Raw genomic sequence first — 1,153,433 nt, forward strand, 5'->3', positions numbered from 1 at the left:
TGATTTTCTGGATAGGATTCACTGTGACCCCACTGGAATTTTTTATCCTTGCAGTCAAAGAAAAACCTCTGACTTAAAAAGGTGAGTTGTGACTGCTGTGAGGACGCAGATAGAGTTTTAGATACCTCAGATCCTACAAATAGAAACTATTTTTTTTAATGCTCTTTCCTGAGTAAGAGACTATGTCATGCTGCCTGTTAAGTTTCAGGAATAGATGGGACACTCTGGCTCCTCTGAATGAATGTGGAATATGAGAAGAGGGAAAAGTGGGTTGGATTAGATTTGGGCTGAGTAAATGTTGATCTTTCCTCACCTGCTCTGCACAAGTTTTCACCTCACCGAACATTTTTATTAAATTTTAATCAAAAGCACAGAAAAGATTGTTGATTGTAGAAATGTCTAACCCTGCTCTAAGCTCCTCTGCTAAGTCAGTTTGTAGATGTTAACAGTGCCACTCTGACATTGAGTTCAATGTTGTTTTACAGCCTAGGTCTCCTACAAATTATCACAAAACACAAGAGCATAAAAAAATTCTGTGTCTACATAAATGTGACAAATCCGAGACCCCAAGCCTTTATGAGATGCTTGAGACATATTTGTGTTTAGAAGGTTCCCTCTGCATTTGTTGCTCCTGATGCTAGTCTTCTGTGAGATCATAATTTGATTATGGGGGGATTTTGTGCTGAGACCCCAACTTGTGAGTCTGTCAGGTATTAGTTTGGGGGACAATAAAGTTGCATACATAGAATCTTTGATCACAAATAGATGGTCTGCCTCTTTTTTGGAAGTCATACACGATCAAAGAGATCCTTTATTTAGAGTTGCAAATGCTGCTGTCAAGCTCATTAAATACATACAAATGACGATTTTTTACAGTCCTGCATTGTACTTCAAAAGAGTATTTTTTTTGAAAAGGTCATGACCATTTTGATATCAGATACTGTTATTTGTGAGTGGAAAGTCAGCAATCTTTTATTCTTCTGACTTAAACATCATATGAATATGTGTATTAAAGCAAAGATGAATCTCTCAGAATGAGGAAATGAATTTTTTAACAGATGTTAAAAGGCTAATAAGTCCACAACCCTTAGCACCCAGTCCAAATATCAGATTTTTATATTGCAATAAAAATTTACCAGATTTCTGAAAGTATGTAATCTCTTGAAAAGAAAAATCATAAGAAACTTGGATCAGATGTCTATTATTTAAAAAACTTTACAATCCACCAAAGACTGCTTTTGGCAGGGAAGTAGGAAATGAGTTGGAAAGCATTAATAAACTTTCAGGATACTTAAAAACACCAGCTTATGGTACTTGATCTATAAGTGAACTCTAGATTACTTCCATTTTTTTTTTAAACCAGAAGCTTAGAAAAAAAGAGAGTTTATCTAAGTAAAAGAAAGAAAACAGAATGCAGGGAAAGAAAGCTTAGCTTGGACAAAAGCTACAAAAGACAGAAAATTAAGTACTTGATTTTTTTTATTTTTGCCTTGAATTTTATTAATACTTTCAGAGTTCTACGGAAGGAAACAGAAAATTGCAGTAAGATTCCATTTTAATTTCATTTACATGTTACGGAAATCCATTTTACAATAAATTCATAACAAAGTGTCAGTCTGGTACAGAAGCACAAGAAAGGTATGCCAACTAGTTGGGAACAATAAAACAGGGTACATAAACTTTGGGGATCAAAGAATAGATTCCAAAACACATTTGTTCCACCGGCATGACAGGCACTGATTTTTTCCAGTCTTAAGCCAAATCTACTTTGCTCCTCCATAAAAATGTTAAGTGGTCCAAATTCAGTGCAATGATATGTAGAGTGAGGAAACCCCAGCAAAAATACCCAGCCTCTGAAAAGCACTATTTCCAAAAATGGTAAGAAATTTTTGAGATCAGCCGAAGACTTTAAAAAGTTTTAGATTTCCAGCAATCTTGTTTTTTTATGGTAAAGACCTGAAAACTGTTTCTGTATATTTCTCTATTTCTGGGGGGTTTTGGGTTTTTTTCTTTTCTTCTTTTCTTTTCTTTTCTTTTCTTTTCTTTTCTTTTCTTTTCTTTTCTTTTCTTTTCTTTTCTTTTCTTTTCTTTTCTTTTCTTTTCTTTTCTTTTCTTTTCTTTTCTTTTCTTTTCTTTTCTTTTCTTTTCTTTTCTTTTCTTTTCTTTTCTTTTCTTTTCTTTTCTTTTCTTTTCTTTTCTTTTCTTTTCTTTTCTTGTTTTTTGTTTTTTTCTAAGGGCCCAAACAAGCTTTGAAAAGTCTCTCTCCTTTTTTTTAACATAAAGTTGTCAAGACTCAGCTGGTTTTCTTGAAAGCTTTTTCTGAGGATTGGAAAGCATGTTTTGTGTGAACTCAAGCACCTTAATTGAAAGGTGTCTGTGAGTGTACTGAAGCCTTAATAATGCTGTGTTTTATCCAGAATGTTAATTAGATGTTGTGCTAGATGGGTATTAACAGGAAATAAAAGCAGAACAGTTTTAAGGAGTTCGTCTATAAATCCCCTACCTTTCAACTTTCCTTCCTGATTTTTTTACCAGTTCTTCAGTCGCATTAGAATAGTATAGGATTGAAAATATTTGTATTCATCATTAAAACAAACCAAAAATAATTTTATTAAGAAAAGTGCTCCTGTCTGACTATGAATGTCAATAATAAACAAGAATGAGATCAGGACAGCAGTGTGTTTTCCTTCTGCTGAGTGTCCTTAACATAATGCTAATAAGACCATTCTCTGTAACATTATTAAAGCAGCAGGCAAAGCAGATTTGAATAGATAAACTATGTGCAGTAGAAGAACTTGGGTATAAACCTTTAAAAGGCTAAAATAAACCACTTTTCTGTGTGTGTCGATACAGTAGATATCAGTCTGCCTAGATAATTAGATACATATGACTATTTTCTGCACTGACTAGAATGAACTCAGAAACAAAATTTCTAAAGAATTTGAAAAAGCTTTCAGAAAATGCAGTAACAAAGTGCTTCTGATAGAGTACCCACAGTAAAATGGGAATTCATTCCACTAGAAGGAATGATTTGCTGAACTATAATTAACTATATTTGCAACATAGAAAGAGAAAGAAAAAATTGAGTGTAAAAAACTTTAGGAGATGCAGGTGGTCACCATTCAATGAACACCTAGAGTCTACTGCTTCCTGTGAAGCTAAGAGGAGTCAGAGGAAATACCAAGTATTTTTTTCCTACTGCTCTTCAAACATGCTGATAAGAAGCTTATGGTCAGCAAGGAGACAGTTTGACTAAAAAGTTTCTATTCAACTACAAAGGCTTTAAATTTTTGATTTAAACTAATATAGGGAAAAGAAGAAGAATTTTAACCCAAAACAAATATTATTAAAACATTATATACCTGAAAGTACATCTATCGAGTGCAGAGCAGTTTTGTGTTTGTTCTCTCTGATTATTGATAAGGCAAACCACTATCACAAAATTCTCAGTGTTGTGGGATTATAAACTGAAATACCACTGCCATATATTTTCCAGAGTAGAGTCCTGCATGATTAGTACTACTGAAGACAATGGAGGAGCAGACTCCTAATGGAAAAGTTGACAGTGACACACATAATTGGATAATATGGTGCAAATTTCCTCAGGACAGACAGGCAGGCAGACAGACAGGGAGGGAGTGAGAGACTTTTTGAGAGCCACTGCTACTGGAAAAAATACCAGTGGTTTAATTTGGAAAGTAATTATACCTAGGATCTCTGCTTGCTATCATAATAGCATAAGTCTTATTTTTTCCAAGGCCACTTTGTGAAAACCTGACTTTCCAAGGCCATGCATTCCTTGGGCATCACTTAGCAGAAGGCCAAAAATATATGACTTTTTTTTTAAAGAAGTTCCATTTTTCTTCAGAATGATAACTGAGCCCAGAGGTGACCCTTATACACAATTGCAGTTATTCAGGTCTAAAAAGCCAGCAAATTCACATGTAACTATATCTCCCAGCTTCAACAGTAAGGCAGACTGTCAGCTCCCTCATCTGTCAGCACTTGTTGAGGCTGGTAAATGAAGACTGGTGCATACTAGCAGTATCTATTTGCTACAGGATATGCACTCAAGAAAGTCACGAAAAGGAGTTTCAAGCAAAGGCCAAAACCAATCAGTCATTTTCTCCTGTTAGTGATAAGAAAAGCAACATAAAAGAGAGGTGCTTGTCCCAAAGGTGGTATCAGTAGCAAACTGTCACCAAATAAAAATAGTTAAAGTCCTAATGACTGTACTAATTCAATACAAATAGCCAGGTTCCAGTTAGCTTAGCATTTCCTCTTGCTAGGCCTCAGGGAAGAAAAACAGAGGTCCTACTGTTCAGAAGACAAATCGTGTGCAACTTGCTTTGGTGAAAAAAGATATGCTGAAACGGTGGGACAATCAGTGCCATATTGCTTCCTTGGAGCTGAAGCCCTCAAAAACCATGCTGCATCTCATTCAATTAGCAAAAATCTTCCTGCCATTTTGCTTCTCTGTGTTGTGAAGACTCAGCCACAGCTACAGTCCCTCCCATGCTGAATGTATATTTAATAAACCTCGAGGCAGTAGAAAGCTGGGCCATCACCCAGGAAGACTGGGAGAGGACAACCAGGTAGAAAGGGAGCAATGCAGAGAAGCTCTGCTGGATGTGGTCTCTCCCAGAGGTGAAACTGGCTGCTCTTTGATAACTTGCCTCCCCCACTGCCCAGCACCAGAAGTTGAATCTCTGCACAGGGAATTGAGAAGTTCCTGTAAAGATCTACCACTCTCACCTGATACAATTTTATAACAGACTTCTGTGATTCCAAAGAATGCCAAAGACAGAGGAAAACAGGGTTAGAACTCTTCAAATCAGGAGCAGATTGTAGGGAATGACTGACTAAGACTCCACTGATGCTGCCCCATCTCAATGTATGATCTCAATCACATTATGTGCTGCTGTATGTCTCTTCACATCTAGAGTAAAGCTGTCTCTGGCTTGGTAAATTGTGCTTTTCCAGTGCCCTATACAATGCTTGATTCAACTTCATCAGATAGCTGAAAAGGAAAGATGCTTTGATAGTACTTTTCAAGCCCTTACGTATACAGTGTTATGTTCTAATATTTTAGAAACATTTTACATACATAAAATATAAAAAGGAGTGTCTTGATTCTATGACTTTTGTTTACATATTTTCAAGAAAATATACCAGTCAGAAACTAAAACAATTTAAAATATTTGACTATTGTCCCCCAGTTTCAAAATAATTATAGTTTTCTATGATAATTTAAAATTAGAAATTAATGAGTGTTCCCATATTAAAGTGTTTATCATAAAAGTATTGTCTACATTGGTTATCTGTATCAGGAAAACATATATTTGATAAAATATATATAGAGCAGGAAGGGTTCTGTAACCCTTCCCTTTTAAAACAAAAGATAAAGAAAACCCTTTCTATATAGTCAAACTTCCCTTCTCATAACACTTTTTCTAACACTATCTTTGGGACATTAAAAGAAAAAAATCAAGACCAAAACATTCAAGAGAGGCTTTCAGTAGTGGATGCTCTATTGAACTCTCATTCCTTTTTCATTTTTCCCTGTCAGCTTCTTGCACTGATGTCAGTAATTTGCCTTAGATTTGACTTCCTTCTCGTACTGCCTCTCTGAACCCTTACACAAAAGGTGTTCAGAAAGAGACTGTGCTGTAGTGATTTCATTCAGCCTAGATGTTTGATTTCCACAGCTTCTTCAGATCCAGCTTGCAAACTTCCACTCTTCAGACAGCTCAGAGAAAGGATACTTTTCCTTTACAGCCTGCTGCCTCTGCCATCCTGGATATAAATGCTTCCTGTTGTGTTTCCCCTTTCAACTTACAGCACTCAGATAGCTCATAAACTGTGGAGTTTTTTGTCTCCCCTAGGCTTTTTTTTCACAGGTAACTTTCTCGTGAACTTATTGCCCTGCTCTGAGATCCTAGCCACCTGAGTATGGCAGGTAGCTCTAAAGAGGGAGTGACTGTGTTTCTCAGGACCTAGATCCATTTGTGACAGAAATAAGCATCATCATGAGCATGTTGTCCTACAGGTATTATGCCTCCCAGTTTCTGTAGTATCTCTCTTCAGTCAAGATGAGCAATAATATATCTGGAGCTCTCCAGCTACAGTCTAGAGAAACCACATCAGAAAACAAAATCTAAGACAGAGTTTTTAAGGATGATTTCCCCCCTCCATTTTCTCTTTTCCAGACAAAGAGAAGTAATACTCTGTCAAACCAGCAGATGTCTTCAGGATCTGCACCATTCTCTGGTGAAGGCATGGAAGATAAAAGTGTCCTGTCAAGGTGGCAAATTCTTAAGTGTGTTAGAGATTTATGAAACACTTAGCAGAGTAGGCAATTTCCCTTTTAGAGGTTTGTGAGCAAGTCAAAAGAACAACGAGATATTGCGATCCATCCTTTACATAGTGCAGCTAAATGACAGCATTGAATAAACTTTTGAGGCTTTTTAAAAAATGTCCTCCCAAATCTAAGCAAAACTGAAAAAATTACTGTAGTAGTAACAGTTCCTACCTTGTCTTAAGTCTGATTCTGTCTTCTTTTACTAGCAAGAAGTGAATCTCATTCCTTCTACACTGGAATGAGGATCACCTACTATTGTGTTTTGACATTTTAGGGTCAGCTTGGGCCATCTCCTGAATTTTCTCACTGATAAGCTAAATAGACTGCTGGAGTATATGTAGAATATTTTCCAGCTTTCATGGCATGAGTCAACCCTCTCTGAATGCTTTCCAGTTTGTCAGCATTCTTCATTTGTTGCAAATGCAAGCAGTAGGTTCAGAGTTGCAGTAGCCACAGAATCACAGAGTCACAAGACTGTTAAGGCTGAAAGGGACCACAATGGATTATTGGGTCCTATTATTTAGCACCTGCACGGTAAAGAAGTTCTTCTTGTATTTAGGTGGAATTTCCTGTGCATTTGTTTCTGCCCTTTGCCTCTTGTCCTGTTGCTTGGCATCACCAAGAAGAGCCTAAATCCACCCTCTTGTCACCCTCCCTTCTGATACTTGCAGACATGGACAAGTTTTTGTCCACCAGGACTCCCAAATCCTTCTCCACAGTGATGGTTTCCAGCAGCTCAGCGCCCAGCCTGTACTGGTGCAGAGAGTTATGCAGAGAGTGCATAACTTATTCATTGTTTATTATTCCTCCCCAGGTGCAGGACCCTGCATTTACCTTTACTGAACTTCAGGCAGTTCCTCTCTGCCTATCTTTCCAGCCTGTTGAGGTGTGTCTGAAGGGCTGCACAACCCTCTGGGGTATCACCCACTCCTCCACAAATAATGATTGGGATGTGAGTGGATAACAAGTAGCCCATTAGTCAAAAGTGTGCCCAAGGGCCAAGAAAACCATGGTATCCTGGGGTACACCAGGAAGAGCATTGCCAGTATGCCAAGGGAGGTGATCCTGCCCCTCTACTGAGCCCTAGTGAGATCACATCTAGAATGTTGTGACCAGTTCTGGAGGACAACAAATATGAATAGGGGACTGGATCATCTCTATTATGAGGACAGATTGAGGGACTTGGGCTTGTCCAGCCTCCAGAAAAGACAACAGAGAGGGGACTTCATGAATGTGTACAAGGGAGGGTGTCAAGGGCATGGAGCCAGGCTCTCCTCAGTGCTGTCCAGCAGTAGGACAAGAGGCAATGGGCAGGAAATGATGCACAGAAATTCCACTTGAATATGAACTCTTTACTGTGTGGATGACCCTCAGTGGAGATATTCAAGAACCATCTGGACACAATCCTGTGCCATGTGCTCTGCTTGAGCTAAGAGGTTGGACCAGATGATCTGCTGTGGTCCCTCCCAACCTGACCCACACTGTGAGTATGTGATTTCAAATCACTGGGTTTAGATCAAAGAATTGCATGAGCTTGTTTTAGTCATGTTAAATGGCCAGTCTGTTATAATCCACCATGATACCTAATTCCTCTTTTTCAAGAAGACCAGGGTAGGATTTTAAAAAAAAACATGTATCTTGCGGATACAGTTGGGCCAAAAGCTTGGAAGCGTGTTCACCTGTGAACCAATGAGAGCTCAGAGACCTTTACTCATTCATGCCCACATCAGCGCACAGTAGATTGAATTTCACGAATCAAGTTTAAAAATCTTTTAGGAAATGAAGGTTAATTTTATAAATGGATTTGTACCCTTTTATTTCTAAATAATCTTCTACTGATAAAATTGATCTAATTAATATTCATTTATCTCCCTTTTTTTTTTCCTTTTCATAACTTATTTATTGTTTGTGGGGTTGTCACATTCTTATGGCTGCTGTCATTTATCCCTTAGGCTATCTTAATGTTTGCTTTCAGTTTTGACCAAGCTGAACTTTTGCTGATAGCATTTTAGGCATCTAGTTAAAAAATTAATAAATACTTTGCAATAACTATTTAGTCTTTTCCAACTGAGTTTTGTCTCCCAGTTGATTTGTCTCATAATTGTTTTTTCCTTTGTTAAACTGGTCCTTTTAAGCACCAAGTTTAAATCTCATTGGTATGTCTTTTATTCTTTTTGTGTACTATAGTGAAATCAAGTTGCAGTCATTTGCACCCAAGGAACCACTAATTTTTAGTCCTGTGATCAGGTCCTCTTTATCTGTCAAGATGAGGTAAGACAAAATTCCTCTGTGTAAGATGAAACACTCTCTAGGTTAATAAATTGTCATCTGTAATTTTTAGAAATCTCTAGGACATTTCAGTACTGGCAGCCTGAAAAAAACCCAGCATATGCCGGGCAGATTGAACTCCTCCTCCATTCCTTCCCTTTTTCTGATAAAACATTTTTTCTTCCTACACATAGCAAGGTACTTGACAGAAATCCATAGCATGGAGGAGAAAGAAAGAGTAAAAGAAAAAATAAGATAGGTCGATTAATTATCCTTTAAATACAGAATCAGAAAAGGGGATGGTAGAGATGTGATCACCTCTGATCCTAGATTTTTTGCCCGGGTGACCTTATTCCTTTGCTTCCTACTGAATGTCCATGGTAAAAGAGCATCCCCATTTAGACAGGTGTAGCACACAGGGGATTTTTGTGTGTGTCCCAAGGGTGGAAAGAACAACAGACAGCGTGCCAACACAGAAGCTGTTCCAAACCATCAAAGCATCTGTCTCTGAAAAGCACATAAATAATACATTTGTTCTGAATGTATATGTGTGGTAGTTTATTATATTGTCACATTGATTCATGATTCAAAATTATTTGCCTTAAGATGATATCATTTAAATCAGAGCTGGCTGTTTTTCCTTCCCAACAGTGAAATTATCAGTAATAAGGAAAAGACGGAGTTTAACTGAACTCTGGTAACATGGGTCTGAGACTTGATTCCAAATATGTCCTTTTTTATTCACAACCTTCCATTTCACTCTCTTTGTTGTCTGCATCATTACCTTTACCTTTCTGTCTGAAATCACTCCACCTTCCAAACTTGATTTCTGTGTATACTGAACAAACCAGGAGCTTGGGCAGTGGGAGGGGGGGGCAGTTTGTTTGCTTGTGTATTTGTTTTGTTCAGATATCTAAAGAAATATAAAAACCAGGAAATCATAGCTCAAAATAAACAGAAAAAAGGAATTTAAATTGTTTAACTCCATCTGTGGCTACTTAAAGATGTATAGCTGTAGCACTGACATTAATGAGATGCTGAAAATTTGAGATGCTAACACTCATATTAATTAGATCCTGAAAATTTGAGAATGATGAAAGTGATGAATATTGAAGGAACAGAAAACTGAAAATAATACTTGGCATAGGATAAGTAGATGAAGAGTATTAAGTGCCTACAATTCCTTAAATTCCATTCACAGAAATGGGATTCATGAGATATCTACCATTTTGGAAGCACTTCGGAAGAAAAAAATCAGCTAGCATGCAGATGGCAGGAGCAAATTCAGTAAAGACAATTTAATTGTTATCACAATTTTGTGTCCATTCCCTGAAGATCACTGAAATAAAATAAAAAATACAGTCATAATTGCAAAACTGCATCAGTTCAGTCTGCAAAAAAGCTTTGTTTTGAAGTAAGCCTTTTAAAGGTCCAATGAGTGTTGCTGAAAGATGATTTGGAGGCACATACTAAATATACCAAATATTCACTATGAAAGTAATATAGCTGCAGATCGTTTATCTCACCTATTGATTAGAAATAGAATCAGAAAAATTGTGGGACAGGATTTTTCTTTATAACAGAAATCATCATTTGCTATTTATGAATTGATTTTAAGAAAAAAATTATGAAAATTATAGGTTTTTTGATAAATTAAACAATTTACAGTAATAACTACATAATTCTTTAAAATATCAGGAAACCTGTACCCTGTTGACATATTGCAAGAAAAAATAATATTAATTTCCCTTTCTTTTATTAAATTTTTAGTTCTTGAACTGTGGACACATATCATTTTACTGTTTATCAAAGATCACTTGAAATTGTGTATGAAACTGCATGCATCATACTGGCTTTAAATTTGCAATTAGAATGGTATGTTTAAGTTGAAAAGTAATATCTGAATCATAAGATTAAACGGAGAAATGATAAACAGGTGAAAACTTGCTAAGCAAATTATTAAATTAGTATCAAATTGTACATTCCTTGACTGTTGCAAAGGACAGTTAGTAAAGCAATTGCTAAGGGTAGAATTAAATAAAACCTCCCTTGTGTATACAAATTTGGCATAAGGAGAGGAACATAACTAAGAAATGAGAAAAAGCTAACAAAAACCACAAAAAAAAAATTAAAAGACAAGGTTGAGAAACTTTTCCTTCTAGTGAACTTGTGAAAAGGTATTTAAATAAATTATAAAAAACAATAATTTTGTGGTTTTGCATAACAATAATTACTGTTCCATCTCTTTGTAGAAAGGGCCATTGAAGTGCCATAGTTCTTTAAATGAAATTTTAAATAGAGAAGATCCTCTAAGACCTCAATTGCAGATGAATTGCAGAAGTAGCATTTTTTAGACTTGAGACATAAACTGCACAGGTTTCTTACCATGCTATAACTGAGACATATGTCCTGACCTCCAAGTCCTTTTTTTGAGGAGCTCCATGACAACTCTGACAGCAGACCTGTGTTCCACTCAAATGCAGGAAGTCTGACTACGAAGGTTTATTGGAAGCAGACTTGACTACAAATACTATTAATGCTACTGCTCAACATTTTTATTTCAGTTGCTTCAAAACAGTTGAGCCTCTCCCACTCTTGGTGGCATTTGGACTAAAATGCATTGCTGAGGAAGGAATGATGTTTGCAATTACAAAGGAATCTGCTACCAGAATTTTTTAATACTATCAGAAATTACAGTATTACATAATTTTACATTATGATGAAAAAAAAAAAGTAAGAGTTTTGTGCTCTGTTTGACAATGAAGTTACTGTGGAAAAGAAAGAGCTGAATCATGCTTGTTCAACTATTTCTACTTGCCTCAAATCACTCAGATTTCAATGTTGCCAGTTTCTTCTCTAAACTGTGAGAGATCAGTATTACAGCAGTGTGCATTTTCTAGAGAATTCTTTCAAGACCTTTTGAGACTGCCCATTTCTTCTCTTACACCTTTTCTTTTCCCTGTTCAATTCCAAATATTTTTCTTGACCTTTTGGCCTGCAGCTTCTTGCCACAAGCGTCAGAGAAAACCTAGACCTCTGGCTCCTGTTAACCACAGACATGATGTAATCCTGCTTACATTACTTCACTATTTTTTTCAGTATATGCATGTATATACATATTCTGCTTAACTAGTCATCTGGGGAAGGATGTGAGATCATTTTGTAAGATTGGACCAGAATGGAATTTAAGGGTCGTTTTTATAAGCAAGTGGGCAGCTGTAGTTAACTCCGTATGAGGAACTAATCTCTTGACGTTTTCTGCATGTTAAACCCTTGGGGTGCAGTTTTTAATATCTATCTATATGCATATTTATAACATCCTAAAACATAAACAAACAAAATAAAGATAAGATTTTACAGAAGTACTCTGCTATTGAAAGCACTTCTGGGCTTCCAAACACATCCATCAACCCCATGGGCTCTACAAATCTGCCTGGATCAGAATGTTATGACACCATTAACATAATCTTTCATACCAGAAACTACTCTTGACTGTTATAAAATCAAGAAACAGGGTTAAACTTTCAGAAGATTTTTTTTAATTAGTGGATTTCAAAGAGAATTTCCAAAGTTTTAAAGTACTTTCATTTTAATGTTCCAAAAAAGTGATAAGCCATAGTTGCAGCCTACTTAGCCAATTTTTATAACTATGGATCTTTATGGAATTCCTGTCATTCACACAATTGCAGTACATGGAGAAGGCAATTGGTTTCATCTTAATTTTCAAGTGGAAGGAAAGAAGGTTGAGAAGCCATCTTGCAATACAGTTAATATGGCCCCTCTCTGCTTCTAGTCCCAATGAGGCACAATCTGAGAGCATTAATTTGGATAAACAGTTCAGTGCCTGGGCAAGTAATGCTGTAACTATCCAAGTACTGTGCATGTGATGCAACTCACAAATATTAATTTGTTTCCAGGACATTGACCTTGTACCTCTATATATAGTCAATACTCACACAGACAACAATTATATAATTTCATTAAGCAAACACACATTTTTGTGTTTCTGTATGCAGTTGAATTTATGTTAGTGATAAAAACTGCAGTAGTTCCTTTTTCATTCTTCAGTATCTTGCTTTACAATCCAAGCGTCTATCAGAAGACAATATTCCCTTCAGAGATCTTTTGCCCTCTAGCAAGTTTTTCTGACATCTGTAGTGGAGCTATGAGATTCTTTAAATAAGGAGCTCAAATAAGCTTATTACAAAACAATTTTGACTTAAAATTAGTTATGAGAAAATAAATTAATTTTAACCCCTACACATCTAATATTCATTACGGCTATAGCTGAAATTACCTGTTGTTGCTAGTTAAAATGTCTGAAGTTTTGTATGGAATCCACCTTTTCTTAAAACCCTCAAATTAATTATAAACTCAGTGTAGGAAGTCCTAGGAGCTCTTGTTGTATCTTTTATTGAAATTTCCTCACAGATATATTTTCTTTATGATAATTTTCAAGAATGTCTTATTGAGGATACTACATTTTATAAAGTTGTTTTAACATGAGCCTAGGCAGAAATAATACACTTTATTCAAGGAAATTAAAAGAAGAAAGCAGAAATTTGCAAGTAGTCTTAATTTCACTGCACTTTTAAGTAAGAACCTCGTGAGTAAACAAGTTGTTTCAGTAGAGCTGGCCTAAATTGAAAAGGCTCCATATGCTAATTTTAGAGGTACTCAAAGTAACCAGACATAATTTCAACAAGTCTGTCATTAGCCCTGATTTGTTTCTCTTGGTTTCAACTGCCTCTATTAATTTTTCAACCTGTCAACTTTTATATAAAACAAGTTTTGTCATAAGAAAATATATTTTCAGCCTCTTTTTTCTCCATATACTTTGGGTTGTGGTTGTAAAGAGATTCTTTTCTAAGTCCTCTGAATTCTGTATTGAAGTACATGACAGGTACTGAGTCAAAACCTATTATTTTTAGTATAAACACCTTGGTTCTGTACTTCTTAATCAACAGTGTTTTAAAAGAAAATAAACTTTTAACAGAACAATATATAAACCGGTTCCATCTCTATGTCCTTTCTTACAAGACTGAAATAAACCTTTTACATTTTTTTGAGATCCACTCCACTTTCTGAAACACCCTCAGCTTTCCCTCATTTGTACATGCTTTTCATATATATAGAGACATATGTAGAAATTATTAATATGCTGTACATTTTCTCTTTCATAAAGGATCAAGGACCTGAAATTCTTTTTCATTGTTTAACCTATGCTCCTTATGCTCCTCTTCCAGTGCTAATTGTACTTTCTCTATATATTGAATAGATAACATGCACCATTATTCTAAGTTTTTGACAAGGACAAAAAGCTTGTGAAAAAAAAAACCAACTAAAATGTCAGGAAGCGATATATCTTTGGAAGCCTACACAGAATGGAGGGTGTGCTTTGAGAGCACAACTGAGGCTTCCCAGAAAGTTCTGCTCCTGCTCTTTTGAGCTTCCTGCATTGTTTCATGACATGACCTCTGAAGACATCACTGTGCTTCACTTTACTTCTGTTTAATCATCTACAGATCATTTTCTCATTATTTCTTTAACTTCTGCAAAATTCATCCTAAACTCTCAACAGAAAGAAAAAAAAAAGAGCTATAAGGGGCAGTGAGAAATTCAGAATCTACATTTTAGAAAGGAAATATGAAATTAAAAGATAAGATTGTTAAATGTGTTTACCGGTTGTCTGAAAAACTCTACTCCTCCAAAGGAAAATTTATGGTAAAAAGGCAAATATTATAATAAAAATATAACAACTTTATATTATAAAGTAAATATATACATACACATATGTATGCAAAGAATCATATTATACAATAAATATAAAAATATAATATTACTCAGAGAAATTTGGGTTTAAAATTAAAAAAAAATAATCAGCATAGTACATTGGCAGTAAAACTTTTCCATCTGTACCATAAATATATGTGCTCAAGATTAACCTCCTTTGTAGTACTTGTGTTTACTGAAAGATAAGCCCTTTTAGTATCAAAATTAAATCCATGCATGCATTTAAAAAAATTTGGATATAACACAAAATTAACTACAAGAAACTGCAGCTATAAGTACCAAATAGAACTTCAAAAACAACAGTGGATGGAAATTATACAATATTTCACATTTAAATTCTTGAGAAAGAGGTATTTTGAAAGACTTGGTCTAATGATGAATTAATTAAATTAAATAATCTTGTCTTCAAAATGTGTCACTTACTGACCTCAAAGTCATCAACTTGATATAGCTAATTTTTATACAATAGACTGAAGAAAAAAAATGATCAAATTAAATAAATAACTTGTGTGACTAAATAATTCTGCAATTATTTTTAAATTGAGGGTTTCTTTGCCTTTTAAAAAGAGGGAGGGAGGAAGTGATTAAAATTTGCTGAGGTGTAATATGCAAGGCCTAAATCAATACATAAAACAATCAAAGAATATTTTAGATAGCTTGTTCTTCACTATTGATTTCTACCATAAAGTTCTAGAAGTTATAAAGCATGACCTTTCCTTATTCAAATATAGAAATATTTTAAACCTGAATATTAGACATTGCAAAATAAAATTAGATGTTGCAAAATAACCTGATCATCATTGTATAAATGTGATACTGCAGAAGAGTATGAGGATAATGTTAACAACCTAATGTTATGTAAATCACATGCTGGAAATGTGGAAGAAATATTCATTTGTCATTGCTATTTCCTGAAACATAGAAATATTATAGCTGCATGCAAGATAACATGATGATTTTCTGGTTTGTGCTCTGTAGGAGCAAGAGTCTTCTACAAGATTTGTGAAAATGGTGACAGTCATTCTTGAATGTTACTTGATGATCTAATCAAAGTTGAAAGCTATTCCTTTTGGAGTCTGAATTTCCTTTGACTTTCCTGATTGCATTCCCACACTTCCATGACTTTGCAAACAACACTGGCAATCACAAATTAAGTTCTTTTTCTTACATGAGCATTCCAAGTAATTCAAGTATTGCATATGAAGATACACTTTCACAATTTTACCCCAGAATTCCAAATATCAAAGTGCTTTCTCACATAGGTGTTACCTTCTTTACATGATCTCCATCTGTACATATTGGGGGTTTCTTTTTGTTGTGTTCTGTTTCATTTTATAATTCAAAGAACTAATGTTATCTTAGTAAATATAGTTCTTAGGGTATCTGTGGGCTAGAACTGCAGGTTATATCCTTAACCTTGCTAAGAGAAACCCATTGTTCTGTGACTTCCAGCTGCACTGAGCTGTCTCCACACTGGAGATTTCTATTGGTGGTCCTGCAGAAGCACTTCTCAAAAGTGACAGTGTGTATTCCTCTCATCACAGAAAGACCCAAAGAGGTTTTGAGATAGTGGAAAAAGCAGTTAGCAGCTCATTTCTGCCAAGGAGGAGGTCTAATGCCTTTGACTGTTTTAATGCCTGCAAGAAGCTCCAGTTCCTCCACGAGCAAAGAAAAAATGTTTACATTTATAGTTAACTACTAGACTCTTCTCTTTTTTCCTCCTTTGCCAGTGATTGAGAAGAACATGTCAATACAGAGATTTAAAGATATGTCTCAAAGAGGTCTGTTTAAGGCTCAAAGAGAACCTCAAAGAGGCTTTTCCCTTCCTACAGCTCTTACTAACTGTGATTAAATGGGCTAAGAGTGAAGAACCTCTGGAAGAGCGAAGTAAGTGTAATTACGCCTATCATTTCATGGAAAGGAAGCCTACATATATATGAAAAGGATTGAAAAATACAAGGGAAACTTTCAAGGTGTAAATATGCACATGGGTGCTGAGGAAGGTGAATTTGTTTCCTGAAGTCTTGCAACACTAACAATTACCTTTCTCCATCATGAGACCTTTACACTTGGTGTTGGGAAAAGTAATATCCAGACCACCTGTTGGGAAGCCTGTGTTACAAAGCTTTAGTATTTCATCCTATCAATGAAAATGGTTGGTTAGTTTTATGAATCATAGAATTGTCTTACTGCTAATTCATTACTCTAATGAGTGTGTATTAAAAAAGTTTTCACAAAATAGAACTTTTCCCATACTTTGAAATTCAAAACAACAGTTTGTTCCTAAAATTGGGATAATTTCATTTGCAGTTACAAAGATTTTATGCCACTTTGGATTTATAAGTGAAACCAGCTGAATTAAATTAATAAATTTCCAAGTAGAGCAATTCAAAGTAATTACTTCAGTGGGGCTCAGCAAGGCCACAGTGGTTTTCCTGTGACTTGAGTATTACCATATCCATGGGAATGGAGTCCTGTACAGAAACCTTTCAAAGTCAAAGGAGATCTGAAGTACACCCAAGTCCTGATTTCTGGCCTTTACATATGCCAAAAATGTGAGGAAAGTTATGCCCATGTGTCTTAGAAGAAAAAGGAGAGGATATTTAGTTTAGGGAACTGGTAGCAAGGGCTGATGAGCACAAATCAGAGGAGCAGATAGATAAAAAACACTGAATAAATTATGGAAAAGGCAAAGAAGCTTTTGGACAACTCAGGCATTCAAGCTCTAGCTGGCTATAAATATGAGCAAACTAGAGTTATGATAAATAAGGTTTCTCTAAGTTCAAACAGGCAGTTTGACAGTCTATAAAAAGAGAAAAAAAGGGATTGATTACCACTATCCTCAAAATAACTTATATTATGCTTCTTTTTGCTATTATGGTATTGCTTACACCTTCATTTAGTTCCATACAATGGATTTTAGGTTTAGTTTAGATATTTCAAGGACAATTCACATATTAAGTTTTAGCTACTGTCAAATGTTTCACAAATGGGATGCCATATATATAGATCTATTTAAGGAATTTCAAACAACTCTTAACTCTGAAAAAAAAGCTACAAAAATACAAAAATCACATTTCTAAAGCATATTTAGTTACACCAGTTGTAAGCATTAAAAATAGTTTTTAAAAGACACGCTGAAAAGCCACTACTGTAAAGATTTGAGTCTGCCTAACTGGTACGTCTAGACTCATTAAATGTCAAAATACTAACTGCCTCTTATTTTCAGAACACAGAAATGTATATTTTTCATGTCACAGATGCCAGAGGTGAAAAGCAATTTAATTCCAAGCTGGCATGATATTAAAAAGAACTGCTGCAGAGATTTCAGGAACAACAAACCCACTTCAGACCTCAGGGAAAGCCTGCAGAGAAGTGTCCTTACTAAAATCTAAAAAGAAAAGCTTTGAACTACAACATGGAAACAAATACGGACATTTTCTCTGAGCTCAAAAAAATGAAAAAGAAAGAAAATAGATTATTCCAAAACGGAAATAAGGTCCTGGCACCTCAGCTATAAAAAGCTCACATGACTAAACATGTTTAGTCTCTTCCCTTCATGTTTAGCTTCAGTTTTGACTAAGAAAATGTTATCCTTTCAGATCAATAAATCTCAGTAATGGCCTCTGCAGAAGTTAATTTCCACTTTATTCTATACAGTAGGGAACTCAGTATGAGATGCTCAAAGATTTATAAAGCATATTGTGGGGCTGGGAAGAACCACAGGTTAAGTGCAGATCTTGCCTCTTGAAACTTCAAAAGACAGAGAAAGAGAAATGAAGGAAAATAAGGGCCAAAAAGAGATGCTGATCAAAACCAGAAAATTAGGATCTTCCTTCTTATGCTAAAGCTTGAAAAGCCTAACAGTGGTTCATTAGGGAAGGAATCCTAAAAGCTGTAATTTTTTTTTTTTTCCAAATATGAGCTTTTAAACACTGGGCAGTACTCCCAAGGCTTGGTAACTATCAATAGGCTGAAGACCACAACCAGCCATGTTATGACTTACCAACATGAAATAAGGGCTTCACAATCTGGCTTCAACTTAAATGGCACATGTCTACCTCCTCTGGTTTATCAAGCTCTCATAATAGCTACCTCATCTCATATGATGTTTTCACGTGAGACAGAAAATGACAGCATATAACTACAGGGAAATGTAGTCTTGGGTCCCCATATATATAGGGGAAATGGTCTTGTGGAGAGAGGACAAGATGATAGTAAAATGCTTTGGCACCAAGCTTGGATGATCAACTGTCCATGCAATTTTACTGCAGCCTGCCTGACAGAGTCCTGTCACAGCTGAAGTGTCAGTGCAAACATCCTCCCAGACATGTTTGGCGCAGACCAAGGATGGTAAGCACAATATATGAGGCTGACTTCTTTGGAACGAGAGTTTGGTTGTATGAAGGGACAGTGTTCCACCCACACTCTGGATCAGAGAAAAGCTTCTGGGTCTTTTATTTGCAAGTATAGGTGAGATGTATAGCCAAAGGAGTGAGGATAGAGTCGGGTGGTTTGGTGGGAGTTGTGGGAGCCTGTGGGCTTTAAAATGCATGTTCTTTAAAGGAAACCACCTCTCTCCAGAAGACCACGCAGAGAGTACCCTCCTAAAACTGTCACCTTGGATACATGTAGGCAGTTTTATGGAGTTTTACTGTAAAGATTGTAGGGTAGGACTACACAGCTGAAGGCAGAGATTTAGGTAGTTGGGATGTTGCAGAATGAAACTAAAATTAATAATGTGAGATGAAATAAATGCTACCGGGGCCCTCCTGAATGTCAGCTCCTACACTGAGTTGGAATGTTAGTCAGGAGGATTAGTGGCAGTGGGCTCTTCATTCCTGTTCCTGTTGGTTGTAATGAATGGAACTAGGTGATCTTGAAGGTCCCTTCTAACCCAAACCATTCTATGATTCTATGACTCCTTTCAATAATTTCCCAGAAGTAGCAATAAGTTTCTGGAAAGTCTGTACAGTGATCTGCACAGCTTGCTGGGGTCCTGCATCACCCCCTGCCCAGGGGTACCAGAACGGGCACAGAGCTGACAAAGGAGCCCACAGGGCAAGAGAGAGCCAAATAGGAATGGACAGGAGGATTTTGTTGATTTCTCAGGTAATATGTGTTCTTGATTGTCCTGATATGTTGAAGAGAAATTGTTAATTTATTTAATTTAGCATACCATAAGACTTTAGGACTCACTACGCGAGTTTTATTTATGTGAAGAAAAACTTGCACGCAAATAGTCCTGGTAAATTACCGGTGACTATATTCACATCTGTGCAAGCTTTATTCATATTATCAGGCTCTTTTAAGCTATATTTACATAGAGTATGTTGAGGAATATCTTTGCAATTCCCCAAAGGGAATACATGCACTTTCATTTCTGGTTTGCAGACACTAAAAAAAGGAGAGTGAAAGAAACAGTTTGCTGGAGAAGAAATTATTATTTTACTTTTTTTAATCTAAGAGCACTTATCTTATTACTTCTTACTAATCCTAAATGCTTATTGCAAATACAAATATTTAATTGACATTAGAGTTTATCACTGTAGAAGGATATAGATTACCATAAAGGCAGCATAAAACATTACTGCACAGAGCTCTTAACAAGGCCTCCTGACTGGCTCTGCAAAACAGTGTTGTGCACCATGCTTTGTCCAGGCATGTTTTTTAGGAAAAGTCCAAGTATTCTGGTGGGTCACCAAAGGCAGAAGACAGCAAAGAACTCAAAGCAGAGAAAATTTCGTTGTACTGTTCAGGCAATAAACAGACACTTAAGTCTGGCTTCTATTCTTTCTGTGAGTCACAGATAACTTAAAAACCATGATTCACTGATTAAACACCACTAGAAAATAAGGGCAATTATTGGTGTATTTGTAATAAGAGAAAAGTATTTGTGATAGGAATGTAAAATGTGTAAAAAAAAATTACTTAGATAGTAGAGAGAAGAAATTGGTTTACAAACTATACCTCAAGAATTGCTCAACCAATTTTATACAAAAAGCAAACGTTTCCACCTTTTCTACTGAAAAGAAGCTTGGAAAACTGCTAGTACCTTTCAGAAAGTTATGAACATTTTGAAATAATGAGAAAAAATTTTAAAAAAGAGTTTTCAGTGTGCACTATGAATTCAACTCCTTATTTTTTATTTAAAATGTAGTTATAATAAAATTTTCCTGGCTCATGAGATATAACAACTTGCATGACATTGGATGAGGGTGTGGGCAAACAGACAAACAATGCAGGAGCAGTGCTAGTCCAAATTGTGATACATATTTTGAGTATTTAGGAAGTCAATAAAACTTTTGCAGTTTCAGGCTATCTTTTCCTTGATTTTCCCCCTGAATATTACAGCGCTGGGGAAGATATGTCCTATGGATCCAACCAATTCCAGTGATGATATTTTTCCTAAATGCTACAACACCAGAGAAAGCATAAGGAACAAGCCTCAAATGATCCTACTTTATCATTTTCTGTGTCAGTGCTCTACAGAAAATTTTTGTGGCTTTTTGCAATATATATAATAGAAGGATTAATGACTCTGGTTCTCCCTTTCATAGAAGCATTTCTGGAGGAATGCAGGGATTATAATCTGTCTCCCCTGTAGAGCATTAGATGAAAAAATCATAAAGAGCAGTGTTAGAAAAATACCTTGTTGGCAAAAGGAGAAGTAAGTTTCTGCCTTAGTTTTTACTGCTTAATACCCCAAAGAGTAAGTAGGAATATGCTTGACTTTAAAGAATTATCATAAGTTGCACTTCCTACTCAACCTGAAGAGTACACACACACACACACACACACACACACACACACACACACACAGAGGCATCATATTGGACTGCAATTCCCACAGTAGACTATCATAGCACCCCATTTACCTTCTGCATTTTGATGTTGATCACAGCAGCTCCAGTTTAATTTATATTTTTCTCTTCAAATATATTGTTTCATGTCTGAGCCCATCTCTGTTTCATCCTAACACTTTATGACTAAAAGAAGACTAAAAATGTAACTAGATTATTTCATAAATGGCATTTCTAAAGGTCCTCTGACTTTTGCTGAATTCAGTGCTATTTGCTTTATTCAGTGATATATACAGTGCTTTATCTACCCTATTCACTCACTTCAAATTTCCCAACAAATGAGAGAAGTAAACCATAGGGATTTTTTTGACTTTAAAAACATTTATTTTCTAGAAAGTCAGAAAAATGGAAACAAAGTGTTTCAAAAAGTAGCTACTGCTAACTATTGTACTTTCAGAAATAGCACAGAAGCCTGAACTGTCCCATTTCCCACAGTTTTAATTCATTAGTCTTCTTTCAAATTTGAGAATTAACTTAGTGCCTTTCCCCACTTGTATCATGATGTCATACCACAAACTAGCTATGCCAGGACATCAAAGAAATGAACAGATCATCTAATTCTGTGATCTTGACAGCAGTGTGAAGAATATTTTCATGAGTCCTCTATCTCTACTCTGTATGCAATGGGGATTGTCTGACATTTAGTAAATGCTATAATCTTGATTTCTAGAATTCTGTTCAGTGGTAATAAAATTTGTCCTCAAACAATCCACAATGTAGCTGCTTTTTCATTTCCTTGCATAATTAAATTTAAGTTTGATCTGTGTGGGTTTGTAATCATGTTGCAGAGAGGAGTGGGGGTTTTTGGGTGGGTTGTTTGTTTGCTTGTTTGGGTGGGGTTTTTTTTGTTTGTTGATGTTGTTGTTGGTTTGCTTTGGGTTTTTTGTCCCCAGGATGTATGACCTGGGAAAAATGAGGCAAGTGACTGAAACCTCTTCTGCAAAGGAACAGATTTTCCTTTCATGGGCTATTTGAACACTGTCTGCCACACTGAATATATTCTCATTCTTCCTTGCTCCAATTTTCCAAGCCAAATCTGCTTCAAACAGAAAAGTAATATTGAGAAACCCTATATTTAGTCTTGTAATATGGCATAGCAGCAGGAGAGGTTCTGTCAATCAGCTGGAGTTCTGCTCTTTCCTTGGTTGACATTAGCTGGAGAATCTCTTCTCTCGAGAGGTGCAGAATCTAAAAATGATTCTGTTAATCTGACTCTGATGTCACAAGAATTCATTGAGGGGAAGCCTCCACTGGTTCATTTGAAACACAGATTGAAAAACTTGTCAAGTTTAGAGATGACGCACAGAAATATGCTCCAGATTTAGAGTGCATGTTTTGTCATTTGTGAAGACTTTCAATAAAACTTTCAATTTATTCCTATTTTCAGCATACTTAAACAATGACAAAATCATACACATATTTCTTTTATTTTTTGGAAAAAAAAATTCCACTTTCAGAAGCAGATTTGGAACATCTAGTTTCCCAGGAAAAAAAACATATTTAGGAAAGTACAATTTTGTCTGATTTTCATAGTCCACTGGTGATTGCCAGCACCTGCAATGAACACTGGCCAATATGCTTATCTGCTCCATTTGATGAAACCAAATCAATAGAAATCCAAATGAGGTGCCATAATGTTTTAAGTAGAAGAATCCTACTACCTACACGTGGCTCCCCGTTCTGAACGATGCTTTGGGAATGCGAGGCAGGCAAGCTCATAGGTCGATGCTGAAAGGTATGACCCTGTTGGCCCCCTATTTTGAAACATGCCAGAAGCCTGTGTACAAATAGTGCTCTTTTCCTCACTTCACAAATTTCAGCAGTTTAACAAGTCCCTGAAGTGAGGCAGAATGCAAAGCCTCATCCAAAGCATCACAACAAGAAGCTGGAAACCCTCTGGAGATCTGCAGTCCGCCAGTGCCTCCACTCTGCTGATCTTGTCTAAGCTGTGCTGAATGAAGGTCAACCTTTCAATTAAAGCCTATCCCACCACAGCAAATTACTTTTTTTTCCCCATGAATTGATATGATATAGGAGACATTTTTATTATTAATAATTTAAGAGTTCTATCTTTATTCCCTTATCCAATGGCCTGCTTTAAAGCATTAGGGGAGAATACTAATAGGGCTACTTTCACATGGGATATGTTGGTGTAAGAGATAGTACCTATAATAAGGTTGAGCATGAGGCATAGGTAATCCCCAGGTACTTTGTGATATTTGATTTCATTTGTGGTCCTTTGCAAAAGAGGCAAAACATGCTTGAACCTGATAAATGTCCTGTAAGAGAAAGAAAAATGTCTATTGGTCAGAGAACAAAATTACTCCCAAGGGGATATGTTGCTTTAAGAAAGAATATTTTCCATATCCAACTTATTGCTAATAGCACAATGAGCTAGAGGAAGAGACAGAGAAAGGTCAGATGTAGATGACTGTTCAAACTCCTTCTATTTAGCTTATAATAATGCAGTGCAATAAAGTTTTACAAAGAACAAATTCTTCCCGTCAGTATTTTATTACTATTAGCAGGTTTGGAGTGGTTTAGTTAAAACACTGCTACCTTTACCTTTACAATTATAAAACATGCCAATAGATTTCAGAAATTTTAATTTCTATTTTCCTTATACCTTTTCCTGATAGAAGTTTTTATTTTCTTGTACAGGTTCACAATACCTAAAATTTTGGGATACTGCTCTTTTTTGTCTACAATTAAATTATTGCTATGAACAGCACTGCAGATAATGCAGCATGCCTTAAAATTGTGTTCTTCAAGGCTCAGATCAGTTATGGTGGAGAATATTTTTAATAAAGACAGTAGGCAATGTCTTCCCGGTTCTATTTGTCAAAGAAAAGGTTTATTTCTCATGAGCACACCCTTGACTTAGCATCCAAACCTTCACAACGTGATGACCTTGGGAAAGAAACAACTTGAAGATTCTTAGCCTTGGATTTTTTTTGTTCTCCATCCCTTTTTGTTTGACTTCAAGTCCCTAGTAGGTTGTGGATGTTAAAACACTATTTTCATATATATAATATATATATATATGTATAAAAATAGTGTAATTTGGGGTTTATCTATTTTCTATGACAAGTCTTCTGTTCCACAAGCACAAACAATTTTATTTGATTTTTTTAATGTCTTTGGTGACATGGTCCTCAGTGCACTCATGAAATTTGAAAAAGTTTAAAATTATAGGGAGAACATGGAACTAGCTGGAACTGGAACATGGAACTGAATATCAGTGAGACTAATGCACTATAACAGACATATCACACACAGTGTCTGAAGAGCACCCCAAAAGTAAGGAAACTTGGAGATAACAAAGAGAAGAAAAGTTTTGAAAAGCATCTTTTTGATTTGTATAACTGGGCTATTTCAACTAGCCATTACTCAGACATTAAAGTAGAGACCTTTCTAGATGTTTAAAATGTGTAAATGTCAGAACAAAAATAGTAGTGAGACAGTATATCCTAAAAGAACATAGGACCAAAGAAGTTATGTGCTTCAGAAGTGAGATGTCTAGTATTCAGTGAATGACAGTCTTGCCACCCCTAAGGTAAAACAGTATACTTTCCCCTTTTCATGAGCTAAATCAATAACATTAGTTATTTTAACACACAAATGTGTTTCTGCAGGAAAAGGCTAAAAAAGGGTGTTAAGTGCTTGATTGAAAAATGACAACACAGACATCTTTCACATCTTGGTGTTACAGCTTGAAGACTTAAATCATTACAGGAAAAGAAATGACACTGCTTCTATCCTCTTGGTGAAAGTGGCTGACAGAAGGACTTCATCACGCACACACCACAACAAACTTACATAAATGCACAGAGAAGGTTTGCACTAATCTAGTTATCACCAGCACTGAAAACACTACTCTTCCTTTTATTCTTTTTTGATAAAAACTGCAAGCATCTCCAAGCTTTTCTCATTAACATCTCTTTTCTATACTTATCAGCATCTTTTCCACATTGTTGGGGCCATTTTCCAAACAATCATTTGAGGGAAGGGGAAAAGCCAAAGCAATAATGGGCTCAGGGTCACAATTGAGACTGTTCCATATAATAAGCAAACCTGAAACAGTAAACTGAGAAAGAAAGAGGGAAGAAGAAGGAGAGAAAAGAAAATGCTGACTTTGGGTCAGGGGTCAGCTCTCTGATCTCATTGTCAGCGCCTCTGCCTTTTGCGTTATGGAATTTGTCTTTCATTACCCTGTCTGCCACTCCTGTCAATACACCCTGAAAAGACTCCTCAATAGGAAATTGTAAAGTTCTGGTTGAGGTAACAGGGGGAACTACCCGCTGGAGCCAGCTTGTGGCTCACTGCCGTTTCCTGGGTCTCCGCCCTGGTGCCACTCTTCCCCCAGCATTGCCTCACAGAGCATCAACAAGGACTGCAAGGAGAGAGGGGCTACACAGCTCACCCCAGCCCACCCCTTCCTCCCAGGCAGGGCATCCCTGCTGCTTCAGGGAATGTGGAGCTTTAATATCTGAGCTCCTCAAGTGCTGCAAAGGCAAACAATGCAGGGACACCTACTACCACAAAGAACATTGCAAAATTATTTGTTTTACCAAAAGAAAGAGCATAGTGATTTTCTGAAAAAGGACATGAGGCAAAAGGGACACTCTGAGTGTGGTAACAGGAACATTAAGCATCATATATGATGAAGATATTTTGTTCTGGTTTATTCCCTCTAACTTCCTACCTTTAACAGACTGGAGATTTCCATCATAGTTAAGAGAGTAGTTATAATCTCCCCTGACATTTGTACTACATCAACCTATATTGAAGGCCTTTCCAATTGAGTACTCAATTATCGTTAGCATTGCTGAATGTCTCAAGTGGAGTTTTTATTTGGTACAAATTAATGAATGATTTTCAGTATTCAAACAAAAAATACTTGTACATTAAATGCCATTTGAAATGTCAGATTTTCCTTTGTTTTCAGTTAATCCTTCACTTTACGTAACAGTGTATTTAAATGTGCTTTTTTAAAAATTTTAAGTATTTTCTTAAAGTTGGTGTAATCAGCTCAAATTTGTGATGCAAACTCTAAATTTAGTTATATAACTGGTGAACTTATAAAACCCTTCACTGGAAAAATTTTCTTGAAATAAAGAATTGCGTGTCCACTCTGTTTCTGAAGTTCCAGCTTTTTATTTAGACACAATCTAGATCACTGAATTTTAAAATGTCACTGTCCTTGGAGGTACACTGAGATCTCTGAAGCCAAACTTGAATCTTTGCATTGCACTACTCATAAACATGCTAGGATATGTCTATTCTAGCCACAAAACACTGTCAAAATTTACCAAGAAGAGTTGGGGTATGGTTCAATTAATCCAGTCTAATTCAGTTCGCACTTCTTATACAGGGGAGAGCTCACTAAGGCGGATGCTTTAATTTCTGTAACATTTTCTGCAAAAGTCCAAAGCAATCCAGTAGTGTTTTTCCTAAGTAGTTTAGCCCTATCAGTTTAAGAAAGTATGCTGATATCATCCTCTGTAGGTTGATTACTTTCCCTATAGTTTCTCAGTCTAGAGGAAAAAAAATGTCATTAATAAATTTATCCATACCAACTTTTAACATCACCATGAGCAGGAGTTGGAATGAGAGAAGGAAGATGGGTAGGGTATGGGGGAAGGAAGGAAGGAAGGAAGGAAGGAAGGAAGGAAGGAAGGAAGGAAGGAAGGAAGGAAGGAAGGAAGGAAGGAAGGAAGGAAGGAAGGAAGGAAGGAAGGAAGGAAGGAAGGAAGGAAGGAAGGAAGGAAGGAAGGAAGGAAGGAAGGAAGGAAGGAAGGAAGGAAGGAAGGAAGGAAGGAAGGAAGGAAGGAAGGAAGGAAGGAAGGAAGGAAGGAAGGAAGGAAGGAAGGAAGGAAGGAAGGAAGGAAGGAAGGAAGGAAGGAAGGAAGGAAGGAAGGAAGGAAGGAAGGAAGGAAGGAAGGAAGTTCTGATATTTCAGATAGGACAGTACCCTCTAAGAGTGACAATAGAGTAGGGAAATAATTCATTCGTAGTGAGCAGCTTAAGAACATGACATTATGCCAATTTGCTAGCCTTTGGAAAAAAAGAGAGGAGACAAAAGATGTTTTCATCCCCAAACTTGCGATATTGGCATGAGTTATGCTTTGTCAGAGGTGTGAGAAGCTTCTCACAGAAGCCATTCATATTTGTCCTTTTAGACCCCCTCCACCCCAGCCCAGTTGCAAACCTGTCCATGCAAACCCAATAGAACTCTTCAGGAAGAAAAATGACAAATCTTAAAGGATCATGGGAATTTCTCCATGACAAGAAAACTGAGACTGGACTTTTTTCCCCTAAAATTGATATGTTCTCATTCATGGTAAAATGAACTTTTGACCAGTCTTTTTTTTGCATAATCAGATGAGTTCATCACAGTGGTTCTTTGTATCCTAACAAATCCCAAAAAAGGACAGAGAGTCTGATCCAATCTGGAATTTTGGAGATCGTCTTAGAAATGAGAGCTCTTAATTCCTCGTTTGGACCCCTAAATATCTTCTTATCACTCCCCATCCTAAATGGACAACCAGTTGTGCTTCAGATGTTAGGGATTATAAAATAAGCATGTAATATTCTCTTCTGTTCTTTCTGAAGTGCAGTTACTGGACACTGTCCATCAGTAGAACAGACACTTTCAAAGTCAGGTATATTTGGCAAAGGTCAGTATCTGAGGAGGCTTAAAATAAAGCCTCCTCAGATACTGCAATAAAGCCTTTCCAGGACACTGATGCAGAATAAATGCTACCAGGTTCATTTGGATAAAAATTAAATTACACAAGTGCTCCCCTCAGACCAAAGCAAGATGATTTATTTATTATGAAGTAGTCGAAATGCTGATACAAAGGTGAGCTTTGGAATGTGGAAATTTGGCTTTTTCTTTTCCTCAGATCTTCTTATGTGTTTGTACCAGCATAGGAAAGCCTAGCATTGTATCTTAGAAAAAAGCACTTCAGCCATTTATCTATATCTTACTGGTAGGTAAAAAGTCTAACCCAACTCAAAAGTTGAACTGAGCCATTTCAGTACACAAAAGTGAATTTCACCCACAGCAATTCCACAAGCCAATTTACCAACAGATGTTGATTTACAGGGAGATCTATTAAATTAATTTGTCCTTCATTAATAGACACTATGTTATAAAGTTTTCCCCAACAGCTTTCCACAGCACACTTGCTCCCAATTTGGTTGAAGTCCAGTCTTTGCTATAAAGTACAAAATACTTGGCTGCTAACTAAAAATATATAGCAAGCAAGAAACATTCTTTAATTAATATAAAAGAAGTAGTTGTATTATTAACAGTGGTACTGGGAAAAAGTCAGTTTTATTTTTCCTCCTAAATTATTATTATATGTCTCCCACTGCTGGCATTTTCTTTGAAATAATCGTCCTTTTTCCAAAAGGTAATGGATACTTTTACCATCCATACTTTCCCTTTATGAGCATTTATAAGCCTCACTGCACATACTTTATCCAACAGGTAAGGTTCTACCTTATAAAAAAGCAATTTAGCTTTATAGATTTGGCAATACTGAACACTTGGTTAAATGAAGGGTGCCTTATTTAAGAAATGGCATATCTGAAAAGGCCTGTTATCACAGCTTTAAGTCAGTGTAAAAACACTATCCAGTACACTGCTTTGATATGGACAGAAACTATTGCTTCTGGCATATTCTCACATTGGTGGGTGCCTGGAAATCTTTCTGTATATGGTTCTGTTTAGCTGGAGAATAGATGGTGTATATTTTGAGGATGATTTTTTTATATAAAACTGTGTTCTTTTGTTTAGGAAAACATTTGTACAGAAATTTGATATATTAACTGGTCACGTTTTTAAGATACATTTCTTTTCAAAATAAGGGACTTCAAAGGAAGCATTTCTAGAACATGATTAAATCATAATGAAATTTTATGGTATTAAATGTTACACTTTCCATATTCCAGTCTTAGCCAATTTAACATTCAGACATCCCAAAACTGTGTTTATTTGAAAGAAAAACAAGTAAAAAATGGCAGAAAGTTGTAATTAAATACTAGGGTTTATAATGTTAATGTGATTAACATTTTATAACAACCTCAGGTTATTCTATATTATTTTTAAGCTGGCAGAAAATAAAGTATGCAAATACTGGGGCATTTGAGGGTCACTTCAGGAGCTGTGCCTATGGCCATTTTTTATTAGAACATTAACTGATTGACTTTAAAAATAATCTGTTAAACAGAATAAGAGTAATTTTGCACAATTTAAAACTTAATAGGAGTCCTTTCTTTTCATTCAGCACACAGCAGTATCTTGTAAAACTTTTTTTTTTTTTTGGCTGGTGTTAGTTGAAATTAATATAAATTTATTTTATTTTGTGGTTTGGTTGGGGTTTTTTTTCAGAATAGGGTGGTGGGGTTCTGCTGTGGTTGTTGCTTTGAGCTGGGAATCCTTTGTCTCTTAGTAATAATCTAATTTTAAAAGGAACAGATGATCTTAGTTTTCAAAGTGACAATATATCTCTACTTTTGAAATGTTCCCCAAGATATCCAAAAAACCCTTCAGCTTATTTGTCCTGGTGATCCTTTTGCAATTACAAACTTGGAGAAGTTTCTTACAACTCTCTATTATTGCATTTTGTAAACAATTTAGTTGCCAGGACTGTAGAGCTGTTGTCACCCATAATCCTCTCTTGTGTGCTGTTGACAGAGTGACCTTCATACTCCCTGGCTCATCCATCATACAATGAACTTTTCACTCTACACCATGCTCATCCCTTCCGAGTAAGGAAAACCTTTGTCCGCATCCCACTTTGCCATTCACTGGAGATTCTGTACTTTTGCAAATGTGTATCATGAGAAATGAAAAAAAGGAGGAAGTGGGGAAAAAAATCACTAGTTCAGCACCTTTGAAAGTAAGTACAGATGGCTAGCTTTAAAGCACATCTATCATTCTCATTTGGAGCTCTTTATCCGATGGGCCACCCCCACTTGTGCTGCCCCACTGGACAGAAGACACCTAGTGAATCAGTAACAGGGAAAAACTAATTGCCATTTGAGAAATGCACTTTCCCTGCATTGCAGGATGCTCTGTGCCTGTGCCTCACATCCCTAAACTTAAGTATCTCATTAAAATGAGTTTGTTTTTAAATCATAAGCAATCTCTTCAAATGAAGTATATTAATAAATGATGATTAATTGATATTTTCTACCTTTTGTAATTGGCAAAGTATTTTGCTTTAAAAATGCCTACACAAAACATTTTTAAGGACAAGCGATTCATCCTGTTCACATATTCATGTACCGGGTCTTGAGTACTCCTGCACTAAAATATTACTTGCTTCTCCAGAGAATAGGTTAAAACATTCAATTCTGGTGCCATTCTATTTGTATTTATTCTTAATTTTTCTCTGTTTTTATTGGCATAACACTTGACTAAAACCTAATCTCAGATTTTTAAAGTTCAGCTGCTTATATGAATAAATTCTGTATGGATATAGACCCAGCATAGAGTATCAATAACTATGTAGTTAACCCCTGGAAAAGAAAAAAGGGAAATATTTACCCTTAAGTTAGCACAAGGCACAATGTAATAAAATATGAAGTGGATTATTGGATCCCTATGACTTGCTATTATTTTACCATTTCTTTGTTTGTTTATTTCCTTTTTCCAGAGATTTTCAGAAATTTTTTTAAATAATAGACATCTATTCATTATTTTGAATCATTTAAGAGACAATAAACCATAGGAAGACCTCAAGCTTAGAAAAGGGAAAGAAAGCTATTTAATGGTACAGCTGATGTGAGAAACTAGGGACCAGCACTGGTGCATCACTGACATTTTCAGGTAATGAATGTAAGTAGATTTGGTTATGATTAAAATCTTGTTTCAATTTCTTCCTGAAGGTAGAGTTATACCCCAAACATTTCCTATTTACTGTTATTTTTCACAGTTATATGCAAAAAAATTTGCATTAAAAATTCTATTAACAGAACAGTATGAATTAGGTATTTCCCAAGAATTTATCTGCCTCTATTAAAAAAAATCCAACAAACAAAAAAAAAAAGAAACCCACCCCAAACACAAAAACAAACCTTTTAGACTAAAATCCATGGCAGGAAATACAACTAGGTTATAAATGCTGTGTGAGCATTTGTTTTTCCCCATTTCGTTTGAGAGTCTTTCTACTTTGTATTCTAAAATTTTAGTGCCTTTGTAAACCCAGAATTAGTTTAGCGCCTAAACCCAGAATCATGGACTTGAACTCACTCTCAGAGGTGTTGACATAAGTCAAACTAACATAATCTAATTTCTATCAAAGAAAGTGAGTTATTACAACACAGGAGAGAGAAGTATCTCTCTCAAAATCATTCACTTGTCAAGGTTTGGTCAGGCCATACACTCATGCACTGGTATTTTCTCCAGCCTTGTCTCCTAGGTGCTTAACCCATGAAACTGCAAACCTTTATTTCCCAGCTGCATATATTCTCTCGTCAGAAAGATTTGTAATTTTTAAAGTGTGGGTTCTAGTCGTATCTAAATATAGGAAAAATATAAGAGAATAAAATATTTTTAATATAAACCTCAAGTAGCAAGAGTAGTACTTATAAAAATAAGTTGAAGAAGAATTTGAGTATGCATGTTTATCAAAAGCCAATTTAATATTTTTTTTTAAATTACACTCTTTCCACTTCAGTTTACTGCATATGGATTTTTTTAATGATTTTGTGATACAGTTCTGAGACAAACTGCTCCTCTCTCATTCTATGGGTAAATTATATAACTAGTTTCTCTACAAGTTCATAATAAAACACTCTTGGATTTGAGAGTGAGCTCCAGTAAAGAAAATTACTTGTGGTAAGAACCTGTAAAGTACAAATGCTTTTGAAACATCTCTTTAGACTTTTTTTAGGGCTACCTTACACTTCACTGGGTTGAAACCTCTTATGTCTGAAGAACAGAGGTGCTTCTTCGTTATGCTGGATGCCAGTGCAGAAGATATTCCCCATTTCTAGTGATTAGCAAAACAAGGAGATGTCAAAGTGGACATGATCTGCCAGGCATTGGGTAAGAGAAAAGTACACAATTCCTGCAAGTGGAGCACACTTGTCGCTTCTCTTCCACATGCCATTCACTTGCACTCGCCTGAATGTTTACTGGCTGAACTTTTGGGACCCTCCTGCCCAGCTCAGAGGCTGAATACACACTAGAAATCAATTTGCACCTCATCAATATAGCTGTGAGGTTAAAGGTTGGGATTCCCTTCCCGATATGCTAATGCCACAACAAGAAATTACAGAAGCCTTATATATCACCTAAAGACAAAAATCCTCTTTGCAATGTCAACAAAAGCATCAGCTACTGAGAATCCTAGCTTAACTATTGAAACTAATCTCTATATAACTAACTAAAGCCAGAGAGAACTTTATCATTGAATTTCCATTCACTTACACAACCTGCATGCAGGGTGAATAACAGAGAAGAAATAATAAACTGTAGCATTTCTGAAGGGAGTAACTGCAACAGGAGACCAGCATGAAGGAAAAAAACCTTTTGCAAGTAGAAAGTGCACCACCAAACAGGTTGAGTTCATACTGTTTTTGCAGTTTTTCTGCCTTGTCTCTCAATCTTAAGTCAGCTGAGCAGCAGCTTTCTTAGTGGGAAAAAACAGGAGGAGGTCAGGCGGAATGACCTCCCTATTTTGTCTCCCAGTGGCCTGCCTCCCATTTACTACACCTTTGACATCCTTAAGTAGATATCTCTTTAAGTGTTCAGTCAGTAAAACAAACTGCAATGCAGGCAAAGCAAAGGGGGGAGTGGGGAAAGAAATGTACACTCTAGGACTCAGATTGAATGTGAGGCACACACAACCTGTCAATGTTTCTTGTATCTTCAGCCACAGATCAAAAACAGCCTATTACTTCACGTATTCAAAAAATACTAATTCACAGTTTGCTAACCAGCTACTACAGCGTTCAAACTGTGTCACTAAGAGTCACTTGGGAGAAATGCCATATTCTAAAATAAGCTGTGGAGCTACATCTCAGGGAAATCTCTATTCAGATTTGACAATTCAGAAGCAGTATTTTGGATGTTAATAACTTGACTAATCAACTCAGAGTGAGGAATGTTAGTGTGTACTGCACTTAATGAATCCATGCAATCCACATATGAGAAACCAATGGAGTAGTCATGGTAGTACATATGTGAGCTGCACTATAATGGGATCTATGGCTTGGAGTATATTATTTCAAGACTATTGTGGAAAAGTTCCAGATGTTCTGCAAAACTTTTAAGAGCTTTTTTCAATTTGTAAATTACATATTTCCCATATCTTTCTTTTATCCATTAATTAGGAAGTTTAAATATTATGCCATGAAAAGAAATTCTTAAATGAATGTCAGATGCAACTCATGTACTTTAAATAATCAGAACCATAAATTTTAACACCCTGGATGTACCTTTTTTTATCTGTAATCCCTAAACAAGAAACCTGAAAGATGTGCATCACATTTTGGACTTCAATAATTAGTAGAGAACTTTACCAAGAAATAGATTAAAATTATTCAAATATCACAATAAGCCCTGTTCAACATATCAAAACATAGGTGAATTTTTAGTTTTTCAGAATTCTTACTAATTTATTCTCTGTTAGTCACGAGTTAAAGCTGATGAATAAAAGCTGATGTAAAGTTCTTATGTTAATTGGTAAATTTCAACATCCATATAAACTGGAACCTCCAAATACACAAGATTTTTCATGAAACAGCAATTTTTTTGCAGGATCAGACTCATATAGCTGTAAATAGGTACATAGCTTTCTTTCAAGTTTAATTTTCTTGAATGACGTTTCCTGTAAAATTTTGGAAAATTAAATTGTCTTTCATTATCTCTTTCTGAATCTTGCTGTGCAGCTCTCTATGCATTATGTCTTAAAGCAACTCCCCAAAAAGAGCAACTACTTTTTCTCCTCATACTCTGTTATTCAAATTTGTCATTTGTAATACAATCAATCCCTACTCAAAAAAAAAACCAAACTAGGTAAACAAATTATTAAGCTGTTGTACATTATTTATATTAGTGAAGCATGCTATTTTCTATTGCTGCACATAACAACTGGTTTGGGCAAGCTAAACTAGATTTTAGTGCTGAGTCAGATGAATGGAACAAGAAAATATTAAAAAATCAATTTTTCTTGTTAAGGTGAGCAAATATGAATGAAATACAGAGACATCAGGTTTCAGATATGCTAAAAACAAAAGAATTCAGAAAAATTAAACATCAATGATATTTAAAGAAGTAAGTAATTAATGTTAGCACGTGACACTGGCATACACTGGGAGAAGAAAATACATAAGGTAGATTTGAAGGCTCTGTTTCCTTTGAGCTTAAATCTCTGGATAAAAATAAATGGCACAAATGATCCTACCTGGGTTTGGTAAAAACATTTTACCAAACTTTATTTTTTCAGTTAGTTCTTTGGCAAAGCTAAGCCTTTCTGCAATAACATATATATTTATAAAGATTTTGATGGGAGAATTCCAGAGATTTATGGCTTTGTAGTTAATCTGGATGTTTTAAAACAATCTTCTGCAAGGAAAACATGTAGAGAAAACACAGGAATTTTGTTTGCCCCATTAATCCAATCAGCTGCATCACTATAATGCTCCTCACCTATTAAGCCCTTTCAAAAGGAAAGATATTTAACTTGGAATACAGTGTGATGACATGGCTTCCAGTGTGGCATTATTCAGTTTTGTACTTGCAGGCAGAAAAAGTCCAGGACGGCCCCTAATGATGCAAACATTTCTCTAGAAGTATTTCGCTAGATTTCATTCTCATGGTTAGGCAGCCTGACAGCACACTGTCCATAGTTCAATCACTAGAAGATGCTCTCTCTTGAATATATCCTTTCTGGAGAAAGGTGGAAGTACTGAGGAATCAGCCTCCATGTCCTAAAAACCATGTACAAAATACTGATATTTTAGAGCATGCTATAGAAAATATGATGACAGGATTTATTTTTTAGACACTGCAAATATAATCATCCCTGAAATATTGAAACTTCTTTTCTGGGAACCATCTTCCACTTTATGTGTATTAAAAGAACAGACTGATTTTATGTTCATTTTTCAAAATTTTGACAGTCTCTGATCATAAAAATTTCCAATTTTTTTTGCCCACATTTGAAAAATGAAATTTATTTGCATACCTAGACAAGTCTACAACACATTTTTAAAATGCCCTGCTTTTTTTTAGTGAGCAATTATTTTGAAAGCAGTTCGTCTAAGGGAGATGCTACTAATGTATTTTTCTCTTCAGTGGTTAACACATTTCTTAAACTGGCCTTCTGAAGTGGGCATTTTCTCTTCAAAATGTCCCATTAATTCCTATTAGGGAGCTACTAGTAAAGAAAATTGCATGTTAACTTTTATCAATCTGTACGAATAAATGTCAACCATTCTCAGTTAAAAGCTCTCCTTTTAGCTCCACTCAAGTGAAAACACCTAAAGCAGTGCACACGTTGGCAAATCATTCAGAAGATTAATGCACTTAGGCCTGTACAAAGAGTTAGAGATGTGTATTAGCATTATAGATTTTAATTTGAAATGATGTCAGTCTTTTCTCAGCAGCATTGTAGTGCAAGGACTGCCATCTGCTTATAATAATGAATCTGACAATCCACGTAAATGTGATTTGCTGCTTCTTTTGCCAGCATAATGGCCTGGATATTGATCCTAATGGTGGAGCAGTTGCTGCCATTTCATTCAATAGAAATGGGAGGAGAGGGTGAAAGAGTGAAATTTCCAGGATTTCTTCTGGAATGACAGTTAAAAACAGAGCTGTGGGCTTTTCACTCTGAGAGGGGACGAGGAAAGGCATTGGATGGCAAAAGCTAAGTGTCATTCATAAATCACAGATCTCAGAGGAAACTTGCCTGCAGCTAACACAGTGGATGCAGGGATTTCATGCCTGCCATTTTCATCACCTCATTGCAGAATTGCAGGTGTCCCTCAGGATGGCTTTCCTCCAGGAAATGGAACCTGGTTTCCTGGGAAGTGCTCAGACTTGGAGCTGTCTAGAAGAGAGGCAAGGGGCTATTTCCCTAAGCTACAACCATTATTATGTCTAAGTTGATTTCCAACTCCACTGTTAATGTGATTTGTGCTCGGCCCAGCAGTATTACAGTACCTTTATAACAGGGTGCACAGCGTTTCCATGACAGCCAGAAGAGGTAGGGATGGAAAATGCCATTTGAGATAGCCCAGAAGTGTTTGATTGATACAAGACATAAGGTCAGAAGCTTTAAGTAGCAAACTCCAGTAACACTCAGTCGGATTTTCTTTTAAAAGTGAAGTTTACAAGTAGTGGCATGTCTTCTTTTAATAGATTTTAACTAAAGGAGATAAAATATAAAGATGCTGTTAATTTTACCTCAAACAGTTCCTGGACAAGTCAGTGTGACCTCAGTGACTGAAATACTAATCTCCATGGCAATTTATAGTGGTTGCTCACACCTACACTCAAATTTTAAACCATAACAAAGGGTGATATATGAAGCAGCTTATACATAACTCCATTTCAGAACTATTCCTTCACTTCGAGCAGCTATAACTACTGATGTTTCAGCTTTCATTTCTAACCTTGAAGACTTCCATTCATAAATGGAACAGGCACTGCTCATTTCAAGATATCCTTAGCAATCCATCATCTTCATGTCATTTGATCTCCCAGGACTACAATTTTCAAAACCTGTTCTCTACTTGTAAAACCACCTACAAGTAAAAACTGCAGTGTACAAGTAAAATTTTTGTAATATTCTATCAAGACTAAGTACAGAGCCTGCTAATTTAATATAGAACATCCAAGAATATCTTGCATCTTCTGCCTCTACCTGAAAGAAATTTATTTCCCACAGAACAGTCCAGCACTGAGTAAAAGACAGTAAAGGAAGAGAACCTACACAAAAACAGTGAATGTGAAAGAAATGGAAGAAAAAGAAAGAATAAATTCCAAAGCTGTTTCCAACAAGAAGCATAAAACTTTTCCAAAACAGCACCATACTTACTCTGCAGTCTTTTTTCTGATGATTGGTGATAAAAACCACCAGTGGTTTTTTTACTCAGTGGACAGTCAGAAAAACCCACCTGCCCTGAAGAAAGTAGGCAAACACAATTTGGCGTAACCACAGAGAGGTGTTATTTTCAGATGTGAGTATAGAATGAAGGTGACTTATTATAAATCACCAGTTTTTGTCTGACTGACACATCTCCAACTGAAAAACATCTTTCATCTCGGAATGAAGGAGAAAACTGTTCTCTCATCTTCTCTCCTATTATTCTCATCCAGTGTTTCTGCCCAGGTAGCAGCAGACAAGAAGATTTAACACAGGCCCCTAGTATAGTGAGCCTTCATCTTTCTGCAGTGAAATCTGCTTTCCCACAGGTGTTCCCCAGTTTGCTCTTTCTAGAGCTGCACTTCCACTAGTTTTATTTTTCTGAGGGGAAAGGTCAAGTTAAGAAAAAAAAAAAAAAAAAGTAAAAAAAAAGAAAAAAAGAAACTAAAATTTATATCACTCCAGAACTTTCCTGTGTGGAAATCATTAGATAAAACCTGTTTGCAATCAGAGTGGATGCCTTTAGATGATGGGGATTGGATATGGATGCCTTCTGTCCTCTTTGGTTAGGACCCATTAGCCATATTTCACTACTGTTTAAGCTACTATCAGCTATCCAGATGTACATCTTTTCTTTTGATTCAACCTTCTGAACTCCCTTGTTATAGGAAGAAGAACATTTTAGTTAGGTAGACACAGTAGGAAGAAGGCTCATGTTCCAGTCCCAGTTTCTGATGCTATTGATGTGTATGCTACAGAACCTCAGGACTAGTTTGTACGTCAAGAAAGCTTTTTTAATAGGCACAGTTTCCTGAGGAAAAATATTAAAACTGAAATAAATATCTTTAAATCTGATTAAATACATGTATTATTTTGGACATCTCTATTATTTGTTTTACATTACAGCAATAATTGCATATTCATGCACATGCATATGAAAAGTCCTCAATATACATAGTCTAAGCATACAGAAGATCTTAATTTATAGCTTGGGCATATGCCTCAAACTAGATAACCAAGCTTCAGAAAAGGGCACTGGGAAAGCTGTTAGCATGGTGACAAACACAAAATACTTCTTTACATCTTCCCAAATATTCATTTCTCTTCAAAGAGAAATTAGTATTAGAGGAAAAAAAAAATGTTCAGCTGGGATTGGAACAAATACATCTTCAAAATTATAAGTGATGTGCAACTCTTAATATGAAGGTACCCTACCAAATCTCTCCCAGATATCAAGCGAATGTAGAATCACAGTAGCATATTGTCCACCCTGAGGTAATGCCCATAAAGATCCACATTTTATAGAGTCATAAAACATTTTCTGTTGGAAGGGACCTGAAATATCACGTAGTTCTAACTTCTCTGCCACAGGGGATCTTCCACTAGATGAGGTTGCTCAAAGCCCTATCCAGCATAGCCTTGAACACTTCCAGGAGTGGGGCATTCACAGTATCTCTGGGCCACCTATTCATGTGTCTCACTACCCTTGCACTAGAGAATTTGTCTCTAATGTAACCTTCTCTCAGTTTAAAGCTATTGTCTCTTGCCTTATCCCCACATGCTTTTGTAAAAAGTCCCTCTCCAGCTTTCTTGTAGGCTCCCTTCAGGTACTGGAGGGCAGCTTTAAGGTCTCCCTGGAGCCTTTTCTTCTCCAGGCTGAACAACTTCAGCTCTCTCAGCCTGTCTTCATTGGAGCAGTGTTCCAGCCCCCAGACCATCTTTGTGGCCCTGCTCTAGACCCAAACTTACTGGTTTGGGCATCATTAGCATCATGTCCTTTTGATTTTTTTTCTGAGAAGTGGAAGAACACCAAGAGACCTAAAATACTATCCTGCAAATTAGAGCAGAAACACAGATTTTCTACCTTATGTGGAGCAGAAGGGGGTCTGGACCTGTGTCAGGTCTGAACTCTGACAGCAATCTCTAAGGGGCCAAAACTGAATAGACTTCATTTGTCTGACAAGAAAGGACTTCATTCTGGAGACACTTTTCAAGGCTTCTGTCCAGGAGAGTTGTGGAAAAAAATGGTACAACGTTCAATTGTAATTGTCATTTTTTTCTGATACATCAGCTAAATGTGTGGTATATCATTATTCCTACTAGTGCATCTCATCCCAACCTTGCCTGTCTTCTCCAATTTAACAATACCTCCTTTTTAGTAATCACAGTTAAAACACTGAATGGGAAGAGCCCATTTTTGAGTTTACAAATACAAGTGGCCAAGAAGGTCTTTTTGAAGGGAAAAAAAAAGGAAAAAAAATTGTTGGTTGGTTGTTTGTTGGTGTTTCTTAATCAGCAGAAAAGGAGCAGCTGTCAGCCTGCCAGAATTCAGAATTTAGATGAGCTGTGAGGCCACACTTCTGCTATCCCACATCTGGTTTGGAAACAAAGAACAACCTGTCTTTGGTTGCTCTCATCTTGTAAGTACAACTACTGCATAGGTAATTAACACTCCATGATAAGGACTGTTTTGCACATCTTCATTTCTTCTGACTCTTCACAATGTAAGTCTTCTTCCCACTTTCAATTAAAACAAAGGCTATGTAGAGGAAAGGAAAACTGAATCTTTTCTGATGTTGAAGGGAAGTGAGGTAAATTTACTCTTTCAGTTCATTTCCTGGAGAGCACACCATAGTATATAATACTTGAAATGCATTTTTTCATCTTATCCTTAAAAGGAGAAGAGTATTTCTTCCCTTCCTCTCTAAAATGTTTAGAGATTAACTGTCTTTGTGAAGCACATGGTAACTAATGGCAGTGTTTTTAAGGTATCATAGAAATATAGAATGGCCTAGGTTGGAAAGGACTTTAAAAATCACCTAGTTACAACACTCCTGCCATGGGCAGGGACACCTTTCACTTAGACTAAGCTGCTCAGAGCTCCATACAACCTGTCCTTAAACACTTCTTGGGATGGGGCACCCACAGATTATCTGGGTAACCTGTTCCAGTGCCTCATAATCATCATCACAGTAACTTTATTTTTTTCCTAATATCTAATCCAAATCTACTCTCTTTCACTTTGAAGCCATTAACTCTTGTTCTGCCACATACTGGTGCATATGAGTGGTATTATTTCAGTATTAGTATTATTTCTGTATTAATACTGAGCAGTATTATTTCGTGTTGTATATAATGTGAGTTCATTTGTGCTGTCTATAAAGTGGTGAGTTGAGATTCACCACCACAGGAGAACGAAATTTCTCTTACTCTTTGGTCATCTACAAAAAATTACAGGCAGAAGTCACTCAGCACTGCTGGGTACAGGCTCTGTGGTGAATACTGGGCTTTGTGGGCAGCAGAGAGGTACAGGGGACAGACTCTCGTCCTCTGTAGCGTGAACATCACACGTGGTCACAACTTCAACTTTCTCAATTTCAGCCCACGAACTCATAATGAACCATGGATTTTTGAAACCTTACAAAACCCAAATTTGCAGCAAGAAGGACATATTAAGGCAGCACTGTCAATAAGATAAAGAAAACAAATCATAAACCTGTGATTGTTCTATATTTTAACACTCACGACTGATTATTTTTTCCTCTTTAATTTTAGGACTTGAACCCAAGTACATAGATATCTTACAATCTCGTAAATTGCTTTTTAACTCCTAGTAAGAGAGCATTTTTCCAACATATTTTCACATAAAACATGCTTAAAAGTAGGGGAAAAAATCCCAGTGAGACAGTTTAACCAAAGTTTGCATCTTTGTTTCATTTCACTTTCAGCATTTCACAGTCCTTTTCTGCTTAACCATCAAGTGAAAGATAAGGCCATCATACTGTCTGAATAACAAATAAATACAATTTTCCTATGCTGAAGTGTACTGGCCTTGTGCCACTGTTAAAATTAAATTTGTCCAATACCAGTTAGCTGCTGCAAACATTTTTATGGCAATAGCTGGCAAAGAGAAGAGGTCTTTCTGGGGTTTTGTGTTGCTCCATTTCTCTGAAACAATGGGAAGAATTGACATTGTCTATTCAGTGTAGAAGATAGGTTGTCAAGTAAAGCAAGACAAATGTGATGTCCTGACTGATTTTTTCCTTAGATACTAAATCAATGAGCTTATTATCACAGCAATTACATTACTAATGTAAACAGATGCTATGTGTAGAAAACTGGTTAACAATAAGGTAGGCAGAGTACAGGGTTTTATCTGTTACACAAAAAAAACTATTTGGAGTATGTTATACTACAAATAGCATTTGATCTTCAGTTCATATGTACCACTTAACTGAATATATGCTCTATGCCATGATTTTACATGTAAGAGAGATGTACTGCAAAATGTACGTAATTATTTTTACTTGTGTAGTCTTTATTACCAACATGTAATTAATGGTCTTATCTATATCAATCATTAATAAAATTCAGGGATTTTGAAATAAAAAAGAAGCACTACAATGCTGCTCACAAATTAACTCTGCCAATTTTCTTAGCGCAACTTGCTATTTAGTTTATAATGCAATCAAAAGGGGAAGAAAAGCAATATCCTTTACAATGGCTAAAATTACTTTCATATAACTCAACTTGAATTTCCTATCTATTCTTTTACTTTATAAATAGTTATCTCTAAATTTCTAAAGCCTTCTCAGTTCTGGTAATTGCATATGTGCTTTAGATATATCTAGTATGCATAAAATAAATGATTATAAACACAACAGCATTTATAAAGATATGTCTTTCTAGCAGAAGGCAGTTCCTACCTATGAAACAATTCAATCAGCTCTTAAGCTTTCTCAGTACAGGTGGGTATTTAGGATATTCATTGTATTAATTCAAAAGAGTAATGGAGAATCAAAGTAGATTGGTATGAGACTTCTATGTGAAAGGACCATTAACCAGTATTTGACCTAATAGCAGGACACTTCTATGTGATGCTGTGGTCTTTTCAGTCAAAGGAGTGGAAGGAGTCTAGCAAGTACTAATAAAGAGCATATGGAGCTGGTCTAGATATAAGAGAGATCATGTCAGAAAACAGCTTGTCAGAAAACATTGTCCCACCAAGTGCAAAACTTTAAATGGGAATGCTGATCACAGAGCTCTCACTACAGAGAATTTTGACTCCATTGAATGCAGACAGTGAAAAGCTTCAGATTTTTTTTTTCCCTCAAATTGCATTAAAAACAAATGGCAGACAACAAAGCCTTCAATTTCTCTTTTCATCACTTTTATATACATATCATAACACTGAAAGAAGCACTCATATTTCTCCCTACTTTACTATTTCATGAAAAAATTGACAGGGAAAAGGTTCCTGCTCATCATCATGTTAAATTAAACCATACCTTAATAACTCCAGTTATTTTCTAAGGCCTTGTTGAAGTAGTAAGATCTTTTCCTGAGTAATCTAGGAAGGCTCTCTAGGAAAATTGTGGTCACTATTTTCTATAAAAATCATAGTTCTAATCACGAATAATGAAAAAAATCAGTATTTCCTCAAAGGTTAAGTGAATTACTAATTTGAACACCAAGAATGAGCCAGAAGTTCCTGAGCTGCAGCTACAGGACATATTTCCCTGTGAGCAATGCAAGAGTTTGTTTTCATGAGATCTTGCAATGTCCTAACACATTTGGAAGTAGATTGCTTAAGATGTTTCCATTCCACAAATCCATTATGTACCTATGTATGTACATGTGTACCAACAACCTCGAAGTGCACTTTTTCTGGTCTGGCACTTGATTCTGTTGTTCTGGAGAGAGCAGTCCTGTCACTACTGCACCATGGAGGAGAGTGGGTGCAGGACAAACCTCAGCACCAACACACACAAACATCCACTCACAGGCAGCATAAGATTTTTAGTCTTGTCAACCAACTGCCTAAATAAGTGCTCCCTGGAAGTCAGTCAAAACCATTTTTCTTTTGTGGAGACTGATTTCCATGACAGATACCAGTCACAGCTGCTTATAGTCATATGTATATTTTGTGCTAACTGTTATCTGGAATTTTTCTTTCAGAAATAAATCATTTCTGTTAAAGTTTAAAAATCTCTTGGTAAAAAAAAAGAAATAGACATCAAGTGGAAAGTGTTGATAAATTGCAATCTTTTTATGGAATATCTACTACAGAATAAAATAGCCTTAAATGGACAAATAAGGGAAATTACAAATGTACTTATTTTTACTAATAAAAAAACAACTACTCAGTACTTCTTTGAAAACGTCAGGGAAGTTTCAGGTGAAAGACTTCATCGAAGTTTACTTAGAGACCACTCTCAATTAAAGAGGAAGTAATTTGCAAAAATTCAAAATTCATTAAGATTTCTCTATGTAATACATGAATCTTTTACAATAGAATTTGTATTTATTACGTGTGGCAGATACAGGGTAGTTATACTTTTTTTAAAATCTGTTAGCTTTGGTACACGGCATTGATCTCTGTCTTCAGAGAATTTCTCTCCCTCCTGCAAAATTTAATTTTACTGCTTTTAAAATACTTGAACAGAGCAGCTCCTTTTCAAAGAAAATTTTTCATGAAGCATAAACAGCTTTGCTTAAAACCACAGACCTAGGCTTATCATTGATTACAGTGTCTTTTACTTGTGACTGAATACCTCATTGACTTTCCATATATTGGTTTCTACTGCTGAGTTTTACTGCTCATTCAAAAAACCTATGAAGATGAGACTTCAGTTCCCCAGTTTACTCAGAAAATATTTATAAATTTCGTTCAGATAATTAGGTAAATATTTTTGCAATGTTTCAACAACTTTTTTTTTTTTAATTAATTGTAATTTGAAGTGAAAATCTTGTGGGAAGGGTGTCCAACTCATACTTTCACTTTTCAGGAATTTTTGAAGTCTTAAGAAAAAATGTTCTGGATATGAGATTATCATTAAAGGTAAAGAAGCATTGAAAAATATTTTTTTATAGTCACTAGTAGTCATTATTCCAGTTTTCCACATGCATATTTCAGAATCCATTAATTTCTGATATTATTATATAGGTTGCTAAATGCTGTAACTTCATAATTTCATTTTTATTGCAAGAGACATAAATTCTTCAGCGAGAACAAATTGAGACCAAATAGTTTTGCCATATTCAGCATTTGTGGAATCTCTGTTTCTGTGTTTTCTTAACATATATTCACTTTACTAATTGAATTCATTTGAATCTTTATGCTAAAAATATTAAAATTTTATAAATCCTTTTGAAAATCCATCATTTTTATGCCTGTCAAGAGAAGATATCACATTTTGCAGACGCAGCCGTGTGCTATTTTTAAAGAAATGGCAGTACGTATTTATTACTTCTATCAATGGTTAATAAATAAGATAAAGGTTTTTAGTTTAGAGGTTTTAATTTCTTTTAAAATCATGTATTATAACATGGAACATAATAAATCAAATTGTTTGCTATCTCATCCACTGTCCGAGCAGTTCTATTGATCGGTGATGAATGAGTCCCCAAATTGCCTACTGTGTGCTCCATTCATGCTCACTGCATTGCTTGTTTTAGCTATGCTTATTGTGAGACACAAAAAAACCCCCAAAAAATAAAAACAGCAAAGCTGCAGGTGTGGGAAAATTAAGAAGCTTTGCCAAGGAAGGGCTGAACTTTGGATAGGCTGCACAGCTCTGAAATACTCATGAGATTGACTTAAGGTGTGAGACATCTGCTTTTCATTTTCTTACTGTATCTTAACTGAGACAATTGCAAATCAAAAACTAGAGTCTTTTAGAAGTTGGATCACATACCGAGGAACAAAAGGAAATTTTAAGTTGACTCAGGCAACAATGATAAGCATATAGAAAGGGGATATTCTTTCCTCTCTCATTTTATTGTACATATGCTCCTAAACAAAGTGTTTATAAAAATACGTAGAAGTCCATTTCCTCAGGGCTGGTTTTCTACTTTGTTCTTTCACACTTTCCCAAGGACTCACCACGACTCATGGCATTGAAACCTCGGTGCAGCACTGGATACTCTTTGTGCTCAGAGAATACACACCAGGCCTTTTAAATGAGGCAGAGCTGAGCAGTGTTTAAATCACTTTTGCTTATTGCTGTGCAAAACATAATATCAGATAATTGTCAGAGGAGCCAACTTTGAAGCATGGCTGTGAGAGAGCAAACATAGGTTTCACTTTGCCAAAAGTCAAATTCCATTCCAACTTTTTAAAAGGACAGCATCTAGAAAATAAAACTGATTAAATAATATCATCTCCTTATTTTCCTGTGGTCAGCAAAATGGGCTTCTCCATTATGCTCACAATTGGGTAAAACAATAGTTGTTTCCGTCAATACATATGCAGGCAGCTAAAAAAGTGGAAAAGGTAGTTTAGTGTCTTTTTTCTAGGATATTTTTCTTACAGTTATTGGAAAAGACTCATCTTCAGAGCCAAATGCTCTATCACAAGATTTAGGATGTAACTGTAGGAATCCTTGTTTAAATATGTGAAATGTAAATAAAAATTCAAAATAAAAACATAGATAACCCAGAAGGGTTTTTTCCTCCCAGAAGGGCCGAATTTAAAAAAAAAGTAGTGACAGCTCTTCACTTCTGAAAATTTGACTACTAATAGATTCTTAATACAGATTTTAGGAACTAGAATCTATCTTTCACCAGTCTTTTGTCCTGTCACTGTTATTTGTCCCTTTAGAATCTCAAGCAACTGGATTTAAACTTGCAGTTGATTTAAGGTAGAACTTCTACACAGTATTCCTCTCATTCCAGTGTATTTTAGTCATGGAAATGATCTATGCACTTTTGCACAGTACATGACTGTAGAGAAAAAGAGAAAAAGCTACAGAGAACTTGAAGCACTTGAAAGGAAAAATACAAAACTATAACTTGGAGAAAAGTCACTAAAATCACTTAGAAGTTTGGAATACCAATGGCAAAAATGATGCATGGAGGGACTAAAATCATGTGATAGTGGTCAAAGTTTTGTATTACTTAAAATTCTTCACTTTCAGAATTTTCAACCCATTGAACATTTGTTTAAATATTTTCTCAAGGATCTCACCATCCCAGGCACTTAGCCATTATAAAACACATATAAGTTTGTTATAAAATAAGAACATTGATATTAAATTCTCTTGCATCATACAGAGATATATAATATTTGTTGGCAAAAAGTCCAAAAAAAAAAAACAAAAGGAAAATTTAGAAAAATATATTCAGTTTCTCATTTAGATGGCATTTTCATTTATAAAAGTTTAAAAAATGCCACAGTGCTTATAATATATTCAATAATCCACAAATAAAAAAAATTCAATTTTTTTATGTTCCATATATAGTAACCAAAAATTATTGTAATATCACACCACATTTAGCGAAGTAAAGAGTGAAAGCCAGGAACCCCCGAGTTCTACATCTGTCACTGTAGTGCTAGCTTTTACATTTTAACATCTCATCCACTGTCCTTGACTGCTTCAGGGGAGATTTGACTCCTATTCCTGCCTTCTCCCTTTGCTCCAGCAAATGACAAATACAGACAAATAATCAATGGATGCTCATAGAGGCATAGCACAAGCAGTGAAAGCCTTTTAAAAAGACAGCCATGACAAAGTATTTCCTACTGTACTTCAGAATCCAGGTAACACATATAAGCACTAGCTCAGGAAACAGTGTTGTCTGGATCCCAAAGACCAAACTCTGATTTTGTCCAAGGCTTGATTTCCAGCAAAGCTACTGTGAATTTTCTACAGCAACCAAAAGACATTCACATTCAACCCAGTGACCCTCTGATGATGATTAGTGCTAAAGACAGGACTGACAATGTGGAATTTTTTTCCCAGGTTGGCCAGTGTTATGGTCCTCGCTCTGCACAACTTGCTTTGGGTCACCGATTTGCCAAGGTGAAATAGTTCTTTCTTAAAAACATAGTCTTGATTTTCTACAAATCTGGCAATTTAGACAACTGTTTTCTGAAGGAGACATTGAATCAGAACTGGCTAAAATTCTTGTATTTTTATGTTATTGAAAAAGTAATTCCACTATGTAACCTTTAACAGCTAAGTTTAACCATGCACAGATGCAGCTGCTACTAAAACAAGGAGCAGAATTCATTCCAGATAATCATTATGCTAGATCTTTGAAGGCTATGGAGGAAATGAGTGTAGAGCTTCTAATAAAGCATTTACAAGCCAATTATGAATTTGTGTGCATTTCTAGACTAGGAAGACTGGCTACTAAACTAAGATATTCAAAAGAGCTAAACAGCATTGTGCATACATAAAAATAACATGAATTTCCTGCTTTTACCACAGTATATACATTAGTGTTTTATATTTGACATGGTAAAATTGTACATGAAAATGTATATTCTGCTGTGTTTCCCAGGAAGGATTGGTTTTGCCACTCAGGGATGCATTATTTATTTATTGAACAGGAGAAGAGCTACCTAAAACTGTGACTTTCTCTAATTATCTATCTTTGCCATTGAGTAGGCACTGGACAAATGATACTGCCCTCTTTGAAATCAGCACAGAGGCTAATTTACTGATAATTCTAAGAGATCTGGGGAAATGATCTTAAATTAACTTCTTTGTTGAGTACTCAGAGCACGCTGAAGAGGATTAACTGAAACTTAAAGAAATAAGCACCACTTGGGGTGTCACGTGCATTCTGCATACTCATTTCTGTCCCAGACTGCTGAAACACAGAATATTAAGATAAAAAAAACAAATGATTACCAAAATTATTTTAGATTTCCATGGCTTTTGTCTACAGTCAGAAACAGCGAGTTGCTGCTCAAAGTAATTGCAATATCAGAAAGCAGCTGTGCCTTGTACTGGCTGCTTGTTCCCATGACGAACCCAATACCACTGAATTAGCTCTAGTCTTCAAGGTACACTCAGGGGGATCCATATTCACACTTTTTTTGAAAGGGATGGAACAAAACTCAGGTCTTCACCTGAGACACACTTTTTGTAACTTTACCAACCTGGCAAAGAAACTTGCTCTCTGTTAATCTTGTATCTAAAGTCTCAAGGAACAAATGTATATAAGGATTTATTTTATTCCACATGTTCTTCAAGTATGCCTAAACAAGAAACAAAAGATCACACATTTCAATTACTAAAACACACAAGGATGGAGCAATCTGTTTTATAGCCCTTTATACATTTTATAAACAACACATAAGTATTAAACAATTTCCTTGGCCTTAATACCCTTTATTGTCTTGATTCTTTCTCCTCTATTTTTTAAAGCCAAAATCAAAATGTTTTGTTGTGTTGATCTTATTTTCATTGTAATTTACTTTCAAGCTGATTTTGAAAGCTGTTTTAAAGTTCTAACTTAAGTGAAAAAGCAGCTACTACACAATAAAATCCTTGGGAAGAAATGTGATTTATGCAGATGAGTTTGTTAACAAAATTTACACATAAATGAGAACATTTTTTTCCATTCCGGTTGCTATTACAAAGAAACACTGGGAAGTAAATTATCTGTAGAAGAGTACAAGATAAAAAATGTATTAAAAGCTGTAAGAACGAAATTGAAATGTCAAACATAGTTACTTATAAAAAACAGGTGATGGACTCCTTGTAAGCTACCTATTAAAAAGAGTAATCAAAGTGAACTAAAATGACTTTAGTTCTCCCACTAAACTTGTGGCTCAAATTCTCCACAGCTTTATTGCCTGTTTGCAATAGTTTCATTCACTCCTAGGCAGTGCAGGCTTTCTGAATGTTAAGGCTATATATGATAAGGCTCTTTATTACTCGCATATATAACATTTGAATTCTGCTACAGGATTTCACAAAATCCTAATAAATGCTTCTTGGCACTAAGATTTTATGTATTCCATAACCAAGACACTCTGCAGCCTGCAGAAGAGAGATGTGGTGCAAGTACAGGTTTTCAAGCTGTAAAAAGACCATGAAACTAAAACTGAGACAAGGTCATTGTGACCAAGGCTGCTCCTGGCTGCAGGGCACGTTTTCCTTAGGAACGCCCCCCTCAAACCCTCATCCCATTTCTATCCCCCAGTCCCACCACCCCTGGTCGCCTTCTAGTGGGGTGGTGATGCCTCCTGCCCGGGACCTGGGGTCCTGGGACAATGGGGCCAGGAGCACAAAGCATAACACTGTGACCAAAGTCTCCTCACTGGCAGGCCTTTTCAAGCTGATGGGAAGTACGGCCACTTGAGCTGGACATGGCTGGCTTGTCAGTTCCTGACAACAAACTGTGTTTGGCACGCAGTGCATTCATGGGCAGTGTCGTGCTTTTGTCCAGAGCCATGCTGACTTTCCCCAGGTCGGTTTCTGGCTTTTGCAGGCGGGCAACGGTGTTGAGAAATCCACCCAAGCAGAAAGGCCCCCCCTGGCTGGTGATTTCTCACATTTAATTACTTGATTTTCCTTTCCTGCAGTCAGGAAGAAAATGGAATTACATCACGCCCCATGTAGCCTTGGAAAAGGACCAATTGTTTCTAATAGAGCCGCTGGCGACAGGCACAATGCATGCGCTCCTTGTTTCACGTCGGATATTTGATCGGCCAAACAAGTCTGAGTACTCCTGCTCGGAGGATCCTCAATAGGGAACAAAGGGGACCAGGCTTCTCCTGTGTCACTTCCAGCATCACATAAAAAGAAAATCTTCATTTAGGCACACTTCACCCTTTTTCACACTTTCCAAGCATCTTCTGAGACTCGGAGACTGGTTTGGAGAGCAATGGTTTCCTACATGGAATTAGTGAGCTTTATTCTGCTATAGATGCTTTATTCTGCTCATCAGTAATTAGTTGAATGAATATCTCTACCACTTCACATAACTGCAGACATGTCTGGTTGTAAATTTACAATCACCAAGAAGTATGTGATGGACTTATGACACTTGGCCCTGGGACAGTAATGACAATTTATTCAATTAGGTACATTTCCCACAGGCACACAGATAATGTTACAGATCTTGTGCAGATGCTCCATTCCAGTTTATGTTTAAAAAACCCAGACAAACAAACAAACAGAAAATACTCAAGAATTTCCACATTTAATCAGACCAGTGATGCATTGCAGTCACTACTGGGTCTCTAGTGGCAGTGTATGGAGAAGCAAGGGTACATAGAGTAATACCTCTCCAGAACACAGCATACATGTCAAAAAAGTAAGACTTCCCTAGAATACCCTCTCCTCTTGCAGTGATTTTTGGCTTAATAACTTTGAGAATCAGAGTATTTGACAGCATTGGATGGACTTCTGTCCTACCAATCTTGGCATTACTGCCATTCTCAGGCCTTGAACAAAATATCTAAAAACACTTTGCCCAATCTCTTCTCAATCAGTCAAGATGCGTGCCTGAGAGTTACCTGGGTATACTTTCGTTCCCAGCACATGTTCACTTGCATGCCTGCAAAAATTGATATTCAGTGCCTGTGCTTCTAAACAAGTATTCAATATCTTAGAGATAATTTTTCCAGGTGCTAAAAAATATGCTAAAAAAATTGTTCTAAAACAAGGTTTTCCTTAGTAACCATTTCAAACTAATCTACCTATGGGAAAAATGGAGGCAAAACCTGTTTTTGCTAAATGCTAGAGATGGGGCTCACTATTATATGCACCCATGTTAAAATATTTATCCTATCAATATCAATCTCTGTGAGTGAATTGCAGAGATGAGAGTTGTTCTTTCATAACATATGTGGACAGTAGACCACAGAGTCACCCTACACCAAAAAGCAGGACTAGATTGCAATCATGACCAACAAAAGGGTATGGAGGGACATTTGTAGCAAAGACTTCAGCAGGGAGCATCATCAGGATAGGACATAAGGAAGAGTATATGGCATCAGATGATGTTATACCTGAAATAAAAATTACTGGACCTGCGTTGCTTCCTAGATGATTCTGTACATGTGTTTGTCAGTGAGTTCCTCATTATTGCTAATGATATGAAGGCAGAAATGCTGTATTATCCCTGTTATTTATTCCAAACAACAGGCCTCTAGGACTGACAATGTCTACATGGATGGACTGAGTTCCTGTACCAAGAGAGGCAGAAATCTCCAAGCTTTCACTGAGAACTTTTGGATTCAATATTAATGAACAACGCAATATGAGTCCATATGGCTGGTGAGGCCCGAGCTGGAATTTGTAGGACATCAGTCAGTGTACTGCAGGAGTCAGGTCTTATATATATTTTAAAATAGAGTTTGTTTTAATGGTGCATCAAGCCACTGATGTCAATAATGAAAGAGAAGCGACAGATGTGCCTGTGCAGATCAACTAAGCTTTTTTAATGTTTTTAAATTATTTGTTCTGTTGTAGACCTACATTACCTAACAAAAGAAAAATAGATCTGACTGGTATATGTCTAATTAGTAATACTAAATTTAGTCAAAAGTAGGAGTTTCTCTTTCATGCATGTCTTTTGATATGTTTTTTAATGTGCTCATTCTGAACTGGAATAAAACAATATATTTTGATGTTTCCAAACCAGTGGATGCTTTTGTCACAACAATAAAATATCAAATTTACAAAATAACATTTCTCTAGAAGAACAGAAAGCAGGAAAAAAAGCACATTAAAAGAAATTTTACAGGAATTCATGACAAAGTAGGCTCAATGCATAAAGTGCATTTGCCAAAACCAGATGTTTTGTCTGGAAAGAAACAATTAAAAAGGAAAAGAAGACATTTATTTTCTGGTAGCTTGTGAGTCAGAGAAAGAAATCTCAACAGGTAAAACATATAGAATTGAACAGAGAAGACAGAAATCACTATACTCCAAACTGGGCCTCCACTCCTGGCTTCCCACAATGCAGTCATTTTTAGATGCATCCACCAAAAATATACACAAACCAAAGCAGAGTGGTAGATTAATGGAGCTGGATGAGTGCACAGCTACTCTTGGCAGCTAAGGCCAAGTAAGACTGTAGGTATAAATGTTAGAAAAATGCACCATGGCTATGTTCTGTCTAAAACTAGGAAACAAATAAGGAAGCTGGGTGAATATAACGTACAAGTTGTGAGTCTACCTAAGCTGTTTAACATTGTTAGCGGGCAGCTGACTATTCCAGTGCAAGTTAACATTCAGTGGTGTCTGTATGGGCTCAATAACCCATAGTTTCTAAAGTTTCAGTTTAGGATATGACACTTCACCATGTCTTAAAGAAGAGGAATACAGTGGGTAAATCCTGCAAAAAGGAGTAATGACTTTCCAGCAAAAGTGATGAAACAAAATTAACAGTCTAAAGGAAAGCGTGAAGTTGGATAACTCCTGTCCAGTGTGGCAGGACACCTTCCCCCAGAATTGAGATAATGGGTGCTAGGTGAGCTGAAGGGTTCCTTGATGTGAGAACTCATTAAAACTTGCCACACCTGCCCTCTCTACAAGCCTGTTCAACTAGATGCAACTAAGATACAATTACACACATCCTGTGGATGGGTTCTCTGTATCAACTCATAATCAGTTACTGGTATCTTCTTGATTTTGACGACTCCTTCAGTTTAAGTAGTCCCAACCAACCTTCTAGTCATCTTATCAAGGCTAAATTCACTCCTTAATTACATTTACTCTGATAAATTTAAATTTATTTTCATGACAGAGGTTTGTATTGTGCTGAAATACCATTAATATCCAAAAGTTGTACTTCGGAATCCAGTGTTGAGTTTATAACGTACCTGGCAGCATTATCTGAGCGTCAGAAATATAAAAATAGTTGGCTTTATGTGTGAAAATCTCCCACAATGACATTAAACACCCCTGAATTATTTTAACATCCATATTGCTAAGTCATGATTTAGACAACTTTCTGGGGCCCCTTAAGTAAGTGTTATTTTCACAGTAAAGTATGACTTTGAAATAAGAGCAAAGGGCAGGTGTTTTCCTGGCATTTACAGTAAAGGTGAAATTGATATGTTTGAAATGCCGCAAGTAAACACAGATACTGGGCTCAACATGTAACAAAGCCCACACATCCCAAACTAACAAAGGTGCATCAGCTTGGAGCTTGAGCTGTACAGAAATTCAAAGTATATTTGCTGGCTACTTGCTTTAGACAGCACTGCTTTCCCATGATCACAGAACTCTGCCTGTATCTTGATTCAGCATTAACATGTAAAGAACATTTGTTAATTGTCCATTTTAACACACAGTGAAATGTGTGAGATCAGCACAACTGAAGACTCAGAGTCGGTTTTACATGTATCAAGTGGGTGCATTGAAAAGGCAACTTCAAAATCGAGGGATTGTTTTAAGTGGTTTAAACCTATCCTCTAAGCCAACTTGGCTGCTAAAAAGCTGCAGAGGTTTAAAATAAAAATAACACATTCTTAGCCTGTTTGCATTTGCTATTCAAAGAGCTTGTTCGTCTTTAATCTTAACTCTTTATCTCCAGAACTCTGAATGAGGGAAAAAGACAGAGACTATACCAGAATCCTTTGCTCTATCAACAGATACATGGGAATTAGAAAATAACCCTCTGCTCATTTGCCAATAGCCTTTGCAAGTCACCTAATTAGATGATTAAGTCATTAAAGGGATATGCGCATCTGAAAAGCCTCTAGTCAGCCTCTGAAATCAGAGGAGATAAAGACAAGACTCATTTCTTTTTTCTCTTACACTGAAAAGGTAATTAATCCATTTAACTCTGCCTAGCACTGCTTTTCTGTAGTAAAAAGGAGAGACTGAAGCAGGATAGCTTTTCAGAAACACTCTTTGAAACATCAGAATGACAAATGCCTCTTTCTTTTGCATGCCACATGAAGAGGTTCGGCTTAGCCTCCAGTGGTCAAAATTATTTAGACAAGAGATCAGCAGCAGTGTGTGTAATGCTGACTTTGGTATTTGGGATGTTACTGACTACCTGCTAATTTGACTTTATTGTAACTTAGTGCAACGCCTTTCTCCAGAGCAGCATGTAAGGCTGGTAAATAAAATTCTGAAGAGAAAATTATTTAGCATCATTCACCTTCTCCTATGGAGGCTTCACAGAGTCATTCTTGGGTGCTTGTCAGGATAGGGGCTGGCTTCCAAACAATAACATTTTCCAGGCTTTTACTGTAAAGCTGGAAATAGTGTGTTGTAAATGACATACAAATACGTGCTGCCCTAGCAACTAAGGAAAGCTCCCCATTTCCAACTGCCAATGACACTGTGGATAAACCAGTGCTCCAACAGTAATTTTTAACATGTCCATCTGTGTAAGGTTTCAGGCTTAATTTCTGTGAATATATTTTGATATATATATATATTTTTTGATATTTTCAGTATAACACAACTATGAAGAAATAAATGTCAGCAATAAAAAATAGAGCTCAGAAAAACCTTAATCTACAATGCTGTTGTCAGGTTTCATCAGACTACAGAGCACAGCCCATGTTGCAATAGCTCAGCCTCATCATTTCAGTGATGTGAGAGGATCTCAAGACAGGCGACAGTGGACAGAGGTCCCAGACTCCATTTTGCAATTCCTCTCTCTAGAATTAAATTGGTGAATGAGGTAAAGAAAGTTTAGTCCTGTGAGGTTAAAACAAGAAACTTTTTCCTCTGCTTCATGACTCCAGGATTTTTACTGGGTCTGGCTACAGGAATCCTAGCAACACTATACAGCAAAAAGGAATGTCAAACATGGAAAGTATATTATTATAAATAACTGCCATTGTTGTTCTAAAATCTGACATCTCTATGTCAAAACAATTCCTAGTTTTGAGCCACATTTGGAGCAAAATTCAGGTATGCTCACACAGTTTTTATACTTGCAGTGCTGTGTGTGATTTCCACAATCATTTTTTGAAAGAGTTCAGCATTGACCTGTTATTCTACTGTGTGCAACCCTCACAGTGATTCAATACTGTATCCAAGAAAAGTCAGAGAAATCACTCTGAGGTTTAGTACACCTATGAGTGCACATTTTAGTAGTATGTTTTGACTGAAATTTTCAGTGATGTCAGAGAGACAAAAAACCTGATGTATGGACAGACAGCACTTTGCAAGTTTTGTGACCAGATTATTGTGATGTGTTTGCATAGACACATATTTTCTTGAGACGGAGGGCTGCAAAAAGTGAATCTTCACAAAATACTATAGATCCTTAAAAAACCATGAATTGTCAAAGAAGTCCAAATATTTCATTTAAGATTCAATTGACACCTTGATATCAAATAGATATACTGCCAGGATGTGTTCCTTTAGGCAAAATGATTATCAGTCTTCCTTAGTTGACAACAATTTAATAATAACACCAACATGAATTATTAATTTCTAACATTACTATGAATACATTGAAAATTTCTTGTCAACCCTTGCCTAGAAGGACATAAACGAAACTTCCCCCAGATAAGCTGAAATATAGTTCTTAAGCTATTCTTTTTCTCTGAAAAATACAAATGGATGAAAAGCATTGACTTAGCAAATGTTCTTTATTTTATTCATTATTCAATAGTTTGTGCACGCTTAAATCCTTATAATAATTTTTTTTTCCTTAGTATTTATAGTATCTATATTTGATATGCACAAAAGCACTTACCTACTTCTCACCTTCTATAATGAGAATAGTTCTTTCTTTTCCACACTAACTAATGGGGTTCTGTATTATAAAATAACTTTAATTTTAAATATAAAAAGGGAACAAAAGGCAACAAAATATGTGTCCTGAGGATGTCCTAGCCTACTAATTTTCTAGTTTCTCAAACTAGTTTTTTTTTCCTAGTTTCTTTAAAAAATTAACACGTACAAGAATGGCCAGATCAAAATACCAAGTAAATCAAAAGAGATGATGGGTTATTTTAACTGTAAGGCCTTTAACAGACAAAACCTAATCTCTATGCAAGGTCATTACAGTATGAGCAAACAGAAAAAAACAGCAATGAAAACTGTTTTTAACTATCTAAACCATTCTTTTGAATTCTAATTTGATATATCAACATTATTTCCCTCATTATACAAAAATGAGAAACATATTATTTCATATCTTAGTATATTCTAGATTTGCAGGGAAGGGGAGCAAAGCTGAAAAACCTTAGGCAACAAACTCAGCCTTAAGCAAAAAAAAAAATCCCTGCCACTCTCTTGCTTGAGTGGCCCTTGAGAAATCCGTGAATAAACATTTTTTGCTCTTATTATACACAGTATTTCCTTCCTTCCCTATCTCAATTTGCCTTAATACTTTTGACTGAAGGCAATAACAACGATACTAGGAAAAGAAACAAGTGTCAAAGAACATCTAGATAGCAGCCTCTCAATGGTTGAAATCCTTCAAACAAAGTGTAACTTGCAAATGTAACTAGTTCCATACCATAAGGCAAGCTAACTCAAGCAACCAGTTGAAGTGAAGATATTTGGTATCTTGTTGAAAATTTTTAGTGGCTAGAATTTCATCTGCAGTGAAGAAATATTTTTGACAGGACACCATAGCATATTGAGTTATTCTAACCCAATATGCTGAAACATTCTTACTTGAAGACACTTAATGAAATAGTTTTTAGGCATTAAATATGTACTTCTCCCATAAATTAGTTATTAATCATGGAAATATATGTAATAAAGTGAAAGAAATTAGTGTAAGGGAAACACAGGGAAAGTTGTAACAATAGTTGTAAAATAGCTACATAGAAAACAGATTTATACACTTTCAGTAATTAACAGGTAGGAATTATGTCAAAATTAGAAAGATGAGACAAACCAGCAGGGCAGGACAATTCTGGATGGCAGCTAATTCACCAGGGATGACTTCAGGAAGTAACTAACATTACCTGTATAAAAGAGACAATAAAAATCCACTTTTAGGTAAAGACTTAAATATAGTCTATATGTACATTGAGTGTAAAGAATAAATAAGCATTGCATATCTAGCATCAAAAATCTGTCATCACAAATTTCCTTCTTCCTTTTCTATCTTAGGTCAGCCTACCATTTTCAAAACTTTCTTAAAGCATTAGCATTTTTCTATTCCCCCCTTTTTTTCCCTGGGTTGTTTTTTTTTTTTTTACTTTTCAATTTTTCCAGGTACTTCCTATTTATACCTTCTATACACCAAGGTCTCCTCTAGTACAGAAATTCCTATCATGCAATTGGGTAGGGAAAAGAATATATGCAGGAGCTGAAAGAGGATGTTTTCAGTCTGGAAAAACCAGGAAAACACCTATCAAAACAGAAATCTTCCTGAGTGGGATAGGTCTTTAGAGCAAGTTTAATGTAAGCAAGCTTTAAGTATTACAGTCAGGGCTAAACAGGAATGCTTAACAACATATTTCAATGCAAAATTGATTTATTATATTTTGTTCCCAAATTACCTTTTCCAGAGTCAGTACTAGACAAGCTCCAGACCATCCTGTGCAGCAGCTTAAGATGTTAGTACCCCCCCAGCCTCGTATTCCCCAGCAACAAAGTCAGCAAAAGGTCAAAGCTGATCAAGGAAGTTTGGCTGCTTAGCATCAACTCAGCACCACTGGTGATGGAAGCACTGAGATTTCTTGCTGATGCAGCTGAGCTGCAGACACACATTACCATTTTGGCTTTCCCCTTTTTTCTCCCCTCAAACTGATGGCTATAAATTTATAACAGGTCTTCCTTCAACGCCATAACAGAATCCCTAAAGTTAAAAAAATTATCTTTGAGAAGAAATTTTCAGACTGCACAGCATTCTGAAAAAGCACATCCATTGACTTTCAATATTATATCATCACTTTGAAGTCAGGTGGATGATGCTCACAAAAGGCCAAATGAACAAAGGAGAGACTTGCCAAGATTTATTTTGGGTATTTATGCACCATTAAACAGGGTTACTATCACCTGCTTTCCAAGACATCATTCAGCTCTTTGGATTGCACAAGGTATCATAGTGACAGTGAATGGGAAAACACAGGTTTCTATCTCTGGATTTATCTCTGCTTAATTCAACTTTGTTTTGCTTTTCAGACAAAGTGATAACTTCAAGGGAAATGACCAGAGCTTTTTGGAGCACTGTAATGCCATCTCAAAGAATCATCTATCAGACCTTGGCATGTCTCCTCTCCTGTATTCTCTCCTGAATTCAGCAGGAGGCTTCCAATATGACAACTGATCTACTAGACTTCCTACTAAACAAGCCAGAGCTTTATCTTGGATAAGCCACTTTAAAGGTAGCTGTGAGGAGCCTGCCAGCCATGAGCTGCATGCAGATGAAAGTGAATAATGCAACATGCAGCATGCAGCAATATTCTGCCAGTACTGATTCCATCTACACAACAAATACTCATCATGTGCACATAGACGGCAACTGAATCAATTATAATCTTTCAAGGAGGGTAAAAACAAAGACTTTTGTTTTCAAAGCAAATGTCACCAAAACAGTTAAAAAAGACAAAAGCCAGATAAAAATATGAATAGAAATGGTCTCTTGATTGCTCTTCTCATTGTAAACTACATGGTGAGGGTTTTTTCTCCCATTTGAAGGGTCAGAATAAAAAGTCTGAAGTAAAAATCATGTTTAAGTTTTCATCTTTGAAAGGATCTACTCTTGGAAAGAAAAAAACCTGATAATATTTTAACATGTAGGGATCAAACTAACAATGCCACTCACTATCAGAAAGTAAAATACATTTGAAGCATGTTATTTTCAAACTTTCTTGCCCTAAAGAATAACAAGCTTGCTAGTGTAGCTAGGGAAAGTAAATACACAATTATAAAGCCACAGAAATGTCAGATGACTCCTTTCTGGTGGGCAAAAATAACACACTAGGCAACATTTACTGCTTTATCCTTATTTCTGAAAGGAAGTCCCTTCAACATAGAGCGGCAGTACATCTTCTACCACTTAAATACATTTGATAATTCAGACACAGAATATGTATGTATTTAGTAAAGTATGTATTTAATCTGCACTCTCAGGGAATAAAATATAGTTACAGAATGAACAAACTTCTAAGACCTTCCAAATTAAAACAAGGAGATATACCTTGAGTCTCACAATCTTTTTTATTACATAGTCTATTAAGTGGTGTTACAAACTGTCTATACCCAAGACAAAACCAAACTATGGGGTTTTTTTCTTCAATCCTTCATTCTCACTTACCTACATGGATTAAAACAAGCAAGCAGACATATGCCAAGACATAATTAAATAATTAACTCCATTCACACCTTCTACTTATTTCCTGCTCCCAAAGCAGATTCTGCAGCAGCAGAATAGCACCCCCTTTGGCTCGTGGAAGGAATGAAAAGGTGCTCCTCCTGAGGGAAGCCAGACCACATACACATAAGGTTGGCGCTTATTTGAAGATCTTGTCACCCACCATGGTCATGTCCATCTCAGACTGAAAGAAAACATATTGTACTTGTGTTTGGATACTGCTAGTTGCTAATTTTATTCAGTGTGGAACTGAGTAGTCAGACTGATGTTTTACTCTCCTATTTATAGGCAGCCAACTGACCATTAAGCAATTTTAATCTAAATAAAAGACACCAAAATATATATTTTGTGTTCTGTTATTATTGTCATCATTGTGCACAATTTTTATTAATGAGACTGGGAAGGTATGAATGTCCTTTGCACAGTTTAGTACAAGGCCGAACAAAGTCATATTTCAGTACTACACTTAGTTACTGATGAAATATTGCATCGCTGTGAGAAAAAACAAAAAGTTGGACAGGTTTGAACTATTTTCCACTGAACACCACTTTCTTTTGCCATGGAAATTTCAAGACTTCCAGATAGGTCTAAAAAAAAATTACACAAAAAATTTGAAATAGTTGTTTTCCTCAGTTTCAGTGAGATTTCTGGAGTCCACCAGAAAAGATATGGCTGTGAATCATAGTCTTACAATATGAAAATTAAAAAGTAAGTCATGAAGAAGATTAGAGCAGACATGTATTTTGAAAAGTGCCTTTCATTATGATATTTTCCTCTGATCATCATTATATTTTCCTACATTTTAACAAGAGTCACAGAAATACATTAAGTAATATGAATTCATGATGAGGAAGTGGAGGGAAATGAGTGAATTTTGCTGTTCACAACTCCAAAAACAGCAGTCTTTCCTCCCTATTCAGTGCCTCTCTGGAATGGAAAAATCTGTCTCTAATTTTCCACTTACCCTCAGTGGTAGATTAGAAAACATTCCCAAGTGGAATTGTAAATCTTTGACCACACTCCTTAAGAAAGCGAGAAAGCAAAGACTTTTGGTTCCTTTCAGAAATGAGTTGCCCAAGTTTATAGTGAAGAGAATTCATTCTGTCACATTCTAGTATGTGCTTAATCTAAGGTACTTAAAGATTGTGTAAGAGGAATTAGCAAATTTCAATATAATGATAAACATGAGTTCTTAAATGAATCAAATGCTCAGCTTCATGAAACAATTTTGTAGGCTATATGTTAGCACTGCCAAAAGGCTGCTTCTTTTCTCAAAGGCATCACACACCCTCACATGCTCCCCTTTCAGCAGAAAATTATAAGATTTTCTTGCACATAAGGAAGGGTCACTGTGCAATTTCCTTTCACTATAATTTGAAATACCGCAAATATAATTTCTCATCATACTCTAGGGAACATAACAGTTTTGGCAAAATGCAACGAAAAGGTAGAGTTGAAGAAGAAGGTAAAGAAATCCACGCGTTAATTTCTGAAAAGCATTTTAGTGTTTTCTCCTAGAAAGTCAGTAAGTATCACCAGGCTACTTTGAGATATTTGGATTTTATTGAAAGGAACAAAGTTGTGCAAATATATGCCCAGAGAATATTTTGAGTCAAAATGCTTTGACATTCTTCCAAAACCTACATATTTCACTTTGGAATCATACTTTCCATACATTCAATTTTCTTTGCTTGTTTGCTGAAGGAAGAGGACTACAATTTTAAATATCAAGTTAGCACTATGCATAGAATTTAATAACACATTCATAAGAAGGTTAGCTTACATTCACAAACTTAAAAGTCTGTTATCTATTTTTGAGTGTCTGTCCTGAAAGACTTAAATACTGTGTTTCAAAAGCACTTTACAAATAATCAGAGGTTATTCATTGTAAATTAATTCCAAATATTTACTCAAGAGATAGCTAGTTATCCTAGGATACTGTAACTCACTATTTTTAATGAGAATATCACTCCAGTGACTACAACAATCAGAATTCTCCTGGCTGTGCTGTTGGCTATCCAGCAGAAACTGCATTTTCAGAAGGTTAAACAAAGAGAAGGTACTGTCCAGCAAATAAGGCCAAGTATGAAACTGGAGGACAGGCTGCCCTGTTCATATTTCTTGTGCTTCTTAAACAAGGATGGTCATGTAAGGAAGTCAGATATTTGTGAATGTAAATATGTTGGGAATTTGATGTCTTTTGAACACATGAGAGAGCTTTATAAAATGTTGATTTAGCTCATGCTGTTTAAGACAGGTAAATGCTGTCTCCTAGTTGGGCATCCAAAGGTTCTTAATGCCTTTTCTCGGCAGTCATGTTTTTATTACTTTTCCAACACTCTTGTTGTGGGGCTGTGAAATAGTTCCTGTTTCTTAGGGTTGCAGAATTTTTTCTGGAAAAAATCATCTTGCATTTTTCCACAATGTATCCTACATACAAGAAACAAAAATGCAATCAGTGTCCCATTGGTAGGAAGGTAGAGCTCTGTGTTATTCCCTCCTGCCCTGGTCTCTTTCGAAGTTAAAATTGGGAACGCACTGCAACTCCTCTCCTGTCTATTTTTGAATATCTTGCTAAGAGAATCAGGAAAATCAAAATGAATGTTGCATGGTAAGGTCTTAATATGAAGAAATGCACCAAGAAACTAAAACAAAGCATGTCACAGAATAAACCTCTCTGGTATCATCATCATCAGTACCAGGTGAGCAAACGGACAGCTGCCTTGCTTTAGGATCCTCCAAATCCATGCCTATTTTGCACACACTCCCAGAGTAGAAATGGTGTATCTTTTTGCTTTGTAATGTTGCTGGAGGCATCTGCAATTATTAAATTGTCTGTCATATCTGCCAACATTTGCTTAAAATAGGAGAGGAAGTGGGCTTCTGGAATAATTCAGCAATAATCTTACCTGTTAATTTGTGAGACCTTTCAGGCACCACAAGTTTTTCTGCTTTGCATGGCTTTGCATCATTGATCCTTACATACAGTATGCAGGAAAACCAGGAAGAATTCTAACCATTCCATCCAGAATGGTTCTGCCCAGAAACCTCTGTCTGTGGAGGACAGCTGAAGTGCTTATGACACATATTACCTTTATTTGTACTTTAACTTATGCTTCTACTAACTCTTGTGATTTGTTTTGTTTGTTGAGTCTCCTGCCAGGAATACTGGTTCAGATTACCACAGGATTCTCCTTGCTCAGTAATTTGTACAGTAGTTTGAGCAATTTTGGCAGACCTTTAGACCTTGTTCATAACATTCCGTCTTTCAAATAGGACCCAAAACTTTGCAAAAACATGCTTCAGAGTTGTAGGCAAAAAGAACATAATACTACCATAAGCCTGTATATGAGAACTGAGAGCAAAGCCAACAATAATGACAAAGAGCTTCACAGTAATATGATGCCAATATTTTTCTTGATGCAATCACATATAACTTCTGGATCCCAGAATTATGTTCCATTTCCGTTACTCCTGCTTTACATCTTTGCATGGGACAGTTAGTCAATAGTCTATAAACCATTAAAATGATAGAAAGTCAAATTTTTGGGAAATAGATAGCACCTCTCTGTGAAGATGACTGATTTTTCTGCAAGCTTTCAGGAGTTCCCAAGTTCTTTTAGACCTAATTGGACTCTTTAATTGGTGAAAGTATGTTATTAAAATTCTAAACTTCCTTTTTTGCATCCTTTCTTGCTTCAGGTCAATGTGGGACAGGAGGAGTACTGCCTACAGCATCCAAGATGCATTTGCCCCCCACCCCACCTCAATCAATACAAAAACATCCTCTGTTTTGTTCTCCTTCTTTCCTAAAAATTCCTGTCTGTGAGGTTTTTTTGGCTGTGGCTGAGCTTTGCAGAAAATATTTCATCCTGCTGTGTTTCAGGGTGACAGCACCTGTTTCACCCTGCCCACAAACACATTGTACAGAGCACTGCAAAAGAGGAGAGTGGGGAAGGGCTCTATACACCTCATGATGGGCAGTCGTTTCATCTCCAAAAAGAAAAAGCAGTGTTTTGAAATCCTTCTCTGAAGTGGGAAACCCTTTGTTCTGTATACAGGAAAGAAAGCAGTGGTGGTGCACAAACCATGCCTCACTCAGAGTCCACTCCCTTCTCCAAAGGCTCCCTCTGCAATGCTCTGTGTGTCTGACTATGGTCACAATCTCTCCTCACCCACTTCAGTGAAAACATGGACCCACTCTGCTGTTTACTTATGGGATTTTATGGTCTTATGTGATACAGACAGTTTTAGAAATGCAGGATAAAATACTCAGAGCTTCCTTTTCATGTCTCCTTCCTTTGCAACATGTTTTCTTTAGTAGCAGACAGAGTACAGAAGGATGGCAGATCAGATACGAGAGCCAGGTGATCCTCTGGCTGATGAGGGGGTTTGGGTTGTCATTGCAGGCACCAATGAGTGCCTGAATGCCTGGCATTTCAGAAAGAAGCCTGACTCTAATTTTCTTTCCTTGTATTTGAAGGAACTTCACAGTATTTGACAGGTCTTAAAACTGTGCACATCTGCTGCCATGTAAGAAGCTTGCCTCTAATTTAGAAAGGTACAGTAGATAAATATTGCCTCAGTAGGGCTTACTAAAAGTCTTTCTTAAATCAACAACTATGCAGTGTAGTTAGAACTATATGCATGCAGAGCAATTTTAGTTTTTTTGACATCTTCACAAAGCCAGTGGTGGATACCCATTTTCAGACTCTGAGAATGATTACATGATATCTTGGCAGGCCAAGATGACAGAATGCAGCTGGTAAGCTGTTTCTAGCTGTCATAATAGGTAGTGTTTGAAAAGGAAAAAACAAAGGCTTACTTTAATGAGGCCTACAGCAGCAGCAAACTGAAGTTATAAACACATTTGCTGCTATTTTGAAATTTTCAGTGAACTTTTCTCTTACTTCAGATTCCTTTTTTAAACACATTTTGCTGTCTGCCTTTATAACTTCAACTACTGCTATGTGCTGTCCTGTGTAAAACTTGCTCAGAGAGATTTAAGAGTTATTTTTGTTTGTTTGTTTTTGGGGTGTTCTTTTTTATCTTTATCCCATGTCTCCTTTGAATTTTTCCTTGAAGAAAGAAACTGTTTCCTCTAAATACAACCATTTGGTTGAGTGTAAAAGTGTTAATTGGGGCATTTATTTACTCTGCCGAAATAAATTCCACAGTGATTCTACACAGAGCTTCAGCAAATCCAGTATTTTTTTCTTCTGAAAGCCTATGCAGGTGGCGTCAGTACTGGATATTCTGTTTACAAATCATTAATGAAGTGATTGTGGCTTTTTTCATTTGCTCACACTTTTGAACTGCTCAGAGCGACACATTCCTAAATAGGGAACACAAGAGTAGAGAGAAGCACACAATAGCCTTATTATGGGGGCCACACAAACACTGGTAGTGCTGAGGGTTTATATTAACCCAATCAATTAAAGATGTACGGAAAGAGTTCAGCTAGTAGGGGACTGGGAAAAAACGGTACACAGCAATGAGTTGCTAGGCATGCTAATCTGGACTCTGAAATTTTCGCTTAGTGCTATATCTGAGCTTTCTTCCTGCACAATAAAAGGTCCCTTTCAAAGCTGAGAGTCCTTAGCAGTGCAACCATTGGAAGTCACTGCATTCTCTGAATGAAATAAATGCCTTGCTTTAATTTCTATAAGGCTTGTGTAAATTTCCTTCAGTACTAAACCATTAGAATTCCGAAGGAAAAATGCATATATTAGGCTATACTGTATCCCTATTGTGCACTAAACATCAACTCATGCTACTGATATGGAGTTTAAAAGCTTAAATAAAGTGCGGAGCTCCTGCTGCGCAAACAAGCTGAACTGGCCCAATGAAGTAACCTTTTTGTTAAGAATTCTCATTTGAATAAACAGCATGGTAGGACTGCTGAATGCAGATGGCTTAAGTGTTTGGGTTCTTCTAGAAGAAACAAGTCTTAGTAGTTTTACACTTTCATGAACAAAATCATATTTTATGAAGGACAAGTGCCCCAGTTTCTCACAGACTGCATGGCAGAAATGAAAGGAGTTTGTAGCTAACTGGTTCATTTTGAAGGCTACATCAAGACAAAACAAATATACAGATTTTATTCTGTAATTCTCATATTGCATGTTTTTCTATGCAAACACACACAGACACTTGCATACAGAAAGATGTAGCTCTCTAAGACATCTCCAAGGAGTAAATTAAATCTCTGTGCTCAGGTTTAGCTTCTTTTTTTTTTTTTTTTTTTTTTTTTTTTTTTTTTTTTGTGTTCTGCACTTAGCTCTGATACTTTCTGAATTGGACATGGCATCAAGAGCTATGAAAGACTCAACACAGCACAAAGCCTCCTTTAACATGGATGCTTTACTTCAACTTTTATTGCATTCCCTCTTATTTTCTAGGTAGATATTTTCCCTCCTAACAGCAGAATGCTAGCCCTGTTTGCTTCCTTTGTCTCTGAAAGTGCACAGGTGACAGGGAAAGCTACTGATCATGCAAAGAGCTCATAGTGCCATCTTGAATGGAATATAACATCTGAGAGATACAAACATCAATTTGGGATGCTACTTAATGGGATGACATTGTGCAAATGGAATCGAGAGCTGACTGCCCTCAGCTGTCCAATAGATACTGCATTCTCTGCATCTTTTATAGGAGGTGAATAAGCTATTAACTGTTGTGTGAAGCATCACCCAGCTATTTCTACAGGCTTCCCCCCTCCGCACTGTAAGGACAGCTCTAACAGACAAATATGAAAGACTGAGAAGTAGGGAAACAATAAAAATATCTGGCAGAAATCTATCTTTGAAAGGGTCTGCTGACTACAGGGAATGTCTTGTATGGGAGAAAAGAAAGGTAATTGGCAAAAATTAGGGAAAAGAGAGGGAAAATTGTCAAGGGTCAATCAGTAAGAATCAAGAGTAATCTGACTACATTTACATGAGAAAATACTTCCTAGTTATCAACATCTAGGCATTTTCATGTTGGAAAAGAAGAATGGGCACTATGCATCAAAACTCTTAGGACAGACCTTTCCTCTAAATGTTTTGTTGTCATTTGTTCCCATAAAGATGAGGTAAATTTCTACGGTGTAATAGCATTAATTTTTATGTATTTATTATTATTTTGCTTTTCTCATAGCACTTTAAAGAGTACTGTAGGCCTATGTATTTGAACTTGACATGGCTTAACTCCATCCAGTAACCAAGTAACCACAGACTCACTTACTCACTTCCCCACAACTGGGATCAGGGACAGAATCAGAAGAGTAAAAGTGAGAAAACTCTTGGGTTGAGATAAAAACAAGTCAATAGGGAAGCAAAAGCCACACAACTGCAGAGCAACACAAAAATACTTCCCATGGACAGGCAGATGTATCTCAAGAAAAGCAGGTCTGCATCATGCATCATGGTGACTTGGAAAGACAAATTCCCCCTCTACTCCTCCTCACGCCAAATGTCCCCCTTAACTCCTTCTTCCCCTGACTTTGCATCCTGAGTGTCACAACATTTGCTATGGAATATCCCTTTGGTCAGTAGGGGTCAGCTGGACACTTTCCACTAGACCAGGCTGCTCATAGCCCCATCTCATCTGGTCTTGTTTACATCGAAAAGGATGGACTCCTATTAGCACAACCAAAGCTCTTAATACCTTGCCAAAATGAGGTCTGTGTCTGAATTAAAGACTTCCTTCAACTAAAACTATATAAGAACATCTAAGAATAAAATGTACGACTAATTAAAGGAGGTGTTTCTTTTTCCAATCTAAACACATAAATCATAGAAAATAAACGATGTTAAACTGTATTGTGCATTATTCCAGATCATAAGTACTTTACAGACCTTATTACCCAAGATAGACCACTTTTCATAGCTGATAAATTTAATCTAATGCCATTTAGCCCAAAAAGCCCTTAATAGCCCAGTTTCCATCAACTTTATTTAAAAGTTCACGTGAATGCAGAGAATTGCTCCTCCCACTGCTCTCACTGCTCTGCTGTTGCCTGCATGGTCTGCTAATTGGTTGTAGGCAACAGCCTGTCCAAACTTCACATCTCCCAACAGGGTCCACACCACTTGTTGGGTGAAGAAATATTGCAAGACCAAGAGCATCAGGTCACCCAACTTGTTGAGGTGTGCTTTAAACTGAAAGACTTCGGAATAAAGGTCTAAAGTAGCAATGCTCACACCAGGGGAAAAAGCCAGGCCAACCAGAGCAGGAACAAATGTTCCCTAGCTGTCTCCCAAGATAAGAATCAGAATCCCAACCGTCTTAAATGTAGATAGGCTGAGGAATACACAGAGGAAGTGGGGCTCCTGGGCCTGTCAAAAAGTTTTGATGTCTCAGGAATAACTAAAACATGGTGGAAAAACCCACATGGCTCAGAGGAAGATGATGAATGGCTACAGGTTGTTTTGTAAAGACAGGGAAAAAGAAGAGGAGAAGTTGTACTCTGTATTAAGGATAACCTTGAATGTATAGAAGTCAACAATGGTCGACTTCTGCAGTAATCCATGGTTCTCTGGGCTTTGTATGGGTCCAATCGGCTAGCTGGAACCCAAGCCCACACGGACCTGCATGGACTGAAGATAAAAGATGAGGAGCAGCTCTTCCACCACGTGGGGACGAGTGTCCTGTTTATTGGCTTGTGATGGGACAGTGCCAGCCACAGTGACCACCCAGGTGGCAAAAGAGGCCGAACCTTTACCTGCAGTGGGGTTTTATCCCCCAGGGGAATGGGGGCAGGGAAAGAGGACCATGGCCAATGGGATAACATTGGGAAGGGGCAAGGGGAGGGGTATCCATGGGGCAGACCACCAGGTGTGTAGAAAGGACTGCATGGGGAGAAACCATGTGATGAGGAAAGGGGAATAATCTACATGACATACCACACTCAGTACAGAATTCCCATTACCCAGTGCAGAACAACTACTAAATAAAATATTTAGTGCAATACAACGGACTTCATCCCACTGGGATCAGTAAACAACACCACAAGCCTGAATTGGTTCAAAATAAGAAGCATAATGACTAAATGCTAATAAAATGCTAAGAAATTTCAAGTAATTCAAAGAAATCTGAGAAATGGCTTAAATAAGGTCAACATTTTTGATGCTAAGCCTAATTGGAGGGGAAAGAGAAGTTATTCAGTGTGTCACTCGTCAAAACACCTAGTGAGAAAGAAGTAGAGTTTGATTTTGAGGTTCAAGATGGGCTGCTGGCATATTCCTTGTTCTAAGAGATGCTTTGATTGGACTGAGCCATCCAGAAGGTCCTACGTGACATGCCCTGGAGCTTTGAAATGCTAGACATCTCCTTTTATGTGAAAATTATGATTCTGCTGTCATCTTTTCCCGTTATATGTCTTTTTCCTACTCTTCTACCTGACCTGTATTTTTTTTTTTCTGCTCTCTAAATATATCCCTGTCTTGTGATACTACCATGACCAAAAGGACACTGAAGTGGAATGGCCACACAAACAGAGAAGGAAGCTTTCAGATGTCAGTGTCTCAAGGAATGAAATACAAAATGCCACTCGGGAGAAAAGGGTCATCTTTTGGAAGATTTCCCATACTGATATATACAGCCAGAGAACTGTGTGACAGCAGAATTCTTAGGCAGGGCAAACGTTTCTTCTCTCTGGTTAAAATTATTCACTGTTTGTTGTCTGTGTCTAGAGGGATATCAATTCCTTGGTTTTGTGCACAGTTCTGTATTACTCACCACTCAACAACATGTTTCTAATTCTTTCCGTGTTGCCCTCTGAAGCATGGCTGCCACCCCTTCCCATCAGGCTCTTCACTGATACATAATATTAGAACATTTCTCCAACAAGAACTATACACAAAATAGAATAAATTTGAACAATTCCTTCAATGGTAATAGACTTTACATAGCCCCTTAGTATAAAAGTGAATGGTATTAATGTGTTACAGAACTTGGAAAAAGTCAAATATTATTAAAATATTGTTGTTGTTGTTATTATTATTGAAAAAAAGAAAAGTATTTAATCTTAAATATTATGACTTGCATAATGCTGAAAATTAGCTGAAAATTAATTACTGTTTATAAATTAAGACATATAAATCTTTCCTGAAGTAAGGGTTCACTACCAGACTTCTGTGCCACTATAACCTGGAATAAAGTTTACAAGTGACACCAAATTGTTCATAATCAAAGTCATCTGACAAATGGCCAGGACTCTTATGATTAGGGTCAGATATCAAAGCAAAATATGAAACACTTCACAAATCTGGCACTTTTGCTATTACATCTACAAGAAGTCTCTCCAGAATAACTCTCTGCTTATCCCAATCCAGAAAGAGTTTGAAAAGGAGGAGTGTCTGATCTTCCCACAATCATTACCATGAAGACATTTTTTATATGATTTGCTTTGAGATCCAGCAAGGGCTCATTACCAATCTCTAAATAAGGCTAAACTTGGAGACAATCACAGATTGAAAACTTTGACTTGTTTTTGAGACTGAGGATGATTTGAGGAGATCCATATGATAAAGAAAGAGGATATCATCCTTTCACCTGTGAATGAAATGAAACACCTCCTCCAGTGCTGATGTCTGTCTACCAGCAGAATAACAGAGAATCTGTTGGTAAATTGAAGACAGTTTGGAGATAAGCAACAAAATGTGCGGAGACAAAGAAGACCTATGCTTAATATAAGTATTATTTGGTCTTGTGGAAATTCAGGTTAAAATGGTAAGTAGAAACTTGTTTAGACTGCAAATGGAGACCATGAAATATCCAAAAGAGTGATTTACTGAAAAATAATTATTTACCTTGATTTGGATTTAAGTGATTTATAAAATATGTTGCAGCACAAAAGCATGGCTTTGTTTCCAGTGCAACAGCAAAATTACACCTGAGCAAGATAAAGAGTTACTTTCCCTCAGGAGGAAATGACTGAAAAAATGAACACCTACCGATGGAAGTTCAGGAATATAATAGTGACATGGAAAATGGAAAATTATCTGGGCATGTCATTTTTTTTTCTTGAATCCTAGTAAAAACTTGCATTAATAATGAAATTATATCAAAGGATTCTAAGGGAGTATTAAACCACTTATTAAATAAATAACAAGGATCAAAACCTAAATTATTTTTAATAAGAAACTTTTTTATTCTGACAGTTATGTTAATTCATGTGTTGTGGAGAGAGTCAGAGACCCTTGGAATAATTCATCCAATGAGGAAACAGAAAAAAAAAGGACATGAAGTGGTATGAGAAACAGTTCATCAAGCACTGTAACCCTAAGTCAGTCTCCCAGCCAACCTGGCAGAAGCCCCATTACTTGTTATAAATGCAGCTCAGTTTCACCAAGATCTAAGACTTGAGAAGAAATATTATCAGACTTTCTGATGTACCACTTTGCCAACAAGGACAAGAACTTACATTTTAGAAGTTACTTCATGTATTTGGACATGAACTTCTCAGCCAAAAATGAAGTGGCCTTTAATACACAACTTGCTCTGGGCAATGTGTTGCTCAGTGTGAAATTAAGGAGTTCACTTTCCACCACCTCTCTTCTGTTTCTAAAAACTCTCACTTGTTACCAAGAATCCCATAACTGTGTTTCCAACAAAGATTACACTGATATTTCTGTTCAGCTACATGTCCTGCAGGGCTGTTCTGCGGTCTTCTGATCAGTAAAAATGTAATAACATTTTCACATAGTCAATATTTAATTCTGTAAATGCAACTGGTAGTTGTAATCTAGGTTATTAACCACACAGTGATTTATGAGGGAGGGCAGACAGTGAAGGGGTGCAGAGCACTAGGAGGGTCCTCTGGTGACAATAAAAAAGTTATAAATTTCATAGCTCTGCCTGAGAAATGTATTTATATCCTATATTAAGAATAGCTTTTTATAAATTTTAATGATCCATGTTATTAATGGTGCTGTCATCATTACTGCCTGTGCGAGACTGCAGTCTTTTTTTTCCTCTTATACTTTTCCATCAGCTGAAGGTCTTACAGTTTCTAAATAGCTCTTATTAGCAGTTTGCCAAAAATCCCTAAGAGCTATAAGTCTATCTTTGTTTCATTGGACTGCAAAGACTGCAAGAATATTTTGCATAAAGTTTTACAGCCAAGGCAGAGGTTGGGCTAATTGGACAGAAAACAATTGCTTCTCTATCATTTTTACAAAGCCTAGGTCAATACACAGGAATAAAAAGTAGCACCACATCAAAAAGAGGAATTTATACATGAAAATTGTCCTTAAACAGTGTCGTATAAACTGTTGGGTAACTATAGGATAGACAGGTATATAACAAATATATATAAATATGTGTGGCACCACAGACTCCATTACAGTGAAAGTCAAGGGTAGTATTTACAAAAAGGCTCTCCACATTTTTGCTCCATTTACTTTACTTTAGAATCTCTGTCACACTTGGCTGGGTTTGCCAAGGGAAGGTAAACTATGGCACTGCCTGATAGCTGAACAACTTTCACATTTTTCTGGCCTTCATACAAGAATTTCAGAAACACAAAAATAAGTTTGGGAATGGATCAGAAGACACAAAAGGAAAAGAAAGCAGAGCTAGCACCATTTCATTTCTGAGCATTTCCCATTATCCACCTCTAAAAGCAGAAAGAGACACCTACATCAACCTCCTGATTTACTGCTCTCAGGAAAGGAGGCAGCTTTTCTAAAACTGTCAGAAATCTCTACAGTAGTCAGAATCCCTCCCACTGTCAGAAGCCAACAATAAAAAGTGGTACACAAACCTCTGATCTGTTGGCAACACAGAGATGTTCAGTAGGGAAGAAACACAACCTTACATGATTGTACATGTAAGTTACATAGATTCTCTCACTTACAAATATAGGTACTTTTAACCATAAAATCATAAAAATAAACCTGATCCTTATGGCCTATCAGGCACTCTGATGCTTTAGTGATAGCAGCTGTACAGTTGAGGCAGGCATATTAAAGAGTGAGTTAGAGCAAGGTCCTGGGGTATTGTATGCCTGCTGTTGTATTGCATGCCTGCTGTTTAATTTTAAAATATTCACCAAAAAAGAAACAAACAATATCATTTCAATCTCCAGACAAATATAAGTACCTGATATTTTACAGTTATTAGTATCAATTATGATTTTTTCAAGGATGAAAACAAATTTCCAACGCTGAGCCACTATTCTTCAAAATTTCTCTACTTTGAAATTAATTATCATTTTTTGTCTTCTTTATTTTATACCTACTCTGTTTCAATTTAATATGGTGAAAGAAATTTTTCCTCTTGTCTTTTGGCTACTTATTCCTGGGATAGGAAACATGAATATTGCTATTTGGTAAAGCCACCATTCCACTGAAAATACTGCACTTCAAATTTGTACCTCAACTTGAAATGTTTTCTCACCTCACTACCTACAATTTATAGTTCCAATAAATATGAATATAGAAGATGATTAAGGGTAAATTTGCTTCCATAAAAGAGGAATTCCCATGCCATTCCTAACTGATGGGAAAAAAAATCAACTTCCCTAGTGCTAAAAGAAAGTTCAGTCTCCCTGCTGCCTAGTCCTCTTCCTTAAGCAAATTCTGCCAACTATATCATAATATATTCCTGTGAACTCAGAAGGAAATTATTTGAAATACAAGTGCATTTTCATTTCCTAGAAACTCCTCCAATGAAATCAGCTATAGAACTAAAATAAAAAACCTGAGCTTTTATTAATTTTTTTTTTTTTACAAATAGGACCTGCACAACAATTAATATTTATCTGAATTTCTGATGATTGTTTACAATAGGGATGTTGAAAACTATTTTGGGGAGATTGACGAACAGTGGTTGTTAATAACTACTAATGTCACTTGCAGGATGCCCCAGCTAACAGCATCTGTCTCTGCAAGATTAAGTACAAGACAGACTATGAATTACTGAGAAATAAGTCTGTTAGAACACTTTGCTAAATTAAACCTTTCATAAAAAAAGTTTGCCTAAACCTCCAGAAGTAGGAAATTCAATAAAGCTAACAGAATTTGACATAAGTCTGGCTTGGAAAAAACCCCTTTTTTTTTTTTTCAATGATAAGTTGCTTTCAGAACATAACATTACGCAGTGTAAGAATTCTAAACTGTGCTTTTCTAGTTCATGAATGAGAAAAGCCTTCATTCAAGGTGATTACAGAGTAGTCTATTGATTTAACTAGTGGATATTTAACTTCCTTTAAATTACTAAAAACCCAGTTAATAGCATGATTTCAAAATATTAATGTAGAGTTCCAAGACATCTGCATTGGTGCATTGAGGCTATTATCTTATTTTATGGAATAAACAGGAAAAGGAATAAATATAAATGCAAAGGTAATGTGCTACTGCTGCTTATTCTGAAGACAAAGAAAATCAAGGCAGGAGTAAAGCTTCAGCAAAGAATATAGGAATGCATCTTTGTGGGAAACAGTTTGCTTCCCCTGAGGTTCACGTCTTAGCTAACTTAAAGTACAACAAAAAATGATATTGACTGATACACATGTGAAAGCTGAGGGTGGAAAAAGCAAAGGGAAAAGCAATTTCTCAGATGTAGCATCATATGAAGATAGTCTAGAAAGAAAGCATCAAACTGGAAAAAAAACCCTGAAATGTCAGGGAATCTCATTGTAATTCGGAAGCTGTCTTTGAAAGCTTCCAGTAGTGTTTTTAAAAGTATGCCTAGACATATGTCTCAGGGAGTGGCAGGAGACTTCCTATTCAGTAAAGAGGAAGTAAAAAATGTGGTCAGCAAAAGCTGGCTTGTTTACTGGGAAGCTGTTGAAAGTGCTCAGTGTGAAGCATCGAGGAGAGTGTGACATGAGGCCACTTAAGAAGAAGTTTTGTGAGAAACACCTGAATCCCTGATACTCAAAGCCATAACCTCTTTTTCCAGCCAGCCTGGTTCTCACAAAGTGGGTCAGAGGAGGTGGGTGACACCCTCTGTCATATCAGCCTCTTGGTTACACACCAGTGGTTCCTAAACATGCTGGTCTGCTGCAAACTGTGTTTCTTGGTGACCATTGATCGCTACTCAAACTGGAGATTCAAACATTTCTACAGCCCTGATGCAGAGCTGTACCATGGCTAGTAAGCTAAGGACTACGCCTGGAGGGGCCTCTGGCACAGGACCCACCCAGGCTACAGAAGGCTTTGCCTGGGTCTTATTATAACCACCAGGTTATATACACTGTGCTCCTTGTTGAAGATGTTCTTTTTCCATTTCATACTGGTTACTGAAAGAAGAACTTATGTCTCTTCTACCAATTTCTCAAAACTATTGTTCGCTTTGTTATTCATCTACTTTTTCCTTTTACTAACAGAGTCTGAAACAGTGAGCAATATGACTTATTGTTGTCAAGTTGTTCCTTGTTGTTCCTTGCAAGGGAATGCTGTCTAACAGCTGTCTTAGGGGGATTAGAGCAAAACTATCTATTCAAACAGGGCTCTGAAAGTCTCACTGAAATCTTGCTTTAGCTCCCAGCCTTACAGCCTTCCATGTCCTGATCTGTCCTGTATCTTTTAAGCTTACTTCACTTCAGTCTGCTTTTCTTTCTTTTTCTTGTTTTACTCTTCCTACTGCTTCCCTCTCCACCGTAGCTGTCCAAACAGAAATGGAAACAAGGAGTCTATTCACACTGTCAAATTACTTGTCTGCTGTGATTTTCTGTATGATTTTCTCTTTCATTTTATCTACTTTTTCATTCCAGATGACTACCATTTTTCTCCAAGGAATAGGTCTCTATTTGTTAAGACAGCAGTTACACCATTTAGGGTACTGCCACTACCTAGATCACCTTTTTGAATCCTACTGTTACACACATACACATACATACATTTTCAAGCCCCAAAAGCCCTTCATTTTTTTATGAGAATTAAAATCTGCGGTGACTTCCAGAAAATAGCCAAGAACTAGATGAATAGTGCCAGATTCCACATTGGCAAGAGAAAAAGGACAGCCACAAATCCTCATTCTCGAATTAGAATGATGGAGGAGTTTCAAGACAAAGAAAGAACTGGACTGAACCAACTCATACACACTGTTATTTTAATGGTTTAGAGTTTAATAAGTACAGAAGTGTTAAAAGAACACTGAAAATTACAAATATGAGAGAGGACTGTAATAATAAATGACAAAAAAACAGGAAAAAAAAAAAAAGGCAGCCTGACCACGAAAACCTTGTGGTGGACAGAAGGATGCAGTAGAATCTGTGATGAATCTCCCTTTGACCTTTTTGAGAAGCTTGCAATAAAATGGAAAAGATTTTAAAACAACTACCAACTGTGTGCTCCACCTACTATCATCAACATTACATCTCTGCACTTCTTGCTGAAATCCATTAAAGTCTCAGTTCTGCAAATATGTACTTCACATTCTGCAACTACTGAGATCTGGTGAAGTCTGAAATGTATTTGCATAAAAACTAAATTACTCCTGGTAAAAAGATCAGGACTTACAGATATAAGTTCTTTATAGCAGAAATCTTAAACAGCAACCGAGCCCTTAAAAATCTGAATTGATTCAAAAAATAGGACTAGAACTCCTTCAAATTTAACTCCTACCATTCATAAATCCTCCTTAATACCAAGATGAAATTTTTAAACAAAACAGATATTATAAAAATGGGTTTTGTGGGGTATTTTACATCTCTTCTCTAATACTACCCTGCCTAGCTTTCAAGAGCATGTAAGGTTTAGGAGGTTTATCTACTGCTTCTGCTTTACTGGTCTCTGTGCACATGGCAGCTCTCCTACTGCCTGAGCAGTAGAGTTTGGAGAAAGAATGACCACTGCAGAGCTGTGACAGACAAAACACCCTTCTACAGTCACAGACCCAGAAAAATAAGAAAGTAATAGAGCTCACTGCCTAGTGCCATTCCATTCATCTTCAGTGTTCTGCCAGTTTTAACCAGTTGTTGTATAGATTGGTGTAGGAATCAATCAATGCACTGGCACTGCTGCAGTCCATCATCCAATTGAAAATGTTATAGTTCAAGTGAAAAGTGTCCCAGAAATTCCTGAGTTTAAATTCAAGAGAATGGAAATGTAAAATGTGCTGCTACAAGTGAAAATTTTTGCTAAATTTGACTTTCTTGGAAATAAATTAATTGACAAAGGAAATCTATAAGTGAATCATATTTTATTATATTTCAGCATATTCTATTATATTCCAACAATTTTTAATTATTATTTTACTTACAGAATTTAGCAATTTATAGTATACTTATTTGTCTTAAATTATGTTTTAAAAAATTAAAACTAGTCCATATATCCATCAAAAATGCCAATGACCTCATTCAAATCAAGTCAGACACTGAAAATACACCTGAATTCCAAGACAGATACATCTGAATTATCTACTGCTTCTTCACTTCTTTCTCTAGGGTGAAGACCTCATTTGACTGATTTCAAATCAGAATGAACATTTATCTTCTTTATAACCATAAACCAAGAACCTTTTAGCTTTATATCATGTGAATGCTCCAGGAAACATAACAGATGTGCAGAAACACATCTTAAAATCTGAGTTGTGTTTTTCTTGACTTAATTTTCTCTCTTTATGATAGAGATATACTGTCTCATCATTGAAAAATACACATGCTGACTCTTTAAAGTCCAATCAACATTGGTTTTTTATTATCATTTAGGCAACCTAAAGCCTCACAGAATATGCCTTATCTCTGGATGTTTTGGATGGAAAAGAGCTGGAGCTTGATTATGCAAATCTGTTTCCAATGCTACAAGGGCAAGAACACTCTGCAATTCATTAAACAGTTCTGCAACCCCATTCATCCAAAGTGAGGAAGCCACATTTGTTTAGCAAGGTAATAGTGGCTACCTGCTTCTCAGCTGACATGCACTTAGACCCAGACATGTGGACAGTGAGGAAAAAAATTTCTAACCTAGCTATTACAAGCAATCAAGTTAGACTCAAGTCAGTGCATTTGATTAGTGGAATAAAGTATAAAGGCAAAACCAATCAGTAATGCTGAGTATAAAATTTTAAAGAAAAGTTTGAGATATTTCTGAGAATGGGTTCAGAAGATGGGTTCTTTTGGCTTTGAGGCATATGTTTAAAGAAGGAACTCAGACATACTGTCACATCATTTATTTAAACTTGATATCTTTAGAGTTCAGGTGGGAATATTACAGGTTTATCTTCTGCTCATCTTAGAAATGCTCACCCAAACATTATCTGAGGAAACTTCAGTTTGTATAGATCCAAACATGCTCATGCCCTCAGCAGCCTATCTCCTCTGAGCATCCTTCAGCTCCTCACAACTCCCACATAGGAAGAAGCCTGAGCACATACTGTGCTTACAGAGCAATTATCCACCTTTCACTTCAGACTGTGGGAGCAGATTTAGGAGGCAAGCCATCTTGAGAAAGTGGAAGGGGAGTGCCTGAAACGTGGCAGGTGAATGGAGCAAAAGAACAGGGAGGAGCATTAGTTTAGGACTCAGACCAGAGCTTCTTCAGTGGGTAAGAGCTCAGACCTCAGGACAAGGTCTGTCTGTAAGCTAGTATTTGTCAGTAGCCAGTGTCAAATGAAGCTACTTTTTCTAAGAGGTACAATTATTTGCTTTTACCTTTCTGTTGATGCTGTTGAAAACAGCCCTTTTTATTCCTCATCTGTGGGCAAACCACTTAATTATATAATCCATATTTACTGCAAAATAAGAAAAAACATGGATATGTTACTTTTTCCCATATGAATTAGCTTTTTAATATTTTAAGACTTCTGAAATATTTAATAGTTCAGACTTCAGAGTCTCCCTCCACTGCCAGCAGAGCAGTTTTTCACCTCTACCAATGAGTTGAGTTTACATGAACATAAATCCACATTCTTTGTATAAAGAGCAGAACTATTGAGGATAATCAGCTCTGCCATATGAAGAGACTCTGAACTTATCTTGAAGGCAGAACCGATTTTGATAGCTTGGCATCTCATTTTTTCCCTGGAATGGGACTTTTTCTGTGGAGTAATAACTCATTAACATGGGAACACAACAGCTTTGGAAAGCCTTGTGCTGGATCAGCTACAACAACAGAATTTCTGACTGCAAAAGCAGCTCTGCTTTGGAATAGAAAAGACTCTGAATAAAAGGTAGTTGCAACTTTTTTTCTTTGCACTGTCTTTTTGTCTTTGCTTGTTTCTGCATCTGTTCTATTATATCAGTTGCAGAAATGCCTCAATGACAACTCAAACGTGAGCAGCAGGACAACCCTTTAAAACTGGCAGAAGGACAGCCCATGGGTGACTACCTGAATGCTTTATAATATCCACAAAAAGAATAAAATATTATTTATTATGGATTATTTGGGCCTATAACCAAAACAATATACATATGACAGTACTCATGAGAACATGCTCTCTTGATAATTATGACATTTTCTCCATGGTACTAGATAATATAAAAAAAAATGTAGAAACTACTGCCTTCCATGTGATTCCAGGTGTGTATAACACTGAGAAAATATTACGTAGATCTCCAGCCTTGCAAGTGTAATTCTTTTTCTTTCTTTCCAGAACCATAAAAATGATGTAGTTCATCAAAGTATATGAGTGAACAAAGGAGCTCTTCCACATAATTGGTAAACCACATGTCAGAAATAATCTTTATTGATTAGAAACACTGGCATAACAGAGAAAGCTGTCATTTTAAAGGCATGTCTCAGTGTTGTAAACATCTCTGAAAAATACCAGTTCTTGATCCTCATCCTCATGCCACATTCTTATTTTCATGTGAAGTCTCAGGCAATTATCATAAGAATTTTAAAAAATAATTTAAAAAATGGTGTACTAGGTCAGACCAAAGGCACCAATTATATCTGGTCTCCTATGGGAATGAGAAATGAAGGCCTAACCATAGCTGAATAGCAACTCCACAGTGGTACTTCCCACAAATACCATTCCTGTTTTGAACAATTTACAACATGGGCAGTAGAGACAGTATCTTTGTGCTTTACAATCTTTCTCATTTTCATTCACCCAGCTGTTCACCTCTTGAACTCTTGTAAATATTTTAGCACTAGTAGCATTCTTATGTTGAAGGTCCCTAGAGACCCTATAAGACAATATCATGAACATTTGCACCATTTGTTTTGAAAAGGTCACAGGTTGTTTTATGCTGACAGACCTTAGATCCTGTATTGGAAGGGTAAGCAAATAATCAAACCTTATTTCCCTTCTCCACAGTTTCATAGATGCCCATTATATATCCTCACAAAATTCCTCCTTTTCTCTGAACTGGAGTCCCTCTCACTTAAGCTGTTCCTTATGTATAGATATTCTATGCATTTGATCTTCTTCGAAACAAGGAAGGCTGACAGAAAGAATCTGACCCCAGCATTCAAGACACAGGGCATCTACATGTGTACTTACAAAATGATGCAATGTTTTGAGATTTTTCTTGAGTTCTCTTTCTGGTAATCCCTAACATTTGATTAGAACTCATTGCACTACTGAGCACTAAGTGGATTTTTCACAGAACTAGGTCTTAAATTCAAGGTCTTCCAGAGTGGTAATGGTCATCCCAGAGCTGGGAATCACATTGTATGTAACATTAGGACTTTTCGCAGTGTCAACTTTCTCTGAAGAGTGAGCAAGAGTGATAACATTATCACAAAACATTCTTTCACATCATTTAAATTATTCCAATGGCTTCTGGAGGATATCCACATCTTTAATTCATTTATATTCTAAGGCATAACTCATCTTCATAAATCTGCACCTGACATCCTTAATGCATTTTGGAACTGGGTTTGGTTTGTAGGGGTGGTGAGGTGAACAGCACTTTAATTTAGTATTCCAGTCAAGGGTAAAAAAAGTGAATGCAGGAGGATGAGATTTGGGCCTTTCTCAGAGGAGAGAGGAGTGTGGTAGCATGTGTAATGAGAAGACAGAGTGTCTTCTGAGTCTTGACTCAGCTGCTATCATTAGTTATGAAGCACTTATGAACAAGATCTGCTTTTCAAGTACACAAATCTAGAGGAGAACACACAGAAGAAAAGAATTATGGACAAATACAGTCTGTACATTGAATCTTAGCCTGAGAGGATTTTTGATAAAAATTGCTAAATCCAAATAAATTCTATTTCACTTGATAATTATTTCCTTGTATTAGTCACTTTTAAGAAGAGTAATATCTCTAGAAGAGCACCCAGATGGCAAATAAACTAGATTGGTTCTTTGCCAACATTATATCTCAAAAACTCTGAATTTGGGGAAAGTATGTTGCACATTTCATAGTCCTTCTGTGTCTCCCATACCTGGGGGTTGTGTATGTACTGTCATGTTAAGATACAGGGCAGAAAGCATTTGCCTGTGTTAAATTTATCATTTAACTTCATTCATCTGCACTCTGCCCACACTACTCAGGGCCTTTTCCTGCTATTCTAGCACCCTCTGAACAGTTTCAAACACCCACTATTTCCAGAAAAATGTCTCAGGTGAAAAAATGCAAACACCCTCAAAAGATCTCTGAAATAATCATAATGACAACAATCACAAAGTAAGGAGAAATTTAAAGATTTATTCCTCTGTTTCCATTTTGCACTGGATGAGAAGAATTTCTGAAGAGCTAATTGTAAGCATTCAAAAACCTTTACAAAACATTGCTTCAATACAGAGTGCAGAGTACACAACTCTGTTCAGGTTCATTCATTGCTCAAGAAGTGGAGAAGAATGTGCTAAGGATATGATTGTATTTTTCCTAGTGCTAGAATAATTATTGTAGCTGATAATAAGTCTTTATTATAATTGCACCTGAGTAATTATCGAGGTCACAGACACATTGAGTGAGGCATTGTATGAACACAGGGAAGCTGCCCCTGTTTTAAACAGCTTACAATTAAATTAAACAAGATGTATGAAAATGACAAGAAGGAATAAAATTCACAAACTGAATAGCATGATTGCAGCAAATGTCAACCCATGACTGCTTTTCTCAGGGTGAATTGGAGACTATTAAGCATGGGCAGAGCACATGAAAAGAAGAATGAAGACACCAGAAAAGGTAGGACTACTAGTGACTGAATGACACAAAACAGAAATAAATTCAGAGAAGAGCAGGGACAACAAATGACAGGTGTAACAGGTTTGCTGTGGCTCTGTCCACACATCTAAGACACTGTAAAGCTGCCCCCTATGAAAATGGCCTAAGAAGAACTGCTCTCACACTTTTTCATGAGGGGCTGCTTGGGCATGCCCAGCCTGGCATAGGCACAGTGCCCCACACTCAAAGGGCTCTTACAGCCTCCTTGGGCTACCCCCATATACAAGAGCCTGTCATGCCTTCCAGCAGGTATAGAAAGGACAGGAAAATAATGAGCAAGGGATGCATGGGAAGCATTCACGCCACCTAAACCTGCCATATCCTGCCTTCACTAGAGTGTCCACTACCAGCATCCACTCCCATACCCATCTCCTGTATCAGAGTCCAGGAGTGCCCCAAACAAAGGTGCTGTGCCCTTGAGCATGGAAGAGGCTTGGCTAAGTGCTCCATATTTTTTCAGTTGTGTCTGTGGAAGGTCAGAAAGGTACTAAGCAACCTGAGGCACACTGTTCCAGTAATGCTACTCCACCAAGGTTGTCCTTGAGAAAGTCAGCAGAAAGGGCCCAGCTGGCCCCATCTCCAGCATGCAGGGATGTTTATGGCATGGACAGAGACATTTTTAGTGCAAGTCAAGTGCCAAGTTTGCATCTTGGCTGGGTTCCTGAAAGAAAATTTCCCAGACCAAACTTATGACCTTGAGAAGCCAAGCCTATAACAAAACCGTCAGATTGAATCTAATCCTTCCAGAGTAATGGGCTTTGCAGTATCTGAAACACACCAGCTTCATATGGCAGGGTTTTGAATCTTGTGTACTGCAAGGATCATTGTGCAACATAAAATGGTCCAGTGTTGTTCAGTCTTTATCTGGTTTGTGAATGTCCTTATGCAGACTGGCTGCTCAGACACACAGATGCAGTCAGGCCAGCATCTAAGCAGGCAATAACAAGACCCTGTAGGGCAGCTGGCTGTAGGTATGGCAGGTTCAAGTAATTATGCACCAGAAATGTGGATTGGGCCCCAAGAAAGTGAACATTATCTAGCTTCATAAACTAAGCAAATTTTAATTGCCTGGCAACATCAGTCACCATGACCAGCTGCTGGTATTAGAGCAGGAACTTCAGTGGCACAAACTTCAGTGGTCGAAAATCTATACGAAATGGAATGAGCTTAGTCTGGGAGGAGGGGGCAGTGATCTAGAAGGATTGGCCTTTCCAGCAGCTTTCCACATCTCACTATATGTAGCTGCAGCTGGCTTCTGCTTCAAGCAGGTGAATACACCTTTCCAAGAAACATTGTCCTGGGACCTGTTTGTGGAACATCGACTTTTGTATGTCTTGATTAGCACACAGTCAAGTCTTAAGAAAAATATAACCACAGGTTGTACTAAGATGTTTATATTTAATTTACTTTTTTTTACTTAATTTGTAAATCAAAATACATCACTTTTGGCTTTTTGCCTCAGTAAATAAAAAAAATAATACTTATTTTTTTTACACCAGACAAAAATATTGTTCTGAAGTGTAAAAATAGTTTTTGTTCAACAATAGTTAAGCATGAAATTTATATTATTTTTCCATATCCTCAATAAAATATTAATGCCATATAATAACAATATAAAAATAATAATATCATCTCAGTCTTCAGATGTCTTCCCACAGTTTTAAAAAATAAATTATTTTTCACACTCAAAATGACAAGTATGGTTTCTTTGTGAATTTGGGACTTTGTTTAGTTGGTTTGTTTTCATTGAGATGTTTAAAGTGGCACTGAGTTTAGCATTACATATTCAACAAACATTTATTGGTTTTTTTGAAAACTACAATTCTTGGCATATTTTGTTCAATTAGATCAACCATAAACACATGTTATGTGGGTGTGCAGTTATTTGGTTCATTTGTAAACATAGGTAATAAAATGTCTGTATTGCAATGCCTCTGTCTGCAGAGTATTCATGTCATTTCTTCCACTGTAACTTACTCATTAATCATGGTGACAGCTGATACTTTTTTCACCAATATGAGATATTAAATTGTTAAAAAATTTGTTAGAAAGCTTCATATTGTCATTTATGATATCTTCAAAATAGAGAAAAATTTCATGGGAAAAGTAATATGACAAATTTTGATACCAGTAGTAGATGTCTTTTGTCTCACAAGTAGTGACCTCCTTAAAAGGCACTAAGGAGTTAAATGTGAAGACCACAGACTTTTAAATGCATAATGCATTGTAATCAAGAAACTCTTAACACATAAACTCGATTTTTATTTAACTGACACTAGATATGCTAAAGGGTGGGAAGGAGCAGAAGTTCTATTCTTAATAGGATGAAATATGCATACAGACATGTAATAATTTATTTAACCAAATATTCTATGCCTTAGGAAAAAATAATTAGAATTAAAGTAGCAGCTGACATCTGAAGAAAGGGGTGAGGGTGTAAACTGTGATCTGGTAAGGACATACCACCCTTGTGAAACAGAAGTAAAAGCCATATCTGAAAACAGATAAAACTTCAGAGCTCCCGAGTTGGACAGAAGGAAACAACCATAAAGAATGAACTCTCAGACCAACTGAGTTAGATTTCACTTTGACAGGATCCTCTATATTAAATGTGTTGTATAATAGCGCTACAAGAAGAAGAATGAACAAACATTTGGAGCTGGTGATGTCCTCAAGTGATCTGAGGTGGATGAATACCAAGAAAAGCTTATGAAAAAAAAGCTCAATGACTCTAAGAGAACAAAAGTAAACTGTCGAAGGAAGCCTCAGGGTCAAATTTGGAAAAGTCCTGATTTCAGTATGAGAAGTTAAGAAAGAAAAACAAAAGTAGCCTCTTTTCTATTTCAGTCAAGCTCTTGTCACAGATAAACTTGGCCAATCTAGAAAGACTTCAGCCTTCCCAGGCTGCTTTTGTGCTAGTGTAACTATGCCTTTTGGATCAGAATCAATTTCTTTGGATATTTATCACTAAATTCAAACTGTTTGCAACTCTCCAGCTGTATTTTCTTTATTTTAAATGTATCTTCAGGTTTTGCTCTATGAGGTCTATCAGGAACACCTGGGAAATTTAGTACCAGCTCATACTATACTTTCCATCTTCAAAAGTGTCACCAGGAAGTTTCTATTGGAGAAAAAACTGTTTTTATGCATCATGACTATAGGAGGAAAGTGCCTGATAAAGGAGCCAAGAACTCCATAAAATGCATACTCAGAAAAGCCAGAAATTATGAGAGTATGAGTTTTAGTGATCTGGCACAGGGAACTGATTAATTGCTATCAATTTCCTTTAGTTAAGACAATAGAAAGTCTCTTTGCAGATAACCCCTTCCATTTTTTTTATTTTTGCAAAGAAGATTCATGAGTGTAAAGAGAGCTTTGGCAAGAGACTAAGGAGACACGCATTTCCTGACAGTGAAACATATTATCATACTGATGTTGCTAAAAGACTCAAAGCAGAGTTTTGTCCTTGAATGTATATGCCAGTCCTGTTTACTTTAATGGGAGTTATGTGCCATATTCCAGTGATCAACCTTGGCACTTGCAGAGAACTCCAGCTAGGAAACCAAATGCTTATTTCTTAGATGTGCTGCACTTGCTGTTGTTGGATGTAGACACCAGCAGACCTTACACAGTCTTTCCATTTTGCTTATTTTAGAAGAATAACTGGTCTAGGACATGCTCGAAGAAACCTCAACTCCTCTATTAAACTCTCTGAGCACCAGCTCTTATGCCAAAAACTCTGAATATCCCATCATCTTTATTTTTCTTTCAGAATGCTAGACTGACTTTCAGAACACACCCTTAGATTCCTAGCACAAAATACAGATGCAGCATGTTCTTCAAAAATGAAATGACAGGAGAAGAATCAAATGGAAGGCTTATTAAAGTCTCTGAAATTAGTTCTGGATCAATCTTGGTGGCCTTTTTTTTTTTTTTTTGTGAAAGCCCAAGGTCTCACCCTAGGCTATATATTTTGTCATCACAATTCTGGCTGCATTCATACCTCTTTATTTCATATGGGTTTAAAACACTGAAAATCAAATATTTTTTTGGTTTTATCAAATTCCGCAGTCCATCAAGTTAATATATTAATTTGTCATAGGATGCAGAACATGTATAGTCAAGTGGGAAAAGACTGGGGAATAGGTACAACCAATTAATTTTTGAAGGAGAAAGGCTTCATTCCCTGGAGATAGCATAGCAGGTATTTTGCAAGTGGAGGCATACTATTACTTAAATCCTCAAATACTTTTGTCTATTGTCTTCAAAACTAGAACATGCATTAGCCCATATTAATTCAACCTCACTGTGACCCACAGCGACATATCACTGTCCTTAATCTTTATAAATGGCTTTTGCACTCTGCACCATCAAAAAACTTTCTTTTTGCTGATCAATACAAAGTGTATTTGAAAAGAGCATTATCTGCCTTTGAAAAGCCTTCTGCACAATCAATGGTCTTCAGAAGCAGATGCTGATCAAGCAAGCATAGGCAACATTGTAGAAAGCTAGTAAATATTGATCCCAATTCAGAAAAGGAAATTGCCTTGTAGTTGCAGTGTCTGACTTCATTTGGCTCATAAGATTACTAAAGGTCTGATTGGCTGATCTGGTAAACACTATAGTGCATCATCACTGATCTCTCTGTGCTTGTATGAACAACTAGCTTGTTTTCCCTGGTCAGGTCACACTGTGAGACAAAACTATAGTTAAAAAAAAAATTCAAAAATGCTGATTTTTGTTGTAGAAAAACATGACTAATACTAATTGTTTGCATGATTTCATAGTGCATTAAAGCAAGCAATAAAAAAAAAACTCTGACACTGGTATATTTTATGAATTTGTACTCCTTAACTAAAAAAACCCAAAACATAATATTCAAAATAATTGATCATTTTTATATATCAGAAAAACACCTGAACTCAATTGGTTTGACAAAGTTACAGACTCAATTATTTCTTTGTTTCCTAGGATTTTTTTGACAGAACCTGGCATATATGAGAGCAGAACCAGTAGGCCTAGATCTCTAGCCAGTACTACTCCACCAGTGCAGACAGGAGGAAAGATGCAAGGGAACTTCAGCAGATGATCTAAAGGTCCATGCAATACATTACAATAAAACTTGAATTATTCTAGATTTATGATGTTGTTTATAACAGAAATCTTGTTTAGTACTTCCAAATTGTGAGAGTCACATAATTAGCTGTCAGAAAAGTGCACCGATCGTCATTCTGCAAAAGATATTTTAGCTCACAGCACAGTATAAATCACAGGAGGTGACGGTCATATCCTGTGTCACTGAAGTCAATAGGACTTAATTGATATTCAGCAGCCTATCTGAGCATTCCTTCAGATTATTGTAGGAGAGGTTGTCTCTCACAAACAGACGGCAAAAATACACTAATTACAGGTCTAAGATTCAGAAGGAAGTGGACTAGAAGAGGTGTCACAAATATGTGGCAGTCAGCTTGCTTGCTCTGGAGTTAGAATCAGCCCCAAATTCTCTGCAGTCAGAGGATGGGTCACTTATCTTTGAGCCAGACACAATGCTGGGCAGTAAGTGACAGGACACATGATACCATAAGCATTTTGTGACAAATAGCTATTCTTCATTGTGGATCCCTGCTGGAAGATTGGGATGAGATGGATGAAGTCTATGGACAACACAGATACACTTACTCAAAAATTTACTCTGGAGAATCAGGATGAGAAAGGCAATGGTCATTCTACCTGCCCAGCCTGAGGCTAGGTAAATTCACTGGCCTTCACTGGCAAATCATCTTTATAAAAAGGCCCAAATGGACTTTTCCAAGAACACGTGTCTTCTACTGAACAGAAAAAATAAGTTAGAAATTAAAAAACTACCTGTTGTATCATAGAAATTTATGATAAAATATTTTACTCTTTATTTTTTAACAGATTTAGAGAGATTATTTACTAAAAATCTGAAAAGTACTTTCATCTGTACTCTCAAAGATCTGTCACTACATGGATAAAACAAATTTTTAGATTTTGATTAGTTTTGAGAACTTAAGAAAGTCTGCAATAAAATTCAAGACATACTTTGGCCCCAGAGTTTAGACCTATCTCAGTTGAAAGTAATAAATAATAATAATAATAATCCATAGGCTTCAAAACTAGTTCTTGAACAACTTAGATCAACATTTCCTAGACTGAGCCTAATTTTCCACACAAATACAGTAATGAGATATGAAACTGCTCATGTACCATAATGCTGTCATACTGTGGTATTTGGTCTAAATCAGGAGGTAAATCAGGGGACAATTGTGTGGTTTTATAGCCACTATATATTTGGAGGGTAGGAAGAGTAGTTTGGGCTGTCCAGATCATAGCTGAACAATGGATCTGAAATAGGGTAGTTCCTAGTATATACGTGGAGGACAGAATATGACAGAACAATATTTTTCACTGTCAGTTTGTGGGCTGTTAAGAAAAGTGCTTGGTTTGGGTTGACAAGTCATATGTGATAAATGGTGCATAGTTTTGTAGGACAGTATTTTCTCAGCAAGAGGTGAAGGCTTGTCTTATTTTAGAAATGAAGTGGAATGACTTTGTTTTTGCAGAATGGTGGTCTGATGCCAAGGACTATGGGAGGAGTTGTAAAAATCCACATATATATATCCACCATAATGATGTCAACAACTTTTTAGCATTATTAGCATTATTTTGCAATAATGCCCAGAATCCTCACTGGAATGAAGAACACACTGTGGTCTACATTTGTTCTTGTTCAGCACAAACACATAATGAAATTGGGTTCTTTGCTTACTGGAAAAGGCTATTGTTGCATTTTTGCTGCTGACTCAATATATAACAAATATATTAACAGAGAAAGTCCCATATAACTACCATTGCCAACAACACACTAACATACATGGCTTAGTTTATGTGTCCTCTGGCACTGGTACTCATGACTTACACAATACATGTGAAGGAGGCCCATCAGAGGGCTCTTAAACTATTTCAGAATACTAATCAGTCCCTACACACTACAGCTTTTATGCTGTTTACAGTAAGCTACAAAGGCAGAAGGAAGCTGCAAGTGTAAGCCTCAGCCAGGGCAGCAGCCCTTAGTCCTGTACCATTACCAGCACCCAGAAAATGCAATTCTAAGATAATTACATCCTTGCTAATCACCAATTATATGATGACACAAATCCCTAAAATAACAGCTGTTAGTGAAATATAATTCCAATTGCATGGAAACTACTGCTTCTCGGCAAGACCCCATCTTCCTAACCAGCACCATTGAGAAACCTCTCAGTGAGCTCAGCATACTCAGAAGAGTTTTCACTGCACAGGTCAGAGAGCATCTTCACCACATCCCAGACCCTGGCTGTGCAGGGCTGGAGGCACAAGACCAGGATGTTGACTTGTCAGTCCACAGAAACTGAAAAGAGCAAGTCACAGCAAAGGACACTGCAATATAAAAACAACTGAGAGGGAGACTGCATCAAATCCATGTAATGGGGTGGTGATTAAATGATCGGTCACCAACAATGCAACTCAAATAAAGAGCAGCATGATAGGGTAATTAAAACTGTAGGAAAAAAACAAAAACAAAAACAACAACAAAAAAAGATAGGTATTTTTGTTATGCAATGTAATATGCCCAATTTAAGGATAACATCATATCTGCAAGCTCCTAATTAAGAGTTCTGTTTCTTTTGCCCTGGACAAAGTAAAAAAATTAGGTTTAGCACAGCAACTTTTTGCATTAAACTGAGCAATGAAAGTTTGATCCCCTGACATAAACGACAAAATCCTCTAGGCTTTTGCAGCTTGGTGGAAGCGGCCAAATCTGCATTCAACTTGTTTTTCACATTTCCATCGTTGCGCAGAATGAAGCCTTGCAGAGCCCAAGGGACATGCGTTTAGCTGCCATTCTGCACCACTTGTAGCATTTTAACTTCAAGCCTCTGGGAAAAAGCTGCATACCTATTACTATGGCTTTGGAGTTTAAATTGTTAGTTGATGTGTCCTGTTTATCAAGTCCAAAAAGCAGTTTGTGCCTGAAAAATAGACCAGGGCTCTGCAAGCAGAGAAGGATTTTGGCTGGTTGTTTTTTTAAATAAAAGCCTTAACAAGTGGCAGACAAAAGTAAGTAATCAAGTATTTGTCCCTCTGTTCTGCCTCTGGGTTATTTTACACTTAAATTGACTCATTGCTGACATTCTAATTTTGGCAAGGTACAGTGCTCACCTATCGGACCTTCTGTATTAAATATGCTTATGATTGTAAAAAGGAGATGGGCTGACCCATTCTTCTTGCAGGTGGAGTTTTTATTTCCATGTTTGGTCAATGCAAAATAAAACCAAAGTAACAAAACCCCAAGCCCGGAATCCCTTCCCACACTCTCAGATAAATCTCATTATATATGAAAAAACATGATCAGCATTTTGCAAGCTTGAAGTACATTTTACTTCTCTCCACAGCTATTAACAAGGAAATACATATAAAACATAAAACTGTATTTAATTTTATATGCTTTTGCAGACAGGAGTTTTTCTGTAGGCTTGGATGGGTGTGTTGTTGATTTGCAATAATATATATAATCTGCCATCCATCTATTGTATATGTGGCAAAAGAAATAGTAGCTGACTTACAGTGCAAAGACAGTCAACATACTATTTAAATCTAAAGAATAGCCTTCATAACTGAAAGGATTAACTTTTTGCAGTTTTTTTTTTTTTTCTAAACACTCCTTTTTAAAAAGAATTCTGTTGTTATGAATGAGCTTATGTTGGCCAGCTAGACTATTATCTGGGGAACAAATGTTTCCTTGTGAACATGAGACAACTTGCAACTTTTATTATAGTATTTCAAATAATGGAAAGTAATAGTAAAATTGCTGCAATAAACTAAAAGAAAATCTTGATAGGCAAGTCTGTTATGCCATATGTATTCCCCTCGCTGTTCCCTCACTGGTGCCAAAAGCATGTCACTCAGGTAATTTGTTTTAGACCCTTAACAAGACTTAGAAGCAATTATTATGAAACACTGACACAACAGATCTCACCAACAATTGAAGTTTGACAGCTTGTGAGAAAAGTCTCATGTTTATGTCATTGGAGAGGTGATCCTTGTATGACCTCCTTTTTCACTGCTGTGAATGATAAACTATCGCTTTCCAGTGGTTCACTATAGCTGAAGGCCCAGTGTACTGTACTTGTAAAGGAAATTTTCAGTTGGTTCTCTGAATCAAATGAAGCGGGAAACTCCTTTGGTCCCTTTGACTGATCTAGTTTAGGCTTTATGATACGCTCTAACTGTGTAAGGAGCTAAAAACCTAAATATATCCACACCGTGCATTTGTAAAGGACTGTAGAACAAACATTAATAGAGATACATGTGTGGGGCTAACACACATACACTTACTGACTGAAAATATCTTCACATTTGCTTTTCTAAGGAAACTGAAACAACTTGCATGTGAGACAGGGAGAGAAATTGCAATATATTTATTTGCCTTGTTTCAGAGTGGAGGTTGGAGGGATTATTTAATGGTTTATGTTCATTGCAGAATCTGAAAGCACCAAATCAAGTACTCTTAACCCACATTTCAGAGGCAAGTGGAAGATGATGTGGTAGGCAGGTCAACATATGCATGCAGCAAGTGTTCCTCAGAACTCATCTGAATCAGTTGGAATTGCCGTGGAACAGTGGAATAGAAATAATCTTCAGGCAGTGAGTTTAAACCTCCCTGCACTCCTGTATTTAGTTTGACCAGCACAAGACAAAACCTATATTTCTTCCTTTGCTGTTAGGTAGCTTTCCTATTGAAGATAGTTTTTTAAAAACAAACAAACAAACAAACAAACAAACAAACAAACAAATTTTAAAAAACCCTCACCAAACCCACAAATCAACACCACACCCCCAAAACAAACAATTCACCAGCTTTCTGACAGTTTTATTTCTTTGTGTACTCACATCTTGGTTTCTTTGTTCTAAATAAATAATTGTTATGAATGGCCATATTTTTGTTCTAAATATTAGCAGAAGCTAGTTGGAGGGGGTAGAATCTTAGCATGGACACATATAATGAGACTAACCTAATATATTAATTGTGTAAAAGTTGCAGCTGGTAAATTAGGTTAAGAATCCTGTGATTACAAAGCACATTGACTGCATTGCACCACACCCTTAAAATGTGCTTAATCTAACATGAGTTAGATTTCATCCCAGCTGAGAGGAAACCAAACCAATATATGACTCTTAGGTCCTCTCTGCCAGCCCTAAGGTGAGCTTGGCCTGCATGACACTCAGAGTCAGGACTCTCAGAGGTGGGATGGAGCTGGTAAGTGAAGGATTTCAGGTATGTTCCAGAAATCCACTGGTGTCTTCTGATCTGCTGTGACACCTGGGCATTCAATCGTGGTTTTAAATCAAAGCGTAATTCTGTGATACTTATCTCTTGGAACAATATGGTTACAGTGTGCTTAATATGCAATCGCTCTTGTTCACCCTGGAAAACTAAACACACATGCTGACTGTACAACAGAAACTCTAACAGAACAAAGTTACTAAACTTTGGGCCATCTGCTAACCAGAGAGGCCTGAACTTTTGGAATCACATTCTGTTCCTCCTTTTGTTTATAAATATAAAAAATATATGTGTATAAAGTCCTGCTAATTGTGTCAGAGAAGAAAAGTTAAAAGCACAAGCAAACTCAGCTTGAATAATGGTTATCTAATAATCTGGGAAGCAACAGTGCATGCTTTCTTCATCAGGAAGTTTCCAAATCTTTGACTTTCCAAGATTTTCTAAGAGTTGACAGAATAGCAAATTGGTAATTTTGGTAAATAGCAAACTATTGTAATTTTCACAAAAATATATAACGTACTTTAGTGACAGCCTGGTACATTTCAGTAGCATGTCAAAATAATAAAACCAGTGTCCGGAACATGAATACCTTGCCTTGCAATTATTTTAGACTTTTAAGACACTAATGCAGTTTTACCAGTGAATTCCTTATTGGGAATGTAGCCTTCTGCTAACCTGGGGTCTTGGCACTCTTATTACTACGGTTTAACATCACAAAGGTCTGTAACAGATATTCTTCTTCAGTCTCTCAAAAAAAGCTTCAAACATAGATGTTGTGATATCCTCAACAATATTGGCACACAGGTCCATAGCTATGTTGCTAAATTGGACTGAACATGATTCTTTAGGTGCATGTAACTAAAATGTTAAAATCTACAAATCCATACAGGCATGATCCCTCCACATTTCTGCTTACACGCCATGATGAATCTTTGATCAGTGGCCCTCCATATATCTGCTCCCCTCCTCCCATTATTATTTATCTTTATTTTATTTATTGCCATTTAAACTGGCAATCTCAAGGATATGAGGTGTTTAATGTCTTGCTCATTACTGCAAAACAAATGTAGGTTTGTGTGAATCACCGTCATTAGCAGAAACGAGAGCACTCCTAATTGCAAACAATTACTCAACAAGTGTTGCTCTTCCCCAAGAAACCTATTAAATGCTCACAGTGGAGCACCTGGCAGCCTTTTGAGAGTTCAGTTTCCTGTGCAAATGGAAACTGCCATGGAATTTGGTGACTTCTATTCAGTTGTTTTAGATAGGTGGGTAGGACTCATTTAGATGTCTCTAGAAAGAATGCCCACAAATGGCACAACTTACCAGACTCACCTGCATTCTTATCCCACTTATTCCAAGTGGTTATATGTTTAGTTGGTTGGAGGTGTGTGTGGTTTTTTTTTCTTTATTTTTTGGTTGGTTGTTTTGTGGTTTTTTGGTTGGTTGGGTTTTTAACAACAACAAAAGAAACAAAAAACCCCAGCAACCAATCTTCTGGTTCTACAGATCTCTCTCCAGAAGTGATAATATTGACATGTTCTAGCCATGACGCCCTATGTACAAAAAAAGCACCTTGGTTTTCCAGGGACATTAGCAATCATGTCTTTTATCAACAATTTAACCTGAAACAGCTCAGGTTTCTGTGTAATTTACGATTGCCTCCTTGATCCCAGGTATTTCACATCTGGAAAACTGCATCATAGTATCACACCTAAAAACCAAAAAGTTGTGTTTTCTGTTTTTGTATCCCCCTAGGGATACAAGTCATAAGAGCAGACTTTTACCCTCAAGGTTACAGCAACAGTTGTATTCTTCTTGTGCAGCACCTCAACCAGGTGATGGACACAGCAAAGCTTCTGCCATTTATGAGTTAATGCAGCTGGTGTGTGTGTCTGTGTGCACGTACTAATTATAGATCACAGCATGCACTAGGATGCTAAGGAAGTTCAAAGAGAATATTAGATCCCTGACTCCAGCAGATGCACAGCTCTGGGGTATAAGAAAAAATGTGTGAGCAAATCACACAAGCTTCCTGAGCAGCTAGAAACAAACCTGGAACCCTGCAGGCTATTGTTGGATTTGTAAAATTGACAATAGCCTCTGCAACTTGTAATTTAGTCTTGTTTTTCATTATTATTAAGATTATTGTTTCAGTTTACTGAGCTCATGAAAATGTAAGTAGAGAAGAATGCAGGGATTCTCTGCCAGTATTTATGCTATAAAATATTAACCTGTTGACGCCTTGCATTAAAATGGATTCATTTTTAGAGAGAGCATAATAGTTCTATCATCTTTATGTAAGCATTATACACTATTCTGAAGTACCTTGGAACTGCTCCTTGAATTCTGCATTTCTAAACTCAGTTTATACAATATTTAGACTACATTTAACACACACAGCCCTTGTTGTTTGAAGACAACCAGATCAGGCCATAGAGCTGGTGGCTGCAATGTTGTCTTACAGCTGTTTGAGCAGAGCAGGGCAGGACAGTTAAGGTTAGAAATACCCAGTGAAGAGTCCTTTCACTCCTCTAATGTAAACCATAGATTTTAAGGACAAAAGCATTCATTTTGCTGTACCATCCAGTTAATTGTAAAGAATTTTACACAGTCAATAATGGGATAGAGAGCTTCATTCCCCAGTAGGGCATCCAATATCAGGCAAAACTGACCTCCTGACTAATAACAAGCCTGCCTTTTATCTTGTTTTCACTGTAGGCAGCCCAATAGCTTAGAGAAACATCTTCCAGAAAGACATCCAGTCCTGAACTGAAGATGGCATGAGAAGGAAAAGCCACCACTCCAATAATGTTTCAAGGGCTTCTCAGACCTACTGTGAAATTGTGCACTTGATTTCTCAGATGACTCTGCCTTGCCTCAGCCTCCAGTCATTGGTTCTAATTATGTCTCTCTCTACTAGATTAAAGAGCCTTTAGTATCCTACACTATCTCTCCTGACATTACTTTTACAGTGAGATCAAACCACCTCTGACATTCTTAATACAATAAGCAGAATGATCTTTAATGTTCTTGTAGTAAAATGTCTCCTCCTGGGCCTCAAATAATTGCTGTGGATCTTCTTTCCAATTCAGGGCACCCTTTAAGACAAGGATATTAGAACTGATCACATTGATATACCCATATATTTGTTCACTATTTCCTTTTTAACATATTGAAGGAGCATATTTTTGGGGTTTTGCCTCAGTTTTGCCATTCAAATACTCCACTATCTCGATCAGTTGCTTCTCAGGATGCAACTCCCCCTACTGCAGCTGTACACTGTGCTCCTTGACACGTGATTCTGTTTGTCACTGCCTCCTACCCCCTTTGGGTGCATTTTTTTCACTCATGCATCCAGAATGATTACCTAGACCCAGAACTGGTAAGCTCTCTGTGAATCTCCACCAGATTTTTTCAGCTGCAGTTCTGTATGTACTTCCAGATTAAAGTCCTGAGGCTAGACCTGGAATCTTTTCTAGATACAGGTCACTGAACAACGATCTCCCACTGACATTTTTGGACTTTTGAAATCTGTGTTACTTCTCTCCATGTTACACACACACACACCAGGGAGGAGCACTGCCAAAATACGACATGTCCATGTAGTATGGCACATCACCAAGCAAAACCATCTGTAGATGTCCTGTTGCGGCCCCTAGTCATCACTACCATGTGCAATACTCTCCTGAGTAGCACACATAACACTCCTTGTTTTCCCACATAGCACTTCATTGAAGCTACTTCTCAAGTGGGTATAGCTGCCTATTCTCACAGAATCACAGAAGCTTTAGGATTTGAAAGGACTTCTGGAGATCATCTAGTTCAACACTACTTCACAAAGCTAGGTCAGCTAAAACAGGATACTGACCAGCTTCATTTTTAGAATATCCAAGGATGAGAACCACTTCCCCAACCTCTCTGGACAGTCTGGTCAAGTGAACAATCCCCATTACAGTGATTTTTTTTTTTTTCTTATTACATTTAAGTAGAATTGTCTGTGTTTCAGTTTGTGCCTATGACCTCTCAGCTTTAGGTGGATATCATTGAGAAGAGTCTGGTTCTATTTTCTTTGCTCCTTTCTATCACACATTAGTAAGATTTGCTTCTGAACCTTCCCTTCCCTAGCCTAAGTGATCCCATCTCTCTTAGCCTCTCATATGTCAGAGGCTACAATCTCTTCAGCATCTTTGTAACCCTTCATTGGCCTTGTTCCTGCATGTCCAAGTCTCTCTTTCACTGGACATCCTGGACTTGGACACAAAAGCCCAGATGTGCTCTCAGCATGGCTGAGGAGAAGAATCACCCCCCCTTTAACCTGCGGGTGAAGCTCTAATGCAGGATGGCTACCACTGGCTGTACAACGAGGGCAAATTTGTTGTACTCAGTGTTCACCAGGAGCCTTGCAGCCTTTTCTGCAAAGTCACTTTCCAGTCAGTCACCCCTGCCTGTTCATGGGGTTGTCTGGAGTTTCATTTCTCCCCAGGGGTAAGGCTTGGCATTTACTTTCTTTCATTCATGTCCAGAGATTTGCACTGGCCCATTTCAGCAACCTCTCAAGATCCCACTTAATGGCAGTGCAGCCACTTGGTGTATCAATCACTTTTCATGTAAATCTGCCAAGGGTGCACTCCATCCCATCATCCTGGTTATTAGTGACTATGCTGTACAGTACTAGCCTCATTAGCAACCTCTGAATGAAGAACTAGTGATGAGACTCCAGCTGGCCTATGTGCATGTGACCTCCACCCATCCACCTTTTATCAGCTATCCTTTTATCTCACTGTTCTGTATCACATCGTCAATGAAGTCAGAGATGGCAACACTGGAAGCTTCAGAGCCACTGCTTTCTGCCAAGCCAGTCATGTAGTTACAGAAGGCTATTGTGTTCAGAAATCATGATTTCCCCTTCCTAAAGCCAGTCTGACTACTCCCAGTCACATCTTGGCCTTCTTATGACCAGAAACACTTTCCAGAATTATTTCTGCATCACATTGCACATAATCAACAAGGCTGGTCAGTAGTTTTCTAGAACCTCCTTCTTGCCATTCCTGAAGAAAAGGATGACATTTGCTCTGTCAGTTGTCAGGGAACTCACCAAAAGCCTACAGCCTCTCAAAGATAATCAAAAGCAGCCTCATGATGACATCAGACAGCTCCCTCAGCATTTGTGGAAGCATCCTATTGGGTCCCACAGGCCTGTTTATGCCCAGTTTATTTAGTGTTCTTAAGTTGATCCTTCACAAAGGGTAAAATTTTCTTTCTCCAGACTCTCCCCAGTGTCCTCAGGGGCCTGAGATTCCTGAAGGCTAATTTTACCAGTAAAGGAGTGAGGCAAAAATAGTATTCAGTACCTTGATCTTCTCTGTGCCCTTGATTACAAAGATCACTGGAAGAAACAGCTGCAAGTCTCATAAGAGCAAGATGTTTACTGTCTCTTTTTCCTTCTTGATTCACCAACCAACCAAATATAGGGCTTGACTTCAGTAAACCAGACTGTGTAACAAGCTAGAAATTATGGCAAAATAGATAGAGAAAAGTATTTGTAATTTTAAATGGCTAGTATTATTTCAGTTCTCCCAATAGTTTCTAATGTTCTTAAAATGTAAGGAAAATTAAAATGGAGAATAGCAGAAAAAAAAATAGACTGGAATTAGATAAACAATTTACATTATTTGGGATACAATGTTCTGTATTAGAAACCATGCCTAAGCTGAGATATGATCGGCAGAGTAGCAGCATGGCTATGTTAACATAAACATTTTTAAATTAAATATACATTAGAAATATAAAATAGTGGTTTGTATTTCCTTTCTTGAACTATTAACACAAGTAGACCCTTAGGGAAAGCATGATGAATTTGAGTGTTAGAAATTAAATTTTGAGTAACCCATACTGAAAACGTTGAAGTCACAAAAGGAGCATCAGAACCACCATATTGATCAGCCAGTTGGTAATAAATATTTTCTCCAACTAAGAAGAGTAGTGGGCACTTGGCAGAAGTTAAGAAAGGCTGGACACTTTTTAAAATGAATGGACTTGTGTTTCTTGAATGCATTCACTGTTTTTTATATTCTCTGGTTAAAGAGTTCATAACATTCTTTTTTGTGTAGGTCGTTTAAATCTGCTTTCTGATAGCTTCTTTAGGTGCCCTGAAAACATTGTACTGAAATGCTGAAAGCTGCGCCCCATCCAACCCTCTCCCAGTTACTCACAGTTTTATCAATACTTACCATTATCCATTTCAGCTACCACCCCTTGAAGCTGAAAGGAATAGTGTCTACTAGAGGCAAGTTTGTCCATTCCTCTGGCAAAGGAGCAAAGTTGTTCCATTCCCGTTTTCTGCTACAGAGACCAAAAAATATGGCAAAACTCGAAAGGAAGATATTCTCATGGACAAGATGCACACCCTGATTTCTATTACATAATCTAAGCAGAATGAAACAAAACATCAAGTTTTCAGCACGGGTTCAGATGTATTCAACATTTTTTCAATTTTGTCTTCTTTCTTTTTGCCTTGATTTATTAATTTTTCAAATAAATGAATCTATTTGACTGAGTTCCTCAATATCCTGGCATGCACATAAAGTTGCTGGGAGAAGGGCATTGTCTTTTAAGTCCACCTAAAAGAGCAACGTCTGGCTCTAGTTCACTATTCTCCCATGAAGGCCATAGGGAGAATTACATTTCTTTCTTCCCTATTCCCTCTTTCCTAGCTAATGTCTGCTGCTGTCACACACTGCTGATAGCAGCAGAGCGAGATGGGTAAACCAGATCAAAGAGAAATGTCAGCTCCAATTTTTGTCCATAGGATTGCAAAGTAACAAGGAGTTAAACAGTCATGCCATTTTTCTGCATTTACATTTCATAGCTGGTACTTTTTTGCCATACATCTCACATTAAACAGCTTCCTAGTAAGTAAAAACCAAATTTCTTACCCTCCATAGTGTCACTGAGTTCAAAAAGGTCTGAAAAAAAGATAGCACAAGGCTGAATTTGGCTCTTTGCTTCAGAACTGACAACCTGGTGTAGAAGCCTGCAGCAGCAGCATATACAGGAAGAATTTCTTTCCCTCTGTGGATTGATATTGCAATCCTTGACTCAGCCTTTGCACTGATTTTCTCTGGAAATCAAAGGGGAATTTACCGTATGGAACCAATGCAGAATATGCCACTGCGATTTTCAGGTTAGATAACTGAATACAATCAAAGAAGGGAGTTTTGCCTTTCCCTACAGCCCAATCTGCATGCAGCAATGGAAAGGCTGTCCTAGTTGCAAAATACACTGTAAAAAACAGAATCTATCATCACAGCATTAAAAATGTTGCTTGATATTCACACACTGAATAACTTCAAAAGGAACAATAAAGAAATAAAAACAATCTCAGCACCTACAGTATTTAATGGCAGTGGTACTCGACCTATGGAATTCATTCTTCAGAGGCCTATATAGAGCTTTTATCATGGGTCTGAGTGAGAAATCGTATGACATGCTGGCTCAGTTCTGTTTCTTTTCAGCTATTCTGCAAACTTGTTGGATGATATCTTTCACCATTTCCTTCCATTTACGTATGTAAAGTTTCTTTTTTCCTCCTTGTAAAAACATACAACCTACACAATCAATTACTTTGCCCTAAGACACAAATTGTACAGTGCCTTCAGGATTTCCTTAACTGTTTTTGATGAATGCATTCATTCATAATTTTTCATAAAATGGTCACACGCGGTTTTGTATTTTTGACTTGTGTGCCTCTTGTGATTTTAAATGGCTCTTCGATTGTTAAAGGTCGAGTGCCATTGCTCCAAGGGGCATATTTTCATTGCGGTGCACGAAGAGCTATGCACGTCAATCTTTAATCAAGATGAAATTCCCCCTAATGCTTTCTGCTCACAAGCTCAATGCAAAGCAAGAAAAAAACTTACAACAGAATAGATGTTGCAAGTTTAAAAAAAAAATCTATTTTGGTATGTTTTCATCTAGTAAATCATTAATAACTTCATGATTCATCCTGAATTATTTTCTTCTCTGAAGCCAATGTCATTAACATGAGTAGTTCCTAGAGAAAAGCCTGTGTCGCCTTGGCAAAAAAAAAAAGTTTTATCATGAAGCAACTGCTTTTAAAAAATAAGATTTGAATGTTCTTTATTGCAGCTTCTGAGGAAAAATTAAAAATGAAATTATGCACAGGGAGATCAATTCTAACTTCAAGAAAAAAAAACCAAAACAAAAACTACAGATAAAATTCTGGGATGTAATAAAAAACATGCATTTGAAAGCAGCATTTCTCCCACACAAAACCAATAAAGAAACTGACTCTTGATCCAACTGAGACTGTGGCTATATATGCTAATGCACAGAACATCCCATGGAACTGTCTCAGGTAACATGTGCATGCAAAAGCCCTATTTCATACTGCACCAGTCCTGTTGATTCAAACAGACAGACCCAAGAACTCCATTCCTCTTTTTATTCCTTGCCTCATGTTATTTTTATTCCTTATCCTCATGTTGATAAATGGATCAAATTTCTTATTTACCTAGGAAGGAGAAAAAAAAATCTGTAATGGATTTGCAATCAAGAGGGGAAAAAATTAAATTCCAGTGGTTTTGCTTAGTTTTGAAAACCCAAAGAAACAGAGTATAAAGTGATTTGGATTTTATTTTACTGATTTGATATCTGTATTTTTATACAAATGACCACAGCAAATGCATTTGTTTTCTAGTGTATGAAAATATGCTAGATTAAAACAGATGGGGCTTTTTGAAAGTATTTATTAAAGAAGAGAATACAGGAAGTTTTTGAAAAAAGGAAAATAAAAAAAGCACAGGGGAAAATTTATTTGGACTATTCACCTAGGTTTTGGTCTGATCAGGTCTGTGAAATTCCATCTTCTGTGAGAGAGATAACAGAGCACTTAACGTTTCAGAGTCTAAACTAAAAGTTTCTGAGTCCTCTTTTAATGTTAAAGTAAGATCCCCCTTGTTCTGATAGCCAAAAACTGTGTGGTTTTTTTTTTTTTTCTTACTTAATTATTTAACAGGAATCTTGGAGAAACTGAAGGCACTACAGATTTGCAGAGACGACTCTTCCAGCTTTGCTTACCTACAGAAAACTAATTTCTGGCAGCTTTTCTGAATTCATAATCTTCTTCTGGAATAAAGTTACTAATAACAGTGAGGAGAAATTAACTGGGTTTTTGTTAGTTGTTTTTTTTTCCTTTTTCCGAGTAGAGTGTATTGATACACATTGTGAAATTCATTTACTTCAGAGAAAGAATTACATTTTAGACCATAGCAAATACTAAAGTTAGCACAGTGCAAACAATCTTTTTTTAGACTGAAAATATCTAAGAAATTTACTATAATATACCACCATAAGATTATCAGTTTTGTTAAATATGTTTAATTGGGGAAGTCCTCTTTATATAACGTTTCATAACCTTCTTCCTAAATATTTGATATTGTATCATGCAATACAAGTATTGAATTAATTTTCTCCCCTGATGCTTTTGCACTTCTGTGGGAACAAAATGATTTTTTCAAGTGCCTCACACAGCTTCCGTTGGCTTTAGTTCCCTTTAAACGTTGCCAACTCAGGCTGCACAGATTTGGATCTTCCCTTTTGTACCTGTTATTTTCAGGCTTAACCCTAATTTCAGTGTTACAAAATTCAGAGCTATAAATAATCAGTTCATACTTTTAACTGCAGAGGAGCTCTGTTAATCCTTTGAGAGCCACATCTTTACGTGCCCAAACACTTCTTCAATACTTTATTTCCTGTTGTCAAGCTGTGATACCCAACGTGCAAAACACACATGCAAGAACAAGCAACAAATACCAGTTTGCTAAATCTCTCTCCCTCACCCTCTGGTGAGAAATGCATGTGTCCCGACTGGATGTACATGTGTTTTCCCATGTGAGAATCCACTCTCTGACAACAAACAATCCATGTTTGTCACTGCCATTGAACTGACTAATCCAGGCAGTATAGAAGGCGACTTATATATCACAAAACAATGGGACTAATTTGAGTGACAATCACTTAGGCGGAGCGGGCTCCTCAGCGGCATTAAGGCAGCACGGGGTTCCACACTGAAATGTACCGCTGCTTAAAAGCACAGCGACAGCAACGGTAATACACAAGGGAAACAAAAAAAAAAAAAGAAGAAGAAAAAAAAAGAAAAAAAGAGGGATAGACATTTTTTCATAGCATCGCCCAGATAAGAGAAAATACTAGCTGAAATTATAATTATAAACAAAATCCTCATTGAAAGTGCTTTCTCATTATATATATTTACATATACACACACACATACATACATTTATACACACATTACTTTTTTTTTCCCTTTTTCGTTTCCTTTTTTTTTCCCTTTTTTAACAATTTTTATTCCCCCTGCATGGCCAACACACCCTTGATCACTTTTTCCTGGGGAAGAAACTAGTTTGCCACTCCTTGCCGGGGCAGATCTCCCTCTCCCGCACCCCGCCGAAGCGACACTCGCCGTGTTCCTGCAGCGGGCGGGGGGCTCGGGTCGCACAGAGCCGCGGGGGTGAGCAGCGGCTCGCTCCCCTTTGAGGACTCACTTGCACCTGCGGGTTTAGGACGGCGGCTGCCGCCGGCCCGACCCGTGCTGGAGCGCTGCCCGCTGCCAGGGCCGGGCCCGGGGGTCGCCGGGCTTCCCGGGGCGATGGAGGCCGGCTGCGGGCGGGGCTGCCCTGAGGGGCCGGCGCGGCTTCAGTGGAGCTCTTGCACCCCCTACAGGCCGCCCGCGGTGCAGCGGGCGAGGGGCGGCCATGGCGGGGACAGCGGCTCCGCGCCGGCCCCACGGAGAGAGGAAAAAAACCCTTCAGTGGCATTTCCTCTGGCCTTTCCTGTCGTCCGGAGCAAGCACTGCGAGCTTTTGCCCTTGTTCTTAATTGATTGCCGCACAGCGGAGGATTCTTGAGGAAGATGGGCACAGAGGGAGGAGAAACTTCTCCTGGGCGGCAGGGTGGCTCGCAGCTAAGCCCGTGCTGACAGGAACTGGGAAATAAATAGGAGAAGGCCATTCGCAGTTAAATAAACTAACTAACTAACTAACTAACTAACTAACTAACTAACTAACTAACTAACTAACTAACTAACTAACTAACTAACTAACTAACAAATAAATAAATAAATAAATAAATGAAAACGGCCAGCTTCCAAGCCAATGTCAAGAGAAAAAAAATATGTAAAAAAAGGCTTGTCAGCCTGACACAGGCCTGTGTGGAGAAAAATACAGGCCAGGAGATACCTGATTCCTAAACAGGTTTCTCAGCAGAGCAATGGTCTCACAAAGGATAAGGAGGCTAGTAGAAGCAATTCCCATCCTTCCAGCAAATCCAAAAAGAAGGTGTCTACAGATGAGTCACATCGGAAAAGAAATTGAGTATCCCATCTCAGGGGCTTGCAAGAGGCACCAATTCCAGGGAGCAGGACAGACTCACCGGCTTGAACTCAGCTCCATCTGAGCAGCCTCTTTGCAGGCATCCTAAAGCCATTACATCTGTATAAAAATTGTGTTTGAAACGTTTTGTAGCCTCAGTTGCGCCGCATAAATCTTGTTTAGCTCAGTTAGCTGCAGCCAAGTTACTGGAGATTGACATGGATTAGAGTACTGCAGAGAAAAAAAAAAAAAAACATAAAAATAAAAGACGCCAACTGTGTGGGCCAGTTTCCATTTTTCAGGCAAGGGAAATTATGGGTGTTTAGTGTGATCTTTCTGTTTTTACTCATCACGCCCCATCCCTCACCTGAACAGTAGTCTTTCTACCATTTTTATTATGTGTATATCCATTACATATGGGGATACAATTCAGACCAGAATCACAATTTTTTATGGAAAATTAGTAAAGTTATTATTAGTTGTGAAAGCTCAAACCAGATAATTTATCCCATCTCTTCAAATCCACAGGTTTCCTATCTGTCAGGTTTAGCAGAACATGAAAGGAAGCATAAGATGTCTCCCTTGTACTCAATTGTCTTTTGAACAAGGTGAAGTGGCTTTTTTGCTTCATGATGATATAGGGAGACTGAGAACCACCGAAACACCTTTCCTGCTGAGGCAGCTGTAGGGGAGATCTACTACAGTCCCAAAATTCATTTTGACTGATACAAACCAAGCAGTGAGAAAAATCATAAAAGTACCCCTTCTTCTCCTGACAGTTACAACTGTCTTGTTGGACTACGAGAAGTCTCTGGACTTCTTGTATCAATAGGTGGAGGTGGGTTTTTTTAAATCAAATGGCTCTATATGCAGGGTGGTTAGTTAAAGCAATAAATAGCATCCATCTTCTCATTAAAAAACTCAGGACTGAAAATACTACCATCTCTTATCCCTGGCTTACTGGTACACAAAAATGTGTGAAGAATTCCTTCCCTCAATTACACCTCCTCAAGATAACATTTCTTAATTAACACCTTAATTAGCACTGAGAGGGTATGGCCTGTAGTTTATTGGATCTATTTTGCTCTCCAAGCAGCTGCATTGCTTTTAATCAGCAGTGATATTTCCCAGAAAGCAGAAACAAAACTCCTGTTCTAAATATGCTGCAATATGTTTCATCATTTATCTCCCTGTCCACCAAGGGGAATCCTACGTAAAGACATGCTTTATACCTGGGCTTTTGCTCTTCTCTGAATACCTGGAGTCTATGTTTTTTTCTGACTGTCAGTAAGAAATTAATCTCAACAGCAAAGGCTTGGGCAAGTGAAAAGACTCACCTCGGTTTTGCTTCCTATCCAAAGGTTGTAGAAACTTGGAGTATTCAGGTAGCGAATGATAGGGTGTTAACGTGTTCAGGTGAAGACAAGATCTCTTCAGTAACCTCATTAAAAAATGACTGAGAAAGTATGTCAATTAATTGTGCAAGACAGCTTGTCTTTTAACTTCTGCTTATCTCCAATTTAAGCTGAAGACACAACAATAACATTTTGGTGTTGCCTGTATGAGCAAGTTGGTATTAAATTTGACCTGACCAGCACAGAGAACAGGGAGCTGTGACTCTCAGCTAAGCAATGTCTGCTCCACGCTTGCAAAAGCAGGATATGCCTCCATGCTGCTAGGCTTGACAGGCTGTGCTGATTCTTAAATTACAAGTGAAGTAGGATGCTGTTGGTGGGGTGGCCATTTTCAGCAGAACAAATTAGAGTCTGCATCTGAAACACAGCTCTTCTGAAATCAACTAGTTTCAACGGGAACAGAACTGAACTGTATTCCTGCTGGTATTTCAATGTAATGACAGTCCCTAATTTTCCCAGCCACTAGAGCACTAAGCATGTGCCCTGGTAATTGTCTACTTTTGCAGCCAAAAAATCCCACAAAGTCAGCACGAGATGTGCATAGACAGCATACAAGAAAGTAGCAGACAGAGGAACCTGAGAAGTGCTGAAAACAGTAAGAGACTAAAAACACTAAATTAATTTTAAAAATGCTCAACATACTACCTTTTCCTGGAGCTTTCCCAGACAAAGCACCTAGAATTCACTGTCGATAAAGCACTGACAAGTTTTAAAATTTATCCAATCATTTATGACAAAAGTTTAATTTATATTTTTATATTATATTTCAGTATCATTCTTCTTTCACTTTGGTTTACACCACTTCCATTCAGTTAGCGACTGTCCTGACCAAATCAGCGTAAATGACAGAAACCAGGTAACAATTTATAAGGTTGGGTTACTAATCCCATAGGAGTCTTACTTCAGCTGCCGTGCTGAGAAATTACCTCTCAATAGACCCACATCAGAAATACTGAAAATGTGACAGAAAACACCAAGCAAGAGGGCAGAAAAGAACATTTGAAAGGAACGTGTACTGCTAGGATTTCTGGAACTTTAATAGCTTTCCACCTCAATTTTGGCCATCGTGAACTCAAGCTAAGAGAAAAAATATATCTTTTTAATGAGTTTTACAACATGCAAGTTGCTTTATAATATATTACATAATGATGTAAGTGCCATAAAGAAGGCTGTGTGCTGCTCTGTAAAATGTATTAGATCATCAATATTTCTAGTTTCGTACTGAGGAATTAGAAATAATGATGAAGATTAGAGTTACAAGAATTAAAAAAATCCTTTGAATTGAACCATTCAGCCGTCCCCAGGGAAATACCAAGGAATTTGTAGGCTGAGAAAATAGGTAAGTTTATAGGTTCTCCTTAGGTGAAAGAAGTCATGTTAACATCATAAGTTTTATACAAAGTTTCCATATGCTGTAGTACCCTCTCTGCTTACCCCCAGGTTTCATTCCCTTGCACCCTTATTGTGTAGCCCAGTTGGAAGCAAATTTATTAAAAATGATCCATCAGCTTTTACACAGAAGGAGGTCAAACATCTTCCAGTAGCGTGATTCAAAACAGGAATATCAACTTAATCCTCCTGCAAATGACAGGCCAGGAGAGTTTACATCAGTAAGAACAGAGGCAAAGGAAGTTTGAAGAAGATTAATCCTTCCACTTAGTGCAGTGTTTTCTTGAAGTCACCCCCCACTCTGTCTCACTTCTGCAGATGTTCTGTATTCCTGGAGAGGAATGCAGACACCTGGAGATGTCTTCCTTCCAAATAGCTTTTTTCTTGTTTTTCCCATTGCTCAGGCATGTGTTTTGAACTTTTGGAATACCTGTACGATTTCAATGCACATTAGGTAATCAACAAGCTAGAAAGGAATCTTTACTGAATGGGTCTAGAAAGTGCTCTTGTGTAGTGTTTTGACAGTTTGATTAGTGTGGTTCAGTATTTAGCTATTTCTGAAAGGCTAGCTTGGCACATAAGTGCCCAAATGCAGCTTCAAATCTGACACTGAGCAAGCTAAATCATGCTGGATGTCAATAAGACATAGATTTCTGTGTTCTTTTTTTTTTTTTTTTAAATGGGACTTAGGTTTTAACAATATTATGCAAAAACCAGACTGAGTCTAAAGTGATTGAAAGTGAAAAGAGGGCTTAATTAGTGAGCTAAATGTAGTGACTTCCATCATATACAACTCATTGTGCAGAAACAGCAATGACCACTGTAGGTGCACAGAAGTAAGGCTGTCTGGATCTAGGGTCCAGGATCAGAAACCCTGGCAAAGCTATTAAAAACCATGCCTACTTTCAAAGTTAGAAAGCAGCCTCTACCAAAAAAAGATTAATGATCATTATGTTTTAATGAACAGAAGTCGGTGAAAGCCATGTGAGGTATAACACACCCTGATGACATTATATTTCAGTCTGCATTGTTTTAATTTAAAATATCTGTGAATTCCAAATTCCTAAACTTTTTTTAGAGTGAGAAACTAAATCAACATAAAATTTCTGAAATGCTGATTCATGTGTAAACATGGGAAAAGAGGTCTGAAGGTCTCAGCAGCTATCAATGAACAAGTAACTTGATCTGGCCTGGTAAGTTTTCCAATTTTGATAAGGGCCAAAAGTGGCTTTTGCCATATTTGAAATTTGAACATATTTCATTGTGAGTCTCTAATTTTTGCAACAAAAGATGCATAGAAACTGCAGTAGGTAGAGAAGTCTGACTGATGCTGCAAAAGCCTAGGCATCTAAAATGATCAAGTTAAAGAAGACCTAAGAGGTACAGAGAAGGAAGAAATAAACATTGAGTTAGGAATCAGAGAAATAAATCTCTTTGCTTTCAGCAGGGAGTGCAGTCTCCAGGCTGGTATTAAGCTCAGAAAGATAAGGCTGTTATGGATATGTTCCTCAGGCATAAAAATTAAAGGAAGTAGGAGAGCACTGAAATGGCTCTTTAATGTCTTCTGTGATTATAAACTTTGCACCTGGCCTCACAAATTTTCCTACTATAGTTATTTTGCCTAAATCAAATGCAATGTAACAGCTACATACTGTACAAGCTTAAACTGTGTCATTTCAGAAGAGCCAGAAATTATATTATTTAGAGTTTATTAGAACAGTGAAAATCACCTGGATCATTAAATACTTTGAGTGATTCTTCAGACAGTAGCTGTCTTATACCTATCTTGCTGTTTCCTCCAAAAGTGAAATAAGTTCTTAGAATAAGTGCATCAATTCTTAGATGTGAAACAATGCTGACATTCAGGTGGGAAACCCAGTGCTGGCTTCATTAACATTATCTTGGTTCATTTTGCTTTCTAATGAAAATCAAAATCAAGATCCCCTAACACACTAATATTTTGTCGTACTACCAAGTAACTGATAAGCAATGTAAGTCAAGAGCAATGCATTATTAAAGTTGTCTGAAATGTCATTTCTCACTTCATGGTTGTAGCCATTTTTATGCATGCGCTTTCAGACACTAAAATCTCAATTTTTTTTTTTTTTTATGATGTTCTGTTAGCCATAGACCTACACTGAAATTTTTGTCAAATCAAGCATTAGGTAAAGCAAGTTCATGAGAGAACTGGGAAGATCTTTCTGCAGTAAGCTTAACCACAAGATAATAGTGAAACAGTTCCAAGTCTTCCCTGGCATTTTTCAGTGAGTTTCAAAAATGCCCCGTTATCTTCATCTATCTTGGGGTTTAATTTTCTAGTGTATTATACTATCCATTACTAGGAAAAGAGAGGTACTTCAGGGTGAGCTGAATTGCCTTCTTGGCCTGCACTGGCTGTGCTGGCTGAACATTAGTCCACTAGTGTAGGAGCTTCAGACTCCTGCGGTACACTTAGGAATCTTCTTGTGGATTTTCCTTCCGACATTGAAGAATTTTAACCCAGAGAAAGGTCTCAGTAACGGAGTCCCAGAGTAAACTCAGCATGGCTAAAGTTATACAGTCATCTTATCAGTATGGAAATGACAGAAAAACCTCTGAGCACCCATCTGACAAATTATATTCACATAGTTCAGACATGATTCGTGGAATGGGGTTCTTTCCTTAAGAGATTGCATTGTGCATGGGACATGTTGCATACAAATAGAGTTTTTCTGTCTTGGGAGAGCCAGGAGATGAAAAGTGATTCTAAGATTAATAAGATTAAGCCAGTCCTTCAAGTGATATGATCACTATTCTAGACAGGACATTCCACTTTGCCAACTCCTAATGGTGCTAAAGCAAGTGCTGAAAGAGTAGAATATTTCTGTCAGAGGTTACATATCCTGTAACAAAAGAGAAAGGAAATGCAAAGCAAAAAATCCAGACAGCAATGAATTTACAGTAATACCTTTAATAGCTAATCAATTAAGTCGTACACAGAAAATATTTTCTTTTTTAAAAAACTGCTTTGCCATCTGTGATATCATGCTGCAGGGGTTGGATGGCTTCCATCTCAGTAGAAGAGAAACCAATGTTCTCAGAGAAAGGCTGGCTAGACTAGTCAGGACAGTATCCAAAATGCAATGTATGTACTTGGTGCTTTTAAAGTACTATTTCACATAACTGAAAATAATTAAAAGACATATCAAGCCAGAGAGAGGAATCAAAGAGAAGAATGTAAATGGCAGTTTGGAACTGTTAAACAACCTTTTACTGGATGTCCAAAAAACATTTCCATACCTGATAGAAAAGGCTATGTGGATTCAATAAAGAGCCTGGTTTAGTGAGGAAAGGAAAGCAGCTATAAAGAAAGGGAACTGAACAGTAATACAGAAACAAGATTAAGGTAAACAGAAGGAGAAGTGGAGAACAATGACATAAACTGATAACTGCCTAAAACTGAGAGAGAAGCAAAAAATAAAATTTAAAAAAAAATCATTGACCAAAAGAGCTAAGATATAGACAGAAGACCTTGTCTATTAGTAGTTTCAGAATAAAGGGAATTATCAGATGATAATGGGAGGTGTGTAAATATTAATACAGCAATGTGCTGTGTTGTGAGGAGAAACAGGGTGATGTGTTAATCATCTCCTGATCATGACATATATTCCATCTCCATAATAAAGCAAGGAAATGTTAAGTGGTCTTTAAAATTGGGCATTTTGAGATCAGTAACCTTAAATATTTGCTTCAAATAATCTGAAGGCATTCATTTTGTATTATTATTGTTGCTTTTTAGTAGTTCTTAAAATACTGAGGCTTTCTGAAGGCTAGAAGAAGGCCAGTGAGGTACTGATATTTAAAAAGGGAAAATTGGATGATGTCAATAACTGCAGGCCTGCTGTCATAATAACACTGGAAAAAGATGATGGGATGGCTGATAGGAGACTGAACGTACAAAGAATCAAAAGAGAGTTAAAAAATCTAGTCTCAGTCAATATGGGTGTATCAGAAATAGATCTTATCAAGGTAACTTAATATATTTTTAATAAGATTAGAAATTTGGTTGCTAAAGATAATCAAGTTGATACAGAGTACTGAGGTTTCAGTGAAGCATTCCATTTATTATAACACAACGCTTTGATTAAGAAATGAGAGCAGTACAAAATCAACATGTGATATATTAAATGGATTAAAAACTAGCTAACCAGTAAGACTTAAAAAGCAGAAATTATCATTAGCCTGTGCTTCTAAATGAGGTCTGAAAAAAATAGTTCTACTCTTTATTCTATTTTTATCAATGATACAGAAGACAACTTTAAATAGCAACCCATAAAAGTTTGCAGGTGGCAGAAAAGCAGCAGGTACAGGAGATAATAAAGAAGGAAAGTCACTACTGCAGAACTATCTGGCTTGCTTGGCAACATGAAGTCATTTTAATGTAGCAAGTTGTAAAAACCTACATGTACTCACAAAGAATGAAGGACATATTTATGGTTGGGGGATTGTACTGGATAAAGTAGGGATGATGAAAAGGATTCTTGGGGTGAAGGCAAGGTCAATGGGAGATAATCAGCTGAACAAGAGTTCCCAGTATGATGCTACACCAAGACAAAGAGAAATTTGATAACACAGTGCTCTTTGATCTATCAGACAAAACTATAATAAGATCAGATGGCTAGAAGTTAAACCTTAGTTAATTCAGGGTGAAAAGGGAACACTTTTTCAGTAGTGAAAGTACATATATGTCCTTTAATGTAGGTTATTTTAAAATATTGCTTGGTGACTGGCTTTTTATTTTATTCTTTTCTTTCCCCACAAAAAAACAAATAAGCCAAAAAAAACCAAAAAAAAAAAACAAACAAAAAAAAACAAAAAAAAAACCACACCAGAAAGGGTGATTTGGGCAAGCTTATTTTACACAGAAAACCATACAAGTTCATCTCACTCTGTTAGTATTATTTCTGAATTTTGCATGCACTTGGCTAATGCCTTCATTCACACTTTTAGCAATGGTGAAGCCACTGCCATTCTTGTCAGGTAACTCCAATTGATGTACCTCGGAATAGCCACCATGGTTCATCACAAAGGCTACATTTTCAAGTTTAGGTGGGGATTTGAAGTGTTATCAGTAGTGCTACAGGTGGCATTGTTCTAGCCATTCCTTGTATAAAGTGAAAATAGAAAAATAATCAAGTTCATAAAAAATTATTAAGGCCTCTGTTTCTCCATTTAACAGCTCAGCATTAGGTCTGGGGACCTCAGCTGACTTCTTTGATCTGATTCTTGCCTTCAAGACCATCCCCAAGTGCTTGAAGAATATGTTGGTCCTGAGCAACCCTCGCAGTAGACTTTGTTCTTTTAAAGTGCTTTCCTCAGCCTGCAATTCACAAACCTGTGCTATTTGCAGCAATAGACAACTCACTATCTCCCCATCCAGACAGGAAATTCTGGAAAAATTTGACTGGGAGCCGTTTTTCCCCAGAAATGGAATCTTTCTGCTCTCTCCAAGAGTGACTGAGTCCTGGGAAATCACAGTGCTGGCCCTGTGTAAAAGCTGGCAGCTCAAAATCTTTTAGCAAAGCTTCATCTAAAAATTTGAACTGAGATCCAAATTAGACTTTTCAAATACGGAATAAAGTTTTAATCAGCCAAAAGTATGCTAAGTGTTATTAAAAATCATAGCCTATTTACCTTATTTAAAACAAGAGATTGAAAGCATTTCAAAGTCATATTTAAGCCTCCTGCTGACATTGCTGTTCCGAAATATGGGGACTTTATTATGTTATTTGGACGTGTGTTAAGGGACATTACTGACATTCTCCATAGTATATAAAATTGGGGAAACAGCTAAAAATGTTTTGATTACCTCTCGGGCTTACAAAGAGAAAGTATTAAAAGTTAACAATAAAATAAGTAAAGTATTTTCTTATTAGAAAGAAAATTAAAGTTGTTCTTGATCTGCTATTTCAGCCTGCTATCTCAATATAGGGTGAGGAGAAATTAATTATTTTTCTGGTATCTGGAATCAATTTTAATAGAAAAAGAAACAGAATGAAAGAAAATAAACAATTCTGAAATGTCTGTTAGAAATCAGATGTGACGTAAACACCAAACAAGATTCTGGGGTCTGACCATATCAGGCCTTCCTCTAATACAAATGAAAGGTAATCCACAATTATGGGCTCTAATTATTTAATAAAATGTTTATTTGTATTTCTAATTCTCTGAGTGACATTCAATCTCCTGCACTCGTATGAGGCCAAAGTAATTGGGGGTCTGTGCACTGGTTGTGTAAAGGGCCTGCTGAGTTGAAATTCATCCTTCCCGATCTGAGGCTCACGACTACTCTGTGCCGCTCCAGTTCCCTGGCCAGCTGCTCTCGTCTGTGCCTTCGCAATGCTTGGTTGGGAATGGCAGTTGCAATCACTCCAGGTAGTTTATAAGGGTTAAAGCTGGTTTGGGTGTCCTGTGACTGCAGTTGATAATTTCTCTTGCCCTTCATTGGTGAAATATGTATCCAGAGAAAAAAGTTTTTCATACTGCACAAGTGACTTCAAAAATATTCAAAAAGAGGACATTTTTCTCATTGTGCCACAGGTGATGCCACTGATGTGGTAATAGCTTGAAACATCCCTGGTCTTCAGGCATCAGACATGAGGGCAGACACATTTTACATTCACTCACACTGGAAAGGAAAGGGACATCCAAACAAAGCATCTGTGATATTTTTAATGTCAACTCCTTCTCTGTATGTCAGAATGAGACAGTCTTTAGTATATGTATGTATAAGTCAGCATTTTGTTTTTGTAAATACTTGTGAGAAGGGAAAAAGAGACTAAATCTATTTGGGCCTGGGTTTGGGTGTGTGTGTATTAAAATTACCAGAATCAAGAAGAGCTGTGGAGATGGATGATGAAACTGAAAATCTCCATTCACACTCTCATGTAATAGGAGATTTGAACAGAAATCAAACTCTAATATAAGTAAAGTTTTCATCCATGTGCAAGGGTTAAGGCAACATTTTGGATGCCGTGAACGTAGTGGCCTAAGACAATCATGTACTATCAAGCTCGCAAATTATGGGACATTGCTATCTTGCCCATGTGAGGCTTCCAGCCAAGACACTGTTTCAGAGTCACTGAGCATTTTCTCTTACACTTCTAAACCCCAAACAACAGAATGTGAACAATGCTGTGGGAGTGAGCAATATCTTGTTTCAGTCCATGTGGAATAGTCTTAAATACACACTATAAATGACTTTGCAAATTTCTGACAATGATCTATACATTTATATTCTGCAACAGATAAAGCACTTCTATCAGCCCATCAGAAGAAAACATTCAATTAGACCATTTATTTTAAGGGAGATTTATATGTAAAGCTTCTAATACAGAATCCCAAATCTTCAAAAACTCCTTCTCCTTTCTCTATTGGAAAAAATGGAGGGGAAAAAAGTGACTGAGTACTTTGAATGAAGACTTTGAGCAGGCCCTTCTTAGGGAAAGTTGTTACTTACTGAAAGCCTTGGTGTCTAATTATTTCCTTTAGAGCCACTTTGAATTGAACCATAAGATTCCAGTGTGTATTGAATTTAAATTCTACTTATGGGCTCTGCTTCCTTTGATTCTGCATTTCTAGCAAGGGGAGATCCTTACACCACATTAATCATAATATATGGAAGGGCTTCTGTGTTTGCTTCTGCAGTGCACTAAGTTGTCCCTGAAGATAAAAAAAATCCCCTTGGAAGAAAAATCTCATTCTAAATGAAGATTTAAATTGAAATTATTGGAGAAGTTAAGAGGAAAAGATATGCCCAGTAAAATTAGAACAAGCATTTAAATGGAAGAGGGTATCTTTAATTATTTTCTTCCTTGGCATTGCAGAAAATCCCATGATATGATAACTAAGGATACTTTGGGGGGTTAAGAGCCCAACAGCAGAAAAGCTAATGGGATTTTTTTTTTCAGATAGAGGTTAAAGTGATGGTGCTGTAAGTAGGCGTTCAAACTATCTCAGCTCACCATCTGCTACATATTAACTTACAATAGAGAGATAGGTGAAGTGGGTGTTACTCTTCAGGAGCTATATAAATGTGTAACTTTCTCAATTAGTATTCACTTCAAATGAAGAATAAAATCCCAGGAAATTCAGAACAGAATACAAGCCAGGCAGTATTATATTTAAATGGTAATAGTATATCTGTAATACACAGCTAGAGCTGCAGTGTATTGCCAAGTCCAAAAGACTAGGCTAAGCCATTTACCATTAATGTCATGAGATGTCTTTGTTTTGTATAGGTATGCAAAATGGCATAGAATATATGTGTGTTTCCAGAAGGCTTTTAATTTTATTTTTTCCCTTTTATTTTATTGGAAATAAGTGTTGCAGTTTTCATTTGGAGAACACTGCTTTTCCTTTAAAATATTGATTCCAAGGTGCACCAAATCAGATCAAGAAAAGGAAACAGCTGCTTAAGAAAAACAAACTTGACTTTCTCTTGGTCCTGTGTGAATCATATACTAGTTGAAAAGAAATAGAGGAGAACTCTTAATTTTTGTACATAGGAAGACAGAAGCTACTTGTAAAAGTGGGAGCAGATTTCCCTTTCTCACTGTAATGGCAGCACAGAGCCCTCTCCCATCTCTTGGATACATGGGACTTCCTTCAGGTTAATTCCCTTCCTCTCTGAATGAAACTGAAAATCCTTTTCTTGATCTCAAAGGAAATAGATCAAACACTGAGTCTGAAAATGTGGGATGTGAACAGTTTATAACTCTGTCAGAGACACCTATTAAAATATAGTGAGATTCTGCTTTGGTAATTAAAAGGTTTGGGTATATTATAAAATACAGAATAATGTTTTACTTTAAATTCATAGATATTATTTTTCCTGGTCTCTTCAGCATTACTGTAGCATGAAATATTGGTTAACAATTAGCAGTGCTTAAGTGAAAATGCTGTTCAGGCTTAGGCTAATCATAGCAGACCTGGCCTTGTTTTATGTAGAAAAATCTCTTAAATCCTTATCCCAAATTAGAAGCCCTTTTGTTTTCTGCATTCACTCATTGCTAAAGAATGTGTGATTTTCCACCATGGCAGGGTTTTTGTCCCACAACCTGAAGTTTCCCCAGAACTCCTCCTCTTCTTCCCTCATGAAGGAAAAATACTGAATTCAGGGAAAAGTAGAGCTGTGCTCTAGCTTTCACTATTCTGTATCTCCTGTGCAAAGTCAGGGTGGTGACAGTGAGTGAGCCACAGAAGGCAGGGGACATGGCTGTGACACTGGAGCATGGGGGTACAGCTCTCCTGCAGACAGAGCTCTAATGGTGCAGTCCACCTTGGAGGCAAGTTTCTTTATAACACACAGCCATCTCTTGCTAAACGTCCAGAGCAGAGGTGGCATGCTCAGCCATAATTTAAAGGACCATGACACGAAGAAAGGGTTATGATGTTTAAGTTATAGGCCATCCAAATGTTATAGGCCCAAGCAAGTTCCTATTAGCAATAACTCAAGTCCACTGAGGAGATTTGACATTCAAAACCGATGAGCACTAATCCCTCGAGCCTGCTTCGACCCAGCCACACTCAGGCCACTTGGTAACCTGAGTGACCCAGGAGTCAAACCATGATAACCCTCTTCAATTTAAAGAGCAGCTTCTCCCCATCTGTCTGAGTTCTGACTCTGCACAATAAATTTCCCAAAGAGCATAAAGACCCATCTAGTGTATATCAAATCAATATCATTGTGGCTTGCAGCGATATCTGAGGCTACAGTTCACAAAATAAACTAGGCCAGGGGCTGGATTTCTGCCCTTGGCAATCAATCAGACTCACTGGGTCATAGATTTTAGTGTAAATTAACACAGCAGAAACAATCACGCTCCCCAGATGATGATATAATACTGTATTTGCTTTTCTTTTTCCCCCCATTGCATTGCTCATGCTCGGCGGCTAAGCTGTACTGAACAAGAATAATAAAAAGCAATGATTAGAAAGGTGGTAGTAATCATAAAGCAGAACATTAATATTCTCCTGACAAATGTATATAAAATGCACATAAAATATATACACAATATTAAAAGGAAAAAGGAAAGGGGAAGTGGTGTTAAGTCACTGATGTTTGAAAGGTGCTATTTTTGCTTAAGAATTGTAGAAGTGATCTTGTAAATCAGTGTGAGTGGTTATCATTTTCTTTCATTACCGTATTTGAATCCAAAGATGCTAAATGCTCCATTATTGTCTGAATATACCACTTCCCCTACATGGTGTGGAGCATACTGACAAGTCCTTTCTCCACTTACAATTCAGGCTTTCCCCAACATTTACATGGGCATTGCCAACACTTTTCCCCAGAGGAGTTTTATTTTTTTCTCTTTAGTATGTCATTGTTGTAGGAGAAGAGGCACCTGGTTTTTCCTGACACGCACCTTTATGCAAATTTCATCTTTTGAAATTTTCTTAGAATGTGCCACATATGAAAGCCTTGCAGGAATTACTATAATCTCTAATTATTCAATTGACATAAGACAGTGTATTGTATTTTCTGTCAGAACCTTAGGAAGAAATGTCAATACTTTCAGCATTAGCAGGACATTTTTTGAATTATAAACACCTATCTTCTAATGTTATCTCATGCATCTTCACAAAATATTTTACAGAAAGAAAATGTGATACACATAAAGATGCCAGCTGGATGTTTAATTTAATGCAACAGAAAATTCTGGTAAGCAACTGTTTCATTCTTTAAGTATTCAAACCTTTACATTAGTGTTCAGATAGTGTATTTCTGCTCTGTATTTATTTGCAAAATACCTAATTAGATTATACAAACAATGTATAATTTATATATAATAAAATACTAATCTGTGTACAAAAGCTACATAGTATGGATTAGAATTGTGTGGGAATAATAACTACCATGCAGGAGCAGTTTCTGTTGAATTGTCAGAATAATAAGATCTATCAAATACAGTTATAAGCAGGAATTCATTTCTTAGATTAAATTTATCAACTATTTTCTGCCAAGGGCATAAAGAAACAGAAGCTTCAAAGGTAGGTCTCTTCTGAGATGATTGAAGGCAAACTGTACCTCCTTTAATGACAAATCTACTCTTCTGTTGTCTGACTAAAGAAGGGAGCTGGATTAAGAGTGTGCAGAAGGGGAAGAATCCCTTTTGTGTGTGTTGGTGTGTCCAACCCAGGAAAGCTCTTTAGTGGCTACAGGGTAGAGCTGAGGTAGAAATGAGGAAGAACTGAAGAATCTGACACCCCAACGACACAATATGTCAACACAATATATTTCCTGAGCAATGGGGATGTGAGCTGGACTAGCAAAATATAGTCATTAAAGGGCTACCACAGTCCCTTTCTGGTAATTGTGAAGGAACCCCCTTTCTCACTGTCTCGGTCCTTATCTTACTTTATGGGTATTTCCTGTGTGGCTGAGGACTTTTCCATGGAGAGAATAAAATTCCTGAGAAAGACTCAGTGAAATGTACAGTGTTAGTGACAAATAACTGAATAGTTTGTCTGAGGTGAAGCAATATTTTCCCCTTCAAATAAAACCTCAAAAGAAAAAAAACACACAACTGACTCAGTCTGTAGACTGAAGAAGTGGATTTTCACTTTCCACAATAGTCCACCTATGAACAGCTGAGTTACAAACTCTTGCAAGTTATTATTTTGGTTTTTAAGTTTGGATTCCTCAGGAAAACTTGGGTTGTGTGCCACTAGAACAGCTGTTGTATTCTGACAGCAACTAGATTGCCCATTTTTCTAAAAGCTGGTGTAGGCCATGGTTGCGTGGAGGTAGCAATCACCTCATGTGGTTGTTCACAGCAATTCTATGTTCAGCTTAAGTAGTTGAAAATAATTTCTTAACGTCCAAAATGTAGCAATTAGGTCTGAGTTCCATGGAGGTTAGTGGTAAAATAAACTTCTGATTTTTACTTTTTAAAAAAAAATATTTAACTCATATGTAGAAAAATTTAGCTGAAAAGGTTCATAAGGCTCCATCTCAGAAGGAAGAACACAGAAAATGCCTCAACAAATTTTATTTGATCCTTTGTGAACCTGTATTATGCTACAGACCTTAATTATGTTGTGGCAGGGTATTTTTCATGAGACTTCCGCTTCTTTCAGAGTACAGGCTGGATGCACACAGGAGCAGAATTAAAATCTCACAGGGTACCATAAATCTCACCTCACCCAACTTGCCTTTTCTGGAGTTTGCCACATAAGCATCCTTCCTCTGACCTATTTTCAAGCCGTTTAAAATACTAACTTTGTTGCCTCCCTATCTTTCCCTGCATTTTTTCTTCTTTTAGTGATGTATACATGAAACAGCTCTGGATCTTTGGAGTGCTGCAATGATAGTGCCCCCTAAATAAGGAGCAAGTGCTATCCGTCAATATGCTGTGTCTTGGAACACAGTGGGCCATATGAGAGATCTGCATTACATCATTCATGGACTTTCCAGGCTTGTAATGTCCTTTCAGTGAACCTGAACTGAGTGTTGAGCTTATAACGAAAACTGAAACCCGGGGAGTTACTTGTGGTTTAGGATTTTTGCACAGCTTTAATATACACATACTGGGAGTCATTGCAATAGGCCAAAGATGTGTTTCAGCCACTTGTGGGGTAGTAATGTTAATAGGTAAGAAATTTGCTTCCTAACATAAAAAATTTTCATTTCACCATTTTAGAGGTTTTGTGTTGGTTTTGTTTGGGTTTTTCTTAAACGAACACAGAGCATCTGTAATATTTTTTGCAGTTCTCCAATTGTAGGAAAAAAGCATATGTTGTGAAAAGTATACTTAGGGATACTATTCTATAGATGTATGAGTGTATGATTCTCTGTGTTTGTCTGTATGCTTGTGTATAAAAGTAATTAAATATTCACTGGGCTAGAAGAAAGAGGGAAATTACAAATAAATCCCACAGTCCAATGGTCAGGGTACTCCCCTGGAATGTGGGAGAATCCAGTCACAGTCCCTGCAGAGATGAATGAATGTTAATTATGTACTGGAAGAAGAGCACTTCCAGAGGGAGAGATTGAGGTACCTATTCACTACCCTATGGATTAAGTCACTTTTCTGGGAGATTTGTGTTCAGTGTCAATTGGGATTCATTTGAAAGGACAGTGCTTCTAGGCAGTAAAAAGCTCTTCTCCATGGTTTGAGACAGAAGCTCTCCTCCTGACCACCAAGTGTTCACCTTGTAAGTGAGATGAGCACACCTTGCTTTTTAAACCTGTGATGTCCTAAGACAAGCATTACAGCTCAGGTCTAGCAAGACTGTGACAGCCCTTTCTATGAAATTCTGGGATCTGGGGTATTTCTCTGGAAGAAGCAGACATATAAGAAATATGGATAACTGAAACAGAAAGGAAGGTAGTGGTGAGATAGCATGGGAGGAGGACAAGAGGAGAATGGGAATCTGACTCTTGTATTTCAGTCTCCAAAAAAATAGATAGTTTTTCTGTATTCAGCCAAGGTAATATAGTGTTATTTTTTTCCCTTTCATTTCCAGTGTACACTTCTGGTCCTGTCTTCTCTGTTTTCCTTGCCACAATTATTCCATGTCAGACCTTGGAAGGCAATTATTTTAAGGACCATTTTTATGGAGCTCCCTTTGTGATGATGCTGCCTTGAAAGTCATCTTGGTATAAGGCTATTCTTAGCCTTCAGAAGGCCTAAGAACCTTTGCCTTTGCTTGCTCCAGGAAAGTCAAATGCCCATCATGAGGGGTCCCAACATCATGAGCCAAATGACAAGTGGGGGACCAGAAAGCAATTGTTCTTTCTCCCACCTACAGCTGCCATGTGTCAGGGTCTTTTTTTTTCAGACTCAAGTCTGAAAGCTTTCTCTCTAAACTGTTACTGTTTCTGTGCTTGGTGCTTCATGAGCAATTCTTGAGATCTCTCTCCAAGTCTTTCCTACCTGATTTCCAAACACAGCCAAAGAGAAACTATATTTACATCTAATGACACACCTTGATAAATATGTAGAAGTTGCAGTCTTTAAAAACAAAAAGATAATTAATCTTTTGTCTCAGATTTTGCCTGAAAAGGAAAGCTTTATAAATCCAGATTGAAGAGCTGAACAGGAAACACAGTGGAAGTCCTCAAATTTCTACCAAACTGCCCAGGTATCTTTCTGTTTTGATTAATTTTTAAATTCACTTAAGTGTTTAAAATATTTAACTGATTAATGGAAAGTACTTTATCCAAATGATATTTTTTGTTTTCTTTTAATCAGGAAAAGTACTTCTTAGATTACAAAAGAAAACAGATGCCAGACTGTATAAAGGCAGGTTGATCTTTAAATCTTGAGAGAAAACCTGGGGCTTCCAGCTTTTAATCCTATTTTCAAAAATATAGTTATATTCAGATAACTTGGATAATCCTTAGGAAGAAAAATAAATGCTATGTTTCTTACAAGACCCAAATTTCCAATAAATCATTTGGGACTGAGGTAGTGAAAGCAAGCCAAACAGAGTTAATTTGGAGATTGGCCCCCACAGCTAATTTGACAAATGGCACTGAAATTTAACTGGTATTTTTTTCTATGCATGCCATTTTTTGTTTGGTGGCTGTAAGGGTTATTAGCATGACTTGTTTCCTTCATGTTACTGCTTTTCATAAAATTAACTAGAAGAAATGGTGCCAAGAAAGAAAAAAATTATTCAATTGGTTCATGGTTTAAAGTAATAAAATGATACAGTATTAAAATGGAACAATCCTGCCCTTAGAAAATTAACTGGTACAAAACTAGAGTTGGTTACAAACTGTATGCAAAATATAAAGCAATAAAGAGAAATGCATATTTGCCCATTGTTTTACTGAATGTCATAAACAAAGCCAACTAAAATTCTGGGAAGTAACGCTGTGCTTGTTTTTCTAAGTAACACTAAGAAGCTGCTTAACTTAAATGGTATATCATGGGAAAATAATTTCTAATTATTTTAAGTAATATTTAGATCAATTCATAATAATCTTATTATCTTTCATGTTTATGTCAGTATTAGATTACTTTCATGTTTTTTTAAGCTCTTTTGCTTTTTAGAATGTTGGTTTCAAAGGCAAATTGAGCATAGTTAAAATAATCAATGTCCTTTGTGGTTTCAGCATATGCATAGAACAACAACAGTTGAAAGGAATCTAGTGCTTTCTTATACAAACTATTAAGCTTTTACTGAAGAAAAACAGAATTATCTAGCTAATTATATCATTCATTATTGCTACCTGCATATAGTCAGTAACTTACAGTCATTTAAAGAAAGCAATGGTGAAAGAGATATGCTCTGAGAAAGAATAGCAGCTGGGCAGCCTCAATCCCTGTACAGCATTGCTCAAAAAATGGTCTTTGTTGGCTCATATGAATGATCGGGAGTAAAAAACAGTGTGGAGCTGAAATTACTGGATTTTACCTGGGAAACTCTACATTCACTTTTTCGCTCTGCCACAAACTTTCTCTATGACCTTCAGCTGATTATTTCACTGTCTCTGAGCTCTGGTGTGGAGCTAAAAGGAGCCAAGGCACTTCCTTTCTCCTGTCCTTTGCCTACAGCTGGACTGTAAGAAACCTGTGGTGGGGGTTATACCTGTTCTTTGTGACGTGCTGGTGTAGTCCGTAGCCTGGTAGGGCACCTGTCTTGGCTGCAGCCACTCTCCCAGGTTGTACAGTGAGTAATGACACTAATCCAACAGGCCGTCTGTACATGAAAGCACTCATTAGCTTCACTAGGATTTCCACTGGAGCCATAATTGCAGCGGTGAAGTGCTGACAATTTCTCAGCATGGGTCACCTTCTGAAATATTTAATGGGAGTGAAAAATACCTGAACTAATTGCTGATGTCTTATTCTTTGTTGTTTTTTCTTCGCTTCATCCTCCTGTGCTTTGTGCCTTACTGTCATGAAAGAAAATTAACATTTTGCAAGTACTCTGGGGGCTCCATTGCAACTGAAGAAGCAATAGGTGTAAAGGGTTGGCAACACTCAACAGGGTGCTCTCTGCTCCTACTCTCTCCTGAGAGAGGTGCCTGGGGTGTGCTGTTGTTCGTGCTGGTTTATGCATCTAGGATTTTTACTGACAGAAGAAACTGAAGCATGGAAGGAGAGGGATTAAATTCATGTACAAGGCACAGCTGAGCTTTCCCAAGGTCCAGAAATACAAAAACACAAGACTAGCCTAATTTTTTTAAAGGTCAGCCTACAGATTTTTGCTGCTTCTCCATCTCAAATGTGAGCAATGTATGTCCATTACAAGATACCAAACAGTCATGACACCAAACCTCTGTGCACAGAGAGCATTCCTGAGATAACACACTGATAAAAATATATTACCAATCCTGCTCAATTTTGAGATTATTTTGTTATTTTTCTTTTGCAGTAAGAAGACACTTTAAATTGCTCTTTCCAAAATGGTAGTAGAATGTTTTTCTTTACTTAGAAGCTGTCTTTTCAAGCATCCTTAACACTTCAGAAGTCTTTGTATAAATCACTCAGAAAATATTTCTACTCTGATGAAAGCATAGAGCTTGCTTTGCAAGATCCACAAGTTTGACTTGCTAAAAGATGACATTTCTCTTCTTAATACTGGAATGCGACATATTATTGGTGTATGGCAAATTTTATTGTCTATGTTCAGTGGCAATACCAGTGTAGCATTGTGCTAGCAGACTAACACATTTTTATTTTAGCAAGTTTCTCTTTTGTAGCTTTAAGTTCCAGGCAGTAGCTCAGACTTCAAGACCATTTGGTCCTAGAAATAAATGCAAGGAGAATATTCACCTCAAGGATTTCTGTATATTTCAAAGATAACTTTTGGCTGTGCATCCCATCTGCATCTTTTTGATAAGCCCTGCTGTAAATTGATTTGTGGAATTCAATATTTCCAGACATACACTACATATGGACAGGTCCTGATGCTGAGTTATTTAACAAATATTTGCCACCTTCTGTTTCTGATTCTTTCTCTGCTCACCTAATTCTCTATTGGCCAGAGACACTTCCTTATGCTATGTAACGATGATACAAATCCTCCACTTTCTTTTTAAAAAGGGTGTCCATGTGTGTAAAAAACCTACTTGGTAACTGTACCTGTCATTACCCAAAAATGCCCAGGTCTGCATCAAAATCACTCCTTCAATGTTCACATGTATTCAGATCTAAGGTTTTAGGACACACCACTGAAAAGAAAGAGGGAGATTCCTAATGTGCAGGAGATTCCCTCTTCTTTTGAAGGGCTCTGCAGAAAAGTACAGGTAGTAGATTCTGAGTATTCCTGTTGAATTCTACATGGATTTATTTCTCACAAAGCTAGAATTAAGTGAAAGTAGTGAAATTAGTGGAATTAAGTGTAATTAGTGAGACCCAAAGGAAACCATGATGACCTAAGCATATATCAAAACACATGAAAACTTGAAACACTTAGCAGAAATAACCTGCATGTAGAAGTCAACAACTACACTTAACTATGAAACTGCACCGGAAAATTATGAAGGAGAGACTTTTGGAAATTGCAATCTCATCCTTTTTTCTGTAATGGATTGTAGGAAAGTTATAAATACCATGCATGAACTACTCGTACAAAATGATGAGGTGAGACAAAGGTGAAAAAATAAATGAAATAACCTGAACAGTCGATTTTTCAATAACCAGTCAGACTAGAAACAGCTAGTTATTAATATAGAAGTCAAAATAAGTAAGTAAAAACTTTTTATCATAAAATATTTGTAATATGCTAACATTGCAATCTGAAAATCAGAAAATACTGATTACCTTGTAATATCCAGCATGCAATTTGAACTTATTTAGGAAAGAAAAAACGCAATCATACTTAACTTCATATAGATATTCTAAGGAAAAAACCTAGAGGGGGAAATTTATACATACAGGAATCCAAAGGGAAACTATATTTATCCTGAAAAAAATATTATATAACTACAGACTTAGTAGCCAAAAGGCAAATGTGAATCAAGAAACAAAGAAAATATTTATTTTCTTTCTGAACTAGTTATTCTATATGATAAAAAGAGGAGTAAAAGAGGTGAAATTTTAGCACTGACAGACTGCCAGTACATTTGATTGAATGAGCTTCAGTAGGACCAAGAATTTATTTCACATCCCAAGGAGCACCAACCAGCCATGAGATTCCTTAAGGAAAATTGTCTGTAGAAGATCAAAACTTTTAGGTCATGCCAGTTCTAATGATTTTGTTGCAAATATAGAAGTACTTATTGTCCCTTTCAAAGTTTATGTACCTGGAGTCAGACTTTTTCCCATTACCCTCATCCAACAATAGAAAAAAAATAAACAAGCTGGAAAAAAAAATAGTTTACCTGTAGAAATTCTTTTTGTTTTATTTCAGTCCCATGAATTCTGAATATTTTCATTTGGCAATGAGGGAAGAATAAGAATTCGATAAAAGGTTCTTTGAAAAATAGAAGACTAAAAATCTCATAAATAATTAGCATGTAATTTAATAATCAGCCTTATTCCAGACAAGACTAGCTAAATATGATATAATAAAGAAATAAGGGAACACTTGCTTTCTTTGAAACACAAATTTTAAGGAAGTGCAAGGAAATAATTTACTACTTTTATAATAAACTTTTGGGATTGATTTTTGCAGTACATTTGATCCTAAATAAATATACTTATATGTGTAATCATGATGCATGCAATTATAAACAGTGATAAAATCATAATTTCATAGAAAAATACTCTCTGGTATTGCATTAGCTAAGGTAAAACTAGTAGTGCTAGTCATACTTATACTTCAAAAATAAAATATACCATTGGCCTCAGAAAAAGTAAACTATTCTATTGTGATAGAATTTGATAGGTATAGGTATTTTTTATGCATTAAATGCTGAGCACTTATCCCAGTTAACTTCAGTTGCTGAACTGTGTTATTCCTGTCTTCCATCAGTTGTTAAGGGAAAAAACTCATGAGCAATCTTTCAGATCGCAGCATGTGTTAACCTGCACTGTGAAGGTGGTTATTCCTCTCTACTGCCATAGGTCTGGGTTGCCAGCTTAGAAAGTTTGACTAGAGGACCTCTGGATGTCTCTTCTAATCTAACTTGACCTATGAATTAGTCTATGTTCTTTAGTCACCTCAGATAAGAACCCAAAGGCTTTCTCCACATTAATGGTTTAGTTCAGCTCCTGATACTCATCTCTCAGAGTTCTCCCCATTCCTGTGCTTTATTTCACTTGGGACAGACAACCTAGACGATTCAAAACTCTTAAGATGCACCCCTGGGATTGCACGTATACAGGATTACAGTTGCAACAGAGCATTCGGTCCACTGGTACCACACCAGACCTAGTCCAAATTAAAACACACTGGAAATACAAACAATGGCCATATTGGTCCCCAGCACCAACTACTGTGCTCCGCAGATCCCCCCCTACTGCCCTGTTACTTGTTAATGTGGAGACAGACAGGGCTGGCAGTAATGAACCCAAGCCTCCAGGCTCAGTGTGCAATGCATCCACAAAATGCAGACCAAATATTGTTATTATCTGAAAGTGAAGAAGATTCACTTCACCAGCAATTCAGAAGAACTTTCAGTCTGTTTACCCACCGAACAAAAAGCACCAAAATAGCCATCATTTAACAGAGTTCATATTGTAGTTCATATTAGGAAAAATTTTGCTACAGAGTTGCGCAGTTTTTCAAAAGATTAATTTTCCTTTTATTTTAAATTTCTTGGAAATGTTAAACAGACTCTGTACAAGTATATAAATACTATAAATTTACTTAACCTTTTAAAACAGACATTATTTCTGCAGAGCACAGCCACAATTATTATGAAAAAATCAAATATTGACAGCATTTGAAATAAAAATGCTTCATATTACCAGCAAAACTAATTGCCGTCTCTGATGAATCTCCTATTTTTAAAATGACTACTCTACAGAAATAGATTACTAGAAATCATGCATGTGCTAGTAAACATTTGAGATCACAGGCATTCAAGCCTCATCCGAAAAAGTCCATTCTCAGTGTTGCTTTTCAAAAAGAAGCAGCAGTGCTGAACATCTTACCATTTCACCTCTAAAGTTACTGGACTGTGTCATAGTAAGAGCAATCAATATTGGTTAATAGGCCAGACCTGTGTTATTAGTATTCTTTACAACCTTGACATACTTCATTTTATGTACAGATTGCCTATGAAAACTTGGGCTTATATCTTGTCTAGACAATGCCTTACATGGCGATTCAAATTAATAATGTGCCAAAATTATCCTATGCTTAATGCAGCTGTGCTCTGTATTGACTCTGAAAATTAAATTTACTTCATGGTGCCTATTGACAGCTGGGTCTCAAGCAGATTTAATGGATTTGAAAGGAGTTTGGGCTGTGGCTTATGCCTCCAAGCAAAATGTTAATAGCTAATAATTTTCATTAAGAGTGAGAGTATTTATCTATAAATGTTGCATTTCTCAGTATATGAAGTCAGCATAAAAACAAGTTTAAGATCACCTTTCAGTTCACTCAAAGTACCCAGAAGGAATCAAGAGAAAATAAAAATAACCTGTTTGCTGTCTTTAAATGCAATTCGTTGGCTTATTAACAATGTATTTGCAAATATGTGTTAAGGGAATCTTATTCTAGTTGAGAGAAATAGCTTTAGTTCCAAGAAGGCAGAGACAATACCTCAAGTTGCATCTGAACATAATGAAAAACCTCATACATAATATATTTATTGACAGCCCTGGAAATTGGACTTCTTTATTTATTGACAGCCTGCACACAGCATAGGCAGTGCAAGTTTCTCTCACTGCTAAGCAAACACACTTTTTACCTGGACAGAAGAAACGACTTTTTCTGAAGGAAACAGAATTTATTCACCATATCCAGTTTTTCCTTGGACTCTCTATGAAATGTCAGAAGGCGTTGCAAGTCAGTTTCAAGTCTGCTGGTCACTTTTCTGCTCTAGAATGTGCTCACAAGGAAAACAGAAACACATTTTAGTCACTACTAATATGAGATTGACTTCTGCCACTAAATCTACAGTTAGGCCATTACACATCTAATTAGGCAAATAACCAGCCAACTTCCTGTTTATAATTAACATCAAAATTGTTGTTTTGTTTCTAGTAAACAGTAGGTAAGCAGATAAAACTGGGAGGTTTTGCCATGAGAATTTCTTCCCATAGGTCCTTTGTAGTGTTACAATGCAAATGGAAGTATTTGTTTTGAGATAAAGGCTGTTTCCTGGCCTCCTGTCAGTTTAGACCTCCATAATGTCGGGATGAAGGACTGCAGTACATTTTTACACAGGACTCTTTGCTAAACTTAGAGAACAGGCAGCTTAGGAGAGACTGCACTGGGCTTTAGCAGAAATCAAGGCAGGCCTGAAGTACAGATAAAAGTGCCACATGCTATAGCAGGCATTGTAAAGTCCATTCGCAGACACCCTGCCTTACATGTAGCAAAATTTTTTCTATTTAGGACCTCCCAAAATGTTTGTGTAGTACAAACCACTGAAAAGGGTTTTTGGTTGGTTGGTTTTGGTTCTTTTTTTGTTGGTGTTCTCTCTTTCCCTGCAGGCTCTTAACACATTCAATACAAAAGGCTGGGATAAGATTAAGTAGAAAGAAAAAAGCATCTGTATTCTATATGTAATATCTATTCAGATATTTAATAGAGACATGTCAGAAGTACACACACACATGTATATATGTACATATATTTATATGTATACATATGTAGAGACGCATATGCACATATACTTACAGAACAATCCATAACCCAGAGAAACATAACAGAAAATGCATTAGAAAACAGAAAACAAACATGACACCTGGCTCAGCTTCCTAGGAACTGTCAGAACAAACGCAATCACTGATACGCATTGCAGGCAGCAATGATTGAAAAACAAAACAGAAACAAACAAAAAAACCCAAAGCAAAACAAAAAATAGAGTAGTAGTTTGATGAGGAAGAATGTTAAATGATTAATCAAAGTTTAGAGTATATTATAAATAAAGATTAAGGATGGGCAGTGACATACAGGCCAACACAACACTGAGTTGCAATTAAAAAGAAAGCAAGAAAGCATGATATTACCAGCTGGCACATCTTCTATGAAAGGGAAATCTTGTGTGATATTCCATGGTCTCATGATGTGAAGCAAATGTACAAGGGCCTCACATAAAACCTTAATTTAATTATTTTCTTCTTTAGTTTGTTCACCTTTGAGTTCAAGAATTTTAGGGATCAATAATATCTTTAATTAAAAAGGGCTTTTTGAAGACAAATTTCAAGATTCTTCCTCTTAGACTTCCCACTCAATTCAATCCCAGTGAAAAAAAATTTTGCCTCCTTACAGAAGGATATTATTTTGTACACAGTGATTATTTTATATACCCTGAAATTTGAGAGATCTGCTTGAATTTAAGAGTTTTTTAAGGCAGAATCTCATGGCTGAAGCCCCATTTCCTGATGAAAAAGCTGGCTACAATTGTCTTTCCTTCTACAGCTTATTTTCTGCAAGGAACCGCGACAATAATGTACCTCTCTCTTTCAACAGTGCTTGGATTTGTCTTTTATCCTCTCTGACTTGTTTTTATTGCTGACAGTCCTCCTGCTATGCATTTTGCCTTTCCAACAAACTGCACAGACCCCAGCTTCATGCAGAAGTCCAAAGGGCACAATCCCCCACCTCTTTTGTACTGAGCAGCATTATTTGTAACCTGAAATGTATGGCTTTTTCTCACATTAAACAAACCAAGAAACTATTAATGTCCATCTTATTGGAAAAAGAGAAACTTTTAACTCATGAAGACAAAAGTGAATTGCTTTCAAAACTCCAACTAAAACACTGGCTGGACAATGTATTTTCATGCTGATAAAATGCTGATAATGCTAAGGATGTTTCTTGATGCCAAAAGTTTCTCCTCCTGTAACTCTAAGCAAACAAAAGAACAAAGATTGCTTCAGAAATGCTGTCAGAACTGTCCAAATTGTTCAGTTACAGTTTTTCGTTCTTCAGATAAAACCCAGGAAACTCAGCTAGTCCTCCCTAACACAAAAGAAAGTCGCTATTTTTTCCCTTGTTATGCACTTACCTTTAGAAATGCATCAAACTTTTCAAAATTGTTGCCCTTTAAATTTTTGCTGGTGCTGTTGATGGATGAAGTGCATCATATAAAAGTGAAAATGTGTCCCAAAAGAGTACTTTAATAGCAGATTCCTCCCCCTCACACACACAAAAAAATAATCAGCAGGTGTTTTCCTCCTTTCTTTTCTTGTTCCTTTCCTTCTTTCTTCTTTCATTTCTTTTGATGGGAAAAAAAAAAAAAAAAACAAAAAACCCCACCCTTTACTCCTTTGGGGATTACCTTGTGAGGGGTTGGTAAAGCAGGACTAGACTCTATAGATTTCACACATTTTAAATGACAGGATTTGGGAGTCGTATTTTGGCTCATGGAAGTAAGGCTGGGGCTGGTTCCTAGATTTTACACAATAGCCCTAGTGTGACACTCTGTGACTTGTATTTTCCAAGACACGTATACTTTTAAAGTAGAGACAACTAAGACATTCTTTTTATGCTATTTTGCTCTTCCATAGCTACAGAAAACAATAGCTACAAACCTTTAATTAATTTCTATATTACAAATCCTGATAACATCCACTCATGGGCCATTTTTAATTTTGAAATAAAAGAAACTAAATAAAATAATTTCCTAATAGCTATAATAGACTCCTGCTAGAATACATAATCTAATGAACTACTAACATCACTGAAAATTTTGCTAATTGTTAGCAGGTTTTTCTTCCCACTACAAACCAGTCACTAACCTATGAAAAATACTAAATACATAAATCATATCTATATTTCATCTGGCACAAATTTCAATAATTTGGGGAGGATGGATGATGCTGTATGAAGCAGCACTTCTGCAAAACAGTGACTAGGACATGTGCTGGTAGTTTGGATTTTCTAATGAAGTGTGCTTTTATATCCCTTTAAATCCTCCTAAAAATTAAGTATATTGTTCATAATTTTACCTGCATTACTTTCAATCTCCAGATGGATTTTATTTGCATAAGAGTTCCCAGGAGAGCTTTGCCATAAAGAAGCCTTGCAGAACAGATCACAGAACTAATCATTTATTTTAACAGACATTTGTAAATGAAATAAAATATCTATACAATATGTCATATGTGAAAGGTTAGCCACTGTGCACAACAACAAAATAATTTAGTTTTAAACAAATTACTTTGCCTTAATTATGAGCTGAACTGAGCCTCAATTCCTAACATAGTTAAGGAAGAATACTCTTGCCAAAAAGCAGATTGTAAAAAAATATGAGGCTGAAAAACACTTTCCCTTCACTAACTAGTGAGCCTGAAGTTTCTGCAAGATGGGGAAACTCTTAGAGTCAACTCTCAAGGCTGCTTTGTATCACTAAATGACAGGAAAATGGCTATAAAAACTACAGAATTGACAATCATGTGATTTATTTGACCATTTGAAATGGTTCCCCATCAGGAAGGAGAATCTTCAAAGGTAGTAAGGTGACAAAATCAACAGTATTTAATATCTAACAACTGGTAAGCATCTAGAGAGAAGTTCAACAACACATTTGAGACACCTTTTTTGCAGTAGTACCTGCAGTGGCCTGCACAAGTACGAGATTTAAACCCAAAAGTTCAAATTGATGCATATAGGAACAAAGGATTTGACAAAAAACCCCATGAGGTATCTCTCTTGATTATGTTCCACCCTGAAAGTTTCTCTAGGAATCACTATCGTGGCTGCCATTTGGAACTACAGTCACATCCTGTAAGCAGGTTCACATGCGACTGTTGATACCTCCAGGGACTTCCAGTAAATCCTATAAACTCTTCAGAGAGGCAGAATTACTCATGTGCATAATTATCTAAGGGACAGATAATTATCTATTACTAGTTTCCTTTAAAGCATTAATTTACAATAGTAACAGTGTATCCCTTTTAGTGGAATATTATTGCAATTGGCCTAATATGTGTTTTTTATCTTTTATCTGCTGAGGCCTGAGGCATAGAGGGAGGGAGGAAGGAGAGGGCAGAAAAACAGTAAACCGGTGACTGCTCTTATCTTTGACATGCTGTGAATAGACAGGATATTAGACTAATACCCACAAAATCACAGATAAATTATTATCTTGTCTTGATTACTACTGCCCTTTAACAGGCTTCTCTTTTTAGCCATAGACATTAGTTCTAATTTATTTGACACAGATTTTAAGGCCTTCTGCCAAGAGGAGAGGAAAAGCTTCGTGAAAATGTTCTTAGCATAAATTTGGGACATCACTTGTAAAATTAGTTGATAAAAAGAAAAAAAGTCTTTCTACTGAAACCCGAGGATCTCCCACCTTAAAGCAGTTCTGGTTTATATATTTTACCATGTATTTATAATAAAGACTTAATTCACCTTTGATGTGAACTTCCTAGCAAAAGCTGAGGCTTAGAGACTGTCTATATTATAAGCATTTAATCATAAAGTACAGGAGAGCACACTGCATACCTTCATATGATTTATTTCCTTACAGAATAACCTTTAGGAACAAGAAGCCTTTCATTTTTTCTCTTGTGTTTCTGTGCTAATTAATTTTCAAGAAAAGTCAACACTTTATTTCAGCTGCCAGGGAAATTATTTGCCTTGCCGTAGGAAAATGTATCACTGTATTATGGTACTCACTTGCTATTGGCGACGTTCCTAACAGCCTGGAATGTCTGTGAATAATGTTAGTGTTCCTTTGTTATGTGTATTTTACAAAGCATTTTTAAAATATTTTTGGATCCATTTCTGGTGAGTGATATGTGCTATTCTTCCATGGTTGCACAGGTTCAACTTAGAAGCAGTTAATTTGGCTTGAGTTTTGTTTGCTTGGTTTTGCCATTTTGATACTACTAATGTTGAGTATGTAAAAAGCAAATGCATTTAAATGTATATTTTTATTACCATGGCTCAATGGGTTAGGAGGAAGTTGTGTGCCCTGGATTTTCCAGTTCATCAGTGGATTTGCAGTTGCAAATATCATTGTTTTCTTCTTCATTTTGGCTGGTTTCCATTTTATGTCATTCCTAAACATCTTTGTGTAAGGAAGATATTGTTCAGTAACAGGAAGCCACATTTTCCCTCCTGCCATAGCTTGTTTGGGCCCTGGTACCTGTAGTCCTCCTCATGTTCATGAAATTTCCTCGTACAGTTGTGGAATAATTTGTGTTGGGTGAGACCCCTGCTACTCTTCAGCCAAACAGGGCTATGTTCAAAATTAGATCATGTCGGTCGGGGGCTTGTCCAGACAAATTTAACTATCTGAGAACTCTAGTTTTAGAAAAACAGAAGTGGGATTTCTTCCCAAGGCACAGCTTTAGGATACATAGAGTCTACTTCAAGACAACTAATTCATTAAACTATGATTTCTGCATACCTATGGTTCTGAATAGGACCAAGTCAATAGCAACAACCACTTTAATTAATATTTTCTGAATATTTCACAAGTACTTGAAAGTAAAGGTCTAGAAGGAAAAGAGTGAACATTTTTATTTGGCTTTAAGAACTTTTGAGTAGATTACTTGTCCTTTTTTAGGCATTCATTTAGAAGAAGCACTCATTAATACTCTCATCACAGCAGTCTTTTCTCCAGAACTAATAAAATATATTTCTGCTCTAGCCTTAATTCTGAAAAAGCTAATCAGATGTTTGATTGAATTCAGGAATTCAGACTAGTTCCAATGAAATAATCCACCTAATAAAAGTCCCTATGAAATTAAATCAGAAAAACAGTTTTGAAACCCTCAAAAATAATTTCTACTTTTATTCAGGGAATAATGAGTTGATTGAAAAACAATGGAAAAGTAGATATATTAATTCTTGGTTTCTACATTTTCTTTACATATATACCATGACATTTTCATCAGGCTTCTGATACAAAGACCAAATTTGTATATACATAAAGCTGGTGAATTGAAATTTCCAACCATCAAATTGGAAGTTATCTGTGCATAAGGAGTAAAATTAATGGAAGGGTTATTTAAAAAAAAATCTGTTTAAGGTTTAGCTCTAATGTGTATGAGTAAGAAAGGCAATTTGCTACAGCTGCTAACAATAACATATTAACATTGAGACATATCACAGTTAATGACTGGAGTTTTCAAAGAATGTCACAGTTAATGACTGGAGTTTTCAAAGACAATTGTTTAACAACTTTGTGCAATAGGAAGCAAGACGGTTTGGAATAATATTATTTATTTGGATTAAATACTACATAAGAGAAATTTGCCTGAAGTAAAATTACACTAAATAGAAAATAGAAGCTGAACTGTTTGACTTCAATTAATCTAAAAGTTGAACAGTCAAACCCTAACTGAAAAACACAGAGGAAACCTTCATCCGGTTCTTTGTTAGATTCCTTTTAGAAATTTCCCAGAATAGTCATAATAAGAGGTGTAATTAAGCAATCAGCCTTTTCAGAGATACATCTCTGTTTGCATAATTGCAAACAATGAAGTGTCTTATTGTGGATTATACTTCATGCAATTTAAGAAAAACAACTGTAATTGTAAGTAAAGCTTACGGCATCATACCTCATGTTTGCACAGGTGTGATGTTTCATCAGACTGAAAGTTTCCTTTAACACAAGGACAGTATAAAAATACCTTATGGCATTGCCAGAAGTAATTGAATGATTAACAAACAAGTGTATTCACCTGTTTAGAAACAGCTCTCCATTCTTTGTTTGCAGTGTCTACACTCCATCACTAAAATCAAAGCGCTTCGTGTACAGAGGTTTTTTTTAGTGTTTTTGTACTCATCTGTCTGGTCAGGGTTTTTTTTGTATTTTGGACAAATCTACCGCCACTGATTCCCAAATATGTGCATGGACCATGAAGCCTATGTTGGGAGTAGTCAGCTCATATTGTCTCCTTATATTTTTGGGTTCCCGGTGAAGGAACAGATGCTGATCCCACTCAGGGATCCAGGCAGAAGAAGGGAGCAGCAGCACGGGAGAGATCCCGAAAGAGTTCTCCTCTGTGCTTGTTGGTATGGGTCAAAACTAGCAAAGAGCTGTTTTAGGAGGAAGAGTGCTTGGTCATCATGCAACCACTCAGCCACATCCCGTTTCCATTAGAACACAGCGCCCACTTAATCCATGAGTTCCTGCTTCCACACTCAACTTCCTGGTTCATGGCACATCTGGTAGAAGGAATACCTGACTGATGTCCTTACATCTTGCCTGTAATTGCGTATACCACCTCCTCTCCATTTGTCATCACAGAAATTCCCTGGACAGTAACAGCTTCTGTGGGAAAGCAATTGTATATTTTTTTGCTGCCTCTGGCTCATGCTATAGAGCAGTTTTGAGTTTCTTTTCTCATCTGCAATGGAAGAGCCTGGAGACATAAAAGGCCGTCTAGAAATATGATCTTAACTATCTATAATAGCAGCAAGGGAGCAGAGGACTATACTTCTGGAATCAATATTTAAGGGAATCTCATTCAGTGGCCAGCATTGAACCAACATGGCTTGTTGTTTCAATCTATGGTCACCATCATTTTTTACAGTAATAGTGGCAATTACTGTAAATGTTCTTACATTGGGAAATTTTAATTTTTGGAGGACCCTGGCTTTGAGTTTGTTGGCAGTAAGTCAACTGTTCCAAAAAGGTAAAATAAAATATCCTGAAACAATAGATGTGATATTTCCAGAAATAAAACGTGGACTTCAATAGTTATAGTATGTACAAAAAAATGTTATAAAATACTAAATAGACACAACAGTATTAGATGTTCTTCATTTCCAGTGACTAAAAGTTGACCATACCTGATCTATGGCAATAAATTGAAATGTGTAACCCTCTGAAGTAAACAGTGGCATTTTTCTATTATCATTATTTTATGTGTAAACTTTAGGCCAGATTCTTAGCTACTGTACTGTAGCTCCTTTTCCCTCAATATGGATTTACTGTTGATACCATTTTATGACTGTGTTTTCAGGGGATTTTTTGCTTTATATTTTTTCTACTTATGGGGACAAATAGTTGAAGATGATTCTGATATTTTGTTGCTTGTTTCTGTAGGTCTTTTCTTCCATCTTTAAAAATATATTGTTTTAAATTTTTGTGAATTTCATGCCTTAAATATGATATTGTCATTAGACAAAGACTTAGCAAGGTAAATAACTCTTATGTACTAACACACACACACACACACACACACACACACACACACACACACAGATGTAAGAAGTTGCAGCCTTCCACTATAGTACTGCTTTACTCTGCAACTACCACTGTGCCCAGCTTTGATTAATTCCAAGAAGTGCAAGTATAATTGGAAATGATTCACCTAGTGGGGTGGTGCATTTAAGGGACATTGTTTTTGCTGCAGAAAGGATCGGGGAAAATTTTGAAGGTCTGGCTAAATTATTTAGCACTTTTCATTTTATATTACTTTTCTATTGATATGTTATCTGAGAATCCTTCTCTCAGATTAAGAATTAAACAAGCTACAAACAAAAAACAAAACTGCTATTTTTGCCACAAATGGTTTACAAGAAAAATATAGAATATTCTCCTTACCAATGCTGAGCTGCCAGCTAAAACTTCAGTGTTTAAGGACCAACTCTATGTTGATCTTTTCACAATAATTTCTTTGAACAATGTGTGGTATATGGTTAAAGCTGACCAGAAAAAAGGAAATTAAATACATGACAATTCATTCCCTATAATATGTTGATTTCTAACTTTCACCTTGTTGGGCAATTAAATCTGATAGCAATCTTTCACCCACTCCTGAAAATTCCTGGAGCACCAACCTCTTGACATAGATAATCTGAATCTATTGTGTTGTAAGTGTGACATCAACTTGTAATGTTAGAGTGAGACAAGAAAGGGATCTCAAAGATTTCATTACTGCAGCCCTTTTTTCCATGATCTCAACATAGCTTTAAGGAATGTAAGGAAACTTAGTGGAGCCCTGAATCTAACATGCACTCTGTTTTCCTAAATTTGGAGACTCTCTTTTGGTGGGAAAGGGAGGTGAGAAACTGGAAACTACCTACAAAAATGTTAATAAAATTGTGGAAAGAAATAATTTGTTGTGCATATGTTGTTGTATGTTCTTTTAAAATATTTTAATAACAACTAATTGGCCAGTTAAATTAATATGGGTATACTGAGCCAAAAAATTTCAGGCATGTGAAAATAAGCAGTTTAACTACATCATGCTGAAATGAAGAAAGAGTTACTTGCTGCACACCACAAACTATGAAAATGCCAACAGTAACAGAGAATGTGCTTAAAAGGAACACGTATAAAGGATCATAAACAGTAATTTAAAAAATTTTTCTCTACACTGTTCTATTTCAAGATTAAGTTAATTGAATGTGAAATGTTAGTTTAAGGGGAAGAAAAGTGATAGACTAAGATTCACAAATCCTGGAGATAAGTGAGTTAAAGAATATTGGTATAACTGTAAAATAAATTTGACCCAAGAGCATGCAGATATTCATAAGCTCCTTTATCTTCTGGACCTTTGGGTTTAGTGCTTTACTTTTTATTTTACTGTCTGAAAATAGATTTTAAAGATTTACATACTTGACACAGAACAATATCTTTAAAATGTCTGGATAAAATTATGACTTAGAGGAATTCAGTCGTGGTAGGCCTTGTATTGAAAAATATGCCATAACAAATTTTAATTCATAATTGTTATTGAAAGCAAAGACAGATTTAATTATCTCCATTATTGACCTGTTAGAGGCAAGTACTTTATGTTATAAATCCACACATTATTGCCAAAGATCAGGCTGAATGCATAAATTCTCTCCCTTTTCTCTCAGCAGATTCTTTATGCCAGAAAACTTCGAAAGGAATAAAATATGTTTATCTTCCTCCAGTTCACCCAGCTATAATGCAGACACAGATTTGTCAGAGTTGCAGACCACAACAAAATAAAATTATTATTTGGGGATTCAAGAGAGTTAGATGAGTCAAAAACTGAAATATTGTAAAAGCCTGATTAAAATTTCAATGGTGATAAAGGGGTTTTGATTGGTTGTGGCAGTGGACACCAATTACACAGAAATCCTTCAGCAGATCTGCCATTCACACTCATCTGTTCCACAGTCATCTAAAGGAGTGATGACACTGTGAAAACAGGTAAAATGTGGGATTTTTTTTTTTTTTCTGGAAGAAAGAAAAGGGGACTATAATAGCAACGATGACCTTGGCACAGGACATTTCCCAGGGAATTGATGACCGCCGTGGACCATCAACTCTCCAAGCTAGTCATTAATCCCCAGGAAATGCCCTGTGTCTGCCTTGTTATTGCTTAATTCAATTATTTGTGGTTGTGGCATATATTCTGTGAATATTTTATTGCTCAATCTGCTCTGCGTCTTACCTCTGCTCCTCTTAAAGTCCATCTCGGTCATGAGACCGGCTCAGCTCAAGAGCACCTCATATTTAGCAGAAGAGACTATGCTTAGCACATTTCTTTGTGCCTGCTATTTCATTAAGGCATCATAGCTTGAATGGGGTAATAAAGATTGTACTTTTCTATTTATTGTAAGAGTTTCATAAATTGTAATGTAGGTGGAAACCGGTTTTATTGGGCATATACATGCATATATACAATCACCATAACAAAACCAATTGATCCTGCTACTTGAAATGGCATCATTATGCTGAGATTTCTAGGTTTGCTGGAATGGTAAGATGCTAAAATAAAAGTAAGAAATGGGATGGTGTGATTCCTTTTTGTTAGTTTGGGTTTTTCTTCCTGTCTTATATCAGCCAGTTCTTGTTTCTAGTTCTGAGGATGCAGTAAAACAAAGCATTTAAACATCAGCCTCGTTGTTTCCTCTTCAATACTGCAGCTATCTATATGCTTATTCCTGTCTTTATTTCTGGCATGGGACTGTTCTGTGGGGAACCAGAAAGATAAAGGAGCCGGATTTTAACCTGCAGAAAAAAAAGGCTAGTTTTAACCCCTACAATCAATTTCATCAAGCAACCTGGCCAGTTTTAAGCTCTGAAATCCATTTCACCAAACAGTTTCTCCAACAGTTGTACCAGCACAATGGAGGGTCTTGTCTGGGGGCAGGAAAGAGTGGTGAGGAGTAAGGACAGCTTAGCCAGCCTGCCAGGAAAAGAAATGCTCCTCTAATTACAGTCTGAGAGTTTTATTCTCTTCTACACTAAAGGCCTTCACAGTGCTTTGGCTGTGTGAAGGAGACATTAAACAAGTCTAAATACAACTGTGTCTATGTTACTATTGAAAATGGAGCAGTAAGACATTTCTGAAGGAATTGAAAAGCATAGGTGTACAAATGGAAACATCTGATCATTGAGTCACAGAGGTCCATGGCATCAGATGGGATGTGTGCAAGTGCTGAAAGTTATTGTGAGAACACTGTGCCATCTTTTAAAGCTCATGGCAGTCAAGCAAAGTTAATAAGAACTGGAATAAAGGTAATGGGCACTGTAAGAAAGCTGACAAGTACAATAAAAATACTGACTTACTTGAGCTAGTGTAGTAGAGGAACCAAAATGGTTTACAGATGGGGTATGTGATATCTTAGAAAGGGCTGAGAAAACTGGGTTTTATCAGTCTGGAGAAGAGAAAGTTAAAGGGAGACTACTGCAGTTTGCAATGGAATTGATCAGCACATGCAGATAAGAGCCAGAAAGTTCTCAGATGTTCGCCACAACAGTCCAGAGGCCACAGATACAAGTTAAAACATGGGAAATTCTGGTTAGATATACAGAAAAATATTTCTTGTTGGGGGATTCAAATACTGGACCATTCTAATCAGAGAGGTTGTGGTGTCTCCATCCTTCTGGTTCTTCAAGACACGATGAGATATGACCCTGGGGATATCTCCCCATCCCATGATGGGGAGACCCTGAGCAACCTTTATGAAATCACACCTGCACTACACGTTTATCAAATCACACCCAAGCAGGGCATGAACTGTATGACCTCAAGTAGTTCCTCTTAAAGCAGTTAATGAGTCTATGATTCCACACTACTTCAAAGATATTTGAAGTAATGTGAGGACATTTCGAGCACAGGTACCTAAATGGTATGGATATAACTACATGACATCAATGGGACTAGTGTATCTGTTTCCCTTTGTTCACAAAATACTGTCCCCAGGGAGAAAAATCTCAATTTATAACATTTCCAATAAGTGCTGTGTTATCAACACTTTAACATTCATGTTAATTTTAATATCTTAAAGAAAGCTACCCTTATCTATTAAGTAGTTAAACATATTGGCTATGGTGGATTGGTATGTTGGCATGTCACATATTGTAAGATTGAAAAAGTAGTAATATCTTATATTTGCAGTTCTGCTATCCTCTTAGGCTCCAAAATCATGAGATCTGAAACATGGTTTTTGGAAATCGGATGGGAATTGTTTTTGACTTTTTCTTGGTATGATTATCACACAATAGAAAAACAGAAGTTATTTGCTAAGTAACACTTTCACTTCAAGACTGAATGATGTTAGAGCACCAAGTTTCCTTGAGGTCCTTTGAAATAGTGCCTAGCCTAAATATTTTTTCCATATTTTATTGTTTTCTTGCTACAGGCAACCCTAGTGATGATCTCCACCCCTACTATGCAACCTTTATTTTTGGAAGAGTCAGTGAACTACCTGCAAGTCCTATCAGAAATTTTGCAAACCCTGTGCAGGTTTATAGATTCAACCCTTAGGTTGAATCATAATTTTATGAGTGATGGATTCAACAATGATTGTCAGATCCATTCCATTTGAGGCAACTAAACAGCCAAGAACCACAGGGAATTCAGTTTTTCATTAATATCATTAAAGAGGCCAGGTATTTGAAGTATAGGATTGGAACTCAGAAGATTTACACTCTGGACCCAAATCTGCAACTTATTTGAGTGTATGTTCTTGCAACTCACTGTGCATTACTTGGTTCCCTAGCTTGAAAAAACAGGGGGAAAATGCATTGCTGATCCACTTCTAAGCTATGCACACTCTAGTAGTGATTTTTTATCCAGTTTTAAAAATGATTTTATTGTTTATAGACAACAAACAGGACAGATACACGTATGAAGTTACTTCTGTCAGAACCAGTTTCAGATTTTCCCCCTCAAAGTGTTAAAAATAAATGTAAATGGCATGTGTAAGTCAATATTAAGTTTTAGACACAGACAGACATATGACTGCCTATACTCATGCAAACGGAATAGTTCCTAAATTCTTAAATGCTGCACTCCTTTGATAGCATAGCCATAGTTAATGTTGTGTCAGGGTTTCCACTATAAACCCTCTCTTTTATAACTAGGCAATAAAATTTTACCCCAGGCATGAAGTACCAGGTCTCAGCACAGCAGCTGACATTTTTATATGTACACGTTTTCACACACACATAAAAAAAATAGTTTAGCTACTTCAATACATGCAAGTGTAACTAATATTAAAAAAAGTTTAAGATACCTTTCAGTTGAAGATATATAATACACATATACACATATACACACATACACACATACATAGTGTAACTCCAAGCAGCTCGTCCTTGTTACTGAAAGGGTGCTAGAGAAAGTCAATATAGAATCTTCAACTAGAAAACATGCAATCATTACTTATATCTAAAGAAAAAAAATGTGCATGACCAGCTATTAGATTGGAAGTTACTTTGTTTGAGTAAATATGAGCCCTCACACGTGGCTCTACCCCCCATGCCACCAGCATTCCCCTCACCCCTGACATGATACACTTCATTAAACACAGAAGTGCTTTGTTGCATTAGGTGGTTTAAAAGAAGTGGAAAGGTAGGCTCCTTGCACTTCCTATGAGAAATGAACATCAACTTCCTCTGAAGAAAATGTAAGTGGATTTGCTTAATTGGACTTAGGGCACTGGAGCAATTAATAATAGATTGTGTCATAGTAAGGGCTTTGTTTATATTTAAAGCAATAAATTACAAGTATTAAGTTTATATTTATTCCAAGTTAAACTCATTTGTAATTGACATGTTACTTAGCCCAAGGCTTTTAAGATCTTTTAGTATAATTAAATTAATAGAGAATTATAGATGACTGCTTGATAAACAAACAGCATGGACTTTAATATGACAGATATGCAGAGAACAGGCCGTGTAAGTAGATCATTATTATCGGTTTTACCTTCAGCAAAAATGCAACTGAAGTAGCAGCAAAGATTCAATGCAAACAATGGTGAATGAAAGGATGGTTTCTAGAAAATTTTCTTTTTTTTTTTTCTAAGTTGATGTTTAAGAAACATATTTATTGGCATGAGGGAGTATTAGTCAGTGAAGCAAGCTTTCCTATCCCACCACTCCATCGTTGTGTTTCTTGGATTCTCATGCCAAACACTTTGCATTACATTTTTGAAAAGGTCACAACATGCAAGGAGTCACTAAGACTTTGGACACTGGATTTTTCAAGGATCCTTTTGGTCTTTTGTCGCTCCCCCAATAAGCTTAAGCATACCATTACCAACAGACTTTTGTTGAAGCAATTAATGAATCTGTCATGGAGAAGAGTGGTGAAGTTCCCACACATGCCTTGGTAACTTATTTCAACATGTAACAGTCCAGAGGTGTGATATCTAACTAAAAATGCTTGGTAAATAGAATATTTTTATTCCTGTTTACTGTGGCCTTAGAGAAAACACACTTCTGTTTCTCTTCCAGTTGTCTTTTAAGGCCAGCATGAGTCAAACACCCTTCCTGTTCTTTTCTGTGCATGACACACATTAAAGAGCAGAATTCTCAGCCTGTCTGCACAAGATCTGCTTTTGAGATCTCCAACTGTTCTCTTTTTTCTCCTGCAGAGTCTCCCACACTTCTCTCAAAAATGCCCACACAGGGCTCCTCCTGAACTCTTACAAATACTGAGCAGAGCAGAAAGCTACACCCTATGTTTGTTCGCTTTTGCTCCTTTTAATCTTCCCAGGATAGTGCTTATCTTTTCCTCAACAGCATGACATTATTGACTTGTGTTCCACTTGTGATCCACTAATACCTTTAAATCCCTGTCTATTGGCCGGTTGCTCAACCAGTTTTTCTAGATCCTGAATTTGTTTGGCTGATTAGGTCTGTCTATCTGCACTGTTTCGTTTGTGCCTCTTGAACTGCATTTTGATTTTCTTCACACTATGCTTTCAATCTGTCAAGATCCTTTTGAAATTAAATCCCATCCATCAGTATAATGTGGTGCTTTCCATCTAAACATCACCTACAGATTTAATTACTACTCCCTTTCCATTATCCAGGTCATTAACAATAAAAAAATAGTGCCAAATCTTGACTGTTATATGCAGAATCATAGTCGGTGCTTCCCAGTAAAAAATACTACTTTTCAAAGATTTTCCTATTGGTTTTACACTATCCTAAAATATATTTAATAAAAGACTGTTTTCTTATAAGCATATAATGAGATATGTTTATATCACAAGCATATTTATCCTAGTTAAGATTTTTACTAAGTCTAAAGTTAAAATACATGTGATGTTTTCTTCAATTCTGTCCTTATTATACTTCTTTTTCATAGAATAACCTGACATGTGGTTGACCCAATTCTTAGTTAAGTAACCTGTGCTGACTGCTACTCATCTCCTTGATTTCTTGCAGGTAAACAGTTTAATTTGTTATTCCACTATGGGGTTTTTAAGTTGAACAGTCCATAACTCTCTACATTTCCTGCCCCCCCCCCCGCCCCCTGCTACCCCCGCTATTTTTAAGTTATGTACTGTGTCTCTTTTTCCTATTTTCCATACCACATATGTCCTTGTAATTTCACAAAAATGAATGCAACAACCCTAAAAGAGATATTTTGGATTCCTTAAGTAAATCCCGAGATATTTCAGGATGAATTTTTAATTTTATTTAAAACCAGTGTTATTCTCTGACCTATTCCTTCTCTATGCCTTCAGCTTCTGGGTTAATCAAATTACTCTTTTCAGTCCCATAGCTGACCTCCTTCCCCTGTACTACCATGGTCATTGCAGTGTTCCCTCAATTTCTCCCTGAAACTCATTAGAAAACCAGAAATTGATGGTCTTCTAAATCTTTCTGCTGTAAGTGGAGCTTATGCTGTCATTTTATAGTGTTAGAATAGATTTGGTTTGGGATACTTCATCTTTGAAACTATTTGTCACAACATTCTGTAGATGAAAAGGTATAATTTGCTAGCTTATAAATTCAGTGTTTGCCTTAAACATCCTCAACTCCATGATAAAGCAAGAAATTCACAAATCTTCCTGATGATGTCTTTCTGTCCAAGAGTTAAAAATGTGTCCTATTTTATCCTCTAGCTCCTAGTGGGCTTTTCTCCTTTCCTGCTTGTCTTACTTTTCGCAAATCAAAGCTATCGTATTTCATATTAATCCATTTCTTGTTTACCTAAATTCTATTTTTGCACACCAATTTTTCTGTGTGTAATTGTATGGACATATAAATATACACATATTTGTAAAGATAGATCTAGTTCTACATACATATATTTACTAGGGTATGTATTTATATAAATTGTTCTGTAATCCTCTTTTTCTTTTCTAAACTCTCCTTTGTACAGCTTGTCCCATGTTAATAATTCTCTACTGTATCATTCTACTCTGGATGTCAGTTTAGCTGTGCTGAGGTCTCTATTATTTGCTGCATGATATGAGTACATAATTTTCTGAACTAATCCCAGAGTTGAAGTCTTCCTCTTTTCTGGTACTTGATATCCCAAGTAATAGTCATTCAAGGAACAGGAAATTACTTTCTGTGGTTTTGCTCTTTCTGTTTAGCTAATTGATTCCAAATAACAGAAATTATATCATTTTACTATTTTTCATCGGCCTCATTTGTTTGTATCTATGCACTATGTCTTTTGCAAGCCTGGGTTTTTTAATTCAGTAGGTGGCTAATTGTACACTTGTACTCAACCAAATATTTTTGGGGATCTTCACTGGTCATATTTCTAAGTCAGAGCTACTTAAAGTCTATCAACATTATTTATTATATATATAATATATATTTAATGTTATATATTGCATTATGGGCATCTGTGACTTAAAATGTTTTTCTTGTTTGATTTAGAATAAGTATTTTTGTACCTTATTGATTTTTGTCATTAATATTTGTTATTGCCTGTAGTATAGTAAAGTCTTCCATTCTCAAGTGTTATGGCACATTGAGTTTGAAATTTCATGTATTAGGAAACTGACCCTTTATCTAAGAGTGTTTGATCAAGATTTTATATTGAAAGACTCTGAATGAGGAGACTACTTTAAATGCATGATTCCTTTTTGTTCGAACTTTACTGGGGAAAGGAAATGCAATATTGGAGTAACAATCTTCTTCATTTACTGTGAGAAGATGCTTATCACCCAGGTAAAATTTCTAGACTTTACAACTAAAAAGTAATGGAACATATTTTTATTTTTCTAATTTAATGTGTAGTTGCCATCATAAAATTCTCTTATGAGATTAGCAATACTGAAAGGAACACGTGACAATTTGTTTTGTTTAGTTATGCAGCTTTACAAGCAAAAGTGAAGAAAAAAAGACTTGGAAGGAAAGAGAGTCATCCTTGTAGGTTTATCAGTTCCTCTCATCATGTTGCACATCCATGTGCACTTTTAATTTTCTTATGCATCATAGCTTTCCTGCACATGAGGGTTTCTAAATAAGAGAATAAGCACCCCCCTCTGGGATACACTTCCGTCATTCCAGCACAGATTGTTGTCACATGAAATAATTTCATATCGTGAAATTCACAATGAAATTACAGATGAAAATTAATTACTTCATGTGTGCCATAGACACCAGTGTTAATTAAATACATTCAGAATAAAAAGAAATTTAACTTTTTTAAAAGGCAGATTCAATAATAGCAAGTTGCTTTTGTCATGTGCTCAGAAACAGAGTGGGTGTTTTCACTTTCTCATTCCCAGAATTTTATAATTGCTTTACCTGCCATGCTTAAGCCAAATGACTGAAATATACTCCAGACAATCCTTTACCTTCAGATTCAGGAGAGTTGATAACTGATATGAGAATTGGTCTAGAGGGGGTTTTTTGCATCATCACCTCTTTAAAGACAAGCACTAATTCCCCAGTATTTAATTTTCCAAACAGCCATACTGTACATTATTGGGCTAGCTAGCAATTCCCATCTGTTTTAGGCAGCTAAATCATTAGCTTTGACTGGTATCTATCACTGATACAGGCTTAAAAGCACCCTGTGGCTAATTTGGTTGCTAAATATGCATTTAGTGCTTGATTTTGTTCTCTCAAGTTTGAAAACTGCAATCTAAATGACTTTGCTAATCTGATCTTGTGATAACTGTTATCTTTCTGGCTTACTAGAATTAGACTAGGGAGGAAAAAACCTCTCAGATATTGCTATGTGATAAATACTGACCTGTCGTGACTCTCTAATTGTTACCGGCAACTATGTGTAAACCAATGTCATAATTGAAACTAGATTCTGGGGAAAATTATGGTGCCTTGAAAAATAATAAAAGTTTTGCCCCTTTTTTTTATCTTGTGGATAACAGCAGCTCATACTGACTCTCAGAAATGGATTTTTAGACATAGCTATGTCCTTCAAAAAATGGCCATTGTGTCTTCATGCTCATCGTGATCTTTTGTGAAGGCAGGTTCTGATGGGCTGACATGCAGAGCATGGACTAAATTTTTTGAAATGTCATTAACAGCATCAAGAATGTCATCTTTTTGCTATGTTGGAGTAACCTGAGAAATGCTGCATAACTCACTTTAGGACCTATGGCTTAAAGAGCTGGTCATCATACTCACTCAGCTTGAGTGTCACAAATTATCTATAAAATTTTTATACAAGCAAGGTGGCAAAAATGCCTTGGCTGTGAAGTTACACATCACTGTGTCCAAATGGAAAGATTTACATTCATGCAAAATCCCAAGTAAAACATTGCAGGATTACAGTACACCACAGAAGTTAAGCAATAAACTCTCATTCTTCCACTGAAATGTTGCTATATTCAAATTTTACTAATATTTTCTCACTGATGTTTTTAATGGAAAATTATTTTTAAAGGCAAGCAGAACAAGATGATTTTTCAAAGTATTGCCTGTATGCTTCTGACTCCATCTTGCAGTAATTCAGTTTTCTAAATAATTCCAGTTGTACTTTTTGGAGTAAATCCCTACAGAGAACAATGGGGTTGGTTGTTTTGTTGACTGCAATTGTTTTATATGTGGGTTGTTTCTCAAACCTCATTTTTGGGCAGGATAAGGAGTGGTTCAGAGAAGCCCCTCTAATGAATGGGTAACAGATGACTGTAAACCACAGGTATTAGACCTTTTCAACATGGAGCTTTAGTGACTCAAAATGTTAAAATAGAGACAGAAGAAAAACTGTGAACATATCCTAAAAGCTCAATGAATTAATTGTCTCAAATTAGGTAATTTGTGGCCAACCTCAGTTTGGATTTTTAACATATTTGGGAATGTGAGTGAGTAATGCACAAATAACCAAGCAATCTAATACCAAATGTACTTATTGCAGAAGATATAATTGGCTGTGGGGCTTTTCAATAGCACAGTCTTAGGATATACAATGGTGATTACATCATTTTCAAGTTTTTAACAATTACTCAATGTAGAAAAAGGTACTTGGTAAAACAATAAAAAATAATTAAAATAAGGAGGAACATATTGCAACAAAAGAGTTGCCTTAAATATATTTGCTCCCATTTACAGCTGTGTTCAACTGATCCCTTTTGCTTGATTTTCATGCAGCATCTCCTGACTGCTGAAACAATTCCTCACATGCTAAAGTATTTGATGAATTTCATGCAGTTCAGCATGATCACAGAAGACCTAATCCAAATATAGTTCTAAGAAATAAGGTTTCTCCTGTAGCAAAGTCTTCTTCATGCAAAATAAAATAAAAATCTTTATAGTCACTGCTACTGATTGACAATTTTAGAGGAAATCAAATTATGTAGCAAAACATCCCTGAGATACTACTCACACTTTAGTACTCTGTTGACAACTTAAAATTAGCTAATTAGCTAGTTTCTACTGTGAAATCTTAGTTCCCTGGGAAACATCTATATTTCTTTCTTCTGAAGTCAAAGGCAAATCTCAGATTAAAATATCTCAGATATTTGTCCCATTCTGTGCTTGTGAGTGGAGGCAAGACAAGTTAGAAGATCCACACAGTGCATTATGCTTTACCTGTCTTTCAGTCCTCAAAAACCTTATGAAACTATCAATCCATGAAAATGTCATGTCTTTTTAGCTCATCTGTATTTGCAAAATTACTTAATTTCTTTTTTATGCATTAAGTTCAGGAAATATTGAAATGAAGAATTACCTCAAAAATCAAGATAATTTCTTTTACAAATGTTGAAACACAATGTGTCACTTTACATTCTTTTCTTTCCTCTAAAGCTCCAATATTCATCAATAAAAAATTTTCATCAAATAAGCAATGAAACAAAGAAACCTTTCTCAGCATCTAAAATCTAAGGTTTGTGTCAATCAAAGAAATCTTTGGTTCTATGGTTCTTTGCATGGAAGAAAGTACATCCTATCCCCTCCTAGCTGATTAATGAAGTGGCTAAAATGTTCAAACATCTTAAGGAATTTGGACACCTGATCTCCAGTTATTTTAAGTCAACTGATATGTCCACAAGGGAAATTTCCATTCCCGACATGGCCATAACTTACATATGATCCTTTCCGTGTTTTTCTTGATTTTTTTCTCTGTGAAAACATAAAGACTAAAACCTGGAAAAAACAGCAGGATTTGTGGTGCATTGTTTGAAAGGCTGCAGCACTGCAAGTGTCTCTTTTCTGCTTTTCTCTGTTACTGGCTAATAATTGGTCACTGACATTTTCTGTCTCAGTCCATTCATCCAGCTATTCTCATGCCCACTTCCCCTGGACTCTGAAGTGCACTGTAGTATCTGCAGATGAGCTTTACTGTTTGTTCATCTAAAGAACTCCCCTAATATTCTTTACTGCAGATGGCAGAGTCACTTATTTTTGCAGACCTGGACTTTGTTTTTCATCTTCTGCATTCTCTTCTTGTTTCAGTTTATCAGTGGTGACTTCCTGGACTCATAGTGTTATGGATGCTGTTCTCTCAAGTGGACCTGTTTCTCCCATTCCTGGAGGACATATCACTGATAAACTCCATTGATTAGAGTCATGACATGGAGTCATGAATTCACTTTAGTAACACAGTCATGTCTTCTCTGATGCAGTTTCGAAGTTTGTGTATAGAAAGGATATGAAGGCATCTCTTTGCTCTGGCTGAGGAATAGCTGGCAGGATGACCAGGCAGCACTGAGAGCTGTGTGTACCATTTTGACTCACATATCAACATTTTTCATCCTGATCTTGAGGTGCTTTTGAACATTACTATTAGAGCAGTAGCCAATGTTAGAACTTGAATTTCAAAGCAAATTAAAATGACCATCATGGTATCCTGTTGGATGTTGATGTGTCAGTTTTTTTTCCCTGGGAAATAGAGAAGCTCACAATTTCCAACATAAGCTAGACTTGTGAATCACAAGCCAAGTAATGTCATAGAAAATTCACATTTTGCTGTGCATAGCCACAATTTCTTTGCTGCAGTTGCAGCTGTTCTCTTCATGAGGTAACCATAGGAAGTAAAATGTCCTTGCCATCAGGGATGAGTCTGCAAAAGCAGTTTGAGGAAGAGAGCACCACAAGGAGCAATCCTGTAGGTCTCTGACTGACAGCAGAACACAATATTTCCCTCCTATTTCAGCCACTGCTCAGCTGGCCACTGCAGAGGTAAGGCATTTGGATGTCTGTCTGTCTCTCCATCTGTGTTGCCTTGTGTGCTTATATGTAGGGATAGCATCACCTAATTCTTGTCCTCTTGCTTTTTCTTCCATTCCTCCCTTCCATCTCTTCCCCTGTACTTTACATCTCCACACAGCCATACAGACTCTTTTCTTACATGAAGATTAAATCATTACCTTAAAATTATTTCCCTTTGGAATTAATGTCATTAATTCTTACATCCTGAGATTTACAATGAAATAGTGCTCTAACTCGTGAGTCTTTAAACAAAAGAGATATCAATGCTCTTCAGAGAAGGACTGCAGAAGCAGAAATAGAAGCTCCCCATCCTAAATCTTAATTAAAAATTTTATTTGTACAATGCAAAGTAATATTTTAGTAGTCCTCTGTTTATTCAGAATCTCTTTATGCAGGTTTTCACAGCAAATTAATTTGTATAACACAGGAGGATTTTGCTACAATTGTGACTGGACTAATGTCGTTTTGGATAATCTTCAAAATGTCTAAAATTTCAATCTCTCCCTGAAGAACAGAAGCAGCAAGAAAAAAGAGAAACTTTCTTTCCCTGTGGCTTATGGAGCTATTTACACTGGTCATATTAAGTGCTACAAATAATTTATTTGGTGAAATTAGCCCTTTCTGTTTAAGAGATCAGAAACCAAAACTTTAATGTCTATGGCCTTGTATTTAGGGCATTTTCCCAGAAGGGAAGGACAGGATGAAAAAGTGCAAAGAGAGGTAAAAATGAACCCTGCACCATTTGGCAAAGCATTTGACAGAGAATGTACTGTAAACAGATGTTACAGTCTGGATCTGTTACATATCAAGTAGTTCATAGAGTCTGCATTCATACTAAACTCGTTTGATGGCTTAAGGAACACATTGTGTTCACTAATTAGGTAACACAACCTTTACCAATTAATTCCACTTTCAGCTGAATTGAATAATTGCTGTCAAAAGGAGCTTGACCAACATTTTAAAACCACTAAGCTAAATTGTGTCTGAGGTCTGTAGGAAGGTTTCAGCAGGTTCTTGGTTTATTAGTTGCAGATATCTAGCTGGAGGAAGTATCAATTTCATGGTCTGTCCTGCTTTGAGCACAAGGTTGGATTAGGATCCTCAGAAGGTTCCTTCCAGTCTGAATTATCCTATGATACCATGAGCTGTTAAAAGAATATTGTTCTATTAGACTTACCATAGAATATGCTAATAATCTGTTTTCATATAAAGATATATATATATATATTTTTAGCAGTTGCTATCTTAATGCTCTTCTGACTGGTCACATATTTTGCAGCATTCATTAAAAATAGTTAAGAAAATTGAACCCTTATTCAGAAGACTTACTTGCCTTTAAGTATCCTTATCCATACTGAGAATTTGTTAGAGGCCCACAGCAAGGTCTAAAAATAATGAATTATATAAATTCTGTAGTTTTTAAAAGTAGTCTCTTTATTGCTTGAGGATTTAAACAGCTTTTTAGGATATCAAGATTTTTGGAGACTAGAAACAACCCTCTGCACACAAACACTGCAGTATCATTTATTTTTAAATACTTGATATATAAAAATACTTAAATATATATATATACTTAAATATATATATATAAATACTTAAATATATTTTTAAATAATTGAGGTCCTTATGAGAAGAACTTTGCCTACTCTGAGCTTCTCAGTTTCTCTGAGACTGGAGACTAAACAGGACTTTTACTAAAAATTAAGTCTGTATCTTAAAGCATTTTTTAGAAATGGTTTCAACATTGGTCTCTCCTACCTATCCATTACAGATTACTTGGTTTAAGAAATATTTGTCTTTGAGAGGGAAGACAGGTACTGCAATTTTAGTAAGAGAGTTCTGAAGCACTGCAGTTCTTTTCAAGCCCACAAAGCTAGATTTTTTTTTTAATTTTAATTTCCAATCTAAAAAAGCTAATTATCTTTTCCTTTTCTCATCTGGTTCATCTTTTCTGCAGTAGCTGCAGTGACTGGGCTGAAGTTAGAAGAATTTAGCTAACAGAGTTCAGCAAGTTTATGGTGTTAACAACAGGAAACCACCACACTAATCTGCAGATTGCCTGCCTTCACATACAGGGCTATTCATGAATTCATACTGCTGTTTTCCTGCATTTCAGAACTTCCATTGTTTTATATGGGAGCTTGGAGGCTGGTTTAATTAAAGTGATCTGAATAGAAGTACAGTATGCCAGATGTACATTATAAATATAGAGCAGGTTATGTAATGGTAAACCATCAGGAAATATATGGGAATGGTTTGTGATAACTCATTGTTAACTAAATATAAATCCTAATTTATTTCACTGTTTTAAACTTACTACTTTTTTTTTTTTTAACTAGCACAAATGAACTTTCTTTGTATTTTTACTTTTTCCTATTTTTACTACAGCTATCCCATGGGGAAAGTCTGGTTCAAATTAGTTCATTCTGGTGAACAGGTACTATTCAGTGTGAATGAGAATTGTAGCTTTTCAGCTGGATCCACAGAAAGACTAAAACAGGGTATGCTGTTGTTACTTCTGCCCACAACAGAGGTATTTTAAAGTCATGATTCATCTGCCATCTAATTGGCACAAAGACAGAGAGAAAATTCTTTCAAAATTTCTATTCTCAGCATCTTCAAAGAATATTGCCTTTCTTCAAAATATCTAATTTTTATTATGCTGAACTGTTCAACTCTGTTGTTCCATGATTCACCAATTAAGTATTGCCTCTCCTAATTTACCTCTGTGGCCAGATCTACAAAGCATTTTCAGCATTCTCTTGACAGAAGAGGAAAAGATAGTGAAGTTGTCATTCTTACCTCTTTTTATCATCTTCTTTTATTGCTGATGCCCTGTATACACTTCATTGCAGTTCCCTCTCACTTTCCCTTACTGAAGTTCACTAAAATGGGGTGTGTGGAAGCCCCCACAACTTGAATTTGGAGGAAGACTGCCTCTTCATCTCACAGACAAAAGGTTTCTTGTGGAGCCCTGGCTCAGGACACACAGCATCAGCTTTCACCAGGTTAAAAGGGAGAATGAAGTGTACATTCTTCAACTGCTTGTGTACAACATTCTAACATAGAAACAAAGCTCAACCCAGAGAGCCAGTTACTACATAAGTCATGGTCAGAGATGTTTCACATATGAATTACCTTTTTATTTTGGAAGCCCAAGAGAAACTCATTAAATAGTCAACCATTTTCAGGGTTTGAACTATGCTAGCTCCTACGTTATTATTCTTTTTGCATTTCCTTTTAGACTATTTGTGCCACTTAACTAGCACAAAAGCTTTAAGTGTTGAAATAACTTCTATAAGCCACATCTTGTATCCAAAAGGAAGTATTTCTGACAAGAAACGTGGTCCTACATATTTGTGCAGTGCTTTTCCTGTCTTTTGGCTAATTAACAATTTCACCTGATAGGCATTTTCAAAGCTGAGTGGGCAGGAAGTATAGAGCAGACAAATCCCACTGTTTGCTAATTAATTTCTCTCTTCTTAAGATCACTAACAGAAAAATCAATGGTCATCTAGTACATGTTTTTTATAACCTACAGTGGTTTAGTATAATTTGTTGAAAGATTACCCAAATGCTATCCCTAAGAGGAAAAACTATCAAAAGGTCACTTCAAGCAGAAGTGTAAAGAATAAAACAAAGATTTCTCCAAGTGTGGAATTTTCTTTCTGAAGAATTTACACTTCACAGCAAATATGCATTCTAGACTCCTGCAGAAAGGTCCCTAATTAATTCCTCCCTTTCAAGGAGTTCCTGCACTAGATGGAACATCTCAGAGAGTGGAAGTGAGATGCAGCTCCTTTAACTTCGTCACCACAATTTACCCTGTGATTCCACTTGTTGTAGTGGGTGAAACTGGAATAAACCAAAGTAATATATCAGACCTGTCTTATCTGAATTGTCTTTCTAAATCCACAAGAGGACTGGAAGGAACTCAAAGGATGAGCCAATGTGTGTGTTTGGGCAGTAATTTTCAACTTTCAGGTGACTCTCTGCATCATCACACATGTGGCACTATTTATTGCAAGAGATTTTGATGAATAATTTTAAATAATTTTCACAAGTTTTGGAAAACTATCTAGGACTTCTGAAATTAGCTATAAAGCCTTACACTTATTTGCACGTGACCTTTTAATATTCCATGTATTCAAATTTCTTAGAAATCTCAAAATATCACTATGTCCTTTTCACTTCTCTGAATCATTTCAATTGCAAGAAAAGAATTGTCCCCATCCCATTGATATCTTTTGATATCTTCTAGATAAAATTCAATTTGTATTATATTAAAGACTTCAATAAGGTATTGCTGTTCTTTTTGATTCCTCACATGGCAAAAAGAGGGAAAAACGGTGGAATTTGGCATTCAAAAAGCTATAAATGTGTTGGTTTGCATAAATACAATTTCTGTCATTACTCCAGGCAGCTGTGAGGTGAGTTTGAGCAGCTCTGTCAAAATAGCTATGGCAGCCAAATTCTACAGGTGACAAATGGAGAATGATGGCAAAGCCAGTCAGAGACAGGCTATTTCAGCACACTTCTGCTGCACCCTGGAACCTCTGCCCATGCTGATAAGAACCTTGCACCACCAGTCTTTCCCAGTTTGATCTAACTTGAAAAATCTGCAGGTAACACAGTGGTGCTCTGCCCACATCCCTGATTTTATTTAGACAACTTGAACAGATTTAAGTACAGCCAGCTGCAGAAGTTGCTGGGATGTGCACATTGCGTATCACTGGGCTCACAGTGATTTTTCAGAACTCTCTGGGAAGTCATCGATGCATTGAAAGTCCTCTGGCAGCTCTCAATGGTTTAGCCTTACTTGCTCAAAAAGCTTTTTGTGCCTGGCACTCCTGAGTATGCAGGATGTGGCAGAGTAGGAACCTGATCATGTTTATGAGGCAGGAGAAGCACATCCTGTTGTGTTGCTATATTTACTATTATTTTGCATTTGGTATTAATGTGTAGCAACATATTGAAAACAAATCAGAGACTATAACTGATCCCTGAAACATGGGTGGTTCTCAGAAGAAGGCCTTTGGGTTCCTAATGGATATGCACCTTCCCAGGCAGTCTGTGAAAGCAGCATCTGTCTCAAACCTGCCTAACTCATATCTTAGCTTAAATATTCTGCAGTAGCACATTACTCACTGATTTCCTTCTGGCTGGCAAGAAAGGGGGAAGTGAGGGAAGAAGATAAGCAAGGAGGTGTTGTCTAGAAACTGGGAATTGCCTCCTAGGTCCTAGTCATGCATGATGATGTAAGATTCTTGTCTTGAAAACCAGAGAAAAGGGTGGCTACTTCCAAAATTTGGTTTTTGGTTTTTTTGGGTTTTTTTTTTTAATTAGGGGGATTTGTACTAAACCCTTCTTCTGCCAACAGCAAGAGAAAGCAGAGTCCTAGAGTTGCTGAAAACTCATATTGCAATCAATCACTAGAAACGGTGGAGTCTCTGACTTCAAAGTTCATTCGCTGCGTTTTAGAGGACAGACTTGAATTTCCATCCCAGGGGACTACTGTAGATAGTATTCCCTGCCTCACTGGGACTCTGACATGTTACATCAGTATTTCTACATTCACTGAGATCAAAGGAAAGCTGTTGACTACATGACCTTGTAAATTTGATCATATATCTGGAATGAGACACATTTAGGCATTGAATCCTCACTTTCCAGACACTCTTCACAATTGAATCTAGAATTCCTGCAGAAGACCCTAAATCTTGGGGGTCCCAAAGTATTGATGATTCATAGTCAGATCTTTGCTCCTATCATTACAGTCAATGGTGGTGCACAGGCCTCATTTGGTGCTAACATACAATTTTTTAAGAAATGAAAAAAAGGAGATACATAGGCCAAAAGCTCTACTACTACTTTCGAGTAGTAGAGATAGGATAGGAGGAAATGGCCTCAAGTTGCCCCAGGGGATGTTTAGATTGGATACTAGGAAAAAAAAAATCACTGGAAGTGTTAACAAGCATAAGAATGGTATGTCCAGTGAAGGGGTTGTTATCATCCCAGAAGGCATTTAAACATGTAGATGTGGCACTTATGGACCCAGCATTGTTAGGCTAACAGTTGGATTCCATGGCCTTAAGGGCCTTTTCCATTGCGTCAATCAAGCTATGATCGTATTTTCACTTAAAGAGCTTGGTGTTCAAGGAACTAAAATTTTTTGGAGAAATTTGCACTAGCAGTATTCTTATTTAACAGAAAAAACACCCCAAAATGAAGGAAGTAACACCCAGCACTGTCTAGTAATCACATTTGCTGTCTCGTGTTTTACCTACAGCCCAAATACACAGCCCTCACAGATGGAGGGCAGCCTGTGAGTGGCTCCCTGAGAGGATGATTAGCACTAAGTGTATATATCCAAAATACACTTGCTTTGGTTTCCAAAGAAAACTCAGTAAGATCACAGTCTTATCACACATGTCATCATTTGAAATTGACAGGCACACCACTCCTCTCAGAAAAAAAAGCTTTGAATGCTAATTTCCCAAATTCCCACATCATTAGGAGGATGAAATTTAATCTCCACATATGTCAGAGTGGACTGAGCTGGGGATTTGGTTTGTTAGGAGAATCCTGGAACTGTATTTTTTTGCAGAAGGAAATGGCAACATTTCAGTGTAACACTGTACCATGCTCGTCCCTCAGGGGAGGGTTTGTATAGAGTGTTTCAGTAGCATAGGGTCATTTTTTAAACTCACAGGGCATTGCTTTCTATAAGGTCACAGCATCCAGCAATGAGCCAGCCTCTAACACTCAGGAACAAAATGTTGGTAAAAGTCAGGTAAACAGTGGCTGGTAGATGCTGCAAAACTTAGGGCAAGAAAACAATGAAGTAATGGAATACCTAACTGGGTAAAAACCTGAGAAACTAGTTAGCTGTCTGTGTGAAGATGGAGGCTGCAGATATAAGCACAAGAAAAATGAGAGAGTGACTGCAAATGAAAAGATAACTTGGGGGTCCATCATAGCATGTTAATGCCACATTGAAGAGAATAAATCCTGCAAAATTTGAGCTATTGTTAACAGCTTTTAACAGCCTCTAATAAGAAGAGCCTTTAATAATTTTCAAGGGAAAAAAAGTACTAATTTTCATTAGTACTTTTCAAAAGTACTAACTTTCCAGGGGAAAGCCAATATGGGTACTTAACCTGTATCTTGTCAACTCTCCCTGCAGAAATTATCTTTCTTCTTTGGGGAGTGAGCGCTCCACAGTGGTAAATGACCATGCTATCTTTTTCCATAGCCCCATATGTGAAATAGCTATGTTTTTTTCCCCATGATTAATGAGATAAGTTCAAATAAAGGTTATGTGTTTAACTAAAGCTCAGCAGCAGAGTTATGAGACACATGTTTAATATTTTTTCATCAGAAGCGACATGCTGTTCTAATTTGCTGATTGCCAAATTATGTCATCCAGCTAAAGAGGGGAGTTTTTTTGTTGTTTGGGTCTACAGAGTTGTCTTTTTTTAAATAGAAAGGGAAAATTGTCAATATTAAGGGGGAAAAAATCTAAACTATAAAATATGGCTAGTACATTTCCAATTAATTGTGCTTAGACATTTCCAATAAATCCCTTTATTAGATTAATAATTATGTTCTGAGACTGCCCATATCATTCTTATATGCAAGACCACCATTAAATTAATAAATCTCCTACCGGTATAGATTTACTGCATAAACAGGCAGCAGGCTAGAGAGGTTATACAATCTTCACCTTTTTGCTTTGTTGGGGAGAAAAGTGCATGGGAAGAAACCTTTTACTTTTTCTTCTCATTTACTCTCCTTTTTCCTCTCCCACATCAAGAGATAAAACCCAGTCCCTGCAATCTTTTGAAAGGCTTGTCAATCCATGTCACTGGCTTGGACATCTTGCTACCAGCTGTAGAATGGATGCAATCAAAATGTGAGGGAAGTGATAAAACTTTCCCTTTAGAGACTAGTGCAGCACAAAGGAATCAGCTGAGGGTTTTATGATAATAATTTTGTCTAAGGCCTACACTACAGCCTGAAAGGCCGTGCAGAGCTCCTAGAGCAAGATATACAGGGAGCTATTGAGCTGTGACACCGCCAGGCCTGGTGAGGACAAGGTGATCACAGCTCACCCAGCTGGGATGTTTCTCTCCCCATGCATTCTCTCTAACTACTGGGATAGTTCCAGGATTTCAGTGGGGTTTTCAAGGTTTATCCTTGTACCAGAACACAGGAAAAATGTACCTGGGATGCTGATTGCCCCATGAGATCTGGAATCAGTGCATGAGGATAGAGTGAAGCCTTGTGAAGGCTGACCTAAAACAGAGGCTAGACAGAGTTAAAGAATAAAACAGGTATTTATTTAAAGGTTTTAATAGATACACCTTGGGTAGTACAAGAGTCTGGCCAGGGCTACACCCAAAATGAACCCAAAATGGTCACAAAATGGACAACTGGTCATGAGGTCTCACACTTTTATAAGTTTTGGTCCATTTGCACATTGGGGTCAATTGTCCAATTACACCTTCAGGTTATGAAGTCCCATCCTTCTTGTTTTTCTCTACAGTCCACATTGTTTGTGCTCTTGAGCGTGAAACTTATATCGGTTGTCCTTGGTCCCAAGCTAGAAAAGGAATTGTTTTGTCCATCTACTCTGTGAAGAGAGCTTACCAACACTTAATATGAAGCTCAGAGCTACACACCTAGGCAGCACAGAATCTAAAAAATATCAAAGCTAAAACTTAAGGCATCAAGGGAAGAAGGGTTGCTGAAGAGGATGTTGATTGCCCCATGCAATCCAGAATCAGTGCTTAAGGATAGGGAAGAAGGGTCACTGAAGAACATCCTAGTGCCACTCTGAGAAAATGTAAAGAGAGCTAAATTTCCTAGGGAGAACAGAAAAACTTGAAGCTAATAAGAAATTTTCAACCATGAGTCCCTTGGTTTTACCTGAAGAATACTTCCTCTTGCAGGAACAATAAAAAAGTGCTGTAAGAATACAAACAATGCAATAACAGACTCAATTTTTCACATTGTAGAAAATCTTTGAACTTCTGTTACATCTTCAACACAGATAAGGCCAACAATTTCTTTGCTTTAACTCAAAAAGTATAAAACAACCATGTGTGTCCAGAGCACAACAACAAAAATGGTCAGAGGACTGAAACAACTCCTCCCATGAGCAAAGGCTGAGTGACTTTGACCTGTTCAGCCTGGATAAGAGAAGGCTCCTAGTGTCCCTTGTCAGTGCCTAGTCTATTCACTGAATATGAAATCAGAAGAAAAACAGCTAAAATATACTATACACAAGAGCTTAACTGGACAATATGGCTATTCTTAAGCATAAAGCACTTATAACTTCTATAAACAACAAAAATTCTTACACAAACAGATTATGGATTACCTCAGAATGTGTGAAAATAATCATGTACTGATCTGTAATTTTCAAAATACGAGAAAGCTACAGTTGATTTATAGATAAAATTTATAGATAAAATCCTTATAGATTATACAAACATTTATAGATAAAATCCTTCATCAACTAAAAAAGAGCAAGACTTGATATGAGTAATCATATGAGTTACTGGAGTAATGAAATTCATTGAGTTTCAAAAAATTTTCCCATAAATTGGAAGAACCATTGTTCATACTGCTATCTATTTCAAGTGTATTTTCGTAGGAAGTATCACAGAGCCATAACCCTGTGTGATTACTGCAGTGAACGTGACTGAAGCTCACTGTGAGTGCAGATTTTTAATTTTATACAGCAAAGTGCTGAAATACTAAGTCCTTCATGTACTTAATGAAAGAAGAAAACAGTAAAAATATAAGATTTATCTCACTAACAAACTTGTTTTAGCAAAAATAAAAACACAAGTGTTTGCTCCTAAGGAACTCTGTGCTCAGTGTTATAAAGCAGAAAAAAACTTGCTATGACCCATGCATTAATTTACCCTTTTAAACATCTCTATATTTTTAATAAAAGTTACAGATTTCTCTTGTAATACACAGGCACATTTTAAGAGATAAGTGTTCAAGAAATTTCACTTGAAGCTTGATTGAGACATTTTAAAGGAAAGGAGAGAGGTTTAAACCATGAGGCTGGATTAATGTAAATTGATTTGTCCAAGGTTATTTGTTTAGATAATAGAGGTAATAGAAGGAAGGCCCTGGGTCTCACAGAAGTGATGCTCTGAGACGTCCCATCCTGTCATCATGCTCAAAGCAGGTTCACAACAGGGCATACTCCATTTAGGCAGGGAAAATTCAATTAGGATCATTCTGTGGACTCAGGCTTCCCAGTGGGGATCAGGATAGGCAATATTCAGATTTCATTGTCTCACAACAATATATGGCAATGAAAAAATTTTCTGCCCTACCTCGTGCTCCCCCTTGTGTTTTTCCAAGGTCTGGTCATAAGGTTTTTGTATCAAGAAAAAAAATATTATGGTATATTTTAATTTAATTTTATTTAAAATAATAAAAATAATAAAAACTATAATTAAATACTATAAATAATGATAAAATAATTGTCAAACCTACACAAAATTATTAATTTGGCACTTCACAATGACTAGAATTAAAAAGTGCACTACATATACAGAAAGACAAAATAATTAATGAATAAAACTATAATTAAGGAAGAAACCAAACAAACAGTAAACAAAAAACAAAACAACCAAATGATATTTAAGTAGTTTCTGGGATCAGATCATTGTTCTGTCTAATAAGTACATGTCAGCAGCAAGCCCTTGAAAAAATCAAGCAGGAGATACTTCCTGCTGTAGTTCTTAGACCAGTGCAATGCTAAGATTTCAAAATAGTGAATAAGACATTTAAAGCCAAAATGTTAACTAAATCATTGATTAAACGTGTGACTGTGTTGGATCTGTCCTTTTGATTTGTCTTCTTACCCTCCACACCATGAATGTGTCACAGCTACAGAGATGTCAAGTGTCCAAAATGTAGGTAAGCTGGTTCTGGTTCACACAGCAAGAGTTCTTGTACCCTGATGACCAACTCCATCCAGCTTTTCCCCAATATAAGGATGCTGATTAATCAGTCATTGGTCCTCAGCCACGCAAATACCTGTTTCTTATCCATAATTCTTTCTTACCACTGGTGTTAGTGGAGGAGAGTCTGTACTTTTCCTGAAGCAGTTTTCATCAGCTTCCTTTCCACAGTAGCAGCAAAGGTATTTATTCAGAGCAGCTGTCCTTGTAGAACTGAAACTCATGTGAATCCTTTTAGTGGTATGGCAGACTTCTGTGAGGACTTAAGATGCTATACTGAACACAATACAGGAAAATTAAAAGCACAATGGAAGAGAAGAAAGAGCTTGAGGGAAAATGTCTAAAAGACATAAAATTAATAAACCCTATATTAAACACATCAGGAACAGGAAAGTTGCCAAAGTACCTGTAGGGCCGGTAAGTAACCAAATATAGAAGGAATGTTCAAAGAAGATAAAGTTATAGTAGGAAAACTCAGCACATGTTTTCCATCTGCTTTCCATGTGGAGAAGAATAAGAAGGATTCTCCAAAATATCCGCTTTTCTTTGCAGGACTTGTCAGAGGATCTTGTTAATGCTGAACTTCTGGAAGAATGTGGAACCAAAAAAACAAAACAAAACAAAACAACCCCAAAAAAACCCCAAAAAACCCCCCAAACAAGAACAAAAAAACCCAAATGCAAAAGTTTCTTATCCATATGATCTGACACATGCTGTAGAGTTAAACAAACTCAGGTCTGTAGTCTTGCTTCCCAGAGCTATTGGAGTCCTTTACAAGAAAAAGGATGATCATATATCTCTACTCAGTCCTGGTGAGGCCACACCTGGAGTGCTGCATCTAGTTCTGGGCTCCTCAGCACAAAAAAGACAAGAAGCTCCTGGAGAGGGTCCAGCAGAGGCCACAAGATGATGAGGGGTCTGGAGCATCTCTTATGAGGAGAGACTGAGGGAGCTGGCCTGTTCAGTCTAGAGAAGAGAAGACTGGGAGGGGATCTGATGAATGCATTTAAATATCTCAAAGGTGGGTGTCGAGGGGTTGGTGCCAGACTCTTTTCGGTGGTGCCCAGCAACAGGATGAGGAACAGAAGCCATAAACTAAAACACAAGAAGTTCCTCAATGTGAGGAAGAACTTCTTTATGTTGAGGATGGCAGAGCACTGGAACAGGCTGCCAAGGGAGGTCGTGGAGGTGTGTTTGGAGTGTCTTCCTCTCTGGAGACATTCCAAACACGCTAAGGGTGTTCCTATGTCACCTGCTCTAGGTGACCCTACCTCAGCAGGGGGGTTGGACTGGATGATCTCCAGGGATCCCTTCCAAACATAACTATTCAATGATTCTGTGATAACCATAAGGTAATCTGAGGAATATTATCACGTCAGACTCCAAATGGTCTAAAAGATATTGGTGAAATGAAACTGCTGCAATGTGAAGATCCCAGTTCCCATAAGTAACGGGTTAAATAATAGGAATCAGATAGTAGTAAGAATTAATAAAAATAACCAAATGCTTTCCTCACATGCATAGTTAACAAGTTTATAATTCAGTTATGAATTAAACAATTATTAAGATCAATCTCTAATAGCCCCTGTCTGCCTCACCATTAACAGATCTCACTGTTTTTCAAAAAGTCATTGGTCTTACCTTAGACTTCTTTAGGTCCATTGATCTGCCCTTAGGGAGGACTTCCAAAACACACCAGTGTACATTCTGCTCTGTAATTTAGGAAGCCACCTTAGTTATCTTGGAAGAAGCCTGTTCTTTCAATAAAAGTAGTAGCCTTCACTATATAGGTTTCATTCCTGGAAGTTGGCTCAATATCTAAAAAGAAAAGGGATGTAGAAGACAGATAACATTTTGTTTCTGTCAGTCTATTGGACCAGCTACCTGCATATCAGACTTTAGCAGATAAAGAAAACACTTCTTGTCTATTGCATTTTAATTATCTGGGAACTAAGAATGGGTCAATATCTTCAGGCTGCAGCTTGCAGTCCTTCCACACACTTGCTCAATTTGTAATTTTCTACTTACCATTCTTCTCGTCCTCTGTTTTCATTTTGAAACTGCAATCTAATTTTTTCTATACATAACTTTTGGTCTAGGAGTGCGAACATTTGCAATCACAGAATCATAAAATGGTTTGGGATGGAAAAGACCTCATCATGTCCAACCATTAACCCAGCACTGACAATCCACCACTAAATCACGTCCCTCAGTGCCACATCAGGAAAGAATTAAAACAGGTGGGACACTACTGTTGTCTGGTTAAAAGGAGGAAACAGACTGCCTATTACATGTATAGGACCACCTTGCTCAATGAGTACAAGGGAAAATGGGGATATGTTTGTTGGCTTACCTTGCTGTTGGAGAGTTTTTTTCTGATAACCATTAATAGTTTTAATAAAGGACAAGAAAAGAAAGTATGTTATCCACCAATTTCTTAAGATTTAGAAATCAGCTGGGAAGAAAGTAAATCAGAGTGTACAACTCTACTTACATGTGTCACAAAGAAAGGACAATTTCTGGAAACTCTTCAGCATGAGATACTTAATTGCATGACTGCTTTTTACTGTATTGGACAAATCTGGTGACCTGAGTTTGATATCATAACTGGTTCCTCCCAAGCCTACGTATCTTGGGTCCATGTGTTTCTTTCTAAATGTATTTGGTCCAAATCAAATGGCCTTTTCAGATTCATTGGGAAAAGTTATTCTTCAAGATTCATATTTATTTCAGGTAAAGTATAAGAAATTTCTTGTTTCACTGAAGAAATCTTAGTTTGACAGTACCATCACAACAGCATTACTACTGGTCTGGGGGATGGAAGTAATGGCTGAGGACAAATAATCAACCAGGTGGTGTGTTGTCCTGAACATTTTGTGTGTGCTGAAGTTGTTTCACACCTGCATTTATGGTAGCATAGCAAACAGGAAAAGCTCACAAGATAATACTATAACACTAATACTATTTTTTTCATTTTATGTCAAACAAACTGAATATGTATATCTCCTATCTGGAAAAAAAGAAGGAACCAGTAAGACTAGATATGACAAAAACCAAAAACTTAGCTCAATAACCAGCCAGTATTTTTCATTGTATTTCTTAGAAAATGAGCCTGTATGACTGTCTTCTTGTTTTGTACATCTGGCAAACAACTGTCCCTCCCCTTACATTAAATTTCGAACCAACTTACCACTTTCAGTCAAATGCAGGTCATATATTAGGGCCTCAAAGGTTAAATTCCTCCAAATTTTATAAAAAAAGACAGCCAGATAAGCAAGTACAAGCAATCTACAAAATTTAAAATCACCACTAAAGGGAAAATTGCACTCTGAGCTGAAATGGTTTTTTAGCACCACAAAATCTGTTTCACATAGAAGTGGAGTAAAAATGCATTATTGTAGACAAAAACTAAAGTTTATTTTGAAAGTAATTTTATATATGATTTTGCATATTGCCATCAATATGAGATCTGTGATGGTTTGCACCAAATTCAAGTTTTCATCCTGCATAATTTCTATAGTGAACATTATAATTATGTTGCATTTTTATGAGGAAGCACATTTTCATTTCACATTTCTAGCTCCTAGACAAACCAGCAATATTCATTTTCCTAATTACAAATACCAGGATATGAAACAGAGAATTAAGACATGATGTAGGTAACAGGAGCTCTGTGTTCATTTCCTTTGATGAATAAATAATTTGTTATTTGATTAATAAATAATAATATTTTGTTACCATTTTTCTCAAACACTTCATAAAAAAAAAGACTTCCTGACATTGTTTTATTGGTTATTATCTAACACTCTTTTGGGATCAGGAAATATTTTTACCTAAATTTCTCAGCTGAAGAAAGTGGGGCATATGCAATATTAGACATACATTTTAACTCCCTGGAAAGTCAAAGACTCTGCACTGCAAGTTCCTATGCTTTTTCAGATACTGTGAACAAAAGAGGGAATGAAAGGAGAGATGTGGGTTCCAACAGAGAGATGCTCAAAATGTGGTGTGGGGTTTTTTCTGAAATGTAATTGCCCAGCAGAGATTAGGTAATTGCTCCGTTTTGTGATTGCAATCAAATCATGGCAGCACTTCTACTGATACAAACTTTTCTTGGAAAGAATACTTACGTGCTTTGTGCTTTGTTGGCCTGGGTTACTGCTTTTCGCAGTAACTGAGGCTTAGGGGGAAAGGTGCAGAGGAACAGTGCAGCCCAGATTATTCCCTCTGAGGTCCTACAAGCAGAAGTGAGTAAGGAACAGTAGTAAAGTTCCATCAGTGGAGATGTCTGCTCATGTATCTACTCCCAGGACAGAGGAACTGCTCATGTTCCTCTAATGGGACCAACAACAAACAGTTTTCAGAATTTCTGCCTTAAGCCAGATGCCAAATCTCGGATACTTTGTGACACAGGTGTCCAAATCAAACATTATTTGCAATTTCCTTGTCACAAACCTCTGTCTTCTGTAAGAGGAGATACTCTGCATCTCACTGTGCAGCTAATTGAAATAGAGAAAAATAAACAAGAATCTCCTGTTCTGAGAGATTTAGCCAGGTCTGATAATGAACAGCACAAGAAGCTTAGCTTTCAAATAACCCAGCATCTATATTAATGTTGTTATTCGTCTTCCAAGCATATTGGCTTATCATAAGTAAAATAAAACAAAAAACTCCCCACAAGCATTTTTATTACACAAATTCTCCTTGGGTTCATACTTGTAAATGGGTTTATTAGTGAAATTATTTTGATAACACATCTTTTTCCAAGAAATGTTATTTTGGGAGTGTTAGGAAAGGCCTCTAATTAAAGACATAGTAGCTCCTATTTGCGGAAGGAACCATTCTGAGGATTTTCTATTAAACTAGTACCTTAAAAATGCAAACTTTTCATGTTCTATTGCTACTAAACATTTATAGTACTTCTCACATTATGATACCTCATGTTCAAAAGATCTTTCATAAACAGGAGTCTGATAATGTCTTTCTCAAAAAGATAATTGTAACACCATTGATAAATGGTTTTATCAAAACTAATTGAAAAGCTTTTCTGCATATATTGTTTGCATTCTTCAGTCTTGCTGTGAACCCCAGCACTTTTGTCCTACAATCCAGTTGTTGAATAAACTAGAAATTTTACTACAGACTTAAATACAATGAAACCAACTTTTGCAGCAAAAGCAGCTTTTTTTTTTAAATTAAATTTGCTGTAAAAATTGGCACAAAAAGCAGTAGTGCATCTTGCTATTAGGGAAAGAAAAATAATAAGCTGTAAAAGTACTAGTAGGTTTCTAACATGATATGTGTACTTCAGGCTGCTGAAATACCCAGCCTAAATTTAAGAAACTGTTTCAACTATTGGCTGAAATCAACCTCATGACAGCATAGTGGAGTGTTATGAGGGGAATTTACTGTGCTTTATTTTTGCTTTGTAAAGTGTAGACATACTTTTACTTTTCTGAAGTTTTGTGTACAAGATTAAAAAGAATATTGTATGCATGTATGCATATATGCTATGTATGAATGCTGGAAAACAATGCCCAGAATTAGAATTCTGCATGAGAAAACTTGCATAAAAGGTGTATTTACATAAAGGTAAATGCTCTGCTGAAGGTTGTTTTTGGTTTATGCTGAAATTTTATGAGCTGTAACATAAAAATTTAGTGTATGGGGAAAAGCAAGAAATCTACAGAACCAGAAATGTGTGTACATGGGGTATATTTTTATTGCTCCTCTATGCATGCTGTGCAATGTAAAGGTCAGTTTAGAGTGGTGATGCCAATACCACTACAATAACATTCTTTAAAGAGTAAATATATTTACCAGGCTTATGTCCTAACTTGATATATTTAGAGATATCTGAACACTGGATTGTTTGAATAGCACATGTTAGACTTGGATTTTAGAATCACTATGGGCAATAACTGGGACCAATGTAATTTTGTGTGTAATCTAGAGAAAAACTTTCTGAATTTTGTCATTAACTAGGCTAAGAAAAGCTGCCTTGATTTTTTAGTTTTTTCATAGTAGATATTCCAAAGGAGCTGCCTATACAAGACTCAATGGCAATATTAATTAATTTCTTATTGCCATAGAATTTAATTAATGTTATAGAGGAGCTATACATGGTAACTAGTACATATTTTTAGGTTTGGGTTTTTTTTTTAAGAACTTGACTAATATACAGTAAAAACTGTGTTGCAAATAGATTAGAATTTAAGGTGTTGAAAGAACAGGAAGAACACATACCGTGCTGCTGTGTTATTTGAATATCTTGGTAATCAGAGAAAAAAATAGGGGAATACAGTCATCATTCCCAGTGACACCAGCTGTCCACTTGGAGGACTGAAGAATATTGCAGCTGGGACTGAAAAGCTGGACCTACAAAAATTTATAAACAATCTACCAGAGAAACTGGCTCAAGCAAATAAAATTATGCTAAGTTATTTTGATGGAAACATATGCTTTCCCAGTAGTTGATGGCATTTTGTAATACTACTTAAATAGAAAAAAATACATTTTATAACTGTTGAAAGGGCTGAAAGCCCCTTTCTTTTGCTTTCAAATGTGCCTACCAAAATTTTAAAGATCTGACACACAGCCAGGCATGGTTTTTGGAGCCAGAAACCATGGCATGAAACTTAGCCACCAGAAAGTAAAAATAGAAAAAGAAATCATTATCACATGATTATAGAGAAAAAGCTCACATTGCCACCAGACAAATTATGTCCATGTATTTGTCTTGCTTTCCTCCTGAGTTTATCAGGGTAGCCAAAATACAAGGGGAAAAGTAAATCTAATTAGTATAAGCAGGCCCTATTCTTGATACTTTGCTTATTTCCCCATCTTTCCCCTATTTATTTATTTTTTATAATTATTCATTTTTCTATTTAAATTAGACATTCTGACAGAAGAAGTTTTTCCTCTAAGTTTACACAATATCTGGTAAAGTTTGGGGAAGAGAAGAGGAAAATTTTGATGGGATTCTTTAGAGAAAAAATGTTAATGAAGTTGATATGTCTGCTCACAAGAAGAGGAATAAATCTTGCAAATGAGTGATCCCTTTCTTCCATCTATTATTCCTAACCACACTTACTTCCAAATACAAAAGCAAAGCTCATTTATGTTTTACTGTTAACTCTCTACATGCAATTATTTGAATTAATAATTATATAATACTGCAATATAGATTACTCTGAAGCTGTGATATTCTGAAAGAAAATGGAAGAAAAGAAGTGGTGGGTGTTGCCTCAAAAAAAAAAAAAAAACCCAAGAAGTTTTAACCCTTTGATTCCTTTTACTACAGCTAAAGAGAGTTCTGGCTCCAAAATTTTCACTTTCTGTGTCAACATAGCATCTTCTCAGACTGCAGAATAATTTTCTTTGGAACACTTTAGAAGTCTTTAAACCCCTTTTCTGAGGCCTTTTAAATGGTGGTAATTTTCCTGAATGATTGATATCCTCCTTCCTTGCTCCAACTCTGAACAGGATACCTTTCCTTTTAGAACAGCAATCTTCATTTTCCTAGGGAAAATATATTCCTTCAAAATATTCCTTTATAAGTTGGAGCCACAGTCTTGCAAACTTCAGCTCAAAAAAATGCTTTGTATCCCAACACAGGCACAAGTAGAGTCTATAACAACGAGTTCTCTCAAGGTTTTTTATGGTCATAAATGTTATTATGTAATTATACAAATGTTATTATGAAATTATATAGATGTTATTATGTAATTATGGCATCTTCTCATCTCTTTTTAGCAGTCATCAACTACAGTTGAAGAAATGCTCACTATTTCATATTCATGCATGTCCTATTGATTTTTTATTTCTTATTAAATGTTATTTATCAGCTAGCCTCAGGAAAAAAAATTACTTAAATTGCAAAATTCCACTGAAGAATTTGTTAAGTCAGAAGGGACACAGCCCAAAGCTTGAAAATTTTACATGTTTGCCTTGGCTTGTAAGCCTTAGTTTGAAACACTCCCTTTTTCTTCCTGACAGACAAATTTGATATGACATTCACTGTAACATGATTAACTCTGGTGACATTTTACAAAATCTATTTTGGACTATATCTGTACTTTTCTTAAAAAAGAAAAAAAAAAGACCTACAAGCAGGAGGTACTGTATCATATAGTATCTTGTAATATCTTGAACAAATTTAAAGCATAGAAATCATAGTTAGAAAAATTGTGGGAAAAATTCCACAACCAACAGAGAAAACTTGTATTAGAGGTTCTGATCTATGTATGTAAAGACAGAAGTTACAGAGATGAAAAAATTAAAAATTGCTAAACATTTTTTGTTTTATTTTTTTTACATTTTTGAATTCTCTAGTTAATAATAATATTGGATTTTCTTTCTCTCTCCTCCCTGCCTGCCCTCCCTCCTCCTTTTCATCCCCTTCAACTACATTCAGGCTGCCTGATCAAAACAAATTACAGGACAGCCTTATAAATTAGTTACAGTAGACTAATGTCTAATGGTGACATGTCTGTTTTGCCATGGTGATGCTCATCCTCCAGAGGTAATGTCACCTAGGTTGTCAGACAAGCAACAGCATTTTCATAAATAATCCATGTGATGCTAATACAGGATGATTTGTGATGCCTTATAAAAAGTTTGGTTGGGTTTGATTGAGTTTCCCTCAAGATACTGTATACTTAATATTATGACCTGATCTGACTTGGTTGATTCTGATTTCTGAAAAGGCTGCTCTAAAATCCTGGTGTGTAACACGAAGACACAATGTTACCCAAGCACAGCTACTCTGGTAATACACACAAGACTGTAATATTTTGCATGTATCTCTGATTATATCAAAATTTCACAAGTGCATCAAAGTACCTATAGAGCTAAAAAGTCTGGCTAGCATTTTTCAAGCATAAATTTTTTGGGTAAGGAGAGAAAACAAAGGGAGTTGAATCTCTTCCCCATGTTTACCATGGCCTCATACAATTTGCACGCTTCAGTTCACATGACACTGACCTGTCATTCAACTGCACAGCCCTCTCACACCCCTCCTGCCCTACCTGATCATGGCTGATCTGGACCAAATTCCACCCTTCAAAAATGCAAAGGTCCATGCTGGCATTAAACAGCAGCTAAAACTACAGAGGGAGAGCACTACATGATTAATATAATGAGGCTATATACCTTATTTGTAGAGTATCACCTCCTTTTCAACTAATAAGGGCAAAAAGGCAAACACAGGGTTGAAATATAAATTAGTCTCTAACTGGTTTACAAATATGAGCCAAAAGCTCATTATCATACTGGAAAAATCTCAGCATGTACGCCTGTTGGTAGAGTAAGACTACCTTCACATGTCTCAACACAACCAGTTTTAATTTTACTGGTTGGTTGGCTACTTCTGGTTAAGGACATCTTGGGCTCCTCATAAATGCTCTGGTTATTTCTCCACTTTTTTTAATAGAACATGTTTTGCCAATGTCTCAACATATTTCCTAGGAAATTACAATGGCTTCACTGCTGTCACACAAAGTTTCCCAGTCCTGTGAAACAATGTGGTTCTTAATTTAAAAATAGTTTTAACTATCTTCAGCACTTTTCAAAATATGACAGATGTATGATATGGTTGAATATTTAGCACTGATGCAAAGAAATTAACTAGATCCTTAAAAGCCACATCCTGCTTTCTTGAGAGACAGACTGTATGTGTGCATGGACATGAGAAGGCTCAGACAGCAACTGAGAGGAAGGAAAAAATGTGGAGGAAGAGAGAGGACAGAGAACAAAGTGCTCCGCTTAGGAGGAAGAATTTAACACAGACCATCTTTACAAAGAAATGAAAATTAGAAATGCCTTCTCAAATTTCTTATATTCTCTTTGTTTTCTGCGATGTGGCTTATGATACAAACACTCTAATACTCATCTGTAGAAATCAAAGAGCTTATTGAAAAAACGTGAGAGCTCCAGCAAATACTGCATCCCCCTCACACTCTGATCAAAGCAACATTATAATGCCACAATAAGACAACAATTCAGTAATGAGACTGAGTCATAGTATGACATCCAAGGATTCAAGGTTCAGCTCAATTCTAGTAAGAACAGAAAGGGAGTTTTAATATTACTGCAAAGTGATCTCTTGGACATTCTGAGTTGATGGCATACCCATGTCATGGTGTTTCAATTGCGCAATTGCAATTGTTCCCCTAAAACCCTTATTCTCCACAGCAACCCTTATTCTCCTTATTCTCACAGTTGTAGCATCCAACTGCATACCTGGAGAAATGGAGAGTCTCTTCTGTAAAGTGTTGATGAAATTTGTTCTCTGGAAAAGTTAATGCTTTTTAGAGTTCACTATTTTTCACCCAGATGTTCCCCTCAAAATCTTTGTGGAAACAAATGAAGCCATCTTGGTAAATAAAGACGACTCCAGTTTTCAAAATCTGACTCTATCATGCCTTTCCTCTGACATTACTGAAGATCTACAACATTAAATGTCATAAATTAATTCAGAAGTTGATTCCTGCAAATCTCTGTTCTTCCCCAAAACTGAAGTGTCACTTCACTAGAGAAGATCCACCTCAAAGTCAAGGTTATTAGACTACTTTACTTCTGGTGAGTTAACCTGAAGGATGAATGTGGATCTGTGAAGCAGCCTCCAGTCATCAATGCATATCTTGGAATTTTAGTCAGGACTTAGTTTACAGCCATAGTGAGAGAGGAATGCAAGCTGCTCAAGCCGGATTCCCACATGACAAGCATCTTCTCTTTCACAGCAGCACAGAGGGGTTTCTCTAAAGCAACTTTCTTTGGCTTAAGCAACATCTTATAGGCTGCCCTGGTTTATTCATATAAAGCAATTTTTTCAAAGGACACACTGCCACATCAGAAAAATGGCTGCTAAATTTTTTTCTTAGTCCTCTCTGGGCAAGCAGTCACACAGGGTCTGGGTCTTTTACTTCCTGGGCTGATTGATTAACAGATGTAGACCCCTGCTCCTTCGAGGGACTTTGAGAAACCTTTAGAAGGGTCTGTGATCGATTTTTCATTAACTGGGCTCTCACAATAATGACTTTTCTCTTGACCTCATAATTTGGTACAGCCTGTAAACAGCTTTTCCAAACATAATTTCCATCTGGATATTTGTGGTTTAAGACATTTCAGCAAGCACACTGCCATAGTCCTTTATTCATAAGAGTTTTATTAATATGAAGACTTTCTGAAACCAAAATTCTAGTTTTAATTGCTTGAAGAGAAACTTTATGCACTAATTAAAGGCATCTTTAACACCAGATGTGCCCTCCCTGTTCCAATTGGGATATTTAACTATAATAAAGGAAAGCAATAGTCCCATCAATGTCCCATCCTATGATGTTTCCAGGTGTCTACCTTTAGGACAGCAACCGTGACAATATCAAGCAAGCTAAACAGATCACTTCCCACCTATGTTGTCAGTGTCCTGAGGCCTTCCCCCACCCTGACTTATGCTCAAGTTTTTCCTGGCTGTTATACACTGCTTTGAACAAGGGCCTCAAAGATGAAAGCAAGCAATCATTACTTCTAAAGAATAAAAAATGTATATCAACATCTGTATCTCAGCAACATAAGCAACAGAGCTCCACAAAGCAGCCATTAAGCCAAAGGGCAGTTCTAGCTGCTGTTTCCTAGTCAATGATCATTGAAAATAGATTTTTTCTGTTCTCCCAATTTTAATTTTTTTAAACAAAAGTCAGGTGTTAAAAGTGTTCTCAGAAAAAGTGTTCTCCTGCCTCTCATTAGCACCTGTTAATGAGATGCATATTCACATGTCCCAATATTAGATTTACCTTGCCAATTTCATCAGGGCTCTGTTTTTCCATGACATAACTTGAATATGTACCAGATGAACAGTAAAACAGTACTAAGGTTTTTTTTCTTTGTTTTTAATTAGATTCAAAAGAGTCTGTTGTGCCAATTCATAAAGTACACTAGAAAGAATCAAAGTTGTATCTTTCTGCATGCCACACATATGGCATATATGCAGACTGTTGCAGATCTTTTCTTCTGTACTTGGATATACTTTGGATAGGTGCTGTTTTCTGAGAGCTTTTTTTTTCAGACTTTCCCAGACTGAATTGAATACAAAGGCTCAAGGCACTCAAATTATCCTAGTAGTTCATGTCTTTGGAGGAAACACAGTATGGAATTAAGGTACAGTTTACTCAGGAAGAGAATACTGGATCTGTTTCACAGGAAAGTCTGCTTCAGTAAATTTTATTTCAGATGCCAAGGTTTGTTTTGTGTGCAATATGGCAGCTGATCTGCAGGAAAGAGTGGAATGTAGAGATGATCCAGCAAAGCAAATTTTTAGTTTCAAAACTGTTTGGCTTTGGGAGGGATATAAAGAGTGTCAGATCAGTTCTTTAGTAGGTCAATGCTTCAGAAAAAAAATTAGCTAACATTTCTGAGCATCCCCATTCAGATTCCACTATCAGAGGCCATTCGTTCCTGAATTTTATTGATGTTTTAGGTGTGCAGACAGCCGACAGAATGTTTCTGACTTCGGAAGGGCAACCTCTGTATACCAGAAAGCCCAGATTGTCATTAAATTTTCTGAGTGGCCCTAGAAATTGTTAGATTGTTTCTTTCATCCTGTCTTTCATCCTTACATTTCTGCTTCAAAGTCTGTAAGATGATTTCAGTGAGAAAATTTCAGTGACCAAACACCTCTCAATATGAATGTGGAATCTCCATAATTATGTTAAGTGTGCAGGTAAATAAAGTCCTATATAATACTACAAAGCAAAATGGTGACAATAGGACCCAACATAAAAAATCCCAATATTTGTTAAATTTTATGTTTTCCTACATATAAACATGCTTTCACATTAATATCCAGAAAAAAATTATTTTTTTAAGCTATCAAACTACATACTACATCTTTTTGTAAGAAATCAGAGCTGAAGATACATCCTATACTTATTGTTTACTTCCTGAGAGTAATAAAGCTCACACAGATTTGAAAATAGTTTGAAAAAGATAAGGAAAATAAATACTAGCTTTTTTTAACGGACTTTTTAGCAAATCAAATTGCATGCCTTGTATATGGGATATGACTGGATAAAATTGCTCCAGGCTTCAGTATTATTGTCATTTGAGAAAGCAAACAATAGAAACCTATTTTCAGTCAGTTGTGAGCCTGCAGTTGTTTCAATGATGTAACCATACCTTCGATATTCATGAGTGAAGATAAGTACAGAACATTCCTAATCCTTCAGTGAAAAATGCAATATTGCAGTCTCCCTCCCTGTTTCTGTTCATCCCTGCACAAACACAGACAGCTACTCCACAACTAAAAGAAGCACAGTCAATTGTCTTGTTATGCTCCTTTTGCATTACAGATGCATTAGAGCTCTGCTTAGGGTTCATAATTGAGTTATAGCAATCATCCACATATTAGATTCTAGGCTGAGCTTTGGCAAGACTAAATAATAGATTGAAAAATGCAATTATTGCTTACCTACAGAATTCCTTTGCTTGGGAGGTAAAGCATATCTATCAGAAAAGTTGTTGTTTTTTTTTCCTCAGGCCTATTCAATAAATAAACGTTACACCAGGATTCTTACACAGAGTATCTTCAAAATGGGTTTTGTATTGATTTTTATAACTACCCTGTTAGATGACGTTATCCCTTAGTGTGTCATGTTTAGATGGGTCCGCCCGGAGCAGGTCACTGAGGTGATAACTGTCATTTGGAGGGACAGAAAAGCAATCATAGCTTTTTCATTACTTACTGTTTTCCCCTGCAAGTGTAGGATCATTTGACATATTATGGTTTCTGTGATTTAAGCTGCATTCTGAAATTAAGTGCTAGAATATCAAGCTGTGGGTTTAGAAAAATAAACTTCATGTCAAAGGAACCACATGCCCCGTAGGTCATAACAAAGATCCAGGAGAAGTGACAGTCCTAGGCATTAAGAAAAAGCCAAAACAAACCCCAAACACACGCCCTCCAAAAATTCACTCAGAAAATGAATATGTTTTTATAAGAGGCAAAAGGATCCAAAATTGTTAAAGTAATTTCAGACTGCACTTCCCATGGAAGTGAACAATTGAAAAGCAATTTACAACCTCTTCATTTTCCATGCTGAAACAAAAACATTGTAAAAATATCACCATTTTTCTTTTATGTATTCATTATGCTCAGAAAGAAAATCAACAAAAAATGGTTTTCACCAGCCTTCAAAACACTGCCACATTTCCCTCAAAAGTGACTAAGTTTGTAAGGCAAGTTTTGTATCCATCCAAACTCATTTTAAACCAAATCTATATGAAATCTGTCAGCATAGTTGCCAACAGAAAATATAGAATGTCAGAGTTACTAAAACATGTTGATCTAGAGCAAGGAAATTTTTCATATTTTAACTGAGCTTTTGCAATTTTCGAAAATTATTCAAATATCAAGTTAAAAACAGGTTATTTAGCTAATAGACTGGTCTTCTGTCTCAGTTAGATTTTTATATGTAAACTGGGTTTTGGGGTATTTTAAAACAAGGCATAATATCAAAGTGGCCCTTCCCCTGTTAATCTTGAACATTTACTGAGTAGGAACTGTTCATGTACTTAAGGGAGCAGCCCTTAAACCGTCACTTTAGGGTTTTTTTTTCATTTACTCAGGATCTTCATTTTTAATCAAAATCATATTTCGTTCACAAATTGGTTCATGCTTCCCTTACATGAAACTTAGTCAATTTGGATTTCATGCTGAAATGCTTAAACCAAGATTAGTAAAATAAACCACCATTCCTTTACCCCTCCACTTTCAACAAAGGTAAGTAACTAACAAAATAGCTTTCTTGGGGTTTTTGTTTGGTTGGGTTTGTTTTTTTTTTTAAATAGGCAATCATTACATTAATATTTACTGAAGTGATTATGGACATTGTATTTCCAAACCATAAATCTATATATTGATATAAAAAGTATTGTTGGCCTTCATTGACCTTAAAGTGCTCCACAGTAGAGTTACAGTGTTGCTACTAAAATTAAAGCCTTTAATAGATGCTGATTATACATATGATTATAGATATAATTCTTTTAAGTAATACTACTTTTAGGTTGCTATCTCCAATCCTTAAGAAAAAACTGACCATAAATGAGCTAAATTATTTTTAGAATGTGCTCAGAAATTCTCTGCTTACTTGGCCATAAAAATAAAAGTTGATTGAGTTACATACTTCTCTTTTTGTCAGATATTTGAACTATGGTTTGGATATCAGCACTATTAAAAAAAAAAAAAGGAAAATATCCAAAATCAAAAGAATAGGTATTGTGTGAATTAAAAAAATAACCATTTGGCATAACTCAAAACCAAACACATTAAAAAAGAAATTGGTGGGATGATTTCCAGTGAGTAAGTCTGGTCAGTGTATTCAGTAATTCTATCACTCACAAGAAAAGCTGTTCAGATTTATCCATGACACAGGGATTGGTTGATTAAAGAGAATGGTGAAAATAGGCTGTTTATTCAGAGGCATCCAGATCACATGGCATCATGGCTGTATTCAAATAACATGCATTTTAATATACATTTAATACATTCAGTATTCAGCCAGAGGCATATTTTGAGAGAACTCAAAACCAGGTTTCTGATAGAGCGCTAGTCACCATCTTATTAATTATGAAATATTATTTTTTCTTATTCAGAAGACAGTCTTAAATTCTACTATTTAGGAGTTTAAAGAGCCTTTGTATTTTTCTTTTTTTTCATATTTGCAAGAAATTATATCACTGGAAGATATTCAAAACCAGTAGTTTTAATTTGGTGTTTTTTCACTGGTTTTCATATGCAAAGTTTTCTGGTTTCTGGATGTCATAAAATTCAAATTGCAGGCACACATTTTTCCCTTGGAAAGAAATTAAATCATCATAACATTGATCACTGCAGTCATTCCCTGAGATTCTAGAGCATTTTAAGAATGTAAGCTTTTTCAAATTATTCAAATGAGTCTCACTAGAAATATCCACTGTTAATTATGAGGAATTAATAAAAGTTATATAGTGTTCTTTTCAAACATTAATATGCTTCCTCCAAAGGGGAACTAAGAGAGTATTGTGAAGCAAAGTTTATTGTCCCTACAGAAAGATATAACTGTGGGTTAACTGTCAAGGAAATATGACAATACTATCCTTTTTTCACTGACATTATATTTTGAAAACACAGAATATTAAATCAGGATACTATGAGTTATTCTTCCTTCCTTAAATTCAAGCCACAAAAGGTAGTGAAAATTGAGTGAAATTGACATTTTTTAACTTCTCAAATCTCTTTCATGATAAAAAATTAGTTGGGTTTTTTTATTATTATTTTACTGAAAATACTTTCTTTTCTCCCTTACTGGGTCACAGACTTGCCAAATGACTTTACATCGTATCATCTTAAATATGCATTATTGCCTATCATGTCAACCTTCAGAGATATAATCCCAAAAATGTATTCAGGTTGTTTAAAATCCACGCATATAATTCTGATAGAGAAACACTGCAAGAATCTATTGTAAAAAAAAGATCCATTCAACCACAATATATTTATAACTTGTCACAGACTATTAATATGCATCATCCCAACAAAGACTCTCTTTGTTCCAAACCAAAAGTGGAAGAACTGAGTGAAGCTGGGAGGATTCTTGATCCACAGGCTCCTGTTGTTCATTCTTAAGCCAGCATGGCTTCTTTTTCATGGATATACTTATTTACTTTGTCTTCTTTCAGGAATGTAAAAGGAGTTTAAAGTAGCTTTAGCTGGGCTGCAAGATTGGGTTAATAAGATTAAAGCAAATCTTTTCAGTTCTTCAGTCATCTTGCCTTGGGTTTGACTATGTGGTCTGGGGAAGCCTTTGAGCTTCAACTGAAGCAACTTTCACATTTCCCAAGATGCAAACTTCTTAATTAATCCCAATCTTCACTGATAGAAGCCAGTTTCTAGAGAGCTATTTTACATTCGCCATAAAATTGTTGCAGGTACTTGGCAGGTCTGTTCTGTCTCTGTGACACAAGTGCCCAGATGGCCCCACTAAGTCCAACTGCTTTCAAGGAAAGGGCCAGATAGTGAGGAAGCATAAGCACAACACACTGACATGCGATTTAGGTGTTCCATGTGCTGAGGTGGCACTACACTTCTGGGAGCTTCTGGATCACTAAGGTTGGGTCACTCATTTCTTCTTCCTCACATCCACACAGTGCCTGGCTTATGGCCTAATTTGCCCTAGTGTTAAGTATGTCACATTCATTTCTGTCAGAAAACACTCTAATTTTTCAACAAAAGTAAAAGAAACTAACATTAAAAAAAAAGTCAAATACTTCACAGAAATAAAATATCTTTACATCCTGTTTACCCAACATCGTCCAGCAGAAAACCATACCAAAAAAATCTGAGAAAAAAAAGAGAATATTATGGAGTCATGATTATTTTTCTAAATATTTTCTTTTACTATAATACAGTGACATAAAATTTCTGTGAGATCTTCTATTAAAACAGAATTTATTTTACTCTTTCTAACCTATAAAAGAATTTCCACAGATGAATTTGGTTGAATCCATTATTTTTTGTAAGAATGTTACATTTTAGAAAAAGAAAAAAAAATTTTCTAGAAGTAAACAAGATTCAGTGCACTTGATAGAATAGCATGAAATAAAGTTGCTGGAAATTCAAGACCAGTGATTCCAAATTTCAATTGATATATCTATATTTAGCTAATGTTAGTTTTGTCAGTGTTTGTGATATATAATATCAATTTCTAAAAACTGTCTGCCAGAACAGGATACCAGATATTTTAAATGACTCCAGTGGAGAGATCTATCTGGGGAACTCGGGATCATCATATATGGCACTAAACCTGAGTAAACATGTAGAATGTGTTAATAATCTATAGAAACAGTATGTCCAAGGAATCATGAAACAATGGGGAAGAAATAACCCAGTACTCCTTGAGAAGCAATGTGCTTGCAGTTTATTAGTGATCTGTGTAGGACTGAAGGTGAGGGTGATCTGGTTGAAATACTATATTTTGATTTTTACAAAGTTATCTGCCAGATCTCTTGTGGTAGGCTCTAAAAGAAATTAAAATTTTAAGGTGCAACACAAATATTTGTATAGTATGGAACAAAAAGAAGGATAAATTGTCATTCTGGAGAGGTAGGTCAATACTGCAGAATTATTGGTAGGAATCTGCATTAGCTTCTGCAGTGTCCAGACTAAGCTGTCATTGCTAACTTGCTCAAGGTTCTCAAGTTGGAATGTCTAGGTATGTGAAAATGACTAGGACAAATGTTAACCATTATTTAGGAGAAAACAAAACATTATTTCAGGTGACATTCTGGTCCCGTAGAGAGTAAAACAGCACTGGGAGAGGGAGTGAGGAGGATCTGTGGCACATTTTCTCTACGAAGAACAGTTAAAGAGATAATAATTACCATATGGAAGAAAAATAAATCTAAATAGATATATGAGAAAGTGATATAAAATCAGAAGCAACCTGGGTGAATCAAAGGAGTGATACTGTGCATTTAAAGGAGCGATATTGTACCACTTAATGAATACAAGAAGCAGAAGCAGAAATTCCTGGATATGTTCACAGGAAAAAATCAAAAAAGGCGTTGTCCTTGACTCACCATGTCCACATGCTGCTCACACCTACAAGGGTGCACAGAGGGAATTATCACTGTTTCCCTAAGCATCTGCTGCTAGTCACAAATGAAGAAAGGAAACCAGAATAAGATGGACTCTTTCATCTGATCCATCATGGCAGCACTAATGTTTTTATTCAGGAGCCCCTGCCATTAGAGAGGCAAAACAATGTCAATTAGCTGATTAGCAGTATCTTGCAACAGGGAAAAGCAGATGCTCTTAAACTAAATTGCTCTATTTGGAATGCATACAGGGCTGCAGCAGAAGTTCCCACGGAGATCTTGCAGGCTGGCCAACTGCAGTCCTTCTCAGCACAGCTCCACGTCCATCCCAGGGAGCATGAGGCAGGAGGGGAGGTTATTGCACGTCTTTGTGATGCACCCATCCAAGCTCACTGTAGGAGCACCTATTTTAGAAGCAAACCAAGCATACAATCCTGGTATTACTTGTTTCTTTCTTTTAAGGTGCTGACACTAAACCCACAAGCTTTTTGAGATCAAGGCTGTCTGAAAATTTATACATGTGAAACAGACAAACGTCAGTGTCCACCTCTATTACCTTACTGGGTTTGGTTCTGTCCTTCATTTATGCATTTGAAAAATTGCACTTGAAAAAATGCTTTGACCCTACAGAAAGAGCCTCTATTAGAATCAGAATTGATACAGATCTCTTTCCCAGTCAACAAGAACTAAAAGGAGACAGAAGGAATCTAATGACTATAAAACTTTTTAATATCATTTGGATCGCCAGGCCTAGTGCTTTGAAATCATAAGATTTCACCCACTGCAAGGCATCATCAGAGATCAAAAGCAAAGTCTTTGGAGTGGTTGGTACTCTAATACTTTTGGATTTCTCTTGAGAGCCACTTAGGTCTGAATTTCTTTGATTTAAGGATAGCTATGTTATCACTATTATGTTTTATTACCATTAAATGGCACGTCCACTTTCAGTTGTAATCAAAGTTTTTGTTGTGTGGAAATATAGGGTCTGGTTATAGGAATTTTGCTAAGAGAGAGTGTTTGTAATTCACAGAGCACTTTGAGATTTGCAAGTAGGATCTCATAATTCAGTCAAAAGAATAATAATGGAAGGCAATGGAATTAAATTATTAACATTATATGTACACTTAATTTTGTTTCAACTGACTTTTCATCATGAGGACTTTTCTTGACATATAAATATAAAGGTCTCGGAAAGAGAGAGGTTTTTATTGTTGTTGTGAGAAAATAAGATTATTAAAAGGAAACTGGTCACTTAGATAAAAAGTTCAGCCAGGAACTGAGTATTACTACAGGCAGAAGCACATAGTCCTCACAAGGATTGTGCAAAAGAGAGAGCTCTAATCATCTGCATCTTGTTGCATTTAGGCATAATCAACTGAAAAGGTAGTGAGGCATATTTTGTGGAGGTTATACAAACCACACATTTTTGTGAAGATTACATCTCAAAGCTGAACACAATGGCTACTGAAGCTTTTTATCTATGACCAGTTTTGCAGTAGTCTCCACAAATCCACACCACAAATCATGAATCACAAAACCAACACACAGAAAAATGCCTGTCCCAGAGACATTGCCACCTCAAGGCCAGATCCAAAGAGAACAAAAGCTGAAGTGTACTATAGGTATAGCAGCCTATGTCCAAAACAGCAATCCTGAAACATATGACTGTTCAGGAACATCTTCTTCACAGAAGAGAAAAATTTCCTGTTTACTACTCCATTAGCTCTGTTCTTCTCTATAAGAGAAAACTATATTTTGCTTTGGTATTCAGAAGAACACAGTGCTATACATAAAATATACAATTTGGAGTGTTGTGTTCAGGAATAACTCTGAAATCTGTTAGGTAAAATAGTTCTGGTAAATTAATATATTTTAGATGTCAGATACAGTTTGTGAATTCTTTACAAACCAAACTGGGAGAAAAATTATAACAATTATTATTTGTTGTGAATAACCCAACTCTTCAACCAATCAACATTAGGCTATTATAGTTTAGGATAAGCCGTCACCCTCTCAATAATAAATTTGTACTGATTACATATTCTATCCAATTAATAAATTAATTAATAAAAATCTCTGGCATTCACTCTACTGAGACTGACTTGCTCTAAATTTACAAAAATACAAGCTACTGTGTTGCTGTACAACTTATAGCTATATACCTGCCTGTGTTTATTTCTAACTTTAGCAAATATTTTAATTTATTATCCCCTTTTATGGATGAAACATTAATTATACATTTTATTCTAATCAGTGCATTCACCTTATTTCAATGTTCCTATATTTCAGTTTCTTTTCATCATATATTTGACTTGAAAAACACTGAACATTTTTATTCTTTGCCTTAAATGGTTTCACAGAAGTGACACAAATTGACCAAAATAATTTCTTCATTACATCTAAGTAATGGGTTTCAGAGTCTTCTACTGCCTCCCAAAGGAGAGATGCCATTCCAGAACGCCAGGTATGCTGGAGGTGGTGTTCAGTAGTGTCTCTAGGAGAGAGAATCAGCATTCTCTTTAGGAGTCAGTTACTAGTTACAAGTCTCTGTGTTCAAAACCACTGAACCACTATTCTCCAGCTGCCTGCTCACTTGTTTTCTGATTAAATTTAACCCACTTAGAAGACTTTCTCTTTTCCCAAACACATTATTCTCCTAAGACATTCAGGCTATGAGAAATGCCAAGATATTTATGCAAATATTAATAGTTTGAAATATCATCTAGTTCAGTAAAACAGAGCACAAAGGAGAGGCCAGCAAAATATCTCATAGCATGCATATCCTTAGCTGTTGCAGGTGATGTGCCACTGAGAACGTGTCACACTGGAGGAGCCAGTGCTCCCCTCAGTCCTGCCAGTGGCAGAGAAGGACCTGGGGGTCTGTGGAGAGAAGGACTCTATGGGTCAACAGTTGGTCCTATGAGTCAGCCATGGGTCCATGGTGTAGAAGAGAAGAAGAAAAGATTACGGGGTAGAACTCATCAAATTGTGCAAAACCCTGAGGGAAGGAAGCAAATAAGACAGAGCCAGGCTCTTTTCAATGGCACTCAGTACAAGACCAGAAGCAATGGACTCACACCAAAACACAGGAAGTGCCATCTGATAATGAGAAAGAACATTTTGCTGTGAGGGTAACCAAGCACTACCCTGTATTTTGTCATTACAGTTTCCAATACGAGTGCTTTGTAATTTTAGGGCACAGATGTATTTACAAAGTATCTTTTGGATAAAGACATTTTCCTTGTGTGTTTTTTCACTGTAATGAAGTACTGGTTTAGAATGCTCAGAAGAGTTCACTGAGTCATGCAATTCACCCACTTAGAAATACGTAGAAAAGTTTCTAGGACATTAACTAAAAATGGGGCCAGCACAATAAGCTTCCCATAGCTGTTTTTCAGTTCTGCTAGGAAGACTAAAAAGCTGCTGTCAAGCTCCATTTTATTTGATGTAGGATGCCAGTTTCAAGAAATATGCTGATTTTTTCAAATAAATTAGATTACAACCATATTTAATGAAAAAGCAGGTCTCTACTGATGTTTCTAAAGCTTTTCTATTGCATAAAGAATCAGCAGTGACTCACATTGTTATCTGTAACAGAGTTTATGAACTGTAAGACATAAATAAGTTAATCATATCTCTGTTGCCTCAATAATATGAATTAATCAGGTGTTGAATGGATTGTGGAAATGAATTTATTCTACTGAAATCACATTATATATTTGTATGGAAAAGAATGAAACTCTACTTTTGAAGCCAAAAAGAAATTGAAATTTTAATAAAATTTGCACTGTAGCTTCATAGAATTGTTTGGGTTGGAAGGCATTTTAAGACCATCTGATTACAATTACCCTGCCATGGACAGGTACACCTTCCACTAGACCAGGTTGCTCAAAGCACTGTCCAATCTGGCCTTGAACACTTCCCGGGATGGAGCATCCACAATTTCTCTGGGCAACCTGTTCCAGTGCCTCTCTACCATCTGAATAAAGAATTTCTTCCTATTATCTACTCCAAACCTGCCATTACCCCTTGTCCTATCACTCCATGCCCTTGTAAGAACTCTCTCTCTAGCTGTCTTTTAGGCCCCCTTTAGTACTGCAAGGGTGTTGTATGGTCTCTCCAGAGCCTTCTCTTCTCCAGGCTGAACAGCACCAACTCTCTCAGCCTGTCTTCATAGGAGAGGTGCTCCAGCTCTGATCATCTTCCTGGCCCTCCCCTGGTGTTGCTCTGCCAGGTTCCTGTCCTGGAGCACCAGAACTTAATGCAGTGCTCCAGGTGGGATCTCAAGAGAGGAGAGCAGAGAGGGAGAGTCACCTCCCTTGCCCTGCTGGCCATGCTGGTTTTAGTGCAGCTCAGGTTATGGTCAGCTTTCTGAGCTACAAGCACACACTGCCAGGTCATGTTGAGCACCAACACCCGCAGGTCCTTCTCCCCAGGATGTTCTCACCCAGCCTGTATCTGTGCTTGGGATTGCCCTGGCCCAGGTGCAGGACCTTGCTCTTGGCTTCACTGAACTTCATGAAGTTTGAACCCACCTTTCAAGACTGTCAAGATCCCTCTGGGTGACATCCCTTCTTTCCACTGTGTCAACTGCTCCACACAGCTTGGTGACATGGACAAAATTGCTGAGGGTGCGCTGAAGACCACTATCCATGCCACTGACAAAGATGTTAAACCATACTGCTCCCCAAAATCACCCCTGAGGAAAGCCACTTGTCACTGGTCTTCACTTGGACCTGAAACCATCGCCTTGCAAAACTGCAAGTGTGACCATGTAGCCAATTCTTAATTCTCCAAGCTGTTCATCCATCAAATCCACATCTAGGGTTTAGATAAAAGGTTGTGTGGGGCACTGTCAAATGCTTTGCTCAAGTCCAGGTAGATGACATCAGTCAGTCTTTCCTTAACCGCCAACATCATAAGCACATCATAGAAGGCCACCAGATTTCTATTTTCCCAGGAAAACATATCATTCCCTGTGTAACTCTACCATAATTCTCCTTTGGAAAGAAGACACTGGGATGTCAATGACAAAAGACCCCCTGGATTAATGTCTCCAACCTGGTCAGTCCAAAGGTCTCAAAGTGTGCAGTTCATGGAGTAGTTATCAGCCTCGCAGTACCAATGCAGGCACAGAGACCCAGCACTTAATAACCAAAGCTGGTGACCAAATGGGAAAAAAAGGAGAATTCATCTACAAAAGCTGTAATCATCCCACACTGGACAACTTATGAGGTGGTTTAACATAAACTGAAACCCCAAGGATGCATGTCTGTATCTTTGTGCCTAGGGATATGCTTTCAGCAGGCTGTCTTTCCTCAGAAATCATGCTGCAGGAACAAAGGAGATTGAATCTGAATGGTGATAGTTAATATTACTCTTTATATACTGGTCTCATTTGTATCAGACACCATGTCTTCCATTACAGTTTGGCTCAAGATTACTTCTAAAATATTTGATTTCTCTAAAAAGAAAAGTTTCACATATGAACAAGCAAGCTGATGTGTGATGTACAGCTTTAAACCACCTGAGAATCCAGCCCAGAAAGAGTGTCCAAAACTAAAAGTGACTCTTCTGATTCACCATTTTCCACAGCTGTCCATAATACTTTATTTTCTACATGGTTTTGTCATTATTTATAGGCCCAGGCACAGATGCACACAAACAACTGTGTGGATGAATTTCTGATGTGATATCACATGCCTTTACTTTTGGTCCAAAGCTCTGTTCGACCCAGTTGATTCTGAAATAAGTGCTTTCAGGAAGCATATTGGAATAACTTGAAGAATATTTCTTCTGTTTCTACTAATAAAAGAAAGGATTCAAGCCACATCTGTACTGTTGAATTTCAGGACAAGGTGTGCTTGTTCTACCAAGGATATGCCAATAATTCAAGGCAATCAGCAGGTTACATTACAGAGGAAAGTCTGAACCAACAAGCTGTACAAACAAAATAGCAATCAGAAGATTTAATGCATTTCTGATGTACATTTAAGGCATTGACACTGGGCCACAGATGTACATGTGTTGTGTTTTATCTTGTTGAGATATGGCTTGTGAGAACCTATTATAGCACATCATCACCCACAAGTAGTGGGCCCAGCAAAGGAAAAATTCCATCACACATTACTCCTGCAGATATATTAGAGAAACAAATTGTACTTGGAATTGAAAAGTCACAGGCTTATTCTGTCTTAATAAATTCCTGCCAAAAGGCTAAGTGTAAAACTAGAAATACTTCCCAAATGTTGTTACTGTATTATCATCTCTGACATCTCAAGGGCTGCTAGGGGAATCATCTAGATATCATTTCAGAGTTCTCCCAATAAATCTGGGAGTTTTTTAACCATTTTTTAAATCTGCTTGGTTTTATGTAGCCTGTACATTTTGAGTTTCCTGTACTTGAAATTTAGCATCTCCTTTACCAAAACACAAAGGATGTTTTATAACAAAAACTCTGACACATTGGTGATGTGATGATACCATACACTTCTCTAAATCATAAATACACCTTCAAATCTTACTTTAACTTTGCCAAAGACATAGCCTGAAATTCTGTGATGCATCAAAATAATCTTAATAGATCTCATTCTGCTCCTACACTGCCATATTTATTCTAGATTATACATCATATTTTTGACATTTTTTATTCTGTTATCAATTCTTTCAAGACTCTTGATTGTTTTCTAGCACACATACCTTGTAACTCATCTAAATGTCATGGTAACATACAAAAATATCATAAAGTTCTCCATTACATTTCTGTTCTCTTATATTTTCAATACTTTACCTCTTTTACTGAATATATGAGGAGTTTATAATACAGTGGTATGAGGGAGACAACATGCACTAGGAAAGAGCACTCTTTTTGAAACTATTCTAAAACAAGCTATCTTTCATGTCAGCCAGGAAAACCATTTTGTCCCATTTTATTTCTGCTACAACTAAACATAAAAAACCCAAAAAACCAACCAACCCAACAAAAAAAGCCCAGAGAAATGCACAAAGTGTGCCTATGCCATCAATTTAATGACTCACTTGCGCTGCTTCTTTGACAGGCAACACTTCAGAAGTGCTGGATATTTCCTGGGATTGAGCAATATCAACTAAGCAATGCTTACTCAGGCAGCACCCCAGCCTGGCTGAAAATTTAGGTGGGCAGGTACAGGGATAAGACATCGTGCTTTGTTGCCCATTCCAGTCTTCCAATGCCTCACATTCAAAGCCACATTCATCCCACCCTCCTCTGCACATGTTGCACACTCTCAGCGTCCCTTCACTGAACATAACTGTCTCTGTTCCAAATTAAAGTTATATGAATTCTGAAAGAAGCTTTAGCAGATTTTGTAACTGAGTCCCAATAAGAAAAAAACCCTTTACATCAAGAAAAAACAACCTTGACAGGCGCTTCAATCTATCCTATGCAAGGCATGAGGTAGCTTCCAGTGAGAAGACTGGGACATGATGTCTGTGCTTGTCTAGGGGAGCCGATCAGGGCGTTCTGTGATGAAGGTTATGAACAGCAACTGGCCAGAACTGGGCCTTGGTGTTTCCAGTCTAGAAACCTAGGCAAAGACATTCCAGGTCAGGTTCAGTATCACACTGAGTCATGTATCCCAGCAATCACTGGTACAGCATGGTGTGATGAAAAAATAAGCTGAACTTGTAAGAAAAATGCATTAATTTAATGTTTAATATGAAACAGGAAATTATGTATCCCTTGTGAGTAAAGTTTTGCCTTATGAAACAAAGTTGTGGACTCTGTCTATCAGTGTGCTTAATTTTTATGTTTAATACATTTTGCTCAAATAATTCAAGGCTCTCAGTGTTAAAATAATAAAGTATTTGTGTAAAAATAATTGCTGCCTTGTGGTCCAAGAAGTCCTACCATGTTATTCATACAACAGGAGAAAAATGTAAGTAGCAATGGTCACCTTGCTTTTCCTCAATCCTCTATCTTTTATCATACTGTGCGTCCTTCCTAAAATGTTCCAGCACTTTTTATATGAGAATGTGGACAGCTCTAGATTTGCAATGTCATTCCTTCACAGGTGAGGATAACATAAATTTCTCACGAGTCATTCACCTTCCTTGTCCATGTCCCCATGCATTCTTTTGGAGGTGAGGAATTAGCAGGCTACTGCGAGTACTTTGGGTAATGAGGGTTCTTTATCAAGTATCTAGGTTTTTGGGAGGACGTCTTTCTTTCTTTTCTTTCCCATAAGTGTAATTTTCTTACAGTTAAAGCTGATATGGCTATGGCTGAGTTTTGTGTGAGTTCACATCTACTGTTCCAAGAGACCTCCAAACCTCATCCAAGCTTAAAGTGATCAAGCATTTAGTGATGAGGCATTTCTGTCTTTGTTACAGCATTTTGCAAAACGAGAACAGCAGTTTGCTCTTGGCTGTGTACAGGCTTCTTCACAGACCATCACCAATCAACAGGTAGGCCAGCTAAACACAGGTCACGAAATAATGAGTAGCAGCTTGTCATTTCAGCTGCAATGGAAGTCAGCAACTGTGGTGTCAGGTATGAAAATGTGCAGTAGAGAGTGGTGATCTTGTTCTCTGGCATCTGAATAAGACAGAGAAGACAACTGGGTTTCACAGTTGTGCATCAGTGCCTCACAGTTTAAAACTCATTAATGTTAACAGGCCCTGGTAAATGAATGAAAAGAAAATTGATCATTAAATGGTGAGATTAAATGTATGAACAAGACATACAGATACCAGAATCTTTCTGTGTACTGAATGTAGCAGCCTTATAGGCAACAAGCTTACAATGTACACCTGCAGATCCCACTAAATTGTTTGGATTGCACACTTTACTGTAGGTCAGGGCTGTTAATCACCAGAACGCCCCAGGGCAGCCACATACAGCCTTATTTATGGGCAAATCAAGAAACTGAAATACTGAACCGTGCCTGATTAGCTGCACTAATATGCTACTTGTGGCTAATTTCTGAGCTGCTTAATTCGCAGGTGTTTGCCCCAGCCAATAAATCATGTTTTCTACCTCCTCTTTGCACTCATGACCTGCCATGCATATGTGCAGCCTGTTTAAGTGACAAGCAGGAAATAATTGATGGTGCATTAAATCACTCTGGTGTTTAGTGAACTGGCTCTCCTTTGAAACAGGCCTTGCTATGTTCTCACTCCCAGGCTCATTTCAGATGTTATTGTAACCCAAGTCTTCTGCGCCACTGCTCGCAACCTTTCAAAGGTACAATGTGTACATTTCCTCATTTTTATTTGTTTTACTTGTAGAGCACATGATTTGCATAAGCCATCGCTATTAAATTTTCCACAAAAGTTAATCGCCAATGTGATGAAACAGAACAAAATTGCCTGGACTGAGAAGCTGGGAAGGAATGTACCAGGAGCCTGAGCAGATCCAGCCCTGCTCTGCACGAGAAGCTGTCAGCTACAAGGGGTTCTCAGTCATGTTTTGTGTCAACCATCACTAGTTCCTCACTCTGATTTCCTTCCTTCAGGTGAGACAAAGGCATCTGAAAGTTGAACTCACAGAACCAATTAACTTCTACCTCCTTCTAAGTCACAGTGTAGCAGACTCATGTTCTTTCCTGTATCTTGACCCAAAAGCACTGAGAAATTGCAAATTTCCCAAGCTTTAATTGAAAATGTTGAGAGTATACTGGAAGGCCCAAAAGTGGGAAAGACCCTATTTTTTCATCTGTCTGATGACGTATTAACATGGTGTTCAGTAAAGCAATTATTATTTTGGGGGAATTTCTGGTATTCGGATTACATTGTACCTGAGATCATAGCTCCTCAGGGAATTCCGAATGAAACACAAAAATCTTTTCTTTGTGTCCATCCTTCCAATGTCTTTTGGAGCAAAGGAGAAGAGGCAAGACCTAACCACCTATTTCCACTTTAGGGAATCTTTTACTACTGTCCATGATAGAGTTCCTTAGCCTTCATTCTGACATCTAAGTAGAATAATCTCAAAGGAAAGGATTTCAGCAAATAAGTAAAGATTCTGGGGTTTGATCATTTTTACTTGCTATTTATGACTTATGCTGAGTCCAAACAAAATGGATAATGAGGTAGTCAGCTATTAATGTATTACACAAGTTTAGTGGTAATCTACAAACCACAATATTGTTAGAACTTTTGTGTTGACAGTTAAATTGGGGATTTCTTGAGCTGTTTATTCTAGGGGTACTCAAAAATGACAATATTAGCTTAGCAGAGTGTTAAATTTGTTTATGTACACTTACCTGGAAGAACTTCTGGTGCAGCTAAGGGCATCAGAAAAAATTCACCCTTCCATAGAGAAGGCAGCTAATTTTAGACAAATTATAAGAAACTGAAAAAAAAGGGTTAAAATGCCTACAAGTGAAAGAAAACTTTTTAAAGATCATGTATTAGCTATTCAAATTAACAGTGAATCACTACTACTACCAAAATATATTTCTCATGTGTTTCATTTGAAACCGTACAGCTGAACAGAAAAGGTAAAGAAAGTAATAGCAAATCTGAAAAAAAGGGAATTATCCTCCTTATTCATAGCCAACTGAAAATGTCTTAAAAAGCAAAAATTTAGACAAATTACAGAAAAAAACCCACACAGTAAGGCACATAAAAAATGGAAATAACATGTTTAAAGCATGGGAAAGAAATTAATAACAAAAGAGGAAACTGTTTGGGTTTTTTCCAGGCTTGATATGTAATCTATGAAGTGAGCAGAAGGTCAAAGTTTATACAGAGAACTTACATGCCCTATAGCAGCCACCAGTAAAGTTACAATACTGAGTTACATGATCTTGTAGCCTGACCTAGCATGGTAATTTTATGTTCTTATCTTCTGAGATTATAAAACTAAAATTCTGCTGACAGGGTATTCTTTCCTGCTCTTATATACTTTCCTTGAATGCCAAGAGAATATTTTCTGACTTCTGGGGAAGCTGTAAAGGCATGTTTTGCTGTAGCTTTGCAAAAGAGTTGGGTTATGATTGGGATTAGGAGTGGTTTTTAATAGATTTTTAAACTTAAAGGCCAGAAAGAGCTATTATGTTTGCCTAAAGTAATTTCCTTTGCTATCCAATTATGGATTTTTTTTTTCCTAAGCAGTTTCTGAATTGGAAGGAATTATTCTTTTTTTGTTAAAAAGGAGTTTGTTTAGATTTAGAGACATTATGAAGAAACAAACATTTCAGTATAAGGGCATTACATTTTTACTCTATTTATTACTGAAAATTTTGTTCTCTTTTGATGCGTAATTTGCTAAGAATCCTACTAGAGAAAAATGTAGCGCCTGCAATTAGTATCATTTCAGTTTACCAGACTGCAGTGTTTTGACTAAAAATATGCTTTTTCCTTTAAATTTAGTTTTCTTGGAAGCGAATTTTTGGGGTCAGGGTTTTTGTTTTGTTTGGGTTTTTTTTTAGTTAAAATAGATATCTTTTTTTTTTTGTATTACCTAAAAATTTCATAACCTTCTTATTAAATATTTTTATGTGCTTTCTCAGGGATTAGAAAATTGTTATTGAAACTAATTATTAAATCAATTAAATTCAACCATAGATTTATTTAAGAAATGTAACACCTTCTATGACATGTTCAGTAGATAATTCAGGTAAATAACACTTGAATAAATAAGTGCTATAAATTTCTGCTTGATGATAGGTCACAAATAAATAATGATATGACTGAAATAGGGAGGCAAGGAGTGAACAAATTTCTACAGAGCTTCAGTTCTTCATTTAGAACCTGTTGGAAGTGTTTCCAGGAATACATTACTTTGTGGTCAGCTGATGTCCATGGGAAAACACCAGATGAATTTGAAGTGGACAGGGATAGAAAATACACACACACACACACACACACACACACAAACACATACACACACATACATTATCAGTATCTCTGACTTGATATTTTGTGTATCTTAGGATTTTTTGTGCCAACCTAGAGAAATCATCAAGATGCTTAATGTTCATTGGCTCAGTTCTGTGCGCTTTTTAAAGCGCACTGTGAAGACAGTGCATTAGACACAAAAACTGTTTTCTGAAAACTTATCTTTATATTATTTTGTTGTCATTCTTGTAATTTTTGTGGTATTTCAAAGAAAATTACAGAAATTTTCATTAGGATTTACATAAGGCTCTGATCAGGACAATCAAATAATATAATTTATTTTTGTTTGCATTTTTCTTTTCTTTCCCCACTCACTTTCTTTTATAATACAGATAAACCTGTGCCTCACTCATGCTAACTTCCTTTGAGCAGACACACAACAAACTGATGCAAGGATCATAATTGTGGATTTGCAGACCAATTTTTCACACTTCTGAAATAGTCTGAAAATCTAATCTGAAGGTTCTGCTCTTTCAAAAAAAGAAATTGTTAAATAAAGTGAAATGTACTTATAAGTTCCTTCAAACTGTCTTGATTTTTATGTTTGTTTCCTCCTATGAACATATTTTTCCTAGTTCAAACTTCAGTGAATTCAATAACCCTGGACTTCAAGGCTGCAAAAAAGTCACAGGGTGTTGCAATAAATCCTGCAAGTATAAGCTGAGAATAAAACAAGCTCCTAAATTCTGGAGGGGCGTATCAAGATGAGGACTAACACTAGGCTGTGATCACTAGCTGGGTGTACACCAGTAGAATTCTGAGTTTGCTGAAGTTTCTCTATTTTGTCAAAGTGATGAGGTAAGTAGAGAGTTAAGATAGTTTGGGTAGTTTAGATACATTAATTGCTCCTCTCCATATTCACAATGCTCTGAGTGTTTTAGAAATTGAAACTACCCCATGTCATTTTTCTGCTTCAAATTATTTCTGATTTTGGGCACTAATTCTGAAAATACACTCTAAAAGACTTCTGTGCTAGAAATAACCAAAAGATATTTGCAATTTAACCACATATTAACAAAGATACTTATTATTATTGAATTTGGGTTTCGTTTGCTTCATTGTTCTTGAATTGCTTTCTCAGTTGAAAACCCACTCTTCACATTCTGGATCACCAAAGAACTACTGTATGACAATTCATAAAAGGAAAATTGAAAGGTATAATGCAACTTAGCAATCCAATCCAATTGTCACATTGCTGAAATGTAAGCATGGAAAGGGGACATGGAACGTCAAGAAGTGGGACTTCTGTATTTAAGAATTAAAGGTGTGCCAGACTTTACTGTCAGAATACCTTTTCAGGAGGCAGAAATGAAAGTTTATATTACAAAGGTCACTCAGAGAAGAAGAATGTCACAAAGTTAAGTACATCCAGGAAAGATCAGATAATAAGGAATATCTGTTTCGACACTAAAATGATAGATTGCAAGAATGGCAAAAAAGAGAACATGGCAGATAGAAAGGGAAATCAAGACAAGAGAAAAATAAAATAGAAGTGAATACAAGTGAATCTGTAGGAATCATAAAAGAAACACTTGGAAACAAGAGTGAAACTTATTGAATAAACTAAAACTTATTCAGAACATTCAGATGGCAAGATTCAGAAAAATCACCAGCAGAGTGGCATCTCAGCCGATTGAAAGATGCTTCATGGATACATTTTTTAAAAATTGTCATGTGTATTCATCTAACACTAAATGAATAATTTAACAGCAATGCCAAGACTTATGAAAAGAGTATTATACGTAAAATTTTAATGCCTTAAGACAAGATATTGTGGGGGTTTAGGGTGACTGTACAGTTCTAATTTATACAAACTTACAGCATTTAACATGGACTTGCAAAGCTGGGACAAGATCTTTCTGGATTTCTTCATATCAAGAAAGATGAAAGCTTGATGAAGTTTGGGAATTCTGAGCTAGTTATCATTTAATACAATCTTTGGCAAACAAAATATATATAAAACTGTCAATGCCATATTTACACAGAATAGCAGTCTTAATTATTTTTCATTTAATATTTTTTATTCCTTCGATGAGTTCATCATAAAGTTATCCTTTATATTGAAAAGGAAATTTTATTGTGTCATTGAAACATTACAGACAAGATTATTATGTAATGTTTGTCATTTTGGCCTTGAAAAACCCATAAGGAAGAGCATGTGCAGGCAGAATTGATTTGGTTGCTTGCACACTTGGCCATGTGAGAGAAACAACATGAGAGACAGTGTGTTTTCTGGTTTCCTGTGGCATCTGTTGCACCTTGGGTCAGAAACCCACCTGTGTTCACCATCTTACACTTTCATACAGCACATCAAAGTTACTGAACAAGCACAAGGTAGACACAATTCCACCAATCTACCTGTGCAGCCCTCAGCTTCAGGATTGCAGCCGTTCCATGCAGTTGCGGAAATCTCCTGAGGGAACACAAATGGGTGGGGTACAAAAATACAGACAGTGTCTGTTTTAAATTTATAGTACTATAACCATTGTACAACTTCATCTGCCTCAGTGCCTCCTATAGGGAGAAGATAGTAGGCTGAATTTCCATGATTTCCATGAAGATCGGATGCTCAGACACAAACCCAGTGATGCTGAAATCACTAATGGTGAGCATAATCAATCTCAAAAAAACCCACTGTCATAATGAACAACATAATTTTAAGTAAATTATTTAGACAATTTAAGTATCTATTGTGACTAGAAGAGCAGAGATTATGGATTCAAATTTTTAGGGCAGATGAGGCTAAGGACAACCTTTCTGATAAAACCTGTTTAGCTATCTGTTCTTTGCAAAGTTTTCCTCTACCAATATTAAAAATTTGATCAAGGCTAAAAAAAAATCCCACTAAAGTACAAATAATCTCTGGGTCAACAATTATTAATAAAAATCCTAATTTCCTCCTCCTCAACTGGTAAGCTAAAGAAATACTTTCTTCCCTACGTGTCATTTCCTACCCACAGTAATTTCCAAATCTTCCAGTATTTTATTTTAATTATATGCTACAACATCTTTTTACCTTGACTAATAGCTATTTCTTATCTATAGAAAGCAAATATTTGATGAACATGGCCTTCTCTTAGAAAATATTCTAATCACTGAATTTATGTCAGGAATATAAAACTTACATGTACATTGAGATTGGTTATAAAGTCTGGCTATGTTCTGGACCATGGATCACCTCAGTTACAGAAATACAGGTCTTGTACCAAACAAAACCACCCCACCATGCTGTGGACATGGTGACTCCAAAATATTTGGAGGTGCTGGGGTCAACTCATTACCCCTTAGAACTCTAACAATTGACAAAATCACCCAGAACAGTCTTTTACTTGGACTTCTCTTGATGTCAGATTGAAATTAGAGCAAGAAAAAACACAGAGAGGAGAAATATCCATGCATCCATGGCATTACCTCCAGGAATCTTCTGCTAGGAGCAGCTTTATTTAAAATTCAGTTCCTTCAACACTGGAATCCAAGCTATGCTCTTTACTCTGCAAAAACAACTGTGTAGCAGCGGTGATTGTACATGAGAGAGAAATTGATTAAGGCCTTTCAGCTCTGAATAGCATGAAATCTCAGGTTGTTAATCTTGTTTGTCCACCTAAGAGATTTTTATGGGTCGAAGTACTACCTGAAGATATGTCCTAAGCAAGTTCACTTAACCAAGAGAAATTAGTTGGGTCTTAGTGCAAAGTTTTGACTTTTGCAATATTTTTTTTTAATGCATTTTTAAAGAAAGTTTTTCATATGCATGCAGACCATTGCACAAGTACATTAAGACTATAAAACAAAACAAGCAGATTCCTAATGTATTTTAATCTCTGCAGTGAGAAATATTGGAACATTCTTGTTTTCTGCTCTTCAGACTGCTGTATATCACACATGACTACCAATAACTGTTGTGGCTATTTTTCTCCTTCTTTTCATTCTTTTTCAGTACATTGTGGCTGATTTTGAAAAACAGATTCTATTTCAAAACCGTAAACAGCTGAAGACTCTTAATTTAAAAAATAGATGTTTTATCAAAATGCTGTACTTATTGCATTGCAGTTGTGTATGATATTATGGGTAGGACTGAGACTGATTACATAGGTTCTTTACATTCCTATGGATTCTTTTCATCAGTGTGGTACAAAAGGTCTCTACAAAAACTGTAATTAGGCCTCCAGGCTTTTTTCTTCTCTGTGACTAGTTCTCTGATTTCAGAAATCATGATTGTCACAATGAAATCTACCAGTTCATGAGCCAACAATTTCCTTGGTCATCTGGCCCTGCAAAAGCCAAAGGCAGCAGGAAAGGAGGAACTTACAGGATCATCCATCAGCTGAGGACCACCTCTATTTTCTTTATTTATAACAAAGACATATTCCTACTATTTTGGAAAAGTCCTGTGCTGGAGATTCCACAAAACTCCCTGTCAAAATCATGTACTTGTTACTTTCAGAGAGGGATTTATTTGTCTGTTTGTTTGTTTTAATGCAGAAAAAGTACATTTTTGCTGAATAGGAAAAATTTTTATTCCTGTCATTGATATTAAAAAAATATAGTTATGACTCTTTCTCTAAGCTAAATAGCATGATTTCAATCAACCTGTTCTAACGGGTGACACTGATCTTTTTCATCCTTCTACTAATTTGATTTTCCACTTGTGAAAAACATGGTATTAACAAAACTGAACTTGGTGAGCCAGCTCGGGCCATTGCAACACTGAGCAGGATATAATCACAGAATTGCAGAGTTGGAAGGGAACCACAAGGATTGTCAAAATCCTACTCCTGGCCCTGCACAGGACGACCCCAAGAGTCACACAGCTGCCTGAGAGCATTGTCCAAATGCTTTTTGAACTTTGTCATGCTTGGTGCTCTAGGTCACATATTTTTCAGGGTACATTTTCAAAAGCCCCTAATGGTGGTGATTTTCTTTTTGTGACACCATTGGCATGATTGACTCATCCTGAGTCCCATTGAAACCTCACAAGTTTCTCTGCTTCAGCCCTCCTGCCCAGTCAGCTTGCATTTGTTCTTGCAGCTATTTTTTCTTATCTAAGTATACTGCTCTGCTGATTCAATATTTTTATCTTTTCAATTTGTCAGAAGCTCTTTTTTTCTATTCTAATCATGTCCACCTGCATCAGCCAATCTAGCAGGTTCCTTAAGCATCTTTTCAAGTCCTTTGCCCAATTCTCTAGTGAAAAACTCAAATCAGGACAGATCTCTGTTGATACTCATTCACTGCATTCTTCCATTTTGAAGATGTACTGTTAATAAACTTATGGGTATGGTTTCCCATAAGTTTTGAACTAGCAACAATTTGAACTAAACCACTTTGGCCAAGCTTAATTTAAGACCACTGTGCAAAATACTTTATCAAAAGATGTATATTCTGTCACCTTCTTCCTTTGCCTGTCATGTAATTGTTTTGATATAATTTGCCCCTCACAACCCCCTGATGGGTGTTTATTCCTTTCTGTTATCATTCAGATGTTAGCAGATTCTTTCATTACTAAGTGCATGTATTTTTTCCAATAATGGAGTTTTTTGTAACTGCCTTATATTTCTTACTTCCTCCTTTTTCTTTTTTTTTGTTTTGTTTTGGGGTTGTTTGTTTTGTTTTGTTTTGTTTTGTTTAGATATGGAGATGTTCTTTGTCATTTTCTCCTTTGTGGAACTTCCACAAAGTGTCAGAGAAGATGGCATTGCTCAGTGTAAATGTGTGATCACAGTCCATCCTTTTGGCAAAGCTGGTAGTGTGCTGCTTTGTGGTACACTGCCATTCTTTCCAGTAGCCTTCATGCTACAGCATATCTCCAAGTAGTAAAACATAGAAAAGCAGCAGAGTGAACTGTTACCAAATTAGTAGAATATATTTAACTTTCTCTAATTGATGAGCACTTTGTTTCACCTGATTGTTTCCTAGTTTTGGCCTGACACATTTCTTACAGATAAAGGAAAGCCCTCTCCTTCTCCAGCTCTTTCCATATGTCTGCCTTCTTCCCTTAATTATTGTTCTCTGTCTGTTATTGTGAGCTACAGATCTTGCAGGATCTAATAAGATGAATGTTATAAAGTGAGAATGGGAAGCTCTGTGCTTTCACTGAACTAATCTCTACCCTGGTCTAAGGGGTTTATTTGCAGCTGAAAGTCCTGGCAGTCTAGAAATAAATGCCTCATAAAGAATTACTTAATTTAGTTAATAATGTTTGAATCAAGTCATTCTTCATTTTCCATAAAACTAGAATAGGCTAGAAGTAATTCAATTATTTTTTACAAGTACTAATGAATAAAGTAAATGTGTAATTTCCAATAAATTACATAGTTACTTGTGGTGTGAAAAATTGTGCACTCAAAACAAGTAAAAAATGTGTCACTTTTATTTTTATAGAATGTCCTTTAGAAGAGATATTAAAGCACTGTTTATTTTATCCCATGGTACTCTATAGAAAACTGTAGATTAATTTTCCCTCAGAGAAGCCATATAGTATTTCAACCCTGAAAGAAAAAAATATGCCTTGGAGAGAATCATTCAGGTACCTTGTATAAATTCTTCAGTAATAAGAAATAGGTATTTATGCATTTCACAGACAGCCTGTATCTGTTGAGGAAACATGCTCTTGCCCTGCTCAAGGAAAGATTTGGGGTTTTTTCTAAGTCATTTTGCCCTTTTATAATAAAAATGGAAACTTATGTATAATCTTGCCCTCTTGGACATTATTCTGTGGTTAGACTTTGGTTTCTCTGGGCAATAGGGAGGACAGAAGAGTCATGAATGGAAATGACATTAAGTACCACTCATGCCATGCCATCCTTCCTCTTTTGCTCTCAAAGGCCAAGAAAATCTATATGTGGAAATGACAAAGGAACTTAATATTTTCAAATATAAAAAAGAGGTAACCTAGAACAGTACAGTATTTATAAAAAATGTAATTACTGTAAGCTGGAATCTCCCTTGGCATAACATGCAGGCACTGCCTAAAAGTCTTGCATCCACTGATTGTGCTGCTGCACTGGGGCAGAAGGGGAAAATAAAGAGAATCACAAAATACATATCTCAGTGACCATAAATCAAGGAAATCCACTTTAGCTTTGCTGCGACCTCCAGGAAGCAGAGCATGAAGTGCTTTTATTTATCAAAAAATTGGAGCTTGCATCTATAAATGTGGGATCATTTACTTAAAAGCTGTAGTCATCACCATAATCTTTAAGGAGCCAGATCCTGAGGCAGATTGCTGATGTGCTGATGTACTAAGGCCTAGAAAGCCAGTCAGACTTCCAGGATACTTTACAAATATGGCAATATCAACAGGCTGTAAATTGGTTTCTTTGTGCATGCTGTCTAGCCAAATAACTCTTAAGGAAAGTGTGATAATAGCATAAGTCACCAAATGCATTTCACCAGGCCTCTGTGCAGATGTAACTCCTCGGGATAAAATAAACCAGCCATGCTAGTTTTGAAGACAAGGTGCTCTTAGTTAGTTGTGAAATAAACCACCAACCAGCACGACGCAATCTCCTCCTCTGCGGTCGGGTTCGTCGCCAGGACATGAACCAATACCTTCAGGGGTGGCACTGAGCAGGAGCAAACACACATGGACTTGGTGAAAAAAATGTACTGACAACTAAGCTGATCAGGTAAATCAGTGCCAAACTTTCAGATAGGCATAGAGGAGCAAAGATCTCTGTGACCTACAAGGTCTGTATGTTTCTGGGCTGTGGAGGTGAACATAGTCTACGCTAGAATTTCTTGAGATGGAGTGTCCTTTTGGTTGGAATGTTTTCCCTTCTGGTAGGGAAGAAGTTAGAAAGTGACCCTTGTTTCATCTCCACAGAGCAATGACCCATCACCTTCTTTCAAGTACTCTACTGCATTCTGTGTTTACAGCAAAATTACATAAACAGAGAACTGTTAGTAAAGCATCAAGTAAATGCTGAATAAGTATTAACTCTTTGCAATGACTACCTAGTGTCATTCTTTGAGTAATCTAAAGAGTAACAAACACAAAGCACGCAGTGAACCAGCTTTTAAAAAGGAAGCAGGATAACAGGACAATAAAATAATTTTTAAAATAAAATTGTGTAGGTCTTTCTTTTCCCAGTAAGCCAATGCAGAACAGAATCTTCAAAAATAAACCATGTATAATCATTATGTGCACAGATATGTACTAAAAGTTCATATAATAAGTGGTTCTTATTGGTAGAAATGCCTGGAGTACCATATCTTCTCTGGTATGCTAATGACACATGCTGATTTCCAAAAGAGTAACCAGTGTAGGCTAACTACTGGCAGATATGAAAATATTTACATAGATGAACAGAACTGTGTGTGTAATATACTCACAAATTTATCTTTCAGATGTCATTTTCAGACATGAAGACATGATAATCATTTTCTAGCTAGCTCTAATTAATTGCTACCCTAAAATGCTGTAACAGATTTCATCAACATATCTGAAAGCATTTTAGAAAGATAATCCTGAATTTTTCAGTCAATATAGAAATGTGATATTTCTGCTATTCATACTCCTTCTGAGATTTGATTTCACAGCACAGACTATATCTAGAATGAACTAGATTAGGTTTTCTTTTTTAAATATCAGTGCTTTCCAAGTTTCCAGTAATATATTCTTTTAAATTTATTTTCCTATGGGGAGAAAAAGGGAGCTTCACAGCCACTGAAAATGTATTTTTACAAAAAGTAAGGCAGAGTAAATCAAAATTGGACCATTCCAGTACTCAAAATTAGAAGAGTGGCTTATATATCCTGTATATATGGAAAAATATTATATCGATTACTTAAAAAGGAATTCAAAAATTCCAGTAACTGAGCAAGGAAGAATCTGAACTAGCCAGCAAGAAATGGTGAGAACCATGATGCACCCAATCCCAGGCAGAAAAAAAGATGTGCCCTGGGTACTCACTCAACATAAGGATCACTGTTCTGCCAGTACAGTTCTCTGGCCCCATGCAACAAAGCCATGCACTCTCTTGCACTGACTTTCTCTGAATGAAAGGATTTTTCATTCATGACTACTCTTGCTTCCCAGTTTCAACAAGAAAATGGAGAATCGGTCCCTGCCAGCCAGCCTCATGAAGCCTATTGGTTATGCTGCATTCCCATATGATGAAGGCTTTGAGCTTGAACCTATTCAGACCAAGTCACCTTTTGGTTCACCTCAGCCAATTTTTTCTAAAGCTCAAACAAGGTAATTAAAACAGCTCTGGGGATGTAGAAGAAGATCTAAAGGCATCTAAAGCAACACACTGAAATCTGTTCCTGAAGTAATTAATGTCATATACTTATTTAATGTAAGTGTTGTGTTAAGAAATCCTTCTGCTGTTTTTTTCATAGTACTGTATTAATCCAAATTGTCCCTTTTTGGAAATTATATTTTCACAAGACAATCCATATATGTTGTTTTCTCTGTCCATCACATTATGTTCATGAAGCATTATGTTTTAATTTGTTATTATTTTTGTTGGCTTAAAGATACAAAAACACATCAGTAGCATTTATATCAAGATTTGTGCAGGTACAAATCATGGTAGGAGAAAACATAACCAATATCAATGGAACAGTTTTAAACATTAGTAGGACTTCTTGACACACAGTTAAGCATGGCTTAAGAGGGCTTATGAAAACTGAGTGATCTGAATTGGAAAATTAAACAAAAATTGTACTAAATAAGGCCATTTTCTTATGGCCTTATTCCTTTTTAACTTCGTTTATAATTTTTTTATGTGAAACATTTGGGGAAAAAAGGCTTTCCCCCCCCCTTATTATGGAGATGAAAGACTTTGCAAATACTCCAATTTAAAAACTGTAATGAGTAATGCCAGAAAAAATTACTTGACCACAATTTCAACACACTTTTTCACCATTAGAAGCACACATGACTTTGGCATCTGTACTTGGGAACTTGACTGGGGATATTTTGTGCAAATTGCACAATTTTCTCAGAATATTTAGAACATTATGTAAAAATTCAGAAAACTATAATGTTGTCTTAAAAACTAAATGAGGGCTCTGGCCCATATATGTGTAGTGTGGAAACGGTGTGTGGAAGTAGTTTCCATGTTGAAGACGTGTATGGATTCTCCCTCCTACCATCCACATGGAATCTGAGCACCTCTGAATATGAGCAAATCGCCTTTGTAGCCCTTGCATTGCTCAGGGCCATTAGATGCACAAGGGTAGCAAAAGGAGCCCTCCTAATCCTTCCTGTGAACCAGGAGCAGTGCCTCACTTGTGCTGCTCCGTGCCCACCTCTGTCAGTTTGGTGAAGCAAATTGTCTGCTGATGGTGACTGAGTGGTACCAGCAGGCTGAGGAAGCTGAGGTTATTTATGGAGAAGTAACATCTGAAGTGGTGTGTGCCCAGGTCTGTCCCCAGTGCAAGAGAAACGGAGCTACTGGAAAGAGTCCAGAAAAAGGTCATGAAGATGATGCAGGGACTAGAATATGTCTCCTGTGAGGAGAGGCTGAAAGAGCTGGAGCTGCTCAGCTGGGGGAAGAGAAGCTCAGAGGAATCTCACCAATGTACACAAATACCTGAAGCACAGGTGCAAGGAGGAGGCATTCAGGCTCTTCAGTGAAGCCCAGAGACAGCAGGTACAAGCAGAAACACAGAAGACTCTGCTTCTGAGGGTGACTGACCTCTGGCACAGGTTGCCCAGAGAGGTTACCTAGTCTCTGTTCTTAGAGATACTCAAAAGCAGTCTGGACATGACCCTAACTGAGCTGATGGGTGGGACTGGATGGCATCCAACCTCAGCTAATCTGTGAAATATGTCCCAAGTCAGAAGTATGGATATGTAACAGAAACCAAACATTGTATGAACCTCTTCTGGGCTCACCCAGGAGGCCATCAGGATATAACAGGGGAGCCTTCATGGCCTTCATGGCCTTACTGCCCTCTCCTCTAAGGACTTTTTCTTACAAGGTTATGTGCTCATTCAGTGTTGCACAGAACTCATATTTTTTTATGTCCTTAACAAATGGACTGTGTATCCTGAAGATTTCCCTCCATTTTAGAAGGATATCCCTTCCAACTTCTCAGGCTTGTTAATGTCCAACTTTCATTATTTCTCTTCCCAAAATCAGCATTCTCCCTGAAGGCTGATTTATGGTGAGAGTGTTCTTCAAGTTCTGCTCTTCAGTGATGGAGGTTCCATGTTTATGGAAAGAAAAAAATCTTTTGAGAGTCTCAGGGCACTATTATCTTGCATCTCAGAAAATTGCCATGGGGTAGAGCATTCTGGTGTTATCTGTTAATACCAGAAGGTGCAGTCTCATAGATTTTTATGTTAAGATGCAAAACAGTGGCACCCGGTGACTTCAGCTCCTTAAGGAGAAAGAATATTTTTATACCGAGTCTGTTCCATTCCTGTATTCATCAAGTCACATTGCTGAGCAAGAACAGATCAGTTAATTTTTTGGCCCAGCTTGCAACATAGCCATATTAATTGGAATTTTCCATGAAGGATTTATAGGGCACAGTTAAAATGAAATGTACTTGCTAACACCTCTGCAGAGGAGATTGTTATAGAAAATAGATGAGAAGTAACTGGGTTCCCTTTAGAAAACAAATGTAAATGCATACTCTGCACATTGCAAACCAGATAACATACATTGTTCAGAGTATAAATTACACCGGGAAAAAAATAAGGAGAAGACAAGATCAAGATCTTAAATCTGAAAACTTCCAGTTGTCTTTTCCAGAAAAATAATAATGCAAAATATTTTTCTACTTGTTTTTTTTCCCCCACAAACCAGCTACCTCTCAGCCATCAGGTAGTAAAGTTTCACTCTAAATAAAGCATTGATGGTATGGAAAAACAGCTGAATAAAACCCCAAATGACAGTCAGTTCTGAGTGTCAATCTACACATTTAATGAGAAACTCTGCTCGATTTAATGAATCCTGGTGCTTCAGTCTACCATCATGTTAAGTAGAACCTGCATACACAACTATGTAGTGTCAATTTGGGGTGTATATTGTGGCAGTACAATACACCTCTGAAGGCAGAACTTCATTTTCTGAACTATTAAACATATAAGCAATTTTTACTAGTTTGCTGTGAGAAATGTGTGTGAAAATGTATGTGCACATGATTGGCTTGTTGAGACAGCTTGAAAATGTTTAATCAGGGCTGGATAATTCTGTGTTTACAGCAGCAGTTAGATTAAAAACAATCAAAAGAAAAAAAAATAATACTATCATTTCACCAGTGTGTCAGGGGTGAAAGTCTAATTGGATTGTAGTTGAAGATAAACTAACTTCACTGTGAAATGAGCAGTTGAAATCTGGGGAGGAGGGTCATTATTTGGAGCTTGACCTTTGATTCCTGAGTCTGACAAAACCTGAAAAGAAGGACCCAAAGTGTACTTCATATGCGTGAGGTGGGGGAAAGCGGGGGCTGGACAAGGACAAAAAAAAAAAATCAGGAAAAAAAGGAGAGAAAACTCCTTGAGAGCTGCTACTTGACATCAGAACTAGGTGGCTGATTACCATGTCCTGGTCAGGACGGTTCACTCAGTATGCAGATATAATATATCCACTAACAAACACTGACGTTTATGCATGCATTTATCAGCCAGAAGTGCCAGCGCAAACAAAACCCTCCGATTGTGTTAGGGATCCCTCTAAAAGCCTGCTCTTGAAATTCCGCACGGAGTTGCCGATTTTAACAATGGTGCTTGAGCGCTGGCTCCGAGCACCAAACTCCGCTGGTTACAGGCAGCCCAAAGCTCAGAGCCTCTCCCCAGGCTCCCTGCACAGCCCCATCCTCTCCCAGCCCTAGTGGGCTGTAGCCCGGTTCCTCTCTGCGTGAGGCTGAGAACCGACTCATGTAAATACAAGCTGGAGAATTTAGGTTGTGTCACGTAGCAAAAACAATGAGTGGAACAAATGAGCCGAGCAGCTCGGAGAGTTGGAAATCTCTAATTACCAGAGCCAGTCACAGGCAAACGCTGAAGGAGGGGCGGACTATTTGCCCCTAGTGCCACTCAGCCAGGGTGACAATAAATTTATGAAAGGTCAAAGAACTTTCCATATGTAAAACTTGCGGCGGGAGCGATGGGGGCTGTCAGCCAGCCGGGGCTGCCAGGGTGATGCTGTGGCGATGCTGCCACCTGCCGATGCGCTCACCCTCTCTGAAATCCTTCGGCAGGCTCTGCTCTGCTGCTCCAGCCCCCTTCCTTCTGCTGATGGCTTGCACTGGATTCGCTCTCATCACCTGACAGAATTTCCAGTGACTCATTTTGATTATAACACTTGCTTAGGATCTACCTGGAGCAATCTGGCGCCTGCTCTGCTGAGATCCCACTGTCCTGCACACAACTTCATTATCACTTGCTGGAGATACAAACATAAATATTAGTCAGCTAGCACTTGCCTTTGTTAAGTACAGCCTCCTTTTCTAAACAGAAAAGCTCATAGCATTCATATTGCTGTGGGCTATGGTATGCTTCTTGCCAACATACCCTTTATTGCTTAGTTTTCAGACTGTGAAAAAATGTTTTTCTTACAAAAATGCCTCTTCCACAAATATACAAAAACTTCCACACCCAGCTGTCTTGATGAAAAGCCCTGTAATATTAGTCTCTCATTTATAAAATTTAGACAAAGGTGCATATAGATAGATATAAATGCACCTATAAGCATCCAGAGAGAAATAGGATCAATAAAAGCTTTCTTTAAAAAGATAATTTAATCATATTCAATAAATATGCTCCCTCTCTGAATTTCTCCTGCTACTTTTTTTGACAAATCATCTAGATAAAGTTAAAAAGTAGGAAGTTAAAAAATGGTGGGGGGCAGGGAGGGAGGAACTTTGCATCAGCATTATCACTACAGGCTGTAAGGGACATTTCATTCTGCAATGTCTCACAGAGGTAATTTTTGCATTTTAATAGTTCCCTTGCATGGGTTCATCTGCATCACCTGGTGGTCTCTTTGTGAAGAAGGCTCAGAAGAAAAGCTCTTACCAAAGAATTGTTTGAACAGGACAATCTCCAGTAGAACTTTCAAAATCAGCTGGCCAGCTAAGTGTGTTCTGTGTGTGCTGCTCCTCCCCAGCACACACACACATGCACAGGGTACACAGACACACACTTTCAAGTAGCTGCTGAAAAATGTCCAAATGTGATTTGGAAGAAAACCTTGTTCTTTCTCCCTCAAAGTCTTGGGCTTGTTTAATTATGTGTTTGAGACTTCTTAGGACAATGGTGTCCCAAGTTTCCATTTATCTCTGTACCTGCAAATGTGTGAGAATCTTCATGTTCTGATGCTGCACATGCCATCATCACCCCTGCTTGTGCTGCAATCACAGCTAGCCCAGCACTGTCACACTGTACTTTCAGTTCTCAGCCTCTGCAGGGGACAACTTATGCCCCAAGCCTTCAAAAAGCATTGGGACAACACTCAGGCACATGGTGTGGTTTTGGAGTGGTCCTGTGCAGGGCCAGGAGTTGGATGATCCGTGTGGGTCCCTTCCAATTCAGGATATTCTGTGATTCTCCAAGTGAAGGAAAGGCTCTTTCTAGCTGTGCAAAGGCACTCACAGACTCGTGGTGACCACGACTCCAGGGGAAGCATGTGGTAGTGGCCTGTCCTCAGAGCAAAGCCACCAGCTCTCCCACGCTGTCAGCCCAGCACAAGCATAATTCTTGTTTATTTGTGCCTGATTAAGAACTCTGCACCTGAATTTTAATCATGAGAAAACCGTGTCCAGTACACAGAAATAGAGAGAGAGGGTGCCCTTGGGAGGACCTTCTGTAGCAATTATTTGGCCTGAACCACTAAATTTCTTACATTATGTTTAATCATTATGAGACAGATAGACCAAGGGTAACAGTTCCAGCAGTGGACAAGCCCTGATGGTTACCTAAGGTACCTAGGGCTGTGCATTTTACCAAACATTAGCATAATGATGCGACTGTTTAAAAATTACATAACAGTACAATTAAAATTCCAGAATGGCACAGTGGAGCTGCTGCTTAGGTTAACTGATCATGGATCTCTCTTCCAGCTGCTTTCTTCTCAGAAACTGCTTGTCCACTTAAAATGTAAAGGCACGCTCTTCCAGTGGCTCCCACAGTCCTCACTCACATACAAAGTCTCTGGTGAGCTGCACAGTGTTTTCTCCAGGAAATATTTCATACCTACAACCCACATTAGCATCCAAGGATTTGCCATCAAAACAATGCCAACATTTACAGGTCTCCTTTATCTGCTGTTATGAATCTGTGGCTTGCATATTGTTTACAAATATATAGGATAATAATAAATATATGCACACAGCAGTTTTCTTTCTTAAAAAAACCCAAACATAAACCTCACAAAATAACAATTCTCCCAACCTGTTGTTAAGCTTCCAGTATATATCCTAATTGTTAAATTGAACTCTAGGCCTGACTGTTAATATTAATGTAGGTATTTTCACTTCAGCTTTAGCACCACTACATATTATTTAAAATCTGCTTTTAAATACAATTAAACATTGACATCCACAAGTGCTGAAGAGAATATTCATATTTTTTTCTTCCTGAGAAAATTCTTTCTAGTCAAATATCATAATTGAGCCATGAACAGCTGGCATGAGTCTTATCTGCTTTGACAATCACAATACCAAATGGAAAGACATGACTTCCTTTACCTTTGATTTTGAAGATTACAAAGGACTCAGACCAGAAGTCCAGAACTTAATATTTCCTTGTTCAGATAAGAGTGATTTGTGAGATCAACCCTGAGTTTAATTTTGTGTTTGGGCCTTATCCCAGTTCAAGATATGAAATATTGCTGGGGGGAATGTGACAGGCAATGGAAGCCCACTCTAAGCTGACTTATAATGGCATTTCCTACTTCTAAAAATGAAAATGTAAGAACGAAACTTTCAATTCTTGACTGCAAATGACTGCAAGTCTTTTTTTTTTTTTTTTTTTTGATCACTGGTATTTATTTTTGATCATTGATATTTTCTAGGAAATAAATTAAAAATTAGGTAAAAATTTCTCCTGTCTGTGTTTCAGAGAATTAAAAATACTAATCACTGAGAAGCTTGCCACTTTTTAAATATTAGGCTTTCTGTTGTCTATTTAAAGTTATGCAAGACCACTTGAGAATCATAATGAACAATAATCTTTCAAGAAATTTCCAACCAGTGGAATTCATTAACAAAAACCTGAAAAACAAAACAATCTTTTTGTAAATAAAGATTTGTTTTCAAAATGAAAAGCTCTTGGTTTCCTCCCAGTTTCACTTTGCCAAAAAGAACTTTGCTACTATGAGTTCTGAGCTGCTGCCAAGATTATTGTAATGTAGAACTCCTCATTTGGTACTGAAATTCATGTTTTTTCTAGAGAAGTTGCAAATTTAATCTGAAACATTGTTTTACTTTGACTACCAAATGAATGTAGTTTCTATGATGTGCAAGCAACATCTTACAACAAGCACATGTCAAGCTTCTCCAAGCGGACTTTCTCCAGGATAAAAATATAAACTGGTTTTCATTTCCCAAACAACGCATTGTTGTTTCAAAGAAGTAAATAAATTTATATATATATATTTATAAATACATATATAAAAATATATTTTGCATTTACGAAGCATTCAGGAAAGGAAAATTCTTCCTCAGCAATAAGAAAATAAATTGAAAGTTCAAAAGCAACTTCCCCACTCAAAAAACACCCCCCCAGCCCTGTATGTGTTGACTGACATGTCTTTAGCTTATTACTGGTGTTACACTATTTATTGGCTACTTGCAAAAATGACAACATGTACATAACCCTTTTACCAACTAACTGTCCAAAGAGCTTCAGTTTCAGTAGAAAAAAAAATGAAATAAATAAGCCTGAGGATTCCATTAGCAGCTAAGCAGACATTTCACACTCAACACATGGCTGCAGGTAGAGAAATACAGAAAAAAATGCATTTGCACTTCTTTAAATCCTGGAAAATAGAAATATTTCATAGCTATGTCATAACCACTGGAAAGTCACTTTCACACAGCAATTTATAAGAGCAGGCTGTGATGCAGGGAGCTGTGAGTGGGTCAGTGCATTTCTTTCCCAATGTCAATAGAACTCTTTCCTGAATAAAGGTACTGGTACATCCATCAGGAACAGATAAGAACTTTGAAATCAAGGACAGTGCTACTTATTTCTTGAAAAAAAAGTTGCAACAACCTTTTCCAAACGCACACCTGTAGCAGAAGACAGTGACAGATGTATCTTGGCCAATTAGTAAAATCTACTGTACATAAATGATAGGCAGTTGTCAGCTGTTTGAGGTTTGAAACTGCTCATCCGCTGCATTGGATAGGGGGGAAGGAAGACCAGACCAACCATGCTTTTTATATATCAGAATTCACTGTACCTTTTACATTTTCTTGGGCTGAAAGCCAAGAGCATGGTCCCTTTCTCTTAAAAAAAAAAATCAAAATTCCTTAATTTTTTTTTTTTTTCAAAACATTATAACTTAAAATTGAAAGCCAAAGAAGTGAGATAGTTACAGGGAACAGCAGTGTGGCATTGTGCCATAGCACCAATAAGGATAAGCACAATAAATAAACTCTTTTATTTTTCTGGACATTAGACTTAGATGCCATGAACATAAAATGAACAAGGTACAGTCCTCTAACACAAACTTATACTGCACATAGACAAGAAAAGGTTTTCATGCACATTAATAGCTCTGAATAGAGGAAAATTTTTGTGAAGGGAGCTTGAATGCCACTTATTCATACTGAACCGTACCATTCCTATGTGGAAAGATTGATGATATGTCTACTAAAAAAGCAAATGCTACATCCAGTTGCAAGCACACGCTTAGGTGCTCATCTCTGATACCTGTAAGATAATACCTTATGGGTCATCTATATACTGTTTAAAACAGGTCAAATATAGTTATTACTGGAAACCAGATACAAATAAGTCAAGAGACTGGATTAATTTAGTTTGTTTTGCAGGAATTAAATGAGGGGAAAATCACCTATGGTCAAAAATGTTCTTGCTCTGCAAAAGACACTGTGATTCTATGCAGTGCAGTGCCTAAAGTTTGTTCAATACTATGCAATGCAATAAAATGTTGTGTAGCAATACAGCCCATGCTTCTACTGAGGTGTGTGAATGACAGCTGATTTCAGTGGCGGCAGGATCTGGTTCTTAGTTAGAAATGATAACAAGCCAAGTTTCAATTCTCTTATATATACACCAAAGACAGTTGTCATCTTTGACAAAGGTTCAGAAATGGCATGGAAATCTCTTCATGTGCTTTGGACACTGGCTTTTTGGAGCAGAGGAAAATGTATCAAGCAGCAAAGCTTCACAAACACATGCAGGACTGGCATTATAGATGACTTTCCTGAACAAAGGCCAAGTTACTGCGCTCTTACTAAGCTTTTGAATTGTACAGGAAGAGTGTTAAAAATATTTTTCAACCTGTTGTATTATATTGACTGAGTTTGAATTAAATTGCAGATGTTCAATATCCCTGAAACAGTACTTTTTATTAAGAGACAGAGTAGTCCATTAAACTTCTGTTTCAAATCACATTACTTGTCATTAAACAATCAGAGCATGTTTTCTCTTTCTTTTGACCTTGGCAATTAACATATAAACTTTCAAAGCACTGTGCTCAGGCCTCTGAAAAGAAATATGATATTGAACACAATTAGAGACATAAAGATGAAGGAGACAAATAAAGGGTATCTAAATATAAAGAAATTTCCTAAAAACTCTTCCTGGAAATAAGACACTGTTATTAGAGAGTAGACAGTTTAAAGTGAAAAGACATCTGACATTTGCATTGATGCTGTAGTAGTGTAGCTCTGACTTGCAGTAGGTGTAATTAGAGCATTCAGTCTACAGAGGAAGAAAGACCTGTCACTCTGCAGCAAAGCCCCAAGCAAGGCAGGATAGCTAACAATGTCTTATCCTTAAATTACGCTTCTGATTTGAAAAAATATTTTAAAAAAACAAGGTTTGAGGTGGATTGTGTAGTGTTAGTAACTGAACCTTTCCCCACTTCTCTGTTAATATTATTACAGCAAGTTATTACATATTTTTTGAAGCCCAGAGGACAGCTCAAGATTCATCTGCTTGAGTAAATGCACTGATAGGATTATTTTGGAAAAGCATGATGTAAGCAGACTCTTTCTAATAGAATGAAACCCCTCAAGGTACTCATAATTAAATTGATTAATTTGGCTTTTGAAGGTGCACTATGTCATCTGATTTTGAAGGCAGACAAATATCCAAGAGATAGAATATCAGTGTCTTCTTATCCTTCGTTATTTAGGGTTCACGTACTACCACCTAACATGGGAAACAACTCAGACAAAAGCTACTTTTCAGCCCTGCTGATTGAAAGGAATTGGAAATTTGAATTTTGTCCAGTCCTGGACAAGAAAGAAATTCCATGCATTGGAAATAGCTTCAAATGTTCTGAAATACATGGAATGAAAAGAGTCCAATCTCCATTCACCCTTGCAAATCCTACTTTTCTTAAAAAATACCCCTCATCCACTAACAGGAGTTTAGAAAAAACAGCCGAGTTTCTCACTCCTACATGGCCAGAGACAGAGTGGATGATACCTACAATGATGCCTTCCTCTTTTATTGCAAAAATACTGATCTTTTTGTCAGTTACCCACAGAGATCCACTGGCACAATTTTATCATTACAGTGTTTGTCATGAGACAGAGAAGGGACGGGTTACGGGTGCTTTCTGAAACACTGATCATAGAGACTTGATTGAGACCAAATGCTGAGAGTTTTCTGAAGCTGATTGCCAGATTTCCACACCTAATGCAAGCCATGAAGGTTTTGTCTTCAAAGTATCCCTAAATCTCCTCTGTTTGGAAGGAGCAATAGCTTTCCAGGGAAGTGGAAATCAACACTAAAAATTATTGGCAGTTTCCATTGCTAGGGATCCCCTTGGCTACAATCACAGTGAAAGAGAATTATTTTGGCTTCCCTTGCCAAATACAGGAAAATCCATAACTGAAATCTATGCCAGCAAATTAAATATAAGGCATGTAAGCAAACCCAATGATACATAAGAGAAAATCAGAGCTATTTGGACAGTAAATAGTTTAAGATTACCATGAAACAAGGCAAACTGGCTCTTCAAAGCCTTTCTCAATAGCTCTCCTGCTTCTGTTGAGTAGGCACTGCATTAAACTTGATCATCATTTGAACTACTTATGAATAATTGATTTAGGAATAACTTCACTGACAAATATCTCACAGTTCAATTTGCTACGGTTTGTGGAACATATTTATATTCATTTATAACAATGCTAATCGACAGCAATCCAGACTTCAGAACCCTTAAAAAATTAACTGAACGTTACAAACTCAAATACTGTCGATCAACATAATTTAATAGAGTATCTTCCATAGATTACCTAACAAAGATCAATCATAATCACAGGACCCTCAACCATTTCTATTCTCTTGTGGTTATTAAAATAGATGGGATTTTCCAGTACGTCTAAAAGATTAATGAATCAGATTTCTGGCAGATCAGAGTGAGATACTAAATTAGGAACAAATAATTCTCCAGAAGAACCCTCACTAGTTGCACGTGCCCCCACATCATCTTTGCCAATAGAGTTCCATTTGGAATATCTTTGTTAATCACAATAACAGAAGCATCTTTCCAGGTAATACTGTTTAACTTTTTGTTCGCTTGATGTGTGTGCATGTGTGTCCCATAGGAAATAATAAAAAATTGGGTTTTTTATGTGAGAATGCATATGCCTTGTTCTGTTGGACACAAGGACACTGAAAATTATAACTCACATGCAAATCCAGAATAAAAAAAGATAAGTAGGAGAAGGGCAACCAATACAAGAAGTGGTAACAGAACATTACATTCTACAGAGTCAAAGGCATAGCTTACGGTACCTGAACTGACAAAATATAGGTCACTGAATCTTCTTTTCCCACCCAACTAAGAGATGTAATGTTCAGTTATAGCAAGACTCTTCCTCCTCGCAGACCCTTCCCATGATGATGAAAGTCAATCAGGCAGCTGATATAGAAGGCCTCTAGCACTGAGCATAAATTTTTTGCTGCAAAAATATGACTGTGAAATTTCTTTCAATCAAAGAAGCAAATCCCCAAAATTAACTTAGTAGAAAAAAATCGACTTTGTTTCCACTTCTCTATTTCTATCAAGTCTGCTTTCCTAGATAATTTTTTATGTTTCCTACAGGCCTCTATCACAAAAATCAAAGTGTCAGAGCAGAGTGAGCATTAATTTTTGATATAAAGGTGCCAAGAAAATATCAGAATTATGTTCTTCATGTCCCTTTTAAGATATTACAAATCCTCTTGGGCTGAGAAAACTAGTCCTGAAACAATCATAACACTGATTTAAGAGGATCATCTTGAAAATGCCAGATTTATACTGATGGTGTGTTCTCTTCCTGTGAAGAGTTTCACGATTTCCTTTGGCGATGTTTGAAATTCTCTAGCTTCCACAGCCTCCAGTAAAGACATGGCATGAAGCTGTCTAAGTATTTATAGAAGTTTTTATCACATTTTCTACACACACAAAGAATGCCCACCATGGCACCTACCTATTCCCTTTCTTACTGCATCCTATTGGCATTCTCATGACCTGGCAGATGGATCCAATTTGGAGATGCTGTCCCAGGAAACCTTCCAAGTGTCTGTGGATGGCTGTAAGAACAGTGCAGCACCAGTGTTGTCCCTACCTGACACCCTCCAGAGAAGAATCTTGGGGTAAGAATGAAAACAGGAGCTGCTCAAATGTGACCCAAGCAGAAGGGAGGACAAACTCACTGGCAGGAAAGATGTCCTAGGGCAGGCCTGAAGATACCACACAGAGAACACGAGCTCAAATTTTGCAGCCTCTCTCAACAGGCCCATTCTTTACACATGAGACTGAAGAAGCAAACCAGAATTGATACACACTGCAGATGACAGGGAAACAAATTTTGTTCATCCATTTGCAGTTGTCCCTCAAAATATTTGCACGTTTACTTTGCCTCATGGTCACCAGAGGTTTAGTGTTATGCTGTGATATGCAAAATCGTAGGAGTTTCATACTCCTTTTGAGAAGGTGGGAAAAGTAGAAATGAACAATTGAAGAAGTTATAAGACTTTTGATCAGGGAGTAATATGCACTGGCATGGAACACCAGAAGAAGACTTAGATTGTAGGTTTATCTGTCCCCTTTTATGGTGACCTTGAAAATGCTTAGAGAAAGCTAGAGAGAAAAGCAATTACATTTTTGAAATTACACACCACTATTCTCATTCATCTCGATAACCACTTTTAAGGAATCCAAAAAAGGCTAGAATATTGCTTTTATAAAAGTTGTAAAGACCTTGGTTCTGTAGAGTCAGTTTTAAAATAAATTTAGATGTACAAAGATGAATTTTTATTTCCTTTGTGTTGCTAAATTGCTACTTTGTAATTAAAAAGAAAAAAAAAAAAAACAGCAGTCCTCTACTGAGGACCTTGGCAAAAAAAAAAAAAAGAACATGATCTTTTTTTCCTGGTTCTGGAAAGATATGCAGCAGCTCAACCTGTGTTGTGCAGCCATCCCTACTGTGTCACAAGCATCTGCATTCATCCTTTTCTGTGCATTTATAAGTGTGATTGAAGTGTTGATAAGAAGCTGCATTTATAAAAACAGGATGTTACGCAAACAATAGGCACAAGATCTTAGTTATTCTTCTTCCTGCTGGTTAAGCTCCCCTGTGTTCATTTAGGCATGATCTGTCTTCGTGTCTCTTTTACTCTCATTATTATCTTGCCTTACCAATTAGGTAAGGCACTGAACGGCCTGTTATTCCAGCCTGGGAGGGCTGGGGGTCAGAAGGAGTCATGCTTAATGTTAAGTGGCTGTGAAACATTAAAGCCTGTAAATTCATCAGGACAGTTGGCCTGGCCCACTGCAGGGCAAGGGGTGTAAGCACTTTTCTGCTTGAATTACACATGGAGCAGCACTGGCTTTGAAATGCCAGGATCCACGCTGAGCTCGGTGAACGCTCCCCAAGTGCGTAGCTCCAGCCTCAGCTCTAATAGCAGGAGCAATAGGGGTTATTTTTGGAAGCTCTTGGCAGACAGATAGAAAAAGAAACTTCAAAAATCATTCTGCCTTTTTACTGAGGACCCCCTTAGGAGTACTACTGGGAAAAAGTCTGTCGATCTGCCACAGCTAATAGTCACTCAGCAACCTGGCGCAACCAGCGCTCCAGAATCAATGCGTTGCAGCTATTCAGCAGTACCACATCTGATGCTTGAAAGGATGGAAAATACGACATGTGACAGCTGCTTATGAGTGATAGTGGTGGTGAACAAAAAGCCTAACGGGTACTGGAATGTCCCCGCCCCGCACACAGAAAGGACGCAGAAGGGAATGATGGTTTTTCCTAGCATGGCTGCACTCTGCAGCAGGCACCTTCCTGCGTGCCAGATTGGCAACTCCAACAGCTCAACAGCAATTATTCACATGCCACCTCTGAAGCAGTGGCTTGCTACCCACAGTACCCCTGCTACATCATGTACCAGACTGCTGACTGCACATTGAGATGTTTTTCACTTCTTGGCTGAGAGAATAAGAGACCTACAGACAGAAAAGAGAAAAGGGTCAAAACTCTTGGTCTAGAATTTGTACGAGGAAAGCAAGTAACTATTTATAACCAATATGGACAAGGTTAAAATCTAAGCAAGGCTAGTTAACTTTGGAAAGAAGGATTTTCTGATGCACCAAAAAAACTGGCCGGTGTTTGTTACTATGGTGTTTTACTACTGGCTTCATTGGGAACTCAGTTGCATATTCTCTTGGTCTGCTTGAATTTAGCCATATTTAAATATTTCTGGAATTTCGGGTTATTTCTTGAAATACAATAGTGTCTCATTTTGATACATAGTAAGACATTTCTTTGGCAAAGTCAACTTTGCTTCTGTCTACTATGTGGCTTAGCACCTCAAACTTTTGTCTCCAAATCTGAATAAATACTTATAGTTACACCTCATCTCCATGATCTTCAATCTTCATTGTGGAAGCATAACTAAGATTGGTATTTACAGAAAAAAATATTCACTCGTTCTGAAAGAAAAGCTCCTTTTTTAACATAGCTGAAACTTTTAAAATATATCTCAAAATAATTCTCATAAACTAATAATTTTGGCAAGTTTATATTGAAAAAGGGTCTTCAAAATAAATCAATAATGTTACTACTACTGTGCAGAATGATAGAACACCTCCCTAAAATAAAAAAGAAGAAATTTCATCAGGAGAGAACCTAGTTATTAAAGACATTGTAAAAGCAAAGATGACTCTGAATTTGGTATACAAAGATGAGTTTGATCAAAGGTTAGTTTAATCATTTGTCTATACAAGAAAGTGCTGCCCTGAGTTGTCAGTAGCTCTTCTTGACCTATTAAAAGTCCTAAGTGAATATTATTTTGTAGATCTCAATTGGAAAGACTCCCTTAATAACTCATGTATGAGAGCAACTTGTTAATATATACTTTTACTAGTTATTTTTTCCCACAAATAAATATTTTCTGTCATGTTCAATATTTTTAATACTGGAAGATTTTTTATCTTGCTTTAAGATATATAAACTCCCTTTCAAATATTTATATACCACCAAGAAATATTTTCAAGACTGCCTCTGCTTGTGATTTTATCTTCATGTTAAGGGATTCCAAAGGTTAAGATTTTAATCCACTGCAAGGGATTTGCTGAATAAATATCTTGTTTGCAAGACCTGGATTAGGACAACACATTAAACCTACTCCATCTAACTACAACACAGTGAATCTTGTCAAGAAAATAAACTCTTCTGTTTATCCTCACTTATGCACAGAGCTATGAATAACTCTTATAACCAGCTAGTGATCCTGCCTACATTATCTTGTCTGTAAACATGCCCTGCATGCTGAAACAGCTGAAAGGAACATACAGGATTAGGAAAAATCACAGAAGCTGAAAACATGTTTTGACGCAACTATGAGAGAAAAAAATCCTCTGCTCCAGGTGAAAAGCTTTATAGTCTGTCTCATCTCCCCTTATCCTCACATTGCCCAGAATTACCTTATTTTGTCAAAGAGAAGCTATGATGAAAAGCTCCTTAGGGTGACCCAACTTGAAGGAATGCCTCCTTCTTTAATTTCCCTGAGAGATAAAACAGTATATAGGTTTCTGCTTTCAAATCATTGTTTTTCAAAAGGTACACTAGGAAAGGTTAGGAAAAAAAGTTTGTACTGAGCAAAAACATACACCTCAAAAGATTTGTTGATTGTAAACCACTGCTTAAACTTTGAGTTTCAACATTTGATTTTTAACCTAGGAGATCCCAAACATGTTACAAACCTTATCAGAGACCCTATTTCTCATTAACGCATAAATCAGTGGGCTGCTTGGTTAAGGACAGCATCTACCATTAGCCTGCAGAGGAACAGCTCTTTCCTGACATATAGGAATGCTTCACCATAATTGACCCAGGTGGCCAAGAAGGCCAATGGCATCCTGGCCTGTATCAGCAGCAGTGCTGCCAGCAGGACCAGGAAAGTGATTCTTGCCCTGTACTCAGCACTGTTGGGGCCACACTGGAGTGCTGTGTCCAGTTCTGGGCTCCTCAATTCAGGAAGCACACTGAGAAAGGTCCATAGAAGGGTGGCAAAACTGGCCAAGGGTCTGGAGCACAAATCCTGTGACGAGCAGCCGATGGAGCTGGTGGTGTTTATCCTGGAGAAAAGGAGACTGGGGAGACCCTATCACCCTCTCCCTGCAAAGAGGTTGTAGCCAGATGAAGGTCGGCCTCTTCTCCCAGGCCGCCAGCAACAGGATGGAAGGACATAGTCTTAGGTTGCACCAGGAGAGGAAAACATGTAAGTAGCTACCTGGAAAGCATGGACTTCAAAAATCGAAAAAATCAGTCTAGAGTTTTTTTCATGTTTTCTCATTCATGTTTTCATGATTGAAATGAATTGAGCTGAGAAGTCCATAGAAAGCTAGAATTACAGCAACAAGAAAATATTTCAGATGAGTCTGCACACTTTAATAACATACCTGTTCAGAAATTTTCTAGTGTGTAGAGAATTATTTCCTCTAATACCTTTAAAAATTTGAAAAGTGAACTCTATATTTTTCTATTTCCACCTTTGCACCTGAATTTTAAGCTTTTTTTTTTATTATGAAGAAAACATACATGGCAACTATCACCAGTTCTCTTCCCTAACCAAGTATATTTTGCAAGTAGGCTTCCTTAGAATCAAATTCAGAGAAAAAATGTTTTTACAATTGTTTTTCAATTTATAAGTACAAAACAAACCTCACAGTTCTTGTTGCTAATAAAGGCAGCAGCCTCACCCTGCCTTAGGAATTTCATAAGGCACTGCATGATACTAAATAAGTTTTTAAGCATTCCTTTTGCAATATACAGTTAGAGGTATGCAGGTTTGTCTGGTAACCCAGTAAATTTTACTATTTACATTTTATTTCTACAATAGAATGAAAAAGAATGTGTGACCAGCAGAACTAGGTAAAAGGACAATAAAATGATAATTTGATGTAAAAGTTGGGGCATTCCAGTCAGTTAATTTGCTTTTCTACAGAAGGCATAGCTATCTGAATTTCCATAATATAAAACCATTTACTCTTCCACTGAGTAGGAATTTATGAAAAAAACATCCCTGTGGCATGGTTTAAGGTCAACTCTTACAGTAAAATATTCATTATCATGATACATATGAAATAAACATTTAAATATAAAACACCTCCGTTTCTTTCATAGCAGTAGTAAAAGCAGCAAATAGTTGGTTCAGCAAAGAAGCTTTTACAATTATTTGACAGGATTTTTCATTGTCTGTTCAGAAACATCAACCACTTCTCTATTAGTAAAGATATAAAGAAGTGAACACTGCTTAGTATTCATGGATGCTTCTATAACTAAAATTATAGCATGGATTTATACATAAAATAAAGAACACATTCACTCAAAATATGTCTTTGTTTTATTCCCTCAAATAGTTTCATAGGATCAGCAGCCTCTTCTCATAAAAAAAAAAGAATGACCACTCTTAATAAAATGGGGAAAAAATTATATTGATGATGAAAGACACCCAGAGCTCATAAAAATGAATAACTACATATGCTGGTTAACAATGTCTCAATTTAAAACAATATAATTCCTGAAAGTTGTGAGGCAAAATTTCTTTCATGTGAGCAGGATTTATATGGATTTGTCAGTATCACCAGGAGAAAACAAACAAATTTTAATATGCGGTCCTCAAACTCATACATTAGCATGTGCTATCCAAAAACTGGAATCGTTGCTAACAGCAATAAAAATGTTAATTTATTTCTAATCCTGTACAAGTCTATTTTCTCTAATAGTTACAGAAATGGAAATGAAGTGGTGCCTAAAATGAGCACACTGTACTTTACTTCTTCAAAGACCAAGAATTTCAACTGGGTACTTTTGGATAAGTTGTCCAACATGTTTTGTGCAAGATGTATTTGGGACATAAAAAATTAACATCCTGAAAGGTATACAATAATACACTGGGTTAGGCCTTATAAATCAAAATGTTTTAGACTTTTTAAGAATTGAAGAAGTGGGATTCCTTCCCATGGACCACATGACCTTTTGCATGTGTTTATATACGTATTGTGCTTGTTTTTCTGTATTCAGTGTATCTGCACTGGCAAATAATCCATCTGATGTTGACAAAAGAGATTTGGAGAAGTCTTTAGAGTGATGTCCTACAACCTCTGTCTTCAGGAGAGATAGGATTTTTCCTCATGCTTCTCATCTATTATGAAAAGTATATGAATCTGTGGACAGAGATACTACAAATGTATTTCACGTGTTATATATCTGTCTACATATGCCCATAACTTAAAATGGGGACTATTTTCCTTAAATGTATAACTTTTTCCTCTCTCTACAAATTCTACTGCTCTTGTCTGAGTCAGTGAGTCCAATATTCATACTCAATATCAAAACAGAGGAGGGCCATTTTCAATCTAAATGATAGAGGAATGAAATAACAGAATTGAAACAAAAAATTAAATGCATTACAAAGAAAAAATAAATAGCCACAAAATCCCCACAAAGTTTGCTGCCTAAAAGTTTATTGAACAGATAAACAGATTTCTGAATTACTTATATTCTTCTACAGGTACATATACATGCTTTACATAGTATATATAATGACTATATTCATTTATAACATGTCCATTCTGTCAAAATTTCCAGTTCCCTGAAATAAAGCCACATTTTACTCTTACAATGTTTCTTCTGGTGGCATTCATTAAAAATAATTCATAAAACACAGGTGGAAATGTTCTGATTTAAGGCAGGCCAAGGTAGGAGGTTTCATGTTGTCACTCTGAGAAAACAGGGTAAGAAACTTAGAACACTTGGATGCACAAAATCATTCTTTTGGATCCCTTCACCTATTCTGTCTTCAGTGTCAGCCCAAGAGATGAAATGCATGTTACTGAGCAGCCTTGTAATTTTAGCACAATTAAGATGACTGCCTTCCTTTCTCTCTTCCAGTTCTCCTGACACTTGTTTTTAGTCTGCATTTTCTGATGAAGCCCAGAGTCTGAAGGCCTTCCTCAAAGATCATCCTTACCATGAGGAAAGATAGACTTTCCCAAGGGGCTGGAAAAACAAGATGTGTAAGAAATGAGGACACAGATGAAAAGCCACATTTTTGAAGGTTTCTGTTATCTGAACAGGATTCCATTTTACTTGTGACCTTCACTCATAACATGTCTGTGCTGCACCTTCCAGCCACGGCAGTGCCTCAGCAGGCTTTTGCATTGTTCTGACCCAGCTGCCTACACCCTCACAAGACTGCATTGCTGAATAAAGTCTAATATCTGTGTTCCATTTGTGTGCAAAAACTTCAAAGGCACAAATAAATTCCACTGCTTATTTATGAAACACTTTGGAGCTGTGGCAATGGACAGGAATTGATGCACAACCAGAGCATTACTAGTTTGAACTGAAGTGCCAGTACCAACTTCGTAGAAAAACTGACATGAAGGCAACGAACTGAGAGAGCGAACCTCACCCTAAACTTTAAAACATGCCACAATTCTGTTGTTTCTGGCAATCTGAAACAAGTCTCTTGAAGTTGTTTTCCTAGGACCCACATCTGTTCTGTAGTGTTGGAAAGTCACAGTGGGGAGGAGGGGTGGAGAAACAAACATCAGGCAAGGGGGCGTTTTTTTGAAAGGCACCAATTCCCTTCCTATTTCCATGACCTTCTATTTCAGACTTTGAAAGTACAACATGCTCCAGTAATTTGGAAGTATTACTGCCTACCTCAAGCCCAAATTGTTGCTTCAAAATGTGGAATTTCTGAATTTCCTCACAGCTTACATCCTTGCGTAAAACTGTTCTGCAACGCTCACTAATGTACTGGTTTCTTTGTCAAGGCAGATGCTTCTAAAGACAACCTGAACTGCCTTATGCCAGAGGATGGAGATATATTAGCATTTCAGGGCCAAAACAATCAATTAATTGGTAATACCTACTAGAATTAATCAGCCTTGTCTATCTGGTTTTGTTACTCAGAAATAAAACACCAGCATGACTTTCCTGCTGTCACTTCTGTTCATTTTTTCTATATATTTTGCTTAATCTTAGACAGCATCATATCTGAATTTATTTAAAAGCCATGCCTCATATTATTTTTCAGTATCTCTGCTATTCCTTGTATCATGACAGCTTATGGAAATTAGGTGTTCTGCTTGCTGGATGCATTTTCAGGAGGGGAAACTGGAGGTGGGAGTGCTTATTAGGAACACCGGAAGGATCCAGTGATGGTATGGCTTCTACCTTTTCATCTGCAGGAATGCTAAATGTGTGACCATAGACTCTTAACATGCATTTGAAGTAGGACTAAAACAAGGTGGCAAAAGTCACCAATCCTTGCCAGCCCAAAAGCAAATACGTTTTTGCTTAGGCCATCAGCAGCCAGTCAGAGGCTTGGTAATAATAACAAAAATGCTCAAGTGAAACCTTGTGAGGGTTTAGGAGAAAATATTATATCTCCACCTCAAGAACAGAAATATCCTTCAGACAGCTAGAGCAGATACCGGGCTTATACAGTTTCAGCTTTGCTATTGTTATGTACTGCTGATTGTTTATCCACTTCCAGGATGGAAATGCAAGGATCATATCCACAAACACAGACCAGTTGGTGACATTTCACAAATATTCTCAGCCAAAAGGGTCTTCTTTTATGAATAAACTCCAGACATTCATGTTGAACTTAAACCTAGTTGGCCAAATTCAACTGTCCAGTCCTGACCTTCTATTTCATGAATTTCATTCTTCTAGATATTACTGTTTGAAGCCTTTCCATAATTTATAGCACGTTACTCCACACTTTCTTTAGTTTTCAAAGCCAGGTCCTAAATAAAGACCGAAAAACACTTCAAACAACTTAATCCTTCCTAGAAAAGGCTGTTAGCATTCAAAGATGACATTATATCAAAAGCAAAGGTTAAACTCCAGAATGCATTCTTTGAATGAAGTAACAAAAGCTCCATTATAGCCTTTGATCACTTGAGCTCACCTGTAGGAAATGTTACACCTTTTTATTAAACTGTTGAATTGTCTTTGCTGTACAAGCTGGAGACATTCTTGACAGGCTTAAAGTCATTAACACCTCTGAGGAATGCTCAGCAGAGCCTATAATACTCTCTCGTGTCTATGCATGTTAGTATAGTAACTCTGTACTTTCCTAACAGCCCAGGCACTCTTTCCTTTTCTTATTTCTTTAACAGATATATTGAAATGAGTATATTGGCAAAAAATAGTACATTGGCAAATTATCTGTGACACAAATGTGCACAGCAAAATATCTGACACTATCAAGAAATAAAGACCCTATCACTAAATTAGAAAATTTTTTATTTACTATGAGAGGTTTTTTAAACAAATCACCACTTAATTACTGTAAAGAAAACCAAACAAGTCTGCCTTTCTAATTGGCAGCTGGGCAGTACATTTAGCATTTTCCATTACCAACTGCACTACACAGTCAATTAATTTTTCATTCAGAGAACCTGCACTCACATTCTCTACACAAACTGACACACACATACCTGCCAGGCTTTTCCTCCCTCTCTTGAGCATTAACTACTTGTATATAAATGTATATGCATGAAAATATGGACTATTAAAATAAAAAAATAAAGATCAACATTATATCTTTAGTTTCTCTTCCTTTAAAGATTGCTGTATAATTTTTATAGTTTTAGAAGCGCTGCCAAATATAAATGTGTTTTCTCTTAAAAGTAAGTAAATAAACTAGCTTATAAGGATTTTCTGATAATCCAGACTGTCTAATATCTTTACCAATGAACAGCTGAAAGCTATTTCCCCCCAGTCTCTGTGGATGCTTTTTTTTCTCCTTTTATTTCTTCAGTTCTTTTGCACAGCTCATCTCTTTATGCTTAAAGATTATTTTTATGAAGACTAGCAGTCCTACATGGATACACTCTCAAACACATAGAGAACTAGGAGCTCATTCTCCTTTTCTTCCCAAGTTATGCTCCATATACATTACACCTTACATGTCACAAAGCTGTTGAATATTTCTAATAACACTTTACACTTCAGGTTCTGAGACATCTTCTGCTGAATAAGCACTCACATACATGAAAGCTAACTTCAAGACCATCCCTGTATGCGCATACAAAAAGAATTCTTACATAGCAAGGAATGCTATGAAACAGGTGAGGGCCACCAACTACCAAATATAAATTATGACAGATTTTTAAAAAGAGCATGTGTATGTCCTTTAAAAAAGAAATGCACCTGCTGTCTGTACTGTAGCTGAAGCCTCCCACACAGCCTCATGCAATCAGCAAAAACTAACTTTACATCCTTCTTTCCCACTAGATCTATGATTTTCTTAGAGAACTTCTGACTTACTCACGCTTCTATTCTTGGCCTATTTAGAGATAACTATTCAGTGGAGGCTTACAGTGAGCTTCTGGATCTTAATCCTGCTGTCTCGATTAGTCTCTCTAATGATTACACAGTTTGATTGCCTCAGAGGGAGGTGGAGAAGAATGGGGTAGAGTGAAGGGAGCAGTTTGTGTAGTCCCCATTAGCTCCTGATTACAGGAAAAACAAGATAGTGTCATGTTGTCTGAGTTCAGTGGGGAGGAAGGTAACGTGCCTCAGAATAATTCTGTACAATCAAGAGATTAGATGGATTAAATGTAACCAAACCTTTCCTAAAACAGAAGCGATGAGCAATATGTTTTTAAATGGCAAACACTGACTAATTTGTTGACTCATTTGTGAGTGTCTACTAACACAGCAAGAGCACTGGTGAGAATAAAGCAGCTGCCCATACCTGCTTCTATGCTGAATCACATGGAATGGATTTAAGATTCCTGCGCCAATATGACTTTATTCACTGAAGATTTCTGTCCTGCTCCCTTTTCTGACTCAACTGGTCAATAAAAATTCAGTATTTTCTAAAACTATGAATTTTTCTGTACCTTTGGGTGACCAGAACAAATTAGTGAAAACTAGCTCACTTGGAAGAAATTTTCATCAGCAGTTTCTTCTTAGATATGAGCGATTTAGACTTTGTATTTTTCATAATTTGAAAATGGCTTTCATAAAAATTAAATCAGAAAAACAACAACATAAATTTATTTGCTAATTCCCTTTGAAAAATTATACAAAAATAAGCCTAATACACCTTTCATTTTTTTACTTTTGATCATTTCTTAAATTAACAAATAATGATTTCCTTATTTCATTTTATGAAAATACCTCATTATTTGACGTAATGTGTGGAAATGCTTTATCAAATGTCTTCAGTCTCTGGAGAACAATTTAATCTTTTCTGCAATCATGGTGCTGTCAGATGCAGAAAGCAATATTCACTCTGCACAGAAAAGTCTTTTTTAGTCCTCATAAGAGCCCTACTGTGTGATAATATTCACAGCAGTGAAAACACAGGAGCATATCTATTCTCTCTTAAAAGTTTATAGTGATGGCTTAAACTGAGAACAGCAGCTCCTCCAAATCCAAAAAAAAAAACATACCACCCTTATCAAGCAAACTTCATCTGTGCTGCTTATTAATTTTTAAAAGTCATATATCCTGAATGTTAGCCTGCTCCTCCCTTCAAGGCACAACATTCAGAAGAGAGGAGTAACTGCAGTTAAGTATGCAAGCTACACGTCCCAAAATTATTTGGAAAGCAAGTGCAACTCCTTCCTATACGTACAGTAACACCAGAAGAGTGGAGGAGCTGTGGTCTGTCCCTTGCTTTCCTCACAACAGCAAAATAAAGATAAGTATATAAAGTTAATGTTAAATAAGTCTTTATAAGGAATTTATGTAATTGGTTTAAAATTATGTATCATCAAGAGAAATTAGGAAGGCAATCTCTGTAAGGAGAGAGAGACTATATTTTATGAGGCTAGGCAGTGTAACTGGAAAATAGAGATTTCTGAAGTCCTTTATCAGATGAAATGCAGGAGCTCTTTGTTTCCAAAAACGTTTTAGTGCATGTAACTCCACTTAGAGCCAACTCAAGGATCTAAAAATTAAAGTAACAGCATAGGAAAACTGAAAGTTTACAGCTCATGTAGACACATGGCCTAAAGCTGACAACAAACTCAGACAAAGCCTGGAAAAACTTTTTAATTGCTCTTGGCTTCAGATCCCTGGCCTTCAGTCACCAGGATGTATCTCAGATTAGCATTCCCAAACCTGTTTAATTCATAAATGCTTATCACAGAATCGTAGAACAGCCTGGGTTGGAAGTGACCTATATAGGTCACCTGGTTCCAACCCTCCTGCCATGGCCAGGGACACTTTTCACAAGACCAGTTTGCTCAAAGCCCCATCCAATCTGGCCTTGAACATTCACACGGATGGGGCATCCATGTCTCCAAGCAACTTACTCCAGTGTTCCATCGCCCTCACAGTAAAGAAACTCTTCATTATGTCAAATCTAAATCCATCTTTTTTCAGTTTAAAACCAATACCCCTTCTCCTTTTGCTACAGGCCCTACAACATAGCTTGTCTGCTTCTCTCTTCTAAGCCTCTTTAAGTAATGAAAGACCACAATCAGGTCTTTCCTGAGCCTTCTTTTCTCCAGGTTGAGCAACCACAACTCTCTCAGCCTTTCTTTATGAAGTAAAGACAGTTACCTACACTGACTTTCCACCAATGCCTAAACTGGACAGTTCTCAGAACCACTCTTTCCTCATTTGGAGTCAGAATCTGATGTTTACTCACCTTGTAATAGGACATAAAAAGAGTAATGGTGGGGAAAGAGATTTACTGACAATCAGAGAAAAACTCACAGGACTGAGTTTTTCAAATACAGGCACCCTTTTTGCTGGAAACTCATCCTCAATTAGAAAAGTATAGGCAGTAGCTGACTTACAGATCTGAAAGGACAGGTTAACATGGGTGTTTTAATAAAAAAAAAATAGTGATTTTCAAATAGTCATCCCAAAATTGCACTTTTTTCAGATCATTTGTTGAGTAACCTTAGTAATCATTAAAGGAATTTAGGGATTCTTTTGACACATTATGCATCACAAGCAGAAGCTAGAAAGTCACAACACTAAAAAAAGAAGTCGGTTGCCCTAGGCATGTTTCAGCTTACTGTCAGCTCAGTCTGTTCTAGTGTTTCACTTGTAATAGCTCCCTTGCTGCACTTATGACTAATAACAATAAAATATTAACAAAATAGTTTTCCTTGGTGGTGACTCTAGAGACAGGAATGAAAGACCTTGTTGTGTCCTCTGCTTTGTTTCTAGCCTGACAAGTAGTTTTGCTCCATTGCTACTGTAACATTTTGATGCCAAAGGGATCAGCAACAGCAGTACTGCTGTATTCACCTCTGGTCTAAGAATAAACAGCCTGCTATGCTCTCCTCACCTTAGAGGGAATTTTTATTCTGTCGTGCCTCTTCCTTCTCAGCTAGAACTTCCTAATACTCTCCAACTTCCTTGAGCATTTCCCACTACTCCCAGATGTTGCTAAAAGACACGATGATGTTTTCCGTCCTTGGGCTGTCTTGCTGCCCGTGTTGAACTCCCTTTCATCTCTTCCAGCTCCTTCTGCACTCATTCAGCCCTCAGCTGCAGATCTGAGAGCTCCTCCAATTCCCAGAGCCTCCAGAGTGATGCTTTCTTCAAAAACCAACTCTCTTCCCCCTGTACTGCAGTGATGGATGTGAAATGTTTGCCAGTTCTCAGAAGTCTCTCCCGTAAAATCACCCCAAAATACCCAACAGATTAAATTTGAAATTTATAACAATATATTTTTATTTCACTGTAATTACTTCTTGTTTGTAAACATGCCTACAGGTCCCAGGTGAAATTGGGCACTACCCATAGGAATAAACAGCCCTTGAGAATTTGCCATACAAATTTAAATAGATAAAGATAAGGGAAGCAGATACTATAATTCTGATTATCTCATTTCACTCCAAAGTACAGCTGAATTTGTGCAAAACATGTGGCAATTGCAGCAAAAGGGTTCAGGCTGTACTATGAACTTGATACTTTGTATACTGAATTTTTATTGTTTTCTAGGTTTTTTGTGAAAGCTTCGTGTGCTTCTAGGACTTACAGAATTATGATCTAATTGTTTCAGCGCTAGGGCCTTATGAACAAGGGGTCTGTTAAGGGTTTCTCAAACATCTCATTCAAGCTAAACTGTGAAGAAAATTTACTTTCTTTAAACCAATTAAGGTCTATGTTTTTAATCCCTTTGGTGATGACACATGAATGTATGTGCAAGTTAGGATGGATTCTTAGAATGAGAGCAAATAAAATTTAAGTGAAAAAACCAAACCAAACTAAATTAAACTAAACTAAAATAAATAAATAAAATAATTGGAAAAACTCAGGCACTAACCAATAATACCAAGGTTGACTTTTGCATTGTCTGCGTTGTTTGTAGCCTGTCATTCAAACCAAATGATGCCTTTAAAATATGTTTTGCAAATGGTGTGACAAGATTGGCAAATACTTGTGGTGTCACAGAGGTTTGCCCTTTGTCCTCATGTTGTGATTCTAACCTCTTTGTGGTAGATCCACAGTTTGTCCTCTCAGACTCTTTCATTCTGGTGCCTTTTTAATGCTCACACCAGTCAACTCCAATTGCAACATCCCTTGGCATTGTAGTGGTGATGCGATTCACATTACCACTGGCACTTCATCTCCTGATAATTGCCTAATTAATTTACTGTGTAATCACCATTGTTTCCAGCAACTTTGTTACATGATTGCTGCCTCATTTCCACAAAGCAGCACATCTTGGTTTTGACAGGGTCGAACCATGTGATGTTTGAAGACTTGTGAACTTCATGACATCTGGAGGCTTGAAAACCCTTTTGTCATAGCTCAGATGTGGAAGCTGAGTCCACTTGAGGTGTGTCATCCTTATATGGGCAAAAAAAATCTCTCTCTAACCTCCAAACCAGAATATTTCTGTGATTAACTTACACATTCACAAAAATAAATACATTCTAGATACATAGAAACTTCTATCAGTTAGGAAAATTTCAACAAAAATAGATATGGTAAGTGCTGCATATGTCACAGTATGCTGGGGATTTTATTTTTCTAAGTGTCTCTTTTATACACTGCAGTCTCCATACTTCTCCACATTTTCTGTTCTTTGCTTCTGTTTTCAACCAAATTACTTTTTTCCTAAGGTTTTTGTTCCATTTCTCTAAGCTCTTGCATTTCATTCACTTATTGAGAAGAATTTTTAAACAAGACTTTCAAGGCATTTCAAGAAGAGTGAAATGTGGTCTTCTCATCCCACAGTCATAGAAAAAACAGGGAAAAAAGCATCCCCAGTGATTCACCACAAACATGGTATCTTATAAATGCTAATTTTTATCTTCATTTTTCTCATGCACAGGAAAATTGCTCATTTTTGTACCAGCTCTGTTCAGTTTTAGAAAATAGTTAAAGGAATCAGGAACTCGTTGCAGTTCAAACTGATAAATTTTCCCCAAATTCTTGGATTGTATAAGCATTTAATAGCCTACAACCTGAACAAACATTGACATAAATGAGGACTATGCCTGCAGATCAGTAGCAGAAGCAGAGTTGGACGGAGTTTTTGGATAATCTGGGAACTAATCAGTTGGAATTAATCCAGCATGTGACACACTCTTTGCTTCAATTTTTTGGGCTGGAGACCAGGGACACCTATTTTAAATGAGACTTTTGAACCTCCCCGAGAATGCTGAACACATTTCACTGGGTACAACCACATATACAAATAGAACGGAGTCTGGACTCAGATGAAACCAAAACCACTTTTTCTATTGAAGACTTCTCCAGTGAAACAGGCCAGAAGGGTGATGTTCACTATTGTTTAAATATCTGCCAAACTGCAGCTTTAATATTAATGGCTTATTCAGGTCATGCCATTTCTTAACGGGTTTTTTTGTATCATCCTCTATGATATTTATGCTAATGGCCAAATACTTTCAATGAACCTAATTTCGAGCTTCAGTGAAATAACTTCTACACATCTAATTTAAAAAGTAGAACACTTAATTTAAACAGAATATACATAAAAGGTTTTTTTTTTTCTCTTTTGCCTTATACTGCTATTGTTAAGCATGAATCAGATATGAAATCTAAGCTTGTTACTGGGAAAAAATCCATTCACATTCAAAGTTTAATGTTACTCAGCTCTCCATACAATCACTGCAATAACACTTTATCTGCCTATTATGAGTGTCCTTGACAGAATGTTCGCAGAGCTAATCATTTCCAGAGAAAAAAATAGACATGAGGGCAAGAGGATACGTACATATTTTTATATATATGTGTGTATACAAGTATATATGCTCGTCTAGCTGATTTTTTTCTGCTCTGGACATTTGCAACTTCTTACTGAAGTTATAAGTCTTCCTATAAGTCACTATAACCCAAGCAAGGAAATCAAGGCTTCAGGATTCAGTCAGGTTTATAAATTCTTTCAATTTCATAAATAGTTTTGAAATTCTTAAAATAATAACAATTGCTGTATATTGATTCATACAATCAATTGTATATTTATTCATTCACCTTATTGAAGAAAATGTTATCAAATATGATCCCACTCAGTGGTTATTATGGTGAAATCACACACCCAAACAACAAAGTACTTCAGAAAGGTATGGCATGATTCCATTCAACTATTTACAGTTGCTGGCCTAATACACATTCTGGTGCAACTTCTTTTTTAACCTCCTAATGAAACCTAATACTGCGGATTGGAGTCTATCTCCTCAAAACTGCAGCTTACAGGATACCTCTGCGGTGCATTAATCTTTTAACCCCTTGAGGCATACTGAACATCAATTACACAGTGCTGCTGCCCAGAGGTGAGATATGTGAGCTGGAGCTAAAGACAGACTACAGCAGCGGCATCTTACACACAGATCATGAGCAATCCATCTTCTTCAGGGTGTGGGGGCAGGACAACTTTGGAAAGCCATCAAGGCGTAATGCTGTATTTGAGTGTATTTGCGGCTAAAACTAACTTGTCACACAAGGAAGAGCTCGCAAATCATCCTGACCCTCCTGACCCCGTGCAATCTGCGGCTGAGGAGCACAGGCTGTTAAAGAGCCTCACAAGGTCCACACAAAAGAAGCAAAAAAGGACTCTCACAACTACCCTGGATTTCTCAGAGCATCCAGTTTAGGAGGAGGATGGAAAGTAAACACCACAAGCAAAATTGAGAGTTATCATTGGTATTGCTTAAAGACAAGACAAAATCCACTTTGATAAAAAATGGGGCTAATCAGCTCAAAAAACACTATATGAGCCCCCTGCTACTGAGATTTCCTAGCAGCTGCAAATACTAAAAAGTGAGTTTTTCCTACGTAATAAAGTTCCCATAGAAATTGCAATAACTGTATGCCTGCTCTGTATTTCCTTTTAGGCACTAAGTTTATTCTTAATGCATTTGTCACATTAAGACAGTAAGAGTTTTTGTGGCTTTAGGAAGTACAAATCTAAAATATACAAAGTGGTTATGAACTTCAACTTGCTTTAGGATACACAGAACTTGTCAGGGCAACCAGTACTTGCTGTTATAGGACTAGATGCTTGTGTCATAAATACACGAATACCTTTTATGAGTAGCTACCTACAGTTTCATCAAGGCTTGCCTGGGTGCTCTGACACATTGCTCTCTACTCAAAAACTCACAAAAGCAGCTGGTTCAAGAAACTTCTAAAACACTGATTAAAGTATGCATTGACTGACTAACTGACTGATAAATTTATACTGAATAATTGATGTTTAAGAGAATAATAGATGCATTTCCAAAGATTTTTAATGAGTCATCCTGCAGCTGAAGAAAGGGAGTGAGGAGTGAGGAGCCAGGAATCAACAGTGGGGTCAGGCTGCAAAACTAAGACCTTATTACTGGCTTTTTATTGTTCTTTTATTTCTGTTTGAGAGAATAGCATGGAAATAGAAGAAGTCTGCATTTGTGTGTGTTCAAAACTGTACATATCTTGATACCTATTGCATAGCTAATGAACTATCAAATCAGTGCACATTACTGGATAATTTCTTTCTTTCGAAATAGTGGGAGTACCTCTTCCTGTGGCAATTTTTTCTTGAGGTTGGTATTTACTGCCTGCTCAATAACATCTCTGAATTTAATCTCTAAACTTCTAATTATTATCTAATTAATTAATTAATGTTTCATCCGACATTGCTATTTACTGTGTTTTAAGAATATTTCCCATTTTAGAGATATCTGTTAATATAAGAAGTGATCTATGCTGGCTAAATGTGTAAAGGCATAAATATTTCTCTAGAAATCAGATAGAGAAGCCACTACTGTAGAAGTCACTCCTGCTGTTTGTCCAACCATTGTCTGTGACATCCATAAGTCAGTCAAGACTGTCTGCTCCTGCTCACCAACACCCTTCACAGATATAGATTTTTAGAATGCAAAGCAGTTTCCATGGGCCTGTGGACCTGCCCAAAGTTCCTCAGTAGCCCAGGCACAACTAAATTTGTCAGCTTTAAGATAAGGAACAAATAATTTTTTTCATACTTTTTTTCATAGGGTGGTAACATTAATTTTTTTTACTGCAGCAGAGCAGGTGCCATCTTCTACTCAAGCCCAGTCTCTGCCTAAAGATAGCTGAAGTAATCCTATTTACCTCTTGTTGCTACTCTTGCCTTCATTTGAAATAATATCAGTATTTTAAATACCTGAACAAAGGCATGAAATATTAAGGAATTTGCTTGAACTATATAACCAAAGAATTAAATGCAGTAAGTAAACACTCACTTTAGGAAAGTCAAACATTACATAGATTATAACTCTTCCTAGAATTAGCATGTTGCAGCTGCAGAAGCTTGCTGTGATGGTAAATACCTTTGTACAATCACAGCCTTTATTCAAGGGGGAAAAAGACTAGATTGAAGTTGGGTATTTTGCACACCCATAAACAGACTTGAACCTGGCAGCAGAAGTGCTGGGCTTGCTGAAGTTTGTGGAGACACTGATTTTAGTAGGGTTAGGGTCTCATTCCCTCTTTTTTATTTTTAATTATTGGAGTGGTTGGCAGCATCTTTCATTAGTGGAGCAGTAAGGGAGAGTTCTTAGCTCTCTTAGATCTTTAACTTCTAGATAGATAAAGCTAATCTAAAATAGGCTCCCTCTAGGGTTAATGGATGCAGATAGACATCTCCAGAGGGTGTATCATCCCACCTAGTTTTGATGTATACCAATGAAGAACTGCCCTCAGGAGATGCATGTTTCTCTCTGCTGATTATAGAGAAAATATAAATGACTGGTGCATTTAGGTGTCTAGCTTTCAGATAGCTAACTTTACATTAAACAAACACCACTCTGAATAGAGATCTAGACGTAGGTATTTTATAAATTCTTGTGATCTCACTTCCAAAATGAAAATAAAAATTCAGAATAAAGAAATGATGCATGAAAACTGCTTTATAAATGCATGAAAATAAGTTAATGGGTCTCTCCCAATACCATTAAACTTTCCATAACATTCTAGATAATCCTTATTTCTTTGATTGGTCTGAGTAAAGCAGTTTTATGTTATATTATTTGCCACACAACTAGAATAATAGTCATTGCTTTCATACATGGACACTTAGATACCAGGTTCTGTGTGTGCCTCTCAGAATGTCTCACAAACATTAATGAATTTAACGTCCCTGTGAGCAAAATAGTTCTATTGTGTTTCCTATACAGCTGTTGAAACCACAACAGCACACATGGGATAGATTCTAATGCTTCAGAACTACAAAGTTTCATTTAATGCCCAACTTATGAAACAAAGACTTTTGAAAGTTGCTTTCTGGAGGAAATTATTCTTGGCAGCAGTGCCAAAATTACAACCATCCTTCATTTTTGTGCAACCTGTGATTGGCAATTTTCATATGAGAGAAGATTAAAATCAGACATGCTGAGATACTCTAAAATCTTGTTGAATAAATAAATATTTTTCTATAGCATTTTGGATGAAGATTTGCAGATTAATATATGACATAGTCCTATCTATCACAATACACTATACATAGGTATGTTGAGTGTATATCATAGAACTAGTTGGGAAAAAGTTATCACCATAATTTTTGAAATGCTTACCCTTTAAGCACAGAGTTTATTCTGAATTAGAATAAAAATATTTTAAATAATTATTAATATTATTATTGGAATATTTTTTAAAATATTGTACCTGTGCTTATGGAAAAAAATGCATTTAATTTCATATGTCAAAAAACACCTTAGAGCTGTATGCTAATAGGTAATCATGTATTCCATATATTGTATAATCTGCATGTTTACACATATATATGCCAGAGAGGTTCAGAGGTAAAAAGCCAGTAACACTGGAGACTACGTTAAAAATTTCAGAAGATTGTGGTTTATTATTTTGATCATTGAGAAATGTTTTTAATACATTTTTACAAGCATATAACTCACTGTGGGTAGAACATTTCCATATGCTATTTACAGTTGTTCATAAACTTGTTCCTTGACATATCACTAGCTCCTTGACAAACCACTAGCATTTTGAAAAAGAAAATTAATCACAATAATATTGACTAGGCTAGACTGCTTTATTTATTGAATGAAAACATCATATCATTCCGTCACTTACTAGTGCAATACTTTAGCATTTTTGATCATAAAAAGGATCATTCTCTAATTTATGAAAATAGGAGACTAGGACTTCTCATATATAATCTTTATATATAGATAAATGCACATCTATATGTACATCTATGTACCTGTATGAACACAGAAATTGCAAGGACTTTGCAGTATAATTTATACTTTTAATTATTGGTAAAGAGTACACAACATCTCTTTCATTATTTACTCTGTCAGAACATTCCCATCATTAGGACCAAACTAGCTGTCCCCTGTCCTTAAACAAGCATTACAGGACTTGCTTCTAAAGGCCCCCTGTAGTCCAGAGAGAAATCCATGGGCCTCCAGAGATCACTACACACTGGACCCATCCAGCTCAGTAGCAAATTCACTGATCCACTAGCTTCTGCCATAATAAAACTGGTGAGCTTTCTTGTTTGTGCACCCAGTTCCCATTTCCAAGAAGAAATTTGAAGAATTTATTTCTGGATAATTTTGCTCAGCATCTCTGCTGCCTCACCTCACTCAGCCCAAAATACCTCACTCAGGTTTTTTAAGGTGAGCTTTCTCCCCTGTGAGAGGCAGACAGCTCACAGAGGGCTGCTGTTTGTATGTGACTGTTCTTGCCTTTCAGTTTATGGGAGAAGAATAGATGACACTGGCTGAAGACTCACAACAAAGAACACTGGGTGTCTGAAGCATGCAAGTAATACAATACAGGACATTTCTCCCTCTCAAGTTTGCAGTCTGTTGCAGCCACAGGGCTTTTCTCAGCAGATGAGCTTACCTGCCTTAGCACTGCTTTTGGATCTTGGTGCCAGAAATATACAGAAAAGCATCTACTAATTATCTGATAAATGTGTTTGTTCATGTCTGAAGTGCAGCTTATCTAATTGCCAGTGCCCTTCCTATCTTCCTCTAAGGGGTGGGTTTAGCTGAGAATTCTCCCAAAGAGCTTGCTTTTCATGTGAGTAATTATGTGCTTTGCTTGCTTCGAAGGATATTAGCTCATCTGCCAATGACAGCAAAGGAAAAAAAAATCTCAAGGAGATTCAGATCTAAAATAATACCGAAGCAAAGAATTTTGGATTTGTGGCTTTAGACTTCATTAAAATTAAAATAAAGTTATCAGTAAGCCTTGCTAGAAACTACTAGAAGATCTGTGTTACTGGAAATGCTGTCTTCAGGGCATAAACTTGTAAGACCAGGTCACTAATCAGTTTCATACTTGGGAGCCAGGAGATTGGAAAAGTAATAAAAATAATCAAATGAACAAGAAAAAAAAAATAGAGGTTATTAAAAGTGTAAATTCTTGCAAGCTCTTGCAAACTTTGCAAATCTCTTCGCAACCACTTACTCATCTGAAACTCCCATGACTTTCTGGGTGCTAGTAACTTCAAGGCCCAGGTGTCCCTTCCTTTATGTTTTGCAAATCTTTAGGAGCTACTACCAACCTGCAAAAGCTAGAAAATGGTTTAGCTTCTTGCTACGTCTACTGCACTTAGAACAAGAGGAGAAGGACTCAGTCCATTTCATAGGATATATAAGCATTGACTTGCCTGGAATATGGCTGAGCTTATTTAATACAGTAGAAAGTATTAATCTGGATAACAATGATAACTTGTAATATATTTTACATATGATTTAAAATAATGTTTGCATTTCTCATTAGAACAATCCACAATGTGGCTGAAGGAGAATGTTAATACAGTTAGACAGTTATGTAGGTTCATTTGAACATAACCTTCCATCTTGAATATTATTCTGATACAGGCAGATACTACCCCTTCTGCCAGTACATATAATACAGCCTCATCTCAGCAAAACACATTACAATTCAGCATAATTTCACTGAAGGGAAAAAACCAAACCCAAGATTTGGAACATTCACAGAAGACAAGCAATTACAGGAGATCAATGCATCTTTATTTTATTTATCAGGTCACTGTAAGTTTTCTCACACATCCAGAGCGAAAAATGGATGAAATACAAGTGAAACAAAAGTATGGCAGTATCCAGCACATCTTAGTAACAAAGAAACAAATTTCTGTTTCTCAGCAGACTAGACTTGTGTAAACTCTCAGATATCCTACTCTGACTATAAATTTACCCTTCTTATACATTATCATCCTTCTTTTGACTTTTTCTTCTGAATATGTTGTGACTGACATGGTTGTCTGTAAACCCCACCAAAGTGGGAAAATCAATTAAATAATTATCCATTGTTAGAAGTAATGCAAGGAGCTGCTACTCCTATGGGAATACATTTTCAGCAGGACAGCGCAATTTGATGTGGCATTCTTATTTAGAAGATGTGCAAATTAACCGTGGAAGTACAGTACTCCTGGCTGAGTGGAAATACCTACAGAGATGTTATTTTAACACCTTATCTGTACCACAGTAGATGTCTCACAGCAGCGCTCCATGCAAGCACTGTCTTGTAAGAGGGAAGCCCAATACTGAAACACAGAGAGGTTCTATCTCACAGAGTCTTCAAGCTTTTGAAGAAAAAAAAAGGGGAGACTAAGATACACTAAGTAAAATATTAGTAAAATAGACTACTGGACTGTTACAGCTAATAGCTTTTGTCCCACTTGCACACTCCATTCCAAAACAACATAGGAAGAAACCCAGATGATTTCTGGCAGAAGCACTATGGAGAAAAGTAAAAGCATTGCTGCAGCCATTTCTTTGATGCTTCCACAAACAACTACAAGGAAGTATGAGGATTCAATGGCAAGATGGCGGAGAGAGACATTCAAAGTTCCCTGATACTGTTATGAAACAAGCAAACTCCTGTAAAATACCTTACTCTTTAGAACAAATTTGAAAAAAAAAAACCCTAAACCAAAGATTGCCAAGTAGCCTGGAGGAAAATTATTTAAAAGATCCCTTCCCTCTTCTCTTCTAACCTACTCCACCTCCTGCCTCCTTTCTCACTCTAGTTCTTTCCCTTCAGCTAATCACTCCTGAAAAACAAAACAAAAGAAAATAAGGCTTTTTCATTGAGGAGATGGAATGACCCTCAAATACTACCACCAAGTGGTAGTATTCTGTGGTATCCTTCTTGCCATTATTTATCTTATTTTCTGTACTAAGGTCATGCCTTATTTAGATAGGGAATTACATTTATTCCACAGTGTCTAGAACAGCCTCAGGTTTGCCTGGTTCCTCTTACTATATCAAACAACATATAGCAACTAGAAATGACACTGAACTGTATGACAAAGAAAATTGTGAAGCAACACACTTCTTTCAGCTGAAAGGTTTGTCTTCACCCAGTACAGTTTGGGAGGAACAATGAAGAGAAGGTGAAATACCTGGTATGATTCCCTCTCACTCCTAAGTGCAGTTATTTACTGTATAGTTACACTATTTAAGTGAATTGAAGCAAGACCAACTGCATGCGGTCAAGAATTTTGACCCTCTATCGAGATCATCTAAATAAAAACAATTTTATTAAGGAAAAAAATGGGATTCAAGAAACAGATAAATCCATGAATTAATTTTACCCCAAATCCTGTAATAACTGACATCCCAATTTCCTCTCAAAATTTCAGCAGTTAAGTGAAAGAATAACCCAAAAGGTAAGCTTTTTTATATATATAAAGTATTTGCAGATTCTTGTTGATGTTATTTTGTGAGTTGTGAAGCAGTACAGAATTTGAGTCTGTGATGTCTGAGCCTTGGTTCAACAGGGCTGACATTTTTTACTTATTTACCAAGACCTTTCTTTATTTACATTAGAAGATTTTTTCATGTATAAATTCAATATGTCACTTATTTTGTAAGTCAGTGACTTTGTTGATTATCTGTTTCAGACATTCATTAACCATTAAACAGCTGAAGTAAACACTCATTGCCATGACATTTTGGGTGGGATTCCTTTGTTGGTTTAAATTTAGCAGTCTATATTTAGTGAATGGGCATATAAACTTCTGTCAGTGGAGACAGATGTCTCAAATCAGATGTCTAAACGCAGGCATCTAGAGCTGTTTGGGCTATTTGGGATGTTTGTAAGGCAGATATGACACAGGTCCTATGGGAAAGTTAAAACTTTCTGTGATGGCAGCAAAAAGCAGGTTGGGATACCTTAGCTTGTCTGCAATGACAAGAGAGGCCTTTTTTAGGCAAATGAATCAAACCTCAAATCAGTGCACTGAAGAAGAACCCTTCAGTATTTTTGGTCAACTGACTTGACTCAGTCAATTTAATCATGGACTTTCTAGTCCTCAGTCCACCCTTAGTGGTGGAGAGCCTTCCAAATTAGAGAGAATTTACAGCAAGTTCACATCATGGTCCACTACAAAAGACATAAATTTTGTGACAAGACCCACTGGGTAAAAATGCAAGATTCCAGGAGGGATTGTTCATAACAAAGCAAGATGTCACATGATATTCAATTTCTAGACTATTTGAAGATTTGTAATAATACTTATAACAATGCCAAGTAGTCAGAAAAAGGATGAAATTTTTCCTGCTTCTTTCTGAGAAGTTGGAACATAAATTGAGACTTCATATGAAGCTTACGTGATACTCTGATTGACTTCTCATTCAGATTTTCATAGCCCACCATCATGAATGCAAAAAAGAATGATACTTTGGCTGACCAACAATGGCCACCTAAGTTGCAGGTATTTAAAAAAAAATTAAATCCTTTTGCAGATAAGAATCCAAACTTGATTGAATTCTAATAACATTTGGATGTCTAAATACCTTAAACACCTTCAAAAATCCATGTATAAGAGTGTATTTCTCCTGCAGATGCACTCATTACTGAAGAAAATTGCAAGTATACATTGCACTATCTAGCACCAAAACCAGAACCAGCCTAAACACAGCCTCCTAAAGGTTGTTTGCAATTGATTTCCTGAGTTTCTCAGGCACACTTTGATCCTGCAATGCTCAAGACAACTGAAGTTATGTTACCTAGGCTAATTTACTGAGTCAATGGCACAGTTAGTCTAACATATGTATAGTAAACTCTTACATTTCAGTAAGTTTCAACTCATAAACTTTAGCATTTTAAAATCACTAAGTACAAGACAGGCAAATACAGTCAATTAAATTATTTCACCCTAGCAACACAAAAAAACTTAGAGTATCCATGCTTTAAAGCAGCTTGAAGCCAGAGGCTTTTTCCTATGATGGTAATTTACAATGTCATATGAATCTGTAAGCTTCTCTAGATTTAAGTTTATATTTGTGAGTTTTAATTTAAGAATTCTCTGGTTTGACATAGATTTAGATTTGACAACACCTAGCACACATTTTATATATCCTCAAAAATATGTTATAAGGCTGTTTTGAATATTAAAGGTACCTAAGTTTTTCACCACTGAATTCAATAAAAACCTTGTTATCCAAATAAAGGAAATCAGAATTAGATTCTCAGTGAATACCTAATGGATGGTACTAAACCATAGCACTAATGAATGGCATTAATAGGGGTAGTTGTGAACAAATACTTCTTGGGAAAAGACTTTTCAAGTCAGTTAAATGAGTATTCAGTTAAGTTATAGTTTCGGATTTCTGAGTTACATTCATTATTCTCATTCAGCCCATAGAAGATACAGTTTCCATTAGACCTTCCAGTTTGACTGGCAAAGTAATAAAGAGCTCAGGAAAGCAGCCATGGTTCATTCTGATATATGTTTGCCTTTTAAGAATAATTTTGACTCTATTACTTTATTATTTCTTGTTACATCCTGTCTTGAAATTATTGCTACAGACACTGTAAACATGAGCATATAACAACTTTGTTATAAATTCTGTTCTGATTAACAGTCATCAAGCCTGTATTTCATTGAAATGATCTGCATTTGTGAGAAATACACTAAAGGCCAAGCGATTCTTAGCTGCAGTTATTTTTACCAGCACTTTTTACCAGTACTTTGTTGTTTTCAATGCAAGGAAGAAAATTAGGTTATCACCTTGTAATGTTCATATCTATTTTTATAGCAGAATCTGAAGCTGGATCTCAGTCTATTGTGATATATATGGGCTGATTTTCGAACACTTTGATAAACTTACCAAGAATATGCATGTGCTGCAATACAAGTTTAGCTCCTTCCAAAGGCTGGACCTAAAAGTTTAATTCTGTACACAACAATGAACTGTACATGCAATACTTTCATTATCTTTTTCTTTTCTGCTGCCTTCAAAGTAAATCTTCCTTACCACTGCAAAAGACACTTCCATATTCACACAGAGACAAACAGAGACACACATAGCTACCCTTTCTCTTTTCCCTATACTTTCTTTTTCCTTGAATCCCTCTTCCTATCTCTATAACTAGTCCTCCCTTCTAAGGAAAAGTTCAAAGACTGAGAGTTTTGGTACTATTTGGATAAGCATGAAATCTTGTTGCTTATCCCAATTACACAAAACCTCTAAGTCTTTTGAACTTTTTCCTTAGAAGGGAGCACACAAAATTTTATGCTTATTCAGGACACCTGGATTTCAAACCTGAGCTGGAATTTTATGAGGACAGTCTCTCTCTTATGGTTTAGTACACATACTAGAGTGAATAAAGAAATAAGAAGAGAAAAAAAACTTTGCCAATCATCCTCCTGTCTCATCTCTTTCTGTAAGATGAAACAGATTAAATTACTTATCCATCACAAGAAAGCTGTCAGGGTTTTTAATTCACAACCTATTGCATATGCATTACTTTTCAGAATGAACATGATATGTTGCTACCTCCTGATGTATTTCAGCACCAAAATTTCAGACTCAACAATGCAGAAAAAAAGTAACACAGTGTAAGAAGACTTTTTAAAAATCTTATGATAACAGTAGTAAAACTGTACCTAAATTTGTCAGCATACAGGTTTGCATGTACTTCATATATTTCATTTTTCATATTATTTAAGTTCTGGCATCAAAAAATTACACTCAAATTTCCCCTTTGTCACTTTGCACGTTGAATAAAATCCTTGAGATTATGATTTGCCTTTTAGTCTTGAACCTGGTCTCCTGCTCCTCTAGCAATAACATCTATAGAGTAGCTGAGCACTTCAGCGTAAGCTTTATTTTCTGTAGTTACCACTGTTGATAAAAGTATGATTTTGAGTTAGAGAACATTATTACAATGCAAGTTCAAATGGTTGGAGTATTGCCCCATAAGAAGGGAGTGACAGAGACAGCAAAGTGTCTGCCCTTCTGGTGGTTCCTGTAACAGGCTTCTTAGCTGAGTTTCTTCCCGTGTCCCTGGTTATGACAGTACCTATCAGAAACATTTATGTTTCATACCAGTGGTTCTTCCAGAGTGCAGTAGACCCATAGTAAAATAATGAAAGTAGCATTATTTAACATTAAATGTCATAACACTTGACAGGTTCATGTAAATGAGGACCTTACTAGGCAAAAAAAAAAAAAAACACTTCATTTTCTTTAAAGTGAATTCAGGACTAAAATAACAACTGATCCAGGCTGGAATCCAGGAACACAGTGTCTGAGACACACATAGACACAAATTAGCTTCTCTTAGTCTCACTGCTTTTTCAGTCAGGAAAGTGTAATTCTCCTATTTTGGTATGAATTGCATAATCCTCAGAAAAACCTTCTCTATTTTACCCTTTCTTCAGCTGTTACAAAGACAGAAGGAAGAGACAGAGGGGAAGGAAGGGGAGGGAGGGAGAGTGATGAGGGCTTGGCTGAGTGGCAGCACAGAAGAGGACCAGCAGTTCGGGTCCCCACCTTCTCTCCCTCTCTGTCAGAAACACAGCAGAGGTGCTTTCAGACCTAAATGGAGAAAGTCAATGTGTTCCTCCCATGTTGTCACAGCAAATATAGCAGGTCCTCCTGATATGGCTTCCACCTTTCTCATCTTCTTGCCTTGTCAGAAGGTTGCTGTCATTTAGAAAGGTACACAGCATTTTGAAAGGATTAGGGTATAAAACACAATTCAGTCCTTTACAAAAGAGAGACGGGGAAGGGGAAGGGGAAAAGCAAAGTGTCAGGTGCTAGAGAGTGACTGGACGAGGACAATGTGCACAAGTAAATATAGCAGATTGACTGAACCCCTATTCCTGTGAAGTAGGGGTATAAAAAAATTATGCATGACAAATACTGCCAGGGCAAAGCAGAAGGAGAAAAATGTAGTTTATGACAGTGTGCAAAGGCAAAGGATTAGGTGACACCAGCAAGGGGAAGGTCACGCCCTCAAAAAAGCACTAGTTCTACAATTTAACACAGACATGGAAAGCTTTGTCTTTACTATTAACTGCACTTTAGCTACATACTTTTGCAGTAATGGCAACAAAGTCTGCTTATCATTGTACTACTGAAGCCTGACAAGGTGGAGCTTCTCCCTTTTTAGCTTTTCCCTTAAAGTTCATGCCAGAAAATCCCCCCAAATAATCAGATTGCCCACATCTTTCCCCCAACAAATATATGTCCTTTCACGTAAGATTTGCAGCTTTTCTTCTATTCGATTCCAAGACAGGTTTCATCCTCAACATTATTATTTATGTGTGCTTTGTTGTTTTTTCGGTTTTAAGCTTTTTTGTTGTTGTTGTTTGATACATCTAATTAACAAACAAAGAAAAAACAATTTTTCTTAACACTTTCTCATTTTTGCTCCTCCTGGACGACAGCAAACACCATTATAATTCTTAAAAACATGACTGTAAAGCCTGGCACTACCAAAACCACTCAATTTGTTAATTGCTGAGAGGAACTTTACTTAATGTCATAATTTCTGCCCTCAATCAAGAGTTTCAAAAGATTTTTTGGTCCTAAATGTCTGTTATGGAAAGGATATTACCTGACTCAGAAATTACAGCAGGATGTTGGCAAGCTCTAAGTTCTCTGGTCAGGACTTCAGCAGTCCAGCTAAATTCTTTTCTACACTGTCAGCATCTACTTGGCCACAGCCCAATCCCATTTATCCTGGAACAGCCATGACCAGTCTGGACAAAAGGGTATAAAGTAGTGAGGTAACAACTCCAAGTTCATGTTGCTCCCTAAATTGCTGTAGTCTGTCCTGAACATGATTTGAATCGATTATGTGAAGCATGTGGATAAAAGCTCACAGTACTGAGCAAGTGTATAACACTCCACAGTTCTAAGAATTAAAGAAGTCATAGTATAGGCATCCAAATTCATGGCTATTTAACTATTGAAGTTGAAATAACTACTAAATTTAATTCACAGCTATTTAACTATTGAAGTTGAAATAACTACTAAATTTAAAAGATGCTATGAGATGGCATATTAATTAAGAAAACTATAAGTGTTATCATAGAAATTGTTTATGATAAAAAATATATGATATTATGACCTAAAAATGTTAGTGGGAGAACATGAATGCAATCCATCATACAGGGATACCTAAATCTGAAAGCAGATCTCATAATACTCATTGGAAAGTTACAGGTATTCCATCCTTTTTACCCATTTTATGTAACTCATGAGAGAAGACAGAGAAAGTTACTACTCATTATAATGGAAGTACAGAATCTTAATCTGCATAATCAAACTTAGATAAAGACTAAGAAGTAATGCATATGAACAGACCTGTAATTTTGGCCTTCCCTGATCTCCAAGTTAGACAGGACACTTCTTTTTCATCTCCAGAACGTGTATTTTCACCAAGGTTTTATAAGGCTAGCTGGCTTTCAAAGAAGTTTTAATAAAAAAGATTATTCAAATAACAAGAATTGTGCACAATCTGGATTAGTAATTTTTTTATCCTGGCTAAGTAAGCCCCACACTTGGTTTTGGCACTTTGGAATAAGAATACACACCAACTGAGTTTTCTTGGTTCAGTTGCTCTTATTTTTTGTCATGCTTTCATTCCTCTCCATGATTCAAAGGCCAATAATATACAAGCAGGTACTACAGTGATAGGCCATTTTCTATTAAGTAGCTGTAGAAATCTTTAGACAAAGATTTTTGCCAAAAGCTTCTTACATTGAAACTCTTAGCTATTAGATATATTAAACCTTACACTTTGGATAATTTTATATCACATTCTTCATCATTACCTATGAGCTATCTGTTACCTCTCCCTACCAAAACCATTAAGTTGTGCTTTAAACAAAATCAGCTCCTTCAAGCTGAGAATGACAGCCAGTCAGTGCATAACACGTTTCATGATAAGTCAAGAAAACTTTGTCAAAGGCACCCAGACTCCACTTTTTTACAAAATGAGGTTTATAATGAGGTTGTAATCCTCAAGCAGAGCTGTGCAGTATCTCAGTCTATGAGGCTTTATCCTAAAACTCGTACTGAGAATTTCAAAACAAATTTGAAAAGTCTGCAGAATTAAAGGTCTGTAAACTGACATGCAATGGATATGCTTAGCATACATCAAATATATGTCAGCAATAAGGACTGCCATTCAAGAAAGAAATTTTGCTGGACGTTGCAGGTTGTCATCTTTAGGGCTGCAGTTCTGATGCAGACAGCTCATCTATTATGCTCCACAAGTCTTCAGTTTGTGGATATCTTAGTACAGAACTATCCAATTAATTGCTTGGAGCTGTAGTAATGTTATGCATGACAAGCAGGAAAATTGCTCTGATTAGGCAAAAGTGCAGAGTCAGACCTCAGAACAATGCAGTTGTATTTCCTTGTGAATACACAGGACAGAAAAAGTACGACAGCTCTTCTTTTTGAGTGGATGTGAAATAAGTACTTGATGCTTTCATTAAAAATCAAATAAATAGCATTTTTATATCATTGCTGTCACAGAGGGCCACCAGACCCCTTTTACTGAAGGAGAAACATCTGTCTTTGAATGGCATGCTTGGAACAACACTTTCTCTTTCTATTGGAACATCAACAGAAATTCTCTCTACTGGAAGTACATGAAGAGAAGCAAGCATACCTCATCTAGAATCACTGCAAATATATTGCCATTTCTTTCTCTCCTACTCCTGAGCAAATTTTAACTTTTCCTAGGAATCCTTCCAAATATGCTTGTGGCAGAGACACCACATCCTGACCACTTCAGGAGAACACAAATTGCAGTCTATCTGTAAAAAGGGCATTAAAACTGAGACAAGTGAATAATTAAATATAATAGAGAAATTAAATTAAATCAGCAAAGTGTTTACCTTAAGACAAAAAAGCAGAGGAAGATCAGACATTCCATAAGCCAAAAAAATCAGAGAAAAACAAGATATCTTGTGTTCTAGTTTTACAAGCAACAGGTTCTAGCAGCAAGGCAGATGTCAACCTGGAACTGAAAAAAAGTTAAAATAAAAAATTTGTAAACAGAATACAAGAGAAATATCATTAATAACTGATGAATCTCAGAAAGCATTAGGAAAAAATAACACACAAGTAATTAAATGCAATTCCCTACATTTTGTAAATCCTTTGAGGTAAAGGACATTGACCTCAGGCCATGAAATGAGCAAGGAAATTGCCTAAATAAGCTGAAAAGTCTTAGTCAAAGCAGTAACATCCAGGATTATTGTAATCATTTTTCACAGTCTGAGTAAACCAATAATTTATTTATATTATATTAAATTATATTTTATAGTTTCATGCACCATGGTTTGAATGGTGTGTCAATATATGCATGTACATTAGAAATGTATGGCTGCATTCTTACGTCTTTCTGGAACAGACCTGTGTGATAAACAATATATATATATGTAAAACACTATGCATATAAACTGTATATATAATCAAGAAATATGAAGAACATGAGAAGTAACATGAGCTAACTTGAAGTTATATACACCCTGAGCAGGATGTTACACCAGGCAATTTCCAATGTTCCCTTCAACCTTAACTATTCCCTGGTTTTAATGTGGGCTGGTTTTGTTTGTTTGTTTGTTTTAATAATCTACAAGCAAATATCTTGCCTTGTGAAGCACCTTATGGTTCTCCAGTAGCGATCAGTTCTGAGAACCAGTAGCTGAGGGAAGTTGGTGTGACAGGGTCCCATGTGATCATACAGTTCTGGGGCTGATGGCAGCGATGATTTTCCCAACACCCAGAGACCAAAGCTTGAACCCAAACAGCCTGCTCTCTTCTGCCCTAATACAGATTTCTTAGATATAATGTTTTATATAATATTAACTTTTGCAATCGCTGTAGGACAAAATAGTCTGAAAGGATAGGAAAAAAAAAGGTTAAATTGCAGACATGAGATTTCTTAAGAAATATAATACAAATATTATAAAGTTCATGTGCAGAGTATTGGGGTTACAAAATAGTTTACAGATATGTGGAAGAGGCAAGAGTGTTTTTCTGGATAATCTTGAAAAAAGCTGGAGAAATCAGAGTACAGACGGAAATAATAATAGCTATAGTACTTATTGAGAGTTACAAAAATTAAAGATAATAAATGGAAAGAACTGGAAACCGATCTCCAAAAACTGCCCTTCAGTTATTTGAGTTTCAAATAATTGTCCAGATAAGAGTTTATTATAAAGTGCTGAAAATTATGGAGACTATACACCAGGGCTTTCAAAGAAGTGGTAACAAGAGCTAAATAATACATCAATGCTCATTTGTGCCATAAACAGCCACACAACTCTATTCATGCTGAGATAAACTAAGTGAAGTGCTGGGTTTGCATTAAATATTTGTTCTGTAACTAAATCTGAACCCTGTATTGATCACTTTCCCCTTTCCCTGTGATAAGCAACACTCCAGGTGGACACAGAAGAACTGTCAGAAGTAGCATGCAAAGAGCAGGCACATCTTTTGCTAGAGGCCTCTGTTAGGACCAAAGGCAGCTCAGAAACACTGAAGAGAGCCGACAGCAGGTAATCCTGACCCTCTGCTGAAGTCACATTAACTACTTTTGGGTTTGCAAGACAGAGGATGAGAAAGCACCAAGACAGGTAGCCTGGGGACAGGCTTCAGGTTATTAAGACAGCTACGGGGTTAGCCAGGAGGGATACAAACTTCGGTGAATTTTCCTGAGGGGAAGGGGGAAAATGGGAGTTCAGACCAACCAAGTAGCGTGCCCGGCAGTTCAGTTATACGATGGCAGCCTTCAGCTAGCCAGAGGCGTCCATGAAAACTGCACAGAATCAGTTCTGAAATCCAACAGTAATGTCCATTTGTTGTAGAAATTAATTCCCCAAAGAAGAGAGCAAAGGAAAAAAATCAAACATAGCAAATTTTTCTGACATTACAAAATGAAGTGCAAGTCTATAACCTTCTCAATATGCTATCTCTGTTACAGTAAGAACTTCATTTCTGATGACAGCCAAATCCCCAAATATTAGTACCATGAAGCATTATTAGATATTGAGCCACTGAAGAAATACTGTAGCAGAATAAATAGCAATGCTGTTCTATTTCTTCGAACTTGATTTTTGAAACAAAGCATGAGTCTTTCTGTAAGCTACACAGGTGTGACAGAGAAGCAGTATGACTGAAAATCAGAATAAAATGTTTCTCTATCAAATACATTAAACCACTTAATGCAGATGAATATGTACTGCTTGCCTGCTTCCCAGTAGCATTGGCTTGCAAATTATTTGCAAGAGGATGTTAAATTCTCTTTTTGGTATAGATCCAGCAAAACCACTGCCAGATCACACCTCCTGGGAAATGTGGGACTTGGCATGGAATTTGGCACAAGACTTTACAAATGTCAGCTTCCCTGTAAAAACAACAGGTCTGTTGTCATGAAAACATCAGTTTTGAGTTATTTATTTTCTTAATAGTACTAGCCAATACAAATAGAGAAGGGATGAGATGTCAGTCATGTGCAGGCATGTACTCAGAATTGGATTTTTGTAACTGAATTCCCCAGAATAGAAATATGAATTTTGGATTTTGAAATGCATGTCCAACATCTTGTTGATCAGTACATGTTGTACTTAAAAGTATCTCTGCTCTGTACATCAGAATGCCTATCATTATGATGCCTATCATTAACTGACAATTAGCAAACAGCATGAGCTAGGTATTCCTGTGTAACCCAGAACTTCTGAGGTACCACACCACTTATAGAATTTCTTTACAGAAATTTGTACCAAGGTTATGGGGTTTTATTAATTAATGTTTCCCAAGAATATAAATCACTAGAGAAAAGGATGAATTTTATCAAGATTATCATGGCAATAAATTCAGTAGTCTGTGATGTTATTTTACCAGCCTGGCATGCAATGAGTTGCATTATAGTTTTACTGAACCAATACAGCTAAGCTCCTGGCATTACCAAAACTTTAAATGCTTAATTAGTAAATGATTTTAATATAGTACCTAATCTGGGGGAAAGGAGAATGAAATCCAGAAAAATGCAAGCCATCTTTTGGAAGATGGCTATTAAATTTGAGGAGCCAGAACAAACTTTTGGGCTGAATGGACTTCATAATTCACGCAGCACTTCAACAGATCTTGGTCACTTCTGTATCTATCAACCTGCCAAGACATAAAATTCAGCCCTCTGAGTCACACATTATATGTGTGACTCTTGACATCGACAGCAATTATACCTGCACCTTAAAAAAAAAACCTACTAAAGATCATAAAATTAGAATTTTCCCAAGACATCATATTTTCTAAAATTCCCTTTTTTGAAACAAAATTTATTTGAATGTATGTTTTTATGTCTAGCCTTTGTCTAGAACAGTTATCCAGGAAGAAGGACACAGAACAAACCTCAGAAGTAAGAGCTTCAGTATGGGATCGGTGTCAAAGTAGGTCAATTTTTAGGACTAACAGCCTTGACAGTGTCCCTTTAATATGTTGATCTGTTTCTGTAAAGCACATTAAGAAAAGTTTAGCGTGAAAGAGGCTACAAATGTGTTTGATATGATATGGCAATAAGTGTACATTTTGAGCATACTAAAGCTGCCAAAGTACATTTTAAACTGCTTTTCTTTACTAGCTAAGGGTCCAGTTCATTGAAAAATAAAATCCAGACTTCTGTACACTAGAAGCTGTAGAAAATCTGGTTTTCTGTAACATCTATAACTCACTGTATATATTTTCAAGGTGGAATCTACATCTTTCTTTGAGAGATTATGGATATTTTTTGTCCCTTTGAACCCCTGAGAAACCTTGAGACTGTGAAGTTGTCCATACAGAGGCAGGCAAAATCGCTTGCCTTGAGACTTTAAAAGTTCTGAGTATTTTGTTTTCAAGAACACTTCTCAATCACTTCATTTATTGATTTATGTTACTTCTGATTCACTTGTTATTCACTTTTTACACACGTGAATCTACTTGATGAAAATTTGATGTCGTAATATATATGTATGTATATATATATATATATGCATCATATTTTCAGATTTACAGGAATTGATGAGGAAAACACGCTTGATAAGGAAGAGTGAGAACTTATATCCAAAGAGAACTCACTAGTTATTCTTGTTGTCTGTTTTGATTAAAAGATGTTAATTCAGTGGCTAATGCATGCAGAAAATGTCATGTACAGATAGTCCAGGAGGCCATTCTTTGTAAAAAAGGGTAAAGTCTCAAACTTTATAATGAACTTAGTAAGGAAAACCCCTTAATGTTTGGGTCTATAACAGAAGCAATTGCTGATGTTTTATGTTTACATCATTCTGACTTCTTCATTGTTCTCACTGTTGCCCACTATGAAAATAAGCTTGAACTATATTCAGTAGTTTTGCTTTATTGCTTTGTTTTTAAGTACATTACTCTGTAGTTTTCACCACTTTCGTATCATTTGCAGTAAAGGATACCATCACCACAAGCTGTGTGTCAGCATCGTTTATTACATTGCCTGATGCATTTGAAAAAGCAGACTGGTTTTCAAGCACACAAACCTTTCTTCAGGCCTGCAAATGAAAGCAGCCAAAGTTTAACAAGCATACCTTTTATACACACATACAAGCCTGTAATGAACACAAAGAAATAAATGTATTTGAATAGCACTGTGTTCTAACCATTTTCTAGGAAGATATCTGGAGTTGCTTCCAAATTATTTTTAGAAGAGGAAACATTTAAGGAAAGGCATTAAAACATGTAAAGTAAAGCAAAGTAATCCACTCTTAGAAGAGGCTTAAAACTAAAATTCCATCACAAAGCAACTACTAAGGCTAAATAAAATGAAGACTGACATTCAACAAAATATCAAAGAATGAAAAGACATAAAATATACATTAATACAAAAATATATTTTCAAGGAATATACGCACAACTGTTAATTAATGGCAAATGAGAATCAAATAATTTTCTTGTGCTGAGCCACAACTACCAAAGTGTAAAACATGACTCATTGTGCAATATCAATATAAAAAGTCAGATCAACGAGTAGGCACTCATTATTTTCAAGCAAATGAACTCTGAAGACTTCATCTTCCACCATAATTTACTTATACCAGCTTTGATTCATGGTAACATAGTGTTCCCTTTGAAATGGAGTAGGGGAGATTTTCCCACTTTATAGTTTTATGGTAGCATTTCATCTCTTTGTATTCAGCACAACTGGGTAGGAAGCAGACAACAATATTTTAGCTGTCAACAACAAATATTTAAGTTAATTTTTCTTCCTAAAATTATAACCATTAGAAACACATCCCTGGACTGTTTATTTTTCCCTGAAACATGCCTCCTACATTTGGCATTACACTTACATTGCTGTCCTGATGGAATCTAAAAAAACCCATATTTTTGAAGAAAAAAAAAATTAAAAGCTACTTCTTATGCTAGCTTCCTAACCAATCTACAGAGCAACCCTCTGAAATTCTTCTTATCTGCAGAAACAATGGTGGCTGGGCTAGTTGTCACAAATTCTTATTTCACAATAAAACATTTTACAGTTTCTCATTTACCTCTCCTTCTTTTTAAGATTCTTTTCTCTTGGAAAAGTAAGTTTTACCGAGCCTTTTTTCCTTTATATACTTTTCTTGGTTTTCCACATTTGTTTCAGATGGCATACCCACTATTTCATTGCTCCTTTCTGCAAATACAATGTATATAAAGAAACTTTTCATTTAGAATGGTCAACTGGGAATATAAATTATTAAAGAGAGTTATTTCTCTAGAATTTCTTCAGCAACATCTTAATTAGCAACAAAGGTAAAGAATGGGTAAGTCAAGATTTTGTGCTGCAGGACATCTGAAAACAGCTGCCTGATCACCTGATACTTTTTTCATATCAGACATCAGAACACAAAAATATTAACAGACCAAAGTTCTTCACTACTCTGATTCAATGCAGATTAGCAGAAAAACATGTGCCTCATCCTTGAAACAAAAAAATCCTTCTGCATTTAAACAAAAATCTTTCTGTGTTGAATAGATAATATATGATAAGAAACATTTATAAGCAACAAGCCTTTAAGTTTGGGGTCCTTTTGTTAAATGTTGCCTAGATGCCTTTCACAAAATAAAACAAAACAAAACAGAACAAAATGCTCTGAAGCAAAATGATGAAGTAGTCTCTCAGCCACTGCTGGCATGTAAGAGTCAGTCCTGCAGCAGAGAGTGCAGAGAAAGAATTTACAAAGCTACAGCAACAGCCAGCTGCATGCACCTCTTCCCTACAGCTTTGCCAAAATCATCCATCAGCCCTGCCTACCCAGAGAGCCCGGCTGTGCACATGGCTGTGTCCAAGGACTGGCAAACTGCAATCACAACAGAGTCAGAGGAGTGGGAGAGACAGTTTGGCTGGACACTGTGTCACAACAATACACCTGCCAAAGCTGAAACACAGCCACTGTTCCTGCAATGCTGACAGGCAGTGCTGACAGCCTTTGAGTCAACTGGGAGGAAGAAGCCACAGCCAAGTGTTGTTTCATTAGCAATGCCAAGGAGGTATCTGAAGTACCTCTACTTTCCTTTTCTTTGGTAGCAACCACATAATGATCGAAGTAAAGTTTTGTGCAGACATAGTCAAAGAGTTACAGAGATGCAAATTGCTGAGGTATACTCAGGGAGGCTTCAGTTCATATCAGGGCAGCCTTGTTCTAGGGACCACAGACCTCATCCCCTCACACAGGAAATTCCATGTTCACACTTTGAAGATTAAGTGCAAAACAAACAAGTCTTGTTGGATAAACCCTTTGTGATGAAATCCCATGAATTGGTGCAAAACCAGCTTTGCATCTTTGGCAGCCACAAGTGAGAATCACAAAGTGCATCTAGCCAAATATTGCCAATTAAGTGACAGTCACCAGAACTTTAAAAGAACTTTTTTCTTCTGTTTCTGTAAACCATCTTATAAGTATTAATTTCAGCATTCATTTAGTATAAAGGTAACCCATTCAGATTATTTACAGTTAATAGTAAATAGCAGGTTGGAGCAGATTGAAGAGACTGTGTACACTATGTACACATGTGCTACCTGCCAGTCCCATACAAAATATGGGAAATAAATGTAGATTTTGTAGAATATTGCATGTTCTCCACTAAAAGCATACCGCTGAGCCTGGGCAAACAAGACAAACAATCCATTCTTAAGGGTGCAGCACTGCAGAATTTCAAGTGCAGAAAGAACGGCATAATGTGAAAAGCAAGTTTCTAAAAGGTAGTGCTATCTCAGAACACAATATTTATGCACAAAGAACTACAAATAGAAAAGAACAGGGTGGTCATGTAACAATCTTCAATGAAATTTTTAAAAAAAATCACAGTGAATGACAGCAGCAGCAAAGGAGTGGAATATTCAAGACTAAGAAAGAAATCTCCACTGAAAGAAATCTCTACCAAATCTATATGAAGACAAAGTATTTAGGAGTAGACAAGATAAGAGATCAAAAGGCTGAAATTATGTTTGTTTAACTGGGTTTATGAAAGGGCATATTAAGAGGTGAGCTGCACAAACAAATTAAGTTTATGTAGTTTTGACATATCCAACAAATAGTAGTGAAAACCACAACTACAATCAGGAAACAGCAGCAGGTAACCAGCTCCAGCAAGAGAGTGGTTCAGGAGATGAGAAAGATGATACAGATTGCTTGACAAAAAGGGATTGGAAAGAGCAAAGCCTTGAAGTATTGTACCTTTTGATAATTCAGATTTCAGCCTTGTCATGGTAAACTATAATCAAAATGCAGGTATCAACATGACACAGAAACAGAAAGCAAGCTTGAAGTTATTTTCATGTAAGACAGGGAGTTGCCATGTAAATTGCTGAGAACTATTTGGCCTCCAGAACTTACCTGGCCTCCTTTCACTTGTTCCAGGAGTGAACAAGACAAATCAGGCTCCCACCAGGTGTTTGGAGTCAAGGCTGCAAATATTTGGTAATTTCTTGTTTTCACAACACTCTTACTACTTGAACTCCTCTCCACCCCACCCTGGCATTCCACACTGACCCACTCTGCAGATGATGCTCTACTTATCTGAAAAATGAGATTTTTTTTCTAGGATAAAAATCAGCCTATCTCCCCAGTCAAAAGTATTGCTGAAGAGACCCCAATGTGTGCTAAATTCTACACTTACTCCCACTACTTCGTGCACTATGGGTTTAAGAGCAGCACTGTATTGCCCTGTAATAGTACAAAACATTATAGTTAAAGTTTACATATATTTTCAAGTGCAGATTGATTCAGTTGGCAATTCCTAATATTTTTTGTGATCTCAGATGAAATTATTCTAGCTGTTAAGTGATCTTTTTGCATGGTTTTACAACAATCTCTTTCAATTTATTTTTACACACATATTTAGGAGAATATTCATCTAGCTGCTTTGAGGTTGAAAATGCTAATTTTGAGTTTCATTCTTTAATTGAGATTTCCAAAAACTTATAACTGCTTAGCTGCCAGACAAAGCCAAATTAAGAATTATTTTATTGCATAATATAATATATACCATTCAGTTCAAATCTTATAATCTGTGTAACAGAAGAAGAACTAAAATAATTTTTAAAATATTTAAAAAATAAGGCTGCCATTTATATAGCTGATTTAGTAAAAAACATTCTGGAATAATTTCACAGCTTTAAGTGCATGCACTTCAATTTTCTTCCATTTTGTTTATTTTGTAGGTACAATCAAGGCTCATGAATGTTAGCATTGAACAAAAAGTCTGTCCTTACAATATTTTTATAGGCTAACTGTAATTTAAGGACTGCAAGTAGCTAAGTTTATGGTCTTGCTTTAATTTATTCTTTTAATTACAATCAACACAATCTCAGTCTGAAGTATAAAACCTAAACTAAGACTTGAAAAAGCTGCAGATGGTAAGGACAGAAAAGTAAAGGATAAAACAAAGATTTTCATTATTCTTTTCACCAAAATCTAATTATTGAAATGGTTTGGGGTTTTATCTGGCCCATCTCTTTTCTCCAGATGTGAATTCTTCTATTTCAAAGATACTTTTTCAATTTGTGTTGTTGGAAAACAAAAGCAGTTGAGTTTTCTCCTATATGGTGTTTTTGGTATTTTCATTTCAAGGAAGTGAACAAGTGGTCTAACTTTTAACTTATGCCTAAATCAACATTCTTCATCCCCAAAAATTCAATATATTCTCAGTCTGAATTTTGCTTTTAAGAGGCACAAAAGACCCAGCTTGGTCTGACAAAAATTAGAAGCGCAAAGCACAAACTGAAACAAACAAAAAAAAGCAGGGCTACAAAGTTATCCTGTAAGATTGTAAGGTATAGCACCTGTAACCTACTAATGTTTATGATATTTTGAGTCATCTAACAGCTCACTATCTGTTTTGTTTTGGTTTTCTTTCCTGTTGAACACAACATATAATTGGCAGAATTGTGTCTGGACCAATTTTATGATGCCTTTAAATTTTGCATTCATTTTTTTTTCTACATTTGGTATGTAATAAAAATTTTGTCCATCTGTCCCACAGTTCAACATAACAATGCTTCAGGATTGCTACAGAAAACACTTTTATAAGCTGAGATCATGGAGATGTCTGCAACACTACTGTCTGTGTTATCACTAAGCCATTAATTATTAAAAATGCCCTGAAAACTATAACCCTACTTTGAGCTTCTGGATCTTTTATTAATACTTTCAGTGGAAATTAGACAATTATCTTTATTACTTTAATATCAGAATTTTCAACTGATATTTTCTAATAAAAGCACATACTTTAGCTTTGGAGAAAGGAGGCTAGAGGCAGGGGTGAAGGGAGATACAATGATAGGAGTTTACTACATTCCTTCCATAAGACAAGACATCAAATTTCTTATAAATTAGCAGCACTTCATATGAAAATGAAAAAGACACAAATAAATAAAACCGAGAATCAAAAAACTGTTTCTTTCTGCTTCACACATGATACACGAGTTATCTATCAGCAGCATGAAATATCTGATGTTTTAAGATCTCTGATTTATTTTATATTTATGTAAAGAGATTTCAACTTTCCCCTTGGAAATTATTTACTCTTTTAAAAATTAAATACAATTTAAAATAATTTTGTTTCACAATAGCCTCTGGGGGTTAAAATTAATCCTGGAATTGCAGAAGCAGGTGGAAACAGGTATAGAAGAATTATTAATTATCAGTGATACAGTTTCACTGCTCAAGATAACTGCAAGAAGTCACACTAAAAGTTCTAGAGGAGAGTTGTAGGATTTTTTTCTCTTCTGATATTTGTTTGACTCTTAAACAATTATTTTTATTATTTTTTTCTTCTCAGATCTCCTACAGTTGTTTGCTACATGACCAAGATCACTAAATAGTAAATTATTTTTTCATCAGCCATATGGTCACCTCAGAGATTTAGGAATCTAGTTTAGGCCCCTTGTGTGCCAGCAAGAGTTTACTGGTAATGTCAAGAACTCCACTCTGAACAGAAGTGGACACGTAGCAGAGGAAATCTAAATCTGAGGTGACGCGGTGCCACAGACAGTTTGTGTATGGATCCCATCACAGGTGCTCAAATTCTGCCCTGGGTCATATATATATAAGGTCTGACATATCATGGAAAAATGGAAATTCACTACTTGCCTGATGTAAGGAAAGGAGGGAACTTCGAAATCATATTAAAATTTACATCAATGTAAAATGGCGAGCAGAAAAAAAAAAGCCTTTCCCATAGGTAAGCTTCCATGTCTTGGTATAAAGAAGTTAATCATATAACACTACCTGTGAAAAGGGGAATTGACTTCAACAGTCTTTGAGGTCGCAAAGTTGAAATCAGAGCTCACCAATTTTCAGCATCTTGGGACTAATCACAAAAACTTTCCTCTAAAATCAGGACCCAGCTATGACAAACTATACTGCAGGCGAGTTTGAAGTCAAAAGGTTGGGTGATTACCTGAAATCACTAAGCTAGAAATTAACTCTGAAAGGTTGGATTTCTGTCTGAATCTGACATGGAAGGAAGTGGTTAGGAATCACCTCTGGAAAAAAAAAATCTCATCACTACCTTTTCTCTATCTGATCAGGTTTGCAAATAAGGATGTAGAGTTTATATAAACCTGTTCATTTTGAAAAATTCTCCACTTATGTTCCTCTCTATTAGAAGCCAGAGGACAAACAATTTTTAGACTGCTCATGATTGCTCTCACTGATTCTCGGCTAGACTGAAAATATGAAGTAAACATATGAAATAAGGTTTTGCTCTACTAAAGTCAATAAGAAAATAGGCTTTAGTTTATTCCAAGTGGTTCATAAATGTGCAAAAAGATGTCTCTAAAAAAAACATAAAACAAAGAGAAACAAACAAGCAAAGAAAAAACTTTAAATGTCACCATTTCTCCATTTTATTTCACTGAAACACTGGGAAAAGTGCACACTTCTTTTTTTTTAATTTTAGAAATTCAGGAAATAATTTGTATAAAAACCACTTTCTCATTTTAGATAGCATTCATAAGTTTAGATGAAATACCCATTACACTCAATTAATGACACCCCACAATGAAATGTATCAGGCAAGACAGTAATGTCAAAATTAAAACTGATGAGAATTTTCAGTTGTACAATTTAGAGTACTAAGTATGAGAAAGATACCTTTTCTAAATTTTTGTACAAGCTCACAATCTTCCTGAAATGTTTATCAAACAGATTACCAAATTTGGGGAGTGGAATTACTATATTCATGTCATTAATACAATCACTATTAATATAGAAATAGCAATAGTATAGTCTCTACTAGTAGTACAGAGCAATTGAAGTTCATTTCAGTAGGATTATCATGGCCAAGTGAAGTCATAAGGTTTTTCAGTTTCAGCTGTGGCTGACCACAGATTGACTTTTACAAGGTCTACTTGTCATCCCATATCACACTTAAATAAATAAATAAATAAATGAAACCAGAAGTAGGTTTCTATCTCCTTTTCAAAACTTTGAAAGCAAAAATATATTCATGCTATGTGTATGCTGACAGCTGAAACATCAACAGTCAAGAAACAGTAAACAAAGGAAAAGCAGAATATCTTCAGTTAAGTTTCAGTTAGCTCTAGAGCTGCGGTCATCTAAATGTACTGTCAAAATTAGGAGAGAGACCCTACTTCAAAAAGCAGGCAAACAAAGAGAAATCCCAAAATGACAAGGCCATAGGTGAAACTCAAGGTGCTTTTTACATGAAGTTCAGAAATGCTCCACTGAAGTGCGCTGACTTTGTTCCTGCATATGAACCATCACTCTGGTGAAAGGCTCTTATAATTGCATATCCTAATTCAGTTAGTTGGGCACCAAGTTTCAGTCAGAACACTGTCAAGCTGGAAAGAGCAACCTGCAACACTTTTTCCATTCCTGAAGGAGCATACCTGAAAAGGGTAAAGTCCTTTGTCTCTACATACACTGGAAATTATAATCAAGACATTGTCAGTCTTTCCACATCACAACAGCCCTAGAAGATGTATTTTAACAGTGTAACTTACAACCATCTGCTGCTTGCTCTTTACTAACCATTTTGTGATTGCATCTCCAATGGCCTGTATGTGAATCTCCAACCTAAGACAACAAATTACTGTGAATCCATGATCACATGTGATTCCACCTCTCACATCCTCTGTTCAGGACTTTCTTGTTACAGAGGAGTACTATCTGTGTACGCTGAAAATAAGTATGTGCAAGAGAACTTGTCTGACCTAACTTTATCTGAATTTTTGGCATCTAGTTGGAGACAGTGCTCTACATTCTCTTACACGACAGTGGTAGATTTCCCCCAGGTCTCTTTGATCCTTTCCTGAAACAAATCACATTCTATCTCCTGATTACAGAAGGAGCTTAATGAACTTAAAGTTAACACAGGAATCTATAGTGTGTTAGATAAGTCCCACCTATGCATGGTTTAGTTTTCTTATTCAAATGCTGGGTCTTATTCAGTTTCCCAAGGCTGTTGCACAGTAGATTTGGTATCCTGAGCATGATGCTCCAGGGCTTCTAAGTCAAATTCTTTGAGGAGAGAAGAAAGAGGAACAGAAGTACTTCCTTCATTCACACGATAGATACAAATAAAAACAAGGGCAGATGATCTTATCATTTTAACAAGTGAGAACAAACCTCAACTATGCTAGAGCAACTAAAAAAAACCCCAATCTTTCCTTTTGATACAGAAATAAGCTGTAGGCAAGTTGAAATTTTTGAGATTGTTCTCACTGACAAAAAGCTTTTCAAGATCTATAAAATGCTCCAATGAGGTAGAGGCTGATCAGACAATGCCTACTCCAGATCTCTGAAAGGGGAAGGTAAAATCTAACCTCAAACAAGATGCATCTGTGTCGCACTTGTGTTATACCAGCTCTCACAAAACAGAATGAAAACAAAGCCTTGCTTTGCTTTCTTTCTGGATGTTATGGTTGTTGCCTTTCTTGTTTTCCTCCTCTTCCATATTGAAGAATCTGCACTGTATTTAGTATGTAAGTAGACTGTAAATTTCCTATTTGTTAATTTATATTTAGTATTCAATTACTATTAAAAAGAAATCCAAAAGAAATATTACAAACTTACAGCAAAAGGCATTTTAATGACCTTTTAGCAATCAATCATTAATTGAAATTCATCCTTGAATTCAAAGGATGAAGACAGGTAGATGGAACTATGTCACCCATGGATCCAAAAGCAATTCTCACACTGTTTTCTTTTCCTCTTTATTTAACCAGAGAAGTTATATTGGAAAAAAGGAAAAAAAAAAAAAAAGATTTGTAGTAAGTAGACCATAAAATTTACCCTCTTTTAATGAACATGAAAACTGCACAACGAAAAGCAATCACATATAAATATATTCAGGGGCAATGGAATGCTATAAAATGTTGTATTTCAGTGCACTAGGTGGTAACAAATGCAAGATTGCTATAAAGGTGTCTTTTTGCTACAGAAAGATTACCAATAACTTTCAAGCCTTATATCTACCCTCCTGAGTTCTGAGAAAATAAACTAGACTACTCTTGGTTCCTATTGCTTTACAATATCACTTTCTACTGAGTTAACAGCAGTAAGTTTATCTTCACAGTTCTCTTTCCATTTAAAATTATAAGGTCTGAGTTACCCATAGTTTTGAAAAATTAATTACCTTACATCCTCAGACATCCAGAAACATTTGCACAACTCATCAGCTCAAATGCTCCAATGCTAAAATCCTAAAAAAACCTGTGCCTTCATTACTTGCTTATTCCCAAGCAAGGATGAGAAATGACAAGCCAGGAAATTATATGTAAAGGCAGATCTACAAACAATGGTCACCCAAGTAAGGGTTGGATAGATGCGTGTTCGGCCTATTTTTTCACAAAAATCAAGGAAGAAATACAATTTCTTCATAAACAAATAAGTTAGTCATAAAACAATGTTGGAAGAAATTTCTGGAAAAGCAATTCCTCTCTTCTTTGGGACTTCACTTAAGCTCCAATTTTTCATTACCAATTCTTAAAAATAGGGGTGCAAATTTCTAATGGGAAAGCTGAGTATCCATCTAGAGCATGCCAGGATTCATGCCAAAAACAAATGCATAAAAAAACCACAACTGACAGAGCGTGAGCTGTTGCACATTCCTCTCAGTTTTATTTCATCTAATGCTGCATATAGTTCAGCTTTGGCTAGGTTACTTTAGGATGGGAGGAGAGAGGGGAGAAAAATAAAGTATCTTCCATGGTTTCAAAGCTGGCTGCATCCCTCTTCCCTCCCTGATTTCTCTGAATCTACCTTGCCCTCTTGGAAGATATAATTCTCTAATTTATCCACTTAAAATAGAATACTGCACAACACGTGCTTGTCTCCCTCCTTTGCTTGTGCTCTGACCTGACTGGATGCAAGAAGTCAGATGCAGAAGTTGGGGATCCATTAGCAGAGCTCTGAGCCTCATTTTGTAAGTCCCATGAGAAACTAGACTCCTGGCTTATGTCCACCTGGGCAGATGCTTCAGCTCCACCTCAGTCTACAATATCCTGTGCATCAGCTGCTCTTGGACAACCTGTTAAGCTGATATTGGCACATATGATACGTCTGTTGAGAAATCCATGATCAGATCAATCATCTTACTGTTTAGCAATGCTTTGACATATGAAAAAAAAAATTATAAAATATTTGAAAGTGACCTACTGTAACTCAAGCCTTTCTATTTTCACAGTGGCCAGAGCAAGCTACTCCAGGTGACTCAGACCCCATTCCTCCACAAAACTTTCCCCATCATAAACTGCTGCAGCCTCAGTGGTCATTAGAAACTAAAGTCTAAGATTTAACCTCAGAAATAAGTCTCTTCCTGGACTAGAGCAGAGCTGGCAGTTCAGTCAACTAGTTAATGTCATCGAAGAGCAGCCCAGCTTAAACAACTGTTTCCCTCTAAGCAAAACAGTTGTTTCCTCAGTTGGTGTCTCTGCTGATGCCAGTGGATAGAGGTAAAGACTAAAGGTAAAGACTAAAATGCCTTCCTGAGCTATTAGCAGACAATCTGCCTGACAGAAACATGGTCATCTTTCCTTCCCTTTCATTTTTATCTTCCTGACAAACCTTCCTCTTGAAAGGAAATCAGTGTTTGCACACACCAACTGAACCACACAGAACAGGTGCTGTGATGCAGCTCTGTCACAGCACCATTTGGAGCCAAAAGCTGGAGCTGCCTCATGTCTCAGCACTGAATTCCCTCATTTCCCACCTAGGGTTTAGGGGAGTCAATACCTAAAACATGGCTCTGAGCCCACCTGCCAATGTCATGATTAACATTACTCATAGAAATACATTTTAGTAAAAGAATTGCCCTGCTCTATCCCATAACTAACTTCACATGTAAATTGTCTTTATGGCCTAAGCTCTTAACCAGTCAATTATGTTCAAGTATTTCAGTGCTCCTGAGGAGCATTAGCTGGTCTGGTGGCTTCAGCTACCATCCAAATTGACAGAAAAATTGTTATGGAACGACAAGAAAGACAGAACAAGCTCACTAAGGTAACGCTGTAAGCACTTCAGCTACACATCAAAGCAACCATCTGATATCTCAAATTAACACTGGATTTCCATATCCATCAAATTTCACCAGGTGCTGCTTCATGAAAGAGATTTTACTCTGATGGGGGAAGGAATGCCTACAATTTGCTAAGTCTTCTCATGAGAATACTCTCTCCCAAAGGTGAGACATTGCAAAACAACAGAAAAGACACACTAGTCCATTATCACCTATGATCAGCTCACTGTGCGCTGCTGATCCAGCTTCATGTTTGAAGCCAACAGCAACAGTGCTTTGCCCATTACTGAGGCCTGGACAGGATGACTCATTAGGGGTGGGGTTATCACAAAATAATCACACCCTTGGGTATTGGGTACACAACCACATCTCAAGTCTTGTAACACCCCAGAGGTGTGATTATCTGCTGTCATGCTTTAATTCTTAATTAAAACAAGAGCTGCAGCTCAGATAAGATCTGTGAGAGGATTATGGTCATTCTTGGTTAGACAAGGGGGAACATGTATCTTCGGAATTAAAATTCAGGTGCTTAGGTGAACTCTGTAATGATGAGCGGTGCTTGAATCCACCTCATCTTAGTTTTCCTTTTAATATGATTTAACCAGAGGGAGCACACCCAAAAAGCTGCAACTTCCAGGAACCAAACACTGAATAACGCAGTAAAGTGCACAGTGTTGCCATCATTTAAACATTTTTGCACTTTAATCACTTCTTAGTATTTTAGCTTAAATAAAACTCAAAGTGTGCTTCTCATGATGCTAGAAGACTAATTCTTGTTACTTAGCAGTAGTACAAGTCACAGCAGCCATAAAAATACTGGAGGAATGTTTTGATGAAGTGCATACTAAACTACTCAACTTACACATATAAAGATGGATATACAGCCTGGGGAAAAAATGAATATAAAACACTTCTGTGATTTTTTAAAAAAATCTTATTTTTAACAAATATTAACCCAACTTAAGGTCTCTTTTAAAGGTTACATTTGCATTTACAAAGAACTTTCAAGCAATTTAACTACAATGAATTTTAACAAGACACTTCCTGTTCTGACTGCTTGCGTATTTTTAAATTTTATGAGACTCTTCTGGCAGAGTTTTGTAGCCGTTAAGATGAAAGCCTGGATGCATGCATACTTGAAAAGTGGAGGAGGAGGAAAAAGAAGAATAAAAAGAAGAAAGGAAAATAATCAATTTGGTATCAAATTTATTCCAAAGCCGAAAAGTGCATTTTTTTCTGATTGTGAAAGAAGACATGCAGGGAGGTCGAAGGTCAAGCAAAGAGGAGACAGTATTGTGTAGGAACTGTCACGCATCACCACCTATTTTGACATGCACAGGGCCGTTTGTTGTCTGTCGAACATGCAAATTAAGTGCCTGCTGTCATAGCTAGCCGATATCTGAAAGTGGAAAATGAGACCACCTGTAACCAGTGAATGGAGTGATGGACAAGCATTCAGAGCTCGTCATTTCCAACGCCATTCACACCACCTCCGAATTGCATATGACATGTAAAAATCTTTTCTTAATATTCACAACCGGGAAGTTTGGGGAATTATGGAGGCTTCAACTGCTGCATCTAATGGGTTCTCCAAGCAGACAGCTGTGACTGTGAGCTGGCTTGATAATTAGGTGTCCAGGAAGATTTTATGCTATGAATCAGTTAAAAGGGAGAAAAGAAAAAGAAAATAATGGCAAGCAAAACTCGCTGGAATGGAAATTATATTAACCCTTGCATGTCTTCCTCAGCACTTGGCTTTTACAATTCCCGTGAAGCAAGATTTGCAGAAACCAGACACATAATAATTTGTCTTCTGTCTCTGAGCAGCACTGTCCTCCTACTCAGAAAAATTGCACTCCAATTCTGTTTGATGCTTTGTTTTCCTGAAGAGAACTTAGAAGCATAAAATCTAAATATGCCAATCCCTCCTCTATTTGAAAGCAAAGGCAATACTTTATTTGAATTTCTAGTGAATTTGTTGCATAGGATTTTAAGAAATAGATTCATTGTGCTAAAGTCATGTCCTGTCATGTGCCTGTCCATACAAAAATCAAACAGTTTAGCTAGCTCGTCTGTAATCCTTTGCATGCTATCCCTACTTTTGTATGCATATCTGTCTTTGTGCATGGGATGCCATAAACACTGCAGGCAGTGTAACGCCAAGAAAAGATGTGATCTTCCTGATTCTCACTTCTGCTTGATAAATAAATAAAGCTGCTCCAAAACACTTAGGTTAGGAGAGTTTAGATGTGCCCAGCTGCATGACAAGCTCACAAAACCTGTTATTTTATTCAAGGCCTAAGTAATTAATGCTAGTGTTCATTCCTAAATAAAAAATTAAGCTCTTCAGGTTTTCCACTTCTGTGCCACATTCTGAAAGCCATTCTGGCTGTGTTTCCAGACATAAAGAACACATGCATATAAGGTACAGTCAGAATTCAGGAGGGTTATTCAACACAAAACCAAAATTCAGCTACAGAACATTATCTACCAGTACTTCCCAATATATCTAGAGTACCTGGGGAGGCTGTCTGAAGTCCTGCAAAGATTGTAGTCCTGCTCTATACTCCTCACAAGTGAAGCCAAGCACTCAGAACAGAAGCAGGCAAGTTACTAGTATATTAAACAATCTTTTATGAGTCAGGCAACAGAAAACCTGCATTTAAATTGGGTTAATTTTTTAAAAAGCTTTTTTATTTCTATTGTGCCAAATTGTAAAATACAGTAGCTGTTCCAACATTGCCCACAAACCTGCACTCACTGCTGGTCTGGTTTACGTCTCCAGTGATTCTATTTTCTTTCCTGTGGAAGTGAGAATTTAGAAAAGCTGAAAAAATACCTGCTGACCCCTCTGACTGGAGCAGAGAGGGAATATTACAAAATGGAGGAATGAAAAGAACTAGCAAATAGATACCCAGGGGAAAAGGAGCAGAAGAGACACTTATTTTAGACCTGCAAGTTTTCTTAGAAGCACTCCTTCTCTTAAGCTTCCATATCCTCTGTGAAGGAATAGAAAGCTATAAGAATCCCAAGGACTCCCATTTTCCAGACACAAGCCAGCAGGCCCCATTTGATTATTTACATCTTTAAGACTGCTGGGAATCGACATTCAGGAGAGCCTGAATCAGGCACCATTCAGCCAGTACTACACTGCTGGGCACAGCTGAGAAGCAGGTAAAAGCATACCTAAACACAACACCAAAATACTATCACTCTCTTCTTCTGTTTCTCCCACATGTTAGTTCTCTGCTGGGCAGAAAGAAATGAAAAAGGAAAGAAAATGGGCACACTGTCTGTTTTGTCCTTGCATACTTTCCTCAGAGTCAGCTTGTTTCTCTGTGCTTGAAATCAAGATCCACACAGTACCTGAAGACAGAAGCACAACAATGGCATCTTACTAATCATGTTCTAATCTAAACACAAAAGAAAATCTAAATCACTGACAGTTAAAACCATCCAGTGTGTGCATTTCACAGAATAAACTGTTTGGCCACTACATTGGATTAAAAGTTCCTTGTTCAGAACACCTTCCAATTACTATCCATGTGCAACACACCCACGTGCCCCAGCAGTGCCTTTGCAACTGCTAGACTGTCAGTGTGAACAGGATTGAAAATATCCCTTGTCTTTGAACATATTGCAGCCTTTTATTTTTTTTTTACTCTATATAAAATGGATAATATTCTTCTATATAGAAGAATAGCTCACTGAGCTTCTAACAGGTCCCCGAGCCAGTCCCTTCCTGCAACATCTGTGCTGACACAAGCAGGAAGGAAGCATGCTGCCATGCAAAACCTATACCCTGTAGCTTCAAGCAGACTTAAACTGGCATTGTTGATGAAGGACTTTGTAGCTGGGACCTACAACCAGGGCCACAGAGTTTATCTGCCTACTGGGTAGCTATTTTGGAGTTTGAGATCTTGGAGGTTCCACACCTCACACTAGCCCTAGGCCTGTCAGTTCACCTCCAGCAGCATGGCTATACCAGAGGCCTGGTATATGACTGCTCCTGAGGGATAGTCATCAGTAACACCAATTTTATTTATGCATATTTTATTTTTATTTTGTTGATGTGATAGGATTTAAAACAAGCTTTGTTTTCTACATATGGGCTATTAAAATGTGACTATCACCTTCAAAATCTGGCAATGTATTTCTCAAGATGGCTTGCTCCAAATTTCAAGGCCTAATAATTTTCAGAGGTCAAAAGTAGGCTGTCAGGTAATATGAGGTTGTTACATGCATTACACAGAAAGTTAGGGAGGGATCAAGGTCATCAGAAAGCTCTTATGAAGGGTGAGGAGAAAAATGGCCATCATGCCTTCAGTACAAACCAAGAAAAGACTTGCTTGTCACAGTTGTACCACATTGCCATGAGACTACCAAGTTAAACTCAGGCTAGATGTTTCCTAAATTTTATTTTCCCTGAAAATGTTTTAAGCAGGTCACAAGGTGGTACTAAAGGCTGTCCCAGCACAGGTCTGAGTAGCAGAGACATGGGGGAGGTTAAAGGGAATCCTGTTTTCTAGCACATTACCAGGAACCTGAAACAATCATGTTTGAAATGTCTCCTTGCAGTACTTTAGGCCATGTGTTGCCACTCTCTCCTTGCAGTAAGTAACATGCCAAGCAGAACACTTGATTTGCCTGTCATCACAGGTAACAATGGCAGAGTATTTGTGGAAGAGAGATCTCATGACCAAAATTTTGTCATTTATCACACAAATCACACAAGGAGTGTGATTTACCCATTCTGGTAAATCACACTCTTTGAAGCAGATCCAGGAAAACAGTCCATGGGGTAAGCTGTTAACACTGTCAACCTTTTTGTGACTTAGACATGCCCAGGGTGATGTAAGCCACCAAAAACTCATCGCTTCTGAAAATTCATCTCCTATTTGCTTTCCTTCAATAAGTATTTTGCCACCTAATCTGAAATTTGTGTTTCTGCAAATCTTCTAGAAGAGGTTTTATTTGTTTTTCCTAATCATTTTCATGAGCCTACCTTGAACAGTAATCTTGTTGGCAGCAACACAATCTAAGGACCCAGAAGTTCTCTTTATTCTGGAGAGACTTATATGTTGGGCAGACAAATAAGGCCCCTCATTCTGTATGATATTTTTTAGAAATCTGCTTATTCTATAAAAAGAATCTGTCACCAAGAAGCTGTGTGACTGAAAAGTCACCGTAGCTGAAAACTGAACTTTATTGAACAAGGTTCAGCTTTAAATAAATCAAGCCAGTAGTTCTTTCTATGTGAATTTGCCCAAATATATGACCCATATACTATTCAAACATGAGTACATTTACCCTTAATACTAAAAGCTGAGTGTGACTTTAAAATGATGTAGGTACACTGAATTTTCCCTCTTCACAAAACCAATTGTCACTCTAATTCAGTAAATAAAACAATAAAAAATTGCAGAAGATTTCTAGTAAAATTTTCAAGGTACATTAACTGCATATTATATTGTTATCAATATATGCTTAACCATTTTCTGTATTATGGAAAATAACCTGAACAGGAAGAACGCTTTGCTTGCTCTGGTATACACAGTAATTAAAATATTCAGTTAGGCTAAATATTTAAAAGCAGCACCAGAAAATTCTATCCCTGTATTAATATGCACATGGTACTTTTCCTGATTATATTCTTCAGTTTCCAAGTATATACTGAAGCTTTCTACCAAAAGAATATGCAACAATAGATTGTGATTTTAATAAGGAAAAAGAAAAGTACAAACATGCCTTTCCACTCACTTTCTAGGTAAGCTTCATTTTCCATATAATTTTTTTATTGATGGCTTTATAAGTATTTTTCCATGTGACTTTATCCAGCTATTTTAGAAATACCCTCCTACCCTAACCTCTCGGTACAGATTTCTGAAATACATACAAGGGCAAGTTAGAAGAAAACACTGCATGATTCTAAAACATGCTCTTAGAGGAAGACAACAGCAACAAACTAAACAGCACACAACAAAACAAGTGAGCACTACGCATTGTGATGAAGTCCTCAAACTGGAGTTTTATGATGGCAGCTTAAAGTTTCTTACATGCCCTTGTGTTGCAGCCCAGAATAAGCCAAGGACAGCTGCACCAATTCTCCACAATTAGTCAAGGTCAGACAGTGGAAAGGGAGGACACTCACTATTTGTCAAGAGAACAATGGCAGGAGGCTCAGCCTTTCTCCACCAGGGATGACTGTTCGCTACACACATTCAATCCATGGCAAAATTATGCCTAGCCCTTTTTCTGTAGAGTAGAGAGGGGCAACCTTTCCAGACAATCGAAGTGTAAGAGCTAACAAGGCAGAGCAACAGCACAAAAGCAAGCTTGTTTTAAGTACTGAAAGCATATGTTCTTGACACAAATTAATGTTTTGACACTTGTGGAGACAAAGGTATTAATTTCTACAAGCTTTGAGCAAAAAATACTAAACCCACAAAAATCTGTTCCCTCACACTATTATTGGGGTTGCACATTAAAAAAAAAAAAAAAAAAGGCATTCTGACAAGTTACCAGCAATTATTTTCCTTACTCTGAGAGGTTCTGTGTGTCTTGGGTTTTTTTGACATGTCTTTTTCATAAACCTAAAAACACATTCAGAAAAAGTTTAATTTTGGGCAAAGACACTTCCCTCAACATTGGTAGGCAACCAGAGATGGAAAACAAGAAAAACAATTCAAAATATCGGCCATTAGCAGAAGGAGCAAAAAAAGAAAAAAACCCCACATTTTTAACAATGAGATTTTGTTTCCCTGTTTAATTAGGTGCACTCAGAGCTGTATTTTGAGTTTTCTTATGACACAGCACAAATACAGAAAAGATAAAAAGTAGTTATAAATAATGGATACAAAGGAGTAGCTTTGACACAGAACCCCAACAGTACTGCACTGGAATAAATAGATTTAATTGTGTAAATTCTGTCCCTTGTGTGGACAAGTGTGAGGATGCAGCATAGGCTGAAATTATCATGTGAAACTTTATGAAGACCACCTTTTTTAACAGCATACTATACATTTAGATGTATTAAAATTATTCATATTCACTGCAAGCAGCATTTAAAAAGGTTATGGCAGTTCTGAAAGCTAACATATTTTAAGGTTTTTATCACATTTGCATTCATCAAAGCCAAACAATTTTTAGACACTTAAGGCGAGAATTCTTACAATTAAGAAGTTTGAAAGCATTACTTAAAGTGCATGTAATTTAAAAACATCAAAGAGCAAACATGCTGTTTCTGGATACCACCTGAAAACTAGATCACCTTAGCTTTGGAAGAAAGGAATTTCTCCTTCAGGTAGTTTTTGCAGCTACCGAGGTGCAGAAGCCACACCTGTAGTTGCACACTGCCATAAAAGAGGGAAAGATGGAAATCTATGAACATTTCTATCAAATCCTTCCTCCCCAATCAGAGGAATTAGGTCAGCCCCATCCATACTGACTTCTTTCTCTCTCGCTGTCCTGCAGTCACACCAGAATGTTGGAAAACATCTTTTTTTTTAATGTTCACCATCTATTTGGTGGTTTTTTTACTCCAAGAAACTATTCCCCTGTGATCAGAAGCAGCATCAGCCCTGCAGTTAAGGAACCATTTTCCCCAGCAGAAAAACTGATTCTGGAAAGATTCAATAAGGGAAGGAAATGGGAAACATTTTACCTTAACTTCACATTCCAAATATCCTACTTTCATAATAAATCTCTACTGAATCATGTCTGAAAAACAGGTTTTTAGTATATTAATTTTAGAACATCCCTTTTCACCTGGCGCAATTTAGAGAAATACTTTAAGTTAGCATAAATTTAGTTCTTTGTATATGTAAGACTGAGATTTCACTATAGGAACAGTGCCTCTTAATTGAGACAAGAAATTGGTGCACTACCTTCTAATTCTAAATCCTTAATGGCTCTTGGCTATTGCATTGTTTACAAAGCAAGGCATCCTTGACTGGTTTCTTTATCACATTTCCGATGTCAACTGAATAAATTAGAACAGGAAAACGTCAGAGTACAATATACCTTTTCAAGCCATTTGGCTTAGTGAAGCAGGATAGATTCAGGCAAAAATACCTCTTTTCCAGTCTGGTGGCTTTCCAGGAAGTTTCTTCATGTTTAGCAGTCCCTTCCCGTCTTCTCTTTCTTTAGAAAGCAGCCCTGGGAGGCAAATGACATTTGTAAATGGAAGTAACCACTTAGGTCACTTTCAAGCTGCTTGCCATACACCTTCTCTACTGATATGTACAGGCACTACTTCCTGTGATAAGAATTTATACCTGAAATTTGTCTTTTCCCCTGATCCAAAGCAGAAGCTCTTCACCATCCTGCCCTCAGTGGCTCTCATCCATTTGCTAGAAGGTGAGGACAGGCCCCTCGTGTGAAAACAGTGCTGATCAATGGAAAATAGACAATGTCATATAACACTGAGCAAGGAAATGATTAGAAAAAGGAAGAAATAATTTGTTAAGTTATTCCACTCTTTTCACTAAATCTATCATAAATCAAATAGACCAAAAACCCCACTTGGGAATTACTGGATCTGAGAAAGAACTTATTCAAATGAATTCATCTAGCTAAGGGCAACTGTTATTTAACTGCATATTTTGAATTTTTCAGTATGAAAAACTAGATATTTCTATTCCACACTGACTTTTCACATATTTGGATGGCTGAATTTTGAAACCTCAGAGCACATTAGGAAATAATATTTTGTGGCATTATTGAGAGAATTTTTTTCCCAAATGTGTCTACTGCCATATCTGGTATCAGTACCTGACTGGTTTGCAAATTTTTTTGCATATAGTCCAAAAATGGATAAGTATTGCTTGAAATTTTTATCAGGTATAAACTAGGAAAGTAACAGCATTTTACGTAAAAGGAATGGAAGAATAATAAAATCTATATGAATGCTGAATAGCAAGTAGCTTAGAAGATATTTTTATATTATTTTAAAGCCACTATGTCACCTTCTCTCCAAAGATGATTAAAATTCAACTAGATATTTCAAATTTAAGCAAAATCTTTCAATCTTGTTCTTTCTGTACACTGTGGCCTTTAGAACATAAAAATATCTATTCAAATACACATGTTCCTCAGAAAGAGTTAATAAATGCTTTTTACATTATTGCAGACTGTCTAAAATTCCTTGGTTCATAGCATAATTTAACCATATACATGTATTCTGCTTAAAACTAGGTCTAAATTTTATGGATGTACAGTTTATCCACCTAGTAAATAAGAGTATAGCAGCGCCAGGTAGTCTATAAAATAGAAGTCATCAGTGGTAAATAAAATGCTATAAACAACATTCAGAACAGTATCCGACCTGTCATTTTGATAGTGCATTTATGCATTTGACAGGGACTGTCTTTTCCTAAAGAGGTTAATAGAGTCGCATTTATGTATCACCGAAGTTGAACTGATCTGTACAGACTGTCAGGAGAAGGGTAGATGGATAGGTAAATTAGAAAATACTAAAATAACTTTCTCACTGCTATAATAATGAGGGAAAAGAGGAAGAACTAGGACTCTGAGAATCATTAACTCCCTTCTGATACTGTTCATAGTGCACTAACTTAGGTCCCTATCTATCCAGAGAGCCTGAAATACAGGAAAGTCACCAAAAAGGACCTGAGCAAATTATAAATGGATGCATAGTTATACTCCAAACACATTCCTAATGCACATTTCTATGAACTGTAAACATCTCTGATTGCTGAATTCATTTGTTCTAAATTCTATGCTGTGATGAAAAACCTCTGACAAATTGGCTTGGAAAAGGGCAAATTAATCTAATATCAAGGCATTATGGACAGATCAAATAAAATATATTCATTTAAAACTAATAAATCTATGCTTAGCTTAACAATATTCATTACTGAGAGAAAATACTTATGCAGGCAAAAAGCAAAAAGGCAGTTCACACAAAATTACATCATAAAACAAATTATCATTGGAAGAATTAGTGTTCTTTAATGATGACAAGAGTGTTCATATAAAATCCAGAAAGTAAAATCTAGATATTCACTGCAATTTGATACTAATCAAGGTCAGAAATTCCACTGTGAGCTACCCCAATTATAGATAATGCTCCAACAGTTACAGTATAGACTGTGCAGTTATGTAGTAAAAAGATAAAAATAAACTTTTTTTCATTATTTTCAGAATTCAGTTCCTATGTATTACTGGATATTAGCAGGAATTTCTGCTACTATAGATCCTATGTTTTGCAGAAACACACTTTTAATAATTTCACTCCTATCTGTTAGGTTCCTTGAATACTTGCCAGAAAAGAAGAACATAAAATAAGTGCATCCATCAAAGTATCTAATTTAAAATCCAATAGTTAAAAAACCCCGAATTTCGAATCTGCATTTACAGGCTATTGCCTCCAACATCTGCTAAAACCAATGACTAAGATAAGACCTCGAGTTCTGGTTTTTGATAAAGGGCCTTGACTTTCAGAGGACAAGTGCTCACCACTTTCTGAATCATTAAGTAGAAAATTAAGGGCTGTGTTCCTCCATCCTGGCAGAAGCATACCATATGATTTAGGTGATGAGTCACTGAGCTGGAATTTCCATGATCAAATATTCACAATGAGATCCTTGAGAATGAGCTACAGACCAAGACAAGAATTATCCACACAAGTTATCGGGTGAATAGTTTTGAATAATGAGCACATATGAGAGTCTTTGCTTATACAATCTGTGAAGAAGAAAATATCAACTGTAGAATAAATTATAAAATTAAAATTATGCATCTGTCTTTAAAACATATTTGCCACATTATAGTGAACTGTAACCCTGACTGTAAAGGGACTGCCCTTTTTATTTCTAAGTGCAAAGTTTTCACAATAGCCATGCACTGCAAGAACAAATGTCTCAATGGAAGTGATGGTGCAAGTTTGTTGTGGAGCAAAAAAATATATTGCTTCTTTGATCAAAGGTCAGGCCTAGAGTAGCAATGCAAACACACAGAGTCAGGGCATAGATGAGAAGTATTTCATAAATCTAGCAGAAGTGAAAGCTGTCACTAGTTTCTTTTTATGAGCTTGTTTGATGAGAGTAGCCTGAGGTACCAATTAAAGGGAGTTACTTTATGACATTATTAGTGCAAAGCGTGTTCAAAGGTGAGCCTATTTGTCATGCCTGATTAGCACCAAGTATGGGAAAAAATTTAAATGGTAACAAACCAAGTAAAATCTGTTTGTAAAAATATTGAGTCAAATTGATTTGACTTTCACTTGTTCAAATGCAAATTTGAGTTGCTCAGAGCTTTGTTTTCTTTTGCAGACTTTTTGTAATTAGGATTCAGAATACAATTTCCTATCAACCCACAGGTACCATGACAAATATTAATACTATAGTTCAGCTAATTTTACTGAGTATTTGTGTGGGAGGTTTTGATTTACTGGGCTTTCTAATCATGCTGTTATTTCTCATTCTAAACCACTTGACTGATTTTCTTACCAGCCCTTGACTGGAAAAAAAAAAAGAGCATATAAACCAAAATTGTCAGCAATTAAACTAGGTGGCAACTAGGCTTGCTAACTACATTTTGCACAAATCTCAAAATTTCCTTTAAAAACTCCAAGGCTCTTGCAATCTCTTCTACAGAGTCTAGAAGAACATGTTTCATCCCAGTCAGGAAACCATGTGAAACTTTGACACTAAAGCTCCTATAAAGATAAGTTTTCTAGACTATAATAGTCAGTGGGACTTTCCCATTTCCCCACTTCCTTAAAAAAGAATTTTTATTAACAATCCCCCAAAATTCTTGATTTTGAAATCTTAAATTAATCAAAAGTCATTGGTTTCAGTAATTTTCCCCCTCCTTAACAATCCATAAATCTTTCTTCCCATCCTAGTGTGGATCAAAGAAAAAGTTACAGTCAAACTCAGTCATGTTTGAGAAAGCTCATAGGGATAAGGCGTACCTGTTGATTTATATATTAACCCTCAACTTATATATCATTAAGTGCAATCTAAAATGAATTGTGTTAAAACATCACCCTTTACTCATAAAATTTCTTAGAGTGATATCTGGACTTTAAACTGTGAAATTAACTCCTCTTGCCCTCTGTCCTAAATAGGATTCAACAGAAGCTAAAAAAACCCAGCATCAAACTTTCATAGTTATCTGCTTTCCTCCACAATATTAAAAACAACTTTTCATTTTATTGTGAATCCTAAATACGTGCCTACATTGTAGAATTCTGTAAGGAGAACAGCCTTTATGAGACAGTGACATCCTATGTGGAAAAAAAAAAAAGTGCTTGAACCTACTCCAATATTAAAAGAGTGGCTGTATCTAATTCATCTTAATTAATCAGGACGATGCAGGTGCAGTATATGCATGCCACATACCAGGAATCTGCTCTCAATTGGTGCACAGTGCACAGTCCTCTGTAGATGTGCAGAACAAGTACACAACGTGTGCGACTTGCTGGCACCCCCTTTTATAGAGGGATCTCAACAAATTGACATTTGCTCAATAACATTTTGTGCCTGCCCAATAATTAGAATTGAAAAGTTTGTTCTCTATTTCTACACCCTTCTAAAAATGCAAAAGTTGTTTTCATTAAAACTACCACAAAAACAGACTCCTGTCACTGAACTGTATATGCAGCTCATGTTCTTTCATAGTTTCCAAGGGAAGAAATTATGGCATGATACAAATCATATTCTCAGCCAAGTTTTTTCCCTAAAAAACTTCTGGACATTAAATGTGTCTTTAAATATTCACTTTTGCTCCCCAAAACTAAAATAAGTTGGGATTCCAGAGTAAGAAAAGAGAATTCCATTCAACTGCATTAAAAATAACAAAAAAAAATCAGAAGCCAAATAAACAAAACCCCAGTCATCAAAAAGAAACATTTCTCTCTTGACAGAGAATAAATAAACAATGTTTATTTTAGATTTAGCATGTCCAACCACATTTCTTAAATGTACACCTATGCATTTTCATGGGAGCTTTTCCTAAGTGTCTGACAGTCATTAAACAAGTAAACCTGCAGCAATTCCTTCTCTCTTTCCTTACCCTTTCCTTGTCATGAATAAGCTGACCTGATACATTTAGAAGTAGCATCACTTCTGATCTTCGTCCCTTGTTTATGTCTCTTCTTGACCTTATTTATAATGTGTTCGGTACTATGCATTTGTCTTCTTACTTTGCAATACAAGAGTTGAAAACTTCTGCCTTTTTACTAAAAATATGGAAGTCAGAAGAAGTGCTGAGAAAAAACCACACTTTTAAACTTCAGCACATTAATCACAAATGACTTTTGGCTCCAATGTGGGTGTGAAAAAAGCTTATTACAATAATAGGTACTTCTTACTCTAATAAGAAAGAAAAAATGAAATACAGAGAAAAGCTTGGGGGCCAGGTGAAGACAATGTAGAGACAAGAAAAAATTAGTAGGGAATTGTGGGAGGCCTATGAAATACTAAGTAAATATTATGGAATTTTTCCACTTAATTAGGTTAGGGCATGAATGCAAGATTATGAAAAGCAGGTAATTAAAGTATCTTGTAGAAAATTATCTCTTCTAATAGAAAGGTCAACCAAAAAGGCAATAAAGTAGGAGGAGGGAATCGCACCTAAGCAATCTTATGAATTAATACTAACAGTAAAAAAATTTTTCTTTCCTAGAATGATTGCAAAAGCCAAAAGCCTTACAGATTGAGAGAAGCAGCATTTTCCTTCAAAGACTTCCTCTTATTATTGTTTATGGAAGATTTACCAGCTATTGACCAGCTACTTCACAGAAAATCAAACTAAGGAAATTGATATTGTATTATGGCCTGAAACTGTGGAATTTGTTGCCATTCTTGCAGGAAGAAGCCAAGCTGGGGTCTGTCTCTGGCTATTAGCAGCTCTGCCTTCAATGCTTGACCCTTCTGCTATACTATTACAGCATTTTAACCCATCTCCAATACTCTGACATTAGCATTCTTGTCCAGTGACTCAGAAAGTGTCCTTTTGGTAAGATATTTACAAATCTTGGTATGGCAAAAATATTCTCCATTGGAAACATTTATTCAGATAGAAAATAAGATCCAAAGAATGAAAAGTAGATTGAGATAGAAGTTCTTCCAGAAATACTGAAGTAGCTTGTTGGGGAAAAAAATAACAATAATAAAAAAATAATAATCAGAGTTTTGAGGAGATCAATAGCAACCAAAAGGGGTTGGGATGCATTAAGTGTGAAATGTTGGAATGAAATTAGTCTGTCCGGGACTGGGCAACATTTTGCCCTTTCTGCCTAACCTAAATAAATACTCCAGTATTATTTCCATGTCCAGAAGATGCTATGAACATTTGTTGTTCTGTGCTACACTCAAGTATGAAAACAAGTCTTCTATTTCTGGGTCAATAACCTGTAGAGTTAGAAGGGACTTTTCTTCCCCTTCATTATCTGTGTTGAGGTCAGGACAGGTTAGAATCATCAGGCACCACCTACTGCTCAAGTCAGGGTATGAAGAAATGTGAAGCTTCTTGTGAGCTGTGGTGAATGCTCAACATCATTGCCCACAACAGTGTAATATTTCTTGATCAACAGCAAGCATCACAACCAGCATTAAGAGCTTGTAGAGAAGACAGGAATACCCAGTACAGAATAACACTGTGATCATTTGGAGGTCTCCTAACTCATCAGTTCCCTAATATTGCTGATACATTTGGAATCCATGATATCCCAGTCACTCTTATTACTTACTCAACATATGAAGGAAGGTGCCAGAGAAACAAATATTGTAGTAACGTTCCCACTGTGCTGTGGACTGGATACCCAGGGAAAAATACAGAATTCTGAGTGCATCACTTGCAGATTTCCCAGCACACAAAGAAACTTGATTCCACACTCAGTAATATTTTCTGTGTCTCAAAACCTGTGCACATTGCCACCCACATGCCAGCATAGAGAAAGGACTAATGCAGACTGCATACTTAAAAAAAATGTTCTTCTGAACTGTTATGTGCAAGACACACTGAAGCAGTAAGAATTATTATTCACCTTCTTAAACACTCTGTTTAACCACATAAATGGACAATCAACTAAACAATGTCCTTAACTAGAAAACATTTCACTGCCCTAGGGAGTTAGTCTACTCAAAAGTAATTCCCAGACACCTAGCTCTCCCTCCATGATCCCTTCATCTGTGTTTCTGCACTTCAAAAAGCCAAAACTTCTCTGATGATTTATCTTAAAATGCTAAATTGAAGTACTTGGGAATGAGCATTAGATAAAACTCCACACTCTTATCTTGAAATTTATTTTACAAAAAAGCTACCACCCAAAAATTACCCAGCAATGACTGCTGGCATTACAACACAGAAAAGAATGTACAGCTACTTTTTGACTTGCTGTTGTTATACTCATTTCTTTCAGATATTTTCCTTTCTAGAAGACCTGCCTCTTTCTTATCAGTGGCAAAATATCACAAAATTCTTGCTCAATGCTTGTTAACATCCACTTTGAACTCTTTTATAATTTTTTTTCCACCAGACTTTGCTTTCCATGTTTAGATTTGCCAGTCTCAAAGACTGACAACACATCGTCATGGAGAAATCATGAGATATAAAACATAAAGGAAGCTCAAAATAGTCTGTGAACTTTTACCAGGGTTTTTTTGCCTTATTTTTTTTTTTTTATTTAAACGGCAGCTTCTGAATATATTGTAATCTTAGAGGATTATCCAACAGAATTTTACTAGGAATCCCTTAATATGCTTATGGCAGTGTTGATAGTAAAGGTGACAGAAGTCTTGCTTAATTTATTGTGCAGTAGTTGGCCCTAGTCATTGTATTTATGACTTCAGTTGAACTGCAATTCAAATTTAATTGTTCCCATTACATTGCAAACTCTGTTTGTATACTTAATGTTAGAGGACTAAAATTCACAGATAAAGGGATATATTTAGAAAAAGAAGCAGTCTTATTGTGAAGAGCATGTATTATCTTCTGAAACTTAATTAAGTTAGAAAATGTTTTCAGACCTTGGAGAATATAATTGACAAGCTCATCTCATGTGGTGAAAGTCCAGAATCTTTAGGAGAAACAAAAAACTATTTTACAACAAAACACTGGACCATCTTCTGTCCTTTACAGCACAGGTTTATAGAGGAAAACACGGAAGTATCCCAACTTTCCATTGGCACATATGCCATTTTGCTGTTTAAAAGCTGGGATATTGAGTAATAGTTTAACAAAAATTCAAATGTTTCCAAACATATTCAGAAAATAACTCATTTTTTTTAGTACAGGACAATTTTTACACTGACATAAAGTTATCTGTATGTATTTAAATAAAAACAATAGTGAATGTAGCACAATGGAAGAGACATTTAACCTGTGAATTACAAGGTTAGTTTTGTAGCTGTGCCCTGTCTAACCAGTACAGCACATGATTTATGGTCTCCAGCAGAGCTTCATCATCATTGTTCTCACCTTTATTTCCATCATAGTTAATTAAAGGGAAGGTCATTGTCACCTTATGTTTTAAACCTTCTTAACATAATATATCACCCTGGGTACGCTTTAATAAGGAGAACTGTGAAGGAATGCTGTCATAGGAAAAAAAACTTTGGAGCATAATCTATCCTGTTAACAATTACAATTTAGATTTACACATAATGAAAGTTAATAAGCAGACAGAATGAAGGCTACATCTTGATACTCATTCAAATCTTGATTAATTGGCTGTGTGATCTCATGGAATAAACAGTAGTATGCTTTTCTTGACTTCACGCATGTATATGTAGAGTGAGTTTCTAAAGCAAAGATCTTCCCTTGAAATGATTTTAGCATACAAAACACTGTGCCAGTCAGAAAGAAAAAAAAAAAGAAGAGACAAAAAAGCAAAGCACGTATTTTAAATATTACCAAAGAAACCTCTTTTGACGTTAGATGTACAAAATAAAACACCTTTAAATTTAAGATTGGCTCAGACAGATTACAAAATATTCAGACAATGAATACAATGGGTCTTAACACAGTTTCAGTAGGTGTTAGCTTCTTTAAAATGCCTAAGGGAAAAATTCAAACTGACTTATAATTATCTCATAAAGAAAACCAACTCTCTAAAACACACATAGATCTAGGGGGGAAAATAATTTAAATATATATTTAAATCTTAACTCCAGAAGAGCTCAAAATATCTTCTCTGCTTAATCTATACTAAAAATTTGATAGCTAGTATGCTGTTTATATAATTGGCTAAAATGTGGGCTAGTACATGGAAACTGGAACTTCACAGCACTACTGTACTAGTCAGTCATAGAAAAATGAAATGCTGAATTCATGGCTTCCCAAACTTATGTTCATTCTAGAAGACAAAGCTGATTTTTATTGTAGTGTTAGCGGACTGTATTACAAGCTCGAAAAGAAGCAATGCACAAAAGTACAGTCCTTGTCATTTGCATGTATAGTGCCTCCTGTCCTCATGCTGTAAACACAGCAGCTTGAACTTGCCTTTAAGGACACACCTTGCCTAGCTGGAGGCAAGTTTGTACCTCAGCCATCTGGGCTGTCCAGGTAAATCATGGACCACAGAACCAATCTGTCTACTGACAGCTAAAAATTTGGATCCAGACATGAAAATCTTGCTTATCTGGAATTGCTAATTTTGACTTCCTTACTATACAAACCAAAACTTCTCCATCAGTGGAGAAAGCAACTTGTCTCTATGGGATCGAAACCATACCGATCCAGGAACTCCTCCTCATAGCTGCAGTGCTTCCACTACTGCCTCCAGTATGCATCTCTGACATGCTAACATGCTTTTAGGTGGTGGTTCTAAGATTTGAACAGTGCCTCGGTAGCTTGAGGAGTCAGAAAACAAATTCATGGTTGGCCTGAGACATTTTTATCAATCTCTTCCAAAGACTTAGTTGGAAAGATCAGAAGAACAGTTAACAAATAGTCACTTGGACAATTTGCCTTTGACACCAGCAATGCTTTTGAAAATACATCTCTCCAGACCCCAGAAATAGGATACTAACACTCTTTGGAGACAACAAAAGTACATTATCTCGCTATTTGTCTTGACTTGTCTTCTGGCAACATTATTGAAAGCTCTAGATGTCTGAGATAGAGACCTGTGAGAAGTTCCATGGAAAAGTCACAGATCAGGTATAGACAGTATGAAAGAAAGGCATTATACACTCAGCACCATGCTGAGAAAATTGTGGCTCTTCAAGACAAACATATTAGCATCTTCATGCAACAACAAACTCATTCATGCAGGTGCAGAATGTTACTGTGTAATTGTGTGGGAGGGTGGGTTAAATACTGTACACTGTATTCATAGAAGTACCCTTCACTCTTAATACTCTGATGCAAAATTCTGCTTAAACATCAACAAATAATTTTGTCCAATAGCATTAATGATTTACTGCAACAGTGTTGATCTTTACATCACATCCTGTGCTCATACATAGCCAGCTCCTCAGGAACTCCAGACACAGCATTCTTCTTTCTATAGAGTAGCCAAAAAGCAAAGCAGGGAACTGAGCAGGGATAAATTCAGCTCCTAAGATTCCTCATAACCAATTGTTTGACTTAGTCTATTCTGAAGCTCTCAGCAATATTTATTAGAGCAGTTAATTTTGCTTCAGGACAGAAGTATGCCTCAAAGCCCAAAACCAATGTTACTACTTTAAATATCCAACCAGAAAAATGCAGCAAAACAGACCTCTCACCATATGCATTCATAAAAGGAAGAACCCTGGCCACAAACCATAATCCACACTACACTGGAACTGCTGGAAACCTGAAAAAACAACCAGATGTTGTTCATGTTTCAGGCCTTCCAAGTCTATTTAATTTCTGTCTGTTGTTGTAGAAAAGGAGATGCTTAGCAAAAGAATATCTTTTGCATAAACAGTGTATTGCTATACCGCCACATGAGATGTGAGGAGACTTAAATTCTGAGGCCTTAGAACTTCTCTCTTGATACTAGTCTTAGCAGTCTTAAATATTTAGGTAAGTCAAAAAAAAAAAAAAAAAAAAAAGAAATAACGGCCTTGATGCCAAAATGCCAATGAAAAAACCTGTATTTCTATTACACATTTGGCAAGCCTTCCAACTTCCCATTAAGGAAGGTGTGTGCAACTCACTGAGCCAGCTCTGACTGACAAACAAAGATAAACCTGGCCCCTACTTTAGAAGCTCCTGCTGACTAACATGTTGAACATAGAACTTACACCTTCTTATCAAATCTGAACTAATTAGCTAATTACTAGCTGCAGGAAGCTTCTTGGGTCTTCATCCACACATCAAAGATCCATAATTAATGCAACCTTCACAGTTCCTAGTGACTTTGCACTCCTCTTTGAGCAATACATTCACTCCTCCTGCATTTTCAGGGGTTCTCCATTATCCTCCTTTCCTCCTCCCACTTGACTTGGCACTAATAGGAAAGAAAGAAAAGATGACCTATATTTGCTTTGTGCAATGACCTGCACTGCCTGTCCCTTCCACAAAAACTGAGGCAGTGGAGGTGTGAGGCAGTAAGATGAAGGATCTTTCCAGGCATGGAGGCTGCCACTTTTCTCTTCTGATGGTACTGAAAGCAGAGTCCAAAATCAGAGTTATGCAACATGTCAACTCTGACAGACATCCTGCCTGCTGAGAGGACATTATGTTAGCAAACACAGAATCTGCCTCTGAAGGAGAAGCGGTCTTATGAGGAGCAGCTGTGGGAACTGGGGTTGTTTAGCCTGGAGAAAAGGAAGCTCAGGGGAGACCTTGTTGCTCTCTACAACCACCTGAAAGGAGGGTGTAGCCAAGTGGGTGTCAGTCTCTTCTCACAGGTAAAAAGTGACAGATGAGAGGAAATAGCCTTGGTTGTGCCAGGAGAGGTTTAGATTGGATATTTGGAAAAAATTCTCCAGAGAAAGTCTTGTTCAAGCATGCCCAGGGAAGTGTTCAAGGCTGCCCAGGGAAGTGGTGGAGTCCCAGTCCCTGGCTGTATTCAGAATACATGTGGATATAGCACTGAGAACACGGTTTAGTGGTGAACATGATGATGATGATGATGATCGTGGGTTGGACACCATAATCTTAGAGGTGTTTTCCAATCTTAATGATCCTAGGATTCTACATAGCCATGTAAATTCTTGTTTTCAGCTCATCTGAATTTTGCTGGCACAGATTTGTTCTCATGTGGCAAAAAAGGTCTCCTTTTTAAGCAGCTTTGAACAAGTTTACAAGTTTCACTGCCTACACACTTGACAAAATTTTTGTACTTCCACTAACCTGCAATATCCAATCCACCTTGATACTGATTATCCAGTAACAGCTCCAGCTTGTCTTCATAATGACTCTTGAATGGTTTCTCAATGCAAAATATGTAAATGAGAGAGATGTCTGAAAAGAGAGCCCTTGGGATCCCCCCTCATACTGCAACTGTCCTCTACTCAGGTGAGCAATCCCCTTAGTAGTATCACCCCTCTTCTGACACCTGGCAATAATTCCAGCTACATTAGAAAGGAAGTTCCTTAGAAAGGAACAAGCAATTGAGAATGTAGTAATGCAGCAGTTTGAGCCTTTAGAAGCAGCAGTGGGACAGATAAGAGGAGGTCTTCTTAACAGCTCCTCCAAATTCCATGGCACCATCCAAGCCTCTTTTACCTCCTCCAGAACTTAAACAACTAAATATATCAGGTATCTTAAGGAAGACCTTCTGTCTGGGTGGTCATCAGCAGCAAGAATGGGATAAAATAGAAACCAAGTAAGAAAGGTGAGTCCTAATGTGCCCTAATTTATAGTGGAGAAAAGCATGAGTTTTTTGGCCTCAGGGACTTGGAGTTTTTACTTGACACTGGTATTTAAAGTGACAGATGATTACCCAGAGATGGAAATAATGTGACATTAAAATATTCCCCAAGAAATAGAACATTTGATAACCTAGCTCAAGAAACTCACTCCAAAATAATAATAAAATAAATTAATAATAATAATAGTGATCATAAAAGTCAGGCTGGCTTGTGGGGCAGCATGGAAAGTCTGGTTAAGTAAAGCTAGTGAAATGACCCTATGTTTAAGAGCAAGATCCACTCCTAATGCCTAACAAAGCTGCTTAAGGATTGGGTAAATGAAATCAGTAATGAGACTCACATGGGAACCACACTGAATGAACTTCACTTACTGACATGTCTCCATATCCCTGCTATGAAAGAGCTCATGATCAATGCTGTATCAGTAGCTGCATATCAGTCTACAGAGACCCAATCTCACATTATAAATACCCATACCTTCTCACTTAATAACCAAAAAAAGCACACTCAGAACTTACTGATGACCTTCACAGGTAGCAAACAAATCTTTGTACACCCTAAAAATTATGGTAGTTTTCTTCCCCCAGCCTCTCACCCTCAAAGCACACATTTTTCTATTTTTTCTCAAGACTTAGGAAATTCACACTGTTTGAAAGTACAGCCAGAGAGTCTTCAACACAGACAAAATATTACCTGTCAAAAAGCCCCCACATTTTATATATTTTATGGTTTAAAATATGACAATAATGCCATCTATTAATAGTCTGAGGCTGTATTTACAATGTATTTAATTTATCCTGATTGTTACATTACAGAAATTTAGCTGGTCTCACAATTGTCTGCCAATTCAGCATGCCTCTCTCCAATGTGACGGATTTGCTGAAGAAAAAAAGTTAAAAATTGTGAAACAAGTTCAATTCTCATCATTACACCATGGGGTTAGAGAATAGCTAGCAATAAAAAATATATACATTTCAAGCACTGTTTACTATTTATATCTTTATAAATCATGTATAGTATCCTGCTCTATTCATATTTTTACAGCATAAATTACGTAGGTGACAAGTTGTGACAGTCATACAAAATCTGATTTTATGACATTTTTCCACTTGCTGTCTTTGGTATTAAAAAATCAGGTTAATGTCATTCTGCTTTGTATTTATAGTTCCTATAGAATGACATGGAAAAATTTCAGAGTAGGTTAGTCACATTGATATGCATTTGTTTTCCTACATAACTGAGACTGCTTACATATAAAATCAGTAAATGTACTGTAATCCATGTCTCAGCAAGCAAGCACTGCTTATACTAATTCATATAAAAAATCTTGTATACTAAGAAATATCTATAAATATTCTCTTTGGGATTTCTAAATTCCCTTGCCTCTTTAAAAACTATTGCTGTTTCTCTAGTGACTCTGAATAGAAAATACACTGAAAATATAAAGGCCTATTTCTCCTCCCCTCAAAGCAATCATCATGGTGACTTGCTTTAGTGAGAGCAAGACTACATAAAACCTTTCTAAGTGGATGTAATTTACAAATCAAGACTAATCAGTTAACATTTTTCTCTGACTTCCCCAAAAAAAAACCATCCTCCTGAAAAAAAAAAAAAAAGGAACAACAGGAAACAGCATTAATTGCCTCATATACTAGAAAACATACAATATTCCTTATGCTGCCAACACCTCCATAATAGCAAATACAGGCACACACTAAAACATCGAATTTTATTACTTAGAATATGGCAAGAAACACACCCTGTAGATTCTTCAAATTATGGCACAAAATTATAGAGAAAGTTATGATGCAGTTGTCTGGCAAACCTGAACAGCTTTCTTGTTCTCAGCACAAAATTGGAAAGAAAACTATTTCAGGGTCTATAAAAGTTAGCTAAACAAAAGATAAGGACTCCTAAGAAAAAATAAATACCATTACATTTGCTTTTCACATTGCACTGGTGTAGCACAGACGGTGACTGACCAAAATTTCAGTTATTAAACAATAGGATGTCCCTGCATATCCTAAAAAGGAAACATGCAACTACTTTTTGTCAAAACTGTTCCCTTTTTTTTTTTTTTTTTTTTTTTTTTTATGATTTGAGGCTTGTTTTCTTCTGCTTAGTTTTAGGAGGATTCCTGAATATTAGAGGGAGTTGCTTGTTTGTTGTTTTCTTTTCTAGTTATTAATATTGCCAGTTCATAATGCACACTACCCCATATAATGCATGATACAATCCATCTGGAAAGAAATTCCTGTTCCTTTTGCCCAGTGAAAAAAAAAAAACAAAAGTTAAGGATTCTGTTCTAGAGGGGTTTTATGACTAATAGGGTAGGTGAGAGGAACTCAGGATAGAACTCCAAAGGATCTGTAGCATGAGGCAAAAAAGAAACATATAAACCCTTCTCACTAGCAGAAGGTTACAAAATCATTTCAAAATTAGCCCATTAAATATAGCACACTTTTTTGAGGTTCTTAGACATTGTTTTTAACTGTAAGTAGTTCCTGAAAAATAACTTAACATTTTTAATAATTTTTAATAAACCTGAAAACCCAGCACTACAGTAGCATTTTTATCTCTACACCAATACATTGTTTAAACTCATCTGTACACATCTTTTCAATTTCAATTTTTGTCATAAAGCCATAAGGCTGTTTTTGAGGCCAATGAAATATTTCTCAAGTAACTGCATGAAGGCAAAACTCATTGCCTAACAAATGCTACTAACCTTTTACAAAACAAATCATTTATTATGTTGTAAAAATTGCAAGGTGTTTCTTGTATCTCTCATTTTCCATGCCAAAGAGCACTCTAATGGCATGCTCTAAGGGAGCTTGCAAAGGCACAGGCACATGCACATGCAAAAACTTCTCCAGTGATGGAGGCCAAAAGATAAGATCTCCTACAAATCTATGCTGCTTTACTGTAGGCTTTTCAATATGCCTCAGCAAAGAACCCTTTTTAAAATCTTTCAACAGGTTATTTCTTCCCTTTCATTTCAGCCAATGCTATTCCACCCCTCCCAGCATGTTTTTCAGAGAATATGCTGGAACATATCTAACAGCACACACCACAGTGTTTTTCAGAAGACAGTCCCTATTGAGTAAGTAAGTACCTGGGAAGAAATGCATTAAGTAAATGCAAACGAAACTAGTAATGACTATGCAACATGTTAATCTGAAAGAACTACTATCAATATCTCATGTTAATTCTGTCTCAGAGGAGCACCTTCTTGTATGACTACCATATGCTTTTATCCTTTAAAAATGTCTACTCTCTCTAGTGCCTATTAGAAGGATTTCTCCCAGGCCTTGTGATCATGTTTCAAACCACTTATACTCTTGGACAGCCAAGGGACTGCATTTGCTCTATCAGAAACCTAATGCTGAATACTCAATACTTCAATGTGTCAAATTTATGTGTGAGCATGAATTAAAAAGCACCAGGCAGTGAACTAGCAAAACGTCAAGGCAACACTCAGCACTGCTCCAATCTAATACATGTATCTCTGTCAAGTTGCCATCTTTCATTGGTTCAACACCACATTACACATCCCAAAATCCACAACATACAGCATTGGCTCTATAAATATTTAATCTTCATGATCTTTAAATAAGACTTAAGTAAAAATTAGAAAATTATATTTCAATTATGTCAGTTTAGAAAATGGAATTTGAACAACACTGGTCCTTTTTTCTAACTTGAAATCTGTTAGGAATTCATTTTCTATTTTCAGGAGTTAGACAAGAAAAGAATACAACAGAATCTCCATAACTAAAACTGTCATATTTTGAGATGAATAACCAAGCCTAAGCATTATGTAAGTATGTGGATACTCCCCCCAAATTCTTGCTGTGTTACACACACCTCATGCACAGTGTTTCCTAGAGTTTTCCTTTCTTTTTCATTAAGCACTACATAGTTTCCTGTCCCAGCTCCAGTCTAAGCACAAAAGGAAAGATTGAAACAAAATTTTCTTCTTTTCTTTACTGTGCAAGTGCTTCACTTGTGTCCCCTTTCATGTTGGTTCTAGATACCAACCTTTCAGGCCTGGGGTGTGATTTCTGGCAGAAAGGAATACACATGGCAGAAAGAGCCTCTCCCCCACTCCACACGGAGGGCATGAAATCCAGGCAGTCAGCAAGAGTTTTGTCTGCCAGGCCACGATTTCACACAGCATGTCCACAGTTGAATGACAGACACAAAAGAACTTGAAAAGTGCTACGCTCTTAAGATAGATGTCACGGCTGACAGTTATGGTATGGAGCTGTCAGCTGGGAGCAAAAATACATTCACTGCCTAAATATTATTCTCCCTCTCCACCCCAGGGCTGGTACCGCCCAACTTTCAAATAACTGCAGGCCAAGATTTGGTGCTTAAGGAACGATTCACGAAAACCCATATCTTCAGATAATTCATTCCTTTCCATAGATCACCTCTTCAAGTTTTGTGAGCTCTAGGCTAAAATTACAAGTTTGGACCATGCTTTGTCAAGCTTGTGCTGATCAAGGGAACTGACAACATAATTGCTTTATCAAGATGAGTATCTATTTGATGTTCTTTTAAGATTCTGCCCAGCTGGACTGCTAAGCAGAAATTTATGAGGTTTTAGAACAGATGTAACCAGGTTTAGAGCTATGGGGTTCCTTTTCTTCCTCCAGATGTACATGTATTCATGTACAAGAGTTTCATATTTAGTTTTATCTTTCTCTCTCCTTTTTCCCCCCACCTACCCATTTCTTGAGCTGATAATGCTACGGACATTTTAATTAATACACAAAATGCCTAAAATAATTTAATATGTCTTCAGCAGTGAGGGACTTAAAAAATAATAGTACTTTAAAGTACTTTGAGGCCTACAGTATATTGTTTCAGACCATAGTTATCCCCTAAAGGTGCTAGCAAATTGCATAACCTTAGCATCTACCAATATGCAGAATGCATGAAAGGAAAGCAGTAATTTATGTTTCTAAAAATAAATACAGACTATTTAAACTATTAGGTAAAGTGTATTCCACTGTATGGCAATATTATGAAGTCCAGAGGAGAAATTAATGATGCACAAAGAAGGGTGCAGCTCAATACTATACTTTTAATAAAGATATCTGAATAATTTTCTCTATGTAATGATTGCAGTCAGCCCAGATGCAGAGCAAGTTAAAATCACATTGTCATTAATTTTTTATATATGAATTTAAAATACTTTACCAAGAGAATCCCTTGGAGGAACATTTAAAATAATTGCATGCCTTCATTAGTTAGTAGCAATTCAGAATGATCGTTCTCTAGTACAGGCTCTGAAGGAACTTTTATGAAGTTAGGATGAAAGCTTTAAATTCATCACATGTACAACAGTCGCTGAAGTTTAATGCGATTAAAGGAAATTATTTAAAGTAATATAAATAATCCAGTATTATATATATTTATCTTCTGCATGATTCTGTTCCAGAGAAACAGAAAGATAATCACGGTTGGAAGATCTGTAGGATGGGTTTGATGACTGAGCTTTGATTGTGTCATCTTTGTCTGAGATATAAAGGATTAATCTTTTACGAACTAGTTTACCATTCAGCAATCAAGGGGTGATAACTACATAAAGAAATCACTCTGTGTAAGATACACTCCATACAAAACTCTAGTTTATCAAGATAGACATCCATTGAAATAAATACAAAAGTATGTCATGATAATACTAAATCCTAATAATACTGGTAGTACTAAATAATAACAATTTTAAAATATTAATTATTTCCTTATTTAAACAAATTCACTTAAAGTATCCACATTCAAATATTGATACATTAATTCTTAAACACTTGCATTCCTTCCCCATAATTTTTTCCTGAAATGAGGGATAATTGACTCCGGACATATTGTTGAAGGATTGGGCTGAAGTATTGAAATATTTTATATCTGGTGGGATAAATTTTATGTTACTTAGCTCTAGAGTTCTTTCTAAATTTTTTAACACTAGAAGAAACATATCAAGGAGTTCAACTGTTACTAGGTTCTGAAGAGCTACAATCTGAGAAATAGTAATTTTGGAAGAAAAGTAGAATTATCCTAGGTTTGAGACCAAATTCTGGATAGAGGTTTTAATCCTGATTTAACAGTACTTTACATCTTGAAAGATACCCTCAAGGAATTTTGACAGCATCCAAACTGAAACCAGGAAAGATGTTCTTCCAATGCAGGAAGCAATGGCAAGCAAAGATGCAGGGATACAGTCAGATGAAACATTTCAAATCACAAGGTAAGCACCACATTCTGTCTCCACAAAAATCAAAGGAGACTTGTTCAATCTTTTTTTTTATCTTATTTTTCCTTGTTGGAGTGTTTTTTCTTCTTTTTTAAAGAGCAAAAACAAATCATTTACCTCTTTATCTGTGCTGCAGTTTTTCTTTATCTCAATTAAATTCCTGCTTTCCTTCTGTCTTACGTTTTTGTCACCCAAGATTCGGGAACTTCAGGTGCTTGAGTCTTCAAGAAATGCTTCTTCTCATTACTGGAGAACCTTTTTAGGTGGCAAAAGAGGATTTCACAGCCCAAAACGCCCACATATGAGAACCAGAATTCTATATTCTCTGAGCTCTCATGAATAAGAGCTCTTCATCTGTGTGCTGAAGGGTAAAGACAACTGTAATGCGAAAATTTGCAATGTGAACAATTACTTCCTCATCTCTTAGTAAAAATAGATTTTGCTCTGTTTTTGAAAAGAAGGAAAATAAATAACTATTTAATGAAAATTTGTACTTGTATGTGGAGGTTTCCATTTCAAACTTCTTTCTTTTTAGTACGCTTTTAAATAAAATATCAAGTCATTATCATCACATCATCTGGAAAAAAAAAGTGAAAATATCCAATTATTTGAATTTTGACTAATTTTCAAACACACTTCTACAGTTAATTTAGTAGAAATGCATGATGCTTAAGCCTGAGCAGAATATGGTCCCTTGCAAATGTCTCCTATTCTATCACAATAATTTAATTCCAATAAGACAAAACTGTTATATGCATCTATATTCAAATACAAGATAAAATGCATATTTAGATATTCAGTTTTGTTCTTTGACTCCTGTACAAACCTCTTATTTATCTTTTGTGTATAAACCCTTTTACATGAAAAGAATATATTGATTTTTTTTCTGTTAGCTTAAATATTATTTCAGAATTAGCCTGAATCAAATATTCTCTTTTGACATATTATTTAAATTTCCATCAATGGACATTTTAGAAGAAAACCTAAGTATAGAGATCTTACTCACACACTCTGTTTTCTCTCCAGTACTATTATAAATCAAATCAAAACAAAACAAAATATTAGATGACAATACAAAAAAAGGTAGGATTTCTATAAGACCCCGTTTTTGCAGCTATAAATGGAAAAACATATGAACGTCTTCAATAGAGCTGAAGTTTAATATTACTATCCAAATTCCATTTTATCCCACTGTCACTGCCACCAAAGGAGGGGTTTTATGTTGGAGATAATATGATACTGCAGTATAAGCCCTCCTCAGATTTCAAACAGGTCAACTTGTCAAAGCTTTTTAAGGGAGCCAATTACATTAATTTTCCACAGCAGAGAAATACATATTTCATTTCTATCTCCCACTAGAGATGGGGCCCAGGGATTCTGTTTCGAAAGGCTCTTATCACTAAGTAACATTCGTACCCCCAAAGGAACCTTTGGCAGTCACTGGTCCATTGATATAATTGAGCAAGGTATGAGCTGTCTGACACTGCCATGGCATTGCTCAATAGCACTGTGCACTAAGCACTCGGAACAATGAAGCTTCAGCAGACGGCCACATTGTCAATAAATTTCAATTACACTAATTGCCAAGAGTTCAATGAGTGCACTTTCAAAGGGGAGGGGGAAGGACGGATGGAAGATTAAAAAAAGAGCCTATGTCTATCAGAGCTAAATAGGATGCAATAAATAAACTGCAGCTTCTAATGGGGGCATTAATGTATTTTTTTTTAACATGGCTTAACAAGATTTTACAAGCTGTACCAGTTTCAGGGATCCTGTTTTACATTTCTTTCTTACTGTCTCCAAACAACCTATACAGAGACTCAATTATGCGGCATTATCTTTCAGGGAAGAATCATTTTCTTAGGTTTTTATGTTGTTTGTGTTCTGCTCAGGATGGATAATGCATTTGAAAGCAGAATGCTACAATGTCAATTCTATGAGCAAATGAGGCTGCTCACTGAACAATCTTAGAGCAACCAAATGCACAACCTTACTGCAGTGATACAGTCACATATTCTAAACTAATTTGGGATACTTACATATGCACATGTGTATTCACTCCAATCACTATTAATATTAGGCTCACAGCAGTGTACACAGCATAGATATAAGCAATTGATACTCTTAGCTCTTCAACACAGATTATTTACTGCAGCATCTAAACTTGCATAAAAATATTCTTGTCTATTCCAAGCTAAATCTGGGAACATTTTGTTTGGCTTATAGAGGCCAGGACCCCAAACAAAGTATTTCCTGATATCTGTAGCTCTGGTTTGGTTTTTAATACAGCTTTCTGTGTAAAAGGGGTTCAAAGGAAAAGGCATTTTGCTTAGTATTTTTTCAAAACTCTATAGAAATTCTAAGTTAAATATTTAAATTAGCAAATAGAGGATGAAACCTTAGAGAACCATTAACAGTTCTTGCTTCTGTAAGAAATGTATGTATAAATGGACTGAAAAACTGCTTATCCAATAACCAAATGGAACTTAAGGAGATCTACAGCTCAATCTCCTGCACAAAGCAGGGTCAGCTCTAATGTCAGAATGGGTTACTCAGGACATGATACAGTTGAATTTTGGAAATGCAAAGGATAGAGTCTGTCCACCCTCCCTAAGCAACTTGTTCCAATGCTTGACTGAACTTATGGGGAAAAGATTGCCCTTATACATGCTTGGACTCTCTCACATTTCAGCTTGGGCTTGTTGCCTCTTGTCTTCCCACCATGCCTCCCATTGATCTTCCAACATAAGTCCTTGTTCTAAACACTGTTTAATGGCATAGACAGAGTGCAACTGTTCTAACAAAGACACAACCCAAATAGGTAATTTATATTACCACAGCTAAGTATGGCAATATCAAGAAAAAGATGTGAAAATGGGCCTCCTCTGGGCCACTCTATTGGCTCTACCAGCATTCCAAAAAAATTCTCAGCTTTAGAAAGCCATACATACAACTACAGAATGCTTTTCTGCAGGCCAAATTTGAAATCTCAAAGAACTCTGTGAAAGAGAATGACAGCTTCAAAATCAGTTCAGGGAAAAAAAAACGGAGTTGTAGCCTAATGTTTTTTCAAGATTTTGTTCTTTAATAAGACTTAATATAGTCTGATTAAATTAGTTTGACAAAATTAGTTCTTCAGCATCTCAGCACACCACTGAGAGGGTTTACAATGATGACTAAAGCTGTAATGGGCTTGATAAGACACCAGAAGAATTTACAGCGCACTAGCTCAAGGCACAAAATTTAGAAACAGGAAATTGCCTACACAGGAAATTTTTAACAATTTAGTTGAGAAACGTGAGCAGATAACCTCAGTTTTCTTGGTAAAAGGAACAAATACTTTCTAGCAAGAGAGAAGGTGGAAAAAGTGTAAGACTCAGTTGCATTCTCTCCTTCATTATGTTTATGAGTTGACAGACATCTAAAGTTTAACCCCTTTTTTACACCTCAGAGGGACCAGATGAAGATTTGCCTGTGGCAAATGAAGGAAAACTAAGGAAGGACTGAGAGCAGGACTTAAACCTCCCGGAGGCAATATTACCCAGTCACAGCATGCAGAGATTTCTGCAGCTGGGATGATAAGTAACGCAAGCCTGAGGAACGCCACAGCGTCGCGGCGTAGGAAAGGGGCTCCTCGCTGATATCACAGCTAATAACACTACATGTGCAGACCAGAGGTGAATGAGGTATGGCTAAGGATGAAGGCCTGAGGTGACTGGGGGAAATCTCCTGCACAGCTATGGAATGGAATAAATAATTGATATTTCCACCTTGCAAGACTTATACAACAGAAGTAATAAATGATATTTAAGAACTATTTCCAGGAATTTATGAAGATTCTGAGACACCCAAAAATTATCCCCAATATCACAATATGTCTAACTAAAAGCTGTGCTGCTACAAAGGCGTGGGCTGTTTTTCAAAATTTACTGCAAAAATGAAAACCCATTTTGATGCATTAGGATTTTCCTTAATCTAAAGAAATCAGATTTATGAGTAGTCAGTATCAGATTCCTCTTTCTCATCCTTTTAACCCACTACATTTCCAACAGCTAATGTGGAGGTGCGATTCAATGTGAAAATTCTAAGGAGTCTTCTTAAAAATCAGTGCATGTAAAAAGGAATAATGACCAAGTTGTTTTCCACCCAAAAAGCTGAGTAGTGCTTGGTGCTTCCCACTCTGCACAGCTCTGTTCAGTCTTACTTCACTTTGCATTGCTGCTTATTTAAGGCAAGGTGTTGTTGCCAAAGTTCACAAAATTTGTTTCTCATACAGCTCACAAAACACCTTGAGATTGAAAATTCTTTGTCAGGCATTTTTGTTAACTACAGCATTTCTTTAGGAATTTCAGATGTATAGAGCAAAGTTGTGATTTCAAGAGTTTTGAAGTGAAACACAGCAGACTGTTTTGTTTCAGCTGCATTAGATGTTCTGTTCACAGATTTTTGTTTACTTATGACAATATTAATTATAACTAAAACAAACCCACCACATTTACTCTTTAAAAAAGAAAAATATTTCCTGCCCATAAAGAGGTTTTCCAACTTATTTTGCACAAAAATTTTAGATGTCAAAATTAAAAAATCAGCCCAAGTATGTCACTATTTTGCAGCTGTCCCAAGACTACCATAAGAAAACTAGAAAGGCTAGTTAAAACTGTTAGTTCATCTGGACATTTCTATTCTGCTAATCAGAGTAAAGGAATTGTTCAGAGATTTATAATCAGGAGTCACAATGATCCTGTATCTCAACTTCCTGTGTAAGAGAAGCTGTACAATGTCACAGAATAATTTCTGAGGCAAGACTGATAACCTGTGGTTATAATAAAATATCTGACCTTAATCTAAGAACCTAACAATGAATATTCCACCACAGTTATTGGTATTTGCTGGTGTATCATTTTACTTAAAACTATGTATGTAATTTCCATTGCTGCCCTTACCCATATGCACTGTTCTACCTTTTGGAATTTGTTAAGATTTTGTCTAAAACTTTTACAAGAGCAGTAGGAATACATTTATACAAATCAAAAGAAGACAGCATCAAAGGTACTCTGTACATCTTTTGCCATGAAAATGCACCCTGAAACAAAATCTTAACATTGATGTAAAGATTAATTTTAATGTCGAGTAGCATATGCCTTTCCTGTTTTCCATAGGTTATTTTGTTTATGGGTTACAGGAAGCTAATGGAACATTCTACATAAAATAGATAAATCACAGATGAATTAAATTAACACATATATAACACAATCAATTTTATATTTATTATAATAATTATGGAAAGCGATCCATCCACTGGAAAATATTTTTCTAAGATCAAATGACACTGTGAGGTACTCAACTGGTAAAACAATTTATGAATGAAACCCATGATACATAACAAGTCAGGAAAATCTCATTTACCTGAAATTAAGATTTTCTGTAGAATAAAAGAAGAAGGTTTGCTCGTGGAGTATAATATACACTTAATAATGGACCAAATATATGATAAATAAAATTATTTCATTTTTCTAATTTTGGAATATGTTTCATGTGTGTCAAACAATAAGTAATGGTTAATGGCCTCTAGACTACAATTCAAAGTGTTTTTTCAAGAAAGAGAAAATTATCCTTTTTTATGTTATTTCATCATAACAGCATAGTGTGGTCTATATAAAAAATTGTGGTTGTGTATTTTCTGAGCTTAACGAAGTAAAATCACTGGAACAAAATAAATTTAAGCCTAAATCGTTATAACTTAGGATTACTAATGTTTCAACTTGATTTGTTTATTAATGTCATCTTTACTATCAATTTTTTAATCCGCTGTACTGTATTCTTCAAATTACAAAAAATGAAGAACACATTTTCCTGTTTCAATCCTATTTTTGTAAGAGACCCATGAGACTAAATGAGGTTGTTACATGATTCCTGATGTCTAAAAGCAATTTTTTTTTGCTTCCTTACCTTTACAAGATACAGTACTACTTCCACAATAATAGGACATAGCTATATGCAACTTTCTGCATGATCCCACAACATTTTAAGTCACTTTTGTTTTCCATAGACATAAATTATATAGTATTTACTATGTATCCAGATTGGAATGAAAGCTCTCTTTTAAAACCCTAAATATTTAGTTCTTTCAGAACTTATGTTTAAAAAAGAATCTCCTAAGTGTCATTGAAAACTCCGGGAATCTATGAGAACGGTCTCCTGTCCAAGCGTACTAGAGAAGTATGATGTATTAAACCTGACAGGATGATGTTCATTAATCTTTGAAATGTAGTTGGGACACTGGTAATTCCAAGAGGCATTACATTAAAATGAAAAGCCCCCTTATGGCAAATGAAGGTGGTTTTTTGTTTCCTGTCATCATCCATTTGTAACTGCCGATAGCCCCTAGTTAAATCAATGCACCTGATAAATATTGCTTGACTGAGGAAATCTAGAGAATCATAATTTCTTAGCACTGGGTATTTATCTTGTTTTCTTATTACATTTATTTTTCAGCAGTTCTGTACTCTGAAAACCTGTTCATACCATTTGGCTTTTCAGCAATTAACATTGGCCTAAGGGCAAACTGAGCGAGGGAGATGGTTTCAGACCAAAGCATATACTACAACTGTTGCTCTACCACACTTCCTTACAGAGGTTTGCGGACAGAAATTCATGAGTCCTGATGTTTTTATTTAACATCTACCTCTCTCAGTTGTATGGTAACACTTGTAAGACTTCGAAACAGAAAAGCTCTATTTCCCATCCAACTCAGGAAAAACAAACTAATACCATCTCTAAAACATGACTTTAGGAACTGATCTATATCCCAGAAGTAAGTGAAGACTAGACCCAGTCAATGATTTACCCCTCCGTCATCTTTAAACCATTACAAAATTCAAGAGAAACAGAGGAAAAATCTTTTAATGTTTACTGTTTAACCTTTTAGCTGCAAGTCACACAGTTCTGATTTATAAATTAAATACATACAAGTGGGTGGAGACAAAAGAGATAGACTTGATACAGTCTTGAAAAATCTCGTTTGTTGGGCTTGCCTATAGTATACAGAATATGAAGTGCAAATTTAAGGCTTATTTGTATTTATTTACCCTAAACATTTCTGTTTCTTGCTTTTAAAAGGGCATAATTTTCAGAAGTGCCCATTTACTTTGATTGTGCCATTATTTTACATGTCTAGCCTGTGATCCATACATTTGGGCAAGCCAAGATTAGTGATCACCAAATACTGATATGTATTGGTGCATTTTTCTTTAGGGGTAAAATTCCCAAACTATTAAAATACTTCCTTCAGTGACTTGCAAAAACACATTTAAGATGGTAAATTTCCATAAGGAGCAATGAGAAGCTACATAGTTTAACAGAAAGAAGCTCTTTCCAGTGATTTATTGATGTTTATTGCCCAGACAGGGCAATAGAAACAGCAGTGCTTTGCATGGTATACTGAAGCACAGAGTCAGGAGTCTTCTCTTCAGAAATTCCATACTTGATCTTGAACAAGCTAACCTGAACACCAGCTCCCCATCTTTACAATGGGCTGACAATTCCATCCTACAAAGCGCTAGTAGAGTGTAGTTATGATATTATATAAAATAAGACACACAGCGAGCAGCCTTGAGAGCTGTGAAAATACCAACAATATATTACCTAAACTAGATAGTATCTCAAGGGGAAGACTTATTTCACGAGTATGCTATTTGGAATAAAAAAAATAAAGCACACGTTACAAATTTGCTAACAGTTTTGGTTTATAGTTGACTATATCCAGTTGCTAAATCAGTCTTTTCTCCCAAGACAGAAAATTCATTTTGCCTCATTAACTGGAGATGTTTCTATTTTGAGTTATACTCTTACCTGAGTTTTTTATAGACAGATTTCACTCAGAATTTGTAAAAATATCTGTAATAAAAGCTTGGTCCAGCAAAACAATTCATGCGTAACTTGAAACATGAAAATAATGTCACTGACTTCAGGCCTGCTGGCTAGGTATTTGTGGTTACACCCATGTGGGCACCTACGGCCTGTCAACTGAAGTCACAAATTTGCAAGGTTGTCATGTGCTGCCATACATTTACACCACATCACGGAGAAGATTACTGTAATGACTGAAGAGCCAAGAACAAATCTTGGTTTGCCTGAAGACAAACGGCAGGGAAAGGAGGGTATGGATACAACACTGCTGCCTGGCACCACACAAATATGAAATGAGAAGCAGCCAGAGGACTGCTGATGTTCTATGTCACACCCTCATGTGACAAACACAATATCAATGCAGAAAACATCATGCACAACAGCCACAAAGAGAGCTGTTGCAAAAAATCCTACCACACTTAGAAAGAAGAGAAAGGAAGCACTGATGTATTTTGTCAGAAATAACCAATAAATAGCTTATATATATTTAATTCTTCCATTCCAATTTTGCATCATTTTTCAATATCATTTGGTGAAGTCTTACACTTTTGTCATCACTGCCATCAGTGGGGTTTATCATAACAATGGTCATCACCAGGGTGATTTCTGTAGTACATATTAAGGTCTGGCTTCAATACAAACAAGGACATATTTACTCCATCCCACTGATCTGCCTCAGCCTGCAGGAACTGAAGGACAATTCCATGCCTCAACAGCCACCTTTAGTGGAGGTGGCTTTAGAAACCAAGCCCCGGCTGCTTGGCATTCACTATCCTTCTCACATCCTCATTTTTAGTTAGGAATAGCTCGCTCTCATGTTTGACAATATATATTTCACATTTGGTAATTATTCTTCATCACATTATCATAATGTACCATGTCCTAAGGGCAACAGCCCTTTGAGATTCAGTTCTCTTGGCCTCTCCCATTAATACAGGCCTACTGGCTGTTTTACATGATTGAGGTTTGACTCACAGAAATACAAATAACATAAATTTAGGCCACTGGCTTTTTAATCTCCCCTTGGCTCTTCAGCAAGGCAGATGACAATATTCTAATCTGTTTTCCATTATAATTAAGGCTCTCATTTAGTTTATGGTTTTATAATTGAAGCACCACCCCTCAAGAAAAATCACAGATTCTTTTCCACTTCATAGGAAAATCAGGGAAATTCTGCACATAGCAGAAGGGGCAATAGGCAGTAACAGAAAAGACATTTATATAGAAAAAAGGACATGTTCAAAAAGGTTCACATTTCTAGGGTGATAAAAAGCATGTCCACACAGCACAACTGGGAACATGTTAGAGAGCATTGAGCAAGCTCCAAATTTCTTTGCATCTGGTGCAATAAAAGGAAGCACTGCTCCATAAACATATGAGAAGAATTAGCATGCCTCACTGTGCAAGCTGTTTTGTCCTACTGACAGGGTTGTCTGCAGCCAACTCATTTGACACCAGCAATGGGTAATCCATGCCATGCCCCATGACATGATTTAAGCATGCTCATCGCAGCAACCATTGCTCCAGATTTAAAATAGAGTTTCCCTTAGCTTGAACATTTTCACAAAGGTTAAATCTTTATGTTTAATTTGGAGAGCTCTATATTTGTTGGCTTTCACTAGTGGGATGTAGCCAGTTTGTCTCCTTGCAGCAAGAAAATATGAACAGGGGTTCTCAGCTGAGAAAGAATAAAAAAAAATAGAGATAGGCCAAAGGCTGTGCTACTTACCCATACAGAAAAAGCTTGAGTTTGTTCTGAATAACATGTTTTAGTTTTTAGTAATGCCAGAAGCCAGAAGTGTGTGTTTGTTGTTTATATCGCGAATCATTAATGCTATTTCAAAATGGGAAAACTTCGACTAGACTATTGTCCACCTAAACACACAATGTTGATTAAAAAGAACACACATAGAAAATGTCATTAGCCTTTTCATTAGTCACAGAGAGGATAACATAGGATCCCAAGGAAGAAGAAAGTGGAAATACAGGATTTTTTCCAGCCACTTCCAGAAAAATAAGGGAGGGAACCTTGAGGCAGAAACAGCAAAGTGGCACACAGACAATCTGGCACTTACGTCAGGAGCAATGAGGACAGGACTGAAGTGAAGAACAGTAGTTAGGATTACCGTATGTGCCAAAAACCATCATCTGTCAGCATGGGCAGACCAGGCATGACAACAGCAGTGTGAACAATGAGGTGAGGTTAAAGAACTTCCCATTTTTTCAGGGTGCCCAGAGCTCCTGGACTACATAAGGGCCAGGATCACAGAGCTGTTGGAAGGTTATATTTAAAACAAGTGTTTGCCAAAAGAAGTGCTATTATATTGGCATCTTGGGGGGCATTTCTGACCTGCATTTTCCCAAGTAGCTGTGCTTTTTCCAAGCTGCTGGAGTATGCTCAAAGCTGGTGTGTAGTGAAGCTGATGCTATAGTAGCCGACAGGTGAGCTAGCCTCTATGAGGGAAGACAGAGACACACAACTTTATTAAAATAAGCCAGTCCCTGTTATCACAAAGTTGCTGCACAAGTCAGAACATGGTCCCAGCAAAGGCAATGATAACAGGGTACTCTAGGCCCTTTTAAACACTATCTTTACAAACCAGGATATGAGTAGCATTAAACAGTAGCTAACTGCTGTTTACTGTCAGACACACATTTTAATGTCTACACACCATATGTCACTTTCTACATCCCCATCCTCCCACATATTTTAAGTTCAAAAGAGCTGTCAATCCTTATCTAACCTTTGGTTTTCGGGAAGTGGTTCCATATTATTTTCCCTTTGCTTCTCAGAGATATCAGTTTAGATATTACTCCAATGATATATAAAAATAATCAGGAAAAGATGTGCAAGAAAGTTATTTTAATTTGCTTCCAGAGAAGGGATTAAAATCAACTTCACTTCAACTACAGCAGTGTTGACTAGCAGTCAAAGAACTACTCTATGAGATGATTATGACTTCACAGCTAGGGGAGAAATTTTTACAGGAATTACATGAGAGATTTACCCTCTGCCATATGGATGATACAAGAGAGAATGCACATAGCACTGAGAGTGTTCAAGGGAAATATGGGATACCTGTATCTACTGCACAATATCTGTCATCCAGTGATGCCCACTGTTGGGACGGTTCCAAAACTTCTCTGCAGAAATAGTGTTTAATATTTCTGTTATTATTATTCTGACAAGAGTAATAAATGCCTCAACTTTTCAAGCAGTAAATTAAACTAGCTGTTAACAAAGCTTCAAATTGAAATTATGTCACAACCAGGATAAAAAAAAAGTTTGGCATTCTTCTACCGCACTGTTTTCCTTATTCAAAATAAAATTTTTAAAAAACTAATAAAATTAGTTTTACTCATTTTCTTAACTGTTATTCTTCAACTTCCTAAAACTGCAAGAGGTTCTGAAATTGCAGATTTGTTAAGGGAACCACAGATATTATCAATTTCAATGCAAGGAGAAAGATAGGGATGAGAAAAAAGCATGTTAGGCCCACATCATTTTGATGTGGCTATTTCATCAGTATACAGTGCTTTCCACAAATGGAAAAAAATATCAGGTAAATGTTGCTCTACCTTATATCAAGTTAAAGGTAAAAATTGTGAAGTTGCTTCTATTTTTGTAAAATTGTTCTGCCAGTTTTCAACACAATCTACTGAGAGGTTATCTGGCTTCATCCAACAGCTGAAAGACTTAGGAAGAGAAGACAGGTTTGAACAGGCTTTCTCAAAAGCAGTGAAATATTTCCAAAGACTATTTATATCAAAAATATAATACTTACTATTTAAGCCATAGCAGAAGAGGCTGATATTCTGCATAACCCTAAAATCTTACCACCTGAGTATTCTACTCAGTTTTAATAGTGCATAAAGGTCATATACTCCAGTGAAACAGGGAACAGACAGAAATTTTTGCCAGGCAAGCTGCCTGAATTTACCACTGAGCTGAAATGGATTTAAAAGTGAAACTAACTCAAATTTTACTAATTCTGCCACTCTAAAACAGACAAGCCTTGTCAATATAAAAATTCATTCACAAATAGCATCTGTAAAAGCACTTAGGCAAATTGATAAAAATACATTATGCCCATTAATCAGTTTGATTAAAATTAAAAGAAGACATCATATTTATGTTTAAATTAGAATCATTGTGGCTTTGGGAAAATGAAAATGAAAAATAAAATAGGACTAAGCTAACAATGGTAAATGCTGAGTTTCTGAACTATGAAATCTTAAAGCAAATGAGACTAAAAAAGCAGACTGAAGACCCTGACAGTTTAGATATGTACACATGCTTCAGAATACACAGAATGCTACAGTATCTGAGGATCTTATGTCATAGTGATATGTTGTTATCTGCCCTTCATGAAAAGCCTAATTAGCACAATTATCTTCTGCACTAGGTGTGATACCTTTACAATTAATTCACATCACGCAGTGGATGACAACAGAAAACTTACCTGGACAATACTAACTTATTTTATTATATGATTGAACAAAAAATGTGATGCAAAACAATGGTTGCACCATTGTTTAACTCTTGAGTGGAATTTCAAAAATTTCTTGTGATTCGGCAGCCAAAATCATGCTCCAGTCTTACTGACACATGGGTGAACTGAGGCCCTTGAAATAAAGGAGTCCTAATATTTAGGAATAAACACTAAACTTACAGGTCAATTAAAAAAAAAATAAAAATCAGGAATTATTGCAAAATACTCCTTAAAAGAGAAGACACAAAAGTAAAGGATCGCTGGCAAATGAATTAGCAATAAAAAATAAATCCATTTTATGATAGAATTAGGGCCATAGACACAAAATTCTGACAGATATATCCTATAGTTAGAACAACCAAATTAATCCAATATAAAGATAGATGGGAATTTTTTTAGAACACTCTCTTGATACTAGGTTTTGAAGTTGTACTTGTCTGCCTCTAAGACATTGAGAAGAAATTGAAAAACTGGAAAATACTCAAAGCTAAAATCTTCTGAGTGCCTGGGCTGGACACAGACACCACTTAGATAACAGAGTTTTCCATTTTACAGCTGGAGAACTAGAGGAAAAGACTGAGGAACTCCTCCCTGTTTGGATTCCATATTGGTGGTTTCTCAGAAGCTGAGTGGTGCCCATTATCTCACACAAGTTCTTCATTGCAGTGATGTCAAACACACATTGCACCATCAGAAATGTGAGCCTGACCTAGTACAAAGTCATGAGGTAAATAAACAGAAGACAGAGCCCGCTGTAGTGGAAATAAGGCCCAGACAGAGGCAATGAAAGATAAATCCAGATCTGATCACGGGACTTGCCATTCTGCCTCAAACTTGACACCCACTGGGCCTACTACAGTGTCTCCAGCAGCAGCCAGCACCAGATGCTTTGGTGAAAGATACAAGATCCCCACAGATGCAGGATAATCTGTCTCCCTCGAAGGTCTCATCCTAATCCCTTTAGTTATAGACTCCCTTAAATCCTGATGCATGAGGGTTTTTATCCCTTCAAATACTCTTTTTTAGCATTACTATCATAACTCTGGATATTCTTGTTATCCATACAAATGCCCTTTCCCTCTTTGATGCTTACAAAATTCTTGATTTCATCTTCATCCAGAGTAAATGAGTTCTATAGTTTATATAGGAACCTTTGGGGAAGTGTCTCTTTATTCTTAAGAGATGGAAGAACCCATAGTCTCATGATCTTTTTTCTTTGCTGCATGCCTCTGTTTTTTGTTTTTTTTTCTCTTTCAACCACATACTTTATCACTTCCACTCTCATCTGAGTCCTCAGGTAAACAATCACTTCAGATACATTTATGTCACTAGCCTAACTCTCTGCTTTGATCTGGGCCTATCTAATTCTGCAATATTTTTTTCCTGGATGGACTTTCTAATACCCAATACATTTTATGGCACATCACACTGTTGGCTGATACAATGACTTTGTATGTGATTACTTTAAATTTTTTTCTGTATTTCTTCAAAAGGAATGTACCTCACAGTTACCAAGTCTGAGTCCATGAAATTCCTCAAGGCTCCTCTGGACTTGATTAACAAGTAACCTACAAAGAGGTTATCTACCACTAAACATGGTGTTGCTGCCTCATTTCTCCTTCCTCTTTCCAGATAACTAATAAATGCATTACACAACAGCAGACCTAGTACAGAAACTTGTGGCTATTAACCTTTTGCCATGATGAAAATGGACCATTTGTTCCTGCTTTGTCTCCTGCCTCTCAGCTACTTTTTGATCCACAATATTACAGTGCCTCACGGCTACTTAGTTTCTTTTAGAGGAGATAATATCAATCCACAGCTTTCAAAAACCCATGCGTGAATAGCCTCAAAATCACATGATAGCTTACAAATCATGACATATTAAGACATAATAACAATTCTGTTTCTATTGGTGTCCGATTTCTGAGCTAACTTGATTCATGATCATGAACTTTAACTCCTGAGTTTCTAGAAAATCTCTTTTTTACAGAAATTTCCCATCCCATTTCTTGACTACTGTAATGAAGAATTTTAAAGAAACAAAATCTGGTAATATGGGCCTTAGTAAAAACCCTCAAGAGCTAGAAATGCTGAACAGTATCTCTTCTGACACCCTGTCAGACATCTTGTGAAAGATGCACTTAACATCCCCTCTATTCATTTGCTAACATTCACAAAGAATTTTAAGAGAGTAACCAGACAAAGTTTGCTTTGCAGAACTATACGATTAGCTATAGATTATTATCTTGCAACTCTTTTTTCTATCTCAGAGTTACTCCAGCTAAGATTTATCAGCTAGCAGTCCCACAGAGCTCCTCTGGAACCTTTCTAAAAGATATAGTCAGAATTTCTACCCTGTCATCATCTGATCAGTTAGCCCATTTTAAGCAACTTGGTTTTGCTAGAAATTAAGCTGAGTCACACTTAAAACACCTTGAAAACTCTTGGATATATACCATTTGGACAAGGTCACTTAATTCTTTGGAAAATTTTCCTGGTTTACTACACCTTTTAAAACGATAGGTTCAAAAAACAGCCTGCACTTTAACAAATCAATGAAACACTGAGAGAAAATAAGTGTAAATAACTAGATCATACTAAGGATTACCCTGGCAATTGCAAAAGTCATAGCTATGGCTACTTTTTTTTTAAGTGCCTCAAACATTTAATTTTATTTCCTCCACCTATTATATCTATCCTTTGGAAGAAAAGAGAGGTTTCATACCAGCCTCCACTCCACATACCAGTATCCACTCTTTGAAAAGACCCATGTGCATTCATGTTTTAAAATGTAAATTATGATGGTTCACTTGTGCTCAGTTGCCATTGTTCTATTCCTTTGAGTGCTGTGTAATTGAGGGTCTGTGAGAGAAGCTTGAAGAACATGCAAGTCCCTCTAAGACATTGTTACAGCTAAGGTTTGAAAAACTTAGAGGATCAGTGGGAGCACAGGATATAATTTGAGGTGATCAGCATAATTTTGTTACCTGCTGCACCTACAAGAAGTAGCAAAAAACTTCTTCATGGACCACTGCTAGTTGCTAGCAACTAGGAAGACAAAGTGATGAGGAAAGTAGACCAAGATTTCAAGGAGTTAAAAGAAAGGTAAATAGCAAAACCCTTTCAGAAAGAGTATATGATATGGAGAAGGAAATATGGTTCCTTTGTCAAATCACTAATAAAAATACTAGCAAGAAATTGGAAAATATACCTCACTTGTTTCAGTAAATAAATCAAAATGTTTTGTGTGACTAAGTGCAAAGTTAAAGGTTTATCTTGTATTACTGTACTTGTTCCACCATATATTTTATACATGGGATCCAGAAACTTGAAGTTTCACAGTATTGGAAAAGTGGATTTCTTTTTTAAAAAAGAAAAACAATTCTATGTGCACTTTGAAATGGCAGACTGTATAAGTTGTACTTACCAAAGCTCACAAATCATATGGAAATTCTGCTGCTTCCAACTTCCATGCTGATCAAAAACCTCCCCTGAACTCGTAATTCCAACTGCAAATATTGTGAACTATAAGAGAGTACACAGGCCAAATCCTTCCATCTTTGTAAATCTCCTGAATTTGTATTGTATGTTTTTATATTGTTAGCATGATCCCACAAGGTCACCATTCAATGCCATACGTGATGCTGCTGCACCATTTTGGGAATGAATTGCTTACTTCTCCTGCATCTGGAAAGCACACCTCATGGGAAATATTGGTTTACATATCGTTTTAAAGCAAAAGCTGATTTCCAATAAAGACTGTAATTGCAAAGATATAAATTTATTCACAAATACCAGACAGCACTTAAAATTTTCGGGTATTTCTGGCACAATAGTTATATTACAGTGCCATCCACTGACTCTCTCCTGCAAATACGTGCACTGACACACACAGCTGCTTTTCTACATTGAGTTGGCTTAATTCCCACTGAAGGGACAACCATCCCCAGACAGATATATTCCCAATTCATTTCCTTCTGCAATGATAACTGTGAAATTTACCCAGCTCACAAAGGAAGAGAAATAATTTCTGTAATAGCCTTAATGGGTTTTTAGAGACTTTGGCTAGTAGCCAAGAGAGACTTAGACATGGCTTTGCAGGCAGCATGAATACAGAGGTTACTTTCCTATGTGTGTGTGTGCATGTGTTTTGTGTGCATGTGTTTTGTGTGCATGGTTTTATTGTGAGATACGTTTCAGGCAAAAAGAAAATATTAATTGAACCCCATCAGCACTGATGTGCCCACCAATAGTTTTTCCTCACTGACATCAAGGGATATGAATGAAAACTAATTGTGCTTCAAAGAAAAGGCAAATCACAAGTCTGTTGTAGGATTAGGTTTTTCTTTAATTAAGATTGTTGAAATAAACAGCAAGAGAGCTGTTATGGACTTTTTCATGTATACTTTAGTTCCAGTTTTTCTATTGAAATGCGAGACTATCATGTTATTACAAAAGAAGATCAAAGAAAAAATACACTAGGAAAGTCTGAAAAGCTTCCAGAAAGAAGGGGGGAAAAAAAAGCTAAAATATTAAGCTTTACTTAACTAAAATTTGCTGAAATAGTCTTCTCAAATATGTTCTCAATATTTCGGTTTCAAAGAGTTCAATAATCTCTTACCATTAGAATTTCCTAGTATGTGCCTTACTCACATTCTCTTTCAAATAGAAGCAGAGCATTTAAAGACTAATTTTAGAATAAATAGTTTTGACAATTCAGAGGCTGTTATACTTAACAGTAAACCACATTTTCTCACTTTTTGTTAAAACACGCGTTCATCGATTAGCACATTGCATGCCAGCACGGGCAGATGTGTCCACACACCAGCACAAACACACTGCAGAGGCTCTACAGAGCTCTAAAAATCCTACAGAGGAGGATCTGGTTTTGTGACAACTCCCATACTTGTCACTGAGGGTCACTGAGGGTGAATGAGCCATCAAGAGCTTCAAATTAAAAGCAGGTTAGGAAGAAAGGAGCCTGAGGAGTACAAGGACAGTCCAGCCGGTTTGACTGTTTTGTGGCAGTTCTGCACCCCACACACATCCATGTTCTCACAGAGACGAAGGGGGTGACAAAGCACGACGTTCTGTACTCCAGCATGCCTGCAATGAGTACAGTGTGAACAGAGCTTTAGAAAGCCTCCTCTGTGGCAGACAGGCTGTCACTGCTACCAGATGGATTTAAAGTCTGTTTAGCCACAACCGTGTTTTTAGAAGTTGATGCCCACGAAATAGGCAGAAGAAACGAGCCAAACTTAATGCATGTCCCCAAATTATCTATAGAGATGGTCAGGGAGGAAATTGTGATTTGGAGCACTTTGGCAAGTGTATGTCTTGCACGACTTGCCAGTCTCTCAGTCCCCTCTATCTTTTAATCTTTAGCCCCTTTTTTATTCTGCTGTTGACAATCATCTGTGACATGCACTCTCATTTTTCCTAGTCCTACCTGCACTGACAGTGGAGCCACCTTTGGGCTGCTTCCACACTGAGAGCTGGCTGCCTTCCCACCTGTGAACTGCTACCATCCAGGCTTACAGTGAACCAGGAGCCATCCATCAGACAAGGGCTGTAGAGCTTCTCAAGCACTATTGTGCCACTTTTGCCATTCAGTACCTGACATTTGCTTCGCTGTATGACATTATCTGCTACTGCTCCCCTCTGCAGTAATTAAAGAACACACCCAAGCAGCTCTCAGCCACAAAGTACTAGAGATTTGCAGTCTGTGATCTTTAGATTCAGATCAGGAAATCTACATATCTATTACCATTATATCAAAGGGGTTTAGCACACTAATACTGATGCAGCGCCCATATGAAGGAGTTTTAATAATGACTAAACTCCTTTACTTTATGGAAGCTGGAAAAATTCCTCAAGGGAAAAAGATACAGTTGCAACAGAGAAGCTGTCCCTAGGAAGCTGGGTTCTGGTTAGTATGGTAGATAAAAAACACCTTTTTGGGACTCAGGTTAGTTCAGCAATACCTGACTCCGGGGTCCAATTATGCTGAAAGTCACTTATAGAAAAACAAGAAAGAGGTAAGACACACAGCTATAATATTTGAAGGAGAAGGAAAGAGGAAATCTTTGTTAACAAAGACAAGGGTCATGAAGACTGCATTTGTGCCTGAATCCTGAGATACTACCTTTTAAATTATTCCTTTTATTGTTACAGGTTTTATTTCAACAAAATTTCATATTTTCAAACATCCTGTTTTTTTTCTCTCAAAATATGCAAGTTATTTTCCACAATATCATTGGAAATATAGACTAATTTTGTGCTCACAGAAAACAGAAGTCCAAATTCACTGATTTTGCTTTAATCAAAAATTCTTGCTCAGACCTCTAGTCTCAGCATAGAAGAGATTAAACGATGGTTTAAGCTCAACCCTCTTGAGTCAAGTACTTAAAGGTGTTTGAACATTTCTTCTTTATCCCTTTTCTAACAGCTACAGTGCTAAAAAGAATTTTCTTTCTCAGAGACTATTGAGGTCTGACAGAGATAATATCAAAAATTTGCTGGATTTTAGGACTCATTAAAAATGGAGACTGAGTATATGCCCTAGAAGCATACCATATAGATGCATCTGTAGTGGCAAAACTGCCACAAGTCCACAGTAATAATATTTTTATATTTAATATTGTTTCCAGCACCTGGAATCCCATCTTCCATTTTCCCTGCTTTTTCTAATATCCATTAATGTCTTTTGCTACAGCTCCTACAGCATATGTATATCAGATGGCCAACATATTACTGTTAGGGGAGGAAACTCAAAATAACTTTAGAATAGCCACAAAGCACAAAATACGCCTTACATGGCCTCATGTGTTAAAACTAAAATAAATGGCTGTGATTGGAACAAAATATGCTCTATCTTAGGTCCATAACCCTCAGTGTCACATGCTCAGCACTGCTTATTATTCATAACTACTGCAAACTTCCCAGGTCTAGCCTGGCCAGATGAAAATCTAGTGCTCACAATGCAATCTGTGCTTTGAAAGAAGCTCTCTGCTCGATTCCACAGTCACCATCTATCTAGGTAGCAACCCCAGACATGAAGCCCTAGGCGAAGCAGAAGGCCATGCTCTAAAACATGCAGAAACCTATTTCCCTAAGGACTCTGGAAAGCTTTGTATGGTTAATATGCTGCCAGGCATACCCAGGCAAGGTTTTCCTCAGCTGCTTGCAATGCCCAGGAGGTGGACGGAGTGCAGAACACATCATGTCACAAACACTTTTGTGGCCACTTATCAGGAAAGCCATACAGATTTAACCAACAAATCTTAACCTTAAATTTAACCAACTAAAAACCCATTCAAACTTTTCTTAGTGTTTTGGGCTGGTTTTCTGTTGAGTGTTTACAAGATCACTACTTTACCAATTTGACTGTGTTGTAATTAGGTTTCCTTATCTGAATTGCCCATGTTGCATTACTGTTTTGGTTCTACTTGATAAAACACAATAGCAATGTGTATTTATACCTCTTCCAAAGAGATAGTGGAGAGATCAAACTCACACATGTTCAAATTTATGTCATTGTTTCCACATCATGCAAGCAGGACAGTTTCTCAATTTTCATTCCAATTTCTCAAATAAATTCATCCACCTTTTTTACAGATGATAGTTATACTCATCTACCTACATGGAAATAGAAATGCACTGACCTGCAATACTGAGTTCTCCAGACACTTTTATTATAGTCACAGAAATGGGTTTTCTGGCATCATCTTATAGGAAAACTTTAGACTTTCCTGTTTTGGGCCAACTTCAGAATTATGCAGTCCTCTGTTAGGATCTCTATCAACATTATTTCTCCTTGAACCTAAAATGCCATCATCATATTATCCTATTTAATTCAGTAGGTGATACATGTGTTTCAAATCTGACCTTTTTTTTTCTTTTTGCAGCAAACCCCATAAAGGTTATGACACAGAAGTATAGTCTAGATTGATTTAGCATACTCAGACCTTCACTTCTGAATGTCAATGTGTGGGTCAGATGTGCTCAATAGCCAAACACCCATCCAGCTTCTCACTCACACCTGCTTCCCAGTCAGAAGGTAAGAAAATTGGATTAGAAATTTTCCTGTCTGCATAAAGAGAATTAGAAATAGATTCAGGTAGCAAGAAACAAAGACTTCACATGTCCTCCCCCTTTTCCCCTGCACTCCATGAAGTCCAGCACTCCAGACTCCTCTACTGCCTCCCCTGGAGCAGCAGCAGAGGGAATGGGAGAAGTGTGCATTCAGTACACAGCAGTTCCTCTCTACCCCCCTTCCCCCTCACACTGTTCCCACTGCTCCATCATGGACTGCAGTCCTTCAGGAACCTGCCTGTATGGCATTTTTTCACTCTTTCTTATCCAGGTTTTGCCCAAGGTGCCACCACCTTGGCTGTGGTGGAGCCATTGCGGCTACCCAGAATGGGCTGTGTCCAGCCATTCCTCAGTGAGGCTCCTGCAGCATCAGGGCACCTGCACCTGGTACAGTCAAAAGTATCAGAATCTACATATATTAAAGCCAGAAAGAACCAGAAAAAGGGTCAGTCTAACACAAAGTATTACATTTTACTCAGACATCTTCTGGTCTGACTAGAAGCTTGCACTTATCAGAACAAGAAAAAATGGCCTAAAGTTGCACCCATGGAGGTTGATGTTGGATAGGAAGCAAAAATTCTTTACAGAAAGAGTGATTTGGAATCATTGGAATAGGCTGCCCAGGAAAGTGGTGGAATCATCATCCCTGGAATGCAGCACCTCAAACTCACCAGCACTGCTCATACACTGCTTTAGGCATCCTAAGTTCTTATAACATTCAGTACCCAGGTCCTTAGTATTACTTCTATTTCATCAAATCTCTGACAGCACAACATTGGTCACTATTTTCTCAGCTGTCACCAATTTTATTGTTTTTTCACTAGATTTGAACAACTGAAATAAAGCTTGCTAGGTGAAGTCTGTCACCTACAGGTTTCTAATCTCCTACTTTCTAGGCAGTGTTTGCCTCAGCTCAGCAGCAACTTCCTTTGGGGCTTTTGCCACTAATAGTCCATTCTTTTTTCTCCTATAGAGATTAGAGGTCCAGGAATAGAAAAAAAGTATAATTTTCTATATGCTCACTTGTTTAGTTTTAATTCTTTACCAATGACTATTCTGATGGGCACTCAGAAGTTGAAATGAGAAAGAAACATTAAAATCCTTCTCTATAATATTGGTATCTACAGAGCTAAGAAGAAGAAATTAATGAGAGCATTTACCCAATAGCATTCACTCACTATTTTGTTTCTTTCAGCAAGTACATAGTAAACAGAAATAGCTAGGGTAAAGGAATCAATAACAGCTTTATTTAAGAGAAGTAAAAAGCCTAGCCTAGCCAGCATTAAAATAAGCAAGTTGTCCCCTACTAAAAAAAGTCCCACAATGTCACCAAAAGAACCAGACACAGAATTAGACCCACCTGCACTAGTACTCAATGTAGCACTCAGAAGAGAATCCTCCTTCCCACAGCAAGGATGCAGAACTAAGGAACCCACACTCTAAATGCAGGCAAAAGCAGAAGCTGTAAGATAACACTCAGGACTGCTGGATAAAGCAGCTTGAAACTAGAAGTGTGGAGCCCTTTATCTACAATTCCTTGCAGGAATGCCCTTCCCTTTAGTCCTGAACTCCTAACATGCACCAACCTCACAGTACCCTCTGAAGCTCTACAGCAACGTCTTATCATCCTCATTACCTGAAGCTCAGCTGCATTTCCTTTCACACAAATCCCACATTACTAAAATGCACCTCACCTCCAGCCATCCTGACGTGTGTCACCCCATAGCCCAGATACCTCTCCCAGCTGCACAACAAGATTATTCTCAAGGAAATACACAACCTCTCCTCTGTCTGGAGAGTTTTCCTCATCCTGAACAGAATGGGCTGCTCAGCCACAGGCTTTTTAACAGAACAGAGCACAGGGTGTATATTCAGTGAACAAAAGAAATATTTCAACCATTCATCACACTGTTCTTCACTGAATTCTAAAATACTGAGCAAGTGTGATTCTAGGTCAAGGTGCAACAAGGTCAAGAAAACCTTTGAGGGCTGAACGTTAAGAAACTGTGTTATACTTTGGAGAGCATTAGGTCACCACAGAGGACAAGACAAACAACAGATAATATAAAGTACACTTGAATAAATTTTACATGAGGCTTTGGGAAGTATCCATTGATGGAATAGCATTAGTCCAATATGTAGTGCTTTAGAAATTCTACATTGTATCTTTCATTTGTGTGTCATCATATTTTTTCAGCTGTTTCTTTTAATGCGCTTGCCCTGGTTCAAGCCTTAAGTTTTTGTTGTCCTTTTCTTTCTTGTGTTTTGTTGTTTGTTGTGGTTTTGGGTTTCAGGGTTTTTTTGGGAGGTGGGAATTTTCCTTTGGTTTGGGGGATTTTTTTGAGTACCTCCACCACTTTCTGGGTACCACATTTTTTCTGGCTCTCAGGTCTTACATGTCCCAAACACAGAAGTGATGCTGCCCATTCCTGGTGGGCAGTAGCACTGTGTATGCCTTCTTTGACTCACTCCACAGACAAAGGAAAGGAAACAGCTTCATATTAGAGGAGGATGCACTTAGTTAGAAGGATTCATATTTTTTAATACAGAGAGCAAAACCTAGGATGATTTACTAGTCAGTTTTAGCTGTCTACATTGAAATAATCCATAATGTTATGTCAAAGCAGTGCAAAATCAGAACTGAATGTCATCACCAGGAAATAAAGGCACAGAAAGTTTAAATTAGTCCAATTTACACACAAAAACAAGCAAAAAAAAAGTTAATGGTTTTCTAAGGCATTTAGATTAGATTGAGCTGTTGGCTATCATGATAGTACATTGCAGTATGATCATTGTCATAGTACATAGAACACAGCCAAAATGGAGGAAAGTAGATTTGAGAGGAAGAGACTTAGCCCTTATTATTCCTCACCCCAAATACTGTCCAAAATGTTAGGCATATAGTTGTATGTTTCTGGTGTAGTTTATATAGTAGTTAGCTCTCACTCAAGCTGTTTAGTCTAATATTAAATCACAGATCTCAATTATGTTCCATTATTATATTGAATTATTACAGTATTCTTAAGGCTCAAGTGACTACAAGAGACACAAAAATATACTCCACTGTACCTAATGTGAAAACTAATTGGCCTCCAGATACAGAAAAGTGGAAATGTATTGTAGATAATTGGGTCATTCTTGAGGGCCTCCTAGGCCTGCCTTTGACCCATAATATTTCTAACTCATGAATGCAGTTAGAGTAAAACTATTATAGTCCAGAGGGCATGCAGATTTAAAGGTCTTTGCTTGTCATACCATTTGGTATTTTCTCAGTTAATAAAAAAAACAGAGATCAAAACTTGTAGGAATGAGGATTTAAATTATATCTTCATTTTGGCATTGTAACTGAGCCTAACAATATCGTTTTGCAGCTCAGAAGTGATACTGATTTGTAATATTTTCATGGTTAACACTATATGCAATGCTGTGGGGCTTTGACAAACACTAACACATTTGTAATTCCAAATTTAATTAATTTGTGGAATAAATATATTTCTCAAATCCTCAACACCTGACTTCACTTCTCTGCTCAACCCACTCACCAGTGCAAGCTCATTTAAAGAAATCTGAAGGATGTAATTCAGTAAAATATGACTGCTTTTCTTCCTGCCTTTTTAAATGAGAAAGTATAATAAAACTCCAATTTGGTTCCATGATTATCTAAAAGCTAACACACTGTAAGCCTACAACCATGAGCAAAAAGGAGCACGTCTTTAGTGTTTTGTTCAATTGAGGTATGCACCCAAGTAACTGGGTTTCCATTTGTGTTGTGCAGCAGAGAGTCTATTTGGATTAAATTAAACTAGAAAGTGCTCACTCCCCAGCAGCACACCTAATGCATATCAGATGAAATTGGGCATTTAGACCATGGAATCATACTAGAACCAGCCAAAAGTAAACCCCATGGAAATAAACAGTAGGGATGTCAGCTCCTCAAGCCCTAGAAGGATTTTGCTGTTATGCTGGACTAATTTACTGGTTAATAATGACATAGCCTGTGATGCTATGCCTGTAGGCCCAACTTCTGAGAACAGATCATCTTGACATGCTTCAGCTTCACTACCTAGCTTCATAAGGCTAAAGCAGTAGAGTGTTGTACATAACAATAGGACAGCTTAGGCTAATGGAGGCCAGCAAGGCATAGAAGGTACCCTGCTTTCCAGATGTGTTTTATTATGTTTATTTTATGTTCTAGTTTAGATCTAGTTTCCTCAGTCACGTTCACAATCTCTGACTGTAGTTCAAATGGACTGTACAGGGTTGCTTGGGCACATCATGTGCAGTCAGTCCCTTGCCAAGTATTGGGCAGGATGAATCTCCAGAGTAGGAAGTGAAACATAAGTCCTGGACTTCTGAATTGAACAAAAGCACAGGACTGAAGAGTCAAGCAATCACAATCTGAACTAGCTTGGATTAATTAGACCTGCTGCTGCTCTGAAAGTAGCAATTCACCTAATGCCCTGATGTTTTGGAACAAATGAAGCTCAAACAAGGCCATCCAAGAAGGCCAGTACTAAACCTGATCATTCACACAATTTTAGTCCCTCTAAATCTCATGGTCTATGATATTTCCTTTCTCACTTTTTTGCAGCATGACCTAACTCTCCATAACCATAACAATGTTTTTTAAGACCTTTAACTCAGTTCCATGATTAGTCTGGATCCAAATAACTAGAGCTCCCTTGGTTTTCAAAAGTCATTAAGAATACTACAACTTCCACTGTCTTCTTGGAGTTGCTGGATAGATGACAGAAGTCCTGAATCTCCTGAAGGACATAGCCAGGTTACCAAGGAAAAAAGATCAGAGAACGAAATTTCTACTAAGCATTAAACTAAATAGCCAATACAACCAATTATCTTTGGATTCGGCTGTCCTGCAAACTCAACTTTCAGAAAATATTACTATTATGCAAACCACTGCAAAATATTTGCTATTCCCGAATCAATGTAATAGCAAGACATACTAAATAACTAGGTTTTAAACTGGTCTTGTGTAACTAGAGCTTCCATGGCCGGTCAGCTGAAAGCCTTCAAAGTGACTAATCTAATAAAAATAGAACTGGGCAGGTAGTCTTTGCCATATGTATTATTCAAAGAGTACTGCTGTTACTCATCAAAACTGCTCTTCAGCAAACAGCTTTTAGCAGCATTTGACCAATTGGGCAGCTGGCTGAATATTATTCCCTGAATAAATTAATTACTGTATAATAGAAATATTTGCTGAATAATTTATTTGAGGAAAATTATTTTCAAGTATTTGACAAGCTCCATTAAATTCCAATAAAATCTAAGACATCGCCCAATTAAAAAAAATTAAAAGTCTGTTTACAAAAATTGGCCTTATTCTTTGATACATGCTTTATGGCATTTGACTAATTCTGTAGTTCCCAGAGAAAGTTATAACTGGATAACCTGCACAAGAAAGCAGATTCAGACTGCTCAAAGCTTTAAACTTGCATTTTCATTACTATTTAAACACATAAAATATATGCTTCTCACAGAGGCCACCTCTGTAGCTCACTTCCACTACCAAAACCCAGCCACAAAAAATAGATACATCCTATCCTTTCCTACATGTGGCATGCAGAATAACTCAAGACATTTCAACAGAGGAGCTGTTTGTTGATATGTCTCACTCTAGTGAGAGAGGGATAATGGACTCCAGGCATGGTGGTGGGTCAAGACATGGCTGCTTAGCCAGTTGTTACATATAATAATTTCTACCTAAAACAGAAGTCACCTATCTTACAACTTGTGTAACTGCAAAACAAATGTCTGTGAACAAAATATTGTTCCTTTGCAGACAGAATACTTTTTTCTGAGCCATGTCTTCCATGGTTTCGGTTTTTTTTTTTAAAGTAGCCTTCAGATGTCTCTACTAGATATGCTAATGTCACTGCTGAGCAAATATGCCTTGACTGAGTTTCTGTCCCAAGAGGAGGACAAAATATGCAGAATGCCCATAGTTTGAGAGGCAAATCTACAGTTGCAGTTCTGATGGAAGTGCAATCTCTATGTCTGTTTTTGGCCTCAAGAATATAACCTTTCCTACTAGCAGCATCTGAAGTTAATTGGAAATGCCAAACTAATGAATTGGACTGAACATTCTGAAAAGTATCTTGATTTTGACCAAAGTTTATTTATTGATATTCCTTTTCACATATGTTCATACTGATATCTACCTCCCTGAAAACAGTTTTTGTTTTGTCTAAATGTTGCACCAGTGAAAAAAGGTTCCAAAATTTGGTTACTGACTATTTACTCAAATACTAATCACTTGTTAAACATGTCTCTAAAATTTCCTGCATGGTTTGAAGCATAAATTATACCTATTTTTTGCATATCTTGTAGCTTTGTATCTCCATTCTAGGTTCTTATTTAAAATCCAGTCTAAGCTGATCTCTGTAACTGTACACAAAATGTTACACACATTGTAATTGTTTGCAGCATCATCTTGCTGCTCGCAGGATTCTCAGCTGTCCATTGATGCAGAAGAATCAGTGACCACCTTTTATTATATCTCAGCATTGCTCCATTCATTAGAAATCCTTTTGCTAACACTGTCTTTTACTGATGTGCACTTGACGTGTCTCCTGGTTTTCTGCCAACCAGTCTTGCCATTATTGCTGCCAGAACAACAGGACTTTCAAGACTAGACTTTATTTAAATCCTGTAGCCTTTACCTCCCACTTCTCTTTTGTTTTAGTGGACATTTTGTCTCCCTGAAGCATCCATTCAGAATTTGATCTCCCAGTGGTTAATCTCATTACAGATAATCCCATGTACTGAAAATCCTTCCAATAGGATAATCTTGTGAACAGCTTCCCTCTGCTGCCTTCCCACCATTCTTTCAGGGCTGAATTATTTTGATCTATTAAATAGATGGATCTCACCTACATGTAATAGTTTTCCCCTTAGACTAATTGGTTGGTACTGAAGCACTAACCTCACACTTTGCATTCAGTCCTATTTCTTTACTGGGCAATAAAGAACGAGGCTGATGTTTTGGTCACTCATCACTGACATATATGAAAGAACTGCACCTAGAATGGCCAACTAGTTTCCCACTCAAAGACTGGTAACAAAAGGAAGCACAGGCTTCTGAACAATATTATTAGTCAGTGTATTATATCTGTAGAATATAGAGATGGAAATTATTATAATTTCATTGGAAATTAACTACATATAAATCTAAATATCATTTTTCAACTAATATCTATGAGAGTATATTAATTTATAACTTCAAGACATACAATTCAGTATTGTAGTTGTAAAGTTTAAGCAATACCTGCTTAATGCAGTTCCATGCAAATAGGCACTGTAAATCAATTCGTAAAACTTTTGTCATGTATAAGGGAAATAAAATTCAAATTTAAACAGTCTCTACAGAATCCATGTTTATCAAATTTCTGTATTCGTAGCAATCCTGTTTACTCAAGGAAATATTATTCTTACTGTTGTATTAGAGTGAACAAAAATTCCACAGGCTTTAAGTAATTAACATACTCAAGATTTAAAGATTGAAATGTTGTTTCCTAATACAACACTTCTGCAGCTATATGCATGCTCTACTAAGCATCTCATTACAATATTCCTGACAAGCACTCTATACCCAGTCCTTTTCATTACTGAGCCTTTGAGAAGCTTGACTTTTTTTCCAAAGGGAGACTGGATCAGGTAAGGATAGCTTTGTTTGCAAAATCAAAATGTGGAGTCAGATATTTGAGACCAGTTGTATATTATTAAATGGAGACACTTTACATTTTTTCTAATTTATATTTTAACATGCACTGAAAAATGATTAATATTCAGGCACCAGGTATGAATCCACCATTCCCATTCCTCCATCTTCAGAGAACTGAAAAATCTAGTTTCTTCTAATATTTGAGAGCTAACTTTTAATAGCTGGAAAATAATCAAGAATCTGTCAACCTAATAAAGCTAATCTTAGGGTGATATAGCTCAATACTTCCTTATATTTTAAGTTAGGAAAATGAAATACATCCAGCAACTAGAAAACTTGTTGCCATACAGTGTAATTGAAAACTTCTGTTTTCTACATGATCAAATGATGACTAATCTATCATATACTTTGTTGCATTATGCAACATATGAGCTAAGTAATTAGCTAAAAGCAAATCTTTTTCATTATTTATCATGAACCCTTTTTCTCCCCAAATTAGCAGTAGCACAGTAGACACTAAATAATGAAAAGCTGCCAAGAAACCCCTCTTATTCACTTAAACTTATTACAATGCCGAATAATTCTAATGAAATTTGATTGCTGTCAAAAAACAGAAAAGAAAAAAGGAAAAAAGTGGATTATTCCTATGTGTTTTCAGAAACATTACATATTTCAATTGTTTTGAAGCATTAGCAGCAATACAGAAACATTCAAATTTCAACCAAGTTAATTATTATTTTTTCATCTGAAAAGGGAACTGGCATTTTGCTGACAATATACAGATTTTTCTCTGTCTTAAACCTAATTTTATAGCACTCACTAAACTGTAGTCATATTTAAATCCTTTGTAGGAGTGACTGGTAGCATATGCTTCATATGCTTCATTTTCTTAGTAGCAAAATTGTTTCAACAATTATGTCCTTTAATGATATAAAAATTACTTTTTTATAGTAATTTATTCTTTATAAAGAATACATACTTACCTTTGTATTATTTTTCTGCATCTGGCAGTCCTTCCTGAAGAACTAAACAACTATTACTCAATCATTGTAAACTTTGACATGAAAAATATTTTGTTCATCTTTGTAGATAATGCAGCATTTCTTCTCAAAAAATAATCAAGCAAAAGTAGTTTATACTTTCTGACTATTTTATGCAGAACATTTGCTCTTCCTGTATTTTGGATTATCTGTAGCCCTTGAGTTATCTTTGTTCAAAGAAGTTTGTTTTTGAAGGAAGACTTATGCAATATTTCTTTAAATTTACTGTCAAAGTTATGATACATTCTCACCTCATTTACCAATCAAAGCATCTAAATAACACTGAGGCACAGCTTCATGTCAATTATCACACATTATCATATGTGGTGTACTGAAATAATCATTCAAAGTATTGTTTCCCATAAAACCAATATGACAAATACATATAAATATACTAGAATCATCTTTAAATACCCAGCACACTGATTACACAGCAACTGCTCTACAAATACATGTTAAATATAACTTTCTAAATGTCAAAGCTAAGAGTGTTTATAGCTTCACAATTTTTTACCTTAGGATCTAGCTTTTTTAAAAGTCAGTGCAAGTATAAAGTATGTTAAGCCTATGAGTGTAAAGTACTCCTATTTGAGAAGCCTTGATCTTAGACCAGCTGGGCTGAGAATATAAAACAGCCTTCAGAGCAGCAGCTCAGTATGAGTCATTCTGATATCCCCCTCATGGGGTGAATACTAATAATACATCTCTCTGTTTGTTGTGCTGAGATTTTTTTTTCCTCTCACTTAGACAAGGGAGGGAAAGCTTTATGGTTCTCTCCTCATATAAATGAGTCTGTATCTGGATTAAAAGGAAGTTTTCCACCACAGTTCTCTGAAAATTTCAGCTGGGTCTTACCACAAAGTCAGAAAAAGATTACTTTTTTTTCCCAGTTCAACATCACAGTCCAGAATCTCCTCTCTACAATGCTCTCGGCAGTGGTACAATAGAGTGAAGGTGGAGATGTTCTTCAACATACAGGCTGGCAAAGTCAAATAAGAGTTCAGAAAACTCATTAAGTACCTTGACCCTTAAAGTTACAGTCAGAGACTTTTTCCCTTCCCATAGTACTCATGCAATCTTTGCCATAAAATACTTTTACAAACAATAAACATCCACATTTTACATGGCCATTAGTCAAATAGGCTTTTTCCTTGCACAGCTCTTCCCTGCAGTGGTGCAAGAGAGGGGGAGAGAAGAGCTAACAGTTACAGTCTGTGGTTTGTAGCTCTGTGATTTGTGTTTCAGGTGTGCTGTTAAACGATTACAAAGAAACTTAATTCTTTTGGTGTTTTTTAACTGCTGGAAACATCTTTCTGGTGTTTCTATCAAGTATTGCTCTTGGAACCTTTCAGGTCTACCTGTAAAACAGCACCAGTATTAGACAGCTGCTCAGAGGGAACCACTTTTCAGACCAGAGTTTTTCACTGAGGTACCCAAGTCTTATCTTCTGGTATCTGCATAAGTACAGGAATTTCAGCTGCTTCAAAACAAGTGTTTTGCAAAAACAGTTGCAGCTTGTGCAACCCCACTATTACACTTTACTAGAGAATTGCATCTTAGTGGTTAATGGATAAGTGACTGAATAAATAGCCACTAACAGTGGTTCACTTTAACACAAACTAATATCCTTAATTCTCTCTCCAAAAGACCATGTCTTGCTGCCATCCCTCTCTAGGAAGTCATTCACAGTTAAATTCCTCATGACTGTGTCACGTCAGCTGCTCAAAACACTGTAAGGAAGATAGGTTGAATAACTAAAAATCTATCTGGCTGTTTCTTTTCACAGCACTGTTCATTAAATTAGTACTAATAAACATCTGTAATCTACTTCATTATTTCCTTTTCAAAAGGACATGTGACCAGAATCCACCTCTAATCCAAGCCGAATATAACTTTGCTTTCAATAGTTAAGATGTCAGGAAGTTCTAATTTTGTATGATTGCTTTGAAAGAAAATATATGCTGTCATAGCATTTGCCAAAAAGGAACAGAGATATCTGCAAGGACATATAATTAATGTAGTAACTAATAGTCACCACAAAGAATCATATTACCAAATAAAAATCTATTAGGTCATAAAGAATTTTTTTAATGAACTACATTGAAAGAATTACAATGAGAGGTTATGCAGGAGCAAAAGTAACTATACATCTTCTAGTATTTGTGTTTCTTTTTAAACATCTATTTTTCATTTTGTAGTTTCTCATTCCCTTAGGTACAGCATGAACTTAAAAGCAACCTAGATTCTTCACAGGATTTTTAGAGTATATGATGGATCAATAATTTGTTGGTTTGTTTATGAAATATGCCAACTTACTGGGACAGAGTCATTTTTAAGAGGAAAGAAAGATCAATATATATGTGCATAGATTTATGGGTGTTTTTGTTGCAATCAAAATAAGTCTTTTTTTTAAAGAACTCTAAAAGGCAAGGTTGGCTTTTTTTTTTCATCAGTGCATGGCTTAAGCAGGTCACTTTAATACTAAATGCTGATAAATAGTACTTGTCAATCCTTTATTCTGTTAAAATACCTTTGGAGTTTAATTTAAGTAGAGTAACTTCTAAAAACACAAGCAACAAGCCTGCTAAGACTTTTTAAACATGATGATGTCTACAATGTGTTCACTTCTTCAAATATGTGAAAAGTTTGCCTTAAACTAAGGATCTTATCCACTGCTGTACTTTTTCTTCCCTCAGGTTAGAAGGGATAGAATTTTCTCAGGAGAAAAAATCAACACTAAATGGGTGGAACAAGGGTTTGGAATGTCCATTTTCTTGTTGCATCCCCTACACAGGGCCACAGCTTTTTCTTTTCTCTTACAGCAACAATGCAAGTATGACATCTGACTTGTGTGAGTTTTCAATGTCCTCAGTGCCCTGCCCACTCTAAAATTTTAATATTAAATTTACCTATTACCCGCTAGTTTTGGTGTCAAAACTGAAGACACAGAAGCATCATGAGCACCAAAGAAAGGGTTCAAAGCCAGGTTGGAAGAGGGTTTAAAAAACTTCATCTAGTGGGTGGCATCACTTACCATGGCAGGGGTTTGGAAGTATTTAGGGTCCTGTCCAAGTCAAACCATTCTCTAAGTCCCTTGGAGTTTCAGTGATCCTAATACTGTTCTCTAGTTGCTTTCCTACCAGCAATGAACACAGGTACACATCTTCCAAAGGCACACAGAACTTTTGCAGCCACTCTACACACACCAACCAGAATTTGAAACTACGTGCATCTCAGCCTATGTCACCCCTATTTGATTATTTTTGATTCTCAGAAGCCATACAAAACATAATGGCAAGATGGTGATAGTGCTGTATATACAATACCTACCTAATTTACCTAGGAGATGTAGCATTCATCTCTCACAGAGGTAAGAATAGTCAGTCTTGCCTCTTCTTGGGCAGGCCCAGTCATAATTCTGTAAAATAATCCTAATAAAAGGGGTATCATATCTACTTTCTAAAATGCTGAGCAGACCTTTTGTATATGCAACCTAAGGACTAGGTATCTAGTCCTAGATACTAGATACTTCCTGTAACTCCTAGGAAGTTTACTGTAAGATGACCCTAAAAATGATGTGAGATTTGACAACTGTTTACCATGAAAATGTCCAGAATCCTTAAAACCCACACTGGCCACTTAGCATCTGTTGTCTCACATGCACAAACAGGCATGATGCATTCCCAAACTGAATGAGGCATGCTTAACCCTTCCATATGTTCTTCAACAGGGGATCAAATTGAAATATAAAAATGGAGCTCACTGTAGTCAGTTGTTCCCTGAATCCTAGTCACTGGATAGACTCTCACTGAATGCAACAATTGGAGATCCAGACTTTTCATGTGACAGAGCATTCTCTTTTGTTGCTGCTGGTATGGATGCAGTCTTGATTTACTGAAAAAAAATTCAGAATAAATTGTCCACTACCCCCCTTAGCAGATCTGTTCCACTCATGGCAGGAAAAGTCTGTCTTTCAAATCAGAGTAAATACTGTAATCAAAGACACTTTTTTTTTCTTCCCCATTTTATACCTAAAGGATGAAGATGAATACATACTATTATATAGAGATTACATAATAATGGAAATAAAATAGATATTAGAAGAAAACTAACTATTTTATTTACTGGATAGATAACTGTACTTAAGTGATAATGTTTTTTGTTTGAAAATGTCATTAAGAAATTGAATTTAGTATTCTTTGATAAAGAAAAAAGATACAGTTGCATTTTTGCTGTCCTTCATGCAAGTTAATTTTTTGCATACTTTGTCCATAATTACAGTGTAATTCCACAAACTTTGCTTAGAAAGCAAGAGACCACAAAATTGATTTTTACTGCTTGAGCAACTAAGCTAGTCTATTGATCTCTCAATTCTTTGTGTGATTTCAGATAGCTTCCTAAAAATATACTAGAACAGTCCAGGGTTTTCTGTGGGAAGAGGATAACATGATGCAAGTCACCTACTAAACACAGTTTATTTAAATGCTTACCAAATTCTGTTTTCTTCCTCAATTAATACTTTCTTGTTTTTCCTCTTTCCCACTTTCCCTCTCTCCATCTCAATAGATATCAAAGGCATCATTAAAGAAGCAAAAAAGAGAAAGTAAGGGAAAAAAGCAAGATTACTGTGTTTAAAAAAATTAAAATTGGCTACTAAAACAAGAAGAAATAGCAAATAAAATACTTAATTTTATTAAATGCTATTAAAATTTTAATTGTGATGTGCCTCAGTCAGAACTAAGAACTGGAACTGTCCCCCCTTCATTGGTAGGCCAAATGTTCCCCAAAATAGCCATTTAAACAAAGTAATTGATTAACTTCCATACGCTTTTATTCTCAGAATTAAAAGAAATGTGCAAATTATCCAGGAAATTTATTTTTCATTGCTTTAATCTACAATTTTATTACATTATCTACAAAACAATCAGAAAATCATAAAAAAAAAACCTTTTAAGGCTTTGCAGAGTTGCCTATAACTTTATGAAAGTAAATAGACAAAATTTACCTTTCTTGTCTTGTTCTGACTCTTTGGCTGTCATGGGTAAAATTCTTATTTGCTGTCCTACTGATTAAAAAAAAGGCATCAAATCACAACATTCAATTCTGTCAGGGCTGTCAGAAAGGAGGAGAAAATTACCCAAGAGTTCTGTCTGTTCTTTGAATAAAATAAAAGAAAAAAAAGGAGCGCATTTATTTCCTTCATTTATATTTTTATTTCCTCCAATATGCCTGTCCAATTCTAAACACAATTCATTCTTGGGTTTTTTTTCTCCTACCAGTATTGATTTTATTGCCTGGTTTTTAAATGAATTCAATAGAATTTAGAGAGATTACATGTCTCTAAATAACTACATTGGATGTGTCTGACTACACAAGTGGTGGTCAACTTCAGTGGATAATTTAAAAATATTTATTGTTCTCTACATCAACATGACATGCTAAGTGTTAAATATTAATAATGACAGTTTTATTATGAATTACATTTCTGTTAAGTGTCTTAAGTTACAGTGAGCTTAGAAAAGTGTGAAACCATAAATATACTTTAAAAAATATTATTCAATAAATAACAATTAATATTCCTCTCTTTTGTACATTACAGTTTAATTAACAAACCTCCTTAGAGGTAATAAAAAGTCTATATCACCCCAGGAAGTTTATGATGCTGCACTAAATTTTGTGTTTCTTTATACCATAAATCTTTAGATAAATACTGTTTGTTCAATTTGAGCTAATTAAGAACATACACTGTCAAAGAATACAGTAGACCTCAACAAATGTCCAGCTGATTAATGAATCAACTTAAAATTACCACGCTGTTTGCAGTAGCCCATATTAGAAATATTATGTTCACATTTATTTTATGCATGACTCTCCAATATGTAAATGGATCTAATAGATCCAATATGGATCTAATCTATCAGTCTTTGAACTCCTCATTACTTTTTATCTGTCCCTGTTACTTTTAGACAAAAATACTTCAAGATCATGTGGTCTTTAGTATAGAAACATCTGCTTTTCCAAGTTTCTACAACATGAATAAATAATTCCTAGTAATAATAACAATCTAATCTAATCTAATTTAGTCTAATCTTATAATGCAGGTGCTGTTTTAGGAATTCTACTATAACATAAAATGCCCAAAGCAATGATGAGGTGTTACCTATCTTTGAACTTTCAATATGGCAACAAGGAATGACTTCTTGAAGATGCTAATTTATGGATTTCATTAGGGTTTTTTTGAGCTGAATAGGAAAGTCTTGGTTGTTTTTTCCAATTTGCTGGGAAAGATATTCCATTGACTGAGTAGTTGTTGATTGTGTTTAATGTTAGAATTTCTGAAACAATGACTATTTTTGTTAAAACCCTCGGACATCAGATTACATCTCACCTTGTAAGTCCCAAAGGAATGAAATTCATTACCATTGTGATCCCATTCTTTGTGCATGTTGACAATGTCTTGAGAAAAAAACCCAGAGTGATTGAAAAGACCACACAAAACAATTTCAAAATGCTTTAGGCACAAACTATGTGAGTGACAACTACAAATTTAAGTGCTGTAATTCTTTGATTAATAGAAAGAAAGTGATTTAGATTATTTTGATAACAGCCTTTAGGAAAAAAAAAATGACACTTAAAGGACTATAGAAATTTGAGGTTTGAATTACTTGCCTAAGATGTGTTTTTAAAAATAACCTGTCACCTATGTTTTGGAAGAAGAAGAAAAAAGCCAAGTTATTGGCTTTTTACAAAGTAAACTACCTACTGTATACTCCAGAAGTGACACTTACATTTTTTCTTACCATATACAAAACCCTAAGAACTTGAAACATATAATAACCTACTACAGAGCCAGAGTATGGACATGATAAGAAAGCAAATTCAGAATCTACTTCTAGCTCACTGAAAAAAGCAAAGCTATGGTATCTTCAAAAAATACTTCCATTCAAAGACTTGACATCATTAACAGCAGTTTTGAAGACTGGCTACACAAATCAGTAATGCATAATCACCAAGTGCCAAATACATTAAGATGAAATAGAATTACCTGTTTTAACAAGTGCATTTGAAGCCTAAATCTGCTCTAAAATTCTACTTGTGTCACATAAAGGAAACCAATTGCACTGATTTAGGTGGTCAAATGAAGAATTAGGTACCTAACTGAAACTTCTTGCTTTACTGTTATTAATTTTTCACAACGAAAAATCTGGAACATATCAGTGCTTTTAAAAAACACTTTTTGGATAACTCAGCATCCCCTCAGGAAGGAGAAGACAAGGAACTCTGTAGATCTGTAAAGAAATCCAACATGCTATTTCCCTCTATTCATAAACCTCTGAAACAAATTTGTGTCCTCCATGCTACCCTTCTTCATTGAAGCTTGGCCACTAGAATTATTCTGTCCCTCACTTTGCTGTACCTGTGGTCTGATTTCATGTAAAAAGTTAAAGGAAAGTGAAAGATCCTGAAAAAGAGTACATTCCTTCTGTGTCACTTGGGTCTCTATCTGATAATCCAAAAGATCCTTGCTTAGACTAAGTTTCAGCTCTTAGACTAATCAATCAGTGCTGGCATCAAGTGATGCCCCTTAATAGGAATCAAAATACAGAATTTGCTTAAGTTGTCATTCTCGCATTTTTGTAACCATGTTCACACTGGTTTGAGCCCTTAGTTCATTATTCCAGAAAATAATTTGATCTTACCTAAACAAGACTTCTTTTTTAATTACATTTTCAGAAAACTCTTTAATGAGATCTATCAAATAGATATTTGCATATTACAGCTTTTAAAGAAACACAAACTTTACTTTGTTTTTTTAGCTTTCTTTGTGCAAGTAAATACCTACAATTAGGGGATTTGCAGATAGGCCTAACAAAGAGTTTAGCCTAAAGTATGATGTATTTTCTATCTCATAATTATCTTGCTTATAATAACTCCAAATTCAGATGAAAATGCATAGCATGTCTTATTACTGAGGGAATTAAGAAACAAAGTTCACCCATGTAATGAAACTGTAGATTTCACAGGTCCCCATTGAGTCAAACAGGAAGAATAGTAAATTTATCTTTGTGAATGCACCACTATTTTTCTCTTCATCCTTTTCAGAGGAGAAGACACACATACCAGGAGCATTCACATAGAACATGTGTATTGTGTTTGGGATTGTCCACTGTGAAAAGGATTCTTAGCATAGGAGCAATGGTTCCTTGACAACTCAGGTTAGAAAGAATGTCAAAAGGTCTCAAGTCCAACCTTCTACACCCTATGTTGAACTTCAAAATACAACAGAATAGTTCAGTTGGAAGGGAAGTGCAACTATCCCTTAGTCCACCTGCACCTTACTCCAATTAATCACTGCCCTCCTCTAGATGGGTTCTACAAATGCTGAACAGCTGTGAATAATAAATGACCAAATTTTGCTGCAGTTAGCATGAACCTGAAACTATTTCAGTTAAAACCACAAAAGTTTTTCTGGTTTATTTCAGGAAAGGAAAGAATGAAGATAGATTTTTTTTTTACAAATTTATATCGATGTCCGTTTTGTGCCAAAGATTTCGTGTTAGTACCTGTAATCTTATAATCCTAAAACACAAAAAGTCTTTCCTGAGATCCTGAAAGAGGCATAGAGAAGTGGCAGTAAAAGTCCCATGAAACAGACTGCATAAACTTTAGTTCATTTCAGAACTCTTTCAGTCCACCACAGTCCTTAAAATAAGACATACATTTAATGAAGAACTGTGCACCAGCTGTTTTAAACAAGAAATGGTAAACCCACAAAAGAAAGCTGAATCAATAAAAGCCACTTACATTAATTATAAGTTCTTTTGGGGCAGTTGCAACTGCTTCAAATGCAGCTTTGGAAGATTTGTGGTTTCATTCAGAGGCAACTCAGGCCTCATCTTTCTATCCCTTCCTAAACTTACTTAAAAGATGATCAAATTAGAATTTTTGCCCAGAGATTCACAGATGTACTGGCAGTTTAATTTGGGTCATTGCAGAGGAAGGGGTCATGGGAGGCCATTATGTTGAGCATATGGCTCAAGCCATGCTTAACATCAAAGCTAGACCAGATTGCCTAAGGCCTTGTCCAATCTCATTTTGAAGCTCTCTGAGGATGGGCATTTCACAACCTGTCCAGACAAACTGCTCCAGTGCACTAATGCAGTGACAGCACTAGAAAAACTACAAGCAATGGAAGTGTCTGACAGACACTGGGACTTTAAAGATTCCCTCCTTCCAGCAGTAAGTCATGCAGGGCTCCATGTCATGTAGGACTGCTTAGACAGAGGATTCCCAAGAAGCAGGCTACACACAGGAGTAGAGACTTCTACAAAGCGTGAAGAGTACAAGGTTCTGCAGCCACATGCAATTTCTGGCCACATGAGAACCTAAGACTTTTACTGGTGGCTAAGCCTGCCCTAGTCTGAGGGGGGTTAGAATAAGTGCCAGTAATACCCAAAATTTGATCTGGCATATTAGAAACTGTCTTATGCTGTTATTGCAAGAAACAAGAGCAGGGTGGAGTGGAGCTGAAAACCTGGAAACAGCCCCAGGTTCCCTTCAACTTTCTGTATGCTACCAAATGATGCTGTAAAAATGGGTGAAAACAAATTAGTTGCACACTGCTAACACAAAGGAAAGTATGTTGCTTTCAACAATTTGTTGCAAAACTGAGGTTCTGAACACAGACTTGATGTCAGTCATAAGACTTTCTGTTTTGGAGAGAAATGGCTTCTTAATAGATAACTGTCTCTTAATTACAACACAGTTCTTCATTTATAAGCAGCTCCATGACTCCAACACATACTTAGCTTTTTCCACATTCTTCCTTTTACTGCCCTTCAATCATTCCCTAACCAACTTCCTTTGCTTCTTTTTGAATGATTCATCTCCTACTAAAATTAACTGTGGAACTGACAAGATAAGACCTGCTATGAGCAGCTTACTTCATTCATGATCTACATTATTTTCAACTCATCTCTTTAGACTGTCAACTTTGTGTTTGTACAGGGCTTAGCAAAATGGGGATCAATACTTGGCTGACCCTTAACCACTGTAATAATAAATATAATTAATAACAATGTAGGATTATTTTTCAGTCTAAAAACACTACAAGAAACAAATTCATTGAGGAAAGATGAAAACAACAGTGGTTACCTCTGTTCTATTTTCTCCTTTCCACCTGTTGTTTAGATCCAGATTCACAAAGCTAAATAGACAGTCATTCTGCCTCAAACTTTGCTCCCTTTTTTCACTGCTCCCTTTTTTCCCTTTTTTAGTACCAGGGGCCTATGAAAGATAAGCTCCTAGTACTAAACAGAGAGCAATAGTTCATTCAGCCTCCAATATCTGATATCCTTTACTTCCCAAAATTACCTTTGGATCATTAAAGAATTTTATCAGCTAGACCTTTTGCACTCTGATGCTCATCAAGAGGAGAAGGGATGCTAAAATGTCTGCACACTGATAAGAAACTCCTGCTCAGAAAAAAAAAATACTATATTTTGTCTTATTAAACACTTCCATTTTTTTACACTGTAGTCTGTCTCAGAGAATGATCAATTAAAATTATTGCTTTTCATGCAAAACAAGATCATTATGATGTTCTACCACCTTCCTATTCTGTATTTATCTGGCTGTAGTCTATTGTGCTTGTCATAAAATTACCTTATAAGCATTTGCAGGCAATTATAACACATTATACAGAGCCTAGCACTTCTCAATTAGAACATTTTTACTGTAAAGCTATCAATAATTTATAAGGGGGGGATAAAATTATTATTTTATATTTTACTAATTATATTATTTCTTTTTGAAAATTTGATGTTCAGGGACTGATAAATACTTCTTTGAGGTAAAAATGAGTCAAAATCACATAATCCTTCTTATCTTTATGAGCAGAGGTGACCCAAATTAGCAATTTTTGATCTATGGATATCTCTTCTCTGCAATTAGGCACAATCACTGCCATGGCAGGCAGCTACTATCACCAGATACAATTTCTTGCAGACATTCATAATAAAATCAGAAATGCAAGCAATGGCCACTCTAGCCAAGACTAAATACATGTGGCAAAAGCAGCTCCTTAAGAATAACTGTGTTAGCGCCTTATGATAATTTTGCCAGAAAGGTTTTTGTATAGGGAAGGGAAAAATGTATAAGAGGTTTTTGCACAGGGAAGGGAAAAATGTATCAGAGACAGCTGCTTTTTTGCCCGCCATAGCTAAGTGCATTTTCACCTCTCTTCTCTATACCCTGATATGCTTATGATGTATTCCAGAATAGTCCGAGAGCTCACAAATTGATGGATAGCAATTTTTCCCATGAAAATTACTGTGACAAAGGAGTGATGCAGGCAGGGACTTAAGAAATACATGTATTCTAAATACATATAGCAAGTGTGCATGGGGTGGCAGAGGCAAGAGACAGATCATTCTTATCAACTGGAGATGTTGGGGTTTTTTACTGGCTGTTTTTACAGCAGCTGAGATCTTTCAAAATCATCCTTCACCAATCAATTCACACTGAGCTCTGCTATCTCTTGTCACAATGCTGTTTTTCTGTCCTTCCCTCTGGATGGTCTTGCTGACCTTGATTCAGGGGAGGAAGATGATGAGGATGAAAACATAACTATTCAGACAGAGAGGAAAAGCACTCGACAAAAATATCTACACTGGGTATTCAGGCCCACAGTTAAGGCAGCCGAGCCTAACAGTGTATCATGTTCAGAAAGGACTCAGGTGCTGAAAAGGCAGTGCCTTCTCCAGCAGTCAATCCTAATGATTGGCTGTGTATCTAGAAAAGAAAAACCAGAGCCTGTGGTGACTGAGAGAACTAACAATTAGTAGAATGTCAAAGCTAGTATACTAGAAGTTGACCGTGTGATAGAGGAAAGACCTTTCAGCCAAACTGTTTCAGTTTTGATTTTGTGTCTGCAGGAATTAGCAATATTATCTTAATTTTAATAAAAGTGTTGAACTTTCTATTTTCACACATTTTAGTACAAGAATACTTACATTAAATAAGGGTAATATTTTCCATTTTTATCACTGTATTAAGAAGTACAATAAAAAAGTCTTTAAATACAACTATCTTTCAGAACACTTATGTCAAGAACTGGAAAGAGAAAATAGCCCATTTTTAAGTGTTGTGTAAGACTGCAGAAAATCTAAATGTATCCTCTGTTATGGTCAGACAGGCAATCAAAAAACATCCCCCAAAAAGGCCAAAACTTGATAATACAGATTATTTATGCTAATGTCTCTGTGCAACATATTTAAGCAGATTCTTAAAATATGAAGTAGTCCCTCCAGTATAGTTTGATTTATTCATGTCATCAAGATTTTCACACATATTTATTATATGAATGAACTGTACTTACAAAGAAATAGCACAGTGCTATCATGACTGTGAAAAGCAGCAAAACCTGCTCTGGATGTTCTGACCAGGTTTGCTGCACAATGTCTTCACACACAGCTTTACAGCTACTCATTTCTACTGAGTAGCACGAAGAAAGGAATGCTGAATCCTCATGCTCCACTTTATTTTTTTTCTTTAATTTTTTTAAAGTTTTCTCTGTTCTACTGTAAAAGTAACTAATATGGGGTTAGAGAGAGGAAGACAGCCATATATCCACAGAATGCAAGGACTGTTATTCTACATTGCCTTTACAATTGTGGCTTAGTGGCAGATGCTTACCTTAGCTTCCAGACATGCCTACCTTAACATTCTGGAAATACTCTGGCCTCCAGAAAGTTTGCAAGCTAGAAATCAGGATCCAATTCTGATGCATACAGCACTCAATGCCTTATGCTAACAATATTCTTCTTTCAAGTGTAAGGTAGAAGATTCCTGACAACACAGTTTCAGTAGATTCAGTCAGTCCACAGACGGTAAAATATGACCACAGTATTCCTACCATGAATTCCCCATGAACAACCAGGACTGTGAGTTAAACTGTGATGCCATTTGGTAAGGGCCAATTCTGCCCAGCTCAGCCAAGAAGAAAAGGCAAAGTGTAAAATTACATTGGCTCATGTTGTTGACATAAGCTCTAAAATCAGTGATAAATAGAGAGCTGGATATCAAGTCTGAGGAAAGGCAACTAATAATGATTCTATATATCTGTTAAAAAAATTCATTCAAGACAAAAGATTCTGGATCTTGCAGCACTGCAGAGTCTTTCAGGCTTCATAAAAACACAGATTCAAGGTTTTAATTAGCACTGTCACAGTTCCAAAACTGCTGTCAATCAATCTTTGAGGAAAAAAAATTCAAGTTTGCATGCCCAGGGAGAGTTAAATTGAAAAGAAAGTGAATTTTAAAAGATGGGAAATAATTAGGGCATCAGGAAAAAGAATTCAGAGAAAAAGAAAGCTGTAAGAGGAAAAGTATGTTCCTAATTATGCTTTTTACTTTTTATAATTAATCCTCATTCCAGTCCCACCTCACCTTTAATAAAATTAATAAATGATTATACAGGCAGTGTTACACTGCCCAATATTTGGTTATGCAGATTTCCCACATCATGTGCACACATAAAAGCATGCCCAAATGACCAAGCATGTGTCCATCAGAAATGCAGTAGGATGGTCTGCGCTTTATGAATAAGACTCCCAAACTCACATGCACTGTTTATTAGCATATTCACTAAGCCCAGTTTCAAGTGCAAAAGCAAAGTTGTGCATTCCCTAAAGCCAGCTAGAGAAGATTACAGAGGATGTTCACACAGAACAAAAGGGTATCAGCATCAAACACTCCCATTCTTCAGACAGTGCAGCTCCAATGCAAAAGCTGAAATCTGGGAGGATTGTAAACCTTAGCTTGTGAAAGACAATTGTGGGAAAGATATAAGACAAATGTGAGACAGGCACCCAAAACAGTGAGCTAAGTCTACACAAAGCAAAAGCAACGAGAGAGTGAAACATGGAGGAAAACCTGAGATTTTGAACTGAACAGACAGCTGGGTGAAGGAAAAGCACAAGAAACCCTCACTGGAGAAGATAAGCAAGACTTTAATTCACTAAAGGAGAAATGTTAATGGTTTTCATAGCTCCTGAAGCGCCCACATTCATTTAAACACCTCTATGGGAGTGAGGAGATGTACACACATGGTTTATAGACAGAAACATATACAGAACATACCAAATGTGCTACATAACTATAAACTAAAACCCCTCTATCTACAAGGTCAATAAAGAGATGCATACACTTTTTAAAACAACTAGCTGTTGCTGCATACCTGAAATGGCTGAATTGTTGTAAGGCAAAGATCCCTATGCTGTTGTCTTTGCAGAGCGGTCTAAGAAACAGTCTAACAAACTAATTTACATACCCAGTGAATAGGAATGATATCTGTAACTGCCGTGGTTGTCCTGAAACATGGTTACTATCCTACATCTGACTCACTAAGCAAAAGGAGCAGCTTTCTGCAATGCTTTGTGAACCTGACAATTAAGCAGCAAGTAAGACAGAAGTAGGAAAACTCAGCTCCTAGCTAGCAAAGTTGTTCAATTCCCAGGCACTGTCTTACTTTATAAGCCCTAACTTCATCTTTAAAGAAATATGTGAGGTCACTTCAAAGTTTCGCAAACTGCTAATACTTCAAATTTCCAAGATGAATAGATTTCAATGACCACTGCCTGTCCCCACTCTTATGCATATACTCTTCTTCAGCTGGCAAATATATAGTATCTGAAAATAAATTACAAACCAAAATTAACTATTTATCTTAGCCCTGTGCATTGAGGCTTTATTTGCTGATACTTCTGATGTGGGCCCTGTGAGAAGTGTGTTTCTAAAATATATACTTTAGCGTGTACAATTTTAACAGACATGTCACTGCAAACAAGCACAGACAAATACCGTGACACTTGAGTTCTTCATTAGAACAAATACTGATCTATACAGTTTTTCTTTTGTGGATAGAGAGTAAAGCATCAGATAGCTTCAGAAAGTCAATTAAAAAGAGAGATGGTGCATCTTAATCACAGGGCTTTTCCTATCTGTTTTTTCCAGTAGTTACTTAAAACCACTAACTTGAAATCACTCACATGCTGTCTTCAGAAGTTCACTCAATCAAAGGGCCAAGCTCTGAGCAATCAAAGATCTTAAATCACTGGAGCGCCCAACATCAGCCACAGGAGGATTAAAAATCCAGTAGCCAGAACTCAATTCTTCGATCTAGCGAGCACCAGCGCATTATGAGAAGTCCCTAAAGCCCTAGATCACAGCCCAGCCTTTGCCTACTGTGGAGCTAAGTGGAAACCGTCTTTAATTCCTTAGGAGATCCTATCTTGCCAGATGAAAATAGATATTGGCCTGTGTGTGTAGGATGATTAGAAGAATGGAAGAGGATTAAACAAGATGCAAGGGGAAAGGCTCAGAGTGGCTCATTTACATGGTATTACTGTTGACAGATAGGTGTTAACAGAACAGAGCAACCTAAAGGCAAAACTGTATCTGAATTAAAGCTGTATTTATTTACTCAAGTTATAAAGGGATTAAGTCCTGTTTATTTTACCACATCCAGCACTGTTTTATCTATTAAGCACTTTGATGCTTACTCAATTGTTCTGTGTCATGCATTGCACAGATGTTTAGGGATGTGTTTATCTTTATTTAAAACAGAAGCTTTTAAATGTTTCAAACATAAAATATAGATGCTAATGGCAAGTTAAACATTCACGGATGTCTTCTTGTCTCCCAAAATGGAGACCTTTTTAAAACAGACAATGGGAAAAGTAAAAAGCATATTTATAAGTACTTTGCTGACAGGAAGAACTAGGTACAGGAGACTATGTGTCACACATAAAGGTAGTGGCACTGACAAAAAAATCATTGTATTTTGATTAATTTCTAATGATTCAAAAAGCTTTAATTAGCCAGGAAAATGATTTAGCAAAAATTCCGTCCTACCCAATATACCATTCATTCTGGTACTCAGTGAGAAAACTCACTGGTATATTGGGTAGGACAGAAATTAATTAAATTAAAATGATTTAGCTAAAATTCTGTCCTACCCAATACCAGTCATTCTGGTACTCAGTGAGTTTTCTCAAAAGAGAGTTTAACACCTCATAAGGTAGCTGCCATTTTACTGAGTGAAGCCTTATAGCGGCTGTTCTCAGGTGACCCAGTTCTCAAGGGACACAGGAACGTTATACTCTTAGTTGCCTCATTTACCATCCCAAGTTTGCTCATGATAATTCTTATCTTCTGGGAACTGAAAAGCTAATTGTATCTCTTAGCTTTGCCCATCCCTGCTTGTCCTCCAGCAAACCCGCTTCCCTCCTCCTCTCTTTCTTCTTTTCCTGCTCATTGCAATAATGACACTTTACAAATGTTTATGTTCTGCTCCAAACCTTGCTAACCCATTTTGCACAAAGAATGGTGAGAGTGGTCAGAAGAGAGGAGAGCATGAAGTTAGGTAGTGGAATAGAGAATCTTTCAGAATATGATTTTTCAGACCTACTGGTGCTCAGTGCTGTTATGTGTTTGCCTAGGTTCATGTTCTCCACAAGAGAGCATTTATATAGCCATAGGACTCAAGTACAATCAGACTCTTGATAATGTTGTCAGTAACACCAAGAGTTTTGTTTTCTGATGATACATTTTCTGGCCCCTTCTGGGACAGATCTGATGTGCTGAGGCTGTGAGAATGGGCTTCTCCACGTTTCTTTTCAGCAGAGAAAAAATAAGCAAACAAAAGACCCTGGAAAATAAATTCTGTCCCAAATCGTACAAGAAATCATAACATGTTTCTACAACCTGAACATTCAGCCTCCCACAAAATTACTGCTAATAATGAGCCCATTCCAGATGAAATAGAGGCAAAGGTAAGTACTTAGTAGGAAAAGCTTTCAAGTACTGCTGGGAAACATTAGTATTAAAGCATATCATTATTCTTTTTGGAAGGCTTATTATTCATAGGAAGCTATCAGTGCCATGATGGACAGCAAAATCTGCGCAAACACTCATGAAGCCAAACTAAATTTCCCAGAAAGGTTATCATCAAATGGGGAAGAAAAAAAATAAGCAAGCCAGCAAACAAACACCACCCATTCTCACCCCACCCTGAAAACAGCAAACAGAAAAATGGATTTCAGCCGTAAGTAATAGATTCTGTCCTGCCTTGAGAAAGCTGGAAACCTGAAACCTTCATGCCTTGTAGGGCAGGCAACCCCTTGTAAAAGGAGCAGCATATCTGTAGATGGGTTCATCATGTAGATGGATTCATATCTCCATGTTCATCACAATTATGTCCTAGTCCCAGTCACCTGAGCTGTCCCCACTTCCCTCAACAAGCTCCTCAACCATCCCAAGCACTTTGTGCAGTAATGCTCTCGACCCTGCCTGCAGCTGAAGCATGACCTACTTACAGTTCATTTTAAAAGACAGTGTGACCCTGGCATTGTTGAAAACTTTTTTCTCGGTAGTGCAGTTCCTTGTAATCTCCCACACTATCAGACTCTGCCATTAATACTTTAGATGTGAATACTGGCCCTGTTACATCAGGTACACTATTATGCACAAAGGAAACAAGATTGAAGTAAACAAGATTTCCAAGCATTAAATAATAATAAAAGAACCCAGAGACTTTAACTAGCCTGTTTATAGAGCTTCAATGCCTCTTAAAATAAATAGGTCATTGTTGATAAAAGACTGGGCACTGATTTTATCCTTCTGTATTTTCAGAATGCTTTCCAGCATTCAAGCACAATATGAAGAAAACCCACAGGCCTATCTGTTCATGCTCCTCTAGCCTTAGTATTGATATTAATGCCAACAAAATTAGTAATTTGACAATTAGTTTTCCACTTACCTGAAAAGACATGAAAGGCAGAAAGAAAGTAGTTTAACTAGATTATAATGTGGCTGTGACAAGTCAGGTTCCTGTCATGTTACAGCCTTCCAACTTTAACATTTTCATGTCTGCTTGGCAGGTTATTAAAATAAATGAGGGCGTGTTGGACTGCTGTTGCACTTTTCTCTAATGGGAGTTCAGGAATTTGCAAGCCACTACTGTAAATTGACCGATCGTGAAGTCTGAAAGAAGTTGGCTAAAGTGGACAATTAGGAGCATTTCTCCACAGCTGAGTGAAATACTCCTTGTTATTTTAATAATTCAGGCACAGGCTAATTTTCGGAGGCTGAGTTTGTCAAGATAATGTGCCTTGTGCTTGTCTGCTTGTCATTTTTAACTCAATCCCACATGTTACAGGTGCAGTCTAGCTTACAAAACAGGCAAATCACTCACAGTGGAATTTGCATACAGAATATAGATATATTGTACTTAGTAAAAAACAGTCCAGGAAGTCAACAGCTAGCTGTGATAGGAATGCACATGATGGTAAAAACTTTTGATGTTTGATAGCTGTTGTGTCCCTCTTTATGCTGATATAATTAAAGGTTTTATTCGGCACTATGCATACACAAATATGTATAATGTAAAGCATCATGTAGATTTCTTCATAAAGAGAGATGGTAAGGCCACAGGCATCCCATGTGGCATGCAGATGTTCGCGGTAGACTCAGTTACTTTTTTCAACTGAAAACATCTCAATGTTGAAAAATGTGGAACATGCAGGGAATAGTTACTTCCTTCAGCTGAGAGAGGGAAACCTTTATAAAAGATGAAGCAGTTTCTATGTACATTATTATGCCCAGCTTCTGGAGGCAGTGGCCACAATACTGAACCAGAATTTTGAAACCTAAGATTATCTTTTCTCATCTACGTCACTTAGCAGTTGACTATTCTCTGCAAATGGAATTCTCACCCATGCATTTTCCTCTAATTTCCTCAAGCTTGATTTCTGACCATATAGAAATGTTCAGGTTCCAACTGGTTGAGAAATTCTTGCTGCAGGCTTCCCCTGCTGATTTAAGCCCTAGCACTGAGCCAGGAGAACTCATTCCAAAACAAACCAATTACAAACTTACAGTGGACAGTGGATGAAGCCTTTCTAGAACAGCTTCTTGAAAGTCAGCACCAGACCAACCAAATACCAGTTTATATTTAAGACACCAGGAAGCATATCATTCTAAGGAACACTTTCACACTGCAGCAACTTTGGGGATGTTGCCTTATGTTCCTTGCCAGTGTCATAACCCCAGAAGCCCATTAGGAGGACTGTTGTGAACAGACACCCAGGGAGCAAACACTGTACTTGGGAGAGTGCAGTTACAATGTTTACACAGAAGATAAAGAATTTCAAATTACCTGTGAAGGCTGTGAGGCAATAGGAGCCTCTCAGTCCTCTCTACCATGAGATACACCTACACACAGACAAATGCATGTATGTGCCTATGAATCTGTTTACATATTTATGAATACATGACTCTGTATTTGTATATATATACACATTTATCTATTTTAAGATGTAGAAAAATTAAATTCATTACTGCTTTTTAATCATCCAGATTTCTCCCTCAAGGTCATGCAAAAGAAGACAATACAACATACCACCTTGAACTCACCAGTTAAAAGAGTCATTATTTAACCTGATCTCTAGTGTTGCCATCAGCTCCCTATATTCCAGTAGCAATGGAGCTACTGGAATAGTTCCCATCATTTCCTTCTATGGAACAAAACTGAAGGCAATCTCATGAACTGGATCGAGGGATGGAGGACATGCATCCCCAGTGGCAACAAAGCAGTCCATTAAAACTTCTGTGACTTTCAAAGGTGTGGTGGAGAGTGTACCTACACTTAACAGTGATAGGGCATGGATTCTTAGAAGAATGAATCAGGAGAGTTCTTGTTTTTTGGCCATTCCTAGATATACCCTAAAACACCAAGAGCAACCTGAATTCCAATATTTGCATGCAAACCAGGCTATCCATGTGTAAATATGAGCATTCATCATATATTATTCATTTGTGATTGCAGTTTGAAAGTTTCAGTCACTTGGTTAGGGAGAAAACTCAATCTTTAGAAGCTGAGGTGGCCACTCATGCAGCATGAGGAATGAACAGGACAAAGCGAACAGCTGAAGCAAACAGTTCAACAGTTCACTCTCCAAGACTATTAATACAAAATTGCTCACATAACAAAGTGTACCTCTAACAAGCTACTTGCACTCTGAAATTTGCATAAGAATTCATGTAAATAGAGTCCCTGTCAGAAATTAGACTGAACAGCTCTGATCTTCACACAACAGGAGCAACTGTCTTTATGCTAGACCTAAGACATTGCTAAACTATGAAACAGTGGAGGTGAGGATTTTAAGTCTATGCACACTACCACTTTCCAAGAATTTAACTTCAGAAGCTTCACAAAGGGAACCATTGCTGCTGCATCTGGACTTGACAGAGGAAAATGTCAACATATGAGCCTAAGTCTATTCTCAAGGAGCTTGATATCTCTGCAAAGAAATTATGAGAAGTAAGCGTAGTCAACAAAACTCGCATCTCATCAAGCAGAGAATGAAACCTAAAGATCAAGAATCAGAATCAACAAAAATGTCAGACCTCAACTCAAGAGGTGTCAACAGGGAATAAACCAAAACTAAGATGCCACAAGTGTTATTGAGATGGCAAAAGAAATGTCTATAATCTCATCCTTACAGCTATCATCCCATGGTTCTCCAAAATGAAAAAGTTAAAATCTTTCCAGGAAAGCCAACAAAATGGGCAGAAGAAATATGCAATTTGGTGAATTCACTCCTCCTGCAAAAAAATAGTATCTCATCGAGTTTCTGATGCCTATTTACTCATTTAGTTTCTCTTCTCTCCAGCAAATTTTAGCAGAAAGCTTTCTTGTCTATGTATTAGCCAGCCCCACCTTCTCTCTGAGAAGGACCGCATTGCTGGTGGTGCTTCAAGCTTATACTAATGTAAATACGATAGTTGTGTCACTCTATATCAGGTTTCTGGATGAAGAGGTGTGACGTCCATTCTGGTAGTATAGATTCCATGCTTTTTCAAGACTAGATAATATTTATCAAGCAAATTATTTCTGCAAAAGATTGGATTGGAGCATCTCATTTACTTGTGTTTCAAAAAAGTAAAATAATTAATTTTTATTAAAGGTAGGCAATTTAATCCAATGCCTGTCAACAATACAAATTAAGTACACAATTTAAGTGTCAAGAACATTATACCTGACATTTTGAAGTTGTAACAATAGAAAATACGGTACACATTTGGCATAAAAAAATGTTTTAGAGGCCAAAGGAAAGAAGGGAATGGCTATTATCAACAAATGAGACCAAAAACTACCCATAAACAATTCTGCAACTATTCAGAGGTAAAGGAACACAATCACAAATGATAGAGTTTGCATAATTGTTTGTGTGGCTACCCTTGAGCAAACCTGAGTTTATACGCACTTTGTATCTTGAACACTGGATGGAAGATCTTAAAATGCATCAAGTTGGAGATGTTACTTCACAGAATGAGGGAACACTGCTGTCTATGAATGCAAAATACTCATACATGCATACAGAGGTAACATTTTAATGCAGATGCAGTGAAGGCCCTTTTGTGAACCTAATGTTAATATTAACTTAAACTCAATCCTAAAAATACATCTACTTAACTATTTTCATGTAGAACTGATTTTGAATCCATATATGTAAATTCTTATGCAGTGTATGTCTGGTTAATACCTGCAGCTTTTATTTGCAGAAGCGCACAATTGTTCATGTCTGCATTATTACAAAGATGTTGCTTCAGAACCCTGAATTTTAAGACAGAACTACAAAGCAATTACATTTTCTCTTTTCATTCAGTGTGATTACTAAACAAGCTTATTTTTAAAACTTCTTCTGATATTCAGCAAAAAGAGACTGAAATCTAAAAGATGATCAGACACCTCCTTTTAACAGGAAAACCGTAATTCTTTCCAGTATTCATTTATGAGTCCATATACAGAAAAGTGTAAGTCCAAGCCCACTTAATTCTGCATTGCTACACATGATGAAGTCTGAAATATTTCAGAGAGGAAAAGCATTTGCCATTTATAGACACAATTTAATATAAAACACATAGCATGACTCAGCTTGTACACTATAACAGAAACAATAAAGACAATTATCAGATGGGTTAAAGAAGTCTTGATATTTCCAAATCTCCTATAGAACTCTCAACTGTCAAGATACGTACGTGGACAAAAAGCATGACAAAAGCTTAATGACTTTTGGAAGTCATTATTATTATTAAAAATAGTAGTATCTGACATAACCAGTGTATGTTCATCAAATATATATGAAACTTGAAGCAACTGTGACATAAAGGTAATATTCCTCAGAGTTTGAGATTTCATTTACCTCAGTCCATTGCAAAAATATTTGTCTAACACCTAAAAACTGAGTTGATGGAAAACGTAGAAATATGCTAAAATGTATTTTCATATATTTCCCCCCAAAGTTCAAAGTGACTGCAACTTTGTTTGGAACTGACAATTCACTTTGAACACAGAAAATGAGACTGCTTATATCATAGCATATTATGCCATGATGTACTTGGATGAGAGTATACATCATATTATTATTATAAACTTATATAACTATACAAAATATACATAATATTATTTAATAAAATTAAAAATAAGCTTTCTACCAAGAACTCATCTTTTAGTGTCTTTTCCCCTTCAGGAAGCTTTTACATAAAAACCTGTCCTTTACAGAAAAATTGTAGTGGCTAGTTCCAATAACTTCGACAGCTAAATAAATATTTACAATATCAGAACCTACAGTAAAAACTCATTTGCATGGAACTAAGTGGCCTCATATGGATTATCAATTTTTGCAGTTAGTGTGTAAATAAACAAACAGGATTAAAAAAGTCAAGGATACTACACCACAGAGGGTACTTTGTTCCTTTATTTTGACAAGCACAGCTTTGTTTAAATTGTGAAGAATAATACTACCAATCAATTTATTGTAAGTTTAAATATTATAGGCTATTCGGTAAAAAGAACATTCTTTAAAAATATATCAGACAGGAAACAAGGAGATAAGTTCAAAAGGAAATTTGATATCGCTATTTCAAGTGAGTTAGAATCTTTTTCTTTCCATTTCATCACAAAATTTCATTATATGTTTTAGTTTCAATAAACCAAAGTTCTTTTCTGGTTATCAATTGCCAAGGCAAAATAATTTATTTTTTTTTTAATTTCACACTTCCACATACTTTTTCCTTACTTTACTATTTTTCTGGTGTTGTCAAGTGTATCAGCTTAGTTGTGTAATGTCTGGCAAAGCAGATTCTCCATGCTTTGGCTCACTCACCTACAAAAACTGCGTAACATGCTGGTTGTGCAGAATTAGTATGATGTTTAATCAATCTTCACAGGAGCACTCAGCCTCAGAATCCTAGTAGCACATGTGTACGAAGTACCAACACATTTGATTCCTATGTTTGCAGCATTGGCAGAGTTGTAAAAAAGGAGTGGAGTTTCACTTTTTAAATGTTGAAATTATTAATGAGTCATGCTTTCTGCATTTCAGAGACAGAGCATTTCTTCAGGTCAGAACTGCCATTTTGCTAATGCAGCACTGAGTATACTGGAAGTGTATTAAGGTATAAATGCAGCTCTATAGTAGTGTTCCTGAGACTGAAAGATTGTCAGAGTTTTTACAGCACGTTCTGTTACATTTTTCTCCAGTGTGTAAAAAATGCCAGTGCTGAGAAACAGGACTGGCTATATGTCATCAAACAGTCTTTTTAACTGTCTTTAAACCCTGTTCTGAACTGTTTCCTATGACCAATATTGTTACAGCAAACACAGCAGCTGCTTAAATAGCTGTTAAAGATTATTTTTTTACCATTATTTCACAGAAGTTCCCAAAACATATCAAATGCTAGAGAAACTTTACAGCAAGATGTCCCCATCCTCAACTCCCCTTATAAAAACCCCCATCCTCATGATGGGAAAAAGTGTTCAGAGATGTTCCTAGTTCATCACCTCTGAAAGGAAAGGGACAATCAATCAGGCTACACTCTTGCAGCTGGAGGTCACAACTGGAAAGTTTGTAAAACTTTACTGCTTTATAGATGTGTCAGCAGTTGTAGTGCAGATGCTTAATAAGTAAAACAATATTCTTCTCCCCATTAATGTTGTTTCTACTTGTAAAAATGCATCTCTTTAAATAAATTTGTTGGTTACTAATATTTTAAATTAATGTGTTCTGTTGATCATTAAGGAACAGACTGGAAATTGAAGTAGTTGTGCCTAATTGAGTAACTATTACTACCTCAGTAATGGGATGTGTGAAGCATTTTATTGGCTTTCTTTGCAGATTGTTAATTTAAATGGATGGCATGGCAATAAACCAGTTCAAGTTAATCAGCTGAACAAAACTGTAGAAAGACCATGTAAGGATCATTTTAATGCTAACACAGAAAACTACAGCTGTTGTAAAATATGATAATTAATAATTAATAGAGTTGATGAGAAACTAATTTCTGAAAAATGGAACACCACTCTAAAGCTACTCATGGGTAAAAGTCCCTCAACTTCTTCAGCATAACAGCCCAAAAGTCTCATATTCTAATGAGAAAACTGAACTATAGCAAAGAAAGGTGGTATTTTCTGCCTCCATAAACTGCAGTAAGAGCAACTGAAAAGGCTATGTACAAACAAATAACCCCAAAGGGTTAAACTTTGAATTGTAAAAACAGAAAGGTGCTTTATGTGCTTTCAGAATTAGTTAGAAATTTTATTTCCACCTTCTCAAAGTTTCAGTTTCTCATGGACTCTTAACAAAACAATGTGCTTTCAAATTAACAGTACTAAATAGTGGTTTTTGCACATGCTTTCTCAAACGTGAACAGGGGTTTAGTATTCTTTTTTTTCTTTTTTCCAGCAGTAAGAAATAAATAGTACATATATTGAAGGACCAGGACCCCGGCCCTACTGTGATTATTAGAACTCCCCTACAGTGTGACACCAGTTCTATCAAGGTTTTAAAGATTCTTGACATCCTACTCCTGTTTGGAACTGCAAAGGCAGGGAGGGAAAACTCTTGTCTCAGTATTAACATCTGAGTAAACAGCTCATGCCCTAAACATTCAGTATTGGATGCTCATTGTGATCCATTTTTGGGAACATTTACCTATGCATCCATCAGAAACTATAATTAAAAGAACTACTGGAGATGTTCCCAAACAGCCTTTCTACCTCAGAGGACATTTATAACAAATGGAAAAATATGTATTTTTAACAGGCAACTATTTCAGGCTGCAAAATTATTCTTGAGGTTTACTCACCTTGTGGCCACCATAGCAATGTCTTGTCTATAACATCTGCTCAACAAGTCAATAGAAAAATACTGACAGAAATTTGGTCCCAAATTTGTACCTCAGATTCGTTCAGTTTCAAATTGGAAATCACTTTAAAGTTGGTGTATTATAATCTGATTACTCAAATTCATAGGGTACAAGGGATTACAATCTGTAATCATGGTTTCTAGAATAACATATGGGGATCTCAAGGGGGGCACTTCATAACACAAATACACTGAAATCACTAGGACCAAACAGGACTAATAGGCAGCTGAATCTCAGTCAAGCTTAGTAATGGACTTGATTTTAGGCTAAATAAAATCAGAACTGTATTCTAAAAAGCTTTTACCCTGGCTCCGCAGATGTGTATTGGAGTTCCTATGCAGAGCCTCTCTCTTCAAATCATGTACAAACCTTGGACTGCCACAGAATGAAATTTGCAATGCTTGGGAGAATTTAAACAAAACAGGCCATGACTCAAATATCAGCAGTTTTGATGTATCACAGATCTGTACCAGAGAAGAAGAAAAATCTTCAATGAAATTATGGACACAACAAATATCCTATCTCTTCAGAATCTGCAGGTAACATCTTAACAGCAGGGATTGTAGTATGATGTGGTTTATAAAATTCTGCTTAGAGGAATAGATAAAAGAAGAAAGCTGGCTTATTTTTTGTTATAACATATTGGCATTATATTTTTGCATAAATTTGAAAAGTGGAAAAAGCAGCACCTATGTTAAGGTACAGGCATGAAAAGTACTTATATACAGGTTTTTCAAGAATGACATATCAAAGACATTTGCAGAAATATCCACTGAACCACTTAACCCAACAGAATTAGGACTTCAAGACTTAAAATCCCTTGTCCTGAGCCTTCTCAAGGCCAGTGAAATGTTTTTAAAAAAACTTTGAGGTGAGGAGAAAAAGAAGAGCAAGTAAGCCAAATGCTGCACTTACCTGTCTTGTCAGCCTCCTTTGAACCAGTAGGCAGAACAGCCATGAACCAGCACAAACTCAGAATGCCATGGAGATGCAGATGTCAGTAAAATGTGTTCTTCTTAAACATCTGTCTGGGCAAACATATCAGGAAGGATTCTCATCTCACCAGCCTTTTACCAGTCTGACACTGAAAAGTTGTCATTTCCATGAAAATGCCAGCCTTTCCTCAGAAATGTATCCAAAGTCTCTGTGAGCCCAGAGAGGTCCATACTCTGTACAAGCATATTTGTATCACAGAACTGTACTATGCTTTGTTGTAATTTGATATATATCTTTGCTGACATACTGGAAATGTATCAAATATTAGTCCTCTTTCCCAGCTGGAAACTACTTCTTATTGGGAGCACTTTTCATTATTATCAGCAAGAAAGGCAAAAGCTGGGTGAATCATTACTACACACAGCAGGCAGGCTTCTTCCATGAGCTGGAAGCTGCAGCTTCCTGAAGCTGCCACTTCTTCCAGTGGCAGCTAGGATCACTTAAGAAGTCTTTAATGAAGAAATTTAAGTTTTTAGAATTATTGTCCTCAACTTCTCAAAAAAAAAAAAAAGCAGCATGGTGGTTTTACTCCCATTGTGGAGAAAGAAGAAGAGTCTGTTCCTTCCTTTACTGGCAAAGAGAACTCTGGAAAACTTGGCTCTTCCAGCTTTAACAGCACTCTTAGATAACATGCCTTTCAATTTATAATGTTGACATTTTTGCAGTATACCCCACAACTGTATCAAAAGTACATCTGTCATATACATAAAAGACATATACATCTGTCTTTTGATATGAAATGAAAATCTCTCATTTCCCTGCTTACAGTGTGGCATGAGATCAATCTGGGTACTCATGTTCATGAGGGCACAGGTACCTTAGCAATAAACAAATCTTGCAGATCAAAAGCTCTTGCTTTATAAAAAGCAATCTATAACAGTCAACAGCTAAATAGCCAGAGAAGATTCATAACGAATCCTGGCTAATACTACATCATATAGGTGACTCCAAATAAAAGGAAAACTTAATGTATAAGTTTAAAACTACTCTTATCCTGTGTTCATGTCCCTTTTCTGCTATTGCACAAGTTGCAGAGTGAAAATAAGAATGAGATGATTTGAACCCTTAGGTCTCATTCAAGCCTGTACAGAAATGTAGCTATTTTTGATGTTGAAATATTTTCTGGCATCAGGGCTTGCTCACAGCTAACTACCAAATGCTGCCAGAATTTCTCTCTCTCTCCCCCATGCAGTATTTGACTACATAAAACGCTGCTCATCCAGACATGAAAACTATATATGGATGCAGCCTTCAAACAAGTGCTGAGCACTCCAAATCGTCTTTCAGATCCAGCTGCTATATGCATCTGTCTCTAAGTACCAGCTAAAGCTTATTTATGCTTTGTCAGCAAGCAGACTTTCTGTTCCAGGCTTCCTCAATACCTATATTATTAGTTCATTGAATGCTGAATTATCAGAGGATAAGCAGGATGCAAAGCTGCTCTGGTTGCTAACTGAAGGGAAGAAGTGGAGGAATAGCAGAAAATCAGAACATTCAACAGCTGCACACGTAGGTGGATTCTCCTCTGAAAAACATCAAAACCAAAGGAGGGAGGAACAATTCATTCCTTCACCAGGAATGTTCCTTTCAGTTCCCCTAAAGGGAGCATGGTTTACCTCTTCATTAACATCAGTCATTTCCAAAAGTCAAATCCAACTCTCAAAGACCAAACACCACAACCACACACAAAAAACCCCAAACAAACAAAAACCAAAACACACTGGCAGAATTTACTTAGACAAGAAGCCATAAATTTCAGAAATGTAGCACCAGTTTGGACTTCTGCTGTGAGAGTTCCTTGACTCTTGTTCCTTGTTATCTCAGGCTCAATATGGCTGCTGTGGTTCCTCTAACTTAAGAATGTGCTGGAAATGGTTTCTTGGGATTAGTACCTTATCCTTCCTGCCTCAGAATATCCCTACCATGTTATCTCTCACTGTCCGTGGAGAAAGTGGCTTCTCTGTGGAGTACTCAGTGCCCTGCAACATTTAGGATTCACTGCGATCTCTAAATCACTAATTTTTGAGAATTTGGAGAGACTGGTAAAGTAGCAGAAGAGAAACAGTACCTAAAGAGAAGGGAAGATAGGGGGAGCTACAAAACGGCCTTATTTCAAGACTCTAGGACTACCTATTCAGCAATCAGCATTTAAACATTTAGAAGATAAAGGATTTGTCAACACATCAAGAACCTATAGAATAGCTCAAGCTACTTATCTTCCTTAACAGCATAACTGGCTTAATAGAAAGAGAGAGACAGCAGATATGATACAGTTTTGGTTTTTTTTAATTTGATATTTTCCTTTGTGACAGTCATGTAAGAGGACTAGCAAAGGCAGTGGAGACTAATTTAAAAGAGTGAGCACTTGATAGAAAAGGTGCCTATTAGTAATATAAAAGTTAGATTGGGAATACATATTCAATTGGAATAGAGTATGAATTAGTCTTTGGTCAAACACTTTTCAACACAATTTAAAATTCAAATGTCAGAGATAACCAAATTACCAGCATGCAGATGTCACTGGTCTGAAGGCCTCACACCAGAGACTGAAGTGATATCAAAATGATGCTAATATGTCAGGAAGACATTCCATTGGCAAATGCAAAGAACTATGTCCTGAAGAAGTTATGTGCATAATGAGATATAAATAACTGAATAGCTAGAGCATAGAGGACAATAAACTGACAGACTCAAGCTGGTGATGTTACTGTCATAAAAGGAACATCTTTTTTAGCATATACTGGTAGGACTGTCATATATATGACCAAAGTGATAAAGATCATTCTACTCCATGTTCAGTCAGCTTGACTGGAACACATCAGCCACTTCCCAGAATCATACTTCAAGAAAGCAGAGAAATAAGATAAATGCTCAGGAGAAGAATGGTGGTAGGTTTAGGAAACATTGCCTGTGGAGACAGGTGGAAGGAATTATTGCTCAGCCTTGGAAAAAAAAGTACTGAGGAGAATCTCTAACATCACTTTAAGATTTGCAGTGAAACATAACCTTATCAATACTCTATCATATTCAGAGAGAGGGAGACAAAATGTAATCAGCTTCAACGATATTGTGGAATCACAGAGTGGCTCAAGTTGGAAGTGACCTCAAAGAGATCTTGTTCCAGTCCCCCTATCACAGGCCGGGATGTTACCCTCTAGACCACCCACTGAGTTTAAAAACAGCACTCAACAATACAGAAAAAGAACCCAGCAAGACTTCTCACAGCTCCTTCTCAGTCTTCCTTGGCAGCAGATAGGCCTAAGGCCACACTGCTGCACTGACCTTAAACCCAGACTGCCAAAACCACAGCATGGAATAGATGCACTTGGAACCTGAAAAATACATCGTAAGTGACATGGAAACCAGTGCAGCATTCATTTACCTTTCTTCAGTAAGTAACTCCTAATGTTTTTGTGGTTTGAAGAAATATTATCCACAAATTAGTACTCTGGCATAAATTAACATTTTTAGCTGCTGCTTCAGGACTGCTAGTACAGTTCTAGGGTAAAACAACTGAATCAGCATAGTAATATAAAACCTGACATATTCATGGATAATACACCAAAAGTATTATCTTCTTGGAATGAATACATACAGGTAGAAAATATATATACACACATACAAGTAGAAAATTATAGCAGATTTATATAAATGTTCTGATTGATGATAGTCATTGCAATGTTTTTAAATGTTAATACTGATAAACAAGTCAAGTGCAAATGCATTCTGTAACTGTAGCACCATTATTAAAATCAAGAGAGGTTTGCAAGTATTTTTATTGCTAGAATAAATGAAATTACTTGTGAGTATGCCATCTGTTGAGTAAAAATCATAATATAAAGGTAATTAAAATTGTATTACTAATTAATAGCAGTACACCAAATACAACTTTTTAGAAAAACTTCAAAGCTTCACTACTGCAGGAGGGGCACACCTGGATTCCATCCAGGGATCAACTACATCCCTTTATAGTAGATATTTCACCTGACCTTCTAATCTAAAGCTTGTACTTGCTACTTTACAGTCAGCTTTTCTTCAAGCCAACTTGTCAAACACATGGATCATGTTTTCCAAATGCCAGCAATAATCTGAAGTACGATCACCCAGAATACCTTATCTTCAGGAAAGCAATAGGTAGGGTCATTCTCTTGTGTTAAGAAAACAGAAATAAGTGTTCAACATGACAAGCCTCAGATCTCAGATTCAGCTACCCATGCAAATCTTCACTTATCAGGACCCACATTTCCCCATCAGCTTGGATTCCTCTCTCCTTCTGAACTCAAAACCTATCTGCTAGCCTGAGGTGCCACACAGGGCTGGGCTTCCACACAAAACAACTCTAAAAAAAGAGCTGTTCCCTAGGCCTGCCATGCTCCTACAGGAGTCTCAGTGAAAGTCAGAGATGGCTGATGAAAGACTGGTGAGAAAAACAAATGGCAACTCCAGTATCAATTACTGGCTTAACAGCAAGTTCTAATGCTGCCAAAATCAGTTAAGATGGCATCACCTTTTAATCTTTATAACAAATGTGAGAAGTTCTCCACTGTTTAATTCAAGTGTTGCAAATTTAATGTGCTATCTGTTAGATAAGACTGTGATTTTCAGAGCTAATCTAGGTCAGTGATGGAGATGATTATCTATCTGTCCAGCATTAATCTTTACATGAACTGGCACATGCTTGAGGAACTGTGCTGCCAGGGTAACTGCTATCAAATCATTCAATGAATACAATATATGCATCTGAATCCTTTAATATTCTATCCTAGAGTATATAATTTGAAGGATTAAGTCAGTTTAATTGATGCTTAAAATAATAGAATTTTCCAAATTATACTGACTTGGGATGTTGCAAGAATGTCTCAAAATTAAACCTAGAGTTTGCTGATAAACCAAACAGATAAGATGTTGTGTTAATCAATTACATTAGGATTCCTCCAACTCTCTTTTTACCAGAGCCCAGAGTAGTTTTTGATACTTTGGCATATTTCTACAAAAAGGCCATTACTAAGATCAGTAAGTGACTGAAAAAAGGGCTCAAAGTTGTGAGATCACAGTTTTTCAGGGCACAATATCTGGAGACAAAAACCTGTCTTTGTCTGTGGACCTGTGAGCTGACCAAATCACAGAATAAGCTTAGTTGGAAGGGATCCACAAGGATCATCAAGTCCAACTCCTGGCCCTACACAGGACCAGTCCCAAGAAAGGACAAATGAGGATTTTTTCCTTTGGATATGAAATAGGGTAACATTTAATATATTAAATAATTCTCATACTTTTCTCAATCTAACACTTTCTAAATCATTCCTCCTCCACCCCTCAAAAAAGGTGCTGAAGTTTTTCTTGTTGAAGTTATTCCTTCTACAACCTGGAGTCCAGTTCTTCCTCTCTTATTTTCATAAAAACTTACTGAAGTGTTTCGTCTGACTCTCTTTGTTTAAAAGAGACATGCAAGATACTTTTATTTCATGAAAGTTACAAGGAGGTAAGAAGTTAACAATTAATAGTATGTTTTTCATACTAGTAGTGCCAATTATATGCTGTTTAAGCTTATCATCTAATTGCATGGTAGTGCTGGCTTCAGAGATGGCATGACATTAAGTCAGACTTGTGCTGCATTTCCCAGCAGTGGAATATTCAATTATTTGTTCTGACTCATGTAATTCCCTGTATTCCAAGCTTGTTAATGTCATTACAGGGCTGAAATAAAGTGATTACTCTAAATGAGTATTTATCCGATAGGCAACACAATTCCTGCCTCCTCCGGCTGACAACAGATGATTGCAAGTATTCTCTTCTACTCCCTCACCTGCACTTCCCCCTCCTTCCCCTGTCAAGGAGGAAACCATAACATGGTGGTGCTCTGTGAAATACTGTCAGATGGCGTAAAATATATATAATAAAATAAAAAGAAGCGCAACCTTCCCCAGCAGAGTTAAAGCTAATGACCACTGCTTCCACTCCCAGTCAGTGATGACAGGTTGAACTAACTGATAATGGCATGCCTGCTGTTGAGCTGGCCACTTATGTTATTTCTCTTGACATGGTTCTGGGGAAGGCCTAATTTTTTTGACATTTGACCATGCAAATTTGAGTCCTGATACATTATTCTGCATTTACATCCTCCCAGTGTTGCTGTTTAAAATGTGCTACAAGCTCCTTGAGCTCAGCTAATAAAGGCCACAGAATGAAAGAAAGTTAAATATGAATGTAAAAGGAGACCTAAATGAAGGGCTAGCTTGTACATCTCAGAGATGACCTTCTGGAAATGAGCAAGTGGAAAATCCTTTTTAAAGCAAATGGTAAGAAGTGTAACACCAATATTTTTTTTTCTTCAAAAAATTTTTAAAGATTCTAAAATATTCACAAAAAGGAAAACATTAAGTTTTACATAGACATTTCTTCGGTCAGCAATTCAGCTGAGTGTATTTTAAGACTAGGTTCCATTAATGACTCTTAGTAATACACCTTTCCCAAAGAGCCAGAAATTCAGTGCTTCATTAAATATAAGGAAAAATACAGCCTACTCTCTCTCTCTCTTTCTTTCACTTGCTCTTAAATTTTTCACATTGTTCAAGTCCAAATGTATTACCTGTGAGCAAACCCAACTTTTTTCCATCTCTTATAATTAATTTGTATAAATTTACTGCTTATGAACAGCAGTAGCTTGAAAGCTCTGAAAAAAACATCTCCTTCAGCTACAAAGAGGGTGCAGATTGCACCTGTGGCTCCCCTGCTAAGGCTTTTACATTAAACCTGAATGCATCAAATGCAGGGAGAGGTCAGCATTGCATGGACCATCTATACTTCTGTAAGTCAGGGAAGTTGTGGTAAAACTTTCAAGCCCAGGTCCTTCTCTGTTACCTTCTCTCTTTCTTGTTGACTGTTTACTACAACAAACCTCACCATGCATAAACCAATATAGAAATTTTTCTGGCTTGCATGTTCTGCCTCACTCTCACATAAGAACACCAGTAATGAGATAGATGCAAGAAGATTATTCTGCATCCAGACTCTGGTGTCTGCCATGCAGTTAGTACCACAAATATACCAGACTTCCCCAAGTCAATCACCCTGGAAAACAATGCATTTCATAAAGAGCACAAATGACGATCTCTAAAGACAAAACAGAAATTTACTCTAAACAAGAAAATTTTAACCACTGTGCAATCTGGACCTCCAATCAACACTAAAGCTACTTACTGTAGCTTGGTTTTGACTATATTCATTTATAGTCTCCTTAGTTTCCCTCCACATTTATTTGATTTCATGTTTGCCAATGAATAAATACTCTGCAACATTAAATATAAGACATGGTCTTCTGTGATCTCAGTATGTTTCCTCTAGAAAACTTGAAGATGTTAGCATTGCACTCTATCTTGTGGCAACTACATTACAGTACATCATATTGTTACCAGTTTGGGATATTATGTTATGTTATAAGGAAAGGAAAGTAACACCAAAAGGGCTGGATTTCTTTTATTTTATTTCTTCTATCTGCTGGTATCAAGACTTGGTTTTCAAATTCTTATTTGATACACATTAAATGGGTATCTTAAATCTAGCTCAGACTGTCCAATAGTTGAAAAAGATCTATCATCAGTCAGTAACCATGTAAATCTGAAGGCACTTCTCCAGTTTTCAAAAGAGTTTCTTTTGAAACTAGCAGCAATTTGATCAGTCATCTTGTATTCACACCAAGGTCAAGGAACATGATTTTTTTCATTACCTACTCTAAATAGATGGCTCCTCCAGAAGGCTCAGTCAATTTGCAGATGCACCTGAAATCCTTAGTACTTCTCTCTCCTCTCACCTGGGTCCACAAGGAATAGCTCCAAGCTAAGGCAGCCATTTAACCTATCTTTTCCCAAGATGAATTTAGAGCCACTTACCATCCTCTTATCCTGTCTCTGTGGCTAACATGGACAACAGGGAAATACTCTCTCTTTGCCTGTGGAAAAGGAGAGGACTAGCAGGCAACTGCCAAAACCTACATCAAAAAAAGGAATATAGCAGTCCAAATATCTGTCTGTATATGCTTATTTTTACCAGAGAATCCTCGCTTCTCCTGTGATACCTGCTGTGTTTAAAATGTGTTTTCAAGTTACCTGGAATAAGCCAGTTTCTCTTTTTCTTCATCTTTAAGTGGTGGATTTGTAGTGCTGACCAGAATTTGCAGATCATTTAACACAAGAAACCAAATGAAAACTAAACTTGACTACACATTTCCCGTGCAAGACAGTGTTGTAAGTGAAAATCCAGGAGGATGCTAATGAACAGCCAACAAACTAACTCAGAAAGCAATTCAATTTCTGCTCAAAAGACACCACCTGAGCAAATATTAGTATCTGTAGTTGGTTAGAAAGTAGCAGTAACAGCACCCAACACCTTAAAAAAAATCCTGTAAAAATCTTAAAAAACTCTTCTGTTTCTACATCTGTATAAAATATGTTCTCATCCTGCTACAGCATGAATCATCTTGAAAATCCCCCACCTCAAGTGCTGGGTCATCCTAGAGCAGCTGAGGCTGCAGGGGAAGCCATGAAAAACAGCTGGCTATGCAATATCTTCTCTCCTGTTACCTCACTTAAACTACGCAGTTACAATCTAAGACACGATCCAAATTAAACAGTATTTCCCTCTGCAAGTCTTTAATTCCACGGGGACTGATACCTGAGATACAGTTTGAACATCCATGCCAGATACTCATGTGACAGCTTTAAAAATGACAGTGTGGGCATGTGAAGTCCCAATTTGCTCTGCAATTTCCCTTTCAAAACTCAACTGACACCTGCAACATTTGCTGGGCAAAAGGGATAACACATTTTAGCACTGTATTTCCCTGGAGGGAGAAAATCATGAACATACCAGAATTCATCACCAGTCTGGTTTTGTAATCCAGTAACACAATAGCCATGAATCCAGTAATACAAAAAATAAAAGATCTGAAGCAAACAGATACCAATTTTTCAAAGAAATGTGGTGCAGACAGTTTTTAAACACTGCAAAGTGTGTTTCTCTGGGGGAAAGAAATTCCAAAGGCACAGTGGCATGAGTGGAAACCAGAAGAGAGAAAAAGGACACAGGCCAAAACTAGAAACACCTTCAAGATCATTCTTCCTCTCCTTTTACTATTGGAAAAAATTCCACTGAGTGCAAATGCTGCTCAGTAGTTATTTACATAGAAAGGCAGATGTCCATCAACACAAGATCAAGGCTTTCTAGACCTACCCAGGCTGTCTCCATTTCACTTCAAACATTTCTCACCTAAGAACTTGCCAGGGAAATGGACTAAAATAAAGGATATGACAATGAAAGGGATCATATTAAGTCCTTAGAAAAAGTGTAAAAACATGAGAGTGGCTATTTTGTTCCAAATACATAAAGTCTCTTCTCATGGTCAGATTATTACACCTCTCCTACACCAATGAAAGAAGACTTGGAACTTGAAAATACCTTACAGTTCCAATCTAATTTTTATAGCTTGTAACAGCACTGCATAAATTGCATGGGCTGAGATTAAAATTAGCCTATTTCTACAGCAAATTACTTTAATATTAGCATTTTCCTATTTATATCTCAGCAAATAGCCCAAATTGTGTAGCCATATTGAATAACAGCTATCTACTACACAGTTTATTAGCTTTTTTCAAGTCAAAGTGACTTAAAAAAAGCAATGCAAGTATTTGAGTATTAGATACATGTAGGCATGTACTGCCCTCCGCAAATTGAAATTAAACCATCTGGGATTCTGTATTTCAAGAAGGAGAATGTTAATAATATATATACACAATAGGTTTAGAAACATTCAGCTGTTATCTAAGTACTCACATAACTTGAAGCATACATTTAATTCTTTCCTAAGTTAGGACCATGTTTTATGGAATATCCATTCAGATGTTCCCATTTTAACTGAAAAGTATTTAGCCAGCAGCTGCATCTTTAAAAACACAGCCTGAATTACTGACCAGTTATGAAAACATCACTAAATATCTCAAAATGGAACTTCTAATGATGAGACTTTAAGGGCTATTACAAGGATTTTAAATAAAGTTACAAAATTCACAGATAAGAGAGCAATAAAGCTTGGTCAAGTTATCAATAATGAAATCAGAATACCAAGTTCAGTTAATGCCTAAAAAGAGATAACTGGTCTAAGCAGAGCAAGCAGGTAGATCACTTCCAAAGACCATTACTTCTTAAAATCCCATCTCTTTACAAGATTAATATAGGATTAATATCACTGCAGCTGTATTTTTGTCACTTTAGCTAACCACAAATATTCTGCTTCTACATGACATTACCTTAATGCTAGCTAAGTATAACTTGCCATGCTCTGGGGTTATTTGCTGCTGCAATTTCAGCTTGCACTCATACTTTGTCCCAAGCAATAAATTAAAAAAAATCCTACATGACTAAAATAACTTTTTCCAGAGCCATTTTGGTCTTGCCTGTCCCGACCTGCTATTTCTGCTATCTTTGCAGTTTCTGTTATTAATATATATATATATAACCTCGATTAAGCAATAGAGTTAGGCCACAGATTTTCTACTCTATTAGGCCTTGTGCTCTCTCAGTCTGTATGCTCAGCTTACAGAGTGATGTGGATTTTCCATTTTTCAGAGGATATGTAAAGTAGCAGTTAATTAATTTGGAGAGAAGAAGGAACAGCAACATACAATGCCAAACTAATTCTAAAGCATAAAGAAATGTTTAGAACTCAGCCTGATCCAGCAGAGAACAAATTAACAGCCAGAAGTTGGGCAGCAAAGACCAGATAACTGACCCGAAAGAGCGAGAATAGATTCCCAACAAAGAGGCTACAGTAACACAAAGTGGAAAGGATACAGCAACACAGAAAAGTGAATAAACTCTCAGAGATTCCTGTTCAAAATACACTCACTGGTTGTCGCTTTTAAAAAGAAAAATCTACATCAAAGTAAGACAAAGACCAAGGGCTGCAAGTGCTCTGAAACACAGCTCAGCACTGCAAAAGGACATACTCTCCTGGATTATCCATCAAAAGTTCTGCCCATTTCTCCCTGACCTTGTCCTGGGAAGCCTGGGAAAGGTTGGCCCTGGCAAGTCACACACCACTTGCTACTTGAATCAACTCACTTACTGCTGCTCATTCACTCTCAGTACCAGCCATAAACACAAACAGGAAGCAGTATGTATTGAAAGCAACATGAAAGGAGATGGAGAGGCAAACTGGAGTGGGAAGTGGAAAAAGAGGAAAGCTTAAACAGTGAAGCACGTGCTCCAGATAACTTCAGGCAACTCAAGAGTAGCTCCATTACCAACACTTCAGACAATCCTGAAGTAGCTTTGTGGTAAAAGGACATCCTGATACAGAAGTCTTAGCAAACCTAAAAAGCACCAGTGCTGTTTCTATGTACAACTTGAATGACTGGACTCCCTAGGAGATGAAGCATGGGAGACAGCACTGTAATACAGAATGCACACAGAGAGAGTGTATTTATTTCAGAGTTTTGTCAAGAAGCAACAGGACCAAACACAGTCTGATCTCAATACATGAGCGTGTATTCTCTTATCAACAGCTGTGTCCAGCTTTCTTGAAGAGCAGCTCTCAGTCACCCTTCCTGTGTGATGATCTGCTAATCTCCTGTGCAGATGCCACATGCCTGATGTACCCCAAATACAATGCCTTGCTCAACTTGGAGGAGTTTCCACTTGTCCCACAGGAAAAAAGGGATTTGGACATTTCTCCCAGACTACAGAACAGAGGCAGTAGCTTGAACTACTTGCCAAATGCCAAAACCCCATCATAAATGACTACTGTGTGTATGCATGGCAACCTGGATTTACTAGTCAGGTGCAGAGGAGACACTCTGGGCACACGGTGGAAGCTCAGTGAATCCAGAGTGTGTCAGATTTGCTGCACACACAGAGCCTGCATGCTTGGCAAGACCGGCATGTCCTGCTTGTCAGTCACTTGTAGGTCCATTTGCAGGGTCACCATCTGTGCATACAACTGACTTGAGGGTAGCAGTAGGACAGCCCTTTGGAGACAGCACAAATCTACCTGTGAATCCCACCACATTCCTGATCCAACAGCCCTGCAGCCAAAATGATCATGGAACTGTAGAGAGTAGCAGGTATCATTGCAGGAAACAAAGGGCTTCCCTGTTAAGAAAAATAGGGATGGACTGTTTGTGAAAGGAAGTGTCAAATTTCTACCCTCTTTCCCTCAGTTTCATGAAACTGCTTGAGTACATGGTGAGTAGATCTCCTTAGTTTTGCCAAGGATATAAAATCTGCAGAAATATTATGTCACTCTCAACCTCACAGTTGAAAATTACAAGGCAACAAGTACAATGGAGATGGTTTAGTCATAATAGGCTGTCCCAAATGAGTTGGTCCATCTACAGGAGCCAGTGCTATGCAGAGACTGCCCTGAAAAAGGTGTACTTTCATTAATCCAGCATAGCCTTCTGCATAGACCAATTGTGTCTTTATGGAGCTAATCAGAGCAGAGCACATTAATCCAGATACTCTTCTTATCTTGCCAGCTGCTCCACTGAGATGCAGAACACACTTGTGCCCCCTCAGTCAGCCACAAGACAATCGCATGAATGTCTGCTATGAAAAATTCATTTTTAATACCCACTCTGTAGCTGGCAAGCTATCATTTGTTACCAGTCTCATGGAGTGACTTCAAAAGATGAAGAAAAAGTCCTTGCAAAACAGAGAATCTGGCTGCACATTTAAATATGACAAACACAAAGGTGGATGTATTAACCAGACCTTTTCATGGACACAAAAGCAGAACGTGCATCAGGGAAATAAAGCTGGCATCCAGTCTACCCAGTTGATAGCAAGGTTGCTACATGAGTCAGTTCAGATACTTTAACAGGGCATTCACATGAATCAGAAAATAAAAAGAGCTAGGGAACAGAAAGTTCCTTCTTACTTGAAACAGCCTCTTAACAAGTGCATCTGGAGTGTGAAAGTACACCTCTCCTGTTGGGGGGACAAAAATCACGAACTCTTCCTTCATGAAACTGCTGCTGGAATTTGCTCAGACCCGGCCTTCATATTTGATTACACTTCTGGAAAATTATTCTATTTATATACAGTGGGAGAGGTAAAACTCACTTCAGTTTCCATTTGAAAGTTGTCCTGTTAATGTCAGTATTGGCTTTTCTTGTTTCAGAAGTCAGACTCTGAGCATTTCATGGCTTTGCTATAGTGGTCTGTTTAGGAACAGTGATTTAGGAAGGGTATTCTCCAATTTAGTTCTCCCAACAAAACCCACACCACTACCCCTCTCCTGTGGTGCACTTGAGAGGGGAGTTGGAGGCACAAAAGGCAGAGAATAATGTGCAAAGAACAATTTCCTGGAAACAACAATGAGAAAAGAAAACTAACAGTAACAGCAACAATATTATTAACAAAAGTGTGCAAAAAAGTGATTCATGCCAAAATGCTCACTGTGGAGCCCACAATTCCAGCCATGCCACCCTGATGGCAAGAGAGCCTTTCCTTTCAGAAGGGAAGTCCCTTCCCTTAGGCCCCGAAATGAGGTACAGAATAACCTCTAGGTCCTAGCCATGCTCCCTCCTGGCTACTGCAAAATTAACCCTGTCCTGGCCAGAACCAGAACATGCTCATACTGGAGAAAACTGGGGTTTCAAAGTAATAAAACGGTAAAGCACAGCAGCATTTTCTGATATTAAACCTTACACTTAAACATTGGGTTTGAGCCTTTTAAAATCTTTGGATGGCGTATAAATTTTGAAAGTTGTCTTTTTTTTTTAATTCTCTCCTTGTAACACTACCTTTTGATAGTTTTGTCAGGATTAGACTGAAGCAATCTTAAGCCTTTTTTCTTCTCCTTTTTACCCAAAAGGAGCTGGAATCTGTTCTGGAGCCTCATTTGTTACATCTGGAGCTACCATCAGGCTTTTGATCAGACCAAGCCTTACAGATGGAAAAGTTCTACTTTAAAACTCCTCTCATGTTTGGAGATGTCAATAAAGTTCTTTTAAAGTGTCAGAAGTGATTGCTCCGTTTGTAGTTTTGCTAATACCAATTACAATGGTATTGTCTCCAGTCAACTAAATAAGCCCTTCTCATTCCCCTACCCACTCAGACACTAAACTGCACACAAACACCTAGGCACAGAAAGAGATGCACACATACACATACATGCTACTCTGCTTCTTTGGAAGGAATACATTAAAGTATTGGCCCTGTGGAATAATGAAGGAAGTATGTAAATACAGCACTCTATTCTTTCAAGAAAAGCTTTAAAAATGCACATACTCCACTCCCCCTAAATTATGGTAGAAGATGGGTCATAATAGCTAATGTAGTAGGCAAGGAGGGAGAATGGAGCACAATTCCCTAAACTCGATAAAATAAGCAATTACTCTTGTTATCTGAATGGCTCTGTCAGTGGAGAAGTTGTCTGTGTCATAACAGAATCTAACAAAGGCTGTTGCCTTTAAGCATCAAAGGCTTTGGCCTTATTATCTTTCTAAGATGTGCATGTATAATAAGTTTTCCTAACAAATGGTGAGGAAGCATCTCTGGCAAAATATAAAATGGTGATAAACTATGTCCAAATGATTAATTCACAGAAATTCTCCATCACACTGCAGCTACATGTGCCCGTCTCTTCTGTTATGCCCTTGGAGATTTTCATAATAAACGTATGTGCATATTTTTCATGGCCACTGATATTTGAATTGCAACCTGCTCCCATGCAGAACATAAAACACTTCAAACTGCATAATGCTGACTAAATTATAAGTTCTCCAGTGGCCTGAGGTAGCAAGGGCCATAATAATGAGTGTGCTTAAGTGGATTGTGTAGATTTTTTTCCCCTTTAATTTTAATGCCCTAACTTGCTGCTGCCTTTTCTAAAACTAGAGATTGTCTCATACAATCATAACAACAGGGAAATAGAAACTACATTATGCTTTGAAAAAACGTGGCATGCAAAGCAGAAGCTCCACTCATCAAGCACAGTGATAGCTGATTCAGCCCTGTTGGTCACATGGATAGAAAATGCTTTAGTGATTTTGTCCATACTTGTAATTATATTTGAGCTGTTCTATGTATAAAGTCATGGATAGAAAGCTGTAACCCTTCCAATCACATTCATATTGCACATGTAAAAAAAAAAAAACAAACAAACAAACAAACCCACATATGAAGTATCATTTGATTAAAAAGATAATGAAACTAGGTAAATGAAGCCTGCAAAATACTGAGAATTTTACTTACAGTATTTCAATAGGTCAAAGTGGACAGCTGTATGAGCTGTAACACCTAGCGATTTTGCAATGTTTATAATGTTCTAGTATTGGTTATTTTTCTTTGGTTTACACAAAAGACAAATAGATGAAAATGCTTACACTGCAGCAATGCTTACTTCCATGGTAATTGGAAAAATATATACACACCGTGCTAATATCCACAGATGTTTACAGTCAGGCAGATAAAAAAAAACAGGGCACATGTTAACTGCTTCTATCAACTTCCCCCACCTCTAAACAGAGACCAGTTTTGGCCAGCACATTGAGGAGCAAGGAGCTATTGACTTCACAAATCAATGCAAAGGAAGACAGGCTCCTCAGAAAATCCTTTTCAAGTGCCCCTCTTTTGCTCCACAATGTTTTGAGAAGTTCATTTCTACATTCCCTGCTCTACAGGATTGAGGTAGATGTTTAAATTCACTTCTCACAGGACTCAGACTGATCCCCATCTGCACCTAACCACTTCATCTAGCCTAAGGTCTGAGCCTTCTTTGCAGATGACTGCAAACTTATGCAGTTCAAGTCAATATAGCTACACAAATCTTCCTCTGGCAACAGTCAGTGGGCCTCTTACTCTGAAAAGGAAAACATGGAGTAAAATATTTGGAAACAGTATCTAGCGGTACCTTAAATGGAAGAAGTGAACATGATGGCTTTCTGCCCCACCTCCAGAATTTCTCCAGAATCCAGTGTGGAGCTCCTAGGTCAGCAAGCGTGGCTCTGTCAGCATAGGTTCATGACATACATCACAGCCAAAATAGCCACAATATACAGAATATCACCATACAATTTCAGAAGGCTTCAAAGCATCTGCTCTTTGTAGCTCTTCAATCCAACCTTTTATACCCTCCATCTTACATACCTTACCTGTGTGCCCTCTGTGCCCTTTGGTGATTGGTCAGCACACCTCAGCACTCCATGTCCCGTTACCTTCAATGCTGCTCACCTGTCCTGCACAGCTGCAGCCCAGTGAGGATGAGGCTCCATCGCAGCCCCACTCCCAATCACCACAAACTGTGTGCCTACAGCAGTGGCTCTGCCAAATCTCTAGAACAGGTAAGAACTCCTGAAGCAACACTAAGACCTCCCAGGAAGAACTATCTCACACATTGGACATATTCTCCTTCCATAACAGAGAAATTAATACATTTTTCATGTGGCTGATTAATTCCCCAAAATGATTAATATCATTTTGGATACTGTTCAGCTATTTTATTTACTCAAAGTGAGTCCAAAGTGAAAAAGTAAACTACTTAGTTGTCAGAGTACAACCCTACTTGTTGCAGTGTCTTGACCTTCTGCAGCTCTTTTCCTCACTTTCATTTAATATTTTATGATTCAGTGATTGGGTTGCAAATATGAATTAGATTTATTTATTTATGTATTTGATCTGTCTTCACCCCAAAATGAAAGCATGGTAAATTCACTGAGTAATAGCTTGGCTGAGGTTGGAAGGGACCTCTGGAGGTCATGTGGTTCAATCCCCCTACTCAAGGAGGGACACCTAAAACTAGCTGCCCATTACCATGTTACCATGACTGTTGAGTACCTGCAAAGATAGAGACTCCCCAACCACGTGGCTCTGTCTTCTTTTCACCTTCCTTTCAAATATTTTATGTGCTGACAAAATTCCCTTAGTGGTCCTCTGCTGGACTCACCAGTTTTCATCCCAGTTCACTTTCTGTTCAGCCAACCTATACTTCATCACCTTCTGCGTGACAATCTTGTGAGAGCCGAGGTCAAAAGCCTTACCAAAATTGAGGCAGACAATATCCACTACCTCATCTACCACAGCAGTCATTTAATTATAGAAGGTTATCAAGTGGTCAAGCATGACTCCCTGGGGTAATCACTTGTCCTTTATATGCCTGGAAATTGTTTCCAGGATTAGCTGCTCCATCACATGCAAAGGAATTGAGGTGAGGCTGTAATTGGCTAGCAGTTCCTTGGGTCTTCCTTCTTGCCCTTTCTAGAGACAAAATGACACTTGCTTTCCTCCAGTCCTCAGACACTACTACTGACCATGTCATTCAAAGATTATCAAGAGTAGTGTCTCAATGATGACAGTTCCCTCAGATCTGATTGGTGATCCCACTAGAGCTCATGGACTTATATATGTCCACTTTGATTAATTATTTTCTAACCTGAACCTCCTCCATTAAGGGTAAGACTTCTTTGCTCCAGTCTTCCCTCTTGGTCTCTCAGTCCTCAGATTTCTGAAGGTAGGTCTTTCTGAAAAGACTGAGGTGAAGATGGCACACTCAGTGACTCAGTCTCTCCCACAGCTTGTGTCACCAGGGCTCTTGCCCCATTCAACAGCAAGTATGTATTTTCCCTAGCCTTCTTTTGCTAATTATGTACTGTGAGAAGTCCTCTTGCTACCTTTAACATCCCCCACTAAATTCAATTTTAGACAGATTTTAGCTTTCCTAACATAATTTCTGCATGTTCAGACAGTCTCTCCTTTTTATGTTTGAGTTTTGCCAGGAACTCCTTGTTAACTCATATAATCATCCTGATATTTTTGCCTGACTTCCTGCTTGTTGCAATAGACTGTTCTTGACCTTGGAGGAGATAATTCTTGAATATCAAACAGCTTTCTTGAGCCCCTTTTCCATTCAGGGCCTTTTTCCATGGGAGTCTGCATGAACAGTCTCCCTGCAAGGCCAAAGTGTCCTGATGTCCAGGGTCATGATCCTTACTCTCCTGATATCCAGGGTCATGATCTTGCTTTTTGCCCTACTCTTCTCAGTATTCTGAACTCCACTATCTCATGGCCACTGCAGCCAAGACTGATTTCAATTTTCACATCCTCAACCTTCCTCATTTGTAATTATGAGGTCCAGCAGAACACCTGTCCCCTCTCAATCCTCTATCATTTACATCAGGAAATACTATCCAGCTCCTAAAGCTGAATAAAATGTTTTCTTTGTCATACAAAACCTTGATTATCCCCAGAGGTTTTTCAGAGAAGGTTTGAAAATAAAGGTGTGTTTCAGGAACTCTCATTTACAAAACAGTATGTAAAATAGTCAGGTTTCAGTACCTTTTAATGAACTTTGTTTAGTCCTGCCTTCAAAAGTGGAATATTTATACCACCTTCCCCAGTAAAACAGTGCACCACTTATCTCTTGGGCATTCATATGTGAATCTTGTCAAGATCTACTGCTGAGTTTTCAAGTGTCAGATTTAGGATGAAAGATTTTCAGAGAAGTATCTCACAAACAAACTTTCAAGAGCTGATTGATGTTTGAGACACCTTGCTCTCACTAAGACAATGTAGTTTGTTCAAATTAGTTTACAAGATTTCTCATTTCAGCTCATTAAAAACACAAATGCTGGATGATAATAACTTATGGAGGGTGCTTTTTATGTATCACTTTGGAACTTGCCCTGTGTTTAAATGCTAGCACTCTTAGCATTTATTATGTGAAAAGGGTTGAGTTTAGAAAAGAGAAGGCTTCCACATAGTACTTCAAAAGAGTATTTAAGTCATGTCTTTAATGTTCTACCTATAGAAGATACAGAAGTCTTAGTAAAGACTGTGCATGTTTTAAACATGCACATTTTCAATCCCATAGAACTACATGTGTTTTGAGCACCTATCTCCTCCAGATAAACTAGATAAATCCTCTTCTAAATCCAAACCTGATGACTGTGATTATTCTTCAGATAAAAGCTCATAATAGAACAGAAACATATTTTTCAAGCAAAATATTACACAAAATGGTTAAACCAAAAGGCTTATTTAACAAGGCCCTGTTTGCATGGGTCAGCCTCCGTGTTAGAGGATTTCCTTCCTGCTAAGAAATAAATTGACCTTTCTTCCCAAAACCATCCTGAATGAAACACTTATCAAGAGCAGGAAACAAGCTGATAACCTGGTGGCCACCTGTCAGTTGGGCACTGGTCCAGTGTTACTGACTTCACAGAGGCTGCAGAAAAAGCTGTAGTAGAAGCCGTAGGCCACAGAAATCGGCTTGTAGTAACTTTCAGGTGTAACTGACATAGGATTAATAGATCAAATTTCCCAGATGGAGTAGTTTACTTATGGTGCAAAATTTTAGGTGTCCCCATCGCGGAACATCATCTCTTTGCAAGCTGAAACAAACTGTAGACACATGTTCCTGTTTCTTAAATTACCCTTGCTCTGATGTCATCCATGACATGATTTTAAGACTGCATAAATAAAATACATGCCTGAATGTTAACCAAGCACTGAGCAGAAATATGAGTATGAACTGGTTCTGCTCGTGACTCTAAGTAAATGTAAGCATTGTAAGACTTAGTTTCTAGCCTCTGTGTAACACCCAGTAAAACCCTTGGCCTGGGTCTGTGAAGAATTACCTAGAGCCAAACGGAAGACACAAAAGATGGGTACTTAAATTAACTCCTTGCACATGCCCAAGTAGTTAGGCATCTCATTCTGCTTGGATTTACAGTAATGCCTCCCACATGCTAGAATTACCCAACAGCTCTCCAATTTTTATCTTAAAGCCAGTCAGACCACTTCTTTATCCCACATCTTGCCACCAACTGATCAAGTTTATTAGCTACAGCTCCTATGGTTCAAGAGATGCCATTGTCGCTATAAAATTTTCATATTAGCATAATCAAGCAGTTTCCAGAGCAGTTTGGCCCACCTTAAGGAGCCATTCCTGAAAGAGAGGAAAAGGAATAACTGCTGCATACACCAATATTCTATTGTCAGAATTATATAGAGCACTTGCTCTTTATGTTGTTTAATTCAATTTGGAAACTGCACCCTTCTGATGATGAAGACAGGTCACAGAGCTTTAGAGATGAAAATGAGCACCTTCAATCCCCTTAATTTATAAAGTATTTAAATCTTTGTACTTCTGCAAGAGCTGTCACTTGCATTATTTGTCCTTCTCTCTTTAATGGATAGTTGTAGTTCCCCTACGTTGATCTGAAATCTGACACATTCTTTTCTAATTAAGGACATCTAATGGGAAAGTTACACTTTCCCATGATGCCTACTACAATAAATCCTTCTAATTATTAATGTATCTAGGCAAGTGACATCTCATTATTTGGGTGAGTTCACAAAACCATTTGACAGGGAATAATGATGACTCAACGCCAAACCTAAATTTGGAAGAATTTAAGCAGATCAGAGATTTTTCACTACCATAAATATTTTTGATTCAGATGGTTTGAACTAACAGATACTCAGACTGGAGGGTTCAGAACAGTTATACCTCTTCCCACTGCAATGCAAATGCTGACTGCAATGGAGAACAACACTGGGGTGTTTTGAAGCATACCTGTGAATATGCTGCTTCTGTCACAGTTCCCTTTCTTGATCTTTCTGTACCTTATTTCTACAGCAAATACACAGCATAATGACTGGAGCAGAGAAGGCACTAGGGCAATTTCAGATAATACTTAAAACTTGATTTGGCATTCACCCACTGGTATAATTTTGTGAGTTCTCCTTTCCTGTGTGCAAACAGGAGAGGGCTTGGATGCCGGTGCCTGTTCACTAAGTAGAGTTCACCCACTATTCCATGGAGCTGTCAGGGCATCAGCCTACACTGAGCAATTGCGTTATGTGGGGAGAAGCTGCAGAGATGCTCCGAGGGCGGCCTTAGTTGTGCCAGTGCGGGTGGGCTCCTCAGCCGCCCTCTCCCAGTAAACTTGGGGGCTCTGCTCAGGGCACAGCAAAAACAAGGCCTTGCAGTCGCTTCAGGAGCATCTCTCACCGCCCAAGCCACGCTGTTTCTGCCGAGGCAGCCACAGTGCCGTGTTCCCAGCCCCCTTCCCGGTCCTTGGGGCACAGCTCAGGGCCGGAGGCCGCACCAGTGCCCTCTACTTCGGAGACCCAGAGCGCTCAAACCGCCCCTGGCGCTGGGGACGAGGCCTTCGCCCCTGCTGGGAAACGCGGGGATGAGGCAAGGCAAAGCGAGTGGGAGAGCCCATTAGCTGCACAGCAGCTCTCTGAGGAAAGTGCCACACCGACGGCAGCCACCCTCCGGCCGTGCCGCCGCAGCTCCCGCCCAGCCCGGGCTCCGTCCCTCACTCCCGAGGTCCGGCGGGCGGCGGCCAACGCCGAGCCGGCAGCGCCCCCTGGCGGGCGGTCGCCGCCATGGCGCCCCTGGCTGCGCGGCCGGGCCGGGCCGTGGCGCTGAGGGGCGGCCTGGGCAATGTCACCTCTCGTCCTCTGGCTGTGATCATTATTATCAGGGTGCTGCAGCGCGCCTCGGCTGAGGGGACTGAATTTCTGGGATTGTCGATAGCAATGAATAATTCAAGGCGCTGCCGCGGAGGCTGAGGAGGCCGAGATAAGGGTACCGAGAGATCAGCGGAGGCTCCAACTTTTTTTAAGTGAAGGGGAGAATGTTAAATTCGATCCCTGGCGCCCGGTCCGCCTGTATGAGGCGGTCCTCGCTCAGCAGTTCGCATCCTGGAATGCTCTGTGCACCCCTCCGGTGCCGGTGGGATGCTGGAGGATGCAGGGTCCAGCAGCTGACCTCAGATGGTCCAGTGCTCTGGTCCGGCTCAAGGCAGGGTCAGCCGGGAGGTACAAGCTGTCTGTCCCTGGGAGGTGCGAGCTGTCTGTCCAGGGCTTCATCTCCTCAGGTCTCAAAATCCTGCCAGACTGGGAGCTGCACAGCCCTGTGGACAACCTGCTGCGCTGCTTGGCTGTCTTTGGGGAGAAAAGAATCCCTGATCGGCTGTCTTGTTTCAAGACTGTGGCAATTGACTCCTGTCCTCCCACCCTGCAGCACTGAGAAGAGCCTGACTCCATCTTCTTGACAGCCTCCTTACAGGAACGAGAAGGCTGCTGTCCTCACTAGCTGCATAACTATCAGAGGGTCACATGTAGCCCTCTTTACACCATGCTGAATAAACTCAATTCCCTCAGCCTCTCCTGAAAGGGCGAGAGCTCCAGTGCTCAAGTATTTTAACGCCCTTGCTGGATTCATTCTAGTTTATTCATTACTTTCCTGCACTGTGGATCCCCAGATTCAATGGAGTGGGGCCTAATAAATGGTAATCAGAGAGGGATTGTCTCCTCTCATTCTGTGGCAGCTGGCCTTCTTTGCAGACAGGCTGTGCTCCTGTCTTATGTCCACCAAGGCCCCAAATCCTTTTCCACAGAGCTGATTCCCATCACTCTGCCTGTATTGTTGCTCAGGGCTCTTCCTTCCCAGGTGAGGGACTTGACATTTGTCTCTGCTGAATTTTGTAAAGTTTCTGCTGGATAAACCACTGAGGTACTATTACTACTATTATCTAAGCTTGACCATCCAACCAGTTTTTTATCTGTCTAGTTATCCACTTATCCAAACTGTGGTATCTCACCTTGGATATAAGAATACTGTGAGACAGGGTGTTAAAAGCTTTGCAAAAGTCAAGGTGCTGCCCTTGCATCCATAAATTCAGACATTTTGTCATAGAAGGCAATCAGATTGGTCAAGCAGTTGGCAACCTTATGCTGACTCTTGCAGCTTTCACCATGAATCTTAGGAAGGAGCATGATCCAAAGCCTGGGGATGGTGGTGCTCCTATCTGGGCACCAACAAAATTGTGACTGTTTTTGTAGTGTTTTTAATCTCTCTTTTCACTTAGAAAATATCAAGAATGTCAAAGAGCAGTCTGCTACTGATGCCAATGTTAATTGTTCTTGGAGCTTTCTGTTGACAGTGTTGGTGGCTGCATAACCAGCTAAGGATGGAACATTACCAGCTGTCAATTGGTGAAGGGAAACTCTGGCAGAAAAGTGATTTATTCAACATCACACATGTTGTTGTCAAGCAGGAGCAGAACTCAGGATGTACTCCCTTCTGGTCACATTCCCAAATTCACCACATAACTAATGCCAAGAACATAGTTTTCCATTCAAACTTTGAGAAAAATAAATACTTCTTCCATCCAGTGACCTCAGCTTGAGGTTTCATTGCATTATAAATATACATGTCTAACACGCATAACAAAAAAGCAACACAATGGTGAAGTGAATTATCTGGATTGCAACATGCACTTGACTCTGATAATAAGCACTTACAGGGAACATGAGCTCATTGGGGAATGTTAAGAAACCTAGGATGACAGACTGAAAAAAGCAGGGACATGAACAGAGACAGCAAATCTGGCAAAAATATTTTTGTTGCAAACGGAAAGTAAATATTTATTTTATGTTTTTAGGGGAAATTTCTAGATGTGTGTGGTTTTGTTTTGATTTTAAAAATACTACATTTTAACATAAATATAGCTATACAGCTCTCATTCATGTTTAAAACTTTCTGTGCAATTTTTTTAACTTTAAAATGCAAAAAGCATAGGACGGTCTTTCCCCTCTTCCCTTCCTGAATCAAGCTTGTTTCACCTAGGAAATCACTGGTGTGTCTTTGCCAGGCGTCTTAAAGGTACAACACAAAGAATCTAGATTTTCTCTCTGTGTTAAGTAAACTAAAAGGAATTTAGTGCAACATGGGGAGCCAGACACAGAAGGTGAAAACAGCATAGTATGGGTTTCCATCCTATCATCAGCTCTGCCTTCTGTATTTGCTAGTTGTTTGGCATGCTCTGCTTCTGAAATGGCTGTGCAAGGCTTCTAATGTTGCATATTGTCTCCAGGAGAGAAATGAGGAGTTTCTCATGCTGTGCTTATGCACAGTTCTTCCAAATTAATTTAAAGTAATCACATGTACATAATAGCTAACATATGAGAAGGCTATTGCTAATTTCCACATAATAAACAGGCTACATCATCGGCTTAGTTTTCTTGATATATCTAAACAAGTGAGGGTTTTCTAGTGTTTTTAGTGGGTTTTTTTTGTAGTTTTCTCTTGTCCTCCTTGTCCCCTCATCTCTACAAATGAACTGCTCTTTGTGTTGCTTTGACCCAGCAGAAAAGGAAGGTATTATAAAATGAGTCCATTAATAATATTTGCAATATTTATCAAATAACTACTCATCAGATTAAAATGGCAAGGCCTTCTAAGGTATAGGTATAATGAATGGTATAATGAATGCCAACAGGGAGGCGAGTCACCAACAAAATTAAAAAGATATTTAAAGCAACACAACAAACATGTTCTGCAGCTCCTATGTCTAAGAACATACCTATGGTTTCCTTGCATGTACACCTGTGCTTGCACAGAAATTATGCAACCAGACATGGTAGGTGGGATACTTAATTTCTAGATTATTTTAGCCCAGATTCTTTTGCAGTTCCCTGCACTTCAATCCACTGTGGCTTGGATGTGGTAGTTACACAGGTACAAATCAGGCCAGTATTTGGCTCTTTAGTTTCAGTACTTATTTACTGAAAGGTAAAAAGGGACATTTCTTTTTATCACAATGTCTCAGCAAGCATCTTGCCACAAGTAGAAAACAATTATTATGTTTAAGCAGTGCTATCACAAAACCCAGCACATTTAGGAGCTGTCATGGGGCACTGCCTAATCTGAGACCATCACTGTCATCTAAATTGAGCAAAGAATAGACACTACTAATGTTAGAAGTCACTATCTTTGTCTGATCATCAAAGCTTACATTTCAGGATACTTGAGAATGTGAATCTCTCCTCCCACAGAGGAAATAAGGAGGAGCTTGGTTGCAAGTAATTATTGCTGTGCAGAAAACAGCACTTGGAGCAATTGGCTTCCCTGGGAGTTGGACCCATGTCTGCTGGCTGGCTGGCTGAATCAAGGACTAGTCAGCATGACTTCACAGTCATCTAGATAAAACACAGGAAACCACCCAGGCCTACACTAAGGAGAGGCATTCTGTTATTGCAGGATTTGCTATCTGTTTCTACATCTAATAGCCTGTTTCCTAACTGTGCACTGACTTGATTTAGTTTTATCGCACTTGGCAGTGTGATGAGTGGCAAGAGTGAAGTTATGTGGGGCTAGGAAATATAGGGTGTGTTGCAGTCTTCCCTATATACTAGGTCCTTTTCCTCAGAGTATTCAGAGCCTAACAAACTCTCAGCATTTTAAAAGGCCATTGCCCACTTCATCACGATGCTGGATTTGCTTGAATGCTGATAACACAAAAGTGTTGGCAAATTTTAGCAGAAACCTGTTCATTCTCTTTGTCCAAGGAATTAGAAGGAAAACCCCAAAGTTTATGTATCTCTGTGTAAACTGAGAAGCAACACAGCATGCCCAAGAATGGTAACTATGAATGCTGTTGCTGTGCAATGAAAACGATGAGATGCTTGGAACAGAGCTGACAAACCACTATGAAATTCACTGTAAGTGGATATCTATAAAGCACCAAAGGACTAACCAGGGTGTGGTATTCATGTCATCCATTGTTTGAGGGGCACATGTAGATGACAAAATATCTTTCCATGGCATTCCAAGAGATGTTGTATGACACTGATAAGTCCATGGGACCTGATGCGGTGCACTCTACAAGTACTGAGGGAGCTGTTTGGTGTCATTGCAAACCTGCTTCAATTATCTTTAAAAGGTTGTGGTGAGTGGCCAAGGTTTCTGCACAATGTAAGAAAACATGTTATCCCTATCTTTATAAATAACAAGGAAAGAGGATTCAGGGAGCTGGACCTTATCAGTCTCACCTTGACTTTGGGGAATGTGATGGAGAAAATAACCCTAAAAATAACTTCCAATTATTTTAAGATGGTGTTTGGGAGTAGTCAGCACAAATTCACAACAGAGGAAATCATGTCTAATGAATCTGATAGCTTTCTATGAAGAGCATCTCACTGGATGATGGGACACCAATGGACAGGGTCCCAGACAACCAGATCTAGGCGGTCTGCTTCAGCAGGGGGACACTGGACAAGATCTACCCCAAAGGCTTATTCCAGCCTCAGTCATTCTGTCATTGTGTAAAACGTATCTGTGGCATTGCTAAGGACTACAGTTTGTGTGTGTGCTTGACACATACACCAAACAAGCAATTCAAATGCATGATAGGAGATAATACAATGTTTTAGGAGCATCTATAAACTCGAGCTCTCTTTTGTATTCTTTGGCTCAAGCAGCTGGAGAAGTGGATCTCTGCTTACACTTTTAAGAGAATGACACTTTCTGTTTGCTCTAAGTAAAGGTATATGAGCAATAGATTTTGAACTAAGTCTGTGATAAACAGTAAGTGCTTTGGCGACCTGAGCTGCTGTAGTAAGTGAATCCCAGGGCATTCAATATTAATTCTGAGTACTGAAGAAAACCTGAAAGAGAGGCAGATCCTGGAAAGAAAACCAGAAATCCCAATCTAGTAGTTGTACTTCTATCTGTATCTTTTATTCAATTTGTTTTCCATTTATTAATTCTTCCCATTCTTAGGAAGAATGCCGTTCTTAATGGCAGCAGAGAGTGACTTGGAAAAAACATACGGAGAAATCTGTGGAGAACAGTTGAAATCAGGCCTGTTGTGATCAAACCTAGCACATTGTTGGTTGCTGTCTGTGCAATGATTTGTTCCACAACTCAGAAAAACAGGAAATCTGTGTACCAACTAATTGGAGGCTACCAATTCTGTGGGGTAAAAAATCACATCGGCTTATTAAAAACAAGAACTCACAGCCATGCATCAAGTGTATACATGAACACAGAATATTTTTAGGTTATTTATAAGGAAGTGTCTTGAATGGGCCTGCTTGCCAACACTCACATTAACCTGTTTATCACCTTCAAGAACCCTGCTCCTGTACAGGACTAGCCTGTGCTTCTACTGACAGTGCTGATATTCTACTCATCCAGACAGACCAGACAGACCTATTTTGAACATACTTACAAATAAAAACTCAAGAGAAGTAAGAGGCCAATTAAAATGCCATAGGTGCAATGCTGGCAATATGGAAATCATACTTAAAATATCTGTTTGCTTTTGTTTTTATGACTGCGTGTTAACTCCATTAAGTTTTAATGCACACTGTAATGCTGTGAATGACAAGTGGCAAAAATTGCTTTGAAACCACTCCTTGCTGTGACACTTTAGGGAGGACATTGCATTAACAGTTTATTTCAATAATACAAACTTCTGAGAGACTGGAAATTAAGTGTTCCAAATGAGCTTTAAATATAGCACAAGAAGTTTCAGTTTTAATGGACAAAGCCTGTTCCCACTAAATGTACCCTTGTACTGCCAAGAGGGCTTTGAAATAAAATAAAGTGGCAAGTTTGAGGCTATTAGTGTCAGAATCAGACAAGCCAAGCAATTGTAAATTAAGCTGATCTCAGAATTAAAGAAATCTCTTTGGATGAACTCTTATGTTCCCCTTCACTCTGGAAACCAAAGTTGTTCCCTTGAGTAAGTACCTGGCTTCTAAGGCATTTGTTGAAGCATGAGAAATATGATAGATGACTGCTTGAATAATTTCCAGATAACAAAGTATCTTTATTTAAAATCAATTCTTCATTAATGCTCAAAGTACAGAAAAAGAAAATTAAATTCAAAGACACTTATAAAAGCTTCTTGTAAAATAACAGAACTCCTCAGCAAAATCTTAGGCTAATAACTCCAGATTAGTCAAGCCTATAACACTAGACTGAATCATAACAAAAACTGGTTTTTGTAGGATTTTCTTCTTTGGTAAAACCCAGAAGGTATCACTTTTTATTATGAGGTAAGCAAAGTTTGCCAACAAAGATTTTCATTTAAACTGAAAAGGAGGACACAGAAAATGAACAGTAAACAGGAATAAAAAAAAAAGCTTTCACCTTTGAAAGTCTGTGACAAATCAGGACAAGTCAATGAAATTACAGTCCCCATCTCTGAATGGTCTCTTTGTCCAAGTGGCTGCAATGAATAACCTGATCATAACCCTCATGTAGTGTCATGTCTGGCATCCTTTCTGGGTGCTTTGGATGCCTTAGGGCCTGGCCAATGCCAGTGGAGGTCTGAACAACTGAATCAAACTTCTGGTCTAGCCCAGTGAGATACTGGGTTTTGAGGCCCTGGTGATGGTACCCACCAGACCTCCGCTGCCTACAGCAGAGTTTAAAGAGCTGCCCGTGCCAGCCCTGACTCACAGACACACAATACAGGACTCTGTCTCAAACTTACCTCCTCTCAAAGGCAGAAAAAGCAACCATGAGCTGTCAGGAGCATGGAGAAATGTAAAATCTTTAGTTATATACTGAGAGCACTCAGGTAATTGGAGCTCCAAGATCTTCTTGCCCTTACTTGCAGAACTTGAGTCTTCAGAAAGATAAATATAGTGTCAGAGGCTTCTGATGAATTGTATTTTAACTGTATGAGGCTTCTGATGAATTGTATTTTAACTGTATTTAATTGTATTTTAATTGTATTTTAACTGTTTAACAAAAATGATATTTACTAAGCAGAAAATTATTTTTACTTGTAATTACTGTAACTTTCTTTTCAAAACTGCTACAAAATCAAGTTATAAAAATGTATCTTTAAGGATATGCTAGTGTTACTATTCAAAAAAAACCCAGCGAATATCATGTAAATGGTTTTATTCTCAAAAAAATAGTCATCAATATAAAATATTTCAACATTCTTTCTGTTTAAATATTGGTGACAGATTATGCATTTACTCAAATAAAGTGCTGTTTTTACAAATAGGTATTTTGTTTTTACTTTTACTGCTGTTTTAACTTCATAATATTGAATAGATAAAATATATTTTGGTTATTGAAGAATGCAGCATTACTTCTCCTTTGTATTTCTTCCCATGAAATCATTACATTTTCAATCTAGACTACTTTATCTACTTATCCAATCAGCTTATGTATTTCCCCACGTAGAAGGTGGTCACAATTTGCGGTGTCCTTCTTGCCTTCGTCCATGCTTTTGGTTCCTCTTGACTTGTGCCCATGTTGGTCTCCTGTGGGTTCTTCATCTATGGGCATGAGTGGAATGGAACATCCATCTTCTTGCACGTTCACCCATTCTTCCTGCTCTTCTGACTTTGCTCTTCTTAAATTCAGACCACTGATGCCTTGAACAATTCAACACTTAGGTTGAACTATTGAGGCAATCTCTTTGTTATTTTCTTTGCCTTTCTGTTTGTTTTGTATTTTAAACATGTTACTGCAGCAAATCCTATGTCAGTGTAGTCAGGACTAACTTTTCAAATTTTCATTTGTATGGATTTACTTAGTCAGATGCCAAGGTTCACCATAAAAAATAAAACCCACTTTTGTTCCAGTAGCTACCTTTTAGAAGAAACGGCTTCTTGTGGTTTTAAAGAGCAGCCAGGAGCTGTAAGAGGGGAAAAAAAAAGAAGTCTGAAAAACTGTAATCAGCAAGACTCACAACTGTAAACAAGAGAGTAATTCCACAAGTACTGGAAACAGGCCCACATTTCCCAAAGTACACATTATACCAGTATCTAACAGTTTGATCCTGTAATTCGTTTTACTCATCTTAAGCCATCTCCTTTAAGGAGAAGGTATAAAAAGTCAAACTCATGTGTGAAAAGGTCACCTACTGCCACAAAGTTTCAAGTATCCCTCTTTTCTCAATGTGCACTTTTCCAGTAAGGGATTATCTGAATCCAGTATGATTTTTATATACAAGTCTATATTGACTTTGCTCCTATTTTTACTTCTCTCTCTTCAATCTCTAACTTCCTCCGCTGGATAATTTCCACTGGATATTTTTGAGTCTGAATCCAAAAAAAGAAAAGTAAATGCACAAACAATTCTGTATCTGCAGATACATATGTATCTATCAATATATATATAACATACTATAGTATGTGAAAAGAAACTGGAGGACCAGAATTTCCACTAACTATAGACCGCATGGCATCATATTCTTTTTTCATCCTAGGTATAGCTACTCTTCATTTAAACTTTTGTCTGGAGAATATTCAGTTTATTCTCCTGCCTTTGCTCATTGCCACGACCAGATGTTTGGATTTTCTCTTTTCTTCCCACCTCTCAGAAGTGTTGTTTAGATGGGGGAGAGCAGTTGGATGCCTGTACTAAAAGACAAGGCTGATCTTTCTCTTTCAGACATTTCAATAAACTTGGCATTAAAAGACAAATGAACTTAACTGGTAGTCAGCTTTACCTCCAACCAATCTTAATGGGATTTTTCATAATGAGTTTAAGAAATATCCTAGCAGAAAAAGATTGTGTCCTTCTGAGTACAAACCTTGGATGCTCCCTTGCATTTTTCATGTAATTTTTGTAGAAATGGCAAATTCTGTTGCAAGCCATAAATGGGCAAGGGAACTTCCATGAAGTGTTTCCATTTTTTATCAGAGGATTTACCATGTAACACTTCCTTACACATTTATTATAACTACAATAACTAGCACATAGGATTTTATGTCTACTCTTCTGGAGGAAATTATTTCAGTTGCTTTTCTCCCCCCCCACCCTCCGCTTTTCTTTTTCATATGAATTCACATGACCTTTTTTCAGCTTTTCATTTCTGATTTGGCAAGTTTGTGTTGAAATGCAACTCCGTCTTCTTTGGTGTTGTTTGTTTCAATTAACCTGCTGACCACTGCCAGATCTGTTCAACCTCTTGATTGCACTCAGTTAATGGGAGCATGAATCTTAACGCAGCCCCCCAAAATAAACTAAACAATTAGTCCTGGCAACTAGGCATTCAGAAAGTCCAATTTTCCTTTTTACCAGAATCCTCTAAGGTCACCTCAAACCACAAACAGAAACTCTTCCTGGGATAATATTATTTGTTAAATCCCATTCTCTCAGAAAGCTGGACTTCATGCTGCCACTTGCTGTTCCACTGAAGTTGGAATCCAGACAAAGGATCCAGACATTTTGTTCCACAGAGCCTCATGCCTCCATGGGTTGGTTATCTGCTCTAAATGGCAAAGCAGCACAGTAATTCTCTGTTTGCCGGACACGTTCACTGGGCTATAAAGAAGCAGTATGTTCCTAGTAGTTTCTCTTATCATGGCCAGGGTGCATTGTCAATTTTCCAAGACGTAATAGTAGTCAAACCACCAAAGTGTCCAAACCTGCTAAAACGTTCACTCTTGGAATGAATAATTTTATCAGTATTTTCTAAAAATGACCAACTAATTTCTATGAAAAAAAGAGATAGAGGCAATATTCCCCATACTGTTTGCCTATTCAGAATTCATGGTGCTTCCAAACCTAATGGCTTGGGGGTCGAGTAACCTCTGAATCATTTACACTCCTCTGCCTTATGCAGGTCAGGCAAGGACTGGAGCAAGGAATTCACACAGCCCAACCTAGTGTCCCTGGCATGGGGTGGGGTGGAAGGATTCCATTTCAGAAACCTTTATGTGGGAGTCCAAGACAGCTTAACCTGAAGTACTAGCAAAAAAGAACATGAAACGAATACACAAAGGAAGTAATTGCAAATTTCTGAGGCAGATGTCCTAGAGAAGCAGAAGGACCAAGCAGCTGAACTGCTTTGTACAGAACACAGGTTGTTGTTCAAATTGTCACATAACTGAGAGGTGATAACAGTGATGGAAATCTTTTTAATGGTTCAACTGGAAATGTAGGGAAACAGAGACCAGTGAGTTGGACAGTAATAGCAACCAGATTAGTAAAAACTGTAACAACCTGAAATTTTGTTGGAAACAGTCAAGAAGGGATTTTTGAAGTCTTGCCTCACCAATCTACTAGAATTCCTTGAAGGTGCCAACAGTCTTGTAGATTAAAGAGGTCCATTTGATGCTTGGATTTTGACAAGGCATTTCACAAGGTTCAAGGTCAGCCTTTAAGATAATAAGGAGCCCACAGGGTAAAAATAAAATTTCTTGTGTGGACAAATGATCTGTTAGGGAGGCAGAGGACAGAGGTTTGCAGTAAATAGTGACTTTTTTCCCATAGTAGAGAGATTCACCACTAGTGTTTCATAGACATCTGCATGAGGATATTCAGGATATGAATAGTATATTCAATATATGATTTTGAAAGGGAATACAGAGTGAAGAGAAAAGCCTTCTTAAGTTATCCATGTAAATAAAAAGACAGGTAAACAGAAGACTTGCAAAAAGACTTCATATAACATCTGTGCCTAAACAATAAGATAGCGACAAAATCTGGTGAAGATAAAGTAATATGAAGATAAGTAATATGAAGTAAGGCAAAGGGAGAAGATGATGCATGTGTCTTTATATAAAATTATAGGTTGTGAGCTCAAACTCAGTAGATCAGCTGAGTTGTAAGAGGTAATTTGAATTAATACCAATTCAGTCTTCAATGATAGCCAACACAGCAAAGCACCAGAAGTAACTAGGAAAGAGCAAGAGAATGGAAAGCAGAGAACACAACTGAAAAACAAACATCTGTCTGTCATGTAAATCCATAATATGCCTATATATTTAATACTGTATGCTAGGCTGGTATCTCCCAGGTCTGAAAAGATAACAGCAGAAAAGGAAAAGAGGTTAGAAAACCTATGGTACAGGGAATGACAAAGCAGCCTATAAGCCTTCCCCTCAAAAAAAACATGAATGAAGAAGGACATCACAGTGATCTGTAAAATCATCAGTGGCATGGAGGCAGTGAAGAGGAAACAACTGCTCACTGTATCTTCTGATCCAGTATGATGAAGCAAAAGAAGTCAGGACATGGCAAGTTCACAGCAAATGAAAGCAAGTAGCTCTTCAAATCAGTGTCAGATGAGACTGGATGAAAAAGTTGAACACAATTGTATGGACCTTGGATCTGACTTAGTACAGCTGCTCTTATGCTCTAAAATATTACACATTCCTGGAAATTACTTCAAGTTCCAGAGACTGCATAAGTATTCCACTGCTACTTTTTACAATAAAAAGCAGCTTACCTGGTACAGAAACTTCTTTTAGCTATATGTTGCCTTCCTCTTCTCTGTTAGTGCTTCTGTTTCTGTTTCACAGCCAAATCTGTATCATGGAGCTCTCATACACAAAAATCCAAAAGCCAGATCTCTGATGGCAGCCTTCTTGCAGCCTCTTGTCAAAAGCTCAACAGGAGTAACTGTTGCCTCCATTCTTACAAAAGGATGTTCTCCCCAGCTCTGAGCCACCATTCTTGTCCTTTTATGTCTTCAAGACAAGTTGCTTGGAGCTACATTACACCTCTATGCTTCTTTGGTTCTTGAGTAATTCCAGTTCTTTGGGATTTGATTACATGGTGCAAACAGCTTCTGCTCACCTAGTCATACCTACAGAAGAGGCTCTTCATCTCTGGGATGTTACCAAGAGACATCCAGAAGTTCCCACACATGCTGACTATGCTGAGAATGGAAAGTTGCACAATGCATACAGAGACACCTGATAGTGGCTTTCAGCCAAGCAGACTACACAGAACACTGGAAGTGGCCCACATTCACTAACTACCCCAGCAATTCCCAGTTTGCCCCAAGACATTAGTAGGTCAACAGCTAACACCTGCTTTTACATATCTGGTGAAATGCAGCTGGCTGAGATTGGAACAACTGGGACTAGCTTATTATTAAGGTTTCCTAAAGCATATAATACCTGAATTATTTAGCATAGCCCCTCAACAAATGAAATTATTTTGTGAGTAGATGAAAGCAGCAAAATAAACAATTGAAGAAGAAGCACTTTTAACATGGTTGAACTTCACAAGGCTATTCAATGGCTTTCGTTGTTTCTACTAAAAAATGGATACAGAAGTACATGTGGGAATAGGTTACACCCTATGCTTTAATCTGACAGATGAGTATCTGCCTTTGTTTCAGGCGGCTGGCAGGACAGAGATTTGCAGTTTTTATATCTGAGAGTAGGAAATGTATTCAATTATTACAGGTCAGCAACACCTTCCTGTATGTTTTGGTTACAGACAGTACATTTTAAAAGGCAGTTTTTCTAGCTTTGTTAGCAGATAACACTGGTGCTTGGAATACATGTATTTCAAAGAAACCATTTATATGATTATAAAGAAACCATTTATATTATTATCTTTTTATAGATAATCATATGAAAATATCACCTATGCAAAATAACTAAATACATACATACATAAATATATAATTAACATAGCTGCCTAAATTGTTATGTTAAATTGTAAATCTTGAATATATTTATTCTACCTGGTCATACTAAAGTGTGTCCTATAAAGAGTATGCTAAAGTTAATTATGTATCATACTTCAGGAACACCTCCCACTGATGCTACATATTTACATAAAGACACTATAGACAGTATACTGTATACTCTGGTCTGCTATACTTACATCCATTTTCTGTGTTTAGTAGTGCACAACAAAAATCTTATCCTCATTTCAGATAGCAGTGAAGGGTGCATAAACATCTTACAGATACTTCTACTTTTTATACTGAAATCTTCTCTACAGTCACAGCAAGAGACACACATCATTAGCCAGGAAAGCAGCTAACTGTCTTGTTTGTCACATTCTGTCTTCCAGCCAGTACTAAATAAAATATCCACACATTTGGACATTAGGAGGATTTCTTTCAATAAATGAGTGATTAGACATTGGAATGGGCTGCCAGGGAGATGATGGAGTCACCATCCCTGAAGGAGTTTAAGAAAAGACTGGACTTGGCATTCACTTCCATGGTCTGGTTGGCATGGTGTTGTTTGGTCATAGTTGGACTGTATGATCTCAGAGGTGTTTTCCAACCTAAATGATACTGTGATTCAACCTGCAATACATTTTTTCATTAATTTCAGGTGCTACTTACATTGGGAATGACCTGGTGGCCGTGTGTTACTAACACTACTCTCAAAGGAAGAGTGGAAGTTGTGTATAGTTTCCTGTAAAATCTGTCTCTCTCGACCCTGTAAAAGAACAATAAAATAAAATAAGGTATTCTTAAATTTCTGTTTAAAAATGAATTTACTAAGAGTACACAACAAATGTGTAAATATATGTGTCTATGTTCAGTATACTATCAGAAATAATAACAAATCCTTACCTTACAGACATACATAGAAAACCTTGTAGTAATCTTTTCCTGAAACTACCAGACAACAATAGAAACATATCCATTATTTTCTTCCTATCTTTATGGCATATCTTAGTACAGAACATCATCCACCTCCCCTAATTTTTAGCCTCATCACTACTGTTGATACTGACATAGAGAAATTGTCTTTATGTTTTGTTTGTCTGAACTCCCACTATCAGAGAGGGAACGGGCCTCAAATGTAAGAAAGCTGCTGAGAAGCATCAGCAAGCCTAATCAAAGATATGTTCCAGTATAAAATCCCTCTGGCAAGAGCACTGTTTACTGTACACCATTCTTAGCAAATTAGTTCATGTTGACATAAAATTCAAAGGCAATAAAAGTGTAGGAATGAGAGAAAAGCTATTCACATAATCACAGAGGAATCAAAACCTTTTATGTTAACCAAAGGACACCCTTCCTCTTATACTGCATTTCCCAGCTGCACTAATGCAGCCAGATGATTTATTTTAGCACTGCTGAAATCAATATTCAGATACTGCAAAATTGCTCATATTTACAAGTAGCTTGTTCACTGGACTAGGAAAGTTATTGAAAGAGAACAGGAAATGCCACAAAGGAAGACTTTTTACTAGTCAAATACATGAAACACTAAGTTTGGAAAAAAATATTTTAGCTTTTCTAACTAACATCTGTAACTGAATTTCAAAATTTATGTTGTATTAATTTTATAAGAAACTTTGAAATAATTTACTAAGTACAGTACTTTAAAATGTACCTTTCCTGCATTCAGTTCAGAAATAGCTGCCAAAATTTGCTGCCTTGATCCATCTGTTTTAATACCCAACTCTTTCAAATCACCATCAGTAAGTGTGAGGAAAGCTTCCATATCCACCTGCATATTAAAAAAAATAAAAAGAAATAAAAGACAAAAGGTAAGACAAATTTACCTATGTGAAGATTCATTACTACAGGTTAAAAGTGGTTTCTTGGGTTTTTTTAATTGCATAGATTTAATGTAAATATTGTGCTAAAAGAATTTTTAATGGATTACCAGCACCAAATGGTACACACTTTGTAAGGCTTCTAATCTGCTGGTAACCATTCAACTAATCATGATAGTACATCTAAAATTTTATTGGATTTTTCTCATCAAGTTCTATTAATACAGAATATAGTCTCCACAGAAATTACTCTGCCTATAGTAGCAGCTACTTGAATAAACCTAAGGTTTCTCTCTTTTATTCATCCTTTCCCCATAAGTATTTCTGGAACTTAGAATATTGTGTTTTACTTTTCTCCTGTCTTCTAAGGAAAGTCTAGGTTTTGTTCAGGTAACAGCTTTTATTATTACAACATATCCGTAAGGTTGTGATAAGAACAAACATCTGAAACTTTTCATATTGACAGAACCTTTCCACAATAAATATATTAATTTCTACACAATCCTCCATTGCCTATCATGCAGAGGAACAATAATAACCCAATCTATTGTGATGAAGCTAAATTGTCTGGGCTTGTGCTGAATTTTGAACTCTGTAGCAATGTCAACTTAGTGCATGTCCATTCACGACCCTTTTCTTTGACCAAATAAACACACAGTATTTGTTCACATCTGATCCTGCCTTAAACATTATAATGAATTAATTTTACTTATTTTCAGCAACATTTCCTGTCATTGCATCCTTCAGCAAGCTCTCAATGTCACAGCTCTCATCTATCACGATGCCTACACTCCCCACTTTAATTCTCCTATTGCTTATGCACAGTGGATAAAGAAGATAAAGCAGCCATCTCAGTGACTCACACCCTGCTGCTCTCCTTCTGAAAATGAGGTTCCAGCTGTGATTCCGGGGATGATACAGTATGTCCTATGAACTGCTTAGCCACATTGGATACAGACATATATAGAAAAAGCAGAGTGTAAGAACAGAGAGAAAAAAAACCCTATGTATAGAAAAGCTGTAGGTTAAGTGTAAAAAGCTCTGCTATTTACATTATTCTGGAGAATGCCACAAATACCACTTGGTCCCTGTTTCAAGGTTCTCTCTGCAACCAGGACTGGTTGTAGAACTTGATTCTGGATCACAAATCTGATGCAACGTCTTATACCCTACTTTCATTAAAACAGTAAAAGATCTTTTAGAAAAGACATACCTCCTGTTCCTCAAATATAGGCTGATATTTCTCAAGTGACAATTTTTTAAGGATGCCAGTCAGCTCATCTGTAATAACAGGAAAAAAAAAGTCAACTCCATAGATTAGAAAATATTGTAATGATCTCAGCATTATAAACTGAATATATATATTTAAGCCTATATTTCCCATAGTCATTTATGGCAAGAAAAAACCAACCCCATTTATTCTCCATCAGAAATCGAAACATTGGCTTACTCTGTTCTCACCTACTTACATATACTGTAATTCCATCTAGTCTTACCTTGCTAGGATAAACACCGTTGTATTGCCCTTTCTACCTCATTAAAAGGATCTTACAAAACCAAACCAGTAAGGGCAACTAAGGCACTTCAATGCCTAAAATGCAGGTGCTTGGCCCCAGATGGCTGATCCAGATTGTGCAGGTTAGACAGCAGAACTCCTCAAGCAGGCAAGGAACTGAAAGGCATATTTCTATGTCATCATCCAGGAAGGAAAAGAGTAGAGCAAGCAACCACACACCTGCTCATTCAAAACACTGATACAGCACAGGTCTTTCTGAACCCTCTTCTCTTTATGTGCCCAAATCCAGACACCTTGAACAAAGACAGCTGAAGTCCAGCTAAGATGAAAGCTGGACAGAATTTACGTTTTACAAGGCCACCTTCCAAGGCTAAGAGCTCTGAATACTGTCTTTCCTCTAAAAGCCTAAGAAAATTAAATGTTGCAGGACCTGACAGTGACTCTTCCCACACATTTAAAATGTGATTAGCTAAAGAGCATAAGTGCACTTTCAGAATAACCTGACATTACCTTTGTTAATTACACATTACGTGTCTCAAGTAACGTTTTCTTTTTATTACTTTGCTGTCACAAGTAACTAACTGTTTTTTCCCCTTAAGTACCTAAGTGGTCAGTTAAACTAAGTCGTCAGAGTCCAAATGAAGAACATGAATTATACATTATAAAACAAGACTATATTTAATATTCTGCATATAAACTCACTTTCATTTTAAAGACACTACTAGTCCATTACCAAATATACTTCACTTTCATTTATTTCACTTCTTTGTCTTTTGACTTTCCCTTTTCTTTCATCATCACTAGAAACATGAAAGAGAATCTCTTTCATGAATATTCTAAGCTTCTCCAAAGACATCAAGTACCTTGAAATAAACACACCTCTGTGTACTATTCTGGAAGACTTCTTTACATAGGAGAGTCCACAGACAACTGAAGAGAAAAATTCTACTTAAGTCTTATTTTCTGCTAGGGTTTTGTTGGGTATTTTTTTACTTTAAATTCAACTAACTTGGTATGCCCAACATGATTCGCAAAAGTTGACACGTTCTCAGACTAAAAGCTTTAGTACCCTGACATTAATCCATGGGAAAATGCAATCAGTTTTAAAAATGTATCATGAGAACTTCTCTATATTGTTTGATGAAGAATATCATCTTAGAGAAAGAAAAGAGAATTCTCATTGGATGACTCTTAGGTATATTGTTAATGGCCTTTTCTTATAGGTTGTTAGTTACCCTATTCATTTTTCATCATGCTGGCATGATTACAACTGTAGGCCATGATATGGGAAGAAACTTTAAGGGTGTCTGAGCTCTTACTGTCATAAACAACTATAACACCAAACACCTTTCAGACACACAAAGAACGCCTTCAGAGTAGGCCCTTCATGTTTTCTCTTCCTCTATCCCTCTTCCAGTTCCTGTACTATTAAGGCTGAAAAAACCCTGAAACCTCTCAGTTTTACAACTCTTGTTTAATGTGTTTGTCCTGTACTTTACCACTCCATTTGCTCTACACTTACCTTGTCTCATTACCACCATGCCAGAAGCAAGCTAAGGTTCTTGGAGCTCTTACTGCTTTTGCCATGTTACTCCTATTTAGCACCTCCTTCATACTGTTTTATAGTAGTAAGGTAAGATTACCTTTTTCCAAGTTTTCAGAGCCCTCTTTTACTCTCACGTGGTTTCGTCTTTCAAAATTCTCTACATCACTGGCTCTCAGAATAGTGCCAAGTTGTTGATGGTCCACCAAATGGTTGCCTAAAAAGAAACAAAGAACACCTCTGAATGCTTCTGCCTACTGCTCCTTCACAGTAACAGTCAATGTAAATCAATTTTCTTACTCATTTAAGTTCACTTGAAAGAAAAGTTAACACTACAGACCTTCTGTACTTACTCTTCTGATTACTGCTTGGCATATCAGCATTTGTACTGCTGCTGCTGAATAGAACATCAGTAAGAGAAGCCCTTGAATTAAAGGAGCACTTAACTACAAAAGCACTTAACTAGAAAAGCTTACAAACACAATGAACCCAGAGCTACTTGGGTTTCTGACAAACAACCTCTGCTACAAGGGAACTCACAGTATCCTGGCATCAGTGCACCTTCACAAAAGCGAGCTTCACTGAGTGAGATGAGAGCAGTTGATGGCTTGGGGAATTTGCTTCCTTATCCAGCAGTGAGCTCTCTTGCTTTTATGCATCTCTAAATCAGCAACACTTATGTTATCAAGATCTCATTATAAAATGGCACTAAACATGAAAGGATTTGCTCCAGAAGTCACTAGAATATGTTACAGCTAAGCCATAAGAAGAGGACAGTAAGAAGGTCAAGTATCACCTGTCTTCAGTGTCAAATGGAATTAGTGTTAATGGACAAAGCTGGCATAAGTGAAAATAAACCAAAATCAATAGAGACAATTTCAGAAAAAACAAAAATAGTACAAAGTGCCTCCATTCCTTATTTAAAAGGTTCTGAGTCATGTTATTTTCTTCACTTTTTTTGAGATATTTACAAGAGAAAACAAAGTTATTGATACCCTGTTTCCAATGCAGTAAATGACTTTAAAAAAGTTGTAATCTAGACCTAAAAGTCTATTTTAAAAGATACTAATCTTACAGGAAAAATAATAACATCACAATTCTTTCTTAGGACTTTAAGTTAAAAAGAGGTTGTAATAAGGTTATTTTCACAATTCAGAAAAATAAATGCACTACAGCTCTTAACTTCATGTAGCTATGACTTGCTGTGGATGAAAAATGTATCTCTGTAGTGATGTGCTTCTCTGCATTTACTAATAAAAAAAATCTAGTGTGGAGAAAGTGCCTTTTGTACCTTCAGCAAAAGGTAGAAAACAGGACTTAAGCCATGAAGGGGGAAAATGTGGCCGCTTAAGAGTGGCCAACCTATATGCTAGCTTTGAGGTGATAGCAGTCTCTCTGTAAATGGAAAGAATCACATGTTTTGGGAGAGAAGAAGGCAGTTAGTGCAGGAGCATCAATCTCACTGTATGAAACACCACAATATATTTTCTAGAAGAAGGGAGACCTCACTCTCATGAAGATACACACTAGTCCAGGGCAGTTATAGCTTTAAACACACAGTATTCTCAATGAATTAATCTGCAATTGCAGTGAGCTACTCACCATCCTCTGTAATAGTACCACTGCTGGAGCCATTGCTCTTGGCGTGTCTGTGAGAAGAAGAGACAGAAGACTCTGCGTTTTGGACCTTTGGAGATGGGGAAGGTGATGGAGAAGGTGTGAGGGTTGGTGATGTGCTTTTAGATGTAGATGAAGTCCCAGATGGAGGTCTTTTGTTCATCTCCAGTTTTTGCTGCAGTTAATGATACATAATCATTTGAGTTAAAGAATAATCACAAAAATGTTTACTTTTACATGATGCTTCAACATTACTTAAGTTGTGTATCATTTCTGAGAGCACGTAGTCACAACCAGAAGTTTCTGCTTGACCTTTCTTAATATAGAAACTTTCTGCTTTCTATATTAAAATAATAGAAGCAATAGTGATTTTATTCCAGATTAAAGTCTCTCTCCTCAAAATTATAAAGAAAATACATTTATTAATGCTGTAATTTTGTAACAAGAAAATTATTTCTTGTGAAGAAATACTGCCCACAAGCACTACAATTTTTCTTTTTCTGAAAGGACTATATTGGTTTAAGTATAGGTGGCACTTATGCACCACACAGTCTCTCACTCACCTCCCCACCTACCTTGGAATGTGCAGAAGCAGAAGTAAAACTGGCATTAGAAATAAAAACAGTTTAATAGCAGAAACAAAGTAAATTACTTTGACTTGAAAATAATGATTTACATTCATAGATTTAGGTCTCAATTAAAGATTTTCAAAACATATGAGATGCTAATTTAAAGTAGCACTTCATGCTGGATTAACCAGAAACATGTAGCAAGCACAAATTCAATTCTGAGTGCATTAAACCCCTTGCTGAATTGGAATGGAAGTTTCCAGCCAAACCTCAAATTTATTATTACCTAACAGGACTCAAGTGATTTATTAATAAATTAGCAAATATTTAATATATTTGTAGCCATGGAAAACAGGAAAATACATGAGTTAAAAATGGGTAGTAGAATATATATATTTGTACACATATCAACAGACTTTCCCAAAAATCATCAATGCACCTCATTTCCTAAATTCTTTGATCTACATATACATTTTGATGTCTGCACTGTATGACCCAAAAAGAAAGTGATTTTTTACTGGATTCCTGAATTCAGAGTTTAAATACCATTTGTCACTCAGGCTACTACAACAAACTGATAAAAAAATTGATCCAGGTAACAATGCAAGAAATGAGAATGACAGTGGTTCTTGTCTTTACAATTTTGCTTCTGTGCTGTGGCATAAATGGAACATTTCTAGTTAATGAAAAAGATGCAGATTTAAAAGATAAAACTCATTTGAGTGGTAACATTCTTCAATTACTCTACCCTATGTCAGAATGTAATACTTACTTAGCCCTGCACTGAGTTGACTGGAAGTAATGTAGTATGATGCAAACTTGAGAGCTCCTTGAAGAGCATCATGAACTCATTTCAACTTTCTGTCCCAAATTTCCATCTAAATTGTTATTGGTCATTTGTGTTGCAGAATGGTCATCCCTCCCTGGCACACTGTCTGCATTTATTTAAATTACATCATCCTGTAACATGTTATTCATTTTTTTCTTTTCTTTAAAGCTTGCACCATCTCACCCCTCATGGGGAAGTTTTGCAAAATTGATCTGTGTAATATTACTGCATTTTTAGATCAGCTATTTCCAAGTTTAGACAGCATGATCCTAATGAGAGAACACAAGGCATTCCTCAATGGATATAGACATTACATTTCCACCATTTACATTGCTGATTACAATAACACACTGCTAGCCTTAGCAGCCAGTGTGGATCCACATTTGACTGCATTTTCCCACCAGGAATCTCCAAAAATCACCTCAGTTGTGTGATACATTAATATCTATAATGAGATCCACACTATGACATGTTTTGTTACTGCTGGATATAAGGAAACTTGTCCAGACATCTAAATCAAGAGCACTGAAAAAGCTGTTGGCTTTCCAAAACAGTGGCATAAATGTTGTTTAAAAATCTTTTCAACAGTACAAAGAACAGCCTTTCCAGAAGATGATCTGCAGCACATTACACTTCACTACTCTTTTATCCCCTAATGTATCCCACTGTGAGTGGAAACAGTAGATAAACTTCTTAGTGGCAGCATTGTTGCAACAAAAGGTCACAGAATCTGCAGCCCAAAGCTCACAGGCACAGGTATTACCTCTTGGTGGGATGAACAATATAACTGGAGAAAAATTAGACTTTTGGGGGGCACACAAGGAGCTCTTTGGAAATTATTTCCAAGTTAAAAACAAGCTGAGAGGACATGCTGAGAGTTTAATTAAAACATACTGGCCAGACCACCTCTGAAAGAAAAAGCATTTGGTAGCTGCTCTGCAGACAAGACTTTAATGAGGGAAGAGGATGATAAAGAGGTTTTGTCTGCAGGAAAAGGAGATGGATCATTTATAACTCAGGGAGCAATTACACAGGATAGAAAGGGAGGAAAGACTACCATATGCCAAAAAATTGGTATAAATCCTCAGACTCTGGTGGTCCAGCTGAGTTAGAAATTTTAGCTCCCAATCTCATCTTTTAAAAGCAACCAGTAGCTCCTCCAGAATCAGGACAGATGTATCAGAGACAAGGTGACTATTCATGGAAACTGTTTCAGCACTGGTAGTTGCACCTTTTCTTTTTCTGATTTTTGTCATTCAGAAATTTCCATGTAATTTCTGAACAACTTTGCAATTTCATTTGTCATTTTTATGTACAGATTAAACATAAATATCACGTACTGTTGCTACATAAGACATCACAGAATGAGACTGCAAAAGTATTAATTTTATACTCTGGTCATTTTTGTTTCCTCAGGTAAAATTTGAAGAATCTCACTGAAAGATGCAAACAAAGCAAAACAAAACTAGCTGGTTGGAGATTACATAAGCAAAAGTAGAAATCTTGCTCACGTATTCTAACATTTCCAGAATATCAGGCATTTAGAACATAAACCCCAAATTTTGTGTTTTCCTTCTCTTGCTCTCTGAAATGCAATGTTTCTCTATGTAAATAAACCCATCAATTTCTCAATAGTGTGTCACATCTTCTGTTATGATGCTGCTTTCTCGTTTGTGTCTGCAGATATTGAAGATTTAAAATCTTAACCATCAAAAATGTACAAAGCAGTTAAGAACTTCAAATATGTGCGCAAAAATGTGCAGGTCGTGAGAGCAAAGCTATTCCAGGGAATTGATAGGTGAGTCAGCACAGACAGTATGGCCTCAGAAGCAAAATCTGACTTTGGTGATGACCTACTGTTTAAAAATAACACCAGTGGAGCAGACTGGTAATGTGCATATTGCTGTGGTCACCATATCCTGGTACAAATTATGTCATACTCTGCATTCAGGTTGAGCCTTTGAAGGGAAAATAGCTGGAGAAACCAACTATACCACTTCAGGGTAAAATCCAGGAATAACTAACATAAAACACTCTATCTGGTCCATAGAAAGAAATAATGAGAAACCGTAATAGTGCAGGATCAACCCAAACATCAAGCATTACATTTTTTTTTTTTTAACAGAGTGAAATTAATAATAAAGTAAAATCATGTTTTATTATTAGGTTTCATCTTCTGTGGACTTGCACTTAAAAGTAAGGTTTGTAGAGCTGAAAAGCTTCCACTAACATAACAAGTGTCCATTCTTTTTTGGCTGTGCAATGTTGTGCACCAGACACCCATGACTGAGATATGACCTATTTGGAGTGCAAAATTTTATATTTCCCATTACCTTTACAACATTTCCATTGCCAACAATCTGAGCACACTGCAAATCCGACACAGTAGATGGAGGAGTTGACTGGACTGGACTGTGCTGCTGGCTGGGTTTCTGTTCAGGTAAGCCTGCTGCTTTTCTTCTTTGGGCTGCAATCTGAGACAAAACATTATCTGCGCTGCCACCTAGAACAAAAAATAGAATAAACCCAGTAAAGGAAATAATAATTTTGAAATGTTTGTTAACTCTCAAACATTCACTTTCATTTAAAAACTGACTGGATGAAGGATGAGACAATTGCAAGATCTCTCCAGCAGCTTCCAGAATAAAGAACAGAAATCAGTGGCAGAAGAGGGAAGCCAGCCCTGTCTATACACACACAGAGCTGACTTTCATACCTTTGGACAGTTTTCATAAGCCACTTCACCATATTGTCTTCAACTACTAGGTACAATGTGTGCAGCTTTGGTTTTACTTGAAAACTGTTCTTTATTTCAAACAAAAAGTAAGCAACAGGCATAGGAGTCATCTCCATGACGTGCATGGTGCAATGAACCAGCATCCACCTGATCCACCACGGATGAATCCAGTAAAATCTGCATGAGATGGGCTGACCACTGAGAGTTCTGTAACAGATGTGAGGCTCTTCTTCCCTTATGTAGGTATTTGAAATCCAATCCTGTGTCCGCTAAATTTACAGAAGCTTTGCTTCTACAATGGTAGGAGCACTCAGAAAAGGTTTAGTATCTTCTGCCATCATCACAAACACTAATTTTTTAACTGAATCAGATAGAACTTACTTTCTTATTAAAAATGGTACCTGATCTGTTATGCAGTTCTCCTCCATGTCTGTTAATTCCTGCAATGTTATTAGATCCACCAGAAGAATGGGGAGAATGGTTGAAGTTATTGGAATTTGAAGGAGATGCTGGTCTTCTTGCAAATGTTGGCAATTTGACTGGTCTAGTAACTTTGCTAACAGATGTCTGGAAAACAAAATGAAAAATAAATTGGTCTTTCTTGATTGAGAAAAATAAAGAGCAAACTTCAACTGCTATTTTCTTTATCCCAAGTTCTGAAACTTGCACTGAAGAACAAAGGGGATATCAGAAAGAATCTTATTCTACATATACATATATACTGAATATATACCTATATAAATATATATATACTGAATACATTTATTCAATGGAATAAATTACATCACATTAAGCCATTAATTCTTCTTAATCTTTGACCAACAAAAATGAGTATATATGATGCACCTGAGATATGATATACACAGTATTATGAGCAGTAGGGAAGAAAAAAACTATCACATGTGAAATTTCTTTCCTGCAGAATCCTGGCTTTGTCTCTCCCATCTTACAAAACAGCTACCACCTTCCCATCCATCATATATTTGTTTCTCACAAACTAAGCTGCAAGAAGTGATATAAACTTTCTCTCCACCAGTTGCATTTCTATATTCCCTGCAATATAAACAGCCAGCTGCACCACTTTATTGAGTTGTATTAAGTGAGGCACTACTGATCCAGCTATACACTAGCCAAATCCTCAACCACATTCTCCTTAATTTCTTTTGCTTTTACACAATTAGCCACTGCCAGCCACTTGCAATATGACCTTTTGCAGCTCAGCTTTTATAACATTTCTTATTCTGTTGCTCAAATCACTTCTTCCATCTCTGACTTACTTTTTCTCTCCTTCCTATACCTTCAGCAAGACCCTTCATTCCTCACAGAAGGCCTGATGGCTAGTCCTCTCCTACTCTCCCTGTTCCCCACTTTATACACATGCCAGTTATCCAGCTATGTTATTACAACCATCTTTTTTGGGATGATAAACACATACCTTCCTGTTATGTCACTTTCCTTATTCTGCCTTATTCCACCTAAATCACCTCTACTGGTATTAGGCTAGCTATAAAAAAGGAAAGAGGAAAAAAATTCCTCCTAAATGTCTTCATTGTTCCATGTCTAGAACTGACATTGAAACACCAGTCCAGTTCTGGACTGGTCTTCTCTACATCTAGTTATCACAGTCTACAGTTAGGGGAGGAGGCACTTCTCCTTTTTCTCCAACTATGAAAGAGAAGTCTGTCAAGGTTGTTTAATTTCCTATCTCAAGATTTCCTATCTCAAACCACCTATTTTTCTCTTGGTTTGCATTTTGACTGAAAACATTTAGAATCAGGCAAGCTCCTTCTATAAAAAACCAGAAACAATCAAGACTTTTTCCAGTTTTACAGTACTTCCAATTTAAAGGTGTGTGCCTTCAAGTCCACTTGATGACTACTTGCTACAATTTTATCTATTGCTAATCTTTCAGAATATTATGTCTGTATATTGGTCTTACTGATATTTCTTCCCTCCTGCTCGGTTACTAAAAATTGAGCAATTTTCATTCTTTTCTACTGTCCCTGGTCTTTTTTTCAAATCAGGGCAGTTTCTACCACACTGTTGGTGGTTCTGGTTAACAGCAAAAAAAAAAAACCAACCATAAAAACCAAAAAAAAAACCAAACAAAAAAAAAAACCCCAAACAAAATCAAAAACCCCCCAAAACCAAACCAAAGTTGTTGCACTTCCTACAAAACTTTTGTTTCATTATGCTCCTTCCATACAGATGGGCACTCTTCCTAAGCAGCACTGCTTAAATGGACAAGCCATTGCTGAAACAGTGGATTAAAAGGAATTTCTAATCAGAAACAGAGTGGCTCGCCAGTCGACAAGGCCAAGGCATAACACAGTATTTTCATACACATTTAGTTTGCTTACTATATCAGAATTCCCACTGCTGTTAAAATCGTGCTTGACTGCTCTCTGTGGCCAGGCAGTTCTCATCTGTTCAGTTTTGCCATCCTTGCTGAGTCGGGTTCGGTCAGAATTCCAAAGCTCAAAGCTTGAGGGTGGTAAGAAAGGTGGTATCACTGCTTTCAGCTTATCACTGGGCAGCCTGGTAAATGGAGCACTACTCCTCAGCTGACAAAGGCGAACAAAGAAGAGGGTGGGGGGAAGAGTCACTTCTTAAGAAAGTTTACTGGGACCTGGTGATGTAGCTTCAAAATATTAAGTTAAGCAAAAAGATGAAAACACATTTAAAAAGAACAGAAATGAGACACAAAAGTACTATTTGAGAAGTACAACACATAATAACAACAGAGAAATCAATGAACATCATGGCACCCCTCAGTATTAGGCTTATTCATTTGATGTAATGAATATAGCTCATTAAGTGGCAGAAAAATGTCTCTTCCTTCACGGGGCTAAATATTGTTCAAGTTGACTTTCACAAGAATAACTATGAATTTCCAAAGAAATAACAATGTAGTCCTGAATACAGGATGACTGTAAACAGTGAGCAACTGCATGTTCCTGCTGTACATGTACTGCAGAAAGAGACAAAAACACCTCAACTGATTTTGCTCCCTGGAGTTCTGTCAGTCAGTCATATCAAAAGTTTTTACAAAAGAACTCGAACTTCTTACAAAAGAACATAAAGATAATAACCAGCCAAATTTAATGACATCACCAGGGAGTAAGCTGCAGGGGAATATAAAGTTACAGCATAACAAAAGAAGAAACAGAGTAACACAAATACACCTCCCAAACTAAATATTTCATGGTTGCCTCTACTAGCAATTTCACATCTCCATTGTACCATGTTCCATCCATGTTTTCCTCACTTCATACTACTTGTCAGCAACTAAGCAGCTGTTCCATCTATTTTACTATTTCATTGCTGATCAAGCAAAGGTATGGGTAATTCTTGAAAGAGGTCAGTACAGCTTCCATATCACACTACTTTTAGTACTTTCTAGTCTAAGAACTACTGGTATATCAAAGCCAATCAGTTCATGTCTAGTGACTACAAACAAGCTCTTTTTCTAGAAGTGACTTGGACAGGAGGCAAAAAACTGTAAAAATTATGGAAGCTACATGACCCTCTGAATTAGGCTGAAACACCAAAAACACTGTAACATACCATAGTTTTCAATAATTCATCGTCCTTTTCTCCTTTCACAGTGTTTGCACCTGAAAAATACATAAATTATGTTTTGTTGTTTAAATGTTTCTACTTCAGTTTCTAAGGCTAGCTCATTGTTTTTAAACAATCAACAGCTTAACCCTCAGTACAGACATAGTATGAGGATTTCCAGTGACACTCTCGTGCACCTCAGCTAAAGTTAAGCCAAGTCTTACTTTGCATTGCAGACAGTGGGGGATTTTTATGGAAGATATTAACACTTTTCAGTGACCAGTCTTAATTTATTGGTGTTTACTAAAGAACAGTAACATGGTTAGGTTAGTATTTTCCTGCTTAAATGCTACTGCATTCAGCATAATTAACAATGAGTACAAAAATCTCTCTTTCTATAGACTACAAATACATTACGTTTTTTCACTTATATTAAGCTAAAGCAGAACTAAAACAATAAATCAGAAATAATATCATCCTGACCACCCCACAAGAACTCATTTCCCACAAGACAACTCTGCTTTTACCACTAGCTTTGTTATTTGTGTTCCAAGCTGCAGCAGCATCAAGGTTTCCAGACATGTCTGTATCACTCTGTGAGGCTACTTTTATAGTGGAATTTAATGATGGTTCAGTCTCATCCGGAAAAGGCACAAACTGATTAGAAGGAAATCCATGGCGCAATGTCTGAGTCAACTTCAGCTTGCGGAATCGATTGGACATCCTGCTCCACCAGGACTAGATTGAAAAGAAGACACGACAATTTAATTCCAACTAAAAGGAAAAAAAAAAAGGAAAAGAGATGTATAATTAAGCAATCCTTACAGAAGCAATAATTTCACCAAGGAGTTTTTGAAATAAGCTAAAAAGCAATGTTAAAGTGGTTCGTAGTTACCAACAGAATCCTTCAGTGTAGTTTGCATGTGTAATAATTATCTCTTCCCTTATTTTCCACCTGGAAAATATTTTAAAATGTTTTTCCACAGTATCTGGAAGGCCAAAGTAGATAGAAATATTAGGGCAATTTGAATAGGGAATTTTTGCAGCTACATAGAAAATACTTAATTTTCCCATTAACTTCCAATTTCACCATCAATTTTTACTGTCTCTGGAATCAAGGAATGGCATCTCTATTTTATGCTTTTTAGAGGTGTGCATATGAGTTTATGTTATCTGCATCAAAGCTTCTCGCCAAGATTTTCAAAACCAGTGACAAACTGTAAGAGTTCTGATAGTATTTCTGTCAAACTAAAGATCCACAATCCATACAGTGCTGCTATATAGATAATTTAACCAGACTGGGAAGACTATAAACTGAAAAAGAGAAGGCAAGGAAACAGCAGCTGTGAAAACAACTTAAACCTTAGGACTATGTACCTATAACCTCCATCCATACACATATCACATATATGGAAACCGTTATGCAAAAGGACTTTGCTCAAAATAAAATTTATTCAAATATTCACATTTTTACAGACAGCGCAAGTTGCTTCAAATCTTCAGTAAGATAATTTCTAGACTATACAGAACCTATGCCATTTGTATCAAAAATTATGTAGCTTCTAGGTAAATCAGATTGTAAGTACCTTCTGATTATTTATTAAGTTTCTCCTTCTCTTTCTGGAACACTTTTTTAAAAATCTAATGTTAAAGTAACAACACTTCATCAGGGTAGCTTTAAGTGATAGCAAATCCAGGTAACAACCACCATATCCTTCTCTCTTCTTGGCATTTAATATTTTTCAGCTACTCACTGATAGATGTCTTTGCAACTTTTTTATACTTATCTTCTACATATTAATCCTTGTAGCAGAAGACCATTAAAAATATTTTAGATCTGCACAGAGCATTAGTAATGTATGGAGTTCTCAGACCTCTGTATCTCTTTTGTGTCACAACTAATAAAGATTTCCATTACTTTCAGCAACAAAAATCTGATGAAAAAAGGCAAGAGAGACAAATAGCTCTGAGAAAGCAATAAAACCCACAGTTCAGCATTTATTCACCTTCCAAAAGGAACTGGAAGTTCATCTAGTTTTAACATAGACTACAATGAGTTTACAAAAGAGAGTGCTTGCACTTCTTGGTTTTGGTCACTGAAGCTACCTTGCTTTTTGTAAGAAAGATCAGTTCTAATTGCCCATCATCTCTGTTACTCCTACCCACAGTGCTTCTGCTCCCCAAATATACACTCACACCACAAACTACCCCAAAACAGAGTAAATACAGCCACTATGTTACCAGACAAAAACCACTGCTCTCTGGCAAGAAAGTAATGGCACTGGAGAGGTTCACCTTGACTTCTGGTGTTCACAGTATGATGGTCTGATCTCTGGAGTTTTTAGTTTGCTGTTGTAGGAGCTTGCAGCCTCTCCATATATCCCTACCACATCACACATGTACAGAAGCTGTAATAAAGGGCTTTAAATAGACTGAGGAATTCAAGTAACAAAAATTCATTCCTAGTTAAAAATAGTGTCTATAAAAAGGCTGAAATCTAGCAGCAGTGGGAGAAGGCAACAGTATCAAAGAACTAGAAAAATAGTGTTTCCATTTTAGAAATACCTTACACATTTGTAAAAATGCTAGGAATAAAAGATTAAGGGGGAGAACTGGAAATCTCTGCCCTCAAACAATTTTAATCTAGAGGAGAAACTGAATGTGGTAATTCACACTGCTTTAATACTGACATTGAGAGTGCAATTCACTGAAGAAGAACCGGCAAGAAGAAAAAAAAAAGGAAATAAAATTTTTGCATATGGAAAAGGGATAACTTTGGTTTTGAGGCTGTTGGGAGGAAAGGGTTAAAATCAAATAAGAGGAGGGAAGGGTTCCTGCTCAAAGTGACCTTTCAGCTGGGAATTCAAAAAATGTAGGTGTGGAAAACTCCATTTATTATGCCTAGTGTCGTTTATCCTCTGCCTGACTGGAGAAGTAGAATTTCTGTGTAGAGGTAACACACTCTCACAGCCCCACCTGAAGCCCTTACTTATAGGATGAACTAAGCCTACTGGAGCCTGGGTCCCTGTGTGTCTCTGGCACCCAGCCTTGTGGTTCAGGTAACAAAATAAATCTTCTCCTTGCATTTCAGCTGTGGCTTGATGGTTGCCTTGGTTACCCACCCCTGTTGATTCACAGAGGCCACAAAATGGTAAGAAACAAAGCAGTTAACAGTTCTCGTGTGATAGAGGTGAAGAATGAGATCGTGAATATCCACTATGTTATCAGCAAGTAAAGGAACAGGGGCCAATATTGCACACAAATTAAAAATAAGAGAAACACATCGCAAAATAAAAAGTCTACTAGTTAATGACAAAAGTGCTCAAAGAAAAGGTGAGACTGAAAAGCATTTATTTTTTTAAACTTCATAAGCAGCCTACCTGTGATCAGGTATTTTAGTATGAGTACCATTAACAGGAGGAAGACAGGAATATATGTGCATTTGCTTAACAGAGTAAGAGTATTTAAATGAGCTTACACAAATTAGAACTAGACAATATTGATTAAAATTACCCCAGATCAATTATAGGCAACATGACCTCTGAATAAATATTGATTATCTTCACTAAAAAGTATGGAAGAAGTTACAGAAATCAGGCAAAAGGCAAATATACAATCACTGAAAAGGGAAAATCTGAAAATTTACTGATCAAAATGCTTACCATGAAAAAGCATAACTGAAAAAACTTCATATGTCATCACAGCTCATAAGACACAGCCAGCAGAGATTTGTTGAAAATAAACTCTACCAAATGAATCTCTTTTTGACAGAATAACCAGTCAAGTGAGCAGAAGGGAGGAAAAGCTGGAATGCAGCTTCACTTAATTAAAGCTTTTATTGCTATTTCATGTAGCATTCATCAAACAATTGAGAAAAATAGGGTTCAAGTAAAATTAATAAAGGGAAAAGACCACAGCCAAAAAATGAGACAAATTGTAAATTATTTGATCTCAAATTGGGAGATCATACTTTGTGCAATAGGTTTGGGAATGCTCACTAACAACTGCAACAATGAAACACAACATATTTTTCTGTAGTCTAAGGAAGACATCCATCTAGACAGTTTTGTAAGCACCTCTAACACTCTAAATTTAAACACTGCCAAACTGATATTTTTCAGTGGAGGTTCAAGCTGGCATGCAAGAAGAAATCAAGTGTACTAATGTAGGAAAAAAAGCAAGGAAATAAGCAAGTGTACATAAGAAAAAAAATCAATCACAACATAGCAGAAACTCAGTATAGATGCACAGTGTTACTGCTGCAAAAAAAAAAAAAAAAGTGAATTTCACTGGTAACAGGAAACACATCTGTGACGGAGTTTTTGTAGGCCACTAAGTGATACTGTGACCCTGGTCAGAATCTCACCACTCATCATGAGGATTTTAGAATCCTCATCTTGACAGATAACATACAAACTAGAAATAGTCAGAAGTTTAGGAATCAAAACATAAAAACAAGGAAATTTGCATTAATCAATTTTGTTTAGACTAGAAAAAAAAGATTGAATATGATAGTTCTCTAAGTATTTATACAGTTCTTACAAAAATGAAGGTGACCACTGAACAAGACTCAATCAATTTAATGGGCAACAAAAGAAAAAATGCAGGCTGAGAAAAATTCAGACCCAAAAAAGCACCAAGCAGTGGAACTGGGTGCTGATGGAGAAACCATGGGATCAGGGGATCTTCTTCACCACAGTGAAAGAAAAGCAAACTGAATATCTCTCAAAGATGCTCTAGGTACATTTTTTTTATCTCCTGATGCTAAGGCAAGTGAGCCTCATGAATTCCCTCTCACTCTCACATTTCCATTATCCTGCAGACCCCACACTCAGTCATTCGCACTGATCTAGACAAAAAAATGCTGTACTGGTCAAATTGCCATAAATATCTTTTGTTTACAGTTCCAGCTCACCACAGAGCAGTTGTCCACACAGAAACACGGCTGCTACAAATCCCAGGAGAGATCCCCTCACGACAGCCCTCTCTTGACATGCTGGCCCAAAGAAACATGACTGTTATGACATTGCCCTCCAGCCACAAAATCTGAAAATACCATTTTTACCCTTTTGGAGTATTTGTAAGAAGAGTAAGACAGGTAAGATACTCATGGTCAGACAGGCTGATTAGTAAAGCATTAAGAAGCGATGGAAGAATGGATAACATAAGCTTATGGGTTGTATTTTTAATAGAACTATACAGAATACAATTTCTGCTGAAAAAAAACGTTTGATAATGACTAGTAAGCATTGTAATACTCTAGCTTTGAGGCCAAATACTTAAATATTCCAGAATATTAAATTTGTGTCAATAATTGTGTCTATCCTTCCCCTATCCTTATCACTGGCAATAGTTAGGTTTTTTTTTCACCTAACAATCTTTTATGATCCTAATTCAAGCCTTTGTGTCATAACACTGTAAGGGTTGCAATCCAATCCATTGTTGATCTGTATTCCACAGAGCCAAAATCTATTCTGACAATTTCCCATCTAAGTAAAATAGCTCTGTTTAAATTGACAATGAAGTTGTATCATATTGAATAATAGCATAATCATATGAAAACAATGTACCTTCATAGTTAAAATGACAAAACAGATTTGAGCCGAAGCAGAACTTCAAATGGTCTTTAAAATTCATGTCAAAAATAGCCTGGAAATTAACATTACTTTTTTCAAGATCCTGGTAATATTTATACTTAAGGGATGACATCATAGACTCCAGAAAATTCTGAGGTACACTACACATACACCATAATTAAAGATTATTCACTAAATAAACTGATGCCCCAAAACAGGACAACAATGGCAACAACAACAAAACTAATTCTTCTTCCTTCTCTTTTGCAGTCAATGAAAGTTGGAGTATCTTTGTTTAGTTGGCATGCACTTATTCTGACTCCATGTTGTTTCCCATCAGTTTTGAGTTAAGGATACAGCATATCAGATGACATGTAAGCTTGAGTGCACACTCCTCCACAACTCTTCATATTAAAATCTCTGCTATAATATTTTAAATTTTCAATGTCAATAGCCTGCTACCATTTATGGCTATGAAGGAGTCTACCCTCTGTCCAGATTTAAAAGCAAGATCATAATGGAAATTGAGTTCCAAAGTTATGAACATGGTACCTTCCACTTAATCATGAGTTCTATTTGTGGGTACTGAAATGCTTCAATGCAAATGCTTCAATGGCTTGCTACCTGAAGTTGAATATGTGCTACACTCCACAAAACCAGAACACACTGTCAACAAGGAATTCAGAAATAACACACAACTCCCCAGCAAACCCAGTTACATATTAGATCCAAAACACTTCTTAGCAATTGTTTTTTCTGCTTATACATTACAGGAATTAATGAGTTTTTATCAAGAATGAATATATTTACCTTTAGGCCTCCTTTGTCATCTGGCAAGATTGGGACATTTAAGGATTGCCTACTTCTGGAACGAGGAAGAGATGATCTGTTGTTCACTTTATTCTTGTCTTTATCTACTTGCATGCATGCTGACGCCAGTAACCTTACAAGCTCTGTATCTAAAAGGAAGCAAATTGAGATAATGTTTCTCCTGTTTTGCTTTCCCAAATTACAACCAATACACTGACATTTTCCCTGTAAATCACATATAAGTAGTAACTGATCTATCTCACACACAAAGCACATGGACCCCCAAAACATTCTTTCTTGACCTATTTTCCCATGTCTTATCCCCACAATTTGGGCTGCAGTCTTAGCATCTCTCTAAAGGTATTTATCAATATAAATAAGCATGCTACTCAGCTGGAATCAGTCATGTGTGACCAAGTGAACTGCCCACTCTCACACTTTGTACAAGTTAAGAACAATATTGAGACGTTCCCTTTTCTCACCTGGCACAGAAGAGAGTAGAGAAAAATAAATATTCTTTCTTCAAGCACAGGTTGCAGAAAAGAAGTTCGAAAGTAAATCCCAAAGAGAAAGAAGATGTTCAGCCTGGACAATGAAGGGACTGAAAAGAAATGGTAAGAAAAAAGATGGACAAAAAAGAAGTAATAAAAAAGTAAGAGGATGAAAAAAGAACAAGCATGACAGGAGACAGGAAAGCAAAAAATAAAAATTCTGTAAATCTGCATTTTGTACAGGAGCCAGGTAGGATTTTCAGAAAGGCAGAGAGAACTGAACAAGAGAGAAAGAAGTAGTGAGACAAACTATTCTGTCTCAGAAGTTAGTTCTAAAATAATTCTCTGTATTTACTGTCTAGAATGTTGTACTATTAGTGATCTACCTTTTCCATAGAAAACAATCTGCTAGTAACCATGACCACCATAGGTGTAAATTCAGAGACTTCATCTGCAGTCATGGGTTTTGGCTTCAGATAAATCAATTCAGGTACCAAGGAAGGTTAACGGTAACAAATTATATATGTAAAACAAACTGCAACAAAAACTAAATGTGTTTCATTCAAGCCTCCCCAAAGCATGCTGTCTTGTCCTACAGCACTCCCACACAAACAACCGGAACCCTGAGGTGTGATTTATTCTCAGCCTGTACAGAACTAGCTGGAGGTTCAGTCAGGAGTTCCCTAGTTCTGTTCCTACTGTGCTCTCTCTGTCCTGTCCCTTGGCTGCTCTTTGTCAAGGGGCAATTTCTAGCTCCAGCTCATAGCTCTGTGTTAATGACACTTCAGAGTACCAGTGCCCCCACAATCAAATGCCACACAGTTGGCTCTGGTGACACAAACAGAACAGTTTTCAAGCATCTTCAGAACCAAAAGTAAGAGGAATGCACAAAATCTGTTATCCCATAAACGTACACACTCATCTAACCAATTAACTCAAACCCCACCACTTTCAGACAGTGTCCTTTCTTGCTCCAGTCCGGCCTAGACATGAGAGGATACTTCCTAGCAACTGCAATGTATTTTCTGGATTGGAAGGAATGTACATTTGTTTATATTGTACATTTCTCCACAGCATTTTGAAATAGCATACCTGGATCATTCAGAAGCATTATCAGGTCAAACGCTGTGTATCCATTTTTCGCACGAAGGTTAACATCAGCTCCTTGATTTAACAAATACTTAACAACATTTTTGTTTCTTTAAGGGAAGAAAAAAGGGCATTGATCACATTAAAGAACAAGTAAATGAAGAAAGAAGCTCCCAATATTCCATTTGCAACCTTTTATAACATTGTTCCTGAATCAGAGATCAGTTTTACACATTCTACAGATAACTTAGTGTTAAATTTCTTCACAAGCTCTTCAAAAGCTCCCACAAATCCTTTGTCAGTCACGTTTTTACTCAGTACGACTTACATTAATCAACATGCAGAAAGTTAGCCTTAAAAGCACCATTTTAATATCATTAAAAGCACCATTTGAATATCAGCTTCCTAAGCTGATCCTTTGGAAGTGACTGCAATATGTTGCTAAACACCTTTCCAATGAAAGTCATTAATGCCTAGGGCAGAAAAGCAGATGGAACGACAAAGGACATTTCAGTAGTCATCACATGCCATCTTTAAAACTTCAATGCAACCTCTTTTTCACAACTTGCACAGTAAGAAATTGCATACAGAAAAGCCAAATTGACTGAAGATAACTGATAAACTTCAAACAGTACTTCACCTAATTATAGCTATAAATTTTATAATTGAGAGGGCACATTATCACTTCCCTGAGGTGTTTCAAATGCAAAAACAATCAGCATCAACACAAACACCTCCAACAAAAGCTCCTCAAAGCTAGCTGCATAAAAGACACTCACCATCCTGCGCTATTAGCCCCTCTCCCCTCTGATACACCTGAGTAAATAAGCAGGACTAGCCTTGTGAGTTAAAAAAAATACTTCAATTCAACCTATGAAATAACTGAACAGAAAACAAAGCTAGGGAAAATATATTTAATATTAAAACTCTTTAACAGTGACTGACCTTGTATAAAATCAAACTCTGACATGCATCAGCAACACAGAGAAAAAACATTCTCAAGCACCAACAGGTAACTGCAAATTCTAATAATGAAGCTGAAAAATGGATCTCAACATCTCCACTTCAGAGCATCATTTCTTATTCAGATTACATTTCCACTCCTGAAATCACTCCACACAAAATCAACCTGAAATGGAGGATGACTGTTACTCCTCTCTTCTAACAAAAATTCTGCTTATCCTCAACACAGCTCCTCTGCATATTTCCTATTACTTTCCTACTCTTCTTTAGAACTATCATCCCTCCATCCTGGTCTCCAGTCCTGCACCTTGTGAGCACACAGAGACACTACTTTTTAGTGCCTCGGGCTCAGAGAGACCTGGCCTGCTCCCTCCTTCAAACCCTTCACACTACTGGTGGTCCTGAGAAAGGGTTAGCTGAGGTTCTGTGGAGCTCAAAGATTTCCAGATGTTATGAAAATTTTCAACTCTCCATGCTAAGAAAAAGACTCAGATGCAAAGTATAGAATTATAAGTATTATGCACGTGAGGTATTCCACCCACACTGGGGCAGTGCGAACGCGGCTTTACACGAACGGCTCTTGTGTATTTCAAGTGTACCACCTCCACTTGTACTATGATTGCTCATCATAGTAAACTTAGCACAGCAATTGTACTTCTGCAGCCTTCATGCTGCTCTTCTATTGATCCAGATGTCCCTGGAGTCAGTCTTGCTGTCATTACTTACTATGACACCATACAGCACTGAGAGGGTTTCATAGCTGGCTGCGATGCTGGGATTATCTTGGGTGACTAGGGACATCTTTTATCCTTCATGGATAGTTCTAAGTTCCCAAGAAGTCACACCCTTATTTCCAGGACTGGGATGTCCTTCTGGTCTTTTTACTGAGCCAGTGTCCTTTAGACAGCTTACTTCAGCATGAACAATATCAAACACTCCTAAAATTCCACTACCTCAAATGTTAAGCGTATTAACAAAATTAACTTACAAAGTTTCAAACTTACAAAGTTGACTGATATATTATGGAAAAGACTTTTCATAATCCCATCCTCCAGTAAACTGAACAGCCAGTATCTAAACACATGCAGGACTAACTTTTGTATGTGCTTCCACAAACAAGCACCTGAGTACCAGCAAGGGGACATGCTAGCAGCCCTGCCCATCACTTTGTGCTGGCTGCTCCTAGTCCAGCTGTGTACTGTGTGACTGATGCTAAGTGAAACAGCTGCACCAGAAAATCTGATCTTAGTGCACTTCTGTCACTACGATCAATAAAGGTCCCAAGAACTACTTCAGAAAAGTTTCACAAGGCAATGACAACTTGACCTCCTATTTTTCCTCTTTGTTGCATTTACACAGTCCAAGGAGATCTGCTGACTAAAAAAAAAAAATCTGGTGCAGAATACCTGCCTTTATACAATTAATGCACTACCACTTAAGAGAACCTTCACCTTGCTGCGGGCCTTATCTACAAAAAAGAAAAGTTCACCTTCCTGAACTGAATATCCTGTATTTAAACAGTGTTAAGTATATGATAGATATCACATATGAAGTACCAGCCAGGGCAATTTTTGAGGTCTGACTCCTAAGCAGCTACTTAGATTTACAAAGGAGCTTTACAGAAAATGACAATTATTTTGGCTGCATTTCCAAAAACTCGATGAAAACTAAAGGCTGAACAGAAGAACACAGAAATGGTTTTAGGACTGGAAAATGGGTGCATGGAAAGCTGATTGCCTTGAAGTTTCATAACTTCATGTAAGACTTACAACCCTGGCAGGAAGGGTGATAGAATCTTTCACAATACTGAAAAACATCAAAGGATGGAAGCTGAAGTGTGCACCAAGGCTCCTGGGGACTGCCTGGAGCACTATGTTCCCAGTAGTTACTGAGCTTGCTTCAGGTTCCCAAATGCTTTACTCATTCTAAAATCCAAACATCACAGAATAACCGGAGTTAGAAGGGACCCACAAGGACTGCTGAATCCAAGACTGCTGAATCCCTGCACAGCATCATGCCCAAGGGACACACCATGTCTCTGAGTGCTTTGTTCCAACACTCCTTGAACTCCGTCAGGCCAGGTGCTGTGACCACTTCCCTTGGGAGATCTTTCCAGTGCCCAACCACCCTCTAAGCTAAGAACTTTTTTCTAATATCCAACCTAAACCTTGCCTTGAGACTTCTGGCCACTCCCTCGGGTCCTGTCACTGGTCACCACAGAGGAAGATGTCAGTGCCTGTCCTCCTCTTTCCCCCATGAGGAAATTGTAGACGGCAATGAGTTTTCCTCTCAGACTCCTCTTCTCCAGGCTGAACAGGCCAAGTGACCTCAGTCACTCCTCACACAGTTTCCCCTTAAGGCCCTCCACCATCCATGTTGCCCTCCAGTGGACATTCTCTAATAGTTTAATGTCTTTCTCATACTATGGTGATCAAAACATAATTCAGATCTGCTCCAAAAAGCTGAGGGCAGTGCAAGAGTCATGAGAAACTGAGGTCATGAGTCTCTTAATTTCTTTTAAGACCTTTCTGCTTCTAGAGTCAGTATCACAGAGGATTTTTTCTATTGGGACATAAGAAAAATTAAACTTCTTACTGCTAGACACAAAGAGAGCACATATCTTACCCATGGTAGGTGGCCTGCATTAGTGCTGTCCAGCCATGAACATTATCCTGCTTATCAATATCAGCCTTTTTCTCAACAAGGAACTGAACAAGGGGCAGCTGTCCAGTTACAGCTGCAATCATTAAAGGAGATGCACCATCAACAGTGGTAACATTAACCTGACTCAGATCTTCATCAATGATCTCTTTAACCAGCTGAAAGTTTCCTGTAAAACAGTGATAAAACATAACCTAAATGTTAATTAGTACATATTTCCAGCCAACATAAAATTGCATGAGGCACTGTATTTTCCTCATTTTCTCTACCTGTACACTTATGGCACAATCCCATTACAATAATTATTTTCTGAAATGAACGACTAAGGAAGGTTGTATAAACTGCAGTGCATCCTGCAAGTGAAGACACAAATAGGGAATATTTCTATTAAATTGCCATAAGATAATGTCCTGCGAAGAAAATTAATGATGCTCAGGCACCATGATTTTTCTTTCAAAGATCCCTGTTCCATTTCCACAGGCTGCAATCACAGAATCAACGATTTTAGAATCAAAGTAGCTGGGTATAAAGGCACTCTACAAGGTGGTGGAGATCATTCCTTGCCTTAAACAGGTAGAATAATGCCCTGTCTCACACTGACCAGTAAGTTCCTCTTACAAAGATTCTAAAAACCTTTACTGATGGAATTCCACAACCTCAAAGGAGTTTACTCCAGCACTCAACTTTCTTATATTCCTAATGATTTTTTTTCTGCCTCCAGTATTCGAACTACGCCTCCAATACAAAACTTCCCTACTCCTTGCTCAAGAGTAAAGTCATTTGTTGTCATTAGTCAGCTGTACAGTTCCTTAAAATCTATTCTAATTTTCAAGTTTCCACATAAAGAAGCTGGTAGTCACTTGAGTTCTTGTCTAGATTACAAAAAGCAGTATGAAATATGTTACTGAATGTATTTGAACAAGGTTGAGGGTTTTTTCCTAAATCTTGAAGTAGGGCTGCTTTTAAAAAATGTATGAGGTAGTCAGGACTGTCTTAAACAGAGAGCTTAAGCACACCTACATCCTGTATTTTTTTGATGTCCTATGGCAGGCAAAAGCAGGGAAGAAGAGAAGGAAAAAAAAGATCTCTGTGACTGTGTGTACCACCACAGGAATAGGGGCAAGAACAAGCAAATCATCAACTGCCATGCAAATGGAAAAATTTTCACCTTTAAAAAAACCCTTCAGATGGTAAACTGCTTCATAGCATAGGCTGCTTTCAACTCAATCACAGAAATGAACATTTGCCTTGGAAAGTCATTCAGAATCCCAGACAAACCCTGCAGCCACTTGAATGCACTCACTGAAACTCACATCCACGAATGCCACTCAGCTAATTTCTTGGAACAGGACTACTTTTTGTACGTTCCAGTTTGGTAAAAGACAGTGGGTGGCTTTTTTAACACAGACCCAGAGCAGACTTTGTTAAACAGAAACCCTGGAACCTACAGAGACACCAGAATTTACTTTGGATCCTGGACACTCCTTAATCTAATGAGTTGCTTTTTTAACAGTGCTGCCATCCATAGCCAAATAAAAAAAAGCCAAAACCCAATGTGCTGACCAGTATTCATTTGGCCCCTCCTATGCTACTTCTTCTGACCCAGCACTAACATCTGTAAATCTCAAAAATCACAGGGGTACAAGAAGGGCACACGATCACTCTAAAAATCTAACAGACTTGAGGCTTTCCCAGGAAGATGCTTTGGTAGCTCACATGTGAAGAGCAGGAACAGAAAAATCATGTTTCCCACACTAGCAAACAGACATGCTCTGAAGTTAGAAAAACTCGACAGGGTGGAAGAATCATGACAGTACTTACCCATTTTCAAAGCATGAAAGACATCAGGTTGCCTCTTTTCTGCATCTGAAAGAAATATAAACATTTATATTAGCAATCAAAAAGAATAGCAAAAATCTCTAGTAGAATTTTTATACAAAAAAACTATTAAAAATTTAAAGTATTATAAAACACATGTTTAGGCATATACTTAATAAGAACAAAGAAAGTATTGACAAGTTCTGTATTACCTTTGGGAAGAATGAATCACCTGTATAGTTCTTTGAGCAGAGCTAAAGCTAGAAACTATAATAAGGCACCAGCACAGGCTTTTCAATTTCCATTCTCCATCAGGAAACTGTATTTGGAAACTCTTTTTTTCCTGCCTGGAAGTCTAAAATATCCACTAAAGAATTACAGTATGGCTTTGTGGTCTGGTAAAATTGCCTGTACAACAGTGAACACTCAAATTGTATGGGATTATTTTGAAAGGTGACTCAAAAGGAGTTTTACAAGCTGCTCCAGTTTTATTTCCTCTTGAGTATTTCCAGGTTAATTTGTAAAGGTCACAAAAATAATAGTGTCAATTTAACTATGTGGCTTGTTACTTGTGAATTAATATTCTTCAGCTCCCAGATAATCATCCCCATAATAAGAACTGTAATTATTACAAATTGTAATATTTTGAGCGAAGAATCATTCTTTTTACCTGGCTTAACAGTACTTCGAAAATTCTGACACTATATAAGATGAGGAAAAAATAGTGACATATTTTTCACCTTCCACTCATGCCAGAAAATACCGTCCTCTATCTTCGAAATTATTATGGACAAATTATTACCACGGAATCCATGGAGTAACAAAATTTTATGGAAAACAAGGAGACACTGAGAGATTTCGTGAGCCCAATTCTGGCATTTTTATGAAACACAGAAAAGGTTTATGTTCACAGCTTTACTCCAAAGGAAGTCACCTTAATATGATGAACAAAAGCAATTGCTGAAAAGCCCAAAATACTCCAAGAAACTCTTATTTTAAACCCAGGAAAGAGAGTGATGGGTCCTACATTTTCTCCTGATTCAGAAACTGCTCTTATAGAAGGAACTGTGTGTATGAGCTCACCACTGTAAAACAGATTTCAAAAGACTAGTTTAGGAAAGGACCAGGCTCCATTCTTGTCATGTGAAAACTCTGGAGGAGAGGCAGCTTCAGGGAGCAGGAGACCATAAGAAGATGCCAGAAGGAAAGACTGAGATCTGGGTAAGCCTAAGTAAGGACAGGGACAGAAGGCAGGTAACACTCAAGCCATTCCAGGTAGTAAATCTGCTGCTGAGAACAGCTGTGGGAAGAGAGCTGCTTTCTCCTAGGAGGCAATTCACCCTATCTATGGCAATGGATCAGAAGAAAAGTTCCTTTTTTCCTGTCTTCCAGACGACAAAAATGATCTTTCTTCTTCACAGGATATTCAAGACTCCAGCACTAGGAGGAGACTTGAAGTATGATCAAAAACCAATGCAGAAATTTGTGTGGAAGAATAATGTTTTTACCCTCCTCTCTGCCCAAGTGAGTTACTAGCCTCCTGATGATGGAAATTCCCCCTCAGCAGAGGTGACAAACATCAATCTGCTTTAAAGCAAGTCCAGTCTTCTCACTTAAACAGAATCCTTCAATACCTTAAGTTGAGGCCAACTCTGCCTGAACATACACCCTGTACATGCAAACACATGGACACTCGTGAATTCCATGGATCTCTGATCCTGTATACTGTAAGCAACAGATGTCTGTTCCTCAAGGTCATGAGCAAACATCTACAATCAATCAGTCCTGCCTGGCAGCATGGCTGGATGAAAGCTCTAGAGTTCCAACTTAACCTATAAGTCAATATCTGAGTTCACACCTTCTCTACAGCAGAAACAGATGTCTGATTTTTGTTCTTACTTCTTCAAGTACAAGGGAAGCTTGACCTGCAGAAATGACACCAAATGCAGACAACAGTTTTGGACATGTCCATATGGCAGTGGAAAATGATCCTTCTAGAGCTAGCCACATCCTTATCTTTTATAGCAAACAGTACAAAGCTGGAAAATCCAGCTCTTCCAAACCCTCTTGTTAAGCACTTCCCAGTGCTGGCTTGCATAAATATCTTGAAAAGTGTCCCCAAAACAGCCACATACAGACAGGAATCTTATCCTGCTAACATGGAAAAAATTTGCTGAAGTTGGGCTCTTGTACCTCAGCTGAAGTAGGTGTGCCTACTCCAACATTTTCAAAATCCAGCTGCAAATTACAAAGAACATCATGCCCATACAAAGTAAGCTCCTCAATTCCTAAAGAGAAACAAAAAAATAATTCCATACCTGCCTGAGGCCTAATCGTTGTGAGAGATTCCAAATAGTCCTTCATGTCTTTGTGTTTGAAGCCAACAGAGATTTCAAAAGGTGTTTTATGCAGCACATTCAAGTGATCAGGGTTGGCACCTTTCTCCATGAGCTGCTGTGCCAAGCTCACCTTTCCACTAACGGCTGCCAGCATTAAAGGGCTCCAGCCCATTGTCTTTATAGTGTAGTTACAATCAGCTCCCCAGTCTAGCAACAGATGCACCACTGCCTCATGTCCATGCTGAGCAGCTGCCATCAGTGGAGTGATATCGGGAAGATCATCTCTGCTGCTGTTAAGTACATTTGTGCTAAAATGGTCGTAATTGTCCACAAAAGCTCCAGATTCCAGCAACAATTTCACCATGCTGACATGACCGCCTCTGGAGGCCATTGTGAGGACACTGGCTCCTAACTTGTTCTGTGCATTGAGATCAGCACCATTCTCCAGCAAGATATGGGCCACGCTTAGATGTCCAAACCTTGGAAGAAAGAGACACAAGGGAGAATTAACACCTTGGACTGCAAAAAACCAACATACTCCGAACCTAGAAAACTTCATTACCAAATTTGCCAATTGACTAATACATACACTGTGAGGGACCATACAAGCATCTCTGATTGTGACAATGGGCACCTTGCTGGAGGAGACCACTCATCAGCTGAGGACTGTAAACTAAACCATTCCACATGCACCAGTGACCGTGCTCATAAAGCAGGCACCTATTGAAGAGGGTGGTCTGCTCAAAGCAGCAAAGTGCCAGCCTCATTTTCTGCCACAGGGCACCAACTCATAACTTCCATAAACCAGTGTCACTTTCATCCTCTTATTTCCACAGATGTATCACATTAAAAGATCAAAGCCAGTTTGTTTCCAGAGATCTTTATTAAGTACTGCCATTACTACTGAACAACTGGAGTAAAAACTGCAGAGTCAGTGCTAACTAAGGAAGAAAAAGACCATTATAAAAGACTGACTCTCCAGTTGATAAATCTGCAGTATCCCTTGTTTTCCAGTTGTGAACCATCAATGAACTCCCACAACGTAAGAAGACTTAGGGAATACAGATGTGTCCATGAAGCTCAGAGAAGAACACGGTGAGTGGCCATCACTGCTGTAAAGTTAGCTGAACTTCCCTCAACACCAAGGGGACCAGAGAGGATCTTTAAGAGAAATGGTTTACCAGCAGTGGGACAACTGGCCATGTGAATGGCCTTCCCTAAAACAATCAATGGAAATTATTCTGCTCCTCAGTCACACACACCAGCATGGGGGGAAGCATCAACACGGTTCAGCCCAACACCGAGCACCAAAATGAAATGAAAATAAATTTTAAAAAAGTAAGGTGCTTGAGTTGGCTTCCAGCCAGGTACTCCTTCCTGATAACTGGGGATACCCAGTGAGTAAGTTGACAAAAGCAGGCAGACAGAACAACCACAAACTCACTCAGCTAGAATGCAAAGAGTAAATTTATTTGTTACCTCGTGAACCTGGGGATCCCCAAAGCAACACACAGGGAGAGATACAGAAGTGGAGAAGCAGGCACCATTACCAGTTCATGCTAAAGGACCAATGGCCTGCAGTTCACACAAGACTTATCAAGAATTATTCCTGGCTGCAAGGTCACTTAAGTGATTTAAAATCCTCCTCAACAGTCTTTAGGTTTTTAACCCATTCCTTCCAACACCCAGCATTGTGATGATGAGCATACAGGGACTGGTAATGGGTGTGCCATAGTGTCTTGTGATTCGACTGTCTGTTGCAGTTTCTAGGTCAGGCTTGTGCTATGATTTCAAGAGACTGCTGTATTACAAGGCTAAATTAAAACCCTGTGTAATATTAAGTATCTGCCAATAATGAAATATGGCACCAAACCCTCCTTGTGTGAAATATCTACAAGAACTTGCTCAGAGTACTGAACTCTGACACCAGCTTTACCAGAAACCTAGCTTTGATATCACTTGACTATCAGAGGCTCTGCTAGTTCGTCAGTAAGCAAAAGGCAATCAGACAAGCCACACCCCCAACCAGCCAGTTATCAGTGAGAAAATGGCAACCCCATATTTTAACAAATATAATACCTTGACAAGATGTGTGCGTCGTGCTCGTGTTGCAGGCATCATGCACTACTGCATGCTCATGCACGTTGTGCTTAGCATAGCCCAACTCTGACCCTGAAGGCAACTTTTGTACATTACAGCAAAGCAAACCTTTGTCGAGGAAACCACAGAGAATGCTACTAACCACTTAAAGCAACCACAGCCTCAAAGTCCTTTGTTTCCTCCAGAGAGTATACAGTTGCAGGAGGAAGCCTCTGGAGCGTGTGTACTCCCTAAATCTATCCTGTACCCTTCACTGCATCGCCTCAATAGAGCCTGCAACCCCTGCACACAGTAATTTTATGCATATTTGCAACCTCCTGTCCAACTGCAACAGAGCTAATCACAGCCAGAAAATGAAACAGCTACATAAGTCTGAAGCTTACCTTTGTACCAACACCGGGCTTCCTTTCTGGTTATCCATTAAAAAGAAAAGAGAAAAATGCTCTTCTACTTTATGCTTTTCGACAATATATACAGTACTTTTCAAACGTCAGCCAGTCATTTCTTGAAATCAGTGAGAGGGTTTTAGTCATCTGACTTTATTGTTTTTAGGGAATGAGTGGATGGTTTTCATTAAGAGGAAAAAAAAAAATCTGTTTCTGCAACGTTTTTTCTTTTTTTTAAAACCTTCATAAAATACCCAAATTGTTGAACCTTGTCTTCCTTGTTCTTACTGGGAAACCAGCTGTGTGACTCATTCTTTGGGAACTTTCTATGGCTATTAATTGAAAAGAGAAATGTTGACTTTGAAACAGATTATTTGTTTCCAAGTATTTTAAAGTTATGAAATTAAAAAAAAAGGCAACCAACAAAAAACAAAACAAATACCAGCAAACAAACAAAACCTCCCCCTCTCAAAAAAAAACCAAAAAACAAAACAAAACACCACTAGAATAAAAAAAAAAAAATTTATTCTCCTGATTAAGCATTCAGTTATTATAGGACAGCAATGCCCTCCAACCATGCAAAACACATCTGTGAACCCAAGGTGTGCTTGTAGGAATAAAGACAAGCACCAATACCCAGCATCAGCAACACGGGAACCTCCCATGGCCCATCAGTGGGTTACGCAGAGGACAGCATCACTGATGCAGAAAACAAGCGTTTTGTCATTAAAAACCCTCAGCAATGATTTTCCCTATCCTCCAGCAAGCCATCAAGGCAAACATGGGCAAACTAAGGGAAATTAATTGTTTCAGTTCGCTTCAGTATGTTCTACATCAGACGTAGTTTTCAACAAGTATGACACACACAGATGAAAAAAAAAAAAACAAAACCAAAAAAACTCCATGCAAATTAAGTAAGGCTACGTGCATATACCTATTGTCACAGAGGAGAGCAGTGTTTCACGTTAGCTCCAATTTTGCGCTGGCTAAACCAAGGAATAGCATGCAGTGCTTCAAATACCACATTCTTAACATGGGAAGTTTCTAATGCCCCAGGATAACACTTAGCCAATTCTACACCGGACAGCCCCTCCTCACCCCCACCCAGGGACGGGAACAGGCGACCACTCCGATCCCCCCGGGACAACTCAGGGCTCCGCTGGCACCAACCCACCGCGGCCCTCAACATGGCGCTCGCCCTCTCTCCCACGCTAGCTCGCCCGGAGCTCCCCGGCGCCCTCCCTCGGCCCGGGGACCGCGGTTCGGAGAGCGAGGGAGCCGAGCGCCCGCGGCAGCCCGGGGGCGGGGAAGGCAGAGCCCCGGCGGCCCTCCCTCCCTTCCCCGCCCCGGGAGTGCCGCCGACTAGGCCGACGCTCCGCGGCGGGGCGGGATGGCGGTGGGAGACCCGCACCTCGGCCCTGATCCCTCCCTCCCTCTCCCGTACCTGGCCGCTTGCATGAGGGGGCTCCATCCGTAGTGGTTCCTGCTCTGCACCGAGGCGCCCTTCCGCAGCAGGAACCGCACCAGCTGCTCGTGCCCCCCCGCCGCGGCGAACTGCAGCCCCGTGTTGCCGGCCTCGTCCGTGCAGTCCACGGGCACGGCGGGGCTCGGCGGGGACGACGCTTCGCCGCGGGGCTCCGCCGCCGTCTCCTCGGGGCCGCACGACAAGGAGGAGGGGGCCGCGGGGTCGCCGCCGCCGGCGGGCAGCCCCAAGAGGCGTCGGGCGGTCTCGCAGTCGCCCTGCTCGCAGGCGCGGAGGAAGAGCTGGACCTGGGGGGGCACCCCGCTCTCCCCCATGGGCAGCGCTGCCGGGCCCCGAGCGGCTCGGCCGCCCGCGACCGCCCCTCAGCCGCCGGGGAGGCAGCGGGGAGGAGGGGACTCGGCCGGCAGGAGGAGGCCGGCCCAGGGCGGCCGCAGCGCCCCGGCCGCTCTCGCACGGCGTGAAGGGGGAGCCGGGCTGGGCCGCTCTCCTCGGAGCCGGCGAAGGTTATCCCAGCCTGGGCCGGGGGTCTCGGCGCCTCTCCTGCCCCGCTGGCAGCCCCAGTGGTGTCCCCCCGCCTCGCCCAGCCAGCGCCTGTGTCCTCACGGCTCCTGCCCCCTTCGCCAGGGATTTCTGCGCTCTGGGCTGCAGCCGTTCCGCGCCGTTACTGGCTGCCGCGCAATTAAATGTCCCCGCATTACGTGTCTTTCTGGCCGGGGTCATGGCAGCACGCCTTCGCTGTGGGGCTTATTTTCACCTGACACAACAATCCCTTTTTCTTGCTTCACAACGCGACTTCCTACAGCCTGGCGCGGTCCCTCTGTCAGCCCTGCTCCGTGTACCTGATACTCCAGCCTTTACTTGCGCCGTCCTACTTTGTGTCTCCTTTAGCTCCAAAGCAGTCTCTCTCTTCAATGAGATACAGGATTCGAAGTTCAGTCTTTTCCCCTACAAACACCCATTTCCCATCTCCTGACAGTGCTGATTAGTCTTACAGTTTAAAATCTTTGTGCATAACTATGAATTTCTTGCGTGTCTTCTCTTCAGTTTCAGCCCCTCAGGAAATCCTGAAATCTTTTCTAGGTTAAACCGATTTTACAACATCTAAAGCAAAGCAAAAAAGAAGAGAAAAATCTTGAACTTCGTAACTCAATGATATCGTGTTGTGTCCCTATCTATAAAATCAGTGACTTCAATGGCAGGACAGGGCACTTGTTATAGGGTGGAGGATTTGGGGATGAGAAGACTAGGAAAACTTAAAAGGAGTATAAAACTATCAAATGCCACTAAAATGTAGCAATCCCCTGGTTTTAGGCAGTGCCATTCTTATCTTCCAAGTTATACAGCTTTTTGGCTCTGATACACAGGCAAATCCAGATTGCCAGATCATCATGGCAAAGGGCCAAATTATTACACTTCGAGAAAGTCTACAGCAAACAAGAGTCCTGGCTGTGGTTATGGACACTTTTCCTTTGGGAAAGTACCATTCATGGCAAAAAAAAAAAAAAATCATATTTATCATTACAGAAATAATAGAACAATTTCCTGGACAGGGCACGTATTCAGGGATACTTCTTTAATTATAGATAGCATGTAGAATATTTAAGTATGTGTCGCCTACATTTATGTTCAATAATTTTCTTAAGCGTAAAGAAGCTTACAGTGGCCATCAGCAGAGTGAAGGTGCATGGCTAGGGAGAATTTTGGTCCAGCCAAAACAGCCTACAGCCATCCTTACATTATAACAGTGTGAGAAGCTTGTTGTTGTCAATAAAGCTGGATGGTGCAAATCACTCTTTGTAAGATTTCAGAGCCTGGAAGAAGGGAATGGCAAGAGAGATTAATGCAATACATTATTCATGATTGAAGAAAATTGGGTCATACTTACCATATCAAAGTGCATGCTTGGATATTGTCAAATTAATGACAGGATCACTCCAGTTTATCTTTGAGATAAGCTACTCAACATGGTGATCCTACAAATTTATGTTATATAGCTGATAGTTATGCTATCAATTTCTACTAATGGTTTGAAACTCCAGACAAAAATATCATGAATGGAATGAGAAGCCTATCAGCAAAAGATGCAACACTTATTTTAAGAAGTTTACAAGACATAGGAAATATTTGATGGGGTTTAAAAAATGAGAGGGAAAATTATTTGTTCTGAATTCTGCTGCTGTCATCTGATGGTCATCATCTTCAGTTGGCATCCTCAGCATTTATGCTGGTATGATCACTCAGGGATTTCTGTCACTGACCAATGACCAAGGCAAGGAAAAATAATCAAATTTCTTCTGAAATGAATAAACTGCTATGGAATATTCTCCTGATGATGCAGTACCAAGCTCTTTGGAAAACACAGGACTTGATTTCTTCATCAATGAAAGATCAACCTAAGCCTTTCAAACAGTTCATTAGGATAAGATAATGGAGAAAGCTTAGGTTGGAAGATAATATGGGACAAAATAAAACAAAGATTCTCAAGTGCAGACTGTATGTTAGTTGTTCAGAAGATTTGTCCAAACTGCGTCTTTGTCCAGTCAGTGAAAAATGCATTGCTTTTGATAAGAAATTAATTTACATCAGTTCTGTGCTAATTTGTATAAGTCAATGTTAGATTGCTCCAAGGTTAAAATAATTTTAAATGACAGAAAAAACCCTAATAAATGAAGAAATTACTTTCAAATAAAGATGAGAAAAGTGCAAGGAACAGAACAGGCCCACCAAAAAGGGCAGAACAGATAAGGCAGGAGTACAGATGTCAGGAATCAACATCTGTGAAACTTCTCTAACATAAGTCTCCACTGCTGATGTTCTCAAAACACCAGCAACACCACCAAGGAGATACAAGTTTTATTGATGCTACTCATCATATAATGTGAAATGAAAGAGATAAATTACTTAGAGTCATTGTTCTTCAAGACTCAGAGCTAAGCATTTGTCAAACAAAGCCTAGGAAACCATTAGAGCATGTAATGTACCCATAGAACTAGTAAAGTAAGTATAATATGGCAAGTGTGCAATGATGTAGAACCACAAATTGGCCAGGTAACAAAAAATTCCGTTGCTCTTACAGCAGTAATAGGATGTAATATATTTGGACATATACCATGATACATGAGCAAATCTCTACCTGATATGTAATTCAGGATCATGTAATATGGAAAACTGTAAAAATGCCATCATAATCAAAAGCCTCTCAGAAATGTAGAAATGCAAGTAGACAAGCAATCTGTTCCAAAGAAATCTATGAAACTAGAAGTAGCTGATTCACTCATAATCTGCATTATCAAAGTGTGAGGATGGTGGCATCTCAAATCCCCAAGTATGATGGCTTTTTTCATGGCAATTTAAGAGGTAAAAGATTATTTCCTACTGTAAAATCTTACTGATGTGAATCACAAGAAAGTCATACTTCTGAGAAAAAGAAAACTGAAACTTTTAGTATGTCTTTTGTGTGAAGACACTTATCCCTGCCTTAATGAAAAGGAAGACACATATATTAGAAATACTATCACAGAAAAGGAAATGCTTCCCCAGTATCACTGTACTTATGTATGTTAACTGTGTTCCTTTCAGGCATAGAAACAGAAACAACCTTGATAAAATTACTAAAAACCAAATGGTAATAAGTAGCTACAGTGTAGGGTGACATAGATTAATTTCACAACATAATATCTGCTTGACTTCTTGGTTCAGAATTTTAATCGTGGTCTTCTCTTTGTCTACTGTGACAAGCTGCTATACCTTTATGAGGAATTTACTTCATTTATTTGTTTCAGAGTATGCCATAATTTTGACAAACTTTCAAAAAATATTTGCAACTCAGTATTTTAATTCATTGTGTCCACATGAGACTGTATGAAAAATCAGTCAGGTTTCCAACATACATCTTCATTAACGTGTCACATCATACCATAGCTTGTGAGCAGAACTGCAGTTTTGTTCCAATACTTTCTGACAGCTAAGCTTCCTGGCCTAGGTTTCCTTTATGTTCCTTATCTCTTCCACTGCCTGCAGTTCATGCTTGCTATTTAGCGTAAGAGAAAAATTATATCCAATCAATGCATACCTACAGCAAGCAAATATATTGATTGATGGCTTTGACATGCATGTTCTGTCTCTGTCTGTCCATCCTGGCTTGTATGTGACCTTTTGAGCAGGCATTTTGTATGTGTATTTTATCTATGGGTGCACATACACATGTGCACATACATGTTCTACAGAGATCTGCAAACTGGTGCAGCTGAGGTCTTGCCCATGTAGTCCACTGAATGCTGCCTCATTTTATTGACCTGTCACTAGGAGAATTTCACAGCATTCATCAGCCTAGAAGGCTGATGAATAGAAGATTAGGATAGAAGATCCCTGGAATAGGCGACAGTTTCTATCTCAGTCGTCTAGTCTGTGTTTTTATTCTGTTTTATTTTTAGGGTTCTTCCTCTCAATTCCTTGATCTTTCTGCCTCTGCACTATACACCCAGCTTCTTTCTTGACCTGGAGCCTACGCTGTGAAACAGGGTTCCTGCTGAAGCACTGAGGACCCTTTGGCCCTGGGAAAGCAGGGTGCGGCTCATTTCGTGTTTTGCATGAGCTGTGCAGCTGTCTCAAATAAAGAGACTTTTAATCCAAACACATTTATTAAAAAAAAAATCCTTGGCACTGGTAGTACAATAGGCTGAATAATAATATTTTAAAATTATTTGTGCTAATAAAGGAGAGAAAGAGCAGCCAATGTGAGAATTGGGGGGGGGTCTTGCAGGACAGTGCACAGTTTTTGTGTACAGTTTTTATGCACAGTTAAAACAATGATGAACAATGACCCCATAGGTCCAATGCTATCTCCAGGGAGTATGTTTTATAGCTTGTATGATTCTTCCTCTCCTTAAGCAAATTTCCTATCTATGTCCAAAGTATTCATACATGATGTTTCCTATCATATTCTTCTGATTTTTTTTCTTTAGAATATGTAAGCTTTGTCATTTTCTAGAACTAGGAACTTTATTCTGAAATATATTATTTGATACTTTATTTTTAGTCTGAAAGGGTGAATTTGGGAAGCTGTTTAACTTATTGAAAATGCAGTCTTCCCACTCTATTTCCATTTTAGATATTTGCTTTTTACACAGAAAAGAAGAAAAAAAAAGGAAAGGTTTCTATGAGGTGAATTTTAAATATTTGGCAAAATTTAATAGCTCTGTTTTTCTGTAATGTATATATCGTCACTAAAAATAAGAATACCTTTTAATAACTATACAGCTGTTTAATAGTTCATCTTATCTTACCTCTTGGTATTCCCTATATGTAAACCTGGTCCTTCAATATGCTCATGTATTTTAGGTGAACTAAATATTACCTGCATTTCAAGCATATTTCAGAGAGCAAGAGATACACCCTTAATTTCAGCTATTACATTCACTATTATGTGAATTCTTGTGGACATTTGCATATTGTTGTGGTTAGTCCTTTTCTCTTAGTGCTTTTTGAAAGTTTTAATTAATATTTTGAATACTTTCTGAGGTGAAGAAAAAATTTTCTGTTTTTAAAAATAAACTTTTCAAAGCCATTGATTATTCTACTCATCTGTTTTAATTTGGACAACTAAGGACACAATAGATATCTCTAGATAGGTAATTAGAGTTTTTATATGACTTGTTTGGTTACTCTACTTATCTTTGGTTGAAACTCCTGAAGAAATTGAAATTATAACTCACTAAACACTAAGAAATCATAACAAATTATTTTAACTTCCATTGTTATTCAACCTGAAAGAAACAAGAGAACTGCTTAAAAGGAACACTTCCATGAAAATTTTGCTGCAAGTTTTATGGCTAGCAGTAAACTCATTCATTTGCCTTGTTGATTGAAGATTTTTTTTTTTTTTTCCCTGCTGGGGCTTATTTGTATGTTCAGAGAGAATTTTTACACCTTAACTATTTCAGCTCAGAATGTTCAGTCTTCCCATCACATTTACATCGCAAAAATGTTTGAAAAGGTTTGACAAAACATGTTTTACCTTCATATTCTTTATATCTTGTACATACTTCTTTGTGAATGCAAATAATTGATTCTTTATGATTTTTACATTAGCCTAATTACTGTACTTTCTCTTAATGAATTTCCTCTGGTTTATGTGTTTGGATGTCATCCCCAGGGAACTACTGTTTACTAGCAATACTCCAATCCCCACTGCAGTGGTCATCACAGAAAGTCTTCACCCATGACTTTGCCATAAGAGCATTATTACTGCTGAGAGCAGTTCTGTAATTTTTGGTTCTCTGTTTCCCAATTTTTGTTTCAGAACTTGTTTTAGTCATGTGATCATGTTCTTGTGCTTCTTCCATATTGCTCTAATACTTAAAATACTTATATAAAATACAGATTCTTATAATATTTAAGAACCTCTGCAGCAGAACTCTCTGGGTTTTTTTCTTGGGACTTTTTTTGTGTTTTTTTTTTTTCTCACTCTTCTTAGTTAACTCTTAGTCCTACATTTTGCTCTTCCCAATCTCCTCAGTAACTTCTTTTGGGAGTCCAGGAGGATCTCTTCTCCTTTGATTCATACCAGGAATAGGCTTCCTTCATTCAGAAAGATGGCAAGCAAGGAGGCAAAGCAAACACTGGGCATGCAATAACTGGTGCCAGCTGACTCTTCAGACCCAAAGTTTGCTAGACATGACATTCTTCATATGCAATGTAAATTCTCATGTCCAACATATTGATATTTAGTAGTTCTCTACAAAGCATATTGAAACTAGATTTGTGCCTATATAATTTCCTGTGATAGCTAGCTGTATAGCTGAATAAGAAATAATCTGTCCATACACACACTCATGGCAAATCCACCTAGATTACTTGATTTATACTAGCTTGCCAGAATCAGAATCTGTCACTGATTTTTCAGCATCCTTCTGTCCAGAGCATGGCCCCCACAGTAGCTGAGTCAATATTTATTATCGTGTAAAATCAGAAAGAGCTCATAGCTGTATGCTCTGACCCTGAAAATGATGAATTTTTTTCCGTTCCTTAGTGTTAGTTTCACTCACTCCTCAGTAGTGCTGGTGAGCACCGCCCAGTGCTGTGTACTGGGCTGAAGTTCTCTCTCTGGGCATGACCGAACTCCTCTGCTGGGCTGATCTTGACAGGCCTCCAACAGCAGAGGATGTTGCAGTGAACGTGGAAACTGCGTGGAGCAAATTACCCCTCAAAACCAGTTCCAGTTCCCTACTGGGAATGAAAAACTGTATCCAGTTATGTTACATTTATGTTAAAGTATTTCAACGCAAAATCAGGAACTCGCGTAATCTCACGGTCTCCAGATCACAAGTTTAGGCAGACGGGGCTTCATATTGTTGTGAGCTGAAGTAAAACAAGCAGTATGGATATGTTGTTGAGTATGAAGCAAATCTGAAAGCTCTAACTAGTGCTACTGTTGTTTTTTTTCCCCATGATTCTGTCAAGCCATAGAGTGGACTGCCTAATATGTGTATAATAAACTTGGGATTTTCACTAGTATTTTGGATTTCTCTCAATGAGGCCACGTTGGTTGACTTTTTTCAACCAAGAACACTCCTTTCTTCAGCAAAAAAGCTTGTCATTAATGCCTATAGTTTCTTAGCCTGCGTTCTGCTCTTCTTCTGAAGCACGTGCTATCCTACAGGCAGCAGAATGGATGAAGCCTGGTTTCTTATCAATTTGCTCCCTTTGACCCCTAAACTCTTCCTAGCTCCTCTGTGGGAAATGCTGTCCTGCAGCTCTGAAAATTTCTGTCCACAGACAGCAAGTCTTGGGGCTACCTCAATTACTTCCAGAGGCTACCTCAATTACTTCCAGCTTGCTGTGGCCCTGACAGCTCAGTGCCAGCAGATCTTTCCCTTTCTGGGGAAATGACATATCCACCACGCAGCTAACCAGCGCTTATGAAGGTCCCTCAAGCTTCCATGCGACCAGATCACCCTTGAAGGGTGACAGCAAAAGGAACATGCCTCCCTCCTCCCCGCATCCCAGTTCTGTGTGATCCGACAGAACCGGGATAGCTTCCACTCCGTCCTTGCCCCTGGATGGGTCAGCATCAGCGCTGGTTCCACCGGCTATGTCCCCAGGGTGACCGCGGAGCAGGCTGGAGCCGTGTGCCTTCCCTGGGATGCCGGAACCCTCGGGGGCCAAGCAGCCTTCCGACCACCAGGAAACCGAGGGACATCGTTCCCGGGGTGGCGGCTGGCGGGCGGCAGTGGCGCAGCACGCCCGGGGGACAAGCGGGGCCGGTTCCCTGTCCCGGGGTACCGCTCCCCGCCCCGCGGCAGCGCCCGAGCCCGGCTCTTCCGCGCCGCGCCCCTCCGGGCTGGCCGGCGGCGGGGCGGGGAGGAGGGAGGAGCCGGCGGCGGAGGAGCCGTGCGGGCTTCCTGGCGGGGCAGCGCTGCCGGCGGGCGGGTGTCGCGGCGTGGGCAGGTCCTGAGAACTTCGCCGAGTCTGCCGGGGCGGAGGCGCGCCCGTGTCCGTGAGACGGCAGCCACCGCTCGCTCGGCATGGCCGGCCGCCTCGGCCGCGGGATGTGCTGGGGCAAGCGGGGCCGGGGCGGCCGGAGCGAGGGCGCGCTGCTCGCCCTGGGGCTGCTGGCCGCCCTCGGCTTCCTCGTGTGGCGGCACGGCTCGCCGCCCCTCCACGCCGCCCGCCGCGCCCCGCCGCAGCCGCCGTCCCCCGACTCCGAGCTGCTGCGGCGGCCGGTGTACGCCAAGCCGGCCCTGGACCCGGGGGCGCTGGGGGAGCTGGGCCGGGCGGTGAGGCTGGAGCTGAGCCCGGCCGAGAAGCGCCGCCAGGAGGAGAGCATCCGCCGGCACCAGATCAACATCTACCTGAGCGACCGCATCTCGCTGCACCGCCGCCTGCCCGAGCGCTGGCATCCGCTGTGAGTACCGCCGAGGGCAGGCGGGGCCGGGGCACGGGAGCCGTGCCTGCCGCTGCTGCTGCGGCTCAGAGAGCCGCTCCGGCAAACTGGAGTGTCTGCTGGCAGCGGTCAGCGCGGGGTAGTCGTGTCTCTCTCCAGTACCTCTCGCTCAGGAACGTGGAGGCTTTTGGAAACTTTCCCATCACAAAGGCTCTTGGATCACAGCGTTCGCTCTCGGAGTTAAGTCGATTGGTGACTTTGCCAGGCTGCCGCACCTACACAAGGCAGTACGAAGTCGCGTGTTGGTGGTATGTGTACAGGTTGTTTCCCCACGTAGCCCTGGTAGTGTGTTTTCAGTCCTCCAGCTACGCTGCTCTGCCGTGTTTCTCCCGCTGCTGTCCCCTCCTACTGCTGCTGTCCCCTGGGTCAGTCACCATGGGCAGCAGCATACTTTTTCAGTCACTCCCAGCTTTACAAATGTTATGCTTCCCAGATTTCAGCTGTGCATTGTATTCAAATGTCTTAAGACGCACAGTTTAAAGGAGATTGTTTTATCAGCAGTTTTACCAGAACTGAGCTAGAAATGGTGCTCACAAAGGTGGGTAGCAGTATTCTAAAGTGGGACTGTTCTTGATTCGGGATGTATGATTGCTGGGACAAGGTGCATTTACTAATTACATGTATAGTTATTACACCAGTGGCAGATAATGGCACAGGCGGTTGTAAACAAAGGGTTAGATAATGTTCGATGAGGTGGCTCACGTTTACAGGCAATGGCTCAATGCAGCTGTGAAGCCAGCGTGGCACAACAGGTCTGACTCTTGTGCCCTTGCGCAAATACTCAGGGTGGCACCGTCTTGGGCTCTCCTGTGAGTGAGCTGCTGGCTGGTGAGAGGAAGGGCCAGCCATTTAGGGGGTTGTGTTAGCTGTCACAGGGGTTGGGATGGAGCCACGGCTGCTACGGACTCCTCACTTCTGTTTCACTTGAGCTTGGCTTCAGCTGGTTTGTTTAGTTACAGCAGGTTTGTAGGATATGGTAGCAAAAAGCTGTGGAAAAAGCAGGGCTCTGGCACTCCCATGCATTCACTTCACGCGCTTGTGTCCTGCCCAATGTTTCACCAACTCTAATTGTAAGTGCTGAATCTAAAGCATGAATCTTAGGATGGCTTTCAAAAAGTTGCAGTGCAAATGCAAAGCCTTTTCATCATAAGTTTAAGCCCGACACTAGGCTTGTTTTACTCAGTTATTATTCCCCTCTTATCAGCAGTCTGTAGACTATAGGTCAAAAAGGACCATTTAAATTTCATTTCCGTGGGAAGAATTAAATCATTTCAATGAGTTATTTTGGACTTCTGCCATTTCTCTATGACAGGGTGTTAGAAGAAATGGAAGGTCACAGTTGTTGAATAGGAGACATTATAGATGGGTGTGGGTGACTATTCTAGAAATGAAAATAATTTAAATAGATTTTGCTACAACGGCAGACCCTTTTTGATTTGAATATATGGATGCTGAAATGACAAATTATATCCAAACCAAAAGAATCACAGAAGCATCAGTGACATAATCTCAGAGATAATTGCCTTTTGAAGCTGGGGCTGTATTGTACTGTTGGCAGGTGCTTCATGCCTTTGTGCACACTTAAATCTAAATTATGGCAAAAATGTCACAGAGCATCTCTCCAACTCACACAGCAAATATAAAAAACTTTCCCAAAGCAAATTTTGCAATGAAGTGTTAACTCCTTCTCTCAAGAAGGAAGACCATGTAAGAGAATGAAATAAAAACCCCCCATAATTATAAAAAAAAATGAAGAACTTCTCACCAAGTCCACAGCCATAGGAAATGCATTGCACTTAGTTCCAAGATTAGAGGTTATGCAGTTCAAAATCTCAAGTCTTGGGGAATTATTTTATTTTTTTATTTTAAGATGGGTAATGCTTGACTATTTATGACCTTTAATGAACATTTTGTTAATGGGTGAGGCTACAATGATGGGAAATAAGTAGTAATAGTAGATGGCAACTAGACTTCAGTGGTCCACCAAAATCATGCAAAGGCTAAATTTTAGATGTGATCAGTGAGACAGCTTTGATACCAGAAGACCAGAACATGACAAATGCACCGTTTCTTTAGTGGAGTCCCAGAAGAGAACCAGAGAACTGTGTGCTGGCAATCCTTGGATCTTTTCCAGGCATGTTATCTACAAACTGTGGTAAGGGAAAGAATTAGTAACAGATGGGAGGGTGTGATCTATTGAGAAAGTCAACAAGGCTTTTGTCAAGGATGACGTGTCTTACAAATCTATATGAGTTCTTTGAAGGTCGTAATTATATGGATAAAGAAGTGTGTTGTTACTTGAAGAGTTCCTTAAACAACTGTGAAATAAAGTGAAATTTCCTTGCATTTATAAATAACTGAGTAGAAGCTGTGAAGCAGTTTTTTTTTTTTTTTTGTGGTTTTTTTTTTGTGGGGTTTTTTCAGTTTTTTTTTTGTTTTGTTAGCTTTGGTTTTTATTTTAAGGAGCAAAGATAAAGTCCCACAGAAATCTGTGTTGGACTCAATGCAGTTCAACTTACAGCCTTTCATAAAGAAGTGACTAATTTACAGGTCTTCAGCCTGAAAGACAGGGGACCTTCTGGAAGTGTAACTCCTGCAGGATTCCTGCAATACATGGTTGATGCATGAAAATGGATAAAACAAATTCTGCCACCTCCCTGTTCCGAAAATCCATTTCCTGTAAAGCATAGTCCATCCTCTAGAAAATTTAAATCAAATATTAGGAGGTATTGACAGATACTATACTTGGAGACTCTGTTCTGGGCTATGGGCTTTTGGTCTGTTTCAGCATATTCTTGTTTGTGTGGAGGCAATCTGGAATTTTTAGATACTAAAAAAATGGGAGAATAAAAAGGAAACAGACAACATTACCACCACCTGGATGCCCCAACGGTCCTTTTGATGTTAATGTCCTCCCACACTGATCAATGAACCCACTCTCTATGTGTGAATTGGTGAAAACACTTGAATCCAATGAAAACTAGAGTTTGGCTAGTAAGATAGAGAGTATCTGAGCCAATAAGCTGTTAAATGTGATATGCAAAATGATTGCACAAGGTGTTGCTGTGTCAGAAACTCGAGCCAAAAATCTTTTCCTACTGCTGCACGTTGTACATCCTGGACCTGACATGGGAACAGAAGTGTGGCAGGTATTTGCTAATATCTATGTCTGGTAATACTGTACAGGAAGAGAAGAATAATTTGGCTGAGATTACTCTCTCAAATAATGTATTGATTGATGATATTTGACTATGAATCCAAGAGGTTTCTAATATAGATCTTTCTCCTACTAATATATTCCTCACAGTGAAAATATTCAGAAAGTTGTTATTCCTTCTTGTTCCCACCACCATAACTTGCTTTTTGTGATGACTGATTCTGTTTGTATTGACCCATAGACCCAAAGAACTTGACAACTACCATTGTTTCCTTTAGACAATTTCTGCTTCCTTTAACTGTCTGAACTTGACATCAGCAACTGAAAATGTGTTTCATCACACAGGATTTTTTTAGTTTTATTGAAAATATACATATAAACAAATAAACATTATGTATAAATAATCTAGAAAAATGTCCATTTGGAAGAATCTTATGGATAAGAAGATAAGTTACTAAATGATGATACAGTTTGTACAAGGCTAGAAGTGAAATAAGCCAAGTCAGAGAAGGATGGAGGTTGGAAGGAAACTTTGGGGTGTCTAGTCCAACTTTGAAGCCTCCAAGGATGGAGATTCAACAACATTTGAACACCTCTTTAAATGCAACATCACTGCCACAGTGATTAATTTTTATTTTTGTCCCCCGATTGTAAGGTTGTCTGCATGGCTCAGTTTGTCTTCCCAACATCTACCCTTCATTTCTTGAGTTTGTACTCCTAAAGGGAGCAACAGTTATAGGAGGTTTAAAACCAGCAAGTGTCTTCTGTCAGACTTTGACTTACTGAGGGCCCTGTTGGGGCTGATGCCCTGTAAGTGGGTGTGATGAGCTTGGGGCCATGGGTTTGGCTGCTGCTGCTCTGTCTTCCTCTCCCTGCAACAACACGTCAGCATTGTGTCCCATGGGGCTTCTCCTTGTGTGCTTGTACAGAACTGTAGGGCTAGGCAGACAACTGATATGTTCTCTTAGCCTTTTACAGCTTATTACAGTGTGTAAGAATTACATTTCCAGTTTTTCTACTTGGGTACTTTTAGATTAAGGGCTATTTTCAAGCATTGTTTCAGATTTTAGGCATTCTACTTTTTCTTACTGTACTACAGTAGGGATGCATTGCTCACTTACTTTGGGGATAGTTTCTGTAAATCACACAAGTTGCCTTTCAGCTGACTCTTGGTACAAAAGGAGCAAGTCAAGACTAGGCACTTTTGTGCTGACTCGGCATTTCATGTTTTCTCTTTCATGGTAGAAGCCTGATTCAGCCCTTGGGACTCATTTTACTTGTGGTCACAAGGAAATGGATTTTTAATTCTTTCCTGTCTTTTCTAAGTAGCCACAAAAGCCCCCAAAATATTGAATGTGGTCTGCATAGTATTTTTCAGCTATTAAAAAAAGTTTTAGAGGTTTGTTCTTTAATTCTAGGTAATCTTTTGTGTTTTGGAGAGATTCTTTGTATAATTTTTTTTTTATAGGTGTGATTTTATGTATAAGTGTCTGTCCATATATCTTTAAGTGTTTTTGTATAGATGGCTAGATACACACAAATGCTCAAATTCCTCTGCCACCATCATTTATGCCTATAATTTTATTTATTTTGGGGGAATATTATGTTTGACTTTAGCATAACAATCTTGTGCTGTGATTGATTTGTCTTTCAATACTGTTTTTCCTGTTTGTTCCCATATTTAAATTCGATTCTCCCAAAGTCTCTCTTCTATGGTTTGTTTTGTTTTCTGGGCTGTAAATAGTAAATTATACCAGGATGCTTGTCTGATAGTGTCTTGCTAGCAAGTTCCAAGAATAAGCCTTGATACTAGGTTTGGGTTCCTTTTCTACTCCAAAAATCACAGCTATTCCTGACAGGAGTTTTAACCTGAACCTGTTCTGGGAAAAGGCACAGCAGCTGAGTGTTTCCTTCCTCAGCTCACAGTGAAAGACTGACTTCACCCAGGAGCTTCTCTTTCGTCTCTTACCTAAAGGTGAAATAACTGCAGTGATTTTTTAATTTTTTTTTTTTTTTGTGCTATAGGAAATCCAACCCTTTGAAGAGGTGAGCTGCAGCAGCTTGACTTTCTGGCACATCCTTTCCCTCTAAACCATCACCTGATGGTGCACCTTGTGCCCAGAGCTGGCTTTGGCACGGGTATTCCCATGCTTTGTGTCTGATCAGGAGACACAGCACACGACTTCTAGCAAGCTAAGGCTTTGCTTTAAACACTTAAGAGTGTGTTTGGTATAGTAGTTTTGGAACACTGTGGTCACCTGTTTGGTGTTAGGATTTTTTGGTTTGATTTCTGAGCTTTTTGGAAATATGTAATTGGATACGAGTAACTATATTAATTATAATACCTTTTAGTCATTACTTTAGTGTTAGTTGGCAGGATTTCTTTCATATATAAACAGGCTTTAGACCTTCAAAGCTATGTTTCTCTAGGACATTTCAGTCTTTCCTCAGACAGTAAGTGGGGTAAAATAATTCTTCACTATAGTTGTTCTTTTTGGGTTTTTGTATGTTTGTTTTGGGTTTTTTGTGGTTTTTGTTTGTTTGTTTTTCTTTTTTTTTTTAATAAAAAGGCTTGCATTTTATAGCAGTACAAAATGAAGCAATGCTTCCACTATTGCTTTGATATTTAGGATATTTTGCTACTTTTGTTTCCTGTCATCTGTAAAAATGTGTCACTTTTCATTGTCATTATGCTTTTAACAACCCCCAGCAAATATTTTCCAGAAGAGCTCACATGATTATTTTTCACCATTTTCCTTTCCAGCTTCTGGTAAACTTCCTCAACTTCCTTTGACATCAAGATTATTGCTTGGTTTCAGCTGATTTAATTTTTAAATTGAAAAAGTTCCCAGATCAGTGATTGACAGTAAGCAAAAAAACTGATTTTTTTAAAAAAATTCAAAAGCTGCTTTCATTTAAACAATTGTCTATAAGGATCAGGTGCATCCACACCTTATTTGTAGTGATGAATACAATAGCTTCTTTCAGTTATGGCTTTGCAAAATATTTTTTCTTGTTGTGAATCAAATTACTCACACTAAAGTAAGTTTTTGAATGTAGATGTAGGAAATAGTATGTCTCTGTGGAAAGGTTAAGTGTATCTCACTCACTATCTTGGAAGAAAAGTGAAAACATTTGAGCAAAATGCAACCACTGTTTCAGCTCAGCAAAATAAAATAAAAATCAAGTGGGTTTCCCCACTGTCACATGCAGGATTTCCTTCTCATCTGCACATCCAGAATCTGGGTCATTTAGGAAATTCTGTAGTATTTCTCTAACAATTTAGAATTAGGAGGCTCTATGGATTTCCTAAATTTGTGGGTTTTAGGATACAGACTTAGTAAATTCTCTTACTTAGTCTTTCTAGATATTTATTTCTTAATATATTTTTAATCTGTCTTAAAGAGATTTGCTTTCTGTTCCACCTCCTTCACAACCCCCAACTTCTTAACAAATATTTTCTTCTGTTTCAGACTTCATGTCTTTTTTTCTTGCTTCTCGCAATGTCTGTATACAAGGCAGCACAGCCCATTATTATCTGAAATCTTAACACAGCTTTTGGCAGTCAATCTTGTCAGTACCTTCTTGTCATTGGGAGAATCATTCTGTAGAACATTAAATAACCTGAAAAACTGTTTCACAATCAAACCAGCTTCTGTTTCCAGAGACGTGATCATATCACAGTGTTGTGGCCTGTAAAGGGGTGCTTTCTCTAACATGGTTTGTTTCAGCAGGTATAATTTAGGGAGCTTTTAGCCAGCCTGCTGGGCTGGGGCAAGCAGTGGGGAAGTGTAGGCCAGCATCCTGAACTCACCTGCTTAACTGTTCCAGCCTTGGCCCAAATAATCTGTCCATTCTGGCAGTTATCAGCACCTTGCTGCTGTGTGCTTTGCTACTCACACCAAGACCCACCTTCTGTAAACTCTCAATGCCTTTTTCTGCAATAGTTGAACACGTGGCTTGTGTAGGTGTGTAAAACCAGGTGGAGCCTCTGCATGCCCAGATAAACCTTTTTTAATTAAAAAAAAAAGAAAAAGAAAAAGAAAATCCCTGAACTGGGAGTTGGATCAAGGTAGTCTTATGTGACAAAATAAATTTGGCATGGAAAGTTGGGTAATGTTTGGAGGAGATAAGAATAATGTTTATCATATCCTTTAATTCCACCGGAGATGTTGCGCTTTTGTATCCCAGGCTTTGGGAGGTGTTGCTTTTGGCTGGTGTGCTGCATTTTATCCATAGGTTACTCTCCCACACAGAGGGGTGAGGGGTGGATATTCAGCTATATATTCAGCCTGGAGTAAGGGACACGGCCTTGGTAACTGTGAGGTGGCTTAGAAACCAGTGCTGCCACCTCTATCATGCTGCAGGACTTGGGGTGCTTGTGGATGGATGTGCAGAACTCCAAGCTGCAGCTTGGGCAAAAGTAGAAAAGGGGATAGAAGATCCCAGTGCTGCTGTGTCCTGTGCCATGCCTTTGGGAAAGTGAGAGAAGGAGGTGCTTTCTCTTGAGTGAAGGTACTTGGCAGATTCCAATGCCCACATTGCTGCCTCTGCAGTTTATGGAATGGGAGTGAAGATGGTGAAACTAGATTGAGATGACCATGGATGCTGCCATTCATCCCCATCAGCCTCATTTACTTGCAGCCTACGAAATGCCACTTTTGAGCACACCTCTTACTGAAAGAGCAGTTTAAGTCGGTGTTTTAGCTGTTCAAATTAGGAAGAGGAAAGGAGGCTGTGTGGTGGGTCAGCATGTCTATGGCCCATCACAGCAAGCCCAGCCAACCTGGTTCCTAGCCCACCATGTGAAAGCCAGCCTGAGGTAGAACCCTGGCAGTGTTTTCCAGGTGACAATGGGATGTCACATACTGTAGTCACATAAATCAAGTTAAATAAATCAGCTTCAGCAGTGACACGTGCTGTTTTGCACTTCTTGAGAGAAGCTGTGCAATCCTGAACTTGCCTGGGGCATTCAGACTGAAACTTCAAAACCGAAACTTGTGGAGTATACCTTCTGAAAGCATTAAATAATTGATGAGCAGTTTGTGTTCTTGACAAATTTTTGAAAACTCAGAGAACATTTCATATTTTTTTGGTTAAAATATAAGTAACTGTGCATATAGAAGATCAGATTTGGAGATTGAAAATCTGTTTTCCCTCTCTGTATCATTGTCACAGTTGTGGTGAAAGTCTCAAGTAAGAGCATGTCAGCAACCATTCCTAATTAACTCATGGCAGTGCGCCCAGTGTGCACACATTCATGCTCTCTCCTTGTGTATAGATACACATCTCTTAGAGAAACAGCTCTTTACAAAGAAATAAATTGAGTGATTACATTAATTGACACAAATGTTCTTGAAAACAACCCATTTAATTTTGTTTAGGCATTTCCTGAGTGATGTCTCCTTGGTTTCTAATAAATAACCTATTGTAAAACTTGCTAACAGAAGACTGTGTAGTGTAGTAGACTCCAAGGTTAATTTATTAAACTTGTCAGCAGTTTACTCTTGGTTAGACTGTGATTTAAAAATGCAGTGTAAAAAAGGCAAAACCAAAACCCCTCAGGAATTTGGATGTGTGAAGATGCACTTTTATGTGTTTGGCTTCAGTGTGCATTTTTTGGACTTAGATGTTTGAGTAGAAGCTGTACTGAAACATAGAGAAAGGGCAGTACATAGTGAACATGGTTTTGTGTTCAGGTACATACCAGCATTATTTTCTCTTTCTTCCCATTGAGAGATTTAAAGATTTATGGATGAACACATTAAGAATTCTAAAACATAGATGTTGTCTTAGTGTAAATTGCTAAGAAATGCCAGAAGACAAAGCTTTTGTTTGTTTTATGCCTGTGTTATGCCACAGTGATCAAGTAGGAGGGTCCCTGGAACACCCACCCAGTGTGGCAGAAAGTGCCTCAGGGAAATGAAGGATGATGCAGAAGCAGGATGAAGCTGAAGCATGGTAGTGTCCCCATCTGCTCCTTGGAAGATGGCCGGGGCAGTCCTGGCCATGTTTTGTTTGTCACTCTATTGTGCACAAGGCTGAAATATTGGTCTCCTCGAGCCAGGTAAGCTCTTGGAGATCTATTTCACACCCAAGATAGCTGAGCTACCTTAGAAAGCATAAAATCAGCAGGATGGCTTCTGTGGTAGTGTTGGAAACAAAAAAGTTTTAATAAAAGGCAAAATAACCAAACTCTTTAGAGAGAAAAACTGAGCCAGGTGCAAGAGGTTCTTGCTCCTGGTAAAACACCTCACAAAAGTGATTACTTTCTTTGTTCTCTTCTTTTTCTAGTTAGTTGCTCAGGCGGGATTTTTTGGCTTCTGTCCAATTGGCTATCCTTTAGTTTGAGGTGAAGTCCCCCAGGTCCTATGAGGTGCCTTTTTTGCTAATTGAGGAAAGAAACTTCTGGGCTTTTTTCCTTTTTAAGGAGACAAAGGATAGTTTTGTCACTCCGTCAACAGGGGGCACATTCCTACACGAGGCTTCTGCTTGTGCATTTTCCAGTGAATCTGCAGAGAGCAGGAGTGACCAGAGGGCAGAGACTGAGCAGGTGTCACTCCTTTGCATTGCCATACCTGTTGTGGCTTATTCATTATATACCAGTGTTTGTCAGTGAAATCTGAGTCTGTTTAAAACTGTATGCATTTATTTTGTTGCCTCTAGGAAAGCCTCTTGGATGTGTTGGCAACAGGTTTTTCCTCAGTGAGTGATCCTGGTATCTGATAACTGTTACCAAAATCAGGTTGACTAGAGATATGTGTACTTCTCCAAAGAAAATGAACCCACTCAATGTGCACAACATGCCATTTTTAATTTAGGTAATTGTTTATTTTAAAACATGAATTACAAAATTATTACAAAACAGTAAAGTTCCTGTGATTGAATAAGATAAGGAGAATTGTGAAGGAATGTTGGACTTCAAATGCATCTGCATTTATTTTCCATGTTTGGAAATGTCACGCTTACTGGCAACCAATTTCCTTCTGTCTGTGTTATGTTTTTACCACCATTTGGTAGTTATGATGACTAGGTTCAAAGTGATGTATCACAGCTAGTGGAAGGGACCACATTTAACTTTATTCACAGAAAAGTTAAGGAATGTTCCATAATCAAGCCTTACTCGCTGAGGTCTCTTGGGCTGTGCTGGATCAATGGCTTAAGGAGGGTGAGGCAAGTTGCCTTCTGGATCTGTCTTTATGGACCTGCAGAACCCAGATGATCAGCTCAAAGGTAGTTTTTAGGATGAATAATGTGAGATGCAATTAATACTGTCTTAACATGATCCTCTCTATTGGAAAGGACAGTGTTATGGGTTTGAGGGTGGCACTAAAGAGTGTCCTACTCAGAAGCTGAAAGCAGGTTGCAGTATAGTATGCATAAATAGATGCTCCCAGTGTGTGCAAAAACGTATTTTGGGACTGCTGTCACCAGTTGCTGTCATTTTAACAGCATACTGTAATTGATATGCATTTGTTTTTCTGAATAATCCAAAAGTAGGAGTGAAATGATTCAGTTGGAAAGTAGGAGCTGGGATACTTGGCTGACACATGGATAATAAAAGTACATCTTGAAGTTTGCAAGTGTGAATACAGAAGATGGGCTGCTGAGGCGCTTCTGTGGTAAACAGGAGTTGAGGAATGGAAAAGATGAGTGATGACCACAAGGCTTTCAATCAGTTTTTGTACTTGTAGTGGGTTTTTTGAAATTTTTATATCTTGTGAAGTGGTAATGTTTAGTGTCCATATGCATGCCACTTAATTGTTATTCAGCAACACTGCCAAGCATTTCCATTTCAGGGATTCATTAGCTTTTTAAAGGTTTTCTTCTGCTATAATTTTTCCAGGGTTTAAATGCTTTGGGTTTGTAATCTCCCGAATGGGATTAAGTTTAAGGCTTAGTGAAACTCTTTCATTACAGAAAGATAAGGAAAAGTGTGCTTCACTTTAGCAACACTGAGACTGCTAACAGTTGAGATCTTCTAGCAATTTAGCAAGAAATATGTCTTGGAAATAATATCTGAGATAAACATGCAAATCTGCGCAGAAGTTGAACAATATGGGTGGGTTTTTTTTTCTTTTGTTTTATTTTGTTTTGGTTTGTTTCTGTTTTTTTTAATAAGGACTTCAGGGTACTGCTCAGGTCAGGGTGGCAGTGCTGGCCAGTGGCCAGCAGCCTGCAGTGCTACCATGGTGGGTCACTTCTCTTCACTCCTGTGCTGCCTTCCACCACGGAGCTGGTAAATTAAACCCATTTTTTAGCACTGGCCTCTTTCTTGACTTTGGAAACCTAAGAAACGTGTGTTCTGGTATGTCTTGTAGTAGGCTGACCTTTTCCTGCAGTGTGGGGTGCGTTCAAGGAAGGAGGCAGCTATGCACAGTGAATCACAAACAGTGTGGGGATTGCCTTGCTCTGTGCCAAATTATGTTTTCCATCTCCAGCATGTAATGTCAGGCAAATCCATTGAAGTCTTTAATCTATAATTAGACTTATAAGCTTCTTTAGACCTTTTGGGTTTCCTTTCTTTAAATGGAAAACAGCATTTTTTCCCATGAATCTTCCTGACATATTTTTCAAAGATAGCTTTCCTGGTGGGTTTTTTTTTTAAATTTATTTATATTTTCCTTCAGCTTTCTAAACTGAGTTTGTAGAGCTCCTATTTCCATCAAGAAATGAACTCAAAATTACCTGGTACAAGTAACTGATGTATATGGATTTTTTTTTTCCTGGCGGTACTGAGCAGAAATGTTTTTCAGCAGGCTAAATTAAATATGTATTTCTAAAATTGGATTCATACAGTGGGTTGTTCTGCATTACAATTAAATAAGTTAATTAAAATGTCACTTGTCACTCCTTTTTATGTGTCAGTGCATGAATGTCTGGCTAAATAAATCAATTCTGTCACCAGGTGTTGATGTGAGACAGTTCCTCTGTGAAAGCCCCTCAGGATAAGTTACAGCCTGGAGGGACAAGCATTCTTGTACTTCACTATATCAATGTGTGTGTTTATGTGTACTACCTATGTATATATGTCTGTATGCACACGTGTTGTCACAGGGCATTCCTGTCATGTTTGAGAAGCAGCCTTTAGGTGCCTCCTTTGCCTGAGTGTCATTTGTCCTGTTGCTTCCTCATTCTCATATATTTATTACAGAACTACTCTACAGACTTCTTGTAAGCAGTTGTATTATGTTGTAAGCAGTTTGCATCTAATATAATTTTCTTAGTGTTTTGGGGAATTTTTGTGCCCCTAAATTGACCTAAAGTATTTTCCTGTTGCATTTTCTACTGACCAGTTTTAATTTCCCTTTTCAGCTCTCCATAGCACATGTTCTGGAGGACTCGCTGCTGTTTTGCTACTTGCCTTGGTATCTGTTGTGATTTAGCAGTCTATAGAAGTTGAAGTCTGTCCTTCTGCCCCTTTTATTGCCCTTGTTGACTGCAGGCAATAAAAGCTGCCAATATGGAATGCTCTGAGCAAAGAGGAGAAATTGTAGAAGATGCCATCGTTATTTTAAAATTCTTCTAAACCAGGGGATTCTTTTAAGAGTTTATACATTTGGCTCAGCTATAACTTTCTTGGCATCCTTATGTTCATTTAGGGAAGTTCATATATATATTTATAGGAAATACATTCTGGAGCTTAATCCAAAGGTTTGCAAACTTTCTGGCTCTCCATAGAGCGAAAACCGTGCATTTCTATATCTGTTTTACGTTTCCGTGGATTTCACTATTAGATTTTGCCAGTTGTGTGGTCTCTCCAAATTCTGCTTCGTGTGCATACATTTCAGTTTTGTTGCTGGTTGTTTGGTTTGGGTTTTTTTTTCCTCTTTATATGTTGCTGTTCCTTCACAGTCGTATTTTTACTGTCTAGCACTTGTTCTATTTTCCAAAGCAACAGTTATCGCTAGTTTATGTTACTGTTTTTAGTCCACTTAGGTTTTGCATTTCTTTTTTTTTTTCTTTTAATCTGAGGCACATTTTGTTCATTACTTGTTCTTCTATTTGAAGTTGTGCGAAGACAGCCACTGCAGCTACACCAGCCCAGAATACCTCCTATTATTTGTCTTTTTAGACGTTTTGATAGTTTGCAGAATTTTATTCATAATGCTTCTGTGGAAATGGAACCTCTGTAAAAGCAACTTCCTAATGTCTTCTCATACAATTTTCCATAGACATGCATTTCTTTTAAGATCCATTCTGTGTTCTTGCTTGCAGTTCGTAACTAGCATGCAAATGGATTTGAGAATTGTTTCCTGAAAATTAAGAAATGCTTTTGCACTTCTACTAAATGTTATCTCCCCCACCCTTTACAGATGCAGAGAGAAGAAATATGATTATTATAGCCTGCCAAAAACCTCAGTTGTGATAGCTTTTTATAACGAGGCTTGGTCAACGCTTCTGCGAACCGTTCACAGTGTTCTTGAGACATCTCCGGATATACTTTTGGAAGAAATTATCCTTGTAGATGATTACAGTGACAAAGGTAGGAAGAACAAGCCTAAATAGTATTGATTGTTGATGGGCTTTTTTGGTCAACCAGTTCATAGGAGAAAGAGTTATGCTGTTCAGGTCACATAACACAAAACTGTATGACAAAGACCTCTCACCGAAAAACAGTTTTTCTTGTAGTGTGCCAGAGAAAAATTTGGCTTATGTACCAAATTTAGTTTGGAATGGTGAAGCAGATTTGCTGTGCGGTAACATGAGTGCTTGTGTATATAGATAGACTCCAGTCTGAACAGAGCACTTTGGGTTTTCTGAATTGAGCAAGTTTCGATTGCACCAATGCTCCCCTGGTGTCTCATATAATGACAGTGACCTAGTTCTTTGGTCTTGTTTGAACAACAGGACATAAAGGAAATCCTGGCATTATCCACCACACATGAATTGTGTTAAGAATAAAACTTTTATACAGAAAGTCTTAAGTAACATTTGAGAAGCTCTTATTGATCTGGGGATGTATTACAGAGGTAAATGTGAAGTGTTCAATTGCTTAAAAGTAACTGTGATTTGTGTCCAAATCCAGGTTTTGTGCTTTTTTCATGTCCTTTCTAAACATGTATAGACAAATCTGAGTTCAAAGTACCACAATCTTTAGAGCCCTACTATAAGTAAAATGCTAGTGAGGAGAGAGCTTCCTATAGAAAGACATAAACAAATAATTTCAGAGTGTATTATTCCCTCTTTTTTTGGCTTGTTACAGAACATTTAAAGGAGACTTTGGAAAACTACGTGGCTGGCCTGCGCAAGGTGCGTCTTATCCGTGCAAATAAGAGGGAGGGGCTGGTCCGAGCCCGGCTGCTGGGGGCGTCTGTGGCGAAAGGAGACATCCTAACATTCCTGGACTGCCACTGCGAATGCCATGAGGGCTGGCTGGAGCCACTGCTGGCAAGGTGAGCTTATGCTCTGGGCTGGTTTTCTCTCCCGTTGGGGAAGAAGGGGCGAGACAGTTTGGCCCACTTCTGCAGTGGAAAAATGACTCATGGTTCACCAAAGGTTACTGCAGTCTGGTCCCTGAGGCACTGCCAGTGTTTGGTGTTTGTCTCCTGGCTGTGGGGGAGCAAATGCAAAAGGAAGTTTGAAAGATCATGGCGTGGTGGGTGGGGGTTTTTTGCTTGTTTGTTTTTGTTTGTTTGTTTTATTTTTTTTCCCTGAGGAGCAAGCTGCCTCTTCAGGCAATGGAAAGTTTTGGTTTTCAAGAAGATGAGTCCTCACCTCCAGCTTTGGAACTACATTGGTAAAGAAGTCTATTTCTGTCAGCCTGGATGAGCAGAATGTCTGGAAAGATGTGTGCCCTGCAAGGCAGTGTTTGCATAATACAAGTCAATAAACTCCATCTTCTTAGTCCTGAGCAAATCCACCTTTCCAGACTGGTTCTGACATAAAGCATCATGGTGTAGGATAGGGAGGAGTAAATGTTATGTCAACACTAACTCTTATTTGGAAATCATCTGTCCTGGGACACTTTACTTTATGCCTATGTGGTCTCTTGTTAATTCTGCAGATCCATCAGGCTGTTCAGAAAACTTTGGTTAATTAAAAGCAAGCAAACAAACAACAAAAAAACCAAGGAACCTTCCCAAAACTCTAACAAAAAATCCCTAGAAACCAGAACACTAGCCTTCCATTTCGGCTGAGAATATTTGTTATATTCTTGTAGACTCACCCATGTGTAGCCAGCAGCCACACATCAACTTTTCCTGCTATGGGTTCAGCCACTGGCACCTCACCACAGCACCTGCTGCTCCTGAATCACATTACAAGGCTCTGTTGGTTTTGCCCCTTTTGCCAACAGCTCATGGCTTTACCTGCTTGGATGCCATTAGCAGATAATGATAGATACAGGACCTGAATCAGACCTCCAAAATACTGTATGTAGAAAACCAACTTTATTTAAAACATAATTAAAAAAAAAAATCTTTACCAGGCCTGTGTTTTGATTTGGATCCTGTTAAGATTCCCACAAGGTACTGCAGAGTAACAGAAAAGGACCAGGAAAAACAGCCTGAATACAAACTGGAGAGAGACTTCCAAAAGCACAAAGTGCCTTGATGTGTGCGAATCTTCCTGATTTGGAGTGGGACTTGTGTTCCCAAATTCCCCATGTCCCTTTGAAATTGTATCTATAATACAATTTCAGTTTTTTGTTTTCTTAAAATTGTCATATGTACCTTGTTTCTAAATTTCACACCGAGTGTATTCCAGATAACTGGGGGGTAGCTATGATAGCGTGAAGAAAGGAAAAGGGATAAACCTCAAATCATGGGCATAGGTTTAACAACTGTCGCCTAAAAAAGTGTAAGATGGGGGAAAGATCTATGATTTCTTCGCTTCTTTAGCGCACCACTAGATGGCAATCTTGAGGAAGGATTGGGATTTTTTTAAATGCAATCGTCACCACCTGTAAAAAGTTAGCCCTCTCTTGGAATTCCTGCCGTTCTTGTTGCAGATGCAGACATGCATCTCTAAGGCGTTTTTCTGTGGCATATCCGATTCAATGTGTGGCAGCAATACCACAGTGTTAGCATTTTGCAGTGCAAACATAGTTGTATTTGTAAGTTGCCTGTGCATTGTACCATCTAGTTAATTCTTAACTTACAGAAAAGATGATGGCTTTTCACTTACTTCATTCCTTTCATAATTGATATCATATGCCAGCTACCTACTTGTTACTTATTTTCCTACTTGTTACAGGAGGAGAAAAATATTTTTACTTTTTATTGTTTTTTTCCTTCTCCTCTACGTGTGGATATAATTTTCATTGCTTTGTACAATGAGGATTCCTACAAAGTTTTATGCAAGTGAGACAAGAGATAACAATATTTGTATAAGCCCTTTTGTGTGCTCTACCAAACAAGGTCTCAATGGGAGATCATAAAGAAGAAAACAGCTGTTTCACATATTCCCTCCAGCAACAAGAGGCCATTTCACACTTCGGGCAGTCTTTCTCAGCTCAGACAATACTACTTTGGAATTGCTGCTGTTCTCTGCTGCATTAACTATCACAAGCTACTTTAATTTCACAGTGTAAGCCATCGGTCAGTCTACAGATTTTTAGCCTAACAATCCCATGAGGAATGAGCTCCCTTTGGATGACCGATGTACTGCATCTCTTACTTGTTTGAAAATGTAATGTGTTCAGTTTTCCTTCACCTCTGAAACATGTAAATACAAGATGCAAGGCTAAAGTGCATATCTGTGTCTCTAAGTGAAACAAGTGACTGCGTGTCACTGAACTATCAGGGCATGTCTAACACTAGAACAGGGAAGATGCTAAACAGTGATTTAAAAGAAAGACCTTGGCTTGAGCTTGTGTGCTTGATGTTGCTCCTAGTACTGAGGGGGGCCATTCTAGAAGGTGAGGAGAAGGCTAATAATCCCACTGCTTTCTGTAAGGATGAATCCTTTTGGAAAGGAATCCTGAAAATCCTGCATGATATTGAGAAATGGGAGGAAGGGGTTTATCTCCTTGTAGAAGTAAACCTGCAAGAAATGTCATCAGCTCTGATGTATTCGTAGTATGATAAAGATCTTGACTATCTTTAGATCACCATTGGTATTAGGAATGTCATTCTGCAGTGCTATCTTGTTTCTCCTTTTCATCTCCTATGTTGCCAGGGTTTCTTGAGGCCTCCTTCAGTTATGTTTCATTGTTGGAGGTCTAATTCCCATGTTGCAGGTTTGGTTTTTTCTAAGCTCAGGGCTTCTTTTTGAGTTGCTGTTACAGTACTCACTGCAACATTTGCAGATGATCACAGTTACAAGAGCAGCCATGACTTCCAAGGGCCAAGAGTCTGGCTGGTTTATTATTCATCACTGCGAAAGTATGCAATCAAACTGCTCTCTTAAATAGCTACGTGTACAAAAGAAAATGAACATTTTTTTTCCTTGATAAAGTGGTGCTGGCTATGGCAGCCAAGCCAGATGCTGAATGTGTTATCTCAAGCCATCTGGCGTATCTTGCTTCCACCATCCAGGAAGGTTGATGCTTGCCAGCGGAGTCCATCCTGATACATCCTCCTGATGTAGGAAAAGGGGGGTTATTCTTGTATTTATTGTATCATCATTTCCTTGTTATTACAGCATGAATTGAAAAGGAGCAAAACTTCATGTTTGGTATTGTAAGCATTCTTTGTTCTTGTCAGTTCTATTTTTTTTTTTTATTTTTAGAGATGTTTCTAATGGAAGTCACCCTTTTGTTTTAAAACCTTACCAGGATTGCTGAAGAAGAAACAGCTGTTGTCTGCCCTGTTATTGATGTTATTGACTGGAACACATTTGAGTACTTGGGAAATGCTGGTGAGCCACAGATTGGTGGATTTGACTGGCGCCTGGTCTTCACTTGGCACAGTACCCCTGAAAGAGAACAAAAACGGAGGAAGTCCAAGACTGATGTGATCAGGTTAATTTTTATGCATCCTAGAAACTGTGAATGTGTTTTTGATTTCACCTGAAAATGCCAGGTGCTGAAAGATATTTGGGAAATGAACATATTACAAAAATGTATGTATTTTGTTTAGTTCCCCATTTTTTTTTTCTAAAATAACTCCTGTTTACCCTGTTCCTGGAAAAAATAGTGCTCTAAAATATGAAAATCCTGTTTCATCTTCCATATGGAAAACTTATTGCAAAGTAGTCTCTTGACTCCTCTAGAGAAAGTCTTACAGATGCTTATCAGCACATGGAAAGAGTGTAACTGATTAACTAATACTGGAGGATGTCCTCTGTGCAAAGCAAAGAGCTCTGTGTTGTAAAAAGAATGTATCATGGGCAATGATGAAAAGGGAAAAACAGCACCAACCAGTAAGAAGGTAAAAGCAGTTTTGAAGATTTTTTTCTGTGCTGTGTAGTTCACTGTGCTATTTTCAAAGGTGAGCCATTTTGCCAGCTCTTTACTGGGGTGAAACAACACAGCTCTATCCACCATGGTTTCTGTGAAGGACTAACTCGCAGAGCTCAGGCTGATGTCTTCATTATGGGTTTTAGTTTTGTCTTATTTTAAGACAAGATGCCATCAATTGGTATTATTTGTCACTCAACATTGTATATTTAGGAGGGGTAAGAGAATAGAACAAACAAGGCATCTGGAAAATGGGAATGGTAGACAAGATCCTGATAGCTGAGGATCTGCCATGTTCAACCTAGCCCCATCTGCTATGGAAGTTTCTGTATTTCAGCAGTTTATTGAAGTAAATTAACCTGTTTGGCATTTTTAATACCATCATTTTGTTAGTACTTTTATCTATTATTGTAGAGACCACAAAAAATGGAATTATTATTTTTTCTCAGTCTTTTGTAAGTTGCTTATCATGATATTAATACCCAGTATTTCACAAATATTAATGTACTTATCCTCAACAGAATGAACTTTTTTTAAAATGGGAAAAGTGAGGTAGTAATTGAGTCTTTCTCAGCATGTATTAATCCATGTCCTCCTTAAAACAAAAAAATCCAAATAGAATGAATATTTTTAAAACATTTAGTTCAAATATGATGCTTTTTTTTCTTCATGATAAGAAGAATTGTCTTTGACATGACAAGAGGAAAATGATGAGGGATAAAGTTTCAGGGTAGCCTGAGGACTGTGAGCTCAACAGGTGTCTGGAGAAAGCAGCAGTGCTGGGAGTGGTGTCACCAATAGCTTGGTTTGGAGGGATCTGGAGGGAGACAGAAGGACTTGACTGGTTATGGAGTTTATTTTTCCTTCTGTCTTGTCTCATCTCATTCCATTCTTTGAAACAACATATGACAGTGTGAGACAGTGTTGCTTCAAAAAGATAGCTGGTAAAATTAGTTTTGACAGATTAAGAGTAATTGATCATTCATCTCACTTTTGTTGGTATTTACCTCAGCAGCAATTTAGTAAAATTCACACAATGCCAGATGAACTTAGTTCTAATCACCATTATATACTTGGCACTTTAAAGAAAGTCATCCTAAGACTGTAAATAATAGGGAGCAACATTGAACAAATACAAATTTATGTATATGTGCACACTCTACCATAATGGAAGCACATCCCTTAAGTGTGCTGTCACTGTGGGCCTTGTGATCTTCAATCATGTCCTTTGAAGGACATGAGGACCCAGTCCAATGAGGACCCAGCCATGACTCCTGATTTTTATTTTTTTTTTCCCAAACTTAGTAAAAAATTTAAGAACAGACAGATGGGTAGATTTTCTTAGAAAGAAAATAAATCTCTTTAGGGGCTATATTTACTTAATAATTAAAGTCTGAGAGTTTTTTCAATTGATATTAGTGGGATCAAGAATGTTGGTTTTGATTACTAAAGCACAAGTATTTTTTTAATTATTGCTTAAGTAAAATAGATAGGGATACAGCATGTAGAATTTCAGAGCCGACTAATACAGTTCTGCCACAAAGTTAATGTTCTCTTATGTGAAGAGGCTCTTCATTTGCACACAGACACTGCAATTGGAAAAATTTATTTTAACACAATATTTTTACATTCTGGTGTTGTTTTAGGTACAGTTTTTTAGTACAAAATTAAATTCAAATGGCCTCATAATAATTGATAAATTTCTGACTGTTACTTTGTATCCAGAAAAGACTGAGAAAATAGAAAATAGAAATATATTGTATTTTCTTTATCTGTTACATTGGTTTAATATTATTTCTTTTTATACAGTTCAGAGTTACTATTCTCTTTCATAGGTCTCCAACCATGGCAGGTGGATTATTTTCTGTGAGCAAGAAATACTTTGATTATCTTGGTTCCTATGACACAGGAATGGAAGTCTGGGGAGGAGAAAACCTTGAATTCTCATTTAGGGTAGGTGGCTTAATTGAAAGTTTCTTTTCCTCAGAATACAACAAGTTCCTGCTTCTTTCTTCATGCCCTTTTACTTAATGAGGTAGCTGTAATGTAAGCAAGTGCTAAGAAGGAAGTCTTTTGGAAGTATCTTGTTCTTGCACTTCAGGATCACTGTACTTTTCTTCCAAATAGCAATTTTAAAGCAATTTTTAAATACATGTCTTTGTTTTGAGCTCTAGTATAAAATGTAAAAAGGGCTGTGATGCTAGTGGGTGAAGTTTATATCCTGAAGCTTGAAGAAGGTCATGGGGAAGATTTGCGGTGCTTTGATGTGACTCAAGAGTTCTTGCTCTGGTTGATGGAGCAAGCAGTTCCCAGTGGGGCAGGAGAAGGCAGCCCCTGTACTAATTTTAAGGCTTTTTTCTGTTTCACCTCAGAAAAAGTTTGTACAAAGTTTATAAAAGGTGGAAGATCTCCAGTAACTGTAGAATTGTGCCCACAGGAGGCATGACGAAGTGCTCAGGTGTGAGACAGATAGCTGAAATGGAAAGGATTTACAGCAGGAAAAGAGAGGAGACACAGGACAGTCCAGACTGATCAGCGAAGCAGAGTTCTCCTGTGCTCAGCTGTTACCAGTGCTGATTCCCGCTGAGCACTGGCTGCCTGTGGTTTACCCCAAATCACACTTAGCTCATTGAAGCCATCTTGTGGTGACGTAAGAGGGATGCCTCTTTTGGCTTTCATGGAGTTCACAGCTTATTATCTTGAATTACACTTGTCTGTTCTGCCCACCATCTGTTATTTTTGATGGTCATGTTTCCATTTCTCTGAGTCATTGACTCATGGTTCAGGAGGATTTTTGGATTTTTTACCAGGTGACAACAGATTTCAAGGTTAAATAGCATTTTAATGTTACAAAACCACTTTCTTGAGAAAGGAGACATCAGCAGACTGTCTTTCTGGATGTCTGTGTGTTAACCAGAGAAGCATGGAGTCTTCCTGGCTGCTGTTACGATTTCCTGCTGCCCGCAGTGCAGAAATCATAGAAAAGAAGGTATAAAAATAAGGAACAAAAATTATTAGGAATAACAAGCACAGGCCTAGAGTTGATATGGTTTCTCTCTGGAGGGAGACTTCTCAGCTGGAAACGCTCTTCGATCTGAGTTCATGACTACCTCCTTTTTCATCTAGGGAACAGTTTCTGGCACATAAGCCAAACACAGCCTACTCAGTAGTCTTGGTCTAGTTCAGCAGACCTCCACCTGAAGGGAGAAGCAGTTGATCCACCTCCATCAGCCTGTGACCTTCTGAAGCAGGAGTCTCTGGACCCAGTGTACTCAGAACTTCAACTCCTTGGAGAAAATCTCTAATATGGCACATTTGGCATGCAGTTCTTGGGTTTCTGCACTTTGTGTCTTGCTTTTGGGGAGACCAAGGCTTGCATGCAGCATGACCCTTCCTTTTGGCTCAGAGTGCCCCAGTGCCAGTTGCTGCTTTAGACCCACCCTTCCATTGCCCTTGACCTCTATGAAGCTCTGGCAGCCAGTCTCATTTTGTATATCACTGGTTCCCCTGAGCCAGGACTCCGTGGAGTGCAGCAGCATGTACGAGCAGTGCCTTTACTCCTTCAGCATGCAGGACAGAGGTCTCCTTATGGGATAGAGGAAGACTCAGAGGTGGCCTAGCATACAGGAGAAGCACAAAGGGAGCAGCAGAGTCCCCAGGAGAGAGCGCACAAGCACTGTGCAAGGGTCTAAGCCAGCATGTAGGTGCAGGTGGTTCAGGCGACTCCTGGGAGACAAATGATTTAACAGGACAGCCTGTGCAATGGCCAGCAAATATGCCTGGCCAATTTTCCTAGTGCAGATTGCCAGTAGCATCTGGGTATTTGTACGCAACATGCTTTGCTCTGTTTGATTTGGAGCCCTTGTACTTGTGCTCTGTGTGGAGAGGATTTTTGTGGAACAGAGCAGAGTGCTACGATGCTGTTTAACTGTGTTCTTTTGGCTGCCTGCAGTGTTCCAAGAGGTCGGAACGGATAAATCATTGTTAGTGTTGTTGTCCTTGTGTTTTCTAAACCTGTCAGACCTGAAAATTAGGAGCAGAACTACTCAAAACTGCTGTAAATTAATTTATTATTGCTCTCATCTCTGAAAACACCACTCCCAATGACATGAAAAGACTTGTCCTCAAGCCTCCTCTTTCTTGCACTTCGATTATTCTGAGCTGAAGAAATTCTCTATGGTTTTGAGAGGTGCAACAAGGACAAAGCTTTCACTAAAAGCACAATGACTAAGAGAGATGGAGGCTACGTGCTGAATGCAGAATCGAGTCAATGTACCTTGGTTTTGGATTGCTTAATGCTATTTGGCTGGATAAGATTTCACTTCATGGGCATAATGGGCATTGAAACTCCTCTTTCTGAGGGATTCAAAACATGCTCTTTCATCTTCTCCCTCATGTACTCAGAGCAAAGGGAACCTGGTCACAGCTTCTATCCCTTCTCTGCTCTTGGTGCCACAAGTAGCGCTGCAATGTAAGTTTGTTTCTGGACCAAGGCCTAATATGTCTGTGGTCTGTCCTTCAGCCTACCATGTGCAAAAAGGCCTTTCTTCTCAGAAGTGTTACTGCCCATGAGCCTGGGTGATACAACTCAGAACACCTGGGGTCTTCTCTCTTCCAGTATTTTTGTATTGTTTCTTTTTGTCTGGATCTCGAACTCTGTCTTGTGTTGAGAGCAGCTAGGGTGAGTGTGTCTGGGGCGCCTCTCCACCCACCCAGCTTCCAGCAGATTGTGCATGAGCACCACACTGGGGGCTTAGCCACAAGTTGTCAAGAAAACATTGCAGCAGAGAGAGAGCAGCAGAAACATAGGGTTTTCCACATTTTGCCCTTTTTTAGGATATAGCATCCTTTCTATTTTTTTTTATTTCTTCCAGATAGTCTTAAAATGTTAGAATGAGCTGGTAGAGCTTTTATTCTTTAGTATTCATTGACAATTGACAAGGTCAATTGTCCAGAGACCCTGGCAGGGACAGCAATCCCAAGGTGAGATTTTGAACATTTTCTGTAGGTTTTCATAATGCCACCATCTGTCTCTGGAAACAAAAGAAAATATGCCGATAGTCTGCATGCATCAAGATGAAAGTGAAAGTGAAAAAAGGAATGGCACCTTGTTTTCTTACTGAAGTGGAGGAAAAATGTGTGCTTTTATGATGAGAGCTGTGAGTTACCCAGACCTAGTAAAGAAACAGATCTACATGTACATGAGCTTGCAAAATATGCATGAAACCTTATGTATTTTTCTGTTAAGAAGGTTGAACTAGTTTTATGGAGAATCTTCTGCAGAACCACTTACTTAGCATTTAGTAATCAACTTTAGTTTCTCTATTAAATTCCTTGCTTTATTTTATGGCTGTTCATTTGTACCTGATTTTATATAGAGGTCATAATTTTTCCATTAAAATGAAAGTGAATAAACCTTTTGAGGAATTGTTTAGCTGAAGTATATTCAATTTTCTTTTGTAATAGGATGGCAAGATAATTTTTGTACTGTTTTTATGAAATACTTAGAATTTAATGAGCATTGCTTAGCAACCTACAGTTATTTTTTAGAGAGCTTTAATTATTAAAAATTCAGCTGTTACAGAATTCTCTTTTTGGCATCAATTTAACAGAGGTATGGTCAGTTTGTTTCATTCCTTTGAAATCAGACTTTATCATGGATGAGCTGAGGCATGTGCTTCCTTCTTAACTACATTTTTATTTCAGTAGTCTTTATCATCTGTTCCTAATATCTTTTTTAAAAGTAGGTGAATTAATAAATCTTATGTGGAATATAACATTGGAAATTTTTAAACTAATAAACTTATGGCTCTTAATATTTGCTGACAAATCTTGAATGGTAAATTGCAGCTTTAAAAAATAATCTTGAACATAGAAATAATAATTATGAAAAATGTTGTTTTGAAATTAATCTCAAAAAAGGATATTGTAAAGTGAAAGTGGATAGTTGGTTTCATAGCAGCTTTCAAAATGGCAGTAAAGTAACTTACCTAAGAAAATATGCAAATTGTTTGAAACATTAGTACAGAATTCTCGATTTATTGTGTAATTCCTTTAATCATCTTTGTTCAAATGACAAATATGCTGCTTCCCTGAAAAGAAGCAAAAAAGAGGAGAGAAAACTCACATGGAAAAAGAAGAAATTAAAATTTTAAATCCAGGAAGTAATAATTGTCCAGTAGTCCCTATAGATGTTTAATGAATTACCTCTATCTTTAAAGAAACTTTAAAGAAAAGTAAACATATGTATTAGAGTGCTTACACTTTGGTAATTAAATACAGCATTGTGCCATGCAGAAAGTCTGATGTTGTTATCCAAAACCAAATAAATGGAAATGACACTCATTGATTTCCAAATTTAGAAATTTTAGAGAAATTCTAAGTAACTTTTAAAAAATCCCCTAAAAGTTAGCAGTCTAAAACCAAGTCCTATCTTGTGTGAGCTGAAAGCCTTTATCTTTTTAGATCACTAAAACTCCCAGAGAGAGAGAATTGGGAAACGTCCCACTACTGATCTTTGGCACTCTTAGCAGCAGAGCTTTTATTTGCTACCTCATATCTTTCACTCCTGCTGTATTTATTTGAATAGCATATAATTAAAAATGTATGTCTTATACAAGAAAGTTATCAGGGAGCAAACCTCTACCCCTTAGACCTATCCCAGCTAATTTCCTTTGTCTTCCATTTACAAAGGAATGATGAGCTGCCACTTATGCATTGTTGAATACATGAGGAGAATTCTAAATCTTTTATGGGAAGTCCATCAGAGCCATTGGTGACAGCCTCAGCCTCAAGTTAGTTCAAGTACAGCAACATCTCCGGCCTTCCTCCTATCTGGCAAAATTTCAGAAACCTTGTTTCTTTCAGGCACCCTTCAGAAACCGGGCATCTGCCATGGTGTGGTCACACACAATATTGAATAGGAAATGCATAGTTCTGCTTTCCTTTCAAGTAGTCAAACTTGAGATCAGAATGGGTGATGGGAAAGTGGCTGTGTAGATGAACTGCCAAAAGTCTTTGGTTTTCAAAGGAGAAGAATGTAATTACAAAAATGTGTACATAGTGCTGAGGCTAATGGATCCACTTGATGGTTGTTTCTGGACTTTATCTCATGGGCTGTACATTTCCCAACCTGGGGAGCCAGAGAAGCAGGAGTCTGAGCACCTGGGCAGAGTGATGGTTTGCAGGGATCTGCCAATTCCACATTTGGGTGCAAGTACTTCCTTGGCATCAAGCAGGAATATTGGTTTAGATGGAGGAGGTTGTTTCGTTGTTGTTGGTTGGACCATCATAAGTTATAGAAGTACTTTGCTTTTTCTTTTCATGTGTTGGGTCTGGGGTACATTTCCCAGCTTTCCAATGGAAAAGGTTAGTGAGATTTTATCACCAGGCACCTAAACCTCCCTTCTAGATTGGTGAATGTACAAATGGGAAGCTTACCTTTGTCAAGTTGGCTTTCCAGTAGAATATATAGATGGTATATAGATCTATAGATTTCTGGTAAGGATTAGTTATCAGTTACTGGTTTCTTTCTGAGATAGCTATTTACGTGCTTAATTTGGAAAAGAAACATGCTTCTTTTGTCTTTTAATTTTTTTTTTAACAATGTCTGCATGACTTGTATGGTAGATCACATCTTATCATGAGAAAATAAAACTAAGAAAGGAATATTGCACTCCAGATAAAACCAGAGAGTGATTATCTCCTTGTGAACTCAGAGGAAATTACTAAGAGCAACAAGGATGTAATTTTATCCAGTTTAGTCATCAAATGAGACACAAAATTATTGTATGTGTTACTTGTAGTATGGTGTGGTATTCTTGAGACGGTGTTGCTCTTACACAGGCTTATTGTTACTATATCCTTGAGCTTGCAAAAGACAAAATTAATGATACACACTGTCAATTCTTTGCTCAGATATGGCAGTGTGGAGGAAGTCTTGAGATCCATCCTTGCTCCCATGTAGGTCATGTTTTCCCCAAACAAGCTCCGTACTCACGGGCTAAAGCTCTGGCAAACAGTGTGCGTGCAGCTGAAGTGTGGATGGATGAATATAAACAACTTTATTACCACCGAAACCCACACGCTCGCCTGGTGAGTTCAACTCTATTGTTCCTGGAGTTTCAGAATTTGTTTTCAACCTACTAACTATTGACTAAGCTAATATTTAACATGAAGTGCTTTCTATGTTTATTTCTTATTCCTTCTGTAAGTTTTTCCGAGACATAGAATAAGTGTATAATTTTTAATTCTTTGGAAAAAATTAAAATTCTGTAAGAGTACAAGGTGGCCCAATCCATGTCAATAATAAGTGAATAAATGAAAGAATAATATGAAGTGGGGTCATCAAAGCAAGAAGGAGTTGTTTTGCCTAAAATGTGCACTTCTGTGAAATGGCTGATCCAGGACACTCAATAAGAATTACACAATTAATGAATGCAAATCAGCACGTTTCAGTGGACAGTAGACCTTCAGGTAAACAGCATGTTAATAATATTTAGCAAAATTACCTGTCTTGTGATAATTGTAAAACTTTGGACTGATGTAAACGAAAATAGATTTTTCTGTTTGATTTACTGCTGCACCATGTTCAGTTAAAAAAAAAACAAAACACCAACAAGTAGAAACCAAAATCAATATTGAAATGATTAAATTAATTAAAATCAGTCATGGCAACTCAGATGAAAATGTTCCTAATAAAATGTTTCAAATATCAGTTCTGTCAGTTTTGAGGTTCTTTTAAGTTGAAATTTTTATTTTCCTTGAAATGAAAATACAAGATCATTGGTTGCAAAATTTTTCAGGAAATTATTACTGTGAAAACTGACTATGTCAAAACAGTAAAGCAGTGTGCAAATTCATAACTTGGATGTATTTATTGTTAGGGGCCTGAAGGCTGGAAAACAGTAACACTGGAGTGTTCTCTCAGTGTCTAGAAATGAATTAAATGAACCTCTGTCACCAGGTCTGAAATTCAGGCTCAGAGAAATCATTGCCTGCTGTTGCTTGTTTCTGGAGGTGCCTGGTCTCCCCAGCATGATCTCTTTGCATGAAAAGTTTTCTAAACACTGCCTTTTTGGTTTTGTCCCTGGGATGGGCTGCTGGGCATCAGTTCTGGCTTCACTGGATCAGACCTGAGGGACCAGTGTTGGGCGCAGGGAGGCCCCCGCTCATTTGAGTGGCCAACCCCAATAGATGCAGCGGGGGAAAACTGCCCTTGAAAACATGAGGCTTTTAAAAAATATGCTGGAGGATGCTGGAGAAGATGAATTTGGTTAGCTTTCATCTTTTGTTTGTTTGGATTAAATTGAGTAATTAGATCATTATAGTCCACACATTTGTAATAATTGGTTTACTTTAATGTCATAAAAGCCATTTAGGTTTTATTATCGGAGTCTGACTTGGAGAGAAATATGGGATTCGCCCATAGGCAACGCCAGGCTGATTTCAGCTTGTCATACACAAAAAGAGCAATAAATGCTGACAATTTTTCTTGTAAAGTGCTGGGCATCTTATGTCTGTAATGACAGAGCTTTAACTTTAAAGGATATTTGTGTTCGTACTGAAAGTTTCATGTATTGGCTTATTGTAAAACAGTGGATATAAGCTGAAACTCATGTGGGTTATTTTTCCACATATCAAAGCTGCTGCCAATGAACTTTGGTTTCCATAATGCTCTGTGCACCACTTGTTGCAGCAGTTGAGCTCAGACCTTTTTACTTCATCAAACCCAAATATTCTGTTCTGTAGCATACAGGAAAATGATTGATGTTATGGCTGCAAAAATTGGTTCCATGAAGTTTCACTTCAAGATTAATGTTCAGACCTCAGAGCTAATATGTCACGCTGTTTGTTTATTCAAACAGGCATCTCTGTTTTACATTTGCTTTGTGTTTTCAGTGGTATTTCCACAGCTCTGAGAAATGCAAATACATTTGTGGTTTGATGAAAGACTGTGTCAAGTGACCTGTAAAAATCTGGGGGCTGCAAATGCTCTCTCATGCCTGACTATCTGAAATCCCTAGTCAGTATGAAGATAGGGTTTTGAAGACAGACATAAAAAGACATGGACTCTGCTCCAATCCATAGACAGGGAAAAGTCTGCAATGAAAGCTTTTCTCTGGAGGTTTAAGATTTCATACTCCTCACCCCCCAAAATGGTGAAGTTCAAAGGATGCATTAGCAGATTTCACAAATTTCAAAACTTAAGTGTAGAACTGTACAGGTAATTTGCAAATGGATAGTGTTATAATTTAAAGTCCTAAAGATTCATTCACTGCTTTGGAGATTTTCAATTATCTTTCTAAAGGAAGTCTCATTTTCCAGTACGCCTTCTCAGTCTCCAGCAATCTGTATTCAAGGGCTTCCTCACTTGCAGATTCAGGGAGTTTTCTTAGACAAACTGTCTTCTAGAATATTTTAAAGTTCTACTTGCACAGTTCCAATTATTTTTTGTCAGCATTTAACAAATGTAAGGATAATGAAATCAAATCCAGCACCCAAACATGGTGATTTTTCCTGGCTAGAAGTCCTACTCATCACTGTAGCATACGGTTCCTAATAATGTATACAGATAATTTAAAAGAGAGCATCTGTTCTGGATTTTTTTTTTAATTTTTTTCCTTCTTTCCTTTCTTTTTTTTTTTTTCCCTTTCAGGAACCATATGGAGATGTGACAGAAAGGAGACTTCTACGAGAGAAGCTGAAATGTAAGGATTTCAAATGGTTTTTGGAGAACGTGTATCCAGAACTTCACGTACCCGAGGACAGACCAGGCTTCTTTGGAATGGTACGTGGCTGCTGAGAAGGGAGCCTGCTTGCAGCTCTCTGAGCTCTCCTACTAAGTCAGTGTGAAGGTGTTTTTGTGCCTAAATCAGTTTGGGATTTTGGTAGAATTCAGTTAAAACTGGTAGGCTTTAAAATGTGGTATTTATCAGAATATTGAAGGGAATGCTGTTTATGAAGGAGTTCTGTGACAGAGTAGGAGAACAGGTAATGTTGCTGTGGATTACTCCTTCTAAGTGACATCTTGGGACTGTTAAAGGCAGGAAAAGAGATTTTTATTTCTCGAAACATTGCATAACAAAAAGATAACAGTAAAGTGTTTTATTTTACTTGCTGAATTGAAAAGAAAAGGAGTGTGCTTTGAAACATATGTTCGTACATTTTATATGATGAAAACTATGATGCTCTGGTGATGGGAAAGAGAGCTGGTGCTAAGTGCTTCCAGATCATAGGGGATTCTGTATATTAAACCAACATGTTAATTTTTAATCTGGAGATCACTTTAGACCAACAAGGGCTCAGGCAATAGGTTCAATCAGAATCCTCTTCTCTTTTAAGAGCTGACAGCTCTTTATGCTTTTTGCAGCTTACAAAGAAATATAAACTATAGCTCTGTGTATATTACATTACTATAATCTCATCTGGAAGGGATGAAGGCAGAGATGATGCAGCAAGTAGCTGTTTCCTCTGAAAAAATCACCAGATACCAGCTGAATGTTAGGAACACAAAACTGCACCTTTCCACCAGGCAAAGATGTATCAAATATCTTCCTAATTACTAAATGCCACATTGACTTAAAAGTACTTTTGCTGGTAACTCAATTGCTCTGCAGATCCCGCTAAGCTGCATTCCCACACTGCATCAACACATCCAGCCCTTGTCTTCCTGCCATCTGCCCTTCCCCAAGTTACTCAGCCTCTGCTGAATCTCCTTCAGGAAAGGGAAAAAAATCTGATCTCTGTGGACATACAAAACATTCAGGAGCAAAGTCTCCCCACAGTCTGCCCTAATAGCTTTGTAACTTGAATGAAAAAGATGCTAATGTGGAAATGCTGTGGTTTCCCCTGGGGAAAACTCCTCCTCTGGGGAGCTGTGGGAGTTCCCCCAGGGAGGGCAGCAGTTGTCAGAAAAGCCCTTAGGAGCCTCTGAGAGAATTGCCAGCCCCCTCCATTTGTCTTGGAGCTTGCAGGAGAGGTGGTACCCCTGTGATCACTGGCTGAAAGGTGCTGCCCACCATTATCCAGTACCTTGAACAAATCCTGGTACAACAGTGGTTCTGTTTTTGCTCTTTTGTTCTGGATTGCCACTGGCAAGTTCTGAGCCAGTTGAAGCAGTAAGGTACAATAAGACTTAACTTCCAGGAGCATTTCAGGAATTTTATCCTTCCTTCCACCTCCATCCTTCTCCCTCCAAGAGAAAGGGTTAGACTGGTGCCAGTGATAGTGAAGAGAAGGGATTTGTGCAGATTCTTTTATGATTTAATTGGCATCTTCAGGCAAGGAGTTGACAGTACCTAGAAATTATAACTCTTGTTCAGAGCTGCTTGAGGTATCTAGAGTGTAATTTAGGTGTGCTCTATATATTTCTCTAAAAACAATTCATAAATGCTGTCATCTCGTTGTAAGCATAATGAGAATACGCCATTTTTGGGGGGGAGGAAGAATTTAAAATGTGATGGAAATATGGTTGTACTCTGAGAAATTGGGAGTGCAGAAACGACACCTACTGATTCAGCTGATTTGTGGATATTGAGTCCCATCTGCTAGCTTCAATGAATCATTGATCCTGTTCTTTACTCCCGCCTTAACTGTGTAGGGCTTTTCTGCTTCACAAAAATACTGTATTTAAAAGTGTCAGCTTTGATAACAGCTCAACTTAGTGTGAGGTTATTTAATTGTTCAAGGAAAATACAAGGGAATATGGAGATTTTTACCTCCCTTAAAAATCTTTTTACTTTTGAACTGAAGTTAAAAATATTTCTAAGATTACCTATAAGTCAGCCATGTGTTATTCAGACGGAGTCAAGAATTAATGAGCAGCATTCAGTGCTGTGCACTGGCAAGCAGCTTCTTATGCTACATTTTTTTTCTTGATACATAGATAAAAATATCCATACTACCTACCCTTGATTATCTAAAATGCTAACTGCCTCAAACTTTACTTAAACATACTGAATTATGAATCTTTTTGCCTGAGATATGATTGCATTCCTGCAAACTGCCTGGCACCTATAAAAGAGATAAATATCTTCTTGCTGCTCCTTGAGCTTCATGCAGCTTTGGAACTTCGTGGGACATGAACCTTCTGCCTTGAATAATTTCTTTGAGGGGGCAGGAGGAAGTGATGCTGGTAGATACTCAGTGGGTTAAAATAATATGTCAGCACTTCTGGAAAGGCTAATAATACCTTTTAGGCTCTTGTGTAGTGCACTGATGTGTCTTTTTCTGGCACAGCCTCTGATTTGGCCATCCTTGAACATGCAGAGTACCTACGAGTAGGTAGGTGTGAAATTGTAACAAGACTTGAGCCCCAGCTCTGCACAGATTGCCCACCTGGACAGCAGAGACTGGGTCAGCTTACAAATCCTAGCTACCCTGGGAAGGGATGGTGTGGGAGTCTGTAGGAAGAGCTTTGAGCCAGCTGGTGTGTTCAGCATTGGTGTGGTGACATCTCTGCAACGTGCAGCTGGATGGAGATAGAGGAGCTGGGCAGCTCTGTGATCTTTTCATGTTATGGGTGACTGTGGAAAGGCATGGCTGCAAAGCAAGGGAGTAGTCAGGGCTCTTCTCTCTTCTGAGGTATGTATTAAGTATGGCTGGCATTGAGATGCATATCCAAAGATAAAGATTAGGGTCAGTCAGTGAATTTGGCTTTAAGTTTGCATCAAGATTGCTTTTAAAAAGCAGTGGTGACACAAAAATCAGGATTTTACTCTAATTTTCTGTAAGTTTGATCACTTGGTGGTGAGACCATACTATGTTCTGATGATAAGTTTTTCTTTGTTCTCAGTTTAGCTGATATTTCCTTCAGCTGAATGTAAAGCAACAAACCTGATAGATGTCTTGTGCTGGGACTTTCTATCTGGTCTCTCTTTCTGCCTTCTATCAGTAAAGGCATCTGTTACTGACTGAGTCAGTTGGGAAATCAAAAACTTGTATTTTTCTTTTGACAGCTCCTTCCCTATTTTCCTCCAAGACCATCTCATCTTCATTTTCAAGTGCTCAATCATAATTTTCTTTTAATTTAGACTAGGTATAATCTTAAAAAAAAATGGAAGGAAGATTTTAAACTATGCCTTTAAAACTATGAAGAATTTTGTTTTGCTGCAACATGTAAGAGAATTTAAAATTATTTAAATTATCTAAAGAGCACATGATATATGTGGACAGATTTGCAGAAGAACAGAGCTATGTGGTTTAAATTACATAATCAAAGATATTGCATGACTCGTGCTTCAAGTTCTCAGAGGTATCGGGGTCCCTTCTCTAAGGTATACCTCCAAAACTTCATTATAATCCAATTTGTAGAGCTGCCACTTGAGGTTGAATTGGTAGCCAAGATTAAGACTGACTAGACCTGGAGACCTTATGGTCATCACAGAAAAATATGCACTACTTGGTTGGCTCTGAAAAGCCTCTGAAAGCTAGGCAGAGGCTTTTTAAAAGGAATTTTTGGAAGAAATTCAAGTGTTTGGTAGTGAACACACCATTGCTTGAGCTGCAGGCTTATAGGTTTTTGAGCTTCCCAGGGAGATTTGGGCTTGCTGGGGTGAGCCAATGAATCCAACAGCAGTGTGTCATCTTCCTTCAGAGGATTTAGTCATCAGTCTTGTATGCCCTTTTCAGCATTGCCCTTAAGAAGTTAACAGGTGATATGAAAATAGCATTTACTCAGTAGAATAATTTCCTGTGACTGCTTGGATTACCTTTGAGGTAAAAGCTGATGTTTGATCAGTACTAGTGAAGCTGTCTGGCTTGCTGCAAATTCATATTTTACTGCATCCCACAGTATCATCTGTCCATATCACTAATAGATCAGCTCCTCTGCCACTGGCAGAATAAAGAGGATTCTGATCTATTTTGTGAATGTAGAGAAAGGCTGGCAGGGCTCCATTGGCTGTACTTATCAACTAATGTAATGAAGTTTTAATGTCAAAAATCTCTTGTTGATGGTTTGTTTGCAATGGACTTTATCAAACTAAGACTTATTCATAGAATGCCAGCTGTATTGTGTAGTCATATGCAAGTGTCCAGATATTAGGAAACAATAGATTTAAATATCTCCTAGCAGTAAGAGTTAAGGTCTATGGTGAATATCTTGGTGTTTATTACCTATCTCAGCCTCCAAACAGTGGTAACTAAATGGCACATAGAGTGACACCTTTTAGTTTCAATAACAATGTTTCACTAAGAAGCAAATGCTGTAAAAAACCACAGCCAATAGTCCTGCATGGGTACGTGGTTTTAGACCTGAACAATGTGTTTTAATGGCAAGGTGATCAACATTTTTTCTTGCTTCTGTTTCTCTAATGCAGCATTGTGCAAAAGAACTAAGGTAAGTCACAGAGAAAATTTTGTTCTTGTTGCATGACTTGTTTATGGTGGATGTGGGAATAAACATAGCTTCAGAAATGAGTGGGTGATCTCTGTTTTGATAGAGCTCTTGCACTCTTGTACATAAAAGATACTTAAACTGTATATTTTCATTTAGCAAGAGAAAAATATTTCACAAATTCTCTCATACTTTTTTTCTGCCTTGGAACAGAGGGCAAGTGTGTATCTTTGTTTTTTGGATTTTTTTTAATAAATGGTGCTGCAGTCAGATTTTCAAATTTCTCTATGTTATTTCAGATCAGGTAATTTAATAGCTTAGAATATACTATTCCCACTAATTAGGTCTTGAATACCTATTGGGCTTCCCGATGAAATGTGGGCATATCTACCAATGTCTGACAAAATAAAAGAATCAGGTGAACAACATGAACCATGTACGTGTAGGAAAATGTCAGCATGTATCACAAGCTGACGTTTGATTTATGCATGAAAGCAAAAAAAGGAGAGAACATACATGGTAACACCCTAGAATACAGCCTCATTTCCAAACCATCCGACATGAAGCTTAAGTTTAGTAAGCTTTTACATATCTTTTTGCTGTGTGTATTTGGGCATTGAGTAACATGCATACGAGAGTTACTGTAATTCTGGTTGTGCATGGCATTTCCACACAGATTATTTAAAATTTCCCAAAAGGGAGCTCACACTTGAGCATGTGCCAGGGGCTGATGGCAAAGAGCACTGTGAAGTCATTGGGCTGCCTAGAAGGGCATCATGGATAAAGGCTTTGCTGCCCTTGGAGCCAGTAGACAGTCAGGCAGAGTCACATGTTATTAAACCTACTAATGGGAGACCCTCTGGTCCTGAAGACGGCTGCTGACAACAATTGTACAGATAAAATTACCATTTTAAGTGGTTATGAATTTTAGGTTGATATTTCCTGATGTAGAATGTAGAAACATGAGAAGCTTATTGTTTGGTTTATGTAGTTCCATGGCAGTGTTAAAAATAGTCTATGTAAGACACTTCTCTTTCCTGTTTTTCTAAGTGTAATTCTTGGCTCCCATTAGGAAAGTAAACAAAATGTTTTCTTTTGCCTGTTCAAGGAGGGTTGCAGTGGTCTAATGCGGGAGTGAGCACAAGACAGTGGAAAGAAGATGTTGGGTAGCAGTAAAAGTAGAAGTTGGCAAAGCAAACATATGTAGAACACAAGTATTTAATTTTCCAGCTTGTGTGGTTTGCTCTGTGGTGGGTTTAGGCCCCGCAGGGTTTGTCTTGTTTGTTTAGTTCTAGCCGCCTGCAATCCCTATGTGTCCACTCATTTTCCACATTAAGAACCCAGGATATGATTATCATGACTAGGGAAGAACAGTGAAATTACACCTTGCTGAACTAACTCTTCTGAGATTTACTCTGCCTATTCTTTTTGTCTGTGATATAATTGCACTCAGCAACAGGGGCATTCAGCTTCTTGTTTACCAAACCTATTCTGCTCTGTGTGTTTTCAAATTTGGTTATGTGGCTTATACCAGGAATCAGTGGCTATGTGATTGTTTAACTTATTTTCAGTTACTTTTGCCTCCTGAATACTTAAATGCAAATCCTTGTTAACTAGCCTGTTGTTTTTAAAATTAGCTAACTTAATATTTTAAAATTTTATGTAGAAGTTATGCACTCTTCTGTCAGAGATCAGCAACATGAGTAAAGAGCATTTAATATCACACCATAATAATATCTCTTTTCAAAGATATATTTTGCCCACTTTCAAAATTTCTGATCCTAAAATCTGTCTGCTTGTTCTGCCTCAAGAGGGTACTGGAGTCCTTTTGAGAACAAATCCTCCTAACATTTCCCATTTGACAAACTGAGAAAAGTATGTAGTCATCTTTTCATAAGAAAATTGAACAAGTAGATCCTGGGGGAAAAAGGCATGGCAGACTCTTTTGTTCTGCATGAGTTGCTGGCTTGTTGGGTTTCAACACACTTTTTCATAGTTTCTACCCACTTCCTTTGCAAATACATTGGAACACAGTGTCATTCCTAGGGGAAGCCATCATGTCTGGCTGCTTGAGTGCTCAAAGTCAAGATGATCCAGTTTTATTTCATATTAGTCTGAGAGATGTTACCATTGCATCCCTTTGATCTATTCCCATTGCTTTGCACTAGCTTTGGATAGATCTCAGAGCCCAGCAGGATGAGTGTAGAGTTACTACAGAATATGTTCCTTACTTTAGACTAATATTTTAAAATGTTCTTTTGTTTTGATTAGCTGAAGAATAGAGGAATGGAAAACTTCTGCTTTGATTATAACCCTACGAATGAACATCAAGTAACTGGACAGAGGGTCATACTCTACCCATGCCATGGCATGGGACAAAATCAGGTAAGAATAATGTTTTATTTTTATTTTGACTAACATTCATGGTTGTAATGTAAGGAAGTATGGTAAAGTCATTGCAGTAGAGTTGAGAGAATTTGTTGCCACAGTAAGGTGATCTTAGTTTGAGCTTTGATTCTTGCACTAAATGCTTTTTATTTTGATGTATCTTCAGGTCAGATTTTCTTCATTCTGAGGATGTGTCTACCCAGCCCAGGGAACTCATGCATACCTTTATTATGCCTTTCCACAGAGCTCATTAGCAGGGGTTAATGGCACATCAGTGCAGTTATAGTGCTGGTAGGCCAGTGTTCACTCATCTCCAAAACCCCTCTGAGATTTTGTCTGTCCATGCCTCTAAAGCCCTTAATAACATTGGAAACCTCACCTAGTTCCACCTGGGTCTGTCATCATGTCTCTTCTTTGTGGTACTTGTCTAATTACCTAAGAGGTTTTAGACCACATCTTCTCCTGTCCTTCTACAGAAATGTCCTCCTTTCTTGGGCTCCACAGTCCAGGAGACCAGGGGCTCTCTTTAAGGCTGTCATTCTTGCTGTCTTGTTTTTAACTTCTGAAGATGAAAATGCTGTTTTCTTTCTCCATGTTGACTGAACCAGTGTGCAGCAGTTGTTAGTTTTGATACCTATAAGCCTCTCTGCATAATGCCATAGTAAAAGTGTTGTGGGGCACTGTGTGAATGGCTATAATGGCTGGCTTTGCATAGTTTTGAGTGACCACCTTCCAGAATTGAAGCTTGATGTTTGATGTGGGGAATGTACTTGCCTGTCTATCTTGATTTTTGGCTTCTAATCCAGATTAGAGTAAACACAGTACTTGAGATATGGTCTCATCAGTTCTGAGTACCAAAGGGCTTGTGAGACCTCTTGTACATAACCTGTGACAGCTTGGGTGGCTTGACTGTTTAGGTCCTTTTTTAGTGAAATTAATCCAAACATTCAGTTAGGATTGTTTGGAAAAAGGAAAAAAGGTAAAACGAAGTTTGGAAAGAAACCAGAGATGTGACAGTAAAGCAGAGTATCTGCTATCGTTCTGAACTCTGCTTAAAAAAAACAAACATAAAAGCTCAAGGAGTGTAAAACAAATCTATATTGGGGAGAAAGCTTCTAATATGAATTGCACTTTACATGAGAAAGGGGAAAGAAAAAGCAATGTACCTCAGATCTTAAGAGGAAATAGATTTGTTGCTGATAGCAAGTTTATTGCCTAAAGTATTATAACTATTATTTAGTATTGATTAGCTCATGTCTGGTTTATGTCTTATGTTTCATAATATTTCTGTCCTTAAGGCCAAGGTGCAGGCGAAGGTAGGGGGAGAATCTTGTACCATAAAAGCCAAAGGATCTCAATACTGACAGATGTCACCTGTGTGAAAGTTTACTCCACACCAGGGGAATAAACCTCACCCTGTTTACTCCCTTAGTTCAAATTCTTGCGGAAGTTAAGAATACTTCTATAGATCTATAGAGAAGTTAATAATCAGATAACCCAGTCAAGTCACTTTCTTGTAAGTGACTTGATAGCTTTTGTAGATTAAGAAGCATTTAATGTAGAGGATTACATGCTGACATGCCAAAGGTATTTATAGATATACTTTTCCTTGTATTGAAGATTACAGAGAGGAGAGGGGTCGCTTTTTTTTTTTTTTTTTTGCATTTCTCTGAGCAAAGAGAGTTAGCTTAAATTTTATCTCTTTCCCTAAGAAAGAATAAAGAAATAGGATAAAAGGTGAAAGCAAAAGAGAAGTACAATTCAGAGACGAATTGTCATGTTTTTACAGTTATCCTTTGTTTAGCTAGCACTAAGAGATTAACTGAATTTACTGCAAGATATCACATCTCTGGGTATTAATGCTCTTCCATCTCTGCTGATGGTGCATCCGTGTACCTGCGGTGGCAGGCGCCGGGCTGGAAGCAGCAACACTCTGGGAACTGTGCAAACCGCTCCCTCTGCTGGCATCCGAGCAGGAGGAGGAAGGAAAAGTGGAGAAACCACCTGACTGCAGTGTAAACCAATAAAGGAAAATATGAGATGACTCAAGAGAACTGCAGAGCCTGAGGAGGGAAGGCCAAACACAGGAAATGGGTAAAACAAGATTAGTGAAATGGTCAAAAAGGCATGGGAGGGCTGGCAGGAGCCAGGGAGAAAGGGCCAAGGTGACAAAGGCAGTGGTAGTTTGTGACAGAGGTTGAGCAACAGGTGATGAGCAGGGCATGTGTGACACAGGGAAGAGTAGGACAGGGAGTAAACCAAGCAGAGTCATTGGAGAACCTTTTAGTAGAAAAGGGCAGAGTGACTGAATGTGGGAGCTGAGATACCACGTGGCAAAGGGCGGCATGAGTAGGGGTGATAGGTAGTTGCAAGAGAACAAGTGGACAGCAGGAAGAGTTGTGTGTGGGAGAACAGAGGAAGACTAAAATAAGACAAGATGTAGAAACACAAGTGAGGTGGGAAATGAAGTTGGGCTTGCTGGACTTGCAGCTCCCTTTTCTGGCTCACAAATAGCTGTGAAACCTACCAGCAGGACATGTCTCTCCATTTCTTTCCCATCTCACCACCTTCTTGACAATCTGAAAAGGTAGCAGGTTGTTCCTTGTGGTGTGAATACTTTGGCAGGTGACACTGTCACAATCAAAACAGTCAAGTCTTCCACATTTATGTCCATTGCTATCTGCTGATGAAATGATTGTGGCAAGGTTTGGTCATCCTCTAGTATCAACAACCACAGAGTCTCAGAGATGTTTACTGACAACAGGCACCCCTTAACTTCTCTTTGGCCCCCTTAAAGGGAATCCACCATCCTAATCCCAAACTCTTCCAGCCTTTTTTTCTGTGAGTTTGTTCTCATCACTCCACTCTTTATCTAAATAGAGTTTTAGCAGCAAGCCCTTATTCCAAGCTTTGCTCCCATTCCCCGTCCCACACCACAGGCAGGTGGCTGTTTATGTATGGGACAACTTCAAAACTCTTTTCACTGGCAACAAGTCTCCACTTGGTGACCTCTGAATATATGTGTGCACTGTGCCAAGAGGAGAGAGCACTGTGCTCTTGGTTATTTATAAGGTCCAGCACCTGCTCCTGTTTTACATCTCAGTGAATAAAATCACTCTCAGAAAACTAAAGTTCGTGGTAGTTTGTTTCTGTTGCTTCTTGAATCCATGGTCTAATTGAGAGGGTTTCTTTTACTCCTTTTGTATGAGTGTAAGAAAACTAACTGGAGGTTTTTTTTTTTTTTAATTATCATTATCCTTATCACATGAAAGTGGGGATAACACTGCAGTGTTAAGAGCTGAGTGTATATGGAAGAGAGGAAGGAAATACACCAAACACTGGCTACTGATTGCTTGTACCTCAGGCTGCTTATGTTGTGGGAGTATGTGCCCCACAGAGGAGAATGAAAGGCTTTGAAACTCAACACCAGTTAAAGCCCTTTGCCCTTCTGGATATGGCTGGGAAGCAGTACAGAGGGAAACAATGTATGATGGCAAGAAATCAGCCTGATGTGATAAGAGGATGGGAACACACTGACTGACAGTGTTCTTCCCAGAATTCCCATTTGGAGCTGATACATTTGACATTAACAGTGAGAGGCAAGCAAAGAAGTTACCAAAGCCCTTGGGTTTTCAGCAAAAAAGAGTATCAGACCTGGTAACCTCTCTGCTGGTTCTACCCATCAAATGCAAACTTTTCCCTGCATACAAAACAACAGTAGCCAGGCACAGAGAAGGATGAGAGTGTGTTTCAGGGTCCAGTGAGGTAGCCAAAATCTGCTGCTGGCCCCAGTACTAGAGAGACACTGATGCAACTGAGACATATCCTGTAGATTGTCCAGAAGCCAGAGACACCAGGTAAAAGGCCTCATCAAGTTTGCCAATAGCACTTAAGGGACTCTACTGATTCTCAGAAGGAAAGAAATGCAGTAAGGCTACTAGTTACTGGGCCATGGATCAGTTTGAAAATGCCTCCTTTCTGCTGACAGAATGCAAGAAAAGAGAACTAAAAAATGCTTTACCTTTTGAGGAGGAAGATATTTATTTCCTGTACTACTAGAGCTTGGAAAAGCCCAAAGCCTGAAGTATTTATTCAGTTTGAAGTGTAGGGTAATAAACTGATTATGTTCATTGGACAACAAGGCGGGAGTGCTTGGTTGTTAGTACTATAACCCCATTCCTTAAAGCTATCCAGAAATTAACCATTTTACTTGCTCTTCTTTGGAATCTGGTGCAAGTCCTTGAGAGACCATTCAGGAAAGATATCAGTAGTAAGAAGTGCTCTGATCTAGAAGCTGCTCCATTTATTCTTGGCACATCTGGTACAGTCAGCAGCTTGCAAGCTTTCACTTATAATACAAATTGCTAAAGAGTTATTATATCTAATACATCCCCTAACGAGCAAGGCTCTAAATATGGCTTTGTGAAAGTGGCAGCTGTAAAAAGTGTCCATCCACACACAACTGAGCAGAACTGAGGCTTTTTCTTTATTCACAAGCCATAGGATTAAAATGCATGTCTCTGTAGCTCACTGTCGTGTCCAAAGTAGCGGGTTTTCCATGTGTCAATCCCAGGTACTGAACCTGGGAATAAAGCCTAAAGGCCAGGGAGTAGCTGCTGCCTGTTAGGGTAAATAATAATAACAGGACAATATTCACACAATTTACTTTTGTTGATGAGATTTTTTGTTTTTTGCATATGGAAAATGTAAAAATAGTGCAACCTACATTGTAGGAACAGATCTTAGTAATAGGTTTCAAGGGAAAATCATGGTCTCTGGGGTGTTATGTCAGCAGGGAGACTTCAAACCTGATGTTGCTTTCTCAAAAACACTCATGAGACTCCACAGGGTGATGCAGTGCGCAGCATTGGTCAGTGTATGGGTGTGACAGCCACCTTGACAGAGAAATTCCTGATTGTGATAATAGGAGGGGCAGATTTAATGAAACAACTATAATCAGTTTAGTCCAGATCAGAGTTTTTACACTTGGAAATGGATGGCTGAAGATTTTGTAATGGCACAGTCCTGTTTATACTGAAACTCCACTTCCAACTCCTCATCAAGGTTATTAGCCCTGGTGGTTGTTAAGGATGTTTTTGTGGTAAGTTCAAGTATGTACATTTCTGAATTAGTACAGCCCCCTTCACAAAGCCTTACAGTCTCCAGAGGGGAAACAAAACAAAAGAGGATTCCTTCTCTCCCTCATCCTTTTATTGGTCTCTGCTAATGCAGCTGTACTATGGGTAATAAGCAATTTTCTGATGTTTATACAACTCTCCTCTACTTTATTGAGTATAATTTAAATCAGATCTAAACACACATCCGTGCACTATAGTCATCTAAATTTTTTATAAGCTTGCTAAATACAAACAACTCTCCAACTCTGCCACTCTTTAATAAAGTCCAAAAGTTGGCAAATGTTCATGATAAGTACAAAATTTTAAGGAAGTCTTCAACCATAACTGCTACAGAAGCCAGGAGTTTCAGAGCATGTTCATAACATTTCTGCAGAATATCGTGCAACAAGTAAAGACAGTAAATTGTCTTTAAGGAAAATTTTTCATGTATAAAAGCAGCTGTACCTGTTTTGCTTCAAATAATATCTTAAAACTTTATAGAACAAAATGCTTATCATCATGCATCCCTAGTGCTGGAAATGGCCATTATAACTGGAAATGAACCTGGACAAAACTGCATTTGAACTATGCAGTGAGCAATTCCTTAGTTAAAAGTAATATTACTTTGTGATGACTGAATTAAGAAGGCATAATGTCAGGCCAGAAACTGTTTTCCATCCAATTTTTAAGGGGGGCCTAGAATGTGAAAGTTAAATATTGCAATTGAATTTTGGAAATTCTTTAATGCTGGAATGCCTGTTTTCCAGGACATTTAAGTGCTACAAGAATAAAGCAGTGCTGTGATGAGATTGATTTTCTGTAAAATAGTAAGCAGTAGAAGTTAAGGACTCTTGAATATTTCTGGCAAAATTTCCCTTCACAGCAGCAACTTTTATTCATGAACCTAATTATAGTCTCTTAGTACATGCTTCTTTCTAAACACTCTCTGTGTACATATGAAATGACTGCTGTCCTTTGTTTCTTCTCTTGGGTTTGTAGTTTTTTGAGTACACATCCCACAATGAAATACGTTACAACACGCGACAGCCGGAAGTCTGCGCAGCTGTTGATTCAGGGACTGACTACTTGACGATGTACTTGTGTCAAGAAAATGCCCACAGTGTTCCTGAAAACCAGAAGTTTATTTTCAGAGAGGTAAGTGCTTGGGTTTGGGTTTGCTCTTTTTTGTGAGTGGGTGGAAGGAGAATTGTTGAATTTTTAAAATTTTTATCTTACTGCATACACATCATGCTACAACACTGGCACAGGTCTCTGGGAGAAATGGGCTATCTTGGCTTTTAACATCTGAACACAGAAACAGGGTACTGGGCAAAGAGTATTCCTGTCATAAAGAACAGGAAGATTAGAGGAAGGAAAGCACCCTTGTTAACATCAAGGAGGTTGGGAACATTCTCTCTGTCATGTCGCCCCTACTGTCTTCTCCTGAGATTGAGGTGCTTCAATATAACCCTTCCCCAGCCAGTCATATGGCTGGCCTACTTCTCTCTTTTCACTGACTTATTTCCCAATGTTTATATTACCATTTTTCCCCCAATACTTCACACATCACCATTACTTTGTGTTCTTTCCTGCTTTTAAGCAGCTGCCTCTACATGCTATTAGAAAAGTTTGTGTTTAGTAGTTTTGAATCCATAAAGAAGCCCCTGGATGCCTGAGAGAAAATAAGCTGGATGAATAATGATGGCCTTGGTCAGGTTCTGGAGTGTTGTTATTTGGCTAATGGAAAAGGTCACATAATATATCAAAATGGTATATTTACATAATGTGTCTGCATAATGCATCGAATCCCTACAGGCTCCATGGCTGACAAATGTCACACTTCGATACTACCAGCAGTGATAGGTAGCAGTGTAAACTCTAAAAAAATAAGATGGAAGTTACTGTCTGTTCCCTAAATCTAGTCCAGACTGAAGCTCATAGTGATATTACTAAATAAAAATGTTTAAAAGGTTGACTTTATAAATTATGTTTCATTTTTAATGTCATCTTTTAACAAAATTGCTCAGTCATATTGCATGAATCCCTAAGATGACGTATATTGAAGGATCTTCAGTCACTTCAAGAAGTAATCAAGAGAACTGAACTTTTCAAATTGAGAAAATGAAAAAATTGAAAAAAATTATGGAATGCATCTGTTTCCACTGTAACCCTAACCATTAATTTCATCATCTGAGACTTTAGGAATTTCTTTAAATGTTCTTTCTCATGATCAGTTTGTGTGTGTGTGATTTGAATGTACTGCGCTGCTCCAATTCCTTTTCTGCTGCTGCACTAAATCAAAAGCACCAGTCTCTACCTTTCAAGGCGAGTGATGGGTGAGGTGTCAGCACCACATTTCTTTTGCTTTGTGCATAGTAGTGTCAGACAGCTGTCCTTATGGATGGAGCATAATCAAAGATTTGAGCAGCCTTCCCAGCAGCTTGGCAAGAATTGAGTTCTTGCGGACACTGAGTCAAAAATGAGTGAGATGGATACTGATTAATCCACTCTAAAATTTGAATTATTTTGATGGAAGCAAGAAAGTAATTCTGCAGCTGAATCTGTCAGCAAGTCTGTGAGCAAGCACATGCTGCTGGGCATCAGGAGCTGCGGCTCAGGATGCAATTAAGTGCAACATTCCTGATGAGGGAAGGAGCAGACTTCCACAGGAGTCAGGGCTATAGACAGAAACAAGGCATTGGCATTTTTCTTTCAAAGCTGCCCGGGGCCTTGGGAATGCCTGCATGTAGGAGTGGCACCCAGGCCAAGAGGATGGCCTCAGAGTAGTGCAGTCCTCTACAGCTGCTACGCTGCCCTTTTGCAGCTTGCTGTCCTAGCTGACAGCGCTCCTGGATTGGAAGGAGAGACTTGATCTGGAGATAAACATAAAAAAAGGGCCTGAGATGTCAAAATGTGTTCTTTAGGGAATTTGACTGTGGAGGCCTGTCAGACCTTACACTTCTGAGGCAGCTTTCCTTTCAGCAAAGCAAGTGAACTCCATACACATCTGCAGGAAAGGGGCACACTTAGATATTTTTACTTTTTCCATTTTTTCCATCAAAAATATACCCTACGAAGAGACAGGAAAATTTTTTGCTAAAATATTTCCAACATTTATGTTTAATGAGCAATATTTACCTTTTACTTACAAGATGTGCAATAAATTGATACATTTGGGAGTAATGCTTGTGCTTGGCTTAGTTCTTTTCTGCCATATTCTGGTCCAGTTACAAAAGGCAATGAAAGCAAATGTTAGCACATCCTTTACAGGCTGAGAGGCCACTTCATGAGTTACTCTAAAGCAATGCTGATTTCAGTTTATATAAGTTTAAAAGCAGGATCTTTTGATAAAGTTTCAGACATCCTCAAGTTAGGCTTTACTGCACAACCCCATTGGAAGGGTATGTGGGATATTTATTTGTTGCGAATGATTTCTGTTACTTTAAAACACAGTGATATGTCTGCAATTTTTGAGACCTGAAAAGCTAACTTTATTTCTGTCTTTTGTAGGATGGTACCTTGTTTCACCCACAAACCCAGATGTGCTTACAAGCCGAGGCAAACGCTTACAATGGGAACCCAGCACCATTGTTACGACCTTGTACCAACTCGGACTATCAAAAATGGTTCTTCAAAGAAAGAAGTTGATCCAGATGTTGTCTAGGATATAGCTGAATACAAAAAAAAAAAAAAGCTTTTTCTAGTCAGCAGTTAGTCAGCCTTTTGAAAAGCTCATAAGTGATATATTTTTGTATGGAAAGAACTGTAATTAGTTGACAAGCCTTGGATCTCGTTTCCTGGAGCTTTAGAAGGCACTAAGTATTGAGAGCTTCATAAAGTGCCACAGAATCTGCTCCTTTTTATTTGGCAGCTACATATCTGCTTCTGAAGTGTCTTAGGTTCTTTTCATAAGTGACATTTTTTTAATCTACTGTGTGGAAGTAAGGCAGTCAAAAAAATTGCACTAATGTTAATCTGCCAATAACTTAAAATGTTTATTTTTCTACTAAAACATTCTCAAGTTGGATTTTTTACAGATAGTAGTTAATAATTGTTCTTGTCTTTTAAATACCAAGAAGGTAAATGTAGGCTATATTCTGCTCTAAGTGACTACCAGAAAGCCCTCACTGAAGACAGTGTGGATTTACACATAAAGGCAGAATATGACTGCATGATTTTGCACAAATAACAATCTAGTTGCATACAAATTGCACATGCTTGACAATACTATACCTTAACTTATCTGACAATTTTAGATGTTCATGGCACTTGAAAAGTTTCTAATCATGCTTAAGATGGTTTGGGAGTAAAATGGGGATTTTCTCATCTTTCTTAAAGGCAGAAGGCAGCAATATTTAAAGGTGATGCTTTGGGAAAACCTATTTAGATTCATATGGGCCCGGCTGATGTGGCGGTGTCCTAGAATCCACAACCAACTTTAACATTATGTGGATTTTCAATGTGCATAAAACTTTCAAGATAAGACCTATCAACAATTCTCTTGTAAAAATTTGAAAATTACAGTTAGAGAAATTGAGTCTTTACATTTAAGTGTTAAATGATTAATGGAAAAACGATTATATTTTTAAAACAGTTTTGCAACTGATTTCTGTGAAATTCAGCTAATATTAATACAAAAATTATTGTCTTTGAGGTATAACTTGCATTTTGTCTGGGAGCCTCCTTTTAGATGAGTTGACCCTGCATGTGGTCCTGTTGAAAACAGGGGGTGTAATCTGCAGCAGTACAGGATGGTTTGTGCCCTGGTGTGTGGGATCTGCCTTGCCCAGTCAGACAAGGAGTGTGTAGCAATGTGTCTGGCCATCGACCATCAGCATTGCCATGTTGATTAGAAGGGTTTCAGCTCATAAGAAGAGTTTCTTTCCCTGTCAGATGAAGGAATGCTTATGTGTAGAAGGATAAAAAAATGTCAGCCTTTCCTCCCCCCAGAACTCTGGGCATCTGTTTTGATTAGTTTGGTATGTGTTTTGTTATTTGCTTTTGTTCATGTTTTCTATAAAAAATGTACAGCCTTTCCTTTGAATCCCCATAAGCTCATGCCATTTTGGCATACCTATTTATATGATTGGGGTGTGGGGGGAGGGTTTCTGATTTTAGGAGATACATGTATACATGTTCTTCCAAGGTCTTTCTTACCCATGTAGATACAAGGTTTTTGTGAGCACCTTTGAAATTTTGTCTCTGTAGGCTAGACTGATGAAACTGATGTTAGAATTAATAAAATATTTTGTGATTCAGTAGAGTTGGCAATGTCTTATCCACTACTTTTTTTTTTTGTGGTCAGTGGTTTTCATTTCATCATTTTGCTGATCTCTTAGGCCCAGATCCCTACAGCACTTGGGAGAAGACAACTTCATTTTATGGTGCCTCAAGTTCTGTTTCCTGAAGTCAGTAGTTCTTCTGTTCACCTGGTAGCAGCAGTGGTTTATACTTTTGGAGCCACAAATCAAAAGTGAGTGGCTGCATGAGAGAACAGCAAGGATTTTCTATTAATTTCTGCTTTGCCTTCTTGACTGCTGATTGAACAATGTTAGTAGCTGATAAAAGCCCAGCTACTAGAATCGCAGCCAAAGCTCTCACTGACCTCGATTCTCAGTGAGGTTTTCTTACTCTTGGGATTTCAAGATTTCATCATCAGATGGTGGTATGCAAGTGAAACTTAGTAAGTAGAAATTATTTCCTATACATCTTTTCACTTTGCCCTTGTTTAGAGGGAAGTATTGATGTTTTTGGCTTCCTGCAGCTAAGATGTTTTCACATATGCCAGCAAACCTGCCAGCCTGGCTTGCATATTTGCAAGACAAACACACTTGAGTTCAAAAGCAAACACCGAACATTAGCAATGCCACCAGCTTGCTCCCTCTGTGTTGGCCTTCTAGTCCCTCCACTTACCATTTTTTATTCCTTGACAGCCTTTTCTTCTTCTCAACTCACTGGAGCTGAGAAGAATTAATGCCTGGCTTCAGGTTTGGAGGGTGAAGGACTCCATCAAGCATCTGAGTCATGAAGCACATCTTCAGACTTCCTTTAACATCTCCAGACTTCCTTTTGCAGGAGGTCAGGGTTACCTGCTGAGGAATGGACTGTGGGCTTTGGACTTCTCCTGAGCAGAGATGGGGCTGGATGTCTCATAGAAATGGAAGAACTGGAGGATTTCAGTCACAAATTAATGCTTATTTCTTAGTCTTTCTATTCATGTATTTATGTATTTTTTTAGAAAGCCATCCAGACTACAGTCAGGTACCTAATTATCATATTTATTTGAAATTAACAGGTAATGATTTTAACTTTTTTTCATTTGCTCACTCACCAATTTACTTTCATTTAAAAATTACGGGTCTTCAACATGGGCTAAAACTTACTGGATTTTCACTTCAACAGAAGACAGTACATGAACCTTCCTTCTAAGAAATAAACCACTAAAACCTCTGTATATGTGGCCTTGTCTGAACCATTATGTTGGGGGATTGATAGAGCTTGCACAAACACCTGGGAACAGCAGTCATCATCATATATGCATCAGTCAACATGAATTGGAAATAGTATTTCTTGCTGGCTCTGCTGAAAACAGAGACTCAAAAGTGTGTTCAATTTTTGTTATATTTATAGGAAGTGGTAAGATGCACTGCAAGGGGAAATTCATGTTGGTTGGTAACATCAGGACTGATGAGATTGTGCTCCTATTTCCTATTTATGAAAACATGGGCACCTACACAGTGATAGTGCTTGCTAATTTAAAATCTGATGCTCTTTTCACTTCATTTGCCTTTCTTAAGGCCTTTAGATCAGAGATTAACTCGAAGTTAGCTGAGCTTTGTCCTGATACCCTGATAGAAAGACAGCAATCAAGGTGTCTGGAGAGACTGTAGGGTCAGGATCATGCAGTTGTGTGTATGCCCTTGCAAATGTGCAGGGTTTTTTGGCAGTGTTTGAGAATGCTGTATGCTCTTGTAACAAATATGGAACTTTGGTCCAGGAAGTTAGCTGAGGTAGGTGTGAAAGCCCTCGGGAGGGAGGGAAAAGATGGATAGGAGAGCTCTCCCCTGTTCTGTTGAGGCGCAACAGCAATAGCTGAGTTCAAATTACAGCACTGCAGTATTCCTACATTTCTCATTTGTAGAGGAAAAACATTATGCATGCACATGCAGTACTAAAATTACTGTGCCTAGATTACCATTTTGGGGCTTTTTTAATCCACTGTTCACTGATATTTTTTTTTTAATTCACTGTTCACTGACAAAGCCTGATTAGACCAGTCCCAGTCAGCACTGACAGGAATTGCATGGCTCAAGGATTTGCAAGGGTGGCTGGAGACAAAAAAAAGGGCAGGACCTTCTCAGCGATCTCTCCAAAAGTATTAAGAAGATGAATATGCAGGAAAATACATACAGGAAGTGAGTTGCTGGCTTAAGGGGCTGCATGATACATTTTGTGTAGCATCAAACCATCTCCCAGAGTAGGAGTGGAATTGCAGCAGATGCAATTTATTTGTTGGTGCTAATGGAAAATCAGTTTTCTGAGTTTCTTGACTTTATACATGGTCTGACAACTTAACCTGCAACTGAAGAAAAAGTGGTCAAGGAAATCATACTCGTACAGATGCTTAAATGTGAAATTAATTAATTAGGTACTCTGTGATGAGCAAATATAAATATATAAAGAAAAAAAATTGTTAATTGTGCATACGCTGCTAGAAGACTTAGTAATAACTGAGAAATTGGAAACGATCATTAGCAGAAAGATACTTGACAGTGTTTTTACAGAAATATGGTTGAAGGATTCACATGATTGAAGCACTGAAATGACTGGGTAACATGCCAAGAAGAAAGTGACATTTGATTTTCGAGTTAAGAGAACAGGTTTTACAATTCTTGTGAACTGATATTTTAGCCAGCAAGGAATAAACAGAGGGTGTCTGATGTGGACCACCAAATGAGAATATAATGCCTTTTTGCCTAACAGATAAAGGATGTGTGCTGCTTCAGAGGATTTCATCCTAGGGAATGCACTTTACCAATTTGAAGGCAGCAAAACCTTCTGGGGATTTCTAAGGGGAAAAAAAAGGCAGCTGGGCCAGTGGCTGTGTCTGACACAATATTGAATAGGCAGTTTGGTGCAATTCTCCTTCAGGCCTCCTTTTATTTAAAATGAGCTGTTACCTGGGCATCTGTTATGCATAAACACAGCACAGTACCTAAGAAAGAAGAAATTTCTCAGTGCTGAGAACTGGAAAGAAGCAGGCTTTACAAAATATAACTGTAGCAGAGAATCATGTTGAAAACATATGTGGACAACGTGAAACTTTTTCTCAGATTGCAAATTAAATACTTAGGTGCCAGAAATAAAGGTTTTTGTGAAATCAAAAGTTGGCCTCAGTGTGTCTATTGCACTACGATTTCTAATGACATCATTTTCTTGAAATACATCCCTTGTTTTTGGAGGAGGAGTGAGGGGTGCTTGGGGTTTTTTTGTTTGGTTTTATTGGGGTTTTTTTTGTTGTTTTTTACAAAAGGTGGAGAAACTGTCATTTTTATGTTTCACTGATACACAGGAAGAATTTTGAGAGGCTTGCTTTAACTAATCCTCATTCTTCAATATATGGCCTTATTTGCATCCCCAGAACAAATCCCTAGACTGAAAAATAAAAGAAAATTAAAGTTATTTTCTTAGTGTGAGTTGTTTCTTTTTTTTTTTTTCTATTGGTTGGTTGTTTTTATAGAACTTGAATGTTACAGTTTCTTAGTGTTTCCCAAATACTTATTAATCTGTCTTCACAGTACTACCATGAAGGAAGTGCACCCTGTTTTACTGACAGGCAGGGCAGCAAGAAACAGATTAAGGTCAGAAGCACCACACTGTTAAATACTATAATTTGAAGTGCAGCTGTGCTTGGTTTAAATGATATCCAGCCACACCCCAGACCTCTGCAGACCTCTCCTAGATGCAATTCTTTGCCCTACCTCTCCAGCACTGGCCTTCCCTGTGCACTGCAGGGACACCAGTGTCAGCTGGTCTCTGCCTCCCACATAAGGGCAAGCCTTGAAATTCACACTGAGTGGAACTGTCCAGCGACTCTCTCTGACCTGTGCTGGGAAAAGCAAGGAGATGCATTTCAATCTTCAGCTAACAAAGGGACATTTGCTGCTGCTGCAGCAGTAGCAAAGAAGGATGTCAGGTAGTTCCTAATAATGTCCAAGATACTAATTCTGTTGCAACACACATCCTGGCCTCAAGCTTTCTTTCAGAAAGACTGAGTCCTCAAAACTGTAGAAACTGCTTCCAAAAAAACCCATATCTTGGAAAGATGACAATGTGAGTGTGTGTGCTAATAAACTGCCAATATTGTAAAAGGATCACCAAATTGATCCCAAATTGATGCAAGTAGCTGTAGTTCTGGTAGCCAAGTACTGGTGAAAATCACAGAATGATACAGTTTACAAGCAGTGAAGAAAGATTTTCTGTGGAACTAATTTTGACAGACAAACTTGCATAGCAAGCTGAGAATGGCAAAACATCATTTAGCATATGATATTCTGCTTAAGAATAGCATTACACAAAATCAATATGGCACCTATTCCTGTTGGCATCCTAAGAATGTTCTTGGTGTTATGATAATCAATTATCTGGAAGAAAATGAGTTGCTGGAAAGTTTGCAGGTGACAAACTGCTGGACAAGTCACTTGTACAAATAAAGGTCATGGTTTGATTTATTCCAGTGCAAGACCAAGTGCACAGGAGTAAGGAGGTAGGTGATGCTTTTAGGCAGTGCTGGCAGGAGTGGGGAGGGGCAAGAGCTGGATGCTCCTCTGGCTCTGGTCCAGGGGGTTTTCTGGATGCCTTCTGCCCCACCTGGGTCACAGAAACTGATGTCTTGTGAAGGCTGACCTAGAACAGAAGCTAGATGGAGTTAAAGAATAAAGTAGGTATTTATTAGAAGGCCTCAGCGGCTACACCTTGGGCAGTACAAGAGCCCAGCCAGGGCTACACCCAAGATGAACCCAAAATAGTCACAAAATGGATGAGCGGTCATGGAGTTGTGCTCCATTTGCATATTGGAGTTAATTGTCCAGTTATAGCTTTAGATTATGAAGTCCCCATCCTTCTTGTTTTTCTCTCTTCAGTCTTTATGCTCTCTTCACTCTTTATGCTCTCGGGCCTGAAACTTGGATCATTTGCCCTTGGTCCCCAGCTAGAGAAGGAATTGTTTTATATCCTACTCCATGAAGAGATCTCCCCTAATATGAAGCTCAGAACTAGACACTAAAGCAGTATAGAATTTGCAAAATATAAAAGCTAAAACCTGAGGTATCAAAAACATGGTGTAGATGATTTCATAAAGAGACATCCCCACAAGGACAACACACTGCTCTGCCTGTAGGGATTAGGTTTCTCAACCTGCCAACCTGCCCAGCCTATGGAACTGGCTGGTACTGAGGGAGGCTGCAGCTTATGGCCCAGTGCAGGCAGATCACAGAGTCAGAAGGGCCAGCTCAACATCATGTGGAAAAAGGAGAGGTGGATTGGAAGTGCCTCCAGGAATGATTCTTGAGGTGAGAGAAAATTGGCCTTACTATTTTACAAAAGCAAAATGTGATTAATCTTAGCCCCTGTGTGTGGGAGAAGATCACTGATACTGCGTCCCCTTAAGCTAATAAAGGTATGATGAGACCTGGTCGTGGGAAGTTGGAATAAGACAAATTGATATGGAATATGAAATGCACCTTTCAGCAAACTAATTAATAATTGAAATGATTTATCAAGAGATGTGATGGACTCTTCATTACTGATGCCTTAAAGTCAACACTGCTGGACGTCATTCTGAGTGAAAGGCTGTAACGCAACAAATGTTATGAAATTACTGGTTGAGGGCTTTTAGCCCAAGGTCAGATCTTAGAATCTTAGAATGTATTAATCCATGAAAATTCCTTCCAGTTTATTGCAGACATGCTGCCATTGCTGTGTAATACAAATTAGATGTATTAGGTTGATCTTCAAAGGTTTGCTCAGAGTGACCTCAGGAAATTTATGAATATGTATAAAAAGTGGGGTGCCTAAGGCAGGGTTAAGAAAAGTTTTGCATTTTGCCTGTACCACCCCCTGTATGGGATCTACCTGAGATGAAACAGATCAGCAAACTGCTGCTCTGGGACTCTGCAGGCCACGGATCTGGGCGGGCAGTGTGAACGTGTTCCCTGGGATGGGGGGATAGCCTGGGAGCAACGCAAAAAGCCTTGGGCCGTCTATGGGATATGCCCCACAGCCACTGAGATGTGGAGACAATTATTTGGGACAACAGGCTATTCACAGGGTTGCGACAGCCCTCGGGAAAGCTCAGAGTCCTGCCGCAGCCTTAATATCTTTCTTTCTTTTATTCTATTCTTTTTTGTTTGTTTGTTTTTGTTTTTGTTTTTGTAACCCGAGCGCTGTCAGGCTCCCCAAAACCCGCCAATTCTGCGGGAAAAAGAAACCGGTTAAAAAAAAAACAAACCAAAACCAAAAACCAAAAACCAAAATCAAACCAAAACAAAAAAAAACCCAAAAAACCCCAAAGCCCCACGACTTCAGCTCTAGCGAAAGGCGCCGCTCCTGCGTGCCGCAGAGCTGCCGTGGCCCGGGCTGGCTGCGCGTGTGCGTGTGCGGGGTGCCGAGCCCGAGTGGGAGCGTGTCTGCGTGCCGCGTGTGAGGGCGGGGAGAGTGCGCGGAGCCCGCCCGCGCCGGGCAGCGCTGCCAGCGCGCTCCGTGCGTGTGCCAGCGGGTCGCGCGTGGGGACAGCCCGCGGGCCGCGGCTGCCGCCGGCCTCCCCTGCCCGCCCATGGGCAGCGGCCGCCGCTCGCACCTCCCCGCGCCCACCCGCGCCCGCCTTGGCAGCTCCACCTGGAGAAGGTGCCCGACCCGCAGGCGGCCAACGCTGATGCCGTGAAGAGGGAGCTCGGTCTCGCCCCCGCCGCCGCCGCACACTTTGCTGTGTCCCCGGCCGCGCATCCTGCCCGGCGGCTCTGCCCGAGCCGGAGGAAGGGCGCAGGCGGCACCCCGCGCCCGCGGCGGGGGCTGCCCCGGCTCCCGCGGAATGCGGCACTAGCACCCCCGCCCCGGCTCCGCTCCGCTCCCCTCCCTCCGCCTCCCCGGCTCTAGCGGGGGGCTTTTTCCTCATCGGCGTTTTCTGCCGGAGCATCCCTTTTTTTTTTTTCCCTTTTCACCCTTTTGGAGGAGGAGAAGGAGGGGGAAGGAAGGAAGTGTTCAATGAGGGCTGCTCGGCTCCCCCCCCCGCGCCTGAGAGGTGCTGTCCCTCCCTGAGCGGAGAGGGGGGAGAGCTGCCGGGGAGGCAGAGGCAGGTCCCGCTCCCTTGCTGTGCCGCCGGGGAGAGCGCGGAGGAGGGTGGTGGGGAGAGTGTCTGTGTGTGCGTGGTGGTGGTTATTTATTTATTTATTGCTCCTGGTGGTTGCAGCTGGCAGACCTGGGAAGGAGTAGGCGCCATTGCCAGAAGGATTATTGCCAGGGGAGGGGAGGGGGGGGGGGGGAAGAGAGAGGAGACCCCGAGGCTCCCGAGGAAGCGGAGAGAGGCAGATCTTTTCCTCCCGCCTTGGCTTCTGCCGCGGGGGGATGCGCCCAGACTGAGAGGGGCTCGGCTCTCTTCCGCCGCTCAGCCCGTTCCCCCACCCTCAGTCCTCCTCCTCCTCCTCCTCCCCATCCAGCAGCATGCATCCCTCTTCGCGGAGACCGGCCGCTGCCACCTCCAACCCTGCCATGCTTCTGCTGCTCCTGTGCCTGGGCTGGGCGCCGCCGGGCTGGGGCTGGTCGCGGGGCAGCTCCCGGGGGGCGGCCGGGCTGCGCCCCAACGCCACCACGCCGATCTCCATCATGGGCTTGATGCCGGTCAACCAGTCCGAGGAGGAGAGCAGGATCACCCAGGGAGTGCTACCCGCCGTGTATCTGGCCATGGATCAGATCCGCAACGAGTCCCTGCTCAGCCCCTATTACCTGGACCTGCTGGTCTACGACACGGAGGTAGGGACCGCCGCGGGCCCCGCGCCGCCGGGCGCAGGGGGAGGCGCCGCCGCCCAGTCCCGGGGCGCTGCGGGTGCAGGGGCGCAAGGGCAGCGCGGACGCCCGGGCCGGGGCTGCGGCTGCCGGCGGGGGCCGTGCGCGCCGCCTCCGAGCCGCCTTGCCCGCCCGGCCCCGCAGGCTGCCGGCAGATGTGCGGGGACCGGCGGCGGAGGGGGTGACGTGGGGCCGGCGGGCCGTATCCTGCCCGCCCGGTGTTATCAGGAGCGGCTGCCCCGGCAGCTGGGGCTCGCCCCGCCGCGCCAGGAGCGCCCCTGTCCGGGGGCCGCCTGCAGCGCGGGGGTGGGCCCGGACGGGTGCCCGGGCGGTGGGGGGTTCTCGTGGCGGTGGCGGTGGCTGTGCCTGGGATCCGCTGCCCTTGGCACGCACGTACACCGGTGGGAGGAAAGCTGCCTCGCCCAGCGGAGCCGCGGCCGCATCCCTGTGCCAGCCGCCACCCGCTCAGCAACAGATGCAGTTCGGGCGCTCCGCTCCCCCGCTCCGCCAACGGGCTCACGCTGCCAGCCCGGCTTATCCCATGCGGCGGCGGGACGCGAAGGGCAGCGATCGCAGCCGTAGCTTGAGGAGGAGGAGGAGGAGAGGCTCTGGCAGGGGTTCGCTGAGATGCCCCCCGTGCCTGCCCTCCGGCGGGAGCGGCTGAGGGCTCGCCCGGGGGTGCGCGGCGGGCGGGCGGCGGCGGCGGGGCGCGGAGGCGCTCGCTTCTCGGGAAGAACTAAATTTGCAGCGCCGGTCCCCGCGGAGTGCTGCCAGCGCGGCGGGATGCCTGCCCCCGTTCCGGAGCGCTGCCAGCGGCCGGTTCAGGGCTGGGAGAGCGGGGAGCCCGGCTGAGCGAGGAAACACGCTCCCTTTACCTGGGAGAGGGAGGCAGGGAGCGAGGCGAGGGCTTTGTCGAGCTGGTTGCCACTACCAGCCGCCCACAACTGCCTTTGGTTTTTGTCACAACTTCAGTACCTGTGTGTTCGCGGAGGATACGCGCGGCTTCGGTACCGGGGCTCCCCTGAAGATGGCAGTCGCTTCTTGTGCAATGCTGGCGCCGGGGTTCGCTTCCAAGACAACCCCCGGTAAAGCAAGTGACTGCTGAAAATCTTGCCGGCTGTAATTTAAGGAAGCCCCTGTCTGCTCCCTTTGGGTTCTCGGGGTCCGGGGGGAACAAGCTGAGAGCAGCAATGACAGGCTGTACTGCTTCGTGACAGTGTTTGCGTCCCTGAAATGACTACCGAAGGCCTCTCCTTCCAGGGTGGATGCTTTTTATTGACATACATTTGTCATAGTGTGTTTTTTTTAAGATATCTCTGAGCAGAAATGCATGGAGGGCAATACTGCTGAAGATGTCACTTAGGAAGGAGCGGGCTGCCATCCTGTTTTGTTGTGTGAACAAGACTAGATACTGACAGGGAATACAGGCAAGATCAACCTAGAGTAGCTGCTTGTTTCCTTAGAAAATGAATCTCAGGGAACTCTGCAATTGTAATGAAAAGAATTATGGGGATTTTCTGAATGGCATTACCTGTCTCATAAAGTGAGATGCATGTCAGGAAAAAATCACAGGTCTCCTAATCCTGTTTTCATTATGTTATTCTATATTAGTTTTTCCCTTGGATAGAATTACTACAAAATATGCATAGGAATTAGAGGAGCCTAGGCAGGATGTCCCTTCTTCATACAATAATATCTTAATCAATCAGGTGCTGCACTTTATTGCAGTCAAAATATTGTGACGTTCTTCATAGAGATTTTGGGTTCTAGACTAGGTAGTTATCATAAAAATATTCAGGAGAAAAATTACCCTGTTTGTTCTGGAATGAGTATCAGTTTCTTAAAAATTGCATTTTTACTGCTTGGTACTCCAGGGACATAAAAAATCCAGGGTCATGTTGCCAGCTTGCTGTGTTGTTTGAATGCTTTTAAGCAATTAATAAATGGACGGTTACGGAATGCTAAGTCAGGCGAACGTATATGTTTGGAGTACAGTTGGGTCATTACTGCGTGCTTAATAGTGACAAGTAAATAAGTTAGTGTCCACAAGGAGTGCTAGATTGACTGCACCCAAACGGAAGGGACGAGTGCCTGGAATAGCCATTAAATACCTAATGGCAGCACAAACTTTTTCCCTCGGTTCAGACATTACCTTTTTCCTTCGGTGCACTTATGGTAAGCAGGAAGGTGGCTGGCTCATCATGCCCACTTGATTCTCAGCCTATTTTCTGAGGTTGCCAATAAATAGATATGCCTGAAGGGCCTGGATCCTTATCATTGCATAATCAGAGGTCAGGGAGTAGCTCTCCCTTACAGGGCTTCACAGGTGGTGCTTGTGACATTGCTGGCTCTTGAAAGAGAAAATGTAGAGCCTTGAACACATGGGATTTTTTAATAGCTTGAGAAATAATTGCAGTATATTTATAATGCTTAGGAAATGTATGGCAGTGATTTACTAACTCATGTATTCTCCCTTGTGTCTCTCCAAAATCCCTCATTGTTGCAGTCTGATCCTTGTATTGCAATTTTCCGTAAGACTTTAACTAAGTGCTTGTGAAAAACGATAATGAAAATAAACAGACTAGATTTTTTTTAATTATTTTTTATTATGCATTCAGGTTTATTCTGTCAGGATTGAACTGAATATTCTATATGGCTTGATAGTTCTGGTTTGCATAAGAAGCATTATAATGCCTTTACTTTCTGACCAGCCATCTGAAGAACTGCAGTGTGCCTTCTAAGGTCAATTGTTGTTTGTCAGCACTTGAACTCGTTAACCTTTGAGGACATGAGCAGCAGCTCTAGTGTTTTTCAAAGCATTTAAATTGAATTAAGCACTTAAGTACAACGTTTAGTTTATGACTCAGTCGAGATTGTGTGAATTACATCTTTGTTATGAAATATGACCACAGGTTACATCACATACAAAAATGCAGAGGCTTCTGTTCTGGGTATTTTTTTGATCTTTAAATGTGCTCGGAGCATGATCCTGATCCAGTCTATTTTGCTACTTCATGGGCATGTCTTTATCTATTTGGGCATTCCTATGCAGACTCAGCCAATAAAATGAAGGTCAAATGTAGGCATTTGCAGAACTCTGGTCTAAGTGACTTTACTTTATGCTGTTCATTTCGATGAGAGTGGTAGTCTCTCTCTAGATGAGACTCTTGGGCAAAATTTCATAATTGTGTTATTTTAGAAACTCAAAAATTTATAAAGTGATCTCTAAAGAGTCTCATCCAAACCCCATTGAAATTAATGGCAGTAAATTCACCAATTCCAGCAGCCCTTGGACCAAGTCCTAGAAGTTAAGGGTGCTTGATAGCTTATGGCTTCAGATCAACAACCATGATACAATATTTCTTTTCTTTTTTTCCATCCCTGTGATTGTAGCTTTAGTTGGTTGAAAAAGAAAAGAAATAGTTTGCAAAATAATGAAAGAAAAACCTCTACAAACACTAGATACAGCTGAAGATGCGCATAAATCAAGAAAGATTATTTCAACTTAAGCACCCTGACACATATCTGTTGGAGGAAAAAAGCAGAATAACCCTAAAAAAAAAAGGAATTAATCATTCTAGTGGACCCTATTATAAATGTCAAAAGTATTTAATTTGCATCAGGCAAAAACTGACCATATGGTAACTGGAGGAAGAGGCACTGTGGAAGAAGGCAAGGGAAGTTAATTCAGGTTGGATACCTGTCCTTCTACATCTGGACATCTTCCCTCAGATATGCATTGGATTTTCTTATTTCTTGTAGGAGCAGTGCTGCAAGTGGTGCACAGACAGTATGAGGTTTTTTTTTAAATCTAAATGTGCATAGTCAAGAAAGCACTTGTTTCTGAAAATCAAAGTGAGTTTTGACAAGCTAAAAAAAATCTTCCTGAAGTAAGTGGGTATATTATCACAAAGAGGAAAGAATATTGGTACTGGGGAGATGAAATTATTTAATTTTCTCTAACTACAACAAACACCTTGTGGTAAGCAGGATATAATCTCATTTTTGTGAAATAATACATTCTAATACCTTTAAATAGCGGGTTGGCATAGAGGCATGAACTGTGGAAAATGCACAGGACTCCACAAAATCTGAAGGAAAATGTGAGCTTATTGATATTTGAGACATATTTGCCTTTTTCTATTCTGTAACTAAGTAGAAATTGCCTTTCCTAATTTATCTGAGAAGAAATTACAGTTTAGGTGCAGTATGTGTAGACTTTATCTTTGTTTCCTTCTTCTTTTTTACTAAAAAAGTGCATGTTTTCAGTAAAAGTCTCAAGGCTTAAGAAAGACTATGCGCCCATCTGAGTCATTCTTACCAGCTGTTCTAAGTTTTAAAGGACCCTGAGCCCCCAAATAAAGATGCCTCTTCCAGAAAGTCCTATCATGAGTGGTGTCAACAAAACCCGCTCATGTTTTGTTGCTGCACGTGGAAGTAAGAAAACTGTTCACTTTTGCTGAGTATGGGGAACACATTCCAGAAACAGGAGAGCAGGTTTGTGTCAGTGGTACAGGATAAGGTGTCTGTCCACTGGAGCTCCACAAGGTGGTTCTCAGAGAGGGACAGACAGCTACTGGTTGCTGTCTGAAAAACTCCTCCATTACCGTAACAGGGCTGAGCAGGGGCACCTCTACCCCCTAAAGAAGTGCATGGGATGTGTTGGTTAGCCCCTCTGTCTTAGGAGGAATCGATCCAAGTCCCACCCTGGATTTGCAAGAGGAAGCATGATGTACCACAGTCAAGTGGAGTCTCTGAGGTGAGCCCTGTCATGCTTGTGAGTGCTCTGAGCACTAAATTGTCTGGAGCCTTATTTTGATTTCTGGAGTGTTCACAGTGGGACAGGTGAGGCTGTGTTGTGGCCATCTGAGGGTAACAGCTGAATACATGGGAGAAGTCAGGGTCTGAAAGAGGGTACAGTGAACAGCAGACAGAGCTGGCAGACATTTGTTCTTGTGTCATCAGGTGAGCATGTGTCTGGCATATGTTGAGGCAGTTGGGTAATTTCTTACCTTTAAATATTACTGAGTACTTGTGCTGCCTGATATTTGCAGAGAGGGAGGCATTAAAATGCGCTGCACTGCGTGTATGGTGACAGTCACTGTCTGCTCTGCTGGTGACACTCTGCTTGGAAGGGACATCTTTAAATAGTCACTGTCCCCTCTGACTTCCGAGTAACATGACTTCAACATAACCTCCTTTTGCTTCAGAGTTTTGTAAACTTGGAGGGAAGAAAGTTAAGTGTTTATGTTAATTCCATGCTGGCTTCTCCACTGATGTTAAGCTGTGGGTGGGGAGAGGAGAGAAATCATGTATTCACTGCACCCACTCCTCTGGGTGCGGATCCCAGACCTGCAGAATGTATATCCTCTAAATATCTCTGCAAAGAGATTAAAGCCAGTTTCTGGCATATGTCTTGCAATTCTTGTATAACTTATCCTATGCATACTGCAAAACACACTCTTATGGAATCTTTAGATTCAAATGCCAAACGTGCTCCATCAGCATGGAAAAACTATTTTTTTGACTAAATCTAGGAAATAGTATTTATTTGCATTTGAAGAAAGAGTAGAAAGGCCCAGTCCTCTTACATCAGCCAGAGTTAATTACTCAAGTTTGTGGAGAGGATGGGATGTAACATCCTGGTGATAACTGTGAAGAAAATATTTGTAAGAGGAAAACAGAGAGGAAGGAGCTAGATGAGAGAGATTTAGTGATAGCATTCACAAAGAAAGTTGTTGATATGCTATTTATATTATTTTAATTAAATACATGTAACTATTTAGAATGACATCATAGCATTACATGTCAAGGCTGCAAAACACCACCTTGCATTAATAATCTGAATATGATGATACATGCGCATATCAAGTTGTGTTCTCTGCTTTCAATTTCATTGCTTTATGGACATTTTCACGGCATAAGGCAGAAGAATAATGCCTTTGAGCAAACTGTAGAATCTGGGAACCAGACAAAACTCAAGTGGATACCTTGGCTATGATAGAAAGGAGATACTTTTCCTTAGAAGGATTGAACCATTGCACGCAGAGGTCTGGCTCAAGGAATCAAGTGGTGAAAGTTAACAGAGGAAACCCCCCCATTATTCCTTTTGATTTGGATAATTTTTGGAGCAGCTGGGGTTAGCAGAGATGTATGCTGAGATCAGTGAGCACAGCTATGACTCAGCCTTGTGGAGATGTCTGTTAATACACAGCAGCCCCATATATCCCAGGAAGCCTATTTCAGACTGCGGGATTCCAAACTGAGATGGTGCAGTGCACATACATCACATTTTTTCAAATTTATTTTTGTACTAGGGATCTTGGAACTAAATCAGTGACAGAGCCTCTAACTTTTCAGCAGCCAGATGCACTCTGATTTGTGGGTCTAGCTGAGCTAGAAATGAGATTTGCAGTACCTTTGTGGTTCTTGGGTTCCAGTGTTAATGGCCCAGTAGCCTGACTCCTGAAGCGAGCTCCTTCAGCTACACCATTGCTATGACTTAAAGAAGGTGGTGCCCCTGAGAACAGGTGGAATATTTTTTCAGTCACCCTGTGTCTGCCCTTGCCATGCCACTGACACTTAGGGGATGCCTTCTTTGCTAAGCAGGGATTTCTCTACTTGGAAAGGCTTTTGCTGTGGGTAAAATCTGCTGGATTTGGGGACTGCTGGATACTGCCTGCTGAGTGGAAATTAGGCATACTGACTGGCAAACACTTTTTTAAATTTTATTTTTTCCCCTTGTGATGGAATAGCCGTGTAATTTCATTGCTAAGTCAGTGATTGATGATCAATTTCTGTGCCATTAATTTTTCATTATCATCTGCCTTTATTTCTGACGGTTTTATCTATAGTATTTTTCAAACGAGTTTTCTCAATTGTGAAGACGAAAGCTAACAAATTAAAGACAAATATCCACCTTCTGCCTGAAACCTATACCCACAAAGAATGAAAAATATGGGGGCTAATTCAGCAGGGATGTCCAAATTGTTGTTACTGAGGCTTCTGAGAGATGAAGGCCCAGATAATGGACTAATTGCTTTAAAGTGAACATCAGGACTTTGAGTGATAGGATTAGAAAACTTAGGTTTCCTACTGTGGCCGTGATACTTTCCTTAAATAATTAATGAGTTCTAAGATCAGAGGACCATTAGGATTATCCACATTTTACAATACAGACCATGTATTTCAGCTGGGGATTTCTGCCTGCACTGCTGCAAACTAGAATATGTACTTCAGAAAACGTTTCTATCTTGTCTTTAGGATCCCCCAAAATCATTGTCCCTGGACAACATTTTTCTGTAATTTGCTTGTTATTTCCAGCTTAATCTTTGCTGACCCTGCAGCCACTGAAGCTGTGAGAGGAGCAGCTCCAATTTTTTTTCACATACACCTCCCTCCCTGCAATACCTCATCAGCTGCAGACTCAGGAATCACCAGCAGAAGAGGGGGGATCAAGGCTTTCTGACTTTTATGGCTGTCTAGGGGATCCTTCCCTTTTCTGAAGGACTCTGGTGGATTGGATCTTGATGGAATCAGAAAACTTCTTTGCTTTGTGAGACATAAAGTCACAGACTTTATGTGGAAACCTTATATGCTTGCTTCTTTGCAAGCTGGGTCTGCCAGGCTCTTGTGCTCTGTCACTGAGTAGATGGCTCTGCAGAGCATTTTTTGAATCCTTGTCTGAACTGATTTTCTTCTTCTTTACCCCCACCTTTTTTGTAAGACCCTTTTTGCCACAATCCCCATCAGAGGAACTTAATGTGTCTGTCTGATTATTTCCATAATCTCTTTTATTTTATTTATCAAATAATCACCACCACATATCTCTAAAAGAATCTATTTGTTGAATCTTTTATGTCCTTAAAGTAGTTATATATTCTAATTTACCATTTACCTAGGGTAGGCCTCAACTTCTGCTGCAGCTTCGTTGAACTACAGAATTATGTGAAGATTCATACACACAATAGGTGTCTAAGTAACCATTTTACATCCAAAACCTCCAGGGAGAAGTAGTAACAGGCCCCTTTTGGGATGCTAATTAACTTCCTTTCCACTGTTTACTGCTCCTGTTTTCACAGGGATTTAAGTGTTCTTCTAGCAAAGAATAAATCTCTCTCTTTAATATCTTTAACTCTATATGAAGGGACAATTTTTGACAGACTAACACTTAGTGTGGTATAAAATGCAACATGTAAAATTTTTCAAGCACTGTCATTCAGATGTGCCGTCGTGTTTATCTTACCAGCACCGTGTAGGTACATTTTGGTATACACATATGGTATAAAAATATTAAGTTCTGTGTTTTTGTGGAGTCTTCCATATAATTTTAAAGTTCTGTAGAAGCACCTTGGGTTTTGCTTTCTATTTTCTCCTGTGAATTTGGCAAGACCGAAGTATTAATAATTTACAGGAGGTTGATCAAGAGAGAAAGCCAACTTCCTCTTTTTTTCCCCATGCACTTTTCCTAAAAATTATAAGCAGGACAAAATTCCATGTTGTTGGTGAGAATCTAATCTGGAGGGATGTGCTAGTGGCAGCAAGACTTTGTGCAATATAGCAAAATAAATTAAGTTCCAATAGCTGCCTGTGTATAAAGTGATACAAAAAGTTTTGCATTTTTAAACTTAGCCAAGATCCCCTCTGCTCCTCATTTTTTGCTGTGAAGCATGCTAATAGTATCAGGTCCACATCACTTTTTTCTTTGTTTTCTTTTTTTTTTCTTTTTTTAAGGTTTCTAGTTAGGTCCCTGAACTAAAGATTTGCTTTCCAAAAAGCACAGAGTGATTTGCATTTTCTGTCAACAACAGTGGGAATTGCTGAATGCTCAGCACTTTAGAAACCCAGCCCACCTATGAAAATGCAGCGCTTCTATGAGGAGGAGACCTAGAATTGCCACTTTTAATTAAGAACAAAGGCACTCATCGTTACTTGCTTTACAGTTTCAAATTGCCTGGTGGAATAAAATGCTGATTTCATTCAGCCTTTGGGATAGAAATCCTTTCAGGATCAATGGCAGTATTAAATATCTTTTTAAATTAGATTATTGCATCTCAAGGATCTTGTAGTTGAGAAATTAGCAAGGTACAGTATTTTTAAAAAACAATCAATCAAAAAATAGTCATTTTTACAATTAACACATATTTGAAAATGGTGTGTTTGACCTTGGAAAAAATAACAGCTTGTATAAAATAAACAAAAGGAGTGACATGGTGGGAGTACTATGTCCCTAGGGCCTTGTTACTCAAGGCAGGTGTGTATGGCTGGCACGGTTATGTCACTGGTGGGTTTTAGGAGGCGTGATCTCAATGTCAGCAGAAGCCCTTACTGTAGTTACAGCAGGCAAACATCTTTTTTTTTTTTTAACAAAGGTTATTTAGTTAAAAGGGGATAGTTTACCAAAGGGCAGAAAGTGTGTTTTCCTTAACCACTGAAAAGTTTGGTATTATTAGAAATTATTTTTCCATCCACAATAGAGCAGGTTACAGATTAAGCCACCTCTGAACATTAAACTAGACAGAAAGAACTGCTGATCTGGGTTTTTTTCCCTCAGTGTTTTATGCATTCTTGTCTCTTTCTTCTCAATCTTTTGCAGTTTGTCATCTTTATTCTCAAAGTGCTGCCACTAGAATTTCATCTATTACTTCAGGAATAATCTCACCTTTGCTGTAAATACTAGTAATTTTATCTCTTTTCTTCAAGCCTTCTGTTCAGAATGGAGGAAATTAATTTGATCTTTGTGTTGCACTGCTGGGAGAAAGGGAAAGGAGGCAGAGAGATTTTCAGCCTACACACAAGGAGTGAGACACTAGGTTTTGAGGCAAAACAAAATTTTCATTTCAAATGAAAATTTTAATTTCAAGATGATCTTGAAGGTCTCTTCCAACTTTGTCATTCTGCGAATTCTGTGAATTCTGTGACGTAGATAGCCTGCATGTTTGGATGGTGCTATGGGAGGTAAATAATTCTATCTGGATAGCAGTTACTTAAAAAGCTGGGACGTGTTACAACAGACAGTAGTATTTTGATAGTGAAGCTGCTCTTGGCAGTAGGTAGAGGCTTGGTCTCAATGTCAGAACAGGAGTTTTCTTCCACAAGAAATGTATTGGTTTCCAATACATTACCAAGGTTTCTTAGGATATGTGAGTGCTCTGTACTCCAATTACACTGAGCGAATAAGCAACAAGAGTGGATACACGTGGGACAAGAAGGGGTGAATGATAACCTGCTTTGAAAAAACTAACATGTGAGGCTGGGATTAGAACATCCTATAAATGTTAATGGGTGTTACTCAAGGGGGAGGAAGCTGTGTGTGGGAGGCATGAGGTGACATATAGCTTAAATATATAGCCGGTCTTTAACACAGTTAATACAGTCTATAATCAAGCTTTTACATGAACTAATAACTGTTTAAGTGATTTACAGTTCAGAAATACTTATCAGGGGATTGAGAATTGAATTTTAAATGCTGTAAAATTTGAGAATAATGTAGCAAGGAGGACAACACTGAAAAGATTCCTCCTTTTGCCTTTGGAAAGTATTGGCTGTGGAGGACACATTTATGCCAGGTGTTTGGGGTTTTTTCTATTTTTAAGTTCTTAGGGATTGTGCTTCTACGAGGGAGCACAATTTCCTCCTACAGTTTCCCTCTCTGAATATTACTCAGTTTGTGTGGAACTCACAAAGGACATGCCAACAGTGAGTCATCTGGTCACCAGCTCTGTCCTAAGGTTTTTAGCTAAATCTTGCAAAAGCTACTTTAATGTACTGAACAACAGTGATTGACCTTTGGTAAAACTCCCCAAAACAGTGTGGAAGGCAGTGTTTAAAGTCAAATGGCCTTCTTTTTCTGACACTGAAATCAAGTTTCAAAATCAGTGCTATTTCAAGTGCTTCACATTTGAAATAGAGAGGTGGATGTAAGAGAAGCGGATGTAAGATGCAGTGAGTTGATTTATCATCTTAAAATTTCCCCATTGTTACATTTTAGTAGTAAATTTTGAGGTTGTTGGGCAAACTCACTTGAAACACTCTATCTTCAAATGTGAAACAGAGGCTTAGTTATCTGCTTTTGTAGGTAATAAGACTCAGGATATGCTATTCTGAAAATGAAGATTATACCTGTATGATCAGTCATGAGCATGGCAAATATAGCTATTTTATTCATAAAAATGAAAACACAGGGGCTTGTTTGGATGCAAGCTTTACAGGATTAGTTAGTAATAAAAATACTATCTATGAAACAATTGTCTGGTTAGGTAGTTAAATGTTTCTTCAGGAAGTAGATTTTCAGGACACAAGTGACAGGAGGCTGCTGTAATTCATAATCTTGTTTGTTCCTTTGCCAGGCGTGGGTTAAATGCAGCAATGCTGAGGGCACCCAGCAGTAGCACCAGAAGAGAAAAAGACTGGTCTAGGTTGAAGCTGCTCATGGATCTATAGAATAAGGTGATGCTCCCTTAAATGTGTGTCCATCCGTATGGTGCTGAAAATTACCTCATAGCCTCTGAATCGCCATTGCTCTCTTATGAATTTAAAGGCACTGGCTGAGCAACAGGGGTTCATTGAGGTGTGCTGTCACCTCAATGAACCTGTTATGCCTTTTGAAATGCTAAAAAGGGTACTGGATAGTCAAACCACATTTTTTGTTACCTACCTATGAGCCAAAGCTATGACTCAGTGGAGGCCCATGTCCTCACTTAGCTGGTGAGAAGATTTGGGGATAGGAAGAAGAGCAGTTCAGAGTCCCTTATCTGCTGAGGTTTGGCAGCATGAATGCCTGCTTTCTTCTCCTCTTCATTAGTGCAGTCAATGCTGAAATAATGCTGGTAAGAAAGGCTGGTCCAAGAACTGTTCACCAATAAAATCCCATTTAAGCCTCTAAGGAAGGTATTAAATGGGATTTAAGCAACTTCTTGGCCTATGCTGGCTGTCTGCTCAGGGAAGAGTTTCATCTTAAGTTAAAAAAAAATGTTTTAAAATATGTTTTCAGTGATCACATTATAGAATCACAAGGCTTAGGAATGGAAAATACATATTAAGTCAATTGTTGCTATGCAGACTGTGCTATGAGAGTATGCTTCCTACTTTGTGTTGTGCCCAGACAATTTGTTAAATTTCTTGGTCTAGGAAAGATCCATAATAAATATATATCTTTCTGCATTTGATCTGGCCATGGCCTTGTACAGGAAGAAAGCCAGTATCTCCTTCCCCACACGAAGGGCTCCACGCAGCCTTGCTGCTTTCTCACTATGGGCAATGGTGATAAAAAAAACAAAGACTTTTTGCAAGGTTTTTTCTCCACCCTAAGCAAGGGCATTTCTATCTCACCTTATGTTTGTGTATAAGAATGCATTGGGCTCTTTTCTTGACCATCCAGTTGCACAGATGTGTTGGCAAAAGGGTCACTGTGGACAGTTAGTGATTAATTGAGAGTATCTCCTGCTTGGAGCTATTTACTGGGCCCAAGGTAGACATTTTTTGCTTATTTATATATTGCTATTTTGCTTGTTTTAATATTATTTATCTATTTACTTTCATGCCCTCATGTCATGTGATATATAAATTGTAATTATAAATTAGAATGCTTACAACTAGAATTTATGTGGAGATTTTCTGTAAAAACTTCTTAGTTGCGTGTCAGTTTCAGAATAATTTGTTGACCTGTAACGCCATATTTTTAAAATTAAAATTAGACCAGCTACCCTTACTTTCTGCAGCAAACTAATGCTTCCTTTTTTTTTTAATGTCAGCCATTCACAAAATAAATTGCCAAGCTCTGAACATATAATTTCAAATTTGATTTATACCAAATTAACCTTCTGCTTATGAGCCCTTCCATTTGTTTTCCTTTCAGATTATTGAGTCATGAAAACCTTTGAGGTTTTGGGTTTCCATCCCAGCTTGGCACAGGGAATTCTTTTGAAACCTTGAATTTCCACAAGGTGGTGAAGTAATTTGCTTTTCAGCTGCATATATAATGAGACGTGCTGAAAATCAGAGCTGTTTTTTCTACTCAGAGAAGCAAACATCTCCCAGATTTCCTTCCTGTCCGTGCCACTAGGCTTGGCCTTTGTGTTTCCTTCCCTTGCCTATGACAGCATTCCAGTAGGTTTGGGGGGCTTCCTGTGGATGAGGAGAGCTGGCTGCTTGAATGGAGGAGAGGGGTCAGCCAGGTGTCTGCCTCCACAAGAACAGTGGCATCACTGCTGAGAAAGGGCAGGGAAGATGCTGCTTGTCTGAGGGGTGAGGTGGGCTGCAAGTCCTGGGCAGCAGAGGTGCAGGTTCTTCTCTGGTGTGGTGATCCTGTGTATAATCCCTTCTCACCCTGCTGAGTTTTGATTAGCAGCAGGGAAGATTTTCTCCAGTGTTACTATTTTCTCTGCATTTCTGCGTGTATGGCATCCGTTCCATTTCGTGGCCTGGCATATTACTTGGGAAACTGCAAATAGTGTGTTGAAATTACTTAGCTAGCTACAACAATATGTGAAATGCCTGTCAAATGCTATGTGCCTGTAGATGGGAGGAGCAGGCCTGCATGCTGAATTTTCTAATAACTACCACTGATTTTAAGGAAAGCATGGGGTTTCTGACAAAAAGCAGAACCGAGAAAAGGGTTTACAGCTTTGAGCTGATGCAGCTTTTGCACTAGAAGTCTATAAAATATTATCGATATACAAGACTTCATATTCTCTGTTTGACAGGTATGAAGCCAATAGAAAATGTGTTTGTGCAAGATAAAACAAACTGAAGCAATCTTCTGACCCAATAGCATACAAGTTGCTGTATGCAACTCAAATATGAGTTCAGTGTACAACCACTTTGATCAACCCCTAGAATATCTATTTTCAAAGGAATCATATGAGTTCTTATATTGATTTGTCACCTATGGTTGAATATTTCTCCTACAGAATGTTTAAAATGACACATGTTTAAAATTAGACTTGGCAGAGTAATTTGCCTAGAGATTATTCTTGTGAAGTATTGATTCACAGCACTGCTGTGAGCTGGATTACTGTCCAAATTGGAAAAGCCAGTCCTAGAGAGGTCTTTATCCTTTAATAACAATTAGCTGCTTTCTTAGAGGGACACAGTAGACTGAAGCAAAGGAAAGCTGCAAAATGTCAGGCAACCAGGGCATCTAAGGCCTGGTTCTCTTCAGGGATGAGAAAGAAAAAGAAGAAAAGCACCAAAAAAGATGGTTTTCTGGAGCTGGAAACTAGACACTCTGATGCTGTTTGTGTTACTAATAATTAGGTGCTCTGAGGAGCTGAATCGGACTCGCCTCTCTCTTCTTGGGCTTTTACCCAGCAGCTGCCTGATTGACCAGAAAAACCTAACAGCAGATGTGCTGCCTGCGGTCCATTTAGCCTTGAAACATTTATACAAGCATAGATGGATGCTGAAGAACTATGAGCTCCAGGTATCATTCCATGACACGCAGGTAAATGGATGTAGGTGTAGAGTTGTGCAGTGCTTGAGCCTCCTCTGTGAGCACACTTTGGAATTCTTGTGACTGAACTCCTTCCTGGAAAATCCTGCTGAAAGAGAGCAGATGTGGCTGTCCAGCAATGTTGGGGCTCTTGGGTGGATGCCTGACTGTGATGTGGATCTTGTAGTGCAGTCGTGCCCTGCTGGTGCTAGGAGCAGGAATAAAGAGTGTGTGAATTAGGGGGCTTGGTGAACACCTATGGCTCTTGAGGAGTGTTTGAGGCACTCAGGAAGTGATTCCCAAATCCATGGCTTGCCGAGTCACTCTATTCTTCTGCACTGTCTTCTGCACCTTGATCTTCCAGCTTTCCACGGTGACAGCTTTATCGATCACTGCCTTTCTCTTCCTGCTTCTGCATGAGCAGGAGAGCAGCCTGTGCTGAGCTCTCAGAGCAGGGTGGGGATGTAGAGCTCTGCTTGCCATTTTAAGGAAAAATTAAAGGCTGATATGAGAGATGAGGGCTCTGAGAAGCTGGGTATATTGAGATGATATCTGTTTTGGCAGTAATTTCAAATTTGAGAGAAGCTTCTTCTAGATTTGAGATATCTCTTCATCTTCTGTACAGAAATTAATGTAGTCAGTTTCTAAAACCTGTCTTTTAGTCTGGTCAGAAGAATTGTGGCAAAATTAAGAGGAGGAGCTCACATATCAGGGTGATCTGGGACCATAAACATATTCTTAAGGAGGTTGCTACTGATACGAGTTTCTGTTTCCCGCATCAGAGGCATGTGGTGGGGCAGATGCCCTCAGACTCATACACACTTACAGGCTGCTTAATAGTTTGAAGTTGCAAAGTAGTGTGTCTCAATATGTTTACTTATCTATAAATCTTAAAACATGGAATGTACTGTTATGATGAAGTTATTAAAATTTGACATTATTACACCAATAACAGTTGTGCTGCATTATATAATGGGAAGAAGGTATTATATGTCTTCTTTTGAAACTCTAGAAGATTATCCAAGGGAGAAATTAGAGTGTAATTTTAATAGTGTATTTGGTTCATAAGCACTTATGTATAATTTTTGAAGTGCTTAACATATAACAAACATGATCCCATATGCTATAAGATTACTTGAAGATTGCCTCCCCGTTTAATAATGGAACACATATGCATCAACTGCACGTTCTCATTAAGAAATCACTTGTCTTGTAAATTGCTTTTGATACTATTCACTGTTTTATTTATTTGTCTGTATGTTCCTATTGGAAATGTAATTATAGTTATGCAGTCCTGAAAAAAGTGTGTTTCTTAGTTTCTTGTGTAAAAAGAGAAAGTGAGAGAAAGCTTAAATAAGTGGAAAGTGTGGATAGACGCGTTTAAGTGGACAGCAATTAAAACCTCCCTTTTTTTTGCTCAGATTCAGTATTTGGTTGGGCTGTGGGCAGTTTTGTGGAGGTGGATGATTATTTGCTAATTGTGTTTACCTAGTTTCCAGTTCTAGGAGCAGCTCTAAAATATTTTTCCCCACATAAATATTCAGTGGATTTGAATTGCAGAACCTCAGCTCTGTTGCACTGACCTCTCAATTTGAATAAAAATATTGAAGTAATCTATAATTATATTTTTAAAATAACCCCTGGCAAAAGACATAGATCACTGCCTTTCTCTTCCTGCTTCTGCCTGAGCAGGAAGACATGTCATGGTGACTTGGAAGAGATTAATAGAATGTGGATCCTTAAAATTTCTGATTTTTCTTCCTGGTTCTGAGAGTAGAGTACACACTCGAGTTTTAAGTACTGATTACAGACACACTGCAGAGGCCCTTGTCTTTAATTGTTTGTCAGGGACAGTATGAATGCAGGAGAGCTGGTTCTGTTTTTTTAATGCTGTTAGCCTAGACTTGCCATGTGTGACCTTATACAACCTTTGGATTAGCTTCCTTTCAATTAGAAAGTATGGATACTTAACTCTTTGGATGCAAGATCTGCCATGAGAGGGACAGATAATTTACTTCTGGGCATCGTTCACTAGGAAGAGAGAAAAGGTACAACTAAAAGTACTTAAGTTGCTTTTGCTGAAATAAAAAAATGGAAAGAAATCATGACTCCCAATATATGCACAGGACTTGAAAACAGTGTTGTAGCTTCATTCATGAGCCAGGGGAGGAGAGTTGTGCTCTGCCATGAGCCCCTGAAGTTTTGAGCATTCTCTGCTGCCCAGGAGGGATCACTGCCCTGCCCAAAGGTAGGATGTTTTGTGCAGGGTGTTCAGTCTTTGGCTTTGCTACTGTTTTATTTCAACTAATTAAGCTGTCACTACTCCAGAATGTGAATGCTAATCAAGAGGCAAGGGGAGCATTCTTGCAAGAGATGTCTGAATTCTTTGTATTAAATGAAGCTGTTTCAATGAGGAGCCTTTGGGAGACTTTCTTCAGCAGAGTACTTTATAACCTGGTGGCTTTGGCACTGAGCTGAGGATGGAATGCTCTTTTTGACTGTCTCTCAGGTCTCCCGTGATTAAATGTGCATTTCCTAATTACTGTGTTGTCAATTCCTTTTAAGTGGGACTCCCTTGAAAACTCATGATGTAGTACTTTCACATTAAAAAAAAAACAAACTTAAATATTCACTAAGAATGAAAAACAGGCAAATGAAAACGATCTTGTAGTTCAGTAAATGGCTGCTTATCCATCAAATGGTACATCTATGTCTGCAGTGTTTATTTATTTATACCAGAAGGACACTGTTAACAGGACTGATATATCTCTCTATGCCAGCCACCCCAAGCAGTGGCAGCCTGGGGAGGTTTCCTGCCTCTAACTGAAAGAGGGCTGAACCTGGGCTGTGTGGAGAGCTCAAATCCTTGAAATGTTGGACAAAGGATGTGGGAGGGCAGCAAAGCTGCATTCTGCAGATTTGTGAGTCCAGCCATGGAGCAGCTTTTTAGTGCAGTAGGGGAAATAATGCCCTTGAGATTTTCACCCATGGGGGTGGGCAGCCAGGTATAATTGAGCTGTCTGAGTATCACTTTATTCCTGTCTTTCACCGTATGGCTGACATCTGGAGTCTCTCCTTCTATGCTGTCCTCAGGGTGATCAGGCTGGTGGATTCTTACAGGCTTAAGCAAGTCTAAAAATAGTTTTACTGCTATGTAAAGAACAATATGTTGGTTCTTCAAAGTTATTTTTCTATTCTTACCTAGTTTTCTGGGTTAGTAGCCAGTTAAAAGGATGTGAAGTCAGGGCTTTGTTAGCAGTGGTGTTAACAAGAAAGGTTTACGTGCTGTAATTAGGGCATGGTCTGAGCAAACGAATAGACTTTACCACTGGGATTTTCTGAGTAGTGCTGATTTGCACTCAGATTGCTAGTTGGCACTTGGCTGAGTCTATCCTAACATGTATCATTTCTGACAGGAATGCTACAACATATCCCAGTCTGACTTAAAAGCTGGTTGTCTTTTCTTTGTTAGTAAACTGATTCCTTTGTAATGGAATGACACAATAACATGATAGCTGTGTGTCAGCTGATTCAAAGATTTGTGTTCTTGTTAAATAAATGCAAACCTGCCCCCCTTCCTTCCCCCCAAACCCCCTAAAACCCAGCAGTGGAACAGTCACTGATAGTGACATTGATAGGCAAATTATTTCTAAAGTGAAAATTTCAAGGCATGCTGGTTTACTTGTCTTACCTAAATAAGAAAAAAATATCTGCTTCAGGCTTAAGATGCAATAAACGGAAGCTCTACACTGGTTTTGGGTTGCACATGTATATTAATCCCCTAAAAGCACAGGCATTTTGCAATGATGTTAGGATACATCACCAGTGTTATTCCGTAAATAAGAAAAAACATCTCCTGGTTTTTGTGTGTGCAGCTTGTTGCATGCAATGTGTAACTCCACCTTGCACACTCCTGCATTCTGGGATGGTTCAGGAAACAGTTTGCTAAGACAGCCATAGGAAACAAAAGCATCCTGTTTTGTAGACTTGAGAGTTTGAAAGCTTCTGTAAATTTGTGACCTAGGAAGTTATTAAAAGACCATGTACTTGGTAAATCAGTTCTTGACATTGACTTTCACATGAACGAGATATTCTATCTTGCCTCGCAGAGAATGCAGTTTCTAAGTACTTTTCTAAGTATTTTAGGCATGAAAATTGTGAACAATAATATACTCGTCAAAATGATAATTTTAGCATTCCTAAATTGTCATATCACTATCTTTGTTATTGGAAAAGTCTAACTGAAAACAGGAAGAAAAGTGTTATGTTGTCTATATTTTTCAACCCAAAAAACTCTTAATTATAATTCCTGGCAAAATCTCTTTTTTTTCCAAATATTACACTTAAGAAAAAATTATGATAATCTTGGCTAAATTCCTTATAAATAGTTGTTTTGAACTGTCATGAAAGGTATCCAGTTTCAGTTTTATTCTAATGTTTCACTTTCTAGTGCAGCAGGGGTTCAGAGTTGTACAAAGGGTGCACAGTTGCCTTATGTTAACCCTTTTATGTGTTATTTGAGCTACTTCTCACAGAGCGGAAAGACATGTAGCTTTCCTTAACTTTTGGCCCCAAAAGACTCAGCCTTTATTCACTGATGTAATTCTGCCTTCTTACTCTATCTTCTTGGCGTCACCTTTCATTTATTTCAGGCCTTTGAAACTGCTGTGTTTAATGCACCTTCCCCATATGAGTGCTGTACATGCAGACATCTGGTGTGAGAAAAAATTACTTGGGCTTGGCATTTCTGTTTTCCTTTTACTGCTTCTGAACCGTAAGGAATTTGAGCAGAGGAGCTGGTTGATGAGGGCTGACAGAGGGGTTTGGTGCTGTGAAGCTGGGGATGTTCCCAGGCATGTCCAAGGCAGAAGGGCTCTGGGCTTCCTCTGACCAGAGTTTGGAAATGTGGGCTGGGGATACCTCCCTTCAGCTAGTGTACCAGGGTTCTTGTGCCTTCAAGGAGTAGGCACTTTTATGTGGAAAATTCATCTAACGTATTTTAGGTGACTATTTTTAAAATAAAAAGAATTGTATACTAGAGAAAGCCTGTTTTTTTTGGCAAAGTCTAAAGGGAGCCTCAGCTGGCTGGTGTAGATGCAGATGTCTCCTCTGTGGAGGTCTGTATTACGTCAGCTAGAGACCTCCCTAGGTGTCTGGGGGAATTTTAATGTAAAACCCTGTAGTAACAGTGCATTTCCATCACCTCTGGCTCTCTGGAGGTTTCAGCAGATGGTCCAGAGAGCTCACTTCCCACCATACCCACTTCATCTTTACTGGTTACAAAATACTCTGCTTTGGTCTCTCACATCTAGCCAGAAAAGCTGGAAAACAGGTCAGCAGTGTCCTGTGGTGTGTGGGCAAGCAGGGTGGTGGCAGCACAGTGGCCAGGAGTGCACAGCAGGAATCTCTTCCGTGCCAATCCTGTGGGCACACAGGCTGTCCCTCACTGGAGCTGAGGATGGGCTTCTGCTGCCACTGGCTGTGGGGCTGTGCCTGGGGAGGGACTCACCTGGTAAGGCTTTTTTGTGGATGAAATGTTACAATGCTCGGGAAGCATGTCCAGCTCTCTGGTCTTGCTTTCAGCTCCTGTATAAGGAGAAAATTGTGAGGAGAACTGTTCATGTAGAGCACAGTTTCTTTCTAAATCAATAACACTGGGAAACCACATTATTATCACCACTCCTCAAAAACCAAGGAAGGATCGTTTAGATACTCTTGACATAATTTTTGAAATTGCGTGCTCTTGTATTTTCTTTTCAAAATTAGTTTCAATTTAGATGATAGTGTTTTTCTCTATATTCCACATTAAATTCAAAATTTAAAAAATTATAATTTGAATTATTGTTTTTATGAAGATGAAACATTCCCATCAATGAAAAATTAATTGTTTTCAGAATTATGTTTCATGGCAAAATCTCATGTTTGGGATTTTCTGTTCCCAATAGAATGAAAACCACTTGCAAAACTTCACAAATCACTTGATCCTGTTCTGCACCTCCCTGCTCATATCTGCTCATGGATGTTCTCCTTCTATGAAATTCTACACATATATGTTTTCTGATCTTTATTGTGAAAGTTTCATAAAATGCCTCCTTTTCAATTTGAAAATAAAAAGGGAGATCCATCAGATTCTGCAAAAGTTAGTGCATTTAAGTATGCTTTGTTTAGGTCAGCTCCAAGGTTTTATGCTTGGTGGCTTGGTGTATCATGTTTGAATGGATCCAAGTCTCTGGTGAATAGTGTTGCTTTTGGAGCAATTTTCTTGATCTTGATTTGTCACTTGTGCAGTCAGTCTCTAAAGAAATACCACCAGTGACATCTCCACTCTGCTACCATTCTCAGACACATCTTGCAATTACCTTAGCTTTCACAATAAAGCAGTGATAAAGCAATGCAGGGGCCTTGTGAAGGCAAAGAATTAAAAGACCCCAGAAGGGCTGTTGTTAAGTTCTGGATCACTTGTAGCTTGGCTAAAGTGTGGTAGCCTCACAATCTGCTCCAAGAATGGTGACCTGCTGGACAACTAGCACAGGAGAAGTAAACCAGGGTCTGCTTCAAAGTAGGAGGTGGTAAGACCGCTTGATTGATTTGAGTAGTTCCACTGAAGGATTAGACATTTTGGCTTTGCATCACAATTAAACTTCCTTAATTTATTTTTTTTACATAGGCAATCTTTAAAACTAAAAATGTCTTTTATCTATTGAGTGCTCTGATACCAGCTCATGCCATACCACTAGAAACATTTTCTTGTTTGATGGAGATGCACAGTAAATATTTTATACATAGAGAAGTAATCTGGAATTCAAAAAAAAAGAAAAGTAATTTAGCACTGTTTTCTGAGGGTGTTCGTATCCAATTCTGTTATTCTCCAGACCTTCTATGTCCATCAGAGTCAAAGAACTCTGTCCTGCTGCCCATTTCCTCCATTTGTGGCTCTTACCCTCGTTTCCCACTGCTGGGCCCTTTTTGCTCTCAGTTAGCATATGCTCTGTCTTGGCTGACATCACTGCTGCTCCAGAGCTCCTCTCTCCTGCCGTGACCACTGACTCCGGGTGCTCTGTGATTTCTCATCTGCCCACAGTGAGGAGAGAGGCAGGGATCCAAGAAAAAGGAGTCATCAGCAGGGGGCCGATGAAATGTTGTGAAGAGGAGGTAGGCGTTTCACAGGGTTTTAAAACAAGAAGGATCAGGAAAAATGTCACCCCGATGTCTTATGAGCAACTTCCAAGCACAGGAACCCTTTAGGAGTGCATGGCTTAGTACCAGCTAAACCACCAGAAGTTTAGAGACACAAATGTGATCAGAGCATCGTATTTAAAGAAGTGGGGCTTGAAACTGTAGTGAGGAATGTTAACTCCAGAGGAATTTAGCAACAGGAAGAAGATAGAAATGAAGTTTTATTCACATTTTTGTTAGGAATTTGTGTCTTGTTACAGAGTGGGTCCAGTATTGCTCCCAGTACCAAGTATATTTAATAGATTTCAGGCTGGAATGGAAGATTTTCTGAAAACTATGTTAAATGCATCATTTAAGGAAAACCATGAGGTTTTTCTGATTATTTTTTCAGTTTTGTGATTGCATTATCTTCCAATAATAAATGTTTGTTTATTTTTATTATGAAGGCAGGGACATTGAATTGCATTTACCATTTTGTTCCAAATGATGTCCTTATTCTGAGAAAGAAAATGAATAGAAACAAGAATTTCTTGATACATAAGAAAACTCACATGAAGATCTGACAGACAGATGGAACTGATTTATAATATTTATGTGATATGTATTAAATTATTTAAATCTTATTGATCAAAGCAATAATATAGGAACTTTTATAACAATGGAAAATACTCTTGATCCAATTCTCATTTATGCAAAGGACATTTAAGGACATTTTTACTGAAACTGACAAGATAAAGGTGCCTTGAAAACATCTGATTTTTACATCTGCTTGGATAAAAACCACAGCCACAGCCAAAGTAATTGACTTCAGTGTAAGCTTCTCTCCCCAAAACCTGATATTCAGTATTAATAAAAACATATAACTTGTGGGGTGGGTAGAAATGCAGTGGGAAGATATAAAAGTCAAGAGGGTTGTTTCTCTTAACTTTGGTGTGCTGGTAGCTGCAATCAAAGTGATGCTATAGTACAGACATGCTTTAGAGCCAGGTGACATGCCAGGTTTTATCCCTGGGACTAAGATCTAGTTATTAAGAGGTCATGCAAAGAACTTTCTATATGGTAAATCATGGGAGGAAGTGGTAGAAATACCAGAAAGCCTCTCCTTTGTAGCACAACCTACAAAGAGCAGAGAAAACTAGATGAATGAAATGCAAATAAAATGCTTGCCTTGAAATGGATCCTTGCATGTAGATATTGGTACATCAGCAATGGTTTTAAACTTGGCAGTGATCATCATGGTGATAGAAGTCTTAGAAGATGCTTCTACCAATAACTTCTTCTTGCCTAGTTTTTGTTGTTACTCTTGGTTGTCCTGAAGGGGTCAAAAACCTAGCAGTAGATTAATTTACAAAATATGGTAATCTTGACTTCATTAGCCTTCCATGGACCAGTTACTCTATCCATCAAGATATTCTTGCAGCCGGTTCACAAGTCTCCCTCAAAATTGTAATTTATCTTTTTGAAAGATGTGCAATTTTTATTCAGAGTCATCCAAGGGTGAAGAGAATTTACTGCATTTTTTTGCAAAGCTGTACCAATAGGCAATTTCACATGTTGTTTCTGGTTAAACCTTGCTGATTTTGTATTTCAGTTGTAATATATAATGGTCTCTGTTAGATTTAAGATCACAGTGTGATATCTGTATATTGATTGTGGATCATGTTCATCTCACCACTTTCTATTGGCTGTGATAAACAGAGGAAGTGCTTTTATTTTCTTGCTGCAAGGCAGATTTTTCAGGACTTACACCACTCATCAAATTAGCTTTCCGGAGAGAGAACAGAGGAGTATCACCATTCTCCATTGCCCTGCTTGACTCCTACTTTAACCTCACATTGTAGAAGCATGGCTCCTGTAGCAATTGACTCTGCTGTTCCTACTGACTTGTGGAGGTCCAAAGAACAAGTGGGATACATATCTGGTACAGGAAGAGCCCTATTTATGTAAAAACCACATACAGAGGTAGAAGTGTCTCTAGAAATTTTGCTGTGTCTTTGAGTTGTCAGCACACAGTTACTCTTCTCTCTTCAAATAATGCTGAGATACAGGCTGTATCATAAAAAAAAATGTACCCATAAAATAGAAAGAGTTTAGACTACAATTGTCTCAGTCTGAATATTCTTGATAGACAGAACCACAGTATGACCTTTTCTGATTAAAATAAGTTTGAAACCCATCCCCTTGATGACAAAAACTCAGCATGAGAAAAGGAGGATATTTTGAGATTTTACCGTGTTTCACATATCATTGCAAGATGGTTAATCTTTATTTACAGAACACTCTTTATATAAATATGCATTTTTATCAGTAGAAACCATATGACAGGTATTTTGTTCTTTGACTTTGTTTACCTCGAAAGCTTGCATGTGTAAATATGTGTAGCTATGTAACACTAAAGGAGAAGGTGTGGGGCTGTGGCTAGCTATGAATACAAAATCTGAATGACTATTTGCTTGCTTTATATTTCAGCTGTCCTGTATGAGAGCTCTTTTGATTTATAGACATTTCTTTCAATGTCTGCAAGAAAACTGCTAATAAAATTAGGTATTGTGATATTTCTAAAGTTCCCATTCATGGAATCATAGAGTCATAGAATCATAGAATTGTTTGCATTGGAAGGGACCTTAAGATCATCTAGTTCTAACCTCCCTGCTATGGGCAGGGACACTTTTCACTAGATTCAGAGCCCCATCCAAGCTGGTCTCAAACAATTCCAGGAATGGGGCATCCACAACCTCTCTAGCCAACTTGTTCTGGTGGCTCACCACCCTTACAGTAAAGAATTTCTTCTTGCTATCTAATCTAAATCTACCCTCCTTTGGCTTAAGACTATTCTCCTAGTCGCCATTAGTTTTTATTTGCACTTAACTTGTGGAGTTTTCTGCCTTGATCGTTACTGAGAGTGCTTTAATTCTTAGTTTTATTTAAGTACTGCTAGTTTGGCCTTACAGAGTTCCCTGCTTAAGACCTGATCCATAACCAGGATGCACATGTATAGATAGAGCCCATCAAAGCTGAACTGATCTGAGAAGTGAAGATTGATGCAGTTGATGTCTGATTCATCACATCTGTTTTTAGATATGTTTGTCTGAGTTGGGCAGCCTTTACAGTCAAGACATTTAGATGCATGCTTTAGGATGTAATGAATCCTGTACTATAGCAGCCTGCTTCTTTCCACTGTCTATAATAACCCATAATATTTAGCATAACTCTAGGTTTGGTCAAATGAATCACGCTATGCATCTGGCCATATAGAAAGGAATTTGTTGTTTGTGCTGTTCAGGTACATGGTGATCACTACCTTGTTGATCAGCTGCATGGCAAAATGGTGCATTTATAGTTTTTTTCACTCCTTCATATTCATGAACCAATATCCTCTTAATGTAGGAAATACTTTCAAGTCTGTGTCCTAATGGAATGCCTGGATACTACCTAGGTTTTTACATGACAGACCATCCATTTAGCATCTGAGAAGTAAACCCACTAATGGTAACCTATCTTTGTGCCTCAGGGACTGCTACCTCCCAGCAGCTGCCTGTGTTACCTAATACATGTTCTCTTTACTTCCACTGTAGAATTCACATTTATCTAATTTTCTGCTTCCAGTGCTTCTTCTAGAACTGTGTTCAGATTGGTTTTGTTAGTGATATTTTAATTTTGCAGGATGCTTTTGCTACTAAATGCTTCTACATCTTTGAAAATTTATCTCTTTTGTTATTTTCCAAACACATTTCTAAACCAAGTTCCTTGCCTTCATTAGTATTCTCAGTAGCACCCAGCTTAATAGCATCAGGAAATTTTCAGCAAATTAACCAGTTGTTTAGGTCTTCAATATAAAAATTAAAATGTTAAACAGAACTGTTCCAACACTGATCCTCTGGCAGTCTAATCATAGTCACTTTTCCCAAACTTAGCAATTTGTCATTTATCATCACTGTGGTACTTCAGCCATAGTTCAGACTGTTTTATCACACATGTGTAATCATATGTAATTGATTTGGTAAGATAATATGAAATAATATGCTAAATTTCAAATATTCTAAGTGAGGTCAAGCTTAGTTTTCAATTAAAATTGCCACTCAGTGGGCAGATGTATCACAAAAGCAAGTACATCAAAATCAAAGTGCAATGCATAACAAATGAAATAGAAAGTCATGGATACAATATTATACACAGATATTAGATGAAATGGTGATACATCTACATTACATATGAGCTGTAATCCATCATAAAAATTAGTACAGGTCTAATAGGAGGGATTTAGAGATGGAGGATACCTGCAGGTACCTTTGCACAGTTGGGATGTGATTTGAAAGAGGGGGTCAATCCCAGTATTGCATTTCATGACACTTATTCAACTCAATTCCCCTAAAGAAAAAAAACCCAGGCTTTCTTTTACTTTTGCATTTTACTTGAATTAAATATTTCTTGGCCCATATATCAGAAGTAGAAACTCATAACAGTGGTTTCTGGCTTCACAGGGATATCCACATAGATTCTTGGTGTTGCTTATTGTACTTGAGTGTCATCCCCTTCTTGCCTTGCCCAATGCATAATGCACAGATGGGTCATACCCAGGCAGTTCTTTCATGTACCAGTTCCTCTAATTTGTTTGAACTGATATATAAAATGTTTTTATTTCCATTATTATTTCATATAAAGGTTGCCCGAGATCATCCTTCACTCCTTTTGAATCTGGCTCTTTTGGTGCATAAGGAAATGTGGGAAGACACTGGGTCCTTGAAATGAAGCTGATGTCTTGGATGCTTTCCATAGCACACAAGGAAAAAAAAAAACCCACGAAAAAAAACCAAGTAGGAGAGAGCTCTGAAGTGAGTACTGAGGGCGGTGAGGAATGGAGTGTGATGAATGGTCAGGAAGCCACTCTAATGCTTTCATTTAAAAATAGACATGCAGTCTCTTGTGTGGTTACAGAGTAAAACTTGAAAAGGTAATAGGAGTGCATTCTGAAATCCAAAGGTAAATAAGCAATAAGAATTTATTGTGATCATAGGTTCAGTTTTATAGTATTTTTGATTCTGACTCATGACCTTTCAACATCTGTAATGGATGGTATTAGCAAAATAGGGAAGAGATTCATAATGTATAGCACTCAAGTAAGGACCAAAGTGCCTGTCAACCCTTTTGCAGTGAAATTTAATTTCCTGCCTTTTTGTCCTGTGCAGAGTAGCGATTTTCTTTTTATTGTTCCGTTTGACTTTGAAGAAATATATCTTGTTAATAACTTCACACTTTTGAATGTGGTTTATCTATCTGAATTTATTTTAGCTTTCTTTATAATGGTAAGACACTGAGCATGTATTTCTTAAGAAGTTTTTAAATTTACCTACAGTAACTGAAAATCTTGTTGGTCTGATTGTACAAAACCAGAAATATTAGTTGAAATTGTGTGCAGAACAGAGCAAATAATTCTTAAACAATGAAGTTGATCAGAGTCCTCAAAATTTATGAAAACGGAAATATAGTGTAACAATGTATTTTAACTGAATTTTATGGGTCAGTAAAAATACAGAGATAGATCTTTAAATAGAAAAAAATAAATAAATACTCTTTTTCAGTTCTATAGCATGTCACTTAGAGCCTAGCCCTCTAACTAAATATATCCCTCCAAAATACTAAAAAACTGAGCAGTGCCCTTCAGAGATCCACCAGTAGTGGAGCTGATTTTGTGTAATTCTTCTATTATATTATTGACCTGGAGGATGGGATGGAGTGCTCCCTTCCCAAGTTTGTAAATGATGCTGGACTGGAGTAGTGGTTGACAACTGAAGGAAGAGGGAACTCGACAAGGTTGGGTTGAAAGGGCTTTTGGGTATAAGATATTGCCATAATGATGTGAGTCCAGCAGAGGACTACCAAGATACTTCAGTGGTTTGGAGCACATTACATAGAAAATGTATTTCAAAGTTTAGTTTTGAAATACTGTATGTAAGGGAAAACAAAGCAGATGGTATTTGGTGACTCACTAGTATGAAGGTAAAGTGCAACTACCATACTGAGCTATCATCTCTTCATCTCATGGGCGGCTTGTCCCACTCTCCTGTCTGTTGGAGGGACAGCACAGAAGGGCACAAGCAGCTCAGGATGTTTCTGGAGGGCACTGGTGATAACTTCCAAAAAACATAAGGGATCAAGGAGCTCACAAGCTGATGAAGTAGGGGCTTGTGGAGGTGGACTGAAAGCTGTCTGAACTGGCAGGCTTAAAGTGTAGTGATCAGCAGCATGAAGACAAGCGGGATATCAGACCCTGGTGGTGTACCCCAGACAGCAATACAGGGTCCATCACTGCTTAACATTTTAATTAATGATTGGGATAATGGTGCAGACTGTACACTCAGCAAAAACATTTGCAGAATGAGACAAATCTGGGAGGAATGGCTGACAAACCTTAGGTGTGTATGCCTTGATGTAGGGAGGGACTTGGATGGGCTGGAGAAACAAACCTTGTGAAGTTCAACAGGGGAAAGGGCAAAGTCCTTCCCACAGGGAGCAGTAACACGTGGCACCAGTACACACTAGGGTTGACCAACTGGAAAGCAGCTTTTCAGAGAAGGCCTTAAAGGTCCTGGTGGACAGCAAGCTGACCAAGAGCCAGCAATGTGCCCCTGCAGCAAAGAAGCCAACAGCCTCCTTGTCTGGCTGCGTTAGGAAGAATGTTGCTAACAAGTCCAGGGAGGTGATCCTTCTTGTCTGCTCAGCATTTGTGAGGCCACATCTGGGGTGCCATATCTGGGCACCCTGATGCAACAGGGATATGGACTTAGTGGAGCAAGTCTACAAGGATTTCTCATGTGTGGAGAGGCTGAGAGAGCTGTGATTATTTAGCCTGAAGAAGAGAAGAGTCAAGGGAAAGCTTATCAATATTTATAAATGGTAGGGTGTAAAGAGGAAACATTTAGACTCTTCTTATTCATGCTCATTGAGAAGACTACAGGCAATGGGTATAAAGTAAAACACAGAAATTTCTATCTGAATATAAGAATTTATTTTTTACTTCACTGTGAGAGTGGTTGCACACCAGCACACTGTCTAGAGATGTACAGTCTCCATCCTTGGACATTCTCAAAACACAACTGGACACAGTCCTGGACAATTTATTTTTTCTGACCCTGCTTTGAGCAAGGAGGTTGAACAAGATGGATCCCCATATACCCCTTTCAGACTCATGCATTCTGTGCTCTGTGATTGTCTAGCAAAATGACTTAACTTGAGCCTGAGTGGGATGCACTGAATGAATTTCAGGAATACCTGAAATACTGGCAGACTGATAATTTCCAGTTTTGTCTATGGTGAAAATCTTTGTGTAAGAATTCAGTATCAGGTTACTAGATTTATTATTTGATAGAAATTCTCAAAGATAGTTAAAATTGCTAAAGATTGAATATTTTACTTAACCATGTTAAAGAGTCAAAATTACGCATGTTACTCAACTCCCTTTTCAGCTTGAAATTTGCAAAGTCTTAGTAGTGTGAAATAGTAGAGCTTAAAAAACCCCAACACCTAAACAGATGGCAAGACAAGGGAGAAAAGTGCATAGTGAAATGAAGAACAAGGAGGGACATTACACTCCTTTAATCCATATATAACTTGAATTTTTAAGAACAGTAGAAATTAAAATGGTTTGATGTTAATCAGTTATGAGCAAACATGCATTTTCTACCAATATTTTGCAAAAGCATGAGGAAATAAATAATTAATTGTTCATGACTCTTGCACTTGGTGTAAGAAGTCATTTGGCAGATAAATCACAGAATTGTTAGGGTTGGAAGGAACCTTTGGAGATCATCTAGTCCAGCTCCCCTACCAAGGCAGGGTCACCAGGAACAGGTCACACCGGAACAGGTCCAGATGGGTTTTGAATGTCTCTGGAAAGGGAGACTCCATGACCTCCCTGGGCAGCTTGTTCCAAAGCTCTGCCACCTTTCCTTACTTTGAGGTGGAACCTTCTTGTGGTTTAGTTTATGGCCATTGCTCCTCAATCTGTCTCTGAAAAAAGTCTGGACCATCGCCTTTGAGATATTTGCATGCTTTAATGAGATGCCCTATTCAGTCTTTTCTCCTCTAGACTAAACAGGCCCAGCTCCTGTAGTGTCTTCTCACAACAGAGATGCTCAGACCCCTCATCAACTTTGTAGCCTCTGCTGGACCCTCTTCAGTATCTCCCTGTCTTTGTTGTATTGAGGAGTCCAGAACTGGTCATAGTATCCCAGTGGTCTGACTAGGGCCAAGTAGAGGGGTAGGATCACCTCCCTTTACCTGCTGGCCACACTCTTCCCAATTCACCCCAGGATACCATTGGCCCTCCTAGCCACAGGGGCACTGCTGGCTCATGGTCAATCACACCAAGACACGTGGTCAATCACCAAGACTGCCAAATCCTTCTTCAAAGAGCTGCTCTCCAGCAGTTCAGGCCCCAGCCTGTGCTAGTACTTGGGGTTAGTCCTCCCCAGGTGCAGGACCCTACACCTGCCCTTGTTGAACCTTGCTGGGTTTCTTTCTGCCCAGTTCTTAAGGTCATCAAAATCCTGCTGAATGGCAGCACAGTCCTCATGTATATCAGCTGCTCAGCACACTTGCTGATGGTCCCTTGCATTCTTTCCCTTTTTCCAGGTTGTTGATAAACAAGTTGAATAAAACTGGACCCAGTAATGCACTTGGGGAACACCACTGACTACAGGCCTCCAGCTGGATTCTAATCCTCTGATCACAACATTCTGAGCGCTGCCATTCAGTCAGTTCTTGATCCACCTCACTGTTCATTTATCAAACTCACATCTCCTGAGCTTGCCTATAAGGATTTTATGGGAGAGTCTCAAAAGCCTTGCTGTAGTCTAGGTAGACAACACCCACTGCTCTACTGTCATCAGCCCATCCTGCTGTGTCATGATGTAGGGTATCAGATTTGTCAAGGATGATTGCCCCTTGGTGAATCCATGCTGACTGCTCCTGATTACCTTTTCTTCTACATGCTCACTGGTGACCTCCAGAATGACCTATTCCATCACCTTTCCAGGGATGGAGGTCAGGCTGACTTGCTGATAGTTTCATGGGTCTTCCTTCTTGCCCTGTTTAAAGATGCGAGTAATGCTGGCATTCCTTTAGTCATAAGGCACCTGTCCCATTCTCCATGATTTTTCAAGGGTGGTCAAGAACAGCAGAGTAACAACATCCATCAGCTCCCTCAGCACTTGTGGGACATCCCGTCAGGTTTTATGGATTTATGCATGTGAAGTCTGCCTAGCTGATCTCTAACCCAACCGTCTATGACCTGGGGAAAGTCTTCCTTTCTTTGACCTTCTCTTATCCCAGAGTTCTGGGATTCCTGAGAGTCGTCTTCAGCAGTGAAGACTGAGGCAAAGAAGGCATTCAGTGTTTCCTTCATCTCTGTGTCTTCCATTACCAGAACCATCTGAATCAGCAGCAGCCCCACATTTCCCCTAATCTTCCTTTTTCTGCTGATTTATTTGTGAAGCCCTTCTTGATGTCCTTGATGTCCTCTGCCAGACTTAATTCCAAGCAGGTCTTGGTCTTTCTTGTCACATCCCTGCCTACTCTAATGATTTTCCTATAGTCCTCCCATATGGCCTGTTCCTTTCTCCACATCCCATAAATTCCTTTTTTGTATTGAGAACTGTTAATAACAGATGGATGAAAAGATCTCCCCAACAAAGAAAATGACATGAGAAGAGGTCTCTATTTCAGTATGGTGTTAATTCCTCAGCCTGCCAGAGAAGTAATTTTTTTGCTATTTTTACAAGTCACTGAACATCTTAACATAACTGGAACCAGTCAGCAGTTGGGTTCATCTGTTATATTAAACCTGACTCAAATGTCAGTCTATATGTAAGATTAGCAGCAGTGGTAGAATCACAGTTATGAGTCTCCAAATGTTTTTAGGGCAAAATTTGTAAGTTACATCCGGAAGAAAAGGTGAAAAAAATATGAAAAAATATAAAAATATTATTTGAAAATCAGGGCAAGAAAAAAGAAAATAATTTTCCTTTTTTATTTTGAAAGAGTCTCCAATCTGGAAGTCATGGTTGGTTTAAATCTGAAAGAATGACATTTCAATATAAAGGGAGATAATTATTACATAATTAATGTTTTTGGCAGTAATAGCAGTAGTAGGAGTAGTACTACTAGTGCTACTTCTAGTAGTACTATCAGCAATAATATATTCTCAAAAAATATGTTGTCCTGAGAAGCAGGTGTCAAATTCCCCATGATCCCGAATCCTTAAGATGGATACTGTTCACTTCTGTGCAGGGGAGCCCACAATGCAGGTATGTGCCACTTTGCAAGTGATGGCCTGGGTAAATAGCCTTGGTGTCTTTCTCACAGGCCACAGATGTTGCATCTGGCACTGGTGTTACCATCATCTGGTAGCATCCGAGGTGGGTTCCTTGGAATACTTCAGGATGAGAAGTTAGCAATGGCTTTGCACAACAGGCCTGGTTGGAACCTGTATGGGCAGCGTTTGGAGAGTGAGACAGGGATGTATCAATGAGACAGAAAAGAAACACAAAATCATGTCAAGGAAATTCTGACAGTGTGACCAGAGCCTGAAAGCTGATAAATGTGCCCTGTCCAGTGAATGATTGGTCTGAAACAGTCTGTGGGAGCAATGGCTGCTTAATTTGTTTGTGGAAGATTCCACATGGAGTGTGTCTGGTAGCTCACTCTTGGTGGTATCCTGCAGCTTCAAGTTGCTTTTGCAGAAGGACTTCCATGGCTATTGAAGTGAACTGAGTAGTTTAAAGTAGTACATTTTAAATCCTTCAGGAAGTCAGTACCAGGCAAACTTGGGGTCATAATCTGTGAGCATTTCTGCCGGAACTTAAAATTAAAAATGTAACATATTCTTCCTATGTGACATCTGCACAGCGGTTCAGAACACGATCTGTAAGTTTGGGTTGATAGTTTTTCCTTGGTGTTAGCTGGGGGTGGAACTAAAATTGAATGTGATCACAATGGATTGGAGAAACAGTGTGGAAGAAACAGGTACAATTCAATGCAGACAAATGCAGAGTTCCAGCTTTAGCAATAGACAAATTTAATAAACACTTTTCCTTACTTGGCTATAGGTCTTTGATGTGTGTGACTTAATTTGACAGTTTTCCTCACTTGTACATAAAGAGTTAAATATGCCTTTGTTCATTGCTGACCGGGAACATATATTTAAACAAAAAATAATTAGGGAGGATTTAGGACCATCAATTCTTTCTTCACCAGCTGTCATGTATTGGCTATAACATATCCCTAAATCTTCATTCATATATATTTTTATTTATTTTCTATAGGCAAGATCTCTTACCTTAAATTCATCAGAATATTACAAAGAATTGTCATTGGATAAGAAAAAGCTATAGCACATTCATTTAAATCAAAGTGTGCTTGAAAAATGGGTATATGAGGGACTAACTAATTTTTTTATTTGCTTTCTTTTCTGCTGCTTTTTCTCAGTTCTTCAATGTTGTACAGTTCGTTCACTGAAGATGTGTGTTTTTTCCTGTCTGACTCTGCATGAATTCTCATATTGACATCTGGCAAATTCTGCCAGATGTCACTGAAATGGTTTCTTGGTTTCAGTGCTGGAGCTGCTATCTCAGCTTTAGATACACAGGAGGTTTGTGATTGCTGTGCTGTTCTGTCCTGCTGCTTCTATTCTCCATGCACACGGTGATCTGTGGGGGAGCTGCCAAAGGAAGAGAAATGTCAGAAGTAGAAATGTACTTGCTGCATCACACAGACCAAACAACCCCACTTCCCCTCTCCTTTCTTCTTGTGAAATAGCTAGGAAGAAGATCTAAACCTCTAGAAGAGACCTTTCAATGTTTAGAACTTAAAAGTATTAAATATTATGGTTGCTTTTTTTTTGTGTCAGGAGTACTGAAATTTAGAAAGCTCTCAAATCAGTTAATTTCTAGATCATTTAAAACCCTCTCCATATTAAGGGGCTACACTTTTATCTGCCTAGAGGGTGATCATCCTTTCTGTACTTTCTCATGTTCCTGTCACCCCGACAGTAAGCCCTGCCTTTTCACTCTGCTCATGACTTGACATACTTACTTTTCACTGTATAATTTTTCTGCCTAATTTTTCTGTCTGGTTCCTGCTTTCCTTCTCTACACCTTTTCTTTCACATACAGTGCCATTTCATCTTGGCCTTGTAATGATCAAAATGATAATCAATAAGGTGCATAAATCTATGCATAAAAATAATATCCGGAAATTAGCTTGCTGCTTAAACAGCCCCAATTCCCTGCCACAGCCTGCTGAATCAGTCACTTCAAACATTACTGGAAACATTGATTGCTGCACTATTCCTAAATGAAATACAAATTTACATACTTTATCTTCCCATGACAATGGTAGTCTGAAATTATACCTTTGAGCATACTTTATTTTATTCTAGTTTATTTTGGGTAAATGGCTTTCAGACATAAATCTCATTGTTCCTTCAGCCCGTCTTGCAGTAAGGTAGAGTTATAAGTATTAGAAGATGTGGCATCACTAAAATGAGAGGTGGAAGGAAACTATTTTGGTGCAGGAGTGATCAGGTAGTGGTCTCCTAGCTGAGGATATTCTGACAATGCATTTTCATGCTTACCACTCAGAAATCTGGTTATTCAGATCCTTACACTTTTAATTATCTGATTGAAAGTACTTGCAGAAGTAGCCTGTTCCCTGCATAACAGACTGTGAAATGTTACTTCTTTGCTGCTAAAAGGGGATCCAGAGTTTACATTTGGCATAAAATGCCAAAGGAAGTGGCTGATCTTTCAATCAAAGGACACAGATAATTTTTGGCAGCAGGGGGCTGATTCTGGATGATCATATGTTATACTAGGAACTTACTTAGAAATTGCTAGTCCGCCAAATAAGCAAATAAATAAAGCAGATGTTGTTATGAAATCCAACTTCAGGCACTTGATTTCAATTCTCTAAAGTATGAGATGGATTAAAAAAATAAACCAATGCCATTGTGAAAGGCTTATATGTGCCCTGGTGAAGAGAAGAAAATCGAGAAGGAATGTTTGTGCGTAATACCAGCAGACACTAGAATTACCACACAAATTTAATCCTAGGAGCTACTGCACACATTTTACACAGCAAGTAGCACCACTGCTTTTGTGGTAAAATCAAGAAATATTTTTCTCAAGAAATTAAAGTGGCATCCTTATTGTTTAGAAGACTGTGTGACCTTTGACTGCGATAGTAATAAAGCATGTAGTCTAGTCTCTGCAGATACGATAAGAAAAAAGAAAAAGAGAATGGATGCTTTGATGAATGCAGCATGGTGTCAAAAAGGACATAAAATATATACAACCTTAGACTTTGTAACCTCCATTTCAGTCTTCTTGGCAGATTTGGAAGGCTTAAATATTTCCAAGCTCCCTGATTTGTGTATATTTAATAGCACACTACTACCAGAAGGTTATCAAACCTAATGTGTCCTTATTTTTTTCTTGCCTTTGGAGTGACAAACTGGGGACGGAGGAATGGGAAAGCAAATGAATTTGCCTTAGTGCAATCTGAAGAATGTTGTCTTGTATCCACTTGAACCCTGCAAGGCAAAAACATTTTGTCACCAGACAGAATCTGATCTCCGTGGTCTATTGAGCAGATAGATCCATCAAACAATTTTTCTTTATTTGTTTATTTGGGAAAGATAGTAAATATTTCTGGTTTAAATCTGTGCTTTAAGTCTATATGCTGATTCTGGTATGCCTAGAATAGGTGTTATCCATGCAATACATTAGCACAAAGCAGGCAACATAGCTTGTCAATCACACTGATATGCATGTTAATCACTACTTTCCTAGATTCCTTGTCATCCACAAGAAATGCCTTGATGGCATTGGGACCAGCGGCATCAACACCAGTACAACATCCAACTCAACATGCTGTCAAAAACCCTTCTCATCTTCCTGCAGCTCTTGCTCCAAACACTTCTTTCCCTTATCCCCCACAACAAGATCCTGATGTGAGATCACAGGACACGACCAGGCATCTGCGCATCAGGTCAAGAGGAGATGTAGGAGGCATCAGGTATGAACAACCCTCCTGCAATGAATCCCCCTTTTTACGAATGACATTTTTATGTGTCACGTTCATCACAGACGGATTGGCTGCCGTGACTGAACAGACTCAAAGTGTTTATGAACTGTGCCTGAGAGGTGGTCGGATCCACCGGGAAACAACTCCAGGCTACAGATCTTGTACTTCATTCCTCTGAGTGGAGGCCAAATGCAGCACTGATGTGGTGGTGAGAGGGGGTGCTCCTGTCCCGCTGGCACAGAGATGAACAGAGACTCCATTGCTTCCGGAGACTGATGTGTCATGGTGGGGCACAAGGCACAGTTGCCTTCTGCTACACAATTTCTGCTTCACAAGTTGCTCTACCTCACAATTGCTTGAAACGCCCTCACAACCATCCACTCCCCAGGACTCTTTCACTTCTGTTGACATCTAGATTTCCTCACTTCTTTCTTTCTCCAAAATAAAACTTTGAGTCCATCTGTAGGCTTGTGAACATCAATTTCACCCTTTTGGAAAAAAGTATCCAAAAGGCATTGCTTGAATATTTTTTTCTTATTTAATCAGATAGAGTAATGCGACAGCATTAACTCAGTGAAACATAATTTAATAATAACTTACATTCTGTAGTGGGTTTGATCCATTTGTCTGAAAACACTTTAAGACATTAATGCATTAAATTTAACTCTGTCCCTTTTCTGAAGTAGGTAGGTATTATAGCCTTAATTTTACAGATGAGAAAACACAGGCACAAAGAATTGAAATGCCTTGCTGAAGGTCAAATGAGAGATTCTTGCTCTCATTGAGAACTAAGAAGCTGGGAAGAGGAAGTAACGATGTGTTTCCACTAGCACTGCAGTAATGTATCCAGCTCCTAGATTTTTATGAAAGAAAATGTGGGCATCTACACACATGAAAAAATATATTGGTTTCTCTTTGTATGTGCAACTAGACACTAGTATAAATGCCTGCATAATCAATAAAAGACTTTTAAATTGAGACAATGCATCAGTGGGAGTAGCGGACCAAAGATAACATTTTGACCAGCAAATTTGTTCATTTTTTCATTTTTATAAATTAAGCATCTCTAGCACTATTATTTTTTCTTGTTTCTTTAATGCAGTTGGTTTTAAGAAATAAATGTACTAAATAAATGAGTGTGTAACCCCTGCCATGGCTGACATAGGTTAATAAGATTCTAGACTGCTGCCTCTGGAAATGGATACGAAGTCTGTTCTTGGTCATTCCTGCCATGGTTTTAAAAGAAAAAAAGACTATAAGAAGGTACAAAATTAAGAGAAAAACTTTATTACAGAAGGTTGTCATGACTTTGGGGTTTTCCATGAGAAAGAAGAATGTCTGGAGCACTGTGAGGGACTGTTTTGCAAGGACAAGGCCTCTTAGACATGCCTGAGTTGGTCTGGAAATTTTAGCCAGAATAAAAGATGTGTAAAGTCATTTTTTTCTTCTTAATTTTCTGATGTAGCATGCCATGATGTAGCATCTTCAAAGTAGAGCCATGCCATGTGTCTTACGATTTTCTTTGTGGCTCTGGAAAATCGCTTTCTTCTCTTCAGCTGTTCAGTCTTGTTACATGAATGCACATATTCTGGAATACTTGCATAATTCTGATTTTCCTTCCCTCCTTTTCCTGTAATCAATTGCTTCCAGCCACTTCCAGAAGTGTTTATTGGCTTGTTGTCAATTTGCCCAGCTTAATCTATGTAAATACATACAAATGCTTTATTTCTACTCTCTTTCCCTCCCTACTTAACTCCTCTGAGGTTCTCTGCATCTGCTCTGTGTTGCATGCAGCTCTGTTCCCAAGTTTTGAACAGATACATGCACTTCTCCTGTACATCTTTGCTGTTACTGGATACCTGCAAATCCCATGCCTTTCCAGCAGTGCTTGTTGCATTCGTCCATGTAGAGAGGTTTTTGATCTTTCTAGGGAAAATGAACAACGCCCTTTGTCAAGTAAAAAAGTCCCCTAGATTGATTTTCCCTTATGGTCTCTGAAGAGGAGGACCATAACAACAAATAATAATGTGAAAAATATGATCCCACTGCATGTGCAGCAGTCACAGTTCTTGCTTCCCAGCTGTAAGCACTAACTCCAGCTCCTCAAACAAAAAGAGGTTCTGTTTCTGTCTGGAAAAGTCAAAGCTGTCTAGCAGAGGTGTGGGAGCTGGAGAGAAAGGATGATCCCAAGTGAGAACCTAGGACAAATTTCTAGTTACCATTCACTCTTCTTTTGCATATTTTTTCATACCTGTTCCCATTTGCTACTCTATCATATGATGCTCCAAGAATGTGATTTGTCATCTGTTCTTAAGTCATGCAAAAACACCACAAGCTGGAGTGTCCTTCCCTGAACTTAGTTTCTTACTTCTCAACTCCTAAACCCTGGGGCAACAGGAGGGCTTTCTTCTCTTTCCATGTATCTCATGATTGCTCTGTCCCAAACAAACCTTATTTGAGAGGTTGTTTTCTGTTGCTGCTCCTGAACACCATTTCACAGTGTCTTGGACACTTAGCTTGTGTCCTCATGGTGTCGTTGATGAATGGACAGCAAGAAACACTGGTTAAAACAAAGCTAAAGGTAAATCTCTCTCAAGTGGGAATGAAGAAAGAAGTCATCTGTGCCTTGTCTCTTCCCTCATTGAAAGAGGCAAGAGACAACTGTTGGCTTCCTGCTGAAGGTTTTTGTTTTATGTAGACTGATGCATGACATCACTGTAATTCGCTGTGCTAGTGGGTGATGGAGGTATTGGGTTCTTCTTTGATGTGAAACAGCAAAGTATTATAATCTGATCTTCTTAGATTGGCTTATCTGTATCAATATTTATATTGATTGAGGAAAAAAGGGATGGTTTTTTCCTCGAGGGCTAGCTTTATGTCACCTTTTTGAGTCCTACAAAAGCACAGAATCAACTAGATTGGAAAAGAGTTTTGGGATTGAGTCCAACCTATGATCTAACTCTACCTTGTACATCTCCATACATGGCTTTTACCATGGAAAGTCATGGAAAGCATTTTCTAAATTAAAGATATAGAAGTTTGCCAAATAGCTGCTTAGAAGGTCCAGGTGTTTCTTTGGCCATAATGGGCAGAGAGTAGATATGACAGCCAGAGAGGTCTTTGCAGAGGCATTTGCTACATTGCTCTCATTAACTTTTCTTTGTAAAAAAGTTTACAACTTATTTTATAATGCAGCTAATGGTCTCTTCTCTTTTTGCTAATATAATGATACAGCACAAGATATAATAATAGTATGGTATATACTTCATATATTGTGTTCAATATTGTAGTGTTTATTATAAAATTAAATAATAATAGTATAAAATTATAGTGTCGGAGGTGGCTTCAGACCTCTAAGGAGCTCGTTTAGAGTGAGGTTTCTTTTTTGTACAGAAGGATTGCTTAAAGGTGATTACAATTCTTCTTTTGGTCAGAACTGGGCTTACTTATGTATGCAGTTGGACTGCTGCATTTGGTATGGTCTCCAAAATATTGTAATTTTAAAGACAGGTATTAGAAAGCCAAAATAGGAGGTTTTTTACCACTTAAGGTAAACTTCTAATTTCTCAGTCACTCAGGGGTGCACTGATGATGGAAAAAGGATGGGAAGGACATGATTAACACACTGATTTTCAGGAAGGACCTATTCTTGAGGCCAAAATCTCAGGAAAGCAGAAGTCGTGTCTGACAGTACCAGCAGCATCCAAAAGTGTCTGCATCATTGCTCCCTCCTATGAGTTAAAAAATCTTCGCAGGAACACTTTATACCTATTCCTGCCCTTGGGGGCAGTAGTCTCCTTAGCAGTTTCCTTGCATGGCTTCCTTCAGGACTGCTTTAAGGGTTGAACCTGAGTTTTTGGCATCAGAAATACAAGCTCACTGGATTGCTAGAACAATTACATCAGCAGGTTGCAGTGCTGGGTTCTTAGAACAATATCTGTCAGCAGTAGAAAACTTCTCCATTTTCTTTTCTATTTTAGGTATGTCCAGGAAGTCTTTTTTGAGAATGAAGGTTTCTATTTTGATCTGAGAATATTCGCTGAGTGGTTTTAAAATTGAAGGCTTTTCAGACAAGCTCTGTGCCAAATGGAAATCTTTTCCCCAGTTGTTCTCTGCTGCTTTGGGAGCAAATTCAGTGCAAGTCAGGTATAATGTGGGCAGCAGTTGTCTTTTCCAGTAGTTTTCTGCTCCTGGCTCGATTGCAGAAATCTGAGCCCAGACACACACAGATGATATGGAACTAGAACTGTTTTTTAATATTTTTCTCATCCTAACATTTTGTTTTAATGCAATCCAGAAATATAAGTTATTTTATAAAGTCAAAATGTTATTAAAGCTTAGATCAAGAGTTTTGGTAGATGATGAAGGACTGGCTTGGGCAGGCATTGTAGCATAATGAGACCTCACAGATTCATTATGCCATAGGCTCTGTTCTCAAAGTGGAAGTTACTGAACAATAATAACAATCTTTGTGCTGTTTTTTCGGTTGTTAATATATGTTACTAGATTATGGGAGAATTTGTATTTGAATAGTCTGTTAAAATCCATGTGCATGTTTGAATTCAAGATCCAGGATTTAAACCATGAAATTTAGTGAATTGGTTAAGGAAATAAATTAAATTGACTTGCAATGTTTGACAGTTAAGAGGATACTGTCAGAAAATTACACAATTCTATTTTCAAAGGCAATAGGAAACATGAACCAAAACATTTTCCTCTTGTAAAAAGACTGATCATCCTGGGTAGGAAACCATGTAAAAAGAATCTTTGTATGAAGGAATTTGTCCACATAACCATATTTTACTTTTCTCCTGACAAGTTATTTGAAGATGACTTTTAATGGCTGCTGAAAATCTATTGAAGATCTGTAAGATAATCAGCATTAACAAACTTGTCTACTATGTACTTTTGTACATTGTCAAATACAATCTTAATTTGCCACAGGCATTGTATATTTATTAAAAGTGACATTTTCCCATTTTCCTCCAAGCAGATGTCTCATATGTGCAAAGAAAACTAAGTTAGAGAACAAAGACTGTGTGTATTGCCTTAATGTTGTGCAATTGCAATATTTCTGAATTTTATGGAAGTGAAGACCTGAAATAGACTCTTCCAATTGCTACTTGTGTGGCAAGAGTTTTTACTTAAAGTAACATGAACTGCCTGCATAATTCTTGCATAATTTTCAGACTTAGTACTTCATCTCTTTGTGTATGTGTAAGCATATACATATATGTATACTCACACATATATATGCATACAAACTTCCTACGTGCTTGACAATAATTTTTTCCCCAAAAGCCACATTTGCTAATTATAGACTGGGCTAAGTGTATGTTGTAGCCTATTTCTGTTTTTATTATCAAGATCAGATGCAATGTACATTAGATTTGATCATTTTATCTTGGACCTTTATAAATTTAATTTAATACAGATATGCTTTTTTGATCTACACTTCATAAAGTCTTAGGCATGCACAAGAGGAATTAGTGAGATTAGAGTCTGTGAGCACTCTGCAGAGGCATAATTTGCATCACAATGCCTTATAAAGCAAATAGTAGTGAGAATTTTGGCCATTAATTTAAGATGATGCATCATTCCAGCAAGCAAAACTTTTTTGGACTTTGACCCAGAAAGTATTGCCAGCAGATTATGAATGGAAGCAATTCCTTCTGGAAAATCCATTCATCTGCCTGGGAAGAGTTTGCCAAAGTGTGTGTAGTCAGATTAGCCTCTTACATGAATGATTAAGTGTAAACAAGGGACTTAATGCTAGTCTGTAGGTCATGCATCAGAGCTAAGCGGTTCAAATACAAGACCTTAATTTCTTTGCCTCTTTCCTTACTAATCTTATGTTGTGCTCACATCAGGTGTGTGTGTGTCCAAAGAATACTAGGAATGCTGATCAATTTCTTATTTGGACATCTTCAAGTTAATAGCATCAAAATTGATCAGAAATTTTAATTTCTTGGTAAAACTGTTAGTAGTGCATAAGCACTTTGAAGAATGAAGAACTCATTCTTTTGGTTTTCATACATTCATTTGAAATGCTTTATTTGCTTCAAAAGGATTATTCTTAATAGCTTTAAAAATGAAAGCCCAAAACTAGCCAGAATTGTTGGCTTAGGACCTACAACAGGGATTTAGTGGCTTCCCACTCACCACTAATGAGTGGATTTTTTTTTAAGCTCTGTTTATTTATGAGCACTGTTGAATACAAATTCTTGTTAAACAAGTCATTTTAGGGAGCCTGCTCTGCTTGACATCAAGATATGTTTAACAACCATATTAACAAAATGCTATTTGCCCAAGTGGCCACATAACTTAATCTAACATGAAAAAAATGCAGCATGCTTAAAGAAGAAAAAAGTTTAGATTATTAGTAACTGTAGACTTCAGAAAGGTTACCTCCTTTTCTTAGCATGGGGTACTTTTTGGACAACCAAAACATACAAGTATGTACTTAAAAGTACATACTATCATGCACTTAAATTATGTATACAATATACTACATAAACATTCCAGAAAATTCAAATCTAAGGTATGTACAAGCTTAGTAAAGTGACTTGTTCATATTGAAGACCACATGCCTTAAGAATATTAGAGGGGAAAATAAGATACAGTTTTTGGGGTAGCATAAGTGCTCCTCTGCAAAACCTTCCTCTATTGCACTGTGACCGTGTTCACAGGGGTCAGAGGATGAGGGAAGAGACGAGGATCTGACTCCATGTTTCAGAAGGCTTGATTTATTATTTTATCATATATATTACATTAAAACTATACTAAAAGAATAGAAGAAAGGATTTCATCAGAAGGCTAGCTAAGAATAGAAAAAGAAGAATGATAACAAAGGCTTGTGGCTCAGACAGAAGTCTGAGCCAGCTGACTGTGATTGGCCATTAATTAGAAACAACCACATGAGACCAATCACAGATCCACCTGCTGCATTCCACAGCAGTAGATAACCATTGTTTGCATTTTGTTCCTGAGGCCTCTCAGCTTCTCAGGAGAAAAAATCCTAAGGAAAGGATTTTTCAGAAAATATCATGGCTACATTGCACCAGTGTTATTCCTTTTTCATGAATAAAAGAAATTTGAGCAGATTAAAACCAACAGAGTCTGTATTTTGGTATATGAGGACAGAAGTAATTTTTGTTGATGTTTCTTGACTTCTAGTAACATTTTTACTGTAGGGTTTTCTTCCAGATCCCCTGTTTTGATTCGGTTGATTATGTGTAAGAGAAGACTATTTAGCCAAGCTTGAAGATTTTTTTGTTGTTCTTCTTCCGTAACCTCAGGTTTTGTTTTAAAAATTTCATTTGGTCATTGCTATAAAAGGAATTTTACTTTTTCATGTAATGTTTTCATCTTCTCAACTTTGTGCTTTTTTTGCCTTTTCATGTTTTCCTGCTTTTGCATCTTTGATCACGACATTCTCTTCCACCATTTTTGCTCCTGCACTGGAACTCTGGGGTGTGCCGTTTCTGGCATGCTGTGTGCCAAGAGGAGCATTCCTGTAGCTCCCTGGGCACGGATGATCCAGGCTAAAGCTGGAGTCCAAGCAGCTGCAGGTGACCTTGGAGCAGCCGCACGTGACCTCAATGAAGCCCAGACACTCGACCCTTTTGCAGAAGTGCTTGGGTGCTGAGCTGGGATTCTTAAGCAAGGGTTTTCTTGTGTCTTCTTTCTTTACATATCTAATAACCCCCAAAACCAAATTAGTTTTCACAAGGAAGCAGAACCACTCAGCTTTGGCCATCTGCTGCAGCTCAGCAGGGAAGCGATTCTGGTCGTGGAAGAGGATACCAGAAAGGTCAACTACTCTTAGTTCCTCAAATTACTCCATTGACAGATTGACCTGTAATTGTCTTCTTCCACTGTGACAAATTAAAACTCACTTGCAGTGGGTAATGATTTGCTCCATTATATAAAATGGAGGTGGGATAATTTACTGCATTCCTGTTCTGTGCTGGAATTGCCCATCAGATTAATTTGGGGGAAAAAAATTACACTGTGATAAAATGTAGCATTAAGTGGATTGTACTCCAGGTCCTGCCTCATCCAAGTGGATGTCTCATTTTGCATTTCTGAAGCAATATATACAATATAAAAGTGTTCTAATTTTTGCTAAAATATGACCGTGTATGCACCCACAAAACAGCTGATCCTTGTTTGTCTCTGACAGAGGTGCCTCTTGGGGACAAAAGGTTCCAGATCATTGCAAAAGATATTTAAAACAATTATATATATCATATAGTAGTAATATATTATATGTAAACTTTTTAAAAGTTTTAGTTAGTGCATGCCACCAAAAGTATTGAAAGGTTGTTGCCTGACAAGGAGCATCAAGCTTCCTCGTGAAATAATGTTGATTAAAATTATAGTGTTTGAAAAATAAATTATAGAAACACATGGAAATGGAGATATTTACATGCACTTGTGTGAGTATCTGCAAATATAGTACTGATTTTATTTTCCTTATTTGTTCATTGGCAGGGTCCAGCTAAACTGCTCTGCATCAGACTCCATCATTATGTCTGTCTGCCACATGGCTTTAGAACTTTCTGTTATTTTAGCAGTGAAGCAGAGCAAGCACATTTACCAATCAGATAATAATTAAGAAACCCAAGACAAAAACCCCAAAATTTAATCTATATATTTTTGTAGCCATGGTAATGAAGCTCAGTGAGACAGGAAGACTCTACTACATCATCATTACCTACAGCTTATGGCTACATAACCAGTTGTGAGTTACCTGGTACACACAGCATCAGCTCCATCTCCTAGCATCACTTTTTGATAAATTTTACTGTCCTTCTTAGACAACACTCATCTCCCTCAAAATTTGTTTTCTGGATCTCAAGTGCAATGGTACCAGAAAGAAAAAAAAAGTACAGAAATTATAAAAAAGTGTCTATCAAGTATGGAAATAATAGCTTCAGATCCTTGGAAATGGAGACCTTTCTGGATATCCCTAGATAAGCAGATTTCCTTCTCCCCCTCAAAAAAGTATTTTTATGTGTATTATTAACACTCTTAGATGCACTGGCTTGTGAAAACCCCCAGATAGCCTGGATCATGAAGTAATTCTTACAGAGGCTCTGTGAGCTGGAAAAAAGCAGGAATTTCAGGATGAGTGAGGGAGATGGCAGGTATTAGCCAGAGATAGCTCTGAAATATACTTTCTTCCACCGTTAGTACTGATGGCATGAATGAGTTTTTTGTGCACTTATGCTTTGTTTTGTTTGAGGAGGTAGCACATTCATAATAAATGGGAAAATGATGGACCTTTTCCTTGCTTGTCCAGGGGCAGTACACATGCTTATTATTTTTTTCTAGCCTTTTTTATAAACAGCAAAGGTGTACTGTTTGGATTTATGCCAGTGGGTTGTTCTGTTGTTTTGGTTTGTTTTAAAATCTGAACAGCATATAGATGGCAAAGCCATAATGCACCTGGAATGAAATACAATTCCTGTCTCCTTCACATGCATGCACCTACCCTTAAAAAGAAGAATGAACATTAAAACAGTTGAAGGTAGAAGACACAAATGAGAACTGACTTTGTGTGAGTAGACCCACTTATGTAAATCTCTGAATCGGTCTTCAGTGAAAGTACTACTGTTGAAAGCTATAAATATTTTTTTAATTCTTTTTGAATGAATATCAGTGTGAGGAAGTGTCTTAACGCCATTTTCAGTCAAGAAAGGCGTTTATTCTATTTTAATTTTACACAGAGTTATTAAAGTTAAACAGTGCTCACATTTTGAAGTATATATTTAGGGTTGGTCAAAGGTAAGGACCATTTATATTTCAGGTGTAGCTATTAGTCAAGCTCTATAAGCACCTCTTATGGATCCAAATATTCTCTTGAGTGCCTTCCTACCTTTGTGCCGTCAGATGATAAAGTCATCTAGGCCACCTTCCTGCTCCAAGCAGTGCTTCTGCCCATGCTACAGAGGGTCTGCTTTTGCCTGTGCTACAAGAGGGTCTGTCGTGGCTCAGTTGGCCAAACCTCAGACACCTTCAGGGTGCAGACTGAATCTTCCCTGGGCCGACCGACCCAGTACTGCTCTAGTGAAAAAGTTACTCCTGATGGTCTGATGTATTTCCCAGGCTGCAGTTTGCAGCTGTTTTACCTCCCACTGTTATGTTATCTGCCAGGACCATCATCTCTGTAGCCTGTTTGCAAGTATTGCTATGTTGTCACTCAGCCAAGCTCGACAAGCCCAGCTCCCTCAGCCTCTCTGTGCTGGGTTGCATGCTCCAGGCTGGTCATCAACCTGGCAAATGGACTCTTGCTGGAGAATCAGAGCTAGAGTATTCTAGATATAGTGGCAAAAAAAAGAGAATAATATCTTCCCTCTTACTACTGTCTAAGTACATCTGCTTTATTACAGGCTAATTGCATAGTGTTTGAGAAATGTTTGAGAAATATGGTAAGATAATTTTTCCAAAATAACGCTGTTCTTACAAAAAATAGGATATGCTTCCAAGATGTCTTGCCAGCATAAACAGTACTACATGAATCTGAGGAATGAATGCATGAGTCTCCTTTATCCAAATCATAACAATTGACTTTAAGATGCAAGGCCTGTTTTTCTCAAATTTAAGATGAAGTTCACTCTTGATTGAGCTGGAGAAGCAAAGCAACATGGAAAATGACTCTGGGCTAGTTTCATCTTTGCTTTCTGGCAGTGGTCTCAGAAAGACAAATACACATCCTTTGCATTGCTTTTTGATGGGAAAATAGCACAGGGGAGATATGTGAGGGTGGAATGCCTCCCAACTCTAACAAAATAATTGTTGGTAATGCTCAGAAAGATATTGAAGACGGTATGAGGGACTTGCTTCACTTCTACTTTGGACATTCATTTTTAGTTGTCTAATTAAATTGGACTATTATTTTAAAAATGTGTTTTTAATTACTCAAAATTACACAAAAAATGGCAAATTAAGCTCACCTTAATTCCATACAGTGCATGTTATATTTTTTAAGAATATTAAGAAAATAGGTGCACCCAATTCTGAACTTTGTAAGTCATATGCAAGCTTCTATATGTAATTTGTATTGGAGCATAATCTCTTCTATAACTGCTTTAACCTCTTATTTTCTCTGTAGTTCTTTGTCTAGTTTGACATTTGCAACAGCTCACATTTTAATAAAAATAATAAAAAGATGGAAATATATTTTCTGTTTTGATTGTCCTTTTCTTTCAATACAACTTTAGAGGATATTGGTTTCCTTTAGAATTGTATTTGTTGTGCACAACCATATCAGAATTGGAGCTTGATGAAACACAGCTTGACATAAAGAGGCAGGCTCAAATATGCTTGTAATTAGAACACAGTTTAGAATTTGCTGTCCAAAATGTTTTTTGTTATTTGTCTGGGTTTTTTTTTTTGTTTTTGTTGTTGTTATCATGCCAGGAGGCCTCGAAAAAGTACCTTTTCATGTGATGTACCTTCAGTAAGCAAAGAGATTCCATAAATCCTGTTCTCTTGGTACAAGATGTATGATAGCAGTGGCAGGCAGCCAATCTGGTAGAAAAGCACAAGCAATTAGCGTAAGGAAACAAGCTAAACAGATTGACAGGTGCATAAGGATTTGTAAGTGTCCTGTTGGGATAGATTCAAAGGATGTGCTTGAAAGAGGTATTTTTGTGCATAGATATTTTTTTTTGTAACATAATGTGTGGACATACAAGGAGTTTAGTAGGGAAAATGACAACTGGGGATAAAAAGCCTCTGTTGCTGACAGGGGGAACACAAGACTTGATGCATTAACTGTGTATTGAATTATTTAGGGAGTGATAAACAGGAGCTAGACATAATAGTTTAAAAATATAATAACATACTTCATGAGAGGAGGGTGGAAGCAGAAACTCTAACTTACTCTATTTACTCTTCTGGATTTGAAGCAAAAAATTGAAAAAAATTCCGGTTTTACAGGGGAAAAATTTCCCCCCATACTCATAAATCCCATAATTTTCTGGAGGGTTTGGGTTTTTGGTTTTTTTTTTTTGTTTGTTTTTTTTGGTTTTTTTTTTTTTGTTGTTGTTTGTCTTTGTTTGGTTGGTTTTTTACATTGCTGAATTTTTATTGTTTATTAGTCAATCTCAAGTCCTGCAAGAATTGTGACCAAAAAACCTTACATACAGAAAGAAATATCTGAATTGGCAAGTATAATCTGGTTTACAAAGAAGACTGAGTTTAGAGTATTACTGTGTAGAACAAACCGCAGGGCAAGGAAAGACCAGCAAAAGGAAAGAGTTGGAGGTTTAAGAGGTTTAAGAGGTTCTTCTCCAATTTAGGAGTTGGAGAAGAAAAGGTGAAGGGGTAAATTAAGATTGAATTTTTGGGTTGGGTGGATGAGGTGGAAGGTTCAGTAAAGAAAAATAACTGTCTCAGACAGTTATGGACAGACTAAAAAGTAGTTTGGAAGACAGGGATGGGATAAATTGATTGAGAGGTATGGCTGATGGCATAGTTTGTTTAGAATGATGTGAGGGTTATTTTAGGGGGTTTTGTTTATTTTTTATATCCTTTAATTAGAAGGACTTGTTTGGGTGGGACCTAGGAGGAAGTGGGAGGCTGCTCCTGCTGGGGTAGGTGGGCAGAGATCTGCCCAGAGGGAAGGTGGCAGAAGGAGGCAGGGATCCTGCAGAGTACCAGGAGCATTGGGAAAGAGGCAGTGGGAAGAGTAGGGACCAATCTGCTAGTGGCACAAATGACAGAAAATATCTCCTACAGGCAGAGGAGGCTGGGCACAGTTTGCTGCATCTCAGAAAGCCACTCAGTTGGCCAAAACTGGGCTGTGAAGGAAGGATCAGCCTACGTTTGTTGCTGTGAGAATAATAAATTTGAAGCAGACTTAGAAGTTGTCTCTCTCAATTATCTTGATGATTTCCAATGATTGAGGGCATCGGTGTCAAGCTGTTATTTCTTTCCAGAATGTAACTCTAAAATCAATATGTTGTACTAACACTTCCAACGCCAGTTGTGAAAATAAAATAATTTAAATATGCAGTCAGAAAATTGCATCCATCATCGCTTTCTCTGCCATATAAAATTACTCAAATTTTGACTGCTTGATATAGATTATACCTGAGATGTAGCACTCCCTGTAGCTTTCAGGCTAATCTTCCCCTTTCCCTGCCCAGGAGACAGACAATGCAGCTCAGCTGGATGAATTTGAATATATCAGCCAACAAATTAATATTGGAAGAGTATCTTCACATTCAAACTTTGCATGCTTGCAATTCAATACCACCTGCTGATATTTAAAAACATTTTTTTTTTGTTTTAGTTTTGTATTTGGTTTTCTTTTTTTTTTTGGGGGGGGGGGGTTAAATATTGCTTTTTCAATTTATTCCATGAATTCTCCATTCAAGCCTTCTGTTTTTTGATTGACTGTTTTCAGAGGCCATGAGAAGTGCTGAAAAGTGCAGTTAACTCTAGATGCTGGAGAAAAACAAGTGACAGAGTAACACAGCTTTCCATTTAAGAAGCAGCTCACCTCTCTTGGAAAGGACCCACATTACAGTAACGTGCTCCTAGGCTGTGTGCTAGCCAACGAGGGTGTTTGCCTTGGGCTCAAGCACTGGCACTGCACTTGCACAGATGGGACAGCCTGGTAAAGTACACAGAGCCATTTGTCCAGCTCTCCTCCCACCAGAGCCCACAGCGCATGAGGATTGAGAAGATAATGCACCCTGACCTCTACCGCACCTTAAAATGACATGGTTTCAGTGCTTCTTCATGTGTGGAAAAATGTTTTACTACACAGATTCCATCAACCTAACTTTGGCTTTCTAAAATTTTTTTTCTGCTAATGAGAACGAAAGCTTAGTAAGATCTTGCTTGGTTTTGAAACTCATAGAAAATTGTCACCTTCCAGCTGGAAGTGAACCAAAGGCAAGCTGCCTTGTGTCATGCCAAGTTATCATGGCCGCTGCCTAATAAAGGTTATTGACCTGAGCAGGATGGCTCTGTTCTTAGCAAGCTGCTGGTGGGAGGGACAGATGAACCAAGTTTACCAAGGCAGACGTGGGAGGTTTTATGTTGTGATTTTGGTTTGAGATTTTTTTGTTGATTTTTTTTCTTTTTCCCCAAAGGAAAGCAAGGGTTTATTTGTAAATGTTTATCTTTTAGGATAATGTGATGTTTACATTCTTGGAATGCAAAACAGTGCTATGCTGCCTGTTGTTTTCCTCCTTATCATTTCAGCATCTTTTTGAAAATATATGAATATACATGCCATGCAAATGAGGGTTTATAAGTCAATAAATAATTGTATTTGCATTAGTGTGGATGCAAATTTTGAGGTCAAGTTACAGTCATTAAAATAGTTTTATAAGCATTTCTTTTTACCTTGACAAAAATAACTCATCTTTGAAGCAATTACTGTCACGCAAGCCACTCAACTATTTTGGACAACTTCTTTTTCCTTTGCCATGCTATTTGCACTATCCAACATGGCTAATCTGTGGAAATGCAATAGGAAAACAATTTTCTTGCTGGTAATCCTGTTGTTCAGCAGGCCAGACCTTGTATGACATCTCTGTAACTCTGCTTGTGCAGGGTCTGGATTAAGCAGTGACTCCCTTACCAGCAGTAGCAAACACAAAGTGTATGTTACATGGCAGATGAATTCAGCTTGCATGAGCTTCTTGATCCTTGGGGTGGAGCTGTGAAACAAAGAAGAAAAAGTAATTCCACAAATAAAGATCTGGACATTAGAGTTATGAGATAAATATCTGCCAGAATCTGGAGAGAGTAGGGTAATAGTCCAGTGTCAGTACTAGATGTGTACCCGGGCCTATGACTTTAACAATGATGTATGTCTGCCGTATATAGAAACATTTATGACCTCATGCTGTAATTTAGGTGTCCTTTATAAAAAACTGGACACATTAGGCAAAGGCTTGAAGTGATTTGCTTGAAAATATAATTTGGAGATCATCCCTGTGAAATATTGCAACAGCAGTGTCTTTGGAAGAAACTGATAGCCTGGGGGGAAGCAGAAACTTTAAAATAAGACTATATGATCATCAGAGGGAATAAGCAATGTAATAACTATTACAGAAACATAGGTGAATTCATAGCTACCGACTCACTGATTTTTCACTGCATAATAAATTATTCTTAATTTAAATTTTAAAAAAATCTAACAGTCACACAGGCAAGAGCCTCAGCTTCAGATATTTCCCTTTGGAACATTTTCAAGCACCAAATTACAAAGAAAACAACTTTTTGACAGGCAGGGTGCCTTTTGGCTGATATAAGTAGTTTTGAAGGACATTTTGCTTTCTTCCTCGAGCAGCAATAGTGCCAATGTTGTATGTTGTTCTGTTGTATGAGGCCTCAGGAGGGTTAGATACAAACACAGATGACACTATAATATTTGGCTGAGGAAGTTCTTGATTGTAACCTGATAGCATAATGAACAGCAGAAGGTGTCAAGTGTTATTACAGTTAATGGGCCTCAGTTTTCTTGTCATGAGCTTGAACACATCTAATCCTCCTTGCAGCACAGCTTCCACCATGATAAGGCAGAAAGAATTGTCAGGACTGCCAAAAACCTGGGCTTTGGGTTTTATTGTTTTTTCCTCCCTACTCCCCATCTCCAGATGGAGAGGGATAGGTAAGTGGGAGCATATCTGAATAACAAAGCATGTAGAAAGAATTACTAGACTAGAGAAAAACATCAGCAGAAGGCAAAGGCAGCCTTCCAGAACAGCTCATGTCACACCATGTATGGACCTGTTTATAGCAAATGAAGATTTGAAGCCAGCAGCAGCTGAAAATGTGACTGCAAGCATCAAGCCACTGGTAGCTAACCAAATATTGCTGTGCAGATAGCCAGATTCCTGGGACTTAAATATTCCTGATAACCTCAGATGCAGCTGGCATCTAAAACCAGAGGTAAGGCGTGAAGGGCACAAGAAGACACCCATGCAAGGCTGGTGTCTGGCAGCAAAGAACAGGTGACAGATTCAAATGCACAGCTGACTGATTCAGCACCGACCTAACAACATGGATTGAGATAAGAATAACAAGATAAGGAAATAAAATAATTGAAAACAATTTAACAAGACAGATGTAGTCAGAAAACTATTACAAAAGTAAGAAAAATCATAAAAAGAGCTAAATAAAGCAAGCTGAAAAGATTTTATTTATAAATTAAAAAACCCCAATATTTCAGTAAAAGTATTTCAGTAAAAATAACATAAAAATAATAAACATGTCCTGTATGAAAGCAATTAATGTAGTGGACAGAAGCCTCCTAGCATTAAATAATGCTTTGCTGTTCATTAGTCTGAGTGGTTTATGCAACCAGTATTTACAATTTTTGTTATATCTAACCACAAATAAAAAGGGAATTAATAAAGAGATAGGAAATAGAAGGGAGAAAGATAACACAACATCATGGAGTTTTATAAGCTTCAAATAGTTACTCAAGTGGAAAACAATTCCTCTGAAAATTTTGCTTTTAGCACGCTGCCAGAAGTCAGCTCAATTTTACTACTGTGTCTCCTTTATTGTGTGTGGCCAGAGGTACTGGCCAGCACTTAATGACAGAGATGAGAGATTTATAGCTGAGACATAAATACAGTGAGTAGCAGAAAGGTTATATATAATGGAAGTGCAAGTCATGTTCCTTTACAATCATAACTCTGAAAGAATAAATACTAAACTGTTTTCCTTAGGGAACAATTTGAGTTATTCTTATGGCCTGGTTGTGAGGATAGCTACTTGCTCTAAGGCTTGAGGCTTGGCAAAAATGATGCATGAAAATGAAATTCAAAGCATGGGTGTATCTTGAAGGCAATCATGAAATGAAGACCATCACCCAGAAAAAAATCATGGGTGAATTGTAAAAAGGTCTAAAACCCTCTACAGGCATTAAATCCAGCTAATATTGTACTGGATTTTTCTCCTTGTAGAGAGAAAGAATCATCATAGGAGTTCCCTCAGTGTCAAGGAAGACATCTGTAGAGCTTTCCCTCTTGTCAAGCTCTTTATTAACTGAACTCAACCTGAGTTTGCAAATAGTTTACTATTTTCTTTAAAAATAAAATAATAAAAAAAAGATCCTTCACAAAACAAACAGCTATCTTTCCTAGCCCTAGGCACAGCTGAACAGCTGTGAAGAAGCACTGTGGCAATTGCTGTGCCAGTCACGGCAGAGGAACAGAGCCTTTCACAGGTGGCTCTCATTTTCTGGGTTGCTGACTTGCGACCTCACTGTTTGATTTGCAGAAGCACTGAGTACTTGCAGCTGCAGCTGGAGTTAATAGTAGCTGGGCTTTGAACATGGAAGAGCATCATGAAGCAAGTCTTCTGAAAAGCAGTTTTCAGCACTTTCAGACTGAGTGTCCAAAATTAGTAAGTGTGTGGTGGTTTTTGGTTTTTCTTTTTAATTTTTGTTCTCTAGGCCTTTTTTAAATAAGTTTTTCTTGCTGTATGTATGCTGTGAAAACAAATTAAAATGTGTTATGCATGTAGATGCTGTAATAATGAACTTATGGAGGAATCACAAAAGAAATTAATTGTTTTCACTCTGAACTCAAGTTATGTTAACAGAAAGAGAATTCATGGAAGTAGAATATGGTAGGGCTGTGGGCTAAATCAAGTAGGATAGAACAAAGAGTAGTTATCCCCTTCTCTGTGTCTTGCTCTCAGAATTGCATGAAATGGTTTAAATGTATACTGGGAGCTGTAAGGTCAGGCACAGTGTCTCCATGTTGCGTAACTTGCTTCACTTCTGTTATTACTACCTTATTGTGGTGTAAATCAGAAGGAGTGAATCTTGAAGGAAAGAAGCCCTTCATCACAGTGCAAAGAGGTCTTGTACTGTCATGGGCCCTAACACTGTCTGTAAGAGCACACAGACATTCTCTTGCATGAGAACTCATTCTGAGCAATGAGTTCTCATACAAGGGGCCTGTGGTAGCCCTGAGTGAGCAGCACAGTCAAAGACTGAGCTCCAAAGTCAGTGGTGGCTTATAAATAACAGTACTGTAAGTATATAAAACATGGCATAATGGTGTTCCCTAGCTTCTGTAGTTACTGATGTTCTTGCTTTATTATTGGGACAGTGTAGGGACAGAGATGCATCAAAGAATCATTGATGTGATAGTTGAATAAGGGCACCTCCAGTGACAGGAGGAGAAACAGGAACTGCTGGGTTTCTATATTTCTTAAAATGTTAGAGAGGGAACAGTGACCTAGGAAAAGATAAGGAATCCTTAAAGGATAAGGAATCCCTAAAGTTTTGCACTTTTATTTTTCTGCATAGCTGAGGCTGATGTAAGATTTGCTGCAGCTGATTGTGATTAGTATCCATGTATTTAATTGCAGTCTGCCTGCTTATGATTGATTGTGCTTAGGATGTTATGGCAGTTGTGCATTGCAATTAGTTAAGAAACTGGAAGGTGAGCTTTGAGGTACTTGCTTGTACTGATTTAAGATTTCCCCTGGCTGTCGGAAATTGCCATCGTCATCATTATAGTAAGATTGAGATGTGTACCTGCAGTTCCACTTTTCCATTTCTTAACCCATGAGGACTGCATTGCTGATGAGAGTGGGTTTCTGTAGAAAGCCAGACTGTTAATGGGAAGACCTGAAGTGCACCTTCTTGTCTGGCTCCCTTGGGCATTTGCTCAAGGCCAGCTTGGGGCAGAGCAGCTGTGTTTGGTACTTGTGCTGGTATCCTAGTGTCAGACTCCTGTGTGAAATCTTAAGGCTCTTTTGTGCTCTCCCCTACCTGTCCTCCTCTGTTACCCTGCTGAGGAGGACTTGGGGCTGCTGGCGGATGAAAAGCAGGACATGAGCTAGCAGTGTGTGCTTGTACCCTGGAAAGCCAGCAGAGTCCTGGGCTGCACCCAAAGCTGTGTCACCAGCAGGGCCAGGGAGGGGACTCTGCTCTGGTGAGACCCCACCTGGAATGCTGCATCCAGCTCTGGGGTCCCAGCATAGGATTGACATCAACCTGTTGGAGTGAGTCCAGAGAAGGGCCACCAAGTTGATTAGAGGGATGGAGAACCTCTTCTGTAAGGAAAGGCTGAGACAATTGCTTAGCCTGGAAAAGACAAGGCTTCAAGCTGACCTAGTTGTGGCCTTTCAGAGCTCAGACCTATAAGAGAGCTGGAGAGGGACTTTTTGTAAGAGCATGTAGCAACAGGACAAAGGAGAATGCCTTCAAACTGGAAGAGAGTAGGTTTAGATGAGATATTAGGAAAAAAAAATTTAACTCTGAATGTGGTGAAGCACTGGAACACTTAGACCTGAGAAGTTGCAGATGCCCCAGCCCTGGAAGTATCCAAGGCCCGGTTGGATGGGGCTCTAAACTGGTAAAAGGTGTCCCTACCCACAGCAGGGAGGTTAGAATTATATGATCTTTATGGTCCCTTCCAATCCAAAAATTCTGTGATCCTATAATACTGTGGTGTCAGTCTGCAGATGGATGCAGTGACCTTTTAGCTCCATACACCTTACCAATATTGAAGTCACTGTAGGTTTAGTGCTCCTATGAACGCAGTGCATGATAAAATACATTTTGTAGAGAATATTTACTAAAGCAGAACAATTTTTCATGTTACTGACAAAACAGTGCCAATATTGAACATCAGCAGGATTTTGCAGTTTAAGAAGTCAATTCATTGTTGTCTCTTACACAATACATAAAGCAAAAAGAGTATGAAAGCATGCATGGATATCTTTATACCAGTGAAGAAAACTATTTTCAACATTGGCTCTGTGTGTCTCCAAAAAGATAGTCAGCTTTTTTAATTAGCAGCAAACTGAGTATGCTTCAGCGATTTTCTTCAGAGCCCACCATAAACCCTAGAAAACTGTTCTGGAGTCCTCCTACCACTCAGTTTTCAAACACAGGATTTTTGCTTCCCTGAATTTCAGCTTTGAAATGATTCCAAGTATCACCCCATGCAGCAGGATGACAATACCTGGAAACTAGGACAGCAGAGTCACAAGAAAGATTGCATGCTTTCAGTAGAGTACAAATGAAGGAGACTTTCTAACTCCTAGTAATAATAATAATAATACTATCTCAGGTGGGAGAATAAATTCCACCAGCTTTTTACTTTGCTAAGCTGTGTGCTCTGAAATGAGTCATCATCAATTCATTTGGGTTGACCCAGTTCAACATAAAGTAGAGCTTCATCTGCCCTGATCTGATCAGAAGCTGCACAGCTTGTTGGTAGCTATAACAGTTGTGGAAAGGAAACTACATATAGTGATTAACAAAAATATTTTATTACTCCTACATCCTTGTTCAGGAATGTGTACAATACTGTCAGCATATGGCATTTTTTTATACGTTGGCCTTTCAAATAAAAAGAATCCTTGTCATATTCTTCCTGTAAAAGTTCTTAAATTCCTGACTGCTCTTATTCTTGTCTCTTCTTTCTGTTCATGGTTGTGCCTGAGAGACTTTTTGTCCTTGCCAAATCCGTCAAGGTTTGAAGGTCAGTCACTGGCAAGCTGAGCTTCATGGTTTTCACACGTTTCAGCCCTGGTCTGTACTCAGAGCAATTACTGGTGTCCTGTAGCATTGCAGCAGTGTTTCTCTGTATCTGCCTGAAGTGCTGTTAGCAGGCAGCTGGGATGCAATGAGGAAAGGAGCTTATTAATACCCTGGTGTATCTTTACAGATCTGAAATGTTTTCCTTGACCTTTTTGTTACTGTTGGGTGCATAGGCTGGTTTGCTGTGGGCTATAAACTGGATGGTTTCACAATGCTGCTGCCTGCTCCTTTGGCTGGCAAACCTTGGTTCTGCTTTCATTGTCTCTTATCCCAATTTGTCTGGGTAATATTTTCCTGAAAGCTGCATATATTGCCATTAAACTGGTTCCAGTGTGGGAAAAAATGTGAGACATTCAAGTTACGCTTGTGATGTAAACTCTGCAAATCCTTGACAGGTAAATTGGAGAGAGCTGAAAGGACTTTGAGAGGCTGTGTTTTCCATATATTCATCCAAATATAAATGGATCGATTTTGACTGTCACTTCTTAGAAGCCTTTGTCTAACCTATTCTTAAAAACCTCCTGTGATGGCGATTCAAATCCTTTCCTAGTCATATATTCCAGCTCGCAGTGTTGGGCACAGGAAACATTTTCTACCTTAAATTTGTGATGCAAGCCCATACTTTACTGCTAGAAGATGTGGAGGAGAAAATGATACCTTAAGCTGCTTTAATTTGCCACTTAGATGCTTGATGACTCTGAATGATTACCAATTTTCACTTTCCGGCGCAAACTGTCCAGACTCATTTAACCCTTCCTTACAAGCTATACTTTCTGGTCTTCTACTCGGTCCCATTATTTACCCCATGGTTAACTGTGTGCCTGGATACCTCTTTAGTCTTAGCAGTGACAACTGGGCATGCTGGTAAAGACCTGGCTAGTGCCACATAGGGCAAAAGTACTGCTCTGGTTTTCTTATGAACAATACTCTTTCTTTTATATTATTGGTGTGGTGTTTGTTTTAATTAAGCATAAAATGCATTATCAGCTGAGATCAGCACCTGCCTCCTGCCCCTTTGTTTGTTTCTTTATGTCATAATAATTTATCCTATGTCCATAGATCTGAAAATGTAAACTTTGCTTGTGTTCTTACTGAATTAAAATAGAGGTCCATGATTTCAGTAGGAGCCCCTAGAAGGTTAGCCAAACTAAGCAAGTTGGTGAGGAGGACTACTTTTTTTTTCTTTTTCTTTTTTTTCCTTTTCCTAAATAAAACAAAGATGTGCTAGTTTTCAATCAGTTGGATATTGTTTGTGTTAGGTTTATGTGCTGTTTTTAACCTATTAAAAATGAAGTATCAGAAAATCAACTGAAAATTTATTTGACTGGAACCTGTACTACAGGTGAAGGCTTAGGAAAAGCTCTTCTGTTAGAGGGTTTCCCAGTGAAACAAATGTCATTCATAGACCTGTAAAAGTGGATGTGTATTTTTGATGTGTTTATGGTAATAGGCAGGGAATATCCTTCTCAGTACTTCTTGAAATCCAGTCATGCCCTTCATGTGAGAAGGTGTATCTGCTCATCTGCTGCTTAAAACAGTGCATGCACAGTGGCTATATTATTTCAGACCAGGAATCATCTCTGTTAAACACTCTCAAACTAAATCTTCTGTGGCATTTTTAAATTTTGAAACTCACTAGCAAAGCCCTGCCTCTGAGTTGCTGCATATTGTCAGTTACTCAGTGACATTTGGGATATGGTATTCAAGGATTCATCTCCAAATGCTGAGTTTAAGCTGTCAGCACTGAGATCTTAGCAATAAGTATTTGCAGTTCAGACTAGCAATTTATGGAATACTTAAAAAACCAGCTTGATAACCTGTCTTTCAAAATAGTGGCTCTTCATTTTTCTTGATACATTTTTTTCTTCTATAGAATGCAACTCCATATGTGTCAGTGACACTGTTAAAAATTACATTGGGATTTTTTTTTTTTTTGCTGTTTTAGGTTGTTTTCATCTAGAAGATGAACAATGAGCAACTATTTGTGGCCATTTGCTAAGTGACATCTTTAATTCCATTGAGCCCCTACATAAGCAAAGAAAGAGAAGATACAAAAGACCTTGAAGCTTTTTGTGTCTATAATTTTTATTAGTGATTTTACTCATGTTGATTCCAAAGTGCTTCATGAGGTTTTTAAATCACATTTAAAATCCTGGTCTGGAGCTCTTTTTAAGAGCTCAGTTTAGCTCTTAAATCATGCTGTGGTGCAATGTTGTACTTGGAGAACAAACTAACACTGATTCTAAAACAATGCCAGCTAATAAACGGTGGGAAAATGTTCGCCTAGCTAACGTTGCCCAGAATGAACTAGATGTGGAAAGCTGCAAACTCAAGGGAAAAAAAATAATATTTAGGGGCATGTTGCAGATGGTAATTTATGCAAGGCTAAATTAAGCCTATGCATTTAACTACGGGTAGAATGGAGCTGTACGTTTCTCCAAAAGATACGTAAGAATACATAATCCACTCTGGTTTCCAGTGGTGGCTTTCCATTTTTTTTTCCAGAAATAAGTTGCTGCCCCTCCACTCCTTTAGGCCTTGGCTTGACTAGGCTGCCTGGTGTGTTCACAAGCAGAATTTGTCCTGCCTCCCTCTGCTCCTTTGTACAAGCTGAGGTCTAGCCTGTTGGTGAAGTCTTGCTCCTTGACTGCATCGATTCAGAACAGGCATGACCCAGCCTGCATAGTCCAGGTAAAAGAGTTCAGCACTCTTTTGTGTGTAAAGTCTGGCACCTGACATGTTACCTTACAAAGAGAAGAGATGCCTCTTATATCTGCAAAAACAGAGTAGCTTTTGGAATTAAATAAACCAAAAGTCATTGCCAACCTGTTTGTCCTAAGAAGCAGAAATCCTACCTTAGTTAGACCTGTCATGATGGGCAGTCAGTCAGTGTTATTTGTTAATAGAAATGTGATGCAAATGGAAATTTAGACAGGAAACATAAAGTTCTGATCTAAAGTCTTTTTTCTGCCATCCTAATTCCTTGAATAAATTTTTAATTTAACATGTGTTTAATAACTGGATTAAGCAGAGTAAAGAAAAATTTTGCTTAATAGAAATAAGTAGAAGTAATGAAGTAAAATATTTAAAAATAGCTCCAACGAGAGCTTTAAATTGCATTGCAGAGGTGGGTGGAAAAAAAAGACAAAACAAACTACCACAGACTTGTGTCATGCTTCCTTATGTATATATGAAATAGGCCTCCTTTTATTCTGAGTAGCAGTTTGGAATTTATCTACGTTAAACCTTCTGTTGATAGAAATCAACTGAATATAAAATTTGTTAAAACTCATTATTCTGTCATAAACTTGAATTTAAGAGTTCTGGGGAGTGGATGATATTGATGGGCTTTATTTTGTTTTTCATTTGTTCAAATAGCAGTGTTGATTGCCCAATTATCTTTGATTTCCTGTGAGAGATAAAAAGCAAATGTCTCTCCAGCACATGTGGCTTTCACATAACATTAAGATGTCATAGTCTTCTAGTAGCTTCTGGTACTGTAGGCCTAGTAAATTTTTGTTGATTAAGGTAAGCTGCAGAAGAGAATAGACAAAAGCTTTATGGCATCTAGAGAGGTAGCCTGGATGATAAGCTGATAGGATCCAACCAGCTACTTAGACTAGTTAGAAATGTGTGGGAGAAGAGAGCTGTACATTTACTTTTTACTTTTGTATGTGAAAGAACAGATTGCCTTTGAGACATAGAAAGAAAAAATGCAGTATGTAGGCTAATTGTTAAATAGCTGCTTTCTCCTCAGCCTTGTCTTTATGTGGATTCTAGACAAGTAATGAGATTTGGGTAGTTCCTGTCTTCTGTAGAAGGTCTACAATTGCCCCAATGCTGCTGGCACCTCAAAGTTCCCTATTGTCATCACATCTGGTCTCATCAAGAGCCAGTGATAAGCTCCACACATATCTTCTGCTAAAATATCTGGGTTTTAAAAAATTAAATAATTTTTTAAATAATGCAGTGATACAAACTGTAAGGTTCAGTAACAGTTCTATTCCTTGCTGCTGTTTAAAGCCAAACAGCCACCAAAAGGGAAGTCAGAAACTCAGGCTTTCATTGCAGCAAAGATTTGTTTAGTAACTAGTCCAGCACAGCATTTAGTGTAGTAAGGAAACTCTTGCCATGGGTATTGGAAGGGAAAATCTTTAAGAGACCAGCCAGACTGTCTTCCACATCAGGCAGGAGTGTTGAAGCGAAGGATGAGTCCTATATAATAGTTTAAAGGACTATAGAAGCTTGCAGGTGGCACAACGGAAGGCTGTATGCTCTGTAATCCTTATTGCTGTTAGGAGGGACCAGTAAATCAACACAAAGTAGTTTTACAAAAGAATATGGAACTTCTTTCTTTTTATTTAGTTGCTTTTAGTATCTTTATTTTTCCTTTCCTTTTCTTTTTCTCCAGGAATCGCCATCTCCCTGGTGTTTAAGTACTCAGCAATGGGCTAACTTGATTCTAACTGTAGCATTATATTTTTCTCTACAGATAAATAAATATGTATATACAGCAAATATAAAAAGCAACTTCTAAACAATTTACATTTCTATCAGATGTGAGAGATCTAATTATAGAAACACATACAGGCTGCTCTGTACTGACATACTGGAAAAATCTGAACAATTCTGTTCCTCTATCTTCTGATTCCTTTAATCTCAATGTTTTCAAGAATCAGTTCTGAGCATTTCATTTTTACATAAATGGAGCATGCTTATCATTATTTAGAGATTTGGGTCCCTTAAAATAAGTTGTTAAGCAACTTTAAAGCCTACATTCTCAAAATTTCAGGAGAGAACTAGACATGTGAATCACTTTGACATTTTTGAAAATATTGCTTCAATCCTCTCTTTCATCTTGTAATTTTAAAGGATTAAAGGCTTGACTGTCCTTTTAAGTCACAAGCCAGCATTATCACTGGGTGTAATGACACTGTATTTCAAGACACATAGAGCTATCTATCTTTAGAAGACTTCTGAAAGCTTGCTTGTAAACTAGCTAGATGTAAAGATCATCCTGGGAATGGGGATGGCTGTGGAGATATAGGCACCTCCAGGAGTGGTGGTTTGCAGAGGCGCACTATTACAGCTGCTTGAACAGTTTCTTGGGTGTAGTAGCAGATAAACAGAGAAACTCCCACTCTTTGGGGAGAATACAAGGGAGGAGATAGCTTCAGGGCTTGCTTGGTCTCAGGTACCACTATAAGTCCTGATAACAGAGAAAACTTGTTGGTTGGCTAAAAGCACTCAATTTGGAAATCAGAATAAGGTGGCAACAAACATCTGTATATATCAGGTGAAAAAGAGCACTCAAAAATGGCTTGGTTTCTTTTATTTTTGTGTTTTTTTTTTTTTTTTTTTTTTTTTCACCAGAGCTACTTACAATATGCACTGAAGTACAAAGCAGTACCAGTACTACTTGTACAAGGGCTAAAGTAGTATTGATTTTTATATATCTCTCACTAGTTCCTAAGGTTGTGTGTGATAGAATACTTTAGTTATATCTTATAATTGCCCTTTGCTTTCTCAGAATTAGTTGTGGTATAGATGGGTATCTTTTTGGATGCAAGGGCATCTTTAGTTATAAAATGAGGCAGATGTCTGTTAAAGAAAGGTATTTATCCAGTCATTTATTAGCAATAGTTCTTCTCAAGCACATTGCTGCAGGACCCTCCAGTGCAGAGCATCTTGCTTTCTGTATGCATCGTTTTACTTGGATTTAAGTGTCCAGGTGTCACTTGCAGTGTCCTTGATTTTTACAGTTGCCTGGTTAACCTCTCTTTTTTTAAAGACAGTTCCTCAGACTGTCCTTCTTCTTCCTGGCCTGTTGTCACCTCCTGTCCCTGGCTTCTGTGCTTGTCCCATCCTGCTCAGCTGCTGGTGTTCTGCACCTTGCCAAACTTCCCAAATGCAGCATCAAGTCCTCCCATACACTGCTTTTTCACAGCTGGCCTTCCAGATATAGCTTTGACTTGCAGCAAAAAAAATTTGCAGAGAAAGCGTTTAGCTGCCTTGATTAAGTCTATATCCCAAAGAATTTTTGTAAAGTAAATAATTTCTCCTCTCAACACGGATAGGTTTTATTGAAGAGCAAGAGATTATTATACTTCAAATGACAGGTAAATTTCAGATCACAAACTAAATCTTATCATAAATGCTTGAATTTTAAATCTACATATTGCTTCTGCACTGAGGGTTTCATAAGCTTGTGTGTTTTCTGTTAGAGCTCTATACAGTACATAAAGGAACCTGTAAAAACACCGTATGATATTATTATGCAACATGCGGCTGTTAGATTTCATTAAACTCTGTCTGGTAGATTGATGTCTAAAAGTAAATCCTGTCTGGCCTATGGACATTTACAAATTGTGACAAAATGCCTCCTGATTCCATCTTTGATAAGATAAATGGAAGGAGATATTTAAACTTATTAGGCATGACCATCTCCTCTGGCCTTTATAGGTTTCCTTCACTTAGTAAGTTTATAGGTCAGATAAGTGAGGATGCTCATAATTATTGCATCTTGTCCACAAAAAGGATAATTGATGTCCCTGCATTCAATTGCTACACTGGAGAAAGACTAAACAATCAGAAACATTGGATAGGTAATATTATAGGAGAGCTGACTTCTTCTTAAGAACAGTCTTTGTTTTAGGAGTCTTTCTGGAGGAAAGACTCTTAAAACTAGTGGAGAATCTGGTTCTCATTTTTCTGATCCCTTCCTGCTTAAGAAAGACACATTCTTTCAGGAGCTTTTGAGATTAAAGTCACAGATTGAACAAAACCTGCTCATGTCTTGCTGTTCTTTTCTTTCTACTCAATTCTTTTGAATGCTGCATCCTTATGATGCAGATAGGCAAACACAAAACTTCCAATGTCTTGTTTCTGTCAGTGAGGCATTCTTTATGTGGTTCAAATTGCTGAATCTTACTAGAGCTTTAATTTTTCTTTTGCTTATTTATTTATTTAAACAATAGGGTATGGAAGTAGCAGATCTTGGCAGAAAGATTGCAAACCATATTTTTTTTCAATCTTGTTGATCTTTTCTCTATAGCTTATACTAACTTACCTTGAAGTTAGACAATTTTGGCTGGCAGTTTATTTCAGGGTGTCTCACTAATTTAAAGTAATAAATTTTAAACTTAAAAGAAACTAGTTGTGTTTTGAAGTTGAGATCTGAAGACAATTAGCATCAATTTACTTGTATTCTTAATTCAGAGTGCTGAGCTACCACCTCTAATTGTATTCTTGCTTTGTGTACATTATCAGTGGGATATTGGGTATAATGACTGTAGTAGAGGAGGATTTGGATTTCATGAGACAGGCTGAGCAAACATCTCTAATTGTCAAGTGTAGGAACTTTTTATAGTTTTTCTTAACTGAACATTAAGACCTTTACTTCAAGAGTGTATTCAGTTCTGGTTTATGCATCCAGCAAATAAGCTGGAAAGAATTCAAAGGAAAAATAATGACTGATGTGACATTTGGAAAAATAATCTTAGCATAACAGAAAAAAAGAAAAAAAGTCTGTTTTATTAGAGTTGCTTCAGAAATGTCCTGATCACAGCCCAGGGCAGGATTGTGTTGGAGACAGTTGTGCAGGGTAGAATTGGCTGTGAACAAGCAGGGAAGAAACTGACTTGTCAAAACACCAGCTGCCTCCTCAGTGACTGTCTTTAACTTATGGGCAGGTCTTTAATTTGGTAGGAAGCTCCCAACTTTAACAAAATCCAATAACAAAATGATTTTGTTGTGTTGTTTTGATAGTAGTCAGAGGATTTATAGGCTACAGAGAGCTTAAGCACATAGCGGCATGTAACATTAAACAGCACATTTCTACCCACTGAAAGATTAAAACAATCACAAGTGACTATTGAAATTGAGAAGCATTCTGTAAGACGTCTGTCAATTTGAAGTGCCATTGTGAAGAAATTGGCCTTTTACAATAATTTTTTTTATTAAATTTACCCTTTGGAAAGGGTATATTCACGTAGCAATGTCACCAATTTGGCTTAATTATTAGAAATACAGAAAAAACCTAAAGTTTCTTAAAAAGCCAAAAACTGGCAAGAACAGCAATCTAAAACTCAAGCTCCAGCAAATTACATGTAACAGAACATCCAGTTTTTGTCTGGAAAGGACTGCAGAAACCTAATTTGATGCTTAATTAATAGATATTTCTGGTTGTATTCAGTCATCTTGGCCTACTGCAGAGGAAAATGTATTTTTATTTGTTAGCCACAGAGACACAGCCTAGCATCAAGACTGCTTACTGAACTTTCATATATAGTGAACATAATTATTTATAAATTTCGATTTACTGTTCCTGAATAAACAGAGAGATGATACCACCAGTGTCAAATGCCCACAGTCAAGGACTTTCACCCATTCAAAAAGCTGTGTATGAGAAATAAGGCCCTGTCACATCAGGAATTATTCAGAGACTTGTGACACCTGGATAAAAGGCTACAAAGATGCTCTTCATCCCCCTTTTTGTCTGTTTAGGCAAACTGTGTACTTTTTCCCTCTTGGAATGTGGTCAAAAAACTTTCAGAAACATCTTAGAAGTGGGCTGCTATGAGGTGGGGGAGGAAGGAGGGCAGGTGGCTGCTGCAGCAAACACATGCTGTTATTACCTGTAGGAGGTTTGCCCTGTCCCCCACCTGTGAGCCCTGGGATGTTGTGGGGATGCTGCTTTGGGAATGGTCCATGATTCTTGGCTGCAGGATAGCACCACAGCTGTCACAGTTTGGCTTGGGAGCCTGAGCTCATGGTGTGAGAAACAGAAATGAAAAAAAAAATGCAGATGGCTTTTATCTACAGCAATGAAAACATCTTAAGTTTGTCCACTGTTTCCATGGTGACCATGCCATCATATAGTCTCCCTGGGTAACAGGCAGGAGGCGGAGAATGCTCAGAGTCTTGAAATATATAAACCAGCATATTCTTATGAGAAATTGTTTTGCTCAAAAAGCAAATAGATGAGGGTGTTTTTTGAAGAACTGCATCTGTGCTTGCACTTGTGCAATCTCAGAATGGCACTGGCTCTGTTGATGGGGCTGTCAGCTATTCAAAAAGCTGTGTATGAGAAGTAAGCCCCTGTTGCATCAGGGGGAATTATTCAGAGGCTTGTGACACCTGGATAAAAAGCTAATATGCACATTACATCCCTTCAGGTTTTCATGGTGTGGTCCATGTATATCCTGAAACTGGGTGACTGTGAACCACCTGCACTAGAGGGCTTCTCTGCACTTTTTGTTGGTGGTGTATACTCAAAAGATACCCAATTCTTTCATGTTCATCAATTATTCTCTAATATTGTTTGCTTCAGTTTTGTTTTTCAAAGGAAGGAAAGAAACTAAAAAAAGGTGGGGGGGAAGATAAAAAAAATTTAAAAACGTTTTTTTCTACTAACAGGACTAGACCAGCAGGGGGGCACTGCCTAGGTGTTGGCTGCTGCACTCTGAGCTGTGGAGGAGATCCTTCTGCTGGAAGGGCAGGCTGCACACTCTACACCTATCAGGGAAAGGGGTGCAGCTAGGAAATCTCCAGGGGAGCCTGGTGAGAGAGAGATGGAGGAGCAGTCATGCATGGTGAACAAGGAGCTTTGCTCACAGGAGCAGGCCAGAACAGGCTGGACTTGGAGGTTTTCACCTTGGGACCCCAAATTGGCTTCAGTCACTTTGCCTTGTGACCCTGTTGTCTCAATCCCTTTGCAATCCCGTCTCTTTGTCCCTTTCTTCTTGCAGTTAGAGGTGGGAGGGGTGAGGAGTATGACTAAACCTTATGCCATCAGATTTTTTAGTTTGTTCTTGCTCTACTTGACTTCTGTTACCCTCTGTCCTGACTTGCCCTTGCAGGTGGCAGCTCAGGTGGCCCAGTTCCTGGGCACAAGGCATTCCTATTCAGCTGGGAACATAGAAGGACACTCTGGGAATGTGTGAAAGGCTGGTTTTAATATACATGAAATGATATTATACATACATAAATATGCTGTGCATATTTATCATCTGCATCTGCAAGACTCATCTGTACTGTATCTAATAGACTCTTTTCAGAACTGGTAAATTTTTGCCTTTTAAAGGCAAACTCAAAGGAAATGCTTCACTTGTGCTTCCTACAAAGCTAAGGCAAACAAAGGTGACATGGGAATCTGCAGCTCCAGCAACTCAAGTGCCATGGACCCAGTGGCCAGTGTTGACTTGGGAGCACTTTGACCTTCTGTTACTCCAAAAATCCTGTTATGGGTAAGGAGGATGGATGTAAGCAATCAAATAAGCATACAATTTATATTTGTAAAGCCAAGCATTTATTTGTGATATAACAGAAATATTATGAGTCTAATTATTATTAGTTGTAGAAAAACAAGTCTAATGATGCCATTACAATTGGCACAGACAAATCTCTAGGGTTTTGCCCCATTCCTGGTGTTACACTACCCCACCCATTCTTCCTCTGGGTTCTGAGGTTGAACAACCATGTTGGTCCAGCAGGATCTACTGTTAGTAAACCCATTCTGACTCTTCCCAGTCACTTACTCTTTCATGTGCCCAGAAATGTATTCCAAGAGGATTTACTGCATCATTTTCCCAGATCTGGGGACTGTACATCACTTTTTCACTTTTTTTGGGATCTTGAACCCTGTTCCAGGGTTGCGACAGCCAAAGCTCCAACTGATTTTTTTCATGCCTACATGGTTCTTCCTGTGTTAGTGAACTGTAGGTCCAGCTGTGCATCACATCTGGTTGCCTCATCCTCTACCAATGTCAACAAGTTACCTCTAACACCCTCCAAAAATCTCTGTCAACTTGTGTCCTGCTGTGTTTGTGTCCTCCTTGCTTGTGTCCTGCTGTGTTGCCCTTGCTGAAGATGTCAGGGCAGTTATAGACCTCTGTGAGAGCAAGGGTCTGATCCAGAGACTTCCTTGCTTAGTTTAAAGAAACCTTCATCAACTCCCTCACTTTGGTGTGATGTGGTACATGCATTCCGTATCCTGTAGACGCCCACAGCATTCGGCAGCTTGGGCGGCATTCCCGGGCCCCTGTGCACATTCTTCCTCTGGCAGCAGGATTTGGGATGTAGTTTTCTCCTCTGCACTCCAGAGCAGGCTGCTTCTCCCAAGACTGAGTGTTCCTGCCTGCTGCTCATTTCACTTTTGAGGAACTCCAGTGCTGTCCTTGTGGGAAATGACACCGAGGCATTGTCTGCTTGTGTGTAGTGAATCTTCCCCCAGCAGGTCCTGTCTTCTGCAGCAGCTGATACCAGTCCTCTGGGTGCTCCCCATGGGTCCCGAAGTTTGTTCCTAAATGCAGTCCTCCTTGAGCAGAGGGCCTATTATTGTCTGTGTTGCAAGTAAATGGTCTAGCAGTACTGAAATTCATCTTTTTTAGCCCATTTCTATGCTAAAGAAAGCTATGTAGAGCTGCTATTGTTAATATTTTTACCTGTTTTTCATCCTTCTTTCCTGTCAGCTGCAAACTTGTTCAGCAGAGATTTCTTTGAACTTGCTTTCAGGAATGGATCTGCCTTCTTGATGACCTTAATGAAAGCAGAGAGGTTTGAGATTTGGCAGACTCTTTGTGTCAAAGCATAACTCGATTGATGGTGTGTTCATTACTCAAAACTGGAGTCAGACTGCTTGTCTGGCTCCTGGGTACTTTCTGGGCACAGAAGTTGGTCGTTGGGAGGTTCCAAGGAGGTATTGATATGTACATACAGCCTCTTACCTCCCTAGCCCAACCCACAGGAGACGTGAAAATGCAGAATTAAGGTACCACTTAAAATCAGGTGATCAACAGAAAACAACGTATGCTGCGACACACCTAAGGACTTTGGGCAAAAATGAGAGAGTAGAAAAGGTGTGAATAATTTTCATACATAAATAGGAACATAAATGGTTCATTGGTTGATCCCCAGGTATTTCTTTGTGGCACCTAAATTACAGCCTGTCCTGTTTTAGAGAGTTCTGGAAAGGAGAAAAGCTGCTTGCTGTGAGTCCACCGCAGCTGAATGTCTTAATGCTTAAATTCTTGCAGTGATGATGGCTGTCTCCATGTTTGTGATCTCTCTTGCTGCAGGTCCTGTTGCAGTCCCTTTTGACTTTTTTTTCTCTTCCTTGCTTTAAGTCATCAAATATTTGACAAGATTCACATTTGCAGGAAAAAGAATAATTGAGATGTAAGAAAGGTGTTCCTTCCAGCCTTCATATGATCACCACTACAGAGTTTATGAGAAAAGAATATAGGTGTTATGCTCTGGATTAAATATTCTGCCTCATATCTGCAATCAGTAAATCTTAGAGCTGGGGCTGTGTTTGTCTCACATATTTTGTTGTGATGTTCAGGAGTTTGATAATCTGTCACTGAATGGTCCTGTTTCCTTGTTGCTCAATCTCAGTTGATATCTGTGTTCTCAAAGAGACCTGGATTTTGAAGGACTTTGAACATTTTGAGAATTAAAATTGTAAGGGTGGGAGGAAGGAAGGGAAGAAATACTTTGTGACCTCTTGACAAACACAGTAAATTGGCATGCCTCCTCTAAATCACTGTAACTCTCTCAGGGTATGATAGCATTTCAGGTGAAGTTTTCATCATTTACTTCTGCAAATAGGCATTGACAAGAGAGTTAAGATTTCAATTCTGTTTTCCAGAAAGTCATGAATTAAGAGTCAAGATGTGGTGGAAACACTCTGAGCTTATTCAGTGTTGTGGTTTGACTGGCACAGAATGGCCAGGCTGTCTTGGGGGTAATGTAAAGGGTTGTTTGTTTACTGCCTGTAAAGTTACAAGAGAAAGGGTAAGTGCTGCAACTAGAAGGAATTCCACACCGGATCACAATAATCAACAGGGGTTTTATTCACATGGTGTATCAGCTTTGTAGGGTCTTACCTTGTGCTGGTTCACAGTAAGAAAGCTCTTTGGAAAGTTTAATGAGACCTCCCACCATGGTTATTTTCCTCTCTTTATTTCTGTTTTAAGAGATTCCGCAGAATCAATTAGGAGGGAAGTTGATTTCACTTTCCACACTGTATCAGTATGTCTGCTCAGAAGTGCAAAGCTATAATTTTGCTATTTTACTGTTTTACGAAAAGATAGGGCTGTTCAGGATTGTGGTGCTAGTAGCCTAGTGGTAGGACAAATAATGGGAAAAGCTCAGCAAGTGTTCAAAGATATCTTACATTTTACGGGATTTTTTTTTTCATGAAAGAAATATCTGCGGTATTCAGAAACTGTAATATAATTTGGTAGAAAAGGAGTAGCCACAGTGAACTTGTCATTAAATGTGTACAATCTAATTAGAAATTTGTGAAAAAAAATACTTCGTTAAGCCTGGTATCCTGGAGATTCGAGCCTTCTGTCCCTCTGCCTGGCCTCTGCCTGCACTGTGAAAAATATGATTCCAAGCTTTCTTCACGTCCATTGGGATTTTATCTCTGTTTGGCTTTCAGAGCACTTCCAGCTACCTGGTGTTCCCTCATGCCTTGGGAAGAGGCAGCTGCAGCTCGTGTGGGGTTTCTGTGTGGCCAGACAGTGCCCATATGCCGCCCATTGGCAGGTGACTGAGCTTGAGGGGCTGTCTCACCGTACACATTAGAGTGCTCCAGTTTGCCTGTTCCTGATTCTTGGTCACTGGATTTCCTCCAACATAAAAATCATCCTTTAGGAGTTCAAAAGGGTGAAGAGCGATGATGGCAATGATCACTCAACTGTACATTCCAAAAGTCACTCAAGAAGTGAAAAGTAAAGAGCAAGATGTGATATTTCTTGAAACTTTAGGATTCTGTGCCTGGGCATTAAAAAGAAGCTTTTCCTCTTTTTTTTTTTTTTTTTTTTGCTATAGGTAAGAAAACCCTCCCTGGGTGTAATGCTGTAATGCATTCAGTCTAGGGGAAAATCAGTGCTAACACTTCTGGTAGGGATTGACAGATTTGATCCTCAGGGAAGGATTTGGACTTGCTAGTTTTGGGAACAGAATAATCCTTTCTTGGTTTCAGTCACAGTCAGCACAAACCCAGAATTTGTAAACAATAACAGAAGCAATGAACAGTACGGAGGAGGGAGAGATAGTACTGAAAGGAAACTCCATCACAAGGAAGTAGTGATAAATTTTAAATTCATCTTAAAGTGAAAGGAGGAGTTAGAACCAACGGTTTAGGGTAATTGTTCAAAAAAATGAACCTGTTGAAAACTGTCGATAGGGCAAAATTTAGGAAAAAGATATAGTAGGAATTTGTACTGTATGGTACCCAGAGTGTTAACAGAAGTGATATAAATGCATTTCTAAAAATATACATTTATTAAGAATGTCAGTGGAGCTGCATGAGGTTTTTACTAGGGCTGACTTTCTTTCATATTTATAAACCTTGCCTACTTGCATGGTCTCTAAAGTAATTCAAAATTCCATATTTGCATATTTATTTCTTAACCTTAATCTAGTAATAAAATGTATAACCGTCTCAATTTTATTACGTATCTCATGCTTGATTTTAAATTAAAGGAAGAGAACCAATTTATTAAGCTATAAGCTATCACAACTACAGGGATTTTTTAAAATAAATTTTACAATTTTACAGTAAGTGAAATTTGTTTCTCTGTCTTTTAATTGTAGTTATCTTTTTATATGATGAAAAGGTTGGGGCTTTTAAATTTTTTTCTTGTATATGTAAAGAACCAGTATCACATGTATGCCAGGTAACCTTGCATTTAAAACACAACATGAGTTTGCTTGTGCAAGAATTGCCACATCCTTCATTAATATATACTTCTATGAAGCTGCTTTGTGGTACAGAACATGTGTATATCGTTTCCCAGGATGAAGAATTAGGGAAGGACCCCTCTCCATTTACAAATCCCTCTGAGATTATTAATAAATAATAGCTCGCTTTGCAGGGGGAATGTGCACTATATAATGACATGTCTATTCAGCCAGTCAACTCTGTGATTATAACTGGTCTTATAAATAAGATTTTTCTAGAAATAGGTTATTACCAGGAGATAAAATAAGAGGAATATTTTCTCCATCACTGAGATTTCAGTGTCCATAAGAACACATCTTGTGAAAAGAGTTATATGATGGCTAAAGTAAGTGTAAATTGAAATAAATTATAATGTTGTACGTATCTAATTCATCTATATTATCTCCATATGGAAAACATTCAATACAAATGCTCAATTAATAATAATGACATTTTTGCACAGAAGGGAAGGCTGAGTAATTTGGGTAGTTTTCTTGTTTGCAGTATATTGTGCTTATACTCTTCAGGGGAAAAAGAGAGAATTGTGCTTAAACCTTGATATACTTGAATCATGCAAATAATTTAGGGATGAAAATTACTTTTAAAGATAATGAACACAGTGTAATAAATGATGCTTTAAAATTAAATGAATCAGTTTTAACTTTAGAATTTATATAGCATTTTAGTGCTGTCAGTCTATAAAAAAATTACATTCTGGCATTGTCTTCGCAGTCTCTAATTTTTCCATTTCATGCCCTCTTCTTGTGTCAGGCATATTAGTCACCCTGAATGTCTCTGAACTCGGGTTTCAGCTTGACATGATTCAGAAATATTATTAACGTATGTGAAAGTGTGATATTCTTCACATGCTGGGTCAGTTCTGATCTGCTTGGTATATCTATACAACCTGAAAGATACTTCAGAATGATTGCTTAAAAAAGAAAGTAATTTCCCATCTCCAGGGTTGCAATGAAAATTATTAGCTGTGATATAAAAATTGTCTGTTAAAAGGTAGAATAGTCCAAATATTCCAGATGCTCAAAACTGAATGTGAAAATAAAAATATTCAGGAGTTTAAGTTCCTTATGTAATTTAATTCCATCTGGACATAGTGGGTAAAGAAAAAGAACTACTCTCTGCACCCTCTATTTTGTGGGATAAATAAGTCAAGCTAATATTTAGCCTTCCCTTAAGACAGGCTTCTAAAATAACAGTAGTAATGAGAATGGAAAGTCCTTCTCTGCATCTGTTGCACAATTAATTAATCATCCCAAAAGTGATGATTCAAGATGCACATGATAGTCCTTTTTGAGTTATTTGCTGTGTCTGGAATCATTTTGGTAGGTAATTTTAAAAATTACATTTGATGTTTTTGCATTTAAATATTTACCCCTCTGTTTCCAACCAATGAACTCCAGACTTGGCGTGTACTTCTGTTTTACTGATTTGTCATGGAATGGTTTGGGTTGAAAGGGACCTTAAAAATCATCTTGTTCTAGTCCCCCTGCTGTGGATTCTGAGGACTTTGTAAATTGCTGCTCACCTACCTATGCAACAGATAGAGGTATGTTATATAGTCCAGTTGTCATCTCTGGACTAGAAGAGTCTTGTGTCAGTGCCTCTGCTGCACTCAGAGGTGTGTTTGCCTCCTGTGAAGCCCAGTCTGAGCAGGTTTGTGTAGCTCAGGTGCACTCCTGGGGTGCTCTGGGGCAAAACGCGTAAGCTACTGAGCCAGAGTTCATGTCCCAGCATAAAGGCAAGGCTGCAGGAGACAGGCTGCTGCTATGCCAGCTAATTGATAATAACCAGCCTGCCCATGTGCACTGCAGCTCTGCCTTCAAAGGAAGGGAATCCTGACCATCACTCCCAAAGGAGTCCCTTGCCCGGGTGGTCTGCCCCCAGGGGCCCATTTCTTCTGTCAGAGCAATGGGAGAATCAAATTGTCTCAAGAGATCAACAGATCTTGTCCCTTAGGATCTTTCTTGTGCAATGTTAGCTTTCTTGCATTCATTGAGGAGGTAGAGCAGAGGAGAAGAATATACCAGATTTCCTAGAATTTTTCAAGAAGCCCAGTAGAGTCTTCTGCCTAATTTTGCTTCACCAATAGGAAGAATTAGTTGCAAGAAGCAAAATCCTAAACTCAGATTTAGACTTTGCAGTGTAACCTAATGTATTAAGAGGGACAAATTCACATCTGTCAGTGCAATTGTAAGCAGAAGACTGTCCAGTCCTAAATCTTGAGATTTACGTGTGTCCAATATCTAATATTAAATCTAATATCTAATATCTAAACATGACCAATATCTAATATCTAATATCTAATCCAATATCTAATATCTAAACATGACCTCTGATTTAAGGATATTTGCCCATTCTAGTATGTCTTCAAAAATCTACAATTCCCATTATTCATAATAGAAATGTGATAGATGCAAAAGACAACTAGAACTAGAGGCAGATGTAGACAGAGTGTTATTGGGTGTGTTATGTGGGGAACTAGAGACTAGCTGATTTCAAGTGCTGAGCACAGAGACTGGGAAAGAAGTGTGACTTAGGAATATGAACCTTGTATTTCTAAGAATATTTTTTGATTTCTGTGTTTTGGAAATTTTCAGAGATTGTGAAGCATTTTTTTACTTTTATCTATAGAATATAGAGGCCTAACCTAGTGATGATCAGGGTCTTCATATATGTCAATTTGGAGATGTAGGGGCAACAAACATCTCTAATACTTCTGAAAATGTGGATTAAATGCCTCAAAAATTCCTAGCTGCAATTTCACATTTCCACTACATGGAAGCCCTTAGGTTCATGCCTTGATTCAGTTATTTTTAAGATTGCAAAACAACTTCTGTGTTGCAAATGTGTAGTGTCACGTTTTAACAGACAGGGGCTGACCTGGGCCTTTTTGCATCCATAGTGTTTCCAGTTTTATAAATGACATAGTCAGGAATGCTGCTTCAGATCTACTTACTGAAGGAACAAAATGAGTCTTAATAGCGTGCCAGGATGAGGAAGAAGGTTGTAATTTAGAGACCAAAAAAGCAAACTAAGTGTTAATTATCTCATCCCTTTGTACATTTGTCAATTTCTAACTGGGCATTAATTGACATTTATCAATTTCTAACTATAGTTTTAATGTACAAAAGAACTCTGTCCCATTTTGTTACCTAATGCCAATTCATTGGTATGGCTGTGGTCTTTTGTCATTTGAATAACCTGAGAACCCCTTTCTGTGAGCACACTGAAAACCATTGCTTCAGTTTTGTAAATCAGGATGTTTTAATCCAAATGAGTAATGAGGTTGTTTAATCTTATTGAGAAGACATGTAAAAAAAAATTACATCTTCAGCTATAATGAAGTGGTTTAATTGTGTTATCTTGCATAACATAGTACAAGGTAAAAATTATTTTTTTCTTAAAAAAAAAATCTTCTCATTAAACATTTTTTTTTTCCGGCAAGTGACAAGAATGGGAGATGTCTTTGCTCCTCTCTTTCTGAGGCAGTTTTGTTTGATTCAGCTGCAATGGATTTATGTCTTTTAAGTTGTTTTGATACCTAGGTTCTCTAGCTATTCTTATTTTCCATTATATAAATACTAATCTTGAGTTATGGGGCAGACCTATGCTTTTAGATGAATAGCATCAAAAGTGTGTATTTAAATTTTGTATAGTGTAATCTTCATGTAAGAGTCAAAAGTAAGCTTCTGTCCCAACACTTTCAAAACAAACTTAAATGTCGTTTTGTCCTAACATTAAAAAAAAAAAACAAAAAAACCCAACCAAAAAAAACCAAAAAAAACCACCAAACAAAAAAACCACCTCTTATGAAGAGAGACATTTTGGGCATTTTTAAGTGAAATAACTGACATTGGTATGCATTACTAAAAAGCTCATAATCAGTTTTCTTGGGGGAATGACAACAGGAATGAGTGAACCATAGTGTAGAACTTGGAACTGGGGATTGCAGTGGGACACTAACCACAAGTCAGAAGTAGCAGGCATGCCTCAAACACAGACTTGTTTTTCAGCTAAATGGTGCTGTCTTTAACTGTAGATCAAGGATACAAGTAGAGGTTTTGCTCCATTTGGTAAATGTTTGACATGCAGTTTCCTTTCCACCTGGGTTCCCTGCCTGACCTCTTACTGGTAGTACTAGATCTATGCCAAGTTCTAACCTCTAGTTTAGCGTTATGCAAAGTGCTTACAATGTGCTTATATACTTTAATATAATTTGGACATGATGCAGTTAATTGCAGCAGTGAAACACAGTTTCTGTGTAACACAGTGCTCTGAGGGTGTTGAAGACTGAAGTGTGTCAAACCTATTCACCTTCTGTTCTGTCTTGGTTGCTGTCCTGCACTGGGATGTCGGTGCATCCAAGCTAGAAACTGAAGGAGGAGACACAGTTATGACAAATTTCTAGACAGAGATCAGCTGTCAAAAGAGACATCTTCGTTTCCTACCCCATTTTCCTAACCTTTTCAATGGCCTGCCTGTACCTGGTTCTGAGAAACTGAGTTTCACATTGATATTTATAATTAGAAGTAACTTGTTTGAGTAGATGGAAATAATAGTGATGTAGTTAAGATTTTCATAAAAGCTTCAAATTCAGCAACAAAGTATCTTCATTCTTCCATTAGAAAAAGTGTTGCCACTTATGTGTAGGCTAGACTTCCATTGGGGGGATATATTCATGCGGTTGCCCTTCAGGGTGAGCAAACACTCAGAGGTCAGTGCATCTATTCAGTGCTTAAACAAGATCAGAGCAGTGCTATTAAGAGAAATAGCGGAGTTTATCAATTTTACTCACTTAAATCTATTTGATATTATAATTTGTCTTCAGCAGTCTCCTAGAGTTAACCCACTTTAGTTTCCTTGAGTGTGCCTGGCAGCTCCAGAGCCCAGTGCCTGAGCCATATGTTCGAGGGCCACGTGGTGATGCTGAGGCATCAGCCGGGTGGGAGAGGGAGTGGTTGGTAACGAGGCCAACGCAGCCTCGGGCAAAGGGGAGAGTAGGCATTTGGAGGAACATTGTCTTATCTTCTATTTGACTTACATCCAAAATATAAATGCTTTTGAGACAGCCCTTTTGACAGGTAATTCTTGGGCTGAGGCTGGGAGTTGTTCACTGAAGATATTCTGTGTTTTTCAATACGACTTGGAGAACTTGTCGGGAAGGAATATGTTTGAGGGATCTGTTGTCAGGGAGGAAAGCACATTCCTAAACTCTATGTTGTTTCTGTCTTAAATTTAAAGGATTAAGGGATAGATGCCTAGGTCTGCTCAAAAGATTAATGTAGAATTAATGTATCACATATGCATAATGTTAATCAGTACAAATTTAGGTTTAATTCTGTAAAATACTGACCACCGAATTCAGCATGTTGTAATACTGCATCTTTGTTTTGTACAGCATCTATCATAAGGTAACTTGCTAAATGTCTTGCAGGATTAAATGACAAATGGTGTGAGATTGGTTTGGTTTTTTTCTATTTTTTTTAGATAGATTTTTTTGGTGGTAATGAACTTTGGAGACATTTACTGCAAGGTTAGGGTGCAGTACAAAGAGCCAATACAATGGTAGACCAATGCTTGTGAAAACTTGCCACACAAAGGCTAAAAAGGCCTATTTAGGATTTATTGTGAAAGGTTTTGGAGGTGTGGTACATGGCTTCCTTATTTTGTTAGCCAGTGTGATATGCATTCCTGTGCCATGGGGCAGTTGTGTCTGCCATTGCAGAGTTCTCTTGACTTCTGGAGAGCCAAAGTGTTGATCTGTATAGCAGCAATGTGTGCACAATACTGCCATGGAAGCAATCTGTCACATTTTTGAGACATGCTACCTTAAACACTTTTTAATGGCTAGCACTCTATCCTGTGCGTTCTGCAGTTTTAATGTAAAAATATTGCATACTATCATTATTTTGATATGTTATAATGTAATTGGGAGTATGTATATAGCTTAAATTCCAAAGATAAGTTAATGATCAAGAAAAAAGTTATTGCCTGAAGTACTCAAGAAATATAAATTTTTCTAAAGAGATCAAGAGAAATGATGTTGAGGTTTTTTTACTTAATGAGGAGTTGTCATCTAGCTGCAAAATAGGCTGAGAATTACTGACTTCAAGGAAAATAGCAAAGTATCAGTGCTAGTCATCATTTTGTGGCCTTTCACTGCATAATTACAGGTGTTTAGGATAGCTAAAGGGTAGACCAAACCATTACTGTCAGCTTACTTCACTGGGATAGAAATACACAGAGTGGTTGAAGATTGGTCCCTACAGATCTAATTCCAGTGAATTCCTTTTATACCAACACTTTGCTCGTGTGCTTTGTGGAACAGAGGCCCCCCCAAGGGGTTTCTATGAAACAGTGCTGTGGTGTTGGTTTGTAGGTTTTTTCTCTCTGCAAGAAACTAAGGAGCAAGGAAGGATGTAAGAAAAATGAAGAAAACAAGAGCAATTGAAATGTCTGCTCCAAAGCACAGATGAAATAATCTAATCTTCCACTAATGTATAAATAAGTCTTTTCTGTGATTGCCCCATGGGTACTGTGCAGTAGCAGATGAGGAACCAAGTGATTGCCTGATTCTCTATGGGAGTAAAATTGACTTACATTGTGACAGAAGTGAAAGATGGAGTGCTCTTGAAGGATTTATTTGTTAAGATGCCACCCGTATTTAGTATTAGGCTAAAGCAGTGTAAGAACAAATGTAAATTGTTGTTGTGAAAGAACTGGGAGATGTGCTTTTGCTGCAGTTTAAGCAGTTTTGGAACTGTGCATTTCAATCTACTCAGAGATTGTGGTGGGTTTTTTGTGTTTTGTGGGGGTTGTTTTGTCCTTGGTTGCTTGTTGGGTCTTTTTGGTGTTACTGAGATTTGATAAATGTGACCTGATATGCAAGAAAATAATCATGGTGAAATCTCTGGAGATGTTTTAAATGTTGTACAGAGGGAAAATTAATTATAATCCACAAGAATTTCTAAATGTCAAGATACATGAGTAAATATAACCTCATAATCTGTGGAGTTTTTAGTTATTTATGTGTATTAATATATCCAGAAAATATTGCATAAGATAGCCATTCAAACTGTGTAATTGGTAGGAAAACAAATAACTTGAAATATTGCCGATTTTACACTATAAAGAGAAAGAAATCTGCCTATTAACAAATATTAATATTAATATTTTCATGAAATAGTGCTGTACTACATAGAATGGTAGAGATCAAATGCATGCAATACTACATAAATTTTATCATAAATGCTCTAATGTCCCATTTTGAGGTGTTTCTCCCAGAAAAGTATGTGTACAGGCAGTGCTGAGTGTGAAGGGACTCCTCAAGATCATGGAGTCCAGCTCCTGGCCCTGCACAGGACTCATCAAGAGTCACACCCTGTGTCTGAGAGAATTGCCCAAATGCTTCTTGAACTCTCTCAAGCTTGGTGCTGTGACCATTTCCCTGGGGAGCCTGTTCTGGTGTCCAGCCTCCCTCTGGGTGAATTATTCAGCATTGCAGTTTCTAATTCAGCCTGCTATAAGTATACCAAAGTGAGAATACCAATTACCTGTCTAATATTTTATCTCTTTATTACAGCTTCTTGATGCTAGAAAAAAGCTATAGATCTATCTAAATTTCAGACTCTGTAGCAGTTTCTCAAGGTGATGACTGTTTTTTGGGTTTTTTTTTCCCCTTGTTTTTTATTTCTTCCTCCATCTCCCCCTCTTTGTGTCATAGCATGGGACATATTTCCTAAAGTAAAATTTTATTGAACTATCTACTGGCTGAGCATTGTGTTTAAAAATATAGTTTCCCTCCTAAGATCATTTGCCATTGCTTATTTAGGTGCAGCAAGGATTCCAGTTTCTTTCCATGATTAAAATAGCTCATCTGTAAACCACGGCATCAAGGTGCTGAGCCATTTAAGCACCCATTTCTTGCTCCTCTGATTTTATATATAATGAATCTGACACATTTCAGGATTTCAGTGCTGTCCAGTGCTCAGATTTGCACATACCTTGGAGTTAAATCATGGATTCAGAGAGGAGGCAAAATTCATGGTAGATTGGCTTAATTCCTTTTATTTGTGACAGATGTGTGGATCAGAATAGAAACTGGACTGTTAGGCTAAGTAGTGGGATGGTCAGAGAGCCTTGTTAAATGCTTTTGTCCTATGGTGCGCTTCACAATTTCATGGATTTTTTGTGTGTTTTAAAATCCTTTTATTTATATCTCCTAACTATGCTCTGAGAAGGTGGAGAGATAACACAGCAACTACTTAGTTTGGATCAAGGATTTCTAGGTATAGTATGTGAAAAGAGGATTTTCATAAGGCCAGGAAGTGGGGGTTTGGGTGGAATTTTTATAATTACTGTAATGTCATCTACCTAATAATGTGAAGCTTCTTATTAAGTGACTGGCATAGTTTTTTAACTTGCAACTTCTTTTCATTCCTGGCTGAAGGAAACAAATGTGATAAACTCTGTAAGGAGATTTCAATGGTTTCTGATGCATTCCATCAGAACAAAAAGGAAAAATGTGCCCTGGTGTCTAAGACCTGCTCTTCTGCCAAATAGACACATCCATTTATAGAAAGTGGAGGTATGAGGGCTCTTTCCAAGTTGAAAAATACAGCAGGGAAAAATGCAGTATCAGAAAGCTCCAGGCGTTGTTGTTGTTGTTGTTTTCCCAACCATATGGGGCAGAGAAATTTCAGAAATGCAGTATTACAGCAGGGCCCAGCCATTGGCAGCACCTGATGTCAGGGAGCAGGGCTTTGCCTGTTCACCAGCCCTGTTAGGGATGGTCAGGTCACTGTGGGTGCAGAGGTACAGGTTTCATTATTTTCCTGATTTGATGACTAAGTGACATTAAACATTATCTCCCAGGCACAGAGATACTTCTTAACTGCATCTGCAGCATTTAAAGCCTTTGCTTGCTTGAAAGACTCTAGCAGCTTTGTATAATTTTCAGAGAAATCTGTGGTTTCATTGAACTAAAAATCATAGCTATTGTGGAATAATTTTAACTCTGGCACGTGAAGGTGGATGGCCAATGATTACAAAGGGTTTGCATCTGCTTTTTTTCAGGCTTCAAGTTATCACGTTACTCTCACTGCCCCTAACATTCACCTTGTTTCATTTCTTGTGTGTTGTAATGAAAGAGATTTCTTTCCCCAATTCATTAATTCAGAATGAAACTTCAACTGAACTCCAAAGTGTTAGGAAATTTAGGCAGATGAATAAATGTATGAAAGCTCCAAAGACAGAATTGCTTGTCTGCCAAGACACTTCCCGTGATTAAAAGATGCTGTCATTTAATTGAAATAAATTATTGCTTAAAAATCACCAACCAAAGACTCAGTAAAATGACTTCTAGGATTAGCAGTCTTAAAGATGACAATACACCTCTGAATAAAATCCATATTTATTTTATATGTCAAATTAAATGAGACTATTAAAGAGTTTTTGCACTTTGGCCATATTTCATTTTGTTTGCATGGCCTACTTTTGAACTTACTTAAATTAATATAGTTAGAAGCAAGTCTTCTGAAGATAATGAAATAACTGTAGCAAATAACCACTGTAAGGAAGTGGAGGCTCTGGCATGTATATGTAATATTAAAAGAACTCTTCCTGAAACTGCTTTCATAATGAACTATTCAAGAATGTAATTTACAAACTTAGACACAAGATGAGATTTTTGAAAATGCTGCCAGAAAAAGGAATCCCTGTTCTTGTTTGTAGTTTTAATGGCTACCAGCCACTGCACATTTGATGTGCATGCAGTCATGGGTCTGGTTAAAACTACAGGCTAAATCATCTTTTAGTCAAGCTAGATATAAGTGGAATTCAATGTCCGTCTTCACAGTGATACCTAGATGTAGTGGGAAGATACATGTATAGCTAGAAAAGTCAGATGATGATGATTATTTTATTAAAAAATTTAGGCTGAAGGTTGTGCATGTGTGTGAGCACACAAATCAAGAAACTAGGACAGGAAGAATGGAAAATCATCAACCAAGTAAGAGAAGAGGTGTGAGTAAGGCCTCAGAGGATGCAATGATGTGCCCTCTGTCATAAAGCGCCCTGGGGAGGCAGCTCTGCAGCTACGATCAAGAGTGAGCTCACAGCACAGCCAGCCCAGCCAGGGCCTTGCTGCTGCTGCAGAGAGGGAGATTTCTGGTGCCTTCCCTGCATACTCCGCTACCCTGCCCTCTTGCTCCTGATTTCGTGGTAGGATGGCTTAACTCACTGACCAGAAGGAAAGAAATCACCTGAGTACTTTCCTGCTCTTTGATTATTTCAGTCTACTCACTGTGGGATCAAATGACTGTCAAAAGCAGCCTTAGTGTGAGGGTGGCAGGAGCAGAAGGTCAGCACCTCTTGCTCTCATCAGAGGTGAGGTGCTGGCTCAGCTTTGGTCATGGGGATAAGCTGTACTCTCAGCTGCCTTAAGGGCAGGGATGGGGAGAGTGCTTGTGGATTGTTATAACAACTCAGTTTTAGGCTTTTTCTGCTTGCTCTACCTTTATACTTTTCAGCAAGTGCCAAGACTCTAAAGAAAGATTCAATAAAACATCAAAGTCTCTGCTTACATATATGATAACTTTCACCCTAAAAAGTATGGGCATTTAGATTGACTCTAGTTTTCTCCCTTGAGCACAGGCTCATCATAATTTTGTGGGAAGGCCTTGTGCTTGGGAGGAGAATCATAGAATGGTTTGGAATGGACCTTAAAGGTCATATAGTTCCAATCTCCCTGCCGTGGGCAGGGACACCTCTCACTTTCCCAGGTTTCTCTGGGCCCCATCCAACCAGGTCTTGAACACTTGAAGGGCTGGGGTATCCACAGCTTTTCTGGGCAACCTGTCAGTGCCTCACCACTCTCTGAGTAATGAATTTCTTCCTAACATTTAATCTAAATCTCTACTCTTTCAGTTTAAAACCATTCCCCTTTTTTCTATCACTATCTGCTGTGTAAAAGTCTCTCCACCTCTTCCTTATAAGCCCTATTTAAAGTACTGGAAGATTGCTAGAGGTCTCTCTGGGGCCTTTTCTTCTCCAGGTTGAACAACCCCAACTGTCTCAGCTTGTCCTCAAAGGAAAGGTGTCTTGTCTGTGCAGAGGATCACCAGGTGGGGTGTTATGAGAGCAGAGTAGAACGTCACCTCCCTCAACCTGCTGGCCACACTCCTTTTGGTGGACCACAAGATCTTATTCACCCTCTTACCTGTGAGTGCACACTGCTGTCTTTCAGCCCAGAGAACGTTGCTGGACACAAGACCAGCAGAAGTAGCAGAATTTATCACACCTGGGAGAGCAGGAACACAGATGCCAGTTCCCATGTGTTCATGATTTAAGGAAAGGCAGATAAGGGGGTGGTATCCTCTGTTTCCTGTGGTGGTGCTTTCTGGTTGGGCAGGCTGTCCCAGCCCCAGGTGACTCCTTGTGCATATCCAATTTGTACAGAGGTGGCGGAGTGGTAGCTCTGATGGTGAGATTTGGACTTCTGAGTTCTTCTCTTGTGTTCCTTAGGCTGCTCAGTGTGTCCTTACAGCATCCTTCTCAAAGACAGCTAAATGGAGCAGTGAGTGACAGTATTTCAACCTTCTCATTGTCTGTTCATCACTTAGATGTCAAGCATCAGTAATGTGTGATTTCCCCTTGCATTCACTCCTTTGTTTTACCAGAAGAGATTTTAGCATGGGCTTTGAATAGTATCAGTAGATTTATGGGTCTGGATGCACCTAATCTCCCCAATGTTTGTTGACTGTTCATAAATGATGTTATGCAGTAGGTTGGAATGGGTTCTATTGCTACCTTAAACAATTCAGAGTGCAAATTCCTGACAACACAATATCATCTTTAGAAAGGAGAGGCTTTAAATGCCCAGCACAAATCATTACCACCTGAACTAAGAGTAACTGGTAGAGAACTGAACTGTTTTCTTGTGTGTGTGAACGGAATTTAACTCTGACAGTGATTAATCACTACAATTAACTAAACAGACTGAGAATTGTTCTACTCTGGTCCCAGAAAAATGCTTGTTCTAGAGTTTGCTGATCACAATGTTGGGTCAAGCCATGAATTAGGATCTTATACACTGTGGACTTTGAATCCACCATATCCACCTCATAGACAAGGACTGGATTTTACCTGAACTGAGCCTATATAGAAATAAAATGACTGGCCTTATGGCAAGCTACAGGTCAATATGAGGATCAGGAATGTAATAGGAAATAATTCAGGCAAATGAATACACACACTGCAGTTTAGCAGCCTGGGTTTTCATGCTGGTCTTACCACACTCTTCTGCTGCACAGCTGCTGACTGGCCATACTCCTTAAGATCTTTAAACATTTTAATGAAAGAATGACTAAATTTTTACCTTTTATTGCCTGCACTAGGTGGGTGATAGCAAGTTGGTTATTCCTAACACACAAGAAAGTGCTAGTTATTGATTCTCTTCCTCTCCTTCTCTCCTTCCTCTCCTTCCCTGGTCTTAGAATGTTTGTTGAACACTGTGGGGTATGGGGAAGAGTTGAACAGAAGCTGGTAACAGCTGCTGCATGCTGCTGTTCTCTGTCGTGCTAGTCTGGTGACAAACCTAAGGATCCTTGTATTGCTAATTTTTCAGTCAAATCCACAGGTTACAGGTGTGTAATACTCAAGAGTATGTGAATGTCATGAATATTTGGGCCCAACATCCCAATGCTGTTTAGTGGAAAACAAAAAAGGGGGAAAGATCATACTGATAGTATTATATAAAAAATAGATGTAGCATGTCCTGTTTTTCATCTCCTTATACGAAAAAATTTCAAATTCAAAGACCTTTAAAAACGCATTTTTCATACAGATACTGCAGTGTGTTGGACCACTTCCTTTCTGTTTGAATGCCAACATTTGAGAATGCTAGATCTGAAAAAGCCTTGTGTAAACTGCACTGAATAACAGAGCATACGGTAATGAGGCAACATACATGATGTTCTCCCAAGTGAAAATGATACAGAACGCTCAGTAAAAGAAATTTGGATGTCTGTTAGAAATCTAAATTAGCAGTGTGACAAGGCTGTCTTACAAAAATATTTCACAAGTTCTCAAAATTCCATCACAGATGTGGTTTCTCAGAGGATATTTCCTGCATGTACATCTGCTGCAGTAACATGACTAGTTTCTACTTATTTAGATGTCTCAGGCTGTACTCTTCAAAGAGGCATGGCAGTAGTCACTGGGAAAGCAGGACAGAAGTATTGATAAGGTGCCAAGGGTTTTGGGTTAGACACAGGCCTGAGCTTGGGATCAAGTGTTAGGGGAGCTGGTGTACACAGGAGGCTGTAGGGTGCACAGGAAAGCATATAGGAGCTGCATGGGCAGAGACTTATGTCTGTTGCTCTTTATCAGAAAATATTATGATTATGCTTTTTTTTTCAGCTGGGCTCTGTAAGCCTAGCCCTGGGGAAAGAGTATGCAGAAGGCAGGAATGGAGAAAGATTTTCAACAGAGTGTGAAAGAGAAGGATTGGAGTGAAAGTAATTGGGATGTCTCAGGGCAGAAGGGGTGCTAGGGTTAAGGAGTACTCAGGGAAGAGATGGGAACATTACATGACTGTACATTCTCGCACACACAACTGACATCTGCTATTTCCCTTCCTACTTTAAACAGATGGTAGGAAGTCAGAAGAATTTTTATTTGATTACCTAAGGGGAGTCATTCAAATGAGATTTGTCCTTAAAGGGCTCACAATCAAAAATTAGATGAAGAGTGTTTTAGCACAGATTCACTCAGTGACATTTTTGTCTGCCAGGATTGGTTCAGGGTCTCTTACCTGATCTAATTTTATCATCTCTCTGTTCCTAACCATTTTGTTACCTCCAACCTAAGTCTTCCCAACACTATTTTCACAGATTTATAGAATACAGTTCTCATCTGAAGACAATATTGTAAGAATAAAATGGGAATTGCATTTAAGTGCTTTCCTCTTGTCTCCTGACTAGCAGTAACTCCAGAGTGAAACACTGTGCACCACACAGCTGGGGAGTGATGGGCATCCAGGATTTGCTTCCACAGGATGCAGCATGTGCTGACAACTTCTGGGGCTGGTCTCAGTTCAAGGAACAGTCCTGAGACAAGCAATGAATGGATATTAGGAATATTTATTCTAAATGAGATCCCACTTTTCTGCTCTGTTTACCAAGATTAGCAGATGCCTTCTTTCCAGGAATATAGCCTAGACAATCTGGTGTTTTCTAGGAGAAGTTGTAATTACAATAAGTTATAAATACCTTACATCATTATACGATTTCAATAATTCAATTATTACAAGGAATATTATAATCAGAGCTTTCATAAACTCTGACTTGCCAGGAATTATTCTGGGACCTTGGCAAAAGGTGACACATCCTGTGTTTCTGGATTAATAAACATTGTCATAGTATTTTTCCTCAGCTGTTAGATGTTGCTGGGTGAACGTAAGTATGTAAAAATGAAAGATGATATTGCTTGCTTGACTAAATGGTGTTTTAAGAAAAGGTTTTAGACAAATTAAAATTCATCTAGTTAGAAAAATTGTGCCAAAACAGCGTGAAATTAGTACAGGGAAAACAATTGTTTAACTAGCCACAACAATCTGTAAATAATGCTCTTTATAGTGACTGAGAACAAACCATGATGGAAATGTAATTTAAAAAGCAAAATATAAAGTTTCAAATAAATTCTTTCATGAGAGCCAGGGAGAATGTAGTTGTTATATGAAGATTAATGATACCATTCTTTCTCAATCATTTTATATATATATTCCAGTTTCTGGGTTAAGTAAATGCTAGTCAAAATAATTTTCTACTTTCTCATTGCAAAATGATTCTTATTGATGATGGAAAGTGTGATACAAACTGTAGGCTCAAAAGTTTTATCTGCACAGCTTCATTCCAAAAATGGGGTGAAGACCCTATCTTTTCAGTGCTCATAGGTACTGCTTGAAAAAAAGACCTTATTAAATTAATGCTGGAATTGCTGTTGGGTTGGCTGGAATAAATGCTGCATTGGAGACTGCTATGAATAGACATGATGTTGTGAGGCTGATTGTGCCTGTCTTGCTTTGCTTCAGCTCTTGTGAAAACTTATTGAAATATCATGATTAATTTTGCTTGAAAAGGAGCTCTGGGGATCATTGGGTCCAACATCCTGCTCAAAGTGGCCAATCTTGAAGCTCTCTCAGGTTGCTCAGGGCACTGAACTGTCAGGTGTTGAAAATTTCCAAGGATGGAGGTTTTCCCAAGCTGTCTAGTTAACTTATTCCAATCCTTGATCACTCAACTTGCCCTTGTACCTCTTCAATCAGAATTGGTCTTGCTGCAGCTTGAGACTGTGGGCTCTTGTTCTTCCATTGCATGTCTGTGAGAAGAGTCTGCCTACATCTGTGTTCCCCATCAGGGTCTAGAAGGCTGCCCTGGTAGCCTTCCCCTCGTGAGGCTGAAGGAGCCCAGCTTCCCCAGCTGTTCCTCAGGCATCACATGCTCCATCACCCTCTTGATGTTTCTCCTTGGTTTCTCTCCTGCTCATCAGAATTTCCTGTGTTATCCAAAGGCTCAAAAATGAGCAGGCTGCTTGAAAGCAGCTTTTACAACGGTGACTAAAAGGGCATAGTCTGTCCCATGAAAGTGCTGGCTGTGCTTCTGCTGGTGCAGAGCAGTCTGCACCCACTCCTGCACAGCCCCACTGCTGGCACACATTCAACTTCTTGTTCACCAGACTCCCCCTTTCGTGTCTCGGGGTGCTGCTTGGCCTGTCAGCCTGAGCTGCTGCACGGGGCCCTTTGTTCCTACATGTGAGACTTTGGATTTGCCTTGATGAAATTCATGAGGGTGCTGCTAACACAAACCTTTGGCTTGTAGGTGAAGGGCAGCACAGCCCTCCTGGGTACAAACATGAGTTTGACTTGGCTGAGCTCAGGTAAATGAGTCATGAGCAAAGGGCTTCAGTTTGCTGTTCCAGCAGCTTCCCTGAAGCAGAAAGCTGTGTCCTTTGGGGAGCTGGGTAAGGAAAGTCTTGGCCTCTGTCCTGTTCCACTTGGTCCCACAGTTTCTGGGGTTGCCATGATGTTCCTTTTAGCTCATTCAGCTTCTGCATTTTTTCTGTTCTTGCAAGTTCTTGAATCATTCATGTAACCAGTTGCAGTTTTCCAAGCTAATGTTACCCATTTTGCTGGCTTCCTATAGAGTTAATCAATGACTCCAAAGGAGGGGTTTATGTTTGCATATCACCAAACTCATTTGTTCAGAAATCAGTGGCATCAAGGAGTTAAGTGCCTTTAGATTCAAGTCCAAAAAGGAAGGTAGGTTTGACAAACACTTGCTGGCAGGAGTTGAACTCAACATAACAAGAGGGTTAGCTGACTCTGACCTTTGTGTTTACAGCATTAGCTGATATTTAGAGCCTGTTGTTTGTGTCTCTTCTCAGCTTGAGGTAGTCCAGGCTTGCCACTCAGGAGAGATTATTCTTTTTTTAACTGCCAGGCTCAAGATAGGCAGGACAAGGCACACTTCTGTTCTCTTGCTAAAGGTGTCCTGAAACTACTTGAGTTAAATTAGAAGCGTTCCTCTGTCTAGATCATCAAGTGGAAATAAAAGGTATATTCTTCTCAGGTCCTTGATGCCTTGATGTTTTGGTGACTTGTAGTAAAAGGAAAGAATCATCCCATGAAAAATCAATATTTTGCTTTAAACAGAAGAAATACCTTTTTGAAGATTTAACTAGAAATATTTTCTAAAAGTGTTAAGTCACAGACTGAGTAATGTTAATAAGAAGGCTTACAGAAACTCTGTGAGGTTTTAAATGGGGTTTATTTACAAATGGAAGAAATTAAATTATTTATAACAGATTAAAGCTGTGCCAAAATCACTTCTGATTTATTATTTCTAGATAGAAAGCAGCACTATTTGCATTGTGCTACTTTTAATGCAGATAGCTGATAAAAATATGATTTTTTTGTCTTAAAGGTTGCTGTTATGCTGCACTAAAACTTCATATCAGCTTAATTTATATGGATCTTACATAACTTAGTCATATTGTTTTACATATTTTTGATTAAATGGCATTTAGACTCACAGCACCCTGCTGACACTAAGAACTTGTAATTAAAAACTTACCCAATATTTTCTGGACTTGAGAAGGTACAGGAACTAATGCTGCTAAATGTTTTTGAAAAGGCTAAGCTAGACTGTCAAATGACATTTCAAGGTGCATGTACAAATTTATCACCAATGATAAATCATGGATTAGAAGGTGAATCCTTTCTACTCAGTGAGGAATACAGGGCTTACCAGTATAAGTTGCTCCTAGTACACCTGGTAGAATTAATGCACAAACAAGTTGAAAACACATCAAAACAAGACTACAAAGAGTTTCTTCAACTGTCAGGAACTAGTCAAAATGAGGAACTAGTACTTTAAAAAGTTTTGATAAGCTAATCTCTTTTCCAAATGTTGTGGCATAGAGCAGAAGTATGCAGCACTCAGAAGTTGATTATCAGTACACTGTGTACCCAATATTAAGTGCTGTAAAGCCTTTTGTTTGTTGATTTGAACATTAAAATGCAAACTTGGGAAACAATTTCTCTGAGTAACACTGCAAATAACTCTTGTAGTCTAATTTTCCTAAATTTGTTTTCTATTGTGATCTCAATTAATTAATTATGTTCATATTTTTCTAATGTTTATGGTTGTACACACACTGCTCATAGTTTATGAATAAAAGAAATTCACAGAAATGGTTACAACACAATGGAGGAAGCAGTGGACAAATTTTCTGTTTCCTTCCTGTAATGTTATCATCATTAATTTAAAGCATGAGGAGTTCTGAAATCCGGAGGTGTACTTGTTTTGTCATATCTGCATATCTGTGGAAATATTCTGAGCTTAAAGCAGTCAATAAGCCTTTGTGGTTAGGGGAGACATGACACTTTTCTCCCCCTTCCAACTCTGTCATGTTTGCATGCTAACACATCAATGCCACCCAAATCCATGTTAATATTTGTGATTCATACATATCCCTGTCTCTCTCTCCTCTTCTTTGCTGTGGGTAGGAGTCTCCTATCTTCCAACTCCTACAGTAGCTTAAACTACATTTTGAACACATTAGAAGAGGGTACTCACACAGTCTCCCAGTGGTTTGTATATAGCACTGTTAATAGGGGGCAGTGGGAAAAATTATCCCTTTTTTTTTCCACTGGTTTTACAGTTTCTAGGGAATACAGTCTCCACTGCACCAGAGGAATGGGCTGCTCCATGTTTTTTTGAACTGGCACCTGAGATGTTATTTTGTCACCATGTACTTCTCAGCTCAGCAAGCTGACTTGTGCTTCCAGCTCCATTTGCTGGAGTGGATTTGTTTTGGCTTTATTAATTTGTTTGATGTGAAGGTTTTCTTTTGTTTTGTTTTGTTTTGGTTTTGCTTGTTTGCTTGTTTCTTTGCTTGTGGATTTCTTTTTTTAAGATTAGTACATGGAACTCTACTGCCAAACTATCCTATTCTTGAAGCTAACATATGGAGTGTTTGAAAAGAGCATTTCCTTCTAACTGCTGTGTTGTCCTTCACCCTCAAAGCATACCAGTCAAATCAGGGCTGCAGGGAGATCTGTGGCAACCAGAAAGGCTATTGTCCTCCTCTGTCCTTGTCCCTGCATGCACATGCTGGCACAAACATGTAAGTACACATCTTGCTTTGACAAAATGGAAGAGATGGTGTGAACTCATCCATTTCAATGTGAGGTCAGCAGTCATATTCAAACAACTCTAAATGTTAGTAGTAATTTGTCAACTTGCTTTACCTGAATTGGGAATCATTTGCGTAAACTCTTCTAATTGGGCTGTGGAAAGGTGGCAGCCAGGTGATATGTTTCTGACCACAACCTAAGTAAAGAATGCTTTTCCTGGCTCTACTGTGTCATCTGGTCTGTGGCACTGGAGCGTTTCTGCTTGCATTTCATCAAAGCTTTGAAATCCTTGTCCTGCTACTATACATTCTCATTACTGGTTTTGAGCTAGGTATTGTGCCTCCCTCCTGCACCAACATCTTCCACAGCTGCCAATTTTTTGCAGTTTCCAGAAACCAACAGAAAACCTTTTTAGGTCTCTTTTTCTGCACCACTACTTTGTACCAGAAGACTTTAATGACAGAAACCTCTTTGCTCCCCTTGAGACACTCTGAGTGTCATATCGAGTAAGACATTTGAAATCCCATGAGGTATTCATAGCACTGGTTCATTTTGAGAGTGGTTTCCTTGGACAAGGTCATTGTCAATATAATATTTCACCTGGTCAGGACTTGCACATTTTCCTTCATTTTATCTCCTAAAAAATTGTAAGATTTTAACTCATTCACACTACTTCCTCTACCTATATGATGCCACAGTAAAGAAATAAAATTGATCCAGAGCTGTACAAAGTACTTTTCTTCACTTGACAGTGTAGTGTCAGCCATGCTTGACAGAATGATTAGAATCATTCTATTAGCATTTTATACCATTTCAGCCTGTTAAGATTCTCAGTGACAGTCAGTACATGTTTGGCAAAAGAATGTCAAGTATCTGCACTGTTCCCTGTACAAGCTTAAAGCAATTTAGCTCTGTTGGAGTACATGGTATAAAAGAAAGCAGACTGTCTTGAGGAACTTGATATTTGCATGATTTTTAAATTTATTTTTTATCTCTGGGCAGTTTAGGACTGAATGAGTCTGACAAAATCATGGAGATTTTAAGGCAGGCTTATCTCCATAGACAGATGGGAGAACTTACATGTTTCTCTATCCAGTTACAGAACTAGTAAGTGAATTTTCTACTATGAGGATTCAGGCAGTTTAGTCATTTACAGTTTATTAGAGTTTAGTCAAGCCATTTTTAGTGGCATTTAGGCAAGTTAAAAAGTCAATTTACACAGGGATGAATTCTACTCATGCATATAAGCTTTGCTTGTGGGGTAGCAGAGCATTATGTGCCAAAGTAATAGCAGCAGTCAGGGAAGTTTCAAATATAATCACAGTGGGAAGACAACTGGGCAGATGACAGAGGATTTGGTAGTTTGGAACTTCTTCATGGTGTGTCAGTGAGATTTCTGTAGAGCTGGTTAACAGCCAGCAGGAATTCCTGGTTCAGTGAAGACATGTCTGCGGGAGTTCGTGTTGCGGTTTCTTATGAAGGAGGATAGTGTCCTCAGAGGCAAAACAGTTCCTGGGCTCCTACAGGCAAGGAGATGAGGAACAAATTTTGTTGTGAGTGCGCCCCAAGTATGCAACACATTTAAGAAACTAAAGGAAGAGAATTAGGGTGACCTAATTGCCTGGCGTGCCCATCTTAGCGTAGACCTTTGCCTCTAGTATGGATTTTGTTTGCAATTTTCAGACTTGCATTGGATATGTTTGCTTTTAAACTTCTGGGTGGTTGATCTGGGGTCAACTGCAGGTTTGAGTTGTGCTCTCTGTGGGCATTTCACCTGCACTCAGCTCAGATCTACTTCACTTTTATGTCACATGGCCTTTTTTGGGAGGGGGAAGCATAAGGAGTGAACCTCCAAGGGTCAATACTTCAAGGTAAGTAATACTTACAGAAAATCTTAATTAAGCTTAATTAAGGGCTGTAAGAAATAGAGCATTGGTCAGTTTGCTTGTAGAAATCCTGTACTACTCTGCTGAATGTGAGTGGTAAGGATTTATTTGTCAGTCTGCTACCCTTTCTTGATCTTGCAAAGGAACAGCTGTTTGTTAATTATGTTGCAATTTGCAGTGTGCAGGCAATATATTGCTTTTATAGCTTTAAAGCTACTGAAATTTAGTGTTCATGCGCGAATGTGAGAGGATATCAGACAGATCCACCGACTTCAAGTTTTTGAAGTGGTCCCCAATCTCTACCACTTATTCTTCTGGAATATAAAACTCAGATCAAGGAGAGCCTTTAGATAGGAAAACAGCAAATTAAGTTTGGCTTGAAGTAATACCTTGCCTACAGAGCTAATGAAGTTGGAAACCATTTTGAATAGGTTTCCATTCCAGCGTCTCTCCATACTTCCAGGGCTGATGCTTCTCTTTCCTTTGCCTCTTAGGCTCAACTTTGAGTCAATTCCCCACTGCAGATAAGTCCATGGCACCTCAGGTTTTTGTTAGCAAGGTTGCTAATTGGCACTGGGATTTTGGGGGTTTTTCATACTCTCAAAACTGTGACTGTGAAGCATTGTGCCTACTGACAGGCTGAATGTCATCCCATCTGTGTAGCTGCTGAAATAAAACTTTATTCTCTCCATGTTTTTTCTTTTGCCAGGTATTAAGGGGGGAAAAGAATATGATGCTAACTGTGCTGATATGTACTCTATCCATTTCCAGCCTAAGACTTCTATAAAATGGTGAATTATTGTAGTCTCATGCTATGTTAATTCAAGCCAAATTAAAGCATACCATGAATTTAATTTGGCTTTTATGGGCTAACTTAATGGTGGTTTATCCAAAGGATCACACGTTATTCCTCATTAGATAAATTAGCTTAGCAGATTTTCATTCAATATGGACAAAGTTCAACTGTTTTACATCACAGAAAGATTTTAATTAAAAATCACGGACTTGTGATGGAGGTTATTATACCAGATTTTCTTGACCTTTGAGTAAAAAAAAAATTATTTTTTGCTATTCTTAATTCATTATGCCCTTTCTAGCCTCTTACTTTGTCAGCTGTATTTTAATTCTGCTCTTTGTCTGTGTTTCGAAAGTTCTTGTTGGGGAATTAAAAAAAAAAAAAAACACCAAAAATAACCTCTTTCAAACAGTATTGCTTCAGAAAAGTCATGCTGGGAGCTACACATACCACTAAGCACTCTTGATGTTGAATATAATCCTCTAAAGTAGAAGAGTTTCATCATATTTTCCAAAAATGCCAGGTGCTTTCGGACCTTTTATTAAAATTCAAATATATTCTCAAGGATGCTACAGACATCCTTGTGATAGCTTAAGAGATTGTCTCACATTTTCCAGGTAAATGACTTTCAGAAGTTATAAGAACAATTCTGAAGGGCCTTGGAGTCATCTGTGCCTCTTGTCATCCCTGGTGAATGTTTATTTGGAAATTTCTGTGGTTGTGAGCACTGAGACATGGGCCCTGTTGCCGTATGACAGAGGCACACAAGGGAGACTTTATTTCAACATGTCCCTTAACCAGAAGGATGCTGAAGAGGTTGGTTTTTTTTTTTTTTTTTCATATCTCTTCACCCTCAGAATAATTTTTAAATTTCATGTCAGAAAAGTATCAAGAAAGATATTTTTTTTTTTTTTGCCCCACCCCTACCCTTTTTTTATAAAAATAAAGCCTTTTCCATGAGTAAGTAGGTCATGGTAAGGAAAGGATTCATACAGCAGACTTCCCCTACAACTGCTTCTTGCTGCTTGCTGAGGGGCAAGTGATCTTTCAAAATATCTTTGTATTCCTATCTTGGTTTCAGTTGCAGCTTATTACTGCAGAGAGGGGTGCCAGGCAGTCTATCATGTATATCACTGGTACTTTAAATGTTTTGCTCTAGTGCACCTCTATTTTCTTCCGCCTACAAGAACTTCTTGATTTTTATTTATAAATTTGGATTTTTCTCCTTTTTTATTCTCTTATTTCAGTCTTTTATTTACTGTAAAGAGCACTGCTGCATACATTTTTAGTATGTAACAATTTTCAGTGTACTGAAAAGACACACTAAGAGTTTAGAGATGGTACCCTTCCTTGGATAAGGTGATTTTCTAATTTCCAAAATTACCTGGGGGGAAAAAAACCCCAGTCCTATTAAAACTGAGTGCATAGTGAGTAGCAAACATAAGGAAAGGAGAAAACTGGTGAAACTAAACCTTTAAAGACAGTTTCAGAAAATTTATTTGCAAAACATAGAATGAAGTATGATGTATTATTTTTGATTGTTCTTGTGAAAAGTCCTATCTTTTGCATACTCTAGATGTGGAAAACAAAATCCAGTGCCATATTTAAATGACACATCTCTTCACTTTTCTGAATTCTTCCTTATATTCTAAAAAGTGCTGGGGAGTGAATGAAAGGAAGTCTAACAGAAACATATCAGCAGAATGTGACTATGAAAACGTAGGCTTTTTCTGGCAGTGTAATGATAAATAATAAAGTGTAATAATGAAAGGAAGTAAAAAAAAGAGACAACTACAAAATTGAAGAATTGATATTAGTGATTCTGTGTTGAACCTGCCAGTATTGTCTCCTTTAGCTCTCAGTCTCTACTTGAGTAGCAGCTGGCAAATACCTTGTAATTCTACTACAGCACATGTCTGAGAGACAACAAAACAATCAGTAGATTGCAACAATAAATTTAAGTGATAATGATCTTGGGGTTCAAGTATCTGAAGCAATTAACACCTTCTGAGGTTACTTAAATGCAAAAAACAGAACTGATTACCTAGGGGCATTTAAAAAGTATTTTGATAAAAACAAAGTCTGAAGATATTTTCTTCAGTTATTGAATAAATAAAATCATTCTTTGTTTTGTTAGAAACCATTGTAATGTTGAAATTCTTGGTAAAAATTGGAATAGCTGGAGAAAGCAAAGCTGGCTTATTCTCAAAACCAGAATATATTATTGTTTTCTAAATATGTTTGGATATATTATTTTACTGTTCCTTTGGAATTTTTATGCTTTTCCATAATTCCACTTATTTCCATAAAACGTAATGGCAATGGAAAGTATAGGTTAGGTTAGGAGGAAGAATTAAGCAAGGTCTCCCTGTCAATACTGAATTTTCAAAAATATCTGATAGGTGTTTGAGCACCAGAATGTCAGAAAAAAAACCCACTACAGTACCAAGACTTATTTTTGTGTTTTATATATTTACACCATAAAACTGTGAATGTGAACATCCACAAGCAGCTTTAAGGATACTTGGAAAAAATTCTAATTCAAGAGAACATTGTTTTTGGGAACATCCCTCCATTTCAATTAATGCTGATAATTAAAAACATCTCTAAAACTATCTTGTGTAATATTTTATTAGATTAATGCAGAAGTAAGTTAAACAAAATGGACTGTATGTTGTGGATGAGCCAATACAATAGGAACGTTATAAAATCCCTTCTTGTCTAGGAATATTTGAACTAACAAACACCAATTTGATTCAGGTAAGATGGCAGGTCCAACTGCAGAACAATCCAACAAAACTTGGGAACTTCTACTGTGGGATCTGACTAATTCTAATTGCTCATTTTGCACAATAGGATCACTCTAAGGCCCAAAAGTGAGCATTCTCTTAGCAATTCACAAGAAGATAATTATGTTTTAAATTCCTGCTCAACTTCTTACATCCTAGCCAGTGTTACCTGAATTCCATTGCTGTCTAGCCCTCAAACAACTCCAGCACAGGACTGGTGGTACAGATAGAAGAAAAAAATAAAAGGAAAAAAATAAAAGGAGAAAAAAAAAAAAAGGCTGTGGATCTCTGCTTCACTATGGGCCCCCATGGGCTGCAGGGAGTCACCAGGCTATCCCACCATGGGCTGCAGCAGCTGGAGCATCTCCTGTCCCTCCTTCCTCACTGACCTTGGTACCTACAGGGCTGTTGCTTTCATATTTTTTTTTCTTGTTCCTCTTTCACAGCTGCTGTACAGTGGGACTTTTTTGCCTGTTATATTAAACATGTTATCACAGAGTTTCATCAGCTGAAGGGGTTCAGCTTTGGGCAATGGGCAGTTTTGGAGCTGGCCAGAACTGGCAGTCAGTTCTGGGGAAAAATGTGGGGGCAACTGGGCAACTCCTGGTGTCTTCTCACAGAAGTCACCCCTGCTGCTCCTCTGCTACTAAAACCTTGCCACATCAACCAATAGTGCATTATTAAAAGGGAGTGATCTTATATCATAAATACACAAAATACTTCTTGATGTTCTTCTGCACTTCTGTGTGTGTTACAGTTCCACATCAGAGAAAAGCTTTACCTTTGTTTGAGAGAAGACTTCACCTTTCCAGCTGAATGCAAGTTTACTCTGAAAAGAGGAAGTCAAATTAATATCTGATACTACTGCATGTTTAATCAGGATGGAAACATAGACAGAGTCAGTTTTGATTACACAGGATTTATCTATTTGCTACATCCCAATTTAATTTAATATTGGAGTTCTTAAATTGGAATCATTCAGTGTAAATGTTATATACTCCATGAAATAGTAACAAGACTGAAAATATAAGTCATATAATAAAAAAGGGTATTGTTGGGAAAAGTAAATATACTTCTCTTATAAGGAGAAGACAGGAAGTCTTTGTTTATCTTGCTTGGCGGACTCAGTTCCAAACAGTGAACTGAGTAAAAAGAAAATGTCATTGAGCAAGAAGCTGAGCCTTCACAAGGTGTTTAGACAGGCTCTAAGGACATAAGGGGACAGAGGAGCAAGTGGTCCCCCTTGCTTTGAGATCAGTCATTGATCAGGTGGCTGGTGGCACCTAAGGCAGCTTCATATAAGCTGCTAAATGAGATGCCAAGCACCAGTGCCTTAGAGTTAGCACTTGGTGAGCTGTGCAGCAGGCAGAATCAGATTAAAAAGTTGCTAGATAAAGTCTAGAATTATGTCAAGAGGTGTCAAGGTAAGAGAGTTAATTTACTGGGAAATATTTCACTGAATAGATTAAGTCCTCCTCTGCTGTTGCCAGTCCTTCTAAAGCAAAACCAAATAAGACTGCTAAATATGATTGCATTATTTTAGTGAAATTAAAATATGATAGAGAAATCACATACAGAAAAGCCCACTGTTTGGGATGAGTTAACTTCAGTTTTAAGACAGAGAAGTTTAGTGTACTTGCTGGAAGGAGTTGCTCTTGTTTTTCAAATGCAGAACATGGGAATGGCTACAGCAGTTCAGACCAGACTTGATGCAAGTACTTGGCATTGTCAATTCACCAGCAGGAAAGGGTGAGATTTTGGTCTTGCTTCCCTAGAATAGTATCCTGGCCACCAAAAATCTGTGATCCAAGTGTTTCATGAGAAAACTGCCATCTCTCGATTAGGAAGCTTTGAATTGATTTTTTGATCTATGAACTAGTCCAATTTAATTTCATGTATTTGAGAACTTTTAACATTCATAATAACCTCCGGCAAGACATTTCACACCTATTTTGCACAGTGTGAAGTGTTCTAGAACAATTGAAAAGTAGTGCTTTTTCTTTCAATGGATAATTATTTTGTCACTAGATGCTGTGGTTGTCAAAGTGGAGGTTCCAAGAGCAATCGTACAAACTCATGGAAAGAAAATCCAGCTACAGCAATTAAATGCAAAAATATAATTGCTGGCTTTTAAAGTACCTAAATTGCAGGTACTTGAAAACACAGACGAATCTCAGGGGAAGCATGCCCTGCCTGTATAAAGCAGGTAGAGTTTGCCAAATTGATTGACATTTTTTGTTGCTCTGAGCAGTTGTCTATATGTTCTTCACCGAATTGTCTGTGTTTATTGATGACTTTAAAGAAGTCATTGAAAATTAAATTAAAATAATTGTTGGTGTTCTTCATCTCTGAGTTCCATTTGAGCTGATGTTGTAACACAGTTGTCAATGTTTCTAGGCAAGATTTTGTAGCGGATAGGAATAAGGCTTTATACCTTTGTTCTTTTTGTTCAAATTCTCTTAATATATTTATGAGCATTTAGGGCAGATTGCTGCTGAAAGCTCTGATATCTCTTGATAAAGTTGGATATTTTATTATGCAGATGACAGCTGTTTGTTAGTCCCTCTTTTCATAAAGGCTCTCTAACATCAATTGTCAGTAGCTCAATAGACACCAAAATAGTTCCTCATGTTTACTTTTACTCAGAAAAAGTATAGTTGTGCCAGAATACAGCTTGCTGAGAGTTCAGCATAGCTATCCAACAGCTAGAAATCTAAACATAATCACCCATGTGACCAGTGTATCTGTCCCTGCAATGCTCACTGCTGTGCAGCTCTAACAAGATCAGTTAAATTGCAAGTATGTGCTGTTGTGCTAACCCTGTAATTACTCAAACCTCTCAATGTTATGGAGTTGGCAAAACTTTTTATTGTATCAGAGCCACACAAATTTCTATTCTGTGCACCAAGGACTTGCAGTGTGTTATGCTTATGGCCATGAGGATTTCAGTGCACATCCTGGTGTCTCTTTCACTGTCTGCCAGACAGCCCTCCTGGCAGCCAACAACACTCACAGGTCAGTCCTGCTGCTTCTCCTGACTTCAGTGATGTGGGGCCTTCACATGGGACATCCTTTCTCCCAGCTGCAGAGGGCCTTTGGGTAGATGGGAGGTCTCTCCTGTGTATTCAGCTGCTGTACTGTTCTCTCCAGAAATGTTTCTTGCCTGTGTGCACCCCTAACGCCTCAGGCAGTTCTTCCTCCCTGTGTATTCACATCCTTTTCTCAGTGGAGGATTGTAGTTTTTATTTGTCAGCCATTCCTCTGAAGAGGATTCAGGAAGGGTAACACTCCAATCCACAAATTCTTTTCACTCTTCTCCTATGCAGCAGTTCATCTGGCTATTTTTCCTAATTAAAATAGGCAGTTCTATGTACGCTTTGTCAGATGCCAGCTGTGATATTAAGCTGTCATTGTCACAGCAAGAGGCAGGACACTTCACAAACCTTTGCTTAGTGATTTGGTTGTATTTTCCCTTGCAAATTTTCCAGGTAGTCTGTATCAAGTCAGTGTGCTAAGAGATACACTTAATGTAATTATTTCATTAATATGTATGTTTGCTATTTATATTTTGCTTATTCCTGGCTTTTGGCTGAGAGTAAGCACAGCAATTAATGTGTTTGGGGTAGGCAGTTCTCAGCCCCTTCTCCTGAAGAAAATTGTGATAAATGACAAATCACATAAACTTGAAATTCTAGTTTTGGTAAATGTATTGCAACCATGATCAGTGTTTCAATGTGCAGCCAAGTTCAGGGGCACAGCATAGCTGCCCTGTTTTATACATGGCTTGAAAGTGAGCTGGCTGAATTCAGATCAGTGAAGTAGACATGTTGATGACAATTCAGGCAAAATATCAAAACTTGGTGGTAAAAGCAGTGTTGGCTCCTTCAGATTATATTTTTCATGATACAAGTTTGTGACTTTTTATAAGGGATTCTTTCCCCTTCGTTGCTGTCAGTGATGCTACAATTAGTAAGACAATCAGCTTCTTGTCATCATCATGTGGCCAGGACTTTCTAGCTTTTGCTTTTTAATGTGGATTTTTGTTCTTATGCAGTCTTGAGTTGTCTTGTAGATTGCTGCAAAGGGTTTTTCCTGGACCTAGTTGGAGTCACTTGGAGACAACAATTCAGGAAGTTGGGTGGCAATATGATGGGAATTTCAGTGATTGTTGTCTTTAAACAGCACTGCCCTCTTTTATGGTTACATATGAAGAGTTTGGGGATTGAAGGCCATGAGCAGCAGCGGTGGCCACCTGGGATTTCTGAAAAAATCCAGTTGTTCTCAGGGCTCCAGGAGCTCTCTAAGGATACATTCCTCAGACTAGAGGCACAAAGAAACCTTTTCTCCTGCTTGTCTGTCTGGCTTGGTAGGGCTATTATTTTTCTCTGAATGTTTATTCTTTAATGCTTGTGACAGACTGTTCTGTTGCTTGCAGGGAAGAATGTTATACACAGTGTAGGTTGTGAAATGTGACATTAAACAAATGTGAAAGTCTGCTTTCTCCCATCTTTCTCATTTTTCCTTTCATTTCTGTCCAGTATGGCCAGCCACAGTATTAAAAGTTCTTGTTCTTTGTCTCTGAGACATACTTTAGACTATTGGGACAGTTATGCTCAAGGAATAGGCAGAGTCTACTCTAATTATTCATGGTGGCCTAGAAGAGAGAGAGCTGAGACTAGTCAGGAGGAAAGTACAAAGGTGAAAACATGGTAGCCTTTTAACTGGATCACATTTTAGAGAAGCCCAGGTGTTATTGTAGGTACTTTTGATTGATCAGTGATATATTGCAGCGGTGTGAACTTTTCCCTTTGGGAGAGATGAGCAAACATTTTGGCATACCTTCCCAAGAGAATTGCTGTGTGATTGAAAAGGGGTTGTTGTCATGCTAGTATATTCATAACCATGAAAAATCAAATAAGAAAGAAAGACCTTATAACAGTTCTGGACTTCCCAGTAAGCTGACCTAATGCAACCCATAATTCCTGAAGTTTACTGCAGTGAGAAACATTTTGTAGGCAAATAGAAGTCAAAAATGCATCAGATGTTTTGTGATGTAAGGGTGGGTTTTAGTGTGGATTTTACTTCAGATAATATACCATAAGTCCTTATAATTTATTTATTCATAACTTCTACATGGCCCTTCACAGGCTGCAACTTTGGACAGTTATTTTACTATTAATATAATTTGTGTTTCCATATGGCTTATATTCTTTTCAAACTGCTACTTAGTGATACATTTTAAATGTGACCTAATAAAAAAATAAAAATAATTATAGTAACTTGTTTTAAGTTGGTATGAAAACTAGTTCAGCAATCTCTTCTGCTGCAGCTTCATGCCATAAGGTGGATGAGGGAAAATACTTGGCTAAATGTGAATTAAATGCAGATACCTAAAGCTCTGTGTCCTTGGCTGGATTTAGATTTAAGAAATAGCTGAGCCTTCTGGTTGCACTTGGAATAAAGTAGAGTCTTTAAGTAGAGAGTGAAGGAGTAAGAATGGAGAATTCTGCCTCTTCCAATGATCACAGTCTTAATTCTCTCACAATGTGAGCTTGTCACCAGCACATTAAACTGACAGGGGAGCCTCTGCTGTACTGAGAAGTTTTGGGGTTTTTTCTGCATTAAGAAAGAAAGCATTGGGCTATATTATGCAATTTAAGAGAGTCTATTCATTAAATATCTGTATCATTTTGAATAAGTGGGAGCAATAATTCTATTCTTGCAGATAGAATGCAAATATAATAATTTTCTTTTAGCATATTAATTCAGTAAGGAGATTAATATAAGCTTCCAAACTTCTTAGTCAAAATCTTTATTCTCTCTGCAGAATGCAATACAATTACTACTTGGATGCTGATAGTAAATGAACTGTTTTATTGAATAGTTGTAATGAAATACTGGAGGCTGGTGTGTGATAGTTCTTATAAAGAGTACATTCAAGGAAGACTTTGCAGAGGAGGCAAAAGAGGGCAGAAAACTTGTGTTTCAAAAAGAGATAGGAGTGGCTGTTAGTGGAGCAGTGGCAGCTGCTATTATATTCTGTTGGTACTTCTGACTTCCAGTATGGTTTGGAATCAAATTCAACCTTCAGGCACATAATTTATTAATAATCTATTGCAAGCTTAGGAATTAGGGTTATTATGAATTCTTAATACTACTTTATTCAAGGATTGATATATCTTTTACAATACTGACTAGCATGAGCTTTTTTTCTTAATTTTCAGTCTTGGTCTCAGTTTACAGTAAAATCCTCTACACCTGAAATAATGATCAAACTAATTATCAGGGAAGCCAAGAACAGGTCAGGTTAGAAGGACCTAAGAATGTCATCTAGCCCAGCCTGCCACTCAAAGCTGTGTGAGCTATGAGAGCAGAACAATTAATCCTTAGCACTTCAAAAGAATATTTTATCTTTTGAAGACTTGGTGCTACCCTTCTAAATGACAGGCTCTCTGCTACATTTTTTTGCACAGAATACTGAGGTTGGACTGTAAGTTGAAGCTCCTTAGGAGTCTTCTTTAAAGATAGAACTTTCTTTACAGAGACCATCAGTAGTCTCCAACTTTCCTCCAACTATGGAAGACCTGCTGACAATCCGGTGTTACATTACAAATTTTGCTTTGGGAAATGGTAGCTCTAAATGGAGAGAATGTTTTGGCTCAACCATTTGCTACTGGACTTTTTTGTTATTTGTCAAATGGCGGTACCAAAATTCTGGTTTTGTAGAATGAGGTTATGTGATGGTTTTGTTCTGGTTTTGTAATGATGCACTTTTGCTGTTCTTCTACTATGGCTCATTAGGAGTCCAGAAGAGAGTGCTCTGATTTTTCCTGCTTAGGTCGTATGTTTTTATCTGTGGAACGCCTGTTTTCTTTTCCTTGCCCAACTACTCAGCAGTTTATTTCTTATTAAATTTATTTGTGACATTGAATATTGTCTATCTCTTTTTTTTTTTTAGTGTGACAATGCAAAAGGACTCAAAGCCTTCTATGATGCAATAAAATTTGGACCTAATCATCTGATGGTTTTTGGTGGTGTATGTGCAACAGTTACTTCTATAATCGCTGAATCTCTGAAGGGATGGAATTTGGTTCAGGTAAGGCATGGAATGGAATATATTCTAATGCTGTCTTGTGTCTCTGGATTTTTAAAAAAATTAGAAACTTAGCTTTGATGCTTTGAAAGCTTAGAATTTTAATGTTTCAGTTTTGAAGGCCGGTTAATGTGTAAAGATTAGTTACTTGTATATAGTGCTAGATTTTAAGGCTTGGCATTTCATTGTATTAAAAAATGCTTGTGAGTTTGGGGCAGCAGTCATGTGTCTCAGTAGGTTAATTAAATAAGAATAATGTGTCTCAAAAAGCAACCTAGGTGAAATCAAGTTCAGGCATGGTAGGGGGGCAAACCTAGGACTTTTGAAAAGTTAGAAGAAACTCATCAGGCTTAAATTATGGTTCTTCAGGGTATTTACTCAGTCTGTTCTCAGTCAGAACACAGTAATTCCTATGCACTTTAAAAGTGCTGGAAGTGCATAAATTCTAAATAGTGACTAGGTTCACATCTCAGTATTTGACTCACGAAGCACATTTATTCCTAGTTGTTCTTCTTTCTGACTTTCTCAAAGGTCAAGTTTGTGGAAAGGTTTCCTTTGCTGAGGAATCAGAATTTATTAATACTGATCTCTGAAATGCAGATGATAACAGCATGATTTTCTTCATTTATTTAATCATCTGACTAGTGATAATTTTCAGATGGATGGCTGATCGCATCAAGTTTTGCTTTTCTGATGTGGAAATACCCTAGCTTTCTACTCAATGTTCATATTGCCCAAAGATACTCCTGCATATATTTTTTTTCTTAAAAACTCTTAGTCATTCTATAGTAAAATAAAAAAATACAAAACAATTACCTGAGGTTACAGTTACAAACAGGCTCCTCTTTTCCACCTGGAATACTCACTGAGAGTAGTGCAGCAAGAACAAATGAGGCATAATTAAGTTTGTGAAGAAGATGATGATCAGAGTACAAATGGGAAAATCTTAGGAGGATAATTAAAGTAGCTTGTTAACTGTGTTTGCAATGCTTGTCAGATCAGATATTTTTTCCTTCTGCTTTGGGATTTTTTTTCTGATATAAAAAAGCAATTCCTCTGTGGAAACCAAATAATAGTGTGTCTCTGGGGAGAATGGAGAAAATAACAGAAGTCTTGAAACTAGCCTTTAACACTCTCTCTTAAAATTGGCCTAGTTCATGACCTAAAATGAAGTATGTGGCTGGAACTCTGTTTTTTTTGGTTTTTTTTTTTTAATTTTGTCACATGGAATTTCTGTATAATGTAGGATGTTTTAAACAGCTGTGTTTCATTGTGCTAAAAACCGTTATCATTTGCAGTCAAGTTCTGCCTAATACAATCTGGAAATCAATTTGTTCATGAAGTTGCTCAGTCTGAGGAAGGGTGATTAGAAAGCTTTTAAATTCCTGAATTTGTCAATATATATGTCCAATTATAGAATGGTATGAAGTATTGCCACCAGAGAGCATTTATTTCTCTGTGTTCAAGTACTATAGCTGTGACTATGTCTTAAACATTATTTATGATACCAGTTCATCAAGGTGTTCTTGACTGCTTGGGCTTAGTATCCTGTGGGCACTAGATAAATCCTCACATGGAAAAATGGCCCTTTATGTCAAGTTTTTATATCTTGATTGGCTGAATGATGAAAAACCCACAACAGCATGGCTGGGAACTATGGCAAGGCTTAGTAAATGGTATAGCAGCAATGGCAATAATCTAAATATTGTTTGTGAAAGTGTTATGTCGTATAGTGACAGCAATATGTGTATCTGCAAATCAGCAGATATCAGCATGTATAAGATAGTAGGGAAACAGAGTACAAATCCTTCCACTCCTCAGGATCCACTGTCATAAGTGTCTCTGATTGAAAGCATAACTTGAATAGAAGGAGAAGATAGAAATCTGTGGTTCTCAGAAGTGGAGCAATAATATTCAGCCTGATAAAATACAAGGCTGTCCTCCCTCAAAACTTGAGACTTCACCTCAAGGAATCAAAACAAACTCACATAAATTGTTGTATGAAATCATGATGATAATGAAGTCATCTCATGTTGCAGTCAGGAAGAGGGAAAACAGCATAGAGACAAAAACTAACCTGACATTGTATTATTGAATAGAGGATTTTCATTTAGATGTCTGACTCCAAAGCTCTGTCCCTGTCCTTGTGCCTGCAGTCATGAAAACAAAGCTCTTAACCCTAGCAGGGACATTTGATTTGATTTGATTTACACAGGTGTCATGAGGTTCAGCAAACTGATGACTCTCTTACATGCAAGAGAAAAGCAGGATGATACTGCATTTTCTTGGGAAAATAGGGATGAAAGAAGAATAATACAATATAACTAAAAGAAAAATTACTTTCCTGACCAAATACAATATGAGGCTTGCTGACTGCAAAACCATTCTGAAAGCCTTTTACCCCTGATTTCCAAGTTACTGGGTGACTGCTTTTCCTCTGTTGGGATGAATTTTTCTTTTCTGCCTCTTCTCCATCCTCTACAATAAGAAGTTGCCAAAACCAAACAGTGAAACAGCAAGCCAAGAGTATAATGTGCTGGAAATTTTCATATTGCATTTTCTACTCAGGTAATTACAGTAGTGATGAGGGAGGGGAAGGAAACAGATTCTTGCAATGTGTCTTCAGTCTCTACTCTCCTTACTCTATGCTTTTGATAATGATAGTGTCTTTTTTACTTAACGGGTTAAATCAGGTCACTGACAGCCTGCAACAATGGGAAATAGGGAAGATTATAGAGGTTGAGAAAAGTCTCAGTCTGAAGATGACATATCTTATTTCCATGTCATATCAAAAAATGGGTACTTTACCTTCTCCATCTTTACAAATTCCGATTTAGTTTTGATCAGCGGCAGAAAGGGAATTTGTGTTCTCAATTAGCTACCTTCAACTGCTGGCTGATTAAATTATCTCTTACTGTAACAAAATTAATTATTTTTTAATGGAGCATTTTATATCTGTGAAAGGAGCAAGTTGTTTTAGTCCGCAAAGTCTTATGTCATCCTGAAGGACTTTCACTGAGGTATGCTAGGTGACACAACTTGGAAAATGCTTTTTGAACAGATATTCTTAGCAGGACAAATGCAGGCACCCATTCCTTAGCCTCTCAAATTGAAAGCCTCGCTGTGGGTAATCTCTGTGTGCCAGCAGTCCTTTGTTGAGTGACAGTCTGAATATGGGTTGGAGGCTGCCTGTCCATCTTTGATCTCCAGGCTGTGGAGTGGAATCAGTTTGAACTTTTGGTGGTTTAGTTTAAAAGTGCCAATAATATCTTGTGCCTTTGACAGTGGGCCTCAAAGGCACAAGAGTGGAAAGTTGCTGTTCTGTAAGGGGAATGCATCAATGTCAAATTCTTCCATATTAATCTTACCCCCATTCCCTTTCAATATGTATTCAAGGCAATTAAAGAGTGAAGAAGAATCATGAAGAGTATCTCTTAATATCTTTCAAAAGATAAATTATGTATTTTTATTCTCTACATCAAAGCATTCCTGCTAGTATCCAGTTAGTGTGAAACGGAGGAGATCATTAGTTATTCAGTCTTTCTCTTCTATTTCAGTATATCCATCAACTGTTATATCCATGTGAATTTCTTACAGTGGAAAAAGTATCTATTTTATATAGATTGCTGCTTCTCCTGTTTTTCATTGTCATCTCACACTTTTCCTAATTGCTTTGTTAACACAAACATTTAGTCAGCATGATGATTTTGACCACACTGGTCATCTCTCTTAATCTGTGGAACTCCTTCTCAATTTTTGGAGATTCATCTTTTTCTGCTATTGTGCCATTGATGTTCTCTTACAGCCTGCTTCGTTTACAATATCATTTAACTCTGGAAATAAGCTTCTGCCAGAAACAAAGTATAAATTTTTGTGCTTCCTCAGAATATCCTCTGTTCCTACATATTTTATGTAATCTAGTCATAACTGCTGGCTTGTAGGCAAGTAACTCCTTCAGGCAATACAGTGATTAGATTGTAATGACATTCAAAACTCAGGAACCTTATTTTGGATTCAACATCTCATGGTGGAAAGTTTTCTAACAAAATTATAGGTACTCTAATCATGATATATTACTGCTCACTCTTGGGCATATTAATGTAGGATGAGTTCCTGTGTTAGAAAGGGGAGTCGGAAAGGGAAAATTCCTGGTTCTCATGCAATTGGATATTAAAGAGCCTACCCTGAGATTTGTTTTATTGTCCCAGAGATCCATAGGTATTCAAATCTCACCTCTGAATTACTGAAAAGGCTGCTGGTGTTCAAGAAAATTGGTGATGTTTCTAGCTTTTGCTTCCCTTCTGAAACAAGGCGGATGTGATTGCACTGTCAGTTCCTCCTAGGAATTTCTGACCAATGGCCAGTCACAACCTAGTTTTAACAAGGGATTTCCCAAAGATTGTTAGCTTGTACACATTGCTGTGAAAATGATCTTCTGTGGAATGAAGAGGAGGCTGCAATATGAGCACAGAGAACTTAGGGCCAGCTCTGCTGTGTTGTCCTACATGTCCAGCTGCTCTTTAGGGAAAGGGAATTGATTGGATTGAGAAGATTGCTAAAAAAAAAACAGCAGAAAAAAATTGAGGAAACACAAAGGGAGGGTGAAACTCAGAAGGGGATGAAGTAGGAGCTGAGGTGTGTGTTTGTACAAGCCTAGGACACATGTATCTCTAAGAAACCAGGCTTTAATAGGTGTCTGTTACTCATAAAAATGATTGTTAACACAGAATTTCAAGCTATGTTCAAGTTAAAATGATGTGCTTTACCATGAAAGTACTGCAGGTCATCACAGAGATTTCTATACTGGCCACTGAATCAAATTCCTTTTGTTAATATCTGAATTTTCTAAATCCTTATGCTTGTTACCTGGAGCTCCAGCATGGACACATAAAACATTTAATAAAAGAGTGTGGTGTTTTATTTTCTTTTTAGCCTTTTTCATCATGTTTGCTCCAGTACAGTGAGTCTGTGCTACTTTTGCCTTCACTGCACAAATTTTCATATATTATTAGTTTAAGTAATGAAAAGGGCATTTAAACTAGTCTTTGCCTAAGAAGATTAGCTACTTCTATCTATGTGATGCAGGCAGTCCCTCTTGAAGAGGCCTTTTTCCCGCTGGAATATGACCTGATGCACCAACAAACTAGAATCTTCTTTTTGGCTCGTAATTCACTATTGCAATCTTCTTTTTCTTCTTCTTTTTTTCTATTTTTTTTTCTCCTGGGATTGGAGGGATTTTATAAATTTTCTGTATTTGTGTTGTGCTTTTAATAGAAAAAGTGCATGAGGGAAAGACACCTCTTGAGGCCTTATTATGTAAGATGCAAACCTGAGGACATTCTGGTCCTCCTTTCAGGAGTTAGCTGAGCACATAAGGAAGTTTTGCTCACTTCTCTGTAGGAATACCCAGGAGCAGGAGAAAAGCAGAGTAGGTCTGACCTTCAGGCGGAATTTCCTGTGAAGTTTCTCCTCATTTGAGAGAAGCTGTGGTGAATTTGGAGGGAGACAGACCTTTTAGTTCTGCAAATCCTCCCCCTGGTACAAGCTGCCAGCAGGAGCCCTGCCATTATTGATGAACCCTCCTGAAGACTTGCAGCTGCTGCTGGAGAAGAGGGTGCATGGGGAGTTGAAACAGATGATCAGTGCCATACCTGCTAATTAGGCTGTGTGTCTCAGTGTGGGGATGGATGCATACGTGCACAAGGTAGAGCAGACCTGGAAGCAGTTGTATGTTTACCTTTCAGCTTAGAGAAATGGATGTGGCAGTACAGCAGACAAGACTGGTCTAGGGCAGACGAATTACTTTAGTGGCAAAGGTCCTTCCACAGCAGTGCTGAGTCCCAGTGCATTATTGCAGTTGTACCCGAGGGGAGACATTTGCATCGCTTCGCTGTTAAGAGCAGAAACATGGTCCACAAAATTTAAATTGCAAAGTTCAGAAAATTTCCAGGCTGAGGTATGGCAAGAAGTGCACATCCTAAATTTCAAATGCACTGCAAGATATAGTAGGACCTTCTTTTCTCCTCTTCTTTTCTTTTCTCCTCTTCTTTTCACCTTCTGCCTAAACGTATGACATTGATTCTATGGCCGAACCTGTCTTTCCATCAATTTGAAACTGGCTTCTATCCAGTGTTCACTTTTATTTAAATACGGTGAGCTGCTCTTTTTCATCTTGTTTGTCCTGCAGAAAACATCAAAACTACAATTTATAGTCTAGTTTTTGCCTTTGATCTAGTGTCTAAGGTTCAGTTCACTACATAAAGTGGGAATAAAAGACTTTTAATACAGCTCTAGAGTTAGGTCAAAGCAGTTCAAGACTTCAAGATTAAAGCTGTATATTTATTCTAACATGATTTGCATGTTCTAGCATGCAAATTCAAAAATGGGGTTCAAAAAAACTCCCAATTTTTTTCTTATTTTTCTTCTTCTTAGCTGTTTGGACATATTCATTCAATCACTTTTGTTTAGTGTTGGATCAATAATATTAAATGAATGAATGATGGCCTCAGAAACTGAAACACACTGAAAAGGCATGGGTGTCACTTTGCCTTGCAGTATAATTTATGCTTGGGAAAACATTTAATTCTGAACAAATCAGATATTCCATCTGTCTGAATCCGAATGGTCTCTTGAATAAAAATAAAATACATTAAAAATATCCCAAACACACAGTGTAATACATAGGCATTGATGGATTTTTTTTCAAATACAAAGTCTTGTGTTATAATGCTAACACACATTATTGTGAGGTGTTTAAAATGTCCAGGTTAATTTATAATTAGAATAAATAATGGCGGTGAACTTTGGTATTTGGGGTTTTTTTTCTTTCCTCCATGTAATTTTTTATTGTTGCACTGCTTGTATTGCTGGATTTTTTTCAGTTGTTCTTTTTTCTTTCCCATTGTGTTAATTTCTATTAAACAGGCCTGAAGTCTTTTCTCATGTGGCTTTTGCAGCCCCACAGCTAGGATAGCCTTGCCAGGTAGAATCTTACTTATCAAAATGTTTAAGTATTGCACCTTGCAGGTATTGCAGAACTTCCTTCCCTGCTACAAAGGTACCCCTTACTGCTCCCTCAGGCTGCTATTTGCTGCTGCCTTCTCTGGAGGGGTTATAGGAGGGGAGGTAGAGGGGCAATTTTGGTTCCCAGCTCTTCCTTCTGTCGTCTTCCCTGTTCTGATATGATAGGCAGATTTAAGATTTGCTTCTTTGTAAAATCACTTGTAGTTCAGCATCTTCTTTATGCTGAATAAGGATGACTTATATGTGATATGCACCTATTTCTTTCTCAGATTTGAGATTATTTTTATGACAAATTTTCTATTACTTTGTTAGATGTCTGTTTTTTGGGTTTTTTATGGTTTAACCCACTGGACAAAAGTGTTGCTAAATTTTGGTATAGCACTGTGTTTTCACTTGACTTTTTCTGGGAAATGTCATACAATTTGTGGGGATGTAGCTCTGTGACATTAATGCCCCATTAATGACAATATTTGATTTATTCACAGTTACACCAGCCCAAAGAATCATGTTTTAATTCATTAATCCCACTGGTTTCATTACTCTGTGATCCAAAAACTTGTCTAGAATCTCCCATTGCTTAGTGGGAGCATTTTTATAGTTTCTCAGCAATTGCAGCACTGAATTTTGAGCTGGCTCATGCATTTTCCCCTTTGCCTGACTCTACGAATCTTGTTTCTCTCTCATTGCAAACTCTCTCAGGGAGATCAGATGCTAATTAGCTGTCCATCTGTATATGGTTTTTCTGCTTTAAAGGTTATATTGATTTAAAGCTATCTTATTTGACTGAAAATCACTTAGCACTTTTTGGCTGGTTTTTGGCAATCATTATTAATTTATTCCAAAATGGTCAGACTATAATATTGTATTTCTCTGACTATTGCAATATTTCAAATATTCAAGGAAATCAGTTTCAAGCTTCTTTTACCACCAGATCCCCAAATGTCGTTTTTCTGGTTATTTTCACTACACCTACGATTTCTGCAAAGCTGGAATGGGTAATTTTGGTGTGCTACTTGTCAGAGTGACTACTGTGATTTGTCTCTTAAACAAGCAGCACTGAGTGTGCTCTACAAAACCAGCTTGCTGGCCTGTTTCTCAGGAGCCTGCCTGGAAAGCCCTGGGGTTGTTTTCTCTCCAGTCCCTTTGGCCAGCCTGGCTTGAGTGGCCTTATGTGGAGTGGCACCCTCTGCCATAGCTGCTGTTTTACTTGGAAACACACAAACCTGTCCACAGTAAGAAGGCAAATACATCAACGACTAATAATAACTAACAAATAACAAATACAACTTGACAGCTAAGTCAAGGCAAAATTGATATGATAAATTTTGTTTCTTCATACTGTGGCTCCCACAGCCTTAAATTCACTTCTTCCTTTCATTGTGTCTCATTTAAATGTTTTTCTTCATGTCACTCTTCTATTACAGAACAAGGAAAGCATTTTCATGTGGTAAATTAACCTGTTTTTCCCTGAATGTTGTTTGGCAGCTGTTACTTAATTACTTATTTTGAGGAATAGCTTAATTCATACAAATTTGGCATCAACAACACCTGGGCATAAATTGAAGAACAAACTAATACACCAAGAAATTGGAAGAAGAATAATCATTGCCATGAAATTTTGAAATTGAAATAAAATATTTATTGGTCTTCAAAAACAGAAGAAGTTTAATTGTGGCCCATTAAGGAAGTAATTCAATGGTGATATGTTTCTAGAAAAGCAAATGCTAAGGTACAAATTCTCACATAATAGAAGCTGTTCTAAGGGCATGATTCTAAAATTCTCTGTAGGGTTCTTGGTATGTGATTCAAGTAGGATTGAAACCTATATGGATGACCTCTGTTTTAATTTTTGGTATTCCCAGTACTTGGTGCACCTGAAGCAGTTCCTGGGGCCTTGCAGATCTTGCTACATGATTTCTCCAGGCATCAGTTAAGTTTTGAAACAACTGGAAAAAATCAGGCAAATTGAGCAAGTGATAGTTATGTTTTAATTAAACATGAAGTGATTTGGAAGCATGTTTATTTTCTTTAGCCTTAGTTGTCGCACTTAGAAAAACTCGAATCTCAGTGTCAGAGACAATAGAAATGATCAGCGTAGTTTAAGAACCTCTAGACTCTTTTGGAAAAACAACTTTGCATACAAAATTGTGACTGAGACAATTTGTAGTTGGAATATGAGGCTTTATTTGGCCCTGGGATGACACTGAGAAGAGGAATGTACTCCACAGCTCTTAAACATTGACTTTTGATGTCATTTCCCTGTCCTTCTCATCACATTTAAAACTTACAGCTATAGATAGCTTAAGTAGCTGAGTCTAAACTTCATTTTGCACTAGAAAATAGTTCCACACTTGCATGTTTCCAGTCTTTCAGAATCTCTTCTTGGCTCTCTGGAATTTAATTCCAAACTGTAGTTGCAAATCCAAATTTACTTTGATTTCTTGTTTTGCCTCGATTTAATTCATTTTTAGGAGATGTGTAGCTAGAAACTTCTGAACTCTGTGTTAAGCCCTAACACCTTATTCTCCTAATTCTCAAAGTAAAGGAAGGCATTTCTCCAGTGAAGTGCAGTCCCCAAGTTCCCTTACTGTCTCGGTCTCTCTGCGAGCCTCTCAGGAACCCTGGGCCAGTCCCGAGTCGGCAGACACCGGGGAGGGCAGCCCCGACACGGCCGACAGCGGGGAGACACTCTCTGTGCCCCGAGGGTGCTGAGGGCACCTGGGCTGACAGCAGGGAGACACTCTCTGTGCCCCAAGGGTACTGAGGGCACCTGGGCTGGGCGCCTGTGCAGCACAAGAGACACCAGAGACATCGGTAGAAGAGAAAGGGCTGACTCTTAGCAGGGGTTAATCCAAGGTTTTATTAGGATCCCAAAGCAGCTCCTGCACCTCAGGGGCCTCCTGCCGAGAGCCCCGGGAGATGTCCGAAGGTCACATTTCAAGGGAGGAGGAAACCAAAAGTAGATAACATTTTACCAATCAATAGGTATCTCTGAGGGATGGGAACTGGGGGATAGACATATAGGACAGCGTATGATGCAAGGCCTGGGGGGCTGACCCCTGGCCTCTGGCTGATCACTCGACAACTTGGACCGAAACTTCTGGATGGGGGGGATGGGATGCTGAGTGATAGACAGAGAGCCAGGGTGGGGGTTTAGGGATGATCTCTAGAGGGATAACACAGGTAAAGGGAGGGGAGTACAGTCTGGGATAAACCATTTGGGAAAAATATTGGAATACAAAACAAAACTACTTCAAAATATTACAAAATATAAAAACGCACTACAACACCTTACCTTACAAAGTTCCATGAGACTTTGTTATCTAGTAGACAGCCCATCACAATCTGATTAATAAAATACAGCAGGATTGGCAATAGAACCACTACAAGGTTTGTTTGTGTTATGATGCAACACTAAGCTAGGAAAATTTTATAATTATTTATAATTAAGCTACTGTGAGGGCACAGTGTGTATCAGGATGTGGATTCATTATGTTGCTTTGCTTTCTGAAAGTAAGAAGATTAGTGGCACAGCTTCTGGAAGGTTTGTTTAAGTCCTTCCGTATTCAGATAAGGGAATAAGTATGCATGTGACTGGGGAGTGGCAGGTCTCCAGCAGTCTAAAATATTGCATGAAGTGCTTGGGAGCTACAATTTTGTATTCATTTTAAGCACTGTCTTCCTGACATAAATCAAGAGTTAATTTGTTCTATTAAAAGAAAGGCAAGAAAGTTCTTCTTCACAGCCCTTTTGAAAAGCTTGTAGAAGAGTGATGACATTCTTGATCTGAAATAGTTTCTAAGTGCCAATCAAAAGCTGGATGTTCTGCATTTTTCCAGTGGAGGGCACGAAGATGGTCAGGGGTCTGGAGGATCTCTCCTGTGATGACAGGCTGAGAGAGCTGGGGTTGTTCAGCCTGGAGAAAGGATAGCTCGAGGGCCTTATAAAAGCCTTCCAGTACCTAAAGGGAGGTTACAAGAAAACTGGAGAGGGACATTTTACAGGAGCATGGAGAGATAAGACAAGGGATAACAGCTTTAGACTGAAAGCAGATAGGTTTAGATTAATTATTAGGAATAAATTCTTTACTGTGAAGGTGACGAGACACTGGAGCAGGTTGCCCAGAGAACTTGTGGATGCCCCATACCTGGAAGTGTTCAAGGCCAGGTTGGAGGGGGGCTCTGAACAGCCTGGTCCTGTAGGAGGTGTCCCTGCCCATGACACTGGGTTTGGAGCTAGGTGGTCGTTAAGGTCCATTCCAAACTAAACTGTTCCATGATTCCAAACAAACTCACAAACTGGATCCACTAATCTGTTTGGGAGTATCTGTAGCTGCAAGTACAAGATCACTTCTGGGAAAGTGGCATTATTAGCCCTTGCAAATGATGGGGCTTTTTGCTATAAAGACACACGTCTGCTACAGTGCTCATTTTCCTCATGTCTCTCATTTAATGTAAACAATCACTCCAAAACATTGTTTGGCAAGCAAATTTTAGCTGCTTCTTTTTTCAAAGTTCAGAATGCCACTGAGAAAAGCAGAGTGACTGAGCAAGCAGTAGAGATGATCAGTATTATGTTTAGCTCTTACTGACTATGAAAATGAAATAAGAGGTTGTGTACCTACCTGTACATATATGCCTACACACATATCTATTTAGAATTATCCAAAACTGCCCTCAGTCTCTTTTATGGCTCAATCTATTGCTTGTGGGCACTGGCATGTTTCAGATAAATGCAGTCTCTTACATTGCATCAGGATGCATTCTCATTCAGAATTATTGTTGACATGTTTAAGTGGGTGCTTCATAAGCAGCCTGCTTTGAAATTTTCTTCCTGTGATTTTCTGCTTTACCTGCTTTGTGTTTTGTTTTGTTCTGCTTGCTTGTGAGAAGTTAAAAAATAATCTGATTTGCAATTCTAAAAGTGAAGGAAGGGCCAGAACAAGGAGTTTACTTTTGTAGAAAAATCCTGTATGTTATTTCTGGATCTTGATGCAGGAATCCAGAATTTTCCAGATTATGGACTGTAATCAGTCCAGCCTGGAAGAAATTTGTCTATAGAGACAGAAGTTTAAGAATTAATTTTAACCTAGCAAATTTCATTCTATCTCTTCAAATTTTCATGTCTTGACTATTAAAATTTAGTAAAGTTGTAGCTGTGAAATCTGCTAATGCTTAAGGAAATTAACATGAATGTTGATTATGAGTTCTTTGAGCTGTCATTCTGAAAACTCTTGTGACCAGTGTGATTTTGTCCTTGCTTTTGAAAGTCTGTATGACAGCGTGATAAAATCCTGTCTTTATGGTGGTTTTAGCTTGGGAGGAAGCAAGAAAATGAAGATGAGGGTTTCTTATCTTTTTCTTTTGTTAGAGCAAAGGGCAGAATTATGGAACTATGGGGCCCTGAGTTTCACTGACTGACTACTCACCTTTATTGACTGAGACCTCAAGCTACAGTTTTTTGCAACCATAATAATCATAGACTGTACTCAAGGTGGCAGGAGGCATATCTTCATTTATAACACAAACTTCCTCACAACAAATGTGCTTGCACTGGCCTGACTTGTCTCCTATTCACTGTCCAATTGTCAGATCACAATAAGAGACCTAGAATTCTGCAACTTAATGTTGCTTTAAGAAAAGGTATGGAGGTAAGCTGCTGATTTGTTTTTGTTTTATTTTTTAATTAAAGAATTGAAACAGAAGACAACAAAACTGAGTAAAAATCTTTTTACAAATAATCCTTTGCTTTGCTCTTTCTGTTAGCCTCTTTCTTAACTTTTCTATTTCCCATTGCCACAAGCAGTGCTAGAAGGGCTTAAAGGCAGCACTTTGCCAATTAGTCATGGCCTGCACACTGCTCGTTTGAACAGCAGGCATTCATTTTTATGTCCAGAAGTCCACATTTATTAATGCAGATGAACCAACAGAGGGGAGTCTCATAGTTAGTTCTATGGTCTAACTGGTTATGTGAGCAGGGAAAATGAAACCTTAAATGTTGTTGCCCAGTACTCTACTGTTTTACAGGCAGATTATTATACTGTTATAATCACCTTGGAAAGACAGCTTGTGCCTCCAGTCACAAATGAATTCACACAGAATATGACATTCTTAGCATAGTTGTAAAGGGAAGAGGTTGCTGGGCAGTAAATCATAGAATAAATGTTTACTGAGAGTAAGTGATTGAGAGTGCTACTTTGGAAGTCTTAGCTGCCTGTCCAGAGACTACATAAATCCTGCCTGAATGTTTTCCCCAAAAGCTCCATTTATAAGAGGTATGCTTTCAGAAAGCAAGGGTAATATTATTGCCCCAGCTCCCTGGATGAATAATGAAATGTACATCACTTGAATTCTATAGAGCTTCAGACTTGTCCATGTATGAAATGGGTTTTGGTAACCCCTCTATACGAGGACACCTTGAGGCCCAGTATCTCATAAACTTACCATCAAATTTGCCCTTGATCCTGCACTGCTTCAGAGAATAAATGTCTCTCATTCTGCATCTCTGCTTGGTAGTCAGCCACCACCATGCCATGCTGTGCTCAGGAGGGGTCCCATTCCAGGTGATATTGCTTCTGAGTTTCCCAGGAGTCTTAACTGCAATTTCTACAGTTATTATGAAAAAAAAAACCCAAAAAAACAAAAACCCAGGAGAGGGATCAAAACAAATGCCCTTTTTCTGAATTGTCATCGAGATTATTGTGGCCAATGTTAAATTTCTGGTTTCTTACCTCCTTTGCTTTTGGCCTTTGAGGAAGGCAGTTCTGTCTTGCCACAAAACATCAAAAGGGCAGTGAGGCATCTCAGATAGTCATGGCACAGTGCTTATACTAGTGAAATAAATTTCTAGAAATTGGAAGTGGTACTGTCTCAGCTTCTCCTTTGGTGATACAAAGACTAGCTCTGTGTGAGTACCTGGGTCATGGAAGAGAATGGATGGATTTCCACTAATCTTTGGGTGCTCTAAACAATATTTATATGGAATAATATGCCTTTCAATACCCACCTTTCAAATTTACCTGAAAATGGAAGAGTGTAAAAGAATGAAGTGTACACATTTTCAGGGCATGATTTGGTCCCAAGAGTATGGAGTTATGAAACCTGCAATTTAAGCCCTGCAGAGGGTGGGATTTCAGATGCTCAACTTGGAATGGCTCATTGCTCTAGCTCTAAGCACCCCCATGCCTAGCATGCCTGATGTGTTTGAAGCACTTCCTGAGGCACTTAACTCTCCCTGTGTGCTGTACTGTGACCTTAAGAGCCTAACTTTGTATTCCATTACTCTGAAAAAGCACTGATGTTCCCACAGTATGTGTTTGCCAGGTATCTCTGAAGCCATGTCTCTCTTTCATCATACTGCAACTCCTCACTATGTTGAATCACGGTATGTAAAACTGGAGTTCTAATTTTAATGTCACAATTAACTTCTGTGGTAATGAGCAAAATGAAAAGTTATTAGCCAAATCCTTTTTCCTGCTCTGCAGTCTAATTGTCATCTGGAGAAATCTCCTCAGAGTTGTAATAACAACTTTATGAGCTCAGTAGAGAGGAAGTTGTATGCCTCTACTGAGGTTTTAAGCCAGTACTAGACATTGAAGACCGATACACCAATTTAAAAAACCCCAAAACCCAACTTTCATGGAGATTTTGCCTGATTTTAGGAATGCCTAAATGTATAAGGCAGTTCCCTTTTTTTTTTCTCAGATGACTCCAGGTGCTGGTTATGTACAAATTTGCCTTTGTGCATTTTATTTAGGCTTGCTCTAGTCGATGCAGGTTATTGTCACTTAGTTGCAGAAATAGGCCTTAATAAAATGCTCCGGTTTTCTTTTAAGATGTTTCCAGCAGATAAGATAGTAAAGACTGGTGTTTTAGTGTGAAAATAAAACACCCAGAATAGTTTCCCAGAAATTTAGAGATTTGCATTTCTCTCCTAGGACAGTTAAAATCACCTCAGAGTGCCATAACCAGTAGGCTATGGAGCCACTGTCCCTCACATGCTCTGTTTTTCTGGTCACACAAACGTTTTCAATGATCTGCTATGCAGTGGGGCACCAAGGACATGAGGTAGGGGAAGGTGTAGTTGACACTCTGAAATGGTGGTAATGGTGATAAAACCACTATCAGTGCATCAACCTGAGGATGACTTGGACAAGATGCTCAGACATGTGGTGTGACTCTTAGGGATGGTGCTGTGCAGGGCCAAGAGTTGGACTCCGTGATCCTTGTGGGTCCCTTCCAGCTCCACCTATTCTGTGGTTCTGTGATCTACATTTCCTTCCTTCTGTAAAAGACACTGACTTTAATATATGAGTGCTCCTACATTCTGGCAGCCAATGTGTCTAGGTAAAAATAATGAACTGTAGCCAGCTGCTTTGGCAGGACAAGTATCAGCGCTCTTCTTCAGCCTGTGATCTTCATGGATGGATGTAGGCATCTGCTACCTTGAATGATGTGCCTGGTCTTGGCAGAGCAAGACTTGGTACTCCCCATTACCCCAAGCATTCCAAATGTACTAAATATGCCCTGTTTAGTATATTATTATTTTTCTACACCACCATAATTTCCAGTTCATCTTATAAGAAAGCTAAATGTGCACAGAGTTCAAGGTGCTCTTCTGGGACCCAGCTCCCACAGGTTGAGTTCTGCAGTATTTATCTCATATGTACTGGGAAAATTAAGTTCACCTATAACTGAGTTTGTATTCACTGTGCTACCTGAAGTTACCTTGTTCAGCACAAACATACAGTGAGGACAGGAACAAAAAATAGCTTGCTTATTGATTGTAGCTTAGGGGTCATTTTCAAACATTCTAGATATGTATAGAGGAACAATCCATCTCTGTTCCTGCTTAAAGAGTATATGACTGATCTTGTCAGCTTTAATTTTTATGAAATTTAGAATGTGACATTTGGTATGTCTGAACTTATGTCCATGTAGAATACTGTCTGTTCTCTGGAGTCAGTTCAGGATAAGCCACTCAAATTATCTGTCTTACAGGAAAACATTACCAGAATGGATTTTTCAGGTAGTATGAGAAATCTTCAATTTTTCTTTAAACTGTTGGATAACTTTCGAAAAGTCCTTAAAGAGGAAGAATATTATACAATTTAGATATTGATTACATTAAATTTTCAGAATTTCATAACAAGTTTTTCCAGAATGGATCCCAAGATTTGGTAGTGGTTCTCCACCACTTCAACACACAGATGACATCTTCCTTATTTTGATATCTTCAAAACCTGGGCCTAAGAGAATCAGAAATCACAACATAATACATGAAAGTACTCTAGAGATACAAAACTTTTTCTAACGAGATCTTCTGTCTCTTTTGATTCTGTACCCAATCTAGAAATACATGCTTTCTATTTCTTTCAAAACACAGGCATTAATATAAAATAATTTAATTTTAATATTTTCTAAGCTTCCTTCAAGCAAATTGAAAGACTAAATATTTTCATTTTGAAGAGACTTTTCCATGTGTGGTGATTCCTCAATCTTACTTTAATTATGCCTAAATAATTATGAACCTCCAAAATTTTTTCTATGGCAGTATCTCTATTTTTATTTTGATTATAAAAAGTATAAAATTCTGCACTATGAAAGTATGATAGAACATGCAGCTCAGTGCTGAAAATTTTGACATTTTCATTAGAATAGGTATGATTTGATTTCATTGCTCAAAATTAAAATCTCACATCTGTCAGTATTTATAATTCTATGATTTTATTAGTCTATGTAACTTTTCCTTGGATGATGATGTAAATTCTTAATAATTTTCTGCATAAAGCAATTTTGAAATGTTTCACTCTCAGGGAGGCATACCTTAGTACTGTTGGAGGTTACAAACTTTATACAGTGATGTCTTAACTCTTTTTGAGCCTAAGTTTTATTTTTCTTTAGAAATATACTTGAGTTACCCAGATCCATAAAAATGGAACCTCTATTTGCAGTGCAAAAAGGAGATCCCATTTAGGTACATTATCTGGTTTTTGCATAAACTTGTTTCCTTGTTGGACTGCTTTAACGTTAGAGCACAGGATCTTCTGAGTAGAGAGGCAGAAAAGTTTTGTTTGATGTGAGGGTGGTCAAACACTGAAACAGGCTCCCCAGGGATGGTGTGGAGTCCCCATCCTTGGAGATACTTGGTACCCTTGGTCTCACTGCTTTGGGCAGACTGTAACCAGCAGGCTGAGTCTGAGGGAGGCGATCCTTCCCCTCTCCTAGACACATCTGGAATGGTGTCCAGATCTGGGCTCCTTGGTGCAAGAGAGACATGGGCATGTTGGTATGAATCTATTAGAGGCCTCACAGAGAGGATCAATGGATTGGGGTGTCTGCCATATGGAGAGAGGCTGAGGAAGCTGAGATTGTTTAGCCTGGAGAGGAGAAGGTTTGGGAGAATCATGCCAATGTGTAATAAATACCTGATGGAGGAAGTGAAGAAGGCAGAGCAGACTTTTCTCAGTGGTCTCCAGTGACAGGACAGGAGGAAATGGGCACAAACTGAAAGGCAGGAAATTCTGTGTCATTGCAGGGGTGACCAAACCCAAAGAAATTGTAGAAAGTCCATTCCTGGAGGCAATCACAGATATGACTGGACAGGGCCTTGAGTGACATGCACAAGTAGACCTTGGTTTGAGCAGGGAGGTCAGACTAGACTAAGACCCATGTTGCCTTCCTACCTCAACTACTCTGTGATTTTGCGAATGTAACCCACGGTCTTTATTTTGGTTTTTTTTTCTGTAGACTAAAAAACCTGAAGTAATGCAGTGAAATTCCACTGGCAGATTGAAATCTCTATAGATTCCCTTATCAACTGAAAAGGATGAGATTATTTTATTTTAATCCTGTTTAATTCAGTATGCACTTATTGTTCCTGGTTTGTTTTTGGGTGCTTTTGGTTTTTTTTTTCCCCACCAAATCCTCCTTCAGGCTTTTAAAGCAATAACAATGAAACAGAGTGCTATACCCGCTGAATATTGAATTAAATATGACTTGATGCATAAATATGCATTTCTAAAGCACCAAATTCTTAAAAGCACAAACAACATTTGTTGACCCTCCTTTGAGCAGGAAGTTGGACTATTTATTTTTCTCTAATTCTGAAATTGCTGAACCATGGTGGTTCTTATCAGGTTTAAAAGACTAAAGATGGGTTATCTCTCACAAGTTATAATTCTGAAAGTGCTGGCATTCTTGGCAATTGCCAGAGTATTGAAACTTGATTTTCACTTCATGTATTTCTAGATAATAGAATAGTTCTTTGCAAGGTGCTCTGTCTTGCCATAATCATGTCTAATGGTTAGTAAAGTGTTAAAGCTACTGTTCTAAAAGCAAAGTTCCTGGGCCTCATTGTAATTTACCAAGCAGCTGCCACAATCAAAAAATATGACACTCAGTAAAATTTAAAAGACCTTTCAAGAAATCTTGTCAAGCCCAAAAGCCAAAGAAGAGAACAAGCAGAAATGTACAGGAATAGTGTACCGGGAACAGTGTCTGCTTTCCGTCCTGAGCAGAGACTGAATAAATTGTACGGCTTCCACCCCACTAAAACAAGAATGGGAACTCAAGGGGAGTTACATCAAAAATGGTCAGAAGATCATTGCACTGAAAATAGAAGAGGAATATAGGGAAGAGAGGTAAGTGTATCTATTTTAATGCAAAGTTTTATTTTGCATAGGGCCAAAACATTCTTTATTTGGTTTCACTTGAGTTTCAGACAAAAATAACTATAATTCCTTATCTATAAACATAAATTTTATAGGTCATTTAATCCTGCTGGAAAGATTGACATGATTGGAGTGTTAAATTCTACAGTCATAGCCTTTTTAAGAAAGATTAGGTGGGCAAAACTCAAGAGGGAGCACTCAAATAGCATTTCTTGTTGCAATGTCAATGACCTCTTGAAAGAAAATGAGTATTTGAGGGATTTCTGTTAGATTAGATAAGTATGAACCATGTAATCAGTATGAAGTTACTACCTGATGTTTGCAGAAAACTATCAGATCACGGTAGAAGGCAAAATGCAGAACTCAGGATATAGCTACTGTATATATAGGGGAAAATGAAGATACACAATAGAGGACTTCAGTCTGGATTAAATATGGTAGAAATAGCAACTTCCCAAACAACAACAAGAAAGAAAAGAGACTTGAACGTAGAGGCTTATGTTTAAATTAGCACAGTTTATAATTTGAGTTAGCAGCATTGCTCCATATCCAGACACCTACAGGTTGTCATGATTGTAAAACTCAAACAAATGGAAAACTAATGGGCATACTGGATGAAATTTAATGCAAACAAAGCTAAAAGGGAGAAATTTCCAATTGATGGAAATCAGAAGGTAGGAACATTTGGAACATAAATAACAAGATCTTGAGCAGTCTGATGTGATTAGACCTGCTCTGGGCAAAGGTTTGTTCTAGGCAACCTCTGGAAGTCTCTCCCCCCCCCCAAAAATACTCTGATATTCTAGGAAGATAAAGGAGAAGAGCAATAAGACATATTTAGGTAAATCAGAAACTAAAGAAATCTGACAGTTATATCAGTTAAATGTTATAAGGAAATAGAATTTTCAATAACAATGTGTCAACAGAAGAAGTGTTTCTTTAATATTCTTGTACTTTAGAAAAAGTGTTTCTTTAATATTCTTGTACTTTCTGTTTTAGGAAAATAGATGACAACAAAAATGCTGTAAGTTTTTCTGCAGTAACCTGTGAGAATGATGGTTAGGTATTTAGAACAAGTTGCTTTAAATCAATTTCTATTTAAATTTTCTGACAAATTGATTAAAGAACCTTGTGAGTGTTTGTCATGAATGTTCTCATTTTGGACCACCAAATAACTTCAAAGGAAATAGAAGGGAGCTCACACTGCACTCTGTGTTAAAAGTCTGTAAAGGATAGTTTGAATTGATACAGGCTAAAGTCAGTCCCACAAAATGAAACACATGATGTAGATTTTTGACTTATATTGAGCAGACAGAGGAAGGAGAAAAATTACTCATGTGGACTTATGAAAAATTACCTCCTGCCAAACTCCTCTTGCTTGGAATTTACAGTTTCTGTTGAGGAAAAAACCCCACATGTTTATAAATTGAGTTAGTTTCTAAATAGTAGAATAGGTATTTACCTTGCAGAGGTTAGGGAATTATAAGTAACAAAACCAAGTCACTAGCAGAGACTGATCTTGATTAGTGAGAGAACAGCACGTCTGCATGGATTTTGAATTCTTCTCTTCTGCAACATTTCTCTTCCAGAAAGCAGTATTCCTTAAAAAAAGAAACAAACAAAACAATCTTGGTAGATAATTGGATTAATAACAAGATTCCTGGATGGATAGGCAGACAAATACGGCATTTTAGGAGGAATTCTGTCTAGCCCTGGTAGCCATATCCAAAACTTTCACAGAACATATAGCTAAAATGCAGTAAAAAGATCCTCTAATAAAACCCTCACACATATGATGGTGATATTTTTTCATCTGAACTATATAAAAACTTTTGGCCACTTCCATATCAGGAATAATTTTAAGTGGAAGCTTTGAAATCAGTGGAAATAAGGCTAGAAATAAGATATAAATTTTTAACAGTGGATATATTTAATATTACAATTTACAGAAGCTTTCATTCAATTCTACCTTGCAAGGAGGTCAAGAGAAAATATTTTTCTAAAACTAAACTGTAGGTTAAAGAAAATGTAATCCAAGGCTGTACTTCTGCAAGTCATGCATATGAGGCCACTCCAGATCCTCAAAATTATTCACTCCCGTGTCATCTACAAGTTATCTGAACACAGATATTCTTACAGGAACACAGAAGTGTTATCATTTATAGTATGAAAACATGGAAAATTATATTTTACAAAGAAATCAGAATACCTTCCTTGGATCATGGAGAAAGCTACTTATTGGTTTAAATTGACAAAAAAGTATTAGAAGGAAATTTTTCTTCTGGAAATTGCATGAAGATTCCATTGTGGCACCTATTAACAGTTTATTGTACACAAGATAAAGTAATTGCAAAAGAAAAAAAAAAACCAATCACGATTAATAAGTTCTTTGCTCAGATATTTTAATAATTTGCTGGAATTTTTTTTGTCAGAAACCACAGTGAAGAAATCTAATTACTGTCCTCATTTTTGGGTATAGTCTAAAGGCAGGCAAATGTCTCCCAGTAAGGGAAAAGTATTTCACTTTTTCAAAAAAAGAATGTTTTTCATTTGCAACTGGAAAATGTGTTCATGTAAAGATGTTTTCTGGGTAAAGATAGGAAGGAAATATTATTTTCCATCATGATCCTTTGCAGGCAGATGAAGGAAACATATAAATGTACTTTTTACTTTGTTCTTAAATTAAAACTGAAATAATCTTATTAAATATTTGAATACCATTTCCTTAAATCACATAAAAAGATAGGCTCTGTTTCCATCATTAAAAACTATTTAGCTTTTGTATTGTGAAGGAAAGCTTGTCTCTATGCCCTAAGGCATCAGACATGTAAGAGATTCTTCTGCAGCTGTGAAGATGTGGAGGTACCCTTTAAGGAAAATTGCCCTTGTGCTTTTTGTCTGCATCTGGACCCAGCTGGCTAGGAATCTAAGACAATACCTACAGGAGCATTTTACTTCAGATCTGGAGCGTGGCTAGGAAGTGCATCCTCCTATTGTCCCCACTTTCCACACTTTGGCTCCTGCCAAACTAGGTTGGAGTGATGAAAGGATGATGCCTTCTGCCATCATCTGTGTCTGGAACAGTACTCTTCCTGAAGAGCTGTTGGGCTTCTCTGTTTTTTGCTCCTGTATCTTTAGAAGCCCAAAGAGTTTTCTTGCAACCAGGATTCTGAATATTCACACAGCTAAGACAAGAGACCCTATGGGTGGAGTTATCCCACTGATAGATAGAGCTTATCCCATTGTGTATCCAAAGCTTTCCACGTTCTTACTCTGGGCCTTAAAAACATTTACTGAAACTTCTGTTTTCTAGAAGCTGAAACTAATTTATTTGCAGAGTCCGAAATCTTCAGAGCAGAAGGGGCAACTACAGCATATAGTTTGACATGCAATTAAAACTCTGGACAAAATTTTTCAACTACTTTTCAGCTATCTTTGTACAGCCTAGTAATTTATGGCTAAGCTAGACTGAATCTTTATAAAAGACATCCATTTTTGATTTAAAATGTTCTGCAGAGAATCCAGCATACCCTTAAGTGAGGTGTTCCATTGATTAATTGCACTCACTCTGAAAATATTTCCAGTCAGACTTTGCTTAGCTTCAGTGTCCAGTCATTTATCTTTATGCCTTTGTCTGTCAAGAAGCTGCTTGCCATGGAAAAATCTTTTAATACATAGGTACTTACAAACTGACACTTTGTTGCCCTTGGGAAAAGAGTTCTGTAAAAGTGACACACATTTTCAAATCATTTAAAATAAAAGAACCCAGAATTTCAAACATTTCTTTGTTTTCAATTATTTCCAATTTCAAGGGAATAAGAATTTTTTTCTATATAGTATAGTTATACTGAACTTTCAAGAGATGGAGAGAACTTTTTTACCAAACCATGGCCGTGAGTTGAAATGAAGTAAAACTGATATAGCTTTCCTTTTTGTTACCTCATACATCATCATTTTCAGAAAGATACAACATGCCTATTTTAATTTTTTTTAATCAGTTTTGTTTAAGAAAGCTGTTCCTATTATAGCTACTACTAAAAAATGTGGGATTTCCCCAAATGATAAGATGAGAAAAAGCTAATGGAAGTGCAGAGATGGTAGAGCCAAGTTTTCCAGTCTAAGGTGTACAATGGTAGGACAAGAGGAAATGGATGTAAATTGCAACATGGTTAGATATAAAGAAATGTATTTTATTTTTCACCATGATCAAGCAGGTTTACAGAGGTTTTTGAATCTTTGTCCAAGATGATGCTCAAAATTTAGCCATACACAAGTCCAGGCTACCTCATCTAGAAGGCCCTGCTGAAAGCAGGAGTTGACCTCTTGGATCCTCAGGGATCCCTTCTGTCTTAAAGTCTGCAGTAACACCACAAGTGGGGCTATGTGAGTGTTTCAGCCTTTCTGTCATTGATGGAGGTTTACAAGAGCTTCCTCCTTGACCTGGTGGAGAACTTGTGTGAAGTGTGTTGAAAATTGGTGTCTTTGAGATTTGGAGAACAACCCCCTAAACATATGGCTGGACCAACTAAGCTTCATTTCCTCAGGCAAAATGGCCCAAAACAGACAGCAGGTCCTTGTTTAGCCACATCAGCTATGCACATGCAGCATAGGAAACAGTGCTTTATTAAACTGGTGATCTAAACTGGCAGCTTTGTTGACATGCAACAGTAAACTACCAATGTTCCATACTGCCGATTACTAAATCTCAATTTCTCAGTTTTATCTTTTGACAATCAGTCATATTTGGGTAGACTGTGATGCCTAAAAAGTAATTAAAACGTTTTCAGGTAATAAGTAAATTGAGGCATGGAATTTGCATTTATTGATAATTACACAGAAAAACTCCAAAAATCATGAAACATAACTCATTTTTATTGACTTGAAGTTTACCTCCCAGTTTTCTATGCAAAATATTGCCTCTAGCAGACAAGTCAGTGTACAACCAATGCAAATTAATAGCTAAGAGAAAAATGAATCTCTCATTCTAGCACAGTGTATTGTGACACAAAAGTTAAACAAGTATTATTCTATTACCGAATTAATTCCATTTAATCAAACTGAGAACATACCGATCCTTGTAATTTTTCTATAAATAAGCCACAAAGTCTGGAAATTTTTAAGTCAGGGAAGCCAGGCTGTCAGCATTCAAATTCAAAGTTATCTTGAAGATTGTACACTTTGATATGCACCTGATAAAAATAAACTTGTTATGTAATGTGCTGATTCAGTGAAGAGAATGACTACATGCTTAACTTTTTATGCACTACTGGATATAGTAGCATTCAGAAAGTACACATAAGTTAATTCAAAATTATTGAATAGCAAGAGTCATTGTCGTTGTCATTAGGAATGTAAATGCATTTCAGTGCTACTGATCATTAACAATATGTCTGGTGAGTTGGCTCCTTGGTTTGATTGCTTGTTTCAGCAAGATCAAATACTTCAGTAGGTATGGACTTCCAGTAAAGTTATTTTCAAGAATTTTCAACTCCCTCCTGACAGTGTGAGGTCATACAATCACCGTATTTGATCAATATGTTTATTGAAATCCCCAACAGGGTTCAACTCTATTAATTCCATGACCTCTTTTCCTTTGCGCTCTCTGTCCATGGGCAATTATGATTCTGTTTCAGTTAGTTATTGCTAAACCCCTTTTTTATCTTCCTCTGTTTCTCCCATAATCTTCTCAAGATCACTATGAGTAAAACTAAGCCAGTATTTATATCTTTTTTACATTTTTATTAATGTGATTACATCCTTCTTTTGCATAATATTTACTTATTTCTATATGGAAATAAAACAGTAGTGATTTTTTTCTGAAAGATACTTAAATATTGCCTTGTAGTAGTCTAAATGAAAAAGATATCAAAAGTATCAATGCCTATAAATTTTTAATGTGTTTTCTATATGCTGAAGGACTTTTTTTCTATTTTTTTCAGGGAGAGAGTATGTTTGTTATGTTATTTTTATGGAGGTTCATTAGTTTTTGTTCAATTTGTCTGAATCTGTTTGGGGCATCATAAAAAGAGAAGCTGGAGAGTCTTTTTATGTTGGTTGTACACAATTCTATGCACATTGAGAGGAAGGGAGTTTTGGTTTTACACAGAGTGATCCTCCAGGTTTTTGACTAGGAATTGCTTTCATTTGAATGATGATGTCTGCTCATGAATAAATTGGTCAGAGTATGGTAATGCAAATGTGTGATTTGAAGATCTTTCAAGCAATTTATGAACTGAAGTTCTAAATATACATGGTTTAAAATGCAGCTAATCTGTATTCTGCTACACAATGGCATCAAATTCTCTGACAGGAGATGTATTCTCCAGTAGCACCCAGTGAATTCCATAGCAATATCAATTTATTTTATTGCTAAGTAATATACGTCTTTTTTCTCACTTATGTCCATTGCAAAGATACAAAATATGACTCAAGCTGAAAACGCTCAAAAAATTTTATATTGGATTAATATTATCAACAAGTGTTTTCATGTGTTCTCCAAGTGGTATGGCCACATCACCTACAATCCTGTCTGAACCTGTTTTTCCCCATGTGCCAGAGGAGAGGCTAAGCTTGAAGGCTGTTAGATCAGCTTTTCTTCCTCATCTGACAAGTCTGTACTGCTGCTCTGTTCATGAAGTAGCCCCAAGTCTGTGGTGCAACAAGCAGTGTAAGGATCTCTGGAACAAATAGCTTAAGTTGCGTGGCTGACACTACTGGCCAACATTTCCAGCTCTTTCTGTTCCCTCTGCAAGCCTAACACAAGTGTTTGCTTTCCAGCTTGTTGAGCCATGCATTGTAGTCTAGTTAAAGTGCTCAGTGAGGAAATCTTCCAAGAGTCAGCTGCAAACAGGAAAAAAAAGTTTAAGCTTACATGACATTTTTCAGTATGTTGAAAACTGGAAGGTTTGCAGGTTCTCTGGACCAACCTTTTATTAAGACCCTTGTAATGCCAAGGGACTAGATTCTGATGTGAGGTCCCATCCAGCCTACATGCTGGCCAAATAGTGAAATCAGAAATTACCAAGTCAACATGATACCAATGGGAAAAGGCAAGAAAAGGACCATTCAGAGCTGTCATTTTGGCAAATATATGCAGAGCACACATACCAACTTGTGCTACAAATTTAGTCTCTTCACTGCTATTTAGCTTCCTTGTTGCCTGTGGGTTTTACTGTGTGATTACAAGAGAGAGAAGAATTAGGTAGCTGCTGAGCTATAGTTCAACATTATGGAATTTAATTTTTGATGTAAGAGGAAATTCTATTGCATCATTTTGTGACAGAAGACAATTGTGAAAGGAAATGCTTGTGATTAAAACATGAATACCACTTTTCATACTGAAGGCCATGCTAAAAGTATATTCTCTAGCAATATATAAAATTATATTCTCATGCTTTTGGTGTTCTTTGCAGTGTTCCTTTTTGCATTTTTCAAAACTTTTCAAGTTTTTCTATAGCTTTTGATGTCAATTCCTTTCCCGTTCTCTGTTGTGGTAAGTTTCTCCAAGTCTAATTTGGCTTGAATATCACCCACGTATATATTTGGAATTCTGGGGTCTAAAATTCTTTAATGGAAAAGAAATGGGCTTTTACTGATGCAATACAGTGGTGTAGAAAGCTTATTTTGGAATAAAAGTGACTTTGAAGTCATTTGGGCAGTCTTGGTAGATGAACTGAACACATGATTGCCTGGTTTTAATGAAGCAAATTGAAGAAAATACAAAATAAATAAGATGGGTTTACTTTTGACTCCAGAACAAGTAGAACTACTGGATTATCTGTAGTACCTTGCAGAATGAATCTGTAGAATCTTGTAGAATAATAGTCTGAGGACTCAAATATTATATGTATTAGAAGACCTTTAAATTAAAATTTATGAAAATGATTCTGTATCTGTCTGGGAACATTTTAGCAATTTTTTCCATGTACTTTCTTCAATCTAGTTTCTCAGAGATCAAATGAAGATTTAGAGAACTTGATTTGTATGCAAGGTGTTGATTTACAATGTTACTGACCTTCTCTGACTTGGCAGACAAAACTTAATGTGATCCCTTGTCAGCTACAAAAATTCAAATGTATATATGGGGAGATATTTTTCTTTTTATGCAAGGGCCAGCTGCAGTTTCCTGTGAGCTGTGTGAGGTTTGCTGTGACTGGAAGTTTTCTGAATGGTATGATCCAGGTGAATCACAGGAGGTTGGAGGTTGGTGTGGGGACTGTTGAATCACCTTCTCTTGTCCATCTCACATGGGGAGCTGGGTGTGGGGACCTTTGGTGCTCTCCCAGGCCTCACACCCTGCATGTCCTGTGCGTTAACCCTGTAGAGACTCTTTGCTACCATGCTGCTGGTGGATAGAGGTGAAAGCTCGATGCTATAAAGAGATATTTCTATTTGCTGTCTCTTCCCTATGCCGTTTTCCCCCCAGTTGGTATTGGCAAAAGCAGTAGAGTTGTGGGACCTGTTGACAGTGTTAGGGGCTTTTTAAACCCAAGTTACAGTGATTCTTCTCTATCACTTTCTAATGGCTAGAGATGAAGAAGAAAACTGTCTAGACCTTTTAGCTGTCTTACAGACAAGGCCTTCACAGTGAATTATGTAGTCTGTAAGGGGGAGATTTAAAAGTGCCTCACTTCCTCTGTCAGCTTCAGCATCTGCCATTAAAAAAGCTGCTTGGTAGCTATTACACAAAGGTAAGGCAAGTATTGCTGCTCTTTTTGCTGTGAAAACAGAACACAAAAAGGGTTTTGTTAGCAAGAAAAAGACTGAAAAATGAAAAGCAACTTGCTAGGAAAACACCAGGAAATATAATGGATTTACTTCCAAAGAGTTTGAAGTACTTCTCAGTAAGTTTATTCGTGACATATACTATTACTGCAAGTAAAATCAAGATGGAAAAGTAATACTAACTTCCTGCTGACAGCTTGGGTAGCCAAGATATCCATCACTTTTATTTTTCATTTGCTTTAGGAGTAGTATATTTAGAATAACCAGTACAATAGTTTTAAGCCTTACAGAAAATCTGCAGAAAACGATGTAATTTCTTTCCACTAAGTTTTCAAGTATTTTTCACTTAAAAGAATTTAGATGACATGTTTTTCTTAGTGAAAAATCTGCTGCACATGTAAATAATTAATGTATGTGTTAAAAACACTCAAAAATCTCCTACCAACTTTTTTTGGCTCTGTAGAGTAAATATATTTTATAGAATGAAATTCTGATCAATAGGCTTTGCCAGCTTCTCATTAATTTAAAGCAAGCAACTTTACTCCTTTTCTGTTGGTTTTGTTTTCTCAGTGTTAGTTTCAATTGCTTAGATTTATAATTTTTTCTTGAAAACAAGGCAGCATGTGTTTAAATAAGGGATTTTTCCTTTTTGCTTTGTTGATATTTTTGCAGAGCAGGCTAAAGAAATCCTGTGGGTTATCAACATGTGTCTGTTGTTCTGAACAGAGAAATACTTTACCTGTTTTGACATTTGAATCTCCTCTGAGAAAGTGACTGGAAAGACTGCCTATTAATTCCTTTTCTTTTTTTTTTCTTTTTTTCCTTCTTCCTGTTTTCAGTATTAGTTTATGGGAATCTTATTTAATTTCATTAATTTTACCAGAAATGTACTCGCTGTTTGTAACTAGGGATTTAGCTGAGGTGATGCTTGAAAGCAAAGAGCCAAGTTGTGGTAAAATCCCAGTAAAAGAGAAAATCTTTATTGGTGTGTATGTTTGAGAGTTTCTGAGTATTTAGTTATTTTTCTTCTTGTTCAAGAAAGCAAAACATGATACACTTACTGTGGTTTGTAGGTTAAGACTATTTAAAAAGTCCTCAGAAAAATTAGATCTCTCTGTAGTCCCACAAAGTCAAACACACTCTTGCATTTTTAATGCTGTTAAAATTATTTGATTTTAAGTGATTAGTTAAGAATCAATGAAAATAATAACATACATTTTATAAACAGCTAATTCTGACCGCCTTTGTCTAACTCAAAGAATTTAGAAAGATTTTAATCATATCTGTTTCCAAAAAAGTGACACGTAAATACTAAATTAAGTAAAAAAACTCTGTAGGCTTAGAATCTCATACGCTTTTCAGATATGAAATTATTGAACATGTTTTTTCTCTTTTTCTAGCACTAATAAATTTTTTACCTTGAGAAAGTACATTTGTCTTTTTTACTTAGCCATGCTTTCAGGTGACAGGTTATGTATGCCATCTTGATTCAAACACCTTATTTGTTTTCAGTGCTGTATCTTAATATTTAAAGTATAAAGTTTCCATTTCTGATATCAAAGGTACCAAAAGATACACCCTTGACAATCAACACTTTCTTTACAAACAAGATGAGCCCTGCTTTTTCTGCTTTCCTTTTAATAACTTTGAAGAACTTTGAAGTCAAGAAAATTTTTAGCTGAATGTCAAATGAGGACATTTATCTAGTTCCTCTGCAGGACTTAGTAAAGGTTTACTTTCTGGAACTCCTTTGATTTATATTTACTCATTTTATTTATTTAAAATAAAATTCTTTTTCAGTGTCTGTCATTCGGTCCTTCAGTACATTAGGAACAAAATGTGCCTGTAATGCCACAGCTTTCCTCATGGTAACACAATGCATCTGAAAGAGGCCAGCTGCTCATTCATGTGAAATACTTAGTTTCTCCACCTTGCTTACTGAACAGTTGTCTTTTTTAATAGGCAATGTTGATTAATCTCTGACTGGTGCTGCGAGTCAAAAATAAATTTTATAGCAAACATTATAGAATCCTTCTATTGTTGTACCAGTAACATGTCCCAGTAAGCAGGATTTTGCCACAGGTTCAGCAAACCCACACCTGTCCTTTTGTATTTTTCATTACAAGTAATAAAGTTTTCTACTTTCTCTCCTGCATGTTGTCTCATCAAAGATAAGTGCCTTCTTTCTTACAGTTATCTCAACTTACCCCTGAAAGCCAAGAGCTTATTATGCCTTCTCTGGACTTGTAGGTTCCAGACAAGAAAGTTTGGAGTGTTTTTTCAGAAGAGCATGTGTTACTTGACTTGATGCCCAGAGCACTGTAAATGTTTGTAATTTTTTTGCACTTAAGAAAAATTAAAATGGCCTTCTCCATTAGAAGATGGTATTGAACACATCCTTAAATGAAGGCTACTTCTACCTTTGTATAGAGTCTGGGAACTGTCCAGTTCTGACCAATAACAGATTTCCCAGTAAAGCCAATAGAAAGTTCTTAAGAAGCTAAAGTAAACAATAATATCTAAATGTAGTACCAGTATCCAGAATAAATGTCTCAGTGAGATTGAATGTCACCAAGAACTGGATAGCCAATTTTAGAGCTGCTGTTTATTGTCTTTTTCCTGGCATTCTTAGCATTTTCTTTCCAGTTCATCCTCTGCTTCTCATTTACTTTTCCCTTCTGTGTTTTATTGCTTTTGAGAACTCCCAGCTGATCCTCCTGTGCTTCAGTTCCACTTCCTCTCTCAACTGCTTTCCAAAATAGGATCATTGAACAGTTAATGCTGGCACTTAGAATGAGTGAACAACCCAATTAGATTAACTGAGGGTAGGGAAATTCATGTTTCAGACTTTTATTTTCTGCCAACTCAGGAAGACAAAAGAACATAAAACAGCTCCCAGGTTCTGCCAGGCATAGCAGTGCAATGTATAATTGGGACCATAATGTCCATGCTGGTGATGATGTCGCCGTTTTCTGCCTTCAGGGGATAAGGACGTTTGCCTTTTGCTGGGGAAGAATTAAATGGAAGAAATGAGAGGTTTTGGCAGATTCTACCTGTCAGATTTTGGGGGTGAACAAGTAAAGATAACTATTTAAGCCTTCATCAGAGCAAAAGACATTAACCAGACCTTCTGATATGCTTTGTGGATGTTGACTAATTCATCCATACCTATGACTAGCTTCCTATGGATCAAGAATTTCTATTTTTGCTCCTGTGTAACACAGGACATTGGGGAGAGAGCAGAGTCCTGGTGCTTGCTCTTAAAAGGTAATAAAACATCAATAAAATCACTTTCCTATTATTTAAGCCAGCGTGGTGGATATGAAGGAAGGTGACTTTCCCCCAGGCGATGAGCTGTGGGGTAACTCTTTTATTTTTTTTCATCCCTGGCCTTCCTAGTTAAGCTGCCTCTATTTCTGTAGGGTTTTGCAGCTGTAGTAGCACAAAATTAATTTTTAAAGCTTTAAGACACAGTTGTTATTAAAGTGTTGGTAAAATATTATTATATATTTACTTTTATATACATTCATGTAAAAAAAACACACACATACTCCTCTTCCTCAGAAAAAATGCTGTCAGTACTAGGATTTAAAAAGTGTGTGTTTCAGAGATGAGTTCTACTGTGATATCATAACCTTACTGTCTGGCATAATTTTTTACAGTTCCCTCCTTCCCCTGACTACTGATGCTAATTTTCAGTGCTGGCCAGCACGCAGGCATAGACCAGCCTCCCAAAGTTTTGCACTGCATGTAATTTGCTCTTTCCATTGCTTCTTATTGGCAGATTAGATAAGTTTCCCTGCTGAACTTTTGAGATGAGTTCTTACATTTGATGTCTTGGTGCTATGTCCTTTTTTTTGCCTTTTGCCACTTTGTTTTAGTCCCTCCCTCACTGAAGGAGATGGCACAAGTTATTTTTGCCTACAGCATTCCGTCAAAAATGCAAAGTCAGTTTATTGCCTGGAGATTTTTTAGTTGCCCTTTATTTGTGCAGCAAGGGAGGATAGACAAGCTTAGCACAGGCTGCTATTTCAGCAAGTTGCCAAACACTCTTTGACACCTAACATTGTTTCTTGTTTTCTTGTTACTCAGACCAGTTTGTGAGTAATGTCCTCTAGGTTTAGCTCTGGGTTTTAGTCCAGAAGCTAGTTACAGTTAGAATTAAACTGCTCTCTCTCATTGTAATCTGCATACATTTCAGGATCAGTGGTCCTGAAGTGTTTCCCATTGGATTTTTTGATAATTTATACATATATATTTTTTTCTACAAGACAGGATGGTATGTGAGTCACAAATTTCCTTCCCACACTTTCTTAAATTAGTTTTAAAGAGTACCATTGCAACGTGTTATTATTGCAACTGCAATAATAATTTTTTACTGGCACAGTGTTTTATTCTTATGATTATTTCTGCAAGTTTGCATCAATTTATAAAACCTAAACAGATCTTAACAAACCATCACACTAGAATTTCTATAAAGTGATTTCTAATGGTTAATTTGGTTTGCCTTCAATAACTTTCAAATTGTAAATATTTGTTAAGCATAAAGACAAGATTTTTTATTAATTTCTGTTTAAGAATATAATTTCACTTTACTTTAGTTGCTGTTCAATCACCATGAAAGAAGCCTTCCAAGGTGATGCTGATGCTGCATTAACAGATATTCTGGCTTCTTTGCTAACCTTGAAACATTTCACTAAAGATTTATACCTCGGACAATATTTAATTCCTCAAAATAATTACTCTTGCCAATCTTTCCAAACACCAATTTAGTACGGAAAGAGTTTATTAACGAAGGGATGCTTTTAATCTCTGTTCTGTCTAATTTCTTTATGTAGTCAGTCAGGAAGAGAGAGCAAGAGCCTGCCCTCTAGGGAACAAGATCAGCCCTCGAGCTAGGCATTGCCTTCAAGAAGAGTCTTTCCCCATCGACTGCAGAAGAAGGCTAGAGAAACTAAAATAGCTTCTGTGACTAGTCTGGATTTCTAACTCATTAGAGAGGCTTAATTATATCAACATGTTGGAGATTCTTCTGTGATATAAATTCACCTTCCATCTGTACAACCTTTTCATCCTTTTTTTTTTTTAAGCTTCTAGTCAAAATATCTGCTCCACAAGTGTCTCAGTTAATATGGGAGTATCACTGAAAACTGTTTCCAAATTTCTTTATGAGAAGTCTGTAGAGATTATTTGCAGGGAGGCAGTAAAATGCTACATAGCCTTTCACTGCATGTTGCTCATTTTAAGAGGAACTTGCAAGGAGCTTGGCACTCTTTGTAGTTTGCACACCCAGTTGGTAGCATTTAATATAAAACAGCCCCTGAAAATGCCACTGAAGATGAAACCTTTTTGGCACACATGTCGAACACCTCCCATGTAGATCCGTGCTCAGTATTTGATTAAAGATCAGCCATTGCTTGCACATAATACTTGAATTTTCTACAATAAGCTAGGTATAGTGTTCATAATAGAACATAACTAGAGCTAACATACTTGCTTTCATTTGTTCTGTAGAAATATATATGATATGTACCAGTGTTTATCTTATGAGTTTTTGCTTTAAATAATGGAATTTTTTTTCTCATGATTCAGTCTTTTCTTTTTTTAATACAAGGTACAGAGTTTTATTCTTTGTACCATGATGATTAGTTAAAAGCTTTCCCTTACCAAGGAAAGTGTGCTGTTATATATATTTAGAATTTCTGGTTTGTTTATTTCTCATATCAGAACCTACTATTTAGAATTTTTTTAAATTGAAAAACCCAAGAAAATATATATTTTCACATCAGAGTCCTTTTTGTCATCTTTGTCTTTTCTCTTTAGTACTCAGTACTACTTTGCAGTTGAAAAATTCTGGGATTTCTGATTGAAAAGTGACTTTGCAGAACTGCAATTTGTTTTTTCTGCCTTCAATCAGGAGGGGTTTTTGCCTATGTTTATTTGTGGGGTTTTTTTTTGTTGTTGTTGTTGTTTGTTTGGGTTTTTTTTTTCCTTGTAATTCTCTGGCATACTGCAATTTTACTGACGGATGTTTCGGTTCTTCTCATACAGCTTTATTTTTATGTACCTTTTAAGCCTACACTTTTCCTCCCATGTCAAGTTTATTTCTGAAGTAACCTCACTATATTCAGATTCAATTTTGTCATAAATAAATTTCATTTCCAGTTAATCTACATTGCTATGATTTAGCTGCATTACTTAGTTACTTACTATAACTCAGGTGCCTTATGGCGCAGCTGATTTCGCATAAATAAAAGTGGATTGTTTCCTGACTATGAACTTCCAAATATTGAGTGAGTCACTCAGAAGTCTAAAACAAACCACCACTTTTTGAAGAGTAGTTCAGGGAAACTTTTGTTGTTAGAACAAGTGGTTGTGCTGACATTAAATGAAAATGGAAGAACCTTGTAGGAGTTTTAGCAACCTAAAGATATTATAAATAAGAAAGTTCACTGTCATTTTGAAACTATTTTTGTTTTCATTCTTTTATTGTATAAAAACTAAATATAAAAAGTGGAAGTTTAACAGCACTTTTCAGCTAGCCTGAAATAAGAATTTATATGTAGTTGCACATTTTGTTACTTTGGAGTTATCCAGAATTAGCTCGAGGTTTTACACCCTACAAATTCTGCTGCTCTATGTGTAGTTGTTTTCTGTCAACTCACTGATATTAAATGAAGACCTGTTACATTTCTTGTTGGGGGTAAGAGGATGTCATCTCATTTATCTTAGAAAAAAAATGGAAGGTAAGAAAATAGTGTCTTTGGGCTGAAAGATGGAAATGGAAGTACTCTATTTTGAAGTGCTCTATTTCTGTCACTATGCAATTAGCATGCAACACAAATGATTGTGGTTAAAAAATGGACTCTGTCTTGGTGTTAATCACAGTGCAGTTGGACTGACAAGTAACATCCCTTTTGCCAGCTGCTGGAAAGTTACTCACTGACCTTAATGACTGCAGGGAGCAAAAAGAATTCTATTTTAGAACCTCGACTGTAGCTTATGAAGTGAAATAATTTCATCTTCAAACTGATGGTTCAGTAAAGGATATCAAGTTATAGATACTCTCTTTAGAGATTTCTTTCATTTTAGGAGATGACTGGCATCTGTCATGATGAGACAGAACTATTGGTCCCTGTGATGTAATCCATGAACTTATAGAAAGGTCTTGTTAGATTTAACTAATTCATAAAACTCTCTGAATCTGAAGATTATTGCCCAGTGTTGAATTGCTAGAGTTGAGACAAGGTTTGATATTTCATTTAGATGCATCCAAAAGTGTCTGTATGTTTCTCTAGTTTATTGTTACTCTACTGCACATTTTTAGCTTTCTGTATGGGTTTCCTTACAAACCCTCTTCAATTTCCATTTCCATCTTGTAAGTCTTGATGTAGATGAAGCTATTAGGAAAAATTACTTTAATTCCAGAGTTTCATAGTGATGGTATGCCATCCTTTTCTCCTTTGTCTCTAAATAAAATGTAGAAATGGTTTTTGGGGTTTTTGGTTTTTTTAAATATTTTTTAAAAAGTCTATTTTCTTATTAATTAATGGGTCAGGTATGCCATGTCACTTTTTTTTCCTTACTATTTTGTTGAAATTCCCTTGCTTCCTCAAGAAGCATTTTGCCTTTCCCTTTCTCTGGGCATGGAATTAATTTTGTCCTGGTATCACTGATACTGCACTTTGAACTGCCTTTTGTTTGTACGGCTTTGCTGAACTTTTTCCATTCACAGATTTTTTGCAACAGATTTTCTTTGGGATTTGTGTATTTTTATTCCTAAATTTGTTTGTTACATCCAGATAGGTTTGATTATTTTGAAGGCACACCTCAGTGGAGTATAATTAGGCCCTGTGTGATAACTTTCATCAGTACATACTGTTTCATGCATATTACTTGCATCAGCAGCTTAATTTTGATATTTTATATCTACCAAGTAATTAATATAAAAATGTTTTTAGAATATAATATGTACTTCTAATTCCCATTTTCAAATGGAAAGCAAACAGAACAAAAATTCACCAAAACAGAAGCCCAAAAAGAACTACTTCAGGTTATCTGGGACACGTTAAAATATCTTGAACCAGATGTCAGAAATTATAAAATTATGAAATGTGCTAATAAATTGTAACCTTCTGTATAGTCCAGGCTGTTCTATTGAAACACAATGAGGAGACATCTCAGATTTCTACAGAAGAGGAGTTTAATATGATTTGTGTGTAAATTTTTGTCTATGATTCTATAGTGAATAAGAATGCAGAGGTAGAGGATGTTTAAACTATGCATTTTTTTCAGATGAGGATCACTCTTTTCACATTAGACAGATCCTTCTGTCTCTTACAGGATAAGATACATCAAACAGAAGAAAATATATTATGAGACACAAGAACAACATACCAGACTTTTCAGTTGTCTATGGATAATGAATAAAAAACATTGATAGCAATTCCATTTTCTATTTCAATTGTTCTTAAGGATTCATTTATAAGGAGCTTTCTGTCCCATTTGGCTGACAAATGCTGATGTCTGAATCTTGATGCAATCGGCATCTTTTCCTCATACTAAATCATTCATGAATATTGCACTACTTTTAGACTCTTTATTCTGTCAATGACTTTGTGGCAAAAATAGAAATAGAGCTTTTTGATTTCAGTGATGCATTCATAGTTGATGCAGATCATTAGCTTTTTAAAATGCATAACTCATGGATCCTAATTTTACAGTCTTCAGGCTTTTAATCTGTTGGTAGTGTTTGCACTCTGATTTTAAAGGAATAAATTAATTATCTTTTTTGGAACTATATGAAATAAATAACTCTACAACAGTAGATACATACATATAAAATAGGAGTAGTTAAATAACATCTCCAAGAAAAAAGGGGACAGATTGCAAACCACAAACAGAAACAATTAAATGAATCAGGGTTATTCAACTTTTATGAGAAGAAAAGGTAATATGTGATACAGTTGAACACTATACGGGACAAAGGAAAACAAGAACAGTCTCACAACTCCTTATGCAACCTTTAATTATGAAAAAAAAAGTGTTTGTGTTTATAACCAGTAATAAGAACTTTATGATTCAAGATGTTGGCTGTGTAAGAGCTAAAGAGCTTTAAGGTGGGGAAAATGTCAATCAGAAGAAAATTTGTTGCTGCAAGTAAGCCTGTGGAGGTGCACAAATGTTTCTGCAGAACTAGCAAAGGCAGAAAAAGACAGAGATTCATTTTTACTTTAAAACAATCATAATTTTAAGAAGTGTTTATAAATAAAAGAATTTGTAATAGCAACAGTGAATCTCTGACCCTTTTTAACTTGAAAAGGCTGAAAAGTTGAAGAAAAAAAGTATTTAATTTATACCACTCATTTATGATATTCAAGAAACCCTTTTCAGCACTGAAAAGTTCCATGACAAGTATAACACATCCTCTGCCTTGGTTTTTTTAGAGAGGTTTTCACTTTTCTGCATTGCAGGAGCTTTAAAATAAAGCAAGCTGCACTACTTGGGCTTTGCAATGAATCTGCATGAGAATTGCACTACTCACAAATATTTACTCTAGGATGTCTTAGCAGGGATAGCCTTAAAAATTATTGACAAAAATAAGTAGATAAAGACAGGAATAAGTAGGTAAAGACAGATACCTACCAAGTCTCATCAGAGTGTGATAGTTTGAGGTCATTTAGCTTTTAGATACCAAAAGCATTTTGTCCTTTTCCAGTGTTAAGCCACTTACCATGATTGTTTGTGTGGAAAACAGAACATGTTTGGTTTCTTTTTTGATGTCTGTTTACTGCTAAATGAGCTTAAAATGCAAGTCAAGAAATGAAAATGCTTATGTAGCAAGAAAAACAGATTTTAGATTATGTGGCAGGTTTTTGCTGTTGAAGAACAGGCAGCTGCTCCTTAGTGATTTCTCTTTTTATAGAATTGAAAGAGAAGAGATGAGCAAACTCTAATGGAAAAACCTTAATTTGAATGGTATGAGAATGTCTTTCACAGCAGAGGAAGCAAATTGTTGTATGAACTGTGTTTATTTTACTCAACATTTCTTTGATGAGAACTTGCCCTTCATTTGAAATTCTGCAGAACATTAACACAACACTTGGCTCCCACGGAAAAGGCTGTAATAAGTGGTGGTAGTCACTTCTGGTTCAAAGGAGCTGATCTACCTAGAGCAATGGAAGGGCATCCCTTGGCTTTGGATTAGGGCTTTGTACAGGAACTGGGAGTGGGAAGCCCATGTTACAGGGTGCTTCTGGAATAAATTTAAATAACCACATGGGTATGGCTAAAAGATAGGAGCACTGTTGTCTTCTGGAAACTTCTCTCTCCAGTTTTCTTTGCTCTGTGTTGAGGGGCTGTAGCTCACAGGTGCAGTGGTGTCCTGTACTGTAAGATGCTGTACTGGAAACAAGAACAAAGCGGAACATCACATCTGCTGAGATTTTACTTTAACTGCTTGATGCTGGACTGTATAATTTTTTTTGTTTGTTTTCCTCTGTGGAAATGTAAAGCATTGGTCATATAAGCAATATTCTTTTTTGTTTGGCTTTTTCAATTGCGCTCTTGAAGGACCAGTGGACTGTCTGAGGGGACAGTGAGAACTGGTTGAAAGGCAGATCCCAGAGAGTCTGTAATCAGTGGCACACTCCAGTGCCTGTCACTTGTGGTGTCCCCTAAGGTTCAATACTGGACCCAGTATTGTTTAACTTGTTCATCAATGACTCAGATGAAGGGGCAGAAGCCTGCTCAGCAAGTTCCCTGATGACACAGAGCTGGGAGGAGAGGGTGATACCCCAGAGGGCTGTGCAACCCTTCAGAGAGACCTCAACAGGGTGGAGAGATGAGCAGAGAACTGTCTGAAATTCAACAAGGGCAAATTCAGGGTCCTGTACCTGGGGAGAAATAATTCTAGGCACCAGTACAGGCTGGGGGCTGAGCTGCTGGAAACCAGCTCTGTAGAGAAGGACCTAGAGGTCTGAGGTCTGGGTGAAGATCAAGCTGTCCGTGAGGCACCAGTGCCCTTGTGGCCAAGAGGTGTTCCTGTGGTTCACTAGGAACACCATCAGATTGAGGGACGTGATCCTGCTCCTCTGTTCAGCCCTGGTGAGGCTACATCTGGAGTGTTATGTCCAGTTCTAGGCCCCTTAGTACAAGAGAGAGATGGAGCTCCTGGAGTGGGTCCAGCAGAGAGATACAAAGATGATTAAGGGATTGGAGAATCTTTCTTATAAGGAAAGGCTGAGGGAGCTGGATCTGTTCAGGCTTGAGAAGAGACAACTGAGAAGGGACTTTTTTTCTCAGTGGTGCTGAGCAACAGGGCAAAAAGCAACATGCAGAAACTGATGCACATGAAGTTCCACCTGAATATGAGGACAAACTGCTTTGTGGGTGACTGAGCCCTGGAACAGATTGGACAGAGAGGTTGTGGAATCTCCCTAAATGGAGATATTCAAGAACCATCTGGTTTCAATTCTGTGCAGTGTACTGTAGGATGATCCTACTTGAACGGGCAGGTTGGTTTAAGTGATCCACTGTAGTCCCTTCCAACAGTACCCAATTTGGGATCAGGTCTCTAAATATGTAGCCAAATACTTCATCTTGAGAATTTAGGGAACTATTGTCCTCTTGTTTTTTTCCTGCCCTCCACTTTCTTTGTTACCACCTTCTCCACTATCACTTTTGTTTTCATAGATCCTTTGCAAAATCATTTGCATCTCTCATTGGTGTCTTCAGTGTCACATTGTGGGAATCATGCTGTGATTTTGATCATTTTTCACATATTTTGCTGTACTTACTTTGTTTCTACTATTTAATTTTTGAAATAGTAGAAACAAAAGTAGAAAGAGAACTGGAGACAGTATTCCATCTGAGGTGACATCATGAAGATAAATAAATTGTCATAAGGATGTCTTCTGTTTTATGCTAGGATCTTTCTAGAAATTCTTAAGACTTCATTGAAATATTTGGCTAGCCTTAAACACTAATGTGGTATCTGCAGAAGTTTACCTGTCATAGCCATTTAATGATTAATGTTTTAGAATGAAAATTTTTATACACCTAATTAGAGCTGCAGGGTTTTTTTGGTTTCCTACATGGAGATGGCTTCCCATACACAAATATTATTGATGTACTGGTAAACTGAACTTAAATAGTCCACATTAACATAAAATTATTTATGGCAATATTTTTGTCTTATGTGGACAGAGAAATCTGCAGGGATTATCTATCAATTTCATAAATTCTTGAGAGACCTGAAAACACAGACATGAAAGCATTTGAAATTTAGTTTATGATGTTATATTAAATACTGCATTTTAAATTTGTTAGCAAATAAGGTGGCAAAAAAACTCCAAAGCTGTTGCAGATCTCTGCAGCTCATAGGCAGTTACTAGCACAGATGTTCTCACCTGTTGCAAACTGACAGCTCAAAAATACGTGTAACTTTGAATACAAGTGCTAATAACAACTGAGACAGTCAAATGTAATTATTGCGTGTTATTATACTATCACCTGTGCGGCTGCGAGGCCTAGACTGAATATTCTGCCACCTTCAATTAGAAGAAGATAAAAGTAGCACTGGAGAACTGAGTCAGTTAAATGAGAATTTAAATCACTGCAACTGCAGTAGCACTTGGAAAATCGTTCAAAATCCCAGCCAACAGGACATGTTTCAAGACTAGCAAAGTGTGATTTTTTTTTTTATTTTCTGAATTTAGGTCACCAAAGCTAGTAATTTGGATGATATCTTAAGGGAGTGTTTGGCCTGTCAGGCAGGTGTATGATTTCTTAATGCCTTTTGAGCAGTGATAGTCACAGGAACTGTATTGTCCTGGCAAATTAAGTAAAAGAAAACTATCTTCTCACTCTGTTATCAACATTTGTCTCTTGCATGCACCTTGGCACTTGCTGTACTTCTCACTTTCTTATCCAGTCTCTAACTCCAAGCAGCATCTACTACCAGTTTCAATATATTTTTTCATTGCAAATGTTTCCTGTGAGGCTGCAGCACCTTTTGTTTTAAGATATAAGTCATGGAGCAGTTAAATTGTTTTGACTTCTCTTCTAGAAAAAAAATCAGTTATGTGATGGTTGATCTCTCTTTATTGGTAAGACTTTGTTTTATATCAATGTTAAGACTTCTACCTTTACCTTGTAAACATAAAGGATGCACTAGTGCTATGGTTGTTGTTTCTGTGATCAAGCAACCTCCAGAGTCACAGGAGCTTCTGAGGTTTAAGAACTCAGAAGTGAGAACTTAAAAGCTGCTTAGAACTCCAGAATTTTTGCCACATGTGTCAGATGATATTTTCTGTATTACCTGTCTTTTAACAAATTGATTTCTTAGAAAATAAAGGTTCAGTAGGAGTAAATTAACTTAAAACACTGCCCAGAAGATTTTTATAGGCCAAAAAAATCATGCATTTCAGTAGAATCATGATAGTTAATCATCACTTAGACTTGCCTACTGTGTAACACAAGCTGTTTAATTCAGTAATGCTTTGAAAACATCTATAGCTTTTGTTTTAAGAATGCATCTACTGTTTTAAAAATTGAGACCAGTTCACTAATTAGCCTTCCCTTTGGTATGGGCTGGTAAGTTTCTGACTTGTCACTGTAGTTATCATGTCACTCCAGTCACTTTCGTGGGACTCACTAGCTCACTTTTGTGGGACTCACTAGCTGAGGCTGGAAGGCACCTGTGTAGATTGTCCAGTTCTACCCATCTGCTCAAGCAGGGTCACACAGAGCTGGTCATCCAAGACCATGTCCTGACAGCTTTTAGACATCCATCCCCATAGCAAAGAAAGAAGTGTTTCTTGATGTTCACATGGTCTCCGCTGTGTTTCCATTTGTGTAGATTGCCCCTTGTGCTGACACTGGGGACCACTGGGAACAGTCAGCTTCTTCTTTCTTCATTCCTCTTTATCAGGTATTTCTACAGTCATAAGTTCCTCCCCTAGCTGTCTCTTTTCCAGGTTGAACAGTCCCAGTTCTGTCAGCCTTTCATTGTAGGAGAGATACTCGCCTCATTTTGTTTGTCCTTTGTTGCACTTATTCTTCAAAGTCCACCTTTCCTGCAGCCCAGTTTCTTCAGAAATTTTCATTTATTTTCACTCTCTTGTTTGACATTTAAGTGGCATATTCTATTGAGTCCTCTTTCAGATTACATTTTCCTTATTGTAAACACAATTCTGTAGTCTGTACTAGAATTCCTTTCATCCCAGCCAATGCATAAAGTTGAAGTCTCCTTTCTACAATTTTGCAAGCAAACATCAAGTAAAATGGAAAAGTACTGCTCTTAAAATTGGAGTCTTATGTCAACCAAGCCACAGCCATCCAGGCTTGAAACTGAAGGTGTCTTTTATTTGCTGTAAACAAAGAAATTGGACAACTCCACCAATTAATGTCAACTGAAAGAAAACAACTGTCCTGCATAAGAAAAGGAAACGGTGCTTGATTTTATCACAAAATAGCAGCCTCTTAACTAAAGAATTTTTCAGAACCCCTCACAGTCTTTTAAACTGTGACCTAGAAAATAGCACCCATAACCCCACCAGCAGCACAGCCACCTCCCTCCAACACCCATCCTGATTCCCCCTTGTTACATAGTTGGGTATTGCTGCCTAGGTCCAGTGCCTATTCCTGCAGCTTTAAGTTTTTTGTTCATATTTAATGTTGAAAAAAATTTATTGATTCAAAATACAAATAAGAGCAATCACTTGAAAGAAGCTTTTTAAAGTAATATTTATTTGAAACATGAATATAAATTTTACATGCTTCAGAGAGGAATAAAGCTTTCCTTTCTGAAAGGAAAATCATATTTAGGAAATTTGGGGTTTTTCTCAGGTTAAATATTGAATAAAATCTGACACAGTAACAAGAAATGTTGTTAATTGGGAGGTGGTTTTTGAACATGAAGTAGTTATAAGAACTTAAAATGCATCATTATTTATCCCATGCCATGTCCTCAGTTTAGAAATGAAATAAAACCTTAATTTTGACCTTGAGCACAGAAAACTCCATGTGAAGCAGATGGAATGCTGAAGTACAATTCGCAGTGGGTTTCCTCTTATCAGTGTGGAAAAATCTGAGAGATTATCTCTTTAAACACTACTTTGTTACTGTCACTTCCAGAAACTTCCTTCTTTCAGTTAATAGAGTTAGGATGACACTTATTAATATGTCTGGTGTTTGCTTTTATTTACAACCTTGCTGACGGTGTCCTAGAGAGTGATTTGTTCTGATCAGCTGTCAAGAGTACCATACCATCAGTAGTGATTTAAAATTAAATAGAAAATAGGTTTCAGGTGCTGTTTTAGCTTAAGGGATAGGTGCACAGTAGTCTCTTCTGTTTATACAAGTAATGGCTACTCTTAGAGCTGCTGCATGACTTGCAGTCATCCAGCCCAACCTACTCAGCCTGGTCCTTCCAGAGCAATGGAAACCACTGAGGTTTGGACTTGGAAGTCTCCTTGTGTGGACAGTGTATTTACAGCAAAATTATCTTCTCAGAAAATTGAATAACTTTTCTGTGCATCCCTGCAGCCTACATGAAATGTCTAAAATTGCTGGCAGGTAAAAAGGTGTTAAACTACTTGAGGCTTTGTATCTAAAAGTGCTGTGGATCTGTAATCCATTATTGAAAGCAAGGGCTAAAAATGTTGTATCAATGATAATAGATGCTGAATTGCTTTAAAGTATCCTTAATAATTAAACAATTTCATTTTACATCAACAACACTTTTGATGACTGCATTTTGCAGAAATACTTTACCTCAGAGGAAGAAAGACAAAGGTAATTGCAGTATGACTCCAACCCAGAGGGATAGAACAGAGTGATGCTTTCATCATTAGCTACCCTTTAGCAGAGATGGCTAAAGAAAACAAAGAATCTGGATTTGCCTAAATGAAGTATTAAAGAAAGAAGTAAAATCAGCTAATAAAAAATGGCATAATAGTAAATTCACCAGTAGACTGGAGGGATATTTTATGACTGCTGGTTTTGTCCCCTGAGATATTACAGACAATTCATCCAGAAGACTGTAACTCTATGTTGCATAAAGTTCCCTGTGGACATTCCCCTGGAGACCTGCCCTTCCAAAGCTGTTTTCTCTCCACACCAGCTGTGTCCTGGCAGCTCATCTTTCTGTCAATAAGATTTTCCCAACCATGGATTCTACTGAGCCACAGTATCTGCTCTGTTTTGTTTTGTTGGGTTAGTTGCATTTTATTTTAATGTCTTGTAAGCTTGACTGTTCTGTTCTTCCTTCATGGAAGGACAAAAAGAGGTTAGAAAACTTTGTGATATCCTTCTGCATCTTGATTCCTCCACCTTCTTTTCAAGATTCTCTTTAACCTTGCCATCTTGGAGGTCTAAAAGTCCTAGGAATACACTGACAAAATTCATTCTAGAGCAGGGAGTGGCAGAACTGCTCATTTGCTGAATGTCAGCATGCAGCTTTCCCCACAAATTATTTCCTATTGAGAAGCAGCTCAAAAATGGGCTCAGTGTTGCACCAGGAGTGTTTCAGTGTGCTGGGAACCTGAGCAGGAACTGAGCCAACAGTTGGTAGTCTGTACTCTTGTGCATGCTGCCCATACTTAGGGTAATGGGTTATATCTGTTAGGGTACAGCTCCTGGTTTTGTGCATCTGAGAGGGGATATTCCACGCAAACGTGCACATGAATCAGATTTAAATCTGCCTTACCAATGATTGTGTGGCAGGCAGTATAAATCTGAGTCCTTGCTCAGGTTTATTTTTTTCAATCCAATCACATTATATTCTCCTATCTCTTTCCACACTTAATTTTCATTTTAGCATCACAGAAATTCCATTATATCTTTCTTAAAACTGAAATATACTTCTGTTTCAAAGTCATGGGTGTAGTACTGCAATGCAAAAGCTATAAAAAAAGCTGTATATTTTTTTACAGTCAATGTACTAGCATCTCTTAATTGTTCTAACAGCAAGGAGAGTGTTTCATGGAGACTTAAATTTTTCAGTGGAAGCTTTAAAATAATCTGCTTATGCATAAAAAAGATTCGGCAACCTTTGCAATATATCAGTTTAAGGAGACTTTTGAGCATCTGCAGTGCAACAGAGAATGAGAAATTTTGGTCACTTATAAGTGTTTGTGTCTTTATATCTGGTAATGCTACCATGTTACATATATATCTATATATAGGTGTGTGTACATACATTTATTTATCATCAAACAAATGCTAGGCAAATATAAGACCTTTCAGTTGCATAAAGGTAACTAATGCAATGTTTTGCCTTGCTGCATATTTTGATAGAAGGTATCTCTATCATGGGCCAGAATTGTTGCCTTATCTCCCTGAACCTTCCAATAATGAATACATCTAACTTTTCATGACAGTTGCTTCTTAAAAATAACATTTTCATTGCAGTGAAGTAAAGGCAAGTAGGAATTTTGGTTTTTGCTATTCTTGCTTTGAAACGCAAACACTCTGCTATCACAAGCCATTTGATACAAAGAAAGTATGAATTGTGCTTTAGCAAAAGTATGTTCTTCAAAGTTCACCATTTTCTGAGGTGGCTTCCAGAAAATTTCCTCAGTGGTCTTTGACAGTCATTGCTCTCAGTAAAAACCAGATATTTCTTAGTCTTTGTGATTTGAAAATACTGAGTTTGGTCACATCCTAGAGAATTTCCAGAACTGTTCTTTTTGCAGCATATATATGATATTTTTTCTGCCTAAAAATCTCTAAAATAACTTAGAAGCAGGAAGACAGATATCTGTTTGCATGTCTATTCCTAGTATTCTTGTCTAAACTTATCAGGTGATTTTCTTCCATATGCACTTCTCAGTGATGTGCAGTACTTCAGGAAAGGAGGATGTGAAGTAAGAAATTTCCTTTCATGCTGAACTAGGTATTTTTAACAATTGAAGTTCTTTATGCTTCAGAAAACAAAGGAATTTGAAAATAATTTGGTTTCTGAAGCCGGAGAGTTTGTCTTGTCCTCTGCTCAATATTATGACCAAGACTGTCATGACTTTAAATCAGTTTAAAAATCCTGTACATTTTCCCTGTGATCTTCTGTAGAAATAAAGTGTAAAGTACAATAAAATACTGAATTTATCAGTGTGCCTATTAAGAGATAATTAATATGTGGCCTTATAAGTGTATACAAAGAAAGATGTTAAGTTAGGCCCTTTAAAGTATAAAGAGAAATACAAGTACACATTGTCTGGAAAGTAAATTTAACAAATTAAAAATTAGATTCAAATGCTTGAAAAAAAAAAAGAAACCTATTCAGCTCAGATACATTCAGCTGTCTTTTCTGCAAGGGTATGATTGTTTTCAATGAACAGAGAAATACTGTATAACTGGTTGGAAATCTTGAACTATTTATTCATAAAGATCTAGATATTATCTGCTGAGACTGAAGTACAAATGCCCCCAAGACAGAAGGGCTGCAAGTTGCACCATGAGTATTTAAGTTTGTAGGACATATTTGCAATGGTATAGTAGTAAAATATTTTTGAGCACATAGCCATTTTTGACAGCATCAGCTGAAATATAGTATCTACACAGAAGAAAATTCAGATAAGTGAATATATTTAATCTTTAGTTTGGCTCTATCTCTACAGGCTTGGTTGCATTGAAGATGCTGAATTAAGCACTAAAATGAGCTTAGGAATAGTATTTTAAAGTCCTTAACAGGCTAGATTGATTCAGGCCCTTCAAGAATAACATGTGAATAGCAACAGAGCATAGCAATGCCCTCATTGTTTCTCTGTTGACATATCAAAATCTGTTACAGTAAGCAAAACCTAATCATGGCTGGCCTTGGAAAACAAGGAGGGGGTATTGCAAAGGAACAGCTTGGGTAGGAGAAGGAATAGGGAAAATAAAGCCCTTCAAACCAGCTCTTTACCACAATGACAAACAGGTTGTCATTAAATGACAAGTATAATGTTTATGATTGAAAAGGAGTTAAAATCATTGTTGCTTAATCAATCAGTATTCAAAAAGTTTATAGGAAAGAAGAAAATGCACACACTGAATTAGGATAATCTTGAGATAAAAATATTTAGGAAAGGAATAAATAAACCTCCAAAAGTTGAAAGTAGGTTGGTTTAGATTAGATATGAGGAAGAAATTCTGTATTGTGAGGGTGGTGAAGCACTGGGACAGATTGCCTGGGGCAGTTGTGGAAGATGCCCCATCCCTGGAAGAGTTTAAGGCCATGAGGGCGCTGAGTAAACTGATCTAATGGAAGGTGTCCCTGGTGTCCTGGTTATAGCCAAGGACAGGGCTAATGTTTTCCAGTATCTGAGAGAGGGCATGGGCAGACCCAGATGTTATTGGATACTACCTCATATCATTGCCAGGAGCAGGCGAAAGGGACACTTTTCCAGGCTTCCAGGGAGAAGTGTGCTCCTTTCAGAGGGAGAAAACCTTGTGGGCAATATAGTCCAATGTTGGTTTATTTTATGTGTCTTTTGTTTTGTCTTGCAGCTTTTGTTATTAAATTGTTGCTGGTACTCTTCATTTTCTTATCTCATTGCTGTTTCCAGTAAATTGTTAGCTCTCTACCTTTTGTGCTTTCAGTTGGAGGGGGAGGGGAGCAAGCAGCTTGTGGTCTTTTTAGTGGGAGTACTAAATTGGAGAAAACCTTTCCTAAGACATTGCGTGTATACATGGCAGAGGGGTTGGGACTAGATGATCTTTTAGGTGCCTTCTGATCTAAACCATTCTGTGATTATATGCCTCTGAAATTACTGCTCTACATCCAGTTAATAAGATAGTAATTAAATTTTGAACAGAATATTACTTCAGAGTCTGAAGTGTTGCAGTAACAGCACACTTTTTTCACACACCTTCCCAACTTCTGATGAGGGTTGTGTAGCTTTTGCTGCTCCTTCTTTTGAGTTCTTACTAAAAGCACTTCCTCTAAGAGGACATGACAGAGATTTGTCCAGTAGTGTTCTGGAAGCAGCACTGTATGCCCTGTGCCCCTATCACTGTGGGAGGGGGGTCTGCCTTCTGCTTGTTCAACTTGGGGAAAGAGCTCTTGTCCAGATACAGCATTCAACAGCTTGGATGTCTGGGGAACGTTCTGGATGACTCCAATGAATTAATTGTTTCTTTATCAAAGGTCACAGTGTATACAGGTACAGGGGTGCACTTGTTAGGGAAATCACGTCGTAATGGTTTTCTAATCTCTTTTGTTCTCATCACAGAAGCAGAAGGCAGCAGAAGCAGCTGCTCTGTTAGTGCTACTTATCATTAATCTTCAGTCAAGGTCTTTCAGTCTTTCTGAAATTGTCTTGAAATCTGCTGCAGTGAAAAGGCGAGACTTCTGGAGACAGATACTCTGCCTAAGTCTGCATATTACTTATTTAAATTTTGCAGTCTTGTGTAAAGATATTTGTCTGTCATGATTGATTGTGTGTAAATGTAATTTCAATAGAAATTCATTATAACTTTAATCCCATAGAGATAAGTGAATATTGCATTATTTTACTATAAAATCAAGTTTATAAGATCACATTTTGTCCATTTCGTTTTTGAAGTCACCAGTAACGCCCTTGTTTAAATTATGAAGGATACATGGTATGAGTGGAGATTTACAGGAAAAATAGTACGCAATCATTTTGTTCTTCAGTCTTCTCAGGGACAGGTATCACAGGAGGCACAGACTCCATCAGCACACTGAGTGTGTGTGGAGTAGTAATCATGATGTAGCACAAAGTGCTGGCATATGGTGACCTTCAGTGCTCAGTCTTGCACTTTAATGATCAGGGATTGGTGTTTACCAATTGCTGTGTTGGACTCTGTGTGTGTGTTATGTCTACATATCTATACATAGCTTCTGCAGACATTTATTTTGCTTCAGCAGTAGCTAATGACAACACACAGAAGGATCTGTCTTAGACAAGTATCAAAAGCAATATGTGTCCCATATGCATGAAGCTTGCAGGCTAAAGCAAAGCCTTTAGCGTTACTTTGGCAGTAATTTTTGGCAGAAAAAAATTCCCAAATCATAAGTTGCCTGAAAATTAAATGTAACAGTTGTGTTAGAGAATCGGAGGTCTTGTGAAATGTAGCATGTTGTGAAGCAACATATATTTTGCTATTGCTTGTTGAAAATAACAAGCACATTACAGGCATTAATGAAATTGAATCACAAAATACTTCCCCCTAAGGGGGCTAAATGCATTTTGGGGTTTATGGACACTGTACTTCCTCAGCCTTAATTGACAGGCAGCATTACTTTTATTTGCTAGTTTTAGTGAAAATTTACTTAAAAAACGAACATGGGCAAATAGGTGTATAGGGAAAGTAAAAAGTCCTATGCTTCCTTGTCCAGAAACACCAAAAATGTCCTGATTGTACCTCAATGGATTATTTCTTTGTGTATGTGTTTATTAATTTTGCACACACTTATACAAGTATCATCTTTGGGTTTGCTATTTTTAATTAAAAATCTATTTGCCTTTACTATTGGCCTGACGTGACACAACATCCCATGCAGTCCTGATGGCAGCTCAGTAGGCTACCACAGACTCCCCAGCAGAGCAAATGCCAACTCACGCCCGCAGGCAGATGGGAAAGTAAAACATGCATGTTATTTCCAAATCACTTAAAAAAATAACTTCCCTTACAGCATCAGATGAAAACATATTAAAGAAAATCTGTCTTTTTCCACATTTGGATAAATATGTTCTGTAAGACCAATTATGTCGAGTAATGTATTTGAACAAATATGCAGCAATTAGGACATTTTGTTGAGTTTATCTGTGGTGACGACCAATCACATCAAAGCCATAGTGGTAGCAATCTTCTTTATTATTCCTCTTGCCTAAAAAGAAATTCAGATTCAAAAACATGAAAGCTGAAGAAAATATCTGGCACAATCTTTTCTTTTTCTAACCTATTTTGTATATTCAATTAAAGCCTAACCAGTTACTGCTCACAAGGTAATATAGACTGATGGTAGTGTGTCTGACCTTAGTATCATCCTTATGTCATGTTTCAGTTGGGATTGGAAACTAACTTTTTAAATATAATAAAACCAAAACAAATGCAAAAAATAAGTTAAAAAAAAATCAAACCAACCAACTAAACAAAACCCCGAACAAACCACAAATACAAATCTGCTGTTCTGCTTCTGTCCCAAGAGAATGTGCCTTTACTTTGCTAAGATGCAGAAGTGCCTTCTATAAAATCAGGCATCTGCCATACCGTGATTTTGCTACTTGCAGATTAAAACAATTTTTCAGACTTTTCTGTTGCTATACATCATAAACAATTATTTTTTAGTGTATATTTGCTGTGTTTTTGTAAAGATTCAGTTCTTTTAGAAGTAGCTTGGCTTACCATGTGATACAGAAATAAAATATAGATAAACACATAATTAGTTGAATGCTGCCAAAGCAGTGGCCAAAGATAGACTGTAAACTGTATTCAGTGTGGGCATCCACTGCTGAGGAAAAACAGAATATATGTATGTTTATAGAAAGTAACTAAACTTATAAACGTCTATCTTGCTTCTTATGCTGTCAAAATGATTATGGTTAGAAACAGAAGTGATGAAAATATAAATCTTCATTTATCTGGCATTTAAATTTTAAGAGATAATTTTTAAGAGATAGATTGCTCTGGCCTTCTGACAATATATTGAAGTGGAAAAGTAGGCAATTGAGGTTTTTTTTTTTGGTGCTCTTTCTACTTTACATCAGGCTTAGACTGCAATCAGTTGAAATTATTTTATTCGACTTCCTATGCATAGGTAGTATGGTTGTTTCTATTCATTTCACACTTTCTCCATTTCTTTTCTTCCTAAAGATAGTACAATGTTTGCTTCTCAGCTCTAAGAAAGGGCTCATCGTAGTCTGTATGGGACATTAATTAGAGTATAGGTATGTAACAATATTTTCAGACTGGGTTAGTGATCAACCTGAACTTAGAGGCATAGGCCTCGAAGAAGTGGTCACAGGATTCACTTCATCATAAAAGTCCAAGATTTTTATGGTGTCGGGGCACTTCAGTTTCTGATTAATTTTGCAATATGCTGGGATTATATACCCAGTGGAATATTCACTCTTTGATAAAATTTAATTTTATTTCTGTAAGCTTATAATCATAACAGAGGAAAAAAAAATCAGTAATCATTATCTTGTCACCATAGCAATCCTAGCTGGAAAAGACTTTTAAGTTAAAGAAATTCTATCTGCATTATTATTGGAAAAGTTCTACTAATCTGATTTTAAAGTTTTCTGAAATGGTGATTTCAGAAGCGATTTCAGAAGTGATTTCAGCCTTCTCCAGTGCTTGACTACCAGGGTTTTTTCATCATGTCTAACTAGAATCTTTCTTGTTGCAAGATAAACTAGTTATTGCCTTCTTTTTGAAAAAGAGTTGAGATTATTCTTGTTGCCTTTATGAAAAGAGGCTTTTATATTAAACACTCCTATTAGATCCCCTCTTTCCAGCAAGGTTTAAGCCAAATTTTTTGTCAAAGATTTTTTTTCTGGACCTCTGGTCCTTTCTCGTACTCATCTCTGGACACACACTCTTTGGTCCACAGCTTCATTAAAGTGTTATTTCCTAAGCTGTACCAATGTGTTTTTCAGCCAAAACATTAATTTCCTGTTTTATATTTGTGCAAGAGATTATTTTTGCCTGACAATTTGATAGCTTGCCCATTTTTCAATTGAATTCCTGATTTAGTTGCAAGCTACTGCTTCATTTTGTTGAGATTTTTCTTATTAAATCTAATTTTGAGGTTTAATTTGCTTACCAGCCATCTTTACCTAGTGCTATCTGTTGATTTAATGTGTATGATCTGTGTTCAAAAGCTATGGAATAGTTTAAGTGATAATCCTATACTCAAAGACAGAATTCCAGAATTCCACTCCCTGTCCCTCTGAGTTAGCTTTGCTTATTGAGAAGAGGCCACTGAGAAGTCTCTGGTTTGCCAATTTCTCTGCCACGAAAGGCAATTCTGGAATGTAAAGCACTTAAAACTGGAAACAAAAATGCCAACAAGCATCAAGAAACATTCTGGCTTTTGAAGAAATATGCAAGAATATCCTTGAGGGGTCCAGAAACATAAGTTCGTAACCATTTTCAGCTCTCTTATTCTGTGTTCAGCTAATTAGTACAGCTTAAACCACCAAGAAATGTTTGAATTTTGACCCTGTCATTATCCTTGTAAAGGAAACAACATCATAAATCCCAGAGAATTAGCTCAGCTCTCTGACCAACAGCAGAAGTACAAGGGGAAATGTGGTAATAGGATAGGCACTCAGCCCTGCATGGCCTGAGTCCACAACTGAGCATGACACTTAAAGGTTTCATGTTCAGAGGTGAGAGATGAGAATAATTTTTGGTCCAGAAAGGTTGACCTCCAAAGAAATGTCTTAAGACCTGAAGTTGTTCAAGGAAGAGTCAGAAGGAGGAAGGCAGAGAGGCTTCAAGCATGAAGGAACTGACTGTCAGAGGAAGAGAGCAAAGGCAGGATATTTCCTCCACTGCAGTGAGAAGGGAACAGCTTGTCAACTTTATGGTTTGTCAGACTGTCTAAGGAGATAGAGCAGTTTGTCTGCCAGGAGAGCTGACATCCCTTCCAGCCCAGTGTAGGATTTTCTGACTTGCTTGTCTTACACTGTTCTCCAATACCTGATTTCATTCCTTTCTTATTCCTGCACGTTTAAAGGCTCTTTCTGAGCTGCTTTTACTTTTGTAGATGTATATACATAATGATTTTATTCTTTTCCATCATGGAAAAATACTTTTTTAAACCTCTGGCGTCATTTAACAGCAAGTCTGCAATCACTGTTTTATATTCTCCAGGAATTAATATTTCTGATTATCTCCCAAGCTATTTCTGCTTTGTGTGCTGTATGAAGTTCCATTCACATCAAGGAAATACAAACAAATCCCTCTCAGCAAAACAACAGGTTTTTTACTCCATCTTCACTCTTGCACAGAGTTTGTTAAACCAGGTAGTATTCTTCTTATACTATCCTAGTTCCTGGGTTATCATTTAATTTCTTCCTCCTGTGTCTCATTTATTGTCTCATTCCTCCAGTAGGTGGAAAATTTCAGCTTTCTTCTAGACATATTTTTCAGGTGGTGTTGTCTGTAGCTGTTATACTGGCAGTACACATATCTGTATGAATCTGCTCTAAGTCTATTAAGTTAGACTCTCTAGGGGTTTTTCTAGTAGTAGCTGAGAAATAAGGTGGACAAGAAGAAGCTTAAACTTAATTCTAGTGATATTAGAAATGTCAGGTAACTTTTTTTCCAAGCAAGTGTTGTTCTCTGTTTTCCTCCCAAACTTCTCTCAGCCAAAGAAGAGGATGGTAGTCATGACTGAAATCCTCCTGTGGAAGATCTATTAGTGTATATATATATATACATATATATGTATGTTCTGCTGAATATAATGTTGCCATTTTCCTCAATCTGCTTAATCACTGCATGAATTCATGGTTCTAGTTTCAAGATCGCAGCCGGCTGCTGCAGAAGGCTCATTGCAAACCAAGTGGCGAGCTAGCAGCCAAACCTCTCTCTTTGTCCTTGGCATATCCAATTAACTGATAGACTCTCCAAGGCAGCAGAAACACAGTCATGATATGAAACAATGTGTTATAACAAATTTTGTGGGATAATTCAAACATGGCATAGCATGTGCTTCTCATGTTGGATGTAGGAAGGCTTTGAGCACCTAAAACAAAAGCTTTAGAAGCTGAATTTTCAAAGGCTCTCTATGTACAGTTGTTTGGTGTGTCCCTACTTATTTCTGGCACCAATTCTTCTGCTTGTACACAGCCTGGACCTCTGTGACCCGAGAGCTGTCACGTGTGGCTCCTGCTTAAACCTGACTTTTGGCATAAATGTCCCAACAGCTGTGACTAGAAGTTGTGCTGTGCAAGTGTCCACTGCATCAGTGTGGTCATCTAATTGTGGCTTCCAAAATTTCTTCCAAGATACAAAGAGAGGAGCAGAGTGGGCAAAGAAAGGGAGGTATGAAGCCTTGCATGGCTTGTGATAACCTTTTTTGCTGCAGTGCACCCTTCCTTGATGTAGTGTGGCATTCACATTCTCTGAAAAAATTCCTTCGCCCAGGGTTTTTCTCCTGGGAAGCTGAAAAGCAGCGAGAGAAGCTTCAGAGAAAAGGAAAACAGTTCTTATCTCATTTGCTTCTCCTGTGCTCTGCTCGTGTGGAATGTGTTTGGAGATTGTTTACCCAAAGGTGTTTGCTTCATTGGACTCCGTTTTGAGTTGTTTTGACTCATTGGCCAATTGGGGCCAAGCTGTGTCAAGACTCTGGAAAGAGTCACAAGTTTTCATTATTATCTTTTTATCATTCAGTAAGTATATTTTCTGTATTTTTTAGTATGTTATAGTATAATATTCTTTAATATAATATGGTATAATAAAGTAATAAATTAGCCTTCTGAGAACATGGAGTCATTCTCTCCCCTTTTCAGTGGACCTGCATTTACAATAATGTAGTTGTGGTCTTGTTATTACAGTGATAGCCCAGATGAAGTGAGGGGAAGATGAGAATGCTTGGTATTAAAGAGGGGTGTACATCCTGGGAACTCTGAGTTCTAGGCTGTCCTTACAGAGGATAGCTATAATCTGGGCAGGAAGGCAAAGTTGCATACCTGCTTTTCCTGCTTGTCATTTCCCTCTGGCTACTGACAGTTAAACAAATCGGCTCCCTGAGGTGCCTGACTCTTCTCACATGCTGCCTGCTGAAAGCCAACGGCCATTTATGTGTTCTGTGCCATGTACTGGCACAACAGGATTAGCAACCCCTAGTCTGAAGTCATCCATCTCTGTTTTTCCTGGGTCTCCCAAAAGCATTTCTGAAAACACTGCAAAGGAGGAGAAACAGAATTGTTCCTGACTGCAGGTCTTCCATTTTGCTGTGATTTCTTGCGACCTCAACATATTCTTCAGGACTTAGAATTGCTTTGAAATGGCAATAATTTGTGGTTGAATCTGAAAGAGCCACTGATGCAGGCTTTGGGGGAGGTGTGAAGAAAGCAGACTCTCTCAGCTGCCAACCCTGCAGGATTCAACTTACTGGTTCAGTGAGCTCACAAATAGGATACCATCCATGGAGGGATGTTCTTTTATTTCAGTAAGATACGTCTCTGAAATCTAGGTAAATTATTTAGAAAGATAGGCATTAACTTGCAATTAAATTTTATTATTTAGCTAAGAGGAAAAAAAGCCAATACACTTTAATTTTTTTAAAATTATTGAAACATAGACATTAGGTTTGTAATTTGGTGACTGGTGAAAAGCCAAAATTCACATTCACACTAGCTTGTTAATTAGGGACTTATTATTAGTAAGTGATTAACAAACTTAGTTGAGTTATCACCCACAAGCTGGTTGGTGGGTACATGCTATCACATCCTCATTTGTACGCAAGCTCCCTCATTTTCAACCCCTCATTTTTAGCTACCACTGGCCCTGGAGGCATGGACTGAGCTGTCAGTCCTCAGGATTTAGTTGCGACATTTGTGATATTAGGAGTTTTACTTAACACCTTGATTCCTGCACTGTTGTTGTTATACAATGAATCTCCATCCTCCCTGCAGAAATAAATTCTTGGGATTTTTTTCCTCTTAAATAAGTAGGTCAGGTTTAAACTATGAGCCTCATAGAACAAGGGAAAAAATATATGTCTCGCTGTTTGCTTTTTAGTGTTATTTTCATTGAAGAAGTGGGTTTTTTTGATGCTTGATATTGGTAGTACTATAAAAATTACTGATGGTTTGTTATTTGATAAACATGATTTGTTTACCTCTCTCTACCATCTGCAGTGGTAGACAATTTGCAATAGGTTACCTGCTAAAATGGCTTCTTTTAGGTAATACTTCTGTTAACGATAAATGCTTGGCTTTTTTAATGCCACTCAGGATTCATCCCTTGTAAACCATGGGAAGGATTTTGCTATAGCTACAGAGAGACTGTAGCCTGTCTTTAGAGATAGTTTCTCTTTGTTTAAATGTCCCTCTGAATTGTAGTTGGACACGCTTCACTGGCATTGCACTGCATCAGTGCCATGCCCATCCATCCATTTCAGGGTGGATTGGCTCTGTGGCAAAGTTCATCAGTGACTTCTGCCATCATAGCTTTGTATGATTTGTACTAGTCTAATTGGGTCACAATTTCAGCTAATAATGATTGATACAAGCTTTTTATCAGGGTGAGAGGAGGATGTGTGACCTTTTTATCTATTCCTCTGCTTTCTGAAAAACTTGTTTTCCAGTTATTAACATCATATAAACGTTAAACTTGCTGAAGAAAAGCTAAAAGAGATGGAAATGTGTATTCATTAACGTCTTCTTCTAGTCATCTGTTATTGTGAATATAACATTTTAATATAAAACTGCCAAGTAAATGCTACTCTTCAAATTTTTTTGAGGGAAACTGGTAGTTCCTCTGCCGATTCAGCTGCAACAGGCTCACTTTTGAACTCCTTATTTTAATCTTGTCCTCCCTCAGCATCATTATTAATTTTTTGTCCCTCTATATTCAGCACTGCTGAGGCTGCACCCCAAATCCTGTGTTCAATTTGGGCCCCTCACAACAAGAAAGACATTGGGATGCTGAAATGTGTCCAGAGAAGGGCTGGTGCCAGTGGAGCTGGTGAACGATCTGGAGAACAAGTCTCATTAGGAGTGGGTGAAGGAGCTGGGGCTGTTTAACCTGCAGGAAAAGACAGTGAGGTGGCCTCTTATCAGTCTCTACAACTACCTGAGAGGAGGTGATAGCCAGGTGGGGGTCCATCTCTTCTCCAGGTAACAAGCAACAGCACACAAGGAAATGGTCTCAGGTTGTGCCAGAGAAGGTTTAAATTGGATATTGGAAAAAATTTCTTCACTGAAAGGGTGGTCAGGCACTGGAACAGACTGTCCAGAGAAGTTGCGGAATCACCATCTCTGGAACTGCTCAAGAGACATGTGGATACGGCACTTGGGGACATGGTTTAGTGGTGAACATGGTGATTGTGCTAGGTTAACAGGTGGAATTGATGATCTTAGAGGTCTTTTCCAACCTTAATATTTCTATGAGTTCAGAACTACCAGTATACCAGTGGTTTGCCAGATCCTGGTACACCTTACAGTAATTTTTCTCCTATTGTAAGTAAAGAATAAAGATACATTTTCTCTTCTGAGGCTATCTGGCTCTTGAAGGATTACCTTTAAAAAAATTCTGTCACTGTAATAGGACATAAAAGAGTGTATAGTTTTCATTTAGAATGGCCACTGTCAGTACATTCAGTTGTTTCTCCAGCTAATAGGACCTCAGGAAAGTACTGGTAGTCTTTAAGGTATGTGAACACACAGGACTGTAGCCCTCTGGTTCTAAAACTGCAATGTAATATAAAATTCTCAAAAGCATATTTTACACATTAAATATTATCTGTGGGGTGCTTCTACTAGCCTTTAAGCCTTAGAACCTATTTATCCATTGTGTTATTATAATCCATAGGGCTGGGGTGGCTGTCATCATCTTAAAATGTAGCGCAAGCCAGTTCTTTCCCTGCACTATTCGCATTTCCATTCTGGTGTGTCTGAATCATTGTACTACGTGAGTGCCTTTTTCATACTTAAAAATAGACTCAATAACCATCTTCCTTCTCTGCTTTTCGTTTTACAACTGCAGTAGCAGCTACATTTCCTGTCTCAATAGCACTTATGAAGCAATTAGGCAAATTTAGGACAGATTTTGCTACTGAATGCTAGACAGATTTCTCTTTATCCTCACTAGAACTTGTGCATGGACAGATTATACCCTAATGGCCTAGTTCTTTTTCTGCCCCCGCAAGAAGCACTCTTCTCATTTTACACATGGGCCATTTGATTTGGTGCCACAAAATGAAATTGATGGATCCTCTAATTGGTCACTTGTAATTAATTAGTATAAAAAATCATTTATCTTTTTCTGTCTTGTATCTTCTGTAGTCTTCAATGACTACTGCTTGTGGTTACACAGCTGAAGGAAATTATTAGCGGGCAAATTGTGGACCTGTGGGAGCAGTTCCAGAGGAGGGCCATAAAGATGATCAGGGGGCTGGAACAGCTCTCCTGTGAACACAGGCTGAAAGAGTATAGCCTGGAGAATCTGAGATCCAGTGAGATCTCATTGCAGTCTTCCAGACATGAAGTACAAGGGGGAGAGTGACTTTTTACATGGGCACATAGTGATAGGATAATGGGTAACAGTTTTAAACTAAAAGGGAAAAGATTTGGATTAGATGTTAGGAAGAAAATATTCACACTGAGGATGGTAAAGCACTAGAGTGGGTTGCCCACAGGAGCTCTATCTCTGGGAGCATTCAAGGCCAGTTGGGTGGGGCTTTGAGCAACATGATCTAGTGGGTGGCATCTCTGGCTGTGGGAGTGTGGGTTGGAACCAGATTGTTACAGTTCCTTCCAAACAAGGTTATTCTACAAAATTAGAAAGATTTATAAAAAGTAAAAGGAAAATATTTGGGAACACCTCCCCCCCCCAAAATGGCTCCAAGAGCAACAACTTTTTAGTATTTCTGTAAAATCTCAGTGTTTCAATTAAGTTGAGGGATAAAATAGGGCTTTTTTTAAAATCAGCAAAGTCAAGAAATCTTACCTAGAACCATGATTAAGTGCACATTAACAAAGCTAAACTTATAAAAGATAAATATAATATATATTATAGAAATATGTATGACTTATATAAATAAAAATTTAAAAGGGCACATCAATTGTACCAGTCCATTGCTGTACTTATGGCCATTACTAAATAGCAAAGATAATTATTTTGATTTATATCAGAATAAACCCCAAAATAAACTATTACTTAGACCATCCCTATAAATTTCTTCCTCCATAATAGCAATGAATATCAATATTCCACCTTCCCTCTGTTCACACATATTGTATTACTGAAAAGAGCTTTCTTGCTGAATTACAGAGGCAAGAAGTACTTTTGAAAAGAGCAATTGTGCAGGAAGGATTTATTGTGCAGAATTGTGTGTTTCAGAAATGGTAACAAAAATTTCTGCCATAGACACAGGGCTTGAGTCACCTGTGACTATAAAACGCCAGGATGATGTGTATGCAAGCATAATTAAGTTTAGTCATGGCAAGGAGTTCTTGATTGGAACAAGTACCATGGTACAAGATATGGGTAATACCTCATTAACTAATTAGAACATTCTGCAAAAATCTGGCCAAAATGTTCACACCATTCGAACAGGAACAGCCCAAAGGAGATGAATAAGAGAATGAGGGATTCCTGGGGGAAAAATGTTATAACTTGTTTAGTGAAATGATGATGAGAAAGGACATGAATATTTTCCAACTAGCTTTGATGTTCGTTATCTTTCTGTTTGAAGAGTAAATGCATGTACAGTATTCATAAAGCATTTAGATTTGAAGGTTTTAAAAAGTTTCTGCACATCCAAAGAGCAAAGCTCTGAGATGACCTACATTGAGGGAGGTTGTGAGGGCAGAGGGATTGGGAATACTTATTGGCTGTGTGCAGGCTCTGTAACTGTGTTTATATAGAGAACACGTGTGCATGTCCATGAATATACATGCATATGTGTGTATTCCCTGTATGTGGAATACCTGCCCAGCCTTGCTACTGGCTGGACCTGGGGGCACAGAGCTGGGGCAGCCTCTCCTCTGTTGGGCCACCAGCTTCCACAGCTCTAATAAAGGTCATTAGGAGTTTCACAGAATAAATCCCCTGTTTCTGTGTAGGTCAAGGGCATTGGCAGTGTTTCTTATCTTCCTATGCCCTCATTTTGTGGCACATCACTGCTGAGTCAAAGGGGGTTTTACCACAAGTTGTCAGCTTAATGAAGTGTGTGGGGAATATTCTGTGGGTTTGGTTTATTGGAGCACATGTTCTCTAGATTCTTCTTACTGTACAGTATCTTGCATTTGCTGGAATGGGGCTTGATGAACAAGGTCTAATTTTATTTGGCAGTGGGCAGATTATACTGACTATACGCCACCAACTGGAAGTGGTTGGATTGCTTGAACTTTCTGTGTTGATCTTGTGCATAACCTCTGGAAAGCAGTAGAAAAGAAATGGTTGACCCCTTCTACTCTTGGTATTCATAACAAGAAGATGTTCCTAGACTTGGCTCCTGTATTGCCATACATCAGCAGTAGAGGACAAACTTCTCCCTGCTGGAGTACAGAGAACACTCCAATTCATACAAAGCAGCATGACCTTTGTCCTGCAGAGCTCCTTTCTTGATTCTAGTTCAACTCTGTGAACTATTATATCCTCTGATATTTTAACTTCCCCATGCAAGACTAACAAATTGGTGGGGTTTTTTTTTTCTTATTATTTAATTTGATGGGTTTCCTTGTTCTGAAATGTATACATGTTTTTTTCATTTCATCTTAGTAAATTTCATCCTGTTTTCTCCAGAGTAATTTGCACGTTTACTGTTGTTCTGAATTATTCAACTGCATTTGTGTATCTTAGATGCCCTCTTATCTGTTATCTGCAAGTGTAAGTTTACATGTTTCATCATTCAGTCCATAAGATAGCACAGCTGGAAAAGACTGTATGTAAGAAGCATCAACTGTATGATGTCATATGAAATTTTCATAGCAAATTTTCTTTTGGACTTTCCTACTGTTTTTTTAACCATTGGATAGTAGTTCAGTCTGCTTAGGATGTATGCAGGATGTTAGCCTGCTTACAAAATATCATAAGATGGTGTCAAAAACCTTGTTAAAAACAAGATATGCCACTCCCCTTGTTTTTCCTTCAGATACAAAGATTGTTTTCTGTCAAAAAGGATGATCTGACTGGTTTAGCATGATTTGCCCTTTATGTTTATGATGAAGTCAGCAGTGAAGCATGAAGAAAAATAAACTGAAAACAGTCAGTTATGCACTAAAATTGTATCCTTCAACATCTGTCTAAATTTTTGGAAATCAAAATTGACTTTAGCCATGCTTTTTATAAGATATCTCAAAGCACTAGTGTTAATGTTATATATCTAGAGGTGTATAATAAATAAAATCCAAACCAAGATAAACAAAGACTTGTACAAAAAAATTCTTAACCATTTTCCAAATGAAATGAGGAAATGACCTGTAATAATTTTTTTTTATATTAAGAAGGGTTAAAGTAAATAATTTCTCTTAAATTCTTTAATTTAAAGAGAAATTGGTCTTCTGCCAATACAAAAAATAAAAAATTTTCAAAATTTCCCCCATGGAATTTGCAGATACGATGAAATTTGAAGTTAAGGAAAGATTTGGCAGGCTCTTCTCCTGATCAGTAGTAGAATAATGTTTAAATATACTTCTATATTATAGGATTAATATACTTCTATATAACAAGATTCAGGGATTGAATTGCACTGTATTTTTCATATTACATTACTTTTGAAAATTATGTCACTCTAGTATTTCCTTGGATATCTCTTTATTGAGACGTCATGGAGCAAATCTGCGACATGTTTATAAGGCTTAGAGCATTTTGCTTTTTATATTTAAATAATTAGATTTTAATTAGATTTTAAGTAATTAGATTAAAATTAGATTTTAAAATAAACAACCCACAACAGATATCTTCACAACTAATGACAATAATGTCTGAACTAAAATGTTCTACTCAGTCTCTCTGCTGCATTAAATGTATTTTCCAGCATTCAGAAGCAGAGCCTCTGTGTCCTCAGCATCCTGTATTCACTGCAGTGTAGCTTTCAATATTTTCACATTGCTTAAAATCTGTGTGACTTTATTCACATGGTGCTGAGCTTGAGCTAATATACCCTGCTGGGGGACTTAGCTGCAGCACAGAGCTCTGGCAGAATATCTCCTGGTGTTGTAAGTACAACTTGTGAAACTCTGTACATGTTGTTGACATAGCAGTGGCATTTTGAAGTTCTGACAAATGCTTCCACAGCTGTAGGTAGTATCAGGCACTTGGTTATTATTAGAAAATTTGCCAACATGTCGGGAATGTTTGTATGCACAGTGACTGTAGCCAAAGGTACTCTTTGTTGTTAGGCACAACAAAAAAATGGTCCTAAAAATTCTTAAGTCTCCCATTACTATAACCCCAGCTGACTGTGGAAGCTAATAGCATTGGCAAAAGCTCCTTAGAAATTACAAGCAACACCCATATGCCAACGTTTGTTGCTAAGTGAAATAAATTCTTACTAGCACCACCAAGTTTCTGGAACTGCTTGTGACAGCTGTGAACCCCAAAGTCGGTGATTAATGTCAGCTGCAAGTATTGCCAGCTGCCTGACAGAGCTTGTAAGAGCCAGGAATGCTGAACAGCAGGGCTCCTGAGGGCTGGGAGCATTGCTGGCTTCCCAGCAATAAATGTAACAGCCACACATCCTGAAATGCAGAAGTCACAGCATCTTCTCTTTTGTCCATTTTTACCTGGCTCTTGTGAAATCTAATTGCCACGATGAAACCTGAGGAATTTTAGAATATCCATATAGTTATTTTTGCTGGGAAGCTTCCTTATGAGAATTTATTCATTTATTTTTAATATAGTTTACAGGTGTCCTTGCATTTTCAAGAAAGCTGGGGGCTGGATTCTGAATGCAGCCATGTTCTTTATTTATTGCCCAAGGGTGGGGATGGAGTTTTACAGAACCACTTATAAAATTCCTATCCTGGGAGCAATTCCATGCTACTTCCTATGTCATTATAATTGAAAGCTGCCTAAAGACTAGAGATTTAGCTTCAACTAAGAATTGCCAGAGTTGTCTCACTGTGCCAGCAAGTTGCACCCTCTGCTTGTTGTCTCTTTGGGAAGCTGCAGTGAGTATAGGAAGAACTAGTAATGAATCATAAGCCTTTAAAGATCTGAATCTGTATGCATATAAAAGGTCAGTGGATAGGCCTGTTGTCCTACAGTATTTTAAATGTCATGCTGCTACACAGGTGTCCTAAGGCATGCATATCGTAGAATCATAGAATTGCGAAGGTTGGAAAAGACCTCTTCATCAAGTCAGATGTTATCCCAGCACCTCCAGGTTCACCACTAAACAATCTCCAGTAATTAAGACACCTCTAATATTGCCAATGGGATACACAAAATAAATAATTAATCTAGGATTGTAACAGTTTAAAACCCAGTATTTACCCATGAACACCTACCTTTTTGTTAATAGAAGGAATATTTCCACTGTCTCTGCCAAAATTGTGTTACTAACTTCGGGCTGCTAATCAGCTGTACTCAGATCTTGCAATCCTGACCTTCTTATAAAATACACAGAATAAGATAACAAGTACTCTGTATTGCTTAGGCAGTTAAAACGACGCTGGTCATGAGCTCCTGTGAACTTTTACTAAGACAGTAGTTTATTCACTCTGTTTTCTAAGTAAGAACTATGCAGCATAAAATGAAACATGAAAGCAACAGATTCAAAATCAAGTCAAAGTCTTGGTTCCTCAAGTAAACTGTGCTTAATCTGTGCATCTCTGCTGTGGATTATTATGTGGGCCAAATATTGCTACCTTCAAAAAGTAGCTGAACTCAATAAAATCATGGAAGGGAAAAATAAAAGGTGTGAGGAATATTAAATCTAAAGGCAACAGAAATATCCAAAATTTCTGGAGGTTGGGAATTTCCTTTGCAAATATCTCTAGCAGTGATTTGAGAGCAGGTATTTAAGAGCACAGAGATCTGAGAGAGAGCAGACACAGAGGTGAAGGAAGAAACAGTGTGCATCTTTGCTTTGACCTGGTATGGCCATCACTCTGATATGCTGAGCTTTTTCAAACTGGAGCATATATCTTGGGCAAAGTGGATCCCCGCGTAGGCGTTTGCCTTCCTTTGAGAATATCTTGATTGAATTAATTTGAATGAACAAATTTGAATGTTGTGTGGATTTTTCCCATTCATTCTCCTCAGACTGTCAGCTCTCGAGCCTTCGTGAAGAGGAGTGAAGCGATAACAAATTTATGGCTGATTATCTTAAGTGAAATCTAAAGCTACTCTCTTATCTGCAACTCTTAGATGCATGGCAGCTTCTGAGTGCAGAAGCAATGAGAGAGCTGCATTTGTAGGATTTGTGAATTTGCATTTGTGAAATCATGTGTTGGAATAATGTGACTCAAGCAACGCTGTTTTTTTCAATGACAGACATTTAAATAATGAGACAGTAAGCTGGCTATCTGAACCTGGAATACTGCACAGCAACTGCACATACAGAAACAGTGCAAAGGATGAGGTTGCACATGGTTAGTTTGGATTAAGTGAAGATATCTTTTGTAAAACTGTGTGAATAGTAGGGGGGCATCATTCTGATGGAATAATATGTTCCCTCTAGTATCAGTTTGTTGTCAGAGAAGAAAAGAGAGGTATATAAGTTACATTTTCTGTCTTAGAGTTTTAACTTGCAACTGCACCTTAGTCATTCTTGAAAGACATCTTTATGACTGTTTTATTTCACTGGTGGCATTTTTCAGTTTTAATTTTTTTAATCAAGAGTATTTCAAGAATATGACAAGTAAGCATTTAAAATATATTATTTTGTATTTAGACTAGAGAGTTTGATGGTGGGCCCAATAACTGTAGCATCTTCATTAATTACTTGGATGATGGAGTAGGGTAGACCCTCATCACATTTGCAGGTGTGAAAAAACCAGGATGAATTGTTGATAGACCAGATGTACCATTGGGTTGTGCTGCCATTCTGTGGCATGTCAGAAGACTGGAGATCTTGGCCAGCAAGACTCTTTTAAAGCCAAGCAAAAGCAAATGCCAAGTCCCTGCCCTCGGGGAGGAAAAAACCCCAGGTACTCATGTATAGGCTCAATGGTGTTTGGCTAGAAAACCACATTCCAGTAAAGGCCCTGGGGATCCTGGTGAACACCTAGCAGAATGTGAGCCAGCGAAGTACCTTTGGAATGTAGGCAGCCAGGAGAAGCCAGATTGCACCAGGGAAAGCATTACCACTAGATCAGGAGAGGTAAGTGAGTCTTGACTGCTCAGCCCTGACTGGAACACATCTGCAGTGGTCCGTCCACACTGGGCTCCCCTAAACAAGGGAGACATGGACATACTGGAGCAAATCCAGAAAAAACCTCTGCAAAGATGAAGGTACGTGGGCATCTCTCATATGAGGAGACCCTGAGAGAGTTGTGATTGTTTAGCCTGAAGAAGAGAAGACTCAGAATGTTCCCAAGAATGCCTAGAAGTTGTGGCTCACACGCTCATAACAGGCTCTCGTTGCAAATCCCAGTTGTGCCCTGCAGCAGCAGCAGCTTGAGCCTCCGTTAACACCAGGTTTGGGTGTCAGCCATGAGGGCAGAGGTGCCTGCCTTGACTCTCAAAACACAGGGACATATGTCCTGCTGCTGTCTGCTCCTTCTCTGATCAGTGGTGAGGTGGGGGCTGGGGAAAGAGGGATTACTGCAGAGCGAGGCAAGGAACAGATCAACCAGGGCAGGCACCACTTTCTCCAGCCCTTTGAGCTGCTGGGCTGTTTGTTCTACTCTCACCTTTGAATCCCATCTTCTCCAGAGAAGAGCTTCTGGTTCTTGCCTCTTCTGAGCAGAACAGGAGGAGGTGAGTTGAGGTCATGCCACAGATAGAGGAATGGCTGTTTTGTGCCTTTGTATTGCAAATCTGAAGTAAGAGGCAGATATTGTGTACTGCAGGAGAAAAGGGAGAGGTAGGAAGACATATGGGGGAGAGAGGGTGTGCATCTGTTCCTAGCCTCCCCCAAAAAGCTGAAGTGGCCTCTCACTCTTTGAAAGCTGTTGTTAAGCTTCTGAGCTGTACCCTTCTGAAATAAACACCTAGAAACCATAAATACCCAGAAGCTGTAATATTCCTTTTGGAGATGTTGCCCTTCCCTGCCACTTCCTGACTAACTCACTTCCAGCCGCTACACTGACCTGAGTCCTTTGGGCTCAGAACTTGAATAAATGCATGGTTTTATTGGCAGTGAGAGATAGAGGCTCTCAACACAGGAAGGTTGTGCATCTGTCTTTATGTATAGCTTATGAGATCTCAATAATATCAATAAGTAATGGTATCAAAATTTCTGAATTATTGTTAAGTCTATGTGAATACAAAAAAAATAATTTCCATCAGCAATAAGACATTCCATTTTTATTTGACCAGTAAATTGAATGTAGGCATCTAGCACTAAAGGACTTGAGACAACTACAATTTGAATGATATCCTGACAACCACATAATATCCAGTTCAGGGACTGAAAGTATAATATTTCCATTTTTTTTTCCTGGATCCATTAATTCAAAACACTTCCAGATCTCATATTTTTGAGACTTTGTTTTGCTTCTTTGGTTGACTCCTACTACTTTTTGGCGGCTCTTATTATTCCCGGGCAAGCTTCATAGCTCTGATGCACCATATTGTGCAAAGAATAGTGAAAAAGCCTTCTACCTACCTGCCTCTCTTGCATATTTAGCTAGCTGTCATGGGAGATAACGGTTCCTGAATTGCCAAACCAAAAATCACCAGATTTGTTTGCACTGTCTATCCAGTGTCTTTTCCTCACAATTTCACCCCACTGCTTCTGCAAAGCCTTGCAGCTTAATGAAGAAAGGGTTAGGTTAAAGTTGTTGTCCCTACTCCTTGATTTAGTAATTTAAAATATCTTTCTTGTTGTATTTCAACTGTGTTGCTCTTATCTTTGGTCAAGCAGAACTTGCAGAAAATGAGCAGCAGAGAGTGAGTGCTTTACCTCATGACTGTGAGAGCTCAAGTGCCATGCAGCAGTTAGGATATAGTTGGTCCAGCTGCAGGCCTGCTTGTGTGGATGGCTGTATGTACAAAATCCCAAAAGGAGCAGTTCAAATTATGTGGGCATTGTTTTGTTTGGCTATTGCTTGAGGTTTAAGGTAAATGACATTGTTGGTCATAGAGGGAGGTTATATTGGTGCGGCATGTGATGGCATTACATGCTTAATGGCACTACAAAAAATGACTGGCTCAAATGGCAACTCTTACTTAACAAAGTAAACAGCTTCTTCATCAGTTGCTTTGGATACTTTATGTACAAGTGGAAGTATTATGCTATGATGAAATATGTGCTAAGACTGTTTTGAAACACCTGACCTGAATCTCAAGTACATTTAAGGTAGAGAGAAATTGCAGTGAAAATTCAGTTATCTAAAGACTTAGCAATATGGTAAGAAATTTACAGTGAAGATGTGGAACCATTTGAAAATTCTGTGATATCTGTTTTTTCTTTTACTATGATTTCTGCAGAATTAAGGCACTGTCAGATTTGCTAACTATTTAGTTTAACCTTTTAAAGAGATCAAATAGCTTAAAATCCTCAGGGGTTAGGAGGCCAAAGTGTCTTCTAGGTGGCTCACTGCTTTCTCACATGCTTTAGTATCTATATAGGTCTGATAATTTTTGTGGGATTCATTTGACCAAGTGCAGTGTAGGTGGCTGCATCTGATACAGTCACTGTAGTCTCCCACTGGTGCCTACAGCAGTTAGTAGCAGATGCTTCTAGAGAGTGATTCATCTCATCTTAAGGTTTACCCTAGGCAAGTCAATATATGTTATGACATACCAATATAAATCACATCAAATTTGAAGTTTTACACTTTTTAAAATATACTGGGACATAAATTTTCTCACATAAACTTAAGTCTTGGAAAACATATGCTATCCTCTACTCTCAGTCTGTGATGTCCACGTGACACATGTTTTTCAGTGGTTGAAGATCTCTGAAGTGCGTTCATTGAACACCTGGACATGTAACCATGTGTGGCTAGATGCTTGTGTTTGCATATATCAGCCCAAGTAGGCACAAAGCCAACCCTTCACCATATTAAAAATTAGGCCAAGATTTCTTTTCTTCACTTTATTTGTCCATGCTGTCTGTCCATGTTATGACTGTTCATCTCTTTCTTTGCTTGGTTGTTTTGTTGTTTTGTTTTCTTCCCCTACAATGTGTGTTTCTGTGCAGTGAACAACACCTCTCCTGTATTCTCTTGTCCATCTCTCTCATGGTGTCTAATGCAGTCCTTCCTGTTGGTAATTTCCTCACAGGGTTTCCTCCCCTGCTTTTTATCTACAAAACTTTGTTCTGGAATGGGTCGAGAGGTTGTATTCAAGCTGAATGCCTTCTGATCACTCCTTATCTGTGCTCTGGGACATGCTTTTCTTCTCAGAGTAACATTAATTTCTCTATAAGGGGAAAATAAGGAGTCCAGGAAATTAAGTAAACTATTGGTATGTAGAAACAAAAGCTGTCAAATCCAGTAATTGATGAATAGTAAACTGGATGAATCTGATGCAAAACAAATCAAGAAAAGAAAAAAAAGAAAAGAATGCCCTATTAATTTCTAATGGTTTCTGTGAACTAGCTGCAAAGGCATCATATGAATATTAGGAAAAGTATCTTCATTTTTTACTACAGCTCTGTCAGAGGTAGTCTGTCACTTATGGTTTACCTTCTCTTTTCTTATTGGAAAAGTATAAAGATATAACAGTAATTGTCTCAAAGGTGTAGTTCTCTTTAGTAGTTATATTTAAAGGGGTGAAAACTAAATTTGATGTTCATTTAAGAAACTTATCTGTTTAACTTGAGAGAATTTCTGAATAGCCTGCTTCTAAAAAAGACAGTGAATATAATAAATCTTACTCTCTTTTTCACCCAGATGCACAGTGCATTGGTTGTTAGTGCATCTCTTGATATATTTTTGATAAAGCTGACTTTTTTTAACTGCAGGAGGTACTTCAAAATTCATAGTAAAACTATATTAGCATGAAAAAAATGCTTCAGGTAAAGCAATACAGATCACCAATTTAATTTCTGAATCACCAGGTGAATATGAACGGGAATTGCTCTGGTCACCTGTCACAGATGCTTTTCATTTTCCTTGCTGTCTGTACCATCATGAGTTTTTTCCATGCAGAGGCAGTAAAAATAGCAGACAAGCTCACATTTATCAGGAATATGTCCAAGACCAGTGTTTGAAAAAGACCAAAATAACTCAATACTACCCAAAATAACAAAAGTCCTAGTCAGTCTGCTGAGACTAAGTTGACAAAGATATGTGGTAAAAAACCGAACAAAATAAAGAAACCTTCCCACACAAATATTAACAACTTCGGTCAGAAATGTTGTGTAAAAATAAATTGCAATTCAGAAGACACTGTGTCACAAATAAGAGAGCTGAGAAGAGGCAAGTGACTTCAAAAATCAAAACCAATTATTCACTGCACATAGAAGTGAGGAATAAATAATGAAATACATGATATTGAATTAGGAGAGATGATACTTAAAGCAGCTTCCAAAACTAATAAGCAGTACCAAAGTCTAATGCACGTCTGACTTTTCATATACAAGTTCCTTCTCACAAATCAATAAAGCTATTGAAATATTTAAAATTAAACTGTACTCTCAAGCACTTTTCTGGCTCGGTGACAAAGATTAAGCACAAAGCCATTCCTTGCATGTGAAAAATTAAAGCTACATTGGCTTTAGTACTGCATATGGATATGGAGTGATTTAGTTCTGTTTCTATCTCACCTGGAGGGATGTAACTTATGGAAAATATTGTAAGAAGAGCAGGTTGATAAGGACTATTTTCAGGAATAGATGGGATCATAGTGAACAGTTTTATGGAGTAAGTGACAAAAAAGATAATGAGGTCTAGAGAAAACATTCAGCTTTCAGCCTGCAGGAACTAGGGCTATGGCAGCAACTAAGGAAAATGGCTGAGAGATCTAATTGAAGTGTGCATAATCTTAAATGGTGTAGATAATCTTAATGCTTTGTACCCAGCATGCATTCAAAGACCAGGGGCAAGTACTGTACTTAAAATGAAATGCAGGCATAAAGAAACACTTATTAAATTAATAGTAACTGCTGAAGTTACTGCAAGGCATAGGTATTGAGAAAAACACATTGAGGGTTCCTCGGGCAACAATTAGGTTATGTCCTGCAGCCATCAGCCCTGGAAGGAAACATTCATGGCTTCTTCCACTTCCTCAGTGACATTTGAGAGGGGGTTTTTGTTTTGTAACTGTACTTGAACCAAGACTGTTTGACATTTTTTATTTCATAAAACTAGATTAAAACGCCTCATTAGATTTTTTTTTTACAACCTCTTACAGATTAAAAAACACAGAATGCAGCTTTAAGTTGACAGTTTTGTGATTTAGGTTGTCTGAATATATCTGCATGAGCATTTCCTAGCTGCATATGTTGCTGAAAGGTTTTGTACATGTAGATTCCCATCCAGAGCATCTTGTTAAAATCTGTGCTGACCGCAGATTAAGAAAATATGCATAAAATATGCATGATCTTGGTTATTTCTTAGAGGAGGATCAACGACACATTTGACATTTTAATGCCAAATATATTATAATCATAATTGTGATTGACATTTCTGCTGAAGGTTTTTAGTGGCAATGTAACCCAAGTTACCCTTGCTGCTGGGCAAGCAGAATTTATTTTGCTGGCAACGTCTGTTGGCAAAAAAAGTTCCCTGATTTTTTACCCAGTTTTTTCTCAACATCTCCCCTCCAGCAAGCCCTTGATTTCTGTAGCATAGCCCTTCTTATCCACTATTAAGGGTGCAGTTCCAGGTGACTGATGTCAGACTACTCTCTAAGCACTTCTGGGGGTGGAACTGCAGCATGCAGTGCTGAGATATCAGAAAAGTTAGAGATTAAAGAAAAGGCAAATAAGCCCAGGCTGAGTACAGAATTAGTGATGAGGTATTGCTCCCAGGACCTGATCAGTCATCTCTGAGCTATGCTGTTCCATGTAGAATAAACAGTGTCTTTGTGTATTCCTACATTGCATAGGGAGCCTGTCACCTGTTTTACCCTGAAAAATCTGAGATTTCTTAATAGGTTTGAGACCAGAGAATGAAGAAATAAACGAATCATTAATTCACAGCTTAGGACTGTGAAAAAAAGTATTTTTGTCAAGATTTCAGTAAGCTAACATGAGGTGCCTTATTTCTTAAGATGTTGTATTGTAGTAAAAAGAAATAAAAGATGGAAAGAAATTAATTGGGACTGCAGTGTCCACTCCACACTGGGAAATCTTCATCTTAAAGCAGCTCACCAATGGCCCTGCTCCCTATTTCTAGTAGAGTGAAGGGTTCATATTCTCCCAAGAGCAATATTGCACATTTAAGGTACCTTTATACTGGAGATATTTTTTTCCCTCTTTTCATCATTAGAGGCAGAAGAAAAAATATTTAACAGATATTTAAAGACCAAATGTAGACAGAACAGCTGTGGTTTTAACATGTGTTAGCTGGATGAAATCTGATAAACAAACAATACTAATAGAATGATAATAGTTTTGGGCAGCCAGCCAGGAACACGCTGTTGTGAATAGGTCTGGAAAGATTTTTTTTTTAATGTTATTTGGCAATATAGCCTGTTTTATCAAAGGTGAAGTATTTTGTGCAGTTGTTGGTTTCCATTAGATTTTGAGGATAATCTGTTATAGGCAAGAAACAAGGAAATTGGGTACCAAGAGTATGAGCATAGGAAACCTTACTTGGTTTGGGATAAACAATAATGCTGTGACTGAGGGAGAACAGGGATTTGAAGCTGAATTCTGGTATAATCCAGGCCAGTAGCCAAATGCTAAGCAACTGAGTGTGGCAGACAAAAATACACAGCCCTCTTTTGTAATGTGGTTCCATTTTTGAAAATGTTCAAAAGATTTTGTCTCTTATTCTGTTTGGAAATCGAAACAAAATTTGCAGCAGCTTCAGTTGATCTGACATTTAATTTCCATGCTTTGTTCAACCTGTAACAATAAGCAGAACACGTGTTAGGTGCAAATTATTTGTGTTTAATATAGATCTGAAAATAGTTTCTGGAGTGTAGAAAAATGAATTAATGATTTTTTAGGCTCTAACAGATCTTTTCAAATGAATGGTCAAAAAAATATGCAATGAAAAAAGGATGGCAATTGTTTATTTTCCATTAAAGTGAAAGAATCAAGTTAAGCCTAATGATAAATCTTTTATTTTTGACCCTATTTTTAAATGGGATCTTCTGTTGGAGATGATTCTGCCTCATGTTCACCTGACTACCTTCTGAAACTCTGAACCCTGAAGTCTCTATTAACTTTACTGATTGCACTGTTGATCACTGAATTGAAGGACATTTTCCATAACTTTATCAAATACTTCATTGTCTTGTAAGGTTAATGTCATGGGTTTGTGAGGCAGTATTTATTAGAACTTAAAACGGATCCCATTACTTGGAATGAATTTCATATGTAATTGTATTTTACTCTGGACACTAATAACGACTCTATTTCCTGTTCACCAGAAATTTTGTTCTAAGAATTCATTTAATTTTTTTTTTTTTTTCTATAGAGTTCATAAATGAAGGCTCTTGCTGGTGAAGTTAATATTCTATGTTGAGAGGCAGGTGAAGCAATAGTGCTAATGTCTAGGTTGTTTCCTTCCCTTTTAAATTTTTTTTTAGCAGATCTGCTACAATTTTCAGCTACTGTTTATCCTTTCCATGACCTAAAGACAAAAAAGCACCTGTCAGCTGAGAATGGTTCATAGAATCATAGAATGGCTTGAGTTGGAAGGGACCTTAAAGATCATCTAGTTTCAAACCCATCTGCCATGGCTAGGGACATCTTCTAGTAAATCATCGTCCTCCAAGCCTTATTCAGCCTGGACTTGAACATTTCTAGGGATGGGGCATCCACAACTTATCTGGGCAACCTGTTCCAGTGTCTTACCACCCTCACAGTAAAAAAAAAAAAAAAAAAAAAATCATCCTAATACCTATTCTCAATTTAAAGCCATTCCCCCTTGTCCTATTGCTTCATGTCCTTAAAAAAAAAAAAGTCCCTCTCCTTTTGTACCTTTTAGGTACTGGAAAGTGCTACAAAGTCATTCCAGAGTCTTTCCTTCTCTAGGCTAAGCAGCCCCAATTCTCTTTGCCTTGTCTTGTTGGGAGAGGTGCTCCAGCCCCCTGGTCATATTTGTGGTCCTCCTCTGGACTCACTCCAGCAGGCCACATTCTTCTTACACTGGGGGCCCCAGAGCTTCAATCACTGTTCCTAAATCACCATCCTAATCTACAGAGTTTTTGGTCTGATTAAAAAAGTTTAACATCAAAAGACCAAACTTTATAGTCTGGTCTGACTTCTTGCATTCAGACATCTACAAGGTTATGTTGTAAGTATTTTGGGCTGCCCAAGAAGGAAACAGGACTGAATGCTCCTTTTCCATCAACCTGTAGGCACACATCTTCCAGCTGAAGTGCTTCTCATATGAATTTTGTCTAAACCAGTTTCTCTCCTCAAAAATATTGATTAGTTCAGTAGCCAGAACTGCTTCCTAAAATGTCTCCAGAGCAAAATGCAGCTGAATATCAGTCTTGTTGTGATTAGATTAATTCACTGGAATGCGATCAGCATTGAGGCAGGTGCCTTCCAACCTTGAGACCAGCTGGAAGTGCTTTTTTCTGTAAACTCCCAGGTGCCAAGAGGCAGTCAGTGAAAGCAATTTCAGACACAGAATTAATGAAGGTAACAGCTGATGATATTGGGCAGCAGTGTTTGACAAAACATCTGATTTCAAAAGGAACAGTATCTTTAATCACATGGGTAATATGTTATGGATTATGAAAGGGATGCTCATCCATGAGATTGATTCTTGTCCAAGGAGTTTAATACAATGTGTATCTTCATATTCCCATTTGGATGAGGCATCCTGCCCATGTACCACCTAGTGAGACATCACAGATATTCTCCCAGACTTTTGTTTTGTCCTTGCAGCTGTCATAATGAAAGCCTTTACTCATTTTTTAATTTTGAGTTTCATTTGTTGTAACAATGAAGTTTGTCCAGTCCCATAAAATCTTCTGAATGATGGAATCTCCAGAGCTTTCATTCAAGTAATTATTTAAGAATATGATATGACAGGTAAAAATGTAACTATCTACCACTGCTGAAAAAGCATAGTTTCTTTTTAACATTTTCTTCTTTAGTCAACTTCTGCCTTCTTTATGTCAACTTATCACCTGTGCTGTTTGGGGATCAGGATTAGGGCATAGCTACGGGGGAGATTGCCACTATGATTTCTAGGTCCAGCTCAGAATCTACTTCCTTGCTGTCTGTATCTAGACCCTCATCACCAGCAGCTGTACTGGTAAATTGTCAAGAAACAGTATCTTTGTTTCTTGATCTTTATTACTGTGTTTTTCTTTCCCCTGCTTTGAAGATCTATGCAGGCAACTGTCAATGAAATTGCTGCACTTACCTTTTTCTATTGACATATTTCCCAAATATATAGGTGCTTGTAAGCATTTTTGCAATGTTACTTCCACATGCTTTTCCTCTAAGTCATCTATCAAAGCTGATTAGACAATACATTTTGTGCATTGGGGTGAGAAAAGGCATTCTAATATATCCCTTTTCTTATTATACAGGCTATCAAGTATTTAAGGTTCACTCTATTATTCTTCTGGAATAATTTTTTCTTGTTCTTATTTCAAGTACTGTTATGGGATTAAAATTTATTCATAACTTCGCTAGAGGCAAGATCAAGTTCAGTGGCAGTTTGACTGCCCATCTGGATAAGTTGGCTTGTATAGTAAAGTTACTGTGAATTAACATTTAACCTAAATATTTATATTTTATAATTACCATTCTGTTAAAAATGCAGTTTCCTATGCTTCAATCTGTTCTCTGTCTCTGGGTTAAGAGTGTATTGTTTCATTTGTTATGTGACATCATCTAATGCTCAAGAGTGGCAGCAGGCAAATCTTTTAACTCTTCATTATTCATTAGTTTCTGTTCTGGTTCTTCTAGCTCCTGGGACCATCAAGTCATCACATGCTTGAACTTGACTATCATTATTGCTGGCACAAGCTTGTCAAAGCATTTGAGCTGGCAAGGCACACAAAGGAGTGGTGTGTGGTGTCACAAGTACACATTGCTACAAATCATCATCTTCCTGAGTTTTGTTCTTGTTATTTTTGTACGATGAGGTTCTGTGTGTGCAATCCTGTACCATTGTAAGAGTATTTTTTGTGGAGCTTTCTGATGTTCTGCCCTTTTCTTGGAAAGAATTATTTGCATTTTCCTTTTTTTGCAAGAAAATATTGCTTTCTATCTAAGCATACATGACATGCAATCTCTAGTTATGATGATAAATGTTAGCACCAGTCAGTTGAATCAGCAGTTTATATCCTGTTTAGCAATGCTGATTTATCAGCATAATTTAACTTTCTAGAAAATGTGCAAGATATAAAAGTGATATCTGCTATATATGAAATTCTCTCCATCAGGAGTAGTTTTGCAGCAACAGGGCACATTAAAATTTCTATCAATCATTAGTAAAGTACTTGTACAAGCCTATTGCAAAAACCTAGGAAAACTAAGCTAATCTCTGGTGCTCAGCAAGCTGATTTCCCCATTTGCAAGCATGAATCACTTCTCTCGCAGATTACATTTTATTCAAGGGAGGTTTCCCTGTTACCTGAAAGCACTTTAATTTCCTTTTCTTTTTATACCCATTATATAATACTCCATGAACACAGTGTGTAGAAATTAAACTCCAAATAGCCACTTCCTTTCCCTTCCGCCCTCTCCAGCAGGAGAGGGACAAAGGCAGAGACCATGGGTTGAGATAACAATTTACTGAAAGCAAACAGCAATGGACTGAGAAATGCCCAGTAACAGCAACAATATTAATAACAAAAGTATACAAAAGGAGGAGGTGCTTTACACACAAAAAGGTGTTCACCACCTTGACATAGTTGTGGTGTGGCTGCTGGGACAAAGGCGATGGTGGCTGCTCCCACACACAGCAACACGTGGTTTCCCCAGACAAAGACAGGGTGGCAGGTGCTCCCCACAGCACTCCCCTTGTCCCTGAGCTGGGAACAGGAAAACAATGGACAGCTCCCAAAAGCTAGATTTTGTCCATTTTGAGCCACACTGCTGCTTTGGAGGCTGGACTCGATTCCGCGCAGCTATGGCTGGCACTGGCATTTCCGCCTTTGACCGCTCTGTCCAGGCCCACTTGGCTTCTTTCAGCTTGGGTCAGACTCAGCTGAGGTCTACACATTTGGATCTACAATAACTTTGCAAAGGATTACTGTTGCTGGATTACTTTAGCTGATACAGTCCATTTAAATATGACTCCTTAATAGACCTCCTGCCTTAGATGAGGGCAACTGTTTACCCAGGGATAATTCTGCTCTTTTATTTTTCCCAGACTTCTGTACCCTACTACAGTGACAAAAATTAAACAAATGCTTCCTAGAGATAGTGAAACAACTGAACAGAATAAGATTACTTGCCATTTCTGGTGCCTTCCTTTCTCTCTGCAGTACATGAGACAGCAGAGTGACTTCATTCAGCCCTCCAGCTTCTGGACTCAGATATGGGATATATACATGGGATATATGGTGCTGTTTCCTTTTCTAATTTTGTTTCAGCTTTCTAGTAATATCCATACTTTTTTTACATAATTCTTAGTCTTTCCCATTGATTTCATTAGTGCTGCATCCCATTTTTTAGAGCTTATCATCTTGTCATACCGGCTTCTGTACTGACTTTAAGTTGGATGCATCATTACTTCCTTACACAGAAGCATTTGGAAGCACTTCAGACTGATGTTTCTCATTTAATCTACCACACCCCCTTTAAACTTAATATAGGGGTTTGAAGCTACCTTTCACTCCCCTTCTGCAGAACTGTTCCTTTCAGAATTTTTGTTTTAGCATCCTTTTTCTTTCACATTACTATCCAGTGCTAATGACAATGTTTCCATGAAAATGTGTGGATTTTCAACTATATTAACATTTTCAAAAAATATTATCTTTCTTGGGAAAATTTAATTAATCAACACATATACCTGACCCCAAAAACTTCCATAATAAAATATTTCTGTATATTTTTCAATTTTTCAAAAGTCCACCAAAGTCTATCCAATACCCTGGTCTATTTAGTTCTCATGCTGTACTATAGTTAATATTTTATAGCTCTTACTTGAGTGGTAAATATTATCTTATTTTCTATTTCAAAGTTTTATACTGCTTCATTTCAGAAATTCCCATCTGAGTCATGCCTTATGTTTCCCTACATACTCTCATTTTAAGTTCAGACCCAGTTGCTCACAAATTGGAAGCAGATATTCTAAATATATTCTAAAGAAAGATTTCTCAGAGATAATCTAGGAAGTAGATGCAGGGTTTTCTGACAGCATTCAAAGAGATATATATTTATAAAATATATATAACCTTTTTTAAAGTCTAGGTCTACATACACATATGCACAGAACCTGTTTATGTATGCACACAGACAAACAGCACACCCACAGTTATGATGTATCACCCAGTAGCTGTCCACTGTGTCTTCTGCTTTATAACAACTTTAAGAAACTTTTTTTTTCCTTTCGTTCATCCTTTCTTGAAGTTTGACTTTTGGCCATCACCTTTTAGCAGTTCTGTAAAATAATTTTCTGTGAAGGAATGACATCATACATCCCACAGGTACTTATTGCTGAGTTATAATCCTGCATATAAATGCTTATCTCTCACTCCTCCTGAACATGGAGAGGCAAGTATAAACACCTGTAAAAAAAATTATAGAGCAGTGTATGAATATGTATGCTTTGAAAATGCAATAATGTGAAAAATAGAACTTTTGTAGTTTGCAAGGAATTGTATGAACAATATGTTTGCATTTGCTAAATTATTTAGTTATCAAAATAAATTCTTGCAACAAAAAGCAGGATGGCTTTCAGTCCTGTAGAATGAAGTTAAGAAACTATTAAAAGTCTTTCAATATGCAAGTTTCAAATCAGCCGTGAATAAACAACTTTAGCCCTAAAATACAGAGGAAAAATGCTCAATTAAAAAGAGGTTTACAATCTTAACACATATGTGCTCTTACTTGCTTTCTCACACTAAATAAAGGGGGTTTTATGAATATTTTCCTTGTTTTATGAGCTATATTTCCATGTAGCTGTGCTATCTCACATACTTTTTCCAAAATGTCAGTTCATTTCTTAATATGATCTTTATATTACCACTTTTTAGAACATTATGAGGTTTTATTTCATTTTTCATCCTTGACCCTCTCAAAGCAGAATATTAAGTGCTGGCAATTTTGGAGTTAAGTTCATTGCATGTCCCAAACACTTACAGAGATAATTTTATGAAAAATTAAATATTTTTAATGACTTACCTTTTTCAGGATATTTCTCCATCTCTTACAAGGGTCTTATTAATTGTCAAAGTAATGCAGAATGAGACTAACCATGATATATGTGATGTTTGAAAGACCTCTGAATACATCCTACAATATAGGAATTGTTTGAACATTAAATTTTCCCATTTTTTATTTTAACAAAACCTTTATTTAAAAAGAAAATGAAGAGGTGAAGAGGATTTTTTTTTTGTAATTTGGACGTCATTAGTTTTGCACTTAAACCTGGATTTGTCTCATCTCACCTCACATGGCTGAGAAATCTCTTATGAAACTTCATCTTTCTGTAAGCAATGAAGAGAGGTAATGTTTTGCTTCTTTACTTCCAAGGAAATTTGAGCAATTAGGATACTAATTTAGGCCCTTTAAGTCACTAAAAAATCACAAAGGATGATTTTGAATTGTCTTGCTTATATCATGGATCTTCACCCTAAAGCCAGCTCACACATATAGAGATGCTTCTCATTACTGTGGACCTTTGTACTACTGATCAGAAAAAAATTCCATCAATTTAATAATCTGAGCCAGGTGAACCTTGCAGATGTTTCTTGCCACTACTGTTCCTTCAGTGTTGCTCTTTGCTTCTTTTTCTTAAGATCAATCCAATTATGTTTGATCCAAACCCATAATAACTTGAAAAGCAAGTTCTTTGCAGTGAGCAGGCTGCAAGCAGCTGGGCTGCTGAGAGGTATTCCTCTTCATGTTGGACTTCTAATGTCAAATTTTCTCTCTTTTTCAGTCAGCAGTACAGGTCCTTATTTCCACCTTCATTGAGCAGTGAGGGCATGATGTTCAGCCCTACCAGGCTAAACAGAAAAGCTGAGTAGGTCTACGTGGCAGATGCCAATTCTTCTTTCCTTATGGGAATGGTTTTGGAAAATCAAGATGACAATATATCATAGCACCTCATATTGCACTTTTTTAATGAAATATAGTGAAAGTCCAGTTGCTACATTAAAAATGTTTTACCTCAGAATTATGTGACAATTACATTATTCATTATCTCCTGACTGGTGAAGAGAAAGGATCTTCTATTTTGAATGGTACACTGTAAACTGTCCAGGTTATGCACACTTTAAGTTGTTTTGATTTCTTTTAATTAGGAAAACAAACTACATTCAGGCCATTATAACAATGCAATCTATTTTTTTGAATCTAAGATCAGACAGAGAATAAGTCCTGTTTCTGATAGGCTAAATCTAGATTTTTTTATAAGAAAGAAATAGAGAATATAAGAATATGAGAAAGAAAATTTTTTTTCTTCTTTTTGAAGAAAAGAGTTGAACTGGTTTTTCAGATTTAACTTGTCTACTCTGAATTTCAGAAAAGGTTGTCTAACTGAAGTATATTGAAAGTTTGGTTTAAAAAGTGAAAACTTAAAGCTATGGTTGATATACAGTCTTGAATTCACCTACATTTTCTGACTATCTATTGATTTTGAAAGTCTTTAAATAATTGTATCAGGGAGCTTATTTTGTGTCAGTCAAACCAATTTGCATTAAAACAGTACTTTAAAAAACCTCAACCAAAAATCCTGGCTGAAAAAATGCTTGAGAAGTACATTCCTAGAAGCCTAAAAAGAACCGGAGGGAATGACCAGAAGTATCTTTGGAATAGGAGTGTTTTCAAAAAGTGAATGTGTAGGCATTCTCTTAAAAATGCTGTCTGAGAAACATTCACAAAAACATGCTGCCTTTAACTTGGGCAGAAGAATTCAATGAAGTTTTCTGTTTGGTTTTGTATGTTTTAAAAGGTTTCCTCTTTTCTTTTGTAATAAGCATTCTCTCACCATGAACAAATTTCAGTGTTTTAGCTATTGAATCCTCTTTTATAGCACAAACCACAGGGGGCCTGCTTCAGTGAAGGAAGCTGAGACCCAAGTAAACTTCTGAGTTTCAGCCTTGGCTAACATAATGATTTTCTGTTTTTCTGTTACCTCGAGCTGTTTTGGTACATGAAGACAGGAAGAAGTACTACTGGAGATTTACTCAGTAATTTAAGATATATAAGACTTTGAGAAAATAATATTCTCTTGGAGATATTCTCAACTTTTACGAAGAGAAATTGACGGGGAATTCATCATAGAGATTTATTCCCTTAGGCCTTATTGCTCTGTGTAATATACAAGATGCATTATTTTAAACAGAGGATTTTACATCACTGACTTTTAAGATTTCCTAGTTTAATTTTTCAGCAGGTGGTTTATAGAGCTAAAATATTTCAAAAATCTCTTTAAAAGTAAATGGTACTGGTAGGACGTTCAAGCTGTATGAAGATGAAATTTCTCTGCATGACAGCAATGCACAGATTGTGTCTTGTTGCACTGAGAAAAGTGAAGATTTTTTACTGACTGCTAGATGACCTATGGTGACTTTCATTTTTTTTGTTCTTTGATTCTTTTCCAGCTTTCATTTGCAGCAACAACTCCAGAGCTGGCTGATAAGAAAAAATATCCTTATTTCTTCCGGACAGTGCCATCTGATAATGCAGTGAATCCAGCAATTTTGAAGTTACTCAAACATTATCATTGGAAAAGAGTAGGAACTTTAACCCAGGATGTACAAAGGTTCTCTGAGGTAAGATTTGCATAATTTATAGAACACACAGAGAGATACTAATATCAGATTTCTAAGGAGTTTGTTCCATTATTAATAGCAATTCAGGAAAAAGAGAAAGTCCCACTGTTTCAGTCCTGTTTGGCTTTCTCTTAGTAGGTCAGATTTGCTGTACTGAAAAAGCTTAATTCCCTTCTGGGGTTTATTTGAGTGTCTGTAACGAAAGTTACCCATTCTTTTGCATGTCTGTTTTTCTCACACAAGATCATTGCCCCCCAGTGCAAAGGTTCCTTTATACTCTTTGATTTGCAAAAACATATGTTTTTGAGGGAGGCTTGTATTCTGACTCTGGTTCCCTTAAAAAGGAGAATAAATCAAATTTCACCATGTTCCTTTTGTGCTCTGATTTATTACAAGCATCAATCTGAGCACTGAGGAACAAAATCTGGTAAGTCTGTGGCTGAAAATATTGGAGGAGCTTACTGAGACAAAAATGTCTGAAGCCCCCAGAACTAATAAGATCACATACCATGCACCCCACAGATCTTTCAAGTTTCACCCTGAGCAACATTTTGGTCATAGAAATTGCAATAAAGTATGGACTAAATGCCATTATATGGTTTTAACAACTGAATGAAAGAAAATATATGTAATGAATCAGAGCAAGACAAGGAAAAGATTTGCCCCATTAATTATTAGAGAGGTAAAACTAACAGAGACATGCCTGATTGTTTGATTGTTGGAAGTTTTTTCTTCCTCAGCATGGATTTTATAAAAGACTGACTGCGCTCTGAAGACTAGCTTAATTAAAACTGGGGAAGAGGGATAAGAACAGGTTAGAGTCATCTTGGATGAATCAGGTATTTTCAAATTGTCTGGCACAATTAATTCACTATAGAACACTTAAGAAATCTTAGACTCTTCCCTTATGAGCTTTGAGAATTAAAAGATAAAAAGTAAATGAATTATAGAGGAAGGGAAGAAACATTTGTGTCTGTCTTTCCAGAAAACACACAAAGGCCCTGGGAATTATAGGCCAGTCAGGTTAAATTTGATTCCTAGAAAGACACTTGAGCAAATAATCTGTTTGGAATCACACAGGAGATAAAAAGATGCTAAACAATTGTGAAAATGGATTTGTCAAGAATAAATCATGTAAAGCAATCTGATTTCCCTCTGTTACAAGGTAACAAGTCTCAAGGAGGTGTGATAGGTGATGTGCAATATTTCATGACTTATAAAATGTTGAAAATGCTCCTAAAGAAAAGTAGGGGAAACTTAATTTTGGTGAAGAGACTGTAAGAGCAGTCTAGTCTCTAACCAATATTTCTGCAGCAGATGTTAATTGACATCAGGTCAGTAGAATATTTGTTTTTAAAACAAATGCTGAAGCAAAAAGTCACCAAAAAGTCACCAAAAAGTGCTTTACCCTTCTCTGTCTTGGAAATAATTTCAGAGAGTAGTTATCAGTGGTATACTGTCAAACAAGAAGGATGAGATTCTGTCAAATGGTATTCTCTAGAAAGAGATAAGGTTTTCTCTAGATAGTATGATAGAGAGAAGGTTTATTAAATTCCATTTGATACCTACTTGGGAAAAGCTGCAAGTACTTTGCTGAGGACAGGATTGAGTTTCAGAATGATATTGATACTGGCTTAACTCCAGGAAGCAGCCAAGCACCATACAGCCACTTGGTCATTCCCCTGCGAGCAGGTTTGGGGACAGAATCTGAAGGGCAAAATCCAGAAAACTCAGGGGGTTGAGATAAAGACGGTCTCATAGGGAAAGCAAAAGCCATGTGCACCAGCAAAGCAAAACAAGAATTAGTTCATTGTTTTGAACAATGTTCAGCCATATCCAGGAGAGCAGGGCTCCATCACACATAACAGTGGCTTAGGAAGATAAACACCATCACTTCAAGTGTCCCCCCCTTCCTCCTTCTTCCCTCACTTTATCTACTGAGTATGATATCATATGGTCTGGAATATACCTCCTGTCAGTTTGGATCACCTGTCCCACCTGTGTCTCCTCCCAGCCCACCATACAACCCCAGCCCCTTGCCAGCGATGCAGTATGGAAAGCAGAAAGGCCTTCACTCTGTGCAAGCCCAACTCAGGAATAACAAAACCATCTCTGTATTATCAACCCTGTGTTCAGCACAAATCCAAAATCTCAGAATCTCTGCTGGTCAGAGTGACTCTGAGATACATACAAGCTTCTTTTTCCCAGCCCGGCAGCTGAAGAAGGAGTCAGGATTCTTTTGTTGTTCTCAAGGTTGTTTATTATTTCTTATCTATGACATTTTTTCTCTGACTCACCACAGGTCTGTCTGGTAGGTCGGGGTGAGGCACACTGCCCATTCTTGGGGCAGTGTTATCTTTTTATACTAAAAACTATGTGTACATTATTTACCATAACTTCCCAATACCTATCACCTATGTTAGACAGTGAGTTTCTACTCTAAACCAATCTAAAAGTGCCAACATCACCCAGAAGATGGGGGCTAGGAAGAAGAAAGAAAAAGGACAAGGCACACCCAAATTCTTCCATCTTAGGACCCTGAGCCCCCATTCTAAAAACCTCAAAAATCTATTTTTCAGCATGTGATAAATTCACTATCATTCTACTTAAACTTTCTTGGCTTGTAATTCTTCATATAAAGGTTGGTAATTGTTTCCATGGGTCAAGATCAAAGGCACAGGGGTCGTGGGCTCTGTGCCAAGGTCTCTGAGCCCCCCAGGCAGGATTTTGAGTCCTTCAGGGCAGCCAGAGGAATTTCCTGGGTTCTGACACCAAAACACAGCCCCATACTGGACACTGTGAAGAAAACTAACTCTACCCCAGCCAAAACCTTGATAAAGGTTTTAATAAAAACAATATTTAAGTGAAAAAGTGCAAAATGGCTATGTAGGCAGCAGATCTCCAGAGAAAGATATGGCGAGCACTACAATGAACCACAAATTGAATAATGGGCAAGACGTTTAGACTCCTTGATTTACTGTAAAAAGTAGAAAGGAAGCAAAGAGCTCTTGTTGCATCATCCCAATGTAATGCAATATTGACACTTAAGGCACACAAAGTAAACTATAACTTTACGTAGTGATCATTAGGTGGAAGTTGGAACATCAGGTCTAATATCATTTTCAAGAGGGAAGTAGATCAGAGAAATCTGTAAAAAACATTGGGTCACTTGGGAACATTTAATGATAAAGATTAGAAGTGAAAAAAAGTCAAATACAAAGGGTAGATTGTTGAACTTTTGTTGTATAGGGTTTTTTAGGATAAAATGAAACAAACACAACACAGGGATACTTGGTCTTCCTCTGGGACAGCCAGAGGGACTTTGTGTCTGTCATGGTCACTTAAGAAGTCATAAAACTGCATCTTTCAAGGGTTTTCAAGAGTGCTGCACTTGAGTTCAAAGTCTCTCCATTTCTCTTGAAAGGTAAGCAACAACCTTCTGTGTCTGCAAACCCAATTTTCTTGATTCATCACTGCTTTCAAGTAGTGCAAGATTCAGTTAAAGCTTCCTTGAATTGCAGTGATTTTTATATAGCCTGTTGAGTCCAGTGTCTTCAAAATGATTAGAGCTTGATTCTTCCTTTTTCAGCTCCATGTGGAGTTTTTCCCTTCCCCATACAGACAGTGAAAGCACAGGAAAAACTGCAGGAACTAATTAAATTGCTGACTGGGAGCAGTGAGGAATGGGAATCATGAGCAGTAGAGCAGAAGATCATGGGATGGCTGGGCAGAGCCCAGTCCTGCTGCAAGACAGGAGTGCAGACACAGGGATTGAGGCCAGGATTGGCCAAGTGTGCAGATCATCAGGCAAGTAAGTCCATGGCAGTGAAGCAGATCCAAGGCCAAGCTGGAAAATCAATCCACAAGTCAGGGTCGGGTCTGGTGTCTGCTGGATAGGTCTATGGCAGACACTGAAGACACAGGACTAAAGGCTGGATAGAGCACCCAGAGAAAGGACCATCAAGGCCTGTTAGCGACCCTCAGGTGCTGGTCAGCTGAAACTATAATTTTCCCTCTAAAGGAACATCAGGCAAAATTATTCTTCTTAACTTTTTTTGAAAGTGACAATAGTCAAATAGGATCTAAACTGTCTCTGTTGTAAAATGCCAATGAGCTTGGGATATGAATGGTCTTATCTATAAGGAACATGCATTACATGCCATTAGATCAGAAGTAACTGAATATCTTCTCTTACTCTTATGCGAAATAAAATAAGCTGAAATTAATGAATGGGATCTTTGGAGGAGCCTGTGTAGTAACTCAGGTGGTTTTACTCTTTACATTGAGACAGAGCAGTTCTTTCATTTTTCCATCTCCCATCTCCTAAACTACATCAGTTTGACAGATCTCTTTCTCTTTTTTTAATCTACAGCAGTTTGGATATCTATCTAAATTTCCTTCAGTGGTCATTCCTCCTAAACACATGGGGAATTAGATGCTTGTTCTGACATAGGAACTTCATACCCCTGTAGTTTAGTCAACAGGAATCCTGACTGCAAATCTTTACCTGCCATCTAAGTTCAGGGATTTTTGGGCTGATGACTTTTTTTCCTTAGCTAGATTACTCTCTTGTCCCTCTGCAATTTGTACTTTGATCTTATCCCCTGAATAATTAAAACTTACCTAACTTGTCTGCGGATTAGCTGCCCCTTAAAATCATCAAGCTGTCTTTTTGGTTTACTTTGCCTTGTAATAATGAGGCAGTTGTCTCAATTACTTAGTTTATCTGTCTCACTCCAGTATATCTCTGGAGGCCATGATCACAGAGGATCTCTTGCTTCTATTTCAGTTGTTTCCTTTGGGAATTCTTTCCATCGGGCTTTGGGTTATCACACATTTCCTTTTACTTGGTGAAAAAAACTTCTCTTCCTTATTAAAAAATGTTATATCTTCTTCTCCAGGTCACAAAGAGAGATTAAGGTTTGGTAGAGAGAATGGAGAACTTTATGCCACTGTGCTTTCAGTTCTTAGAACACACGGGCAATATCTATACATCTTGTACTGCTATTGTGGCTTGACACTCCCTTTCTTGGCATTACTTGGATTCAAGGATTATGGCTTTTCAAGTGACCTGTATTTTATGACTGCCAATAGGTGAGCTCACTGTTAGCATCCTTTGTGAATTCTTCAGGTCTCCATAAATATCCTTTCCATTGGGTTAATATTTCAATTGTGTAAGTTGACTTGGTATAAGAATAATGTACACACTTCATCAGTTCTGTTACTTAACTAGGACAAATTCATACCTACTGTGCTTCTGTGTCCTAGATTTTTATGGATTGCTGCCCTGTTTTCATCCTCTGGGAGAAGACTGTTTCAAAAGTTAATTCTGGGGCAAAGATTTATAAATGAGGTTACAAAATATTTCAGGATTTTCATCTCAAAGTGTTTGCTGGGGTATATAACTGTAGGGTAATTTAGATTGGAAGAGATCTTGGGAGGTCTCTTGTCCAACCTGCTGCTCAAAGCCAGTCTAGCTTTAGTGTTTCATAACCCTGAAGAGGTATAGCTGTTTGTCCTTGTTCTGGGCAGGAAGAGTTAGTTTTTGCAGTATCCAGGAGGGAACATCTCCAGGTTCCAGAAGTTATTCTCTACCACCTTGCCTCATTGCTGGGATTTGGGGGAAGGGAGTCTCTTCCAGGGAGAAGGGGTCCCTTCCTCTGCATAACATGGTGGAGGGAGCAGTCAGGAATTGTTGTTTCCATATGAATTGTTCACTTCTTTCTTGTGCCCTCTGTCATTAGTATTGCTGCTGTCACAGGTCCTTCTCTTATCTCATTGCTGTTTCCAGTAAATTGTTCTTATCTCTCATCCCATGATCTTCACCTTTTGTGCGTCTTATTCTCCTCTCCATCCCACCACAGAGGAGGGTGAAGAGGGTGTGAGCAAGAGCCTCCTGGTTTCACTGGGAGCACTAAATTGGAGAATAACATTACTGAACCACAACACTGTTGCACACACACAGTTTTCAGAAAAAGCCTGATTATATCCTGTTTCTGATTCACAGATGAGCTTTCAGCTGATTGAAACTTAGTCAGTGGTTGGTGCCTCAAAATTTACTGCTGCCTGCTGTACCTGTTTGGGATTGTATTTTGAATTAGGCAAACCAAGCAATATTCTTGTGGTTTGTTGTCCTTCATGCTTCAGTGGGAAGAGTCATGGGAATAAAGCCATACTTAACAATCACTAAGTCAAAAGTTTTGGATGTCAACAGTATTGAAGAAATGTAAAGGCTACAGAATATTACTGGGAAAGAGAAAAATGTATACTCACCTAGTGGTTTTCAGATAATGCTTTATTTGCTCATTAGTAATTCTAGTAATACCTTGCTTCAGTATTTTTCTGTTATTTCCTGGATATTTTTCATTTTATTTATCCACCTTTTTATTTATAATATGTTTCAAATTGGAAGCTGGCACTTGATTGCAATAGTACACTAAGAGGGCTTCCTTATTTTGTGATATAGACTGGCTTCAATTACTTCTTTTTGCAATCATGTCATGCTGAAATTCATTGAAACTGCATATTAACTTAGCATTTCATAGAATATTCATGATGTTTCTACATTTAAAAAGATATATATACATTTTCCTCCCACTGAATACCTTGTCTGGGATTGTTTTTAAAATAAGTTAAATTCTGTTCATCTCAAGTGAATCTTTGTTTTTCCCTACTTCTTAATAGACATATCTTTATGTGATTTCTCTGCTTCTTCATGGAAATATTGAGAACTTGTAATGTAATTTTTTAAATGTAGGTGGCATTTCAAAAAAGCACAAGAAATGAGAAGTGTGCAGTATGATAATGAAATACATTAAGGATATCAAGATTAAATATTCTCTCCTGTGACTCTGTCACAGTCTTCATTGAGTTCAATAACTTCAAAATATGTCAGTGACAAAAACTTAAGAAAAACAAACCTTGTAAGTGGACAAAAAGGTATTTTTTTCTGAGGGACATGATGAACACTAAGGATTTCTTTAGATTATATTGCATTTTGTACACTGACAATTCAACTTCTGTGAAAATCAGCAGACTGTCAGGGTCCATCTTACCTAAATTTAATGAATTTAGGAACTCTGTCTTCTCAACATAGTATATGTCTGTTGCTGTAGAGAATGAAGGGTAGAGGTATTATTAATCTAGAGTTTTATTTATTGCAGCCTTGCTTTGTCACTGTGCAGTCTGCAAACTTGCATCTGAGTTAGTGGTCAGTTCTGATAAGAATTCACTGGATAAGCGGAGGCAATGAGAGAGTTTTTGTGTGGCTAAGAGGACTTGGGGAAAATAAATGACATAACTGTTGGCCTTTCAAATTTCAGCCAGAAAACAAACCTGAGACACCAGTTTTCAATGACTGTACGTATGCAGATTTCAAAGTGTGATTATGCTTTTTGACTTCTTAGGTTTGGCTTTTGAGGATCAAAAAGAGGAGCAGAGCTTTCTACTCTCCATCACAATTGCCAAGAGGTTTTAGGACAGTAAGAAAAACATTACTTTTTGTCCATGAATGAACTTGGAAGCCTCAAATATACCAAATAACATAAATGTTTAATCTGGGAGCTCTGAATAATACACAGGAATTTCATCCTAGAAGGAGTACTCTACCTTCAAATTTGTGATCAGAAAAAAGGAAAGGCAGAAGATTAGAGAGACACAGAAGGCAGTAAAAGGAAAATATGGGAAAAGCATGAAGAGAAGATATTGAGAGCAGGAAAACTGAGACATTATAAATGTAATTGTTTAACTATAGAACTCTTGAAAATATCTCTTCCTAATGCTTGCTTTTTTTCAAAGTGTCATGTGCCTGAGATCTTCTTTCATATTGCCTCATTCCAAATTCCTGGCTGATTTCTGTAGCAAAATCTAAGGAACAATTTATTTCAAGTTTTCTTGACCTTGCAGAGAAGATTAAGTCCTCTATTTTTCTGTTTTATAACTATGCTTTCCTATAATTCAAGTTGATACATTAAGATCTTCACAGAAAGGCAGTCTCTGAAAGTGACTTATACTAATTAAAGGAAAACTGAAGTACTAGATATAGTATGATTCTTCTGGGTCCTGGTAAATATTTAGAAGCCATGAGATTATGGCAAGGTCATAAGACTATGATATGGGAAATGGGGATAAATCAGAGAGATAGAACCTTAGCCCAGGTTTGTCCCTCTTCATAGGAAATGGTCTGTGTACATTCAGCTACAATCAGGGGGTCATTTTAGGTGAGAATTGTGAATAGTAGATAGAAGTGACCATATACAGGCAGCCTTTTAGTACCTTTGCAGATGAAGACTGCACAGCCTCCCTGGGAAACTTGTGTGAGTGGTTGGTGATCCTTGCTGTTGCAAAGCATTTCCTGATGTCCAGATGGTACTTCCCAGGTTTCAGTATATGCCCTTTGATCTTGTCACTGGGCATCATTGAAAGAAGCTTTTCTTCATCCTCTTCACCTTCATGATCCTTCTCTGATCTCCCTCCAGTGTGCCCATGTCTCTTGTATTGAGAAGCCAAGAACTGAACCTGCCACTCCATGTATGAGTTCAGCAGTACTAAGCAGAGGAGAAGGATTACTTCTTCTGACATGCTGTGAAACACTCCTTAATACAGCCCAGAATATTATTAGCTTTAATTGTCACAGGGGCCCATTGTTGGCTCATCTTCAACCTGGGGTCTACCAGGACCATCTCCACCAAGTGCTTTTCATTGGGCAGATCCAGCATATATTGCTGCAGGTTGTTGTTCCTCCCCAGCCCTGGACTTTGCACTTCCCCTTGTTGAACATGAGGCTCCTGAGAGCCCATGGCAGTATGACCCTACTGTGTATCAGTCACTCATCCCAGTTCTGTGTCATCAGCTGACAACCTTGCTGAGGACACCCTCTGCCCCATCGTCCCAGTCATTAATGAAGATGTTGAACAGGACTGGAGCCAGTACTGACCCCTGGGATACACTGCTACATTTCTGCCTTCTGGGCTCTGCCTAGACCTCACGCCACAGGGTGCAGACTTTTGGGCCAGTTTTCAATTTACCTCACTGTCCATTTGTCCAGCTCATACTCTATTAACTCTATGAGAATCTTTTGGGATGATGTCAGAAGTCTTGCTGAAGTCTAGGTAGACAATATGCTCCATCACCTTCTCAAGGACTGATGTGGGGTAGACTGGCCTGTAGTTCCCTGACATTTCCTTCCCTTCAGTCTTCAGCCTCTTCTCCCAGTCACCGTGATTGTTTGGTTATTGGTGCAATACACTATCACCTACTTTGGTGTGCTCAGTAACTGTTTGCCTACAAGATCTCATTGGCCTCATTATCCATCCCTAGGAAAAGCTCCAAATAGTCCAGCTGTTCTGCCTCATATAGGGCAACCCCACCTCCTCACTTTCCTCCCGTCCTTCCAAAGGAGCCTGTATCTCATTGCATCACTCAAGTTACACGATCCATGCCACCTGATCTGTGAGCCCCATAAAATGTTAGCCCCACAGCAGCTCAGTGATGTCTAAGTCACTATGTTTATTCTCCATACTGCATGATTTAGTGTATGGGCACTACAGAGGGCAGCCCCACATGCTGATTTCCCAAAACAATGGGAAGATTTCTCCATAATAGTGCCTTGTAGGCGCATCCTTGCTTACATTTTGGAGGTGACCCTGCTAAGGCTGCTTAAGCTTTGTTTTGTTGATTTTGTGATCTCTTTTGGTCATGTCACTCCAGGCCCTTTACTTATCAACCCTCTCTGCCCTTCACAGTCTCTTAGCACTTCTGATAACTAGCTCCCCTGTCGTTCTTAGTTTAAACTGCCTCTTTAACAGGTCAGCCATTCTGCTGGCAAAGATAACTTTGTCTCACTCAGTGAGAGGGATCCCATCCCTCCCAAGCAAATGATGACCCATGAACAGGGTTCCATAGTCGTAGAAATCAAAACCCTCTCACCACAATCAGCACCACAACCAGTTGTGGATATGTATTGCCAGCTGCCTGCTCCCCACCACCTTTCCCCTCACAAGCAGGAGTAAGGAAAACACCATGTGAGCCCCTATGACCCTGGCCAATGCCTGTAGAGCTTGAAGTCACTTTTGATACTCTCCAGGCAGCATTATTGGTGCTCACACGAAAGAGCAGCAGAGAGTAATAGCAAGTGTCAGGAAAGCTTTGGCACTCTCTAAATATTATCCTGGATCCAGGTACCCAGAAAGCAGCAAACCTCCCTAGATCATAGGTCAGGTCCACAAATGAGTTCCTCTGCTCTCCACAGCAAGGAGCCACCCATTACTATTTCTTGTTACTTATTCCTGGTAGTCTTGCATGATTTAAGGTTAGGTTTAGGGAACCCAGATACTTTGCTTGAAAACACATTTCAGTCATCTTCAGGATTCACTACACTACTGGGAGGGTAGTGAATCTGTCAGATTTGTAGACCTTTATGTGAGTCAGGAGTTCTCCTCTTGGTACCAGAGATCACTGACTTGGCATGGGCAGCCTGAATCTCCACTGCATCTTGCGGTCCAGAGATACTGAAACTATAATGTGTCTGAAAAGTCTGTGTGTCTGTCTGTCTTTCTTTCATCTTTCCTGCTGTTGTGCAACCTATGTGTCAATACCACACTTGTGTTTATGATGATTTGAACACAGTCATCTGCCTCTTTCTCTCTTCTACTTCTCAGTTCTTCTTTTTTGTGCTCTTCTACACAAGTTTCTCTGCTTGTCTATCCTAGGATTCTAGGCTTGGCTCTTGAAGAGGCTTCTCCTGAGCACCAGCTGAAAGGATTCTTTACCCTCTGTAATTGGTGGTTGCAAGAGGGCTCTAAGCACCTTGGGTCAAGGACACCTGGTCATGTTGATTAGAATTTGCTAGAGCATTTTGGGGCCATGGCTCTCCTTATCTCATCCTTGCCTGGCAGTAGCAGGCACCTTCAAGTTTCTCAGAGGGTTCCTGAGTTTTCTCATTATCCTGGACCTTGTGCCCAGAGGTTCACAAGGCAAAGACCATGGACTGCTGCACAGGCGGCCGTATCTGTTTGGGACATGTGAAAAGCAAAGTCTGCATGGAGATAATAAAAAGAGAGGCAGAGGCAAGGAAAAATAAATCACAACATAGTTTTATTGAAGGAAAATTATGTCAGAGATGGTAAACTAATTGATTTCATAGAACTATTAGAGTGGATTTTAATGCTTGGCTGAATTTTATTTTGGTTGATACAGTGCCCTGTAGGACCTGGGCAGAACAGGGAAGATTGGATGAGTGCAGGGAGTTCTAAGTCAGTTCAGAAGCACAGCCAGAGGGAAGGCTCCAGCAAACAACAGTACTTTTAGAATAAAGAAGTTGATAGTGACTTTTTCTTTTTAAAGGAATAGCCCTGGGTTGGATTTTTTCCATTGTATTAATTCATTACTTTAGGGAGAACAACTTACAAACTTGTGAAAGTTGTAGATGACATAGGGAATAAAGAAATTCCCATTACAAAAAAGAAACCCAGATCATCACAAGGGTTGTTCTGTATGATCTTGTTAAAAGGAATCAGAAAATGAAGTGTGGTAGGCTTTACATGTGGTAAGGTTTCCAGATACTACTGGATTTTAATTAAACGGATTCCAGCTGATGCAGATCATAAGACCTTGAGGATGGTTTCAAATACTCTCTTTTAAACTCTCTTCCTTTGGATCATTATAGCTGTTGCCTTAAATATTTTATTGCAGATTTAAATTTTAGTTCTGTAAAATGTTTTACAGCCCCTACAGCATATGAAGAGACTTCCCATGTGTGGATATTTTAAATCCGTGTATCAACTCTTTGGTTGTACCAGGCAGTCCCTTTCAGTGATAAATTCTTGTGGATTTTATACACACCCTATTCTTAGCAAGAAACTCCTTTCCTTGTTCTTTCTTAGATCCAACCAACCAGAACTGTAAGTTCCTTCTGCAAGTGAAAATTTTTGATTTCCCTAATCAGTGTTACAACACCTTATGGAGAATTTACTTAAGAAGTATAGATTCTTTTTTCTCTTTGTTAGAAAATACAGAATTACTCAGATTCTGATTATTGAAAATTTTATTATAATAATCATACTGTTATGATACTGAAGATACACTTGAAAGTGTTTTAATTTTTGCCAAATACCTCATTTTAGTCTAGCTCAGACAGCTACTTGTGCATTGTATTAGTATTACGTGGCTGAATGAATGCATGAGGACTTCCAGCATACAGATTTCTAAACTTTGACTGCAATCAATACTGTCAGAACAAACTTGAGATCAACCCTTTTTGTAAATGTCAGAAGCTAAATGACATACATGTTAAATAGGAGTTAAATTCACTAAAACTGTTGCAGTGGCTCTCTTGGCTTCTTCTCCAGAGCTCTTTGTAATTGCTGTGAAGGAGCTTTCAAGAGGTTCATAACCTAGGTCTGTAAAAACTATATAGGCTTCAAAACCTGTGGAGTTTAACTGTTCTTCCTCCTGACACACTTGATGGGGTAGTGGATAAATAATTTTGAGGTGCATTTCCAAACTCAGAGGCAGAGATGACAGCACACAGACCAATGAAATAGCAAAGGTAACCAAGAGTCAGCACAGAGATTTCTGTGTATTGTAAATGCTGCCATTTTTCTAGGAAGTTAAAGCCTTCCTCTGGGGCTACAGGGATGAACTTCCGCACATGCAGAATTTGCATCCCTAGATAAATTTTGGGATTCCAGAGTGCTATTGTCTCTACTTCAAAGGCTGAATGGAGGTCAGTGCTTTCTCTCAGAACGCTATTTCTGCAGATGATATTTTTGCTTTAGTTTCTCATTCAAGAACGTGCCAAGGAACTGGAAATTCTCTTTTCTGTTCCCTTCTCTTTGAATCCTCTGAAATGAATTCAAACTCACATCAGCCCACTGCCTGGATGGGGACCTAATCATCAGAGTGGCAGACATCTGCTAACTTTTTTGGCAGTAACTCCAAGTACTTTTGCTACTGTAATAAATGGGAGTATAACCTATTCCAGAAGGATAGAGTGTAGGTGGAAAACGAGGAATATGTCCAGGTACTCTTAAACAGATACATAACAAGAAATGCTTATGTTTGCTCTGCACTGCTCTGAGGGAGGAAGGTGGGTGGTGAATTCCTGTACTTCATTCTGCAAATTACACATCTACTAAAGAGAGGAGGAGTACAGAACAGAATTAGACAGTGTTGTACAGAACGTGTCTCTTACAAAACTTATTTTGAAGTTCAGCCTGTATATGGACATTGAGCTGGCACTGTTTGGATGATAAGAAATGAGCAGATGTTGGTCTTCCTTCTGCAGAGACTGTTCTAGTCATTCCTTAGATATGCAGAGTTAGTAATGCAGCATGAGCCGGAGCGCCTTTGCTGTGCCTTTGCTGCACCTTTGCTTGCCATGCAGAGACATAATGGAGATTTGTTCTCACATGTTTTACATCCCCAGCCTATATAGGGGTTGCTAAAAGAAATGAAAACTTCACCGTGACAGACAATATATGGCATTAGCAGGTCTTAACAGGCACAGCAAAGTCTCTTTAATACTGCTCTGTGATCAAGTGCAACTTTCCAGACAGGACAAACAGGTGTCAAGGACTAGGGTAATATGTTAAGTCATCTCAGTTGCATACTCAGGATGCAGTTACTTTTCCTAATAAGTAAATAAACAGTAGCATTTAGAAAAATGCATCAAAGTGTGCATGTGGGGAACAAGAGGCTCTGGCTTTGCAGTTATCAGGAATGGTGCTTTGCATGGTGATTGCTGAAACCATGGCTTCCTACAGAAGCAGGAATCCATCCATAAAAAAAATGTCCTTCCTATTCAGTGTAGAGCCATACACCCCAGTAGTTCCTCTTGCCTTCAAGCATGGACACAACAAAGTGCTTGTTTGCAGTCACCAAGAAGGAAGCAGGAATGTTTTTTCATAGACCTTACTTGGCTCACTTTCCTCCCTTGCTTTGTGCTGAACTCTTTTGAATCTTGTCATGTCTCTAGCTTGAAAATTTCCCTTCCGTGATCCTTCTGCCTCTTGAGGTTGCATGTAGCAGAGGTGTGCTCTACTAAACCCTTCATCTGTCTGATTTTGTAGATGAGATACTAATTTTATACTGAGTGCAGAATCCAGGTGCATCATCTTTATCAATGAAAAGTGTAGCCTTTCATTTTCTTCAAGTCATTTTCATCATTGCCCAGCTTTATCAAGAATTGTCCAGTTGTCTTTTCAAGATGTCTTCGCTAAAATTGTAAAACTTCAATTTATGTCAGCACTAAAATCACTATCTTGAAGGTATAAGAGGGTGGAAACTGTTTCAAAATACAACAAATTATATAAATTTTGATTTTCACTATATGGTTTTCTATCCAGTCCTGATGATCATGTGAGAATACAGAGGAGTTCAGAGACTCTTAGGCTAGAATGGATCCAAATTGCCATGCTCATGCAGTGTGTTGCTTGCGAAGTTCCCAGCTCTGATATGTTTTTACTGAAAAGTTATATTCCTCACAGTACCACCGATTGCAGGCTATTGGCATCACATTGAAATGATATTCCCTGGAGAAGAGGAGGAGGGTAATATGAGACTTACCTTTTCATTATGGTACACTGCAGTGCACCCTTTAGCTCTTATTTTGTTTTCCAGTAATATTCTTCGCTTTAGCTTTATTTGTTTAATTTTAGGTTGTATGATGTTCTGATGCACTAGCAAACCAATTTGCCTACAGCCTTGTAAAAAAATCTCGTGTTTTGCCTCTGTCAAATCTAATGACTGCAAAAATGTTTGCTCTTTCACTGGTCGAACAGACAATTGCTCTATGTTACCCTTGTCAGTCTTCTGCAACTGGTCCTGAGGTTTTCCCCCAGACCAGATTTGCTTTGTTTGTCCATCATGGTGAAATGAAAAACGCAGTTTTCTGTGGTGGATATCATCACCAATGGTTTCACAGATGCTTGTGTTTATATGAATACTGGGCACTTCAGAATGAATGCAAAGGCAAAAAGCAAGAAGTTCTCAACAAACTGGAAGCTAGCTGTTTTGAGCTTTTCCCTTCTGTTAAAGTTATAATTTGTGCAGTTCTACAAATACAAAACTAATGAAATACCCCTACCTTGACTGCCTTGTTTAACTTAAATTTTGTGTCCTTAAAATGCTTTGCATAACTTCTTTCATTCTTTCCATATAAAATACTTTGTTAAATTTACCTCTGATTGAGACTTTCTTCTTCTGGCAAGTTTCCTGTATTTTGTTGACCAACACCCTTAGGCAAATTTTTGACTCAAGAAAAGGTAAAGATTAATTCTGAATGGTCTTGATAAAACAGACAACTAGATTCAGAATTGGTCCTCTTAAATATTTATTGTACTAACAGGGTGTGAGCCATGTAAAGTTTCAATTTTTCAGATGACTGAGGACATGCCTGCATAACTGATGCCTCAGGGCCAGAATGCTCCCTTTGCTCACAGGAATTGCTCTGTGTTTGGAATTCATTTTGTGTGGTGTTAACCACAGGAGAGGGAGATGATGATCTGTAGCTGAGATGATGGGTGGGGGGGTCAAGAGCACAGGGTGCAAGGTGATGGGAACAAGAGAGACTACAGGAGCAATAAAGCAGGGTCAAAGGACACCTGCCTCAAATGTCTACAGTCCCTTGCTGAAAAATACAGAAGAGCACTGCTGTGTTGTGGCAGCTATTGATCAGAGTTTGGTGAAAGTAATCAGGTAGCTTGAAATATGGAACATACTGAGCTTTGAATACAGGCTTAGCATATTTGCATAAGAAATAAAAAAGGTTAATTGAAAATAAATTGATTAATTTTCATTTCTCTTATGGAAACGTCACTTCTGCTGAATGAATATTAAGCAGTCTGTGTAATTCTTGATGAAGTAAGTGATTTGCATTTACTAAAAAGCAACCTTAAGCAAGGCTCCCAGATCCTTTGAATCTGTGACAGAAATTCTATGCCAATTTAAAATAAAACTGTAGCCAAGAACTGAATGCACATTAGTTTTCAATTATTAGAATGAAAGACCTCTTTCCTGTAAAACTTAACATAAGAATGAAAGACAGGGAGGGAAAAGTACTGCACATCTTTTCAGATGTACACAGTGCATATGTTTGAATTTCAGTCAGTGATGCAAGGAAAGAAAAGCAATCTCAGCTGTAGCTAGGCTTAGCTGCAAACATTTATCTGTGAAAAGAAGAAAACTAAATAGAATTACTTGATAAGCAAATGCTGAACTCTATGGGACCTGAGATTGCAGATCTTAAGAATATGTCTGCACCAAAAAAATAAAAGTTCTTACCTGTCTCCAAGACAGAAAGAACTTTCAAAAAGGATTTTGTTTATTAAGGCTAAGATTCTGTCAGTGTCCATCACAGGGTTTTCATGCAGTGCTTTCTGACTAAAGCATTGTGCCCTCTATTTTGCAAGAATTCCAACTGATGAACTTCCTTTTGGTATTAAAATATTTTTATTTTTCCTTAAAAAGCCTGTTACATTCCAGATCTTAATACAGTGTTATGTGGCATAATATAACAATTTTCCCCTGAGGTTCTGTTGCTGACTATGACATCATATGGTGGGGAATATCCTTTTAGTCTGTTTGGATCAGCTGTCCTGGTTGGGTCCCAAATTAGTACAAATGAAGTACAGATAAATGAGGGATGGGAGTATAGACTGGATATTTTGAACAGTGAAAAGTTCAAAATAGGAAAGTTTGGTTTTTATCTCATCAAAATGTAGATTTTTCTTGTTTTGCTAAGGGAAAATGCTACAAAATATAATTAATAAGTGTATAATTCTGTTGTTTTACATGTGTTTATGCTCAAGAACACCAGAAGGCTGGGAAATTCACTACCATCTTTGTCACTGTCTTAGTGGTTAGTGATACACATTAAAAAAATGTGTCTTATTTAATCTTTAACTTCCAGTCCCTATATTTTATGTATTTTTGTCTGCTAGATTGGAGATTGAAGTTAGAAAATCTCCTTAAGTAGGTCATTTATCATGTACAGACTATCATCAAGATCCAGTTCTGTCTTAATCCATCTTAGAGCTCATTTAGTCTCTTGCTCTACAGTCTATTTCCAAACTGCAAATCAATCTTACGGTTTTCCTCTGAAGTTTGAGCTCTATCTTGGCATTGCTTTTAGTGGAAAAACTGGATGGAATTGGTTATCTTCGGTTTGGGAGAAGAGTGTAGGTACTGTAGTAGTACTGTAGGCACTTTAGGCATACGTCTTTTTTTTGCTAGGTATATATCTTGAAGTGCACATGTTTTTGCAAGTGGCCAGAGATTGCCTTCAGTCCATGCTGCAGTCCAGATATGGGCTGGCAAACTCTGAACTGTGTCCAGCTAAAGAGTGAGTAGGGCTATGGTCTCCAGATGGGGTGTCTGCACACCAGTTGTTGTGTGAGATTGTCTCTTGGGGTGCAGGAAGATAATTGTCATGTTTCCATTTATATTCATTTTTATCTTAAAAAATAAGGAAGAAATTAAGCTTTGCTAATATTTAGTATACCAATTGACATTGGTGCATTTAGCCAATCCACATGTCAGATAGTCACATAGGGTTCCTGAAGTGTCCTGAGGGGAGAGGGGCTACTTCCCAACACTGGGGAGTTGAGAGCGGTATCCTTACTCATTCACTCACTTTCAGCTTATTCCATGTATTACTGTTTACATGTGTCCAGTTAAGTGGATTTATGGATTATATTATGTAGTTTTCACTAAACTACTGAATGGACAAGGGGCTTAAAAAGATTCCTGCAGAGCAACTGCAGATTGAAGATAATGCTGATAATGCCAGTAGAAGTGAACACGAAGAAAATGACAGAGCTGACATTTCTCCTCCTACTAGTATGAGCTCTTCATCACTCACATTATGGATAACAACTATGATGAGCCAAGCAGATCTGAAAAAAAGTGAAGCAAAAAAAAAGGCAAAAAACCCAGCAAGTTACCAAGACCATTTGAAATATAGATTTATAGATACTGTTGCTAATAGTAAACTTTTCTCTAAAGGTATATTGTGCCTTGAGATGTTTGCTATTGACAGTAAATGAAGCCATTGAGATTAGGAAGACATTTAAAATTTAAGCATCCAGAACATGAAAACAAGCCTCAAGTGATGTGTAAGGTCATGTGATAGTCTGTCCAGTACTTTACATAGCTAAACATAATGATAAATGTTTAGAAGAAAATTCTGAATTTTTTTACTTAGTAGGAAAATAGAAAAATGCCCACATTTTTGGGGCGACACTTTTTCTTATTACTCCAGTGAAAATGGCTGAAGTGATGCATGGAGAACAATAGGGTGACAAAGTCCATTTGTCAGCAAATCCTGTTGTAAAATGGAGAGAAGAGTTGAAGAGCTGGTGAAGAGTTGAAGAAACAGATATTAAAAACAGTGTAGCATGTTGGGAGTATCTAAAAGTACAGATATTTCTAATGTGTCTCAGCTATTTGTTGGGTTCTATTTCAAAAGTGGAACAGATAAAGATGTACTTCTTTGTGAGCCATTGAAGGAAATATGTACTGCAGAAGATAAATTCTCAGCAGTAATAATAAGAGTCATGTTTTATGGAAAAACCATGTAAGTGTAACCACTAATGGAGCAACTGGTACAAAAAAAAGTGTATTCCAGAGGGTTGCAGAGCTAGGATCATGTGCAAAATACCTTTGCTGCATCAGTCATTGGCAAGCTCTTACAGCAAAGAAGCAAGAGCTGAGCTGAAGTCCTGCAGTGCTACTAAAGTTGTTAATCTAATATTAAAAAGTCCTTATAAAGTTGAGACTTAATCTATTAGAATCTATTAAATAGCAGTTTGGAGAAATGATTGAAAACTAAGGGATGCACCACGATATTCGTCCATTTCTTCTCTCCTTTATGACCATACTTAAGAGTATCACATTATCTGGTAACAATAGGGAATCAGGGCAGGGAGAGAAAGAGGGAGGATTCCTGTCCTTCCTTCTCTAATATATGTTTTTAGACCCAAATAGCAGTAGCAGCTGTTACTTCCCTTACTTTGATGGGTTCATGTAATGTGGAGGAAAATATAGTTTCATGTCAATGGATTCTTATTTAAACCTTTATTCACACAAATCAGTAATGAATGGTCAGTTTCCTAAATACTCTAATAACACCCACACTCCTAGATAATATTCACCAAATATTTCTGGCATTGAAATAAATAAATGGATGGAAACTTAAAGAATTATTCAGATTGCAGGATCCACAAATGTATAGTCAAACATGTCTGCAGAGCTTTAACAGAAATGTTATGTAAAGATAGAGAACATAATTTAAACAAAATTAATATCTTTCCCTAACTCCCAGTCTAGTACAGCTTCTTCTTGCCAGCACAGAGTTTGCTTGTATGGACTGTGGGACTATTCCCTGTGCTTCTAAGTCTCTTTCTTGTTTAAAGGAGGGAGATTAATTTTACAGGCAATTAATGTTACAGTTTGGTTTTGAATTTTTAATGCTAAATTGTCATTATTCTTCAAACCAATTCAAAACACATAAGAAATGGCATGGAATGTATTTAAAACTCATAACTAGATAGAAGTTATTTTGAGGGAGATTATTCAATTCCACTGAAGTCAAATGTGTAACCCATAATGATAGTACATGTTTACTCCCCTTCCTAAGAGGGATATAACAAAGCATTGTATGTGCTTATGAAGGTACCAAACATTTTTTCATACCAGCTTGTTACTAGGTCTTGTGGGGATATAGAAGTCTGATTCCACCTGTTCTTTGAATTCCATAAGGTTAAAAAGAAAAGGTTAGCAATCCATAAGTTTAAAAAGAAAAGGTTAGCAATAGTAAAGGGAGTTGGGACATATGGCCAAGGAGAGGACCACCAGTCCATACATGCAGACATAATTTTTCCCACTTGAAGCTGCCAACAAGTGGCCCAAAGACACAGATTGAAACTGGTTCCTTAATTTTCAGCATAAAGCACTTCAAGTAATACTCAACCTGGAATTCTTACGTAGAAGATTGTGTCTTCTGGTTTCCATACTGAATTAAGGACTTCCTCTCAGACAGTACTGATAGACTGTTTACATTTTTGTATGATTTTCCAGTCATGGATACAATTGGCTTTACTTTCTTAAATGACACAGCTTGTATTAATGTGATTCTGGAGGATTCTACAGGAAAAGAAAATGTGAAGCCAATGAAATTAAAAGATAACACCACCTTTTAAACTACACTGCTGTAAGAATGAGTGCAAACTCCAAAAAGCTACTTAAAACAATCTACCAAGATGCAGCACAAGACCTATTCAGAATCCCATTGGGAATAATATAAAATAATGTGCAGAACTTATTTAGAAAGAACTTGATATGAGACATACAAGAAATTATTTTCATTTAAGAAGTTTCAGGAAAAGAGACTACAAGGAAAAATCTCAGAACATAGAAGTCTATCAAAGAAGAGAAAGAGCAATTAACAAAGGCATTGAAGGGTTCGAAAAGATATGTACAAGAGCCAGAAGAAAATCTTTTTTCTAGAAAGACTTTTCACAGGTAACTGCAGTCCAGCTTCAGCCAACAATTGAAATCTCAGTGGAGGAAGTATGTGAATCAAACTGAGACGCTCAAGTACAGTAAATTATCACCACCATATGGTGTCCTTCTGAGGATTCTGGAGTAAATAAAGTGTGAAATAACAGTCATACGCCATTGCAGGAAATGTTGCTGCAAGGTTTTCTTCAATATGAAAAAAGATATTAATATAGTTACTGAATTTTCTTTAATCTTGGAGAACCAAGGGATAATCCTCAAATTCCAAAGTAAAGTTTAATCATCTAGTAGTTATAGAAAATTGTATGAAAATGCTCTAATAGCAACAGTACTTTTTATTGCTTTCCCTGAATTTAACTTTGTTTAAAAAGTGAATTTAATTCACATAGCAGATGTGAATTGATTACATTAACTGGAATGGGTTAACTGAGCTATTAACTACCTTGCTTATCAAAATTTGAACTTTCCAAAGAGGAATGTGATTATGGATTCTATCCATTTTCAACTTGTTTGGTTTTTTTAACAGGGGTGGTTGCTCTCCAAAGCCTTTAGCAGAGGACAATCATGTCTCTCATGATGAATTTGGGAAAATCACTGATGGAGTAGATGATAGTGCCATTATCAGTTTTTAGGGGAAAGAGGTGGGAAGCAGAGAGATTAGAAGAATAAATAGTAGTTTAGTCTGTAACTTTCTTCTCCACAGGTTATATGAGCTACTGTACCTCCCCTTTTGCCAGAGTGTGTCATTTAAACATCCATTATTTTTTATGTTGCAGACTGTTAGCAACATTCTGTCACACTCCCTGAAGAAGATTTGAACTTCAGCTTGCTGCTGCATATAAGAGACAGGGTCAACTTTGCATGATTCCTAGAAATCACAGTTGGCTATTGTGTCAAGTACATGTCACCTTTTCAAAATACACTTAAGTAGTTGAAATTGTATGCCTTGTCTTTTATTAGTTTTGAATTTCCAACCTTTACTTTTAGGTTTATCCTTTGTTACTGAGCTCATGGGTAATCTAAATGCAACTAAATTTTAGATACTATTAATTTTGAATGTGAGCCACTTCATATGCATTTCTGACATTTTCCAGGATCACCCCTTTTTTTCTTGGTTTGTTTGTTTGGGGTTTTTTTTTTGTTGTTTTTGTTTGTTTTGGTTTTGTTTTGTTTAATTTTTGTTTGGAACCAGAACAGTAAAATCAGGACATTTCTTCAGGAAGCATTTACTAATGGGTAGACTCAAGCAGGGTTTCCTACAACAATTAAGACCAAAGCCATCATACAGCTCCTTCAGGACTGCTGCTTCCTCCTACAGGTGTACTGTGTAACCACTTTGTAACCACATTTACTGCACTGAATAATAAATTTCCCAAACAGAAAAATATTACTTGTCTTTGGCCATTTGAACCTTCTTGCAGCATCCAATGACAATAACACTGAACTTTTCAAGTATTCTTGTCAGCATGTTTAGCTCACTCTACAAAGTCACGTAAGATATGTAGATCTGAATGTAGTGACAGCTAAGTTAACAGATTTGGAAATCATTTGGGATTTTCAGATGGAATTTACAGAAGACCTTTATTTAAATGAAAACATGATTGGTATTTTGGGATGATCTTTTCCAAAAAGTTAGCTTTCAGCTAGCCTGTGAGATAGTATGTCTATTTTTTTGAAATGAAAGTGCTTCAAGGAGATCCAAAGGGAAGGATGTTGCTCCCATTATGAAGACTGCCACAACTAAGATTGTGAATTTCAGCCTTCTTGTGGCTTGTGGGCTTGAAAGCAGGGAGAAAAGCGATTTTCCTGTAATGCTGACAGTATCTTAGTCATTCAAGGTTTCATAACACTACAGTTTCTCCAGTACAGGTGGGTGAGTGCAGACTCTTTATGCCAACTATTATAGCCAGATTCACAATCTTCTTTGGATCTGCATTGCTGATGATTTTCTGCATGCCACGGACAGAGAATGCAAAAAAAAAAAATTAAAATTTTCCTTCACAAATACTTGCGAAACTAGTTTGGTATTCTGAATGATAAATAAATATAAATTATAAATAAAGCTTATATGGTGTCTTTACAGCGAGGCGATGCTGAAGCATTTTGACAGAACAACCAGATCAGCAGAACTTGTACATGCAGAAGGTGGCCATTTGTGATTGCAAACCCATTATTTCCTCAGATAATAATCCCAGTGATCACAGGAATGATATTTGTGACCATCTGAGGCAGCAAAAATTTAATAAGTGAGCAATTTTTTCCACTTCAAAGACTCTAAAAAGTTATTTTTGAAAAAAAATCCAGTAGTATGAAATTTCAACACATAAAACTAAGAAATGCATTAGTACTTTAGTGTCATGTATCTTCAGCTTATCTTCTTCTGACTTTGGTTTCCAACTGGATTAAAGTTACAGTTCTTCGTACAATGTGCTACAAAATTTCAGTCTTAAGAAAACAGAAAAGAATGGCTCAATTTAATATACATGCAGAAATGAAAAAAGTTTTTTTGAATGCAAATGATACACAGGGGAGAGAAAGAGGAATATTTATTTTTAAAATCTCCTTATTGCTTGTCTCTGCTCAGCAATATCACTCCAGTTAGTATCCAATTTAATTCTCTAATGTAGCAGAACCTCTCTGAGTCAGAAGAAATAGAAGGTAACTTCTCATGTATTTTTCCAGAAAGGAGAAACATGGGGCTGAAACATGGTTCATATCGTAAAATTTTCTTGTTTATTTATAATAGCATTATCATTGTAATGTGGTGACCTTGGATCCCTGAAATGGTGTCTCTTTTCTGCTTTTCATCTGAAAGAGGAAATAGAGACTTATGTTGTTTAAGCTGCAGGGATTTTTTACAAAGTTGATCTAAACAAAGATGTTTGGAGCAGTGGAAAATAAGGTAATGAAAAGCTTTATCAAACGGTTCTCAAATTTTAAGCAAACCTATCACTGTACTCCTAAAAAGCCTCACGCCCTGATAGCCTAGTGTGTTGCCAGGAGGGCAAGTATTCCCATAGTTCAGACACAGAACAGAAGTATATCAGAGCTGGATGTTGCTGACCTTTCCACATTTAGGAAGTCTGTGGAATATGGATTGCTTTTTTGGAGGACTTTTGAAATAATGTGATAATTCCTTGTGATCTCTATCCTCAGAGGTTCTATAACCTCCCTTTCATCAAAGTGTCATCCAATTTTTATATTAGGTAAATGTTTCTTCCTTTTTTAGTTTTCCACCGAGGCTTGTATTCATAGTTTTCAGTTGATAACAAGACTTACTCCTGGATGCAGAGGTTTTTCTAAATGTTGGCATAGCCCCCTCAGTCTGATGCAATTAAACCATTAGCGAGGAGCTGTAGCTTTGGAACAGTGACTGAGTGCATGGCAAAACTTCCACCTTGGTCCAGGTTTTCTGACAGAATAGAATCGTAATATATAAGGACTTTAAAGTTTTTTGCAAGCCCGTGGTTTGAACAAACCTCCTCTGCCAGCCAAGAAGAGGAATAAGACCCTGTGTGCTCTCCCTCAGCCATTGGATGATGAGAGTTTGAGGAGTGATGCAGAAGGCAGCTCACTCCTCTGACCTTGCCCTGAGAACCTTTTATTAAGGTAAGGGATCTTTGGGGCTTCTAAGTTTCAGTGGATAGCAGTGCTACTGGAACACCATTTTGAGACAGGGTTAGATTTTAGACCTGGAATTCAGCTAAAGTTGAGCTGTCTGTATCTGAGAGTCATCTAGCTCCATTTATAGTTAATGGAGAAAGGAGAGAGATTCTTCCAGGGTGCAATTCATCTCACCTGTTTTAGACATCTATTTATTGATGAGATGACTCATTCCTTGGAAATGCTCATTTATCTTAAGTCTAGCAATATACATGTAACACCCTTCCTAGTTAGTGCTGGAATAAAAAAATATTTTATCTGTCACGGATTAAGAGACTTCAAATGTATAAATGGTAGGTTGCTTTCATTCTGACTAATCAAGGAGGATTTTACATAAGGCGCTTCTTTATGTAATTATAAATCAAAGCTCTTTCAACACTGATAACATTTTCTTAAGCAATATTTAATTATCATTCATGTTTGTTTGAAATATCCCTCTAAATGAATTCTGTTCAAAATTTTTTTAGTAAACAGGCTCTTCCTGAGTGTAATAAATGTGTTTGAAATGTGTATGTATGTAAGAATTATTAACTACTATTCATTGTCCACCTCTAATAATATAGGCAGATCTTGAGTCCCTAATTTTTGGTTCAGTCTCTGCTACATGTGGACTATTACAGAAGTGGGTTTGAGGGCAGTGGTACAGTGTGTCCTTCAAAAGATATTAATTATCTTTTACTAAGCTTTGATTTATTCTTTAGTTCTGTGGTACCATGCTGCCTTTCCATCTTGTTCTATTCTTATTTCCTAGGCTAGACTAAATTCACCAATGTAAAGTAGCCTTAATATGTATTCTATGGGGTTTAAATTTATTTTAATTTAAAAAAAAAATCTTTAAATATTGTTTTCTCTAAACTCATATATAAACCCTGTGGAATTTAATTTCACAGAAAAAGATGCAGGTGTACTGTATATTCTTCATTTGATGTTCTGAATGCACTTCACACATAATAATATAGAGTGCCTTTACTTGTCTGCCTCCACATTCCCTCCAAGAAAAAATATTGAGAATTTCAACACTCCCAGTTAGCTGAATGCTTGCACCAACTTCAGTAGTCCTATTGCATTCTCTTGCTGTAATAAACAAGCATTTCTAAAGTCTCACTTAATTACTTGCACTTCTGGCATTGGTTTATGAATTATTAAATAATCTATTCTCAAGATGGCCCCTATTTACTTTCATAATACCTGACATGAAAATTACTGTTGTATAATATTACAGCCTCCAGACCCTTTAATTTTGTTCTGCTTTCTCTCCGAGTCGCATCTGATAAACTTGTAGAAGGATGGTCATCCTATTTCCCTGGAAGCCATCAGAAATCACATTATCCTCAGTTTTGTAGATGGTATCTCACAGTAAAGGAACCAGAAGTATATTTTTGGTGTATTTTCTTTTTCAATTTTGTTCATTGGTTCTCCTTAACTCCTCATGTGAACAGATGTTATTTCTTATAGACTACATCATTACTTTCAATCCTTGCCTACTCTCTTAGAGATCTTTTCTGGCTTGGCAATGCATTATGTATTTTTTTAGTGTAAGGAATGTACCTTTCCTCTCCTCTCTCTGCTGTACTACTGAGTTGTGTTTTAACTTGTCTTAGTGTCCAGTCTTAGTGAAGGGAGTTTGTTTTTTCGGACTGCTCAAAGTCCTGCTGAACATTGTGTGCATGCTCTTAACATGCCTGTAGATTAAGTGAAACTTAACCTTTTCCTATTTTGTCATAGTGCAGATCCTTGAAGTTTTTTCCTAACTAAATTTGTATTTCACTGTAACATGCTGATTTCTTCAAATACCTCACAGTAACTGATTCACGTCTTGGTAAGATGAATTGATTTTTTTTTTATCCATTGGAGAGAAATCACCCTCTTACTTGGACTGTCTATACATCACCCTAAAGCCCCCTAATTAACTTCCCCCTACCACAAGAACCCTACATGCCCACCAGTTCTTCTTACACACAAATGGTAGGTTTAACATCAGAGTTCCTGATTATGTTTAACTTCTGTGATCAAACAACACAAGAAAGGTAAAGTAAGGAAATTTCTTTCTTCCATTAGAGAATTTGTGAGGAAATTAGAGCATTTTGTAGGTGACTTCATAGAGGTTTATTTTTAAATAGGTATGATCTGTTTGATAGTCACACATATGTAGGTTTGATGTGAAACCATATTTACCATACTGCCATTCCAGGCAGAAAGGAGGATAGTTACCATTTTTAACTGTAATGTGCAATTATAGTACAAATACAACAACAATATCATTAGCAGTGTTATTATTACTCCAGTGTGAAACACATGGTTGCTTCTTGTAGGTAAGACTAATATTGACTGCATTAGTTTTCAGGTTAGACCCAGCTACTAACATCCTACTTCAATGAAAAAAGTAATATTTTTGTGAAAACCTGTACTGTGGCAGTTTGCCCAAATAAAAATCCAATATTCTGGGGTTTCTTCTTCCCTTCCTGTCACAATGAAAACCATAAACATGGTACTTTTATAAAATACCTGATTTCTTTTGAACAGAAAAGGAAATCCAATGTAGTTCTGATTTTGTTTCTCCTTTACACAATAAAACATATTCAGTTTTTTAATTTTCCTCTAAATGAAACTCTTACTAGCCAAAATAATATTTTACTGTTTCCTCTTGGTGTATTTTTGCTTCATCTTTTATTTTTGCATTGTCTCTCTGCTTCAAATAAGGTTTTACCACCTGTTTCATTTTTGTAGTCCCAAATGATGTGTATATCAATGAAAGAGTATCTCTGCAGTTTGTATTTCTTGGATGTAAGTTTTCACTTAATGCTACTAAGCCTCTAAATATGAGTAATGTGTTCCATTGGAATGGAAATAGGGATTATTATGTTTGCTTGTAACACATTGTATAGTGAGACCTCTATCTATACTAATCCCAAAAATGGTATTCTGTCCTATGCAATTACTCACAATTTACATTTTGTCCATGTAATGAGGAAACTTTTTCTTATAATTTAAGCATTTGTTTTGTACATATATAAAAATATGTCCGTACTGAAACTCCTATGGTATAACATTTTGTAGTGAACTGTATATTCTGGACAACAGGAAATCTTAGTAAAATATCTGACTGTGTAATCCATCTGGTTTGACCAGTTCTCATTTGTTAGGCATCTCTTATGATCAACATCTGGTGGGATTAGACTGCCCTGAACGACAAGGATTTAGCTTGCTGTACTTACATGCAGCTTTAGTGAACCAAAAGGTCATTGAAAATATCTGTTAAAAGCAAAGTAGTATGATTAATCTAAAAATCATTAAATTAATTTTGTTACTGGCAGAGTTAGGATTAACTGAGTGAGCTGTGCCTTTAAATGTATAATTTGAAACAGTTTGAAATGTTGGTCAGTGGAGACACCTAAATCCAAACTAGCATAACTAGAATGATAGTTCATCAGGAATATCACCTTTCTTTACTGTTTTCCTCAGAAAAAACAGATAAAATTGGCTTGCAAAAAAATGAAATAGTGTGGTCAAATGGATGTTAACTATTTACTACAGGTCACAAGGTGCTTGCACTCATAATGTCTCTGAAGCGAGCAATCTCATCTCACCTGAAATAAAATCACTTCATGTACAACTTTTGTATCCTTGTGAGGGACAAGGTCACTTATGTATTGTACGCAGAGAATCATCACACAAAGTTCATGTAGGAAGTAAAAAACAGCCAAAATTCAGTGTCGGGGCTCTGAGAGCACCAAAAGCTCTCTCTGCCCCTGAGTAGTCCTCTAGTAGCACTCCCCCCCTCTTTCCCCATCCCCTACTCTGAGTGGCCCTCTAGCAACACTCCCCCCACCCTTTCCCCATCCCTGACCCCCTTTCAGCTCAAATCAGTGCCATCAGTCCATGCCCCCGTGATGCTGTGGGGTGTTGGTTTCTCATTCTCTCCATCACAGCTATGGCTGGCAGGGACCCTGTAAGCTTGTTCCCAGTCCTGTCATTTTGCTATGGACCTGCCCAGCAGCCATGAGTTCTGTCTGACCCTGGTTACTTTTACCAAACCTGCTCCAGATTTGAGGATCAACTTCTCATCGTTGCACTGGACCTGCCTTCTTCCCATGGACTTGCATGGGGGTGTCACCTCCTGGCTGAAAGTGGCTGTTCCCTCCAAGACTGTCCTGCTCACCTTGCTGGGTTGCTGGCTGGTGAGGTCCCTGGTCCAGGGGCTGTGCACTTGTGTCCCACTTCCTTAGGCTGCCAGACCATGATGCTCCCCAGCATTTTCTTCCTTTTCTTAAACCTATATCCATTCTTTCTGGTACATACCACAAGTATGTTGAAATTTTATTTCTTCTAGACTCACCATTTTTTACATCCCAGTTATTTTTTCTATCTACTCTCTCAGTTTGATAGAGATTAAAGAACTTAAAATTTCTGCCTTTGCAGTGCAAGTTCATTTTTCCTCAAAATCCCTGTATTTCTTCTTTCACAGGTGCAGGGTGAGGGACTTTGTTGTTCACCTCTCAAACATCACTAAATTTGATACAAGAGCTATGAGGTAGGCAAGTATTGCTGCCATTCACTTCACAAGAAATTATATAGCCTGACTTGGTAGCAAACTTTAAAACCTTTATTTCAGTCATGGGAGCTGAATCAAAGGGCAGCTCTGGCAGAATGAGAGAGAAAAACCAGTTCTCTTGCATCCCATCTTCACTTTTGCCTAAAGCAAAAGGGACATCCTTTTCTTCCTGCAAAAGCATCCCTTATGAACCCTTCATTTTTTGGAACTTGCCCCTGGGTAAACATATTTGCACCCCAGTAATTTTTGCAGTTGATCACACAGATTAAATATGTAGTATGGTGAAATACTGCTTTCATCTGGTTTTGTAGGCACAACAGTGCAAAAGTGTCTTTCACTGGTTTGTGAAAATCTTCAGGTTTATTGATGACCAGGGCTGATAATTCTTGTTTTGGGAAAATGAAATATTGCTGTCTTAAAAATGTAAAGTTGATAAAAACAGACATAGAGCTACAGCCTTCATAAAGTTTTTAAGAGTCTAAAATCCTGTGGAATTACACTGCTTCTGTGTTTTAGTTGGTGCAAAATTTCCTTAGCAACTGTGGATCCCCATAAAAAATTAATGCAGTTTTGTTACCACTTTCTTACAGCAGTTTCTGAAAGTGGAAATTATCCTATTTACACAACAAAACCCAGAAGCACAGTAGTTTACAGTTCTCCTTACTTGGGGTTGGTGGAATGAAATTATTGCTGCTGAGTGCTGAAACTGCTTGTACTAAAACTGCTGGTGATACGCTTTCCAGGACTGCAAGCATCTGCTAAAACAAAACATGCAGCATTTTGTATTCTCAGTTTCACAAGTTTCATCCAAAGGAATGTTTGCATCAGGATTGGCAGGTCTAGAAATGGAGGTGACTGACTTTGGACCTAAATCCAAATCAGAAGATTCTGTAGTTCAATTTATCTGAAAGTCCAGAACCTCTGTAGAAAGAAAACCACAAGTTTCCGTTCCATGATATGTTTAGAGCATTTATAAGGGAAGAAAGGACCTGAGGTTGGTGGGAAAAAAAGTATGGAAATAGGAAGTAAAAACTGGAAAATATGGTAAAAATACTCCCAGACAAGGACACAAGATGACATGTGTCCGACATAGGTCAGAGCATTGAAAGGGAAACATTGTCTTTTAGAAAAAACTTGCAAATTCTTACAAAGCTGCTGACTTGTAAATTCTGCAAAGCTGCTATCTTGTTTAGATAATGGGAAAGAATTTCTTTTGGCAAAATCTCCACAACAGATGCATCTGGAAAACAGCAAATAGCTGCTTGAAGCAGTAAAGGGAAAAGGTTTTTAACTTCTTTGGCACAAAATCTAGTAAGGTATGTCTTTGGGAGATTAATCAGTAGATACATGAAAGCCTAGGAGCTCTCAAAGCCACAGATACTTTGCTTCTAGCAGATGAGCCAGGGGAGATGTCAAAGTAATTTCTCAATGGCTGAATTTAAATAAGCGCTGCTCAGAAATGACCCCAAACATCCGCAATTTAATTCCTCAAGTGCGAAGTTCTGAAGGGATGGAATCCCAACAAGTCAGTAGACAGCCTGAAGTATAATTTTTATAATCATCAGCCTTGTGCCCACCACTGAAGCCTATCCATAAGTATTAATAATATTTAATGTATTGTTTTGGTCATGGTTCTTATGTTAATAATGGTCTAATTTGACTAGACAGTATTTGGTAAATCAGCTGTTTTCTGCTTAGTTTAGCTGAGTAATATTAATCTAGCCTTTCTTTGATTAAAAGACTGACTAGTATTCGTCAGAAAATATCAGAAAAGCAAGGCTGAAACTAAAAAAAATGTTTCCATACAGGAGAAAGTCAGACAGTATTGGGTAGAAGCATATGACAAGTTTTATTCCTTTGGAAAGTACATTGATGCTAAGTAAGGAAAATGCTACTTTTTGTCAGTAGCAAATGATAGTTCTAGTGTTTTCTTACACTAGGTAGAAGGATTTTGGACATTAGCTAAACTATGATTAAGAGAGGTTTGTTTTCTTTTGTTATCACTGATGTTTGTTTTTTTTTTTTTTAAACAATTTTTCTTTGTATCAAGAAAAACCTCAGTTGTAATTAGCAGTTAATGGCATCACTGAAAAATAACAATAATTCAGTTTTACTAGTATAGAAGCAGAAGAAGAAGTCACTACTGATCACTTTCTGTGAACACATTTTCACAGAATGAGTTTAAAAACTGATAACATCACAGAAGGATAAAGGATGTAACAAATCTTGGTGGGCTGACCAATCTGCCTTGATAAAACAATTTTTAATCAAAAGTTACTTGTATGTCCTTTTGTTCTAATCATTGTAAAATATTATAAAGTAATGTGTCTTAGTAATTTTAAAGCATGACTAAAGGGGATAAGATGACATAAAGGCCATGAAAGAAGTAATTAAGGCAGCTGGTGTAATGATGATTGTAAGGAAATGACCTATACAGATGGTCATCAGAAATATCTGCATATGATACACAGGCTTCTAAATTCTCCTGTTTAATATCATGTAGCTTCCATCCTCTTTCTTCTGTGTTTGCATGTGAGATACCTGTTTTACACTGATTTGCTTCTCCTATTTCTGCTATTACAAACAAATTAAATAGACAATCACTGCAACTGATGTGATCATAATTCTATTAACTTAAAATTGGTGTGCCACTCTCTTCATTTCAGTCTGTAATCATGTTGCAGACCAAAATTATTTTGCTTATCTATTAGGAATAGTAATGTGAAACTGGTTTTGGTGTCGTGTGGCTGGAGGAAAACCAGCAGCAATTAAGACAGAAAACCTTGAAGTAGTTATACTGGCAAAAAATTGTAATCAGAAAGCTAGATTACTTTGAATGTTGTCTGGCTTTTTTGTGCTATTAGGCAGCTCAAAGAAGTCAGTGTTGCCACTATTAAACAGGTGAAAGAACCTGCTAGTACCTAGTGGCATGTGCCACCTTCAAGCCCCATGGTGTGATGAGTGGTCTAAGAGAGGGGTAGGCCACAGAGAAGTTCATTAGGCCTTATCAGCCCCTAAGTGATGTAAGCTAAACTCTGCTGATTCATGCTAGGACCTGCTGAAATAAGTACTTGAGAATGTATAAGGGTTCCCTTGATGAGCCTTTTCCCTTTGAACTGTCTCATACAACACTTTGGCTACAACAAAGATTTTGGTCCTAACAGCCCTGGAAACACAGAAGAATTGTCCACCCCATGACACAAAGTGGGAGCCCAGTTTGTGGGGGCTGTGTGTGAACTTTTTTTTGCCACTCAGAGTAAAGTCCTTGACGTGGTACAGCCATTGATAGCAGATTGTGGTCATAGGGGAATAGCACCTTGATCACATGTTAGGCAAAATGGAAAAACCTGTGTGGGTGAATATATCATTGTCAAGATCATTGCTTGTCATTACAGGTATAAATGCAGTCCATCTGCTTCCTTCTCACTGGCTCTCGGTTCACTAGTTTGCCTTTTTCTCAACTTGTGACAGGTGAGGAATAACCTGACTGGCGTCCTTGATGGCAAAGACATCGAGATTTCAGATACTGAGAGTTTTTCTGATGATCCCTGCACAAGTGTAAAGAAGCTTAAGGTATGTGTTGCTGTTTGATGAAAAAGAGAAAGCGATAATGATTTTTCTTCTCTTAAGAGGAGTAAGGAAATGAAATTTGCGTTAAAATGATGTATTACTACGTTCCTTTGCATAATAATATCAAAAATGGCATTTTGAGTGCCTAGTCCTTCTTAAGTTAATGAAGGTCTATGTGTAAATATTTTTAATAGTTCCCAATAGTGATACTAAGCAAAGGAAGTTGTTTCTGGCTTAATGTTTGCAGTTAAAGCCCCAGTCATAGTTGATGTATAGATGTGATGTATACATGTGAAAACTTTTGAGGTTTGGAACCAGAACCCTTTTAAGGTAAATTATCATGTAGAAAGAATATTGAGCCTCTTTCCATTAGCGTCAATACTCATTTTAAATTGAATTCTTTGCTAACATCATCTGCATGATTTCAAATGAATCATAAGGAAAAAAGAAGAAAAAAAAATTGGTAGCAGAATAATTTCCCATCCTTCTCTTATTATATTGATTTATTAGACTTCTGGCATCTCATAAAATTAAAACTATATTTTAGCATTACTATGCAGTACAACCAGCAATAAACGAGACACAGGAGAGACAAATCTTAAACTGCACAGGAACATGAAAAACATGATTGAACAGCAGGAGAAAGCACTTTTAAGTGGCGAAGATCAAATTGTTTCTGGCATCAAGTCTGTATGACACACAATCAAAGCCACAATCCTGCAAATGCTTAAATATGTGTAAAACAGGTTACAAAAAAAACTTTATTAAACTAAATTATGTTTAAAAAAATGACATTAAAGCAATATTGACCTGTGTAAGACTAGACCACCACTGAAACTGGAAAGGTTCTGGAGCATGATAAACTAAGTGGGCTTTATTATTTTCACAATCTAGAGACATAAACCTGAATGTTTAAAGTATTAATAAGTAAAGTTCATGTTTGTGTAAAGCCATTTGTGTCTGTCCAGTCTAAGCCAGTTTGCTTTTTCTGTCTGGAAACCTGTCTGGGTTGAAGAGACTCCAGTAGGTGATACAGCAAAGTCCATATTTATGACTAGTAATGGTGTAATAACAAAAAAAAGAAAAAAAAAGCATATTAAGCATGCATCTTTAGGCTGGAAGTCAGAAGAAGCAATGTGATTCTAGCTGTCTTCTATATCAACAACACACTGGGTTGTTTTGCAGGGATTCAAGATGACTGAATTAACAGTATATTTGTTATCTCTTGATTTCTTCTTCAAAACAAATTAGTAAAATAATAAATAAGCAATTATCCAGAAAATTGCTTGCTCTTGACAGGAAACAAAGGTTAGTTGTCATTAGGTACGTGTTTGACACAGAATTTAGCTAAACAATTCTAATAATGTTCATTCCTTTCGACATGTAAACCTCATATCTAAGGTAAACTGCTATCTGCTTACCTGAAATACATTTTATTTTCACAAACACATTTAAAATAATGAAATTTATGATTATGGAATGGAAAATAGTAAAATCTGGCAGGATTTGAAGAAATATACATTTATATTTTATATTTCTCTCGATAACAGCTTAGTTTCTACTGCATTGACTGCACAGTTAAAAGGTAAATTTAAGCTGAAGAATATCTTTAAAACTCATTTTTGTGTACAGAGAAAGGGATGGATTTGTACATCCATGTAAATGCTTGAAAATTCTAAGCATGCACAGACAAATTGCAAGAGCAATAGCACTTCTGCTTCCAATTTTTTCATGTCTTGCATGTAGGACAAAAGAATTACCATCATGTTATGGTGGGAGTTGGTGTCCTCTGGTTCACCTTCACCATCAGTGATTCCATAGCTAAGGTCAGAGGCTTATCTCTAGCTCTTCAAGTGGACATCCAAGCATTTAGAAGGCAGAACGAGTGGCTACCTCTTTTGTCAAAGTTGCCCAGGATTTTGTAGATTTATTGATAACCTCTTGACTGTCAGATATGTGGTAAAGAATTAGACAGAGTATCTGAGCTATTCAATTTAGGTATCTCATAAAGAGCCTGCCAAGGTGTTGACTTTTCCTGGCAGATGAGATATTGTAGCAATCCTTCTCTGAAAAGCTGTATAATACGACATTGTGGTGTTATTCATTAGAAATGAGACAGATTAAAATCTGATCAAAGAAGGGAAGCTCTGAAGGCTGAAAAAAAATAGCTGCCTATTTCAGCATAATATGCATCACTCAAAAACTCTGAAAAGGCTAAAGGGTGTCTGAGGCTGTTTGAAATGGCAGTGAAGGAGACAAGTTGCTGTTCATCCCACAGCAGAGCATCTTAGGTGTGTTGATCCTCACTCTCTTCAGGGTTTATGATACTCAGCTCCTGGTGCTACCAAGGCATTTTTTAATTATTAGCCAAATAATATCGTCACCTATGTAAAAGAAAGAAAGAAAGAAGAAAAAGAGTCATTATTTTTTGAGGCTGTGCTATAGTCTTAATTTATAAAAGATGTTTTTATGCAAGGTTTGCCACCACTGTGGGTAAATGAAATGTAACTGTTCTTCATTTTCTTGTTTGAACTTCAGTCCATATGGGAACATATGTATTTCTTACTGAGGGGCAAAGCTTAAATGTTGATATTGCTACTGTAATCTCTAGGAAGAGTAAATATGACAGCTCACCATCTGGCAAACAGTCTAAACATTGGTCTTTTTATGTAAGTGCAGTTTTGGGAGTTGCCTTCCCCCTGGGATGTTTTTAATCATCTTGTAGATCACCTGCCTAGTTCCATGAATTAAAACCTCTTCTGTCAAATATGTTTTAGCTCCATGCAAGCAATTTACAGCTCTCTGAATAAGAGACTTGGCACTTGCTGGCATCCAGTGGATGATTTCTTTGATCCCTATGAGGAAGTTCCACTGTGTTAACTTGCATCATTCTGCAAGGGTTTGAGTAAAGGAATAGTATATCATTGCAAGGAAATCATGCTGGTTTCTCATCAGTTAACAGTATGAAGGAAGGGGTAAAGTTGTTATTCTAGCAGGCATCTGATGTAACTCTTTGCATGAGTCTGTAATGTGGACTTTGGCCCACGAGCACTGACATGAACCCAGCCCTGATACACTTTGGTGCAGACTTCATTGTCTGTGCAGATAAAACCTCTGCAAGGGACTTGAGCTATGTGCAGTTGCATGAATTTGAAGCTTCAGTGTCTCTTATGTGAGATGGAGCGAGCAGACCAAAGCCTGGCATCCAATGGATCCAGGCTGATTTGCAATATTGAATGCAATTCTTCAAGAAAAACATTGGGGAAAATGTGGAAGGGAATGCAAAAAGTGGAGTTCAGGAGGAAGAGGCTGGCTGAGGAGTGTGTGCACGGAGGAAGATGCTATGCATGAAAGAGGAAGAGCTGTTGTACAGACTTTCCTAAATTAGCTCCTAAATTATATGTGTTCTGACACAAAATTAATGATTGCATACTAAATTACATGATAACCAGGTGGAAGCAATGTCTTAAGGTGTGAAACCACACACCCCAGGCACTATGACTTCAGTCTGAATGTTGTCACACAGCCAGTGGGCAGCATTGCTGCATGTGCACTCTGGGATTATTATTTATGAAGCCACACAGTTTACATATTTTGTTTGTTTGTTTGCTCTTTTAATTGGTTCTCATCATGTTATAAAATGGAAACGAATTTCTTCAGTTTTAAGTCTAATTATTAGGTGCTGTGCCATTTATTTTTAGTCAAACTCTGCTTCTCATTTTTCAAAGATTAAGTCTGCATTTTTATGTTCAGAGCAGTCGAGTGACTCAGAGCTGAGGTTCCAAAAATAACTAAATTATTTTTAAAATATGAAAAAAAGAAATAGTAGATGAGGTGAGTTTTTTTGTGCATAATTCCTAAATCTATTTATTGTCCTTACAAAAACTGTAGTACTGTTGCTGTAATTTGTATAATTTGTTTGTTTAGTTTCATGTAACCTTGTTAGATTTGTTTATAAAGAATCTAATCCACTTGAAAAAGATTTACATTACTTTATCAGTCTGCAGCTAAATATAAAAATTGAAGAGAAGCAGGCTTACTGAAAATGCACAGGTTCAGAATGAGCAAAGCACATCACATTATTTCTGATTTAAACCATGCTAAGAGTGATACTGTTTTCATGCATTTAATTACAGAGGCATTCTTATATCTTACTGCACTGTCCATCATAATTTTTTCTGCCCAACAAGAAATAAACAGTGAAATTATCTGAGCTAAAAATCTTTGACAAATTGATTTAATTAAAACTGAAATGCTTTTTGCCACTGAAAATCATGCTGAAACATATGTTTCTTTTTTCCTTGGAGAGGGAAAGAGTTATTAGTAATTCTAAACAGGTCTTATATGAAAGAAATGAAAAATTTGATTTGCTCAAGCTTTTGCAGAGAATTCTGCCATTGTGTGAAAGAAAAAGTAATGTGAAGCCATAAAAGTGTGTTTTATGGATATTAGAAGTAATTTTTCATGTTAGGGAGAGGTTAGTCCTGTTCCTGGAGAAATATTTTCCTGCATGTGTTCCTATATTTAGGAAGACTCGCTTAATATGTTTCTAAGTATGAAAGTAAAATTGTCTTTGGACTTCAGTCATAGGTTCTTAAACTGTGATGATTTTTTTTAATGTGTGGAGGTGGGGAGGGGGTAGAGAGGGAGTTGACAATGGGTTGTAGTTACTGTGGAGAAGATGTTGTATGTGTAAAACCTTTAAAAATTACTAAAGCAGGTCTAATATCAAGGCATTGAATCCCAGAAATCTCATTTCTTAATTTTGCAGTTTTATTTCATGCAGACAATGATAAGTTTATGTCTTCAACTGGTTCTAATACGCAAAATTGTAGAAGAAATAATGCAAAGAAGCAAAAGAATATTTGATATTTTATTGTTACAGAACACTAATATTTGACTGTAGTATCAGTTTTACTCTCATTACTACTATAGACTAATAATTTTCTACATCTCAGCTTTTTTTTTTTTCTTATGTGGTTCTTCAAGTTCTTGGATTTATAGAAGATGAAATAATTCTGTGATTATTCTGTCTGCAGCTGTAATCTGTGCTAACTCCCTGCATGATCTGAATGGCCAATTAAAATGGTAGCTGGAAGCTGTGACTGTGTTTAACTGCCCCGTGTTTTATTCCATCTGCAGGGCAATGACGTTCGGATAATCCTTGGCCAGTTTAATGAGGAAATGGCTGTGAAAGTTTTCTGCTGTGTAAGTAAATACATTTAATTGCATATCAGAATAAAGAATGTGCTGCGTTTCATAAAAAAGTAACTTGAGCATAAACATTTCTTCATGGAGTTCAGCTCTGTGAAGTTTTATGTCCTAAAAAGAGGTTACACATCTGTAGTTCCATTTCTATTTCAATAAAATAGTTTGTCTTCAGTGAAATTTAGGCATAGATTGCATGGTTAGCTTCTTCTTATTACTTTCCTGTAGTGGAATTAAGTGCTAAATCAACCTTGAGTATTTCTCTTCACATCAGATCCAGGGAAATACTTGCATATGTTGCAGCAGATAGAGAGAGAACTGCAAGATTTCAGTCTCGTCCAGGAGCTGTGTTCTGATGATAATGTCTGTGTGTATGGGCTTGGCATGTTTTGCTTATAAAGAACAAGAAATTCAAACCAGTTCCTATACATCCTAACTCATCAACACTAATAATTTCTTCTACTGAAAATGTTGCTAATTGTACAGTTGTCCTTCCCATCTGACTGCTGTATGTTTTACATGTATTACATGAAAGCAAATATTAAGTTTTTTAACCATAACAGTAAGACTAGCAAACATAAAATTCCCTATCCTCACCATTTGTTTATGTGAATGTGCTGCAAACTTATCCACTGTTATTGCCATTAAAAGTAGCAGAATTAAAATGTGAATCTATACTCGTAAAAGCCAGAAAAAAATTTGAAAGAGAAAGATTTTAGTGGCCTAAGTATTGAGTTCTTAGTCTAAATAGTTAGATTAATCCAAGAACACAGTAAATATAATGGAAAAGTAATAGTGACAGCATCTAAATTTCCAAGGGTTTTTTTTAGCGTTCACTTAGTGAGACAGTTACCTATCCTTGGAAAGAAAGGAAAGGCAGAAGTTCAAAATCTGACTGCTACACGTGTCTCAGATGCATTTTGGCTCTTACTCAGCAGCTGTCCCAGTTGGTGGCAAAATTTGGAAAGGAGATTGTAGAATATATTTGGAAGGAACAAAATCTGTTTTCATCCAAAAGGAAAGCATTATTTTATTTTTCATTCTTCTCATCTCTTGTAGGTCTTTATTTAGAGATCTTTTTGTACTGCCATTTAAATTGGATTGACAGAGATAATCTCCTATTTTTTCATTCCTGGAAGAAAGAATAGTACTTCTGCAGCCCAGATCCTCCTCAGATCTCTTGGGGTTGGGCTGCATTTCCCCAGCAGAAGGGTTCTGGTCAGAATTATCTTCCAATCCAACATTAGCAAGAGATTGGCCTCATTTCTAGTTGCATTTCTCTAGAATTCTCTTCCAAATCCATGTTTATGTGAGGCCACTGAAGAAATCTTAGAATTCCTTAGAGGGGCAGGCTGTCTTTTAGTCTGCATCACTGTCAAATGAAGGGTTCCAGGGAGAGGATGTCTCTGTCACACGAGCACCAGCCGCAGGTTTCTGTGGCTACAGTTTGGTGTGAACATGGGAAATATGCTTAACTATCAGTGGTTTAAAGTGCTGATGGCTGCTTCTAAAGTACATTAGTGTCAAAATAATGAGGTGTATTTTTCTGGAGCCTGGAGAAATCTGAAATATCATGTATTTAGGCTTGTTTAAATGTATGTATGTGAGAGTTTCAGCAGGAGACTGAATACAGGAGAGGGCAGTTCAAAGTAGGTCATTTATATATTAATGCACTACAATATGTCAGAAAGCTTGTTATTATTCATAAAATATATTGTTGACTCATGTACTCCTGCAGATATATGTCTAAGAGCACAGTAATTTATATTTCTCAAGTTTTTAACTCTTCTTTTTCAGGTGTATCTTCAGACTGATTTCACTTGTGATTCCTTGTTATATTCTGCAAGGTTACTGATGTCAGTCAGAAAAAGGCTTTGAGTTTGTTAAAGGAAGATGCTTTTTCCCTAATGCAATATTTATTTTTTTTCCTGATTGTGGTTTTATCCTAAATATAATTTGGTAATGACTTATGCAGGTGGTAAAACCTTTTAAGTTTGCCTCACTTTTCTGCCTGGATTCAGCAGTCATATTCTGTGAGGTTTCCTCAGGATATCCATAGGAGTTTATATAAGATCATAGAGCCATTTAGGTTGTAAAAGACCTTTAAGATGATCAAGTCCAGCCATTAATCCAGCACTGCCAAGTCCACCACTAAGTAATGTCCCTAAGTGCCTCATCTGCACATCTTTTGAATGCCTCCTGTGATGGTGACTCAACCTCTTCCCCGGTCCCTGATAATCCTTTCAGTGAAGAAGTCTTTCTTAATATCAAATCTAAATCACCTCTATTGCAACTTCAGATCATTTCCTCTTTTCCTATTCCTTGTTATTTGGAAGAAGAGAGCCACACCCACACCAAAAAATTGGACTAAAAGATAGTAAAATTCAGTAGCAAACTTTAAAAACAGGACGGGACTGGTTCAAGCCAAAGTGAGTCTTTGGCAGGTTTTTCCTGCAAGGATTTAAATAAGTTTAGCTGTTCATTTATCACCAGTGTCAAAAACAGTGAGCAATTTTAGTGGGAAATCTTAGCTTTATAATTCATTTTCACCTCTGTGGGATGAATGTGATGTTTTCTTGGAATAGAAATTAGAGCCTTTTGGTCAAAACTTAATACTTCAACAATCAACAAATTGCCAGTATTTGTTTGCTACACATAAGAAATATCTATTGCACAAATCTCTTTGTTTTAAATAAGCATTTATTTATGGATTCAAACAAGAATGAAATGCTTTAAAGGAAAAAAATTAAAATTCAGTTTCACAAGGGCAAAAAATGTCCATGACAGTTTCCTGGCTGCTTGACAGCAACTCAGGGCTTTGCATTCTACACAGGGCACAGGAGAAAGATTAAGGAAAATGTATGACTACTTTATGCTGTTCTGGTGTTACAAAGCATGTGCAAACCTTCTTCAGCTTGCTCGTTTGCCAAAAAATCTTCCCCTTAGAAACTGAAACTTGTAAGTATTGGTCTATGAGCACTCAAACAGCTCAAGAAAGATCCATGTGTTTCAAGTACTTGAATCTTTTAAGCATCAAAATCATCTCCATTTAGCAGAATCAACAGGGAGAAAATGGTGGCAAAAAAAAGCATTATTTTGCAATAAGTCTTCTGGGACACAAACACTGGAATGTCTGAATACTGTCAGCTGTGCTGTCACTAGAAAAATCACTGCATGATCATGGTGCTGAGCCTCAGAGGATCTGATTTTCTTCCTACTTTTGCCTTTCCCAGACTACCCTTCAAGCCCTGTCATTCCACCATGTCTCAAAGGAAGAGCTGACAGCTCTTAAAGTGTTTGTTTTGCCTTTTGTTAAACCAGATTGTTGCAGAAATGTGAAAGTGTAACCAGTCTTTCAGGCAACCATGTTGGGAATGATCCCTTGTTTCCAGGATGAAATTTCTGGCTATTTTGAAACTTTCAATTTTCAGCTCATTTTCCAGGGCATTCACAGATTATGCAGGAAACAGTACAAGTGCTTATGCAAACAGAAAATTTCCAGCAGCTCTAATTTCAGAATAGTTCACAGCCAATACTTTCTGGCAACACACAATTTGATACTTTAATCTCTATAGAACAGGGGAAGCTACATAAGACTGTCCTTCTCCAAAAGCACTATTCTGTGTCAGTTTGCATCCTCATGATTCTTAAACTGTCAGATAAAAAACACTGAGTGACTGAAAGGTCTTGAATGACCTAACTGTATAATGCAAACTTTTTTAGAAGGGAGTACTGCAGGATGGAATTGCTGTTTCCCTCACAGGTGGCCCTGGAATTCAGTGTCTCCATAGCTGTGCAGGAGTGCTGGTGGGTAGGAGGACAGAAGCAGATATGTTTCTGGAAGGGCAGAATTAGCAAGCAAGAGAAAGACAAACTGTTTATGTGGATTGTGGAATAAGTAATATATGAGATGTAAGACGCCAGGTTTCAGACAGGACTTTCAAGCAGCATTGTATACAAAGGCATGAAATTTGATTTTGTATGAACAAAAGCTTCTGCAACCAGGGGCCAAATAAATCTGCTTTGTGCACAATGCTGTTATGAACTGAGCTGGCACCATTATAATAGACTTCACAGATTTAAAGCCCAGTTTTAATTTGCGTATTAACATATTTAGGAGGTTTTCCTATTTCATATATTCTGTTATTGATCTTTATTTCTCTGATAGGCTTTTTGTATGATCTTTGGGATACTTTTCAAAACAGTTATTTCAGAATGACTAATATGTCCTGTTTGCATTATTATCATTTCCTCCTTACGTAATATTTTTTGTGAAAAAGAAGCAGTTTTCCTGTCAAGAGCTCTAAGCTTGCGCCATGTATTTCTAAAAATTAAGATTTTTATCTTAGGCCTTCTATCTCAAGTATTGCTTATATTTGGAGCCAAAGAAGCATGAAACATGCAGTTTTGAAATGGAGTCTGACTGAAATGTCAAAAGAAAAATACCTAGTTGCAAGACAGTGCGCGAAACATCTGAGATAAAATTTGCTAATTTTATCCTAAAACACTCTTCCCAATCAAAGAGAATATTTGAGAATACATCAGCTTTTAGGTACAACAGCATATGTGCCTGATTAAGAAAGTATTTCTGTTTCCTGTTATATGTATCTGCTGAGTATTGAAAGGAGCTAACTATAATCTCAGGATCTTGGATTATAGTTGGCTGTATTCAGTATTACAACATTTCATATGAAGAAAGATCTTGCTGAGAAAAAAAAATCATTAAGTTTTTGCTCTATCAATTCACTATTCACTCATGCTCCACAGAAGGAACTGCTAATTTAATGTTACTGTGGTCTGATTTTAGCAGTCACCTAATTCATATTTGCCACATGTGATTTGATGGTGCCTATGATCCAAGTTTTCTTGTAATCTAGTCCTTAGACTGATTTAAGGGTGATAATTACTTAATTTAAATGTGGTAGCATGGTAGTTCTATCACTCGTGTAATAGTTCTGTTATAAAGAACTTTCTGTGGAAAGCTGCGCCTTCTGTTTGTGTTGTTCTTTAACTCCCTCAGTTCTAGAACACAGTTTCATTTTTCTGTTTTTTTAGGAAATGATCCCCTGAAAGAAAAACAGGGTTCAGTAAATTCTCATTTCCTGAATTCTAAAGTCAGGAGTCTTCAAAAAAAGTCTCCATTATTAGCAAATAATTATTCTAAACTTTTTAAATAGTTGTGTGCTCCAATTACACCATCATGTCATTAATAATAAAAAAAAAATAACCGAAAGCAATTGGTTTTATGTTCAATACCTCTATTACAAAGTCCATTATATTTTCTGTTTTTCTTTTTTTGCAGGCTTATGATGAAGAAATGTATGGCAGCAAATATCAGTGGATTATTCCAGGGTGGTATGAAAATCTTTGGTGGGAAGCCTGGATTAATTCCTCACAGTGTCTCAGCAAAAATCTTCTTACAGCCATGGAAGGTTATATTGGAGTGGATTTTGAGCCTCTCAGCTCAAAAACTAATAAGACTATATCAGGAAGGGTTAGTATTTTTCTTCCATCTATTTTACTGTACCATCAATTATCTCACTGCAGGGCTGGCACAGTAAATCACCAAGGAAGGAGGTGAAGCTAAAGGGCTCTTCTACCAAGTGACCTGGAAGTCATCACAGTTAGTTTCACTTCTTTCCAGTAGTTAGCAATTTTAAAATATTTCAAAACCAAATCTAATTCTCTACAGGGTAAGAAAGCAGTGAAGTCCCTTGCTTCAAATCTGCCCTCCTCCCTTAGTCTGAACATTATAGTTCAGATGTACATTAAAGTTTGAATTACAGTCTTTAGTATCATGTACTGTGTCACTTCAAGTTAAATAATTAAGCACAGAAACAGAAAACTCTTATAATTAAACCTATTCTGCAAATGGCCAATTTGAATGGTGATTTGTGTCTCTCAGAACTAGGCAGCAGGAGGTGAGGCTTGTTTTAAATATAAAAATATATGGTATTTCCATAAAGTACATAAAATTTTATCACAGAACAAATCCATACAAGCTCTGACCAATGAATAAACATGCCTGATTTTGCTGCTTTTCATCTTTTTTTTTCCATCTGCCTTTCATGCCTTGCTGAGTGAGCATGAAAGGCAACTTTACTGAAGGGTAGCTCATCATACAATGGCACACCATCCAGAATATAGTGAACTTGTAAAATACAGACAAATTGCCACTCAAAATTTCATACTGAGCAAACAGTTGCTCAAGTAAGGGTTATTTGATTTGTGTTATCCTGTAAAGTGTAATCAAACCACTAATTTGCAGGGATAGAGACTTATTCCCTGTTCCAGTATTAGGGCTCACCAGTGTACAGTTTTGGTTGAACTGGACCCTTTTGTACAAAAGTAAAATAAAGTAAGTTGTCATTTATACAGTGAGGCAGTACAACTGCTTTCAGTATCTCTGCCTCCTAGTTCTGCTTCCCAATCTCACCAGCAGTTTTTAAACCAAGCAATACATGTTTCTTGAATTTTCTTTCATAATTTTTATTTTGGAGGCCTTTTCTGTATTAGTTATGCACATCTCTAAATTGAGGGGTGCAGCTCGAGGTGTTAGTTTAGATTCAACTCTGTAAAAGATTAAGTTTTGAGGTAAAACTGAATTTTATCTCCTCTGTAGACTCCACAGCAGTATGAAAAGGAATACAACGCTAGACGTGGTGATGGGCAATCCAGCAAATTTCATGGTTATGCCTATGATGGAATATGGGTGATTGCCAGGACTCTACAGAGGGCAATGAATTACCTGAATTCCACCAACAAGCACCAAAAAATTGAAGATTTTAACTACTCAAATCAAAAACTCGGCAACATTTTTCTGAATGCTATGAATGAAACCAGGTTCTTTGGAGTAACGGTAAGTCCTCACCAGATAATTGTGGGATGCAGGAGGCTTGTGATTTTGTGTCAGTAATTGAAACAAGAATTAAATATTAAGTACTCATGAAAAAGAAACAGAGTTGTTTATTTCTTCTATTTCAGAGCTTCCAGTTCACCTTTATATTAAAAATTAATGCCTTGACAGTCTTGCTCATTACCTGTCTTCAGATGCCAAGGGATGACAGTGTACAATTCCTGAGTTATCAGATTTTTAAGCATGAATGTCATCTAAATTAACAAATCAGAGTAGTCTCAAGGGAACCACAAGTTTTGCAAGCTGCAGTGACCTTTTAAGCAAATTTTTTTAGCAGTTAAGTAGTAGCTGGAATGTGATCTGAGAATACATATTTCTCTCCATCATTTAGGTTTGGAAGTAGGCTATAGTACACTGTCTCTAACTCCAGTGCTGTACATCCTAGATATTCTTGCAGCATGCTGCAGTTGTGATTTAAATTTATTTATAATTTGTATTTTTTCACAGTTAAGTACAAAGCATGCTCACATTGACTTAAGAACTGCTCATATACAATAGTATCTTCATTCTGGTTTCAATTGTACAATTGCAAACCCTTAGTATTTTTTTTTAATTTATTCTTCTGCTTTTTAGCAGAGTAAAACAGGCGATAAGGTGATAGGAGTGTGGTCTTAAAGCTTCTTAATTACTTAGTTGTATCTGAGGCAGCATCAGTTGGAAGTTAGTGGTGCATATGTGTTCAGAAGTCTGCAGACCTCAGCAGGAGAGATGAGCAGGCTCCATTTCAGGGAAACTGGTCTTTGGAGTTTGCAATAGCTGCAACAAAGAGCCTACTGGAACATGCTTAGTTGAGCAGTGTGCTTGGTCTGCAATATGGCTAGATAAGGAAAACGGTGTTTGAATAAAGATGTGTTTCAGTGGTGTACAGAGGGGCATCTGCTTGCAGCAAAAGCATGGAGAAGGTTGGAGGGAGCTGGTGAAATCCTGTCCCCATGTTAGAACAAACTGCCTTGGATATCAATTAACATCGAAATACACTGAAGTACCAGAACTAAGGTTTTCATACATGTCATAAACTGGTTCAAGGAGGAAATGCCTGCAGAAATGCATCAGCAAGGTGTAAAGGCTCAACCTTTTGATGTCCTTGTTAATTGCTGAAAAAGCTTTCTGTGATGTGGTACACACAGTTGAAACTAATTCAGAATTTCTGAGTAAAAACCAACCATATGGCAAGAAAATACTTGTAACTAGTTGCTTGTACAATAGAAATTTTGCTTTCTTTTTACACTGAATTAGACTGAAATTTTCAGCAAAAGAATTTGTTGTTCCATTGAATACACAGTAGGACTGGATCTTTGATGAGGCTTTCAGACAGTAGAAGCTATGAACCAGACTCTGCAGGAACTCAGTTATATTTGTCCTTCATTATTCCATGTACGATATCTATCAATAGGCTTGAAATTGAATACTGCTGTGTAGTTACTTTTTGTTTTGTTTTGGTTTTGTTTGTTTTTTTTATTTTCCTTATCCTTTTTGCCTTCTGTTTAGTTTTGCAGCCAGTTATGGTGAAATTGATAGTTTTCATTAGCATTGCTTAATTACCCTTCACTGCTTCCACTCCAACAACAACAAAAAAACCCCAACAAAATCAAACCCAAAAAAATCTAAGATTGAAAGAAAGCCCTTTTTTACTAGTTTCAGAGACACCAGCAAAATCTCACAAGCATCCCTTTAGGGAGGGAATGAATCAAAGCTTCAACAGCCACATTCAGCTATGTTTGCTTACTTTATTGTCTCATGTATAATGGTTTTCAGAGAAATTTCTGCATGATTATTCACTGTATTTAATACCTGTCTGAGGTGCTTGGTAAAATATTTCTCTTTATCATTGTTCAACCAAATCATAATGACAATGCAAAGCCCAGATCTGGTAATTGCAAGGATCATGCTTCCTGTACCTGTAATCCACAAAAACATTTTATTGAGAGAGATATGGAGAGAAGAAAGCCAATAGCAACTACGCTTTCTTAGGGCATAATTACAACACACAATGCTCAAGCTTTTCCAGACAGCATGGAGAAAAAAGAGTTTTAAAAGAATATTAATTATTTTGCATTTTATTGTTCAGAAAGTTGAAGCTGAAGGAGCAGATTGATTTTTACCAGAAATACTTTAAAACTTTTTATTCTTCAATCTAATAAATTGCTGTCATTTGTAACCTAGTTAAAAACTTTCACTGGAATGTGAGTTTTAAGTCTTGGAGTGCTAAATCTAATTTCATTTTTTTCCAGAATTTCTCTTTTAATATAAATTTTTTTACAGTCTATTTTTAAAAACTTATTCTAAACAGGAAAAGGACATTCCTTTATTCAAGATTATCTGTGCCAAATATAAAGTGAATTTTGGAAAAAAAAAGAAGAAACCAAAGGGAGGCTAAATCTTATCAATATTCAAAGACTCATCCAATAATAAACTATGTTGTTATTTGTTAGATTAGAAAAGATAAACAAGAAGCTGTAGACAAGAATCTAAAACTGGAAAATCTACTAAGTAGCTTTCTCTATGCTTTCTGTGAATATGATATCAGAAACACTGTCATGTAATAAATAATAAATCCCTTTACCCAGTTTTCATTTTCTTTGAAATTATTTATAGAAGACAACACCATTGAGTGGGGAGGGAGTTGTGGAATTTTTTAAACAATTTAGAAAAGACTTGAGATGAAGTGTGCTGGTTACTAATTATATGGAATATAATTCTTTCAACTTTCTGGGTTTTTTAAATTTTTTAAATTTTAAAAAATTTTCAAGGAGACAGCATTTAGAAAATAGATAAGGCTATTGCCCAGAGACTTGACATGACAAATCCTATTTTTATGCATCAGAAACTCAGTACAAAATGTTATTTATTCTAATTCTGCTGTCAGAAATTAGTGGAAGGGAAATTATGGATATTCTTTAAATATTCCTGAGGGTTCTGCTCTCTTTCTGGATTTTTTTTCTTAGCAAATTGATTTCTTCTGTTATTTTGCCTTCATACTTATCAGACTTATATTCATTTTGATTACCATATAAATTTCTTGTGTATTCTGAATACAGAGCAGGAAAGCATAGATTTGGTGTTTCATCAGAAAAGAGTAATACAGCTATCTGCTACACTTTTTAAAAGATAAACTGGACACTGTTTTACAGGTGGAAAAGGATTTTGTGATGAGAAATGCAAAACAAAAGACCTGCAGGGATCCTCCTACAGTTTTGTTAATCTGAACGTCCTAATTCTGGAGGACGTTCAGATTCACTGGTGTTGGCCATTTTCCAATTGAATGAGACATTTCATGGTTAGAATGGCCCCTCTGCAATGACCAGCTTTCAGGACAGGAGTGCTTCTGATTTGGGACTAGCTTGGCTTTCATGGTGTGCATCTTTCTAATTTCCTTACTTATCAGACCACTTGATTGGTTATAAATGAGAAAGTTGCTAATACTAAAAAAAAAAATGAAGGATTTTTAACTTTTTGTTCCCACTTTTCTTAATCCAGATAGAGTCATTTGTAGAAACTGAGTGCAACACTACCCTTGTGATTTATAAAGTGCTAGGTCCTGACTCCTTGCTAAATATATTCCTCTTCTCAAATAGTACACATTCTTTCTGATAACTTGAGTGCCAGAAAATGGAAGAAAAGAAGTGTTTACACAGGTTTTTTTCAGACAGTTTTGATGTCTGAGGAGTTCCCTGATGTAGTTGGTAGAGGCACTGGAAGTAATTTAGATTTGCAAGATCAGCTGAAGTCTCTGCTGAACTGTTACTGCTTTAAATCAGTACAGAGTGATAAAGTGATGGGAAAAAATATATGTCTGGGAAATGTATATATATGCATTTCAATTCTATAGCATTTTTCAGCATTCCACCTATAACATGTTCGTCAAGTATGTGTGAAAGCTGAGGAGAATTCTCCACAGAGTCAGAATGATTCTCCTAAAGCAAGAATTCTCCTTTGTTTGTCTAAGGGATAATTAAAAAAGAAAAAGGAGGAAAGTCAAACTTTATTTTGTGCAATGCTACCATAATATAGTTTGGAGGCTTTATAATTAGTGAAGAATTAGTGCTGTCTTCTCAGGATACCAAATCATATTTATTGTATACTGAATCAAAACCCATCTAGAGAATAGATGGATTTTATTTTAGTCATTTTTTCCCTTTTTTCTTCTCTTCGTAGAGACTATGGATGACTACACAGTAAATTAAAATTGCAGCAATACTTATATTTGTTAGCAAAAAAATGTTGGTTATACTTGGAAAGATGTCATAGGATAATTTATGTTGGAAGGGACTTTAAAGGCCATCTAGTTCCATCCCCTCTCAGAGTATCATCCAACCTGTCCTTGAACACTTTGAGGGATGGAGCATCCATGATTTCTTTGGGCTACCTGTTCCAGTTCCTCAGCACCTTCACAGCAAAGAATTTCTTCCTAATACCTAATTTAAATCTGTTCTCTTTCTGTTGGAGTCCATTTGTCCTTATCCCATCACTGCATCCCCTTGTAAATAGTTGCTCTGCAGTTTTCTTGTTGATTCTGTTTAGGCACTGCAAGGCTGCCATATTAAATACCACTTTTGTTCTCAGGATATTAGAAGTTTGTTTTGGTTCCATGGGGGAGCCAAGTATTGGGAAAAAATGCATGTCAGAGGGATTTTTTTAATTCCTTTTTTATTCAAAACATGGCACTATTTTTTAAAAATTTTTTTCTGTATTTTTTATTTGCTAAACCTTTGTCACTGATGTGAAGTCATGAATATTACCATTCTCACTGATTTGTGCCTGAACTGTTGCAGCGGGGTGTTCTGCTTCTTGCATTTATTGCTATTATCTGTTATTGTAAATCAAGTTTCAAAATTGTTAATTTATTTCACATCCTTATAACCTTCTATTATTTCTGTGTAATGGAAAAAGAATTGCAGTGGAGGAGTGAGAAAATTAAATACAGTGTTGTCTTTTCCTTTTATGTCAGCCGGAGACTAGCACAGTAGGATAAAATTCCATCACAGTAGCTGCTGCACAATTGAAACCACAGCCATGAAATAGCTTTCAAGTCTGTCCCTGGCATCCTGCATTTGAATGAATCTAGTCATATTTCATAACTGGAAAAATGCTTATTTATATGACGTTTGCTTTGTATTTTGATGCTGATTATTTCTGAAGATTTATCTTAGCAGCTTGCCTCCAACTTCCAGGCTTCAGAAGCCACTGTGCTGAACAGGAATCTCAGAAATGCAGGACGTGTTAGCAATGGAATAGGTACAGGAGAAAGTATTTATTTAATGTCATCCTGGAAAAATAACATACCCAAGAAGCTTAAATTAAAAAATGTGTCAGTCTTTGGCAGAGAATCAGATAAAATTAGCATGGACTTCGGCAGGATTAATTTATCCTTAAAATGGGAGTCTAGCAAACATTTCTGTTAGTAGCATTGATCAGGGGGGCTAATTTTGCATGAATGGTTCTGAATTATGCCTCAAGAGCTATTTATACCTGCAGTTAAATTTTCTTTGTTGGCATGGCTGAGGTAGGGTGAATAGTAAAAATATTGGGGGGAGGGCAGAAATTTCCATCAAACAGTTTCTTGTTAATATAGAATAGAGCTTTAAATGAACGTTTAGTTTTATAAAAGGGGGAGGGGGGTAGAGGATTAGTGTGCAGTGGAAAACTTAACACTATAAAGACGTCTGTTACTGAGAAATGCTTTTAAATGTTCAGTCAAATTCAACTTAATTTTGAGCATTTGAAAATTTCTTGTTGGACATTAACCATAATTGGCTGATTTGAGGGAGTACAAAAAGCTAGCAAAACACATAGTCAGGAAGATCTATAAATGTATGCACATAAGCACACACTCACAACCCCACCAACTCTTGGCAAATCTCAGTTTTTTCCTACATCTGACCCTGCGAGGGTGACCTGTTCTGAATTTAATGCCTTTCCATATTTCAGAACTTGATTCCTGTTAGGACATTTCTTGTGTAGCACAAAAAAGAAAAGCACTTGGGATCTGGATGTGTGCAAGATCCCCTACAGAGCTTTCTGGTTTTCTTGAACCTTGAATCTCCATTTATCTGAGAAGAGATAAATATGATGAATCTCTTACTACATTACTCCCTCCTGACTTCCAGTAAATTATCCAACTCCCATGAGCCAGTGACAGCAGTACAGTGGGTTGGTGAACTAATTTGTTTTCTATGTGGCCAGTTCATTTAGGAGACTCCTCAAAAGAGAGAGCTGATAAACTAAGCCATCAGCAAGTTTGCATAAGGTCATAAACAATGTTTGCTCATTAGGAAAATTCATTGCAAATGTTTTCATCTGCCAACAGTGTAAAACTGCTTACAAAAGGAAATAGTAACTTTTAGAAATGAGATCTGAAATTAACTGTGACATTTCAAAGATTAGCCCTCAAGCTAATCAGCAGTTGACGATTTAATAGTTGTAGTAGGTGTCAAATAAAAAAGGCTTTTGTCTGAAGTTGTAGAACAGTTACTGCAGCATCTGTCATTTTAATAGCTGGATATTTGATGAAAATAAGTGAACAACATACATTTATAGAAAAGCTAGTAAAACATTTTCTGCCTGATATCTCTTAGCTTCCTCTGCTTTTGTATTTAATTTTGTCTGTATCTAGACAGTGTTTAACATAATGCTTAGTATGCCCTAGAAGTTGCTTTGTTACTTCTTTTTGTACAAAGAGTGGAAGTCCCTACAAATAATAAAGAAACAAAGCTCAAGGGAAGGTTATTGCACTGTCTGAGTGGTGGTGCAGGTTTGTACTTCACAGGGTAGCTCTCTTCAAGCTTCTATAGAAAGCAAGTGCATTTCAGTAGTACCACAACCTTGGATTTTTTTTCTCAAGTGTGATTTGGTTTTTAGCTGCATGTTTCTAATCAACCTTTTGCTTATATGTTGGGATTGCTTTTTTTTTCTTTTGTTTTGTTTTTCTTGTCTGTATTCCTTGAATTTGAAGGGTGAAAAGACTAAAGAAAAAGGTTAAATTTATGAAAGCTCTGTCCTGCTCTAGATCAGCAGTTAATCTGGGAGAGGGCATTGATGGTTTCAAAGCAACTTTTCAAGACAGTTTATTCCTTTGCCAGTTGGATTTGTCTGAAATTGTTACAGAGGGCACTTTGAAAATAGCAAGATACTGAAAGAGTGGGCAGTATGTATGTGTTGGACAGGCAACATGGAACTCCGGGTTCTGGTGTCTGTTGAATAAGCAGGACACTGTTTTTCTTGATGATTAGATAGCCTTTTGTCTTCTGCTTAGTCAGAAGTACTGCTAGGTAGATTCCTTTGCCACCTCTTCACCATCTATCAGAAAAAGAAGGAAAAATGTTATGTGCCCTCTATCACTGCATTAAAGCCCTGTGTCCTGCTGCAACAAGTTGGGATTTTTTATATGAGAGAAAGTGTTGTGTGCCTACTGAAAAAGGGTGATAGGATAAAATTCTACAGATGCTTATGGAGAAATGTCCTTGCAACAAGTGTACCATTGAAATGTCATCTCCTAAAATTATAGAAAATCTGGAGTAGCTCCATCCACCTGTACTGTGACTTCAAACCATGTCAGTATCTTGTCATCAGTCACAGATGACACATCAGTGTGGATCTCTGGTGATGATCCTGTATCACCCAGAAAATATCAGCACCACTCTTCATCATATACAAGTCCATAAAAACAGTTCAGAGTTTGCAATATATGCTGTAAGAACTGCTTTGACAGAGTCTGCCCTGCAATAATTAGCCAAAATGAAAATGTGGTGAAAGGCATGTGGTGTTGACAATGTTGCAAATTTCTAAATTTCTATTTGGAATTTCTCAGTTTCTGTCACTGATTGGCAGGTACAACACCCCTAGGAAGGATTGAAACATTGCTGTAAAGGGATATGCAGAAGGAAAGTGGAGTGTGATGGAGAAGGGAAAGTCTGAAGTGCTTTAGCTGCACTGGGACCTGTTGCAGTTCTCGGTAGCAGCTGTAGCACACAGTGTGTCAGTCAGTACAGCAGCCTGGCAAACAACTGTCTGGAGAGCTGTGATTACGTAGCACAGGTTAAAATTATTTCAAGCCCCTTTCAAGTAATGTCTGTAAAGGAGGACTGCTCCTTCCCCAAGAGAGAAATAACTTGAGTGCAGAGGGAACAGATGAAGTGTCAGCAGGGTCTGAGTTCTGGGCGGAGAGGCCCTGGAGAGGAATTATATCCATAGCTATGTCCCCAGCCCGCACACATGCTTTTTTAAGGACAATGATACTGGAAAGGAAGACTGCAGGAGAATGTGTACTTAGGAGAATATAATGGGAAGGAAAAAGATTTCCTGGAAGGCTCTTTTCTAATCTGCATCACTGAACAGTTCTGAGTTTCCAGTCTCTAGTGTCTCTTGTTCTAGTTCTGATTTGTTTGTTAGTGCTTAGACTTTAATGAACATCTTCTTACCTGACTATGCATTTCCTGAAATTGATTTTACTGTCTTTGTTGAAGAGCAGATCAGCAACAGATTATGTCAATTCCACAGAAATATGTCCAGATAAGCCAGGTGTGCATGGACCATGTGTTTAGTAGCTGAGCCATATAAGTATGTACTAGATGCAGCTTGATAGTCTTGAAGAGCCAGCGAGGCTCTTTTATGGTTACCTGGCAGATGGTGTGTGACTCATACAGGTGCAGGCTGGTACAGGCACAGCTCAACCTCCATACTGCCAGGTGTGAATGCAGTGAAGCTTAGGCAAAAAAAAAAAAAAAAAAAATAAAAAATCTATGGATTATGGGCATTCCAGAGCAACATTTTTTTTTCAGTGTATAGTTATTCCTGCATTTGGTGTCCCTAAGAAGGAAAAAAGATGTATGGCAAATTAAGGGATGTTAACATTTCTGTCTGATACATCTCCATTTGAAATGACAAGCAAAGACTTCTTATACAGATGTTTCCAAGCCCTCAGGTGCCCAGTGGTTTGGGGATGAAAACCACCAAACAGAGCCTTGAAGTGCAGCATATTCTCTCAGTGGGCACAGTGGTCACATTAGCTATCCTGCATCAGCCTCAGTCTGTAAACTCTTTCCTCAGGGCTACATCTGATTTATATCTCTTCCCTCCTAGAATAGAGCTCTAGAGAAGTACCTGGTTTAGCTTAATATTTGGGATATGAATGCTCTTCTGTCATGATTCTAGAGTTAAAAACCACTATTATTTTGGAGTTAACATATTTTAGAAACCATATAAAACTGAATTCCTGAGTGCTTGAGGGAATTGCAGTTCTTTTATTTTCCATGGGAACAGATGTTAGCCCTGCTGCCTTGGGATTGTTCCAGCTCTGGTAATTCTGTTCTGTGTACCTAAAACTCTCACTGAGGTTTCAGATGGATGAGGAAGTTATTATTTACTAGCCTTTCACCAGGACTCCTCTGGGACAATAAATGCCTTTAAGATGCAAAATTTTAGTATTACTGTTCTCCCTTCTCTAAGTAGACTTTCATTTTAATATTATTTCACTGTAAAGGCGAAATATAATAAGATTTTGTTGTTTGAGCCTCTTCTTGTTTCAGTCAGGGACAAATCCCTTTTAGCTTCATCGTGAGCAGGAGGCAGTTCTTACCTAGCAAAGTGCTCTAATAAACAATTTGAAAATATAACTCAAAACCTTAATCTAAAATCGTTTTTGCTCACAGAAAATGTAGGAGAAACTTCTTTTGAGATGCTGTCTGGAATTAGTGGAGGTATTTTAAGAGTGCTGATCAGGTGTATTGCTGTAAGTTAGTAATGAATGATTAGGCTCAAGAGCTCGTTCAAGTGCATTTGGAGAATGTGTTGAGTGTACTGTATGGAATTACATAGCTCAGATATCAAATAAATGTGAGTGATTAAAATAATGGGGTGGAGTTTAGCAATTTAAAAATAATGTCTAGTGATGACTATAAGAGCCTGAGACTTTAAGTGCAGATCATGTAAATCAAAGAAATGCTGAATGTTTTGGCGATTGGTTGGGCTCATTGTATATATTCTTTTGGATCAACAGTGTAATTCTTCACTGGGTATCAGATGGCTGGGAAAATGAAACATGGAAAAAAGATAAATGAGAAATCTCAAAGCATACAAATAATATTCTGAAGGCTGAAGCAATAGGAAGAATATTCATAAGCCAGTTTGTTGAAATCTCAAGAATGTGTTTTCTACTGTTTTTTGAAGAGCTTTCATCATACTACTCCAAAATCTTCTCAACATCTGCTTTTCTTGAGCATTTAGAGAATGAGTAAAGCTCATAAATGATAAATACAATTCTAAATGTAGTTAGATCTGAAAGCAGGTTCATTTAGTAAATAAATTCTGAACTATAAAATTAGTTCTAACCTGCTTCTATTTATCCTCTATAGCACTGTTTTGGATACTCTAAGAAAAGAAATAAAATGCATACATTTCTATGACAGTTTTTGTACCCCGTTTGCAAAGATCTATTGATTTAGGTTAATTGTACTTCTCTCCATTGTTGAATAGTTGCTTTGCAAACTTTAATTTATGTTCTGCTTTCATCTAGGTTACCCCATCACAATTTTGAAAAGCTTTTAAAATGAGCCTTTTTTGTCTTCAGTGATAGTGACCCACTTGATGTTACAAGAATTAGAATCTAGGATGATGGGAATTTTTGTATGCACCTAAAAGCAAAATTTTCCCCTGGGGAATATTTTGCAACGTGACATTTTTACTTTATGGCCGGTAAAAAAACTCTTAACTTTTAAAACTCTATTTATTTTAATTCTCTGTTCACACTGCAGCACTTCTGAGTTTTTAGCTTCACAAATTAACATATTCTCCACTGTTGTTAATCTTTACAGCAGCTCTAGGCAAAAATATTTCTTAACTTGAATATAGAATTCTGCTGAGTGTGAATCCACCTGCAGCAGTGTTAAGAGTGGTGTTATTAGCTGACTTAGCCTGGAAATGCTCTGAGGTTGTCAGGTCTGATGTTCAGTGGATTATATTTTCATACATCACTGCTCGTCTTTTCTGGCAGTCATGATTTCTATGAACTAGTTTTCTTCCTTAGAGAGGTGCTCCATTTGCAAATAGGATTCTTGGAGCCTGCAAGCATTTTAGTGAAACACAGGAAAGTTAAAGTATTATAATGGCATTTATTGCAGATAAATGCACAGTACATTTTCAAATATTTTTCTAGTATTTTTGGAGTCAGCTTTTAGAACTTCTGTATTTGCTACTTTCTGCACTTCTCCCCACCATCTTCTCATAGGTTGTTTTCTTATCTGCTGCTGAGGATGAGTTTGGCATTTTCTTGCCTCTGCTAGAGCCACATAAAGATAGTTATTTTTTAGGATTTCATAAAACAAAAGAGATCTTGCACTTCAGTAGAGTATATGGCATGGTAGGATTTCCCCCTTGGAGTTCTTAGCATAAACATTTGCAAGGTAATGAAGCAGAAAGTGCAGCAGGGCCCTTGATGGAGCCTCTTCAGTATAGGCTAACATGGTCCACTTGGGCTGCATCCCAGCTTCAGTCCTGCCATGACAAAGCAGGATGAGACCAAAGGCAGCACTTGGAAAACTTAAGTAGGCTGCCTTTTAGTTTGTTGGGATTTTTTATCCCCAACTACCTCATTTGAACAATTTGTAGGTAATTCTATTTTACACATTTTAGAAAAATAGTCTTAGGATTCTAATTTCTACATTATCACCCACTTTATATCTGGTCCATAGTGACAGCTGAGGTTGTTGGCTAGTTAACCCAAAGCACTGGACAGGATTTAGATTCTTCTTTTATTTTTTATGAATAGTATTAATCAAGTCTGTGACCTGTTGTGCTTCACTTGTTGAGTCTTTCTGTGTGACAGTAATTTTTCCAGTTTTATAATTCATATTGACCTCAAATGCACCCAAACTTGTAACCATGCCTCCTACTAACCTGTCAGAAATCAGATTATCCTTTCAGAACATGGTCTATAAAGAAGTTCACATATCACTCTGCTGTTGTTACTTTTAACAGCATCTATATATTTAAATTTCAGCCTCCAACATCTAGCCAAAGCTTCATCAAACCTTATTGTCTCTCCTAAAAATCTTTCTGCCCTTCATCCAAGAACTTCTTTAACTGCTTTGACGTTAAATCTCATGTATGTGGCTAAGAGAAGGAGAGCTGTATCCAGCTCTCTCACTTATGTGTCATCAAACCATTTTTGGCTGAGTGACCCTTCATCCTGAGCATAACCTGCAGAGTCTCTGTGCAGTGCCACTCATTTAGTTTCAGTAAGTGTTATAACAGGTAATTAGATGAAACAACCGAACTCTTACCAAAACAAGATAATTTGAGTACAAAGAGTGAACTCACTGTCATACAGTATCATAGATGGTGTAAATAAAACTGTCCAGGGCTGATGTTTCATCCTCACTGCAGAGGATACTCTATGTGCTGCTTGGTGACATGGAAATATGACTGTTATACTGAAAAACTGAAGAACTTTCAAGAGTAACTCAACACAAATCATGAGATTATAGAGAATTATTTGAGGGAAGAATGGCTCCAAAATAGCAAATTTAAAAATCAGCATGGTTTTCCATCTATGATGGATTGACGTAAGGGGTTTTGTCTGTATAAATTAGCTATATAAGAGCCAAGACTTGAACTTGGAACTCTTTGAAAAATCAAGGTACTATTTTATAGTTTGTAAATTCTACACTTTTTCTACCTCATAAATTGTGCCTCAAAAACTTCTGGTGAAATTCTTCTGCCTGTGCAATTTCAGTTCTGCCTCATTCATCCTGGCTGCTGAATTAGACAGCGGTTCAATCGTTTTTGACCATGTAGTTAGGATGATGTTGTGCATAAGTAGTCATCATTATGAGTGCTGCAGAGTAGCCAGAGCTAAAAGCCACACCTAGGGACTGCAAAGAACATTGTCCCAGAGGGAGAGACAGCAGCAGAGCCTGGCAATTTTCCCTCCCTCCCCTAGCCACCCCAGTGAAGTACAGGGTCCTGCTCAATGCAGTGAAGGAATTAGCTTGTTGATATTTTTGTGGAGTCTCAAGCACTGAATATTTCCCTCAGGTGTTTCCTTGTCCTGCATGCTACTGCTTAACCTGCTTTCTGATACTCTGAGGTGTTGCTGCATTTTCCTGGTGACTACCAGGCGTGGTGGGGCTACAGCTTCACCACATTTGTGTTGAGCTGCTTTGGTTAAAATGTTATTCAGGAGTTACAGAGGGGAGAGGAATTTTGTTTCCCTAAACAGTGCACAGAAAAGCAAGCTTTTTCTCTATTTTGAGTCTATTTTCCATAGCACAGCTGTTAAGTCCCAAAGGACACAGCAGGAGCCATTTCCCCAATTTGAGTCAACCCTTAGCCTGTGAGAGAGGGGAGGGATCCTGCTCCAGGGCACTTCTAAAATGCATCTCAGCTGCTCCTGGGCTAAGGAAGAAGCTGTGATAGAGGGAGCAGAAATCCCTGTAGATGTGGTTCAGAAAACATTTGGATAAGTAGTTGTTATGAATCATTAATATTAAGCATACTTTCCCTTAAAACCTAAGTAGTGGCATCTGACTCATTGGGCTCATGAATTTCTGTAGCTATTCCTGCAAATAGCATGTACGTGGATGGAAGGAAGGAAGGAAAATGTAACTACCTTGCCAATTATTTCTTTTCATGTTTGTGTGCTACATTTGGTCATTTGGGGTTTTAAAGATCTGGGCACTTTAGTCTTCTGGTTTCTTATGCTGCACCAGTGAGTAAATGTCAGCTGTTAGAATGTTCAGGCAACTAAAGATGCAGCTAAGCACCGAGAATATTGATTGAATTTTGCAATTTATTATTTAGTATGTACTTAAACCTAATCATACAGTGATGTATTTCTGGTTGAAATACAATGAAGTATTTCCCCAGAAAAGTGGATGATGATTTTTATGTATATCCTGATAATCATGTTGTGCATCTTATATGTTTATAGCATGTCTTAGACAAGGATTTTGATCAATTGGTAAGCTGGCCAAAGGCTCACCCAGTGATGACTGATAAAAATGTGATAATTAAAAGAACTCCATAATAATTATAAAATAAACCTGGAATATCTTAAGTGTTGCCCACTTACAAATATCAAACTGCATATCTCTCTGCTGTAAGTTGAAGGAACATGTAAAGTGAAACCAAATGTTTAAAAATTGCAGAATATATTTTCTCTACTTATACTCTAAAATATCAGGTGCAGAATAGCTGTCACTTATATTTTATTTCTGAAAAATATTTTTCCTGAGGCTTTCAAACTGCTCATACTGGTCTTTCTGTTAAGCTCTGATTAAGCAAAGTGCTTAGAAACACAGAGAATATTAAGAATGAGTATTCCAAATGGGCTGGTGAAGGTCTGTATTGAATCAAATCTTTAAAGAGTACATTCCTTGTTTTGCAAAGAATCATTTCCCTTATAGAGTTAATGTTTAGTATCCCCTCTTTGTGGAACTGTTTTACAATAACTCAAATGTTAGCTGTGAGAGAGACTAAACTTTGTTATACAAAATGTGATATTATACAAGTTTGAATGTGAATATTATACAAGTTTTAATGTGCATCTCAGTGAAATTAAAGGCATGTCAGGCTTAGGTTTTTCAACAAAGGCATGCCATCGCCTGGGGGCTTGTCATGGCTCAAAATCTAGTCTGTGACATGCTTTTCACTTCTCTGAGTGACAGGCGAGGCAGTGCTACCTCCAAAATATAACGTGCTAAGGCTTCTGCAGACTGCATGTATTTTATGATCTTAACTTATAACAGAATCATAGAATATCCTGAATTCAAATGGAGATAATAAAAATGAAGTTAGTGTTTTAACTTTAGGTTGGCTTTGTTCTTAGAGGTCTGCAAACCATGGACTCCTCTCAGTTAGTCACAAAATGCAGCTGTGTGTGATGCACCACCCAATGCACCACGGCAGCCTTATTTTCTCTTGTGTCTTTCATACTGACTGCATTTCCACAAAGCTTGGCAACTCCTGGCAGTCCATAGGTGAGAGGAGCCAGGAAAGAACTTGCTCCAAATGCCCTGTGTGTTCCTAGTATAATCTCATTCAGCAGCCAATCTCATATAAGAAAGGGAACAAGTGAAAAAAATTCTGAAACTCAGCAATTCCTTTGTGTTTTAATAAGACTTTTAAGAAAGGAAAAGAGGGATGGCTTTCTCTGTCAAAGTATTATTATTATTTTCTCAATTTGAAAAAAATATTATCATGATAATAATATTTAGTCACTATTACATTCATAAGATTTATTTGTTGTTCCACTGTTATTTCACTTATAACAATGAGAAAAGTTACTTTGAAAAACCACAATCTTTTAGGGAAATGCAACTTTAGGTTCATGTCCTTTTACCTTTTGTTCATCGGCAGCCAAAATAAATACATTCAGAAATCGGACATCACTGTCTGACTTAGACACTAGTTGTAGTTATCAAATGTGGATGCTTTGCTCTGCAGATGCTGTGGTGCACAGCCTTGAAGCCCTCCCCCTCCCAGGATATTCACCTTGCTATCTTCTCTACAATTTCTCCTCCACTCCAGGATGGCACTATCTTTTGTTCTCATATCTGTAGCTGTAAAAAATCCTGCTGGTCATGACCAAAACTTGAAATCTTTATTAAAAATATATTTCTCCCTCCTAGTCGTTGTGCTGTGATTTAATCTGCAACTCCTGCTACAGTTCTTTACCTTTGCAGTTCCTAAATGAAAAAGCTTTTTTGTCTGCTGATTGCCTCCTTCAAACATTTGTGACAATATCTCCTTTTACTTGTTCTTCAGCCACTCCGTATAGATGGCAAGGTCCTAATCCTCTCCAGGAAGTTAATCCCTATGTACTTAATTTGATTTAAATTCCTCCACCAATGCATATGTTAAGAAGTTATGTGGCAGCGAGCAGGCCATTGGTTTAAATACTGTGATCTGAGAGAGGAAATAGTATTTGACATGTATGATGTTGGCAAAAGATGCTTTTGTGTTGTGGCTTTCTGAATTTTCCTTCATTAATTCACATCTTTCTGTAGTGGCAGTGTTTGTGCGTGATAGGAGCTTTCTCAATGTAAGTTATTCCAGAGCTTACTCCAGACAGATGGGGCAGTTTTGCTTATCTCACTATTTTCCCTCTTTGCCTTTAGTTTGAAGATTAGTTTGTTCAGATCTACCTTACTATGTGGTAAACACTGGCTATTTTCCTGTCCTAATTTCCACATTCCTGAAGCCTGCATGTTGTTTTCACCTTAATCTTGTAATTAACTGCAGGAGGGTAGTACTGATGCAGGTGAGTACAGCTGGCCCCTTTCCCAGCCTTCCTTGGTGCAGTCTTTTTGCAGACAGGGTAACAAGGATGCCTTTACAGACGGAGTATTTCCAGTTTGTTGGTCTATAATGTTTAAAAAGGCAAGACTTTCAAGTGATTCTCATATTTGCTGTATAGTGCTTCTAAAATACACAGTAATTAGCATGCATTTGTACTCACTGATGGCAGGCTTTTAACACTAAAAATATGAAATATTTCTTTAAAAGTTGGATGTTTCAAAATTCTCCCCAAAACTAGAATTTTTTTTCACATTTTAAAGTTCTGCATGTACCCGCATAAGGAAACTGTAAATTTGCTTTGGTTTTTTTTTTTTTTAAAGTGTGGATGAAGTGGAAACCACTTTTAAAAATTCTCCAAACCACAGAAGAGGTTATCAGGCATTATAAGGCAACAGGAGAAGGGTGGAAGCTTGTTCCTACCAGTTATGTAGAAAAGCTGAAAAAACATTGAACGCTTCATCTAGGAAGTTGTTGACAAACACTGTTTTCATGATCTGTTTGAAAAAACCTGACCTGATTTCACTGTAGAGAAAGGTTAAATGAAGTTTAAAGATGACATCATTTGCAAGCCACCAATTTTTGAAGTCCATATATCCCCATCCTGCTAAAAAAGGTGAAAACAAGAAAAATGAAAAACAGATGGTGCTCTTTGCTTTAGCAGAAGCGGTCATAACTCTCTTCAGATTAGCCATCCAGGATATGGTAGAAGAAAAGATGATTCATCTTAAAAAATGGTGTCATGCTCTTATCTCAGGGCTGCTTTTCAGCTGTCCCCCATTTTGTCTTGCTGATTCTTTTTCGATTCTGTAATACCAGCTAACCCACCCTGCTGAGCAGCCAACTGAGCTCTGATGGGAACTGGGAGTTGAGAGTAATTTCTCCCTTGCCGCTCATGGGGCTCTTTCTTGTTGTAGAGCTGGAGTAACCCAGGAGCAGTGGGCTTGGGCTGGTTTGTGTGACCCAGGGTACTGCAGCGCGTGGAGGCAGCACTTGAGTCAAGCCTGCTCCAGAACAAGCACCAATTCCCACTCTGTCTGAAGACAGACTCTGTGATAGCCTCTAACAGTAGCTGCGTGGTGCTGAGAGGGCCCTGTGTGAAGGTCAGGCACAGCAATCAGAGCTATGTTGTGGAGCATGTTTGAAGTGTAGCCAGCACATTTCAATTTGAATGCATTTTCTTACTGAGTGCATATTCTTATAGCTGCTATCTGATCTGCATGATCTTTCTTTTCAGTGAGTGGTGTTTCATGCAGTGTGTCTGAATGAAAAACTTCTGTTTGCTGCACACTGAAATGAGCAGCCAGTTTTGGCAAAACGCGAGAGCTTTTTCTGGATCTGATGCTTGCTGAAGTTTTGCAGTGTTTGTAGGTTAAATGGGAAAAGGAGAGATAACACCAGACTGTAACTCTGTTGAATGTACTTTGCTCTGAGGAAATCTGTGGTTTATTTCAAATGTTCAGCAACAGTATTTTTGTTCAGTTGATTTTCTGTTTACATCATCAGGTAAAAGAGATAAGAAGCAGGAAACAAAATGTAAATTGGGAAGGGCTTCCTACAACAGCATCCTTAGTTCATTACAGGGAAGGCTAAATTTATGGCACTTTAACATATCTCACTCATAAACATCATGCTGAGATATACCAAATTTATTTGACTGCATACAGTGACCAAACAATCGTGATTTTACCTAATACACATAGAAACAGAAAGGTCAATTTTAGTGTAACTAATACCTGTTGGGAAGAAGAGAATTAGGAGAAAGTTTGCAGGATTTGATGTACAGAAAATTTAAAAATAAAACTCCAGTAGGAGGTTTTGCATTTAAAGAATATTTGTTTTTCCTACCATAGGTTTCATAGATAAATTTGAAACTAAAGATGGTTCATCTCATGCTATAATTGGAGTTATTCTTTAGGGAAAACATTTCTGATAAAATGAAAATTTTAGAGAAAAATCCTGTAATACTAAAAGAGCATAATAGTTCCTAGAACATATTTGAAGTGCTGGGCTACTAGACAATCACAACATGGAATTTGCAATTATTTCATTAAATATAAACAATCAACATGGATAATACTTTGTCCACCATTTCCCTGTTCTGCACCTGTAAGTAATATTCAGTATATCTGTGATGTGTGGCAAATTGGTTTTCACACACTTTATCTTACAATTTTAAAATAGGGAATATTTTATACTCACCTGACCATCCTTTTCACTCATGAGGAAACAAAGAGTTATCATAGTGCTCTACAGCATGTAATATAGTAAGTTGTATACAGTATATTGTATACATGTATACAGTAAATTGTATAAATTAAGCACATTGAATAAAGACAGAAGCTGCCTTATGCTTAAATTGCAGTGGGAATATTAGCCCCATGTGAAATGCATGATGTTTGGACAAAAAGATTACAATGGCCTCTGATATCCAAAACAGAAAGTCTTATCCTTCTTGCTTCAGTTAGTAGGAAAGTTTATTTTGCTTAGCTGTCATCAAGAATATTTAGTCCATCATTTTCAATGGGGAAATTCCATTAATAAAAACTTGGTGGAGTGAGAAGTGACTCAACTTATAGGAATAAATCTTAAAGACGTTCAGGGGCTCAGAAAATCTCTAAATTATGGTCTTTATTAATAAAGTAGTACATTTTCTGGATAAAAATAACCATCATTTGGATACATTTTGACAAGAAAAAAAAGATGAATGCTTTCTTGAGACAGAAATTTGTATTAATTATACTTCACTGATGTCAGTAGAAGACTTCAGATATTTTCTATGATGCTGTTGATCAAATACTGGTTAGAACGACTGGAGACATGAATTTTCTCTCCAGACACCACCTTTAAATAGGATATTTAATAGGAGGATATCTTCTGTGGGTTAGATATAAAAAGGTTTGCAACTAGGAGCAACTTTATCTCTGGATCAACTACTCCCTGTGTGCACTACATGGGGAGCAAAAAAAGTTCATTCTTTAAAATGTAAGAGTACAAACAAGAGTACAAAAGTACCGTGTCTCTTTTCAAGAGTATGAAGATACCCTGGCAGAAAAGAGTACGGACACTGTGTCTTTGTCTGTCAGACAGACTCTGTCCACCCCAGGAGATAAGTCAGAGAGTGCTGGAAATTGTTCCTGGCTTCCAGCCACAAAAATTACTGTCAGGGGTTAGTAAGCAAAATCCCTTTTCTGAACACATTGAGTCAAAAAAGTCACATCAGCAGCAGTAAGCATCTCACCTCTTGTGCTCCTGTATATCCCCCCTGCCACATTGCAGAGGGAAGATTTCTGATGAGAAAAAGAAGAGTGAGATAGATGAATGCCTCCCTGCCTCTAAGGGTTACCAATGCACCTTATGTGGTGGATAGCAATAGAAGAGAGAGAAATAAGATTGAAAAACAATGCTGCATAAATTCCTTTATCTTATGTGGACAGTAACACAGTCCAGTAGTACCACCTGATACCCAGATCTGCATTGAAACTTCCCAGTCATTTCCTACGAGTACTTCTGCAGAGGGTAAAGATTTTTCTGATACCATGAGACACAGCAATATGGCTCTTCCAAGGAAGTTGACTTGGCTTATAGGCTTCACAAAAATAGTCTGGAATAAGTGTATCTTCCTTATATGAGTATTCTGAGTTTTTGAAAACAACATAATTTATATGCTAATAAGGTTTCCATTATTGCAATGATTGCTTTCTTGTCCATTAATTACGTATGCTTTGATCAGTCAGCATTAGTGCTGTGCATAAAATAGCTTTACAAATATTTAATAAATGGGTTCACAATATTAGTGTTTTTAAAGATAGCTATTGCTACAAATTAAGAAATTCCTTTTCCAGCTTAGAATATGAAGATAAATATGGTCTAATTTGAGAAGCAATTGTTAGCTGTTTTGCATTTATTAATTCCTTTTATGAGTGATAGAAAGAGAGTAGAATCTCCTTTTAAGTGCTATATCCTCATTCTAGCTGGGATTCAACATTGTCATATCACTGCAATATAGTGAAAAACATCATAAATATTCATTGAATGCCAGTGGCAGAGAAGGAAATACTTTCTTATTCTAATACCACTTTCATTTAAGATAGATGAAATAAAAGGCTTCTCATTAGTTATTTTGGGACATTTAATACTCTATAGACATACCATACACTTGGCCAATTAGCATAGATGATTGATGACAAGAATTCAAAAATAGAAGTAACTGATTTTTAAGGGCAGCTGTGAGTACAGGGTTTGCTGCTCTTGTACAGAGCAATGCAGTTTGTCTGAGTATTAAAAAGAAATTTAGTCCCATTCCATTCAGTGTGAGTGTGTTGACCAAGATAAGGAAAAGGTTATGATACTAGAGATAGCCAGAGAAAATAATGGAATCTGTCATTTGTCTTCCTTCGGGCTGTTTAGATTTTATTGCTGTCTCTCCAAGAAGCCAAGCATCTGATGCTGGAATGCTTTAATTACAGAGGTGTCAGCGTGAGCTTCAACCCACAGTGCTTATTTGGAACTTGTAGTGTTGGATCTTTTGTAGGAAAGTGAAGAGTACTGCATCTTTAAGCAATGGTTTCTTTGTTTTCCAGTGAGATCTCTTCCAAGTTTAAGGCCTCCTAGATCTTGGAGGTTTGATCTCTTAAACTGATAAGAAGGCTTTTGAGTATGAGGCAACCTTCTCTTTCAATGGGAATAGAAAATCAGGCAAAGCAATGTCTGGGCCTCTGTGCTTTCCTTGAAAAATCTAAGCTTAAAATCGGTTCAGCAGCCCCGCAGAACAGTTTTAGGACTTCCTTCAGCACAAGCTGAGTTGCTGCCAACAGTGTTCTCAGTGGATTTACCCTGGCATCAGCTTGCTCAGTTGCTAGTGCACTGCTGAGGCTCAAACAGGAGTTCAGCCCAGCTCAGTATGATTCAGGGGAGTGGGACTGGGAAAGGAGAGAGTTAAATGAAAGCTCACCTTGTATTCAAATGAGTCCTGTCCTTTCTGAATGTAAATTTGGGGAATTAGTGTAGGTTTGTGTATGTTATTGTCTAAAGTGTGCAGTTATGAGTTGGTAAAGATTATCTCCTCTTTTGAGCGGTATTCTGCCACCCTCAGCCTTTTGATAGACGCACACACACATTTTTTTAAATCAAAATTTAAATATCAGTATTTTAAATATTAAAAATTGTTCTTACAGTTTCAAAAGAAAAAAATATTTTCCTTTCAAGTAGAATATTTTTAAAGTCTGAAAACTGATATTAGCCTTTTTTCCATGGGAAAAATGTATGCAGGTTTTTTTCTTAATTTCCAGCCTTCTTTGTATGTTTTTTAAAATTTATTATTTTTTTCTTTTCATTGCAACTAAGTAAGGGATATACAAATTTCAAATTTTCTTATGTATTAAGTAAATGAATTGTGTTATTCTGCCGAATTATCAGAGGAGAGCATTAATCTGTCTACTTTAGGAATACCAGAGGCATTTAAAGAGAGCATAGGTGGGCATAGGTGGGCATAGGTGTCTGAGGTTCAGAGAACTGCAGCCCAGAATGGTTCCCCTCCAGTCTCACTTTCAGGACACTGAAATTCAATCCCTGCCTCCATTCTGGAACAGGAAGTTCCAATACACTTTGTGCATGAGGGAGACGTTTCAGACTGGCCAGGTAAAAATCTTCCTCCTATATAAAAGCAACTTTTGTGGTGGAAAAATAACTCAACTGTGTTTTATTCCTCTCCTGTTGCAGCTCTGAGAATACCTAGTATGCTGAGAGGAGAACTACTTGTTCTCTGCACAAATATCATTTAAAAAAAGAACAGGGGAATCTCCTTCAAATAATACTGTGAGCCAAAATGTAAGCATATGGCCAATAATAAGAGGAACCTGAAAGCAAGAGGAAAACTTAAAATGATAAGAAGATTCAGGTTCACAAGAAGTCTTCTGATGGAAATATTGGAAGTAAAAAAGGCTCCCCATACTGAGTTTTATAACTCCAGGAGCTTAGATATTAATATAGGCCCATGAAATGCATCGATGGGTAGTAATTCCCTAATTCCCTTCCAGTTCCAAATTTACTCTCTCTGATTCTCTCTGCACTTCTCTTGAAGCAAGAACTGAGAGCAGTACCTTAAAAATAAGTGCAAATCTTTTTTTATTTTCTTTATTTTTTAGGGAGTATTTTAGGGGTTGGAATTCTCTTTTGTATTTGTTTGGTTTTGTACTTGGTTTTTGGGGGTTTAGGGGGTTCTTTGGTTGGTTGGTTGGTTTTTAGTTTGGTTGTTGTTTTGGTGGGGGTTTTTTGGGTTTTTTTGGGTTTTTTGAGGGGGTTTTTGGTTAGTTTTTTTGTGATTTTTTGTTTGTGGGGTTTTTTGTGGGTTTTTGTTTGGTTTTTTGTTTGTTTTTGTTTGTTTGGTTTGTTTGCTTGTTGGGTTTTTTTTTTCTGTTGGGTTATTTTTGGTTTTTTGAGTTTTTTTGTTTGGTTGGGGTTTTTTTGTGTTTTTTGTTTGTTTCTTTGTTTGTTTGGGTTTTTGGGGGGGTTTTGTTTGGTTTTTTTTTTTTGTCCAGGAAAAGCTTAGTGGTGTCTGAGCTGAGAAAGGAAATTCCCTAGACTAAGCTTGCTAGTCTGGGAATCTGCTTGTACTTTTAGACCGACACCAATCTTGTTTTCCTATATAGATTTATCAGTTTGCTTACCTGAATGCATCTGAATTAGTCTGCATGGCATGGTATAGATAACCTCCTGGGTGTGGAAATGCTGTGGGAGCATGGGTAGGAAGAAGATGTCTAGTCTGTAGCTATTTCATAGCATTAGCTGGACTTTAAACACTACCTTGAGTTAGAAGAAAGCCAAAATCAGGACTCACTTTTCATTAACTTGCTTTTATACTAATTTCCACAAATTAGCTGGTGTGACTTAGGGGGTAACAAGAGGATAAAATCTGTTGTCTTGTTTTCATCTCCACCATCATGTCCATAGGGAATCCTGAAGAGTTTTCAAGTCGTATATTTCCTTGAAAAATACACTTTATCTAATAAATGACTAGGTGTATCTCAGAGTTTTAATATGGCATTGATTTTAGTTTTAGGCAGAGATTGTATTTAAAACAACAAAGTATTTCATAAAAGTTTTTAACAGCATCCGTCACAGTAGGAAGATATTTAAGTATCAGTAAGCCTTAACTTTAATGTTCTGAAAGTGTAGGAAGAGTGATCCCAAAGGAATGCTGTGATTCTAAGCATCACCTTATGGAGTCTGAAGAGAGCTACACCTTTGGGATCTGTGACCTGTGCCAGCTGGAAAGCTGCTATGTTGTCTAGGATCTGATGGTATATGGTACAGATCACTCAGAAACCAAACCAAGCCTCTTCAGCATCTTTGGACCTGAGTGTTTTACAAAGAACCTTCCATCTTTCCTCACCAAAACTGCTACATGCAGAGATATAGAGAATCTTTAAAGAATAGAAAATCTTTAAAGTGTCAAAATTTTGCCAGTTATATCTTAGTGACTCTCTGCAAGTTGTTGGCACAGGTTAGAATGGCCTGAAGGATTAAAATGGACAATGAAAAGGGCTGAATTTGATTTTATTAAGAATATGCTGGTTAGATCTCCTTCATGCCACTGCCAAGCCTGTTCAAATCTCTGTGCTCAGCAATGCTAATGCTCTTCTCTGCAGATTTCAGTCAGAATTTGATGCTGATGAAAGCATCACCTGGAGCAATGCAGTGCTGAAGAAAGGGAAGAGGATGAAACTTCTACTTCATTATCATCAAACATAACTCTCTTCAGAAGTCCTTTCTGATAGCAATATTGACGTAATCTGAAATTTTAAAGAAAAGTAAATCTGAGAGTCCCAGGATTGGAAATAACTTAGGCTAGGCTTTCTGGCTTTACAGAAATAGACATCTTCAATGTCATAACAATACTGGCAATTGTCAAGTAAAGCCAAAACTGCAACTGGGCTAAATTAAAAGGTTGTTAGAAGCTTGCTGTAAATTTAGATGAACAAAAATTGTTGTTTCATTCTGAAATGAAAAATGGGCCCGTTTCAGCGATGATTACTGGGAAATGTATTAGAAAGCCAATGTCCTGGACAGTCAGTTCCCATGTGCTTTGAACTGTCTTAGTTGATTTGCCAAAGAAAAGTTTAAAATACTCTAATCACTAGAAACATTTTATAAATATTGGATTAAACAGTTCCTATGTAAGAATTTGGGTTCCTATGTAAGACCTTGAACTGTGTAAAAAGAGAGAAAATCAGTGTTAGTGTTCTAGATCTGGATAGCTGCTCACTACAAAAAAACCCACCTTTTAGCTTACTTTTAGTCTTCCCTGGTCAGCATCAGTTTACATTCTACCTGCCGGGGAATTTTCGGATGTAAAGAAGCCATGTAACATGAAATGAGTCTGCTATCACAGTCTTTTCACTACCCAGTATGGAAAATCATCCACAACTGACAGGTGTACATACTTAGATTTGTTAAGCTGTCTGGTATATGTAAAATTTTTAATTCCCCTTTCCTATTAAAGCAGTTTTGAATTAAAGTTGCTCACTTAGAAAGATAATAGTCTGAAGATACTGTGCTCAGCACTTGCACGTGGGTAATGCCAGTGTGTTCTACTTTGCACATGAAACCCTTGTTAATCACAGAGGCTGCCTGCTCTTTAGAAAAAACAGAGTAAACAAAGTATTCTCCTGTGTCCAGCCAGTGTGACAGAGCTTGGGCAGGAGGTGCACAGAGAGGAGACAGTGGGTCCTGCAGTCATTTGGGTCATCATCAGAACAAATGAAATACAGCCTGTGCGGTTCTGCTCTCTTCTGAGATTAATGTAGTTTAAAGAAAATGGAAGAAATTACTTCAGAACATCATATGAAATTGCACTGTTGAAGAGATGGAACTGCTGCTTAATGCAGTGTCCTTAAAAGGCTTTTCGCTATCTTTTCTGAATCATTCTTGCAAAAGCAGTAGGAAAAAACCCCATGGTGGTGGAAGATAACATGCTGTTACCCTGTTTCTACAGACACACAAAGCTAGAAACTGAAATCATCAGGAACTCAACCTCATAAGAACAATCCTGAACATCATCTCAGCAGTTCATATTTACTCTTTTATACACAATGGGAAGGGCTTGAGTTCCTAGTCCCAGTGCTTCAGACTGTTTCCTTTTCTCTTGCCACCCTGAAAGACAGGTTGTTTACATCAATGATTTTATACACTTCTGGAAGAGATTGAGTGAAGAGAAAAGGAATTACATTTCTCATGCTTCAGAGGCCAACCATAGATCAGGAAATTGGCTAAATACCAACAGTCAGCGCTGTTATATATCATATTTATCACCAAACTTGAAAGCATTTGTTGCACACTGTTCCAGGGCCTGTCATTTTGTTTCTGAAGTACTCAGAAAAAAACTTGCAAAATACCTTCTCAAGTATATATGTTTCATTTCAATTTCTTTCCTGCTATGCTTTTAAATCTAAGACCACTAATGATGTCCAACATAGAGCTTACCTGATCACTGACAGAGATGACTCGCAAAAAACTCTGTCACTGGGTAAAAAATGATATGGCCATAAAGAATAAAAGAGCATCTAACTGCTTTGCCTTTTGCTGGCCATGAGCCCAGCTGAATATGTAAAAGCACATTAATGAGTAACAAAGCATAAAGGCTTTGTCTTTCTTCACCTGCAATGGCCAGCAGGTGTGATACTGTTTGATGCATGATTCCCTGGCTAGCATCCTTTTCTCCCCTCTTTTAGCTGCTTATGAATTGCTGGTACCTTGTCAGGGACATTATTCCCTTAATCTTGCTTCTGTGTGTAAACGTAGTGCTCAGATGTTCATAAATGATGCCTTTGCTTGCTGTGCTGAAAGAAATGCTATGATTGTGCTGTCTCATTTCAGCATAGCTGTGTAAAATTGTTTAGATGCATCTAAATGCTAATCTAATGGAGCAGCTTAGTCTGGGCTTATGTCATTGTGCTGCCAACAGCACACTTTTATTCAGTGACAACTGATGATACAGAATTCTGATGAGATGGAGGAAAGAAATTCTGTCTGTTCCTCTTCTGGTTCCTTCACTTACCTGAAAAAAAAGACCAAAAAAAAGAGTTGAAGTTCTGCCTAATATATGGTAAAGATCAGCTAGCAAAATATTAGTAAGAAATAGAGGCACCCTTCTGCAGAGCAATAGCATCTGTGTTTCAGTTATGCCTTTGTCAGGAAATAAATAAAATTGTAACAGGGGCTTAGAGAGGGGAGATAGACAAAATAAAAAAAAAAAATCCCCTCTCCTTGGAAGAAGAGGCTGAATGGACTGGAACTCATTATTAAGAAGGGAGTGTAGTGGCAGCATGATGAAACCATGTTGGTAAGGCTTCCAGTACTTTGTATTTCCACACAGTCCTAGATTGAGGATTTATGTGAATGATAAGGACATAAAGATGCTATACTTAATTTGAAACTGTAGGTGTTGATCTTCAGTTCCCATTTCTTCCAGCCCAGCTGTGGAATAGGACTCATTGCTGTCATGATATTAGGAGATGCACCATAGCTTTTTTTTTTTTAGAAAACTTGGTTTTGGGAAATGATTTTAATTCAAGATAGTCTAAAGAAATTTTTTTATATATCAGGATTTTTTTTTTTAATTTTGAGAAACCCTATTACTTATTCTGTAGGCATTCAAGGTAGACAAATACCAAAGAAGAACACAGTGGGCAATGCCACAGACCACTTGAATTAGCTAATGCTAACAAAGATCTTGGCAAATATGAGACACAAAGCCCACCTTTTTTATTAAAATTTTTTATTAAAATATTTTTGTCCAGAACAGGTTTTGCCATGGAGGAGAAAAAAAAAAAGGAACTTAGATGTCTCTCTTCTGTGTTCTTTATTTTCAAATTGCCTCTGATGTGAATCTGTGCATCTGCTTATCCCATACTTCATTCATATGAGTGCAGTTTCTGTAGCCTACTTAAAAATCATTAATATTTCCTGATCTCTGACCTGTCTCTGAGATATAATTTTCCTTTTACCTGTCTGACTTCCAAGAGCTCACAGCAGCTACATAAGAATATATGAAGTGTCACATGAGATCCATAGAGTAGGTCACATACCAGTCCTCTGTTTCTAAATAAAAAAAAAAAAAAAAATCCTCACTCAATGCAAATTTCAGAAGGTCATTATCTGCTCTGCAAAGGAATAATGTGGAAAACATCACTGAAGTTTCTGTGTTAGGCCAAAGTCCTAACAGATGAGTGCCTCCGCCAAAGTCCTAATAGATGAGCGCCTCCTAGTTCCAGTGTTAAGGGATTTGATGAATGCCAATTCTTCATTCTTCTTTTCCATCACTGTCATGATTACCAGGTTGTTTTTTCTCAGCAATTCGCTTCCAACAATTTATCTTCCTTCTTCCACACTGTTTTTCTCCATAACCAGTGTTTTTGTGTGTGGGAAACTACTTTGTTTGTGGGTATGTTTTTTAAACATATGCATAGCATTGCTATGGTGCAGATTGATACTCAATGTATGGAAGTAAGCCTGCTCATTTTTTTCCTGCTATTTCATGCCTGCTCTGTCATGGCTAGAACAAAAGTTCCTGTTTAGATGAGAATGCTGGTACTCCTTCATTTAGAAAATGTTAGCCAAGACCAGGTTTTTAGCTATGCTTCACCCTGCTCTTGGAGCTGCTCTGCTGCTCTCCAGACAACAGGGTTCAGTTACCCAAAGCTTTTTGAAAATGTCATACGAGAGAAAACAGGAAGGGAAAAGACATCCCAATGGATTGTAAACTGTTTCAGATTTTAGTCCTTATTCTTGAAAATTTTGAAGGAAACAACTATTCTGGAAATAGACTCAAGGCCTGAAAAGCAGCAGTCACTGAGTCTGCTTTGATCAAATGTTCTAGAAACATTTTATCCACAACACTCTAAAGATATAAAATCATGGACTGAGAAGCATTGTTGATTTGATGGAGCATTTTAATTTTCATCACCCTCTGCCTTCTGCTCTCCTCTCATTTATCCAAAGATATTTATCCCACAGGGAATTACACCTTCACTGCTGTCTCCCTGGTACCCTCTCTTGCACTCTGCTTACCTCTTCTGTGTTTAGCTCTTTGTCTGCAGCTGAATGAGTGATGTAACTAGGTTGAAACCAGAAGAGTTGTGCACAAGCTGCCCTCAGCTGGAAGCTTGCTGTTTTGTTTCAGAAGTGAGGTTACACTTGCAGAGCTAAAAGCCTATTAGGTAGAATAAATGATATTCCCTTTCCCTATAAATACCACTGTCTTGGACATGAAGTTTGGAGGGTGGAAGAGGCTAAGAATTCCAGTGTAGCTCTTCACTGCCCACAAGTTGCAGAACCAAGAGCCACAGAATCCCAGCTTGCTGCTTTGTGTGTGTCAGGGAAGGTGTGTCAGAAGCTAAGGAGTCCTGAATGAGTAAATTGGTTGCAACACATGAGTAGCAGGCTGTGTGGATTGCATGTAAACATAGAAAGACTTATAAAAGGATCTGAGCTAACAGAGAGTGTCTTGCTCCCTTCCTCCTACCTCCTTCTGTTAGTACCTGCATCCTTTCAAGGCTCCTTTGTGCTGGCTCTGGTTCAGTAATTCAGAAACAACATATCGCCCACTTGTCAAAGCAATAAAAAAACAAAACAAAAAAACCCCAACGAAACAAACAAACAAAAACCCTCAAAAAACAAAACCAAAACAAACCACTGAATGTATTTTGCTGGTTTAGCAGGCCACTACAGCTCACACAGGGGCCTGATGAATGCTGAGCTACCATCAGGTAGGTGTAGAGCTGTAGAGCTAGGGGCAATGTGAGAGGCCAGTAAGCTGCCCTCTGGGTGCTGGCAAATTCTTAGGTTTCCTATCCTGGGATGCTTCACCCTCCTTGGCTGGTACTTTTATTGGACTTAGACCCAATTTCCAAAAAGGAAACTACAAGTTCAGAAGTACACCTTGATTTCAGCAGATGTCACAGAACTTCAAGTAACAAAACTAATTTCATATACTATATAAATATATAAAAATATATGAGATTATGTAAAATATTACTTCAGTTGTCATAGTTATATTACTGCTTTTCAGGTGTTTCTGCATGCATTTATTTAGATTGTTTATTTGATATCAGATATCTCACTCAAGTACCCCAAAAGTGAATGAGCTAACTTTTTTTTGGGAAAATACTGATGGTCACTTTTGGAGTTGCTTGACTGTGTAGTCTCAGATGTTTCATGAAAAGCCACAGGCTTTAAATACTATTATATGAGGAGATGACTTGTCTATAGGGCAGAGTAGCCCAGATTTCTGGACTGAGTGAAGTGGAGCTGAAGCAATGTCCTGAAATGTACTGGCCCATCAGAAAACACTCAGGGCACAGAAGTTCTGTGGTATTTGACTGTCTTGCATCCAGCTGTGTTATTTCTGTCAACGTTCTCATGGTCTTTCTTCTGATGGAGGAGTATTTGTGCTGTTAATTTAGCTTGAATGTATGTTTATGACATTTCAAACCAGCAATAAGATAACAAGTATAGGCTAGGTAAATGATAAACAGTTGAATAAATAGTTGTTAGATGCCATGTGGTGGAAGACTGCTGAAGGAGGAAGTAAACATGGTCTAAAGCAGACATTTCTTGTAGGAATAGTACTGAAAATTATTAAGTAAATACTATGCACTTATTTCTCTGTTTACTAAATTTGAGATAGTTTGCAGGAGAAAATACACAATAAATTAAATGATGGTCAAAGTGCAGACCTGGCCCTGGCCCTGAGAGCAGTTAACAAACTTATGAACTCTGGTTTGATTGAAGAAGACAAAGACAACTAAAGATACTAATGAAAAAATGTGCTGGCTGTGGATTTCAGTGTATGAAGAATAAAAGAATTCTAACTTTGGCATGGGCCTCTGTCCAGGGCTGAATAATAATACTGTCAAGGATAATGCAAAGAAAATTGTAATAAATACTAGTGCTCAATTCCTCAAAAAGAGCTGATGACATGTTCATAACATAGCAAAGAGACCTGCTTTTTAACCACCAGGAAAAAAATAGAGAAGCATAATATACAGTTCCTTCCAAGTGGAGACAAATGACTGCTGGAAAGACAGGGGAAGTCCCATGTGTCAGAAATAAATCCAGTGTTGGCTAATAATTTGTAAGTGTGAATGGATGATGTGGATTTCTTATTCTAACCACAAATAAAGGACTAATGACTTAAGATAAAAGGGAAAGACTACATCCAAGGAGGGTAAAAATGTCTTTTTATTAAGGGAGTGAAACAGTTACTTTGTATAACAAAGTACACAAATCAATATTAGGGTTTGTGAAACAGAGCACAAAGAAGATGATGGCATTCAGAAGAAATAGGGAGATGATGTCCTTGTATGTGGCAAGGGTGAGATTGATTGAAACATTGCTCTTGAAATGTTTGATCCAATCTGGTTTTCATCATTTGTAAAGGACATTCAAGCGTTTTAGGGAAAAAAAAAAAAGACAAACAATTACGAGGGAAGCAGGTCAGAGATGTATCAAAAAGCAAACAAAAACCTAAAAAATATCTACAGCATAAGCTTTTATATTTCTGTTGTTCAAGTTACCTAACTTGTACTGTGAGACTAGTATGGTTATACTTATGGGTAGTAGTACATTTAAGAAAACTAAATAAAGTACCCCTGTACAAGGTTGTATGATGAGTTATGCAGCTGCAGTGAATCCCAAATACAGGGATGTATTTGAGCCAAAAAAAATTGAAATTCTATGTGCCGTGGTGGTTGTACACAGCAGCAGCAATATCCAGGGCAGGCAGACTGTGCCAGACTGAGCTCATTCAGCTCCTTTTCCACCTTCTGCTCACATCTCTGTCTGTTGGACTCCAAGCCACAAACTTTCTATTTCCTTCCCATCAACTTTTCAAGGGTCATTGCTTGGGTGAAGATGCCTGTACACAGCTCAAAGTTGTGCAGATCAGCTGGGCAGATTCTATTTACTCTGGCATTCAATTTTACACTAGTAAAGAAAAAACAATGTAGAGGGTAGATTGAAGAAAATAAAATAGGCACCAAGACACCAGTGTGGTTTCTGTTGGTCTCCATTGGGATGACCTGTGTGTAATGGAAGAGGAAAGTTTTGCTAAGTTACTATTTAATTTATAGTAAAATATGGGGTTTGTTTTAGGTGCAAGTTATTCACTTGTGCAGTTGATTTAAATGATTGTTCAGGACTGAGGTCTTATTTTACATCTCTTGAAGTAAAATTTTTTCCTGATCAAGAAATATTTTTTGAATATGATGATCATGTTCTGAAGAAGCTAGTATCAACATTGCTTCAATTATTTTCTTTAAATCTATACAATCACTGGTCCTTTTGATAATCAATATGTAAATATGCCTGTGTAATGTCACAAAAACACAGTGGGAGGTAAAAGAGGATTTTATGTGTTGCTATGTTCACGTGGATTTCATAAGATCTAGGTTTTATGTTGGGTCACACCATAAACTGCAGTTTGTACTGGCACATGTGCTGGAGTGTGTGGTAAGGTAAAAAGAAAGGCCAAATAGTGCTAAGACTGGCTTTTGGAATGTCACATCTTAATGTGTGTAGTAGTGATATCTATTATTCAAACATCCGCCACTTTAAATAAAGAAAAAAACACTTTTAGTAATTTATGAATCTCAAGTGTAAAGAAGACAATTCTCCAGCTAAATCTTATGGTGTGTTATATCTCAGTAACAAAGAAACGGCTTGATGTGAGCTCTGGAACATCATCAGATTATAGTTCATTTCTCATTACATAAATCAGCACATAATTCCTGAAGACAGCTTTATGAAACACTGATTGGCTTATTTCTTACTAGCATTACTATAGTTTATAAAATTAGATTCAACATTTTATTTTCTATTTGTATCACTTTTGCTTCAAACTTAATTATCTTTTTTTTAATAAAATAGCCAGAAGATTGGGGGTTTTGCTTCTTAAAGTTTAGCACAATGTGGCTTACACTTGTTTAAGGTTTCTTCTATTTATCAAAAGGAAATGGTGTTTTCTGGCTTGCAGAAAATGGTGGGGAGTTGAGTGTGGATCCCTTCAGTGCATCCCTTCAGTGACCAGAAAGGGCTACCCAAAAAGTAATAGTCTGGTACAGAGAAATGAGCTGTGACCTCATAGGTTTACCATTTGGTTTCTTTTACTCTGATGTCTGCCAAAACAAAGATTTACGGAGATGGTGTTAATAAGCCAAACCAGGGATGAAGTAGAACAGCAATCTATCTTGACAGCATTCAGCTCTCCACTATAGGTTCAAAATATTAAAAATACTTATCATAAATGAATGAAACCCTCTTCTTTCATACTCACTTACTACATAGATGAACTAAGGAGGAAATTTAACAAGATCTTTTCTTAATTTAATCCAGATAGATGGGTTAAAAGATGGGAGTAATTTCCTAGGGATATGTGAGGAGATTTTAGCATTACATGACCATTATATTGAGAAGTATAGCACCACAAATGGTAGTACTGACTTAAAGACATCACAATTAAAATGAATACTAGGACACACATGTTGGTATAGTACAAAACTAAGCCATAGGAGCTAGTATCCATAATCTAGTAGGATAAGTATATAAGACAAGATAAAAAAGCTTCTGGAGCCATTTGGAGAACTGTATGATGGATGAATGAAGTGGAAAACTATTTTCTTGTGTGATCTTTGAAGGTTTTTGCATCTCCTTCATAAAGCAAACAGTGAGAATCAATTGTTTGCATATATCTTATCATCTGAAATTCAGTAAGTTACTGGCTTTATTGTGCTTCCATATCCTTGAAATGAAAAGTGGGTGGTAACACTGGGCAATTTTCAAAGGCCACTTGAAATCCGTAGAAGAGAAGGCTTTAAGGAGGTGTTCTTGAGTTATTTTGAATCTATTTGAATCTTCCATCTTCAGATTTTAAACATTGCTTTGGTAATTTTAATAGTCAATGGAAAATTAAAATGGTAATGTTAAACTATATTATGAGAGATTTATAAAACTTTTAAGGTGTTTATTTATTTTATTTAGGGTGATGTTGTTTTCAAAAATGGAGAGAGGATGGGAACCATCAAATTTACGCAATTCCAAGGTAAGTTACAAACAATTTTCATTACATTATGTATGCAGTTTCAAACTTTTGTGTCAGTTGCATTTGTTTCACAATGTCTTAATTATGTACAATTATTTTGAAAAGGAACTTCTTGGAAGATGCAGAAAGGAACCTAATAAGTGTTTATTACCTGTTTAAAATGTGGTGTTCTGAACCTTGAATGCTGTGAGGTATTTCCAGGATTTTTTCTCGATTACAATCCCCATATTTATAGAAAGTACTGATCTATAGCAACCTGTACCTATTTAAAAAACCCTACTGGTCAGCAAAGTATCCACTTCTTAATGCAGTTGTTTGTTTAAAACCAATGTGAATTGGAATTTAAAAAGGATTTTTGTTGTTAAGCTCTTTCAAGTTAGTTTTTGCGCTCTCTGAAGACTCACTTTTGACATTCTGCAACTGCTTGCTAAAAGTTGCTTCAGGAGTCAGTCCCTCAGCGAGCAGAGGACACAAACTGCTGACCCCATCCCTTGGAGGCAACATGCTCCACAGCACAACTCACCAAGCCTGCTGCATCCTCTCAGCCTGCAGGGAATGGTCTCAGCAGCAGAGACCGCAAATGGAGCCGCAGGGATTTGTCAGGGGCCATTTGCAGCCAGGATGAAGCACTTGCTGGGAGAGGTTTCTGCAGAAATGGTGATTCATGTTGTACTTGCTTCTGCAGTTTATAGAATGCAATTCATGTGGTTTTTTTCCCAGGCTGAGGCTGAGATAAAACAGGAGATGATTGCGTTTGCATGTCTCGTGAGGGTAGTCGTAAGCTGGCAAATTCTTTTCATACAATGCATGAGAGAGAAGCTTGCTCTCCCTTTGTTTTCAGGAGAGCTCTTTAAACATAATCCTGCTGACCAAGTTACAAAGGCTCGTTCTTTAAACAGAAATTGTCTGATGTATGCACATTATTATTAATGAACAGCAATGCACTCAAGGGGTTCTGTTGTTACTCATTCTGAATTACTGAAGCAATCTTCTGAATTGCTCTTGCCCTCACAGCAGTAAGTGATGCTATTAACTCATGCTCCCGGAAGCATTTCAACCCGCCAAAACTTTGCAGACATAGTAATGTAATTTAGGAATTCTTGCTCAATACTAATGATGAATATTGGTTGCTTCCTCTTCTTCCTCCCTCCTGCCCCCATTTTTTTCCATAATAGTGGTGTTTACAGCCACATGAAAGAATCATGAGAAAATTTTTACAAGAGGTGTTATTCCTCAAGAAGTCTGGAGGAGCTCTAATGCATTTTGCCTAAGGTAGCTACATGCACCCTCCTAGAACATCTAAGTGAGGAGGAAGTTTGGCATGTTCCCGCTGCACATTAAGGATGTGATTTTGGATCATGGGGAGGTGCAATATATGTCATCTGAACTAATCCAGAAGAGCAGTAGAAGTCCAGGATAGCTGATTTTATATTGATTTTTATCTCCAACCATTCAAACTGAGGTTCTTTACAATATTTTCAGTTTCATATCAAATACTATTTAACACCAATGGTTTTATCATCAGCTGAAATATTGTTAGATCAGTAAAAACACAGGAGACAGCCACCCCTTTAAAATCCCTTGCATTTCAAAATTACTATTTCAGAAGTGATTCAGGCACATACTCGGTATTTTGATCATCAGATAAAGGTTTCCAATTAACCCACAGGAAAAAAAAACCCTCAGGCATCCTGTGGAGAAATGCCAGAGAAGGGCTGGATATCTACTCATGCAAGCAATAGTCGGTCAACACATCTTAAGGCTCATCTCAAGTTTTGTTTAGTTTCTCACCCATTTTGGAAATAAAGAGAATGTGCAAAAATGTATGAGAAATTGAAATAAGGAACAGTATAACAATACAGATGAAAGCTTCCCTTTTTTTAACTACAAATGATAGTCTAAATATTATCAAGGATTTTTCTGTTCTTCTTTTATTGGTATTAGTTTTGTTCAAAGCTTTTATATTCACTATTAGTGGTATAATTGTAGACATTATTAATTTGTTCAAAAGAATCCTTTATTGGTTAGGAAACTTTCTGAAACATTCTCATTAACATTTAATAATTCTTGGACTATTGGGAAAGTTCTTAGTAATCTAAAGAAGTTAATTAAGTCCAGTGCTTAAAATGGTAAATGGGGTTTTCCTTTGTAGTTATAGCTATTAGGAGTGATCAAACATGAGACAGATATACAACTCATTGGTTAAAGGGTTTTTTTTAAGAAAACAATAGAAATCATGATGATTTCAAGGAAAAAAGACCACATCAAAGATGCCTTGTAAATGCTTTTGTAAGATTAGTTGTAATTATGAATATAGCTTATATTAAATGTATTAATAGCTTATTATCCAAACATAATTATTAGGAATGTCCGGTGTTAGTGTTCCATACTTCAAGAGTCCTTTTTTCATCTACAAAGCTTTATAATTTCTTTAACAATTTAAATGAAACTTGTCAGTTGGTCACAGTTGAAATAATTCAATGCAGAAAAATATAGGAGATAAATAGGTAATCATGTATCACAATATGGCCAAAACCTCTGTTCCTCATTTGCTTGGGTAGAAAAATCAGCAGGGCAGTCTCAGGAGCTAAATTTTCTGTTCTTTGCTGGAAACTTTTGTTTTAATGAGAGTATCTGCAAACATTTTGGCTATGGAAAAAGCAGACAAGCGCATCTGCCAGAGGCAAGGGAAAATCAGCCTGTGAGGGTTCAAGGGGTAACTGCAGTAGAGCTGATGTAGTGTGATAAAATTCTGAATAGCTGGTTTAATTTTGGATCTAGATACAGTTTTTCCCAAACTCAGGCTAGTGATGCATCTTTTTCAGCTTCTGTGCAGTCTGTTACTTTTGCAAGTGGTCAAACAGATGGTGCCAGAGATAGCTGTGACCAAACTGCTTGCTGCTGTATAGATCATGAATACCTCCCAGGAATTATTTAGTATGCAACAGAGAATACAAAGCATATGCAATAGCATTTTCTCCTCCTACCTTACTGGTAAATAAAGTGCAGAGTGTTAGTTTAGCTGAGATATCCAATTGATGTTTGAAGTTGACATCCTTCTGAATGAATGGCAAGTTTTCCATGGGTGCAATTTAAGAACTCTTCTCATAGTCAGACACATAATTGAAGTAGGTGGTCAAAACCTTTTGTCTAGTGAGAGCTGAAAAAGTGTCCTGACAACTTTTGTGGGCGTATCAGGGAGCAAGGAGGGCAGTAACAAAGCTGAGATTGTAGATTGCTCTCATGTGGGAGGCTTCAAGAAGAGATCTATACCTGTCCTTCAAAATATTTCACATTGGCAGATCCTTTCTGATTAATCTTACTGGGGCCTAGAAGGCACCTTACTTTTAGTCAGACTCCTATTTCTGTCAGGCATTAAACAAAAGCTGAGATCTGTGTTGGAATAGGTTAAAGAGGAAAATCAAAGAATTTTAAATAAATACAAATTAAATGTGCAGAAATTGTGCTTTGTGTAGATAAGAACGAAAGTCTGTGGTACTGTGTATTGGAAAAAACTTTAAGGAAGTGGGTTATCACCTGCTGTGTCTTTCTGGAAAGGATTCAAGTGTTTCAACTCATTTAGCCAGGTAATGTGGTGTGCCATTTGTTTGTGTTGAAAGCTGATCTGCACACCAAGCAAGAGGGAGACCGGGACTTGTCAAGTGTAAAACCTTTGGTCTTCTCAGAAAAAGCCTTACTGCACTTCTGCAGTGAAAGCCCCAGATATTCTTCTCTGAGTTTAATCAAAAGAAGTGGATCAATAAATGTTTACTCTACAGTGAATAGGAAGGTATGCAAGAGCCCAGGATTGCTTTCCTGGATCCTCAGTTCATCTATAACTTCTTCTCCAGGGGTGTCAATCCAACCCTGGAAAAGTTTCTTTCTATTATTCTAAATACATTCCAGCATACTCTTAACTACTGTGGGTTCTTGCTTCCACAAAGACTCATATAAATAATGAGAATAATTGCCTTTGAATATTTTTTTTTAATATTTAACATCTGTCCAATATATATCCCAAAGAACCTGCGGAATTTTTTTTCTGTGATAATGTTGAAGGATAATTGTCCAATGAATAGAAAATATTTAGCAAGAACTCTGAAAACTCAGCACGCACACACACACATATATGTATACATATATATGGAAACTGTGGTGTCAAATATCCAGAATCAGTGGATTCATATTTCACAGCTTCTGCAAAAACTTAAAAAGTCAGAATAAAATTTCCTTATAAATATTAAGATCTTTAAGATTAAGGAATACCTTCAGATATCTAGACATGAATTTAGGAAAAAAAGTATATAAAGAAATTCAGAATTCTGTTGTTTGAGCAATTTTTTAGTGATTAATGATCAATAAATAATTGCTAGTGTCATGTAACGAGTAATAAACACATAAGTTAAACAATGGACTGTTTATCCTGGGCAGAGGATTCTGAGCTGGACCATTCTGGAAAAGATCACCATATAATAAAAAACTATAATTTTTCAAGCAAAACAGCAAATTGCTGAACACACATCCTAACAGGAGGTCTTGACTGTAGTCACATGAATGTGTGATTTGTTGACGTCTTGCTGGACCATATCCATTCCATTTTTATCTCCATATGAGCAGTGTAATTTTATTGCAACTGTCCATACCTTAGTGACCAGTGTTTTTTTATCTCAGTAATAAATTCACAGAATCATAAAATGGTCTGGGTTAAAAGGGACTCTAAAGAACATCTAGCTACAATCCCCATGCCATCCATCTTCCACTAGCCCATGATCTATGTGAATATAAAAGTATCCACAAAAGTGGCCCATTTCAATATGGAGAAGTATACCAAAAAGAGCTCTGAAAGGGTGTGCCTTAAATCTGGAGTCACTGAATGTTGACATTACTCATTAAGAAGATTAACGAGAATATATAATTATCAAAATGTACAATGGTCTCTGGGAGACTCACCAAGAACAAGGGGGACTAGACAAGGAGTCAAACAAATATCAATAATTTGAAGAAGTAACCAAGAGAAAAAGAATGCTGTTTTTTTAGTTCAAATGTCTGGTGCTACATTGGGAGCAAACTTTTGGACAAATACAAAATGGAGAGCAATTCACCAGTCTATAGTTATACATAAAAAGGACTAAAGATTACAGTAGGTGAATGAACATGAATAAGCAAAAGCATGAAAAGGTAAAAAAGAAAATTTCTGCACTGGGATGTAAAAAAAATAGCATCCTTTTAATCTCCCTGGTGCCAAAAGGCTGTAGCTAACTACTCAGTCTATTGCTGATTTAAGAAAAATGTGCAGAGAAAACAGAAGATTAGGAACATACCTTAATACAAAAACCAAAATATCTAAGCTTAGAGAACAGGGTCAAAATGCATGACAGCTACTGATAAAACAGTTTCTTGTCCTTGCCTTCATCATCTGGCTGAGAATTAGGAGATTTGAGTAGGAGTGAAGATTTGAGCCAATGTTAGGAAAAATTTCTTAATGAAAAGGGTATTTAAACTCTGGAAAATGTATAAAATTGCTATCTTTGGAAGTTTTGAAAAACAAGTTAAACAGACACCTGGCATGCTGTAGACATATTCATTGTGCCTTGAGACAGACAAATGACTTTTATTACATCTTGAGTTCTCTATAACTCCAGCTGTGTTTCCTCTTTTCCTCCTGTGTTTCCAACTTCAGCTGTTGCTCCTCTGCAGTGTCCATAATGTGATTCTGGAACTTTATTTACAAATACTTGTCCATTTTATGCTACTAACACCACTTGTTCTATGTCTCTGTGTTGTTTCTAGTAAGATACATAGGGTAAGCATGAAACCCTAGAATTGTGATTAGGGTATTTTTAAGGAGGAAACATATAATTTAATTACTCTTCCAGCATCAGTTCTGTGTTTTGTTGTTTTCTTTTTTTCCTTTAAATCAAATTCATTTGGACATAAATCTTTTGATCCCTCAGCCAAAACTGCTAATAGGTGTCAGGGCCACTTACCCTTTGTCTTCTGGTCTATCAGTGTGGATATTTTTTCTATGTTGTACAAGGATTTAACAGGACAAAATATGAAAATCATTATCCAGATGTATGTATAAATAGAAAGAGGCAAAAACTACAGCTCTCCTCAGTCAGAAAGTGAATTGAAGCTAGGATTTCCTAAGCAGATGCTAAGTCTATGTTATGAGTGGGTATCTGTATCGGAACAGGTGTGTGGTTTGCACTCTGAGATCCAAAAGGCAATGTTTCCATGCCTGTTTGAGCTGGAGGGTGTCTTTGGACCATAAGGTATAATCATTGCATGTGGATTTATTGTCTATCAATTTGTCATGCCTTTCATGAATCCATTTATACTTTCGGCCTTCAACACATCTACTGGCAATGAGTTTCACAAAATGATGATGCATGTAATGATTAAAGCCCTTCCATCTGTTTGTTTTAAATCAAGATGTTTAAATCTGTCTTAGAATTTCACTGGGCATACCCTGCTTCTTGTGATGTGATAGGCAGTGAATAACTGTGTCTTACTTTTTACACATTGTTCATGTTTTACAGATCTCTCTTATCAATGTGTCTCTTTAGAAATGCAAGTCTTTTTCATCCATTTGGTTTTTTCATCATGTAAAAGCTACTCTATAATTCTAATAAGCCTCTACATCTCTTGATATTCTTTTTTTTTATATTCTTGATATTCTCTCTTGTGAGAGCTTAAAGAGAGCCACACACAGCTCAGAAATGCCCACCTCCATAACTCGTATTTCTGAATTACCTTGCTTGCATTATTTTAACTTCTTTCCCAATGTTCTCTTTTGCCACATTCATCCTCATTTTGGCTCTTTGGCCACTGGTGAGCACAGCAGTGATGTTTTGAAAGAATCAGCCACAGTAAGTCCAGGGCCTCATCTGGATGCTCTTAATTACTTAGAACCAACAGCTGCATTTGTATACTTGATATTCATTTTCTCTTGTATGTTATGCTGTACCTCACTAGCACTGAACATCACCTGTAATTTTATTATCTTTATTTCACTCACCTTTATAAAAGTCTATGGTTAGATGAACCCATACAGGAAATTATATTTAATGTATGTTTATAGCTGTTTTCCCCTTTTATTGTCAGATCTTTTTGACACATTTTCTGTTCAGTTTTTGTTCTGTTCCATACCTACCAGAAGCAATGTTTCCCCTATGCCAGTTGTTTCTCTTGTAATCTGTTGGCATTTTTTATTAGTAATTGGGGTTTGTGTTCATTTGATTTGTTTTTATAAACACAGAAAAGTGCATTAAAATTCAGGTACCCGGGTTGTGTACTTGAGATGTCAAACTGAAGAAAGGACAGATAAGGGCTAAGGAAATTGTTTGCGGTCTCAGGGAATTATTTACAAAGACAGATTAATGCAATTAAGAGTGGGGAGTTACTTGAGTCACCTCCTTTTGAACAAGCTGTATTGTGTGGATATAAACTGCGAGGCCAGGGAGGACACGCTGGAAGGGGACACTGATGTGCAGCTGCTGGTAGTCATGGCAGCTCCTTTTGTTTTGTTCTGTTTTGTTCTGTTTGTTTGTTTTGTTTTACCTGAGCTAGCTTTAAACAGGCCAACTGTGGTGCTGCAAGCTGTGTATCAACAGTAACATGGAGCAGACTGGAAGCTGGAAAGATGCCCAGGGGCAAGATCAGTGGTTTGGTAGGTAACCTTTCCATTGGGAGCACAGCTATGGGAGGCCACAGCTTTGCAGCTATCAGCATTCAAGCCAACTAATTTCAGGCTAGCTGGGTACTTCCGTGCCACCCAAAGTTGCAGTGGGCAGGATGGGTTGCTGGGAAGAGCTGCATTCATTGTTTCCCCCAGGTGCATGTGAGGAGCAGGAGAAACCTGTTTATCACTGTGGTTCTGTGCCTGTGCTGTACAGAGAGGTTCATCCCTTGAGAGGTGGTTTGAACTGTGCAAATAATTATTACTGGGACAAGCACGTGCACTGTAGAAGAAGCTGTCATTTCCATAGGATTCCACTTCAGTTCATTCAGTGTACTCTGAGGCAGTGTTTCACAACATCTGATAAGTCTCTGTCACTACATTCTGCAAAAAATGTCTTAGGAGATGTCTTAATTACCGAGAAAAAATGCAACTTTCAAATGCAACAGCAAAGAAAAAAATGTTGAAAAGCAATGGAAAATAATTTTACAATAATTAATTTCTACCAGAGACTGAAGTATCCAGCTCCAAAAAGTCAACAGAAATTAGTACCCCACTAAAGAAATGATGTCTAAGAACCTGAAAGAATTATTAGATTTTTCCTTCAGAGCTCCCTGACTTCCACTGTAATTTAAACTTTTTTTTGCCTCAATTGGCATTGAGAATCCTACTTCTACTAGAGTTAACTTGTTCAGATGTTCCATTTCTGGTGATGGACAGTGCTGTCCCTCCCTGTCACCAAGCAGTCCTCCCTGTATTTTGAAGAGGGACAGAGGTTTTCTTGAGGGCTGCAGGGCCACCATGAGCTGCTGCTCTCTGCAGAGCCATGTGCTGGCACATCTCTCTCCTTGACATCTCAGAGATATGCTTTTTCTTGGAAGAATTTATAATACATAAAAAGATTAAAAAAAGGTAAGGGGATAAAAAGAGCCAGAAGACTTACAAGAAACTCATGAAATTCTGGTATATATTATGGGAAAATATTTAATTTGGTGTAATTAATAGAGAATTCCGTCTACTGCAATGACATCATTCCTAACATGTAGTTCAAATATTTCCTCAAGATATACAGAACTGTGAAATAGAAAAACTTTAATTCTGAATTAATAGAAAAGAAGAAAATGAAGTTCATCTAGGTCACTGAAAGGACATGGATTTTTTATTTGACATTACCATTTGAACAGACAAAACAGAGAATTGTTGAGTAGCACACCAAGCCAGCATGCTAAGGTTTGAGTAGTCGTAGGCTACAGATAGGAAGATAATCATGTAAAGTCTAAAATATTTCTGAATCTGTGGAATAATATAACAAAGTATATTTGAAAAAAATTTCCTTCACAGAACTACTTCAAGGATGGTAGACAATATCATCATGGTGTTATGAGAAAACAACTCTGATCTATTACAGATAAGGGAGATGAAAATGGAATTTTATTTTTTTTAAGAGTGAAGATGGATTTATTCACTGTGTAGGTAACTAAAGGCAGTTGTAATTTGTATGCTGCAGAATTCATATAGGCATTTGGACTAAAACTTTGAGAGTACAGAAGCAGTTTAAGTCAAGGTATTAGCTCCTTATTAAGGGTACAGAAAGGCTAAATTGCTTTTTAAATTTACTAGTCCCCTTTTTTCATCCTAACAATAGTTTTGGTTTTTTCTGCCATTAGAAATGTTTATTTAATTTCAAATCATAGAAGATCATGCTGTCATTGTATTGGCACCTATTTCTCTAAGCTGATATTTTAGTTTTGAAAAAATAATCTATTCCGATATATCACTGGACCCTGGTTGAGAAATTAAAGCATTCTGATTCTGTCAACATGCAATAGAAAATGAGCAAATGTAATTAATAGATCTGGGAGAAATCTTTAGAATTTTGTCTAAATGTCTGACTTTTGGTAGTATTTCACAATGGCACAGGTGTTATTTTCTGGCTTGAATCTTGTTATATAATATAACTATATTGAATTTGTTACACATCTGTGATAAACATCTCTCTGTTTATTTTCAGTGTATTTTGATGATTTGCTCCAATAGGAATTTCTTACCTTCCTTTTGGAAAGAAATGAAGTAGGGAGGCCAGTTCAGCAAATAGTAGCTTTTCGTTTCTCTATTCCAGGAGTCACTAAAGACCCTTTGTAATCTCATATTTTGAAGAAGCTAATTTTTCGGAGTTTTCTATTATAGAGTCTGGGAGTCAAAAAGCCCCACAACAGCCACACCCCATACATTTTCAACTTAGGCAAAACGTTTTTTAAAAGCTTACTATGGACCCTAGTGTCCCCTTGCCCCTGCAATGAAAGGACTGGGTTATACTTTTCTTATTCTTGAATTACTGTTTCAAAAATTGAAACCAAAGGGAGAACATGAGTGTGGACTGTTGAGAAAAATGTCTGTTTAAAATTCCATCCATCTTGGTATTTGTTATCTTCAACTGGAGCACATGTATAATTTTTTCCTTAAGTGATTATAGAGGACAAGGTATGAATTCCTCATAAGCAAATTATTTCATTAAATTGATCTAGTATATCTACCTGCAACAAAGTGATTCCACCACAGATGATTTAGCAGTGATTTAGTTCAAACTACTCCCAGGATGAAAAATGTTTTGAATTAATACTGTTCGTGTAAGGAACAGGGTCAGGCAGAGATATAGGGAACTGTCATTTGTACATAAATCTAAGTGCCATTTTATATGATCCCCAGCTACTGACACGAAGCTGTTTGATAGCTTGCTGTGTTCTCCCTTTTTTTCCTCCCTACTTTGTTTAACCTTTATGCCATGGACACATTTTTCCTCCTTGAGGAAAAATGCTTTCTGCATATCCAATTCAGAGCTATTCAGGCCATGCTTGACCTTGACAGACTGTACAGTCCTTACTGGTTAATCCTTTGTGTATAATTATCAATTTACTTTTATTTTACCAAATCTGGGACTTGACTGGACTCACCAGGTTCTCTCAGAAGCCCCACATGACATGGGAAGCACAGGGACAGTCTCCCTGTCAGTGACTTGGCCACTGCAAATAATCTGGGATCTACTGATAAAGACTAGCTTGGAGGATGAGGGAGGGAGCAATACCTCACTGAAAATGTATCCCCTAAACTCATAGCATCTTTTAAGGTCATCTCCAAGGTCATCAAGCCCAACCTTTGACTGATCACCACCTCTATAAAATAGAGCCTGGCTCTAAGTGCTAGGTCCAGTAATTTCTTGAGCACTTCCAGGGATGGTGACTCTTCCATCTCCCTGGGCAGTCCACTCCAGTCTGTTCCAGTCCTTCTGCTTTTGCACTGAGCAGGCTGGATAGCTCTTCCTTGGGAAACCTATATTCCCATCTATAATATAGTCATGATGGATCCTTGCTTCTATTAAAAGTATACTATAGGATCCAAATTAGTAATACATGTACCCTGCTCGGGCCATTTTTAAAGCTGAGTTATTTATAGGCCTGGTAGGGCAAATTGCCCTGCATACTGCCCTGACCTGTGTCAAAATGGAAAGTTGAGTACATCAGGGGAAGCAGGTCCCTGTTCTCCTCAAGAAAAAAGGGTCCTGACGTACACAGAGACCCTAATCCTCAGCTAACCAATTTCACTGTTTTAGAATGCTGTTTGTACCACACAGGCTATAGGATGGAGCCACGGAGAGCTTGGTGGATTGCAGGAATGTTGCATGTTCACAAAAGCTGACCACTCCCCTTTGAAAATGAAACGTGTTTCTCACATTTAGGAGAAAAATGAGGAGAGGCTTCCTGCACAGAGCAAGGGGAGTTAAGCTTTCCTCTCATTCTGGCCCTTCAAAAGGTCATTGCAGAAAGTGTTGTAACACAAAGTGATTTTAACCTGCTTCTGCTAATGTGACATTTGGAGCATGGCTGTGGCAGTCTGATGTGACAGCAGGCAAATGTTGCGTTGTGCTGTGCTAGTAAATGGCAGACAGCCTGATAAAATGAGGGACTTACTCACATATTTAGTCTGTGCTTCCCCTCTCCAGAGGAAAAGACTTTGAAAAGTCTCGAAGTGTGAATCCCAAAGGTCAGTAGATGCACAAAGGCCTTGTTGAATTCAGAGGAGAGAACAGAATTTAAACAAAACAATTTGTGAATTTTCACATCCAGAAAATGTTAAGTAGGATTTAAGGCTGCAGTTGTGTACAGAAGCTATAAATCATCAAAAGCTTTTTACCTGCTCATATCTAGGTTTGATAAATTCAGTTGACAACCTAAGTGATAACCTGTAGACAAATGCTAGATTATTTCCTGTGTGTTACAGGTTCATTTTTCAGCACTTTAGAGCTACTTAAATCCCTGAAAGACTCAAGTAGCTTTAGTCCATCTGATTTACTGTGCTAGATAAAATCAGTAGTGCACATAACTCCAATTGTGGACTGACTCTGGAGAGAGTGGGGTTTACAGAAACATTAGTTCTGGAAATGACTGTGGGCTTGCAAGCCACAAATATGTAGATAGGTGTCCTTTGAATATAGAATGCCCTACTGATGCCATGGACGATCGTGTAAGCTAAATATTTCATCCCTTGCCTGGTCTTGAGCTGGACTTTTGCTTCTGTTTCCCTTGTTAATACATATTTGAATTATCTTTTTTTAATGAAAATTCAATTTACTTTTTTAGCTCTCTATATGTATCTATTTGTATGGAAGAGGCTGACTAAATGAAAAGAATACAAAAGATAAAATGTTTGGGGGAAACACAACTGAGTTATGCTTTTTAATTTCTAAGTCACTCAAGAATGTTGAAAATGCCACCCAAAGTGGATTTTCCCAAAGATTAGCTCAGCTGGTCAGAGCACAGTGCTACTGATGCCAAGGACATGGGTTCAATGCCCACATGGGCCATTCACTTAAGAGTTGGACTCAATGATCCATGTGGGTCCCTTCCAACTCAGGATATCCTGTCTTTCTGTAAAGCTAGCTGGCAGCCAAATCAGCCTAGACATGTCCCATCCCAAATGGAGCAAAGTTGAACCCTAATTTTTTTAAAGATGTAGTAGCCAGAAAAATGCATCTCCTTGGGCTTCATAACTGGAGATTTGAGCATGTAGGCATTTTTCCAAGCTTTTCCTCCCTTAGACCTTTGTCTTTCTCTTTTACTGAATAAGAAAAAGAGAATAACAGTCTAGGTAGGATCATTGCAAAGTTCCTCAGCTCTGCCTTGTGAAATTTAATGTAGAGATTTACTTAGCATGAGATCCTAAAAGGAATAAAAGTTTATCTTAAATGATCTGTCAGGTTCAATTTATTCACATTAATTGGCCTGGAGCTCTTCCATTTAGCAAAACCTTGGCTGCTCTTGCATGGGCAGAGTGCTTGGAAGGAAAGGCTCGTTTTGCTGCCTAAAGATGCGCCCATGCAAAGCTGTCCAACTAGCATCCCTGGCAGGGCTTCCTATCCCACAGGGCCATGGACAGATGTACTGGGAGGGTAGCTTTGGGCCTTCACAGTCTGCCTACATACCTCCTGGTGCTGGACAGCAGATCCTACAGAAATATGTACTGCCTCTTTCGTGACAGATTTGAGGAATTCAAGAAATGACTGGACCTGGCACTTGGTGCCATGGTCAAGTTGACAAGGTGGAGATCAATCAAAGGTTGAACTCCATGATCTTGGAGATCTTTTCCAACCTAAACGATTCTGTGATTTTACCATTATGAGCAGCCTTCTTGCCTCAAACAGCACAGCTATAGCCAGGCATGGGTAATGGGGCAAGGTGCACTCCAGCCTTTGGGCTGATGACAGCTGTGGACTCTGGACATGCATTAAAATTATGCACGTTGGAACCCCGGATATAGCAGTGCTTCTCCTGAAGTTCAGATAACTGCAAGCTGCAGATGCAAAGGATGGAGACAAGAGATGATTTCTAATCATCGCCTTTCTAATCATCACCTTTGCAGCACCTGTTGCTTTGCACTTTCACTGGCTCACTAATATATAGACTAAAAAAACAGGTGTAAAAGTGGCTCATCATAGTCTTCATTACAATATAATTAATTGTCTCATGACTGTCTGTAATTTACATTCATCCAGGAGGCACTCATTCCAGGTGACATTCATATTCTCATAATTTTGGATAAATTTAGAATGAAATATTTATGCTTCATTTAAGACTACATATATGCCTCTTGTTAACTTTCCTTTCATCTTGACATTGTAACTATTATTAAAAACAAGCAAAAAGTGGGGAGACAGGAGTAGGGGAGTGAAATGTTGCATTTTCATGTCATAAACCAAGTACTCAAAACTCAGAAATTACAGGATCAAAGGTAAAAACTCACAAATAGTTTTTCCGTCCATTCTAAAGTATAAAATTATTAATGTTGAAAATCTCTAGCAATGAAACAGTTACAAGCAGCCAAGGTAAACTCAATTCAAGGGCCAGATAAGGAAATTGGAATTGTCTGTCCTGGCAGACCTGATTTTAACTGGGTGAGAGATTAGGTCATGGAGTCTTTTAGTCCATGGCTTTTAGTCACTTTGCATTAAGAAAGTGAAATTCTGTCCCTGCTTTACATTCCTCAGGATGGGGATGGAAACACAGAGTTGAAATATTTCATAATGTTACTCTAGTTCAGTAAAATTATTTGCCACTTAGCTTTCCAAATAGTTTCTTAACTAAAACAGAAATGGGAAAGCTACCCAAGATGCACAGAAAGGAAATACAGTCTCCAGGGTTCTCTGAATTTTCCCTTTGTCAATACTTTTTTATTCATCTTTGTTGAGATCCTTGCAGAGCAGAGATGGTTAAAAAACTAGGAAAAAACGCTTGAAAACTGGGTTTAATTCTTGCTGTGGTAAAACTGCTAAGAATTTTGCAATTGGGTAAATTTTTTATAAAAAAATAGTGATATGCATATACTGGTATCTCAGATTTGACATAAGCATCATATAACATCCTCTGTCACCACCATGTGTGTATTTTCCACTCTTTTTAGAAGGCCAGTAGCAATCAGTCCCTGGAATAGTGGTAAACCCCTTTGTGCTTTGACTAGAATATCCTCCTGTGTATTCCCTTTTCTCAGATGGTATGAGTTTTCTGGGAATTGTCCTCATCTGAGATTTGTTAATTGCTGTTCAAGAAATTGCCACAGATTTCCCAAACTAAAAGATGAGGATGCCTTGTAAAGGTCTGAAGCAGGAGGAGAGCTTCTTAGCTTGTACACATGATAGGTTTCCATCCTATACTACAATGTAACAGCCATTCTCAATGATGGGATTTTTGCCTGTGATCCATAATTATGAGGCTAGAGAAGGACTAAAGGGACTATTCAAATTACATGTTGGCCAGATCATCAGGTAACTCTATGTAATGGTCAAGTAGTAGAAGACACTGCCAGGAGAGTTATGCCATACACATTTCATTTTTCAAAACAAGCTAGCTAGATGATGGTGGATAATTAATCTCAATGGAATAAACAAGGACAAACAAAATGGAATAGCTGTTTTTCTTTTTGATCTGGAATGGTTCTATAAATTGTGCTGTTACATAGAAATCAATAGCTGATCTGTTAGATGGATAAAACCCAAACAACAGATAAAATATAAATGAAGCTGCATCACACTGAATTGGGTCAAATCTCATTGGAAATGGGTCAGACCTTTAGGAATCATTCCCTACTGTTGATTATAATGAGTGCACAAGGTTTTAAAACCAGCTTACAGCTTTTAATCAGCAGTAGCTTATGGTATGATGAATTACTGCCGTGTATGTGCTGTAATTAAACAGTGCTTTATGAAGACAGTATAGTTGTAACACTAAACTCTGAGATTGATACAGCAAAGTTCTGAATCCAACCTGAAATATTAAATTGATGGGCATTCAGTGCTTCAGCATCTTACACAGTCAAACCTGTAATGAGACAGACAACGCAAGAGACCTCGTTTTGCACATGGATTAAATACTCATCTGTGACTGTAGCACCTTTTAACTTTTTAAGGTATTGATCCACAGCCTACTTTGATCTTATAGTATATAATCTGAGCCAATGTTAAGTACCTGAAAATATAGAAATTATTTTCTTGAGGCATATGAAATGCAAAACTTTATTTCCTTCAAGAAATGAAGTTATACCAGGTGTGTGATAGCCTGCTGCAATGCCTTCTTCCAGGACTACAAATGAAAAAGGTGTATATAGAATTTATTTCTTGCTAAAGTGTCTATACAGTTAAGTGTGTGTCATTTTGAATGGGGTTTTTTGTGGATTGGTTTTTGGTTTTTTTTTCGTCTTCACAAATTTACAAATTGACTCTGCTTGCCAAGAAAATGAACTTCCAAATTTCATTATATATTTGTTTTATTTGATAACTGAATATTATGGATTTAATTGAAAGCTATTTTAGTCAGTTTACCAATTAAATGGTAAGAATGTAGATCCTCACCCTGTTCCTTAGATGTTTGCTTGATCTTTATTTCCCTGCATGCCCATATTTACACCAGCATTTATCTGCTCAGACTTGCACTAAAATGTGGCACATCTAAGCCACGTCTAAGCCCTAATACCGCAGAAATTGTTTTCTGACAAAATGCAACATTGCTCAGGATGCCCCCATACACAGCAGACAGACCACCCACATAAAAAGTGCATAATTCAGATGTTGTTCCAACCTCCACTTGCTGTATAAAATGAATTTACATCAAAAACTCCTTTATTCTGAAGGTACTGAACTGCTCCTGAGATATATATGAGGTTAATTTCTAAGTCTTTCATGCTTATTCTTTTTTGCTATGTATCAATAACTAAATATTAATTTACCACAAAGAAAGAGCAAAATGACAGTCCAGAAGCTGGGGCATTAATCTAAACTGGGGGAAAACTGATTTTGGATCCCTCATCCAGATTTTTCTGAGAGGGAACTTAAACCATTATTTGATGGATCTCAAAGGAATGTTCCTGTTACTGATCTAGGATGCTGAGTGGGGCTAGGGGAAATTCCTCTTTCTTGTCACAAAAAAGTATTGGGTTAGAGCTAGAATATATCTGCACTGTTACTTATGCCTATATTTGTTTTTGACCTTGGTCATTGAATCTTCTGGCTAACACAAGTGGAAATAGAAATGGAAATTCCTTGACTTACATTTGAACAGTCATAGACCTTTGAATTACTTTATTAACAGGAAAAGGTACATAGTTAGCTTAAAGTAGTTAAATGGTAGGAAATGTCAAGAAAAATCTTAAGCCCAAATATATCAGTGCCACAGGAGTCATGTCTGGCTTAGCTCAGTTTTTGTTGTCTGTGTGCTGCACTCTATTTGTACAGGTGTAAGTGACAGCAGGATTATTTTTTGTGAGCAGGTATTGTTTTCTTTAGTGGCCTCTATGAAAACCTTTCTTTCAAAGCTGTGCTGCTGTGTGTGATAAATCATTATGTAAGAGGGGAATAATTTATTAGTTCTGTGTTTGTTTTCCTTCACTTTTTATTTGTAAGGAGGTCATCTCAGGAGATGAAACCTGTGTGATATCCATGAAAATTCAAGCAACTTATCCAGATATCTGCATCTGGGTAAGTTGTCTTGAACCACCTTAAAGAAAGATGCAGACAGTTCAGAATGAAACTAAATCTTATCCTTTGGTATGTGTCTATAGGAAATCAAGCAAATCATGCTCTATAAGAAGTGCCTGTCTTCCTCAGCTTCTTGACAGAGACCCCAGACAAGGTAGCTGTGATATACACCATACCCACTGAAATGTGGACAATGGAATCCCACCAAATCACCTTCTAACTAATGAATAGTGTAGTGGCTCTAAAAAGGAGGAATTAACTGTGGAAATAAGTTAAATGAAGCCCTACCCATTTGCTTCTTCTGTAGGTTTACAATCATCAATCACTTCCCATATATTAGTGTTTAAATAACCAAGTTCAGACACTTATTTTTTACTAGCTTTAGATCTCAGAAAAATAATTTGGTGCTGATGAAGAATAAATCAAACAAAATTAAATCTGAAAATATGAGAGTCCTTGCTAAGAAAGCTGAAAAAGCCCAAATTGTGTTTTTTTAGTAATGCAAATTGAGATTAAATTAATTTTAGATTCCTCCCTAGCACAACAATTTGGATAGCACAGCAAATCTATTTCCTCAGTTCCTAAAATTGGTAGTTATATCATCATGAATGACTTATTGTAGTATGACCAGGGAAAAAAGGAGACTTTACCATCCTAATTTATACTGCCTCGGTGCATAAAGTTTTCTTGTACCTGCAGATCATCCTGAATGTCCAGCAGTATCCCATCCAGAAACCAGGAAGCTCTCAGTGAGGTTTTCAACACCAGGCTCTGTTGCACCTCTTATCCTCTCTATGGCAAATTGTGAATGGAAATATTTATCCAAATTTTTCACCTATTACGCTCACTTTAAGGCCAGTTGGGAATAACAATTTGCTTCCAAAAATTGAGCAAATTAGTTTTTTTAAATAGATAATGGTCTGATAATTTGTGTATTTATGATGCCTGAACCAAGGTAGCTGAGTTGGTAACCCAACAGCCTGTGAAAAGCTGTGACTTTCTTGTGTGTGTTGCCTTATGTCTTCAGCAGTCTTGTGGGATGTGTCACCTCAGGCTAATGGGTAGTTTTGGAGTGAATTTTACAAGCACAGAAATTGTTAGTGCTGTACCTGGGTTTTGGACACTTTGTGGGCTCCCTGAGGCACCTCACTAATTGCTGTGCCTGACTGTGTCCCCTTGTGCCTGTTCCCTGCAGAAAGCCAGTTTGCTATCTAGTCACCTCAGCAGAGATTCCTGTGTCTCTCCCTCTCAATGCATTTGTTACCAACATAGAATATTTTAACAACCACATCTCTAGAGTAACCAACCAACCAACCAACCAACCAGAAAAAAAACAAAAAACAAATGCTGTTTGATTATAAGTATGTCATTTTAAATCTTTCTTTTTAAAAAATATTTAGTAACATTTACTGAATTTTGCTATATGTAGTAATCCTGTTTAACATCTGGGAAAGAGATTAAATATTTCAGAATTTATATTTTGTATTTGTTGGTTTTGCTTGGCAATCAAAGGAGATTGCAAGATAAATTTATTTGTAGTAAGAAAAAATCATTTATGCAGTATTTAAACCAATAAGTTGATTTCATTAATTCTTTATTTGTTTCCACCAAAAATTAAATACTGACAAAAATTGTAATTTAATTTAGAGACAGTTTATTTTAAAACTGGCTTTAACACTTTCTTTTATTTATGATTTCTATAAATCTATAGTAATATAATTTTAGAAAAATATTCTCCTATCTGGCATGCTCTTACACAAATTTATTGCGATAATTCTGTTCAACTTTATTTTCAAGAGGCCTGTTTTCTTTCTGATGTAGAACTAAATTAGTCATACACAGTTCCTCTAAGAAAATGTCTCTGGTAAGAAGCAGAGAAATTCAGATGGTTTTTCACCACTTCAAATTATGTGTATAGTGCTTTCTTGATTGTTAAATTACACTCTAGGCTAGGTCAAGGTATAGAATAATTTTTATTTTCAAGTGGATAGGAATTAGATGATTTAGAAGCATATTACTGGGTATCAGAGAGCAGGTAATTTTATGTTTAAGCTCAACAAAAGGTTTGTATGGGGTGTAAAGGAGGTTTTTATTAAGAAAAGAGGATCAAGAAATTGGACCTCTTTAGAACAGATTTACCCAATTTCTCTTACTGAAGTCAGTGAGTAGGTTTTCACAAAACCAGTATCAGCTATTGAAGGAAACAGACAATGCACAAGGTAGAGCATGATACATTTAGCATTTGTTTTCAATTGAATGCAATTATCTTTCATCCAGAGAGGTTTTTCAGCATGTCCTGTAAAAATCTCCTAAGATATGGAAAGACCCACTGAAGGAAATTAAAGCAGTATGTCTGAGAACATCATGTCCCAAGATAAAAAAAGAATAAACTTATACATTATCAAAAATACAGTATCAGTGTGTATTTTCTGTTTGTTCGTTACTTCATTTTCATATGCAAAATCAGGAAACTCAGAAGGACAGTTTTATAAACAAAAGTCTCAATCTGAGTAGTTATTGCTGTTCTGTTGATGAATTGCCACTTTTGAACTGGACCCAGCTGAATGATACCTGTAACTCTCTCTTTGGACCTCTTCTGAAAAACTTCAGAATGGTAGAGAATGGTTGTTTTGGTAAATGGTAAAGGGTAAAATAGTTGTTTTGTTGTAAGAAACTTAGATATGATATTAGGGACTTAACAATAGGTGAAAAGGTCTGTATGTAATATTTCTTTTGGAGGTATGCAGGCATTAAGGATAAACATGGCTGGCTGTCAGGTCTCTTATCTCTCCAGCATTGCCTGCTGTAACCTTTGGCAATGAAGCATGACAAGGCTGTGTCTGTGTCCTCCCATCATTTCTCTGTGCCTCCCACCACCTTTGCCACTGTTCACCAGGCCCAGCATGGTTGCCTGACCCGGCCACCAGAGCTGTGTGTCCTACAGCTGCACCTGTGTCAGCCTGCTCTCTGCTCTCTCTCTGGTCTCCCTTGTCAGATCTCCCAGTCTTGCAAAGTATTTTTGGGCTGTTGAAGAGGTGGAGTGGGGCACGTGTCAAAGCTGTGAAAGGATTCAGTATTTTCAGAGTAGGAACATGAGCAGGAAAGGACTGTCATTCATTGGTTAGTCTAGAAGAGCCCATGAAGTTTTTATGGTAGGTCCACCGTGCTTCCCACATACACACACAAGAATACCAGAAAACCCATGACATGCTACCTTTAAATAAAACAGCATCTTCAAAATCTGCAAGAATGGGGGCATTCTGCACAGGGATGGAACAACTCAAGTGATGCAGCAGGTTGTCATGGTCTCAGTACCACTGAGACTTCTGGTCTCAATACCAGAAGTGAGAATTGCTTTCCCTATGAATTGTAATAATCTGATCCTTTACAGCTCAGGGTTCAAAAGCACCTGCAGAAACAGTCCATGAATAGGATACATGAGTTATAGAATCTTTTCCATTTAACTAAGAAAATTCCATTTCCAGGAATATATCCACTGGAGTGTGCCAGAAATAATTCAGCAGAGCAAAGGCAAAGCAAGTTGGTGCTACACATGGAAAACAGAGGTGCTGCCAAACAGCAGAGCTCTCCCCATCAATGGTGTGATTGAAAAGGAGCCAGCAACTCCTCTTGCAGCTTGGCCAGTGCAGAGGGAGATGCAACACAAGCACTGTTCTGTTCAGCAGCTGTGTTTTCTCCCATGTTCACTCATGGTACTGCTGCAGTGAGGAGTAACATGATCTGGTTAAGTGAAAAAGTGATTTAAGCAGGGTGGGCTTAAAACCAAGGCAAACCTTAACTAAAGCTCTGCAATATGAGCCATAAATCCTGGCCCTCTGATGTCTCTTATTTTTCCTGGTACTGGTTCTACCAGAACCGTGGCCAGGATATCTCTGTTCCTTCTAGGAAGCCAGATGGTAGAGAACAGTTGTTTTGGTAAATGGTAAAATAGTGGTTTTGGTTTTTGTTTTTTTGTAACATCATTGAGGTGAGGAGGGCATCAGGAATAAGGAAAAGATTGTAGCTGGAATTTGAGAATACCAGATTTCCAAATATGCAAGTGAAGATCCAGGGACTGGTCTCACACAAGAAGTGTGATTTCTCATCTCAGATGTGTTTCATATGTTTGTGGCTACTGCTTGCTCATGAGTTTTGACCTTTATTGTCTGACATCCCATGGTTCTTGTTTAAATCAAAGTTAATTAAATTAGAAACAAGAGATTTGTGATAGATTTTTCTGTACCTACCCAAAACACAGGGAAGCAAGAGAACATTTTCATATCTTTTACTGAAAAGAAGCACTTGACTTGCATTGATAGATCCTATGAATTTATACACGATATTGCAGAAGAAGGAATTGTTTATAAGAGAGTGAAGAGACAAAACTTGTGCCTAAGTACTTTTTTAATACAGTTTTGTACTGAGATTCTTAAAATTTGGGTAAAGATGTATTGTCAAGTATGTAACTGTATAAAACACATGATAGATTATCAACAGATTATCATTCTGTCCCAGTCTTTTTGTTTCTTTTTTTTTTTTTCTTCTGGATACATTCTATGACTTACATTTCTATCAAATGCTGTAAATATCAAGGGACTGGTAGCAGTTACTCAGATGCATATGCACATAAATTGTACTTACTCTTCAGGTAAGATTTAAAACCCCTTCTCATACTTTAATCACTATGGTTTTGACTTTCAGACTTGTCAGAAATAAAGTTAATGGGACAACTGACTTCTGTAACTTACAATAAGACTTTGCTATCAGTTTCAGGGAAAAGCTTATCAAAATGTTTTTAAACTGTTTTTAGCCTTACCTTTTCCCAAAATTCTGCTTCCTCTCATACTCCAAACTAGCTTCAGCTTTCTTCACCTACAGTTTTAACACTGTCTTAGGCAAAAGGCAAAAAATTATATTAGAACAGTTAGACACTATCCCTCTCATTTAAAGCACTACAATTTTTTTACTTTTGATCCCACTTGTAATGAAAAACCAATGACATCCATTTTATAGAACAGTTTTCCAAAGTTTTGTGCATCCTATGGGGGTTATTTAATATAATATTTTATGCCCAAATAATTTAAAAATTTCTATAATTCTTCAGTCTCATACTGCAATATTCATACATGAGAAAAAAATGCATACTTCTGCTTTTCAAGTTTTAATCAGCTTTGCAAGGATTTTTGCCATATATTGTATTTCACTCCTACGGGCATAAATCCTGTCCTAACAAGACAATGTTGCTGTATGCTATCAATTTTCTGAGCAGAATAGATTCTCTGAAACTAGGAGTGTTTTATCAAATTGTTTTCTCTTAGTACAGGAAGGATCAGTTTTAATTCTGGAAACTCTTAGAGAAGTGTATTTAATGTTATGCACAAATAAAATGCTGTGCTTATGCATAAACACTTTTGTGCTCTGGTTGAGCTTTGCCACAAAACTTTATTCCAGAGCTGTCTGTCAGGTGTATTATATAACTGCTCTATATTAATTATTAAATCCATTATTATTTGAAGTAATTATAGTTTAATGGCTGTAGCTTTCCACTGCAGGCTTTTTCTCTTAATGCTAGTCTGCTTCCTGTAGCTATTCAAACTCCAGATGAAGAAATAAAAGGAAAAATAAATCAGAATTTAAAATGAAACCACACAATGATGACGTATACCATATTTTAAGAAAATTTTCAAAGCAATCATTAAAGATAAAATCAATGGGTTTCACTTTAAAACTGTTCTTTGTGTCTTAGTCTTCTACAGCAATTTCTCTGCTTGTAGTAGAATGTTGTTCCTAATTAGTGCTCAAAGGAATCACTGTTGGACCTTTCTCCTCCTTTTTTTATTTTTTTTTCCAGTGGATTAGTACAAAGAGATTACTCAAAACAGGTTAAAACAAGTGGAGGTTTGCTGAAGCAGCAGGAAAAAGGAGTTATTCCTCTGGAACTTTGACTTTTAGCCAGTTCCAGTTGGAGTGGTTTCTTTGTCTTGAACATAGGATCAGCTTACAGGTAAAAAAAGCCAAATATGACCAAACCAAAATAGTTTTCTCAATAAGTTTTCTTTTGCAAAGATTATTATTTTTGAAGGGATTTCCCCCCCTGTAACTTTTAACATCTTTAGATTTTAAAATGAAAAATAATGAAATAGTAGTGATGATAAATTTTGTAATTCAAGACTAGATTTCATCCTACTAAAATGTACTCATAGGATACGGTGGAAGTCAAACAACTCTATCAATATGAAAGGTGTGGATCAGGGTGGGCTAAATTCTGACTTGGCCATTATCTTATGTTTCAAAACTGCTTTGGTCTCATCCTGATGTACAATTCACATATGTTTATATAAAAAAATAAAAAAGCATAAAATGGAAATTAATAAAGTGAGAAATATCCTTGTAGGGGTCTATTGGGCAGGGCTGCTACACAAAACATTTCAAATGCTGTTGTTTGAAACCCCACCACTCCTTTTGTAGACAGCAGCCTCTCGTGAGTGGGTTCCATCTTCTGGATCTTTCTCTTAAAGCCTGTGAGAACTGAGTGGGGCATGGTCATTTTTTCTCCTCTTCCAGTCCTTGAGGTCATGGGGCTTCTCAGCCTCACCACCTGCACCCCTCAGCCAGTGCCCCAGGCTCTGGGTCTCTCACATATCTTTACACTCTCACATATCTTTACACTTTCTCATAGCATCCCTCCTCCTGGTGAGTAACCCAAACTCTCCAAACTTCTCAGGTGGCCTCATGGGGATAGACAAGTAAATTGATTTTGAAGAGGAATTTCCCAGCAGCCACGACTACTTGTAAAATGCATCTTTACCCATGGCAGGGGGTTGGAACTAGATGATTTTTAAGGACCCTTCCTATGATTCTAAAACACTGAAATTTTCAGCCAGGCACACACTTTCCTCACTCAAAGAATCATGAAGTTCTTGGGTTAGACAGGCATCCTGGCATTGTGTAACACTTCTTGTTCTCTCACTCCCTAGAGTGCAGTCCCTAATTGTAGCAGTGACAAGCCTGTCCCTTATGGGAACAGAGCGCACCTCCCTGAGGACAGGAAAATCCAATCTGTGATCCCATGTGACTTTTGCATGGGAAGTTGATTGTCAGGGGAAGGCTAGGGCTGGAAAATCTCAAAGTCTCTGATTTTTGATGGCTCTTTGAGTGACAGCTGTCTTGTTCATCTCAGCAGCAGAAACAGAAACAGTGATCTAGGGGAGTATTGCTACTTGGGGGCCTTTGTAGTCTCCCCTATATCTCAGTAAGTGTTCACTTGTAGTTCCAGGTTACAGCACAAGTGGGCTTTTTGTTGCTCTAAAGTTTTTCCTGAATTATTCCCCTACAAGTCCTGAATAAGCTATTTGGAATAAACCAGCCTGGATAACTCAAAACTGCATTTCTTGTACAGGAAAAAAACTTTGGCAGCTACTGTACAAATCATAAGACAGGAAAGAGCATAGAATTTGCAGTTTTGTATGAATGTGTTCAGCACTGCCTCAACTCCCTTATTTTGTATCTTAGGATGAGGACAGTGGGAATTTTGCCTTTGGCTTTGACCCTGAATCATGAAGAATGCTCTTCATGAGCTGCAGTGTTTTCACAGGCCACCTGGTGTAATGGCAAGAATGGTAATTCAAGGACATAATGAGTAGCTGAGATGTAACACACATAATATGCACAGCAGCTGCTGCTCTCCCGCGTTTTCAGGCTTGGTAACTGTGAAACTACAACCTTTAAATAACACCCTCTTAACTCTGTAAAAGTTTGAGGATGCAGTACATAAGGAAGAAGCCAGAGCATCGTGGTTTAGGGCCTCTCTGGCTGGAGAGCTGGAGCAGAGCAGGCACAGCCTCTGGGAGGCTGCTCAGCATGTGCTGAGCCTCCCTCTGCCAGGGGAGGGGAACACAGCCCTGACACAAGGTGAGGGAAGGCCCTAATTATATAATCATAACTATGTACCCAAATGGGCCAAAATAGAGTTTATGTTTCTTCCCTGCATGGTGTGGGATCACCAGAAAGCAGGCATGCCTTGCTAAGTGAAGGGAAAACAGCCTTGCTGGGAGATGTGGTTGCTGGCATGATCCTTTGGTCTAGCATACATCTTCTACTCTGGGAGACATTTTTATTTCTGTCATGTTGTGCACTTAAGTTTGGTTATCATTTAAGTTAGCAAGGGCTAACCAGCCCTCACAAGGAGAACTGCATCATGCAGCTCCTGCTGTACGTCTGAGCGGTCACTGAAAACATAGTGGCACAGACTTAGCAGCCATGTGCAGGGCAGCTGAAGCTGTCCACAGACCAGGGCTACTGTCAAACTGTTGTGCAGTGCATCACCACACTGACAACAAAAGCCTCTCTGGGAAAAGGTAACCACATCAGGCTTTTAAGTAACTGATGTGGGTTTTTAAATTTGCTTTTTCTCCTGCAAAAAATAATTGATTTTGCACATGGAATTTAGAATTTTAGTTACATAAGTAATAGGCTTAGGTAGTTGTAGCAAAACATTTCTTTTGGGCATGCACAAGAAAATCAAATTAAATTCTAGAGTATTAAGCATAGCAGAGGAGGAAAAGGTCACCTTGATGTCCTTTCTCATCCAATCAGAGTATGTAGCTGGGCTGGAGTCAGGGACATCCAGGTCCCTGGGGATCCTGTCTTTACTGTCAGGATATCTTCTATCACATCATCTGTCATGTCTCTATGGAAAGCTTAAATGCTGAGCTAGCAGATGGAAACTGGGCTTAGGTCACTGTCTTGGGTGTCTCGATTTTTAAGCTGCATGTGTACTTTACCCTGGTAAGTCAGAAAAGACTGACAGCAGTGCTATTCCCTGTTTTTTCTTCCCTAAATGACACTGCTTGGTGGATTTGATTTAAATTCATGAGTAACTTTTGGCATAACTGAAAAAAAAAAAAAATCTGGTAATTTCATAATGATTCAAATCTTTCTTTTGCCAGACTATCCTGATAGTGCACACTGTGCCTATTCAGACTGAGTTTCTAGGACACCAGGGACATAAAAATTGCATTTATTCCCCTTGGATAAAAGATGTGGATACACTAATGCTCTGTCGTCTTGGGTTTCTTTGGAAACACCATAGATTTTGAAATGGGTGCTCTGCACTCTTGTGGTTTGCTGTCCCTTACCTTTGAATGAGTGCAGTGTCATGGTGTATTTTGAATTCTGCCTCACAGTCTCTGACATTTCAGTGCTCTGAAATCAAGCTCAGGGAACAAGAGAACGTGGCCACCGCCTCTCTCACTGCCACCTCCACACCCTGCATGGTCCTGCCTTCAGTTGTCCCTTTCCCAGAGTGGCTCTGACAGATGGAGCTGCTGCTGGGCCCTGGGCTGCTGCCAGGGGGGCTTCTCTGCACATCAGTGGTATCCATGTCCAAACCTGTCACTGCCTGGATGGCCTTTCCAACCTGGGAAGCTCCTGGGAGTTCTCCTGGGAAGTCAGCCCAGGCTTGCACAGGCTGATTCGCTCACACACCCCTGTAGGAAATGGACCAGTGTATGACACAACAAATAATGAAATTGAGTTATCATTTATTAATAGAGCAAATGTCTTCTCATGATTGCTGCCTGTAGTTTTATATGGACAATGTTATTTCCCATCGTAACTTCTGAGTCAAGAAAAGCCTGTTGGGTTTGGACTCTGCCAGGAAGTAACTCAAAATGATAAATGGTATAAATATCAATTTTTGTAGACCATGCTACATTTAGATAAATATTAATATTAATATTAATACTAAATAAGACATGTATAATTACACCATTTGATTTTAAGGAATAATTTATTTTGGCATATAAACTCCCAGAATGATGAGGATTTGCATTCTCTGAAAAGTTAATCAAATAAATAAAAGACAATGAACAGTAGAAGAGAACAACCCTTGGCTAGACTAATATATTGCAGTTTTTGCATATCCGTGTATCCTAGAACATAATCATACCATATCCACTTGAATATATATTTTTATCTTTTAATTTACTTACTGGAGTTGATTCAAATTACTGACATACATTTCAGGTTATACACTGTGTTATCAGTCAAGATTTTATGCTACAATTATTAAGTCCAAGAAAAAGTGTGATCTCATGTGCAGCAACCTCATTTCAAATTATCAAGGACTTTATTAAGCATCCTAAGAAACAGGAATTTCTATTCAGAAGAATTAGTGTAAGCTCTGTTCATTTGCTTCAGCACAATTGTTGTTATGCTTCATGGATGATCTGCCTTCATTTCTTTATATTTGTTTATACCTTTCTCAGTTTCCTGAATGAAAACTATAATGATGGTATTAATAATTCCCATTTAAAGAAATAATTGTTTTAAACCGTCTTATTTTTTTATTTATTATATAGCTCTTTCTTTGATACTTAATATATAAATATCTAATATTTGTAGGTGTTAAATCCATATGAACTATACTACTAAATTTCTATTCAGAGCTAGAAGTCAGTCTAACAAACCAAGTAAGAGACAGAAGTATATTAAGGAAGGTGAAAACAAAGTTTAAAAATAATCAGTAAAAATAATTTTTGAAAGCTCATAAAAATGCAAATTCTTGAAATTTTTATAGAAGAATCTTCTTGGACTGCAAAATTACTAGATCCTTTTATGAACTCAGGTTATTTAATTATATTTTATGTGCTACTTGCTTGCTTTGTCCTTTTGACAAAATACTATTACTAACATAGTGAAATACACCCAGGGTTAAGACTCCTTAGCTTTTATCCTGACTCTAAGGATGCCCTGTTTGGCCTTTATGTGGTCTGACCTTTCTGTCTGTTTTGCTTTATGGATGACTGAAAGATTTATGGCCAGAGAACTGGCTATGAGGAGTAATTATCACTTGTTATATATACTGCTCTCATAACTCAAGATTTCCCGTAAGCTCTGTCTATATGTTTCCAAAGCAATGCAATCTAGGATTTCATAAATAAAATACATAAATAAAACTTTAAGTGAAGGAAATAGCTGTGCTGCAGTTAAAGATGGAAGCAGCATTTCTCAGGGCAAAACGAATTTTAAAACTCTAATTACAAGGGTAAAAACTGCCACAATTCAAATCCTTGCAAAGGTAACATGTTTTGCTTCCTTGAGTCTTTCTTTTCTGGCAGCTTCTGCTGAAGAATAATCTTCTATCTGACCTGACATTTTCTTCCTTATTTGAACTGTGATTCTTAATCTCAGCATTTTTGTCTTTAAACAAAGAAATGGTTGCCTGCAATTGAATGAAAAAGGTTTTGCTCATTCATTATTTATAAGCTTCTATTGTGATTCTTTTTTTTTAATTGGAAACTTTCAACTGGTGTTGGTTATTGCTGATATGTGATAAGGATAACTGAAAAGCTTCTCAGTCCTATCTGACAAGGATACATTATGAAAGTTAAGATTGCATTAATTTGCTAAGACTTTCTACATGATCCACAACATGAAATGTTTCAGTATTTATTCTGAAGGAAATTAGCTTTCCTGACACTTAGCTTCATTCATTATTGTAAAGGCATTTGAGACAGCATTTCCAGTTATTTGGTAGATCGTTATTTCATGGAGCATCTTTCAAAACAAGTGAGACAGGTAGGGCAGGTTAGCAGAGACTTTGCAGGCAATTTGCACAGGATTTATTGAAATATGGGAAACATTCTCAGCTTTGGCACCAGTTTGCAGCCTCCAGCTTAAGTTTTTCACTGTTTGTGTTTGGTCAGTCTTCTTTCCCCATGACTTTCTCTCTGAACACTCTTGGCCATAGGATTGCTGTCACTCAGTGCAGCACATCATCTCTTCAGGAGCCTTCCCAGGAGGCAGTGGAGGCAATGAGGAAGAAGACCTAAGACCCGTTAGTGACAAATGATTGCTAGGTGACTGGCAGTGTAAAGTGTTAAAAAAAAGCATTCACTCTTTAAAAGAGAGTGTGAGCAGAAGCTAAATTGGAGAGCGACAAGCCTCAGGACACCATAATGTAATGTGTCAGAGCACCCTTCACTCTCTGTGCTGAGTCCATCAACGAGTTGGCAATAGCTTGCTAATGGTGAGCTTTAAGACAAGTCAGATATGTCTTTGAAAGTGTGAGTACTTGTGCAGTGGCATAATTTTTCATTCATATCTAGGAGACTGATTTGAAATTTGAGATTAACATCTGTCGTGGTTTAACCCCAGTCAGCAGCCAGACCCTACAGAGCCACTTGGTCACTTGTCTACCAGCAGGACTGGGGAGAGAATAGGATAAAAGCATATTAGAAACAGGATAAAAGCATAGAACTCAGGGGTTGACATAAAGACAGTTTAACAGGAAAAGCAGAAGCCATACACATAAGCAAAGCAAAACAAAGAATTCATTCACCACTTCCCGTGGGTAGGCAGCTGTTCAGCCATTTCCAGGAGAGCATAGCCCCATCACATATAAAGTTTACTTGGGAAGACACATGCTGTCATTTCAAGCATCCCCTCCTTCTTCCTTCTTCCCCCACTGTATATCCTGAGCATGAGGCCATATGGCCTGGAATATCACTTTGGTCACTTGAGATCGCCTCTCCCAGCTGTGTTTCATCCCAACCTCCCATGCACCTCAAGCCCCTTGCCAAGTGTCAGTATGAACAACATAAAGGTCTTGACTCTGTGTAAGCCCTGCTCAGCAAGGACAAAACCATCTCTGTATTATCAACTCTGTGTCCAGCAGAAATCTAGAACACAGCCCTATATTAACCACTGTGAAGAAAATTAACTTTACCCCAGATGAAGTCACCAGAAAACCTTTCCAAATTTTAGAGCCATTCTCTTCTTCAAGTATTTCAGGTGCATATGGACCATGCTTAGTTTCACCTGTTGGCAAACTCTTCCATTCTTCTGAGATCTGATGACTAAGTATTCCCTATAGCTGCCAGCAGTCCTGTTGAGCTGTGATGCATGAATAAGGAATAATGCTCAGAAACTAAATGATTCTGTTGTAGGACAGGGTTTAATAATATTAGTTCCTGAGACAGGCTGCTTGATTATGCAGCAAGATTTTCTAAAAGGCTAAGCATCTAATCACTCCCACTGAATTAGGATAGTTAAACAAAAGGGGCATCTGGAAGACAGTGGGAGAAGGGATTGTTAAACAGGAAAGTTTAAGGGAGTACAGTGATAATTAACTGTGTGGATGAGTAGGAGAAGTTATATAAAAAAAATTTGAAAAGCTTTACAAGGAGGAGTCATGGAGGCAGCACCTTTTTCAGGCATGGTTTTTCAGAGCAAACTAAGACCTAGGTACTTTTTAGTAGCAGTAGTACTTTAGAAGCAACAGAAAAATAATATTACATATAGCTTCCAGCTATATGTAATATTATTTTTCTGCTGCCTCTAAATCAAGCATAGCCTGTGTCCTCTAGATGAGAAACTTCTGTGACCCTTAATTTTCTGGAGAATAGTCCATGCTAAGTTTATTAAATTTACTTTAAAATTTACTTCATATTTGTTAGAAAGAGAATACTCATCACTTGCTCATATTTCTCTTTGTAGTTTGCATGGAATTCTAAGCTTATAAAGAGCTGCAGTGACATAACAGTGTTCTTAGTTGTGTCAAGCTATGGTAAGCTATGATGAGCTTTGAAATCCTTAATCTTCATTTGGAGCCATGTGGTATAGGCATTGCAATGATCTTAGGACAGACAAGTAATTTGGCTTTATTGTAGCATAGACATAGTTTTTGCATGAGTATATCCAAGCAGACATATAGGAGTTAATGAATGGATATGAATATCAACATAGATATCTTTGAAAGTTTTTAGAATATGGTGGTTTTTTAGAGGGGCCTTTATAAGCATAAATTGTACTGGTGCTTATACCGATATAAACATTTTTGTGTTGGCTTAACTGCATCGCCCTGAGAGTTATTTGCAGTAAGACTGACATAACTGAGGGTGCTATTAGCTTAGTTATTAGTTAGCTAAGCTATTAGCTTAACACTGAGGGTGTTATTAGGTGCAGTGTCATTGAAAGCTAGACAGCATTGTCTACATAGAGGAAAATAAAGGAAATCCATCTGTCCCATCTCTTAGGCATTGCAAGTGCATTTCTCTCATCCTTAAACACTTTCAGTAGAAACTGTCTTCATGAGGTGTGAATAAGTACACTTACAAAAATGTGGTGAAAATAGAAATTATGACATATAGTGAAAGGAACTGAAACTAAGAATAGTCTCATCTGGAAATTCTCAGTGTAAGTGGATAACAGTCACACTGACAATCATAATACTGCTGTGCATTTTGGTAAATTTGTTTCATTCAGCTGATATATCAGTTGCAGGATTTTTTTTTTTGCTTTTCTTCAACAAGAACATGTAACTACCTGATATGCTCTTGAAAATCCTCTGTAATAACTTTGTGAAATGTGAGCTAATTAATTCAGTGGTAGTGAGTCAATTTGTGTGGAGTTGCTCTAAGTGGGCTATAAAATTCTGTAATAAAATATGTAGAGAAAAACTTTTCAATATACCTGTAAGAGTATCTCATTCTTTGTTGTCAGAAGTCTTTCATCTTGACCATATAAGTAATCTATTCTCTGGCAATTAATTAACAAGAAGAGTTGTTTATAATTCCGTGAGAATTATAGGCATAATTTACAGTGACATTTTTCTGGGCCAGTTTTATCTGGGTTGATTAGTTTTTATACTTTCCTGTTCCTCTGTGAAAGAACAGCTTCAGATTCAAGTTCTGAAATTTCTTCACTAATGTCATGGTACTGACAAACATTATCTCACAACCCCAGTACATTCTCCCTCATATTTTTCTTCTGCATTTTACAATGAGCTTCAATACAATATCTCTATTATGATTATGGGAAGATCTAGTTAAAAATAATAGAAGCACCACAGAAAGCAGCCAACATCATATTCTGAATATTCTGAAAAGCACTTTGTTGGTGTTTCTTTGAAGGAGTTCTACTTTCTCCTGTCCTTTTGTTGTTAACACTTAGAAGTTTGACAGATATGAGCTACATTATACAAATACTATACTAACTTTAATAATTCAGAATTTCCAGAGGCAACTGAAGGGAATGGCACATGGAAAAGTGAGCTTGCAGTCCCATCCTTAGCTGTATTGACTTGTGCAAGAGAGAAGAAAACCACAGTCCTGCCTTCTTGCTTCCTTTAATTAATATTTGGAAGTGGCTTTGTCACTGATCAGCACTTGTGCTTGAGGATCTGAAAAACCAGACACTGTAGTTGTCCTTGCTGGTAGAAAAAAGGATCACAAGAAAGCTTTTTGTGTCTTCCCCTCAGCACCCTTGTAATCACACCATAAAATGGATAGTATATCCTTCCTCTCAATAAAAGTACATTTTATTTCCCTCACAGACTAATTTCCACAGTTGTCACTACTTTAAGATATCAAATATCTTTATGGCTCTTCTTGACTTCAATAAAGTGTGGCATATCCTCTATGAACTGTCCTTTCCTGTTGGTAAGGGACAAGGCATTGATCATGTGGTTTCCTGGTAGTAAATACTGGGGTTTTTTAACACGTTCTTGGGTTTCCAAGTCCAAAAATCTTGCTCTTCAGGCTGCCATAGAGGCTTGTTTCTCTGAATACTGAGCTCTGTTCCTACAAGGGTTGGCTCCTGGTACCCAGGCTAGCCAGTTATAGGACAGACACATTCTCAGTGTTACTTCACCTGTGAAGGAAACCATGTAAGAATTTATAAGTGTTGAAAAGAAATGGCATCATCTGTCACACGAAATAATCACAGAAACACTTCCTTAATTTCAGTGCTGTAATCAGACCACAGATTTACACTGGGTTTTCGTACATGTTTCTCCACCTGTTATGTGCTTCCCACATCTCATCTGGTCCCAGTACACTCTCCATACAAGTGGTTGCAGAGCAATTACTCATTTCACTTCTATGCTCATCGGAGCTATGAGGCTTTAGCCTGTTGCTGTGAAGCTGGGGCTTGACCAACACCAAGGTGTGTGTCATCCCCTTTGCTGTCAGGAGATGCTGTGGACTATCTGGTATCTAATATGCCCACCCTATATCAATATGCATCTGATGTTTTTCTCTCTTCTCTCTAGGTTGTGTTTTGATGTTTTAGATCTACAGGTAACAGCTGTCATTCTACAAATACAAATGGAAGTAGATTGGTTCTGGTTTTCACATTAACCATTTTAGCTTTTAGATGACTAGTGGGAATATTTTTTTTGTCAATAATTGATTAGTGTATCTATTTCACAGTGAATGTTCAGTCTGTGACAGAAATCATAAACTTATCTTCACTTAAGTATGTGATGCCATGTGGATGGGCTTTGTGCAACTGCTGCTGGACTTCAGCAAACTTGTCTTAGGTCCATCCAAGTGGATCATACTCATGGGAAAGACAAATAGTTGCAAACTACAGCTCTTGATGAGTGTGCAGTAAAAGCATAGGACTGTCTGTCAGATTTGCAGCTCAGCCTACAATTTCTTGTAGATAATTTAAAAAATATAACAATAGATATAACAACATAACAATAAAAATAGTAGTTTGTGTTAGGGAAATTTTTGCCTCCTGTGAGCTCTCAGATTAGTATTAGTCAGACTGTAGATTTTACTAAAATGGAACTAGATGCTCTATTCAGCAGAGCTGAACAGGCAAAATCACTTTGAGTGAGAGAGGAGAAAAGGTTAATGTGGAGCTGTTGGGTGAAATAGTCTTTCCAAATTTGCCATCTAGTTCGAGATCATCAGCTCCCAAAATCAGCGTCACAAATAGGGTCATGAGCTCGGAATTTAAATGTGAATTGGGTTGTGCATGCCCAGACAGAGAGGCCTGAAAGGAAATTTTTGTCTCTGCTGAGCCAGCTCTTCAAAGAAATCTTTAGCCAGTGGTTAAATCTTTAGCCTGGGGTTTGTAAGTCTCATCAAAATGTAAAAGTTTTAGTGTAAAAATGATAATTCAGTAAGATCTTGGACTTCAAAACCATACCAAAAGCTCAACAAAAATAGCAGAAAATAATTGATGCCAGATGTTATCAAAAGTGTTGGATAAATGCATGTCAGAGATCCAGGTACAGTGGCCAAGGCAGCAAACAAATAACTTATTCTATCTGCATACTCTATTCTGTCAGGTACAAGAAGACCGTAGATGTGACAACAGTCCCAAAATACCAGATGAGACTAACTGTAAAATTTAAACTCAAGTTGGTGTTGGCTTTAATTATATAACAGAGTGTGTTTTGCAGTCAGGGCACTAATGAGTTGCTAATTCTCACTCAGAGTAGGAGATTTGATTCCCAGCATATCTGCTAACTGGCCAGTCTGCTCCACACTGGCTGGAGCATGCCACCATGACTCTCCTGGGAAATACTTCACAGAGAAAGATGTCCTAGTTTTTTAAATGGGAGGGGAATATGTGATTTAGCTGTATGTGTTCTCCCAGTAAAAATGTCCTGCATGGTGTAAGCCAGTAAGAAACTCTGTGATCTTTAAGCTGGAGATGACTGTGTCCAATAGAAATTTCCTGATTATGTAAATGAGTTCTTAAAAATGCTTTACATTTCTTTCAAATACCAGAAATGTTTCTTTTAATGATGTTAGCTGTCTGGCATTCTGATTTAATTATTCATGCCTTATTCTTTCATATTTCTTTTCCTTTTGACACACTGTCAAAAAAGAAAAAATCAGTTAAATAGTTGAGAGCATGTGAACTGCCATAAACAATCACTCTTGTTTGTTTCTCTGCAGAACAAAAAGAAGTAAAGGTGGGAGAATACAATGCTGTGGATGACACATTGGTAATAATCAACAACAGCATCAGGTTCCAAGGTAGGAGACAAAACTGGAAAGAGATACAGGAGGGATACAGATAGCTGTATGTAGTTTGTAAGACTATGTGCTCTTAAAAAACTGTTTTAGGATTTTTAATATCAAATGTGTGACAGTGTAGAAAGTAAAAGAGAAAAAATGCTTTAAAAAATAGAATTCTGAACAGAAAATTGCAGTGTTTTGGTATTGTATACTTGGTTTTTATTCCAATGATAGGGCAAAATCAAATTTATATGTGTATACCAATGTTCTTTAATATTTCAAGAAGCAGGTTCTTCACCAATAAATAATGTTCTATTTCACCCCCATTTCCCACTCCCCCAGGTCATCTCACCTGAGGGTGAGATGTTTCATGTTCTGTGTTTGCAGATGCAAGAAGGAGGTAGTTGTTTTCTTTGGGAGGTGTCTGTTAGGTCGTTAGAAAATAGGTTTTCAAAATGCTGAGGCTCGCTTTAAGATGGCCCATGGGAAACAGGGCCAGAGAGGGTTTTCAGGCCAGCAGCACTCTGTAGATCCACAGCAGGCATATAGCATTTCTTGCTGTAGCTTCCTGCCATTTTTTAACCCATGCTGCTCCAATATAACCTGGGGACTTGCTTGGCCCTCAAGCAGCTGGAGTGCAAGCATACCCATGGTTTTAAGAGCCTGTGGTCATGGCATCCAGGTGTGAGCTGAAATGAGTTTTAAGGGTGTCCCCTGTTGAATATAGGCATATACCTTCTTTTCAAAGCTAAATTTTAAGATTTCATCTTAAACTCTGCTATGGTGCAGTTCAGTGAGAGAAAGTGAAGTTGGCTTTGTGAGTTCTGTGTGGTTTTCCCCTGGGATTGGTGAGGTGGATGATCATCAAGCTGTTGTACTGTTGTACTCTACTATACCTTTCTCCAGTGCCCCAACACCCAAGGTTTGCATGAGCACAGGTGGAGTTTCACTGCAGTGATCTAATTCATGACTACTTGTCCATCTGCTGGAGCTGTCCATCCTTCCTTTTGATCTCCCTTGCTGGACTTAAAAGAGCACAGATACACAAACTTCTCTCATGTCTCTGGGGAATGAGGCTTTGAAATGAAGAGTGCAGAATTTGTCCCAGTTGCCAAAGTCTGGAAGCAGCAGATTATTTTTGCCGCAAGGAAGAACTAATGATGTGGTTTAATATTGATTCAGTCCATTAATTTCCAGAGAATATATGTAGTATGAATCAAGTTACAGGAGACATCATTTGTTCATAACTTTTTACCTTTACAGACAGTACATGATGGGGAAAAGTCTCTGTACAGTCCTTTTTCAGGACAAGACTGCTAAGTCTTCTGACCACATCTGAAGGTGGTCTTTCCACCCATAACCTGTCTTATGGTATTGTATTATGTGACTCACAGTGAATCTTTTCCTTTGACTCATCTTAGCTGTTCATTGAGACAGTGGGATATTCAATGTGGAGGACACTGACTTCCAGTCAGTGGAAGCCTAGTAGCTTTAAGTATTTAAAATAGAGAGTAGTAAAAATGTTCCTGTTTAAACCATTGCACAAAATTCCACACCAACAGGATTGAATGACTAGTGCACAAACAAGTAAATAAATTTTGTTGACTCACTGTGTGTTTATATTTAATAAATACAAACCATCAATATACTCTGTAGAGTGTAGAAAGAATAGGATGAAGCTTTATTTTTTTAGTGTTAGTTCTTTTAAATCAGGCATGTATTTTATTGGTCTTTTTGCATGTTACTTGTCTAATTTTATGAATTTCCATGGACTGTAAATACATGCAATGTGGAGGAAGAGAGGAAAATCTCAGGTACTTTTCTCCAATATTAAATCAACAAATTGACCCTTCACTGTCCCTTTTTTGTAAGCATCTAAAGGATTTTTTTTTCTGAAAAGTTGGGCATAAAGGCCAAAGGATAGCAAGTTTCCATGGTCTGAATGATTTCAACTTAACTCTTAAAGGTAAAACTATTTTATTGTGTAAATCCTTGAGTATTCTTTTAGGTGCAAGACAGAGGAGTGGATGTACAATATAGCCATGGCAGCTGCTAGTCAGGCGCTCACAGTTCCACTTCTGCAGCCGTGCTGTGAAAGGAGGTGCTCAGCCCTGTGGGCCCTGCAGCCCCATCGGAGAGACAATGCAAAAGAACAGGCTCAGGAACTGAAAGGCACACAGATCTGTTTCTGAAGGAAGACAGTGATGCAAAAGGCCTTTTGCCAATCTCCTGCACCAAGGAAAAAATTAGTAAGCAGGTGAAATGGAGTGTGGGAAGTCAGAGATGCAGAGCTTTATTGCAGTTGTCAGAAAGTGATTCTCCTCATTAAACCAAGAAGCCTTTAATTAGTTGGAGCTGACTGTCAATGAATTACACAGCTTTAAACACAGTTTTTAAGTTCAGACATTCGAATCCACATCTGCAAAGTGGATCTGTCCCTGTAAAACTTTTGCTATCCATTTTCCCATATTGCTCCCTTCTATAGCATCCTAAGGGCACCAACAACTCTCCCTTCCCACCTCCCAGAGCTTCCCCCACCATGCCCACAGCCCAGGACCACATTTTAGCACCAGGGCCATCAATCCCTGTCCAAGTGATGCTACACTAAGGCTTATCTCCAGACAGGCTGTTAGAATTTGCTCTGGCAACAACAGTGGGCACAGAAATGATGCTTTCTGTTTTCTACTCATTGCTCTGCCAATTGTTTCAGAAAAGCATAACCTCCTGGTAAAATTTACACTCAAAGTACGGATTTTCAAGTTTATTTACTTTAAAATGAGGCTAGTTAGCATGTATGGGGTTCTGCACTGGGGTATGGTTGTGTCTCTTCTTCCAAAGAGGATATTTACCTGCCCCAGAAATGCAAATCTTCATGTCAATCAATGTGACTAACATATGTCTGTCAAAGTCAATGATTTCATCAGCTACTGATGTGGTTCAAGTTGCTAAGTGTGCTAATTCAAGGTGAGGCAAAGTTTCTTGCAGGAATTCTACATCTGGTTGAGCTTTAGCCTTTTTTTTCTTCATGCAATTCTAGGAGTCGAGCCTCCGAAGGACAAAACAATTATACAAGAGGAGCTGCGCAAAATCTCCCTGCCTCTCTACAGCATCCTCTCTGCCCTCACAATCCTAGGAATGATCATGGCCAGTGCTTTCTTGTTCTTTAACATCAAAAACAGAAATCAGAAGTAAGACATTCATGTTACTTCTATCACAAATTCTTTCGTATTTAATGCCATGTTTGTAGAACCAGTCATGTAAATATATCTATCTACACATACATGTAAGGAAAATGTGAAACTGTGGAAAAGTAGTATTTTAGAACTATTTAATTGAAATCACTGGGTAATATACTCACATTGAAACAGACTGTATTTAAATTCTTTAATACTGTCTGAAAAGTGTAATTTACTATTTAATGTTTGACTGTCTGCTAATAACATTAACCGTAGCTAATTTATCCATCAGTTAAAGGGGAGATCTTTTTACTAAGCATTCAAAAACCTGAAACAATGCTAAACTGTATAAAACAGCAAATACTGTGCATGCCTTTAGATTTCATGGAATTCTAGAAGAGTTATCTCTTTACCTGGTTACAAAAAGCTCTTTATTGCTCTAGTAGCCTAGCAGTAATATTTTCCTCTTTAATGCACTATCACCTTTTGTCCATAGACTAATAAAGATGTCCAGTCCCTACATGAACAACCTTATTATCCTTGGAGGGATGCTTTCTTATGCATCTATTTTTCTTTTTGGTCTTGATGGATCTTTTGTCTCCGAAAAGACATTTGAGACACTTTGCACAGTAAGTAATTCCATATATTCTAGTTCAATTCTTGTTGGATTCAGTCTTACAAGAAACAGAAAATGCAAACGGAAAAGTTCAGTAGTTGGATGTGTCATTCCGTTAAATCACTGATTCTCATAGCTCTTTCCTAGGATATTATCTGGGACCAAATTCTAAAACATGTACAAAGCTTCATTATGGTGGTGGTGGTGGTTGTTGTTTTTGTTCTAATTGTTGTTGTTATTATTGTTTATATCTAGAAAATTGTTTATTTTTATATATAGAAAATTTGTTATTGTTTATTATAGAAAATCTCAAATGCATTGGGATTTAACCTCAGACTGAAAGGGTAGATGTATATTCTTGTTTTGAAATCATATCTAGAAAGATGACTTACTAAAGAAGATTTTTGTGTTTGTAGCAGGACAACTTGTAATACCTGTAAAGCTACTTCTTTATACATTCCATATTATTTTAAACTACATGGCTGCTACTTCTCTAGATCTCTTTAGTCAGTCTCTTTGGCCAATTCTCCAAAGATTTCTGCTGCTATTTTCATGCTATGCTATAAATTCTCACAAGCCTAGATCCATATAGAATACATTCTAGTTAAATCAAAACAAGCAACTCTGAAACCAAATCAAATATGTCCACCTAGAAATTTGTCATAATTGTTTGATGTAATATGCAGTTATTCTGACTCACAGATGTCTTTTCAAAGAAAGGGATAGGATACTCCTTCTAGAAGCAGTACAAAACAGCATTTAAATTTGTCCAATATCTTCTCAAAAAATTCTAAGACTCTGTTTGACCTGTTGCCTAAAATTATCACACTTACTCAGGAGTTACCATCACTATCATTTTGATTCTTCTTCATGTCTCTAGAAAGTTGCAGTTCACAGCACCTGTTGTTTTTAGGAGTCTGAATTTCTGATGTCATGGTTGGCAAGAGAAGAATTTTACTTCAAGAGGAAAATTCAAAACATGAAAGTTGGATACCTAAAAAGCTAGTTGATGCAAATAAATCCCAATACGTCAACTGAAACCCTCCATACTGACTAGAATCCTTATAGAAGTGAAACACCATGTGATCTTTTTAGTTAGACCATTTCAAAACACTGGAGATTCCATGGCGCATGCCAAGATGGACTAGAAGACATACTATGGGTGAACGTACGGGGGAAGTCTTGCCTTCCTTATCTGGACCTGGACACAGCTGTATTTCAGACACTTAAACTTTAGGAGCTTTAGGAAAGGAGACTTTAGGAAAACTTTAGGAAAAGAGAAAGAAAGAATATCCAGTCTTCCTACAGCTAGAACTCTTATTCTCATTACAGCTAGTAGAAGGAGATGCTTTAAAGATTTGAAAAGGATGATCCTGTTCACCTCTCACAAACTACTCTATAATTTTGTGAATACAATGGGGCCAATAGGAAGTGGAAGATGACATAATCCATTTTTTATCCAGGAATTATGTCCTTTTTTGTGAAATAACTTCTGATGGAGCAGAAGTGTCATTAGGAATTCACTGTTGCTGTCAATCCCATTCTTTTCTCATCCTCCATTGCAGAAGGATCTAGTGGCAAGGGATGCAATTTTTAGTCTTGATGTCTGATCTGTCTTGAGGGGCTTGTATCCAGAGCTCCTGAGTTCCCTGCCAAGCTGCAGGCCATTGTATGACTGGGCTACAGCCCTTCTCTGGAAGCAGCCATGCACTGCTGAACAGAAGGAAAGTGGGAACCAGAGGTACTTATCAGCATCTAGCTGTTCTAGGAAACAGATTTCTAACCAAATGTAGCTATATAAGACTAAATTTGAGTCCTGTTTTACATGTGAAACAGCTCAGCCTTAACTCTGAAAAATGAACCAATGTCTAAAATCCTGTGCCTCTGAGCTAGAACATTTCTTGTGATTTTTCTCTGATCTGCCTCTTAAAATGTAATCACTGGTCTCATTTTCTAAATGCAACAAAATTTAACTGTGGGCTGCTAATTTTGTCAAATCCTATGCATCTCTTCCTTTTATTCCAATTTGTATCTGTAGCATTATATTAGGTCTGTGTGTCTGCCATAGAGGGGTAGATCTTCACTTGAGTGAAACACTTACTTGACTTACTTGACTTAGTAAAAGAAAGGGGTGGAGGAGAATGCTGTGTCCTGTAGCCAAACTTTGATTAAGAAATATCACCTTATGCCTTAAGCAGAGATTTGTGGTTTTTTTTTACATAGTGAAATGCTGTATAAACAGAGCAGAGTCTGAGATTTCTTCTCAGTCTTGGCTTTCCAGGTTTTCAGTCCAGTACAGAAGCATTTCTGATTGTGTTTTCCTGTGCATGGCTACTCATGTATCTTATGAGCCCCAGCTCTGTCGCAATTAATACTACAGTCATAGATGCAGCAAATCTTCACTAGCCACCCATTAGGAAGGTTTTTCCAACATCTTACTCATTAAAACAATTCTTTTAAAATTTTTCCTCCAATTATATTCTTTTAAATGGGATAGCTTATGCTTCTCCTAGATATCATCTCTACATGGCTACCATTCACTGTGGCAATGCACTTTTATTGTATCTATAAAACTCTGAATTAATGCTGGGAAATTCATAAATATGGGAGGCAAACACACTTACCTGTTGAATAACTCTTGTCTCTCTCCTCCTCTCCTCAAAACGTCCACTAAGTGCTGGCTACAGAATATACATTTGGCTTCGTGAACATCCCTATTCCTATGTGGGCAATATGCTTAGTGGTTTCATTAGGTCTGCTTTCAGACACAAGTGCTTATAGGATCAGGTCAGGACAAATCTCTCTTCATCATCCATCTCACTTGAAATGCATGATTTTGTTTACTCATTCTAGCCATGAGAGATGGGTTTAAAATTCCCATTTTATTTCAGACTGTGGCTGAGTCTCTAGAAAAAGCAGTTACAATTGAGAACACTCATAAAAAGCCATTGAGGCAAGTCATAAGGGTGTAACAACTGTATCTTAGACACAGAGAAGAGCCATATGTCAATGAAAGGAGATATTATTTTGGAAGGGAAGTAAAAGTTTTCATTCAAGTTTTATAAGCACATGCAAAGCTATGAAGCTGTTGTTAGTGTTAACCCCTGTCTAAACCAAGTAATCACCCTCGTTGTCGTCTGTATTTCAGAAGTGATGAGGTCTCAGCAGAGTAGCAGTATATACACAATAGCCAGTGTGCTTAATTGGATACGTTATATATGGTCTCTGTTTAATATTCTGGCAATTTTTGGCAAACTTATAGGAGATTCTTAAAACTTCTGTGTTGACTAAGGTGGTCCTACCACAGCAAGGGGATTGCAAATTGGTGGTCTGTAAGGGGTTTTACAATCCAGGCCATTCTATCATTCTGTCCTCACAAATTCAGGAAACATTGTTTCCAGATTGTAGGTATTACATTCAACTCTGTTAGATTTGTTTCCTCTATCGCATGTTGTTTGTAGTGCTGTTTGGAGGGTGAAATGCTTTGCTACATCAGCTCTTTTTTTACTTTTCAACAATTTATGCCTATGTATGGCTCATGCCTAATGCTGTAATATTCCAAGGACACTGACACATGACCCAAAATTACACCAGTAAAACCTGAAAGGTTCAAAGGATTTATTTGCTAAGTTGTACTACCACTTTCCACTCTGTGAGGCACTGGGTGTAGGAGGAGGTGGTCTATAAGTTATTATGCTGAAACATAGAAACAAGTGTTACATGTAGTTAAGAGTCAGTAAGCACTTTAAACATACAGTAAAATAATTTGCTGAATAAGAGTATTATATTAGTCTTTAAAATTATAAAATGTGGACTCTGTAACAGAGTGATAGAGTGGATAATTGGTTCCCAAACACACTCATTTTTATCTTGGTATGCCTGTTTTCTATGGAAAGGTAATCAAATATAATTAAATACATAATAATTCTGTGTTTTCACAGTAAAAACTCATAATAGCAAATGTAACATAACTTAGTTCTGTGTCAGAATTAAAGATTAGGTATCATATTTTATAACTCAAATTACATGGAATTAAAATGATCCAGAGCAGCGAGTTCTGAGAAAGTGGTCAGTGTATTACTGAAGCATTAGATAATGTCTTACTTAATAGCAACTTTATTGGTTGCACAGAAAAAGAAAAAGAAATACAATATTTCATTATGTCTATATGTATGCCAGAGTACAAAGTATTTTAGAGAGAGAGAGAGAAAGAGAATGATTTATCTTTATTTTTAATCTCAGAACCACCGTGGTATCATAGCAAAAAAAAAAAAAAAAAAAGTTAGAAGTAAGGGTGTGAAATGAGATGTGATGCCAACTGGAAAAATGCAAGCAAGTGGAAGAATATTTGAAAGCAGTCATTATATGGAAGAGAGAGACTCAAAATTAGCAATGCTAGTGACATATCCTATGAATAGAGTTTAAAGTGACATACTAAATAGAGATACTTAAAGTAGCAAGAATATTAGATAAGATCATAACGTTTAGACTTCTGTAATACACTCCACTGAGAATTTCATGATTTACATTTAAGATGAGTAATGTCGTTCCAAGTTGGAACTGCTATTGAATAAAAGACTACTATGGTCCTGAGGACAACCATTGTCTTCTCTGTTATGCATCTTCCTCAAATAAGTAAATCTAATTATTAAGTTGGGGCTGAAGATGTTTAAAGTAATCCACGTTGCTCTCACCTATAGTTCCACAAAAAAAGGCCTGGTTCATTAGGTAGTAGTAGAGTAAAAAGCTCTTCTCCTCAGTCTTGGTAGTTCTGATGTGTAGCAGGACTTTCTCCTGGGAAGTGTGCTGCACTGGGTCATTGCTTGGGTCTTGAATAATTGAATATAGGGTTCACATTTGATAGGAGATACCTATTCTGCAGATAGAAACTGCCTTTCAATATCCTTTACAATCCAAAGTATTCTACAAGGGTGTCACATAAAATATAAGAGGATTTAAGTCTTGTAATTTGCATAGACACTAAAATAAAGCATGCTTTGTCTTGTTCATCTCACTTGTTAGCATCGTTTATATGAATTGCCAAAGCTAGACAGCAATTCTGTGATTTCAGGTGATCTTACTGAGCCTAGTCAGTGTTTTGGCTTGGATAAAGTAAAAAAAAAAAAAAGGCATGAAGGTTTTTGCACACTGCAGGCTGTGCTCAGGCTCTTTTAGATTTCAGTTAGTTGCTCTCAGCCATGGTGTGGACTTTTGGAAACTCTCTTTGCACAGAAAGAAGAAACCAAACAGTGGGGTGGGATGGAGAGACAGAAAGAGAGGAGTACAGACCACTGACAAAGTCCAGCTCACTACTACAGTGTGTGTGTGACTACCCAGAATTTGTGTTTTTCTCAGAAAAACATCCTGAGGACATGTGCATTCATGGCAACAGTAGATGTTATAGACCTTATATCTTCTCAAAGGTGCATTTTAAAATGTGACCTTTAAATGTATCCCGATATTCAGATGCACTTAGCCTTTTCAACCAGTATTATTCTTAATTAAGGGTCATGAACACTTTTGACTCTGTGCCTTGCCGTGAAAGGCAGGGGTTTTTCTTTTTTTACTGTTTCTTATTTAATATTCTTATATCTGCCATGCTGTGAGAACAGCTAGGCAAGGTGGAACTCCATGGTCCACATTTCACCCTTTCTAGGGAAGCCCTGAACCTCTGTAGGGGGGGAATGCCATGTAATATAAGAGTGGAGAGACATCCTGAAAAACACATCAAACAGAGACTTCTAGACTGTAGTGAGGAACAAGGAGGAAAAGACCCTTGTGAGCTGTTGCGGATTGGGTTCCTAGGGATGGAAGCAGGCTGCAGGGTGAGGGGGATGGTGGGCAATTTGCTAAAACTCCAAAAGCTGGCTGAGTGCAGGTCTAAAAGGAGGGACTCGCCTCTAATAGTAAAGCAGGGAGAGGGAGAAGATGTATGAGCCTTCTGTCTTTTTATTTATTTCTGCTTTATCTTCGCTTGTCGCTTTGCATTTCCTCTGTTTAACCAATTTTGAGGCAACAGACTGAAAGAAAAACATGTAGGCAGCACCACCACTAAAGCTGTGGTTTCCTCTCTGGGGAAGAGGCTCTTGGACTAGATCTTGTACTACCAAATAGCGTGTGGCCTTGATATTTGGATAGTAGTTGATGATATGGTCTTATTCATGCCCTTTATGCTCTGTCAGGCATACCCCAAAACTCCGGGTTTTGTTTTGGTTTGTTGTAGGGTTATTATTTTTTTTCTGGGAGGGGATATTTCCTGTCTTTAAACTTTATATTTGCCTAATCCTTTTGCTCAAATTGTTTCATTTTGGTCAGGAATTTAAAAGAAAATCCGACAGACAGACACTCAACTTCTATTGAACTGCAAAAGGATTTAGACCTCTAATCTATTTCTTTGTCTCTGGAAACCAGAGCCTTTGTTTGTGTTTTTCATCTGGCCTTTTTAATTTTGTGTGTATTCTTCAGTTTATTTCCTACTTAATTGTTTAGCTGTTAATTTTAATCTTCCATTTCTGTATAATCACTTCCATAATTGTTCTCACTGTCGTTCAGTCTGAGACTGATCTCACTCTATTTAATTCAACAGCAGCTCTGTTACTGAGTTTAACATGAGCCTGATCAGCTTCTATTTTAGTAAATGACATTTTCTTGAGGGTAAAGATAAAAGAGTACAGACAAAAGTTATAAGGCTGAATAGATCCTAGAAAAAGTTATGTCATATACTGAAGCAAATACACCATAACCTTGCCAGAGATTTATTAAGGTAATATTTTTAGAATGTTTTCCTCTCCTTCAGTAGAAACAGCAGACATTTTTTAAAGCCTCCTTATAGAAACAGGAGAAATGATAACATCTTTTACACTACCCATAGATTAACTCTGAAAAATGATCTAAAAGATATTAAGAAATCACTACAGGAGATCTCACAGCATGGAATGAACCTCTGTATTTAATTTATGTGAAAACAGCAGGATTCAATTCTCTAACATTATTGCCACTTATGTTTTACAGGAATCTCTGCTAGTGCCTCACAAATTCTAAAAAAAAGAGCTAAAAGTCATAAAAATTTGTCCAAAATGTCTGATATAAACGAGAAAAGTATAATTCAAAGGGATGAACTCATTCTTTGGGGTCTGCTTGTGTTCACACAATCAATTTTGCCATCATTAATAGAAGCAGAGCCGTAACCCAGTGAAAATTTGTTGAGATGACACATTTTTATTCATCATAATTATCCATTATGTCCCCAGTTTTCCAAGAAAAATAGAAGGTGCTTAATTTCAAACTCCTGCATACTCCACAGAAATCAATGCAATTGTCCACTTAAAGACAATTGTGCTCTCCAGGGCTAAATGCACAGCATGGCTTATTTTCACATTTGTTTAATACCTAAATCTAGTACTGAGGTGCCACCAAGCTGCTCAGCAGTGATGTTCAGCTGCAGCCTACCCCTGTGGGCACTGCAGCTTCTACCCAGGTGTGTGTAGAACTGGCTCATTGTTGATATTCCTTAAGTGAATCAGTCCAATCTCATAAACAAAGCTGGAGAGCAGAGTGTCAAGTCCTACAAAAGAAAGATTTGCAAGTTTTATTTTGAAAAAATCAACATCTTGAGGTGGGGAAAAGTGTGTTTGCAAGAATCTTAAACCTGAGTGATTCCTTTGCAGAAGTATAATTTAAATGTTTTACTTACTGAGGGAGTTCTTAACCAAGCAGTTTCACTATGCCATTGTTCAAACAAAAACAAGAAACAAAATTTCAAACAAAAAAGTCACCTAGAGAAGTGATAAGAACTTTGAAGCCTTTAACACAACACATGAAGGTCGTTTGTGCTGATACTTGGTTTTTTTATTCTTCACTCTGAGTCTTTAATCCCATCTTCTTTTTTCACTTGAGACTGGCAAACTGGATTAAAATAGCATTAACAAAGCTGCAACGTGAAAAAACAGAGTGTGTAGTGTATTCAGTTCAGGTGGTTATATTTTTTTCTTTCAATTTAACAAAGCAGTAAAATGTATCATTTGCTTGATCCACTTGCAAGACCTTCCCAGGCATTCCGTGCTGGATTGTCACTGTGTGGTCTTCTGAATGCATAGGCAGTGGTGGTCAAATAAAGGAAAATAATGGAACTTCTTGAAAAATTAAAGTTTTAACTTTTCATTAATTCAGTTAGTTTTCCAAGATAACCTTATTTTATGATTTTGTATAGAATTGTAATTATATTAAAACAAAATATTTTAAATTAATTAAAATAATATTGTTTACCTGAAAGTTAGCAACACCTAAAATGTTGTGTTTATTTGTAAGCTTCATTCTTAGAATATATAAACAGAGGGTTTTACTTCTTTATTCAGGGTTTTTCTGGTACTTTCACCACTTACTAATTTCCCTTAATTTCCCCCATTGTTCACAATAAGATGGCTTCTTTTATTAATAATGAATGATATATCAGGTAACTTTTATGTCTGTTACACAGATTCAAAATTAGTAACCATTTCACCATTCCCATAATGAGATGATGGGAAAGACTCAGATAGATTTGTGTGAAGATATCAAATAGCAGCAAATATAGACTACCCAGCAAAAGCTCAAGGTTGAGAGGAAATAGAATTGAATTCAAAGTAATGTTACATAAGATTGTTAACCTATCTGTGCTTATTATCTGGCAGAAGAATTGTCTTCCTTGAAAAAAGAAAAGGTGTTTAGCACCTTATGGATAGCTTAAAAACAGAGGGGTTTTACTGCCAAAGGAAGATAAAAGTAATGCTCCTACAAGATGTAAGAAACATCTTGTTCATAGATGCAATGACTCTTAAGCTGAAACTTACAATATTTGTTTAAAGTTTAATATTTGATGAAGGTAGGGTTTTTTTTTTAATAACAGTCATAACTGTTTCAAGTCTGCAAGTCAAGATCTCTTTCTTTGTGGAGATACTTCCAGTGTTTACTGTTCATCAGCTGTGCAATCCATCAGATAAATGTTTTCTAGGGTTTTTTATTATTATTATCACAATTAATGCACCTGTAAGAGCTTCTATCAGGTAATTTATAAAAAGAAAAAATTCCTAAATGTTGTTTTTAAAAATAGACCCTAAACCAAAATAGTGTAGCACCTAAAAAGAGAACTGACATAGGAAATTCCATTTTACTATCTGTGTAGGAATACTTAATTGTTGTATACCAAATGATATAATTTCCTTTGACACTTGCATGTTGTCTTTGAATTATAAAAAACAAAATATTTTTAGGACATATTCAAATAGTCAACTCATCTTATTCATAAAAAAGGGAACCAAGACATATAAGTGGGTAATTGAATGTATACCCTGAAATAATTGAAGACATCAAGAATTTTGTAATGAACTAACCATTTAAGAAAAAATAAAGAATTTTTTCAGGTTTTGTGTCTATTTAGGAACAGGCATTTGAATGCAAGTTCTTGTCTACTGAAGAGAGATTTTTCTGCCTGTTTGGTGGGTTCTGACAGGAGGATGGTTTTCTTCAGCTTCTGGGCAAACACAACTTTAGAAACTTCCAGCATGGGAGAATTGCTGATCAATTGTACAACATCATGGTCATGCTCTTCAATTACTGATATTTTTATCACTTTCTTTCAAATGAGCAGGATATGGAGGTATAATACATTTAAGAATATAAATGAGCAGATATAAGGATTTCAGAGATTTTTGCTGTTTCCTAACTTTTTCATTTTGCCAGCTGCATTAATGAATTATAGCAGACAAATTTGAGGTCATTTTCTTCAAAATTAAAAATTAATTTTCATCTCAAACTTACCATCTCCTTCTTAGCAACAATGATCTCATTTTGACAAAATCCTGGTATATTTAAGCTAACATGTTTCCAATACAGACAGTAGTTATGTTATTCTAATATGCACAATCCTAATCAGGGATACATAAAATTTTTTTAATCAAACATGCTAGAAATAACATTTTTCTGACTATTGAGTTAGAAACATATTATGAGCATAATTGAATTTATTAGTATTCCCAAGAGACAATTACTGTTTCAGTGAGAACAAAACAGTCTTATTAGAGACACGAAAATACCATGTATCTGTTTGCCAAATATACCACTAAGCTGTACACAAAAGAGCTGAATACTTATTAATAGCAGCAAAAGGATTGAATGCTAAGTATGATTATTGATGGGAAGTCAAAAAAAATGTAACTGGCTAGTATGAACACATGATATAAAATGTATATTTTAAATCCATCAGAGTTGATCTAACTGGTTTTACTGAAGTATAATACAGGATAGTGGCTAATCAGCAAAGACTTGAAAAATAATGAAGTTAAAATAAAATAATAAAAGGCTTTGCTGGCCTAAATATCTATTCTTTTTTTTTTCTATTTTTTTTTTTTTTGTTTGTTTAGGGGTTTCATTTTCAATATCAAGAATGTCACGAAGTGGCAAAACTCCTGTAGTTTGAATCTAATCACAATTGTTTTATGAATAGCAAGATTACCCAGGAATGAGTCAACTCTACATTCAAGGTCATTATCAACAATGCAATAGATAAACCACAACATTGATGCCACTAAGTCATTAATATATACATATAAATGTCCAAACAGTCTTCTATGCACAATCACAACATTTTCTAATGTTAAGGCTCATGGTGCTGTGTGTACTTTTCATAGAACCCTAGAATGGCTTGAGTCACAAGATACATTAAATATCATCCAGTTCCAATTCCATGGCCGTGGGCAAGGATGCCACCCATTAGACCAGGCTGCCCAAAGCCAAATCCAACCTGGCCTTAAACACTTACAGTGGTGGGACATCCACAACTTTGGGCAACCTGTTCTAGTGCTTCGCAACTCTCACAGTGAAGAACCACTTTTCTCTTACTAATTCATTATTTTGGACCATGTGCGTCTTTATTTATTTATTAACTGCAGTAATTTTATTGCTTTATCAATAGTTTTTGAATGAGTATAGTTTTTTTTTTCTTTTCCCTGCCTTCGTACCTAGTAACTAAACACTATTAAAAGTCAGAATTTGTTTTCCACAGAAAATTTTATGTAAAACGATAACATTTTGAATACAAAAATGGAAATTACAGAAATGTTTGAAAAGGCAAAAAATAGCATGCATTTAGATATGAAACATTTAGGCTATTCCTCAAGATTATCTTAGATGTCAAGTTTTGAATCTTACTAGAATGCCTAGTTTCTCATCAATATGCATATCCTGAAATTACAAATTAAAAATCCCAACCTCTCGAGAAGTTAGATGTGAAACTAGGCTGGTTTCTAATGAAAAACATCGCCTTTAGGTTCTCTAAATACTATTTCCCAAATGCTTTCTTAGAACATCCTAGTTTCTCTAAATCAGATTGGTTTTTTATATCACAAAACAGCTCTGCTGGCCAAGCATGCATAGTCAACATGGCCAAAAGAAGGTTGGCTTTCCCTTTTTCTGTACCTTTCTTTGTAGCTTTCCTTTCCCTGTGTTTAGCCATTGTTTTTCCCCCAATTTTTTTCATCTGGAAGATAGAGTACTTTGGTATTTTACTTCTTTGTTCAATTTTGTGCACTTTTATGGGTTGGTACTCCCTTTTTTATGGGTTGATGTGTGTGGAGTCTCTAAAAGGAGGATGAGATTATTCCTCCTCCTTGTGATTTCTCAGGCTTTCAGATCCAACTGTTGGCTTCCAGCTCCATGCTGTGCCTCTCGCGTGGTCTTCTACCTGCTATGCTTTGTAGTCTCTGATCCATCTTTGGGAAGAAAATTACCTGCTCAGGGAAAAAAAAGCTTTCAAACAGCCAAACCTGCATGGTGATGAAAACAGAAACTTCCTAGGAATTAGAGAGGGCTGTTTAGAGCTTGCTGCAAGTCTGAAGATCACTGTCCTGGCTCGAAGCAAGTCTGAAAGTGAGGGCCTGGGTACAAGTTACACAGGGCAGGGGAGGAATTGCAGAAAAAAACTTTTTTAATCTGTGTTCTGTACTTCTTGGTCAATTTGAAATTTTTCTATTAAAAAGAAAGAGGAAAAAGCAGCCCAAAACCTTACACCATAGCTTTGTGCAAGCTCACAACCTCCTTTTTCTTAGGCCACATTTGCAGATATTGTCATTGACTTGGGTATTGTTCCTGAGGCTTACCAACCAAAACTATGTTCCTGTTTTGCCATTTTCTCTCATAGGATAATTTAAAGTCTGTTGTTCTTATCTTTCCAGAATGCTCAGGTTTTTCATTGAGTGATGTGTATCTCACATAGTACAATCTTTTCTTATTTAGTCTGAATTACATCTCTATTTCTCTGTACATTTCTGTTCAAAATGTTGCTATTAATATTAGCTCCCTGACTGCTTTTTATAGTCTGTCTCTTGAGTTTCTCCACTGGCTCTTTCCTCTATCTGCAAAGAACACAATAAAAGTAAAAAAGCAAAATATTTTAAGAGATTTATGGGTTTATATATGAAAGAGCTAGTTAATTCAGCATCTAGATTTGTTTCAGTTATGGAGCGAATGGATGGATGAGTAAAAAAGCAAGTAAGCAATGAATGAGAAATTACTAAATATCAAGTTTTTTCAAGTTCTTCAGATATTTTTTTCCTCAGGGTCTTAATAAAAAAGTTGTCTGAAATTATGATATCTAAGTAACTTTTTCCCTTTTTTATGTATATACATTTTTAGGTCCGAACATGGATTCTTACAGTGGGATACACAACTGCATTTGGAGCAATGTTTGCAAAAACGTGGAGAGTCCATGCAATTTTCAAAAATGTAAAAATGAAGAAAAAGGTGAGAGGAAATAGACTCTTTTTTTGTTGCCCTGCTAATACAATTTTCTAATTGTTTTCATGCCTTTCCTGGATGGCCATAGCAGTGCTGACTGTTCATGTGCCACATCCAAAGATCCTGAATAATTTGATATTAAGGCTTTTTGGTTTCTTTTTTAGTCTCTCAGAGTTGGAGTCAAGCATCAGCCCTCCAGTCTTTATAATAAAAGGTGGACAGTGGAGTTGGCTGTAAAATGTAAATGTGAATTTGGATCTCTGCTCCCTCTTAGTATGTTGTTTCAGCATCCAGAAGTCTCCTTCTGGTAGATTTGCTTATTAATGTTTTCTGATTATATCTGTCTAAGACATGGGTATTACCTAGGGATTTCTCATTGATTGGTAGGAGGAAGCAAGAGAAAGTGCTGCTTATAGTTTCCCATTTCTAATTAATATTGAAATTGCATAAGTTTACTCTAAGACTGGTCAGAATTGAACCACAATAGGTGTCTCTGTCATTTTTGGTACAGCATATTTTCTGTAAAGGATTAGGCTCAGTTTAGGAGTAGTGCAGCTCTTCATGATATTTTTCCCATTAAGCTTCTTTTCATACATGAAGTACTTTTTATCAGATGATTTTATTAATAAACTGGAAAAACAGGGAGTAGAAAACATTTTGCTGGTAAAAACATTAACAGAAATATTCATGAAACAGAAAAACAAAATTAATATTTTTATAGGATGAGCAGAAGTGCCAAGTGCAGTTCCTATGTGCATCTGAACAGTTTTATTCTAATAACCAATAAAGAGTTATATATAACCAAATTAAGTAGAAGAATATGAAGAATATTCCAAAAACTTGTCAGATTACTCTTTTTTTTTGTTGTTGTTGTTATGTGTGGTCATAAAAGATCTCTGTTGTTAATTTTTATTTTGTAAGCACCATGTTATTTTCCACAATTGCAATATGTAGGGGGACTGTCACAATAGGATACATCGTTCCCTTAGAAGGAGTGGACTTTAGTTAGACAGGGAGAGAGTTAACTCAGTTTCTAAGAAGATTTATGTCTGAGGTTATTAAGGAATTACATGCTGTGTCTGGAACTGGATCTATTACTCTGGCACCACAACACATCCAATTAGTACTTGCCCCTCCTATTTGGCCATGTCAGGTTTGCTCCACTTCATTATCATTCTTTTAAAAAAAAAAAAAGATGAATAAATACAAAATATCTTAAAACTAACTAAAATTATAAAAAATTTCTATACCAAAACCAGGATGCTCTGGGTGGACTGAAATGGAAACCTCCCTTTTTGCATGTTTGCAAAGAGCCCACTCTAACATATGAGTTTATACTACCAGACTCTTTTATACAGTTTTTTTCTTCATTTTTTCAAGGATCTCACACTTCCTATATTAAAGTTTTTTAACAAAGATGAGCCAGGATTTTACCTTCCTGGATAAATGAAATTTTACATTGCAAATATTTTTTACGTATTGGTACAAATCTTTTTAAATTTGTGAAGTTACATAAGACACTACTGTCTAACACAGAAAAGCATTTACTTCATGACCTTTATTATCCTCAGAATTTTATAATTTCTCCAATACATACTATTTCAGATAGGAGTGAGTAGGTACTGCAATGGACTGTCACTGAGCTTTTGCTTCCTTTGTTTTAAACATTACATTTTAGATCTGCAAGTTGCTACTCAATAATAAATTTCACTGTCTGTTAATTAAACATAATCCTCAAATTCTTTATTGCCCCTGTTTTTCAAGGGGCCCATCACCAACTGCAAATTGCAATTGATTGTGCATAGCTGGATGTTAAAATTATTTAAGATCAGTTAAAAAGATACTGACCAGTATAAGGGAGATAAACTTTCAGACATCCGGATGATGACGACCAATGAGCTTCTTTGCTCTGAGTGATATTGGAAGCATCAAGGCTGTTAGGCTACCTTCCTCAGTATTCTGGAATTAAGTCAATAACACATTTTGTTCTGTAAACTTTAAAGAATTCTTTATTTAGATATCTCACTCCAAATCATAAGTATGAATCATGAAGTGCAACAGTTTTCTTTATGTAAAACAAATCAGCTATCTGGATAAGTGTTTACAAGTCATATATTTTCTGTCTTTGATTTGCCAGGATAGATAAAAGTGTTTTTAGGAGTCGACTGAAAAACATGGCATTCTTTACTTATGTCTTGCAAGAATGACATTTCCATTTTCTGCAGATGTAGTTTACAGCCAAAGTATTTTCTTTCTATGGATGCACAGAAAGTAGAAATTTTTGCAAACAATATCTAAACTGACAAATGCACAAAGGTAGTGCCACATGAAAAAAACGCATGAATCTTTCTGAATTAGTTGTGCCATGACAGAGCAGACTGGCATTGCAATCAGAGAAGTACAAAGTTCCAAAATTATTTAAGTAGTGTGGAACTTATTCATTTGTGATCACTTTGGCTACTACCTGTATATACCTATGACAGTACAATCTGTATGACCCTTAGGCATACAACCTTTGCCTGTCATCCTCAATATTTTCTTCAGGAAAATATTTGCCAACAGTGAAATTTCTTCAGAGAGTTAAAGAATCCCTGTGTGGCTGTTGAAAACACTGGTTAATTCATTTCTTGAAAGTGGGTGTTAAGTAAAGGAGAGAATATGATGAGTAAATCTGTTTATCTTCATTAGATAGGGCAAGCTTCTGTACATTTATTGTACACTTTGGTATACAACGTGGCTTTTTGAAGCATTAGTGGATATCTGTCTCAGTGTGAGGAAATATACAGAATTTTAAATAATAATAATAATGCACTCCATATTACTGCAGTGGAAAGTGAAACTTAATGAGTTTGAGTGTCTTGAATTAGTTGAAGGTTCTCATTAACTGCTGTTTATAAAGCTTTAAAAAGTCTATTTTATTTTCACCCTTTTATATATCCACTCTTCAGTTACTGGAAATTAATAAACAAAAAAATTCAGAATATACTCATTCTGTTATCAGACTACTAAGGATAAATTTTGCAAAATTCCCAGAGCTCTGTCACCATCTTTGATCTTGCTAGGGCTCAAAGGAAGCAAATTAAAAATGCATTAGTTTTAGCTGGAAACAGAGGGGTGCAAGGGGATCAATTTTTGTCAAATGGAAATGACAAAATCAGTAGGGGGAAATAAATTATTTTTGAGTTTTGAAGAGGTTAGTAGAGATAATGGAAAGTGAAACAGAATTAGTATTAAAAATAACTAATAACTGTAACAGTTATAATTGAGGTGCAGCTCTGGTTTTCATACGTCTCCTTTCTGTTGTTTTGGGCTGCAGAATGTCTTCTGCTCTGACAGAGGTGGGGACTGGTTTATTGTTTTTCTTGGCAGCAGGAGGGCTGGCAGTGGATAAGAGGAGAGAGAGGAGAATATCAGTGGCAGGAGAGCATGTGGTGTCCTGGGGAAGCTTTAGCTAGCTGAATCATTTACAGAACGAAGCCTTCTGGAAAATTTAGAAGGATGAGAAGTTGTCCATTTTGTTAGGATCTGCACTGTCTTGGGTTTTTGGGGGTGTTGAAGCACTCCTGCACAGTGACTGCTCCTGCACAACTCCTGAATGCCAAATAAAGCCCGGAATAGTCAGAAATTCTATGCAGTAATATTTGAAGCCTCCATAAATGTTATAAATTCTGCTCCTACAAAGACAAGCATTTGGCCATTTGTAGATGGGTGCACTAAAGCATGAAGATGATCAAGGTCACAATGTTGCCTTGTTGCATTTGTTGTATTTGAAAGTACAATACATCTCAGTTGATGCTGCCATGATAAGCTTGTCTTACCCATAACAGAGTACACTCTGGCTTTGTCTATTTGGACTTAATTCTTCAACTGTGGCATCAGAGAAGGGATGTTTTATCTTCAATTTTCACTGAAAATATTATCATTGTACTCAGTTTTTAGTACTGCTGTAGATTTCTGGTGGCATATGTCTTTATATGGACAAAGTTGTTACAAGATGAATACAAGATAAATACAAGACAATGACAAAAGGGGTGTAGAGCCGCCTCCTTTCTTGAGGCTTGTGCTGCTATAGTTTGGCCAACATTATTCTATTCCTTCATATAGGCTTTCTCTGTATTGGTAATATCAAAGGGAAAAAAAATGCAAATAATCACAACAGACAAAAATGATTTATCAATCTAACCTGACTCAGCTATGCCTGTCAAGCTGCCATCTGGCAAACTTGTCATCTATTTGGCCTGCTAGGTCCTTGTAAGAGTACTGAAGAGAGATGAGGTCTTCATGCCTCGCAAAGATGGGAAGGAGATTGCACAGATTATGTTTTTGACAGTAGGCTGGGGAAGGGAGGCTGGCAGTGCAAGGGAACTTCAGGGCCAAGAGACTGGGAGCAGGAAAGAGACTGAAGAGGAGAAATCAGGTTTCCTGCCAATTACTTCAAGAGAGAAAGCCTGTCCAGATGAAAAAAAAATAGGAAAATCTTGGGATTATATACTGGGAAAGATATTGAAGAGGGAGACTGAATTTGGATTAAAATTCCTTTGGAAACTAAATTTCAAAGCCAGCAAAGGCAGGAAGGTCTCTAAGAAGTGATCAAGAAAGCTGAGCATGATGGAATGCAGAGCCTGAGTATGGTATTTAAATGGCAAACTGTAATTGAAGAACTAGGTCTGGTTTAAAATTAGATAAGGATTGAAATTTAGAGGCAGAATGGGAGGCCTGAAAAGTAGGGATGCAGTCTAGGAAAGCAAAGCAGGAATGAGAATGGAGAAAGAGAGAAGAAAAAACTTGAAATTAGGACTGACCAAAATGATTTCACAAGAAGTGTGGGCAGAGCATAAAATCTGAACACGGGATTTTTGAATATTACTGTTCTTCTTTCTATTACTGTGTATCTATAAAACCTACAGGCAAAATATCTGCCTTGTCTTCCTGTTTTGCAGTTGTACAGATCCTGATAGCTTCTAGTGACTCTTTTAGCTCAAGCTGATGAGGTGTGCAAAGATGTAAAGGCCCCTCTTGCTGATGCATGCAGCTCTCTCTATAATTGAATCCTCTTTCCATTTTCTTTATGAAGAATGGGCTCATGAAAACGTTAGAAGTTTTATGTTGTGGCTGCAAAGTCAATAATTGAAAAACTACAGCTTGCTAGGATCTCTACAATGTACATTTCTTTCCCTACGTGGACACCGGTGAAGCCTTGGCTTCCTACAGAATGCCACTGTCATGGAGCAAATGTAGTGAGTCTGCTCTGGGCATGCAGTAGGACTGTGCAGTAAAAGAGACAGTTTTATGTTACCATCTTTTCATTCTTTTCTTTAAACCAGAAAATATGCATAATGAAAAAGGCAGTAGGAGTTTTGAGAAAGGTGGTCTAATGTATAAGACAGTTAAGTATCAAATGAAAAAAAAATAACTACTTTCCAGAATTTGTTATGCTGTAGGATTCTCTCAGAGCATATTTTTTTCAGAATTTATTCTTCTGTTTCTTTGTTTCTGAGAAGCAAATCTATTACCTGAGTGAAGCAGTGCAGGAATTCTCAGGCATTTTAGCTTGTTGCTTTTACACTCCATTTTTTAACAAATCTGGCCACCCCAACTGAATAACTTGTACATTTAATGGTTCAAAAACAGGTGTATAGAAAAGTAGGAGGGGTAAGAAATGATCCAGGCTCTTTCTGGGGTCAGGGTACATGGGCTACTCTGAGCAGTGCCCAATCCTCATCTCCCAGGTCAGGGTGGCAGCAGATGGCTGTGTGCTCCTACCCTGCACAGTGCCAGCTGCAGGGATGCTGCCAGCTCCTGTGATTGCACAGCGTCCCTGGGGGAGGGGGAAATAGAGGGGAGAAAGCAGCTGGAGGCTACACAGTTATGGGTTTATGTGCTGCTGCCTTCTCTTCTCAGCTTGATTGTTATCCCCATTCCTCATTTGAAAACCTCTGTAAGGAAAGTTTATAGAATGAGTGTCATCTCTGGCTATAAACATTCCTGTAAATTTTTCAAGCCACTTATGGAATTTAGAATTTATTACAATCTATGTTTTTCCTCACTAAAGTCCTGAAAAGTTACCCATTATCTTAATCTTTTAAAAATAGATGAAGCAAAATTCTCCAGATTATGTTGACATAGGGTTTCAGTCAGAACCTCATAGGCCACATCTCATTTATTCACTTAATCCTATGTAGACATAGTTCTGAGTTAGCATAAATGTAGTTTGTGTTACCTAATCAGTTTTTTCTGTAAATTCTGCTATAAAATATTTTTCCAGGTCAGTGTTCAGACTGTTTATATTTTTTCCAGGATTTTTTTTTAAGTCGTGCTAGAGATTTTGTGTGCATAACAAGAAGTTATATGATGGATTTCCCCTAGGATACACTTGTATTCTACTAAATATATATGAGAGATCATAAGTCTGGAGAGGAGATGTGTCAAGATCCAAAAATTTGCTTTGGGTAACCATATCAACAGTACAACAATCTATTAGGGACCATCTGCTGAAAATGAACCAGCATATGGATACCTAAAGAAATGTTCAGTGTCATTGTTCAGTCTTTGAGAGTAAGAAAGAAGACAGTTTGAAATTTGCTTATGTTTAGGATTTTTTTTCATTATGAATATTTACCACTGGACCAAGTAATCTCTGATACTTACAGGGCAGTGTAAATTATTCAGGTATGTCTTATGGTTTATTAATAAACAGATACAGCATTTCCTAAAGTGATATAAGTGGAAACTAAATTATTTTGATTTTTTTTTCCCAAATAGCTACAACTATAAATTTTAAGTCCAAAGCTTTAAAAATAGTCAGTGTAATCTTAGAATCCAAACTTAGATGTAAAATAAGCATCGTGGTTTCCATAAGAGCTGATCAGCCAAAATGCCAACCAAGGAACAACAGTAATCATATTTCTAAAATTTACATTCATATAAATATGGAATGTGAAGCTAAATCTCAAGCTCATGTCACAGAAAGAAGCTGAGCTAATGAACTGTACATCTAGAAGAAAAATCTGCTTTTGAAGTAATTTATGTATGGAAATTTCTGCATGGTACAGCTTGATAAGTGTAAACCTCAGTAGTGACAAAACCAGCGAAAACTCTATGTGAATTGTAAGTGCTCATAAATGGTGCTACAACCATAATTTCTATGTATTATGAGACTATTGGATGACAGAGAAATAAAGAACATGTTGCTATACAGTATGAGGCAATTTATTCCTGAATAGCTTGAAATTGGATTGTAAATGTAATCAAGTGCATTGATGTTCCCAGCTATTTGGTAATGATGAAGTATGCTTTCCCACAGAATTTTTCATTAAGAAAAATATTAAAGTCTAGGTACTTTAATGTAATATCAAACAAAATCAGAATATTTCTTCCTGAACATTCAAATCTTTCATGCACTTTTTTTTTTTCCTGAAGGTTTGGGTTCCTTTCAACTCCAAAGATGAGAATTCACACCTCTCATAGAAAGTCCTTTACATTTATTCCATGTGTTCTTGAGCTCAAGTGCATTTCTCTCAAAGGTGAATTTGACCTGCTGTGTTGGTGGGATATGCCGGTTTCTCAAGGCAGCACATCTTGCTTTACTTATGGTTGTGAGCAGAAGTTAACACAATGTTGAGGGTTTTTTCTAAGAGTTCTCCAGACCACCAGCAAGAATGGTTGGTTCTAATGCTGTCAAGTTGGATTTCTTAGTGCCATTTTTAGACTAACATGCTTTTTTATTTTTGTCCTTCCAAAATAGTTTTGTGAAAAATAGTCATTTTTCAATATAAATTTATATTGAAAAACAAATTGTGCATTCATTATGGTTGGATTACCAATGTTAGTGAAACAATCACCTCTCCAATTCTCTCATGCATTGTAGTCATAACTGAGGGTCAGGCTTTCAAAAACAAGGATTTTTATAACTTTTTTTAACCCATCACTTAATTCTCTCCATTTCTAACCTCTGAAAAGCTTCTATCTTCTGCTTCCCCTAGGGAGCATCTCCACTAGCATATTCCTACTTTTTTTTAATATGAGTTGGAAAAGAGGAAAGGTATCTTCCAATCGATTTCTTCTCCTGGCAGCAGGGCATAGGGTCAACGCATCCACATTTGCAATAGCATTAATGGGAGAGTGAGTCTGCCAGGGACAGGAGTCACCAAAGACACATTTTAGCAATATGTGCTTTAGCAGGCTAGTGACTGTAGCTATTTAATTCTCAAAGCCAAGCTTTTTGATCATATCCAATTGTCCATTATTGTCAGGAGTACCACACACTCCACTGTCCTGAAAGGTAGTCACCAAGTTCTTAGACTACAGGTGTCACAGTAGATCTTTGCTGGAAACAGAAATGTTGGGGTTTTGGGTTTTTTTTTAACATTTATAAGTAGATATACAAGTCTTCTATCAAATAATTCAAAATACCTCTAAGAGAATAAAACTTAGCTTTTTACTCACTGTGACTTACTGGTCAAAATCCTTAATACTGCAACACGTTTTTTAAAACGTTAGCATTCACTCATAAAACAAATGTAATTGCAGCTGGAGGCATTGCCAATACTAATCATACAATCTATTATAGGAAGTACTCATAATAGCTGTTGAAAAAAACATTGTGGAGTTACTGGGAACAATGCATAATGTATTTCCAATAGTCCTTTTTTCTCATTCCATTACACAATAGAAATTAAGAATGTATTACAGTATAGTTCACTACAATATTAATGACTTTAATAACTCTAAGATAGAATCTCCCTCAGCCCACGTTGGGTAAAGTTCACCCAACCACCACTGACTTTACATCCCAACCTCCTGGCACCATCCCACTTGTGCCGACCCACTTAATGTAGGGGGACAAGCCCGAGGTGTCCCTGAACTGCACTGAGAGAAATGAAAGGTTTGTTTATGCAGTGGAGAGAGTATCCTGAAGGCAAGTTCACTAGTGGTTTTATGGTCCCTTTTGCATGCTCACAGACTTTACAATTTTTTTCCCTGCAAACTCTATTTTATTTTCTTTCCCCTCCAGTTCAGAGAGGGGACTCTGATCAGCAGGATTTCTCTGTGTATCAGGGAGAAGAATATTTGGTTTCAGATTTCTGAGGGCTTTTGTAATTGATGTCAGTGATATTCATTTAATTGAATGAGGTCTAGGAAGCTTCACAGAGGGATCCTTTAAAGAGAGTTTCTCTCTACAGATTCCATCCCAGGAGTCTGAGGAAGAGACAACTGAAAAAAAAGTTAATTAATAACATTAAGTGTTTATCCAGCTAGTGCCAGAAGGCAAGGGACTACTCTGTCAGCTAGACTGGGCAGGGTTGATCTACACAAGAGAAACCAGAATTTCCTTCTTATGCAAAAAAAAATCCTACATTTTAAATGGAAAAGAAAAAAATATATATTTATATCAAAACCTATTAATAAATGCAAAAGCAGTTCCAGTCTATGTTTCTATGAATTCAATTAAAAACCCAACAAACAAACAAACAAACTGCAAAGATTTAGCTAATATAACTTTAAATTTAAAGATATTTTATTCTGACAAATGGAGGTGATCTGTTAATAAGGAAACTAACTCTGAAGAAAAGACAGGAGTAAATTAACTCTTCAGTCATGCTGGAAGCCGTTTGTGGAAATCAGAGACTACAAAACTAATGTTGCATCCTGGAGATGTAAGTCTTCATATGTAAGACTTTTTCTTCATGGTTTAGAATGGAGTACAGCTTTAAGGTCTATGTCATGAACATTTGCAGACTTGGTTTCTAGTAAGACAAGAAATAATAGAAAGTTTTCACTAGCTGTAACTATAAAAAACAAACCTAATATTTAGTTACTGTTGATTGCCAGATTTCCAGGTGATCCCACAAACTGGTGGATGACAGAGTTGTCCAGGACATAATGGGTATGGTTTAGAAAGCAAATGAAAAAAGCCCAACAAAAAGTTTATTCAATAAGAACCAAATGGACAGTTGAAATTACTGTGGCAGGTGGTACAGCCTGTGATAGTTCTAGAAAATCCTCAGGAGTTTCCACGAGCAGAAACTTTAGGCAGATTTTATATCTCCTGTAATCAGACAGCAAGGTCTGTGGAGAGTAAGGACTTTGATCTGTCTTCATGGTCGTGAGTTTTCAGAATAGTTCTGATTTGCCCATACAGTGATGTTGCTGAGAAGAAAATGGCCTACCAGCTTTTGTTCTGAGTGAATTTATTTTGAGGACAGATCGCTCCATATCCAGAGATATAGTCCAGACTGGTTGCAATGGCATTTATAACAGTGTGCAGATCTGCCAGGATGAGACAGATTCACCTATCCAATCACAGATGGTAGAAAATATGACTCACAGATGCTGCTGTGTGAGAGCTTGGCTTCAGCAACGATTCAGGAGCACTTGCATAAATGGATTTTATTAGCTACCATGTATTTCTGCAAAGGCTGATTTACTGTTTGCTTGAAGGAAAATGAAAAGAGAAAAAAAAATGAGAACCTTCCTCTTAAAGAAAAATGACATTTTTGATTGTGAGGGGACCTCACTAGCTCATTACTTTCTTTTGTCAGACAGAGAATTTGTTGGATTTGCAAGATCTGAGTCAAGACTCCTTCAGTGCATCTGGTGATTCCCGAGGAGTGAATGTACTGAATTTAAGGAGTTCTAGTGGGTGGGAGTGAGGGCTGGGAAAGCTGGGCTTCCTGCATGTGGAAGGGGAGAGCAGCAAGCCTTTTAGAAATGCTGTTAGTGATATACCAGTGGCATTTCTCAGGGCAAATCTCTTTTAGGACAAGCTGCTAATAACTGGCAGAAGTGAAAAATAATTGAACCTCAGTGTTTTGTTCTGAAAGCTAGCATTCTGGTGGGGAGTTCTGCTTCAGAGCTGTATTCCAGCAGTGGTTTTGCCAAGGACAGGGCAGCGCTGTGATGGGTGTGGGAGGCAGCCCCAGGTACCCTGCATTCAGCCCTCTCACCCTGCAGCAGCACCAGCACCAGTGTGTTTTGCAGAGCTCATCATGCTGGTCTAGGTCACTTAGGTTATCTTATGGGCTTTCTTTTGCTTGCCTTCCTCCTGGCTGTCTGGCAGAGTAAGGGATGAATAATACCTGCTGCCAGTGACAGCTGCTGTTATACAACTCCCCTTCTGTCCAGAAAAGGGCAGAGTAATGCAGGAAAAATTACTCCAAGAGGTATCCAAGAAAGAGCTCAACTGTTTGCTGTCTATCTACTCTTATCTTTTTCTAATAACTACCTATCCAAAAAAAGGGTTTTCAAACTAAAATACTGATCTGCAGTAGTGCAAGGTACAAATGAAAGATGCACAAGAGCAAGGAGAAGTGATGTGATAACATTAGCAATGTGATCATGAATAGGAAGTTATTTATTTTGATTCTGTGAGTGGATTATCAGTATGACTACTTTTAATAATATATCCTTTCACTCTTTTGCTTCTGGCATTGCTGTACCAGATTGACTAATATTACTAGGGGTTGGCAAATATGAATTCAATGCAACCTTACTTTCAATATGAAGATACTTCATAAAAATATGGAAGACATTGGGCTGCTTACATATCCTAAGTAAAATGTGTGCTATTTCCATTTGAAAGATAAAATATTTTGATGGTTTTCTTCAAGGAGCCTTTTTGACTTAGAAGAGCAGAGGGAGACATTTCTGGCAAGATGCTTTCACATGGCTTTTAGTTTGTCAAATGTATATTTTTAGCTGAAGTCAATTGTCTTCACCTCCTCTTGGGGGGCGGGGAGGGAGGAAGGGAGGGACATGTTTCAGAACACTAATTTTTCTGACCCTAAATTTTTCCCAGGATAGGTGGGATGAATTGTCTTTTAAAGGCTTTTATCCCTGCCTACTGGCTACTGAGAAAGGCTAAACTTATAATATTTCAGCAGCCAACTTCAGTAAAATAAACTACATCAGTTAAAAAGGAAGACCAACTAAACTATGCCAATACAGTAAATTTCCCTAGCCATTTAAGAGGGACAAAAAGAAATTTGAATTAAAGTGTCAACATTTCATCTAAATCCAAATTCTTTATGGACTTGACTCTCCATTGTTTTCTCTTCCATGTCTCCACTCATACTAGGAGCAGTACTAGGTATGTTTCACTCAAGGTCTGTTTGCAGGCATTACAAAAGAGATTAAAAAAGGCTAACCTGTTCCTTTTCAGCTCTGATTGCCACTTGATAAACAGCTAAAAGGTCAGACAAAATTCTGTTTTCCCAAAGAAGACAAGGGACCAAGCTGTGTCTGAGAATCTTTGCTTAATATCTGCTTTCATTTTAGCTTTATGAAGAAACACATTTCAACAATCTTCCTCCCCTTGCACAGCACACCAAGGCACCTTTTCCTTGCAAAGCTCTCCTTGCCAAATCATCCAGCAGCAAGACATTATCACCATGAAAGCTGCACCCTCCCCACCCTGCAGCCCTCTCCAGACATGCCTGTGCTGTCTCAGAATTCTGAGATGGGTGTAGTGGTTCCTTGCTGCCATAAACATGTGGAAAGCATCACTTTCCAGTGCTTTATGTTAGTGGTAGCTACATGGATTTACATAACTGGCCTCAGGAAATGAAAATATTGTATCGAGTCCTTTAGCTCATTCTGATTACTAGCCTTTATTTTACTCTTACTTTATTCCAAATTATCTCTAAAATGAACTAGCAGATTAACAAAATGTGGTGCACAATGTTGCCGAAACAACTTTCGAAACAGAAAAGATATCACACCAAGCAATATGAAAACCAGACTTTCTAAAGTTCATTATACATGATTTCAAATTTTGGTCATTTTCATCATTTCCTTCAGCTTGATAAGAATGTAATGCAAGTACAATTTATTCTACGCATGAATACTAACCTTGCCTCTATTAAGATTAGCTGACACTTCTGGCTTTTTAATGCATTTTTGAAATCCTAATAATTTCATCAAATTGAACTGAAATAATCACAACTTTCATAAGCTTCTCAGGCTTAATATTTTTGAATATTTCATTTGGATTAAGTCAACTGTTTCCCAGAATGGAAACTTGGAAAAAAAGATGTGTATTTGTCCATGTTAAAGCAATTTGGCAATAACTTTTGACTATTGGATGAGTGTTCTTAATAATAGAGGTAGATATTAATTAAGAAACCATGACCATGGACTCAAGAACACTGAAATAAAATTAATTTAGGCCTGATATTTCAACATGATTACAACTTTGCAACTGAAATAATGCAATTCCAGTATATTTTTTCTGTGTCGCTATGTGTACAACAGTAGAAATTACATAGGGATTGCATGCAGTTATAAAAGACTCTAATACATGGTTTGGATTTTTATTTTTATCAGCAACTCTTGTTTTTCTGTTTGGAACCTAAACCCCAAACAAAATTAAAAGCATGTTTTATGCTAGATGTGCATTAAAGCCTCTGACCTTTGTAATACAGAAAAAATATATCATTCCTTCCTGCTCCCTGGGTAACAGAGGCAAATATTAAACACATAGACACAAAAAAAATCCAGAATAAACTTTTGATAACTTCTGCATTTTCCACATCCAAGAAGGTTATGAAAGAGTGAGAACTAAATCTTAGTGAAAACTACCTCAATGCCTTTTACTCTGAGAGGCTGATGAACATTTTTCCACATTTGCATGCATAAACACAGTAGTGGCTCCCTAGAATATATTTTTCTCATTTTCCAGGAGTTAATATTAAACCTGGATTTCAATATAAATGTTTGAGAGTCTTCCCAAAGTCTTTTTAGAAGTGGGAAAGCACTTCAGATACTTCTAACACCCATGAAATGAACTAAAATTATTTGTCTTGCTTTCATCTTTCTATATTTCTTTTCTTTGTTCATTGTTAAAAACCTTTAATATTAGCAACCTGTGTCTTTCTCCCTGTATAGGAATAAAGCTGTATAGGGTCTATCTGTGGCTCATGGGAATCTCCCTACTTCTTTTTTCTTTTTTTTTTTTTGTCTCTCCAGATCATTAAAGACCAGAAGCTACTGGGGATAGTTGGAGGGATGCTACTGATTGATCTTTGCATCCTGATTTGCTGGCAGGTTGTGGATCCTTTGAGGAGGACAGTGGAAAAGTATAACATGGAGGTATGTCCTCAAGCCCAAGTAATACTAATCGTTGCATATCAGTCAGTATCTACAGCTTTCCATAAGATTAAGCTAAAGATGCATTAGGTAAAATGAAAGCAAGTCAAGCTGTGTATTTTGGGGGAGGAAGGGTTCTGATTTTCAAAACCAAATAGAAAAGAAAAAGAGACATTTTATTTGCAAGGGTTGTAAACACAGCAGAGCCCTCTGCTAAGACTCTCTATTAGAGTCTGTTGCAATAAATAATAGATTATCAGAACCCATTAGTGAATTTCAGTAAGAGCTCATTCAAGTGCAGGAGAGGTCACTGCTTAGACTGCATTCTTTGTGGAGATGGTCAGGAATTATGTTACCTACTGCTATATTTATTTGCAGTAATTTTATGTGCATGCACCCATACTGATTGTTTCTCTCTTAATGGTATTCCCAGAAAGGTCACACGAGCAATTTTGATAGGCAGGAGGTAATAGCTTAATGCCAGCTGTACACACGTTCCAACACTCTGGTTGGTTTCTAGAAGTGGAGCTGAAGTAGAGCTTTCTGGACAAACTGACAGTAAGAAACACGGAAGCAACAATTTATACCTAGGAAATAATCTGTCTGTATGTAGATGTGCATTGTTTGAGAGTTTATTGCCTCCAACATGGAAACTGGTGATATCTGAAAGCTAGGATTGTCCTAGATTATATAAGGACAATCTAGAAGTGTTAGTCTCTTCTCCTATACTTGGCAATCAGTAAGAAAAAGAACAGTTGTTTTCTCTTCTGATGTTAACATTTGCAAGAAAATATATACCATTTCACTCCGCTGCTTTTCCTTTGTTCTTACTTTCCAGTGTAGCTCTGGCATTTTATTAGGAGAAGTTTTCACTTTTTTAGTATAATTTGTAGAAGATATCCTAGAACAAGGCATTTTAAACTGCAAGGAGATTTCTTTTAAAAAAATCATTTAAGAATCTGAAAAGATTTGTCTCAGTCATTCCCTAGAGTTTGAAAGCTTAAATTTGTCTGCTGGAGACACTTCTGGTCTATGTGTGTATAGCTTGAAGCCATAGCAGCTTGTTGAGAACCTTATTTATTTCATTTTGCTCCAATTGTATTGTAAGTGATATTTCAGTTGTCAGTATTGTTAACATTTTCTCTGCTCATCTGAACCCAAACACATTATGACAAAAACACATTATGACAAATAGTCAAAATGTCCAATTAAAATAATCTCAGATAGAAGGAATTTTACTTTTTACTTTAGTTTAAACTAAAGAACCTGATATCTAGTGTTATTAGATTCACTTGAGTATAATGTCCATAGACAGCAGCAGTAACTGTGAAGTTAAACCATAAGTAACATATATTTAAAAAACAATGTTTGCTGTAGTTTTAAACGATTTTAAATGGTTGATTCAATTTCCATCTGAACTTTTCAATGTATATTCTTTGATCATCTAATATATAAATCTAAAAACTTTGTGTGTTTTTTCCACATTTGGGGCTTTCCAGACCGTGGGGCTGCACACCAGTTGCCTGAAATTTGCATAAGAGCTGAAATTCTCCTGGAATTATATAAGCCCATGCAAAGTGACACTGAATACACACATGACAATGTTTGATATTTTGATCCCTCAGCATCAATTGACTTGAACTTACTGTTAGAGCTCTTAGCTATTACTGTAAGTTGTGCAGAATATTTTTGAAGCTAATGGATTTTGGGTGGGAAGGAAATAAAAGTATCATGCTAGCAAATGTGATCATTAAACTATTGTATGTGCATAAAATATGTTACTATAAAAACAGTGAGGTGAACTGCAATTTACTTTCCTGAAGCACACCTCTTCGGGTCTCAAAAAATCTTGTGTAAAAGTAAATGACAATTGTCTTTGCTGCTATAATTATTATTATTGTTATTGTTGTTGTTATGCTATTTTTTTATTTTTAAGTTACTAAAGTGTAATGGTGAATTCTTTAGTTGAGTTTGATGAAGCACATATTATCTTTTCTGTGTTTGAAAAATACTTGCCACATAGTAAACACTACTGGTGGCAAGTTTATGTTTTATTTCAAGAATATTTTGTAGTGGATTTTTCTTGTCCCACTTGATTTTTTTGAAATAATTTTAAAATGATTATTTCTGTGAGTTAATGCTAATCCAAGTGATAAAGATTAAACTAAATGAAGGCTCCAAAGTTATGAATGCAATCAGTCATTCTAGCTAATGAAGCATTTGAGCTCTGTTTATGAATACTCATCAGCTTCCTGTGTGATAGCTCTGCATTTGGCTTCTATCGGGTAGTTGTGTGTTCATAACCACATGGATCAAAGGAACCAAGACAAGAAGCCTAAACACTGGTAATGTCCTGTGCTGTTTGCTGTTATTCACAAAATAGTTCATTTTAATGAAGCAACAGCAGTAAATTATCAAGAACATTTTAAAAGAGTTCTTAAATGCAGAACTTTAAAATCCAGGCTCCTTTTCTGGAGTTGTTTGCAAAGTCCAAGTAACCCATGCCTTATAAGCTGAGGATAGGCAGTCTAACTCTAAAAAAACAAAGGGAAGTGAAGGCATTTTTAGAAACTTTCTAGCTGTCACAGAAGGCAGAAATCCTATGGAATGTTGAATCTGTCAGTTTTCAGGCCAATTTCTGGCATCCTGACCCTACAGGTATGGTTTCTTCAGGAAAAGCACATCTGTGGCTGCCATAAGACGCCACGTTAAAAGTTTTAGTGACTGAACCATAAAGCATCCAGATCCTCCAGCCATCAGCAGGGGAAGTAGTTTATGGTATATGGACAATAAAGTTTCTGGATAAAAGAAAAGAGGTTAAAGGCCAAGGCAGGGACAATGTTAAAACTTCCCTAACTGTACAGTGATCTGCAGAAGAACTGTAGCAGTGTCCCTATGTACTTTTCCTAAGAGTACTGTAGGCTTGATTTTCTTATAATGCAAAAGCATTTGATAACACAAAGGGCTTCTAATCTTCAAGCAGCAGTGTAAAAAAAAAAAGGAATTCATCTATAATGTTATCTCTATTTATCTGTTTTCCTAGATTCCCTGCCTGTAACCTCTCTCCTTTTGCTAATTTTTCAGACCAGTGGAGAGACCAATCACTTTTTTCCCTCACTAATTTCTTCCTAGGCTGAACTAGGAATTTGCTTTTCTGATCATGATTCACCTTTTTTGTCATAATCAAAATGATTATGCTCAGATCTGAGCCAGGTCCCTGCCAGACTGTTCTCCCAGTCATGTGAACTGGAGTACATCCTTCCTTCACTGTCTCACTGGCTGGGCTGCCCATGAGGAACTATGGTGCTTCTCTGGATGCTGCTGTAGAAGAGATTTGCAAGGCTCTACCATTGTTTGCTTGTTGATCTGCCTTCTTAAGAAGGCAATGTTTATGTGCTAGGGTGGTCTGTGTGATTTTTTTACTACTGCCTAACAAACTTTGCCTGTTTCAGTCAAATCTGACAAATTTGAGCAGATACATCTCTTAAGGACTAAGGCCACAGCAGACTTACTGGAAACAGCCAGCTGTGTGGAGGAGACATTCTGGTAGTGTCTCCTCTGAGAGAAGGGTCACAGAGTAAGTTCATCCCTTTGTCTAAAAACAGATATTTTAAATGACTTGCTACAGGGGATCTTCACTCTTAGCTGAAGAGAATCCAGCCACAAGAAAGAACACTTAGGAAACCAGCTCCCTCCAATTTCAGTTGCTCAGCTGTGTTGGAATGAAACCACAGTCTGAAATAGCAAAATCCTTTAGAAAGTGCAGTGTGTGCAACAGCCATATCATAATTCAATCATGTTCTTAGTGCAGTTGAAAGGGTCTGTGTGTACACATGCACTCACACTCACCTCTTGCTCACAGTTATCTCAGCTAGTCAGAGCATGGCACTGATAATGCCAAGAGCATGTGTTCAGTCCCTGTATGGTCCATTCACTCAAGAGCTGGACTGGGTGATCCTTATGGGTCCCTTCCAACTCAGGATATTCTGTGATTCTATGGTGTAGTAACTCTTTTACTCTAGAGTTGAGCTTGAAAGCCTCTGACTGGCTTATCTTCTCCCAACACAAATGTCTATGAAACAGACTGGATCTCTGTGGCCTTGGAAGGTAGACAGTGATAATGTTTAATAAATAATAACTTGTAGGGGAAATGGACTGCCTTTTATAATTCCCAAGGTAAAGATACCTTGCATTAGTGTTAGATTCAATGAAAGTAGTATCTTCCATACTGTATGCCAATATTTCATGTAAAATTTTAAAAGGTTTATCCAGGGCAGCAGCCTGGATAAATTAAGTAGTTATTTCTGTGATGCTTTCTCTTATGCATTCTTATGATAGCATTATCAATATTTTAAAATAAACTTCATTCTGGTATCTGGAATACCAGTATTTAAGGTTTCACCCTAATTTGTCCTGGGATGGTAATAAACAGGAAATAGAGAAAAAAATCTGAACGAGATGCCATTTTAGAAGACACAGAAGAGAAAAAGAGATCAATGTGACATGTCCTATTTGGACTTCTAGCAGTGATATAAATGTAAAATTCAGAAACCAATATGAGGAAACCTTACATGAGGATGTTGTAATAACAAAAATACCAATATGCAGGAAAGATTAGTAGGCCATGCCAGCATCAGAGTAGTGCAGTATGTTAAAGAAAGTTCAATTCATATTACCAAATTAATAATTTCAGTGAGTGAGACAGAATTCCTATATATTGCAAGTGTATAACGATGCTGCCAGACACATATTACTGCACAACAAGCCATAAGTTCAGCTTTGACTGATATGTTGAGGGACTCAAAAACATTGCAAAACCAAAAAAAAGGCGCTGCTCATACTAACTCATTTGTAATTCAACAGATTAGAGAACCTGCAGACAGAGACTTAACCCTTGATTTCATTCTGAATAGCCCACAGAATCCATTCCAAAGTCTTGATATCTGAAAGAGTTTTCCATAGCTACAGATAAATTGTTCTTAGTTTTGATAGCTTTGAAGAAGCAACAAACAAAAAAGGTCTGTAGAGTGGTACTCACCTTCAGAAAGCAGAAGAACATTAAATTAAGGATGTGTCTTGAAGAGAGGCTAAAGAGTAACTGTAGAGAGCTAAATCAGGTGGTTTAGAGAGTATTAAGAATTTCATACGTGAGACACAGAGTAAATGCATGCCACACATCAAGTAAGACTTGAAAAAGAAAGAACTCAACATGACAAAACAGCAGGAAGACATCCTTCAAAAAATAAAATAATATCCAAACGGGGAAAATACACAGGATCATAATGTCTGGTAAATTAAATGTAGAAGAAAATAAGGCAGTCTATAAAAGCATCTTACAATGAATGAAAAAAGAATAATAAATCTTTCTGTAAATACCAGTAGCAGCAAGTTTGCCACAGAATCTTGGGAATAATGTTTAAGCAGAATAGAAGATCATTACTTGCAGAAAATAAGGACTATGTGGAATGATTAAATGATTGCTTTGCTGCTTTGTTCAGCAAAATTCTTAGTGGAGGGATTTGTGGAGATTGCTGTGCTAGAACCCTTTTGATGAACTCACTGAGGAGTGACTGGAGTTGCTGGTAGGAATAGGGAAACTGATAAGAAATAAATCAATGGAAAAAGATTCTATTCTCCCAGGTTTTCTATAGCAATTCAAAAGAATAATTGTCAAACTACTGACAACAGTATGTAATCATTAGCTCAGAACTGCTTTGATATCTGAGCAACATGTTGCAAATATCTTGCCATGTTTTCAAGACAGAGTAGAATCCTTAAATTTGTAAGTGAATGTAGTAGGCCAACTTATAAAAATTATAATCAGGAGTAGGATTAGAAATTGATATGCTACACTGAGGAGTAGTCGATATCACACTTCTGATGGAACAAGTCATAAAAACTTAGTGAAGTCCTTTGAAGAAGCCAGCAGACATGAATAGAAGCTGACACAGCCAGCCAGGTCTCAAAAAGAACTCATCAATTTCTTTCATCAAAGGCTCTCACAGAAAGGAAATAGACACGGAATAAGAGAGAAGCCCTCAAATCGGTATGAAGTTATTTAGAATAAGGAAACAGAACTAAGAAATAAATAAAAGTTCATTTTCTAGTAAGGAGGCATGTAGCCAGTAGAGTCCTTCAGGACAAGTTCCAGTCTTTGTGCTGGTATCAGTATTGTTCAGTGGAAGAGGTTATATCAAGTTATTTTAGAAAATATAAATGAGGGCTGACTGTGAAGAATTTGGGACAGACGTTGCAAAGCTTAGCATAAAGTGAAATGCTCCTTCCTTATTGCAACTGCAGCAGTAAAAACAAATGTTGTCTTGTTTGTGATGTAAACTCTTTCTGATATAGAGGAAGGTGGAATTATAGATTTAAGTTCAGCTAGAGGAAACCCATAAATAGATTGAATAAACTGAGTACATCTTACATCTTTCTGAATAAGACAGAAAAGTCTGGCTTAAAAAATTATAACTGCCTAAAGTTTTCACTTAAATAACTAACCCAGAACAAAATCATGTTAGCTGGCTTGACACAGGTCTCAGAGCACCCAGATGTGTTGAGTATATCCTGAATAGATGGATGTAAGTACAACAGGACTGGAGGAATAAATACTGTTCCTGGGTATCTGATTGTCTTTTCTGTGGGACTGCTCTAAGAACCTGAAGAAATTAATAGTACTGAGCTGCTACTTGGGCTGTACATGAATTTAACCATATATAGATATACAATTCCAAAAGTTACTCACAATAGTAATTCAAGGTCAATGGTAAGTGAGAGTTGTGTGAAAATTACTGAGATGGGATGTAAAGAATACTCAGGAAGGAGTGCATATATTATGTGTGAAAGTCCAAGGTGAGCGTGGTGCTATACCCTGATGGACTAGTTAACTAAGAGCTGTGGTCATCAAGTATAAAACATTTCCTTGGGAAAGATTTTGTCTTTTAAAATTGCTTTGTCCCTACATCTTTTTGATGAAAGTTATGTGAAAATTTGGATTTGGCTGCACAGATGTAGATATTTTTCTTTAATATCCATTTGCATTAATAACACTGCTGTTGAAGGAACTGGAAAATACTTTGGTCCAAAATCATACACAAAGCAGTGTGAGGTGGGCTGGGGTGGGGGGTATTAGTATCCACATGATACTATGGGAGTAGCATAGATTTGGAATTGGTGAAGGTGTCTGGTTCAAATTCATGCACTCAAGGAGATTTTTGTAAATTCTTTGACGTTTTGAAAAAGATCAGATCATATTCTTTTCTCTTTCTGCATATGTATATCTGCATAAACAGATGTGTTTATGGGGTTTTGTTTACATTGTGCTGTTCAGTCAGCTAACAGCCAGATTTGAGAGAACTTTGTTAAATGTGTGATGTGAAATGAAGAATTTAATTGGCTGAAGCAGTTTCTGCGGGTGTTCAGCCTAATGCAGGTCAGAGCTTGTTAGTCAATTTGTTCTCTGTGTATCGTTACACCCATCTGTTTCCCCTACTATTTTTTAAATAAATTTAATTTCTTCCCTTCCAATTTGAAATATTACAGACTGTGGGAGTCAAATGTCTCCTGAATTCTGTAGCCTGCTTTCACACCCTGCCATTGTAGCTCTCAGCAGGTGGCCTGCCAGGAGTAGCTGAAACTGAGAACCCTTACTTGCATCTGCTGGGACACTCTGGTGGCTGGCAGATGCTCCAGAGAGAAGGAAACTGAATGGCCATAAAATCTTCTGTAAGCCTTCTACTGGCCCAGAGGATCTAGCACAAGTCCAAAGAAAGAGTAAATACTAAAGAGTAAAAGCTGGTTTACTTCTCTCTTTCATTTGACATCAGTTTCCAAGGAAACAGAACAAAACGTGAGAGCTGGGAGCCAGCAGCTGAGATTGACTCAGCTGGTGGCTAGTCCTGCTTCTGTTCCCATGGAAACATGTATCAAATTGGCAAAAATAAGGATATAGGGCAGGGTCAGTTCTAAAATGGCAGGATGAATGGCTGCTGCTTAACAACAGCTACTTAACAAGATGAGGCTTGCTGGTACTTATTCCTCTTCAATAAACAATTCCAATGTTAGTTCTGCCTCCCAAAAAACCAGCACTTAGAAAGTTCCAACCTTAGCAATGTAGGAACTCCTACCATTGACCAGACTTGTAACTCCTCTTGTCCACCACCTTGTTTAAAACAATGACTGGCCCAAATACTTTCAGAGGTGGGTACCAGAAATGTGTAGTGCACATCTGAAAGTTCATCTGTCATGCTTGAAAATTTCAGCTGTGATTCATAATGAGTAGTAACTTGAAATGAGCAGTTGTGTATAACTCATAGTTCTTATACTCTTGCTAATTGAACACTTTTGTTATTCTCATAAATGTCAGGGAGTTTTGACTCTTGCAAACTTTGCACAGATCAGAGTAATTGCTAACCAGACATGGTGTGAAGAACCTCCTTTCTCAGTTTTGGAAATGTTGCTTTTCAGTCTCATTGAACATACATTATTTTTCTTTCAGGGAAAAAGAAGAGAATTAAGTCTTCCACATTTCCTTTGGCAGCACCAATCATTACTATGCATCTGTGTTTACAACCTTATTTTCCTCTTTTCTCTTTGGTAGATAGTCCCAATCTTATTAAGCTCTTTTTCATATGACATGGAAACTCTAAAGCATCCTTTTTAGTTAGGATGACTAATATTGCGTATTTTAGAAGATCTGTGTAATGTGTTTTATCTATTATTCATCCTCTTCCATATATTTAGTGTATTATTTTTCACTGTTGCACACCATTGAACAAAATTTTGGACTTCACTGTCAAAGCGATTCCCAGAACATTTCCATGAACTAATTATGACTCTTAGAAAATGTATAAGTAGTTCTGTTTTTACAGTACCATTACAGCTACTGAAATCAAATTCTACTTGTCATCATATGGCCCACTCAGCTACACTCCTCACATTTTTAGACTCAACCTCAGTATTTTTGTCTGGGTATTTTCATGGTTGTGCTGTTGAGCAAAACTGATTTTAGTATGGAACTATGGTTCTTACAGAACCATATATGTGGTTCTGCATCTTTTACAGAGTGGAAGTATTATTCTGGAATATGGAAGCATGATAGTGGAAGGGTTTTGTTATATAATTATTGTTACTTGTGCTATTGTTATGTGGTCACATTTCTGACCTGTCACTGCTACTTTGCAGTAGCTCCTCCAGTTCTGAAGGTTCTGCTACCAGAGGTACCCAACAGGACCCATCCTTTCAACTGCTTTTGGAAATACAGACTGTTGTTCCCCCTTTGGGATTTTAAGGCATAATCCCTAGTCCTCAGTGAATTAGTCTCTTGGAGGAAAGGAAATCAGATATCAGATATCCAACCCAACAAGTCAGGACATACACACAGACCCGAGCAGCCGTTTACCGCTTGCGATAGCAGCACTGCTGAGGTTGCTGCGTGAGACAACCAGTGAGTGATTCACCACCTAACCGTCATTAAAAGCAGCAGACACATCATCTGTCAGGGATACCTGGCTGCTTCACACAGAAGGCACTGTGACAGTTTTGTTGATTCATTGAGGAGGCTCAGTATATGATAGACCCAGTGGTATTTCTTCACTTTAAACTTCAAATACATTGGATACAATCATTCAGATTTATTTCTCTGAAAACTGAAGCCAGAGCTACATTTAACCCTGATTTTATGCTCCTTCATAAGACTACATTGTTGGTATAGGACAACGCTGATATTTTGGCAGTTAGGAACTGCCTACCAAATAGAAACATAGCTGGCTATAGGATATTTCAGCACTTTGTTAAGCACTACCACATTAGCAAGGTCAGAGAAGCTCTTTTCCTCATACGCTTACCTTCTTCTTTCAGAGATAAGTCTCTATGAAATCTCTGGACACATTTTCACTTAAACTTCATATTGAGTGTCAAGATTTACAGGCTTTATTAAGCCAGACAGGAATTTTTTTCTCTTTTTTTCAGTGATTTGATTTGTTAATATCAGAAGTGAAAAAAGACAAGAAAACTCTTCTCTCCATCAGTCACCAAAACCTCATGAGAAAAAACTTCCAGAAAACAATCTAGGAACTGATTAATCTTCCTTGCTGCATTTTATCCAGGGTACTCAATGTTCAACCCTTGCTAGCATTGTAGCACCTCTCTTGTTTTCTGGAAGAAACCACCACTGTATAAGAAAGACAGACTTTAATGCTTATGCCTAAAAACAGATGCTGATATGGATAAAAAGAACCATAATGAATTACTCCATGAATATGCTAAGGCTGCAGTAGACACCAATAAAATCTTTCCACCAGACATCTCTGAAAATAGAGAATTCTCCATTAAAATAGCTATTTAGGATAGAAGATTATGTAATTTAATTAATACTCCTTTGGAGGAAGAATATTCTCTTGTTCCTGCAAATGTTTAAATAGGCCAATACTGAAAAGAAACAATCTGGATATCCCAGTGCTACTTTAAAACTATTCTTTCATTGCTAAGCAACTTTATGGAGAATGCAAGGCTCAAGCTTGTTATATACTTATAATTATAAGTAATTATAGGTAGTATCATTTGTCTAGAATGTCCTGAGTTCTGGCCAGCAAATTGCACTGGAAAGGATTAAGGGCAGTGATTGTCGATTTGGAAAAGCAAGCCACAAGTAACCTGCCACAAGATCTTTATGCAGTGCTTGACTATGAAGTAATGCTCTCTTACTCAAAAGGAGCACCTTGGCTTTGTACAAAAACCACTTCAGTGCTGCTCAAACTTAATAGGAACTGATGTCCTTTTCCTTTGAGGTGAAGTGCCAGGTGGAGCACCTTGTGTTTGTAAGCACACCCGGGCAGACAGGGAGAGCTGCGGGACAGCCAGGGCACACACACACAGGCAATAAGCAGATGGCAGAGTGCTGCAGACTTGACCCAGACTTGGTGCTGGTGGGCTGAGGGCCTGAGGAAGAGCTTCCTTGAACAAAGCCATCCTCTTTATGGCTATGCAGTACAGGTCATTTTGGATGACCTGGATCCCTCATTGTTACTTTGCTCTGTGACAGAGCAGCATCTCTAAACAGTGGACTGTATTTGTGCCCAAATCTTGAAGACTCTGCTCTTCCCTAGCACAGCAATGCAGTCATATTTTGAAAACTATTTTTTAAAAAAAAGTGCTAGTACCAACATAGGACATTTTCTGCCAGTGCCTTGGGCTGGAGTTTCCCATATGGTAGTAAATCAAAGCCTCCATATGATTACATTTTAGGTATGTAAAATTGTTTTGCTGTAGAGGGTAGATTTTTTTTCTTCTTGTCACGATCCGTCCTTACAAAAGGCTTTCGTGATAGTTCATGGATTGATCTCAGGGTGCAAAAAACCTGACACGGCACAGGGGGTTTGCAGTGATAATCAAAACAAATGCACCTTTATTGAATGTCCACAGAAAAATGCGATAGAGAGATTAAGGGAGAGAAAAAGATAGAGAAAGAGAGAGAAAAAAGAGAGAGAGAGGGATATAGCTACCAAACATAGAGATGAAGTCCTTTGGTCCAGTCCAGTCGAGGATCTGCCTGTTACATCAGGGAGATCTCAAAATCTCTAGCTAACTCAGAGATTTTTATTATGATAATTCTATTGAAAATTGTGAGGGGCGGGAAACAGATACAATAAGGAATAGAAGTAACAGGTGGTCCATGTTCTCAGCAGCAAACAAAAGGCATTGTTTTCGTGGTCCAGTGGTCACACCTGCAGGCAAACATCTCGGTTTGGTCAGCTTGCCTCCCCCTACACATCTGCCCCAGGTTAGGGGTTTCAGTCCCAGTCCTTGGAGGGAGGAGAGGGGCCTTTTCACATGGCGGTTTCATGTCTCAGTCCTTGATGAAGAAGCTTCTTACATCTCAGTCTGTCTGTCACAGCTGTTGTAAACAAGTGAGAGGGGTCTTCTGCTGGGGACCACCCAGAACTCAGGAGAAGTCCAGCCAGGCCAAGAGGTGGGACAGCTCCCAAGGCTATTGTTGCAAAAAGGGCATGGTGCCCCCTTCTTTGGGCTCAGCGTAGCATACAGCAAACAACACCTGTGAAAACAATAGCTTAGCAATGCTCTCAGGTCTTGGGCCTGTGGCTTGTGTAACTTTCTCCTACAGAGAAGACAGGGGGGGTCTTCTCTTCCGTGGTCCTCAATGACGATCGTGAGGCAGATGAGGAAAAATTTGGACAGACTCTCACACTTCTCTGCATGTTCTAAAATTTTAATGTATCTTTCATATGCAAGTGATAAAAAACTTTTTTCTGGCTCTGGCAAACACTAGCATGGGCTTTTCTATAAAAATTGCAAATTTTCACAAATCTCAGCTGTGCAAATGCAAGGATTGTTTCTCAATTAGCTGTCTTCCACGTTAATATCCAGCAGAATGTGTTTATGCCTATGCATTTTTATTTTAAAATATCCTCCTGTATAGACTTCTCTCCCTGGATAAAAGAGAAGAAACATATAATAGCTGTTAACCACATTGGGTTAACCAAGTGGGGCTAATATGCATTAGCAATACTTTGGTTGCATATGTATTTTTTAAAGCTATAAAACAGGGGGCATCTTGCTTTTTAAAGACCTGAATCACCCTGAAGTCTACTTTCCAAACTGCCTTTGTTCTTAGACCTTCAGCAGCTCTGTTCTGGGCAGTGCATTCCTTCCTTCCATGCTTCTCTACCCTCCCAAAATATTTTCTCCTGCCTGTCTCCATGAACTGTCACGCTTAACAAATCTCACCTCATGCTCACTTTCACTCCCATAATGGGCAGATCATTGATACAAGTGACTCTGTCAAAGGACAGCAAACTTGTGGCTTAGGCCAGCTCAGCTCTAGATCACTATCCACTGTTGAGCAGCTATTAAAGACTGGTGATGACCTGACTGCAGTTGAGCATTGATCATAAAAAAGAAGGAAAAGTGAAAAATGGATGCAGATTGGTCAATTTCCCAAGAGAGGTATTCACTTCTATTTTTTTTAAGAATGCTGAGACTGATCAAATTCAATAATTCATTTTTTTTTTCTTTAAAGAAAGAGTTATGAATTAAGCATGAGCTGCACAGGTTGGTATGGACATACTTCTGGACAGTCAGTGGAAGGCTTCTCAGTAAGACCTGATTTAATGGTTTGTAGTTAAGACTCAAAAATAAATGCTTACTAAGTCATGTGGAAGTGAAGTGAGTTCCTAGTGCATGAGGGTGCCTTATAAAGGGAGAGACTCAGTCCCCACAGCTGTAGCTGCGTGGCAGCCCTCTTTGTTGTTGTTGATTTTTGTTCTTTTTATTTTTGCTGTTGTTTTTTTTTTTTTTTTGGTTTTGTTTGGATTTTTTGTGTGTTGGTTTGGTTTTTTTGTGATTTTTGAGGTTGTTTGTTTTTTTGGGTTTTTTTTGTGGTGGTAGTCAACACGCTTTTCAACAGAAAATTCTGAGTTTTCATTTTAATGTCATCATTACTTCTCACCTTAAAAGCAATGTCATGGATCCATTTTTTTTTTGATTTTTGGGTACATTAAAAAAAAAAAAACTTACCTACTTGCCTTGTTCTTGAGAACTTGTATTAGCCATTCTAATTTTTCTCATGTAATTTCTGTAATAATATATAACTTCCTTATTATGACTGTGTTATAAAGGACTCCTGGTTATCTCAAATAACATTTTGGATTTTTGTTATTGGTGTACTTATTTCTTTAGAATTCCCATTTTATTCAGTGCTTTCCATTGATTTTGAGATATTTTTATTGCTTTCTCATGAAGCATCTCTGACTCAAGTAAGAGTTTTAGAGACCTGAGAATCTTTCTATGCAGCTGATAATTCCTTTATCACTTTATATCATGTTAGAGTTTAGAAAGTTAGAATCCTCATTTTATGGAAATACCCTGCTAAGATTTTAAAATTATGTCTGCTTTTGTCATCAACAAATGAATTATTGCGTAATTTTTACCAGTAATTTTTATCTGTAATTTTTACAGATTCTTCTAATCTGTTCAGAATGAGATACTTGAAAAGGCACATATTTGTGAAAAAATGCTTGTCTAAATATTTATTTTCAATGTGTTCCATATAGATGTAGATGTATATGTATGAATGTGTGTTAATATGTACAAATATATATATATATATTTAGTATCTTGACTGTTGATATTTCAGTTCTGGTATTTGGTGAGGGATGTAATGATTTGGAGTCTGGTTGACAAAAGCTGGATATTCCCTCTGTTATTTCTTTCTGTGTGCTGGTTACTTCCCTGCAGAAAGGGAATTTTTAATCTAACTGCTGTGATTGGTTCTCCCACATTTTGTGGGGCTGTTGCAAATAAAAGTGGAACAGTACACCTGCAACCTAGATCTGTAGGGATAATGATAGAAAATTCCATTTACTATGGAATTTTCTTTTTGCAATAATACCATTGAGCCAGCACGTAACTTTGTGCAGCAGATGAAAGCAAAATGAAAATTTCTTGCTTCCAAAATGGAGATGCTCTTCAGCTTTGCCATACAGGTTGAAGGCACATATCTCTAATGCTTTCATTGGGATCTAATCTTACAATAATGCTATGAGCAGCTTAAACCAAAGTATTTTTCAGTTTTTCATATTTTTCATTTGCATACATTAATATAGAAGAAAGAAAAGCCAGTTAAAGCACTCTGGAGACACATTCAGGATGAAAATGTGTGTGTGATGACAAACCATCAAACAATATTTTAAGACATGGCATTACAAAGGAATTGGGCTGGAATAAGATGGAAAAGATAACTGTGGGGGCAACTTGGATATTTTTAACCTTTTTTCTAATGTTTGGCCTCTTTTAAATAAATTAATAAAATTTTAATTAATATGAAATGAGATCCATATCAGAAATCACCAAAGTAATTAGTAATGGAGTTAAAATTATGAACTTTGACAAGTCATTTTACAAGTCACTATGACAATGATTTCATAAATTGAATGCCAAACAAGATTTCTGGTTTAAGGGAAAATGACAGGATAGGTGAAGCTGCATATAAATAAATGCCAGGTGATGGTTAGATCTTGATACAAGACCACTCAGTTTTAAAAAAATATCATCTTATTGCACAATAGGAGTCAAAAGGCAAACCAAGGGCAAGGAATTATAAGAAAAGAAATAGGGGACAAAATATAAAGCGATACTATGGCAGTGTTTAAGTCCAGAGTGGAGTTATACCTATACTGCGTACAGTCCCAGCACAGTTCCTGACCTCCAGGAGATGGAAAACATCCAGAGCTTTGTAGAGCCTTGAGAAGTATGGATGGAATAGCCCCCATCCAAGGAATAGGCTAGAAAAGAGATGGATGAGGACTGGGCAGAATAAAATCTTCAGTGGCTTAGAAAATGTGATTAGAAGTGATCACACAAAGTCTCTTCCTATGCAAGAGCTCAGGAGTGTGAAGTGGAACTGGCAGGTTCAAAGAGCAGACAACACATAATGCAGGTGGTGAACTTCTGTGCAAAATGTTGTCCATCCTAAGAGCTTACATGGGATTAACATGGCAACTGGGCACACTGATTGAAGAAAAAGCTATCAGGTGTTAAATAAGCACACATGACCTCACTCTGAAGAAATCATTGTGTGACAGATGACAGAATATTCTAGAGTGATGTTTCTATATGCTTGGCCCTTTTGAGATTCTTCCCCAGGGGGAGGCATGGTTTGGCAGGACTTGAGACAGATTTTTATGAGTACATCTCTTATATACATCAGCTATTGAGAGAGGAAATATTTGTATTTTTAAGTTCTGTATTTTTAAGTAATAATTCTGTATTTTTAAGTTCTCTTTGCATTTAATTTTATTTTTATTCTTTATAGTTGTTCTCATAGAATAGAGACAATTCTGACAAACTGAAGACAGCATTTCTGAACATTGGTGGAAGAATGTTTAGAATGTAATTCTCGACACCAGGTGTCCTGCATTCTTTTCCAAGTATGTCACATATTTTTAGATCACTTGATAGTTGTGCTATGATGGGAAAACATATTCTTCTAATATGTCACAAAGAGGAAGAGATCTTCAGTGTTTACCCAATTTTTATTTAATTTGTACAAACTGACTTCTGAAAAAGAAACTGAGGTTAAGAAATTAAATATAGAATTATAGAATCTTTGAGACTGGAGGAGATCTCTGGATATTTTCTGCTCAAAGCAGAGTCACTTATAGTGCATTGTTCAAGACCATGTCTAATCATATTTTGAATATATTCAAGTGTGGACTCTCTACAACCTCTCTGGGCAACATGCTACAGTGTTCAACCACCCTCATCATCAAAAAAGCACTTTTTTTCTCATGTTTAAATGGTACTTCCTGCATTTCAATTTGTGCCTTTTGTTTGTTCATTGAATACCACTGACAAAAGTCTGGCTTCATCTAGAAATATATAGCTAAAAATTGATCACAAGTAAAGAGACACTGTGTGTGGGAGTGAGACTGTGTTTCTAAGGCACTAGATTAGTTGGAGATCTAGAATTGTCTTCTTTGGGGGGGGGGGTAATGATATAACTTGAATTTCAGAGTTTGATAATGATATGAAAGAGATTATGTGATGTGAAGACAGGCCCCATGTTTCTGTGTTTTGGAACTGGTCCCCAGATTTTTACAAAGACCTTGTGAAAACTGCTTTCATCCCTGCTATTTTCCAGTTAAAGGTTGGCTAGCTTCATCTGGATTTTGAGATACTTTTTCAGCTGCAAATGGCTAACACAAGAGAGAGAATACCACAGCTATCACTGCATCTCCTTTAAAATGGTTCATTTGCCTCAGGCTTTAGGATTTAGCTGTAATGAAGATGAAAGATTGATGGCTGACTGCTGACCTACTTTGAGGAAATGAAAGAGCAGGTGGCATGCTGCTGACTAGGAAAGTAAAAGACTGTACTAAATGCAGGGAAATAAAGCATGGCTGAATAAAGTCTCTTTTAGATCACAGCTTCTTTTCAGTAGGCCAATACAGAATAATACACATCTGGAAACCTCAAAACCTCTTTTATATCTCTGCATGTGTAAATATATTTAACCTATTTGAAATAGTTATTTTCATTTTACATAAGAAGGCTCTATCACTTACTGCTAGGGCTTTGAATCTATCCAACTGTCACAGCATATTGTAGAAACTAATAGGAAAAGCTAGACAAGGCAAATTACAAAAAATGTAAGGCTTAAAGTGTGACAGATGTTTCTTTCAGTGCTTGCAACAAACTGTTCTCCAAATTTTGTTTAACCTTTGGCAAAAGAGAGAGGCACGTTCACCTAAACTCAGAATTAAGGTGCTCCCAACTGTGTGATGAAAGGGTTTAATCATTGTTGTGAACCAGCCCTTCAGAAAGGAGCTGCCACCCTTCAGCTGGGAGCAGTGTACTGTACTTTGTGTCAGGAACTTCAGGCATGAAGCATGAGAAGGGATTAGAGGAAAAAACATTTTCAGTTTCTTGGTAGCAGTCTTGTGTTTCAAGCAAACCAGTAATACCTTGGTGGATGCAGCTGATGGTGACCACCAAATATGTCTGCAGCTTCTCATAACTGATACATTAACAGAGAATGGCATGATTTTATAAGCTAATTGTTTTCATTAAAAAGCAGCTGTCTTCCATGTTTTGGAGCAGGTACAGAAGAAAAGAGCTGTACTGTCTACCCAATGGGAAAGGATTGAGCTGCAAGCCCAGAGACTGAGCTGTAAGCAATCACACTCCCTTACAGCTTGCATTTCTGCACTTGCAACAGCCCTCATTGATAACTGCAGTGTCATGCTGACATCCTGAAATGAGAGGCAGTTTCACAAGCTAAGCAGATCCCTCTGTATTCGGCTTCAGATGGCAACATGGCCCTGGGATGTCATTTAAGATACCCAATTCTCATTCCTTTTGAGAAGAGTCAAAGGAGTGTGCCCTTTGGAGAATAGGCAAAGGTGTGTGGCTCTGACTTTCCCTTCAGTAAATTATTATGAAGGTCCAACTATGTGAGAAAAGGCATCTTTGTGTGTCTTTACACTCTTTTCCTTTAACAGAGAGAGTTTATTAGTTTAGTTTATTTAGTTTATTCTTTGGGTGCAAGACATGGGAGATACCGAGCTATTAGGCTGTCAATTCTGTAACTGTTCCCAGGAACTTTCTTTTCTTAAATTCTGGGAATAAAAATCTGCTTTTATCATCTGACATTCAGCCCTATATTCTAAAACGACTTAGTAACTCATGGTTATTTTTGTACTGTCTTCCTCTGTTCTGCACCTTTGAAACAGGAGACAGCTAGAGGGAGTGGACATTTACTATTTTGGTGTTATTCAAACCTTGAGAGTGATTTAGTGGAATAAAGGGGGGAAGCACATATGTGTGTATTAGGGAATGTGTGAGTTTATGTGCTGAATCCTTTTTTTTTTCCTTCCCATCCTGTAAAACATTCTAGTTAGGAGAATACTTACCTTGGGGTTTTCTTTGTATTTTTGGTGGGTAAGGACAGTTGCAGGAACTTTTTCCTTTGTGTACAAATAGTAATAAGCATTATGTATGTGTATCCTGTAAAGGAAAAAATTTAATTTTATAAATCTTTTTTCTCAAAAGAAGTCTGATTTCAAAGTTGTTGTATTAATGCTTATGGGTGTGGTTTTCTGCAGGTGTGGGAACTGTGCCATCAAGACTCCCTTTTCTCTGGTTTTGATCTATCTCACCAGGTGTCTGATAGCTGTTCTGGTAGCTTGCACTCCTAGAACCCACCTGATAGACTCTCCATCATTTGGATGCACCCATATACAGCTCACCAAGCACAGACCCTTATTGAAACTTTGCATAAAAGCTCTAGAAAGGACATAAAAATTAGTTACTTCTTTAATGTTAGATTTAAGACTTATAACAAATTGAAACCTAATATTAGCATTTTAAAAATAATTTGATCTTAGGATGATTCAGAATCTTTTAATCTTTTATGAATAATAAGACTGCCTATAAATTATAGTGATATGGGAAAAGAGATGTCCTTTTTCTATTGTTCTTGCTTGGAAAAAAAACATGAGAAACAGGAGTGAAGGTGAGGGTGACCTAAAGAAGAAAGGTAAGAGGAGAGGAAGATTATTCTTTTGAATCAGAGTCCCACAAGCCAGCAAAGAAAGAAACCAATGCAAAAAATACATGTCTACCAGTGAAATGCATGGGCCTGGGCATAACTAAGAATCATCTATAAAGAAGATACTAAGATAATTATTTTATTGTCATAAACACAGACTAAAAAGTGGTAGCTGAATAGATTATTGTTAAAAGGTTAGTGAAGTATAGCCATTAAAATGGTGGGGCTTGGAGTGTTTTAGAAGTTAGGGCTATTTTAGTGAAGTTTGTAAACATAAATTTAAAGATGACTGTAGCCTTAAAAGATCTATTCTGAATATTCTATGGTGAAGTGATGTCAATATTCTTCTGTGTTAGAAATCATAGAATCATAGAATGGAGGAGGAGGAGGTTGGAGGGGACTTTAAAGATCATCTAGTTCCAAAACCCTGCCATGGAGAGGGACATCTTTCATGAGACAGTGCCCATATTTCCCCTAGGTGTCACAGATACAATTTTCCTTTTGTGTAACATTAGAAGGAAATTTACTGCCATTGCTACTGAAAGATTTAAGTGACTCACATACAAAGCTGAGAGAATTAAAGTAAAGGTGAATCCTTATGATGGACATACTTTGTGGCATTTCTAAATTGATTTTTACCTAACTTACAGCCGTTTCGTTCACATCAGAACCCTGGCTGCTATAAAGTTCTAAATGTAACCTTTTTCTAATTCTGCAATTTTTTCACCATTTTAACTGACATATTTTAACTTCTATAAGTTAAGCCAGTGATGTTTATTATGCAGACAAGCTACCACTTTCCAAGCTATCAAGTTACCTGTCACAAAAACATTCAATCTAGGTGGTGCAAATTGAAGGATTGTAATCCTGTCTATTAGGTGTTTGAATACCTAGATTTGGGTCTGTCAGTGTACAGAGATTAACAGTATAACTTGTGAAAATTTAGTTTTCTTTGGGATTCAGTTTTTACTTGATGTTGTCAATGGAATTATTCATCATAAACAATTTGTGGGATTTGTGATAGGAGTGGTCTGTAAAAAATCTTTTGGTAGTAATTTGATTACTGTTTGCTCACATTTTCAGTCTCAATACTCCTTTTACTTTTCCTCCATGTTTTCCTAACTCTTTCAATGAACAGAACTGTAGCTTTTCACTTTGATGTATGTCCCTTTTGATTAGGAGATCATCAATTATTTAGATTGTTCCAAACCTTGCAGTCTAATACTTTGAACATAAGACTGTAAGTAGAGCATTTACAAGATCAGTGTTTAAAAATAGGTCATGTTTTTCAAGAGATCAGCCAATTCAGTGCTTGAAAATCTGGAAAATCTCCTGATTAACATTCAGTATTTGTTAACCTAATATGGACTTGTTTTTAAAACATTAGCTCTATTATTTTCTCCATTAGAGAAAAGTCACCTAGCTTAGATACAACATTTAATGCCAGGTATATCATTAACAGTATCTGTTAAAAAACAAGAATAATGATATTCAAGGGGTTTTGCTGAAGGAAAAGAAATTATTTTCTCAACCTTATAAAGGTATCAGTGGGGTTTTTTTGCTATGATAATTATTTGGTGCATGTGCTTCATTATTATTATTAATAGTAATAATAATATTTTGCATTTCTGAAGCACTTTTCATCTGCCAACCTCACTTCTTTTTGCAAACAGCTAATTAGACTTCAAAACACAGTAAGTGGTGCTATACCCACTTTTCTGCAGGGCAGTACTGGAGGGCAAACCATGCTGCCTCTCAGTAGGCAGTCCAGGAAGCTTGAGGGGATGAGTAGGAACCCCCATGAATATGAATTGTGAATTAATATGCCATGAAGCAAGTTTTCCTGCTTGTTCTGACTAATTAGCTCATGGCCTGATAATGAAAAGGACAGAAATTTCAGACTGTTCCCTGCAACTGCATGCTTAAAAGTTTTCCCCTTATCTCATTATATGGCAATGACATCGTGACAACCACAGAGCTTTTCACAGTAGTTTCATACACCAGAGAGAAGTTCAAAATTTGTTGATTAAATGGTATTTTCCATCCTAACCTGTACAAGTGATGATAGTTATATTTCTTCCAGATTTGCTTCTTTCATTTTGTTGTTTTTCAGATGAGTTCTGGCCAAGTGCTTTCAACAGTGTAGCTACTGATACTTGTCTAGTTTTGGTGGCTCTCCAAGCACTGGCTGTCACACTCAAGTGTATTAGAAATGTTCATTGCACATAAATGATCAGAGAGAGCTAGTTACATCATCAGACCACAGATTCAGTCAAACATCCTCCTTTTAAATAAGAAGAGTAGGAGCAGTGGATACTATCTCTTTACCTCAACTTTAGGAGGGCATTTGACACTGTCTGCCATATCCTCATAGAGAAACTGCAGCTGATGATGAGCAGACAGTGGATTGAAAGCTGAATGGCTGAGACCAGAGGGTGGTGATCAGCAGCACAAAGTCCAGCTGGAGGCCAGGAGGCAGTGGTGTACCCTGGGCTCAGCCCTGTTCAACATCTTCCCTGATGATCTGGATGATGGAGCAGAGGGTACCCTCAGAAGGGTTGCTGGTGGTGTGTGACTGGGAGGGATGGCCAGTACATAAGGGGATTGTGCTGCCATCCAGAGGTACCTTGAAAGTCTGGAGAAATGGACTGACAGGAAGCTCAGGCAATTCAACAAAGAGAAATGCCAAGTCCTTCACCTAAGGAGGAACAAGCCTGAGTACCCTGGGGGCTGAAAAGGAGCTGGGCTTCTGGCAGACACCGCATCAAACGTGAACTACAAATGTGCCCTTGGACAGCGGAACCCTGGGCTGCATTAGACAAAGCACTGAGAGAAGGTGAAAGGAGGATCCTTCCCCTCTGCTCACCACTGATGAGGCCACACCTGGACTGCTGTGTCCAGTTCAGGGCTCCCCAGTACAGGAGAGACAGGGACACTTAGGAGAGTCCAATGAAGAGCCACAAAATTAAGAGACTGGAGCATTTCTCCTATGAGGAAAGGCTGAGAGAACTGGGATTGTGTGTAAGTATAGATGATATACATATATATGTATATGTAACACATGATATACATACAGCTATGTGAATAAATACCTGAAGGGGGGGGACAAAGAGGATGTAGCCAGGCACTTTTTAAAGGCACTCAGTGACAGGAACAACCTGAAACACAGGAGGTTTTATCTGAACATTCAGGAAACACATTTTCACTCTGAGGCTGGCTGAGCACTGGCACAGACAGCCCAGAGACAGGGAGGAGGTATTCTCACCCTTGGAGATGTTAAAAGCCACCTGGATATTGTCCTGGAAAACCTGCTCTAGGTAGCTCTGCTTGAGCAAGTGGGTTGAACAAGATGACTTCTGGAGATCCCTTGCCAGTCTGTGATTCTTTGATTCTATAAAATATAAAAGGTGGATTTCCTAAGAGTCTACCTCAGGCTACTTGGGATTTCCTCTCTGCTACTAATTTTACCTTGGTTTCCATGGAGCCAAAGGCAGAGGAGCAGAAGAAATCAAGTAATGAAGCCTACAAGTAGTTTCTTAAGGGAATGAGGAGCTGAATAAGGTAAATTGATATGAAATAAAACAGAAACTATTGCTCACTTCATTGAATGCCTGAAAAAATAACAGAAGTATATCTCTGAATGCAGTACTCTCTGGATTGGTATTTAGTATCATTTTTTAATATCTTTAATTTTTCCCTATTATCTTATATTTATTACTAGTATCACTTTTAAACAGTAACACCATTTAATGCTTTCTGAAATATATTATGGACACAGAGGGTATTAAGACATGTAACATCATTTAAGTCTTGTTTTAAGAGGTAACTGAGGCATAGATGGCTGTCCTATACACAAGTGAATTTCAGTGTGATTTTTTACTTAGATTTTAAAAAGAATGTATTCACTGTTCACAAATACTTATCCTAGAGACTCAGTGAATAATCACTGTGATGTGAAATGAAATACATCATTAACATAGCAGAAGTAGTGAAGTTAATTGTACCTAATATTTTGTATTTGAAAAAGAGTATGGTAAAAACACTGGTTGAATTTTCTGTTCTTAACAACCAGAGTAGAGAATGTCATTTTGTCATCTGTGTCTCATGAAACAGCTCATCACAGCACATATCGGAGATTTTTTTTGTCTCTGCCTTTTTTTCTTACCAGTTACACTGCTGATTCAGGCCCTGACTCTGCAAGCTATTGTGCACAGCTACCAGCATGTGCTCACTGCCTGAACTGTGGCTTTTCTGAACACGTGCAGTATCCATTTTACACCAGATTCTGCATTAAGATATTGGAGATTATTTAGGGTGGTGGGGGGTTTTATTTCCTTTTTTCCTTTTTTCCCCTCTTCTTTCTCCTTTTTTTTGTTTTGGTTTTTGTTTTGTTTTGTTTGGCTTTTTGGTTTTTTTTTTTTATTGTATTGCTTGTCATCAAAGAAAATAAATATTCCGTGGAGAGGGTACAGGTGAAAGAGTGTTACTTCAGTGCTCCAAGGGTGAAATACGGTTACAGAAGGCAAAAATATTAAGTAGCATGTTGTAAAGTCAGTAGCTACTGGGAAAAATTCAATGAGAGGCTGTTTATCAGAGATTGTAATGTATTATAAGGAAAAGCATTAGGAAACTGGCAAGCAGACCAACTAATTTGTTAAGATGTTAAGAACTCAAAAACCCCTAAGAACCACAGTAGTGGAAAATTACACGGATCATCAAATGGAGACTGTAGACTCAGTGAAAACCAGTATTCTACTGGCTCCTTATGGACTTACATGAAATTTGGGTTAAAGTTATTCACTTGATAACACCAGAAAGAGTGACTTCTCTCAAGATAATGGCTCCAAGGTCCTCAAGCTACAGAATAACAGTATCCCCTCGTGTGACCTATTTTATGTGTTTTGGCTGGTACAGCTGAACAGCTGCAGTCGCTCTGATCTCCTCTCTTAGTTTTGCAGAGAACTGTTGGGTTTGTAGGGATGACCATTTATCAGGCTAACCCTGAGGTGCCTCAGGGGTAATTCTGATGGAATAAGAGCTACAGCAGTAAGTGATATTACTTACTGAAAGAAAAAAGCTATGAGTAATAAAAATTATTAGAGAGTTTTTTTAGGAAAGCTATAAATCCATATTTTTCTTCTCTTGCTTGTTGTTTTCATGCAACATATGTCAGTTATCAGGACTTCTTCCCAATATCCAGCAATATTGGAAATTGGAAAAAAGAATACACTACTGTGTATTGTATCTTTTTAAAATTTTGAAAAGCATTTTTAGCATGTCCATGTTTTGGCAAGAAAGAGTATATATATTTTTTTTCCTTTTCATTTATCATTATGGCAATACCTGCGAGTCTCCTGGCTGGGACACTAGAATGACTAAAAGATAAACTTTTGCTAACTTTGCTTAGTGTTTATTTTGCATTACCTAGCCATAAAATACACTGGGTATATACTGGCATAATTATTACCCCAAAATTCCTCTGATTGAAGATGTATCTGCTCAATTGCTTCCTGTAGTGTAAAGCAAGTGCAATGGCACTCAGTGCAGGAACTCAAACTGGTCACTGCTCCTGTCAGAAATTCCCCAGGCTGTGTGCTATAGTTCATCTGAGGGCAAAATAGATGCTGTCCTGAGAAAGTGTTTTGAAATTACTTGTAGATGACTTTTTATACACGATATAAATCTGCTACATGTTTTTTTTTTTCATTTTCCACAAAGCGCTTTTATTGTAAGAAGTCTAGCTTGGGGTATTGCTCTTCCCACTTTTTTTTCTTTTTTTTTTTTTTTTTTATTCATTCAGCAATTTATTATGCACCCTGGCAACTTTCAGATCAGATGTCTCCTATCTGCTCCCCTCCTCTCTCCCCTGTTTCCCTCTTAACACCTTCTCCTCAGGCATGTAATCAAAGGTTTGGCTCTTTCACTGTTGCCATAAACTACATCTGCTCCTGAGTCAGGTTCTCTGTGGTTGTGGACTTTGGTGAGTCAATGTAATGAGTCTCTTTTAAACTTCTCAGAAAAGGTAATTTCGCCCTTTGGGTTGATTATCTGATTGGACCATGAAGGAAGGTGAAATCTGAAACTTTCTTTTCTGGATTTTGTTTGCTTCTTTTAGTGGAAAAAATAATGATAAAAAAACCCCTGTCACTAAACTGAAGGAACTATGGATTTTGTGTAAATAAGTACTGAAAGGGTGCTGGTTTCCAAGCCTTTCTTCACTTCATAACACTTACAAAGTACATTTCCATCCATCTCAACATACATATACTCCTTTTGTATTTTAATTATCTGATAAAATTGCACCAGAATTGTCTGTTATTTCTTGCTTCCCTCCCAGATCCAACTTGTCCTAAATGAACTTCTATTCCAAAAAAATACAGTCACTTAAGGAGCTGTGAGGTGTATATTCACCATATCGCCACAGACTTTCCAACTGAACCCACAGGAAACACACATAAACCATTTTATTGCTTATGTGAGGAGAATTGTTTTCCTCTGGACCTGTCAGCCCAGCATTCCTGTTTATTTTGAAACAACCAGATCCTGCAACTTTTTTTTTCTTTTGCTGCACACAGTTTCATGTCTGACAGAAATACAAACTCAAGTACAACCCTGAGTTCCCTAATTCCTGTTGAAACTGATGAGAAAATATTGCAGAAATTAGTGTCTGTGAACTGATCCAAATAAGTATTTAAATGTTCTTCTTTCCTCCCCCTCATTCCCTGGGTGCCTCTCTCTCTCATTTTCTCTTTTCATTCTTTTAGCTGCCTTCTTTCCAGATTACTCCTTTCCTCTTTATTCATTCATTCTTAACCTACTACATCTCTTATCTCAGATTTTGCCACTGGAAGCTTCCTCTTTCAAGGAAAGGTGTTTGTTTTTCTCTCCTCTGCTGAGGATATACCTGTTCTTGGTTAACTAGAGTACTTCCTTTTCTGCTACTGTACCTCTGCATGCACCAGTTTTGCTCAGCTGAGTGTTCCATAATGTGGTGCTACAGAAAAATTATTAGGATCATTGCTCCTGTTTCTTCCTAACTGTTGGAGTTATGAAGTTGACCATATTGCTAAAAAACAAGCTGTAAGACATATCCCCTGTTTTGTTGCTGAAATATCTATGTCCAATACTGATCAAGCCTTTATCAGCCTCTGGAACTCTATTTTCTTTTTCACTTGCCTTCAGTGTGTAACTGGATGTAGTCAACAATGAGACATAAAGATGTGCACCTATTACTGGGAAGTCACTCTCCTCACATAATTTTTAAATCTTAAAAATAAAATATAAATAAAAAGCTAAGAAAAGAAATTAATCTTTGGCCAATTAACAATGCATATTCTTAATAGAACTCTGGCATAAATGTTCATACATGCAAAAAATTCTTGTTCAGAGAGAATTATAAAAGGGCACCCTTGCCATAATTGCAGCATCAAAAGTGCATTTTTTGGTGTTGGAGCAAACAAAGCACTTGTTTTTCAGACTGCTCTGCTCAGTGCAGTGGTTCAGTGAGATTCAAACCCTACCATTACCCTTCTCTGAGGCACTTCACCTGAAAGCTCTTCCAGCCATTGACAGTTGTCTGACCCAATCGTCACTTCAACTTAAACTTTTATACAAGCTTAACACCTTCCCTGGGCCCTTGATTCATGTGTCAGCCTTCAAATATGTCTTCTTGTGCTGAAAAAAAACAAAATACAAAATATTTTATCTCCTTTAAACTGAGAACCCCAAAATAAACAGCAGAAAGAAATGTCTCATATGACAGCCTATCTCCCACAGAAAACAGAGCTGTGAAGTGCGTAGACAGATGGCTTCTGCAGGCAAAGCATATTCTCAATGTGTGATAAATCAGATTTTTTAAAAATATTCTTGTCTCTTTTTTAAAAAAACTGCTGTTATATAAAGGTTATTATTAACTGTTAAAGAATGGGCTATCGATTTCATCCTCAGTGCTGAATGGGAGAAGATCATCATTCACTTGAGACTTCTCACTGGCAAGGCTCTCCTGAGAGGCAATCAAGAGTGGTTTGTTCTCCAAAAAATATTCTAGTTTTGGAAGTGACACACAGATTATACATTTTCAGAGTCAACCACCTTTGACAGTTTTAGCTCCATTCTTTCCATTAACATGTATGTTTTTACTATTAGAGTACAAACATCTGACACATACGAAAAAGTTTTTCTTCCATGGAATACAGAATTTCCACTTCTCACTGTTATCTGCTCTTCCCAACAATAGTGAATAAGTAATATTTTAGAGTATTACATTTTATAGTGCTTATCTTCTTCCCTTTACTCAAGTTTCCTCTCTTACTGCTGCTATTTTCCGTTTATCAAACTTAGCTGTTCACAGTATCAAGCAAACACATACACTCCCTTTAGTGTGAAATTTTGCACAACTGTGTCTAATAATTTAATTGAGTTGAGAAACATGGAAAATCCACACTGTTAAAAACTGAATTACCTGGATTACTCTGCTCTGTAATTATGAATGCAAGAGAAGCTAACATTTGTATTTTCCCATAAGCAGCTCACTTTTCTGCTTCTTTTCTGTCCAAACCTAGGACATGAATTGTTTTATCCCACACTGCATGCTCAGAAAGTAGAACCCAGTTGACTGTTTTGCCTTCTTTTCCTGTTCTTAATTGTCCCCTTGGCACTCTAATACATTTTGAAAGAGCCATGTCTGCTTCTGTAGCTGGGGGGAACTGTCAAACTTGACACACTGCTGAGCTTCTTCCCTTTAGCAAGCCAAGCCAGGTCATAGATTGGGGGAAAAAAATTCAAAAAATCAAACCACATTTGGGAAAATTTGTTACTGAGACTTCACTCCAGCAAAGAGAAATCCTGAGCCAGGTCTGAGTGAGAAGCCAGGAAGAAATGTGTCAGAGAAAGCAGCATAAAACAGAAGTGCTGTTAAATCTGTTGTGGTGAACACAGTTAATGACCATGGTTAGGCAAGGTCAGTGTTTGTCAGCAACATTCAGTAGGCTGAGATGAAAAGCCTCTCACCAAAGACAGAAATAGTTCCTGACCTACAAGTCTAACCTGGAAGGGAAAAGGGCCCATCCCTTGCTGTTGCAAATGTAAGTGGTTTTGTTAATTGTGCTCTCCATTCTACCGGGGTATTGGTTTTGTGTCTTCTGCATCATTGTTTGTATGAACTAATAAATCATTAAGATTCCACCTGAATTTAGTGGTGAGGGTTTAACCAGTGCTTGGATTTAGATTTTAAATCATGACTTTTCAACTAAGAACAAAGTGTACCAGTCAATGGCAAGATTGCTGCAATAGTCAAGCTGTTGTAGGAATCCAAATCCCACCTGTAATCTTTCACATAGATAAAAGTCCTATCCTTAAAATACTTTGCAACTTTATTGGTCTTTTATAGGGCAGGGGGATTTGTACATAAGATTTATGTAGTAGCATTGTATACTAAAAGAGAATCTGCCAAACATCACCTATGTCATTCTGCCATTAAGCTGAAATCCTTTCCTTATTTTTTTACTTCCATTTTATTGTTAAGATCCTGGAATGTTATGAGAAGGACAGTGCCTTTCTGGTTTTTGGTGCACACAAGGAGAAAAGCAGTTGGGAGCACAGAAGTGAGAGCTAGGAAAAATATAGACAAAGAAGAGCAGCAGTGGTGTTTCCTGGTTATGGTAACTGGCAAAAATGAATGAATGACATCTACAATTTAAAATGTCTTACCTTGAGTAAAACACATGTATTTCAGTGTGTGGTTTAGTTTTTTTAATAGGCTTTTCTCTTGTAAAGCAATAATAGTATTCTGTCAGTGCATGCAGGACTTTTCTCAGTGGCAAATAATCCTGTACCAGTTTTCTGAAGCACTGTCATAACCAAAATAGGGGTATTTTTGCAAATACTTTATCTGAGGCTTTTGCCTTCACTCTGTGTTTTGTTGTACTCTGTTAATGTTACATTATTTGCTTTGCAGCCTTTGAGGGAGGGCTCTGGTGGCCTCTATATACCCTGTGTACCTAGTATATTTGTCTAATTCACTCACATGTAAATTGCACCATAGTTTGCACCTCTGATATTTCAGGAAAAAAATCAAAATTATCTTTAGTTGTTTGGTATTTCCTTCAGTTCTGTCCTTTCCTATTTTCAGGTTTCATCTTCTGAGAAGAAAAAAGACTCGTACATTTTCTTGGGAAATTTAGCAGTATTTATACTTTGTTTAGAAATCACTTCCCCTTGGTCTGCAGACACTTAGGTTTCACTGGTTAGTTCCCTCACACCTGAAATTCTGCATCTGGGCATACTCCATGTAAGTGAAGGTTCACCACCACGCTGTGTCTCAGGCCCTCCTCTACATATCCCTCTTTAGGCATTTGATTTAGTACCTTGTTGTAAGAGCAGGTCTGATACATACAAGCAGTATAAGTTCATCTGAAAGCATAGCTTGGTTAAAAAGTAGAGGAACTGTTCTTGGTTCAGCCACTCCAGCTGGCCTGTGCCCCATCACCCTACATTTTGTACTTGCTGCCTTTCTGCTTGTAGCCCAGCACGACCAAGATGGTTTCTGTTAGGACCAGCAGCAGTTTCTGCAGCTGTAGGTGTGGGACTGTAGCTTCTGGGACTGTAGGTGTGATGGTGGTTCAACATCTCAACATCTTCAGTTCCCTGTGTCCTCAACAAGGCATGCATTATACAGCTGGGGGATTCCTACAGCTGCACTATCCAGGTGTCCCAGTCCAAAAACATTGGATTAAAGTCTCCACAGATTTGGCCTGAAGCTAGGAAGCTGGTTTTCTCTACTGGAGAAACTCTGGTGTGTGACTATCTAGCATAACTCTTCCCTTTCTAGGTGTCCAAAGCCAAGGGAGGGTGTGATTTCAGACATACCTCTCTTATTAGTTTTGTACTTGGAGTAGTGGCTCACTGCTCAGCATGCTGCTGCTTTAAATCTCATTCAGAAGAGTGCTGAGGAGAGTGCAAGCAGCTGACACATCTTGGTGGATTACACTTCAAAAGAGGATGCCAACTACTTCAAAGCCAGACACCACAATGCCAGGTCTCACACTGTGCCTGCATCCTTTTGCACAAGTGAACTTTTCAATTTTAATTTTAATCTTTTAATCTGCCACCGACAGAAAGCACTTAAATCATCTCTTTCATCTATTGGACCTTGCAGAAATGCACTTTCATGCTAAATGACTTCACTCCGTCCATTTCTGCACACATCCAGTCCTCAGCTCAGTAATCAGGCAGGCTGGCAAAAGGTAGGGCAGGCCTGGGCTGCCCTTCGACAAGCAACTTGGACAAGCCAATGAGCTCCAAGATGCTGAATTCCCTGACTGGAATGCTGTTTTCTTATTGAGCCATGGTTAATTGTCCCTTCACACCTCTGCTCCCTCAGTGTGCTGGGGCTTTCCTTTGTGTGCTGGTGCTTGGAAATGTCAAAGAGTGCAATGGTGACTCTACACAGTGTCAAACATCCTCCCAGAACACTCCAAACTGGAGATGTGTCATTTTACATAAACGTCTGCTCTCAGCAATCTGCATCTTCCCTTGTTATAGTTTACTTTTAAACAGCTTTTAGACATACTATTAATATAGATATTTTAAAAACACACTTTCTTGAAGTTTATTCCTTTAAATTTCTTGCAGGCAGGTATCCAGGACACATGTCATACAATGTGCTAATTTTTTTTTTCCTAGATTCAATATTGCAGTCCTGTCCATCTTAGCAGCCTTTCTCTTGTTACACTGCACTTCCTGTTTCATCCAATGTTCTGGTTCTGAACAGGGAGAACCATATGTGGAAGTTCCCATTGTGACTCTTCTAGAAGTCTATTGTCCCCATTAAAACAAGTAGAGGGATGAAGATGTTGTTAATATTTCACTAAAAACCTTTATCCACTTATCCAGTTCATTGTCTTCAGAGTTCTACTATTAACATTATGAGTTCTGCTGCAGAATTTTTATGGGCATTGGTATTACAGGTATCCTGAGGATAGTTTTTCTTCATATCCCACTGTATTTCATGTCCTTAATCATCCTCTGCAATTACCTTGAGTCTCTACCTTGAGTCTGCGTTCCTTTTGTGGGCAAACTAACACTTCAGAATCTCAGATCACCTCAAAATTTGGTACAAATTTTTCTATAAAACCATTAAGAAGTACATTATTAATTCAAACAATTTTAATTTTCTGTGACAGGCGATACCACACTCTTCAAAAGATGGTGTGAAATTTTCACTGACACACAAACAAACACACACACACATCAAGCTGTTGTGTACCCATAGTGAAGGTTTATTCCTTTGCTGCAGCAATCTGTGCCTGACTTATGGATGTAGTGTCCTGTAATTGCTCCTGTGCCCATTCCTGCTGAACTTGCAAGAAGGTCACCTGAAAGTGTTTAGCTCCCTTGCCTTACTGAAGACCAGTGATGGTTGTGTTCCTGCTTCAACTCCCAGGATTTTGTCATCTCAGTAACCTCTTTTAGTAGATTTTTCTTCTTCTGCACCCCACCACCCTACACGCGTACTTGCACAATTTTCTGCAGAGATTTAAATGTTATTTTGACAGTGTAATTGCTGGGTTCTGAATGAAAATACAAATATTTTCTGGGAGATTAACTGAATGTGTCCATTCTCTGCATGGAACTGTACTTGACCACACAGTAACAAAAGTTAAAGGGTACCTCTGAACCATTTCAGCCATCTTTTACCACCAAAACAAAAAATTATTTAAAAGGACGATGAGTACTAAAAGCTAATTTTTCCTAGGAATTAAAAAGCCACAAAGATTAATAGTTCCTGGTCAAAGGGAGTGCCAGCTGAAGAAAAGGATTAAACATGAAGCAGACTTTTGCTAATGGTGTCTAAGGGACCATTTTTTTCCTCTAACCTACAAATCAAAGACTGCCTGTGCTAATAATAGCAAACTAACTCTTTCAAATTCAGCAATTAATTTTTTTTAATGGAATGATGAGTATGTGTTTTGCTAAAAAAAAACCATCAGTTTTAGTGTAGACCATATAACCTTGTGGTATTTTGAATATTAACTGCCAGAAAAATAAAATTCAGGAGGTCTGGTTTAGTTTTAGCTCAAACAATACTGTTTATCAAAGACTTGCACTTTTATTTTTAATTTTCAAAAGCCAAAGATTTTAAATTCTCTAAGCAGTGGAAAAAATGGGAGACAATTACTCATGTTAAAATCTTGATATTATTTATAAACATTCTCTACATACGGGAAATATGCTTCATACCTGTGAATGTATTTCTTTATATTAGTATTCTAAAGAAAAAATGGTTACAATTATTATTATGGATATTTTAAGGCCAAAAATGTATTCTCAATGCTGATTTACATTCCTTTAAAAAACTAAAATGCAAATATCATGAAACAGTAGGCTGAGAACCAACTGCAGCCATTTAAATGCATGTGCTAGGAAAATGTTATTTGATTTAACAGCTAAAGATGTTTCCTTACCAGAGACAGATCTAATAAGAGCTTAGAGGAAGTGAGGCTAAATTCAGATAATGCTTATGTACTGAGGGTAAGATGTCTCTGTGAGCAGCAGTCTCTGGCAATAACACCAATTTCCTTGGATGGAAAAGGGAAGATGGAGGTCGCCTCGTAGCGCAGGGAAGGGAGGGCGCTCCAGTCAATGCCTGGTGTTTCACTCAGACCCTGCTGAGTGAAACCCCTCAGCACCCTGCTGATGTGCTGCCTTCAGAGTGCATCATACCCCTCCTCACCAACCAGAAACACTGGAGCTGTAGATGGGCTCAGGCAAGGGTGGCTTAGTCCTCACATAACTGTAACCAACCACCCTGAGCTGAAACTTTTAGTAAGATAGTAGTGCAGAAGTGAGATCAATATTCATTTAATTGCATCCTTTCACTTAACAAGCCCAGCTTTCTTTGGGTTCATGTAGATGATGGTAGAGATGTCTCAATTTATTTTCTAGCAGTTAATAAAACCCCAAAACTAAAAAATCTTATAATATGCTGTTCACTGTGTATGTTAGTGGCCACCACCACGGCAACACTTCACGAGCAACCTAAGCTACATGTTTGACAGTTTTTTCACCAGTTGAAAGTTATTGTTTCAGTAATTGTTTTCTTGAATAACAAAGGGCTAATTAACACCCAGTGTTCTTCACAGAAGTATTTTGTCAATGTTATTGAAGAAGTTCTGACAAAACCTAAAAAAGAAAACAATTTATTATTTCCAAAAGGGTGTGTTTATGGACAGAGAATTTTAGTGATTTGTCTCAGACCTTAGAGAATTGGCTACAACACCCAAGTTACATAAGATAGGATGGGTTATTTTGGTTCAGAATCTAGCTGCCTATTAGTTACACATAGCACCTTTCACTATCGTTGTGCCCAAGTTTTTCTTGGGATCCCGTCTGGATGCCTGCCTAAAAATGTGCCTAACTGGCTAAGGAGGGTATGACTTTAGTGTTTACCTGATATACTGTCTACCCAGAATTGTACAGATACAGCACTTTTGCCCTAGGTTATCAACCTCTGAAAATGAAGATCTAAAATAAAACTGATGATGTAGCCTTAGCTACAGGAGAACTCAAAGTCATTTCTCTTTCAGCACAAAGTGGGGACATTTGCTTTTCCTCTGCAGCATTGTGGCACGCTTGGACTGAGTCATTTCTTTGATGTGTAAATGCACCTTAAGAAGGACATTAAATATTTCAAGTAATTGGTACGAACGTGAAATCTCTCATTAGTGTCTGCTAGACAGCTGCAAAGTGCAGATAAGAAACTGCATGTGCTAGTACAAGAAAATATTCCAAAATTCTTGAGGGAAGCTTCCTGTCTAGAAATGCCCCACTTCTTTTTGCCCTTCCAGACTATGTCTGTGCAATCTGTGTCTACTGTAAAAATTCTGGTTGTGTGGAAAAGTAAAGCACTGTGTCTGTTAATCTCTTTGCCACAAAGGCTTTTCCTTACAGTGACATGACATCCAACATCTAGGCTGCAGAACCAAAACTATTTTCCCACCTACTTGCAGAACTGAATTTGAATGGTGCTTATTTAAAACACTTTAATTTGTCACATGTTTGATTTTGAAATGTGTTTTCAATAACATCCAGTGAAGTCCATTCTAAAACTGATATGACTGTCTAAAATGAAACGACAACAGTAATTAACATTCTACTTCATGGTTAATTAAAATAGATTATATATTAAGAAAACACAAATTTCATATCATAAAACTAGTTAATTAAGCTTCTCAAAGCTGCTTTTATGAGGTCTGTTGTTTTCACAAGCTCTGAATCTGTCTGTTAGTGCAATTTGGATGTAAAGAAATCCTCTGGACTGTTTTTGTGGAAGGAGAAAGTTTACTTCCCCACATGTGCTTCTAGCAGTTTCTGAGAAAGTCTGGATATACAAATTCATCCTTCCTGAGACTGAGCAAGATGTCAGTGGGAATTAAGGAAGAACCATGAAAGTGAAAGTAATTTCATAACAGGCTGATTTTCAGCATTCATTGAGGTTCCTGACTGCACTGAGGAGAGAAGGGCAGTCAAGTGTGTACTGCCAGTATAACCATGTAGAATAATCTAGTTTACTGGGGGGACCAGAGATGAGGGCTGGAAACAGGACTTGAGTCCTTCAGAGAGCTGGATGTTTTCCCAATACGTGGCAGGGTAGAGTTGCTGTAGTGAAAATCTGCTCTTTTTTTAGTACTGCTCTGAAAGCAGGGTAGGATGATGTCCTTGCTAGTGCAGAATCCCAAAGTACTGAGAACAGCTCTCCCCGTTATCTAATGTTGTGACCTGCATTATGCATTAACCATTAATTATTTTACAGAATTTTGGTTTTTCAAATTTACAGATTTCTCCAAAGATTACCTTCTTTCCTATAAATTTAGAATTATAAAAGAATACCAGCTGGTAGCTTTGATGAATAAAACTTTACGTCTACAGATGGGGAATAAGGCAATCTTTTCTCTGACAGTGGTCTGCAAACATGAAAACCAGAAGGGAGAAGGAACTTCCTCTGGAGATAATAGACCTTTCAGTCATAAGAATTTGTGCAGCTCTGACTTTCCAGTGAGTATGCAGACCATGCTGGTGGACAGGAGCGCTGGATCCGACAGCCAACATCACCTTGTGAGTCTTTTAAGCAAGAATGGCTCCAGAATCCTAATGAACAGGGCTGCAGTGCAGTAGATATTATACAGAGGAAGTGTTCTTCTCCAAAGGAGAAATGCTAGTTTAGTTTTGCTTATAAATAAAGTAAACTTCAAAAGACCACAGTAGCTATCATCAGGAAATCAAATTATCATCAGGTAATCAAACTCAGGCAATGCTTGAGTTATGCTTGAGCTACTTCTTGGTCAATCTTGCATTTATATGCCTTATATCCTGAGACATATAAAAAATAGTTTTTCCACTTTTGGACCTTTCTGATATACAGAACAAATGTTTTCCTTTAGTGCTGTAAGGAGAACCATAGCACAGCACCTCCTAGAAGTACAGTCATAAATGATGCTGTGATAGCACATTAGATATTTGGTGCTTGGCTTGCCTTCCACAATCCAGGAACAAGGAAGTGATAAAAACACCTGGTTAGCCATTAGTGCTTATTATCCATTTGTCTCAAGTTGTCCTAGGTACATAACACAGTTAAGTTTAACTCAGAACTTTTTTTTTTGCATTACTTTGAAGTTTGCTGTCTTTTCAAACCTGATGATGAGCTCATAAATAAATTTATTTTAGTCTTCCAGTCAATCTAACAAATCACCTGCTCCTAAACCCCCTGTATTTCTATGTCATTAAACACTGAAGGTGGAACAACACTAATATTGCATATATTTTTGGAATACTGTTCTGTGGCACAGCAAGGGAAAATGTTTGCAGCTTTTTCATTAAAAACCTGTGTTTTATGCTCAGCTCTGCCTAAAATATCCTTATGTAACCTCATGAGTGAAATGAATGATACGTACTTACTCCTGAACAATAGCACTAAGAGGCCTTGACTGATGCTAAGGGGTTTGAATGTTCAGGAATATTACCATATGTAAGTGGGAGAGCTGGGACTGCACAGCTCAGTGCATATTCCTCTGAGCTATAAATAGCTTTTGGAAAAGGTATCAAATGCAATTTAAAAATGCCCAAGTGCCCACAATTCATAGCCCTGTTATCTGGCATTACTGAGTATTTTTGATCTGTTTAGAGTCTGATCTAATTTTTGTGCCAGTTACTGCAATCGGGGTTGCTTATTTTCCAATACAATATTAAGGCAAATTCAGAAATACCTATGCAGAGAGAAAAGATACAAGTTACCTAACCCTTTGATCTGGCAAACAAAAAAAAGCATGATTTTTGAGTGACAATCAAAATTATCACTGCCCACGTTAAGAAGCAAGATGGAACATTTTGAATACATCAGTAATGAGCCACAAGGCCATCCTAATTGTGTAGTAAATTCCTCTTTCTTAGCAACCTTCAATTCAGCAGTGCTCTGTAGCATTCAAACTGCAAAAGGCATAGTGATCCAATTTTGTATTACTGTGAATTAATCTCCTTCTAGTCATCCCAGAATATAGAAGTTGTCTTGCCATTTTTGTGATCCCTTTCTTTTTCATCTTCCTAATTACATTAATAGCCATGTTCTATTTTTTTTAATCCTGACACAATTATAAACCTTTCCCATATGAACTCCACACCATTTCAGGTCTCTAGAAGAAGGATCTATCTTTTTCTAGTTTTGGTTTCATACCAAGAGGCTATTTCAATGTGTTGTACACCTTCTGCATATGGGTACTCATACCGAAGTCAACAGGTGACTCATACTTAGAGAGAAGCATATGGTTAAGTAGTGGGTTTTTTATTTTTTTTTCCCAGATTTGGATCTAAAATCATGCTGAAAAAGCCTGAATATAACAAAACTGCTCTTCTTCCACTGTGTGGAAGAGCAAGACACCTGATATACTTCCATATTTCCTGTCTGTGTGCCATGAAGCTATATTTTGTGGGATTTCTTTCTATATAAGTGTTTGAGGTTAGAGGAAAAGCTGATGTTGCATGATCCTGTGCAACCACAAGCAAATTACATAGACTTCATTATGTAACTGGAAGGCTGGATGAGCAGTTCTGCTAATGCTTTCCAGAGATAATCTGTTTGAGTTCTATGAAGACTGACAGCATAATATCAGGTTTTGGTACCGTAACCAAGGTTTTGTTGCATAGATACTAAACAAGATTGTGTCCTAGCCAGTATTCCGGGTTTATTTCTTTGTACAGTTCTGCACAGAGTCTCTGTTCAGGTCATGAAGTAGTGCTAGGTTTTCACTGTTCATTCTATTCATTAGCTTTGAAGGTGCTGGATTTGAATGCATCAGTTTTCTGCTTCTCTTTCATATGCATTCCTTATCTGTATTTGCAATAAGTTAATTGTGTTAGAGTCATCTATTTAGCTTAATCCATTAGCGGTTTTGGTTTTTTGTTTTGTTTTGTTTTTATATTGCCCATTCATGTGATGGAAAGCAGAGAGACTTCTGGGAATAGGGTCAAAACCCAGCTATTTCTCTCCATCCTGGTTTTAGCTAAGCATTAGGTGTTTGCTCTCTTTGGCATTTGTGTGGAGACAGATCCCTGCTGACACGAATCCTAGGAATCCTCTTTTTTGGTGAGTTTGCTGTTACTCACAAATATTTCTTACCATATATGCAGTCTTTCTCCTGTTTGAAAGGAGAGGAGGCAGTTTCAGAGGAGGATTCTCAGTTCTGGATCTGAGCAGACTGAAGTGCCTGCCATGGAACCTTCATTCACAGCCTGAGGCATCTGGGAGAGGTCAGTGGTCAGGCCCAGCTTAGCACTCCTCCCAGGATAACTTCTGCTCTGCAAGAACATTGAAATGCCTTTCAAAAGCACTTCAGTTGCTGTCAGCTGTGCTCTGGCAGATGGACTCTGGGCAATTTGCTGCCACCAAACATCCAAGCCTGATATCTATTGGGGCTCTCCAGATTGCTACCAGAAGTGGCAGAATGACATTTTGGCTGCCATAGAGTGCCACCTAAGTCATTAACCTAAAAGAAAGTCAGCAGTGATTTTAAGTTAATGTGTGAGCACTGAATCACAGCAAGTATATCATCCATTCTGCCATGTGGCTGCAGTGGCAGTAGCCTGTGCCAGAAGGAAACAGCTCGATTGGTGACCTCTTGAATCTTCATGAATTCCCAGAGACTGCAGACTATAAATCTGTCACCGGCTGCCCTGGGAGTTTAAATGTCTAACTTGGATACTTTGATACTTAGGTACTTTGAATCAATCTCTCTTTGAAATAGTAGGGGAAAAAAACCCCTAAAAAAACCATCAAACACCCTCTCCACTCCTCCCCACCCTTCCCACCTCCAACCCCTATATCAAGCTTTTAAAGCAGATGTTTGGAATCAGCCCTTTGTTTTAGGTGCATGTTTATCTTTTTGCAGTTCCTTACTGTTTCATTTACTTTGCCCATCACCTCACAGCTTTGCAGTAGCCTCTTCCATATGAAATTGGATTTTAAAATGACATATATTAACTCTTTTTCTCACAGTCACTATTCCATTTACAGTCAAAGAACAGTAAGAATCCATGCCAACTACATCACGTCATCAAGCCTGGTCTCTCAGGTCTCTTTTCATTCTGCTTAATTTATCACTTCAGCCCATTTGCCAAGTTTAGACTTGTGGTTTAATGCCAAGTTCAAGCTCTGGAATTTTTTAAAATACAGACATACAGGCTATGCTTAAATAAGGTTTTGCTTTTGTAACTATTTTTTAAGGATATCTGTTTCCAAAACAGACTCTTTTCTTCCTAAACTACAATATTTGAGGGATGTAGAGAAAATATTCTCTGAAATCCCAGCTGGTAGCTAAGGGCATGAGGCACTGGAATTTCTCACATTCTTCAGCAATCTTACCTATACAGTGAAACTCCAGCAGGACAAAGACTTCATTATTAGGGTACAAATTATTTTACTGATGGTGACTATTACATAAATGAAAACTGTGGTCTGCCCTTCTAAAATGTGTTCGCTGAAGAGCAGTTGATTGTAGAGGATGAATCCTGACCTGAACATCCCAATCCCTGCAGGAGTATGCTGGTTTCATCTCCATGCTCTTCCACCTGACATGTCCTGCCTTTAGGTTTTCAAGGGTGCAGAAAGAGCTGCTGTACCTGAGAGTTCAGCTCTAAACAGGGATGTGTCAGCATGGCTGACATGTGTGCAGGTCTTGGCTATTGCATTGAGAGCTTGCTGCATTCTGGATGTTTTAATATGTGTGAAAAATGTATTATCAGGAATGAGTATAAATCACATCATCTCAGGTGCCAAAGTGTCTCATCACAATGAAAGACCTCCATGGTGGATTGTACTGTTCCTATAGTACCATGGGAGTTCCAGACCTGGATATTTAAATGCTGTCACTCTTGTAAAGGGATATATGGCAAATATTTGATGTACATTGATAAAATCTGATCACAGAACTTTTCCTGCAAGACTTGGCCAATCCAAGTTCACACAACACCAGATCAGGGCTGAAGCTCCTTACTGCTCATAGTTAAAGAACTCTTACCACAATAACGAACATATTGAAAACAAATTAATGATGAAGTGTTGCAATTTGGACAGTCGGTGTTTCTTTCATGTTTGCATCATCTGGCTATTCAAATGCAGCTGATTTAAAAAAAAGTCCCTCTCCCTAATCTCAGATGAAAGATAAGGGAGCTGTTGGGCTTCCATGGGAAGGTTCTGATGGCCACAACATAAACACATGTAATACAATATTTGAAATAATTAAATTTTTCAGATTAAGTTTAGGACTAAGAAAAAAACAGCACTTACTTGCATCTGTTGTTTTTGGTGTAGAATTCTCTGATGAATTCAGCCAGAACTGACACATTATTTTGTGCTCTTGAGCCTTATCACTAATGTTGGCTCCATAATATTCTAGCTCAGCCTGTCCTGGGATGTCTGTAGCCACTCTCATTATTTGTTTAGTTTCCCAATATGTGTCAGTGTTAAATCAGTGAGGTAGATGAGCAGCTGTGGCAGAAAAGAATAAAAGGAAATCTTTTGCTATGGTACTAAATGTTCCATGTGTGCAGACCATGAATCCTACAGATTACTGTCTACAATATTCCTACCTATAATACACTTAAAAACCATAAAATATTTCTTTTATTTCTTTTATATCCCTTAAATGTGTAATAAAAAGTTGATCTTTATCACTGTTAGCAATATGACAGAATAGCAGCAAACTTAGGACTATTTATCTAAATTTATTATGATTAAAAATATAAAAGAAATATATTTTTATGGAGGAATGTCTTTTACTAGCCAATTTAGTGCTCATCCCTCTGTCTGAGATTGCTTGTGGACCAATATAACTAGTTTAATTTCTATTTATTTGGACAAATGTCAGTCATATATTTCTCTTGACCTTTTAGTCTATTTAAAGCAAAAAGGAAATAGATATTTATTGTTTGCCAGCCCTTTTTTCTGTCTCATTTCACTGCATATGTTCTGCAATCCAGTTTTCTAGGCAAGCTGACTGCATTCATTTCATTCACCATTCTGCCATCTGTGAAGTAATTAACTTTTGACTTATGGAAAAAAATCATGAAGAATGACAATCATTTTATTTGTTTCCCAGTACCCCTGGAAGATCAGCAGTAATATTGTTTCTATTTAAGCCAGGGGTATGCAGGAACATCTAAAATCTGGAAATTGCTCAGAGTTTCTTTTACAGTAGCAATTGGAATTTTACTACAGCTGAAAATTTACTGTGACTATTGTGAGCTGTATTTCTGCATCTGGGTTGGCTGTGGCCCTGAAACTTAATATGAGGACTGGGCTAAACTTTGATACAGATTGACATCCTCCTCCACCAAACCACAGCACCTCTAGAATCAAGATTAACAAAAACATTTAGAGATTTAAAATGTTTTATGTGGTTTGAGGTAGGAGAGAAAAGTATTTTTTTTTCTAATTTACAAGGAGATTTATATTACTATAAATGTTAAGAGAAAATTCTGCTGACCATCGTTACATGATATTAGTTTTCATCTTAAAAGGAAGACACTTTTACAGGACTTTACAATGCCGATCACAGTAGAAGATCACAAGTCATGTTATGTTGTGTGGAGGAGAACTGGCAAAAATTCTGTTTACCTGCTTTGATTATAGCAATTCACAGTCTGATGAAGTAGCCTGAAGCATTCCCATTCGCACTATAGAGCAACCACATGTAGTTATTCATCCAGGTTGGTGCAATGATTACCTTTCTTCCCTTCTGTTTTAATCCAGTTGAGTTGGCACAGGGTGCATTAGATATGGCAGAAGTCCATGTTGCCTTTACCAGTTTTTCCACTCCTTGCCCCAGGTGTTGCCCTTTCCAAAGCAGGGCTGGCTGGACCTCACATGAGGTTTGCAACCCAGAAGATGAAAAGAATTATGGTACCTGGGGGAGTATTTTCCTGCAGTTGTCTGGGGACTGCTTCAGATGTGGTTAAACCATCCTTTGGCACAGTCATATAATAGCTTTGGGCATCTTACTGCCATCCTCACTGTGAGTCAACAATATCAGAATTACAGTCTTTCCTTTAGAGCTGCTAATATTTCAGGAAACATTTCCTGAGATGGCAATTTCATGACCTTTTCTCTGCAGTATTTTCTGTTTCAGTAGCAAGCCCGTCAAATATCTCTTTCTCATATGACTGCCAGGGATACTTCACCTATCCAGTGGGTGAGCGGAACAGATTGTATGGAGAATGACTGAGGAAACACAGTTTCGGGCCAGGAGTGAGAGCAATTTTAGGCAAATCAGGGTTACAGCATAACAGACTATCCATAAGCCAGCTCTCCTGGTGAACCAAAGGACATCCTGCCAGCTAAAAACAATGAAAGAGATGAACAAAGACCAGGAAGGATGATCAGAGAGCAGATATACTAACCCACAGTCAGGCTCCATCAGGTGGGATTTGAAACTGCTGTGTCTGTAACATGCCTGGGAACAGTGGCAGAGCCATTACCACTTTGCATATTGGAGAAAGGAAAATATTCACCACAAGTAACCATCAAAGCACAGGAGCACGCTAGCTGCTCATCTCTCCAGCCTTTGCAAATCTTGTAGGGAAACATTGCTAAATTGTTAAATGAAATAGGTTATATATTCGTATTTTCTAACGGGTTCTCCATCCCAGATGCTCTGACAGTTGTCCAGCTATATTCAGCTTTTTTTTTCCTGAGGGGATGGGAAGGATTTAAATAGAATATAGACAGTATAATTTTTTTAGTTCAAATACATATTTTAAATGGCTGGTGAACTATGTCTTTCCCAAAGTTATTTCCTTTCCAGAGTGCCACAAATTTAGGCCTTGTTAATAAAATTTAGAAATTCTGGTTTGCTTATGTTCATTGTCTCACAGCTCCATCTTGTAGTTTCAACTATTCATTCAAAATTATAAAAATATGAGTATGCATAATATTCTTGAAAAATATGGATGGGTGCTGTGGTACTGCTGGAATCAAAAATCTGGCACAGTATTACCTGTCATAGTCTTTTGTCTCATTTTTCTGTCCAGGTCATGAAATTTATTTATCCATAGTCCTGTATAGCCCAAATCCAAGTAAGTTTTCCAGGGATTTAGTTAATGTTTTCATTATGCTTTCAGAAGGCAAGGAGCTCATTTCTGTAACATCTGGTGCAAGACAGTTCAATCCCCCCAATTTGTGCAAATCCTGCTGTAGTTTAAGTCCTTTGCAGTGTTTTAATGTCTGGAACCATTTAGTCCAATCAGCAAACTTTAGTAATGCACTGTCCAGTTCTCTCTTCATATGAGTAGCTAAAATAAGTATTGCTTATAATAACTTTATGGGATAGAACCTTTTGACCTTTAACCCTGCTGCAGAATGTGAAAATGGCATCTTTCTGCCATTTCATGCTCTAACCCAATGTAAATCTACATTTTTTGTTATTTGATTGACTAATCTGCTCTGCCTTGGGCACCCAGGAATGGGATTGGCTTTTTGGGTTGTGACTACTGGGGGTTGCTGCAGAGAAAAGTATTGTAGGTAGAGGCAAACTTGATGAAGAATGAAATGTGCCAAAGTTTGTGCTTCTTTTTTTTTTTTTTTAATCTGATAGATCAGATGTTAAAGTTAATCACCTCAAATTGTTTCAATGTTTTACCAACTTCTGAAATAGATTCTCAGACAGTTTCCCTGGCTCTCATTTAAGTTGCTTCTCTCTGTAGATTATAAAACTGTCTTTTTAGGAGCAGCTTTGCTATCTTTAGAAACAGTTGCTATTTTAAGAATAACTTGCATAAAAAGTAGGTTTAATTGCACTGGATTATGCAAAGTATTTTCTGGATATGAGGTAGAGCTAGCTCAGTATGCAAAACTGTCCAGAAAAAGAAAGGAAATATGTTTTCTAGCTGTTAACTGTTACAGATTCATTTACTCTTCCATATTTAATCAATTCTAATTGGCCAGCATGGCATGGTTGAAATATATGCCCATTCAGTGTAAAATGTTATGTATGCTGCTTGTTGAAGTAGTTGTTACCAATCTTAAAAACCTGAATTAATATTCAGATATTGATATCACTTTCAGACATTCTATCTATTACTCAATAAGCATTTTGAGTCTTTATTATTGAATACCAGAATATTGTGCCATACTTTCTGTACAGCCTCGGTTCCACTTGTCATTGCTATCAAAAATATAAGGCTGCTTTGTTCTTAAGCATTGGTACAATGGCCATTAAAATGTAGCCCTCCCTAAAGATCCTTCTCAGATTTTTGTGATAGATAAGGTAAGACATTAACCACTCTGATGATTCTATAAATTAAAACATGTATAAAAGACTTCATTTACATGTTTATTTTTCTTTTTCAAGTGTTCACCTAAAGGTTTGTTCCTTGCCACTGCTGAAAAGAACCTCATGCTAAACTTTGGGCAGACAAAAAAGCAAATGCACGAAACTCAGTCCAAACTTATAGACCATATGAGAATGAGTGGTCAACAATAGAGCATTGATAAAGCATTTATCACTTAACAGAATCAAGGAGAGTTTCAGGGACAATTCCCAGGAAAGTGGATTTAGCTCAGAAGACTCATACAGCTTACTCTGGGATGGGACAGTATTCCCTTGGGTAGTCCTGTAATCCTGCGGCATCCCCTTGCCATGAGAGCTGTCCCTTACTGTTGGCAGATTACACATTAGCCAGTTTGGCCTTTTGCATTGGCACATCTCTTACTAGCCAGTTTTTTATTTATTTCATCGATTCAACCAATCCAGCTTGGGCAGTATGGATTAACTATTTCAAGAAGGAACAAACACAACAGTTTCTGCATTTCTACTAGTTTTGCTGTCTGAGATTGTGGTAAAGTTTGAGAGTTTCATCTTGACCTCTTGAAACCATTTTCTCAATAGAAATCACTCAATATCAAAGTCAAGTTTTCTGCAGAGTTCAAATGTGTTGAATTTCAGAGTTAGAGTGTAAAACTCATTTTTTTTCTTCAGGGAGCAGCAAGAACCTAGTGATCAGAGCTTGCTCTTGTGTCACCAGAGACTCAGTGGACAACAGAGTCCAGGGCTCTTCAGTATGCTGTTCATTCTGCTGAGAGTGAAACCTGCCTCTTTGGAAGCTGCAGAATAAATATTCTCTTCAGTACACTCTTTCACATTATTCCTTTCAATCCTTGAATGAAATACCATCTGGTCCTGATGACTTACTGTAATTGCATCTCTAATTGCTCTGTAACTTCCTCAGAGAGTTCAATCTCAGGGAAAGACTTATTCAGATTTACCATTAAAATTGCCTTCAGTATAGCGATTCAGTTATCAGGTCTCCTGTTTCTATATCTCACTGTATCCAAATTGTGTAGAAGAATAAAGGCTACCATAAGAATTTTTTCTGGCTTACAGAAATCCTGCTTTGGTTAAATAGAGATGTTTTTCTTGGAAAATGTATTACAAATCTGACAAGCTGAGAAATAAGATGAAATGGGAAAACCCCCTTAACACTGAAAAATCTGATATTTATTATCACTTCTGTTGATTACATCTCTCTAGTCTCAGGACTGAAATTATCATTGTCAATCACAATGATATTAACACCTTTACTTTGAATACTTTCCTGTATTTAAAGTCTCAATCCCTATGCTGTTCTGATGCTCTGTTCTGATGTTGCTCCAGGTTACACTGACTTCCCTAATATTTTTAAGAAACCTTTTTGAAGTACTGAAAATTATGAAAAAAAATGTACACACATTTTTTCCATCATTTTGCTTGCATCTTTCTGGCCCCTGTAATTGTGGTGTAATACATCAGCTTCAACAAGCTGTTGAAGCATCCTAGTTAGTGGGAGATGTTGCTTAAAGGTAGTCAGTTCTTTGTGCAAGCAAAGCATCTATTCTTTCATAGACTTAAAGCCCACACTTCATTTTAAGGATCAGACAAAGGAAATATTTTTTGATCCTTAGAGATCCTAACACATGATCATCCTGCAAACAGGGAAGACACAGGACATCTTTTCCTAAGAAAAAGCAGCATGTTTAGCTCTTTCTCTTCCTTTCCACATTTTTCTGTTTCCATTTCTTCTTCTCCAACATCTGAAATTATTTGCAAATAGGTTTTGTAAACCAGTGTCCTTTACAGCGATTACATACCCTTACTTTCATCTGAGAGATACAGAACAACTTTCTGTTGCTATCTGTGTCACTTCCTCCTACAAATCCAAGAGAAAATGGGAGAATATAACCAATATGGCTCAGTCAGTTTTCCTGTATGGATCTTCAGCTCAAGACCATGGCATCACCCTTGTTGTGCTCATTAGGATCTCAGGACTTTTTCCAGATATTGAGTTCAGTTCCATTCTTTCCTGGGACTGTCCTGGGATCCCAAGCAATTTCAGCGATTTCTGGTCAACATCATCAATATGATCAGCTGAAATCCTTGCATCACAATGTTATTATAATAATTATCTTGTATGGTTTCACTTGCAAGATTTCACCTGAGGCTGCTTCAGAGCTGGCTGCCAATCCAAAGCAGCATGTGAGCATTTACAATCTCACTTCTCCAGCCTTGTCTCCACACAGGAGTGGTCAAAGGATGCAGTCTCAGTGTCAATATTTCTCTCCCTTCAAACTTATGGTCTGAACACATGCCTCAACACAAGCAAACAGGAGGCATATGGATCCTTAGCCGTCCACTCCTCCTGAAAATGTATCAAAACTCAGACAATCCAGAGAAGTGACATCTTGCATCCTGACAGATGTTATATTGGCTGCATCCGCCGGGTAAGGGAGAACTTTTCACCCTGATAGGTTCAGCATGAAATAGTTTGCAGAGCACTGCAGTTACCAGGTGTAAGCAGCCACCCACCAGACTGTTTTAAGCAGTCAGTAATCTCCAGGCTGCCAGGTAAGGTGAAAGACCAATCCTCTCAGTACTAGAAGGAAAATGAGTAATGAGTTGAAAACATACCACTTTGTGCTATAAGGGGCCACATTCCTGCCTCTCTCTGAGATGCCCTTTGGCATTCTTATTAAAAAAAAAAAACCCTACTACAAGATTCTAAACCTATGTCTTGTTAAAAATGGCAGCAATTCAAAATGGTTTGTCTCTGTGGATCCTATTATCTACTTTTCTTTCTCTCTTTTCCATCACCTTGCCATGCTTCCAGGGTGACTCAAAGTGGTAGATGGAATACAAGTCTTAAATGACTCGAGATAAGAATCTTGAAATCCTTGAATTTCAGTCCCAGTAAAAGAATGAGAGAGATATGGGAGTGTCCCTATGGATAAAGGATGCATAAAGACTAATATTCAGAAAAATGTGCTTATAGTAAATTCAGTGACCGTGTGAATGTCATCTGATTTGGTTGGTGGGAGGAGGGGTTATACAGAAATAGTCTGGATTACTTAATTTATTTTTGAAGTCTTCTCCCTCTTCTGGAGTTTGTGTGTGTGTGCAAATCTTATTGTTATCATGTTTAAGTTCTACCACTACTACAAAGACATTTATACTGTTGACATTTTTATAAGTAGTATAAGGTGTTAGCTATGGTATCAGCTAGAAAATCCTTCCCAAACTAGATTCTATATTCCTGTCATTTGTGAGGCACTTATTCTGGATTTAAGTTTAGGAGTCTTAGAAAAAATTTTCTCAAATCTAGAAGCATGTTGAACTTTATGGCAAATTAATGCACATTATTAAGGCAAATTTGGTTTTCCAGAACAGTGGCTGTCCACTATTTCTTTTCCTTCTTGTAAAATATTAATCATCCATGCAGGAAGTTCAATCAGTACTCAAGTGATAGGCAATAAATCAGAAAATACTATTTCTTTGTTGTTTTGATAAGTGGCTTGCTATTTGTTTTCAGGTTATTTTTGGTATGAGGGAGGGTGCTAGCATTTGTCTAGATTTGTTCAGCAAATGTTGGAATGGAATATTTTACATTAAACTGCTCAACTCTATGACAGTTTAAACCCTGTAAAATTTATAAATAATTCATATTTTATAAAGAGAAGGGAAAATGTTGGCAGAAGTGTAAGTTATGGACCCTTTTTTTAAGATACAGAGACAAAACACATGATTTGTTTTCAGGCAAGAATAATTGAAATGTCACCCAAGATCCATGCACCTTGACCTCTTTTCACTGAGTAACACACCAGTTTCATGACAGGTGCATTTGAAATATTAAATTTTGATGGAACTGGAAAGTACAACTAGAGCTAGATATGTATGTCAGCAGAAATGAAAGACATGGCTAATCTACCAGGAACAAAAAACTATTTCACGTCAGACATAGCACCTGATCAGACATTGTATCACAGGAATGATCAGAGTTCAAATCAGTTTCTCTTATAGGATGATGAAGTCTGTCAGATTTTTACAAGCAAATGACATGAACTCACTGGACTGGGATTTGAGGAGAAAAATGGATTTAATCCAGAAGTAACTGACAGCATGAGAGATAGAAAGGGTCAAAGGGGGGAAAGCAGAAAGTGCTTTCTTGGAAAAGTAATTTTTTTTCAATATAACTAAACCAACATAGATGAGCTTTCCAGAGAGTCAGACTAGGTAAAATATTCAGACAGGCTGTTTTAATCTGGTGTCTGTCCTAATTTATGCTCCCTTACCCAATATAAATAAAATAAGATTGTATAGTTGAGATTAAAATACAAGGCTGGTGGTCTCAAATCCAGCCTAAATTTCTGAATTGTGAGGCCACTTTCTAAAACTATTTTAAGTCTGTCATCATACTGGTAGCTTCAGTAGGAAATGGAGGGGTTTTCTCTGTACATTACTGTACATAGAAAAGCCTGACTTTTAAGCAAAGAAGGACTTTCCAGAAACCTCTCAGTGATATATTCTGATATTGCCAGATGCATGTCTTTAACCACATTGTTACTAAAAAACCAGTTATGGATGGTGATATGCAGTCCATTGGCCAGAGCAGCTCTGCAGAAGTGGATATAGTGGGAATTCTGGACTGAGAAGCATGTTACCAGCTGACATGATGATATTTTGCTGCATATTACCAGTATTTGCCCCTTCTGCATCACCTGGAGTCAGTTATCATAGCAAACCAGAATAAAAGGGAGGGTTTTCTTCTGTGAGATGACTGCATTTCAAACCAAAAAGCATGTCACTCATTCAGCTGTACTTATCTGCAGAAATTTATTGGTGCAGACTTATCAGAGATCCTTTCAGGCATTACTCCATCTTATTTGAAGAAATATGAGCAGTGACAATGGCTTCTCCATGCTGCGGTGAAATAGAGGAGCAAGAAACAGAAGCTGAGACTCCATCCCTCCAGGCCAGCAGTCTCAGGGGCCAGAAAGATCAGCTTCTCTTTTTCTGCATCAGCCAATGTTAAACTGCTTAGTTTCATGTGTTCTGAGATCAGATATTTGTACATAAACATCAGCCCAGCTGACTTCACAAACTTAGTTTTATAAGGGTTGAGTAAATTTTGCTTAAGACTTGAGACTCTATGAAGAGAAGTTTGAGCCTACAGAATAATATTAATGACTTCTTTATTTTGTTCTCAGTTTTGCAATGCTGAGCAGATATGCAATATGAAGAAAACAGATAGGAGGCTAACAGACAAATTAAAAACTGGAATTAAGATAAAAAATTCAAGAACCTTAACTGGAACTTCAGCAGAATTATGTGATTAAATCCAAATTAGTGCAGCTGTAACGTAAACCAGTAACACTCCATTTACTGCTTTAAAATCCTCCAGAATGATAACACACGTGATGAGTTGCCTCAGTCTTGGCAGAATGGATTAAGCTCTTGGTTTTTTACACCAGTACTTCGAAGGGAAGCATCACTCCTCTTATTAAGTTTGAGCAACCTAATCTTTAGGCTTAACACACTCTGACACATGTGGACTTCAAAAAAACACCAAACAAAAACCTCTGTGACAGTTGCCCCTTCCTTGTAAAATGTAACCCTTTAGATTGCACGAGATGATGGTGAGTTTGTTTGCCCAAGAACTGGGACACATCTCAATTAACTGCTCAGTGTTTAAGCTCCCAGTTCCAGGCATTGACTGGCACATTTGTCTGTATCCTGGAAAATTGTCACTTTGCATTATCAGATTGGAGACAAAAACTGCCTTTGTAAATGATTGATCCCTAGTCTTAAGATTACTTTTTTATTATTATTATTTTATTCAATGAACCAGGAAGTAGGTCCCTTCTTCCTGATCAGTGGTCTAAGATAACAATTTTTATGTGGAAATGGAAAATCATGTCTTTGTTAGCTTTGTTTAAAAAAAAAAAAAAACACAAGTATGTTTGATGTGTAGATTTTATGCTAGAGAAAGAAAAAAAGAAAGAAGAGGAATCTGTATGATGTGCCTAAGAGGCAAGATTTAATGAGCTTGCCATCCAGTTGCCTAGCTCTAGGTAGCTTTCCACTTGAGATTCAAATTGTGCTGGTTTCCATTTAAGGATATATCTCTATGTCCACAATCCAAGGACATTTGAGGATATCTCTCTATGTCCAGCCACCAAACCTGTGAAGGCAGATGCTTGAAAGATAGCCATCCCTGTCCTTACTTTGTGGATCATCTTATTGGATCCAGCCTTGAGAGCCCATTGCTGTTGGGTAGCAGCAAATTAACTTTATGAAATACAGGTTTTTAAAAGTCCTTCTTATCTATCTAATAAATTGCAACCTTAAAAAAGAAATAATCTGGCCTAGAGACTTAAATTTATCATGGCATTAATCTGACTATGTTTTTACTCTGTTTAAAGTTTAATTTGATTCTTTCCCTTCAATAAATCTCATGTTAATTAAGACAGCCCAAAATGAATTATAGGGACTGTTACTGGATGCTCATTGTTGAATATTTTAAAGATAAGTGAAGCTGACTCCTGCCTTCAAGTGAAGCAGAAACAGCATGAGGGCATGATCACTGATGGGCATGAGATGGCAAATTTTAACATGGACAAGAGCTGTGAGGCTCCTACCAGCAGATCCTGGCTTGTAGACCCAGTAAAGACAGAGACAAATCTGTAATTTCTGTAGGGAGTACATAAGGTGCACTGTCAGTCCAGTGTAGCTGTTTGGGCTTTTTTTTTTCAGCTGTGGCCATCAACACAAGTACCCCATGCCAGATGTGCATAGCACAGCTGGAATAGAGTGTAGAAACTCATGTACAGAGTCAACAGTATCACACTGCAGCTGAGCCAGTGAATTTCAACATTTATCTATAACAGGCTGCTGTCCCAGCCAAGCACTTTTCCTCTCCTTAGAAGAAGGCTATCAGTGATGCCAAACTCTACAAAGAGCACTCAGTTCTTCTTTCTAATTTGCATTGGCTTGAAATGTAGTTTTTCAGATATACTTGAAGGTAGAATTGAGCCTATAAAGGCTCCATTCCTTCAAAGTGTGATGTGAATGCAAATAACTCATTTTACAAAGGTTCCCATTGACAGCATTAACTTTATAGCCAGATGTTTCATGAAATCAATACCTTTGATAAAAGGGAAGTTTTTTAAACATGAGACCCAGAGCTTTTCACAACTATTAGAATTGAATATTTGGTAAAATTCCCATATTTGTATTTCAGATATTATGAAACAAGTTATTTCTTCTTCATAGAATATGACTAGTTTGATGGTTATCCTGGCTGACCACAGATATTGACAGACGTAAGGCAAGAAATATCTGTGTCAGTACATGACTTCATACTCTAAACTGTCTTTTTATTTAAAAGTTTGTTACTTTTTATTTAAAAGTAAGAGTATCATGAGTCCTTAACAAGTTTATTAGAGTCTATGTACTGCATAAATAAGATTTCTTTTCCAGTATGGTGCAGCTGGTGCTGTATATTGCAGTATAATTAAAATCAGTTGCTGAAATGGCAATAAGGTCACAGTTAGGATCTCTTTTAGGATAATAAACTAACTGTGTTAAATTTTTTTTCCCAAAAGGATGGACTTATAGGTTGGTGGTTTAGATGAAGAGTGCTCTCCAGAGTGTATAAAGCAGTAGCAAATGGTAAAATAATCAGCAGAATTGTATAAAGACAAAACCAGCAGAAACTGATAATGTTACAGGTTGATGCCATCCAGTGGTTCACCAGAGCACTCAGGGACAGGTTTTGGGTAGTATCTGGTATCATTTATAGGTTACAGAATTGTTCCTCTCTGATATTATCAGTCCAGTTGAACTTGCTTGTATTTAATAACTGGTAATTTACTTTTGTTCTAACCTGCAATTGTGTAATACTCTTCACATATGCTTTGACCTAACTTCATATACACAGGTATATATTGTCTTGTCTATATCGTGTGTCTGTGTGCACATACAGACAACAGTAATGTTGTATGGTACAGTTTCCATCTGAAGGGGCCTGCCTCAGCTATTCAAAGAAAAACCAGCTAATTTTTCTGTAAAACATTAAAATATGTGCTCCATAAGTGGAGTGATTGCTTTATATCACAGCTCTACACAGCAATAAACTTTTTATTTTCTCAAATGCCTATAAAGGGGAGACATACTAAATGGGCTGCAAGCAATTAAGATGAAGCAATTATGCATGCTTGCTAGAAGTAACCTGCTGCACCATCCTAACAATATTGAAATTTATTTATGTGGCCACCATTTAGAAAATAAGGAAATACCAAAGGACTCAGTGTAGGAGGTTTCAGATTAATGCATTGCATTACCAAGCTGCAGAAAATTGCCTATTGACATTAATTTTATAATGTTCAGTAAGCAGAACCAATATTTTGGTTAGTTTCAAATCAGGAAATCAGTGCAAAATGTTAAAACAAGATTAATTCAGGCCCTGACAAGAAATCTGCTTGATAGTATGCACCTGCTGATTTTAGGGGATTGAAAGAGGTACTGAAAGTTGTTTCTTCCTTTGAGAATGGACATCAGTGCTAAACAGCTCTGAGAGACCATAAAGAGCTCACACTGCTTTTCCATGCACAAGCAGCTTCAGGAGTGCTCTGCATTGGAATGCCTGCAATTCCCTGTGGAGTCACAAGGGATGGCATCAGAACATGGTAAACACACGTTGCAGTACATTAGAGGAACTACTAGAATCTGTTGTCCTATGTGGTAACTGCATCAATTTCAAAATTGCAGATTTGGGTGGGAAGGAGTGTGCAGTTATGAAGGGGAAAAAATATTTTCTGTGTGGCTCCCTTTTTCTCTTCTGTAAATAAAAGAAGCAGAAAGAGAAAGAGAAGGGCTGAGAAATGCAAAATGACTGACAAATGAAGTTATCCCTCTTCAATTTTGACAGGAATATAAAGGGTGATGAAAACAAGCCAGTTTCCTGGCAGTCTGTTTCATAGGAATTCCTGTCTGCTAACAAGAGTGATTAAACAGCAACTGAAATTTTAAATATGAGTTACCAAGAAAGCCTTTTGAAAACTTAATTGTTGCAGTTTTTCTATTCCCTTGAGTGCCAAGCAGCACACAGTTAATGTCATGCCAGCTTTCCCCCACAAACTTGTTAAGTCCACAACATTTCAAACACAGACCTAAGGTTTCTGTGTGTCTGTTAGCAGGGAAGTGTCTTCTCTCATTTAGCAATTATTAGGTTTTTTCCCTAATCTCAGCCACAGGCGGTTTAATTTTACTTTGATCAACTGTCTTGTCTTTCTATCACTTGTCTGAGATCTGAAGAGAGAGAAAGATCACTGAGAAAATGCTTCTGAACTGGCATTAATGTGATTTAACTCGTTTGAATAAGTTTTGGATTAAATTTGGCACTTTTTTATCTCTGAGTTTGGATAGTTAGTGTTCATAGATACTGGGATGAGAAAGCATGAACATGTGGATTCACTGCAAGAATGAATAGTTAGAGGTGCCTACATACATCTGTGCTCTTTGTGTGTTAATTTTTAATACATAATCCTGTGCTCTCTTGTATACTTACATCGATTATTCCCCACCTCCTTAAACTTTGATCTTGCCTTTTCCTCTGAAATACAAGAATACTGGGTGTCCAGGCATGCTGAAAATTGACCAATGGCCTGGGTGAGGAGAGTAAAACCAAAGATTTCTCAGGGCAAAACTCTGGCTGCCTGTCACGTCTCTGCAGACTCTGCTTCTCTGGTACCCTTGCAGGCTATACTGCAGAATAATTATTTCAGCAGTGGATTTTTGCCATTATTATTTAGACCCTTGTCAGACTATTTAGGGCTTTATAGGCTTAAGTTGTCCCTTTCACTTCTACCCAGGAGCTCACTGAAGGCCAGTACAGTGGTGCTGAGGGTAGCAGTGTAATGGGCTTACCTCCTACTCATCCCTCCATGTAACCCAGGTTTCAACATCTGAGGCATCACAGGCAAGCTCTCTGAAAAATTGTATTACAGTGACCTTATTTTGGCAAATCCTGCAGTGGAGAGCAAACAGCATGGAGATGAATTGGTCTCTGCATTAAGAGTGCAGGAGCAGCATGGTCAACAAAAAGAAGGCCTTGATTTACAAAAAGGAGTCTCTCCTGTCTAAAATAAGTTGCCAAGGTAAACTGGGGTGATGTTATCTCTGACTTAAGTGTGTAGCCCCTGAGTGCTAGGTTAATGTGAGTATTGGATAATATATTCCCCTAGTTCAGCACCTCCAGACAAGATGAAGCTGTAGGACTGTGTACCACAGAAAACTGCTTATCTTTCTTACTGCATCCAGTCTAATCCTGGGAGACAAATAGTAAGGGAACACGATTCCAAATAATGACTTAGACCAAACAGTTCACAACATAATTGTCTTGTATGTCATTCAAAGCATCCAGATGTCTTACAGCAACCTAAAAGTATTTTGTTACTCAGTCTCTTTTAAGAACAACACTTGTTAGCAATATTGTCTTGAGGCTGAAGTGATTTCTGGTTTATTATTTCTCACCATCCTTTGGTGCACTGCATTGTACTGTGAGCTAATTAAATCTGTTGTCTCTTAGAAATTACAAATTCCTTTTCTGTGTTTATCTTGTCAGGCTGAACACAAAAAGGAAAAGTTTGGAGATAAAGGCAGATATATAACTAAGATTGATGTAGATAGATCTTACTGGATCTCATGTTTAGTACCCTCAAGCTTCACTGTCCAAACATTGAAATGGTTTGGATTCCTGAACATTTGCAATGTCAATCAGCAAAGGAAGAATAAAACATGCAGTCAGTGGCTTTGTTTTGCTAATTGTTGTTAGGAATTTGCAGACAAACCCATAGTAAACCACTTCTGCTTCACTAATTCTGTGTAAGCATCGTGAAGACCTTCCAGAGGAAGACTTTGAAGACATGTAAGAAAAGGGGTTTGTGGGGTAATTCAGAGAAGGAATTCAGAAATATCTCTGTGGAGTCCTCATAACTTATTACAGAGTAAAGAAACAGGCTTGTAGCAGTTGCAATAGTAGAAGAAACAAAAAGCAAAACCCAAATTCAGAGATACAGAGATATAAAAGCCCTTATTCAAATTTGTAATTTAGTTTTAAAAATGTGTAATATCTACAATTACATTATAAACTGTTGACTTGAGCATTTAAGAACACTCACTACAGTAGAAACGATCATTATTTTGTGAAATATTGCCAATGACAAAATACAAGTTGTAGAACAGTCACCCTGCCTTCAATAGTCAAAAAGTTACCAAAATAATTTTGTTAAATAATCAGTTTATAGGAACATAGATAATAAAATAAAAAAGTTATATGAAGCAGCCAGCATCAATTTATCAAGAATAAATCAAGTCAAATCAGGCTGTGTTTCTTGTTGACAGTGTAACTGGCCTGGTGGATACAAAGGAAGCAGGGGATGTGATATATTTGGACATTAATGAGGCTTTTGACACACTACCAGTTACATTCTCATAAGCAACTTAAAGAAATGCTCTGGATGAAATTGCCATCTGGTGGGTGCACCCACTGGCTGCAGAAACGTACTAAAAGTCAGTTATGATAGTTCACTGTCAAATTGGGAAGACATATTATATAACATTCCTTACAGACTTTTCCTCTGTTTTGTTCCAGTTTCATTAATGATCAGAAAACGCTCATCAAAAAATGGATTTTTTTTTTATCCACTGATAAGATGGGAATATTTTGGAGGATTAAAATTCAAGTCATGGCAGTTTGAAGAAGTGGTTTGAAAATCATTACACATGAAAGAACTTCTACTCTTACCAAGAATAAAACACTCAAACAGAAGATTTGAAGTAAGGGTGATAATACTGTACAAAGGAGCAGGGATAGATCACAGTCAAAACTGCTAAAAAAAAAAAAGCAGAGGATTTTCAATTTTTCTAGCTAAAGCATGGGAGGTAGGAGGTATTTTGTTTTACATATGGCATTTTAACTGGACCATTATGTCAGATGCTTGGCTTTCAGAATAGGTAAACATTGTTTAGAGTAGAAAGGAGAGTCAAAAGAGATATCAGAAGTTTAGAAAATGGTTTGTGAGGGAGGTTTGAGAATTTGCTTATTTGTAGTGGTTTCTTTGTTCTGAACAAAACAATTATGAGAAAGCTTGTCCTAAAACGAACTGGGAAATATTAAGATTATTGTAATGATGAGAAACTCAAGTTCCCTCTTATACACTGAATATAGGACAAAAGTAGTTAGCAGAATTTATCCAAGAGAGAGTTAAGTTAGATTCTAAGAAAATGTAAATGTAGGGACAGATTGTGCTGGAACATGCTAACTGTGCAGTCTCCTTCACTGGAGATTTCTGAGGACACATTAGATGAATGTGTAATCAAGAGCGAGCTGGGTGTGCTTCATCCTGTCTCAGAGATTTCTTTCAGCCTAGCTTTGTGTGATTTCTACTTAGTAATGCAAATGTCTGAAATTAGTGCTTAGGTGGATTCTAGAAAATAGCTCTGAGGTGGATTCAGGCAAAAGTGTCTCTGCCAGCAGGCTGGCAGCAAAGCCTCCTGATGACACCTGGAAGCTGGGAATCAGGGGGTGAAGAGAGATGGTGACCCACAGTCCATTAGGGACATGGTGGGCTGTGTTGGCAGGAAAGTGCAGTAGACAAGATAGAGCTTAAGAGTGACAAAGCAGGGTGAAGAGCACCCACTTCAGGCACATGAAGGCAAACAGGGAAGTGCCACAGACAGCAGGAGGAATCAAAAGCCCGTGTGAGGGTGCAGGTCTTTGACCTTGCACAGGCGTGGTGGGGCAGCTCCCAGAGCCTGCAATGGGCTGCAGTGGGTGGGCACAGGCACTGCAGCACCAGCAGGTCGCGGGGAAGGTTATGGAGCCATTTGTCAGAGACTAACAGAAGAGCCTAGCCCTGGGACAGGCAATTAGACAGTTCATGGCTTAGGATTAGAGGGCAGACATGTTGTGGCAGGTATCTGCTGCAGACCGCCAGGTGGGGAAGAGGTTGCTGCTGTCCTCAGACAAGGGGAAGAAGCCTCGTGTTCAAAACCTCGCTTCTCACAAGGTTTAATGCTGGACACAGCATGAAACAAGCAATCCTGATCCGTGGATTGCGTTGATGGCAACTTCCCAACAGGGGTGACTGGTGATCCAGCAATGGCTGACCCTCCATTAGACTGGATGCTTACAAACAAGAAAGGCTTAGGGATATGAAAGTTGGGGGCAGTCTTGGCTGCCCATGAGGTGGTGGAGAGCCCATTCTGGGCAACAAATAGGAGGAACATGACTCTGGGTTACAGAACAGCAGACTTTGACCTCTTGAAGGATCAACTTGTTAGGAGATGGTCATGGAGAGAAGAGCAGAAGAGCAGAGGAGCTCTGTCTGATTTCCAGGATGAATAACAATGAGCCATGCCAGTGTGGAACAAATCAAACCGAAGTGGCAGGAGGCCTACATACACCTCTGCTCAGTTTGGGGCCTCTCACTGCAAGAAGGACATTGAGGTGCTGGAGCCTCAAGAAGGGCACCAGACCTGGTGAAGGGTCTGGAGCACATGTCTTATGAGGAACGACTGTGGGACCTGGGGATGTTTAGCCTGGAGAAAACAAGGCTGAGAGGCTTATTGTTCTCTATAGCTGCTTGAATGGACGTTGTAGAGAGAAAGGGATATTAGAAAAAAATTCTTTTGGAAGGGTGGCCAGGTAATGGAAGGGCCTGCCCAGGGAAGTGGTAGGGTCACCATCCCTTGAAGTGCATGTGGATATAGCACTTGAGGACATGGTTTAGTGATGAATATGGTGGTGGTGCTGAGCTGACAACTGGACTTGATGATCTAAGAGGATGAGCTCCTTACTTAATTCAGACCTAGAAAGGAATAGTAGAAGAGGTGAAAGCTGGAAGAGATGAAAAAGAGGAATACAGAGATATTCTCTGACTCTGCAGGAATGGCATTAGGAAGGCTAAAGCCCATCTACAGCTGAATCTTGGAAGAGACAGGAAGGGGAATAAGAAGGACTTTAACAGGGCCATCAACAACAAAAGACAGATCAGCGAAAATGAGGGCCTGACGCTGAGGGCGGTGGGAGAAAGGACATGGGAAAGGGCGAGGTGCCCAGTGCCTTCTTCACCTCAGCCTTACTGATAAAATCTGTCCTGAGGGATCCCAGCTCCCTGAGAGTCATGAGAAAGGCCAAAGCAATGAAGTATTATACTCAGGAAGATCACATTACAGAATACTGAACCAAGTGCATGTACGCATCTGTGGGACACAAGTGAATGCATCCATGCCATATGGCATCTGGCTGATGTCACGGTGAGGCCACTCTTTATTATCTTTGGAAAATAGTGGGGACTGAAGGAGGTTCAGAGGACTGGAAAATGAGAGGTCATTGGTATGTTCAGTAAGGGCAAGCAGGAGGGTCTAGGGAACTACAGGACAATCTACCACACCTTAATTGCTGTGATAGTGATGGAGCAAATCCCATTGGAACTATTTCCCAACACATTATTGTGGTTTAGGCATTTTCCAGTCCTTTGTAGAAGAATGCAAAATATTTTTTTGTTATTTTTAGTATGATACACAGAGGTTTCATGTCTACAATGGTGAGGCTCTATTTGGTTCAGTAATCTTGCTAGTCAAATGTCACTTACCTTTTTCTGTCTCAGCAACAAGCTGAGTCAAACTTTTGGCATCTCATAAATGGTGGAATTCCATATAGTCAGAAAGTCTCTTCCAAACACCACACTCCTACTTTCTAGTAGGGGTCAGATTAAAAAATAAAAAAACTCTTCTTATTCTGAACTCCCCCATTTCTGCATGGCCATCCTCATGCCATGGTTGGGCATAATAAAGTGGAACCATCTGGGACTAGCAGATATGTATGAGAGAGCATGAGGATGAGATTATCTGGGCGCAGACTGATTGCAGTTGCAAAAGTAATAAATTCCTTTTTAAGGGAACAATTTTCAGGAAGTTTAATTTGCAGAGTGAGAAAATTAATTGAGAGCATAGGCAATTTTCCTCTTTCCATCCAGCAAGGAGAGAAAAACTGAAGGGAAATACTGAATATAATCAGAATGACAGGAAAAAGAAACAGTCACTCATAATTGTTCTTGGTGACAGCATAATTTTTAGAAGAATACAGAGGTGTCTGAAAATTACTTTCAATAGCTCTGAAAATATATTCATGATATCCAGTCAACTATTTATTATGACCAAAACACTTACACGATAAGTCAGAGCCTTGGATGGGACAAACGCATATTCCCAAATTTAAAATATTTTAAAAATCAATAATTAACATACAGATGAGACATACTCTCACACAAATATAGTGTCTATGCAAACAAAAAAAAAATAACCTTTGTAATTCAAGAGGAAGAATTGTACAGCTTTATTAAGCACAGCATGGCTGTGAATCTCTATTGAGGCTGTGGAGGAAAAACTGTCCTGAAAAAATTAAGACATTCAACATTTGTATTCTTTCTGAATTAGCATAAAATCACAATATCTATTTTTTTCATAGAAAAAAACTACTTTTTGTAATAGGCTTGTTTTCATATTCACCATGGTCATGGCTGAGACTGACTGGCTCCTGATTCTGGGGATGGTTCTACATGAGCTGTGGTGTTGGGAGAATGTAGTGCTGCTCAGAAGACTGCTAATTAGCAACTGGTCTAAAGGAACTGTTTGCCAAAGTAAGCAGAGTACGAGAAAACTCCAGCCCTTTCCAACATGTTTCCTTTTCTAGGAAGGGTGGGATACTACTCTGTTTGTAACTATAATGAACTGCCTTGTGCTGAAAGGACCCTTAGCTGGCAAATGTGTCTCATTTTTAGACCCTTGATACTGGTTGAGCTGTGAAAAATAAGTGAAGCAGATCTGATAATCTGACCCACTCGACTCCTTTATAAAGCAAACATTATCAATGAACACTTGATTTCCTGTATCCTCGAGGAAAATTACTTTGGAAGAAGAGACCTCTCATGAGTGGCTCTTGATAGCCTCTTTTCAAATGCTTATCCTCCTGGGTCAGCAGGAAAGTCTTGTTTATGATGAGGGCTCCACTCCACCTCCTTGTTTGGGATACCAAGGGTAATTCACACACATCTGTATCTTGGTTTTCATCATGTTCTGCTCTGCTGTAAATACCAGTTTTATTGACAGCTATCAGCCTCTCTGACACTCCTCTGTTGGCTGGAGATGTGAAATTCCCCAGCTCCATGTTTTGTCAGAACATCTCCCAGAGATATAATGAGCAGCAGCAGGGATTGGAAAAAAACACTTGATAAGTGCTCAAAACCCAGCTTTGTTCATTCTTTGTGGCAATCTCCTCTAAGGTTTGCTGCCTAATAGTGCTCACACTACAAAACACTGCTTCCTACATGATTAGCCTTTCCCACTACTAAAATATTGCATTCTTTATGTTTAACCTGATTGTAAAAAGAATTTTCACATCAGGCTGCTGTTGGAATTGTTTCACATGGAAAACAGTGCAACTATGTTTTAGGCACTCCAGAATCTCTAAAAACAATACAAAATAAATAAGCTGTCATTGACAAGGACAGAAAACAAGTGCTGTCATGGAAAAGATGCCATTTTTTCACATTTGGGGTATTTCTGTAATCTTTGCTGCATAGCACAATTACTCTGGAGTTGCAATTCTTTTTTTTCTTAAAACATAGTGTCTTTAATGGCTAAAAATAGCTGTCTAACATTCTGTGCTTCTGCCCTATAGAATTCGCCTTGCAGAAAAATGCCTCAAGGCAAAAAGAGGCAGGTCTGAACTTGACCCACATCCAGAGATTTTTGTGAACACAAACCCCATGGGCAGTTGAGTTGGTAACAATTGGAATTGCTGAAAGTTTTCCTCTAATTCACTTCTTCCTCGTGGCAATGCAAAGCAACAAGAAGAATGATGCAGAAATTATGTTAGGTGCTCATATCCCAAATTCAAAAGCACTAGAAAAGTAGAAGGTGGAGAAATAATATTCTGGCTGCAGAAATAATGCCTGGTTATATTAAAAAGGCAAGGTATGTATCTGTAAGTCCAGTTGGATTTTAGAAAATAAAGATCAGCCCACTGTCTTGTATTTTCCATAATATTATCATGAGCTTCACAGTTTTGACGGTTTTCTTGACTTTCTTATCTCCTCTCTTAAAAAAAAGCCTTTATTCAAAATTGTTTGTTTGTTCTGTTAATATTAACAGGACACTTCTCATGATAAACATATTTGTCACAGTCATACATCTTTGAAATTAAAAGTGAACTCATCCCTGTTACATAATCTGCACTTCATTGCATCTTTTAAACAATGGTGAACTGCTGCTTTGTTCATTGTCTCCCTAATTATCTTTAGGACATATGTAGCCTCCTAATAAAGAGTTAAATATATTTAAACTTTTAAGTGCCTGTGAAGTCAATACCATTTATACTTTACAAATAAACAGACTAGAATTAAAGTAGAGATAAACTAGGGACATAAGTGAAGTTTTTACATGCTACATTTTGCTATGGCCCTTGCACCTTGAGGTAGAATAGAGCATTGGGAGGTAGTTTTTGCATTTAAAAGCCCAGTCAGTTGCAGTTCTATAGGCTGGGCTCAGGTGTGTGTGTGGGAGCACACCTGCTGCTGGCAGAAAGCAGCCCTGGGTGGCCCACGCTGCCACCATCTGTGGTGTATGCACCACTTGGCAGTGGGATTTCCCTGCATTTCCTAGGAGGCAGGCCCCATCCATCCCTTTGCTGTTGCCATGGCCACATTCTGCCTCTTAGCATCCTGGAGTGGAGAAGAATGCAATGGTGCTGCTGCCCCAGGAGATTGCCCGTGTACTTCCACCTTCCTTGGGCTCAGCACCAGCATGGCAGAGCGATGGGATTTGGTGATGGATCTGGTGAAATACAGCAAGATGGGGGAACTTTAACCACAGAAGTGGGCCAACCAGAAACTGCTCTTCAGCTGCAGGCAGTTTGTGCTCCTCATTGCAGCACTGAATTTAGAAGTCTTCTTAAAGAAATAAATAAATCTCTATATATATTTATATAGATATACTCTCTCTAAATACATAGTTGTTATGTAACACATTAGACCTAGAGGAGAGGTTCCGTTTTCCCTGGTTTATCAAATTTGATGTAGAATTTTGAGAAAAGAGAGTAGCACCTGATATCTGGTTCAGGGATTATCTCTTCAAATACTCACCACTTTAGTTTATTTCACAGACCTTCCATAATATCAGTCAATATTCCTATTTTTATAAGAATAGCTTTGATTTCTCAGTAAACAAATCTCTTTTTGCTAGCTTGCTGTGGTGATAACATTTTGCATTACAAGCAGCTGCTCTGTAAAGATTGAAATGAGGTCTATGTGTTAATACCACAAAGAAGAAACACTGGGCTGCAAAGTGCTCTTTCTTTGTCCAGGTGCCAGCACTATGGAGAATCAATACAAAATGAATAATTAGGAAAAGAAAGAAAACAAACATAATTCTGTCCCCTCTGCTTCTTTCTCAATGTTAAAAACCTAGTTATTAAACAGGCAGAGGGGAAAAGATAGAGAAATGCTGTGAGATATGAAAAAATGAAGCCCTCAGAATTTAGGACTTTGTCTTCCTCTGAAATGGCAAAGAAGACCAAGGTCATTTAAGTCAGTGAAACAGGAGTTATTCTGTTGTGCCGTTCAATTAAAGCAGGGTGTGCATAAAGATGATTTTCTCTACTGCATCCTTTTCAGACTCTGACCCAGTAATGACAACCCAGTTTAGCATGATGACTTTGATAATCATTGTTATCCCAGGTATGCAGAGGTGGTGAGGGGAAAAAAGCATCTTATAAGTGCCTGCCACCATAATAAAGTGGCAATATATTTCATTGTTAAGGAATGGGATCTTCAGAGAAATTGTAGAAACAATTTAAGCAGTCATGGGTAGAGACAGAAAAAATTTAAAGGGAGAGGAGCTCCAGCCAATGAGAAAAATCACATTTCAAAGGATGGATTACATGAAAATAAAAATTGGGATTTTAGGGTGCACAGGACTTTTGCTGATTATTCTTTGCAGTAGACAGACATCCAGCACACTCAGACACACATCCCACTTGCATTTACTGAGGGATACAGCGTTGAGTAAGCAGGGAATAATCCTTCCAGATGCAGAACAATAATTCAGACAAAACGGCCTAAAGGAACAGAAGAATTGAGTGTGAGGCTTTCACACTATCTCCTAGACTGAGCATCTGTTCAGCAGCTGAGGTGGATTCTCAGATTCAGGAGCAAATCTTAGTATTTTTGCATAAGCAGAAGCCCCTTTCTCCTGTGAGAAGGGATTTTCCAAGCTGCGATGCTCCAGTGTGGAGAGCCACCTGGTGGGGGCTGGCAGCAGCGCCTTGCCGGGCTCACCTGCAGAGCCACAATGCTCTCTTTGCTCTCGGGATCTCTGTTTGCAAAGTCTTCATGGCCCCCTAAGTTCTTCTGCTGTTTTTTGTCTTTTTTTTTTCTTCTTTTTGTCTTTGTATTTGTGCAATTTTAGTTATTCTTTGCCAAACAGGATTCATGAACAAGACTGACTGTTAGCGAGCCAATTGATAGATGGACAAAATGTTTTAGCAAAAAAAAAAAAAAAGTGAATTTCTTCAAAGTAAAAATTCACAATATCTTACAGACATAAACCAAATTCACAAAATAATTTCATGTGGGGGGGAAACAGAAAGGTGCCTCATTCAGATGCGTGCTTGAGCTAGACAAGGGGGGATTATTTTCTGTCTGCCTGCTGTCTCAGGGCTTAGAGCAGTGTGGAAGGCTGGAGGGGACTTGATTCAGTTCTAATAAAATCCATCATCTGTAAGACTGAAGGCTGGATGTGGGCTGAGGAGGAGGTGCCAATAATCAGATCATGAGATGTTCTATACAAGGGCTTCCTCACTCTTCCCTTTTGAGATTGTTTCATTATTTATTAAATACAGACATAATTACACTCCCCCCCTCCCCCCCCCCAAAAAAAAATAAAAAAAGAAAAATACAGAGAGAGCTGTTTGAGACTGATTCTGCAGCCATGTGCTGGGACTTTTGCTGGTTAGACAGTATATTAATGCTCTGGGGTGCACTACAGGGGTAGCAGGAGTTGGAGCAGATGACATTTAAGGGACTAAAAGACTCCCTCCAGCCCACACTAATCTGTGATTCTGTGGTTCAACGCACACCAGTGTTCACACAAGTTACTGCCAAGTAACACACAGAAAGTTCCTCAACAGCAAAGCAGACTGACCATTGTGGCAGGAGGGCACTTCCCAGGGAGGTAGGAACTGGGAATTCAGATCCCCTCAAGAGGAGACATCTGAGCTTGGGGCTTCTAAACTCTAAATCCCTGAAAGGCTGAATAAACCCACCCTTTTTTTTTTTTTTTTTTGGTTTGGCAAGTCCTGGCTTTCTTTGGCATTGTTCTTTTAACAAGTTCAGAAATAATATTTTATCTAAGAGAAAAAGAGTTTTTATTTTTTCACAGTAGGAGAAAATGAGGGAACAATCTATATGAGCCACATAAATGTGGGTGTTTGATCCAGACCAACAATTTGATTCAGCTAACAAAAAGTCTCACAGCCTTAATTCCAAATGTGGTTTATTTTACCCAGTACTCATATTACCACCGATATTTTAAAAAAGCGTTTAGATAGTGCTTCACCTATATTTTGCATCAGAGTTTAAAGGCAGTGTAGGAAATTCAGGCAGTGACTTTTCTAATTTCCCAGTATTTCAGGAAAACAGCAGCTCCTTTCAGAATGTTGAGCATCCTTCAGCCTGAGAAATATCTGGGGCGTTTTATTTCCCTGCAGGAAACAATAGCAAGTACAATTATTCTCTTTTCTGTTGTTTTAAACTGTCGCCTTTATATAATTAATTAAATATGCAACACAGAACTCTTATGAGAGGGTTGAGTGTGCTAGACAGTGGCTCTTATCTTGCAAGAGAAGTTGGAAAACCACTTACCTATATTCTTCTCAGGGCATTCAATGTTTCTTGCAGGATTGGGGTGAGCTGTGAACCATTCCTGCCCCCATCTCACCCAATGCCCTTATTTACAGCTCACCCGCACTAAATTCAGTAGGTCTGCATTACACCCCCACGCCCACTTTCCTGCAGCATCAGGGGGCCCCCACATCCTCAGATCAATCACACTGCTCTCCTCTGGCTGCTCTGACATTGCTGCTCAGTCACCATAATGAACACTTTCTGTCTGCAGCTGTTTCTTAGCTGGTCTCAGGAGCAGGTGTGGGGTGAGTGAGTGCCCTGGCAGGGAATGCTCAGCCTCAGAGGTGCAGCCAAAGCACCCAGCCTGCAGAACAAAAGTCAGTGCAGGCTTTTCAAATTTCTCTATTTTTAAAATATTGTTGATTTCATATTTTTGGTCCCATTTCTCTTTCCTTAGTTTAAAAAACACATTCTCATATTAATATACTTTATGTCAGAGACATTTCTCATTTGAATGCCAGAGTAACATAGTGGCTGTAGCTCCTCTGCTTAGTACATGAGCTGCTGTTTTTTCTAGAATGTCTTTCAGCAACACATCTTATTTATCTTGGAAGAAGAAAATGATGGTGCATCCACAATACCCTTACATCATGCTTCTAATTATTATATAAACTTGCTGGTAACTATATTCACTGTAAAGGTAATGGAACAAAAACAACTGTGTTTGTCAGAAACACAAAGTGGAACGCCAACTTTTAAAATCTTTGTCTCATATAAAGTACAAACCATGGCATATGCTTCAGAATAAACTTTACTTCTTTCTACTGTTCACCTGGTTTATTGCACATGGAAGCCTTTTTTTGCAGTTCTGTTTTACAGAATCAGCTACTTACCATGAGCATTCAAGTAGAATTGCTGATTTTACAAACATATACATCCACCTGTCAAAACCATAATTCACATTAAATGGAGACTGCAAAATTAACATTCTTTCATGAACTAGGTCACATGTGATCTTACATCTGACGAATCAAGAATCTAGGACAGAGCCAGTTTGTGGCCCTAAAATTACTGCTGTTAATGTCTAAATTGATGTGATTGAAATTTCAATTGTTTATATGGGCTATTCACTTAAGATTTGAATTCAGTCCTTGTGGGTCCCTTCTAACTCAGAATATTCTGTGATTCTGTCCTGTCACTCTATGTACTTGATCAATTTTTTTAAAATAATACAAAATATATTTGAAAATTTCTATTTCAAGATATCATTGATGATTCAGAAAAAAATGCAGTTTTATTTGGAATACCATTTCCTTGAGTTCTTGTACTATTCCAGGAGACAAATCAAAGCACTAACACATCCTAAATCTCTGTTGAGCTCATTACTGGAACAAGTTCAGGATAGGGCCACCGACATGATAGGGGCTGGAGCACTTCACCTTAGGGGAGAGGTTAAGGGAAAAGGTCTTGCTCAGCCCTGAGAAGAAAAAGCTTCAGGCTGGTTTAACATCAGCCTTCTAACACCTATGAGGATGTTGCTGAGGAGATGAGCTTCCTCTCAGAAGTGCATTGTGCAGGATGAGAAACAATGAGCACAAACAGAAAAGATAGGCTTGGCCTAGACACAATAAGAATCGTTTTTTGCAGGGGGCACAATCCTGTATTAAACCAGGTTGCCCAAAGAGGTTGTGCAGTCTCTGTCCATTGTGAGACTGGACTGGACGAGTAACTGGTTCTGACCCGGCTTTGAGCAGGGGGTTAAATTACAGACAGGTCCCTGAGGTGTCTTAGAATTTTCCTGTGAGCCTACAATACTTTTTTTGAAAGGAAAATTGTCTATTAGTATTTCAGAAACAAACACAATACTGACACAGTAGGAGTGGCATGAGGAAACCTCCAAAGTTCAGCCATCTCAAGAGACCTCCAAAAATGTCATGCTAAACTGGATATGTTCTGATAAAGCAGCTTTGCTGTGATTACACATAATGATCCTTAAGCCACAGGAGAATATAATTTTCTCTCCTTGTCATAGGCATGGAAATGTCTACAGCAACGTTGTCATTGGGAAGGAAAAATTAAAATAAGAAATTCTGACAGGAAGAACTCATGAAGTGTATCACCCTTGTGTAACAGTGGTTATGCACTAGAACAGGTTACTTCCACTTCTGCCATTCTTTTTAAAGAGTTTAGCTTAAAGAATCTAAATCTCTAAGGCTCTGTAGCCTTTTATGTAGTTATTTGAATTTTATTTAGATGTAAGATTCATGTTAAGTGGAATTGTTTCTGCTTAGTCTGAAAGGGCTCTTCAAAATAATTTGCTGTGGCTGTCACAGTTCTCCCTTCTTCCCCAGCCAGCAGGGTAAAATCCTACATGAGATGTGCCTGCAGATTTCATATACTGTTGAGTTGCATATTTAAAGTACAGATTATTTGTGGTGACTGCGAAGCAAGCTCTAAACATAACTTTTCTGTATGTTTTAGCTGCACAGTACAGGGAAATTTGTTTCAGTGCTCATTGAAGGTTGTTTCTTGTTCTTGATGTTGAGATTTTTTTAACAAACAGAGACTTGCTTTAAAGTAGTAAATCTGTGCTTTTGCCAGGGATGAATGTAGTCCTGGATTTAATTCATTAACTTAGCACCTATGAACAAAAACAATTAAAATCCAAACTGAAATATTCAAAGAAATCTAACACTACCATAGACTCCAGCAAATGAACAAATGATACATTTCTGCAAAGATGACTGCTCTTTTCCGGCATATAAGAAATAATTGGCTGACAACCTGGGTATATGAGCCTTTTTGGGGAATAATTGCTTCAAAAATGAAAAGAGCAGCCACAAAGTATGAGTCACTACATCCAGTTGTGGAAAACAGGAATTTAATATATTTGACATGCTCTAATAGTCATATATGAAGAAAGTAGAAACTTTCAAGCACTTTTGTAGGACAAACCTCCCCCTTTCAAGTATGAAGTGTAAAGAGCAGTAATCCTAATAAATAAATCCGCAGTCAGTGAGGATACCTTTGGAGTTTCACTTTTGAAGCTCAGTAGAAGCTGAAATAGCCTGCCCTCAAATGACTTTTAGGTGTTTGGAAAGAATACAAGATTACCATTCCTTTCAAACATCGCAAAAACATAAAAAAATTCCTGTCCTTTATATTTTCTTTAAAGCTTTAAAGTTTCTTAAAGCTTTAAAGAGTATACTGAAAGACTTTATTGTCAGAAATACCAGAGTAAAAGTATGAAGAGCAAAATTTGAAAGTATGCTGGTTTGAGCAGTTGATCCATTTTCCAAATGTTTTCTTACAGGCTCTATCTTTAGTACCACAAGATACTAAAACAAAAGTATATCACAATAATAGAGCTTGTATGTACTATATAAGCCAGTGATCTGGGCAATCATTACTCTATTACAAAAAATGTGTGACAGTATTGTTACCTTACATTTTAATAGTGAAAGTCAGAAGATGGTGGTATTGATCTGCTATTTTTGTTGAAAAAGCACATAACAGATCAGAAAAGGCTGCCTTCATAGATCTAGTAGTTAGAAATAAATATAAATATAAATATAAATATAAATATAAATATAAATATAAATATAAATATAAATATAAATATAAATATAAATATAAATATAATAAATATAAATATAAATATAAATATAAATATAAATTTGAAACGACAATGAAATGCCTCAAGATCAGTATGAAGATCATAGTTACTTAGCAAGTTGAAATGCAGCCATGAATGTTTGCATAGCAAAACTTACAGCTGGCCCTAACTTCAGTTATATTTAAATTGTTGTGAAACAACTTAAAGGATTGAGAAAAATGCAGCAAAGAGAAGCATAATATAAGAGTTTCCATTCTGAAGAGCAATTTTATAGCTGATAAGAGTGGTAGATGTCAGTGGCACACAGTGATGAAAGTGGAATATATACGGAAGCAAGATCAGAGAGATGAAAGAGAAATTTCAGATAGTAGGGACAACAAAAATCATAAAGGAGATTAGTTCAGAGGCTTTCTAAAATCTCAGAAAATATAAGAAAACATAGGAGCTAATAAGATAGTAGTATAAAAAATAATTAATGGTGGAAGAGGCCAAACAGTGTATTTACTCTTCAAATGTGACATCAGAAAACTGTTCACCAAAGTCTTAATTTTATCAACACCTTTTTAATAGATAAGGTTATCATTACCAACAGTTTATTACATACTTTGCACACTATGCATAAATAACCTGTTGAAGTAAGTTGTGCAAGAACTAAAGAAGAAAAAAACCTGCAACCTTTATACAAGTAATAAAGGGTTTACTAGTCCTTCATAGAAAATTCCAGTATTTTGGGAGGAATATTTTGTTTTCTTTTTCCCGGAAATATGGTTAGCTAGTAAACTTGGACATTTCATAAAGCACATCTGGAATTAAGATTCCAGCAACTGTGCTATTGGTCTTAACTACAGTGACAGTTCCTTTGTCTTTGCTGTGGTGCAGTGCAGATATATTAGTTACCTTAAAAAAGTAGAAAAAACACTGCAACAAATTATGGTTTTAAGTGTAAATTCACACTTGTCTGTGAAATATAAGTTGCACTTCTATATAGCAACAGCAACAATTAAGACCTGACTTTTTCTGTCATGTTGTTTTTAAAATCCACTTAAATTAAGTGAATTTTTCTTTACTAGCAGTAATAAATTAATTTTTTATGCAAAATATGCAACTCTGCTACCACAGCAGAACTTTATGCTGCTTGTATGTTGTCATGAAACTTCTGGGTAGGTCATTCCTCTTCCCAATCCACTTCTCAGAAGCACTTTGGATATCAAAGTTTAAGGATGAAACTTCATTTCCTACCAAGTTTGTCCTTGATACTAATTTAATTGTTATTTATGCCTTGATACTAATTTTTATGTTATTTATATGTTATTATGGAGAAGTGTTCTGCCGCAAGGAACACATGAGATTTTATGAAGCTCAGTACAAAATGCAATTGAAGCTCATCATAACCAGGGTAGGAGATTGGCATAATGGTCTGATAACTTACTCAGGATTCTTATTGAGTCCACTTGAGTGTAGTCATAATTCCCATCATGGCTTTGAATGATCCATTTAGTCTCTCATCATTCCCCACTATTAAAATGGGAAAATCATTATTTTCTTCAAGATACACTGGACGTATTTGCTGTTGGGATTGGAGTGGGAAAATTTCAATAAAATACCCTATTTCAGGGTATCATTTCTTCACTCTATGGGAGGGTTAAAAATACAGGTTTTTATTACTTCATAATAAGATAAATAATAACATTTCTTTGTGATAATACTTCTCATCCTTACAAAATTCCTATGAAAAATACATAGGAAAGTTTTTCTTCTCACTTTTCTTACCAGCCAACTGAAAGGTGACACAGATAATTGAGCAGTTTCATATTCTACCAAATGCAGCTTACCTCTAATTAAGTGTTGTCCGTGTATGAGAAGGATTACAATATTAAGGTCTTAAGGGCAGGATTAGCTGTAGAAGCTGTCTTCATCCTCAGGAAACAAATTAAAGGCACTGTTGATTAAATAGGTGATTTCCAATAGTCAGTGTAGGTAGTCCATCAACATCTCCCTGTCACCATATTTTCTCAAAGTGACTGGTACGTGCATGTATGACACCATTGCTCCCATTCAGGAGAAATTAGACATTTACTGTGTGCAAGGAAGTACTGCAGAAAATTTTATTTTGAAAGTATGATGAGATTTGTTGATGGCCATTCAGGATGTTAGTGACTCTGGCACCTCCTTGTTTTATTACCTTCTTGGCTATTTGAGTCATACAGCAATTTTTCAATAAATGTTTAATTTACCTCGACTTCTACCACATTTTGAACTTGTTTTGTTCCTTAAAGCCAGTGAAACTGCTGGCAGGATGGATTTCTGTGCCATAGAATTAAGTGTTAGACCAAAAATAGAAAAGGATTAGAGACACTTAATGGCCAGTGATTTCTGTATTCCAGTACACCACCTCAAAATTTTTCAGCTCCTTCCTAATCTTTCTACCTATTTCTTTCACTGCTGCTCAGCCACACAGAGAACTAGGTCCATTTTCAAGTGCTTGCACTAGTTAATAGAATTCCTGACGCCAAATTAGGTTTTGAGGTGCCTCATTTCAGCATCTCCTCCTCCAGCTGACAGCTGTACATCAAGGGGCACAAGGAGGTGTCCCTGGCAGCTTCTCTAATGCTTCTCTTCCCAATTTGAGTACAAGGTTTTAAATTCCACTGTGCTTCAGCAAATTAGTGTGCAAAAGTGGAAGGTGCTGGTTCAAAATTGATGTCATGGAAGCAAGTTTGGAGTTCATCTGTATTCCATCCCAATAGACAACAGCTGGGATGGGAGAGGGAAGAACAAAAGGATGCCTCCCTGCCCTTCCCACCAGCTCTGTTTCACACAAGGGTAGGTACTGCCAGAGCAGAACCAGAAAATCAAGCCCACATGTCAGTCAGTTGGGAAGCATTTTGTGGTAAGACTCATCAAAAGACAAGCTACAGGTGAATAGATGTCCTGAGGTGCCATGCATGCACCTCACTGCCAAAATGGAGGTGCCTACTGGGAATGTTCGCAGAGGAAACTGAAATGTCACAGGGATGTGTTGCCTGCAGAGCTGGTCTGCCACAGGTACTGGTGATATCAAAATGGTGGACACGTATCCCTGTCCTCTTTGTAAATGTGTCCTCGAGCATTGCTGGTGGTTGTCTCCTTCTTATTTGTTCTGTTGTCTTTGACCTTAGTGAGAATGGTCTCATGAATTGTCCTCTATCTAACAGTTGGAAGAATTGGCTATTTATTCCTGTGTTTTCTTTCTTCGTCTAATGGCTGTATTTGAGATGGGTTGGAATTTTCATGATAGATGTAGATAGGAATTTCTTTGTTTCCTAGTCTATTTGCCTTCAAGGAAACTGGTTATAATTACTGTTTAAGGTCAAACTCCAGTTACTAATGAGAAAAACTTCTGCTTCTCAACTTAGTACTCAGAACTGAGATGCAAATAAACATGAACTGAAATAATTAAATCAATTACTAACTCTGAATGTTCTCCTGGTAATCTGTGTAGGCTTTACATTTTCAGAATAATAATGTACAAATTCATCTTAGCTGAAGTAATTTTTTGGTTGAGATTCATTCCTTCCTCTCAGTACTCAGAACTGGGTCTTGCTTGAGGCAGTCATTTAATTTGTAAAGAAATTACTTCTCTAAACTTTGTCCCAATGTGACTTTTGACCAGTTTATGTGTGGATAGCTGAAACAATACATTACCAACAGTTTATTAACTTCAGCTGCCATGTCTTTCCTTCCGTATTATATGTTCAACACTTATGATTTAGAGGCCATAATTTTAACCTGCCAAGTATGTGTTTCAGATGGGGTGAATACACATGTAGTTTTGAAGTTAAATATAATAGCTTCTGTTTGGCTTGGGGAGTTCTGGATACAGCAGGCAATTATTACCAGGTTCCTGTAGCTTTACTATTCCAACCTTCTCTCAGACATCTATTTCTCTTCCCCTCTCACCACAAGTAGAAGATTGCCTCTCACTCAGCCTCCCATGGGCTGAGCTGCCTTGGGCTTCATGGGTGATGTGGCAGCCTCTCTGGTGCTTCCCAGGTTTTCTCATCCTCCTGAAAACCTGGCTGCTTCATTTTTACCTCTGCCACCACAAAGGAAGGAAATCATAAATAAGGAAAGTGTCCACAAATGTCAGGGCTGCATGGAATCAAACTAATTAGCTACATGGAAAATGTTCAGAACTATTCAGGGGAACTCCTTGGAACAGAAGGTTGATGGTTGCAAGGCAACCAGAAGAAAAGGAGTTGGGGATGGCAGGCAGTGGTTGCATGTTGACAGTACTTGCTGCATGGTGGTGCATTGTCCAGAGAAAGACAGCAATAGTTAAAGCACTGCAGGAAGTATGTGGAAATGCAGGGTCAGGACTACAAAATTATTTAAATTCTTAATTGCCTAGATGTCACATAGACACCAAGGTGCAAATTCACCCAACCTCAGTCTAGCTGCCACTTCTCCTTTCATGCTTCTGAAATCCCAGCTCTTAACTTTCAGATGCCTAAGTGCAGCATTGAGGGCAGAACTGCCTAAACTTTGCTGTGGAGCTCCAACTCTTCCAGGGTTCACAGGCTGTACACTCCTCCATCTAATACTCTCTTTGCACTCTTGTCTGTATTAGAGGACTCAAGACAGATTAATAGTAGTCTCTTTACTCTAGCAACCTGTGGAAATACAGGATGCACACTTACAAAGTTTTTCTACTGGCTTTGATTACATTTCTTGGAGAAGCACCTTGGTCTTTCTGTTTGATCAGGATCAGGAGCTGAGATTACCACATGCCTTTAATGAAGTTCTCTGTTTTTACAAATCCCTGCCTGACATTGTTCCTCCTCACTACCCTGTTTTCAGAAAAAAATAAACAGCAAATCTTTAGGTTGTAAGGTTTAATACCCTAGGTTCTTGTGAGCCTTACACATAGTCTGCCCTCCTAAGGACACTGTGACTTACAACAGAGTGGGCACAGAAACCAGAGAAAATCACTTCAATTTTGAATCTGTTATTGAAACTTCTACCCACAAACTGAGTATCATTTCAGTGCTACAGGTGCACATTCACTGTACATCTAACAGCAGTTTAATTGTAATGCTAGGCTTTTTTTTAGTTTAATTTTTTAATTGGAGATCAAATCGTTGCTGCCTGGCTGAAAGCAGCTCTCATTTATGTAATAAACTTATGTCTAGCAGCTCCACTCAAGCCATTGGAGTTGTACTAGTTGTACTAGTTGTTCTCAGCCATACTGAGAATGCTATCATCTTTAGAACAGTGTAAATTTATTAGGATAATTTTTTGATCTTATAAATGAATTCAGCAAGCTAAAATCACCCTTCATCTAAAGCAGATAATTGCATTAGGGTTAAATTAATTGATTTATTTGATGGTTATGTCCTGGAGCTTGCCAGAATCCTGAGACTATCTCCCTCTTAACTCCCTCTCTTCTTCCTGGCATGAAAGTGATGGAACTGGAAGAAATGTGCAAGTTACAAATTTAAGTGTGTCACCACTGACTTTTCAGTTATTTGTTGCTGTTTATAGAGCAGCTCAGGTTTGTGTGACACAGCAACCAAGTACAGCATCATGTTACTGTCTGATGCATGGGAAGCCTGATTGTTCAGCCCTTGGCTTAGGCATTACTGCTTGCAGGAAATGCAGGTGATGTGGGCATAACCTGATGGCAAATCTGAATCCTTCGTTCACCTCCCCTCCATTAGAATTTTGCTAGAATTTTGCTTTATTCCGACTGCTCAGGGAGGCATACCAGTGTAAGGGATGTGTGCTCTGTGGTCCTGGAACAGAAATCAGATATGATGAAAGTTTGCTATTGTGACAGCAAAGCCTGCAGTTGTGGAATCCTTTTCCACACTTCCAAGAAGTGACATTTAGAAAGGCAAAATGCAGATGAAAAACAAGTGAATATTTGCAAGGAAAATTCTTTTGCATACCTCTCCTGTTTTCCTTTATTTGTATATGTATTTCCTCTTCTATCTGTGGTGGTTTTTTTATTCCTACTTGAATCCCAGATGTTTATAAAAGCAGTTTAAGTTCACCCATATAGATGTACGGGTCATCAATTCATTACTACCATGTGTATCATACATCACCTCAAGTCCCTCTAATTTTGTTCCAGACTTCAACCTTCAACAGACAGTAATATATATATATATATATATTTGATTTATCTAGCATCATGTCATTATGAACACTGGTTGAATATCAGGCCTCTGGAAAGTATGTTCATCCTTTTGAATCTCCTGACAGGAAAGCACCAGTGTGAAAGATCCAGGGGAATAAGAAGAGACAGAAAGAGAGAAAAAGGAGAGGCACCTTTGATCTCTTCCTTCAAAGTTGGACCTTATAAAACACTTGCATCTATCAATCAAAAACACTGATTCTGAGATATCAGGCTTTGTTAGCTCCATTTGATGCAGGACTAATTGTTTAAATACAGAGAAAGATGAAAGAAGTAATAAAAGTTAATCTGTTTCTTAAAAAATTTGCTTCTGGTAGATGATAGGGTAACTTTCATTGAAAATTAAATTGTAGAAAGTCATATATGAATGTGGCTAAATACAGCCTGGGAAATTTTTCTGAAAAGAATATATTCTGTAGCTTGGGATAAAACATTCAGAAATGTAGGAGTTGCTATGGAAATGCTTAAATTAAATGTAAAGCATGCATAAATTTTCAATATACCCATCACTTTGGGAATTGGGGACATATGTTAGGGGGAAAGACATATACATGGAGACTAAGCAGAAGGTAAAACATGGGATTTTTTTTTTTTCCTGTGGGTCTGTGTTTGGAATATTCCACTGGCATATCTATACTTCATTTTGAGTGCAGACCAAAATCCACACTTGAATACCAAAAAATTCCTGTGCAAACTTCAGGACAAGCCAGAAAAGTGGGCCTGAGATAATTGTGCCACCAGTGCCCCATCTTCTCATGCATCACTACAGCTTGGCCAGCTTTGGGCAAACAAGCTTAATATCCTGTGTTTTCTAGGAAGGTGCTGGGTACCACCATGGTCAATCACAACACCATGTGGTTGACTCTAGCTGGTCCTGTGTGAAGGAGAGAGGACAAGATGAATTCCAAATGTGCCTTATAACCTCAGCTATTCCGTGGTTTCCTGAAGTTGGAATTGTGTGAATAGCCTGGTATCTTGTTGTCCTTGCAACAGTTTGTCCACTGAGCTACAGATGTTCTTTAGCAGATGTAGTTAAAAAGACAGAAAAGCACACTGGGTAAATTCCACCCTTTTACCCTCATTCTCCATGAGCTGTGAATTTGACAGACTAAGAATTTGAAAGCATACACTTGGCATTATACTGCAAAAACTGCCAGTTAACTAGCACAACACTCTTTTGGCCATAAGAAGAAATGCTTGGGAGAAAAGAAATGCTCAGCTTTTTGCTAAGTGCTCAGGCTGCTGGCTCTGTCAGCTCTGTGTATTAAGGAGATGACAGGGCACTGTGTATTCTCTCCTGATCACCTTCAGGAATTCCTGGACTTGCTGCACATGCACAGGAGTTCCTGCACATGCCAGAGGACTCCAAGATGCAATGGTTGGGTGCAATGCCTGTAAGGCACTGCCAAGAGTGACTGGTGTTCTGTACATGGGAGCCACCCTCACAGATCAGCCTCACCACACTTGGTAGTTTGCTATCACTGTTTGACACAAGTTAAAACACACAGATCTAGAGAGAGGGTGTAGCTAAAAAACCCCCTCCAGGTTTCTGTCTATGGTGATGCTGACATAGTGAATGTCTAATCAGCCTGAAGACTGCAATTTGCAGAAACATTCTGAATCTCTCTTCATGCTTGAAAGACAGCTTCTGTAAGGTGGTTCAGTTTTCTGTTTTGATCTTCTTGCTAAATTATAGTTCAGCATTCTAATGTAAATTAAAAAAAAACCTCTGAATCTTCAAATTGCAGCTTCTTAAAAGTTGATTTCCTCTTTATAAAGAAAAAAAAAGATATCTATATCAGAGATATGTCTCAGGAAACTATACCCATACAAAGGCACATGCACCTTTAATAAGTTATTCAGTTTAATCTAAGTCTTATGAAAAGGCTTTCCTCCTCAAGGAACCTTGTGTCTATTTGTCTGCCTGCATCAGCATTTTGATTTGGGAATGTGTGCTTGGGATTTGGTTTCACTTTTTCTGTGGAACTACATCAGAAGTGCTCTAAAAGTGTGCCTGATGTGCTCTATCCACTGGTGAGTAACAAGGCTACAGGGCTTTGTTTGAATAGTTGTGCCCAGCCCAGGCAGTGCTGCAGGTGGTGACTCATAGTTGCACTTGGAGGAATCCTGTTTGGTTTGAAAAATGTAAAAAAACCCACAGGCATAATCTTGACTGCACTAAAATAAAGAGTAAGATTCCCATTCACTTTAGGGAAGGCTATAACTAGAGGTGCTCTCCCCACCCAAGCAGCTGCCTGACAGGCATGAACTATGGCAATCAATTTTTAGATATGGCTGCTGGATCCAAAACAATTATATACTCTGAATGGCACTTCTCTGCAGAGCTAGAAAAATAAACCCTTTTGTACCCTTTAGCAAATACATATTAACCCTGCTGGACAGCCACTTTAATGGATAGGTTTAATAACATCATATCTTGTTTGTTTGTTATTGTCCATGCACACAAAATATATTCCTCTGCTAACATGGCCTGCCTGTCTTTCACACCCATTGTAAACACTATTTTATACAGATGTGAGTGTTCATCATTCATTAAAAATCGGCATGATGATGGCAAAAAATAAAAAAAATTATGACATGACTGGTAAAATCCAGTCATGTCCTTCATCTGTGTATTTCTGTCATTTCTCTTTTATTTTTTTCATTTAGATAATGATGGAAAGCTAAGGGTTGAAGATAGCCATGCACATGTGCAGATTAGCCTAGGAGGCTAGAAGATGCCAGTAAAGATATTCTTATGTCCATATAGGCAGGGGTTCTATCAGGGAATTTCAGGTATTTATTTATATTAATTGTCCACCAAGTAAAATATTCTGAAAAAAAACCCTCAGAAGCAACAAATGGTACCTGGTGGATTTGATTTCAATCTGTAAGCAATATGGTGTGTCTTTGTAAGCCATGGCATAGGCAAATGATTTTAACCATGGAGTTAAACATTAGTGGACTCATTGGAGACTATTTTGGCAAACATAGAGCCTGTTAAAGAGAGAACAAGAACTCATACTTGTGAAAATATGTTGGGAATAGAATTGAACTATAACATCTGCATACTATTTAATCAAAAAGAGCATATTTGCACAGCTAATATATGTCAGACATTAATGGAGGAAGCTTCTTATTGCTTGTCACAAGAGATGTTGGTCCTGAGGGTTTGATTTGATTCACACATGAGCAATGAATATCTCAATGTTTAGATTCATGATCCTGTGAGTCAACCCAAATTGCATATTGTGACTATTAGATTTGATACAATTCTTGAAAGCAGTGTATTTAAAAATACTGCATTGAAAACTGAAACCTTTTATTTAGTCATAATTAGCAGATATAGGAATCGAGATACCACAGACTTTATGTCTTCAGGGGATAAAAGGTATTTAAAGAACAGTAAGAAGTTAATATGTCTCCATAAAAATTTAAATGCATAGGGCCGTACTGTGAGAGCTTGCTCATACAGTGCTAAGTGACCATTTAACAAGCAAGTTGTGTAATGGGGATTATCTCATTTTGATACACTACATGCGGTTATTCAGGTACTTTTTGCTTAACCAATTGTTCCTCAATTTGTCCAAATTACTAAAGCAAAGAATTATTTGTAGAAGATGATTCTATTTAATTAAGGAAGGCTGTCATAATCTGTCTGTACAGAATGGGTTCATTTAACTTTCAGCTGTATAATATTCTATATATTATACATATAATATAAAACTGTGATATTTTGAAATATAAGGTAAGCATTAGTTTGGATTTTTCCCTGAAAACAATAGTATGAGTCCACCTTTGAAGGTGCTTTCAAAATTTTTCATAAACAGTAGATTTTATAATCCCTCGATTGTATGCAACCAAACCATGCTACTTATTCACTGTCTGACATACATAAATCCCTGTGTTTTAACAGGTTAGCTAAATCATGGTCTACTCAAAGTTTTGCACTTGTTCATTCCATTGAACATATCCTAGCACTGCTCAGTGGTGGATATACTTGTCTGTTCATAAACAAGTGTATGAAAAACTGCCATATGTCTTCCCCTGTCCATTCATCCCTGGAAGGTAATATTGGATAGGTATTTTTCAAATTAGGATTTTGTTAAGTCAAGCTCAAAAGACTACATTCGTATTTTTCCCTTATAAGAGTTCCTGTTTTTATAATAATTATAATAAAGTTTCTGATTCATACAGAGGTAGATTTCATAGCCTTCAACCATCTCCTAAGTAATTTGCTGCTTCTAATCAATAATTGCTGTTATTTAATTTCTTGTATTGAATGACCAGTGTATTTATAAGGTAATGTCAAGGTGATTGTGGGAGCATCAGGCCTAGTTGCATGGAAATAAAGATTTACTTATACAAACACATTTCAAAAAGAAGAAAATCACTTTTTCGAAAGTTCATTAAGAAATACTTTTTTAATTAATATTCACCAGGCTGCAGAAAGAATTCTTGTCTATTTTTGGTTTATATATGTTGGTTTATATGTGTTAACTGGGGAACTATGTATGGGGTTAATGCTGAGTCAGTTCATATCCCTCTTGGTGGTGAAAGAAGGAAATGCTGTTTAGGAGGATCATGTGAACCTGTCCACTTTCTGCATTAGCTCTCTCTTCCCTTTCTTCGTAATTCGGCAGGCAAAAGTGTTCACCACCACTTCCTTTCTTCCCCACAGTCTTCCTGAGCCAAAATGATCTGATGTTTCAGTCTCTATATCCTTGATATATTTGTGAGATTCTTACTTAATTTTGTCAGTAATTTACCAAAAGTCTACTTTGTATGGAAACTCAAGTGACCAGGAATTGTCACTGCTGATGCTTTTTCAAGCTTCAGATGAGTTGTGAATACCGCCTCAAGCTTCAGTTTAGTTTCTCAATGGTAGGAAAGATTACTCCAGCAGAGGACTAAGACATCTCACCTTACTAAGTTGGATCACTTGGCTCTGGCACCAGAAGTGCTCTAGAGATCCTCAGTGTGGATTTACTTTGGAGAGAATCAACGAAGAGCTCTGTAGCAGAACGTTCTGCAGTTTCCTTAGCTCCTCAAAGCACATCAGCAAAACTGAGATTTCCTGGGGCCACAGCAGTGCTGCTTACCCAGCTGTTTTGGCTGGTCCTGCTCTGAGGAGCTCCCCAGCACTGCCACACACAGCCCAGCACAAAGTGCCAGAAGATCCCACCTCCCACCTCTCCTAAGGTCCTGTCATGCTGCAACCTTAAAGAGGAGATGGGGACAGCATAGTAATTGCTCAGATAGCTCAGACAGAGGGTTTGTTCTGAAATGTGTGACAGGCTGGTTGGTGACTGTAGGTGCATACTGCAAAGGAGGTGAATGCCAAGTCAGACAAACCAGGCTGACACCAGCCATCACTGTTCATAAATGTGCTGCTTTTCCTGCCCTCATGCTGATAATGCCTGTCTCCCTGTGCTTATCTCATCCTCTACTGGTCTCTCAGTGGGCTGTGAAAAGTGGTATCAAGAACAAAGGCATCAATCCCTTACTGTTTCTCTTTAATGCCTTGATCTCAGAAATGAAAATTTGGGTGTAAATGTAAGCTGTCAGGGGCTATGCTGAGAAATAGTTTTTGATGGCTTTCATGTCAGTTCTAGAAGTGCTCTAGAAGAATTACACATGCTCACCTGTCAAAATAAAACTATGGAATAGACATCCCTAAAAAAATAACAGGAGAAATTATTAAATTGCTAACTACACCTTATTAAAAAAAGGTATGGATAGATTTAGACAGTTTACCATGGAAATAACCACCTCAATGAATTCTTCAAGTCCAGTAAAGATTACAGACTTTGCTTCCAATACTGAAAGAATGCAGCTTCCTGAAACATGCTGACACCTGACACAGTATGATACACCTGTACTGGGAAGATGCTTATAGGTAAGATTGTCTCTACCTACCAGGATAACTTCAAGTTCTCATGACAAGAGAAAAAATGTAAAGCTATGGATATACACTATATATTTAGCTATAGAAAAGAAATGAAAACACATCAGATAAATGCTTCCTATAACTCTCTAGCTTGAAAAAATAAACATTTTGTCTTGTCCAGATTTTCTAATGCAAGAAGTCACAGAGACATCACCTTAAAAATAAGCAAATGTACTAATATTATCAAGAATATGTGGGAATTGCAAGATAGAGTAGGTTCAGAATTATCTGTTTGTGTTACCTACATATATTTAAACATATATATCATATATATGCTTCAATACCAACCAAACAAAAACCTTTATGATTTCAAGTTTAACAATGCAAAAAAAACTCTATGGAAATATAAAATTGGTTTTATGGTTGCTAGGTTTTTTCCCACGACGGCTTGCTTTTTCAGCTGAACATTCTTCTGTTGTATACCAGAGCAAAGGACCTGCAACATTTAAAGTGTTTGGTAGACTTGTGTTAAATGAAATCTGGTCTGACAGATGCTGAAAGAAAATAAATTATTTAAGAAAAATGTTGCATAAAAGTTTTACTGAACTGCGAGAAAGAAAAAATTCCCATGACTACCTGCTTTGCTCTGAATAACGTCAATAGAAGTGGCAACACAGAAATTGCTATTTGTGGAAGAAAGATGTCATGGAAAAATCAAAAATCCCTGTAACTGCTATTCTTTTTGTGTTTTGAGGGCATGTAGCTTTCAAGGTAGCTTACCTGCAACTATTATGGTTTTCACTCATGTCAACTATTCCTATGAAATCAAGAGAAATACTTGGTGAATAAGATTTCAAGATTATCTTTTTTCTTTTCTACAGTTTTTTAGCTACCTTCACATTTCTGTATTCATTTAGAATAGAGAAAAGAAAAATGGAGAGATTTTTGTGGCACCTTTGGTTACATGTATACATTTTGGTCTAACTTGACCTTGGGTGTTACGATGGTATTAATCCTGGATATGTCTGTAGGGAAGCTATGACAGCTGAGCATACTCCATTCTACTCTTCAGATTTCAGGAAATGTGCTGGTCCACTGGTCCAGTGAAGACCAATAAGGCATGTTAAAGAAAGATAAAATATGTCAACAGTGAAACATGAGCTTAAGACATAGCTTATCAAGGACTACATTAAGAGTTTACTAGGTCAAAGTCTCTTAATAACAAGAGAGCAACAAAACTTTGTTGTGCAGCCTTTCAATTTTGGGAGACAAAACATAGTGAGAACTAAAGGAACCTGATATTTCATTTTAGACATCAGAACCAAAATTAGGGCTATTTTTTCTACAGTCAATACAATTGGCTGAGCAAGAGCTATATAGGTTTATTGTCACAAGAGGTTTTTTTCTAAAAGAGATGCTTTATTTCAAACTGGAGCTGAAATATTAATATGAAAACCTATATTCTGTTTTGCTGAAGATGAGACAGCTAGTAGATAGTCTCCTTTAACTGTAATGTCAATATAACTGTGAAATATTTAGCCTCATTCCAGAGTCTTTCTTTAAAGCAGGATGAACATTGATTTAAGATTCCAAGTGTAATTTTCGTTTAAGCGTACATTTTTCACTGCTGAAACAAGACTCTACCAAAGATAAAGGCATATTTGTATACCTTTAATCACCTGCTTTTACCTGTAAGCTTTGCTGGCATAATTATGTCTGTAAAAGTTGCAAAGATGTGTGGTTCATTCATTGGTTTCACTGCTCTAATTTAGGTTCAGTTATACTGGCCAGCATGAATCTTTGGAAGTAATCCGTCAAGAACACGGATTTACAAGCTAATTGCTGATGATATTCCCTAAGTATTGAGATACGTTTCTCAGAAAATTTTGAGTAGCCATAAGATTCATATACTTATAATAAAAAAGGTGGTCTCAGTCAGTTTTCCCATGCAGAATTATTTTTGGTAGAAAGTGCTAAAATATTCTCGTTGACCTTTGTTAACTAAAGAACATCTCTTTTGAATTCAGCATGATCTTTCTTATCAAAATGGAGTTAGGCTACATCAAAGAAGGTTTTCAATTTTGAAAGGTCAAAACAAAATCAAGTCTTTAGAAGTAATCAAAACATTTCTGTTGACCTGACTTTTATTGATTTATTCATCCACTCATTTTTTGCATGAAAATTGTATGTAAAAATGTTATATCTGAGAGATTACTGGTGTTGCAAGGTGGGAGAAAAAAATCAAAATCTTCAAAATTTTTATCAAAGACTAACGTTTTCATGTACTTCTGTACATTAAGATGCACCTTATGTTTGACTGTCAAAAAGAAACTGGGAGTTGATTGAAGAGAAAGCAGCTTTTGTGTTGGGGAAGTTGAATTACCTAATTTTAGAAGGATTCATGGAAAAGAATTAGATGTTTCTGCTTGAATCATCATGATGAAATTATGGAATATACTTACTAAAGTAGTCTTAGATTTTAAAAATTAAAGATGTTTGAAAACAAAGGAAGTACCTCCCCTTACTACAGCAGTTCCTCAATTATGTCTTAGTGCAGCCATAAAAATAGCAGCAAAATCCTCCAATAGGTTGATGGACCATCATCTTATTGTTTTGGAAAATATAAAAAAAAACAAGTGAGGTAATTAAAATCATCCCTAATGTTGATAATTAATCTCTTTTTGTTTGCTACAGCCCAGAAAATATTAATTTATCAGTGCCTGCATAAGGTGGCAGTGGTCTCTGCTGGTATTTGCCTCTGAAAATGTCATACAACCCTATTTTATGCTTCCCTCTTCTCCCACACATGATATATATGTTTTTAAATCCTCTTAGGGAATGGATTTTTCACTTTCAAAATTAAGTCAATGTCCATTTGTTGTTGTTGTTGTGACTATAATGCAAATAAGCATAATAGTAAATATTTTTAGAATCCACAAATCAAGAGAATTATAGCACTAAACAGAAAATATAAGACAATTGTAGAGGTGAGATTGCTGTCCTCCTTGACCCAAATATCTGGGCACAATAGAGGATCTGATTTTTCTTACAGGAAGAAGCAACTGATGATAGATTCTGTTGGTTGTTGGGTGCAAGCCAGGCTTGTTTACAGGAAAAGTGTTTAATCCAGTTTCTCTGAGTGCCACATAATGGGCAGTAAGTCATATCCTTGCTTACAACTCAAAGCCTACCCACTAGGAAATTAATTAAAAAAACAGCATCTAACTTGGTTCCAGCTGGGGCCACCCAAACAGTTTGTCCCTGGCTGTCCTCTGTGGTTTCACTCCACTGTTCTCCTTTCTGCCTTTGCTGTCATTCCCAAGAATGCTGCCTGTTTCCATTACCATAAGCAAGGAGGCACTGAATTGCTCCAGCCACCAAAAGGAGTGCCTGGCATGGCCTTCAGCATAGCAGGAAATCTAGCTAGGAAAGGAAAAAAAAACTAGAAGGAACTGCAAGTCTGGGTTGTGAGCCACAATTCTGGGCAGCTTCACCAGAAAGGAGGGGACAATATTCATCTTGTGAAGCTGATACCAGGAACTGCACTTTTCTGGAAGAATCTGTACAGTGCAAGAGGGTCTGGGTAGTAGCAGAGTTCCTCATTCCCCTGACCTACTTCTCTTGTGTGTCTTGGCCCCTTGCCCTCCCCTCAAAGGAAACCACACGTTCTGCTGCCGAGTGCTTTATTAAGTCTTTGGAACACTTGTCCCTCTGTCTCCATGCACATACACAGAAAAATTTCATTACCCAGTCACTAGATATGCAACTGGGGCAACATTCTCTGAGGAAATAATATGATGTAAAATTTCTACTGAAGCGATGGCTGAGTGCAGAGTGGGAAGACTTAGTCACAGTTGTTTGAAACTCTCCATGATTCAATAGAATTTTGCCTTTTCCCTTTTATTTCCTAGTCTTTGGTTGTTTGCAAGCATCACAGAGGTTCCTTGACTCAGTCTAAACTATTATTTTGCATTTTATGTTAATGCAAATAAATGAAACTGCTTGGATTAGGAGATGATATTAATAAAAATAGCAAGATATCTCTGGGAACCTTTTGCCTCTCATTTAAAAAAAAATGAACCACCACAACAGGGAAATAAAACTCATTAAGTAAAGTGATGTTATAAATAATGCTGATGGGGGATTTTCTCTGCAAATAAATGTATGGACAAATTCATGATACAAGAGTTTATAAATAGCTCTTCTGGCATTTTATCATCTTTAAATCAGACTAATTTACAGTATGTATGCTGAGTGATTTATGGAATTATTTGTACAAGAGGCAGATGGGGACCTTAAAAGAAGTTTTCTTTTAAATATATTGCAGGATGATATCACTATGTCTGTATTATCAAACCTTGGTTTTTTGGGATAATAGGAATTACAGTGGTTATCTCTAATACATTTGGGGGAGGAGAGGAGGTTTCCTGTCTTTCTTCAATCCCATTCACTTGGAAATTTAGGACTGGATTCTGTATATGTAACAAGCTGAGGGATGTAAAATAGCAACATCAATTTCCTTGAAGCCCCCAAACATATCAGTACACTTTCCTTGGCTTACATGGTCAATTTTTATTCGTTAGAAAACGAAATTGAGAAAAGGACTGGATAAAAAAAGGATATTCATGTTGGTATTCCAGCAGGTGTCATTTTGTTGTGTCATGATTTCAAGCTAACCATTACTGAATTACTATCTCATACTAAAATACCACTTGAAATGAAGATTTCTAGGAGTTTCAGTATAAACATATATATTGTTATATCAAATTGTGGGAATAGTTTAATTTTTGAAGTATTTGTGAAATTAGACAATGTCTGAAGTCCAGTCCATTGACTCAGGTGGGGTGGTGAAATGGATTTCAGTATAACAAGAAAATGAATGAAGCAAAAAATACCCTTTAATCCCACTGGATAACCTAAAGAAATCCTTTCGTTCATGTCAAAGAGGCAAGGGGTGTGTATTCAGATCTGTGTAAGAAAGCTTGTGTCCTGAAACACTGCATACCTCATCTTTCAATCATTAGAATGTTACAGAAATGTCCAAACTTTTCAATTAACATTGGAGGGAAATTAAATTGGTCGCTGAACTGCAAGAATTCAGTAATAGTTTTGTGCTTTGCTGAGATACTCTGTGACATAAGATGGGATCCATAATGTAACCCAAACCTAAGCTCAGGTATCAACAAAGACAAACAAGGTTGCCTATTATTCTAGGTTGCCTACCAAATTTTTAATTGGAAGACATTCCAAATGAGCTACCCTAGCTTAGTATTGTCATTCCTATTTTGCATTAATGGAAAGTATGACTGCACAAAGTAAAAAATACATGAAACAAAAGGGATCCATTTCCTGGAAAATCTCTTCTTCATATCACTGTTCACATCAGCTGTTTTGCTCTAAAAATACCTACAAATTATTAAGTAATCAAAAAGTTGACAGTGTCTGATCCTTCTCTTTTCATCAGTAATTAAGAGCCTGGCTCTCAATTTCACACTGTGTGCTCAAACTGTTTGAATCTTTTATGAAGCACCTTTACAGAATTCAGCGTTTAAACCAACTATAATTATCCTTGGGAGGAAAGAAAAAAAAATTGAATTTAAGAAGTAAGAATGATCTTCTAATTTAGCAAAGTCTGAGTTTTAAGACAATCACATGTGAGCTCCATATGACTGCTAAATGTGCCAAATTAAAGATGCCAGAGATATCTAATTCATACTGCAAACTCACTGTAGTACAGTCATTATGCCAGTTCAGTTGAAGCCATTTAAAGGGAAGATAAAACAGAGTGGGATGGTATATAAAGGCCATTTTAACAGTGTGACAGAAGAGTATGATCCTGCATTTTCCTATACCGTGGGAAACACACAGTTTCTTTTGATCATAGTAAACAGAAGCTGCAGCTATTTACCTTATGTTTCATACCCATCTCTGGAAAAGGGACTGAGGTCTAATGTTGGACCTTTCTCACTGGTGAAAGTGCAGCTCCAGAAGTGGCCCAGAGCGACAGTGGGCTCTGCTGCAATGTCCTGAGCCAGCTGCTGAGACTGACCCCACTGAGCTCTGTCACAGCAGCACCACAGCTCTGCAAACAGAATCCTCTGCTCTACTGGCCAAGGGACCTGGTGAGGAGATTGTGTAGAAAAACTGGCAAGGACTTTTGGATATTGTGTGCTAGCCCAGTCTGTTCTTCACAGATATTTGCTGGATAAAATGCTCCAGGGAGCACAGACCCTTCCTCCTTTTAAAACCTTTGTGAAGCTACAGAAAAGGAATAGCAATAAAGACAAAATAAGTCAAAGGTAAATTAGTCACCATACAAATCTCTGCCTTTTCCAGAGAGATTTTGGCTAGTGTAATAACCACAAAGAAATTGCACTTATAGGTTTAAAAATTAAAAAAAATAAATCTGATTTCCCTGATGGCCCCTGATAGTTTTAAGCTTTACTTCTCACTCTGCCAGTTCCCACCTAGGATATCACTCATCTGCTATGACAAGGACCTGCCAGCCCTCCCAGAAGACTGAAGAGCAAAGAAAATGAAAAAGGCAACGGAACTACAGAATTGACTAATAATAGCTTGAACACTCACACACACAGGGGATATCAGCATTCTATGGGTAATCTGTTTACTGGTTTGGGTTGCTTTCTGGACCTGGCAGATCTCATGTAAAACAAGCATTTTACTGGTGATGATACAGAACTCTTGCATGAAGTGAACAGATTAAACTATTTTTGTTCAACTGCTGAAAGCACTCCAGAAATTGATGTTAATGTCAGAAACCTTATTAGGTTTCAGAAGAGGTAGGAAAGCTTCAGCCTAATCACAAGATAGGAGGTCTTCAGGCTTTTGAGAATGACATCTGAAGGGCATTGAGATTGTTTTCTATAAAAGGAAAGGGCAAATTTCCAGTACATATATAATCACTGGTAGCATTTATGTTGTCATCCTCTCTAAAGCAATAACAAAGTGCACAAATGGTGGATGATTAGAGAGGTCAGTCAAGTGCCCCATTCAGCTGTAATTGTAGAGTTTTCAAAAATTCTTTTGACATCAGAAAATATCATACTTTTTTTAACCCTGCTTTTTGCTATGATTAGTTAATTCATGCAAAATCAGTGAAGAAACAGAATGGCAAATTAAAAACAGTAGAACACAAATGTCATTTTGCAGTAGTGGTAAGTAATCAGCAAAATTCATTCACTTTAAAATTGCTGCTACCTGCCAACATTTAACCGCACATGCACAGGACCTCAGCAAATATTTGTTTAAAAATTTTACCACCTTGCAGATCTCAAAAGTCTTTTGAAAGAAGTTCTACCCCATATACACTTTTGCTGCAATCAATATTCTCTCTTTCCCTGGTCTACCTAGAGCACTTCACAGGATTTTCCTATCTCACAAAGAAAACCTGAACACACTGTTTTACTTAATTAACATTGATTTTGCACTATCATGCCTCATAAAATCTGACAATCTTCCTACTAAGGAAATGATGCTTACTCTCTAATAGTATTTGAAAATAAATTATATTTTCCACTTCATCATTTTTGTGCCTGGATCTTAAAAGAGAAGTTTTGAGTAATAAATGGATATACACTTTCCAGTTTTGAATTACATTTTAATTAGAGAATATATAAATTGTGCAAAAATATATAAACATATAATCTGGCACAAACCAAATAGGAGTTCTCATTTCATTAATATTTCCCAAAACAGGGAATTATTCCAATTACTTATAGTTACTGAAAAGTGGAGGAATCCTTCAGTCCAGGTGTGATAAGAGTTTTCAATCCAGGAACAAGGAAAACAAACCACATGACATCATCCATCACACCTGGTGAAAGTCCTCATTATTTATACACATTCTTGCTTCAGAAAGGTGGGAAACTGAAATAGAAGAAATACCTGGCATGGAGGATGTGGAACTGGGAAAGCAAAGTCCTCTGATGACTCGCCAGTGTGAAGGAAAAAAAAAAGGAAAACATTCTGATGATGAAAACCTTAAATTTTATGTCACTTCTGTAATTCCAGACCATAAGAGATGGAGCTTTTGGCAGGTTAGAAAAATTTCTCTGTAGTACAGTCCTGCTGACACATCAGTAACACATTCAGAGCTCAGTGTGAATGATTTGTCCTGTGAAGTTTATTACATAATAGAAAAAAATGATGTTAAACGTATTCGGTTGTAACTTTGACATGAAAATGTGCTTTCAGTGCACCTAAATTTTAGCACTGGGCTTTTGTCATTGATCAGGGAGAATGAGGTAGTTCAACTGATCCCCAGACAAACATTTGTAGCTTCTTAAATGTTGTGATGACACTTAATGTTAGCAGTCATTTCAGTTCTTCAGCTAATGGCTGTTTGCCTGCCATCAACAACCATTAGGATGGAGTCATAAGCTCTTTGGGAGACTTAATATTGCTGCATTGTTTTTTATCTTATTTTATTTTAGGACACCTTTTTTTTTCCAAGAGCTTTATTTTCCCATTTAGGGTTTCTACAGAAGTTCAGGGTAGGAAAAGGTTTTAAATGTTAATGTCTTGCCTACTAGAGGCTTTGCAAAGAAAATTGTGAATAGTTTCACTGTGCAGTGCATCATAGCACAAGGTTGTTTGGGTTTTCTCACTGTTTTTACAGTGCATGACGTCAGGGGAAGTGCCTCACATACAAAAACACCAGTGGAAGAAAGTGAACTGAAGATTTTTGCTATGACCACTGAAATACATAGCAGAAGTCCTACCTCATCAGAGGAAGCAAAAATAACCTTTAGGAAATTATTCAGATCTCCCCAAAGTTCTTCCACGTACAATTCTACTTTTCAGTTAGTGAAAACTTTATTCTTCCTGCTATAATAGTCATTAAACTTCTGCATGAGACATTTTACATGTGTTATTCATAAAACAGGAAAATTGAAAAGCCTACTGGGACAACCAGATAGAGAAAGCTCCATCTGGGTTGATCTTAGTTTGGGTGAAGCTCAAATCCATTCTTTGGAAGTAAAAAATAGCTTTCAGTATTTAAGGATTTTCTGTGAACACAGTGGATTGTAGGTACATGCATCTCTCAACAGGAGTGCTCTGCAGTATGTAACTAAAACAAGTTCTCTTAGAATCACATACAAGATGCTTGTGTTCTTTAACAATGTACACCATTAACAAGCAGTCCAGCAGTTTGACCAGACCTCAATATCTATTCTAATGGCATACAGCATAGTGGCTAGTAACCCTTTTCTCTGCGTGCCAGCTGTTCTTTCCCCTGTGCATTAAAAAAACAAAGTGAGTAGGTCAAGGGGTGGTTCTTGCAGATTTCTCTGAGCCTTTGTTATTGCTTCTCCTTCATACAAACACTTCTGATAGTCTCCAAGTCCTCTTGATTCTGCAATATTATACAATCTCCTTTTCAAAATAATAAATGGAAAACTGCAAAGCTTCATCTTCATTTTTCAATATTTCATTTTGCACGGGCAATCACTGGCTCTAAAACAGATGTTTCATTGGGGGTTTTTAGTTTGTTTTGTTGTCGGGATTTTTTTGTTGTTTTGGGTTTGGTTTTTTTGGTTTGGGGTTTTTTGTGGGGTTTTTTTTATGATTTATGATCTCTCCGAAGCTACTGCTACAGTTCAGATAGTCTTTGCTTAGCTCATGGTTATCAATGAAAAACCACCTGAAACACAGCAATGTTTCAAATGTTTATCAGCCATTGCCAGTGACACAAGAGCTGCAGGTGAAGGAAAGAGAAATTTGAATACATTATTTTTCATGCCTGTTCTTTCAAGCTGTTTGCCTTATAGAAAAAGTAGATGTCCTAAAGCTGATAAATATGAATGACACTGTTAAATATAGAGTGACTTCAGATATTTTCTTTCAGGTTTGCAGTAGATGTGACCTCACCAGGTAGTAGCTATCTAGCAACTGTTTCCTCAGATCCTTGCTTTTCACTGTACTTCTCTGCAGGTTCATGGGTCTGCTGTCACCACAAGTTACTCTTAAGTTGTCCACTCTGTGTCCTACACATCCTCAATCTCCTGAAATAGAGCTAAGTACCACTGAGGTGTGAAGCAAAGGAAATCTGAGTCCAAACATTTCACCCTTTGTTTTTGCAGCCGGACCCTGCGGGCAGAGATATCTCCATCCGACCAATCCTGGAGCACTGCGAAAACACCCACATGACCATTTGGCTTGGGATTGTCTATGCCTACAAAGGGCTGCTGATGGTAAGCACAGCTTCTTCTGCACATCACTTCAAGCTGCTATTTGCTGATAGGCATGAACTGAATTATATTTGCTTTCCTGATGGCTGGGATTGAGTGAAAAGTGCTTTGAGTACAACTTCTACAATCAGTTCTGTTCTAGTGTTCATTAGACAGTAATATGTGGATATATGCATGTGTAAAATAAATAAGACATCAGTAGCATTTGAGCAGAATATTATGAATATACCACAAACTTTGAAATTCAGTACTGAAAAGATGGGTCTATAAATGAGACAACTTTGTAAATAAAGAAGTCAAATCATCCAAATTCCTGAAGGTTCTCCAAAAGGTAGAACTTGGTTGTTTGAGATGTTTGCTTCTTAGTTGCTAATGGATTTGAGGAATAGTCATGAGATGGAAGATTAATCTGGGGTCTGAATCAAAATAAACCTTTTGTCACTGAGGCCCATCTCCATAAAAAATTTTAGTAACTAAAACAGACTTCAGGAACCAGGGACCCTGAGGCTTGCTAGTTAAAAAAATAAAAAAAATTTAAAAAAATTTAAAAAAAAGAAAAAAGAGGAAAAAAGAGAAATTGTATAGGTGATTAAAAGCTCCTGAGCCTGAAGGTTTTGAAAACATCTGATATGGACAGCACTGACCAGTGGAACACCTTCCTAGAGTTGAGCCCCATCTGGATCCTAAGCCTGACAGACATTAGTCCACACTGCCTGAAGGGGTCAATCTGCTCAGTGCATTTGGAACATGCTGTTTCATTAGGACACTGGGGAAGGATTGGATCAGCTGCTTCCACTTGGCATGGTTGGTGCTGCTGCCCAGAGGGGGCTGCTGGTGCCTGGTTCCCTCTCCCTTGTGAATGACTGCTCTGATGAGCCCTGCTGCTTTTCATGCTGCTTTTTTCAGGCTGAAAAGTCTTTAAATATCCAATATGAGGTTCAGCAGGGAGGGATGAGAAGTTTTGTTTCTGTAAATTCTAAACAGTTGCTTTGTGGTCAGACCACTCTTCAAGCAAGGAGGCACCAGCACCGTGTCTCCAGGTGAGAGCTCTGATCCTCGAGCTGCTAGTCAAAAGGAAGCTTTCTCAGCTTCCTTTAAAGAAAAAGAAATTTTTAAAAAAGGCAGCTTTAGGTGTAGATGCCTCCTTTTCAGAGAATGCCCAAGTAGGAAATAAAGAGCTAGGACATATGTAATCTCTCAAGAAGGATCAGGAATTAGGAGAGATACCACACCTCAGCATGTCTTACTGGTTGGTCAGCTCGGGGCGGCCATGGATGTAGCACAGCATCAAGGAATATACATTTTCTGGCAACTTTCTTTGAGCTTTCAAGTTTGAGTAGTGTTAGTAGAATCAGTCAAACTGCTTAGGTTCTTTGCCCTAGATTTTTTTGTCAGCACATATGTTAGACTGTTTTCTACAAGATATGTGACTCTCTTTAAGTCTGCAAGTGTCATTTGCAAACTTATTTTGCAAATGCCATTACATTATTAGACAATAATATGTGCATATATGTGCATACATGCATACATAAAATGCTCAATTCACTATCAAATTTCTTGGCTTGTGGTATATCTATAATATTCAGCTTAAGCACTGCTAATATCTCATTTATTTTACATATGCCATTACTCAATAATTTCAGACACTGTTTCATAACCACCAGTGAAATACACACTTTTTATTACTCCAGTGGCCTCTTAACACACAAATTGCTACATATTAAAATGGAAGATACTCATCTGAATCATTTAAATAATTGCTATGAAGAGTGAATGAGTGATATGAGGACAACAGAATTGATGCATTTTATCTCATCACTAAAGACATTCTGTACACCACATACTTTGCCTTCAGAACAAAAAAAACACAACCTCTCCTGTTACTGTTTATGAAGGTTTAGCTAATACAAAATTCTGTGATTTTTAGTAATAAAACACATATCTAATTTAACATGCTATATACTAAAGAGCTAGTATTGCTAATTACAGCACAATGTTAAGGTGAAATTGCTTTACTTAGGCCAAAATTATTTACTGTGACCTCTTGCCTCAAAATGGTAATATGAAAAATGGGGTTAACCTAAAAAAGTTCCTTTCTTTTTTGTCTTGAAGTAAAAGCAATACTGTCCATTCAGATGTCTTAAATGCACTGATGCAGTGAATGAATCACTCAGGGTAAGGCAGAGCACAGAAGGGCAGGAAAGGGCAGGGAAGGCAAGGAATGGCAAAATAAGGGAAGGCATTACTTAACAGGATACACTGGATCCCTCTTCATTAAATTTAGCAAACTCTAAAAGTCAGATTCACAATTCTTCAATTGCCTCTGAAGGGATGTGACGAAATGCTTACTCTGCATGAAGGCTTCTCAGTTATTAGATTTAGATTCCTCAGGTGACTAGAGAATAACAGGGAAATTACCATCCAAAATTTTGCCTTTACCATTTTATTAATTTTTTTTAATAACCAGTGTATTAGTCTTCTCCAGCTCCTCCACATCTAGAGGATTCACTGTTTTCTCCCATCTCAAGCTCAGCTCCAAAAAGGCTGCATACAAGTTCAAGGTCTGTCTATGTGTACGTGTTGACCATCACAGAACTACAGAATCAATTAGGCTGAAAATGCTTCTGAGATCAAGTCCAACCTGCACCTGAACACCAGCATGTCAGTTGCAGTATTTTGATTTTTGATGAGGCAGACATAGTTGAAAAGCACCTTTCTTTCATATATGCCAAAGGATGATAGAAAACACACCACCTTAAACTTGCTGGTGGTGCATTATTAGGGAGTGCACTAACATCTTTCTGAGGGGTATGAGTTACTTGTCTCATCTCAGCCACAACAATGCTGGACTGGGCTCCTAGAATGCTTTGCTTATTAATCACACACACATTAGTCTTGTCTACTGTTTAATTCCTCTCTTCCTGATAAAGCTTGGTGTTAACATTAGACTCAAGGTGTACATATGTTGGAAGTTTCATTGTGTCCCTGACATCTTATTACAGGTACCTGTTATTCAGCTACTGAGAAACAGGCTTTTGTGGCAAAACTATATTTTAAGCTTGACTGTTGCTCTCTGTATGAAATCCTATTTTCTCTCTGTGTTAATTGAGGGGGTTTTAAGCTGTAACTAATAATAGTGGCCACTTCTCAGACACTGTTTTGTCCTCAGCTAACCTTGCCAAGAATGAAAAATATCAGTATTTCATGACTGAGATAGGAAAAAGATAATGCATATTCATCATGGGACTTGATAAATGTCACTAAGAATAAGAAATTTATTTTCTTCTTACTATTCATATTCCAACATTTCACTATAGTTGACATACTGCTCAACACAACTCTGTAATTGATTTAGAAGCCAAAGAAAATATTAATTCAACTAAAATAGATCCTTGGGATAATGTTCAATCTTAATTTAAAGTCTGAAAGAACCCTCTGCTTCTTAAGGCTCTCTAATTGCGAAGCTGAATTTGTCTTACTTCCAAGCCTTGAATTTTGGTGGGTCTTGCATATATGTCATCCCTCTTACTGTAAAATTACCTGATGTCCTTATTTCTAGGCAAATTTCCTTGCATTCAGCCAAATGTGAATAATTTCTGATTCACAGAAATCAGTTTCTGTGATTTCTCTAAAAGTCTTTCTGTGAGTTGTCTAACATCCTTACCCCCTGCTTCCTCTGCATCATTTTCAGCCATGTTATTATCTCCTTCAAGTCAATGTACATATCTGGGACAGCTTAAGTTGGAATTTTTTTTAAAACTATCTTCTTTTTTTTAATAGCTTCTCATTAATAGTAATATGTTGAGATCCATCACACAGATTTCAATTTAAATTTTTTGTATTGATTTTATAGCATTCTGTATTTAAATAATGATACTGTGCAGTATTAAGACAAACACTACTGGGAAATCCATATACCCTGCATGAATGTGATTACCTTTATTCAGTCTTGCAAACTCATTTAAAAAAAAATAATAGCAATTTGAATTATATTGGTATCCCTTTTTTTTTTCCCACTTATTGGCTGAGTTCATGTGTCAGCCATTTCATTAATTTGCTTAGGATAGAAATTATGGCAATAGCTCTGTAATCACGGGGGGTGTTCCACTTTGTCTTTTCCCATATGGCCTCTTTGTATCTTAAGTGGAGCTTTGCCAGAATTCCAATAAATATCAACAATTAAGCCCAGCAGTCCAGACAACTTCTAAATCAATTCCTAAAACTACTGCATGTAAGTTACAGGATCTCTGTGATTACAACACCTTGTCTTGACAGAGTTTTCAAGAGCTCTCTCTTACTGCTGGAATAAGCTGTACTTCACTGTTTTGGCAAGATGTGAATGGACTCTTTCATCTCTATGTAAATATAGGACAAAACCCCTTGTTAAGCGTATCTTATCATGCATCATTGCTATTGAATCTGTCATCTCCCAAGGAATGAATCGTTATTGCGATTCATTTTTCTCCACTTCTCCATTTTTATAAATCCTTATGAATTCTGTTAATGCTGTCAGCCATTCATTTGCTACTATACATTTAACTTACCTTTCCACTATCTCTATTTTAGATCTTTGATTCACAATCATTATTATGAATTTCCTCTTTTTAACTTTTGTTACATTCTGCCCAGTCTTTGGCCAATTTTATTCCTTGTTTGTTTTACATTCCACAACAACCAAAACAATTTTTAAGGTAAGAATAGCTTTTTTACGCATGTGCAGCTTTGGACATATCCTTTACAGCACATACACAAACATCTTTCCATTGCTCTTTGCAAATATACCTGCTGGTACCCCTTCTCCTCTCCAAAGGCTTCCTTTGCTTTGTTGGCTAATACATAAACAGTACTTTTCCATTTTTTTCATGCACTTGGAAGTAGATTTTCAAAAAAAGGAATTAGGTACCATGGTTTAGAGCTTGGGTTCCAGTCAGTGCCCTGCAGCCCAGTCTTCAGTCGGCACTTGGTGTTCTTGCCTCAGCAGGCAGAAGAGAAGCAGATGCTGGTTCTGTGACAGGAACCAGTTCACAAATATCCAGCAGAAAATTCAGTCACTGACAGCACTTAGGTACCTGCAGGTGCTACTGAGGGATGGTCTGGCTGTCTTTGCTGGATACTGGATGTAGCTTCTCACTGCTGCTCCAGGTGCTTAAGCCCTCTGTGTGTGTCGAGCCCAGGAGCTGGGTATGAACAGTACAGCTGTGGTGTGCAACACATGCTCCTCCTTTTATTATTTTACTCTTATTTTATATTTACTCAATGAAAGCTGGATGTAAAGAATAATTTTTTGTCACTAAGGAAAGGGAAGCAGTGGAGCAGCTCACCCAGACACTTTGATCAGCCTTTGTCCTTAAAAAGTTCCAGAACCAGACTGAATAAAAGTATGAACAACCTTAAGTGAACTCACATCTGAGCCTGCTTTTTGAGCAGGAGGTTCCACTAGATTATTTCCTCAAGTCCCTCCCAATTATCTTATCAGATTATATCAACCATATTATTAATTAATTTCTTTATAAAATTAATACATTCTATGTGTAGAAAAACTGAATAGTTTTCAGTTTATGTTAAAATTCCCTATTGTTTTCTGATAATACCTCTGATTTTTAACACATATATTTGCATTCTTTTTAATTCTATTCATGATCAAAAAGAAAACTCAGAAGAAGGACCTACCTCCTTATCAATTAACTTGCATGATTCCAACTCATATATATGGTGGGACCCATCTATCCCATCTTACAATAATTAGAGAGGAAGACAGTCAAGCTTTGTGGTGGGGGAAAGTAGTTTATAGTGGTACCAGATATTTATTATTTTTTCAATAAAACATGGACAGTATTTTAGCATCCAAAGCCACATTTCCATATGGTTTTGTTGGATAAATTTTTCCTAATATGACCATAAGGAAATATATTCAAATATATTTTTGAAATGTTGCAGATAGTGCAGTATTCCCTTACATGTCTCTTGGCATCAGTTTTTGTATAGCAGAAATAGATTTAAACTGTAGCACACACTGGCTTTTAGCAGAGGTGCTTCACCTCTTTACAGACCTGTAATTGTGGTAATCTTATGCCAGAGACAGTAGAAAGCTATTCCAAATGGATATTTGCTAATGACCAGTTATGTATTTGTTTCAATTGGGTTCTATAATTGTTTCATGACTAAGCAGAATTTTCATGCAAAAAGTCAAATATACTCTGAATGAAAAGAGGGGAAAATATTTTATTGACCTGTTGATTTGGGAGAGTGGAGTACAAAGTGAAATCTGGATGCCTGTTAGTGTTCATAGCTTTGTGCAGATGTTTTTCTGTCTTGCACTAGGAATAAAGGGTTTTGCCAAGACCTTTAAGAAGAAAGTCCTTCAGCTGAGTGGCTGAATATGCATATCTTGCAATTAAAATCAATATTTAGCTCTTGTCCTAATGCTCAATAGGAATATTAAGCTTCTTTTTAGTAATGTCGATCCAGAGCAGCCTTGTGAAAGTTAACTAAATACACAGCTGACTCATGGCAGACCAGGGGAGTGAGCAATGGTTTAACATCAGATTGTACTGACAGTGAAGGTAAGAGACCTAAAAGGGAATAGTTTGCCTTTCAGTTTTCTAACCCTACTTATTGTACAGGTAATTAAAAAATAAAAAAAAGTCATTTTTCTATGCATCTTCCTGGAAGCTGCTCAGTATTTTGTACTGCACAATTCTGCGGTGAAAACATGAAAACCAAAATTACTTTTTTTTTAATGAAAAATATCTGCAGCCATTTCACTGAAATAAAAATGTGCCTGTGTCTGTGATGACTGGATTTAATGAATTAATCCAAATAGAGAAACACACAAGCCAAGCTTCACAGTTACTTCAGGCTGAAGGGTCTTCATGGGTCAGAGTCCAGAACTGCCTTGGTTTAAGGGGGCCAGGGGGGGAAATCTCACAGTAATCTAGCTAGAAGAAACAAAACCAAAACAAACAAAAGTCTCCAGATGTAAAATCTTTGGAGAAAAGGCTTGCTTTTATTCTTTTATGTGGCACACAGCAGGGCTACAATCCACAAGTGAACAGGGGCTGTGCTACTACAACACAGCAATTAGCTGCAAAGCTGCAGCCTAGTCCAGTATATAATCTTTCCAATACCATATCCCCTAGTTATTGGCAAGCATGACTTCTGACAAGACTGGAGATCTTTCCTCTGGTATTTCTCTGCTCTTGTCAGATATCTTTGGTGTCATTTTCTCTATCTTTCTTTCCTAATACTGTTCATAACCTAAGCTGGCATGACTTTATAATGAAACATTTAAAAAATAGTTTAAGGGCAGTGCAGGGAAATGGAGGTGAATAAATAATTTCTTTCCTGTCTTGTGACAGTCTGTGCAATCCAATAGCAAATTAGGCACTTGGTTGCATTGATATACGTTATGGATCCAAGCAATTGTTACTGTGTTTAGCAGTAATTCTCATGAACAAGACTTAAAATTAACTAGCTGGTAGAATTCTAAAATACAGTTTTAAGTGTCTTCCAATTGTCTTCTTCTTTTAATATATTTTCAGGTATCAAAATTTGGTCAGTACAACATTTCTTAAAATTAAAGTTTGCCTGTTGAATCTAAACACAAGTATAATATTCTCCATACTCCTGTTACACCTCTAACATTTTAACACAGATTTCTTTTATTCTGTCTTTAATCACAGTGATGATACAATCCTGTTGTCTTCAGATACTGTTTTCTCCAAATTTATACAGTGGTTTTCTCATTATAGACTTTCTCACTGTAGCCTTTTTAGGTGCACTGACAACCCAGCCTAAACCTACCATACCAGCAGCTGCAAAGGCAATACTCTAAATCAGTGTTAAATGGAAGCTGCCTACCCTCAAACAAAAGATGAAACAAACCAATCCTGCCTGTACAGCTGCCCATGTCTTCTGAGAAAATCCAAACCAATATTTTACGGCACTTTCTATATCAAGAAGATGTGTGTATTAGACCACCAAAATTGTAGAAGGCTTTAAGTTCATGAATAACAGTGTAGGCGGCCCTTCCTATCTGCATTCTGTCATTGGTTGAGAACCAAAAAGGACTAAAATTAGGCCATTAGGCTTGACAGTAGGCTGAGGTGTCCTTAAATTTTAGGTGACAGGTTTCTCTTGGGGCATGTGTACCCCTGAGTTATTCAAACTCCTTCAGAGATGCGTGGGGTCCATCAGAAGCCTCAGGATGGGAATTGTAACTGGTGTAAAGCAGTGACTGGGGACAGATGTGTCCTACACCTCTCTGAATCCAGCACTGGAGCACTGCTAGGAGCTGCCTCCCTCCATCCCAATGTGTATTTATGCATGCCTTCCCTAAAGACTCTTTAATCAAAATTCTCAGCAGAGATCAGAACTAACATCCCACGCAAGTGCCCAATTAATTAAGACAGTCACTCTCTCATTACATAAAATCCAGCAGCTCTGAAAGAAGTTTGAGAGCTCCATCTGAAGCCAGACTCTGCTCTGGGGTTAGGGAGCACATCTCAGGCAAAATTTGGAATTGTGCTGTGTTCTCCAAACATGAAGCTACACAATGGTCATCACCAACATCATTGTCTCAAATGAAGACGGCTGTTGATGTATTTTGCCAGCAGACAGTCTTGAGAAGCCTTTACCAGCTTGAGCCCTCTAGGAGCAATAGGAGGAGAGACAGCTGCATTGCAAATCCCATCAGGCAGCCTAAAAATATCCAATAGTCCTTCAATTCCAAAGCAGCCTCAAGAATTAGGTCCCCCCCAGGCATAATTTGAAATGTAATTTTATTGTCTGGGAAGATGAATGTTTAAAGTTTAGGTACCAGGAGTAAAGAGGAGCTGAACTAGGTACTATGAGTCTGTGTCTTTAACTGTAGCTCCCAAGTCTCATATTCAAAAGTTGTCAAGGGATCACAGAAATCTGGACCTTTCACTAGCAATGTCTGCATCCCATTCCTCAGCCAAGCCATTTTGCAGGATTTTACCAAGGGATTTACAGGATTTCTGCAGTCATAAAACTGAATCTTTCATGTGTGCATATTGTCTGAGCCTTGGGAAGGGGTAAAATAGGAAGGGCAGGTGGAGAAAAAGCAAAGCATGAAGTTCCCTCAGGAAGGCTGTATCTCAGAGGAGAAATCTACAGCCCCACAGAGCCCTGCAGGCATCTGTACCCAGCAAACAAAGAGCACCTCTGCAACCACCACTGCCCTGGCAGCAGGATGCAGAAAACTCTCAGCTTTTAACCATGTTTGAGTCTCAAAGATGAGTTGTGACTTCTAGAAAAGGAGATCTCTCTTCCTGAGGCAAGCATTTTACCCAATATGCTAATAAAAATTAAAAGCAATGCTCCCAGATTTATAATGCCTCATTCTGAGGAAACGCACTTGCTTCAAGAGCCTCTCCATTCCTTTAGTAATCATATAAATAAATATATGTCTTCCTTTCATCCAAAAGATATTTAACCATTTTCCATGCTGTTGTCAATTATAAATGAGAATGGGCTAAATTGTAACCCCCCACAACGATCTTTTTTCCATTATAATTGATCTTTTAGATCATTTTATAACCACCTCAGCTATAAATTCGTCCCCATTATTTGTAATAAGTGCTGGCCTCATGTAAGGATGTTGGCTGTCTTCCCAGAATAATCCTTTTGGAATGGAATCTGTTCATAGTGGGGGAAGTGGAGGAGAGGGAGGGATGACCTACAACCTTAAAAATCTTATTAATAATTAACCATAGTATGAGAAGATAGAAATGTTCTTCATAGTTCATCAGGGTCTCATCCCTTTAAAAATGTGATGTAGAAATACAGACAAGGATTCCTTCTACCCTTCAAAACAGCTCAGCCCAGACCAGCCTGTTTGTCAGTTCAGGGCTGGCAAAATGTAAATTTGCAGCAGAACTGAGTACTGCAGCACCAAGAGTGCTGGGAGTGGAGAACAGGCAACCCCTGATAAGGTGACGTTTGGGGGAACAGGTTTGTGCCCTGACAAAAGGTACCACCACTGTATGATCCCCCATGCACCCAGGTGAATACAGTGACAATGTCCTTCCTCAGAGCCTGAAAAGGAGTCTGTACACTCCTGCTCTGCCTGTGCACAGTGCCAGACCCAACAGCAAAGGAGTGCTGCCTGCATCCTTCCCTACTGGAGAGATTTACCGTGTTTACCAGAGGGGCTCTGAAAACCAGAGGATGAGCTGTCGCTCCAGAACAAAGCTTGATAAGGGGCTCACTCACCTCAGCTGCTCTGCCTAAATGGCTGAGACCCCTTGCTGACCCAGGAAGATGTCCACAGACCCCTTAAGAGCATCCCCTTCCTATGCTCTGCCTGCAGCAGCCCCTACAGTTCTTCCTGCAATTCTAAGGGAAGGCCAGTGGCAATGTATCTTGATAGGGACTGCAGCAGTGACAGCAGCATTGGAAAGTGGGTGAGCAAATGGTTCTACATCCTTGCCTGGACTGGGAAGCCCCTGCAGCCTGCCACACTCCATGGGCTGAGTAGATGCCTAATCTTCCAAAGCCTCCCAGCCAGCTCTGCTCATGAACAAGTGGCAGAGTGACGTGTGCTGTAGGCAAGAGCATGAAATAAGCCAGCAGACAAGCTCAGGAGAGCAGGGCTGGGAGCTCAGCAGCATGTCCTGGTTGGAAGTGTCTGGATGGTAGGTGGCTGCAGCCTGCGAGTGCCTGTGGGAGTGCAAAGTAGCTGAGTGGTTGGCTTTATTGCCATTGTTACTTGAGATTAAAACTAGGCAAATAATCAAGAAAATTTGCATTACCAGTGTCCTGGTGTTATTACAACTTGGGTTGAAACCCAAGCTTGTCGAGCAAACATCAATCTGCCATTTCTCTAATCTCTTTTGCTTGTCTGGCAACCAAATACTGTTCTTCCAGTCCAGGTTATTTGCCACAGGAAAAAAAAAAAAAGCAAAAAGAATAGAAGGTAAACTGTACTAGACAACTGCAATTAATCCCCCAAATGGCATCACCAGTAACCTCCAATTTCCTGGATTGCACATAAATTACAGTTGTATAAAAGAGAATATTATCTCCGTGACGTGACTATGGACAAATGGGTTGGTCTGGAGGGAAGGCTACTAAGGTCAATGGGAATGCACATTTGTTCTTTCTCCTTCTTGTCTGTCCCTGCACTGTGATCAGAAAAAAAGCTAGAAAACATGGAAACCATGTCCTGGACCTTAGTGATAGTTCCTCTCTCTGTCCTTACCTTCCATGCAATACCATCTGCTGTCTGTCGTGCTTCCCAAGGCTCTCTACACTCCTATGGGGCTGTGCCGAGATCGTAGGCTGGGTTACCTTACAACATCTTCAGTTCCTTTTGGCTTTTACTGCATTGCCAGAACTCCTCTGAGGAATGCAAGAGGAAGAAAATAATTGTCTGCAGCAGTTCATGTTGCAGAAAAATCTAATTAAATTTCAAGGGATGGAGATGGCTTCCTTCCACTAAAGGCTTTCCCCTGCTGAATTGCAAAAGCATATTGCAAATAACAAAGGGGCTAAAACTTAAAAATACACCAAAGGAAAAAAGCAAACAAAAAATTGCCACAAGAATATTTTATGCCAGAAATCATTAGACAACTGCAATTGAAAGGCCATTACCAACTCCCACTATAATAAAAGGCATTATAATTGTAATTTGAACAACTCGGGTGACACTTTCTACATGATATATTTATCCCTCATGGGACACATCTTGGCACTGCTGCTTATTTATGTAGGTGATAATCATGTAATGAATAGCTAGATTGATAAGAGTATATTGAGAACAGCTGCTAAAAATAGCTAAAAAAACAATGCACATTATATTTTACTGGAATCCTTGAAAAGAAACAGGAAGGACAGTCTTTAAAAACTATTTAAAATATAAAGATAACCATAGCATTTAGAAAAATTTGTTCCAATCAGAACTAATTTTAAGTTTCACATTTTTCTTGTTAGAGCAGGAATCTGTCCTAGTGAGCAAAACAAATCACACAGGTAATTAGATATTGAGGAAAAGGTAGGTGTATATCTCTGAGTTGTAATATGTCCTATATTTGTCAAGTTGGAAAACATACCTGTTTCAAATCAGTGCTTTTTCTGGATGACAGCAAATTCCTCTTAAAACTATCATCATTTCTCCTCCTTTTACCATTCCAGTTATTTGGGTGTTTCCTCGCCTGGGAGACACGAAATGTCAGCATTCCTGCTTTGAATGACAGCAAGTACATCGGGATGAGTGTGTACAACGTGGGGATAATGTGCATTATTGGTGCTGCTGTTTCATTCCTCACCCGGGACCAGCCCAATGTGCAGTTCTGCATCGTTGCTTTAGTCATTATATTCTGCAGCACCATCACTCTCTGCCTTGTGTTTGTACCTAAGGTAGGTGAATTTGTTTTGCATAGATCCAGATATTTTTCCTGCTGTTTTGTAATTATGATGTAATATGTAGGTATTTATCAGCTTTTCAAGTGCAGGGGATGTGTATGAATTCTTAACCAAGCCCATCCATAAATGCTTCTCTCTGGACCCTGAAGGAAAAACAAAGCTTCATGACATTTTGGAGAAAGTGTGAATACATGAGTTAATAATGCCTATATTTTTACTGAAATGGTGACCAGGGAAACAAAAGTTGTTTTCTGTAGTTTCAGTAGAACAGCCTCCATTTCCAACTTTCAGGAAATTTTTGGAAAGAGTGGAGATGTAAGTGGAGATTCTGGGGAGACAGGTCCTGTTGTCTACTCTGCCATGTTTCTTCCCTTCCCTCTTATTTTTGGTGACCAGTTATAGCTACCAAAGGAATGGCATAAAGCTGTCTCTGAGGAGTTATCAGTTAGATATTAGGAAAAGGTTCTACCAAGAGGGTGATTGGGAACTGGAAAGGGATATCCAGGGAAGTGGTAACAGCACCAGCTTGACACAGTTCAAGAAGCATTTTAACAATGCTCTTGGGCACTTGGTGTGATCCTTGGAATGCTGCTGTGCAGGAGTTGCACTTCAGTGATCCCAATAGGTCCCTTCCCAGGATATTCTAAGATTCTTACATACCCTAAATAAGATAATCAAGATCTCTGTTTCTATACCTACAAAAATAGTAAAATCTTTTTAGATCACTAGCATGATAAGAGATCGATTGTGTTGAAACCTCCAAGTATTCATTTATGGTGGTACAATAGGCTTTGTCAGTACCTCAGAGGAAAACTGTATGTATGCTGCAAATGCTGACTCTGAGGTTATATTTATTAATGGGTATATTAAAGGATTAAGTGAGGCAGAGACTGGGAGACCCGTGCTTTCATTTCCTTTTGCTCTTCTGGGCTCTGAGGACAGGTCCATCGTGCCTTGTTAGAAGAATCGAGAAGATACCTACAAAGGGCTGGAACTTGATCAGTTCCCTTGCTGAGTTAAGCTTTAAACATGAATATGACAGATCTTGAACGAAGGGAAAACTGGTTTTTATGTAAGCTTACTTAGCAAAGCCTAAAGTAGTAGAGAATGCATTCTATGTTTTGGAGTAAAATGTTCAATTGCATTCCTTTTAAGTGGCTTGTGTAAACATAGCTTATTACCTCAAATTAGATTCATATGCAGTTGGATCTCTGAAAAATTTGCAAGGCAAAATGTAGGTCTTTTTGCCTCTAGAATCTGTTTTTAGATTTTTCAAGTGAATATTTATAAGAGGCTCTTTATTGGACCACATTCAATCAATGTATTGAGCAAATTGTAGTCAGTAGATTCTGGTGCTAAGTGGCATCCCATCTACTGGGCAGCCAAGAACTATGTGTGCAAAAGAAGCAAGAAAAACAAGCTAATAAACTTATCTCAAAGTGTGACCACTGAAAGAAATTAAAGGTACAGACTAGAGATAAAAGCTGATTTGTGATCTGCAAAAAAAAAGCAAAGTAATTCATTCTCCAGGACTGACTAAACAGGATGTTTTTGCAAGTTTTGCAATTCACTTCTCAAATATTAAAAAGGCATACAGACGTGTATAGTCATATTTTTGTTCTGGATCTTAGGAAAGAATCACAACTTTGTTCTAAATTGAGGGAACATTCACAGACATGACAATAGAGTGTACTTTGAAACACTACAAGATTTAAGTGGGTAAGCCGTATGAAAATGCATATTAAAACTCCTATGCCAAAAATACCTCCAAAGAATGTCAGAACTCTCTTCAAAGAGAATTATTAATGCTGTCCATGCCCTTTGCCCCTTTGCTTTCATGCTCCTTTGCCCATCCTTCTCTTGTCACAGGCTGTGAAATTACTTTTCTGATTCCTTTTTAACCCCTTCCTCTGATCTTCTTTTAAACCCCAATTACCGCACCCTCATTTTTCATCTGTTCTTTTTTACTCAAAATGCAAACATGAACCATAGCCCCCTAGCATGAAGTCCCTAACCTTTTTCCATCTCTTGTCAGGTTTCCAAATGCTTAGCTATTTAGCAATAAAATTCTTCACTGGCTAAGGTACAAAAAAAGATGTTGAAGCAGGGGCTGGAATGCAGCACTTCCAATGCCCATGGGAGTGTTTTCACAGCTGGAGAGTTCTTCTAGCACTCATATATATTGTTCTACATCTCCTCTGGTCATGCTGTGCCACAGCTGGTAAGCCTCCCTTCAGCCTGCTCAGGTTGCCCAATAACTCCTCTGGACACCACAGATTATATCCAACACTACCTAGTTTGTAAATCTAGATAAGATGCTAGTGTGAGACAGGCACCAAATCTCTCCCCTCAAGCAATTCTGTTGTAAATTAGTACAATATTGGCAACTCAGGTATATTTCTGGTGAATACTAAAGCCTCATCAAGCACAGGGGATGATAATGAAGACCTGGAAGACTGCACTTTCTCATTTATTAAACTGACCAGACAGATGCAGGCAGTAATGTGGTTCTGAGCCAGGTGAGTGCCACTATTTCTCTGCTGTACTAAGTACATTCCTTTTAACTAATCTTCAGCAGTCTCCTGGGTCAACAGTGCTGAAATTCGATTTTACCCCACAACCCTTTTAAGTATGCAACTACTCAACAATGTAGACACACTAAGGAATGAAACATGACATTTTCCCTTCCTTCTTGTCAGCTCTACTAATCTTATTTACTTATAACATGGCAATTACTATCCTTCTCCAGTTAAATGTCCACTTCATCCATTGCCATTTTGTTCAGTACCAAGTGCCTCAGAAAAAGCCATGAGGAAAATCCCATAGTAGAGTACGAGATATCAGAGGAAAAAAATGCTCATGACCTTCTCCATTGCATGGTACAAGTGTTGATAGCATTATATTGCATCGTACTTACATTAACTGTACGCATTCTTGTTATCCAACTAAATGCTTTCCAAACACTGTTAAAACTATTCTAGATTTCTGCATTCAAGGGTACTTTGTAGAAGTTATCAGCAGAATTCAAAGACCTGTTATGTATATTTTTCCTGTCAGAAATTAACTGCAATGTCTAATTATCTTTTTAAGGACCAAGATGTCTATAGTACTTTTCAACATACTCTTCACTTCCTTAAAAGAAAAAAATCATAATATGCATTCTCTCTTCATGAAGTAACTGTCACAAACTTATCCATGTTTATGATGCTTCCATGTCCTTCCATTTTTCTACTCCATCCATTTTGAGACAGAACAATGGGCTCACTCGTAGTTGCCCAGCAAGTGCATATCATTTCTGGCTGCAATGGCATTAACACATTAATTCTGATCAATTTTCCTGCAGAACAACAAGGTAAAATCAGTTCTAGGGATTAAAACATCCCTTTTCTGTGTTGGTAGCATTTTATGCCTATTTGCAATTGGCTCTGTGGATATTCAATGTTGACCCTTTGTGAAAATTGAAACTACACAGATATAAGACAGCAATATAAAAGTTCCATTGACTATATGGTAGAAAAAAAAATATAAAGCTCATCTAACCTCATTCTTCATACAGCATGAGCCAACAATGTTGCCCATGAACTTTTTTTATCTAGTTCATACCATGTGAATGAATGCATTAAACCATGTCCCCGTTGCAAAACACCCAATTTTTAGCAATAAACTCCCAGATGAAGATGATTCAGTGGCAATACTTCTATCTTATATTCAGTTTGAACTTAGACCACATCAAATTGCAGAACTTTTATCTTGTAACAGTTCTGCCTGCTGTTTTAAGAAGCGTTGTAATTACCATTCTTCACATTTAACTTAATTTTCATGTAGTTTTTGGTCTGGGACTTAGACACCTCAGTCATTACAATCATCCTAATTTGAAACAAAGACTTGTGAGAGTGAAGTCACTTCCCTCTAGGAAAGCTCAGCTACAGCAAGATACCCAGGGCCTTAAGCAGTTGGGCCTTGGTTATTCCTGATGAATAATTCCCAACTCCTCTGAGTATCTCTACCAGCATTTGAGCACATTCACAATAAGAAACGTTGTTTCTGATCTTTAAATGAAAATTTTGGATTTTGGAGCTTGCGTCTCCCTCCCTTTCACTGCAGGTCATTGAGAAGAGTCTGGCTCCATCCTCTTTAATCTCTTCCATCATATATTGAATGCACATGAATAATATCATGCCCCCACAATGTCTTCCATCTCAGGGCTAAATAATCAGTCTCTACTTGTATCATAAGGGCTGGGACCTTCTTTAGCATCTCTGTGGCCCTCCTCTGGGCTTTCTTTACTACACCTATGTCTCTCTTGTTCTGGGCAGCCCAAATCTGGACACAACACCCCTGGTGTGCTCTTGCCCAGGCTGAGTAGGAACAAAGGATCACCTCCGTTGGCCCAGGATACTGTTGGCTTATGTTCCACCACAATTTCCAGTGCCTTTACTGGAAAGGTACTTTCCATCCAAACAGACCTTGTGCTGTTTGGGTAGGTGCTTGGGGTTTATTTCTCCTCAAGGGCAGGACTTGGAATTTCCCTTTGCCTAGCTTTAGGAGATCCTTGTTGGCCCAGACCCGTTTCCTTCCAGACTGAGGAGCAGCATTAGTGACTGGCTACCACAATCCTCTGAGCCTGTCAGTTCAGCCCAATTTGCATTCACTTCAGTGGTTCCTTGCCCAGTCACTTTATCAGTTTAACTCTGAGGATGCTCTGGGAGACAGTGTTAAATCTTTGCTTAAGTTAAGAAAAATAACTCTCTACCCTCATCTACCAGCCCAGACATCTCACTGAAGACAGCTGTAAATCAGATTGTTCAGGCAGGATTTCTCTTTCATAAACCAACAATGAATGCTTCTAATCACATTCTTGCTCTTAATGTGTTTGGAAATGGTTCCCCAGAGGATCTACTGCAGCATCCCCCCCAAACTGAGGTGAAGGTGGCAAGGAGGCATTTCCCCAAATTCTTCTGTCACATCTCCTGAAATCAGCTGTGACATTTCCTTTCTTCTAATCCTCAAAAACTACTCAAAATCAACATCATCTTCCAAAAGTAACTGAGAGTAGTCTCGTGATGACATGGACAAGTTCCCTTAATCCTCAGGCATACAACTCGTCAGGTTGGCTGAACTTGATGTATTCAATTACTTTAGAGGTGTGGAATTTTTTAAGGCAAGTTTTACCAGTAAAGACTAAGGTGAAGAAGATACGGAGCACCTTAGCCTTCTCCATCTACTTTACCACCTGAAAAATAAAATGTATTATCTGCAAGCATCATCCCAATCTGCAGCCTTGGTCTGTAAATACATGCCAGGGATCACACTCTTCAGAGCCTGAGAAGTCAGATCTCTGTTGATCAGAATTTAGGGCCTTACTTTATGCCACTGGAGCTGCAGAACAGTTCCATGCTCTCAAGAATAAGAGGAATCAATTCCAAAATGCAGCTAGACCACAAAATCTGGCTGGGCTATGCATGCAAAATGATTGCCCATTCTCTCTTTTCAGACCACTCAACACCTTTGGATTTATGATTCCATGCCTATCCGCTCAGGGCAGGCAGCTCTTTCAGCTTTGTCTGTATACGAATCTATATGTATGCTGCTTGGCAAGTAACATAAATTTTGTATTCTCTAGAGTAATCTGAGAATCTCTCTCCCCCTGCTGCCAAACAGCAGTTGCCTTCTCTCCTCATGTTGAGGTGATATTTTCACATTGTCACTGAGTGTTAAATTTTACTTATATTTGCTTAAATTAAATATGTTTAAGGTTAACCTTTTTCTAAGTGGCTTATTTAATTTTTTTGAACAGATTTGGTTTATTTTGGGTTGCTAAAAACTAATTAAGTTTCTGTTATCTCCAGAGTGCAATCTCCCATGAGCTCTCTCTGTTAATACTCCTGTTTCATGTCTCTCACTGCTTGAGCGTTACTTGTAGCAGTAGGAAAGGAGAAATTTCAGATGAAACTGTGCTTAGGAAGAGGAGGGTTTGGTGGATTGTATTTTTCTTAAAGAAGGAATATATCCTTTGAAAGTATGAACATATCAATGAGGGAGAAAGATACATATTGAAGGATATTAAAATATATTTTAGTATATTTAAAATCCAGATAAATATCTTTTGAATGAGTTTTTTCCTAATTTTTGAATGCTTCCCTTCTCATAATCATTTTCATTTAACCTATTCTATAAAGTTATTCAGAAATCATCTCAAGTAGTGCACATGGCAAGCAGAGTTCACTTTCCATAGTTTTATACTTGAAAGTCAAAAAGAAGCTCTTGGTTCACCTTTCAGTATTTTGAGATACAAAATAAATAGCTGCAAAAATAAAACAGGATTTCTTAAGGCTCTTCAACCTTTCAGCTCATCACACTGCGAACAAATCCAGATGCAGCCACACAGAACAGACGGTTTCAGTTCACTCAAAATCAAAAGAAAGAAGATTCAAAAACATCGACATCAGTCACCAGCGTCAATCAGGCCAGCACATCTCGACTAGAAGGATTGCAGTCAGAGAACCACCGCTTGAGAATGAAAATTACAGAGGTATTGTTTACTCTATTTACTGCCTAGGCACTTCAGTTTTCATTGTTTTTTTGTTGCAATTCTGCAATCTGCTTAAATACTGGCTACTTTTTAGAGAAAAAAGTTAACTTTTCCCATCTAAATAATAGGAAAGAGGCAATTTATATGGATTGCTAACTAGTACAGCAAATACGTGGCAGGTGTGATAAAATGAAAATGTGCCTTAGCAAAATGGAATTAAACTTGCCCTATTTATTTGTGACAGGCCAATTACCCTGCTGTTTCACATGGACATGCTGAGCTCCACAGCTCCAGAAGTGTAACCTTTACAAGCAAGCATAACAGAGATCCGCAGCCCCAGGGGCACTTAAGGGCTGTCTTTGTTCCTGTTTATGGTTGAGTTCTGAGGCTGCTGCTGCTGTTATTTCTCAGCCTCTCTTAGAGTTTGCTCAAAAACTTGCTAGACATATTTTTACGTCTTCCATGAAACAGAATTACATATTTTCTTAAGGTAGAAAGATACCTTTATGAATGTGTGAGCTGACTCTTTTGACACAAAGGTGATGGTCGCTTCAGTACCTACTGAGGGAAAGGCTGAGTACGTGGAGTACATGAATTACATAACAGCTACAGCATGTACATTTATAGTTATGTCCATCCTTGCTCAGTAGACCTGAAATGATGACAAACCAGTCTTGAAGACTGCTCCATTTTTGAGACAAGATAACCATAACTGATCATATCATAAAGAAATCAACCTGTTCTTAGTCAGTCTGTATTCTTATACCTTGAAGAAAAACTATTTTATTGCAACAGTTATTTCTTTGCCCAGATATTTATGACAATTGCCTATGTAACTATAAAGTATTTACTCAGGCTACCAAAGAGTCCAAAAGTAAAAGTTATCTCTGCCTTGTTAAAGAAATTTAGTTCAGCTTTGCCAGGTCCCTTTCATGTGAGAGCCTTGAAATTTTTAATGAAGGCCTAGCTGCCTGCTGGCTATTTCTGTTCCTTTACTCTACTGTAGTTTTTTCTACTAAACCTCCTAGCACAAGCTCTCAGCCTGTGCCTCACAAGGCTCATGATGGTGAGCACAGGTAAGGCTGATCAGAGCAGCCACACTAGTGCTTGCAGGGCCCTGACTATTCCTTTTGGACTTTACTTAAATAGATAGAATTCCTAGAACCAGTGGGTCCAAATCAGTTTCATTGTCAAGGGGATTTGGAACATGCCCTACCATGGCTAGCAGCTACATCTCTGGCTCATCTAGTTTGAGTTGCTGTGCCCCAGTTCTACAGGGAAAAACATAAATCTAAATTCAGCACTTCTAAAATTCAGTAAAGCTGCTAGGGAGTGGGACATACTCTGGACACTACACCGTGCACAGCTGTTCACAAAGAGGATTAGGAAGCTTGTTTCTTGTTATTTTCTATTAGGGCTGTAGACAACTGAGTACAAGTCAGCCTCTGAGGAGAGCACACTGTGCTCTGCTCAGTGCTGAAAGTGCATTCCTGGTAGAGTTGACTGCAGTCACTCACATGACTGGACATGCCATAGCTCCCTTGCATTCTCCTGTAGGTTCAATAATTTGATGAATGAAATGGTTATAGCTATGTATGCCACAATTTTGCATGTAGATAATAAAGAGTTCAGATGTTTTCAGACTGGGCTTTCTTATGCCTATATCTTTCTCATTTGTCAGTACACCTGAATTGCTTCTACTGTCAACTACTAAAGCTTATTCCTCTCCTATGCCCTGTGTGCAATGTCACAGTTGAACACAATTTTTTACTTGTAGCATTATTTTTAGAGGTAGTGTAGTAGTGCTATAAGAAAACTGTATTTGTCACAGTGTAGTAATTGCATTACCACCTGCCTTCCAGCCTGACTATGGAAAGCTGTGCCTCAGTGCAGATGCCTGAAGCAAAGACTCATGAATTTTGAAGGATTTGTACTCTTTGTTTTGCAGCTGGACAAAGACTTGGAAGAGGTCACAATGCAACTTCAGGACACTCCTGAGAAAACAACATACATTAAGCAGAACCACTATCAGGACCTTAATGACATTCTTAGTATACGGAACTTCACAGACGGCAAAGGTGAGCATCAGTAAAATCCATTAGTAGCTTAACATGCCAAACCTTTCAATTGAATTGGCTTCAGAGCACTCAAACCTTGATAAGACAGTTTAAATATTTTGGTTAAATTACTGGGAGTATGGGGATTCACATAATAAGCTACATGGTACCCACTGATTAGTTATTTCTGTATATACATCTATCGTAATACACATGATGAAGGGGGAAAATTTAAGAAGTGTACTTGTGTTCAGAAGCCAAGTTTTTTGTGCTGCATGGAGAGAGGAAAGCCACAGAATTTTAAGCCCAGTTTAATATGTGCTTGCCTGACTAGGATGCTGAAATCCTGCTTTTGGACGCTGCTATCAAGCACATAAAAAAGAAGCATGTAAATATTTCAGTGCTGGTTTGGATTCTAAATGCAGAATTGAAGCCACTCATGTATGAAAGTTCTTCCCTAGGAACTGATAAAAAAGGATTTAATGACAACTGTAATATTCCTAAGTTGTTTCTCCTGTGTCTCTTGCATTGCTCCCTGAAGAAATACATGCAAGAGAATTTCTTCCATTAGAGCCATTTTGCTTTTTGGGAAGCAATAAAATCTGGTGCATAGTGCAATAAAAGTGGAAGCCAGGACACCCACCTTCAATATCTGACTCTAGAATGGATCTAATTTGTGACTTCTGGCAAATAGCTTTGTAAGCAGACTATTACTATAGTGTGTGACAAACTGGTTGCTCTGTGTTTGGAATTTGTATATTTGCATGTTTGCTAACTGTGAGGCTCAGGCTTCTTATTGATGTAGCACCATAGGCTTGATTATGTGGGACAGAAGTTAGTCTTATGAATATATTTGAACAATTTTACAACCACAGCAACAGTTCACATATGTTATTGAAGTATATTGAAATTTCTGTTGGATAAGGTTACTTTTTCTTGAGCTTTTTCTTTTAACCTGGGTATACACCGGGTTGTATAACTTGTGGCAAAAAGAAGAAAAAGGGAGTGTTCCCAGTGTCCTTTTTAAAAGTAAAAAAAAAAAAAAAAAAAAAAAGAGCCTGAAGAGGGGAAAGGAGGAAAAAAGGAAAACATAAATAGCTGCTGGAGGCGTGTGATTATTGGGCTGAGATCAGGAGCAAGAGCTAACATCGGTGAGTGGGATGAGGCAGTTTGAAAGGAACACATAGAATGTTCCTCTCATGTCAGATGCTCCAGGAAAAATGATAAATCATGAATAATATTTCAAGCAGAAAAGATACATTGCATTGTGCCAAATGCCCATCTGAGTCTGGGTATGAGAATCAAAAAATTATTCTCAAGAAATACACTGGGTATAAATTTAGGAAGGATGCTTCCCACAGCAAGATGCACTCCATTAGCAGTAGGAGGCTGGCAAAGAAATCAAGGATAAAATATAACCTTTCTGCACTTACTTGTGGCTATGTCTACAAAAGACATTGATGCCTAACTGCTGCTTTAAGCAACAGCATCCAAGATTGTCTTTGTTCCTAATTTCCCCCAGTACAACTCCCTAGCTTTTACATTTCTGCTGTGGAGTGCATATTTAAAAACATCTGTAAGCATGGAGCCTTAATTTCCAGAGTAGCTTGGAGCTATTTAATAATTGGGATTTACAGGGTAGATATTCTGCATACTGAAATTGCTGGACACAGTTTTCTCAATGGATCTACCACATAAATCTCCACACAAAAGGTGGGACAGATGGAGAAAGATGCTTTCACTTGTCAAAATTTATATGGAAAGGTGAGAGTATCCATTCACCTGAGAATGAGGAAGACCTGGATCCCAATTTGCAGAAGGTGTTTGAGGCTTGGTCCCACACCTAGTGGCAAATACTCCACACATGCATATTGTAGTGTATCCTGATTCTGACACAAGGGACACTAAATATTCATACTCCCAGGCACTGAGCCACTGTGATAAGCAACCCTTGCTAGCCTTTTCCTGTCCCTCCAATTCCATTTCTTCTGCCTCTTATCTTTTCACATTTCCCTGTCCCTTATCTACATCTGAATCTCCTGTCTGTTTCTCTCACTGCACCCATTCCCAATAGTCAACCTATGTGCTTAATATAAATTTGCTGTTCCAATCAAAATAACAAGGCTTTGGAGAATTCATGCTGCTGAGTCACTGCTGATTCTGTGCAGATTCAAACAGACACCACTTAAATGGTACTTAAAAAAATTCTGGCCCTTACGGCTACGGGAAAGCTAACTCCAAATGACATGGCTATGCTTTCTGTAGCTATGCATTTCATGAGCTTTCAGTAAAGGAAAGTACAGAAACTTGAAATTATGCATCCCTGGTGGTACTTGAGTGAAGCTTCAGAATTGTAAATAATCTATTAGCGTGACCTAGGAGTGACCATCTCTCTCATCCCCACTGTGCAACTGGGGAAGCCAGTCCAATATTAGTTTAAAGGTGATGATGAGGTTTGTGCCTTCCTTGATCTTGTGAAAAATGTGAGCTGGGAGAGTGGGAATAGGACAGTGAAGATAGAGGCTCAAAATAGCAGCTGACTTGGAGCTAAAAATCATACCAGATAATTTGCCACATTTGCTTTGTTGATCACTTCTATGTGAATTGTTTTTATAAAAGACCTTGCTGTTCTGGAGGAGCTCACAGGGAGAATGCCATGTAGGGTAACCCCACTGCTATTGCTTACACAAACTCAGGGCACTGCTCTTCACAGAACAGATCATAACATGGGATTTAGGCAATGCAGCTCGAACAAGCCCTAATCAAACTTTAATGTCGTAGTACACTTCAGTAGGCTTCTGATCTGTAAAAATTGCCTGGAGTTAAAAATCCTAATTCCTATAGCCAAGTGCCAGAGGAGGTTATTTGATTCATCTCTTCCTTCTTCACCACCCTCATTTACATCAAACATATGGATTTAAGATACTAAAGTTAAATTACTTTAGCCAAAATAGGTAGATACAGCTGTGAACTCCTATATCTGCCTGACCTCAGGCAGCGTTTCATAACTTTGGGATTCCTGCTTAGTTATTAATAGCAACAGCTCCTGGTGTATCCCAGGAGCTCTTTGCTGGCACAGGGACTCCTTCTTTACAGCACACTTCAGTACATCTCATTTAAAGAGAGATATTATCTGAGACACTCAACTCTTGTTCACAAATGCATGATGTCCCTGAGACATCCACAGCAATTGGCTATGTAAGAAAAGCAATTAGGAAAATGTGATTTGTGGTTTATGGCTTGATTGCTTTCTTTTAATGCAGGCTTTTTCACTGCACTGCTGCATAGCTTTCTGTGGTCAAGCAGTTTTTAGCATGCTCCATGGACTATGGCTCTGAAACTTCAGATGCTGGATTTAAAAGGGCATCCCCTTAACTTCATTTCCTACATTCCTCGGATGACTTTGAGTCACTGTGCCTGCTAGTGACCTCAGCTCTGTGCACAGAGCAACACTGACTTCTCCCCTGGCATTTGTGGGATCTGGTCTTGCTGGAGTGGCAGAGCCACATTATAGCCTGGGTTTGAGGCAGGGATGGGGCGTGGGGGAGGCTTGGCTCAGGCCATCTCTGTAAGAGACAGTCATTCAGCAAGAAGAGTCAGGCTTGGAGGCACGGTTGTGTTTGTCAGGCTGACATTTGGAAAAAAGGAGGACAAGTGCCTCAACTGTGATGCTGTGTAAAGGAAGGGAGGAGGGGATGTTAAATAATATTGCTACACTTGGAATCTTACTCTCTTACTCTACTTGACTTCTTTTTGACATTTTAATACATGAAATTATTTCCATTTGACATAATTCACAAAATCATGGATTGAAAGAGCTTCATATAAAGCAAAGCTCAGAAGAAGTCCTGCAGAAGAATGTCCCTCTATTTCTACCTTGGCCAGTACATTTCAGAGTAGCATGTTAGGGAAATTAAGGAATGGCAGCCATTTCTGTGGGACGTACAGAAGAAGCAGGAGACAGCCTTGCCACAGTCCCCTGTTATGAGCAAGCCCTTTTTGCAGGTTCTCTCTCTGCGGGTGCCCTTCCTTGCTCAGAAAACCTTGTCTGTTTCAAGCCAGAAAGCAGTCTTTACTCATTGCTGTAAATGGGCTGAGAGCATTCATTTACATGTCAGATATGCCTACATACTGTCACTTGTCACCCCACTCCGATGTTTCCTGGTGTTAGTTTTTCCCCATGTAAAAGCAGCTCAAAGAAAAACAGATTTCAAAGGCATGCTGCTCACAAATGCAAAGCAAAACAGAGTTCATCTGTGGTAGGTGGGGGAAGTATTATTTCTATGAAGTTCATGCAATTCAAGCATTAAGATTGAGATTGAAAAAGAGGTTCAAAGGTAAGGGCTTTCAGAAATAACTTTTTTAAAGGGATGTTGTTTTAAAGCAAGGATGTGTTCCTTCCTTTATAGAGATGTGTAGAGATATGTATGCTAGTTTCTATGAAGCCTAACAAATGGATTCAATCCTGAAATTGGAACTTGTTTCTGTTTCAGCAGGGAGACCAACCTATCAGAGGTTCAGTTCCAGCCCTTCCTTGCACAGAAATGAACCTGTAGTAAAGGGAATTTCTTCTGATTTAAAGTAGTATAAATCAGAGCAGAATCGTGCTGGCTTTTCTTTTTAAAAAATCTTCCTCTCAAAAGACAATTATCAGAAGCTATGATTTAGATTGTCTGTGCAGAGTGCTTACTTCAGGAGAACTTTTCTCTGATTACCAGCAGACATTGTGATCGTTTTAATTTTTCCTTTCAGTTTACTTTCTTATCACCCTATTTACATGAAAAACAGAGACTGGCTAGTCATGTTTCACAGTCCAAACAACAGAACTGGGAAAAATTACAGCAGGTTTTCAAAATCTTCCTCTAGTTTTAAAATTTCCTGAGTTCTTTAGTAAATCAGCAATCTCTGCCAGATCCTGTAAGTCCTTGTTAAATCACACTTGCTTCTTTGTGGAGCATAATATATGTTTTCTAGCAAAGAGAAACAATAGTAGAATTGAAAGATATTGGATGAAGTGTAGTTCTGTCATCCAGTTCTAAGCCGTCAGAGGAATATTGCCACTAAAGCATAATGATGAAGATGTTCAATAAAGCTGCAGTGTACAAACATCAACCAAACAAGCACCTAGTTAAAAAAAATATGTTTTCTAAACTCTTGGAAGAAATTGAAGCATCATCAGTCACCTGGCGCATTCTGCCTGCAGCTGAATGAAGGTTGTTAATATGCATGGCACATTTGAGCCTGCCCAGGTAATTTTGGCAGCACGAGGTTGCAGAGTGATTACAGGTCACCCCTGGCAGAGGGAGAGGAGAGCAGCTGGGAGCAGTGACCTCCTCTCTGAGCCCCTTGGCAGCCTGCATCAGGTGTGCTCTTGCAGCTCAGAGCTTTGTAAATGGAAGCTGTTTTTTTGCTACAGGTAGGCAAAGGTCCCAGGCTAAAGCCCTCTGCTCTCACCAACCACTGGCAGCGAGCTTTGTTCTATAATGAGCCCATTGCCGAGCGCTCTGTGAGGCCCTTGAGATGTATTTGTCTTTTCTCCCGACAGCTTTCTGAATGGAAAGCGCTCAGGCATCACTTATCCAGACTTCTGAGTTCAGGTTTGAGGTCTACAAAGGTGAAAATTATTTAGAAGGTGCTTCTGGCTAATGTGATTTCAATTTAAAAGGTAGTTACATCATCCCAGTGCAACTTACTGGGTAGAATTTGCAGCGGCACACAGTACCCTGAGGATGATGGCATTTTCCAGCCAGCATACTTAATGGACAGAGGAAGAGAGAGCATGGGGAAGTATCAAAAACACTGCGACACTTTCCAGGGGAAACTGGGAAATCAAATGTTTACCACTACTTTCAGTTGTTCATGTATATAAAACTAGTTTTCTAAACTCTTAAGTTTTTAAGTACATATGGCAATAGTGTTTTGTCTTTAAGCTCCAGCTCCCAGAAGCATATGACTAAGTGAGAATCTTGCTCTTCATTATTTAAATGAAAGGTAAATGAAAAATAAAGATATTCTAGTTTCCATAGCTGCAAAATAAAAATCTAACAACTTCTCTCCCAAAATGCTTAACAAATAAGAATTACCTTTTTTTTTAATTTATTTTGAAAGAAGCAAATGAAAAGGGGGGAAAAAAGTGTCTGTATTTTGCCTGCATTTTATATATGTACAGTAAAACTTGCATTTGGTAGCCTGTGTGCAGAAATTTATTCAGTGTATTAAGGGCAAGTAATCTGCAAGAGTGGTAGAAAAGAGTCTATTAAGAATAACACACAGTGATATATGGGCAGTTGGTGTTGAGAGGTGAGTAGGAAGAGAATACATAATTTCTGTTCTACTCTAAACTAAATCCCCCACCTTTTTGACAAGGACCACCTCCTTCTCTTTCTCTCTCACAGCACAGCTGAAAGTACATGAAACTCCTTTAGTGTGTACAACACAGATTATCCTATTAAATAACAGACTCCCCAACAGCAACAGTTGCATTTTCCAATCAATTGATGAAGAATTATATCTTTAGTGGCTTTTAAAAATGTTAAATTGCTTATCTTGGCAAAAGGAGTTGGAACCCTAAAATAATTAAATTTAGAACTTTTCCATCCCTAATTACAAGGGTTAATCAAATTTTTACTTTGGTCCATATCAAAAAGTCAGCAGTTTCCATTGTCAGCTTTGATCAGCTCAGGACTGAATATTGGTTTTAATCACAGAAGTAAAAAGTGGTTTTTTCTACATGTCTGTTTATAGACATCATAAGACTTTTATGCAAATGTCAAACTTGATATACAAAGAAATGCAATGTACAGAAAATAAAAACTGAACTCTTGTGACAGCAAGTGCCACACCAGCAAGCTTCAGGCTGCCCTGAGATGATAGACCTCACTGCTTATCTTAACCACTGTCAGATTTGACTCTTTGCTGTACTCCCTTCACATCTAAACCATCAGTGAATCCTGCCATCTCTTAATTTTAAATACACTTCTTGTTACAACTGAATTCCTTAGCTCTCTTCTATGGACATTTTTTTGCCCCAGCCGAAGCAGCTTCATGTGTTCTGGTCACCTCCTTTTCTCACCCAGACTCTTCTCTTCAGTGCAACATCAGTGAAAATTCTTGTCTCCTCTCCTGAGCTGTAGTGATCCCCATGTCTGCACATTGCTGCCTCCTCACCTACACACTCAGCTGTTGCTTGCTTGTTAGGTTTTTCACAGCACGAAGTGAATGCTATCAAATAATGCCAGGGATAACCTGGCTGGGAGGGCAATTCTAGATGTTGGCGTTTGTCCTCAAAACATTTATGCTTCCAGCTTCTTTCCTCAGTTTGTGTTTCTGCTGCTTGTTTTGTCCCCCCAGTGCCTGTTGACATCATCCATATTCCCAGCATGCTGGGAGCTGAGCATTATTTGGGGCTTCTGAACATGAGTACAACAGAAAAGCCTTAACCCTTCAAAACGTACCAGCTTTTTCATGCCATTTTCCTTTTTTCTTCACTCTTTTCCTGCTTTTCCCCTTCGTACCCACTTTTATGTTCAAATCCTCCAGTACCCTCTTCAAGAATTTACCTCAGACTCCTCTTCCATGCTGCCTCAATGCCTGCGGCAATCACTGCTGCTCTGTTTGTGTGGCAAACAACTGCTGGTGATGGATTTGGAGCTCTCTGTAATTATTTATGAAAACTGTGAACTGCCCTCATTATTCAGATGCTTTCTGTATGATTTTATTTGGCTTACCACAGAAAGAGACTTTGAAAAGCAGGCAGGAACAGAAAGGGTCTTAAAGTGGCTGTGTTTGCCCATTTTCTCAGGGGGAATGATGCCATGGGCTTCAGCACAGCTAGCCAGGGACACCCAGAACACCCAGAAAAAAATTCTGATCTGTTTCGTTATTGCTATGCAGAAAAGAAAAAAGTGTAATGACATCATGAGCTGTCCTTGCTGTAGACAGCCTATGGACCAGTGCAGCTGGTATGAATCATGTTTCCAGGCTGAAAATGATGGCAGTAGCAGACGGGCAAATGACAGCCCTTGATTTCATGTGTGATCGTAAGAGTATCAAGGTTTTCACATCAATGAAATTAAAGTTTTTCTAGGAAAAGTCTTAAGAAGGAGGGTTTATGAAAAGGTTACAATTTCTAACTGCAAGAACAGTACAGTTACATTATTTTTTCACATAGCCCAAGACTAGATGAGAGAGCATGATGTCACTTTCATCACTTTTCTGTTTCTTCATGATGGTTCCTATGGAGGAACACTTCATCCAAAACAGAGGAGTACCAAATTCTCACAGGAAAACTTGGAACTCTGCTGGAATATAGGTAGTATGAGTTTACTTTGTGGCATCATGAAAATGTGGAAAAAGTTAAAATGAAACTATTGTTAAATGGTCTCTTGGTCATAGTAAAGCAAAATTGAATGTGTTGTTCATGCAGATGGTGAGAAAGCCATTTTGAAAAATCATCTTGATCAAAATCCACCAGCACAGTGGGGTTCATCAGACCCTTCCAGAACAAGCAAAGATGCCATAGAAGACATCAACTCTCCAGAACAGTAAGTATACATCATTACCTTGCTGACATTATTTAAATTATTACATTTCGTCAAAGCCTGTATTTCCCTTCCATGCATTTTTTTATGGAAAGACCTTCACTGTAACCCCCTTTCAGCCAGCCCAGGCTACAGAGAAAGCCTGAAACATCAACAGCTAGGGAATGTGCATAGCACCTCCTGAAGCAGCTGTAGGCAGCAACGTTGTACTGTGCCTCCCTGCCTCCCTGTCACCAGCTCACCACCCCAAAGGAACTTAAAGGATATCAGAGGCTTTAGATCCTAAGGTGCCCCAAAGACAAATCAATGTGCTCCCTTTGTCTTGCTAGAAACATCCATAGCATGATGTCCAAAGTTTCTGTAGAGAATTGCAGGATTAGCTGTGCCCAAACTGTGTGGAGGAGAGAAGAGGATGTACGTATATGCACAAATGTCTTATGAGTCTTGTCAAAGGTCCAAGTCTTTCCACACACCAGCCAGAGGGGTTCATAGTGTACACAGACATTTTGTTCTTTTACATTCTTTAGCTAGATGAGAAATAAAAAATGTCCTGAGGGCTTTTCAACGTTGCCATAGCAGCTGGACCTGAGTTTTGGCACAGGAAAGCCCGCACTAAGTAGTTTCCCTTAGAAACAATGCTGCAGCTACAAGGAGAGGATGGCACAAAACACTGGCTAGATTTACAGAGGGGAAAGAGTCTTCTGGTGTCAGCTTTTCTCCCTAGGATCCTCTACAATAAACTCGTGTCCTACCCTCCACGAGCTGGGCAGGACCTGCCATGGGCAGGAGCTCCGGGAAGCGCCGTTCTCGTGCGTGCCCGGATCTGCCACTTCCCCACGGCAGCCTGGTTACACGGGCATCACTTCATCAGTGTCTGAGCTAATAGCTGTCAGACTCCTGGGCAATTTAAAAGCTTATTTAAAAACAGAATAAATTAAACAAATTACTAGAATGAGTCACGTTACATCAGCAGCAGCAACCCTGATTGCAGATAGTAGCTCCTGTCTCGTACTACCTGGAGCAGGAAAACATGTGGATGTCTAAATCTGTCCTTGCACTCAAAGAAAAAACCCAACCCAAATCTGCAAAGAAGCTAATTCACACACACACATATGCACCAAAAAGAAATGCCTCAGTAGATGAAATATCTTGTAATTTCACAAAAGCAGGTCTCTTGCTGAGAGAGCTCTCATGACTTCATGGGGTCAGCAGAGTGCTTTAATGCATAGCTATTAAAGGCCTGGGTTTTTTTCAGCAGCATTTGTCAGAAATAATGTAGTGTGAATTCAGCCTCATCCACATGGCCCACTTACATTAAGGAAGATGCTAAGAAAAACACAGACACTCAGATAATCCAATTGTCTCGATACGGATTTAATACAGACAAAGAAAAAGAAAAATATTTGGTAGTGACAGAACTCCCTCTAGGCTAGTGATAACTGATGAGAAGACTGAGATTTCCTAAAGGTTCTGGAGAGTGGTTCAGTACAAATCTGAACAATCTCTGACATTTATGGAAAGCAATTAATAAAATCCTGCTAAATCTAAACAGTGTCATTCAACACTTGCACATCTGTGACTGTGCCAGGTCCAAGCACCAACCTCTCCCCTGAGAAGGAGTTGGCACTTTGGGTACCAGAGCCACACTGCCCAGACACAATGAATCTGCCAGGGAGGAGAAGTATAGCTGTCTGCAAGACTTCCCTCTTTTTCACAAGAGATTGCCTCACTCCAAAATTTGTAGTCTTTAAGATATCCTTCTGCACCTCTGGGATTGTTTTTAAACTTGTCTGGCAGCACTTCTGTCATTTGACGGTTGCTAAATGTATAATTTTTGGGAAAAAAAAAAAGGAGTAAAAAGCAAGCTGTAGTTTCTGTCTTTCTTATATCACTTCATACATAGGACATCTGATAGGTAGTCACACAGTCTGAGAAACTTATTTCTTATTCAAGAGCACAAATCTCAAGGAGAATTAGTCTGAAAAAGATTTCCTCTTGGTCATAAACCTGTGAAAGGAGGATGTCAAGACAATAATTTTCCTGCAGAAGTTTTAGCTCTTTAATGGCTGTGGGGGGAAAAAACGTCATGCCAGCTTCCTGTGTTTGTCAGTACTCATGAGATTTGGCATCTTCTAGCATGAAAGCTCTTATAGAGTCCAGAAAGGAGCTAATTTGGGATATTTTTTTCCATTCTTTCTCACCATTAGTGCCACATTTCTTTCTCACCAATGGTGCCACTCATTGCAAGATCCCTTATTCTACAGTTGTGCACAAAGGCACAACAGTATACACACTCCTCAGGCAGTAGTGCAGGAAGTTGTTTCACATTTTTTGATGGGGTGATGTTTGCACTGTCTCAATCCAAATGTAGAAAAATTTGGTTTTGTGCTTGGCTCAGATTTAGAACCCTGCACCTAGGCAAAATGCAGTCTGTATGACTAAAGCAGCCTTAGATCATGAATATAGACAAATCTCAGTTCCCTTGGCAGTTCCTGCTGGCAGGACCCAGTAGATTTTCCATACTGCCATGTAAAATTTTCCATACCCAGTCAGACCATCAGATAAGAGGAGCAAAAATGGGTGCTGACTGCTTTCTTTCCTGTTTACACTGTTTACACAGTATAAATTAACACCTCCTAAAGCAGGCAAAGTGGTGCCAGTGCACAGGCACAAGCCCTGCCCTTTGATTTCCCATTTTTTAGCATACTCCCCAGCACAGCTGTACCAGTTTGTACTCTCCCAGGTAGTGCTCAACAAGAATCCTGGGGGATGCTTAGCTGTGTGGATGGACACTGTACTGTGCCAGCTCATCTCAGGTCCAGAGAGCAGTCTGAACCAGTTTAAAATAGATATCATTCTTTCCCCAGTAGGATGAGTTGTCTCTCAGGAAAAGTCATCTGCTTTGATGAGTATTAAATTGTGCATATTTCCTGATGGGCAGTCCTGCTTATCTAAAGATCACATCAGTCAGCTTATCTGCATGATGGCCACATTCAATGGTTTATCTTCTGTGACCCTTAAAGACATCTGTCTGTGCATTTCATCCCTGCATGTTGTCCCTTCTCATCAGTGACCAACATCCAGCAGGTCATTACTTTTTGGCACCATTAGAATTTATTCCATTCTTATTTTAACAGCAAAACTATGCAACAGTCTTCCAGATCTCTAAGTAGACGTGATGACAAATTTCTGTAGGACCCCACTAAAACTTGCCATCTTAATAGACTATTTCTATATGCAGGGTCTTTGTAACCTTCAAAGCATAACTTCAAAGCATAGCTGGAGCCAGTTATGTTAATTAAAGTAATAAAAAATTCTCGTTCAAAAAAGTTGGTTGTAACTGGATTATTGCATTGCAGCCATATGCCCCAGCATGAGCAGGCCTTTGTTGTTTGGTTTGTTCACTGAGAGCAGGTTTATCTATGGTCTGTCTATCTATGATCTTACTCAAATGTGTCATTAAAATAAGGTGGGTTTAGAATGGTTAGTTCACTTGCTAGTAGAACATCTTGCTTTACTGCAGTGTTTTAGAGCTTCTCCAGCTTCCCTGAATTTGCTAAAAATCAACATTAATGTACTGCAGAATTAACTGAAATAATCCCTGAGTGCTTAGACACAGTTTACACACTCCCACAGAACTTCAGGTGTTTGACTGCTGCAACAATTTGTTTCAGTCCCCCCACTTACCAATGGATCTTATTAGTGGTTTTCTATAGCAAAACCAAAATATATTTCAAATGCCTTGGCCACCCTTGTGGTATTGTGCATTCCCATGTGCATTGCATTGTGCTTCTGCATTGACACTGGAAGTCAAGGTTTTACCTGATTTTATGTTTCCCTAATAAATGGTGTTCTTGTACAGAGCTGAGGACAGTTGCCCTGACACAGAACCTGATGAGTGGGTGCTCTGTGTGTGGAATCATCTTTGCTTTCCATCCTCTTCAGTGGCTGCCTGTGATTCTAGACCCAGTATTTCCAACCATTACCTCTCCAAAATACTTGACCATAAATATGCTTTCACATACATAGCTGTATAGTGTGGACAACTTGAAACAAATTCCTAGAGTCATATAATGGTTTGGGCTGGAAGGGATCTTTAAGGGTCCAGCCAGTCCAATCCCCCTGCAATGAGCAGAGACAACTTCATGTTGATCACGTTGTTCAAATCCTTGTCCAGCTTGGCCTTGAATGTCTCTGGGGATGGGGTGTCTGTCTGAGCCACCTGTGGCAGTGTTTCACCACCCTCATCATAAAAATTCATTACTTTTATGTAGTCTAAATCTACCTCTTTTGTTTAAAACCTCACACAGCATCCTCTCACTCCATGCCCTTGTAAAAAGTCCCTCTCCAGCTTTCTTGTAAGCCCCCTTTAGGTACTCTAAGGCTGCTTTAAGACCTCCCTGGAGTTTTCTCTTCTCCAAGATGAAAAACACCAGCTCTCTCAGCCTATTTTTATGGAAGACATCCCCTAGCCTTCTGATTTTCATTGTGGCCTTCCTCTGGACTCACTCCAGCAGGTTCTCATTCTTCTTATGAGAAGAGCTGGCTGCAGTATTCCAGGTGGGGTCTCGTCAGAGAAAAGCAGAGGGGCAGCATCACTTCCCTCATACTGCTGGCCACACTAATTTTGATACAGCCTAGGATATTATTAACTTTCTGTGCTGCAAGTGCACATTGCTGGGCCACGTCCAGCTTTTCATCCACCATCACCCCCAGTTTTCTCTTGACAGGGCTGCTCTCAATCCCTTCATTCCTGCAGCCTGTATTGATACCAAGGATTCCCCCCAAAGCATTGGCAAAGTGTGGCAGGAGTGGAAGAAGTGAAAATCACTGATATTAGGGGAAAAAAAACCCTAAAAACAGTGAGGCAAGGCACAAAATTTGCTTTCACTTCAGGCGAAAATACCAGGTTTGTTTGGATTTTGCTACTCGTTTTGTTTTGTTTCGTGTTTCGCTCTAGGGGTTTTGTCTACAATCTTGATTGTGTGCAAGTCTCCAGGCTATAGTTCTCTGCCCCAATTCCAGGAACCAAGTTTTCAAGTGAAAGTAAACTTTTAAGTAGAGTTAAAGCAAAATTTGCCACCCACTGCAGCCACTGTTGGCATAGCTAAATAAACATGCTTTGTCCATGGTATGGCTAACACTGAAATGGATGGAAAAAATCCTATTCACTTGATTATGCAACTGGATTCTCTTGGAGTAGCTTCAAAAAGCCCTTTAATGAGAAGCCTATAACAGTTGAACAAAGTAAGCATTTCCACTGGTGGGAAAATAAGTGCAGGCAATTCTGCATTTGACCCCTCAACAAGAGACAGAATGACAATCCACAGCATCAGGCTCATAAGGATTCAGCACAGGGAAACATCAAGCCATGCCCCCTCTGCACTCCTTGGGAACAAGGCATGACTTCATTGATAGCACCAGGAAGAGCTGAGCACCCTAGCAAAACAACAATGAATGGATTTTGTTTAGTTCCAGGAATGCATTGCGAGCCCTAGAATGATCACTGAGGACTAACATTGTGTGAAACTTTAGAAAGGGGTTTGAGGGGGAGAAACAATGAGAAATAGTTTCCTGGGTAGGCAGACAACAGCTACTCCTACTGCACCTCTGTATAAACAAGCTGAAGTTTGTAGTGGTGAAACTAATGAGGAGAACACTACATTTCTTTCTGTTTGAATTTAAAAGCTATACTGCTTCATCCCCAAGCAGTGCAATCGATGCCTTAGTATCTGTCTTTGCCACCTAGCACAAAGCAAAAAAGCAATTAAATGTCATTTGAATCAAAAAGGCTTTCCAAAGGTTAGCTTTTAAAGAAACACCTCTTATAAAGGCCTTTCTATACACTGACATTATATCAGATAACAGGCAAACATAAATTTAAAACTCTATTATATTGATACAATGCTTTCTATGGGCATTTTTGTCCTGAAATCCAAAAGTCAGCTGAGTCACTTTGACATCTCTCTTCTCTTTAGAAAGTGCCTCTGTGTTTCAAGGGGAAATGTCTCCAAATACAAAGCCATCCTGATGATAAAATGACTGAAAACATCTTTTACACTAGCAAACCTCAACAGGATTTTGATTTTGTGGAAGGTGCTAATATATCCACAGCACAAGAGTAGCAGAGCCCTTTTCTCTTGGCACCATCCTCTCCAAAGAAAGGGCTTAGATGCAATACCTGTGAGCATGACTTAGTATGAATTAAAAAAAAAAAATTACACCTGTTGTCATGATGTCAATCCACTTGGAAAAATAGATACAGAATGTTGGGTTCTGGAACACTGAATTTTAGTATGGGTGTTGGGCAGGACTGCTGTTAGAGGGCCAACTCCTCAGTCCCATGGCACTCAAAAGCATCTATCACCTCAAAAGCACAGACCCACACTTTAAAGGGGAGCTACTTAAAAGAGGAAAAAGCCATCAGTCCCAAATCCTTCCCACCATGAACCTGTGTTTGCTTTAGCTGGAGTTGCAGAAATGCCATCCTTAGTACTGACATCCTTGTGCTAAGTGGTGCGTGGCTTGAAACTCAGTCTGTGACCTCATGCATGTCTGGATTGGGGTTCTGCAGGCAGGAGATCTCATGTATGACTGTTGGATGGGACTCTGCAGGCAGCAGATCCCTTTGCAAGGGGTAGGGGATCACCAAGCCATACACCCTCTTTGCAAACTTAAGGTTTTCCCTTTTCTTGGTATCAGCAGTCTAACAATTAATCTGATTGTGACTGGGAATTTCGGAAGTGGGCTGCTGAGAAAGCACACTTAGTTTCCTTTGTCATTTCCAACCTGTCAGAAAAATTCTCCAAGGGGAAAACAGCACCATGGTGGCACAGTTCAGCATCAGCCACTGTGATGCTCGTGGCGTTAACCCTGTCGGTGACAGCGGCAGGCACAGGGGACTCCCTGGCAGCAGCCTGGGGACACGCCAGCCATGTGATGTGCTCCCTCTGCCCCTTGGTAACACTCCTCTCCCTGTCTCCTGCAGCATACAGCGCCGGCTGTCCTTGCAGCTGCCCATCCTGCATCACGCCTACCTGCCGTCCATAGGAGGAGTGGATGCCAGCTGTGCCAGCCCGTGCGTCAGCCCCAGTGCCAGTCCTCGGCACAGACACGTGCCACCCTCCTTCCGAGTGATGGTTTCAGGGCTGTAGGAGGGCGAGATCAGTGCTTCCTGAACTGCTTTTAAGTACTCAAAGACTGGACTAAACATCCGACCTAGAACTCTGCTACAAACATGTAACATTGGCTCTTACCGCAGAGGAACTTCTGCTGAGGCCCTCGTCACAGGAGTGCCCACGTAACTCGTGTGAAAAAGCAAAGGAGGACACAAAGAGTTTGATCTGTAGCCTTATTCATGGAGTTTTTATTTCTTCACCTAGAAGTCACTGAAAAATGTTTCTTCCAAAATTTCTACTAGCAACAAGGATGCTGGGATATATGGATCTTGCAAAAAAGACACTAGGGAAAAATAAAAAAAATTAAAAAAAAAAAAACAAAAAAAACACTCAAATGTCACTGAGCTTCACGTGGCTGCTGAGAACATGCAATTCTATACTGTATCCATGTAAGGAAAATGTAGTGGTCGAGCTATACCATGTCGGAATAGATACACTCATTTTTACAGGAGTTGTGTTAAATCGCTGGAAACATTCTGCACTGGTTAGTCTTGCTTTTTTTCATTTCAGGGATGACGCTTAGCAGGAAAGAAGAATTGTGAGAAATGATTCCTCGGGTGTCATTGAGACTCTGCAGTGCTGTGAGCAGGGTCACCTTTACCTTGCAGCTGTATGTGTAACCCAAGCAGAGCCTGAAGCTCCAGCTCTGAGTTGCCACCAGCTGGAGAGCTGCTGATTGCAAGCAGAGCACTTCACCCTTCTCCAGGGCAATGATAGTGACTGCTGACCATCTGCAGCTTCATTTTTAGCAAAGTTTCTACACTTATTTCAGGATAAACACCACCAACCATAACACACTAAACTGTCTGAAAAAGTCCTAGGGCTGATAACTCAGGAAACTGAGGAGAGATGGGTAGTAAAGTCTTAATGCCACAGGATGAATTGTTTTTCCTAGTTTGTTTGAATTGTGTCACACATAATTACAATAAAATTAATTGAGTGGACTTGGGGGGGAGGGATTAGGGCACAGCACTTTGCTGCTGCAGGCAAAGCCTGCAGGGCACATAGATGTGAATATACACTATGTTTGCTTCGTACCTGCGTACGTTTGACAGTTGTAGTGGATAGGAGAGGACAAATCAAATCTACCAATAGAATATTTTACCTAACTCCTGAAAGGACTGTGAAAAAACAGTGGAGTTTATACTTTAGCTCCTTTCCCTGAACCAAAGTAATTAGGAGGAACGATAGTGGTGTACCGTCTGGACCAACTCTGGAGCCAAACCCTCAGGCACAGGTGAGACACACATACAGCTTATTTTTCCAAGGGACTGGAAATGTATCCTCCCACTGCCAGGGCTGTTTGCTAAAAGCAGGGGGGAAAATAACCCACATGAAGCACCCTCTGGGCTCTCAGTTTTCTTTAATCAACACTTGTGCCCCTCAGACCAAACCTTTGGAATGACATTCATACAAAGGTTTATAAATCAGCAATGACTGAAGCACAGCTGAAGGGGTTCCTTAGCTGAGGGATTTAACTGCAGCTTTGACAAGCTAGCATAAATCTCCATTAAAAATAAAACACACCTCATAGTGGCCAAAACCAACATGAATATGTATCTGAATCTTACAATCAGGAGCATCACAAAATATTTCACTTGGCACATACAGTAAGAGAGGTTGTGGAAATATCTGTAGCTTTTAGAACAAAAAAACATGTAAGTATAAACACAGATAAACTAGAACTCATTACTCTGTTTAAGCACTAAACACTGACGTCGTCACTCAATGTGTGTTGACAGTATTCTCTTGCTTTATTAATATCATCAGGGCCTGGTTTATTTTAAAAGGAATGTTAATTTTTAAAAAGAGAAAATTATGATATTGTATATAATGTATACACAAAGATCTCTGTAGAAATATTATTCCAACTTAGCAGGAAAACAAAAAATAATTCAGAAGTATCGGACCATTGGAGGTGAGTGTGTGTGTGTGTGTGTGTGTCTGTAACTTCGTGAATACTGACTGTGTGACGTTTATTAGGTTTAAACCATGCAGTACATTCTTTGTCTCAATGATACGGTAGTTTCTCCCATAACATTTTTTTTTTACTTTACTGCAGATAACAAGACCAACCAAGTGAATATAGCTATTTAATGTTTCTGTTCTTTTATACTGCAGCAAAAATGTACTGTAAATTTATGAAGAGGCTGTGCCCCAATGGCATTTTCCAATGATGTTAGTGCACAAATGCTTTAAACTAGACTGGAACTGCCAGAATAAAATGTAAATGAAGAATTTCTTGTATAACCTTATACTGCATGAGATCAATTTTTAATAAATTGTTGCAAATCTGTTTTTATGAATAAAATATATAAAACATAGCTTTTTGGACTCAATGCCCTCTTCCCCCATTGCAAAATCATTTTTGATGAGAGAAAGTGTGTGTATATATATAAACATAGATGCATATAAAAGCCTCCTTGGAGAAAGAGGAATCCTATTACAACCCTACATTTCAATAAAAATGTAATATGTAATAAAAATACACATCCTAGTTGTAGAACAGTTTGCATTTGGAGATAACAGGTAGATGAGCTCTGCCCTGAAATACAATTACTGCCGTACCCAAGAGTAAAGTCTAAGACCTTTTGCAAATGGGAAAATAATCAAAACGTGTACTGAACATTTCTATCCAAACCACACTTAGCCCACACACTGTTCTCTCTTCCCCACAGTGAATGTGAATTCAGAAGAAAAAGAAATATTTTACTATTTCACACAAGTTATTGAAGTTGAGCCAATGTTCCAGCTCAATAGTAAAATCTCTGCATCAACAAATAAGAAGTTTCTGAGAATAAACACCAATTTCTGTATGAAGGCAAACACTAAGCCTCTCCATCTAGTTTTGTGCATGTGGTGGGATTTGTGTCTTAAAGCAGGTTCTAATACATGGCAGAACAGGAGGAGGGTGGGAATATCGGGCAATGAGAAAGTGAGTGGAAAGCGAATTTTGAGTTGTTTGCTTTTCAACAGGGGAGCAGCCTCAAGCTAGCAGAAAATGTCATAAAGCCCAATGTGGGAATTAGATCCACCACAAATGGTTTTCCAGCAGATCTCTCATGTATCTCAGAAGTCCCCCTGAACATATGCAAAAAGAGAAAATACCAGTGAGGAGTTAACAGTGTGGATCGTGGCTCTCAGTGCAGAATACCAGATGGCAGGAGAAACTCAAACAGATACATCAAAGCTCATTCAAGAAAGGAAAAAAGTACAGAACAACTTCAATGTGAAACCTATATTCAACCAGAAATTGTGGGAGGATGTGAAGAACTTAAAATTGCTCATGAATAATAGGAAACCAGAACAAAGTGAAATATTACTTTAAAGGGTCATGAAAAAAAGAAGAGAGAGATGTCAGCAGAGCAACTTTACTTGAACCACTGAGTTTCCACAGCCACAAGAAATATGATTCCTATACAATCATAAAGTTGCCATTGAATTAATGGAAGGTTGCTAATCTTGAAACACTACTTTCAAATACATAAAATCAAGGAAGGTAAGGAAAGAGCATTTCCCCCTTCTTGGTTTGTTGGGTTGTTTTGGGGGTTTTTTGTCTTTCTTTTTTTTTTTTAGATAATATCTTATTATACCTTTCCTTAAAGGTTGATAGTCAAATCTTTCCTGATCTTTTCAGAATTTGCTTGTTCATTACAAGTCTCAGCACAATGTGCCTGTTCTTCCCAAGACTGGATTACTGTTTCTGCTGATCTCCAATCAGGATTGCTGAGGTGTTGGAAGGCAGCCCAGTAAGGTTTGTCCCAGCACTTCCACAGCACCCTATGGATATTGGCAGGGCTTACTGTGTTCTCAAACCACAGTCCAAAGGATGGGCTGGTTTCCCTATTCAGCAAGCTGACTCTCTCTGTCACTGGTTTGTTTAATAGGGATTTTCTGCTCACTGTCTGAGAAGACTGACAGATTTATTACAGTGGATTAAGCATCATGATTTTTTATCAGAGTTCAGTTCTCAGTTATTGACTGCCTTTTCTATCTCTTGACAAGGTGAATAGTACTTACAGCCATTACTTTAATATGCCTGAATATTATTCATGAGTGCATTTTCAAGAGCACTCTGCCTCTTGAGTCCATCAGGACTCTGAGAGCACTACTGTGCTTGTCACTACTCACTCAACAACATTGCAGAGGATCAATAGAGGGTCTAGAGATGTATTGGAAGAGGTTGGAAAGGGAGAGCCCAAGCTGCTGGCAATGGCAACCCTGGGTAGCAGAACCACCACATCAGTATTGCCACAGACAACTTGCAGACATTTTGAGCCACAAACTTTGCAAACTGCAGCTGGTTTAAACTGCATCCCTTGATGATGAAGTAGGCATCTCCAAACACTGAGAAAATCCTTTACTTCCCGAAAGAAAGTGGCTTTTAGTTTCTTTTTTTGATGGATGCCCATCAAAGCTAAGCCTCATACAAGCCTTAAACAAATTCCTGACCTTTAGAGGATAAATTCAGTAGAGGTCGAATAGATCTGAAGACAGGATCTGTAGGTACTAGCAGCAAGCAGCCTGTGGGTTCACTCACTAACGGCAAGGAGCATAGCAAAAAGGAGTTCACAAGGCATTGAGCTTCAGAAGAAGGACAGATACCTTCATGAACTGGCAAATACAGGCTTTGACTAGAACTGATCCTGTGCCCACATCCCAGATCCAATGGGTGCAACAGAAGTAAAGAGTGTTAATTATATTTACAACCCACAGCGGCAACCTCCTCAGGGACCACATCACCTACCTACCCACCTACCTACCACTGCCTCAGCAATGTAAGATGCCTGCTTGAGCAGAGGAGCTGCCACTGGTAGCAAATCATCCCACAGATGTGAAGTTGTCCATTCTGGGAAGTCAAATTGACTGGAAAATAGTGGGCAGTTGTGGAGCAGGGAGTGTGTGTGTGTTTGCATTTGTGTTTGTGTTTGTATGTGTGTGTGTATGTTGCAGAGAGCACAGGCAGGACACAGAGAAAGTATGAGCAGCTCAGCATTAATAGCCTACAAAACACCATGAGTGTCAAGGCAGAGACACCCATGCTACCTCCTGCTTTGAGAATCTGGGAAACATTTGAAAGCAAAAGCACACAAACACACAAGCCTTCCCTAGCTCAGAATTAATTCTCCTTGGTCCTGGCCCACTCTGCCACAAAATCCTGAGCCTTTCCAGCTGAACATTCCCTGTTTGAAAGCAAAATGGAGCATGATGCAGAAATTAAAAACTGGAAAAGAGCAGGCAAGAAAACATGCACATGACTTTGTCCTCATAAAGTGCTTTGCTGTACTGTTACCCAAGGGACTCCTACTCTGCCTTGTCTAAGGGTACTCCAGTAATCCCAAACACCAGGCATCCCTCCCAGCAGACAAAGGGATGGAGGCACCTCTTCTACAGGAGGGAGGAACCTCACATCCTCACCAAACCAGCTAGGTGACATAAAATTAAAACTAGTCCACATGATTAAACAAGCTGTCAACTGGTGAAACAAACCAGCATGAGCTTCATAAGAGCAAAGTATTCTCCAGAGCACAAGCATACCTCTTTGGGAAGCTTTGTGTTCTTTTTATTTTGGACACATCATGTACAACACACCACAAGGACAGCTCTTACTACTCCAGAGAGCAAACCTGTTCCTCCAGCCTGAGAAACACTTCACTTTTGCCCCTACTATAGCTGTGTCTGAAGCAGAGAGACAGAGACAAAACAGAAGAGGTGAAATTAATCTCTTGAGCAGTTCAGGAGATAAAGGCAATATCTCCTGAAAAGGTGCTAGGACCACCTGCCTGAGTGAGAGGGTCATCTGCAAATAGAGGTGCCTCTGAAAGACCTGCTGAGAAGAGCAAATTGCTGAGCATGGATCAGCTCCTCCTCCAGAAAGGTAAAAGGAAGAAATGTGCTAATTGTTCATCCTAAAGGCAGTCCCATTTCCAAATACCTTGACTCTCCTCATGATGACTGGTGGGTGAAGGACACTAATAACGAGGGGAGCAAGGACAGTAACTTCACTCTGGGGTTGCAGAGGGAGTGTGACAAGGGTAAGAATTCCATAAGCCCCACAATTCATCCTGACTCAACACTGGAAAGAAATCCTCTTCAGTTTGCCTTGGCTCATACTAATGTCACTGGGAGAAATCCATTCGAGAAATCCAAAAGAATTCATGAGAAAAAAGGGAAAAATATCAAAACAACCAACACACATGTACAAGAAGATGGCTTGGAGAGTCATAAAGATGAAAATGAACAAGGGATTCAGCTGCAACCACTTCTGAGGAAGATACATCAATGTCAGCATCAGATATGAGCACCCCTAGCAAAAGATAGTAGTCACTGTCACTGCCAGAAAGCTGGCTGTACAAATAAAGCTGTTAAAATTGTCAGAAACTAAGCCAACACAGTCACTAACTGCCTCAGTGTTGCTAGTAACTAAAATGGGAGCAGCTTTCCTCCAGATTTTGACCTCAGATTTTAGTAGGCTCAAAGTTTGAAATTCAGTTCAGTACCTCAATATCCTAGGCTGTTTCCAGGCTTTCATTATTACTGAAAGGCTGCAGGAGTGTGAAGCTTGCAAATTACTAACCCTTATGAAAATTTTACAGACACAGGTTCTTACAGACAAAGAAAGGGTTTTTTTTAACCAAGCTGCCTTAGTCAGGTTGTGGGGAGAGAGAATATTTCATTTTTCTTCCTTTGTACACATAGTTTATTGTTTTTAGAGGCCTCACATAATTTTCCTTTGAGATTATAAACTCTCCAAACTGAAAGTACAACTGAACATCTGTTGTACTGCTGTGAGGTAAAGAATATTTCTCTAATAAGTGTCCCCATTCTTTGAGAACCTTTTATTCTTTTCTCTCCCAAGAGATTCTGTATTTTCTGCCTTGTTTTAATTTTAAAATCCAAGAATCTATTTACCTAGGAATTAACTGACATTTGAACTTAAATAAGCAATTTATGATGAGAGTGAAGCTCAGTAAAGTGGAATAAACACATGAGTTGTTCCAGCATAATCCATGCAAACAAATAAGAGAAGTACTTACTACAGCTCAAAACTTTCAGACATATCTCACTGAAACAAATGAAAATAATTTGAAAACAAAATCAAATAAACACATCCCAGATTTAATGGCCCTTTGAATTAGAGGACAGCTTTCAGTTATCTTGGAGCAACCAATTTGGGTTGCCACAACCTGGGATCCAAACCTACCTGCTCCACCCACAAACGGGGCCCGTTTGCTTACTGCTCATTAAAGCCACCTTCATCTCTGCAAACGCTGCCATGTAACTTTTTGAGGGTGAAAGAATTAGCTTTGAAATTCAGCCTTGCACATAAGAATTCTTCACAGATCTTTTAATGCTTTCTGTTAACCTGCCCTTCCTTCCATCTCATTTTGCTCTATATGATACTGTCATTTTGTATAAAACTGCTCTTATTAGGGACAAGAAAAATTTTAATGAGAATGGAAAGACATATAAAGACATTCTTCTAATTGGTCTGTAGCAGAGCATTTCTGTAGTAGGAGTGACAAACTGATGAAACCAAAGGCAGCTGAAACTACCTGAAAGGAGTTTGTAGCAAGTGAGGGTCAGCCTCATTTCCCAAGCAACCAGTGACAGGAAAAGATGACAGAGCCTCAAGCTATGCTAAGGAAGGTTCAGGTTGGACATCAGGAAGAATTTCTTCATGGAAAGGGTTATTAAGCATTGGAACAGACTGCCCAGGGAGGTTCTCCAAATGAGACTGGATGTGGCACTTATTGCTGTGGTCTAGTTGACATGGTGGTGTTCGGTCAAAGGCTGGACTAAATAATCTCAGAGATCTTTTCCAACATAAATATTTCTGTGATTCTGTGATCTCCCCCCACTGAGCAGCAAGTTACCTGTCTTGCCATGGGACAGAAGCAGTTGATTCAGCTGCCCATCCATTCCTCTCAAAAGAAGTTTGCTTGAATTTTTATGCTAATCTGATCCTATAGCAGGAAGACTAGCTACCCGTCTCTTCTTCCAGACTTTAATAATGTCTCCTGACTGATTCTTTTAAAAACTATTAAGAAGGTGAAAATTCTCCTTCATCCTCCTGGACCTGGTCAACTCTGCTCCAGCACCCTGTGCTCCTGCAGGCAGGCAGAGTGGCTGGGGCACTCAGCAGCCAGACAGACCCACTCCAAACCACATTTCTCCACAATGCAACATCCAGAAATGCTGCACAGTTTCACACTCCATCTTTATTTTCTCTTCTTTTTTTCCCTTTTTATCTACTTTACCAGATTTACTCCACTTGCCATCTCCATTGTTCTTTGTGCAGTTGTAACTCATGCTGGAACATGTGAGATATTCAACTCTTTCTGAAAAGGCTGTCAGTCCTTACTTAAGAAATCATGACAAGCAAATGTTTCAGAAGACCCAAATGTGATAAAAATAATTTCAGGAATCAAAAAGTGACTATTTTAATACAGTCTCATTTCAAATAAGCTCTATTTTTTCCCAGTGTACGTCAGCAATCATCAACTATCATTGTCTTCTATGAAGACAAATGAAAAACGTGCACACCCAGCTCACAGGCATGCTTGCACTTCTTTTCATACCCCTTGTTTTTGCCTTTTCATTTTTTCATGTTGCTAATTTATTGTTTGTTTGTTTTCAAGCAAGACAGAAATAAAATTAACTTTTCCATATGGAGAACACCAGCCACAGAGCACTTGTGTCTGTGCAGTACAAATGCTCAAGAATAAACTGCTTCTCCTCATCCAGCATGCAGAGTGCATATCCCAGGCTGTGCGGGTAGAAGCTTAGAGCTTCAGTCAGATGAAAGATAATAAAATGAGCTTGGGCCTCATTAACTTACCCTGTTGATGTGAATATTAACATAAATTAAAATCCAAGCTCCAAAAAGAAAACGCAGTCCCAGCTCTCATCACAGGCAAACTGCAAGCAGTAATAACTTCCTTGAATTAATTTACTTCATCATACTCTAAAGCTACAGTAAGACACTCAACATAAAGGCCTTCTTCACATGGTTTTGGAAGTTTTGTAACCAAGTGCAATTTCAAGAATTAAATCTCTGGTTATGCACTTTGTTTATGGCTTTGATTAATACCCTGCTGCTTTGGCTTCATATAGAGAAAGAGTCTAGGAAGGCAATTTCTTTCTTTCAGGACCTAGTTCAGCTCAATATGCAAAAAAACATTTATGAACATATCAGAATCTAGACAACCTTGCTCAAATTAATTTAATGAGGTGTATTGAAAATTATGAAAAGATGTTTCTCATTAATTTCTCTCTCTTCTGGAATAATGCTTTCCTTTTACTGATGTTCAGTTCTTTTACTCTGTTCTAAATAGATATTATATTACCTTCATTATGGTTACATTATTAGTACTACACTAGTTATGCAAATAAGGACTCTTCATCTTATTTCTCCCCTCTGCTATTCCTACAGGGGATCTGTGTTTACAGTGTAGTCTTTGTACTTAAGAAAAACTAAGGTGGAGGGAAGAAAGGAACTGCTGGATTTTTTACTTATACTATGAACTTCATGTTTATCATGGAAGTTAGGGCATGTCTTTAACAACTTAACAAAGGGAAAAACATTTATGGAGATCATTCATTCCTCCTAAAGTTCAGTCCAGTGAACTGGACTGTCCCTTAGAAAGCATCACCCTCTTCCTGGTGTAAGAAGTTCAATGCTTTAAGTGGTCATCAGTAATCCTCACCCAAAATCTTTAGGCCATTTTTTAGCTTTGTTAATCCCAGTCACCAGCTGAATATTTAGAAAGTGTTTTCCCCAGAATCCACTTCCTCATCTGACTCCCATCATGAGATTTGTCTGCCACACCACAGGACACTGCTCTGTTCTTTCCTGACATAGCTGACATGGAAAGACACTGAAGTTGAGTTTACCCTCAGATTCCCCATGCTGAATGGCCAAGGGGATTTTATTCATCATGGAACTTATCCCACTCTTTAGGATACAATTGCCTATTTCTCCATCTACATTCAGGGTTGTAAGCTGTCCCTTGTGAATTGTGGTAGTCTTAAGATAGACATCTGTTCCCGCCTCTGTGGCAGAGACATTTCCTACCAGTAGCTTGTAAGATACATCCTTACATCCCTGTAAGATAACATTAACCCTGCAGAAGGGTAGAGCAGCAGATCACATGATTTTCCAGCATGTGTTTATTTAATTGGCAAAGATTGATTTGGATATTTTTGGTACATCAAGCTACACACTGCTTTATGCACTGTAGCTTTCCTTATATTTAATACCCAGATCACTGGCTTAGCATACAATGGATGCCTCTGCTGATGTCAGTCCTCTGTCAGACCTTCTTTCTGACACTGTTCCCGATGCAGTTGCTGTGGGCAGAGCTGCATCTCCCCAAAGGCAAACTTTCTGCATAAAAAGCATCCCACAGTCTGCTAGATTGCTTTTGCACCTGTCAGGCAGTCATTTGGCTACCCATAAATTACATTATTCCTTCTTGCTCTACGTAGCATCCTCCTCATGTTTTTTCAGTGCTCTTGATGAGGGCTTCTGCTTTCAAATGCTAAAAGTCTCTTCTACTTTTTTCTAATTACTCAATTTCATGTTTTTGTTTTCTTTGGTGGCCAAACATGCCACTCACAACTGCCAAGTGCATCAGGCCACCTAATAGGTCACTAAATTGCTGACTGAGCTCTTCTTTTGCAGCTGAAGTGGCAAGAATGAAAACCAAGAACAAAACTTCTTCAAAGAAGATGTAATCCAGTAGATCAGTGATGTTATTGCTATATGGGTCATGTTATCTGCATTTTCTGAGTGATGACTCTTCTAGCAAGACTTACTGGGTTGAATTTTGGCACCTCTGATCTTGGTTCAGTTATGGCTGCAGAATCACAAAACACTTGGTATCATCTGCTTAACTTGTTCTTTAGCCTGAAGCTGACAGGTTTCAGTGTATATGGTAAAGGACTAAGAAAAGACAGTGATTGTAGTGTAACTACTGTTGTTGGCTTGCCAACAAGAAAGACTGGCCAAACAGACTAGCAGGGTACAAAGATAACCTCTCCAAGCCAAGAGAGAGCTGGAGGAAGGGAGTCCACTCCCACTTCTGAACTCTTCCTGGTGAAGAATTTCAGAGACCAACATCTCACCTCAAACACTTTCTTCTAAAGGAAATCTGGTGCTCTTGACCTTCAGGGCTCAGAAGGGCACAGGAAAAGTGTATACCAAACCCACATAAGTATGATAATACAAAAAAAGGAAAGGTGCAATTTTTTCATCTGAAGTCATTCAATCATTTGGAATACGATGTGTCTGATGGTCTTCTCCCATCTCCCAGAATTAGCACAAGAGAGAGCACAGAATTCACCAGTTCATGTGAGATGCAAGGTATTTTCTGTGTAAAGTCTTTATCCTGAGAGTTACATAAACTAAATGATTCAATCTCCCTGAAATTGCCATGGAAAAGGCTGACAATGAGAAGTGCTTTCCCATTCCTGCCTCAGCACTCACCATTATTTTCCACCATTATATTTATGCCACTTCCCCTTAGGTTTACTCAGTTTACTAAGTTCATCTTGTCTATAAGGGAGAACAGGCTGTTGCCTTATTCTGATCATTTTTAATCATTTTTAATTCTAGACATGAGCAAGAATCTGGAAATCAAATATATTTTTAAAAAAATTAAAAAGAGAACTAGGAATACCTGAAGAAGGAAGAATGGTTTTCCCACTCTTTCTCCTTGAGAGAAAATATTTTTACAGGTGGTTTTCAGATCAACCTGAGCAATGTCTCAAATAATGTAGAAACAAGCAAACAAAAATAAGAAAACAAACCAAAACCAAACACAAACAAAACACCCCACACACACATGCATTACAAAATTAAAAAAAAAATGTGACAGGAGTTTTCTACCACTTGCCTACTCCTCCTCCCCCAGTGGTTATGTTGGTCAAACCTGTCACTGGGCAAAACACATAACTAGCAGAGGGAGAAGACAATTCAATATTGAATCATGGTTATTTCATATGGTTTCCCAGATGGAAAACCATAAATCAGGGTGAGGGTTTACTGCAAAACAAAACAGTCTGGAGAAGGGAGAAAACATATGCATGGATGCATATATTAAAAGCAATTTGAAAAAGCCAATTAGACATTTAGAAAATGACAGGCAATGAAGAATAAGTTTCCACATTTTTCCCAGTCAAAACTTTGCATTTGAAACTGCTCTCTGGATGTATTGACAATTTGAGTAGATGTAAGTACATTGATCTTACAGTGCAGAATTAAACCTCCCTGTTGCCAAATTTGGAACATTGAAGTCCTGTGTGCAAAATTAATATGGAATCATAGGCTCACTAAGGTTGAGAAGACTTCCAAGATCATTGAGTCCAATCTTTGAGTGGCCACCACCATTTCAACTAAACCATGTCACTAAGTGCCATGTCCAGGTGTCTCTTGAACATCTCCAGGGATGGTGACTCCACCACCTCCCTGGGACAGTTTTTCCAATGCTTAACAACCCTTTCTGTGAAGAAATTCTTCCTGATGTCCACCCTGAATCTCCCCTGGCACAAGTTGAGGCCATTTCCTCTTGTCCTGTCACTAGTCCCTTGGGAGAAGAGATCAGCCCCCACCTTGCTACAGCCTCTTTTCAGGGAGTTGTAGAGAGTGATAAGGTCTCCCCAGAGCCTCTTTCTCTCCATATACATACATAACCCCAGCTCCCTCAGCCACTCCATATAGGACTTTAATCTCCAGACCCTTTACTCTGTTACCCTTCTCTGGACCCACTCCAGCACCTAATTTGTCCTTCTTGTAGTGAAGGCCCCAGGACATGGGATTTGAGGTGTGGCCTCACAACTGCTGAGTACAGGGGGACAATCACTGCCCTGCTCCTGCTGGCCACACTATTTCTGACACAGGCCAGGAGGCCATTGGCCTTCTTGGCCACCTGGGCCCACACTGGCTCATGTTCAGCCACTGTCACTCAGCGCTCCCAGGTCCTTTTCCACCAGCAGCTTTCCAGCCACTCTGCCCCCAGCCTGCAGCGCTGCCTGGGGTTGTTGTGACCCAAGGGCAGGACCTGGCACTTCACCATGTTGAACCTCATGTTGTTGGCCTTGGCCCATTGATCCAGACTGTCCAGATCCCTCTGTAGATCTCTCCTGCCCTCCAGCAGATCAGCACTGGGTGTTATTTACACTCACTGGCTTGATCTCCTCATCCATATGAGGAGATCAGACAGGATATTAGACAGGATTTGCCCAAATACTGAGTCTTGGTGAACCCCATCGGTGATCAGCCTCCAAATGGTTGTGGCATCGTTCACCATGACACCCTGGCCTGGCCATGCAGGCAGTTTTTCACCCAGTAAAGAGTGCACTAATCCCAGCCATGGATTTCCAGCTTTCAGAGAAAAATGCTGTGGGAAACAGTAACCAAGGCTTTACTGAGGTCTAAGTATACACATCCACAGCCTTTCCCTCATCTACTACAGGGGTCATGTGCTCATATAAGCAGATCAGGTTGGTCAAGCAGGAACTGCCTTTCCTAAACCTGTGCTGGCTGGGCCTGATCCCCTGGCTGTCTTGTACATGTGATTGCACTCAAGATGGCCCTCTCCACAACCTTCCCCAGGCCTGTACTTCTCTGGATCCTGCTTCTGACACTTCCTGCAGGTGGGTGTCACATTTGCTAATCTCGGTTGTCTGGGATCTCCCTGGTGAACCAGGACTGATGATTGATGCAGTGTGGCAGTTCTGCCAGCTCCCTCAGACACTCCGATGAATGTCACCTAGTCCCATTGACTTATGAGTGTCAAAGTGGCTCTGCAGGCCACCAACTACTTCCCCATGAATTGCAGGTCATCTATTTTGCTCCCTATCTCTGTCTAGAAGTTCAGGGGGCTGGCTCCCTGAGGATAACCAGTCTTTCTGTTAAAGACCGAGACAAAGAAGGCATTAGATAGCTCAGCCTTTTCCTCATCCTTGGTGACAATGTTCCTCCCTGCATCCAATAAATGATGGAGATTTTCCTTGGCTCTTTATTTATTGTTAACATATTTATTTTAAAAAAATATTATCTTCCATAGCAGTGTCCAGATTGAGTTCTTGCTAAGCTTTCACCTGGTTTTCTCTGTACATATTCTAACGACACCCTTGTATTCTTCCTGAGTTGCCTGCCCCTTCTCCCAAAGGTCATAAATACTGTTTTTTCCCTGAGTTGCAGCAAAAGCTCCCTGTTCAACCAGGCTGATCTTCTTCCTTGCTGGCTCATCTTTTGGCACAAAGGGACAGCCTGCTCCTGCACCTTTAAGATTTCCTTCCAAAAGTAGCTCCAGCCTTCCTAGATCCCTTTGTTATTAAGGACTGTTTCCCAAGGGACTCTCTAAACCAGTGTCCTGAACAGTCCAAAATGTGCTCTCAGGAAGTTCAGGGTAGAGGTTTTGTTGATGGCCATTCCTTACTTAACCTAGAATTGAAAACTCTCTCATTTCATGGTTGTTGTGCCCAACACAACCTCTGGCCACCACATCTCTCACCAGCCCTTCTCTGCTTGTAAGCAGCAGGTGTAGCAGGACCTCATCCCTGTAGGCTCACTTACCAGCTGCAACAGGAATTTATCTTCCATAAAATCCAGGAACCTCCTAGACTGCCTCCTCTTCTCTGTGTTCAGTTTCCATCAGAAGATCAGCAAGTTAAACTCCACCATCACCCATGTTCTTGAGCTGATAAGACATTTTGCATAAATATTGTTTAGGTTTATCATGTAAGAATATTTTGACAGGATGTTCTGGGCTCATGTATTTTTTATAAACTGCTGCTCTTTTGCTAAAGCAGAAATGTGGGGTGAACAACAGCAGCAATTAGTTACAATTTCCCATCTTGCATAGCAAGGATACACAGCATACCAAGATTTATATCTAACTTCACCAATAGCTTTCATAGTCCTAACTTTTTACATTTTCCTTACTATGTTATTGTTGAGGGGTTTTTAATCATTAACTTCAAATTGACATCCTTGGGCCAACTGAGTTTTAATTTAGGAGTATGAAACAAAAATAGCTTTATGAGACAAGAATTAAACAAATGAGAAATGAGCATATGGCAAAAACCAAGCCCTTTTAGCAGCTCTTTGAATGTAATATGATTTATAACAGTGAGGTTATGTGGTAGAGTTTAGAGTGCAAAGCTTACTAAATAATGAATACAGTGCTTCCATGTAATTTTGTTGGCAATGGCCCTGAGCAATTTTAATTAGCTTCACCTCCCATTAACAGCAAGGACAGCTGTGGATGTGCAGCCTTCCTACAAGAGTTCTGCAAGTTGACTTATCTAGATTCAATTTTTTTGCTATCAAAACACCAGCACAAAGGAGCACTGAGGAGTGATGACAAGCAGACAAACCCCAATATCCTAATCAGAGCAGAGCGCCCCAACCTGACTATTCCCAGGCTCAGTCCTGGTACAAAACCCATCATCAAGATGAATTTTGGTGGGAGAGCCCTTCTGGATAGCCTTACAGACTGAGGGAGTGTTACTGCCTCAAGGGATGTGGAATTCTTCGAGGCATGCCAGTGAGGAGCATGTGGGAGTTTTACAAGACTAACTACAGGTTTTAAGGGAGGAACAGTGAGGGATCAAGGAGGTTTCAGGGAAATAAGTACAGGAAACCCCCCAAGATATAGGATAAAAGCAGTTGGTTGTATGCAAACAAGTCATTTTTTAGCACATTCATCTGGCCATGCCCTGTGCCTGACTGCAATAGCCTGTCCTGTATTTTCACTAAACTCCATTTCTATTTTCCTGGGTGAGGACCTCGCTGTGTTGTGTCCATGGAGGCCCAACTACCACAGATCAGGGTAAGAGACCATGAAGAACAGAACCCCTTTGTGTGGCATGCCAGCAACTGGAGAAAATAGCACACCTGCAGACATGCATGGGTGTGTAGAGTTCTGTGTAATCACTGGCAAACATGAGTGAGACCGGCCAGTGAGCAGAGTGAGAGTTCTGGCAGACAGGTCTTGCAGCAGCCAGAAGGGCTGTCCAGATGGGCTGGACAGTGGAGAGACCAGGAGGTCTGAGGGTTGGCTGCTGGAGGCATCAGGAACCCAAAACCGGCTCTTGGAGAGATTGTGGCAAATGGAGGTCAGCTCAGACACCTTTGCATGCTGTGTGCCAAAGGCACTGGAGAGCAGAGGATCCCAGGACAATTTGCTGGGTAGTCTGTGGCTCTAAGGCCAGTGGCTGGAGAGATCCCTAGTGTGCCTCTGTGTGTCTGAGCACCAGCACTGGATAGTCACAGATGCCATCTGATCCAAACCTTGGGGTGATCTTGGCTTGTCTTGTGATAATGTGTACATGCAGTTGCTTCTTTATACACTTTGCCAGCAGTGAGAATTTTTGTCTGGATGCATTACCCAGGATGTTTAGCCAGACAAACCAGACCTCATCTTTGCCAGGCCTGGAGTTAGTGCCATCCTGTTGTTCCCTTCTGTGCTTATGTCATGGCAAAGTCCTTCCATAACCTTAAAAGTGCTTGAGACAGGGAACTGTGCTCTCTAAGTCCTTACAATTCCCTGTGTGCCTGCAGGGCATCCCTGCCCAGCCTGGCTGCTGGGGACAAGGGGCTGCAAAAGCAGTCTCACCTCCATCTGGCTACCAGATTTGGCAGCTCCTGACAATTTCTTCCCAAGGTGGCAGCTGAAGGGTGCAAACAGCCGCCCACATCATTTCCTCAAGGAAAGGTGAACAACACATCTTGCTACAAACTCAAGGTCAGACAGCAGCTGTCCTCTGACACTGACACGTACCTGTGCTGGTAGAATCAGTGATCTTTATGTCTCTTGCTATTATCTGAAGCCTGATGTTCACCTACAACACTAACCTCAGCTGCAGTTCCAAAAAGGCATGGCTTAAGGAATGAGTTTGGAGCTCTTTGTCCTTAAACACTTAGCTGCTGCCACATGAAGAAATTGCATCATTTCTGTTCATCTGCCCATTTACCCCCTCTGTCCAACTAGCCAGCTTCCAGCTTGATAACTGCTCCCTTCAGTATAGAAGCCTTCTGGCAAATCACTACAATGAGCCCAAGAAATGGCTGTAAGAGGCAGAGAACAGCATGTCCCAGGAGCCCCTCACCTCTTTGCTGCCTCTGCCTGCAGCCTGGTGGCTGCAGAGCAGATCTCTGGTCACTTGTGAGGCACATCCCTATCTAATTCCTAACATCAGGGAAATTTGGAGAGACAGCTGAAAGCAGAAGAAACTTGCCTCAGGACCAGAGATCTTCTGATTAGATGATGACTATGGCTGGGTGTGCCCAAAGAATTTTAACCCTGCCCTTCCTCAAAGCTCAAGCCCTTTCCAGCCTCAACAGCAGATACAAAGAATATAACCCAGCAAACAAACACAGCCCAAAATTCAAGATTGACAATTTGTTCCTTGCCTGGCCCAATTTTTACTTATTTTAAAGGAGGAAAAAATTAATAAGGGTATTTCTGTTATTTTTTAAATAAAATCTATTATGATGTCTGTATTATTACAAGAGGTATGTTACAAGGACCATAAATCGGACCTCACAGTTCCCATCACCTTCTATTATCTGGTAGCAATTCTCAGGGGCAAGTGGGGGGAGGTGCTTTGTCACTAAGGGAATAAAAAAATTGAACCTATTCTGTTTCAATATACCAATTTGCTACAAATTGTTGGTATTCTTGGACAGCAGATGCTTGGAGCCTTGCCAAATGGGAGAAGAAAATCAAAATAGGTTTTTTGTTGTTATTACAAAGAGTACTGTATATTTTTAGGTCTATAACATATCCTCACCTCTTTAACAGTCTGTCAGACAGCTGGAAGTTTTCTAAATTACACAAAAATACCAGTTTTAGGTTCTGTCACTACAGAAACTTAGAGCAGCCAAATCCAGAGAACAGAGCAGAAGTCTACACCAAAAGGATAAGCCAGATGGGAGGGCTCTACATGATGGCAGACTCCACAAAACAGTCTGACTGCTCAGAGAAAGCTGAATGAATTACTGAAAGTTTTTCCTTAGACATGCATTCATGTTTGATGTGGAATGTGTGAGCCCAGATGTTTTCTCGTGTTGTATTTTAAAAGAACTCTAGCCACAAGGGATAAAGCAGTAGCTGGTGAAGGGTGCAATGGCTCTAGCTACTTTGCTGAGGAAGAGAAACAGCCAGTGAAACTTATCAAGGAGAAGGAGCAAGTGGGAAAGGGACTTGGAGATAAATTATTGTCTTGTACACCTTGTTTTCCAAAACACTTTCCCCCCAGCCTGACCCACCACCAAATCAAGAAGTGTTAGCTAGCAGGAGATGCTCAGGTGATGTCTGTACAGCCAGCACTTCCTTCCCATAATTACAATGCTGATGGAGCTCCATGCACAAGCCTGCTTTGGCAGCAGTGGAGATCCTCAGAGCAAGAGGCAGTTTTACAGGACAGGTAGTCAGACCTTACAGCTATTCATTTATTTGATTGTGTCTCCACTGTTATTTCATTGGTGACTGTAAAGCAGATTGCTTGAGCCTTTAGAGACATAACTTTGTGGAGGAAGCAGGCTAACTTTTGCAATATCACAGGGGTTGTTATAATTGTGGTGCTTTTCATACCTGAGGTAATAAGTAGACTATTCCCCAGAAGACAGAATTAGCAACAAGGACAGAGCACACACCTGGAGCAAGTTAATTACTCAGTACAGGACAAAAACTAATAGCTGTGAAAAAAGCAGCTGGGGGGCTGACCAAAGTGTATTTAAGGGACTTCACTTTTAAAAACCACTTGGCCTTCAAAGTAGTCTGTAATCAGATATGCAAAACAGAGCTAAAAAAAAAAATCACACGGTTTCTGAAATCTTAAGGCAGGAGGTCTTCCTCTCAAGAAAGGGAGGATGTGCTGTCTCCAGACAGATTTCTAATTTAGGAAAATAAGTTCTCTCTATACAAAGATGTTGGCAAGCCTATTTAGCTCTTATCAACTTTGTTTAGGCTTCCTAGCAAGTCACCACATGATGTCTTTACAGAGTTAAAGAAAGCTTCTAGCTAAATGGCTTACTGGCAAAGATGTCTACTTTTAAACTACGCCTATACCTATAAAATAAGTATTCAAAAATTCATCCAAACATCTGGGCTCAGAGGTAAAATATCTAAGAAGAAGAAAACAACCACATGTATCCTAATGTCAACCATTATCAACCATTCATGAACCCTGTAAGTCTCACCCATCAGCCACTCCACTCTTTACACCCAGGAAATTTTGCACCAAAACCTTCAGGTGCACAAGTACAGCTCCTGGAGGACGAGCACAAAAGCTGTTTCCAAGGTCAAGGTCTCTTCTGTTGAAAATACCGTGTGTCTCAGCTTTCTTCAGCTGAGCTGCGAGATGTCAGCTTTAACGCTACAGGCAATTGTAGCTGTCATCAAATAACTCAAGAGAAAGTTGGCCTTTAAGATATTTGAGGACTTTAACCATTTTCTGAGGTATTCAATTTGTAATAACAGGAAGCGAACTCAAGATCAATACGTAGCATAGAACATGGTTTAATCATAATTTTACTGACAGGCTCATTCACACAAGAATAACAAGTGCATTTGGAGAAACAAGGTAAGCTGTGGCCTTTAGAAAGACTAAAGCTCTTCTATTGGGTACTTATTAGCAGAAATAGGGCTGGTCCTATTCCAAGAGGTTCTCATGAAAATCTTACACTTAGAAATTTGGAAGTTAAAATGTATCTTCTGGGGGCTGAAGAAAGGCTGTCTGCAAGAACTGGCATTATATAAATGAGTTTTAAGCTATCAGAAAGATAGCTAGGTTTGATCACCCTAGAACGTAAAGGTCCTTTCAATATATAAATGGCATTTTCCCTATTTCAGTTCATGCCCATTGCCTCTCATCCTTCCACTAGAAAGCAGTATCCTACCTCCAGAGATCACATCAAGCCAAGGCCTCTGCTGTGCCAAGGGTATTTGTTTCAGTCACTGCAAGGGACCATGTCCCAAGTGACACCTGCCCATGGCCCCCAAGCAGCCTCTCTTGGCTGCCCCATCAGTGCCTCTCCTGTCACACCCTGCATTTTCACCTTCTAATCAGAAAGAAAAAAAACACTATAGAGCTGCCTCCCCACATCTGTTTTCCTTTACCCGGTCTCCTTCCTTCTCCTCCTGTTGCCTGGATTATTCCCACTTTCCTCCCACACCCACCACTTGCACCTCTGCACTGTCTCTTCTGCTTTACCAGCTGCACCCTCACATCTGCCCCACAGTCTCTTACAAGGCAAGGCAACCGGAGGTGGAGGTGTTCATGGCAACCTCACTCTCAGGAAACCCAAATCTTTAAGAAATTCAGGATTGTACCAAGCAGTCCAGCCTAACCCACCACTCTGATACATTCATGAGATAGGATCAGGAACTAAATCACACCACTATTTCTGTTTCTCATTTTTACTCCCTGTCACTTATTATCTTACTTTTATATTTCCTATTAGGTTTCCCAGCCCAAGTGTCAAATTCAGCAGCCTACATTTTCCTATGTCTCCACTGGAAACCTTTCTAAAAACTGGTGTTGTGGTTTTAACAACCTTATAACATCAAACTGGTTTTAGACAAGAGTTGCAAGGCTACTGTAAGGCTCTTGCATCCTTACATTCTCCTTTGGAAGACTTGGGTGAATGTCTCCCAGTCTTGGTGATATGGTAATATTCATTTTGTCTATTCCTTCCATAATCTTTTTTGCAGTCACTTAGGACTGGGTAATTCAATGTGTGACTTCTTTATGAAGTGCTAATCAAAGATAAGCACTGCAGTCAGGATACGTTCCCCTGAAACATCCACCCTTTTTGAGATGGTGGGAAAGAAGTGCAAACACTTTGCTCTCTCACACACCCACTCCCTGCCTACAGGAAATGTATTTTTTAATGCCCACACTCACAAGAAAGAAGTAGGAGTGCTGCAATTTTAGTATACTCATTTGGTTGAGAATTTATACAACCTGCTTGCTTTCTGCTTCCCCAGCCCAAAGGCTCAGAGAGCCAAGCAAGATGCTTTCAGCTGCTCCTGGCAGATGCCTCCAGTGGCCAAGGCATTCAGGCATCCCTCCTGCATTCCCCTGGCACTGCAGAGCCTGGACCAGCCCTGATGTGGGCTGGTGCTACAGTGCAGCCAAGTCCTCTTGTACCAAGGAGTAAACCTCAGCTGTTACATAAAACACACGGATTCCCTCTCCTGCGCTGGAGAGGTATTTGTGTAGCTCCAATCCCTGCCCTGGAGGATGGCACAGATGAGATGTAAATCCATTCTTGTTCCAGCACAGAAGAGGTGGATCCTGCCAGCTCCCTGTTTCCCAGGCCCAGCTCTCACATACATTTACACACTTGCACTCGGGCTGGGCGGGGGCGGGTGTCTGCCTCCCGCACGTCGGTGCCGTTTACATCTCTCTCCTTCCTCAGAGGGCTCTTACAGATCTGAAAAGACCCAACTCCACTCCACTGGCTTTGACAGGAAAAAAAGCCTCCCTTTCTAAGCCTCATCTTATAGGAATGTCAATGCAGATTTTTAAAACCTATATATAATGCTTGTAATATAATACAGTATAATCCCACTGTCTTTAATTGAGGAGGACTGATGTGGATTTCCATTGTTTCATTATGTAAAAAAATAGATAATAAAATATTCTGCCAACCACACTGGCTGTGAAAATTAAATGTTACAAGTGACCCAAATAAAATTTAACCACTATGTTTCTCATTCTCTCCCAGTGAAGCCATCGCCAGCTCTGATCCCTGACAACAGATTATGGAGTAAAATTTCCCATGTACTTCAGTTCTTTCTATATTTTAAATAAAAAAAACCAAAGCAATTAATTTGATATAGAGTGATTCAGATATAGTATTCTAATCTGCATTTCTATAATCTTTGAGGAAAATGCTTGTTACTGCCTAAATGGTCATAGGTTTGCCACCTGGATGACAATCCTGATGCAATTTCACACTGATTACCAAGACTTTTACTGTGGCATAGCAGATCAGACAAGCCTCACAGGAGATTCTATAGCAGTCTGGGTGATCTGTAAAACCATCTTACTTCCTTATTTCTTCATGTTTCTAAAATTGCTACATATAACACAGCAAAACAGAATAAAGAAGTAAGAATACTAAAAATTGTTTTAAGCAGTGTAAGCAGAAAGCTAGTGAAGGTGGTGATGAGACCTGAGAGGAACCTGCTGATGGATTTTGTTGTCAGAGAGCAAGACAATTTCATTGCCAGGAAGCACTTAGGAGGAGAGGGGAATTGCTAACAGCAGACAGCTCCACATGGCATCCACACTTCTTCTTAACTGTGTGCTTGGGCAGCAGTACAGGCAGTGGAGCACAGAGACTTTATCTAAGAGCAGCTGATGGTTAAATTTAGTACATCCACAAAAACCATGGGGGACCACTCTCAGGTAAAGGATTTAAATCACATAGAAAAAAATTTCATCAGAAATCCCTTACTTTTCAAAGTAAGGGCTGGTTACTGTTCCTAGACCTGACTCCTCACACGCTGCTTCTGCTGTTGACAGGGAGCCTGTGCTTGGCTTAGTGGCAGCCTGCTGTGGTCAGATTTAGGTGCTGTAAACCCTCGCTTTGAGCTGATTCCTGTCAGCTCTGAGCCCACCACAAGTGGAGAGTTCAAGAGAAGATCACAGCCAGTTCCCCACCAGGCATTAACCTCTGCCTCCCCCAGACCTTCCCCCTTGCTCAGAGCACCAGTGCACAGCCACTCCTGTTGCTTCTCTCTCTGTCCCAGCAAGAGGCAGGTTTCTTTTGCTTTCCTCATCCCTCTCTCTCAGGCTGGGGTCCAGAACAGCTTCTCCTCCCTCTAAACACAAGGGAAGAGCAAAGAAGGTCTCTCCTGAGCACCCTGGAAATGCAGCTGATAATTTTCACCCTGCATGCACAGGACTTCAGCTGCACATCTAACATTATCTACTAGGACTTAAAAGTGCACACCCAATGGATCTCTTTAAGTCAAATAAAATATAAGTACTTGTTCCATTCTTCAAATGGAAACAATTTTACACTTTCCTAGAAATTATCAGCTGTTTCATAACCTCAATATTTAGTTCCTTTCCTTAACTAGTTAACAGTGTTTCCAGAAATGCTCATTCCTAGAATCATGAAATTATTAAATTGGAAACAACCTCTAGGATCACTGATTGCAACCATAAACCCAGCACTGCCAATTCCATCACTTAGCCATGTCCCTAAGGGCTACATCTACATGTCTTTTAAATACCTCCAGAGGTGGTGACTCCACCACTTCCCTTGTCAAGCCTGTGCCAATGCTTGACAATCCCTTCAGTGAAAAAATTCCTACTACTATCCACTCTAAACTTCCCCTGATGCTATTTACATTCATCCCTGTTGCATTTTACTTGGGAGAAGAGACTGACACTCACCTTGCTTCATCCTCCATCTCCTGGTTTTGAAGGGCAGCTAGAACACACAGCAGCAGCAGCAGCAGCAGTCAGGGTGCATCAATGTTTAAGCCAAAAATAGGATAATCTCCTAGCAGGAAATTTTATTTGTCACTTAATTTTGAGGTTATATTGATATTTTTTAAACAATTTGGGCCATTGTTTGCATAGAAGACATTTTAGAAAAGCACACTGTATTGTATTTATTTTGAAATAACCTTGGTATTATTTGCCAATGTATGCCATACAAATTTCTGTTCTCTTTGCTGTATGTCCTTCTATGTTAGGAACTCCCTAACAACTATCCTAATTCCAGAAACAACTGGAATTAGTAACTATCCTAATTCCAGAAAAAATAAGATAACAATACCAAGATGTATTCCTTCTGTCCACTCTTGCCATACTCAAAATCACTGAATTGTCCTAGTGCATTGCTGCATTTTTTTTTCAAAATCCCATTTCACAGATTGCATTGGATTTCTTAGATGCACAAGTGACTTTCCAGCCAATGCTCGGGCACAGAAAACTATTCAGCAAGAACACCCTACTCATCCTGTACTCCTAACGAACACACAGATTTTACCTGCCCTCTGGAAGCTTTACCCTGTGGGTAAACAAAATTTCTCCTCTTTCAAAGCCTGCTGCAGCCCCAAGAGCCTCCTCAGAAAAACAACAGCTCCACAGCCACCCTGCAGCCAGGTAATTCCAACTGTGCAGAAATGCAGGATAATTACAGCTGGATTCCACAGCAGGTGCACTCAGTCCCCAGACCTTGCCATCTCCTGGGGAGCAGAGAGAGAGAGAGGGGGGAGAGAGGGGGGACCTGTGGGGACAGCTCTGGGAAAATCTAAGCCCAGGGAACACACTTCAGCCATGCATCAGGTTTTGTTTCTTCTACATCTGCTCTCTTTCCTGTGTGGTCTGACTTTCCCCAGAGCCAGGGATCCTCAGAGCTGTGCCTGGCTGCAGCTCTCCAAGGCAGGAGCGCAGGCAGACACTGCTGGCTCCATGTCCCCAGCCACAGCTCCCTCACCTGTGTCCTGCACTGCAGCCTGGTCCTGCTCCTGACCCCTGTGCTGTATTGACGTGTCTGCCACGCTCCTGGTGCCACTCATCCGTCAGGCACACACACCTGGCCCTTTCCAGAGACACCTCACATGTCAAGGATCCTTGTCAGCACATTATGGTGGGTGTGCTGCTGCCAGCCTGGGCCAGGTCCCTTTGTTCTCGTACATTTGTTGCCATCAGTGTTGTTCTGCCCATGGTAGAAACCTGATGTTATCCCCTGTAGTTTTATGATCAGTTTAGATTTTAGTTACTAGTGCAACTAAGCCAGGTTTGAAAATACACTTTTTCACAGGTCTGGGAATTGAATGGAGACCAGCTGGCTCATCAGCAAGAAAGGTGTTTTACTCTTTCAGGTGCTTGTTCCTTAACCTAACTGCTAAGGTCTTGTTTGTACTTTAATTATTGTTACTTAGTTTGTTCAGGAAGTTTTAACTTGCTTGTTCCTCACTCTGCAGGTCAGAGGTGTCCTTTGTGAATACAATCCAGTCTGTTTGGAAGAGAAGCGCTAAGGAAAAATCATAATTTTTCAATAAAGCATCTTGTAATAATTTAGAAAATAAATTTTAAAAGTGTTTTCAGATAGTCCTTTTAGTGAGGCAGAAATCTGACAGAGGAACAGGGAAATTGTCTGGGAGAAACTGTGGAACAGGAGTTTAGTGGCATGCCAAAAATTTCTGATGGAAAAAAAGACAAAGCAAAGTTGTGATCAGTATTCAGTTCAGCTTACTGAAGGTCTGCATGTGTTACCCTCTGCATGTCCTTTCCTCTTTAATTATCTTGCCAGCTTCAGTGGCTCTCAATCTCAGGGTCACCAAAGCTACTTGCTGGTAACCTGATTGACAACAACAGCAAAAGACTCAGAATTGCCTGTTTTGATTATTGTTTAATTTTCATTCAATTCACAGTCAGTCCATGGTGAAAAGGGCTTCTTAATGTCTTTCTCATGATCTGGAAATTCTCACCAGTGAGTGAAAATAGCTGCCCCTCAGAGGGGAGTGCAAGTCCAGAGCCACTGGTCACTCAAGGACACCCAAATGCCAGCAGTGGCTATTTCCTCCCAAAAGAGCCTGTCCCACATCTGGACTCATTCCCCCATCTCCATCACCCTTAGGTGATACTTCAGCTTCTTCTGGTGAAGTCGACTGAAAAATACTTGCTATGCAAAGATCAAAGTAAAGCAACAATTAAAACTGGGTGAGGGCATTGCTGAAGTTTAAAGGAGAAATGCTGGGAGACATTCACAGAGAGAAATGAGGAGATGATGGGCATGTCATTTTGCAGCACCAGAGCTCTTTCTGATGTGTGATTTCACATGGCCTTAACTGGCAGAAAATTTTCAGAAGACTTCTTCAAAACAAAAATTCAGAAAGACTCTGAACTTCCTTAGGCACAGCACAATCAGGCTTGAGTCAGGGGATGAGAAGGGGAAAATTAAAAATATAATGGAACACGGGCCAGTACCCCTCACTTTGCTCTCTAGCTTTTCAGTGCCCACCTGTGAGATAAGAGCAACTCCAAGACTGCTGCTCTTGCAAGCAGCCAGTTTTCCCCAGGCCCTCTAGATCTGGGTGAGACAACAGCAAGGAAATTGCACGAGCCTGTGAAGAAAAAACCACTAATACAGAATTGGCAGCTCAGTGCAGGAGGCAGAGCTGTCAGGGACTTAATTTGTCTTCCTCACACAGGTGCTTCTTCCCTGCAGCCACCACCGAGGTCCCTGGAAGAAGGACTGTAAGGGAGGAGGGCATGTGAAAAAAGGTTTTGAGAGCTGGCCAGTACCTAATGCTCCTCTTGAAATATTCAGGGAAAGAAAATGGTGTATTCCTTCAAGTGCCTCTTCTCTTTCGATTCTTGAAACTCAGTCTCAGGGGTTTTCCTTTGTGAGAAACCCTAGCTAACTAGGAATAGCTTCAGGATACTCAAGGTCTCATCTTTGTGACATCAACACATTGATAGTTCCAAGGTGCTAGGGAGAATGAGGCAGTGGTATTACTGTGTAGAAACAGTAATGATCTCATTCACAAGAACTGGGGAGGGCCAGAGATGTGCCATTTCATGAAAAACTGTAATATCAACAAATATCTGTAACACAACTCTGAAGAGTCTCTCAGAGTAGTTTTTAAATAATTGAAGAGGGAGTTTAGGTGCTGCTGAATGATGATGCTCCAGGCTTTCAGGCCAAGTTTTCTGAAGTTTACTATAGACTCCAAACAGGGAGTGCATTCTAGCTTGAAAGCAGATCTGAGTGAGCATTGAGCTGCCCTGGGATCAAAGTTTGTTAATATTTTAATGTTTCTAACATGACGCAGAGTGCATGAGAAGTATAAGCCTTGGGGACCATCCCGCTTAATTTATGTAGTGAGTCACTACCAAAAAGCAAGGCTGTAGCTCTGCCTTCCTGATGGCACATTAAATTCTGGCTACTCTCAATAGCCCAATACAGAGGATTAAAACAACCTCTTCTTCCCCTTCTACATTTTTAACAAACACAATAGAAAATTAAACCGGTTCAGGACAATAATAGGCAATCAGGAGAAGATGTTGGAGCTGACTGTCATTAACTATACTGCTTTTCAGTCTAGTACAGAGATAAATCAGATCAGCATTTGGCAAACAAAACAGTCATGCTGGTGCTGGAATAATTGCATGCATTGTCAGAAATGCAAGTAAAGGCCTTCAAATGTTCTGCCTACTTAACATCAACTCTGCTTTATTTAAAATAGTCATCTACAGAGCGAACATTATTTAGGGAAAAGCAGCACAGTGAGCCACAAATGGGTAACAGTAATCACAAAAAGCTGTTCAGAGCACGTGTGATGGGCCCCATCATGGGACATGCAGTAGCAGGCTGGCTGCCCAACTGCAGGACACACAGCAGGGTCAGGGAGAGGACAGGGAACCTCTCAGGGCTCTTTTTCGTCCTAACAATCCCAGGCAAAGCACTGGTTCTCCAATTTCATGGGCAGAGAGCTTAGGACAAGAATCTCCCCAGAGAGAGGGTGATGTAGCACAGCTCTTTTCTCTAAGAAAAAAATTTGCCAGCCTTAGCCTGCAAGCATTAGCTCTGTGGTGAGCAGACTGCAATAGAGTCCAGTCTCCAGATAGCTTTGGATGCTGGAAACCACTGTGCCACCAACAATGGTTTTGGCTCTCCTGCTGTCCCTGTTGCCTCCTGTAATTTTGTTCGCTCAGAGCAGGGTGCCAAGATGAAACCCAGGATAAGTCATTTGTGGCCACATGAACAGTAAGGCTGTTGGTGAGAAGGGCTGTCTGTACCTGTGCTCCTGAGGACAAACTTTCTGCAAGTCACACATGTCCTGGGAGGAGTCCCCCACCCAAGGGAGTCCATATGGACCACAGTACATTAAAACTGCTCCTGCTTTCTCCCTCCCAGTACACAATACTGGGCATTAAGGGAAGATCATATCTGCCGTGGGCATTTGAACTCAGTTCCAGTTTCTGGCCTCCCAAAGCAATGAGTTATCTTGTCCTGCCACAGCTGCTGGCCTGCAGTGCAAGTGCTGGGTTTCCATGGCTAGGGGGTGAGCTTGCAATTTTTTAAAGTGAGTTGAATGCAAGCAAAGGCTGTGAGTTTGGCTTGATCACCAATCCCTGAACCATCTCAATTTTACAGCTTCTGCTGGCAAGATTTATACTGAATTCAGCTATTTTGGGTGATCTTTAATCCTCAAAGGAAAAAAGGGAAAGCAGGTTGATGTTCTCCTCTGATAAAGCAACAGACCTCAATATATCAGGCAGCCTTTGTACCTGACAAAGAAGCAAAACCTCTGCAGTTCTGTGTATTCCAGTGAGTGGTTTTTACCTCATATGGAAGGCTGTAAACACTGATACAAGGTTTTATCCTAGTTTGAAAAGACTGAAGAATCTGATTGTTTTGCTACAGCTTTGTTCATCCCATCACAACATGATTCCCCAGAAGATTTCACTAGGAATGATGCACTAGGAATGCTGTTCTGTTTGTGTCCTGAAAAGTGGCACATCTCAGAGATGCTGCAACATGTCACTGGCTTGGTGTTTGTAAAAGGCTCCACAGCAGCCAGACAAGCCAAGGGCTTTAGGAGGCAGAATGACACCGTGGGGCCAGCTACTCCTGTGGCAACCTGGAGAGCACTGTTTCCTGAAGCTGTTATAGATGCACCAATCATTGATCTGGGCCTGCAGTGGATCTCCCAAAATAGCCTGGTACTGACTATCCTACTGGAAAAGAGAATAGCTCAGCCAAAAGCCTGCAAGCATCTGGCACCAACATGCCTCCACATGTCGTGAATGCCTGCTAGCAAAGCTTCATATGGCCATTATCCTATGAAAGGTTCATTTGCATATCTGTGCCACTTGGGAAGTGAATATTGTTTATATCAGCCAAGGGCTGATGACAAAAAAGGGAACGTCTGCCTGGGACATGGTGTGCTTTCAGAAACCAAAGTGCTTTGGTCTGCCAGCACATTGCCACGAGACATGGCAAACAGCTTCATGATTGGAACACGGGAATGGCACCACAGCCAAAGCCATAACTGGCCAGTGTCGGACATCAACACAACATTGTACACAGCCTAAAGCAGGGTCTCCACCTGGCTGCAGCACAAAGTGGGAAGATGTCTGGAAGAAAAAGACCACAAAGAACAGCCCCAAGCTGCTGCAGCCCATCTGTAGGAAAACTGGGCTTGTCACCACTGCCAGCTGGGGAGATGGTGCAGAATATGAATCTCAGATCTAAAAGAACATTGACCTCTACACTGACCTCAAGCCTACTGCACCTGTCAAGAGCTACTCCTATCACAGGGTAAACTACGTCCTGGTGACTCAGAGAGCACATATGGCACCTTTAGAAGGAAACAGGGATACAACAGCTTCTTCAAAAGCATATGTTCACCTTTCTCTCACGCCTACGCAGAAGCACAAGGTGCAGAACATGTTCCACGCACACATCATCGTCACAGCCACAGCAGAACACAGTCTGCTCCCAGGAGGGGCAGAGGGGTTGCAAACATTGGGCCCTTAGGCAAATCTCAAAACTCTGCAGTGTCTTCATCTGTTGTGCCCATGCTGAAGCTGTGCTCAGGCTGAAACCAACTATTTTTGCTTGCTTTGGGCTGGCTCTTTGGCTGGGTCTGGGGCACCTGTTCCAACCCTCAATCAAACAGCTGCTGGGGAAAAAGGGGATAAGGAACAACTCTGGGCAACATTTTTCTAAGATTTGTTTGCTCTTAGAGGCATATCAAACACAAACTTTCATTTGCTTTCTCAGGACTTACAGAGAAAAGCAGGTACTACTTTTTTCACACAACTTCTCTTATTGGTTCAGAGACCACATTTTGGTGTCTTACAGATGACCAGTCAACCCCACCATCACCGTAACAGAAGAAGACTCCGAGACCAACAGCACAACCTTGCAAGCCCTTTTTTGCCTTTGGAGAACCTCTTTTAGCCACATTGTAGTGAGTGAATTGTGGAAGAGCAAGGAGATACTTACAGCTTGTTTTGCTTTTTTTAAAGATCTTTCTGGATAACCTGGTTAACCGCAAGTCACTGCACCGCTCAGTAACTCAACAGAGTACAGTATCCCCTCCTACATTATGCAAAAGGACAAGCTGAACAGCAACTGCACATTCCTCTAGACTTTAAAAAAAAAAAATCAATTATTTGTTTGTTTTTAAATCTGTAAAATCCTGTGGAGACTTTTGCCTCTCTGCTGATTTTGTGGGCAAGGACAGCTGGAAAGGGTTTCCAGCATCTGCTACGTCTGTGGGGAGGCTTTCCACACAGTGTGAAAGCCCCTCTCCTGACGTGGCTGGAAAGGCTCTCACCAAATCACAGGAGTCACTCACCAGCCTCCTCTGTTTTTACTGAGTCGATAAAAGAAATTCTCACCACTGTGATTGACTGATACTTTGATGGAGCTGCAAAGATGCAGGAGGCATAAAATCAGCTGCTGCACAGACATCCCAAGCATATGCTGTAAGTACCTTCTGTCTTGGGTTGCAGCTACCCTGTTATTTTAGAACTGGACTTATCCCTTAGCAGCAAGTGCTAATTGCTCCACACCAGGCTGTGATGCTGAGGTCTCTGCAACTTGTCACTGCAGAACAGAATGATATTAGAAAAATCAATTTATGACTTAAATAAGGAAAGAACAAAAGAGTCCAAAGACAAGGTACTACACTCTGTCACAAATATCCAAAAGACAGCATCATGAGCCTTAAATGCTTCAAATAAGAGAGTTTTGGCTTGTTTCAAAACAAAACCAAAAAAAAGAAAGAAAATTATTTGCCAGCACTTTAAATAAAACAGTTTGATCTGTTAGGTACTCCCAGACAAACATAAATACATAAATAGAGTTCAAAACCAGTAATAAATACCTCTGCATTGGTAGAAATATTCTAGCCCTGGGGAAGAGGGAATAAGTTCAACGAAAGGAAGAGTACGGCTGCCATAAAAAGGACATTTAATTACAGCAGGATCCTTTAAACTGGAAAAGAAATCCATGAGCAGGGAATATGCTAGAGGTCTATAAAATCAGGACTAACAAGGAGACAGTGAAAAACAACTAATCCTTTTCTTTTCTAATATAATAACAAGGAGGCATTAAATGTTCCAAACAAACAAGAGATGCATCTTCTTATTGGCACAGACTTACCCTGAGGATTACCAACTAATCACAGGGGAAATTATGCATTTGCATGGATTCAAAAAGCAATTAGACAAACCCATGGAAGGAAAAGGAAATTCATCAATAGCTAATAAGCACCAGGGCTCTTCCTCTGGTTGAAGATGTTCCTGAAACATAAGTCACTGACGTCTGGGAGAGTTTGATCATATGATCCACTGTGATCATCCATCACTTAAAAATCATAGAATCATGGAATGGTTTGAGTTGGAGGGGACCTTAAAGTTCATCACTCCCACATCCAAAGCCACATCCAGCCTCGCCTTGAACACCTCCAGGAATGGGTCGTGTACAACTTCTCTGGGCAACCTGTTCCTGTGCTTCACCAGGCTCACAGTAAAGAACTTAATCCTCATATTTCATCTAAATCTACCCTAAAATCTAAATCACAACTGCTATCAGGAGGTGTGTGAGACCTCATTAGCTTAAACCCCTCCCAGGGCATCCACATGGTTAGGCAGCCTTTCAGAATAAAATAAACCAGACAACAAAATAGACAGAAATTTAGGTCCCATTTTACACTTCAACAAGGTAAAGCAAGGAGATTAAGATTTTCTTGTATCTTCTTCAGACTGAATTGTTGGGGTGAGGGACAATGGCTATAGCAGACAGTAGGACCCTGTGTAATGAGGAGGTGCTCACTGCTTTTTTAAGTTTACAGTTTCCCAACTGCAGGATAAAAATGGAATTTTTCAAAATTCCATTTTTCATGGAAATTTCAAAATTCGTGTTTCATGAGAAACGCTTATCACAGAAACAGTGTATTTGAACAACTCAGAGGAGACAGAATACCTGTGTTTGAACATATTTGTAATTTATTTTGAATTTTTGGGTATACATGACAGGTGCTGCAAATAGACACTTATCCTTTTTCTTATATTGCCACCTGGTGGTCTTGGGCATGTGGAAACAAGCAACTCACTGATTTTTCAGTGAAATTATCACGGTTCAGGCACTTAAAATAGCATCCATTTCTTTTCCTCTGACGTAGATGGTAAGCAACTTTTTAAATCTAGAATTTTAGGGGTGAGGGGCTGTTTTGGGTTTACAACCAATATAACAGTGCCTGTGTCAGCTCTCAATTATCTAAACAGATGGCTGCAATGGCCACCCCAAGTCACAGGGAAACAGATGGAAATCCAGAGATGGATTGCAGCTCTGGACACCTACCTGGGCTGAGTGCCTTGCTCTCTGGGGCCAAGCACCCCCCACCCAAATGGAGGCAGGAGATGGAGGGAGCTTCCAGCCAGAGGCAAACCATCTTTACCCTTTCCACCTCACCAGTGGTGGAAGCATGAATATTTAACTAGTATGCCAGGAGCTCTTTTGTTCCCAGAGGCAGTGTGCCATGTAGCCAGAGCTCCTGTCTGGTGGGGATGTTGGAATACACTGCACAGGGGGCATGGGGAGGGTCCCAGCTCTGCAAACACACATTAAAATCTGCAGTTCTGTCTTGGGATCACATCACCACCACACACAGGCAAGTGCATGCAAAGAAGTAGTGTCGGAAAATATATAAGGTTAAAGAAAAGAGAGTTATATATTTGACTTCTAGGACAGGAAATTGTACCACAGACTTTAGACACTGCGATCTATTGTAGAGACTGTGGACATTTGTACAGTTTGGGGTTTTCCCAACACAGGGAAGATGATGTTAAATTGGTGCAAGTGCAGCAGAGAGCCACTAAGGTAGAGGGAGCTGGACCAGGTGCCCTGTGGAGGAAGGAGGAGGGATGGGCCAGGTTCAGCCTGGGGAAGAGAAGGCTTTGCAGGTACTTGGTAGCAGTCTTCTGATGCTAAGAAGGAGACTGTGAAGATGATGGAGTCCAGCTCTTTACAATGAAGAGATGAAGGAAGGTAATAAAATGAAACAAGAGAGGTTCAGAACTGAGAAAAGTAGAAGAAGTTTTCACCATGAAGGCAGTCAGCAGGCAAACTGTGCAGTCTCCATCTTCTGAGATTTTCAAGACCAGACCAGCAGAAGTTCTGAGCAGCCTAGTGTGATTTCACAGTTGACCCTGCCTGGAGCAGGTTGGAAGAGAGACTTCCTGAGCTCCCTTCCAATTTTAATAATCACATGATCCTATTGCTCTGTGAAAAATAATGTTTTTATTACAGCTTTGAGCTAGCAATTTTCAGTACTACTAATCTTTTAAGCACTTAAATGCACTTTTAAGCAATTCATAGGAATTGCAGAATTTCACATCAGAGACATAACTCCTGTTTTGAGCTATGACAATACCTTTTACTTGATAAAACACACCAATTTTCTTTTTGATGGGTAGAAAAAGCTGAAGCTGCCATTTGTCTAGCAGCAGCTAAGCAAAACCAACATTTCTACCTTTTTATTAGCTTTAATGGCCTACATCCCACGCACCTGTAACTTCAGGGGTGGTCTTCCAGCCTGAATCAATGCTCACCAGCTGTAAAGGGGCTCCCACTTCAACTATTCCCAATGGACTTAGTGACCTGGAACTGTAACTGAAGGCACAGCAATGTCTGAGATATAGGGAGACTGTGTGCACACACCAAAGAAGCAGCAGTTTGACCAGAACACCCACAGGAGGCTTCTACATCACACTTTCAGCACCTGTTGAGGTCAGACCCACCCTGAAGAAGTACCCAGGGCAACCTACAGGAATCTCAGGAGCTTCCCTGCACTGCAGAGAGAGAATCATGTGCGGCAGCTCGGTGCTCTCTGTGGACAGTGGTGAAAACTTGTAGCATCCAGAGAACTGAACATAGGACTGCCTGCCATGTCAAAGGAAAAAACTTGAACAGCAGGAAGCTCCTACACTGTAAAAAGTGTCTGTGGAGTACAGATATTCTCTCAGAGAGGCACATCTTTAAATGATAACTCACAGGAAGGAGACTCTCCAAGATTATGAAACAGAGAGACAAACAGAACAATTGCTTTATCTTGAAAAGCACTTGGAAAGCTTCCCTTGGGGAGACTGCAGTCAATTCATTTTTGCAGAGAAGAAAAGTTCCCCCCACTGGCAGGTAGAGAGCTTATGCTTCAGCAAGGGAGGAGGGCACAGTGCTCACACGTATACCAGTAATTTGTTGTCAGGGAGAAAGGAGGTAATGTTGCTGGACAGGCTGTGTAAACACCAAAAGCCCAAAACCTAGCACAGAGACACAGGAGGCTGAATGGAAAATACCAAGAGGATGTTATACTTGATACACTTGAATTCTCCCAGGATCATGTATTAGAAAGCATTGGATTATTTTACAAGAACAACAGGAAGAGATAAAAGGCTATTGAGAAAATAAGGATTGCTTGCAGGAGTATTTAGGGGCCTGCAGGAATAGAGAAGGGACCAAGAAGGCAAATTGTATTCTTAGAAGAGTGAGTGAATAAAGAGAGAAAAGCCCTTAGAAAAAAAGGACTATGAGGCAGGACAAAATCAGTGTTAGCACAAGCTTTTGAGGCAAGGGGAACAGCTCCTCTGCATTTAAAAAAAAATCTGTTTGCTGCATCCTTTGTTGTTTCAGCTGTGATCTGCTGGAGTCTGTACAAGGGTGACAGCACTGTAACACAGCAATTACCTTGGGCACAACACCTCCCCTCATCTGTGCAGCTGTAATGTTGGCCGAGTCCTGCAAACACCAATTACATGGAGCAGCTCTCCTTGAGGACTTCAAGTCCAGGGCACATCTGGTTGGGAGAGCTACCCCAGGATACTGGAGCTAGCCCCATTATTATGGTACAGCATTGGGATTTGTCACATGCTCTACCGTAAATTCCCTCCAGAAAGAGAGAGAGGTAATTTCTAGCTTTATTATTGCATTACAGCATAGGATGCATTGCTGCAGAAAATAAAGTGACAAGGTATGGATATTGAACATAAACTCCTCAAATACAGTCACTAGAGCCTGTCACACAAGGTGGCAGCAAGAGCTGTGCTTGAGCCAGAGTACCAGGGGCTGGCAAAGGGAGCCCACAGCCTCCCCCAGCTCCCTACAGCACACACAGAAGCAGGATGAGGGAAATCTGGTGGTTGACATAGGAAAAAAAGGCAGTTCCTGGCTGGGGGAGAAAAGTGTCTCTGAAAGGATATCCCACAACTGTATGAGGTGTGCCAGTGCACAGGGCAAAATGGGAATGTTTGGAGGGTCAAGGGCTGGGCATGTCACAGGGTAAACACACTGCCCTGCCCTGCTGCCTCAAAACTACCACTGCAGAGCCTGATAAGGACTGCTGATAAAAGAGCAGTAGAGGGGCATTGCTGAACTGTGCTCAACAACTCCCACCTCCACCAGCTTCCAGCACACAAAAGGCAAATTCTGATTTTTGTCCTGTCAGTGATTTTTGCCTCGTCTTTTGTACAGCTCCAGATGCTCCTTAAAACAGAGCAAGTAATATTTTTGCTTCCCATTTCAGTTATTTTAAAGTTTCCTTATTTTTAACAGCCACTTCTTTAAAGTGAGATTTGAGTCTAAATGAGGACACAGCTGCTTCCTCCTCTTCCCTCATCTCTGCATTAGCTGCAGTTGGCAGTGAGCCTTGGAGCATTCTCATTTCTTCACGTTAAATATTTTGGAAAACAGAGATTAGTCAGAGTTACCAAAGCGATGTTTTCAATAGCTCTGAGTTCAATTAGTGACTTCCTTGAAATTTTCAACTGCCTCTAGTTACTTCTGAAGTCTCAGCCCACAAGAGAAACAGCAGGATAGCACTTTTTTAAGGCTTAGCATGATGCATAACCTGCTCCTTCTTTGCCATTTCATAACTGAAGGAATGAACACAATCAATAGCTTGGCAGCAGTGTTTAGGGAGCTTGCCACGTGGAGCCCAGGTAGGAGTTCCTCAAGCGGAAGGTCAGCATCCCACATCCTCCCAGTTTACACAAACAGCTTGTTTTGCCCTCCTCATCCACCAGACACCACAGCATGCTCACCTCTAATGTCAGCGTTAGCATGGCTTGTTGGTGCAACACAGACTTGAGGATGCCTACACCTGCATCCTGGACTGAAAGATTTAAGATTGCTTTGGACAATCTCAATAATGATTTGATTTTGGTTACAAACAGCAAGACCCATGCCATTTCTTGCTTGCTTTGTCACATACACCTCTACTGTAAGACAAAACAATTCTCCTCCTTTAGCCTGATTACATAAAACAGTTTGTTCACATCTTTGACCACAAACTCTCTTCAAATTTAGCATAAAGACAGTAAATACTGATAATGTGCATCCAAAATCTTCATGGGATGGCTTTACCTCAAATGTATCAAAAGGTAACAAAATGTTCTTTTCAAAACTTCAGTTTATCCCATCAATTTTCTCAACTCCATTTTCAATGGCACCATACAACAAGCAGAGAATTTCAGAGTGCCAGGTACATTGATAGCAGCTCATTCCATAGTATTTTTTACATGCTGATTTACATTTTGAAAGACACGAGTGGATTTATGAGAAGATAAAGGTGTATATTAAAGTCACACCTACTAAATGCATAGCAAAGTGATGTGTGAGCAAAAGGAATATCATACATAAAATATTAATCATGTGTTGAGGTGTTTAACTTCTAACTTAATTGAAAATTTAAAGTGTGTATTTTAAACATTTAGCCTTAGGAGACCAACAGACTAATCCAGTGCATTTAAAGCTGGAACAATGAATATGATTGAGTCACCAAGTCCCAGGGGTAATGGAATGGATTACTAAATCCTCTAGTAGCTCATGCTTATTAATGACAGTATTTCACAAAATAAAAGAGAGGGAAAACCAATATGATGTTTCATTGTCAACTATAGCTCTTGTTATGTGGCCACTATAGAAGTGGCCACATAACAAGATGTACTATTATTGAAAAGAATTGTGCAGTATTATCATCAAATTTTAAGAGACAAGATCACAATTGTGACACAGAATGAAGACCCACTTTTGGCAGCTTTTTGAAACCTCACGAGTGATAAGTTATGTCTTTCTCTTGTCAGGATATAGTTGCTTAAAAATTCCCAGACAAGTGAAATAGAATACTCAAATGCTTGAATGCTAAAGCACTCGTGTAAGGAAAGCACTGGGTACCACAAGTAAAATGTAGCAAATTATCTTTATTAATATTTTTTTTTATTCCCCTGTCCCCATTTTAAAGAATGGTTTTGGTTTTTTTTTAATGGCTGAAAAACAGAACTGAAAATAAAGAGCTAAAATACAAAACCTTTCAAGGCATAAACACAAAACCTTTCAAGGCATAAACCATAATTACTCTGAAGACAGTATAGCCCACTCTGAAAGAGCTACACTCTTAATCTAAATATCCAACATAGCAGAAAGTTAAACAGAATTCCCACTGCCAGTTACAGGTAGCAAGCAGTTCTGGAATAACAATTTCACTCTCGAAGTTTAACTAATTTCTAAGTTAGACTTTGGAACCAGATACAGACCTGCTGACATGAAGTCTTTCTGAAGTACTCTCAGTCTATTAGCACTCTACCCTAAATTACACTGTGGGACAGCTAAGTTAACTTGTTTTTTCACAAGGGCAAAGAGGGAGCCCTCAAAAGTCAGGAAGAGCCCAAAGGCATTGTAAGGAATGGCTGCCTCCTTTTAGCTCCTGCCTAGTGATATCCATAAGCTATTCCAGTCTGAACTGTAGAGGACAGCCCTCCAACAGTCTCAGAGGTGGCTCTTCAATCACACTCTATTCAGGGAGGGCTCACAGGGGAAACATCTTAAGATTTAAGATTTCTCTGAGTTCAGCTTTAAGTCCCACCCGACCAAGAAGTATGAGTTCAGTCCTGTAAAGCGAAGTAAGGGAATAAAAGCAAGCAGGACTGTCCAAGCATCTGAACACAAACTACTCCTTCCAGAGTCAGGCTGCCTCAGACTTGGACCAGAGCTCTAATACACATTCAAAGGCAATTCAGAGAAAGTTCCATGTTTAACCCGGATCTCCGGCTGCACATGCCTGAACACACACTGGCAGCACTGGCAGGCCCACCAAGAGTTAACTTTAATAGCAAGAGGAGATAATAAAATTCAGTACTCCAAGTGGAATGTCAAGCACAGAAGTGCCCCAGGTGTCAGCAGCTTCCCACCTACCCTTTGAGTCACAGCAAACAAAGCTCTCTCATTATCCTCCCATGCCCTACCCCAACATCCCATCCCTCAGTTTCAGGATAGTCACCAAACAAAACATATACTTCAAATTCCCAGAACTGCAGGATTAGAAAAATATTTGACATTTCAAACTTCCACTAAAGTTGCTTTAATAAGTTACATGTAAGATACTTTACTTTCCACAGCAGAAAATAGAAAATTCAATAATCAAAGTGGCTAAAAAGTTGAAATGAAATGCTGTGAATCTGTTTGGCACAAACAGGCCTGCTGTCTTTGCTAAAGAGCAATTCTGTTGACATTGAATATTTTAACACAGTGATCAGCTCCACAACTTGCAAGCTGCAACCACTTGCTGCTGCTCTCATCATTATGTCCAGCTCTGCCTGCATGATGTCTCCAGCATAAGCGCTTCACAGCAAGAGCATGGCTTTGGCTGCAACAAAAAGAAATCCATACGTAACTGCAAAATGTTAAACACAGTTGGGCATGTGAGTGTAAACATCAACATTCCTGTAATTAGTACTCTTCAGTTAACACTACCAACTGAAGAAAAACTGACTTGTGACAACCAGCAGGTATTAAGTTCTTATTAAGTAGGGTCATTAACACTAATGACATTTTATCCTCTCACTCATCAATAATTCAAACAGCTATTGATTTTCAGTTTTGCCATATTAAGCTGGAGGTCAAGTATCTCAGTTACTTAGATATGACAGATTTCTGGCTTTTAGCCTGCAATTTCCTGTTATCTGGTGTCTCTTTTCCATTCACTGCAAGCACACACAGGCCAAAGTCACCATCAACTTCCATTTCTGTTACTATCAATGCCAGTGTGTGATAGAAGAACCCAGAGGAGGGCTTCAAGGAGTGCTGAAACATTTCAAGTCTCTCCACAGTCTCTCTAGCTGTCACTGCAGCAGCCCCACATATAGCTTGTCATTCCTTTGGTTTCTGCTGGAAGCTGCCCACCAAAGCTTGCTGTCATCCACTCCTAAAGGTTTTGCTGATGTACATAGACAGCAATCCTTTCCACTCTCTTATCAGTATTTTCTATCATCATATTTATGACTAAAGGTAAAGCTTTTTTTTAAGTAGGGTTTTTTAACACATCTAAATAACTAATATTTTTATTTCTGGGTTTTGCTTCAAGACATCTTTAAACTTTCAGGGATCAAACTTTTCTTAAAAGGATAACAATTTTTGATACAGAAATAAACTAGATTCATACATTTTATACTATAAGAACAGAACTCCAGCACTGTTAGTCTGAAGAATAATATTTCATTGCTCCTAACTCACTTCAAAAGACATACCTGTTATCTATCTCAACACCTGTGCTCCAGTCAGTCAGTGCTGCTTCTTTCCCACTTTGCTTCCATGTGTACAAGATAATCTTCCCATTCTCTAGGCCTACTGCAACAATGTATCTATCAAGACAATAATTACATTCATTTCATTAGAAATTACAGTAGACAGCTCAGTGAGGTCAGTTCTAATGCAGGATAGAAAGAAGAGCACTCAAGCACTGTTGTTGCACTTTGCCCTTTAAATCAGTATTTACTTTTCCATGAAAAAAATTAATACATCAAAGCTGCTTCACAAAAAAATTAGCAAAGCAGAAATCTGTTACATATATTTGGTTAGGAAAAAGTAAGGAGGTTATCACAACATCAGATCAGTCAATATTTCTGGAAGAATTAATGTGTTTCAGGTGTGTCCAGGTATCTCTTCCCGCCCCTCTCCCACTTTTCATTTTCCTCATTACACTGCTTGGAAAAGTCACACCTGAAAGGGTGGCTAGGAAAGAAAAAAAGTAGAGGTCATTCTGTTAAAGAATGGTAAAAACAATTGACAGGTAGATTTAGGGAGCTGTTTAGCCACAGGAAACTAGTTGACTAAAGGGATAAGTACTAATTTCAGATTAAACACAAAATGACAATACAGAAAACCAGTAATACCTTCCATCAGGAGTAAGCACACGGCTGATACCAACAGCAGTCACAGCATCCCCAGCATCCAGCACTGTTGAACAAGGCTTGATTGAATCCAGCTCATTCCCTTCAGAAATCACTGGCAAATCACACTGGCCCCAGATAATGACCTGTAAGCAAAAAAGTCATCTATGAACTTCCACTTTAATCTTCTTGTAAATGCACATACAAAAACATAAGGAATAACTTCATTAAAATAATTTCAAGGCACAGCGGATAACCCTAAAAATGGTAAAAACACTCTCTACCTACAAAGATTCAACTTTGTAGGCAGTCTGTCTGATTTCATGAAAGTTTCTGACAACAAAACCAGATTCTGTTATGAAAGTTAAAGAAAAACTTGAGACCCATAGAATTATGTGACATATGCTTGTCATACTGCATGAAAAAAGAAGAGAGAATGTCCAACTGGCAGCCCACAGTCTTGTATATACATATTCAAGCACTTTATTTAGCTTATGAAAGTATCACTGATTTCTGTGCTAATACATGCAATAAGATTTTTGTGTATATATAAAATAGGGGCTGATTAGAACACAGTGTTTGTTATTCTAAAAGACATTTAAAACAACCCTGGGCTTTCTAAATTCCTTTAAAATTAATTACCTTTTTGTCCCGACTTCCAGTAATAAAATACTTGCTGTCTGGTGTCCAATCACAGGACCAAATGATTCGACTGTGAACAGCTGTATTTTTATCTGTGTATGCACAGCAAGTGAAGACTGGTGCTGGAATAAAACATGTAGAGGAAAAAAGCCTTGTTTCAACTGTTTTACATATTAAAAGTGATTGTTACTCTTACTTAACTCTATGCCAGAACTGCAAGAATACTTTGACATTATTCCACTCATCTTTAAAGCAGCTGGGAATACTTAGGACTATATGAGGTTTTTTTCCAGCACTTACCACAGTGATAACTAGCACCTGTTCAAGACCATATCAGTAAGACCTTATAGCCCTAAAGCAGTAGGAACAGTTCAATCTTTTAAATATATTTCTTTTTCAGAAGAATTTAAGTAGAACACCTTCAGGTTATGTCTATCAAATTTTTTTAAGAACACTGACTTCAGAAGTTTTTGAATAGTGCAACATTTACTTGTGTTCACATTTCCCCAGTAATTTCACTAAAGCTCCTATTTACTAGTAAAGTCCCAACTGCTCAAATCATAATGGTCCAATTGTAAAGATTAATGTGTTCCTAAAGAGACAAGCTTATACTTCAGCATGTATACAATCAGGCACTATATCTGATCAGCAGAGAAATGAGAATGCTTTTCCTAAGTAGAAAAGGTTGTCATTTTGCAGCACAGACTTTAAATAACCACTTCTTGGGATGCCAATAGCAGCAGTTTTGCTTTACACTGATAATGATGTTATTTGTAGACAGAAGGGTTATTGATGAACAGATGAAAAGAGGATTTCCTCTACTTGCTATGACTATTCATGATCCTTATCCTGAACCATTGTTTAACTACTGTAGACAATATGCCAGGCTTTAGAATAGAAGTCTGAAAAGAACAGAAATTCAAGCCAGGATACAACTGGACACTGTCTGAAGGGGCCAAAACCCACTGCCAAGTCTCTAGGAACATTCTATAGAGCCCAGCAGTGTTTATATGCTATTAAGCCAAGAGTGCAATGATAATCGCTTTCAGCACAAGCATCTGTTCTAGGATTCTATTAAAGTGTTCAATAGCAATCTCCTCATGATTTTGCAAGGCTCAAAGTCTTAATGAGAAAGTCAACTGAATCCTTACTATCAGCTCTTTTTCCAGACATAGCCAGTTCTAGTCAAATTAATCAATTGTGTAGGATTATCAGAAAGCCACACCAAAGACAGAGATTAATCCTGTCAAGAGTCTCAAAGTGTCATGCCATGCAAGCAGGGACAAGGCAGCCTGTGCAGGATACGGGTGCAGCACTGAACCTTCCGGCTATGCCCGCACAGAACTCTGCAATGAAGGCCTCTCCTTGACAGAATGCCAATCTGAAGCTCAGCTTGTGTACTTGATTTCAGTAAGTCAAACGCACAATCACACGCAGAAGGCACGAGGACTTCATTACATCCATCAATTAAACACTATCTAAAGCCTGATTATATTCTTCTCTGCATTTTAATTTCCTTTTTATGTTTCCACACATTAATTGCATTTCTTAAATTCATAAGAGCCTACAATACTAATAATTCTCCAAAGTTTCAAGCAAAATGTCCATTAAAATATTTTATCAATTCTCTTTCAAATATTTTGCAGCCAAAAATACTGAACCAACTGCCAAGTCTACAAATGCATACATTCATTTCACATCTTACCTGACTCTGAGGAATCCTGTTTCCTCCACAGTGACCAATTCCTGTCTCTAGAAACAGCCAGTAAAAAGCTGTCATCAGGAGAAAATGCCAGCTGAGTAACAGTCAGATTGTGAAAAGACAAACTCTGCAGTTTCTTCCAAGAAGCAGTGCTCCACAAAATAATTGCTGCATGTTCTTTTTTGGAAGCCTGTATGGATGGAAAACAGTATGAATGTGAATTAATGAGAGCAAGTATAAAAGTCACACATTTCAAAGTAGTAAGATATTAGCTTGTTTTAGGCTTGCAATCCAGTAAGACCCTACTTCCCTCTGGGAAGTTTCAACATTGTTTCCCTACTTTCTTCTAATGCTGAGAATGTATGAGTAAGAAAACATTTCAGACCTGTATTTCTTAGAATTTATCTTACTAATATCTTCAAATGAATCATACACAATGTAGGAATAATAACTCATTGGCAATCCACCCTCACCTTTGCAAGCCAGCTGTCACTTACACAAAATCTTTCACATTTTGTGAGAAAGAAGAGGATTCAGCCCTAGAAATTGGACAGCACTTTTCACTAGGTGGTGCTAGAATCTTTTCTTACCTTACATGCTGAGGCAATTAGAGTGCTTGAATTATTGCAAGCAACACAAAAAATTTCATATCCATGTCCATATCTGAAATACACGTGAAAACAAATTTAACACATCACAATCATTTCTGCCGTATGTATCGAAGTTGTTACATTAATTTAAATCCCTTTTCAAAAATGAAAGGCACCTGCCAGGAACTTCTCACCACTGTTTCTGTATTACATCCCAAATATTTTGTTCAGCTTTCAGTTTAAACATCTGCACAATTTTTTCCACTAGAAACTGGCTACAGAAAAATCTTTTCAGCACATTCCATAGTCTTAAAGCATCAGCACTGCAAAAGCCACCCTAATGACTAACAAAGCAGATTAAAGCAGCATTTAATGTATCCTTATTTCCTTAAAAAGCAATTTTAACACTACCAATAAAAATCATAAGCCACATATTTGAAAATCACTGAAGAAATATGCCACAAACACACAGTCAAAGCATGCCTATTTTGTGAAATACAGCAAGAAGATTTCTGAACTAAAAGGAAATGTTAGAAAAGGAAAAAAACCTCTGTAAAACCCCCAAAATTTCTAGCCTTCTCCAGAATTACATTTTTTAATCAGTGTTCACATGAGTTCTGCTGAAATCCAAGCTCATATATCCAGATTGGTATTTAATTAATAAGGAGAAATTCCATACAGACTAACACAAATCTAGCACCACCAAATGACAAATTACTGTCTGGATCTGTTGAACCAAGTCCGAAGCATCATCGCTGGGCATATCCCATCAAGAGACTGCCAAAGCCATATCTGAACACTGGGAATGCACTGGCTTTTATGAAATGTAACTGTGCCTGGACCTTTTAACAGGGAGAGGGACTGCTGTGTACCCCTAACTGAAATGTTAAGTTGTAAATTTGAGTGTATTTAGAATGATGAGGGTACTACTGCATGTCTTACTCTTAATTTGCCACCAGCAGGAGTTTTACCATAATGTTTACTTTTAAAGCACATTTCTGGAAACTGTTTTGTAGTGAAAACCGCTGCAAGCTAATTTTCTGAAACTAAAAAATATTTATTGTCTCAAAAGTATAAATTTCCTGAAATTCAATGACGGGAAAATAACCTGTGAAACAAATCCTCAGTTGTTTTGGTTTTAATCTCCTAAAAGTAGTATTTGAAGAGCAGTTGATTTCAAGCTTCTGCATGCAAAGCTTCTTTTGCTAAATTGAAATATCAAAATGTAACCATTCCTACTAAATTAACAGAAAACATAAAATATTTTCTCTTGCAAAGTTACATGAGCAGAACTATCTTAGGTCAGACCAGCAGCTGTACAGACCATTGCTGTCTCCAGCAGAGAGAATTAAGCTATTGGCAACAGGAGATGCTGTTTTAAAGGAGTGTATATGAGCCTGGACAGCATAGGAGCTACAATACAGTCCCATCCTCTGATCCCACGAACAAAATCTGATTTCTTCACTACATAGTAGACCACCAAATAAAGGTTCACAATGGAGAAAAGTAACTGCATGAATGAATAATGAAATGGTATTTTCAACCACAGGCAATTTTGCCTCAGCATTGTACGATGTACAGCATTTTTCAATGGACAGGGAGACTGAATGGACTTTCAAGTGTCCAGACAAATGAATACAGTAATTTTCTAGTGTCAAAAAGGATCTCTTCCAAATTCCAAGTGTATTACATAAAATGTACATACATACAAACATATATATTTATGTTATCACTCAAGCTTTAATCTCAGCATGCTGCATATGAACTCTCTATGATCATTTTCCAAGGGGATAAAGATTAGCATATTCTCACAAAATTTACCAAGTTATTATATTATGCAAAAATTCAGCCAGTTCTTCATACTAAAACCTCCTCAACCGAACACTTTGCAAAACCCAACACTAATCCTTCAAAATTTGGTGTCAAGTTAGAGCTAGGAATACACAAATGTCAATGACAAACAAGCTATTTTTAGCAAGTCAGTGCTTCACACTGTTCTTCTGCTGCTATGGCAACTTGAAATCTACATTATGTGATTTCATGTTACTTCTTTCAAGATTACTCCGACCAAAAAATCTGAAAGTCTATGAATGCTTTACATCTTGTTGCTCTTGCATAAAATGATCTGTATCATTAGCTGTGTCTCTAAAACCAGAAAAAACTGCTCAGATAAAAGTCATCTGAAGACTGTCATATAACAGTTATTTTAATGAATGCAGGATATAAAGGCAGATAAGCAGTACTCCCATAGCAGAGTATAAAATATTAATGTCCCACTACACTTTGTGAAATGTCAAAGGCAAATGATGAAGAATTTTGGCCTTGGCTCCTTTTCACTCCTTAAACATCCCTTATCAATCTACTTATGTGAGTGCATTAGCAGCCATAGAATGCACAGAAGAAACAGTTAAAGTAACAGTTAGAAATTACAAAATGTGCAGATATGGTCTAACATCCTCTGTCTTTCCTCCTAAAATCATTTTTGAGTATAAACACAGTAACAGAGCTTTAAAGCATTCAAATCAGATTTACTGCCCAATTGATGGCAAAGATAAAACTCTCACAGAACTTTCCCTTCGGTCCAATGAAGCAAGCTGCACAGCATTTTCTCAAAGCTTTTTATTTCCTTCCTCACAAAACTGGTAATGTAACTAATGTTCCTTCCACACAAAAGTGGTGACTTTAACCATTAGCAAAGGCTCAACAATCTTCTTGTTCCAGTCTAAGACCCTGTTCAGGAGATTCAGATAAGTAAACCCACAAGAGATTGAGATTATTCCATTTCTTTGTGTTATACTTTGATACTAAAACTTTAAAGATTTTAGAAGTATAGCCTCATGTTACTGAGATCCTTAAGAAACAAATCATGTGAAAATTGTTGTGAATTTCAGAAAAGGAAGAAAACACAGCAGAAGAATTCTAAAACCCCGCAACCTCAAAACAATTATCATAACCATGTAACTCCATTATCTTTGCAACTGACGATCACTCTGTCAGCATTCAATACTCAAACTAGCCTTGTAACCATCTTACTCAACACTTATCACTTTGCTCCACCACTAGACACACTAGAGTGCTGCTGGCTCCATCTATTGCACCTTACAACTCTGACAGGAGTTAGGGGCAAGCTCCTCCATTGATGCCTCAGCCTCTACTTCCACACCACATCTGCAAGCCCGCCCCATGAAGTGGAAAGTAACAAAAAATTCCTTACAAAGAGAGACCTTCAGTATAGATAAGGCTTTAAGGAGAAGCAACCAACTAAAATAAAACTGTGACACATCAGTTCTAACTGCCATTTTCTTCACTGTTTTCTAATTTATATATTACATGTAATTTATTTATTTTACAAGCAATACAGCACACACAAAGTCAAATGACAGTACAACAGGAAGACTTACAAGACTAGGCTACATTAACATTTTGCAACAGCTTTCTGGAAATTTTGTAACAAAGAACAAAAGGAAAATAAACTTAAAATAACTTACAACTTCTGAATTTCAGGCCATAAGGTATTCTGCAGCAAGTGATCCTCTGGGGGAGGTTCTGAAAAAGATTTGTACAGCCTATTCAAATTTAATTTTTTCAAATCAGCTAAATAATGCTTCAAGTTTATATTCAATTAACCTCATTCTCTATTACCTATAATAGGAATAATTCTCATACCTGTAAGGATCAAGGGTTGAAAATAAATCTCTGGATACTGATTTGAAATGGTATTAAATGATTCTTCATCCTCATCTGGTTGAACAGCCATATCTCCTATTAAAATAAGGACTTCATTAGCTAGAGAACATACTAGAAAGGAGGGAAAATATGAGGATTTATTATACAAGTAAAAAACATCTATATTTTTTTCAAGTAGTTGAAACTAGGTTTCTCTGCTTGCAGAGCTACAATAATATGAATACTAGAAGCTAGTTATTACAGTGCATATGAGAATGAGAAGATTTAAAGAAAAATAATAATCTAACCTTCATTTTGAAACTGACCTCTCTCCATCAGCACAATCTTTCAGAGACTCCTAAAAAGAATTTCACTGAGCAAAGCAGTCACCAGAGTTCAATCTGTGTTTCCCCAGTGTTAAACCTTTCTTTCTGTACTTGAAAAGACTAAGACAAAAATCTCTGATACAAGTGATGAGTTTCTAAATTTGATGTAGATCACTAAATGAAAACCTGTATTTGAGCAGGTGTAGCTATAACTTGCAAACTTGAGCAAAAATGCTGAGGGCTCAGTCCTTAGCTCTAAGCAAAAGTATCAGAGGTAACCATAACTAGTTAATTGTAAGTGAAAATTCAACTCTGTCCTTCCTTCTGAAGGCATTAAGAAAAAGCTACAGAGATGGGGAACTGTTCCTCTCAGACAGAATCTACCCTTTTGCCAAATGTGCCTCTCAAGCACAGCAGTTTCAAAAAGAAGGTACAGAAAAAGCAAAGCAAAGACTATCTTCTCATTCATCCCATCTTTGCTCTCTTTGAAAATGAAATGAGCACCATTCATCTGAGACCACTGTCTGACCACCAGAAGATTCCTCTGCAGAGTAAGTGAGATCACATCTGTGGTGTTTTACCCTCAATGGCGCCATCAATGCCGACAGCACTGTGAGAGCAGTGGTGGATGATGCAGGGAAGTTCTATTTGTTGTGCTGCTTCTGGTTGTGCCACATGAAATCAATGGAAATTAGTTATTCTCTGTGTGGCAATAATCTAGAAGAAGGAGGTTTTATTCCCCCTCTCACTGGAAGACCTCATGAGTTAGCAGGGGAAAAAAAAAGTTTGCCAAAATATATTTACAAGTTATTTGAAGTACAACCAGGTTGTTTTTTCTCTACAAATTATTTAGGAAAATTTGGCTTATTGCCATTGAAGACCCTGGAGACAAAGCTTATTAAAATGCTTCCTTTTGTAGATCACACCTTCTGATAAAGCTTTAGGCAGAGAAAAAAAACAGATCTGACCTAATTTGTACATTCCACTATAGCGCATTTTTACCAGAGACTTTATGAAAAACGAGATCCCTGATCTCATTCCCAGCATCAGGAAAATACTTTTTATCATTCTAGGGAGATGTCTGTCCCTCCTTCCCTGTTCCCCCACAATGTAACCTCCACTGCCTCGCCAAGATATTAGCTACTGTTGGCTAATTCTTTCCTGTGTTTTTTTACTTTAAAACACCATGTTTAGGTGCTAGCAAAGAAATAAACACTTTGCATTACTTTATTTCTAGATTCTGAACTTGCAGTCAAGCCTACACTTACAGACCTAATATGTACACTAAAACAATCCCTTAATTAAAGTTTCCACATGAAACACCACAACCATTATTTCTCACTAGCAATACCTTCAAAAACAGCTTTATTGGATAATCCCAAAGCTGGCACAGTTGCACCTTCTGGAAGATCAGATGACTGCTGAATTTAAGAAAAAAGAAAGGTTACACATAGATTGTCACATAGGCTTGGATTTCAAAGACCACAGCTTAAGGAACCCCCGAGAGCTTCTAGAGTTACTTTCCTAGAGAAGTGAAGGGGGCACTTTGAAAAATTCTTGTCTAGAACATACCCGGGACAAAACAAAGACCAGTACTCTGGCAGGAAGGGGAGAAGAAAAAAAAAAAAACAAAACCAACAAAAAAAGCGCTTTTCTAAGGCCCCAGCTCAAGGATTTTCTTCAACACTAATTGCAGGTTTTCTTTCACAATTATATTTATTCTAGCACATACATGACAATTAATCTATTAACTGAGAGCACTGCAGTTTTTAACACAATAGAACTGGGAAATCGTTGTTCTGAAGTGAAATAATAAAGCAGCATTTTGGAAAAGAGAACAGAGGGTGACTGCCTGTGACCACAACTTGAAACACAGCTCAGTAAATAGTACTGAGATGTAGCTGGAATACGTGTCTATTTAAAGCAGCACAAGGGAAGGACAAATCATCAGACAGAAAATACTTCCATAATGGTATAGGAAAAGAGTAAAAGTTTAGAAAGGGTAAGTGAACTTGGGGACCTTTGTGTAGAGATAAAAAAAGATTTAATAGCTGTAAACTCACTTCCTTACGGTACCAGGAAAGATCAAAGAGAGACTGTTTTACTGAATTAAATCAATATTTTAGGTGACAGCTTAAAATGTACTTAAATGTTCATAATTAGATGAGAAAATGTATCAGAGACTTAGACAAGCATAAGGCCTCTAAAACAAAAATGGTTCCTCATTACAACCCAAAGCATAATACAATCCTATGAATTTGAACTGAATATAATCCTATTCAACCCTTTTAGAATATAAAACTGTTTTTTGGTTTCAGGTACTTTTTTGGGGAAGGCATTTAAGCCACATTAAGAAAAAGCTTTCCCACTTTAGTGATAAAAAGCTTTCACAGAAAACAATTTCAAGAAAGCTATTTAAAAGCAGCTGTATAATTACAGCTCATAAAGGCTTCCTATTTAACCAAAGCCCATGTGAAACACTTTATGATATGAATCAAAAAACAGCACTCAGAGGAAGAGCCAATTAGAAAAGTCTAAATAAAGTAAAATAATGACATCTGCCACCCTTATAAAAGCACAATGTTATTTGTACAATGGTCATTATGCAAATGCTTACGAAGTCTTGTGGAATTAAATCACTAAGCAGCTACTTATGTAACTTCTTCTATCGAAAATGATTCTATTTCTATCCCAGATATTTCAAGTGTTAAATTAAATGGAAAGGCTAATCCATCTCTGAGAAACTGCACAGAAAACCCTGCTTTTGAGTGAGATATCTGAGGCACTGTACAGAGGCAGCTATCTTAGATGAGGTCTGCTCCACAAAACGCAGACAAAAATCAGAATTAGACATAGCAAATGGGGAGCAAACAAAGGATAGCAGCACAGGACAGCTGACATACCCACAACTAAGAACTGGAATGTAAAGAAAATTTCCAATGCCAACAGGAAATAAAGCAAGTACATATTTATAAATATTTGTATGCAAGAACTAAAAATAGTGCTGAAATCTTTATGCTATCTCCAAGCGTGCAATTGCAAAAAAAAAAAAAAAGTAGTAATACCAACACATAACCACACAACAATAATTAGAACTAGGTAAGACTACTACACCCTTAAATTAAGGGGAAATACATCAACAGGCTTTATTGTTTGCTTCAGCCCCAAGTGTGTACAGTGGTCTGCTTTGGTTAGAGTTACCTAAAATTTACCCACACTCTTTTCAATCTTTTGACACAAGGTCTTGTTTGGTTTCAAATAGAACCACATAACAACACACATAAAAATACATATGAAACAACACACATGGAAGCAAGCAGAAGAGAAAGGAAAATGAGCTTATAGTTTCAGTACAATTAAAAGAATTTTTACAAAGTGCAATCTGACATTTCCTGAAGCATTATTTATTTTACATCTAACAGGGTTCTCTTCATATAGCATTGCTTTAGCACACTTACACGGGAGCAGAGCTTCTCCAGTGGGATCCCAGTGATGTTACTGAAGTTTTCTATAAAGTTCTTGGGAGCACGGAAAACTCGAAGCACTTTTTCATCTGCTCCTGACACGAACTCAAAGCGGCCGATCATTGCCAGACAGCGCAGGTCGTACCCGTGCACTTGAGGCCTGGCAATTTCATGCCACGTTACCTATGAGTGAGCAGACACACAGGCAAAACACAATTCTTAAACAGAGAAATAGGGCAATTTAAAGTTCCAAAAAAGCACCACTACTCAACTTGCTGAATTTATTAACACAAAGCAAAGTTAAGAACAATCTTCTACTGATGTGCATAAAACTGGTGCTCACATACATCAGTTGAATCCTCTTTTTCCACCAAACCTTTCCTGTAATTAGTAAACTGTGTCACTGCACAGATGTGTTTAAGGCACTTACTATGACTTCTTCATGCTAGACAGTCAGGAACAGAACATAATTCGCCTAAGCAAAAAGAGGTTTCTATCCTTCTACTTCCAGGACTGTAGGTCTGAAAGACCTAAGGAAGGTAGTGATAATTATCCTGCTTCCTTCATCTGTTCTTTCACAAAGAACAGCAGCACTCCTGTCAGCAGGCTACAGGTTCCTACTGTCCTCTTTTGTTTAAAAATTTGATTCAAGTGAGACCATTTAATAGAAGCTTTGCAAAAACCTGACAAAACCATAATAAATTCTAAGTGTCATTTGATATTTCACCCAGGTGATACTTCAGTTGGAAAAATTCAGCATGTACTTTTGAGTTAAGAGCTAACAGAACCAGAATCAATTGAAATAACTTAGACTACTTCAGTATTCTAATGCCTATAGCCAAGACTAGATATCATATAAGCAAAGGCATTATGTTGACTGTAAACTGCACATATCACCCTAAAAATTCAATTGAGTTTTGAATGTTGAAGTTTCTGATAGGACCTGAATGGGAGTTTGAGACATCCTACAAAACCTCATGATTTGAAAAGGGCTTGATTTTTTGGAACTTTAAATTGCCCTATTTTTCAGTGAGGAAAAAATCATGCATTCTTTAAAAAAAGATAAAATCAAACAGTGCAACATTCTTACCCTTTACTGGGTACATCTTTGCATACAACACAAAAAACTCAAACCCCAAACAAAGAGAGGGGCTATATAAGTCATGCAATAAGCTCCTTCCAGAAAAATCAGGATGGAAATTTGCATGACAAATTGAAGCTGATGGTTATATCTCTTTTCTGATATTCTGATATTGCATTCAACACTTTGTTTCCTTTTTATAGGGAAAAACATGAGCTGTAATACTATCTTTCCATAAACATCTGAACCATCCATTGTGTCTTGTTAAGACAAACATCAGATGTCACCTGTTGTAATTTTTCAGGTGCTAAACTTAGTGTGATAAAGAAAGTAAGGCATTTTAACAGCCTGTGTTATCCAAGTTCATGAGCAGTAGAACTAAAAACTTTTCCAGGGTTCAGAAGGCCTGAATAAACATCTTCAAATGACCCATTTCTATGCCAGCCCTCCACTTCACCCATCCAAAAAGGATACTGAGGCTTTCTCCCACACTTCATGCAGCAGCAAATACCGAAACTACTTAGATTTACACCTGGTCAAATTAGCAGGAAGTCAAAGTACAAGAATTCAGTTCATGCCATATTTAGATATGAAGACTACAATCACTCTGCTAAATTGATTGATTCAAAAGTTTCAGGGTGAGCTGTGCAGGTAAATCACACAAAGATCAGTTCTTCCAGAAGACAGGATTAAAAATTAGCAAGCAGCATACATAATAAAGAGTGGTACTTCAGTAGGTCAGAGAAAATGACATTGACAACCCTTGAATGCTGCCAACTTACATCACGTGCTAGTCCTTAACTTTGTTTTGATATATTTAAATGTACCCTCCTGAGTGGAGATTAGGGTAAAAAGCATGGAAGGAAACTGGAAAATTTCCTTCCTACAACACAAGGCAAAACATAGGTTTTGAAATGGGACTGCCACCACTCCTGTGCGGCCTGGAAGAAGGAAATCAAAGCACTGATGGCAAATTCACTCTCTCAGGTTTCAGACCTCCTGTGCTGGTCTACATTACAGAAACTTTGATGAGACAGCTCATCATAATAGTAGCTCATAATAGCCTCTCCAACCAATGGAATAGAACCTTATTTGACTACAGTCAGTCTAGTTTCTGCCAGTTTCCTGAATGGAATACTGGTACTGTTCTGCCAGAAAAGGTTGTATTTGTAGAGGAGAAAAATGCATGAGAAACAAGCAACAGGAACTTCTAAACAGACTTTTCCCCAACCCAATGCAGGAGGAGTGAGCAAGCAGGTGTGGGGTCCTTAGTTGCGGGCTGGGGGTTAAAACAGGACAGGCACCAGCTGCACTCATGTAGTTCAGATAACCATTCTAGTAAAACAGAGTCATTAACAAATTAATATAAAAAAATACAGTGAGAACTTTGTTTAGATTATGTTTGTGTAAAAAAGCACAACCAAAGTTGATTTTCTTTATTATTACCTGCAGCAGTGTAGCCAATTGTCAAACACTGCAATAGGTGGTTATCAGTACCAGTCATGTATTCCTCCTTCTCAATTACTGCAGAGCCTGTTTTCCAAGACTCTGGGAGAACACTAACTGAAGGTAATCTGGACATAGACTCAGGATTGAACTGCAACCATACTGTGTGATTGCAAAAACTCTACCACTAATATTTTTAAAGTGAAAACAGCACATACTCAATTATCAAACCAAGCAGTTTTAAACAGATCATCGCTTGTGGAACTTGAAGTTTTGAGTTATATTCACATAACTCAGGACTGACCAAGCCCCCTTAACCACACTCACAAAATCTTTGAAGATCCTACCTCTGTTTCTTCCTTTCTTTTCCATGGAGCAAAGAGCCTCGTAGTTTGATCAAAGCCCACACTGATGACAAACTCTCCTTCTGGATCCCACTTCACATCTTCTACACTGTTAAAATGTCCTGAAATCACAACTTCTGGAGTCCATTCTTTCTATGAAAAGAGTTCCACAAAGAAGTAAGGAGTTTTTCATTTGACTGATTGGCACATTCTAAGCAAAATAAAACTATAAATGTGCTTATTAAGAAAGTAAGAAAAAGACATTGGTAAATAGCAAATTATTAGAACTCAAGAGAGGCTGAAGAGACACAAATACTGATGTATTGCTCCCATCTGAAATAACCTTGTGTTATTTGTTCAGCTGTGAACAAAGCGCAACCACAAAGGAGTTCAAGCTATTCAACTGACTTCTTACTCAAAGGTAAGAAACAGGGTTTAGATTTGGAGGATTTCAACCTTCCCTCTGTGCAGGAATGAGACTCCTACACAAAAGGACTATTTCAATCACTAATTTTAAATTATACTGTTACAGAATAACAGAACAATAGTTTTAATAACAGAAATTTACCTCAAATGACTTAAAAGCACAATTCTTTTATTAATACTACTAACAAACAAACCAATGTACCTTATTAACTGTATCCTGTTTCCAAAGGTGTAGTGCTCCGTGGAAAGCATGAGCGATGATCATTGAACCATCTGGACTAAACTGACAGTCAAAAAATCCAAGAGTATTGCCACCCACTTCACCTACCCGTACCTAAATTAATGAACAGAAGTGAAATATCCATGAAAATGGCCTTCCATTCCTACAAAATCATTCTTACTTCATGAGATGAAAAAACTACCTCTAGACAAGAGTTCACATTACACACACAAACACATTCGAAGAATATTTTAATTGCAAAGTTAAGCACTGAAATGTCATGGGAATTAAAGCTGTGTGCCAGCTGAATGGAGCTTCCCTTCATAGACATCTCAAGATAGGATTCCCCCAAGGGAAAGAAAACTGTACAATAGATGAGATGCAAACCCAAATGTTCTGTGTTTCAGTCCAGCTTGTTGGATGCAACAGTTCCTTATCATCTGTTGCCTGGCTACTGCTCTGTTGCACAATAAAGAAAAATGATCCAAAGAAACAATAGTTCCCAAGTACATTTTTTTTTCCTACTTAATTTCCAAGATTCCCTAGCATACTTTCATTTCCCTTTTTCTCCATGAACAGCTGTGAACACTCCTTCTGTGGCATATTCTGGCCTCTGTTTTGTGCTTCTCTTATGACTTCCCATATATGCACGCATGCATACACACAGGCCTTACAGTTACTCTAGTGCCCTTCCACTTTTTAAATTTTATTAAAAGATTAATAAAGTTATATTTTCAAGTTTTATTCAAGACATAAGACCACAATTTCTTTCAAGCTTTCAACTCCCCCATTCCTATACAGCCTCTTTTAAGACCAAAACAAAATGAACTAATGTGCCATTTTAAATGGCACTGCACTAGTAGTTCAGTTTTATTAGCGCTCATTCAAAAAAAATACCACTCATATTGAAGTGACTTTGACATGCCATGCTAGAGGCAGAATTCTAGTCTCACCTCTGAGCAGGGGAATAAATTTCTGAAGACATCTTGTTCATCATATCACGATGAAAGAGAGAAACTGGGGTGTTCCCCTTGTGCCCTTCCTCCCTGCAGGCTATCAGCTCAGATTTTCCTCTCTGGATGCAAAATGGATTTTTGCAGTTAAAATGTCTGATCTGAACTTGAAGCTACACATTTGTGGTCAAACCAATACAAAGAGAATGTAAAATTAAAGAACCGCAACTTCCAACAAGCTTTACTACACAACCCATTTTTAGAAGCTTGTGAATTTAGCCACAACTCCCTGTTACACCTAGGGACATCAAATGGCACCTCTATGTGATTGCCCTTTTATGAACTGATTTCTACTTCAAGCACAAAGGCATTGGAATTTTTCAATGAAACAGAGGAAAAATTAAATACCCTACTGTAATTCCTGCTTTTTCACCCAAGAGACAATTGGAACTTTCTTTGTGACAGGAAAGACCACAAACAATGGCTGCCATAACCCAACACAAACAACTTTAACTGAACTACTGCAATTTGGAAAAGCAGGTCAACTGAAAAGACATCAATCAAAGCACTGGAGAAATCTGGTTGTACTACGTGTTTATTTAGGATGATCCACATCAGAACAGCCTTCAGAATACTACATGAGTGACACTTCATGAGTATTCAGCTCAAATGGAAGGAAAACCTAATGTCACAGCCAATGATCAAGTTACGCTGAGTAAAACCAGGCTGGTGAATTGCATGTCAGCTGCTTTGTGGTAACTGCTTAGATCACATTCCCACAAGGATGAACTGCATATAGCTCAGGAGGGCTCTTAGCAGGAGTCCATAGCACGCATTACTATGCAGCCCCGTCTTGTACACTCTGAATGACAGCTGAGCACAAACACCCCTTATAAACTCCTCAGTACAGCAATAAGAAAACAAACAAGCAACAAAAATCATATTGTATCCCTTTTTTTTAAATACACTTTTACTTGCAACAGAGCATCAGAACGAGTATTTTTGCAAGAAAAGACTTTGCCTTTCCCTGCCAGAATTTTGCAGAGTTTTTGCTCCCTACAGTACACACATGATGCTGGAAACACAACTTGCATACAGCACGTATTGTGAGAAAGACTGACACTTGCCTGTTCTAGCCAGACTCCAGATTCTTTATCAGGTTCCCAGATGATCACGGTTTTGTCCATTGATGCAGATAATATCCTCATTGGTTGTTGCATGCTGCCATCTACAGTACAAGGAAAATTATTACCCTACAACCTAGGAGCATATGTTCTGAAGAAATTAGGTAATACTGAAATATAAACACATAAAAAAAATTGTTTAGCATCAGAGACATGCAATGCATTTCTTATATGCCAAATTTACAGGCTCTACATTCTTGCCGGGCATTCTTTAGGAGATATTGTATTCTCAGGCATAATCACCCAAAGAAAAAGTAAAATACATACGTAAGAAAATCATATTCCATTTTTCTCACTCCAAATTTATATTGAATTAAATATAATTTGGAGGAAAAGCTAGAGTTTCACAAAGAGAATGCACAGCAGTTCTCGGTTCCATTCCTTAAGTAAGTTTTTACTGAGCAATTTACAGTTTAAAATAATTGCCTAGCATTCACTGTTTGGGTTTTTTTCCCAAACTGTTAGGTTTGCTACTGACTTCAGCAGACTCTAGCACCCTGTAGTACATACAGTAACTCAGGACTGTTCCCCTGAATGCAATGAAACACTCCAGAAAAAAAGCCCAACACAGAATGGGAAAGAGGGAGCTGCTTCATCACCAGTTGTGAAACCTGTAGGAAAACCACTGAGGAACTTTTCTTTATAATAGAGATATTGGCAGGCATCTCATGAGGTGACATGTTAGCAACAAACTTCCCACCTTACCTTCTGCACTGAGAATATGTCCCTCAGATCAGTTTGCCTCTAGTGAAAATCTATTTTAGGGAACCCAGCATTGGGCAGGCCACAGAACAGAAGCAGCTTCACGTGTATGAAGGACCTGGAAAACTTCATGATCTAACAGGACAGTTTTCAGACTGCAGTGCAAGGCTGAAAGGCCTACATTGTGCCTAAACCTTGTTCTAAAAGGCTAAACCTTTTACTGGTGTCTAATTTAGAAAAAAAGAGAAAAGTTTAAGGACCAGATAACTAAACCAGTGTTTTTAAAGCAAGTCCTGTGTCTTTCACTAAGTGTATTTTGACATTCTAATGGCACTCTGCTGTTCAAGTGTTGTACACACCAGCAAAGCTGTTCTTTGTACTCCTGAAGTCACCTGTCATCAGTAACTCTAAAATATGTCAGAAAAAAAGACACCTTTACCAGTACAAATAGTCAAGGGTGTTCTGACTGTGCAATGTCAAATCAAGACTCTCCTTCCCTTATGTCAGGCAGATACATAACAGCAAACCAGTACTGCAAACAAGGCTTCAGAACTCAGCAATTTCAAAAGAAAGATAACTACTGGAGCAAAATGTAAAATTAAAACTATAAATAACACTGTTTCAATGGGAGTCTGCACTAATGCCTTAAAGTTAAATGCTTTAGAAAAACTGATACTCCAGGAATCTACTCATAAAACATTATTTGCACAATTTAAAGACTGTCATCTCTACAGGAACAAGTGAACATGCAAACACAATACAAAGACATGTGACTGTAGTCTATGTATATGACACTTAACACTGGTAAGTGTTTGATATCTTTTTACCTTTTGAAAATGGAGGTTGCCAGTGAACTGCATACACCCAGTTTTCATGACCAGCCAAAACAGACTCCAAAGAAACTGCATATGATGTGTCAGCATCTACCAAAAATCAGAGAAAAGCCTATTTCTTTCTAAAAGCCAAGAAAGGTCATTTCTGATATCTTTAGTCAAAATAATCAACTGCTTTCAACATCTACCAACATCTCAAAAGCTTCCTGACACTGAACAGCTCCTTGAAATCCTACTTTGGCACAAGCCCTGAGGACCAGATTTATGGTCACGGGTCAGTGCATTGCCTCAGAAGGGTCTCTGAGAATTCCTGGAGAACTCTCAAGCTGTGTTGAAATAAATGCCCTAAATTAGCACTACACATACTCTTATGCATATTTGCATCTCCAAATGACTGCAAACACAAACATTAAAACACTTCAACCAGCGAATCAGGATTTGCAGGAAGTATCATGAGCACTTTTTACACATACCTTGATTATATTAACTAGATTGCCAAACCATTTACCCTACAATGTCAGTACTGCAAGCATCTGATGTTATCATGCTTAAACAGCTCGTTAAATGACCATAAAGTAAGCCTGCACATACTTTCTGTTACTTGCAGTATTTTTCTAATCTTTAAGTTATAGCAGCACCTTTTAATTCATTGAATTCAAAAGAAAATTAAAGCTAAGCTATTAAACTGGAGAACTACAGAACAGCTCCTCTCCCACAGACAAATAAGTGTCCTACATATTGCATTTGGAATATGTATAACAATAAAAACCCATGTTGGTACTAAGCCCTCTCACTGCTTTACCATTTCGTGTAATATATCATTAACTTTTGGCTTTAAAACAGTAATTCTTCTTTCTTAACAGCTAAAAATAATGCAGTCAACACAAAACAAACACCTTGTCAGGTTCCCCAGAAGCATGAAAAGATACACAAGTGAAAAGTTGTGGCAGAGAATTTTATAGCTGTTACCTACCTTTAACAGTAAAAATATTCTCTTTCAGTTTTATGGAATCATCTTCAGTTTTTGGAAGCTGCTTTAATTTTCTACATATTTTCCAAATTCTTATCAAACAGTCCTTAGCACAGCTTGCTAAGAAAAGGTCTTCACCTATTAGTTTTCAGAACAAGAAGAAAAAAAAAAATAGAGCCATATTTTCACTGCAGTCACTGCCATGACTAACCTACCATCTTTCCATACATGCACCTAACAGCATTATCCCAATTTTTCCTATTGTACACAGTATCATAAAAAAATTCAGTTTTATTTCAACATCAATTCACTTTCCCTACCATTCAAATTCAAATTTCCCTACTGCAATTCAAATTCTTTACTATTTTATAACATGCTGGGAATATGTCCATGATTGTAAGATGTGGAAGATATGGTAAGCACTGTACACGTTATACATATACTTCCCTACTATTCATGGGCCTTCGCTTTTGGAATTCTATCAGTCTCAGTATTTGTCAAAATCTCCTTTCCTCCTTTTCTTTCTCCATGCTTGTAGCATACTCAAATTCCTTTTTTTTTTTTTTTTGGTGCCATTGCAATAACTATTTGATTCATTGATGTCTGAAAAGATTCCCCTCATAATTTCCCAATTAAAAAACAAAAGGGGCAGGGAGGGAAGCAAGAAAAGAAAATATAAATGTACTATTTCCCCCTACTCTTCCTCACTCAGATACAGACATTTGTATATTGAACAGGATAAGTTGCTAAAACCCCAATTTGTTTGCATTTAAGTACCAGTCAGGTAAACATACCTGAAACAAGCAAGAAAAATGTTTTAAAAGGTCAAAAAGTTTCATCTTGATTTTTAATATTAATAACCACCATCTCAGGAAACAAACATCACAACCACAAGAGTTTAGGTGCTACAGTCCATCAAGGTCAACTCTTGGAGGGGTAAAACACTAGTACTGGCATTAAACCACTATTGCACTTTATTCATCTTGCATACTGACCACAGACTGCCCACTCAACGCCTCTTATCCAATCTTCATGGCCAGGGAGTATTAACGTTTTCTGAAACTGAATAAAAACTCCTGTTACATCACAGAAATGCACCTAAAGACCATGCACTTATCAGCAATAAGCTTTATTTTTTCAAGCCTTTTATATTTATAGCTTCTATTATCTGAAACAGAGAAAAAAATAAGCCACAGCTAAGGATTGTAATTTACACACAGATTCGAGACAAGCCTTTTTTGTTTTGCCACCATTGGATAAGGTGGCACAGGTAACCCATATATGAGCAGGAAAGGATGTGAAGTTAAGGTGCACCTTCAAGAGGCTACAGTCTCTCTGTGATATAACTAAATTTTTTTTTGAGCTTATCAGGCTTACTGTGGTACACAAAGTGCGGTACACATAATGCAACTTTGATGTGACAAGTAATTTCTCGTATTTGTGTGAAGTGGATACAACTGCAGATGATGAAGAAAATTAATACAGGTAAAATCAAGCATAAAAAGAAAAGCAAATGTTTTGACATTATTTTCAAGAATTAATTTGTATTTATAATAGAATAGGAATAATAAGAATCAGTTATGGCACTGGAAATATTCTCTATGTTTCTTAAGCTTATTGATAAAATTTCTAAGGAAGGTATACATCAAGAACTGCTGATGGAAAACTCTACATGAACATGGGCTCAGGAACACTAGAGAGCAAACACAGTCTGGATTCCCTTTTACGAACTTTCACTATGAATTTATTTTCATTTATAACATATGTAACATTACTGTCTTGTTTTGACTCAAGTCCAACTATTTACTCCTTACTTAGAATTTAACCCATTTCTGCTTTTCTTTGCCCAGGAACAGCCCTATTTCCATGACATTTTTTTATTCCAAGTTGAACTACAATGTCTGAAGTAACTGTTACAGTTAAAACAGTTACTTTAGCATTAATAACTTATCACAGTATTTCTGGCATTATATTCTACTAAATCCTTTACCTAGGCCTACTTAAAACTATGACTAAATGACAGCCTTTGCTATGAGTACAAGTCTGCAACTGAGGTCTCTCTTCCAATCTGTGACAGGGAAAAAGAAAAAAGGAAAAATTTGTATGTGTATGAAAAAGAATCCATACTCAGAAATTAGTGCCTCTCTCTTTGATCCAACATTTTTGATATTCCCCAAAGCCACCTTCCCATCAGTGTTACTCTGCCTCTCCTCATCACACATTTGCAGTCAGAATCATAAAATGGTTTCGTTTGGAAAAGACATTAAAGATCATCTAGATCCACCCTCTCCAGCCATGAGCAGGGACACTTTCCACTAGACCAGGCTGCTCAAAGCCCCATCCAACCTGGCCTCAAGCTGCTCCAGGGATGGGGCATCCACAACTTCTCTGGGAAATTGTTCCAGTCTCACAGTAAAGAATTTCTTCCTAATATCTACTCTAAACCTACCCTCTTTCAGTTTGAAGCCATTGCCCCATCTCCTGTAACTCCATGCCCTTGTACAACATCCCTAAAACTACAGAACCATCTATATATGAGATACATGACCAGAACAGGATACATGATCAGACTAAGCTGATCAGATACTTCCAAACCAGAAAGTTTAGGTCTTAAGAATGAGTTCTCACAGCCACCTAAGCCTCATTTGGCTGGTCACTTCTGCAGCCACTGGCACTTCTAAATAGGGCATTCCAGAGAGATGCTTATGTTAAACACCTAACGGGTTACGTGTACAGGCAGGAAGAACAGTCCAGGAAGTGACATGAAACAGCAACCTAAAGATTTTTCTGAAGACAGGCTTCTGGCAATACATAAAAAAATATCTTCAGCAACTGATATTTCAGATAATAGATAAAACACATTTATTTATTCATTTATATGACCTTTGAGAAAATGCTCTGTATTTTATAGTCATTAAGGTTAGTTGGTAACTTTTTTTCTAACAGAAAGATTTGTTCAGGCTGAACTGTCGCTAACATCCTTCTCTTTTATTGTTAACACTAAAACAGTGTGTGCATCTCCCGAAACTTGACCCTAATATTAATCTAAACATACATCTAATAATTTTCTCTTTTCAAGGTGTTGTGGTGTGGGGTTTTTTATAATTACCCATCTTTTACATCAAAGAGATCTATTCAGAAAAGCAGCCATTTGTTTTCCCTTAAAAGAGTAAAACTAATTATTTTGAGATTATTAATACTACCCCAGATTTCTAAGTCATTTCCTGAACAGGTTTTTAGGCACTACTTAGCTTGAAGTCAAGCATGCAGTTCTTTTGTGCTGCAGAACAAGCATATTTAAACAGTCAGCTAGAAGTCTGTACTAATTTTTATATGCTTCCATTGAATAGACCCACCGACCTATTCACATGATTTAAGGTGGAGGCTGCTGAATTTTATTACCTCATATTCACTGATGGCAGTAATACCAGCACCAGATGGTGTATGAGGCTGAAGAGACATACCCCCAAACCCCTGAAAATGCACCCAGTCCCTTAAATGGACTCATGCTGCTTTCCCATCCCTATAAACAACATCCTCCACTCTTCACCCATCTGAGCAGAGTCAGTACAGTGGCTGGAAAACAGAGGTGAACACAAGGGCTATTACCACATACAGAAATGAAGCATGAGGAACACAACATTCTTGGTCATATGATTTAGTTTTAGGTGGTATGTGAGGAGCAAGGAGTTGGAGCCAGCAGTCCTTATGGGTCTCCTCAGACTTGAGATATTCTAAGATTTTATGATTCAGTCAAAGTTTTCAAGATACTCGTTCCCATAAAAATAAAACTGTTGACTGAAACTGAGCAAGGAGGAGTGTATGCTGTTATGCTAGGATTTTTAGTATTGTTTTTGCCCTTTTCTTTGAAGTTTATGTCTCTTGGCATCCTAAACATTCAGTTTCTTCAGATGTATTCAGTTCTAAAATTGAATCAATATAAATGTTCGTGCAGATGCACATGGTCATTACTTTTAGGTGATTCAAAGTTTCTATTATTGTCTAGGTTCTATATACACCAGTGTTTTGAACTGTCATTCTTTTCTTTTTTTACAGATTTTGTTTTTATAGTCCCATATTTCTTCTCTGTTTCAGTTTCCACTTGGTCCTCACTGGATACATAAGAGGTTACAGCACCAACAGTTAAATCTAAGTAAACCTCCTGGTCTGACTACTTCACAGGCTTTCCCATGCCTCTTACCTAATCTCTGAACATTGTTGCTTAGCAGCAATCTGGTCTCTTTCCTTTTAAGCAAAGAATAAAGCTGTTCTGTAGGCAACACAACTAATGAAGCTGTGGACATGCCCAGCACACTCTGCACAATTAACCCTGCCCACACTTTGGGTACATCTCTTTCAGGACCAGGCTAGTAGCCTGGCTAGTAGTTTGGTAAATTTGGCAATAGGGGTCCATGTCTCTATGCAGCTGTTAATCTCAACAGATTAGAAAGAGCCTGAATTATCTTTGATTCATCCCCCTATTCCACTTCTCAACTATGCCAGACTCTTTAGGTGGAACCCAAAACAAACAGTGCACCATCTTCTCAGAAAAACAAAGCTCAAATAGAAATGTTTTGGTTTAAAACTCTAATTAATCTGCTGGTTTATTACTTGCCCTCCACAGACCACATCTGTAGATGTTATATCCCTAGCAGGAAGACATATTATGGTTTCTGAAAGATTTTTCCCTGGATACTTTTATAAATCAATACTCTCTTCCAACAAGTCAGAAAAGCAAAGAATTCATTTTCTCTCTACTATATAACACAGTAAGGGATCTGTGGGTAAGGAGTCTCAAAAGATGAAAAGTGTGCCCACTCAGTTTTAAAAACCAAGCAGTTTTTAATGAATAAATACCTCTTGACTGCAAAATTAATGAGTTTACCAAAAGGTAGCCTGAATTAGCTAGTAAGATGCCTCATCCTCCCTCAGAGTCTAATAGTGAGTGCCATTTAAGTTTCATAAGAATGCATGTTCTGTTATGAATGCATGTTCTACCTCTGGATTCATACTCACATTCATAACATCCTTTTTGAGGATGTTAACTAAAGGAAGTGCTTTACAAGAGGCACTGAATTAACTGAACAGAGCTACAGGCCCTTACCAGTAAGGGAATGACACAGGAGCTAAGATTCTGATCACTCTCCTATGCCAAGTTCCAGTAAAAAATGGCAAGGCTATAGTAACACTTCCTTCAAATACCTTTAATATTACTAAGAAGCCATAAAAAAGGTGTCAGTAGATCTGAGAAAACCTGATGAACAAGATTTAGCAGCTCGGCAAGAATTCATGTCAGAAGGCTTGCAAGGATGTTCTAATTATGTTAATAGTTGTAAAGCACAACACAGGCTCTCCTCTTTGAGGCCTGCACAGTTCACTTAGCTAGAAGAGATGTTCTGGAAAGTTAAGATAGACATGAACAAGAAGTCCCACCTCATTTAAGAGATATTCTGAACACCAACTCTGCCACAACAGCTGGTGAAAATACTTTCTGAAATTGAAACTGTGAAAAATAACACTTGCAAAACAAAACTGCTCACCGCTTGTATAAAGCAAGTTTCCTACCTCCAAAAAAAGACAGTGCAAACTTGCTTATGAAGCTTAAGAGGGAACTTACTAATTCAAGTTACCTTCCTTTACCCTCCACAGACTGACTACCTTTTAAAATGGCAGACTATTGTTATACCAGAAAGTTTGGCCAGCAATGGACAAAATAAGTTACGTATCTCTGAACATTTTTGGCAGTCAAACTGTCTATAATTTGTTAACCTGAATCATACAGGAAAACAAATTTCCAACTCTGAAGGAGAAAAACCAACCACACAGTCCCTGAGATAAAAGTCTTTCTTTAACACACTGAGAATCAATAGTGGCATTTTGCCTTTGCTAATTCCCAGAGAATTCATTAAACTGACATAACTTCGAAGCTACACAGGAAAAAAGAAAAAAAAAAATCTAACCAAGCACCCTTCTTTTCTTCTCAGTGGTCAAGAAATCATTAAACATAGAAGAAGGGAATGAAGTACTTATATTACTGGCAACAACAGCAACCAAAAAAATCTTTTTACTGTACATGGCAGCACAAACAGGCAAAATTGTCAATAAAGTAGCTTTTATCACTCTCTCTCAAAAAAACCAAAAAAGAATAAAGGAATACCTATTCTTTAATCCCTAAAGGGAGTCTGAGCAATTGCAGCAGACTAAGCGGTTCTACATATGCCAGTTTCAAAAGGGGGTTCTAAATGGTAGCTTCACTGGTGCAATGGGAGAGCATTTGTGATTTGAAGGGTTTTTTTAAGGCAGTGAGAGAAAGAAAGAAGTGATACTGAGCTCTGTTTTGGAAAACAGTCATTCAACACATGCTTTAGAATCTAACAAAACCTCTGAACAGATGCAAGAGAGGACATAACGTTTCTCTACTGCTCAAAAGGAATATTTATCTGTATGAAAAACTAAAAATTGCCAGCTTCCAAATAACACATGAAAAAATGTGTGCTTTTATAAGATCAGATACTCCTAAAAATACTTTTTTTTTATGTTCAAAAGCAGTCAAGCATAAAGGGCACACTTAGCAACAAACATAAAATTCCTCAGAAGTCATAACAGTTTTATTTTAAGAATTTATAGAAAGAAAGTAACATCATTTCCATAAGAACAACTCAATGCCTGGATACTTAATAAAGAAGGACAGTTGCAGCTATTTTGTATCAGTGGGAATTGAAACAGCCTATCTTCACACAAGGGAAAAAATTAAGAAAAACACTTTCATACACTGAATTCAACTTCAATATTATGTATGTGTATTTCATCATTATCTAAAAAAATGGATGAACTATTAGAAAAGCTTGTTGTACGCAATGGCTACATAGAGACAGAAAGGACTTACTGAAGAACTTGGAAAAGATCACCAGCACATTTGAAAAGAAGCAGAAAACTCAGTAATGCTCTGAGCAAGAGACAAAAATTTTAATTACCTGACCATTCTGCTGTATAAACAAACTTATTTTGCAGTCATCACCACCACAAGCCAGTATTGGTACTAGAAAGGAAAAGAAGGTCTTCATTTTTTTATGAGATCTAATATTCTAGGACATGAAAAATATAAATAATGTACAAATCAACATAGAAATATTATGGAATATAACAATACTAACAGACAGACAAGTGTGATACCACTTTTTTAAGGTATTCTACATTAGCTGTCTAATAAATTAGTATCTTAAGAACACAGAACTCAAAAATTACTTTAACTGCAAATAATACCTATAGATATTTAAGATGCTAAAATGAGTAGTTTGTCTCAAGCTCATATATCTGTAGGAAGTTCAAGTATTAGAGTTTTTATTAATTTTTCACTCAAGACTACTCAAGTCTTGAGTAGCAATTGACTTCCACTAGCTAACCTAAAAAGTGCACAAACCCTGTAAGTGTATTGAATCAAACCAGAGAAAGTTATGTCTGAGGGGGTTAAAAAAAGAAAAGTTAGGCAGTGTATTAGTTCTTCTCTCCAACAGAAGAGGATGAGGAAAAACAGTTAATGCTTACTCCACTCTTCTTTTTTTAACATGTCATAAGAGGAAGCATTACTGCTAGGGACTGAAACAGTAAAAGCAAATAAATTTAGTATAAAACTATGAAGAAATAAGTTATAAGTTAAGGGCTAGACATTTGAATTTCTCAAGTCTGGATAGAAAACCAAATACTAAATTTCACTAAAATCAACTACTTATTTTAACAAAAAGCCTCCATGACATCCCTTCATACAGATAATTTTATCTTTACTATGAATAGATCAAAAATCAACTTGAATATTCATAATATCTTTATCCTCTATACTAATCTCTTCTTTCTACTTGTACCAAATCTGTGCCCAGTTATCCACTGTTCCTCTTGCACTTCTCAGCCACATTCTATATTCTCATAGTTCCATCACTTGCTTCCTCTTCCCAAACTCTAAGTCACAATTCACCTCCGTCTCCTCCTCTCTTTAATAGGTCTAAAAAACTGCTTTGCATCAAAGGTGATGAGCTGCTTTGAATGAAGACCTGGTCATCAGGTCCACAGAAATTGGGCAGGAGTGATGTTTTCTTCTATAAAACACAATACAATGGATGTTCTTGAAGAAAACATCATCCTTTCCTGAGAAACACATTTTATGGGCCATTACTGTAATTACATATTTGCTCAATGGAACGAAACTTTAGTTAAGAAAACCAAAGAGAGAATTATGATTTAGTTGCTGTTGAAGACAAATGCAAATACTTTCACTCAAAAAGTTCTATATAGAACTATATAGAACTTATATATAGAAAGAAATATATCTATATATCCAGACTAGTATGATAGTTTTCCACATAAGTGCTTTGAGGTATTAGAATTTGGATCTGATTAAGATAAAATTCCTGCAGAGGAAATAAGAAAAGTAAGTTGGATAAGCAGAGCTTTACCAAGTTCACTTGCTCTTTTTTTTTTCACCTGTTGCAATTCACTTCTGAGGAGACAATTATTTGCTGTCAGAGGCCATGCTACATCATGACAATTATCCAGGTCATAGGAAGAATCAGATTATATGATAAATAGCTGATCAAGATTTGTAAAAAATAAATCCTATTCCAGCATTTTATAGGCAGAATTTGTGCAGACACTGTAAGGCAAAGAGCAAGCAAGCAACCAAAACTGCAAAAAGCTCTTCTTCAAGGCTGAACAGCAAATGTACAGAAACTCCTTAATAAAGAGGCTGCCAGAGAAGTGTTTAAGCTGCATTCCAGCTGCAAATGACTGGTCAGGTTTTAATGAACAGTTTACCAGATTTCTCTATTTGACTTCTTGACAAAAGTGGTTCAATTTTTTTTTTTTAGTAAGTTTTTTTCAAGGACAATCAGTTAAAATCCTAGGCTCAGGAACATCTTCTGAAAGTTAACGCATCCATTGCATACGTATCAATTTTGAATGCAAGCCTCAAATTTACTTTCTTGCCGAAATTAGAGGTTGCTGTAAATGCTTCAGGAAATGTAGTTTATGATTTTCAGAAAAGTAATTCTGTATTTAGTTCCTGACTTAAGAAATGCAGATTGTTCTCAAGAGAAAAGCTTCTTTGAATCCCTGTGCAGCTGACAACTTAGCCTTCACAAAGATTTCTGAGCAACTCCTAAATTTATCATAATCATTTTTCCCTGAAGATCATTAAAATTCCAAATTGCCATTAGAGATTAATGTTTCTGACAAATGATCAGCAGTGATTTTTAATAATATATTTTAGCTACTTTATTTAGATTTCAGAATTAACATATGCCTCATCTATATGGACTACTATGTCAGGTTTAGGGAGAAAACACTAGCTATGCTTTATTAAAAGCTCCTTACGGATTTCTACAGGAAACATTTCTATGCATTTATGGTTCAAAATCTAAACTGTTTCTTTGCAATTTTATCAGCAGAGGTCATCTGGTTTGGAACTGGAACAAAAAAGGCAAATGTGTATAATTTTTTTTTTTTAATTCCACACAAAATGAAATTTTTGTGCAAAATGAAATTATGCAATATTGAAAATAATTTCAGCTCTTCAGAAAAATAAAGAACTCTTTTTTCAGTTTATGAGCACTGTACTGCTTTGGATAACTAATCTGAATTGGGATGGGAAGAGTTCATAATACAGGATTGTCCTGCTCTCAATGTAACTTTAAGCAACACTGGTTTTGGGGACTCTGGAAAACAAAATCCTTGCTATTCCACCATTCAAAGAAGCTTCAAACATTTAATGCAATTTGAATTTCAGAAACAGTTTTAAGAACTAACATGATAATTTTAATTCATGGTGTTTTTAGAATGTATGGTTACTTCTCTTATATACAACATGATTTCAACATTGAACAGATGCACTACTCTAGAGTGTTACAGTGAGACTTTCTTATCTGTACAGTATCCTAAATGAAGATATAATCCGTTGTTTTGCAATCTGAATGTTATACTCAGACACCACAGGCACTTCACTTCTAAAGAATATTCACACTTGCAGTAATTATTTTAATTTACCCTCAAGACTTTTAACTTCATCTCAACAAGCACATTAGTGTATCTACAGGAAAAGAGAGAGGTGTAACTGTTCTTTAATGGTACAGATGCTGCTTTTGGTATCAGACATGCTCTGAAAACAGACACTGGCATTTCCAAATAGGACAACACATTGTGATAGAGCTTTCATGGCTCACAGAATTATCAAAGCCAAAGAAAAAAGTATGCTTGTAGGCATATAATCAAAACAACACATCAGTGTGGAATGCATGCAGCAGAGCTGAAAATTCCAAATACAGTAAGAAAATTTAGCACTTTTTCGGTTGGGAGCCTGGCAGGCCTCCATCCAGGGGAAAGACTCTACTGATACTTAAACCCAAATTTAATTCAACACACGTATCTGGCTTGAGGATACATCTGCTTTACTAAAAAAAAGCTTCTACCTATTTGCACAAAAAGAATATGTCTGTGGCAGCCTACAAAACCTAATATTTCTGTTTGTAGAAACCTACATAAACCATACTACACAGGTTAAAGTAGTTCAGCATTTCAAATTTTTTCACATTTAAGACTGAACAAACAGATGATAAACACTGCTTGGGAACCCATGGTTTTCAATGCGGGCCTTCAGATTTTTTCTGAATTTTGCCCTTCAATTCAAACAATAAGAACAAACATGTGCAGCAGCACAAGGAACAGGTGGAACTAACAGCATCATCCTATCCCATTCATTTACAGCATTATTACCCTGGTTTAAAGCTTTCTATCACAAGAGTTCAACTAAGCAACTCCATCTGAGTGCCATTTTGAAGACACTGTAATCAGTCTTTCTTTTTAATTACTGAGAAGAGTTCAGAGAAAATCTTTAGGTACAAGAATCAGCTTAAGCAGATTTCATAGGAAACAAAAACTGTGGCACACAGGTCTGGAGTCAGCAAAATGAAAATCTGTTCGGGGGATTTCTTAGATTTTTCTTCCTGCATTAATATTCAAGATGTGCAAGCTTTACTTACCATCACTGCCAGGCAAGAAGGATAAGCAGACATCCAGAACAAATCCATTTCCAAACTGCAGAATTTCAGTGCATTTAGCTGGAAAACAGGAACAGACAGTGTTGATCTCATTCACTGTAACTATTACAATTACACTGTCATTTCGTTCTATATTATACACTTAAACTTTCCCATCCATTTTTATTTTAAGAAGCTGAAAAAAATCTACATTTTTTCAAAAGCATAAACAATAATATCATCTTCTGTGTGGCCATAAAAATTCATCCAGTTGGTTGGGTTAGAAGATAATACTGTGTTAAATCTATACAGCTTGACTGTGGTAACACACCAGAGGCAATAAATATTACAAAATATATCCTGTGGCAACAGCATTCACAACAAAGGAAAATAAAACTGAATCCATTTTCTACAACGGCAGCTAGAGAAATGAGCAAAAACCTGCAAACATCCCTGAGACCCTGGAAATCGTTAAATTAGTAAACTAGTAATCAATTAAATTAGTAAATAAACAAGAAAATAGCAGAAAAAAAATTATCTACAGCAGAAGAATTAGTCCCTCTATCACTGTAACCACACCAGCAAGACAAAGTGGAGAAGATGAGACTTCGTGGGGTTCTTTGGGAGCACCAAAAATGCCTTCCAGAACATGGGACTGTAGATTGGCAACTCCACCTCTCTCACGTAGGCAAGGCAATAGGAGATCTTCAAATACACCCAAGAAGGAAGAAAGTAGCTAAAGAAATGCAGTCACTAAACCTCAACCAGCAAATAACACCTTAAATCTCAATTATCTACCCAATGTATTTCTTATGCGCTTTAGAATGCTGTTTTCCTGTATTTCCATGCAAGAGCATGGAAATACAGGAAAACAGTTCAACAGAAGGTCAAGATCCCAAACTTCATTGGACTCAAGCCAATAGGAAAAAACAAGTGACTAATTAAATCTCATCTTTCTAATGCCACCATTAATCATTTTACTATGTAATTCTACTTCACACATGCATACAGCTAGTCTGCCTCCACATTACAATGGTTCAGATTGTCATAACATGAATACATATTTTAAAAAAAAAGTAAATTCAGGCCACACATCCCTGATGAAATATAAAGATAAATCATTCTGCAGACAACATGGCCCAAGGCTTTCCAAGAATAATACAGTGCTTTGATGTACTAAAGTCTGAAGACAAATCAATGTAGTTGCATTACAAGATATCAGTATTTAATACCTAATGGATGGCATTCATCATTCTTATTTAGCCAGTATGTTATCCCTAACATTAAAAAAATGTTACCTTCTGAACCATGCCAAGACCAGATTCTCACAGTAGAGTCAGAGGCTGCAGAAGCTATTAGCACATTTAAATCAGGTTCATCTGACTGGCAGACAGCATCCACAGCAAAAAGAGCTTCCGTGTGGCCTTTGAGAGGAATGCTTTTCACAAGCTGAACACATGAGAAAATTTTACAAAGTTTAAATTCCAGTAACTTATGTGAGAAAACTTTTAAAGCAACTTTAGAAAAAAAAATACTTAGTATTTCAGAAACCCAGAGAAGGGATACAGCAGCAATGAATATTAACTGAATAAGATTCTGCTCAAAGCTAAACAGAATTAAATGTTCCTGTGTACACTACACCCTCACTATGCTATAACCTCACCCTTCTTTGAGGGAAGTTGGAAACAGTATAGAAAGTTAGGAAGAGCAGTTTTCCTTCCATTTTCTCCTTCTATTGTCCCTCACCCTAAGGAACATCTCAAAAAAGTTTGGAGAACCTTAGTGAAGGAGACAGAGCAGAGAACACAATGGAATAAGCAGCAGCTACAGCAGCTTTAGCAGCAATGTTTAGTGTGTTCTCACAAACCAAGACAGCTTTTTACTCCTTCAAAATGCCAACATGAAAAACAAAAACGCTAAATTTAGACAATGAATACAGGTGATTCAATTTGCAATCTGTTCCTCATAAACACAAAGATCAAGGTGAGAAGCTTTTAATTTTGCAACCAGCAGTTATCCAACATTTATTCAGATTTTTATCATAGACAGACTTGACATCTCTTTCCAAAATCCAGCCTGGTAGGCCTCAGTGAGAATTTTTCATTGGTTGAATACAGAACTTTGTTTTTAAGAATTTACACTAGTCTAGAACTCCCACTAAAATGTGCACATTTAGCCACATTCTTTTGAAATTATTGCCATATGGCTGTGCACCACACCAGCAGAAAAAGTCTATTAAAAAGTCTGTAAGTTAACTTAAATAAATGCATGAACAGTTAAAATGGATCAGGATGAGAAATAACTTATTTCTGAGAACTTTCCCTCATGAAAATGGGTTCATTTCCCCCTACTATGCATTCTCGTGCCTTTTAAAATGCCAAGTCTAATAACCTGCTTTGAGACAGATGATGAAATGGGTTACCTACACAGCCATTCCCAATCCAGTGCTTAATAAGCAAGATATTAAAAGCTAGAAAATAAAGCGGTTTTTTCATCAAAATTTCGGGTCATTTAGAAGGCTCTTTCACACAACACTAAATCTCTTGCATTACATTTTACAGTAGAAATAATAAATTAGCATGTCTCCTTACTTTCCTCCATTGCTCTGAAAAAAGCCAATTGTTGCACAGATTTTTTTTATTTTCATTTTTGTTAAACATCCACTCCACCTTGTATATCATCCTAGTAAGACTATCTATATGCAAACCCCACATTGTTGTACAGATTGACCAGAAATCACTAGAAATGGATATAAGTAAACAAGGAAGAAGGATACAGAAAATGCCAGCTCAGAATGCTCCTCCTGGTTTGAAGGTTTTAAGGTGGTTTAAAGAAAACTGCCATGTGAGATCAGAAAGCTGATGAGAACAGACAAATAGGGTCTTTGGGACACCTAAACAAATCCACTCAATGACTGACAGGTTCGTTAATTTCTTTACCAATGCTGATTTGAAAAAGATGAACCACAGAAAAGAGGAAACAACATTTACAGTAATACATAGCAAGACAGAGTACCAAGAATTTCAAGGATATACACACTGGGTTCAACTTAAAAAAAACCAAAACCAGTCAAAATGAAACAAATAGTATGAACCAGAAATACAAACAAAACAGATAATTTGTGATATGTGAGACACTACTGTAGAGGAAGATTTGAGAAGAGATTATTCCTGCTTACCTGATTATTCCATGTTACTGTGTCTTTCCATGCCCAAAGAATAAGTTGTTTATCAGATCCACCAGAAATTAACTCTGTTTCAGAAGCTAAAAAATATGCTTTGGTTAGTTCAGTGTGCACTTAACTTTGTAACAGCAACATAAGCAGTTCTACTGGTTACTACTCATAAAATATCACTGGTAACCAAAGCTTCCACCAAAATAAAGAATGGTTAATAGGAGTTGCACTGTGCAGAACTGGTTTAGAGCAAAGATATTCCCTAAGAAAATATAAAGAGAAAATTCTCAGAACTATTTAAAGTTCCATGTAAAAGTGGTAAAAATACCTTTCCAGAAGACTCTCAAATTCAACAGTGTAAATTAATCTTTTGGGGTTTTGTTTGGTCTTTTTGGAAGATAGGAAAATAAAGTAAGAGAAATTTAAACAAACGGAATTCAGAGTTTCACAAGGAAATTTAATTCCCAAGTTCCCTGAAAATAACTTCTTTTAATCATTTTTAAGAAGAATATGTTTCACTGCAACCTGTTGAAAGGATGGCAGTTTATATCACTATTAGAAACTAATGTTTGCATCTCAGTACTTCTCAAAAAAAGGAAGCAGCACATTATATTAACAGTCTAATTAATAGTCACATTTCTCTTCTTCAGTGATAAATGCCTAAGGGCAAGAATATATGCCTACGAAAAGCCCGCACTAAGCAATGTTAAATCCTGGAATTACTATCCAGCAAAAGCCTCATAAATGTCTCAAACATTTATATCTATCTAAAGATTCTTTTTGTCGAGCACATAACCTCTATGCAACTTCAGAGCTTTATACTCAGAGATTGCTGAAAAGACATTGCAAATCAGTTTACAAAGTCAAAACTTGCAAAACTCCAAACCTTACTGAAGAGACTGGTGGAACAACAAGCTGTGCGAGCCATCGACCAGCGTGAGCTGCCACAGCCCCAGGCAAACATCCTCCTGGGGTGCCCCTGGCTGTGGAGCCAGGAGCAGAGATCCCCTCCCTCGCCACGCAGCTCACCTGGGTTCGGCAGCTCGCATTCCTGCAGACCCATCTGTGAACATGAGGCCACACCTCGAGTACTGTGTCCAGCTCTGAGCCTCCCAATTCAGGAAGAGCACTGAAGTGCTGGAGTAGGTCCAGAGATGGGCAATAGAGCTGATAAGGATCTGGAGCACGCATTTCATAAATGGCTGAGGGAGCTGGGCATGTTTAGCCTGGAGAAGAGGAGGCTCAGGGCGGACCTTATCATTCTCTACAACCACCTGAAAGGAGGGAGCCAGGTGGGGGTCGGTCTCCTCTCCCAGCTAGCAAGTGACAGGATGAGAGAACACAGTCTTAAGTTGCACCAGGGGAGGTTTAGGCGGGACATCAGGGAAAATTTCTTCATAGCAAGGGTGCTTAGACATTGGAATGGACTGCCCAGAGAGGTGGTGGAGTCACGGTCCCTACAGGTGTTTAAGGAAAGAAGGGACGTGGCACTCAGTGCCATGGTCTAGTTGACACGGTGGTGCTGCGTCACAGGTTGAACTCAATGATCTTAAAGACATTTTCCAAACTAACTGATTGTGTGAAAATCCCTCTCGGAAACTAGGCTTAAGGCGAAAGGATGTTCTGCGAGGGTCGCAGTTCCCTATTTCCTGGAGAGTACAGCGCAGCCCCGCTGCTGCCGAGCACCCCCCGCCGCCTCTGCCCTGCAACGGCAACGGCAGCACTGCCCGGGGCCCGCGGGGGAACCGGCCCCGGCCCCGGCCCCGGCCCCGGCGCCGCACCGCCTCGCTACTCACCGCGGTCCTGCCGGCGGACCCAGCGCACGCAGTTCACCCTGCCGGCGTGGCCGCGGAGGGCGGCGACCGCCCGCCTCACCTGCGGGACAGACAGACAGCACCGAGCGTCAGGGACTTGGTCTAGGACTAGGGCTGGTCACGGTCACGGTCCTGGTCCCCCCCAGAGCGCACCAACTCACCGCTGGGTCGTAGAGGATGACGTCGTGGCAGCTGCCGAAGGCGAGGAGGCCGCCCCGACCCCAGGCCACGACGCCGCCGCCCGCCCGGTTGGGGCAGCAAGCGACGTGACAGACCGACACGGGCGCCGCCATCTTGGCCGCCGCCGCGTGCGCGACCCCGCGCGGCTCCCGTGGCAACGACCCCGCGCGGGGCGGGGCCTGAGGGGGGCCGGCGACTGTGAGGGCCGGCGGCTGTGGGGGTGTCGGTGGGGCGTTTTGTCTCTCTTGCGCCTTTTGCCGAGGCCTTGAGGGTTTCATAAGTGCAAAACTTTTCTCTTTGCTGGCTCCTGTGAAGGAATTCCTCCTAATGCTCAACCTAGATGTCCCCCGGTGCAGCTTAGGGCTGTCATCCTGTCGCTGGGTGCTTGGGAGAATAAAGCGACCCTCACCTGGCCATAATCTGTTTTCAGGGAGTTACAGGGATCGATAAGGTCCCCCCTGAACCTCCTTTTCTATAGGCGAAGCAACCCCAGCTCCCTCAGCCACCTCCCGTAGGATTTACCCTCTGGACCCTTCACCAAGTGAGAGAGCTGAGTATCAGAGATGGTGTCACTGATGCCCATTCCTGGGCTGTTTCCATGACCTGGGAAAGAGGTGGTACCAGCTCCTGATAAAGAATCATGCTCCAATTAAGTTTCTGATGTCGGGATGTATTTAATATTACCATGTATGATGTCCCTGAAATTACTGTTGTGGAAAGCACGAGAATTTGCTACTGAGCAATGGCCAGGCTCAACTGCTTGATCTGAATATGTTTGAATACCTCTGCTTTTCAGCAGAGAAAAAAAAAAAAGAACAGAGCAGTTAGTGAATTCCATCTGCTAGATTTTTATTTTTTCATTCTTTTATATATTTATTGCCCTCCTGCACAAGAAATTGAAATCAAATCAAGGAAAAAAAAAATACTGCTGTGGTATTCTAGTTTTACTTGCATGGTCGCTGGCCTTGAGAAACAGGTTCACAATGCAGGGTATTATACTGGATAGATGTGCTCAAATTGTATCAGCCACTTGGCTTCACAGGTTCAAGGACTTTGCTGGTTCCCAATAGCCACAGGTGCAAACAGCTGCCCCAAAGGCTGAGTAGGAGCCTCAGCAGGACCTTCAAGACATCCACTCTTGAAAGATGAAACATGAAAAAGGCTGTGGAGCAGAAGCCAGGTTGAAGTATAAATGGAGAGCTCAGCTATGCAAGCATGGAAAAGGAGAGAAACAGATGTGCCTCCTGTCCCCAAATCACACCTAAGATAATCCTGAAATAACTGAAAGTGAACTGAGAAGCTGGAAAGTCTGGGCTGGAGGGAGAAGCTGGCTTTATGGGGTTGTACAGGAGGTGGGGGTAGGAAGAGAAAGCAGTGAAAAGCAAGCAGGAATCCAGAGGAAACACTCTGCATAGCACATGGAACATTTTGGGCCTTAACCTTTCCTGACGGACCTTTATCACTCCCGTGTGCTCTGGAATCCTGGCTGTAACCTGACACAAAACCACTGCAGATAGGCACAGTTGTTTTGCAGTGGGTATGAGAGGAAGGAAGCTGTGCCTGATCATACAGAAGATACAGCCAGAAATGTTAGCTGCTAGGGGAACAAATGACTCCTTGCAGAAAAATGCATGGATCCAGTCATCAAAGCATGCCTTGACTGAGGAGCGCTGGCTTGAGCTGCCAAGGATGGCTGTGCAGCAGTCAGGTTGCACAGCAACCCCTTCTCAGCAGGCCTTGCCAGGGCTGGAGTCAGGGCTCTGGCAGAAGGAAGTCGGGCACTGCCAAAAACATGGGTCATGTTATAGGAGTTGCGTCTGTTGCTGTGGGAACAAAGCTGGCTCTGGCTGTGATTGTAGGCATAAGTGTAGGCTTTTCCAAGATGGATTGGGTGAGAGACTCCTCTGTGACACAAAAAGAACCTGACTGATAGATAACCTGCTGCTTTTGCTGTCCTGCAGACAGCTTTACTGGGGCGCTGCTTGGATTGGAGAGATTAGGGGTTCTGTCCTGCCTGAGGGTGCAAGGGCATTGCAGGGTTTTGTGGGGCTGGTCCTTGCACACCTCGGGGTGCTTTCCCAGCCAGTTTGAGATACCACATTGTGGAGGGTTGCTGGTGCCAAGTATTGACAGTGATTGCCTCTTTTCCCCAGAAAAAGGTCTGTCCCTGTGACCCCTGTGCCACCCTAACAGAGTCCAACACTGAGAGAACTGGGATAAATCAACGCAGAATATGGACTTAATAGTGCCATAAGGAATGCTGTGGCAGCACCATGGTGCCATGGCTAAAGAAGCACAGGAAGGTGGATTTATGTCCAGACAGATCAATGCAGGTAAGCCTAGTTTCTTACTTGTCATAAGTACTCTGTCTGACCAAGGCCTCATTCAAATGAGACTCTTGAGCCTTTGGTCAAACCCAAGAAAGTTTTTTTGTGATTTCTAATGTTACCGGATCTTCTCTTGAAACTGAAATATCTGGAGGATATTGTATGAGAAGTTTAGAATATCAGATAATTACAATAGAACCAGTATGCCTTTTAGGAACACATAATTTATAAGGAAGTAATAGTGATGGTCAGTGGTGTTACAAGGATAGAAAAGGACATACTCTAGACTTGTCACCAGCTGCCAGTCTTCATAGCTAATGTCCTCATGAAATTAAAGTCTCCTTTAGAGGCCCAGAGAAGTTCATGCTTCCTTCCCCTCAGAGTGGGTCATCACATCTGTCCTTGTTTTCCTTCATATTCCCAGAAAAGAACTTCTGTATTTTTCAGAAATAAATGTAAAAATAATCTTCCTCTTTTTCTCCCTTTGGTGTAACTTTTGAGACACAGGAAGAACTCAGTTCATTGAATGTCAGAATGATTATTATGGTGCCTAAGCAGACTTCAAAAGTCACTCCACAGTTTTGTTCATATCTTTTATGTGTCCCCCTGTGGTTCTGCCAATGGAGGTACATCAACAAGCTCTGATAAGGGAGATACTACTTGAACAAAAACTTTCTTGAGCTGGAAATAATTTTTCTAGTTAGTCAGGCATTGGAAAAACTTCTGTTTCAATTGTAATTTAGTAGCAACACAATAATTTTGTATAGTAATAGTAATTTTGATGGTAAATTCATATTTACAAGTGAGGTTTTGCAGACAGAGGTGGCTTGGTGCCCTTCATGTTCTCCCTACTGAACTCAGTTATGCCTACAACTTTATGAGAGAGATGGAGAAAATACAACACTAATCAAAAAGTTGTATTTAGTGCTTAATATACTTAATCTAACTATGTCTAAACATTGAGATGAAAATATAATAATGTTGAAAATATGTTAAATCAAAGTTTAATGCTTTCTTTCATTGGGTGAAATCTTCTTGATTTACAGGAATATGTGTTAAAAGACAGGAGTTATTCTACAAGACACTATGAAAAGCAGCAGTCATATGTTAGGTTTACAGTTTAATTATATGTAGTTAAGTTCAACAGAAGAAAGTTCAAAATTTGTTAAATGAGCAAAGCCAGTACTCAAAGGTTGGGGGCCTTGTTCTTGCAAGTTGTTGAACTTAGCCTATCTTTATGTGTCTTCATTGTTTATATGCTTATGAAGTAATCCCTAATGAAATTGCCTCATTTTAGGTTGTTTGCTCCAGTAGCAACCTGGATGAGTAGTGCCTGGTGAATGAGACAGCTATTCAGTATTTTGATGTCTCCTCATGAGCTATATCATGGCCCTAGGCTTAATTTGTTGTACAGTTGTCTTTTCTGTACTGCACAGAATTATGCTTTTCTGTAGCCAGTTTTGTTTTGTTTTGTAACTTCTACTGCCACAGCTTCTGAATGTCTCAGAAAAAACTTTACGAGTTACATTTTTCTCTATAAGATAACTCTTAGGCAGAGGGGTATCATTATATTCATTTCCTGGGGTCAATTTCTGCCTAGACTAGAATTCATAATAAAATCACAGACTCATAGAATGGCTTGGGTTGGGAAGGACCTTAAAAATCATCTCCTTTCAAGCCCCTGCCATGCTCAAGGACACCTTCCACTACACCAGGTTACTCAGGGCCCCATTCAACCTGGATTTGAATATTTCCAGGGATGGAGCATCCACAGGTTCTCTGGGCCACCTGTTTCAGTGCCTCAGTACCATCACAGTACAGAATTTCTTCCTAATTCCTAACCTAAACCTGCTCTCTTTCAGTTTTAAGCCATGCCCCCTCTTCCTATCACTACATTCCTTGATAAATAGTCCCTCCCTTATTTTCTGTACTTTCCATCCACTTTAGGTACAAGAAGGCTGCTCCAAGATGTCCTCAGGGGCTTCTCTAGGTTGAGCAACCTGAAATGTCTCAAGCACCATAGATCTTTAGGGGTGAAATGCCCATTGTGGAAGACGCGGAACAGCATTCAGGAGAGTGACAAGCCACCCACAGCATCCTTTGCCTCCAGCTTGGATTGAGAGCAGTCAAAACTTGTAAATCAGATTCCAGCCCTGGGACGCTTCTAAAGGCTGTGCCAAGGTTTCATCTGAGGGATCAGAGCTGAAGCACTGAGAAAATAAATATTAAGCAATAGTGACCAAAACCATAAAGATGAGTTTAAATAATTTCCCAGCTTCACAGGGGATATTGTGTACAACAGCTGGGAACAACTCCATTGCCTTTGACATCTTGAAAACAGATCCAGCCTCTTTCTTTTTGCCAGCTGTGGAGTCTGTGTTGGAAGGCATTCCACTGCATGGAGAATACTAATTTTTGGGCTTGCTAGGATTTCCTTCCCTTGAGCATGCACCTACCAGATTTGATGACAGAAGGGATCATCAAGGAGAAGTGTCATTCTCAAAGTTACTAATTGAGTCCATTAAAATTCAGCATTAGACTGTTTTTAACTGCCACTGGAACAATTCTGGAATTGTAGGTCCTGCATTCAATAAAAGTTAAGATTTCTAGTGTATCTAGTGTATCTAATGTAAGCCTGGGGTATCCTTTCCAAATATTTTTTTCAAGATAGAAAAGCAGATATTGTTACTTGAATAGATTTAATTTTAAATGTTTAGAGTACATTTTTAGAAATAATTTCTCCCTTAATTCATCTCACTGAAGACTGAAGGTTGAATGATGCTGGTGAAAGAAGCTGAACTGAACAAATCTTAACTGTAGCTATTCCCATTTTTCTTGAAGGCTGTATTTTAAGTATTCTATGAATAGCTTAAATCCCCACTGCCTAAATGGATTTCTGATTTTCTAAAGAAAAAAAAACCCTAATTATTTAGAAATACAATTCAAAATTAGTTCTCCAAACAATGACTGTAATTGCTGGCTGAAAGAAATTCTGCATAAAATCTCTCTGATATTCTTTTTTTTTTTTAAATTAAGACCTAACACAAACATGACCTAGAAAATTGCTTGGGAAGAAAAAAAGAGAAAAAGGATGAAACAGCTTGTCACATAATCAAACTGATTATGCATTATGTTTTTGAAACAGAAGCTCTAAAAAGAGGCATGATAATGGGCATTCATTCCAGAGAGCGTACGTGTACAAACACACATGCACACACACACAAAAGAAAAAGTACATGGAAATGCCATCTGGAGTGATTAAAGTAATATTTTACACTTAAATTCTGTATTAGCAGCAGTTCTTGCAGGACTTGTATAGGATATTGTTCTACACCATAGAATAGTATCTCCCAAACCCAAAAATAAGTTTTGTAATAATCTCCCGATGCATGTCTTCATGCTCATTTAAAAAACCCAAACCTAACACATGGAGTTAATATCAGTTGGTCGTTTTATTTGCACACACACACATTTATCACTTAGCCACATCCACTGCATATATATTTTAAATGGGTTTGACCATGAAGGGGTTTTGTACAAGTTACATAACCTCCAGAAGGATAAGCCTGATCCACAACCTTCAGCTTTCCAAAGCAGTCAGAGATCCCCAGTATTAGATGAGGCTTTGATTCAGAGGTCTGGTTACTGACACTAGGAGCTGGCAACCTTTTTTATCTGTATGATAATGCCACACTTCCCTGCTCTTTGACACTGTCTCACTCCCTCCTAGTAACTTGGTGAGCACAGGCAGGAAAATTAATAACCTGGCCTGGTCCTGCTGGTCTGAAGCTGTCATGGGTTTCAGCTCAGGGGAAGTACAAACAGCATTATAAGTTTGCATGAGGGAATCCCCATTCCCAATGCTGAGTTCTCAAAGGCACATGTCTGCTGAGTGTCACAGCTGCAGAGAAGAGAGGAACATGACACAGCATATCCTATGCTCATACAGCAGCCTGCTTGGGTTGGGTGAAAATTCCTCTCCTAGGAAAGATAATGAAAAATTCTCTCACTTCTGTCAAAATTCCTTTTTAAATTGGGGGGATGTTTCTCTCTTTTTTTGGTATCTTTTCATTATTGGTGTACATTGGTGTACAAAGTTTCTGTAGTAGACAACTGCTTTGGAGAATTTAATGAACTGCTTTACTACACATTGTAGATGAAGTATTAAGAAAGGCTTGAACCTCTCCCACCACAGGGGCCACAAAGTGCCCTATGCCATTAAGTTGGAGTTGGCATCATAGATGATTCTGTTGCTTTTCCCCTGTCACCCATAGCAGGACACAGCCCAGTCAGATGCCACAAGCCACAGAAGAGAAATACAAAATACTTTCTTTTGCAAGGGGAAATGTGCCTTCTGTTTGATGTGGCTCACCTTAAATAAGCACCTCAGAGGAAGACTTCATACCACACCAGCATTAAGAAAACATTGCTAACAAGAAAGGTATTTCCTACTGGGATGTAAGACTGAATAATAGTTGATGGTAAAGAAATTTAGAAGGGAAAGATATTGAGCGAACATGAGGGAAAAATTCCTACTCATAAATCAGTTAAAGCATACCAGATTAGGAAATTGCAGTGTCATGAACAGGATCTTGTGATATCTCTTTGGATTTAAGGTAGTGAGATATGCTTTGCACCTAAACCTGGAGTTCAGCCTCCTTCTTCTGCATAATAATTCTCAAAAACATACTCTTTGGATATCGAGCAATTATTTTGATACTCAAAATTAACTCATGGGATAAAATAGAAAAAATGAAAATGAGTTTGCATAGGAAAAACACCATGAAACAGAGAGAATGTGAAACATGAAAATATAAAAAGCTGCATCATTTTAACCATTGAGAAAAACATGTACAACATGCAGCTCAAGCTGGCATTTCCAAGCACATTATTTTTAACTCTCACATGCTAAAGTGTTTTGAGGCAAAGTATTTTGTCTACATTTCCAGTCATAAATTGAACCATTTAAAGAAGTAAAATACTGAAGCATGGATGTCTAGAGAACTAGGACAAAAGCAATCTCTGCACCAGTGAGCCTTACAGGACATTCTGCAAATAGCTTTGCATGAAAGAGCCAGGCAGAAGGGGCATCTATCAAAAGCCTGCAGTTCACACTGAAATTCACCCGTGAGAATCAAACTTCTGCACACTCAGCAGTAATAACACTCAGAGAGTAGATCCTTACCTTTCATGCTGCATTAACTGTCAACAAAATCAAACTTACACAAGGCTAGGGTAAATTTTTACCTCATTTTGAGTGCATGAAAAATTGTCATTTCACCAAGGAATATTGTCAGTGTAAATTGCAACATGCGTCATAGCTCCTTCCCCAGTTCTTCAATTTCTTCCATCCAAAAAGCCCGTCATTCATGTAATCAGCAACAGGAAAACTTTGCTTTTGCCAGGTTTTCCCTATAGTCCAAGACATGAAGAGCTACGTCCTCCTGATTATACGTAAATATTGTGGTGAAAACAGGTTGGAAAAAGAGATCTGGGAATTTTGATTGATTGATTGATTGATTGATTGATTGATGGCAATTTGAATATGGGTCAGCAGTGTGCCCTGAGCCAATCACATCCTGTGATGTGTCAGGCACAGCATTGCCAGACAGTTGATGGAGATTATTGTCCCGCTCTGCTCTGCACTGGTGCAGCCTTACCTTTAATATTGTGTGCAGTTTTGGGAACTACAATCAGGCTGTTGGAGTGTGTCCAGAGAAGGCAACCTAGTTGACAAAAGGTCTTGATGGCAAGACTTCAAGAGGTGGCTGAGGTCACTCGGTGTGTTCAGTTTTGAGAACAGAAGGCTGAGGTGTAGCCTCATTGCAGTCTACACCCTCCTCCAGGGAGGCGGTGGAGGAAGAGGAGGTACTGAGCTTCTCCCTTTGGTGACCAGAAATAGGACACGAGGAAATGGAATGAAACTGTGTCAGGGGAAGTTCAGATTCTTCACTGTGATGGTGATTGGTCACTGGAACAGGCTCCCCAGGGAAGTGATCATGGCACTAAGCCTGTCAGAGTTCAGGGAGTATCTGGATGATACCCCTAATTATATGGTGTAATTTTACTAAGTCATGCAAAGAGCAGGGAGCGGGACTCAATGATCCTTATGGGTCTCTCCCAACTTGAGGCATTCTATGATCCTTTTCCTAGTCTGTCATTACCTTCTAGAAACTTTTTTCTCCTTTTCATATCCTTTTCCCTCCCCTATTCACTTCCCTATTGCCTTAACTTCTTGTGTTCAAGGAGCTGGCAATACTGACCATCCCTGTTCCACTGGGCCTTGTACACAGGGCTGGAGCAGCCCATTCATTACTGTGAGCAGCCCTATGTGGGAGCCACCCCACACCAGCCTGAGCTGCACTGGTGGGATGGAGATAACATTCCAAGCCGTTGGAAGTCTGTCTGTTAGCTGGACAGCCCTGTCAGATAATCTGTAATTTACAGATTAACAAACTGTTGAGAAAGATGAGTTTTGTGTGGATCAGGGCGTGGGGCACAGCTCTCCTGCCTGGGAGAGGGCTGCCCATGGAGGAGCGAGTGATTAGCTCAATAGATTGGAGCATGATGCTAATAATACCAAGGTCACTGTTTGATCCCCATATAGGCCATTCACTTAAGAGTTGGACTTGATCTTTCTGGTCCCTTGCAACCCAGAATGTTCTGTGTGATCACATTTCTCTGTAACGCCAAGCAGGCACAGGTGGGTGCTGGACTGCCTGCCCAGCAGGGTCCTTGGGCTGTGCCACGTTGCACAGGTCCCTTGCCTCCAGGGTCACCTCACCTGTGTCACAGTCACAGAGCTGACAGAGCTGTCCCCAGGCAGCTCCCACACCATACCAGCAACTTTGCCTCCTACATAGCCTTGTCTGTATCTAGCCATGCAGCACAAAGCTCTCTGAGAATCCTTCAGGAACAGAGTTTTCTTGTGAGAAAATCCTATATTAGCTCAAAGAATCAAAAGGGGGAGGATGGGAGAATGTCTTTCTATGGACAGGATCTGCTCTGCATAGAATTCCTTGGGGAAATCCATCTGTCTCCATCAGATGCTGCACGAGCACAAGAGTGCCCAGCATCTGAAGGGATATAAAATATACTCCCTGTATATATATTCCTCTTCTTATTGTACAAAACCTTCTATTTTATGAATGTGTTTCATGTTGTATCCTTTCTTGTTGATACGCATAACAAGCCCTGCTCCGTCCCTTTCCCCTTTCACCTCACCCCCTCCCCAGTGCAGAACAACCTCTTCTGCCTCTTCCTCACCACAGGTGTAACCCTGCCCTCTAATCCCACCATCAGCTCACTTCCCTCCTCACAGCCCCAAGAGCCAGACCATAGAAAGACTTTGAGATGCTCATGAAATGGCATAAAGTCCAGGTACAGGGGACTGAAAGATTCTGTTGCCCACCTCAGTGTGTTTGCACTACATTTATATTTCTCATACTGTAACATATTCCCTTAAAAAAAAAAAAAAGAAAAAAAAGCTTTAGAAGTTGAGAGATCTGCACTGAAGAGGTGCCTACATACCTTGAGCAGAAACCAGCTACACCAAGCTGGGGAGCTGTGCATCACTCCCAAACTATTGATGTGCCTAATGCTACCAAGTCACCTAAAAACATATAGCAAGCAAGATACAGGGAAGCTGCTGAGATGACTTCTACTTGCACACTTCTCTGCTTTTCATTGAGCACTTTGTGAGACTGGCTTTAAATTATTCTGTTTTCAATGGCCTTTTTCTTTTTTTTTTTTCCTGACTGTCACTAGTCATTACCTGACTTAGAAGTGCTCAGGATCTGGGGAAGCCAAGGCATTTTGGTTCATCTGTCAGGTGAGGCTTGTGACAGATGGCAGAACTTTATTCTTAATGAGAAGTTTTTCCACCACAGGTCTCCACCAAGGGAGTCCTCCCTCCCCAAGCCTGCAGTGAGCCCAAGGTCACTGTGGCAGGACATGCTCTGGTGAGTATCAGGGAAAAGCACAAGCCCTGAGGGGTCTGTAACAGTCTGCAAGTGCTGCTGTTACCCTGAGGACCATTCTACCTTTTGAACACCAGTGTAATAATAAGGATGGCAACAAAAGGATAAACCGTTAGCCTTGGGGAAAAGTGAAAAAGGTGCCTTCACATTGGAGCCAAGAAAACAAGAAAAAAATGTGTCATTTTCTTGGACTTTATTGCAGCCAACTGCATCAAACATTAGTCATCTTTATAGAGTTTTTAGTGGAAGGAATGACTAAATTATAATAAGCACAACACTCTTATTTTATAATACAGTACAAAAACAACTAAAGTATTAGCAGGTAAGCTCTAAAACTATAGACCCAGCTTTTTATGGTCATATTTGAATTATATAATCTCTAACAATTCTTTCATGTTTTTCCAGATGTACACCAATGGAATTGTTACCACAATCTTTTCCAAATTCCTAATAAAAGGCTTCAATGTGAATAAAAAAATTATGGCATATGGTCATTATTAGCTTTATGATAGGTAAGAGTCATGATCTCTCTGTTGTATATTTGTAACTTTCTGCATAAAAATTTATATCCAAACAATATTTTCTGGTCCCTTTTTCAATATGTAGCATCTCTTAGGAAGTAAACACAGATTTTCTTGTACTGGAAAAAAGATGCCAATGTTCTATGTGTAAATGTTTTAAACATTATCTTTTTTTTTTTTTTTTTACATGAGCCTTTTTTTCTCCTTAGATCTGTGAAGAGAATATATTTTCCTTCTTGCTATTTCCATCACATGCAGGAAAATTTTATTTTTCTTAATTTAATCATAATATCACAGAATGGTTTGGGCTGGAAGGGACTTTGAAGATCATCTAGTTCCAACCTCCCTGCCATGGACAGGGATGACGTCCACTAGACCAAGTTGGTCAGAGCCCTATCCAGCTTGTCCTTGAACACTCCCAGAGATTCAGGGAACTCCTAGAATAAATCTAATCTCTCCCTAGACGTAAAAAGCATTACGGGAGTTGTCCTAGGCTGGTAGAAATTGTTATACTTCTCTTGGAGCAAATGTTTGATTGTTTGCATCTTCTGAAGGCTTGTTTCTTAACTGTGGTAAAAAAGTGGCATTTTATTCTTTACTTTAGTAAGTGTTCAATATGCCCCGTAAGCTATGATATGAATAAATTTATTGTAGCCCCAGTACACTATAAAAATCCTCTTATGAATGTTGGAAATTTATTCTACCATTTTCAGAGCAACAGCTGAAAAACAAATTGAATAATTTTTAGGTGGGTGTTCATGAAACAGAAAAAAAAAAAGAATCAGCAGCCTCTTAGGCAGATTTTTCCCTTTCTACTTTTTTTTTTTTGGTTTTGTTTTTATGACATAGAAACAGGATGTACCTTCCCTATTTTATTATAGATAATTGCATCCAATCTTTCCATATATTAAAAATAACCCATTTTCATACATCTTTGGGCTTTTTTTTTCTATATTCTGCATCACTATTATCCCACATTTTGTTATATCTATTTGTCCAGAACTATACCTTTTTTCAAAAGAGGTCATCAGATGCAATTTGACAGTATTTTTGAAGAAGCTCTGATAAACAAAGAATGACTAATAGGGGTTTTACCATTATTCCACATCACTGTTCACTTCCAAGTGAAAACCTCAGCCTACATTTTTAAGGATGCTATTTGTATGAACAGCCTATTTGTTTGTTCAAATATTTTCTCATAGAGAAATTCCTTTTCTTTCCTTTCCTTTCTTTACAGTTACTTTAAGTCCTTACTTGATACTTACAAGCACATTATTACATAAATATTTTAATTTTCAGTACATGGACATCCTTCTGATTTTAGCCTGTACATATTTTGTCCTCTTGAAACTTTTGAGAGTATTTTTTGTGTCTAAGAGACTTAAATAGGTTAGCTGTTTATTTTGCTAAGTCACGTGCTTCTTTCTGAGTAAGACCAAATTCTAAATTAGGTTAGTGGTAAACTGAATATTATACACAGTTTTGATATATATTAACCAACAGAATTGAATAACATGGCAATAATTTAGTATTTATATGTATAATAGCCATAAAATTAGAATCATATTTAAGCCCAAAAATTTTCTTGAGCATTGGAGCCTGACATAATCTGGTTTGGGGTTTACATTTTGTGATGGTTCCATTGATTTATGTCTCATTTGACACAAAGGTACCTGATAAAGTGTCCTTTGAGTCATAGGACAAGAAGATTAAAGAAATCTAAAGTTTTCATATCTTTGGGCTCCAAATCCAGGTTAGGCATCGTAAAACAGAGGTGACCTGCCTTGCAGAGATGCTGAGTCTCAGCTGAAAAGACACGAGTTGTTCCCACTCATCACATTATCCCACTGAAATCCTCATGTCTTGCCCTGTCTGCTCCCTTTACATGTGACATGTCTTCTCTGATCACACATTCCTTCATATTCTCTTGCCCCGTTGTTTTTCCCCAAACCTCTTTTCTCTTTTAACCCTTTCAACAAAACTGTGTATGTTAATAAATATTTCTAAATTCCATACAGAGTTTTAAAAGGCAAGACACTGAGTAAAACCGTGACCATGACCTTTTCTTCAAACCTTCTTCTTCCATAATCCCCATTTTTTCCCATGGTGTATAATTTCCCCTGCTTTTATCCTATTTAGAGATTTACATTTTTATGCTACTATAAAGAGATTTCACATTTTTCCTTCTTCACAGACAATAATTTATTCCATACAATGAAATATTTTATCTCTGAGCAAATATTGATTAAGACCATGCTTCGATGCATGAAAACTGTTGATGATCCTGCAAATCCTAGGTTGGTAATTTGTAGTTCTAGGTTCTGGGGCTCCCATATGCCCTTTCTGTAGAAAGAGGAAGGTAACTCCTTGTTCCCTTCCACCTTCCCCCAGTGCATCAATCCAGCCCTACTGTGGCTCCAGGGATATTTATGAACCCTCAAGACTGAAGGTGATATGAGGTCTGGTAGCCAGAATTCAGCTTAAGAAGTCCAGTTTTGCACAGAATTTCTAAGCCAACACTTCTGTCCTGCCAACTTTGCTTTGCACTAGAGAGCTGTTACCCACAGCCGAAGTGCACAGTGGGTTGGCACATTTTGTTATTTCCTAAATTACTGCAACAAATTTTGTCTGAACTTTTTGATCTATTTCCTCAATCCATAGAGTGAATATAATAACCAGGCAAAACACAATATTCACAAACAAGGAGGCTTCTTATCTGTCAGAGACTTTTTTTCTGTCCTGTTTTCATTCCAAGCAGCCACATAATAGAACTGTCATCTTTTATCATGAGATGTTGTGATATTCCTCTGTTGCTTTCCTAAGCAACAGAGTTCCTTCAAGGCCAGTACAGTTATGTTTTCAATTAAAGTACAATGTCATACATTTGTTTCCATTTCCATCTCATTGACAAAGAGTGAAGGTAAAGAATATATATTGTATTTTCATCCAGTTTGTTCAGGAATTTGAACACCGTTCATAGGTTGGCAGGGCCCTCTATCAGTGCATACGTAGCTTCTCACACTTATCACAAATTTGCACATCTAGCTCTCAAAAGCATATCCATCTTTTCAATGTCATTTGATTTCAGTCAAATCAAATTATTTCACTCTATAGTGAAATCTATATTCAAATAGTCGCTGATTTCACTCTATATTATTTAGGTAATACCTTTTGACCCCAGTGTTCTCCTCCACTTTTGAGTCCTGGGATCTTTTGGTCCATTTGTGCAAATGCCCTCCCACACAAAGGCAAGTCAGAGGTGAAATACTGGTCTTCACTACCTGGAAGCCTATTGCTTTGACAGAGAAGTATTTTGGTCCCATTCCTGAGTTCAGCAAATATTTTTATATTTAATGTTCATATCTTTAATAAAAATAATTGTCCTTACATTAATAATTTTGTTGGTTCTGAAGAACTGCAGGTTTTGTTTTATTTTTGACTGAGTACAGTTTGGTTTAAAATTAACTTGTTTTGTTTTGCTGAGCATCATAAGGAATTTATCATTTATTATTTGCTGAGCCTGAAAGGAGAAGATGACTGGATGTGATGTGCTCTGAGCCCTTTGTCTGCTGATGTGCCCCTGTATAAGCTGTCCTACAATATACAGAGTTCGTGGTGGACCCTAGGTAGCCTCCAGCAGGGCTTTACCACATGCCACTGAGGTTATAACTTTGTAAATGGCAAAAATTAAATTATTTAATCTCCAAACTAGAAGCTAAGTCCTTTTGCTACCTTTGAGTGTAGGGCTGCCAGGAATCCCAGGGATCACTTATATAAAAGCAAATCACCCAACACTGTATGAGACATTCTGGAAAATTTTTCCAGACCTGCTTCTGTCCACCTACACAGGCTGTCCTCAGCCTACCACTTGCAGGCTGGCCAAAGCCCTCTATGGCTAGTTTGCTTAAAACCTGGCATCTTCTTATTTCTTCCCCTTGTTGAAAAGAGCTTCTGCCTGTAGGTTGCTTTTTGCTGTGCTATGAAGGCACACTTACTCTCTGCTAATAAATATGATGATAGCCTTGCTGATCTTTGCCTCAGTCCTTGATTTTCTTCCTTGTTGTTCAGCTGAGGCTGATTTTCAAATCTTTTCAAGAAACTTTAATGAGAAAGAATTTTTGCATGGATCATCCTCCCTCCCACTTACAGCAATTGTGATTTTCTCCTGTTATTTGAGGCAACAATATTTCTAAAGAGACATTTCTTATGTGGAAAATTATTGCTTGGAAAAAGGTTTCTTCTCCTATTACTATTTCACAGTTTATCAGGTAGAATCAAGCTAAAAGGCCTAATCCTATATCTAGTTTTCAGGCTGTAAACCACATATAATAATCCTATTTTGAAGTCCAGCAGCAGACATAGAAGGGATTAGATTACTCAGAGGAATAAAAAAGGCTGAGTGAGTATCTGGAAACATTTTCTTGGTCAGCCTGTAAAATATTGAACAGAGTTTTCCCCAGGAGAAAAAATAAATTGTGTAGCTTAAAACATTGAAACCAAGTTTGGATGCAATACCTTGTAGAAGAAGAATGTTGTACTAAAGCAGATAATAAGCAAAAGGGCTTGAGAGTTCTTTCTGTTTCTTCTCTGTGGAAGTGTAATTAGGTATGTGCACAATTACAAAGCAAGTGGCATGCATGATGATGTTTTTCTCAGTCAGATTTGTTTTTCTGTTCTTCTAATTTGGCTTTAATTAACACTAACACAAATAGAGTTTTTTCCTGAATATAAGCACAGATATGTACTGTGGTTAAGGTCTTAAATCATACCGGTGGTCCACTTAGGTAATTTCTATTGGTATTGGGGAGAATAACACTTGGGTTTTTTTTTTTTATGTGCAGCTAGAGCAAATGGTACCCAAGTATGACACTGATAGTTATGCTTTGTTGAGTGTGTGAAATTCAGCAAAGGGAATTACCAACCCAAATGAGCACTCCCACATGAAGGATAGTATTAAACAAATCTAGCTCTAAGTCCTGACCTTCCTACCCGTAATTCCTGTCAGGAGACTTTGAAGTCTGACACTAAAAAGACTGTGGAGCTTGGAAACTGAAAACAGCATTTCACAGGTATTAGCATGATAATTAGGAGTCTGTTTAACACATGACTTTAATTTGAAACTAAGTAATCAGAGTTTAGATGACACTTCACTTAATTATTTTGAGTGTTTGACATGAAAGTAAATTAATAGCAAATTTCATTCCACCATCTGCTACTATTAACTCTGGGAAAACCAGTAGAACTCCAAATGTCATATCTGTATTTTATTCATACATTTTTTAATAGTATTATTCAAAAGAGATGTTGCATCTTTGTAAGAAATAACACAGTGCACTCAATGGAAGAAGAAAGCAGCCAAAACAGTTCTGTAGAGAGCAGAAAACAGTGTGGGATCTGATTGGGATTGAGCCTGTAGCACCACCACTGACCACTGCACAGGGCAAACACAGTTCCTGATGTGTTACATGTTCCAGACTGTGTCCTGGAGGAGTTTGAATATAACTACATTAGAAAGGGAAACAGTCCCACTAAAAAGACTCATGCCTTTGCAACATGGAGAGAATTGGAAAGAGAGTACACATGTTCATATTTATCATTATTCCTTACAGTTAACCAAGGTCCATACACCCCAGCCTGAGAAAACTGTCAAGTGTTATCATCCCTCAGTTTTACAGCCAGGTTGTTAGAGAGAACACTTTTTTTGGAAATGTTCTGCCTTTGGCATTGTTATGAGGATTTTTTATCTCAAAATGCAAATTATTTCACAATTTAAATGTAGGAACCATTATCATTCTAATATTTCTGTTATGAGGAATACATAATTGGAAATTGCTTCCTCTCCTAAGAGCACAGCTTTCTATACAAGGTATACAATTCATATCTAATAAAAAAGACTACAGTGAGAATGAATTAGGCAATAAAACAGTGAAAGTATTTTTAAATGTGAATGTTTACTTGCTTTTAGAACATGATTTGAAAAAGCTGGACAAAGTCTGGAATATTTCAAAGGGAAACACCATTCCCTATCTAAAGCTGTTGTTGCAAGGGGTTATCTCATTACATTACACAGTGGGTATATTTCATTTAAAACCTAGACTATTATTGCATCCAGCCAACATATGCTATTACTGTGATCTGGTTAAAGCTGGGACAGGTTGTGCTCAATCTGTTGAAGAGTGACAATTTTAAAGTATTCACGTCCTTAGTACAGAGGCCCATGACAAAGGTGGGTCAGTTGTGGTGCTGGTTCACAGTAGCTTGGGGGTAAAATGGAACTGCCATATCTCTTGAGATTAAGGTACTCTGAGAACACTTCTTCACTTCTTCAAATGATGGGAACACTCCAGCAAGAGAGCTCTCGTGTCTCACAGTGCTGAACAGCGGCAGAATGACTCTGCTTGTGTTGTCTCCTCTACATTGCCTTTGGCTACTGTTTTTCAGACTATTTTAGAGATCAGATTAGCTAAAGGAAATTATCTTAGAGAACCTGGAAGAGAATCCATCCTGAGAAAATAAAAAAGCCCAAAAGAAAAAACCTGAGCAACTACATTGAAAACAGCCAAATTGCACAGAGGCAGAGCTCAGAGTCCTGCAGCCAGCAGTCAGCAAGGCACTTCATAACAACAACTTCTAGTGCTTTACCAGATGCTTGCAGAACAGATTTGAACAATTTCCTATTGCTCTTGTTGCTCTTATGTCGTGCTACCTGAGCCTTGTCTCCAAAATTCCTGTCACAGAAATGACAGATGTTAAGAGTTGTGATTATCTAGGATCTTAAATGGGCATTTGTTTCAGTCCCTAGAAGATTAAAAAAAAAAATAAAATGTTTTTAGCCAAGGAATACAGTGTTACCACTTCCTGAAAGTGGAAGCAAGGCAATTTTCCCAACAACTTCTGAGACTCCTGAAGCCTTATAAAGACATAGGCTTTATGAAAGCATCAATAAGAATTGAGAATCTCCTTGCAAGGAGCATCCCTCAGCAGCCAGCCAAATGCTGTTTGGTTTACCCTGTTTTTTGCTCTCACCAGTAGCAATCAGAGTTCTCCCCCCCCCATCATGAGTGGGGCAAGTCTCCCTCTCCAGCTGCAGTTTTCCTGCAAGGGACACTCTGTGATCACCAGCCACCTCAGGGACACTGGCTGTTCAGGCCATGCTGTGAATGGGCTGGTCTGTACGGGAAGAGCAGAGGCAGGATTTCCTTTAAACATATATCTGGGCTTTTTGCTCACAGTGACAATCCTTAAACATATTGATAAGGAATATAATTTTTCAATCTGCTGTGCAGACTACTGACAGAGTATATTTCCCAAAGCATATTGCATCTTGTTTATTACTAAATTTAGTCTACTGTATGAGTATAGACATTTAACATATACACCTCATATACATCCTCAGAAAGGGATGCTGAAAGTCTTTGCCTTATGCTTCAGTGGCAATTTAAACTACATGGATTGTAGGTTTGTAAAGACAAAAATATCAACATTACAAATTAGTGTTAGCTAACACTTTGCCAAACAAATTAATTTAGGCCATATAACTCTGATGACAAAATTGAGGTGATTCCTTTATAGGAAATATCCTTAACATTCAATTACATTTTCAGACAGTGTTCAGGAATGTTCATGTTCACAGCCATTCTCCTGAGAATGGCTGTGAAATCAGACAAGTTTATCAATTACCACTCTAACGAAAGAGTTGTTTTAAATCCATTTTCCCTTGAAGGTATCTCAGCTCTTCTGAGTGAGAGAAAGGTTTGATTGGGGGAACTGGAAATAATTTCTCTTTGTCTCTCCTTCCATCTTTTTTTTTTAACATTTAAATATATAGTGATTGTGCTTAAATAGAAAAAATCAAATACTATTCATGACCTAATTTTTACTCTCATGAACATCTCACATTCGATTTTCCAACAGGCTAAAATACCCCAGATTTTTAATCTATAATGATTTTTTTTTCCTTGAGCCTTACTTAGTAGTCCCTCACAGATTTCCTTGAAGAGGAAGAACATCATATTAGGTGACACATTGCTGTACTTTTCATACACACTCTCATACAGCATGTCAGAAAGGAGATTTAGGTGCAGAACACTTGTTTAAAAATTCAAGCAAAAAGATCTGGCCTTCTCAAACAGTCCTCAGGTTTACACTTGCCATGAAGTATTAGCAAAAGGAACCCAGAACCCTTTGTTCTTCTTTTATGACTCTTTGTGTCACCACATATAGACGTGTTTTTATCAGGTCTTTCACAGATCATGCTGGTTTTCCCATCCTAGTTGTGATTTGCTTTGTTAAACTCTAAAATTAGAGAAACAAGACATGGATTTGTAATAATTAAAATTTTAACAGGACAAGTATGTGAGGAGAAGTGAATCATAATATGATAAATATCATATGTCATATTATCATAATTAACATAAAATAAAAGCAAACCCCTTTTTTAACAGAAGAAATAGATTTTCTGTGCTGGATTTCCATGAGGAGACTGGAGTGTTTCCACCCCTAAGAGGGAGCAGTAGCTGCTGTGCTTACACAGTACAGCTGCAGAGTCAGTGTGACATCCTTGGGTGGGCTATGGGCCTTCCCTCTGACAGCAAGACTGTGTGTGATAAAAAGTTAAGAGATGAAATTTAGAGGCTTAGAGTTTTACAAAAGTGGTTTGGTGTGAAAGTCTCAGGGGACAATATTTGCAGATGATGTTAGAAGTAGGCAGAAATTATTAACCACTCTAGCACATCTATTTGCATCTTTGAAAAGAACTTGTCTTTCTTACTTCATTAAATATGTAGTAAAAAAAAAAGGCATAAAAACATAAGAAGATGTTTCCAGCCTATTTTACAAAGTCACCTGAACCACAATAATATCTGAATTTCTATGACTGGCTGCTCTTACCTCTGTAGTTAACAAAGAAACACTCAAGGAAAAAGAGCATCTTACTCTCATGGGTCCATCTGTCCTGAGAATTTGGATTATCATATTTACTGGAGCACAAGACAGACTTACCTTCTCTGTACAAGACAATAAGGGAAAGATGCACCTGAATTGGAGGTAAGACTGCACAATCTTGTTAAGTCAATGATCATATTAAGAAGCACAGATTCATTTCCTTGGTGGTGATCCTGTGAATAAAATATCAGGCTGTTAGACTTGTGCTACACCTGTATTTTACCTATAATGCTGTTGTTTAGGTATTTATAAAAAGTTATGGGCCTTGATACTCAGGATGGCCATCAAGGGCAAACTTGGCATTTTACTTATTGATTCTCAAATCTGATTGTAATGCTGTGACATTCAAGTGCAAACCCATGAGGGAATATAGCTTCTCAAACACAAAATGTCTTGCTGAAGTGATTTTTAAGAACGTAAGAACTGCAATGGCCCTGACTCCCAGGGCGTATTTTTCTAGTGGTCATATTTGTATGAATCCCAAACTGGAAGCAGAGCTGTTTCTGTTAAACAGGCACTCCTGTGAACACCTGATCTCAGGAGTCCTGCTTGCTCTCAGAGGGATCTCCCTGCTGAGGTGCAATCAACAGAGACACACTCTGATGGAAAACTGGACTCCCTGGCACCTAATAAAGTATGAATTCCAGATGAAACTTAAAGGTGTATCTCTCTCTCACCTGCTTTCTTCAAATGTACTGGAAACTTGCATCTCTGAAATATCTGTTCTTGAGACACAGTGACACAGAGTCCTTGGCTGTGGCTTGTATTCACAGGTCATTGGGGGAGAGTGAAATAAGTACACAACAAGCCATGTCACACACTCTGTGTTCCTTCACTGGAGGCAGTGTAGAGTGATATGGGCTTTCCTGTCACACATGTGAGCATAGGGGTTAGCTCTTAGGGCCAGGATGTCAATGTATTTAAATGTTCACTGACTTCACAGTAGATGTAGTGTTTCATACAAGTCAGAAACTTTGACCCCTGTATTTACAAAATGCAAACTCATTTAACTCAGTTGATCTGAGAAACACTCCTGATTAAAAAGACTTTATTAGGGATAGCTGTTCATTATGCATACCCACAGCTTCCCAGAGAAACTCATTCTCAGCATCCTGCTGTGACAGAGATTAGTCATTATGCAGTAAAGCTGTACTGCTGGGACCACATTTGCATTATTAAATGAATTAGAGTATTACTTACAAAAAAAAGCAGTCCCATAGCAGTGATCACCACCCCCAGACCTAGGCAAATGTGGCCAGGAAATGTTATAGGACACATCACATTTGGGAAGAGGACTGCATCCTCAGTCATCTGTCACCGTGAACCAGACTTACACTGGCATCTATAAAATACAATAGAAGGGAAGCCTTATGGAAACTTCACATTAATAGCCAAGTGCCTACTATCAAAAGCAAAGCTGCAGTAGATACTGCTCATAAAATACTGTAAGAGTGGGGTGGGTTTTCTCCCCCACTGCACAAAGCCTGAAGCACCACTGAAACACAGCTACATCCAAACTTTACACAGACCTCTCTTCCAGGGCACTGCCTGACCCACTGTTGCCCTGGCCACTTCAGCAGAGAACTGGCTATGGCTCAGCCAGCCAGGAGCAGCTAGCAGTTGAGGGGCAGGCAAGAAAAGCTTTTAAGTGACCATTTTCCAGGCATCTCCTCTCTTTGAACTTCCCTTCTCATCTTAGAGCAGGTTTAAGTAGGTGTATGGAAAGCATCTTTTTGAGTTTGAACTAAAGTGAACTAGAAGGACTCATGCAGTCCACCTTTGTTGTGGGATAACAAAAATGAGCTGAGGGCATTTCACTTTTTTGAATGGCCTCCTGACCATCCTAGGACACTTAAGCTTTTTCCAGCTCTTCTCAAGGCAATTTTAAACATAACTTTAATAAGGTAATGCATTTCACTTTGAACCCTTGTGAATTAGGAAACTCCACATGTGGTGCAATTAAAAATAAATCCTTATTTCTGTGCAGCTGTAGACTGCCAACTTTTAGCCTCAGTTTCTGCCTGACGTATTCAAGCCACACAGCATGTAGAGCATGGGTTGTGGTCATCTTTAGAAATGGGGCTGCTCTGTGACACATCCTCAAGGGGCTAAGCCAGTGCACACTATGGCCCAGGGCTGGTAATGTGGCTGGATGGTAAATGAGGGTGTATGCTTTTATTCAGGTAAAGGTCTAGCAGTTCAGACATCATGTGCCACAATTCAAGCAGCCTGGAAAACCATGTGAGGAAAACCAGGAAGGAAAATTGAGCTGCCAGCACGTCCTGGCCATGCAAATGAATGAGAAATGGATGGTGGCCAAATGCAAGGAGCTGGTGCACTTTAGAGTACAAATACTAAACTCAGTAACATTTTGGAAAAAAGGCCAAAATCATGCACTCTGGAAGCACACAGTCCCTGTCTGAAATGAAGACAGCTTTTTACCCCCTGCAGTAGCTATTACTGCAAGCTGTGAGCAAACTGGTGACTTGAACTCTGTATTTTCAAAGTTGTCACCACAATCATAATTCCACAGATCCAAACACAATAAGGTATAGATCCTAGCTCTTACCAAAATCTTTGAAAAGCAAATCAAAAAGGAATTTACCAGTCTAGAATAAAAAAAATCACAAGCCTAAACATTTTATTAAATGTGTGCCCAAAAGCTTGTACTCTAGAGGGGTTGGGCTATTGCAAATCTCTTGCAGGACTCCAAGGGTCCAATCAGACTAAATAGGCTGAACTGATCCATCAGCCCAGGGCTGCTAAAAGAAGCAGTTCTTCTCCCTCTCCTCCTTTTTACCACCAGTATCCTCCTTCTTACTCTTACTGCACTGATTCCCCAGCACTTCCCTGGGGTAACTTGATGCTATATAACCTTTCAAGGAGCAGCTGAGCGCATGAAAGTGATAGAAATTAAGATTAAAGAAAAAAAATGAGAGAGAGAATTATTTTTTAGACATAGCAAGCTGTGAAGTCAGCTCAGCCATCTCATCTGTTTGTACCTTCAGATCTGCTGAGTATAAAACAAGCAAACACTGGCTGCTCTTGAAAAAAATCTGCTGAGTTTTTCAAATACCAACATATGGCCTTTATTAATCTTACAAAATTTTATGAAGGTGCAAGACAATAGAGACTGACTCAAAATCTATAGAGTTCCCTTGTGCTAATTAGAAGTGGCCTTTCCTTGTACCAGTTCCAAGATGTTGCCTGAACTTTCAAGTGTTTCTGAGAAAGCTCCAATTTCTTACTTGAAAGGAAGGACCAACAGCTTAATATTTAACCTGTAGCTGTTGTCAGCTATTTAACCTTGTCCAGAAGTGAATGGGTAATTCCCCTTCTGCTAACAAAAGTGTAAAAAATATCTTAAAATGACCTTGTGCAGAGTTTATGGTGAAAAGTCACACTTCAGTAAAGCCACACAGTGAGTAACAGTATTGACCTTTTGTTCTTGGCCATCTGAGGACGTTAAAATCTGACTGAAACCTGATTACACCACCTTGGACTCAAAGTGCTTAAATAAAACAAGGGACAGTGGTAGGGAGGATCAGCCAGGCTGAGGCAGAGTGAGCTGAGCCCTGCTCCAGACAGCCCTGAGGAAGAGCTGTACTAATTTTACCTCACTGATTTTTGGCTGGTTTTAAAATTTTTGTTAGCAGAATAGACTTCTTTATTTGGACAAAAGCCGACTAAGAAGGGGGGATTTATTCACATTAACAGGCAGTCAGTATTAATGACTCATTAGCATATGATCAGAGAGGGTTTATAACTCTGCAGGCCTGTGAGCGGGGCTGAGAGAATCAATAGAAGGAGAAAAAACAATGATGAGTTTGCATTTGAAAGTTTGTTTTAGGAAAATAATCCAGATAAGAGGGTCATCAGTTATTAAGAAACTAGACTGGCTAGTGGATATTCCTGTTCAAGGAATGAACATATTGAGATTTCTCAAACTGCAGTGTCTGTATAGTCTTATGAAACTTAGACTAAGCTGCCAGCAAAAGGCAAAGGACCTTATTCATGACCCATGAGCAGTAGAGCAGTCTGGGGCTCTTGATGGCTTGGAGATGTTACTCACACATCTGAAGGAAATAGAAGATTTCTTACAGCCTAGTTACTCACACATCTGAAAGAAACAGAAGATTTTGTAAAATGCAGTTCATCAGGTTTGCTTCGCATCCCTGAAGGGTGAAATATGCCTTTTAATTTCACTCTGTGAGGGTAGGACCTACCTGATATAGCCCTGTGAAAGCTAAAATGGGGAAATTTGGATATCAGCCCACTGCTCTGCTACAGCCTCTTGGTAATCTTTAGCACAATCAGGCTCATCTGGAGAAGAAATCCCACTTCTTATGAGTCTTTGTAATGAAGCTTTCCTGATTTCCACTCAATGCCAACCATGCAAGGCCTTACTTCTCTGAAGAAAAAGCTGTGCAGCTCTCTACAGAGAAAATCCCACTGCCTTCTGACTCAGACATCATAAAAAAAAAAAAAAAAAAACAACATTTGCTTTGATGTAAAATTGTTCCTGAATGCACATAAACAGGCAGGGTTTGAAATTTTGGTGCAGAATTTGTCCTTTGGGTGCAGTTTACTGTCTCTGCCATAATTATGTTTTGAAATGTTTCATTTGTCCTTCTGTCCAAATGAGCTCTCATCCTCTTCTCCTGTAACCAAGCGGATCTCACATCCATTGTCACCAGAGCGGTGGTGTCACAGACATCTTTTATGAAAAATCCTTTCCTTAGGATTTTTCCTCCTGAGAAGCTGAGAGGCCTCAGGAACAAAATGCAAACAATGGTTATCTGCTGCTGTGGAATGCAACAGGTGCATCTGTGATTGGTCTCATGTGGTTGTTTCTAATTAATGGCCAATCACAGTCAGCTGGCTCGGACTCTCTGTCTGAGCCACAAGCCTTTGTTACCATTCCTTCTTTTGCTATTCTTAGCTAGCCTTCTGATGAAATCCTTTCTTCTATTCTTTTAGTATAGTTTTAATATAATATATATAATAAAATAATAAACCAAGCCTTCTGAAACGTGGAGTCAGATCCTCGTCTCTTCCCTCATCCTCTGACCCCTGTGAACACGGTCACACGGTGGCTTCTCATTTTAAAATGAGAGAAGGTGTGTGTCACCCTGCACATCAATGATCACCACTGCAGTCTCTTCAAAAGTTTCCAACAACCATAAGCAGGATTACACTGCAAGTTCCATCTCCTTCCTGTCACTCATCCAGGGGAAGGATTGCCACAGAAAACAACGTCCCACTCAGCACTGGGGGATGGAAGTCTTGGCTCTTTTGCCATGGGCAGGGCGAGCTCTCCTGAGCAATAGTCCCAGCCCTGCATTCAGCACTGCCTTTGCAGGCAGCCTGGCTGCCTCCCACACCTGAGAGAGAGCTGTGGTGCCTCTGCCCACGCAGGCCCAGCGGGATGGACTGGGAATCAGCGGTCACGGTCTGTTCCACAGGCGCGCTAAATAAACAGAAAATAATGGCTGGGAGTTCTCATCTGCGCATGGGAGATCCAGCGTGGCCTGCTTTGTTTTCAGAGTGCTGGGAGAAATCTGTTTTGATTGCTCAGACTTCAGAGCAGCTGCTGTAAACACGATGTGTCCGAATGTTTCTTCTGGGCAAATGCTGGCAACAATGCAGCTCACAATTTCTGCTAAAACAGATTATCCTCCATCTTCCTGTTCACCCTTTTTAGGGCTAACTGACAACTCATTAATCCTTGAAAATTTAAGACAGCTATAGGTCTCTTTAATTTGCACCTAGCTTCCTCTAATCTAAACTGATTTTTCCAGAAGCCAAAAATAACTGCTGCACATATCCAGCTGTTCCTTTATTCTGCCAGGGGTGGCCTAAATACCAGTGGGGATGACAGCATGATTTTCTATTAAATACCTATGATTTTCTTTAAGTACCTGTGTCCCATCCCATTCCTGCCCCATTGATATGATTTTCTTGGAGCCCATGACTGGCTTTGAAGCTCCTTGTGGCAATGAAGAAAAAAACCCTGAATCATAGCAGAAGGGAAAATCAAAACCTATAGGACACAAGATTGACACCGAACTCAGCTATTTACTTTAAACTTTCCCAAGGAGGGAAATGCAAAGCTGTTACTGATGATAACATTGCAATCCAGAAGGTAGGATTTTATCCCAGTTCTGGAAGATCAGCTGTGTTCTAGTTTCCAAGTGAAGACAATGATTCACAGCAAAGATGAGCAGGCGCAAATATAACCCAGCAGTGATCCATTTTATAAAACAAAATTTTAATTTGCAGGTCTTTTACAAGTGCCCAGCATCCAGTCTGAAATCATGTGCCTGTAGACATCATGACTTAATCATAGCCTCATTAAAGACAAAATCAAGCAGCTTTGGTCTTTTGGACACCTCAAGGCTGTAGAACTGTCCTCCCAGTTTGCTGTGCCCAAAATCTCCTTTTGATTTTCAAAGCCTATTATGCAAATGCAGGAAGCATGCTAACTAGAACAATGAGCTCTGAACATAGGACTTTGCCACCCAGAAGACATTTCCCTGTGACCTCAAAAAAATAAAAGTCTCCCCAGTTCTTTTCTGCCAAGGCAATGCCTGCATTAACAAGTTGTGCAACACCAGTGGAGCGAATCCAACTTTGCAGCCTGCAGTCTGGGGCTGTGGTGGTGATCCAGTGTTGACATTCAGTTATTTTAATCTTTAAAGTTATGGCCATCATGTATATAGGTAGATACTTCAATACATTAGCAATTGACTAGGGCCATAGCCAACCCTAACCCACAATCAATTACTCACATCTTCAGTGTCTGTCCACAGATACTTATCATATTTGACTGTGTATGGCATTTGAAACAGGTAGGATAGCACAGCCTTTCAAGAAGATCTTTGACATGGGTGGATGAGGTCTTCCTAAGGTCCCTAGAAAAGCCCTTCCTTTAGCATGGAAGTACACCAAACATTTGGTTCCAGCACAGAGTATGCTTCAGGACTGCACTCTGTGTGTGCCTGCCACTACTGGGCTGTCAGTTCAGGAGACCAGAGAAAAGCTGAAACACTGAAAGTGCCACATCCAGATGCCTCTTGAACACTTCCAGAGACAGGGACCCCCCCACATCCCTGGGCAACTTATTCCAATACCTAACTAGTCTTTCAGTGAAAATATTATTTTTCTAATATCCAATCTAAACCTCCCCTGGTGCAGTTTAAGGTCTTTCCTCAAATACCCACCTCAATGAGTTACTATTGCATTCCTATTAAATATGGTACTCTGGACATTGAAGAGATTAGAGGTGGCACACAGAATGGACATAGGGTTCCATCACCGAGTGTCTCCCTGAATTCTTCCTCAGCAGCATCACCTACCAAGGGCTCTTCAGAAAGTTTGGATTGCCTATTTCTTGCATATCTTTTCCATAGAAAATGTGCTGTCTTCTCTCAATCCAGTGGAAGTACTCTCCAGGCAGTTCATCCCAACAAAGCAGGAAACCTTCTTGTCACTCAGGGATGCTCACCCCACCCCGGACCCATAAAATTATGCTTGACATAAGAAACTGTTCTCAAATACCAGAAAACCAAAACATGAATATCCAAGAGAAAGAGCATGAGACAGCTGTAAAAAATAATTCTGCAGCTGTTGGTGTCAGTTCCCAGCTCTCTACCATTCCCCCTGCTTCACAACAGCTGCTGCATAGACCTTGTGGGCGATTTCCAAAATTTTTAACTGAATCTGTTTTGCCTTAGGAGAAAATCACAATTTTATTTCTGTTTCCAATTTTAGAAGAAAACAGCACCATGTTCTGGGGGATTTAAACTACAGCCACCTAAATCCTGAGAAAGCTTTCTAAAACCACTTGGAATTTGCCATGGAGAAGGCTGTGTGTTAAGTTCAGTGCAACTGCAGTGGTGTAACACAGAGCAATGAGGGCACAAAGTATAGTGCAGCTAAAACTGCTCAGTTGCATAAATATTCCTTTTCCCATACTCTCATGGATGGCAGCCCTTCAAACAACTAAAGTTGGAGCCAAAGTCTGAATACAGGTCAACAGCAATGAACACGGAGTGAAGGACCACTGGAATTCTCTAAGCTGAGCCCTTCCTGCAGGCATTCCAATTAATGTGCCTCAGGTTTATCAGGATAGGACAAGAGGACTCTCTCCCAGTGATGAGTGATTTCACACTTATTTTTCCTGGTACTTTGAATAGTTCTGTCATCCACTTAACTCTCAGCAGTATCAGTCATCAGGGGAAGAGACAACTTAACTGAATCCATAAATTAGTGAGTGCTTGGAAACAGTTGTTTTCTCCTAAGTGTCCCAGTGTCTTTGTAATATTTGAAATAACTGGTATCATCTCCCACATCTTAGTACCAAAAAATATATTAAAAAATATATATATAGTACCCAGCTGCCTGCTGTAAGGTTTGATTAACTCCTATTCTGTTCCCCCATGCTCTATTATCCTTTGTTCTGAGGTTCTCTTCAAATCCACGTAACTATTTACATGGAAAAATAAAGGGGACTGAGAGCATAGAGAGTGAGTGGAATTTGTTTTGTGAGCTTGAGAATAATAATCTGCCAGTAGCAAATTATGCTCAGATAAAACACCTGTAAATTTCAAGTAATGAATGACCAGGTCCAAAATACTTGAAAAAATAAAATGCTACTGAACAATACCAAACAGAAGAATGGCAAAAATAATCAGTGTAAAATTAAACCAATCAACCAATAACACCCCCAAACATGCAAACAAAGGCAACTTTTCTGCCCTAAGTGCGAGTTCCTAATATCATTGTTCTTTTTAACCTCAAATGTACAGAATAACATACCTGATGAATGAAACATGGATTCATGAGGTCACTAGGCAGTATCACACAGCATAGAAGTAAAATTTTTCAGAACAGGATTTTACCCATATCTATCAAGGCTTTTCTTATTTCATATTGTGGGCTGTGCTCTGTTTCACTGTGAAAAGAAGTGTGCACTATCCCCACACCAAATGCAAATGCTCTGGAATAACACAGAGTCCTGACTATGCCAGCACAGGAAAATGTAGAAACTGGGAGGACTTTGAAGAAAATGAAGAAAGTGAAAAAAAGCAAAGAAAAATATTCTGAAGAATGATTGTGATGGGATTCTTTTGCTTGTAGGAATGAGAGCACTGCTTTGCCCAGGCACTGATCCCAAATGTTCTGGGCCCCTTGGGGAACTGCTTTATACAGAGCACTGCTAGCTTGTTCCAACAGACAAGGCATACTGGCCGTCACAGTCACGGATATGAAATTTATCTTTCTGTAAATGAATTACAGGCTTAGGAAGCCAGCAAGCAGCCAAGCCTCAGAAGAAAAAACTGGAATTCAGATTGTCTAAATTGTAGTGGGCCACTTTGCAAGGTGACCTGCCATTTTATCTCAGAATAAGTTCTTACAAAATCCCAGCCCAGCTCTCAGGACCCAGAACTTTCACAAATCTGAAAAATATCTTCTGAAACAGCACTAGCAGTTGAGTGATTCAGAAAGCTATTACTGTTGTGCCCCTATGACCTGTAAAGCTGAAGTGTAAATGAGAGGAAGGTTTTAGGTAGCTGTTCCTGTAAGACATATTTAAGAGGCCTGCCATGTATTTTATTTTCCAGGAGTATTTCTTAAAACTGATAATTTGTAGTTCCTGGGAATTCTACTGTTGAAAAATGGATGATAACCAAAAACCAAAATACTGATTTATTTATTTTCAATTAGCAAATTTCAGTTGAGAAATGTAAAGCCCCATCATTTTGTCTTGATTTGAAACCAACTTGTCCTTCCTCCTTCCTTTGGTACCTCAGATGCAACTCATAATCCCATTCTTCTCAGCAGCCTGGGCTTCCCAGAGGGGCTGCTTGTGCCATTGCCCATGGCCCCCAAGTGCACTGTATCCATTTAATGATGGGGGACACTGTTTTACTTAGAGTAATTGCAACTAAAAAAAAAAAAAAAGGGATTCTAAACTAAGCTGCTTCAATTCAAGACAGACACCCTTGAAATCTCCTAATTAAATAATGAATTTTTTTTTGTCCTATATATCTTTTATTAAGAAAAGAAATTGTGTTCAATTTTACTACCCTGGCCTACATTGAGAAAGAAATGCATTTCTAGATAGGTGTTTCATTACTGAAGCTTAACAGGAAAGTAAATCTGATAATTTTCCCTTACTCTGCTTCCTTTTTTTTCCCCAAAAGATATTCAAAGAAATTATAATTTTTATTAAGTGGTGGAAATCCAATAATTTAAATATTATCTTTGGAGAATTAATATTTTGTTAAACATTAGTGATTTAGAACAACTCTGACATATTTCATATTCATATCCACTGCTTGTTAATTTTTCTCTTTCCATTTTTCTGTCATGTATATTACCCAGTGCAGCTGCCAAGTTCAGCTTAGAGTGTGCTCAACTTTCATGAATTTTTCCTTTTATGCTCCTGCTGAATTTATAAAGCAGTTTATAATGAAAATTCACCATAAGAGAAAAATTTACAAGATATTTTTACGGAGCAGTCATAAGTTTTACAACTTAAACTGGGAAGCATAACTGTGAAGTCATTGCCATACCCATGGTATATTTTAATCATCTGTCTACAATATGCTGGAAAAAAAAAATTAAAAACTGAAGGAGATTTTCCCCTCCTTGAGAAACAACAGAAACAGGAATAGAATTCTGAGCTTTGGAGACTGTCATTGACACCAACACCCTGTAAAGATAGCAGCAATGAAATGTTACTGAAAAAATTCATTGAAAAGAGTTTGTTGACTCTTTTGTGTTGTACACATAGATAGAAAGGAACCGTAATACAAGGATGCAACTGATGACTTTCCCCCATGCTCAGAAATCCCCTTCCAAACAGATAACAAAGGCACAGAGAGCACTGCCTCGAGATCCTTCAGCTGAAGTCTCTCACTTGAATGTGACAGTAGAGAGGCAGCATAGCAGAGGAGAAAATAACAGCCTCATGAATATAAGTTATGGGCCAGCTAGAAATTTACATATCTAAGGCAACACTTCTGAATCCCCAAGCATAATCCTCAGCTAGCTGTTGAAAACAGACAGCACTAGTACACTGGTTCACCGTAGAATATCCCAATTCATGAAGCCTTCCAGCTTGTACCAATTTCAGTCTGTCAGTGGCTTGGATTTTGCTGTAGTCGAGCTCTAATGTGTAGGTATGTGCTGGAGGGGATCACCACCATCATTTGATCTGTTCCTGGGTTTTACTCAGTACTTAAACCAGCAGATAGGAGAGCAGAAAGCTCAATCTCACTTGGGAGGACATCTAAAGGAGCAGGGCTCTCAGAAGGTGGAGGGAGAAGGAGCAGCCTTTTTTCTGGGAAACTGCAGGACAGTTATGTTGTAAGGACAGTGATATTCCAGAGAAACACAGGATCTGGGTGTACCCACAGTATTTTTTCCAGTGCTTCAAGTTTGAGGAGAACAAGAAGAGAGGGATGCAATTTGCAGAGGTAGAGGTCCAACTTAGAATCATAGAATATCTTGAGTTGGAAGGAACCCTTAATGATCATTGAGTCCAAGTGCCAAAACTTACAGAGCTAGGAGCAAAAGAGAGGTCTGCTACAGACCTGAATATAGCTTGTGTGACCTGGAAGGAGGGCTGACAGTGAAGTCTGTGCTGCAAAGGGCCAGTACATATCAGTAGCTGAATTCATGCTTTTCCTGGAACCTAATTACAGCAGAATTGAGAGTGTACCCTTCAATTTAATTTCTTCTGTGAGTGGTTGGGAGACCAGTAAGCCAGAGCTGAAGGCTAGGTTTGGGAAGGCTAGCATGGAGCCTTATCCACACTCTCAGACTTTACAACCATATTCAATGCCATTCATCAGTAGTTACACCTTTTTTTGAACCCTTAACAGAGTGCATTTGAGATAAACTGAACAATAGAAGTTCTCACTATGCTGAAATTGCTGGAAATGTGCCAAAAAGTAATAGCAAATTTACCAAAGTATTAGTCAGATCAGTAACATTTTATTTTATGTTAATAATTTATCACCCAAAATGTCAACACTTACAAAAATATTTGAAGCCCTCTTGTGATCCCTTTTGAATGCCTGCACAGAAGAGCAAGGAGCTGCTGTTCTGTATGAGATGGCAAGGAGCTGTTGGTGGACTGATTTATCCTTTTCCTGGGGTGGGCAGAGCACATAAAACACCACGAGCTCACGGGTCAGCAGGCTGGGCTGCATCCCACAGGAGGAGAGGAGGAAATGGGCTGTGCCAGGGAAAAGGGTGGTGCAAACCACTTCCCCTCTGCCGCAAGGAGGGTGCTTGACCCTGTGAGTCAGAGTTCCCAGGTTGGCTTAGCTGTGCTTCTCCTTTACATGGCTTGAATTGCTTGGTGGAAAGCCAGTATTCTGCATTTGTTGTAGAGAGAAACACTTAAATCCTTTTGTTAAAAGTATCTGCCCTGGGTTTCCTTTGGTTTAGGCTGGTAAAGCTTCTTCATTGTGTTATACAAGGATTGGAGTGGTTCCCCATGAGATTCAACAATACCAATGTTTGAAAGGTGGTTTTCCATTTAGCACAGTATTACAAAAAGTGTAACTGGTATATTAGTCAGCTTTCCAATTGTCCTGACAAATTAAAAACCCTGCCAGAACTCAGCCTCTACGCTTCTTTCCTTGTTATCTGACTCTGCAGAGATCCTCCTGTTTTGTAGTTGTGAAATTTTGTAAAATGTCTTGGAACTGGTAACTTCTCAAGTTTTATGGTTGGTATAGTTTCTCACTGCATTTATAATAACAATAGTCTGTGTGAAAGTAAACCTGAAGCATCCTCAAGCTTTACTATAAAAAATTCACCTGTTAAGAAGACATCTGCTATCTTCTATTGTATGTTTGGTATATTTTGCCTCTATAATCAGAATTATACTCTAGATGCAATCAAAGCCTGTTTCTCATGAAGTGCTCAAGCTCCTAGCTTCACTTAAGCAGTATATATTATAATATCTACAGGGATTTGCTTAAGTGGCAGAGTGTACTGCAGAGCAGCTTAGAAATGCTTTCTGGCAGGACTGGAGTAAAAGGAAATAGGTGGTCTGCACAGAAACACACAGCCAAACTGATTCTGGGTAGAATGGGTGGTGAGATTATGACACCAGTTAAAAATATAATCATCAGTGACTCAGCTTCTACTTGAGCAGCTCCCTAACTATCCAAAATGCTATCGGTTCAAAACCCATGAGCTATCACATATGTTTTGGCAAAAACACACAGTGAGTCTCATGGCTAGAGCAGAGGACAGAAGATCCCAGGCATCTGTTTATGACTTAGCTACAGATTTGCTGTGGAAGTCCAAGTACATTTAACTCTTTATATCCCCCTAACTCAGTTTGCAAACTAGAGAAAGAAAAAACACAGCTAGATATGTTGTAAAACTAAAATCCTGTCTTTAAGGGGTTAAATGAAAAGCAAATATGTCAAAGTTAGTCCTAAATCATGAACACTTTTTGCTGTAGCTACTAGTAAATTCCTCCCAGTAAGAAATGCCAAAACGAATTTAAAGTTCAGTCTCTCCTGGAAGTCTCTTGCCTTTGAGAAGGAGGGGAAAGGAAAGGCACCAGCCACATAAAGGCATTCACTTTAGAACTGCAAATGAGCCTGCACAATGTTTTATCCTTCACCAGTCGTCTTTGTCGCCGTCTCTTCTGACTGCATTCTTGGAACATCTTGTACAAGAATTTATAAGACTATTTGTTTTATTGCCACATTTTTAACTGCACAGACCACATTGCAGTCTGAGAAATAGGTTTGAAAAGAATGGTGAACTGTATTATTTTGGTTAAAAACCGTTCTTGTTAAAACCAAAAGCTGTGTTTTTCTCACATTAGAATTAAAAAAAAGTACTTTGGCAGAATTAGGACATGAAAGGCACCTGAAAATCTGAACTTTGTAAACACTGAAATGCTATCAAGTAGAGTTTCATTAGAAATTATGGGGTGCAACATCACTTGACAGTACTCATGAGTTTTGCATATTTAAAATACACAAAAGTCACCTCACTTTTCTGGCATTAGCAGAAAACTGATGTAACTTGATAAAAATACTTGAACACAGTGTACCTGTTGATAAACAGAATTAAAATCAGTCAGAAGTATTTAGAATTTGACTACTGTTTTTATTAAAACCAAGCTGGAAGCCAAAAGCTGTGCCTGGAAGAGAGTGCATATAGGAATCAGCCCTACACCACAGGTGCAAATAGCCCTTTGCAGGTAAGATCCCTTCAGGTGTCTCACTTCAGAAGGCAGCAGCACTGCTCATCTGCCAGAAGTGAGGGATGTGCTGCTTTCCTGATTATCAGAGCAGTGGCAGGGGATGGAAGCGCTGCAGACTCTGCTCCTCCAGCCATCCTTTTGCACCAGCTAATATTTCAGATAAAATGGGCAAATTTCATTTCATGGAAAAAGTGACAAATGTCAGCAAACTAATCTGAGTACAGAGATTTCATCAGCAGGCTTTTGGTTACTGCAGAGTGCATTATTGGATGACTGGGTCCATGAACTACATAGTAAATATTAAAGAAATATTCAAAATTATATCATTAAATGATGACAAAATAGAGTCTGCTTGTTTCAATAATTCAAATTCCCTTGAGATAAATGACACAGACAATGATTATAGGGAAGTAATACAGACTAGACATATTATGTGATGAAAGAAAACAAGTTAAGAGGTGTTAAAATACATTTAGGAAAATTAATAGGAAAGGCAAGCTTAGAGGCTGTAGGCTTATACTTCATTACATAAAGACATATTTCTTTAACAACGTCACTCCTAGTCCATAATAAAAAAAGTCCATGGGAATGGCATTTTTTAAGGAGAGGATACAAAATCTGTTGAAAATAGCATTGGATACCATTTTTTCCCCATAAGTATTTAAAATAATTCGATCAATCAATTTTATGCATTACTTTCTACACTCATTCATTTGAATGGTACCATCTGTGGTATGTTTGCATAAAATTAATTTCAGTGTCGCTACAAAACATTTGTTGAAAAATAATTCTTAATTTACTTTGGAAAATATTCACTGTAGAAATCTGATGAAAGCTCTGTATTCAACCAAGTAAAAGAAATTACTAGGGAATATATATAGAAATTATATTAGCCTCATTTTTAGCTTTCAAATGACAAATAACACAACGAAAGAAATAAAATAACATTTTGTTTTATATTTTCCAGTAAAACCTACACTGGAAAAAAAGTGGAGAGAAATTATACTCGTTGCATCAGACTTTTAGAAATTTTATGATAGGCTGTCAGAAACAAGACTAGTGTTCTTTATAGCCTTCTCCAAGAGATCACAGCTGCCTGGAACATATTACTGGTGCACAAGTAAATGCTGAAGCACAAAGACTCTTCCAGTTTTATGCAATTGCTCATTCAGGTTTTCCTTACGATGACTAATATATGGTTCCTGAGTCTTTCAGATGCAAAGGCATTTGCAGAAACTACCAGTGTTGTGATTTATAATAGATATTGTAACGTAATCCAGGATCCCTTTATTTTGTTGAACTAAGATGTGCAACATACATATGAACATTAGGGACCAATATTCAAAGAGTATCCTCAAGCTTAGCTTGTTATAGGGTTCCAGATTCCTGTTCTAATCTCAGATTTAGTGATCAACAGCTTTCTCCAAGTATTTCAGTATTAGGTTAGAAATGGTGATAGCTCAGGGTTCCGAGCTGTGCATTGCAATGGAGCAGCAGGTTGCCCCTATATTCAACTTGGAGTTTAGCAAAATGTGTTAGAGAAATTGTCCTAAAAAAGAAAGCTGTGTCTAACAAACCTGCTGAGCCTGTCGGCCTTGCCTGCCCTCTGTGCTTTGGTGCTGTGGAACAGAGGAGGCTCAGGCATCTCCATTTGCTAGCAGGCTTTGATTTTAAACGTTCCTCTGAAAACATGGAACTTCTCCACAAAGTTGTATTAAAGTTGGCTGAAGAATTCTTTCTCAGATGGAGTGGCTGTGAATGAACTGGTTACTGCTTAACAGCCGCATGGTTGGAAAAGTATGAATTGAAATGTCCATGTTGGATTGTACTGGTATTTTTTATATGGGACCTAAACTGAGTGACTTAGCACAAAGAGAGGCAGCTATTAACAATAAGAGTTTGACCTCAGATAACAAAATTGAAAGGAGTGGCCTAAATTTAGCCTTTTTATCCTTGATCATAGTTCCTGGCATTGTCTTCTTCCAAGGCTGAACTTAATACAGTCCTACTTTCCCACCAAAAAAAAATCTCTAAAATCTCTTCTAAGCTGCACTTCAATTAACAGTTTCAAAATTTTGTCTGTCATCCACTGGAAAGTGATAAAAGTTTACACAGCAACGTGTCTCAACTAGAAATCATTAAAACACCTACTCAGCCAAACCATGCAAATCCTTTTTTTATTTTTTTAATTTTTTTTTTTGAGGGGGTAGTATGAGGTCCCGTGGAACAATAAGACCTCTTGTTACTTTGTTACTTTTTCTGACTCTCCAAGATGCTCTCCAAGGCTGGGATCTATAGAAAGTAAAAGCCAGGGAATTTAATACACCAATTCTCCCAGCAGCCTCACATAAATAATCCAGAAAAGAGAATGCTAACTATGGTTGGATCAGCTCTCAGTACATGCTTAGGATCAAAGGGAAATCTCTTTAAAAATCCCCAGAAAAATCAGTGACAGATTCTTCTGAAGGAAAATTGCCAAGGAAGGAAAAGAAGGTATACCTCCTTACTAGGAACAAATCTACTTCTGCTCTGAATTTGCCATCAATCTTGGACTAGAGAAGTCTGTATCTCTGAAAAGCAGAGAAATAACTAATGATATGTATCACTACAAGGTGAATTCATCATTAGAAGGTGAATTCAACTACTGGGATACTTGATGATCAGTACTGTCCTAGGTCACCTTATCAAAGAACAGGGAAGGAATTCATCCCCTTCCTCCTCCCCTCCCTCCCAATTTGCATCCATCACATGAGACAGGAAATAAATGAAAAAAGGGATGAGTAACTAGGGATAAACTGTCTCTCACTATCAACTCTAGAACAGGACAAAAATCGAGTCATGACAACTATAAATATTGTAAGGTTCAATAGGTGCACGCTCCCTGACCCTAATTCCTGCAGGCAATCTTTCCACATTAGTCTGCCAAAAACTGAGAACATCCATAGTGCTGCGCATAGGATAAGTAAGAAAAGCTATCAGGTGTTGGGTAGCCAGAATACAACTTTCCTCTGGCCAGAGCTTGGGCTATGTAAGTGGGAATTCACAAATGTGCCTTTTATTGACCTGTGCCTGACCCAGAGGATGCAGGAGATGACAGCTGACTTCCACTGGAACAGTTTTAGGCCAGTGTATGAAGGGTTTTGACTATCACCAAAGAATTTCCTTCAATGCAATCCTAATGGGAGAAGTATAAGGCAACAAAACACTTTGTAGGGTTTTATTCTTCCTTGCTAGAGAATTGTGACCAAGTATATCAGAACCAACTATAAGCAGGCTTGCTGTATTCAAATAAGGAATATGACAAACTACTGATTCTAATCTTGAATATTTTGATCTGTAGAAATTGGGGAAAAAATATCCTAAGGGATTACAAATGCAGGATTTAAATGAGAAGAATGTTAACTGGAAAGGAATTGTGATAAGAGATATAAAAGTAACAGCTTAATTCAAATTGCATGGCTATAGTACAGTTCCATCATGCACATTAAGTCTATTGGGATCAGCATATATACACAAAATCCCTGTCTGAAGACAGCTGCTCATGCCTTTTATAAAGTACCCTTGGAACACTGAATTCTCTCTGAAACTTGTATTTAATATGTGACTTTTTTTAAAGAAAGTTTTAAGAGGAAGCAGCAAAATGATGCATGATTTAGGAGTCAAATGTACTAATTCAGTTTCCATGTTAGTTTCCATGTTAGTTTTCATGATGAAGGCTTTGGAGCGAATTGTCTGAAAGCCCCTTCAGAAACTAATGAAAAGAACATTAGGAAGGACAAAAGAAATTATGTTTAAAACCTTAAGTGGGCTCTACCATTCTTTGTTTGGGATGAAAGGTAGACCTCAGAAACATTGCTAAACATAGTATGAGTTGCTCCAGATCACACTTGTAAGTCCTAACTCTACTTTGAAATAAAAGGAGCAGTAAATCATAAGTTCAAAGTTTTACATTAGTAAAATGTTAAGATTGAAAAAATACTATTGAATCTTGTTTGGTTTTTTTCCCCTGGCTTTAGGTAAGAATTAATTGTGGGGAACAGAGCAATTTCTGGTTTGTATCTGAATGAAGAGGAAGCCTGACTAAGATTTCTTCAAAAAAAGATATCACCTTGAAACATCCATAGCTAAACATGCAGATGGGAAATGGGAATTTAGTTTCAAGACCATGATCTGAAGCTGGCTAAGCAGGGATTCAAATCAGGTTATGAAAGCTACATGTGTGACCTGTACACCAGGCTACACTAATCCAGGTGGATTTTCACTTTATGTCTTGCCTCTGCTGTGCCCATTTTTTAAAAAATGTGAATCTTAATTATCTGTCTTTCAAAGTCAAGGATAAGTTCTGCTAGAGCTAAAAGAATATTATCATTTGCTGTATCCCCTCAGCACCTTGATCATAACTTTTGAGAAGGACACAGAGGTAGATAAAATACACTTGCTGCAGTTTCTGCTGGAAGGGCTGAGATTTCCTACCTGATATGTACCAGAATTTGAGCATGCCAGACAGAGTAGGGAGCAATTCCATCAGGATATAATTATCAATTACATATCACTCTGTGATATTTTAAGTTTCAAAAGGTACACTGATTTAAAATAGAGTGATATTTTTCTAATTATGCTGGTTGGTAAGATACATAGCATTGTGAGAAATCAAAATGGGTACATATAGAGGCATAGACAGTAAAGGAGGTCTTGAGAATCCTGAAGCAACTTGTAGGCTAAATACCTGGCATGAATCCTGGAACTGAAAACACAAACTGTCTCCCATAGATCTGGTTTCTCCTCTTTTCAGGGAAGCAGGGGGTTTTGCCATCCTTTATGGCAGGATCAAAGAAACATTGATTAGGAAACCATTTTCTCCTTATCCAAAGCTCACAATTAGATTTCACATTCTGATTGCTATAATAGAGCAACTGTGAAAGAAGAAAGTTTGGACTTTTAAGTGCTTTCCACCTGTGATCTGCAAACTTACTCCTGCTGAGGAGCATGAACAGTGTGCCGAGCACACCTGAACGTGCAGTCCTCACATGGCACCACTCCAAAGTACATCAATGGAAGAGTTGCCAGGTCAGGACTACTGTTAGTAAGTACAGCAAAAATCCATTCTGTCAATGTTCTCCTTGCACTGCAACACCTCATTTTGCTTTCAAAACTTTTGCCTATTAGGGCCTGTCTACATTACAATGTTTTCCAAAAATGGCTGATATTGCACTGGCAATTCAGTACAAATGCCAGGTTCTAAGAAATGCTTTTAGTACTTTGAATACAACTGAAATAGAGAGGCTTCTAAATTTTCAGTTATTTACATTATGCTTTCTGGAACTTTTAGTATTTAGTATAAACTCACTGAATGTACTTATTTCAAAAATCCTTTTGCTCCCTTGGCAATAGCTTGCTGCTTCCCCTTCCATTTCAGCTGCACTTACAATTTTCTGCTCCAATTCTGATACTTCAGCATGTACTCTCCTGCTGCCAGAAACAGAATTGAATCCTACCAGCTGCCTGTAAGGGGTTAGCAACAATATCTTTTAGCATTGGAAGTATTTTGTTAGTAAAGTCTATTAGTAATGTCTTTGTTGGGCTTAAGTTGGTTTGTTAACTAAGAAACTACAACCCATATTTTAAAAAGAACATACACTGAAACAAAGTGGGGTTTAATACCCTGTTAATAAGGAATTTTCATGCTATGAACACAAATCTAGAAGCTGATCATATTTTTAGAACAGATCCAGGTTAATTTAACAATTCCTTAACAAATGCAATGGTTTGGAAGTCAGAGAGGTCCAAAAGATGCAGTGTCCTTAGATATCCCCAGGTTCTTTTCTTTACGGGGATTAAAAAAAAAAAAAAGGAAGAAAACAGAGCAACTGGGATCACTGATACTTGATAAAGTATATTCTTAGATGTTGCAAAGACTTATGCATGATAATCATCTAAATAGAACCCATGTGCATTAGCATCTGTGTTATTTTCCCCCACTATCTCATTAACATCACAAAATGCAGACCAACAGGATTTTGATAGCCAGCCAGCTCATGCATGTTGCAGTTATGCTTCCTCTCATATAATTCCCATACTTTCCTCACATAGCTAAGCAAACTAACACAGTATCTGTGGTTTAAATCATTAACATCTATAAGCAGTATCTATATTATCACACTTTTCAAGGAGTGTGGTATTTATTGCATGACTAAGTTAGCAAACGCACATTTGAAAAGAAAATAGTTTCTAATCTAAGTATTCATTTGCTGATGAATTAAAATCACCAAGTTATTCAGCACAATTCAAAATGGAAAAGCTGACATATCATTTATTGCAAAGGACACAGCTATAATGGGAACGTCATTGTTTCCCTTTCTGCTGGTCTCACACATTCTTTTTAATCTTGATTATTTGTTACCCTGTTAGGGACTTCTTATGGTAATGAAATCTTTTGTCAGTGATGTAACCAGAGGCTTTTGCTGCATTTTTCCTTCCTACATAAGTTACAATTGCAGTTATAAACACTGTGGAGGTTTTTTCTGAATCACACAATTGCAGATTGTTTGAAGGAAACGCACATTCCTGGCTGTTGCTAGGTGGCAAATGCTCTTAAAGATTTTGCAGGCTAGAGATTTCTTCAAACCTTTAATCCTCCATATTTATTTTATAACCCATAGGAACTGTTAAAAAAACAACAAAATGCCACTGAGTGCTAGGATGATTGTACATTTGAAAGCAATAAGAGATTTGGCATCAAAAGCTTATTCCCAATCCTAGCTAGAGGTCAGTTTAAGACTTTAATGAGGGTTGATTATCCTGTATCTGCATATTGCAAGGCTGCTCATGCCTTCTTCTAAAACTGGTGTTAGCTCTTGTTTAGAACAAGTTCCTTGATGTAATGGATAAGCCTCAGCCACAGTCCTTTGAAAAAATATGTACATGCAAAAGAAGAACTTCACAGACTGCAAGAAAAGAAGGCAGAACTTTTGCTTAACATCTGGGAACTGATCATCTGGGGGATTTTGCCTGAGATGTTTCAGCAGCACTGAGTTTCAAAGAGTATAGCAATGCATTGATAAATCTATATAGTGCTTGTCTGAAAAGAATCCTGCACTCTACTGTTCCTAGGGTATGATTTTACAAAATTGCACATTCATTCCTACTTACAGGTCAAGTCGAATCAGTATTTTCAGATGTCCTTTTGAAATAAGGCCAAATTCACAGCTGAAGCTAAACTGATGAGACTTTCCACCTCCAAAAGCTGTCACACCAATGTCAGTGTTAGACTCAAGTCTATATATCAGTAATATGTATTAAAGGACAGCACAAGGAAGCTCTAAATACAGGAAGAAAAAAAAAAAAAACAACCAACCCAGGCTTTATTACAGAGCAGCTTCAGCTTCTGCAGTACATAGTACGTGTTTCAAGGCTCAGCATATTCATATTCAACCAAAAGCATGGGTCTTACAAAGGAAATCTTGGGTAACTCTAGCAGTACCCATTATATATTATCCATTACATCTTTTCTTGCCAATACAGTCTCATATTATCATAAAAAAGCAAATTTTTACAGGATTGAAAATTGTTCCCTTGCTCTTCCCTACCTCAGACACACATCTTCTACAACTGCAGGTGGCTTTGGTAGGAAACATCAGTGAAAAAGTGGGATATTACCTTCAGATCCTGACTTTAATGTTCTTTGTTTAATTTTGATTGGTTGATTAAAGCTTCTGTGCTCTTTGTTTTCAGCATGATACAGGAAACATATGTTTTGTGCCTAGATGTGTTCTCAAAAGCTGCTACTTTTTACAGAAGTCTCTTGATGGTGCTGGGATAAAACACTGTGTCCTTAGGCTTCCTGGAGAACTAGCACAGGTAATTGTATTCTTTTGAGCTCTGTAAAAGAGGCAGTGAAGCCATGGTGGGCTATCAGCCTCTGACCATCCAAACAAGGTTCCTCATTTCCCTCAGACAAAGGGGACAGAAGCTTTTTGGAGGTGTACCACATTTAGTAGCATGGCCAAATAGCTGTTACTTGCTGAAGATTTTGACAGCTACCACCTTGTAAATGCAAAGGGAAAGAGAGCTTGAAATCACCCTCTGGCTGTATAGGCACAGATATTATATATATATTGAATATATATATTATTATTATTATATCATTACTCTGGGAAACCTTCAGATAAAAATAGACACGAGCTTGTAGTCCTTCAGATACATCTATCCATTATTTTTATATCCTCTCTTCTTCATAGTTTTTGTAATAACTGTTGCAATCCCACTGTGAAACTAGTAAATTCACAAAATGACAAATATAGTCACTGTAGAGTCACATAAAATGCTGTCTATGTAAAAAAAAAAAAAAGTAGTCTTTTTACTATGGGGCATGAAGCAAACATAAAAGATTGATTGTTTTTATAAAGAAGTAATGCACTTTGGAGTTAATAACCACTAATAATCAGGATTAGACATTTCACGCAATGCTTGTCTCCCATCTTTTGACATTTCTCAAAAGCCTAAATTTTTTAGCCGTCTTTAAAATTACTGATTTCACAAGCTGCCTGCAAACATCCCCACTGAAAAAAAAAAGAAATATGACTTTGTCAAATTTTAGAGGAAACTAGAGGCAATCGAGGGAAAAGCTTAATCTTAAAGTGGATTTCTAAATTTCATCTGGAAGGATGATTGATGTGCTTTCCCCTCCCACACTGCTATAACTTTAATCTCACCTAGAGAAAAGAGAAAGGGAGCAATCTGACACTTAGCCCACTCAGCTCTGCTTTCCAGACTGCAGCTGGGAGATAAGGAAGCAATGGAGGCACTGCTTCCTCTCACCCCTGGATATTTGGGATGCTCTCTGTGAGAGGATACAGACCAATTACCCTTTGGAGTTCATCCTCCAAGTGTTAATAATTTAGCTAATTCCTATATCTTATTCATTATAAGTATGTGTTGAAAAGCACTCATTATCAAAATTGACTAAAAAGCCCTCTGATCTCATCAGCTGGCCTTTGCTAGTATTTGCCTGTTCTCCCTGCCGTTTGTGCTTCCTAGACCAACTGCTCCTTGTGGACAGAAACTGCTAAGCTCCTCTTCACAGCTCACAAGTCCAAACCCATCTTTGCTGGTAAAATGGCATCTGCTTTGCTGCATGAGCTTCAACAGCACATATGGAACAACTATAACCTGCTTCCTAAGGAAGGTTTCTCCATGTGGAAAAGGCTTCTCTGTTCACTGCTGAACCTTACGCTGGTCAAAATGACCAGATTAGCAAAAGCATAATTTAAACTGTTTAAGTGTTACTGATCTTGTTTTGCTTTATACAGGCCAGGGAACACACACATCTTAGCTAGGGTGCCAGCTGCTCCATCAGACTGAGGCTGACTGACAGCTTTTTTCATGGCACAGGTAGCATAAGATATGCTTAGTATGCTCATTAGTACGTTTCATATAATTCTCATCAAAGCTAAGAGGTCAGTATCCACGGTGAGAGGATTAACTGCACATAAAGGCTCAAAACAGCCATCCTTGACAGGATGTCAGAGTGTGGGGAACAGCACTTTTGTCTGAGAACTTTGGCACAGCACTGTGCAAGGTAGTAATGCTGTCTCCCACAAAAGCTACTTCAGATAGGAACAATTAAAGTGAAGAGCTGGATGAGGGAAAGCTGGCTTACATTCTGTGTAGGAAACTGTCACCAGTCATAGGACCTAAGCTCATGGGAGATCATGGACAGAGAAGCGTCACGTCCTTGAGTGAAGTCTGGAAACAACACAAGGACCAAATTGACATGTTCATAATGCTCTGAGGATATGAATCACTTCCTTCCCCTTGACCACTGACTAAGTTATGAAGTTTGAAATATAGTCCATTAGGCATTGCTCTTGTCCTCCATACTTCTAATGCTTTGCAGGTTCAAAGGCAGAGTTGAACAGTGGTAACTCAAGTGATAACTCAAGTGGAAACATGAGCCTGCCATGGCCAGTGGGTGGTCCTCACACCCTGCAGCCACCAGGGATGTTCTTTGTGGGGTGATGGGCTATGGCTTTTGTGGGCTGACGAGGATCGTATGCAAAATGTTCTGCTGTGCATTGCACAGTGTGCTCCCTCAGAGGTATGTGTTGGCATGCCAAAGGTGTGGTTGCAATCTATCATACTGGCTCATTCAAATTGTCTTAACATAATTAAAAAGCACAATTAAGCTCCAGGCTATGATGTTTGACGAACTCCTCAAGGTATCTTTAAAGATATTAGTCTGCAGCATGCTAGTGCGGTGTTATATTAAAAAAATTACAACATGCTCTCTGTTTGCCTAGCACAGGATTCCAAAAGCAGAGCAGCAGTTTCCATGCTTAAAACTGGAAGCACCTGAGGAGGAGAACTGGGAGAGCTAGACGGTGTTGTCACTAGCACCACCCACTAATGCTGCTTCTTGAGTGAAAACAAAATGCAAGCAGTAAAACAAAGTGGTAGATTGGGAATAGGACTTCTGTCTGCAGAAAGGCATTGCAAAGTTCACACGATTTGTCCATTAAGTGTAAGAAATTATCTTTAAACTGTTTTTGCCACTTTTAAACTCAATGTTTCTTTTTTTTTTTTAATAGGCTACAATCTTCAAAATTAATCATTAACCTCTGTTACTAACGCTGCTTGGAATGAGAATATGTCATTCCTGGAATGTCTGATCTGTTATTGTGTTGAAGACAACAGGCAGCTGTCTTTGAAATTAAGTGACACAAATTGTCAGATTATAAACTGCGTATGCATCCAAGTGTTCACATCCTTCTAGTACATTTCTGACGTGAATCATAGATTTGTATCTGTATATGCTGGTGACAGTTAATTTGCATTATGGCAATATTCATAAAATAGTAAATAATTGGGAATAATAGAGGGAAGAGGGAAAAGGAATGCACTCTTGTCTAGTATTACTGAACTTTAGTGGATGTTTCTGCTCATGATCCAGAACTCTCCTGTAGCACTGTAGAGTCTTGGGGTAGCTGCAACCATATCTGCCCTCATTACTCTATCAAAATGTAAAAGAAAGCACTTGTTGCCAGAGCTTAGAATATGGCTATTGAGAAGTAAAAGAAAAACATATTACCTGAAAAAGAACAAAAGGTGTTGTAAGAAAATCAAAAGTTTGGGAGAAAAACAAAACAGGAAATCTCAAGTGTGCTCTACACCACTTTGATCAAGCATGACTAGCATTTATTTCAAGTCTACACCATCATTCAGATGTTTTTGTACCATGGCAGGTTTAAGCCTTCAGTCCCTCCTGAAACACTTGATGTTATATAAGATGTCATTTTAGAAAATATGAGACCGTGTTGGAAACCAATTTCCTGAAGAGCTAGGAATAGGGTCATATCGTTATCTAGTGTTATCCTTGCAGCTCTGGCAATTTTCTTTTTTAATAAATATGGATAAGTCCGTAGGACTCGAAAGGACAACAAATATTGTCCTTTATCTCATGTCTGTGTTTCAAAATTGTGGAAAAGATGCTACGCACAAAAAGGGTCAGAAATCTTTTCGAAGACATAAAATGATACCAAGTCCCTGATCTGAACCATAAAAAGAGCCAAAAACACGATTACAGAGTTGTGTTGTGCGAGAGCTGAGCAGTCAAACACAAATCATCAGTTCTGACCAGGAAACGAAGCAGTTACGTGGAAGTGATTTACTGTCGGACACTCCACAGGGCTCGCTGGCTCCCGCACAGCACCGCACTGAGCCAGGGCTGGAGCTGCTTTGCACCTTGGTGGTTTGGACCACAGCCACAAGAGCTCCATTCCCTGCCCACAGTCTTGGGCAAACAAACCTGTAGAAGAATCAGCCGTACCAAACACAAGCCAAACGGGACCTGTAAGCATCCATGTACGGATACTTTCAAGTACAGGCTACTAAATAAAGTGGAGAAGTGAATTTAGCCCATAACAAACCCCACAACACAAACCAAGCCACTTTTATTTCTTTGAATTACTTTTGCCTTCTCTTTGCTTTTCTTTTTTAGATCAATCACAGATGTTCTTGCTTCAGCACCAGGGCTGGGCAAACCCGGATAAGCACGATAGCTGTTCTCTAAGAGCGGCCAGGTATGAAATACAAATCGCCCAAAGGCAGAAAAAAGCCTTTTTTCCCCCCTTCGCTGTGAGGCTTCTGAGAGAGAAGCTGATGGCGTTTAGTTTGAGACACCTCATCAGCCCCCCAGATGCTAAAAGTAGGCGAATCGTGACTACAGCCCTTCCCCAGAAGAGAGGGCTCCCCGGCTGCCTCTCCCTGGCCCCCACACCGGCGCCGCACACCTCCCGACCGAGCCCCTCAGCCTTCCCGGGCCGGCCGGTGCCGCTGCAGCCCAACGCCGGCCACCGGCCCGGACTGCCGCCTCCCTGGGGCCACCCGAGCCCCTCAGCCACCGCCTGCTACGGCTTCCCCCCTCCAGGCAGGGACCCTCCGGCTTTCCCCGTCCCAGGCAAGACCGGAGGGGAAACTCCGGGTGGGAGCGGTGGTGGCGGGACCATTCCCGGTTCCCTTCCACCGCCGGCTGCGGAGTGGGGCGGGGGGCGGCGGGAAAGGAGTGGCGGGGAAGGGTAGGCGGCAACCCCCGGCGCTGGCTGCGCGGCGGGGCGGGAGGGGAGCGGGCGGGAGCTGCCGCTTTAAATCCGTCCCGTCCCGAGGGGCGGGGAAGGGGCCGCTGAGGGAGAGGGAGGGAAGGGGGGGGACTCGGCGCGCGCGCGCGGCATCGCCCGGCGCGGCAGCGGAGCCCCGGCGGGCGCGGGGCGGGGGCGGCGGCCCGGGGGCGGAGCGGCGTGAGGGGAGCGGCGGGCACGGGCTGCCCGTGCGGGAGCGCAGAGGCGGCAGCGCGGCTGGAGGGGGTCCCGGCCCGGCTCGGCTCGGCTCCTGGCCCGGCCCGGTCGGCTCCGCTCCCCCGCTATGGCCACGTCCCCGTGCAGCAGCAGCGGCGTCTCCTCGTCGTCCTCGTCGGGCCTGGGCGCGGACGCGGGGCTGGAGATCCGCACGCGCTCCGTGGAGCAGACGCTGGTGCCGCTGGTGTCGCAGGTAGGAAAACCGCCGCGGGAGACAGATTTCTCACCTCCTTCCCCTCGCAGTCTCCGGGAGGCTCTGCTCGGCCGCCGCCGAAGTTTGCGCGCTCGGGTCGCGGCGCTCCGTAGCCCCCTCTGTCCGGCCGCGCCGGTGCTCTGAGCCGCGCCCCCTCCCGCCCGTCCCGCGGTCCCGCCGGGCGCGGGCGGCTGCCGGAGCCGTGTGGGTGATGCTGCTCGCGCGTCCGTCCCTGAGGAAGACTCCGAAGTTCCCCGCAAGGTCGCGGGGGAGCGTTGCGTAACGCCGGGCGCTGCGGTGCCGCCGGCGGTCCGAGCCCCGGGACGGAGGGACTGCCCCGCCGCCCGAGCGCTCCCGGCTTCCCGAGCCTCCCGCCTGCCCGCGTGGGAGCGCGCTCCTTCCCTCCCGGCTCGGCGCCGGAGAGAGCGCTCCTCTTCCAGGGGCTTTGTCGGAGCTTTGTGTTTTCGCGGTCCGGCCTGAGCGTTGCATTGATTGGAGCTCCTACTGCACCCCGGGGTAGTGCCCGGTTTTTAAGAGGTTCGATAATAGGCAAACTGTCTTGGTGACCTTTTAGCACGTCCCGCACACTGCTAAATGACCTTAAAACCCACCCAAATCGGGCTTTTCATTGCTCTGCTAAGTAATTATATGCCAGTCACTATGGCGTTGGCGTTTTTTGTTATTGTTGCTGTTGGGTTTTTTTTCAGACATTTACTTACAAAACTGGCGCTTGACAGACTCATTAGAATTTTGTTTCTTGAAAAATAATGTCTGAAAACATCACGGTGTTTGCTGTGTAGGATTTTTGTGCTTTGAGCACTGATCAATAAAGTTAGCAAGTCAAAACCTATCTGTACAAAATCCTTAAACAAGATGTAACAGCTATACAAAAATAACTAGTCCCGATGAGGTCAAATTGTGTTTATATCCTCATAATCTATCTGGAAACAAGCTGTGGTAAGCCTTGTTTTGCATTTCTGCATCTGGGCTGCAGGGAGGGTTTCTAATGGGTAACTGTGTTTCTGTACCCATCATGGTAATGTGTGGGGTTTTTTTCTATTTGGAGACGTCACAGTCAGTACAGCAAAGCCTTTCAAAGGGATTGAACCACTTTTTTCCGAGGCAAAGTAAAGTGAATTTTCTGGTCCTGAAACAACTGAGATAAAATAGGGAGACCTCTTTTAGGAAGCTTAAGAGCAGTCAGAAACACATCCCGTTGCAGAAGCTGAATTTAGTTGCACATGTTAAATATGTACTTTTAACAGATTTATGTGAAGATATTTCTCTGGAGTACTGTTTAGCAACAACGATCTTACTGCCTTTGCAACGAAACGTACAGAGAAGTGTGTCATGTATGATTTTTCATTGTCCACAAAGCCTGTGACAACATCTTCCAGAAGGGCTAAGCGGCTTTCACTTCCCTGTATGCTGGGTGTCTGAGCATTTGTGAGCACTCAGAGCTCGCTGTTTTCCTGCTGAGGCGCTCCAGACTCGAGACAAGTGTGTTCCTTGAAGCACGAGCACTGAGCTCTGCTCAGATTCAGGCTGAAGTTGCTGATGGTGTCAGCAGTAGCTCCCTACACCTGCCTGGTAAAATGCCCCAGTTACTGTAGTGGTTTATCAGTTCTGCCTGTACCTTTCCATCTGGATTGCTCAGTTGAGATCTCACTGGTTGGCTTTGTTTGGAAATTTATGCAAAAATGTTTACAGAGTACTTCTTAGTCTCAGAATTTGCTTGTAGATTCTGCATAAGCTTAACCCCCAGGACTTTGTTTTTCGGCTTGTACAAAATGCACTTGTAAAGGGCTTTGGTCCTACTGTGAAGTTAACTTCACAGTTTACCCTTTTCACAGAAAATCTGAGAAGCGCTATGTGATACTTGTATACTACTGAAAAAATAGTCAGAATGTTCCTGCTGCTTTTCACTACTTATTTTAAGCGAAGAGGAAACAAAAGGTGCCTTGTCTGACAAACTCGCTTTCAATCTCTCATGTAGGGCTAAATCTTTTCTTTGAGGGAAAAAAAAAAAAGCTGCATTGATTCTTATTTAAATTCATGTACGGTATTGTACATCGTTGTAATATTGTAGACATGTGTTTGCCTGCTTGTTTTTCATCAGCAATTGTGAGTGTTGGTTTTGTTGGATTTTTTTTTAATTGCATTTTGCAGCTTGGGTTTTTTTCCTTATAGACTACATAGTAACAGAGTACTTTTGCTATCAGCAGTGGTATAAGATTCCTATTTTTCCAGCAGGAGAAATTACCCTTAGAGTCATTACTGCATGTACTTATTAAACCAATTAAAAATGCTTTTAAAACTTCGAGTATTTACAGAGTTAAACTAGATCTGTTTAGACCTTGATGTGGCCCATTTTTAAGAGAGCCACAGATGACAAAGATGACAAATTTAAGCCACAGTATTAGGCATATTTGCTAACACTTCTTTTTCACTGTCTACATAGCTGAACAGTGAAAAGAACCATTGTACAGTATTTTGCAAAGCATGTGGCATGCAGTTCAGAAAACATGGATTCTGGGGTGAAGCACCACAATTTTCTTTAAATTAAGCAATATTTTCTTCACTGGGATAGGTGTCTTTAGTTCAGTGCATAAATACTATGGCATCCTTTAAAAGTCTAGACATCCTCCTTCACTGCTGCTATCCATTTCCAGTCCAATTATTTTGGGGTTCATTCTTTTAATGGAAAGTTTTTGGCAACACATGTCAGGAAGGGTGTTTGAAGTGGTCAGTGCTGACTCATTTAATAACAAGTCGTTTGAGCAGTTGAGGAAAAGCAAAGACAGGGAAAAAGCACTTTTCAGGATGTGGCTCCACCCGTGGCTTCCACAGCTGCCGTTCTGTACCTGTTTGCTGGTGTAGGAGCAGTCGGGTACCTTCACAGCTGTAGGAGTTTGTCTGTCTAGATCTTATCTAAGGAAACACTCTGAGAAACAGCAGAATAGGTATTTGTCAAACTTCACAGTCAGGTACTTGGGAAAAAGAGGGAAACTTTGAGATCTATCTGCCTGGAGAAGAGAAGGCTCAGGAGAGACCTATTGCAGCCTTCTAGTACCTAAATAGGACCTGCAAGAAAGCTGGAGAGGGACTTTCTTACAAAGGTGTGTAGTGATAGAGCAAGGGCAAATGGCTTTAAGCTGGAAGGAAATATGTTTGGATTAGATGTTAGGAAGAAATTCTTATCTCTGAGGATGGTGAGACACTGCAGGGGGTTGTCCAGAGATGCTGTGGATGCCTCATCCCTGGAAATGTTCAGGACCAGGTTGGATGGGGCCTCTGGGCAACCTGATCTAGTGGAAGGTGTCCTAGCCCTTGGCAGAGCAGGAATGGAACTAGATGACCTTTCCCTTGCATCCCAAATCATCCTGTAGTTCTATATTTCCAAAAGAACAAACTCACTTTTCACGGTTGAAGGTGACCTATCCTCCAGCAGCTGGAGTGCAGACCAATGTGATTACAGCTGCTCAACTTCCAGAAAGCTCATTTTGTCATAGGCACTTCGGAGAATGATTGTGTGCACATATGTTACTGAACATGTTTTTCCAATTTTCTTGGTATAGGAGGTCCTGCCAGAGGTTTTGTAATTGACTTGACCTGTATAGTAAAATATATAAGCTTTTAAGTTTTTCTTTCTTTTAGCTACAAAAAGCCCATGATACCAATGCTTCTGAATGCTGTTGTCAGTCTTAGATTCTACATGAGTTAACAGTGCCTTGAGCTGAATGAAACAAACCTGTTCTTTACTGTCCTATTGTTTCCTTGCTTTCTCTGAAGCTAGCTAAAATAATTCTCATTTCAGTAAATGTTATATAATGTTATGTAATTTTCTGCCAGTGTTCTGTTTTTCCAGAAGTTTCTGGAGTTGTATATTAAACCCCAAAGAACCCACAGCTGAAGTTTTCCTAATAATCTGAGAAGCTCACTGATGCAGTTTTCAGACTGAAGGTATGACTTTAGAATAGTCATTGTGCATCAAGCTAGAGGTCTGTATATAATCTGTAACCTTCTCTCTGGCTTTTTTTTTTTTTGGTTAATTATGATCTGAATGCTGAATGTTGGGGTGAGCATAGACCAGTACGTTCAACAGGCACGTCAGCTTCCCTACAGCAAGTTGGGGAGTGTCTGACGCTGTGGATGACTGGGCAGCTTGACAGAGGAACAGGCTGGAAAAATGATATGACAGGAAGTTTGTGAAGTCCAAGTCACACATCTGAGTCAGGGTAACACCATGCAGCAGTACAGGCTGGGATCAACTGTCCTCAGGAAAACTTTGCGTGGGAATCCTGAAGGACAAGTTGAATGGGGGGTCAGCAGTGATGGCCAGCTGCACCTGGGTTTGGTGGCTTGAACATAGCAAGCAGACTGCAGAAGTGATTCTTTTTTTGTTTGGCACTTGTGAGGCAGCATGGGGTACAGTACCACGTTGAGTTCTGTGCTCCAGGGAGAGCACTGACATACTGAAGTATGTGACATAAGCAGAGTGCTTGAAGGAAGTAGGCTTCTTCCACCTCAGGAAGAGAGATGTAGTGGTCTGTTAGAATTCTTAGAAAGCTAAGATGGTACTTTCCTCTCTGTATCACTTGAATCTGCAGTGGTTGTTTTGGTGTTTTTTTTTTTTTTTTGTTTAGTTTTTTTGTTTGTTTGTTTTGTTTTGTTTGGACAAGGGCAGAGTTTACCACAGTCTACAGCTACCCACCTAATGGCAGGTATGGAGAAGACAGAGACAGGCTGATCCCAGACATGTATGGTGACAGATGTTGGAAGCTGGAACACTGGAAACTAATGAGATATAAGAGAAGGCTTTTATCAATGTAAGGGAGGCCAAACACTGGATGAGGTGTGCAGAGCTCATACAGAGTCTGCAATTTTGGAGATGTTCAAAATGGATAAGATTATAAACAACACACTCCCAACTAGACGTGGTTTGAGCAGGGAATTAGAGTAGATGATCCTGGAAATTGCTTTCATCATAAGCAAGTCAGATTTTTTCATGGATGTCTGTTTCATAATCAAAAGATCATGCTTCTGAGGAGTAATGGTCAGCTCAGACCTAGCTTTCATAAGGAAAGCTAGGAATGTACTTTCCTGTATCATTTTGATCTACAGTGATTTTTTTGTTCTGACATTTTGTTCCCTGGTCAGTGCTGCAAGATGTTTCTGCAATTCTGTAGTCAGATCTTGTCTTTACTGTCCCAAGTAAATTGGGATCACCAACAAATCTTCATCATTTTGTCACTTGCTTATCTCACCTCTCTCTTGATGATTATATATAATAATATATATAATTATATATAATATAATTATATATAATGATTATATATAATATAATTATAATATATAATAAACAAAAACCTTGTTGCAGTAAAGGTTTTTGAGTAACTCTGTTAAAGTAAGTAATCATTCACTTTCTGATATCCTTCATCTTCCTTCTCATCATTCTGTCTCTTGATGAGTTCAATATTCATACAAAAGATCTGCTTCTGTTTCTCTCAGAGACTTGTCTGATGTCTTTTGAAAACTGTGATATCAATTTTGTTTCCTAGTTTTTTTTTTCCAGTGGAGTGCCTTCTTATCCATGTTATTGGTGATGTATACAGAGAAATCTCGTTGTTTTGTGAGGCAGTAATTCCTTTAAATAAAACTTTCTTAAGTCTTTGCCAGTATGTCATATTTATTTAGGTGTCCACTACTTCTTTTTAACTTTTTGTATTGGTTTGACATGTACAAGTGTCAGGGCAACATTCATACCTCAACTGTTGACCTGGTATTAAGCAGGAGATTGCATGAGTAAGTTGATGCAATCCATTGTATCTTTGAGCCCCTTGAAATCTTGGTGGATAACATGTAATGTTGGCAAGTTGTTCCAGTTCATTTTTTCTAACGTTTTCATATCATATTCTGCATATCACTTTGATTCCACACAGATTCTGAGTACCTCACAGAGGTACATTCTGGAGTAGGGATTGCTTCACTTTCTTTTGCAGTTGAGCACAAGTATGAATAGCTGCTCTGCTCTCTTCTTATTTTCTGTCAAAAGAATACGGCAGAACTGTGGTAAGGAAGTAACAGAGTACATCAGGGTTATAACTCCTGAAGAAATGGACTAAAATAGCTGGTACATTGCTGTATCTTTAGTGGAACTGATGTTATTCTCCATGGAACTGAAAAAGCATCCACTGTCCAAGAGAGAGATTTAAGAGAAGTGTAAAACTGCAGACATGGAGTTCAGCGTGCTACTGTCAGTGCTACTGACACTGGCCTTTGGAATTTGTCTGTAGGCTAGCAGTGGTTTTGGGGAAGCTGTTTTGTGGATTTGCTGGCTTGGAAGTCCTCAGATGGTTTCTTCAAATACATAATAACAAAATAAAAACTAAGGGGAATGTGAACCTGTTGTTAAAGGGAGGCTGGACCCTGGTAAGGGAGGATGCACAGAAGGTGGAGTTACTGAATGCCTTTTTTCAATCAGTCTTCACTGGCAACACCAGCCCTCAGGAATCGCTAACTCAGGAGACCAGAGTAAAGGAATGTAAGACTTCTGCCTCATCAAGGAAGATTGGGTTAGAGAACATACAGGCAAGCTTGACATCCACAAGTCAATGAGCTGTGAGGGGATGTATCCATGAGTGCTGAGAGAGCTGGCAGATACCACATGGAGGGTACTCACAGGCGTCTTTGAAAGGTCAGGGTGATCAGTAGAGGTGCCTGAGGACTGAAGAAATCAAGTGTCACCCCAGCCTGCAAAAAGGGTAAGAAAGGGGAGCCAGGGAACTGCTGGCCAGTCATCCTCACTTTAATCCTTGGAAAGGTGATGGAATACCTCATTCTGGAAGCAGTCTCCATCCACCACGATGGCAAGAAGGGGTTCAGGGGTAGTCAGCATGGATTCACTAAAAGTAAATCATGCTTGACCAACCTTATTGACTTCTATGATGGAACAGCTTCCTGAATGATGAGGGGAGAGCAGTGGATCTTTTCTACCTCGACTTCAGCAAGACTTTGGACACTGTTTCTTGCAACATACTGATAGACCAACACAGGAAGTGTGGACAGTGAGGTGGCTTGAGAACTGACAGAACGGCAGGTCCCAGTGGGTTTGTAATCAGTGACACAGGGTCAAGTGGGAGGCCTGTCACACACACTTCGGTGTCCCCGAAGTTCAATACTGAGTTTTGTTAGCCCAGTTTTGTTTAAATAGTTCATCAGTGACTTGCCTGAAGGAGCAGGTGCCTCCTCAGCAAGTTCACTGATGAGACAAAGCAGGGAGGAGTGGCTGATACGCCAGAGGGCTGTGCAGCCCTTCAGAGGGACCTTGACAGGTTGGAGAGATTGGAAGAGAGGAACCTTCTGAAATTCAGTTGGTTTTTTCTGACAGCTTTAGAGCAGACAGTCCTATATTAAAAGCACTGTTAGGCTTCTAATTTATTTATCCTTAGCTCTTTATTCTTGGAATTCTACAAAACTGGGGGAGGAAAACCCACCACATTGTCCCTGTCTTTTTTTCCTCTGCATCATGCCTCAGTCTTGTGTGTAAGCCTTTGTTTGAATGTCTGTAGCCATAGTATTGTATTGCAGTATAGGCTCATTACATATCTGCTTTTGAACTTGTTAATCAAATGCATTCTCTTCTCTTAGACTCTAATTAGAGTCTAAATAGAAGTGTCTCATATACTCTCTGAACAATATTCGTAATCTTAAGGAATATGTGTAGTCTCATTTGCTTCCTGAACTTCAGCCTTCAGTCCAAACTCAGATTCACTTTGACTTATTTGCATTTCCCATGCAGCAGATGCACTGACAGATTTGTTCCAGCAAATCCCTTGGCTGCCTTGTTTCACTGGGCATTTTTTTGGTACCTCTAGGTCTTTCTCTTTCATATGTCTAAGGTGCTGAAGGGTTCTTACATTGTTGGCTGGTGCCAGAGCTTGTGCATTGCCCCTTATGGGCTCTTTTTGGAGGATGAGAAAATTCTTTTTTGGAAAAAGTAGGATGATCCATATTTGTCTTTAGCTCATTGCATCTGAGGGATAAAAAAGATGTGCATGCTCTCCTTTTAAACTGCTTCTTGGACCATGTCTTTGTTTTTCCATACATAAAAAATCCTGGTAACTTGAAAGCTTTGAGAAGCTGTTTCTCCTCTTTTCCAGAATATTCTGTCTTATGAATTAATTTGGTACTCACTTCAGGATTGAAACTTGGCACTACTGTTGAGTAAGAAAACTACGAATTGTGGTCTAAAAGCTTGTGTTGTAACTTGTGTGGAGGGAGGCAAACCTCCTGCTAAATTCAGAAGAGATTACCCCTGTACAGCAGAGAAGCTCTGCCGTGTATCGCATGCTGTGACTGCTGTGGGCCCAGAAGCACATGGTGCTGCTGCCTGGGTACAGAGTTGCACCTCCGTGGTTCCAATCAGTCACTAACTCCGAGACTCTTCTCCCTGCAGTTCCATAGGTGTTGCGGGTTAAGTTGGGAGCTTCTGGTTTCTGTTAAGCATCTTGCGCTCCATGCAAATTCTTTTTCTGGCAGAAGCTCAGCTGTTACTCAGCCTACACTTGGTGCTCTGCGCCCGTAAAGGAGCCTGATTGTTTCACTTGGATTTACACAGAAGAGTTAATCTTAGGAGATTGTCATCTGGATGTAGAAAAGGTGATTATTTCAAGGTATCAATTGTATTTCTTGGCTGATGTGGTTGCAGGTTTCCTTTTAATGAGACTAGTTTTTAAATGACATCTTTTAGTCATTGAAGCTAGGTCATTGTGAAACATTGAAAGAGAAATAGATAATCATTTACAGTTGTGGTTTATAAGGTATGCTGGGGAGCCCAGGAGTACCTCAGAATAACTTAGAGGTAAATTATTTTGTTGCATTAATATATAACAATGTTACTATCACTAATTATATTCCACTTTACAAGGAAAATTACACGTGAAAATTTTATCACATGAGCAACAGCACTATGATGAAACAGCTGTGGTTTCAGGCTTTTTTTTTTTCTGTAAACCCTTGGATAGTAAAACTGGCTTTGAGTTAAGCTTGGCTACTGCTTTATAATGTTCAATACCTTAGTCTTTGATGTGATAAATGAGTCAGACTAACATTTCAAGTGGCTGAAGGAAGACGCTTTTTACTGACATAGCTGAAAATCAATTGCTCTTTTTCAATGGTATCATAGCCTTCATATTTTTGTGATCTGATTAATGACTTTTCTGCAGATTCAACAAATTTTTTTAGTTCTCCAGTAGAATGAGCATTAAATCAAAACTGCTTCTCTATGATCCTGCACAAGAAGAATTAGAGCAGCTTTCTTGCTATTCGGCATTGTTACCAGATGGTTTTAGACAGATTAGGTAGGGAAATCCCCAAAGGATGATTTATGAATTAATGATTGCAAACAACTCTGATTATAGTTCAGTAAAACTGTTGTGTGGTACCATGAGCCTGTGGCTTTCTGCATGGATTTATTTTATGTTTCTTTATTCATTAGAAAAGTATAACCCTTGCTAGATAGAACCTTAAAGTCTATTTTTCACTTATGGGGCTATACTGCATTTCATTAATAGCCTTGTTTAAAGCTAATGGGATAAATGAGAAGTGAGATAGACTCTAGAGCCAACTTATAACTGTTACTCTACTTTAGATACTGAATTGGATTATTTCTTAGTTATATGCCTAAAATGGTAAGATAAGTCCTAAGCACAAATCGGAAAAGTATTTTATGAGTAAATTCCAACGTTCTTTCTGATGTGCATAGAAAACTAAAAAAGTTTCTTTTTTCTCACAGAAATATGTTTTATTAAACAGAATGAATATAACCATTTAGAACCACACAAATCCTATTATTCAAATAAAAAAGCGAAGTTGTTCTGTAGGAGCATAATCTTTTCAGCATGGGGGTTATGATAGTATTTTTGTTAGTTTGTTTATTCATGGGCATGAAGAATGTTGGCAAGCAGAAGGGTAATACAGTGTTGCAAGCACTTAACTTGTAGGAGTTAGACCAGTGCATGGAGCATTCCCTTTTAATTACCAACGATTCTGTATTGTATCTCTGTTTCATTTAAATATTCTTAAATTTTCCACCTGAATGAGTTTTTATTGCCCTGGAGCTCTTCAATGAAGCAATCAAAAGAACATACAGGCACTTTAGCATAAATAAGATAATAGTTCCTGGATTATATTAAGTTTTTGTTTTGCACTCCTGTAGGTGGATAGTAGTTGGATTTGCATAGCCTTTTCCAGAGCATACTGTACTTCTCATTTAATCCCTAGAGCAAGTCTCTGCTTTTCAAAATGGAATACCAGGTGTAGCTCTGAAGTGGGATGTCAAAATGCTACTAAGGAAGCCTTCTCTGAAAGAGGCTGCAGGAACTCTTCTGTCAGGAAGATGCAGTGTGAGGAGGATTGAATAGCTGCTATTCATGGCAGGGAAGCCACCTGCTTAAGAACTAACAAGGAACATTTTCTACATCTTCAGGAGCCAATCTGGTTTGAATAGAAAGAATTCTCAGTTGCAGGTGAAATAAGTGTGTTGTCCCTGCTACATCCTTTATTACAACATCTGAGATTTTAGTTCCACAACAGTGGTGGTTTTTTTGAATAAGCAGCTCAGAGCTGGCTCAGGCATTGTTTGCACAAGCAGTACAAGGTTAGGTACATTAACAATAGCAAGTCAGGGGGAAAAGCCAGAATTACTGTTTGCCAGTCTCTGGTTTTGAGGTTATCTGATTATGTTAGTAAATAGAATTATTTCTGAGACTTGCATCTCTCTGGTGCTGAAAACATGTCTGCATCTGTTTTGACCACATCTGAAAGTACAATTTAAACAATGAACTTCCCTCTGAGTTGGATTTTCTTAGGCTTAATCTTGCCCAGGCTTTCTAGGTGTGGAATGAAGAGCAGGAATTGCTTTGTTTATAAAATCTAGCTGTTTAGGTAAGAAGATACTGAAGGGCAACAGGAGGGGAGGAAAGTGTACTGCCTGGTATGCCCTGAAACCCAATTATTTGGTCTACTAGACTGTACTCACCTTCTAGTGAGGTAGTGTGCATTTCAAACTTCAAGACAGCATTTGAGTTAGAAAGCCAGTTTTACCTCTGAACAGATTTTGTAATGGTGAATGCATATTTCATAATGTCCAGTGTGCTTTTTGATGCACATATTCTGTTATCAGAAGAAGTTAAGTTGGACCTTGTTTGAAAAACTATCTTTGCCAACTCATGTCAGATTGCTCAAAGGTACAAATTTTGGTGCCAGCTCAGTCTGTGAACTTGCATGTGTCCCTTAAAAAAGGGAAGAAAAGTTGAATTTGAATTGTCTGAAAATGATGATCTTTTTCATGGTCACTCATTGCTATAGAAATTCTGAAGACTCCTTTTTTGGGTGAATGGTGAGGCAGTCCTCTGACTTGTATACCATGTGGGAATAAGAGTAAACAAGGTACCTTTGATCGTTGATTAAGCCTCACTAAGGATTTTCCAATTATTGGTTTCCTCTTCCATGTGTGGGAAAAAAGAGGATAGCAGCAATGCAGGTTGGTTTTTGTGTACTTTTCTGCTTCACCTCTGCAGATCAGTGGGGATCCCTGGTTTTAAGGAGTCTGTGAAAAGAGAACATTAAAAAGAAAGCATATTTCTCCTCTAAAAGTAGGGTACTTTAATAACATGATTAATTTAATCCTCTATATCAAGAACCCACAGGCTACAAAAATAGTGAGCTGTGTTCATTCCTTTTTTTTTCTCCTCTGATCCTCCTTTTCACAATTACAAAATAAAAATTGGAAATAATTTAATCCCATGGGGGGAAAAAAGTCCTGAAATTTTCAGAGTTCTTGTTGCTTTGAAAAAAAAAAAAAACAAAAAAAACAAAAACCCACAAAAAACCCAAAAAACCAAACAAAGAAAACCTACTACACAATCCCCCAAACCCAAAATAACCCACACTGGAGGAAATAAATTTGGTGTCATCCTATTTCTGCACTGCATTTGAACAAGTTCATCTATATCACATTTTAGCTAATAATTTTCTCAACGCTGTTTGGTTTGGAACTTGAAGTTTAAAAGTTCCTTGGTTTTCAAGGAATGAATTCAGCACAAAGAAAGGGTATTCACTGCTATAGTACAGTCTTGTTCTGAGTTGAATCCTTTCTTTTGATCTCTTAAGAATTCCAAGAATGTCTAACAAGTACATAGCAGTGGTACTAATAATCTGAGGTGCCTATTTGAATTTGAAGTTGTACTCTTCTCTTTCCTGGTGAACTTTACAAAGAGTCGATTTTAAGTGTGGATATGAAGGAGGTCAAGAGGTCTGTTTTCACCTCTTCAGATAATATTTCTATCTGGTGAAGGTATTGAGCTTGTGAGAAGTGTACAATTAAGTATTGTGGTGTTTTAAAATTTAATGTGCAGTTTGCAGTTAGCTAGCTGGAAATCTGGTTACAAGTGCATTATAGCTCGTGTTGCATTTATTTGTTTAACTCTCATGATCTTTCCTAGGCAAGCATCTGGAGGACTGGAATATAAGTTATTAGGTGAGGTATCCCAGTGATCTGAGCTGGTAAGGCTGTTCTTGTTGTGCTTGGCATCTCCTACTTGTCACTGCAGGTCATGGATTGTTCCTCCTTCCTTTTCAAAGGTGGCTTACCAGCTTCTTAGACACTGCATGTGAAAGATTGCCTGAGGCTCTGCTAAGCGTGTTAGCATTTGCCCACAGATAAGTGAACCAGCCTACAGGTTGTTAAAGTTGTTTATTTAATTTGCTTCCCTGAAGGTTTTTATAAAAGATGTGTATAAAACCAATGAGAAGATACTTTCAAAAAATCTCCAGGTTGAGGTACAATGCCACAAGTCTCAATGCCACAAGTCTAAGTACTCAGCAGTCTTGGATATGCAGTGCATTTGTATGCTATTCTAGACACCAGTCCAGAGGGACTACAAGGAAAATTGATAAATTGGGGGTAGCTGGATTACATCACTTCATGGAAGCTGTCTCAAAAGTGTTGACTCAGCATCCTGAATGTCTGTGTGACTTCTATAAGAAGGGTTCATTGTCCCTTTGCATAATAAGATGTAGAGGAAACTGTTCTGATTCGATAATCCGTAAAGCAGAGGCAATTGTCAGAAATAATGTTTTCAGCATAAAAAAAATGGGTTCTTACAGTTAACTAGTGCATTAGTAGTTAGCAACCTTTGAAAAATTTCAAAATTGAGTTTCTGCAAAGTTTATTTGTTGAATTTTTCTACAAAATTATATATGAATAGAAAGATACTAATTTTCCGATGCTAAAAATCCACATGCTAGCTGAACTTTAAAAAAATACTTTAGTGCTTGAACTTCTACAAAATGCTTAAGATTTCTGTTAGTGTCTGGACAGGCATCTAGTCCTAACAGACTTTTGTCTTCTAGGCCAGGTAAACAGGTAGTCCTTGTTCACTTGCAAAGATCCCTGAGGCTCATCTTGTGGTGAGGCATCTGTGTGGCAGCTCCGCTTGTAGCCCTAATGCTCCTTTTCTGCACAGGATGTCAAATGCCAGCTGCTGCTTCTCCTCTCTGTCTGACGCATGTTTGTATTCCATAGCCGGTGTGGGTGTTGGAACAACGCGTCCTGCTGTCTGGCTGAATGAGTCTGAAGATCTGATCCTCCTCAAGGAGTGCGCAAGACCTAATGAGAGACAGTACCTAAAATGTAATATTAGAAGATCCTCTCTGCCCCCAAACTCAAGATGAGCTAATGAAAGTACAAAATGAAAGTACAAGCAGTGTCGAAAGGCCTTTTTAACCAAGATTTCTATGTGTTGTATTAAATGCAACAAAATTTACCTTACAGCATTCTTCTGTAGGGGTTTGGGACTTCTTTCCCAGTATGTAGTGCTATTACATTTTCTTAGCAAAGACTGTTCATTCCTGGTATTACTGTTTTTTTAAAGAACCAAATTTTCTGCCATCATAAAGTTAATGGAAGGTAGGAAGCAGAAAATACACAAAATGGAAGAGGAGCTTTTACTGTAAGGCAGCTAATCCTCATTGTATAGAGATAAGATCAATATAGAATTAAAGAATCAATGGCCTGGGTTGGAAGGGACCTTAAAGGTCATCTAGTTCCAATCCCCCTGTACATCCTCCAGTAGATCAGGTTGCTCAGGGCCCCATCCAGCCTGGCCTTGAACACTTCCAGGGATAGGGCATCCTCTTCTCTAGGCAGCCTGTTCCAGTGCCTCACCATGCTGAGAGTAAAGATTTTTTTTTTCCTATATCTAATCTAAACATATTCTCTTTCAGTCTGAAGCCATTCCCCCTTGTGCAGTCACTACATGCCCTTGTAATTGACTGTGACGGTGTTCACAGGGGTTCTTGGATGAGGGAAGAGACGAAGATCTGACTCCATGTTTCAGAAGGCTTGATTTATTATTTTATCATATATGTTACATTAAAACTATACTAAAATAATAGAAGCAAAGGTTTCATCAGAAGGCTAGCTAAGAATAGCATTGAAAGGAATGATAACAAAAGCTTCTGTCTTGGACAGAGAGTCCAAGCTGGCTGACTGTGATTGGCCATTAACTAGAAACAACTCTATGAGACCAATCACAGATCCACCTGTTGCATTCCACAGTAGCAGATAACCATTGTTTACATTTTGTTCCTGAGGCCTCTCAGCTTCTCAGGAAGAAAAATCCTAAAGAAATTATTTTTCATAAAAGTTGTCTGCAACAATAGACCCTCTTCATCTTTCCTATAGGCTCTTGTCACTCACTTTGAGTGAGATCTCTCAAAGCCTTCACTTTTCCAGGGTGAATAGAAGTGTGTTGGGTTTGTGTGGCAAGGTTTTAGTACTGGGGAGGCTACAGGGGTGGCTTTTGTGAGAAGCTGCCAGAAGCTTCCCCCATGTCTGACAGAGCCAATGTCAGATGGCTCCAAAATGGACCCACTGGACAAGGACGATGGTGGGTCCATTTGGAGTCAAGGATGGTGGTAACGCCTCTGGGATAATGTGTTTAAGGGCAGGGAAAAGGTATTGTGCAGAAGTTATTGCAGCCAGAGAAGAGAGGAGTGATAATATGAGACAATGCCACAGACACCAAAGTTGGTGCTCCGGTTGCAGGACTAGAGATTCCCTTGCAGCCTGTGGTGCAGACCATGGTGAGGCAGTTGTCCCCCTGCAGCCCATGCAGGTTCACAGGGATGCAGAGATCCATGCTGGAGCAGGTAGATACCTGAAGGATCCTGTGGCCATGTGGGAAGCCTACACTGGAGTAGCTCCTTGCAGGACCTGTGGCCTTGTGGAGATGAGCTGATGTTGGAGCAGGTTTCCTGGCAGGACTTGTGATCCCAAGGAGCACCTGTGCTGGAGCAGCCTGTTCCTGAAGGACTGGAGCCCATGGGAGGGACCCATGCTGCAGCAGTTTGTGAAGAACTGCAGCCCATGGGAAGGAACATGTGTGAGAAGTTCATGGAGGACTGTATTCCCTGGGAGAGACCTTGTGTTGGAGCAGGGGAAGGAAAACTCTTGCTGAGGAGGAAGGAGCAGCAGAAACAGCCTGTGAGGAACTGATCACAGCCCCCACTCCCTGTCTCCTTGTGCTGCTGGGGGAAAGGAGGTAGAGAATCAGGACTAAAGGCCAGGAGGGAGGGGTAGAGGGAAGGTATTTTTAAGATGTGTTTTACTTCTCACAATCCTACTCTGATTTGATTGGTCATAAATTCATTTCATTTCCCCAAGCAGAGGCTATTTAGGCTGTGACAGTAACTGGTTAGTGATCCTCTCCCTTCCTTATCTCAGCCCACAAGCCTTTTATTATATTTTCTCTCCCTTTACCTACTGAGGAGGGGAATGATAGAATGGCTTTGGTGAGCACCTGGCATCCAGATAGGGTCAATCCACCACACAAGAGGCAGTAACAAATATTACTCTTGAGAGTCTAAATCATCCTGTATACAATGTGGGTACTTTGCTAGGGAGAGAGGTAGGCAGGATGTCTTCCAAACATGACTTGCCAGTTTAACTCTTGTGTTTGTAACAGGGGCTGTGAAATAGCTATGTTTCCTCTGGTTTTATTTATAGATGTCTATAAATACTTCCTGAAACCCAGTCTCTTTAAGTATCACTTAATTCTGTCATGCAAGACTTAATTACACTGACAATAAATAGACATTAGAATATTTTTAGCTAAGCATGCTGTCATGATGCTTCCTGAGCATGAAGCATATAATGACTTAAATGTCAGTATCTGAAGGCCCTCAAAAAGATCTGAAAACAGCTGCTCAAAAATTGCCACAACTGAGCTTGTTTCCTTAAATATGAAGTACTTGGTACATTATGGCTATATCTGTTAGTTTTGGTAAAGTTTTTGAGAAAAGGCCATTATTTTTCTGTGGCTTCTCATAACAAGTGAAAAAAGAATGTAGCTGACAGATTCTTGAGGCACTCCTTAAACTGATTGTCTCAAATCTTAGGTAAACATTCCATGGAAATAGTGTGAGAGCTCTCATGAAACAGAGGGTGAGTACCATCAAAAGGACTGTTTCCTTTCTAGGACCTGATCAGTAAATCCTTAAGTAAACAGCATGTAACGTATTGCTCTTGTTCAAAGACACTTGCAGGTAATCTTTTCAGCTGCTAACTCCTGTCCAAACATCACAGATGTTTGTGACTGGGAAATACATGATCAGAATATAACAGATTAAATATTTGGGAGGTGTTAAGTTTGAGGGAGGCCTTAGATGATGTTCTTGGACTTAAGAGGTGTTTCCTTCATTAAAAAAAAACCTAAAACACAGTAATAGTTCTAGTCTGGTTCCAACTGGATGGACAGCAGGGGAAAAGCAATTTCTTGTAATCTGAAACATCTTAAATGTTGCAAATTTTACTAGTTCAGTTTTTATAGGCTCTTAGGGTTTCTTTGGTTGGTTGTTGCAGAGAAAATTCCTTGTTAAGTTTCTTCTGGGTCTTCCCTTTTCTCCATTTAACTTGTCTAATTTTTTATCGTTGTTTTAAGCGTTGATTAAAATTAAGGAACAAAACCTTTGCTTATTCTTTCTTTTAGAAGTCTTTCTTATTGGCCCATTAATGCTCCCTTTGTATTTGTGTTCTGAGGCAATTATTATTGAGTGCTGAAATGGTTAAATAATCTTTGCCCTGCTTATTAGCATCACAGTTTCGTTCAGTTTGTCACTTAATGTACTAGTAAAATTCCTCTCCTTGCTAAGTTAAGATCTTGTTCTTTTTTAAACCCTGACTGTTAATTACAAGCTTGATTAAGTCTTGAAAAAGAATCCTAAACTGCAGTTGCCATTACCTCTGCTTTTTCAAAACTTCACTTGACATGGAGGATGTACCTGTCACTCTTAGCACTCTGTGAGGGAATGAGAATGCATAATTCTGAAAAATCTTTTTCATTGTTTGTAGAGCAGTGTTTTCTGCAGGTAGCAGGTTATGAGGAGCCCATCTTGTATCTGAACAGTTTTCCTCATGCCTTTGACATTATTACATTTGGTTTATGTGTAACTCGAGTTTCTAGAACCAAACCCAGCCCTTCTTTCTTTAACTGATCAATATTTCATATCTTTCTCTTTCTTTTATCATGACCTACCTACTTCTATTTCAGGGCTGTTTGCTACTTAGTTTTTTATAGGAAATATCTTATGCAAATCTGATATCAGTATAGGCTGCTGGAAAGAGGTGTTACATTAAGCTGTTAGCTGTGATGTTTCAAACTTCTTGACCAACTTCTGTTTTGGTTCTCTCACAATGGTTGTTTTTAACTGTCAATCCATACAGTTTTTGGATTTATCTGAAAAAAGTTTGGAGCTCAATCACTTTCCTCCATTCCAATGTTATAGTTACTATACTGGCCCTAAGTTAGCCAGTCTGAGAAGAAATGATATTGCCCAGCTGAAAATTCATTATTCCAGGAGGTATTTTCAAAGCCTCTGTTGCTGTGTATAACCGTAGGTTGAGTTTAATCTTCATATTAATCTTCATATGCTACTCAAGTGGATGTCTAGAGTAGGCCATAGAATCAGAGAATGGTTTGGGTTAAAAGGGACCTTTCAAGACCATTTAGTTCCACTCTCCTGCTGTGGGTAGGGATCCCTTCCACTAGACCAGGTTGCTCAAAGCCCCAGGTTGTTCAAACTACCTGGCCTTGAACTCTTAAAATGATGGGGCTTCCACAACTCAGGGAAATTGTTCCAGTGCCTCATCACCTTCATGGTAAAAAAATTCCTTCCTTAAGTTCAGTCAGAATCTACCCTCTTTTAGTTTAAAAATGTCAACCTCTCTACTTCACTACAGGCCTTGGTAAAAAGTCTTTCCTAATATTCTTCAAAGCCACCTTTAAATGTTAAAAAGCTGCTGCGAGGTCTCCCTGGAGCCTTCTATAGACTGAACCACCTCAGCTCTCTCTGCCTGTCATGGTCAGAGGGTGCTCCATCCCTCTGGCCATCTTCCTGGTCCTCCTCTGAGCTGTCTTCAGTAGGTCCATGTCCTTCTTCTTTTGGGGGTCCCAGAGCTGTACGCCCCTCTCCAGGTGGGTCTCACCAGAGCAGAGCAGAGGGCAGAATCCTCTCCTTCAGCCTGCTGGCCATGCTGCTTTTGAGGCAGCCCAGGATACAAGCACATTGTTGACTCCCATCCAGTTTTTCTTGCACCAGTTCCGCCAGGTTATTTTCTGCTGGTCTGTTCCCAGTCCATTCATCCCCCAGCCTGCATTGGTACCACGTATTGTCCCAGCCCCAGTGCAAGATCTTGTGTTTAGCCTTGTTGAACTTCATGAGGTTAAGATGACACTGGTGATAAGACCTGTCAAAACAGCTGCTTATTCTTGTTTAACCTTGGCTGGGGGACTAGAGGGGTTGTTTTTTGCTGCAAAAACTATGATGCCCTCTGAAGAGAGTGCAAAAGAAATGATAGAAATGTAAAAGGCACTCGTGTTCCTGAGAGTGTTTTGTAAGACTTCAATAAAGGAATTAAGGCTGTGATATCTTCATGGTTTTTATTATTTGCATACCTCTGCAGTAACATGGGAATTAAAATAAATGCCCTTGATGATTTGTAAGAGACAGTGGGATTCCTTTCACTCTGCAGTGTTATTTGCATATGCATTTTTTTTCAGGGTTATGCAGAACATGTTTAAACTTCTACTGGTGTAAAATGCTGTGGGAGGTAAACTTGCAGCCAGTATGAAACTTGCAGTTTGTTTTAGGCCAGTGTTATTTTACATATACTTCTGAGAAGTCAATAACTGTATGAATGTAATACTAATCCAATATGGGTTACTGTTTACTTGAAAACAAGTTGAAGAAACAAAGTTGTGACCCTCTTTTCAGTTTGGTTTACTTCAGTGTTTGGACTAATGTTCTCAGTTGGCTTGCTAGCCATGCCTATTCAAGAATTCACCAGCTGGCACTGTTAGATTAGCTGCTGACAGGTATTTTTTAAATTCTGTATACCTGAAGTACCTACAATGCAAGAATTCAGGAGAGCTGCGTAGTGCAGTTGTTTATACCATGAATTTCACATAGGTCTGAATTTCCATTGAAGTGATGTCATTCCTCATTTAAAATGAATTTGAAGATGTTCAGATGTTTCCTCAGTTTACTCTCTATTAAGACTCTGTTTTCATTGTAAGAAGATCTTTTCACTGGAAAGGTATCCAAGGTTCATAGGCTTTGGAGTTGAAGTTTGGTGATCCAGGGGTCTCTTACAGGGACAGATTTGTTGTATGAACTGTATGGCCTTCCTTTAGACTTTGTGACTTAGATACAAATTGGAAAAGTAGGGCATGTATAAGAAGGCAGTGGGCAGACAATGCATTTCTGTACCAATGTTTTGTACCAGAATAAAATATTCTTACATCTCATAGCAGTTCTTGCCATCGGGTAGCACTATTCTCAGTTTTTTGAGGTTTTTGGTTTTTCTTGTGTGTGCAAAGCACTCTATGAAGTGTTGATATTTCCTATTGCAGAGAGTTTAATACTGGAAACTTGGCTAAACCAGCTCTTGGAATTCAAAACCAGCCTCAGCAAGGTGTTAACACCACTCTTTTTCCTCCAGAGAGACGACTCAGTGATATCTGAAGGCTAACCCTTGGGCATTGATCAAATCATGAAGCAGAACAGTTTCTGCTGTGCCCTTGAATTTTTAGTGAGCATTACAGGTACAGCTTGTATGCTCCTGTCCCACCACAGGCTTGACTGGTGGGAGAATGAGTGAATGATGATTTATGTCTTTTTGAGGAGTAGCAAAGACATCTGTGATCAAGCTGATAGAGCTGAGATGTTCAGACACTTAGGTAATTCAGGTAATTTTGAGATTCTCTAAACAGACATCTTTGAGCTCCTGGGGATGTGGCTTACAGTGGAGTTCTGTGGCCATTTTAAACTATACTCCCACTGAAAAGAGCGCTCCTGCCCATCTTTCCTCAGGCTGGACTGTTTCCCTTTTGCCACCAAAAATATTCATGAAGCTGTGCAGTCAACCAGACTGGAGACCTGATTATGGGGAAAACTAAAACAACAAGCATCACCTCCAGAGCTGAGGTTTAACCCACATCAGATAAATGCATTGCAAACATGAGAGTGGGAGACAAGGACAGGCAGGACTATTTTTGTTGGGTTTTTATGCTGGTTTAGGATGTTAGAAACTAGAGAGTTTAATTTCTCTCCTGCTTCTCACTAGAAAAGAATTGCAGCAAAAAATGTAAAGCTCATGTTTGTAATGCAGTTGATAGTCAGTTAATTGTGAGTTGCAGGATTGCTTACTGTTCTCATGTTTACCTGATGCCTTGGTTCAGAAGGTGCTTCTGCAATCCTGCCTTTCTCCTCTGTGAGGGGAAAGGATCTCTTTGTTTCCTCATGTTTGTTGTTTTGGTCAAATCTTCAGTCTACTACAGCCAGCATGCAGCTGATCTCCAGTCCGTGTGATCCAAGAGGGAATGTATAGCACTTTGCAGTGGGCAGGAGAACCAAGTCAGGAGTTCAAAATAGGAATGTCCTCACAAATTGTTTTACTGATAACTTGTATCAAAATAGCCACCTTTGTCTAAATTCTAGGAAACGTGTGTAATTGAGGATGTTTAAGTTATGAGTATGGTGGATATTTTAATGAGGGGAGAGGGCTGTGTGTGTAGTGTGAAAGGCTGTTGAGATCCAGGACAGTTTAATTTAATACTGCAAATGGGGAATGGAATAAAAATAAAAATCCTCTTTTCATGTGAGATAAACTGAGAGGATGAGCAACCTTAATTACACTTCAATGTTTTTTTTGTTCTCTGAGAAGTTAAACGATACTTCATGACACAGCACAAAACTGAATTTTATTAGTGAAATACTGTAGAAATGTATTATTGAGTTCAATTCAGAACGTGGCTTTAGTGCTAAAGTTATAATGTTCTAATAAACAATTATTCTTGTTTGCAGATAACTACTCTTATTAATCATAAGGATAAGCCAAAGCGTTCCGACAAGACTCTGCAGGCAATCCAGCGAGTGGGCCAAGCCGTTAACCTGGCAGTCGGCAGATTTGTTACTGTGGGCGAGGCCATAGCCAACGAAAACCATGAACTGAAGGAGGAAATGAGTGTTGCTTGCATCGAGGCAAGGAGAGCAGGTATGGAGTTACTCATGAAATTGTACTGGTGCCATTTTTGACACACTATTTTTAGTGTCAGGCATAATGTAAGAACTTTATAATTTAATTGCTTAACCTTCCTCTGCTGGTTCATTCAAGGCCTGATCTGTTCCCTGATTTTGTCACTTACTTAAATTGCTGTCATCTTACGAATAGGGAATGGAATTGTGTGTTGGCTTTGATTTTTATAGGATCATTTGCCTCAAGGAATTACCTGATTGCTCTTTTTTTATGATGTTACGACAGACAAAGAACAGAGTGTTGGGAGTACAACTTTAGAGTTTATTGCTGCCAAGGTAAAACAGTGGAGTATTTTAAGTTATTTCAGTGTTATACTATTGAGGTCACTGCATTCCAAATCTCAGTGTCTGAATGAAGGTCAGTGTCAACCCATATTTCATCAGAACTCAGTAAGATGACTCACATCAGTCATCTGATGACTCCCCTCACTAGAATGAAAATCATATTGTGCTTGCCTTTTTGCTGGATTCAAGTTTTGTTGCAAACTTGCTGTGTGTATGAATTGAATGTGAAGTGTGGATAATTGAGTTGCCTGCTGTCACTCTCCTTCCCCCAGAAGACTCTGTTTAGGCTTATAGGGGATTGCATTCCCTGATGCTGTAAGACAATGCCAGTGTCGTCCAAAAAGCTGCTTTCCTAGATACTAAATATATTCCTTGCCTAATATTTCAGTGGTCATCAGTAAATGCATATTCTTAGATCTGCAGTGAAGGCTTCAATATGACATGTAGTAGAATGTTCCTTTTGTCATTAGCAGGGTGAGGTTTTGTTCTTGCTTTCACATACTTTTGGATTATGGGAAATTCTACTTGAAGCTTTCCTAATTTGAGCAGGTGGATGAACCTGCAAGTGTGATGCACATTCTGCTTGCTGTGGCTTCAGGGAGACAATCTTGAGCTTCTGTTGTGGGGACAAATAAATGACCCTTCAACATCCCTTCAACACTAATGTCTTGATTACTGCAGGATGGAACAATATTCTGCTCCAAGATGTGGGTTACTGTACTTGAAACTGATCTGTTAAGTTTAAAAGGGGGCTTGGGTGGCTGTTTGGTTTTTATCTTTGAAATTACCTCAGAGTTCTGAAGAACTTATCTTTGCTGACCTAACTGGTGTATGCCTTGTTGGATCGCTGTTCTGGCCTCAGACTTTGGGGATGCAGTTCATACTATTATTTGTGATTAAATGAAAAAAGAAGCTTAGAAATTGGGCATGGTGCTGTAAGAAATCCTCTGAAAATCTCTCAACAATGAATCACAATGTCTAGAAACACGCTGCTGATGAATGATTGTTCTTGTGATTTGAAGGACTATTCTGCATAAACTTTAGACTGAAAATTCCTTGTTGCTTCAGTAAACTTGGCTGCAAACAGAAATGTCCTAATTTAAAAACATTCAATTTGTTATGTGAAGCATGTGTTTTCTCTTCAGAGATCCAAGTAAAATGCTGACAGGACAAAATTGCCAAAGTTCACATTGATAATCTCAGCTGCTGGAAGAGCAGTGCAGTCTGAATCTCTATTTTTTGACTTGCCAGTTATGCTGTGGTTAAGTATTTTTTTTTCTCCCTATCACTGTATGCAGGAGGAGCTCAGAACCTAAAAATAGTCTGGAATACTTTATCCCAGCAAAAGACTATAGTTCTTTTGTATTGAAAGTTTTATTTCCTGTTATGCAGTAATAGCCTCAGTCTAGAGGAGTGAAGATACGGCCTGTTTACATTTCTGTCAGGCTCACGTTTACTTTGGCATGGCTCAGTTGTTCCCTGCATTTGAGATCTAACTTACGGCTTACGTAGGAAATTCAGTATAGCAAACATGTTTGCTCCTGGTTATTTGTTTGATGGAGGGTTTTTTGTGCCAGTAGTATCTCTGTGGACTGTTCAGTGTTGGACACAGTAACATAGTCCTTTGAATGGATAAACATCCTCTGAACTCATTTTCTGAACATGGTTATTCAAGTGCCATTTTTAATAACTTTGGTGTTCCCAAGCAAGCCAAAAAAATTTTCTGGACAATTATAGCCAAGAATATTGTCCGTATTAATGAACCCTATGTTCTGAGGGCATGGGCAGCAGAAAGCCTTTGCTCTTTAGGGCAGGGAATCTGGTAGAGCTGTTCATACTTCTTTTTAGCCAATAAATTAGATTGTGTCTTAGGAATGGAGATTTTACAAGGCATAAAAGATTTCAACACAAAAGGATTTAGAACATTAAGCATCTCAATTTCTGAGAAGAGTAGGGAGTCTTTAAATCAATTGCATCTTCTGCAGAGGCTTTGAAGGATGACAGATGTTGTAGCTGTTTCTTGAGAAGGGTATAATCAGTGATTTGAAATGTTTCAGACTTGTTATGACTATTTCCTTGTAATAAACCTTGTAATTTGATTGACTCAAAATAGAATCCTAAAACACTGCAGAGGGTCATGTAGCAGATTTTGGGTAACATTATTCTTGCACTGTGTCAATGTTTACAGTGACAGTATAGTAGTGGAATTTAACTTACAGAAGCACATTTTAGATGCCCATCTGTGATTTTTTTTTTTTGTCTTCCTTTTCTGTCTAAAAACTAGGAAGACTGAATTAAAGACTGGCTAATTTAAAAGAGAAAGCACATGTCAGGAATAAGTGTCATAGCTTTTCCAGTATTCTCTGCCAGATGACTACATAGCCCTAAAGGAAGACATGGAGTAAAATAAAAGCAATAAATAGCTCTCTGCTATTTTTGCTTTGATTTTAGTACAGAGAGAGCTAAATTAAGAAGGCTGAAAAATGGAAATTTAAATGGATAAATGGAATCACAGAATAACTGCAGTTGTAAGGGTCATTTTAACTCCCAAGAATGGAGATCATGCAATTTCTTGTACACTGCTCATTTCTTCTTTCTTCTGCCCTTACATAAGAGTGTTTGACTACCTTTGCTGTGGCGAAAGTATTTTCTTACGTCTTGTTCCATCACCAAACCTACTGGGATCAGTCTGTCTGTGTCTCCATACCTGCCCCCTAGCAGGATAGATGAAGAGCCCAGAAAGCTCTGCCACTGACCTTCCCTTCTTGGGGCAGAATAAACTTCCTCCCTTGAAGCTCTCCCCTTATGTCACTCGCTCCACTGTGTCAGCTGAGGTGTTGAGGAGCCCAGAAGTGGACATGGTGCTCCAGATGCTGCCTCACAAGTGCCAAAAGGAAGGGAAGAATAATTTCTGCAGCATTCCACATGCAGCTGGCCATTCATTATTGCTGACTCCTGTTGAACTCTTTGTTGCCCCCCATGTCTTTCCCCATGAAGATTCCCTGTTGACATCTGATCTCAGCGTGTAGGACTCAGTATTGTTACCCTGGCCCAGATGTGGTATTTACTGCTCTTGTTGGACTTCACAGATTTTCACAGATTTTCTATCAGCCTGTTCCTCTGTCTAGCCTTCCACAGTATCAGACACTCCCCCCCGTTGGTATTGTTCACACACTTGCTGAGCATGCTGAGTAATCATCCAGGGAATAGTTTGGATGACTCCTGTCAGTCCCAGAGGTACACCACTGGAAATTGACTGCCCAGTGAACTTTGTATCTGTTATCAGCATCCCCAAGCCCAACAGTCAGGTTCATTTTCTACCCACCTTTTTGTTCACTTAGTCCATATCCCTAGATGAAGCTATAAGGAAATTATGGGAGATCCTGGCAGGGATCATACTGAAGCTGAGATGCACAGCATTTGTTACTTTCTTTTTTTAAAAACAGTGTCATCTCATAGTAAAAGGCACTCAGATCAATAAGGGACTATTCACTTTGGCAGGTCTGTGATGGCTCTTCCTGATTGCTTTTTTCTGCTTAATGTGGTAATGTCTTCCAAGATTATTTTAATGGTAATCCTGGAGGCTGATGTGAGGCTGACTAGCCCACAATAACCTGGGGGTTTTTTGTTAACCTTCTTTGACATGGATGTGAGAGTTGTCTTTCTATCATTGGAAATATCAGCCAAGTGTCATAATCTCTCAGTCATGATAGGAGAATTACAGTGACACTGAACTGTTTCTTTGACATGCTCAGATGTGTTTTAGGGACTGGTGTATACCCAGCTGGGTATAACTTCTCTAGCTCCATCTCTACCCTAACAGGTCTTGTTCCTCTTAGCTTACTCCTTACTTAAGCTTAATTAAGCCCCTGCAGGGCTTAATTCCTGTTCCTGTAGTTGCAGATCTATAGGCAGAGAAGGAAGCCTTTGTTCTGTTACCAGAAGTCTGTGGCTCGCTCTCTGGAGCTTTTGACAGGCAGGTACTGCAGGTGTTTCAGTGTTCTCTGATAACTCTTTCTATGACTAGCTGCTTCACCTATGACTTGATTAATCCTCTAGAAGGAGAATCCCATAACATAAGAAATGGGATAATGATGTGCATCCTTTCTTGGCTGCCAAATGAACTTTGCATCTGTTTTAATTGTTCTCTGTGTGATTCTACAGCATTTTATGTTGTCACAGATATTGTGAGGTCCCAGAAATAGGTTAATCTGCTGACAAAGGTGAAAAAGTAGAGATTGGTGTGTAGTGAAATGAATTGGACTGGAGAAGGCAATGGCCAATGTGTTTTACTGTCAAATGATCTCCTTACCCAACTGGAGACTTGTCCTACAGCTTTGCTGGGAGTGCCTCTCACTCTTTGAGCTGCAGCTGTACTTTTATAAGTCCTCTTGCTTCTATCCATTTCCAGGGCCTTCAGCTGTGGAGCTCACTGTCTCAGACTGTACCATAGTACAGCATATGGGTGACTGATTATTTGGAGCATGCCTTTTGTGACCTGGCCTGATCCCAGCAAATGTACTGGAAGTTCCTTTCCATGATGCAATACTATTTAGGCAGTTTAAGAACCCAAGGGATTACAATTATCAGAGGAGAGAAGCACTATGAAATGTGGAGCTCTTTGATTTGAAGGACTGTCAGGCCTTCCTTATTCTACAGTGCATGGTATTTCTGGAGTACCAGAATAATGCAGGCTCTTCAAATGGGAGCACTGGCTTTATCAGGCTTTTGGAGTATTTTGCCTGCTTAGGTGAATTACCTTTGTTGAGGTTTTGAAGATGAGTCATAGGGAATTTGATCAAATCTCCTAGGTTTTATCTTTAAGGATGATCTATAGGTCAGCTGTAGGTTGATCATCTTTTCTTGCATGCTAACAAAACTCATGTCTCGGAGCTTGTCCTGAGTCAGTCTCACAGCAGCCCTTCTCTGGTTACAGACTAACAAATTGCTCTTGTCTCTCCTGTATTGCACTACTATCTAAGGTACTCCAGAAGATTCAATTGGATATGGTCTGTGTTTCTTTCTTGGATAAGGAAATCCATTAGCAGCAGTGGATGTAGAGTTTTTACCTGCATAAAAAATAAAAGTGGTCAATTAAGCGTTTTAAACTGTCTATTTAACTAAATGCAAGTTGAATAAAAAGATGGTGCTGAACCAAAAATCAGCACTTCCTTGCCTTTTTTTTTTCCTCTCCTGTCTCTGACAGTGCCCTGTTTGGTGGCCCTCCTTTGAATGTGAAGTGCAGTAGTCTCACTGTAATGTTTCAGTCCTCCAAACTGTGAAGTTATGTTTGGAATCTCTTTATTATTCATGCCTGGAGACTTCTACAGGAATAGGAAACCTATAAATTATGGGAATGCTAATTGAAATTTGCAAAGTGCAGGGGAGTTCATAGTTCTTTCTTCCTTGCTGCATCCCACTCTGTCAGTGGATTGATGCTGCAAGTGTGGGTACTGGTGTGACTTTGGCTATTAAAATCAGAAAAATACCTCCCATGAATGTTTTCTCCCTCCACACTCCTTAATTCTTCCCATCACTCCCCCCTCAAATAGCTGTAGATTACTGTAAGGAAATTAAGTGTATGTTACAGATGGAAGAATAAGGTAGTAGTGAATGGTAATCTACATTTAAATATGGAGAGGGTGCCACCAGCAGTCAGTCGAAGGAAGTAAAGTGAAATAAAAAGAGTTGTAGATAGCTCTGAAAGTGTCTTATCCCTCAAAGGTAGAACTTAAGAGTGTTTAATAGCCCAGTATCTTTCTTCTAAGTATGGAAAGTCACTTTATTTTTTTTTCCTTCTAGGTGAAACAATTGCACAGCTTACAGATGTGGCAAGCTTGGATCATCCAGAATCTGATAGCCATATAACAATCTTTACGGACAAAACGGGTGTGGTGAAAGCTGCAAGGTTGTTGCTTTCTTCTGTCACAAAGGTGCTGGTGTTAGCAGACAGAATTGTTATTAAGCAAATTATAACTTCCAGGAACAAGGTATTGTAGTTTCTTTTCTGTTATGTTTAACTGATACCTGTAGTCAGTGCAAAAGAGTGGTGGTAAATGTGATATTGTCATTATCTCTCTGGAGGAATTATAAAATAAAGAGATAAAATGAATGTCTTGCACATACTTCTTACTTAGCAGGTATCTGAGAAGGGATGGTTCTAAGTCAGTAGGGTTAAAATAACAATTTTCATTGATTCTGCATTTTATGTCAGCCACATTGCTTTATTCACTTACTCTGTTGGAGAAGATGCTGTGTTACTGCTTATTTAACTTTAAATTTGCTGTGAGGTGAAAAGTGTGTCTGTTGATAAAATGGTCAATAAATCTTCTACTTGCTAATGACAGGATGTGTGTTCTGTCAGGATCAAGACAAGGAGAGCATTATGGGATCTAGGCAAAAAGCAGTGAGGAATGCACATAAATGTCTGTGCCAGTGAAGTGAGATTTACAGATGAAAAGGTTTTTGTGCAGTTTAACTTAGGTATTGAAACTTAGGATGAAAAGACTTGGGTGGTTTAAATAATCTATGAAGGCCCATTTAACCTCAGATATAATCTGTTTTATGCAGTACAGACTTCACTCTCTTGCCTGTAGGATATTCTTCCATTTTTTTTTGGTCACAATGTGCTAAAACAAAAATAGAAAAATCCTTTATTTGAAAAATGAGAACCTGATAAGGTCTGGGGGTTTCCATTAATTTTGATCTTGTAATCCAGAGCAGTGCCCCTCTTTCCACTTCCTATGTCCCGGTTTACTTTCCAGACCCACTGGACTCTTTTGCAGCACCTAGATCCAAGGCACTTAGTTCAGTCCAGGATTCAAAACCAGTGAAATTACCTGCTTCTCTCTGGCTTTAGACTTGGCAGCACTGATCTCCTGTCTTTGTACTCATTTCTTCTCTCAGCAGTTGATTCAGTTGGCTGCAGCGTTATCAATATCAGTTTTCTGGAGTTCCTTGCAGCATTGGTCTTTTTCTGCACTGAAGACCAGAATGGTGCATTTAATACCTTTTGCTGCTTTTCTGCTGTCGTCTGCAGCCAAGCAGTAATCCTAATTAATTTACCTTTCCAAAAGTGGCAGGTTTAGGCTATGGAGGAACTGTGCAAATGCACATATCATGAAAGGATAAGGAAGGAGCAGGCTAGGTTTCTGATAATTTTAAATATATACGAAAATATTGTCACACACCACTGGGAATATAGTAAGCATAGGTGTAGCATTTAATTTTGAAAGCATTTCAAGCAATCTCATAGTCTAGACTGAGTGTTTTTGACTCTGATAGCCATAGGCACAGAATCTTAAAATATCCTGAGTTGTAGGGGCCCAAGTACAATTCCTGGCCCTGCACAGAGCACCCCAAGAGTGTTGTCATCTTATTGTAAATCTCCCATACCTTCTCAGTGATTTCTCATGGGCAGTTCCTCACAGCACTGACTCCTTCACAGCTCAACCACCAAACTCCATCTCTCTTCACAGCACAACCAACAAACTCCAACTCTCTCCTCAACCAGCTAACCCACTCTTCTGTAGCACTCATCCTCTTATTGGACACAGCTGTGGCCTATTAAGGGCAGGCCTGTTCCTATTTGGTGATCAGTACAGCTGCAACTCCTCAGGTGTGAAACTACCTTCTGCACTATCTTTATTTTCTTACATTCTATCCCTCCACACAAGAGTAACACCATGTGCCCAAGAGCGCTGTCCAAATGCTTCTTGTCAGACTTGGTGCTGTGACCACTTCCCTGGGGATCCTGTTCCAGTGCCCAAGCACCCTCTGGGTGAAGAACTTTTTTCCTGATATCCAATCTAAAACTCCCCAGATAAAACTTCAGGCCATTCCCTCAGGTGCTGCCACTGGTCCTATCACAGAAGAGATCAGTGCCTGCTGCTCCTCTTCCCCTCACAAGAAAGTTGTAATTGCAGTCAGGTCTCCCCTCAGTCTCCTCTTCTTCAAGTGACCTCAGCTGTTCCTCCTATGGCTTCCCCTCAAGGCCCTTCACCATCTTCATAGCCCTCCTTTGGACACTCTCTAATGGCTTAATATCCTTCTTATATTGTAGCACCCAAAACTGTCCCCAGCACTGGAGATGAGGCTGCCCCAGTGCAGAGCAGAGTGGGACGATCACCTCCCTTACCCAGCTGTCAGTGCTGTGCCTGATGCCCCCAGGACACAGCTAGTCTTTGGGATCTCCTGGGTTTTACTGCATTCTCCTTTCTGTGCATAGTGCACATCTGGGAAAGTCTGCTTTTGTCTGTGGTACCAGTAGAGCAATTCACATCTCCAGGACCAGATTAAACAAATGATGGGGTATTATACAGGCCTAATATTTATCTATGTCCTAATTTTTATAGAATACATTCCCAAAAGTGTGTCAGATACCACTATGATGGATAGCAAAGAGGTTCTTCCTGTAGGAGACATTGTGGTAGAGGGATAATATGGATAAGGATTTGAGAGGTGCACAGAAATACTTTGAGACAGTGTAGTATGATATGGCAAAGAGGATGGAAAAGTAGGGAGAGGATGATCAGTGCTGCCAACTGGAGAAGATTCTGGCTTCTTGAAATGCATCACTGTTCCAAAAGATCTCAGCTCCATTTTTATCTTAAAGACTGAATGCCCAATGTTAAACTTCTATTGCCTTTTTATTTTACTGCCTATTTCTGAACACCTTTTCTTTTCCCATTGTCATTGTCTTCTTCATGTGAATAAAGAGTCAGTCAAGGGCAAAGGATAGAAGAACAGATGAGTGGTGGGACATCCAATCTCTCGGACAAATGAAGTGATGAGATCTTCCAGAATGGTGATCTGTTCCAGAATCCAGCCTCTGGCTGATGATCCCCAGTGATCCTGTTCCTGCTTCCACATTCTCTGCACCATATATGCTGTCCTTGTGTTCTTGGATTGCATTCATTTTCTTCCATACCTGCCCACATCTTTCCTGGCTTACAAAATCAGTTTCATTGTCCAACAGACTTAGTCACTGCATTGGTGAGCTTAAGGTTTTGCTCCACTCACTGTCACCAGTCAGGTTAGGAGAGGCAGAATAATAAGCAGGGAGGTGACAGATAGTGGGGGAGTTGCTGCATTGTTCATTTTGGATCAAAATATAGATGTGCCCCAAGGTGATGTCAGCCTACGACTGCTGTTTGCAAGGTGACATTCATCCTGTGGCAATACCTAGTGCTAATTTAGATGTTAATAAGAGCTTAAAGCCTTGGGTTTTTTAACATTTTTTTAACCTTTTAATTAATAGATCTATGTCTTCATTACCATCTGCATATTTCTTGTTGAAAAAGCTTTAAAATGAAAGATTAGGAAGACATCACAGGTATTTTGCATTGTATCAGCATCTTGAATAAGCTTTAGACAAATTTAGAGCTGTCTATACAGTTTTTTGGAATGTCAGGTCTGCCTGGGATGTCTAGAATTATTTAATGTAATGGAAATGCATGTGCTTTCACTGTAATTTTTATTTGACAAGAAATTTGTGATGAGAAAAACACAGAAAACTGTAACAGAATTGTTTGCAACCAAGGTCTGATTCATAAAGTACCAATTTGATTAAACCTGGAATGGTTGAGCATCATTAATATTTCTCTTTGTCTATTTTTAGAAGATAAAGTTGGACCTTAGCTTGTATGTTTTCCTCTTTTATCCACGTTTACTTTTCTACATCCTCACTTTCCCAGTCCTGTGTTTCTCTGTCTTCCACTCTCATACTGCTATTTTCACGTCTTTATGCATCTTCCTTCCAAGTCCTTCGTACTCCAGCCTTTCTCATATATCAACAGCCCAATCAGGAAAACTCCTCCTTTCTGCAGCCTTTGTGGAACTGTTTGCCCAACATAATATACTCAGACAGATTGCTGCAGTCTAATATTGCTTGATAAAGCTGTGAATTCCACAGCAGTCGCAGTGGGACATTTGCTTTACTTAGGTTACAGCTGAGATTGAGTGGCTGCTCTGCCACAAACAAATGAGTGCTTCTAGGAGAGTTTGCCAGGGTTGCAGGGAATGGGGAGTTGGTCATAATCAGGTGTGTACACTGTTTTTGTAGTTGTGGGGAGATACTTTTGGCATAGAAAAGGAAAAATCAGTTGAAGTTTCTCCCTTTCAAGTATAGTCTGTTAAATTTTCATGTGGTGTTTTATCTCCAGTCTGAAAGACAATACAGAACTCCTTTGAGAGTTTTCCCTTCTGAAGACATTTAGTGGATTTGAAAGATCACTTTGAGATTAGCAAGTATATGTCTAACCTGAAAAATGCGGATGTTATAATCCAAAATGTAGTGCCTTCACAGGATACCTTCAGTAATCAGTAATTTATAAGGTCTATGATAGTCTTTCTGAATGTTTAAAAAAATGCTGATTTTACATGTGTTTATATATCTTGAGTAAGAACTTAGTACAACTTGGGTTTATTTAGTTCTTTGTTTTAGATGCACCTAATAGAAATCTCCAGAGTTAGACTAGGTTGTTACGAAAAGTACAAAACTATGAATTCACTTATTTTTAACTTTTTTGTTCAGTTTTGTTCAATTCTGTTGCTTTTTTTTTTTTAATATACAGAGCCACCGAAACACATCTGTGTAACTGTGATTTTAGACTTTAAAAGTGAGGCATCTGAAATGGAGAGTTACAACACAGGGGTATCATCTGCACTTGTTACTGTCATATTAAATTTAAAACCACATTTTTTCCTGAATCTGGAACCTGAATCCATCAATACTCTTACACTTCATATTGTGAGGAGCAAGGAAAATGTTTTTTTGAGGGCTGACAACAAATGACTCACTTTGAATGCAGCATGATAATTAACTCACATTGGATTTCTAGTTGAGTTATTATTGCTTAAATTGTGACAAATATATACATTTTAAACTATACACCTTAGGAGTGTCTGTAAATAATAGTACTCCTAGTTCAATGATAATGGTTTTTGTTAATCTACAGTATTTTCCTTTATCTTGCAGGTTCTTGCAACAATGGAACAACTAGAAAAAGTCAGTAGTTTCCAGGAGTTTGTACAGATATTCAGCCAGTTTGGAAATGAAATGGTGGAGTTTGCCCATTTAACTGGAGATCGGCAAAATGTAAGTGTTAGTAAGGAGTTGTAAGAGATGTTGCACAGTATCATCTTCATCTTGTTATCAGGAAGGTATGGGGTCTTCTGGGATGATAAAAAAAAACAAAACAATTGCTGGTGTCCTGTCTGTGGAATGTGCCCTCTCCTTGCTCCACCCAAAACACGTCTTTTGATTTTAAAGCTCAGCCTGAGAAATATGGCTGCGTTGTTCGCCCTGCATCTCTTCCAGAAGCCTGGCTGTGTGTTATTTTCATTGTCTTTTGGCTTCCGTCACTTTATTTTGGCTCTAACCTTTCTGTCTCATTACTCTGTTAGAGAGTTTGTCTTTTGTTATTCGACAGAAATATTTGATGTTTGCATGCAGTGAAAGCACTTCATTATCTTAAACTCCAAAGGGATTCTAATAAAGTGTCTGCTTGGTGGCTTGTTAGAGTTTGGTTTATTATTATTATTGTTCTGAAACATTTTTCTAGGTTTAGGTTGAAACCTTCTTATGTTAGGGCAATGAGTTTTAGTTCTCACAGGCAGCTACTCTTTCAAAGCCTTTCATCCATACTGGAAGCTTTTTTCCCCACTACTTCTATGTAAATTTAAGGGTGTGCTAAGGCTTAAGACTTCCGCTGTGAGCTGTGGTTACTTTCCCTTGATAATCCAGTCCTCTGCTCAGAGCTAAATCAGGGTTTGGTATAAATATACATAGTCCCTAATATCCAGCAAAATTCAGAAATCTGCTTGTATAAACAAATTGGCCAGCATCATGTGTTTCCTTTTAGTGTTGATGTGTGCATGCTTGGTGTCAAAGAACTGGGAAAGCTACTTAAAATTAAAGGAAATACCTGCTTAGAAGTGAACTCTTTTTTTTTCTCTGAAGTATTTTTTCCCTGAAGCAGTTGTTCCTTTGAAAGGGAAACATGCATTAATCAGGAAGTCATAGTCACTTTTCAACTACATTCACTTTTCAACTGAATTTTCAGTGTTGAGTGGTCTTCTGCTCTCCCCTCTTTGCCTACTTGACTCTTTTGGCAAGAGTGCTACATTACCACTTTTTCAGTTGTATCAGGACTTTCTTGATGTGCTCAGTTTACAGTGTGTAAACTGCTATGTGGCACTACTGGTTTTATGGGGAGGAGGCATTCTCTCACAGTATTTTTAAGTGTGCCATAAATTCTTGAGTGCCATCAGATTTATCAGTGTGTAATGTCAGAATTTCAGAAATCAACTGTTTTCTTGTTTCATTGTTTTATTGATTTGGTTTTTAATGTGATTTTGATTTTAAAGATTTTCTGTAGTTGCTAAATACAGACATTATAAAAATGTCAAAACAGGCGGCTGCTGTTATTTATCTGGGTGTTTTTGTTAATCTAGGGTATATTAGGATTAATTACATCTTGTAAAGCTTCAGCTCATCCCATTCAGTTGCCTGTTTGACTCTCAGCACTCAGCTGTCCTCGTGAGCAGTGAGAAGCTGGTAGATGTAGCTTTCTGAGTTCTTCCTCTTGTTAGACCCTCTTGCATGTTGAGGGATTCATGCCCTCTTCCCCCACATCCTGGTTTGGAGTCTAAATTCTTCTATTTTGATGAATTTTGCTGGGTATAGTTCAGTTTTGCAGGTGTATCCACCTTTCCCTGGAAAGTTCTTGATAAGTTTTTTTACTCAGAGCAGAGAAATACCAAGGAATTGCTTTTTCAGCCTCTTAAGACTTTTTTTATTACTGGTATGTAGCAAATATAACACTGAAATAGAGAAAAGATTTAGTTTACATTTCCTCCACTGCAGTATAATGAAAATCAGGTGTTCTCTGTTTCTGCCTTACCCTCCCCTCCATTTCGGAAAATACTTCTTGGCAGCTATTCTTTTCACTTCATTTTTCTGTTTTATGAATAATGCCTTATGATAAAGGTATCAAAATTAGCAACAGTTTACATAACACGCTCTATATCTTGGAGATCTTCCTTCTTTGAAATCTGAGTTGAATAGAGCCAAGAATAAATCCATAAATTGAAGTCTGTCTGAAAAGTAAGTTCTAGATCATGACTTAGGCTGAAAATAGCGGTTGTCAGAAATTAGAAAGCTTTCTCACAACCATTCACCTGCAAGAGTTCTTTTTCCAGTCTCACAAGTTAATATTTTAGATACTGTGTAATATTTGGGTCTTTTTTTTTTCTTTTGGTGTTTAGGACTTGAAGGATGAGAAGAAAAAGGCCAGAATGGCAGCATCTAGGGCTGTTCTTGAGAAGTGCACTATGATGCTCCTGACTGCTTCAAAGGTGAGTGAGTTTGTGCACCCTTACACAACTTGGCTAAATCACAAAGCATGGCATCTGCCAGGAGAGCTGACTCTCCTCTCTCACTCTCTCACTTCAGATTTCATGCTAGAGGAGGGTATAAGTGTAAAGAATGAGGAAAGAAAATCTCTGTATTCTGAGTAGCGGTGTGAATTCAACTTAACAGCAGTTTAGCAGAAAGAATTCCGTATTCTAAAATAATTTTCTAGACTTACCTTAGCAGGAAGCATTCATTTCAATATACTGCATGTGTAGTCTTTCATAATAGTTACTCTACTTTCTTTAAAAAGACTTGTCTGAGGCATCCAGACTGTGAATCTGCTCGTATTAACAAAGATGGAGTTTTTCATCGGATGAGACTAGCTTTGGAACAGGTGATAGAAATTGTAACTGACTCTAGACCAAATGGAGAAAGTGAAATGGCCCCCATCAGCATATATTCTGGCATCAAAGAATTCAAGGTAAGAGTAGAAATAATATTGTTTTCTACAGCCAATAAAGTACCTCTTAACTAGACTTTTGGGGGAAAAAAATTGGTTTTAGATTTGAGATCATGGAGCTGCATCTCTTCAGAGGTGTTGACTTAAATAACTGTCTCAAACTGTTAGAGAATCTGTCAAATCTGTCAAGAGGTGACTATAATTTAATTGTCATTGCCAAAACACACCTCTCCTTCTGAATCAGTGTGCATTCAGAACTCTTAATATGTTGTTGAGGTGATGCATTGACATTGAATAAACTGAAGTATCAGGATCTGCTCAGACCTTCATTAAAATAGTTGTTTGAGAATTCTTGCTTTTTAAGTGTTAATGTTTTTAAAACTGCACACAAAAATATTCTTACAAACATTTAAATGAGCAAACTGGCATCTAAAAGAAATGTTCTGAATTGAAATTGTAGCTCAATGGACTTTTTTCCTCATAAAGGCTTTTCTAAATTTCATACTCCATTAAGAACAGTTAATGAGCAACTGTGGCTTACTGCTTTTGAGTGTGTCACTTTGATTCAATTTATTTGTTTATCCATTTCCCCTCTTTGAATTTCCACTGAAATTTTTTGAGAGTGCCCCAAAGTATTAAATTTGCTACATACATATTTTTAGAAAACTACTCAAAATGGATTACATGGATGTGGAAGGATCAAACAAAATTGGAACATATATTTAATTTCTGAAACTTCCTGAGTTTAGAAACTTTTTATTGACAGCAGTAGAACAATGATGTATTTGCTGTTATTCCTGATAAGGAATACAATAATATATTTGCTGCTATTCCTGATAAGGGGCTAGTAAACTGCTAGTTGTATTATCACTTTTAAGGAACATCCCAAACCCCAAACTGCAGGTCTGGACACAAGGAAATTGTTGGATTACTTTGAACATAAGGGAGTAATTTTAAAAAGCATTAAAGAGAAAAATAAAAAGTAAAATGATAGATCTGTTTTCTGCATTTGCGTCACAACTAAATCACGTAAATTCTCAAGGAAATTATGTGCTTCTTTTTCAGAATAAGGTGGAAGGTCTCCGTGAGAATCTTTATTTTCTCTCAAAAGAGAACCTTTCAACAATGCTGGAAGTTATCCTGGAACACACAGAAGACTTCACAGACTCTGCCTATACCAGTCATGAGCACAGAGAGCACATTTTGGAGCTGTCTAAACAAGCTAAAATGGAACTAGAGCAGCTGGTTTCAGTGTGGATGCAAGCTGTAAGAGCTTTTTAGCAAAGTAAATCTTTTCATCTCTACTTTGAATAGAAATTTTGAATGCAGTCTTTCTTCTGGTCTAGGAAGAGAGAACTGGGTGTATTCCTCACAGTGGGAGCTGATCAAGGAAGCCAGTTTGTTCTGTGCTTTTGCAGCTTCCATATGTTCTGTCCTCCCCCTACCCAGTGGTATTGCTTCATTGATTCTTTGATGGCTAAATTAGGCTACTGATGGCAGTAGACTAATTTTAATGAAGATGAGAGTGTAAACATGGCAGTGAACAGAAGTATCATTGCACAATCTTAAACAGTGAAGTCTTTTGGTGGAGTAGTTCAGAGATTTCAATTGTCTTGATCCCATAGCTGTGACCACAGCTTTCTTTCTTGTTTTCAACTGAAACAGTTAAACTATTGGAAAGGGAAACATTGTAAAAAATTGCCTGGGTTTTAATATTATAGAGAGAGAAGAGAAACAGTAAGGCTATTTTTGTCTGTCCTTTTTTTCATAATTTAAATGATGGTAGCTTTTAGAAAAGAATGCTGTTAAGCCTGCCTCTATCATTTGTCTTACTTGTTCCTTGAAAATGATAGAAGATACATGCAAAAGGGGAAGCAAAAGCAGAGATGGAAAATGCAGCTTCTGGTTTTGATGCTGACTTGCTTTCAGTCTTGCTCCTGGGGATATGTGTAGCACAAGGTCTTATCAACGCTCTGAAATAAGGCATATGTGTCCTGGTATAGGATATTTACTTAACTGAGTGTATGTCTTATGACAAAGCATTTTTGTTCCTTTTTTCCTCTTTGAATCAGGTACTGCTGTCAGGTGTGTTTTTAATGCAGTAGTGTAGTTTGAAGGGCATATAAATCTTACTGATAATACAGAATATTGTTATGACAAACAAGACACATACAGAATATCAATTTTATAGACTCCCTTTAACTATAGGAGCTAAACCTGTGTTTAGCTTGGTGTTGGTGGTTAGCCCTGGTAGGCAGCTGTGCAAACACTGCTCAGCAGTAACTAACATTGTGTTGTCAGCACTGCCTTTATCACAAATCTGAAGCAGCAGCATGCCAGATTTATAAAGAAAGTTAATTCTATCCCAGCCAAAACCAGGATACATGGTTATTTCTTAGCTCTTTACTGGTGGAAAATAGTCACCTCTAAATAATTTACAGGCTTCATTTCAAGAGATATAAATGAGAGCCTAGTTCAAGATTATGCATATTTATGATCTGTGAAAATAATTGGACGTGCACATGTGTGCTTGTGCATTAAGAATTTTCATTAATAAATAACCCAGCCTACTTGTGACTAAAGACACAGTAGCAGGAAAAATAATAACAACTCACTGAGATGGATATTTGGTTTCAGCTCAACAGTTTCATTGCAAGGTGAATGTTCTGAAGAACTAATCTTATAATTCAATATAAAACATTTGGTATAACATTTTTAAGGAACCACTTTATTTTAAAAAGATGTTTATATTAAAAAAAGCCTTAAATGCTTGTTTTACTGTAGGATGGTCAGGTAGATGATTTCTGGCAGATGTCAAGGAAACCCTTTTCCTGAAAAAAGCTCAGTGAAGTTTAGAAATAAATTCCTGTTGAATACAAGCAGACAATCAGATTGCCTCACAATTGGTTTTAGATTTAATTTGGTGATAAATGTTTCTATAAAAGAATTTTTCTAGTAGAATATAGACAGGCTGCATAAGTGAGAGCATCTCATCTAGAAAGAAAAGGCTGTCTTCTAAAGCTTCTTGAGCTAATGACATATGATGTCAAGGTGGGGTTTGCTGGGTTTTTTGTGTAATGTCTTGTTGGCGTCTTTCTTTGCTTTGTAGCAAAACCAAAAGACAAAGGATCTCATGGAAGACTTGGAAGTAGCCATTTTAAAAACGTGCCAGTGCATGAATGAACTTAAAAGGGAGGTAAGTACAGCTTAAGCAAGATTCGGTGAATAAAAGTTTGAATTTCATACTTTTCATCCCACTGTAAAATGGGGTACTGTACCCAAGAATACTGTTGCCTGCTGATAGACAAGAGTAACCAAATCAGAATTAGATCATGGATCTAGCTACATCATCTTTGTCCTTACTGCTTAGAAATCTGTTGGCTGCAAAGGTTCATTGCTAACCCAAAAAAGAAGTATTTGGAAGCGAGTACTATGTCTGTTATCATTATTTTAAATGTAAAGGCAAACTTCCCTTGGGGATGCATACATCACTGTTTGTAAATACATTTTCTTCTAGTGTGTGCCTAAATTAATAAACTACATTTGCAGTTTATTTGTATTTAACTTTTCCTATTGATTTCCTTAGCAGAAATGTGTTATGACAGTGCCTTATACTCAGGGTTTTTTTCTCAGCAGTTGTCAGTTATGTGTGTGTCTGTAGTACATTGTTCTTTTCCTAAGTGCAAGTGTGCTGAGGTCAGCTTGCATACACACATGGAATAGCTGCCTCATTTGGTACATGGGATGGACTGCACTTGCTGCTCAGGGTCTTCACCCTTCCTAGTGAGGGTAGCATTGGTGCCTTGTCTGTTCCACAGAACTGAAGCAAATAGAGAATCTGATTTCTGGCAACTTCCTAAATATTTGCACATGATTCTGCTGTCTTTTCAACTGCTTCAAATTGCTGTTCTTTTAAGCAGATGGAGAAATGAAGATTAAGAACAGTGAGTTTCAACACAGAGCAGTGCAAAGATGTTAGAGAAATGTGGTGAACTTGTTTAGGCTGAGCTGTCAGCTCCTGTAACTGGAAAATCTCAACTGCTGAAAAAATTGTGCTCCCCTTTTTTACCATAGGCAGAATGAGAAATTTTGTCTTCTGGACTGTAGTTCCTGCAGCTGTCCTGAAGATTTGAACAGTGCTTTCAATCTGTTTCAGTTCAGTTGCACTTCTGCTGTCAGGCAGAGTGTTGGGCTCCAGAAAGTGGAGGATAGATAATTTTTGCACTTTGATTATGTGCTGGTTTGTAATTTGGTCACCATTATGGAGGAAATAGACAGCAGTGCTTTGCCAAAGTGGCCTTCACTTTGGAATGTGAGCACTTCACAGTGCTGTGAGATTATCCTTCTTGAGCAATATTGTTCCCAGGTGCTGATTGAGGTGGAAGAGTTCCCAGTCAAATTAGGATGTGACTATTTAATTGCATGGATCATAAAGCCACAGGTGGCTGGAATATGTTGTGTGAAAGAAAGGATTCATGCTCTTAGAAGTAAGTTCAGAGAATTATGTTGTTTTTGTTGTTCTCTGTGTAGTGATTGAATTGATCCCAGAGTGGCCATGCTTCTGTACATGGCTGAAGACTCTCCTGTCAGTCTGACTTGGGGTGCCCCAGTGTGTCAGTCAGGATTTCTACTGGTTAAATTCAAATACTGTGACTGTAATTAAAATGTTTTTGAGAGCCTGAGTGGCTGAGAACAAAAGACAGCCTTGTTAAAGTAGTTAACTCTCTGTCTTTTTATGGAAGAAATAGAATTTGTATTCCTTTCTTGAGATGATTTTACCGCTAATGATCAGAGACAGGATTAAGTAGAAGTCTATTTCTATTTTGGATCAGGATGAAAAGAATCTCTAATGAAAAGGTGATCTCTATGTAGTCTACATATAAATGAGAATTGCCGGTTCCTACTCCAGCATTACAAGCCTTTCAGATATCCTTTCTTCAGAGTTGACTTCATTTCTGGGATTACTGATTTGTGCTAATTTTTAATGTCATGTGAGCAATGTTATATAAATAGTTTATAACAGGTTGTCATAGCTTGTTTTTCCCCCTCTAAAAAACAATTGCAGCAGGTTTTGAGGCAACAATTCAATTTTCTTGTCCTTTGTGAAATTAAAAAACAAATCCAGAAGAACCTAATTCTGGATGCACAGGAAGTACTGCCAGAGGAAGGGGGTAAAAATGGAATCCAGTGAATTAAAAACCCCAACATACCATTCCAGTAAAAACTCTTCTCTATGGAGTGAGTTCCAAGCTCATCACATTCATAAGAGCTGGAAAAATACTTCCTCTTGAACACCAAGTTTGTTCTGTACTTGGTCTAGTTTAGTAAAGTGAGTGCAGTATTACAAGACTCACAATAGTCCTAGGAGAATATTCTGCTGTTTCTAAAGAGGTTGCTATTTTGGTTTTAGCAATGTTCTTAAGATGGGGCTGATTGTAGGGTGCAGGTAACCTAGTGACTAGTTACTAGAACTAGCAGCAGCTGTCACTGATACCTGTTTTCAACCAGGGTCATTCACAGGACACTTTCTGAGTCTGTATCTGGATTTAGAGATGTGTTTAAATGAGAAGCTTCTCCTTGCTTGTTGGGAGATTGAGACTCCTTCAAGACCCATCTCCTTGTAGAAAAGGTGCTTTGTACTTTCCTAAGGCTGTGTCACAAGCTGATTATATTCAAGCTTTTCTTTGCATTACTGATAATTCTAATTTCTAATACATTGTAAATTCAGTTTTGTGTGGCTTCAGTCTGATTTACACAGTTCAATGTGTGTTCTTTAGGAGAAGTGGGATGGCCGTTGTGCTTTGCTTATGCCAAACTTGGTGACCCACAGATTCATACATCTGGTTTTTCCTCAGCTGTAACATAATCAGAAAGCAGTGGTGTGATGGCTTAATGGCCTCATTTTACCCAGCTGCTCTTTTGTTTCTCTCCATATTTGGTTGTGAAGTTGTTTTTTCTTGTTTGTGGGGAGAGTTTTTTGGCTTTTTTTTTTAATTGCAGTGGATTTTATCTTTGAATAGTAATTGAAGAACTAAAACTCCAGATAATAAGCAAGCTGTATAGGAGCTTTCATGCCAGTGAAGTTTTTGCTTCTTGAAAAATTAATCTATCTCCTAAGCTTGTTTGACTTGGTACTGGATAGACTTTTTTTTTCTGTTTCATGGTTTATCTCTTCTTCTTTTAATGCTATTCAAGGTCCACAGTGCAGCAACATCTCTGGCAGCAGATCTTCTAAAATACCATACAGATCATATGGTTCTCAAAGCATTAAAAATCACAGGAGTAGAAGGAAATCTTGAAGCTGTAGCAGAATATACTTGCAAGCTATCAGAGCAGAAAGAACAGCTTGTTGAGGTGAGTTCACACCTGCTTTCATTGTATAGGACACTTACAAAATGAGTGGCCGGATTTGCATCAGTCTATTCTTTAGGAAGGCTTTGGTCTGTGTTTTTGCAGTTTTATTTTATTTTCCTAATATGCTGTTGAATTTTGGATTGTTCTTGTCAGGGTATGAGCCAGATACATCACATCACTATGGCATGCAATTGTTGTAGAAGGGATTTACATTTGTGCCCAGTTCTCCTCATGGATCTAGACTCAATCTGTATGTAGAGATTTGGCCTAAAATATTAAGTAAAAAAGTAAGTTTCTAGGTCCAAGAGGAAATTATCACCCCTTTCTTTCAAGCAGCAGTCATCCAGCAATAGCTGAATCCAGGTATACAAGAATGCTGGAGATATACAGTTAAGTTTCTGAATGCAGTGAGTTTGATTTTTTGAAGATTAGTCAAGAGGGCCACTGAAAATCTTCCTCCTTTGGGACAAGCAGTGTGTGGAGGGGATGTCAGCCACGTGTAGTTTGTTGCTGTCTCTCACAGATGAGCAGAGGTACCTATGCCAGCAGGAGACATACAAATATAGATCACTTTGATCTGAAATACAGTGATGCCAGCAGCTGTACTTGCATGGTATCCAATATTCATTTCTAAAAAAATATGATATACAGGGCTTGAGGATTCCTCCCAGAAATATGAATATGCAGAAGCAACACCCTTGAACTTCCAGGACTGGCAGAACAATGCTTTGAATTTTTAATTTCAAATTTAATGTCCCCTTGATCTGTGGCTATTCAGTATTCTAGTGAGACATCAATTTTTTTTCAGGCATAACCAAAGGTTAAATAATGCTTGTGTGTGAGACCTTGCAGCATGTCTGATGATGTGCAATAAGTTTCATACGTGCTGTCTCTGTCTTACAAATTCCTTTTGATCTGAAAACTTCCATGTTCCTTTCAACCCAAAGTTCACTCTAGGTTGATGATGAAGGAAAGATGAAGGAAACGATATTACTTCCCTAAACTAATTTGGCACTGATTTGCTCAAAGATAATTTAGTCCATTGGATGATGATGAAAACCTAAATTTTCCACATGCTTACTTATTGCTGAATAAGCCTGTTCTTATTTATTCTACAGTTTTTCCAAGTTCTATATATGTGTGTTTACTTTCAGTTTTATTCAGTCATAAATATGTGAAATTGTTTTTGTTTTACTTCAGTTATTAAGACTTTCTTTTCTGTTAATGGTTTTCCACACCTTTCAAGTCAGGATTTAGCCCCATTTTTATTATTAATTCTCCCTGAGTAGCGCCCAGGGAGTGCAGTCCCCAGTAAATATTTGAAAGGACAATCAATAACTTCATGTTTGTTTGTACACCTTATTTTTGTATGTACACCTTTTCTCACTACTAATAGATGTACATTTTTTACAATTCTTTTAATTTTTTTGAAATAATTCAGATGTGTCGCTTACTGAGGCATGTTTCTGGAACTGAGCCCCTTGAGATAACTTGCATACATGCAGAGGATACCTTTCAGGTCACTGGCCCACAGGTATGTTCAGCTTTTAACTGGCCTCTTCTGCTACACATAAATCAATAAAAATTACTTGTGTGGATTTTTCTGGAGACCTAATGTTTACCTGTTCGAAGCATTCATTTCTAAGAAGGAATTTTGCTCTAGTTCTGGGTGAGAGCTAAAAGAGCAATCATCAAGCCTGCAATTGTCAGATGAATACACATTGATAATAGTAGCAGTTTAATTCTGTGTTTTGCCTGGGGAGGCATTTGTGAATTCATGTGGAACACTATGTACTAGGACTTACAGCAGCAAATGCTTTGTTCTTTGTCCAGATAATTTCTGCTGCAGAAACCCTGGCATTACATCCATCTAGCAAGATTGCAAAGGAAAATCTTGAGGTGTTCTGCGAGGCCTGGGAGTCTCAACTGAGTGACATGTCTCTGTTGTTAAGAGAAATCAACGATGTGTTTGAAGGAAAAAGAGGTAAGAAGGCTGTGTAGAAATAGAAAAATGTAACTTCAAATCTAAGAATTTTAAGTGTGATTTAGGAAGTTCTGTTTTCTTAAGAGTGGAGTGCAGTAAACAGTTCCACATCCTGTGAGATCTAGGTAGCAATACACAGATATGTTGGGTTTGTATAGATGTTAAATCAGGCTGCTTATTGGATTTTTTCAAATAAAAGCAACCAAATAAAGGCCTGATTTACGTAAGATTAGCTATGTTTAATTTTCTGCACTGAGATTAGTTCCAGCAAAATCGAATGGAACTGTTCAAAGGACACAGAAGTGTTTGACTCAGTTCTTTGCCAGCAGTGTCCAAAATACACTGGGATGGTAAGGGGTGGTAGGGCTTTCACCCACCCCTTGTTTTGTCTTGCACATATCATCAATTCATGACAGTCAACATACAACTTGAATTGTGACATGTTTAATTAATGTCCTGTATTTGTAGAAAATACATATATACATATATGTTCTATACTGTCAGCTTGCCTTGTATTCACTTCATAATGTAGTGAATGTAGTTATTTGATTTTTAAACTGCTGTCCTTTCTCCTGGATGGAATTTCTGACGACTCTGCACAATCTTGGGATATTTTCTCTGGTTGGTAAGTTTATTGGTATTTGTACAACATGTAGAAGAAAAGCTTGGAATCTTAAGGAAAAAAATTTCTATGTCTACTTTTAGCATAGGGTAATTTACCTTTAAAATGGAAGGCATTTTGGTTTTCATTTTTATACCACATAATTTTCTTTCAGATTATTTCTTTAGTGTAGCCTGTCACACTTCTTATAGCTATGTCTTTGTTTCAGTCTTTAGGGTATAATTGCATACAGATAGAATGTAATGTATAATAATACTGAATGTCTTGTATTTTAAAGAAAATTGCTCAGGTTCGAAAGCTTAGATTTAGCTAAATATGGGCACTTAATTTTTTGTATCTAAGATACAGAAAATGTAAATCCTTATTCAGGTTAGATGACACTTTATCAATGATACAATACTTCATCTTGCTATTGAGACCTCTTTTCGTTTTCAGACTTGATTTTGTAGTTTAAATTTCTGTTCTTGATTATTTGTGTGAGCAGTTCTTTACTGCCAGCATTTTGAGCACAGTAGCAACCAGTCATGGGGTGTAATATCTTAAATTGTTGCTGCTGGTTGGTGAATGAGTGTGTGCCTGAGCCTCGTAAAAGACTTGTAAAAAGAAAACATATGTTGAAATTCTGAGTGGGTTTACAATAATTGTGTGTACTTCAGGTTATTGGCAGTTTGAGACTTCTGAGAAAAATGTGATTGTTATCCCAGCTGTTCTTCCACCTTGTTCTGAAATACCACATAAATATGTGCAGAGAGCCTGTTTATGGGCCTTTCAACTTTCAGCAGATTTTTTGTTTGTTTGTTTTGAGAGCCAGGGTCAAACTCACTTTCCTTAAAGAGAATATTTTATAACATGAAACTCAAATTATGCTATTATGCTATTGTAAATATGTTAGAATAAATTTTGAATCTTTAGGAATTTGGAATCTACTGATCATGCAGTATCTGATTTTTTTCATATTCATACAATGGTCTAGCAAGGTTGAATGATAACCTTTTTATATATTTATATCTACCTGTGTGTGTGTGCGTACATATATATAGATAGATATTACTGTATTTAAAAATAATAGGAAGAGAATCATGCAGCCACAGCAAAGCATATCCTTGGCTCTCCAAACAAATTGTTCTTGATGTCAGATGCCCAGCCTCCTCTGTAGTTAATAGCTTTCTCCTGGGGCTGCTGATGGAAGATAACACATTTTCCATAAGTGGTATTTTCCACTTTCTTTAAAGCATCATTTCACAAGGGCAGCCCAGTGTCCTTGCTTGAAGGAGGGAAAGGAGAATAGGTAGGTGTTGCTGAGCAGGTTGGAGGCCATCATGAGTGATGCAGTGAAGACTTCTCTTGTTTGGCATAACCACACAAGTGTGTTCTTGTTAGTGGCTCTCATTACCTCAGTCTTTCTTTCAGCATAAAGTGTTCTGATACCACCACTGGTAAGATACTGAGCATTGCCTGTGTTCTCTCTGTGGCCTTGGGTGTGTTAGATCTTGTATTGCCAAAACACTGTTGAGTAATCTCCATTTTCCTTGTCACATGGCCCAGACTTTCCTCTGAATCTGGAGTTTTTCATAGTTACCACCAGTTATGTCCTTAGAAGTAATTTGGTGTCTTATATCCACCTGTCTTCTACAAAGTTTTCCCCTCTATTGTGGGCTAATCTGGTTTTGTTTGTTTGTTTGTTTTCTCTTGTTGGACCTCAGAGTGACTCTTGTCATTAAAAAAAAGGGAGGGGAAAAATCTCACCTAAACACCCCCAACTTTTTTCTACCAGAAAATACCCTGAAGTTACTTTGCCACTTCCAACCTTTTTCTTCTCCAAGAAAACACACCTGGTGATCCAGTAAATAAATGAAATGAACATATGTACTTGCTAAGAGGTTATAGGAGTGGCATTCACAAAACTTTTGCCTCCAAACACAATGGAGTGTCAAAATATTTGATAAGGCTTTATTCTTCTCGTAATTCATTATACTTGTCTTAATGTTGAGGTTGGTAAAAGTGTCTTTATTTTACAGAATAAAATGTATCAAGTGCTTTATTCATAGTAAAATTGTGACTGTATTTAAGAAGAGATAGAATTACAGTAAGAGGTATATTTTTTTTTTTTTCTCAGTTTAAAATCTTGTATTTTTGTACTACCAATTTAAATGTTTGGCTTTGTTAGAGAGTTCAGAATACAGCTTAAGATGCAAAAATTGAATGGTGACTAAATGTGCTGGACACATCAAATAAAAGAAGCATTTTTTGGATTACACTGGATTCACATTGTTTATACTCATTTCTTTATTTTACGAGCAATTGCATAGCTCCTTTATCCAGTGGGGGTTTTTTTTCATAACATAAAATGAGGTATTTCTCTTGCTGAGGCTCCAAATGCACATGGGAGGAGCTGGATTTAACTTGAAAGTGAAGCAATATTTTACTCAGTTTTAATGAAATTATACCAGAACATGCCCAAATTGAAAAGGGCTTCTCCAGGGTAGCAGGATTCACAGGCACGACAGGGTGGGGGAGCTTGGTGAGCACAGCACAGCCCAGTAACCCTCATTTGTATTTGGGAAATATTCCTGTGCTGTGCAGAACTGTACAGCTAGGTAGAGTTGTCCTTCTTTGCTCAGTCCTAAACCACTTTTTAATCCAGTGGTGAGGAGGCTTGTTCTCCACAGTATTGGTGTGTCCAGGCTGGGATGAGGAGGGTGACAGGCTCCTTGAGAGGGTCAAGAGCTCCTTCTCCCCTGCCAGGCATGGGAAGTTTGATTCTGCCCACAGAGGGATTGTTTGATTCATTTCCATTTGGTGCTTAACTCTGAGCCTCTTGCACTTTGAGATGAACCACATGACAAAAGTACCTTTCATCAATCCAAGCTGCTGGATGTCAGCCAAGCTCTTTTTTCTAATGTTTTGGTTTGAACATGGTGGAGAAGAATGTAAATAAATGATCCTCTGGTTTGCTGCCTTGTAACTGGGGTAAGAAGTGAGAGAACGGTTTCTGAAGATACTGAAGTATGATTCTGAACATACTTCTCTGCTCTCCTCTTTTGTTTTGCCCACTTGATTTGAGAGGAGTTGAATGACCATAAGATTTCTGAAGGGCTGTAGGTGATTAATAGGTGATACAGATCAGAAATAGGAAGCTCAAATTCCAGGAAGAAGAGTGAAGCGGGCATGCTGCCATACTCTCAGAGAAGAAGTGACATCAAAAGTGGGAATTGAAAGTTGAAAAAGGGGTATTATGGAGGGAAAACCAGGACTGGAACTAGTAGAAAGCAGAAAATTGGAAGACAGAGAATGAAATAATGAAAATTAATTTTAAGTGAAAAAAAAAATTAAAAAGGAAAAACATGTTTAAGAAAACACATTAGTAAAAATAAAGGCAGAGTAAAATAAAAAGATGACCATCATGTGGTCAAAAAAGCCTCTTGATATAATAGCAAAGATCTGACACACAAACTAAAGAAACTAAATACCTAAAAAATTACGTATGTATATTCTGCTAATGGAATCAAATAAAAGTTCTGTGACTACACTGATGGAATTAAGTATTTTCTGATTAAGTAAATTATCTCTGACCTGAGTTGATCTGCTCCTTTGAAAGGTCTTGGTATCTGTGGGTCCAATGAAGTGTGTCTTTTGTGTGCATATTTTGTGATCCTTAGGGTTTTTTAAAATGTTCTGAGAAATAAGTAGTTAGATCTTTCTTCTTTTTCAATTTGGTGAGCAACGAAACCCTGCTAAGGTAAATAATGAGAATTACTAGAAGAGCAAAGGCAATTTTTATTTTCTTCTGTTTGCCACCACTTTCCATTTGGTTTCCATTAATTCTCTACGCCTGCCTTGTGTGTTCAAGTACTGTGTCATGGCAGTGAGCATTTTTATTCCATTTGTTATGTCAAAGCTTTCTGTGTTTGAACTTTTTAACAAGACACAACATGTTTTTACATAGCTCCAAGGAGATCTTTTATGCTGCAGCATTTAAAATTGTAAGTTCACTTTTGTTCTTGGTATGTCTTACATGCCCTTTAGCTGATGTTTTGATGTATAGGATGTTGTAAATGACTTCTCGTAATTTGTATTGGTCTTTAGGGGAGAAATTTGCTTGGATACATGTTTGGGCAATTAATATCCGAATAACACTGCATTCTGAAAAAAAAACATGGTTACGCAGCTTGTGCCCTGTTAGCTCATTCATCTTTTGCAAAACTGCATAGGGGAAGGAAAAGTGAACTTAGGCAGGAAGGTTCCATTTTTCCTATTTTTTAAGAGGGTTGAAGGACACTTGTTGGCGTCCTAAAATTGTAGGAGTCAGTTGCCTAGATACAGAGATTTTGATCTTCCTCTTGTGTCAGGAGATAAAGGGCATGCATTCAAAAAATCCTGAATGCACAAAAGAACTGTCTTCTGAGGACTCAGAATGGAATTTCTCTAGGAGCTGATACAAGAGGAGGAATTAGCAATTGTAGCAACTGAATCTATTGTAATAAATGCAAGACTTCGTAGACTATTATATCTTCTGGTAATTGAAACTCTAATCTTAGGCTGTTAGCCCAGGCAGTGTTTCTTCTTGAAAATAAAGTCTTACCAACTTTTAGGTAACACCCAAAAAGGATTTTTTTTTTCTTAATTTATTTTGCTCAGATTTGGAATATTGTAGGCTCCTGGCAATACAAGAAACAATTCAATAAGTTTGTAAAATTCTGTAGAACTTCCTTCTTCATAAAATGCAGCACACATGGGATACGTGTAGTACAGTACAACATGAGAGTTTTATTTGCATTACTTAGGAAAACCTGCCTGTGTATTTCTCACTAGTGGCACTGTCTACTCCAAATTTCAGACCATTCATCCCATGCCAAGAAAAGCCATACATAGAGCTACAAATTTATGTTCTGTATTTTGCAACAAAATGAGTGCATGTAGCTAGTGAGTCATGGGAGAGAGTTGCTTTACTTTCCTAGTGAAATACATGCAGGAGACTAGAAATATTACTGAGGGAAATGTTCAGAGAAGCTTTCTTAATTGCCAGTTGTTAAAATCTGAGCAGTACAGAGCTCTTGGTCTGTCTCTGAAAGCATGAGACAGAGGATCTTCTGCAGTATTCAGAGAGGAGGAATTAGAGGTAAGTATTTGCTTTTATAGTACTGCAGTTTTAGGAAGGATGAAGTAAGGCATTTGATCCCACTGATTAAAATCTATATACAAATTTTGGTATAAACCTGTGTGTTCTTCATAGGAGAGAAGCGTGTCTACCTATCACTGCCCAGACCAGGGGTAAGTTGCTTTTGGGTTTGTTGTGGTTACTTTGTATCTGCTGTTCTCTGTTTGATTTCTTTCCTTGTCACATCCCCATGGGGACATAACAATATCTTGGTAAAATGCATCCTGACTGGATGGCTGACAGTAAAATATCAAAGTTTGTCAATTTATTAAGTGAATAATAAGCAGACGGAAGACAAATGTAACTAGTTATGTTGTGTGCTTTAGTCACTTTGATTATACATAAACTTTAATTCCTGTTCAATAATTTTTTACCACATAATCTACTTCCATGCTATATAATTAAAAAGTACATTGTTGCTATTAAAACAGTAGGAATATGCTGCAATATACTGAAAATTAAAACAAAAATAAATCATACTAAATCAGACTTAACACTGTGGCCTGAGTTAACCTATTTGTAACAAGGGTTCATGTTCGAGCCTGTTGTAGCCTTTTTAAATAATGGGTTCTTTTCCTTCCTTGATCTTAAGTGTGTTTAATGTAGAGAAAAAAGTTACACCAAATACCCAGTTTTTAGCTATGAGGTAATTTAATATCTTTAGCTGATTATAATTGATATTACACTGTTTCTGAGAGCATCTGTGTGTTAGGAAGCCTCCTAAATCTTGATAGTGTCATGTAATCAGTCATTTGATTCACTTGCTGTGAACTGAATCTTTCCATGAGTAGGAAAAAGGGAAAGAATGGTCTCAAAAAGTACAGTAAGCTCTAGCTTGTTTCTTTCTCTCCCTGCTTTTTTTTCCTTAACGTGTAGAGAAATTTGGGTTTGAAATGCTCCTCTGTCTCCATGCCTTCTGTTGTGCAATTCTACAGCTTCAAACATAACACAAATTCTGACTCTTAATGAAAAGATAAAATCTTTATAAATCAAATATTTATTAAAAAGTTTTATAAAGCCAATCTGCAGATTTAAATAGAGTATGTTAGGCTGCATGAGCATGGGTGAATTTCATAGTTATGGAGCTAAATACTGAAACTTTGGAAAGGGTTTCTGTCCCCGACCAGTTTGACTAGGACACATAGCTTCTGGACATCATAATTTAGAGATTAAATGTTTGAAGTCAGAGTCCCACTGATTCAAATGTTTTTAAAAATATTCAATAAAACTTTTGTGGTCAGCATTTAAACAGTTCTGCTTTGTATTGTTTGAAAGGTTGCTGCCTTCTTTTTGAGTTTTGCAAGATACTTAACATTGTGGGGAGTTAACAAATGCACAGTTTGAAAGTAGACAGGAAATGTAGATGGCATCCACAGGACACCAGAGTTTCTTCACAGAGCGATTTCTTTGCTTAGCTGATGCTCTGAGCTTTGGAATTGCCTCTCTTCCCAGTGTTGTTCCTCTCAGCAGAGCCTCTCCTCCCTCCACTGCCACCACAGATCTGCTGTGCCTCGCTGACGCCCACGCTGTTCCTGCACAGAGGCCACACTGTTCCTGCCAATCTAATTAGATCACATATTTTGTTACATCTGTTTAATTGCCACTCTGCTGTTTGCTGGTAATGAGTGGCACCCTAGACCATGCTGTAGATGAGGACCAGAGCAGCAGTGATGATTCATGAGTGTATTAATGCATATTTTTTCTCTATAGTTTGAAGTGTTGAATCATGTTTTAAAAGCAGAATAACGTATCTACTGATCTGACTTTTAATAATAGTACTATTAAAATAATGCAAGGGAACACTAGAGTGGAGAAAACTGCAAAAACATTCTGAGCTTCCTTTAGTTATTTGTGAATTGAAAAACTTATTTGCTGTAACCAGTTTTTTTGAATACCCTTCCTTGACTCTGCAGCTTAAGTATTTGCCATACCTTCTAGACCAAAATTCGTGTTTACAAACAAATCTAGTTAGGTTTTGTCTTCCTTTCTTCTTTTAAGACACTGCCTTGAAAACAGTATTTCTGAAATTGCATTTCTAACATGCAGTATAGTCAAATCACAATTTGGAGTACAGTCCTTTGTGCTAAATGTTTCAATATGAGATCAGCATTTCTAATACATAGGCAGAATTGCAGTGTCTAATCTGGGTAGACATTCATAAGATTCAGAGTATTTAAACATTTTTGGATGGAAAAGAGAAATGGCAGAAAGTTAAACTTGCACTAAATTGCACTAGGAGCTTCAGTATGGGTACTTTTTCTCAGATTCTTGAAGTGGGAAATGGAAATGGGACTAGAGTCTCATTTCTGATGCTGTTCACAATGAACAGTATTGTTTCTTTGTTTGTTGTTTGTTTTTTTTTTTCCTGCATGCATTACTGAACCTAATTTGCCCAAGTACTCCCACGAATGAATAGCAGGAGGTTTTTGTCAGAGTTTTTCAGAATCTCAGACAAGGCTCTCAGCTAGGCACTGAGATTATCCAGCTTCCTCCCGTGCCTCACATCTCTCCAAGTTATGACACCAGCTACTTCTCTGCAGTCCAGTGGTTTCTGAATGTGGACTGTGCCTCCCACGTCTGGTGGTTTTGCTGTCTTTGCACAGAGACAGCACCAGCACATGAAATTAAAGCCAAGAACAGCAAATAATTACGAAATAAATTATGAATTACTGCCTAAGTGTGTCATGCAGTTGGCAAGCACTGCCTTACCAGGTAGTCCACTCACATCAGTACCACTAATTATGAGCTAATATTTGGCTTGCAGCCAGACTTATATTTTGGATAGTTCATGACTTAAAAAAAAAGAAGGAAACCCATGAAAAGATCAGTGTCAGTATTTGCTTACAGCTGCTTCTCCAGAGTGGCACAGAATAATGGGCTGCCTCCTCACAGCAGCATTTGTATGGGTGGTAGCCTAGGTCAGCTTGCTATTAGCCAAATCAGCATCCCTGTTATATCAGTACCATCAGTGATAGAAAAATCAGTGCACGAGTACTTGCTTAAGACTGTTTAGTCCTGAGTATTATTGAGGAATTACAGGTTAAAGGGAAGAGACTGTACTGCGTTAGGAAGTGGAGCCTGAGAACTGTGGAGGAAGTCTTTTCCTTGCAATTTCAGGGCATCTGCATCTGCCATTTCAGGACAGACAGATTAGAACAGGTACTCAGTTTCTCCTGAGAAGTTTGTTTGAACCTCTTGAACTCTCCTGCAAAGTCTTTCTCTGAATATAGAGCTATCTCTTTAAGATTTGCAAGTAAAATTATTACAAGTTCCTTTTATTTAAAAATACTATTTTTTGTTTGAAACAGAAGCATAATGCAAATCTGAAAGCATTAAAGCCAGTCAAACTAGATTCTGAGGTAAGATGGCATCATTTTAGTAAAAAAAACTCCTTTCATATTTTTATCTTGTCTGAACAATGTGTTTTTAAGTGCCATAAATATGCTTGCCATTTATAGGAACAGGCAAAAATTGCAAAGCTTGGATTAGAATTGCATCTGCTAACATCTGATGTGGATTCTGAGACAGAGAAATGGGAGGATCAGGAGAATGAGATTGTGCAGCATGGACAAGGCATGTCAAGTATGGCCTACTCCATGTATTTATTTACCAGGTAATTAGAGTACACATGGCAAATTTTGGTGGGAAAAAGAGCATTAACAGTGTTTATAATAAGAAAGAACAAATTTTCATTTTCAGAGCATAATAATTGGAACTGTTTTAGAAAGGAACTTTGTTCCATCTGTAGGCTTTATAAACTTCTGTAAATTTCTGAACTGTTTAAAAAAACCCTAATTTTAAACCCGACTTTATTTTTAAAGGGCTTCACATCTGTTTCGTTGGAGGGCATCTATTTAAATGTCTCTTGGGTACGGAAAACATTTTAAGAATCATGTTCATAAATACTTTGAAAATTAAGGGAATTAAAGCACAAGTATATACCTGTAGATGAGATAGTACTGTAGACGAGAATTACTGATCCTTGTACTGAAAAGTGTTTATCTGAAACTTGCCTGTGCAATGTCAGCTTTCTTACTTGAAGAATTTAGGTTTGCTTGGGGTTTTTTTACCAGAGTTGAGATTTCTTTTTTGTTACCTGCTAGTCCAATAATACTCGTTATGCCAGAGGTGTGGATTTCTAGTCTTGTTCAGCTTATGAGAACTGAGCCATTGTTAATTCCCCAACAGTGCTGTAGCTACTGAGGTGTTTGTATAATATATTTAAGTCAGTTCTTGTAGGTAGTTGTGTCTAGTATCTTCTAAAAGACTGATATTTACAGTTCACTGGTGTGAACTGTAAAATGTTCAGTGGTGAGACTGTAATTTTTGTAAGTAGCAAGCAATATAATCTGCAGTCTGTAAATGGCATATCTTCTGCTTTTGTTATTTCTCACAGAGGAGAAGGACTTCTGAAAACTACTCAAGATTTATTTCATCAGGCAGAGGTAATGTATTTTTAACAAAATAGGATGTAGACACTCTGAGTGAAGCCAAACAGGAACTTCAGTGTCTGATTCCTTACACATAAGTACAATGTACCATGAATTGACTGGCAGTTCTAGACTTTGAGCAGCCTAACTCTGATACATATTCTGAAAGTGAACTTCCAGTGTTCCAGTAATAGCTTCAGACAGGATCATTACACTGATAGATTCCAGCTAGGAGGAGGGATAGCAAACTGGCATTATGGCATATACAGTGGACTTCAACACATCTGTAGTATTTGTTGTGTCATGTAGCTCAGTCCCTGGTATTGTTAACAGACACTAAATCCTAGTCTGAGCAGCAGGATTTTCATGGGAAAGAAAGAAGATGTAAAAACTTGCACAATGCAAACAGAAGGGCCCAAATGAAGGGATGTGAAATGCTATTTCCAGAATGCATACCTGTGTGTAACAGAAGACTTGTTACCTTTGAAAGGACAATAAACAAAGAGGCCAGGTGTCATCACAAAACATTTGTGAGCTGCCACGTGCAAAAAATAATTGGAAGTTGGGGGTTTTGTTATATGTAAGGGGAAAGCCTTTAAACTCTGCTTATCTGTGAGGATGGCAGTTTGCTGTGTAGTTGTTATTTCAGAAGTCACTGCAAACTGCTGACTTGTGAATTGTAGATGTATACAATTATTACAAGTATTTCCTGCTACCTTTTTACTTAAAAGCACACTATTAAACCAGGAGGGAAAAAACCTTACCTTCTGTTATGATTCATTTTGTTACACGTTTTCTCCTCCTTTCAGATTTTTGCCACAGAGGGCACAAAGCTTGCTTCCGCTCTTCATGCTCTTTCTGATCAGGTGATGTATCTTATGACATCAGTGATACTGCTTAGAAGTTGCTTGTGCTGTCTTCTCCCTTAACTTGATGCTGGAGTCTTTAACACAGAGTTATTTTGTCTTCCTGGACAACATACCAGGTACGCGATGATGACAAGCCTTTGCTTCTGTTGGAGGCTGAAAAACTTATCTCTATGTGCAAGCAGCTCCAGGCAACAGCTAAAGCTTCTGCTCAGGGTAAAAGCGCTACATTTACAAAGGTACAGTAAAAAACTATATATATTTCTCAAAGTAACACTTAACTTGTTTTGAAATAAAGTAATTTACTAATTTATGCTCCAGTTAAAATATGGAATTAGGTTGCAGTAGTACTGTAATCCACTAAAATGCCATTCAGATAAACAGGAACTTAGGTGTACCTCAGTACAGACTTCAGGGATCAAAATTTTAATGAAGGTAATATGTATTTCTGCCACTGTAATAATTACTGTTATTACTGTTACTGATGCTTAATATAAACGTAACAAATTCCCCAACTCCACTACTGAAACACCTTTGATTCTCAGTAGGCAGCGTCTACCCTGGACTGTGCAGGTTTTTTTTCTGATATTCATATTTGCTATAAATAACTACATAGACAGTGAAGTTTCATCACTGTTAACACAAGAAGGAGATCTGCAAAGATCAGAGGGGATCAGTATCCCTGAGCCAGCAGCAATCAATTTGAGCAAGACCATTTCCATGCAGCTGGATGTTTGTTTGCACATGGCTGTGGAAAAGTTTCAGTTTTATAGCAGGTGTGAAACTGGCTAAAGCATGGAAGCCACTCAGAACCAAACTGAGCACCTTGGGGCTACTGCATGGTTTGTTTTACACCCTCTAAATTAAATGGGAACTCCAGTCTGTTTATACAGTGATGTACCAGTACATAGCAGTAACAGGTTCTCAAATTAATGTCTGAGGGCTCAGACTTGTGACCTGTGCTGAGTGTTAAGATTTAAGATAACTTTTAGTGTAACATCAAACTAAGGCTTAAATGATGCTTGGCTCTCTAAATCATGCTGGCAAAAGGAAAACCATGACGAATTGTGATGATTCATGCTTAGATCTTAAGAGCTCCTTTCCAAGAGACTTCTGTTACCGTTTAATACAGTATTATTAGTAGTTCATCCTCTTGGGATGTGTCTGCTCAAGTTGTGCTTAACAGAAGGGATGCTCTTGTTTTACATGTACTATACAGAGAAGTTTAAAAAAAAGTAGGCAAACCCATTTGATTAGGAGATATTTTAACAGGAAAAGCATTACTTAACCCAGTTCAAAATAGATCATCTCATGCCAAAAACAACTGCCTAACACAAGTATAGAGTAATAGGTATTACTCTACTTATTGTCTTGTTTAGGTTGATGCATGCATTCTGAAAACAAGGAATGTGATGACTCTGTTATGTCAACTTCTTCCACTTTGCTGCAAATTACTGAGAAAGGTGAGTACTAGCTTAATCTGCACTATTTAAAACTTTTGAGGTTTGTTTGCTTGGGTTGGTTGGTTGTTTTTAAGAAATCTTTCTTATATACATACACAGAATAAAGCGGGGAATGGTTGTCTTAAGCCTGCTCCACCATGGAAAGAAGACAGAATACGAACTGGTACAAATGCACGTACTCCAGAAAGAAGAGTGGAGACATTTGGCATCAAGTCTTTAGAAAATCATGTAACAAACATGACGTTTTTAGAGAGCAAGTAATCATAGCACTGAGAAATGCAGGAATTCCCATTTGAAAATAACACTTGCTGAAGTTTCAATACTGCTTTCATTTGTGGAAAGTCAAGCCAGGTTAATTTGATATAAAACTGTTGACCTTTGTCACATCTAATAGATGTCCCATTACTTAGCCATTAAAACACAAGCTAGTCTAAATGTTCCGTATTTTTATAATGTGAATGCCTTTCCTACGCTCGCTGTTGATACCGATTTTGTAATTAATGCTTCTGAATGTCTTAATGGATGTGTCAACCCAAAGATGCTGCTAAACAGACATTTTACATAAAGACCCCTGTGCTGCATATGCTACATGTAACACTACTGTTGAAGTCTGTAAACTCATCTCTGGCCTATTTCAGTCTGTGTATTTGATAAAGCAGAATCAGGAATATAGTCTGAAAGGCTGTGGCCTGAAGCACTGAAATGTTACCTTAGTTACAAGTTATACCTGCAATGAAGTAGTCTTAGGAAAAAAACCAAACCTCTTTCAATAGATTCACCTTTGAATTTTAATCTTTACAAGATTTATCTCCACAAAAAATGTATTTCTAAGTGATTAATAGTTTTGACTTAAACCCTTTTTCTTTTACCCTATTTGTAGATGGCAGTTGTTGCTTTCTTTTTTATTAAAACTAACTGAGCAGAATTTGAGTTGCCTGTAGAACGATTAAACTATTATGCAGACTTGACATATGCCATTTAAAATTGAAGAAAATAGATGGTGATTATTACAAAATTCTGTACAAAGGGCATTATTTGACTTCAGGATACCATGAAAATACAACTTGGTGTGAAATATGTATTTTCAAATTAATCTGCTCTTTGTACACAGGCTTTTGTTGCATTTTTGTTTTCCATTCACCTGTGTCAAACTCCATATTGTATTAGTTTAGCTAAATTACATGATAGCTAAATGCTATGATTTTTCTGTATGTACTATGCTTGCATTAAGCAGAAGCAAAGCTGATTGTGGAACATAAATAATCTCCAACATGTCATTCTGAGCTTATTTAAAAACCTGTAGTGCTAGAATGCAGAGGAAAAAAAAACAACTTTATGTCAAGTTTTTACAGAAATTTTAATATACAAACTATTTTAACTGGTTTATTCTTTTATGAATCAAGGAGTTTAGTTCCACTTTTAAAAACTGGCACTGGGCCTTTTCCATACTATAAAACTCACAGTGTACAATAAAAGTCACTTATTTAGTATCAAACACAGATGGGAAGTGTAGAGTTGATTTCATGAAGCAGAACCGCGGCGTTTCATCAAAACTTCCTCGTACTCCTTCTGCGTCAGAAGTCCCTGAGTTATACTCTTGCTTTCTTCAAATTTGGGTAGAACCACTGCAATGTACCCCTCAGTTGATGGCTAAAAAGCGAGACTGAAGTTAGCAGTGAAATAAAATCTGAAAAATAAAGAACAAGAAAGTGTCTTACCTTTTCTTGCAGAAGAGCAGGATTGCTAAGGATGTTCTCGTTCACTTCTATCAGCCGCCCTCGTATGCAACTGCAAAAGTGTTCAGATTTTGTAGATGTGTGGGGTATGACAAGGTAAGGAAAAAATGGGAAAAATCTTACCTGTAAATGGTGTATTCCTCTCCATCTGATGAAGATATCCTGCACAGAGGGGCAAGTTCTGTTAAAAACTGAGCTCCCTGCATTTGGAAAACAAACAAACATGTCTGTGGTTTTAATTACACAGGACTTGTACAAGTATTACCATCAGCAATGTCTAAAAGGAAGGATGTGTGATAGTTATGGGTCATTCCAAGTTCCAGAGCTGTGCTTTGCTACAGAAGGGAAGATGCCAACTTAGTTATGTGCTCAAATCAAATAGAAGCTTGTTACAAGCCGACAGATTTAGTCATAATCAAGTTTCTTGCAGACTAACAACCTTGTGTTTTGATGAGACTAAAGTCAGGGGAGAGAGGAGAGGAACAGCACCATTGATTTTGGTGTAAGCAAGTTAAACTGCACCTTCAAAAACCCACCATGCTGAACTGGCCCATCTACTATCTAGTCTCCAAATCCTTCACATCTTCTTGGAAATAAACATCCCTGAAATAATAAAAATTTATGTCCCTCTGTACACTACCAAAAAAAATTACTAGAAGCGAGTGTGTTTGAGCAACACTGGAAAGCACCGGTGCTGTAGGAGCACTGCAAGATCCTGGCTGAGACAGGCAGACAGGCTCACCTTGAGGAAGTCTAAATTCTTCAAGTGCAGAGGGGCTGATTTTTAAATGAAATACGATAGTAGCCTGCTGGGTTTCTCTCCAAGAAAGGACAGAAAAATCTCAGGCAGTGTGAGAGATTAAAATGAAAACTAAGGAAATCAAAAAGCCATACCCTTTTTGACTTCCCAGAGACCTTATTCTGAAGTCTGCTACAGTTTGCACTGATTTGGTAATTAATGTTTTTAATTGTTTTCCCACTTTGAAGAAGAGGGTGGGCTTCTGCCAAGGTGATGACACAGATTCTGCAAAAAAGAAAAAAGATTATAATTATTCCACTGTAGTTTAAGAAGCCACTCCTTTGTGCTCTAAGCAAATCCCACAACCTCCTCTGCCTATCTTGTTTGACACCTGCTGTGCCAAACTGAATGAAAATGGCATTCTGACCTAAAGCCACTCCCATGGAAAATGTTTCATTTTGAGATACCAGACTGGACTGTCAAAAGCCCTACACTTCTTACTGAAAGAAAACCACTGCTGTTCTATCTGTTGTGCCCCATTTCAGCCAGTAGCTGAAGTAGGCACTCAGGTTAAGATAAACAAGTAAAGCATGGTGTACTTTTGTCACAAAATGTACCACAAAGGAGTGTTTCTCAACAGCTAAAGGCCCTATGCAGTGAACAGCCGAGGAATCCTTCGGTGATCTGGGCCTTAGTTAACTTGCTGCTTGCGATTCATTTTTTCTAATGGACGATTATTTCTTACCTTGACACTGCACAGTTTGAGATGAGCCCAGCTGAAGAGACCAAGCCTGCCTGGCCTAGAACCATACTTAATGCACAAGCATGAACTTGCCAGTAACTGAAGGGAGTGGAAGCTATTCTGTTTGAGAGTACAAAATCTACAGCAAGCACCAGAATCAACACAAGAGTGACTGCAGAGAAAACCAGGGCACAGAACCAGATCTCTCCCTGTGGATGCTGTATCCATCTCCCCCCACTCCTGTGGAGTTCTGGCTGCACAGCTCCCACAAGAGGGAGCTGGATCCTGGTAAATGCATCCAGCATGTCCTAGGAGCAAAGCTACCTCTCTTCACCCCAGCCTCCTTCTAAGGGGAAGATGACAAATTATCTTTGAGCTGTCACCTGATGGAGCTGAGACCTTGTAAAACAAAAAATCAAGAGACAACTTCACACTGCCTACAAACAGCACACTGAGCCACAGCCCCATAGATAATAATGGTAAAATACTTTACAGAACATCTGGCTAAGCTGCTGTGGAGCCCAAGAGTCCTGATATTTCAGAATTCAAAGTAGCAGAACAGTCTTCAAGGACAATTGAACAAATCAGTGGAATTTAAACTTTAGTAACCTTGTATTCAGTACAAATGGAAGGGTGTCCTTCCTTGCTGTTACTGTCACATCTGTTATCTGGAGGTAGTCTGGTTTCCCTTTTGAAAGAATGGAGGAAGGACTGCAGGAAACAGCCACAGAGAAGCTCCAACTCCAAAGGCTGCAGCTAGGCAATGGTTCTGCCCTGTGCCAAGCATACCCTTCCTTTTAGTCTGAATTCCCAGAGCAGACAACTCACCGGGAACACAAATGCTGCCTCACCTTCCCTCAACCCATGAGCCACTGGCCCTGGCAGTTTTTGTATGGATAGCAGGTACTGTTCTTCCCTCTGGGACTGAACTCCCCAGAAATGCTCCTGATGCCCTAACAGGCTGCAGCAGGGGGAGGTAAGGTATGGAAGGAGACTACACATCAGGTACTGGTTGATTTACTCCATATAACTGGATATCCAGCTACATCCAAGCAGAAGCAAGACACTTTCCTATCTTGCCTTCACCATCCATTAGTACATGTGCATGGAAAAGTAATTAGGTTTTATCTAGAAAAAGCTAAATGTTTGTTCAAATGGAAGGATTTCTAAATCAAGTTAAAGAGACTCCTTCAAAATGTCATTACAGAAAGGCCTTTTGGAACGTTGCTATTCTGCTACTGATGATCACAGAATCAATTAGGTTAGAAAAGACCTCTGAGATCGCTTCCAGCCTATGATCGACCACCACCGTGTCAACTAGAGCATGGCACTGAGCGCCACGTCCAGTCTTTCCATGAACGCCCCTAGGGACGGTGTATGGGGCCCTTTCGGCAGGAGAGGGAGCGAGGGCAGCACCACGGGCCCTGCTTCAGCAGCACGAGGGGACTGTGGGGGGCCGTCAGGGGGGAAGAGGCCAAGTCTCTGTTTCTCACTGGATCAATTTAAGGATGGGGAGGCCGATTTGTCACTTTCCCCTCCTCCCACCTTCCCGGACCTGCTGTGTCCCAGGCCGACCCTGCCTGTCCCAGCTGCCGCAACCCCGGGCCTCGCCCTGCGGCAGCGCCCTGGCCCAACGCAGCCCGAGGCCTCCCGGGCGCCGGACCCCCGCCGGCCACTCGCCTGTTGGAGTGCTGCAGCACGCAGAAGTCCTCGCACGGCCGCCCCTTCACGTCTGCAAGAAGGGCACAAAAAGGAGTCAGGGCCCCGCCGCCCCCCGGCCCTGCCCGGCGCGGCCCGGCCCCGGCGGTACCTGGCTTGTACCAGCGGGTGAAGTAGCGCTCGGCGCCGCCCGGCCCCGCCGCCCCCTCAGCCATGCCCGGCCCGACCCGCCCCGCCGGCGCAGCGCGATGACGGCGGGAGGCGGCCCCGGCAGCGGCAGCCCGGCCCTCTCCCCGCCCCGGCACGGGAAACCCTGAGGAAACCTTTGCATTTATTATCCGGAGTAGCCAGGCGCATTAAAAATTGCTGCCGAAAAATATACACATAAAAACAAAGGGCTGCTTAGAGGCACTGCCCCACCAGTTTGCCAAACCTTGAGTTTTGCTACCGGATTTTTTTTCTCGAGGCTCTTAACATCTTTTGCCGTATCTGCATCACTGAGAAAAACGCTCAGACGCCTGCGGTTTGGTTCAGTGGTTTATTTAATCTAGCACACAGCAATACAGTAACAGCTACAGAGACCATATATACACACACACCAAAAACGTACTTTAAATTTAAAAAAACAACCGAACAAAGAAAAACAACGCACATTCCATTAAAACAACTGTTTTCTGCTTGTGGAAAATGGAATGACGCAGTTTTTCCACAGAGATTTTAACTGCACGTGTGTCTCAGTTCAGGCAGCAGAAGAGCCTCAGTGAATTCTATTTCAGCCTTTGACTTCACAGCCTGGGCTGTGTTTTATATAAAGATAAAGGAGTTGCATTCCCACAACACCCATGGCATCACATTTAGGGACAAAGAATGAGAGAAAATCGTACCAGCCAGCACCTGATCCCCACAGGCCAGGCAGGGGAGAACTTGAGAACCTCCACATCTTTGCTCTGACTCCTGCTGCCCAAACATGACACCTCTTCTGTACAAATACAGGCCAAAACCATTAGAAGAATATGTTACAGAAATAAACCAAACCAAAACTGATTCCAGCATTTTTGCCTATTCTGTTTACCTGCACCTAACACAGGCACTAAAGGCAGCTGTAACAGCATAAAAATTAAGGTCTGTACCATTATTAAGCTACAGATGGATGCACAAAGCAGACACTTGCATTTATTTTCCAGAGTAGCCAGGCACGTTAAAAACTGCTGCAGAAAAATATACACATAAAAATAAAGGGCTGCTTAGAGGCACTGCCCCACCAGTTTGCCAAGCATTGAGTATTTCCAACACGAGTACATTGCAACAGATGCAGATTCTACTTTATAAGGCCAACAAAGATAAATAACAAAACAAAGCAGCTCAAAACAAACAGAACAACCAACATTTTGTCATCCTGCTGATATGAAACTACAGCAAGTTTTAGTCTGTAGCCTTCTCAGTTATCAGTTCGGACAGCTGCCTGTCATGGACGTTTCTCCATCAATGATCAAAGAGCACTGAATGGGCGGAGTGTTTGTGTACAGGATAGAGACATTTCTGCTCTAAAGGCAATTCATTCTTTTTTATTCCTAAATTAGCAATGGGTTTTGATATGTGGATATTTTAATGTCAGTCAAGTACATCAAAAGCCAGCCAAGAACTCACTGGAAACACTGAACTTGGTAGATTTATCATTTAGTCATTAATCTTAAAATCTCCTGAACAACAGCAGGCTACCTGTCCACGTCCTGTGTCATATCCAGACAAGAGAAATCCAGCTGAACTGACAGCTATTATGGCTGTAGGCTAACAGAAAACAGCAGTGAAAAATTCAAAGCAAACTGAGCTCATCCAAGTCTGAAATCCCCCAGGACTACAGAGATGCCAGATTTCTGTAGCAGCCAGGATTGCAGTGCAGAAGGTGGAAGCCCCACAGGCTGAAGTGCACAATATTTATGGAGTTTTGCCACACCACAGATGAACACCATGCCCAAGCCTAAAAAGCCCGCTAGGACACAGGGGTGCATTAGGAGAGCTGAGCCTTTCTCAACCCCTGGCTTCAAAGGAGGCACAGCACAGGATTTCATCACTGTGAGCCGAAAAGTAAATATCAATCTTGCTAACCTGAGGAAAGGCTGAAGGAAGAGAAGCTAAGTCCACTGGGTGCAAAAACTCATGTGGCACCCATTTCCCAACTTCTAAAAACCCCTCAAATCTCTCAAATTAACTGAAAACATCTATTTCTGAGGTGATAGAATGGTTCCTGGCTTCCACTGTATGACAGACCAACAAACTGTTTTACATGGTATTATCAAACATTTATCTTGTTATTCAAGCTTTTTATTCAGCTGATGATTTGAGGCAGTGGATCAGAAATAGGTTCTAACTGTTTTATTTCTGGGGTTTTTAAAGCTAACTAGGTAAGATAGCATAATTCTGTTATTTATTCATCATTAAAGAACTTTGACATGTTCACCTTCCCTGCAAATGCAGATTTATTTTGCTATTGGTTTTTTCAACCTTCTTCCTTCAGTGACATTCAGGGTGGTTAAACATATTAAGACTGTAGGCCTAAACTACATACTTAAGCATACACTTATTATCTTTAACACCTTGCTTCTCTAGATATGCTACCAAAGAAATTTTCTTATTTTGGATTTCTCAGCTTTAGTTCTTGCAAAAAAACATAGCACAGGTTTGTGTGCAATCACACTGAACTAGAGGTAGGCAGCTCTCCCACTCAGCTCATTTTCCCAAAGTAAATCAACACTTTACTTCAGGAAGCTTTTGTAGGAAATTACTGTTTATCTCAGCCTGTAGCACTCCTCCCCCTTGAAATCAAACAGGCTTTAATACACCTTTGTCACTTCAGGCAGCCTAAGTGGGATACAGCACTGCTATTTAAGTCTTTTTGATGGACTTCTTAAAGTTTTGGCAATTTAAGAGCTGGACTTTTGTTGCTGATTTGAGAAACCAGCAAAGAGCAACTCATATCAGAATGGATCAAACAAGTTAAACATTTGATGTAAACACTTAGAACATGGTTTTACATCAACTTGTTTGGAGTAGAAACGAACTGGAATAAGACACAGGAATCCAAAGCTACTGAGAGAACCAGCACCACCACAAAGGATGGAATGGACTTATCTGCCTTTCTGTATAACCCAGGTGGATGCAGAAGAGATGAGCTTTTACCAATAAACATATGCTAACGATTACAGGTCTTGTTCTTGTTTTACTTTGCTCACTGTGCTTGGTATCCACTGATTTTAATTGTGCTAAAATAAAAACCACTGTTGTTTTACTTCTTTAAACCAGAAAAACCATTGAAGTAAAAAACATCACGTATAATTACATACAGTAAATAAATTCAGTAAAAAAACAACCTACTCCCCCCCAAACAATACAGACAATACAAATAATATAGATTTGGCCATGTTTTACTAAGTACCACTTTTCAAGTACCATAAGCAATGCTAAATCCCAAGTAAAAAAAATATAATTAAAAACAAACAAACAAACGAAACCCAAACAAACCCCAAACTTTACAGTATTCCTTTCTATCAGGCAAGAAGGGAGGGAAGTACACAACAACAAAGCACACCAACAAAAATATCTAGTCTTTATCAAATGTACCTTTCCAATAAGGAAATTCATAGAAAAAAAACCCTTACCGCTTATAATTTAACACCAAGGTGTCTTCCTGGCAACCAGGATTACAAGTTTATGCTGAATACAATCTTATGTTCAAATACTGAGATAAGCAGCATTATCCCAAATCCCAGGAGAATCCCAGCATTCTGTAACAGGAAGTATCCCCACCGGCTACATCCATGGTCACTGGCATCATTGTGGAGCATTTCAGGTACCTAAACAAACAAGGAGGTGTTAAATACCTTCAAAAGAAGCAGCTGCTTCAAATCATTAATTCTTAAGCTGTGTTACACAAAATTCAAGTAGGTCTAGGCACTTACCATATCCACAAGAGCCACATACATGAACAAGCCAGCAGTAAGTGCAAATATCCACATTGAAACGTTGTCTGCATAATGACCAATGAGGATCCCAGTCGCCATCCCAAGATAGGCCAGCATAGCTGACAGAGCGTTATAAAGCACAGCTTGCTTGACAGTCATACCAGCTTTTAGAAGGACAGCAAAATCTCCTATAACAGGGGAAAAAAAAGCCAAGACAAAGTTTTCATTCTTGGGTAGGTACTGCAGTGTTGTCTTATTTACTAAGCTACTTTTATGCTGTTGTTTGCCTTATTTTTTTTTCCTTCATAAAATCAGAAATCACTGAGGGACAGAATTTTCAAAGGTGCTCATGAACAACAACACAGCAGCAAATACTGTACGTTTAAAATTTTAAAGTCCTTGCATTTTTGAAAGAAGCAGCTTTTTGGTGAATCACAGAACATCCTGACTTGGAAAGGACCCACAAGGATCATCAAGTCTAACTCCTGGTCCTGCACAGGACACCCCAAGATCACACCATGTGCCCAGGAGCATTGTCCAAACACTCCTTGAACACTCAGCCTTGGTGCTGTGACCACTTCACTTCCCTGGGAAGCCTGTTCCAGTGCCCAAACACCCTCTGGGGCAAGGGTTTTCACCCTCTGGGTGAAAAACCTTTTCCTAATGTCCAACCTATACCTTTCCTGACACAACTTCAAGCCATTCCCTTGGATCCTGTCACAGGAGAGATCAGTGCCTGCCCCTTGTCTTCCCCTCATGAGAAAGCTGTAGAGTGCAATGAGGTCTCCCCTCAGTCTCCTCCAGGCTGAACAGACCAAGTGACCTCAGCTGCTCCTCAAATGGGTTCCCCTCAAGCCCCTTCTCCATCTTTGTACCCCTCCTTTGGATGGTCTCTAATAGCTTCATATCCTCAAGCAGTTTGAATTTAAACCACCACTGTAAAATGCTGCAGTACCTGACATGCCTGAATGTTCCTACAGTAAAATATTCCCACTCAATTGCATATTCAATTTATCATCCTGTAACTGCTTTGTACTCTTAATCTGTTTTATAAATTTAAAGTAATTTCTTTATTAATTTCTGTAAATAATCCTTAACATCTTATTTTTACTTGACAGAATCATAGACCACCAGCCAGAAACAGATTTTCTGTAATTCAGAAAATATTTTTTCTAAACCAGAATAATATAAGCTTATAAAGAATCCATTTTATTTTCAAATAATAAGTTATCTCCAGTTAAAGTAAACAAAAGCAATTTTCAAAGCTGATTTGAGTAATTTGTTACAACAGCTTTTCCTATAAGCTATTGCAAGATGAACTGGTATATTGCTTAGCATTAACAACTATTCAATTTTTTTTCCCAGCTAACCTCAACTAGTCCCATTTGTTTCAATTTTCCTATGCCATGTTCTCTGGTAAAGAAGGTATTTCCTATCAGTCTTCTGTTCTGATTAAAGAAGTATGATGTAAATTTTAAAGGATTTTTGTTATTTCTAAAACCAACAGAACAGTTGAATCTAAAATTATCATGTTTATAAGGATGAATTTACTTCTTATATATGAACTAACAACATTTAGTATGTGAAATTAATACAAGTTCCATGATTAGTATGAACAAGACTCAACTCCTTCCAACCCATAAAATCAGGTATATTTTCTCCATAATAACGTATTTCTGTGTAACATTATTGTATAAATATATCAAACTGTTTATATAGAGAGAGTTTAAAGTTTACACATACTGGTTTACAAGCTCCATTAAATGAAACTGAATGTTCTCCCCTCTGGGGAATAAAACCTTCAAAAAAGTGAAAGCAAACTCCTCTTTCTTCATTCTATACACCAAGTGTGACTGTGACCGTGACAGCTGAGAAATAAACACCAGTTGCACATCCAAAATGATTTGACAACTGGAAAGATCAGCTTTGTCTCAAGTTCAATTAAGCACATCCATCCTGTTCTCACCAGCTGCCCTTCAAAAGGGCCAAATACTCAACTCATATTGTAAGACACGACAATAATCTCTCATGGGACTGCACACAAATTTAAATCACTTGGGCTTGAAAGACAAACTGTTTCCAGAAAGATTTCCAAGTAGTTTCAAGTTTAATTTAGAGCTACAACAGTTCTTTGCAAGACTTAATGAAAAAGCAGCAAATGTTATGCGGAAAGTACTTTGACTAATCGTGACCTTCTTTCTAGCAGCACAAGCAGGAGAATAAAATTAAGGAGAGATGTGAGAAAATTCTGTCATGCATTCTCCTGCAATTCACAACTTATGTTATATACAAGGAGAATAAAAACTACAACTAAAGTAGACAGAAAACGCTGCAATTGCAAGAGAGTTTTAACCAGAGTAGCTGAAACATTTAGATTTTTAAACTACTAATTCAATTTAGAAATGATTAAACAGTCTTTAAGTAAATCAGAGTATCCTTGAATAGAGAACCTGATACAGAAAAAGTTGTCTGGTAAAATTTCTGTTCTCCCACATGCACCTGTAAATACATACACATGCAGCATATGGAAATGCTGGGGTCTTACCTAGTTCATGAGGTAATTCATGGCAAAATACAGCCACAGAAGTGCTTAAACCACTAGATAACCCTTCAGTAAAGGCTGCTCCTATGAAGAGACAGGAAAAAAAAAAGCAAATATTCAGACATATTCAGACATCAAGTGCAGAAGCACTGTTGCACATGCTTGTGTCATATTAGGACATATATTTCACTCAAATTTTAATTCGTGGAAGCATTTAAACTTTAACTGAACAGTTGTTTATGATCTTAAAGTCACAAAATTCTTCTTCAGAATCTTGCTGTTAAAGTAAACCACGTTTCACTACCTTATTTCTGAACTAAGCCAAATACATTCCAACACCACAATCCTTCCCAAAAAAAATGCAATAAATGGAAATACCATCCAAAAATTACTTTTTTTTTTAAGATACAAAGGGAACAAAGCAGCTCAACTGCACCTGAGAGTCAGACACCTTAGGAAAGGAAAGTCAAGACAACAATAAGAGGCTACAAAATCACAGTGACAGACCAACTTCTAAGCAGCATGCTTCAAGGTAAATACCACAGCAGGTTGCTTTTAAGTGGAGAAAAAAAGCCCCAAAACCACAAAAACCCCTAAACTACTCCAACAATCCTCATCTTTCTTGTCTTCCCTGCTCCTCCTGTTGCTTGCCATTTTTCTCATTTGGCAGTAGCTCAGGAGGACGCAGCACACTGCAGAGCTGCAGCACAGCTCACACAGCATGTCAGGTCCCCAGCTGCATGGAGAGCCTCACCAAGGGTGCAGAGCCACATCCAGCCTCCTCTTCAGCTGCTACCAGGAGCCTGCCAGCAAACAACATGCTGCCAACAAGCAGTCAAAGAGGCACAAAGCCATGTCACAGCGGCTGGCACACAAGGGACCCAGGAGAACTGCTCCCAGAGGAAGCACTACAATGGAAATTACTCCACTGGAGACAATCCCTTCTTTTCACTTACATGCTGACCTAACTCTTGAGGGACACACAGTTATCCAGCTCTTCAAGTGCAAGAAATGACTGATGCTCCTCCCTGAAGTGATGACAGCAGCAGCACCATTATGTCTGGGATGTGTGCTGTGGCATCCAGGCAAGAGGATGCAGGATGTGGTGAGCAGGCACCTTTGTGATAACAAACAGGATGGAGAGAGTCTTCAGAAGAGGTTCTACAGAGGCAAAAGGCCAAGCCCATCACACTACAGAGGGAGGCAAGACCAAAGTAGCACTGGAACAGGAAACATGAACTCTGAGATGAGTAACATTTGAAAACAGTGAAGTCTGGCAACAGGAAGAATCTTCTGTCCCCACTGCAGCTTATTGATCTGAAGAACGTGGTCATGACCCTGGCAGCAGTGAGAGGGTGAGTCCTGCCTTGCCCAGCATTTCAGTACATCAAATTAGAAGTAAAAAATGAAAGCAAATTTTTTTTTTTTTGGTGATAGGAGATTCTCTCCCATGCAGAAAAAAGACCTGACCTGTCACCAAGGGAAGTCCATGGGTTGCCCAGAGCCTGCCTGAATGATGCTGTGGAGACACCACCAAAGCTTGTCTAGCCTGTCAGGGATAGATACCTGTTGTATTGCACTAAATAGTTTGTTTAGTAGTTGTTTTGCACTGGGTGATGGGAAGTTTGAACTGGGTATGTTACGTCACAGAGATTGTTATCCTCCTCTCTCATTACATGGTCTCTCCCCTATGGACCCCCCATTTCTATACACACCTGGTGGTCTGTCCCATGGGTACCCCTCCCCTCGCCCCTCCCCAATGGAATCCCATTGGCCACGGTCCTCTTTCCCTGCCCCCTTTCCCCTGGGGGATAAAGCCCCACTGCAAGGGTAGCACGCCCTCTTTTCTACCTGGGTGGTGGCCACCACCAGCAGTGTCCTGGCCCAAGCCAATAAACAGGATACTCGTCCCCACGTGGAGAAGAGCGCTTCTTGTCTCTTTCTTTCTGTCTATGCAAGTCCCTGTGGGCCAGGGTCTGAGCTAGCCGGGTCGGACTCATACAAAGCCCAGAGAGCCACGGATTACTGCAGATACCAACTGCCTACAGGGACAGAATGCAATTCACTTTGGGTTTTTTTGGCTACCTCCATAAAAGGGTTCCTTGACCACAGAGAGTTCCAGTATAAAAGTATGTGTGAATTGCGGTTCCATGTGTCTGTTCAGTCTCTTGGTCAATCAGAGTAACACTAGGAATAAGGTTACAAATCATCTAACCAAGGAAAGGTGGTAGATAAGCCTACCTATGAACATATGACACCACCATTCACACAAAGAGTCTTCAGCTGTGGAGGTCACAGCACTGGGCACACAAACCAGGATGTTCCTTAAGTGTATTGGTAATGGTTTCTGACTATAGATGACACAGAAGCCAGCCAGGATTAGCATTGTAAATTGACCTGCTGCTCAAAAACAAGGAAAAACTGATGGCAAATACAGCCAAAAAAAAAAAAGACATCTTGTGAGCACGAGGTAACTGATTTCAGGACACAGGAGGAGGCTGGAAGAGGAAGAAGCAAAATTAAGACTCTAGGCTTTAATGAAGCAGATTCTGACTTATTTAAGGAATTGCAGTGTAGGGAATGAGTCAAAAGAGATAATGTGGCCAGAAGAGGTGGCCAGTTTGTAGAGCACAGAGATACACAAACAAACAAGCCTGTTTGTGCAGGAACACTTGCAGATGTGCCCAGCTAAGCAGTGTGTCCTAGTAAATTAAGATTCAAAAAGGAAGCACACAAGAATTAGAAACAAAGACTGGGAACTTAGCAAAGAAGCTAAAAGCAGTGGAACTAAAGGGAGGGAGACCAAAGCCCAGCTTGATCTAAAACTAACAAGACTCCAAGGACAACAAGAAACAGTTCTACAAGAATGTTAGCTGAGAAACAGAGTTCATGAAAAATTCCCATCTGTTGATAGATGAGGAAGGGAAATAAGCAGTAGACATTACAAGAGGCAAAGAAAGCACCAGCACAGCCTTCACCTCAGTCTTTTTCAACAAAGCCAGATCCCAGCTCCATTCCAGAAAGAAGGAGACATCAAACCACAGAAGCAACAGTTCAGAGAAATGCAGAAAAACCTGGAAATGCTCAGGTGCATCCCAGGATGAGACTCACCTGAGGGTACTGACAGAGTTACTAGTGTGACTAAAAAGCTGCTGTCAATCATGTGTGGAAAACCATGGCTATAGAAGGCCCCACTGGAACTCTGGGAAAAGGATAACATTATTGCCATCTTTAAGAAAAGACTCGGGAGTGGTCAGTGTCATCTCAGTTCCTGAAAAGATCATGTGGAATATCCTCTTAAAATCCCTCTCCAAAAGCTGCATCCAGCTTGAGGAAATAATTGATCATACAGATGGTGAATACAACAGAACTTTAGCAGGATTTCTGACACTATCTCCTACAGCAGTCTTTCCTGGGCAAAGAGGAAATACGGGCTTGCACACTGAATGGACTGCTGGGCCAACAGGGCCTGAAGGCTGGTAAGAAAGAGAGCCCTCCAGGACAGAAACTGCAACCTATTTTCTTCAGTATCTTCACTACTGACCTGGATAGAACAGATGGCACCAACAGCAAATTTAGGGGAAAGCAAGGAGAAAGTAAGGGCAGAAGTGACACACCAAGCACTAGAGCTTTAGACAAGACCATAGCAAACTTAATTCTTATGAAGTTCAAAGAGAAAAAAGTAAGAAGTAATTAAAGTATAAGCTTAAATATCAAGAATATATCTTTTTATTTATTCGCTGCTAAAAAGAAGTCCTGAAATGTTAACAAATCAAGATGAAATTAATATATCTGGCATTATCCCCTCTCAAGATGCTGATTTATCTTAAAATATACTTTTAAGACATGACTTCTCTCAAAAGCTGAAGGAAAAAAATATCTATGCAAGACTAGTATAAAAATAGTGTTCTGCATTTTACTTATTTAGTTGTAATTACACATAAAAGTTCAAATCACAGATGATCCTTTTCCATAAATGAGTCAGATGCAACAGTTCCACGCCTTAATAAAAAAATAAGCACTTTTAAATCTTGTTCCTACATGATTAGCACAACAGATTTGAGGAAAAAATAACGAATGGAACTTATGAATAACAAATCACATGAAGTGAATGAACTTAAATGAAGGGTTATGCTGGCTAAAGTTGTCTTTACAGAAGCGTTCACTTCTTCTTTAAAATACAGATTAACTACTACACAAGTAGCACTGGCATTTTCACAACACCATCAAATTGATGGTTTCCCATAATACTTTTAAGCACAAACAGAACTGAAAGAAACCCATATTTCCATTAGCCTGAACAAGCTACACAGCAGGACTTCTGAAAGCTATTGCTCTCACTTGTTCAATAAGCCTTTATTAACCTTTCTCATACTTTTCCCTTCATAACTATAAAGTCATAGCTCCTTCCCAAATCTCCCTAATGCCAAGAGGTAATTGATTCTGTGTCATTTGTATGCAAATCTTCCTTCTACCACATTTTTCAGTACTGATCCGCTCAAAAATTTACATTTCATGCTTCAACTTTCATCAAAAATGAGATTAAATCAGAAAGTCTCTTTTCACATTACACTTTGAATTGACTGAATCTGAACAACTGCAAATATTGCTGTGAGAAAATAGTTATTATTGGGTTTCCTCTTCAAACAAGAACGAATTTTTTCCTACAACAAAATGTACAGAAAGACTGATACTGCTGAACTGCCTCCAGTATGCTAAACAGCCTGGAAATGAATCCAATACCTGTAAAGATCAGTCCTAAATACAATAGTCAAGATAAGGAAAGATTAGCCTAAGTACTGAAGATTATTGATTTGACTTCACTTTCTGTGACTTACTTTAACCTTTTAAATTCAATATACCTGTAATCTAGTTCTCCTTCTAAGAAAAACATGAGGGTTCCCAAACCTGACCTCCCAGACAGAAGTCCAAAACAAAATACTCAATCTACTGTTTTTGTGATAAAGAAGTATTTTCACTGAAGCATTATCAAGAAAGACTGAGCAACTACACGCATTAAGGGGAAAACAGGGGCATGAACTCAGCAGAAACAAAATGGTTTTTTACAAGTAAAATAACTGTTTATACCTCTTCAATTTTTTAAAAACTGGACTATTATGCTCAACTTTAGGAACAAGGTTTTGAGTATAGTATGACCACTGTTTCAGAAAATAAAATTTTCAGGCCAAAGCAGATTGAAACCAGGACCTCATCTCCCTGTCCATCAGTGCTCTGGAGGAATCCTGATGTGTAACCAGGGCCCAGTACAGGCAGGCAGGCAGACATGCCAAGTATAGAACCTGACCCTGCTGCAACACAAGAGAAGATGAAAGAGAAAAATAAATAAATCAGGCAATGGTACCAGTGGCCTGATGGAAGTGAAAAAAACACAATTACTATGTTGAAAAATACAAGCTTGTCCTAAAAACAACTAAAATTTTAAAAAATTGCTGAGCACTTGCAGGCACAAACTCAATCTTAAATATTTTTATAAGCCTAGCTTTAGTTTTGAAACATGTTAGCTTTAACTCTCCAAAAGCAGGAAATGAAGTCCAGTTTATAGATTTTCTAAAGAAACACAGCTGCAAACACATAATTACTGTTTCATATATCACTTACCTCCAGTTTGTTAAGCTAGAGATTTTTCTTACTTATTAAGCTGATGCTCTGAGAAAAAAGTTTAGACTTTAAAGATCCTCTGCTAATTAGCTACATCCCTAACAGAGGTAAGAGACAGCTAGAAGACTTCACTGCCTTCTCAGCATCCGAGTTAGCACTTACCAATTGCCAGTCCATCACTAAAATTGTGCAGCCCATCTCCCATGATCACCATCCAGGCCAGAGTTGCTATGCCCGCGTCCTTCAGCTCCTCGCGCGAGTAGCGCTGACTGTGACTGTGGGGATGGTGGTTCTGGTGATGGTGGTGGTGCAGAATGTGATGGTAGTCATGGTGGTGGTGACTCAGATGATCTGTCTGTCCCAGAGTATCGTGCAAGTGAGAATGGCATTTGTTTCTGCAGCCCCTGGACACATATTCGTTGTCAACCTCCTCTTGATGAGAATGAGCTATCATCACTTCTTCTTCCTCTTGTACCGTTGGCTGCTGAGAAATGAAGTTTGATGGATCTTGAGAGTCTGTCCCTAGATAGCCCTCAGGCCCTGTTACAAAAACCCAGAGTACAATGTTACACATTTTTTAAATCACCTAAGAAGCAAAGATACAATAAACAGTTTGGCTATGTAAAGCAGTAAAGAAGTTTAGAAGTTGAGACTGATAATCCAATTTCTTGAACCAGAAGATTTTTTGGAAACGTCTCTACAACTTATTCAGATTTTAGAGATAATTCCCAATAGGTGAAAATAAAGAAAACTTTTAGTTTCTGTCCCCTACTACTGAAGCAGCTCTTACATTATGGACACAAATGCTTCCTAAAAGGCAAAAAATCTTTTCCTCTAAGACTCACTGCAATTTAAACAACAGCAAAAGGCTCCAAGTCCCAGTCTCACAGCATGAAGACTGTTAGTTCAATTACTTCAGAAAAATCAAGAATCTGAAAGCATGTGCCATTTAGTAATCTCAGGGCTAAAGAAAAAGGATGCAGAAGAAGATTATGTTATAGATAATTTTGGAAAGCCCTGTATTTCAAAACAAATACAGGCACTTGAGTTTAACACCTAGAAAATAAACACTAAAAAACAAAGTTATCAATATAGACAATGAAATACCCTCATATAAACATTGCTGACACACCAAAGTTGGTTCTTTTAACTAATTGCTGAAACTTGAAAATTCTTCCTCTGCAATTAAATTAATAAATATAATTTTTTCTGCATTACAGACAGGTATTTCATTAGTTAGAAAATTACTCTGAAAAACAGAACATCTCTTTTATCAACAACAGCTAACAAGTAACTTGTCTGGTGTGTTTTGGCTTAAAGCATGATCTTGCGGATAACATGGTCATTTGCACTCTGAATGTTGAACTTCAAGTATTGTCTACAATTTGGTAATATTACATTTATAAATAAATAATCAAACAAAACGCAGAAATCTAAATAATGAGTCACACATATAACATCTATAAGTCAAAAGAGAAGGGTAGGAAGTGTAGCTGTATTGCAGCTTTCACAGAATGACTTCACCTGCTGCTGCTGAATGCAGAAATAAAAGGCTTAAAAGTCCCAAAACTGCGAATTCACTACTTCTAACCCACTGATCCTTTTCAAAGGAAAGCAGCAAATAGACCCAGTGCTCCATATATCAGCAGACAGACAGGTTTTGCTTTGAAAATAATTCAAATAGGCAGTGTTCCAACCTACAGTAAGAAGCAGATCTACGAGCTGCCATCAATCGGGTGTTTTTTAAACAGTGCTGCCACGAAGCAACAACTGTGTGCTATTAATGAGACTTACGATCATCCGTATCCAACTTTTCTTCATTTGCTGAAAACTTCTTACTTTCTCCATCATCTTCATTTTTTTTCTTATTCCAAAAGAAAATACTGCAGTTATGAAAATTTTACTTATTTTTCAGGATATACATGAGCAACATTATACTCACAACACTTATGCAGCCTGCACAGAAAGAGGACAACATGGAGGCCATATAAAGATTAGAAACCTATTAAAGTAGGATGACAAAGGTTCCTCACGCTCCATAGGAGGGGACAAAACACAAAACAAAACAAGATCATAAACAAACAAACCAACCCACACACACAAATGCCCTACATTTTTCACAAGAAATAAGCAGAAGGTTTTCATCTGAGAAGTGAAATGCATCAAATGGTGACTAATTTATTCCACACATTCTTTTCTATCATAATGTCAGTATGATGTTTTTCTTACAATGTACAGAAGGAAAACCAAGTAAAATCTCTCCTCCTTGCCAACTAAAGTCTGTATCACAACAATTTATGACCAGTGACTCAATATCTAGGAAGGCATAATTAGTCTAACAGGAAATCCATTCCTTGTGGCTGGGAGGAGACAAAATTCTTGCTTTGCTTGAAACTCATCATGTTCTTTCCTGTCAAACAAATTTAACTAGAGATAGGGAAACCACAGTTGGTTTAGCTTCAGTATAAACCACACCAACACAACCTCCCATGATCAAAGAGCTTACATGGCATCTTCCCTGCAACTACTGCCTTAATGACCAATTTAATGAGAAAACTAAACAGAGATTATCAGTCTTTGAGGTAGCCTAGCAATTAGCTATTTTTAAACTAAGTAATTAGTATTTACTAACTTTCCTCAAGCAAGGCTTAGGATTGGTTGGAACCAGATGACCTTTAAGATACCTTCCAAGCCAAACCACTCCATGATTCTATTCTATCGCTAACTTCTGCTTAATTTTTCTTATTGAGTCAATTTTGATATCATCCTTTATTCCTGGCTACACAGGTCTTTAAAGAACTGTTACGAGTAATTGGCAAGTCACCAACACTAATGACCTGCCAAAATTCAGTTATTTACCTTACACATAAAAACCAGCATAACAATCTGAGAGCTGCATTTTTGGGGGAGAGAAGGGAAAGCACCAAGGGGCTTGACAGACTGTTTCCTCATGGAATGCTATTCCATAAAGTCACTTTCTAGAGTATACTTGGATTTTTATTTATGTAAGAATTTACTGCCAACCCTTACCTGTCTGTGCAAGTGCCCTCCTCAACAGCAGTATAATAAGTGTACAAACTTATTGCATCCAGGATTAGAATTACAATATTAATAAAACCAGTTCAGATAGTTATAAATGTCTCAAGATGTCAGAAAGAAGTCAGTAATGAAGTGAGTTCTTAAGTCACTCTGTTAAAATTGAAGATGCAATTGGACATTTTCTTATTAAACAATTCACTGCAATGTCAAACCCTGTACTATATTGTCTGGCTATGGAAATAGCCCTTAATAAAAGGCTTAGAAGTGTATGCGTCCCTAATAAAAATGACATTCTAATACTAACCCAGTCAGCCATTGCTATTAAATCAAAAGATATATGATATTCATGGGAGGTTTTTTAATAAGTGTTTTCAGAAATGACCATGTAATACAGTAGGGCTTCAGAATAATAGTCTCCTTACCTTTTTCTTCTTGTCTTTAAATTGCTTTATTAAAGTGATCAAATGCTCCACTAGAAACATGAAGTACAAGCCTCCAAGTGCTGTAAGTCCTTTCCATGTAGAATCCAGGTAAGCATTCTCCTCTGCACTTTGAAAAACAAGATGTTTGTACATAGAGCCTTTTTGGTCAAACAGAGGCTTTTCGTGGTGATGGTGATGGTTTCCATGAGACTAAGGGGAGAACAAAAAGGGGAAAGTCATTATATTCAAAAGAAATGTAATGTAAGAAACATAAAAAGTATTCTTCACATAATTTTCCTCATGTCTGGAGTCCAGACTTGACAATTTTCACAGGGCAAATGCTCTGCTTACAGACTCAAACAATTACAAAGGAATCTGTTGACTGGAAATTTGTTGATAGGAAGAAACATTGCAAGGACTGTTGCATTGTGGGCACAGGCCCACACACTGAAGCTGCATGGACACTGCTTAATCCAAGGTGTACAGCTGTCCCCACACAAACTCCTGACACCATCAAGGAATCCACATTTTAAGCAGTGGTCACAGTCAGCACATCAGTTAGCTTCCCATCTAAGAAAACTCAGAGATGTAAAACAATTTTTTCTACACGGAAGTTGGCTGTAATTTCTTTCTTTAAAAAAAGTCTGACACTTTCCCTGACCTTACTGGATACAGGTATGATCAGAAATAAAAAACCTTTTTGCACATCTCATTCACACGGGTTTTGATTTACGTAACCTTACACAGCAAATGCAAAATTAACTGAAAGGAAAAAGAACCACCTGCTGGATTACAGGTAGGACTGGGAAACCACAGAATCTGCAGTCACTTTTATCCATTTTATTTGATAGCTGAAGCAAGCTACTTTTGCAGGGGGAGAATGTCTGTTTAAGAACCTCAAGAAAGGTAGAAATTTAGCAATCATATTCCCATTTCACTGTCCCTATTACATAACAGAAATTCCAAAATCTATCAAGTAGTATTTTCACCAGGACTTCAGAAATTATGGATTCTGGTAAAAAAAGAAAAATCACAGTGGGTAAGCCATCAGCATAAGTGGCATGTAACAAAAAATAGTTGATTATTCATTTCACATTTAAAGTGTTCAGTGAGCAATTTCCACTACCTCTAAAGTCTATTAAACTGGCGGGAAAAAGGGGCAGCACTACAATAAACCACTAAGAAAATTTATGCAAAATTCTTGCATTCAAGGAACAATAAAGGGACGTGGCAGTCCATATGACTAAGAACAGGAAATAGAGAGTGGGATAATGCCATGAAGCTCTTGAACTTTTAAAGACTGTGAAATGAATAATACAGATGTTCCAAATGGAAAACCTTCCTATCAAACAACCTGCATAACAAGGTTGAGAAATGACTCATCAAATGGGTACGAGCTAATAGGGCACTAATACATATAGCTGTCAAGTTCTCTGCTTGGAGATAATGAATGAAACAGTAATTAATACTTACATGTGGAAGGAGGTGTAAGAAGGCATCTCCACTCAAGGTCCCCACAGCCAATGCCACAAGGAAACTCAGAAGAAATTTGAAAAATACTCGATTCATCAGTGGTACCAATATAACACCCAGCAAGGAAAGAAAGCTGATGACGGAGATGGATATAAAGCCACCAATCCAAGCTGGCAAAAAAAATTTTAAAAAAAGCAACAACAATAAGTAACAGCTGATTACATGACTTTGTTTGCTTAATGTTTCTGTTATCAAACACACCTGATCATTCAGTTAATCAGATGTTAACAAAAGGTATGCCACAAAGATTTCTCTCTAATCTTGGTGAAGTGCCAAAAGAAAACGACACTTCTTACAGCTATGAAATAGGTTTCTTGGATTTTATAACCAACATAAACGTTTTTCCATTAAGCTTTGATGTTACAAAAAAAAACCCCAAAAAACAGCCTACCTATTTGCAGAGAAAAACTTTTTGGAGGAGTTTCAGCTTTTTCACTAGTAGCATGGACTATGCAGTACTTGCCATCGATCTGGTTAATAAGAGCTGGGCAGAGATAACTAAATTCTGTAGCAGTCAACAATACTTGAGTGCCTATTCCATGAGACTGCATCAGTTTGGATGCATTGGAGCACTGTGGAAAGAGACAAATTAAAGATTAACCAGAAGCAAAATACCATGATACATCTTAAAAGGACTCCTCTTCCCACGTTAATTGAAATGCAATGGGCACCACATGAAAGCAGCTATATCAACACAACTCAAAAACTGGTAACAAACCCATTTAGTAGAAAATGTACTTCCACCCCAACCCTGCCCCAGAAAGCTGGTTTGGGAGTCTGGATAGATGACATGTAATTATTACTCATTCTCAGCACAAATGGGTCAGATGCTTTGATGTACAAACAGCAAAAGCCTAACACTTTTCAGTCAGTTTTAAAGGCCACATAAGGAAGCATTAATAAGGTCAAATAACCTTTTGTAGCAGTGACTACTGTGGAACGTCTTGTACAGAGCATGTTGTACATACACTCCCTCGAGTAAATAGCTCCCCACTGTACAACCTACACACGGTCTCAGTGGGTTTAAAGAACAGCAGAACTTCTGCTTCCACAGTGCAGAACACAGCAACAACTTGTGAATTCAGCACCCACCATCACATGCCACACAACTCCCACTCAGGGTTACCTGGCATGGCTGCAAACATTAAGATCCTACTTGCTATTCAAAGCCTTTAATGGAAAAGGATCTGACCGTTTAAGAAAAATGTCTACAACACAACTGTGCTCTTTATCAGTGCTAATTTTATACTATTTTAAAGTAACATGTGACACTTTGCCACAATCTTTTTCAGAGATGTTTACAAACAGTTGTTAGATGGAGAGGGAAGGTGTTAGAGGACAGTTCTACACTATCACAATGTGAGACAGCTTTGATAAGAATCACAGTACCTTAACTTATTTTTTACTTTCACTCCATTAATAGGAAAACAAGACAGATTCCTGATCTAAGGCAGAACTGCAAGTTTAAAACTGTAGATGTTTTTCAGGATTAGTATCAATTTATTTAATATTTAGTAAGTTAAATATATAAATAATAAATGCATTAAACCAAGTGTATGTTTATACTTAATTTTCCTCTGCGCTTGTGAACATAACACCATATTCCCTCAAAATGTTAAGTTCCAAGGAAAGTTGTTTGCATGTGTTCAGCTACAGGTATTGTTACACCACAAAACCTGGCACCCAGGTAAACAATAAGCACCTGAAAAATAAACCATGACAACATTCCTGGTGGATCTGGATTCCTGAGAATACAACAGAACTGGCCTCACCTCTTGAGTGGTCTGTTTTTTCAGCTTAGAATAGAGGTAGCTCCCTCTCTCCAACTCCTTGGGAGAAGCACGAGACTCGTTTGCCTTTGGGGCACCCGGCCAGGTGCCATTGCGGCCCCCTGTGACATTAAGGGCACCAGGGCCAGCCGCACCCACACGAACTGGCTTGGCTTCCCCGGGCTGCACGTCCTGGAGCTCGGCGTGGCCGCCTGCGGAAGTGATGACAGACGCTGGGATCTCATGGAGCGCGTTCTTGCTGCGCACAAAGTTCTGCTGCCGCTCCACGCCCTCACCCTTGTGGGGCTCCTTCCCGTGGCTGCTCCTGTGGTCTTTGCTAGCATCAGACTCGTGGCTTGGACAAGCAGTCTTCTCAGAGCCTTTACTCAGTGAAACATGATTATGATGAGAGTGATGGTCGTGGTCATGGTCATGATGGTCGTGACTGTGGTCATGGTCATGACTGTGGTCATGGTCGTGGTCGTGGCTTATTTTAATCCTTTTCATTTTATCTATACCTATGTTCTGCAGCAGTTTTCTAAACCCATCAATTGACAGAGAGTTGTTTTCTCCATAACGATTAAAAAGTTCTTGAAGGTGCAACTTCTGTATCAGTCCTGCCAAGTCAGTATTAACACCCACTGTCTTTTCTGAAAAAGCTCTCTCTGATGTATGCACAACAGTAGCCGTCTCCACTCCATGATGGTAACTTTCACACAGCAGTATGGAAAACGATACAAGGAAAATAACTGATACTGTACTCTCCATTGCAGTTCCTTTTCAGCACAAAAATCTGGAAAAAGAGGAAAATTTAAATAGCTTGCACAAAACCAATCACGTTATCCTCTGTAACACACAATCATAATTTGTTAAATAAAAAAAACACCACAACAAACAAAACCAAACCCTGCTCAAAGTACCAATGCAGCAAGAGACATTTAAATTTCTTACACATTCAGCACTTCTCCCAGATGTGTTGCCTCGGGCACAGAAGAAGCTGAATACCACAGTGAGGTAAGGTCACTGGCCATGAACACCTCCCCAGGTGCCAGCTTGCCTTTGTTTAGGTCTGCCTGAATCACTGCTAACATGAGAGCCCTCAAGGGTGCACCAACTAAGTTCTAGGTTAGGGTTTTCTCCTGCTTAAAAGAAGCCCGGCAATTTCTGTCTGAGCAATGAATAAGTCATATAAATTACACATTCCTGCTTAAAAATCGAAATTCCCAACCCTTCATCACTGGATTTCCCGGAGGTTTTGGCAAACCAGCTGGGCAAGTGTTTCCAGCACTCCACAAAAATATGGCTTTTCATGTTGTCACGTTCTGCCTTTGTTTTAACATTAGTGTGGCACGGCTCCTTTCACCAGGCAGGCAGGCCATTGGTGAGGACCAGATGCTCACAAGTGTGAGCGTTTGTGTGTTTCATTCCACAAATACTCCAGCAAGGCTACGAATTAACTGCTATGGAGACTGCGAGCAGGGCAGCGCTGCCTCAGCCCTTTTCCAGGGCAATGAGGAGAACCTCCGTTTTCAAAATGTTAGTCAGCCTGGAAAACCCCATTACCGCCGCCGGAAACAGACGAGGAGACCTCGTCATTGCCCATAAGTAACTGAAGGAGGAATGCCAAAAGGATGATGGATCCCGGCTCTTCCCGGTGGTGCCCAGCAATGGGACAAGAGGCAACGCGCAGAAACTGATGCACAGGGAGCGGCCTCGCAATATGAGGAAGCAGTTTACTGTGCGGGTGACCGAGCACTGGAACAGACTGTCCAGAGCGGGTGAGGAGTCTCCCTCACGGGAGAAATGGAACACATGAGTTCAAGAACCGTCTGGGCGCAATCCTGTGCCACGTGCTCTGGGATGACCCTCCCGGAGCGGCGCGGCTGGACCAGACGTTCCACCGCGGCCCCTCCCAACCTGTCCCACCCCGCGACTCTGTGACCCGCAGGAGCCGCTCAGCGCCCGCGGCCCCCGCGGCCACCCCGCAACGGCGGAGCCAGCCCCGGCTGCCCTAAGCGCGGCGGCTGCGGCGGGGCCCGGGCCCGGGCCTGGCACACACCGCCCCACGAGATGCCGCCACAGCAGCAGGAGGAGTGAAGAGGAGGAGGAAAAGCAGCCCGAGGTTACCTCTGCCGCCGCCGGGCCGGGCTCAGCCGCACCACCGCCGCTGCCCGCCCGCACCGGCCGCGCCGCGCCGCGCCCCTTCCCTTCGCGTCCACTCCTTTCCCTTCCTTTTCCGGGTACGGCGGCTCCAGCGGGGCGGGGCCGCCTCACGTGGGGCCTGAGCGGCGGCGGCCTTGACGGAGCCGCCCCCGGAGCCTGCTAAGGGCGTCCCGCTGCTCCTGTCCGCTGGTAGGGCCCGGGGCAGAGCCCGCAGCAAGGAGGAGGTGGCCCGGGAGGAAGGCTGGATCTCGAGAGCCTCCCTGTTTCAGAAATCACTGATGTTTGGATTTAGGGTTGCGCGAGAGGTGTGAATAATCCCCAAAGAGTTGAAAGGATGAGAGTCAGAGAGGTCTTTTCCTCCCAGAAAACACGAGTCGTTCAGGGCTGGCAGCGCTGTTTTGGATGATGGCGCTGGGTGCGGTAGCATTCCCTGGGGGCTTGGAAAGGGTTTTGTGCAAGGACTCCCGGTGTTAAAAAGAGCGCGTGTGTGGGCAGGCCAGGGCCGGAATCGGGTGGCCGGTTGTGAGCCAAGGGTGCGGTAAATGGCGAGGGATGTCGGGTTTCCACGGCATCCACAGGGCCTTTGCGGTGGGCGCTGTTTGGTCAAAGCTGTCATGATAATTAATGATCTGGCAGAAGTATCACTCCGTGCACGAGTGGACAAAGAGACCGAGACAGAAAGGACTGAGATCACCATGGAGAAAGGCTTGAAACTTACTAAAAACATGTTGTTCGCTTCTGAAAAAACATACTGTATTTTTCAAATGTTCCTTTGCTGTACCACGTAACTGGTCGTGAGCCTTTCACCACCCTGAGTCCCAGGCACAGGCTCTCTTACACTTCCCGAATCTTTCTCCAACATTTCCAGAGTTTTTCTGTCTATCACCACACGATTAATATTGCGGGTAAAGTGGGTGCAGTTGTGCTTACCCATGCCCGCTGCCTCTGAATTTGGCCTCTCTGGTGTGATCAGTTGGCAAGGTTTTTCAGCTTGCTAGAGTGTGAAGGCAGCACTGAATCCTGCCCTGGTATCTGGCTTTACTGATGGCTTCTGAGTGTTATGACAGTGACTTAAACTTAACATTGAAACCATTCTCAGACATTTTTCTCCTGCTGCCTGCACTCCTGACAGTGCCACCTTGCTTACCAGTCAGGAGGTGACAGATGTCTCTTCTTTATGTCTAATACCTCCCACTCGCTGACTGAATTAAACCTCTTTGTTCATGAGTTCAGCTGACTGAAGGACAGAAGGGAAGTATGCATTGTGAACAACTTCAGAAAAAGAGAGCAGCACATCAGGTTATGGATTTGTTCCATGCACTTGCTTTTGAAGTATTGAAAAAAATTCTGTGTCATTCAACCCTACTCTTTTTTTTTTTTTTCCCGAAGGAAGAGAGTGAGGCCATAAATGCAGGAATGAGTAGGGTTTGTGTGTTTAGATTTTTTTTTGTTTAATGCTAATTCATTTTGCAGGACTACTATTTACCAGATGCCTTTCTATTATTTCAGTTACACAACATTTATGCCTAAGATGCTAATGTTAGGCATTTTGTTGTGGATTGTTTTCTTTTTTTAATCTTTTGAAATTACAGCTGCTACATGATGCAGCCTCTTTTTCTAGCCTCTTGAATGCATCGACTGCCTCTGTTTCATTGTGTCAAATCTGGAGTTTCCCCTCACATTTTTTCAAGGTCATTTACAGACCTAAGTGTTGGAGCTTAGGTCACACAGAACAGATCTTCAGTGCTCTTTACCTTTTTTATTTAATTTGAGTAGTTAACATCCATCATCTAGGCAAAAAAAAAAAAAAAAAGAATCCATTACAGTAATAACAATTCACCTAAAACACTTATTTGCAGTAAAACTTGAAGTCAGGTCTGTTTTACCTGAACTGCTCCCAATATGTTTATCTTATGGTAAAATTAAAGTACTTGAACAATTTTTTCCCATTCTGTTATTTAGTGTTTTAGTCTGAATACATATCCAGCCGTGGGCTCTGGAGTAGTTACGTAGTGATTACATAAAACAAAGGTCTTGGTGACCCTTGTGGATGGCTTAATGCATGTAAAAAAATCTGTCAGCCCTGTGGACAAATAGGAAGCATTAATTAGAGAGTTGGTGGGGAGCAAACCAGGCAGCAGCTTGATTGCTGTCTTAGTCCATCATGAAACTGCATCTTAATATAGCCCGTAGCCCCAGGCCCCTGTTACAATAAGGGTACATTTGGAATTGAAATGATCGTCTTCATTGGGATTTTTGGGGGGTTGTTTGTTTGTTTTCAGGAGGTGTCAGTCTTTTCAGCATGGAAAATGGATGAGGAAGAAGAGGATGGAAGTGGAAAACCTTGTACAATAATACCACATGTTTAACTGATGTGATTGGTGTTGCCCAAAAATGTCTTGATTGCAGTGCTGAGTGTGTGCCAGTGCAAGTGCCTCAAGACTTACCAGTTAGGAACCATTAAGGAACCTGGCTGTTGGTGCAGTTCCAGTCTCTTAGCAAGGCTTTATCACAGCTGTCTTGTGTGAGCTCAACATTATGCACTTAATGGAGGTGATGATAGGGAAGTGGGCCTGAGCTTGATGCTGGGAACCACCCTTAAGCGGCCCTTGAAAGCCTCTACCCCTAAAAGTTTCTTGAGATTTGGAAAGTTTTTTATTTCCTTGCCTTTTAACTTTTTATGGAGAACAGCTATGTGATTAGAGATATGAAATGTTTTATAAAATAAATGAAACGTCTGAAAGTTAAAAAATTCGGTTTTAATTTAAACTGCAAAGTTGTTAGCATAACATTTCTGGACAGCTGAAACCTCACACAAAACTCCCATCTCTTTCTTTAAAACCTCCAGTAATCCTTCTATTCTATTAACAATACTTCACAATTGTAAAGAAATCCCTGAATCAGGAATTCCTTGTTAGTGTTCTAATAGGTTCCTTTTTTCAGTACTGTGCTGAACAACAAGTTGGCAATTACATATTTGATGTTATTGTATTCTGAGTCCTAAAAGTACATTTTATTGTAGTAATGTCCTTTATTTGTTTGCATGTGCGTTTGTTTGCATGTGGTGGTTTTCAAAATCCTTAGAATTGTGTTTGGAAAAAACAAAATTAATATTGCTGGTCATGTCTCCCAAATGGCTACAGGTTTTCTGCAACCTCTAAGCTGAGCTTTGGAGGGGAGTTTTGGTTTCTTTTGGTTTTGTTTTGGTTTTTTAAATTAGCATAAATACATAACTGTAAATTCTTAAGTAAAAAACCATGTATGAATATATGCCAGTACAAAATTCCTTATGTAAGAATCTCCATGACCTTCCTTTGTGCTCCTGCCTGTCTTTAGTGGCTCATTCTCATGTCAACAAATTCTTTTCTGAAGACCTCTCTGAAACACAGAGGTTTTAGCTGAAGAAATAATTATCTGGAAGCTTCACAGCAAGAGCATTGGATCCTTTTGTGCTGTGCTTAGCTGCACAGATGTCTGGGGAGGCACTAACTGCCAGGGTGGGGCTCTGACTTGTATAATATTTTTGTACAAAGCATGGCTATAGACATGACCTGCTTGCAAATAATTTCTGAAGAATAAGCCCTGAAATGATGGAAAATAGTAAAGAATAGAAATAAAATATCTAAGTTAGGCTATTTCCTCCTGCAGAGGATCTTTTGCCTTTAGCCTGATCTGTCAGTTATTGAAGTCTGTGGAAAAACTCCCTAGGGATCTGAACATATGATCACAGATACTTATAAACCAAAACTTTGCAGTTCAGGTCTGCTGCAATTTTTGTATTCAGTAATTTTGATTATATTTTGTGTTCTTCAATGCTTATGATGCATGTAGAATATCAGTATTGAAAATAATTTGTAAACTGTTCAGCTGTGCTTGATAATGTAATGATATAACACCGCAAAGTATCTTTGCATAAACAGTGTGTGGGGTTATCAGAGGCTCATTGCCATGAGTGCAGAGGAGCAGTGACATGAAGGGCAAACTCCAGTGACCAAGTCACTGTGCCAGCCTGAGGGAAATGCCCTGATCTGCATGCAGGGACTGTCAGAGGAGAAGGATCAACCTTGGGACCAAGTGTGAAATTCAGCAGACAACTTAAAGGAAGAAGCTGGCTGGATCATTACAGACATCCCATCACCCTGAGAGGGACATTGAAGCCATTATGGGATGCAGGGACAGATTCTTGGGATTATGCAAGGCTTAATATAAAATGTTAAGGAGAAGGACCCAGGTGATTTGAGAAGGGATAAAGACAAGATAGGAAAGAGATGTCAAATAAGACCAGTTGCAAGGGTGCTGGTAAGTAGTTTAACATGGTCTGCTGCTTTCCCAGCCTTGTTACTGAACTCCATTGGTAACTTTGTGAATGAGGGTCTGTCTGTTCTGTGTGGATGGATAAGAAAGTGCCAGTGGCTGGGGAGGACACCAGGAGTTTCAGGGGCCCTTGTTTGTTATGGAAAGCTGTGTGGAGGTCTGAGTGCCAGCAACTGGACAGGTGGCCATAAGTATGGCATAGGTGTCTGTGTGCTGAAGTGACAGCAACTGGAAAGACTGGAGTGTGTGCATATTGAGTGGGTGTGAACATCAGTGTGTGTAATTAATTACTAATGAACATTAAGATGGAGGTCCAAGCCAGCTGTTGGAAGGACCCATGGAATTCGGGGATGAGGCTGTGAGAGAGCCTGTTTGTACCTTGCCTGTTTCAGGCCAGGGGATTGGGAAGCTGGGTATAGATTGGCTAAGCCCAGAGAGAGCCACAGGGTGTGTGTCAGTGTGTGTGCAAGTGTGCACATGCTCCAGTGGGTCTGGGAGCCAGCAGCCTGTGTGGCTATGGGCCTCAGGGGCTTTTATGTCCAGGTGCCAGCAACTGGAGACACCAGAAGATCAGGCAGCCAGTAACTAGACAGATGGAGTGTCTAAGAGCAGCTGCTGGAGGGATCTGTACTGTATCCATGTGTGCATTCCTTGCTCACAGGCTTTCATCCTAATCAGCCAGATGGGGAAACAGGATGTGGGTGCCAGTACTGTTGGTGATTGCACAGGGGCTGTGTTTTGGTCTGTGTGTCTGTGTGACTGGCCCTGTGTGGGTACAGTGCATCTCCACCCTTTTTTGAGAAAACCTGCTCAGCCTCACTGCTGTGGGAACCAGAGTGGCAACAGCCTGGCCTCTACTGGGTAATTGTTGTTGTTTGGGTATTGTGGTGGTATTAGATCTCAGATGCAGAAAGGCTGAGTTTTCAGAAAAAGAGTGTAAGCAGCAGCCAAGTATACCAGAAAAGAATATGGAGAAAATTATTAAGAAAAAAAAATACATAAACACTTCAGAGAAACCTATTCAGAATTGCAGAAAAGTGTACTTTGTTATATATACACAGTACAATAATATGCAATAATTTTACATGTTCTTGTAGGTGCTATTGACTGTAAGAAGCTGAAGGAAGAGAGAAAAAGCATTTATTCATGCATGGCTTGCTTTTCAGTAGCATAAGTTATTATGTATCTTCACAGGAGCCTTTACTGCATAATTAAAAGGTATCCCAGGATGGAGATTCTGTTCCTTTCTGCCATAGAAATATAATAGTTAAAGTGTCTGAGTACAGTTTATCATCTGGTGCTCAGAGCTTTTATTTACTTCTAGAAGTTGCCAAAGAGATTCTGCATCATAGAATGTGCACATTTTGTGTGTATCTAAAATACAGGGGTAGCAATTATTTAATCAGCAACTTTCAGCTTAGTTAGAAAAAGTTATATTTAAACAACACAGAAGCAGTAGCTTCCTCATTTGTTTGTTCCTTTTTTACACATTTGATTGTGTAAATAGAAGGTTGAATTTCAAATGCCCTGGCTCAGTCAGCAAAGGTGGGTTGCCAACTTCACTGAGTTAGCACTGGGCTTTCAATACTCATTGCCTTCACTTTTTTACCTGAGCCAACCATGCAACACTCACTTGCAATGAGAGAATTTGTGGTGAAGAATGTTTGTGGTAGCAGCATATTCTCCCCTATTTTGGGTGCAGTGTCCTGTAAAAGGGATGTAGCACTAAGATGACCTCTGTTGTGGCTCTTTTATTTGGGCTGAACACAGGACTGGATTTATGGCTGGCCACCCTTCCCTTTGACACAGCCTGCTTCTTTTTTTTGTGCCCTGCTTTGCTTTGTCCTAACAGAAAAATGATACCTCTTTACTTTGTGTATTTTGAAAATGGATTGTAATAATGGAAGCCATAGCTGCTGAAGGTATTTTGGAATAAATTTTTGGAGTTCATGTTACTTTGCAAAGCTAGGGCAGTTAAAAGCTGGATTCAAAAAGCATGTATGAGTGCTGCAATTTTTGCTGTATTTTATGGTTTCTGCTGAACACAGAAGATAATTGGAAGGCATGCATTTGGGAAGTTGTCTTCCTAATCCCAAATTTAAAATCAAAGTTTTCAAGCCCAGATGCCTATGAAATCACTGAAGCTAATGAGTACTCAGCATCTCAGAATCTAAGCCTGCTTCTTTATATTCTTCAGTCCAGATCCAGTGTTCCCAAGCCATTTTAAAAGCCTGACTTTAATATAAGATTGAGTTCTGACCAGTAAAGCTTTGATGAGTGCCATTAAGGTAAAGTAAGAAGTAAAGAACAAAGGCTGGTTCACAGATAGAGTTGCTTACCACATAATTATACATTAGAAGTATTGCTGTATCTCTCTCTGGCACTTTGTGGAAAGAAATAGCAACATGTGTGTTGGGTAGCTCTTGGGACATAGCACAGCTGGTTATTTACATTCTGCAGAACACATAGTGTCCAAAGTGTGTTTTACTAATTGCACCTAAGCAGATAAACTCTAAAACTGCATCTAGCACTTATAACACTTTAGATAAGCTGCTCCTTTGCCACTACTTGGCATGTGTAGGGCTTCTAAATATCCAGCAGCCCTGCTCTACTCTTCAGGACTTCCCATAACATTTCTAGTAGTAGGAGACCTGTTGTTGGTCTCCAGACTTGCTTGTTTTGGTAAACTGTTACACTGATGTCCTCAACTCTCTTAAATTCTTAAATTGTTATGCTTGTTTCAAATCTATGATACTAAAGTAACCTCATACAGCGGACAGAAGCCACAATAATATTTAGCATTATTGTCATTATGTTTTCTTCTGGCTGGTATGTATTAAATTTGGATGGTATAATATCTCTTGTGAAATAGAATACCAGTAGATAACTTGAAAACTTGGCACGGCCAGGTTTTTTTCCTATCAAACTAATTTCCTTTCAACCTGAAGCAGCATCCATCAGATCTTGTCAGCAGCACAATGAGGCACCTACTGTATATTGTCAGTGGAATACCAATTAGCCTTTAATTTTACCACATATCCAATCAAAAGAGCTATTGCTTTCACATGATGGCAGAAGGTCATTAAAACAAATGATCTTGCTGCCAGACAATGACAACAAAACCACAGCTCAGTAAGTAGTGTATCTGTTATTGGGCACTGACAGCACACTAAATGCTGTGCTGTACTCACTTTTTCATTCTGCCTTGTTTCAGGTGACCTGATGGCCTGAGAGCTGTTGCTAAAAGTCTGTCTCCTAACTTAAACTTTTCAGATACAATTCTATTTGCCTGAAATGTTCAAGTACACCAGTACTTTTGATGTCATAGCTGTCAAATTCTGTACCTTTTCCTTTGCTTTCAGCTGTGCTTGCTGGTTTAGTTCTTAACAATCTTTTCCAGGAAAAACAGCACCCTGTCCTTTAATGCCCTGAATGGTTTTTCTTCAGCCCTGCATAGTGAGTGCTGGTGCATTACTTAAGATGTTACAGTTTGTCTGGGTTCAGTCATCCGGATTCTCTGAGGTGTTACACTTCATATTCTGCTGTGAGGTGTGGGCAGTTCAGTTCTCTCTTCTGTTTGGGCAATAAGAGAATTGCCAGGTTTTAGCTTTCTCATGCTTCTCATCCTACTCACTTTTGAACTTTCCTCTTGTAAGGCAGTTGTCTGTTTTTCTTCCTTCAGTTTGAGAGCAATCTTCTTCACAAAATTCCATAGTAATACATTTATAACTGTATAACTGGATGGTGCTATTCACAGATCTATGTCAATCACACAAAGCTACTAAAATGTATTAATGTTTTTACATTCAAAAAATAACATAACACTATGTACTGATAATAGATACTAATTCTCCTACCATATATGATTTTAAGATGTCTCTGAAAAAGTTAAACAGAGAAACAAAACTGGGAATAGGGCATGACTGACAGCCAAAAGAAATCCTCCTCTGTATGTAAGAATTTCAGTTCAAGTCTTTGCAATTTTTTCTGTGCCGAGTTTTTCCACTGATTTTGCTCAACAATATTATCAACACTGAGAACTCCTGCAGAGCTGCTACATTGGTAACAATCAGAAAAAAAAAAAGTAGTTTTACCCTTGCTGCAAAATAGTCTAGGCACCAAGTTTGTAGTCCTTTTCTGACCAACTTCTTAAAAGGAAAAAATTGCACTGATGGTAAATGGTCCTGTGTGAGGTTTTTGGCCTGTCTCTAAATCAGGTAGCAAGTGAGCATCCAGAAAATGACTATTGTATAATCATTGACCCAATGACCACATCTCTTCACCCTCCTCCATAGCTGATAAAGGTTTTTTTCCTGCAGAGTGTCACTGGAATGTTTTTACCGGGGAAGAAAAAAAAGGGTGTAGCAGTTACACAATCCAGTTGTAGTCTCTGAGCCTCCTGGAAATAATTCCCTCCTAAGTGGTGTCCCAAGAAAGGATGGTGCATTCAGTCTGCTTCATTCATCAAATGCAGAGATGTTTGGGCTGGACACCACAGATACATGACAAACATTGACTATCCTCTCTGCTGAAGCCAGTCCTGTGTGGGTGTCCCTGATGGAATGGGAACTAATTTAGTGCAGCACTAAATTAGTCCAATTTTTGACCGAAGGGTGTTTCAGATGCTTACCTGCAGCCATTGACTCAATGTCCAAAAATTAACTTGTACTAACTTTTACAAGTTGGTGAAAGGATGGAGCAAAAGTGACACCTGAAGTGAGAGAAGTCCTGTCCTCCAGGGAGAATGTTTTAACTAACAGTGTATATTGTGAGAAAAGGAGAAGGGTGTTTTTTCATGATCTCATTTCTCACACTGCCAACTCAAATTTGGTGGATCAGAAAAGCCTTCAGGTATTCTGTGTGCTCTGTCTCCTAAGCAGTAACAGCTTAAATCAGAGCGAGGAATGGAGACATATAAGAATTTACATTTAATGCGTGTGTTTGGTATAAAAAGCTTAATATCTACCTGTTGTGAATTCATGACTGCATATGGAACTTTGTTTTCTGGTGTTTATTTTAAAGCCCTAAGGTACTGCTAATTTAAGGTCTTTAGAAATGAATATCAGTGTAAGTGTCTTTAAAATACATTTCTAATGCTTGCAGTTCCACAGGAAAGAAAGAAAACTTGACTCACATGCACTTTAGTATTTTAGAAATGAGCATGGAAAAGAGAAGGACAAATATGACTAATCATAATTGTTAAAAAACAGTGAGCCTAATGCTGAAAACAGGCCTGACTGACTAAAAGTCTCCACTCTTTTAAGACTAAAATAATATTAAAATCTGGCTTCTGATATCAGATGATTCAGCAATCTCTGCTTTCAGGTTTTTTGGAAACATGAGCCTGGAAACTCAAAACAGTCTTTTTCAAATAACTCAGAGTTGAACACCAGATATTTCTGGACCATATTTCACATTTTATCATGTATTTCTGGACTCATCATAAAATCCCCACACTCTCTAGCTCTGCAGTCAGAACTCGGAGAAGGCTCCTATAGAAAGATAGAAAGATGGAAAATGCAGAAAGATCTAATACTGCATTTAGAGTAATGTTTGCTGTATTATTTTCTGCAGATATTTCCTTCATCACTTTGTCTTGTGACCTGCACGTTCCAGTCCTCTATTATACCTCTATTATACTGCTTTATGCTCCTTATACAAAGATAGTGTGAATTGTGGGGTTGTCCTTTTTCAGGGGTCAGACTTTGGTGATCCTTGTGGATCTCTTTCAGCTCAGGATATTCTGTGATTCTGTGTTTCTTTATCTGAGTTGTTTTGATGCATAGATGGCAGGTAGGAACAAGCTCTCTGCTTCTGAGTGAAGAGCACACAAGGCCACTCTAGTCAAAAAGCCAGGGACTGCATTAGCAATCCACTAAGTCGGAATTTGTCTCTCCAAACTTTTGAAGAGCTTATTAGATCAGAGTTGGTGCCAGATAGTAATGCAGTCACATCTATGTCTTTAAAACAAGCTTGCATCTGCCCGCAAGGTCACACAAAGGTTGAAACTAAACTCTTCTTTGTAGGCAGCCCTTTTCAGGCACTACAAGCTATGCTCAGTAGGTTTGGGAGCTGAAGCAATTTGAACAGTCAAATATGTAAGTAAGCAGTCATACATACATATGTGCATACGTACAAATGTTGCTTGGGATGATTTGGTTGAAGACATAAAAGTGTGAATTGAGTTTTCAGTATCGTCTTGACTCTAGGTAAGATCTTCCTGTCACCTGTGTGAGCTGCAAGAGGTTAAGCCACTGAGTCATTATTATTGGAAATTTGTTCAAGTACCAAAATAATGGAAGCCCTAGTGTTTGATTTTGTGCCTTCTGGCAGCAGAAATTTAGCTTGTGCCTTAGTCAGGAATCAAAGTGAAGGTAGGGAAGGATGATGATAGTAGTCCCAGAATTTGTCAAAAACTTGTAGCTTGCTGAGTAGTCGAAGAGATGGATCTGAGCATTTACTTAACATAAAATAAATAAGTGGAGAATCTGAAATTACCCTGACTTCTGAAGTCTTCCTGGGCCCTACAAGGCCTACGCAATTTTGTTCCACAGTCTTTTGAACAAGCCTTTTGTAAAGAGGTATATGCGTCCTTAACTTTTGCTCCATGGTGACCACTCAGTTATCTGATGTGTTTGGTTGTCTAACTCACATAACAGCAGGTTCTGGGCATTAGTCTTTCTCAAACTTACTAAAATAAAGTAATACACAACATTTTACCAAGTGGAAGAGGAAGAAAATTCTGTTGCTAGTAGAATAATGGCAACTGAATGGCATTTAAAATAAAATATTATTTAGGGAATACCCTAACTTTCCAAATCCTACTGTAAATAACACTGTTAATCATGAAGCTACTCTCAATTTAAGATGTTAACTTTCACTTTTTTATGGTGATAATTTTGTGTCTGAATGCATATCCTAAAAGTCCATGTAGGATAGATATTGTTCATTTTAAGCTGAGGCACAATGTTGGGAGAGCTTCTCAATAATTATTGTTCTATATATGTGTAGTATTCACTCTAATTATGGACAGCTGAGAATGCAGCTGCAAAATCATCATATCATTCAGTTAACTGTCAGTTTCCATTACTGGCAAGGTCTTTTAATTTTTAGAATACAGTATTTTAAGCTCTCTCTCTTCCTTGTATCTCTCTGCAGATGTTTTGAATGTTATTTTCAAAAACTAAATTTTACAGCCTCTGGACACAATATTTTTATATTTAGGGTCCTTTTTTGTGGAAAAATAATAATTTTTGAAGAAGATGTATGCAAACATTTTAACAAGGCAAAAGCTTATCATTAGAAACTGACAAGTAGAGAGTTTAAACAACTCTACCTTCTTCCTTGAAAATAGATAAGTAGCAAGCAAAACCAGAAAGGCAGCTTTAAAAGTTGCTAGGTTTGAAAGCTTTAAAAATGGTAAGACTGTAATGAATTCTTTAGACCAGAAGGTTTATTTCTCAACAGCTGGGGAAAAAAATACATATTGTACATCAAAGAAAAGAAAAAAAAAAGCTACTGCCAATCTTTAATATTTTGGATACTGTAATCTTGTGGAAGCTTTAGTGGGTCTCCATTGTTAATATCTAAAACTCCTTTTCTTTTTCTTGCAAGTAAGTCTTCTAAAAGCAGTTTATCTGTGGTGTCTTTAACCACATTTGCAATACTTACTTTGACTGAAAGCTTCTGCTCTACTGTTATAGGAAAAACATGGCTAATAACTCTTTCTCCTAAAAACATCAGTCCCTTTGCTACTGTTACGACTGTGTAATTTATGACATCTCTGTGTAGAAAGTCTGATGGTTTTAACACTTCATACTCCAAAAGGGACAAAGCGGCATTCTCTTCCTTTCTATCTTTTCTGCTCCCAAGGTAGTTTTGATTATGGTGTGCATTGATCCAAATCTGCAACTCTCAATTCAGTGGAAATTTTCTCTATGTAAATTTTTATATAAACTGCAGGATTTTTGTCCTACAAATGGGAGGGTTTGCTGTTTCCTTTGAAGCATAGCCTGTCTTCCCAAAGCTCTTTACTTGACCCTAAAATCCACCGATTTAAATGAGCAAATGTTAGCATTTTTCATAATTTTATGTAATTAAAAATGGGCTTTGAAGTCACAACAATAAAGGTTTTCATTAATAAGGGTCATTCCAACCTGTAAAATTCACACAATCTGTTATGCAGCACATATCAGGCTAAGCCTGGAATACTGTGAGGAGACGGTCTCAAGGAGGGCCAAGAAGATGACCAAAGGATTGGAGAACCTGACCTCTCAGGAAACACTGGAGTTAGTCACTCCCTGGAGACAAGAGGGCTTGGAGGGATCTCATCGTAGCATTCCAGTACTTAAGTGGTGGCTACAAAGAGGATGCCCTTTTTTTTTTTCCCAAGAAAAATAAAAATTCCAGCCTGTCAGAAGCTTATAAGTCTTTGGTAACGTATCAAACTAAATATAAGCACTGCATTTCCAGTCTTCAATATAGATAGCTTTTTAGAACCATATAGTCAAAATTTGCAAGAATATTTTTTAAAGTAATTGCTTGACATAATTATTTCATTACCATATAAGTATTATGATAGAAGAAGCCTCTAACGCAGTTTATCTAGTGCTTTCTGTAATAAAATAAAATGGTTATAACTTTTAACAGCTCCACTTCCATCATGATTAGCAGCATATTTTGGGAGCTTGTCAAGAAAGAGTCTTTGAATCAGAAAGGTGTCTTTTAGTGCCATTATGAAAATTTCTATAGCATTGGCAGAATTTCAAATTGTCAGGAGTCATAATTTTTCCCACATACTGTATATTGTACAGATTAGAGTTTTGTGCTTCCTGCCAAAACCCTTGACATCTGAGAGCTCTGTGTGCATATCAGGAAGCTATCCTAAATCATCATTCTATCCAGAATTCAAAGTCTGAATGGATCATGAACCAAAGGAATCTTTTCCTATTTAGAAAGCCTGTAGGAGACAGCAACCGATCAAATAATGAATTAATTCTGTACCTTGACTTTTTGTCTTCTGTATGATCTGTACCTTTGACTCTGCCTATTAATAAAAATATCTCTTGGTTCACAAAGAATATACATGAGCTTGAGCAAGAAGACATCTAGGACAAGCTACCTGTGAAGTTACACAAAGAAAGCATTACTTAGAGGTCCTTGGTTGTTTAGCCCACTAAAACAAGACTGGTCAGATATAAATAACCTTTTAAAAAGGAAAAAACCCACAGTCACTGTGGCATGGCTTGGAAACCTTTTTGTGGATGTAATAACTAGTCATTGTAGGACTCCAGAACGCTAGTGGTTTAATCTCCCATTTTAAACTAATGACATCATAAACCTCTGCAGATCTCCAAGTTTATATTCCACTAATATTTATTCCTACAATACCAAGAAGCTAAGTCAGCTGATGAAAGAAAATCAGAAAAAAAGATCGAGGGAGATAGCAGACTATTATATATCAATCTGACATTCAGAGAAATCTGAGTTACACCAGTCAGTGCATGCACCACAGCCAAAAATTTCTATCTGATAGCATTACACAGTTTTGGTCAACAAACTTGCAGTAACTTGAATATGGAATGGGTTTCCTGAATTATAGGATTTGATGTTTCATAATCATTGTGAAGATGTCAGAAAACCGTGGAGCTGTTGTAGCAGTAGGGGCTCATTTCTTGTGCTGAGTGTATTTAACACGCAGGATAACTGTGGAGTAGCTGAGGCTGGCTGGCAGGGGAGCTCTGCAGATTAACTCATGGGAGTGCAGCAGCCAGGCTTGAAACCAGGGTTGGAATCACTCACCAGTGAATCACACACCAATCCAGGAGCTGTGAAGTAAAACAGTATGGAAATAAACACAAATGAATTTAGTAAGCATAGTTCTGGGAGACAGGACTGCTAAAATGATGCCTGATATAATTTAAAATATAGGATGAATTTGTGAAGCATTTTGAATCTCTGAAGCAGCAAGAAGAAGCAAGTACATTACAAGACAGCAAAAGATCACAAAAATTTACGTGAAATGTGAACGGACAAAAATACCCTTTTGTCACAGATTGTATTGGTAGTGATATGTATCAAATGTTTGAACATTTTTCATATCTAAATTAACAATTTTCAAATCAAAGCAATTTGAAACTGGTCTAAACCCTTACCTAAGGAAATTCAATATGTCACAAAAGCTGCACAATTTTTTAGAAGTTAATGAATGAGCTAAACCCAGTTTCCTGTTATAAGAATTCTTAACTCTTGGCCAAAACCTCACCATTTGAGAAATCCTTTCTTGCTCCTACCAATTCAGTTTATTATTTATAAAGACAATTCCGAAAATATGTCTTCTGCACTGGTGCTTTATTGTCTGATATGTTTAACCTATTTTTCTTCTCTGAAATGTCACATTTGAGGTCACCAAATAATTTTCTGTTTTATTTAATAAAGTTTGTAATTCTCATTTGGAAGCATATACTCTTTCCTACAGAGTTGACTATGGATAAATTGCCAATTACTTTTGGACACAGAGAGATTAAAAGAGGTGCAGTAAGTTATTTTTTGAAAGGCCCAAGCAGCTTGGACACTTAATTGATAGATTTCAATGGGAATGACACAGAGGGTACAGTGAGGTCCATTTGGAAGTCCAGATATGCCCTTCTCTACTTCTTTGGGCTGAGAGTTTCAAAAACATTGATGTGCTGAAGTGAAATATGTAGTGCTGCACATATGTGGCCATAACTTTACAGGAGAGAGTATTGGTCTCCAGACAGCTTGTGACAGGTTCATGCTTCTCCAGAAACTCACTGCTGCTTCTCATACAATATCTACTTGTATTCTTGTCCAGTCTTAATTTCTATGATCTTTCCTGTACTTAACAGATGCTGGTTACAACTATATAAAAAAAGAAAAAAAATTAATCATAATTTCATTGAACATTTTTAGAGACTTGTTTTTCACCCACTGCATCATCTCAAAGACTCAAGAAATATATTACAATAATTAAGTTTATTTTCCAGAAATTTAATTTAAATAACCATCAGTTCCTCTGTACTAGTAGTGCATCAGAACAGATTTTGTAGCAGTTATGATAACTAAGACAAATATAAACTTCAGCCAGATTAATATAAACTTTTAATTGAATTCATGTCATTTGACGTTTGATTTATGGGTTTTGCAGGTTGTATGTATTTGGATTTTTAAATATTCTTGAAATACATAAATTGATTTGCATAGGGATATGAGGAAGTGATATAATCCTTCTACATCTACAGACATAATTTTCTCTACATTAGTCAAGGTTTAATTACAGTGGTGAAGATTTTTCTTCCTACACATAAGATACTGAACATTTTAATAGATCTTATTATTTGAAAATGTCTCTTGAAATTCAGCATTTATCACAATTTGACTAACTTCATCATTCACTAAATTAAAAACCCAGTTGTCTTTTTCCTAGGTTTTTTGTTGGTTCAGTTTCAAGAGCTTGCAGTACTTCATTCAAAAGATCCTTCATCTTTTATTTTTATCTTTAATGCAAAAGTTAAGCAGGCATTTGATTGACCATCTCTATTTAGCTTTGACCGAGAGTAAGAAAAAAGCAGGAGACCAAGGGAGCCTTAGGACATTGATGTTTGAACTTCCAAGGATTAGTTGCTCCAGTGAACTGTTTTCAAAAGCTAATTTCTGAAATGTAACTCAAGGAGAAGTATAAGTTATTCTCTGACATTCTCAAAAGGTTAAATTGGAGAGGAAACTGTGCCTCTGCCTGACATTCTGGTAAATGGTGAGGGGTGACACTGGCTGAAGTAGGAATGTTGCTTCTAGTCAATACAAGCTTTAAGTTTCATAGTGCTTTTGGCAAGAAAACAGTAAGTATTCAGAAAAATGTTGCTTTGACTAAATCTTGATTGTGAAGGAGGAAATGTTAAGTAATTATTAGGTGTTTGTAAAGTGACAGTGGAGAGAGGACAGAATCATACAGTAATTGTACATGAGCAATTAAAAAAAATTAGAGTAATTAATTCCAGTATTACATGGTCAAAATCTGTACAAGAGGGATAAAGTCTGAGGAGGTGACTCAGATCTTGCAACGCACATTCTTTATAGTTCTCAGTGCCTATGAATATGTTTACATGTCTGACCCCAGTTCAACACCAGCCACCTTATTTTCTGCTTTCACAGAAAATAAGGCTTCTAAATACAAATACAAAGCATTAGTACCCTTGTGAATCTGATTCTGTGCTTCCTTCTCTATTCAAATATCTGTGAAATCAACATTTTCTGCCTTGGTTTTATCTCATTTCAATAAGGTACAATGATTACGAGTTCTGGAAGGGTGACCCTGTTCTGGAAGGGTGACAATTTGTAAAGGGATTTTGTAAAGATTAAAGACAAGAAGGCAGTGTCTTCAAGTAACCTTACTAGCAAATTAAGAGTTTTTTAAGCAGTGCAGGGAAAGCAAGTGATAAATGGTCCATTGCAATAAAAAAAAACCCAAGACGTTGTGTTCGCAAAAGTCAGATAAGAACTGGTATTAATTTAGTAATTCTTTCTTGCAGCTCATGAGTGCATATGAACCACTCTCTATATTTTTAGCTTGAATCAAGCATTTCCACTGATGGTTTGTCCTGGCACCTTTTTTATGCGAATTTTGTTCAACAATGTTGTTCATAGAAGCCAGAAGATTGCCTGAGAGTATGAGCTGTTCACAAATTAATAGAAACTTGATTAATTTTTCTGTTGGTGTTAAAAATAAAATCCTCTTGATTGTTTTCAGTGCTCTATCTGCTTTTGTTTTTATGTCATAGGGGTTTCTATGCCTTATGCTTTGAATCTCAGGTAATATATATCTGATACTTAAAACAAGGAAAATAGTCTTATATTGCATTTATTATCCTAGAATGTTTTTTATTCTTTGCCACCACAAAAAAAAAAAAAAGTTTACTCATTTATGATTGCAGTGTGATCTGTAAATATTAACTATACTCAGCTAATACTTTAGTTGGCTTATTTTGTCTTTTCGTCACATCTATGTGTAAATCAGCAGTGTTAGGTTTACAGTCAAGTTTTATTTTAGTGCTCCCAGGAGTTACAAGAAGGTAATCTGGTAAGGTACCTCATTTGTATACATTTTGTATAGTTTTTGCTGCAATCAAATTGCAGATCAGCTGGTCTAGGTTTCAGTTGCATTGGATTCACTGAAGCTTTAACTATCCACCCAAATTATTTAGATACTCTTCTGGATAGTTACGACCTTAATTAGTATAGACACAGGCAGAATGATAAGCACAGAAAATTAATGTAGAATATATAAGGTAATAGCAGGGAATGTGTGTTAATCAAATCACAGAAAAATTGAAAATTGAAAAGATCAACTCTGTATGTCATGAAATTTAATCCTTAGATTTTTTTCCTTCAGTTATAGTTTTGAATGCATCCAGTGAAAGGTTTTCTACTTTTTATTGATGAAAACTATTGTACTACCTGAGAGTTCATAAATCCCATGTACATTTCATTTTTCATCTTTTTACTTGTTGGATAGTGATATAGGTTGTAAATTAGAAACATTCAAAGCTGACAAAGACTTGGCTTAAGAAATTTTAAACAAAAATGCATCACAAACCTTGAGTTATTCTAAATCATTATAGCCTTGAGGCTCCCTGGATGTGTACTGCAGCATTTCTAAAGACATTCTTGGCAGCAGGAAAATTGCAAATTACCTTCAGGGGTCTCCCCTGAGATCTCAAAGAAATTATAGGGAGAAAGGTCAGTTCTGAGGGCCTCCACTAGGCATCCATAAACTGGCATTATTCAGAAGTACTCACACAAAGCAGGTTACTGATCACTCTGCAAGAGCTGCTTGTCCCACGGTGCTTTAAATCTCCCTGTTACCCCAGTCTGCCTGAGTGTCCCAGTTACACATTCACCAGGGTCAGTAAGTTAAAGTATTCTGCTTAAAAATAACAAAGATGATTTCTGCACCTAGAAATGTGGGAAAAGTGGATGCCACTATTTTAGGTGAGGTTTGTATGAACTTCCTGCCTTACAAGCTGACTGAGGCTCCACCGGGACATGGAAAGTCACAGCTCACTGCATGCTTATTTTGGAGACCTTTCCCCTCTTCTGTGGAGGCCATTTCCCACCTAATTCATAATCAGTTTTACTGGGGTGTTCAGCAGGAAAGGTATCACCAGAGTTTACTCAGATTTCTTACTGCAGCTTCCAACATTGCTTATGACAGAAACTCCTCTGAAGTGAAATCAGACATTTGAAGTGAATCCTGCCTGCATAAAAAAACAGCTCTCCCCTTTTTTGAACTTCTGTGAAAGTCTACAGTTCCACTAAATGCAAATTTGTATTTGTTGCAATTGTTCTTCAGGTGTATCTAGAGAAATTGAGGAAAAGTTTGTTTTGGATAAATGTCTCTCTAGTAGTACTTTTCCCTTTGCATGCACAAAAAATGGAGCTCTTTCAGCTTTTTTCACAGAACTCGTTTTTGAGAAGGGAAAAAGGTTTCTTTTTGAATCAATCTCCTCAAAAAAATATATGTATCAGGAGCTTCTCATTCTCAGTTAAACCCAGAGTGTCTTCCACCAGTTAGCCTGTTTACTTTTAACATTAGCTGATCTCAGCAAGGGAATCCAAGGTGGGCTAACTCCGCATTTTTTGTCTGAGAAAGTTGCAATATTTGTTTCTTCACTCCTCTTCTTCTACAACTCAATGTTTGTGCCCAAACTTTGGACTCAGAATGCAAATATACTCACTCTCAAAACATCCATTTGCATACTGTGCATTTAAAGGAAACTGAAATTTTCGCTAGTTTCATTTCCTGCTTTGTGTAACATGTTGCTGGTCTTTTGCCTCTGGTGTTTATGCAAGGATTTCTCTTCTGAGGGGATGTAATGGGCTTGTTAGTGACCTGGTTATAGCCTGCTGTGGATATCTGAGTTTCCACTGCAGGTTAGCTTAGAATAAATTTTAGGATCTTGTTTCTTACTTTTTGTGCTGTTTTTGAAAGTGAGATAGTTGTATCAGAAATTCATGATTTTTTTGTTGGACTTCCATTTTTTTTTCTGTACATATGGATCTCTAGCCTACAGATTAGTTGGAACCATGACCTATGTATAACCAAATAAATGTATCTGCCTAAGATGTCAGATAGCCTGAAACAGCTGCTTTGGGAGATGAACTGCATTGTTCATGACAAGGATCAAAAGCCACTTCTTTGACACCTCCCTACTAGAGAATGTGACATGTGACAATCTAAATCTGAACACCAAGGAGCTAAGGTGAAGAAACTTTACTGTTGCAGGCAAGGGGAGAAGAAACAGCTCATTTTCTTGAGAAGTGTAAATAAGAATGCTTTCACACCTTCTTTTCTGAGCAGGAAAGAGATGTGTTCTCTGTCAATATCAAAATCTTCCCTGAGAGTGGTATACTAGCGATTTTCAGTTTGATAAAATTGATCATCTACATTACTGCAATATTTCTTAAGATAAATAAAAGTCCAGTTTTTCTCACAGAGCCAAAATCATATTGAAATTCCATACATCTTTTTTCCATTTTTATGTCTCTAAGATTTAGTAGAACATGTCTAATTTACAAGCATTATAATTTTTAAGAATAGTTAAACTTTTAGCTCAGTCCTCATAATATAGAGGATTTTAAGCAGATGAACTATTAATACTAATGGGATTAATTCCCTAGGAGCAAGAGAAAAAAATTTCAAGAGCTTTCAGAAAATACCTTCTGCTTTCATAATGTAATTAAATTGTAGTTAAAGTTGCATTATACATTGCTAATTAAAGGGGAAAACCATCACTAACATTCCCAATTACTCTTTTAAATATTAATAATATGAAGAAAATACTTGCACTTCAATTTCCTTACACTAAGCATTTCAAACATGATTCTTTCAGGACAGAGGAGGGCTGTAGGCATGATCCACTTCTCCTGCTGTGATCAGGGTAAGAACCACTGAGCCAAATCATGGAAACCAATTTAAGGGCAAGTATGGGATATGTTTGTGTCTCTGTTATTGAAAAGGAGTGATGTCCTACATTTTTTTTAAAGCAGCCAAACTTACTCAAAAATTCTTTACATTTTGGGAGGCTATTGAAATTTTTGAAGGCTAGAGTGTGAACTCTTTCAGGCAGGTGTTGCAGGCTGCTTACTGTTTACACCACAGCTACTGTACTGTGAATTCAGGGAGAATACAAATAGCCCTTGAAACTTGCTCCAGACAAGTAGGTTCAGGTTGAGAGAGACACATCATCTCCTACAGGACACACTGGAAAAGCTCCTTAGGGGAGCTCCCCTTTGTTCTGTACACACAGGGATCAACTCAGTGGCAAGATGTGCAGCAGCCTCTACAAGGATACAAGCCAGAGGTGGGGCTGGTTTGGTCACTTAGAGTTCTGTACTGCCCCTGACTATGGGAGCCATCTTCATGGTAAATAGTACTGTGCCTTTAGTGGATTTATGGAACAGCTATTGCCTCGTTTCTGGATCTCATACAACTTTGTTTTTGGCTTTGTGATCTGCTTAGTGCCATAGGAGTGTAGCTATTTGCTGACTGCACTTCACTCTGTAATGGAGCTGGGGTGGGGACTAACCATTAATTTAATGGAACATTAAGATGAAAACATTGCAAGCCTCAGAATCTCATCAGGAATCAGTGAAGAAAGGTTGGGTTGTATTTACAATCATAAGGTATTTTAGTTAGAAATTTCTATTTATCAAAGCCAAAATTTTCATGTAAATGTATAAGATTTGGAGACATTTCAGTGAGGCAGATTATATAGGTCTTACATGGAATTTCTGACCTGATGGGTAAAAGTTCTGGTTCTTCTCTTTTCTGAGTCAGCCTGGTTGTTTTTGTTTCTTCAATTCTTTACCCATCTCTGAGTTCAGACCCTGAATTGGTAAATTCCACCAGTACCAGGGAGGCAGAGGAAGCAACAGCTAGGACTAATGTGCTTGCATGGAAAGAAAGAGTGAAATTTCCCAGGCAACCAGACATGAATTAGCACCTCTGTAGATGCAGTCTGCTGTGATGGATTTCTCACTCAGGCTAGCAGGGTATAGGTGCACCCTCAGGCTAAGAGTGTGGGATGTGTGCTCTCCTAAAGACTCATAGCTAAAATAATTGAGGTCTGTCTTCTTTATCTTATGTGGGTTTCACCCTGCATTTTACATTACTTATATTTACCAGGATTATTTCCATTTTAAGAGACTTCAGTACTTCCATCTAGCTGTCAACACAAGATGTGTCACACAGAAGGGGAGCTTGGTGCCCGTAGTGCAGGACCATCCATACACCTGAACTCCCCTAGGCTCAGCCAGCAGATCCAGGTGCCAGCAGTGAACAAAGGTGGGAGCCAGCAGGGCAGGGAAAATTGCTTCTTCCCTCTCCCCAGCCATTTGTGACACCACAAAGGGGGCTGGCTCCA

At 38.1% G+C, this 1,153,433-nt stretch overlaps 7 protein-coding genes across 12 annotated transcripts; 3 read left to right on the forward strand and 4 right to left on the reverse strand.

Annotated features, from left to right (window-relative positions):
* Nucleotides 1-369,868: 369,868 nt before the first annotated feature.
* Nucleotides 369,869-410,855, reverse strand: ANKS6 (ankyrin repeat and sterile alpha motif domain containing 6). 3 transcript variants are annotated; one of them, XR_004982414.2, is made up of 18 exons: nt 410,353-410,855; nt 406,402-406,901; nt 404,087-404,131; nt 402,230-402,434; nt 398,645-398,751; nt 397,062-397,210; nt 391,203-391,413; nt 390,682-390,731; nt 389,475-389,678; nt 387,516-387,681; nt 386,711-386,880; nt 382,965-383,154; nt 381,463-381,579; nt 379,517-379,584; nt 378,138-378,254; nt 377,135-377,231; nt 375,269-375,700; nt 369,869-371,725 (listed from the first exon to the last, which is right to left on the reverse strand). XR_004982414.2 is itself a non-coding variant. In XM_036405746.2 (17 exons), the coding sequence occupies exons 1-17, from the start codon at nt 410,703-410,705 to the stop codon at nt 371,676-371,678; spliced, it is 2,799 nt and encodes a 932-aa protein (XP_036261639.1). In that variant the 5' UTR covers nt 410,706-410,855; the 3' UTR covers nt 369,869-371,675. The 3 variants fall into 3 exon arrangements, 2 of the variants coding, with proteins under 2 accessions (XP_036261639.1, XP_036261650.1); XM_036405746.2 differs by lacking the exon at nt 375,269-375,700; XM_036405757.2 differs by lacking the exons at nt 375,269-375,700; nt 410,353-410,855 and adding an exon at nt 408,906-409,575.
* An 8,061-nt stretch (nt 410,856-418,916) lies between these two features.
* On the forward strand, nt 418,917-465,938 carry GALNT12 (polypeptide N-acetylgalactosaminyltransferase 12). Its single transcript, XM_036379024.2, has 10 exons — nt 418,917-419,296; nt 432,809-432,978; nt 433,699-433,888; nt 437,212-437,397; nt 439,671-439,788; nt 445,753-445,929; nt 448,493-448,624; nt 455,444-455,557; nt 461,677-461,832; nt 464,188-465,938. Exons 1-10 carry the CDS (start codon nt 418,917-418,919, stop codon nt 464,323-464,325), a joined length of 1,761 nt encoding a protein of 586 aa, XP_036234917.1. The 3' UTR covers nt 464,326-465,938.
* Nucleotides 465,939-472,463: 6,525 nt separating this feature from the next.
* On the forward strand, nt 472,464-929,413 carry GABBR2 (gamma-aminobutyric acid type B receptor subunit 2). Of its 2 annotated transcripts, none has more exons than XM_036399440.2 (20): nt 472,464-472,581; nt 473,394-473,703; nt 575,852-575,989; nt 656,025-656,195; nt 688,399-688,500; nt 693,640-693,705; nt 699,008-699,199; nt 700,328-700,564; nt 733,949-734,009; nt 768,910-768,990; nt 772,010-772,160; nt 772,645-772,777; nt 785,431-785,538; nt 799,498-799,620; nt 890,288-890,398; nt 902,552-902,776; nt 909,132-909,314; nt 911,263-911,392; nt 919,797-919,914; nt 926,900-929,413. In XM_036399440.2, the coding sequence occupies exons 1-20, from the start codon at nt 472,511-472,513 to the stop codon at nt 927,063-927,065; spliced, it is 2,877 nt and encodes a 958-aa protein (XP_036255333.1). In that variant the 5' UTR covers nt 472,464-472,510; the 3' UTR covers nt 927,066-929,413. The 2 variants fall into 2 exon arrangements, with proteins under 2 accessions (XP_036255333.1, XP_036255341.1); XM_036399448.2 differs by lacking the exon at nt 472,464-472,581 and adding an exon at nt 472,597-473,026.
* A 34,919-nt stretch (nt 929,414-964,332) lies between these two features.
* ELP2 (elongator acetyltransferase complex subunit 2) lies at nt 964,333-1,002,168 on the reverse strand. Of its 2 annotated transcripts, none has more exons than XM_036406687.2 (22): nt 1,002,037-1,002,168; nt 1,001,858-1,001,936; nt 1,000,065-1,000,150; nt 998,185-998,335; nt 996,890-996,967; nt 992,840-992,904; nt 986,861-986,927; nt 985,869-986,003; nt 984,890-984,985; nt 983,304-983,404; nt 981,206-981,337; nt 980,581-980,730; nt 977,701-977,889; nt 975,594-975,660; nt 973,917-974,012; nt 973,739-973,796; nt 970,251-970,323; nt 969,664-969,850; nt 967,959-968,080; nt 967,320-967,462; nt 966,675-966,788; nt 964,333-965,794 (listed from the first exon to the last, which is right to left on the reverse strand). In XM_036406687.2, the coding sequence occupies exons 1-22, from the start codon at nt 1,002,166-1,002,168 to the stop codon at nt 965,638-965,640; spliced, it is 2,478 nt and encodes an 825-aa protein (XP_036262580.1). In that variant the 3' UTR covers nt 964,333-965,637. The 2 variants fall into 2 exon arrangements, with proteins under 2 accessions (XP_036262580.1, XP_036262579.1); XM_036406686.2 differs by having other exon boundaries at nt 975,594-975,663.
* Nucleotides 1,002,169-1,048,909: 46,741 nt separating this feature from the next.
* On the forward strand, nt 1,048,910-1,107,255 carry CTNNAL1 (catenin alpha like 1). Its single transcript, XM_036405804.2, has 19 exons — nt 1,048,910-1,049,117; nt 1,070,547-1,070,736; nt 1,076,865-1,077,052; nt 1,082,041-1,082,160; nt 1,084,332-1,084,421; nt 1,084,730-1,084,900; nt 1,085,945-1,086,145; nt 1,087,989-1,088,075; nt 1,091,075-1,091,233; nt 1,092,675-1,092,767; nt 1,093,067-1,093,217; nt 1,099,073-1,099,110; nt 1,102,306-1,102,356; nt 1,102,456-1,102,610; nt 1,103,394-1,103,442; nt 1,104,237-1,104,293; nt 1,104,413-1,104,532; nt 1,105,673-1,105,756; nt 1,105,856-1,107,255. Exons 1-19 carry the CDS (start codon nt 1,048,992-1,048,994, stop codon nt 1,106,015-1,106,017), a joined length of 2,292 nt encoding a protein of 763 aa, XP_036261697.1. The 5' UTR covers nt 1,048,910-1,048,991; the 3' UTR covers nt 1,106,018-1,107,255.
* Nucleotides 1,106,527-1,110,857, reverse strand: ABITRAM (actin binding transcription modulator). 2 transcript variants are annotated; one of them, XM_036405825.2, is made up of 6 exons: nt 1,110,784-1,110,857; nt 1,110,654-1,110,705; nt 1,108,387-1,108,516; nt 1,107,616-1,107,692; nt 1,107,475-1,107,544; nt 1,106,527-1,107,406 (listed from the first exon to the last, which is right to left on the reverse strand). In XM_036405825.2, the coding sequence occupies exons 1-6, from the start codon at nt 1,110,845-1,110,847 to the stop codon at nt 1,107,278-1,107,280; spliced, it is 522 nt and encodes a 173-aa protein (XP_036261718.1). In that variant the 5' UTR covers nt 1,110,848-1,110,857; the 3' UTR covers nt 1,106,527-1,107,277. The 2 variants fall into 2 exon arrangements, with proteins under 2 accessions (XP_036261718.1, XP_036261713.1); XM_036405820.2 differs by lacking the exons at nt 1,110,654-1,110,705; nt 1,110,784-1,110,857 and having other exon boundaries at nt 1,108,387-1,110,636.
* A 299-nt stretch (nt 1,110,858-1,111,156) lies between these two features.
* SLC39A6 (solute carrier family 39 member 6) lies at nt 1,111,157-1,131,723 on the reverse strand. The gene is made up of 10 exons (XM_036405811.2): nt 1,131,643-1,131,723; nt 1,129,519-1,130,308; nt 1,128,138-1,128,318; nt 1,127,687-1,127,856; nt 1,126,214-1,126,423; nt 1,124,547-1,124,616; nt 1,122,915-1,123,292; nt 1,117,137-1,117,217; nt 1,114,589-1,114,779; nt 1,111,157-1,114,483 (listed from the first exon to the last, which is right to left on the reverse strand). The coding sequence occupies exons 2-10, from the start codon at nt 1,130,281-1,130,283 to the stop codon at nt 1,114,331-1,114,333; spliced, it is 2,199 nt and encodes a 732-aa protein (XP_036261704.1). The 5' UTR covers nt 1,130,284-1,130,308; nt 1,131,643-1,131,723; the 3' UTR covers nt 1,111,157-1,114,330.
* Between the last annotated feature and the right edge of the window lie 21,710 nt (nt 1,131,724-1,153,433).

This window comes from Molothrus ater, chromosome 1, assembly GCF_012460135.2.
Source record: "Molothrus ater isolate BHLD 08-10-18 breed brown headed cowbird chromosome 1, BPBGC_Mater_1.1, whole genome shotgun sequence".
In the NCBI taxonomy this organism is placed as follows: Eukaryota; Metazoa; Chordata; class Aves; order Passeriformes; family Icteridae; genus Molothrus; species Molothrus ater.

What these genes read in the sequence shown, in the direction of transcription:
- ANKS6 (XM_036405746.2), bottom strand. Translation starts at nt 410,705, where the DNA reads ATGGGGGAGAGCGGGGTGCCCCCCCAGGTCCAGCTCTTCCTCCGCGCC. An exon ending in CCCCTCATGCAAGCGGCCAG is followed by an intron (nt 406,902 to 410,352) that starts GTACGGGAGAGG and finishes CTTTCTTCCAAG; the next exon opens with GTTTGGACATCTAAGCGTGG. An exon ending in CTCTGAAAACTTGGAAAAAG is followed by an intron (nt 379,585 to 381,462) that starts GTAATCTTACCT and finishes CTGTTATTACAG; the next exon opens with ATGAGCTGACTGGCATCCTT.
- GALNT12 (XM_036379024.2), top strand. Translation starts at nt 418,917, where the DNA reads ATGGCCGGCCGCCTCGGCCGCGGGATGTGCTGGGGCAAGCGGGGCCGG. An exon ending in CTGGAGCCACTGCTGGCAAG is followed by an intron (nt 433,889 to 437,211) that starts GTGAGCTTATGC and finishes AAACCTTACCAG; the next exon opens with GATTGCTGAAGAAGAAACAG. An exon ending in ACCTTGAATTCTCATTTAGG is followed by an intron (nt 439,789 to 445,752) that starts GTAGGTGGCTTA and finishes TTCTTTGCTCAG; the next exon opens with ATATGGCAGTGTGGAGGAAG.
- GABBR2 (XM_036399440.2), top strand. Translation starts at nt 472,511, where the DNA reads ATGGGCAGCGGCCGCCGCTCGCACCTCCCCGCGCCCACCCGCGCCCGC. An exon ending in ATGTACAAAGGTTCTCTGAG is followed by an intron (nt 656,196 to 688,398) that starts GTAAGATTTGCA and finishes AACTTGTGACAG; the next exon opens with GTGAGGAATAACCTGACTGG. An exon ending in CAACAGCATCAGGTTCCAAG is followed by an intron (nt 768,991 to 772,009) that starts GTAGGAGACAAA and finishes ATGCAATTCTAG; the next exon opens with GAGTCGAGCCTCCGAAGGAC.
- ELP2 (XM_036406686.2), bottom strand. Translation starts at nt 1,002,168, where the DNA reads ATGGCGGCGCCCGTGTCGGTCTGTCACGTCGCTTGCTGCCCCAACCGG. An exon ending in GTCTTGGCATGGTTCAGAAG is followed by an intron (nt 996,968 to 998,184) that starts GTAACATTTTTT and finishes CCTGTTTTCCAG; the next exon opens with CTAAATGCACTGAAATTCTG. An exon ending in TGGCCTGAAATTCAGAAGTT is followed by an intron (nt 970,324 to 973,738) that starts GTAAGTTATTTT and finishes CGTGTATTTCAG; the next exon opens with ATATGGACATGGATATGAAA.
- CTNNAL1 (XM_036405804.2), top strand. Translation starts at nt 1,048,992, where the DNA reads ATGGCCACGTCCCCGTGCAGCAGCAGCGGCGTCTCCTCGTCGTCCTCG. An exon ending in AGAAAGAACAGCTTGTTGAG is followed by an intron (nt 1,091,234 to 1,092,674) that starts GTGAGTTCACAC and finishes GAAATAATTCAG; the next exon opens with ATGTGTCGCTTACTGAGGCA. An exon ending in TATCACTGCCCAGACCAGGG is followed by an intron (nt 1,099,111 to 1,102,305) that starts GTAAGTTGCTTT and finishes TGTTTGAAACAG; the next exon opens with AAGCATAATGCAAATCTGAA.
- ABITRAM (XM_036405820.2), bottom strand. Translation starts at nt 1,108,674, where the DNA reads ATGGGAGTGGCTTTAGGTCAGAATGCCATTTTCATTCAGTTTGGCACA. An exon ending in GAGGAATACACCATTTACAG is followed by an intron (nt 1,107,545 to 1,107,615) that starts GTAAGATTTTTC and finishes ACACTTTTGCAG; the next exon opens with TTGCATACGAGGGCGGCTGA. An exon ending in CTGCTCTTCTGCAAGAAAAG is followed by an intron (nt 1,107,407 to 1,107,474) that starts GTAAGACACTTT and finishes CTCGCTTTTTAG; the next exon opens with CCATCAACTGAGGGGTACAT.
- SLC39A6 (XM_036405811.2), bottom strand. Translation starts at nt 1,130,283, where the DNA reads ATGGAGAGTACAGTATCAGTTATTTTCCTTGTATCGTTTTCCATACTG. An exon ending in AAAAACAGACCACTCAAGAG is followed by an intron (nt 1,128,319 to 1,129,518) that starts GTGAGGCCAGTT and finishes CTCTTTCCACAG; the next exon opens with TGCTCCAATGCATCCAAACT. An exon ending in ATGTGGCTCTTGTGGATATG is followed by an intron (nt 1,114,484 to 1,114,588) that starts GTAAGTGCCTAG and finishes TTGTTTGTTTAG; the next exon opens with GTACCTGAAATGCTCCACAA.